Source organism: Episyrphus balteatus, chromosome 4 (genome assembly GCF_945859705.1).
Source record: "Episyrphus balteatus chromosome 4, idEpiBalt1.1, whole genome shotgun sequence".
Taxonomy (NCBI): domain Eukaryota; kingdom Metazoa; phylum Arthropoda; class Insecta; order Diptera; family Syrphidae; genus Episyrphus; species Episyrphus balteatus.
The window spans coordinates 77,932,199-79,071,773 of NC_079137.1; the positions used below are offsets into that span (position 1 = coordinate 77,932,199).

At 32.2% G+C, this 1,139,575-nt stretch overlaps 20 protein-coding genes and 2 long non-coding RNA genes across 30 annotated transcripts in view; 13 read left to right on the forward strand and 9 right to left on the reverse strand.

Moving 5' to 3' along the window:
- Window positions 1-200, forward strand: part of LOC129919377 (uncharacterized) — a 738-nt gene extending 538 nt beyond the window's left edge. The window contains exon 3 of the mRNA XM_056000236.1: window positions 1-200. This exon is cut by the window's left edge and continues 31 nt beyond it. Coding sequence (XP_055856211.1) covers window positions 1-200 — 200 coding nt within the window.
- A 9,931-nt stretch (window positions 201-10,131) lies between these two features.
- LOC129919378 (uncharacterized) lies at window positions 10,132-10,808 on the reverse strand. Its single transcript, XM_056000237.1, has 3 exons — window positions 10,737-10,808; window positions 10,350-10,676; window positions 10,132-10,290 (listed from the first exon to the last, which is right to left on the reverse strand). The coding sequence occupies exons 1-3, from the start codon at window positions 10,806-10,808 to the stop codon at window positions 10,132-10,134; spliced, it is 558 nt and encodes a 185-aa protein (XP_055856212.1).
- A 3,363-nt stretch (window positions 10,809-14,171) lies between these two features.
- On the forward strand, window positions 14,172-14,838 carry LOC129919379 (uncharacterized). Its single transcript, XM_056000239.1, has 3 exons — window positions 14,172-14,243; window positions 14,295-14,621; window positions 14,680-14,838. Exons 1-3 carry the CDS (start codon window positions 14,172-14,174, stop codon window positions 14,836-14,838), a joined length of 558 nt encoding a protein of 185 aa, XP_055856214.1.
- Window positions 14,839-18,320: 3,482 nt separating this feature from the next.
- LOC129919380 (uncharacterized) lies at window positions 18,321-18,934 on the forward strand. The gene is made up of 2 exons (XM_056000240.1): window positions 18,321-18,389; window positions 18,458-18,934. Exons 1-2 carry the CDS (start codon window positions 18,321-18,323, stop codon window positions 18,932-18,934), a joined length of 546 nt encoding a protein of 181 aa, XP_055856215.1.
- A 42,169-nt stretch (window positions 18,935-61,103) lies between these two features.
- Window positions 61,104-61,852, reverse strand: LOC129920273 (uncharacterized). Its single transcript, XR_008773218.1, has 2 exons — window positions 61,657-61,852; window positions 61,104-61,579 (listed from the first exon to the last, which is right to left on the reverse strand). It is a non-coding gene; the product is annotated as an uncharacterized LOC129920273 (long non-coding RNA).
- Window positions 61,853-68,801: 6,949 nt separating this feature from the next.
- LOC129918723 (protein takeout) lies at window positions 68,802-75,039 on the reverse strand. Its single transcript, XM_055999422.1, has 5 exons — window positions 74,741-75,039; window positions 69,946-70,035; window positions 69,716-69,869; window positions 69,365-69,648; window positions 68,802-69,008 (listed from the first exon to the last, which is right to left on the reverse strand). Exons 1-5 carry the CDS (start codon window positions 74,850-74,852, stop codon window positions 68,815-68,817), a joined length of 834 nt encoding a protein of 277 aa, XP_055855397.1. The 5' UTR covers window positions 74,853-75,039; the 3' UTR covers window positions 68,802-68,814.
- Window positions 75,040-105,825: 30,786 nt separating this feature from the next.
- On the forward strand, window positions 105,826-106,611 carry LOC129919381 (GATA zinc finger domain-containing protein 14-like). The gene has a single exon (XM_056000241.1). It carries the CDS (start codon window positions 105,826-105,828, stop codon window positions 106,609-106,611), a length of 786 nt encoding a protein of 261 aa, XP_055856216.1.
- A 1,116-nt stretch (window positions 106,612-107,727) lies between these two features.
- LOC129919382 (ATP-dependent DNA helicase PIF1-like) lies at window positions 107,728-111,396 on the reverse strand. The gene is made up of 2 exons (XM_056000242.1): window positions 110,181-111,396; window positions 107,728-107,741 (listed from the first exon to the last, which is right to left on the reverse strand). The coding sequence occupies exons 1-2, from the start codon at window positions 111,394-111,396 to the stop codon at window positions 107,728-107,730; spliced, it is 1,230 nt and encodes a 409-aa protein (XP_055856217.1).
- An 87,191-nt stretch (window positions 111,397-198,587) lies between these two features.
- On the reverse strand, window positions 198,588-199,902 carry LOC129919747 (uncharacterized). Its single transcript, XR_008773114.1, has 3 exons — window positions 199,256-199,902; window positions 198,876-199,199; window positions 198,588-198,820 (listed from the first exon to the last, which is right to left on the reverse strand). It is a non-coding gene; the product is annotated as an uncharacterized LOC129919747 (long non-coding RNA).
- Window positions 199,348-200,152, forward strand: LOC129919746 (uncharacterized). Its single transcript, XM_056000760.1, has 2 exons — window positions 199,348-199,897; window positions 199,951-200,152. Exons 1-2 carry the CDS (start codon window positions 199,526-199,528, stop codon window positions 200,107-200,109), a joined length of 531 nt encoding a protein of 176 aa, XP_055856735.1. The 5' UTR covers window positions 199,348-199,525; the 3' UTR covers window positions 200,110-200,152.
- A 24,528-nt stretch (window positions 200,153-224,680) lies between these two features.
- Window positions 224,681-890,768, forward strand: LOC129917979 (teneurin-m). Of its 7 annotated transcripts, none has more exons than XM_055998249.1 (12): window positions 224,681-224,765; window positions 303,003-303,158; window positions 387,479-387,925; window positions 838,049-838,231; window positions 874,060-874,338; window positions 874,405-874,701; window positions 878,407-878,684; window positions 879,095-879,506; window positions 879,689-880,234; window positions 880,329-880,536; window positions 883,397-883,423; window positions 884,176-890,768. In XM_055998249.1, the coding sequence occupies exons 2-12, from the start codon at window positions 303,143-303,145 to the stop codon at window positions 889,778-889,780; spliced, it is 8,298 nt and encodes a 2,765-aa protein (XP_055854224.1). In that variant the 5' UTR covers window positions 224,681-224,765; window positions 303,003-303,142; the 3' UTR covers window positions 889,781-890,768. The 7 variants fall into 7 exon arrangements, with proteins under 7 accessions (XP_055854224.1, XP_055854223.1, XP_055854225.1 ...); XM_055998248.1 differs by lacking the exon at window positions 224,681-224,765 and adding an exon at window positions 287,554-287,697; XM_055998250.1 differs by lacking the exons at window positions 224,681-224,765; window positions 883,397-883,423 and adding an exon at window positions 287,554-287,697.
- A 5,183-nt stretch (window positions 890,769-895,951) lies between these two features.
- LOC129917908 (phosphatidylinositol 4-phosphate 3-kinase C2 domain-containing subunit beta) lies at window positions 895,952-922,710 on the reverse strand. 3 transcript variants are annotated; one of them, XM_055998120.1, is made up of 15 exons: window positions 918,288-918,419; window positions 915,398-916,468; window positions 915,282-915,337; window positions 911,309-911,449; window positions 910,779-911,231; window positions 910,388-910,720; window positions 909,940-910,332; window positions 908,429-909,879; window positions 908,085-908,370; window positions 907,483-908,026; window positions 907,219-907,419; window positions 899,629-899,825; window positions 899,470-899,558; window positions 896,709-896,858; window positions 895,952-896,630 (listed from the first exon to the last, which is right to left on the reverse strand). In XM_055998120.1, exons 1-15 carry the CDS (start codon window positions 918,320-918,322, stop codon window positions 896,451-896,453), a joined length of 5,580 nt encoding a protein of 1,859 aa, XP_055854095.1. In that variant the 5' UTR covers window positions 918,323-918,419; the 3' UTR covers window positions 895,952-896,450. The 3 variants fall into 3 exon arrangements, with proteins under 3 accessions (XP_055854095.1, XP_055854097.1, XP_055854096.1); XM_055998122.1 differs by lacking the exon at window positions 918,288-918,419 and adding an exon at window positions 922,700-922,710 and having other exon boundaries at window positions 895,953-896,630; XM_055998121.1 differs by having other exon boundaries at window positions 895,953-896,630; window positions 918,208-918,297.
- A 1,965-nt stretch (window positions 922,711-924,675) lies between these two features.
- Window positions 924,676-925,748, forward strand: LOC129918337 (splicing factor 3A subunit 2). Its single transcript, XM_055998812.1, has 2 exons — window positions 924,676-924,780; window positions 924,860-925,748. Exon 2 carries the CDS (start codon window positions 924,878-924,880, stop codon window positions 925,658-925,660), a length of 783 nt encoding a protein of 260 aa, XP_055854787.1. The 5' UTR covers window positions 924,676-924,780; window positions 924,860-924,877; the 3' UTR covers window positions 925,661-925,748.
- Window positions 925,749-931,069: 5,321 nt separating this feature from the next.
- LOC129918417 (mucin-19) lies at window positions 931,070-941,862 on the reverse strand. The gene is made up of 9 exons (XM_055998932.1): window positions 941,725-941,862; window positions 941,478-941,540; window positions 940,688-941,344; window positions 933,919-935,951; window positions 933,736-933,860; window positions 931,950-932,205; window positions 931,717-931,887; window positions 931,543-931,647; window positions 931,070-931,476 (listed from the first exon to the last, which is right to left on the reverse strand). The coding sequence occupies exons 2-9, from the start codon at window positions 941,512-941,514 to the stop codon at window positions 931,327-931,329; spliced, it is 3,534 nt and encodes a 1,177-aa protein (XP_055854907.1). The 5' UTR covers window positions 941,515-941,540; window positions 941,725-941,862; the 3' UTR covers window positions 931,070-931,326.
- A 3,499-nt stretch (window positions 941,863-945,361) lies between these two features.
- On the forward strand, window positions 945,362-962,364 carry LOC129919383 (titin). Its single transcript, XM_056000243.1, has 14 exons — window positions 945,362-945,581; window positions 945,639-947,314; window positions 948,765-953,101; window positions 953,169-953,390; window positions 955,521-956,776; window positions 956,853-956,907; window positions 956,972-957,479; window positions 960,327-960,384; window positions 960,456-960,670; window positions 960,730-961,226; window positions 961,286-961,445; window positions 961,505-961,708; window positions 961,771-962,108; window positions 962,173-962,364. The coding sequence occupies exons 2-14, from the start codon at window positions 945,664-945,666 to the stop codon at window positions 962,362-962,364; spliced, it is 9,693 nt and encodes a 3,230-aa protein (XP_055856218.1). The 5' UTR covers window positions 945,362-945,581; window positions 945,639-945,663.
- Window positions 962,365-962,485: 121 nt separating this feature from the next.
- LOC129918196 (uncharacterized) lies at window positions 962,486-966,772 on the reverse strand. Its single transcript, XM_055998585.1, has 6 exons — window positions 966,552-966,772; window positions 966,390-966,493; window positions 965,127-966,322; window positions 964,860-965,067; window positions 962,727-962,805; window positions 962,486-962,650 (listed from the first exon to the last, which is right to left on the reverse strand). The coding sequence occupies exons 1-6, from the start codon at window positions 966,640-966,642 to the stop codon at window positions 962,607-962,609; spliced, it is 1,722 nt and encodes a 573-aa protein (XP_055854560.1). The 5' UTR covers window positions 966,643-966,772; the 3' UTR covers window positions 962,486-962,606.
- Window positions 966,773-979,136: 12,364 nt separating this feature from the next.
- On the forward strand, window positions 979,137-1,018,796 carry LOC129918307 (uncharacterized). Its single transcript, XM_055998774.1, has 8 exons — window positions 979,137-979,902; window positions 993,978-994,469; window positions 1,005,371-1,005,594; window positions 1,014,580-1,014,724; window positions 1,014,826-1,014,948; window positions 1,015,017-1,015,172; window positions 1,015,257-1,016,039; window positions 1,017,868-1,018,796. Exons 2-7 carry the CDS (start codon window positions 994,187-994,189, stop codon window positions 1,015,451-1,015,453), a joined length of 1,128 nt encoding a protein of 375 aa, XP_055854749.1. The 5' UTR covers window positions 979,137-979,902; window positions 993,978-994,186; the 3' UTR covers window positions 1,015,454-1,016,039; window positions 1,017,868-1,018,796.
- On the forward strand, window positions 990,544-991,227 carry LOC129919384 (uncharacterized). Its single transcript, XM_056000244.1, has one exon. It carries the CDS (start codon window positions 990,544-990,546, stop codon window positions 991,225-991,227), a length of 684 nt encoding a protein of 227 aa, XP_055856219.1.
- A 9,865-nt stretch (window positions 1,018,797-1,028,661) lies between the features above and the next one.
- Window positions 1,028,662-1,030,191, forward strand: LOC129919572 (putative nuclease HARBI1). Its single transcript, XM_056000505.1, has 3 exons — window positions 1,028,662-1,029,014; window positions 1,029,073-1,029,739; window positions 1,029,798-1,030,191. Exons 1-3 carry the CDS (start codon window positions 1,028,733-1,028,735, stop codon window positions 1,029,905-1,029,907), a joined length of 1,059 nt encoding a protein of 352 aa, XP_055856480.1. The 5' UTR covers window positions 1,028,662-1,028,732; the 3' UTR covers window positions 1,029,908-1,030,191.
- A 2,171-nt stretch (window positions 1,030,192-1,032,362) lies between these two features.
- On the reverse strand, window positions 1,032,363-1,035,565 carry LOC129919574 (uncharacterized). Its single transcript, XM_056000507.1, has 5 exons — window positions 1,035,311-1,035,565; window positions 1,035,145-1,035,254; window positions 1,034,827-1,035,085; window positions 1,032,650-1,032,887; window positions 1,032,363-1,032,589 (listed from the first exon to the last, which is right to left on the reverse strand). The coding sequence occupies exons 1-4, from the start codon at window positions 1,035,371-1,035,373 to the stop codon at window positions 1,032,828-1,032,830; spliced, it is 492 nt and encodes a 163-aa protein (XP_055856482.1). The 5' UTR covers window positions 1,035,374-1,035,565; the 3' UTR covers window positions 1,032,363-1,032,589; window positions 1,032,650-1,032,827.
- A 1,390-nt stretch (window positions 1,035,566-1,036,955) lies between these two features.
- On the forward strand, window positions 1,036,956-1,055,195 carry LOC129919573 (mitochondrial uncoupling protein Bmcp). The gene is made up of 6 exons (XM_056000506.1): window positions 1,036,956-1,037,242; window positions 1,037,400-1,037,547; window positions 1,052,075-1,052,494; window positions 1,052,554-1,052,614; window positions 1,052,698-1,052,790; window positions 1,054,770-1,055,195. The coding sequence occupies exons 1-6, from the start codon at window positions 1,037,179-1,037,181 to the stop codon at window positions 1,054,884-1,054,886; spliced, it is 903 nt and encodes a 300-aa protein (XP_055856481.1). The 5' UTR covers window positions 1,036,956-1,037,178; the 3' UTR covers window positions 1,054,887-1,055,195.
- Window positions 1,055,196-1,062,697: 7,502 nt separating this feature from the next.
- Window positions 1,062,698-1,083,694, forward strand: LOC129919571 (G2/mitotic-specific cyclin-A). The gene is made up of 7 exons (XM_056000504.1): window positions 1,062,698-1,063,406; window positions 1,068,889-1,069,076; window positions 1,069,140-1,069,371; window positions 1,079,414-1,079,637; window positions 1,079,829-1,080,033; window positions 1,080,151-1,080,398; window positions 1,083,460-1,083,694. The coding sequence occupies exons 1-7, from the start codon at window positions 1,063,206-1,063,208 to the stop codon at window positions 1,083,653-1,083,655; spliced, it is 1,494 nt and encodes a 497-aa protein (XP_055856479.1). The 5' UTR covers window positions 1,062,698-1,063,205; the 3' UTR covers window positions 1,083,656-1,083,694.
- The last annotated feature ends 55,881 nt before the right edge of the window (window positions 1,083,695-1,139,575 follow it).

A 1,139,575-nucleotide genomic window follows, 5' to 3' on the forward strand; every position in this document is an offset into this window, starting at 1 on the left:
CAGAAGATCCTCTTACAGCCACTCTTCCAGAAATTGATTTTAACGTTAACATTCAAGCAATTGCTACCACTGTTGATGGTTCAGCTGTCAAAAAAGTCATCTTAAATGACTTTTGGAAAGGTGAAGGACGTGTCATAGATGTGCCTACAGTGAAAAAGAGTGTTCTATCTTACATTCCAAAGGTTTCTGCAATGGGTTAAGAACTACCCACGATTTTTTTTTCTTATTTTTGAAATAAATTGCATGAGAGAATAATGCAAAAAAAAAATCTCATTCAGTAAAACAAACAGTTCCATTTTCATTCATTTTGACACATCAATCACCATAGACTTTACATTTCTCTTGGCTGTCAATAATCAAAAGTGTCAACGGTGACATTCATAAATCTATCGGCTTTAACTTTTGCATTTTCCCTAACGACTTCTTGAGTGGATTAAGACTCATTAATCACTCAAGTTTTAAGCCCCTATAGGAGGATTTTCCAAATATGTGTATGCATTCTACCATCTTCATTCATTGGAATGCAAAAAATTTCATACACAACGTGTGTGTGTATATTTCTACTCTATGCACCTGAACGTGAACGCGTTCCTAGAATCCATGACGATTTGTCTTTTAATAAAAATGTCATTCATTTCGGTAAGAAAAAGAAGCAGGCCTATCAATCTTTTTCTTCATTCATACTCAGTTTTATAGATATATGAAATTGTGTGCATGCCAGATGGTATGCAAGTTTAAACGTTTTGTAAAGACAATTAAATGTCCCCGCATGACGATGGTTGGGTTGTGATTACGATAGACTTTGCAGCGCCAAAAATGCCCATATTAACATCGTCAGAGGAGGACTGTTGTCTCGAAACTGTCAGACAGCGCGTCGCTTGATGGAGATAAATAGAATGAAATTTTTTACTTCTTTTTCTACTTTTTTATTTGTGAAATGAACTTAAAAACAAAAAGATATTGTTTCTTTAAGAATATGTATTTGTAATAATTATAGATTCGTAGCACACAAACCGGACTTGAAATATTGAGCACGATTTTGTGTTTTGCGCTATTCTGAGTCATTATAAAAGATGTTTAGTATAAAGTTAACTCAATTGAAGATCACGCAAAGCCAATCTGTCAAAAAGATCAGACGATTGCGACAACAGAAATTTCAAAGGAAACAGTATTTTATTGTTTGTTTGAAAATTATAAAGACAACACCGAAGATCTCTATAGCTTTGAATTTATTTCTTGAAAGAAACATTAGATAGGAAGGATTGGTTGAATGAACTTTCATGCTTTAGAGGAAAATGTAAAAAAAAAAAACAAAGTTGAATAGCTTGAGAGCTGTTAACACGTTTCATTGACGTTGAAATTTCAGAGAGGGTGTGTCTGGTTAAGAAAATTTAGTTGATCTGTCAACTAAATATGTATATCTTTCACAAATGTCAAAACTTAAACTTAGATGGATTAGTAATTGAATGCCGGATTTTCTTGTATTCTTCTATTAAGGGGGGAAATCCCTCTGGACGACACCTTTTTCAATATTTTTTTATGAAAAACTGAAAGCACTTATTGAAATTTGGAAAAAGACAAGATATTACTGACATTATTAAGTATTGAAAAATTTTTTTTTGAAATGAAAAAATAACAAAATGGCGGCTCTGGAGCCTTTCAAAGTTGACGCCTCTAGTTTACGCCGTGCAATGCATAGGTCCAGGAAATCATCTTAAATCAAAAAGGAAATTTTTTTCCGTTAGATGATATTAGTACGCATTGCATGAACCTAAATTTATTTTTTTTAAATGAAAAATAAAAATTAAAAATCAAAAAAACGAAAAAAACCATGTTTTTTTTACAAAGAAGTAGTTAAAAACAATATTTACTGTACAAATTTTATATAACTTTTAGGTTCATGTTGTGGCCAATAAGTTAAGGAGTAATTTTCTTCAAATTTCAAGTCGATAGCTTCATTAGTTTTTGAGTTACATTGCACGGCGCGGAAAAAAACTATTTTCGAAAAAATGCGTTTAAAGTTTTCGTTTTCGTACTATGGTAGGTTCGGAGCGCATTGGTTTCGGGACTATCTAGGCACTTTTGAGGCTTCATTTAAGGCTAAGACCACTGAAAATAGTTTCTTCGGTTGATAAATAAATTTACTACGCAATAAAAAATAATGCAAAAATAAAAAATTCCAGAGGGATTTCCCCCCTTAAAGAACCTGCAAATGTGTGTTATGACATATGACATATTCTTTTATTCATCATGTAACTTGACATCTGTTAATTTGGGTAGAGTAATAGCTGACAGATTCAGAAGATCTTTTTTGTAAAGTTATGGTTTTCTTATGTCATTTTCGATTGGTCGTCCGGAATGCTTTTCTGAAAGTGTTTTATTGGCCTCGGATGAAAGTTCTCCTTCTGGAAAGAAGAGAAATTCTCTTTTTTTTATTTGACTTTTAAAACGACAAATTTGACAAATTTCATTTTTTGTTTGCTTTTTGATGCGATTGGGCGGCTATGTGAAGTTGGCACCCAAAAATCCTAATTTTTTTTTTCAAACCTGCCTGGTTCAATTGCCCAAAGTTAGCCCAGGATAGTTCAACTTATATTTTCGCTATCCTATGCTTAGTTCTAAAATTATAACGGAATTATTTTTTTCACCTCAAAAATCACAAAAAATATTTTTTTTCAGTGTAAAAAATGTTGGTTTTGAACTATGGTTCGTTTGCCAAAAGTTAGCCCAGGATAGTTCAACTTATATTTTCGCTATCCTATACTTAGTTTAAAATAATAGAAGAATTAGTTTTCATTCACCAAAAAAAAGTACACATACGCCACAGTGACCTTTTTAAAATTTATACTTAAAAAAATTAAATGTATTGCGCCTCAAATTGACTTAGAATTTTTAATTGATTAAATGTAGTCCATATAACATTCCTGTTAAGAAGCTTAAGTTGATTTGCTTCATTTCACCTTAAATACCACGACATACAAATATTTTTTCAAGTGTATAAGTCATTAATTTGTTTGGTTTTTCATTTAGAAACCTAGAAAAGGTAATAAAATGGTGTGAGGTGATTTCTTTTTCAGTACACGAATAGAACTTTTTAGACCTTTCTGGACCTAATTGGTGATTCCAAAAAATTACACTTTTTTTCGTCAGCCCACCCTAGGTTGTTCAAAAATTATAACAAAAAACTTTTTTCAAATTACCAAACTTTTAAAAATCAAAATTTTTTTTTCAGTCTAAAAATTGTCCTTTTTACCTGTACTTGAAATTCGAACTTACCTTTTTTGCGAAATTATCTCATTTGGGATCTAGTGAAAACAGGCTATTATTTTCAAACCGACTATACTCATGGTCAGTAGATCTAGTACTTTAATCAACACATGATCTTCTGCTCATTTAGATAGAAATGTGAAGTTTTTGTACTAGATTTGTACTCGTGTATCATTCGCCATACCAAAAAACATCTTTAAGTAGTGTAGCAACCAAAGAACTTTTTCTTTAGTCTAATAAGTGACAACTTAGTTAACCATGCTTGAAGTCACGAAGCAATTCGAACTCAAACGTCAACTAAAATTAAAACTACGTTTTATGATTACCAAAAAAATAAATCAAATGTGATGTTTTAAGGGAAGTAGAATTTAACCAATCTCATCACGCTTTTTAAGACATTTAGCTACACTATTTCTTTTATTTTAATTAAATTTCTAAGCTCGTTCATTTGAATTAGAGACTTATGGTGATAATTTAAAAATTCTATTGAACGCTGATCGAGTACGAGATAAAACTCGATAACATACAATATTGATTTGCATTTAAATGAGAACTGAACTATTGACAGCAGGTGCACACTTTAGTGCGTGGTGATAGAAGAGTTCAGAGCCAAGAAGTCGATGTTTTGTTTTAAGAGGCGCCATAATCTACCAGGGATGTTATCAAGTGTTAAAATGAATAAATTAAAATTATATTTCGTTTATATAGTGTAGGAAACTTTTTTGTTCAAAACAACTTTATTGATACTTAAAACAGAGTTTAATTTAATAAGATAATAATCTATTACGTTCTAAATGTCAGTTATTCAAACCTTAAAAATTTGAGGAATGTGTTTTTGTTTACCTACTTAAAACTCACTGACCTCAAATAAAAGTGCATCATAAAATTTTATTTAACAGCAAAATAGTATTTAATAGTATTTATTTTTGAATAAACTTGGTAAATGTTCTTGTTCTTGATTGGAGATGATCTCTGTTTGATAGCTGTCATAGTACTTCGAATTGAGTTCGAATTCAAAAGTGACGTTTGGAATTTGTAATCATTATTTTGATGTGATTACTGTTCTAATCTTAATAGAACCATTTTTCGGCGCAAAAAAAGTTCATTCACATCGAGCTAATTATCAAGACCGTTTGCAAATTTGTATTTTGATATCTTTCAATGTCATTGTCATTCTATATTGAAAGACAGCTTCTTATCGAAAATCTTTAGTAGTATAGTAAATTTTAGGAACATTAAAAATGTAGCTTGAGTAAAATTTGTATCAAGATAACCGAGAATTTATATATTTTCTGTGAACTGTCTGTGACCATTGTATTCTAATTGTTTATTCACATTATAGTTTTGTTTGACTTTGAATCATCTTTAGAAAAGAAGATTGACATGAGCAAAAAAAATTTTGTTCGAAGTTAAGAAGTGTACTCAATTTTTAAACAAGACAACCAAACTAGTAATTTTGCTTCTATAAAGCTTTATAGGAACTGCCTTACCATTTGTAAAGTCTTATATGTAGAAACAAAAATATTATTTGGGAGTCCTAGCATCAAAATACAACACTCAGGCAAATCAAATAAAATTCACTATTCAACTGACAGTAGTTGTCAAACAAAAGTCAAAGTAAAGCATTAACGTGATCTACAAACAATTCAAATGTCAAGTTTGTACTTCAACGTAGCTTCATTTTCTCACCATTCAAATTGACAGTTCGCAATAAAATAACATCGATTTGTTTTTATTGCAAGCGAATTTCCAGTTCGAATGCAATTTACTCCTGTCACCCATAATGTCGCAATGACAACAATCGAATGCAGACATCTCAAAACTGAATTATAGCAAAAACCACAAGAAATAAAAACGACTCACGTGTAAACACATCAAATAATTGATTTGCAAACCTTGTAGCCTATAGTAAAAACGTCTCATCATGATGGCCTTGTTTTAATGTTAATTAACTCTTCAACACGTTCCTGTCAATCACTTTTTCCAACAAAATGCTACAATTGGTATTAAATTCGTACCTACATAATATTATTTCGTTTTAATCAGTTCAGAAAGAAAGAGAAGCGGACATTTATATTTAATTCGCACAAGAATTACCTTCAAAATATCGATATGTGCGACACTTTGCGAGCGGATTGAATATTCATTTCAATCCACAAGCACCTAATAAAACAACAATAAAGCGCGCAATTCGTATTAAGATCGATTGCGCGCACACATGATCGCATGCAAATGCGCCGACAATGACACCCAATAATGTTTTAAGCTCAGTTTGATGGATTATAATCGGATAAACGAGCTGAGTCTGCTGAATTATGTAAGAAGCGTTATAGGATTATAAATATTCTTAAACATTAAATTAGTTCCGCAATTTGGGAAATTCAATACAGGTAGTAAAAAAAAAACACTTTAAGCCCTTTTTAAGTAAACAAAAAACATAGAACCAGAATTCACTGATCTAGATGTTTAGTTAATATGCGCGTTTTAGGTTTGTTCGTTTATTTGTTTTACGCGACTAGTAAGTACGTGTTCAGGGTTGTTAAAAATTTATATCACATTTTAGGGTGAAAAACATAATATAAGACCTCGATTCCATCAGCAACGCAGATAGAGATATAAACCTAAAAAAAAAATAAATAAGTGACCTCCACACACTCGGAATGGGAAATGAGTAAGTGGAGTGGTGAGTGGCGATCGAATTGATTGAATATTTTGATCATGATTTAGTGGATGATCATCATGTCTGCATTTGCAATTCAATATGAAAACAGAGCAAAACAACGAGAATACTATCAAAGAGTTGTCCTACTAAAACAATTTTTGAAAAAAAAATCTCCATAACAGGATAATTTGGTTCAGATTGTCAATTTTTATTGGTCAAGAATTTGTTTCGGTTGCATGTTCGAATATCGCGTGTAGATGATAATTTTGACATAATTTATGACTTAGCTCCTGTATGACACACTCTTGGGAATTTTTGAAGACAAAATTCTAAGAACTATGTCAAGTCGAATCCCTGATTTTTAATAAAATAGATAACTTACTGTATAGTATATCAGGTTTATTAAGAAGGCTATTTTTTGACATATGACAAATAGTTTGACTGATGTAATCGAAACCATTTCGAAAATTTCGAACTTATATCGTTTTCGATTGGCAGTCCGGAAGCGTCCGGAATCATTCTGAAAGCGTTTTATTTGTACAAAACTGACAGTTTTGTGTGAATAAAATTTTTTCAGAATGATTCCGGACGCTTCCGGACTGCCAATCGAAAACGCCATTAGTTTCTTTACATTTGTCAGTTACATTGTGAAAATTTATTAAATTTAAAGATTGCTAATCCGAAATCATCTACCGAAATTTTAAATTTGAGTATTTCCTTCGAAATTCAGTTCGAAATTTTCGATATGCTGGTCCATTCGAGCATTACAACAATATCACAATTCTAAGAATATGTAAAAATATGATATATAAACCATTAAGAGCTATTTGCTGAAACGAAACTTCAATAATTTTAAAAATGTTTTTTTAAAATTTGAAATTATTATTGATAACTTTTTCGAAATTATCTTCGAATCAATGAATTGTGATGCATTGCACACTTTCAATATGAAAAAAAATGCATAGATTATATAAATAGGTACTGTTCATATCTCATAATTTTAGCTTAGAGCTAGAAAAAAGTCGGACAAAAGTTTAACTGTAATTTTCAACGCATTAAAAATGTAGAAAATGGTTTTTTGTTTGTAAAGAGCAATTGTTGAATTGCTTTAAAGTTTGGCGGAAAGATTTCTTCTGTAAAAGTCGATCTGTACTTTTGCTGTGTACTTAGTTGACACTTGACAACAGCTGTCAGACAAGAATCTCTACAAAAAAAAAAAAAACACTGACAAAATGTCACTAAATTCAAAATGGACGTTACTAATCCAACACTCTCCAAGATAAAGTTTTTAAACTTCGCATAAAATAATCGTCGATCAGTGGTATTCCAAAATTGCAATTCCAAAGTCAAGGCTACATTTTTGTTTTTATATTTCTTTTTTTGACAGCGACTCATATCTTACACTCTTCACACATATCGTTATCTGTCAAATTCCTAATCCAAAGTCCAACACAATAACAAAATGTCAATTTTGATGGAATTATTGACATTTGAGCTGCCCTGTCTACTCACAATCACTCTTCGTATGTCCTTGTATGTTTTTTGCAAAAATTCAAATATTATTTCCAAATAAAAAACCAAATGACGACAACGATGACCACGACTATAAACCTTATATTAAAACCAGAAGAGAGAGACAAATAAAAAGTACAAAAAATTAACAAAATCCCCAAAATCAAGGATTGAAATTCCATGACCATGCCAATCTCAACGACTAATCTTCCTCCATGTGTGCTAAAATACATATATTTTTTTCTCTTCTGCTTGTTCTGGGGAATTTGGGTATTCCCAACTGGTGCTTGTCTAGTGCCAAAAGAACAATCGAAAAAATGTGTTTAGCACCATGCTGCCATTCGAATGATAATTACCCAGATACGATATCTGTTCAAACGATAGAAAATGGACATCAAAGAAGGGGTTTTGCAGTGCCATCATCATCATCACCATGCAATCAAAAAGAGGCACCATCACACCAAACAGAGACACCAGCCATGCATGCATATGGTTGAACCAAATCGAACAGAACGACATCATTGACAGACAAAAGAGGATGTAGAAAATTAAATGTCAAACGTGGTGTGTCAAAAATCGTAATTCATTTGGCGCATACGATAATGGCATTTATTAGTTTTTGCCAAAGTCCATTGACTTTTAGCACTGTTTGGTTGATAAACTTGAAGGTTCAAACACATTATATTCAGCAGAGATAGAAAAATTAAAGATGGGTAGGGCTTTTTTCTACGAACAGTTATGATTTTTTTCTTCTCTTTACTACTTGTCAATTCATAACTAATAACTAGATTTACAATGCATGACAACAACGCCCCTAATAATAAAATTAATAAAAATGCTCCCATGCCACAGGGTGATTAAGCAGTCAAACAGCAATAACTCTTCGAAAACGGCCAAAATCAATTAACCAATCCACCCTGTACACCAACAAACAAACAGAAACACTACAACACTACTCCATGATTAATTGACCCGTTGAGATTATTTATTTGCGTGTGGCTATGATTAGGGATTAATTGATTCATAAATGTGGCTACGCTTTGCATTCCCAATTAGGGTGTGTTTCGGGCAAAACCAATCCGTATTTTACGTATTGAAATAGCCAAAATCGGTTCGGTAAAGATTTGAATAATTTATATCAATATGGCTGAAATTTTGTGGCCCGAAAGGCGACACTACGAGAGGTGACAGCGATGACCAAGAAGAAGAGTTAGAAAAAAATAAATGAATATGATATCCCGGTTTGGGGAACTGTTTTAGATTCAAAACTTGACTTTAGGCGGATCTACGAATTTTTGCGTATATATTTTTGTATTCTTTGAAATCTTTGGGTTTTTAATAGAATTGTCATAAATCTCTTTCGAACTTCGAATTTTTTTTTTTTTTCGATTTCGATTATATTTAGTGCCATTTAATGGACATCAAAAAGTTCTATACAATGTTCAAATCCATATATGGTAAATATTTTGAGCCAAAACTTTGTTCTTTTTTTTTTGGAATTTGGTCTTGTTTTTATTTGTGTTGATTATATTGATGTTTTGGGTAACTCCGATGAATTTTAAAAGCCATTAATTGTTTGCTTCCGGGTTGATTGGAAAACAACGTAGGTAATAAGAGCACAATTCAACACAAAAAGTTTGTTATTGTTTTGAAAGCAGCACGTTTATTTGTCATTGAAATACAGAATTTATGGGATTTGTTATAAATAAAACAAAAGACATAATATTGAAGAATGACTCATGGTTAAATGCGATTTAAGTTATAATTTGTATTTGGTCTATCATTGTGTCTTATCCAGACTTTGAACCCATTTTTTTTAAGATTCGAGTTGCGAGAAACCATTCTAAAACATTATACTTTACTATCCATTAACCTGTTTTATATAGTTGTAAAACTATAAATTCAGTTTCGCAAACGAAAAATTGATTGTATAAAAATTTCAGGAACTTGTTTTTCCTTCAAATGAACGAAAAGCAACAAAATGTTGCGAAAATATGGAAGAAATATTTCAAAATGTCAATTCTATTAAATGTCTTGCATGTTTATCTATATTTATATTTGCATTTGCTTTTGAACGCATTTGCATTAAATTTTCATTCGCGTTTACATATTGCATTTTGCATTTTGCATTTTGCATTTTGCATTTAGCATTTAGCATTTAGCATTTAGCATTTAGCATTTAGCATTTAGCATTTAGCATTTAGCATTTGCATTTGCATTTTGCATATGCATTTGCATTTGTATTTGCATTTGCATTTGCATTTGCATTTGCATTTGCATTTGCATTTGCATTTGCATTTGCATTTGCATTTACATTTGCATTTGCATTTGCATTTGCATTTGCATTTGCATTTGCATTTGCATTTGCATTTGCATTTGCATTTGCATTTGCATTTGCATTTGCATTTGCATTTGCATTTGCATTTGCATTTGCATTTGCATTTGCATTTGCATTTGCATTTGCATTTGCATTTGCATTTGCATTTGCATTTGCATTTGCATTTGCATTTGCATTTGCATTTGCATTTGCATTTGCATTTGTATTGCACTATCATTTGGATTTGGATTTAGATTTGGATTTGGAGTAGAAAACCAAAACAAAACTTCATTAAATAATAAATTGCTTTGATATCTTTATTTTATTAAAAATCAACACAAAATAATATTCAATCAAAATCACAATTAACCCCTCAAAGTGTCACCTCTGCTTCCAAAGTAGCATTTGCAACGGCATCTCTTACTAGCTCCTTTTTTATATACATAAAAACTTTTACCATATAAATTCCATTAATGGCAACCATTGGTATACTTTTTCTATCAATTTTCATTTTTTTGATGTAATAGTCACCCTAAATAGAAATAGAAGAAACAAATCTTATTTTTATCATATTTGGACTTGTGTACTTACTTGCATAATTGGACATGTAATTGGGAAATTACTAAATTTTTTCAAACTTTGCGCCCATAATCTTGCAACAGTTTGACTCATAAATCCTTCCATAAGTTTGCACAGTTCAAAATCATAAGTGAAAAATTTCTTGTATTCAGTTTCTTGTTTGTTTTTCATAAAAAATCGCAATTCAACGCTAAGATCTTTTGTTATATCAGTTGCTAAGTGGGCTTTTAAGTCACCAGTTAGACCATTCGATCCAGGTGTAATACCAGCTTCACAAGAATCCACATATTTAGGATTAGGAATAACCGAAATTGTGATAAATTTTACTTGCACTTGTTTCTAAATTTAAAATAAAAAACTTTAAAGCAGAGATTTTTAATTAGATTAAAATAATATTACCGATTTCTTGCATTTAACTGATCCCATCGAAACGATAAGAATAATTAAAACCACTTGCATAATTATACGCATATTGTTCTTGTAAGAAATGCGGTTTATAATTAGAACAGAATTTTATGAAAAATCAATTGAAAACTAATAGTTTTGTTGTTCAATGCGTGGTTCTGCCAATTGAAGCTCATATCTGATTTATTTGTTTAGATCTTTAATGGCTACAAAACATTGCGTGCACCATTGTCATGCTTATTACTTTTTAAAATAATAAAATAGCTTTAAAAAACTTCAGTGTATAGATAACAACTTATAGATTACTAGTTGTTTGGTTATGTTAAACGGTTTGTTTAATTTTATCGATTTGGATCTTTCAGAAAAAGCTATACTTTGGTTAAGGTTCTAACTGAAATTTAATTTTGGCATTACCTTCTAGTACAATTTTCTCGGGAGAAGATAACTGCTTACCTGACCATTGTTGTAAAACAAGGCAATGTTTCTATTACATTATTATTATTATTAAATTAAAGGTTCACTATGGCGTATGTGTAACATTTTTTTTTTTAAGAAATGATTATTTTTTTTTAATAAATATTATTATCATGTAAATTTATCCATAAACGAAATTGAAAAATCTTAAATTTATTGCATTATAACATTTTTCAAAGAGTTGAAAAAAAAAAAAAATTGAAATTATGTCCATTATGTTGAATGAATGCAAATTCTTGTTTATAAAACATTTGATTTCATTTTCAATTCAAACAACGACTTTTTTTATTGCTTCAACTTTTATAAAAGTGTTTTATATAGGTACATAGAGAAAAAAGGCCACCTAAAAACAAGCGGATTCTGTACTAAGTTAAGCGGATTTTTGCATGGTTTTTCGCCATGATGAATTTCGTGTTATGCTCATTTAAAAGAAATCCACTTAATTTAAGCGGAAAATCTTCTTATTTTTAAAAACTTAGGACATAATGCGTATTATTTTCTATTTTAGGATTAAAAATGAGTCTAAACTATAGCTATTTTTTATTTTACAAGAAGACTTATTTTTTTTTTTGAAAAATACAGTTGAATTTTTTATATTAATGAAAACTTTAGTAAAAAACTGTGTTTTTCGGCTTTTCGACATTTAATCAATTGAATTAAAAATTTTTCGGATAAATGTATTTACAAAAAAGTATGACCATTTGTTCCACATTACAGTCTTTTATATAGAGATTTTTAGTTCAAGAAAATGTATTCTTACAATTTTCAGGACAAATTTAAAGAAAAAAAAAAATACTTGTAATCATCAACAGTTGAGTTCTACTTATTGTAAGTTTTGAATTGGCTTAAATACTTAAGAAATGAAAACTTGATGAATTCAGTTTAAAATACACTTTTGAATGGATAATATTCAATATTCAAAATAACAAAAAATTAATAAACGTATTAGTTTTTAGAGATTAACTTCCGCTTCTAATGTAGTATTAGCAACAATAGTTTTTGGTGTTATATTTTTAATGTACAAAACAACTTTCGCCATGTAAATTCCATTTACAGCAAGCATAGGAATGCTCTTTCTATCGATTTTCATTTTTCTGATGTATAATTCACCCTGTTAACATAAAATCAAAATTGAAAACAAAAATTAAAATAAATAAATTACATAATAAATATTACCTGTGTAATTGGACAAGTAATTGGAAAATTACTAAACTTTTTTAAATTTTGTGACCATAACCTAGCTACAGTTTGACTCATAAATCCATCCATTAGTCTGCACATGTCGAAATCATAAGAAAAAAATTGCTTGTATTCAGTTTCTTGTTTACTTCTCATAAAAAAAGCCAATCCAATGTGAAGATCTTTTGTTATATTGGTCACTAAATTTGTCTTCAGATCAAATGAACGACCATGTGATCCAGGAGTAATACCAACATCACAGTACTCCAAAAATAATGGATTTGGAATTGTTGAAATTGATAAGAATTTAACTTCCAATGCTCTCTAAAGACAAATAGATAAAAATTAATAGTGTCAGGGTCAAAAACGAACGTTTTAGAAAAACTTACTGATTTCTTACATTCGATAGATCTAAAAAATATGACTTGACTAAACAAAAGCACCCAGAATGTTACTAACATTATTCTTCTGTGTTAAGTTTTACTTTTTAATAGAATCAAGACTAATTCACCAAAAATGCGGAGTGGTAAGAATTGCATTAGTCACATAAACTAACCTACTTTACTATACTGATAATGTCGTGTCTAGCTCATGAGATCTTCGATAACATTGAATATAAATACAATGATTTGTTGTTGACCAAATTACATTTAAAACAATTAAATGAATTGTGGATTTGTTTAGCCAAGATAACAAATCATTTGAAATTGCTGTTTAAAAAAAGCTGTTTGGAGATTGATTTAAAACGAAAAAAGTTGAAAAAACCCTTTAGTCAAAATGATGATGAATAGTGTAAGCTAAAAGGTGGGCAGATTGTTTTTTATCTATCATTGAAAAAATTGTTTGAAAGTTGGTGTTTATTATTTAAATTTTTATTTTCTTCTAAAAATACATTTGAATGGCAATATTTTTTTGCCAATAAAAAACAAAGCGTTAACTGGGTTGCATATGGGTAGTAATTTTATTAAAATTTTGTACGTATGGTGATAATATTGCCGTTCATTTGATATATTACACATAAAATTACGTGCTCTACAAGTGACTTAATCTTAAATTAAAAAAAAACTTGAAAATACCTCAAAACACCTGCCGATGACCAGCCACCAGTGTAGGTATTACCGTAATCTCATTTTGAAATTTCGACATGGTTGGCTTTAAAAAATTGTAACATTTTTTTTAGATGTCGTACAAATATGATTGAAACATTATATTAAAGCTTAAATAATAAGCTTTCAGATGATATAGAATTTATTATTGGTTGTCATATAAAATAATCGACTTTAAGGTGATGGAAGAAAAAAAGCATTGATTTTCTTGCTTTTTTGGATGAAAATTGATTGGCTTCAAAAAATTCTAGCTCTTTTTGCAGATGTCGGACAGACATGATTGAAGAAAATATTTAAAGCTTAAATAACCTTTCATATGATAAAAAATTTACTATAGGTTGTCATATCTAATAAAATCCAAAGCAAAATAGAAAGCAATAAAATTTAACAAACCTTTTTCCATTACCCAAAAATTAGTTATCTCGTTTAATATACCTAGTTTTTTTTTTTTGTTGTTGTTGAGTTTTTAAGTAATTAGTTTGACAATGGAACATCTCATATTCCATGACCAAGCAGCTATTAGAGATTTCATATCATAACAACACAAAATAAATTAGACATATGTGCATGGTAAAATATTTCTGCCGCAAGTTAACCAACCATACCATTTGTGTTAGGAGATTGTTTTTTATAAAATAATTTAACCGCAATAGTGTAAAAAAAAAAAACAATGAGAATAAAATTGCAGATTATTTTGCTTATTCTTATTCTGCCCATGGAGCCAATCAAGAGCAAGAAAACAGTAATTTTATTTTCAAGATTTATTTTGAAATATTCAATTTTTGTCTTTTAGAAACGAGTGAAAGTAAGATTTCTAACAGTTTCTGTAATTCCCAATTCTTCACATTTGGATTCTTGCGAGGCTGGCATTACACCTGGATCGAAAGGTCTAATGTTTGATTTTAAAGGTCACATAACGACCAATATAATAAAAGACTTTAGTGTTGAATTGCAATTTTTTACGAAAAGTAAAAAAGAAGCTGATTACAATAAATTCTTCACTTATGACTTTGAATTGTGCAAACTAATGGAAGGATTTATGAGTCAAACTGTTGCAAGATTATGGGCACAGAGTTTGAAAAAATTTAGTAATTTTCCAATTAAATGTCCAATAATGGCGGTAAGTGATTGAGATTCTATTGTTTTAATTAGTACATTTTTGTTAACTTTCTTTTAAGGGTGACTATTACATTAAAAGGATGAAAGTTGATAGAAAAAGCATTCCTATGGTTGCCATGAATGGATTTTATATGGTTAAGGTTCAAATGTATATTAAAAAGGAGCCGGCTAGAGATGTCTTTGTCAATGCTACTTTGGAGGCAGAAGTTACACTTTAAGTGATGTCATGTGAATTTTATTTATTTTCATAGGGGTCACTGTTAAGTCTTTCAGTTGACATATAAATCGATTAAATAAATTAAATCGAAAATGTTTAAATACACTGAAAAAATAAGAATAAGCATTAAGATCATTTTTTTTTAAATCCTATCTATTTAAAATAATAAGATTTCTAATAAATTTTTAACGGAGTCCGTTCAATTTAAACGGACTCCGTTTAAATTAATATTTAATTTATATTTAATAGTTTACAATCAATATTTTGAAAAAGTAAACAAAAATTCAGTACAATCATCTTGAATACTTGATAGCTTGTTGGTTGAATTTTTGCACTTAGATACCTACAAGAAAATGCCCACTTTGACATAATTGTGCTCCCTAATTTTCAAAATGAGTTAAAAATAAAACTATTAGTGTGTGTTTTTTTGTTTTCTACATATATAGATTTTGTGCAAAAAAACGACATCGGGATTTTTGAAATCCGTCCAAATGTTTGGCACCACTGTAGATACACTTTGGCAGCTGTCTGTCAAAAATGTGCCGTGCTCATGTTTTTTTATTTACTCCGTAGTTTTATGGCCACACAAAACCAAAACCATTCGTATGGCCAATGCATCCATGTTTGATTCAAAATTTTTTTTTTAACAAAATAAAAAAATTATTTTGATATTCTAAGCTACATTTTAAGACCATGACCACTAACATTAGCTGCGTCGTTCTAGTGTTATACGCGTTTGAAAGTAGCCATATTGAAATATTTTTTTGATTTCTTAAAAATCAAACGTGGAAACTTTTTTATTTTTATTTCTAATTTTTCGAAAAAAAACTTTAGTTATTTATATTATTTACTAGCTGACCCGGCGGACTTCGTTCCACCTTTTCAAGTATTTATTTCCAATTTTTTATTTTCCAATATTAACAGAAATCTGAGAATGGGCCAACATCTAGATTTTAACAGCTTTTTTTCCATACCCCTAAATGCTTAGGGTGGTCCAACCAAATTATTTTTATGAAGTAACTTAATATTGCATTCGTTTGCATATTGCATTTGGCTTAACTTTTATAATAATAAAACACTTATATTTGTTTCTTGTAGTCCGTAATTGAAATTATTCAGTTAATCTAATAAAACTTTAAAAATGAACAATTAAATTAACTAATTACCATAAAGCTTGCGGGTTTTTTAATATTGCATTTGGCTTACCTTTCAAATTAATAAATATTTACTAAACCGTTTTCCACAAAATTTGATTTATTTGACATCACAATAATAAAATATTTATATTTTTCGACAGAAAAAAATTGTTCACAATAATAAAGCACTTTATTTTTCGACAAAAAATCGCGATTAAAAGACATTGGTTGATCTTAGAATGCTTTTAATTTGAAGTTGGATGTACCTATTGGTTAAAAGTGAATCATACAAAAATTAAGAAAAAAAAAATGTTTTCTCAGAAATAAATAAAAAAAAGTTTATGGTGGACCAACCTTACCATTTATATGTATGAAAAATAGATGTTGGCTGATTCTCAGACCTACCCGATATGTGTACAAAATTTCATAAAAATCAATTCAACCGTTTCGGAGGAGTTTGGTAACAAACACTGCGACATGAAATTTTTATATATATATTAGATATATATGTTCAACAATCTTATCAGGATCCATTTAAGACTTTTATCTGAAAATTGCATTGCGTATATCTCGAAATATTAACATTTCAATGCAACCATGTCAAACAAATTTTTGATTACACTGGTTAACAAACAAAACAAAAATATATTTTTCTGAAGGTTTTCATTGTGCTGAATTCGAATTCGAAGTCAGAAAAAATTTATCAGCTCCCGTTTTTGAAATTACCGTTAGAAAATGCAAAAAAAGTTTTTTTTGACTACTTCGGACCTTATTCTTTAATATAAGGAAAATTGTTAGAAGTTATTTAGTAATGGGTTCTATAAAAACTTTTTTCCTTCTTTCAAAAACTCTTTCCGATATCTTTGTCATTGCCCGAGATATCTTAAAATGAAATAAGTGGCTTTGGCTTCATATATCATAAAGGAGATAATGACTTTATAAAATTCATGAAATATGCAAACAACTGAGAATATCTCTCCAAGTAAAAAAGATATCGGAAAAATTTAAACAGATTTAAAAAGATGGAAAATAGTTCTTATAAAATATGTTACTAAATATGCTCAAACAATTTACCTTATATAAAAGAACAAGGCCCGAAGTACTGCATTTTCTAACGGTAATATTTCAAAAACGGGAGCTGATTAATTTTTTCTGTCTACGGATTCGAGTTCAGCACACCGGCAACAAAAAAAAAGTTTAATTTTGTTAACCAGTGTTATTTTTGTCTATGAGAGCTTTTTTCAAACCTCATTTTCTCCGATTTCTCCTCGATGCCGTTTTTTTGCACAAAATCTATATAAATAAAAAAAAAAACACACTTATTATTATATTTTTTATATAAATACTAGTTTTATTATAATAGACAGCAAGTCTTTACACGTTATGTTTATTGAAGGAGTACATATTAAACTTAAACATTTCCGATAACTCTTTAAATTTCGAAAACCTTAAAGAAAATTCTTCGACTTTTGAACAAATACATATTAGTGATAAAAATTCTTCAATTATTTTTACTTCATCTTTTTAATAAACATTATTAAAATCACATTAAATTTGTTTGAAGTTAAGAAAACACTTTTTTTCAACATTTATCTTTACTTCAAATTTGCAGATTAAATGCAATAAAAAAAAAAAAACTTAACTTGATATTTACAGCTGATGCTGTTGCCCAAAAGTGCTATTAGATTACGTACTAGTTATATTTCATCTCAGTTCACTTCGTTTCATAATATTGTCAGGGGTGAAAAAAAAACGAATAAGTGTTTCATTGCTAAGCAAAAAAAAGTTGCGCATACGCCGTAGGGACCGTTTTTAATAAGGCAAACCTTAATAAATTATAGATTATGAAATATTTCTATGACTGACAATAAAATAAAACAAATTGAATATTGACTGACTTTTCAAAACATGAAGATAGAAATTTTGTTTGGTTTTACAGTCAAAATCTAAAATGCAGATTTTTTAGGTAGGTATTAATAAAAGTATAATGAAAATTCTTTGTATTTTTTTTGGAATTCGCAAAACCTAATTGGACTTTCATTATATTTAGTAAAATATGAAAATATTTGCGCATGAAGATTTCAATCTCACAAATTAAATAAAAGACTACAAATTGTAGGTATATCTCCATTTAAATCAGCATAAATTCATTAATGATTTTTAAACGTTTTTTTAAACTCAAAAATGAAGCACGCCATTTTCACACATGAGTAGCTATTCCCATTGATATAAAAAAGATCTCATAACATCACAAAGTTCATCAATTCTTTAAGTTCAACTATTCTAGTTTGTGCTGAAGTATAATTCTCATTAGAAGCCACCACATAGAAGAAAGAAGAAGTACACAATGATTACAATACTGCAGCTGTTTTTGTTTATTCAAATTGTATTGATAGGTTCTATCGAATGCAAAAAAGTAAGTTTATCTCATATGTATAAATATTTACTCTTTCTTTATTGAAATTTTTCATTTATTTCCTTCAGGAAGTTAAATTTCTATCAGTTTCAGTTAATCCTAATACTAAATTTCTAGAATTTTGCGATGCTAGCATTACACCCGATTCAAATGGTCATTCACTTGATCTAAAAACACGTTTATTGGCACCCATTCAGAAGGACATTCACGTCCGATTAGATTTCTTTATGAAAAGTAAACAAGATTCTGAATATAAAGAATTCTTTGCATATGATTTTGACGTTTGCAAACTTATGGATGATTTTATGAGTCAAACTTTAGCTAGATTATGGATGGAAAATATGGTAAAATATACCAATATTCCCTTTAAGTGTCCAGTTGCAGAAGGTGAATATTACATTAAAAAGCTGGTAATTGATGAGAAAAGCCTTCCGATGGTGGCTGTGAGTGGAATTTACATGGTTAAGATTCTTACTTATGTTAAAGAGGCTACACCGGAGAACACTCTTGCCAGTACTACCTTGGAGGTTGAGGTTAAAGTTTAAATAAAAATATGTTCCAAATTTATTTAATATTATCCGAAGCACTAAAAAATTAAATTTGGAAAAGGATTTTGGGTTCCCAAAATAAAAAATAAACCAAATTTGAGAATTTGAAAAAGGAAATTTATTTTTTTTTAACTTTATAAACCACTTTTTCAAAAAACAAAACAACCCACATTTATCTCCCTTTTTATTTACTTAACCTTAAAAATATATTGAAATCATTTGGCACTGTGATTCCATTTTATTGAAATTATTTTCCTGTCACTTTTATGTGCCTTCAACTCTTGGTCCTGGCTGATGATGATGGTTCGTTCTTTTCAATTCATGCTGTCCTTAATATGTGAGTGGCAATTAGACTTCGATGCCATTTTAATGAATACTTCTCCGACATCCTTTTAAACTCGAGAGTGTCCCTTTCAAGTTTCGAAAGGAGAGCAATATAGAGACAGGACATGTTGTTGGTTGATGCTGGTATAAGAATATTTTGTTGAAAAAAATCCTGGTATACTTTACCTACACTTTTTTACTTAAACTTACGAGATGGTTTTTTTTTTTAGTCATTTGGTTTTATGAACACTGCTGCCCTTTGCCGCACCCATCGTAGCAATATTCGCCATCTTGGCTGCCTTTGATCTTATTTTTGTTCGTGTTTTTTTCCTTCTTTTCAGTAGAAACACTATTCAATACAGTAAAGCGATATGAAGAGAAACCAGGACTTGCTTCTAAAGGTAGGCAGTGAATTCGCCACCCATTCAGAGACACTCATGTGAACACCCGCATAGAATTCCTCTCTCTGCACACTAATAGTATCCTCTTCAATTAGGACTAGACGAGGATATTTTTTCTTTATCCTTAGAATAGAAGCAACATTTTTTTTATATCTCCTCTTCGTCGTTGTCGTAACCTTGCTTTCATGCATAGATTCGCAAATGGATTCTAGGAGAAAGATGGAGATGATGACTTTCAATGTCTGTCTGTCTAACTTAAGTAAAAAAATTTGTTCTTTAATGAGCATTAAGTGAAGATGAATAAAAAAAAAATATATAGAAACCTTTCAAAAAGTCTAAGAAAAAGTATTAAATTGAAGAAAATTCAAGTGGAATGCAGTTATATTATTCTTAAGTGGATTTTCTCTTTTATGTAAAATTTGGTCCATGGCCAATGTGGTTATTTGTTTGTTTGTTGGTTTTTAAGATTTTTGGGTGAGATGTTAAAAAGTAACATTAGAAGTTAGAAAGTACTCTTCTTTGTTGATATTTTGACTATTACATACTATGAATTAATTTCTCATTGAATGAGGTTACCAACGGTTGAAAAGGTTTTTTGTTTGAAGGGCTTTCTGGCAGGCGTATAATGACTTAAAATATAAATCTTTATACCTAATGCTACATTTTGGAATAATATCTTTTCAATTCGAGCTATTTTCAATTCGAATTTAATTTTAATTACTCATACACCCTGGTGAACCAACATTAAAAAAAGCTTTTCTTTGTATGTGGGTTGACGGCAACTTTACGACCATTAAAACAATTTTTGGTCATGATCTCATCCAAAATAGATAAGCAATTCATAGTTCAGTGAACAAATCTATTTTTTTTTTCTATTTGGGCTTTTGTTCTTAGCGAACAGTTAACATTCTCAGGAATAAGTCATAGTTAGGGCCTCTTTTGACAATTTTGGGAAACGATTTTTGCCTGCACCAATTTATGATGAAGCAAATTAAGAAAAACTGCCAGTCGTGATCTAGAAATGGACACATAACGAACATGACATTAATTTCCCAGCATTTTGTCATCTTTGCATTCTCACTATTACAGGTAATTCATGCTTAAGGTCTTTTTTAGTTAGTTCACTCTTTTGCTAATTAAATTCACAACTTTGCAAATCAAATTCACCTTTTTGCAAACCAAATTTTCCCATTTGCAAATCAAATTCACCCTTTTGCAAACCAAATTTACGTTTTTGCATACCAAATTCACTATTTAATATAAAAAATTCACTCTTTTGCAAACCAAATTCATCCGTTTACAAATCAAGTTCATCCTTTTGCAAACCAAATTCACTCTTTTGCATCACAAATTCACTCTTTTGCAAAACAAATTCACTCTTTCGCAAACCAAATTCACCATTTTGCAAATCGAATTTACCCTTTTGCAAACCAAATTTACCCTTTTGCAAACCAAATTCAATCTTTTGCATACCGAATTCACCCTTTTGCAAATAAAATTCACCCGTTTGCAAACCAAATTCAAACTTTTGTTAACCATATTCACACTTTTGCGAACCCAATTCACCCTTTTGTAAACCAAATTCACCCTTTGGCAAACCAAATTCACTCTTTTGCAGACCAAATTCACCCTTTTGCAAATTAAGTTCGTCCTTTTGCAAAACAAATTCACCCTTTTGCAAATCAAAATCACCCTTTTGCAAACCAAATTTACAATTTTGCAAACCAAATTCACCCTTTTGCAAAACAAATTCACCCTTTTAGAAAGCAAATTCACCCTCTTGCAAATCAAATTTACCCTTTTTGCAAAACAAATTCATTCTTTTGCAAATCAAAATCACAAACATTGTAACAAAATTCACCGTCTTTACCATCTTTACCGTCTTTCATGTTGAGCGCATCCTATAAATTTTATTGAAGACCTTTTCCAAGTTAGAAATACTAACGAAAAATAAGATATTATTTGTTCTTGGAGGAAGGGTAAATTAGGTTTGCAAAAGAATGAATTTAATTTGCAAAACGAAGATATTAATAATAATAAATAAAGTTATAAGAAATTACAGTTTTTGACACTCTTGATTTCAAAAAATTACAATTTCAGAAATAAAAAAACATGCTGACAATAATCGTCCATTTAACTTCTCACGACTGAGATAAAATATCCAAAATATATCGTTTCCCTTACACAAAAAAAGTAATAAACGATCGAAAACCATTCTACCACCACTTAACTTGTACATAACAATAACCTTTATCCCTATACTATTCTTTAACGTTAAATACTTTATCCAAACCAATCTAGCTACCTTCTTAAATACACTCCATCAACCATCAATCCTCTCATGAACATTGTATCATCTTCATCACCATTTGCTATTATTCCAGGTTTATTTTTTTTTTCTTTTGGCTTATTTAAGGACACATTTTTCCAATTCAACGAATCCGTTTAATATTCGTCAATCCACTGAAATTGTGGTCCTACAGATATTCTACATCAGCCCAAAATGTGAATGGAAGAAAAAAAAAAAACCCTTACAGAGAAAATCAATCCTGTTTCCTTAAAGCGATTTTTTTTTCTCCATCTTCTTTTTTCTTTTATTCACTTTTTTTTTCCTATTTTATTATTTGCATAATGCAAAAGATCAAATGAATTTCTTATTCGAGATATGAGAATCCACCAGAGACATTCAATTTTTGAATTTAGGCAACCATCATCATCGTCATCATCAACCCAAAACCAAAACCATCATCGTTTGTCATTTTTCTGTGTGTGGAAGAAATGTCAAATTGAGATGATGCAGCCAGAGGCCAAAACTTTTCAAAATGATTTTTTTTTGTCATGTTCATTGCCAAGAGAGAAGAAGAAAATATCATTCTACATTTATTTTGTCATAAAATATAATATTTCCCATCGTATAATCCCAAATGGAAAATCAACAAAAACTTTCTATTCCTATTCCCTTGTTATCTATTCAATTCAATCTTACACGCATGCTGGGCTGAATGGGTTATGGCTGTGTGCAGTGCAACAAGAGAAGTGCTGAAGGCAGCCATCATGCTCATGGCTATCTCCCTGAACGCAGCCACCCCAACACTCTTTTCCTTTTAATAATATTTATGCATCTAAAATGGCTGACATAACGTATGCTTAATAGAATTGAATTGACACATAGCGGTATGTGGAGTTTATGTGTGAGAAGAGAATATATTTGGTGTGAGCGTAAACATAAATTTCAAATGGAAATTGGGTGCGTTCAATGATTTATGCAGTTCTTTCCCGGAGGAAACACTTTTACAAATAATCGCAAGCGTATCCTTCCTGGGCCATGAAAGCCTTGTGCCAAGATTTTCAACCGCACATATGGCACGAGACGACGACGCGACGTCCAAAAACAAACAGAGAGAGGCTTCTCAAATAAGAAAAACAACACAAAAAAAAAATAAAAGAAGACAAATCTCTTCATGGAGAGGCTCTTCGATAGAAGAAAATTTGAAAAAAAAAAAAAAAACAGTCCACAACCAACATAAGCTCTCAAGGATTTATTGGCTAAATAGACAGATTTGACTATGTGTTATCCCTGGGAAAGTTCACAATCGGAGGAGAGACTCTCGACTTTGGGAATCGACGAGAGTCCTTTTTCGGTTTAGGTCCTTTGGTCGACTTGGTGTGTGCATTGAATAGTTCCCGCCACAGCACGCTGCTAGGACTATTGATCAATGTTGAAACTGGTTATCCTTTATTTTTTTTGTCCCTATACTTGGTTTGTTTGCGCTCCTGGCTTTGGCCTGGCTGCCTTCAGTCGTCCGTCTTGGTAAAGCAAAAATGTCTTCTTTAGCATAATGCCACTTTCGTTTCTTTCGGTTCAGTGGAGACTTTTTTATTTTATTTTGTTTGTCCTGTCGATCTATGGTATAGTAAAAAGAAGTAAGAGTCTGGTTGACTGGCTGTGTCATGGCGGTGGACATTGGTGGGGTTTTTTGCTGCATTGAATATGCGAGAAACAATTGAAGGGTGAAATAAAAAGGATATGTGTGTTCTTTTTTTTCTTTCTTACCTACACACTGTTTTTATTTGTAGTTTTTTTTCTGCCCCCTTCTCTTTCTGTCGATCTTGATCCTGTACTGGTGGCTGGCGGGTTTGTTGTCTTATTTTGGCCCCAGGATTGGGATTTTACGATTTGCAATTCATTTTATGTCCGATTGCATAAATACAGTTGTTTTAGTGAAGATTTATTCCTGTTTTTTTTTTCTGATTTTTTTTTGAGGATGCCTATATAAGTTTTGTTGTTTAACAAGGAGGCTTCATGTCTTGGAAAAAAGTCTGACATCTGGATGAAGAAAAATTTGAGATTGGAATTAAGTTGTCTTTTTTGATAAGAAAATTCAATTTGTATTGTTGGCATTTATCGATATGTTGTGCAATTTTGTGTAATGTTGGTATTTTTGGAAAGATTTTTGTTTTTATAATAGGTATGAGAGGTTGAATAGCTTAGAAGTAGTATTGAAGATTTTTATCATGTTTAATTTTGCAAAGCAAAGTTACTTACAGCTTTATATTTTAGTTCATTTTAATATTCAACAAGTAATAGCTTCTTTAAAACTTCTTTAGAGCTTCCTTAAGTCAAAAATGACTTCGTAGGTCACAATCACGATAAAGTCTCCGGTTTTGTTAAACCATTTAGAAATTGAAAGAGAATTTATAATTTATAAAAAATAATTGGAACCAACCGAAGGAAGAACTTCTAAAAACATAAAAAAAAAATATTGATTTATTGCTGAGAGGTCTTTAGAAGATTAAGATTTCCATAAAGTTTTTGTCGAGAACTTTGATAAGACCTTTTCGAATTCAACAATTTTAAGATACAAAAAGAAAACATTTTTTTTGGTAACAAAATTTAAAATTACTATGGAAAGATTTCCGTAGAACTTCTTTAGGAAAAAAGTTGCTTTTTACATTGGGTTTTTAAATACATATTGGGTTTTGGGGTATTATGTTCTTGGGATATTTAAAATCCGTAAAATTGGAAATTCTGGTGAGTTTTGGGGTTCTCCATTTTCTTGATTTTTAGTCATTTTTACTTGCGATATAGGTACTATACAGGGTGTCCCAAAAGTAATGGATCAAACGAAATATGCTGATAGGAGAACTTAAGGGCTCTCAGAATTTGGTAACTTGTTCATCCCAAATCCTTACGGTTTTCGATTTAATGCAATTCTTGTGAAATTTCGAAAAATCCCTACTTTGCAACAGTATTTTGCTTCCTGCGCCCATTATTGATTTTTGTTTTTTTAAATTCTTTTACAAAAACATTGGCAAATAATTAGGAACAATTAATTAATCAAAATGTTTTTTATCCCATACGCCATTTCGCTGCAAATTAACTAACAGTTTCAAGTTTTATAAAAAATCAATTTCTAACTTTTATTTGAGAGCAACACCGCAAAAAAAATTTGTACGGTGTGAGAATGGTTTATTATTTTAAAAAGTTGCCCTGTTATTCTAGTTCTCAAAAACGTATAAAAGTTCGCAAAGTTGCAGTTATATCGCATAATATTACAATTTGAATTCAACAAAACAGGGTTTTTCAGAGCAAAAATACAAACAAAAATAGAGGCTTTTGTTCAAAGAAAAATAAACAAATAACAGTTCGAGAAAATGTGTTTATTTTTGGTTGTTTTTTGTTCTGAAAAACCCTGTTTTGTTGAATTCAAATTGTAATATTATGCGATCTTACTGCAACTTTGCGAACTTTTATACGTTTTTGAGAACTAGAATAACAGGGCAACTTTTTAAAATAATAAACCATTCTCACACCGTACAAATTTTTTTTGCGGTGTTGCTCTCAAATAAAAGTTAGAAATTGATTTTTTATAAAACTTGAAACTGTTAGTTAATTTGCAGCGAAATGGCGTATGGGATAAAAAACATTTTGATTAATTAATTGTTCCTAATTATTTGCCAATGTTTTTGTAAAAGAATTTAAAAAAACAAAAATCAATAATGGGCGCAGGAAGCAAAATACTGTTGCAAAGTAGGGATTTTTCGAAATTTCACAAGAATTGCATTAAATCGAAAACCGTAAGGATTTGGGATGAACAAGTTACCAAATTCTGAGAGCCCTTAAGTTCTCCTATCAGCATATTTCGTTTGATCCATTACTTTTGGGACACCCTGTATATCAAGTTATGCATTCGTACAAAAAAAAAAGTTGAGATAACATTTTTCCATGACATTACGATGGTAGACAATACCAAAAAAGTGGGTCCCGGAAGTCCGTCTGTCTGTCTGTCTGTATAAGGAGCTACAGCCTAAACGAATGGACCGATTAATGTCAAACTTGGTATGTAGCGTTATTTGGCGACTCTCCAGAGGGGTTTTTGGAATTAATTTTTTTGGACCAAAAATAACGGTACTTGTCATATACCGATTTAGGTAAAATTGAAATATATCGAAAACGGCTCCAACGATTTTGTTTAAAAAATTCAAATGTTAGTTTTAAGCAAAGGTCTATCTTTCAATGAAAAAATTTTTTTTTGAAAATAATTATTAACGGTACCTGCCTGCCAGAACGGTTTTTTTCAAATCCGATTATCTCCGAAACTGCTTATTCGATTTCAACGAAACTTTTTGTGAAGAAGCAATTATTTAATTTTAATATAAGCCAAAAATAAAATTTTGAAAAAAATAATTTTTGGATTTTAAAAAAAATTTTGAAAATTTTTTTTTGAAAAATCAAATTTTCGAAAACGGGACATTGAATTTTTTTGAAATTTTGTTTTTAGATGTTGATTAGTGATTTCTACAAAGTGGCATACCAATTTTATTTTAAAACTTTTTTCCAAAAAATTATTTATAAAAAATTAGTTTTTTAAAAAACGGCTCTAACGATTTTGAAATTTTTTTTCTAAAAATGCATGTTAATGTATCAATCAAAACTGCATACTTGTTTTGGAGGGCAATTTAATTTTAGATTTTATTTTATTTTTTTAAAAAACGAATTTTATTTTTTTTTCCAAATTTCTATACAAAGTCTTAAAAATTTAAGCAACTTTAACTCTAAGAGCAAGTTCGTGCGACCCAGTCGTGCATTTTATTTTTCTCTGGTTTTGAGTTTTCGGGATTTGAAATTTTCAAGATTTTCTGATTGTTTTGGTATATTAGGTTCTTGAGTATTGAAACATTAGGAAGTGAAAATTGCCTAGTTTTGAATTCTGGGTTTTCAATTTTTGAGTTTATGGGTTAATAGGATGTTGGATTTTCTGGTTTCTGAGACTTGGGGCCAAATTTCACTTTATTTTTGATTTTTCTTTATACAGGGTGTCCCACAGTCACCGCCCCAAATGAAAACCACGGATTCCTGAGGTCATTTTAAGTCGAAAACCTTAAGAGGTAATTTTCTTGTTTTCTTCCCGTTTTCGAGTTACCACGGTTTTTATGATTTTTGCTCTCTTGTCCTTTAACTGGCCTTATCTTTGCCAAACTACGTTTTATTCGAAAGATTTTTTTTACAACCCATCAAGAATTTATTACAGTTTTAGTTTGTCTCAAAACTTTTTTTTTCTGCGGACAACCGTTTCTCTACAATTTTGCATCAAACGCAATTTTCTTCGTTTTTTAAGTTGTTTTTTACACTTTCATATCATTTAAGTCAAAAAAACACGTTAATGAGTATTAATTTTTTGTGGTTTTTATTAAAGCCCAGTTTATTTTCATAACGAAAATAAGTTTTATTTCATAAAAAAGGCTACTGAAAGTAATTAAAAAAAATAAACAAACTGAGTGAATTAAAAAAAAAAATTATTTTTAAATACAAAATTAATTTAAATGAATTAAAACTTTTTCTGAGCTTTATCTATTTGTTCTTTTCTTCACCACAATAGCTCAGAAAAAGTTTTTAATTCATTTAAATTAAGTTTTTATTTAAAAATTATTTTTTTTTTTTAATTCACTCAGTTTGTTTATTTTTTTTAATTACTTTCAGTAGCCTTTTTTATGAAATAAAACTTATTTTCTTTATGAAAATAAACTGGGCTTTAATAAAAACCACAAAAAATTAATACTCATTAACGTGTTTTTTTGACTTAAATGATATGAAAGTGTAAAAAACAACTTAAAAAACGAAGAAAATTGCGTTTGATGCAAAATTGTAGAGAAACGGTTGTCCGCAGAAAAAAAAGTTTTGAGACAAACTAAAACTGTAATAAATTCTTGATGGGTTGTAAAAAAAATCTTTCGAATAAAACGTAGTTTGGCAAAGATAAGGCCAGTTAAAGGACAAGAGAGCAAAAATCATAAAAACCGTGGTAACTCGAAAACGGGAAGAAAACAAGAAAATTACCTCTTAAGGTTTTCGACTTAAAATGACCTCAGGAATCCGTGGTTTTCATTTGGGGCGGTGACTGTGGGACACCCTGTATAGGCTGATGGAATATCGGGTTTTTAATTATGGAGTTTTGTAAAGTGGACTTAGGGTTCTTGTATTTTCCAATAATGGATTTTAGGGCATTATTTTCACGAGTTAGAAGAAAGGATTTTGAATTTTCTGTTTTTTTTTTGATTTGGGGCTTTTATAATTATCTGAATATTTATTTTAACAATAGGTTTTTGCAACATTGGGTTTTGCAGCATTGGGTTTTTCAATATTTGGTTTCGGGATTTTGTATTTTTGAATATTTCCTTTCGGGGCACATATATTATGTTCTTGGGGTATTGAAAATTGGGAAAATGGAATCTCTGATGAGTTTTGAATTTTAAGATTATTGTGTATTTGTGGGATTATGCGTGATTGGGATTTTGGAATTTCTAGTTTTTGTGTTTTCGGGATTCGGAAATTTTTGGATTTTCTGTGTTGATTTTTGATATTAAGTTAATAGGTATTGAAAATTCGAAAAATCAGATTTACCGAGTTTTAAGTTTTTGGTTATGCATTTGTGAGATTACCTATGGGTAATTGAGATTTTGGATTTTCTGTTTTATCGGACTTGGGGATTTCAGATTTTGCTGTATATTGTGGATATTGGGTTTTCAGGATATTAAACCGATATAACCGATAAATTTGACGTATTGACCTTTTTGGGTTTATGATTTCGGGTATTATCAATTATTCGGATTTCGGGTTTTTCTGGTTTTTGAGTTTTGATTTCAGTGTTATTGTTTTTGAATTATGAAATTTCGAATTTTCGTGATTTTGGGTGTTTTGCCGAATTGAGAGACGCCCTCGAAACTCGAAAATTTTTACAGAGAAATCAAACAATTGGTCACTTTATAGATAATTCTAAATCAACATTAATCTGGTTACCAAATCAAATAAATTTGTTTGCTGTTAAAAAACCACAATAACTTTCCAAAAAAGCTTTAATGTATCTAACTTCCTGCTTTTTCAGCTACGAGTTCATAAACATCACAAATCGATTAAATGAAACTGAAACAATTTTGAAAATGAGCACTTCATAAAAATGTCTATCTCATTATCTACAGACAAGGTCGCCTACTTTACCCCAACTATTTTGCCAGTTTGAAAATCGGAAACCCCTAAAAGTGCAAAGAACTTTCCCAAAAATATACACTTCAGCCAAAATAACATCGTTTTCAACTTTCGCCAATTTTACCATCCTCATATCGTCACCACTTCATAGAAAAGCAGCTCTAGGCTTAAACACATTCACTTTTGCGTCCTCATCATATACAACAAAAATGTACCCCTTTGTCCTCTTCCCACACAACCATTATGTCAACTCACATCATTTGACTCACACGGTCCCGCTGATGAAGTGTAATGATTGAATTTTCATTCGCAAAATAGCCCGGCTACATTTCCATATTTAAGCTGCCATACCCCAAGCCATCAGAGCAGGTCCTGCTCTACCCATGACGGTAATCATCGTCAAATCGACTTGTGTGAGGGTTTTTGACATAACGTCGCGTTGCGTCGCTTCGCGCTCTGTCGAAGTCCCTTGGTTCCGCGCGTCAAGCTCGGGTGGTGATTATCCCCGAGTATTATAGCCGCCACGACCAAAGGCGACAGTTTTGCAATGTGTCCCCTGGAAAAACAATTCCTACCCCTCGTATCGTCGTTATAGTCCAATGCCGATGAGAGAGGGAATTCCTAGTCATCGGAACGAACGACAAACTAAAATCCCGCATCTCCCAATATCGCGACGGTGTCACACCGTCCGTCGTTCATCAGCCAACCGTTGAAATAAGCTATAAATTCCAGCAGCCAGCAGTTGTGGGTGGCAGCAGGCAGCACCAGTCACCAGAATGTCCTTATTTTAAACCAAAAAACGACACGACGACATAACGACAACGACACAACGATGAATTGCTGCGATGATTTTCCATTTTGAGTGACGATGCAATGGCGATAAAATAAATTTGCATATGAATTGAGAATTAAGGACACTTTACACACCATCGACCGTATATACACTATACACTTCGACATAGAAAGCAGAGAGAAACAGCCGATGGGCAAAAATGTTGAATTTATAAACACAGAAACGACCCAGAACTCATAGAACTGAAGAACCATAACCAGCCGCCAACGGGGTTGTCAAGTCGAAGCTTAATAAAAAAAAAAAGGGTTACCCTGAGAAGCTCTATAACACAAAAAAAATAAGGACATACCCATACACCGACTTCTATACAATATACTCGACTCGTTCGTTATTCATTTAACTTTTAAACTCTGCATAATTTGCAAGGATTAAATTATAGTCATGGTTTTGTTCAAGAGGAGTAGGGTGGTTCCAGGACATTGTTTTGAATATATTCCATATAAGCTATTTTTTTTTGTGAATGTCCTTTGGCTCCTTGAGGCAATGAGATTGAATTTTGTTGTCTTAGTTGATTACATTTCAGTGGGCACCCTGACATAAATCAATGAGGAGACGACCGACAACCGCACCACGATCAAGAAAACATGAAAAAAGGATAACAAAATAATTTAACATTTGTTTGGAATGTCCTTGTGATGGGGTAAAATATGTGTTTCGAGGGTTTGGGGGTAAAAATGAAAATTTATCGCCTCATCACGCAGTTATAAAGGAAGAATTGGAACGCCTCCTAAGGTCAGGTGCATTTTCAGTAAAATGCAGCAAAAGGAATTGCAACTAAAAGTATGCAACAAAAAAGTTCTTGTTACTGTTTTTATTTTGTTGTTCTGCCACACGTAAAAAGTTGCCAGTTGGGGACAATTTATGATGCTTCGTAGAGGTAGGCTTTTTTTGGCATGACATAATTAAAGGCCATTAATCACGTTCTTGCGGGGCCAAGTTCTCTGACCCTTGATTGAGGGGGAAGTTAGGGTGGATCCATTCCGAAGCTTCACCTCAAAACGTCGTCTGTCGACGACGACAATGTTCAGTTCGAACAATGAAAAAAATCCTTGATGGTGGCAGTAACACATGTGGATGGACGGGCCAACAAAAAATACAAAAAAAAAATACACGAAAAACAAAAAAACATTTTTAAACGGGATCAAAAAACTTGGAAAAGTTTTTCGCAATTAAGTTAAAAATGAACACCAGTGGCAAAACGGAAGTTTTTTTTCGTCCTTTTTTTAACTCTCAGGGAGTCACAATGATATCTCAGTCAGTTACAAAAAAAATCCTTCGAACATACAAAAAAAAATTGTATCCCGCTACGTAGACTATATTTGGGTATTTTGTATCCTCTCGCTCGTTTGGTGTTCCCAGTTGGGATATTGCATAACTCATGAAGTGGACACTTTTAAACGCTTTCGATATACAAATACACAAAATGGATACGCGCGCGTTGTTGTCGCGTTTTATATAACGTGAAAAAAACCTAGAACTGAAAAAAATTGGAAATACAACATTTTTGTATATTCCCCAGGATATTTGAGGATATCCAAACCATTTTACACTATATAGAGGACATCCTGCGATGATGATGATGATGATGCTGGGTGTGATATAAATTGAAGCCGTGTCAAAATATAACGACGGTTTAGTAAAACATTTATATTTCTCGTTTGGACATAGTAATGGTGTTTACTTTTCTTTTTTTTTTTCGTTTGGTTGTTCCCATATAGTTGATTCTGACATAACAATGGATTGGATAGATATTGAAATTGATGCAAATGTTAGACTTTTTTTTTGTTGTGTTATTTGTAGTCAATAAAAGAGAGAATGTGATATTTTTTTCTTTAAAGTTTAACTTAAGTTAAAGCGGAAACGAAGTAAAAAATGAAATGGACCGAAAATGTTGATTTTTTTATAAGAATATTCCGTTATAAGCTTATGTTTTTTGCTGGGAAGTTGTCTAAATAAACTTTCAAAAGCAGATCAAGTCTCAAAACAAACCCGAAAAATCTAAATCAACTTTTTGCAAGTCAAAAACTGTAAATTTTAAAGTTTAAGAGGCCTCCGGACAAAATTTTGAGAAAAACGAGAAATTTGGAATTTTTCTGCACAGTTTATGAGGTCCACAGAACACTTATTGCAAAAAACTAATTTGCTAATGAAAGATTGACATTTAATCTAAAACATGGTCTAGCCACATTTTTATTTTTTTAAATTTTGTTCATACCTTATATTAATATTTCAGTAACAGTTTTTGCAAAATAGCCCAAAACAACTTTTTTCTTGCATAGTTTATGAGAAACTGAAGTGGAAAACACACATGATAAATATGTCAATTTAAAGGTAATGAATAAAATTAGAACATGGTCTGAGCAGATTTTTCATTTTTTGCCCTATTTTTGAATAATCGATTTCATGACAAACATCAAATTGCTCATTTTTTTAATGCATTTTTTAATGTGTAGTTATATGAAAAAAGCAATATAATTTTCCCCAAATGACAAAATACCTTTAATTGATCCAACACAAAAAAAGTAAAAAGGAAGTAAAAGAATAAAAAACTTAACGAAACTCAACAATTTTTATTAAAGAATAGAATTCCTTAATAAGAAGTGAACAAAATTTAACCACATTGAACATTTAAGGATACTCAATGATATATTTTACAACTTTTGATCCAAAAAGATAGATAACTTAACGAAAGCTGTCATAAATAAATTTCGAAAAGAAAATTTCTAAGTCTTTTATTAAACAGCTTGATGCTAGAGGAAAATGAGTTGTCAATTATAGCAGGTATAGCAAGTGAAAATACAAGTAAAATAAACTTAACGAATATTGAAGATAATAAAAATATTTGATTGGAAAGCAAAAAATGAGTCAATAGAAAACATTCTGTGATAGAAAATGATTATAAGTTTAAAAACTTCTTAACGAAACTTTATAACCAAAATAGAAAGGAAGTCAGTCAGACGACTTAACTAAAATGAACAGTATTGTATTCGAATAGGTAATAGAAATTAATAATGAGTTTCTTATATTCTTAAAGCTTTTTCAATGGACTAATATAAGTGATAGGAAATTTAACGAAACTTTTTTTTGCAGTTTTTGGCAAATATTAACTTCAAATGCAGAATAAGTTTGAAAACTTATAAATTATGGGTGAACTAAGATAGAAAATAATATCACGGGTGGAAAAAAAAAATTTAACGAAACTTAAAAATTTAAACTAAATTATAAAAATATTTGAAAAAAGACAAACAAAGTAACGAAGCAATATTAAATCATTGCAATTTAATTATAAGAACAGGGAACAGGAAACTTGACAACGTAGTTGGGTGCCAACTAAACTAATAAAAAGAGGAATTAAGCCTTTTAAGAAGTTTCTTTGGAAAACTTAACCAAAATTTGGAACCAACATGCTTGATTGACCTACATATATTTCATCGAAACCAGCCTCACGTTGGGAGCATATTTTGTAAATACAAATTGCTAAAACAATGCCAATTACTAGAATAATATAATATATAATATATATAATATAAATAATTGCAAACAGGAAAAAAGTGGCTTTAAGGTGCAAGCTTAGTTTGTGACCCAGATTGAACAACAGTTAGATAAGAAAAAAAAAAAAAAAAAATTAAAATTGGGTGAAAGTTAAATTTATAATATTAAATAATGTGCTTCACGTTGGGCGCCATTTTGTTCAAAGAATGAATCAAAAATTCAAATATTTGTAAAATGATTCGGTCAAAGACCTAAGATACTCGATATATTTTTAAAAGCAAAACATGGTTTATTTTCCTTCCACATTGCTGACCTGAAACGATAATTTTTTGAATAGGTTGATTCTCCTCCTATTTCAAGCTAAACAATCACTAATATTCTCACTTCAGTCGATTTTCAACAATAATACAAGTAATCAACTCTTCCTGCTGTTGTACTGCACCCGTTTACAACTTGTAAAACCTGACCCAGGGTAGATAATAATGTTTGTCGAGGTAAATGAACGAAATGCTTCAAGAAGCGACAAAAAAAACTGCAAAATTTTGCTTCATCATGATATTCCTTTCTTAAGACACAGCAGACACAGAGAAAAAATTCATTGAGTGCAAGAAAACTCTATTGAAAGAGTTTTGTGTAGGAGGAAGTCCTTCGTCCGCCAAAAGGAAGGAAATCATTTCACAGCGATTGTAATCATTTCGACCTTCCGGTAGTAGGTAAACCTCACGTACAAATTTACCACCCCTTTCCATATCTTCTCTCACACTCACAAAGTCTGCTGCCCTCGCTCAAAATTGGACATCGACCAAAGCAGCCCCCGAACAAGCATTAGACCACAATGACACATATCCTGATATATGGCAGCTACTTAAAAATCACAACTGCAACACAAACTCAAGGCGCGCCTAAGACGATGTGTACTGGACACAAATTCGAAAATCCTTCTTCCAATGGTTTTTTTTGTGTGTGCGCTTGTTTCTCTCTTCCTGAAAGTCGTCTGGGTTGTGTATCTCTTTAAAAAAAAAAATGCACTACCAGAGCCTACCAACTACATTGTCGATGCACACAGATTTCCCACAAAACCGATTCTTTTTAGGGAATGTCCTGCGGGCGGGAAGAAGTTGCCTTGTTTTTTGTCTTTCAACCTGAAAGGAATCAATTTCCCCGCACAGTTGAACAGCAAATACGGACATGACCGACGAGTCGAGGTGCGCTTAAAAGAACGAAAAATCGACAAAAAAGAAAAGACAAAAAACGGATACAACTGACGGGAAAACACGATAAAAGTCAGGACCCCTGAACCAGCCGACTCGAAGGACGATGCATCATCAAAAGCTTGTTGTGTGTTATATAGAATAGGGCCAGGCCGCTCCCTATCTGTGCCTGGACACGTTTCTTTTACTTACTTCTCACCCGTTCACAAGACGGTACTCTTCCTCGTCGTTTGGTGGCGTCTTCGTCGAAGTCGTGTCGTCGTTGTCGGTGGGGATTATGTGTGTTTTTTTCGTCTAGGAGTTGTGTTCTTTGGCGATATCCTTAAAAAGGAAGATTTTCTATTCTCATTTCCCCCTTTTCCCCCTATTTTTTTTCCGAGTCCTTGCAAATTCATTTAGACGAAGAAAAAGGTGCATTCAAGCGTTAAAGTAAATATCTCATCTTTTTATATTGGAATAGTTTCAACGGAAAAGATTGTGTGCAGGAAACTTTGGGGTTTGGGGGAATTTTTTCTTTTACCTTTTTTTGCTTTTCTTTCATTTTTCTGGTCTTTTTGTCTTAAAGATGAGACGATGACGAAGACGATGCCTGTTCCCTATGTTGTGGGTTGATTCTTTGAGGGATTTTTTTTTCTATTTTTTCTTTCCCAATTTATATTTGTTAAGAAAGGAGTTAGTCATATGAAAGGTGTAAAGGGGAGAGAAAGAAGTTGTTTTTGGCAGATATATTATATGAAAGTGGATAAATCTCAGAGGCTGCTGGCTGTGAATGAAGTGCACTCTATGCTCTTATAATATGAGGACGAAATAAATTTTGTAGTTTGTACGTGCTTCATAGAAAAACATTGTCAAAAATTGTGCTCAGATTAAATATTGTTTGAGATAATTTTTTTTAAAGAAAATAGACCACATATGGATAATGTTGGCACCCACAGAAGACTTAATCATGCGACCTAAATATTGATTAAGTTTACAAAAAGACGGGGGTCATAACCCTCAAATTTTTCTCCGGAATTTCGGTGCATGTGTTTTTTTTTGTTTCTAAGAATTGTTTGTCGTCATAACGTCATCGATACGGGTATGACAGTTTATCTGATATTTACTCAACGGTTATTCAATTTAATACGATTATCCAGATTTTTGAATACGTGGTTTGATTTGATTTAGTTTCAATATACAAATTAAGTTGCATTACGGGCGTGACACAAAACAGCTTGTGTTATTTCTTTAAAATTGTTTACCTAAATGTATGTCTTCAGTACCTCTTCTATAATGAGACACAAAATGATTAAAAACCTTTTAAAATTATTTGTGTGTTTTGTTACGGGTGTGACATTTTTCTGAGAAATACCATGTTTTGTTTTTGTTTTCAAGAATTGTTTCTTAGTTTTTAGACTATGTTTCAAATAACTTTTCATGGGCGTTACGGGTGTGACATTTATGCTCATAATTAGTCAACTATTTGATATTATACAATTCATCTTAAATAATGACATTGAAAATTTATTTTATTTAGTTTCAATACACAACTAAGTTGCATATCGGGCGTGACCATGCAAAAAAGCTTCTTTTCAAATAGAAAGTCATCTTTGTGTGTTTTTTCTTTCCCAAAGAAGGCTTAATTTTCAAACTATATGTAGGTATAACGCTATCCACCGCTATCCACATTTACGTTTCTCTCATTACGGGTGTGACAGTTTAATTCATATTTACTCAACTTTTATTCAATATAATATCGATGCAATTCATAACATTGAAAATATATTTGTTTTTGTCTCAATATCCGAACTAAGTAATTCGATTTTACGGGCGTGACCTATATGGTCACGCCCGTAAAATTGCTTTTTTTTCAAATAGGTAATCATATTTCTTTCCCATAAAAAGCTTAATTTTCAAAATATGTTACGCTATCCACAGAAGTTCAAATTACTTTTAAAAATGGGCGTTTCCCTCGTAACGCGTGTGACAATTTAACGGATAACTACTCAACTTCTATTCAATTTCAATACAATTAATCTTTAATTCTGATTAAAATGCGTGGTGTTTTTTGTAAAAATATTGAAAATATGTTTAGTTGCCAAATCAATTAAGCTGCATTTCGGGTGTGACCATACAAAACAGCTCATTTTGACATAGCAATTAATATTTTTGTGTTATTCCTTTCCCAAAGAAGACTTAGTTTACAAACTCTGTTACCTTAGCTACAGTATTTCAAATTACTTCAAGCAAATGGGCTTTTCGCTTGTTACGGGTGTGACAGTTCAATTCAAAATTACCAACTCAACTATTATTCAATATCAATACAATGCATCAAGAATACATTGAAAAAATATTTAATTCAATTTCAATATCTGATTTAAGCTGCATTACGAGCGTGAACATACAAAACAGATTGTTTTCAATTATTAAATTATATTTGTGTGTTATTTCTTTCCAAAATACACTTCGCGTCACTTGAATAGAAACAACAATTTTTCTTTAGAAAATACCGATTGGCGCTTTGGTGAGGTAACTTAGTAGATTTTTGGTTTTGCATTTTCAAAGAGGAACTTTTAATAAACAATGTTGTAAAAACAAAAAACCCAAAACAGAAACCGTATGCTACTAGTTGCGTTTTTTCGCATTACTTCACAAAAAACAGTGTTTTTTTTGCGTCACTTGAATAGAAACAAGCTCTTAAATTAGATAAAAATGATGAAAAATCATGGACAACACTAATTTTTGTAAAGCAGTCTTAAACTTTGACATTATTTGCACATTATAACCAATTATGGACTACGAGCTACCATTAGGCATCACATAAAATGCATAAATAGAATTAAACATTGAAAATGCATTTGTACTGTACACAATCGTGGACCTAATTGGAGAAAGTGACTATAGTGTTTGGTAACTTTTTACAAATTAAGAAAATGACATTTTCAACAATTTAAGGTTTGAATAAGTGAAATAAACTTTCGTTTTCATCCGGAATGCATCTGTTTTGTTTCTATTGCGTTGTTTTTTTCTGGAACTCTCCTTGTGCAATCTCTAAGAGGGTTGTTTTTCCACGTTCCTAAACTTCCCAAGAGCTTCTTCCATTATTTCTTTGTAAAAGTTTGCATCTTTTTTCGAAGCGTGAAGCTTCAATTTTGCTATTGCACATCATAAAAACAAAGCGTATTACTATAACACATTTTATTGCCCTTTATTGAAGATGCGATAAAAGTTATTCTTTCATAAACCAATGAAATAGGACTAATATTAACGTGGTCCATCTGAGTTGGTATGTTTTCCTTTAAAAAACCACTCTCTACCACACTTCTTTTCAGTTCGAATGCAACTATAAAATAGTTAACTTTTTTGTAAACTTAGTAGAACTTAAAATGTTGTTATTTTGCATTTTGAGGCTTTTTAAATGTTGTGCACTTTTATAACTTCCATGATGGAACAAACCAACACATTACCATCGCACTAACACCACGTTTTTGACCGATTTTAGCGACAAAGTGAAGGAAATTGCTGCTAGTGTTTAAATTATTTTTTTCTCTGCTCTTGATTTGGGTCTCACCTGTCTTATTTTTTTATTCAATCACTAGTTTACGATATTTCAAAAATATTCTCATACAAATTTGGCAAATTTTCCAATATCTTTCGCGATTTTGCATAGTGCAAGTGCATTTCCAATGTTAGCTGCTATTTATGCATGCCTAATGGTAGCTCGTAGCCCATAATTGGTTATAATGTGCAAATAATGTCAAAGTTTAAGACTGCTTTGCAAAAATTAGTGTTGTCCATGATTTTTCATCATTTTTATCTAATTTAAGAGCTTGTTTCTATTCAAGTGACGCAAAAAAAAACACTGTTTTTTGTGAAGTAATGCAAAAAACGCAACTAGTAGCCATACGGTTTCTGTTTTGGGTTTTTTGTTTTTACAACATTATTTGTTAAAAGTTCCTCTTTGAAAATGCAAAACCAAAAATCTACTAAGTTACCTCACCGAAGCGCCAATCGGTATTTTCTAAAGAAAAATTGTTGTTTCTATTCAAGTGACGCGAAGTGTATATACTTGAATACAAATCTTCAATATTTTTTTTTTTTAAATGAGAGACAAAATGATTAAAAACCATTGTTACGGGTGCGACACTTTGTCTCAAGTTTCTCGTTTCCATTCAATTTAAATTCATTTTTTTAATGAATATCTTGAATATTTACAAAATTATCAAATGAAATGTTTTATGTTTTAAAAATCTTAAAAATTTAAATTGCCTAACATTTATCTTCTTTAAGTTAAACAATATTTACTTTTATAAAAAAAAATTACAGCACGATAAACCTTTTTACACAAAAGTCACTTTCATCAAGTCAAATCACTTTACTATCAGTGTCAATTTCTTAACCGAAAAACTAAAGCCCACTCTACACTTTATGTTCTTTACCCCCAAAAAATACATTGAAATTCCTTTAATATCATTTACACACAGTCAGTGTCTCCTCTGGAGGATTTGTGTCTAGAGTGTTAAATCCCACTGATCGCATTTATTCCTCATCGTCATCATCATCAACAACAGCCTTTACTCCTTTCTCGCTTTACAGGAAACAACCTTTGAATAACGTTTTGTGTTGTTGTTTGTTGTTGATGAAGGACCGGATACCACTCCATATAAAACCAACAAAAAACAACAACAAAACAGAGTAATACTTAAGTTTAAACATACATTTAACCGTAGTATATATATATATTTACGTTTCATCCTGACTCTTATAAGAACTATATTCATTCAACTCTCGCTCGTCATCTTGATGCTTCGTCTACTCTCCCACAGGATATACCGCTGATGCTGCAAGTAAGTATATATATATAAAATTGTATAAAGGAAAACATTTTGTTTGAGTTGAACTTGAAGTGATCTCTTCTTATTCATTTCAGAGAATAGAAAAACCAACACACAACTATAATATATAAGTTTCTATCTTCTCTTTGGGGGTAAACTTTAAGGTGCACCGCTTTTGCCACAAAGGATAACATCGAAGAGTAGTGTGCGATTGCAAAGGCGCATCAACATTTTAAAACTAAAAGAAGAAGCTAAGATCAGGGGTGTATTTATTATAATGACAGGCTTTACAATAAGCGCTTCACTCAAAGATGAAAATGAATTCATCCATTTGCCCTTTCATCCATTTACCTATTCATCTATTTATCTATTCATCCATTTGCCCCTTCATCCATTTATCTATTCATCTATTTATCTTTTCATCGATTTATCCATTCATCTATTCATCCATTCATCCATTCAACCATTTATCTATTTATCTTTTCATCCATTCATCCATTCAACCATTCATCCATTCATCCCTTCATCCATTCATCAATTCAATAATTCATCAACTCAACAATTCTTTAATTCATCAATTCATTCAATCCATTCAATTCATTCAATTCATTCAATTCATTCAATTCATTCAATTCATTCAATTCATTCAATTCATTCAATTCATTCAATTCATTCAATTTATTCAATTCATTCAATCCATTCAATTCATCCTTTCATCCAACAGAAATAGGGAAATATTCATTATGATCTACAAGTCTTTGTGTCAAATCCAGCCCTGGGATATGGTTGCTGACTCTTTGAAGCATCAGCATCACCCGTCAGTGTTTGTTTTTCAAATTATTTGCTAAGGTTTCGACTCATGATGATGATGATGATGATGATAACGATTTTGATGATGATGACGATGAAACCTAAGCTGTTTGAACGATATATACACCAAACGATAGAGAGAGAAAGAGAGAGCACTAAAGTGTGTAACCAGCACTGTGTTTGGTAAAATAGTTTCAAGCCTTTTGCACGACGAACGTCAACGATGACGACGATACCGATGACAACGAGACTCTGTCTATTGGAATGGGAGACATTTAAAGCTTTTAAAGTCAATTCGATGTCAATAAACATGCAAAAAGGGTTCATTTTGGTGTTTATATCATCAAACTTCATATAACTCTCTCCCCCCCTCCATTTCTCTTTTTCATCGTTATTGGAAGCCAATCAATGAAATTCAAAGTTTTCCCCCCTCTAAAATAATAATATCACTTGGCTGGGTGAAAGTAGCATCGGCTTCAGCAGCATTAAAAGTGTTTGTCTGGTGTTATTGCAACAAGGATATATGGAAATAACTTTTGGGGTGCCTGTGTAAATAAAATCTTTTAAGATATAGAAGAACACACACACTTAAAATATGTGCGATAGGCTTTTCTCTAGAAAACTGATACTGAAACAACTAATTAAGAGTTAGGCTCCCTTAATGCAGTCAAAAGGATCCTTTTACCAAACTTTCTGCAAACCTCCGCTGTTGTTGCATGTTTATAGATATTCGTTTGCACCACCACGAGAACTCTCTTGTATTTCTATAGACGACGCAGACACAAAAAGATTGATAAAGTCTGATTTCGTGATGACTCGTATGAATCCTTTGAGGGCGGATGTAATTTCTAAGAGTTGTATGATTGTATATCTCCAATATTAGGTCTGTCTGTCCGTTTCGTCCATCGGACACACACAGAGTGTCCAACAGAGGTTAAATTTTCGAGGACAATGGATTCCAATTATATCACTTTCTTGACTATATACTTTTTTTTTGTCTTGTATCCTTTTTTTTTTTTAGTTATATCCTTTTGTTCGATAAAAATATCTTTTAAGTCAATTGTTCAAAATGAAGCCCGTTGTTAGTGACCATTATCCTTTTATATTTAGAGAAAGAATGGGATGTCCTTTTTTTTTTGATAACCCCCCCTCCCCTCATTTACCCCCTTTTTGTAATTCACTCTTTACTCAAAAAAACTGATCGAAAAACCATCAAAATGAATAGAAATTGATTTAGTTGAAAACATAATGGAATTGTTCTTGAGTTGCTTTTTATAAAGTTGAACCACGATTTCCCACAAAATGTATATGTCCTTTTGTGTAACATTTTTGGGGATATTCCCCAGAGAGGCATATCCTTTTATGGTGGAATAATTTAGCTAACCTTAAAAAAAAATAATGACATTTACCAAAACAAGAAAAGCGATTGTTTGGGTAAACAAGAATTTTATTTTTTTCTGTTTGTGTTGTAGGATCCTTTTCGTCCTTTTTTGCTTGTTTGTCAATAAAAAAAATTGTGTATAGTTATGGAATATTAATAATATTGCCATTTAAATTTTTACTTCATCTCTTCTATGTCCATGGGCTTTTATGTATTTTTATATATTTTTTGTTTTGGTAGATATTAAACGATGTCATTTCGGTGTCAAGTAGGTCCTTAAGTGAGTTGTTAACAATTTTGTTTACATGCGGGGGCTATTTTAGATGTTAAAAGCAACAAGTTTAACTCGCCATTAAAAAGAGGGTCCATTTTCTGTGTGATGATGATGATGTGTCTCTTTTGGATTCATATTAATGTCTTAATTTGCATCCTTAAATGGTTGTCAAAGTCGTTGGATTTTAATGGTAGACAAGGTATAATGGTCGATTTAATGGTCTAATATAGAAACAATGTGAATTGGTTAAATGTTTATGACTACGGTTAGTATCAATTTGCAAATCGTAACTGGGTTGTCTCGATTGAGGTTTTGATGACATAAATGAGTCTTATAAACTTGAATGGCTAATCTTAATGGTAAATAGGGGCATTAAACAAATAAGACGATTTAAATAAAAATTATGTATGAAAGTGGAAGTTTAAAAAAGATCTTATAGTCTAAGTTGCGACCGTTGAATTAATTAACTCATAAGGTTATACTTTAAAAAAGGTGTTAAATGAAAAATAAGTGATACTAAAAATGAAAAAAAAAAAAAAAAAAAAATAAAATGCGAACTTCTATGTGGCAACCCTCAGGACATGCTCGGGACATCTGCGGGAAACCTTCGGGACATGCTCGGGACATGCTCCGGACATCTTCGGGACATGCTCGGGACATCTTTGGGACAACTTCGGGACATCTTCGGGACATGCTCGGGACATCTTCGGGACATGCTCGGGACAACTTCGGGACATGCTCGGGACGTCTTCGGGACATCTTCGGGACATCTTCGGGACATCTTCGGGACATGCTCGGGACATCTTCGGGACATGCTCGGGACATCTTCGGGACATCTTCGGGACATGCTCGGGACATCTTGGGGACATGCTCGGGACATCTTCGGGACATGCTTCTGACATCTTCCGGACATGCTCGGGACATCTTCGGGACATGCTCGGGACATCTTCGGGACATTCTCGGGACATCTTTGGGACAACTTCGGGACATCTTCGGGACATGCTCGGGACATCTTCGGGACATGCTCGGGACAACTTCGGGACATGCTCGGGACGTCTTCGGGACATCTTCGGGACATCTTCGGGACATCTTCGGGACATGCTCGGGACATCTTCGGGACATGCTCGGGACATCTTCGGGACATCTTCGGGACATGCTCGGGACATCTTCGGGACATGATCGGGACATCTTCGGGACATGCTCGGGACATGCTCGGGACATGCTCGGGACATGCTCGGGACATCTTCGGGACATGCTCGGGACAAATTTGGGACATGCTCGGGAGATCTTCGGGACATCTTCGTGACATCTTCGGGACATGCTCGGGACATCTTCGGGACATGCTCGGAACATCTTTGGGACAACTTCGGGACATCTTCGGGACATGCTCGGGACATCTTCGGGACATGCTCGGGACAACTTCGGGACATGCTCGGGACGTCTTCGGGACATCTTCGGGACATCTTCGGGACATGCTCGGGACATCTTCGGGACATGCTCGGGACATCTTCGGGACATCTTCGGGACATGCTCGGGACATCTTGGGGACATGCTCGGGACATCTTCGGGACATGCTTCTGACATCTTCCGGACATGCTCGGGACATCTTCGGGACATGCTCGGGACATCTTCGGGACATTCTCGGGACATCTTTGGGACAACTTCGGGACATCTTCGGGACATGCTCGGGACATCTTCGAGACATGCTCGGGACAACTTCGGGACATGCTCGGGACGTCTTCGGGACATCTTCGGGACATCTTCGGGACATCTTCGGGACATGCTCGGGACATCTTCGGGACATGCTCGGGACATCTTCGGGACATCTTCGGGACATGCTCGGGACATCTTCGGGACATGATCGGGACATCTTCGGGACATGCTCGGGACATGCTCGGGACATGCTCGGGACATGCTCGGGACATGCTCGGGACATCTTCGGGACATGCTCGGGACAAATTTGGGACATGCTCGGGAGATCTTCGGGACATCTTCGTGACATCTTCGGGACATGCTCGGGACATCTTCGGGACATGCTCGGGACATCTCCGGGACATGCTCGGGACATCTTCGGGAAATGCTCAGGACATCTTCGGGACATGCTCGGGACATCTTCGGGACATCTTCTAGACATGCTCGGGACATCTTCGGGACATGCTCGGGACATCTACGGGACATGCTCGGAACAACTTCGGGACATGCTCGGGACATGCTCGGGACATCTTCGGGACATCTTTGGGACATGCTCGGGACATCTTCGGGACATGCTCGGGACATCTCCGGGAAATCTTCGGGACATGCTCGGGACATGCTCGGGACATGCTCGGGACATGCTCGGGACATCTTCGGGACATGCTCGGGACATCTTCGGGACATCATCGGGACATCTTCGGGACATGCTCGGGACATCTTGGGGACATGCTCCTTACATCTTCGGGACATGCTCGGGACATCTTTGGGACAACTTCGGGACATCTTCGGGACATGCTCGGGACATCTTCGGGACATGCTCGGGACAACTTCGGGACATGCTCGGGACGTCTTCGGGACATCTTCGGGACATGCTCGGGACATCTTCGGGACATGCTCGGGACATCTTCGGGACATGCTCGGGACATCTTCGGGACATCTTCGGGACATGCTCGGGACATCTTGGGGACATGCTCGGGACATCTTCGGGACATGCTTCTGACATCTTCCGGACATGCTCGGGACATCTTCGGGACATGCTCGGGACATCTTCGGGACATTCTCGGGACATCTTTGGGACAACTTCGGGACATCTTCGGGACATGCTCGGGACATCTTCGGGACATGCTCGGGACAACTTCGGGACATGCTCGGGACGTCTTCGGGACATCTTCGGGACATCTTCGGGACATCTTCGGGACATGCTCGGGACATCTTCGGGACATGCTCGGGACATCTTCGGGACATCTTCGGGACATGCTCGGGACATCTTCGGGACATGATCGGGACATCTTCGGGACATGCTCGGGACATGCTCGGGACATGCTCGGGACATGCTCGGGACATCTTCGGGACATGCTCGGGACAAATTTGGGACATGCTCGGGAGATCTTCGGGACATCTTCGTGACATCTTCGGGACATGCTCGGGACATCTTCGGGACATGCTCGGGACATCTCCGGGACATGCTCGGGACATCTTCGGGAAATGCTCGGGACATCTTCGGGACATGCTCGGGACATCTTCGGGACATCTTCTAGACATGCTCGGGACATCTTCGGGACATGCTCGGGACATCTACGGGACATGCTCGGAACAACTTCGGGACATGCTCGGGACATGCTCGGGACATCTTCGGGACATCTTTGGGACATGCTCGGGACATCTTCGGGACATGCTCGGGACATCTCCGGGAAATCTTCGGGACATGCTCGGGACATGCTCGGGACATGCTCGGGACATCTTCGGGACATGCTCGGGACATCTTCGGGACATCATCGGGACATCTTCGGGACATGCTCGGGACATCTTCAAGACATTCTCGGGACATCTTTGGGACAACTTCGGGACATCTTCGGGACATGCTCGGGACATGCTCGGGACAACTTCGGGACATGCTCGGGACGTCTTCGGGACATCTTCGGGACATCTTCGGGACATCTTCGGGACATGCTCGGGACATCTTCGGGACATGCTCGGGACATCTTCGGGACATCTTCGGGACATGCTCGGGACATCTTGGGGACATGCTCGGGACATCTTCGGGACATGCTCGGGACATGCTCGGGACATGCTCGGGACATGCTCGGGACATCTTCGGGACATGCTCGGGACAAATTTGGGACATGCTCGGGAGATCTTCGGGACATCTTCGGGACATGCTCGGGACATCTTCGGGACATGCTCGGGACATCTCCGGGACATGCTTGGGACATCTTCGGGAAATGCTCGGGACATCTTCGGGACATGCTCGGGACATCTTCGGGACATCTTCTAGACATGCTCGGGACATCTTCGGGACATGCTCGGGACATCTACGGGACATGCTCGGAACAACTTCGGGACATGCTCGGGACATCTTCGGGACATCTTCGGGACATCTTCGGGACATGCTCGGGACATCTTCGGGACATGCTCGGGACATCTTCGGGACATGCTCGGGACATCTTCGAGACATCTTCGGGACATCTTCGGGACATCTTCGGGACATCTTCGGGACATCTTCGGGATATGCTCGGGACATCTTCGGGACAAGCTCGGGACATGCTCGGGATATGCTCTGGACATGCTCGGGACATGCTCGGGACATCTTCGGGACATGTTCGGGACAACTTCGGGACATGCTCGGGACAACTTCGGGACATCTTCGGGACATCTTCGGGACATCTTCGGGACATGCTCGGGACATCTTCGGGACATGCTCGGGACATCTCCGGGACATGCTCGGGACATCTTCGGGACATGCTCGGGACATCTTCGAGACATGCTCGGGACAACTTCGGGACATGCTCGGGATATGCTCTGGACATGCTCGGGACATGCTCGGGACATCTTCGGGACATGTTCGGGACAACTTCGTTACATGCTCGGGACATCTTCGGGACATCTTCGGGACATGCTCGGGACATCTTCGGGACATGCTCGGGACATCTTCGGGACATGCTCGGGACATCTTCGGGACATACTCGGGACAACTTCGGGACATGCTCGGGACATCTTCGGGACATGCTCGGGAGATGCTCGGGAAATGCTCGGGACATCTTCGGGACATGCTCGGGACATGCTCGGGACATGCTCGGGACATGCTCGGACATGCTCGGGACATGCTCGGACATGCTCGGTACATCTTCGGGATATGCTCGGGACATCTTCGGGACATGCTCGGGACATCTCCGGGAAATCTTCGGGACATGCTCGGGATATCTTCGGGACATGCTAGGGACATGCTCGGGACATCTTTGGGACATGCTTCGGACATGCTCGGGACATGCTCAGGACATGCTCGGGACATGCTCGGGACATCTTCGGGACATGCGCGGGACATCTTCGGGACATGCTCGGGACATCTTCGGGACATGCTCGGAACAACTTCTTGACATGCTCGGGACATCTTCGGTACATGCTCGGGTCATCTTCGGGACATGCTCGGGACAACTTCAGGACATGCTTGGGATATCTTCGGGACAACATGCTCGGGACATCTTCGGGACATGCTCGGGACAACTTCGTTACATGCTCGGACCATCTTCGGGACATCTTCAGGATATCTTCGGGACATCTTCGGGACATGCTCGGGACAACTTCGGGACATGCTCGGGACATGCTCGGGACATCTACGGGACATGCTCGGGACATCTTCGGGACATCTTCGGAACATCTTCGGGACATCTTCGGGACATGCTCGGGACATCTTCGGGACATGCTCGGGACATCTTCGGGACATCTTCCTGACATCTTCGGGACATGCTCGGGACAACTTCGGGACATGCTCGGGACATCTTCTTGACATGCTCGGGACATCTTCGGGACATGCTCGGGACATCTTCGGGACATGCTCGGGACATCTTCGGGACATCTTCCTGACATCTTCGGGACATGCTCGGGACATCTTCGGGACATGCTCGGGACATCTTCGGGACATGCTCGGGACAACTTCGGGACATGCTCGATACATCTTCGGGACATCTTCCTGACATCTTCGGGACATGCTCGGGACATCTTCGGGACATGCTCGGGACATCTTCGGGACATGCTCGAGACAACTTCGGGACATGCTCGGGACAACTTCGGGACATCTTCGGGACATGCTCGTCACATTTTCGGGACATGCTCGGGACAACTTCGGGACATGCTCGGGACAACTTCGGGACATCTACGGGACATGCTCGGGACATGCTTTTGACATGCTCGGGACATGCTCGGGACATCTTCGGGACAACTTCGGGACAACTTCGGGACATGCTCGGGACATCTTCCGGACATGCTCGGGACATCTTCGGGACATGCTCGGGACAACTTCGGGACATGCTCGGGATAGGCTCGGGACATCTACGGGACATGCTCGGGACATCTTCGGGACATCTTCGGAACATCTTCGGGACATCTTCGGGACATGCTCGGGACATCTTCGGGACATGCTCGGGACATGCTCGGGACATCTTCGGGACATGCTCGGGACATCTTCGGGACATGCTCGGGACATCTTCGGGACATGCTCGGGACATCTTCGGGACATGCTCGGGACATCTTCGGGACATGCTCGGGACATCTTCGGGACATGCTCGGGACATGATCGGGATATGCTCGGGACATGCTTGGGACATCTTTGGGACATGCTCGGGACATGCTCGGGACATGCTCGGGACATCTTCGGGACATGCTCGAGACAACTTCGGGACATGCTCGGGACAACTTCGGGACATTTTCGGGACATGCTCGTCACATTTTCGGGACATGCTCGTGACAACTTCGGGACATGCTCGGGACAACTTCGGGACATCTACGGGACATGCTCGGGACAGCTTCGGAACATGCTCGGGACATGCTTTTGACATGCTCGGGACATGCTCGGTACATGCTCGGGACATGCTCGGGACATCTTCGGGACAACTTCGGGACAACTTCGGGACATGCTCGGGACATCTTCGGGACATGCTCGGGTCATCTTCGGGACATCTGCGGGACATCTTCGGGACATCTTCGGGACATGGCCGGGACATCTTCGGGACATGCTCGGGACATGCTCGGGACATGCTCGGGACATGCTCGGGACATGCTCGAGACATGCTCGGGACATCTTCGGGACATGCTCGGGACATCTTCGGGACATGCTCGAGACAACTTCGGGACATGCTCGGGACAACTTCGGGACATCTTCGGGACATGGCCGGGACAACTTCGGGACATGCTCGGGACATGCTCGGGACATGCTCGGGACATGCTCGAGACATGCTCGGGACATCTTCGGGACATGCTCGGGACAACTTTGGGACATGCTCGGGACATGCTCGGGACATCTACGGGACATGCTCGGGACATCTTCGGGACATCTTCGGAACATCTTCGGGACATCTTCGGGACATGCTCGGGACATCTTCGGGACATGCTCGGGACATGCTCGGGACATGCTCGGGACATCTTCGGGACATGCTCGGGACATCTTCGGGACATCTTCGGGACATCTTCGGGACATGCTCGGGACATCTTCGGGACATGCTCGGGACATCTTCGGGACGTGCTCGGGACATCTTCGGGACATGCTCGGGACATGCTCGGGATATGCTCGGGACATGCTTGGGACATCTTTGGGACATGCTCGGGACATGCTCGGGACATGCTCGGGACATCTTCGGGACATGCTCGAGACAACTTCGGGACATGCTCGGGACAACTTCGGGACATTTTCGGGACATGCTCGGGACATCTTCGGGACATGCTCGGGACATGCTCGGGACATCTTCGGGACATGCTCGGGACATGCTCGGGACATGCTCGGGACATCTTCGGGACATGCTCGGGACATCTTCGGGACATCTTCGGGACATGCTCGGGACATCTTGGGGACATGCTCGGGACATCTTCGGGACATGCTCGGGACATCTTCGGGACATGCTCGGGACATCTTCGGGACATGCTCGGGACATGCTCGGGATATGCTCGGGACATGCTTGGGACATCATTGGGACATGCTCGGGACATGCTCGGGACATGCTCGGGACATCTACGGGACATGCTCGGGACATCTTCGGGACATCTTCGGAACATCTTCGGGACATCTTCGGGACATGCTCGGGACATCTTCGGGACATGCTCGGGACATGCTCGGGACATGCTCGGGACATCTTCGGGACATGCTCGGGACATCTTCGGGACATCTTCGGGACATGCTCGGGACATCTTCGGGACATGCTCGGGACATCTTCGGGACATGCTCGGGACATCTTCGGGACATGCTCGGGACATGCTCGGGATATGCTCGGGACATGCTTGGGACATCTTTGGGACATGCTCGGGACATGCTCGGGACATGCTCGGGACATCTACGGGACATGCTCGGGACATCTTCGGGACATCTTCGGAACATCTTCGGGACATCTTCGGGACATGCTCGGAACATCTTCGGGACATGCTTGGGACATGCTCGGGACATCTTCGGGACATGCTCGGGACATCTTCGGGACATGCTCGGGACATCTTCGGGACATGCTCGGGACATCTTCGGGACATCTTCGGGACATGCTCGGGACATCTTGGGGACATGCTCGGGACATCTTCGGGACATGCTCGGGACATGCTCGGGACATGCTCGGGACATGCTCGGGACATGCTCGGGACATGCTCGGGACATGCTCGGGACATCTTCGGGACATGCTCGGGACAAATTTGGGACATGCTCGGGAGATCTTCGGGACATCTTCGTGACATCTTCGGGACATGCTCGGGACATCTTCGGGACATGCTCGGGACATCTCCGGGACATGCTCGGGACATCTTCGGGAAATGCTCGGGACATCTTCGGGACATGCTCGGGACATCTTCGGGACATCTTCGGGACATGCTCGGGACATCTTCGGGACATGCTCGGGACATGCTCGGGACATGCTCGGGACATGCTCGAGACATGCTCGGGACATCTTCGGGACATGCTCGGGACATCTTCGGGACATCTTCGGGACATCTTCGGGACATCTTCGGGACATGCTCGGGACATCTTCGGGACATGCTCGGGGCATGCTCGGGACTTGCTCGGGACATGCTCGAGACATGCTCGCGACATCTTCGGGACATGCTCGGGACATCTTCGGGACATCTTCGGGACATCTTCGGGACATCTTCGGGACATGCTCGGGACATCTACGGGACATGCTCGGGACATCTTCGGGACATGCTCGGATCATCTTCGGGACATGCTCGGGACAACTTCGGGACGTGCTCGGGTCATCTTCGGGACATCTTCGGGACATCTTCGGGACATGCTCGGGACATCTTCGGGACATGCTCGGGACATGCTCGGGACATGCTCGGGACATGCTCGAGACATGCTCGGGACATCTTCGGGACATGCTCGGGACATCTTCGGGACATCTTCGGGACATCTTCGTGACATGCTCGGATCATCTTCGGAACATGCTCGGGACAACTTCGGGACATGCTCGGGTCATCTTCGGGACATCTTCGGGACATCTTTGGAACATGCTCGGGACATCTTAGGGACATGCTCGGGACATCTTCGGGACATGCTCGGGACATGCTCGAGACATGCTCGGGACATCTTCGGGACATGCTCGGGACATGCTCGGGACATCTTCGGGACATGCTCGGGACATCTTCGGGACATGCTCGGGGCATGCTCGGGACATGCTCGGGACATCTACGGGACATGCTCGGGACATATTCGGGACATCTTCGAGACATCTTCGGGACATGCTTGGAACATCTTTGGGACATGCTCGAAACATGCTATGAGACATGTCTCATCGGACATTAATCATGGAACTCATGATATTAAATATTTAAATGTTAAGATAAAATAAAATAAATTACCAGAAGCATGGGTGAAGCCATAGAGTTGCCAGAGCATATTTTAATTAAATTTTTGAAAATACTTTTACTTGAATACCTGATGAGTTAAATTTTGTACAATACACTGAATTTTGATAGCACACTGAAAAAAAAGTGAAATCAGTAGGGTAGCCAAGAGCCAGGTGTAAAATGCGCTGCGAGTAATCCACTAAGTTATCGTCAAACTCTCTGGGAGTAAATAAATGTCCAAGAAAACTAAACTTTTAAAATAAAACAAACTACAAGAATTTGGTCCTTCGAGCTGGATTAATTACAAAAAAAAACAACAATTTTTCAAATTAATGGCATGACATGAAAATGAGAAAAAAATATATATGTATATTTTAAAGAATTCTGATTTACTGTATGTCCTTGTCATTATTTTCTCATAAAAAGAAAAAAAAAAAACTTTCCAAGCACATCCCACTACTATATTCTTTAAGCTTCAAGGCTTTCAAACTACAATAAAATGACAAAAAATAAAAAAAAAAAAATGCAAGAAAATCCTAAATTAGTATCATGAAACATTTTTTGTCATTTCTCTCATTCCAAGTTTCTCATTCGCCAGCTTATAGTTCACAACTATCTTAATTAAAATTTGCATTTTGTTAATTTTTTTTTTTCTTATATACGAGAATATCCTTTTTTATATTTTTTTAGAAATAAAGTTCTCTGCCGCACATTTCTCATTCATAATCGCATTTACGTGATGGGGGAAGCCCAAAAAAGTATCATAAAAAACTTTTTTCTGCACATTGCTTCGGTCTAAAGGATATATACTTTTTTGTTTTATATTTCTATAAGCCAAGTTGGCTCATAAAATAGTGACCAAGGGAAATAGTATATGCACCTATGTTCGGATTATAAACCACTCCCTAGTTTTTTAGAGAGATAGTCGTATATTAATTTCCACTGAGTATGGCAATTGAAAGTCCCCCAAAAAACCAGTACACTACTATACTATATGAATGAATGAAAATGAACAAATTAATAAAAATACACGAAAGTACAAATCCGTTTCCAGGACGAGGCGATGGTCTGTTCAGCGGCGACACACAAAATAAGTAATTTAATTTCCCCCTCCAAAAAAAAAAATGTGGAAAGGACGAAGCAGACACAAAAACTCATTTCATGGGTCAAAAATTATATCCTCTGAGAAACGTCCATAGGGTTTCAGCTTTTTGGTCCTTTTTCCTCTTCCTCCAAAAAAAAAAAAATAAAACTCACCTTCATTACCCCAAACCTTACCTTTGTTGTTCTGTTGAAGGGAAGCTTATTTCTTTTGGGTTTTTGTATTTTGTTCAATTTTAATGCAGTTAGTGGTAGTTAACCTGGTTTTTGAGCAAACGAGCGAAAGCGAGATGAAAACGGACAGATATGACTCGGAGACAATTCAATTTCGCACACACAGATGTCCTTTGTTTCATTTTCGAACTTCACTCTGACTCTGACTATATACAAATTGTCAAGTGAGTGCCGCATTTACACACAAAAGAAAAGACCAAAAATTTCCCAGGATAAAAGTGAATATACCCGCACCAATGGAAAAAAATATTAAATTTTTGTACGAAAGTAACAATTGCTATTGCTGGCTGCTGGTGCTGCCGATTATGGTGATGATGATGACTACAACGATTATGGACGAATCCTTGAATCTTTGTGTGTTATTCCACAATGCTTTTGGGAGGGCAAAAGCCGATTATCTTTAGCAACATTTTTGCTTGCCTATTTTATTTGTCTCGGGTAAAAATAAATGAAAGAGATAGACATGATTTGGGTAAAAAGGAAATGGTTTTTGGCATTTATTGGGATTCATAAATATCTTTTACTTGGTATTAGGTAGGTACATATGAAAAAAAGGATTCGTTTAGTCGTTTATTGTAAGGATTTTTCGCATTTAAGGGAAATTTACACTTTGCGTGCTTCTTTTTAATGATACAACAGTTTTGTTTTTGCTGTTGAAAGATTGAAGTTATTGAGTTCATAATTTAAGTTAACGTTAGAACCTGTACAACAGGGTGAGCCAGAGTCTTATATAAATGCGAATTTTGCTATTCTATATATTTTTTAAATACTGAAGACTAAACTCTTTTGTCGTCTGTGCCCTTATAACTTTTGAACATTGAAAACGTCTTGTTTGTCTGGTCCCATAGAATTGGACAATTAATGGTGTTAGAAAATAAAAAAAGATTGATTTTTTTTTATGAAAATAGATTGGGTTAAAAAAAATTCTAGCTCCTTCCGTAGATGTCGTACAGGCATGATTGATATAAATATTTTGAGCTGAAACTTCAGGCTTTCAGATGGTTTAAATTTTTGTATAAGTTTTCATATAAAAAAATGGATCTAATGGTGTTAGAAGAAAAAAAGTTCGATTTTTTCACTTCTTTCATTAAAAATTAATTGTTTTCAATAAATAATTTACCTTTTAAGCATTTTAAAATTTATTCTTTAGAAGAAATATTGAGCTTTTTAATGGTGGAATTTTGTTGCTAGCTTTTCATATAAAATGAGTCACAAGAAAAAGCTAAAAAATAAATACCTTTTTTATTTTCTCATATTAATTTTTTTATTTTCAAAGCTTACAAAAAAAATTATGCAATTTAAAAGCCAAGTTTAAAAATAATTTATTGAAAACAATCATTTTCATTAAAAAAAAAACAAAAAAATATGAATTTTTATCTTCTCATGTCATTAATTCCATTTTATTCCCTAACAACCTATAAAAAACCTATACCATATGAAAGCTTATTATTTCACCTTTCATATGACGTATCAATCTCATTTCAATGATGCCTACAAGAGAAGTTAGAATATTTTAAAGTCAACCATGTCAAATTTCCAGACTGAGATTACGATACTTCCCACACTGGTGACTGTTCATGGCGCAACAGATCTCCACTGGTGGTTTGATGTTTTTCGCAAGTTTCTTGATTTAACATTGTGTGGCTTGTAGTTAGTCTAGCGTTATGTGTGACCTACCAAATGAAAGGTAATTGTATCAGGATGCACATAAATGTTTAATCAAATTTCTATCTGCTCTTGGTAAAAAGTTATAACCTGTTGAATTCTAAAATTTTATTTTACAGTTATCTCAAAATTGTGTTTACGAAAATTGAAACTTCGCACACATATAGTCGTAGTCATGGTCTATCATTACTCCATATACTTTATTCCTGTATCTATTAAAGAAAAAAAGATAAAAATAAAAAAACGATGAAAATCGGTTAAAAACGGTCAAAAAACGTGTTTTTTAAAAACTTGTTTCATCCGTTATTCAGTCAAAACTCAGTAAACGATTCCAAGTTTTTGCACATGTATGAATAAGACCTACATGTCCTATAAGTTTGAGATTTTTTGAACGCTCCAAAAAAAAAGCTAAAAATCAAAAACTACCCAAAAATACCCCTAAGACACAAGGTGTTTTTCAAAAATTCATATTTCAAAACGCAGAGTGTTGGAAAAAAATCCGTATTAGACCCCTAATTTTTTTCCCTCATCTTTTACCTGGCATCTTTAGGATTGTCAAAAAAAAATGTCCTTTACCCAAAATCATCATTTTGTCATAGCCCCAACACGTGTACAACGTTCAAACAAAACGTTATAGCTTAGTTTCAAAATTTTTTAGAATTTTTTCTTAAATTTAGTTATTCTTAAATTAATCTCATCTATCTATAGCAAACAAAATCAATTCTTTACGACTTCGCGTTTAGATTTTAGCTCAAATTTCATCTTTGCGTTTTACCCCTGTTTACCCTATTAAATGACGGAATTTTTAAAAATCCTTCATTTGGATTAAGCCTTAGGTTATTATCTTTCAAATAAGCTATAGAAGATTTTTGTATCTCTAATAGTTTATTTTTAATTTTGAATTGAAATTTTTTGCCGCACTACGAAAGTACGAGAGTGTAACGTTAGAAAATGGCGTCACTTTTTTGTGGTGGCTGCCATGGTTCATCGATTTAGGTATAACACGTTATCACGTCAAAAATTTATTTTTTTTTTTAGCTTTTTCTTGTAAATTATCATTGGATTTAAAAAAAAAATATTCCGTTTTACTCATAAATATTTTAGGTCTTCATCTTAGCTTAAGTACATACTTTACTTTAAATTTTTAAATTTTTTTTACAAGGTATTTGACAAATAAATAATTTTTAGACCATTTTTTAACAAAAGCACACAAACCTGTTTTCTTATGACGTTATCACGTAAAATTATTGTCCGTAAACGAACTTTTTTCTCCAAAATGGTTAACTTGCGTAACTAAGCCTTAAACTAAACGTAATGAACTTATGGAAGTTAAGAGCAGCTTGATCTTCGTAAATACTTGGTTAACAAGCTTATATAAATCAAATCAAACCCAATTTAATTACATAAGTTACATTTTTGATAGGGGTTTTGTTTATTTGTTTTTATTTCTCTAATTTCGATAAGACTTGTATTAAAGCTATCTGCTAAATCTCAGAGCTTTGACAGAGCTTCGGTTAAGCTTCGTTAAGCTTTTTATAGATCTTACAAGCACATTGTTGTAAAGGCTGCAACTTATATAACCTTTTTCTTTTCCCATGCCCAACAACCTTACTAAAGTTTTACAGAAGCTGAAATGCAGCTTCGGTAATACCTGCGTTGGGATAGAAGCCTTTTATTTCTAAGATTTCATATATTTAATATAACGTTTACAACTCAATTTTATCAAAATATTTCTTAGCACCTTCTTCTAGTAATTCAAAATCTCAAGTATAATTTTCATGTTATTGTTATTTCATCCAAAGCATAACAGAATAAAATTAAATTGGTTATTAACTTAAAAATAGCTACAAAAAGTGCATTTATTTATTAACCTCTTAAAATCCATAAATATAAATTGTAGGTACTCCGAAATTTAAATATTAAAATGACATTCAAATTTATTTCAAAATTTTAAAACCACCTTAAACCGAAACTAGGCAATCATATCCACTCTGCGCTGCAATAAATTTATGCAATACAAGCATTTTATATATTTCAAAAATTACCTCTCATTGCCCATAAATCACTTAAGAGTATCTTAATAAGACATTTCCATTTATCATCTCGTTTCACCTCAAAAAGTCATAAGTTTGTGGCTCCAAAAAAAAAAAAACTCCCCCCAACATTTAAAAAATTCATAAAATGAAGTGATAAAAGTAGCAAATTTATTGGTTTGCCGCACTCAAGAAAAAAAAAAAAAAACGAATAACAACTTAAAACCAAAAAGGTATTTCATTTGTGCCCCATTGAAGTACCCCCATAACGCTGCTGCTGCTGCTGCTTGCCTTTTTGGCATTAAAACGATTTAATTTGTATTTAAGCCTACAACAGGAAGGGAGCGAAAATTCTAAGTTGTGAAAGTGTGAAGTAACCGACAATTTACGGCTTGAATTCGGCAATTTTCACACTCAAAGAGCAAAGGTATTTGCTCTCGTTTTTTTTTTTCACTCCCCCTCTTACTATAAATTTAATAGCAGCACACAAAGATGATCCAATCCTTAGAGCTTTTCCGATTTCCCTCGCGCGCTATCTCAGCACCTTTGAAGAAGAACTAAATAAATTTTTACAGCTCTACTAACATTTCTTCTTCAGCAAAGCCAAGCGAGTGAAGAAAAAAAAAATAGAAACGTAACAGGCTAAAAGGAAGGGAATTTAATTTCGCGTTCATTGCCTTGTTCGTTTCGTTTACTCCTTTTTTGTCGGATATAAATTTGAATTTTTTTCATTTTCCAAAAACCAGTAGGCTTGGAACTTTCGCACCCACCTGTAAAACAGTCAGCAGAGGCCTATATTCTTTCGTCATTACAAGTAAACATTATTTGCGCTCTTTTTATGAAGGAAAAGTATCCTCTCATTCCCCAAAAAAGGATGCCCCCTTCCTCCATTCCCATTTGTTACATTTCAATTGTCTTTTCGAAATTAAACTCTGTGAAAATTTATACAACCCTCTTCTGTGTGTCGTTTCCTTTTATATTTTTTGTTGGAAGGAATAAATTTAATCGCAAGGATAAATTTCATTCTTGGATTCACGGATTCTTTGCTATTCAGCAATAGAAGAGAGTGAGGCATCATCTTCGACAAGGCGGCAGAGTTTTCTTTTGGAAAATCTTTAAGGAAAACAAAAAATCACCCCAAAGGCAAAATGATATTCAAAAACAAAACAATAAGAACAAAAAAAAAAAAGAGAAATCACTCGTTTAGGGAACGAAGCCGAATTCCCCAAGGGACACTCTGCATCGCAGGATTCGTTTTTCGTATCGTTTTCGTTATATCGAAAGGAAAGGAACGACGAAGAAGAAAAATGAACGGGGTAATGCAATTATTGAAAGTATCCATTTAACTTTGCCGAAAATCTTCTTTAATTTTGTGTTGTCGAGAATTGGAGTTTGGTGAGGTACCAACGTTACCAAAGATGAAGAAGACATCAGCAAGCGGAAACATGGGAGTAAATAAACCCAAAATTCCAGCTTGCTGAGCTGGATCCTTTTTCTTCCTGTCAAAAGTCTCGTCGAATTGCATTAAAAACTATTTTTGTTTGATTAAAAAAAAAAACGATGATACTTGAAGCGAGTGATGGCATTGCGATGCTGGTTTTTCAGGGTTGTGAGAAGGACCTGTGTCAATCCATTTGCCTAAAGAGCTTGTTGTCTGATTCGAAAAGTGGAGTTTTATTTGTATTAATGTCTGCGTTGAGAGTAATTTTCATAAAATAATGTAATTATCATAAGGTTTTTATTTATCCTTTTAAAAAATAAAATGTTTTTTGGGGAAACTTTTTGAGAATTATAAGATTGAGTTTTGTAGGAAAAAAAATCAAATAAGATGTTTGTAGGCAATATTTATGGAAAAGAATTTTGTGCAAATGAAAACAATTAAGAAACATTTTTGTTCCTTTTTGTGATTAACCATCGAAACAATTGTGGTATAGAATGTGTTATTAAATTTTAAGGAGACCTATTTAAATGAGTTAACGATACTGTTGAGATTTTTGAATAGATCGAAAAGTTGGTGCTTTAAAGATTTTAACATTCCTACCCAGATTTTTACATTCCAGAAGTAGTTGTCTGTAAAGTCGGTTTTTTTCTTTTGTGATAACGTTTAAAAAACTTCAAACTTTTTTCTTCTAACACCATTAAATCCATTTTTTTATATTACAACCTATAATAAATTTTATACCATCTGAAAGCCTATCGTTTCAGCTGAAAATATTCATATCAACCATGTCTGTACAACATCAACAAAAAGAGCTAAAATTTATTGAAGCTGATGGTCATGGGCAACAGATCTCCACAGGTGTTTTGAGGTATTTCTGAAGTTTTTTTTAATTCAACATTGTGTAGCTTGTTGTAAATGTACCGTTATGTGTGATTTATTAAATGAAATCTAATATTATCAGTATGCTCAATAAAGATAAATCAAATTTGTATGTGGTCAAGATCAAAAGATAGACCGTTCTGAAAAAAAGAACTTTATTTTACCGTTATTTCAAAATTGTGAATATGAAGTTGAATCAAAATTTGCACAAATATAGTCCTGCCCCATTTTATATCTATCTACAATTTAAATTTCATTCATTTATCTGCTGAAGAAAAAAAAAACAAAAAAACGTTTAAAAAATCAAAAAACTTGTACAACCAAAAATTCTTTTAGAATCCAAATTTTTTGCACAAATATAAGCATGGCCATAACCTTTATGTCCAATAAATTTTTAACGCTCTGAAAAATTGTTAAAAATAAAAAACCACCCAAAAATACCCGAAAAGTAGGTGTTTTTTTTTTTTTTTTTAAATTCATATTTCAAAACGCAGATACTTAAAAAAAAAAACGGTATCATACCCCTAGATTTATTTTTTTGTTATCTTTTGAATCTCTTTTTTTTTAAATGGTCAAACAAAATTTCCCCTACCTACACGGTTAAAAATTCTGGAGTATTTTTTAATACAGCTTTTGTATTAAAACAATTTTCAATACAAAAAATAATACATTTTAATACTTCCAAAATATTAAAATTATTTTTAATCTTTTCAATTTCAATATTTAAGTATTAAGTTTACTAAAAATGTCATTTGAATAAAATTATAAATTAAAAAATAACAAATTTCCTTGTGTTTTTTCGCGGAAAATTGTGAATAATTGTTAACAAATTAGTGGTGTGCGTGGTTTTTCGGTTTTTGTGCGTTTTTCGTCGGTAAATAAAAGAAGTAAGATTTACGGTAGCTGACATTGGTCCCCAAATAGTCATGTTTTGACAATTTTATGTGCACTGTGGTCAGCAGCAGCCATTTTAAAAATGAAAAAAATCTATTGTTTGAGGTCATTTTCTAAAAAAAAATATAATTAATATTTGTAAATTTGTACTAATTTGAAGGCGCTTTGTGTTTTTTTCGAAGCAAAATACATACATTGCAGATAAATTTTAATCGGCAATAAGATTTTACATGCCACAGTTTGTAAAACAGATAAAATAGAGACAATAATATCACCATTATTATATTATTTATGATTAATATATATTTTCAGTAATGAATTTATTATATTATTAACTTTAAATACATTTGGTATTGAATTGAAATATTTTTGTATTATCTTTTAATAAAATTCTTATTAGAAATTAATATGAAAAGATTAAATTTTAATATGTAATAATTGAAATTTAATACATTTGGTATTAAATTCTAATATAAACTGTATTATTTTTTAATACAATTTATTTATTTATTTTATTTATTTTGTCTTGTATTAAATTTTAATACATTTCTGGTGAAGACCTATATGTAACCCAAAAAGTATTAGAAAATACTCCAGAATTTTTAACAGTGTATAATCAGTACTTTGTCAAAGGTCTAACACATGTTTAAGTTTTAAAAAAACTATTTATAACTTGGTTTTGAAATTTTCTAGAATTTTTTCAATACCCTTGTTGTTGTACTCCTGTTTACCCTAATTAATGATTGAATTTTTCAAAATCCTTTATTAGTATTCACCTATAGGTTATTATCTTTCAAATAAGCTATAGAAGATTTTTCTATCTTCAATTGTTTATATTTAATTTTTAATTGCAATTTATGCCGCACTGCTAAAAAATTTCAGATGAAACGGGAGAAAATTGCGTCACTTTTCCGTGGATGCAGCCATGGTTCATCGATAAAAAAAATTAAAATTAAAAAAAAGTACGCATACACCACAGTGAACCAATTCAATCAATGTAATCGACTGTATTTTTGACGATTTTTTTTCAATAGTTAAAATTGAAACACATCAACTGAAAAGAAACTTAAGCATTTATAAGAGATTATGTAACATTTAAAATATTAACATTCTTTGAGTGCAATTAAATAATATTTATCAAGCACTTGATTTTCTTATAATTTTTTAATTCTTAAATGGACACTTCTTCTTTTAATGAGTCAATTATCAAAAAAGCGTATTTGTCTAAGTATAATGGATTATCCTGGACTAATGCACTTTTCAAAAACAAGTTAAACTTGTTCTCGAAATTATAATCCAGTGAAAATATCTCTTCAAAACCTTTAAAATCCTTAAAATCCAACTGTGAATTAGATGCGCTTTATGAACAAACAATTAAAACTAAAAACGCTTTATTACAATTAACCCAAAGACCCACCTATCAAAAAATTCAAACCATTTAAATTAATAACACGATGCACAGTTTTGAAGAGATTCATTTTTCCAAAAATTACCACCAGCAGAAGAAGAAGCAGTATTTACAATAATTCATTCTAATTTAACTCCTTCTGCAGAGTCTTATTGAATTTGCCACTACGAATATTACCAAAAACGCTTAACCTCTTCTGTTCCGTCTGAGTGCGTAAAATCATGAAATTTTCTCTCACGCGCCCAAAACATTTTACACAACCATCCATCATCATCGTCGTCGTCGTCGTCTTCGTTCCAATTTTCTATTCTGTATTTTCACGACGGTTTATATATCCAAAAAACTGCTTCTTCCCAATCCTGCTGAACTTGCAAATTAGTTGTGTTGAGAAATACATAAGTCAGAAGAAGATGCTGCTCAAAAATATCCTGCGTACATAAATCTCAAAATTGGAAGAAAGCAAAAAAAAAAAAAAACGAAACTCCTCTCATCTCCTTGTGGCATATTAAATTTAACTACCATTTGCCACCATCAGTGAGTTGTGTCGTCGTCGTCGTTGCTTCCAAAAAAACGGGCCAAAGCCCGGAGTAACTTTTTAATACATAAACACCGCCGCACCCGGATTAGAGAGGAGTTCCAAAGAGGTTATCAGAGCAGCGTGAAAAAAGGAATCATCTTCGTCTCGTTCAATATTTCTAAGGATAACCCAGAAGATGAAGAAGAAGAAACCTTTTTACAAAGAGACGTATAACCAACGAATTTTCTGCCATTTCAGCAAAATGGAAGTTTACCCTAGCGAGGCACAAAACTCCAAGCTGTGTCGCTGTATACGCTTAGATCGTCGTCGTCGAGCCTCCGCACACGTTTCTCTCTCTCTAATCTCTATGAAAAAGAGTCCTTGCAGCAAGGATAAAATGTTGCTGGTGCCGGTGGATGTGCGCTATTTGGCGTATGTGGATTAAGCTAAGTGTAACTAATACGCCTTCAGAAATTGTTCTGCATCAGAGGAATCTTGACGAAATCTTAGAGTTTTAGAGGCAAGATAACTCATCTTTCCATACCACATTCCTTTTTTTTCGGGAATTTTTTTTTTTTGTATGTTTTGTTTGTATTTTCTTGTTTCTTTTTTTTTTCTTGCAAATCTTTTTCTTTATTTGAGTTGGGAAAAAAAATTCAGATACGGATAAAGTTTTCGGGGTAAAAGTTGAGCGAGGCTATCTTCTTTGAATTTTTTGTGAAGAGTTTTTCGGGCTTGAAAATGAGATTTTTAAGGATTTTATTGGAAATGATTTGATTATGGTGTTCGGCGATGGGAGATGTATATAATTTTAAAAATTGCAAAAGTTTACACATTTCTTCGAGGGGGAATTTTTTCACAAATTGAAACTATTTCTCAAAGTTTTGGAAGAATTTTGAAATATTATATTGAAGGTACCTAACTGTAATATTTTTTATATTTAAAAATTAGGTAAAAACTTTTAAAATAATTAAATTGCGATTATCATACCTGGACGACCATCTAAGTTTTATAATTTTTGTCCATATTTACGTTGAAAGGCAGGCATTTTCAGCGAGCTAAAAAAAACTGTTTAATCTTTTAGAGAATTTTGTTTGCATAGCTCTTGCACTCCATCCATAGTAACTACATATTTTAATATCGAATTGAGAGTCATCAATTAACATTTTGCTTGAGTAATAACACTGGTCAACCAAAATTTAACTTTTTTTTTGCCACAAGAACCAAAATACACTTTTTTAGTATTTTTTGGGGTGCTGAATCCGAATCTGAAGTCAGAAAAATTTGATTGGCCTCCGTTTTTGAAATATTACCCTTATAAAATGCTTAAAATCGTCATTTTGGCTGTTTTCGAGCTTCGGTTTTTATGTGGGGTACTTCATTATAAACAAATTTGTAGCGGTGATTATAAGAAAAGATATTCTTCTTTCCAAAACTGTTTAAATTTTCCCGATATCTCTATAATTGCTCGAGATATCTTAAGTTTCAGTTAGTAAGCCAAAGAGAAACTAAATTTAATCTAGAGTTTAAGTCACTGGTCACAGAATTTTTGCCACCAAAATATACTTTTCTGAAGGTTTTTGGGTTACTGAACTCGAATACGCAATCAGAAAAATTCTATTAGCCTCCGCTCCGTTCTTGAAATAATACCGTTATAAAAAAAAACCGTTTTTTGCATTTTATAACTGTAATATTTCAAGAACGAATTCTAATAGAATTTTTCTGATTGCGGATTCGAGTTCAGTAACCCAAAAACCTTTAGAAAAGTATATTTTGGTTCTTGTGGCAAAAAAAGTTTAATTTTGTTGGCCTGTGTTGTTTCTGATTCAAAGACCTCTACTTAAATTTTAAATATCTCGGGCAGTAAAAGAGATATCGGAAAGATTGAAAGAATAAAACTGGCTCTTATAGGCACCGTTACAAATTAGTTCATAATGAACTACCCCACATAAAAACATAGCCTCGAAAACAGCCAAAATGACGTTTTTTGACATTTTCTAACGGTAATATTTCAAAAACGGAGGCCAAAAACTACTAGAAAAGTATATTTTGGTTGTTGTGGCAAAAACCTTGTTGCCCAGTGTAATTAGAGTAGTGTTAATGAAAATATATAATCTATTAAGTTTTTGTACGTAATTTCCACGTGCAATAGTCGCAGGTGTTTGTTCATTCATTGACATTATTCAGAGCATTTTTCAATTAAATTTTCGATTTGTTAACTATTTTGTCTACTGCAAGTAGTAAAAGTTGCTGTTTGAAGTATATCGCGTGTAAACGAAAGGTACAAAATGAGTACCTTGAGGTACCCCAGCTACTTTTTCCCTATTCTGAATAATTATTACCATGTCCAACGTGGAAAAATATTAAAGAAGTCTCTGTAAATTGTATAGATTTCTTCAGGCAGGGCTTGTCTTAATTTGAATTTGAGGCTTCTTTGTCAATATCTTCAGAAACATTTAAAAAGACACAGCTGGAAAAATTTTCTCAATAACGTCGATGATTCCATGCACTTTATCAATAGTTGAGTGCCTTTTAAACCAACCTGGCTCGAGAATGAACTTTTTAATTTTTTTCATTGGGGATATAAACTAATGGGGATCGGGTCAAAATTCTGGTTTCAAAATTCTGCTTTTCAAAATTCTGCTTTTTCAACGAAAATTCTGTTTTTCAAAATTCTGCTTTTTTTCTATTCTGCTTTTCAAAATTCTGCTTTTTAAAATTCTGCTTTTCAAAATTCTGCTAGCATTATACATGAACAAAAAAATTCTGCCAATTCTGTTTTTTTTTTTTATAGCATATGCGCTGACTAAAGAAAAATATACCTCAAATGTAATTCAACATTGGTACTTTCCTAAATTTTTTTGTTTAAGTGTCGCAAATATTTTTTAAAATGCATAGACTGACTTTCTTTCAAATAAAATCTATAACTTATTGGAACCGATGTTGTTTGATACAAAATATTCCTTTTCTTATTCAAATTTTTGAATATTCATCTTTATTTGATAAATTAAAAAATTTTGAATTATTTTCGGAAATTTTTAGTATTAAAAACCTTTTCTTAATATTTTCAAATTTATTCATTTATAAAACAAAAATTGATATTATTTATGTAGGTAAGTAATCAAATAAGTAGATATAATTTTTCAAGGTTTGGAAAATGTTAAAAAGCGCGCGCTTTTTAACATTTTCCAAACCCTTTTTTAATTTTTTGCAGAATTTTGAAAAACAGAATTATGAAAAGCAGAATTTTGAAAAGCAGAATTTTGAAAAACAGAATTTTGAAAAGCAGAATTTTGAAAGCAGAATTTTGCAAAGCAGAATTTTGAAAGCAGAATTTTGACAAAAGAATTTTGACCCCGGCAGAATTTTGACCCCAACCCAAACTAATGCATAATTTTATTGATTTTTTTTTAAGGACAAATATCCAGTACCTGACTGTATTAAAAAAAAAAAAAAATACGTATACGCCCGAGTGACATATTTTTCTTTCATTTCTCTATTTTCTTAATTTAGGACAAAAATTCGGATTTTTAATTTTTGTTTTTTTTTTTTACAAAAATCAGTCCGAAAGTGTAAAAAAACTTCTTCATTTTTCTTTTGAGAAATTCAAAGAAGACAAAAATCTTACTTGCGGAGTGACTTTTAAAATGGTTGATAAAAAAAACTTTTTATCATTTCTCAGATAATCAAAACAAATTAAAAGCTAAATTGTATCTTTTCGATTATTTGTTTCGTTTTATTAAGGTTAACTAAATTAAGCATTAGAATGCGGAATTTTGAACTTAATATTAAGATTTTATCCCCTTTTGAAAAGTTTACTCCTCTTTTTGTATCAACAAAATCTTTCGCGATTCTAGTGATTTGAAATTTGTTTAAAGAAGCTTCTTGCTTATAAAAAGTTTCAAACCTTCTACTAATAGGTAAGTGATTATTTTACAGATTTTACGACTAAATTTTTAAATTTTAATATTTTAAAATTATCATAATTTTTATAAATAAATCGTTTATTTCAGTCCAGAATGTGTAGGTACATAAATGAATGTTCAAATTGAAAAGGAAAAAAATAAAATGCACGACTGAGGTCGCACGTACTTGCTCTTATGGTAAAAGTAATTAAAATGTTAAACCTTTTTACTGAACAAAATTAGGGAAAATTTAAAAGTTGATATTTCTAAGGAATTTCATAAGTAGTGTAAAAAAAAAATCAAATCTGTTTTTATAATTAAATAATCTTTTACACAAAAAAAGGAATTTTTAGAAAAAAAATTTCGAAAATCGTTAGATTTTTAGATGTAAAAATAATTTTGCATACAAATTTTCTAACATTTTTCATATGCCATTTTTAGGGAAATATTATTCAACACACAAAAACGAAACCAAGATAAAATTCATCAATCCGTTTTCAAAAAATCGATTTTTCAAAAAAAAAAAATTTGAAATAGTTTTTAAAAATCAAAAAATTTGGTTTTTGAAAAATTATAAAATTTTTTATATAATGATTGTTTTAAAGTTTCTGTATAAAAAATTTGGTCGAAATCTGCTTCGTCGTTGACGAGAAATTCATAAATAAAAAAAAAAAAAACATTTTTATGTGTTATGTTAGTTTTGGTCCTAAAAAAATTTCATGTCCTCTAGGGAATCACTCAAAGCTGTTAACTACCAAGTTTGAAGAAAATAACTCTATAAACTTAGGCTGTACCTCGAGGTACACACAGACGGACAGCTAGACAGAATTGCCGGACCCCACTTTTTTGGCATTCTCCATCGTCGTAATGTCATGTAAAATTGTTATCTCGAATTCGATTTTTTTTTAACGAATCCTAAACTTGCCCAATACTAGCGCAAGTAAAAAGAAATACTTCAGTGTACTTTTAAGTACCTTTTAAATTAAAGACCTTTAAAAAGTTCCACTAATACTTCAATCTTCTGCAAAATGACCATTCCCATCAACTCTTACAATAAAACTCTATAATTACCACTAAAAATCCTTAAGCTCTCTCTCGGTTGACCCCAATCCCATCTCAATGGCTAAGTAAATTTAACCAAAAAATAAATTTTATTGAAACACTCACAATCTATCTGCATTCTCTGTGTTATCTATGTCTGCCAAATAAATAGTTTTTATCTACTTATCGTCAATTGGCATAAATTCAATTGGAGTTCTTCACAAAACTCCACCAAAAAGTTTTATCCTAATCGGGTTTATTAAGTTTTCTATGATCTTTCTCTTATAGTCCTCCACAAAGTGTAGCCAATCAAAGGCTTATAACAGCTCTTCTTAACCTATCCCCAACCTTCTTGTGTCTTTAATATTAAATAAATAAAATGGACATGGAAAAACTTGAAACACCAACTTTCCCCCCTTTTTCGCATTAAGTGTGTTTTTTGAGAACAGAGAGGAATGGGGAATGTGGAGTAGTTTATTTTACAACATAGTTCCATCTTTAGCCTATCCGTCTTTTCGGCTAAAGGTTTGGGTTTGTAAAAGACGTAATTGTCCTTAGAGTTATAATAGAGGCCTTTATCCAAAACTATAGGGCTAACAAAAAACTTTTTCCTGTCTAGCGGTTTAACATTTAACACAATACAACCCAACAACTGCTAACTAACTCTCAACACCATCAACTACCACCCCATAGAGCCCTCACAACTCAAGCAGAAAGCTTGAGGTTATACGTTTGGTTTTAAAGAACGACGACAACAACGTCGACTACGATGACGACCAACGATGACGAGAAAACTTAAGGCCCCTAAAGAGTCAAGTCAGTGAGAGAGGTTAGTTTTTTTGAGGGCAGCAACAAGAAAAAACAACAAAAACAACAAAAAAACCTACACTTTTTGAATAAATTTTGCACTTCGAAAGCCTTAAGCCCGAAGCCGACCGGAAAGAGTTCCCCTACCCTTTGTTATTTTAGGGGCTGTTTTGTGTGTGTTGTTGAAGTTTAGAAACGCGCAGAGTTAAACTAAAAAGAAAAAGTTTACTTTGTTTTTTCTTCTTTTTGCTTGTTTTTTTTTTGTACAAAACAAAAACGCAGCACAATAAAACAATACAGCAGCGCCCTTTTTTTTTGAAAATTTTCTTCTACCAAAGAATTGGTTGACTTTTCATACATTTTGAAAAGAACAAGAGTGACTGAAGTTTTTCTTGCAAACACAAAGCTTTGATGAAGTTTAAGTCGGAGTAACGAGGGTAATGGAAATTGTTCTCATTTTATCGTTCTTTGGAAAATATGTGACCGGAATCACTCGAAAATTGAACAATTTTTTTTGCAGTGGCAATTTTTCGAAGGCCTGACAATTATGTCACCCACGGGATTTGGGCGGTTTCTGAAATTTCAAATATTTTTTTTTTCGAGGTGACTGCCTCGATTATCATTCCGTCAGACGAATACGAAAAAAAAAAAGTCTGTGATGGGTCTTCTCGATCGATGGTTGGGTAGACGAGTTTTTATTGATAGGGACGAACTTGATGCATACAAAAAAACAGGCACCAAAACGGGACACAAGTCCTGAATAGATAAGTGAGGAAAGATAGGCGACAATGACTATGTCAGTCGTATATAGAGTTTACTCGTGCCTATTCCACAACGTTCGATGTGTTGCATTTGTTTGCGGAATTCGTTGGGAATATATTCGTGACTAGCAAACGTTACGTGCGATGATAGTAGTAAGTTCTTGATGGTTTTGCTTAGTCCTTGTTTTTTTTTTTAGCTGCGACGGAGGAATTTACTACACACATTCGAACGAAAACGCATCCGGCGGTATTCAACATAAATATTTGTCGCTTGCTGATTTCGAATTCAAAAGTGTGGTTAAGCAATGTTTACATATATGGGAAAGGGATTTTGTGACAGGAGTCCTATAAATTAGGGCCTGACTCTATGGTTTTTTGTCTTGTTTGGAATGTATTTTCACATCACACAAAGTTTTTTAGCAGAAAAATAGTTGTAATAGTTTGCTTTGGAATAGCAAACGTGCTTTTTAACGACTTTGTTTTTAAAGGTTTTTAAGACTTTATGGGTTTGAATATAAACAAAACGCAAATACCTGATTTGTTTTACTTAGAAGTTAAAAAATATATTTTGTCTAAAAATTTTCTAAAAATAAAAAAAAAAAATAAAACAAAAGTATTAAAAAAGTTCCCAAAAATGTTGTCTTCTTTAACCCTTTTTCTGTCCACCATATAATTCTGCTGGTGTAGGAATATCAGCGACAAAGAAGTTCGCTGGGATGTAATGGAATATCTTTTTCAAAACATCAAGTAAAATGTCTTCAATGGTTTGAGTGATGACGGTGTACAATGCATCGGCTAACATCTTCCAGTTGTCATTGAAAAATTTGTTAGTACTGTCCTCTGTGAAAATAAGAAGAACAATTTTGAATTTTTTTTATATTCAATCTAACTTTATTTTATTTTATTTTATTTTATTTTATATTATTTTTTTATTTTATTTTATTTTATTTTATTTTATTTTATTTTATTTTATTTTATTTTATTTTATTTTATTTTATTTTATTTTATTTTATTTTATTTTATTTTATTTTATTTTATTTTATTTTATTTTATTTTATTTTATTTTATTTTATTTTATTTTATTTTATTTTATTTTATTTTATTTTTTTTTTTTTTATTTTATTTTTTTTTATTTTTTTTTTTGTTTTGTTGTTAAATTGTTTTTTTTTTTTTTTTTTGTTATAATTCACACTTACCTAAAACCTTATTTCCATTGAATAAATTTGAAAAATGTGACTTTAAGCCATCTAAGTGGAAGTCGACTCTCACGTTTGTTACATTATAGAAAGTATATCCACCTTTTTCATAGAGATGAGTTTTTGAACTCATTATAACTGTCATATTTTGTGCATCAAGAAGGACCTTTCCTTTTCCATTTAATGGAATTAGTAGAATTCTTCCAAAAAGACTATAATCGCCAATGAGTTTCATAACTGGCAGCATAAATGTTGTTTTCCAACTAAAATCCTTTGGATAGACTCTGAAAGTTTAAATCATTATTTTATTAGAAGTGACTTCTCTTCCAAAAAAAAACAAATGAACTTTACATGCTCTCTAAAACGTGAGTCTTTCCGAATCCCAAGATTTTGATGTTTGATAGTTCAACTTTGAGATTTATTGCTTGACTGTTGCCCTGGTTGATTTTGATCCTATTTAAGTAGAAGGGATCAAAACTTTTGATGGTGTCTAATCCTGGGATACCTGTTGGTAAAATTAATTTTTTTTTTTCATTTTGGTGTTACCTATGTAAATAAATGGAAGAGGGTAAACAACTAACCTGTACCCAATTTGTCAAAAAGTTGTTGTATACTTTGTGTTGAACAATTAAGAAAATCTTTGTCAGTAACACGACATTGTTTGATGTAATCTGCTGTAAGTAAACAAAATTAGGCAGTTATGAGTTCGAAATTATAATGGTTTCATTTTGGAAGGCGTCTTTTAAGTAACATGTATTCTTAGGTTTTGATGAAAAAAAGCTTAAATATTTTACTTATAGCTTAGCCAGTTCCCAAAATTTAAATAAAGTAGGTACCTATACAATTTTTTTTCACGAAAAAAGTTTAATAAAACACCATTGTTTTCGTAAAAAATTCGATTAAATGTTTAGTATACATTTTTGAATTTTTTTCAACCGACTCCGAAAAAGGACCCCATAACTTTGGACTGGGTGAACCCATTTGGATAATTATTTTTGTATTCGAAAACTGGTGCCTGCAGTGTGGTCTTATTACAATTTCGTTCAATTTTGACTATAGAATCCGTGATAAAACCATAAATACAAGTTTCGGTCCATAGAAGTCGAATTTGTTTTTTTTTTTGATAAAAAGGATTATTTGTTGTATATGTACATAATTTTTTTTTTAATGTTGAGCTTGTTTTTTCAGACACTACAGAGGAGTTTTTTAAATTATTTTTGTTTTTGAGAAAAAATAACGGTGTCAGTTATACCTATACCGATTTTGGAAAAGTTTATTTTTCGCGAAAACGGTTCCAAAGATTTTATGAACATAATTTTAATGTTAGTTCTTAGATAAGAAGATTTTTGTTTTTTATAAATTCGTTTTCATGATTTTTACCATATATATTAAATTCCTCCCAATTTCATAAAACTTAATTATTTAAAAGAATTTTTATACTTTTTTTTACAAATCAAAATTAAAATAAAAAAAAAAATTAATTTTTTTTTTTTAAATCAAAATTTTCGAAATCGAAATATTGATTTTTTTTGGAAATTTTGTTTTTATGTGTTGATTAATTAGTCATATACGTTTACCAAATTTGTATGCAGAAAGTCTTGTAAATTTTAGCAACTTGAGTTCTAAGAGCCAGTTTGTGTGACTCGACTTGTTCAGTTTCAGTGCTCCAATTCTTTGATATAGCTTTAATATAATAAAAAGAATAAATTAAAAAAAAAAAAAAACAAAATGTTTGGGGTTTAAAAAAAGAAACAATTTTAAGAAAATATTTTCAAGTATTGATTGATTACACTGGTCGGCAACGAAAATGGAGCTAGAACAAAACCATACTTTTTTAAAAGATTTTTGTGTGCTTCACGTCACGTTTTTTAAATACTTGAATATTAACACGTCAAAAACATTTGACGTCGAATTACACCACCGCAAAATATTTTTTTTGCAAATCTTCTTTATGCAATCTTAAAACGCAATATTTTATGTTCTAAATTTATATTGACTTTTTTTTCAAAATTATTTTTTTTTCTTAGAGTTATAGGAAAACGAAATTTATGATACTCGTATCTCAAAATCTTAGTACCTACATATCATAATGAATGTTTTTTTTTTTACCCAAATTCCGTTTTGCGACTTCTGATTTGGATTTTAAAAAGCAACATATTAAATAAAAATGTATTTTTTTTTTATTTAACATCAAAAAGAACTTAATTGAAAATAAGTTTTTGAGAGTTTTTAGTGAAAATAGTTATGAGTATAGGTCAAAAACTAGACGTGATAGAACTAAATTGTAAACAGTTTTGAATTCAGCACACTTAAGTTAATTAGAATCACCTTACATAGTTCTTGCTTCCGACTTTTTATTTGTTTTTGCTATTTTGTTATTTATAAAATGCTAATAATCTTGAGTACTATTTCAAAATGATATAAATTTAAGAAACAAAATTGGTTGCAGGACACTTTCTTTATCAATGGTTAATTAAACTACTTCCTAGACTAAATCGCACGTTCTTCGTCTTAATTCTCATGTAGGTTTTATAAAAAAAAATTAATTCTAACAAATTAGAAAATTCTCCTAATATCTATGATGTTAGGTAAAAAGTTATTATTTTATTTTAATGGCATTTTTTAAATTTTGCTTATAAAATGGTTTGTCATTAAAAAAAAAATAAATGCTTTGAAAATACCTAGTTCGAAAAAATGTTCTTATTTTAAAATCTTGTACAAGCTTGTTAAAAATATATTAAAGTATTAGAAAAAGTGTATATATATGTATTCTGATGTTTTATTATTCAAAAATAGAAGAATGATTTAGGGCCATTTTTTTCACTCGGAGTTGAACATAACTTGAGAATTTTTATATTAAAAATTCTCAAGTTATGTTCAACTCCGAGTGAAAAAAATGGCCCTTAATGATTAAACTTGTAATATTAAGTTTTTGCTTGTGACCAATTCTTTATAATAATATAATTGTTTATTTCAGTACTTTAATTGAGTGTTTTTGGTAAATTCTTGTACTTTTTTTTCTGCTAATTGCTTATTCATCATTTTGATTAATAAAATAAAAATTTTAGTTTTATAAACAATTCAGTGTAGCGGGTTTAATAGAACATCTATAGAAAATTTTAATTAAAGACAAGAAATCCAAAGTTTTACGCTTATCCTTATCTATATATATAAAAGAAAGTCGTGTTAGTTACACCATTTATAACTCAAGAACGGCAGAACAGATTTGGCTGAAAATTGGTAGGGAGGTAGCTTAGAGCCAGGAGACGGACATAGGATACTTTTTATCCCGTTCGACAGCGTTCCCGTGTGACAAACAAGAAAAACATAATTCCGCCATCAGGCCAAATGACAATCGGTCTGTCCGGTAAGTTGGTCAATGTGAACCCCCCTAATCAGACTTGGAATAACAAAAAGCAAATTACAGCTATGTAATTGACGTAAAATGACAGCTATGTAATGACGTTTTGATATTTTTGATATTTGATATTTGTAAGAAATCAATATTAAAACTATTTCTATTAAATAAATAATTAACAAGTGGATTGAAGTGAAGTGAAGTTTAATTAATAATGCCCTAGGTCCCTATAATTAAAAAAAAAAAAATTGAAATGAAATGAAATGAAATACATATAAATATCTAATATATAAAAATCTCATGTCGCAGTGTTTGTTATCAAACTCCTCCGAAACGGCTGGACTGATTTTTATGAAATTTTATACACATATCGGGTAGGTCTGAGAATCGGCCAACATCTATTTTATATACCTCTAAATTGTTAGGGTGGCACATCCAAATTTTTATATCTTCTTAGAACTATCTTTTCGAAATTTTTTGTGTATGTCGGGAAGTCTGAGAATCGGCCATTCGACCAACATGAGTTTTCATATGATAAAATGGTTAGGGTGGTCCAACCAAAAAAATTTCCTTATTTTATTGAAATGATTTTTATGAAATTTTGTAGGTATATCGGGTACGTCCAAAATTTAGGATGTTAGGGTTAGTTAGGGTGTTCCAACCAAAAACTTTTTTATGTATTTTTTTAACGATTTTTATGAAATTTTGTGGATGCATCGGGCAAGTCTAAAAATCGGCAAAAATCTATTTTCATACCATAAATGGTTAGCGTGGTCCACTCAAAAATTTTTTTACGATTTTTTCAAGTCCTGGATTTATATTGTTTTCAAGGGGTTCAAAAAAGTTAGTTTTCGAACTCATACGAATAGCCTAAATTCGTAATACTTCATATTCTAAATACAGGAACTTTAGGCCTACAAACACCAATCTTGATAACGCTATCAATAGAACTCAAAAAATACATTCTTTTATTTTTTATAAAGACCTGTATTTGATATTGTGACCCGATTTTTTTTTTTGGAAAAGATTAACACACTCGAAAATTGGAAGTAAATATCAGAAGAGGCGTAACGAAGTCCGCCGGGTCAGCTAGTCTAATAATAAAATTTAAAAAATTTTACTCTAAACAGTACGTTAACCTAGCACGCAATTTTGCATTTTATATGTAATTTTCAAAATCAATCATAAACCAAAACTGATTGTATCTATTTTTTTTAACTAAATTAAAAAAAAAAAACACCAACTCACACTTATATGCACATGCACATATTCTCTTTTCTCTTTGCGCATTTGCACTACGAAAGAAGTCTTGGTAACAAGTTTCAAATTCAACATTTTTCTTTATCAACATTTGGTATCAGATCTAACAGATAAGTAAATTTTTACCAAAAAATAAAACTAGTCTTTTCTAAGGCGACCAGAACTCTCGATTTTTTTTTTTCTTTGCACCACCTGGCATCAAAAAGGCCATAAACATAACAACCATTTACAAAATAACACGAAATCTTATCTGAGCCTTATTAATATTTCAACATCCATGTAGTCGACTTATATCCAATTAAAACCAAAAAAAAACAAAATTGAAAAACTTGACATTATACTCATACAACACGCGTGTCAATTGCTAAATCGCATGCACCAAAACCAAACCAGATCTTAAGCAATCCAAAGTCACTTCAGAGTCCATTTATAAACTCTAATGCACCACACAATCAATCAATTCTGTGCCACCACACACACTTTTGATTATATCCTTGGATATTTTTCTATCCAAAGTTAGAAGTTGTTTTTGGTTTGAAAAATACTACCGGCCAGTATTATAGCAACTAGGTCAACACATTCACTCTTTTTTTTTAAAGTCACTCAACCTGTTTTCGATTTCAAAACATTTAATTTGTACTCACATTACCGTTATAGTAATACAAAATTTAGTTTATTTCGAATTGAATAAGTTCTTGTTTAAATTTTTTTTAAAGTTTTGGGAAAGACGACTTTTCAATCCCTTTGTCGCGACTTACGTGGGTCTGTCAAAAAACGTTCTTCTTCAGCTGCTTCCACTGCAACTATCACCAATGTGGCCAAAATACCCGCCAACAAGAACTTGCAATAGAACCGCACCTTGCTACCCATCTTTTCTTGTATATTTGCCTATAAGCACTTCCGAAACTTAAATACGAATCCACGAACAAATCCAAAGAACTTCCGAAAACTTTTACTTTCTTCCGCAGGCTACCTGTGATGTGTGGTCTCAATCGCCAAGTCTGTCTGATGATCTCTTCGCTGTCTGGCTGGCTGGTACTCGTATAATCCGCACGACCGACTTCCACAATCGCAAATGCGCCTCAGTCTGCACGCGACAATTCAATTATATAACTTTACGACGACTATCCGCTGCACTGGCAATAACGGTTAGTGGTTGCCTGGCTGCCTGCTGCACTTGCATCCGATGCTGGACAACTCGGTTAGGAGGTTAAAGCCCACAATCAACTCGCGAGTACAGCACACAAACAGCTGGTCGTCGCGTCGTTCCAGCATCAGTGCATCGGTAGCAACTAGCAACTTGTCTTGACGACGACCACGACGATGGCGGTGCAGACGAGACGGAAAATGTTTGCTCAAAATTAAAACGGCATCGCATCGCAAATGTTGCACCATCATAGATTGTTCCCGCTGCCGCGCCACCCTGCTGCCACATAAGACGCAGAGGGTGGCTGTTTCGGATTCTCTTTTTGTGTTTGGCTTTGGCTATGATAGCCTTTGAGAGGTGGAGAACTCATGTTGCTTGTTATTGCTCGTTTGTTGTCGGTCGTGCATTTTTATGACAAACGCATATATGCATGCATGCAAAACTCTTTTTGAAAGAACAACAAAAAGAAAACGAGCAAAATAAAAAAAAACAGAGGCAAGCGCATAATTGCGACAAACAGTTAAAGCGGAACGACCAACCATTACCACCAACCCACTTGACTGGAAGCAGGTGGAACTTCAAATAAAATCGTTTGAGCTGATGACTTTGGAACAGCTCGTTAAGTGATTTAAATTTTTTTCTACCTTTTTAGGGTGAAGTATTGGATTTCTGGGAAAAATTAAGGATTTAATCAATAAAAAGTTACAAAAAGACTACAGTGGGACATTTGTACAAAAATTGTGCAAATTTGTAGAAATTTTATTAATAAAATACTTTTGGGGCCTATTTCAATTTAGTTACATCAGCTACATCAAAGACTTTAGACGTTAAAAGGAGCGGTCTTGGTCTTTTCGAAGCACTTTTTAGAATATTTGCACTATTTAGACCATAAAAAGAAATTCCCGAGGTTCAAAATCGAACTCAATTAATGATTTTTGAGGTCACTGATGTAGTTGTATGAGGCTCCGAAACAGGCCCCTGGTCTAATTTGCAGAAGCTTTTCGTTCATTCCTCGAAAAATGTTCAAGACTTGTAAAATTTTCTTTAGAGCAACAATATGCGACCAATATGTGAGCCTTAAGTTTATGTTTTCTTTAGTGGTTTTCCATATTTTGCACAACATTTTTACAAGAACATATAATTTTTTTTTCTTTTTTCTATTTTGCAAATGAATTTAAGTTGCCTAACTTTTATTTTTTCGCCGAATGCAACGCATGAAGAATTTTGTTGCCAGAAATGGTAGTCGTCCGTTGTTGTTGGCGGTGCAACGAACTAGAATTTGGAAATACTTAAAGCCAATGACTTATGGCAGAGGCATAAGGTCGTTTTTCTAATAAATAAGATACATGCAAAAGTTGCAAGTTGGTTGTTTAAAATATTGTAGTTAGATGAGCATGATCAAATAAGAGGCAATTATTATGAAAAAAGATTATAATAATAGATTGAGGTTTTATTTAAATTTAAGGATGTTGAAATAGATGATGGTTATCGTTTATTTTGTTAACAATCTTACAATTTCCAGATTATCCAAAGTAAAAATTTTTAGTTGCAATCAACGATGCGGTTGCAGGGTTGTGCATAATTCAATTTTTTTTTTTGTGATGATGATTCTGTTACGGTCATTTTGAAATATGCGATAGCTGATGATACCTATATGCTTCTTTTTTCAAGGTTGACGTTAGCTGGTCAGTTTCCAACTTTATATATTGTTTTTTTTTTTTTTTTTTTAAATAAAAAAATGAAATTTGGCATAAATTTAAAAATATAAAACATAATGAAAAGGTTGGGCACAATGGTGTATACGTATTTTTACTTGCTCAATAGAGCAAGTATTGGTTTCGTGTCGAAAAAAAAATTGAGGTTTAAATCAAAACCAACATTAAAATGATGGAGAACTCCGAAAAAGTGGGTCTCAATTCGGTCCGTGCGTCTGTGCAGTTGTGCGTCCATCTGTACACATTTCCACAGCCTAAACGGGTGGACGGATTTTCTTCAAATTTGGTACAGATGATTTTTATGGAATTCTAAAAGTTGATTTTTTTTTGTTTTTTTATATCTCACTTAGAAAGTGTACCTCCCATACAAATTTTTCAAGTTATACCAAATAACTCGAAAACGGCTCTAACGATTTTGATACAAAAATTTGTGTATAATTTAACAAACAAGACCCAACTTTTTATTGAAAAAAATATTTTTATGAAGATTACTAACGGTACCTGCCATAGAACCGTTTTTTTGGTTTCAAAATATCTCTTACAAGACTAACCCGAGTTCAAAGAAAATTTTAAAATCTTAGAAAATTTTCAAAAAACACATTTTTGGATTTTTAAAAAATATTTCAAATTTTTTTTTTTAAAAAATCAAGTTTTTGAAAACGGATTTTTAAAATGTTTCGAAATTTTGTTTTTTAGTGTAAATTAATTATTTCTTCAAAATGGCATACCAACATTTTTCTTTTTTAATGTTAGAAAATTTTTATATATAAAAAATTAATTTTTTAAAAAACTGCTCAAACGATTTTCAAATTTTTTTTTCTCAAAATTCCTCTTCATACAAGAAATCAGATGGCATACTTCATTTTGTAATAAAAACCTTTAAAAATGGAGTTTTATTAATTATAAAAACAGATTTTAGGTACTTTTTTACATAATGGGAAATAGTTTAATTAAATTTAATTATAATTTTTCCTCATTTTTTTTATAAAAAGCTTTAAGATAAGATATACTTTTACCATAAGAGCAAGTACGTGCGACCCCAGTCGTGCATTTTATTTTTTACAGGTACTAGTAGGAATTCAAAAATAAAAACTGTTACTTTCATAAAACTAAAAAGTTTTTCAATAAGAATTCATTAAAAATATTATTAAAAAAAAAATTCGGTGGAATAGTGTTTTTTGCGAGAGATAGGAAGGGGTTGAAGGTCTACAAAACAATAAAAAGTATTGTTTGTTAAATATAACCATATGACACATGGTTTTAAGTTATTTTTTGATGGAAATCAAATTACTCTAAGAAAAATTGTTGACGATTTATACCAACAACACCCTGTTGTTTCAGGTTTTAAGCCAGAACTATAATTGGCGGATGGAGTCGGATGCTACTGTCAATTGTTGTTGTTTTCCATAAGTTTTCATCCGTCGAGTGCGGTTGCGAGCGCACTCGTCGGATGAAAACTTATGGAAAACAACAACAATTGACAGTAGCTTCCGACTCCATCCGCCAATTATAGTTCTGGCTTTAGATGAAGCAGACAGAAGAATACCATAAAGCCTTTAAAAATATTTATGTATGTTCAAACGTTGTTTTTATTCGACAGGTTGAGCTGTTTGTTTATTTTATATAGTAGGTACATGGTAAAAAAGTTTAGTTTGTTATAAAAACTTTAACTCCAAAAAACCTACAGAATTTTCCGAAAGGGTGTTTTTTTTTAAAGACAGATGAAACTAAAAATGAGTAAAGAAAAACTATGACAAAAATGACAATTATATAAAATGTTTCAAAAACGACAGAAACCATGATTATAATCAATCTGTACAAATATTTTAGGTGAAAGGGTGTTTTTTTTTTGTTTAGAAAAATGAGAAGTATCAGCTATATAGTTCTCAAAAAACTCAATGTTATAAATGGTACCTTTACGAACTTTATTAAAAATGTTGTCTTTGCCATTTATTTTTAGGTGTAGAGAAAATGTGGGCTTATTGCAAAAACTTATTAACAATAATGCTACCCTTTTGAAATCCAGCAATTATATTACATTTGAAAGTGGAGAAGAATTGAAAGAAATTCAATTTTAAAGTTCAAGTTAAGTGAAGAATTGAAAGTATAAAAGGGTGTTTTTTTAATACCTATAACAGAAAAATAAATTTGTTAATAAAGTTACATTTGGTATAGAAACTAAGAATAAGGAAACTTCATAAAATAATTTAGGGTCAAAGCCACAAAAAATCAATTACTTGTTTTAATGTTCAATTTGTCATCGGAATAAAAAAAAATCTTTGGGTAAAATTGTTTTTTTACTTGCGATATAGGTACTATAGGGCAAGTTTAGGATTCGTAAAAAAAATCGAACTCGAGATAACAATTTTACATGACATTACGATGATGGAAAATGCCAAAAAAGTGGGTCCGGCAATTCTTTCTGTCTGTCTGTCTGTCTGTCTGTGTGTCTGTCTCTATCTGGAGCTGCAGCCTAAACAAGTGAAGTGATTTTCTTCAAACTTGGTAGTTAGCAGTTTTTGGTGATTCCCTAGAGGGGAAATTGAATTTTTTTTTTATGACCAAAACTAACGGTACCTGCCATATAACGGAAATAGAAAAGTTAATTTTTTTCAAAAACGGCTCTAACGATTTTAATTAAAATTTTTGTGTCTAGTACTACACATAAGAGCCAACTTTTTAAATAAAAAAAATATTTTTTGTACCGTTATTAACGGTACCTGTCATAGAACGGTTTTTTTCGTTTCTGAAGATCTCGTACAACATTAACCCGATTTAAATGAAAATTTTTATACAAACGTGTGTAAGTAAAGATAATATTAAAAATTTAGAAAATTTTCAAAAAACGCATTTTTGGATTTTTAAAAAATATTTCAAAATTTTTTTTTGAAAAATCAATTTTTTGAAAACGGATCAATGAAAAATTTTGAAATTTAGTTTTTAAGTGTAAATTAATTATTTCTTCAAAATGGCATACCAACTTTTTTTTTGAAAAATGTTAAAAAATTTTTATACATAAAAAATTATTTTTTTAAAAAGCGGCTCCTACAATTTTCGAAAATTTTTTTCTAAAAATACCTTTTTATACAAGAAATAAAATGGCATATTTTTTTTTTTTTTTAAGATAATTTATAACGGAGTTTAATTAATTATAAAAACAGATTTAATTTTTTTATACTACTTATGAAATTTCTTCAAAATATCAAATTTTAAATTTCTTGAATAAAAAGCTTTAACATTATAGTTACTGTAAGCATAAGAGCAAGTACGTGCGACCCCAGTCGTGCAATTTATTTTTTTTTTGGTACGGATACATAATTACAAAGCCAAAATGAGTTCCAAAAAAAACTGTTTCCCGATTAAAATCTAAAAAAAAATGCAACAGTAGATACCTATTTACAATATTTTGAAAAATTGGGTGTTTTTTTAGCAAGGGAAATAGAGACTTTAAGCCGGAATTTTATTCGGAAGTATTATTGTTTCCTTCAATAAAAACAACACTCTTTCACCGAAAGGCTTATTTAATATTTTTTGGTTCTTATTACAAAAAAATTTCAATTTTTTTTATTGATTTTGTGTCCTACTTTAACTGTCGTTTTTTACTTTTTTTATTAAAAAGTTTAAAATTGCACATTTTCGAGAAAGTATGTGCGATGTGCATTATGCACTGCACTTTAATATTTTTTTTTATTTTTTGTATAGTAAAATCCTTAAAACACAAAAGTTAAATTCAAATATCCGCATTTTTAAATAAAAAAATTTAATTCAAAAGCAATAATAAATTATTTTAAAAAATTATTCCGCTTGATCTAAAAATAATTCAACTTTTCAATAAAAATTAATTTCCAACAATTTATTCAAATCCTATCCATCATTCCATCAAACTTTATTTTCCACAAAATGCAATTTTCCTTAAATCAATTTTTGAAAAATAAAAAAAAAAATCCTTACTTGATTTATTCACAAAAGCTTTGTTTTTTTACTTATTTAATTTTTTTAAATAATTTTTTATCAATTGAAATAAAATATAAATCCAATTTATACATTTAATTGTATTCAATCAATTGTTGGATATACATTTTTTTTTGTGGCAAATTAAACCAATATTTCCGATGTGGTCGCATGGTTTTGTTCCAATTCTATATTCAAATTTTCCCAAAATAACACATAAAATCCCATTTTCCATACCTACACACAAAATATTCGCCACATTAAATTGGAACAGATCGGTTTATTCACGCAATTTAGCCGCTACATTAATATAGAGATACAATTTATTAGTGTGTTGGTGTGTGTGTGTTCTACCTAACTGTGTGGTAGCCATCCAGGATAATAGTTCAACAATAACACAAAAAAAAGAAAACAACAAAAATACAAAAATCCTTTATAATTCGAGAGGACATATTAAAATAAAACATACAAAGCGTTTTATATTTTATCTGTTTTTTTTTTTTGTATATTTTTTTTTTGTATATGTTTAATATTTTGTGTCGGACCCATTCTAGCCACCAATTAATTCAACACCACGCCATTGATTACGCGCTTCAAGTCACGTGTGGGTGGTGTAGGTAAAAAAACAGGAGCAGTCGAAAAACTGGTAGCAATGCCAGTGGCTGCAAAAACACGCCCGTGTAATTCCCGCGCCTAAATTGTTGCGTAGCATAAAATTAAACCAAACCGCAACAACATTCCCGGGGATGTTGTTGTCGGCGGCGGCGGCAGCGGTTCGGGGGTATTTCCCCCTCACTCAAAAAAAATCCCACCAACAACCGCTAAATTCCACGTTAAGCCAACTGTGAAGAATGTCCTGTCCGGAGTACCAGAGCCGCCCACTTTTTATCAGGTAATCCCCATGTATCCTTTTAAATGGCAATTCGATATAGTTTATCGTTGCAGGATCTCAGATATGTATTTTTAATGCACATAGCTACCCACCGATATAACAGTACTTATCCCATATCAACTATATACACACATCGACTCTATACTTCGCGTCGCACTACAACTCACTCACGCACAGTGGTTTTATGCAATTATTTTTGGTGTTCATCGGGCGGGCGATGGTGCGAAAGGGGGCGGCGCGGATAGACACAATTAAAATCGGGAATCCCGAAAAAAAAGGACGAAGCGATGGACGACAAAAACCGGGACACAATTTGCTCGGTGTTAAATGCGAAATCCTGATGTGCTCTGCGGCTTATACGGATGCAGGATGGCGAAGTGGAGAGTGGAGAGATAGGGATTATATCAGCACGCGATGTTCACTAAATGGGTGGTAGATGGCGGTAGTTGGTGGCAATTCGATTTATTAAAATTGGTATCAAATAAAATATTGTTAAAATCGATTTAAAGCACTTTTATTGGCGTAATTATGTTACCAGAGCAGCCATAGTCGCTTTTGCCCTGGGAATGAGGGATGAATTAAATGCCAAAGTCAGCTCTCTCCACACGCATAGAGCAAGAGCACACAATACACAATAGGAGGTCGCTGCCGTCGCTGAGTAAGGACGAATATTATACATTTTTTGCTTCCTTTTTTTTTTTTTTTGGTTAATTGTCCTCGCATTGTATGTGACACTATACTAGATCTGCTCTATGGGTGTCCTGTTTGTGTGTGTGTGTGTGGGTGTATAATATCCTCCCCACTGTGTATCCTCTACTCTGAATATAGTCATCATTATCATTGTGATAATGGAAGGCAAATAATTACGTCCTCATTAGCTGCGATGATGCCAGCCCAGAGTATTATGCTGCTCGGAGAATCCATGTAACCATACAAAATATAATAACGGTTTGGGGTCGATTGGAACAATTAATAAACTGTCGTAATTTTGCTATTAACTAAATAAAATTGCATCGCTTGGCATAATTATTTTCCACAGAGGATTAAATCCAGTAAAGCCAAAAAATACACACGCGTAAAAGAAAAATCTAGATATTTGCTGACTTATGCGGGATTTGTGTTATATTTTTTTTATGTGTTTGTGTTGGTTGTCTATTGGTGGTTAATGATATGAGCATATCCCGCAGGTAGTCCATTGTGATTTTGGAGGACCAAATAGAATATAATTCGTGTTGGAGAGATTTGATATAATTGAAAGGTATGGATGCGTGTGATAACACAAAAAAAAAAAACAACCTGCTGACAAATACAAATTGGGATTTCGAATTAATTGATTGGAAAATAGTTCTCATTTGATAAGAAATGATTACAGTTAAACATTTTGTACACAATTAGAGATTAGAGAGTAGTTTACAATAGGAAATATTTTAAAACTGCTGAATTTTATTATGCTGCTGTGGAAGTTCAAATGTCCTTATATCATAAAATTTGTGAACATTTTAAAATCTAATCCCATTTATTAGTGAAGTTTTAACTTAGATTTAAAAAATTGGATTTATCTGGAATTTTCTTTATGTTTGGTGTCTAAATCTTAAGGGTCGAAATGATATGAAAATAGGTCACTGTGGTGTATGCGTAACATTTTTTATATGGAAGTTTTTGATAAACATTTTTTACAATTTTTCTTATTGAGTTCCAAAAGCTAAAATTTTTTCTTTACTTGCAATAAAGGTAATTAAATAATTAAATCAAATTTTGATTTGTAAGAAAATTCGAAGCTGAGATAGAAATCGAGCATGACTTTACGATGATAGAAAAAATAAAAAAATGGATCCTGCAAATTCGTGTGTCCGCCTGTCTGTCAGCTTGTACGAATGGCTGTCGTTTCTTAGGATTTTTAGAACAAACAACTTAATTTAAAAGAATTTTTTTAAACAAAAACATTTGTATAGTTTAATATACCTACACAAAAATTTAAAAGAAATAAATTCTTGGATTCAAGAAAAAACAAAAACAGAATTTATTTTTTGACAAATCAATTTTTTTTTTTTTTTTGAAGTGAAAACTTCTTTAGTATCGTAGTGATAGTAGTTAAATAAATTTTATAGTGCAAAATTTCAATTAATTTTATATTCAAAATTCTGAGATAACGGTAAAAAGATGTTCTTTTCCAACACACGTCATATCTAGTGATCTAGTGCACATACAAATTTGATTTAACTTTAATACGCATGCTGATAACATAACCTTTCATTTAATATATCACACATAACGGTACGTGCTCTACAAGTCATATAATCTTTAATTGAAATACTTGAAAAATACCTCAAAACACCTGTGAAGATTTGTTGCCGATGATCAGTACCGTAATCTCAGTTTGAAATTTCGACATAATTGGCTAAAAAATTCTTATTTTTTTTGTAGGTATGGTAGAAATATGATTGAAGCGTCATATAAAAAGTGAAATAATAATGATATCAAAATTTTTATAGGTTGTCTTTTAAAAAATGGATTTAGGTAATAGCGTTAGAAGAGAAAAGAGATTGATTGTTTTGCTTTTTTTATGAAAACTAATTGGGTTCAAAAAATTCTGGCTTTTTTTGTAGATGTTGTATAGACATGGTCGATATAAATATTTTGAGCTGAAACAATAAGCTTTCACGTAAGCTCACGTAATGCATTTTTTTTCATGTATTTTTAATTGTTTTCATTGTCTTTTCACATAATTACTTGCTTGATATCAATTTTAATACAACGAGAGCTAATAAATGTATTGATTTTTTTTTAGTAATTAGCTGATCATTCGAAAGTTAATTGCAAATCTGATAAATGCAAAAAAACGGAACTTCATTACAGGACCATTAAAATAATATATCCAATTTAATAGGGCAATCAAAAATTGTCATCTGATGCCTAATAATAATGCCTATATTATGTAACTTAAACAAAAATATTTATGCAACTCAACTAAATTGTTTTCCATTATTTGTGAACTGATTTGCTATATTTTTGATTGCAGACATCAACAAATAAAAAAATTTCCTTACAAATTATTGTAAATTAGGAGCCATGAACTAACTTTTTTTTGTTTACATTTTCCCCATTCAGACATCAAAATGCAATAATTGCATCAATGTGACACATCACTCGTATATATCCAATTTAAAAATCCAAATGTCCACCAATTTATATTCCCGAACAAAAATAATGTCGCAATGTTGAAAAATTGTGATTACATTAACAATTGAAAAAAATAAAAAAATTCACAAAAAAAAAAGGTAAAAACCTGGCAACATGAGTAAAAATCGGTCTTTTTGCGGTCCGACATTGCCTGACAGAAGCATTAACAATATTTTCACATCCCAGAGAAAAACACACGGCAACGGTATAGGGCCACAAAAATAGGACTGAGAGCGTTAATATGTTGCCACGATGCGTGATTGTCGTCCTTGTTTGGGTAATTTATTTTGATGAGCGCGGCTGTGAAATGTGCCTCTTTAAATAAATTGCATCTCATTTCAAGGAAACATGTGTGTTGTTGTGTACATTTGCAATTTATTCCAATGTCCTATTAAAAAATGTTTCAACACACACACACACAAATGTACAAATAATTTGTTTCACAAAAAAGGACATTTTCTCTGTTATACATAAATACTATTTGCATTCTGTTCGAGGTAAGCATACAGACATTAATTTTATTCCTTGAAGCAATAAGTTGTTGATAAAGTCACAAAACTCTGCTCTGACTATGATGAAAACTGCAAGAACAACTTTTCGTCCAGGATAATCATTCATCGTTCGTTCGTTCTTCTTCTTCCTTTTTCTTGACAAACTATATGGGAACCTTAGAACACTGATGATGGGCCTATAAACATATAAAATAACTAGACAAACTATATTGCAACAGCAAAAAAAAAAAAGAATGAAAATATATATGAAACGGATGAGATATGCCTCCGGAGGAATATAGAAAGTTTTCATGTTTTTGCAAGCGTTTTTCCTCCTCCATCTCCAAAAACAAAAAAAAAACTCTTTGAATGGATATTCGCTCTGCCTGCCTATAGCCTGTCAGAAAATAGAAAGAAAATCTTTTTCTCTATTTCTGCATTTCCTGTGAAATGCATAAGGATCATTCTGTTTATTTCATTTCTCGATGTTGATGTTGATTGCTAACAACAAGGTCGGATCCAATGGGGAGGGGCTAAGGGGACAAGACATAATTGTAGTGGAATTTAGGCGGCCATCTTGGTTTTTTGGGGAAACTAAAATCAAAATTTTTGAATTGAAAGCTTTGCACTTATACGAATTGAATAGAGATTAAAATTTCATTTTATGAAATCAGGCAACGTTACTGGTAACGCGTTACAAAGAAACGATTTTTTCACTTTAATTTTAAATTGAACGACGTATTCGTGTCTATTCAATTTTTATTCTTAATAAGAACACAATCAACGTTACTGGTAACGCGTTACAATAGATCGAATTTTTTGTATTAAATACGAGCGCAGAGCTAATATTGAGTTATTTAAATTTCTTTAATTGAACGAATTCGTGTCTATTAGATTCAACCTTTTTCTTAACAAGAAAAAAATCAACGTTACTGGTAACGCGTTACAAATAAGAGTGAGTTTTTTTGTATTAAATACGAGCGCAGAGCTAATATTGAGTTATTTCAGGCTCATCTTGAAGAAATTCTCTTTTAAATAGCAACATTTAAGGATAAAAAAGTACTTTATGAAGTAAGCGTTACCGCCAAATTTGGTGGGAGTAAGAAGAATGAAATGAGTTAGAAGTTTTTGTTGACTTCTGCAGGAAATGTCAGAAACTTGAATTCTATTTCCCTCCCAGATTAAAATTTTAATATCAGACATTTTTTTCAAACTGCGTTACTGGTAACGCATCACAACGTATTTGGGTTTAATGACAAATTAGTGTGATTTTTGTATGAAATTATAGAAACTTGAATTCCTCCTCGAATAAAATTTCAATTTAAGAATTTTTTTTCAAAATGTGTTACTGGTAACGCATCCCAATATATCTATGTTAACTATTTTGTTTCTGTGGATTTTTGTATGAATTTGAAGAAAATTGAATTCTATTTCCCTCCTAGATTAAAATTTTAATTTCAGAATTTTTTTCAAACTGCGTTACTGGTAACGCAACCCAAGAGATTTAAGTTTAATAGCAAGTTTTTGTGAGTTTGTGTATGAAAGTGGAGAAACTTGAACTATATTCCCTCCTCGATTAAAATTTCAATTTCAGATTTTTTTTTAAACTGCGTTACTGGTAACGAATTCCAACAATTTTATGATAACTGTTAAATTTTTGTGGATTTTTGTATGAAATTGGAGAATCCTAAATTTCAGACTCCGCACCTGTCAAATGATGGATAATGCGGGTGGTAGTTTGGGTTATAAAACGGTTGTTCGGTTAGTAACTCGGATAACTTTTTAGAGCCGATTGTGTTTCAGCGCGCGTTTTGTGTTCTTTTTTCGCTTTTTAATTTAATTAAAGCTTTGACTGAGTTGAAAGGCTGATGCTTTTGTTATGCTTCAGTGCAAATACTTAGCCTAGAAAAAGAGTTCACACAGTAAGTTTTTTTCCCAATGTATTTTTCTTCTTCTTGTTTTATATATTTTTTTTTTTTTTGATATTTCTATCCTTCTTTACATTCAACCATCCGCATCCATTTGTTCGTTTTTCTCTCTCTTTGGATTTACTGTACATATAAATGTATATGATTTTTTTTTTTTAACTCAACTCTAAATATCCTCTTTTGTTTCGTGGCATTCACTTTGTTTTATTGTTCGGAATTACTTTCAAGCATCAAACATTTTTACTCGACTCCGATTTTTCAGTCAAAGCTGCCATATAAAATACGAAAGTGATGCCTATAGGTACCTACCTAACCTACCTACTCATTGAGAAAGAAGCCATAGAGAAATCCATATTCTTTTTCATTCCCGGACAAAATGAGAGAGTTTTTTGTGCAGTAACTGTGAAAAATGACAGAAGGAAAATGTGTATATTGTTGAGTATAATAATAAGGAAGAGGGAATCCTCTCAGATTCTTGGAATGCAAAAAAAAAATAAAAGTTTACAAAAGAATTAGCAAAATTATACAAAAAATCCTGTAGAGTTGTTTTCTGGAGGGAAATTTGTATTTTAATTTTTAAATCCTTGGAGTCATTAAAGGATTGCCCAAAGGCAGATAGATGATATCTTTTTGAATCGTTAAGCGGTCGGTTACCATTGGAGACGAGATGAGTTGTTTTTTTTATCTAAAGGGCTTGATAGTTTCTGACAGTTTTCGAGTTCAAGTTACTTGTCTCTTAAGAAGGGTTAATCTAAAATTTAGTAAGCACTTTGGCTCACAGTCAAATTGCTAAAATATTGAAGTTTAAGGCCTTCGCCATCGTTCGCAAGAGAAATTGCAAATTTTGCGAAGTAATAAATTTGTTTGCATACAAGTTGGACTTGTGTTTTTCAATTATTTGCGTATTTAAATATCAATTTGCGAAGTGTTCACATACTTTGCGAAGTTATTTGTTGAAAATATTTACAAAACTTTGTTCGTTAAAAATTTTGTCCAAAAACCACGAAATGTGTATTGTTAAGCAACCAATTAACATACAATGTTTCAGTTAAGGTACTTCTAAAAGAAGTTTAAGGCCAAAATATTTACAAAACTTTGTTCGCTAAAAATTCTGTCCAAAAACCACGAAATGTGTATTGTTAAGCAACCAAGGAACATACGAGTACAATGTTTCAGATAAGGTACTTTCAAAAGAAGTATAATCTTGAAAATTCTTTCAAATCTTGAAGTCTATTTGCGATAACATTTTAAATTGACTGAAATTTACAAATTTGATTTTCGAAAAACTCGCGAATGTACTTAAAGAAGAATAAATACGAATTGATACATAATTTTCCAGCTAATTTGAGAGATTTTCTCATATTGCGAATAATGTTAACGCCAAAAAATATACCTATTTTGTCAAAGAACATTTTTAATAAGGTGTCGCAATTCGGACTGCAAATTCCTATTCCTGTTTGCAAAGACTTCTTACTGTTGAATGATTTTATGTAAGACTCACTCTCACATATTGCCAAGTAAAAATGGCATCAAAGAAATGTTCAGATAATTTTGAGGTTAAAATTGAGGTTACTTTTGCAAATGGTTGGATTTGTTGCTCAACAAACGATTTGACAATATTTACGAAATCAAAGAAGTATTCATACAATTTCCTACAAGGCTCATAATTTGCAACGTAAAAATAAGGTCACACACGAAAATATATGAGAAAAATCGTCTGAGCAAATTTTTTTTTTTTTTTTCAAATGATGTGCGTTTTGCAAATATTTACAAAAGGCTTTCGCAAGCTATGCAAACTATTCAAACACGACAGAAAATGGTTTGCGAATGTCTGCAAACACGTCCGGGCCACGTCCGGGACATGTCCGGGCCACGTCCGGGACATGTCCGGGACATGTCCGGGCCACGTCCGGGACATGTCCGGGACATGTCCGGGACACATCCGGGACACGTCCGGGACATGTCCGGGCCACGTCCGAGACATGTCCGGGACATGTCCGGGCCACGTCCGAGACATGTCCGGGACACGTCCGGGACATGTCCGGGACATGTCCGGGACATGTCCGGGATACGTCCGGGACATGTCCGGGACATGTCCGGGACATGTCCGGGACATGTTCGGGACATGTCCGGGACATGTCCGGGACACGTCCGGGACACGTCCGGGACATGTCCGGGATATGTCCGGGACATGTCCGGGACACGTCCGGGACATGTCCGGGACACGTCCGGGACATGTCCGGGACACGTCCGGGACATGTCCGGGACACATCCGGGACATGTCCGGGACACTTCTGGGACATGTCCGGGACATGTCCGGGACACGTCCGGGACATGTCCGGGACACGTCCGGGACATGTCCGGGACATGTCCGGGACATGTCCGGGACATGTCCGGGACATGTCCGGGCCACGTCCGGGACATGTCCGGGATATGTCCAGGACATGTCCGGGATATGTCCGGGACATGTCCGGGACACGTCCGGGACATGTCCGGGACACGTCCGGGACATGTCCGGGACACATCCGGGACACGTCCGGGACATGTCCGGGTCACGTCCGAGACATGTCCGGGATATGTCCGGGACATGTCCGGGACACATCCGGGACATGTCCGGAACACGTCCGGGACATGTCCGGGACATGTCCGGGACATGTCCGGGACACATCCGGGACACGTCCGGGACATGTCCGGGACACGTCCGGGAAATGTCAGGGACACGTCCGGGACATGTCCTTGACATGTCCGGGACACGTCCGGGACATGTCTGGGACACGTCCGGGACATGTCCGGGATATGTCCGGGACATGTCCGGGACACGTCCGGGACATGTCCGGGACACGTCCGGGACATGTCCGGAACACGTCCGGGACATGTCCGGAACACGTCCGGGACATGTCCGGGACACGTCCGGGACATGTCCGGGACACGTCCGGGACATGTCCGGGACACGTCCGGGACATGTCCGGGACACGTCCGGGACATGTCCGGGATATGTCCGGGACATGTCCGGGCCACGTCCGGGACATGTCCGGGACACGTCCGGGACATGTCCGGGACACGTCCGGGACATGTCCGGGACACGTCCGGGACATGTCCGGGACACGTCCGGGACATGTCCGGGACACGTCCGGGACATGTCCGGGACACGTCCGGGACATGTCCGGGACACGTCCGGGACATGTCCGGGACATGTCCGGGACATGTCCGGGACACGTCCGGGACAAGTCCGGGACACGTCCGGGACATGTCCGGAACACGTCCGGGACATGTCCGGGACATGTCCGGGACATGTCCGGGACACATCCGGGACATGTCCGGGCCACGTCCGGGACATGTCCGGGATATGTCCGGGACATGTCCGGGATATGTCCGGGACATGTCCGGGACACGTCCGGGACATGTCCGGGACACATCCGGGACACGTCCGGGACATGTCCGGGCCACATCCGAGACATGTCCGGGACACGTCCGGGACACGTCCGGGAAATGTCAGGGACACGTCCGGGACTTGTCCTTGACATGTCTGGGACACGTCCGGGACATGTCTGGGACACGTCCGGGACATGTCTGGGACACGTCCGGGACATGTCCGGGATATGTCCGGGACATGTCCGGGACACGTCCGGGACATGTCCGCGACACGTCCGGGACATGTCCGGGACACGTCCGGGACATGTCCGGGATATGTCCGGGACATGTCCGGGCCACGTCCGGGACACGTCCGGGACATATCCAGGCCACGTCCGGGACATGTCCGGGACACGTCCGGGACATGTCCGGGACACGTCCGGGACATGTCCGGGGCATGTTCGGGACATGTCCCGGACGTGTCCCGGAAACGTCCGGGACATGTCCGGGACACTTCTGGGACACGTCCGGGACATGTCCGGGACACGTCCGGGACATGTCCGGGACACGTCCGGGACACGTCCGGGACATGTCCGGCACACGTCTGGGACATGTCCATGTAAGGAACAATAAAGACGTTTTTGTTAGTTTTCCCTGAACCTCATAAGAAAAACGCTTTGTCATGCGGCATTTGGTGTGCGACAAAATGTAAAAGCCAAAAAATGCAAAAATGTAAACATCTAAAAGTTAAAACTTGGTAAAATGGTAAAGGAACTGTCAAATTCTTATGTTCTTTCAAGAGAGAAAAGGACGAAGATAGATTTCATTGGTATCAAAAGTGTTTACAAAAGAATGGTCCTTAGTAATAGACTCGATTTTAATAGAATTCGATTTTCACAAAAAAATTCATGGTAATAAAACAAACATCTTACTTCTAAACTTAGATAACTTAAACAATGAAAGTTAACCATAGTTAACATGCGATCTTAAAACAACGCACCAATGTGAAACCACCTTTATGTTTTTTGATTTTCGCTGAATGCTTTCATTCAATTATTCATTCTTGAATGACATTTCATTCCAGTCGATTGGAAATTTTCCAACAGATATTCCAGTTGTTTTTGTTTTGTTTTTTTTTTTACTAAAATATCGAATTTTAATTTATTGAGTTAACCTATTTCGGTTAAAAAAAAACTTTTAAAAAATTAGGTTCTGCACTTCTAGAGCAAATTTTTAATCGTTCAGTATATAATATATGCCCCTTCGGTTTTTGTGGGCCGCGTAGTTTGTACCACAAAATTCGCGTTCGCCGTTTTATTATATGATTCTAAATTTAAATAAAAAAAAAACTTCCCGAAAGAAGGACCTCTTACATCAACCTTTCACCATGGTGCCATTAAATTTCTTAATTTTTTCAATAAACTATGCAAAATCCCAACTAATCACGACTGCGGTAAGCTAAAGTAGCAAAACTGAATTCCCGATTAAAAAAAAAAATAAAACCCATTTTTCCGCCACACACGCATGTTCAAACTCTTAATTCACGTCAAAGTTCAGCCTTAACTACATTATATTGTTGCTCTAGCTAAGAGTGTATAGCTTCGCGCCTGAATAACCCTTCAATTGACGTTCAAATCATTAGCATGTTACATGACACATTATCGAGAGCGTGGCATCGCTATGTAGCTTTGGCGGCAATGGCGATATAATTAAGCCATCCTCTCTAACAAGTTAATCACATCAACCAACAATGTAGAGCGCTAGTATAGCCTTAGTAGCTTTGGCGTGCCCATTCCGGTGGTATAGCCGGCATTTTACATCACCACTCACAGAAACAAAAACAAAACACAACAACAAAAAAGGAAAAACAACACAGTAAATGTATTTCTGTTTAGTTTTGTTAAGCGACAAAATGGAATTGTTTCACGGATGATTGCAATTGCATCCAGGATATGTCCAGAACATTGTACGACAACAAAATTTGACATAGATTCTCTCGTATAGAGTGAAATCGCTTCAAATGCGGCATATCATCCAGACAGAAATTGTAGCAGCAGCTCAATAAGCAGCATCAACCATCGAATCTGTCACTTGGAATTGATTTCAACAACATAGCGCTTAAAAGTTTGTTACAACAACAACATTCCGGTCTCCGGATTGAGTAAATAGAAAAATCGTCATCGTCCGTCTACAGCACATACACACAGAAGTGAGATAGATAGAGAATGGTAATGAAAGCCCATCGAAAGGGGCACATCACAGAAGAGGGGTCGATTTTGTGTTCAAGGACATTTCTAGAGCCAGTTCTACTGCTCTGGATGCTCTCTCCTCTGAATCAGCATTATCTATGCATTTGATTGTGGACATGTTATCTTGTGTGTTTGAGGGGGAGTTTTTGGATATTTTTCAGTGTGTGCAAGAGGTTTGGACAAATGTCCTTTATTTAGAGTAAATTTCATGTTCGATACAATGCAATGCATTGATTTCAATTCACTGTAAAATCTTCAAAACTGACTACAACACTGATTGCATATCGAAAAGAACCCATCCCGATCCCATGGCATTTTTCTGCCTTCTTGCCTTAATTATTGGGTGTCTATGCACTTATGCAGTAGACTTTCAAGTGTTAAAGCAACTTTAACATACTCTACCCATGGAAAATGGAATGTTCTTTCAGAAAAACCTTCTTTTAAGCTTCTTACTCATGTTGTATTCACTCAGGTTGACATTTACGACCTTTATATGAAGTTGTAACAATCAAAAGTAACGTCTGGAGTGAAAATAAAAACTGCGCGAAACTGCCCGAAACTTCCCGAAACTGCCCGAAACTGCGCGAAATTACATAGAACATCCAGGTGGACAAATAACATTGAATACAGCTCAAAGTTTAACATAAAAGTGCTTTAATTTAACTTATGGCAAAACAAAATTTCTCGATTAGAGTTAGAAATGCATTTTTTCTTTATTTCTATTAATGCTGACCTGTAAAATTGACAAGTGAAATTTTTTTATTCTTATCCTGCCACATTATCCACACACAAAACAACACCAAATCCTCGTTGCATATCCATCTGAACATAGGACGAATTCTGGCTGGTTGGTTGGTGTACCTACTTTAGCATTCATGTCCCATTCGTGCGATTGCTGTGCATATTCCCACAGTGTGATTTTGCATCCATGGCATGGCACAAAACGATGGACAGAGAGCGAGAGGCTTTTATCGCTACAACAGAAACGGATAAAACAATTCTGGGATAAAATAATTTTTTTTATTTTCTGTATTTTCCTATATCTCCTCCAACACCACTGTTTCATAGTGTCTATATCCTCCCAATCCCACTTGTTCTCTTATCCTGTCTGTTTTTTGGGGAGAGTGAGAGACTTTCTGTCGTTCATTCAACGACGACAAACGGGCTGAGCCTTATACTCAGTGTCGCACCCAAAAACAGAAACATAGCATTTCCATGGAATGTCTCGAATTGTGGTCCAAATAGTGTGGGCAGACACAAGTGAGATAGAGAGTGGGATGGGGAGGATGAAGGGATGTTAAAGGATTTTACCAATCGAACCGAAAACAGGACACGTATCGGTTGTGTGTAATTGATTATATCACCCATGTTAATTTTGATTAAATATGCAAATCGACACAATTTTCATTGTGCCGCTGCCATTACCAGCACTCGTCCCATAACCAACGACACCAACATATACACACATTCAAACACACATATAAAATAAAATACATATATATCTACACATGAAAATATAGTGTGTCCTGGGACACTGATACGAGAGGGATATGGGGATATTGCATTGCGCTGGATAGTAGATAGTCCTGATGTATGCTATCCTGGGTATTCTATAGATGTATCTTTTGGATGCAATGACATTCTAAATACCTCTCCTTGTGCATATAAATTAGATATTAAAATTGATTCTTATTCATAATAGGTGCATGTTTTCAACACTAATACACACACACAAACACTCGTTCATAAAGACACGCACATTACAGACAACGCATATAATATCCATTAAATCCTAATGCAGGGAATAATTTAAAGAAAAAATAACAAATTTCAATCAAGGACATTATCATCATCAAAGTGTTGTTTTGTCTGTTGGCTGTGTGGAATGGATGCTAGATGAATTTCGGATTATCTATCATTTACACCTTTTTGGGAAATTTTCCCCAAAATTCAATATGGGATTTGTGTTTTCTTCTTTCATCGAGAGACTTTTATTTGTAAAAAAGGATAAAAAAAAACTTTGGAAAAGGGTGGATTGATGTTTTTTTTGTGGATGAAAAGTGGAGGAGGATGGAAGTTTGATTAATAAAATTGATTGAGTTCAATTAATATTCAGTTATTCCTTTCGAAAATATTTTAATTAATTTTAGCTTTGTCAGCGGTGATGACGGCGATGAAAATTTACAGTGGTGCCAGTTTCCAAAAACACGTGGTAAAAGTGCAATATTCGTTGGAAATCCTCAATTGAACAATGAGAGATCTGAGTAATGACTCAATATTTTTAGATCATTTAAATATTTATTTCTTACGAAGTAAGCTTTGCTGGATCCTCGGTAAAATCTCAGCAACTTAAACCTTAAAAGTAAGTACGTGTGATCAAGTCGTCAAATTTTGATTGTTAATACGAAATTATGTATCTTAAACTCTACCCCGTTATTATAAAAGTTTCATAATGTATTGTTTTTATATTATCAAAAAGTGGGTTGAATTGGTTGTTGTTGGTCGTTTTAGCGATTTTTTAAATGACCTTATCTTTTGGTTGGGGTCGTTTTAAAATTCTGGAGTTCAAAATTTTGTATTCTAAAATAATGATACTGAAAAAAAATGCTATCAAAACAATTTTTCTTTTTCCATAACATTAAAACAGAAAAAATTACAGAATTTTGAAATACAGATTTTCTGACTTTTATTTTTAAACTAAAAAATATGTACCTAAAGAATTTTTTTTTTTAATATTTCAATTTATCTTTGAAGAATTTTTTTAAAACTGACCAATGAATGCTTTTGGAATTTTTTAATCTATGTGAGAAATAATATTTTTTGTGAAAATTTTTTGCAAATTTGTATTTATAAAAAATTTATTTTTTGAAAAAAAAAAAACCGATGTAAAGATCTTCCACAAAAAAAAAACAAATTTTTTTACAGTAAATTAAAATTTATATAATGCGTATGGATGTTTAAACAGTTCAAAAATATGTGTTCGAAATTCTAAAACAAAGTCTGGGGTCGAATCACGGCACACGATTACGATCATACGTTGACGTTTTGACTATTGCTGTCTCTATTTAATCAGTAGAAAGAGATAGGGACACATAGCAAACATACGTTAAAGAACGTATGCCGTAATTCGACTCCTGATTTTGTATATTTCTTTTGGAAAACTACTCTTTCGTGAATTTTAACATTCTAAGCAACAATATTGTTTACAGGGTTACCCACAGTCAACCATGGATTCCTGAGGTAATTTTAAGTCGAAAAACTTAAGAGGTAATTTTCTCGTTTTCGTCCCATTTTCGAGTTATGACGGTATTTATGATTTTTGCTTTCTTTTCCTTTAACTGGGTTTATCTTTGTCAAACTACGTCTGATTCGAAAGATTTTTTTTACAACCAATTAAGAATTTATTACAGTTTTAGTTAGTCTGAAAAATTTTTTCTCTGCGGATAATAGTTTCTTAGCAATTTTGCACCAAACCTAATATTCTTCGTTTTTTAAATTGTTTTTTTTTTTTTAAACTTTCATATCATTTTATTCAACAAAACATGAAAATGAGTCTTAATTTTTTTCACTAATTTTAAAATAAACAAACTGAGTGAATTAAAAATAATTTATTTTTAAATACAAAATTAATTCATTTAAAGTGATAGTAGGGGAGCCCAGGAATTGATTTCGCTCGTTACTCGAGCGCGAGTTACATATGTACAAATGTACATATCCACAGAACAAGACTGGGATTATTTAAAGCCAATATAATAAATATGTTAAACTTAACTTTGTTCCTATAATTATGTTTTAAACTTAATTTTATATTAGTATACTTTTTTAAAAATGTCTATGAAAATTTATTAACAAATATCAATTAGTTGAGAATAGACTCAATTTAAAATTTTGTAAAAATAAAATTAAAATTTGAAAAAAAATAAAATAAAATTAAATACTTATTTTGTAACTTCAAACTCATAAATAAGCCGTTTCGAAGTAAACATTTATAACTGGCGCAGTCGGACTGGGAATATTGCATCCAGAAGATTACTAGCGAAAATCCTTAAGTAGCTAAACAAGGACTGGATACAAGTTGGAGCACACCTCAACGGAATATTGAAGTGGTGGTTTTCAAACCTTAAGCTCCGTGGACCCGAAAATAAAAAAAAAAGGAAGATATAAAACAAAATAAGCACCGTGACCAAATAGATAGAAAAGAGAAAAAAAGAAACCATAAAATAAAACAAAAATAGAAAAAAAAAAGAGAAAGGAAACTAAACATTTATAACTGGAACATTTTAACTGGAAGCAACACCAAGAAGGAAAATATAAATTACGAAAAAGAAGATTAGTGGGTAAGTCAATTTTGTGCATTTTTATCGGTTTTTCTATGCCACCTATCCCAAAATCAAAATCTCAAAAAAATAAAGTTAGAAGTCGCCTTTTTTGTCCTAGTTGGATTAAAAGAGATCTAACATTAAATAAAAAAGTCTTGCAATATAATCTTTCATTGAGCAAATCTGTTGAATCACAAACGAATCAAGATTCAAAGTCGATCATGTTTTCCAATACAGCAGTTGATATCTTTAATTCCCTCCGAATTCCGGATGCAATTAAAGATGTTCCAACTTTTGATGGAAATAAACGGTTATTGTTTGACTTCATCAGTAATGTAGAGGAAATTTTAGAACTTATGCCTCAATTGAATTCAAATCCTGCATATAAAAAAGTTGTTTTAAGAGCCATACGAAATAAGGTTGTTGGCCCAGCTAACGAAGCTCTTAATATGTATGGAACTGATGTGAATTGGGAAGATATTAAAAATAATTTGCTTATTCATTACGCGGATAAAAGAAACGAAACTAGCTTGATAAGGGATTTGCACCAGCTCCGACAGAATCAATCATCGGTAGAAACCTATTATTCAAGGGTAATTGAAACACTTTCTGCGATGATCAATCACATAAAGGTTCATGAAACAAATTTGAGTGTTGTCGAAGCAAAGCAAAACCTTTATCAAGAAATGGGTCTTAACATCTTTTTGTCTAAGAGAGCCTTTAGGTTCAACTGTTAGGTCAATGCGACCCACAAAACTAATTGATGCCTTTAACTTTTGTCAACATGAAGAAAACTACTATTATTTCCAAAACTCCCAATATAGGTCACAGATTCCACAAACACCCAGATTTCAAAACAGACGAACCTTTTTTGCAAATACTAATACTTACACTCAAAGATTCCAACAACCATACAATCAATACCAATCTAGTCAAAACATAACAAGAGAAAACCATAACAATGACCTTTCACAAAATAATTTCAGACAAAATACAAACTATAGGCAAGAAAACATTCCAGATTATTCAAGACAAAATTCAGATAATAGACAAGACCAAAGATTTAGACAAGAAAATAACTCCAGACAGATCAATAACTTTAGACCTAACAATAGTAGTTCTATTCAAAGCCGTCAATCTAATTTAAGCAGAAGTACACCTCCAGAGCCAATGGACACATATAGTGGAACTACAAGTAGAAGAACTAATAGGAATGGACAAACTTTTAATATTGAAAGTCAAGTTGAAGAAAACTATGAAAACCTCGGACAATCAGTTGGGTATTTAGATTTAAACAACCATAATACAAACCTTCTACCTTACATAATTATTAAGAGTTTATACAAAAAACAATTAAAATTTTTAATAGATACAGGAAGTAACAAATCCTTTATTAATCCAGAAGTTATCGAAAATGAAAAAATAAAGTGCATTAAACCGTTACAAATCAAAACTATCTTTGATAAAGTACAAGTAAATAAACAAATAAATGTACAGAACTTATTGGAATTTAAAACAGATGGAACTCTAAATTTTTGCTTTTTAAGTTCCACAATTATTTCGATGGGCTCATTGGAACCGATATAATGAAAAAACTTGCTATGAAAATAGATTTAAAAAATTCATTCTTAGAAACAGAAAAGGTAAAAATTCCATTAAGTTTTAAACCCAATTTGATTTCGAAAATGTTCGTTGTCCCAGAACAGAAAGGAAAACAAAACTCTAATGCTGACGCTCTATCAAGAAAAGAAATAAATATTAACCAAGGGAACAATATTGAAAATTTGGAATTAATATCTGTTCAAAACAATTATGATGAACAAGACAAAATATCTACTTTACATTCTGCACAAGAGAACTTGAACGACGGGATACCCTTCAAGTTATTTTAGCAGTAACAAACATTTAAAATTAGTAAGATGTAACATTTTTCTAGAAGATGTTACTGAAAAAGACACACAAGAAAATATTATAAGGGACTATCACAAATGTTCGAATCATAGAGGTATAATTGAGACCTTTAATCATTTGAAAAGAAAATATTATTTTCCTAATATGAAACACACAATAACTTCCACAATAAACAGTTGTGAAATATGTCAAAAAAAGAAATATGACCGCAAAAGAGAACCTTTAAAATTCGAAGTAACTCAAACACCGTCTATGCCATTAGAAATTGTTCACGTTGATATCTACTCAGTTTGTAAACAAAACTTCTTCACCATTATAGATAAATTTAGTAAATTTGCATGTGTTTATTTAATTTCGGCTCGAAATAGTATTAACATTATAAAATCGTTGAAACACTTCTTTTCTCATCATGGTATACCCAAATTGTTGATCTCAGATAATGGCAGTGAGTTCATCTCTTCTACCTTCAAAGAGTTTTTGGATATTCATATGATTAACCATCATACAATATCCGCCAAAAGCTCTAATGGTAATTCTCCTATAGAAAGATTTCACTCTACCCTAACCGAAATTATCAGAATTATCAAATCACAAAACAACAACAAACCAATTGGTGAAGTTATTGACGAGGCAGTAATTACATATAACAACAGTGTACACTCTGCTACAAAATTGACACCTTTTGAATTACTCAACGGTCATATAAGTAAAAGAAACCCTTTATTTACGAAAGAAAATTCCAAAACAGAGCAGGAATACTTAGTTCAGCATGTAGAAGACTATAAAAAATTGACGAAACTTATTCATGGTCTTAGCTTAAGAAACAAACAAAAGAATATTGAAAAACGAAATGAAAATCGAACTGATCCACCAGATTTTGTAGAAAACGAGACAATATACGAGTTAGATGATAGAAGGAACAAATTGGCTCCTAGATTTAACGAGCATAAGGTTGTTAAGAACCATAAAATAACAATAACTTCAAATAAACGCAAAGTCCATAAACAAAAAATAAGAAAGAAACCAAAAAGAAAAGTTTCAGCTTGTTCAAGTAAATACTAATAAAACAACAACAAAAATATCTCTCAAATTATTTTAGTTTCATATCGCGGCGATCCGTCTCCATTGCAACAAACAATTATGATCATTCATTTTTGATTAACAGATTATGCTCTTGATTTAAAAGTTTAATTTTTTTTTCTCTCTTATTTTTAAAACTTTTTATGAACTTCAAACTTTATTGAATTTGAATAAAAATCCAATCCTTATCCCTTATACCGATAAATGTGTTCATTTTGACAAACTCTGCTAATCAACTTTTATATAATAACATAATAATCAACGAAGAAGCTGCTTTTATGAAATAATATTATGAACTTTATTCATTTATTCATTAAGTTCATACTCGCAAGGGAGGAGTTACATATGTACAAATGTACATATCCACAGAACAAGACTGGGATTATTTAAAGCAAATATAATAAATATGTTAAACTTAACTTTGTTCCTATAATTATGTTTTAAACTTAATTTTATATTAGTATACTTTTTTAAAAATGTCTATGAAAATTTATTAACAAATATCAATTAGTTGAGAATAGACTCAATTTAAAATTTTGTAAAAATAAAATTAAAATTTGAAAAAAATAAAATTAAATTAAATACTTATTTTGTAACTTCAAACTCATAAATAAGCCGTTTCGAAGTAGACATTTATAACTCGCGTCAGAAAATCATATGGGGAGAAAGCTTGTACTCAGTAATGTACTCCTACCAAATATAAAAGCTTGATACAGTGGTCTGCGTTGTGGGCAGCCCGTCAGATTAGTAAAAAAAATCGATCCTCGGAAATACTCGAGCGCGTCAGATTAAGAAATGGTAGGTTAAGTACATCTAGAAAAGTGTATATTTCAATAATCTGACAATTTGAGCGTGGCATAATAAAATGGGAGAGACACAAAGTTGTAAAAAAAAACATCACCTGGAAATACTCGAGCGCGATTAACTTTTTTTTTATTCTGAAGGGAATTTTATCAGGAACACGAAAAACGTATAATCTGACGGTTTTCATGGGGCATTATAGCCAAAATTATCGATAAAGCATGAACGTACAGTAAAAAAAAATACAATTTTTTGGTTCGTGTTGCTGAGTTTTTATCGTTTTTGTCGAAATATCTAATTTTTTTTTGTCTTATTTACTTACACTTATTATGTGGACTAAACTAAAGAATTCATTAAATTGGATAAAAAATAACGTGTCAAAGGGAATAAGCCCCAAAAGACGTTTTATATGGAATTCACTATCTGAGAATTTAAAGTCCGATCCAACACTCAAATTTTTGTATCGAGGTATAACGTGACATTCTTAACTTTATAGCAAAAGCCCAATCTTTAATAAATATAGAAGCTCTGATCGTCTGGTCATTACGTAATGTTCTTAGATTTGGGGTATTTTTTCTTTCGTTAAAGACCAGACGAGCAAAACTTATGACTTTAGGTACGTTTACTTTTTAATAATATAATATCATACGAAAAAAAGATTATCAAGTAAGTATCATAACCATTTTTGCTTACAGAAACACGAGATGACGACAAAGTTGAACAAGTGGAAACCAACCTGGAAGACGAATCCAGTTATTATGAATATTAAATTATTATTGATTGACCTTTGTATATAATATGTATAATGTAAATTTTGTATTACATCCAGTAGGTAATACCAGAAGAAACGAAAAATATTGTTTTATTCAAAAACTGTCTAATTTTTTTTTTAAATTGTCAGATTAGCAATGCACCTTAACATAATTGTCAGATTATCATTTAGGGTGACTCTGACATCGAGCTGAACCTACAGTAGAAAAATCTGACGCGCTCGAGTAACTTAAGTTAACAATTTTTTTTTACATTTTCAAAAATGATTTATAAGTGTAGGCCACGTCCAAATCGTCAGTTATTCAAATTGAACAATATTAGGAGTTCACTGAACGTACCCTCTCAAAATCTGACACGCTCGAATAACTTTTTTTTTTTATTTTTTTCTACCGCTTATTATAGCCAACCACCATCTTGTCTTATCGTCAGATTAATATTTATCGGTTATCACAAAGTCAATGCGAGTATACCCTATTAATATCTGACGCGCTCGAGTATTTCAATGTGACAGTTTTTTTTTTACATTTTCTTAACGTGTTTATAAGCTCTTATCCCCACTTAAATGGAAAACTTCCATATACTTTTTTTCGTTTTAGAACCTAATCTTCGCAATCAAATAGGTCCCCATGGCGCTCCGTTAACTGCAAATTTAGCATCTCGGGCTCCCCTACTATGATGTTTATAAGTCTCTTTTATAAAAGCTGAAAAAGAAAAACTATCTTTAACTGTTTATAGTATCAATTATTGGTATCTAAAAACTTTCATTAAAATTTGTTGTTCATACTTTTTTTTAATTATTTTTTGTTCGAGGGTCACTGTGGTTTATGCGTAACTTTTTTCATAGAACTTTTTTTTTAACTATTTATTGACTTTTCAAATCCTGCATAACTTTAAAAAGTAATCAAATATTTTGCCTATTTGGTACAATTTCGGACATTCAGTACTAATTCAAACTGCAGTTTTAACAAAAGTCGTGTGTGCCAGTGTCAATATTTTATATTAATTTTTTAAATCTAGTTTAATTTCACAATTTTACTCAAATTGATTTTTTGTTGAAAAGAAAATTTTTGTTTGAAGTAGATAATAATTAAAAGTCAAACGAAGGTTCCTTTTTTTTTTAAGGGTTTTGAGAAACATAAAATACAATTAATAAAGTAACCACTGTTTTAGTTTAATTTTAATCAAGCAGCAACGTTCTATGTGTTCCATTTTTAAATTATCAATCTCTTTTGTTTAAAATTTTAGCTTAAAGGTCAATATTTTGTCACATATAAAAAAAACACTAAATATCTGTCAATAAACCTCTTTATTTCAAAATGGCTAGATTAACCTACCAAAATATTATTTCAACTTAAATCTACACCAACAAGGCTTTCCAATAAAAAAAAATAAAAATTACATAAAAATAATAAAAAATCCATGACACCCACTTAAACGCAACTCCATCGCGTACATCAAATTAAAACAAGTGTCATACTTCCGCCTTCACTCTGCGGTGCACGGCAGCAGAGATAAAAAAAAAAACGATGCATTCAGCATTATAACGCTCACCAAAGCCAAAGCTTCAGTAAAAAAAATTAATAAAAAAAAAAAAACACTGAAGCAATAAAATAGGGGTTGGTTGATCCTTTCAGTCATTCAAAAGTCCTGTCCTCTCTCATAGTATTTTTCCGTACATTTTACTTTTCTCGAAAGAGTTACAGACCGTGAAATGAGTTGATATAACTGAACCTGGCCGCACCGCACCGCACCCATTGGGGTTATGGTGGCTCCCCGATCAACGCGGTCCTGATGGTGGTTATCCTTGTTCTACCAAAAACAGAAGCAAAATAAATATAAAAAAAAAATAACAAAAAAAATAGTAAACAAATTGAAAATCAAGTTGAAATGCAAAATTGCAGAGAGCAGAGCGAAGTGATGGCGGAGATATAAAACAAATAGAATGAACCATCACACACTTTGCTGCATATGTGTGATATGTGCATCCAGCACAAGGACCTTCTCCGCTGAGGTAGCCTTTGTGACTTTGACAAAACCCGGGCACTTTTTGTCTCTTCTTCTTCATCATCAGGTTTTTTCAACATTTTTTCTATTTTTTTTTTAATTTCGCCCACATATCCAGGATTAAATTGTTTTCCTCTCCTCTTGCTGCTTTTAGATGTCGGCGTGTGGTGTATTTTGTTAAAATACTTTTCTATAGGATATTGGATTTTTTTTTAATACAAAAATAAAATTAAAAAACGAATCCTTGCAGAAATACATATTTAGTATACAAATGTGTCACATCACAACATGATGACGATGATGATGAATATATCCAAACGATGTGCATTGTCCTATACAACCGATCTAAAATAAAACGAGTCCTTAGGCGTTTTCACATTGTAAATCCATGAATCCTTCCATGAATCGTGTATTCCGTGTGCGCTTCCTGTGAAATGTCGAAATGAATGAATCTCGGAGAGTAATGAAATCGCAATTAATTTCTGATATATTTTTTTTTATTTCAACATTTTTAGTCCACGTCCTTATACAATGCAGAAAAAATAAAATTACAAAAAAAAAAATAAAAATAAAATAAAACACAAACCGAGGATTGAGGCTAAGAATTCCCTATTCCCCCCCGCCCCCAAACCATGGCCATTGCCTTATAACCAAAAACCAATTATCCACCCTGACTGACTGACGCTTTGCTATGGAAACAATGAAACACACAATAGTAGTCTTCGTTCAGGATGAACAAGACGTTTTTTTTTCTATATTCTTTTTTTTTTAAGCTGGAGGAAAAAGGATACGAACCAACCCAAAAAAACCCCAGAACTAAAAGCCGGGGTAATGAAATCGAAGGATAAAGAGTAAAAATTAAGAGGAATGATGGCAGCTCTAAAGGATGAATAAGAAAAAAGGACGAAAAATACAAAAAAAAAAATTCCCAAACCGACTATATTTCAAGACATTTCCAGGGACTACTCCTCATCCAGCATTAAAGGCAACTTGACCAAACGAGGGGATAAATCTGTTGAAATTATCCACTTTCGTTTCGGCGTAGTCTTTAATTATTACACCCCGACATCAGGAGCCAGCCAGCAAAGATCACCCAAAAGGATAAAGTAGAAAAATGAAGGCGAGATGGAAAAACATTGCTTCAAGGATACATATATACGGATTTGAGATACTCTCTAATACTTCAAGTGGCTTTTTGATGAGAAAATGAAAGGTAATTTCACAGATGCAAGGAGAATGCGAGACATCCTGGTGGAACGAGTCCTGTCTGGTGTGATGGCAGAAAGCAGACGAAGGGTTTTAAGGTAGCCGCAACAACTCAAGAAAAAGAGTGTGAAGGTGTATTCTGAAGGAAACAATTGCAAAATCACGCTAGAAATGTCGCAGAAGTACAGTTGAATATTATTATTATAGATATAGCATCAGCGTCTTGCGAAAAATGGGATTTAAAAGCAATCCGCACTTTTTTGTGGTGCTTAAGTTTCCTTCTTTTTTTTTGGTGGAGAATGAAATTTCGATTAATTGCTCGAAGGCAATTCTCTCTCTGGTCGAGAAATTAACTGTCACCTTGAATGCGGAAGCATAATGGACTTGAACCAAAAGCAAAATGGACGAACACCATCTACATCAGTGTTACTAATTGCGGCCTCACTGAATGCAAATTTAAGCTAATGGGTTATAGCTTTGGTTTGTGTGGGTACAAAATGGTTTACAGAGGGGAGAGAGGAGAGTAAAGTTGTTAGGATTAAGGTGTTAAATTGCAGCCAGTAGTTTAAATTAACTGTCACAGAAGTGTGTATTTGAAGTCCTTACAAGGAAATCGTTAATTTCAAGAATATATAGTGTTTAAGTTCAGGTGGTGTGACATGAAATTTGGTTGCTATTGGAAAAGTTTTATGACTACTATAGGAGTGTATTTTATGAAGAACTTAATAGTTTCTTGGGCCTTAATGACCCTCCCCTCCCCAAATGCTTCCTCCTCACTGCATACATCATAGGACACAACGTCTATTTACTTGCAAAATACAGGCATTGGCAAGCATTGCCATTTGTCATGAGAATACTAAATTCAACTCCGACTCCCAAATTGAAATTGTATCACAATCACAATCACAATCACAATCACAATCACAATCACAATCACAATCACAATCACAATCACAATCACAATCACAATCACAATCACAATCACAATCACAATCACAATAGCAATCACAATCACAATCACAATCACAATCACAATCACAATCACAATCACAATCACAATCACAATCACAATCACAATCACAATCACAATCACAATCACAATCGCAATCACAATCACAATCACATTTACAATCACAATCACAATCACAATCACAATAGCAATCACAATCACAATCACAATCACAATCACAATCACATTTACAATCACAATCACAATAGCAATCACAATCACAATCACAATCACAATCACAATCGCAATCACAATCACAATCACAATCACAATCACATTTACAATCACAATCACAATAGCAATCACAATCACAATCACAATCGCAACCACAATCACAATCACAATCACAATCACAATCACAATCGCAATCACAATCACAATCACAATCACAATCACAATCACAATCACAATCACAATCACAATCACAATCACAATCACAATCACAATAGCAATCACAATCACAATCACAATCACAATCACATTTACAATCACAATCACAATAGCAATCACAATCACAATCACAATCACAATCACAATCACAATCACAATCGCAATCGCAATCACAATCACAATCACAATCACAATCACAATCACAATCACAATCACCATCACAATCACATCTAAATTGAACTCGCGAGATTTTTGGTTCGGATTTGATTTTATTTTAGAGTGCCTCTCCAAAAATTTTAATTTCTAAATTTTGTTTTAAATGTGCAAGTTTTTTTTTTTGCGAAAGCATGTTTTTGGGTTACTACATTAATTATGTTTTATAAAATGCCCTTATTTTAAACCAGTGAGAATTTTAAAAATTTTTTCTAAAACCGCATGAAAGCTAAAATTTTTGGGGCACCCTGTTTGATTTTTTTTTAATTTGTCATTTTTAAAAATTAAAATTCTGCTATTTTCATTATTAAAATACCTAAACCTTTACCTTTTTTAAAACCATTGAAAACTCAATGATTATTTGTAATGTGATGAAATGTCCTGAGATGACTTGTCCGCTGTCAAAAAAACACGTAAATGAGTATTAATTTTTTTCGCTTATTGTCAAATGTATTTTTCGGCTTACAATAACCTCAGGAAGGGAAACTTTTGAAAATTGTGTGCATCTTCTATTTTCAGCTGCTCTTGGGAACTATGTTGATTAAATGCAGTCGTAATAACAATTTTGCTTCTATAAAACCTTAAAGATGCTAAAGATGTTTGTGGGGAAGTAAAAATGTGTTTCAAATTGGAGCTCTTTACTAAATATTTTAAGTATTTTTTTTGATAAAAACATAACCTCAATCATTACTCAAATTCATTCGAATTATTCTAGCATGGAATTGAATAAGCTTTTCACACAAAAACCGAATTTCCAATCGAATTTTACATTCATTTTATTTTTATTTAAAACAGCCCTTAAAACACTCCTTCAAACCTAATCCTGACCCAGAAAAAAGAAAAACTCTCTTGAATGCATTTGCATTACTCAATTTGTAAAAGTAATTTCATCAAACGTCCTCCAATTTCTGTTCTTATTCTTACATCTTTCTATTTTTTTCTCTTACCACAAAATAAGAAAACACAGAAAAGAAATCTCTCTCAGTTTCCTCAAAGGCAAAATTCCGCACCTGATGGTTTTTTTTCCAATTCCATCCAAATTCTCATGACTTAACTCTCAGAACTCAGCCTCAGCTCAGGCTTTTGTGCCACATTTTTTTAAGTGAATTCTTCAAGTACCTTTCCACACTAAGAGTTCTATTGAATGAATCCTGAAGGAAATAAAAAAAAAAAAAAAAATAGAAAGAAGAAATAATCTCACAACTAAACCGCTTGATCCGATTTATAATGACAATAAAATCGTCACAAAAGGAATTCATGCGAATTGAATGGAAACTCATTCATGGAATAAATGTCAAGATTAAGACCAAAGGCGCCCAGGTTTGACTTCGACATCGACACACTGCAAAATCGCATTTCCTTTTTGCGAAATAAATTTATATATAATTGTGAGCGAAAGCCAAGAAGACGGCAAAAGACGACTTCTCTGACGGAAGCCCTCCGAAGATGACGAAGTAAAAGCGAACCAGCTTCACCCTTAAAATTCCGTATATTTGTACCTTTCATGTTCGCTGGACCATGCACGACCATCAACCGTGCTCTGTGTGTTGTATGTGTTCGGGCTTCAAATACGATCCCAAAAATTCACTCATTCCCCCAAAAAAGACTCCGAAATTCCCAAAAATTGTGGCCCGTATTGTGTGTTAGTTAAATTCAATGTGAAAAGCGTTTCATGTTAGAGAATGCTGCGGCGCGCAGCATTCGATTCAGTTGTGTACTCAAAAGAGCATGAAATTTCTGTCAACTTATATTATTTTGAGGGACGAGAGATGTTTCGTTTGTGTTTTTTTTTTGCTTCAACTTCAACCTGCTTGTTGTAAGGACTCACACAGGAAAGAAGATGAAGATGTGGGCTCTTTTCGAATTGATACTCATTAGTTGTCTATTTGACAACAAAGATGCTGAGTGAGAGAGAGTATATTGAAATTGAGAGAAAGTAACAACGATTACGATTTATTTGCGGTCCAAAGGATGTCATCAAATAGAAATTTACTGGTATATCCTTAAAATTGGATTTGACTTTCGGAAACAAGAAAATGAATTTGAAGATATGTATCTCTCGTATCTTTATGTATTTATGCGGTATTTGGATGAGATTTTCAATTTCAAATGATAATGAATGAGTGTGGGGGATAAATAAAAGGCAAGAGGGTTTAAATTATTGTGGGACCCCCACTTGTCAGGATTTGACTTAGACTTCTTGTATCTTAAAATTTGTCGATTCTACAATTTTCTAAGAAGATTTATTTCAAGACAGATTGTTTTACCAAACGTAAAATTATTACAAAATTGATGTCCTAAAGAGGGTCACTTGATATATTTTGTGGTTAGCATTTTTTGGGATTGATGTATTTTCTAGTTCAAATCGGGTAAAAACCTTTAATAATAAATAATAATAATAAATCGCAACTAAAACTGGTAAATCGCAACCGATATTCCTAAAAAGTAGCCAGAACTGGTAAATTACTGTCGAATTTTAGTTGAAAGTGATTAATAACAGCCGAAACTAGTAAACTACAACCAATTTTTAAATCGCTGCGAAAAATAGTAAATCACAATAAAACCAAAAAATCGCAAACGATTTATTTAAATTTAGATAAATCTGGTAACTTGCTGCTGAAACTTAGTTGAAACTAAATACTAGATATTTTGTGGGCTGTAGGACAAAAAATATCCAGCATTTTATTAAAATACTAGCTGACCCGGCGGACTTCGTTCCGCCATTTCTTGTATTTATTTCTAATGTTCGACTCTGTAATTGTTTAATTTTCAAATGAAAAAGAGGATCAAAACTTGAAGAGTTCATAAAATGAGTTTAAAAATATTCACTTTTAAACTTTTAGCAAAAGTGGCCTATGCAAAATACTCATGCATGCGCATAACTAAAACCTATATTTTCTATTAGTTTGAGATTTTTTGCAGGCTTTTAAAAATTCAAAAAAATTAAAAAAAACTACTCAAAAATGTTCCTAAAAATGAGTTGTTTTTCAAAAACTCATATTTCAAAATGAAGTGCCTATGAAAAAAATCCGTTTGAGACACCTAATTTTTTTTTTTTAAGTATCGTTCCAATGGTGTAACTCTTATTTCTGTAAAAAAATTTCCCTACCTGTAATAAGACTTTTGTCGAATGTCAACCACATGTTTTCACTACAACTTAATTTTGAATTTTTTTAGAATTTTTTCAATTCGTTTTTCAACCTTAAAAATAAATTTATCTGTCATTTAAAAAAAAATTCAACTCTCTTCACCTTACCGTTTATAAAATAGCCTCGTTTTTCAATATCGTGTTACCTCTTTTTACCCTATAAAATCATTAATTTTTTAGCCTTAAACCATCTACTGTTATTCCCCTTTGATTAAAAAAAAAATAAGAAAAATAAGTCAGCCGGTGTTGCCGGTTTATATACCTATAAGATAGCAAGACCCCCGACCGATTCGCAGGGCGTTAAAAAAACTGTTTTTTTTTTTTAATTTTTTTGTATATGTATGTATTTTATTGATTATTTTTTACTCTAATGCTTTTTTATAAACTATATTTTTGGTTTTTCCTTGGTTGGTCGTATAAATGAATAAGGCTGATGGCTTACCAACACGTGAACAACCAACATAAAGTTGACCATGGGAGAAAACTGGATGTTCCAAATGTATACCACAGATTTCAAGGGTTTGGCCTTGAGATTTATTAACGGTCATACCAAAAGCGACACGAACAGGCAACTGCAAACGCTTAAATTCAAAAGCCAAATCAGATGGAATCATTGGTATTCGTGGTATTAAAACATGTTCGCCCTTAAATTTACCAGTTAAAATTGTTGCTTCTATTAGATTTTTCATTAAACGTTTCACTACCAATCTGGTGCCATTGCATAATCTTGGATGATTAAGATTTCTCAGCATAATAATTGGAATACCAACTTTTAATTTCAAATAATGTGGTGGAATTCCTGGTAGATCCAATGAATTTAAAAATTCAGTTGGATAGTTTACGACTTCATCCGGATTCGTGACGGTATCGATAGATTTGTAAATTACAATTTCACCTGGTATTTTGTTCAGAATTTCCTCATTGATACTTATAACATCCTTATTTGTACATGCCAATATACATCTTTGACTTAACCAATCATAGTTTTGATAATTATTTACAATATTAGGAAACACACTTTGTATTAGCGCAGCATTCGATTCTGATAACGAACAAAAATTATTTGGGAATGTTATTTGACCATCAATATCAAGAGGCAGTTCACCATTTCCAATTTTCAATAATTGCTTGGAAAATTCTGCCGCTGTTGGATCATTTTGCAATAACACTCTTACATTTTCGTTGAGAGAAAGTGTTTTCACATACTTCCACAATGTTGAAGATTTCAAGCTAGCATTTAATTCGTCAGCAGCAGTAGATCGAGGAATAACCGGGAGTGTTTGCCTGAAATCTCCAGCAAATAACACCAATGCACCACCAAAAAGACGATTATTACCTCTCAAATCTTGTAATGTACGATTGAATGCTTCTAAAGATTTTTTGTGCGCCATGGTACATTCGTCCCAGATAATAAGTTTACACTGCTGCAATACTTTTGCCATTCCGGATCTCTTTGAAATGTTACATGTTGGCAATTCCAAAATATGAACATTTAAAGGCAATTTTAGAGCCGAATGAGCTGTTCGACCACCATCCAATAATGTTGCTGCAATTCCAGACGATGCAAGCGCTAACGCTATGTCTTTGTTCATTCTCACAGCAGCCAAAAACAATGATAGTAAAAATGTTTTACCGGTTCCACCAGGACTGGGTGTCATAAAACAATGAACTCAAATCCACCCCTATTGCGATCGTGTAAATATTAATTGATAGGGGTAGGCATGGTAGGTGTCAGTTGTTATCATAAGAACTTTTTTTATGGATTTGTATATATGTAGGTGTACCAAACGTTGTCTTTGAAAAACAAAAACAAAAAAAAAGATCGGTTGTTTAACTTAACGTGATGAAGTCATATGCAAATAGGTTGTGTGCTTTAGATAAAAAAAATATGATTTTAAAAATTATTTGAAAGAAAAAAAAAATTCGTCTTTCATGGGCTTCGAACCTCGGACCTCAAGTGCAAATGACAACATTTTACCGCCTAACCAACTTCGCTATTGACTGGATACACAATACTTCGTCTTAAGTTAGTTTTGGGTTCATATGGCTTGGTTTTTAAGATGAAATTACAATCTATACCACAATCTTGAATGGATATACATTTTTATATGTGTGTGATTCTGAATAATTTTAAACGTAAAAATGCAAAAAATACAATAAAAAAATTATTAAAAGAATTTTGAAATGAAAAGTCTACCATCAAAAAGCCTTATGCCTACCCTTCTTAAGAATAATATCATATTCAAATATATTCGTTACGTAAGAGGTAGGTATTCTAAAAAATATAAAAAGTACATAGCTTGATATTTAAGCTAAGGATTAAGACTTTAGTCTTATCTGTAAGGTTATTAGAAAAAAGTTAGAATTTCTTGAAACCAATCATATTTTACAAAAAAATCAATGTTTTTTCTTTTCTCATTGTATCAATTTTTTTTCATTGGTAGGTATCAAAAGTTTATAAAAAAATTATCTTCTACAGAATAAAAAATAAAAAAAAAGGAACGTAACGTGTTGAAAAATAAAGTTTTATTTTACCGTTATTTCAAATTTGTCATTACAAAATTAATTGAAACTTGGTACAAATATAGTCTTGCTCATTATCTATCTACACTGTAAATTTCATTCATTTATCTATTGAGGAAAAAAAGATAAAAATAAAAAACTGTTAAAAACAGCCAAAAAACTTGGGACAAAAAAAAATTGTTTTTCCCGTTATTCGGTCAAAAATCATTTTAAAAATTCAAAAGTTTGTACATGCATGCGCATGATTAAAACCTATATTTCCTATAAATTTGAGATTTTTTGCAGACTTTTAAGGTTAGGTTAGGTTAGGTAGAAATGGCTGTCAGGAAAACAACTGACACACTTAGACCATTTATTGGTCCGTTGTGATACCATGATTTTGTGAGGAAATTCCTCACTAATTAAACCAGTTGGAGCTTTTAATAAAGCGGTGAAGGTTGAAGATGTCAGTATTGATTAGCTCACTGGTATCTTCTAAGAAATATTTTTCCAGGTATTTTTTACGTCTACTGGAAAGGGCAGGACATGAGCAGAGAAGATGTTGGATTGTTTCTTCTTCTTCCTCATCAAGGCAACTTCTACAGAAGTCGTTAGAGATTACGCCAAGTCTTATGGCGTGTCTACCTATGAGACAGTGTCCTGTTAAGACACCTATTACAGAGCTGATATGCAATCTGCTTAGAGACAACAAATTTTTTGAACGTTTTGGATCTAGCCTAGGCCAGATCTGCTTGGTCGTTTGGCAAGTTATAATGTTTGACCATCGTATGTTTGTTGCCTCTATAGCTTCTTGCTTCAGCATGAGTTTGCACGTTGCGATTGGTATACCAATATTTGCCTTATTGGGTAAAATTGGTATTAGAGTTCCATTTCTGGCGAGTTCGTCTGCTTCACAGTTTCCCAGAATATCTCTGTGACCCGGCACCCAGAAAAGGTGAATGTTAAACTGTTCTGACATCTCCATGAGAGATGATCGACAGTCGCGGGCAGTAACGGAGTTTGTGGAAACCGAAGCTAACGATTTAAGGGCGGCCTGGCTATCAGAGAAGATGCGGATATCCGATGTAGATATCACGTTTTCTTTGAGCCAAGTCAGTACTTCTTTAATCGCCATTATTTCCGCTTGGAACACGCTGCAGTGATTAGGGAGACGGAAGGAGAGACTAACATTAAGTCTATCGGAGTAAACCCCGCCACCCACTCCGTCATTGGTTTTAGAACCATCTGTATAGAAATGAATTGAATCATCTCTTAGAAACTCGGCATTGTCCCATTCTGATCTATTTGGGATGGTGACTTCATAATTATTGCCGAAAACCAATTGTGGGGTGGTGTAGTCGGAGTGACTGTGGATTGATCCGAATGAATTCAGAATATTTGTGTGGCCAATAGAGTTATTGGTCCATTGAGAGATGGCTTGGAGTCGAATAGCAGTGCTCGCGGCCACCTGCTTGCTGAATATATCTATGGGTGGAAGATTGAGTAATATATCAAGAGCGGCGGAAGGTGTCGAACGGAGAGCTCCGCTGATGCACATGCAGGCTGAACGTTGGACTTTGCTTAACTTGTCTCGATATGTTACTTTTTCCAGAGCAGTCCACCAAACTGCTACCCCGTAAGTGAGAATAGGTCTGATGACTGCAGTGTATAGCCAATGAGTTATTTTAGGAGATAGTCCCCATTTATTCCCTATAGCTTTTTTGCAAGAAAAGAGTGCCACTGTGGCTTTTCTTATTCTTTCTTGTATGTTGGTTTTCCAGTTTAATTTGCTATCCAAAATAAGACCCAGGTATTTGGCTTCGCTGGCAAAATTAAGTGGAACACCATTAATAGAGGGGGGGTCTAGTTGTGGAATTTTATATTTCTTTGTAAAGAGGACAAGTTCTGTTTTTTGAGGATTTACCCCTAATCCACAGTTTGTTGCCCATTTTAGTAGCTTATTTAGAGCAGTTTGCATTAGTTCTATTATAGTATGGAGATGTTTTCCTGATATGGCAATGGCGACGTCGTCAGCGTATGCAATCACTTTGAATCCATCTACTTCTAGACCGACTAGTAGTTCATTAACCACTAAGTTCCACAGGAGTGGGGAGAGTACCCCTCCTTGTGGTGTACCTCTACTAACAGATCTTCTTGCTGAGAAATCTCCTAGAGTTGAGTTAATAATTCTGCTTTTCAGCATAAGGTCTATTAGCTCGCTCAGTGAGCTATCTACTTTAAGGTTCTTCAGTGCATTTGTGATTGCTATGTTGCTGACGTTGTTGAACGCGCCTTCAATATCAAGAAATGCAACTAAGGTGAACTCTTTATGATGGAGGGAATATTCAATAGTGCGCACTACAGTATGTAGTGCTGTTTCAACCGATTTCCCTTTACAATAAGCGTGTTGTGCTGTAGATATAAGATTGGGATCTATGACATTACGCAAGTGGATATCAATCATTCGTTCTAAGGTTTTAAGAAGGAATGATGATAGGCTGATAGGTCGGAGGTCTTTCGGATTGACATGAGAGAATTTGCCTGCTTTGGGTATGAATACAACTTTAACTTCTCTCCATAGGGCAGGGATGTGTTTCAATTTTACACATCCATTCAGAATTATCTCTAAGATGGGAATTAGAATATCTGATGCCATTTGAAGTTCGGCTGGTATTATACCATCCGGTCCAGCGGATTTGTATGGTTTGAAGGCGTTGATGGCCCACTTTAGCTTCTCTCTTGTAATCAGACCAAGATTGTTTTTTGAATTTGTGTCTGGCCCTGATGGGTCGACTCTGTTTATAATGTTTGAGCTACTTGGAAAATGAGTATCTAGTAGCAAATTGAGTGATTCTTCACAGGAGTTGGTCCAGGCCCCGTTATTTGTTTTCAAGGCACTTGGCATTAAAGGGTTTGTTGAGAGAATTTTTCTTAATCTAGAGGCTTCTGAAGAGTCTTCTATTTTTTCACAGAAATTTCTCCAAGAAGATGTTTTACATTTTCTTAGCTGTTTTTTGTAGACTTTCAGGGATTCTTTGTATAGGTCCCAGTCTGAAACATCTCTAGTGGATTTGGCGAGATTGAAGAGTTTTCTACAAGCTTTTCTGTGCGGTTCTAGCCCTGAGTTCCACCAGTGTGGCTTCTGCTTTCCTCTTACTTGTATGAGTGGGCAGGAGTTATTCATTGATAGGTTAAGGGCAGAAGTGAGATCATTGACTTTGTTGTCGAGATCGATTGTATTTGAGGGATAACTTAGAAGTTCAGGTTTAAGTAAGCTTGTCAGAGTTTCCCTGTATTTTTGCCAGTTAGTTTTGCGATAGTTTCGGAATGCTAACTGTTTAGTAGTCACATCGTTAAGACTAAATTGGATGTATCTATGATCAGAGAACGAGTGTTCTTCAGATACTTTCCAATTTAAGATCCTTTGATGAATCGAATCGGAGACAAGAGTAATGTCTAGTACTTCTTGTCGGTTTCTGGTAACGAATGTTGGTTCATTGCCAGTATTACTTACTATCAGGTTAGTACTCAAAATAAAATCAAAAAGTGACTCACCTCTATCATTTATGTCGGTACTTCCCCAGACCGTGTGATGGGCGTTTGCATCGCAACCAATTATGAGGCAGATCTTTTGCCTTTCAGCATCGGCTACAAGTCTCCGTAGTTTTTCGCCAGGGAGAGGGCCGAGTTGGTCATGGCCGAGATATGCCGACGCAATCCAGAGTGTTCCTTGGTCAGTTTGCAGTCTGACCGCGGTTACATCTCGATCGCTGTAATTAGGGAGTAAATATACATTAGTATTACTTCTTGCTAATATGCATGATCTGGGGTCACCTTTGTCCGATGCATATAGCAAGTTGTACCCAGGAGTCCTGAGTCCCTGAACCATGGACTTGCAGATCCATGGTTCCTGGACCAGCACCACGTCTTCCCCATTCTTGTGGATTCGGAGAAGAAGGGAGGCCGAAGCCTGCTTGGAGTGGTGAAGGTTAATCTGAACTAACTGGAGCATGAATGCTACTGTTAGTCAGATCAGCCCCCACCACCGTAAGGTCGAGGTCTTCGGATTCTGACTCAGAAGATGAACGTAGGAGTTCATCTTCACTGAGTAGAATCTTGTTGAGATATTCCTCTGTTTCCATCTCAACATCGGAGTTATCTGGTATTGGAGCCATTATGGCTGGCGTTTTAGAGCCCGAGGGGACCTCCTCAGTTGGGGAGATTACCGGCGTATCAACCTCCATTGATGGAGATGGAGGATTGATATTTAAGGCAATGTCTTCTTCTAAGGAGGGACTTTTAAAAATTCCAAAAAAATAAAAGACTACTCAAAAATGTATCTAAAAATTAGGTTGTTTTTCAAAAATTTTTATTTCAAAATACAGGGCCTATGAAAAAAATCCGTTTTAGACCCCTAATATTTTTTTTAAATATCTTTCTCATGGTGTAACTCAAATTTCTGTGCAAAATTTTGCGCACCTGTAATTAGTCTTTTGTCGAAGGTCTATGACTGCAAAAAAACCTTCACAACTTGGTTTTGAAATTTTTTTGAATTTTTTCAATACCTTTTTTAACTATTGAATGAATTTGTCTATCATTTAAAAAAAAAAGTCAACTCTTTACGACTTACCGTTTAGAAAATAGCCTCTTTTTTCAATGTCTTGTTACCCCTATTTACCCTATAAAATCTTAAATTTTTTTTTGCCTTAAACCTTCTCCTCTTATGCCTCTTTGATTTAAAAAAAAAATTAAGAAAAAAAGTCAGTCGGTGTGGCCGGTTAGCGAACGTACACAAAACCAAACTTAAATATATATAATAGAATTAAGGTCACTAAAATTAAATACCTACAAATCTTAGTTAAAACTGGTAAATCCCACCTGGAACTGGTAAATCGCAACTGATACTCTAAAATAATAGCAGAAATTGGTAACACAAAGACGATATATTTAATAGCAGCCAAAATCCATCAAAAAATGGTAAATTGCACTCGAAAGTAGTTAAACACGGATGAAACCAGCAAATCACTGCCGAAGGTAAAAACTTGAAATCGCAGCCGATGGTTGTAGCCAAAAAATACGCTAGCAAAAATTTATAAAAACTATAAACTTATTGCAAACACTTGTATATCAAAGCCAAAACTTGTAGAATGCAGGCGTACCTACCTCATAAAATCGCTTTCAAAATAATTTCACCCTCGAAACTTTAAAGCCGCCGCAAAAAACTGGTTAATCGCAGCCGAAACTGGAAAATCGCAGCTGAAACTAGTATTTTCGCTTTCAAAGATGTAAAAATATGTCTGAAACATGTAGATTGCAGCTGAAACTAATAGTTACGCTTCCGAAACAGTTAAGTCGCAGCCGATTCTTTAAAATCGCCACAAAAAAACGGGTTAATCGTGGCCGAAACTAGTCGAAACTTTAAAATCGCCAAAACTATTAGATCATAATTAACAATTTCGCTTTCAAAATGGTAAGATTGCCGCAAAAAAGGGTAAATCGCAGTTGAAATTGAGAAATCATACCTGAAACTAATTATTTAGCTTCCGAAACTGTAAGTTCGTCGCAAAAATCGGTAAATCGCAGCTGAAATTAATAATGTCGCCTTTGGTAAAATCGCAGCCGACTTTGTAAAATTGCCTCAAAAACGGGTAAAAACGGTAAACTCATAGATCGCAATTAAACTAACAATTTTTCTTTCAAAATAGTAAGGTTGAAGTAAAAATCGCAATAGTTTCCAAAACTGTAAAATTGACACAAAAATGGGAAAAATCATAGTCGCAACTGGAAAATCGAAGTCGAAACTGGAAAATCGCAGCTGAAACTAATTAGATATTTCACTTCCGAAACTGTTAAGTCAAAGCAAAAAACTGGTAAATTGCAACCGAAGATGGTAATTGTATTCAAATTAGTAATTTAAAGCTTGAAATGGTAAATTGTAGCCGAAGTTGAGTTAAAGTTGTGATGAAACCGTTTTATAGAAAACCAATAGGTATACGACTTGTTTGTTATTTGAATTCCCTGAAACTGTTCCCCTGAAAAAACTATTAACTGCGATAAAATGTATTGTTTAAGCTTTAAGGCATTATTTTTAGTATATGGAATTTTTTCTATTTTTATAATTCACATCGTGTTTCAACAATAAAATCATTTTGTAATGAAATCGGCTGATAAACTTGAAGTAAAGTAGAGTTCGATATTTAAGTTTAAGCTTAGACTGTTCCGGTTTCAAATCTGTTTTTGAGCCCTGACAGGTAATCAAATGCATTAATTTTCAGACAAATCCTCAAAACTAGACTAAAATATTAAATTTTTAAATAATATTCATGCTTTTTGACTTCAAATTTATCATATCTTTTAATAAATGTTGCCCAAAAAAAATATAAATACCAAAATTTAATTTTATCCTTATTTAAACACCAACACATCCTCTCGAAAATTGAAAACAACTCAAAATGCCTCTTACCGCAAGGACACTTTACTCCAACAAAAATAAAATAAAAACAAAAAAAATGAAAAAAAAAAAAAAAAATTATAGCTCTCTTCTTTTCATCATAAATCTCACAGCAATTAAATGAAATATGTTAACAGAATCGTTTAAGTTCTGCAACCAACCAAAGCGTTCATGTGTGTAACATCGAATTCTGGGTTGCAAAAATACCAAAAAAAAAAAAAAAAAATAAAAGTAAAAACACTACAAAAAAAAAAAAATCTTTTTGGAAAAATTCATCTCATTCAAGTGATTCCAACTCAAAATTGAATACAGGCACTTCACCTCCTTCTGCTTCCATAAATGACATCAAAACCGTTTGCTACAATGATCATGATGATGGTGATGGGCCACAATACTCCTTCTCCTTTTTCTCTCTGAATCGTGTCGTAGCCGCAATGAAATTCATTTTAACTCAACGAGAAGCGAGAGATATGAAATCCAGGATGCACTGACTGGAAAACACTTTGAACTGTTAAATTTTTAATGAATCGAAATGTTGTCGAGAACGAATGGGAACGCCATCCACAGAGGGCGCATCAGCACAGATGATATCCTTTTTTGCCAGCATCCCAGGATGCTGCACGAACGAAAACATGAAAAGTGTAAGAGAGGACGATTTCAACAAAAAAATCACAAAAAAAATATATATATAAAACGATTCCAATAACACCCCAGTAACGCCACCATCCTGACTACAACCATAAGGAGCTGGCTGATGGTGATGGTATGTTGTCACTTGTTGGTTGGTTGGAGTATCAATTTCACCACTTTACTGATGAGAAAAAAATACGACGATATCCTTTTTGTCGTAATCCGTTGAAAATGAGTAGAATCCTGGCAAATGTGTAAAAAAAAAAAATTTAATGTGTCGAAGGATGAAAAAAAAAGACGGAAATCCTTCCTGAAGCGAAAGGAATGCTCTTGGGAATAATTGAAGTGTTTAACACGTCCAATTCTTCGCCTTGATCGTAATCGGGTTGTAAGTTCAAAAAAGGCTAAGAAGAAGGACCTCATTCTTCCTCTTTTTGCACTCAATCCAACCTGACAATCGGAATCTAATGCATGCCTGCGAATTGTCGCACCTGAATGGCTGAGACAATGGATATGGTTGGTGTCTGGGGCTGGGCTGAGCATCTGTTAGAGTCGAAGATGTTTCTCACACATACGCCATCAGGGTGTCCCTCCCGTCTAATTTACATTCGTTGTGGATGCGCCCGGAAGTTTTCTTTAAGGAATAAGGAACTCACGTGTCGGAGTGTCGTCCCTTTTTAAGACGAAACGAAGAACCAAAACAAGACTAAGGTAGACAATGACGACAAGGAAAATTCTTGTTGTGGTTTCGCCAGTGAGAACATTAAATTTTCTTCTTCCTGCGGTTGTCATCCAAAGTAACCAGAGAACAGAGACTCTGTAGAACAGGAACTTGGCATTGGTGGTCTCTATCCAATGGCAGGGAAAAATATATAATTTTCTACATCTTGCATCCGCAAAACAGACCGGAAAAGTGTGATCCTGATGATGATGATGATGCTCTTTCATATTTAATTAATTTTCGGGTAAGAGAATGTGTGTTTTGTATATTATTTGGGTGTGGATGTGGTTAATCGGGGTGATGATATGGTTGTGGTCGTCGCCACGGTCGTCGACAGGACTGGGAGACAATTAAAAATTCATTTGAAGTTGGCAGAAGTGTTGTTCTGTGTGAATATGCAATAGAAAAGTGACACCAAAAAAACTGAATTCTGTGAGAAATTGTTGTTTTGAAGGAGTTTAAAAAGTTGCTTTAAATGTAGAAGTTTAAATGATACTTTTGAGAGTTTCTAAGACACATAAACTATTGTTGGTTCGGCAAGTAGCAGTTAGAAGTGTTTTATTATAGTTAAAAACTTGAACAATGGGAAAATAATGATTTTAAATTAACGGTGTGCATGTGAGATATTAATAAATTTTATTGTACTAGAACATTACTTTACTACTTTTCTTAACATAGACCAATCAAACAGCACTACTCACCAATTTAGCTTCATGGATTTAAGTGTAGCTAATGCAAGGCTTTAAAGAAGCAAAATTGTTGATTTTATTGTACTAGATCATTACTTTACTACTCTCCTTAACATAACCCAAGAAAGCAACACTACTTACTTAACCATTTCACTTCTATATAGCTTAATAGAACTTATTGTAACTTATTTTTATAAATGCAAAATTGTAAATTGTATTGTACTAGAATATACTTTACTACTTTCCTGTACATAATTCAAGAAAACAGCACTGCTTACTTAACAATTTTTCTTCTATAAAGCTTGAAAGATTCTATTGTAGATCCTGTAGGTCTTTATAAATCAAAATTATAAATTGTATTGTACTAGAACATTTCTTTATAACCGACACTGCTTTCCTGAAAATGTTGCTTATTTAAAGCTCTAAAAATTCTAATGTAGCTTCTGTTAGGCTTTATAGAACCAATATTATTAAATTATCGTACTAGAATGTTATTTTAATACTTTCCTTTTATAAATCTAGCAAGCTGCACTGCTTACATGAAAAATTTTGCTTTTTAAAGGCTTTAAAGATCTACTGTAGCTTCTATAAGGCTTTATAGAAGCATTATAAGCTGCTGGTTGTTTGATTATATCAGAAACAAAACTAAATTATTTTTACACTCTACTCTATTTGACACAATTGTGGACATATTTCTATGAGCTGTGATTTTTTGGCTAAACATTTCTTAATTTTTTAAACCTTACTGAAAGAAAAAGTTTATTTATTCTTCTGCCAAAAATGTATAACTTTTCTTTTTGTATAAAAATAAGAAAAGAGCAAAAAAACTGGGCATAATTGACTTTGTTTCGCTTGAACTCACACACGAATAAAAACCACAAAATAAACTCGTCTATTTATTTCCATTTAACTAGGATTCTGTTTTGTGTATTTCATTTTGTTGAATCAACTCCTTAACACGTTTCCCATCGAAAATTCTTTCAACCGGCAGCAATGCTTGTACCACCACAAAGTATAGTGGACTTTACCACAAATAATTAACAAATTAAACGGGTCGACAGGCTTTTAAAAGGGAAAACAACAAATTTAAAAAAAAAAAAAAAAAAAACAAGAAAAAAAATTGGAAAACTTTCAAACGCATATAAATATAAATCCTTATTACGTTAGTCTTTTCACAGGATATTCAGGATATACTTCAGTTTGTTATACAAGCAGACCCCTTTTTACCTACACCAAAAAGCTGAAGAAGAAGTGCAAAATTTATATCGTCTCTAATCGAATGTGATTGACGTAACAAGGATTAAAAAGGATTCTCACACGAATTCGCAATAAATATCGATTAAGCTTGTTAAAAACTTCACCAATTACTGCCAGAGAGCGCACCAAAGCAGCAGAAAAGACGCCCATCATGCTACAGCTCCATGCAACTTATATATCCATCCAGGTTTCAGGAACTTTATGTATATGCTGTGTACTTTGTACTGTGATGGGTTGTATTTCTCCAAGTGTCCTTGTGTATACAACTTAATTAAGCCTTCAGGCTGCAGCCATCCATCCAATCTATAAATAGAGAAGGGTGTGCTGTGCTAACAATTTTGGGGAATTCTAGAAGAAAAGTTTTGCAAATCGTTATATGAACATTTTCAGTAATGATATTATGCTTGAAGGCATTATTCACAGTTTTGGTCATTAGTTTTTGAATACTTAGTTGTTGTTGTTGCATTTGAAGTAAAATTTCGATGAAATTATTTAGGAGTTACTTTTCTTTTTTTTTTGTTGGAATAAAATAAATAAAATGTGTTAATGTAATTGTATTACATCACGCACAATCAACTTTTTAGTCACATTGCCTTAGGATGAACATCTTGAAAAGTTTATTTTATATATTTCTGAATTTCTCGTAAACGACTAAATTTTACAACACTAAAAAAAAACAACACATTTTTGGACTAAAAACCAAAAATTTTTTAAAAAATAATTTTGAAAAATCAATTTCTGGAAAACGTACTAGTAAGTTTTTTTTTGGAAATTTCAACAGTTGATTAATATTTTCTAAAAAACGGTACATTAATTTTTTTCTTGGAAATTATAAAAATCCCAAATCCATATGGAATTTCAAAAAAAAAATTGTTAGGTAGGTATTGTTTAAAAAAATTAATTTTCAAAAAAAAAAAAAATTACTGTAAATTCCAAACATTTTTTGAAAATCCTAAAAATTAATTATGTATAAAAAAAACAAGGTACTCGGTTGAATCTTGAAAAGGTGATAAAACAAGAAAAATTTTCAACACCATTTTTTTTTTTTTCATTTCAAAAATTTTACCGTATCATTTGTTTTTGATAAATATTTCTACATAATTTGTTTTTTTTTTTTTTTTTATTTTGTAAAAAAAAAATTGTTTTGGTTTACAGGGACACTAAAGTTAACAGCCATATTTTGTTCTATTTTTGTGTTAGAATATTTTAACACATCTCTTTCTTTGTTGTCCCAACGATAGCTCTTTAACTTTTTTTTTTGAAAAATCAGTTTTTGAAAACACGTCATTATTTTTTTTTTTTTAACTTTTTACACAAGATTATTTAAAAAACGACCTACCTCCATGTGGCAGTATTTTCAGTTTTTCAAACTTTAAATAATGGCACCTGAAATGTACCAATTTTGGAAAAGTTTGTTTCTTTCCAAAACAGGTTCTACGTTTTTGACGTAAAAAATATACTTGTTAGGACAAAATATGTCTTTTATTGAAAAAAGTTTTTTCTTTTCATATTCAACGATTTTTTTTTACAATTCTCGAAACCAACTTAAACGATTTTAATGAAAAATTGCCTTTTTCTAGTTCAAAAAGAAAATTTTGAGTAAATTTATCGAAATTTTAAAAAAATATTTGAGTATTTTTCAAAAATGTAGCAGTGAATTTTTTTTAAACAGAGTATCCATAACTTTTGTATTCATTGGCACCAGGAAAAGAAAAAAGCTAAGTCAAAGTTGTTGAAAACTCAACTCATGTAATAACTTAATAACGTAGAAAAAATAATAAAAAACTTTAAAATTGAGTAATAACTTTATTTATATTAAATTCGTTATATTTTAAAAAGCACTTGAAATATTATAGTTTTCGATTTTGTTGACCTGTAATTTTCTTATCGAAGAAATTGTTTTGACACTTTTTACTTAACAAATTTCTTTCTACGACCAATAAAAACAGAGATTTTTGTGGAAAAAAAAAAACTAAGAGCAAAATGGCGACCAATAGAAATTTTGGCTTTTGATCATTTTCTTATCGTATGATAAAATCAAAACTGGGTATGTTAGTTTCACTGCACTTAACTATGAATTACACAGAAAAATACAAACCAATTTTTGAAAATAAAAATTACCACTGTTTGGTATATCCACCCAGAATTTATACTTCATAATGATAAAATCTTCAATTATTTTTTTAATTGCTCTAGAACCTAGAGAGATCCTAAAATTCCTTTCTTGACTGACATCTTTCTATAATAAAATAAAACAGAAATCGTCCAATTGACAGAAAGATGGACACCGAACTTAATTCAAACTGTCACCCAAACCCCAGACAGAAACCAAAAAATATCAAATAACTCTTCAAGACAAGTCACATATTCAAATATTATTCTTCCCAAAAATATCCTTTTAAAATATCTATACATTCAACTTTTATACATATTTTCGAAACGAAACATATTTGAATGTACACATTTGGTTCAATTCATTCAAACGATTTTCTCTCTCATTCAACAAAAATAAAATACAACAAAAAAAGGACATCGAAATAACGTCTATATAAGCCAATTCATTTATATTTTATTCGCTATAGGTGTTCAAACATTATGAACATAACAAATCTATAGATAACCCAATGTGTATGTGAAATAAAGATAAGACAGATTACCCTAAGCATACACTGACGGTTATCTACAGATAATTTACATAAGCAAGAATAGATTGATAAGAACATAGACATTAAGAATAGAAGATAAGACTAGAAAATTGTATATATATAGTAGGAACGTAGTGAAATAAAATTAGTATTCATTCGACTTACAACCGAGTTTTACTCAATCACTTGGTCCTTCGAGCTATATTAAAAATTTTCCCCCACCAGTGGTAAGAGATTTTTAATAATCGAACAAGTGAAATTTAGCGTTATCAGAGCTACAAATACTGATAAAGTAAAATTAGCGTTGTCAGAGCTACAAATACTGACAAGTACCAAAAAAAAATATATAAAGTGAAAATTAGCGTTGTCAGAGCTACAAATACTGACAAGTAAAAAAAAAAAAAAAATCATATTCAGTAAAAAATCATAAAAAGTAAAAAAAAAAACAAATTCAACAATGTCATCAGAGCATTTAAAAGTAATTGAAAAACAGGTTGAAATATTAAAAAACCTGGAAAAGTTATTAAAAGATGGAGAAAGTGTAACAACACGCAGCAAAAACCAAGAAATTCTTGTCTATGCTGAAAAGAATCTTCAAGCATTCAAGGAAAATGACAAGCTACTTCATAAGCTTGGTGTTATTGATGTTCCCTATTTTAAAGAACAATGGATGAAAGGAGCAGAGAACTACTTTCAGAAAATTCAAAATTTGCTGAAAAATAAAGATCTGGACAGTGTAGAACAAGGCATAAGCGAAGCAATGTTAGCTAGCAAAATAGCAGAAATAAAAACTGTTAATCAGCAGCTAGCCACTGGACTAGACTTGCAGCAAAAACAAATGAATGAGATCATGATGAAAACAATAACAAATCATGAAACTCAAATAGATTTAACGAAATTACGTACAATAATGGAAAGTTTAAAAAAAACAATAGACGAGGCGAAACTTGAGGCAATTTCCCATCCTCATACAAAAAACATATGGATTGGAAAATTGAAACGGTGGAATGACCGACTGCAAGTTGAGCTGTCTAAGATGAATCCAATACAAGAAGAGGAATTCAGAGAAGAAAATTATATAATCGAGTTGGAAGAAGATCTGAAATTACTTCTTTTCAAGTTGGAAGAAAAACATGAGAGCATAAAATCTGATCCATATGCAAATATATTAACACAAAGTCCAAAAATTGAACTGCCTAAATTCGATGGAAAAATTGAAGAGTGGAAGATATTTTCCGACCTCTTCATAGATTTGGTTCACAATAAGAATAATGTGCCAGATTCTGTGAAATTAAATCACTTGCGATCGTGTATAGCCGGTGAAGCTCGAACTTCTATTGCTAGCCTCATACAAGGATCTTCGGCAAACTATAATGAAGCATGGAAGACTCTCGTCAGAAGGTACGAAAATAAAAGAATCAACTTCTCCACGCAATTGAATTACTTGCTGGACATGCCAATGATGAACGCTACATCACCTTCTAATGTTAAAAAGCTTCACGATGCAGCAAAGGAATGTATTTACATCATCACATCGACAATAGGCAAACATAACAATGAAAACGATGAAATATTTGCTCACCTACTCCTTCGCAAATTTGACAAGGAGGGCTTACAATTATATGAGCAACACATCAAAAAACCAAGCCAAATACAAAAACTGGAGGATGTTATGGACTTCCTTGAGCAATTATTTCAAACCCTTGAATCTCAACATCAAACAATGACTCGAAACAAAGAATACAAAAAACAAAGTGGAAATTCTCAATCAGACAGAAGAGAGTGGAACTGTGATTTCTGCATGCAGAGTGGTCATCGAATTTATTATTGTGAGAAATTTTTAAACACCGAGATTCCCAATCGTTTAGCATATGTACGCAATAAGCAAATATGCAGTATATGTCTTAAACACAGTGCAGAAACCAAATGCTTCTCTCAAATAAAATGTAAGAAGTGTAATAAATCGCATAACACTCTACTACACAACGAAAACTACCAAACGAAGAAAAGGGTCGAGGGAAATCAAAACAAAAAATTGAGCCCCTCAGACAACAACAATAAAAAAGAAAAATCATTATCATCCCTGATGGTAAAGAAGATAGAGAGTCCAATGGTAATATTAGCTACAGCACAGATATCAGCCACATCGTCAAATGGTGAAACATGTCTATTTCGGGCATTGATTGATCAAGGTTCTCAAATATCAATGATATCTGAGGAAGCAGCGCAGATCCTCTCCTTGCCAAGGAAAATAATAAGTACAGAATTAACTGGACTCTCAGATGCAGCAGTGGGTACATCAAAATCAAGAGTGTATTTAGAGATAAGACCAAGATTTATGAGCAACAACAAAATGCAAGCAGAGTTTTTGGTATTACCAACCCTTATAAAACCACTACCTGACGAATCATTTGAATTTAATAAAAATGAGTGGGAAAACTATATTCTGGCAGATCCAAACCTGAATACAAAAGATCGTATTGACATTATCATCGGAAGTGACTTATATCCAAAGTTAATTGAAGAAGGAGTAAGGAAGCACAATGGCATAGTGGCACAAAATACGATTTTCGGGTGGGTAGTTTCCGGCTCACTACACGAGAAACGACAATGTGGCAAAATCATGTCAGCGGTTACTTCATCGATGGAGAGGTTCTGGGAGATAGAAGAAATAGAAAAAGATAATGAAATATCAGAAAACGACATCTGCATGCAAGCATTTGCAGAAACAATCATAAGAGAAGAATTTTACGTTGACGACTTAATGACAGGTGCCAACAACGAAGACGAATGCAGATACATAATAAGAGCAGTAAGTGAAAATCTTTCAAATGCTGGTTTTCAATTACGAAAATGGTCTTCAAACAATCAAAATTTGCTGACTGGCATAATGTCGAATGATGAGCAAAAAATAATTAATGTCAAAGAAGGCGACACTATGAAAACATTGGGACTTCACTGGGATCCAGATCAAGATGAGTTCCGATTTGTTATAGATTCATCTAAATTGAGCATTTCAAAAACCAAAAGAAATGTGTTATCAAATATTGCAAAAATATTCGATCCTATTGGATGGCTTGCTCCAGTTACGATAAGAGCGAAAATATTCATACAAAGATTGTGGCAATCAAACTATGACTGGGATGATGAACTTGATGAAATCATGAAGGCTGAATGGATGACCTTTCAACAAAACTTACAAGAAATCAAATTAATTAAAATCCCACGATGGATATTTAATGACGAAGCAGGTCCAATAGAAATACATGGATTTGCGGATGCTTCAGAAAAAGCATATGCAGCTGTCATATATGTTAAAACAAATATGACAATTAAAATACTAACAGCCAAAACCAAGGTGGCACCCATCAAAAATAAAAAAACTCTTCCCAAATTAGAGTTATGTGCAGCTCAACTACTTGCAAGGTTACTCAATAAGATAAAAAAGTATTTCTCAAATGATACAAAATACTATGGGTGGAGTGATTCCACTATTACTTTGTGGTGGATAAAAAACAACAAGAGCAAAGAAAAGTTTATACGAAGCAGAGTAGCTGACATCAAGAGTCTAATGGATAAAATCGAATGGCTGCATTTAAATTCGAAAGACAACCCAGCCGATGTTGCATCACGTGGCATATGCCCTTCAAAAATTGCTGCACACGAACTATGGTGGACAGGTCCGCAGTGGCTGAAACAATCAAAACATCATTGGCCGCAACAGCAACACTTGGCACCATCAACAGATTTAAGAACGATGTCAACATTACAATGCAAGAAACATTTTGTATCGAATTTAATCGAACGATTATCGAACATCAACAAAATTGAGAAAAGTGTTGCATATGTGCTTCGTTTTATTCGGTGGTTTCGATACAAACAAATAACGCCAGGATCAATAACTGTATCCGAACTGTCACAGGCGAGAATTTTAATCATCAAACAACAGCAAAAAATTCAATTTTGCAATGAATTACAAAAAATTGAAAACAAAAAGGATATTCCTTTGAGCAGCAAAATAATTCAAATAAAACCTTACCTAGATGATGAAGGAATCTTAAGAGTGGGTGGAAGGCTTAAGTATGCAAGGTTACCTTTGAACCAGAAACACCCAATAATACTGGATAAATGTAAACTAGCCAGTTTAACCGTCAAAGAAGCACATGCAGCTACACTACATGGTGGAAATTCGGTGATGGAAGCATATATTAAAAGAAGATACTACATAATTGGTATCAAAACACTAATAAGAAGATGTTGTCGTAGTTGTCCGATTTGTATTCGATACAACAGTAGCGGTGCGAACCAAATAATGGGAGATCTACCAAAGCAAAGAACTACAGTTTCTCCACCATTTCTACATGTTGGGGTCGACTATGCTGGACCAATATTGATGCGAACATCAAGAGGTCGAGGACAGAAAGCGTACAAGGGCTACATAGCAGTTTTTGTATGCATGGCTACTAAGGCCATTCATTTAGAACCAGTGAGTGACCTTACAACAGAAGCATTCAGGGCAGCTCTAAGAAGATTTTTTGCAAGACGTGGCAAAAGTGCTCATATATATTCAGACAATGGGTCTAATTTCATTGGAGCGAATCGATGTTTAGACCAAGAATTCAAGAACGCCATCAAAAACAACGCGTCACTCGCTTCAAGGTTAGCTGAAGACAAGGTGGAATGGCATTTCATCCCACCCGCAAGTCCTCACTTTGGAGGGCTTTGGGAAGCAGCCGTCAAATCAATGAAACACCATTTAAAACGAATAATGGGAGAATCTAAATTAACATTTGAAGAGATGACAACATTGCTATGTCAGATAGAAGCAATATTAAACTCACGTCCCTTATGTGCGATGGGTAATGACATAGACAGCATTGATGTATTATCACCTGGACATTTTTTGGTGGGACGTCCTTTATTGGATTCCCCTGAATCAGGAGAACTTGAAAAAATTGGGTCCCTAGATCGCTGGAAACTGGTGCAAAAATTAAAACGAGACTTTTGGCAAAAATGGAAGGACGAATACTTGGTGTCTCTTCAAAAACGTACCAAGTGGAAGTCTGAAAAGAAGAATCTGGAGGAAGGTGCAATCGTTATTATAAAAAACGAAAATACCCAACCGTCGAGGTGGCCCATGGGACGCGTTGTTGAAGTCCACAAAGGGTCAGACGGCAATGTACGAGTCGTTACACTAAGAACAAAGGACGGACTCTACAAAAGACCAATACATAAATTATGTCCACTCGAGACTTCTGAAGAAGAATCGGAGAGTAAAATTTCACAGCAAACATGCCAGCTCACCCGTTTAAAAGAATATAATGGATCAAAAAACACACAAGTTAATGGAATTAAATTTTTGATGTTGATGTTATTAGTATTAATTGCATTTGGACGAGCAAAGAGTTCAACAACCAATATGAGCACAACACCTGATATGACAATTAAAAACTTAGACGAAAATGTGGGAATTTACTTAGACCCAATCGGAAAAATGGATGTGGTGGCATCAAAATGGAGACTTGTAGTTTACTACGATTTAGATTCATATATTGAAGAAACCAATAATATTTCAAGCTACATAACTAAACTACAAGACAAGTGTTCAAAAATGTTCTACTTCAGCGAGCAGTGCAGTTTAATAACAGCAAACTTAAAGAGAAGATATGAAGTACTGTCTGAAAACAACAAACTATTAATAATAACCAACAGGGTAAAAAGAGCTCCACTTGAATTTGTTGGTTCACTCTACCACATTTTATTCGGTATTATGGACAGTGATGACAGAGAATCCTTAGAAGAAAACATGAAAAATCTTTTGGACAACCAGCATGAACTGGATGGCTTAAACAAGAGGCAAACATCACTGGTAAATGCTACAGTAAATGTCTTAAAGAAAACGACAGACGAAGTAAACGACCAATTTGTAAGAATCAATGGTCAAATTAATGAAATACGCAATACGACACTTCAAGCTCATAATGCATACAAAGCAGGAATGATATTTCAGTTAGCAGCAATGCAACTTGATGCAATGTTAAGTGAATGTAATGATGTGCAAATGGCAGTTATAAGCATCCTCATTGATGTTAATAATCACCATATAAATCCGTTGTTATTAAAACCATCCCAACTACAAGAAGAGATTCACAAGATTCGGAATAAAATCTTAGGGAAGTTTCGTTTACCTGGTGATGGTACAAAAAATGGATTGAAAGAAACATTTCGCCAAATGAAAGCGAGGGGATTCATACTTGGCCGGCGTTTAGTAATAGACGCGGAGATTCCACTACTTCACTCAGAAGCATCGGACGTTTTTCGGGTAATTGACGTGCCAATACGTCAGGGAGATATTATTGTGACACCAAAAATATACACCGAAATACTTGTCTTCAACTTCCAATTAGACGCATACAATCTAATGAGTCAGGCACAACTAAATCTCTGTCTAAAAAACGAAGAAACGCACTATATTTGCCATGGTAATTGGTCATGGAAAACTGCAGCAGATGGATCATGTGAGATATCACCAATAAAGAAAGCAAAAACAGCAAGCTGTCATTTTGAACGAGTTGGTCAGCAAGACAAATGGATTCAGTTGACTAAACCAAATACATGGTTGTTTAAACAATTTACGACCACGGCTATTCATATAAGCTGTGGAAATTCTGAGCACAAATTGGTTAAGCTTCCAGCACAAGGGCTTCTAACATTAAGGCCACAATGCACGGTTAGATACAACGGAGGTTTCCTTACTTCACCGCAACAAGTTAAGTCTGAAACCATCAGCCATTTCGAGGAACAGACGATATGGACGAAGGCACTGGACGAAGTTGCAGAGGAAAGAATCAAACCTATACTGGCAACGATAATAAACAACAAAAATGAACTACTCAAAATTCAACGAGACTTGGAAAGGTTCAAGAGGGAAAACATTCACCTTAAGGGCTTGGACCTTCACCACATAAGCGGTCACAGCGGATTTATATTAAGTTGCATTTTGGTTATTATTTTAGTAATCTATATAGTACGAGGCATAATATTCAGGAAAAGAATTTTAGCCCTTTCTGTTGGCCCGCAGAATGTTCAAACATTATGAACATAACAAATCTATAGATAACCCAATGTGTATGTGAAATAAAGATAAGACAGATTACCCTAAGCATACACTGACGGTTATCTACAGATAATTTACATAAGCAAGAATAGATTGATAAGAACATAGACATTAAGAATAGAAGATAAGACTAGAAAATTGTATATATATAGTAGGAACGTAGTGAAATAAAATTAGTATTCATTCGACTTACAACCGAGTTTTACTCAATCAATAGGACTCTTTTTCTAAATTTCCCCCAAAATTTTTCCTGAAGTGGCCAAAAGGAGTTTCAAATGTGTGTTTTGTGTATTTTTTCTTTTTGTGAAAATTCAAATTGAATGGTTATTCGAAAGTGAAGTGAAGAAGTAACTCCTGGAGTGTAGCCAACAAAAATTCCACTCACCCTTTTTGGGAATATATAAAATAGCCAACTAAATAAAGTTGGTTGAGGGGTAAATTTGCCCCAACAGAGTTCATAAGTTTTCAACATGAGAATTCACCCCGAACACAACGCTGCATAAGGACCCTTACTCTTCTCTTTCTAAAAATGAACACATCACCCAAAAAATATAGTATATCCATTCGACTATGAAATTAACAAGGACCTGTGCTGTGCTTTTTCGAGGAGAGCGAAAATATTGCTGCACACAATATGCGGACCTCTCGTACCGAAATATAGTCGACCAGAATATGGAGTTCGAGTGTATTTCCTGTACTCTTGTTAAATATGCATCCGGGATGTACAAAAGAAGCAACGAAATATATTCTAAATAAAGCACACCAGCAGGACCAAAAATTCAATTTTGAATACGAAGGACATAAGTGGGGCTCTGTTTGATATCAATTTTTTTTTTTTGCTTGTATCCTTTTTTCTTCTGTTGAACTTTTCTTTGCACAGTCTTGAAGGAAACATAATTCAATTTCTGTAGATACAAGGATTTGAAATTAAGAAAATGTTCTTGGGAAATGTTATTTTTTTTTTTTTTTTTTGCAAAAAGGACCTTTTCGTCAATTGTTTCATTTCGTCGAGTACGAGTACGTATTGAAAATCATAAAAGGATATTAGATGAAAAGTTTTAATATATAAAATGGCGTGTAATGGTGGGAACGTGTTATGTCCGGCAATAGATTGCGAAATCCAATTACATCACTGCAGTATCCTGCTGCAGCTAGGATATACACTTTTATATGCGATATGGTGAAGGAGCAATTATTTTCCAAGCAGGATATCCACCGTATATGGATCATAAAATGAATCTCAGAGCCTGGGTCATGTGCACCTGCGGTAACGGTAAGTGCCCAGAAGCAATTATTGTATGAATTGGATTTGAAATTAGCTGTTAGCTCTTATGTGTGTGAGAGCATCAGAGAGGGATCCTGTATAAAAATTTTCATTTCATGCTTTTTTTTTTCAATTTTTTTTCTTCTGCTGGAGAAAATGAGGATGTCAGCGGGAAAATATTGAAGGCAATAGCTTTTAATGAAATTGGCTGGTTATAACTTTCTATACATATATTTTTCCATCAAGACGATGCAGAAGTCCATTGTTGGTTTTCTCTCCATATTAAAGTTTGTTAGCAAAAAAATTTTCGTGTTTACACTTCCCGAAGGTGCATTTTGGTACAATCTTTATTGGAAAAAATAACTCTGATAATGCGAAATATTCGTTTCACAGAAAAAAAAGCAAGCTTTTAAATATAATTTTTCTCTCTCTGGTTAGTTGGTATATAAATCTTCTTTCTTCTCCTCTGTGATTTGATGCCTAAACTTATGAAATGTTATTTTTTTAACCATCCACCAAAGTCTCTGGGGTATCATCATGAATCGCCAATTTTTGAGTTTTTACTTCCTTTTATTTTTGGGGGAAAAAAACGTTGATTTTTTTTTTTTGTTGGTACATGGAGATCCCATGACACAATTGATAGCTATCGAATGGTCTTTTGCATGTGTTACCTTACAGGAACGGTCTGTAGCAGTCGTGTACATATATCGGTGGGATAACCAATTTTAACCTGGACAAGAGTTCTGGTTTGATTTTTTTCATCTAAAAGAGAAAGATAGACAGCGAGGGCGAGAATGATATGAAAAAAAACAACACTTAAAAACGTAAAAAAACGGTCCCATGATTGTCATTTTTAAAAAATAAAGTGTGGTGTGTGTGGCAGCAGGCATAAGGATGTACCAAGTATCAAGTGAGCTCATGTTTTGAGATATGAGAGGGCTGTATTTTAGGGTTTTTGGTGTTGAACAGAATATTTACTTGGTGTTTGAATTTTATTATTAGGGAAAAGAGCAGAGTTTTTAAATCTAAAATTAATAAATGCGTTATTTCAGAAAACAGAATATTCTGAAAAAAAAATTAAATAATCAAAATTTATTGAAATCAAAATTTAGAAAACCCATATAATTTCTATGTCTTTATACCGTGTTTATACCCTACATAGTTTTAAAACTAGTCATAGTCTCAAATGGTAAAAATCATTTAATTCAGAGAAACTTTGATTCAAAAAGCTAAGAATCCCAAAAACCTAAACTGAGATGCCTTAAAATCGTTAATCCAAATTCTCAAGATCCAGAATATACCTCAAAAAATACAATTTTTTCATTAAATCGAAATACCCAAGTTCTGATAAAAATGATCCAGATCCCACAAAAACTCTATCTAGAGGATTAAAAACTCGCTAGCTCAAAATCCAAAAGCAAAAACTGGAAAAAATCTTACTAAAAAACAAAGCAGCTTTCACTACAGTAAACCCGCATTCTGAGATGAAAAAAACACGAAATCCAAATTAAGAAATCCAAAAAAATCGAAAAAAAAAACTTGAAAATTTTAAAAAACTGTAAAATGCAATTTCGAGAAATACAATATCCAAAAAAATATTTTGCAGACTTATAATTTAAAATGTACCTATTTCATTTAAAAAAAATTTTTGACAAAAGTGGATAATATCCCATATTTTGAAATTTAAAAATGCAGATTGCAAATTAAAAAAATCCCAGAATTGGTAAAATTCCAAAATAGAAAATAGGATTTGTTTAAAAATGCAGAACGAAATCTTAAAAACTTACAAGTTATAAAACGCAACCGCCCATTCAAATCATATTCCGTGAACTTAAAATTATGAAGATCAAGATTACGATAATTGAAAATCCTGGTAAGCAAAAACCTATGTCTAAGGAAATTCAGAAGTTTCAGTATCCCGTTTTGCAAATTAGTGCAAAACTTTCAATCTGTTTTCATGAATTTGAGTTTTAAAGATGTTGACTGCTTAAGAGTTTTTTTTTATGTTTGATGAGTTTCCGAAGAAGATTGATTTTCATTTAATTTTGAGGATTATTGGTTTTTCAGTTTTTTCGTGTTTCTAACGTTTTGGTATTCTCTGGACTTTTCAAGAAAAAATCTAAAATTTTTTATTTTCCTAGATTTGTATTGTCTAATTTTTGATTTAAGTAGATAATAATGAATTTTTGAATCATGTGTGTCTTGAAATATTTTTAAAAAGATTTTTCGGAATCTTAAAATCGCAAATTTATCCAAATTTTGCTAAAACAAATTGTTTTATTTTTGTTTTTACCGACTTCCAAAAAGGAGGAGGCATTCAATTCGTCTGAATTACTATTTTTTTTTTATGTTTGTTATCTCATAACTTTGGACTGAGTGAACCAATTTTGATAATTCTTTTTGTATTGGATAGCTGGTGGCTGCATTGTGGTCATATTTTATTCGTTCAGTTCTGGCCATAGGAACTATTAGAAAAACCATAAAACCCAGTTTTAGAAATGGAAGTCGGTTTTGTTTTTTGATAAAAATGATTATATGTTTTTTTTTTCAATTTTGATTTTTGGATCATAGGTTTTTGGGGAATTTAATTATTTCGGATTTTCAAATTTATGAGAAGGGTTATTCTTGTAATCTTGGCTTTCAAGACTCTTTTTTTTTTAAAGAAGTTTAGAGAATTCCGAATTTTAAGTTTTTCTGATTATGAGTATTCTTAATTTTGGTTTTTCAGAATTTTTTGTTTCCGCATTTAGTTCCCGAGGTATTGTGTAGACAGAAATTTGATGAATATGGGTTTTCGACTTGAGTAATATGGGTTTCGAACTTTTAACTTTTCATTCAAGTTATCTTTTAGACACTATTTAAGAATTACGATTCAAAATTAAAAATTTAAAATGTTCGCACTGTTTTTTGCTCTTTTCTATTTTTGTTTCAATAAAACCCATGTTCAAAAAGTTTTAATCTCAGTCCAAACCTTTACGTAAAAACTCTCAAAAGGTAAAAATTCAGATAAATATTTCCAAATCATGGAGGCATAACATTTTAGAACCAAAAGAAATTTGTGAATTTTTGGAAACATTTTTGGTTTTCTGAGTTTTCAGAGCATGAAAAATGAATATTTTAGCGCTCGGTTTCACAAATTTTGCAAAATTTACATTTATTCTCTGTTGGTATTGTGTTTGATTAACTGGAATTTGTGGTCCCAAAAATGTTCCATGATTGCTTAATGCTTATGATAGGTACACGGTTTTCAGTATTTTCAGTTTCAGTTGAAAGCGTTCAATTCCCCGCATTTTAAATTTTCTGAGTTTTCAAATTTTGAGTTTAAGAATTTTTTATTTGGATAAATGTTTCATTAAAATAATTTTTTTTAAGTCTCAGAAGTTTTGTAAAGGGTTTTTTGTTTGTTGATATCGATTATCCTCTTATGAGTCGATGTTGCAAATTTTTCTATTATTTAAAAGTTTTATTCTTTATTTCGAAATCTCACCGGCTATTGAAATGATCTTAGCTTGCTGAAAACTTTGAAAAAAATAAAGAAGTAGGTTTGAATGAAATTTCTGTTTGTATAAAGTAAATTCGAGAAGTAAATAAAACACCAATCCATCGCCATTTTGATCAGTACAAAATACCTTTAAAAAAGTGTCTTTAGAGACTTATACACCTATATATTTCTACCCAGGAATAATGGTAACCAAATTTATACTTTTTTCATTCTGTCCAGCACAACCCTAAACCCTCCTCCATCCCCGTAAAAGCTCTCTTCCATCGTCCTTCCTTATAACACTGTGTTTCGTTCCTTATGGTGTCTTCCTATTTCTATCCCATTCGACACAGTTGATGGCGTAACTACCGTGTGTGTCTACCTGTTTCCACTGAATGGATGGCTAACTTTCCGGTACTTCACCGGTCTCCTAATGAACGTACATCGTTCTATCACATAGAGAAGAGGGTCTAGCTTGAAAAAAAAAAAAACAAAAAAAAAATACACAACCATTGTGGGTACTCTTTTAGCCATCATTATTCTAAACCGCCCCAACCATTTCACCTGACTCCATCAAGCTTGGAAAAATTGCATACGTTCCACTTCATCGAAGTCAAGGCAGGCAGGAAGGCAGTCACTGATATTTATGTGGCTGCTAGATGAAAAGGTGAAGCCTAGAAAAAAACTCCCTCCCTATTGGAGTCACGTGAAGGTGACAATGATGACAACGTAGTCTTCGTTGTCGTCGTCGTTGGCTTCGTCATCATCATCAACATCATTTCAGAAAGCCTGGCATAAAGTGTGACCAATTTTTTCCGCCGCCCTCGTTTTGCTAAGGAAGATAGTGTCAGTGTCGCACATCAGCGTAAATCAGCGTCATAGGCACACACTCTGACTATGGCAATGGTATAAAATAGAGGAGTAGGAGCAAAAGTACCAAGGAGCAAGCTCAGATAAATATTCCTTGGCACGTTAGTCTAGCGTTACAAATTGGAATTGAGACGTCTAATCGCGATGGAACCGTTATGGTGCTCTGTGGCTGTATTTTCTTCTCTCTCACTCCTTCTATCCTCTCGTTCTCTCTGACAAACCCTTGTTCTAAGTATAATTAAATTTTCTAGTAACGGGCTAACAACACAGGAGCTGGTTTTCTATATACTTGCTTTTGCCGCTGCTGTTGCTGCTTTGTCGTCTTTGCAAAGCCATTTTAAACTATTAACACCGCTCTGTACAATTTAATTACCAACTTTTAGGGTATTTCGTTTGCTGCTGTTGGTATAGATTCTTTATGGGAGCTATAGAAAGAAGTTTGGGTAGTTTTCGACTTTGCTGTGTGAAATGAAAATTTTTGGAAAAGCTAGTTATCTCTTCTTGTCTCTTTTATATATAAGGACACTAAAATGCTTCTGTATATTATTTTGAAGTCAGGGCAGGAGGGGTTAGAGTTGTTCAGGTTTATAGTTGGCGTAGTTGTATAAGGATTTGAAAACATTTATTTTCTGCCATCCTGACAGAATCAATGTTTTCTAAAAAAAAAAAATAGACACAAAATACCAGAGAATATAATATAAAAGGTGCGCGTTATTTTCATTGTTACTCGTTTAATTACTTGCAACAAAAATAAAGTTTTTCACTTTCATGTGGGGAATCATGAGATGGTTGCGCTGGTTATAAACACAGAGAAGAAAAGCAAGATTACTTGGAGATTGGAGGCTTTTTTTGGGGAGGATGAAAATGCGACGACGACGATATTGTTAAAATGAAGGGTTGTTAAAAAACTGACTAATGTTGCATTGTTTTTTGTGAAAATTAAATGAGTGGAAAAACAATAGTGAATGCGCCATTAATGTTGTGGCAATCTCGATTTACAGTTGTGTTGAAAAGTAAGAAAACATATTTTGCTCTATTACCTTGCTTCCTTCTTGCTTTGTCACTCTGTTACCTTGTCACTCTGTTACCTTGTCACTCTGTTACCTTGTCACTCTGTTACTTTGTCACTCTGTTACTTTGTAACTCTGTTACTTTGTAAATCTGTTACTTTGTAACTCTGTTACTTTGTAACTCTGTTACTTTGTAACTCTGTTACTTTGTAACTCTGTTACTTTGTAACACTGTTACTTTGTAACTCTGTTACTTTGTAACTCTGTTACTTTGTAACTCTGTTACTTTGTAACTCTGTTACTTTGTAACTCTGTTACTTTGTAACTCTGTTACTTTGTAACTCTGTTACTTTGTAACTCTGTTACTTTGTAACTCTGTTACTTTGTAACTCTGTTACTTTGTAACTCTGTTACTTTGTAACTCTGTTACTTTGTAACTATGTTACTTTGTAACTCTGTTACTTTGTAACTCTGTTACTTTGTAACTCTGTTAATTTGTAATTCTGTTACTTTGTAACTCTTGTTACTTTGTAACTCTGTTACTTAGTTAGTCTGTTACTTTGGAACTCTGTTACTTTGTAGCTCTGTTACTTTGTAACTCTGTTACTTTGTAACTCTGTTACTTTGTAACTCTGTTACTTTGTAACTATGTTACTTTGTAACTCTGTTACTTTGTAACTCTGTTACTTTGTAACTCTGTTACTTTGTAACTCTGTTACTTTGTAACTCTGTTACTTTGTAACTCTGTTACTTTGTAACTCTGTTACTTTGTAACTGTGTTACTTTGTAACTCTGTTACTTTGTAACTCTGTTACTTTGTAACTCTGTTACTTTGTAACTCTGTTACTTTGTAACTCTGTTACTTTGTAACTCTGTTACTTTGTAACTCTGTTACTTTGTAACTCTGTTACTTTGTAACTCTGTTACTTTGTAACTCTATTACTTTGTTACTCTGTTACTTTGTAACTCTGTTACTTTGTAACTCTGTTACTTTGTAACTCTGTTACTTTGTAACTCTGTTACTTTGTAACTCTGTTACTTAGTAACTCTGTTACTTTGTAGCTCTGTTACTTTGTGGCTCTGTTACTTTGTAACTCTGTTACTTTGTAACTCTGTTACCTTGTAACTTTATTGTTATTTTAACCTACAAATTCATTAACAGACTTTCACTCACCACTGTTTTCTCCACAGCACCTCTCCTCACACTTTTAAAATCATTTGGAATTGTTGTTCGTACCCAATGTCAAATACCATAGATAATCCAACCAATTCGTCGTTGTCGTCGTCGAAAGGATATTGTCGTCCTTATTTCGGTTGGTGGTGCTGGCATCCACAACGATAATATAGTAGATATAACTTTGTTATATTGTCTAAACATTGCGTATACTTTACAAATACACGACAACGAAAACGTTACGAACCGACACAGAATAGAGAAGTGTTCTTTGGCGCTACAATCGCAACCGAAATATTAACACATTAATTCTGTTAGAATTTTGCCGACACTAGCGACCCCCCTGTTTTTTGCACCCTCTTAACCGTTAATAAACAACCAACCTAGCAAAAACAAATAAACAAACAAACATTGCATTGTTTTCAGGATAACACACACATTCGTTTTAAGCAAGCAAGAGAGTATAAGGTTCATCGTTAGGCAATTGTAGGTACAATTGCCTGAGACAGTTATTTTGTTGTATTTGGTTGGTTTTTCCTACTTAACGCTCTGCCACTTGATTTACGGTTATCATTTAACAATGGAAATTATTTCATTTGGTTTAGATCCTCCTAAAAACCTTCCCAGAGTCAGTCTCCTTGTATAGGAGGTTTTGTTTTGTGGGGGAAAAGGAAAAGTAATATGTCGCATCGCGCGTATATAAACTTAATAAAGCGCACATTATTATCCTTTGTCTAGAAACTGAAGGGTCCTGGTGTGAGGAGGTTTTGATGGGGTGGGGGTCCTCGCTTTTCGGTGTTCGGATTGTTTATTACCGTGCGAATAAGATAAACGCGAGCATTCACAAGGATGACACCGGAAATGAGTGGTGTTTAAGTATAAATAGGTAATAGAAGTATGAGGAGGGACAGGGACAGAAAACCAACCAACCAAACAAACGACAAGGATTACAGTCGATTTGTTTTGTCCTTGTTGTCATATCGAGTCGAGGCGTATGTTATATGTTGGTCTTGATTAAAATTACTGGTACAAGAGTGGAGAAATTAATTCCGACGACAGTAATAGACATAGTTTTGTTGTAAAAGGTATTTTTTTTTTGTAAGAGGGAGAGAATGGGAGAATTTCAAGAATTGATGACGCACTAAATTATATATTTGAAAATTTAAAGGATGTTTGAATTTAATTTAAATTGAAGGTATGTGCGTATTATGATAGCAGGGAAGATTCAGTGTGCATACGAATTTATTTACTATGATATTGTGAATAGAGTGTGAAAATAATCATTTGTATTAGTGATAACTCCACACAGTAATTTTTTTTTAATTTTTTATGTGATATAGGAAATAAACTACTTTTGTAAACGAAAGTAAAATTCATAATTGCTTCATCACCATGCACATCTTCAAACATTTGCTTCTAAAAAAAAAAGAATTAATAAACATAGAATTCAGCTATTACGATAAGTAATTTAGAAGCTACATATGATTCCACAGATGAAAAAGAAAAATGAGTTTTACTGTATAATAAAATACACAAGCAATGGCTTGCGTCCCACCCTTGCTTTTAGAGTTCAAGTGACTTAAATTTATGTTTATGAAAAAATATAAAATTTAAATGCGTTTGAGCTCTAAAAAAGATGTATTTTATTTTTGTTACTTAAATTATTTAAAAAAAAAAATTCCGTTGAATCCACTATACCTAACTTTTTTTTTTAAATAATTTTTTGAGAACAAATTTTGAAATAAATTTGGTAAAAATTTCTTAAAATCTATGTTTCTTTTTTGAAAATTTAGTTTTTAAAAAGTAAAATATCAAAACATTATTAAGAATATGTAATACATTTTTCTTTTTAAAATTATATTTTTTTGTTTATGTATGCATATATTATACATATTTAAGCCTTATAAATGCTTTGGGATACAAAATTCGTAAAAATTTTGTAAGTTAATTGGGAGATATTCAAAAATTAAGGAAAAAAAACGATTCTGTGGCCGGTGTAATGTAAATAATAGTGTTCTTAAAAAAAAAAATACTTTTTTTTATAATAATAAAATTTTCTAAAATCTTACTTTTCAAAAATAAGGAAGCAGTTTTTATGAGTAGGTACAGGGTTGTAAAAATATCAGTTTTAAAAAAATGTATTTTAAATTAAAATATTTATTGCAACTAATATTTACATTAAAAAAAAAAATATATATTTTATTTGTTTTTTATGTTGAACTTTATAATTTTTTTATTTATTACCTTCTTTGTTTTGCATATTAAATTAAAAACCTATCTTTATATTTTAGAAAATTATTTATTTTTGGCCTATATATTTCGAGGTCTTACTTGCCTCATCTCCAGGGTCTAAAAAATAATGACAATGCGTTTTAATAAATTATATAAACAAATAATTTGAATTAAAAAATAAATTACCTTAAAATATTATTAAGAAAGATGAACTATTTTCCAAAAAGTTTTTTTGACATTTAAACAATTGAAAATTCAAAAATTAATTTTAATAAAAATTTTAAAAAATTCTTTAAAGTATTGTTCAAAAATTATTATAGAAATTTAGAATTAAGTTACTTTGAACATTTCTATTAACTATAAGATTATAATAAGTGTTTGTATAATCCTTTTTATCTGTTTTATAGTTACATACAATTTGTTCATTTTTAATAATTTGGTTAACTTCTTGAATTTGTAATTTAAATTTATTTCTTTCAAACTTTAGAATTTTTGCCCCATCAAAATCAAACGAATGTCCATATTGTTTCACAGCAGCAACATTTTTTTGTATTTGAACCCTCTATAACTTTTTTGCATTCATTTTTGTGTTGGTCAATTCTCGAGCCTAATTTCTGGATAGTCTCTCCAACATATAATTTAGTGCAATCATTGCATTTGATAAAGTAAACTAATTAACTATTATCAATTTTGTTAATTTTCTTTTTAGTATTGACGAAAAATTTTGAATTTTGGTTTGTTGGTTTCATTGCTAATTTAACTTCAGGTTATTCAGGTTCAGAAGAATAAATGTATCTATTATTACTTGTTGATTTGTCACACGATCGGTCATTATTATTTGATAAGAAACTATAATTACTTAAGTTAAAACGTTGAGGTGCATCAGTTTTGGCTTTGAAATTATCGGTTTTAACAGACGAAATAAGTTTATCAATTATTTTAACTGGATAATTATTTTTTGATAATATATTTTTGATTTTTATTAAATTATTATTCCAAAAAGACTTATGGCTAAAAGTGAATACTTTTCGAATAAAGTTTTTAACTATATTAAATTTCATTTGAATTGGATGTGCAGAGTAATAGTTTAATAAACGGTTTGAAGCTATTGGCTTATGATACCAATTAGTCATTATTTGGCCATCATTATTTCTTTTAACTGTAACATCCAAATAACACTGGTCTACAAGGAAATCCTCCTTTAAATAAAACTTTACTTTTCTAAAGGATTTTCGTATGCTGATTCCGAATCCGAAGTCAGAATTGACCTATCACGTCACGTTTTTTAGATATTCCCGTTAGAAAATCTCAAAAACCCATTTTTTTGCTGTTTTCGAAGAAATATTTTGGCATAATGTTATCTTTTTCAATTAAAATTGTTACGGTTTATAAAAGAACTTATTTTTTTTTTTTTCAAATTCAGTTTCAATCTTCTCAATATCCTTTTTCTTCTCCGAGAAATCTTAATTTAAGTAAGTTTAGTGGGTTTGTCATATCTTACCATAAAGAAACTGATCTCTAAAAATTAATATATCTTTCTCCCTAGAACAAAAGTATACTTTTCTAGTGGACTTTAGTGTGCTGATTTTGAATCCGAACTCAAAAAATTTCTGTCAGCTCTGGTTTTTGAGATATAGTAGTTTTTTTTTTGAGATTTTCTAAAAAAAACTTGATTTTGTGATACATTAATGCAAATATCTCAAAATTCTGACGTGATAGAAGTTTTTTGACTCCGGATTCTAACTCAGCACATCAAAAACTACAAGAAAAGTATACTTCTGTTTTTAAGAGACAAAAATCTGAAGCTTTACAAGGCAGTTTATCGATAGGTTTATTACAAATAAGATATTTCTAAATAGAAAAGTAGTATATAAAATTACAAAACACGCAAAAATTTTGTTTAGTGTATTTTATTATGGTTTTTTTTTTACATATTTGACTTTTTAAATATAATGGGCGTTGATATTCTCTAATTTCCTTAATTAAGGTGGTTTTGTTCATGAAGGATTTACTAAAAAGTGAAGGATTTCGATATTTCTGATTTTTTTGTCAATCAGTATTTTAAAATGTGAGTAAACATTAATGTAGAAGGACATATTTAGTGTCAATCGATAGGACATATTATGAGGAATAAGTCCTCCAAATTTGAGCTCAATGAGCTAAATGGTTTTAATTTTATACAAGATCAAATGAATCTAAAAGGATGATTTTTTAGAAACTCCTAACATTTTTCAAAAATCATTTTTACAAAAATGGTACCTGATAGAATTTTTCTGAAACCAGATTTAGATTAAGGAAAGTCTAATCTTTCATAATATCAAAAAATTATTTGAAGGAGAAAAAAAAAGTTAAATTTCGCAGACCAGTGTAATTAATTTCGTTTGTCAAAATATCTTCTGAATATGAACTTAAAGAAGCAAAACAAAGAAGGTAATAAATAAAAAAAAAAAATATTTATTGCAGCTAAAAATGTTTTGCATTAAAAAAAATTCATTACAAATGAAAAAAATTTGCATTGAAAATAGATATAAAATAAAATAAAAATATTTTGCATTGAAAATTTTCGGCATTTAGAAAAATTTAATGCAAAATGTGAGCATTAAATATTTTTTTTAATACTCTTCGAATTTGTTACAAATTTGACTTTTTGACATTATTATTATCTTGAATATTAAAGTTACAAAAGTTTATGTTTGGTTAAATATAGCCAAAGATTTAAGAAATTCGACGAGTATTAAAAAAAATATTTTTTACACATTTTGCATTAAATTTTGTTTTCATTGCAGAAAATTTTTAATTACAAAAAAATTTTTAATGCAAAATATTTTAAGTTGCAATAAATATTTTTTTTCATTGTAAACATTTTTCAGTTGGATTATTTTTTTTTTTTTTTGTTGATGCAAATATTTTTTAGTCTCAGTACCTATTAAATATTAAAATCAAGCAAAATTTCTAAAAAAAAAATTAGGGAGGACTTTGGAAGTTTTGTTTTTCGATGACTTTCTTAAAAACCACATTTTGAAAAAAAAAAAATATATTTTTTTTGTTAACGGTTTTAGGATTTTAATATAAAATCTTTAAATATTTTTAAACCAAAGCATGGGCATGTAAACTTTTGTAAAATTATTTTTAAAAAGCCAGTGGTTCAAAAACCATTTAAAAAACACTTTTGTAATTTGTCGTTACCAAAAACAAAATTTGGACTACAATTTCCCTTAAATAAAAGCGGAAGATAAATATTAAAATTATTTTATATTTCAAACCGAAAAATCTGAGATTTCTCCCCCCCTCCCCTTGGATCTACTTCAATTACTCATTATTGCCACTCAACTGCAGTAACAATAACACTTTAGAATAACAATCACCACCACCCCAAAAGCCTAACCAAACCATATTGTTCCAATTAATAACTCAATTAATTAGCCAATGCAACCGTTTATCGTATCAAAAAACGAGCACTAAAAATTCCGCATTTAAAACGTTTAAAAAAAAAAACCCTTGCGATGCACAAAATGTTGATTATGATTAAGTGTTACGCCGAATTGAAGCCATTAGCGTGTTGGCCTTCATTGCCATGAATATACACTGCACCAGAGTGGAGACATAAGTTGTGATCAACAAGGCGACCTCTCACAATACTTTACCATCATCACACAACATCATATCATCGTTTCTTTCCCCTCCCCAGAAAAAAAACAGACTATCTTTCTCTTTCTAGTAATTAAGGACCAAGCGTTTTGTATAAAGCATCATTTTGATTGATTGGTATAGTCAAGCGGCCGCTGCTGCTGCTATGGTCTAAAGTTCCAGCAACCAGCCCATTGCACCCATTCTACCATCATCATCAGCCTACAATATTATTCACTGCCCAGAAATTTATACGACACAGCAAAATGCGGCAACGATTTAAGCTTCGTCAGCAATTAATTTTACGCTCGAGTGTGCACAATGTGTTTTCGGTTCTGGCCAAAACATTGAGAACCACAAGAGAACGATGACGATGGGGGACGATAATGTGTATGTGTTTGTGTGTGTGTGATGATGCCTTCAGGGCAGCCCAGTAAACAAGACTATAGCCCAGAGGATGCACTCTCGAACAAAAAAGGGGCGAGGACATGATGGGTATGGTTACATCGTTTTGGTTAATAGGCAAATTAAATGCACAAAATTGTGATGACGGCAAAATATTTCCTCCTATTTTTTTATAAAATAAATGCAAAACCAAGACTAGAGAAGAACCAAAAAAGGATGAAATAATTATTTATATTACACACTAACAGGATATTGTTACTAATTGAGTTGGTTGAGACCTCCTGTGCTTTCAAGTTAAATCCTACTTAAGAGATGGAATTACCGGCACTTTTATACCTGAATGAGATGAGCAAACAACGCCCTCTATGATTAGGTTGTGATTTGATTAGAGGATATGCGCCGCTATACACACAGGGACGAAGGATGGACGCATTACTCTTTACTCTATATGAAGCAAAGAACAAGTGAATTCCGGACAAAGTTGTGTGTGTTCCCTTGAGTGACCTAAACTAACCTGATGGGTCCTTTAAACCAGATCCTAGCCCTTAGTCCTTAGCCATATATAAATATAAGAGTATAAAATGTAGTCAGGATATTCTCACTCTCCTTTTTCAACATGATGATGCGAAATCAGGCAAATTTCCTTCCGCCTGCTTATATACCTTTCTGCTGCTCTTTCCACATTATTTGTGGAAAACTGTTGTCATTCGGCTCTCTGTTGGGGTTTGGCTAGGGGCAGAACTTGAATTAGAACTGGAATTAGAAGGCAACACGCTTCAGGTGACAGAGCGTTCGAGGTGATGGGGTGCAAAATTTATTTAACGAGCCAAAAGGATGTAAGGGAGAAAATTTATGCCAAAAGAGGTCACAACAGTTAAAGTATACCTACACACAAACACACACTAACAATGGTCACGTCCAGTATTGTCGTGTCGTTGTCGCATCTCTCTCTCTATACTTTTCCTTCAACGAAGATAATAATCGAAGACCAAGGGTTTTCACAAAGTAAATGTGAGTGAGGTAGAATTTTACTATATGCATTTTGGCTGGTTGGATGGTGGTTGCGATGCTGGCGTTCTGGTGCTTGTGAAAAGGGGTTTTTGTTTTTAGTAATCACTTTAGCCATCATGAGGATAATACAGCTTTCCAGGTATATGCTAGTTGAATTGTACTTGGAACATGCTAATTTGGCTTTAATGTAAGTACCTCTACCTTCAATGCACTGGGAGAAATTATTTTCTTTATTTTATGGATTTTTTAATTTTTTCCGATATTGAATTTTTTGTGAAATTTAAGGAAAACTTTGATAATTTATATTATTAAAATATGGTAAAATATTGAATTTAAGCATTTCCGAAGAAAAATTTGAAAGTTTTGAACGAATTGCGACGAAATTGAAGAAAATCATTATAATCAAGTTCGGACGTCAGCTCTTTCGTTTCAGTTAAAAGCCACATTTCTTATTTTTGTTTTTTATATCATTTTGTTCTAGGAAACTTATTTTTCAAGTAAATTGGAGATATTTTGTGGAAAGTAAAGTTGTGTAATGGAAATGCTCGTGAAGACCGTTATTCCCATTAAGAGGAGCATTTTTAATGCGAGGTTCTTCATGAGAAGCTTCCCAACGTAAGTTGCTTTGATTTTTTTCGCATTTAAACCTGATTAGAAAGAAAAAAAAATTATGCAATATTGTAGTAAGTCTTTCAATCTTTGCAGATGTATTATTTAATGCCATTTAATATCATTCGTAGAGTGCTTTAGCTACCCATTTCAATTTAATTTCCTAAAATTGACTCAAACAATTCTCCAAGTGTACACAAAACTAGCATTATTCACATTCTTAATACAATCATTCTGTCCGCTGCTCTGCGCAAGCAATTGCAGATTAATGAGTTGCACCGAACCCATGTGACCAAAAGGTCGTCGATTGCCTAAGAATTTACCTCGGTCTGCCACCCTTATAATGCCACAATCTAATCGAATGGACAGACGGATATTGTTCACTCTCCAACTCTGTATTGTCATTATTATCGTCCATCGTCGTTGCAAAACGTTGTCCATCGTCATCTCATATTGAAATTTTGGTCTTCTAACCACAAATACACACACGCACACATACCGAATAAATGTGACTTTTGCATCTCCATCTCTAATGATCCCTTAAATTGATTCTAATCATCATTAACACTTTTCCCGGTGCAAAAGGCTAACTAACATCCAATTTCCCATAAGGATTGCTTTCTACCTTCTCTCTCTTTCTACCTCCACCTGGATAAATGGTATACTCGTCTTCTCCGATTGCAAAGGCATCAGACAATCAGACATCACACACACCATAGACCGACCTCCCTAATGATAAGGTCATATGGGCGATATATAGCTCACTCTCTCTATATATAGCGAGAATAAATTTCGAAAATTATTTGTTCAAGTTCGAGGTCTAACGTCGTAGTCCGTTCGTTTTGTGGCTTCAGGGCCACAAGCTTAACGAACGTTAATTCACTCCCCAGGGGAATAAGAGACCTTTATACTGGCAAGCTTCAACACACCATATCTAGCCTCCCTTTTTTCCCCATTCTCCACAAAAAGGCTCCAGGATTTCAGGCACAGGATATTTTGAAATTATGAGAGAATGATTCACTTCAAAACGTGCATACGTGCAGGAAGTAATTTGTCTGTGTTTGTGCGTCTATTGTACGTGTGCGACGCTGCTCTTTGGCACTTCTTTTAGTGGAGAGATGGTATAAATGCTGTCATCATTTTATGTGTCGGCGGGCAATAATTATTTAAATTTAAAGTTTTCCAAAAGGAGAGCACGTTCCAAATACTTGCAGTTCACACACACATGACCTTCTCCCCGGGGACAATTAGCTATGTTTTCGATGTTGTATATTTTTGGGGTATAAGCACACACGAAAAGAGGATGTTAGGCAGATAATTAAAGGATCAATGAGGTGAGATTGTAAAGGGTTTGAAGGAAGGGTTGGTTTTTAAAGCTTTAATAACTATATTAAATTGTGTGTTTTTAATTTAAAAAGCGCCCAACGTTAAAGTATTTAAATAACCACAACCAACAATCAAAACTCAAAAAATTTGAAAAACAAAATAAAGGAACTCAAATCAACTCCAAAGCAGCTCAATTAGAAGTTTATATATATTTTTTTTTTCGGAACCACTTTACAAACAAAATTACATGCGCTTCTGTGTAAATCCTGTGTAGGAAATTTACCTTAACCAACTTCTTCTAACTTTATCCCTTCAAACAAATTTACACTCCCCGAAAATTCCATTTATAAATTCCGTTTTTATTTTTTTGCTCTGAAAGTCCTAGAAAAAGTTAAACAATTTAATATACTTCTGTATATTCTCGTTCTCTCTCAAAGTTGAGGGACACACGCAAAACAAACGAGCATCAGAACGAAGGAACAAAAAAATCCCAAAACCCATTTACAGGTCTCCCAAAAAACTCAATAAACCGAAAATAAAGTTTAAATTGAACCAGCGTTAGCAGAAAAGAAAGAATTCCATGAGAAGCTAGAGAGAGTGCTGCCGCCACCATTACAAAAGCTTCATCACATCATCGTGTGTAGATGGTCTCCTCTCGTATGTATGCCTTTCAGTGTGCTATTTCAGCTATTTTCAACCATCATTTCACCTACCTAGGAAAATTGTAAAAGTTTTTTTTTCCGCGAGAAATAACACGAAAAATTGTTGGAAAAACTCCACTTGAAAAGGTATTTTCAGTATTTTTTTTTTGTTTCGAGATGTTTTGCTGGTAGCTGCTTTGTTCCCCCAAAAACAAAGTTTAACGTGTTTTTTTTTTTGTTCAAAGAAAGTCTATTATTTTTGGGGAAGAGAACATTCAGAGAAACAAAGAAAAATTTACAAAACAAATTGATGCGAATGAAATGTCCTAATCAGTGTGAAATGTGTTAAATGGAATTTTCACAGCCAGATTCCCTATAGACTTCTTTCTCGACTTTTTGGAGACTTTAAATTCATGAGATATTAATTGTTTTTGAGAAAAAGTTTTTTATGCGGTTGAATAAAAATAAGGCTGGAAAAAATTCGAATGTAAAATTCTTCGAAGCACTAAAAATGAGAGGTACCTCAGGGCAGCGTCTTGTTTCCTCTTTTTTTTTCGTTAAATTATGAATTTAACTTTCCTCGGAAGTCTTGTATTATATACTAAATCAGTTCAGATCTGGAAGTCAGCAGGTAAAATTTTTACATATTCGGAGTGAACAAATTGTGAATTGTAAATACTAAAAAAAAAAAATAATCCGAAAATGTAATTTATTTCTATAACACAATTCGATATGAAATAATTATACATATTTTGATTCTCTTTGAGGTGAATGGTACTTTATGGTTCAAGGGCATTACTTGTGGAATATTTCCAACAATGTTTTTTTTTTTTAAATTTTAATTAAAACTGTTACACTAGCCAAAAAAAAAAAATAAATTGTGCTAAATCATGCTTTCAACTGTTTAAAATAAACAATTACTTCCCAAAATTATCTTTAATCAACATTGGCTCTGACACGCCATCTGTCCAATTATACAAATTGCGTAGTTTTTTATGGCCAAGTACAGTTTAAAGAACCAAATAAATCATGGCTGGTTTTATTATCCAAAATGTTCTTCATTATTGTTGTTCAAACTTAAAAAAAAAAATCCATTCATGTCATTTACATATTTTCTAACGATTTTTCTTGGAGCCGGATTAATATCGGTGGATGCTGCTCGAAAGGTAAATTTCAAGACTTTCGTGGTTTATTTTTAGAATGTTTTTTTTTTTTTTTTTTAAATAGAAATCAACTTCAATACGATTTATAAACATTACAACGGATTACAATAAAGAAATATCAGAATGGCTTGAATTTCGTGTTACTCCCGATTCAAAAGGACGTTCATTTGATTTTACTTGGAATCTTTCGGTGGAAATTCCCAATAAACTGGAGATGAATATTGATATGATGTTTAAAAATACCAAAACCAATAAATTGACATCGATATTTCCATATAGTTTTGATGTTTGCCGAGTAATGGATGGATTTATGAGTCAAGCTATAGCAAGAATTTGGTTTAGTAATTTGAGGAGATATGGTAATTTTCCATTATATTGTCCAGTTCCGAAAGTAAGTAGGTTAGCCAAAAACCATATTCGTAATAAATAAATGTTTTTTTTTTTTTTGTTTTATCTTTTAGGGTCATTATTATTTAAAGAAAATGCAACCGAATAGAGGAAGTACACCACCAATTCCTCTCGGATTTTATACTACGAAAATTTTAATGAACATTGATCGAGATAAATATAAGGATAAGGTTTTTTGGTCAACTTTGGAAACAGAAATTTGGTACGGATGAAATTGTAGGCAATTGTAAAGAAAATAAGTGTGACTTTATGACCAATGAAACTATTTTAATTTTTTTTTTGTGATTTATAACTTTATGATAAAAGATTTTTGATTTATAATATACAAACATAATTGTTAAATAAAGTTTTTTTTTAATTTTGACACAACAAAACAAAATCAAAGTATCCTTATCTTAAATATTTATTTTAAATTTAAGATTTTGTTAAGTTTCGAGAAAAAAAAAATATAAAGTTAAAAAAATAAAATTTTTTTTTTTCAAAAACTTTTTTTAAATCATTGTTTTACATTTCACACTTCAAAATGGCCAAAAATACCTATTTGTAAATTTTGATTAAAATTGGGTTATGTTTTGAAGAAATACCTATACGAACCTAAAAAATATGTCAATTTTTGCAAAAACGACAACGAAATATTTCCGTTCTCCGAATTTGTTGAGAAAAACTAAAAATGCAGTTTTGTTAGAATTAATAAGACTATTACGTACACTAAATTTATTCGAAATTGTTAAAGCTGTTTTCGAGAAAATTGCAATACCTCGATGTCAATACATCGTCGCCCGAGAGTTGTTTTGTGGTAAACGCCAAAATGCACTTTTTTAAACTGGATATGTAGTAATAGGTTTTAGAACGTTCTCTTTTCATTTCTGTTATCAGATTTGTCCTATCGTTTACCGTTACTGAGATAATTAGTGTGCATTTTGTCGTATATCCACAAAATAAGCATCGGATTAGCGTTGGTTTGTCGTAAGCACCAACTTTTGGCGTTTACGACAAAAATTCTATGTATTTTTCAGCTTTTTTTTCTTCAGTATTGGTTTGTCGTACATCGTACAAAACAGATAGGGTAGAAAATTTCGAACTTGTTTTGTCTTGTATGTAGGTATATGACCCAAATAGAAAATAAACAAATATAATAAACCTACTAGAAAAGTATTTATTGAAAATAAGGACTTCATGTGCTATAAGGACAACGAATTTAAAAACTAAGGGCTGTATTAAGCTTTGCGCTACTTGAGGTTTTGCACTATTCCTAGAGGTGCAAGGAAGAAAAAAGTGCATCTGAGAGACATTTCAAATGTTGTAGGTATTTAATTTTGTCATGCTTGTCGTTTGTTCCTGCCGCTAGATACTTGACCTCATCCTCGGTCGCAAGTACCGCTTATAAATATGTACACTTGTTGATCTTCTATCGAACACAAGATCAAGAAGTCGACCGTCGGTCGCGGGCGCCGCTTCGTTCAAGCTCGTTGTCTTGAGCGAAGTGAAAAAAGGTCGCAGTTTTATTGTTGTACACTTATTGATCTTGTCACTTCGTTCGCGCGCGCTGTCTTCAACGAAGTAAAGTGAAAAAAAGGTTGCTGTTTTATTGCTGTATACTTATTGATCTTGTATCGAACACACAAGATCAACAAGTCGACTGTAGTCGTGGGCGCTGAGCCCGTGGCGCCTCTTGAACGAAGCGAAAAAGGGTTGCTGTGAGTTTTTTTATTGCACCCGCTCGCAAAAAACACCTGCTGGTCGAAAATTATTTTTTTAAGGTGCCATTGTTTTTCGCTACTTTTACACTATTTTATAAAGCGAGCGGTAGAAAAGTGGAATATAAAAGCTCATCAATATTTAAAACATATAAAAAGTCAACCATAGCAACTCCTGTAAATTTGTTCAGCCAATGTCTTCAAATTATTAAAAAATCTAACTCGATAACTAAGGATAAGATTATTGATATTAAAAGCCTTTTCATATTCATGCCTAAATCAGACCAAGAATATAATGAAGCGTTATTCAAATCAAAAAATTAGAATAAATTCTTTAGTTTGATATTTATTTAATTTACTTTTATTTATGACCATATATTAATTTATTAATTTAACCAAACTTGGTTTATTTTTATTTTATTTCTTTCATATTTCATAGCCATAGGATGACTTTTATTTTTTGTTAAGACATTTTTAAAATTTATTTTATGTTTATGGTCATATTTTTTGGTTTTTCTTTATTTTAAATCTATTTATTTTAATAATTGAGCCTCTAAGTCAAACCAATACTACTTCTATGTAATATGAAACTATTTTTTAAATAAATAAAAACGAATTGTGAAAATTTTTTTATTTATTTTTTAGTATTGGAATGTTGTACGTGCGCCTACTTTGTCGTACGTGTACGGGATGGAAAAAAAGTTGATTTTGGTGGCGTTTACGACAAACTGATTTTTTATAAAAACCTTGATAATTTGAAAACTAAAATAGATGTGACAATTTTGACAACATATTAATGAAGAAGATATTGCACAAAATATTCTATTAAAAATTGAAAAAAATCTATCGGTCAGTTTTTTTTTATAAAAGCTCAAACCTTAAAATGCGATTTCCCAAAATTCCAAAATTGGCGTATACGACAAAACAATTCTCAGGCGACGACATGTATGTCAATTTTGCAATACCTCGAAAAGGGTATTTGGAAGATATGCGTTAAAAAGGAGATATTAACAAAATAAAAAAACCGAGTCTAGGGAATTACGTAAAAATTATCTGTACCAAGTTTCCATCCATCCGTTTAGGCCCTAGCTCGATGTACAGATGGACTAAAGCTTAGTCTTGAGGCGAAACGAAAATTTTCATACAAAACCAGCTCAAAATTTTGCTTTTAGTTGCACAAAACACAGCTTAGGTAACGAAATTTTTACCTGTGCTAGAATATATGGAAATTTTTCAATCGTTTATCACTCCCAATTATTTGTCCAGGCACAATTTTTCTTGCAGTAAAAGTTTTTTGACTTTGGAGACTTAGAAGAATTTTCGTTTTGTGTCCGAAAAATTAGAAAAATTTTAATTTTCAGCCACTGTTTTCTTGTGTTCCGTACAAAGTATTCAAAATATTGAATACAAAAATCAGAGAATGTCCAAATACGGGACAATCATAGGACAAATAACAAAATACGGGAAACTTATACGTCCCGGGTTTCTTAAATAAAAAAAAACCCGGGACAAGCTGTAGAAATACGGGACAGTCCCTAGTAAACCGGGACGGATGGTCACCGTACCTATAGAGCAACTAAAAATTATAAGAAATTTGGCTGATAATAAAATTGAAACGAAAGAGCTGACATTCGAACTTGATTATGATGATTTTCCTTAAAATTCATAACATTTCGTTTATTTTTAAAAATTTTCTCTTGAAATACTTAAAGTCAACATTTTACTCTATTGTAATACTATCAATTAGCATAGTTGTCCAAAAAAAAATCTTTAGGTATTGGCGCCCAACATGAGAATTTATAATAACTTGGGCTAAGCTAAATGTATACCTATGGGTTGGTTTCTAGGAATCTTTCTAAGTAACTACAATGTACCTATTCTGAAAGTGTTCATTTCATATCTATGCATTTTGTAGTTCAAACTTTCATTTAAAGTGATTTTAAGAGTAAGAAAATTATGTAAAATAAAAAACATTGACTTACTTCAACTTACTTTAAGATTGCCCAAACACTATTCTACACAAACACACACACTTTTACCTGAATAATTACAACGAAACCACAGGGATTCCTTTTACAAGAATAAACCAGCCTGATGGTCTCCCCCATTGAAGACCTAATTACATGTCAACATCAGCTTTACCGGTACATAGATATACCTCGCCGGCAGACTTGGGTAGGTACACACTCAACAAAAAAAATAAAAATCCATATCATTGTAATCAACCTTTTTACACAAAACTGCATCCGGAAATTGATTTCTCACAAACTCACCTTCACATAATACCGACGAAGAAAGAAATTGCCTTATACCGTGTGTTCTGGAGAAGAGAGAGAAAAAATTTGCATCAGAAAAGATTTCTTTCCATACCTACTCCAACCTAAAAAAGCTATCGTTCTTTTGGGGGGCAGCAACAACGAAAAAAAAAGGGACATCTTTGCGGAAATAATTTTCTATCAAAGTCTCCCTCCTATTTTTTGTGTGTGTGTTGACCAAACTTAGGAGATGAATTTTTTGAAAAAGAAAAAAACTAAAAGAAGACATAAAATTCCAATAGAAAAATCACTGCGAAATTATCGATTCGATATCAGAAGGAATCCCCTCAAACCCTAAAACATTCTTATCTCATCTAACCAACACCCTTAGAAGATGACCAACCAATATCGAGATAGAGAATATTCCGCATGGCTTCTCTCTCAAGGCGTAGAACATAAATAAAAATCTCTCTTAGCCTCTTCTTCGAATAAATATTAATAATCCCAAACACGTACCATAATCAAGTTACGTGTTCTCGAATTCAATTGGCATTGTAAAAATTAATTAAATCTTCCTAAACTCTGCATTGAACCGCAGCGACTTGGACCGATTCTATTGCTGTATAAGAATCATCCGATAGATAGACCGATAAGTCTCGATTTTGATTGACAATCAGAATGTCTGTATGATGGAGAGAAACGGAGGATGTCGGCCGGAAGTGAGGCAGGAAAAGCCAGAAAAACTATTGAACGCTTCCCTTTCGCAGATTTGGAAAATATTCCAAGGTGATAAGGATTGTATGAATAGGACGCAGCTTAAACGGGTCAAGCCGGATGGCAATTGGACAACAAAATGAAAAAAAAAGTCGGACGAACACAAAAAAGTCCTGATGATTAGACGTGCTCTATGTGTTGTGAATTTTTAACACCCCCCAGACTTTTGTGTTGGGATTTACCACACCAATTTTTTTTTTCTTTTTTGTCAAAAAAAATAAATCCAGGGTCGATTAAAAGAAGTACAGAGGAAGCCCTATTGGGGAGGTAAATTCGGTTCATAAGCGTCGCCGTCGCCTTCGGGGGAACGATATGTGTGCGACTGTGATGTGCAGACAGATGAATGGAGACATAAATCCTTGTTAAATATACTGCAAGGATTCTACATCACATAATATTTAAAATCGAACTCAATGTTGTCTGGCGGGAGAGGAGATAACTTTGCATCCATCCATCTATTTATAGGATTTTGCCTTTGAAGTCCTTGCAGCACATATCACCTATTTTTATATATGTGTGTTGACTGCCGCTCCTGCTGCTGTTGCCAATATTCTGCCACCGCCAATGAAGATAAAAGAGGAGCATCATCATTTTTCTCCCTGTGAGTGTGGATTTACGAGTAAATGTATTTTTTTGGGGAATACACATAAATATTCACACACAAACATGTAGGTTTTTTATTTTTTTTTTTTTTCATTTTTTTTTTTTTTTCATTTTTTTTTTCTTATTTTTTGTTTAAGGATAAAATAAAAGAGAAAATTCCCGCATTTTAAAAGTTCAAAGGACGAAATAATGTCGATGTGCCGCTACTATACTTCTTCTTCCATATGCGTTCTCGTCGTCGTCAGTCTTCATCGTCATATTGGCAGGAAGGAAGCATTACGGAATTGAAAAAGTGATTTTTTATCATTTAAAATATCAAATATATTGGAAATTTTGTATTCGAAGACGAAGAAGAGACGAAAAGAAGGTAGCAGCACACAAAACAGAAAGATTGAAGTTAAATAAACAAGAGATTGTTTAGAGGATGCTTTTGGGTATATTGAGAGAGACACACGCCGTAGAGTATTTAAGGAGAGCAAAGCAATATGGAAGGTTAAATTATTGAAAAGGATCCTGAGTGACAATGTTTTTTTATATTTGTTTACAATGTGATTGATATTCAAAAGAATTATAATTTTTTTTTGCGTCTGTTTAAATTTGGGGGAGATTTTCTGCGGGAAATCAGTTCCTTTAAATTATTTTGGAGACAGAAAAAAGAAAATTAGGTACAAATATTTACAATAAATTTAAAAGCTTTAAGTACTGTTAAATACTCTTTCATGTTTTTTTTTTTCAAAGTAGTAACTTTTAAAATTTAAGTTCTTAAATAAAAAAAAAAACAGGGTTTTAACGATTTCCTGGAAAAGTACACCTGTAATAAAAATAAAATCCACGACTGGGTAGCACGTACTTTCTCTCATGGTAAAAGAAGGTAAGAATTTAAAAGTTTTTTTTTAGCATTCCCAAACAAAAATTTAAATTTAGTATTGTACTAATTTTATAAAAATATAAAAAAAAGGATTAAAATTTGTTTTCAAAACAACGATAACACCCTTTTGAAGGGTTTTTTTTTGAGTTTCATTTAGTTTCTTGTATCACAAAGAATTGCCGGATTTTTTTTTTTTTTCAAAAACTGTTTAAACAATTTTTTTTTTTCATAAAAAATTGCTAAGAATTTTCAAAAATAAAAAAATTGTTATATTATTCTGAAGAAATTTATTATTCAACACTATAAACTCAAAAAGTCAAAACTGTAGATTTTGAAAATTTTTAATCGTTTCATATAAAATCTTTCATTGAAATCGGCTATAAGAATCGTTTATGAGAAAGTCAGAAATTAAGAAAAGGGTTTAAAGTATCAGTATGGCAGGTAACGTCAATAACGGTTCAAAAAATATTTTTTTTTCCTTTAAAAGTAGGACTTCAAAAACTCTTAACTACCAAGTTTGAAGTAAATCGCATCAGAAGTGTGGCTGCAGTTTGCAATAGAGACAGGCAGACAGAATTGAGGGAATCACTTTTTTAGCATTCTCTATCATCGCAATGTGAGATTTACCAAATTTATTTGGGTTTTTTTTTTTTTACTTCGAATATTGCATATTTTTTGCATTTTCACTAAAGGACAAAAGTAGTTTGATTTTGATGAAATTTTGACTTTTTCACGTTTTATGTAAAATTATTAGTTAGTCTAATATGAAAAAAATTATAATTTTTTGATTTTTTTTTTTGAAACTGTAGTTAGCTTAAGTTTTAACAAAAATTTAGTGCAGGATTTATTTTATTTAAAAAATAAAAAACATTGTCAAAAACTGAGAAGATCAAAGAAAACGCATTTTTGGAATTGATTTTTTAGTGAAGCCCGGTGCGCTTTTTGTGATCATAAAATTTAATATTTCTTTTTCATAAGTTTTTATTTTGTCCAAAAATTGTCACCTCGAGCATTTTTGTTTTATTAACTTCGCAAGCAAAAGTTGAGTTTTGATGGCAGATTAGCTATACAAAATATGGAACATGTCCGTTGTTCATTAAAACATGTATTTGCAAAATTTATTCAGCATTAGTTTTATAATGGTTTAGAAGACTTTATATGATGAAAATAAAAAATATAAAAAAATTCACTCAAAAATCGATTTCAAAAATTTAAAAAACGTTTTTGACACTTTTTTTCTAGAATAACAGCAAAGATTTTCTTCACCATCTTGAAGTAAGTTTTAATTAATACTATGCTAAATTGAAATTTTCAGAACTCAAAAGTTGAAAATTGGGTCATTAAAAAAAAAAGAAGTAAAAATCCAACTATTTTTGCTAAAATTAAAAAATAAATAAAAGTTTTTTTTTGTTTTTCTCAATGTTTTTAAGATTACCTATGTAAAAAATGATCAAATCAAATTTTGATTAAAAGTTACAATTTTTTTTAGAAACTATTAATTTCGGATTTCCTCATCACTTATTTTCTGATAATAATTTTGTCAACTTTTCAAAAATATATACCTATAAGAAATTTCTTTTTTATTTAATGGCTCAAACGATTTTTAATTTTTCAGTCTAGTTTTTTCTACAACAATTGTTATTTTCCAAATCATGGATTTTCTATATTTTTTTTGTATTATTTTTTTCTGGGATCTGGTCAAAAATCTGGCTTCAAAATTCTGCTTTTTTAGCGAAAATTCTGTTTATCAAAATTCTGCTTTTTTCTATTCTGTTTTTCAAAATTCTGCTTTTCAAAATTCTGCCAGCATTTTATTTGAACAAAAAAATTCTGCCAATTCTGTTTTTTTTTATAGCATATGCTCTGGATAAAGAAAAATACACCTCATTAATGTAATTCAACATTGGTACCTTCCTAATTTTTTTTTTATTGGTACTTCGCAAATATTTTTTGAATTCCATATACGGACTTTCTTTCAAATAAAATATGTAAACTAATTGGAATCGATGTTGTTTGATACAAAATATTCCTTTTCTTATTCAAATTTTTGAATATTCATCTTTATTTGATAAATTAATACATTTTTAATTATTTTCGGAAATGTTTTATATTAAAAACCTTTTCTTAATATTTTCAAATTTATTCATTTATAAAACAAAAATTAATACGCATTTAAAAAATGACAAATTTTCAAAGAGATGATTTTACAGAATTCTGCAATAAATGAAAAAAGGGTTTGGAAAATATTAAAAAGCGCGCGCTTTTTAACATTTTCCAAATCCTTTTTTAATTTTTTGCAGAATTTTGAAAAACAGAATTTTGAAAAGCAGAATTTTGATAAAAGAATTTTGACCCCGGCAGAATTTTGACCCCAACCCTTTTTTTCTAATTTCCTTCTGGTTTACCGGAACATTTTTGCCAATTTTCATTTTAAATTCAAACTTTTGAAAATCAATCTTTTTTAAGGACATAAGGTTTACCTATGTACATTATCTTAAAATTATTGTGTTTTATTTGATTCCCCCTTTCTTCTTGTACCTATGTATGTGCCAATGATTCCATTCAAAAAATAAAAAAATAAAAACAAAAATCCTATCAGCACTACATTCACATCAAAACAGAGAGAGATCTCAAATTCACTTAATGTAATTGGCTCTTAATGTAAACCACAACCTAAATACTGTACACAAAAAAAAAAAAGGTCCCCACTCTAAGTTGAGAAATGAACTGCATTTCGTAAAGCAAATCCGTGCAGTTTTGCAGTAAATACTTTTCCCAATGTCATCATCATCGACATCCTTTTTCCTTCTTCACTAGAATATGAAAAAAAAACTGCAACCAAACTTTTTCGGTTTTCTTCGAATGAATTTGTAAAATTGTTTCCCATTTTAACTTTGCTTTTGAAAAAAAAAAAAAAAAAATCAAAAAAAAATGAAAACAAACTCAAAAAATAAACCTAAAAGCAATGTACATATACGAAATGTATCCCTTTTTATTGTCAATGATAAGGAAACAGAACCCAAAACCTGAAAACAACAACAGTTTTTCCCTATATTTATCCTTCTCGTCCTTTCAACTGTTTATATTTTGTTTTTGTACCCAAAAAAAAGACGACGAATAAGACGGAAAAAGTTTATATTTTTCTTCGGCATTTTGCAAGAATGCATTGACAAGAAAAAAAAAAATAAAAAAGAAAGAAAGAAAAGTTCTCTATGCCCAACCACCATCATACCAAAACCCAAAAAGAAATAAAACGCTAAGCTCTTGACAATTTCTTTAAAGATTACTCGAAGGATGCGCGCCAATCGGCTAAGGATTCAAAAACTTTATTCTTTGCTTTTATTTTATTTTTTTTTTTATTTTTTTGTTTCTTAACGTTTTTTGATTCACGGAAAAGTTTACTTTTCTATTTCGATTTTCAAAGTGAAAACAGACGGCACAGAACTGCAACAGAAGATATTCTAGGAAAAAAATCAAACAAAAATACCCGTATACGCAGTATACAAAAGGACATGCCGATGCTGAGGCGGTTCACATTATTTCGTGCTTGTTTAACATGTTTCAAAACATATGGCGCGCGAGAGTATCAGCGGAGCGTTTTAACGAAAAAAAAAAGAAAACAGAAAAAATACGAGAAAAGATAAAGATTTGGTTTCAATGCGAAAATAGAAATAACATTGAAAATGAATTTACGCTCATTTTTTTTTTGTATTAAAACGGGACTGGATTTAATAGAAGATTTGTATTTTACCCACTTACCAAAATCTAATTGGAAAGTTCTTTTGATTTAGGGACTTTAGATCGGGTTGGGGTCGAAGTCCTGAAACTGAAATTCCTAAATCCACCGAAAATCCATTAATATCTAAAATCCCAAAAGCCCACAATCCTGAAACTCCAAATCCAGAAAACCCCAAATCCTGAAAACATAGAATCTAGAAAATCCTAATTTTTTCATGTTATATAACTTTTTAGGTGTCGAAATTTAGGGTTTTAAAGTTTTCTGGATTTTAGATTTTCGGAATTGTGGGATTAGATTCAAATAGGGTTGGGTTAAAAATCCCCAAAAACTAAAGTCACATTAACCCAAAAACCCGAAATCAAGAAAATCCAACATCCAGAAATTCCAAAATCCTTAAAACCCACACTTCCGAAGACCCAAATGCAAAAAACAAAATCATGAAAAAACCCTAATCCCGAAAACCCAAAATTTTTCGTTTTATATACCTAATTTTTGGGATTCTATTCGGGATCCCATTCGGCATTATGGTTTTTTTTTTAGGATTTTGGAATTTAGGAATTGTGGGACTTCGGGATTTTGGATTCAAATAGGGTTGGGGTCAAAATTCCGAAAACTGAAATCCCGAATACCCAGAAAAACCTAAATCCAGAAAATCCAAAATGCCGAAAGTCCACAATTCCCAAAATTCAAATCCAGAAAACCCAAAATCCTGAAAATCCCAAAATTTTTCATTTAATATAATATTTCGGGATTTCCCATTCGCGATTTTGGGCTTTCAAATTCTAGGGTTTTCATGATTTTGGGTTATCTGAATTTTGGATTTTCGAAATTGTAGGATTCTCTTTTTTTAAATAGGGATAGGTTAAAAATCCCGAAATCTAAATCCCGTTCTGGGTTTTTTTAGGATTTTGGAATTTAGAAATTGTGGGATTTCGGTATTTTTGATTTAAATAGGGTTGGAGTCAAAATTCCCAAAAACTAAAATCCCGAACATAAAGAAAAACCGAAATCCAGAAAATTTGAAAACCTGAAAGTCCGAAAATCCAAATAACCCTAAATCCTGAAAAATATTTCAATTTATCTAATTTTTCGATATTTCGGGATCCCATTCGGAATTGTGGACTTTTGGGATTCTGGGTTTTTCAGGATTTTGGGATTTCCAGATATTGCATTTTCGGAATTTTGGGATTTAAGGATTTTGGGTTTTTATATTTAAGATTTCTCGGATTCAAATAGGGATGGGGTCTAAATCCCGAAAGTTGAAATCCCGAAAACCCAAAATCTCCAAAATCCAGAAAATCCAGAGAACCCGATATACAGGAATTCCAAAATCCAGAAATTCCAAAATCTTTAAAGCCCACAATTCCAAAAAACTAAATCCAAAAAAACCCAAAATTTTTCATTTTATCTAATTTTTCGATATTTCGGGATCAAATTCAGAATTGTATACTTTCGGGATTCTGGATTTTTAGGATTTTTCTCATAGTACTCAATTCACTCCAAATACACTCAAATTCGCTCCTGTACTCATCAAATTGTATAGCTTTGTTATCAACTTTTTTTTTCTGCTTAGTCAAACCCTTTTGTCTCGAAATAATAGCAATGATGGTCTATGAAAATAGTTATTTCCTTCTCTAACATTGCAAGCTATATAGTTCCCTTAACAAAAAAAAAAGAGAATGAGAGATTGGAGAACAAGAGTCTAAATAAGTTTTTTGATGCGAAGCTATAAGTTTTCCGTTCGCATTTTATTCTTCTTTGCTTTTGAATTTGAAACTCATTTTTTCATGTCTGTCGATTTTTTTCGGCGATTTATTCCTCCTTCAATGCTCGCTGTTCAGAGTTTAATTCCGAAAAATTGTGTACGGTTCGGGTCGTTGCTTAAACTTTTTCCCAAAAACCGCTCTCTCTGCCCGCCAATTCCAAGCCTGCCTTTGCACATCAGAGTATCAACTTTTTACCAAACTCTGCGCGGCGCTGTGTGTGATTTTTGATGTAGCTTGGGCAATATCAAGAAATTTTGTTTTCTTTTACGCTTTTTCCAGAACAGATCAAAAGTTTCTTTCATTTCAAAGAAAAAAAAAAAAAAAACACAAAAAATAACAAAAGAAACAAAACGAACAAAAAAAATTGCACTTTTCTTGACGAAGGAGGAAGGAAATTGGTCCAAATCATCCAACCCCAAAAGACAATTTTCTTTTCTTAGACAAGAGAAATAAATCATTTTCTTTTCCCCCCCAATCCTCCATTTTGTATGGAACTTTTAGCCTTCATTTCACGTCTCTCTGAAACATAAATTGATACGTTATTTCGCATTTAATTTCTGAAAAGCGTGTTATATTCGCTTCTTTTTTTTTATTACTCGCACTGTGGGGTTGGTTAAAGGGTAGGGGGTAGTTGATGAAATTACTTTCATTCTCAAAATTGCACACATATTCTTATCGAGCAACCCTCAGAGTTGAATTCAGTAGCAGTAGCACTTTCAAATTAAATGCGGAAAATACCTGAGAAAATTAAACACCGACAATGGCACGGTGATGACGCCGTTAAAGAAGGAGGATTAAAACACATATATGAAGGAATATCCTGCCTTGGTCCTTGTGTACTCCACACAAAACTGTCATTCATATGACAAAGACAAGGGAAAATACCTATCCTTGAAAAGCTAGAATGAGATATTTTAGAACTGCGTGGAGTCGTCCTTGGGATTTGTGATAAATTTAATTTAATAATATTATCCCAAGTTCTCACCCTTTTTGGATTATCTGTTTTAAAGGCAAAAGCGGATAACCCACTTGTGTCTGTGGAGCTGGTTTAGTAAGTTGAAGTAGTTATCTTCTTATAACGATCTGGTGTTTCTATCGTTACTGGCGCAAATGAAAGGTAGTAGTAATACACAATCAACAAAGGCCAGTCAAGAGTAAAAAGGGTTTTATACAAACGGGGACCGCGGTTTAGTGAGTGCGGATGCGAAGAAGGGGGGTATTTTATGGATTTCAGATATGCGTCTGAAGCAGATGTCTGATGTGGAAATAACTATTGGAATTCATTTTTCACTTACACACACCTGTGGAATGATATGTAACTAATTGTTATTTGAAGGGAAGGGGGTATTTGAACAATGTCTAGCATCAGCCGGTGTAGTAATAACCAAAGATGTGGTAATTGGACGGAAAATTCTACTTAATTGGTGGTTCAGACTTTTGCAGAAGAGAATTTGGGTTTATTTATATATGTAGAACGTAGAAGTTTTGCAAGAAATCAATGACATTGCGCACATACAGACAGATTTATTCACGTTAAGACTTGGTGAATTATTTAAAGAGCTACTTGTATTTTTAAGGATTTATATTTGGTGAAATTATTTAACTTATAAAAAACTATAGTTTTGTATTTTTTGTTTTTTTTTTGTTCAATAATTACAGAAGTTAGGTACCCTATTCCTAACAAAAATGCGCAAAAAAAAGTCTAAATCCCTGAATCTACCTCTAAAACCATAGGTAACTGTAAGGCCAAAATCCCCAAGCCTTATATCCAAAATCCAAATCCTAAAGCAGAACAACTTTTAACAATGCTATTGAGGCCGTAAATTGAGGTTTTCACTAAGTTTCTGTAGTTTGGGTGTTTTTTATGCTGATAATATGCTTGTCGGTTTTGCTTCAAGGGATTTTTTAGGGTTGGAGTCAAAGTCCCGAAAACCGAAAACCCAAAAACTCAAAAATCTAAAAACCTAGAATCCCGAAAATCCAGAAACCAGAATGCCCAAAATAAAGAAAACCAAAAAAACTCAAAAACCCAAAATCATGAAAACACAAAATTCCGAAGAATTTTATAAAATAAAAATTTGCGCAAATTTTTTCATTTTAAGTAATTTTAATAATAATTTAATTTAAATAATTTTTCAGAAAAATTATGCACCCTTAATGCATTTCCCGAAACTGAAAGTAAGGGTTGTTTATTTCATTTTGGTCAAATAATCTGGCGGAAAATTCAAACATCGGGTCTTACCTACTTAAAAAATGTAGGTAAAACTTTCAAAAAAAAAAAAAAAAAAACATTTAAGAAATTGTCTTAATGATATTTTTGGGATTTAGACCTTTTTGGATTTTGGGTTTTTAAGATTGTGAGTTTTTCTATTTTAGGTTTCCAGGGTTTTAGGTTTGCGGGATTCAGAATTTCCGCAATCCTAGGTTTTAGGAATTTTCTCGATTCAGAATTTCGGGATTTTGTCCGTTCGCCGATTTTTTAGTTTGGAGATTTTGTGCTTGGCAATAGTTAATTTGTGGATTTATTTGATGTTCAGAGACGAACACAATCCCGAAATTTCCAACCCAGAAAACACAGAGAACCAAAAATCAAGCATCCAGAAAACTTAGAATCCCGAAAATCCAAAATCTCGAAAATGCTGAATCCACAATCCTGAAAACCCAAAATCCAGAAAACCTAAAATCCAGAAGAAGTAAAAAAAACTTTTCAAAATCGTCTGCTCAGGGGAGACGGTCATAAATGCGCAAAGTTTTCATTTTTATAATTTTTTAGGGATTTTGGGACCCCATAAGGGATTTTGTAGTGCTCCGTGGCGTGATGGTTAGTGCGATGGACTATGGCGCCAGAGGTCGTGAGTTCGATTCTCAGCCTCCACTACCAAAAACTAAAAAATTTTTTTTTTTCAGATGTAGGTACTACCTCTCGCGAAGAATTGACAAAGCTTCCAAGAGTAATTTGACAAATATAACATCGTTGGAAGCGTCTGGCGTGTCCGCTGATTATAGGTTCTATGACGCCGTATTAAAAATTAATAAAAATAGCTTTCTGAGTGAAGAGATAAATAAGAGTTTTATTTGAAATATTCCTGTTCTTATCAACTATGTTCTAAAACATTGTACTGTTCAATATGTTAAATTCTATTTTTGTTGTTTTTGTCTTCTCAATAATTTCTTTCGAAACACAGCACTGCAAAGTTATATAAAATCTTCTTTGGTAATTTCGGGGATCAAAAGTCACCAAAGCAGACGAAGTTCGATATGCCAGTGTATTCCAATTGAGTAGCTTATAAACTTTAAGTTGCTTTTCTATGTTTCTCATATCAACCATCTGCCTTCATGCTTCTGATGGTATAAACTGTCTCTCTCCCTCTTTAACCTCCACCCCATCACACCATCGATATTGAGAATGACATTCCCTTGCAGTTAGTATATAGATATTTTGGGGAAAACTCTCCAGAAATTTAGCATCAGCACACTTTGAATACCCATAAATAACCACAGACTTTGGGTCACCGCATTCTCTATGGTTCCACAAGAAGACGCACACACTTCACTTCAAGGATGAAGGAACAGGGACACTCTCCTCTCTACATGCGGTGAACTATGACGTCTCTTAAAATAATTTTTGGTTTTGTTTTCCCAAAATCAACTGACTGACACTCCCTGCTGGTACAACTCTGCTGCCTACCATCACCCCCAACAAGGAATCAGAATGATGCGGTCAAACAGAGTGTTTGATACACACACTCCAAGGATTCCACCAGGACGAGAGTGTGAGGGGAACCGAAACTTTTTGGAATTGCCACTTGAAGATGGGTGATGGCGTGTAGCATGGCCAATCGAAGCCGATTTTGTATATCTTTCCCCAAAAGCCAAGTCTGAAAATGTCCTTCTTTTTTGGAAAAACACATTCAAAAATCCTTTAAGGATGGTTCTTCTGTTACAAGGCGACTCTATACGAGGATGTGTAGTCTGATGGAGTTCTAGGTTCCATGCACATTTATATGCAACGAAGGCAACGTCGAGGTCGACGACGAGAACGACTACGAGACGGCATTAATGCACAATCTCCTCCAAGCCAGACCAGACTAGACCATGGACTGCATCCTGCAGCCATATTCTGTTGGCCAACCAACAGAGCAGAGCTGTGTTCAGCCCCATAATCATTAATTAATTACGATCGTTGCAAAATTTGACAATTTAATTCGATAATGAATTTGAGGCGAGGTCAGCAAAGTGTCGCACTGTATTCGTGTGCTATAAATCCTGGGAAAATGCACTCACACTCGCATACTTGGCTAGGATATATACAAAACGCCACGGAAAGTCGGAGTCACTTTGCTATGCATAGAACTTTTTGACCAAAAATTAATTCCGCAGCTGTCAGATTTTGCGGGAGAGAATTTTTCATTGCATATAGTTTTGGCGGTGGCCAGCGGTGGCGGAAGTGTGGAAGAGGGTGGCAGTGACTCTCTCTGAATGCGCCAGGAAATTGAAACTTTTTCAAAAGCCACGCACAAAATTGAAATTGGTTTCAAATTAAAAAGGGGATGTGGATGGTTGATTTGAAGTTCGGCGGGAAGTTCCCTAAATCCTAAGCCAGAACCATCATCATGCTCAACTGTGAAACTATTGTTCACCCATGATGACGTCATTCTCATCGATGATGAAGTATTTTTACTCATTTCGAAGGACTCTCTTTTTTTTTGTGTTAATGTCCTTTTGATGTCTCGTGGATTTTCAATTTGGCATTCACTTGGTATTAAAATGCTTGATTGGAAACTGGTCTCTTCAGTTTTCATTCACATTCAGATCATTCGAAAAAAAATTAACAAAAAAAAAAACAGGGTGTTCATTTAAATTCAGATTGCAAAAGCGGGTATGAGAGGAGGAAAAATCAGAACGAACGCAATTGTTATATGGGGGATATCCGAAGATAATAATTAACATCCGAGGCAAGAGAGAGAGTGTATATGTATACAAATTTATTGGAGCTGGGGCATATTGCAAATGGACAATGATACGAAACAGAGATTGTGCAACGGATTTATTTACATTGGCAATGCAACAAAAGGAGTGATGGGAAGACATCATAGCATAACAAAAGCTTAAGGATTCGTGTCGGTCGAGAATGAGAGGAGGATTCGTTGTGAGGAAAGGATAAATAAATATATTTGGATTAAATATTGACTTTCCGATGGCGAAGGGTAAGCATTAATTTGCTACATTCAAGGGAATATAAATATTAAAAAGCAAATATTAATATTTGCTTATTAATATGAATGAGGATATAAAGGGAGGTGATGTTGATGATGGTGTTGTTTCTCGCATCGATTAAATGGAAGAAGATTTAGAGATATCACCACGATTGATGGTGTTTTAAATTTAATCTGATGTCGAAGAAGATAGCAAAATTAATATTTGGTCACTTTATAAATCCATAAAATAATTGAATAGATAAATAACGAACGTTAAGCTTGTGTGAATATTGTAAATGTGAAAATTGCTTCTAAGAGTAAAAATGTTTTATTTATATTTTACTAAAAAACATTAAAATTGAAAAATAAAAAAAATGTTAATATGCTTTTTAAAATTTTAACAAAATTTTTGAAAAAATTTAATCACCGATTTTCAAAAAAAATTGATTTCTCAAATTTTAAAAGTCTTTTTAAGACCCAAAATAACTTAAGTGGTTTACATTGGATTTTAAACAAAAGAAAACGGTGTTTAAAAATGGATGAAGATTTTTGAAAAAATTCTGTCGAAAAAAGATCAGTTAAAATTCAACATGTTTTTGTATCAAAATCGTAAAATATCGTGGAAAATCAAATCATAACATAACCAATTGTCAAGGAGCTTAGAAAAAAATCGAATGCCAACTAAACACAATTCGATTTCTTAAAATTAAAAAAAAAAAAAAAAAAATGGTAAATTCGTAGATGATGTCTACAGTCAAATACAAAAGTTGAAAAACTAACAAATTAAAAAAACCATTACTATCTATTAACAATTTGATGACAAAATAGTGGCAGAAGCGCAGTTAAATCTATACACGGCCAAAAATAAATAGAATCTGTATTAAGCTAAGCGGATTTCTGTATGATTTTTGGCCAAGAAGACATCCGTCTTAAATTAAAATGGAAAATCTCCTCAATTTCTTGAATTTCGTATTTTAAAATAATGTATTTCATCTACTAAGAAAATCTTTTAATTTTTTGCAAATACAATAATTTAAAGTGGATTTTCATTTGAAAAGTGTAAGGCACTTAAATAAGACGTTTTCTGATTGAATTTACTAAAATTCACTTTGCTTTAAGGTGGATCTTATAATAATAAAATGTCAGAAAATTTAATATTACACGTCTTAAGATTAATTTAACATGAAAAATATGTAAAAAGAATAAATACTAAATATTTTTTGTTCTAAAAATATTTTAACATAAATTTTAAATGATTAGATATATTTTCTTAAGAAAATCTTTTAATATAAATTAAAATGCACCTAAAATGGATACGAAATGTTTTCATTTTATTAGTCGAGTTTTTTTTTTAATTTGTATTAAATTGAGGTGAAGTTCACTTTAAATTTAAAAGAGTCTTAACGGATTCCAAGAAGGGAGTTTTAAAAAAATTGACATACAATGGATAAAAGAATAAAAGAAAATAAATGAAACTAAATTTAAAAAAAATAACTTTTAAATTTATAGTCTTGAAGTAAAAATTTGAGAAAAATTGTGAAATCGTTACGTGAGTTCTTATTTGTCCTACAGACCATTTTTGCCATAAATGAATTATAGATGACATCTTATATTTTTGACCATGCTCTTATGCTAATTTGTCCTATATACATTTTTGTAGCCAGTAGGACAAATACTGGCTTTATAATTATGCAAAATTTGTGCTTAAATGTCGTATATCGAATAAAGTTATATTTTTCCCACAAAAAAAACTGTATTAGTCCCCATATTAGATCCTCCTAGGAAAGGGCGAAATACTCAAACTTGAAGTCATTGCCAAAAATATCGTTGTTTTGCTAATGTAACCATCTCTAATGAATAAAAAAAGAAGGAGATCATCCATATGCTTTCTGTATGCATAACAGCGAAGATGTCCAATTTTATAAGGCTGCGGCTGTTTTAAAAATTGACTAAAAGACAGTATAAGACAATATAAATATAAGAATTAAGTTTTTGTTTTTTTTATCTTAACTTATCAAGATTAAAGTACCTTTCATTTATTTTTAACTTTATAAACACGTTAATTTATTATAATATTTTTGTTTATTTTTTTAAACTCAAAAGAATGTATTGAGTTTCGATTTCAATAACAAAATTTGGTTTCATAATTTTTTTGTTTTGTGTCCTATACCCAATACAAAAATTTAAGCTTTGGTTTATAATGTGTCTGTAATTGTATGGAGAGGTGTCAATTAAATCAATATTGAAAAACCACTTGATGAAATGGTGTTTTTCAGAATGATTCCGGACGCTTCCAGACTTCCAATCGAAAACGCCAATAGTGTTTTTAACAATAAAAAAGTTATATTTTTCTCACTAGTAATTATTTAGGAGAACTATCTGACACGGTCACGCTTTGATGTATCTCACCGCGATTCACCAGTCACCACCTCCGCCAATATAAAAACTTGCGAGATTCTGGATGGAACGTTGTGTCAAAATTTGAAAGCGATTTTCAGAGAAATTTTCGAGATTTGCTATTAACAGCAAATAAACATGAGACATGAGAATTTTTCTGACTTCGGATTCAAGCTCAGCACCCAAAAAACCTATAGAAAAGTATATCTTGGTGTCTGTAACAAAAACCTTGTTGACCAGTGTTATTGGCCCCATTAATATCATTACTATTATAGGAAAAACTGTGTATTTAAAGTAAATAATATTTTTTCTATTTTGGATCAACCATTTGGTCTAAAACCTTTGACTAAAGAGCAAAACATTTTCTAAATAATATCAGTAGATATCAATTTCTACTTTGTTTATTTCGCATACCACGACAAATTTAGAAAATAATAATTTATTCACCTTGACTGTATTTTTAATGATTGCAAAAAAAAAGTATTATAGCTTTCAACAAATTTATTAAAATTCTAAAAACTAAATTGGCTTCAAGAATAAATATTACAAACGTTAGTCTAATGTTCTCAATTATTTGTTAATATTTTTAAAAATTATATCTTCAAACCATGTAATTAAAAAACAGATTTCATTTAAAAAAATCATGATAAAAATCTCTCCATCTCTTGAAAAAAAACTCATCTTGATGCTAATAAATTAAAAATTCATTTAAAAAAAAAAGAAAATTATCCACTCAAGGTGGATAATAATTTCCTCCGCAAAACTCTGACCAATTCACCGCCTCCTCCAATAAATTAACCAAAAAATCGTCTAGCTTTTTGCTCATCTCTCATCTCTCATCCCACTACCATCACCTTCACCCAACCAACCAACCAAACTTCAACAGTCAACAGTCCGTAAAGATTTAATTACAGCGCGTTCAAAAAGAAAGTAAGTGAGAGCCTCAGCCACACAGAGCAAGCAATATTAATATCCTTAACACGTTTTCTATTTTTCTAATTTTTTAATAAATTTGTTGGTGTGATTAATATTCCGTCCCTCATTACATGATTTCCTTAAAGATCCCTTCGGGTGTAAAAATGCTATTTCTTCTTTTTTTTTCTGTTGGTGTCTTCTTAATAAAAATTTCCAAACCAACTTAAAAACTTGAAACAGGATTTGCATGAATAAAATCAAAAATCTCTCAAAAAAAAAAAAAAAAAAAATAAGAAAAATTTTGAAAGAAGAAAAAAAAAGATACTTTCTCCAATTAAAGTTGTATCCATATATAATTCTCATTAGGATTTCAAGTACATAAAGCCCGCAACAACCAAAAACCCATCCATCCTTTATACAAAAAAAAAAAAAAAAAAAAAAAAAAAGAGACCATAATCTGACTCTCGCCTGCTGCGTCTTCTACGCGAGTTATCAATGGAAAACTTAAACAATTGAAATCCCAGCTTAGTAATATTTATCCTAATGAGATTAACGAATGGGGAGGGGGTGGCAGAGCAACACACAGTCAAACCCAGTCAGTAGAGAAAAATGCAAAAAAAAAAAAAAAAAAATAACCATATCCTAGGAAAAGGACAACGTGCCGCAATGAAAAAAAAAAAATGATAAATGAATAGAAGGATTCATGTGAAAAAGGGAGCAGGCTTTTCTCCGCGGTTATTATTTTTTTTTCTAGTTTAAGGATACGAGTACGGGAAAGAAGCTTTTCGATGGAACGTCCTGCTTGGGTATCTTAATTATAAATCTTAAACCATCCTTCGGTGACGGCGCGCACTGTGTGTTCGCTACTGCTATATACTAACTGCACGGATGCCAGTGGTTATGGGCGATGGTGGATACCGGTGAAACAAAAACACAGCCTGGCGGTTCTGTTCAGCTTCAGATTCATCTTTATTTTTTTTTTTTGTTTCACTACAAATGAGCGTTGCAACTGTAAATGATGAAGCAGGTTTCAAAAGTTCGTCGGAAAAAAAAAGAAGAATGCAAAAAAAAAATGGGAGAGATTCCTTAACGCGCCCGCAGGCTGTCACATTTGCAGTGGCAGTAGTAGCTACTTTGGCTTCCTCTGCCAGTTCCGTTCGTTGAGGGTGACATATTTTTTTAAAAGGACTCTCAGCAAAACACAGTAACAGGGTAGCCACAAGGATTATTCAAATTGTGATTACCTTGAATTTTTCTAAAAAAAAAAGTAAATAAAAACAAAGGAATCGTCGAAGGCTTTGAAAATGAGAGATATTTCTATATTTTTTTGAATCGCACAAATTGCACAAATTTCTTAAAACTTAACGGCATTCAGAGTTTAAATCCAACGCATCAACTATGCATTACAAATCAGTAGAAATGCGGAAATGTCTTTTCCAGAGCGAATCAATGTCTATATTTTTGAATCGCACAAATTCCTTAAAAATCTATCAAAACGGTATTGAGAGTTTTAAGAGAATCCTGACGCATAAAGTAACCTTTGGAAATCATAAGAAGTATAAAAACTTCTTTCCTGGAACAAATCAAAGTTTTTTTTTTTGAATCGCTCAAATTGCTAAAACTATTTGAAAATGCTTAAGGATACTTGTGAGTGTTTTAAGACGATCTTAATATATCCACTTATCATTGAAATCAATTCAAAATGAAGTAAACTTCTTAATCAGAGTAAAATATCATATTTCGTTGAATCGCACAAATTCCTTGAAAACCCTTAATGGCTCTACCGAGAGTTATAAGAGGATTCTTATACATCATCTTACCACTGGAATTAGACTCAAATGCTGAAAACTCCATTATTGGAGTGAATCAACGTATTTTGTTAAATCATGCGAATCGCTCAAATTTCTTGAAATCTTATGATGACGTTATTAAGAGTTGTAAGAAGCTTCTAACGCATCAACTAGGCACTGAGACTATGCCAAAATGAAGCCAACTTGGTAACCGGAGTACATAAATCAACAGATTTTGTTGAATCGCACAAATCGCACAGTTTCTTAAAAACCTTTAAGGATACTCCTGACAGTCTTAAGACCATCCTAATACATCCACGAAGTATTGGAAATAAGACAAAATGCAGCAAACCAGAGTGAATTACTGTATTTTGTTGAATCGCGCAAATCTCACAATTTTTTAAAAAGTTTCAAGAAACTTCGACGGCCTTAAGACAATCCCAATACATCCACTAAGAATTGGAACTAAGTTAAAATGAAGAAAACTTCTTTACCCGAGTGAATTACCGTATTTGGTTGAATCGCGCAAATCGCACAAATTTTTGAAAACCTTTCATGAAACTACTGCCAGTCTTGCAACAGTCCTAATGCATCAATAACCATTGGAATTGAGCCAAAATTCATCCAACTTCTTTACTAGAGTGAATTGTCGTATTTTGCTGAATCGCTCAAATAGCGAAATTTTTTTTAAAACCCTTAGTACATTTCTAAAAGTTTAAAGACACTCCATATGCATTAAATAAGCTAATATTCAGTAGATGCCTCTACCAGAGTTAGTCAAAGTATTTTTTTGAATCGCGCGAATCGCACACATTTTTAAAAACACATTAGTATGTATTTTAAGATGCTCTTATAGTCATAATAAAGAAAATTCCTTAACCAGAGTGAATCAACGTATTATACTGAATCGCTTAAATCGCACAATTTTTTTTTTTAAATCTCTTAGCACATAACAAAGAAATTTAATTCACTCCTATTGCATCAACTAAGCCTTGGAACTAGTTCACAATAAGAGACATGCCTTTGCAGAGTGAATCAATGTATTTTCTGAATCGCACAAATCGCTCAATGTTTATTTTTTAAACCTTTTAACAAACTAATAAGAGTTTGAAGATGCTTTTTAGCATCAACTATGCATTGAAACTTAACCAAAATGCAGAAAACTTCTTCTTCTTTCTTCAGAGCGAATCAAGCTATTTTGATGAATCGTGCGATTCGCACAAAATACTTTTTAAATTTATTTAAACCCTAAAAACAACTTAACAAGTAAGTTAGAGGTGAATTAATGAAAGACTCATGAAAGAACAATCCCACGATGGTTAAAAAAAAAAAAACATTTCTGTTCTCATGGCAACCCTAAATCTGAGACAAAGAAGAGAAAGTTATTATTTTGTCCTGTGATGTGTCTCTACTTTTACCCACGAACCTCTTGCAAAAATGCTAATTGCTGTGCGAGAAGAGAGATCCTTATCGAGCTACGTCCAATTCGTTCTTAATTTGTGACAGGTGACCAGGGCAGCACGTCCAAGATTTAACTTGTGTTTTTTGTTGTTTTTTTGTATATTCAAGCTCAGGCTCCTTTTTCTTTCTCTTTCCACCCCCTTTATCTCCATCTTTCTCTTCATAAATTCCAATTAAAAAAAAAAAATTATAAAACAGAATGCGAAAAAAAACTTAATTTTTTTCTGAAAAAAGCAGTTAAAAAAGTTGGTCTTCCGCCACATTGATCACTGACAAAAGGTCAGCCGTAATTTTGATTCACAATTGTTCGGGTTCTGTTCGGTCCGTGCGCCACACCCCCGCACATAGTCACATCACTCTCCATCTCCACCCATGATTGGAGTTGCCCATTACTTCTCACCAATTCATATATATACCAATTCACCGATGATGCGGCCAACAATTAACAATTGAAATTCACTTAACTGTAAAACAAGAATTTATTTAATAATAATTTTTCTACCCTCAATATGGCTGACCTGGGTTTTTTTTTGTGCGGGGGTGGTTGGTGTTATGGGTAATGGTGAACTCGTTATAGAAATAAATTTCACGCGCTGCCCAGGGAGCATACCTAGCTGCAACAAAATATAAAAAAATAATAATAAAAACGAAGCAAAAAAAAAAAACAGGAGCAGTGCACTCATGCATACCCAATAAGTGTAATCACTAAAACGTAATTGGCCAATCAATATTGTCATTGTTCTGGATGGTCGGCCGTATTCCTCTCTTCTGAATCCTGACTTGGCAAGGCAACCCAACCAATGAACCACCCACCGCACCATTAAACACCACAGCATAGGGCCCCATACAGACTCATTGTGTGGTGTTGTGTTGCAGCATCATCATAAAAGTAGCGTTAGCGTGCATTAAAATGATGACGTCGTCCATGGTGTTGGTGGATGGTGTTTTTTGAATGCGCTCTCTCTTCCACATATCTATACACAGCATTTATATGCAATGGTAACCAGGCCGTAAGGATATTTTCAATATAAAAGACCAAAAGTTAGAATAAAATAGAGAACACAAGAGGACTTCAGGGGGGGGGGGGGTGAATCCGATGGATGTATAATGTTTACGAATGGCCAAGGTTGTGGTGCAGCATGCCCAAGTTAAGTCATTGTTTCTAAAATTTCTTTGCCCATGGATCGATGGAAATGGGGAATTTAGATGAAGAGTTTAGAGAGGTAAGGAATGTGTTTGGGAGATACAGTTTGGTTAGGAAGTATCTTCAATGTCAGATGATCAAATAAAGTTTTCAAATTGAAAAGAATTAATAAAAACATCGATTTTGTTTTTGCGTGGCGTGTGTGGTAAGAAACGACATATTTTATTTTTCCTTTACTGAATGCAGTCTTTGCTTGTTCTTGGTAATATAATAGTATACATCAAAACAAGTTTAGCAATCAAACCTTTGAGTTGAAACAAAGTTTTTAATATGAATCCTATGACAGTTGGAGTATTTCTTTAAACACATAATTTTTCTGGATAAGATGTTTCGAAAGACTTTACACATTTTCTACTAACATCCCCTTAATCTCTTTAAGTTTCGTGGGCAAAAAATTATTCATGAAAAATTTTAAATGTATTTTCAACTACGTGTTAATAGAATTAAGCTTAGATTTTATGTACTTTATAAAAGTACTAATAATAATAATAACCTAAAGTTTGAACCTCAGCTCTTTTGTTTAAACTAGGTCAATAATTATGTTTTCAATGTCCCGTTTTCGAAAATTTGATTTTACAAAAAAAATTTTCCAAATTTTTTTAAAAATCCAAAAATTATTTTTTTGGAAATTGTTTTTTGTTTTATATTTAAATTTTATAAATGCTTCTTCACAAAAAGTACCGTTAATAATGATTTTCAAAAAAAAAATTTTCATTAAAAGATAGACCTTAGCTTAAAACTAACATTTGAATTTTTTAAACAAAATAGTTGGAGCCGTTTTCGAGATATTTCAATTTTACTAAAATCGGTATATGACAAGTACCGTTATTTTTGGTCCAAAAAAATTAATTCCAAAAATCCCTCTGGAGAGTCGCCAAATAAAGCTACATACCAAGTTTGACATTAATCGTTCCATCCGTTTAGGCTGTAACTTCTTATACAGACAGACAGACTTCCGAGACCCACTTTTTTTCGTTCGAGTAAGCTTATTTTTTATAAATAACTTTTTGGAAACAAAAAAATTAAAAAAATTTGTATGCCATGTTGTAGTAAATCACCACAAAATTTCAAAAAAATTTAATGTCATATTTCGAACATTTGTTTTTTCTTTTTAATGCAAAAATTATATTTTTTTCAAAATATATATTTTTATTTGTATTAAAACTGTACATATAAATGGGTTTGTATAAAAAAATGTGGAAATAGAATTAGCTGTTTGGGAGAAATTTAGATTTAGAATTTTTGTTCCAAGTAAAAAAAAAAAATGAACTTTTCACTCAAATTTTAAGAAGATTTCTCTATGAAAATAATAAGAAATCTCTATGGAAAAACCTTCTTAACTGCTGATTTTAATAAGATTTTCTTAAAAACAGCTCAATACCTAAGGCAATCTGTTAGTTTTTAGATGGTACTATTTTTCTCCAAATTTTTGTATTGATTAAAAATGATTATAAAATCAAAAATTTCCCAATTCCAATATAAGAAACCAGTGGCGTATCCAGAAAAAAATTTGGGGGGGGCTAGAAAATTTTTAAAAATTTTTTTAGAGGGAAAATGTACGAAAAAATTTGTTTCTCTTTTTTATCCATCTTTGATCGAAAGTGAAGAGCTGTGGTGCGGTACTGAAAATGGTAAAGTAGCATTTTACTGCTACTACTCGACAGCTTCGTACTCTGTCTCCTCCTTTCATAATAAAAGTAGTGTTTTTTCAAAGTTGTTATACTGCAAACATTTTACACAATGAGCAAGGAGTTCAGTCATCCGTAAAAAAACACTTTATTTCGTTCGAACTTTGTCATGTACTGAATTCAAAACTGTTAACAGATTTATTCCTATCACGTTTATAGTTATTGATCTATAGGCTCATTATTATTTTCGATATAAATGCTCATGTTCCGAAATTTGAACGAAAGTGAATTGAAATCACTTTTCAATTTCACGTGAAATGAAATATCATATTCTTCATTTCGATCGATTTCGAAAACTTCAAAATTGCTTCAAACTATCAAAACTGAAGGATCATTCATTTTTATTTTGTTTCTAAATTGAAATTACTACTGCTTTGGACATGGATGCGGATAAAACCGCAATTTTAATTGAAAAAGCAGAATTTAAAAAATACATACACTTTGTGAGACAAATCAAATATGTAAGTGAATTGCAAAACATGGGCAGTCTTATTGCAAATTTTAAAACAAAAATGAATTAGTGTAAAGTGAATGAGGTTGCTAACACAGAAGGAGTGCGCAATTCCCGAAGGTACCTGGAGAATTGCGCACTGCAAACACAGAGGCAGTGATTAATTATAATATTTCATGCCATGAGGCATTATGTATTTTGTATTAAATCAACAACAAATAAACTATACAAAACAATAAAAATATAAGTTTTGATAATATTTTGTCCAAAAATTGCAAATTCATTGAAAAAGGCACTAAATTCAAAGTAAACTGAATTCGATGAGAAAATCTAAATGAGTGAAAAATGCAGAACACCTAATTTCACTTTCGGCAAGTGAATGCCCAAAAAGTTAAATGCAGAATGTGAAAGTCTCAAATATTAATTTTCAATGAAGTTCTTGTTGATGTTTAATCCAAAATACATATTATTTTTTCGTAATATGTTGCTTTCTTTAATCCAAATCAAAAGCGCAAAATGGAATTTGATAAGAGAAACCATTAGTTATGTTGGCCACTAAGATTTTGAGATATCAAAAATTTCTATTTCTAATATCTTTAAAAGACGGCGTTTTGAGATTGCATTTTGCATAAGAAGTTTTGCAAAATTTAACGGTGATGTAAGTTCGATGTCAAAATACCAAAAAAAAATGATCTGAAGAATTCCAAATCGAACTAAAATCCGAAAAAAAATTACGCCAACCCTCAACGTCAGCTGAGGCTCTTACTCAAACAAACATAAACATCCGTTTCAGATTTTGGAGGGGGCTCGAGCATCTGTGCTGCCTCTAAATCTTTAAGATTTACGAAAAAGTTTCAGTAGGGTAACTTCGGGCATTATGGCGCACCGGGCATTATGGCGCACCTCTCAACTACCATACTTCCAATACTCGCATTTAAATAAAACCAATGCAGAAACTTTGACCTTCGTCGAACACTATCCTTGTGACGATCGCAGGTCAGTGCTTTTATTTTTGTGCCAAACAAAAAAGAAAACAAAAAAAACTATACCGGTTCTGGGTTCCAATATAATATCGCTTTGTTTTTGTTTGTGTGTATCTCGGTAAGTATACAGTGCACGTGTTTGTTGTAAAGAGTGAAACGCAGAGTACAGTTTTGGTTTGGTTATATCACTTGATAATTTAACCTGAAGTAAGAATTGCGTTTAGTTTTTGGAGTTTTGGGAATATGTGTATATTTTGCAATATGGCGCAGATGTAATAAGGGCATTATGGCTCTATATTATGCCCGCCTGCGCCATAATGCCCTTATGTAAAACTAATTTCAAAAGTAACTCTGCATTTTTTTAAATTTGAAAATAACCTCAATTTAAGGTTAATTTTATGAAACTTATTTACAATTATATTTCAGAAATGCTGAATATACGTAAAAAAAGTAAAGGGTTCCGAAGTAAATGGGGTTCGCCATATTGCCCGTACATAGGGCAATATGGTTTTTTTTGGACTATTTTTAATTTAATTTATTTTTTATTAAAAAGCTTGAATTTTTATTCTTAAATAATTTATTTATGTTACGTTTTTATGAAATTTAATTAAAAAAAATGATTGAAGTAAAAATTGTAGTCCGTAGTAAAGTTATTTGAGTTTGTGCTTAGGTATGCCATAATGCCCTAATTTACCCTAAATCATGTTTATTATGATGAAATCAGCTAAATAATAACATGATCCTGAAGGCTTGGGGGGGGGCTTGAGCCCCCTGAGCCCCCCCTTCAATACGCCACTGTAAGAAACCTCCTCATTTTGACCGTCAAAAGTCCAACTGGTTACAGTTTTCAAAAGTGTGCTTTCATAAAATTCCGAAATATTAATCAAAGAAAGTACCAAGATGCGTGAACGAAGAATAATAACACGGTGTAACACTCAAAATATACGCGGGCGGAGACCTATCAAGTTTTGTAGAGCTAGTAGATTACGAAACGGTATTTAAAAAGTCCCTAACACCTCCAAAAGCTGGAGTTAGGGGCAAAAAACGGTTTTTTCGACCTTCACCCATTGAAAAAAATCTAGCTTCGTCAAACTTCTACATTTTCGATTTTCTTACAGTTTCTAATAGGAAATAAATATACCTTTTCAACAATGTATAAAACATGTGACTCGGTTAAACCACCTAGAATTTATAAGATGTCAAAGTTCAAAAATTCCATTTTTTTCGTCATTTACCCAACTTCGACATCAAATTAAAGAATATATTTTCACAACAACATGCTGTTTTAAAAATATATTCTAAAATAATATTTATTTCCAAATCAAATCAAACGAGGTATTTTTTATGAAAATCAGTTTAATATTGGCTTAGAAAAAAAAAATTTTTCGATTTCAACCCAGATACAGAAATTCGAACTTTTAGGTATAGAACAAAAATGTTGTTCCGGCACGTAGTAGGATAAGTTGAGCGCCAGGATTTGATAACGGGTTTTTGTAGAGGAGCTCAATACAAACATTTTTTTCTTTGGAAGAGGGGTCTATCTCCCCCCGCATAGGTGGGAGGGGCATTTTTCTAAAAAAAAATTATCAAAATAAAAAAAAATTATTAAAAAACAACATTGGCAAAATTATTTCATAAGAAATGGTGTGAATTAGAATTCATCAAACTGTTTGAGGTAAAAAATAAACTTTGGTTCAAATTTTAAATCAGAATAATTTAAATGGTGTATTTTATCCATAAATTTATTGTGTATTTTTTAATTTCAAAGGTATAATTTTCACCAAAAAACCAGATCATTTAATATACCACTAGCGGCATTTATACAACAAAAATCGGTATATTTTTTTAACCACCGGAGTTTATTATATACGAGCAAATGGTGTATTTTTTTATATTAAAAATGTATATCACGAAAGTGCAAAACATACACCAAATATTTTATTGTATTTAAGACTTTTGTGCTACTTGAGGTGTAATTCTTTTTAAGTCAAAACGTTCGATTAATTCTTTCCATAAAATGTTACAGCTTGATAATAATAGGTAAATAATTATTTAAGTGAAATACATATCAGCCAAAGGTTAACTAAAAATAATTCTTTACCCAAACAGAAAGTATTGAACTTATTTTTAAATTTATCAAATAAAAAATAGACGTGATTTCTCTATTATTTTCTTTTTTAGAACGATTTTAGGCATATTGATATTGGAGCTAGGACATATTATTTTTAAGAAATAGATTAAAAAAATGTTTATTTCTTAGTTCAACGATATGTTTTTTTATGAAAATCGATTGATGTTTGATAAACAAATTTTAAACAATTTCAACTGACAAATTGGATAATTTGGGTCAGATTTAGTTCGAATCAACCAACCATCGGATGGAATAGTTTTGAAAAGAACTTAAATGTTTGTGTTTGGTTGAAAACGTTGAAATAACACGACGACGCGACGCACGGCTGACTAGTTTTACAAAATATGCAATAACTATGTTGTACTGTTCATTAAGATAAAACCAAATTTAATAATCGCCGAATTTATTTCACCATAACTTTGAATATTCTTAGGATTTTATAGAATCTACATGAAAATAATAAGTATTAAAATTTTATAAAACACGTCATTACAGTAGGGTTGCCAGATATATTTTGACGAAACTAGTAATCGAGATGTAAAATCCCGGACTTTCCCGGACAAATAAGGACACAAAAAAGAGTACAAATCTAGGACAAAAGGAATGCAGCGTTTTATAAAAACAAAAAAAAGCGGAACAATATTTTCAAAATTTAACTAAAAATCACATTTTTAACCCTTGTTCCCGTAGCATTTTTTTCTTATTTTTTTCACAAAAAAAAAAATAAAGGTAAAAATTTTAGCTAATATTACAAAAGTTGGAATGTACATAGTTACAGTAAAAAAAAATTTTAAATTCCATTAAAATCCAATTGCTCAAAATTTTAAACGATTAAGAGCCAATTTTTCAATCTTCTAATAAACAGTCAGTTAACTGTTCGACGAATAAAGTTATTAGGCTCATAAACAATCAGATAAAAACATTGAATTTTTCAATCAAGAATAATTTATTCTACAGAATAACAAAAAAAAAATGGTCAAATTCAAAAATATTTAAAATTAAACGTCATTTTTATTCATGATTGTTTTTGTTTTCTTGTGTTCCACTGTATTTTTTTCAAAATTCTTTCAAAACAGCTTTGACAACTGACACAATATTTTTGTTGAGATTATTCCTTAGGATAATTTTTATTCGTCTCTGAAAGAAGCAGATAGTTTTATTCTAAGGAATAAGCTATATCTGCTTGTTGAAGAATTGATTTTTTCTCTATCCTTAGGAATAAGTACTAAATGACTTTTTAACTGACTATTGAAAAATTGGCCCTTAGTTAAATGCTAATAGAATTTTTAGTGAGTTACTATTTAAGTTAAGAAATGGTCTTTTTGACTTAGCAACTTACTTAAGCGGCCTTATATGTATTTTTCTTAATCGTTTAAAATGTTGCACCTTGAGTGTTGAGTCTTACAATAAGGTACCTACTGTAATAAATAATAAAATTTAAATAAATTATTAAAATAAATTTTTGTTGGTCAGAGAATTCACTAACCAGTACCTCATATGCACATTTTTGAGTTTTGATTATATTGGAACAGAACACAAAAAAGAATTGAGCAGATAATAGACCAAAATAAAAACGCCTCGCTTTTAATGAACTCGATTCGTTTTTTGAATAAGGAATGAATTGAGAGTAGCATACAAAAAGTGAGATTTTTAAAGGCTTCAAAAGAGTACAATCCCGGACAATTAATAGAAACTATCCCGGACGTCCCCCAAACAGCCAAAAAAGAGTACATGTCCGGGAAAACCCGGACGCATGGCAACCCTACATTACAGGCATGTATTGAAAAATTGATCTTTAAAAATGCGTTTTCGTTTGTTTTGAAAGCATTTTTTCTTTAATAGCTGCTAAGTTTTTCTACAGAAAGTTGAAATTAAAATTTCAACAAAAAACTGCTGTATTGAAATTTTCAAATCTTCCATCTATTTTTTAATCAACTACTTACTTTTTTACACTACTTATGAAATCTCCTAAAAATCAAGCTTTTATTGTTTCTTAATTTTGCTCATAAAATATATATACGTGTGAACCAGTCTTGCATTTTATTTAATTGATTTTTGATCTTTTTTTATAGCACTAAATAAATATTAAAATTATGCATTTCTACCAATAGACCAACAGTTATTACGTTACATATTTGAGAAAAAATCTAAAAATCTCCTTTATAATCAGAGTGTTAGCCCAAAAACTTCTAGAAAGACATCTCTTGAAACTAGATTTTGCTAGTTCATTTTTATATCTCTAATTTTTGGGTTTAAACTTTTTGAAAACACTGCACATATAAACCTACGATGTTCTCTTTTTCCTTTTAGTGTAACAATTCTTTCACAATCAACTGTAACATCGATATGCTTATACTGCCTCTCTGCTGTCCAGATGCCAAGTATGTCGATGGATGGGCAATAATAACATTGATGTTGGGCGGGCTCTTGCTCTTTCTGGATGTGTCGGTTGATGGCGGCGGCGGCGGCGGCACTGACCCATTACCGATATAACCCATGCACAAGCAAGCACATTGTACTATACTATGTGCTCCCATTTTATGGCGGCATTGTGCAATTCCAGCAATTAACTTTAAAGGACGAACAAGTAATCGTTTTGGACGTGAGCACACACTCATACACACACAAACCTTCCAGAGATTCCGAATATAGACGAGAGCTCAGGAACAATGATTATGCACCCCAACTCCAACTGATGTCGTCTGCTGTGATGATGACGACGATGACGACAATTGCTATGTGTGTCCAGGCACATCCAGGCAAGTGCCAGACTACCCTTATTCCTTCATTCAAGTCAGTCCAAGTCACTCGGACTTGGAAAAGCCAACACAGGAAATGCCTGAAGGGTTGGATGCGGTTCAGTTTCAATACACACGTTTTACGTTACTTCAGGGCATCGCACAAGGACGGATGTTAAAGTCCTTTAAGGACCAAGTGTGTGTCAGTGTGTGTGTGTGTTTGTGTATGTGTTCCAGCCAATGTAACGGCATATTAATCTCGTTAATGATGAACTGAATCAGCGTTTTAATCGACCGAACCCAATTCCAAGGACCAAGTATCCCAAATAGATAGATGAATGCCATTCTCTTGTCTGATTGCCACCCCGCGCCGGCAACCTCAGACCTTTCACATTTCCTCCTTTTCACATGCTTATTTAGTGACGAAGAAGACCGAAAAGGGGGTGACAGTAACCCCATCAAAATGGAGTTTTAGAGGAACACAAAAACAAAGCGACTCGTCCTCGTGGTGAGTTATAAGTAGTAGAAGCGGTTCCGTTATGCGTGCCAGTTCCAGTCATTCCATCAAAAAACCCCCACAAACCTCACAGACAACAATGTAGTGGTGGTTTGAAGAGGGTGGGTGTGTATGTGTGCAACAATGAGACTGATTACGGTGATGTTGATGACTTTAATCCGATGGCATTAGTTAACACAAAATGATTGCGGTTTGGTTGGTCCCCGCCCGGGCGCCATTCTACCTGTCAAGCACGATTTAATTAGATAGATGGGTATAGGTGACTTAGCACACGCAGAGATTATTAATGTCGATATGACTTTTCTCACGGTACACTGGAGACCGATCTCCCTTCTCGAAATTAAAAGAAAGCGCCAGGGAGGCACGATTAATTGTCAATTCGATGCAAGTTGACAGCGGCAATTTGAAAAAAAAAGAAAGTTTTTTTTTTGTTCTCCTTTTTTTTCCTGTCAAACTTTGACTTTTGTTTGGGTTGGCATATCCTTTTGTGTGTGATGAAGGAGTTTGGGAGGATAGATGATGAAGTTTTTTGAAGCAAATTCTAAGTCTGTGTGCGGTAGAAAAATAATTACCACTGACTTGCATATACGCGCCGTCTGGTGGCGGAGTTCATTAAAATTCCCTACAACTAACAAAGACGCGACATCTTCTTCTTGTGTCGTTGTCTTTTGTCGCGTGTGGCTTTTGCGGACTTGGTGGAAAAAAGTTTTGCAGGAAAATGCACTGCACATTTGCCTATATATCAAAACCATCTTAGTTTTATTCTTCTTTTTCTTTTTACTTTTTTTTTCAAACTTGTCTTGAATTTTTTTTTTTTTTTTGATGAACGCGAAAAGATGAACCAAACTAATTTTAGTCATTTGCGCATATTTTATTCAAATGTGACGCCAGGGTGTGGGTGGACTCTGGGAAAAGTTAAATTGAAAGTTTTTGGCATAAATTCAGGGTAAATTGGTGGGGGGTAGAGAGTAAGGTAGTCAGGAAACAAGGAAGATGGTATGTACACACAGTAGCCAGGACATTTTCTTGACGAAAGAATAATTAACTCTCTGGCAAAACGCAACAACTGTTGTGATGGAAAATAATGGACTTGGGTTATGTTAGCCGATCTGACGCAGTAGGTAGTTGTTGTTTTGAAATTTTTTGTGTGGTAAGTTATAAGGCGAGTAAGAAATTGAAACAATTTTGAATATTAAAATTGCTTCCCTATATTTTTTTTTCTAAAGATTCGGAAATAAATTTTGCGAAGAATTAATTGTTTTTCGGAAAAATTATTTTAAAGATTTAAAAAATATTGAATAAATAGAGTATTCTTGGTATTCGAACTATAATAAATTATCTTGTAGGCTCAGTAGAAGATAATGCTTTAAATGCGGTTGTTCTGGTTTAGTTGCAAATTTTTGTTTCGAAAAAGTAAATCTTAGCACATTATTAGAATATTGAGCCTTGTGAACTCTAGTAATTTTTTCATTGATAAAGAACTCGATCCGCCATTTTGAATAATTCAATAATTGAAGATGCACAAAGTAGCATTTTAAGAAATATCTCGCTATCAGTCTATTTTACGGCAAAAAAATTGTGGCTAGCTTATAAACAATAAAATATAATTTTTAAGACCAAAACCGTGTTGCAAACGTAGTGCAGTGATAGAACTTAAAATTCATTTCAAGTGAAGTAAATTTTCAAAGATTCCGCAAGGTTTTGTGTAATTTTCCTTTGACATAGTATGCATTCAGGCTCAGCTCATCTCAGATACATGATACTATATGAGACTACCAATTTTAATTTGTGAAAATAGAATTTCACGAGAATCAAAATAATAGACCACAAATCTGGTGTTATCAAACACAATTCGAGAATTATGAAAAGCTTTCTGTAAAGAGGCTGTTTAATTAATTTTGCCTTCTACATAAATACACATTATATTCTTTTTCAATTGATGTGTAAATATTCGTTATTTAAAAAAAAATTAATGGTTATTGTTTTAGATATTTGAAAGAAAAAGTCTTGATTCCATAGCTGGGGAGTAAAACGATTTTATGGATGAGTGGAATTCTTTTATAACTATGAAATCAATATTTTTTTGTTGGAGTCAACATTTTGTTTTACAAAATTCTGCTTTTCAAAATTCTGATGGTAAGATTTGAAAATTTTGAAGAATAGCTAGAATCTTGAAAAAATAGATTTTCATTAAAAAATTAGAATTCTGAAAACCAGAATTTTGAAGTCAGGGTTTTTAGGCTATGTGAAGTTGGCACCCCCAAATGCAATTTTTTTTTTCAAACCTATATGGTTCGATTGCCCAAGGTTAGCCCAGGATAGCCCAAGATTTTTTTTCGTTAGCCCACCCTTAGTTTTAAAATTATAACGGAATTATTTTTTTTCACCTCAAAAATCACAAAAAAAAACTTTTTTTTATTCTGTGAAAAAATTGTTGGTTTTGCACTGTGGTTCGATTGCCCAAGGTTAGCCCAGGATAGCCCAACTTTTATTTTTGCTATCGTAAGCTTAGTTTAAAAATTATAGAAGAATTAGTTTTTATTCACCACACCAAAAAAAAAAAGTACGTATACACCTCAGTGACCCTTTTTTAATTTATAATTAAGAACAATTAAATCCACTGGTGTTTGCTTTGCGCAATAAATGTTTTTTATTTGAATTAACATTTTTACTTGATTGAATGTAGTCCATATAACATTCCTGTTAAGAAGCTTAAGTTGACATTTAACATTAAAAGCCACAACAAACGAATAATTTTTGAAGTCTCAAAATCAATTTTTTGTTTTGTTTGCCATATAAGTACCTAGAAAAGCTACATGCTTAGTAAAATATATCCAAACGTATTTCAAAAGTAACAACAAATATGAAATGGTGTAAAGTGATTGCTTTTTCAGAACACGAAAAAACACTTTTTTCAAAGTATCAACTTCTTAAAAATCAAACATTTTTTTTTTCAGTGTAAAATTTATCCTTTTTTCATTTTTCCTCAATTAACCATTCTAATTCCAACTAATTACATCACTTTTTTTCGTTAGCCCACCCTCAGTTTAAAAGTTATAACAAAAAACTTTTTTCAAAGTACCAACTTCTTAAAAATCAAACATTTTTTTTCAGTGTAAAATGTATCCTTTTTTCATTTTTCCTCAATTAACCATTCTAATTCCAACTAATTACATCACTTTTTTTCGTTAGCCCACCCTCAGTTTAAAAGTTATAACAAAAAACTTTTTTCAAAGTACCAACTTCTTAAAAATAAAAAAAAAAAAATTTTCAGTGTAGCTCGAGTTCCTGATAATCTTCCAAAATACCCTCCGTATAAGAAATATTCAAAAATCAATTTTTTTACAGCAACGTTCATACAAAATATCAAACATCAATGAGGTTTGTCCACCTCGAGAAATTAACAAAAAATATGTAGTCGTTTGCTGGCCCTACGTTTACGAAATCATGCACTGAACAACAAAAGTTACGCATACACCTCAGTGTATATATGTATATAAAATATGTATCATCTAACAAAATAATAAAATGATGTACTAAATAATTTTGTTTTTTGAAAAAAATTAATTTTTGGGGATCTTTTGAAATTCAGTCCATACACTGTTCAGTGCATTATTTCGTAAACGTAGGCCCAGCAAACGAATACATATTTTTTGTTAATTTCTCGAGGTGGACAAACCTTATTGCCGTTTGATATTTTGAATGAACGTTGCTGTAAAAAAATTGATTTTTGAATATTTCTTAAACGGAGGGTATTTTGGAAGATTATCAGGAACTCGAGCTACACTGAAAACTTTTTTTTTTTATTTTTAAGAGGTTTGTAATTTGAAAAAAGTTTTTTATTATAACTTTTAAACTGAGTGTGGGCTAACGAAAAAAAGTGATGTAATTAGTTGGAATTAGAATGGTTAATTGAGGAAAAATGAAAAAAGGATAAATTTTACACTGAAAAAAAAATGTTTGATTTTTAAGAAGTTGATACTTTGAAAAAAGTGTTTTTTCGTGTTCTGAAAAAGCAATCACTTTACACCATTTCATATTTGTTGTTACTTTTGAAATACGTTTGGATATATTTTACTAAGCATGTAGCTTTTCTAGGTACTTATATGGCAAACAAAACAAAAAATTGATTTTGAGACTTCAAAAATTATTCGTTTGTTGTGGCTTTTAATGTTAAATGTCAACTTAAGCTTCTTAACAGGAATGTTATATGGACTACATTCAATCAAGTAAAAATGTTAATTCAAATAAAAAACATTTATTGCGCAAAGCAAACACCAGTGGATTTAATTGTTCTTAATTATAAATTAAAAAAGGGTCACTGAGGTGTATACGTCCTTTTTTTTTTGGTGTGGTGAATAAAAACTAATTCTTCTATAATTTTTAAACTAAGCTTACGATAGCAAAAATAAAAGTTTGGCTATCCTGGGCTAACCTTGGGCAAACAAACCACGGTTTTAAACTAAGGATTTTTTCACAGGAAAAAAAAATTTAAATTTTTTCGGTTTCTGATATGAAAAAAAGTTTTTTGTTGTATCTTTTGAAAAAATAGTGCAATCAAGAAAAAAAAGTTGGGCTATCCTGGGGTAACGTTGGGCAATCGAACCACAGTGCAAAACCAACAATTTTTTCACAGAATAAAAAAAAGTTTTTTTTTGTGATTTTTGATTTGAAAAAAAATAATTCCATTATAATTTTAAAACTAAGGGTGGGCTAGCGAAAAAAAATCTTGGGCTATCCTGGGCTAACCTTGGGCAATCGAACCATTTAGGTTTGAAAAAAAAATTTTGCATTTGGGGGTGCCAACTTCACATAGCCGGGTTTTTACCTGTTAAGTTCCCTCAATTTTTTTTTTTGCTAGATGTTCCATGAGTGAGACTGTCGAAAAAAGACCTTGTTAAATTCGATCTTTAAAAAAATCATTTGGTTCGTACATGGGTAGGGTATATTTGAATACATAGTACCTATTGAATAAATTTTCTTTATCATTAGATACAAAAAGAAAAGATAATGATTGTTTTATAAAAATCAAACTATTTTTGTCAGTAGTAAAAACTAAAAAAAATAGTTTTTTGAAATTCTTCTCATTATTTTGATCAATATAAATAATTGCCTACAATGTTTAGCAATTTTTTTTCAAAATGGAGTCTACTTTTTCTAGAAACCATTAAAAAGTCTGTGTATCATCTCGCCTACCTTTTGTTCTCCCCTATCCCTATTTCGGCCATCTGTTCCTACTATACAATCGACTATCTCTAATACCTAACTTGATACCTCAATTCCTGGCAATTTCTCCCTATGAAATGATACATCCCATACAATTCTTGAGATATTGCAATTTTTCCGATAAAAGCTATTAAGGGTTTTGATAAAAATTAATGGCTTTGTTGGATAATGTTTACATTTTTATGAAAAAATAAAAATTTTTTATTGAAATCAACATTACCGCCTGTCTATATCTCCTAAGGAACGATTTTTTTTCTAATTTTCTGAATTTTTTTCCTTAAACTCTTGTTCAATTTCAATACATTTTTTACTTACTCTGAAAAAAATAATTTTTCTACAAGTTTTTTTTTTAATCAATTTTTCGAGAATGGGATTGATTTTTTTTTTAGTTTTTGTTTAAGATGTTAATAAATACTAACCACCACCAAATAACATTTGCAAACTCATAAAAAAAAAAAAAAAAATAATTTCTAAAAAAACCGCTCAGAGATATTTTAAACCCAAATACCTACCTCTATATTTTTTAGGCTTACATTCGGAATTAGATATAAATCGGACCTGAACCTCGAAATAAGTTTTGGTTTAAAGCAGAGATCAGAAATAACAGTCAACCTTTATTTTCAATTGGTTTCTCTCTGAGAGTTACCATATTGCTTGAAATACGTTTCGGTTAAGGTTTGAGATTTATTTTTAAAAATCAAAAATAAAGGTTATTAGTTGACATTTTTACAAAAAAATAAATGGAAAAGGTCAACCTTTAACCATTTTCGCTGAAAATAAATCAAAAATGGTCAATTCAAAGGAAAATGTCGAATATGTCAAGAATGTCTTTATATTGCAAAAATAAACATGAAAAGGATATTTTTTCTAAGTTTATGTATTAAATAATGTATGAATTAAATAAACTCTCAAAGTTCTTTAGACCCAAGATTATATCTCTTTTCGTTTAAAGTAAAATCTAAAGACGAAAATGAGTTTTCCACTGTGATTTGAGTCGCTGGGGCGACAAGTACAACCAATGCAATTTCGAATATTTCAGGAGACCGATGTTCTAATATCTAGGTCAAAGCGTTCAGCTTCCAGAAGCGTTTTCGCCCGCCCAACTTCAAACGGCTATATCTCGGAATTTTGAGAAAAAAAGAAAAAAAAAAATTTGATGCCAAAAGGTAGCGGGGACTCTAACCTACATTTTTGTACCACTCCCTTCCCTGTAGGTGCACGCGTTATCAAACCGGGAGAACTTAAAGGTAAAAAAAAAGTTAAGCCCGATTCTGAAAAAATAGGCATGATGTGGCGGTTTAACATGGAAGATGATTTTTCAAAAATCTGACAATGTGCAAAGCGTAGGCCCATGACACAAGCTATCATTTGGCATCACTCCCAAAAATTGCTCTCAAGTGGTTTAGCTTCCAGGAGCGATCAAAGATTCGGGGATTTTTCGAAAAAAAAAAAAAATTACCCCAACTTTCAAACGCGATTTTCTCGGAATTTTGAAAAAAATCCAAAAACTCGATTATACCACTATCGGGTAGCTGAGAATATAAGCTTTCATACGGCACCACTCCCCTGTCTATACCTAAGAGTTGATACATTTGCAGATGAGATTTATTTTTTTCTCTCATCGATAAATCTCACTGGTTGAAAGGTTTCTCTCAGACCTTGACCGAAATTTTTCTTTTTTAAAAATAAAGGTTATTTTATGACCTTTATTGAAAATGGCGACAAATAAGAGTTATTAAGGAACCTTTCAAAAGGTTGAGATTTATTTCTGATTTCTGGTTTAAAGATATGAGTTCATAGTGAACTAACCCATGCATTTAGGTACAAAATTAAAATTAATTATTTTTAGATTTTCGAAAAAATACGAGGTCGAGAAAAAGGCATTTTAAACAAAACTTATCTAAAACCAACGAGTGAGATATCAAACAGAGGCTTGTTTAAGCTCTTTTAATTAATAAAAACTAAAAGTTAATTTGAACTCTGTTTGCCAAGTTATTTTCAATCAAAACATAATGCTTCCTTATTTTCCGAAGGAAATAGTTATATTTTCAAATTAAAATTCTTCATCGAGTTAGCTTAAAAATAATATTCCACACTGTATTTAAGTTGACTTGTTAAGCTACTCTTTTTGTCACTAATGTCGTTCCGTACAGATCACAAATACATTTTAACAATTCTCATATTCATATTAGCAATTTTATCCCTAAATCTTGACTCCAATCCCTGACGACCCGTGCATCCAATATTTCACTGTTTAATTAAACAATATCCAAAATGTTCTTAAGTTCAAATACATATCCTCACTCACTCGGTAATTCACTACCTATAGCAGAAGACATCTTTGGCTTTTGTCCATCATTCGCAAATAATTCAATCTATTCTATAATCTTCACCTTTGCCAAAGCTGACATCCAGAAATCCGACCTCATTATCCAAATCAACCAAAATGTCTATAACCTCATTCCTTGAGGGCCAATCATTCAACTCAAGCTTTTGAAATCCAAAATATGACTCGATACTATATATATCGAATCGAATGCGAGACCATCAAATTGGCGATAATAACGCAATTGACTTCTTGAATCTTCGTCTCTAAATCACAATTAGAAGATTCGTCCAATTAAGGAACATCAATTGGACACACATCCACATCATCGTCTTGTGTTGTATGTATAATCCAAAAGGATGTCAAATTACCACCAAAATTGTGAGTTGGGTAAGATTCTCCCCACCATCAGTGGACTCATATGTGTGTGTCTCCCTCTGTCGTCATCAACAGAAAGCTTGATGTCAAAAATATACAATTCGATGAATCGTAATTATCGCTGTGGGATTTCAGTCAGGAGATCAAGGATTAGTTCACGTGTGTGTGTTGGCAATGACGTGGCGTATAATTTCTTTTCCACATACGAATAACCCCCAACTACGACCCCAATTGAACCCAATCATGTCAAATAAATATGTGACACATCAAAATCTCATCCTTGCCCTCGGCGAAATATAATAAAACACCGAACAAGGAGCAGGAGCTAAAAAAAAGGTTGACTATAAGAAGATGGCAAATATAAATAAATCGGCGGATATGATTATCCATGGAGAAATCATTCGGAACGGTACTTATATCCTTTCTGCTCTAAACTGTGATTGCAGGAAGTGTCAAGAACGTTAAACTCTAAGCTGCCGAGATCAATAGAATCCGGTGTAGTTTGCCTTTTTTCCAACCCTCTCTTACCTCGATTCGGTCTCTGTTTCAGCATCATCTTATTTCAGGATAAAGATTGCCCAGAAGCAGTAGTTCCTCCCTCTTGTTCATCCTTCTGTTCCCCGGTTTACAAGACGCATCTCGAACTCGATACTGACACGGCACGACACGAAACGGTGCGCAACAATAATGGTGCCAATTTCCGTTTAAATACTTTTTCTATCTTCTTCTTCTTGTTGTTTCATCTGGGATCTGCCCCCTGCGCCGCCACTTCGACTCGAAGTTGTGTGTCAGGAGAGGAGGAACCCGCATCGAATTGGAGCTAGGATAACGACCGAAATTTCCTGCCGTGTCTCCTCTTGTCTGTGTTGTGTGTATCCGTCTATTGCGTAGCGTAGCATTGATGAGAAGAGAAAGTTTTTGAGAGGAGACAATCGTTTTGACGGATGGATAGATAGATTGGGATTGAGATTGAGATTGTGCTGTTTTGAGAGGGACTCGATTCTGGTCCCATTCCCAGCATGAAGCTGGTGTGCGATAAAGTGTGAACTGATTGAAAAGTTTTGGGTGTTGAGTGGATTTCCAATGGCGTTTACAATCATCATCATCATCGACGTCGTCGTCATCCTTCGTTTTATCGATTTATTTGGTACTGAGTTACAAGGGAGGGTATAAACGGTTTTTTTTTTTTAAAGGTGACAATCTCGGGGTAAATTTAATGGAGAACGCAATTATTTGTGTCGTTGTTGTTGTAAGAAGTCGTCGTCGGTCGTCAATATTTCATTGCGATTCGATTCGATATCACACGAAGACGAAGATAAGGAAGGAGAGTATTCGAGAGAGGCTTGATAGATTCCTTAAATAATTGCAATTTTATTTATTTCCTTCAGGTGATGATGATGTGGGAGAGTAGAATGAAAAGAAGACGTGTTCAATTTAGTGGAAGTGAAATAAAGGGACATTGCTTTTGGATTTTGTGGACTGATTTTCTGTTTCTTATTCGTTTTTGTTTGGATGAATTGTTACCTTGAAGATTGAAGTAGATATTGGTCAAGTTGTGTTGTAATTGAGATTATTTGGGATGGAGAATTCTTTATTTGACAGAGGAATGAAACTATTCGAATGAAAAATTATAATGATTGTTAGATACTACATGTGTTCGTTCAAGAGTGATCAAAAGGACATTCAATTGAACAATTTTTGGAGAAGACATCTTCTTTTTAAAATCGTTTGTTCATTTGGTTTCTGAGAAAAAACAGGTTTTTAGGGACCACACAAAGTCCTTATAGATAAAAGGACATCAATTTTGAGAAACCCCTGATAATTTTTTTTAAGCATACCAAAATTTAGTAGATAAAAAGTTTTACAAAATTTTGTTTGATAATCTTGATTACAACAACGTTTGGGTGCTTTTACAAAAATGTGATATTGAGATATTAGACATTTTCAGCATCAAACCACTTTTGGTCACTTTCATTTCTATACTCAGAAGAAAGTACCATTATGTTCTTTCAACTAGTTCAATATCGTTGATGAAAATTGAAAAACAACTCTTCTTTTTACTTGCGATATAGGTACTATGTATAGCTATAACAAGTTATGCATTTGTTAGAAAAAAGTTGATATAACATTTTTAAATGACATTACAATAATAGCGAATTCGAAAAAAGTGGGTCCCGGAAGTCCGTTTGTCAGTCTGTCTGTATAAGAAGCTACAGCCTAAACTACATATGGGCCGATTGACTTCAAACTTGGTATCTAGCATTTTTTGGAGACTCTCCAGAGTGGTTTTTGGAATAATTTTTTGTTTTTATCAAAAATAACGGTACCTGTCGGTAACGGTAATTTCATTAAAGTATAATTTCTCGAAAACGGCTCCAACTGTTTTTTAAAAAAATTTCAGATATTAGTCTTACGATGAAAATTGTTTTTAACGTGATAACGTCTTATAAAACGATAAACCATGGCAGCCACCACAAAAAAGTGACGCCATTTTCTAACGTTACACTCTGGCACTTTCGCAGTGCGGCAAAAAATTTCAATTCAAAATTAAAAATAAACTATTAGAGATACAAAAATCTTCTAAAGCTTATTTGAAAGATAATAACCTAAAGCTTAACCCATTTTTTAAAAATTCCATCATTTAAGGCTAAAATCTAAGAATAAGAATTGATTTTTTTTTGCTATAGATAGATGAGACTAATTTAAGAGTAACTGCATTTAAGAAAAAATTCTAAAAATTTTGGAACTAAGCTATAACGTTTTGTTTGCACGTTGTACACGTGTTGGGGCTATGACAAAATGATGATTTTGGGTAAGAGAAATTTTTTTTGACAATTCTAAAGATTCCAGGTGAAAGATGAGAGAAAAAAATTTAGGAGTCTGATACGGATTTTTTTCCAAAACTCTGCGTTTCGAAATATGAATTTTTGAAAACCACCTTGTTTTTTAGGTGTATTTTTGGGTAGTTTTTGATTTTTTGCTTTTTTTTTGGAGCGTTCAAGGGCATGTAGGGCTTAGCTATATACATACATGTGCAAAAAATTGAAGTGATTGATTGATTTTTGACTGAATAACGGAAGAAACAAGTTATAAAAAAAACAGTTTTTTGACCGTTTTTAATCGATTTTCCTCGTTTTTGATTTTTTATCTTTTTTTCTTCCTTCAACAATTTTAATCATTTTTGTAAACACAATTTTGAGATAACGGTAAAATAAAATTTTCAAATTCAACAGGTTATAAATTTTGATCTAGAATAGATAGAAATTTGATTAGACTTTTATGAGCATCCTGATACAATTACCTTTCATTTGGTATGTCACACATAACGGTACACTAACTACAAGCTACACAATGTTAAATAAAAAAACTTGCGAAAAACCTCAAAACACCAGTGGAGATATGTTGATCATGAACAGCCACCAGTGTGGGAAGTACCGTAATCTCGGTCTGGAATTTCGACATGGTTGACTTTAAAAAACTCTTACTCCTCTTATAAGCATCTCAGGAATATGATTGAAGCGTCATATGAAAGGTGAAACAATAAGCTTTCACATGGTATAATTTTTATAGATTGTCATCGAAAAAAAATGAGGACATAAAAATAAATGTTTTTTTTTTCTTTTTTTAATGAAATTTGATCGAGTTCAAGAAATTCTAGCTCTTTTTGTAGATGTCTCATAGACCTGATCGATATATATATTTTGAGCTAAGACAATAAGCTTTCAGATGGTATAAAATTTTGTATAGGTTGTTAGGGAAAAAAATGGAATTAATGACGTGAGAGGATAAAAATTCATGTTTTTTTTTTGCTTTTTTTGATGAAAATGATTGTTTTCAATAAATTATTTTTATACTTTTCGCACATTGTAAAAATTTAAAAATGGTTTTATTCTTAAAAAAAAATACTTGGCTTTTAAATTGCATAATTTTTTTGTAAGTTTTTGAAATAAAAAAATTAATATAATGACAACATAAAAAAGGTATTTTTTTTTTAGCTTTTTCTTGTAAATTATCATTGTTTGAAATAAGTAAACGCTTCAGTTGACTCATTTTAAACAAAAGCACACAACCTGTTTTCTGACGACGTTATCACGTAAAATCATCGTCCGTAAAACGGCTTTACAGACAACCTCTTTTTACAAATCGGATTTTCTGAAAAAATACTAATACAATTTCAACAAAATTTTGTATACTGAAGCACTTATATAATTTTAATAGGAATTTTAAATAAAATTATGAAAAAAATAATTTTTGGATTTTAAGAAAACATTTTGAAATTTTTTTTTTTTTTTTTAATCCAATTTTCGAAAAAGTGACATTGAATTTTTTGAAATTTTGGTTTTAGATGTTGATTAGTGATTTCTACAAAAGAGCATACCAATTTTATTTTAGAACTTTTTTTCCAAAAAAAAACGGTAAGCGTTGTCAAAGAGACCTTTCGCGACAAGTGTCATACAACAAGTTGCCTCGGCTAGTATCACAAGTTACCCAGGTTATTTCCTTAATAAGTATCACAGGTACTCCCGGTAAGGTAAAAAAAATTTCCAGGTAAGTTACATTGGTTGTACCCTAAAGTATCATGGACTGTCATGTTAAGTATCACAGCTTTCCATGGTTTAAGTCGTCGATTTCCTTAATGGGACTATTAAGGAGAACCCCTGGTATATTTACTCGTTGTCCTATAAGGTATCACAGAATTCTCCAGAAAGTATCAGGTGCTCAGCGTGTAAGTATTACAAGTTACTCTTGCAAATATCATGGATTTTCGCAGTAAGTATCACAGACAGTCTCGGTTAGCATAACACGTTTTCGTGGTCAGTTTCACTGGTTGTAACAATAGGTATCACGGGCTATCATGAAAAGTATCACAGATGTCTATGATAAATATCACAGATTTCCCTAGAAAAAAAGCACGAAGTGAGATATCGTTGAGAGGTTATTCCTTGTCCGTTGGTTAATGGCTATGTACAGTGTGACTTGAATTGAATTTTCGGGTCGTTACAATAAATTTGGTATCAGATAAAACTATATGTACTTTGAAATACGACGAAAGCCAAAGAATTACTACAAAATGATAAAACATATTGAGTGTTGATAAAATCGTTTTCAAATGCTTTCAAAATCGCAAAGTTAATGACAGTGATTACCTAACTACAAAATATTCATCTATAATCTAATAAGCTGCTTATAATGAGTTTCATTTATATTTCTGTTTTATGGTCAAAAGTTCCCTGTATTTGGAATCCAATTAGAAGCTTTGTGAAGTTAAAAAAAAAAATAATAAAATGTCAAGACTGCTGATTGAAAAGCTAATAATTTTCTACTTGCTCGTTCAATCAAGCTATTGTGCAAAAAAGGTACTTCAAACTCATTGAGAATTTTTTTAAACTGATTTCAGCTTTTTTTTTTCAGAAAAAAGTATCAATAATAAAATTTAAAAACATCACTACCGAATTTAATGTTCAATATTCAGAATTATTTTCTATGCGCATATCACCTAATTTAAAGGACACATCTTTCGACTTATTATGGAAGCTGTCCAAAACTATACCAAATCAAATTCATGCTGGTGTAAATTTTTTTCTTAAAGTTAATAATTTATACACAAACATTTTTTCATACGATTTTGATATTTGTCGCCTGTGGGATGGATTTATGAGTCAAACAATTGCAAGGATGTGGTTTAAAAATATGAAAAAATATGGAAATATTACGATGACTTGTCCATTTAAAAAGGTTTTTTTTTTGTATTCTTTATTTTTGTTTATAAAAGATTAACTTTTTTTTTAATATTTTTATATAAAGGGAACCTACTGTTTGAATAGATTTAACGTTGATTTAACAAGTGTTCCAAGCTTTTTTACCACTGGACAATACAGAATTTTTATTCAAACTTATGTAAAGACTAATTCATTGAAGGGTACGCTTTGGAATTCCACATTTTATACAGAACTTGTTAGGGAATAATAAATATGATGAGATAGTGGAAGTTATGATTGTAAATTATGAAAATATTTTTAAAAAAATTTATTCGTATTAAAAAATATAAAATGAATACAGTTTTTGTTTCTACATTTTTTTTTTTATTTTTTACATTAAAATGTTTTATATGAATTATTTTGACGTTATAATTTCGAGGTTAAATATTTTTAAAATTTTTGTTTAGTTTTATTATAATGTAAGCCAGACCATTGAAATTGATTTAACATCACATAGTCTATAACCAGTGCACAGTCATGAGGCTTCAAACAACACCTCAATTGCTAAATTATGATAAGTAGTTTAGAAGTTATGAGGGAATAGATGATAGTAAATTTGCGATGTGTTCATCTGTGACAACATAGCTTCTAAACTACTTATCGGAATTCAACAAATGATGTATCGTTGAAAGCGTCTTGCTTTTCCACTGGTTAAAGGCTATACGATATCGTATAAAATCGAGTATGGTACTCTCTAGATTCAAAAGTCAATTTAAAAAAAAAAAAAAATTTAAATAAAAAAGAAACTCTTTCCTTCATTTATTTAAAAACATTGTCTCACATATTTTCAAAATTATATTCATAATTTCCAGAATATTATCATTTATACCCTTAAAAATTCTACGTCATAGCTCGCTTTCCAAACCATATCCTTCAATGAGTTCGTCTTGACATAAGAATGGACAAAAAGTCTGTATTGTCCAGTAGTTATTAATGATGGAACACTCGATAAATCAAGGTTAAATCTGTTCAAAAAGTAAGTTCCCTTTAAAAAAAAATATTAAAATCTGATTGTTTTTTATATGAAATGTCATATAAACCTTTTTAAATGGACAAGTCATTGACATATTTCCATATCTCTTAATATTTTTAAACCACATCCTTGCAATTGTTTGACTCATAAATCCATCCCAAAGTCGACAAACATCGAAACTATAGGAAAAAATGTTTGTATATAAATTATTGAGTTTTACTAATACATCCACATCTGCATTGTATTGATTTGGAATGGTTTTGGATAGCTTCCAAAATAAATCAATAGTTGTGTCCTTTGACTCGGGCGATATACGAACAGTATACAATTCGGAATACTGAACATTGAATTCGGTGGTAATGTTTTTGATTTTTACTATTGATACTTTTTTCTGCAAGAAATTGGCAAATAAGTGTTTAAGAAATGTTATAAAGGAAGTAAAAGTACCTTTTTTGCACAGTAAATTGATTTAATGAGTAAGTAGAAAATTAACAACTTTTTAATCAGCATTTTTAATATTGTTTTTGGAAACTCACAAAGCTTCCAAATGTCGTTAACTTTTGACTAAATAACCGAAATATAATATAACTCATTATGAAAAGTTTATTTTATCATCATTTAAATTCTGCTCATTTAGTCAATTTAATGTCATTAACTTTGAAGTTTTGATATTGTAACCATTTAAAAACGATTTTCTTCAAAATATTGCCCCTCATTATGTTTAATCAATTTTTAGTGATTCTTTGTATTTCATCGTATTTCAAAGTAATTTCATCTGATGTTAAATTTATTGCAACAACCCGACAATTCAATCCAAAATTTGTGTCAAATTTTACAACTTCAATTGAAAAAGAACCCAACGGACTCAATGTTGACATAACACTGATTCAACCGATTATTATCGACTTTTATGCTTTCGTTGATGTTCAAATAAGGTTGAGAGACTCAAAAATTTATCAGAGTCTGTTTACGGAGGAATTTGATGTTTGTGAATTGGTAAATAATGTTTTGATCAATAATTTGATGAAACGATGGTATAGAAATTTGGTTAAATATGGGAATTTTATGGAAAATTGTCCAGTACCTGAGGTAAGTTAATTTACAAAAATAGGTTTTTTGGAGATAAAATTCTTTATTAACAGGGTTACTATTATTTGAGAGGATTAGTTGTTGAACACAGTAGCTTGGCGATGTACCTTAGACCTGGAGATTACAGAATAAGTGGACATGGATACTTCAAAAGAGCAGACTTGAATGAAACAGTCGTTAAGGCAACACTCGATGTCAAATGGTCTAAATAATTTAAAAATATTAAATATTTTGATATAAAATCCCATCATTTTGAAGTTGAAAATAAATTTTTGAATAAAAAAAAAATTATTAAATATATATTTCTTTATTTTTATAATTAATCTTTTATTATTTCAATATCTAAATCAGCAGTAAATAGCATATCCTTATTTGAACCTTTATTAACAAACATTATCACTTTAGCAGCAAACTCTCCACCCGTTAACATTGGTGGAACGCTTCCCTTTTCCATTTGCATTTTACTCAAAGCATAGTAACCCTTCAATAAAAAAAAAAAAACCAAAATATTTTTATTGTGTTTATATTAAAAAAAAAATATTAGAGCTTACCTTTAAAATGGGACAACTAGTTGGAAATTTTCCATATCTTTTCAAATTCTTAAACCACAATCTGGCAATTGTTTGACTCATAAATCCATCCCACAATCGACAAAAATCAAATTCATAAGGAAAAATCAAATTTCGTGAAGCACCACGTTTCAAAAATACCTGAATTCCTATTCCAACATTATCAGGTATTACTTTCGAAATATTCCAATGTAAATCAAATTTTCGACCATTTGTATTTGGTGATATGGCAAAATCAAAAGAGTGCGCAACTTTTGGATTGAACGAACAGGTTATGTTGTTGAATTTTATATTCGCCGGTGATGATTTCTAAAATAAAAAGGCAAATCAATTTTAAAAAGATTTTGGGTTATAGAAAAAAAAAAACTTACTTACTTTGGCCTTACTATAAGCTGAGTTAAATAATCCTAGCCAAACAACTAATAGCAAAAGGACTTTCATCTAGATGGATATTTATTCACCGTACTCTTGATGATTTAGCAATTTTGACTGAGAATTTTTTTGAATTACTATAAACCATTATCGAAATGATGCTAATGTTGATTAGTTTTTTTTTTTTTTGTGAAAAAACTTAATGATATCTTCAACTATATATTTAATTTGTTGTTGAACGTGCTCCGGATCATTAATCTTTTTCAAAAACTAACCATGAGTTGCAGATATTAATAAATATAATAATAAATACAATTACTAAAGTAATTGTTATATAAATAATAAATAAGGAAATATCAATAAGCACTGATAAAAAAAAATAAACATTAGCCAAAAAATTAAATTTAAATTTTAAGAATTTTTTTTAATGTGTTTTCTTAAAACTGAAAAAAAAAAAATGTATTATTTATGAACACACAAAACCAAAATTTCAAGCAAACTCCTATTTTTGGAAAATTGATTTGAAAGAAAAAAAAAATTTTTAATAAAATTTATTTCTGAAAAACTTTGCTTTTGGTTTATACATTTTACAAAAACATTGTTTACGAAAAAAAAAAATAATTTTAAACTAACAAGTAATTTTTGGGCTAAAAAAAAATAATGTTTATTTTTTTTTATCAGTGGTTATTGATATTTTCTTATTCATTATTTATATAACAATTACTTTAGTTCAATTGTTATTTAAAAATTCTTGGAAATTATATTTATTAATATCTCTAATGACTTTATTCTTATATAATTTTTTGTATAAAAATTTTTTAAAGGTTAGAAATGAAAAATATAATAAAGTTAAAGTGAATAAATGCATCTAGAATTTTGTCTCAAATATTTCTGGTCGAAAGTGGTTCTAAAAATTTGTGCAACAAAGACCGTTCAAATGTTTTATTTTTACTTGTTCTATATAGGGCAAGTATTGGTTTCGTGTAGAAAAAAAATTCGAGGTTTTAATCAAAACCAACATTACGATGATGGAGAAGATCAAAAAAGTAGTTTTCGTCATGCCGTCCGTCGGTCTGTGCGTCCATCTGTACATCGAGCTAGGGCCTAAACGGATGGTTGGATTTACTTGAAACTTGGTGCAGATGATTTTTACGTAATTCCCTAGACCGGTTTTTTTTTATTTTTTTTTAATATCTCTTTTTTAACGCATATCTCCCATATAACGTTTTCGAGGTATTGCAACTTTCTCGAAAACGGCTCTAACGTTTTTGATTAAATTTGGTGTACGTAATACTCTTATTGATTTTAACAAAACTGCGTTTTTAGTTTTTCTCAAAAAATTCGGAGAACGGAAATATGGCGTTGCCGTTTTTCAAAAATTGACATATTTTTTAAGTTCATATATTTCATCAAAGTCAATTTATTAAAAATTTACAAACAAAATGTAAAAAAAATTCAAAAAAAATTTTTTTTAATTTAATTTTTTTAATATATTTAACTTTCGATTTTTTAAAAATTTTCCGTATTCTGCATACACACATCACTGTACCAAATTTAATTATCTATTTTTTTTTTTTTTTGTCAAAAATGACTAAAACTTAATTTTTTTTGTCATAAACATCCAAAATCGAATTTTGTGGACCTTCAGATTTAAAACAAAATTCTCGCTTCGAGAATTTCCAAATTAAATTTTTTTATCTGTTTCTTTAGAGAAAACAACTCAGGGCTTTTCAAAGATACCTAAAACATTTGTGTGTTTATTTTTAGAATCGAAACTTAAAAAACTGAAGAATTTAAAAAATATTTTATTATCACTTTTTCTCTATTTTGAAATTGATATTAAATAGCTATGCTGGTTTTTTTCACAATAAAAATAAATAGGTTGAAAATTGACGAAGTCGTAATTTTTGTAATGACTGAAAGATTGTTTTCCGACCCAAAATTCAGGTTTAGGACTTGTAGTGGTCCCGATTCGCCTCAAACTTGGTAGTCAAAGTTTTGGGTTTATTTCCTAGAAATTAATTTGTTTAAGGGCCGAAATTGAAAAATTTGTTTTTCTGATGTACATAAAACGCTTTTAATGAAAATTTAGGCCCTTGTTCTGAAATAAAAAATATTTGATATTTTTTTTTTTTTTATTTTCAAAAGCAATTTTTCTTTAGAAAAATCAATATTAGGTGTGTTTTTTTGTTTATCTATACAGAATTTGTGCAAAAAAACGACATCGAGATCTTTGAAACCAAAACAATTTACGTGTTAAAAAATAACAAAAACTTTATCTGTATATAGATTTTTGAAAAATCCAGATAATTATCCAGATTTAACTTTCTATCGATAAAAACAGTAGTGCCAAGGTACTTTATTTGTTTTGTTATAGGTATTTTATACCGAAATATCTATAAAAATATTAACAAAAAAAAAAAATGCGGAGAAAATAATGTTTGATAAAAGCTTTCATAGAAAAAAATAATCAAAAATTTGTTTGACATGGTTGCATTAAAATGGAAATATTTCGAGATATACGCAATGCACTTTTCAGATAAAAGTCTTAAATGGATTCTGATAAGATTGTTGAACAAACATTTATATAAAATTACCAAAGTTTTTTTTTTTCGAAAAATTAGAATCAAAATAAAAAAGTTTATACGTTTGATTTTTAAAATATAGAAAAAAAATTCAATATGGCTACCTTCAAAAGCTTATAACCAGGGCTACCTGCGTAGATTTTCAAAAAGAGGCCAAAAAAGAGGATTTTGATAAAAAAAAAGAGGCCCAAAAAAAAAATATGAAAATAGAATAGGTAAGTTAAGTACGAGAGTCACACGAATAACCTCATTTGCGCCTTTTCCGAACCACAACACAAACCCTTAAACAGAATTTCTTAAAATTAAAATTGTATTCATACAATTTTAAAAACAGAACATTATAAAAACATTGCCTGTGCATAATTTCTTCAAAAAAGAACACAAAATTTATCAAAAATAAGCTTATAAAAATCAAATCAGCGCTTAACAACAGTAACGTATATTTTTTTTACAATTGAGTCGTTATAATTGAAAGTGGTATGGGTCACATTTTCCTTGATTTTCTAAAATATGTCAATTTTTTTAATCAGACTTACATAATTTTAAAAAAGAGGAAAAAGAGGAACCAAAATATTAAAAAGAGGGATTTTTTGACAATTTTTAAAAAGTGGGGGGAAAGTGGATTGGGTGAAAAAAAGAGGAAAAACGCCTCTTTAGAGGCGCAAAGGTAGCCCTGCTTATAACACAAGAACGACGCAACTTATGTTATGGTTATGGTCTTAAAATGTAGCTAAGAGTATAGGTAAATGATTTTTGGTTTTTTGTTAAAAAAAAATGTTTTTTGAATCCAACATGGATGCAATGGTCATACCTCTGCGGAGTTAAAAAAAAACATGAGCACGGCACATTTTTGACAGACAGCTGCCAAAGTGTATATATGCAGTGGTGCCAAGCATTTGGACGGATTTCAAAACTCCCGATGTCGTTTTTTTTGCACAAAATCTATATAGATAAACAAAATACACACCTATCATTTTCAAAATGAGTCTACCTATGAATTTTCTTGAAATTTTACGATAATTTGTTGATTAATTAAATGCATTAAAATGGCATACCAATTTTTATGTTCAAAAATTTTTTTGCTACACAAGAAATCAAGAAATCTGTTTTTATAATTAATTAAATACCGGTTTAAATGATCTTTCACAAAAAACCAAGTATATACATGTTTACTTCTTGTATAAAAAAGAAATGTTTAGAAAAAAATTTTCAAAAATCGTTAGAGCCGTTTTCTAAAAAATAATTTTTTATATATAAAAATTTTCTAACATTTTTCAAAAAAAAAGTTGGTATGCCATTTTAAATAAATAATTTATTTACACATAAAAACGATTTTTTAAAATTTTTCATGAACCCGTTTTCAAAAAATTGATTTTTCGAAAAAAATTTGAAATATTTTTTAAAAATCCAAAAATGAGTTTTTTGAAAACAACTTTCTAAAATTTTAATATCACCTTCACCTAAACGCTTTTGTATAAAAAATTTCGTTGAAATCGGGGTGGTCTTGAACGAGATATTCATAAATCAAAAAAACAGTTCTATGACAGGTAGCGTTAATAACGGTAAAAAAAAATATTTTTTTATTTCGAAAGTTGGCTCTTATGTCTAATACTACACTCAAAAATTTTAATCAAAATCGTTAGAGCCGTTTTTGAAAAAAATCAACTTTTCTATTTCCGTTATAAGACAGGTACCGTAAGTTTTGGTCCTAAAAAAAAAATTTGAATTTTTCCTCTAGGGAATCACCCAAAACTGTTAACTACCAAGTTTGAACCAAATCACTTGAATAGTTTAGGCTGTAGCTCGAGGTACATACAGACAGACAGAGTTGCCGTACCCACTTTTTTGGCATTCTCCATCATCGTAATGTCATGTAAAATTGTTATCTCGAGTTCGATTTTTTTTACGAATCCTAAACTTGCCCTATAGTTCCTATATCGCAAGTAAAAAGTTTATTTTAGCTCAACGAAAATTAAATATTCAGTTTTGTTGAACATTTTATCTTTTAATATGAAGAAAGAGAAAATTCTCAAAAAAAAAATGATTCTGCTGTTGAAAAAACCAATTTTTTAGTATTCTCCATAATATTATAATTATTATTGTCAAGAAATGGCCGTGCAAATGATTTTTGACTCCAAAAAATGTCAAAGGCACCACTGGTTGATGGTTTTTATATTTTATTTAAATTATTTTTTTTTTTACACAAAACAAAACCGAAAAAATATTTTATTAATATATTTTATACTGAAAAAGAGTTTATCAAAAATCACATACATTTTTTTTTTATTCCTATACATGTTAAGTACACAAAATTAAGCAAAAAAAGTGTAAAACTAAAGGCGTTAACTTTTCAGAAGTTCTAAATATGTAAACGGATGCTAACGATTAGAATTAAAAAATGCCAATATTACTTCTTAGTACTGAATCTCATACTAAATTATGCTACCCTATTGCCAATACTGATTGCGTATTAACATATTGTAATACACATTAAAATTTAATGATTTGTTTATACAAAAATTCTCTTCAACTTATTTGTCTATTGTAATACATTAATTAAGAAAAATATATAATTACAATTTGTTGTGGTTTGAATTTACACTTCAAAGTTAATGAGACGTTAAATGTACTCCCCATAGCTCATTATGATTAAATTTATCAACCCACGAAGCAATGCAATATCAAAATGTCAATACATAATTCTATTTAACCCTAATTATGAGTTTCATAGTTTCTTTAAAATTAAAAACAGTTGAACCTATGATTAAAAAAGTGTCATTTGTTATTATTATTATTCTCGTAGTAATATTGAGACCAATTAGTTCTGCACGTCAGGTAAGTAATAAATAAATAAAATTTTAATATTAATTTTTAATAACATTTTTTTTTTGTTATAGAAATACAATATAGTGACATTTGAAAACATTACAGTAACTTTTAATCCGAAAAATGCCAAAATATTCTCAGTTGTCATTTCACCAGATTCAAATGGACGTTCCTTTGATTTGACTTGGAATTCAACGATTTTCATTCAAAACGAAATGCACTTCGATATCGATTTGAAGATATTCGATTCGAATGATAAATCTTTCAAAACCATTTTCAGGTATGATTTCGATGTGTGTCGACTGTGGGATGGATTTATGAGTGGAACCATTGGAAGGATGTGGTTTAAGAATTTGAAAAAATTTGGAAACTTTCCTATACAATGTCCGGTACAAAAAGTAGGTACAAAACATTGTTGAAGATTAAAATCATCATTTTAACTTATTTTCACAGGGCCATTATTTTTTGAAAAAGATGAAAATTGACAAAGGAAGCATTCCAAAAATTGTACCAGCTGGAAGATTTAAATCCAATGCATTTATGTATGTGAAAAGGGGACAAGTTAGGGACAAAATTTGCGAAATTATTTTTTTATTGGGAATAAAGTTATCATGATAATAAAATTTATCTAAAAATGTTATTTTTGAAAATTTTTTGAACTAAAAAAAATGAATTTCAGAATTTTTTGAGAGTTCTATTAAGTATAAATAAAACACCTTTTAACAAGAGTAGCAATTTTTGAATTTTGATTTTATTTTTATTTATTTATTTGTATTTAGCCCCTTGCAACTTCCACCTCTAAGGTTGAATTCCAAAGCATGTCGTTCTTGTTCTGGATGTAAAGCTTAACATATGCCAAATAATCTCCACTGGCAATAAATGGAGGAACACTTGATATATCGATATCCATTTTTTTCAATATATAGTTGCCCTTTTCGAAATATAGAAAAAAAAAAAACTTTAAAAATACAAAACTTAATACAAAAAGTAATTTTAACCTTTTTAATTGGACAAGTCATTGACATATTTCCATATCTCTTAATATTTTTAAACCACATCCTTGCAATTGTTTGACTCATAAATCCATCCCACAATCGGCACATATCAAAATCATATGAAAATATATCTTTGTATATATTGTTAATTTTAAAAAATGCATCCACACCCAACATCATTTGATTGGGAATTGTTCTAATTAGTTTCCATTGAACATCAAAGGATCTTCCATTGGATTTTGGTGTTATTCCAAAAGTAACTAATTCAGAATTTTTGGGGTTGAAATCGGTGGTAATGTTTTTGAATCTTACAATGGATACTTTTTTCTGCAAGAAAGTTTGTTAATTAGATTAGGAAGGTATTCTCAAAGTGTTTTCAGAAATACCTTTTTCGCACAATCACTTGATTTGGTGAGCAAATAGAAAATTATAAACCATCCAATCATTAGTCTAGACATTATTTTTTTGATTTCCAAAAAAAATATTCTAGTTCAAGTTGCAGTTCAACTTGAGTAAATTTTTGATTATTATAAATAACGATTATATAACAAATCAATGTAACTCATTATAACTATGTTATCGAATAATGATCGAAAATATTGCTCGTTAGGGTTTTCATTGTCCATTAACTTTAAGTTGCTGACTATTTAAAAATGATTTTTTTAGAAAAATGTTTAATCGTTTTGCAGTTATTCTTTCGGTGTCAAATAGAATATTTAAAAAATAAAAAATTGTATGCAAAAAATCGCAACAACGCTTTGTGTGAAAAATAAAAACTCAACGTTGTCAGTTATATTTTGTTGAGAAATTTGGCAGGAAAATTTTTTTGCTGAGCCTTACAATTTTTGATATTTGGGTAAATTAAAGAAGAAAAATTCCTAACACTCTTTTTTTCTTAATTCAAAGTTAAAAGAAATACTAACCTTTAAGAATTTTACTGATGTACATACAATTTATTTTAATTTTTAATTAAAAAAAACCAGCAGATAATTTTTGAAATATTTACTGGATTTTATTTTGTATATAATTTTGGACTGAGAATATAATAAAATAATATATTTTTAAGGAGTTTCATAAATAGACCAGGGTCGATAATTTTTGAAACCAAAAAAAATCATAGTAGAATAAAACCCATTGGAAAAGTAGGTGAATATAATGAAAATTAAAGGAAAAATAAATTACGGGTGAGCCGAGTTCGGGAAGTGGGTGGGTTGAATTTTTAATGGTAAAAAATAGTATATCTCGATTTCCGGCAAAACTACAAATCCTATAGAAAAAAAATGTATGGCAAAGTTGTAGGTAATATAAAGATCTACAACTTTTGTATCAACAATTTTTTCACATAACCTCAAAATTTAGGTGAAAAATTCAAAAAAACCGAGTTTTTGGTTTTATATTTTTATCTTTTTCAAAAACAAAAATTTTTCTACGAAATTTGGTGAAAACCTACCTTGTTATGTCCCAAATACACTGTAATTTATTTGATTATAAATATTAATTTGTTCACCTTATTTTGACTTAATACCAAAAAAACACCCTAATTTTCAATCGAAAATTCAAGTGTCAAAATATCAGCTTTTTTCAAAAAGTCGGTGGGCCTTTCTTACGTTAAAATGTCTATTTTCTGATGGTGTAAAAAAAATTTTACATTAGTATACTATAGAATATGTTCTAGTAAAATTCAAAAAATGAAAAAAGCTTGAATTCGAAAAAAAATTTTTATCATTGTTTACAATTTTGGCCTATTTATTCAAATTTACACTTTAATTACTCAAAAAACGTAAGATTAATCAATGTTACATGAAATCTTACGTTTTTTGAGTAATTAAAGTGTAAATTTGAATAAATAGGCCAAAATTGTAAACAATGATAAAATTTTTTTTTCGAATTCAAGCTTTTTTCATTTTTTGAATTTTACTAGAACATGTTCTATAGTATACTAATGTAAAATTTTGTTTACACCATCAGAAAATAGACATTTTAACGAACGAAATGCCCACCGACTTTTTGAAAAAGCTGATATTTTGACACGTGAATTTTCGATTGAAAATTAGGGTGTTTTTTTGGTATTAAGTCAAAATAAGGTGAACAAATTAATATTTATAATCAAATAAATTACAGTGTATTTGGGACATAATAAGGTAAGTTTTCACCAAATTTCGTAGAAAAATTTCTGTTTTTGAAAAAGATAAAAATAAAAAACCAAAAACTCGGTTTTTTGAATTTTTCACATAAATTTTGAGGTTATGTGAAAAAATCGTTGATACAAAAGTTGTAGATCTTTTTATTACCTACAACTTTGCCATACAACTTTTTTCTATAGGATTTGTAGTTTTGCCGGAAATCGAGATATACCATTTTTTACCACTAAAAACTCAACCCACCCACTTCCCGAACTCGGCTCGCCCGTAATTTATTTTTCCTTTAATTTTCATCATATTCCCCTCCTTTTCCAATGGGTTTCATCCTACTATGCTTTTTTTGTACTTTTTAATGTTTTTGAAGGCATCGGCACTGGTCTAAAATAGAGTAAAAAAAAAATAAAATGTGTTTTTATAAATTAATTAAACACCGTTTTAAATGATTTTTTTCACAATGTACCTATGCCATTTGATTTCTTGCAGAAAAAAGAATTTTTGAAAATCGTTAGATCGGGCTTTTAAAAAAATTATTTTTTATATACAAAATGTATATTTTATATACAAATTTTCTAAAATTTTTCAAAAAAAAGTTGGTATGCCAATTTTAAGAAAATATTATTCAACACAATATAAACGAAATCTCCATAAAATTCATCTATCCGTTTTCAAAAAATTGATTTTTCAAAAAAAAAAAAATTGAAATGTTTTTTTAAAAATACAAAATCACCCCATTTCGGATTTTCGTTTACGAAAGCAATAGTTTCGTTTTACAAAAAGAAGTGTTCTATATTTCAATTGTTTCTTAATTCTTACTTATTGTGGTGTTAAAAATAACTATGGAGTTGCTATAACGTTAATTTTTTGACGTTTGTTTTGATTTTGGTAAACCATTTTTTAAATCTGTGTGAAGATTAATTTCGGTAACGAATTCAATTCGGAGCGAGGAACAGGGGTGAATGTGTTTTTGAAAAATTTGAATATCTGTCGTTTTCGAGAAATTTATAAATTAAAAAAAAAAAACGTTCTATGGCAGGTACCGTTAATAACGGGACAAAAATATTTTTTTTATTTCCAAAAAAAAGATATTATGTATTACACAACACACAAAAATTTTAATCAAAATCGTTAGAGCCGTTTTTGAAAAAAAAAAAATTACTTTTCTGTTTCCGTTATTTTTTTTTTAGAATCCTATATCGCAAGTAAAAAAGATTTACTGTATGAAATATATCGAAAAACTGAATTTAAAAATGAAACTTGCTAAAAAAAAAAAAAATTAGTATTGCGAAAAAAATTTGGAACTGCGTTTTATCTCGGAATGAGTTGGAATAGTCTTGTGTTGTTTTTACCCTGAACCCTGCAAAATTTCAATTCGATCAATTTTAAGATTTTATTGGACAAAACCTTTAATATTATTAAATCACTTGAAAACATAGCTAATTCTTTCAATTTATAGTTGTGAAAAATTCTACTACACTTAAGAGCAAAAAAACGGAATCAAAAAAGATAATTTTTATTTAAAACAAAAATTGCAATGGATAAAATAATGTTTCTTCAAGTTTTATGGTCTCATTTAAAAGCTTGAATTTTTTACTTTTAATTGTTGGTAAAAACTTCAAAATGCATACGATAGTATCATAGCTATTTGTCAATAAATTGCACTTAATTTTTTTAAAATGTTAAATTTTCCAGATACTCTCTGTTTCAGTTTCAGTCTTTTTTTGCTTACATGCTTCATTTATGTTGATTGGATCCTTATAAAGTGAACGGGTTTTAAAGTTCCTAGTATTGATTTAAAGCCTTTGTTTCAAGCTTTTTAATGGTGCAATGAACATTCATGTATGTCAATTACATCCTGGCCAATTAACGTTTTAAAAAAACGCAAAAGTTTGATTCCATTTTTTTGCTCCTAAGTGTATTTACCAATTTTTTTTTTCTTTTTTTTGTCAAAACAGTGGATTGCGGATAATATTAAACACTTATTATACATGTAGGGAGAAGAACAAAATACCAAAATTCTATATCTGAAAAACCCAAAATTCCGAAAATCCAAAATTGCCAAAACCCACAATCCTGCAAATCCAAAATCCAAAATCCAGAGAGGACCAAAAACCATATATTAAAAATTTCAGTAAATTTAACATTCTATATAATTTTTCGGGATTTTGCGATCCTATTCGGGGTTTTGGGTTTTCGGGATTCTAGGTTTCCGGGATTTAAAATTTTTTGGTTTTTTGAGTTTTTATCCCAACCCACTTAAGTAAGATGTACAGTAGGAAATTGTCTTGCTCTTTATTACAGTTTGATAACCTGCTTGAAGGTAAAGTGACGGACCTAAAAGAAGAATACCTAAACAAATATATTTTTGATCTGCAAAAATAAACCTCTTAAGACATTCGACTATAAGTTAGGAATGAACATGTTAAAAATGGTAGGTACTTACTGATCTTTTTATAGAAGCTAAACCAAAATTGGGCTATCTGTTAACTTTTCATGCGTATCAAATACCTATATAAAAGTGGTCAATTTTCCTGATAATTGTCGTAAGGCAAAATTTATCATGCAAACTATTTTTAATTACATAAATAAATTTAAATGAATAAATACACGCAACTTAAAAATTTTGATATACCTACCTACCAAATTTAAGGAACAAAAATAATAATTTCAGTGTTAGTTTATCATTGATGGTAAACTCAAAAGATTAATTGATGTTTTGTAATATTTAAAAATTAAAGATCAATGATTCCATTATCATCTTTAAGAATTGTGTTCTTTATCCTTCTAGTTCTTCTGGTGACGGTGAATTGCAAAAAGAAAGTATAAATATTTTTTATTTAATTTTTTCTTCAGAATAACTAATAAAATTTTTCTTTTTTTTTTTCTTACATGCTTACATAAAGCTATCTATAATAACTTTTATAACTTTCAATTCAACATTTGAACCGACTTTTTTGGAAAGTTGTGAAACTTCCATACCTCCCGATCTCAAAGGGCAAGCGTTTTCCATCGATGCCGTCTTGATACGAAATATTACTACAAATCTTTTTGCACGTATTGGTGTTTTATTACATAACAAGGAGAAGGATACATTCAATCAAGTTTTCCAATACGATTTTGATATTTGTCGGCTTTGGGATGGATTTATGAGTCAAGCTATTGCAAGAGTTTGGTATACGAATTTGAAGAAATTTGGTAATTTTCCTCACTCATGTCCAGTTTTTACGGTAATTTTATATTAATTTAGTTACCATTGCAATAACATCTTACATTTTACTAATTTAAGGGTCACTATTATTTGAAGAGATTAAAAATTGATAAAAATAGTGTTCCACCTTTTATGTTGGATGGTAAATATCGTTCGCATACTCAATTAATCATCAAAAATAATGGCGAAGAAGAAAAAGTATTTGATGGCTTACTTGAAATGGAGGTTAAAAGGAACTAGACAAAAAAAAATATTTTATCTATAAAAGCAAAATAAATAAAATGTTTCATGTGTGTTATCCTTAAACTTAGATAATTTTAACTTCTAGCTAAGGGAATAAAATAAAATGGAGGTTGGAAAAAAAGGATATGAAACATGAAAAATGCATACAAATAAAAAAGCAATAATATAATTTAAATCAATTGTTTTTAAATAAAATAAATTATGCATACTTTTTAGGTAATTTTCTGATGGAATCAGTTTTTCCACTAATTGGGTATATTTTTTGTTTTATATATTTATTTATAAAATTTATAATTAGCTCATTTGATTGGCCTAATTAAGTTTCATGAGTCAATTTAATTTTAACTTCTTATATTTCATTACTCTAGTTTAAATTTATTTAACAAAACAAAAATTAAAAAAGTAGGTGTAATGAATGAAAAAAAACCTAATTAACTTCATGATATCGAAAATTAATAAAAATCTATAATGGCCAAACTGTTTGAAAAAATTCTTTCTATGTCCTTACTTTTTAAACTAGCCTCATAGTAATATGAAAGTCTGCGTTACCTTGAGTAACCGTATAGCAGAGCAGAAAATTTTAAAAAAATATTCTTCTTAGATTTAATAAAAACTTCATAGTCCAGTCAATTTGTATTTAAAGTAAAAAGTTCCAGTTCTAGAGTTGTTTTCGATGGCAATTTTTATATATTTTGTGGCGCTGAAAGGCTCTTGAAGAATCGTAATCAGACCAAGTAGACTACATATAAATAAATTATACATACATATATTCCCTATTGTTATTGATATTACTCAAGTTCCATTTGCAAAAAGGCAAAATAGCTCAGAACGGTTCTCACCTCGAATTTAAAATTTTAGGGTGATGAAATGAGAAATGAAAATTATAGAATAAAATATTATTTTTAAAGAGTTTTGGTATACAGAGTACCTACCTAACCACGTGTGTTTGGATAATTTGGGTAGTTGTTAAAAAGAAACAAAGTCCACTTGAATTTCAGGCTTAAAATTTTTCAAAAATTCTATTTGAATTGACAGGGCAGTTATGAAATTTATTGTTGAATTCGAAAACGATTACACAAAATCAATTGCTTCCACTGCTGAAATTTGTTACTATAGAAAAAAAAAATATTACGTATACGCCACAGTGTCCCTCATGTATATTAAGCAGTGCAGTTGAATATTATGCTGCGATCTTACGTACATTCCTAAACAGAGTTCATTATTATATGAATTATTAATAAACAGAGATCCCCAAATAATTAGGCCAACAGTCCTCTAAAAATGCACAATTATCTCCTCATAAGAAAATTTATATTTCCTTAGTTATTTCAAGTAAAATTAGTAAGTTTGTTTTAGAGCCAATTTTTGCAATAACCAAATAAACCCCAACTAAGGTTTATTCCTAAGAATTAAAGTTGTTTTTTTTTTATCTTGACACTTATTTTTCTAATAGTCTTACTGACGATTGAAAAATCATTGCTTAAAAACAAAACTTATCAATAATTATAAATTTACAAGAGTTAAGAAAAGTTTAAAAGAATGTGAAACAATTTAATTTTCGATGACAGTAATTCAAATTCTTAAAAAGTCGAAATGAACAAAATAAAAACTGTTGTAAGTTATTTTGGGTAGTGAGTCGTTAGTTTCTTTTATTATTTTTTATTTCTTATTTCATATTTTGTTTTGCAATTTCCTCCTTCTTTTCTCAATTGTTTATGTTTTATATTCATTATTGTTATTTGCGATAGCTAGTGATCAGTTACTAATACATTTTATGTAGAAAAAGCTGTTGTGATCAGTTGGTTCCCTGGATCGTAATTAACATTAAGAAATCTAAAGTAAGTAAGAAGCCTAAAAGTAAGCAATGAAATGAACGCACACCACAAAATATGCAGCTGATAATGCTTTTCATATGTTTCATCTACAGACTGTTCACGAGTGATAACTTAAAAAAAAAATTAAGTTACGATGGAGAGATTATTTACAGTTTTTGCTGTTGCCAGGTAGGAGCGGATCATTTTACTATATTTCAAAATTCTGTATCTTGAAATATAGTGATCCAAAAATTACTGTTTTTTGCAAAAAATCGAAGAAGCTTAGCAAACTGCCTGAACTGAGAAGAATACTGCTTGGTTCATAATCTAAACTATAGTAGTCTTTTAAAAAAAATTAAAGGAGAATGTTCCGACATTTTCTAAAGTTAAAGCCTTTTATCGCTTCTATTTTGCTTACTTTATGCCATTATTTAAAAAAAATATATTCTTTCAAATTGCGCAACGGGACTTGTCAGATTAGAAACATTACAAGTTTATTCTTTAATATTCTCTAGACAAATTATACAATTTTATACGTTTACTAGAGACCGAAAAACAAAATAGTTTCTTCGGGTTTTGAAATTTTAAATATTTTTAAGGACCATCTCTAGACACTCTTTAAGCCGATAAGGGATAAACAAAAAATTAGTCTTACAATGTGGTGACAAAAATAATTACTCGATTTAATGTTAGCACAAAAAACCAGTGGCGTATCCAGAAAAAAAATTGGAGGGGGCTGGAAAATTTTTCAAAAATTTTGTATAGGGTACCTAAATGTAGGAACATTTTTTCTCTTTTTTTATTCGTCTTTGAGCACTGTGCTGCAGTACTGAAAGCTACATTTTACTGCTCTCGACATCTTCGAACTACTGTCTCTTCCTTTCACAGTCAAAGTAGTGTTTTTTCAAAGTTCTTGTATCTCAATCATTTTACACAAACAGCAAGGTGTTGAGTAATCTTAAAAATAAAAAAACACTATATCGTTTGAACTTTGTCATGAACTTTGTCATGCTGAATTCAAAACTGTTTACGTATTTATTCCTACCACGTCTTGTTTTTGAGCTATACTCATTACTATTTTCCGCAATTCGACCGAAAGTGAATTGAAATCACTTTTCAATTTCACGTGAAATCTGTCTTCGATCGATTTCGACAACTTCGTAAATGCTTCGAACTGTCAAAACTGAAGTATCATCCATTTTTATTTTGTTGCATGGATGCAATTTTATTTACAATTTTAATGAACAAAATCAGAATTTAAAAGAAAAAATAAGTACATACATTTTTCGAGACATATCAAATATGTATGCAAGTGAAATGCAGAACATGGGCGATATTATTGCAATTTGTAAATACTCAAATAAAAATTAATTAGGTAAAGTGTAAAGTGAATGAGGTGCAAACGCAGAGGCAGTGATTAATAATGATATAAATAAATTAGCAACAAATTTTGTCCAAAGATTGCAGATTTATTGAAAAAGGCACCAAATTCACTTACAGAAACAAAGTGAACTGATTTCGATCAGAAAATCCAAAATAAGTGAAAAAATGCAGAACATTTAATTTCACTATCGGCAAGTAAATGCGCAAAAAGTGAAATGCAGAACGTGAAAGTCTGAAAAACTAATTTTCAGAAGCGCAATCTGAAATTTCCAGACCACTAAAAAAAGAAAAGAGAAAAATATTATTTTGAAAAAAAGTAAATATACTGAAGACGATGTTTGCATAAGAAGTTTTACAAAATTTAACGGTGATGTAATTGGACGCCAAAATACCGAAAAAAAAGATTTGAAGAGTTCCAAATTGGAATAAAATCCGAAAAAAATGTATCCCAACCCTCAACGTCAGCTAAGGCCCTTACTCAAACAAACACAAACAGCCCTTTCAGAATTTGGAGGGAGCTCAAACATCTGAGCTGCCTCTAAATCTCTAAGATTTACGAACAAGTTTCATTTACTTATGTACATTATGAAGAAATCAGCTAAATAATAACATTCTCTTGGAGGCTTGGGGGGGGCTTGAGCCCCCTGAGCCCCCCCCTCAATACGCCACTGCAAAAAACCCTTTTAATTCCTGAGAATCGTTGTGGTTAATTTCCAAAACATCCTCATTCATTAACTCTATTTTTGTATCAAATCATGAAAACAAATTAAAAAATATAAAATATCATAATTAAAGCCAATATTATCCTACCAATTTAGCCTGTTGATAAGATCTGATCAGCTTTAATTCTCCAAAAAAAAAAAAAAAACCAGCTCCCCCTGTTAAATTATTAAAAACCCTCAAAACACCCTCAAAAACGGTTTATTTTTCTACAAAATTAGAAAAACAATTTGGTTTTGTCAATCTCTCTCGCTGAAAATCCCTACACCAAACTAATTAATAGCACTTCATTTTCTTTCATTAAAATCCTCTACCACACAGTATCATCAGCTTTTAGCTCAGTCTGGCTAAAGCTAATACTCTAAGCTAATTCTCCCCTCCAAAAAATTAATTTTAAAATTCAAATTTGAAATAATAAAATCCCATTTCCCCCCTCAACTCTCTTCAAAATTCATCTAAAAGGCGTGCATAGTTATTCAGAGTGAAATCCTATTTGAAAACCTCATTATTTGGCAGTGTATTTAATTAATTTCAAAACCTCCCTTATTTCTCCTCCCCCCCTCTTTATCATGAAAGGCCTGGTGCCTTTTCTTAGCTAGATATAACTTGTAGGTATATTTTTTAAGGGATTTTTCAATTTTCTACTATAAATAACCAGAAAACCCAATTCCCGCTTGTTGTATCTCTTTCAAAACACAACACAGAAAGTATACTCGTATTCGGTACTTTTGCTTGTCAAAAAGTACAACACTCTCTTTTCGAAAAGGTGTCACGGGGACTCATGTAGGTTTGTTTGGTTGTTGTTATACTTTTTGTATATATGACGAACTGCTGCTATTTCACCCCCCCCCCCCTTCGCTCCTAAAAGCCGGCAATGTTATTTGTAGAGATAAAAATTCAACCTCCTCTGCGATGTGATATGTTCTGTTCTGAGCTAGAGCTCACATGGTGTCCTGAATTGTGTGTGGACTTAAAGTATGTTCAAACAAATGGACACCCAGATATGTCAGCCATACAACTCTTCAATTGCAAACATAGAAAAGAGAGCGAACTAAAAAAAAAATAAAAATAGAAAAAAAAACAAAAATAGCAGCAGGACATACATATAAATCCACAATGTCCTTTCAATCAGAATCTTTGAGGTTGCATGTGTCTCCCTTTTTTGCTATTCGCTATATTCCACTTATATGCCGTTATAGGGTCTCTCTGTGCTGTGCTGTGACGTGTTTTTGAAACCACCAAAAAGTGGGCGCGTTGCATCGAAAAAACACAAAACAAAAAAAAAAATTAAAGTAAAGAAATGCAACTAAAAAAAAAGGAGTAGGAAAAAAAAGGAAGCTTTCCAAAGGACGACATAGACAAAAAAGGGTTAGTATACTACTCCAGAGCGATGCACCATAAAAGGAAACAGAATCGAAAACCCAGACCCTGTGGGCCAAGAGATTTGTCACCTTCACACGACCACACACCAGACATATCCCATCCATGCACACAAAACACAGTAAAAAAGGTGTGTGTGATTGTTTTATATCGTCCTTATAGTCGACATCGTCGTCGTTCGTCGTTTTCGTGTTTTCGTCCTGGTTTTATGCTCCTCATCAGTTTTTTTTTTTTTATATCATAGGCAATAGTTACTTCTTCACTGCGCATCATAGATTTTCATAGGCATGGGGGCGTCTCTCGACCGAAAAAAACACATGCAACACAAAAATGCATTCGGTGCGCATGCAATAAACCTGTCAAACTGATGAGTTTATGAATTTAATGAGCGAAAGCTCCTTAGGAACGTCCCTGGAGCTTCGAAATCTACTTCCGGCTAAGAGATATGCAATGTTTCAATTGGTTGGTGATAGCAGGAGTTGTGGCTTTTTGGTTAATTCTGATTGGTTGTGAGATAGGATGAAATTGAATGCGCATGTTAATGGCTTTTTGGAGTCTGTTACCTTTTGGTTGGGGATGATTTGCCAAATGATGGGGGTGTGAGGCGAAAGTTACAAAAGTTTTGCTGGTTTGTTTGCATTGCAGGGTGGAGTAATATTTCTAATGGGGTGGTATGCTGGATGGAGGTGGACGTTTTTGGGGCTGATGAAGGACAGTGGCGTGCTTAAAGGAAATTGATGCATTTTTGGAATAAGGTGGGGAAACTTTAAAGGAAGTGAAAAATAAGTTAAATATTTATGGACCTTCTATAAATATTTTGAAAATCGATCGAAATTTAGAAAATACGAGAAAAAGTTGGGAGAATCGATTAAATTTGAAAAAGATTGGATCGGTACAAAATGTTAATACCTACAATTTGAAGAACTTGAAGGAAATTTCTTAACCAATAAAGGAACTACTTAATTACTGATTTCAGTCTCCAGGTTCTTATAGTTCTTCTCCGAGGAAGAAGAACTATTAAAACTTCAATTCAGCTATTTCTATTTAACTTAAATATTAACTGTAGTCTGTGAAAAAGGTTCAGGTAGAAAATAAATAGAAATACAATTTTTAAGAATTAAAACAAAAGAAGGCATTTGAAAGCTTGATATAAGTTGATATTTGCTCACCCGAGTTGCTGTAAACTTTATAACAGTGTAGATCTCTTATCTAAGCTATATGTGATTTTAATTAGGTATTGAAATATTAAAATGAAACGAAAACCACATATAAAGGAAAAAATCCAAAGCAGTTATTAAACTTCCTTAATGAATGGAATAGATAAAAGGTTTTCAAAAATGAATAACAAGAGGGAAAGAAGAAAATTTAGGAAATTTTGATAAAAAAAAACTTTAATGTTGTTTTCGTCTTAAAAAACATTGAGTTTATGTGGAGGTTTGACACCGAAAGAACATTTTTGTCAGTTACCAAGACAACCAATTTTACTTTGGGAATCTTTGTGATTTTCGTTTCCTTTCAGAAACTCCGTAATTTCTTTGAACTATTGACTTATATAATGGAATTTTTTCTTAACTTTTAAATGGAAATTTTCTAAAATCATAGAATTAAAATTTTCCAATTTCTTGCGACTTTTTGGCCTTTTTTCTTGAAACAATGATTCTTCTTCAAAATAAAAATGCTGTGTTAGTTAGCTGTTTTTATCTAGCAGTTGCTTTTGTAATGATTTTATTTTTTTTTAACTACATATTGGTGCATAAAATGAAAAGAAATTATAAACTTAACACTTTTACGCTTTTTTCGAAATCATCAATTCAATATCAAATTGGTTATTACATGAAAAGAACTTTCAATTGTTTGGAACTTGAATAAAATTAAGAATTAATATAAGAAAAATCACGCAATTTGGTGTTCTTCGAATTCTGCTTTTAAAGAAATACACTAGCCCAGAAAATTAAGAGAACAAAAAAAAAAATCGTGATTTTTTTAGTGATTTTTGATAGGCTGTATCTCAGTAAAAAATTATCGCATCATGACAAAATAAAAAGCATGTGAAAGCTCTATTCTTCTAGTTTCAGGATTAAATGTTAAAATATTTTCTTTTTAACGGTAAAATAGCTAAATTGTTTTAACTGTTCAAAAACCAAAATTTTCCAATATTTTTTCGTTTTTACTGTTCCCCTAAGAAAGTGGGAAAATTTTTTCTGATAAAATAATTATTATTTTTAGAAAGGCTATTTATTTGGCTTTAAGATTCATTTTGTTTCAAACTTCTACGATTTTTTTTAAACTGCAATATAAGTCATCAAACCAAAAACCATACTTTTGACTTTGACTATCAATATCTCAACAACGGATCACTGTACAGAACATTCAAGGACACATTTAAAAGCTTCATTCAATTCTCTACAAAGGAATTAAATTTACTTTGTTAAACAAAATGTTTTCTTATTTTTGAGATTAATTTAGAAAGGCTATCAAAATAGGCATTTTTACGGTTTTTTAGAAAATTTACCGCTTTTTTATTTCTATGGGTGATAAGATTAAACTGAGCCTTAATTATTGAATTTTCATATACCTGTAATTAGTATGCAAAGTTTCAGACTTATTCATTAAGCAGTTTTTCTGTTGTGAGGGTTTGAACTTTTGAGATGAAATAAAACACCATATTTCTGCAGTTACTTCTTGTAACTTTTTTATGAGCAAAATCAAATTCTTTTGAGTTTCTTTGATAATTTTATTGAAAAATATCGTCTAAATTTAAGATAAGCCAAGGAACCGAATTTCATAAAATTTGTTCTCTCAAACGTTTTTCCTCAAAAAAAAAAAAAAAAAAAAATATAGCTTAATCCTTTGATTGCAAAGTCACCAATACCAAAAACTTAACGATTCGGATGGTTAAAACGCTTTTTGGACTATTAAATCCGTCGTTAAATTAGTTTTTCAACATTTTTAACTTGAATACAATTTTTTTCTATCTTTCGAAAATTAGCAAATTTACAATTTTGACAGAGGAGTGCTTGAATATGTTTGCACTGTTAATTTCAACCACCGACCAATATTTCAATGACTTTTTTCTCCTAAAAAAAAATTTACTAAACGAATATATTTGATGAAAATAGCCCTTTTTCAATTTGTGGTGTGAAATCACTGATACCAATAAATTCTCAAATGGGATGACTGGAACGTTTTCTCGACTATTAATTCACATGTTTAACTATATTCTTAAGATATTTAACTTGAATTTTTTTTGGTAAAAGAATCAAAAGTGATTAAAATCATGTTTTTAGCTTTTTTCAAAAAATCGACATTTTACAGTTTTGATATATTATATATTTTGTAACTCTTGATATCAACGTTGGACAATATTCTCAACCATTTTCATTTACAAAAAACAATTTTTTAGATGAACATGAACATGAACATGAAAAAAACAATTTCCCTTTTTTTGTAAAATTACCAATACCAAAATATTTTGACATGGAAACAGTAACAGTACTTTTTACACTATCAAATCAGATGTAAATAGATTTTTTGTTATTAATATTTTTCCTAAAGGGTATAGAAATCACTTTTTCACTTTTAACGGAATTACCAAAAGTCATCAATATTAAATATTTTGTCAAGGAAAAACTTGAACGCTTTTAAGACTATTATTTTCTACTCAGAAACACTTTTTCGCTATTTCCAAAATTTTGCAATTTGAACAAAAATTAACATGAGTACGCCAAAACGCTTTTCAAACTATTGTTCTACGTAAAAACTCAATGCTTAAAACTTTTTATCCTGATAAATTTCTTTCTAGTATACTCGCAGAAATGATTCCAATAATATTTTTCCGAAGTCATCAAAATTGACTTTTTCGCTCTTTTAAAAAATTTCCAATATATCGTTTTTAAATTAAAATCATTTAGCAGACATTCAAGAACATTTCCAGCATAAACATCAATATGTTTAATGAACTCTAAAGTTATGGGAATCTCTTGAACAGCAATTTCTGTGTTTCAGCAGAATAAAAAAAAAAAAAACCAGAACCTCTTCAAAACCTACGCAAACGGAAAAACTAAACTTTAATCAATAAATTCGTTCAGTGTGTGTCTGCAGAGCTTTTTCCATCAAACTAATTGGCTGCTAACAAAAAGCTTTCCCCCAAAAAATGATTCAAAACAACAATACCATTTTACAGAAAAAAGCTCAATCCAGCTTTTAGAAATATTTCCTATGAACGAAAAATGTTGAAATCGTACAAGTATGTTTGCCATAGCAACTTCTTTGCAGGCGAAAAACTTCCGGCTACAACTTTTGTTATACCATGACCTCAATATTCTTTTAAGCCAAACAGATACCAAACCAACACAACACAACCCTTATAAACGACTCCATGTCCTGCGACAGTTATTTTGCCCTGTGGTAGGTTTTTGTTTTTGGGGGATTCTTTCAGAGAGTGCATATTCCTATATCAAGGACATACCATCGCATACAAATAAAAGTACTCAAAGTAGATATCCTTGATATGAATGCACACTTTGACGGCGAATTCACAGGTTTTAATGATTTTTCGTCCTTTCGAACATGTTTCGAATGCTACCGCCGACAAATACAAACTGACTGGTAAAAATGTATTTTGTTAGACAGGATCCTGAGGGAAAGTAGGTCCTTTTTGGTTTGGTATAGGATCCAATCGAACCTCCACTTTGCTACTAGAGAAGTGTAAAAAAGGGCACCTCTCTTTACATCCTTCATGGTCGTGTATAGTCGTTCAACGAGACACAAACTGCTGCACATTTTTAGAGAGAGTTGTCGTTGTGCTGCCTTTGGCTCCTACTTGCTACTACCAATTCCTCCTGCTGACTGTTTGGCCGTATTATAAGTGAATGGCTGAGGATTCAACTTCAACTTCACGAGGACGACCGACAACTACGACGTTATGGCTGCTGATGGCCCCCCCGAACAACACGAACGATTCTCGTCGTCATCATCGTCGTCGTTGACTATTGTAGCCACCAGATAGCAGCTTGGATAGTTGTAATAAGCCAACGTTAGTGTATCACCGACATCCTTCGGTCACAGTAGATACTCGATATCCTTTTTACAACAAAATATATATTTTTTGCATTTTTAACTCTCTTCATATCCGCAACACAAAATCGGCACATCGCAGAGTAAAAAGTGTTGTTTGCTATTTTGTACTGCTGCTTTCTGCCTATACAAACTAACTGTATGTTGTGATTTGTGATTTTTGTGTGTTTCGGGGCGCGAATTTGTATAAATTTTCCATTCACATTTTTTCGAGACTTTCGAGACGAGTGCAAAAATTACATTTTAAACTGAAATGTCGTCGTCGTCCTTCGGGTGCATATTTTTTTAAAAATTCACACACAGTTGAGCGTGAATAACGGTTGCGAAAGGATGCAATTGAATTCTGTATAGAATAAATAATTATTATTATTATTTGATCCTTTATACAAAAATATGAACAACATTTGAGTGTTTATTCAAATTTAAATTTAAAAATACAAACAAATTAAGGACGAAAAAGGACGAAATAAATTCGCGACGGTTTTTTTTTGTTGAAAATAAATGTAAAAATAAATAAAAAAATATCCTTTTTAAGTTTTTTGTGTAAATAAAAAAATAAAAATTAATAAATAAATATTATTATCCTTGATCTAAAGTAGTGTCTCGTTTTTGAGTTATATTCTTCTCTCTTTCTGTAATATCTCTATCTCATTCTCACTCTTACTCTCTCTTGATATATTATTATTCGTTGTCGCTCGCTTAAAGTGCTACGGTTGTGAACACATTTAGTATTACTAAGCTATCGAATATTGAAAGATAGAAAATATAAAAAAAAAAAAATTATAAAAAATCAAGGACATTCAGAAAATCTTCCTCTTGACAGGAGGAAGGAATATCTCTCTATATTTTCGATTGAATGAACAATCGTGACTGTCATCTGAACACAGAACTAAGAACAGAACATTTTGGCTCGTAATCAGCGAACCGTGAGAATAATTGTAAGCGATATCCTGATAATCCTTATTCCTTAGGAAAATTTGTTTTATTTTTCTTCCTGAATTTTGGTCCTTATTCACATCGACTTCACAGATGACAATAAAAATTTTTGATATTTTTAAAAGATTTAAGTAAGAAAAAGTCGTAAAAGGAAGAAACACACACATGTCCTTGTTGCATTTGGATGAGAAATAAAAGTTAAGTTTGTCTCGAAGAAGAATATTTTTGTGAAGAACCACGTGCTCACAACAGAAGCAAAAAAGGACTTCTTTCAAGTTGAGTTGAGGAAGAAGAAAAAACGAACGCAACACCGGCACAGAAGCGTGCTGCTACTCTGCTTTCAGGAGGAACCATAAAATCCTCCCTCACATTTTTGTGTCTAGTATTTCTTCAATCTTCCAGCAGTATTTTTGTTATTTTTTTGTGTGCTTTTGTGTGTTGTATATTTTTGTATGCGGCAAAAAAAGTGTGTTTAAAAAAATCGAAATAAAAAAAAATAAATACAAAAAGCAACGGAATCTCTTCGATATAAGCAAGGACGACGAAGAAGAGTTTTTCGCCGCGCGATTCAGCTGTTGCTGGTGGTGCTGATGGTATCCTGCTGGAATGCACCGTGGAACTTGGTGAGTAAATAGAAAAAAAAGAAAACAATGCACTTTTTTTTATACCCCTTATATCCTTGTATGGAAAGATGAATCCTTTTTTTTTTTTTGAATAAAAAATGCTCAGCATATTCTGCATCATTAGATGAATTGAGGAATATTTTTTGATTGAATGCAACAGCAGTTGAGAAATGCAAACATTTTGAAATGAATAGATCAGGCGGAAAATCTGCCAGCCAGCACACACATCATTCATATAAAACATCCAGACTTTTTTGGTTATAAGTTCTATTGGGGATATTGTATGGATGAAGGATTTGTGCATATATGCAGTTAGTTAGAAGAATTCGTTGAGGGAATTTTATTCAATTTAAGAAGCAGAAGGCTTGAAGGATATTTTAAAGAGTTATCCTGCAGTGAAAATGGGGGAGTCAATTCAACAAGAGAAATTCTATTCAATATTTTCAGAACAGATTGTCCAAAACAAGTTCTATTGTATTAAGGTTTTGACCAGAAAAGTTTCTAGAGAAAGTTAATTTAATATTGATATATTGGAGAAATGATTTTTAGAAATGGGGTCATTTTCATAGGTCAAGGAAGGGGATTTCCATATGAAGAAATACAACAAATGTTTCAAGTTTCAATTGAAAAGCCTACCTGTTTTCTAAATAATATTGACTATATACGCATATTGTAGATTTCATATCATTGATAAAATATATATCTTGTATATTGAGATAGGTAATGGGTAGTTATATTGTCTTGGGGTAAAAAGGAAGCCAAGTTAATTAATCGAGAGATGATTTAATTGCAAGCTTTATACAATTTGAATACACAACAAGTTGTGACTCTATCTATTCTATATTCTAGGAAAATATAAGTTCAATATGAAATGAGTTTTGATAATATATATATTTGAAAAGTAATTGTAGATATCATAGATATTTTTGTTGAAGAAATCAATCAATTCTGTATTCTTTATTTAATTATATATGGAATCTGAGAATATTCATTGTTAGAAAACTGTTATTAAATTATTCTAAAATACTTATTCTCAAAGTTATATTCGTGTTATTTTAATCTTAGAAAGATTTTGAAAACTGTTTTAGAATAAAAGTAGATGAGATAGTTATTTTTATGAAATATTTACTGCAATATTTAAGTTTAACATTCAAGTATTGGAAAGATCGAAAAACAAATTTTTTTAAATCTCAAAATGTATTCTTCAAAATGGCAATTTCTCATATAGTTTTAATTAAAAAAAAAAACATCTATTAACTTATCTCCTATAACTTCGGTGACCATATTTCTGAAATCAAAACCCGGGACAGATAAAAAATTTGTTGGATCGTTTTGAAAATTTTGATTTTTCAAAAACAAATTTTTTAATGAGTTTTCATAATTTTTCCTTATTTTAATATCAAAATTTCCTAAACGATTATGGAAGCGTTTTTGTTGAAATCATTTAAGTTGTTTACGAAATCAGAAATCAAGAAAATGGTTTTATAATGTCTGTTAATAACTTCTAAAAAATATTTTTTTTTAAATCAAAATCGGGTGAGTTGTTTTTATCATTTTTATTTTATTTAAAATGATTTTGAAATTGTATGATCTTTAACACAACTTTTAACATTTCCTTAAAAGTTTTAAAAACTTATCTGGGTTCTTTACTCCACCATATATGTTCTTTATTCGAAAACATTTTACCTAGTGTAGCAACCTGACAAACAGAAGCTGGAACTAAATAATTGACGAACATTTAAAAAAAACTAAAGCCTAGTCTAGAGGCGAAATGAAAATTTTCATACAAAACCAGCACAAAATTTTGCTTTTCGTTGCACAGCTTGGGTAACAAAATTCTTACCTGCGCTTGAATATATTTGACCATTTATTTGACCAGGCAATTTTTCTTGCAGAAAAAGTTTTTTGACTTTGGAGACTTAGAAAAATTGTCGTTTTGCTTCAGCAGCGTACTAAACTTAATGCTTTATCCGAAAAATTTGAAAAATTTTAATTTCCAGCCACTGTTTTCTTGTTTTCCGTACAAAGTATTTTAAATATTGAATACAAAAATCAGAGAATGTCCAAATACGGGACAATCAGGGGACAAATTACAAAATACGGTACACTTATACGTCCCGTGTTTCTTAAATAAAAACTCGGGACAAGCTGTAGAAATACGGGACAGTCCCGGGTAAACAGGGACGGATGGTCACCGTACCTAGTACCTACATTATGAACGTTTTAAAAATTATAAAAAATTATTACTTTATATATGTATTTAAAAAAAATTAAAATATTTCAAAATTTTTAAAGTAGTTCGAACTATAAGTGTTCAAAAAAGGTTCCTAGCTCTATTAAATACCATTAATTAGAATAAATAAATGGTAGGAAATATTTTTTTGCAAGGTAATCCGATAGTTTTTTTTTATTTGTACAATTGTTAAATTTACCAGAAGCTTCCTTACCAAAAAAAATTGATTGAAATCAGCTCAACCCTTGACAATGAATTTTTAAACAAAAAAAAATATATAAATATTCTAAGATCTAGTTAAGATGGTAGTTCTCAATCTAGAAAAAAAAAACCAGCAGTGGATATCTCTGATCCTCACAAATGTATTACCTTACACTTTCTTCTAGTATTTTAGTTTATACATATTTTTGAATTTATAATTTAGTATATAAACAAAATTGTTAAATTCTGACATTTTCATAAACGATTACGGAAGCGTAATTTTTTGAAATTTTATAAAAATACATTTATGTATTTCATCTAACCGTCCGACGACAATCCATTCCTTGGAAATTTTGTGTTTATTTGAAACTCAAAAATTACTTAAGTATTAAATACTTATTTATGTTTTTTTTTTTATTTACTTACAATTAATAATTCATCACTGTTCAATTTCCTTACTATTTGCAAAAAATTAAAGAAAAAGAATCCGCTGAGTTTTAGAATGCAAAACCATTAATTTTATTCTGATTTTACAAAAATAAAGTAAGTTTTGTTTCCAGTACATTTATATTAACAACAACTCAACACCGTTTTAGTGGTAGCTTCGCAGTATATAAACTGAATTGTTTTCTTAGAACTAAAATGATTTTGATTAAAAAAAATCTATTGTTGAGCAAATAAAGTTTAATTTTTAAAGTGTGGGTAGCATACAAAATATTTTTTGGACCATTGTTAGCGGTGAATGTCATAGAACCGTTTTCTAGATTTTCTGACTTTCTCTTTAATAACTTAACAGATTCATATACATTTGAGTATCCGTAATATTGAAATGTCTACCTTCTACATACCTTCAGGACTGGACATTTTTTTTTTAATTTAATATTTCGCTTTTTTTTTTTTGAAAAATCAGTTTTTTGTTGGAAAATTTTTGTTTGAAAAAAATTACATATTAAAAAAAAAAACGATCTTTACAATTTTCAAAAAAAATAAGAGGTTGTCTGTAAAGCCGGTTTACGGACGATGATTTAACGTGATAACGTCGTCAGAAAACAGGTTGTGTGCTTTTGTTTAAAATGAGTCAATTGAAGCGTTCAATTTTACAAGAAAGAGCTAAATAAAAATACCTTTTTTATTTTCTCATTATATTAATTTTTTTATTTGAAAAGCTTACAAAAAAAATTATATAATTTAAAAGCCAAGTATTTCTTCTTAAGAATAAAACCATTTTTAAATTTTTACAATGCGCAAAAAGTATAAAAATAAAATTTATTGAAAACCATCATTTTCATCAAAAAAAGCAAAAAAAACATGAATTTTTATTTTCTCACGTCATTAATTCCATTTTTTTTTCCTTACAGCCTATAAAAAATTTTATACCATCTGAAAGCTTATTGTCTTAGCTCAAAATATATATATCGATCAGGTCTATGAGACATCTACAAAAAGAGCTAGAATTTTTTGAACTCGATCAAATTTCATTAAAAAAGCAAAAAAAAACATTTATTTTTGTGTTCTCAGGCTATGGAATCAATTTTTTTGTTTGACAACCTATAAAAAAATATATACCATGTGAAAGCTTATAATTTTACCTTTCATATGACGTATTAATCTTATTTCAAAGATGCATACAAGAGAAGTTAGAATTTTTTAAAGTCAACCATGTCGAATTTCTAAAATTTTTAAAAATCCTTCATTTGGATTAAGCTTTAGGTTAATCCAAAAAAAGAAAAAAAAAATAAGCTATAGTAGATTTTTGTATCTCTAATAGTTTATTTTTAATTTTTAATTGAAATTTTTTGCCGCACTGCGAAAGTGCGAGAGTGTAACGTTAGAAAATAGCGTCACTTTTTTGTGGTGGCTGCCATAGTAAATCGATTTATAAGACGTTATCACGTCAAAAAACATCTAAAAACTGCTAATTATAAAAAAAATTAAATGGCATACTTAGTTTGGAGATTAAAACAATTTAAAAATGTGTTTTCGTTATTTTAAACACAATTTCTAGTCTTATCAAATAAATAATAAAATTAATTGAAAACTTTTATTTAGTGAATATTAGGTATAAGAAACGTAAACTTTTTGTTTATATGTTTTTCTTATACAAGAAATTAGACATTGTGGAAGTTGTGATTTTTTTACCCGAGAAAGAAAATTCAATTTTTTGGGACAATGAAAGAAATGAAAAATTAATTTCTCTGTTCATAAAAATGGTAGAACATTTTTTATGGTCTTAATTCTTTAGAAAAAATGTTATCCTTTGTAACTACTTTTAAAAAATTTGAAATTTACCGAAAAATGGCTGAGTAAAAAATCGTTGAAATCTGAAAACATTGAAAAACGGTTTTTTGATGATAACTTGAAATTTTGAGGGTCTACGAAAAATTTCAAGTGCCGAAATATGATGTACTCAGTAATACCTACAACCTCTGCCAGGTCATTTCCAAAGTAATTGACATAATTTTTATTTTTTAATACAGTGAAATTAATTTAATTATGGGTAAGGCAACTTATGGTAATAGCTAAGCAAATAGTTATGGCCTCAACAAAATCCTTAAAATCTTTAAAAAAAAAATTCTAACTGTAATGTAATATAAATTTGTTCAATGTTTTTTTCTTACTTTCTTCTTAAATTTATATCTTCGAATTAAATGCCCTTAGTGCTGTTATTACACATTTTTAATGGTAGTATTCCAAAAAAAAAATATAGAATGATTATACTCTCTGTGTAAATAATTTGGTTCCGAAGTTTAATAAAAAGTTAATCTAAAAATAATTTTCAATTTTGTAGCAATTAATAATTTTGTAATTTAAGAAATTTTCGAAAAAAAGGCTGACTTATTTCTGTAATCGATGGTTATATTTTTCTTGGTATTTGCTTTTTACAAATGGTAAAACAACTGCGTTTAGTTATTATAAAAAAACAAGAATTATAAAAAAGCGATTTCAAAACTTTTTTTTAATTGGTACTGGAATTACTTTTCAGAATTTTTTTTTTCTTAATTTTATTTAAAAATGTAATATATCAAAACTTAATACATACATAATTATAGGTTTTCACAATCTTATCAATCTATGAGCTATTCTGTGGAACCATGTCGTGAATATTATTTGTTTTTGAATGTAAAAACCAATCAGATATTTTTTTATATTTTAATTACTCATACGCCATGGTGTACAATTTGTATTATAGTTTCTTTTAGAGATAGTATTATGTAGGTTTAGTAATTCAGTTAGCTCTCTTTATAGAAAAGATATTTGGTAAAATGTTAAAAATGTTAATAAAATCATCGCCTAGAGCTCAAAATCATGTTTGGGCAACATTGGTTTTTACAAAATTTTACTTTAAAAAATTTTATTTTTCCACACTCTGCTTGAATTTTTTTATATTTTTCAAAACTTTTATTTAATTATGTTAGCTAACGAAATCACCTATTTTACCGCTTGTTTTTTTTACATTATTGAAACGGAATAAAAACTTAAGTTGCAGTGATTTAATACAAAAAAAAGAGTGTGTGTACACATGTACACGCGACTGAAGTTATACTTATCATTCAGTATATGTAAATGAATTTCATTTGATATTTTTAATTTCTATTATTAAATTAATTAATCCACACTTCGTTTTTTTACATTTTTATCAAGTGAACAATAAATTAATTCTTTCATCCTCCTTGCGTCCATGTAGTTTTCAATTTTTTCTGTGAAATTTACTCATGTTGTGCGGTTCAGAACTTACGGTATATGCTTAACGAAAGTAAATGAATTGCGCATAAAATGTGCGATATGGTAATTTTATGAGAATTGTGTGTGCTTCAGCACTAGTAGTAGCAATATGGAACTTGCAGGGTTGCTACAAAGCTCAAAAGTGAGCTAAGCTCAGCTCACAGCTCAGCTCAAATTTTGATATTTCTATTTTTTTAGTAAAATATTTCTTTTTTATCATAAAAAAAATTCCGGTACAATCCGGTTTTTCAACTTTTTTCAAAATTCCGAGAAAATCGCGTTTAAAAGTTGGGGTAAATATTTAATTTCGGAAAATCCCCGAATCTTTGAACGCTCCTGGAAGCTAAACCGCTTGAGAGCAATTTTTGGGAGTGATGCCAAATGATAGCTTGTGTCATGGGCCTACGCTTTGCACATTTTCAGATTTAAAAAAAAATCGCCTTCCATGTTAAACCGCCACATCATGCATATTTTTTCAGAATCGTGCCTATTTTTTTTTTTACTTTTAAGTTCTTCCGGTTTGAGAACGCGTGGACCTACAGGGATGAGAGTTGTACCCAAATGTAGGTTAGAGTCCCCGCAACCTTTTGGCATCAAACATTTTATTTTCATTTTCATCAAAATTCCGCGATATAGGCGTTGGAACGCTTTGATCTAGAGACAGGAGTGGTGCCATATGAAAGCTTATATTCTCAGCTACCCGATAGTGGTATAATCCGATTTTTCGATTTTTTTCAAAATTCCGAGAAAATCGCGTTTGAAAGTTGGGGTAAAATTTTTTTTCGAAAAATCCCCGAATCTTTGAACGCTCCTGGAAGCTAAACCGCTTGAGAGCAATTTTCGGGAGTGATGCCAAATGATAGCTTGTGTCATGGGCCTACGCTTTGCACATTGTCAAATTTTTAAAAAATCGCCTTCCATGTTAAATCGCCACATCATGCCTATTTTTTCAGAATCGTGCCTATTTTTTTTTTACTTTTAAGTTCTTCCGGTTTGAGAACGCGTGGACCTACAGGGATGAGAGTTGTACCCAAATGTAGGTTAGAGTCCCCGCAATCTTTTGGCATCAAAAATTTTATTTTTGAGAGTTGTACCCAAATGTAGGTTAGAGTCCCCGCTACCTTTTGGCATCAAAAAATTTTTTTCATTTTCTTCAAAATTTCGAGATATAGGCGTTGGAAGTTTTGGCGCTCACTTTCAGCTCAGCTCACTTCCAGCTCAGCTCAAATGAGCTAAGCTATGGTACCTAGCTGAAATTTGAGCTGAGCTGAAATGTGAGCTTTTTGCAACTCTGGCAACTTGCCACATGGAAATTATCACATGCAACTTGCCACATGCACCATGCCACACGCAACTTGCCACATACAACTTGCCACATGAAACATGTAACTTGCAACGTGTTGTGTGTTTTATGTTTGCCGTACTGTGGCGTACTGCATTTTTAAATACTAAAGTACTGCCTACTCTAAAGGTGAAACGACAGCCCTGCTACCCAGGGCGATAGCGTCATAATCCCTTTGACATTCTTGTCAAAAAGTAAATTTTCATACCCACCCTCCCATAAGAAGTATAACTTCAAAAAGAAAAGTAGAGTAGGTAGTTTTATTTTAAGAAGGCAAAATGTATTAAATAGGGCAAGTTTAAACTGTATAAAAGACTAATGCAAAGCATTGCTAGTACAACATTATGCAATGCTTGGAAAGAAAGTAAAGGCATTTCCAAAAGTTAAGCACTTAATTTATGGTATTCTATATAACAATAAGAATTTAACTAATGCAATATATTTATTATGAAAGAAGACCGCTGAATGTAGTAATCCCTTCAAATAATTTTTGATATTTTAATCACTCATACGCCCTAGTGCTCATCTTAATAATCACGTTTATTACTTTAAAGTGGTTCGGGGGTTGATATAATTTTTAATTTTTTTTTATTTTTCCTGGTAAATGTCAAAGCTTTTTAATCCCATAATTTTATTTCCAGTTGATAATTATATAAAGGAGTATTCCATATGTATTTATCTTTAAAAATTAATTTTTTAATTTAAGAAAAAAAATCTTTTAATTTTCTAACAATATTCTGTTTCATTATCTGTAACTTTTCTGTCTTGAAAGTCAGCTAATAAAATTTCCATATCCATTAACAAAGTCAAAACAGATTCGCCCTATTTTCAACACTCTGCTACACATTTTACCTGTTTAAGTCTATGTGTCCAAAATCGAAAACACTTGAAAAAAAAAAAAATGTCCTCCACTGACATAAATCCTAGAAAAATATTCGCCACTTTTAAAAGAAAACCTCTTACAATCTTAAAAAAGTTTCTCAATAAAAAAAGTGATTCTCAATTCATGGCCCATACCTTTACATTATACAAAAAATAAACTTCATGCTCCTTGATAGTCTAATTTAAATAAAATATTCTCAATATCCCTTAGGTTCTTTTTTTTTTTTGTATTCTAAGAACACAAAATAAAAAGCCATTTGTTCCACTAAGTAAGCAAATTCCTATAGCAAAGTACTCTTTGTTTAGCTTCAAGATACACATTCAAACACATACACCTCAAGACACCTCCTCTTCTTGTAACTCCTTTTTTTTTTCGTTTCTTCAACGACTACGACAACGATGAAAAAACCAAACGCAATCGAAATTCAATAAAACATGTTCGCATTGCAAATTAAAACAATAAACACGCCCCAAAGAATCATAACGACCAACGCGCCACTTTATATGCGACAAATACTTCTTCTCTGCCACGAGACAACAACAACAACCCGACTATAAGGACAAAGTCGCAGAGGAAAAAGCCAATTTATGAGGCACTATGGCCATAAGGATACTCGAAGGATACCTTCTGCTTTCGTACCGCTTCCGCTCGCTGCCGACTTTGACTCCCCCTTGTGCCGGCCGCAAACAAACAAAGACACCCAACAACCATTGTTGCCACTTGGCTTTGCAATGAGCTTTATTGGTTGCAAATTTACGTAAACAATATTCATGGGTGATGTCCTTCCTCCCCCAAAAAGAGAGATATCTTCCTGACTTAAAAAAGTAGAAAGAAGAAGTGGGAATCCTTTCTCGCGAGGAGCGGATTGAAAGGATTTCCGCCTCATTGAAACGCTCTATGCTGGGGATGGCGGGTGTGAGTATCTTAGTGAGCGTATACCGATGAATCGGTTTGATTTCGTCCTTATGCACATTATCGTAAAAATATTTTTAAAAAACGTATTTCCATATTCGATGGCAAAAATCGAAAAATTTCATATCAAGGAAACCGGAAATAGGCCTCAATTTGTGCATTTAGGCCAAATGTCGTTCATTGTGTCGTAATCTTTCCTTCGAAACGAAAAATACAACAACAACAATCGATGTCGTCCTTCGTCCTTTTTGAATCTGCAATTTTGACTTTTTACCCAAAAAAGTTTCTTCTTCGTTGTGGGAAAGAGGCAAAGAGGCTTTATGGAATCCTAATGACGATCATCATCGAAGTTCGAAGGACGAATTGCTGCTGTTATAGGGTCCTTTCTATGCTGCTGGTTGTTTTCGGTGTATTTTAGTTTTTGGGGAAACTTTAGCCATTTTGCCATCATATTTATTTATGGTAATTTTATTATCGGTCTGTGTTCATCGGCCCGCGGTATTTTGTCCTTTCCCGTTCCGCGGTTCGGTTAGTTTTTAGTTCGATGGCAGCAAAGAGATTCTATCCTTATGTTTGTTTTTATAGCTTCCGAAACGGTTTAGTATGATTGTCCTTTATAGAAAAGCAAGAAGTCACAATAACACATTTCTATAAATATGTGTGTGTTGGTAGAAAGTCAAATTAATATATGAGAAATAGAGAAAAGGACATTTTCTTCAAGGATACCGACGAAGGAAGTGTATTTATTTATATTTTATCCAAGAAAACAAGTAAAATTATACAAGCAACTGCAATGTCTCTGCAGTTTTTGTCTTTATTTGTTTTCTTTTGTAGATTTGTTAGAGATATTTGGCTCTATGTGTGTATTTGTGTGATTGCATTACTGCCCTCTCTCTTTTATATAATGTATATATTTGTCCGCTTTTAGCGATATTCGAAAAAGGACAAATAAATAAACAAACAAACACAAAACTGTGTGTGTGTGTTGCAAACACGATGAGACATTGCAAATAGGTTTTGAAAAATATTTGCATAACATAAGCGGATGTTTCTTTGCGAATTATATAGAAGAGAACTTTTCGTAAGGTTAGATATGGTATGATATGGAATATATTTACTCTTGTTTTTTTTTTTTTAGTGATTCAAGAAAATTTGGGGGAGGAAATGCAGAGAATGCAGAAAAATGAATTAAACTTACATTAAATGAGACTAAATTATTTCGAAATTATAAAGAAGTCTCAAAGACTTGAAACAAAGGAAGAGCGAATGAAATTCAGAAAATTACAATAATTTTGATTTTATTTCCGAAGTAGTTTTTTAGTAGATTATCACACTTATTTTTAAATAAATATGGTAATATGATTCAGGATATTTGAAAATTGTATCTTTTCTTATTTTAGTTAAAATAAAACTGATTAGATTAGAGAACAAAAATTTTAAAATTTAGCATACCTATAAAATTTTTGGTACAAACTCCATTAATTTTGAATCTCTTCTTCTTCAAAAAATATTACTATAAATATTAAATAAGTTTCCAAAATTTGAACAAAATCAAAAATTGTTTTTTGGCATTTTAAGAAAGCCAAGAATTTGTAGCTTCATAAGGTATTTGTTTTTATTCAAAATTTTGCTAATTTTGTAATTTTTTGCAGAACACTGGAATAGTACTTTTCAAATTTACAATAATTGAATTAAACAATGGCCCTTTAGATATTGCTTGTGAAAAAATATTTAACACTCTTGCTGAACTCCTTCCATTTCTCGGGACGAATTTTTTTTTTTTATTTCCTCAAAAAGGTTTCTTTCGATTTTAATTAGTAAAACAAAGGACTGGGTTGCAGTTACTTGCAATTTTGGTAAAGTTACCTATAACGACAAATTAAATTTTCAAAAAAAAAAAATTAGGTATAAATATCCAAAAATATGTTTCTTGAAAACATAAAATTTGATCTTAGTCTTTTGTAAGAAATGCGGAAATATAGGAACACGTTAGTAGTAACAAAATTAAAAAAATTGATTTTATTTGCTAAATTTTACTATAAAACACACAAATGCTTTTGAAATACATTTACTTTTTCCTTTTTTTCTGACTTTGTCAGAATTTAAGCATAAAGGATTTAAGAGGTTAAGGAGTTCAAAATTGTCAAAACTATATTTTTTTCATTTTTTTTTTTTAGAATCAATTTTTATAAAGAACAAGATTAAAATTTTGTTTTATGGTGTTGATTAATAATAATCAAAAAATTAGTATACCTATTTACTTTTTCTTTGAATATTTTAAACGACTTTATATTTTTTTATTTCTTTCGAACTAAATCTATTCAAATTTGCGTATTCAAATTATTTTAAAAATCCAAGCAAATTCAATTTTCATTTCCACTTTGAGGAGGTGATTTCCAAAACCAGCTATCTGACCTGATACCTGAAGGTAGTTTTGAGTAAAATGCCAAAAACCTTTACTTCGTAATACAGAAGATATAGAGCAAAATAATCTTCTACATATTTATTCTTTACGAAATTTTAAAAATATTGAAAATTCCTTATTAAAAAGTCGGTATATCTGCTTTTGGAATTATAATTGAATTATGTCTTCTTTTGGAAGTAAAATTATTAAAAAAATCTTCTTTTGCAGGTAAAATCACGATTTTTTCTGATTTTTTGTAAATACAAATACACCTTTATCAATATCAGTATTTTAGTTTATAACAAGAAACAAAGATACATTTTTATAAATGAAATTGAATTAAAATGCGTTTCTGGATCGCACGTACTTGCTCTTGTAATTTGGAGTGTCTATTTTGGTTATTTGAATAGCTCTATAATTCATTTTTTTAAATGATAAGAAATAACATTCTGTAAATTTTGAAAAAAATTGGTACGAAATAAGCTAAAAAATAAGTCAATTTTCGCGAAAAACCACATCGCAATTTCCATTATCCAAATTTTTGAGAAAAACTAAAAACACAGATTCTTAATATTATTTACTAAAACCCTTAAGTACACAAAATTTAATTAAGATCGTTAGACCGTTTAGGTCTTAGCACGGTGTACCTACAGATGGACGGACGGAACTAAGTAATGACGAAAACTACTTCTGTAACTCCTCCATCATCGTAATGTGACATTTTATCATACGCCAAATTGATATTTTTTATACTGAAGAGGCCTTATTGGAAAGAACATTTTGCATAGGCCATTTTGGAAAAAAACATTTGGTGTTCAATAGGCTGAAATCCTCCTTTAAATAAAACTATACTTTTCTAAAGGATTTTTGTATGCTGATTCCGAATCCGAAGTCAGAATTGATCTAGCACGTCACGTTTTTTAGATATTCCCGTTAGAAAATCTCAAAAACCCATTTTTTTTGCTGTTTTCGAAGAAATATTTTGGCGTAATGTAATATTTTTCAATTAAAATTGTTATGGTTTATAAAAAAACTTATTTTTTTCTTTCAAATTCAGTTTCAATCTTCTCAATATCTCTTTTCTTCTCCGAGATATCTTAATTTAAGTAAGTTTAGTAGGTTTGGCATATCTTATCATAAAAAAAACTGATCTCTAAAAATTAATATATCTTTCTCCCTAGAACAAAAATATACTTTTCTAATGGACTTTAGTATGCTGATTTTGAATCCGAACTCAAAAAATTTCGGTCAGCTCGGGTTTGTGAGATATAGTAGTTTTTATTGAGATTTTCTAAGAAAAAACTTGATTTTGTGATACTTTAATGCGTATATCTTAAAATCCTCACGTGATAGAATTTTTTTGACTTCGGATTCTAACTCAGCACATCAAAAACTACAAGAAAAGTATACTTTTGTTTCTAGAAAAAACAAATATGAAGCTTTACAAGGCAGTTTATCGAATGGTTTATTACAAATAAGATATTTCTAAATAGATAAATAGTATATAAAATTACAAAACACGTAAAAATTTTGTTAAAAGATTTTATTATGGTTTTCTTTACAAATTTGACTTTTTAAATGTAATGGGCGTTGATATTTTACATTTTCCTTAATTAAGGTGTTTTTGTTCATGTTGGATTTACTAAAAAGTAAAGGATTTCGATATTTCTGCTTTTTTTATAAATCAGTATTTTAAAATATGAGTAAACATTAATGTAAAAGGACATATTTGGTGTCAATCGATAGGCCATATTACGAGGAATAAGTCCTCCAAATTTGAGCTCATTGCTACAAATAGTTTGAATTTTGCACGAGTTCAAATAAATCTAAAAGGTTGATTTTTTAGAAACTACCCACATTTTTCAAAAATCATTTTTACAAAAATGGTACCTGATAGAATTTTTCTGAAACCAGATTTAGATTCAGGAAAGTCCAATCTTTCATAATATCAAAAAATTATTTGAAGGAGAAAAAAAAGTTAAATTTTGCAGACCAGTGTTATTACTGTTTTCGGTTACACCAAAAAACAGTTATTTTCTATTATTTAAATTTTCTTACAAATGCTTTCGTCTACTTATTATAAGAAATGAAGAACTTAAGTTATTTCGATATACCTCTAATTACTATCAGGGTGTCTCACCGTCAACGTCGCAATCGATAACCATGGGTTCCTAAGAAATTTATTTCTATGTTGAAATACTTATGAGTTAATTTCCTGGTTTTCAGTTTGTTCTGGAATTATAACGTTTTTCATGCTTTTCGTTGTTTTTTTTTTTGCTTAAATATACCAGTTTTTTATCAAACTTCAACTGGATTTAAAAATTTTATTTTATTTCAAATTCAAGTTTAATAATGGTTTTAACTTATTAATAGTTTTTATCCTGATCATTTAACGGTTTTTCCGGATTTTTTGTTAACCAAAAGGAAATTTAATCATTTTTGGGAGTTTTTTTTCTACTATTTTACTTTAGCATTATTCTATTCAGCAAATTTGCGTTATTGAGTAATTTTTTTCTGATTATAAAACATCACTTTATTTCTTTTTAATATTACATAGCAATTTTTCAACCGAATTTGGGATATTTCAATTAAAAAAAAAAAAAAAAAAAATCAAGTAAATGTTAATTTGTTTTGTGATTTAGTAATAAATAATATTTTGATTTTTTTTTCTGTATCTATAATTTTTTTTTTAATTTTTCTGTTAAGTAATAGAATTTTTTTAATGAAAATTGGCTTAGATTTTAAAAATAAAACTTTTTATTTTTTACAATATTCTTCTAAGTTTTCTAAAATAAAAACTCTGGAACCATTCATATCATACCCTATTAATTAAAATTTAAAATCACATCTCACATTCTAAAAGGGAAAACAAAAGGCTTTCATAAAATTTAAAACCGACAACCAATATGCTTGAATAGTTTCAAACAATTCTATAAAAAAAAATATAAATAACAAAAAATTGAAAAAGGGATAGAAAATCAAATCAAACATAATAAAAACATTAAAACAAAACAAATGAACTAAATAACACATACATATCTCTCTAAAAAAAAGTAACAAACAGACACATACTTCATAGGCATATTTGTAAAAAATCATCATTCGAAAAAAAAAAATAGTATAAGCGGACGGCATGAGAAAGGATTCCAATTGAGTGTTTCTTTTTTTTTTTTGTTTTATTACATATTTTTTTTTTAATGTTTTTTGTCAATAGAATTTTTGGCCGCCCGTCGTCGCTATATCGCCACCACTTGTTTCCGCAGAACGACACAACCATTTGTATCTGTTTAATGTTTGTCCGGCAATCTGGGCAATATTTGCCCAACTGAGTTATTTTGTATATACATTTTTTTTTTGTTGCTATATTGGTCGTCTGTAAAAATTTTTAACGTTTGACTAGAAAAAGAATTTCGTCCTTTTTTGAAAGAGAAACAAATAAATGTGTGCTTTATAGTAAAAACTATTTTGTTTGTTGCAAAATTTTATTTATTTGCTTTTTGTGTTACAAAAAAAAAAATTTAAAGTTGGAGGCAGAATAAAAAAAAATAATGGTAAATAGTTGAAATTTACAAATGTATCCGCTACGTGCTTTGTCTACTTGAAATTCTACTCATATCTATGGTTGGCAGAGATATTTCATTTTTTAAATTGACTTGTTTAAGGTAGAAATTGCCATGAGCAAATTGTAACAAAAAGTTACCCTTTTTATATGACATTATCATTCTTTGTAAGTTATGTATGTTGTCAAGGTAACGTTAAAAAATTAGCTAATTTTGTAATGTACCACTTTGTCAGTTCAATGTGTTTATATTTCTTTTGAAAATTAGTTTAAATAAAATACACGACTGGGAGGCATGAGGCTTGCTCTCATAGTTCAAGGCTGTTTTAATTAGCATTGGAATTGTTTTATAAGTTAAGTATAGGTGAAAGAACATACAAAAATTTAAATAGTTTTTTGTTATAAGTTTCTAGACTCTCTTCAAACTCTCTTCAAAATTGATAGTTAAGCGTTTTGGGTGATTAAATTAGAAATTCCAATTTATTTTTTAATAACTTAAACTTACTAAATTTCTCATTGACATAGGTAGGTACTAACAAAAACAGAAAACCTTTAATCTCTCAAAAATGGCTCTAAATTTTGTTTTAATTTTCTGGTAAATATTTAATAGATTTTTGAAAAGTTAGAAAAATTTAATAATATAAACCGATTTGTGAAAAATTAACTTATTTTTGATTACTTAAATGGCTCAGAACTTCAAACTAAATTAATGGTCTGTATCTTTATCATTCGCGATGAACGGTTTTCAAAGTCTTTAAAATTAATTTTCTTCCATAAACAAAGCAAAATTTCTTTCAAATTCAGCATTTATGAATCAAGAAACGATTGAACGATTTTTTTTGACGTGATAACGTCTTATAAATCGATGAACCATGGCAGCCACCACACTTTTACAGTGCGGCAAAAATTTCAATTAAAAATTAAAAATAAACTATATTAGAGATAAAAAAATCTTCTATAGCTTATTTGAAAGAAAATAACCTAAAGTTGAATACATTTGAAGGATTTAAAAAAAAATCCATCTTTTAATAGGGTAAATAGGGGTAAAACAAAATTGCAAAAAATTGGTTATTTTCTAAACACGACAATGTTATAAGTTGAATTTTTTTTAATCGATAGATAAAATTATAACAAGACTGACAATGGTATTGAAAAAAATTCTAAAAAATTTCAAAACCGAGTTATAAATGGTTTTCAAAAACTAAAACATGAAGTAGACCTTTGACGAATAAGTGATTATAGATAGGGGAAATTTTTTTTGACAATTTTGAAAACGTCATTCGAAAGATAATAAAAAAAAAAAGTTAAGGGTCTGATACGGATTTTTTTTAAGTCTCTGCGTTTCGAAATATGAATTTTTGAAAAATACCTACTTATTTTGGGGTATTTTTTGGTGAGTTTTTAATTTTTGAAATTTTTCGTAGCGTTCAAAAAATCTCAAACTTATAGACCATGTAGTCTATGACTGTGAGCATACATGTGCGAAAAAAATGATTTTTGACCGAATAACAGTAAAAACAAGTTTTTTTTGTCCCAAGTTTTTTGACGTTTTTGACTGTTTTTTTATTTTTATCTTTTTTTCTTCAACAGTTGAATAAATGAAACTTATAATGTAGATAGATAATAGACAGGACTATATTTGTGTAGAATTTCAATCAATTTTGTAAACACAATTTTTAGATAACGGTAAAATAAAGTTCTATTTTTTAACAGTTTATATCTTTTAATCCAGAGTAAATACAAATTTGATTTAACTTTATTGAGCATCCTGATGATATTACCTTTCATTTGATATACCACACATAACTATACATTCACTACAAGCTACACAATGTTAAATTAAAAAACTTACGAAATACCTCAAAACACCTGTGGAGATCTGTTGATCATGAACAGCCACCAGTGTGGGAACTACCGTAATCTCAGTTTGGAATTTCGACATGGTTGGCTTTAAAAAATTATAATTTTTTTTCTAGGCATCGCAGAAATAAGATTGAAACGTCATTTGAAAGGTGAATTAATGAACTTTCACATGATATAAAAATTTGTATAGGTTGTCATTGAAAAAATTGATCCAATAGCGTTAGAAGATAAAATTATATGTTTTTTGCCTTTTTTGATGAAAATTGATCAAGTTGAAAAAATTCTATATTTTGAGCTGAAGCAATAAGCTTTCAGGTGGTATAAAATTTATTATAGGTTGTTATATCAAAAAAATGGATTTTTGGGTGATGGAAGTGATTTTTTCACTTATTTCATAAGAAATGATTGTTTTTAATAAATTATTTTAATACTTTTTGCGCATTGCAAAAACTTTAAAACTGTTTTATTCTTTAGAAGAAATATTTGGCTTTTTAATAGTATAATTTTTTTTGTAAGAGAAAAGAAAAAATTGAATTTTGTTTAGCTTTTTTTTGTAAATTATGATTTTTGAAATAAATAAACACTTCAATTGACTCATTTTAAACAAAAGTCTTAAGTTAAAATTTTGTTCATTAATTTATTATAAAAGAAATGTAATAAAGGACTAAAAATTGTTTTTAAAATCACGAAAACAACTTTTTGAATGTTTTTAGTTTGGGAACTAAGTATCTTCGCTTTTTAATTTTATGTGTATCAATTTTTTTTTTTCAATAATGTAGAAACTGTTATTTTTAAATAGTTTTTTTTTTTTTTAATAAATAATTTAAATTTTTAAATTTTCAAAATTTTTTTATAATAATAAAAAAAAAAACACAATTTATTCACACTCCATTAAATTTAAACCCGCCATTAAAAATGGGAAATTTTATTTATTGATAGAACTGACAATAGAAAAATAAATTAAGACGAATTGTTCGAGTGAAAATGGTGGATTCTCTTTTGGACACAACATCAATTTTATTGGCTTACTTTTAAGTCAAATGTAGGTGTACATTTCTTATTACCTTAGGAAATCTTGCCAAGTAGGTAACACAAAGAATCTTCATAATCGTAACAAAAACATACAAGATACAGCCTTAGGAAAAATAAAATCTGAGTAATTTTGGTCCTTTGAGCCGGATAAATAACCGTAGCTTTTTACTAAGCTCATAATTTAAAAGGAATATTAAATAAAAGAACATTTAAAAATTTCTACCTACCTATAAACCAGATTTGAATATTATTATAAAATATTGTGTAACGAAACTTTACACCTGCTGCCAATTTGATCATCAAATATTTGCCTTTTTTTTAATTTTTTGCTGTCACTTTTACTTGAAAAAAGTAATAAAAAAAAAAAGAAAATGCAATTAAATTTTATGTGTAACTAATCAGTTTGAACAAGAATAAATTAAAAAAATTTTAATTGAGACTAAATAACAAATAAAAAAGCTAGACGACACACATGAAAAATATTTATTCAATAAATTCAAAATGCTGCCGTTAAAAATGCATTGCATATGCATGGATTTTATTTTTTTTTTCGCTCTCTATTCCAACTATCATTCATTAAATTTTCCAATAAAATTGAAATTATGTCACAAAATATTTGAATTTTATCCCTTTTTTCCAACTATCCTTTTCAAAAAATTAAAAAAAAAACACCAAAAGCTGATTGAAATATAAATTTTAACAAGAAATCAAACAAAAACGACAAAATAAAAAAAAAAAACAAAAGAAGTACACAAATGTGTCAGCTGCTGTGTCAAAATAGTTGGTTGAACTTCTGCACCTGCCGCTCTTTCTCTTTCCGAGTGCCAGGTTATTAAATATCAATATTTTGCTGGAATTGTTATTAATTTCATGGAAATTCGCCAAAAAATCATCAATAATCTGAAAGAGGCAAAAAAAAAAAAAAAAAAATTATCGAGAAAATATATGAATATGCAAAATTCACATACACAACACACGCCAGGCTATCAAGTGACATTATTATGAATCGACGTCCTTTTTCCATGAGTGTGTGTAAGAGTGTTTGTATGGAAATATCCTTCGGGATTAATCCTGGCTGCTGACTGCTGCTGTGTCATATGTGTATCGATTCTGTCAGTTTCGCTAATTTTTTTCTGTTTTTTTTTTTTTTAATTCAACTCTTTTTCTTTTGGACCGGAAAATCACATTTTTTTTAAACGCTGCTATCCCACCACCGCCGCCACAGATCCTTCTGGAAAAGAATAAACAAACAAAAAGGATATAATTTTATGCGATTAAAATCCAATTGAGATAAATGATGAAAAATGACTTTTAATACGTTTCCCATCAGTTCGTGTGGCGTTGTGTTATATAGCAAGCATACTCGCGAGTTTTTCTGTGTTGGTATGTGTGTGTGTCTGTATAGATGATGGTTATTATCCTTTTTGTTGTGGTTAAAGGATTTTTTTCTGATGGTTTGTTCTTTATGATAGACGAGGAGAGTGGAAGAGTTAGCAGATGGCAGAGGGGCTTTGATTTCTCAATCAAGAAAAATTCGGATGACAATTTATTGAAAATCTTTTTATACGATAAATCGGTTTGCCTATTGTTTTGGCATTAAGTCGCAATGGGGGATCAACATGGGGGGAAATTATTGTTTTTCCTGATTGTTGTTTGACTATATAATACGCCAGAATGGGAACAGTTAGTAAATTTTTATTCTTTTCATTTTGTTTGTTTGTTTTTTTCATACAAAAACTGCAAACAGGGCAGGTTTTATCACCAGAATGATGACGATAAACAAATATGTGGTTGGGATTTATTTTTTTTTTATGTATTTGTGGAGGAATTGTATATTTGCATTTTTTTTTCAACTCTTTACGCAGAGAATGACACATATGGCTGTGATGAATTCGTCAAGAGGTCATTGGTTTTTATGCAATATGGAATAAATTTACTTTATTTTTTTGTTTAATGTTGATTGATTGTGTCTTCAGATAAAAGTTGGTCTATATTTGAGGTTTAATATTGTTAAATTATTATTGTATGTAAAAGCTGGCAATAACTATTATAATATTTTATTTTTAAAGTTTTAAGTTTTTCAATACAAAAAAAAATATTACACATACACCACAGTGACCCATTTTAAATGTAGATTAAACAAGACTATTTGTACAAAATGGAACAAACTTTCTCTTAAAGTTAAAGTAGTTTCGAGAGCTTATATTAAAATATTCATTAGAATAATTCTTTGGTGCTGGGTACAAAGGTGTTAAGTCAGAAAAGGTAATTTTGAGGAAAATGAAATTGAAGTTTCAATTTTTGTTTGTAAATCAGAATATTATTATTTTGAAAAAGTAATGATGCAGAACTATTATCTATAATTTCTTTTTTAATATCCATATGCTGTTGACCCGAAAATGACCGTTTTTTTTTTTTAAATTGCCTTGACTTAACACTTAAGAGCCATTTAGCCTTCAAAAATAAACTTGGTCCAAATGCGTTAAGTCAAGAAAAATCTATGTTTACATTGATAACAAAGTTTAATTTATAAACGAAAGTTGGAAATATCAATGTGATCAATTACCAAATGTGAGAATCCTTTTTGAACTAATATAATTCTGTAGAAAAATGACTTTTCGTTTTTTGTCTTCCTCTTGACTTAACGCCTTTGGATCGATTTTTTATTTAAAAATTAAAAATTAATGCAAAAAGAAAGGAGTTAAGTCAACTTACGCATTTAGTACCACACAATTTTAAATTTTTTTGACTTAAAACCTTTGCACCGAGACATTTCTAATGGAAGGAGATACGCTAGAGCTATGGCGACAGGACCAAACGAAAGAGAAAAAAAAACTGAGTAAAGTCCAATAAAAATCCGAAAATCGATTTTTTTGACTTAACCCCTTTGTACCCGGCAGCAAACAATTATAATTTAATTTTAATTTTCTACTAAATGTAAATACCTATAAAAAGTAGTTTTTGTTAACGATAAAATTCTTGTATAGCAAAGAATTTTTGAAATTAAAACTTTTTGAAACATTTTTCAAGAAAATTAGAACTGGTATGTCGCTCTGAAGAGAAAATAAATACCTACACAAAAAAAAATATTTAAAGAAAATGTCAAATAAAAATATTTCTATTGTTAACTTATTTTGTAAGATAATTAAGAACAAACGATAACATAGGAAAGCATTTTAATTTTTAAACCTGGTGATTAAAGGTTTTTTTTTTTAATATACAAGCATTTTTTTTAAATAAATCCATCATACATTATGAACAGAGACATCCAATCTGCTAACAATTTTAAATTGTATGTCTTAGGTACAAGTTTTATTTTACGCCTGTCAATAAGCATCAAATTTGGGGAAAATGACTCTATTCTGACTCATCATTTAATATGAAAATCTTGACAAAAATAAATTGATTTAAAGCAGGTATAAAGCAAATATTGTTTTCTCTGTTTGATTTCAAAGATTTCGGTGGAAATGCCTTCAAATGACCCAAACTGAGCAAAAGGCCTTACAAATCTGATTATTTTAATGCTTGAAAGTGTATCTCCACAGGACCGGCGAAACTTTTCAGGTTTAAATTCGACCAACCTTGACAAACAAACCTTAAATTTCTTTGCATAAGAAAAGCTACTACTACAGAAAAGCTTTAATTTGACGTGTAATTTTAATTTAAATATTTTTTTGTCACACCCATAATGCAACTTCTTGTTGTTCAAAGATTTTAAAAAGGATACGTATTGAAACTGAATTCAGGGTTTTTCTTTTAAATAATTTTACATATATTTATAATAAACTTTATCACTTTTTTAAATTGTGTAGAAAAGTGTCTCACCCGTAAAGATAAACTCATCCTTTGCAAAGCTATGTTTTTCCTTAAAGAAGAACATTTTTGAATATCCATTTATTTTTTTTGACCATCTACAGTTTTTTATTTGTTAAAATTTAGTTTTTTTTACAATTTTAAAAAATGTCCATTTTGACATTTTTTTTATTTAAAAAAAAAATGATCAATGTGATAAAAAATATTTTTAAACAAAAAAAATTCTAGGATCTCGAAAATCAAAGCCAAAGAAAAGTTAAAAAATACATAAAATAGATAAATTTGACATTGTTTTAAGTCCAAGTTAACATAGCTTGCCAATGGGCGATTCCATCGTTACGGGTGTGATACTGTTCTTCGAAATTAGAGAAGTGAGTAAAATACATGAAGTTCATTATAAAAAACATATTAAATTATTTGAAAATATCCACGATTAATTTTCAATATTTTTCTATCTACTTTAGTTGCGTTACGGGCGTGACAAAAAAAAATTTAAACTCGAATAGAAATTATTTTTTTATAGAACAACGCAAGCAATAATCCGAGGTAGCAACTCTGCAAGTCTATTAACATATTTATTTACTTCCATTTTTCGCAACAAAACAAATATGACATTTTGGCCTTATTTTAAAAAAATTATTAAAACTAACTTCTAAATGTCAAGTTTTTTTTTTTGGAATTTAACTTAAACGGATGTCAATTAATATTTAATCCTTCAGTTTCCTATTAACACTCATTGGCTTAGCTGAAGATATCATATAAAAAATCAGAAGGGTTATTTCTTCCATTTGATTTAAGTTATCACTTCGCCTTTTTCATGACCTAATAAAATATCTCCCTGAAACTATATAAATATGGGAATCGTTCTCTACCATACACGAACACCTCTATGTACTCATATAAATGGAAAAAAAAGAAAAATATCATGCATCACCTTTGGCTCCACATGAACTCTGATATTTCATCCTTAATCTGAATTGAAGAGTCCAATTAAATGTTTTCGCCTTCGTTGTCCTCTCGTGTCACCTTTAATACACCATACTCCTGATGCAGACTTCATACATATACTATGTACACCTGTGTTAGATCTTTATTTAACCCTAGTTATATGTATGTATGTGTTTTGAATGACTATAATCCAATATAGCATATTGACGGTAATCTAGCGTACATATGGCTCTTTTCTAAGGATCATCATCACCAAACATCCTCATCATCATCACCGAGAGAGAGTCGATTAAGATTAAACCCCCCTCAGAAGTGGGATGGTGTGGCATATAGCAAATCATGTGCATTAAAAAAAAGTGGAATGCGGTAGTGAAAAATCACTGCCACCGAGATATATCCATCAGGGAGATATGGGATAACAACGATATCCTGATTTTAGACAGAATCAAGACACACTCACACGCCATTTTAATGGAACTCTCTTTGCTCTCCGATGTGGTGTGGTGGAGGCAAAGAGGACATAAATGCTTCAAAAAAAAAAAAAACATCGAATTAATTGAGAGACCTTGTTATTGTGGTATCATCCAAAAACCAATATGACCTCTTTCTCTATATTTTTCCATCAACCCCACTTGTATGAAGAAGAAAAACAAAAAATGAGGAACGAAAAAAAAAAAACTTTCAGCAAAGAACAACATGAACCGATAAATCCTTGTCCAGATAAGTACTAATAGATGTCGTTTTCACTTAAAAAATCCTGCCTCCTGTTCCCCTTTTTTTTTATATGAGTGTGTCTGTTCAGCCAGGAAATCCTTTTAGTCTCATCGCGGCAAGAGCAACTATAAAAATAAACTTAACTGCCACTGCAAATATGCGGCTCAGCTACCTTCTATACAAACATATATCCCAGAGTGGAAAGAGGGGGTTTAAAGCTGTTTTGGTCCTTCGAGCCAGATCACCGACCAAGTCGGATTGATGATGACGACGACGGAGGTAGTGATGGTGGCGGTGGCAATGCATATAAAGTTTAATGAGCCGCAATTAATCGTACACGACACTATAAAAGCATTAAACTCGTCGGCAAAAAAACAAGTGGGGCTAAGGACGAAAAATGAAACAAGGATCAACAAAATATAAAAAAAAAAAAAATCAGAAAAGCTCATATAAACATAATACCTATAGAGAAAGATAGACCATAATAGTGAAGCCTCAAACGCATAGTCGACGGCACAGTGAAAACCAGCCAGGAGCAGGATGAACGGATTTCGAGAGACTCAATCTGCAGACAAATTAAACGATGAGGCAGAGAAGCAATGGTGTCCAAATACACACCATCACCGTTTTCCATTGCTCCTATATATAGAATATCATGTTTATGTGTAAGTGGATGAAGCAATTTTACACAAGCTTCTAGGTCTTATTGCCGTTAAACCAGCCTCCGTATAACATTTAATGGGTGCATACCGTTAATTTGTTTGATAAATTATCATTGCACTCCATGAAAATAGGCAACAACACCATCATCAACATAAGCGGCTCTAAAGGATTCTCTCTAACGACCTCAAGCGCCATCTAGTGCGAAGGTGTTGAAACTCAGTTCAACGTTACAATTATTGGTGTAATGCAATTTCGAAAGGCATACAAATTCATTATTAAAAAAAATATACACACACACACTCTACAGGAGAAAAACAAAATGGTTTTGCATAAAAATGCATTTTCTACCAGCTGCAATATAAACCCGCCATCATCACACAATCAGACCACAAAACGAAGGACTAAGGTTATGTTACTCCTCAGGGGTCTTCCGGATATAAAAAAAGCACAGTGTACACACAGTTTTTTTTTACACAAAAACTCCACACGCAAAGCTTTTAATCCGTTTTAACTTAAATTCTTTTTATTATTATTATTTTGCCTAGAAGCTTCATATCCAAGCTAACACAACAAAAGTCGAGTTTTTTTTATTAAAAAAAAATGAAGTACCTACAACAGGGATCCCTGTTGGGAGTGTGAAAAATTAAGCGATTCAAGGAAGGACACCTGCCGAAGAATAATTATAAATAAAATTTTATGCGAATAGGAATTGAAAAACTGTCATTATATGATTTTGTCCTAACTTATAATGGTTAAAATATTTATTTATTTTTAAGATTTAATAAACTCTGGTAACTCGATGCCCACTCTTTTTAATTAAGTTCAAAAACCTATATTTTATAAAGACTATTAAGGTTACTCTTTTTGTTTTCTTCAATTATTTTCGAGTCTTAAAGAGTCTGGTAGCTTTAAGATTTTGATAAATTTGTTTCCAGCTTTTCTTAATTGGGGAAATTTTTCAGCTTTAATCGAGATTTTTTTAGGTTTACAAATGTTTGAACTCTGGCAACCTTTTTGGTACCAATTCTACGGTACCTATTACTTTTTTCTTCTTCAATTTTTCCTCCAGGATATGAGGTACCAATATTAAGCCTCACTTCATCATGTAGGTGTTGGTTTTTCATGTTTTTTTCAACTTTAATATTTACAGTCTGGCAACCTTTTTCGTACTTTTAAACATTTACTTATTTATGAAAATGTATTATGGTTCCTATATCCTTCTAATTTCTTCTAACACGTGTTTAAGTTTGTCACAATTTTTTTCAACTTTTGATATCTGGGAACACTTATCAAGACTCTGCCATTTTTTAATGTCAGTTAAACTACTTTGAACTCAGCTTGTCATTACATGTTTCAAATTATTAATAGTAGTTACGTTTTATCGGCAAATTTCTAATTCCTATGAAAGGATTTTATTTTTAGATTTTGATGACACCTGGCAACTCTTTAATTCGAATAAGTTTTCTTAAAACTTTGTTTTATTTTAACACGAATATGTAAATGAGTAAAATGATCCCTTTCGACATTTCATTGGGAATTTCGTTTTAAAGTTTTCGAATTTTTGAGTTACGGCAACCCTTGCCCGTTTTCCTTTATTTTTTGCTAAGTTATAGGAAACATTTCAGCCTCCACCCTATCAAGTTTTGTATCTTACATTTTTTTTTTTCAACTTAGGTATTTAAAATAATGGCAACCCTTTTTCTTAAATTTTATTATTTCTTTATTTATGAAAATATACTTCATATGCTTTAGCAGTTTTTTAGTTTTTCACAAATTTTGATGAAATATGGCAACTTTTTACCAACCCACATAACAACGCAGTCTTTCCAATTTATTTTTTTTAACAACTGGCGATGATTTAAATATGGAAATGAACACTTTTGCTTGGCATATTTTCCCTTGAATGAAATTTATAAAAGCTAACTGAAAAAAAAAAATCTATTTACTTTCTAGTTTTACGACAATATTGCAACCCTCAAACTCCACCGTTCTCTTAGCCCAAAAAATTAAATCAACAAGGAAACCAACTGAAGACAATTTACCTTTCCGAGTTTAGTAATAAATAATTACTCATTATCTTGTATCTTTTGATGAAATATGATGGCAACCCTTTTTTCTACGAATTTGTTTAATGAAAAGAATATGACGTATCAATTGTTCAGTTTTGTTTAGTTTTTATGTGCGTTTTTTTTTTTTGTTTACTTTGATTCATATATGACTTTTGGCAACCCTTTGATCACCTTTTTTTCTATTCCTTGCAGAGTTTCAGCTTTTTACCTTTAAAGGTGTTTTTTTTTTTAATTTTGCTTTTCTTTTTTTTTATTTTGAGTATTTTTTTTTTTTTTGTTTTTTTTTTTACCATTTTTTTACATTTTGTAATCACCAAACTTTAAAGATGCAATAGATTTAAACCTCTAAATCAACAGATCTTATTTGTTTTTTTTTTTTTTTATTTTTAAAATTTGATAACTTATTTGGCAATCTTTTAAGTTTTTTTTAGATTTTTGTCTATGACTTCAGACTTATTCTGATTTGATTTTTTCACTTACTGCTATTTTTTTTAGTTTAATTTATGATTTGTGGCAACCCATTTTCAAAATTTCCTTTTTTAATAAAAATTAAAATCACGTCTTATAAAAATTTAAATAAGAAAACATATATAAAAACCCTGATAATGTGAAAGACTGAAAATTAATTTTAAGTTTTTATAAGACCTGGCAACCATATCAACATAATTTTTTGCTATTGGCAGATTCTACAAATTGCTTGTTTTTCTTTTTTCAAATTTAATTTTCAACTTTCATGGCAGTCGGAAACACTTTGTGTGTATAAACTTATTTGGCGATTTAAACTTCCTAACTTTAAGGTCAAGAAAGTTGATCTTAGGCAAAAAATGTTAATAAAGATCTGTTCTAAAATTTTCCTCTGGCTAATTTTTTTCTTCCGAACAATAGAAATCAAGATAAATAGACTCTTGCTTTTATTTTTAAACACCATTCCCTTACTTTCCATCCACACTGTTTTGAGTTCAAAAACCCCAATTCAAACAGCCAGAGAGTGAGAGAAAAATGAAAAATCGAAAATGCATTTTCCAACATAAACGAAACTGAAAAGGGTCAATCGTCACAAGCTCACACCTGTGTGCCTGTGATGATGATGATGCCTTTTGGTGCAGTTGGATTTTAATATCTTTTAAGAATTCCACACGTGTGTGTCTGACAGCTGTGCAATTTGTCCACTGGGATTTCCTACCTCCAGCCATATACAACACCTTTTCCTTTATAGCCTTAGTATTCTCTGGTAGATTGCAGTGCAAAAAAAAGGGTGTCGTCGTCGTTGGACTCGATTGAAAAATAGAAAATATTCTTTGCATTTCAATTAACTCAAGAGGCAAGAGAGATGGACACCGCAGCCTCACACACACACACACACACACAAAAAGGCGACCGAAAAAATCCAATTGCATTGCAGGTGCTGACCATCATCGTCATCATGAGGATCAGAGCCTCTTTCCAACTCGAACTCATTTTTCCAGGCCTTGATGGGTGCAAGATTTTTGCCAATGGGCTAAAAGGGACAAAAAGGTAAACGCAGGACGAGTTGGGTGTAGCTAGTGTCGATGCAGACGGAATAAATTCACCGTATTCATATGGATGAAGTAGTGTGAAGACAGGAAGAGCTCAAGTGCTCAAGGACTTGACAAAGTTGCAGTAGTCTTTACCACCACGACGAATTTTTTTTTAAATTCATCTCACACACATCGTTGTGTCATCACTTCTATAAAAACGGAAGTAGGAAATACAACAGAAAAGAAAAATATTATATTTTTGAGAAAAGAAATATAATATTTCTGGCGGAAAGGACATTTTTCTTTGAATCATCTTTCTGGCTGCTGCTGTTGCTGAATGCACGATCAGCATAATTTGCGACAATTTTCTCAGCAGCTGCAGGTGGCGCGACGCGACGGTGCGATGCCATAGGCATTATCTCCTTCCTTCCTTCTTTAGAGAGATATACCCTTTATCCCTTATAATATTATACATTTCCCAAAAAAAATTTACCCATTCTCGGTATTTTCAAGGAAAAGAAACACAATTTTCACATTTCAATGAAAATTGCAAAATTGTCAATGTGACAGAAGACTGGCTGTTATTTTTTTTTTTTCTTTAACACTCATATACACACTTATACACACACGAATACACATTTTTGGTGAGAAAAAGAAAAAATATTTTCGAAAATTTTGTTGAGGTTTATTTTTTTTCTGCTGATTTTGTTGGAAAATATTTTTGTTTGCAATTCAATCAATTGGAAAATTACCACAATTTTTTTTAAGAAAAAATAAAAAGGCGGGAAAAATTTAAATCTAATGAAGTTTTATATAACATTTGATTCAAAAGATCCTGCGGGATTTTAATTAAGTTTTCTTTCTAATACTTCCCCGGAAATTAATGTTATAAAGTTGAGGCACAATTTTGAATCCCAATTCCCAATAACTGAAAAAGTTATAACTACACCATATTCCTAAAAATATGCAACATTTATTTATAACTTTGATCAAAACTGAAAATATATTACATACTTTATAGAGTAGTGAGTTTCACAACCATTGTAATGAATGGAAACAAACATCTTTGATTGCATATATTCATGCATGACGGTCAGAGAAATTGATGTAATTTTTATTGCAATTGTTCAGGGAAATAATATATTGCAAGAAATTAGATTGCCTGAAGACAGGCATTCGGTATAATTTTTGAAAAAATTCGATTGGTGGCAGATGGATTTGAACCTAGAAGCTCTGTCATGATGGCCCATTGTAAGTACATACTAAAATTATTCTAATTTTGAAAAAAAAAAAAAAAAATATTTTTGTATTAGATACATTTTTTAAAGACTGCCGAAAAAAAATTGATTTTAAAAATTTCCTCCAAATACATTGAGTGATATATGAAAAGAAAAGGGTTTTTAAGAACAAATCAAAACAAAAAGTTTCTTCAATGTCTGGCTGCAGAGTTATTTGCAATCCAAATAATATTTTTAATCTTACATTCGGAACTCGGAAGCTAATTAGTCTTGGTTTAAAGATATGAGTTCAAATCGAGAAGACCTATCCATTAAATGTACAAAAATTACAAAATAAAAAATAATAGCAAATTTTTATTTACCTATTTTAATTAAGGACATAACCCTTTCGTTCATCATTAGTGAATTTAATAAATAAAAGCCTACCATTACAAAACATTTTTGACTTCAGTTTTTGAGTCTTCCGACTTTTAGGAAATTATTTTTATCAGCAGTAGCTCTCATTATTAATTCACACAACAAAGTGTCAAAGCTCTTAGTTTTATTTTAAGATTTTCAAACTAAAAGTAATATTGAAAAACAAATGCAACAAAAATAATTTACTGTTTTCAAAACCATATTTTCAAAACGAATCACTTTGGTGTACATATGTGTAACTTTTTTTTTTGTAAGAAAAATAAAACAATTTATATAAAGTGATCTCTGATAATATTTTTTTTTAATGGCAAAAATAATATAAATTCTAGGAAAAATGAATTTTTTTCAGGAATATTTTGTCTTTTCGGTTAAAAACTGTAGGAGTTACTTTTATTTTAATAGAAAAAAAATTCCACATACTCCATAGTGACCCTTTTAATATTAGTTACCATAACAAGGTGTTAATGCTTTACACTTCTTTTTTTTCAATATTTTTAGGATAAAAGCTTCATGAGCACAAATTTATCAATTCAATTTTTGTTTTACTTTCAAAATTGTTCACTGTGCTGTACATATGTGTAACTTTTTTTTGTTAGACAAATAAAAAAAATTTGGTAGAAAGAAACGATTTGGAAGTAATTTACATTCATGTCATGGCTGGTAGCCATCTAGACCCAATGTCTCCTATATTATTTCAGAACTCAGAAGTTGTTTTGTCTGGAGTAATCGTTTTTTTTTTTTTTTTTTGTGGAGTTTCAAAGCCACATTACCTTCTTCGAATGTGATTTCGGGTTCGATTTTGAAGTTAGTTTTGGTTCTGGGAAAACCAATCCTAAGTCACTGTAAAAAATGTTGTCCAAAAGTTGCTAGTTGGCCTTTAGTTTTGTTAATAATTCATAATTTCAGGTATAGTTTTTAAAATAGCAATGTTCTTTGTGGCTGAGGAGAAATGAAAAAAAAAATAACAAATGTTTAGTTGTTGTACTAGATTTCTACACAAGAGAAGTCTACCATCCTTGATTCCATGTCTGACATAGAGAAAATAATTATTTTATTTTAGCATGAATATACCACGGGTCGAAAACTACCCATTCTAGCAAAAAAGTCACAAAACGTTTAATTTTTAGAAAAACGATTTTTGTATGGATTTACATGAGTGCAGTATTTATAGTAATAATATATTTAAAAAGGACAGAATATTGTAATAGAAAGTATTAGATTTCGTCTATTGATAAAAAAAAAACTGTATCAAAATCTATTAGGCCACTATGGCTCACAAGACGTCATATGCTAGATGCAAAAATCATGAATCATCTGGATTCAAATTTTTGAAACTTACCATTTTGGCTTAAATTAAATAAACTTGAAAAAAAAATTCTCAGTTTCTAATTATTTTTGAACAAATTTTTTTTTGACGGAATTAAAAACTGACAATTAATGGAAAAAATGCCATATTAATCTCTTTCAAAAATTTAATATTGAATGGAAACTTATTTTGCTTGAAATCTAAGCCATGGAAAATTTATTTGTTTTTCAAAAAAGTTTGTTAGTTAAAAATTTTTTTTTCTCATTATATTTTATATTTTGTATAAAGGGAAGAAATACAACCACAAAATAATAATTTTTTTTTCTCATTCGTCAGGGTTACCAATTTTATTTTTTTCATTAAATTTACGTATTTATGACAGTATGACAAAGTATAAAAATGCAATAAACTATTTACACAGCCTCTTAAAACAATTTTCAAAGTAGTTCACTATGGTGTATGCGTAACTTTTTTTCTAGTATACAATTTCAGAGATTATATTATAATAAATCTTTTCGATATCAGCTTATTCTTTAAAAACAAATTAAAAACTAATGGATTAAATAACTTTAAATTTACTTTATTTCAGCTTGATTATTGGAAAAGCTTAATACCTCATAGGCAATAAAATCGATACAAAATCAAAATTATTTCAAAAAGACCTATGCCTACTCTCTACCTTTACACAAATCCAGATTTAAATGGTGTATTTGTCGAAGCTTTTGAAATTTAATTCAGTGCTTATATAAAATAACTCTTTTTCTATATTATTTTAATATCACTTTGCTACATTCCGATTTCACCCTTTTCCCTTTCTCCCCCTCCTTTTCAATAAAAACAAATATTTAAACTCTTAATTTATAGTTTTCACCAAATTTAACTAGGCTGTGTCACCATAATTTAGCTTGAGCTTTACAGATTATTTCACTATCGTAACCCATCGCACCCATCAGGATGTTACTCCCAATAAACTCAATTTTCACCTCTCCTTTCTGTCCTCTCTTGTATATAAGTAAAAACTATCAACCATGCACCTTTTCTAATTGCTATGCAAATCGCATAGTCCAATGTAATTGCCAATTGATGCAGTTCAACCGTTAGATACAGAGAGTCTATAGTCCTATAGAGGTCGTCAATATAGTCCTGGTATAGTCCTGGCTCGGGGACAAAATCCACACTGTACGTGGCATCACGTATCACCTGACAACAGATTCCAACTGTCAGTTGAATTTAAATTATTTTAAAATCCCAGTTCCACAGTCATATTGGCAATGATGTTAAAATATAAATTTGCAAAAGCAAAAAGGATATCAACAAAATACAAAAAAAAAAAAAAAAAAAAAAATAGAATCCTAAATGATGTTTGGCTAACCTCTACACCGAAACAGGCATCAAATTAATTTTAAGGTAGTTTTTTTTTTTTGGTGGAAACCGTTTTAGACATTAGTTAATCGGAAATTGCATTCAAATTTCGAACACTCCGTTTTTGGTCACATTTTCGATTGATGGTAAAAAAAAAGGTGGCGGAGGTGGTTGTTGCCGCCAGGCTGACACGTATACAGTTGCTATATTCCGGCCGGTGTTGGGCAATGTGTTAATAACGTATGAAGAGTTTGATTAACTCTTTAATAAGTAATGAATTTCAATTAAATAATTTCAGATATTGCAATCGGTTTCGAAATGGAAGGCTTCTGAAAATGGGTATGGTCAAATTGTGTACGTGAAACTTTATAATAATGAGGTTCAATTGGACAGCGAGGACTTATCACGAAGCTATTTTCGATGGAAGTTGTTTCTATATAGAATTAACACTGGTTATGAACTTTTTGTATACAAAATGGCGGTTTTTTATGGGATTTAATGTGAAAAATTAATTTGTTGCCAGTATGAAATAAATAGGCATTATACACAAAAGCTTTAAATGGAATGAAATAAATAAATGTGAGAGGGCACACAAAAATACAAAAGAAACAATTGGACGAACGAATATTATATGCAATTTGCGATTGGAATAATATTTATTTTGATTTTTTTAACACAAATAATTCATTTAATTAATTTGTTTTGTATGAGTTTTTTTTCGATTTTAAAGGGATTTTTTTTTTAAAGTTTTATCGGTTTCTGATTTATAGGGAGAATATAATGAATTTACTTTGGTTGTTAAATCGAATATCAAAACTTAATTTTGTGAAATTCTTCAACGCAGCGACTCAAGACAAGATTTTGATACGTGAATTTTCAATAAAACAAATTTCGTGGTATTGGTTTTGGAATTTTTTCAAATTTTTGATGCAGTCACTTAACTGAACGCATGAGTTTTTCCTTACGATTATTATTGATTTCGGGTCAAAATCCCGAAAACCGAATGATCCCAATCCAAAATCCAGAAAACCCGAAATTCAGAAAATCCAGAATCCCAAAAATCCGAATGGAACCCGAAAAATTATGTAAAATTTTATTTTTGCGCAAATTTCGGTTATCTTTTTGGGATTTATGTTTTCTGATTTTTTTTTATCGGGATTTTCACTTTTCTGGATTTTGGGTTTTATGGATTCAGAATTTCAGATTACACTAGTTTACAAAAAAATAAAAATTTTATATAGATTCGAGCCCATGAAACTCGAAAATTTAAATATTTATGGATAGATTTTCGAGATATAATTTTTCAAAGTTTCTTGTCGTGCGTTTTTTTCTTAGCATACTTAAAAGGTGTTCAGGCTATATCTTGACATCTTGAGTAATAAACGATCAATCTGAACAGAAAAGTTCAATTCTTAAATTTAAAAAAAAAGATAAAGTATTTTCTTTTCTTTCCTTTTTCAAAGGATGCAAATAGACTATATAGTAAAAACATAAAAAATGTCAATTTTTTTTTGTTTTTTAATAGTTTTTCTTGAGTTTTTTCTTTTTAAATATTTTAATTTAAAAAATTTTTCAAAGGATATACATATATATATCGATAGGAAATTTAATTATCTACAAAAAATTTCCTGATAAAAATTTTCAAATTCGGCTTCCTTTTCAAGATATAGACACAAACACAAAAAGAACAAAAAGAGTCGAAAATATTGATCGTTACAAAAATTATCATAATCTTTAAAACTTATCCATACATTTTGAAGAAAATTATCTTGTTAACTTTGAAAGAAAGTGAACTACACATAACAAATATAAAACTATGAGGATTCGAAAGATTTAGATTTTTTATTTCTAAAAGAAAAAATCGATTTTTTGAAAAAGTTTTGGTACATTTCACTTATAAATTTGGAGTGACCCAAAAAAGTTATTTATTCATTTCCGGTTTTTCTGTTCAGATTGATTGTTTATTACTCAAGATATAGCTCGAATACTAAGTATTTTAGAAAAAAAAACTACAAAAAAACTTTGAAAAATCATATCTCGAAGATTTTCGAGTTTCCTGGGCTCAAATCTACATGAAAAGTATAACCGCACTTGGCGTCCAAATTTTTTTTATTTTTTTCTAACCTAGTGTTGTATTATTGGATTTAGGTTAAAATTCTGAAAACCGAAATTCCGAAATCCTAAAATCCCCATAATCCAAGACCAAGAAAACCCAAAATACATAGAATCCAAAGTTCCGAAATCATGAAAATCCAAAAAAAAACTTTAAATTCCGAAAACCCAGAATCCATAAAACCCAAAATCCCGAATGGGATCTCTTAATACTTCCGAAAATTTATGTAAAATGATAATTGTGTGCAAATTTTACATTTTTATCGATTTCAAGTTCGGTATTACTCCGTTTATATCTCGTCAAAAGCTAGCTTCAAGAGAAAAATATTAAAATAAAGTTTTATTTAATTTTTTAAATTTTATTTTAGGGTTTTGACTTTAAAGAATTTTGTTTTTTTTTCGGATTTTGGCTTTTCACGATTTTGGATTTTTGGGATTTTGGGTTTTTTTGGATTCTGAATTTTCTGAATTTTTGGATTCTTCCATATTAATTTAGAAGTTAAGTAGGTGAATTTTGTTGTAAGGAGGTACCTAACTCATTTTTACTTCGCTTCATAGCTTGTTCAATATGCTTACTATTGATTGTTTTACTGTTAATGTAAGTAATGAGAATGACATTTTTATGACATTAATAAAGTATGTTTAAAGATTAAACTAGATTTGCAAAATTTCATCAAGTCTGTTCCCAAACATAATACAGCCTCTTCTCTGCCCACTTCAATACTCAATTTATCTCACTTCCTTTATCTCTCCTAATTGTTATTAGCTCCATAAATTAGAATTCTTAAGAAGTATCCCCATCGAAGTCATCATCATTCTCAACCTCTTTTCTGCCCCTTAAAACCCCTGTCATTCACCCCCATCATCTATTCCATGTTGATCCATCGTGAATGATTAATAATCCATTCAAAATCAGTTTTTTTTTTCTATCTAGCTTTTAATTTATTGTTTGGGTCCTTTCCTCCTTCTCCCCTCTCTCCCAAACAATTTGAATAATAATAATTTTTTTTTTTTTTCATTATTAATCACCTCATTGACTGCGTAATCGGTAAACTTTGGATCAAGTGATGGAGCAGTAAGTGAAGAATAAGAAGCTCTTTGGATGGCATCATCATCAACGTCTTCATCGTCCTCGCGCGTCATCATCAAATATTTTCGACCCACTTAATTTCAAAAAACCTCCATTCCAAGAAAAAAAACTCGTTCCATTTTTAAGCTCTCGTCGTTTTACTCTTAATCTTACCTAACCCTCAATACTCCCATCCGGAGACAACCCTTAAAATCAACACTCTCCAGCTATATCCTTCAAGGGGCGAAAAGTAGGGGAGGTGGGGGCTATGGTGCGTGCAACGGTGTAGATAGCCGGTGTGTTTGGATGCTGCCTTGCCACCTTTATTTGTTAGATTTTCATAATTCGCTGTTGATAGTAAAATTAATTTGTGCAGATTTTTTTTTTAGCTTCTTTTTTTTCTTACTTAATTTTTTCGATTATGAGAGGGGGGAAAGGGGGTCTGGAAGGTAGCTCGAGGTGGATAAAAATCTTTGAATTCTTCATTCAACCGCCACCATAATCATCATCGTCATTTGCCATTGAGCAAGTGCTCCCGTAACTGAGTGACTCCGCGCTTGGTTGATTTTCAGCAGCAATCTTGTTTTGTATCCTCGAGCCTTCCCTCAATCCTAAAATCCATCCATACCCCTTAGCAAAAAAAAAAAGAAATTCCGGAAAATTATCTTCGCACAGTAAATTTTGGAATTATTATTATTATTGTGTTTGAAGTTAATAAGTTTCTTCGGGATTGAACCTCCTCCCCATTTATACTACCTTCCGAAGGATTCTTTATTTTTTTTTTGTCAGCTTTCGTCCTTCCTATTAATTTTTTTTCACGAATTTTTTAAGCGCAAAAGAATCACTAAAGCTTTATTGGGGCGGTAGATTCTTTTAAGCAATGAATATGTATTATTTTTTTTTTCTGAGAAAGAGAGGAGTAATATGAAGGAAGCAACACAAAAAAAAAAATCAAGAAGGATACGAAATTCAAAGTAAGAAGTTAAAAAAAAAAAAAAAATGATTATATTCTCTTCGCTTGAAAAGTCATTATCCTTAATTTGAAAAATCTAAAGGACGCACGCGGTAGATCCGTTGAATTGTTTGTAAGAATACAACAAAAAAATAATTCTACTTCATTCAGGTGGGAAGTTGGATAAAATTGTAAGAGGGGAAAAGGGGGGTGGATATACCCGAAAGGCATCAATGGTAGATTTTCCTGGTGCTCACAATTTCTTGTTCGACATTCATTGTCGTTTAAATTGGAAAAAAATATTTTCTCATTCATTTTCGATAATAATAATAATTATGCAAACCTTGAGATTTTTTCAAACGGGGATTCTGTTTTAATAAAATTGAAAGAGTTCTGGATGCTAAATGATTGGAAAAAAGTTGTACGTTTAATATTTTTTTTTTTTCAGTTATCATTGTTTTATGAAAAAAAAAACAGTCTATTAGAAATAAATAGTTAATTGATTTTAAAGGATTTCTATTCTTTAAAATAGCTGCAGAATTTAAATTTTAACGATGATGATTTTATCAGCGATCTACAACCAATTGGAACCATTTTAAATTTAAAAAAAACTGCTGAAAAAGAAATTCAAACAAGTTTTACTACTCTTCAGATTCCGCATATATTTTTTTCGGAAAAAACATTTTTCTTTCCATATTGAAAAAGTTTCTTTTCGGACTGAATGAAATAATGAAAAAAAAAATCAATGCAAAATATGTTTATTTTTAAATTGTTCATCAAACTTCTTACAATTTTTAATATTTAAAATTTTATTATTTACAATTTTATTAGGTATTTACAATTCAAAATTCAATTTTTTAAGAAATTTTCGGTTTTGTACAGGAATAAAATAGAATAGCTAGTACCTATATTTTTAGGATCTTTTCAACAATGGAAAATGCACTCAAGTCTAAATATCCCGGGTTAGTTCCAATTTTTGATTTGATATTGGGTGGCAGTGGAATTTTTTTTTTTTTTTTTTAGTGAAAACTTCTTTAGTATCGTAGTGATTTGAAACACGATGAAACGAAATAGCGACAGGAATAATCAATTGGTACAGATAGGTAATAGAATAAACTATAATTTTACAAAATTTCAATTAATTTCATATTCAAAATCTTGAGATAACGGTGAAAAGAAGATTTTTTTCTTAACACGTTATATCTTTTGATCTAGAGCACATACAAATTTGAATTAACTTTAATACGCATGATAATAATATCACTTTTCATTTGATATATCACACATAGCGATACGTGCTCTAGAAAATTACCACAAATCACCTGTGGATATTTGTTGCCGATGAGCCAGCCACCAGTGTAGGAAGTACCGTAATCTCAGTTTAAAATTTCTACATGGTTGGCTTTGAAAAGTTCTTACTTTTTTTGTAGACATCGTAGTAATGTCATTGAAGTGTCATATAAAAGGTGCAGTAATAAGCTTTCAGATAATATAAAATTTATTTTAAGTTGTCAAAAAAAAAAAATGGATTTTATGATGTTAGCAAAAAAAAATATTGGTTTTGTGAAAATGGTTGTTTTGAATAAATTATTTTTATACTTTGTGTGCATAGCAAACATTTAAATAGGTGCAGTTGTTTTTCAAGAAAAATGATTTTTTTAAGGTTTCACTTCTACCACGTGTGAATTCCACACATGATTTTTTTTTTTCATCTTGGTAAAAGTTCCTGATTGAGTCCTTTTGAATTTGTAAGATATACAATACAATAATATGATAGTGTATTGTGAAGCAAACAGTAACTCAGAAGTTAAACCTGTCCGACTTTTATGAATTCCTTTAAAAACATTTTTAAATTAGGTTTTCCATACTTTTTATAAACTAAATGACCAAGCTAAACACCTGAGTTGTTTATTTCACTAACAAAAATAGCTTGGGATACCATAGGGAAGTCAACTAGGACCTATTCTATTTATTTTTATTCAAATTTAGCAGATCTATCTTATTTCTGTTTAGAATATTTTAGAGAAAAATAATTTTAAATGTAAAGAATATTTATTCATTTTTATTTCAATTCAAATAGTCAAACACTACTAAACCAGTGTATAAATAATTAAATTAGATTTATGTAGGTGAATCTGTTTAATACTTCCTGACACTGATGATTGGCAAACAACATTCATCCCTATTTTCTTGTCTTTTATAATGAAAGTTAGCTCTTGAAAGTCTATCTAACAGTTTAACCCATTCTCTCCCATTGTACTTTTTAAAGTACAGTGAAATGCATTGACATTTTGTGCATGCAAAAGCAGTCGGGGACATAAAATATTCGTTTAAAGATGCTTTTTAGATTTAACTGAGTGTTTTTGATTTTTCCAAATACATATATTTTTAAAAAATTGAATTAGGGTGTACCCAATTGTCTATGCTACGGTCGAAAAAGTTTGTATATAAAAAAAAAATTTATAGACCAAATGCTTTGCTTTTTTCTGCAATAATCAATTGAAAATAAACCCAAAATTAAAAAAATAATAAATTTTATCATATTTTTATACATAAATACGGAGATAAGCAAAGCTAAAGTTAAATGTACTTTAAAAAGTACAGTGGGATCATACATACATTTTTCTTTCAAGTACTTAGAATGGATTTTATAACTATCCCCAGTATAAATTTGTATGAAAAACTTTTCCAAAATTTTGGTGCTGTCCTAGAACAAGTCGATAACAATGCGGAAGCAGCAAAAGCTTATAGATGGCTCAGGGAAATAAGGCTTAGGGTAATTATGCCCACTTTTATGGAGCTTATGACCTACTCAAGTCCCACTCAAGCGGGACATTAGTCCCAAATAGAAAATTCGAGTTTGTACTTATGCCCGACCTAATTGGGACATCAGTCCATACCAGAATTTTATGGAGTTATACCGCACCAAGCATATTTGTTTTCAAAAGGTATCCAACAGAAGGATTCTCTAATTCCAGATTCCTCAAATGCAAAGGAACTTTGCATACAACCAACTTCGCACCTACCCCATATCCAATAGTGCGTCCAAGCAGGGGTTGCGGGGAAGCATGCCCTCTTTCCCCTCCTAAACATATTTCACTAATACTGAGTGCAAGCACTGTATAATATGTAAGCAATAATGGTGTGTAAACAATGGTGGACACACTATAGGATTTGTTGTACCTACGTGCGAGGTTATGTCCCTGGGCCTTATATCCCTGATTTCTTGACCATTAGGTAGTATGACAGATGAAGAAGACATTGATGGACAACATAAAAATAATAGATCTACGGCTACCGTAACGTTCGACTTAAAATTACAAAAGCACTAACACTCCAATACCTCAAAAATCGCATTATAGAGAGCGCTAGACAACAGTTTCTTAAAAAAAAAACTGCCTACACAACTAAAGTGTCGCAAATGTCATTTATGATTAAAATGTTGCTGTTGAATGTGCAATGTTGCACTATGCATTGCGAAAGAGTGTTTTGAAAATTCTAATATTTATGAAAATTAATATGGTATGCATGATCCCATTGTACTAAAAAAAGTACACCCCCATAACTCCTTACCAACAATTTTTAAAAATAATTTTTCTTTCTATATATCTTAACTTGTATCTAAATAAACAGAAAATATCATAAAAATATATTATTTTTAATTTTTACTACACTTGGGTGCTAATGGGTTAAACTCCAATAATCAGTTTTCTGCAAAGAATTGATATGCCTTGCCTAGACGGATAACTTTATCTTACTTCAAAACTTTGATCACAACATAATTTAAGACTTCTTTCAGGTTATTATTGAAAAATGTCTTCTTTTTTATATTCGTTCGATATTTAATTTTTCAACTCAATATCACAACTAATTTCAAGTTTTTATTTCTCACATTAAAGTCGATAATGTTCTCCATGACTCAATTCGGTAAAACACAAACTTTTTCGTTTAACTCACCATCACGGATCGATTTCAAAAAAGGCAACTACATCCAACCACCATATCTCTTTCTCCAAATGTCTATATCAGTTTATAGTCGTTTAAGCATCTAAATTCCGTTTGTTGACTTTTTCCAAGTTTTCAAAAGAAAAAACAAAAAAAAGTAATAGAAGAAAATGTCAACAAAAAACTAACTAGCCACTTTCTATTCAACCAAAACGCATTCATTTGAAAAAATGACACTTTCCTGGAATTGATTTAGTTGTCCTTCAACAAAATGATACTCATTCTTCGAACTTTCTTTTTCTCCAACTCTAAAAACAACCCATGTCATAAGGATACACGAGTTTGTATAGAAGTAGAAATTGAAGTTAAACCTTTTGTAAATTCCCTTTTAAGAGTGATAGAAAGAGATAGATATAAAATAGGATTCACCAAAATGGAAACACACGAAGAGGTAGTATAACTGTGGAAAAACTCAACATTTTGAATTTATTTATATCTGATGCGCCCAACTGGCCTCCCTTCGAGACTCGGTGTTGTGTATAGTATTTTACCTAGGACCTAGGTTTTGTATTGCAAAAGCTCACTTGAGTGGAAACATAGAATATAAAACAGGAACAGGATGCGAAGACATAATGAGCAAAAACTACCCCCATCCGCTTTTTTTTTAACTCTCTCGGCCGCCAAATAAAGAAAAACCGTTCGTCGTCGGTGAATACCTCTATACCAAGTCGTAAAGTCGTTGGGTTTTTTGTATAGCCAGTTGAACATGCACACAAAACACAACACACCACCAGAAAACCGACCAAAAGCCACCTCGAGCTCGACTCGACTTGAATGTTGTGAATAAATGTTGCTTCCGATTTGCATTCATTCTTCACTTTGAATTATGTTCATACCTTTTGCTTGTAAATAACACTCCTGTATACTTTTTTTTTCGTCTTCTATACCCTTAACCAAAATATGTATATAAAATTCAAGCCAAGCCAACCATTCACAAAAAAACATAGAATTTACAAAAAAAAAAAAAAAATAAACATAAACGAAAAATTAAGTTGGCAACCTTCCGCAAGGACTTCTTCCGCAAGTCATTAAGCCTGTATAAGAAATTATTTCATTAACAAGCTAAAGAGGACGATGACTAGCTCCTCTTTTTTGTATACACTTTCGAAGGGTTCGTAGGGAGGATGGTTAAGGAGACTATATGCATAACGAAACACAAAACACAAACACAGAAAAACAAGAAAACACCAGCAAAAGAAGAAGAAGATGGTGAATAAGTAGTTTTTGGCCGAGCAAGAGCAAGCAAAACAAACCCGCAACTAAGCTAACAACTATGCTAGCTAGCAACACTGTTTCGCTTTTTTTTTTGTTTAAGTAGCTCTATCGGGGGCCATATTGGGCTTATTTTTTTTTCATACACCACGAGGGGGGGGGGCAGAGGGGGTTTTTTGTGTCTTGAAACAATAGCACTTGTTTTGCCCCAACTGGATATTTTATAGCGAGGTAAATCACTACAAGGATGTTTTTCAACTTTTTTACACACTCTGGGGTTTTTAACCCCCCCTTCCCCAAACCATCTAAACTATTTCATGTACATAGTTTTGCCTTTTTTTTTCTTAAAACAAAGGCAATACACTCGTCGTCCTTTTTTTGGTATCTTTCGTAGAGTTAAGGCTGGATTTTGAGTTTGAAAAACGGTGCGAAGCAGGCAAATTGTGTGGTAGAAAATCCCCCCCCTCTTCAATATACTCGTAAATAGTTCCGTTGCGGATAGCGGGATAGAATAGGTTTTTCTAAATATAAAAAGAGGGGGTGTCTATAGTCTTAAGAATGAGGTCGAAAATGGGTAGATAGATGGGTACCACTCTGTTGTTTAAAAACCAGGAGGGGGGCAGAGAAAGACTGATGGACACAAGAGCGCCGCGTATTGGTGTGCTATAGTTATTTTTTTTTTACTTTTCATTTTTTGTTTTTATTTTGGATTAATTTGCATGTAAATAACTGAATTACACGGTCCTTTGAATATTGTTTTCCCCAGAATGACTTCCTTGGTACTTTTTTTTTTTTTTTTATGGATGAGGCAAGGAGGGTGTTGATGGGTATTTTATAAGTTTCATTTTTTTTTTTTGCTTGGTGATGGGGAATTTTTTTTATTCATTTGGACAGAGGGAGAGGAGATGGGAAGGCAGAGAAAATGAGACTAAAATTAGGTTTTCAAAGTGGGTACTCATTAGAATGGCAGATATATACTTACTTTCTTCCCAAAAAGACCCGTAGTGTTTATTGTTATCGCACACCGAAGAAGTCCTGTTGGAAGTGGATTGTAATGAGAATCATTTGTTTTTTTTTTTTTTTTTTCATTTTTATTTAGCTAATTGGAGAAGCTAAATTAAAGGAGGAGACAAGTTACTTGCGGTATAAGAAATGATGATAAAATTGGGACAAAAGTCTTAGGTTCCATTTAAATTAGAGGGCAGTATGGAGCCTATCGAAATAAATTTAGGCCACATTAAGAGCTGAAAAAAAGTTTTTTAAAGTGGTCAAATGTAGGCTTAATCTTAAAGGAGAAAAATATTTAATTCTAGTTTTTGAAGACTATTGCTTCCTTAGTGAAGTATTTTAGAAAATTTTACAACAGTAAATCATCATCAAATAATAATGTAGAAAATTACATTCTATGTTTTTGCGATGTTTTTTAAATTTATAATAAAAACGGTCATAGAATAAACGCGTTGCCGGTTAAAAATTGTATTGGTATGAAGACGAAGAAGCTAAATGGCTATGCTTATGCCTATGCAAAAAATATAATTCTATGTTTTAACAATATTTGCATATAAAAATTAAAGTGCTAGTGAAAAATAAGTGAATAAGGCCTACACTTCTGACAAAAATCGTTAATATAGAAAATAGAATTCTATGTTTTTACAATATTTTCAGAAAATGGTTCTCGTAAGCATACAAAACAGTTTAATGAGCTTTAACCTTCCAATAACAACCGTTAATGTGTAGAATTACATTCTATGTTTTTGCGATGTTTTTTTTTTAATGAATGGTGTATGAAGACAAAACGGCTGACACATCATATAATAACCGCTTATGTATAACTATGAGGTTATCTATGTTGAAATATGTTTTTGATGTGATCCTGATGGGTTCCTGGAGGATCTCACGTTAATCACTTTATCCGCGAGGCGTGATTAAAATCAATTTTTTGATAAGCCATTTTCTTCTCAGCCACCTCCTATTGTGCTAAATCATGTCTAAAGCCTTTTTTTCCTGATTGATGAAACTGCACCAATGCCCCCATTATTTTAATTTCCTACAAAAAAAAAATAAACCTCTACCGCATCTACAATCGTAGCCAAAAAATTTTGAATTGTGTTGCAGATTACGATTTCTAAATTATAAATTCGTTCAAAATGTATATTTTTTTTTCTGTTTTGTGTTCCTCTATCAAATCAAGATATACAACAATCTCTAGCCCTGCTGATGTGCAATTCGAAATAAAAGTGAAGGTTGAAGGCGGATATAGAGTTACCCTTCATCCAAACATGTATATCGTCCTCAATGCCATATCATACATGTTATGACGATGTCGGTTAAGGCCGCAGTTATGACGTTGGCGCTGATGCTGGATGCTGATTCTGATGCTGGCGAACGACCTCCTCTACTGGATGAACCATATATAAATTGCTTTGGCTCGGTGGTGGTGGATGGTGATGTAATCACATCGCATTCCCAAACAAAACAGCATTATGTAAGATTTAATTAAAATTAATTACATTAAGTGCATCCATATCCTTTTGCGCTCTTTCTCTTTTCTCGTTTTCTGATTTTTTTTTTTCTCTATGTGAGTGTATATCCTTTTATTATGCGGTTCAGTTCAGGAGAAAATAAAAAAAAAAAACAAGAAGATTATTCACTCCAACATCAGGAACCTTCCACCACCATCATCATCATCAACATCGTCATCTAAAAATAAAATAAAAAATAAATAAAAATATATCCTTTTCAATCTGGTACAACTCTAAGGATTGGCCAACTACTAGGTACTCTATAGAAACACCCCGGCAACACTCCTCCACAAAACAGCAGCAGACACCATAGCAGACAAACATCACATCCTTGCGGGCGGTAATTCCAGCTTTTTATCCCTACACTCTGTTGCCTCTGCACCACTGTAGAATCCATCCAAGTGCGAAACCAAAAAAAAAAAAAGGATTCAACAAAAAAAAAAAAAATATTGCTTAAAAATATAATATTTTGTAGGGTCAGGAGGATGATAAGGACTCTCTGGCCTCTAGAAACGAGGGAAAACGAGGAGGGCAAGTTACAACTAAAAAAGAGGAAAATCCAAATTAAATTCACTCAGCTCGAGCTCGCTATTTTAAATTAATCAAAGTATGTCCTTTTTCAAATATTCACACTCGCACACACAAACAACATCAATGCGGCAAATATGGACACCGACATCAATCAAAAAAGCCAATGCGATATCGCCTTTTTCCTCTGAGATATTCATACTGCCACCCATTCCAACAATCGGCCTATATCACGCACGCATACCAGATCCTTTGAAAATTATTAAAAGCCAAAGGATTGTAACGAGGATGAAGGAGGTGGGTAGGGTATCCATACGCGCAGGATATTAATACAAAGTCGTTTATAATTTAATTGTTAACCCTTTTGTGGCTATAAAGGATCCGAAGGGCTAAAAAAGGTCCACACTCACACACATTCTCAGTAACTCATATCAAGTAGGAAAATAGTGGCAGAGGACCATCAAATGGACGAACGAGAACTGAAGGCCGACACGGACTTGCACATCAGCCAGCCAGCATCCAGGACAACAAAGGCTTCACCAATATTGAATTAAATTTTGAACGAAAACCCGCGCATTGCATAACGCGGTTTATTGGTTTCCTATTTTTAGAGTAAATGTTTGGAACGGCGTCTGAGCTTTACCCCCCGATTGAAAAATTATCACGAAACCGAAAAGAGGAAGCCCTATCCTGGTTTGGATGGTTGTATCCAGTCGAGTACCTACTTCAAAAACTACTCTGCTACTACAATTTCACTTTTCCAGCTAGCTGGCTGCTGCTATGACGAAGGATGCTTTGAATGCAACACAGACGGACAAATTGAAGTCTGTTGAGAGGAGTGGAAAAAAAAACGGTCCACAAACAAAACAGCAAAAAAAAAAGAACCCGGTAACTCTCTAACAAAACAATATTCATAATGGATTGCTTTGCCGATGGTGGTGGTGGACCGCTTTTCGGCGAGAGGAAGGCTTTTCTGCTTCTGTTGGTTTCTGATGCTGCTACTTGCTGGTATATAAGCTCATATATGCTATAGTGATGGAAAATGATGAAAAGTTATAGACAAGAATCCAAGTTTACAAGAGATGGATTCTTTGTTGGGGGTAAACAAACGAGTAAACGATGATGAAAGGTTTTGACCCTTATATCGATGGTTAACTATACACAATATAAAGAAAAAAGAGAGTATAGAGTGATGGTTAAAAAGGTTCTTGAGAGTGCAACCAAAAAAAGAGAGAGAGAGGGAGAGATGGCCATCATTTCATATCATATAGATTTAGGAGAAAGGGTTTCTTCTTTTGGATGTTTTAATAAGATAGAAGTGGTTTACTCACAGGATTGCTTACTTGCTTGCTGTCTGGATGAAGTGGATGACTCTTGTTAGCCAAAAAGGGAAATGTTGTTTTTTTCTTATTTTGAAAAAAGGATATTCCTGATGATAATCGATAATCTTTTATGGATGTGGTTTTGCTTTGATGATTTTTTAATCCAATCTTTTCTGTGTGTTAGTTGTGTTGTTAATGAAGATCTACGTTAAAGGAATTTTTTTGATGTTTGATGAACATTTGATGAAGTATTGGTAACTTTTTGGCATTTTTTCTCATATCGTCTGCTAAAAGGTTAATTCAATTTTGTAATTAGTGATAATATTGAGACTAAGAGATTGATTAGAATTTAATGTGTAGGTCTCAAAGAGGTTAAAGGATCTACTAGAGATTTATATTTGCTTAGCTTATGTGAGTTTTTTCAAGCATAAAAGTAATTGGTTTCGTTGGGTTCCTTTTTCTTACAAATGGGAAAACATTTAAGTATCAGTATAAGTTATGAGCTTCTACAATTTTTTTGAAGAAAAGAATTTGAAGTGATAATATCCTCATTTTCTTTTTTTTAATCTTAAGTGGTATTGTTATTTTGAAAGAGTTCCCAGTGAAATGATTTTAAAATCTCATATTTTGTTAGGATACTTCCCTTTTATTAAATGTCTAAACTTAATTATATTCATAAAAATAATTTGTTTTTAACTTATTTCTACTTTTAACACTTAAAAAACCCAAATTTAGTAAAACAATTTCTATACAAAAATTATAGTTTTGTTTTAATTTTTATTATTTTTTTTTTCCTATCGAAAGTTGTATAAATAAATTTGGGAATTTTGATTAATTTAATACCTAATTGCATTTTAAAATTTGACATTTTCGAAATCTGAAATGCATCACCTTAATTCCCTATAAAATTTAGCTAAATTTTTAAAAATTTAAAAACACAAACCCTTAAATATCTCGAAACATGAAAAAATTAACATACCTATACCTTTTTCAAATGCAACAGTTTATATATTAAAATTTGGTGCTTAAAACTAATTTAGGAGAAAACTGCTCAAACAGTCCATTTAGTCGAATTTTGAGTGAATTTTTCAATTAATGATTGATTTTTTACTAGTGTTTTCTACAAAAGAAGTTTAGTTATTTTTTTTCAATAATCAGACAAAGTTCTTATCTTCTATAAATCGATGAACCATGGCAGCCACCACAAAAAAGTGACGCCATTTTCTAACGTTACACTCTCGCACTTTCGCAGTGCGGCAAAAAATTTCAATTCAAAATTAAAAGTATACCTACTATTAGAGATACAAAAATCTTCTATAGCTTATTATGGGGCTATGACAAAATGATGATTTTGGGTAAAAGAAATTTTTTTTGACAATTCTAAAGATTCCAGGTAAAAGATGAGGAGAAAAAAAATTAGGAGTCTGATACGGATTTTTTTCCAACACTCTGCATTTCGAAATATGAATTTTTGAAAAACACCTTGTTTTTTAGGGGTATTTTTGGGTAATTTTTGATTTTTAGCTTTTTTTTTAGCTTTCAAAAAATCTCAAACATATAGGGCATGTAGGTTTTGGCCTTATGCATACATATGCAAAAACTTGGAATCGTTTAGTGAGTTTTGACTGAATAACGGAAGAAACAAGTTTAAAAAAAAAACACTTTTTTTGACCGTTTTTAACCGATTTTCATCGTTTTTTATTTTTATCTTTTTTTCTTTAATAGATACAGGAATAAAGTATATGGAGTAATGATAGACCATGACTACGATTAAATGTGTGCGGAATTTTGATCATTTTCGTAAACACAATTTTGAGATAACGGTAAAATAAATTAGAATTATAATTCAACAGGTTATAACTTTTGACCAAGAGCAGATAGAAATTTTATTAAACTTTTACAATTACCTTTCATTTGGTATATCACACATAACGGTAGACTAACTACAAGCTACACAATGTTAAATCAATAAACTTGCGAAAAAACACCAGTGTGTGAAGTACCGTAATCTCAGTCTGGAAATTCGACATGGTTGACTTTAAAAAATTCTAACTTTTCTTATAGGAATCTTTGAAATGAGGTTGATAAGTCATATGAAAGGTGAAATAATAAGCTTTCACATGGTATAAAATTTTGTATAGGTTGTCAAACAAAAAAATTGATTCCATAGCGTGAGAACATAAATGTTTTTTCTGCTTTTTTTTAATGAAATTTTATCGAGTTCAAAAAATTCTAGCCCTTTTTGTAGATGTCTCATAGACCTGATCGATATATATATTTTGAGCTAAGACAATAAGCTTTCAGATGGTAGGTTGTTAGGGAAAAAATGGAATTAATGAGGTGAGAAGATAAAAATTCATGTTTTTTTTTGCTTTTTTGATGAAAATGATTGTTTTCAATAAATTATTTTTATACATTTTGCGCATTGTAAAAATTTAAAAATGGTTTAATTCTTTAGAAGAAATACTCTTCTTTTAAATCGCATAATTTTTTTTTGTAAACTTTTAAAATAAAAAAATTAATATAATGAAAAAAAAGGTATTTTTTTTTTAGCTTTTTCTTGTAAATTATGATTGTTTGAAATAAGTAAACGCTCCAATTGACTCATTTTAAACAAAAGCACACAACCTGTTTTCTGACGACGTTTTCACGTAAAATCATCGTCCGTAAACCGGCTTTACAGACAACCTTTTTTTTCTTTGTCCTTTACACCACTTGATTGGACTTCAAGGAAATTTCTTAATTGATCGATATCATCAATTTTTTTTCACTATTATTCTCAAAACGTTGTTTACCTACAAAAATTTGAATAGTTAGCAAAGGTGTATTATTTTAGAACCCCAATAATTTACCTAATCAATTAACTAAAGTTTTCGAAGCTAATAATTTCAATTGATTCACTTTTTAGCGAATTTATTACCTTAATCTTTTGACTTTAATTTTTTCTTCAAAAAATTGCTTAGCCTGATTTGACTTCTCGAGTTAACGAGCTCACAATTCATGAGTTCTAATTTTCAAGGACCAATATTTAAAGTGTAAAAAAAAACGTTTCTCCCAACTTGTAGTTTATTGAATTCACGTCTCACAATAGATTAATTCCTTATTTATATCGAAAAAGACAGAAATTCAAAAAAAAGATTAACAAAAAACCAGATTTCTTTAATTTTCTTCAAATTCTATTACGAATTTCTTTTGTGGCTTTTGTCAAATTAGGTAAGGTGCACAAAAAAAAAAAAAGATACAAAAATCTGTAGAGTTGTAGAGGTATTCTTGAAAAGTTTCCAAAAAAAAAAAAAAAAAAAAAAACTCAAATTGATCATTGTCATTCTTATTTAGGTAACTTTCCTTTTTCTTTCGTTCAATTTAAAATTTGTCTTCTATCAGGGACCATCATCATCCTTTTTTTTTCAAAAAAAAAATCTTATTTTCCTACCTAACCGTCATTATGTTGTTTTCCCTTCAAATCATTTAACCCCAAAAAAAAAACCCCGAAAGATAACGAAAATAAATTTAATATTTTCGATAATTTTTACAATTTTCAATCAATTTCGTCCTTTGAAAATCACAATTGATGTTCCCCCCCCACAAAAAAAAAAAGAAAGGTCTCCCCAAAAATTCATGATTATCTCTTTATATTTGAACCCCTAATATATAGGTATCCCCTTTTCAATGTATACAAAAAATGGAAAGCCCAATCAGAAATGTGACCAAAAAAATCACAAAATTTATCTTTTATATAAAGAAAAAACCACTTCCTTCCAGGAGATAAACTTCGCGTTCCACACACAAAGGGTACAACGACGACACGATGAGCATCACGACAAAAAGGATTCAATTTTCAATGTATCAATCTATCGCCCAGACACATCTTTCTCTTCTTGGTCCGAAAAAAACACGACACGAAAAAAATCGAATCCTTTTTCCTCCTCCGCGTGATGTGTTGTGGTGTATTGCCTCTCTGCCTGCGTAAAAAAGTTTTCGTTTATCCTTGAATTATATCCTTTTAAACTTGACAATAGACAGAAAGGACACAGAGTCAACAACACTCAGGACTCTCCACACCAACAACAACAACAACACCGACATAATCATAAAAATAAAAATAATAATGAATACCAAACCCACAACAACAACAACGACACGATACCGAAAAAAAGGATCCAAACTGAACAAAAAAAAAAGAAAATTGAGAAATAAAATAAATAAATTTAGCCAATAAGGACAATAAAACGAAAAAAAAAAAAAAACAGAAAACGAAAAATAAAATAAACAAGAATAGTCCTTTGGTCCACACCATTAGAATGGGAGTTTGGGGAGTTAAAAAACTTTTTTACACTTGATGATGTTGGCAAAAGGTAAAAGTTAGCTGCCAACAAATAACGGATGAAATTGTTTAGTCCTTTTTTTTTGTATTCCTTTCTTCTCCCGGCTCCTGTTCTAGGTTTGGTCGCTTAGTTTTGTGTCTCTTTTGTAACAATAATGATATCCATACTGGAGCACACCTCTTAAGAGGACTCTCGCACTGTCAGTCTTCTTCCCACACACACACACACAAACAATTCTAATGGACTAAATTTAAGGATTCCACCGATGATGATGTCCACCCGCGGGGCACTTAAAATGAGGAAATGAACGAACGAAGTAGCAAAATATTCAACAACAACTCCCCTGGATTTGAACTAAAATCATGGACCAGGAGACCAGAGAAGTAGAAGTTGAAAAACAACAACAAAAAATTCGAAATCTTCTTCTTCTTCATGATTTCAAGGAGGAAGTAGAAAGTTTAACAATAAATTTTCTTCCCCAGTAAAAGAAATGTCTTTCTTCTTCGTTTTTCTGAGTCCGAACTTCACCAAAAACACACACAAAGCAGCTAATGGAGCAGCAACATGGTAATGGAACGGGACACAGTAGTAATTTTTTTTTCTCCATTTTGAAGGGGGGGGAGGGGGGGGAATGGGAATAGAGAAGGTCCTTAGAATAATCGGCCGGTCCATCAATGACGATGGGGCTAAGAAACATTAAAACTGACACAGGAATGAGAGGACCAAGGATATAAGAGGGTTTTTCTACCCTTACCTCGAATGAGTAAGGAGATGGCGATGAATGGATATTAAATCTGAGCAAAAGTTGGGAAATTACAATTTCTTGAAGTTATTACACCGGTTTTTTTTTCCACCGACCGACCGATACCATTTCAGGGAAAATCCCCTGCAGTATCACCATCAGAAGAGTACCACACCGAAAAACGACAGCTACCGCGTCACTTAAACAGGTTGTTCCAAAGAAGGACCGAAATGGACTTCTTATATAGGTAAAAAGAGAGGAAGACGGGAAGAAAAACGACAACGATGAAAGAGAAAACTTAAGAAAAGCCACTGCAAATGAAAGGGACTATGGAAGACTATGATGGCGGTGGCAGTGGCAATGAAGAAAGACGAAAACGACAAAGAAGTCTCTGAGTGGATTTTTGTCTTAAGTCAGTTATCCTTGGGTTCATTACCTGGGAAGTTGTTCCTTTTCTCTTTCGTCGGTTTTATTCATTGAGTGCTCAAGGCTTCTTAGCACCGAACTGGTGGATGGTTGGGTATGTGTTTGGCGGTGGCAGTGGCAGCGTCTAGGTGAGAAAGTGAATCAACAAATTGTTGTTGAAGAAATTTTCCTAAGTTGGTAATGACAGTTGGCTTAAAAGATGTGACGGGCGAGAAAATTTTTGGATTTGGGGATAGGCGAGAAGTTGAAGGTGAACTGGAATCAGTAAGATAGAGGGTAGGTTGCTGCACATGCAGAATTTATATAACCTTTGTTGATGGATTTTGAAGAAGTTTTGGTTTGCAAGAAGGATGGGAATGACTTTTGAGAACTTGTGTAGAGATGCATATAGAGTTAGTACCTAGTCAAGGAGTTTATTGTCGTTGACAGATCGGTTTGCTGGGGTTTTGAACTTAACCATCATCATGGTGGTCTATATTTATTTGAAGAATAAAATATCCTCTGACATTGAAATAAGGACAGAATAGGTAAGAGCTTGGGTTTTTGAAGAGGAAGCAATTAGGAATTGTGCAAATAGATTATTCGCGGTGTTTTCGTGAGAGTATTTGTTGTCAATTATGTTGTAATCGGTTTTTTGGATTGTTAATCGTGAATCCTTTAAATATTTCATTTAGTTGAAATTCAGGTTTTGATGTCAGTCATAAACATACATTTGCATATAGTTTAGAACACCAATCGTTTGTCTGTTCAGTCTGGAGTACCCCAGGGTTGTCTTTTAGGGCCTCTTAGCTTTGTGTTACCCAATAATAATGTTAAACGATTTTGCCCTATCATATTTTGCCCTCAAAATAAATTTCCTTTTGTATTCTTTTTGGGAGTAAGTTTGGACACTCACCTCAACTTCCGCTCCCATAACGACAGCATTATCAACAGAGTAAATACAGATTTTGGCTTTGTTAAAAGTTGATTTTACATAAGTTGATCTAAGGAATTCTTTTTACGTCTTTCTTTCGTTTATGTGACCTTCGTTATATCAGTCTTTGAATATTCATTCCAGGTCTGGTGAAATTATCATCAGCCCATATTGATTGCATTGAAGTAGTTTGCCATTATTTTCAACTTTAATTTATAAACCTGCAATCCCTCGATTTTTTCATGAGAAATATAAAAAAAAAATGATGTGTGCAATTCACACGTGGTAGAAGTGAAACCCTAAAAAAACATTTTTCTTGAAAAAAAAACACAATTAAAAAGCTTACAAATTTTCTCAAAAAATAAAGCCATACTTTAATTTTTAGAATTCGCAGAAATTATAAAAATAATGAATTCAAAATTATCATTTTTCATGAAAAAAGCCAAAGAAAAATCTTTTTTTTTTCTTCTAACACCATTAAATCCATTTTTTTTTTAAATTACAACCTATAGGGTAAAAGCGGGTGATATGGCGCGGCGGGTGAGATGGCGCACTTTAAATATCTTTTACATTTATTGCTCTAAAAATGTACGAAAAATATTTTTAGCTTTCTTTAAATATTTTAAATCGAAGTAGCCAGTAATCGTTTCTTTATCTGTGATACAAAAAATAAAAAAAAATTTCAAAGGAAATCATGTGATGATTTTTTTCGAATTTTTTTTTCGCCCTTTTTTTTTGTTCCGATATTTTGTGAGTCGTTGGGATCTTAGATGCCCTTGATACACCAATACATACAAGAGAGTATAAGTTATGCATTGTGTGTGAAATCTGAGCTCTAGTTCTATCTGCTTTTTATGGGTGCTTACGAATATGAGTTATGCGCAAAAAGGTGAGATGGCGCAGTTTTTTGCGGGTGAAATGGCGCATTCTCTACTAGAATTTTTTAATTGAGTATATTTTTAGCATGTGCCATATCACCTTCAACATATTTTTTTTAAGTAATTCAGCCAAGTTCAAATTTTATAAAAAAGACGACTAGTTGCAATCTATTATACAGCATGCATTGGTGCTTGACTCCTTCACATCGTTCAACCATTTGTGCAATGAATTTGGCAATAGAAACCTAAAACAAACTCATGCGCCATCTCACCCACCCTATAGGGGGAGATGGTTTTTTTTAAACTTTTTTTCTATATTAATTTAAAAATATAAATTTAAAATATAAAATTCTTTAAAACAAACAATACGTTGGATATTGAATATAGAACATTTTTGCATTGTTAGAAATATGAAATGAGGTTTACTTTGAAAAATATGACAAAAACAAAAAAGGTATGCCATCTCACCCGCTTTTACCCTAATATATTTTATAATATCTGAAAGCTTTTTATTTCACCTTTTTTTATGACGCTTCAATAATATTTCTACGAAGCCTACAAAAAAAGTAACAATTTTTCAAATCCAACCGTGTCGAAATTTCAAACTGAGATACTTCCTACACTGATGGTTGGTCATCGGAAACAGATCTCCACAGCTGTTTTAAGGTATTTTTTCAAGTTATTCAATTAAAGATTGTGTAACTTTTCGAGCACGTACCGTTATGTGTGATATATATATCAAATAAAAGGTAATATTATCATCATGCGTATTAAAGGTAAATAAAATCACAAAAAAAAAAAACTCTTAAATAATATTTATTTCTGAATCGAACGATGTATTTTTTTAGTTTTGATTTGTTTGGTTAAACCAAACCAAATATTTTATACATTATTGAAAAGTCTAAATGTTTTTTTATACAGTCAAGAAATTTCAAATTGGTGAAAATTTGACGAAGCTAGTTTTTTTGGAAGGATGAAATTCAAAAAAATCCGTTTTTTGGCCCTAAGTTCTAATTTTTAATGTGTTACGGAATTTTTAAATACCGTTTTGTAATCGGTGTAACAATATCTATAAAACGTAATAGGTTTTCGTCCGCGTATATTTTTAATTTCACAAAATTTAATTGTACAATTATTGTAAAAAAAAAAATGATTTTTTGCAACGTTTAAAAGTCCATAACTTTTTTTCTTATGGTTTGCACTAAAATTTACTTTCAGATAATGAAAGCTTATATTTCGAATCGAATATAAGAAAAACGGTTTTTCTACATACTCCAGAAGTTAGCAAAAAATGCAATTGCTTATAACAAAATCAATTATTTATTAATAATTTGTTGTTTTTTGTTGTGTATACAATTGGTAATATGTGTACCAAATTTCATTAATTTCTAAGTTTTCATTACTGAGATACAGTAATTTTAACAAAAAGACGCACAAAATTTCATTTGTTTATAACTTTTAACAAAATTGAAATTTTTCAAAAATACTTTGGAAATTTATTTTTGACATATAGGAAAATCTTCCAATGTATGCAAAAAAAAAGTATCAAATTCGAGAAGTCGGTTTTAGATGGCCCACTTGAGAAAATTTGGCTCTTTTTCATTCGATAGTTTACTTACTATTCTGCCGTGCTAAGCAAAAAGGGCGCATATCCATTTTTGTAGTTTTGAGATAAATGCATTTTACTGACAAGGGAAAAGGTTGAGAATTGTAAATGTGTTCAATTTCAAAAATGATTTTAAGCAACTTGTAGTAGGAAAATTATAATTTTTAGTTTACGCAATAATTATATATTGTTTAAGCTTCGCAAATGCGTATGTAATTTTTTTTTTTTTTAATTTTTAGAGATAGTAATAAATGCATTTTTCTATTGAGGAATACAACGGAGTAATATCGTTGTGCTCATCTTCATTGACTATTTTGAGCCACTTGGAATTGAAAATGCGCTGTTTTTAGTTAACATATAAATGAGGAATTGTTTCAGGATGTCAAATATGCCTTTAACTCAATTTTGGATTTTTGGCTCATGCGCCCTTTTTGCTTAGTACGGCAGTATTTTCATTCGATAGTTTTTTTCATTCGAATAGTTTAGTTAGTTAGATAGTTTATTCAATAGCACTGGTCTGCAAGGAAATCCTCCTTTAAATAAAACTATACTTTTCTAAAGGATTTTTGTATGCTGATTCCGAATCCGAAGTCAGAATTGATCTAGTACGTCACGTTTTTTTAGATATTCCCGTTAGAAAATCTCAAAAACCCATTTTTTTGCTGTTTTCGAAGAAATATTTTGGCATAATGTAATATTTTTCAATTAAAATTGTTACGGTTTATAAAAAAACTTATTTTTTTCTTTCAAATTCAGTTTCAATCTTCTCAATATCTCTTTTCTTCTCCGAGATATCTTAATTTAAGTAAGTTTAGTAGGTTTGGTATATCTTATCATAAAAAAAACTTATCTCTAAAAATTAATATATCTTTCTCCCTAGAACAAAAATATACTTTTCTAATGGACTTTAGTGTGCTGATTTTGAATCCGAACTCAAAAAATTTTGGTCAGCTGTGGTTTGTGAGATATAGTAGTTTTTATTGAGATTTTCTAAGAAAAAACTTGATTTTGTGATACTTTAATGCGAATATCTTAAAATCCTCAATCTGAATCTTTATAAGGCAGTTTATCGAATGGTTTATTACAAATAAGATACATATTTCTATAAATAAATCTAATAAATCTAAAAGGTTGATTTTTTAGAAACTACCCACATTTTTCAAAAATCATTTTTACAAAAATGGTACCTGATAGAATTTTTCTGAAACCAGATTTAGATTCAAGAAAGTCTAATCTTTCATAATATCAAAAAATTATTTGAAGGAGAAAAAAAAAGTTAAATTTTGCAGACCAGTGTAGTTTGTTCGATAGTTTTTATTCTATAGTTTTATTCGAATGAATAAATGAATGAATGAACTATTCGATAGTTCAAATCATTCGATAGTTCCCATCACTATTAAGAACATTTCTTCAATTGAACACGTCTTCCGCGTGATTTTAGAGAATTGTCACATCTGCTAACATCCCGAATCTTCCTTTTTCCATGAGTGTTCTTTAAGACCTTATTTTGTTACTTTCATGAAAAAATAATTTTCCATCCCTAATTCGAGTCTCGAGTTTGGGTACCGTAAACCCCATAAGTCATAACTTTCATCAAAAACATCGCTTTAAATTTATTTATCCTGATTTGCATTTTTACTTTTTTACCTATCTCCATCTTCTCCTTTATTACTTTTCACATATTATGAAACTCGCTTAATGACATTAAACGAAACGAATATACAAATGTCATATCCTTCTTTGCACAGTAATTGTCACCCACATATGCTTCATCTGACGTCGAAACAACAGTAATTCATGTCATTTCTGTCGTCCAAACAAAAACAAAACAACACACACATTCACACTAAAAAACAAAACAAAAAAAAAAAATATAAAGCAACAGCCATGAAGTAATAAATAAATGCAACTTTTCGAAATGACATTTCCACTCCATTATGCAGAACTCGTTGCTACTGGACTACCCTCCCTCTCTTTGCTGCGTTCCATATCAAATCAAACAGAACTCTACAACTGGACTACGAAAGTCGAAACATTAAAAGAAAAAGGACCTCATCCACACATACCTCCACACAAACAAAAACAAGCAAAATAAAAAACAATTTGATTTACTGTTGCAACATGGGGATTGATGGCCGCAGAAAATTGTGGATATACTCTACCAAAGTCATGAATTCCGTTCCCTGTTCCCTATTTTTTTTTTATTGTATGTACCTATCCTGAGCCGCAGCTCACTTTGGGTTCGGTCGGTCTGGTCTCGTCCTTCACAAATTACAAGTTGTTTGACCTGACAAGCGGCAACTGCCCCAGCAGCGAACATATCAAACGGATCGCTACGTCAGACTGCTAGGGTTGTTAAATGTTAAACGGCTGTAAAACAACATTCCTAAAAGGACCTCTCCCGAAAGCCCCCTCTGGTGGCCATCACTGTTCTTTACGTACCGGCATCACCTGTCCGTTTTGCACCGACTCGTTAAAGTGATTTAGGGTTTGTGCGCCAAGGTGTTCACTGTTCAGTGCCTTTTTTTTGTGTGTGTTGCCTGATTCTCTCTATTTTTCAAACATTAAGGACGACGACGACGAAGGCGCCCTCTACACTCTTGTACAAAAATACATCTATTTACGACCAATAATTTCCATGGGGCTGACACACAGAAAACGCGGCCGTAAAAACTCCGGAACTGCTTGTGCTGCTTAATTTATGACATTACTCCCGCTCCGCTTTTGTTCCGCTGGCTGATGACTGACACATATGTGTAAATTTAGAATGAAACCGTTTTATATCTAAAAAAAAACGATGGGAAAGGACACTTTGTTCCCGAGCCTGACAAAATGCCACATTCCACAGAAATATACAATGGCAATGATTTTTTTTTTTCTGTTTTGCACCTCGCTCTTCGGCACAAAGCACCATCTTCCGTTTCCGCCCTCGCTTGAAGGCGCTTCGGGCAAAAATGTCACACAAGGATTTTCAATTTAATTTAATTTATGATCCTTAATTTGAAATTTGCCGCTCATTTTGAGAAAGCTTTGGGTGGAAATTGTTTCTCTTGATTGCGCGCTCATCCTGGCACACAAAAACCCGTTACTGTGTGATAATCAGGCCAAAAGAGGAGCTCTAACTACTGCTTCAGAAGGATTTTACACACAAGGATAAGGAAGGACCTTTTTCGTCTTAGAATTTTTTTTTTCTTCTTTTTCTTCTTTCTCATCATCAGTAAGAGCGGATTGGGGAATTCCTTCTGGGAAAGGGTTTTTTGTGAAATTTATGCGCCACACTACCAACAAGGACGACGACCGACGTTTGTCTAAATTTAGAAGAAAGGGAAGAAGAAATGTTGTTATTAGAAATTCCAATTCCTTTCCTTGCCTTGGCGTTGGTTGTGAAGAAAAGATGACCGAAATTTTAAAAGGAGCACCCTTCGTCTTCAAGGATAAATTATATATGATGAGAATAAAATGAGGTCTTGGGCTTGCTGGGTGCTAGTATGTGTGTTAACAACATGCCTTTGTGTGTGCTAATTGCTTTGTTTTACATGAATGTGTGACATTCCTAACGAGGCTCTTATTTTCCAAGCGAAATGTATAAACTTTTAAGCCCGGATGGTCTTCGTCTTCGTCCTGAATTTAAGGATCTTCCTCTTTTTCTTCCATCGTACATATATCTACTTGTCTCTTTTGCTGTGTGACATTAGAAAAAGAGATGAGAAAAGGATTTCTATGGGAAGATGTAGAAAGTAGCAAAAAAAAAAGGGGGTTTGAGAGTTGAGTCCTTAATTACTTGCGGGTGAAGGAATTTGCCATGTTGACAATTATTTCGAAAGTAAATATGAAAAGTTGTTGGGTAATAATTTTTCCTCTCAAAGCACAACACAAAGGACTTAATTGGGTTAGAGTGACAATTGTTTTATATATTTTTGTGTTCCTCCTTCGTCCCGACAAAAGGACGACGGGTTATTGTTTTGGTTGAATTTGGGGGTATAGGAGACACCTTTGGTTATAAATTGGAGTTTAAAGGGTACGCACGCACGCCTTTCTGATCATTTTGGTAATTCTTCTCTCATGATGGTGGGATAGTAAAGAGGTCCTGTTTGATACTATATATTTTTGTGTATATTTATTTATAAACAAATGGCAGAGAAACAGATTTTTGAAGGGATTTTAAGATTTTAAGCGGATTTAAGTGACCTTTTTGTGGTCTTTCGGGGGGTCCTCTGATGGGACTTGGGCTAAGATAAATAGATAAAGTTAAATTATGTTTCTCGTTGTTGTGGGAAATGATTTCTTATAAAATAATTTAGATTTTAAAATTATTGCTAACGAAAGAGAGATTTCTTTTCCTAGGAAAAAAAGGTTCGAAGTCATTAAAATCAGAAAATGTCAACCTTTGGGGAATTTAAAGTCATCCAGGATGTTTTGTGTTTTATTTACCTAAAGATATCGACTTTATACGTGTATGAAAACTTGATTAAATGTTATTTAAGTTTGAAATTAGAGGAACTTTAATTGGAGGTGTGCATACATCTACTACATAGCTTACAATATTAGTAAGGTAGGCCAAGAATTAACTTCAAGTTCATGTGAACAATTTTTTTTGCGAAAATGATTGTTAAGATTTTATAAATTATATAAAACAAAAGGATGTCGGGAAAAAATGTTTTTTGTCTAAAAAATAATCCCAATTATTCAGAAATGCAATGGTTAAACTTTGCTGTCACAAATTGAGTTTAGCAAAAGGACATTTTTGGAAAAAAATTCTTAGTTTTTTTTTTTATTTTCTATTTTGAAATTCAAATTTATCTTTGTTACGTCAAAGGCTAAAATTTCCTAAATTGAACATAAAATATAATATTTTTTTAGTTTTTGAGAAAACTGAACAGTTCTATGAAAAATCTTGTTTTTTTTTTCAATTTTTCAATTTTTCAATTTTTTAAGGTAAAAACCCCGACGGCAGACAAAATTTCATAGTTATTTTCTAAACTTTTTCACCATAAGAATTTTAATGATGTGAAAATACCTATATTATATCTACATATTAAAAAATTATAAAATATTTCAATATTGCCAATAAGTAAAAAAATCATGTGTGCAATTTACACGTGGTTGAAGTGAAACCTTAAAAATCATTTAAAAAAAATCGAAAAAAATATAACTTTTTTTATTCCATCACTTTTTTTTTATATAACAACCTACAATAAATTTTATACCATCTGAAAGCTTATTGTTTCAGCTCAAAATATTTATATCGACCATGTCTATACAACATCTACAAAAAGAGCTAGAATTTTTTTAACCCAATTAGTTTTCATAAAAAAAGCAAAACAATCAATCTCTTTTCTTTTGTAACGCCATTAAATCCATTTTTTAAAAGACAACCTATAATAAATTTTATATCATTATTATTTCACCTTTTATATTACGCTTTAATCATATTTCTACCATGCCTACAAAAAAAGTAAGAATTTTTTAAAGATAACCATGTCAAAATTTCAAACTGAGATTAAGGTAGTTCCTCTACTGCTGGCTGGTCATCGCCAACAAATCTTCACAGGTGTTTTGAGGTATTTTTCAAGTTTTTCAATTAAATATAATATAACTTGTAGAGCACGTACCGTTATGTGTGATTTATTAAATGAAAGGTAATATTATCAGCATCCGTATTAAAGTTAATTAAATTTGTTATGTGCTCTAGATCAAAAGATATAACTTGTTTAGTAAAAGAACATCTTTTCACCGCTATCTCAGAATTTTGAATATGAAATTAATTGAAATTTTGCACAATCATTATTTACATATTTAATTACCAATCTACTGTCTAACTTTTATTCTATCAATTAAAACAAAAAAGTTATAATCAATTGATTTTTCGTGTCGCAAATCACTACGATACTACAGAAGTTTTCACGTCAAAAATAAATTTCAAAAATGTTTTTTTTTTTTGTTTTTTTGCGACGTTTTTGACAGTATTCAATACCAGCTAAGTTTTTCTGTGACATCTTAAATAAAAAGTATTTATCAAAAAAATGGAAAATTTTTGATGGAAAATTTATGTATGTAATTTTTCAAACAAAATCCAAAATCTAAATAAAATCCAAGTTTACCTGAAATATAAGAAAAAATATATTAAAAAAATTTACTAAAGTCCAACCACATAATTTTTATAAAAAATATATAAATAAATAACGAAAAAATTAGTTTATGTAAAATATGATTATGATTAAAATAAAAGTTTTATAGATTTTACATTTTTACCCTGGACCATTAATAATATATTTTCTCATCAGTCATTTTCTGAAATTTTTTTTTTTTTTTTGTTTTTTCAAAAAGTATTTTCACTGTCTTTAAGGGGTATGTGCACCCTGAAATTTGTTTTTGTTATTTTTTTTTTTTAATTTATGCTATGTAGGTGGAAAGATAGTATTTTTTTTTACCAACCCCTTAGTTAATATAAACATTTAAAGACCAATTGCGTAACGAAACCCTCAAAATTGGCAAGTTGAGCCACTACGGGTGGCGGCGGCGGGCGGTTGACTTTCTTTCTTTCCGATTTTCTCGAAAGTACATTTATTGACGTGGTATCTCGGAAATTACTTATCCGATTACTTTCAAATTTTTTTTTGAATATTCTTGAAAACAATATCTAAAATGTAGCGTAGAATTTTTTTGATAGCTGGTTTGGTTTTATTTTTATTACTGTTTTTGCTTGAAAAATGTTGTTAACCCTCTGTAGGCACACCTCTTTTTTGAGAATTTGGTTTATACTTTTTAATGTCGCTAGAACTTTTTTCGGTCTCACTATTTTATAGAGAATCATACATGAAATTGATGTAGAAGTTTCCGAGGAATTCGAATATTGTATTCACAATTCCAATAAAATGTATTTTCACCCTTATAAAGACACTTTTTTGTGACCACTTTCTATTTTTGTCCTGCACAAATTCGCACCCGTGTGCCGACAGAGGGTTAAAAAAGGAAAACAAAATTTTGTGAGCAAACTACTAAAAAAATTAAAATGCTTGGAAGATGTGGAAGTTCGAAATTTCTGCAAAGGCCTGGCCTTTAATCTAATAAAGTTTTTTCTAATTTTGTTTTATTTCCTTAATATTTTTTAAATATTCTAAGGACCAATTTTTCAATAGTTAGATAAACCTCAGTTAGAACTTATTCCTAGGAATATCTATTAGTTGTATATTGATATTATTCGTTTGATAGCCTAACTGATGATTGTGACAGGGCTAAGTGACTTTTTCCATAAGAGTGTGGTGCATTTATTTTCTATTGCAAATAAGACATAATAGACTTAATTGGGGTATTGCTTTTTAATTATAATTCTGTTAAGTCACCCAACCCATCGCTACATTTTTTTGTTGTGACACAACAAAACAAAATGAAAAACTGTCGCAATGGTTCCAGACTACAGAAATACATTAGATTGAGGGAGACCTTACTTCGTTTCAAAATAAGAAAACGAAAAACTCTAAAAAGCTAAATTAATTAATAAATCAGCAAGAGAATAAGTGAAACAACCTACATGTTAACTTTTCATAATCAAACCGTAGTTATTATAATTGCATCTCTTTCTAAATTTAAACTTTATCAACAGTGTTGTTGTTTCACTTTATTTGATCTGTCCAAAGCCAGTTGAAGAGTTCTTCTGCTTTCTTGTCCACTTTTTATTTACATTTTTTTTTTTCAAGTCTTTTAGTTAATAAAAATAATTTTAATTTAATTTGCATTCAATTCATGGTTAAATTGTTGTTTTCGTTGCCTATTTCAATGGCTTAAAAGCTTTTTACAACCTTGCGAAAAATATTTATAGTTTTAACTGTATTTTCTGAATAAAATTAATCTCTGCTTTTAATTTGTCAATAATTATAGAAAAATAATAATAATTTTAGTTTATCGTCAGTTTTCGAGAATTTAAATCGGGTTTCGTTGATAAAAAAGTGTTTGCTTTCAATAACAATTTTATACAACCGCATGCAAAATAATTCTTATCCATAAATTTGTTGTATTTGTTGAAAAGAGAAAAAGTGATTTTATCTGCGTGATAGAAGAGACCAAACACAATTTTCTTCAATTTGACGTGTTTATTAAAGCTGCTTGTTTGGATGTTTACATTTTCATTTGAACCAAAAAGTGAGTTATTGATTTTGAAATTCTTCTTCTTTTTCTTTTTTTTTTCCTAAAAAAAAAACAATGCATTTGCCCTTGTTTCCTTTAATTCACTTTCAATGATGATGATGTCAAAATCAAAAAAAGATTTATCCAAGGGTAAGGATAATATCACACAAGACTTGACTGACAGCAGCACAGCTCACTTCTATACTCCCCAACAATTTACTTTCTTTGGTTGTTATAAACTCATTGCAGGGCAAGGCTTGTTTCTTTTGTCAGGTCCGGGTCCAAGCAAGGTGCATATTTCAATTTGTCCTCAAGGAAATTTAGGATTTCTGTGCATTTAAGAACTACGGCCCTGATATTTTTATATAAATCCACTGAGTCACCATCATTCCACGCAACACATTCGCCGGATCCTGCTTCTTGGAGGAATGTAAAATCCATCAATCATCGTGGCGGAACAACAAAACACAACACACAACACACAACATCCAAAGCAACATTACCGATTTCAGTGTAACACAAATGAGATTTGTGTTCCTTATTCTTGGTTTTGTAATATAACGTTCTACAAGGACTTCTATATTGTATGCTTCCCACCAAAAGTCCTTGCATTGAAAATACATTAAACTCGTAAACCATCAACTATAACTACGGGTTGTTGCTGTTATTCCATTATGTATGACCTCTTTTGAACTGAAATAGCGGGGGCGAAATAAAAAAAAGCAAAGAAATCCTCGGGAAACATTAACCAAAGTTGTTGCGTCCTACTTGTCATCAGCATATTCTCCTTCTCTTGAATCTCACTCGCACAATGCTCAGTCATTTATCTTGTTTTTTTTGTTTTTTTTTTTTTGTATTTTGTCAGGACATCATCTTAAGGATGTTCCACTATGGCCGCCATATATTTTAGTGAAGATTTATCAACTCAAAAAAGCCTATACACTTTGAGGGTATGTCCTGACGTAGTCGCCAGATCTAAATGAACTCTTTTGCCTTTCTTATAGAAAAAGTGAGAAAGATCCTTTGAGACAGACTTCAGAGGGTAAAATAGGATAAAGGATGGGGCTGGCTTGTGCTAAGTGAATGCAATTACTTTCGAGCGTAAAATTTTTTTTTTTTTTCAAATATTCACTTTGACGAGGAAGTAAAAAAAAAAGGAATATGAACTTACAGTATGAATGTGGCTCAGGGGTGCATTGTCCTTCGTAAATGTATGCTGATGAATGTGCTTTTTTTTTTTGTTGTTTTTGTAAAAAGTTCCTTTTTTCCTATATTCACCTCGTTAAGCGCTCAAAAGGAGCAACGATTATAAACACACGCACGGAAATATCTTTCTACATTTCGTCCTTTAGGGATGCAAAAAAAAAATACAAAAAAAAAAAAAAACATTCCTATAGACTCGACAAGAGAAGAGTGTGTGAAATTATTATTTCACCGAACCGAGTGTAAGATGTGTAAAATGTAAATGCAAAAGTAAATTTGTTTAAATTTATGTTTTATTTTTTTTTTACACAAAAGGATTCCATGTATAAGAGGATTTTGTGAAGTTTGTTGATGTTATCCTGAAGGGCGACGAGGGGGAGAAGGTAGAGCTTCGGGGTTATGAAGAGAAAAGTTAAGAACATTTCGCATATTTGAAAGGATCTCTCACTTTTTTACAAGCGAAGGTGTAAAATTGTTGTCTTTAATTCATGGAATTTTCATTTTTTTTTATATTTTTTTAATGCAAGTTGCAATTTTTATTTATATAAAAAATATTAAAAACAGAGAGAAAAAGTCAGAGTTTTTTTCTAGAGAATTTCCTCCGCGCTTAACAAACTGCAAGTGCACATGAGTTAAGGTTGAAAGAAAATTATTATTTTTTTGTTTTTAATGTTATTACTGAGAAACTTGTGTGTTTGTGTTTTTATTTATTATTTACATGAAGGTGATGTGTGAGTAACTATGATTATAATGATGTAAAACTTTTGACAGCGTTTCTTTTTTAATTTTTTTTTTTCTTGTAAAGAAAAACCTTGATTTAATGACATTCGTTAAAATAATGATGATTGATGTCAGAGGCATACAAAAGAGTATACACGGTCAACACAGTAAAATATGAACTTCTTTACAAGAATTGAATCAGAATTTGGAAGAATGAAGTAAATTCTAAGGACGCGTTCCTAATTTGCTTGTACCATACGCGTCACAGAAACATGTTTGTAACTCATCATGTTTTGAGTTACTGTCAATGGACAAACGAACTTGCACCATGGTCCGTGGTCCTACACGTGTTCGCCACAGCATTTAATATTTATACAAAGTCAGGTGTGCAACAGAAATAGTTTTAATTACGAAAAAAAAATTAAAGTTCAGCATCTTGAAATTGTTTAACCAATGTATTGAATTTTGTAAAGAAACCTTTTTATAAAACAAATTTTCAAAGCTTTTTGATTTGCTTTACAATTTTTGATTTTTGTTAATGTGTTAAAGTTTATCAACACTTTTGGCAACCCTATTTAGTAACCTTAATGTTAGAAGTGAAACCTTAAAAAATCATTTTTCTTAAAAAAAAAATCGAAAAAATCTAACTTTTTTATTTCATCACCTTTAAATCCATTATTTTTATATAACAACTTATAATAAATTTTATATTACCTGAAACCTTATTGTTTAATCCACCATGTGTATATAACATCTACAAAAAGAGGTAGAATTTTTTGAACCCAATCAGTTTTCATCAAAAAAAGCAAAAACATCAATTTTTTTCTCTTTTAACACCTTTAAATCCATTTTTTAAATGACAACCTAGAATAAATATTATATCATCTGAAAGCTTATTGTTTCACCTTTTATACAACATTTTAATCATAGTTCTAACATGACTACAAAAAAAGGATGAATTTTTTAAAGCCAACCATGGAAAAATCTCAAACGGTAATTCCTGGTAGTTGGTCATCTTCAATTTAAAATTGTGTATTTTGTAGCTCACGTACCGTTATGTGTGATATATCAGATAAAAGGTAATATTATCAATATGCTTATTAAAGTATAAAATATATAACGTGTTTTTTCACCGTTATCTTAGGATTTTCAATATTTAAAGATTTGAAATTTTGTACAATTTTAGTTTATTCTATTACCTATCTACAGTATAAATTTCATTCTTCTATCTATTAATACGAAAAAGTTATAATCAATTGATTTTTCCTGTCGCTTTTTTGTTTCATTCAAATCACTACGATACTAAGGAAGTTTTCACTTCAAAAAAATTATATATGTAATTTTCAAGTTTTATAAAATTAAATTTCTATTTATTATACTTTTTTCAATTCTTTGCCATCATTTTGAATTTTGCCATTTGGGAACTTTTTGACAAGCAATAGGGCAAATGTTTTTGTTGATATAAAACAATTTGTTGCTTAGGTAAAAAGTCTTTAAAATAATTTATAAAGCCAGCAAAGGCGATTATCTAGATAACGGATTTAAAAAAAAAGCATAAACCTTACCCCCAAAACAAAATTTCTTCATCTAAAAATCTGAATTACAAGAAACTTCGAGTAGTTTCGAGTTCAAACAACTCGTGCCAAAACATCACAATAAGAGTGTTTTTCAAAGTTCAAAATTCGATATATCAAAAATTTGGCACGTTAGAGCCATTCTAATGCTAGATTCAAAATTAAGAAGGTCAAAGACCATAAGAAAAGTAAATAATATAGGGCATTTCAAACTTTTCAACAATCAAACATTTTTTCGGTAACTTGTTTGATTAATAATCATTTTTATCAAACAAACAAAACCGACTTCCATAGGTCAAAACTGGGTTTTATGGTTTTTCTCATAGTTTCTATAGCCAGAACTGAACGAAATTGGAATTATCAAAATTCGTTCACTTAGTTCAAAATTATGAGGTAACAAAAAAAAAAAAAAAATACATATAATTGAATTACATATCTACCTCCTCCTTTTTTGGAAGTCTGTTAGAAATAATATATTTTTTCAAACTAAATTCGTCACAAATTAATATTTTTCTATAAACAAACTTAAAACAGTTACAAAACATAACAAAGTAAATTTTGACCAGGTTTTGTTAAAATACAATAATTTTTATAATAATAAAAAAATTAAAAAATCGTATTTTTGCATTTTTCTCAATATTTTTCTCAGTTGACCTTTTACTTCTCATAAATTTTGAAACTCAACTTTGTCAAAAGTAAAAAAAAAAATTGAAAATATCGAATTTTCAATATTCTTTCGTGATTTGTCGTATTTAAAAATAATTTTCGATAAAATCAATGAATGACAAGGTCTTGAAGATAATTTGTATTCCAATAATTTGAGCCTCAAATCTTCCCAGTGGTTTTTAACAGGATTTCATGGGCTAACCAAAAATTAAAAAATCGAACCAATCAATGTAACCAAAAACCCCTAAAAAAAGTTATTGTAAATCTTCATTTTCATTTCCCCAATAAAATAAGCCACCAAAGGTAAATAAAATTTATTTTGACAAGCAATGAAAATTAAAAGCCATACCTACTTTTTCTATAGAAGAATAAAGTCTTGAACTTTTTTATGAACTCGAAATTTTTTCTAAAAATTGTCGTTATAACAGTCTTTTTTTTTACCTATAAGGAAGCACACTTGTAAATTGAATTTATGTCTTCCAATTAAAATTATTTCATGGATCCTTAAAATAGTCCTTCTTTTCCTTATACTCTCTCTCTTTTATTCTTACCTAAATGTTTTATTTCGTTTATTTTTTTTTTTGTTATAATTTTCAGAAAAGCGGAACACAATATACACTTTGTTTGTATTTTTTTCTTATTTATTTTATTACAACTTTGACCTTAGGCTTTGCTGGGAAAATCGTTTCGATTTTAATCTTCATTCTATATACCAATCTACAATCTTCTAAATTGGCCACTTGCAAGAGGGTCCTTTAATTTTTTACTTTTTTTTTTTCTTTATTCTGTTCGTTCTGTTTGTTGTTGTTGGAAAGAAATCCCGACCTAAATAACAACTACTTGGGAGTTTTTTTTTTATTTGTGTGTGTTGCCTGTTAGGTAAATTAAGCTAGCAAAACACTTAAAATCCTTACCCGCAGGGGGCGCGCGGTATGAGTAGCAAAAGTACCTTACCAAGTTTAGTAGTAGAAGTGGGAGTAGGAGGAAGAAGGAAGCTCTTAAGGATTAAGTCTCGTTATGGAACCGTAAACGGTGTCACTAGTCCAGTGCTATAATTCTTTGCACATAATCCTGTAAGCTGGGAGGGTAAAGTGGAACTCGTATTTTTTTTTCTCGTCTTCTTCGTCTTCATTTTATTTTTATGACTCTATCCCCTGCTGGATTTGGCCCTTTCTATATCGACATCTGCTCCTCTTAGAGAGTTACACTAATATATAAAATGAAAAAAAGGCTTTTTTTTTAGATTCAACTGTTACTGTAACTTCGACTGCAATGATGCTAGGAACTGCCGCTAGAGGGAGGAAGAAAAGAGAGAAAGGATAACGAAGGCAGGAAGGAACTACGGTACCTTAAACACATTGCGAAAGATGCCAATAACTATACTATTTGCCAAAGAAAAAGAAGAAGTTTTTTTTCTTATATAGTCGCTAACTTCGAGTCTACCTATATTCTCCGCTAGCTCTCTGTTATCCTTGCTAACTTTTACAACGATTTAATGACTTCCTTTTCGGCACACATTATTATCCTGCGTCAGACAAATCAACTGTGAGTTGGCTGGCGCATTTCTCTTGGAGTTGGAGTTAACATAACAAACGACAGAGACGACTTTTTTCTTCCTACCTTTCCTTCGTCCTGAATCGTCCTTCTCGTCATCATCATCATTCGAATTGGGTTTCAATTCAGGATAATACTGATACGAATTGGGCTTGAAAAATGGGAATTGGGCTCACATCACACAGCGCAGAGCGAGTGCAATGGATGGGATTTAAATTTACGACTTGTGTTACCACCAGTCTTTACGAGGACTTAACCATCGAGGATAGATTTCTTTCTTTTTTCCTTGTTGTTACTTCTTTTTTTTTTTTCATTCTTTTTGTTGTTATATTGTTGTTGTTGGTGGATTTTTATTTCAACGATTTTTTTTATTCGATTTTAAGATGAGAAGAATGAAAACGATATTGCAGGGGATATACTATGTAAAAAAAAAAAGAGAGAATTGTGTAAACGGGACTTTACGTTCAATAAATATTGCAATTAAAATAAATTGGCAATCGAGTTGGAAAAAAAAATCTTAACTCATTGCGAGTTGTTTTTTTTTCTCGTAGGTATTCTTGTAGGTACATAATTGTGTAAGGTTGGAATGAACTTATTCTGGGTTAAGGACTTGGAGCAAATGAGTGGACGAAGCGAAATGGTTTTTTTTCATCTTTTAACAGCTGACGAATTGGATTGAAAATGAGGAAAAGGGGGCTACAAAAATCGTTCTGTTTTTGGGTGATTAAAGTGTCTAGACCAGGGATTTATTTTAAACTTTAAAAATTTGTTGAAAACTAGGGATAATTATCGTAAATCATCAGAAATCTTCAAGAAATCTACCGGATTATCCAAAAGCTCAGAGGAATCAATCAAGAAATAAGGCAATTAGTAAAATAAAATCAACATTTAAGTTGCGGATTTAATATATTTAATTTTGACGTGACAACGTCTTATAAATCGATGAACCATGGCAGTATCCACGAAAAAGTGACGCCATTTTCTCCAGTTCCGTTTTAAATTTTTAGCAGTGCAGCAAAAATTTCAATTCAAAATTAAAAATAAACTATTGGAGGTACAAAAATCTTGTATACCTTATTTGAAACATAATAACCTAAAGTTAAATAAATTTGAAGGATTTTAAAAATTCGGTCATTTAATAGGGTAAATATTGGTAAAACAAAAATGAAAAAAATTGCCATTTTCTAAACGCGAAGTTTTAAAAAGTTTATTTTTTTCAAAGATAGATAAATTTATTTTAAGGCTGACAATACAATTGAACAAATTCTAAAAAATCTCAAAACCAAGTTATACATTTTTTTTTAAAACTTAAACATGAGGTAGACCTTTGAAAAAGTAGTGATTATAAGTAGGAACATTTTTGAAATTTTTGTGAAAACACCTACTTTTTTCGGATTATTTTTGGGTGGGTTTTTATTTTTTTAAATTTTTCGTAGCGTTATGTAGTTTATAATCTTGCGCATGCATGCTCAAGAAATGATATTTTTAAATGATTTTTTACCGAATAACGAGAAAAACAAGTTTTTTGTCCAAGTTTTTTGACAGTTTTTAACCGTTTTCTATTTTGATCTTTTTTTCTTCGCACAGATAAATGAATGAAATTTATACTTTAGAAAGATAATAGGCACGAATATATTTGTGCAAAATTGTGAGATAACGGTAAAATAAAGTTCTATTTTTCAACAGGTTCTTTCTTTTGATATAAAGCAGACAAAAATTTAATTTAACTTTATTAAGCATGCTGATATTACCTTTCATTTGATATATCACACATAACGGTTCATTTACTACAAGATACACAATGTTAAATTTAAAAAACTTCAGAAATATCTCAAAACACCTGTATAGGAGATCTGTTGCCAGTTTGAAGCTGGGAAGTGCCATATTCTCAGTTTGAAATTTCGACATGGTTGGCTCTAAAAAGTTCTTTTTTTTTGTAGGCATCGTAGAATTATGATTGAAGCGTTTACAAAAAGGTGAAATAATAAGCTTTCTTATGATATAAAATTTAATACAGGTTGTCATAGAAAAAAGAGAAGACAAAAAAGATTCATGTTTTTGTTTTTGTTTTTTTTTTTTTTTGATGAAAACTGATGTGGTTCAAAAAATTCTAGCCCCTTTTTTAGATGTCGTGCAGACATGGTTGACATGAATATTTGAGTTGATAAATGCATAATTTTTAGATGAATTTTTTGTATGACGTTATCACGTAAACCGGCTTTACAAACAACCACTTTTTTTTTGACAATCTCAATTGATTTCTAATATTTATCGCTTAAATTCTTTATGAATTCTGTTGATTTCTGGAAAAATTTCGTCGATTTATTGAAGACCTCCAAAGATTTTTCGAAGTTATTATTCATTATGAATTTTTTATTTAACTTCCTAAAATATTGAAAAAAATCTGAAAAAATCTATGAATTCTCTAAACTCAAGGAAAATTCCTCCATTTAAACTTTCAATACTTATCACTATCACGTTTAACACTTGATTTCGAAATCAATGATTGCCCTAAATTCGGAACACCTCATTTAAATGGTCCTTTTTTTTCTAGAATCAAATAGTCCAAAGCCATAAAATCAATCTTTCTTAATAATCATCGTCATTTAAATCTTAGTCACATCTTTGATTCAACAGAAAAAAACAAAGAAATATTATTGGAATCCACCATTTCGGTTCAATGAATGTCAATCTTGGGTCACAGCACATGGCATGGCCCAGTTTTCACCAAACTTTAATGAACTCTAAAATACCAAAACTTTGTCGTTTGTCTCTTCTTCAAGTGTCTACACATTCCTTCCTATAAAGACGACGACCGATGACTTCAGAATATAGTTTTTGTGTTATCCTTCAAGGATTCATTAGAAATTCCAAAAGCAAAAGATATATTTCAAACTTAGTCAAGGAGAATCTAAAGCCCAACTAACCAACCGACCACCACCCGTTTTTCACTCACACCAACAGAAAAATAGAAAAAAAAGGACAAACCTTTTTTGGTTAGAATTTCTGCCGAATTCGTGGAATATTCGTCGTCGTTTTGGGGCTTACCAAATGAACACCAAATTTATACACAGACTCCGCAGACATACAAACCCGCATTCAGACACATTTAACCCGTTATAGGTTTGCCATATCGCCCCCTCTGAAAAACCGAAACTGAAAATTCCAAAAACGACCGCAAATTCAATGAGCAAACTTTTTGTCCCGCTCTAATAGTTGTCAATTAGTCAATAGCCTTTGGGCGAATTAAACTTTTGGCTTACGCTCATTAATTTATTTAAATTATCCAACACCCTAAACCCGTTCCGAAGGTGGATAGTCTCTCTTCGTGTTGCAGTCAACTAGAACGACGGTGGATAGGAGAGAGGAGAACTTTTGGGGAAGTTTTTAAAGGGTAAAGGATATACATTTTTTTTTTGTAAATTCATAAAAAGGATTTTGCGAAAGGACCACACAAAAACCACAATCAATCAGCTTCAAATGGTGTTGTTTCGATAAACCCTCTTCTCTCACTCGCAACGAATTGTATCACGAATACCCGAAATACCGACATAGTTAGTCAACCCTTTCGGTGTTTGTATAGCATTTCCATTGAATGCATTTTGTGACAAATCAAATTATATCCCGACCGATGACGATGCTGATGTTTGTTGGAGATCTGAATGTACTGGATGCTGATGAGGATGTGAATGCGAAGAAACAAGAGAATGGGAGGTGTATACAAATGCAATCAAGGTCCCAGAGAGCGGGCACAAAAACATCGATCTCGACTCGTTATACACTTTGAATGGCGTCAAGCTCCAAATACCATCAAGCAAGTCCAATAAGGACCCCTTCTTCCAGTTCCCAGCTTTGTTTCTCCGATTGTGCTATTGCATTAAGGATATGTTTGGATGGAGGAATGTTTCCATCGGAAATCTACTACATTCACAGGAGCATTAATTAAGTTTGCTGGCAACGTGACGATGTTAATTTTATAATCTCTTCATTTGAAGAGTGCGTCGCTGTAGACCAGCAGACGGCGGCGGTGGTGACGGATAAAGGACGAACCAGGAGACGGCTTTTTGATGAAGCTGCGGTGACTTTGGTTGTTGCATTTATATATCGGACGCCATTGCTTTTTCCTATGACTGTGTTGAATCTTCAAAGGGATACATGAGAAATGTGATCAAATTTGTACTTTTGTTGAAAATGGTAGATTTTAAGTGTGATATGTCCTTTGGATGTGTATTTGAGTCGTCATTTGTTTATTTTGGGTATTTTATGTCACGCGGTATAAAATCACACAGGAAACTTCGATGAAGTACGATTTTCAGGAGAAATAGAGAGTATCTTTGAATACTGAAGGGTTTTTGATTTGGAGGCAATATTTGACTGAAATTTGAAGATTTGGAAAGCCGGAGGAGATTGGATTCTTTAGAGCCTTTATTGAAAGGATATCAGTGATACACATGTACTTGAGTTTTGAATTTCAAAATATCTTTGTTTTTATGGATGATCTCAAAAATGTATAGGTTTTGTAATAACAAAATCTTTTACTCCAAACTATCTTATGATGTCTAAAGGCTATCAAAAGTTTAAAAATAAATAGATAGTATAGTAGAGTAACTAAAGCAAATTATTAGGGAACCCGGCCGAACAGCTCTGATTTTGAGGACTTTTTTTCAAACGTAGGTAATTAAAAATACTTTAAAGTCTATAGATTAAAAATTGCCGGTGTTGCCGTATTGTTTTTTAAAATTAAAATTAAATTTTTTTTAACAAAACCATTTTTTTTTTTGCTTAAATTTCATACAACAAATGATAGCAAAAGATTTTCTAGGTAATTTAAGGAAAATATATAAAAGGCAATAAGGGACAATCTTCCATCGTTTACGCGATAAATGCAATTTTCCAACATTCTGACCTCAAACACAAAAAAAATATTTTTAAAACAACGGAAACACCTACAATATTTTAAAATACATTTTTAAAAAGCCAGAAGCTCATTCTTATCTCTTAAATTTAAATCCACTAAATTTAATCAAGACTTTTTGAAAAAATGGTCCTCAAACTCAGAATTAAAAAAAAAAATGTTATTAGAAAAATTTAAAATGATTTTTTTCCAAACTTTTTCTAATAAAATATGAATTTATTTAAAAAAAATTGTTGGCCATAAATATTATCAGTTGAATTTCGAAGCAAAAAAGGTAAAATATATCACACTTTTGAAAAAAAAAAAAATGAAAAATTACTTCAATTTCAATGGTTTTTTTTTTATTAAAACTGAATTTTTGCATTGAAATAATTAATTTTCTCAAAGACTGTGGTAAATAGGAACTTTAAATTTTTGCTATTCAACAGTAAGGGTTATTAAATGAATAAAAAATAATTTTATGTTTAGATGTTGAACTTAAAAAAAAAAATAAGTTACATTTTTTTTCAAAACTTATATTAAAAAAAGTTGTTCGAAAATGAAATGCTTTTTAATTTTTTTCATAAACCGTAATACATATTGACATTTCCTTTTATAATTTGAAATCATAATAAATGCGGCCAAAAAAAATTGAAAATAAATGCATTTTATATTACGACCAAGTTTAAAAAACGACATGTTAAAATTTTTTCAATAATTTTTTTTTCAAAAATCTGAGTTCAATTACCATTCTTTCAAAAGCCGTTCATTTAATTAACTTAATTTAAATTTTACATATATGACTAAGCTTCTAGCTTTTAAAAAATATTTGAATATTGTAGGTGTTGCCGTTGTGTTCAAATATTTTTTTTTTGTGTTTGAAGTCAATTAATAAGAAAATTGCATCTATCGCTTGAACTATGGAAGATTGTCCCTCACTCCCATATATTTTTTTTCCTTGAATTTCCTAGACAATCTTTAGGCATCAATTAATTTATGAAATTTAAGAAAAATTTTTGAAAAAAATTTGTTTTTGTTCACAAAAATCTTCAATTAAATTTAAAAAATCAAAACGGCAACACCGGCAATTTTTAATCTATAGACTTTAAAGTATTTTTAATTACCGACGTTTGAAAAAAAAGATCATCAAAATCTAAGCTGTTCGGCCGGGTTCCCTAATATTGCCAATTTTTGAGCTTTAGTGACTCCACTAGTAGAAATCTTTGAATTTCTCTTTTAAAGAGAAAAAAACAATATTTCGCTGAGCTTATGTCAAATGCGAACGAATTGCTTCGTCATATTTCCTAAAACATAAAAGTAAGCATTTTAACGAATTATAGTCAGCCTTGTGAGGATGTGTATTTTCGCTCAATAGCAGAAATGAGATTATGAGCTTTTTCAATTTTTTTTGATATTCTATTAAAGAAATGTTTTTGTCCTTAATTTTTGTCCACACGACTAGAAATTTTGCTTCTATAAAGGCTTAGGTACAGATGATTCCAAAGGTTTTGGCTTTATTGAAGCAAAACTGTAAGTTGTTCATAACGACTCGTTTTCTTATTTTTTTTTTTTTTGTGAGCTGATTCAATTAACCAGAGCAATTTTTTGATCTTGAAATATTGATTGTTGATTCTATGAGGCGGTCTTGTTTTAAAAAAGGTAGTTTTATAATTTTTAAAGCGAGCAAGTTATCGCATTGATTTCGATTTTGCTTGAGCAGTCTTGTGATTTATCGGAGCACTCCGTAGATTACTACATTTCTGTGTTTATTTACCAGAATATTCCGTACCTTGCATTGTACAGTAGTGATCCGTTAATTTAATCGAGATATCTTACTAACTTTATTGCAATTTTAAATTCTACTTTCAATTTTACCGGAAAAACTTGTTGATTTTACCAGTTAATCTGTTTATTTTTTTTTTTTACCAAAATTGTTTATAGAGTTTATTGCAACAATTGATTAAATTTAACTGGATTATATTTAAGTTCAAATAAAGAGCTTGATTTTTTTCCTTTCAATTGCAATGGAAGCACATCTTTCACTTGCCAATTTTTAAAAATTCTTACTTGGTTATGGACTGCATTTAGCTAAAAATTATGACTCCTGTTTTTTTGTACGCTCTTACGACTTTGTTTGCTTCTGACTTCATGTTTAAGTAAAATGCACGGATGGGGTAGCACATACTTGCTTTTATGGTAAAAATAACTTTAATGTTAAAGCTTTTTACTGAACAAAATCAGGGACAAATTAAATTTTGATATTTTTAAGGAATTTCATAAGTAGTGTAAAAAAATAAAATCTGTTTTTACCTATAATTATTTAAACACCATTTTAAATGATCTTTTACACAAAACCAAGTATTTCATTTGATTTATTGCATAAAAAGGAATTTTTAGAAAAAAAAAAAAAATCGAAAATCTTTCAAGCCGGTTAAAAAAAAAAATAATTTTTTATAAATAAAAAATTTCTAACATTTTACAAAAAAAAAATGTTGGTATATGCCATATATTATTCAATACATAAAAACAAAATTTTGATAAAATTCATCAAACCGTTTTCAAAATAAAAATTTGAAATATATTTTGATAATCCAAAAATGTGTTTTTTGAAAAAACTTGCAAATGTTTATACATATATAACGATTGTTTTAAGGTTTCTGTATACAAATTTTGGTCGAAATCGTGAAATCGAAAAAACGGTTCTATGGCAGCTGCCGTCCTCTTAAAGTTGACGAAATGTACCAAACTAGCCTTTACCCACTTTCCCAAAACTAATTTCTTCCATTTCTTCTTCTTTCTTCTCATTATCAAAAAGTCCTTACAAAGCATCAATTCAAATAATGACCTCAAACTCTTCTTGACCTTACCTAATTGAACAATTTCATATGGTTAAAAAATGTCCTCTTTACAAATCTAACTTCTCTATAATCCACTCGTGTTGAATGAACTTTGACAAAATTCTTAAACAATTACTCCTTTAAGAGTGAATCGTAAATATCTTCTACAGTAAATAATATTTAAGCATATTAATCAAATCTTAAGAATGTGCACTATTACTGTATAGTGCCTCCCTCAATTAACGAAATCCTTGAAAATTTTCGGTTTTGAAGCTTAATTTTCCTAAAATTTGTGAAAGGATTTAATAACAAAGCAAAAGAGGAATCTTTCTGTGTCTCATCTCTCCTCCTTGAATTAAATTATATATCTATAGTCAGTTTCAATCTTAATGAACAATGACATGAATTGAATCATAGAGCCTTTGCTTTTGTATGGTAAACACCTTCTTCATCAACTTAAGCCTCTCTTTCTCTCCATTCTCTCAGTCTCTTCAGTTAAGAAGTCATCCCAAAACGCATCTTAATGAAGAAACTTAATCATGGTTTATGTTTATCTTCACCTGCGACCCCAAACCCTTAAAGTCTTTGTGTGTGTGTGTATTTTATATTATCCTGATGATGATGGTCCATAGGTTATATGTCTCCACAGTCTCTCTTTATAGTATTCTTGTGTTAATTTAATGAAAAGCTCAAGACAAGTAAATATAAGTCATCTTGTCAAACAACCATCCCATCCATCTCATCTCAACTCTAGAAAAGCAGCAGTATCACATTATCAAACAAGAAGTTACTTGTGTGACTGTTTGTTAGAGAATCAGCAAAAGCAACGCGAAACATTAGTAAACATTAATTCATTTATCCTTTCCAATTATCCTGATTGCAATGAGTCGAGTGTTTTGCGCGATGCGCCGCTCTCTCATCACTTTCAAACGATGATTGTGATATAGTGCGGGAAGGTAAAAAAAAGGGTGACACGAAAAAAAAAAGGAAAGAGAAAGCACTATACCAATCAAAGCAGAATATATCCTTCCGAAAATATTTACCTCAAAAAAAAAAAAAATCTTAGTGAGACATCTTATCCTTTTTGAAGCTGGACTCATAGGACGACGACCAAGGACGACAACGATGAAGATTGAATATTTTTTTTCTTCGTTTTCGTTGGTTTGGTTAGGTTTTACTATCGTTTTTCTTGCTATTACCTTGGTAGTCCTTCTTCAAGGATACATTACATCCACTTTGTTGAATCAGTGTGGCATTGCAAAGTGTAGAGTTTTTTGCGGAGGTAGAGAGAAAAAAATTGAGAAAGACTAGGAACTTGCATTTCCGCAAAGACGTTGTGATGCTTTAGCAGTATTTACCTCATCATCATCATCAGCAGTAGCCAAGAGATCCTTTTCCTAAAGCAGCATCATGATTATAGTGTTTTTCTAGTCCTCTTGTTGTCACTGCGAAGAAAACCGTTTAGATATAGGAGGTACCTGGCCCTTCTTCTCTCAGGTTTTCTCCAGCATCTTGAGTCTTAGAGTCACCATCACCACCACATTCACTGCTGTGTGCATTATAAAGAAAATTTAATTACATATCCTTTTGGCATCCTTCCTAGCTCTCGCTCCTTTAAAACATCCCTGATCTAAACCTCTGCTGGATAGGTACCTGCAATGAAATAAATTTGTGGTGACAGGGATCAGGTATATATAGTATCTAGTTAAGAAAAAAGGGGGGGGGGGGGGGGGTTGTTTTAGTACATTGTGGTTTTCAAGGGAGGAAAAAAGGAAGAATCCTTTTGGATACTTTAGAAGAGAGTTATATAGTATCTCCTGTGGTTTTCTAACTAATTTATATCCTTTTTTTTGTTCTCTTGTTCACTTTCAGATTAATTCTCGTGCGTATTAAGGAAGGACTTAGTGGTCAACACTCTGCAAAATAAAGGACATCTATAAAATGCTACGTGAGGAAATTGCAATCATTGTCATCATCGGCCGAATTTTTAAGGAACCACTTTCAAGTGAAATATGAATTATTCAAAAGGTAAGTCCTTTTTACATTCATCCTTAGAAAGAAAGAAAATGTCCTTAATTGAGAGAGGGTGGGTGTAATTTTTATTTGGCATTATTTGCCATATCAAATCGAATGTTCCTAATAAAATAAAAAAAACAGTGATTTTTATTGTTTACTGGTCCTTGGAGGATATTTTTTTTATTTGTTTTTTTGTCCTGTATTTATGTCCTTTGCTCATAGAGATGACCCTTTGCAAAAAATTGCAACACCACATTTACTATATAATACTGCAGCACACAGGTTTTGCAATGATTGCAAAAAGGATAATCACCGTGACAGGGCGTGCAACGGTCCATTTATTTGAATGGCCATTTAAAATGTCCTTTTTTTTATTATTTTATTATGTTTTTTTTTTTTTTTTTTTTTTATAGGGGCTTTTTTCTATATAAACTCAGTCAGGACATTTGTATTACTTTTGTGAGAGGGTTGATTAGTTCGGGGGTTAGTATAGCGAGAGTAGGTCTATATTTTATAAGGACGAAATCTGGAAATGGATGTAGTCTATATGTATTTTTGATGGGTCATTGAAGTGGAAATTTGCCTTACTACTGCAGTGTAGGTATAGTGTATGTTGTGTTGTGCGGCTTAATTGAGCGGAGGGTCGAATGAAAATGGACAAAGGCTATACTCGTCGTATGTGAGAGGGTTAGTTCATTGATTAGCATTTAAGATATGTAAATGCTTGAGTGCGAGATATAGTACCTATATACGAGAAAATTATTCGTATGTAGATTTTGTTAGATGGATATTGCGGAATATATGGCATGGGGTTAATTGAATGGTCATTTTAGAACATGTCAAATGGATGTGATAGAGATAGAAAGAGATAAATAGATAGATTGTATAAATCGTTGATAGAAAATTATATTATTATGATGTCCTTGGCTTGGAGTGAATTAATTTTTGACAAATGTTTCGGGTTTCTTTTTTTTTAACAGATTGAAGTTAATAGGGGGAGAGAAAGGATATTAAGAGATCGTTATTTGAAGACTTGATAAAGTGAAAATTATGACTCGGTAGTTGATTAAGTTATACCCTTTTTGTTTTCTGTAGAGATGAACATTTTATTTATGGATGGCAAATTTGGGATTATGAACTGTTGCAGGTATTCCAGAAAAAAAAATCTGAAAATGAAAACTGAAAAACCATATAAAATTAAAAAAAATGTTTTTATATTCTAACAAAAAGACTATACCTAAGTTTAGTTTTTTGTTAGTTCTTGGCTTGGATATAAGAAAACTATATTTGCTAGGTCTAATTTATGAGCTTGGTCATATAAATGACATGCATTTGTTTTTTCTAAGAGATTTTTTTGAAATAAGACAAAAAAAAAATAAAATGCAACTCAAAATTCAATTTCTGGGAAAATATACTATTGTTTCGCATGACTTAGATCTCTGGGCTGAGGAGGATATTATTTGAACTGTTTTTTTTTTCTAACTATTTTTGAAAAGTTTAAATTCAGAATGACCTTAAGTGTTTTAAGTCACAACTCTTTTTTTACATGTTTTTTTTTTTAACATTTTAATTACATTTTGCTACCTATTTCCAAAACAAAAACAAACATTGTAGACAGTGGAGTAGCTAATCCTTTGGGGGGCCCTGTATCGAAAATTTTTTGCGGGCCCTATTCCTCTAAATTGGTACATAGCCTTTTTTAGACCTTTTTCAATAAAGGATTCGGTATGGAGTATTGAACTGATTTAAAAAAAAAAAATTAATCTTCATTTTCGAAAATTTGACTCTGCAATTTTGTTCAAAGCCACAAAATTTATTTTTGATTTATATTAAAGCTAAATGAATGATTTTGTTCTAATAATTTCATTGGAATAGAAACAGTGACTTGGGAAAAATTCAAAAATTTAAAATAAAAAACGTTCTATAGCAGCACCAGGTACCATTACTAATTTTTGAAAAAAAAAAGGATTTCATCAAAAGATAGACCTTTTATCATAAAAATCCTTTGGGCTGTTTTTGAGAAAACTGAACTCTTCCAAAATTGGTACGAGTATATGGGTGGCATTGTTCTTTTGGTCCTAAAAAAAGTTCCAAAAATCAGAAGAATTATGAAAATTCGAATTTATGATTATGGGATTTGCATAGATAGAACATAGAATAAATGGTTAGAATAAGTTTTTTAGTATTCAAATTTTTTTTAGGTTTATAGTTTTTAGTGAATTTTTTTAAACACGTTTTGTGTGTTTTATGCTTGATAAAATGTTTACGTTAAATTTTTTAGAACGGAACTGTACAATCTGCAACACAAAATCAAAGTTCTTAAACCGAAAACTTTTCAAATCTACACCAAAAAAAAAACAATAGGGTCAATGTGGGTAAATGTAAACAGGGGTAAATGAGAACATGGCTCATAACTAGCTTCAGTTAAGTCTCTGTGACGTATACATAAGTACAAATCGCGGACGCATGCATCTTTTAACTTATACGTCAAACTCAATGCTGTCAAGTGAGTATTCATTCGACGAGCGTATTTTCCGTGAAAGATAATTTTTGAAAGTGCCAAACAAGTTGTTAGTCTTTCAGAAATATTAAATATTTTTGCAGATTCAATTAAGTCAGTATACTTTGCAAATACTTTTTAGTTTCGAATTTTGATGTAGATTCTATGTGATACAAGAAAATTTTAAAATACAGGACATTTATGTCGATTTGCATGTGTTTACATTTACCCCAGAATATTTTTCATAATGGGTAAATGTAAACAACGTATTCTGGAGGTAAATATAGACATATATTTTTGCTGAATTTATTGGTTTTGATAAAAATAACATATTTTTAGTCAATTACTATTGCTAAAGTGCCTCGGAGTCACATTTTAAAGTAGCCAACACCATCATTTTCATTGAATGATGTTGCAAATTGGTCTTTGACGTAAAAAAAACAAAAAATATGACGTTCAGAGCTGTTCAGGATGCATATTGGGCGCCTATATAAAGAATCAAAGGAAGAAAACAAAACTTTTATTGTAATTTGAAAAAGTTTTTGTCAAATACCTTCTTGAACGTTTTTCGAGTTGTTATCCATATGATAAAGAGGAAATTCTAAATTTTAAATCACCGTTTACATTTACCCCGAATTTGTAAAAAAACACAAACATGGTGGGGTATTTGTAAACATGCCATATTTGACAGTAATGTTAACAATTTGGGAAATATTTGTTTATATTTATAAAGAAGAATTGCCATCATTTCATATTTGCATTTGAAGATACCATTCAAGTTGTTTCGTGAAAACATATAAAAATCTAAAGTCGAAAGAAAAAAAAGACATGAAATTGTTTACATTTACCCACATTGACCCTATCAATTTAACATTTTTTAAATATCAAATTAACATTTTTTAAATATCAGCCAAAAATGCTCTATAAAATGTGTTTTATGATATTTAAAATGTTAAAACAATATTTTTATTATCAGGATGATATTTAAATGTCACATTTTGGACATTTTTTTTGATATTTTATCATCATTTTTTTATATCAATTTCTCATTCCAAATTATTGAAAAATATTAAATAAAAAATTAATGTGTACTAATTTAAAGGCGCTTTGTGTTTTTTTGAAGTAAAATGTATGATTTACTGAGAAAATTTGATTGGCAATAAGATTTTACTTCACATAGTTTGGGAGAAAATAACAAAACAATTATATCACCTATAATAGAAAAAATAATATCACCACTATTTTGTAAAGAATATTCAATTTAAGTAATTTTTTGAAAAAAGAAAGAAAATACTTAAAATAATAAAAATAATAAAAAAGAAAAAGAGAGAAATAGGTTTTATTATAATAAAATAAAACGTAAAATCTAGTCAACATTAATATTTTAATTGTCAAAGTGAAATTTTCACTATCCACTTAAACTTAAAAAAATGACAAAATGATATTTTAATTGTTGTACGACTTTTGTCACTCAAAAATGTTAATTTGATAGCTGTTATTATCAAATAGCATAATTTCCTATTATTTTTTTTTCTAAAAAAAACAAAGTTTTAGTATGTCAGAATAGTTTTACTACTTATGTAGTTTGATTCAAAATAGATTTTAAAAGAAATACAATTTTTGGTCTGACTAAGAAACAAACACAAAACAAAATTATTATCGTTTTAAAACAACTACCAAAATTATCGCATTTTGTAGGTACCTACTCTATCTTTAAATTACAATTGTTGAAATTTAGAAATTGTAAAAACTAACTATTATTTAAAACCTTTTTTATTAACTAAATAATAAAATAAATAATATTTCATTTAATTATTATCTATAGAAATGAGAAAGTAATCCACCAATTTGTTGAACCGTTGAACAGTTTTTGTCGTCAGTCTTAGGATCCTTTAAAAATAAGTACTATAGCACTTCTCAATCTCAAAAATCTAACTTCAAGATCCCAATTAAGATTTAAGGCAATAAATATGATTTTTGATTTTGGGTTAAACAAAAAACTCTTTTCGCATCCTTTTTTCTATTATACCTACTACCTTTTTATAATCCAAGCTGAATTCCTTTAAATAAAACTTTCTACCTTATGAAAATTATCACTTAACCTTTTTATTTTTTATTTACAACAAATTGAATATTCTCCTCTCCGACGCAAGAATATCAAACACGATTACCTTTTAATCCAACTGAACTATCACCTTGGTAAATGAGCATCCAGGATCACGCCATCCCGATAATTTAACAATAAAAATGTTTTAACTTTCACACTTCATCCCAAATAATAAAAAAAAAAAAAATACAAAACTGCCTTGTAAAAATGTTAATACCCACCTCTATCGACCTTTTCACCAAAAAAACCCTCGTACAGTCGTTAATCCCTCCAAGTCAAACAATTCATCGCCAGCTATAACTCCTAAATTCTTTTGCATCCTTAAAATCATCCCGCGTCTATATCACTTCACTTCTTCTTTCCAAAACTGATGGTCGGTTGGTGTGCCCACGCAAAACAAAAAAAAAAAAAAAAAAAACAAAAAATAAAGAAATCCTAAATAAGGTGCTAAAATATCCCAAAATCTTCTGCCCCATTCGAAAGGATCACACACAGTTTAACGATGATGATGCGCCTCTTCGCCTTCACTGCTCCTTAGGGTATTATACCCTTTCCACTTAAAAAAATAAAAAAACAAAACAAAAAAAAAAAAACTAAAGAACAACAAAAGCATATGGTATTCAATCCTTGGCCATAACAAATATTTCTTTCATCCTCTCAACAATCCCCGATCCCCATCCATCCCCATTTCACATCTCAAAGTCCCGCGTACCCATATCTTTGCCAAGCAAATCCAAACGAATTATATGGGCAATTCTTTTCCTCTTTTCGAGATTTTTTTTTTTCGTCTTTTTTATATCCCGTTCCTGTCCGCCTCCTTTTTAAGGAAGCAATTTCATCCCATTTAGGATATGAAAGGACATAAAATATAGGAACTAAAAAAAAAAAAAACCAAGATGAAAACAAAAACGGATCGAATCTTCTCTCAATCGAGGAGGCCAACAAACGAAAAAAAAAAAACCTAAAAGATGGACTAAGGGTGGGGGGTGGTCTTTTAATAAAATTAACCGTCATAAATAAAAAAGGCTTGCCAGAGAAGGGAAGAGAGTAAACTCAAACACAGTGCATATTTACACATAAGGTAGGCTTTTCTATGCGTCCCGGTCTTCCGTCCCGTCGTCCGTTCAAAGTCATCGTGTGTTGTGTATAGAAGGTCCTTGGTCCTTTACGTGATATTCATAAGGATATTCTCGTATGGCAAATAAAGATATGAATCTCTATCTATCCTTGGGTATAGAGACGGTCTTCCAGTTAAAATGAATGGCTAACCAGTCGAAAAGAGAGGAGAAAAAGTCGATCTCTTTCAAGCTTGTTTAGAGACAACTCATCCCATCCTTTTTCATCACAGTCCCCCCTTTTGCCATCTTTCGAGTCCCATAACGACGATTACCAATTTCTCGTAGATGAATAGACTTTCTATCAATTTTCTTCGATTATCGTAAATGGAATATCCCATACGTGCGTATGAAGGCGGCCATAGTTGTTATTTAGGTCGGATTTGGATTTGGAGTTGAGTTGTCCCACACCCCCGGTCAACCCAACCCAATCCAACTTTAGTCGATATTATGGTATATGTAGTCCCCAATCCAATCGAACGGGAGTAGTTTATCGAATTGGATTTTCTTTTATTTTATTTTTTTTTTTTATCTCTGATGGACGAATGTATAGTGGATTCGAGGATCTGATTGTGAAATCCAGATGCGGTCCAGTGAGTTCAATTGACAGACACAAGCTGTAGGCCTGTGTGTGTCTTCCCTCACGCGACCGGGGTTTCAATTAATGGATAAATTAAAATTAACACAAGCCGTTTGGCCGGATTTTCCTCTCTGTGCGAGGCCCTTATCGTTTTCAGAGAAACAGAGAGAGAGAGAGAGCTGAAAACTTTGGGAAGGCGGGTCTGTGGGGTGAGTAAAGTGGGTATAGTGGGCGGCGGGACAGCCAGTCAATTATCAGCACCATCCCAGGGAATGGAATTATAATTGGTGTCGATATCCGATAGTGCTACATGGATGTCCATTTGGTCCATCTGCCTTTCCCCGATATCCCCGCATTGGGCGCCATTTCTACAACATATCCATGCATATGAGTGCGAGTGCTTGCTACAGGATTTTCGTATGCAGTGGCGTTTTTTGGACAAATTGCTTGTATGTTGCTGCAGGGGCTGTAAATTGTCTGATATCTTTAATAGGCTGTCCATAGTGGTGCTATGGATATATAAATGGTGGCAATGGTCGACAATGGTGATAGTGCTGCTTGCACTGGTGCTGGTGGTTTTTCTGCTATATTGTTGTCTGTATGATGATGGTGGGTTCTCTGACTCGAAGCCAAAAGCTGTTTTTTTTTTTTTTTCTGGGAAAATCATAGCAATGCTATGATTTGGATTCTGGATGCTGGCTATGGCTACATAACACGCTGCTTGCTACTTCTGTTGCAACAACACACGTTGACAATAAACGGGGCCAGTTTGTGTATATGTTCAGTTTGTAGTTTATAGTTTTGGGTTTTTCTGGTGTGGCTGTCGCCTGACCGAGAATTGTTTTGGAAAATACTACTATTTTCCAGTTTTTGGACAGGAGAACATTTTGTGTACGACGATGTCAGGTAGTTTTTTGGGTGAAAAACGTGTAACAGTATCGATGTCAGTGATGTTAATGGTGGAAAATTTGTAGGTATATCTATTTTTTGTATTTTATTTTTTTGTTATTGGAGGTATAATGGCATAAGTAAACGTGCAAAATCACGATAAAACATTCAAAACGCGAGTAGTTTAAAAAAAAGTTAAACTTTTTTTCAGGTGAATAATCGGTCATCAATGATATCAAATTTAAGTTTTATTTTATAAATAAATTTGTTAAAGGTTTAAATGTCACTTTAATGTGTAAAAGGCTTTAAAAACTACTAATGGGTATAAAGGACAGTGATTCCTGGAGCTAAATTTAATACAACTTCGTTATAAAGTCAAAACCTGAAAGCAAATTTGGGGTATCTCTTTTTGTTTACTCAAATTCAGATCCCTGTTTAACGGGTATGCCTAAATAATTTTTTCAATTAAGCCCTCTTTTTTGAATACTCATTACTTCAATAGAGGTCTCCCTGTATACCTTCTTTTGTTCCTTAAATATTATTTTAAAATTTAAACTTTATTTTTTTAAGGGAAAGAATAAGTACTAAAACACATACATAGGTATACATAACACTGGTCAACAAAATTTAACTTTTTTGTTGCCACAAGAACCAAAATATACTTTTCTAGTAGTTTTTGGGGTGCTGAATCCGAATCTGAAGTCAGAAAAATTTGATTTGCCTTCGTTTTTGAAATATAACCGTTTGAAAATGTCAAAAAACGTAATTTTTGCTGTTTTCGAGGTTCTGTTTTTATGTTGGGTAATTCATTGTAAACAAATTTGTAACGGTTATTTTAAGAACAAATATTCTTCTTTCAAAAACTTTTTAAATTTTCCCGATATCTCTTTTATTGCTCGAGATATCTTAAGTTTCATTTAATAAGTCAAAGAGAAACTAAACTTAATCTAAAGTTTAAGTCACTGGTCACAGAATTTTTGCCACAAGAACCAAAATATACTTTTCTGAAGGTTTTCGAGTTGCTGAACTCAAATCCGCAATCGGCAAAATTCTATTAGCCTCCGTTCTTGAAATATAACCGTTATAAAAAAAACCCTTTTTTGCATTTTATAACGGTAATATTTTAAGAACGAAGGCTAATAGAATTTTTCTGATTTTGGATTCAAGTTCAGCAACCCAAAAACCTTCAGAAAAATATATTTTGATTCTTGTGGCAAAAAAAGTGTAATTTGGTTGGCGAATGTTGTTTCTGATTCAAAGACCGCTACTTAAATTTTAAATATCTCGGGCAATAAAAGAGATATCGGAAAGATTTAAACATTTTTTAAAAGAATAAAACTAGCTCTTATAGGCACCGTTACAAATTTATTCACAATTAATTACTCTACATAAAAACATAACCTCGAAAACAGCCAAAATTACGTTTTTTGACATTTTCTAACGGTAATATTTCAAAAACGAAGGCCAATCAAATTTTTCTGACTTCAGATTCAGATTCAGCACCCCAAAAACTACTAGAAAAGTATATTTTGGTTCTTCTGGCAAAAACCTTGTTGACCAGTGTAATTAACCCGTATATTAAAAAGTGAACCTGAAATTGATTTAAAAAAAAAATAGTTGGTTATAGGTAATAGCTAATACCAAAAATATCATTCCGGGAATACAATTTGGGTAAATGTTGATAAATGGGGGTTATTAAAAATATTACCTTAAATTGGTTACTTTCTTGCTAGTTGTTGCCAAAAATTTTTTTTTATTAATTGTAAAAGTGTCCTGTTTTCTATTATTAAAATTTATTGTGATGAGTAATATGGGTACCTTTATTAGACCCCTTACACCAAAAATTATAGCGTATATAATGTTTGTGTGATTTTTAACATTATTTACGCTTTAAATAGAAGGTTTCTTGACGATTACGATAAAAAAGTTTCTTTTTTTTACCCCTTGGTAAATTTTTAAAATAATTTGTTTAAATGATTCTTCAATTTTTCTCAGAAGAATTTTTTGTATTAAAAATTCTGAATGGGTACCGGTCTTATTACTTAAAATCTTACTTCTACCCTACAAAAGGGTATTCTTTCACCCAAAACAGCTTTCTTATACGTTTTAGACTGTTTTGGACAGTTTTTTTTACCCAAAAGGGCATATTGACCATTTAGTTCTTCTTTAAGCTATTTGCCTCTACCTATTCATAAAGAAAAATATTGAAGAAAAAGTAAAAATTATGGAATTATTATAAAATTTTGTATCCAGGTTATCAAAATGTAGAAATATGGGTATAGCTCTCCTTTACTTGCCAGTTGAATGCAGCTAATGTTGTATTTTCTTACCTTTGTAAATAAGATGGTAAAGTGCTTTGGGTTAATTTCCTGAAAATATTAAGCAAATAATTCTGTTCAAAATAATACCCGCGCAATATTTTAAATTGGGTCTTCAACACATGAGCTCCTATCAAACCCAAAAAATACGTTTCTTTTTCATTGCAAATACACACTAATGGGTTACTCAAATAAGGGCTCATAACAGAATAAGGTATTCAAAGTGAGAAGGTACCCTCAAAAGTATTTTGGGTAAATTAACCTTGAAAAATAATCTCAAATAGAATTAAGCTGAGTTTTCATGGGTACCCTTAATAATATCATTCTTAGACTATCAGTAGCAAGTACAATTTTATTACGGAATTTTAAATAGATTTGCTTTACCCAAAACAGGGCCCATAACCGTACAGTGCAAGCAAAATGTTTGGGTATTAAATTTAATATTTTGGGTAAATTTATCTATAAGATATAGCAAGTTATAAGTGATTGATCGCAAATTTTTGAAAAAAGGTTAGTAGGACAAGAAAAGATACCCTATTTTGAATTTCAAGTTCATATTCATGAGCACGATTCTAGTTGTAAATGTCTACTCAAATAAAGACTGAAAAGTGCATTAGGCTCATTAAGTAGATTGGTTTGTTAGAATGCATTTTGGGTATTCGTAAACTATTGAAATCCATAATATAAATCCCAAAATCCATCGTATTTTGAGTCAAATATTTAATTTTTTTTTGTAAGCATAGTAAACTTTCCTCATTGTTGTTTACACAAATAAAGGCAAATAAGTTCATAAGTCATTCAACATAGTTAGGTCTCTGAAAAAGTGATTTGGGTAAATCTACCCTTAAAATTATGGCTTATTTTGCCGAAGAGTTGTTAATACTGTCTCTTTCAGTACAAACACAAAATTGTTGGCTTGAAGTATAAGCAATCAAAGGTCCGTATGATTAATATTTACCCTTAACGATTTTATTAACCCAGATCAAGCATATTTTTGTACTCATAATAGCTTTTATTTATATTAGCACTCAAATTTATCAAAAATTAAATAGAACGGAACTTTCAAGAAAAACGTGTTTTTAAAATTAAAACCTTTTAAGTTGATTTGAAAGCAAATTACAGGTAATTTCACTTAAAGTTCCTTAAACCAATTGAAAAGATATAAATGGAAACCTTTTACAAAAAAAAACCCCTAATCAACATGCATGTCACCATCATCACCAAATGATTTTCTAACTAAATCATTGAAATACTTTTTACTTGTAGGTACAAAAAAAAAAAAAAAAAAAAATCACAAAAAATATTTGTTCCATCTCAAAATTGTTGTCTTCTGCACATCTTCAATTACTAATCGCTGGTTGAGTACCTTTCTTCACCAAAAGAAGAGAGCAAAGAAAAAAAAAAAAAAAAGAATTGAAGTAAAAAACTCAACGTGATCTCTTGAAAATCCTTTTGTCCTGCAGTCACATCCTTTTTACTCTCTCGCAATTCACTAAAGATTCCAACCATCCTCCATCATTCGATTCCATACACCACAAGAACTCACGATATGGTGCTGTGCTGTCACTAACTGGAAGAAAATCTATATGTTTACCTATATTCAGCCAACAAACAAAAGGACCTCCACTTTTTTTTTCGTTTTTTTAATTTTTTGTTACGCCTCCATCTTTTTTGTGCACGTATTTTCATATATTTGACGAGAAAAGCCGATTTCGATTCGAAAGAATACAAATTTTCATATCGATATGAGGTGCCGATAGGATATAGGATCCTTTTTCCTTTATATCCTTTTTTTGCACAAAATAAATACACACATCTACATATATGGAATTTAGAGTTCTCTCGAAAAAACATCTCGCCCACCCACACAACCCCAATTCCATTGAATGCCCCACATGATTCAATTAAATCAAATTGAAACGAAAGGACACGTGTTTTGAATTCATAATGCCGCCCCTTAGGGACATTTTATTCTCTCGCCTTTTGTGTTACTCCTCTCGAATGGTAGTATAATAAGACATAGCTAGTTCTTCTATATGCCTTCACCACCACCACACACATATCACGAACAGGATCAGGGATACAGCCATCAGGATACTGACTCAAACTGAAGTTGCCACTGGATTGTTGAGTGATTTTCGAGGCGATTATAATATGATGAAGGAACAAAAAGGGAGGGGGAATTTTGGGGCCGATTTACAGATTGTTTGCCTTGTTTAAGTGTGAAAAACGCTTTAACGTGTTAATGAAGTCATTGTATAGTGTGTGAGAGTAAAGTGGAGTTGGGTTTCGGTGGATGGGGGGGAGCATCCAGGCAATTACAAGGACTCTTTATAGAGCTGATGTCTCTGCATTGTCAGCTCTGAGAAAAAGTTGGTTGCCTTTTTGTGTCGTTTTCCTTCTCAATTTTTTTCTGTTTTGTTTTTTAAAAGGAACAACCAGCAGTTGCACACATCCTGTGCGATATGTTGTGCATAAATTTCCGCTCTTAAAAAGTGTTTGTTATCCTTTTTTTGTTATTTTGTATTTTTTTTGTTTTCCGGGGAGGTTTGGTTAGGGTTTTTTTTTTTTGTTATACACCCAGAGAATCCTTTTTTGTATCCCCTTCATTTTCATCCTTGACAAATCACTCAAATGAAGTTTAACTAAGCGGAAAAATTATAAGCAAATTAATTTGTGAAACAAAAACTTTTCCCTTTCGGATTTTTCGTTTTGTTTCGTTTCGTTCCGTTGGCGTTAGCGTTTTACAGTGCCGCTCGTCGAGCATGGCAAACATTTCAGAGCATCCCAGCCAGAGTCCTTAAATCCTTTCACGCCCTTCCGTTCGTTCTTTTTGGCCTGGTTTGCTTCTATATTTCTGTCTCAACTTTTTATATAGACTTTTCTCTGCTCCCCGTTCAACTCCGATTGTTGTAGGATCCTTTTTTATGTATAAATTCTTTTTTCCCACCACCCACACCACTTCACTAATCAGATTATGTCGCTTTTCGCAGTTTTAGCTGTAAAATGCAACTAAAAGTCTTCGTCTCGTTTTTGGATATAGTTTTAAACTTTTGTGTCACATAAAAGGGTGACGCAGAGAGAAAGAGTTCTGTAGTTCTGCAATGAACATCCACTGCGTAGAGTTTAGTTCCGTTAGTGGTTGGCAAAAGGTCCCGGTCTCGGTCTCAAGTCTCAGAGCTTCAGACCCGGTCCGGGTTTTCTATCCTTGGGGCTTAGTGTGTGTGTATGTGTTTTGCTGTGATAGCATTTTGTGCAAAAACTTTCACACTCTTTCCTGAATTCTATGCGCTTCCTTACGTCCCGTTCCGTTCGGTCCTCTCGATTCTGCATATATCCACATCAGAATTGGTCTTTTAGAGAGGCCGGTAGACATTTTTATCGCCACATAGATCGTCCAATTTGATGAACAGAGTTTATAAGAATGTGTGTGTTTTTGAACGGTTGATGGCGGTAGTGGCAGTGAGAATTTACGCAATGCTTGGACTTGGCAACCATGTCAACTTTTTCCTGCTAAACAAACACAAGTTTGGTTAGGTTGATATTTATAACGAAACAACGCTAACCGCCATTGACTTTACATACACACACGCACACTTACTGATTCGCTGGCTTCATATTTATGTGTGTATTCTAGTTAATCCGCTAAAGGATAAAGAACTTGAAGGCAAAACCTTGCTATTCTATGGGAAACCGATTGGCTTTTCTCTCTCTCTCTCGTTCGCATGAATTCAATTTATTTGCCAAACGTGATTACACACTGGACTGGCTTGACTCTTATACGAGTAGGTTTTTAGAGGAAGATGATTTTGGCAAGTCACTTCTCGGAGGATATGGTTCATCAATGCTGCGAAAGGTTAGGTTGATCGAAATGGGGTTTAATTTGAAGGGTCTAAATAGGAAAGTAGGTTCGTATATAGAGGATTTAGGGTCAAGGTAGTTAAAATCAGTGGGATTGATTAGGCTTTTTAGAAGGTAAATTAAAGGGTTGTGGAGTGAAATTAGATTAAGTTAAAGAGACTTTTTAACAAGATGAAAATTCAAGACAATACTTTCTAATACGGTCCAATTGCTTTAACATTTACCTTCCGAACGTCTTCCGACTCCACTATAATCGCATCAGTATCAACTATTTTGGGCAGCTTTGGATCTGCTGTCGAGGATCAATTTCTGATTTCATCACAATCATAAGAAAGTGATGATGAAGTGATTTTTACGACCTTCTTCATATTTTCAGTCTTTTCTGGACTGGTTAAATTTTTGATTTTTTGCTTTTGAGTTTACATTTTTTTTATTTTGAACTTTAATTCTAAAATTTTAAGCTCCACAACATTGTTTTTTTTTTTTCATAAATTTATCCTTCGTCCTTGGAATACTTGGGAATTTTTAATTTTCAAAACAACGGGGTTTTCTTAATTAATAAAAATTCCTAGAATTTTTGATTTTTAATTTTTTTTAACTTTTTAGGATTAAGGCCCAATTTATTTACACTCCAATAAATTTAAAGTCGCCATTTAAAAAGGAAAATTTTAAAATTTGTTTTGCGATTTGACAGATTTTTCATTTCTAATGGAGACTTTAAATATAATGGAGAGTGAATAAATTGGCCTTAAGAGTTTTTCAAAGTTTTGGATTTTATTTGTTAGGGATTTTTTTAGTACATTATTTGTTTTTATTTTTATTTTTGTATTCAAAATTTAGATTTTAAAAATGATTTGACTATCGGGTTAATTAGACATTTATTTTTCTTGATTTAATATAATTGTTCTGAATTCTATTCTTTTAATATTAAGAATTTCATATTTTTTAAAATTCTAAGCTTTCGGAATTATTTTAGGAACTAGGTATGTTTTTCTGACCCTAATTTTTCAAATCTTATCCTATTTTTGTATTGATAGCTAATATTTCGTTTTTTTTTGGGTTTATAGTATTATACTTGCTGTAAATGCATTTTTAAGACCTTTAGTTTTGATGAAATTTGGGATTCTTGCAATTTAACATTTTAATTAAGAAAAAAAAAATAGTTTTTTCTTTGTTTCATATTTAAAGTTTTTTGGGATTTTAAGAATTTTGATATTAAAGAAATTCCGAAATTGAGAATTTTTGACATCCCTATAAAAATGGAGTTAAAGTACAGTAGACAAATAAATAAACGTTAAGCCCTCAAATGTGCGTCAGATATTAATAAAATGGTTAGTAAATTTGTGCATTTTTGTGTGAATTTTGAGCCTTTGTGTTTTTTTCCCAGTTTTTTTTTTTATATTGTGTTAAACTTTATCGAAGATTGTGTTTTTTAAAAACTTGAATTTTCGGACGCTTTGTTTTCTTTACTTGTAAGTTCCGGGTTTTGATTTTTATAATTTCCGGCTACTTTTATAGTTGCATCTTATCACAAATAAGTATTTTAAATTGCTGTCTTACTACTTTTTAGGTTTCAGAATTGAAATTCGTAGCTTCAATTTTAAAATATTTTGTCTTTAGATTTTCTATCTTGACTTTAACTTTGATTTTTAATATTTTTACTGAAAGGAGATGGCACATTTTTCTATGGAGCTTGGGCCCAGTGTGTTCACTAACGAAATTGGTATCAAATGAAAGGTGACGGTAAGCACATTACGTGGGTAAAATATTTTCAAATTCGTTAGTGGGGTTTTGGAGATATTTGAGTTTGAAGTTTCGGATTTCACAATCAAGATTTCAGCTAATTTTTCGAACAATTAATCGTAGAATGCGTAATAATGGGTGTACAGAAATAATATTAGTATCAAATAAAAGGTATTTCTCTTGTCTATAAATCTGTATCAAAAGTTTTTTTCTTTGTTAAAAAAAATAATACATATTAGGTATTTACTTCTCAAAAGGTGATTTTTTTAAGCGAGGCATTTGGCACATCGAAATATCAAAATATTCAGTGGTGACATGCACTTTTTTTTTGTAATTTTTCGATAGCTTAATGTGTTACCTTTAATTCTATATATAAAATAGTTCTATAAAACATACAAAAACCTTATAATAAGCAAAATACACAAAAACGCGCTGAAATATGCCTATTAAATAATAAGAATAGAAACTATAGTTCAGTCAATGGGGAAAAATCTGGAAAAAGCTATGACGTGAGCTAAGTTTGAATGCAGTATTAAAGAGGGGTTTATCCCAAGTACAAATCTCAGATTGCGTATTGTTTGGTTTTGTGGGGCGACCGCCATTTTGAGAAACGCATTTGTCTCAATATCTCGAGAACGACTGGTCGGACAGAAAACTAGAGAGGACTTTTTAGATTGGAAATTAGTTAATCTTTCTTTTTCTAGTACATCATTTTTCTCTAGGAGTTATAATTTCAGAGTTACACTACCGAAAATTGTGTGTTTTTTGATATTTTAAATATTTTAAATATTTTAAACAACCCTTAGAGTTAAGTGCGGAATTACTGAGAATGAGATACTTTGCGGTTCTGTTACTCTGAAAGTATAACTCCTAGAGAAAAATGATGTACTAGAAAAAGAAAGATTAACTAATTTCCAAAATAAAAAGTCCTTTCTACGCATTCTACGATTAATTGATCGCAAAAATAGCTGAAATCTTGATTTTGAAATCCGAAACTTCAAACTCAAATATCTCCAAAACCCCACAAACGAATTTGAAAATATTTTACCCACGTAATGTGCTTACCGTCACCTTTCATTTGATACCCATTTCGTAAGTGAACACACTGGGCCCAAAAATGTGCCATCTCCTTTTTTTTCTCAACAATTTATATTAATTGATTATTGAAAATTTTTTAATCTCGATTATTTTTCATTCAGAGCTAAAGAGTTTTAGGATTTTTTGTTTTTTTTTAGATGTTGTAGTTTCAAGCGTATTTCGAAAAACCATATATCTACCTAAGTTCTTAACGGTGAAATTGACTTTCAGTTGTCTTTATTTGGTGGTTTCAAGTCCTTCAGGTCATAAATTTTTAAATTATAGAGACGTTTAATTTTCACTTGCTTATTTAACTTGCTTACTTTTTCATGAAATGCGAAAAACCCAGAAGCAGCCTCAAACTTCAAATTTAATTATACTCTCCAAAACAGTCAAATAAAAAAAGCGTTTAAAATCAAATTGTCCATCATTTATCAAACAAATAGTAAACCACATAACAAAAAATGTAGTTTACTGCTGACAATTTTTGTCTGCTAATATGACATCGAACACACATCCAGGTGACGTCAAATATATTTCCATAATTGAATGCAATATCGTTCGAACAGTTTGACATATTTGATTAATCATTTCCAATTTTATTTTTTTAAATTTACAATTTCTTTTTTTTTCATCACTTAACTTTCACCCTTATTTTTTGTCATTTTTAACTCGACAAACAAAAAAAAAATAATGAAAACATTATTATATTTACCAATCGAAAACATTTTGTCACAACTGTTTGTTTCATTTATTACCACTGTCAAGGTAAATATACACAAAAAGGACTCGCATTGCCACTCTATCCGTCTACTTTCTACACCACCCCCATGAGGATACGATGAATTCCCAACTGCAATTGATTGAATGAATGCACGCACCACACCGTGACGTTCGGGTGCTCAAATCAGAGGCTGAAATATTGCAAACTGACACCATCACGTTCTAGAGGGTTTGTTGACGGCAAAAAAAAAGAAGTTAAATGAAATAAACGCATCTCCCTTTTGTTAAAAAAAAGAATCACTGACAAAAAAAAAAAAACAAGAAAATCCTTTTGATTGCGGTGTCTGATGACACCACCCCAACAAATTCCTTTTTTTTTTCAAAAATGTAAAGAAGTTAGAATTTCATCCCTAAAACTGCGTTAAAATGTGGCGAAAATACTCGCGAGACAAAAGTGTGATTTGTAAAAAATCCGAATCCCCCAGTTTTTTTTTTTTATAAAAGAAAAAAAGATTTGAACCTTTTCGCGAAGTACTTGGTAACAGATTGCGGTATTTACTTAGGCGACCGTGTCAACTACAAAGTTAATTGGAATATGTTTAAGGTTGGCTTCCTTAAAGGGATGCATCCACTACCAAACCGTATCACATCGATGTTATTTTCAAAAAAGAAATGATAACGTCATGGTTTGAATTCACTCTGTATTATCCCCTAGAGTCAACGTCGCTATATAGTCGACATGGCATATCAAAAAGGACCCTGTGTTCATACAGTTAGTTGTGTAGAGATTGAGAGACAAATAGGCAATTGACACATGTTACGTAGATTTCCTTGTTTTTTTTTATATTTATTTTTTTTTGTGTTCGTCCTTTAACAAGACTGTTACGGTTGGTTGACCTCAGTATCGGGCCCATGGGTAAAACTCAATATATAGAATGTATCACATTCTACGAGAGAGTATTTGTAGGCAATCTCGGGCGGATTCAATTTCAATCAATTTTAGATTCAATTTGATCATTTAATTTTAAGTAAAATGATGTGAAGACATGTGGATGCTGTATCGGGCCCATGGGTAAAACTCAATATATAGAATGTATCACATTCTACGAGAGAGTATTTGTAGGCAATCTCGGGCGGATTCAATTTCAATCAATTTTAGATTCAATTTGATCATTTAATTTTAAGTAAAATGATGTGAAGACATGTGGATGCTGTTGAGCAGGCTTTAATAAATTTAAATTTAATCGTAGTTTTTGAGTTGAGACTTTTATTGATTTAAATAGTCAAATTAAGAAACTCTTTTTAAGGACTCGATTCAAAATTGAATAATTTAAAGTAAGGATTCTATTTGATATGTTGATTTGGTAGAGAAATTAAAATAATTATGTTTCTTGACAAAATTGAGGAATACTGTTAAACTTTTAACCCAAAAATATTCTTATAAGAAAAAAAAAAAAAATCTTATAGTAAAAAAGCAAAATTAAAGCCCTGAAAGCCCAAAATAGTAAAAATCAAACTTATGAGAAACTAAGCATCCAAAAATTATTTATACTAAAAAAGCAAAATCCAAGAAAATCATATTGAAGCAAAGAGGGAAAATTTAAAATAAAATAATCCCAAAAACATAAGAGCTTATTTCAAAAAAGTAAACATCCAAAATTTCTAGAAACCCAAAAATGTATTTATTACACTGGTTTACAAAATTAAACTTTTTTTTTGTTGCCGGAACCAAAATATACTTTTCTGAAGGTTTTCGGTGTGCTAAACTCGAATCCGAAGTCAAAAAAATTCTAGCAGCTCGCGTTTTGAAATATTACCGTTAGAAAATGCAAAAAAACGTTTTTTTGACTACTTCGGACGTTTTTTTTTCATGTAAGAAAAATTAAAATTGTAATGGTTTCTAAAAGACCTGTTTTTCTTCTTTCAAAATCTGTTTAAATCTTTCCGATATCTTTCGTATAGGTCAGGATATCTTAAGATGAAGTTTTCTCAAAAATCATAGAGGATGTAATAACTTTATAATACATTGGTAAGCCAAGCAGCACATGTTACAATTTTAATTTTAAAAAATTTTCTTACATGAAAAAAAAAACGTCCGAAGTAGTCAAAAAAACGTTTTTTTGCATTTTCTAACGGTAATATTTCAAAAACGCGAGCTGCTAGAATTTTTTTGACTTCGGATTCGAGTTCAGCACACCGAAAACCTTCAGAAAAGTATATTTTAGTTCCGGCAACAGAACCCTTGTTAACCAGTGTTATTACTAGAAATTGAAATCTTAAACAATACAACTAATATGAAAAACCTACGAAATGAAGAATGTGCGTAAAAAGTTTAGTTACTTTGGTTAAGTTTTTAAATCGATAAATTATTCAATTTAAAAGTCTTTAGGTATTTCAATTTGTTGATTCACGTCAGTAAAATAGTTTCTATTAATACAAAATAAGTTACCACGTTGCACAAAAAACAATTTTTGGAGTTTTCCATTATCATGGTTTGTATTAAATCCTCGTGTTTTTTTTTTATGAAATCGATACTTCTCGCATAGAGCATTGAAAAATCATTTTCATTCATGAAATAAATAATCAAGTTCGTTACTCAGCTCTTTTGTTTTCCTTGCGTGATGCGAACTTCACACCTAATACAGGTCTTGTAGGTATTCCAGTCTAATTTTTTTTATTTTTCATCTTTATTAAACTGTTTTAGTTTAAATTTTTTGCAGTAATTTCGTCAACACATTTCGTGCAGGCATAAAACAAAAATTTCAAAAGTGATTTTTCGGTTTTATTGTAAAAAACTTAATTTTTTTGATTTCCAATTCTTAAAAAAATCCATTAAGGATCTATGTCTCACCTCACCTGTGGGACATTAGTTCACAGTTTGATTAGATAAAAGTCGATTTATTGTCATTTCGTCTAGTTATTAGTTTAAATCCTAAATGGGCCTTCTAAGCAATTTGTTTCGTAGTTTAAGCACTTGGAATGGTTTTAGTTGAGTAAAGTTCAATTTTGTTTTGTTTTTTTTTTTTTTTTGAAACTGAATACTTAATTTTGTGTCAAAATCTTCATAAATCCAAATTTTGAGGTGCAAAATATTATATTCAAAAGCAATTTATCTTTAAGTTTCCTAATTTTTGATACATTATATTTCAGTCATACCACCCATTTCGAACAGAGGAGAAATTAATAACGACTAGGATAAGGATAACGCCTGCCAGTGGTCATAAATATATTTTTTATTACATTTCCAAATGGTTTGAGATTGAAATATTATTTCCTTTCATTTTTCTGATGACAGAAGTCAAAGATCTCACACTTCATAAATAAGATAAAGCAAAACGTATATCACGCACAATCTGTCACTTGTCAAACAAAAATGATTTTCAAATTTTCAAAAAGGATCTCGACACATATCATCATATCCCATCGTCAACCCAAAATCAGATTAAATTTTAATAACTCTTAACCCCACTTTGCTCAAAACCAAAATATTACATAGTTAACCCCAAGTAAGAAAAAAATATTGAAAAAAGGACTTTTTTCTTATCCATCCATCGACTTACACCCTTGTAATATGTAAAAGTTCAAACATAGCTACTATAAAAATCTAGCCCTCTTTCTACCTACACCCACTAATAAATATAGGGTGTCAATTGAATTGTGAAATTCAATACGCAAAAAGTGTGTCACTTTCTTTCTCTGCAATATGACGATGCGAGTCTTCTTCCGTAAGCAGTTTACCAAAAGTGTCAGCAGTGAGCGATTAATATATTTAGAATAGGATATAGCCTCTCTATGAAACCCCAAATAAGAGAAAAAAAATTATATATTGCCGCAGAAAAATCAACAAAATCAATCTTCAAATCCAAAAAATGTTGCATTCGCTCATAATTCCTTGGCGAAACTTCCTTCCTTCCTGTCAAAGTCATGTGACACTGTCACAAAACCATCCCAGCCATCATTTTTAGATGAAAATGCTTATCTGACGAAATATAGAAATGGAATATGTGCACATACAGATCGACAAACGATAAGGTCCTTGTCGGCGTCGTCGGCTCTTCGTCCGAAGTTGACATCAGACAGGGAGACGAATGTTGTTTTTTTTTTTTCAATCATGCGTTTGTCGCCACTGTTTTCTCTGATGCTATCCTGGTCTTGATCCTTGGTATGGGTCACACCAAACTAAATTGATTGGCAGGATTGGCAATCATATTGCTAGGGTAAACACACACATACCTTACCTAACCTAGCAGAGGATTTTCCAATTTTGCGAATATTAATTCACAGGGGCTTAGAGCTTATGGAGAGCCCCTTTCCTGTGATTTAGCCCGATTAGAATCTCTGAGAGATGCCAAAAAGGGGTCACACAAAATCTCAGAAGTCATCTTAATAACTAGACAGATGACAGTCAATTGGTAGAGAAGACTGCACGAATATTGGAGTGAGTGTGCGTTCGGCTTTCAAAATTGAGTGATTCGCGTGTGCTATAAGCAAATGATCCCTTGGGGAGGATAAAGGTCTTTAGTTTTTTGACACATGTTGCAGAGGGATTTCAACAAAAAAAAAAAGGTCGAAACAGTCAATATGGGGTTGTTAAGACCGAAAAATACACATCTGCAGCTGAAAAACTTGAAGAAATCTGCCAGAAATGTAAAATTCACTTCTTAACTTGGCAGTAAAAACATTATCTTCCCTTGAGTCGGGGTCTAATTTTAAATCCTTTTTTACCCTTCTTCATCTCGTTCTTCAACTGTTGGGACTTATAATCGCCCTCGAAAAGTTCAACCTTGATTCCCTTACATCAAGATTCTTCACCTTTCCGTCAGCCTTTTTCTGAAGGATTCCTCTTGAGTATTCAAACAAGCGAACATAAGTTCTCCCAACCTGCTCCTGCTCCACATGCTTTTCCTTTCTAATTTCCATCTTATGAGCAATTAATGAATGATACGCATCATGGTGCAACATGGGCTAGAATCTAGGAATGCTTCAAGTTTCACCTTCTTACATCGTTTCGTTTTGGGGTAAGGTATACACATATAGCAGGCAGATTCCTATATATAACCCTTTTCAAGCCCCCTTTTCCAGACCTAGCCATAAACATTTGTCTGAGGTTTTTACTCTGGTGTAGCTGCATGCATCACTTAGCTCACTATGACAACGTTATTAATTACATTTGTGTGTGCAACGGTGCGCCCCAAGTAATTTTCCACACAGTTGAAGTTGCAGGTAGGAATGCGGTACTAGAATCGTATGTGTGCCGCAGGATACTTTAGTCTATTACACTTTCCTACTTCTTGCTCCTGAGCAGGAGGGTAAGAGAATCACAGAGATATATCGATTGAAACAATAACAATTTGAGATTTTTGGTATTTTGGTATTTTTATTCCTTTAAGAGTTCTCGTCTTTACCTTTTTGTTCCTCTTGATTTTCTTAATGAGATATCGAGATGTTTTTTAAAGCTCACGTTCGATTGGTAAAAGACAAGAAGAGTATAGGCTCTGTCTTTATGGGGGCGAGATAGATACTTTTGAGGTACTTAAGTATCTTTTTCGTCTCTTAGGAGGAGGCGCGATTTTACGTGACTGTCTTATCTATTAGACTTATTTTTGTAGAAAATTTTCAGGCAGCAATTAAATTTCAAAAACGTTTCGCGTTCTATTTTTTTTTAAGTCTTCCGGGCGGATATCGAGTGGAAACGTTTCCGACTTTTTGTTTTTATTTTTTTTTTTTTTTGTTTTTGTTCGATTTGAGTAGGAGAAATAAATATTTTTTTTTTTTTGATTTTATTTTTTGTTCATTCGATTTTGGATTGAAGATAAAAAAAAATAAGAAGATGGAAGTTCAAGGACTGGTTGAGAATAGTTTGGGCTGATAATTTTAAGGTGAGAAGTGTTTATGTTGGAAAAGCAGGATCACGAAGTTTGTTTTTTTTTTTTCAAAAAATAAGAAGAAAAAAAAAGTAAGAAAAACTTTTTCGATAACGTTCAATCGCCCTTAAGGAACTTTTAAGGTACACTCTTTTTCTTTGTATAATATTTGAATTGGAGTTGCAAGTGTAGAACGAATACTTTTTTCTAGAGGACGGACATGGACTTTAATTGCTTTTAGTCGATGTTTTCTCTTCTCAAGTTCAATTCGATGCAGGAAAAACGTTTAAATTTTGGCAATGAATTTAGTTTAAAGTAGAAGTTTTATAGAAAGAAAACAGGAAGAAGCAGGTGTTAAGGTTGAAAATTAAGTACTCTTGGCGAAGACCTGGAGAATTGAAACTTAAAAATAAAATTGTCAGAAACTTAACGCCATAGGAGGTGATATTTTTCTGAAGGGTACTCAGGAAAGAAGGAAGGAGGAAATAAGAAAAAATATTATTAATATTTTTTCTGTCTTTTAGTGATTAACAACTGGAAATAAAATATTATATTGAAATAAATGGCAGACGGACATATAACATATTTAAGACGTTCGGTGAAAGTCATTTTAAATTCGTGGCTAGATAATAACAAACAAAAAAAAATAGTATTTAGACAAATGTTTTGGAAAGCTGTCATTGATCTTTTTAAAAATGTGGTGAAAAAAATTCGGTTGATCTCTTTTAAATTGTTGCTTTCTTGAAGTTTATTAAAAGCGTTTTTAATTTAAAAGAATAAAAGTTATGACAGCTTTAAACACAAAGGATTTTTTTGTAAAAAGTTAATTTATTTCTTACTTTATTTTTTTTTTTAATTTATATGTAGATCAAAAAATAAAAAAAAAATAACAATTTATATTTCCGGTTTCTTAGTAATTTGTTCACTCAAAAGTAGTATACAAAAATATTTTTTTTAATGAAAACCTTAAAAAAAATGTAATTAAAAAAAACATTTTTTCGGGTACCCTGGGTGCGTTGTGCTTGCAACGAGTTATGCTCAAAACTATTCCAAAATACAATTTTACATCAATACCAAAAAAAAAAAAAAACTAACAAATTTGAAATTAATAAGCAAAAATAGGTACAATGCAGTCAATGAAAAACAAAAGAGCTGAACAGCGAACTTGAATATTCAATTATTATATTAAAACCGGTGAAAATACTAAATTATTTTTATGAATGGTGCATAAAACAGACTCCATCACCCATTCATATTAGTCAAGATTACTGCTTCATGTAAGAAATTGTCAAAGCTGATCTTGAAATCAGGATCGTTAATGGCATCAAATAAAATACGTGAGCGTAAGTTCTTCATACAACAATAATATCGTGACTGCAACAGATAATGGCTATTAGGTTTGTTTCCTTTGAGTTAAGAACCCTATTATGCCTTCCGATAGTTCCACTACGTAGAGAAAAGTTTTTTTTTTTTATCATCTTCAACGCCAATAAAAGTGTCTATGAGTTTTAATTTTTGTAAATCCTTATTTTTACAGTCAATCCTAAAAGTTCTTAACTCCCTTCATAGCTTCATCATCAAATTCGTATATACCAAAAAAAAACTTTCTAATTTCATTTAACAACATCGTTTTATTTCTGTCCAATCCCAAAAAATGTGAACCTAAAACCCACAAAGCCAAAAACCAATATAAAAATGATCAAAAACTACAAAATAACAATATTGTCACCCTGAAAATTTCATTCTCATCCTTTCGACTTTAATTTTCTTCTTACATTCCTCTGCCCTCAAACCCAATACAATAACGATTTCTCATTTGTAATGAAAATGAAATTGAAAAGTTTCTCCTTTTCATTTGGGATAAAACCCATTTATACGTTACAAGTATAAGGCTCCCTTTTCATCGCCACCAACAATTGGAAAAAGTAAGTTCTTCCTTCCTTCCTTCATTTATTTCTTGTCTCACATGAATTTAATACACAAAACTATATAAACTGCGCCAACAGTATTAACCATTGTAGTAAATCCAATTTTATTGATGACTTTTAATCTGTTCTTAATCAAAAGACCATTTTTCCCCACATCCTGTCTCCTTAAATTCCCTTAATAGGATATACAAAGAATATAGTTTCTCCTGCAGCAGGACACCAATAGAGTCAACGACGCCACCAATATTCGATTTGGCGAAAATCTGTAATTAGAACTGGGTCCTTTGTGTAACTTTTTGAAATACCCCAAAAAAAAAAAAAAAGAAAAACAAAAAAATCCTCATACAGGACTTTCTTAAGGATATTCTTAAAGAAAAAAAAAAAAAAAACAAAACCAAACATATGTACGTCGAGGTGTATAGCAAAACAAAGTGGGGAGGTTAATGATTCGAACCGTAGTTGGCTTTAGATGCGGCTTCAAGGATAATCGCTTATCTTATGGTTCCAGTCATATGTATATACAAAGACACAGAGGTAGATATATGGGGATAAATTCCCTCTAGAGGATATTCTCTCTCAAAGACAAGGCCAAAAATAAACAAGAAGGCTTCTGCCGCAATCAAACTTTTCTTATTACCCAAAAGGAACTTCATTCAATCGTTTGTTAATTTACGAGATTCCCTCTTTCTACAAACCAACAAGCACAAGGACACACCAGGAATAAGACGACGCGATACCGTCTCGTCCCAGATGATTACCACAGAGAAAAACAAATGATACAAACTCATCTTCAGAGTCAAAATACACACAGTCGAGGACAAATGAAGATGAGGGGGGAAAAGAGGATCAAATAAAAATGTAGAAATAAGAAACAAGAAGCTTTTGTTTCTTCATTTTCAGCTCAAAGTCCCAAGTGTTATCGCGTGTGGCGTGTTATCCTTCTTTTCCTATAGCTGTTCTGTGCCTGCCACCGAAATCAGAAATCACATTGTTTATCCCTAGAAGGTATATACACGAGTGTAACAACATCCTTTAGAGCCATCGTACCACCATCATCTTCAGCGCGTATAGTCGAGTCGTCCTTTATGGAAGAATCATTAAGGCATCTTCACAATCTGAGAAATCAAAACTTTGTCTTCCGGCGACGCGCGAAGGGCAGGCGTTTTCTTTGTAACCGTTTTGTGGTTGGAGAGGATATTTCTTATTCTTTTTTTGTGGAGCAATTTTGAAGTTTATGCTTGTCAAAATGGTTTTTCAAAGACCAAATCGGAGATACCATATGGTCTAAGAAGAAAAAACAAATTTACTCCGAATTACTCCGAAAAACTGCTGCCAAATGATGTGACATACTCGCTTCTCTCCCAAATCTTTTTTTTTGTTTGTTTTGCAAAAACAAAAAAAAAGATAAAGAAAGAAAACGCCAATGGGGTGTGTGTGCATAAAATTGCTTCCCCGATCCACAACGCGCGTACACATCCAGCGCACACCGCCGCCGCCAAGAGAGAGAAAACTCGAGCTGGAAAATCGAGAATTAATGAAGTCATTTGGCTTGTTTCGTCATCCCCCGACCCCAAAAAACGAGCAAAAGAGGAAACTTTTTGAAACCAGTTTGACATTAATAGTCCCGCTGTTATTAGTTTCGCCAAGAAAATTTATAAAGAGGGCGAGGGTTTTTTTTTGGAGGAAACTGGCGGGGAGGCAGATTGAGAAGAAGAAGATGTGGGGCGATATACAAGAGATTGTCATTGTTATCCTTAATGTTGGTTGTTTTTTTTTTTTTTTATTTTGTTTTTGTTATTATTATTCTTGTCGCTTGTTTTTTTGGCTAAAGCAAAAGAGAGGACTTTACAAAGATGACGATGAATTAATGAGTCGAAGCAAAAGGCGCTACGCGTATGTGTTCCTACAAACCATGACAAATAAACTCACTTTTTTGTTTTTATTATTTTCGTTTTTCTTTTAATTTGTTGCGGAAGAAAATCGGGGGGAACGTCGAGCCCGATGGGCGCCAAAAATTCAAAAATTGAAGGGGGTTTGTATATATATTTTTGATGGGATAAATTGGTTGTGTGCGCTTGGATTTTTGGCCATCTGATGATGATGAGGTTTGTTATTGTTGATGGTTTTTTTTTTGTTTGTTTCTTCATTTTCCGGTAGAAAGACAAGATTTTAATTATGACAGTTGAAAATTTTGAAAAGGGTTGAAAGCTGCAGAATAATAACGGACAAAAGTGGAGGGTGATTGTGGTTTAAAGACGGGAACATTTAGAGACGCATGGTAATTAAAACAGTGGAACCCTTTTGACACTATGAAGATTTTGGGGTCTTTAATTTTCTTAATCACAGCTGTTTATGACAAATAACACGGGATTTGACAAATAAGTATTTTAAGACAATTTTAATTTCAAATAGGTACTCCTATTTTATCTCACTTTCACGAATTAATCTTAAGTTAAATCTGCTCATATTAATCTATGGAAATGGACTTCTATTCTTTTTTAATTCTTCTGGTAACTACATAAAAACTTAAGTAATTTGAAATCTTTGCAAAATCCTTTAAATTTCTATCTTAGTTGACTTATAAGCTGAGCTATAATATGCTGTTATATGATGAAATTAAATCATTATATTGAAATTAATGAAAAACAACCAAAAGCAAACAAAAAACGATATAAAAAGAATAATCAAGTTTGTTGCTCAGCTCTTTCGTTTTTCATTGATTGAAAAGAATATTCCTCTATCAAGTCTGAACCGTACCACCCGACTTACTCAAAATTTGGTGGTACTCTTTAACAGTGTTACCAGAATATTTTCGAGTCAAGTAGTCGATTTTGAAAGATCTTGGAGCCAAAAAGAGCCGCTTTCAAAAATGGCCCAAGAAAATCAAACAAAAAAAAAATTGGTTGTCTCTCTTCACATCTCTGGTGGTATTTTGTTTGTAAAATGCTTCTATTTTGAAGGAGCCTTTAAACAATAAATCCGAAATAAAAATTTTAAGGAGCGAGTGAAATGTTCAAAAATGTTTCAAATTTTATCTGCAAGTTTAACTTTGGACACTCTTTTTCCTCCAAAAGTTGCTATATTAAAATTAACGAAACGTTATATAACCTTTTTCTATCGGATCAGCAAAGCGCTTTCATCAATACCTTATTTATCAAATTACAATAACTATTTTAGAAGTTATGATGAAACAGATGAACATACTCTACTGGTATTATCAAAATTTATACAAGCTAGGATTTTTTTTTTTTTTATTTAACTGTGGATTTCATTTCACCTCTTTTCTTATATTATGTAAACTGCGCTAACTCTTTTAATAAACTTCTCCTGTTTGCCTATTTCACACATTGAATTTGTAATAGGAGTATGGTTGCCAAAGAGTTGTTTTAAACTTTGGCTTTAATTACGTTTTTACAATCAGCGTCTGACTCAAACGGGTTGGGGTCAAAATGCTGCCGGGGTCAAAATTCTGTTTTTCAAAATTCTGCAAAAAAATAAAAAAGGATTTGGAAAATGTTAAAAAGTGCCCGCTTTTTGTATCAAACAATATCGGTTCCAATTAGTGTGTTATTTGAAAGAAATTCAGTCCATGCCTTTTAAAAAATATTTGGGACACTAAAACAAAAAAAATTAGGAAAGTACCTATACCAGTGTTAAATTAAATACATGAGGTTCCAGCGCATTATGCTATAAAAAAAAAACAGATTTTGTTTGTTCAAATATAATGTTGGCCAAATTTTGAAAAGCAGAATTTTAAAAAGCAGAATTTTGAAAAACAGAATTTTCGTTAAAAAAGTAGAATTTTGAAAATCAAACTAGAAAGAAATGTCCCAGGAAATGTATGCGTAAATTAAAAAAAATGAGGAAAAATAGCGTCATTCCTAATATTCCACTAGACTCTATAATTTTGACACTAAACAAACTTTGCAAAACTTCCGATTGCCTGTTTATCCTTCTAATGGTTTACTATTGTTTTGGTGGTTTATTTTTTTTAGAATATAACACTCTGATTGCATAAACACTCTTTACTATCCTCGTCTGTCACCCCCGCTTCTCAATTCACCTCCTCGCTATAAAGCAATTAAAAGCCAAAACAAATCTGACCTAAACCAACCGCTACCGCGCTATCCATTATTACCAAATGATGTTTAATTAGTGGTTAACCCGAGGATCCATTTAAAATATTTCACAAAAATATTTAAAATATCCCGCCATGGCTTCAAATATGTCCTCCAGAGTTTGAAAATACCCAACTCTTTCTCTCTCTTTCTCTCACTGAAAAAAACAAAACGAGTTAAAGGTCGCGTTAAAAAATGCAACTAATTACAAAATCTACCCAAAGTAGGCATAACATACAGCAGCAGCTCATATTGACCAAAAAAGCATAAAAAACAACAACAACAACAAAATTAAACTGCAACATATCGATGGTTTTATACATGGTAGGCAAGGTTTCGCTTCGTTTCGTCGTCATCGAACTAAGTGACAAGTTTGTAATATATAATATGCCCCCAGGATGCAAATGGGTATTATATGAAACTATTGCCAACATGGCATGTCGCGGGCATAACTCTGGCCTACACTCTCTCTCGTTTAATAAACGCACTTGTCACAAATTGGCATTTAGCGCATGTCATACATGTGTAGCGTTGCATACAAAACCACCGCACATATTTCAAACAACCCCCTTTTACCCCACCTTACCCTATAAATAGTTTAAACTTTGAATCAGCAAAGAGCAAACAACTCAAATATGCGAAAAGTGTGGGGGGGGGGGGGGAGAGAGGGAGAGAGAATGTGAAATTTGAAACTCTCATTTGCACCAACAATGAAGGGAAATTAAAATTTAAAGATAAGATAAGTGCAGAGAAGCTTTAAAACGAGGGTTTGTTGTATTATTGTTGTTCTGTACCCGGTTTGACAGGTACAAGTTTCCATAAAGTAAAACATTGTTAGTGTTGTGCGAGAGAGAGAGGAAAAGAGAGAAAGGATGGAGGTTAGTGTAAATTTCTATGCCAAATAACTTATGCATGCTTAAATGACTCGCATAAACATGACTTGACACAAAACATGCACCACACTTATACCAACATCCACATACACTCAAACAAACACTGGCACTTAATACCCTCATTCTAGTCCTCCCCCCCTCAAATATATAGTAACACCACAAAAACCCTCCCCAATAGAGAACAACATGCGTTGCAAATTATAAATTTCACCTGTAACCGATTCCAATGTTGCTGCTACATGCAAACGATTTTCCGAGGTTTCGTTTGGATAGAGAGGGGGAAATGGGGGGGGGGGGGCGATGGAAGGAAAAGGATTCTAGGACTAGCGAGAAAGATTTATTGTAGTTTTATGTACTGCACTCTCGCAAATAATTCCGATATATATCTTGTCAGTTGAATCAAGAGAGGTGGCTTCATATAACAACAATAGAGGTGCAGTTATATACCCCTCCCCCCCCCTCATTTTAACCATTGAAACTGAACTGCAGCACTTTGCATTGAGGATTTAAGCAAACAAGACAAAAGCAATATGGTCGTCTACCAAACACAAACCACCATCACAACACACCATCAAAAGAGAGAGAAAGGGCGAGTTGATTTTACTGAATTGGCGCCCAACGCCAGACCTCTTTATGTTAATTTCCCTCCCATTTTCATCGTTGTTTCTACTGCTGCCAGCTTTCGTATTTGATTTGCATCAATGATGTTTGATGTTGTTAATTGATTTCCAAAGTCGATGACAAATCGATAACAATTTACCGTGTGCCGAAATGTGATGACGATGACAGAAGTATGTAGTCGAAGAGTCTGATTATACTAACTTCGATATGTTGTGAAATGATGTTTTGATGGTGATGTGGAGTATTGTTTTAGATGACAAACAATAGATAAATGCGTATCTATGCTTTGAGCTAAACCACTCTCAAGGTAACATAACTCCTTGGCCTTTCATTTGTGAAATTCAAACTTCAAAACCTTCTAATGGCTATGTCTACAGAGAGCAACGGTATTCTCTGTGCATATAGAGATACCTTCAAGTGGCGTCCTTAAGCATAGAGAACATGAGAAACAAGTTATGCTTGGTAAAAGCTATTCTGTCAGGACATACACCGAAATATCGTATATTTGACTGCGAATGACTGACTTGACTGACTTGACGAACTGACTAGCTGAATACGGGTGTTGGGGATTGTTACCGCCGCTGGGCTCTTGAGAAGATGAAGTGTTTGCACACCTCTTTGGAAATATATGTCCTGCCTCAATATGCAACACAAAACAAGGAAGATACATAAAACTGATTTCATTATTTTCAACTTTGAGTACGGATACCGACAAACCATATCGTTTTTGGCCAGAGGATATTGTTGTGTGGCATCAGACAGGGGTGTCCTCTTTTTTGTCCCTGAGGCCTATTGTCGGCTCCACTTTTGGGGATATTTTTTAGTCAAATGAACTGCCTCAATTTATTGTATTGATTAAATTTTGCATTTTATTTTAAAGATCATTTTTAGTCCAGCAAAGTTGTAGAGAATTTAAAAGTAAACAGTATTTTCTCGGAAGGTTTTTTTCATAATTTTGATCAAAAGTGCTCAAAACTTAAAAAATTTAAAATTTTTTCGTTTTTTTTTTTTCTTTTTTGGCTTATAACTTTTTTAATATTCAAAATATCGAAATAATGTTTTCCACATAAAAGACGCGAAATTTAATTGTCTACGGTTTTTGTATGACCAACTTTTGTCTAGGATTAACAGAAGTCGAGATATTTAATAAAAACTAAAATCCAAAATGGTGGCCAAAATTTGAATTTCATTGGTGCGAAAAATCAGGGTTATGATATTCACCTAACTTTCAATCAAATGAGCGATAAAAATTTGGGGGTGGTACAAACTGCTGGGTCAAATTATAAATGCACTGGACTATTTTGTTTAAAGTTTTGAATGTCCTTTAAAAAGAATTTTTGTTTTCTTTTGTTAATGTCTCTTGGAAAAGTCTCATTTTGAACCTAATTGAGGTTAATTCCGTCGTTTAATTAATTTCTACTTATCACTTCGTCCAGACACTGAACCAAACCGAATATGTGTGGTAAGGACTCTGTTTTTTTTTTTTTGGAAAAAAGGATCCCTGGCATGTGTCAAGTTTAGGGCACCAGACGGTATACATGCTATTGTGGGTGGAAGAAGAATAAAACCCCAAAAAGAATAACCACAAAAAGGACTTCTTTCTCATCGTCGTTGGGTATAAATGCATCAACAGATCACCCCCTAAGTCTGTTCATTTATATCGTGTCTTGCCTCCCTGTGAGCCAAAAAAAAAGGAAGAACTAAAAAGAAATCCTTCAGCACAGAGGACGACAAGAATGACAAATTTTCAAACGAAACCCTCAAATTCACCAAACCACCCCAGACACATTCCATTAAGCAAAGACACATCATCCCATCCAACAACCCTCTCTCTCTCTCTTCCCACTCTCTCTCTCTCGCTGATGTTAACTCACTCATTGTCGTTTTGGCTTTAGCGGTGGTCATATATCACTGCCAAACGCCTCCGTCGTTGTCGTCCGTTTGGGGGTTGTCGTTGTTGCAGCAGGACGAGAGGGATATCAAACGTTAATCCAAATTAATTTCGTGTAATTAAAATCACCTTAAAGCCAGGTTATATTTCACTGAGTGTTTAAGTGTGTCCTTCCTGATGCCTCCTGTGTCCTGGAATGTTATGTGTGTGTGTGTCTGAGGTTTTTGTTATTTTTTTTCTTCGTCTTCTATTTGGTTGAAAGGACGATAGTGTGTCTGAGTTTATCATCTTCATCTTCACATCCACACAACTCACCCACACACAGGACGAAGGAAGGACTCTCTAACAGAGAATGCATTTTGGAAATCTTTAGGTGATATTCAAGCGCGAGGTAATTTGAATCGGGCACGCAATTCAATATCGTCACACCTGCATTTAGTCACTGCTAAACTCTATCCAAAGGACATCAGGAGTATAGTATAAGGATATCCTTTCTCACCACACCACTCAAGAATTCACTCTCCTTCTTCTGCCAGCCATACGTTAAATTGTTTTTCAAGCTCGACTTATCCCAAATGGATTTTTCTTCTACGATTTTCCCACTTGTGAGGGGGAGGGGAGAATTATTTGTAAGGACATGCGAGGACGACAAAGCAAATTGAATGCAACCATGTTGTCGTTGCCGCTTGCTGCACTAACACACAAAAGAATGAGTAGAAGAAGTTATTACCATCGCGAATTCTATATAAAACATCGAATTGAAAAGAAGATATTTGTGTGAGTTGGGGGTACCTATACGAGGACTCAGGATAAACCTGTAGAAAAATGAAGAGAAAAAGAAGTCCTTCTTTTCGGTGTAAATGACGGATGACTTGGAGGAAACACGTTGCACAGTTCTTTAAAAATTAGGAGAAAGAAAAGTGATATCAAATCGTGAGGAAGGATATAGCGCAGGTAAAAAATTGGTTTTGATATCCAAGTTTGGAAGCAGCACTGGGAACACTAGCAACTAAGTCCTTCGTGCTTAGAATTGGACTGATGGAGATATAGAAGTTCTCCGAACGCGAACCAACCAACCAGCAGCACACACGAAGGAGTTTTTTTTTTATTTCTGCAGATTGAAAGTTATTTTTATGCTTCTTTGGAGGATTTCGAGTGGAACTGTTGCGTTTTATTGAATTGAGTGTAAATTTGGTATTTCTAAACGAAAATGCACTGAGAAAAAATGTGACAAAAGATAACTCACATATTTTAGAGAATATTTAAAGATTATTAGTTTTTTTTTATTAGAAATATGAATAGTTTTACAATACATACATATATGAGAGTAAAAGAAATAAATAATCATTTTTATCAAAAAAATTTTAAAACTCAACTTAAATTAAAAAATTGCTTCAAAAACTGCTTTCCGAAAATCTAAACAAAACTTTGCAATTTTGACAGTGAAAAAAAAAAATAATTTCTTTTTGCCAAAGCTCTTAAAATTTATGTTAAAACAAAATTTTGTTTTTATTTTTAAATAAGGAAACTTTGACTACCTGTATTAGCCGAATACTTCGACCGATTTCTTTCGATTTTTGAAACTTCAAATATTCCTTAAACCAGTAAGGAAACAATTTGCATATGAATTGCCTAGCGATATCCTATTGCCACGTTTTAGAGTTAATTTTTTTCGACTTCACATTAGAGTTGAGGTCATTTGAACTTGTAAAAAAATAGGGGCTTAGAGGTTTTCAAAAAAGATAATGTCAAAGAAGTTAAACTTTAGTACTTAGGTTTTTTTTTTTAAATTTGAGGTTTGAGCGGGGTTAACAAAGGTGACTTTAGAAAAAGTTCAAAAAGCTATTTTCTCATTAATAGATGATAGAAATGAAGAAAATGATATTATAAAAAATTATTTGAAGTCAAACATGCAAACAAAAAATGTAAGAAAAATTACATCCCCAAATAGGTATGGATGTTTGAAATTAAAATCAGCATAAAAAGTAGTATAAGTAATTTTTATGTTTTCACTTAAAAAAAAAAAAAAAAAAAAAAAATAGAGGAAGGTGGCCTTAAATGGCCCCTCTAAGGGAAATGTCCCATATCTCGAAAAAAAAGTAGCGTTCAAACTTAAATGCTTTATACTTTTCAAAGTTTAATATATTACTCTCACATTTTTGTGCTTTGCGAGTTAAAAAAAATTCCAAAAAGTATTTAACTTTTTTTAATTTTCAAGACGTCTACAAATTTCACTGATCAAATTTACCCGGGTAAAATGGCACACTGTCCAAAAATACGTGATTTTAAATGCAAATTCGATTCAAAGGGCTCCTTTACCATATTCTTGGAACAATTGGTGCTTAATCCCCCCCAAAATTTTTAATTAAACTGCAAAGCTTACTTTGTTTCCTTTTTTTGTCAGTGTACCCCCAAAATTGGATAATAACGGTTTTTTAGAGTTGGAACTCGTCGACAAATTAACTAAGACATCGGTTTCATTGCTATTGCATTAAAATGTTTTTCCAATTTCCTGTGCCAATAATATAAATTTGAGAAGTTACTTTTAAAATTTTTCCTTAAAACCTTTCAAAGTTCTAAGTCTAAGAGATCATAGCAAATTTTATGCGTGAGTGACGCAGGTCTTTAAATTGAAGGCCTGCACGGAGAGAAAATAAAGCAGGGTAACTTTTTTAAGTATATTTTACTTTTTTTCTGGTTTATTTAACTAATTTCTGGTACATATGTTTAACTGTGTTATGATAAAATATACCAAAAGCAAAGTTACCCTTGGCGTTATTTTTTCTCCCCTTGGGGTATTTGGAAGTTAAAGTGCAACAAGTCAAATAATTACATATCTTATATAAGCAGCTTTTGTAACATTTAACCGTATTGCGATTGTCAACTATATCAATTGATAGTTGTAAATCGCAAGATGACTGTTTTCCCATCCAGATATCATGTTTTAGTATGAACGGTGTTTCTTTCATTTTCTTGAAAGCGTTTCGAAAGCGATCTATAACATTTTTCTCAGTGTTTCCTTTATTTTTAGTTAACACCATTCATTCACACCTTCATTGCCCCAGCCACAGCTGGAAACACACATTTAATCAGTGCCATTTTAACAGCTTCATCGAATCGAGGAAGGGGCACTTTCACACCTTCAAAATGGATGCTGCTTTCCAAAGAGGATACTCTTACACACCGCTGTTGCAGAAACAGTACCAGCAGCAGCAGCACACACTTCACTAAAACGACCAACCTCAAGTTGGAAATATAAGAAATAAAAAAAAGATATTCAATTCCGAATTCCTCCCGATTCCCCCAATCAGGAAACCAAACCAAGTACCCCAGAAAAAAAAAAAGAAACTAAGAATCATAGCGCGTTCTTTAAACAGGTTATCATCCAAAAGGATAAACTCAACCGAGCGAAAAAATAAAATAGAATAAAAAGGACTATTTTTTTTCTTCAACTTCATTCTTGACTCTTTGTTTGTACAACGAAACGAAACGAAGACCAAGGACGCAAGATGCGACTCGAGTGTATACGTAAAAGAAGAAGACGAGTGCATTTCGCACTCGAATGAAGGATTTTTATTAGTTGAATTCCTTTGGTTATGGGTTTCATCTTCGTATATTTTTTTTTTCCTTCACAGAGAAAAAAAGAGAAACTCGCGCTAGGACTAGGTAGCTAGATATCTTTGATTCTGCTACTACTTCTTGGGATAAAGAAAAAAAGAAAAGATGCATCTTTTCTTAGAGTAATAATGTGAAGAACCATTCAATTGGAAATGAAAGGATATACACTCTATAATACAAGAAGTACAAACAGCTCAATCTGATAGATTGTATATTTTCCTTTGAGACATTTACCCAGCAAGGAGAAAGAGTTAGGAGTAAGGAAAGTCGGCTATTAAGTTTTTTGTTTTTATTTACTCTTACACGTGCGGTTTTGATGCAAGGATAATCTTTAAGTTGAAAACTACCTGATATTTAATATGCACCTTGAAGGCAAATTGCTAGAAAACTGAAAAAAATAAGAACTTAAAGTCAATTTCTCTCTGAAGGACTATGGCTTCTAGGATATCCTGTTTATAATATTCCAGAAAAGCAACAGTCCTTGCTACCTACCTCCTTCATCAAACTCCATGTTCCTATCCATCAGTATGTGGGATTCGGTTTTTGGTTTTAATGAAACCATTTTATAAATTAATTTAATTTTCTGATTAAAACATATCAAAGGGGGAAGGGGTGAACCCTTTTGCAAATTAGAAACTAATGTGAAATAAATATGGCTTTGGCTTCGGAAGGGCTCAATGAGTAAAGGAAAGAGGTCCTAACAACCCACTTCCTCACTCACTTAAACTCTCTCTGTGGGAGATTGGGCATAAAAACGGTTCCTTTTTTGAATTGAAGCTTGTTGTAGAGGTATATATAAAACGTCTTTGTGTTTAAGCGGTAGCCCTTAAAATTTTATCATCGGCATTAATCGTATTAGAACGCTCGCAAGCTCAAGTGGTGGAGATTGTTTTAAAATTGAAACTAAATATACACTCTCTGGGTTGCTGGCGCAAAGAGAGTATATACTTAAGTTTATTGTTGTTGATGGTTTTAGGGCTTGAAAATGAAGATGAATAAGAGAATGGGAACCTTATTATAAAACTCGAATAGGAAAAGATCCAAAAACGCTTGTCTATATAAAACATTTGAATGGAATGTATGCGAGAGATGGTAAAGAGGACGAATTTTGCTAAATTAAAATCCACAAAGTCTTTACTTGGCTTTTATTATCCTCTGTCTCTCTTTTACACACTTTGTGTCTAGGAAAATCGCTCTTGGTAGCTATACGCATTTAATGAGGATTTTTGGATTGCAAGACTCAGCTCCTTCAAATTTAATTTTCACTTTCACTCATGTTGGTTGCGGGCGGCGGCGGCGGGTGGTCTTTTTTCGTTGGGTTTTAGTCTGGTTTGGTAACAAGGATCTATCTAAAAAAGAAAGGTCCTACTCTAACTATTCTCGACTATATACACACAGCTGATATGGGTGGCTGGGAATTTTAATTAAATTTTTAAGTGTTCTCTTGTTGGTGTATATTTATTTATCCTCGCTTGTAGCTGTGTGTGCCATCATCAGCAGAGAGGAGCAAAACGATTTAATAATATTACACACACAAAATCTGCCTCGACATGTAGTTTTTGTGTACTGCAAGCCAAGCCAAAGCACCAATTCACTCTTCTCCCTTTGCTCTGTGTGTTGTTTTTGAATGATGTAGAGGTTAAGGATGTGAACTTGAGAAGTGAGGAGGCGGCAGACCAACAAAAGGGGGACAGGACAGGATAATGTTTTCATTTGTTTGAAGTTGCAATAAAAATATGGAAAATTGCCTTTTGAGTGCACAATAGAGAATGGATATAGACAAGCATCAGATTATAAATAGAAGAGAGGTTACAGTGTAGAAGAGGTTCCTTGATAAGGGCAGATGTATTTTTTTTTTTTATAAAAAAAATTGAAATGAGAAAAAGGAAGTTATTCGAGTCATCATAGGGACAAATAAAATTCGGATTAGGGATTTTAAAATCATTATGTAGGGTTTTTACTGTGTTTTACAAGCTGTGAAGAGGATTTTAATAGTCATAGGCATTTGGAAGGAAAACAATAAAATATCAAATATCGAAGAGTAGACATAGACAGGTAGTAAGTGCTTGAATGAAATGAAACTCGTATTGGTACTCTAAAAAGGTAGAAAAAAAAATACTACCGACGGAGACAGCACTTACTCTGAGATGTCATCATGATCATGTTTTTCTGTGTGTGTGTATTTCTTGCTTCAGTTTTTGTTTTTGAATGGATTTTTCTTAATGGAGCTATTTATTAAATTAAAAAAAAAAATAAAATACAAAATCAAGTTCGCTACTCAGCTCTTTCGTTTAACCGATGTTTTCTGAAAAAATGCTCATTTATCTACTTTAATGATTAAAATAATTATTAATAACACTGGTTTGCAGCCAAAATGGACACTCAATTACACTATTTTTTTTCTTACATACTTTGACCTCAGGGACTTGGAAATCTTTCGAGTTCTCATAGTTTTAAATTTTGGGGTTTTAATGTAAACGATATAAAATGAGATTATTTTTTAGAAAACAAAGGCATAAATTGATATGCCTATGTTTTCTAAGAATTATCTCATATTATATGGTTTATCCTAAGTCCCAGAAATTGAAAAAAAGATAAAAATATACAACACTCTTATTTACAACTTGTAAAATGTGATAATGAAAAATGGCTCAAAAAGGCCAACAAAAAAAGTAGACTTCGAAAGTCCAATTTTATCCGTATTAAATTTTTGTGGCCATTGTATTAAAAAACAAATTGTCTTATTTTCTCCGTTTCTTGTTCAATATCTATAAATGCCCAAAAGATAAAAATAGACTATTTAGCAAAAACATCAAAATATCGTTTTTTTTTTATTTTTTTAGTATATTTTCTTAAGTTTTTTACAATATTTTAATTTAAAATTATTTTAAGAGGATACATTTGGATAGGAAATTTAATTATCTACAAAAAATTACTTAATAAAAATTTTCAAATTCGGCTTGTTTTTCAAGTTATAGGCAAAAACTCAAAAAGTAACAGTCAAAGTTGAAAATATTAATCGTTACAAAAACTGTCATATCTTTATAATTTATCCATAGATTTTGAAGAAAATTATTTTGTTATCTTTGTCACAAAGTGTAATACACATGAAAAATTTAAAACCATGAGGACTCGAAAGATTTTGATTTATTCTTTCAGTATTCTTTTTTTTTTTTGGCAAAAATTTTCAAAATTTTCCTTCTTAATATTTTGGTACATTGCACTTAAAAATCTTGAGTGACACAAAAAAGTTGTTTCAACTTTCAGGTGCAGGTTTTTTTGTTCAGATTAATCGTTTATCCCTAATGATATAGCCCGAATACCTACTATGTTTACTGGCAAAAATAACGACAAAAAAACTTTAAAAAATCATATCTGGAAAACCTATCCATAAACATTTTTTTAGATAAGATTTTCGAGTTTTCTGGACTCAAATCTATACGAAAAGCATAACGGCATTTGGTGTCCAAAAAAATTTTTTTTTTTTGAAACTAGTGTAATTAAAGGAATGGAGGCGTTAGTTATTTAAAGCTAAGAATCTCTAGTTTTTTTCAATCTTAATACAAAACGATTTTCAAAATATTGTATATCGTGCAATACTTATAAAGACCATGAAGAAAAAAGATGAAGTTTCTTGTTTCTTCTTTTTTTTTTTTGTTCGATTGAGCTGGAAATATATTTAAGGGTACAATGGCCAAGTGTTAGAAAAACTTCGGTTTTTGATAGATCAGAAAAATCAAACTGAATGTGTCGTACTAGACCTTTAGATTAATCTTGTGGGTAAATAAGATGTAAATGTAAAATTTATTTTTTATGAGAATTTTGTACTCACATTTTTTTCAAATTACCATTACCTATATTTAAAATATTTTAATTTGCTGGAAAATCCTTTTAAATAACATATTCTTTTTATATTTTCAGGTAACCCTTACATGAGTTAAGAAAATGACTAAAGATTTTAAGACACGTGGTAAGTTTTATATGTTCAAAGCCTCTAAGACTTTTCACGGAAAAACTAAGAAGTTTATAATTAAAAAAAAGTGTAAGATCCGAAAGCATATTTTCCATTAAGTCTAATTTACAAATTCTAAAAAATTTTTTTCCCACCCGTGACATTAAAAATCTAGGTAAATAAATAAATCGATTAATATAGTGAATAGAATTTAAAAACGAAAATAATAGACTCCAAAAACAAATATCCCACCCATGACGATAGATAATCCCTTTTTAAATCCACTTAAATATTTATGTCAATAATCAAAAACCAAAAATCCTGCCAAATAATATCAACCATAAACCCAACCATAATCCTTGACCTCCTTTTCTAATTAACACCTATTTTGTTATCTCTTTATTTGTATTTTTTTGTTTTTGAAAAAAAAAAACCACAATCTGGCACTTAATTCATAAACATAATCCTTTCATATGGTTGCGTCTTTAATGGCCACTTTTATTCAAGTCACACCATATTTTCGCACCAAGCAATATTATAATTACAAACAAACACAAACGTTTTGTGTGTCATTTCGTTCGTGCGATGTCCTGAGGGCATATTAAAATAAATAAAATGAAAAGAGATACGTACCTACACGCATTTGTGTGTTAGGACTTTTGTTTCGTATAATTTAATACCACCCCCCACCTTTTCTCCCTAACACTCATTCAGAACACAAAAAACACAAGAGTTTGTATGTTTTTTTTTTTTGTGCCTCTGAGAGAGATCGTAAACATGTTTTATGCGTGTCCTACTACTAGAAGTCTGGCTGAGACCGTTAATGTCATCTAATTTTTACTTGTTGTGTCCTTGTGTCCATTTTGCTATACAAAACCACATCCACCAACACCACCCACTTGAATTTACGTCGGGTTAAGGTTTTTCTTGTATGTTTTTTTTTTTGCCTCAAGTCTGTTGTTGCTGACTGCCACTGTCGCTCGTAAATTCGCAAAAAGCAAAGTGAGAAGGCAGGCAGAGGCTGGCTGGTAAAATAAAAATATGTACGTTTTTCTATCCTCTCTTGTGTGGTGGCGAGCTCGTAAAAAACACTAAAACGTAAATCCTTTTTTCTTGCGGAAGCACCTAAATATGTTTATGTGTGTAGGTTAGGTACTCTCGAAGGAAAGACTCACATTCATACATAACGGCACATAAAACTTAAGTAAAAGACGGACCACCGACAAATGATGATGAGAGGAGGATGCCACATACTCTTTATTTTTTCTCGGTGGCAAGTTACTGAGTGGAGGAAAAGCTCGTTCATAATAATTTTTATATATTTTTGTTGGCTACTATGGTGTTTAAGGGTCATGTATTGCGGTTGGAAACAAAAATTAATAACAATGATTTTTTGAGAACGAAATAAAAATGATGGATTTGGATTAAAATTATTAAAAAAAAAACATTTTTGTTTTTCCCATCTATTTAAGTTAGAAGCTTCAAACATATAAAAATTTGTTCCCATATAAAATTGTCTTTTTAACTTGATTGTCATGAACGTGTTTTGAGAATTTTTATTCAAAGTCATGAATATGGGAAGAGAGTGGGGAGGATATTATAATGAACCATTCAAAGCTTAATTTGTGAAAGGGTGTTTTTTTTTTTTCGAAGAGACAGTAAAAAGTGTAATTGGTCCCAAAAAGCGAATGATTCGTGTAAGACGTTTAATAACTTAGGTAAGTATAAACGTTCAATTTGTCATCGAAACCAAAAATAAAATGAATCATTGGATTTTTTTGACCAATTACAGTCTCTTCGAAAAAAAAACACCATTTTACAAAAATTTTTTTTATAAAAACTGTTTATTCTTGCCTTCTATACCAAATTCCACGTTTTACCAAATTTGATTAGGGTGACCCATCAATTTTGTTTTCATTCAAAGAAACACCCTTTTAACCATGTAATTCTTAGATTCTTGTTTCTAATCTTAAAAGTAACATAATTGCTGAATGTCAATATGGTACCACTATAGTATTACTCTACACTTACACTTTACACTTTTTCATATATACCCATATTTTATCTACACCCAGAAAAAAACACCCTTTCACATGAAAAAAAAAATGTATGTAAACCTGTTTTATTCGTAATTCCCATAAGAAAGACAACATTTTTAATACATTTTGTAAAGGTAAATAAATGGTATTGATTTTTATCAGACTTATCGCGGATTTTCCTTATTTCCCCCCCCCCCAAAAAAAAACACCCTTTCACCTAAAATATTTTTATAGACTACTTAGATTCTTGGTTTCTGTTATAAATCAAACATTTGTACTTATTTGCATTGGCGTAACAATTTTGTCTAAGTTTTTGTGGTACTAATTCCAAATTTCATAATTTCTTAAAAAAAAAAACACCCTTTCACTCAAGATAATTTTTTAGACTCTGTTGACTCTTAGTTCTTATTACAGACATAACTTTTTCACCAAGTTTAAAAAAATAAAAAAATGTAAGTCAGCTGTTTTATTCGTAATTCCCATTAGAAAGACAACATTTTTAATAAATTTCGTGAAGGTAAATAAATGGTATTGATTTTTTAAGACTTATCGCGGATTGTCCTTATTTCCCCAAAAAAAAAAAAAAATACCCTTTCACCTAAAATATTTTAATAGACTACTTAGATTCTTGGTTTCTGTTAGGTATAAATCAAACATTTGTACTAATTTGCATTGGCGTAACAATTTTGTCTAAGTTTTTGTGGTACTAATTCCAAATTTCATCATTTCTTAAAAAAAAAAAAAAAACACCCTCTCACTCAAGATAATTTTTTAGACTCTGTTGACTCTTAGTTCTTATTACAGACATAACTTTTTCACCAAGTTAAAAAAAATAACAAAATGTGAGTCAGCTGTTATGACACCTTTCTCACACACAGCTAAACCCATCAAAAATTGAAGAATAAAAAAGGGACGTGTAACCCCCTACCCGCACCCCATTTTCTTCTTTACAATTCTATGACAAAAGCTACTATTAATTTTAAAGCTTGGCTAAAGAATGTGATTGCAATTGTTAAGGTTTTCATTAATTAGTTTCTCTTTATGAATTTTTATAACTTTTTTTGGGGAGGGGGGGGGGGAGGGAACGCAATTATGATTTTAAAACATTTTTTGGAGGAGGGGCAGGGGGAAGAGGGCAAGTGTGAAATAATCTAAGTTAGGCATATAAGTTTTAACAGTTAAGAAATTAAATTTTGAACAAGGGGGTTAAATGCCCCCTTTTTTCAGTTTATTAGTTTGGGTGCATATTATGGAAGTTCACATTATTCAAAGTGAAGAAAGCCGTTTTTTTATAAATCCTTAATTTGAGCGGAAAACATTTTGTTGTTATTCTTGTAATTCTAAGAATGGATTTTGGGAGGGGGGGGGGGGGGAAGGGTACTGATTTATGGCTAGTGAATTTATGTTTAGAAGGATATATTTTTTTAATTTAAACTTAAGACCTATTTTTAAGTTGTGTATAGTAAGGTAGGCAAAGTGTATATATATTTCAATTCCCCCCCCCCCCCACATTTCCCCTTTCCAGTTTGTAAACCAACTTTTTCCTTTTTCTAAACTTATTTAGTAGATCTTTAAATTGCAAAATAATTTAAGCCACTTTGTGCGACCCATCATTGCATCCTAAAAAATTAAACGTGAGTCCCTATTTCGTCCTGATTGGACTATAGGATATGGTTCATTGCATTTATTTCATTGTGGGCGAGTTGGAAAGAGAAGAACATGAATTGTGTGCGGTTGGTCGGTCGGCACCTACGCTGATGGTTATGTTTCTCTTCTATGAGTTAGCGGTAGCATTGTCCTTATACACAGCTATACCAAAAGGATATTATCATCATCATTATTATTATTATTACTGTGGGGCTGGAAATTTTTCTGTTTTTTTGTTTTTTGTTTTATTCATTTTCATTTTTATTCACCACCTACCTATATCTCGCCAACCTCTCACAGAGTTACTGCTATACTTAAGGCCATAACACCAGTGTAATTTGCAACTTGGCGGAGAATTGGGTGTTAAGTGAGCATTTTATTAGCACCACACCACGCTGGCTGGACTTAAGCGATGAATAATGTGTCTCCTCTCCTGTGTGAACCACTTTATACCACCCAGAGTACACATAGAGGAGTAACAAGGAGGCTTTTCCTATACTTAAAGAAAAAGTTTGTAATCGACTCAACCTCCACCCTGTTACTTTTTTTTTTTTTCTACAATCCTGCCATGGATGGAAAGAGAGAGTTATCCTGTTTAACATGCATATGCATGCAGCTCATGAAGTGGCGCTTCATAAATATTCTCATCGTGGCATTTGCCACTCGCAATTGCCACTGCATTATGCGTTAACTCGTAAATTGGTCATTTAATGCCCCATAGTACCAGTAACAGACTCTATACCAGCATATCGTTGGCATCATCATGATGCGCGCTATATCCTCTTCCTTATCCTTTATCCATATATTTTGGTGGATCGGGGATCCCCTTTTATTCATTATAATATGACTCCACTCTCTCGTCTCGTTGTAGTCCTGATTATCTAATTAGTCATTTAACAGTTTGATTTGCGCGACATTAAGTCGATGGGCGTCATCGTATCGTTTCTATAGTCGAGGATGTTGTCGTATAGTCATCAATGACCCTGTCGATATTATACCATTTTGTTGAGGGGCAGGGGGTATAACATTTTGATGGAGCTGGGAGAATATAAACCAATTTGATCTCTGATGACCTCGACACGACGACATATACCCGCCTAATGCGCCCCCTTGTGGTCATAAAAGGATTCATGTTGTAAATAGTCCTGTTTGACTCTTGTTTGTTAAATGTCAATGCATACAGTTATTTTGGAGAGGGGATGAGAGAGGGCAAATAGATAGCCATTAATCCAGAGAGACAACGCTTACAAATGCTCTCGTTCAAATCCAAATATACATACAACATATTAAATGGCTCGGGAGAGGGAAATTAATGAAGAAATTTGATGGTGGAAATTATTTTATGTGAATGTTTTCTTAATATACACATTGGAATGACACAGGACGCACTTAGTTATAGTTGTTGTTGTGTATATAAACATAATAATGCGTCGCATGTTTTTAGAGTCCATTTTGCAAATGAAGATGCTGCATTGCTGTGAAAATCCCCTCTCTTTCAAATGAAATAAAACTGAAGAAAGTTTTGAAAGTTAATTAAAGATGGTGGATGGAGGAAAATAATAATCTTCATTCTAGAATGATATCATATTATTTGGGGAGACAGAATTCTGTTTTTTTTTTTTTTTTTCTAATCTAAGTCTAAGAAGGGTAAAGAACTTTTTCAATATTATTTGCTAAATACAGTGATTGCAATCAGGACAAACATAATGTTGAAAGTTATGAAAAATCTGAAAAGATTTCTTTATTGCATTTAGGAGGGCGAAAAATAAATAAAAGTTTTTGATGAAGAAGGTGAAGTAATAAAGTTATCTTCTTGGACAAATTTCATAACGATGATTAGTGATAATCTTGTGTGATATGAGTAAGAATGTTTCATTATGTCTGCTTTGAAATGCAATAAAATAAACGCAATACAAAAAAAATCTTCTCCTTACTGAAAGAGAACCAAAATGGTCAAAAATCTCAAAATCACGGGTTGAGGTCAAAATTCTGCCGGGCTCAAAATTCTTTTGTCAAAATTCTGCTTTCGAAATTCTGCCTTACAAAATTCAGGGGTCGAACTACGGCAAACGTTCGTTAACTTTTTGACTATTGTTCTCTCTGTTTAATCAGAAGAAAATGATAGAGACATAAAGCGTCAGTACGTTAACGTACGTATGCCGTAGTTCGACCCCTGCTTTAAAGATTCTGTTTAGTACAATTCTGTTGTACAAAATTCTGCAAAATTTTTTTTTGTAAAACCTCGCAAAATGTTCTACTTATTTGATTACTTACTTACATTGTCATTCAATTTACACGTGGTAGAAGTGAAACCTTAAAAAAAAATTTTCTTGCAAAAAAAAAGAAAAAATCTACCTATTTTTTATTCTATCTCCTTTAAATACATGTTTTTATACTACAACCTATATTAATTTTATATCATCTGAAAGCTTATTGTTTCAGCTCAAAATATTTATACCGTCCATGTCTCTACAACAACTACAAAAAGAGCTTATTTTTTTCAAACCAAATCACTTTTCATCAAAAAAGCAAAAAAATCAATCTTTTTTCACTTTTAACACCATTAAATATATTTTTTTAAATGACAACCTATAGTAAATTTTATATCATCTGAAAGGTTATTTCACCTTTTATATGACTTATGAATTAATTTCTACCATGCTTAGAAAAAAATAAAAATTTTTTAAAGCCAACTATGTCGAAATTTCAAGCTGAGATTATGGTACTTCCTACACTGGTCATCGTCAACAGGTGTTTTGAAGTATTTTTCAAGTTTTTCAATTTAAGATTGTGTAACTTGTAGAGCTCGTACAGTTAATTGTGATATATTAAATGAAAGGTTATGTTATCAGCATGCGTATTAAAGTTAAATCAAATTTGTATGTGCACTAGATAAAAAGATATAACGTGTGTAGACAAAGAACATCTTTTTACCGTTATCTCAGAATTTTGAATATGAAATTAATTGAAATTTTGTACATTTATAGTTATTTATTTACCTATCTACAGTACAAATTTCATTCATCTATCTATCTATTAAAACAAAAAACTTATAACAAGTTGAATGTTCGTGTCGCGTTTTCGTTTCATCTTGTTTCAAATCACTACGATACTAAAGAAGTTTTCACTTCAAAAAAAAATTAATAAGAAAATGAATGTTTTGTATCACACAACATCGTTTCTAATAAGTTCATTATATACAGTAGCGAGCAAAAAAAATTCAAACAATAAAAACATTTGCATTTTTTGGCTCGTCTAAAAACGCAAATTTAGGTAGAGTTTTGACTGTTTAATGAAAATAAAACAGTTTCAATATGCCAAATTTGCTAACTTAGTTCTTTTTCAAAACTCTTTAAACCTCTTTCGTTTGCATTTTTTTTGTTCGCTACTCTAGATGTGAGTAAAAGAAAGTCAGTCTATGGATTTTAAAAAATATGCGAAGAAAAATGAAAAGCAGAATTTTGAAAGACAGAATAGAAAATAAAGGTGAATTTTGAAACCCAGAATTTTAAGTCACAATTTTGACCCGCTCGCTCCCCAAAATTACTTGTATGTTGAGCAATACCTTGCAAATGAATACTTTTATCTCAAAGTGCAATCTCTTGTAGTGGTAACATTTATAAAATATTAAGACCAAAAACCCACAGCAATTTTTACGTATGTATGTTAGAAAAAAAAAATTATTGATATTTTGGATAGGTCTCTGAATTTTATGTAAAAAAATTGCAAGTCACAATAAGAAGCATTTGGAAGTTAAAGAAAATATTTGTGATGCGTTTAAAATATCTGGCACCAAAATCCACGTTACCAAAAAAAATTGAGTAAATTAGTTCATACTTGTTATCTTTTAAATGTAAATGCATTTAAAGATGAATCCATATAAATTTTAAAACCGGACTTTATGTCATGAGTCAAACAAGATCTATCTGAGTGACCAACTTCTTTTTTAAATCTTTTTTATCTATTAAACTGCTTTGTTATACTGTTCTTTTACGTCCAGGTCCCCCCACCTAAAACTACAAGTCTTGTACATCTCATACATTAAAAAAGACCTTCTCAATAATACCAATAATTTTGTGCTAAATCTTTTACTAAAAAAAAATACTATGGTCTCTTAAACTAACAGTCTATATCTCTACAGGATTTTATAGCATTTAATAATTGAGAGAAAATATTTTCTTTCATAATAATTAGTAAAGAAAAATAATCAAGTTTGTAGCTCAGCTCTTTTGTTTTTCATCGATTCCATACAAAGTTTTGTTTTATTCCGATTTCCCTGAACGAATTGACAGCAAATTTTTAGTAGAACATCATTATTGCTTAAGAAATTTATCAAAATAGATTTACTGACTTCCTATTGATATTATAAATATGTTTGAAAGTAAATGAGTGTATAATCAAAATTTCATATCTACTAAAAAAATGGGATTTTCATTTTCTCTCAAATTAGTCTACACAGAAGAATTTTTTTTACTTTGAGTTAAAACTGAATTAGTTAGTGCTAACTTAAAAATAATTAAATCCAAAACTCGCATCAGAAATGTGTTTTTCAAAAAATTTGTTTCTTGAAGTTTGGTATATAATAAAGTCGAATTTTTTTATTACCTACACGAAAATTATTGTAAGTCTATTTTACGGTATTATCTATTTAATTTTTTCAGACATATGCAGTACACACAAAAATCTAAAACAAGTTAAACTTGTATTGAAAAATGGTTATCCTTGTTATGAAACACACTGGTGCTTTCCCTTATTCAACACTTAATGTGGTAATGTCACACTTTGTTTGTCACTTTCCAAAAACCAGTTTACCAAACTCATTTCTTTCTCATTTTCAAATGTTTCTTTTCCCTTGTTATCCCTTTGACCCCTCAATACCTTATATACAAAAAATAAAATTTTTTACTTTCACAAAACAAGAACCAAAAAAAAAAACAAAAATAAATCAAAACGAAAAGAAAAACAAAAACATTTCACTTTCGATTAAAAAACAACCGACCAACCAACCAACTAACCCAGATTGCAACAAAACCAGAATACAATAATAAAAAAAAAAACAAGGATAACCGCTATCCCATAAATCGCATTACCAAGGTGATAGCTAATTTAAAAAAAATATATATAAAGAAATAAAAATAATAAGTAGGGAAAAACTTGTAACCGAATATTATGTTTTTTTTTCAGTTATTTTTTTTTTAGGGATGAATCAGAGTTAAGTACATTTTTTTTTTAACTTTGCTTTGCTTTCAACAGCTATCATCATTATAATCATCATCAACAAGGACACGAAATACAATTGAGACAAACAACAATTGTAACTGCTACGCTGTCTGTTGAATGAAAATCCTAGCAATGTCACGAATAAATAACCGCCTAATTCAAAATGAGACCAAGAGTATACTCATTCAACAAAAAAAAAAGTAGCACCGCGCCTGTGACAGGAGTAAAATAAAATAAAACAACTTATCCCCGAGGGCATGTTATCCTCTTTTGTGCGAAACGAGAAAAGCACCACCAAAAATTCAAACGCTCCTCGAACAATAAAAAAGGAATCAGATATCCTTGCTCTAGCTGATGTTTATGATGTTCATACCTACCCCCTTTCCCTCTTCGTCCTTGCAAAACAAAATCATCATGATTGTGATTTGGCTTGTAACATTATTTCCATAGTCGCGTCCTCACCTCACTTCGTCTAATATTGTCCTGTTTTTTTTTTATATAAATTCAAGGACGATTTTACAGGGGTTTTTAGTAAAAGAAGAAAAAATATTTTCGTTATTAGTGCACGTTATTGTGTCAAATTGTGTACCCAACCAACAGCCAAACCAACTAAAGCACAAAAAATTGAATCTCCTGTTGTGCATAATAGCATATAGCCCAGGATATGCGACAGAGAGTGACATTGGCAAAAAAAAGGACCTCTCACAGTCTCATTAACTATTTGTAACACAATACAGTAGCGAGCGATGCTGCTCGCGCTGAACAACATATTTACAACCCCTCTGGCAACCGCACACTGGCTCTGTGATTTTTCGGGCAAATGAGTATCAAGGTGGTGATTATGTTGGCTTCGCACTCGATGGGGTGTTGAAAAAATATATTCCCTGATTATTGTCCTTTCGCCCCGAAGGCAACATCACACAAAAAACATGATTTTTCCCTTTGCCCGTTGGTCTTTGTTATTTTTTGTTTATTATTAGCCTGATTTTATTCAAAACCGAACAATAAAGCAACATGAGGACGCACGGTGACGCGACGCAGGACGACGAGCGACGTTCCCTCTCTGATCGTTTTAAGTCACATTTATCATAGTACAGCGTACACACATAAAAAAACAGGACCTAGGATGGGATGAATATGAACATTGTGACACACGGTAGGGAGATCTCTGCTGCTGCCGCACGTTCTCATTCTCATTCTCATCAACGGTTGGATAATTGCGTTTTAATTTGGCAACACACACGCAACAAAACGACATCAACTACAATAATTACGCTGTTAAAAATTCGCAGATGATAGAATAAGCCAGGGTTGGGAATATCGAGATGAAAGACACGAAACAAATCCTGGGAGTTTTATAGAAAGGATGCAGCACATACTTATGCTTGATTTCCGTTACATAGTATTTTTTTTTTTGTGTTTGAACTTTGGATTTTCTTTCTCGTTTTTATTTGACAATTGAAGCAAATTAGATGGTCGAGTGGATTTCTAACAAAAAATCGACAAATATAAAAAGAACAATGAAGGACGACTATATTGACAAAAATTTCCTAATGAAGCTGCATTTCTCAAGGATTAAGTAGGGGTTGCTACTGAATGTTAAGTTCATTCAAACAATAAATGATTGAGATGTGTGTGCTGTGTGTATGTGATGATGTGTGGTGATATGCTTGTGGTTGATTGCATAATTTATTGCTGATTTTCTTGCGCATCACTTAGCAAATTCGATTTTATTTCTTTCGTAACGTAATTTACCCGTATATTACGATGATGAGAACAGGATATGTGAAGAGGATGTTTCGAGTAACTTCATCAAAGCAAGTCCTCAGTGATTGGCGAAATTTCCAATTGGACGGCAATTTGGAGACTAATTCAATTTTTTTGAAGGACATTTTAGGCTTCGATAACATTAGGGAAAAAGTTGGATATAATTTTTGATTGATTAGAAGCAAACGAAATTATTATCTATCTTGCTTAATATGCCTTGGTTAGTGCAGCTTTCACATGTTATAGTTATCGATTATCGCTAAACAAAACAATCGGTAGCTAAAATTTAAGATAGTTATCGATATTCAAAACTGAAAATTTTGTAATAAAAAGTGTTTAAATATCAAACAGATGCCAAAAAAATCCTTTAAAATATTTCATTAGCTATTATCGATAATCGATATAAAAACTTTTACTATCGATTGTTTAAAAAAAGTTACCTACAATACCAAACACTTTCTGTATTCTTGAAACAATTTGTAAATTATTTTTGATAAGGACTATCGAAAGGTCGATTTAAAATCTGCCGATTATTGATTTTTCCACTCTAATTTATCAGATAACATTATCAATTTCGATTATTTAAAAAATTTGATCATAGATATTGACAAACATTCATAATAAAATGAACAACCAAAGTCAGCAACACGAAAATGAAAAAACATCAGAGCTTTTTCGCTTAGACTAAAATAATTGGTACTAAGCAATATCAATAAATCGATAGTAAAATCGTGAAAAATATCGGACACAAAAATTATTAATTCACACTGAAACCCCATTACTGCAAACAAATATATAAAATTAATCTCATCGATGTCGAAAATTATCGAATATCTATAGTAAAAATTATCGATTATCGATAAAAAAAATATCGATTTTTGAAAAAGAAAAAATTTTAATTTAAAAATAATTTGTTTTTTGATTATAATCTTAAACTAACAAAGTAACATTAAAAAAAAAAATCGTTTAATTTTTTAAGACCAAAAACATATAATCTTTTGTCAAGTTCAGCTCATTTATCAGCAATGGTATATTTCTGTTTTTAATTCATCCCTTTTTAATTCAATGTTTGTCAGGAAATGTTTCATCGCAACCTTTTAAATACAAAAAGATATAATATTTTTCGGAAAAACTCGTATTTTCGATAACAATGGTCAAAAATTTTATTTCATCAAATTTTACAGATCTGATCGCTCTTTCTTAAAAAAATCATCTTCTTAAATTTGCAAAGATACATGATTCGAAAAGAGAATTTAAGAATTCAAAGAAAAATACTTAGTTGGAGGGGATAGGGATGGGCAATGACAGAGTAAATATAAAATCGATACCGCAAAATATAAACAAAACGCCTTAGGCCAAGCATACGTTTTATTTTCCATTTACCAAAAAAAAACTTTCTTTCAAGGGGTTCCATGATACAATTCCTCCTCCACCACAACTCCAGGATGCTCCTATCTATATCTCATGGGTAAATATAAGAAAAAAAAAATTGTCCTGAAATTAGATACGGTAAATTCAAATAAAACGAAACGAGACCAAAAGTTAAAATATAAAATTTCATTACGCAAAAATTCCAAAAAGTACACACAGAGTACAGCCAAAACGCAATCAAGATACAATAATTTTGAAATAATAGACAAAGAAGATGGGGGGAAATCCGAAAAACAGATTGTGGTTAAATGGGGTGAGTGTGCCTCCCCCAAAATATCAAGATTTCATATTCGAAAAACAGTTTGTATAAGAATCTGTATGAATAGATAAATGGGTAATGAAATTGCCTTTTTTATTGAGTTGCAAAATTGTATATTCCCTAGAGGTCATCGCACAGAGTGTTTTTCAAAGAGCAATTTGTATGAATCGACTTTGTACGATGGCCTTAAGCCATCTTGTTTGTTACCCTCTTCTTAGTAAATGTTGATAGTTAAAACATTTTTAATGATACAACCTCGGTCTCAGGGTCTATGTTTTCTGGTCAAAAATAAGTAGACAATATAATTCACAATATAAAGCCAAGAGGTTAACACTCTTTTCTTTTCCAAAAAACGGTTTGCTGTAAAATTCAATTACCTTATTGCTTATAGACAAAACCGAAAAGGTTGTGAAAAATATTCCTCAAAGTGTCATAGTGTCGTTATAAAGTCACAAAAAAAAAGGCTCTTAAGGGTAAAGCTTTCGTTTTTCGCTAATTACTTTGTTAAAATATTTACTTGAACTGGAAAGCAAGACCAACGATGAAAAAAAGGCTTCAAGAAAAAAAAAATAAAAGAATAGAAGGAAGGAACATTGATGATTGCCGTTTTTATGTTCAAAGGAGAGATAATTTTTGTAATAAACCTTGACATAAAAATCTGTTTTCACTTTTTTTAAACGGAGGCCAAACGAGTTGACCTGATTTTGAAAAAGAAAAAAAGTATAGGAAGGTACTTAAAACGGAAATAATATTGTTTTTATGACACCTTTATTGAGAAAAGAGAAATTAAGGTGACTATTAGGTTAAAGGTTGCAATAAAAGGACAATTAAATTTTAGCTTTTTTGAAAACAATATTCTATAGAAATGCCTTTGAAACCAAACCGTTTAGGAACAAAGTTTCAGAATAATGAACGATATAGTTCCTATTAAAAGATTCTTTACTTTGAAATCAATTAAATCTCCGTCTCCAAATCTATAAAATCTGAATACAAAAAAAAAAAAAATCAGATTAAAAAAACAGTTAAGTATATTTGCTAGGTCGCTAAAAACGGTACTCACAAAGTCTAAAAATTTTGGATCAATATGACAAAAAGAAAGCGGAATTATAGAAAACTATAAATGTGATCGATTAGAAACAAAAGAACTGAACAGCAAACTTGATTATTCATTTTTACTAATATTTTCCATCTTCTTCTTTTTTTATTCTTCAACTTTCTGATTCCATTGTACAAATACCAACAGATTTTTGACTTAGAAAATCTTGTAGTGTTATATCCAGCAAATTTCAGTCTTGACGATTTCTTGGTAGAAAAAAGAATTGAGCGAAAATCACTCAAAAATGTTAATATTTTATAACTTAAGCCCGTATCAAAATTTGCAAACATAGATAAAGAGATGTTGTGTAAATTTCTTGAGTTAGGTTGACAGAATCCTAGGTTTTAATTCTGTCTATGAGTTGACCCTAATATTCTTCACATCACCTGATGATAGCTCACTAATTCAATCATAAATTCTGATAAATCATAAAATTTTACAAAATGCCCGCCCTACATCACTTTAATTTCCATATTAACCCAGATAACATGACTAAGATACTTAACTCTCCATAATATTTAGTCCTTTTTTACCCAATTTTCCAATAAAACATTCGTCCGTTTTGAAGTTGCATTTTGCATTGATTTCCTGTCTTTCAATTCTATTTCTATTTTTTACCTCAATCAACATGTTTCAGAAGTTCAATAGTTTACAAGAGAGTGTCTATTGATTTAGTAATATTTATGCCATCCTTATTGACAGGACGAAAACGATGACGGTGGATGTGAAAAGTGAGACTTATCTACTTCAAAAAAAAAAAAAAACGAAACAACATTATTTTATTCATGGTAATTAAAGGACCTGTCAATCTCCATGCAGAAATCCAAAAAAAACAGTTTAACACAGATAGAAGATAGAGGGTATTCAATTTCCATTTCCTTTTCAACCTCCTTCTCCTCCTCCTAACTTAGATATTCCTTCACAAAATATACATACATTTCGAAAGAAAAAAAAAGCCAATTTTAAGAAGAGGACGACAACGATCCAAACATCTAAACGAGAAAAAGGTGTGTGGAAGCAGGACCTTTTACCCATCAAGACCAACTGAAGACCTATATATTTATAAAAACCTACTTCAGCATATAATAACGACAGTATAACACTACAAGATTGATTTTCAATTTTTTCTTTTTATATTTTGTGTTGAATTCTTCGTTTTATTTATTTCACACACAGAGCTCCTATAAATATAGTCAAGAGGTAGTATATCCTTCGAATATCCTGGCACATATGATGATGAATATTGAAATTGAATAAAAAATCAATCTCAAATCCAAGATAATTCAATTCTTGTTTGTTATAAGGAGAGAGGTGATGGTTATGATATGGGGATGGGGGATGAATTCTCATCATCATCATTGAGGAGGTGCTCTTGGTTGGAATATGAAGATGACGAAGTCGAAGTGAAAAGAAAGAAGCCAAAGGACAACACAAGGCACATCATATCAATATTTTTGTTTGCTATGCAATATTTCAATCTAAAAATTGTTCGAAAGTCCTTTGGATACACCTTCAAACCTTCCTTCACTTCTCTTGGCAAACTCCTTAAATCGTTAAACATAATCAGCTTTGTTGAGGTAAGAGGCATCAAGAAGGGAGCTATTTCTATACCCATCTTTAACTCATGCATGAGTGTTTTGAAGATATGTCAAGTCTCAAAGAAAAAGAGGGGGATGATCAGAAGAAAAGGGGAGAGAAAATAAATTTACAATTTTCGGAGATATGTGCACCAGGGGAGATATGACTCATAATCTAATCCCTAGCAAGCAGGCAACCAACCAATCATTATCCTTTTGGTGCTGCATCTCATTTTAGTATCAAGCTACCTTGATACCTACTCGTAGGAAAGGACCCAGGACCTTTTTTTTTTCTTTTTTGTTTATCAAATGAATCTCAAAGTAGCTCTATACTCCAACAAAAAAAAAGGTAAGAAAAAGGATATCACAATGTAATTATTATTCCCTCAGCTGTGTGGAGATAAAAAATAATAAAATTCGACTTTGCAAACAATTCGCGCGCAAAATATGGATAAGAGGCTGCCTCTTATACACGTCATTTGAATTATGAGAGGATATCAGAGTGAGAGAGAGAGAATGTACATAGTTTGTTCCGCAGCTATAGTTTGGATTTTTCGCGCATATTATTAGCAAACAGAATTTGAATTGCAAAAAAAAATTGGATATTCGAGTGGGCTTTCACTTTAATCCTGGCTGTTTGTCCAATCATCCCACTTTTTTTTCTGATTTTATGCCAAAAAATTCAGTTACACTTGAATGCGTCGCACCGTTATTCACCATACCCTTCCACCTCCTTAGTCAAGTTTTGTCTATTTTTGTATACTTTTTTCATTTTCTTTTTGGTTTTGTTTGCTTTTTCTCATCCTTTTTTTTTTATTTTTTTGTGGTTTCATTATCCTTTTTATGGTTTAATTTAAAAATCATATCAGACACCGTTGTGTTGGTCGGGTTATTGGGCTGACTTAAGGATTCTTGGGTTGCGGTCCGCTTGATCTAGGTTTTCTCTTTTTAGTTGGGTATTGATGAGGTTGGAAGATTGGGGGGGTGGGGGGGGGGGGATAGAGAATTGGATTAGGACACAAGCAGCTCTGCGGAGATGCATTGAACCCTGACAAAATGAATTGGATATCGTGGGTGTTAAGATTGGCATTTTATCTACTTTGTCATGGATATTATCATGAAAAGAGAGAGACCATTTCAAGGATAAGAAATATGAGAACAAATAATATTAAGGATACAGTTTTTTTTTTAGATTTTTATTTTATTTTATTAAGAAAATATTGAAAATAACTATCAAAAGGAGGTTTTAGTAGGAGTGGAAGAGAAAATAGAAGATTTTTTTCTTTGAAGTTTAGAAAAAGAAAATTGAAATTGAAGACATAAAATGTGTGGGGAATTGGTTTTTTTAATATTCTAAATTTACAATTTGGATTCAAAATTTCAAAGTAAGAAAAAAGTAGAAAAAAATATGGGATTTCCTACAAATATTGTAGGATGAAAATAATCAGGGTTCCACAAGAGTCTGCGCTGAGGCCATTTCTGTTTGAAATTAGTTGAATTCAGTAGCTTATGGTAGTCATGTTGCTTGGTCTGAAGAAAACTTATAATTCCCTCAAGCACTATACGCATACAATTGTAAATTAAAAACTTGACAATGTTTGAAAAAGTGGTTGTCTGTAAAGTCGGTTTACTTGCTTTTATTTTACGTTATAATATCACAAGAAAACATCATAAAAATTATTGATCTGTTAACTTTCTAGCAAAAAAAAATTAAATTTTTTAGCTTCTCAAACCATTAAATAGATTTTTTTCAACAATTAATTAACAATTTTTATATCATGTGAAAGCTTATTATTTAACCTTTTACATGACTATCCAATCATATTTCTACAATGTATACAAAAAAAGTAAGAATTTTTTTAATCCAACCGTGTCGAAATTTCAAACTGAGATTATGGTGCTTCTTACACTGGTGACTGGACATGGGCAAAAGATCTCTACTCTGAAGTTTTTAAATTTAACATTGTGTATCTTGTTGTTAATATATTATATATACCAAATGAAAGGCAACATTATTAGCTGGCTCGGTTAAATTTTTGTCTGATCTAGATCAAAAGAAAGTACGTTTTGAAAAGTAGAACTTTATTTTACCGTTATCGCAAAATTGTGATGAATACGAAATTGTTTGAAAAAATGCACAAATATATTCCTGCTTATTAGGTATCTATTTACAGTATAAATTTCATTCATTTATCTGTTGAATAAAAAAAGATAAAAAAAAACGCTCAAAAAACTTGCGACAAAAACATGTTTTTCCCGTTATTCGGTCAAAAATCAATTTTTTGCGCATGCATGCGCACAACCATAAACTATGTGTTCTATAAGTTTGAGATTTCTTAATAAAAACCCATCCAAAAAAAACCTTAAAAAAGACAGGTGTTTTTCAAAAACCCATATTTCGAAACGCAGAAACTTAAAAAGAAATCCGTAATAGACCCCCAATTTTGTTTGTCAATATCTTTTGAATGGAATTTTTCAAATTGTCAAAAAAATGTTTCCCTAGGTACCCATAATCACTACTTTGTGAAAAGTCTACCTCATGTTTTAGTTTTGAAAAATTCATTTATGACTGGGTTTTGAAGTTTTTTAGATTTTTTTCAATACCAATAAATTTATCTCTCGATTGAAAAAAATTCAACTTTTTACAATGTCGCGTTTAGAAAATGGCCACTTTTTTGGAATTTTGTTTTACCCCTATTTACCCTATTAAATGATGGAGTTTTTAAAAATCTTTCATCAGTATTCAACTTTAAGTTGCTAAAAATTTCAGGTGGAACGGGAAAAAATGGCGTCACTTTTTCGTGGATTCTGCCATAGTTCATCGATTTGTAAGAGGTTATCACGTTATCACAAACCGCTAGTTTTGTTTTCAAAATACTTCTAAGACATGAATGTTCTCGGTTGAACATTTAAATTCATCTGAAAATTTAAGCTCAATCCGCCAAGTCATTTAAAGTGGAAGTTGAATATAAAAACAATCGATGAAAAACAAAAGAGTTGAGAAGCAAACTTGATTATGTATACAAAATGCATTTTATTGCTTAGTTTTATTTAAATTTATTTTTACGATTTCTGATTAGGAAAAACCATATAAAATTAACTACTTATAAAACATAGGTTTGGTAAAAAAAAATTGTATGTCTGATTTAACTCTCTTTATAAAAAATGTCTGTTAAAAATTCATCACAACTTTTCTTTCCAAAAAAAACTTCTGTCACCTTAATTTTACAAACTCTCTCCTATTTTCATTTTATGTAGGTTTATAAAAAACCATCTCAAGCTCCACTTTAAGGTTTTTCGATGTCCTCTTTTTCTTATTCAACTTTATTCCTATTTTAAAGAATTAAAAATATATAAGAATTTACCCATGTCCTTGACACTATAACTATATACCATTCGAGCCATAAATTCTTTTCTATCCAAAAGAGCCAGAACAAAAAGTAAAAATAAAAAAAAAAAAAACTCGTATATAAAGTTCCATCCATCCAAAGGCAGCGGCTATTGTTGTAACTTGTCGGTTCAATTAAATCCCTGTTATATTCATGTCCTCATTCACTACCATTCTGATGAAAATAACTTTAAATTTTCCACCATCATCCCCACTCCACTCGAGTTCTTCTGATTGTCCGATGGATATGGTACCCATTTTTTGGACAACCCAGATTCACCAATCGAAGAAGAAGTAGAACCCAAAAAAGAGAACAACGAACAAAAGGCAATGTGAAACAATGTGCGAGAGACTGAATCCCGAGTCAGATAGAAAGGACCTCTGCTTTTGGATTGTGATGGTAATATTATTTTTTTTTTTTTTTTTGTTTCAATTTTTGAGGTGCCATTTCCGGGATGTGGAGCTATGCAGCAGCCAGCACAAGGACACAATGAAAATCACTCTCACTTCCTACATTTACACTTCTTTTTTGTTTTATGTTTTTATTCTTCTTCTTCTTATTCGTTTATACTTTTTCTTCTCTGTTTTTGGTCCTTTATTATGCGGATATAGTTAAATGAATTACGTTGATTAGTCCTTTTGTCGGAAGTTGTTGAAGACGAGATAGATGGCAATGGTTATAGTTGAAAATTTTTTGGAATGTGGGGGAGGAGGAAAAGACAGAGAAGAAGATAAGGTACTTTTTGTTACATTTGCGTAATGGGAAAACTTTTACCATTGCTGATGGAGAGGACCCTTTTTTTTATTTTTGTTTCGGTGATGTCTTTTATTTTTGTTACGAAAAACTCTTGTGGAAATTAAGGGTTCAAAGCTATATAATGGAAGATTCTTGATTTTTCAAAGGCAAATTGATGTTTAAGCCAAAATCGAAGAATATTTATGATGGGAGTGAGCCATTCATTAATTTAAAAGAATATATTTTAAAAATTTGTATTCAAATTACCTTAGATTCAAAAGGATATGGTCAAAATAATAGAAGATTGATGTTAAATAAACTTTTTCAATCAATACGAAAACAAGGGTTTCTAAGTCCAAAAAAGCCATTTTTGAATGATTACTTCAAATTGAACACTGTTTTAAAGCTTGGAATTAGTGTTTTTGTCCGAATTCAAATCCTTGGAAGAAGGACCTTTGGATTTCTTCAACCTAATCCTGTCATCAACTAGTAAAAACTCTTGGCTCTTTAAACATTTTGACATTTCGTCTTATAAATCGATGAACCATGGCAGAATCCATAAAAAAGTGAAGCCTTTTTCCCCCCCTTCCCCCTGAAACTTTTAACAGTACGTCAAAAATTTGCATTAAAAATTAAAAATAAACTATTGCAGATACAAAAAAGTTTGAATACTAATGAAGGATTTTTAAAAATTCCATCATTTAATAGGGTAAATAGGGGTAAAACAAAATTTCAAAAAAGTGGCTATTTTCTAAAAGCGACGTTGTAGATACATAGTTGAATTATTATTTAATCGATTGTATTGAAAAAATTCTTAAAAATTTCAAAACCAATGGTTTTTTAAAACTAAAACATGTGGTAGACCTTTCACAAAGTAGTGATTGTAAGAGGGGACATTTTTTTGACAATTTGAAAAATGCCAATTGAAAAATAATAAAAAAAATTAGGGGTCTATTAAGGGTTTTTTTAAAGTCTCTGCGTTTCGAAATAAGAATTTTTGAAAAACATCTATTTAATTAGGGTTTTTATTTTCAGTAATTTTTTGTAGCGTTCAAAAAATCTCAAACTTATAAAACATATACTTCATAGCCGTGCGCATGCATGCACAAAAATTCGTATTCTAAAATGATTTTTGACCGAATAACGGGAAAACAAGTTTTTTTTATTCCAAGTTTTTTGACCGTTTTTAACCGTTTTTTTATTTATATCTTTTTTTCTTCAATAGATAAATGAATGAAATTTCTACTGTAAATAGATAATGAGCAGGACTGTAGTTCAATTAATTTTGTATTCACAATTTTGAGATAATGGTAAAATAGAGTTCTATTTTTGTACACGTTCTTTCTTTTGAACTAGAACAGATAAACATTTTTTTTAACTTGTTTGTGTGTGTATGAGAATATACACTTTCACTTGATTTATCAAACATAACGGTACATTTGCTACAAGCTACACAATGTTAAATTAAAAAACTTCAGAAATACCTCAAAACACCTGTGGAGATCTGTTGCCTATGACCACCAGTTTGTATTCTCAGTTTAAGATTTCGACATTGTTAGCTTTAAAAAATTCTTACTTTTTTTGTAGGCATTGTAGAAATATGATTGAAGCGTCATATAAAAGGTGAAATAATAAGCTTTCAGATGATAGAAAATTTATTTTAGGTTGTCATTTAAAAAAAATGGACTTTAAGGTTATTGAAGAAAAAGAAGATTGATTTTTTTTTTGCTTTTTTTATGAAAATTGATTGGGTTCAAAAAATTCTAGCTCTTTTTGTAGATGTCGTAAAAACATGGTTCATATATATATTTTGAGCTGAAACAATTGGTTTTCAGATGGTATAAAACTTATTTTTAAAAAATGGATTTTTGGGCGATAGAAATGATTTTTTCACTTTTTTTTTCATAAGAAGTGATTGTCTTTAATAAACTATTTTAATATTTTTTGCGCATTGTAAAAATTTAAAAATGGTTATATTCTTTAGAAGAAATATTTAGCTTTTGCGAGCTTTTCAAATGCAAAAATTAATATAATGAGGAAAGAAAAAAAGGTCCGTAAACCATAACAAGAAACCACTTTTTTTTTTAAATTCAAAAACCCAAAACCACATGGTGAAGATCGAAAAACTTTAATCAAAACCTCTAAAACCTTCTATTTGTTGACTGAACACAAAAAAAAATCCAAGAAATCAACAACCTTGCCTGATGAACAAACATGATGGTCAACCTCTCTCTCTCTTATTGAGTCACCACAACAGACTCAAACGCAGACTTTCGCATATAAAATAACATCAAAAGCTTTTGAAAATTTCAATTAAAATCAAACGGAAGTGGGCATGAATTGCTCATAAAATGTTGTTCAAGTTGTCAGTCAATGTGGCACATCCTTGAAGTTTATGGCAAAAAGAAACTTTTTCTTGTAATTTTTAATCGGTCGCTTGAACAAAAAAAAAACAAAAAATCAACCCACTGTTGGGTTTTCTTAAGACGAAACGAGACGAAACGGGGCGGGCACAAAAGGGCCATCATGTAGACTTCCTTCTTTTTGGCTTTACCCAAAGAAAGGATACAACAGCGAGTTTAAGTATTTTTCGAAGGATTTCCTTTCTTGGTACCCGTATTCTCAACCATCGACCCGTTTTGCAACACTGCCATCATCATATCGTTTGGCTGGCACATCCTTATTTTCAAATTATTGTTCCATTTATACCGTTACACACATAATATAGTTCAAATATTGCTAGAAATGGTAGGAGAGGAGGGGGTTGATGTTCAGTGTTCAGTGAATTTTCCATTTCAATGGCAGAGTGTACCTAATGGCAAGCTGTAGAATACTCCTCCACTGTATCAGACAGACGCACAGTGGATCGAAACTATGAAAAAGTGGTCATGGGACTGTAACTTCTGATCTAATGAACGGATCCTAAAACGGTTTTCGCTACATTGCTTCTTGAAAATCACAGAATTGAATCCAATAAAAAATCACAAAAAATGTTTAGTTCTTTAATTTTTTTTTTACTTAAAATAGCTGTTAACATACAAAAACTACCAAATCCTTATTTTACTGCACATAAAATTAATACTTTACGTTATTGTCTTATTTATTAAGTAAAAAAAAGCGTTTACACATTTTGTTAACAGTCTTTTAAAATACCGATTATTTGCAAAAAAAAATTATTATGAATAAAAAATAGCTTAAAAAGGATTATCTTATGTAAATATGTGTTATTTTAAAATGAATTGGTATTATTATGAAAATACCAACATAAACATAAAAATATGAAAAAATATAAATATTGTCAACTTAATAATGAAATTAATTTAAAAGAAAATGATGGATTCATAAAAAAAAAAGCAAACAAAATACGATATACCTACTTATACACTAAAATTATTTATCAAAAAATCATAAAGCTATGTACAGCTAAATATGAAAGACAAGTAGCTAAAATTGCAAATTAAAATGTACAATGTACATAAGAGCGACCAACGAATGATCAAATGAACGAACAAATGAAATTGTACATATTTTTAGAACAAATTTCTTAACAAAAAACTTGAGTTTAAATTTTTCAAAAAACCAAAAAAAAAAAAAAAATTCATTTTATTTTCTTAAATAAGAAACAAGAGAACAAATTGTTTGCAAGACAAATTTTATTTCGAAGCCATGACATTATTTTAAGCTAACCTAGTACGCTGCTGAAGCGAAACGAAAATGTTTCTAAGCCTCCAAAGTCAGCAACGAAAGTCAAAATTAAATAATGTCAATAAATTAAAACTTGAAATTGAAGAAATTAAAATTCACAAGGTGCAAAATTCTTTTGGACCAAGGAATTTTACCTGAAAAAACATTAGTGAAACATTATTGAAAACTTTCCAAGTATTCAAGTACAGGTAATAATATCGTTTGTCAATCTCGTGTGCTGTGAAACGAAAAGAAAAGACATTTTTCGTTCTGCTGTTTTTTATACAAATTTCCGTTTCGCTTTAAAATTGAAATATATATTTTTTTTTTTAATTTAAACTTTAGTTAGATTCTTACTTTATTATCCAGATTTTGTTACAAGATACATAAGCATAAAAAATTACATCAGTTCGTTCATTCGTTGATCGCTCTGACAGTGCTTTACTCTTAAAAAAACCTTAAAAATTAATTGTTTTTACCCACTCTTTCTTTATTTTTTTGGTCAATCTGCCTTACGTTATGTATTCAGTAGTTATATTCTTGGTTTAAACTACCCCATGACACTTTAAGCTAGCCAAATAACACCAACCCTCCCCTTTACAGATAGGAAAAAATAAAAAAAATAAATAAAAAAATACTACCTAAAGGGTTAAATTTATAAAGATGGTGCTCTAAAAAACGGGGTCGGATTCGGTCGGATCCAAATGTTTTAAAATATTACACACAAACTATTAAGCTTTCATTCTAGACTACTAAGAGAGCGGGCATATGTAAGCATTTTTTTAAAAGCATTTTCAAAGTTGAAGAGAAATTTTCAAAAAGTGTTATAGAAAAACGTGTTTTAGAATTATTTAGAAATATAATTTTAGGATTTTTTTCTTAAATATATATTTTAGATATCAGTATCTTATCAACAAAATTTATTTCAAGAAGATATCTTAAAAAATGAGCCAGATATAAGAGTATGAAAATTTCTAAGAAAACCATCTTTTTTTTTCTTGTGAAATAGTCCCCACTTGAGACTCTGTATCTTGGAAACCAAAACATTTTGATAAAAATAACTTGTGGATTATGAAAGAAGGGACAATTTTCTATGATTAACAAACAAAAAATATTTACAAGAATGAAAAAAAAATTTTCACCCAATGTCCGGAATTTTGTACTAGACGTTCCACTGTGAGACGTCGGAAATGAGCTGTCAACTTTTGCAGCGCAATCATGTTGCTGGCTGACACTGCCGCAACTATTTCTTCTTCTTCTTCCAACTGCACCGTTACTCGGGGTATCCAATCCAAAACTCCAAACACACACCAAAAATAAAAAAAAAAAAAAAACGAATATGGAGACCTTCTATATTCCGTTTTTGAATGAAGTGTTAATATTAGAAAACGACGAGTAATTCCTCGTGTAGATACAAATACGAGTACGAGTACCTCTATGTAAGTACATTTTGTTAGTTTGGTAAAGGGGAAAAGGGTTGGATAGCAAACTTTCGATTTAGTTGAATGGAAAATTGGGGATCAGCTGCTGCTGGATGATGGTTTTGTTTAGAAGAAAACGAAGAGGGTTTGACATTTTACACACACACACAAAATGAAGTCGGAAATGTCAGATTTTCTGTGTGTGTCTGTGTGTGTGTGTGTGTGTGAAGTCATTGTGTGCTTTAAGACAATGTGGCAGTAAATTGAAAACTTACTGCTTTATAATCTAAAAGATGTTCATCTTTTTTTTTGTTAGAACTGGGAAGAAGAAGTGTACTAGGAAACTCATTCGACAAAACAAATGTTTTTGCATGGAAATGCCTATTTGTGCAAAATATTTCCTTTCAACTAGATAAAAGGACGTGTATTCATTAGAAAGAGGATATATGGATATACAAGAAATGTCAAAAAATAAATGCAGCTGTGGTCTTTTACTATTTTGAAAGCTGGAGGATTTGTGGTAAAATTTTAATGTGTCATGTTATCAGTTTTAAGCTTTCTGACTATTATTTCTTTTGTTACGATACTTAATTTGGAGAAGGGTTCTTCGTTTTTAGAGAAGTTTGACATAATTTTCATTTTCAAAATAGATGACACTTAAAGATTTGACAAAAGATATTTTTGAACTAGAAATCGTCCCAAATCTTTGAATAAATCGACTTAATTTCTTGCATTTCTTTTAGTATTTTTTGATTTTGTATGGTTTTTGATGAGAATATTTTTCTTTGTTGTAACTTTTAAGCCAAATTTTTGAATAGTCATGTTATAAGTTTTAAACATTTTTTTTTATATTTTTATTATTTATGGGGTAAAGTTTCGTGATAATAGTATTTATAAGGCCACTATACATAAAAATAAAAAATATTTAAAAAATAATTTATGACGTTTGCCTATAGAGGGCGTCATATTCGATTTTAACTTACTTCATATGTCTATTAACCATCAAACAAATAAGACGCTGCCAACGGTACCTCATTTGTCTATTTGCGATAAGTAGGTTAGGAATTATGATGTCAGAGATGAACATTTCCACAGCATACATAAATATTGGACAAATAAATAACATTTCAGGCATCTAAGATAAAAGTTTGCTCAAATAACATAACCTCGGAACAGGGAACCGAACGGGAACCATTTTTTAAGAGGAGTTACAAATAAAAAACAAGTAAAATCGCTCCAAAATGGCGATATTTTACTTTGACTTGGTCAAATTCAAAAGAAGGCGAGTTTCAAAATTGGTTATTGTTTGATTTAAGAATTTATGATTTAGTACCTGCTCTAAAGCTGATAACTTTTTTTTTGTGAAGCTGAACTTCGAACTTATCTGCTAACTTTTCTTTCTGCAAGAACTGACATTTGGAAGCCTTATTTTTTGCTTTCGTAGAATCAATAGATTGGTGAAGGATTTCCCAAATACCTATATATTCTGGGTTGGGGTAAAAATTCCAAAACCCAAAATTCCAAAAACCCAAAATCCCGAAAATCCAAACTCCAGAATACCCGAAATCAAAAAAATCCAAAATGTCGAAAGTCCATGTTTCCGAAAATCCAAGCTCCAGAAAACCCAAAATCTCGAAAACCCAGAGTCGTTAAAACCCAAAATTTCACCACAAATCGGATGCTGAAATAAATTTGTTATATATATAATTGTCAAATGTATAAATCCAAATCCAAAATAGTTATCCCGATTTTAGCTATGAAAATGGTTAATAAATAGTTAAAAATTACTATTTTTTCCTCCGTGTGATACCTAGTGGATATTATGGATTTGGATTTATTTTTGACATTTCAATTTTTTTACATCCAGATGTATTTTTTAAACTAGTGAATAATATGGCCGTAAGATTAAAGTAAAGAAGTAAGACGTAAAAAACAATGCTACTCTGTAGTAACTTTCTTTCAATAACATGATTATTATTACTCTTGTTATTGTAAAATTCTATTTGTTGTAGGTAAATGCCTTTTGGTTCAATTATAGTTTCCGTGAACAAACAATTTTACCAATTCCGGTTTCTTTTTGGATTTTGGGTTTTCGGGAATTTGGATTTTCGGGTTTATGTTTTTTCGGGATTCTAGCTTTTCGAAATTTTAGAATTTCGGTTAACTGGCTTTTCGGAATTTTCGGGTTTAAGGGTTTTCGGGAATTTAGATTTTTAGGATTATGGGCTTTCGGGATTCGAAAGTCTTTAAGAAGTCGCCATGACATTAGGTTAAGTAGTATAATCAGCAGTATTTGATACTAAACATATTTCTTCGTACACGGGTATGAGGTACCTCAATAAATGTCCTAAGAATTTTGAGCAGCGGAAGAATTATTTAAGTTGCCTTATCAAGTTCGTATTTGTTGGAAGACACAAAAAGAAATCCCTAAACTATTCACTCTTAAAGTAAACAATAAGAAGTCCTTAAACTTGCTAATATTCATGGTTAACTATCTTCTAAGAGCCTTAAAGTAAACAACTTTTCTCTCATTCATAAGTCTAACGATATAGTTCAGACAGTATGATAATATTCTCTTTAACCTTCTTCTATAAAATGAGAAAAAGAATCCTTTCTTTTTCCCTTGCTTGCAATTACTCTTGACCTCTTTGTCAAAAGGTCACAACATCTACCATATTCTTATGTTTCCGACTTAGTTCATATGCAAAAAATGGAGAGAAAAAAAAAGAACCACAGCACAATAACTTTTGCCCTCTTATTTCTAACCTCAACCGTTAACCTTTTAGTCATATCTTTAATCAACTCCTTCTCTCATAAAAAAATAGAAAAAATATAACATGAAGATCTAAGTAAACGAAGGGCAACCAAGCTTACATAGAAAAATATGAAAAAAAAAAAACACTAAACCAGCAACAGTGCAATGGCACAAAAGTCATCCTTGTGGAAGGCTTTTGTTTACTTTTGATCTTACTGGCTTTTACTTTATATGTAACTGGAGGCTAGAGAGAGCTCACCTCTCTCTCACCCATTTTGTTCTGGCTTCCGTCTTTTGTTGGTGTTCTTGAAAAAATAGAGGAAGAAAAAATTAAACCTTTGATCTGAAGGTTGCATCGACACAACACATCATCGTCATCATCAACAGCGCCCAGCATCAACATCATCATCATGGTGCTCGTCATTCAACAACCAACAACACGTGCTCGGTTCAGCATCCTTTTTTTAACTCTTTCCATCGTCATTCATCTCCGTACCGTACTTTATACGATGACGGCTTGGATATTCCCAGAGATGATGGTGAACCACAACGCCCGGGAATTTAAATATTTTCCACTAAACTTATGAAATATTTCTTCAGCTTCATGACCTTCCTATGTCTACTTTCCGCCTTCGTCGTCATACATGCAGCATTATTATCATTTCCTATATAGAAGCTTCATCCTCTTAAATCTAAAAACCTACCTGTGGTTCGACTCGACAACCCACCTGGGTGGCGGCCGTTTCTATACACCTGCCTCTGTTATTTTTTTTTGAACACGCAATTGGAGCAACAGAGCCTTGCTCTATACATCTCCTTCGTCTTGTGCCTGTGCATTGTCGAAAAATTAATTACATCGAAAAGGACGAGAGGAGGCTTGAGTGGCTTGACGACGATGACGACGACTATAGTGACGGCCGGCAATGGCATAGCGGCGGCGGTAACGCGGCGGAAACGGTGATGATGATGCATAGAGGAAGCATAAAAACGGTACTCGGATGATGAAAATTGCATCCAGCCGCAGTAATGCTGTCGGGTGGTAATAATTTCTCCTTCCTTGCAATCTCACTCGGAAGAAAGTAGAGAGAGTATAGAGAGGATATTTTGTGGGATGTTTAAAAAATAACCAAGGCCTCTTCTGTATGTTTTATGTTTTCCCCTTTTTTATTTTTGTTGACTGTTTTGAGGTCTTTAAGGATGCTTATGCTAGCAACCGTGCCTGTATTGTCGATTGCATTTCCGAGAAGATTTCTTTTCTTTTGCTTTTTTTTTTGTTCGTGAAAATATTTTCACGGTTGAAAAAATGATGACTGTGTGTATTTTATCTCATTGTTTTGTGGCTAAGTGAGGTGTTTTGAAGATTTGCCAAGATACTCGTTATTTTTAAAAGTTGATAGGGATTTTCTTAGTTTTGGGGTTTTGGTGATTTTTTTAGTTGGGAAAAAGCTTTAATGGATAGATTTTTGAAATGTGTTTTTTTTTTGTGTAAACTTGGCAAGTATTATAATAAATTTAATTGTCTTTTATTATTACTTAATAAACTAAAGTTTTTATTCACATAAATCTTAGTCAACTGAAACCTGCTTTTTACAAAAAATATGATTTTTGTTTTTTTTTATAAAAAATACCATCTGAAAGCTTATTGTCTTAGCTCAAAATATATATATCGATCAGGTCTATGAGACATCTACAAAAAGAGCTAGAATTTTTTGAACTCGATCAAATTTCATTAAAAAAAAGCTAAAAAACATTTATTTTTATGTTCTCAGGCTATGGAATCAATTTTTCTGTTTGACAACCTATAAACAATTTTATACCATGTGAAAGCTGATTATTTCACCTTTCATATGACGTATCAATCTCATTTCAAAGATGCCTACAAGAGAAGTTACAATTTTTTAAAATCAACCATGTCAAATTTCCAGACTGAGATTACGGTACTTCCCACACTGGTGGCTGTTCGGGGGGCAACAGATCTCTACTGGTGTTTTTTGGTTTTTCGCAAGTTTCTTGATTTAACATTGTGTAGCTTTTAGTTAGTCTACCGTTATGTGTGATATACCAAATGAAAGGTAATTGTATCAGGATGCTCATAAAAGTTTAATAAAATTTCTATCTGCTCTTGGTCAAAAGTTATAACGTGTTGAATTCTAATTCTAAATTATTTTACCGTTATCTCAAAATTGTGTTTACGAAAATTATTGAAACTTCGCACACATTTAGTCGTGGTCATGGTCTATCATTACTCCATATACTCTATTCCTGTATCTATTAAAAAAAAAGATAAAAATAAGAAACGATGAAAATCGGTTAAAAACGGTCAAAAAACGTGTTTTTTTAAAACTAATTTCTTCCGTTATTCAGTCAAAACTCAAATTTTTTGCACACGTATGCATAACCTACATTACCTTTAAGTTTGAAAATTTTTGAACGCTCCAAAAAAAACTAAAAATCGAAAACTACCCAAAAATAACCCTAAAAAACAAGGTGTTTTTCAAAAATTTTTATTTCGAAACGCAGAGTGTTGGAAAAAAATCAGCATTAGACCCCTAATTTTTTTAACTCATCTTTCACCTGGCAAAAAAAATTTTCCCTACCCAAAATCATCATTTTGTCATAGCCCCAACACGTGTACAACGTTCAAACAAAACGTTATAGATTAGTTTCAAATTTTTTCTTAAATGCAGTTATTATTAAATTAATCTCATCTATCTATAACAAAAAAAATCAACTCTCTACAACTTCGCGTTTAGATTTTAGCCCAAATTTCATCTTTCCGTTTTACCCCTGTTTACCCTATTAAATGACAGAATTTTTAAAAATCCTTCATTTGGATTAAGCTTTAGGTTATTATCTTTCAAATAAGCTATAGAAGAGTTTTAGTATCTCTAATAGTTTATTTTTAATTTTGAATTGAAATGTTTGCCTCACTGCGAAAGTGCGAGAGTGACACGGAGAAAATGGCGTCACTTTTTTGTGGTGGCTGCATGGTTCATTGATTTATAAGACGTTATCACGTCAAAAAAATTGTTGCAATATTTAAGTCAGTCACAGTTTAGCTTTTCAAACACTTTCAATTTTGACAACAAGAATTCCAACTTGCTTGAATTTATGAAACAGTTTAAAGAGACAAATGGATGCAGAGGCAGAGGCGTACGTTGACCGGCAGGGGTCCCAGAGCAAAACAAAATAAAGACATCAAAAGAAAGTTCTTTTTTAGATCTATTCATACCAGAAAACCAAAAGGAGGATTGGTTGGTTGCTGAGTTATTTGCATCAAAACATTTGTTCTTACATTCCGAAGCCGATATCTTTTAAGGACATAATATTTTTGGATTTTTCGAAAAAAAAAAAACATTTTACTCCAATGTTAAAATTAAAAACAAATTTTTGTATTTTTAGAAACAAGTTCAAATTTTTTTTTTTTTGAAAATTTTGTATAAAAAACTTTTCTAAAAATTCTTTAATCAACTATCTAAACAAAACAACTATCAGAAAAAACAAACAATTTCTTATAAATTTTGCGATTTTTCCATGAAACTGCTTAAATTTAAAAGAATTTTCCTCAATGTATTGTATATCTGAAAGCCTGTTCAAAATTCCCCCACCTTTGTCATATTAAAATTGCAATCCGATCAATAAAATACAATCGTTCCTCATCATTATCATAAATATTTTTCCCACCACACTACGGCAGCTCAGTACCGACGACACAACCGACGTTATCTTCAACTTCCTCATTTGCATAATAATTGCAATCACACTTATATTCAGTGAACTTAATTACCACCAAGTTGCTAGCTCCTTAAAGTCCACTCAACGCAAAAACCTCCCACCACTGCCACTTTGCTTTATCTCCTTTTCTTCCTTTCTCCTCCTCCTCTAACTCCTGTTTTATCCTGATGATTTAATTTACAAATATGAATATTTAACAGGTTCAGTTGCCAGTTGCAGGTGGTTTATCATGCTGGTGATGAAAAATAAAGAAATTTTTTATTCTCAAAAGATAAAACCACTTTGGGTGTTCGCAGTTAAGGTGTATTAAAAAAACAAAAACTCATCCTTTGTAATTGAGTGTCCTTATTACCTGCCCATTTTCCATTCCCATTCCAAAGTTAAGCAGCAGCCACCCATTCCACCTAAATCTTCATCAATCGTGTAATTACAATTGAAATGCACAGTGGAAAATATATATAAGGACTAACAAGGATAAAGAATTGAGAGAAAAAAAAAAACAAAAAAAAAACAGGATGCAACTTTTTCTTCTTATTTTCTTGTCTGGGAACTATACCAGATGATGTTCTTCTTCTCTGTGTGTTGCTTCTCAAAGAAAACCACAAATTGGAAAATTTCTTCTTTACCAATTCATTTCTACCTCCCTCCTCTTTTCGCTACCAATAAAACCCCCAAATTAAAACAAGACAATGTCCTTATTTTCCCCCATTTTCATCCTTGAGAAATTTCATTTAATTTTGAATTCCGATAAGCAATGTTTCAGTTTGTGTTTTTTTTTTTTTGGAAAATCAGTTTTTTTAATATTTCACACACACACACACACATACAATCAAATAAAATCGAAAAATAATGAAAACGTGGACGCGATAATAACTATGACAAAAGTTTTTGAATTTTCACCGCCTCAAGGTATATTATTCTGCTTCTTCGTGATTAATCGTCCTTCGACGTCTTTGGTGGCACTTTTTCTGTCATAGTTGTGCATTTGAGAGGGGGTATATATAGTTGTTAACCCACAAAAAGAAAAACATGGCTCCTTTACCTTATACTTACCAACCATCAAGCAAGCCCCTTCAAAACCCACTCAACCGTATTTATGCATGAAATTAAAAAATTTTAATTGCTGATAAAGCAGAAAAGTTGTATGTTTTTTTTGGGGAGAAAGTTTTTCAAGTATACACCATCAGGAGGTTTGGTTATATCGAAGTTGTTATATCGAACGCCTGCCAAGCAGTTATTAAAACGGTTCGATATAGATTTCAAGTACTTATGCTCATTGGGAATTTAAACAAAGTTGAATTCTTGAAGGCTTCAAAATCCTTGGGGAGTGATTACTTTATTTCGAATTTTGTATATCAAAAATCAAAAGTGAAAGTAAAATTATAAATTTTTGTTGTTTTTTTTGTAATTTTAATTGGCCAGAAAGTAATCGAAGGTTTCTTCCTGAAGAAAATAATGATATTGAGTTTGTTCAACAGGAAATTATAGAAAACTTTCTAACCTAGTGTTCAAGGTTTAGATTTTTAGATTATAATTGGAGGGTATGGAGCTTTGGTTTAAATATAGTAGTTGATTATAGGTTTTCACGTGTTTCTTCATTAACTATGCAGTTCTTTTTAAACCAAAAGAAAACCAAAAATGGGTGTGACTTAAAGGGTTTTAAGACAAAGCTTAACATTAAACATTGAAGTCATTGTTAAAGTCATACTTAAAGTTTCCACTCATTTTTGAAAATTATCGAATAAGCTCTATAATCGTAAACCAAGAAAAAAAATTCAACCAAATTATAGAGGTAATAATATAACTTGAAATAATTGGTTATTTTGTAACTTTGGGTAGTTTTTCAGTAGCCAAAACAACCTTAAAATCTGCCCAAAGTTCATTTCTGGTAATTTTGTATCTTTTTTTCTGGGTATTTTGAAAACTTGCGCTAAAAAATGGCTTAAAAATTTAATTTATCAAACCAGGTTTTGTAAACCGTTTTATTTTTACCATGAATTAACTTTTTTTCAAGTTAATTTATTACCAATTCTATTCATCAAGTTCAAAACTAACTTATAAAGTGGTTCAAAATAAACCACTTTTGAATTTTTTAAAAAAATATCTTATTTTGTTGGTTTAAAGTTCAAAAAAATTTTTAAAGCTCAAAAATGCAGACTTTTTCATAAATTTTACACTCAAATGAAATTAATTTTTACTAATTTCCAAAATTCAGTAGCCAAATAACCGCAGTAATAATATTACTTTAGATAACCGCGGTCATAAAATGGTTAGAAATCGGTTATTTTGTAACTCCGGGTAGTTTTTCGGTAAAAACAAGCCCCAAAATTAACTCAAAGTTCATTTCTTCCTATGTTGTATCTTTTTGTTAGAGATGTTTTCAAAACGTGCGTTTCAAATTTGTTTTAAAAATTCTTTTTTCTAATCTGAGCTTGAAAACGGTTTTAGACAAATCATGGATTTACTTTTTCTTATTTTGTTGCTTAATTAATAACCAATTTTAGCATGCAAGGTTAAAAACTAACCACTTTTGAAAGTGGTAACTTAAAATTTTTCTGCTTTTAAAAATGCATATTTTAAAGCTTTTAAATTCTTAGCATTTTTGTTTTCTTGAATTTTGAGATTCTAATAGAATCAATTCTTAACCAATTTCAAACCAATAAAACCTTGTATTTATTTTATTTCTGACAAAAAACTGCTAAATATTTTGACCCTTATATGCCTCCTAGCCTATTAAAGAGTCCCTACATCAAAACTTTCTCAAATAACTGTCTTCGCAAGCCTCCTATTAAATCCCCATGTGGTTCCCCAGTTTTTTAAAATCCTATTTCAAAACTTACGCACGTCTAACAAAAAATGAACTGTCGCATACTTTGAAATCAATTCACTAAATTGTTAGCAATATAAAAAAGAAAAGTAAAAATAATCCGAAAATCATTTGAAAAGTCTTTGTAATAAAATCCATTTGCTAAAAATGTTTAGAATACACTCGGCCTGTCGTGTATTAGGTACCAAAACAAAATTTCCAACAATATCCTCTGAATACAAAATGAAAACATTATCAACAAAAAAAAAAAAAAAAAGGACATAATATTAAAGCCAAACATACACAGAAAGATAGTAGAAGCTCAAAAAACAAGACGAAAAGCAATCGTCTTCCAAAAGAATGGATGGAAATAGCCTTTTTAACGGCCTTTCAAGATGACGCTTTTTTTTTTCCTTTTAGACCGTTGGCGTTGTCGTGTGCCTGGTTTCAATCCTACTCGTATACATATAAAAAATAAAGATGAAAAGTAAAAAAAAATAACAAAAAAGGAAAACTTAAAAAAAGGACCAAAGTCAAAGCCGGAATCGTTACCGCCCCGTATTTAGTATGATAATAGACCCGAAATCACTTCATTTGTGCGACACTTTTCCATCTCTAGAATTACCCATGGGGAGTTAATGCCCCCCCTTCCCCAATCTCCACCTCCTACCAGCTGAAAGGCTAAAAAGTCAAATAACAACAACACTCAGTCAACAACAACATGCGGCAACAATGTAATAAGATGGTGCCATCTTCAGCTGCCACCATTTTTAAATTTTTCCAAAAAGAAAACAGTCGGCGTGCCCTTGAATAAACACCACGAAAGAGGGGAGCAACGACACGATGAATGAAGAAGAAGTAAAAAAAAGGATATCCCCCAGCTTATGAAGGGTTAAAAGGATTTCAATATAAAAAAATAAACCAGGATACAACGAATCGATACAAGGGTAATAAAAATCTGGGAATAGCTCAATTTGCGACATTTTCTTGGGTTATCCTTTCGTCCTTTGGGGCCCGGAAACAGGCCCAATTTGGTCGAATCGCTGCAAGTTGATGGGGAAAAATTCAGAATATTTTTTTTGGGGTAGAGAAAGTAGTATCCCCAAGTGTCCTGTTTATCACATGAACAGGTTTCAGACTTCTGAGAAAATATTTGGGATGAGGGAGGTTATAAGACGAATTTACGCAGGATATGCGTATTCAAGGATGAGAACGAGCAAAAAAAAAAAATAATACTTTCAAAGGATTACCATCGTATTTCATTATCATAATGCGGCTATTTCTTGTCCAAAGGATTCCTTTCAAGATTATGAAAGGTAGTGATGGGTTATATTCCTACCTACACAAAATTGTATATAAAACATCGCCCTAATGTCAATTGGTGCAGAATAAAAGGATGTCATCTGTATGGCAGATAGTCAAAAGGATAAATGAATATAAATTTCAATTACTTTACTTATTTCTCCCTCTTCTTCTCTCTCTCTCTCTCTTAAACTATCTGACAGATGAAGAAAATGTGCCCTCAAAGGATTCTTCTTCGGTCTAATTATGTCAACATTTTGTTGACACATCCTTTCATTTCATTATCTTCTTCTGTGTTTTTTTTTTTTATTTTGAAAAGAAAACACACTAAAAACCCACTCGATAACAAAACCACGTGACATATCCTTTTTAATATCCTTTCCTTTCTGAAAAAGTCCGCGTAGAAGCATCAGCAGAGATTTCATCTATTCGATAATGTCGTCCCTGCTGCCATTGCACCATCCCTCAGGGGATAGTGATTCATTATCGCACTGTCATGTCACAGGACCTGCTAGAAGACCAAAAAGGACACATTAGGCTCACCAACATAACCGCACACTATACCAACTACGACCGACCGCCACCAGCTATGTACATCATTCAATGTCGCAATGTCAATGGCGAATCCTTGGAAGCGACAAATCCTCCTTCGGCAGCGGTGGCGGCAACATCAGCGAATTAAGTAGCACGATGGCACTTTCAATTTTGAATTTTCCAAAATGCAAGGACATCTGTTCCATTTAAGGATATTGTGACTCTAAAAGAGGGTGTAGTTTGTCTATAATGTATGTGATGTTGAAATCTATGATATCCATTATCCTGCAGGAGATTTAAATCTCGCGAAATATTCTAACATCACATTTCGTCCTTTTTTTTTGTTTTCAATTTTTTTTTTGTTGATGTTAGATTGTTAGGAATGGAAACCACAAAAAATAATATTAAATGACATTTCGATCAAAAAAAAAAAAAAATCATAGAAGGGTGGGATATAAATCAGAAAGTGACATCGATCCTGCCTCCTGTTTTCTGTTCAAAATTTTCAAAAATAGAAAAAAAAATTAAACAAACAAAACCGTTTTACCGAATGACATCGTTTTTAATTAATCGCAGGATTAGGCGCGCTCTTTGAATGTGTGTGCGGTTTGTTTTTTCGTCCTTGTTTCCTTCGTTCGTTTTTGGTTCCGATCCATCGTTTATGATATCCGGATGGATTTTCGCTTATCTTGATGGTTTTGTAAAAATGCCACTATCCAGGATAGAGTAAAAAGGATATAAAAACCACAACATCCCGCACATAAAACCACAAACATTCGAAACCAATTTGCATAGCAACCATACTATGTTGTGTTTTTTGTTGTTGTTATTTTTCTGTTGTTGTGTCTCGTTGTTTTGTTATGAATGTCCTTAGAGTGCGCTTTGCATCTCTCTGGTAGCGGTGATAATCCTCTTTAGTTGGGTCATGATAGTTTTTTCCAAAAACGAAGGGCTATTTCGAACAAAAAAAAAAAAACAAAGAAAGAGACGACAGAAAAAAATCTGAGATAGAGAGCTCGACTCGAGCCTTTAGTAGGAATGCCAACAAAACAAAAAAAAGGACAAAAAAACGAACAAGGAAGAGATATACCATGGCGAACAAAGGACATGGATTAACTTTTCAATGCACAATGAGAAAAGCCGATGCAATCAAATTGGAGTGGAAATTGCTGATCGAACTGCTGCTGCTGCACACAGCCAGAACGAAAACGGGCTTGATTTTACTCTGGTTTTTTTTTTTTTTTTTTTTTTTGTAGGCTTGGCTAGATGAATGACCACAGGATACAAGCACGCTAGGTTATTGGAAATTACTTTAAGGATTTTTATTCGATTTTTTTTAACTGTTTTTAGTCCTTTTTCGTTTTACTCTGATAGTGAATGTGAGGTTTTTTTTTTTTGATTTTTTTGTGAATGAATCCCTGAAGCTTTTTTGGCTTCGGATCAAAATGAAATTCGAAATTGATGGCTGATGTTAATTGGTCAATTTTTGGAGAGAAGCTTGGATGTGTAGTAAAATTTTTTAAGTGTTCATTGAAGATTTGTTTTGACTGTGCTAGTGCAATTTAATGCAAAAAAAAATTCAATATAAAAATAAATAAAAACGTGTCCTGGAGGGTATACGAGTATGTTAGGGTTCGAGGACCTTGACTGAGAAAAGTTCAGACAAGAATTTATTTTTAACTTTAAGTTTCGTGCAAATCGATTGGAATGAAGTAATAGAAATTAAATTTTGGTCCTTCAACTTGGATACACACAAATTTATCTAGTGCAAGCAAGTTATTGCAAGGATATTAAACTTGATAGAACAGAGAAAAAGTAGTTTTTATTTGTTATTTTAGATACGGGCTTTTGTACTAATTTTTCTTTTTTTTTTTAAGTTAAAGTCTTTTTTTAGTGGGTTTTCGTAGATGGAATGGTTCAGTGCTCACATTAAAATTATTCTTTTAAAAAATTAGTCTTCATTTTGTGATGTGCTTTGTTGTCAAAGGCTGAGGTTTCGCTCGCCGGATTCCAAGATACCAAGATTCCAAGTAAGCACGTAACTTTAATCAAAAGGTTTTACTTTATTCAACTCTTAAATCTCAGTTAAACTAACAACAATTTAACAATTATGGTCTAGTTCCGACTCTTTTATTTATTTAGCTCCTTTTTATCAATAATCCTTTGCTTGACGGCTCTTCTTCGTCGTGGTACTTCCTGATGATTTCTTCTAGTCGACTTCTTTCGACCTCTTGGGTATGGAAGGGTTTTGGTTTGCAAATAAATCTCGGAATACTCCGTTAAAAATCACGGATTACTCCGGGAAAAATCACGGATTACTCCGCTAAAAATCTGGAATTGCTAAGGTAAAAACCACGGGGTTGCCCCTAGTAAAAATCACGGATTACTTCGGTAAAAATCACGGATTACTCCAGTAAAAATCACGAATTACTCCGGTAAAAATCACGGAGTTGCCCTCGGTAAAAAATCATGGATTATCTAATCCGGTAAAAATCACCGAGTTGCCCCCGGTAAAAAATCACGGAATACTCCGGTAAAAATGACGGTGTTGCCCCGGTAAAAATCACGAAATACTCTTGTAAAAATCCCGGAGTTGCCCTAGGTAAAAAATCACGGATTACTCCGGTAAAAATCACGGATTACTCCGGTAAAAATCACGAATTACTCCGGTAAAAATCACGGAGTTGCCCCCGGTAAAAAATCATGGATTATCTAATCCGGTAAAAATCACCGAGTTGCCCCCGGTAAAAAATTACGGAATACTCCGGTAAAAATCACGGTGTTGCCCCGGTAAAAATCACGAAATACTCTTGTAAAAATCCCGGAGTTGCCCTAGGTAAAAAATCACGGATTACTCCGGTAAAAATCACGGATTTCTCCGGAAAAAATCACGAATTACTCCGGTAAAAATCACGGAGTTGCCCCCGGTAAAAAATCATGGATTATCTAATATGGTAAAAATCACCGAGTTGCCCCCGGTAAAAAATCACGGAATACTCCGGTAAAAATCACGGTGTTGCCCCGGTAAAAATCACGAAATACTCTTGTAAAAATCCCGGAGTTGCCCTAGGTAAAAAATCACGGAATCACTCCGGTAAAAATCACGGATTTCTCCGGAAAAAATCACGAATTACTCCGGTAAAAATCACGGAGTTGCCCCGGTAAAAAATCATGGATTATCTAATCCGTTAAAAATCACCGAGTTGCCCCCTGTAAAAATCACGGAATACTAGGGTAAAAATCACGGTGTTGCCCCGGTAAAAATCACGAAATACTCTTGTAAAAATCCCGGAGGGCAACCCTAGATAAAAAATCACGGATTACTCCGGTAAAAATCACAGATTACACCGGTAAAAATCACGGATTGCTATGGTAAAATTGTCGGTTAGATTATTAGACAACTTAAGGCTGGTGGGTGGAAGTCTAATAATTTATTATTCCATTCCTTCGCTTAGCTTAGCTGCGAGTTTAACTTCTGGAGTTGTTTCTTGTCAATATGATCACGATTGAATGATCTACTGGAATGATCTCCATCGAATGATGATTTTGTCGTTTGTATAGCGGCTTCTTATATTACTATTAAACTTAACTCAGTGTGAATTATTTAGTACAAAGAGTTATTTTCAATAGCTTTTTTGTCGATCAAAACTACTTTGCAAAATATTTTATATCTTTCTTCTATACTTGGACTACAGTGTTAATCCCCTTTGTTTTGTTCGAATGGCTGAATAATCTACACTAACTTATCACCAATTGTTAACCCTTAAAAGCAATTACTTATCAATAATTACTAATCACTTATCACTAATCACTTATCACTTATCATTAATTATTATTTTTAATTTATAAACTGTTATCACTTTCCACTTGTAACTTACATACAACTTGTAACTTGCAATTAGCATTTTATACTTAGTTCTTCCCTCTTACAAATACTATTTTCATAATAAAAAAGTTCCCTTTTCATGAAAAATGGCTTCTTAAATATCCATAACTCACACATTCTATCATGAAAACAAACATCCATAAACAAAAAAGGTATCCATACTTCTATCTACCTACTTCATTTTCAATTAAACAAACTGTCGGATAAATTAAAAACTTTTTTCACAAAAAAAAAAAAAAAAAAATCTCTATAGCTACGTTAAAGGTACGGTTACGTACCTACAATTAATTCAAAACCTCAAATATTTACCCATCATTAAGCAAGCACCATCATAAAATGTGTCTGGTTTGTCTCTCGAAATCCAGGGAAAGAGTTGTCAACAATCCTGCAGGGAACAAACAAAAAAATAATAAAACCACACTGTGCACAAATTGTCACCTCATTAGCCTGTGCTAACACTAACACTCTTTTACACACACAAAAATATATCAGCAAACAAAAAAAAAAAAAAAACAATCTTTTTTGACAATTGAAGGTCCTTAAAATTTTCAAATTGAAATATTCTCTGTCATAACCTCTCGTCTCGTCGTCATATTATTATCATTTGGCATCCTTCAAGTTTTTTTATGTTGTTTTGTTTTTTGTAATTCTTTCCTCGAAACAAAACAAAAAATTTAAAATAAAACAAAGAATAAACAAAAAGGCAAACAACACCCTTTCAACCCTGGACACTTATATTCCTTGGCTTTCATCATTTCGCTGATCCTGCTCCACATAATATTTCTCTATCAACATCCACCCCCACCTAAGGACTCCCACTGACACCCATCAGCCATCACACACACATACACAAGAAATATGCAAAACTTCGATTCGGTTTGTTTGTATTGTTGTTCGCATATATTCGTTATATTCTCTCGTAAAGTACCAAAACACACATGCTCACAGACAGACACACAAAAGCCAGAACGAAATTGGTTAATTGGAACATTTCCATATTTCAATTCGTAATTAAAGGGTTGAATAAGTTTTTCCTGACTCTGACTCGTTCACATCAGAGCGAGAGAGAGAACAAGGATATGCTCTGCTTCTGCCATTCAGCTTGAACAGCAGTCAGTCAGTCATTGCAGACACAAACAAAACAGATAGACAGACAGACATATAGACAGACAATGCGCTTGATGATTATGAGATGTGTGAAACAACACATAAAATCACAACAAACAGTTATTGTTGTATAAATGTGAGAGCGTGATGTGGAGCAAAAAAAAAAACGGGCCAAAATTTATGCACAAAAACATGAAAGAGTCCTTGATGTGAAAAGCGAGTGCCAAACTCTGCAAAACACTAGCCGGGGCGCGACTACGACGAAGTCATCAGCCCATATAGCCTAGACAGACACAGGATGTAGCTTGTATTTTAAATACAATCATGGCTAGAAATAAGTATCTTTATTTTTTGTTGTGGTGAAACTGTATAAAATGCGCAACAAACCCTTGGGTCTGATAAATGAAGGGGGTTTGGGGGAGGACGGAAGGAGTTCTAGTTTTTGGTGCGAAACCAATTCTATGGACCCTAGAGCTGGAACTCTTTCTGCAATCTGCATTTTTCTTTCACTTGGGGGTAACAGAAGAGAAGGGGGTGAAGGATGTGGTTGATTTTGGTAAAATTTTATTCAAATTTATTTTGAAAACGAATGAAGAAGACTGAAAAGGATTCGTTAATTGAGAAAATGGCAGATGTGCATGAGTTCTGTCATAGAGGAAGGAATACCTAGAGAGCCGACTCGTACCCCCCTTACCTAAAACACCCGCAAATTTAATTTCAGATAATCTCTCTTATTTTTCTCTTGCTTTCCTATCTGTGAATACGTGTGAAAAGTACAATTCGTTTAATACCTTCCTTTCACCAGTAGATGTCCTCACAAATTTTGAATTTAAACATGATTTTGGTTTGTACATGAACTTGAATAGCTCAAATAGCTCACTCCAGACACCCACCTTTCAATAAATATGTACAGAAATAAAAAAAAAGGTTCGTGTTTTGAATTTATTATATTATTTTTTTATGAATTTATTTCCTACTGAGCACTTAAATTGATTTTAATTGTTTTGAGCTCAACTCCACAGTTGAATGTGTTGGTGCCATTTAAAATGCACGGGAAAACTACCACATATAAGCACTGTGGAGTTTTTCCTCTCATTGTAGCTTGTAGGGTGGAAGAGAAAAACCAACCGAAGTCGCGTCTCTAGGTATTCCTTCCTCTATGAGTTCTGTTCAGATTTTTTCCTTCCGCCTTAATTTTAAAGGTTTTTTTTATGAAACACATACTTAAATAAAATTGCAAAAGAGTAACGAGGTAAGGGTTGTTACATTTCATGAAGAGTAATTTTTTTGAAGCGAATCATATAAAAAACACAATCAATAACAATAATATGCTATATAAACTTAATTTTTCAAGTCTTAGATATATTTTACGTAAAAAGAGCTTAATAAGTAAGCTTGAATAGTGAATGTTGTACGGTAGGAAAACAAGGCCTAAGATTAAAATACTATAATTATCAAAATATACACACATTATTTTGGGTCAATATGTTTAGTTTTTGAAATGAGAAAACGAAACGAAAATAAAAGTCTACAAAAAAAGTATGCTAGCCAGAAGTCTTCATTTCATTTTGTGTAGAACTATGTAATGAATGATTGTAAATTCATATGAAAACAGAAGTTTTTATACTGTTCTTTATTTTTGTTAGAGTAGCAACAAATTCTGTATCAATTTTCAAAGCAGAAAAAAAAGGTCACTGTGGTGTATGCGTAACATTTTTTTTTCTAAACACACAATAAATTCAATGAAATGGCTTGGGATGCAATCTTGATCAGACGAAAACTGCAGTGGAAGAAGAGTTGAGAAGTTGCAATATGCGCTTAAGGAGGCAATACCAAGTTGTAAATAAGATTATTGAAAATATAACTGTTGATGTTTATTGTCTAAACACGTTTTTAAACACATTAAAATACGTTCTGGAATTTTAAAGGCATTTAAAATAACATAAATTAGTTTTATTACAAAAATATAGACGTTACTTTTTTTTTAGTACCTGTTAACAAATTTATTGTGTATCTATTAATTTTGAATTTTTTAATTCTCTCAACAACGACTCAAAAGATTTTTGTTAAAAATTTAACTATCTATTGCTTTTTAGGCAAGACCTAGCTTTTGGTGGAAAAGCGTTTTTTTTAAGATAATTTATTAACGGTTCCTATCATAGAAATTTTTTTTTTTTTATTTTGGACTTTCTCACAAGCTGCTTGTGATTTTTTTTTTTTTTTTTTCATTTAAAAGCCTTTAGCCAGGGTCGATCATTTTTGAAACCAAAAAATTCACAGTAGAATAAAACCCATTTAAAAAAGAGGTGAATATGATAAAAATGAAAAGAAAAATAAATTACGAGCAAGCCGAGTTCGGGAATAGTCCAAGAGCTAGTGGCACATTTGAATAAGGTAGCTCTTGTAAGGCTGAAAATTCTTACTGTGGTCATTTTTAGCACGCTAAGTAAAAATATTTTGGTCTGGCAGACCTCAGCGGTGCACATCATATATATATATGACCTTGAAAGTGTAAAAAAAAATTTTAAAAAAAAGTTGCTCTTGTAAGGCTGAAATTTTTATAGAATTTAGTTTACCCATCGAGAAGATCAAAAAAAAAATTGCCAGACTTTTTTGAGGTGCACAAGTGCCTGCCAGACTAACTTAAAGGTGTGCAGTTTACATGCATTAAACGAAACTTTATTCTGTAAATTCGAAATTTATATATGTGTTTGTCTAAGCGATTTTAAGAGGAACTGTGCAATTACAGTCGGTTCTGACCAGTATAAGTCCTAGTTAGGTGAGTGGAAAGATGCAACTTTCTAAAAAATGACTTAAAATCCAAAAAAAATATTTAAAAACAACGGTAACACTTACAGTTATAAGTGATACTTTTTTTAAAAGCTTAAGTTGTACACTTAATTTTAAATTTTAAATCAAAATATTTAAATTAATCGTTTTTGAAATATCCAATTTTAAAGTTAAAATTAGGAAAAAAAATTTAAAAAAAAACACATTGAATAATAATATTGCCAAGACTGTGAATTGGGAGCAAAATTGAGTGATACAAAACATTGCTCTAATAAATTTCCTATCAAACACTGAAAACTACATGTCTCTACGACTTCTAGTTTTTGAGTAAATTGTAAAATAAGAAAACCATTTTTGTATCAGATTTTTATTTTTTTTTTTATATTTTTAATATTTTCTTATATTTTCTTATTTTCTTAAACAATGGGAATTGTTTATGATTTATTCTGATTTATTTTTTTTAGCCTATAGGTCTTCAAAGAACCCAGAAAATTCCAAATATTTTTAAAATTTTTATTTAATTTCATTATTCAAATTGTGGTTAGCGATTTAATGTTTCCCTCTATAACTCAGAATTAGTAGTTAGGGCCTTTATAGTAGTAAAGTTCTGGTTGGTGATTCTACTAAAGTTTTAACTCTGCAAGCAAGCTTAAGTGAGTTTCATAAATAGACTGTTTTAAATTGACAACTTCCACGGCTCTAGAACTCATCAGTTAAATGTCCTATATGATCTTCCGAGGTAGGTACTTAAGAAGAAACTTAATGTGACTGATGTAATTTTTAAGTGCAATAGGCTCATGTTTATATTTTCTAGTTTAACTTTCTTTTATATAAGTTTGAAATGATTAAAACGCTTCCATTTCATTTTTAGTCTTCATCATCGCATAAAAATGTCATCAAAATATCAGTGATAATTTGACAATTAACTCCTCTACTACTCAAACTAATTCTCCGTTTATAAACCAATAAACTTCTAACATCCCACTTCTGAATTGATTATATCATTCCCGATCAAAATCCTTCTCAATAAAAACTTTACTTCAAAAAAAGCCACCCATTAACTTATTTTATATCTCCAAGTTATTTTTATTAAACTTAATTTCCAAACAAAAAATATTACTCAATCAGCTTATTTAACCAAAAAGTTCGCTCTAATTTGGTGAAATAATATCAATTTTATGATCCCCCAAAAATATGTAAATAAGGGTTAAATACTGTCATAAACAAAAATAACTGTTTCCCGTCCTGAAAACATCTTGAAGAAAAATAATAATTCCTTTCATTTATACAACCCATCACCATAATAATACTAAAAATGTCCTTCTTCATCTTCTTTTTCTTATTTATTTTTATAGGTAAATCCCGTCACTACGCACTTAATGGACTAAGTCCAATTACAAATATTGACAAGCCGACTGCTGTTACTGCTGCCAACACCATTACTTACCAATCTCAGCAACAACTTCAACAACAACTCCAACAACAACAACAACAACAACATCCGCAAACGACAAACAATTTAACTGGCGGTCGTAATATTTACAACAATCCTTATACACCGCCACAACAACATCGGCCCTCATCGGCCGCCTCATTTCAACATCATTACAAGTCGACTGGACCGATTATAACAACAACAACCGGTAACGGAATAGGACCTAATCCCTACGACTATAATCCAACACAATTGGCACGCAACTCGGACAATATCACCATTTCCAGTGTTACCGCCGCCGAAGACGCAACATTAAACGAAACTGATTTGGTCCTGGAACGGGATAACGCATTCCTAGTGCAAAGAGGTGAGTACATTATAGTCACACTAACACACAAATAAATGGTCTCTGTTTATGTTTTAATGTGAACAAATATTTGGTCGAGTTTATATAGCTTCCCAGAGAGGTTGAGGGGGGTTCTTAAGTCTCTTCTCCCCCTCCTCATTCCCTTCGAGCTATAGCAAAGCGTTCATCCCAAGGATTAAGTGTCATTAATCGTCGTAAATCTTCGAAAGCGTTACTACTTCGTCTCCTCTCGTCCTTTGGAACGGTCGTCGGTTTATGTTCTTTGGTTTGCTGTGTGCTCGCTCCTTTAGCTTGGTGGGGTTGTCTCTCTGCGTCTTCTTCTTCTATATACACGGTGGAAGTTTTCCCGCAAAAGTTATAGCCCAGGGCATAAATTCGTTTTAATAGTAACATAACTTTATGGTGTAATTAGAAAATTCCAAGAGGTGATATTTTGAGAGAATATGGGTGGAGTAGAAGCAGCAGAAGCCGGAATGGGATAATAAACTGGGGCTTTACAAAATGAGAGAGGATGAGTATGAGTATAAAAGGGGTTGGGGGTTTTTGGTGTTTATAGTGTTTTGGATGTGCGAATGAGAGGGGGGTAGATATGGTATTTTAGGTGAAGGTGCATTATGAGCATGAATTTCTTGTGTTGGATGTTAGTGATGATGCTGGATTTAGAGACATGAGACTTTGCGTGTTTCTCTCCAAACGGAATAAAAAGGCCTTTAAGCGATTTCACAGGCTGTTTTTCGGTTAAGTATCTGTCTTTCTCTTCATTTTGGATGGCGAATTTATATTTTTGTGTGTGTTTTTTATTTGATGACTATGACGGAAGATTTGATGGTTAACTGTCTCTCTCGTTTGGAATAAAATGAGACAATGACATGTTGTTATGAGTTTTTCATTGACAATTTTGTCAACAAGAAGAAATTTACTCTTCTTCTTGTTGACTTTTTAACGTGGAATCATTTTGGGTAATGATGAGGAAGGGAATAAATTATTTCCGTAAAGATGGATTTGGGTCATTTAATTGTTTATTTGTGTTAGAAGAGCTGGTTACTTGCTTAGGGACTATTAATTCTTTTTGACAAAATTTTAGAATTGGATCCTTGGGCATATTTGGGCCTTTTTTCTGGTTCATTTTTATCTTGAGACAAGAAATTTAAAAACCCGACGAGTATTTTAAGAAATTCAATGAAACAAATATTTCTATAGCTTCATGTTGGGCGCCAGTTTAGTTTGAACAAATATCAAACATTTGTTTTAATTTAGTAAAATAAATTAAATCATTAAAACTGAACAAAATAGGTATGCCATACGTGGTAAGCAATTTTAACTAAAGGGTTCATGTTGGGCGCCATTTAACGTTGCCTATTAGTAACTCAATTTCAGAACAAACGTTGATTTTGCTAAAAAGAAATAAACGGTATAAATTAGTTTATTTTATTTGAAATAAGTGTTAGTTAGGGACCCATGTTGGGCGCCATTTAAAAATAAAAATTACTTTTTGAACCCGATTTCAAACATTGATATTAACCAAAACCCTACTTGGAAGTCCATTTATAGCGTTAGTGAGGTAAAAACTTCTACCCTAAAGATCAGGGCTCTCGGAAAAGTATTCAAAATTTTGTTGAAACTCGTAGATCTTCGCCGATATTTAGCCAAAAGTGTTAAATTTCACCAAAATTTTAATCGAAACCAATGAAACTCAGCCAGATTTGAGTCCTAATTCAGAATTCTTAGCTATATTTCAGTCAAAATTTGTAAATTATAACCAAGTTTTAGTCAACACTGGTGGATAAAATAAATAAATTCAAATGAAATGTACCAATTCTCCGCAAAATTTCACCCGATTTTAAATCATAGCTGCCAAATTTCAGCCTTAATTTATCTGAAACTGGTATATCTTAAATTATTTCTAGTCAAAACTGTCAAATTTCAGCCCAATTTTAATCGATAATAATGTTCAACTCAGACAAACTTTCTTCAGAAGTTTTAAATTCAAGCAAAATTTCAGTAGGATCTGGTGAATTACAGCTCAAATTAAGTCAGATCTGGCAAATTTTTAGCTGAACCAAAGTCAAAACCAATGAATATTTGCCAAATTTCATTAATAAATTAAAAATGAAATGAGTAAATTACATCGAATACTTGTCAAAATTGGTAAATCTTACCTGAATTTCAGTGAGAACTAAAAAAATCAATAGAATTGTAGTCAAAACTTCTAAATCTCAGCCCAATATCCACCAGAGCTTCTAGTTTTTTGCCAAATTTCAGTCGAAATTTGAAAATATCAGACTATTTTCAATATTGAATCTTATAAAAATGGACCAAACTTAAGATTTTCAAGCCAAATATCAGATTTCTGTGAATTTTAGTGAAAACTGGTTAATTTAAACAGATTTCCCATCTATGATCGCAAATCTCAATTAGATTTATAAGTTCATTATTTTAGTTCAAAAATTATACATCTTTGCCAGATTTCAGCCGAAAATGTAAAATTTCAAAAGAATTTCGGTAGAAATCAGTAAATTTAATCCAGATTTCAGTGAAATTTGATTTCAGAAAAATTTAAGTCCAAATTGGTCACAAATTTTAGCCGAAATTTGGTCGAAGATTGTGTATCTTTATCGATTTCGATAGCAGAATTTTCACAACAATCAAAAAAAATCACTTGATTTTCGTCTTGTTGAATTTAATAGCAATCGTGTTTATTCGTCGTTGATTAAAGTTAAATTTATAATTTTGTACCTGATTGATATCTCCTCCTTATAACTGAAGTTTATTTTTTAAATTCTCAAAATCTTAAACTGTCTTAAGTTTTCTTCAAAATGTTTAAGTTATTCCATTTGAGAGTCCTGTAAGTTTTTTAAACTCTTGAACAACAACAAAAAAAAAACTTCTTTTAAAAGGATGTTCCCTATCAAAAATTAAATCATTACTCTATCCCTTCAACTTGAACACAACAATCTAACAATACAAAAGCCTCTTCTTGTTGTATGTAACTTTTCGGTCAAGCCCTCTTATACATACATCCAACTTGCATTTAAACAGTGTTGTTACAAAAGTGTCAACTTCCTTAAGGGATTGGGGGAACTATAAATTCACTGCCCTAATAAAATCCAAACAAAAATCTCTACCCCCTAACTCCTTTCAAAAAATACAATGCATACAAATAAAACGACACAAAAGGACAACACTAAAACATAAAACAAACAAAATCACAAAACAAAACAAGAAAACAGAAAAAAAAAAAATCAAAATAAAATCACAATTGTCCTTCAGATATAACTAAAACATAAACGTCCTCCCGGGAAACATGGTCAAGAGTAGTCCTTGTCTCTACAACACAATATTCAAAAGCCCCTCTTCTACAGTAATTTAATTAAGAACTTACATATACATTGCACGATGAAGAAGAAGAAGAAGCATATAATAATACAAAGTCCCCACACCACATTAAATCCTTGCTCGTTTTATTTTCCATTGCCATTGCCATTGCGAGTGTGCCACAGTCCCCAATGTCCTTTTGGCCAGTGCGACTAAAATTTTGTGTGTGTATTCGTTCCAGTGACTGCTTAAAGCTAAGCAGAGGCAAATTCAAATATTTATGTGGACATTTGAGATTATCCTTTTCGTTGTATTGTCGTTGTCCTGTCCAGAGTAACGTGGCAATTGAATTGACCCTCGAAAAAAATGTCCTTTCTCGACTGTCTGAGGAAACTGTCAAAACACTACGCTCCAGCCGATAAGGAAAAGGATTATTAATCAAAGAATTTGACTTGCCATTATAAGCATATGTGTGCGAGGACGACGAAGGACATTCGATATCAATGAGACATATGTGCACGAAGGTGTCAAATATTTGCCCACGGATGGAAGAATTGAATATGTCAAACCCCTCGAATTAAAGGACTTCCCGGTGATTTCTTCAATACCGAAAAATTTGATGATGAACTTGTGTATGACTGAGTGGCTACTAATTTGCTATATAAAGTTGCAAGTCCTTTTGTCTGATGATGATTTTTTTTTTTCAATTTTTCTTTCTGTAAGTTTTGGTCCTGAATGGAAAATCCAAACCATAAATCCGTCAGTTTGGCGAACAATTAAAAATAAATCACTCTCCTGTGGTGAACTGGAACTTACTCTCTTTTTCATTTTAACCTCCTCCAAGTTGGTTTATGCACCCCCGCCCTTCAAGTCGCTTTGTGCAATGTTATTGCATCAGTACCATCTACCGCACATTGAAGGTCCTTGTTCAGCTATAAATGAGTCTGGGAGAGTAGGGAACTCTCGCCCACTCGATTATGGTTGAGATATTTTCTCGTTTCTTCGCCGTCGTTCGTTGTCGTCTGCGTTCGCAAGGAAAATCGTTCCCCGGAGCCACATAGATTTCTGGCCACTAAACAATTCTCTCTCTCTCTCACTCTCTTTCTCTCTCTCTCTCATTTTGAGTTCTTGGAGTTTTAAGAAATAAAGTTGTTCCTTGTTCGTTCGGAGGTTGTTGGGAGACCAAAGATGGAGACAGGCCAGAACGAAATCACGATTAAAAGTGTGATTATCCTTTGCAGGCAGCCGGGAGAGTTCGCCTCGCAGCGATGATAGACCCTTCCTAATCCTAGTCCTGCAGCACATCTTGATTGTTGGTATGAATCCAGTGCGAATCCTCCTGTGGCCATATGATGAAGATGTTGCCATAGAATCGTGCACATTCACCCGATGACAGTGATGTTGAATCATGAATTCATGCACCGCATAACCACGACGACAACGGCGAGTCCTTGATGTAGATCTCACCTAGGTATCATAACCTTTACATGCTCCTATACCGGCAGCGATATGCGATGCGGTCTTTACTCCACCACTCTCGGTCGTCAACGTTGTCGTCATAAGGCCTTATGTCCTTGTGTCCTCGTCGTCGTCGTCCTTCACATGGTCGTATACTGCTCCTGCTGCTGTTTCTTGTGTATAGTGTTGTGGACATAAACAAAACACATTGTCATATGCCCTGCGGGAGCATAAAAATAAGCTACAACCCGAGAGTAGTCGTCGTTGTCGGTCGTCCTTTGGATGACTTTCGGGACGTTATACACAGTCAGAGTCTACTGATAACCATGTCATCTCCTTTTATAGTGCCTTGTAAGTTTTGTCTAAACGGTTTTTTAAGGTTTCGTTATTTTTTTATTTATTTATTTTTTTTTTCTGGGGTAAAAGCGGTTTAGACGTGTTATGTGCAGCCTGGAGGTTTCTTTGTGTATATTGTTTTTTTTTTTTTGTTTAAGAGTTATGAACCTCTTTTGGTGTTTTTTTATAATTCAGTAAAGTTGACAATGCACGAAATGAAGGGAAAAAAATAACGTCAAGATTTATAGCTTGGCTGACCTAGTGCCTTAGATGAGTTAGATGCCTCAAGGTATTTGAAGATTGAAGTGGGCTATTATTGTTTAAAGTGCATTTTTGTAACTTATAGTTTGGAGCTATATGATATTCAAGCGTAGTGAAGTTGATGAATCTTTGAAGTGTTTTTATAAGCCTTTGGGGGGTTTTGTATACCTATTAAATGCAACCTTTAGGGTAATGTAATTTTCCAGTTAAAAGATTATAGAGATATAGCTTTGAAATAGAGTTCATCTATTTTTTTTTTTTTTAAGTGTCTCATAACTTTGAAGGTTAAACAAAACAGAAAAAAAAACAAAGTTTCGAGTGAAATTCGGTTGAGGTTAACCACAGTTCGACTGAAATTCGACCAAGATTTATTATTTTCGACTTAAATTCGGCTGCCATTTACCAGTTTTTCCGAAATTTGGCTGAAATTTACAAGATTTAATTAAAATTTGGCTACTACCCGAGTAAAAAAGGAGTTACGAGAGCCATACCATTTTTTTAAATACTTACAACTTAAAATCTAATAAAATTTACAAAGTTTCGTTAAATTTTGGCAGAAAATTACGATGTTTAACTGAAATTTTTTATGAGTTATGGCTTCTGATATTCTAGTTTCGACTGAAAATTGGCTGAAATCCGACCAAAATTTACCAGTTACCACTAAGATTCAATATTTACAAGTGTTTGCTAAAACTCCGCAGAGATTATAAAACTTCGTTGAAATTTAGGCTGAAAATCATCTGAAATTTTCAAATTTTGATTTAAAATTTTCTAAAATGTACACGTTTTGAATAAAATTCGACTGAGATTTGTAAATTTCGACAAAAATTTTGAAAAGATTTTCTGGCCTCCACCGAAATTCAGCTGAGATTAACAAGTTTAGTTTGAATTCGGCAGAGATTTATCAGCTTTGAGTGAAAGTCAGCTGAAATTTTCCAGTTTGAACTAAAATTTTGACGCGGTTTACAAATGAAATTTTGACTGTTTTTTTTTTAGATAAATTCAGCTTAGTATTTATTTTGACTGAAATTTGGCTATGATCTTCTAGATTCAACTGAAAATTATATGCGATTTATATGTATTGGCTAAAGTGTGACTAAAATTTACAGGTTATAACCGAGTTTTGACCAAAATTTCAAATTCGACAAACATTTCCTGGTTTTCATTGAAATTTGAAACATATTTAACAGTTTCAAGATAAATCCAGCTGATTTGTGTAATTTTCGGCTGAAATTTACATGTTTTGGCTAAAATTTACAAGATTCAACTTAAATTTGGCAGAAATTTCCGACTGAAATTTGGCAAAAAAAAAAAATATTTTTCATTAAAATCCAGTCTTAATTTGCCGATTTTGATTGAAATTCGCCTCAGATTAACCAGTTTCCGCCTAAATTTGGCGGAATTTAATATTTTCGACTTAAATTCGTCTGAAATTTGGTTTATATTTAATAAATTTTAGCTAAAAATCGTTAGGTATTTACCAGCTTTGAAATAAATCTTCAGTTTTTACTGTAATTTAGCTAAAATTAATAAGCTACAACTCACAAGGATTCACCTGTTTCATTGAATTGTTTATATGCATTATGCAAATTCATATAAACTCTTTAAAAATTGTTATATCGTTATATATCTTTTTAGTCCTCGTCCTTGGTCCTCGATGTGATTGATTTACGAGTATACAATTTACATTTAACAACATTCCGTACGACTTTCATTATAACTTCATTATAGAAAACGAACGGAATTGCATTGCATATCCTTGTAAGGTATATAAAGGCTATCATCGTGTCCATTTGCCGACTTTGATATAGCCAAGTTAAACGATTTTCGTCTTTAACACTTGAATGTGTATCAGTGTGTGTGTCTGTAAAGAGTTTAACTTCATTTCGTCGCAGTTTAACTTGGAATTTTCTTGTTTTTTTTTTTTTTTAAGTCCACTGTGTTGCATTTTATTTACCTATAGTTCAGCGCAAGAAGGTCAAAATACTGTATAATGTTCAACATGCACGTCATCATCATCATCCTGTTGAACAAAAAAGCTATTTTATATTGGTATGTACTTGTACTTGTATTGAGTGTGTGTGCAACTTACTACATAGCGAAGCGACTTTAATGTTTGTATTTTTTTTTTTTTTTTTTTAAGTTCCAAGTTTAATGGCCAAAAGTCAAAATGTATGTTCCAGCCATTATTCTCTTCATTGTGTTGTGTGGCTGATGCCACATGCGGTAGTGGTACAAAGAACCCTTTTTTTTTTGTTGTTGTTGTTATTTTGAAAAATCCTGCCTTGGGTGGTCCTGGATGGTTCCATATATGATGATGGTCAATTCAGGACAAAGGATGTTTAAGTTAAACATAAAAATATAAAAACATGAAATAATGACTTTTATTGGTATGTTCAGTTGTTGGTATAATTTTTATATCATACTTTGGACTAACTTGTTGACAAAAATATTTAGTGTTATTGTTTTTTTTTTTTTTTAAGCAATTTGTTGGTAAATATTATGTTAAAGTCTTATTGAACAAAAATGTTACGTTTTTCGATAGTTTTTGTTGTTGTTAATAACAATGTTTTCATCAATTTCACCTGTTATATGAAAAACTGAACTCATTCTGTGTAGATAATTTAGGAAAGTATGTAATCTATTGAAGAAAATACTGTGTTTTTAGTAGACCTATAAAAGGACTTACATACTTTGGGCTTTACTTTGATAAATAAAATCAGATTTTACTTTAATTTTAAGGGTTATATCTAATTGTAATTTTGAAAAAAATCAAATAATTTTTTTTTCATATTTTGAATTCAATAATTCGATTTTTTAAGCCACTTAAAAGTGTAAACATTCTTGTTAAGCCCCCATTTTGTCAAAAATCAACATTTTGGCTTTTCATTTCCTAGATCATTACCTGTATTGATCTATTTTGAAACAAATCCTTTATTTTTTTTTTTATTTTAAACATTTTGGATCAGAGATGTGTATCTTCCGAAATGGTAACGGAGTTACGAATAACAGAGTTACGCGCGACAGAGTTACGGCCGTCAAAGTTACGAGAAACCGAAGTTACGAAAAACTAGAGTTACGAATTCTAAAGTTATGTTAAGCTATGACATGTGATTTTTGGGTTGGCAACAATTGCGAGGAACGATATGGAATTATGGAAACATAAATAAGAGAATATCGATACGTTGGTGCAATATTAGTTGAACAAATAAGAAGTAAATTTCAATTATGTCCCCCAAACTTACATAAGTATACCTTTTTTGTGGAGCAATCTGTTTCCTAAATGAATATGTCTTGCGCGTTTGATTATTATAATTTTTCAATTTGCTACAAAATTAAGAACAAAAAACGAACTCTTAAAGATTTTCTTGATTTTTGGACCTCAAATATCTATTAAACGGTTAGATAAATGAAAAAAGTGTTTAAGGCCTTTTTTGTAGAGCGTTCAATTTTCTACAAGAATATGTAAAGAAATTTGCTAAAAAGTCGATTTAAAAAAAATGATTTTTTTTTAGTAGAAGCTTGATGTAAAAATGGAAAATTGCTAAGCGGAGGACCTTCCCATTAATATAAAGAGCTCATATTTGGTGTGTATATTCTAGAGGTGTCTAGAAATCGATTTTTCGGAGTACCAAATCAAAAAAAAAAAAAAATTTCAATTTTTTTTGACCCACCCTAATGTACATTTATTGTATGTATTTATTCAATAGAAAGCCTCTTCACAAAAAATTCACGAAAAAGCACGATTTTTTGCACTTATAACTAGATATACCTAACCCCTTAAAAGACAAATTCCATATATTAATGCTTTAACTAGGAGGAAACTTTAACTACACCGCAGTTGTGCGTCCAGCACTCACATACGGTTCACAATGTTGGACAATGTACAAAAAGTATGAGAGTAAGTTAACGGCAGCTGAGATGAAGATGCTTCGCATGACAGCAGGAGTAACAAAGCTTGATAGAATTAGAAGTACGAAGATCCGAGGAAGCCTTCATGTTAAAAATACCATCTCCCAAAAAATTGAACACGACCGACTCAGTTGGTATTGCCATGTTCAAAGGAGAGATCCTGAGAACCCCGTCAAAAAAGCAATATCATATAACGTTCCAACACGAAATAAAAAGAAAGGTAGGCCTAAAAACTCCTGGTACAAGCAAATGCAAAAACACCAGCATTCAGTTGGCCTCAGAAACGGAACAATACAAAACCGGGAGGCTTGCCGCCGATTTCTGAGGTCAACCCGGCGAACCCCACAGGCGGATCACTAGTGTGAAGCAGTAACGTGGGAAGGTTATGATCCCCTCGACATCGAGATCATAACAGCGCCGAGAAAAAAGGAAGAAGAAGAAGAAGAACTAGGAGGAAACAATAGTTAAACTCAACAAAACTGTTTTTTTTTTTTCAAATTTGTATAAGAACTGATTAAATTTTATAAAACAAAATTGGTCAGTCAAATTTCAATTTTAGGCATTATTTTTAAAAATTTGATTAAAACTTTTTTTGTGAGTAAATCACGATCTCATATGCTTTAAAATTCTATCAAAAAATTCAATCAAATGTTGAGTAAAATTATATTTTATTTGATTTTTAGCTAAAAATTTAAACTTAACTTAAAAATTTTAAGACCGAATGCGGAATCGTTATTTTCCCAAAACAGACTCAAAAGTAAAGAATTTTGAAATAAAAAATGAACAACGGTAACTGGCATAGAATTGTTTCCTTGATTACTAGGTTTTTTCCGAACTGAATTAACCGAATTTATTGACAATTACTATATAGCCATACTGTTAAATGTAAAAATAAGTCAAAAAGTCATTTTTTGTATTTTTCAAAACTATTTAAATATTTTTTAAATTAAGTTTTTCAAAACATGTCGATGAATTCTTTTGAATTTTTTTTTATGGTGTTAAATTATAATTTTTTGTGAATGGCAAACAAAACTCTATCTTGAAAAATGTTTGAAAATTTTTAATATACAAAACTATTGAAAAAAAAACCGTTCCTGAAATCAAAATTTTTTTTTTTTCAATTCTTTTTTGAACAAGAAAAAACAACGACATTTTTACCTACTTGCGACATATTTTTAAAGTTTTATTTTTTTAAACCATTTTTGTGTTGAAATTTATTATTTGAAATCTATAAAACTCTCAATCCAAAACTTTCTTTAACACCCGGCAAGTCTGATCTTTGCAGGAATATCGATTGGTAAAAAAGTAGTGTCAGTATCTTCCAACTTTGTTGTCAGAAATGTCTCCCAAAAAAAAATCGTTAGATAACACAGCCACACAAAAAAAATAGAAGTTCTGACCTGGAGTTGCGACTAGGTTTTTCACATAGTTTTTGGGTCGCTGAAGCCAAATCCGAAGTCCGTTTTGACCCATCACGTCAGGTTTTCCAGATAACCTAAAAAAAAATCTCTTTTTTTCTCTGATCTGAATGTGCAAATATGTTAATCAAATAGTTTTTGGATCGCTGAATCCAGATTTGAAGTCAATTTTGCTCTATCACGTCAGGTTTCTGAGATATCTTCAAAAAAATGTCAAAACCAAAAAAAAACAAAATTTCTTATCTGGGGTTGCGACTAGGTTTTTCATATAGTTTTTGGGTTGATTAAACCGAATCCGAAGTCTATTTTGCCGTATCACGTCAGGTTTTTGAGATATCTTCAAAAGATGTCAGATAAGAACTTTTTTTTTTAGTTTAGACATTTTTTTTTTAGAATATTTCAAAAACCTGACGTGATACGGCAAAACGGACTTTGGATTCGGTTTCAGCGACCCAAAAACTACAGGAAAAAGCTAGTCGCAACTCCAGGTCAGAACTTTTATATTTTTTGGTGTGGCTGTGTAATTTTTGAGAAATTTTTCAATTTCTTGAATAATCTTTTTTTAATTCCTCGGCATTTAGGAACATAAGTGATTGAAATTCTGAATTTTTAATATATTAAAGGTATTTTATGAAACTTATAAAAGTAATTTCGGTTATTTACCAGTCCATCCTATGATCTAAACTCGCTTACCATGAGTAATCTGTGATACCAAATGCTTTGGGATAAAGAGCTTCATTTCGTTTTCGTTGAAGATACTTATTTGTGTCCCACAACCAAAATAAAAAACTCCTATGACCTTGACAAACAATCTTTAACTTTTTGCTACAGACTTCATAAACTTAAGACTCTTAATAATCTAGTCCTTGAAAAAATGATCTCAAAAAAAATAAATTTTCTCGAAAATGCTCTGTTTATTGTCTCATTAACTAGCGAACTTTTTGAAGACTATCATCGTTAACTTTTTTTCCAATCTTCTATTCCCATCACTTACTTCACATAATTAACAACCATCGTCTACTGTAACTTTAAATCCTTCAATAAATAAAGTACACTCTTATCAAAAGAGATAAAAAGACGACACGGCTCTCACAAAAAAGCAATTTTCAGACTTAACAAAAAAAAAAAAAAAAAAGACTTGCCAAACTTTTTTTTTTCTTATTAACCAAAAAAATACAATTCTTGGAGATTTGTCTCCGAAACAAAAATTGCCATCAAATTCAAATATAAGAAACTTTTTCTCTCTTAACTTTGATAAAAAGAAAAATTTACCTTTAAAAGCTTATTATAGGTAATTCTACCTGGCCTACTAAATCCATACCCCAGATACCAAAATTTATCACCCAATGAAAAAGGACATTTATTCCTCAAACCTCTTTTTTACTAGGTAAGCACTTTTTCGGAAAGTCTCTTGCTCTCGAAAAAGGAGGTACCTACACTTACCTTCTTTTCAGTTCATTAAATCACATAAACGCGTCGCAATTTTTGCCAAAAATGTGTTCTATGACTGCCATTACAAAGTCATTTACCCTCAATTAAAGTAGGCTCCTGTATTTTGCAACAAAAATAAGTCTTTTTGATACTTTTTTTTTTTTGAGAGGAAGGAGGATAAAAATTCATGTTTGACAAAAAAAATCACACCGTCACCATTTTGTCTGCCAAAACAAATTGAGAACAAAAAAAATAGCAAAAGTCAACTTTTTTCATCTTTCAAGCCCCTCTAACTCCTCCTTTGACAAGAACAAGAAAACCCAGGGACGACAAAGAGTCAATGTTGTTTTTTTTTTTTTAACTTTGTTCCTTCAATTGTAGTCATCGTCGTCGTTAGACCCTGCAGGGGCCCCCATTCAGCCATCAGGCGTTAAATCCAAATTGCACAATAAAACCAAATTAGGATGAAATAAATTTACTACTGCACGACGCAAAAATTATCCTTTTCCATCCAACAACCAACTTTCTTTCCCTCCTCGTCCTTATTTTTTTTTTTTTTAACCATTTTCCAACACAAAATCTCTAGAGGTTTTCTTTTTTCTTTCTTGTAACGGTTTTTTTTTTTTTTTTGTTGGCTCGCGAGAAAATATAAGAGTGAAGCATGGAAACGCAGCACTTTACAAGGACGAGAGACATCATCGCATGCGGGCAAAAGGACGAAGGGAAAAGGAAGAGAATTTTTATTGCAATGTTTGCTCACTCAACGTTTATGATGATCACTTTAAGCCATTTTTATGGCCGCACATGAGTTATTTAAGGAGCCTCTTTTCGCTTTACACATACACACACACACACAGAAAGACAGACAAGAGACTTGGTATAGGTAAAAAGGATACTAAAGATCCCAGGAACCATTCACCAAGTCGAGTCGAGGAGTCAAACAGAAGAAAAAAAAAACCAACACACACATCTAAAAAGGAGCAATAAGGACGAAAAAAAAATTGTATAGAAATGTATCCTCCTAGGTGAACAACGAGACACTTTGGAGCGCATCATCATGAATTTGCACAGAAGCCAAGCGACAGACGATGGTAGTTGTGCAGCAAGGATATATTTATACACACAAAGTCACCCACCCACAACTGATCTATGGTGGGTAAAAATATCAACAGGAATCCAGGCGAGAAGAAAATAAAAAGGACCTCTAAGCTTGCAATTGCAGTGTGAAGAATATAATTAACAAGATTGTCGCCCACACTTGTCTCTCCTCCCTCTGAGAGGGTGTATATGAAGAAAAGAGAAACATTTACATATCTCACCCAAGCCAAGGATAAGAGGGTTATTATTAATGTGGATAGCGAACGAAGCTGCTTCTGGCTTTTGCTATATAGCGAGTGTGATATCCCAATGAATATCTACATAAATCCTTTTGGAAATGGCTTAGGCGGCGGCGGGCTGCAACAGGAGCGACATAGACTCCCGACTAAGAGTTAGAGTCACTAGAGTGTGACTCCTTCTCCCATTGCGAGGCACTGGCACACACAGTCTGGTGCATATCCTTGTTGCATTTTCTTTCTTTTTTTTGTCCTTTATTTTCTCAAAATTTATGATTATTCTGTTTTTTTTATTTGTTGTTTCTTGTTGTTGTCGGTCCTTTTTTTTTATGATGGTGAAAGTGTACACATATAATGATATCTCTCATAGGCAAAAAAAGAAGACGCAACGGACTAGGACTATGACTACGACGATGGTAAGAATATGCACTTCTTTCTACTTGTGTATACATATTTTGTTGTTGTTTTTGTTTAAGGACAACAAGATATAAATAGGATTTTGTTCTTTGAATGTTTGGGCTAGAACCGCTATCCTACTTTCCTCTTACTCCTGAGCTACTCTTTGCCATTAGAGGCAGCTATAAAAAGAGGGCCAAGGACCGTTTATAAAAAATAAAATAAAAAGAAATTGAGAAGTGCCTGGATCGACTTTGAAGACTGGGTTTGTACGTTTAAACAAAGACCGTAGACATGGGGAGTCTTCTAAGTTTGAGGAGGGGGCTAAGGTCTTTCTGCAAGGTCGGACTGTTCTGTCTGTCGTCAGCAACTTTAATTCAAAATGTGAAAAAAAAGTCCCAGCCCGGGCGCCAGTTAAGTGTCACCATTTTTTTTTTTTTTTGTGGATCTTTCATTGAATGGAGAAGTGTGTGGATCAACAGGGGCACTGAAGTGCATTTAAATAAAAGCAATAGGCAAAGGTCATTGAAGGTTTTGAGGGGGGTGGGGCAATTCAAGGACTCTGACTCCTGGAAAGTTGATTTCAACCTGTCCTTATTAAGTTCAATTTAAAAAAAAGTTTCTGCAAAAGTAATTTCAAGTTTAATAAAATCAAAAAAACAGATTCGAAAAAAAGTCTCTGCTCGGGCGCCAGTTAAGAAGGTGTTAATTTGTATCGATATTAAGACCATAGCTATTTTTTTGTGTATCTCATAACATGAAAGATATTAGTAAGATATATTTCTTGGTGTTGAATTTAATTTAAAGAAAATAGTTTTGGCCCGGGCGCCAGTTCAAATTGCGGTATCTCATACTGATGTTCAGTTTTATCCCTAAGAAAACAACAAATTATGAAATAATTATATTTACAAAAAGATAATGTCTTCAAAAAATGGAGGGACTTTCATTGGGCGCCACTTAGAATTTAATTATTTGATCAATTTTTAACAAATTCGATCTATTTTACTTAGGATACTTACGACGTTACTTTTAATAAGTAGGTAAGTGTTTGTTTTCTGTTTGTTGTTGTTTTATTAGTTACGGCCCTGCCTTCATATATAACTTTTAACTTTGGGTTAAGCGAACGAAATATTCTGTCTGAAGTGGTTCTTTTTTCTACAAAGGCAAAAAAATAAAAACAGATACCCATTTCAAAGAGTATGAGGTCCTTACTTAAGTTTTTTTTTTTTGCTTGTGTAAATGTGTGTGTGATAAACTTTTGTACACAATCTGAGCTCTCCATGCAAATTACATAAATTCTTACACCACAGGGCCTATAACTTCGTTAAGGTGTAAATGGAGGAAAAAAACAGAATTAATAGGGAGAAAAACGACTAAAGTTATTAAGTTGTTAAAAAATAACATGTGCAATGTGCATAAGGAAGATAAAATAATTAAATAGGAAGATTTTTTAGCATTAATCCAGGTAGCTACCAAAAGGAACCTATATCTAGCTAAGAGATAAATGGTAGGAGTTTTAAGTCTTAGGAACTTAGGAACTTTATAAGATTTTACATATAATTATGATTTGGAATCACACTCACAACCTTATTTAATGTAGATAAATAATACACAGTATTTCAGAAACTTATAGGAGCTTAGAATGTGGTTCAGTACCTATTCAATTGAGAGTATCTTAGTTGACTCTTTCTCAAGCCGAACCAGTAACAATCTGCTTTAAATATTAATTTTTAAATCAAAATACAAAAAAAAAAAAACCGTACCCGGGCGCCACTTTTTTAATTTTTTTTTATATTTATTTAAACTGCTATGGTAAAACTATGTTTTCCTTAACACAAAGATGAATGATTAGGAAAATTTAGTGAAATTCACAAAACATTGTTTAAATAAATAAAAAAATTCCTTTCTGGGCGCCATTTTTTTGATAATTAGGTAGAAGTTTGTCATGTTTTAACTCTCAACTTTTCTTTGAGATAGTATGAATTTTATTTACATCTAAATTGATCCAAATAAAGGTTCTGGAAAGTACCTTGAATCAACAAAAATGAGTCACAAACAATGAGAAAAATGACCAAAAAAGCTGCCCGGGCGCCACTTACTCGCATATTTTTCATCAAATGTATCATCTTCATCAGTTTATCCCTTCAAAGCATTTTACTTCCACTATATTAATCAATGAATATTTCAAGTACATCCAACAAGACGTTGTGCTTGCTATTTTGCAGAGCAATTTTCATACTCGGCTCGTGCTCCAATTAATGTTTTTTTTTTGTCGAATTGAAATAAGATTAAAAAAATTATACAATTTAAGGCTTAAAACTTAATGCACACAATTGTTTATTAAATATCAATGACGACAGGCGAGAGTTCTATGTTTAAACATTTTTTGGAACAAGGGCAATGAATGGGCGCCATTTGACAATTTTTGTAGATTTTTCGCTATACGATGTTGAGGTAAACTTATTCTTACGGCCATATTATTCAATAGTTTAAAAAATACATCTAGATGTAAAATTTTTAAATGTCAAAAATAAGTCCAAATCCAAAATAGTTATCCCGATTTTAACTATGAAAATAGCTGAAAAATAGTTAAAAATGACTATTTTTTTCTCTGTGTGTTAGTGAATATTATGGATTTGGATGTATTTTTGACATTACAATTTCTTTACATCCAGATGTATTTTTTTAACTAGTGAATAATATGGCCGTTAGGCACTTTTTCTTTTTTGTATTTCGTGTCTTAATGATTGAAATGGTGCAAAATTCTTTAAATTCAAAGTTCTCTTCACAGGCTCCAGTTTATAAAATTTTGATTTTTATCAAGCTGATTTCTTATTTAAACAAATAAAATCTTATAAACTAAATCGCATACATTTTAAGAAAATTTTTAACCCGGGCGCCAGTTATTTTTTTTTTTTTTAGGCCAAGTGAATCAAACTGAAATAAAAAACAATGTTTCTTGACCTGCTATCACTGAAGAGTATTGAAAAAGAAAATATTCCAATTAATAAAAAAAAATCATCCCGGGCGCCATTTTGAGACATTTTTTGTAATTAAATTATAAGCCCAAATCAAGAACATAAAAAATCTACATAAATTCTTTTTTTACTGTTTCTTTTACTGTTTCCTTTGAACGTCTAATTTTTTCTACTTAACATGAAATTAAATAATTCTACAAGAATAATTGCAGAAGTGCATTTTGTAAGTATTTCTGTGCTATTTGTGATATGAATTCGGGCTCCCAATTTATCAAAATCTCTTTTATAAAATAAAAATAAAAATTCTTTAAACATTTTTGAAATCAATTTTCCAAGCTCATTTTCTTGATCATGATCTCAATCAGAAATTCAATCCTTAACCTTTTTAAATCCTTTTTGGTTTCAAAGTCAAAAATCATTGTCCCTTTCCACATATAAAAACAAAAACACAAAAATACCTCAAAATCCCTATCATACTTATAAAAGTTTTTCACATGAAACTGTGACTTTTGAAGTAGTCAAACACTGAAAATGAAAAAGCTTCAAATTTCCCTTCAAGCTCTATCCTACTATAACAGAAAAATACACCGAAATTCACAAGAACCGATTTAGAAATATATGGAAGGCGACAAAAGTCCCTAGAGGCATTTAAAGCATCATCATTATTATCATCATCAACGCACCACCATTTAAATGTAGGGATAAAGCTTTTATTTTTAAATTAGTTATCTTCTCCCTATTTTAGGGAAGCTTGCAAAATTTTCCAAAGAGAGAGAATAAACTTTGAGGGAATATTATTATTCTCTCATTCTCTTTCTGGAATAAGTGAAGCTTTTACAGGGGAAACTTTCGTTAATTATAGGGGCTTTGTGAGAGATTCTGCGCAAATAAGCTTTACCCTCTTGGTTCTCATTAAGCTTCCAAAGCTTTTTTTTATGTTCAAAATTCCAATGAACATAATCCTCTCGAATGCATTGGAATTTCACAAAACTTTATAATCCAGGACAATAAAAGCACACACAAGGTACTTATACTCAAAAACTCCCATTCATATCAACCATAAAGTGCGAGAGAGGTATTATAATGCATGAAAAGTCGAGAGCTTTTTCCGGGATTCCTGGGAAATTTTTCTCTCAATCTCTCTCTCTCGCTAAAAACTCCATTTCAAAAAGGGGATCCATCTATTTTTTTTCGAAAGGCTCAATTTTGTGTTCCAAACTTCAATGCATACATTTTATAGAGGTAATGTCCTGGAATTTTCAACCATCTCTCACAATTTCGAGAAATGCAAGGATATAATGAATAAGGAAACTATTTGCAAAAAAAAAATTTAAAAAAATATATATATTTTGGCAACAGCATTTCCGGTACATATACATTTGTCTCCTTCCAGCGCATGACGTTTCTGCATCCTGTCTCATCCATACCTAGGCAAAAATATCATATCCAAAAGAGAAAACCCGAAAAACGACGACGGTAATTTTCGCATCCTTTACGGATTTGCAAGGAAAATTTTCAGTCGACCAGTGTTGTTCGTTCGCCCGTCAGTTTTCGCAAACCTTCGAACGTTTTTATTTTTTATTTAAATAAATCAATAAATTAAAATTTATATAAAAAAAAAAAGTGGCAAGGACCAGAAAAAAATAATATAAAAATTTCAAAAAAGGATAAAAAATCCTTAAAAAAATCTTGAAAAAAGTGTATCCTTTGAAAAAAAAAAAGTAGAAAAATCCGATAGAACTTTTTATCGCGCGATGAAAAAAAAACAATAAACTGAAATAAAAGTTTCAAATCTAAAATGGTGGTTTAAAAAGGATTCAACACTAAAGTGTATACGAAGAAGTTATAAAACGAAGTAACGACGAAAAAAAAAAAACCGAATCAGGACGAAATTGACGAGGAAAATAAATAAAATTAAAGCTGGAACAATCCAAATGGGATTTCTTCTTCTTCTACTTCGCATGTAGGAAATCTCATTTCCTGTCTCAATCTTTATCTATATGTGTGTGTTTGTGTGTGTGTGGTGAAGAAGCAATAGATTCTCGTACGTGATAATATACTCTGAGCTGAGCGTGTGTATGGTTGTCATTCAAGTGTGACAGAGACAAGACGAGGAAAGCACAAAAAAAAGGACATTTTTTTGCCTGTTGTCGATGGTCCACACAACGACACGACGACTGAATATGCAGATTTTAGTGTTTTTCTTTTTTGAGACTTGATCCTTGAAGTCTTGAGGAATTATTTATGTGGGTTTTTTTTATAAAATTTATGATGTCGCGTTTTAATTTCGAAAGGAAAAAGTCTACAAACGTGGGCTGAAGAAAAGTCTACTAGACACCATCTGTGTCCTGATCCTTTGAAAAAGAAAAAATATATGAATACTTTCAAAAATACAGACATCCTTGAACTAGATTTTTTTGAAAAACCGGGTTTTTGACCGTTTTTTTTCGGTTCGGTATTCAGATCCTTGAGACTTGTACCCTTTTTGTTTAGTTTTTTTTTGGTGAAATATTTTATGTGAACTTAGGTCGCCGAAAAGGGATTTTTAAAATCAAGACGCTTGTATCCTGGATAAATGTACTATGCAATTGACAGTCCAGAAGGTAAGGACTTATTTTTTTTTTTTATTAAAATAGAAAAAAAAAACCATACGCTTTATGCCAGTTTGAAAACACCACACACTTTTTTAACAGATACACTGCTTGTTTCTCACATCCCCTTGCCTTCCCGAAATTTATATTTAAGTTTGGAATGAATGGGAGAAAGTTGGGGGGTCGGGGATATAGACTAAAACCTCAGAATCCTGAGCTTAAAAGCTGTCTCAACAAATTATTGAATCGCTTTCATTAATTTGCTGCTACTTCTCATACTCACCCTTGGGATGTTGAGATAGGTCCTTGGTTTGTTGCAGGGACAACGATGAAGGAACGTGCTATGCATGCAACTTGATGGGTGGAAAGGATGCGCGCATCATTGAGAGGGTGGCCAAGGGATAGGACAGGGCTTGAGTTAAGAGGGGGGAAGGTTGCAGGAGGAGTCGTCTCTTCGATGGCTGATGGAATTTTAATCAATCTCTGTGTGTACGCGCGAGAAAACGTTTCGTTCATTTATTATTTAATAAAATATTGCTCAAGCTCCTTTGGGGGTCCGCAAAAGAGAGAGAGTGATGAGGGGGGAGGGGGATTGGTTGATGGAAAGTTCGAGGATATAATGATGATGCTGCTGTGTCGTTGTGTATATGCTTGGTGGTTGACGTTTGATATACAAGAAATGCATTCTCTTTAGTTGCACTTTACCCCACCAGAGGGCGCAGTAGGGGTGGTTTGGTTGGGGGTAGATTTTCAGATTCAACATTGAGAGTGAGATTGATGTTTGTCTATCTATCTTGTCGTTTGGCCTTGTTTAAGATCAAATGATGATGACGCAGGAATAGATGGGATTAGCTGATGGAATGCAAGAATATCAGTTTGCTTGCTCTCTCTGTGGGGTTGGTTGGTAGAAGATGTGTCAATGCGACGAGAAGCAAGCAGACGTTTTTGTTTTTTTTTTTCTTCATCATCATCTTTATATCGTCATTCTTCACCTTACTTTAATACCTCATGCAACTTCATCTTGATAATGGAATTTATATATAGAATTTACGTCTATCTCTATATACTCTCTTGTGTTATATACAGGGTGTCCCAAAAGTAATGGATCAAACGAAATATGCAGATAGGCCAACTTTAGGGCTCTCAGAATTTAGTAACTTGTTCATCCCAAATCCTTACGGTTTTCAATTTAATGCAGTTTTTGTGAATTATCGAAAAATCTCGGCTTTGCAACAGTATTTTGCTTCCTCCGGTCATAATTGATTTTTGTTTTTTACAATTCTTTCACTAAAACATTGGTTAATAAGAATAAATAATTATTTAATCAAAATATTTTTTATTTCATACGCCATTTTGCTGCAAATTAATTAACAGTTCCATGTTTTATAAAAACTCAATTACTTAATTTTTTTTCAGAGCAACACACTGCAAAAAATTTGTATGGTGTGACACAGGTTAATTATTTTAAAAACTTGCCGTGTTATTGCACTTTTCAAAAATGTATAAAAGTTTCCAAACTTGAAGTTAGAACAAAAGATATTACAATTTTAATGCAACAAAACAGGCCTTTTCAGAGAAAAATAACAAAGAAAAATAAACACATTTCCTCGACTGTTGTTTGTTTATTTCTTTTTGAATAAAAGCCTCGATTTTTGTTTGTTATTTTGCTCGGAAAACCCCTGTTTTTTTGCATTAAAATTGTAATATCTTTCGTTCTAATTTGAACTTTGGAAATTTTTATACATTTTTGAAAAGTGCAATAACACGGCAAGTTTTTAAAATAATAAACCAGTATCACACCATACAATTTTTTTTCGGGATGTTCCTCTCAAATAAAAGTAAGAAATTGAGTTTTTATAAAACATGGAACTGTTACATAATTTGCAGCAAAATGGCGTATGAAATAAAAAATATTTTGATTAAATAATTATTTCTTATTATTAGGCAATGTTTTAGTGAAAGAATTGTAAAAAACAAAAATCAATTATGAGCGGAGGAAGCAAAATACTGTTGCAAAGTCGAGATTTTTCGATAATTCACAAAAACTGCATTAAATTGAAAACCGTAAGGATTTGGGATGAACAAGTTACCAAATTCTGAGAACCCTAAAGTTGGCCTATCTGCATATTTCGTTTGATCCATTACTTTTGGGACACCCTGTATATTTTATTATCCTTGACTGTCTTATATAGAGAGAGAAGGAGTTTTGTGTTCTTTATTATCTTTTTTTCACATTGAATTGAGGAAAACTTTACTCATTCAAGGAGCAATTTAACGTTTTGTGGAAATTTATGAAACTTTTGATGTTTGAAGAACCTTTAAAAAGGATATAAGGTACTTTTCGTACCAAGGAATTGTGTCTGTTTATTAGGTAATTGCTTATTGTGTATCGATTTTAAAGTGGATTTTATGATAAGTTCCATTAAAATAAGCTTATAATAAAGTCATTTTTGAAGAAGAGAGTATAAGTAAGTTCAAAAAGGAGGGCATATTTGAAATGAAATGAAATGAAGCAAGGAATTTTGCAGGTGGTAAAATGTTTATTGTGATGAGGTGGTAAGGTTATAACTGTGTGTTTGGATTTCAATTTTAATACGATATAAAGAGAATTTTGTAATTGTTTGCATTATTATTAGGGTGAAATAAGAACTAGGTTTTAAAGGCTTATAAGTCCACAAAGTAACACAAAAAGCATTTTAATTTCACTAAATTCTAATAAAACAGAATTCTAAACTTCTTTTAAACTTATTTTTGCTTATAATTATTATTTAATTGTGATTATTATTGATAGTAAATAATTTAACACAATCGTTGAATAAGAGGCTTTTAAAAAAAATCTCTTAAATACTTCAAACATACACTGAGGGAAAAAATAATTTGAAGTTGAAACGTCGTTGTTTCAAAGATGAACTACTTCGTTCTATATGACTTTAAGATACGAAACCATCAAAAATTAACCTTTTTTCCACGTTTATTTTAAAATGACCATCTTCAACGCAAAATCATTCCGAATAATATTTAAATCAATGTGGTTTTCATTGATTATACGTTGTTTTATGGTGGCTTTTCCCTCAGTGTAGTTTTAAAGAAGCTTTAGCGAAGTTAAACCCCCTTAAAATCAACTATTCAAAGTTTGAGAAAAATATTACATGTGCAAGCTAAATTAATATAGCTAGGTTAAGAAATATAGAAATCGAACTAAAAATTGTCAACATCAAGATGACAAAGACAATTGAAAACACAAAATTATAGGTTATGAAAATCTGTTGCTATAATAATGTAGAGGGTCCAACTAACAATTTTTCTTCTTTAAGGCCTTATAAAAACTAATGCAGTACGTTTTAAAGTTTAGCTGTGTAAAAGTAACCTTTTAAAGTCTTAAAAAATTTCAAACAATTTTGATTTTTGACGAATAGCTGTGTAGTCAGCTGAAGCTGTAATTCATGCACAATTCTCCAATTCTCCACATTTTTAAGATCTTAGCGAAGTCTTTCAGAAGTTCTTCCCTCACCTGTCAACATCAATTAAGACTTTGATTTAAACTTTAAAACAATTTTAAATAATTTTCAATTAAAGTTATGATAACTTAACAAAACTGGTTCTGATAAAATTTGGGAAGTAAATTTTAGATCAAACGGGCGCAAGGAATCCATAAAAAGCTTGTTAATATTTTAGGCGAAAAGGTTTTGAATTATGTGCTAGAAATAGAAAGGTATCAAAACAGCTGACATACATTTTGACAAAAATTGGTGAAAAAAAATTTAATTTGTCATAACAACTCAGAATCTAAGGAGGCTAGAAAACAATTTTGAGGAAAAGGGTGTTTCTTTTTGTGAAGAAGAAGAAATTAAGAATAACTAGAAAAAAAAAACTGTGACAGTAATGATACCGCAAAGAAAAATTGGTAAAAAGAATTCATTAACGACATAAACCAAGAATCTAAGCAATCTCTTGAAAATTTTAGGTGAAAAAGTGTGTTTTTCTTGTTAGGGAAATAAGAACAATCCACGATATTAACCCCAAAACAAACAATGGTATACGTGGGCACTGTTTTAACTGGGAAACCGACGAAGTTACAAATGCCAGAGTTACGGGCGACAGAGTTACGAGCGTCAAAATTACGCGAAACCGAAGTTTATGAAGACTCTTTATTCTTTATTAATATCTCAAATACAATGTTACAACCCAAATTTATAATTCATTTTCCTAATTTTTCAAACATAAAAACACCTTTTTTATCAATGGTTTCAATTAAAATGAAACCTAATTGCTAAAGTTTTTTATACCTTAGTTTTTTTAAATGACTAAATTTCACCTTAAAAAATCTTTAACTATGAAATAAATGTATAAACTTGATTTATTCACAATTCTTATTTCAAAAATATAGTCAATACAGTTAAAACGAAATGGTAACGGAGTTACGAATAACAGAGTTACGCGCGACAGAGTTACGGCCGTCAAAGTTACGCTAAACCGAAGTTACGAAAAACTAGAGTTACGAATTCTAAAATTATGTTAAGCTATGACATGTGATTTTTGGGTTGGCAACAATTGCAAAGAACGATATGGAATTATGGAAATACAAATAAGAGATTAACGTTTTTCTCATTGGTCAGAACTAAATGAGTAAAGCGAAAATGGGTGTTATTTAATCTTGTAAAATTTTGATTGGATAGGTATAGATATACATATATTGTTTTGTTTTTGTGAGAAGATCGCAAAAACGTTGAAATAGAAAAAAAACATGTGTATACTTATGTAAGTTTGGGGGACATAATTGAAATTAACTTCTTATTTGTCCAACTAATATTGCACCTACGTATCGATATTCTCTTATTTATGTTTCCATAACTCCATATCGTTCTTCGCAATTGTTGACAACCCAAAAATCACATGTCATAGCTTAACATAACATTAGAATTCGTAACTCTAGTTTTTCGTAACTTCGGTTTAGCGTAACTTTGACGGCCGTAACTCTGTCGCGCGTAACTCTGTTATTCGTAACTCCGTTACCATTTCGTTTTAACTGTATTGACTATATTTTTGAAATAAGAATTGTAAATAAATCAAGTTTATACATTTATATCATAGTTAAAGATTTTTTAAGGTGAAATTTAGTCATTTAAAAAAAACTGAGGTATACAAAACTTTAGCAATTAGGTATCATTTTAATTGAAACCATTGATAAAAAAGGTGTTTTTCTGTTTGAAAAATTAGGAAAATGAAGAGATAGCATTATAAATTTGGGTTGTAACATTGTATTTGAGATATTAATCAAGAATAAAGAGTCTTCATAAACTTGGGTAAAAGGGTGTTTTTTTAAGAGAAAATTCTGTAATAAGTTCCAAAAAAATTTAGTGCTTATGCGTTCTATTTTTAATTTTGCTGAAAGAAAAAAAAAATTAAAAAAATATAGGTACAGTTTCCGTTCAAAATTTCTACATTTTATTTGCTCAAAAAAACACCCATTCATCCCAAATAATTGTATGATCTCCATAAAAACTTCAATTCTAGCCAAGCTTTTATCCAAAGATTCATTTTATTTTTGGTTTCGTTGACAAATTGAACGTAGTGTTAGTATAAAGGCTTACATGATTTTTATGATCTCTCCATCTTCTGCGAAATCTTGAAACAAAATTTCTGCCTAACAATCTTAAATCTTTTTTTCTCTTAAAAGAAGTATACCAAAAAACCCTTCATGGTTAATAGAAATTAGCACTTTATACTAAGTTCATGAAACAAAAACTCAACACTTTGTTCCAAAAAATCCATTTAAAACTCTCCAAAATTTGTTGATGTCTAGTTTTTTATGCTTTTTAGGTCTTAAGAAAAAAATAACTCATAAACAGAGTAAAAGTGAATGTTAAGCTTAACGACGACAATGAAGTGTATACTATTTACCTGAGTTTTGATATTTTCAAAGCTTATATTTCGGCTCATTAAATTTTGAGAAGTTTTGGTTGAGGTTGTTAATTTATAATTGTATTCAGAAAAACTTAGAAACTATACATAGACTACATTTCTCTGAAATTTGGTCAATGCCTTTAAAATAAATACAAATTATATCAATTTTGCCTCAAGCTTTGAAAAACACTCCTAACGACTGGATCATCAGACATTTATTGATTTGAAATTCAAAACAGTAACATGCACTTTTCTTTGAATCCATTTATTTAATCAAAATTTATCGGTACCTTTTTGAAGTTCATCTAACAAAGTCTCATAAAAATATGATGTCACCAAAAAACTAATAACATGTAACTTTCAAAAACATGCTTTATGTCTTCAATTCGATAGACCCCCTAACCACCAATAACTAACTATGACTTGACCACTAATCAACTATCAAACATTTTGTTTGTCACAATTTCCAATCGTGAAGCACGTTTGCCTGGTTAACATGATTCACCCCAAACTTGGTCGCCGCAGCAATGCATTGTCATTCATACAAAGTACCTGCTTCACTGACCGCATACAATACAATAGTACAAAAAAATGTCTTTTTTATCGACGTACATGATCGATGATATCAGATCGTTATGACCGCCCAAGTGGCTTTATAACAAAAAAAAACTCAATTCGGCACATATTCCAATCCAACGCCCACCATAAATTAAATTCCAAGTTAGTCCGAAATGTTATTTCTATTGTTCTTGCCAATTTTTTTGGATCGTTGTCAATGACTTGAATTAAAGTTGAAAGCTTGTAATTTAAATTCGTCTTTTGTCGACTTTCTTCTTTGCATGTTTTGCATACAAATCAGATCAGATAAGGTGTGTGATCACTTGAATCACATCACTTTTAAAAAAGTAAAGTGACTAATGTCGCATCTTGAGTCATTCCATTCGCGAGAAAATTAAATTTTCTTTCTATTCTTTCAGCAGTTTGGAGTCGTCGAGAAGAACTCTTGAGAGTGTTTGGAAGAAAACAAAAAAAAAAGAGTATTGTTTTGTTTACTTTTTCTTGCAACAATGGAAGATTTAATTTAAGTCCTTAGCAAAGTGTTTTATGCTCAAGGAAATTCCCACAGCAGTGCAAAATAGTTGTTGTTGGTTCTGAAAAAGAAAATGATTGCTTTAGCAATTCTCCTTGTTTGTTGGAACTCGGGGTCCATGAATAAAAGGAGAATTGTTCTACTTCTTCAATAATAAGGAAGAATAAGGAAGAATTGTGGCAGAGAGTGTTGTAGAAGAGATATATAGCTTGTTCCTGTGTGTGCGGCGTAATAGTTAGAAGAAAAGCGAAATATTTGAGACAATTCAAAGTCCTGGACACGTAGCATTTCTGCGGGGTACCATATTCTTTAGTTGTGGTGATGGGCGATGTGGTGGCAGCACTTAAAGAAAAAAGGATTCTTTTCCTTTTTCTTCACCACGAAAAATGAAACAAAAAAAAAAAAAAAACAAAAAAACTTGAAAGAATTGCAAAATTTTTTTTCTTTTTTTTTTTTTTATCTTCAGTTTTTGAAGAAACATACACGACTGAGCACACAATACATCATTATCAAACGGATTTTCGAGGATATTTCTTCTGGCTCTTGAACGACTGCAACAAATGCTGCTGTTGCAACTTTATAGCGCTTCTTTTTTTATAGTAGCGTGTGTTATGTCCTTTTTTTTTTGCTTTTTTCCAAGCCTGATGTTAGTTTTTCTTCGTTTTTCATTTTTTTGTTGATGAAGAAGAAAGAAAGAAAAAGAAGTTTTTCTTTTATTTATTTCACTCTCTTTGTGGCATTTATCATATAAGTATTTTTATTGTGTGTTGCAGCAGAAGTCTTTCGTTTTATATGTGTTGCACTTTTAGTGTTTGTTTCTTTTTTTTTATTTTATTTGTTGTTGTTTTGTGAGTCTTCCTTGAGGATATATAGAATTCAGAATTCGTCCTCGCCAGAATGAATGAATAGAAAAAAAATGAGATGTGGAAATCGTCATTTAGGAATAAAGCTAACACAATTCAACAAGAGAAGAGCATACATACAAAAAATAACAACAAAAAAGACTGAAGACTGCTAAAGAACCAAGACACATAGAAAAAAAAAGAAGAGGACCACTAACCGCTCTCTCCTGGCTGCATAAAAGGAGTAAAATATTAAGTGGTTACGACGAAAAGTCCTGTTTTTTTTTTTTTATTTTCATTATATTTTCAGTCTTTTTCTTTAGTCCTTTGACTAGACTTAAACTTTCTTTCTATATGTAGGTTTATGTGTTTAAAGGAAAAATAGTGCTTTGAGGAGGATATATCTAGCTTTTGTTTTATTTAATAAATATGTGTTGAGGATAAGATTATCACATGTTTTGTTTTGGTGTTTTATTTTGTAACTATAAGAGGAAATGGGTTGCAACAAACAACTGCAGAAAGAATAGAGAGTTCATTGTTGTTGTTGTGTCAGTCTACTTTTCTATTATATTAAAAAGGTATTCAGTTTAGACAGCAATTTAGTTAGTTTAGTTAACTACTTCCTGGGACTTTGTTTTTTAAACCTTTAGTCATTTTTAACCCCCGGTTTAATAGATACGGCTTAAATATAATTCCGCTTAGTTGCTTTAAAAATAAGCATACAAGTTAAGGATTTATACATTTTTCATTAAAAAATCAAGTTAAATCAACCAGAAGTCAATCAGTTATCATATTAAAATTTTGGCATGATTGTATTAAAGTTCTAACCAGATACATTTCTAAATTAATTTAATTTTAATATTGATATATATTAAGCTTTAATGAAAGTGTTAAACATATCCGTCAACAAGATACTGTAAATTCTACAATGATATCTTGTGAAATCTACATGATACTTGGTCAAATTAATACTTTTTTCATTTTAAAGTTGCATGGAATCATTTTAAATTAACATGATCCATTTTAAAATTAAAAACACTCCCAAATTGAAAGTATGTAGGTACCTAATATCAACTTATTGTAAGCTATCATGTTGTTTAACGTTAGTAGCGAATTGCAAAATTACCAATTAACAATTTAAATTGTTCCAAATTGTTTAAACATCAGAAGCTATAGACTATGTGAACCCAAATCCTTGTTTGTTTTCAAACATGTCTGGTTCAATTACCCAAGGTAAGCCCACGATAGCTCAAGATTTTTTTTTTTTTTTTTCTTTACCCCACCCTTAGTTATACACCCAGGGGAAAAGCCACCATAAAACAACGTAAAATCAATGAAAACCGCATTGATTTAACTATTAAGTATTCGGAATGATTTTGCGTTGAAGATCATTTTAACATCAACGTGGAAATAAGGTTAATTTTGTGAGGTTTTTTTATTTAAAGCAACATTATTTCAAAGCAGTTCATCTTTGAATCAAAGACGTTTTAACTTCAATTTATTTTTTCCCTCAGTGTAAAATTGTACGGAATTATTTTTTTCATCTGGAAAATCACAAAAAAAAAATGTTTTGTTTTCCTTTATTCCACTGTTTTTTTCAAAATATACAACAAAAAACTTTTTTCATATCAGAAATCGAAAAAAGTTGTGATGTTTTTTTTCCTTTGAAAAAATCGTTTGTCTTAAACTGTGGTTTGCTTCCCCAATACTAGCCCAGGATAGCCCAATTTTAATTTTCGCTATCTTACGCTTAGTTATAAATTGTAGAAGCATTAGTTTTTATTCACTTCACAAAAAAAAAAAAAAAAAATAGTACGCATACACCAGAGTGACCCTATTAATTTTTTATTTAGAAAAAGTAAATTCATTGTTTTGGACATTGCACCTCAAATGTTATTTATTTCACTTAGAATTCGTACTTGATAGAATGTAGTTCATATTACATTCCTGTTAAGAAACTTAAGATGATTTGTTTAATTTCACAAATATTTTTTCAAGTGTATAAATCATTGATTTTTTTTTTGCTTGCTAAATAAGCACTTAGTAAAATCTATCCAAACATTTTTCAAAAGCAACAACAAATATAAAAAGGTGTGAAGTGATTTCATTTTTAGTACACGAATAGAACTTTTTAAACATTTCGGAAAATTCCAACTTTTTTTCGTGAGCCCAACCTTAGTTCAAAAATTACACTGGTCTGCAAGGAAATCCTCCTTTACATAAAATTATACTTTTCTAAAGGATTTTTTTATGCTGATTCCGAATCCGAAGTCAGAATTGACCCAGCACATCATGTTTTTTTGATATTCCCGTTAGAAAATCTCAAAAATCCATTTTTTCGCTGTTTTCGAAGAAATATTTTGGCATAATATAATCTTTTTCAATTAAAATTAGTATGGTTTATAAAAGAACTTATTTTTTCTTTCAAATTCAGTTTCAATCTTCTCAATATCTCTTTTCTTCTTCGAGATATCTTAATTTAAGTAAGTTTATAAGGTTTGGCATATCTTACCATAAGGAAACTGATATCTAAAAATTAATATATCTTTCTCCCTAGAACAAAAGTATACTTCTGTAATGGACTTTAGTATGCTCATTTTGAATCCGAACTCAAAAAATTTCGGTCAGCTCTGATTTTTAAGATATAGTAGTTTTTTTTTTTAAGATTTTCAAAATACTTTAGTGCGAATATTTTTTGACTTCAGATTCTAACTCAGCACATCAAAAACTATAAGAAAAGTATACTTTTGTTTCTAGGAGAAAAAAAAAGCTTTACAAGGCGGTTTGGCGAATGGTTTATTACAAATAAGATATTTATAATTAGAAAAATAGTAGGTATATAAAATTACAAAACACGTAAAAATTTTGTTTAATGTATTTTATTATGGTTTTCTTTACATATTTGACTTTTTAAATATAATAATCGTTGATATTTTACATTTTCCTTAATTAAGGTGTTTTTGTTCATGTAGGATTTACGAAAAAGTGAAGGATTTCGATATTTCTGTTTTTTTGTCAATCAGTATTTTAAAATATAAGTAAAGATTAATTTAAAAGGTGTCAATCGATAGGTCATATTATGAGAAATAAGTCCTCCAAATTTGAGCTCAATGCGACAAGTAGTTTTAATTTTATACAAGTTAAAATGTATCTAAAAGGATGATTTTTTAGAAACTACCCACATTTTTCAAAAATCATTTTTACAAAAATGGTACCTGATAGAATTTTTCTGAAACCAGATTTAGATTAAAGAAATTTTAATCTTTAAATTTTGCAGACCAGTGTTATTATTATTACTTTGTTGTCATAATTTTTGAAGTAAGGGTGGGCTTACGAAAAAAAAGTGACGTAATTTATTACATTAAAAGATACAATGATACAATAATAACCATAGTTAACTGGTATTTTTTTTTACTTTATTCAAAACGAAACCTTAGGTCAAAATGATAAATCCTTGCAAAAAAAAGTCTGAAACAAAAAGCTAGGATCTCAAATCCTCAAAAAAACACACAATCATATTAATCCCTTAAAATATCGAAGTGTAGACATCGTTAATCGTATACTTTATGAATCTTGAACATTTTGAAGACCATGTTTTCGAAATGTTCAGACTGTCTTATTTGGCAAATTTCAAAACGGCTTTAAGCATGCAATAAAGACAGAATAAATGAGACATAAAACTTCTATTTATACATTTTTTTAAATTTTTTACACCTGTAAAGCTATTATGAAAACCTGCTTAGATATCACAAAATTATGTTTAAACCTTCAGTATCATCGAAAAGATAAGACCTTTCTTTATAAAATTAACATTTTTACGGTCTGCTACTTCACAAAGACTTATTAGAAATTCAAGTTCAAAGCTATATAACTGGCTTTCATTATACTTACCTGTGCACTTATCCTTTTTCTTAACATAAATGGAAACATACAAAAAAAAAAAAAAAAATTACAAAATTTGTCAGACAAAGTAAACATTTTTACAAAAAAAATATCTGCAAAGAAAAAGTTGAAAGAATAAAGAAAACAAAAAAACAATAACTCATCAATTTATTTGCACCACGACGACGACGACTTGGAAAATGAGTTGTTTAAGGATTACCATTCTACCGTGACCATCATTCTTCAACAGCATCAGAAACAGAAAACAAAAAACATCTCTTCCATCATCATCATCAGCATTGCGCATCTTTGAAGGTTAATTGGGGAATCCAACTTTTAAAGACAATACAAAAAAGATGAACACAAAACCAAAAAAAAAAAAATATTACAAACACCCACAAAAGAAACAAACAACGGTAACAATCATCTTTTCTTTTACAAAAAAAAAAAAAAAAAAAAAACAGATAAAAACTCAAGACCGAAAAAAAAAATTATGAACATTGAACTTCAAAAGACCGCATCTCTCAGAAACAGAATCCCAAGTCGATCCGCAGCCAGCGAGTGCCTCTCTCTAATTGGAATCAATTAAGTCGCATAGACATAGGAAAAAGATGCTTATTTTGCATATATTTTTTTTGTCTTTTCTGTTCTGTCTTGCATTTGGCAAACCCCATTCAAAGCCTCATACACAAGATCCAAAGAGATTTCTTTTGAGAAGATATAGAAAAGATACAATAGCGGACGGACGTCTCTGAACTGAACGTCATCCAATTTTGTGTTGTGCGGTGGTCGCATGTGACCACAAGATGTACCTACACACACACACAGAATTATTATATTGGAGATGGACGTTTCCACCATCATCCACAACCTTGTGGTTAATTTCGTTGGTTTGGCTGAGGCTGGATGGTTGAGGTTAGGGGTTTTCGGTGGACCGCAACATTCGAATTTGTAATCTTTTAGTCACTCATGTTTTAAAGGGGGAAAGTATTGGTTCGATGAAAAAAGGTATGAAATTCAAATCCACGGTATGTGGGAGAAAAAAACTATGAGGAAGATTATACGACCCCAATATTCCCCTTTAGTCTTCTTGTATTCATTGGCAGACAACTGGCCAGTAAATTTGTTTAATCAATCCCGGATTACCAACGATCATCCAGTTCAACAAGATGAAACAAAAAAATTAAATAACAATAACAAAAAAGATACAAAAAAAAAAGTAACATCCCTGAACGCACCTCAAGTCCCCAACGAACGCATGCATCGAGTTTTTTGCTTTGTAAATTATTGTCCCATGAGATTGGTCATAAATGTTGGCACTGACCTCGGTGAACTTAAAGTCTTTTCATATATGGGATTTTCTCTTCTCCCTCTTTATCTCTTCTTTAGATTTTTTTTTTTTTTTTGGAGGTCAAGTAGTGTGGGTGAATTATTGAGGCTTTGGAAGACCAATTCTTGAGATACCTACCTAAAGATACTTATTGTGTCCACTTGTACGTTTAAAAGTTCAAGACATTGTCTGGGACAGAGATAATGGATTTTGTATTTAATTTATTTTTATGAGAGAGAAAAAGAATTTTTAGGGACGAATTTTATTTAGGTAATATTTTCGGAATGCAAAATGTCTGAAAACCTTAAATTTTTTTTTTTTCTGATGTAAATTATATGGTTTTATCTAGAACGGTTTTTTAGGGTGTAATTTTTTTTTTTTTTTTACGTGATAACGTCTTATAAATCAATGAACCATGGCAGCCACCACGAAAAAGTGGCGCCATTTTCTAACGTTCCACTTGAAATTTTTAGCAGTGCGGCAAAAACTTCAATTAAAAATTAAAAATAAACTATTAGAGATACAAAAATCTTCTAAAGCTTATTTGAAAGATAATAACCTAAAGTTTAATATATTTGAAGGATTTTAAAAAATTCCATCTTTTAATAGGGTAAATAGGGGTAAAATAAAATTTCAAAAAATTAACTATTTTCTAAACGCGACAATGTATAGAGTTGAGGTTTTTTTTAATCAATAGATAATTTTATTGCAAGACTGATAATGGTATTAAAAAAATTTTTTAAAATTTCAAAACGAAGCTATTAATGGTTTTCTAAAACTAAAACATGAGGTAGACCTTTAACAAAGTAGTGATTATAGGTAGGGGACATTTTTTTTTGACAATTTAAAAAACGTCATTCGAAAGATAATAAAAAAAAAGTTAGTTTAAGTCTCTGCGTTTCGAAATATGAATTTTTGAAAAACACCTTCTTATTTTGGGGTATTTTTGGGTGAGTTTTTATTTTTTTAAATGTTTTGTAGCATTCAAAAAATCAAGCTTATTAAAAAATGTAGTCTATGACTGTGCGCATACATGTGCAAAAAATTGGTATTTAAAAATGGTTTTTGACCGAATAACGGGAAAAACAAGTTTTTTTGTCCCAAGTTTTTTGACCTTTTTGAACCGTTTTTTTATTTTTATCTTTTTTTCTTCAACAGATAAATAAATTAAATTTATATTTAAAATAGATAATAGACAGAAATATATCTGTGCAAAATTTCAATCAATTTTGTTGTTACAATTTTGAGATAACGGTAAAATAAAGGTTTGTTATTCAACAGGTTCTATCTTTTGATCTAAAGCAAATCGAAATTTGATTTAACTTTATTGGGCATCCTGATGATGTTACTTTTCATTTGGTATATCACACATAACTGTACATTTACTACAAGCTACACAATGTTAAATTAAAAATCTGTTGATCATGAACAGCCACCAGTGTCCGAAGTACCGTAATCTCAGTTTGGAATTTTGACATGGTTGGCTTTAAAAAATTCTAACTTTTTTTCTAGGCATCGCAGAAATAAGATTGAAACGTCATATGAAAGGTGAAATTATATTATTTATAGGTTGTCTAAAAAAAAAATTGATTCAATAGCGTGAGAACATAAAATTATATGTTTTTTTTGTTTTGCTTTTTTTGATGAAAATTGATCGAGTTCAAAAAATTCTAGCTCTTTTTGGACACATGCCTAATAGACATGATCGATATATATATTCTGAGCTGAAGTAATAAGCTTTCAGGTGTTATAAAACTTATTATAGGTTATATCAAAAAAATTTTTGGGTGATGGAAATGCGTTTTTCACTTTTTTCATAAGAAATGATTGTTTTTAATAAATTATTTTAATACTTTTTGCGCATTGTAAAAATTTAAAAATGGTTTTATTATTTAGAAGAAATATTTGTTTTTTTGTTTTTAAGAGAGTTTTTAATTTATGCAGTAGATTTTGGGCTAAGTAATAGAAATTTCCAGCATTCAAAAAAATAAAATAAACAAAAATAGGAATCTGTCTAGGAGCCTATGATTTTTCTTTTAATATGGATGATTTTGAAAATTTACTTAAGTCCAATAATTTGAACAAAACAATTTGTCAAATCTCATTCAAAAATCAGCTCTAAAAAAAATTCAAGATCTCATTGTTTGATTGTTTGTAGTTACGTTAAAATGTATTTTATAGATGCATGAGAGAAAGTATAGATTTTCTGGACCCACCCGTAACAAATATTGCAGTAAATTAGTTTCCTAATTACAGATATTATTTTTAAAACCGACTGCATGCATTTTTTGTGAAAAGTTTTAATATAAATCGTATTGGATGGATTCAAGTCTGAAATCCACAAAATAAATGCTGTTGTGCCCCAGGGCTACGTTGTTTCTCCTATTCTTTTTTGCTTATTTTCACTTTATTTATTTGTATGAAACTTCCAATACACTTAACTGTTTTGCTGATGATAGTACCTTCAATTTATTGTATACTTATTTGAAGGTTGACTCCTTTCGGAAGTGAAAAGCTCATTAAATTCAGATTTCCACAGCATTGTCCAATGGACAGTAAAAAAAACGCTTAGAATCTAATTCTTCAAAAAGTAAATGCTGCTTACAATCATTAAATGGCACTTTCATCGAGTAAAAATCAGAAACTTTAAATTCCTGTAATGAGTGAGTGAAACAAACTACTTTCTGTGAAAGTTTGCTGAAACGATAAAATTTTACTATTTTTCGGTCGCGGACAGTGGGCCAACTTTTGAAAAGTCGTTTCGATTTCATATCTAAAACTAATTTATTTACTTGTTTAGGGAATTTTGGAAGATTTAAAAACCGAGAGAAATTTTAAAGAACTTGGCTGGATACAGATAGCCAAAGTTGCCTCATTTTTAAAATCAAACCTTTTTTTTTTTTGAAAATTTGAAGAGTACCTATCTGAAAATTACTAAAATATCTTAACCCGTTCCAGAGTTATGAATTTTGCAATAAAAAATAAAAATCTCTCCTGGCTGTAGGCCGAAAAGTTTTCAAGGTTTTCAGTCTTAAAAAATCAGACAAAGCTTGTGACAGCATGACATTGCTGTTTTTTGAAGTGTTTTTTAGATTGAGTTGTGTAATCCTAACTGGAACCTTATCTTAAATTCGGCCTATGTAGAGTTGAGAGCATTAAGTTGAGTTGTCCGAGATGAGTTGTCTGGGTGTGGTTAACACCTAAAAGCATATTATTTTTAAATTTTCATTTTTCAAATATTTCACAAAGAACCAAAATCATCTTCAAACCTAGTCAAAGTAAAATTGAAAACCTTAAATACTGACACATTAATCTATTCTAGTTAATTAGTTGTCCATTGTCTATTGAAAATGGGCTCAAAACCTTTTTTAAATCGATGCATTTACCACAAGTGACGAAATGGTTAAATTACAACTCTATTTTTTTAAATACACAATGTCTCTGGACTTTATCCTTGATAAGTAGCTTAAACTTAATCATTAACTTTTGTCTAGAATAAGAATCTAGTGGTTCAACGATTGACTTGCACAACAAAAAAAAAAAAAACCAATAAACTACCCTCAAGTTAGTGGCAACTGATTCCATGTAATCCAACCGAACTCTCATTTGACTCATTTCTTCTTTCACTTTTGCATGTTGATACTTTTTTTGCTGCTGTCTAATTGAATTATCCCAGATTGTCAATAGGAAAAAACAATAAAAATACAAAAACTCGACCTCTTTTTTTTTCTAACCAATTCTTTGACTCTCTGCGTGTTTTGTGGCAAAAAGTAAAATCTTCAACTTCTTCACAACTCATTTGTGGACTTTAGTTAGTTTTTGTTGTCAGATTTTCCGTCTTGAATTACGACGTTGTGCGTGTTGCAATTGTTAGTAATCCAACATTTTCAGCAACAACACAACAAAAAAAAAAGTCATTTTCAAACTGAAACTTTCATTATTTTTCACCTGTCGTCGTAGGTCGCGGAAGGTACATAAAGGTACCTACAATCGTCGTCGTAGAGAACCAACGTAACGCCATCATCGCACAGCTTTATTATTTACAACAAGCAAATCAGGTGGAAATGTCGTAAGCAGATTTAGAGAACTCTGAATTTGCGAGCAGTAAAGAAAACGACACATTTTCCACGGTGTTCGAGCTGAAAATAGTGGAAATAGTAGAAAATTATGGAGCTGGTTCTAGACTAGGGATATATCACCAGCAGGAGAGTATTTTGAAAATAAATTATCAACTTGTGCTGTGCATAGTCTGCAGAAAACTACGATAAAATCTACTTTGCGCGCAAAAGTTTTCCATCTTATTTGCCATCTTCCAAAACCCTTGTTGTCAGCCTCTTTTATACCACCACCCTCAAACCATTTGATATCACAAACTCTCTCATTTAAGTAAAGGCCAGGTTTGTTTAAAATTCTACCACTCTACCACCCTTAAAAACCGCCACCCTCTCGCACCATTTCTGCGTTTTTCTTCTTATATTTCGTATAAATTATTTGAGTTTTCGAGCGCAAAATGTTACGCTTTATCGAATTACCTAACGGCGGCGTTTTTTTTGCGCTATATTCACCGCGCAATAATTTTTACTTGTAGCGCATTTTCATCTTGTGAATTTTTTGTTGAGAGGGAATGAGAGTTAGAAATAAAGTGAGGGGAGAAGTTAAAGAAATGAATTGCAGAAATGAAACTTTTTCTTTAAGTTTTTTTTTTGTTTTATTTTTTGTATTTTTGTTAAACTGCTGGTGTTTTGGGAAAAGTTTTTTACTCCAAAAAAGTATGCTGGAGGCTTTGGGTTTTGGAATAAAAGTGCATTAGCCCAATGGACGACGGACGATGTCGACAAGTGTATCGCACATCTGCTTACCAACACTAAATAAGAAAGAAGGAGGCCATCCATTTAAATGTTCTGTGTACATTTTGATTCATATTGACACAATACTGAAATAGAGGGAGCTTGAACAATTTAATGCACAAACAAGTTGTACAAAAGATATGTTTAAATTCGGCCAATTAACAATTTTGCTTATATAAAGCCTTACAGAAGCTACAGTACCATCTGTAAGGCTTTGAAGAAGCAAAATTTGATTTTCATAATTTCATAAATTTTCTCGAAAAACTTCGGTAAATCTCCTACTGTCTCGTCGTTTTGGATTTGTTAAAAAATATTAATAATTCTCAAGTGATAATAGAATTATAAGGGACATTGAAGAAGATCTTTGTGACTTTAAACTAGCTCTTTATCATAAAAAATACGATTTAAAACACAAGAACGAGATACTTTGGTAAAAACTCTATAACGCTTCTATAAAGCTTTTCTTCCAAAATTAGAGGGTCCTAACTTAATGAACAGCTTGTTAAAGTTTGTTTTAAAGTATTACAAAAAGGCCTTCCCGAATTTCGGTAAGACTTCTGTAAGTGAGATTATGCAAGTTAAATGAAGAAGTTACTTCGGTAAGACTTCTGTAACTACTTTACAGAGGGATTCAGTGGGAGTTATGAAATCTAGTGATTCTCAAAGAAGCTTTTCTATACTTATTGTTTGTAGGGTCTAGAAGATTGTACTTCGATTTTTCTGCTTGACATTTGTTAGTGACTGTTCCTTCTGGCTATTAAAGGATTTAGTGCATGTACCTATTTGAATAAGAAATTGTTACTTTGTAATTTGATGCTTGGTTCCTACCGTTTACTTCTTCTTCTTCTTGCAATAAAAAACGTTTAAAAATGAGGGTTTTATATTTCCAAACCCGTTTTCGACTGATACCTACTTTTTCGAAAATTACATTTTTGAAAGTTGTTACGGGTTGCAACAGTTGTTTTTAACCCTCTGTCGGCACACGGGTGCGAATTTGGCAAGACAAAAATAAAAAGTGGTCACAAAAAAGTGTCTTTATAAGGGTGAAAATACATTTTTTTTAAATTGTGAATACAATATTCGAATTCCTCGGAAAATTCTACATACATTTCGTATATGATTCTCTATAAAATAGTGAGACAGAAAAAAGTTCTAGCGACATGAAAAAGTAGAAACCAAATTCGCAAAAAAGAGGTGGGCCTACAGAGGGTTAAGAATGCTATTAGAAATTAAATTTCAAAATTAAATATTTCAAAAGTTATTGGACACACACAAAAATTAACTCACCATATTCCTCCTAGGTCATAACGGTCTTTGAGCTCGAGGATCTTCGCTAATTTCTACACCAAATACACCAATTTACAGATTTAACAGAAGAATTATTTCTTTCACGATTTTAAACTTTGTCGTTCTTAGTTCACAGTCACTTTTAACAGAAAAAAAAAATAATCGTCTTTCTTCAATCGGTCGTAGTCGAAAGGTTCTTGATTTCAAAAGAATTTCTCCCTTCTACACAACCTCACAGGCTCATTGTTCAGAATTTTGGAGAAAGGATTTTTTACGACAGCGTTCAATTAAAAACACGATGAAGACATTCCTTTTTTTTTTCTAAAAAGAGGTCTTTCTTGAATCATAAAATTTCTCATCAAGAGATAGCCACAAAGTCCATTAAACCTAAATCAACTTTAACCAATTTTTATGCGCGTTATCCTAATCTGACCAATAATTTCTAATTAGCCTTCACAAAACAAGCTTATGTAAACTCTTTTAACAAGCTGCTGCCGAAAAAAATCTAGATAAAGACCCTAATCAACTTTATACGACCAAAGACTCCAAACTAAGAACCATGAAAATGACGTTAGACTACCAACCAACTATCTACACTACATAATATAATTTCTCCCCGCCAGAGGCTAGAGAAGGGATTTTGTTAGAGTTCAACAATTGCGACTAAGTACACGGAAGCAATTCCATAAGCAAGTGATTCTTCGAGCTGCTCGAGTAAAGCATGCAATGGCCATGTAACACACAGAACACAGCAACACACTGAAGACACTGCAAACTCGAACCGAATTGAACCAAAGATGACGATCAGTTTTATAGAAAAAAAAAGCGATGACCAATAATATTACCAACTATCGACCCGAGGCAATTAATTTTCCCAATAAGCAATTCAAGCTGACGCATTACCATTTGTGGACTATGTCCAATGTGTGCACTTTCCGATATCTCTCTTTTCGAGAAGACCTAAAAAGAATTCTTCTATTTTACTAAGCTAGGCACCTCTCTAGATTCAATGAAAGAAGGAGAAAAGAAAAAAAGATAAGAACTAAGAACCTTCTTGGGGTCCATCTTCCTTCTATATGGGATGATCTTTTGGCTTCCCATTCTTTTGGGGCGGCTTTGTAAATAGATAAACGGCACGAAGCCATCACGATTCCATCGGGGGATATGGAAAAGTCTATGTGTGTGCAAAATTACTTCCTTAATTAAAGACCCCTCTGGACATTCTGTGTCCTCTTCATCATCATCTTCCACATAGACCATGGTCATGATCAGCGAGTAGCTAGGTAAGAGCTCCAAGTCCATCCAGCACGCACCACAAAGGCTTACCCAGCGAGCTCTGTGAAAGTATATGACCATGGCGACCGAACCTTATGGCCATCTTTTTCTCTGTGGTATTTATGCGATCATCCTGTGGTCTTCGCAAGTCGTGTGGTAGCGGTTTGTTGTTGTCCAGAAAATGGACAAGTGGAATGCTGTTCGCTAACACTATACTCGCGCAGCGGCGCAAGAGCAGGGAAGGTCATTTAATGGACTTGTTACCAAGTGTACGATCGTGAAAGTGGTTACATGGCAGAGCGCAATGTTGTAAAGGATTAGGACGCGAACGGTCTGTCGGTGCTATGTGCAATTCATTCGGACTCCATCGAGGCAGTCTTTTCTGCAACATTATATGAAATTTGTTTTTTTACGCGTACATCACGAATGCGATAAGCAAATCGACGACATTGCCATGTTTTTTTTCCGAACGGAGCATAGCACACAGAGAGAACATGCGTGTGCGCATGTGCAGCGCACTAGCTTGTGATTTTTAATGCAAGACGTTACTTCTATTCAATGACTGACCGACGCAACTCGACGTCTTGAGGCGCACACACTCTCTGAAGAACATGTGATTAAGTGCGGTTTATGACCCTCAGGTTGACGTTGACTATGTATGGTTGTTTTTTTTTTTTTTGATGATTGGCAAGAACCAGAACCACAAGATGAGAGGCCAGAGGTTGGATTGGAGTGATTTTTCGAAACATTTTAATGAAATATATTCATTTTCTTGAGAAAAGACTGTGCAGCTTGGAATAAACCTTGAAGTGCAAAAAGGCCCTTTTTGGGAAGTGAGAGGCTTGCTGGTTTGAGTAATAACAAATGGTTATGGCTTTGACCTTGGTAGAAGATGTTGCGCAAGAAATAAAGGTGCAACCAATCGTATAACTTGCTATGAAATATTATTATGTCTTCGTACGTTTACCGAGGATGGTGTAGAAAGATGGTTTCATACAATTTAATTTTGTGCTGCTTCAATTATCGACTTCTGAATGTATAAAAATGGAATCATAGAATCATATAAAATGCTTGAACTTGAAGATTAAATTTTGTCTTAAAGTCTTTAAATTTTGAAGGTTTTTAAATATTTTTGAAAGATCCATTGTTGGAAGAATTTTTCGTGATTAATAGGTTTTCAGGCCTTCAATGACATAATAAAATTATTTAAACGGTTCTGCTCCCGATTTACAAGTATACAAGTTAAAAAGTTATATTATAATGCTTATTTAACGAATCCCGGTTAGGTACTTTACAATTTCCTTAATAAGTGTTCGCATGATTTATTAAAAAAAACCATGATCAGTTACCTGAATTGTAAAACTTGGTATTGGCTTTATTAATTTAAATTTCACTCATAAATCGAAACTTCAACAATAACGTCGCAACACCGCCACAATACTGCCACAACACCAACATAACACCGCCACAACACCAGAACAACATCACCACAACACCACCACGATACCGCAAAAACGCCGCCACAACTTCGTCACAACACCGCCACAACACCAACACAATATCGCCTCAACACCGCCACAACTCCGCCACAATACCGCCACAACACCAACACAACACCAGCACAACACCAACACAACATCTCCACAACACCAACAAAATATCGCCACAACACCACCACAACACCGCAGCAGCACCGCCACAATACCGCCACAACACCAACATAACACCGCCACAACACCAGAACAACATCACCACAACACCACCACAATACCCCAAAAACACAGCCACAACTTCGCCACAACACCGCCCCAACACCTCCATAACACCGCCACAATACCGCCACAACACCAACACAACATCTCCACAACACAAATTATTAGAAATTTTAGTGACTTTCAAGCTGCACTAAATTACAAATTTTCATCTTAAAGCTAGTCTTTTAGGCTTGAAACCACCAAAAATTGAAGATGCGTATTTTCTGAACTTTTTTTAATTCTTTGCCATGACGCCAAATGTCTTAATTTTAGTTTATTGTACAACTGTATCCAGCTTACAGTTTGACAGATAAAAGCCCTCTAATTTATCGGAAAGCTTACTGGTTAAAAAGGTTAAAGACTAATTCAAACTTAATTTTTGACAAGCAAAGCTCAAGAGCATTGCCTCAGGCTTAGAAACCAATATTTGAATTAGGAAAGCGTGTACCTGATTTATTTTTTTCTAAGAATGCTGCGACTAATTTCTTGAAAGACTCGAACTTTGCCGTCAGTAGATTTATTTTTTTATTCAAAATTTCATTAATTAATAAAATTCCATCATAAATGTAAACCTTCTATTAGAAAAGATTGTCGGGGTGAAATCCATTAAAAATTAACTTTCCACGAACGAAAAAAACCGCAAAAAAATTTTGTGTTAGCTCCATTAGCTATCCGAACGAATCAGAGATATTTTATTTATTTACGTCCGCTTTCCCTCTCGGATACCAATGTAATATACCAGTTGTAAGTCCTAAAATCCCCTTAAGCCTTTTGTCAAACAATTGCCGCCCAATGTTTGTGAATTGCATTTGGAGTTGGCAAATTTGTTTTTCTTTTCTTCCTCAAACACACACACAAACATAATATTTATTATTTATATACCACCTTCCTCTGTGACTCTCTTCTTTATTTTATGTAATATTCTTGTGTAAAAAGAATTAATAATTTAAGCTGAATCGTCTGTATTTATGTTTCGAAAAAGAAAACACGCAGTATAAATACCCCCCCTCTCCCCTATTTTTTGTTGAATGAATTTATACCCCTCCCTCTCTTTCACACTCATACAGAGTTCATGTCAAATATTTCAATTTCCTTTTTCTTTATAATTCACCCAGAATATTGTGCTCGTTTTTCATCATTTTTCCTTCATTTCTTTTTTTTTTTCATTTTTGTAAATTTAATTTCTTCGCTTCATATGCGATGATGATGACGCATACGGCGATGACTTCGAAGAGGCAAAAAATTGGTTTGGTTTGAGTTCTTCACATGTTATTTCCGAGAGAAGAGGCTTCCTGGCTTACGAATATTTTTATATCCCTTATCCAAATTTTCAATCCCAATCATCTCCCCACGTGTTCAAGGATCCTGGATGTCGCTGATGATGATGCCCTGTTGCAGTAACCAACGTTGTTTTTTTTTTTTGTCTTCTACGGTAACAAGCTTGTTTACTTGTGCAAAACTCCCCATTTCTCCCCCAAATTCTGAAAGAGAGAATTTTTAAATAGCCTTCGGGCAATCAAATTGTTATTGAGTTGCTCTTTGAGTGTGTGTAGATATGTCATTTTTTTTTTCCTGTCAGAGGAGGTCTTGAAAGAAGCGAGTTGGGGATCCTACAAAAGGTAAACCTTGATGTCACCCTCGTGTCGTTCTACGTAATGTGGAAGATGAAAAAGTTGATTCTTGTTAAATTTGATGTAATACAAGCTGATATATATATAGCTCTCTCTTTCTAACTGCTTCTAATGAGGTGTATAATTGATGAAATAGAAAGAGAAGATGGGAGTGTGAAGACTTTAGTTGTTTTTGAATAGACGCTAACATCATCAGTGTGTTCAAAACTTCAATTTCTTTGAGCAAATACTGTAAGTGACTGATAGGATTCCAGTTCTGTCAAAAAACATGGTTGCCAAGTGAGATGATTTTCGTGCAAAAAAAAAAAAAAACAACAAACATTTAACGTAAGAACCTTCTTAAGTCAATAACATTTTCCTCCAATTGTTTCCCAAAATGAATTTACTAAGCGAGAGAACCCATGATACTTACCGAGGTTCACATTATTGTAATCGAAGCAACCTGTGATATTTCCCATTATAACTTCTTGTACTTGCTGGGAGACCCGTGATACCTAAATGTTGGTTTTTACCAGGGAAACCCGTGATATGAAACGTATAACACTTACTGGGATAGTAACCTGTCTTTACTTTTACCGTCAAAGTATCAAAGGTGATACTCAGCGAAGCAACCCGTGATACTTATCGGACAACTTGTGATAGTGCCGTGATATTTATGATATATCGTTCCAACTCTTTATATTTTCTGAGAAAACCCGTGATACTTACCCAAAGATCTTGTGATACTTATGTATCACATGCGAGAAATCTTGATACTTACCAGGAAAAAGCGTGATAGCTATTGGAAAAACCTGTGATACGTACTAAGAAAACCGTGATATGAAGCGTATGACACTTACGGGCTCAACTCATGATATGTGTAAATGGTGACACGAACCGGAAAAGCCCGTGATACTCAACTAAGCACTTTGTGATACGTTCCGGAGAAACTCTTGATACTTTTCGAGGCAACCTGTGATACTTACTGACGGAAGCATGATACTTACATTGGCAACTTATGATACCACCTAACAGGAAAATTCGAGATATTTACCAAGAACACCTCTGATATTTACCGGGATAGCCGTGACCCCATATTACTCGAGAATCGATGTTACATTACAGTTATAAATGCAACCCGTGATACGAATACTTGTTGGGTCCACTTGTGATATATGCCTTGGCAATTCAATGATACTAAAATAGGCACTCTGTATCAATTAGCCTTGATATTTAACAACAAATCTTGATGCTTACCGAGGAAGGTTGTAATGCCTTGTGATAAATACCGGGAAAGCCCCGTGATACTTATCAGAGAACTCCGTGATACTTACCTGTCATTGTCAAGAGGAGACCTATCAAAGGGAAAGGTGGTCAATGATGGGAGTAGAAAAAACTAACAATAGATATGCTTGTTTGAAAAAAATTTGTTTTTTCCATTATTTTTGAAATGACTGGAATTCCCTTTTTTTTTAATAAGACGTCATAAAGCTATAACTAGCGGACAATAAACACCTTTTTAATGATACATTATTTGTTAAATTACAATAAGAAACAAAGGAGTTATGAGGGAACAGATGAACAGGAAGTTCATTTATAAGCTTTATGTTCATCTATTCCTTCCTAACTTCTTAGGTTCTTCTTACAATTTAACAAATAATGTATCGTTGGAAAGGTCTTGATTGCCCGCTGGTCATAACATAATGGCGTTATATTGAAATATATCAGGAGTATTTTTTATTTTAAAAAAAAGTGGATAAAAAAAAATTTCTTTGTTGCTGTCGAAATTTAGCTTGTCAGATTTTTTTGAGCCTATCAAATTTTCTAAAGGTAACCACATGAATTTTTAGATAGTGGCAACCATAATGTAGCTCCACACCCATCCGCTGATTTGTCTTCTCATGTTCCTATTTCTATGTAGAAAGAAATGTGTTTTTCCTTTTTTTTTTTTGGGACTTGAAGTTTTGCCCGATGTTGAAAGTGAAATTTTTGCCCACACGATAGATATGTGGGGAGCAAAAGTATCAGCACGCTGCATACAATGTTCTACACCATAGCCAGAGAGTAAACGAGCCAACACGTAAATTGTCGTCGTCGTCGCCGCCGCCAAGCCATATCGTCGTTGTCGTCATTGTCTGGGCCATTTCCTCGTTGACACTCAAAAGCAAGCACAATGCTGCCAGCAGAGAAGAGTTTTAAAGAGAGAGAGAAAGAAGAGGATTGCGCCGGTGGACAATCCTCCTCCATTTACATGAAGGTACACATTGATGATTTTGTTATGCAAAAAAGGACTTTTTTTGTGTGCAGTTTTTGAGTATTTTTTTTCTTTCTTTTTATTATTTTGTCGTGTAGCTATGTTGTTTGAAACGCCATTATGCACCTACGCAATGATTGGGGCTTCAAAAAAAAAAAAAAACAAAAAAAAAAAAAACAGACAGAACGTGTGACATATGCACAGTGAAGCTCTATACCTCTTTTTTTCTGAAAGAGGTAAGTAGGTATAGGGTTTTGGCTGGTTTTTACAATTTTTTATTTTATTTTATTTTTTTATTCAGCACTCAATGCTTTTTGTCTTTTTGTCCCAACGGATGTTAGCTGCATCTGCATATTTGCATACTTGATTGCAGGAACAGCCACAACATATACAGAGCTCAGCTTCAGCTCTATGGTAAAATGTTGGTTTTGGTAGGTGGTGGCGATATCGTCGTATTATAGTTGGGGGAGGTGATGGTGGTGTCAACCGGAGACAGCGTTAGGTGTAAACTGCACTCACATGATAATTTTTTTTTTTTTTTTTATTTTTTATTTTGAGTGGGTTGGTTGTCGCGTCTATCCCTTTTTTTTTTGTTGTTTGAACTTTCGTCAAGGGACCCTACATGAACAGTAGAATATATACACAGACACACGACACACATGCAAATAGATTGACGGTTGAATGGAGTTACATTGAATCGATTTTAGGTGCTCGAAATAATTTATTTTACTTTTAACAATGGTCGATGATTGATATTTATCTATACTCCTACTTCTACTACTCGTCTCGTGGATATCTACAATCGATTTGAATTTTTTGAATGTTGATTTTTTCAAGTTTTTATTGCAAAATGGTTCGTTGCTTAGTTTTGAGACTTTATGCTGTTAATGGCGCCCTGCAAATAAACTCATACTTTGATTACAGACATACAAAATGAACTTCTACAGAAATTAGGACCTGAACAAACGATCATTTCAGATTTTTCTTAAATGGCGCCCAACGCGAAAATTATAATATTGGTTTTATGAACTGTCTCCCTCTAGAAACTAATTTCTACAACCTTAAATGAACCAGATTCTTAATGAAAATAATTTAAATTCGGATTATTCTGAAATGGCGCCCAACTCGAGATTTATATTTCGGCTCCATAAGCTAACTGCCACTACAAACTAGCCACCGAAAGCCAAAAATAAATTAATCCTACCAGAATCGAGACTTCATTCATTAGAATCAAGATTTTAAGTAAATGGCGCCCAATGGGAAACTTGTTCTTTAACCTGAAAACTCACTTCTACTGCAAACCTGCTCCCCTAGGCAACAGAATCTACTCCTACTGGAATTGCGAAGTGATTCATTAGGAAAAAAAAATCTATTAGAAATTCATCAACCTAGATTATTCTTAAATGGCACCCAATGCCTTTTAAACAAACTCTCTCTATAAATAAACTCCAGCTTAAAAAATGAACTTATTCGTATGCACTCGTTTTTACTTGGGACTTGATTCCCTATGAACAAACTGCTGTAAGAAATTCGGGTCAATTCAAATTACTCTGAAATGGCGCCCAATGCGAAACTTATATTTTGACTCCATGAACTAAAATATTAACTCTCATTAAGAACAAGGAACCGATAGCCAAAAAAAAAAAATTAATCCTACCGATATTGAGGCTTGATTCATTTTAATCAAAATTATTCTTAAATGGCGCCCAATGCGAAACTTGTATTTTTGTGCTACGATCTAGATAAATTAATAAGACACAAATTTTATTTGTATATTTATTTTAATAACTTTAAAACTTAAGAAGGTTACAATAACCACTTTCAAAACCTGGTTTTTAAAATGGCGCCCAATGCGAAGAATTTTAGTTTAGAATGAGTTTTTATATAATTTTAGCGTTCTCCAAGCTAATAAATATTCATGAGTTACATGCACTTTTCACTTCCGACAACCTATTCCTGGGGTAACAAAAAATGCCGAAATGGCGCCCAACATGAGACATTAACTTTGATACCCAAGTGAAACTTCCTTATTTTCTACCCCCTACCTTAACCTTTCAGATCGAAAATCCGTGTTAACCTGCTTGATTTTAAAATTTTTTCAGCATTGCCAAGTTATTTTTCAAGATTACTCCTCTCTAGGCTCTAGGGACTTAACCTTTAAACCTTTGTTCGCAGCACGAAAATGTCATCAATCAAAAAAAAAAAAACCTATAAATGTTAGTAGGGTAACCTTTTTACAAAAAAAAAAACAAACTAATAAGACTTATTATCTGGAAAATTTATTACCGACTAAATTGTTAGGTTCTTTCGGAGCCTATGTCAGCGAGGGCTCCTAATAAGAACATGAAAACATCGGTCCGACAGTGCTATTCTTTTGCCAAATGAATAAAAAACCAATTATTAATAAAGAAAAAAAAAAAAATAAAAAACAAAATATAAATTAACGCTCGTGCAGCTTAATATTTATTGCTTCAATAAAAGACTACCATTTTACCGGCCACCTTCTCTCCAAGCCATAACCCTGTTGACCGTTTTCAAATTTTTTTTTACCATTAGAGAGTCAAAAAATCACATTCAATTAAGTATCGCGTTTAAAAAGTCACATTCTACTTAATTAGACTCTCACCTTTTATTAAAACTTACACAATTTTCTTCTAAAAAAAACTCTTCAGGTCGAAAGAAAAAAAAAAAATTAAGACAAAAAAAAGCTTTGGGGTATATACCCTTAAAACAATACCAGAGTAGGTAGAGTGCGGCGCATTCCAACACTGAGCCGAACCGAAAACGCTTGGAATTTTCTATACCTACAAGTAAGTATACCTACCTTACATACATATTTTTTTTTTTCTTAAACAACTCGCTGGCTGGCTTGAAACGTTTTGTACTTAATTTGGATGGGATTTTTCTTTGTTGGGTATGTACCCAGACCCACTATATTCCTTCTACCATTCTTTCGTCTTCATGAATTCAAACCCCTAAAGTACTAAAGTGGCAATTGTGCGTACCTAAAAAAAAAAAAAAAATAAAAAAAAAAAAAAATTTCCCCATTCTACTCTATCTCTCCAAGGAATTAAGGGCAGGTGGCAACAAGAGAGAGAGAGAGAGAGCTAATATCACAAAAAAAAAGCTAAAAAAAAAGAGTAGAAGAAATGGCTGAAATATTTATGCATTTAAATTTGTAGCAAGAGTTTAAGAAAGAAACAGGACATAACGGTATAAATTCCTCTTAAGTATGCGTGAGTGAATGAGTGAAAATAAAGTAAAGTTGGGAAGTTGCTTAAAAACTGCCACTGGGAGACATAGTATATACCTCACCTCTCTCTACATAGTTGTGAATTGTTCATTTTTTTTTTTTGTGGAACGGAATGGACGAACGGAAGAAAGGAATTTTTTTTTTTTTTGTCAGAGAGAGTTGGCCTTTTTTTTTGTCAGTGCTTTGTCCAGCTGTTCCAATTTGGAATTATTTTTAATTTCCTTTCGAATGTCCTTTTTTTTTTCTTTGTGTTGCCTTTGCTTAAACTCAAGCTGGCCCTTATTCCTCTTCATACCTCTGTTTAATATAGAATCCGGTTATTCGAAAGAAGATTCAAAAAAAAAAAAAAAAAAAGTTCCAAAACAAATTTCTAATTTGAAAGTTTTCTGGGTTCTGGAATTTTTTTTTTTTACTTTGCTCTTCGTTGACTGTTGTGTGCTGTGTTCGGGATTCTTATTCCTTCAGGTAGATGCTTAAAGATATTGTTTCGAAGGACATCACCATGAATCTGATTAGAATCTTTTTTTTTTCCAAAAAAAAAAAAAAAAAAAAAAACAGAGAAGAAAGAAATATTCACCCTGACAACAACAAAAAAAAAAAAAAGGAAGGAGAGAAATAAGAAAACTTTCTTTTCTGTAATTTCGATTTGGAGAAAAGAAAAGGTGTCCTTGATCCAAGGTGAAGGAATCATGTGTGAGATGAGATGGTGGTCGATGACGGTGGTGGTCCTTTATCCTTCAAGTCGGCTTGCTGCCTGCTATCTACAATACACATACTCGCATATTTATCATTTCGAATGAGTGATTTTTATGTCAGAAAAGTTTGACGACTTTTTTTGTATTTTCTCTGGCACCCGTCCCTCCACAAAGGGAAATTTGTATTGTTATGTTACATATGTGCATATCCCCAGTTGCAAAAAAGGACACAAAAAAAAAGGATGATAGACAAAGAGCATGTTATTTCAATGTTTAATGATAAAGTTTCCTAGTTTTATTGTTTTTTTTTTTTTCTGGGAGAGGGTAGAGGAAGAAAATAGGAATTGAACAAGGAAGAATGAAATTTTTATGGCACCAAGTAAAAGTTTTGGAAAGAGGATATGTTTCTTCCAAAGACACGTAAAGTAAAGTAAATAAAATTATACATAAAATATTAAACATGTGCTACCTTTAACTTCTGTTATCTTTAATAAGATAATCACAGTTAAATGCTTGTTGGGGTATAGTTAAAGTAGAAAATCCAAAAATGGCCTAGTTAACAATGGGTTAAGGGTTAATGGTATATAAATTTAAGATTTTATTAAGACCTCAACTTTAATTTTTAACGTTGGGCGCCATTTTTGTAGTATATTATTACACTTGGCTCGGTATTGGGCGCCATTCTTTTCACTGGAGTTAAGAATCGCTTACATGCCAAAGGACTGACCCTTTTGAGTATTAATTCATTTAATTAATCGTCTTTAGTTTTCATGGTTGGGTGCCACTTCTGTCGAATATAATCACCTTCTGTTCTACGTTGGGCGCCATACATTTTAATAGAACTGAAAATGATTTGAATGCCAAATGACTAACCCTTTTAAGATCAAATTTAGGCTTTTATGAAGTTCTCTTATTTAATGTTCAAAGTTGGGTGCCATATTTATGGGATATAATTGACCTCGGTTCCATGTTGGGCGCCAATTATTATTTTCACTAGAGCTAAGAAAATCCAGTTACCAGAGAGTTTATCATAAGTTCTTAATCTATATTAGAAATTAGGCCTTCAATTTTCAATATAAGACGAGGTTTAAAATTCTTTACATTAAACTCTCCACCATCAATTTCCTAGAACATCGAAAAGTTTTCCATTTTGTGATTTTCTTAAATTATATAATTTAATAAGCTTCTACTTAAAAAACTATCATTCACTTTTTTTTTTACTTCTCAATCTATAACTTAAGCAAATTCTCCAAAACTCTCCACTTCCAGAAAAATTTTTAATGGTATCTTAAACGAAATAATTTGTTTCTGGGAAGAAAAATGATATCGTAAGAGTACTTATCGATTTATGTTCCAAAATTTCAATCTTAAAAAAAACTCTCCACACTTAATTCAATACAAACAATTGGGTTCTTTAGAATTATTCTTTGTTGCTGTTGCAAAACAATCGATTTTTAACGATAAAACGAAATCAATACGAATTACGAAATCTCCGCTGATAGATATTCATGTAGAGTTTCACAAATCTCTTCACTTAATCGTCATTTCAATCAAAGATTTAATTTTTGTATTTTTTCTCATGAGTTATGATTTTTATCTAGAAAGCCATCAAAAATTTTTAACTGATATCAACAGTTTCAAATTGCTTTAGGCAAAAAGTCTCCAAAATATTAAATCTGTATTTTTATTTTCCTAAATGTTTCAATTATTACTGTTATACTATTATTATCTCTCCACGAAATTTGCTGAAAAAAACTTGCTTCCTATTTTATTAAAAAAATTCTCCAAAAATTGCATTTTCATTCCAAGCTTTTAGTTTTTTTTTCTATAGGAAGGAAAATAATACCTTTTATTCTAAAAATCGTCTTAAAATAGTAAAAGATTGTGTTTTAAGATTTTTTAAATTTGTAGTTCCAAAAGTTGTTTCTTTCTACGAATTAAAAAATAGTCTCCAAAAACGGAGAGATTTCTTTAAAAGCTTATATCTTCGGTTCTAGTGATCGAATCTTCAAGATTGATGTCTCCAAACTCTGATAAAATGATTGAGCATCATATCCTGCACAAAATCGGTACCGACCATAAAACTTAAATAAGTTCTTTTAACAAATATTTGATACAAAATAGTTAAAAATTATAAATAAATATTGTAGACAGTTTGAATAGTAATTGAAAGAAAAACATCCTTTCGTTATTTTTTCTGCAAACTAACTTTCTATTTGTTCTTTGAGAAGAATCGCTATTTATTAACTAAAAAAAATCCTTAAAGTTTTTCCATCAAAGCAAGAACCCTCTCAAAAACTATTCTCCAATTTAATTTCCGCTCAACAGAATTCCTACACACTTACTATTCTTCCAATCATATCAACAATTTTCTGTAAAAAAAAAATGAAACAAAATTAAAACCTTCCAGATTAACGACTTTTCCGGACAACCACCACTTATACGTTTAAAAATCTCACAAAATCTTTCGCTTACAATAAAAATCAGATTTTTCTGTGACAGAAAAAAAAAAATCCTAAGGCTTCTTCCATACCACAAAGTATACACTCCCCCCTACCTTCTATTTTTTTCTCGTCATAACCAAGCCGCACAGAGAAATAAATAAATTTCTGTTTCAGGACATTCTTTCCCTCTAATTAGAGATTTTTTTTTCCCCTTCTCTAGAGCTTGTATAGTTTTGTGCACAGAAATTTCTTTTGATTACCACCCTAACCCCTGGAACTAACTATGAGATGAACGAGATTGGGGAGGGGGTTGGTTGTGGAGGATCTCAACAAAACAAAAAAAAAAAACAAACTCGACTTCAATAATTTCCAGTAGGTGGGCCTCTTAAACTTCCACCATCATAATTCTGGCTGGTAGCTATGCTGCCGATGCCGCCTTTAGCTTCATCATAGTCGTAGATTTCCTTTGTTTTTATTTACTTTCTTTCTTCTTCATCATCGCTCTGAAGGATCCCTCCAAAAGGGGCCAAGCGGGAGCAATAAAAAAACAAAAAAAAAAAAAAACGAAGAAAAAAAACGAAAAAAAAAACTATAAGTTTGACGTTAATAAAGTTCTCGTGTTGATTTCTTTTGCAGCAGCAGCTAGAGCAACAGCCCCCTAAAGAACACAACCCCCAACCACTTAACCCGCTCCTTTGGCAATTCATCCATATCATGGCCACAAACGTAGTGTAGTAGTTGGCTTTCACTTCACATCATCATCGTCGTCGGTCGTGGTCCTTCGGCAAGGACCAAGGAGTTGGAGTTGATGATGGTTATAACTCTACCCTACCGACCGACGACGACGCGACGACTGTCGACTCTATGACCGACTACTACCCTACTAGGCTACTAAATAAAAAAAAAAAATCAGTCCATCCAACTTATAAGGGGTAGACAAGAAGTTGGCAGGAAGAATTTTTGGGGGTAAAATAATGAAAAGTGCGGTGAGTTGGAGTTGATGATGGTTATAACTCTACCCTACCGACCGACGACGACGCGACGACTGTCGACTCTATGACCGACTACTACCCTACTAGGCTACTAAATAAAAAAAAAAAATCAGTCCATCCAACTTATAAGGGGTAGACAAGAAGTTGGCAGGAAGAATTTTTGGGGGTAAAATAATGAAAAGTGCGGTGATGGGTGGGGAATTTATAGTTTTGTACCAAGTCAAAGTATTTTTTCCTGAACCGTTTAAGTGCTTTTGTGGCGAATAACGACTTTATTCGCAGAACAGCGTGGTTATTGCAACAGACCCAGTACCGCGGTGGCGACGTTGCACCAAACCATTCCTCTTACAACAAATGCCATCATAAAGCGCCATATAGCGCCAAGCAGTAGCATATTCCGACGAAGCAGCAAAAGTTGTTAAAAGTGTAATTAGTCCAATTATTGTATGTTTCGGGCTTTTCAACTTTTGTTTTTAGTTCTTTGTTTTTGTTACTCGTTGTTGTTGTTATTTTTTTCTGTTGTTATTGTTTTTTTTGGGGCAAATGCAGTTAAGTTAAGGCTGGTTTTTAGCTTTAGCCTCTCCTCACAGAATTAGGCATTGTTTAAATAACATCGTTCGTCGCAACAAGCGCGCACGCAAGTAGCTTTGAAATTACTTAAAATTATCCAGGGACGGACTTAGTATTGAAAGATTCCTGTGGGAACGCTTGAACTAAGTCAAAAATGGGTCAAAAACGGGTCAGAAATTACTTCTTTAGAGTTTTTTTTGAGTTTAATTAAATAAGGTTCTTAAAGATTATCAAGGTTTATAACGAGAGTCTTGAGGCTGGTTATAGTCAAATATAAGTCATTACGTGCTTTTTGGTGAAAAAATGGTTTTGCTTTTATTCAATGAAAAACATCAGTTGTGATAAATGAATCAATCCAAATAGCAGGTTAAAAGGTAAAAAATTCCGACCAATGTTGATCATATCGCAGAAATTAGCAATGTCTGAATCATTGCCCTAAAAACGCACCTTTTATAAGCTCCGTATTGAAATATTATGGACTATATCATGGTGGAAGATTACTGTGCGGCCACTTGAATTTTTTCAAAAATGGATTAGGAGCGGTCGTTTCTTATAGTTTTGTGAGCTTGATTACGATATGAATTTTGCCAAGAGAATTTAAAATTAGTTTCTTAAAGCTTATAAAGCTTGTAAGCGAAGGTCTTTAGATTTGTTTAGGTAAAATATAAGACATTAAGTGATTTTTGGTTAAAAAAATGGCGCCCAACGCTGGTTAAGTCAAAGAAAAATAACTTCTTTGGTTAATGAATGAATCCATATGGGACTTAATAGGTCAGAAACGGCACCCAAAATAAGCTATTCAAAAAGTGTCAAAAACTATATTCTTGAAGCTTGTCGAGCATAAAAACGGGGTTTGGTTTCAGAATATGTCAGCCACTTTCTCTCTTTAATGTCAAAAATGGCACCCAACGTAGGTTTTATCAAAAAAAAGAAGCTGATTTGTCAATTTTTTTTTTTATATAAACCTGATAACGCATTTTTCAAGCTAAGGTTTAAAAAGTGAGTAAAATGAATCCAAGCTATAAAATTTTACAAAAAATTGGTTCTCCAAGGCTTTATAAACTTGAAAACAGGAAAAAACTGTGTCAAAAACTGGTTAATACTTAGTTTCGATTTAAAAAATGAGGTTCTTCAAGCGATTTTTTTGAAGCACATCAGCCATTTAGTAACTTTAGTGCCAAAAAATGGCGCCCAACGTTTGTAATATCAAACATTATGAACTCACTTGGTCAAAGAATAAGTCGAAAATGTCTAAATCTTTCTCCACTAGCTCCTTAGTAAGTTAAAAATTGATAAAGTAAGAACTAAATGGGTCTATGATGTAGAGTGTATGAAAAACTGACCACATGTTGATTTTCTTAAAGCTTTTTCAAACTCAAAATGTCGCCCAACATTCATTTTATCCAAGAAAAAGACTGGTTTGGTCAGTGAATATGCAAAAAATGTCTGACTTGTTTGTCTATAATAAGCCGGTGAGGACTTATAAGGCCCAGGATATGGATTGTGTCAAAAATGGGTCAAAAACTGGCTGCATATATTGTTTTTTAAAGCTTTTACACTTCGCGTCACTTGAATAGAAACAACATTTTTTCTTTAGAAAATAGCGATTGGTGCTTTGGTGAGGTAACTTAGTAGATTTTTGGTTTTGCATTTTCAAAGAGGAACTTTTAACAAACAATGTTGTAAAAACAAAAAACCCAAAACAGAAACCGTATGGCTTCTAGTTGCGTTTTTTCGCATTACCTCACAAAAAACAGTGTTTTTTTTTTGCGTCACTTGAATAGAAACAAGCTCTTAAATTAGATAAAAATGATGAAAAATCATGGAAAACACTAATTATAGTAAAGCAATATTAAGCTTTGACATTATTTGCACATTATAACCAATTATGGGCTACGAGCTACCAATAGGCACCACAGAAAATGCATAAATAGAATTTAACATTGAAAATGCACTTCTACTGTACACAATCGTGGACCTAATTGGAGAAAGTGATAAAAGTGTTTAGTAACTTCTTACAAATTAAGAAAATGACATTTTCTACAATTTAAGGATTGAATAAGTGAAATAAACTTTCGTTTTTATCCGGAATGCATCTGTTTTGTTTTTATTGCGTTGTTTTTTCTTGAACTATCCTTGTGCAATCTCTAAGACGGTTGTTCTTCCACGTTCCTAAACTTGCCAAGAGCTTCTACCATTATTTCTTTGTAAAAGTTAGCATCTGTTTTTGAAGCGTGAAGCTTCAATTTTGTTATTGCACATCATTAAAACAAAGCGTATTACTATAACACATTTTAGTGCCCTGTATTGGCGATGCGATTAAGGTTATTCTTTTATAAACCAATGAAATAGGGCTAATATTAACGTGGTCCATCTGAGTTGGTATGTTTTCCTTTAAAAAACCACTCTTTACCCCACTACTTTTCAGTTCGAATGCAACTATAAAATAGTTAACTTTTTTGTAATCTTAGTAGAACTTAAAATGTTGTTATTTTGCATTTTGAGGCTTTTTTAATGTTGTGCACCTTTTATAACTTCCAGGATGGAACACACCAACACAATTCCATCGCACTATCACCACGTTTTTGACCGATTTTAGCGGCAAAGTGAAGAAAATTGCAGCTGGTTTTTAAGTTATTTTTTTCTCTGCTCGTGACTTGGGTCTCACCTGTCTTATTTTTTGATTTAATCACTAGTTTCCGATATTTTAAAAATTATCTCATCCAAATTTGGCAAATTTTCCAATATCTTTCTCGATTTCGCATAGTGCAGGTGCATTTCCAATGTTAGCTGCTATTTATGCATTTTCTGTGGTGCCTATTGGTAGCTCGTAGCCCATAATTGGTTATAATGTGCAAATAATGTCAAAGCTTAATATTGCTTTACTATAATTAGCGTTTTCCATGATTTTTCATCATTTTTATCTAATTTAAGAGCTTGTTTCTATTCAAGTGACGCAAAAAAAACACTGTTTTTTGTGAGGTAATGCGAAAAAACGCAACTAGAAGCCATACGGTTTCTGTTTTGGGTTTTTTGTTTTTACAACATTGTTTGTTAAAGGTTCCTCTTTGAAAATGCAAAACCAAAAATCTACTAAGTTACCTCACCAAAGCGCCAATCGCTATTTTCTAAAGAAAAAATGTTGTTTCTATTCAAGTGACGCGAAGTGTATGAGCTTGAAAATTAGGTTTTTGAGATTCGTTTGATTATCAGTTGTTATATAGTGATTTATGGACCTAAATGGCGCCCAACGTTGGTCATATGGCTCGTTTGGTTAATGATTACTCAAAAATGTTAGAATCTCTGCACTTTAAAGTAAAAACAATCACATTTTTCAGGCTTGGGATTTCAGGGATTCCTAAATAAACCTTGAAGCCAAGTCCAGCCGGGGTTATAATTTTTTTTTTTCGAGTGAATCGCTTGTAAATGGTTCCACTTTGTCGAGATTGCTCTATAAGCGGACCTCTCCTAAAACAGGTGGTGGTACCCGTTGTGCCGTCCGTCTTCGTCCCCATCGACGTTGTTGCCATCGACTTGTCCCAGATGTGCGTGACTTTAGTTTAAGCTCCATTTAAGTTTATTTTTGAGCTCGCATGTTGCAAAATTTCAAGCGAGAGAGAGAGAGAGAGATGATGGTCAACTCTCGACTCGACTTGACTTGACTTGATGATGATTATTTCCTTTAAATCAATTGTAGGGAAATAATTCAATTATACTAGGTTTTGACGCAAACATCCACTAATTAATGCTTCGAGTTGTTTGTTGTTTGAATTTATACAATTTAAACTGTTTCGGTGTAGGTATGTGCATTGTGCACGGTGCGCGCCTTTAGATTGCTCTGCTGATTGAGTCATCATCTGTATTTTGCTGGGTGCATTTGTTTTTTTGGGGGGAATGGGATGCTTGTAATACGCCATGTTTAACATTTCCTTCTCCGGTTTTAGTGCGAGTGTATAAAGACTGTGTAGATGGAATATTATTTTGGGTGGCAATTTAAATTAAATGCATATGGAATGAATGAAAGATGACTTTTGATGACGATGTGCGTTGGGGTGCAATTTGGAATTCTTGAAAGAGTTTGCAAGTTTTCCAAAGATGACGAAGATATTTATGCTGGAATTATTATTATATGCCTTAAGGCTGTGTCGCGCATCTTTTTGTCGCCTTCATGGTGGTATGACGACGACAAATAATATTCGGATATGTCATTGAGGAGATGAGTTTCTTTTTTTTCTTTTGTTGCGCCTTGGAGCCGCGAGTCTGATGGAAGGTGTGAATGCATATGATTTTGCTTTGTGGGTGGTTTGAAGTTATGAGGAGTGGCAGCGAAATGTCACTTTTGATACTAGTCACAGCGATTGGAACTATACAAAAAGTCTTTGTTAGCAGGAAATGTTGGGAAAAGTCTACTTTGAAAAAAACTTTAACTTTTGATAAAATTTTTTCTCCAACTTAAACATTTGCACCATTTTCATGTATCACTTTTAACTTATCATATATTAATTATCACTTATCATCTTTCACCTATCATTTATCACTTATTACTAGTCACTAATCCTAATCACAAATCACCTATCACTTATGACTTATCATTTATCACTTATCACTTATCATGTGTCACTTACGGCTTGTAAATCTTTGAATTCCTTTTCGAGGGAGTTTATAAGCATTAGCTGTGCCTAGGAATATAAAACAAAGTTTACCTACACTTTCTGATTTTTTGAAAATGAAATCCATCCATTCGAAAACACTGTTTGAAAACAACATTCACAGTGTTTTGATTTTGTTTTTCAGCAATATGCAAATTGTTAACCATTAAACTACCATGATATATTAAATTTAAATTAAAATTAACAATGCAGTTGTTATTAGGTTATAAAAAGAAAAACAATCTTAGACTAAATCTTAAGATAAAACTAGAAATTTGTGTTTATTCTACAACTACAATTCATTTATAAAAGCCACTTATAACTTTCAACTTTGCACTTAGCAATTGTTTGCTATTTACCAATTTTAACACAATAGAATAAACTTAATATTAAATACTTACCACTTAGCACTTATCACTTATCAATAACCACTTATCACTTATCACTTAGCACTTAGTTCTTAGCACTTACAATTTAACACCTAACCTTAGCACTTACTATATATTACTTATACAATACATACATATTTTCAAAAAAAAAAAAAAAACATTGAAGACAAATCGTTGTACCAAAAATGTAGTTACTAACCCTGCGGGGTGGTGCTCTGGGTGGCACCGAATGGATAACTTATTAAAACATTAATTGAACTTAAAATTTGTTGTTATTAAAGGAACTTATTTAAGGATTACAATTTAGTCCTATTCAAAACTTTTACTTTTCGATCAGCTGAAATTTAGTAAACGTAATAGGGAAACGAAAAAAATCGGACCCGCAAAACCATATTTAAGAAGTTGTTTGAATTACCCTAAGAAGGTATTTTTTTCTGGTGCTCAGAATCAATATTGTTACGAATTATTTTAAAGTGTGTAGGAACTGATTTAATATAAAATTACATCAATGTTACATGAGTTTCAAAAATTTAGTTTATAATTTTTTCCCCTATTCAACATTTTTGATAATATTTTTTTTTTTGCTTGAAATGTATCTGTTTTCAACTGGCATATCGCGTTTGGCGTTCGAAATTTTTTAAATTAATTTTAAGAATGAATTTCATGGTTTTTAATTTTTCGAAAACTTAAAAAAATCAAACAAATTTTTATTACAAAGTATATATGTAAATATTTTAACTCCTTTTAATTTTTTTGATTATTGTTATTTATCTTAGAGAGAACAAAAATATAAAATCAAGTTGTTAAAAATATTTTAACATAGTAAAATTGTTTAGCAAAAATTTTAAAAATCATGAAATTTTTTTTTTTTCTAATTTTTTATAAAACAACTTCTTAAATGGTTCATATAGATCCCGGTGCCATCTTTACCATATGGAAACGCGGCTCCCAGGGTCTTCCACCTCAAGATGACTTTAAAATGCAGAATATCGGTGAATATATAAATTTTTGTTTAATTTCATAGTTCAGCTATACTTTTTGTAACATCCCGCTGATATGTAATATGAAATAGGACATTTTTTGTAAGCTAAGATAAAAAATGCAATTTAATTTATTATTTGCTTGCAAACATAATTGCTAAAAAATTAAAATGCATTTTTTTAATTGGATTTGCCCAACCTAAATGTAAAGGATAAGCAAAGTTTTAAAAAATGCGGTGATTTTCAAAATTTTTTGGACGTATTTTTTTTTGTAGGTATAAAAAAATCTAACTTCTAATAATTTCCCTCAGATAAATGTTTTTTTTTCTGTACTTTCTTTTGAACACAATTTTTTATGAAATTTGAATTAATTTCGAAAATTTAAGAACCTACTTTTATATTGAAAAATCATTAAATTATAATATTTTAAGAAAGGCCAAAAATATGCTTTCGCAAAATGTAAAAAAAATTTAGTTTTTTTTTTTAAATGTAGTTCTTGATGAAAAGTTATACAATTTCTTAGTAAAATAAACCTGTCATGACTTCTAACTGCATTAATTTATAACTTTTTACACAGAATTTTAAGGTTAAAGCTGTCTGAAAATGTTTTCCCTGTAAAACGTCGGCGCATAATCTCATTCCAACAAATTAGTTGTATTTCCCTTCTCTCCTGGGATATCCCAAATTTTCTAACATTTGACCTGGATATTTACCTTAACAACTTTGAATATTTTTCATATAAACAAAATTTTTAGAAATTTATAAAAAAAAACCTAAAATAAACTTAATCCTGTGCACTAATGGATGTTAAATCAGCTTATTGGTCGTTCTAAAACTTGCACCATGAATTTTTTTAAAATCCATTTTTTTTTTTTTTTTTGTTGACTAAAACAGAAAATCCACTTATTTGTAATTTACCTTCAACAAAACATTGCGAAAAAATATTCCAGAACTCCCCTAATCCATAGGAATATACCTACCTGTTTTAAAGCTTAACATAAACTAGTTAAAAAAAAAATACTTAAAAAAAAAAGTTAAAAAAATAAAGAAAAAAAAATATAATAATTTAATTAAACTACAACTTTTTAGGCAAAATTCGAAAAAAAAAAATATTTTATACGCAGCGCAGTGAAAACAAAATATTTGTCCAATTTTCTCTCTCTCTCTCTCTCTCTGGTTTCGTTATTTCGTGTGCCATCCATTAATTCGTTTTCTAACTCCATTCTCTTCAAATTGTACTTTTTTTTCTTTTTCTTTATTATTATTGAAAACTTTACGAATTTTCTTTTTTTCTCATTTTTTTTCCTATCATTGCTAATTTAATTTTTCCTACTCTCCCCCACAAATAAAAAAAAAACCTCAACCAACGAAAAATTTGAATGCAAAGAGTAGGTACATTCTAAAAAAAAAACGAATTTATATAAAAAAAAATCCTGGAAAAAACTTTTTCCCAAAAAACTTTAATTTGAAAAAAATAAGAAGAAAAAAATTGGGAAATAATAAAAGGACGAGAAAATAAGAATCCAATTGAAAAGTTTTGACTCTGTTGTTGCGCTGCTGCTCGTCTCTATATTCCTGCAGCTCCTCTGTATGCGACTGCAAAACTAATCAATGAAGGAAATTGATTTTGGGACCAAACCAACACAAAAAAAAAGGATCAAACAAAAAAATTCCAAAAAAAAAGGACGAATATAGAAAAAATATATAAAAACAACATTTTCTCGAGTCCAAACTATCGCAGAGGAATTTTTTATTTCAGAAAAAAGCAAAAAAAAGATTACAAAAACTTCTTGGAGCAAGGACATTTAAGCAATTAGCGAAAGGATTCGTGGCACTGACCAATTATGCTGGTAATTTGAGTAGTAAGTCGATGTCGACTACGAGAAAATACGACAACGACGACCGTCTGTCTGAGTCAGTTTCTGTCCCTTTTGAATGTTTCCCTTCATATCCTTGCCATCATCCTTTTGCCTTTTCTAAGGACACAAAAGGAGTTATTTGTAAGGAGTGAGAGTAGTGGGTTGTTAAACCACCTGCTTTCACACAGAGAAAACACAAAAGGAAGCTCTGCTATGCTACAAGCTATCATTCTCTGTGCAAGACGGAGGTGGCTTCGGAGAAGGTGTCTAAGGATCGTGTGACTTCCTGCCGCAGGCACATCCACACATGCATGGCATAGCTAAGCTACGTTATAGGAAGCTATACTGCATCAGTAGCAGAGTGCCTCACATATTCCGGACACGATGGGAAATGGAAAAGAATAATTTTTAGCTGCATTTTATCCGTTTGTATGATTTCGTCCTGTTAAAGCATCCTCGAAATCCCCATTTCCTACCCCCTCGTGCGTTGTACTGCCCTCCTTTTTCCTGGATGAAATATATTTTCAATTTTTTTTTTGTTTTTGATTTTGTGCATTTTGCTTGTCATGTGCTCGGGAAGGATCAGGAGCAGGGGGAAAATTGTGAGTTTTTCGTTTTAAATGGAACATTTTCCATCTGTTTGTGGGTATTTTTGTGTGCCATTTAGGATATAGCTGGAGTAGGTATTGTCATTTTGGTTATATGTATATCCCTCATTGTTGTCCGATTTTGCTTATATTTTTAGTTTTTGTTTTATTTTTGAAAAGCACTCGTTATCGTTTTTGTGCTGTGTTGCTTAGAGAAGAGAGTGAGTCGATATTATATTGTTTTTTATATATTTTTGTTTTGTATTTTATTTCGTCCTTTTTTGTCATTTTATATTGTTTTTTTGTTCTCATTTATTATATTTGTCAATATTCTCTGAATAATTCAGAGATTTTGTGTGATTTTGAAGAGGATTCAAATGCAAGCATCACATGACATGATTTTATTTGAGCATTTAGTTATCTATTTTTTTTGTTTTTTTAGAAGGACATACTTATACATATACAAAATAGATAAATTTATATGATTTTTAAAATTTATTGAATTTAAAATTTGCGGTTGATGAACATGAATTTGCATTTTATTTTTTTGAGTCAATTATATTGAATTGGTGGGCAGATTTTAATTGTTTTAAATTTATTTTTGTATATAGAAAAAATATAAATTTTAATAATAAAGTTAATGGGATTTAATTTAATCCTTTTGGGTATTTATTTTTTTTTTTCAATTTTTTTTTTATTTTATATTTATTTGAAAAAAAAAAAAAAAAATTAGGTCGTTAGGATTAAAGCTTTAGAATAGTTTTAATACCATTCAATTGCGATGCAGCGGCATTATAATGTTTTCTATTAATATTTTAAAGTTTTTTTTTGTATTATTTTGATATAGGATTTGATGTTGAGAGAAGAGGTATAAACTAATCCAAATAAGCTTAAAATATTATTGTGGGAACGTTTTTATGTTTTCTTTTTTAAAAGCTAACCTAAAAAAATTAAAAATGTTGAAAATAAAACACAATTTGTTTGTATGTATGTATGTCAAAACTGAAAACCATTTATGTGCACTCTCCATTAAATTTAAAGTCGCCATTTAAAATGGGAAGTTTTAAAAATCGTTTGTGATTTAAGTAATATATTTCAATTTTTAATGGTGATTTAAAATATAATATGGAGAATTAAAAAATTGTGCCTTAAATCAGAAAGTCTGGAGAATTATATATGTAACTGAACTTTAAATAAGTTTTAAGAATACCTACAATTTTTGTTATTTACTTTTAATACCTATGTAGTGTTTATAAATAAAAAAAAATGTGATATACCAATTGAAAGGTAATTGTATCAGTATGCTCATAAATGTTTAATCAAATTTCTATCTGCTCTTTGTAAAAAGTTATAACCTGTTGAATTCTAAAATTTTATTTTACAGTTATTTCAAAATTGTGTTTGACGAAAATGATTGAAATTTCGCTCACATATAGTCGTAGTCATGGTCTATCATTACTCCATATATGACATTCCTCTATCTATTAAAGAAAAAAAGGTAAAAATAAAAAACGATGAAAATCGGTTAAAAACGGCCAAAAAACCTGTTTTTTTTTAAACTTATTTTTCTCCTTATTCAGTCAAAACTCTTTTAACGATTCCAATTTTGCGCATTTATCAGCCCTACATGTCCCATATAACTTGAGATTTTTTGAACGCTCCAAAAAAAAAAGAAAATAATCAAAAACTACCCAAAAATACCCCTAAAAAAGTAGGTATTTTTCAAAAATTCATATTTCGAAACGCAGAGTGTTGAAAAAAAATCCGTATGAGACTGCTAATTTTTGCTACCCATAATCAACATTTTGTCATACCCACAATACCTGATCAACGTTCAAACAAAACGTTATAGCAGAGTTCCAGAATTTTTTTTGAATTTTTTCTTAAAAGCAGTTATCCTTATATCAGTCTCTTCTGTCTATAACAAAAAGAATCAACTCTCTACGACCACGCGTTTAGATTTTAGCCCAAATTTCATCTTTCCGTTTTACCCCTGTTTACCCTATTAAATGACGGAATTTTGAAAAATCATTCATTTGGGTTAGGCTTTAGATTATTATCTTTCAAATAAGCTTTAGGAGATTTTCGTATCTCTAATAGTTTATTTTTGATTTTGAATTTAAATTTTTTGCCGCACTGCTACAAATTTCAAGTGGAACGTTAGAAAATGGCGTCACTTTTTTGTGGTGCCTGCCATGGTTCATCGATTTATAAGACGTTATCACGTCAAAAAAGTTACACCATAAAAAAGCTTACAAGTTTTCCCAAAGAATAAAGCCATACTTAAATTTTTACAATGCACAAAGAGTATAAGAATAATTTATTCAAAACAATCATTTTTCATGAAAAAAGCAAAAAAAAAATCTTTTTTTTTCTTCTGATACCATTTAATCCTTTTTTTTTTTTAAATGACAACCTATAATAAATTTCATCACCTGAAAGCTTATTATTTCACCTTTTATATGACGCTTCAATCATATTTCTACGATGCTTACAAAAAAAGTAAGAATTTTTTAAAGCCAACCATGTCGTAATTTCAAACTGAGATTAAGGTACTTCCTGCACTAGTGGCTGAAACATTAGCAACAGATCTCCACAGGTGTTTTGATGTATTTTTCAAGTTTTTCAATTTAAGATTGTGTAATTTGTAGAGCACGTACCGTTATGTGTGATATACCAAATGAAAGGTAATATTATCAAATCAAAATCAGCAATGCTTTTATCAAATATGTATGTGCTCTAGATCAAAAGATATAACGTGTTTACATCCTTTCACAATTATCTCAGAATTGAATATGAAATTATTAATTGAAATTTTGAATAATTATAGATTATTCTATTACTTATGTACACTGTAAATTTCATTCATCCATCTATTAAAACATAAAAGTTATAATCAATTGATTTTTCATGTCGCCTTTTCGTTTCATCTTGTTTCAAATCACTACGATACTAATGAAGTTTTCACTTTAAAAAAGTATTTTTATTTTATTTAAATTAACTTTTAAATCTTTGTAAAAAAATGTTACATGAATGATCAAGTAAAATTGACTGGAACATTTTCCATTATAACTCAATTTATCATAAATCTTCTCCTTGTTTTTCAAAAACGAAGTTTCATTGCACAAAATTTGAAGCAATATTGTTTTTTTTTTCAGCTTGTTCAGTGTTTCGCAGCAACTACATCATCCAATTTTTATTTCACCTTCCTACTACCTACCTTTTTTATGATCTTCTTTCTCTCACTTTCCATTTTCATTTTCTCAAAGAAATCCCAAAAACACAGAAAATATGAAGAAGTATGGTAAACAAAATCAGGATTTTGCCGCCAAAACAAAATTCAACACTAATTAAAAGTAAACAAAAAATTGTTTTTTTTTTCATCAGCACCACCATCGTCATCATCATCATCATCGTCGCCATCGATGCCACGCCGCGCCTTCAATTTCTGTCACCTTCTTACAAGTATTATACAAGACCAACAGAAGTATTTTTATAGCATCCAGTAGCTAAAAGCAACATCATCTTTATACATTTTTCTTCTTTACTCCTTTTTTTTTTACCTATCAAACCAACCACCCACTGTCATGGCCGCAATTGATTTTAACTTAATTCATGTCGAAAGTGCACTCATTCCACTAATGAGCCATTTTTCCCCTATTAAAAGTGAAATTAGTATCTTCTTGTCGTTCGTCGTTGTCTTCACTGGCGACTACCGAGTACAAAGTCTCTTCAATAACGACAACGAAGAAGAAGACGATGTGGAACACAAAACGTGAAGATGTTTCACACATGTTATACCCACAGCAGCATGAAGAAGAAGATACCTCTTCTTCCACTTTTTTTCTTCTTCATCGACGATGTAACGAAGAGTATCTCGCAGTTCGGTAGCCATAGAGAGTCAAGCACACGAACGAACAAACGGACGAAGACGGACAAAATTTTTCAAGCCAAGAAGCATCTTCACCAGTAGCGCAGCGCATGTTGTCTTTTGGCTTCTTGTCGGTTTTATTCTATCTCCATGTTCATCATTCCGGTTTGGCGGGCACAAGTTACCGATACCAAACGGGAGAACAATTAACGATCCACATGTCTCTTTGAATTTGTGAACCAACATGTTCTTCAGCACCGTCTCCCTTTTTTTTTGATACTTACTACCGAACTCCAAGACGAAGACGATGCCTGTTGTTCTTCCGTTCCTGTTGCTTGGCTTCCAATCTTCTTTTTTTTTCGCGAAGAAGTCGTAAGTTCATGGCACACCCAAGCCTTCTTCTTCCATGCAAGAGTTAAGTACCTAAATGTTTTTGCTTTTCAATCAAACAGACTTCCGGTTTAATTAATCTTCCGATCGAAGACCAACAAAAAATACTCACAGTCAACACCCTCACTTTTTAACGAAATGAGGCTTCCCAAAAAAGACCAAAAAAAAAAAGAAGACAGACCTATACAGAACGGAAGAGATTAGTGATGGGAACTATCGAATTATTTGAACTATCGAATATTTCATTCATTCGACTGAAAACTATCGAATAAAAACTATCGAATAAAAACTATTGAATAAAATAAACTATCGAATAAATTATTGAACAAAATCTATTAAATATTCAGTTATTTAAAAAAAAACTATTCGAATGAAAAAACTATCGTAAGAAAAACTATTTGAATGAAAAAACTATCGAATAAAAAATAGTTTTCGAATGAAAAAATTATCTAAACTATTGACTAAAAAACTATCGAAAGAAAAAACTATTCGAATGAAAAAACAATCGTATAAAAAAACTATTCGAATGAAAAAACTATCGACCAAAAAACTATCGAGTGAAAAAACTATCGACCAAAAAACTATCGAATGAAAAAAAGTATTCAAATGAAAAAACTATCGAATTAAAAATAGTATCCGAATGAAAAAAAAATTATCTAAACTATCGACTAAAAAACTATCAAATGAAAAAACTATTCGAATGAAAAAACTATCGACCAAAAAACTATCGAATGAAAAAACTATAGAATAAAAAATAGCATTCGAATGAAAAAATTATCTAAACTATCGACTTAAAACTATCAAATGAAAAAAACTATTCGAATGAACAAACTATCGACCAAAAAACTATTCGAATGAAAAAACAATCGTATAAAAAAACTATTCGAATGAAAAAACTATCGACCAAAAAACTATCGAATGATAAAACTATCGAATAAAAAAAAGTTTTCGAATAAAAAAACTATCGAATAAAAAAAAGTATTCGAATGAAAAAACTATCGAATAAAAAAAAGTATTCGAATGAAAAAACTATCGAATAAAAATTAAATCGGTAAAAAATTACCGAATAAAGAAACTATTCGAATGAAAAAATTATCTAATAAAGAAAGTATTCGAATGAAAAAACTATTCGAATGAAAATAGTTACTAAATGAATGAATGAATGATTTAAAACTATCGAATGAATGAATATTTTACAACTATCGATAAATTAATAGTTTTTTAATCGATAGTTCCCATCACTAGCAAGAGATGACATGCCAAATATGTGCATTGGACGTTTAACCTGAGGAATTGTTAATCACCTTTAATAGAATCGATTGGGTGGAATTCCATCAGAAGCTATAGCCGATTAGTTTGGTTTTGTCCTGTGGTCTTCCATGCAGTCTTCCAGTCTTCACCCTCAGCTCTTTTCTTTAAGTACACTTTTTTAATGTTTGCTTAGTTCAGGTTTTTTTTTGTGTCTTCTTTTTTCACTCTGTCTCTCTTGGGAAGTGTAAATTAACACCTGACCATCTGGGCGGTCTTCTATGGCCTGATGGCTGGCTACCGTATTCCGAAGGAGTTCCTGGTTCTTCTTCTTCTTCAATTTTATTTTTTTATTTTTTTTGCAGGTCTGTGTACCGTAGTTGTTCTTTGAAGCCCCAGCTAGTAGCTTGGCACATTGTGTATAGATACTTTTTTGCATTTTTGCATTTCCTTCCCGTTTTTTTTTTTTTTAATAATTGGATGGCAACGATATGGTGCGAAGAGACAACATCCTGGGCTGTTCTTGAATGGACATAATGTCTGTCTTGAGGGGTGCCCAGAAAGAAGCGAGATTTAGCAAATTCACAATAAATTCATTTCACGTCCGTCGTCGTTTTTATTTCTTATTTTTTTTTTTTTTTTCATTCTCATTTCGTCAAGACTGTCGTAATGAGCAAATTAAATATTCCTAATTGGATCTAAAAATAGCACCAAAACACACCACGAGCTACGTACAATATTGCTGGTGTGGAATTTCTTTGCTTGGTGCAGATTGAAAGTTGGAGGTGTGTAAAAGGTTCAAGCACGACGACGAATGTCAATAGTCATGGCTCTATGAAAAGCAAATGCCTATTAGTTTCGCCCCCAAGGAGTTTGAGTGCAAAAAAAAAAAAGTAAATTTGTTTACCAGCTCATCATTAACGATGAATGCTTCAATGGGCATAAAGTATCTCAGAGTAATATTCCTATATTCGCACTAACTGACTGTGAAAGCCTAAATTCAGTTTGAAGGTCAAAGTAGGTACGGATTGATTGATCATAAAAATATTCTTTACCTGATGAAACAATTTTGGCGGGTAATTTTAGGTCGCTGGGTTGGGTTAGATTGGGAATAAACTGAAGGTTATATTTTGACCAGGAAAGGCGTTAGCTCTGGAAAGAGCCTTAAAAAAATGTATTAACTACGCTAAACAATTGAATCAAAGGTTATAATTTTGGAAGATAATTTTAAAAACCTGATAAGTTTAAGGTCAAATAAGAGCCCCTTCACTCAGCTAGTTGTGTCCATAAGATCTCGAAGTTGTTGAATGTTTTTTTGGTTTTGAAGGCTGTGATAGATATTTGTTAAATGGCGCCCAACACAAATTTACTTCATCTTAACCACTGAATTAGTTGGAACAATTTGCTCAGTTTTAATGCGCTGAACAGAAATAAAAATTTAAACCAGTGTTCAATCGTTTTTCAAAGTGATTTTCTTTCTTATAAGAAGACTAAAATGGCGCCCATCTAAAGATCAAAAAATCTAACTTTTTACTCTATAAAAAAAAATTAAATCTGTTCTATCTTTATTTTGCATAGACATAAATATTGTCTGGGCTTTTGATTTTCTTAAAATAATGTCTATTCTGTTTAACAAAGTGGCGCCCAATAGAAGTTCAAAAATATCTTCAAAACATTTTTTGTTAGGGTAAAGTCGGGTGATATGGCACCCTTTCAATATCTCCCACTTAATGACTTCTTTTCAAAGCAAAAAGAGCAAAGAAGAATTAAGTCTGACGTAAGCTTTCAGTGGAAGCATTCGGATCCGCAGTAACCATTGCCACCTAAATTTAAAAAATGGAAAAACAAAAAAGTGAGTTAAATTTGAGCGAAAAGTTTTTTTGTGTAAAATTGTTGTACGTGTGGTTCCAAAAGTATTTGACGCCGAGGGTTTATGTTAACACAAAAAGAACGGTAACGGTTTTATTCTTGTGTTTGCTCATTGCCATAACTAAGCAAACGTGATTATTCGTGTCATTTGAAAAAAAAAACTTAAGTGTAGTCAATTGGGGGATATGGCACCCAAAAACATCGGGATGTATGGCAGCGGTGCCATTTCCCCCGCATCTACTTTTAACCCTATTTATTTTTCAACTGACAATTGTATTTACAAAAAAACTTGCGCAAACCAGGCCAAGTGGACTAAAACCCAGATCACAGCAGCCGTTTGAGCTGCTGACTGTCAAAAAAAGCAGGACCTAAGCATTAAGCGATTCTCTTCACAATTCACTACATTAAAAATGCTTCTTAAATGACCAGAACCTAAAAGTTTGCCAAATAGCTTTCAGATTGGCTGAAAATTGCGGAATAAGTCAGTTATCATAATGTCACTTTTGGTCTCATGATTCGTGTACGTCTTTCAAGAACACATGCAACAAGTGTCACAAAAAAATATCAAGAAGAAGTAGGGTGCCATATCACCCTCCATTTTTTCAATCATGTTTTATTTTTAATGTTTTTTATTTTTGCAAAAAATAACAAGAAATTATGTTTGAATTACACTTATGTACCTATTTTGTATTTAAGAAATAGTTTTAAAATAAATCCGCTTCTGTTTGAAATAGAAATCTTCTTTATTTCTCAAGTAATAACGAAAAACGAAAATGGGTGCCATATCCCCCGACTTTACCCTACTAAAAGAGTAATCTTTACTTATATAGATAATGTCATTTATTTTTGGAGTTTATTTTTCTCAAGTTTTATTTGTACTCTAATCTTTTCAAATGGCGACAACGAAAATTAATTAAAATCTTTTTTGAAGTGAAAACTTCTTTAGTATCGTAGTGATTTGAAACAAGATGAAACGAAAACGCGACACGACTTCAACTTGTTATAACTTTTTTGTTTTAAGAGATAGATAAATGAAATTTGTACTGTAGATATGTAATTAAATAAATTATAATTGTACAAAATTTCAATTAATTTCATATTCAAAATTCGGAGATAACGGTAAAAAAATGTTTTTTTCCAACACACGTTATATCTTTTGATCTAGTGCACATACAAATTTGATTTAACTTTATTACGCATGCTGATAACCTTTTATTTGATATATCACACATAGCGTTACGTGCTCTACAAGTTACACAATCTAAAATTGAAAAAAATTTAAAAATACCTCAAAACACCTGTGGAGATCTGTTGGCGATGACCAGCTAGAAGTGTAGGAAGTACCGTAATCTCAGTCTGGAAATTCGACATGGTTGACATGGTTGAAAAGTTCTAACTTCTCTTGTAGAAATCTTTGAAATAAGATTTATATGAAACAATAAGCTTTCAAATGGTATAAAATTTTGTATAGGTTATCAAACAAAAAAATTGATTTAATAGCATGAGAACATAAAAATAAATGTTTTTTTTTTGCTTTTTGGATTAAATTTCATCGAGTTCAAAAAATTCTAGATCTTTTTGTAGACGTCTCATACACCTGATCGATATATACAGGGTGTCCCAAAAGTAATGGATCAAACAAAATATGCTGATAGGCCTACTTAAGGGCTCTCAGAATTTGGTAACTTGTTCATCCCAAATCCTTACGGTTTTCGATTTAATGCAATTCTTGTGAAATTTTGAAAAATTCCAACTTTGCAAAAGTATTTTGCTTCTTGCGCCCACTATTGATTTTTGTTTTTTAATATTCTTTTACAAAAACATTGCCAAATAATTAGGAACAATTTATTAATCAAAATATTTTTTATTCCATACACCATTTCGGTGCAAATTAACTAACAGTTTCAAGTTTTATAAAAAATCAATTTCTAACTTTTATTTGAGAGCAACACCGCAAAAAAATTTGCACGGTGTGTGGATGGTTTATTATTTTAAAAAGTTGCCCTGTTATTGTCATTTTCAAAAAAGTATAAAAGTTTCCAAAGTTGCAGTTAGATCGCAAAATATTACAATTTGAATTCAACAAAACAGGGTTTTTCAGAGCAAAAATACAAACTGTATTTTTTGTAATAATTCTAGCTTTGTAATTTTGAATGGCGCCCAACGGAAAACTTCACTAAGCCTTCCTTGTTTAACCTTAGTTTTAAATTAGACTTTTAGTTGGTTTCTGTTTTTTTTTAAGTGTTACGGTGTTCTATCTTTTTACAATATTAATTTTTTTTTTTAAATGGCGCCCAACAAAAGTCGAATCTTAAATTATATTATTAACACCGCGGAAAATTGTAAGGAAAATCAATCAATCAATCAATCAATGTAGGTATAAATATATCGAGATTTAAATAAGTTATCGATAAGTCTACAGACAAATATCGATAATCGAAAAAATATCGATATATCTAACCCAAACCTTAAATATTAACAAAAAAAATAGCATTCACCTATTTATATACTTTTTTAATATAATCTTTTCATTCTCATAAATTTATTATACTTAATTTTATGATCTCATAAATCTGCCAAACAAAAACAAAAAAAAAAAAAAAAATAAATAAATAAATATCCACAAATACGACCTTGCCATATGTTAATTTCTATTAAGCCAAAACATTATTAACCTCCAGAAAAACAGGTCAACAAAATAAAAAAAAAAAAACGAAAAAAAATCCTTTTTCCTCCTTGAAGAGGTCGACCAAATGGATCAGAACAGTTTATACCTTCCAAAGTCAATCAAATATAACCCAATATCCTTTTCTCTCTGTGTTTTCCACCATCTGTCTAAAGGACCTTACTGCCTCTCCATTAAATATTCCAAATCGGAGACTGCAGCACACATCTTTTCAATACTCACAAAAAAAAAAAGCTTCCCGAAGAGAAAAAAAACAGAAGATGAAAAAAAAACAAAAAAGAAAAAAAAAATTATGTGATAGTGTAGCGCTTTGATAATTGGAAAAGAATTTATGGCCAACTCAGTCCGATTTAAGGACACAATTCACAGACTGGTCAGTCGTTCTCTCTTCTTCCATTTGTGTCAGAAACTATAAAAGCTAAGTCAAAATGGTATTGTATAAGAATTAACCACAAACACAACACAAGAGCGTAGCCAACCAAGAAACCACACTCATATGATCGCCTACCGCTTTTTTCTTGCACAAAAGTCCTTGCATATTGTAGGCAAAACCAAGGCGAATATAAACACTCTGAAGAAAAAAAGGTAGATTCTCTCTCGCTCTTTGGGTGGCTGGGATATGGAAGTCCCGAAAAATCCGTAACCGAAATGATTTATGTGGGTCAGTTGGGAATTTGTGTGTGAGCTCGCATTTAGATCCGAATGATTTATGATTCCGCTTTGGTTGCTGCCGTTAGTTTAGTTCTACCACTCGTCCTTAAATTTGTTATAAATGGTTGAGAGATGCCGAATTATACGGGTGGTGTTAGGATAACAGGGACCGAGTGAATACCCACAAAAAAAAAAATAAACCAAATAAACTTACAATGAATTGAAGAAATCCAAAAAGGACCTCTCCATTGGGGCAACTTTGTGCCGAATTTCCACCTTTTTTTTCGTATTTGGTTTAGTTCTGGTTCCGCTCCTGTGGAGTCCCAGCTTCCATTTCGGATTCAGGTCAGATTTGAAAATTCACGATAGGTCGCTTTTGTACCGAACTGAAGGTAAAGCATAGAGGTACGATATAGTACATTGCTGCTGCTTGGGGAAATCCCCACGGAATTGGCAATGTCAGGCGCCGCGCGTCGGAGCAAGGACGTCAATCGGGATATTTATTACCAGTTTTTGTGGTGCGTCTGACACATTTCCCATTCATACTGTGTCTGTGTGTGAGAGTGTCCGAAGCCGATTTTTATATTTTAATCCTTTTAGCAGAAAAAAAGTCCCGTTTTTTTTGCGAACTATATCGGTCCATGGGTTGGCTGTATATAGGCCAGCTCTGGTTGCCAAATCATTATTCGATTAGAAAGCTCCAGAAGAGGGATGACCAACCTCTGCAATGGAGAGGTTCATCAGAAATTAGAACACTCATTCGGCGGTAGTTTTTTTTGTCTCCGTTTTGTTGTTGTTTTTGTTCTGATAAGACATACAGCTCTCCCCAGATGAGTGTGTGTGGGTGTATGTGTATGAGTCGAGTGTGTGTGTCAGGAATTTGATTAATGGACAGAATGCCAGGGATTGGGAATTACCATGTCAATCGAACCGAACCGAATGTAGAGCTATTGCAAGGATTTATTTTCTGTGTTTTTTTGTTTGACTGGTTTCTGTTCTTTGATTCAAGCTTTTGGTTAATTAATTAATTCACTTAATTGCCATGAGAAGTTAATTAGAATGATTAGTGTATTTGTGTGAAAATATAGCATTGTAATGGTATAGTTTTTATTCTCGGTGTAAGTAGGCGTTCCTCTAATAATGATTATGATGTTGCTTTTTGCTTTGTCATGTACCTTCTATTTATGGATCATTGGAAATTAAGTTTTCTTTGTCCTGAAATTAACTTGAAAATTTAATTAAAAAAAAAAAACATTTTCAATAAGACAAAAACTTTTTTTCTGTATTTTTACTTGCTCAATAGGGCAAGTATTGGTTTCGTGTCAAAAAAATAATTCGAGGTTTTAATCAAAACTAACATTACGATGATGGAGAAGTCCGAAAAAGTGGTTTTCGTCATGACGTCCGTCGGTGCGTCGTCAAAAAAAGCTGTACATGAAGCTGCAGGCTAAACGGGTGGACGGATTTTCTTGAAATTTGGTACAGATGATTTTTTCGTAATTTCCAAGGTTGGTTTTTTTTTGTTTTTTAATATCTCGCTTAGAACGTATACCTCCCATACAAAATTTTGGAGTTATTGCAATTTTCTCGAAAACGGCTCTAACGATTTTGATTAAATTTAACACACGTAATGCTGTACGTAGTTCTAACATAACTGCGTTTTTAGTTTTTCTCAAAAAATGCGGATAGTGAAAATATGACATTAACTTTTTTTTTAATCGCGGATGTCGGCTCTTCCCGTACATCGTTAATAATAAGTTATTACAATTTTCTCGAAAACGGGTCTAACGATTTACTTAGACTAAATCTGACATACATAATGCTTTAAGTGATTTTAATATAGCTAATAGCATAAGAAATACCATACAAAAAATGTACATATTTTTGCATTTCTTATGAAAATAGTCAAAAAATCAAATATATACAGTGGGTCACAGCTTAATTGATCCAGCGAATCAAAAAACATTAAAATCCCTGTAAAGCCAAACTCGAGAAAGATACCGTCGATATTAAAATAACATGTTACAACTTAATGTGTCTGCTATAATTATGGCACTTTACAAGTACATCCGATGCATTTAACCAAAGATACTACACTTTTTCTGAATTTACAGCAAAATTCAATGTTACAGCTTAATCGATCCACTTTAAAAAAAAATTAAAACAACTTCAAAATTAACATTTATTAGTCAACAAATTAAAAAAATTAATATCTGGTATGATAACCCTTGTTGTCTATCACAGCTTTTAACCTCTTTGGCATTGATTCCACTAATTTTATTATATGTATATAATAATTGAAAATATTTTTCTTAAAAAGCTTTGACATAAAAGCTACTTTTATCATAAGAGCAAGTACGTGCGGCCCCAGTCGTGCATTTTATTTCTTCTTCATTTCCAATTTTTTTGGTTTCTGTTGGGCGCCATTTTAATAAAAAAAAAAACATAAGTATTATTTTTTACCACCAACTCATCATATTTGAAAATACAATTCAAGAAAAACTTTAAAAACAATTTCAAATCATTTGCAGACAAATAAAGATTCTATCAGCTTGTGTTGGGCCCCATTTTAAGGCTTGGGGAACTAAGCTAAATAAAATGGAAGAAGGACTTTAGCTGGATGTCAATTCAGTTCATTACAGTAAAACACAAGATTTTGCATAAAAACTTCCCTGTTTTTGATTTATGACTCTACTCAGCATTTCGTTAATATCGATATAATATAGAAATATCAATATCGAACTATCGATAAATCGAAATATAAAAATATCGATATATCGAAATTTTGCTATCGAAATATTGATACATCAAAAGATGTTTCGAAATATTGAAATATCGGTGAATAAAAATATCGATACATTAAAATATTGCAACATTTAAGAAACGATATCTAAACGTACCTAAATATGATTAAATTATTTCTATCTTCGTGATGTATGGTATACATATTCTATCAAAATATCAATATATTAAAACATCATTATGTTAAGCTATCCACAGCGTTATCGAAATATCGATATGAAATTATAAATACATTGTTATCGAAACTTCGATTTAATGAATATTCAATAAAAATACTTCTTTTTTATTAAATTTTTACTTTGTAGGTATTATAAATGTTACTCATATTAAATCATCCATTTTTTTGTATCTATTTGCAGGTATGTAAAACTTACAACTTTCTATGAAACAAAATTTTAAATGTAAAAAAATTATCGAGGTAATTTCACAATATTTTTGGGTATTTCTTTTTTAATTTATTGCTGTACTCTTTAAAGTCCTTAAGTTTTATTTTTTTTTTTTTTAATTTTTACAATTTTTGGTATCAACTTTTACAGTTTTATAAAACTTATAAGTAAATTACTTCAAACCTAGTTACAATTTATCGATATTTTGTTTGAAAACATTTTAAATTAAGTCGGAACGGATAAACATAAATATGTTAAATGTTAAATTTTATACATTTTAATTAAAATTTAAGTAAACGTATTAAATTCAATATCTTCTTTTTGATAGTATACTTATCAATGTTGTCCTTAAATATCGATATATTTGATTTTAATTGTCCATCTCTATCTGAAATAATGATTTTTACCCTTATCAATCGATTTCTAGTCAACAATGGAACAGAAAGTTATACCAAAACTATACAAATAAATTTTTACAAGACTTGGTAATTTTGACATTTTATCAAATGGTAAATTTTATCGAATGTACATACAGACTTTTCTAATGATTGTCTTGATTCGTTTGTCAAAAATCTTATATTAAAAAATTTGGTTGAGTACAAAATAGATTTTTTTTACTTTCGATTGGAAATCGTTTTACCTGACAACTGAGACTCAATTTTTATTTTTATCTGACAGTTATGTAGCTTGTTCATCTATGTCATCATAACTTCTAAACTACTTGTCATTATTTAACAAATGAGACATCGTTGGAAGCATCTTTTATGTCCACTGATTATAGGCTATGTGGCATTTGCAATAATTCAAACATGACACCCTCTAGAAGCAAAAGTCCTAAACTTTTTTTTATTCTAATATTTCATTATATTATGACCGTGTTCTGATCTTACACTATCAGTCTGAGTCGATTCGTTTCTTAATGAAACTTTAACCAAACATCAACGAATCAAATGTGAAATGCAGTAAAAGTCTTTCTAATTTATTGTTTATCTAAACATTCTTTAAATTTCTAACACTTCAAACAAAAAAAACAATATCAATCTCGAAAACCTCATCAAGCTGCAATAATCCATCAGTACCATCAACTTAACATCACAAAAGGTACACATTACCGTTACTTTCAGATTATTGGACATCATTTCTGTGCTCCCTCATTTTCAAACCCTCACATTCTTATCCTCAAGTTTGCCAGAATCTTGCAAGAATCATTGCATTTAATTGCACCAAACATTACCTTTCGATACGCGTACGCCTTCTATTCAACTCTCTTTCAAAAAGCAGCAGCAGTAGAACCATCACCAGTAATTCTCTCTGTCAAATTAGCAACAATTGGATTAGTCTGATGGTCGGTCGGTGTTGGTCCATTAATCCATTCATGCACCGAACATTGGTTTGTTATAATAATTTTCTAAGCAAAATGTGGAGAGACGTCATTAACTGCCAGTCACCGAATTATATGGTAACAGTAAATGAGAGATATACCATCACTACCATAGTCATCCATGATGGCTGCCATCATGCCACCTCATTATTGTGACAGCTAGCTGTCAAAAGAATATTCAATAGAAAATTATTGTTTTGTCACTTTTTGAATTGGTTTTGTTGTGTTGGCTTTGACTTGGCACAGGGGCCATCATCATCATGCAACAGCAAAAGCATCAACATCAACATCATATCGACTTCAAGTTCTTGAGACTAATTATGCCCACAAGTGGGTGTGTCAAATGCGGTCAAATGCTGCTTTTATGTTATATCTCTGCCCTCTGTGTGCCACTTTTCGATATAACAAGCTGAAAGGTAGATTGTGTGGATACCTGAAATGATGGCCAAGTCGAGGTTAAAAAGAAAGAAAAATGTGCCTTTTGTGTCAATTGGGCTCAATTTGGTTGGTGGCCATCATTATTATGTGCTCTCTGGAGCTTTGCCATTATCATTTATCCATCTTTAACAGCTAACGATTCCTCTGTCTGTACCGTTTTTTCTTTCTTTTTCTTTTTCTCTCACTTTTTTTTTAATAGCTTTGTAATTATGATTGATTTCTTGACAAATTGTGTACAACCGACAAAGGCTTTTGTGAAAAAAATGAAAGAGAGGTGTAGACAAAGTCTAGGAGCAACAATTGATTGACATAATTGACCGTTTATCGTCGTTTTATTTAAACTTTTTCTTCATCCTCTCTTCCACAGTCACAGTCACCGTCAATGTTTTTTTAAACTTAAACAAAAAGTTATGGGAGGAACTTCCGTAAAAAAAAGGGGAAAAAAAAGTTATTTTTTAACCCAAACTACTTTATGGGCCACCCTAACTACCTTTTCTACCCACTTAACAAGCCAACTAGTAATGGATTACCTAAGAAGCGTAAATTATTTCAGATTTACATTTCCGAACAAAGTTATACGTTTGGCTGGGATAAAGTCAAAAGAGGAGTAGCATAATACTGCAGGACGTTGCGTTGGTTCGAAGGACTCCTCTTTTTATATAATGGAAAACCCTCTTAAAAAGAATAGTTGTAGTAGGAGAGGAGGAGGGAATGAAACAAGAGCTACTGCGGTTTGTGTTGTTAATGCAAAAATATGCAGGACTCATATATTACCAAGTAATTAGCATTAATTTCTGAAGTGATAATCCAGCTTAGCGGAACGTTTCATCGTCATTTCCTTTTTTTTTTTCGTTCCTTTTAGTAAAAAAAAAAAAAAAAGTTGAAAAAAAAATCCTTAAGAAGAGAAAGAGTTCTTCCACCTGAAATGTACCAACTTACATCTCCTCTTTTTTTTTTCTCTCTCCCTACAAAGAAGAGGTATTTGAAATTATAAAAAAGGAACTATACACTGACTACTGGCTATCATCAGGTTGGAATAAATATGTAAAAATAAAATAAAAAAAGATGGAAATAAAGTTAAATAAGGATTCTCGCCAGGCGCTATATAGAAAATATAGAAAAAAAAATGCATGAAAAAACTACAACAATTTGCTTTTACAGCAGCAAAAAAAAAAAAAAACAAGTAAAAAAAAAGCTACTTAACTAGAATAATAATTTTTACATTCAGAAAACGGTAGTGAATTTTAAATAATGCAAAAGTCCAACGCTCTAACCAACCAACGTTGAGAGAGAAGCAGAAGATCCTTTGAAGCTCCTTTGGGTCCTTGAATATAAGGGGAGAGAAAGGTTGTTATTTATATATTTTTTTTTTTTTTTGCATTTTTTTAAACATTTTTACAACTACTTGTGGGTTCGTTTAATTGAATGCCCAGTTTAAAGATGTGAATGGGAATAAATTTAATGATACTGGCGATTGCGATAGTGTTTTGAAATTGAGTGAGAAGAGGTAAAAGATTGATTGGAACTTTGAAGAAATGTTGTGGGTTAGTGTTTGTTTGATTTGATTTCATTTATTCTTGAAGGAGTTTTTTTTGTTCAAAGAAAGTTCAACGGGATAGGTAAACACTTTTTGAAATCAGTTAAGTAATAAAAAATCAATAACTGTAATTCCCATACCTATCTTAAGAAATACCTTCGTTACACACTTTTTTCGAGGGAAGAGAGATTAAAGCTCAACCTACTCGCTAGTTCCACATTTACAGAGCCTTAAATAATAGTGTTCGAAACTGTCACAAGCTTCAGAGAACGAACAGAAGTGTTGGGGTAATGCATTGAAAAATCAAAAAATTACATATTTATTACTTGGAATTTCCTTCCATCTTTGGCAAAATAATCTTACTACACAATTTTTAAGGAGAAATAGGGATTAAAGGCTAGGCTATTCGCTAGTTCCTCATTTAATGAGTTGTCGATGATGGTGTTAGAAGTTGTGTTAAGCTCCAGAGAACACAAAGAAGTGTTGGGGTAATGCAGTGAAAAATCAGTTTTTTTTTTTGGATTGGAATGCCCAATGCGATATAACGTTGTTATACACTTTTTACGCCGAAATACAGATTAACGCCCATTTTTTTAGCTACTTCCTCATTAACCAAGCCTTATATAATGTTGTTAGAAGTAGTCCCAAGGTTAAGAGAACATACAGAAGTTTTGTGGTAATTCATTAAAAAATCAACACTTATATTTTTTTGGATTGAAATTCCCTAATCTAACGAAATAACCTTTTTACACAGCTTTCACGCATTAATATTGTTTAAAGTCCAGTTTATAGGCTACTTCTTCATTAATAGAACCTTAAATAATAGTGTTAGAAGTTGTCAAAAGCTCCAGAGAACTCAAGGAAGTGTTGGGGTAGAGCTCTCAAATATCCATTTCTGCCTATATTTTATCCAGTTTTCTACAAAAATTAAACATTTGTTAAAAGAGGTTTTATAGCAAGGTTACTTAAGACGACATTAAAGTCCTTTTATTTACCTAAACACTTTTAAGACAATTAGAATTCATGGTGTTCAAAGTTTTTACACAGCTTTCACGCATTAATATTGTTTAAAGTCCAGTTTATAGGCTACTTCTTCATTAATAGAACCTTAAATAATAGTGTTAGAAGTTGTCAAAAGCTCCAGAGAACTCAAGGAAGTGTTGGGGTAGAGCTCTCAAATATCCATTTCTGCCTATATTTTATCCAGTTTTCTACAAAAATTAAACATTTGTTAAAAGAGGTTTTATAGCAAGGTTACTTAAGACGACATTAAAGTCCTTTTATTTACCTAAACACTTTTAAGACAATTAGAATTCATGGTGTTCAAAGTTGTCTCAAGGTCCCAAGAACTGAAAGAAGTGTTGGAGTAGACCCCTAAGACCCAAAAAAAAAGTTTTGGATGAAGAGGTTAAATTTATCGGAAAAGTCTGTGGTACCAACTACCTTGCTTGATACTTAGTTTTAATTTTATTTAAAGGCTACGAACATAACGAACATAAAATCTATACCGAAATTGATTTTGCATTTTCTAGCACAAAGATTATTTTGTTCAAGGCTTCTTTAAATTTATCAAAGACGAAAAACTATTAAACAAGAGACTTTTAAGAGAGAGACTTTTAATGCATATTGCATATAAAATAGTGAAAGCTTCGCCAAACAATGAGTTAATTTATTCTCTTTTTTTTTGATTTCGTCATTTTCTATATTCCTATCAGCTTTGTACTCCTGCTATGCTTGCTGGTTAGAGTTTGGTTTGGTATTTCAAAATGATTGTTCCTCTCTCTCTCCAATGGCATGGCACAATTTATAATATTGACAATAAGAATGAGAGGAGCCAGGGAGAAACGAATCCATCGGGAAATCGATCTGCGACTCCTGTGCAATCATTGAATTTACTATTTTTTTTATATGAAAAAGTCTTCTATAGGTATCGTATACCGTCTTCTCTTGGAATGGGAACTTTTGGGTTATCCCAAAAAAAAAAACCGGCTTCAGGATAGATGAAGAAAACTACTGCAACATCTTCAGGTTTTTCTTGATGGTAGCAGGGAGTTATCATCCCTCTCCTGATTAAATTACTATGAAGGATCTGTGTGCGGTGGTAAGATTGCAGACTTGGCTTTGGCATCCTTGCGGGTCTTCTGGAAGATTTTCTCTCCTTAAAAAAAAAAAAAAAAATACAAAAAAACAACGACTCCTTTTCGATTCTTATAGAGAACTACGTCAACATTTTCTTTCCTTGTCTTGACTTGGTTGTGTAGTGGTTCCTTTGGATTTTGGCTTCGTTGTTAACAAAAAAAAAACCCGAAGCTCTGAAAAAAAAGGACCAAAACTGAGCGGATTTTCACTTTTTTTTTTTGTATTCTTCTTCGTTCAACTCCTGTCGTTTTGAAGATTTTTCTCTCAATAATTCCACGGGCGCTTCAACTACTCCTCAATACCCTAAAGGGGGTAGAGTAGACTATGATTGGTATAAGAAATGAAGGGTATCAGAAGAGGAGTTGGGGGAATTTAGTTGCCTTGAAGCAACTCCTTCTCTCTCTCTCTCTCTCTCTCTCAATTCTGTTATACCTTTTGTAAAAATAATGATGGTGGAAAAAAGAAGGTGGCATGTTTGGATTGGGATTAGGGATTTTTGTCAATGAAGGTAATTTGCGGAAGATTCAGTCTAGAATTTCAATTAGATTGACAGTCACACTGCTTCTAGAAGATGGAGACGACACGACTTGGTTTTTTTTCGTCTTCTTAATTTTTTTTTTTTTTTGTATTTCTTCTGTTCGATATATATAAAATTTTTGAAGAAGAAGAAAAGATTGTTGGTATACCCTATAACTTGAGGACTTGATGGGGTACCAATACCAACCAGTATATTGGAAAACGTGTGTGTGGTAAAAGAAGAAACTTAAAAATTGTTTTAAAGTGACTTGAGTTGGAAGGGATTACCTTATATGATTTCGATAGGACATATATATACTACCCCTACATATGTATTATATGGACTTAGGACTTTCTTGTGGTATGGCGGGGTACCATTGGGATTGATGGTTTGATTTAGAAAGTTGAGTTTACCGAACTCAAGGGAGAATAAAGGACGCATTAAGAAAGGATTTATCACATTTATTTTTAGGTTTTTTTTTTCTTGCTTTCATTCTTCGTTCCTTGGTTCGCCTCTCTCTGTTAAAAGTATTGGGGACTAAGGGTATATTCCCGCAGGTAAACGATTGCTTTTCAATTTAGAGTATTTTTCTGCTTAGAGATTTGCGGTGAGAATTTGAACTAAAAAAAATAAAATCGATTTAATTTTATGGAAAATATTTTATAATGGGATGGGTTTCTATGATAAAATTGGAGGGACTGACTTAAAGAGTACTGCAAAAAATTAACAAGGTCATTTGAAAGTTAAGCTTATTGATCTTCATTACTTTTTAGCTGAAGGTAACCGAATCTATGAAATGAGGTTCCCATTTATAGGTATTCTGATAGTCTTACGGTTTAATGTTAAAAAACTTCAGCTCTTTTCTTAAACTTTCAAGAATCCGAAGTTTTTTAAGCTTTAGAGAACATTAAAAAGTGTAGGGCTAGAACTCAAAAAGGGTTAAATATTTATATGTTTACTGCTGATAGTTAACAGACTTGGAGTCTGTTTTTAAATCATCCATCTTATTATGATGTATTCAAAAAAAAAAGGGTGAAAATCTATGTCTCCCATTACATTTTTAGACGAATTATACAAGTTTTGCTTTTTTCGAAAATTTCACAAAAGTTCCTAGAGTATTTCTTTACGTGAAATAGTTACCTGAAAACTATACCTAATAATTGCAGGGCTCAAAAGCGTAATCCAAAAGGCCAAGTCCTCCAAAAGCTCATGTGCTGCTTGTCCATTTTTCTTCACTAGCAGCGTTTTAGAAATCTTGCCATTTTCCTTCATTGACTTTCAAGACCACATTTGGTTATTAAGAATCAAACCTCGATTCCCTGTTATTATCTCCTCGCTTGACTTTGTTGTACGCAACATTTTGTCACTTTTCATTGCTATCATGAAAAGCGATTCTCCAGATATAAGGTTCTCCCAGCTTCCGGATGCAGTGGCGTATCCAGAAAAAAATTTGGGGGGGGGGGGCTGAAAAATTTTTCAAAAATTTTTGATAAGGTAAATGTACTACAAATTTGTCTCTTTTTTATTCATCTTTGATCGAGAGAAAAGCGCTGTGCTGCGGTACTGAAAGCTGTATAGTAGCATTTTACTGCTCCCGACAACTTCGTACTACTGTCTCCTTTCACATTCAAAGTAGCTATTTTTCCAAGTTCTTGTATCCCAAACATTTTACACAAACAGCAAGGTGTTTAGTTATCTGTAAAAAAAAAAAAACACTTTTTCGTTCGAACTTTTTCATGTAGGTACTGAATTCAAAACTGTTTACAGATTTATTCCTATCACGTCTAGTTTTTGAGCTATACTCATCACTTTTTTCGGTATAAATGCCCATATTTCCGCAATTCGACCGAAAGTGAACTGGCATCACTTTTCAATTTCACGTGAAATTGATCTTCGATCGATTTCGAAAACTTCAAAAATGCTTCGAACTGTCAAAACTGAAGGATCATCCTTTTTTATTTTGTTTCTAAAGTTAAATTACTGCTACTTTGAACATGGATGCAATTTTATTGGCAACTTTATTGGAAAAAAGCAGAATTTAAAAGAAATAAAATGCACGACTGGGGTCGCACGTACTTGCTCTTGCAGTTCAAAGCACTTTTATGTTAGTCTACTTGTAGATTTAAAAAGCTGGATCTAAATTTTAAAAAAATTGATATTGGGAAAGAGCCGACATTTAGGGCAAAATTTTGTTAAATGAAAAATTTTTTTTTTATTGAGTTTTTTGAGAAAAAATAAAAATGCAGTTTTATTGCCACTGCTTTAAATATTACGTATACAAAGTTTAATCAAAATCGTTAGAGCCGTTTTCGATAAATTCGCAATATCGTATTTTTTTCGTTTGGGAGGTATACGTTCTAAACGAGATATAAAAAAACAAAAAAAAACCAACTTTCAGAATTCCATAAAAATCATCTGTACCAAATTTGAAGAAAATCCATCTACCCGTTTAGGCTGTGGAAATGTGTACAGATGGACGCACAGACGCACGGACGGAATTGCGGGACCCACTTTTTCGGAATTCTCCATCATCGTAATGTTGGTTTTGATTAAAACCTCAATTTTTTTTTCGACACGAAACCAATACTTGCCCTATAGAGCAAGTAAAAATAAGAGGTCACATTTTGCGAGACATATGAAATATGTAAGTGAAATGCAGAACATGGGCGATATCATTGCAAATTTTCAAAGAAAAATGAATTAGATAAAGTGTAAAGCGAATGAGGTTGCAAACACAGAGGCATGATATTTCATGCCTCATGTGTTTTATGTATTTTGTATTAAATTAATAACAAATAAACATTACAAAACAATAAAAATATAAGTTTTGATAATATTTTGTCCAAAAATTGGAGATTCATTGAAAAAGATACCAAGTTCACGAGCAGAAACAAAGCGAATTGAATTCGATCAGAAAATCGAAATGAGCGAAAAAATGTAGAACACCTAATTTCACTATCGGCAACGCAAGTGAATGCTCAAAAAGTGAAATGCAGAACGTAAAAGTCTCAAAAACTAATTTTCAATGAAATTCTTTTGATGTTTAATCCGAAATTAATATTTTTTAATAATATGTTCTTTTTTTAATACAAATCAGAAGCACAAACTGGAATTTGCTTAAATAAGCCATTAGTTATGTTGACCACTAAGATATTGAGATATAAAAAATTTGTATTTCCAATATCTTTGAGAAAAATATTATTTTTGAAAAAAAGTAATATACTCAAGACAATAAAATACGACGTGATTGCATAAGAAGCTTTGCAAAATTTAACGGTGATGTAATTCGACGTCAAAACAACAAACAAATTATTTGAAGATTTCTGAATTGGACTAAAATTCTGAAAATCCGAAACCTCAACGTCAACTAAGGCACTTACTCAAATAAACACAAACAACCATTTTAGAATTTGGAGGGGGCTCGATCATTTGAGCTGCCTCTAAATCTCTACGATTTACGAAGAAGTTTAAGTTAATCATGTAGATTATGATGAAATCAGCTAAATAATAACATGATTTTGGAGGCTTGGGGGGGGCTTGAGCTCCCTGAGCCCCCCCCTCAATACGCCACTGTCCGGATGCTTTCTCATAATTTCTTTGAGTCTTTTTACCGACTTCCAAAAAGGAGGAGGTATTCAATTCGTCTGTATTTTTGTTTTGTTTTTTTTTTTTTTAATGTTTGTTACCTCGTAACTTTGGACTGAGTGAACCAATTTTGATAATTCTTTTTGTATTGGAAAGCCGTGTTAAGTAACCACATAAAGTGTTATTTAACACTCTGTTGGGTGCCAATTAAATAAAAAAATATTGTTTTTGGTTGAAAATGACTAAAAACAGTGGGAAACTCACAAAATAATTGGAAAAAACTTTCGAAAAAAATTTTGTTCGAAGTCGTACCGATAAATCGAAAAACTAATGACGCCAATCGATTTCTCGGGTCCGAAATAGGGCGAAACAGTTAATCGCGCACCTGTCTCAAAAATTTGTTTCAAAAAACTTGCACAGTTATAATAATTATTATTATAATAATGACTTGATTAAAACCAAGCTATCAGTCTAATAGTTGTCAAGCCCTAAGTTTCTGAAAAATTCTAAACGTTTTACAACGTGACTCAGCTTTTTAAAAATTTATTTTCTGGTAGGTAGTAGTTACGATATGCAGAAGACTAAATCTTGATTCCCGAACGTTCAAAAGAGTCTTAAAAAAGCGAACTAGCACAATTTTACTACTCATTAATTCGTTTAACTCTAAGGTTTCCATTATAATTCAGCTATTAAGCACATTTTTAGTAGCAGTAGCCCCAACTCCTGATTTAATATAACTTCAAATAGTTTTTCCAGTGTAGAGTAATTACCAGTCTAAAATCTGGTTTCACATAGATTTTAAAACCCTTACTAAATAACAGTAGAACAGACTTTCGAGTTAGAGATTTATACCTACCTTTATTTCTCATCTTTGTTCCTCATTAATACTTTCTTCAAAAGTCAAAAAGCGTTTTTGACAGTTCTAAAAACAATCTGCGTTCGATTGTTTGACAAATTTGCTTCTCTAGCTTCTTTAAAGCTTTTTAGAATGCGTTTGGTTGGGTAGATCCACTAACTACTGTAGAAAGTTAGCAACTTTGTGATTTCACTTCCAATGTGTGTCTTAGAACTCTACATAGAAATTGAGCCCTTAGTAAAGTTTTTCGCAATCAATTTTTTTCCAGATCAACCAGGATAGTATAGGTTTTGAGCTTGAAAAAATTATATCCCGTATCAATGTTTAAAGACATCAAAATATTTATCAAGTTTCATTCTTCTATTGAAAAGCTTAATAACGCCTTTTATAATCAAAATAATTCTTAGCACTTTAAAGTAACTGTTTCGCTTACCAAAAGACCAGCAGCTCTGTTAGCACTTTAAACATGAATCTTCTAACTTTAAAGCGACTTCAAATGACTTAATAACTCCATTACTCTTTTCCAAGTTGAACTTTCTTTTGTCAGAATCATCAGTCTTTACATTAAAGACCATCATCATCATCAACATCTTCAGCAGCAATCAATAGAAAATTCATTGGAGGAAGTATTAAATCTTCAATTTCACTTCATGTTCTTCGGTTCTACGACCTTTTTTTCTTCTCTCTCTTTCAACAAAACTCCAAGAATCAAAACCAATCCAAAGTTACCTACAAACCATCACCACAAAAGGCTACTCTTTGACCAACCATTTTTTTTTTCTTTTTTATTCTTAAAATGGTCATCGATTCTTTTTTTTTTGCAACTCTGATCGTTTCGGACTAAAGAAATAACTCAGTTCGACTCGTATAGCAGAAGCGGAACACATGTTCCGCATAGTCCGGTTGTAGTATAGAATAGCACTCATAGTTAGAAGCATATCAGGATTTTAAGTCCAAACCTTAGAAGAGTAACTATACCTACAACACAACAGCCAACATATCAAGGAACAACCATCGATTGTCATTGTGATTGTCGTCGTCGGCAAATCATCTATGTAAGGTACGTTGTGTGCTATTTTCCTTACTTTTTCGCCTTTTGGAAACTATTAACAACCCAAAGCCAGCAGCCCGGGTCTCATCTTCTAAGGATGGAAAATGCCATCAAGCCTATATATGGTGCGAGTACAGGTAGGTTTTCAGCTACAGCTTTCAGGTCTACTGTGGAAATCGATGATTATCATCATTTTTTCTCCAAAGACTAGAGACAGCTAAACAGCAAAAAGGTTCAAAGTAGGGGAAAAGGGGGTAAAGGGGGGGGGGGGGTTATATTGTGATATGAACCAAATGCATTCTTATGGAAGCATCAAGCCAACAACGACCTCTCAATTGGAATCTACGACTAGAGCTTCTGACCATTTATAGATTAACTTCTTTTAAGAGCTATGAGAGAGGTTTTCTGGCTTTGTTGTTATTGTTGTAGGTAGATTTGTGTGTTTTCTGTTTTGAAACGCGGCCGGGCTTGTGTTATGGCATCGTCTTCTTTTTTTCCCTCTTCTTCTTCTTTTACTTATTTTTATTTTGTTTGCGAAAGAGAGACCCAAATGATGATGGGATGCAATCGATTTTGGACCTTAATTACGGGCCAATGACAGTTATGTTGCATTTTACATGCATGCGCATCGCATTCGCAAAGCTATTGTGGGCATAAATGGAAAAGATGGAAGAATTTTTTTTGTTGTTGTTGTTTGTTTTATGCGTTTCAAGCTTAAAGGTATTGCCAGATTTGGATTTGATGTTTTTGTGTAATTTTATAAATGACCAACAAGACGCACCTATTCATTGAAAGCCTATCCATAAAATAAATCAACTAATACCATGTTTGTAGCCAATAAATTGCATGTGCGTGAAAATAAAGTGATCGTCAATCAATCTTTTATAGATAAAGAGATATGATTGAGATCTTAAGAATGGTGTCAGTGGGAGAGTTAAAGAAAGAGATGTTTATAAATATGGATTTTAGAGACATATCATAGAGTTAAAAGGCTTTGACTTATACCTTACATAGGTTACATTTATGCATTGACAATGAAGACGGAAAATTGTGAAACTTACCAGCTGTGCGAAACTAGGTTTGTTTGTGTACTTTTTGGGAAGAAACTTACAAAGTGACTTCGGGAAGAAATTTGCTCAAAAATGTTGATTCTCCCAAAAAAGTGCGAAGTTTACGACAGTTTATAGAAATTTATAGTATTCCCGTATTACGCAATGTGAATTGTGAAAAGAAATGTTGTTTGAGATATTTTTATTCTTATCTATGTATAAACTGGTTGATCTGGATAGTTTTTGTCAAATGAAATGTCAGGACATTTTATGTTTTTTCTACTGCAATTCACCAGTTTCGCCTATGATATACTAGTTTCAGCTGCAATTCGTCAGTCTTGACTTAGTTTTACTAGATTCGGATGCGATACTATTATAGTTTTGGCTGTAATTTAACAGTTGTGCTGATATTTCTGACATTTTGGTTGCGATTAAGCAGTTTCGGATGCTATTTTAGCTGATTCTGCTAGGATTTAATTGTTTCGATAGCTTTTAATGGTTTTTCTGGTGCGATTTGCCGATTTTTGCTGCAATATACCAGATGCCGCTGCAGTTAAGCAGTTTCAACTGTGATTTATCACTTTTGGCTGATATTTCTGCAGTTTCGGTAGCGATGTAGTAATTTTAAGCTTCGATTTGCCGGTTTAGGCAGTTTTGCCTTCAATTTATCAGTTTTGACTGTGATTTTCTAGTTTGGGCTAATATTTTCTGCAGTTTTGGCTGCGATTTTAGCAGTTTCAGGTTCGATTTTCCAGTTTCGGAAATGATTTATCAGATTAAGCTGCGAAATTCTAGTTTTGGCTGAGATTGCGTTTTCTGCAGTATCACTAGCGATTTATCAATGTCGGCAGCGATTTTGTAATTATAAGCTGTGATTTGCCAGTTTTGCATGGAATTTTTTCAGTTTTAGTTACGATTTACAAGCTTTGACAGCGATTTGTCAATTTGAGCTGAGATTTCTACAATTGCGGATCAATTTTCTGCAGTTTCGGGTGCGATTTACCAGATTTGGCTGCAAAATTCTAGTTTTTTCTCAGATTTATGCATTTTCGGTTAAGTTTTCTGCCGAATCGGCAGCGATTTATCAATTTCGGTTGCGATTTATGCAATTGCGGATCAATTTTCTGCAGTTTCGGTGCGATTTACCAGATTTGCCTGCAAAATTCTAGTTTTGGCTCAGATTTATGCAATTTCGGTTGAGTTTTCTGCCGAATCGGCAGCGATTTATCTATTTCGGGTGCGATTTAGTAATTTGAAGCTGCGATTCGTTAGTTTTGCATGAGATTTTTTCAGTTTCAGTAACGATTTACAAGCTTTGACAGCGATTTGTCAATTTGAGCTGAGATTTCTGCAATTGCGGATCAATTTTCTGCAGTTTCGGGTGTGATTTACCAGATTTGGCTGCAAAATTCTAGTTTTGGCTCAGATTTATGCATTTTCGGTTAAGTTTTATGCCGAATCGGCAGCGATTTATCAATTTCGGTTGCGATTTAGTAATTTGAAGGTGCGATTCGTTAGTTTTGCATGAGATTTTTCCCATTTCAGTTGCGATTTATCAGTTATAAGAGCGAATTGTCAGTTTCTGCAGTTTCAAATCAATTTTCTTCAGTTCCAGCTGCGGTCTTAGCAATTTTAGCTGCTATTTACCAGTTTTGGAAGCGATTTAGTAGTTTTAGCTCCGATTTACAATTTTCTACTAGATTTTTACTAGATTTAGCTACGGTGAGTTGAAAAAACAATATTTTATAGTTAATTTAATTTCATGAGTTTCGCTTCATATTTGTTAGAAGGAAACGCAAAAATTCGAGTGTCCTTGCAGTGAAATGCTTTTCTAACCATAAGCTAAAGTCTTCAAACCTCAATTTAAAGAAAGGACCACATTGAAACCTATCTACCAAAAGCCTCTACCACATGCCAGGACATTTAATATTTTTTGACAATAAAGTTTTACCATCTCTCTGTCCACTATATTCGTCCGACTTTAACCACACACCATGGCTTTTGACGCACTAAATTTATTAATTTTTTTTTTCTTTTTTCGTTTTCGTTTTGAAAAGCCTCAGCTTAATTCATAAAACATTGCACAAATTTATAACCACAAAACGATTGTGTGCCAAAGCCTAGGAGGTGGCTGGTGGTACCTCAAGAATGTCCATATAGCCTAAGCCCCCATTCAAAAAAGGGATATCTCGTCTCGTCCGCTCTTCAACAAGAAAATTCCTTTCTCTCATTCTTCATCACCTCTAGAGCTCTATCTAAGGTTATGAGTATATAGAGGCTTTGTATACCTTTTCCTCACTCTCAAAGCTGGCACAACAAAATCTAATTACGACACAAGGAAGAAGGCAAAATAAAAAAAAAAAAAACGATGAAGAATAAAAATTTCCTTTTTTTTTTTTCTTTTTCACACAACACAATATCGTCCTCCGCTTAGCTCTAGTGTCCTCCCAACAAAACCTAACCTAATTCAAATAAAGCCTAGCCATATCTGCTGTCTTCTTGGCCAAAGGAATAAAACTAGAAAGATAGAGATATATACAATAACAACGCAGCAGTCGACGACGACTATGACGACCGACACCGACAACGACGATGACTATGAGCCCAAAACCATTGTAGTGCCGCAATGCTTTAATAATAGCGAATAAATTGGATTTATCTGGCGCTTAAAGTGGAAATTGTATGAATTTATTATAACCGGAGAGTACCGTTGTATATAGTTGTGTGGAGTGCGGTGAGTTGTCTGTGTGTATTGTATGGATCCTTTAGATATCCCCCATTTGGATATGGCAAAGCAGGAGCAGGACAACCCGGTCCTAAACGTAAAATCAACCGCCCTCTCTTATTGCCACCGCCCGCCGTAGTCGTCGTTAGTTTCCGAGATGAGTGCTATAATCCTGCTCTTAATTTGAGTGAAAATCCTACTTCACTCTTAGACACACACATTTTCCTATTGCTCCCCGTTGAACATCGTCCTTGTTGGTCGTTTGTTCCGACAGAGGGCTCTCTATATAGCTCTCTAGAAACAGTGCTGTGGCGGTCTGACTCCCGTTTCCATATATAGTTTGAATGTGAGTTGAGTGGGGAAAAAAAAGTGGGATGAGACGTCGGTGTTTGTTCGTGTTCGTTCTAAAAACACAATTTACGCATCCATGCATTTCAAATCAAATTAAAAGGTTTCCATCATCATCAACAATTTGCCTGCTATACTGACCCCGGACATCAGGAACAGCATCAGACTTTGGCTCTACCTCTAGCACCGTTCACCATCACAATCACCATAGTTTTGTATAGGATTTTATCAAAACCGGATGTGGTTGTGGTATCCTTTTGTGACTCTTCGACAAACAATTTCAGTTACAGAAGAAAGAAAGAAAAAAATACCCGAATGTCCAATTTATTGATTTGCCAGCAAAAAAGCCATCGAAAATTGGCTTTGATGGAATTTACTTATTTGCTGGGTCCCCGTTTAGATACCTTTGACCTAGATTCCCTAAAGTGTTGATGAGGGGGAAGAATGTTATCCTTTTTCGTCGTCGGAAGTTCCAGAAAAAAAAAAACTAAAGTCTTTTGAAAGATTCCTGAGGGCGTTAATCTCAGTTCCTCAACCAAAGGGATTTCTCAACAATTTTCCCCAAACGGGGATTGTGCGATGTATTAATTAATTACCAAACTCTAACCCGCAACCAACCACCTGCGTGTGTTTGAATGAACGAACACACTCTAACACGGATGAGGGAAGATTTGTCAAAGCTTCTATATGCAATTAGAAGAAAGGTGGGTTTGGGTAGGATACTAAAGCTGCTCCCGATTCCGATAAACGGTAGCGGCGGCGTCACTCTGCTGTGATACAATTGGGACTCGTATTTGGATTTTAATGAGATACACTTTCCGTTACGTATAAAAGCCAAAGACAAATCTTCTTCGATATTATAGCTTCTCCCCCTTAGCTTCTACCGACCGTTTTGTTCTATTAAACTGGCTGGGGCTATATGTGTGTATTAAGTTGAGATTGTTTCGTGTAAGGTGTCCGTATCACGCAATCCGTGATAAGCGACATATCGCACCTAAAATGTTTTAGACGAGTAAGAGTTGGGGGACAGATTGAAAGTGGAGTGGAATGGTAGATTTTCTAGAATAGCGTGACACTAGGCCATCGGTTTAATTCTCTTCTACACACACACACACTCGCACTTTAACAGAGCTAGGACAGGTGAATCTAGTCTCTGTTGAAATTTAAGTGTAGATTATGCACATCGAATTGTCACTTGAATTCGTTTGAATTGCTAGCGATTATTATTGTCGAGTCAGTTGAGAATTGGTTTAACTTAGTAAAATGTTATAAAGTAGGATTTCTAAAAATAGAACTTGAACGCAGAAATAGAGACACACATATAAGGCCAATGACATTGATATGTGTAAATTGTGTAATTGTTTGAGAAAGTTTTTTTTATGGCAGTAATCAAAAAATTGATGTTATCATATATTTTTCGAAGTATATTTCATTTGTAGAATGGAATTATTGTTATGAGACTATAAAGTAGATGTATTAATTATTAGGTTTAGGTTTCTTCAAAAATGACATGTGAACATAAATTGATGCTAGTTTACGTGTCAAAAAAAAATTGTTCAAAATTTTGTAGTAGTTTTGTAAAGAATCAAGAAAATTATTGCGTTTTAAGTGAATAGCTTAGATATTATCAAGATTAAAAATAGAAATTGAATTTAGATAAAAAATAAAAAAAAATCTTGACCACCGCACCACAGTTGCACCACCGCGCGCCGTTTGGCGGAAAACTTCCAGAGCACTTTCAATAAGAATTCCAATGCCTTCACCATTCGACCACCGAGTCATGTATGTACTAACTGGCAATTTGTTGCTTAAGTCAAAATAACTTTGAAGACGACTCTTAAACATTTTTGTATAAGTACGAGAATAGAATTTTTAATTATGGTGCGAACGTGGTGCAGCGGTGGCTCGGCGGTAAAAAAGTGGCGTGGACGTGGTGCAGTGTTGATGTTGGTGCGGCGGAATTCTATTTTTACTCGGGATGTTATATGATTATTATTCCAGTTTTTTGATTTTTTTTTTTTTTTGAAAAATGCAAGACACTTAATCTCGATAATGGTTAAAAACCAATGTGCCTTATCTTCAAAAAATACAAAATTACAAAAACGGTGCTTCTAAAAGACAATCGTTTTTATGAAAAAAAAAGAGGTTGTCTGTAAAGCCGGTTTACGGACGATGATTTTACGTGATAACGTCGTAAGAAAACAGGTTGTGTGCTTTTAAAATGAGCCATTTGAAGCGTTTATTTATTTCAAACAATCATAATTTACAAGAAAAAGCTAAACAAAATAACTTTTTTTCTTTTCTCACTATATTAATTTTTTTTATTTTAAAAGCTCACAAAAAAAATTATACCATTAAAAAGCCAAATATTTCTTCTAAATAATAAAATCATTTAAAATTTTTACAATGAGCAAAAAGTATTAAAATAATTTGTCTAAAACAATCATTTTCATGAAAAAAAGCAAAGACAACATGTAAATCACGCTATTAAATCCATTTTTTGTTTTAACAATCTCTAAAAATTTTTACACCATCTGAAAGCTTAAAATATATACATAGATCAAGTCTATTAGGCATCTACAAAAAGAGCTAGAATTTTTTAAACTCGATGAAATTTCATCAACAAAAAGCAAAAAAACATTTATTTTTATGTTCTCATGCTATTAAATGAATTTTTTCCCTAACAACCTATACAAAATTTTATACCATGTGAAAGCTTATTGTTTCACCTTTCAAATGACGTATCAATCTCATTTCAAAGATGCCTACAAGAGAAGTTGGAATTTTTTAAAGTCAACCATGTGGAATTTCCAGACTGAGATTACGGTACTTCCCACACTGATGACTGTTCATGGCGCAACAGATCTCCACTGGTGGTTTGATGTTTTTCGCAAAATTCTTGATTTAATATTGTGTGGTAAAAAGTTATAACCTTTTGAATTCTACAATTTTATTTTACCGTTGTCTCAAAATTGTGTTTACGAAAATGATTGAAATTTCGCACACATATACTCGTAGTCATGGTCTATCATTACTCCATATATAATATTCCTCTATCTATTAAAGAAAAAAAGGTAAAAATAAAAAAACGATGAAAATCGGTTAAAAACGGCCAAAAAACCTGTTTTAAAAACTTATTTTTCTCCGTATTCAGTCAAAACTCTTTTAACGATTCCAATTTTTTTTTTGCACATGTATGCACATTTATCAGCCCTACATGTCCCATATAACTTGAGATTTTTTGAACGCTCCAAAAAAAAGCTAATAATCAAAAACTACCCAAAAATACCCCTAAAAAAGTAGGTTTTTTTTTCAAAAATTCATATTTCGAAACGCAGAGTGTTAGAAAAAAATCCGTATGAGATGCCTAATTTTTTTTTCCTTCATCTTTCACCTGGCACCTACCCATAATCAACATTTTGTCATACCCACAACACCTGATCAACGTTCAAACAAAACGTTATAGCGGAATTCCAGAATTTTTTAGAATTTTTTCTTAAATGCAGTTATCCTTTAAATCAGTCTCTTCTATCTATAACAAAAAGAATCTACTCTGTACGACCACGCGTTTAGATTTTAGCCCAAATTTCATCTTTCCGTTTTACCCCTGTTTACCCTATTAAATGACGGAATTTTTAAAAATCCTTCATTTGGATTAGGCTTTAGATTATTATCTCTAATAGTTTATTTTTCATTTTTAATTTAAATTTTTTGCCGCACTGCGAAAGTGCGAGAGTGTAACGTTAGAAAATGGCGTCACTTTTTTGTGGTGGCTGCCATGGTTCATCGATTTATAAGACGTTATCACGTCAAAAATAATGCTTGATGTCTTTCAACGGAACCATACAAAATTCGATCAGCAAGATACTGTACTTAACTGGGCACTTAACTTTACAATTTTTAACCAGAGGTTTTATGAACCTATATAGGCTAAACCAAATAAATTTGGGTATCCACTTTTTTTTTTGGATGAAAATGATATTTAACACCATAAGACCTTGCCAAAAATTTAACATCGAAAAGGATTCGTTTATAGGAGCTTTCCATCAGGGGCGGATCCAGGATTTTTTTCTGGGGGGGGCACAAGGGACGGATTGGCAAAAAAAACAGCAATAACACGGTGTAACACTCAAAATATACGCGGGCGGAGACCTATCAGGTTTTGTAGAGCTAGTCGCACTGAATACGAAACGGTATTTGAAAATCCCCTAACACCCCCAAAATCTGGAGTTACGGGCAAAAAACGGTTTTTTGGACCTTCACCCATTGAAAAAATTCTAGCTTCGACATATTTTTACCCATTTTCGATTTTTTTACAGTTTCTGATAGAAGATAAATATACCTTTTTAACAATGTATAAAACATGTAACTCGGTTAAACCACTTAGAATTTATAAGATGTCAAAGTTCAAAAATTCAATTTTTTTTGTCATTTGCCGAACTTCGGCATCAATTTAAAGTATATGTTTTCAAAACAACATGCTATTTAAAAAATATATTCTAAAACTATATCTATTTCCCAATTGATCGAGGTATTTTTTATGAAAATCACTTCAAAATTGGCTTAGAAAAAAAAATTTTTCGATTTCAACCCAGATACAGAAATTCGAACTTTTAGGTATAGAACAAAAACCTTGTTTCGGCACGTAGTAGGATAAGTTGGGCGCCAGGATTTGGTGAAGGGTTTTTGTAGAGGAGCTCAATACAAACATTTTTTTCTTTGGGAGGGGGGTCTATCTCCCCCCGTTTAGGTGGGAGGGGCATTTTTCTAAAAAAAAATTATCAAAATAAAAAAAAAAATATTAAAAAACAACGGCAACACTTACAGTAATAAATGATACCATTTCCAAAAGGCAAAATTGTGCATTTGATTCTAATTTTTAAATCAATATAATATTACCAATAGTTTTTGAAATAATCGATTTCAAAGTTAAAAATAGGGGAACAAAATTTTTTAAAACTCATTTTATACTATTTTTGTCCAGACTGTGAATTTTAGTAACTTTAGAACTTTTTTTCTAAGCCAATTTTGAAGTGATTTTCATAAAAAATACCTCTATCAATTGGGAAATAGATATAGTTTTAGAATATATTTTTTAAATAGCATGTTGTTTTGAAAACATATACTTTAAATTGATGCCGAAGTTCGGCAAATGACAAAAAAAATTGAATTTTTGAACTTTGACATCTTAAAAATTCTAAGTGGTTTAACCGAGTTACATGTTTTATACATTGTTAAAAAGGTATATTTATCTTCTATCAGAAACTGTAAAAAAATCGAAAATGGGTAAAAAATTGTCGAAGCTAGAATTTTTTCAATGGGTGAAGGTCCAAAAAACCGTTTTTTGCCCGTAACTCCAGATTTTGGGGGTGTTAGGGGATTTTCAAATACCGTTTCGTATTCAGTGCGACTAGCTCTACAAAACCTGATAGGTCTCCGCCCGCGTATATTTTAAAACCTCATTTTTGTAACACCGTGTAACAGTTAGAAATAAAGTGAAGTATCATACGACTGACTAACAAGCAGAAAATTTTAACGACCCACAGTGGTCTAAAACCTGGCCAAAAATATTTAGGCACATTTCCGACATCAAATAGGTACCAAATGACCAAAAAGTTATTCGGAAGGAAAAATTTTCATTTTCTTGTTACAGTAAAAGCCACTTAAGTGCTTACCCACTTACCCCTGGATTAGCCGGGAGAAAGAAAATATAAAAATCAGAGCATGCACTTACTTTCCTGTGCTATATTAAACTAAGTAATCTATTCTTCATTTAATTTTTTTACTTAAGTTGTTTCATCAAATAGTTTTTGAGAAATTAAGTTTTAAAGATGAAATTTTGAAAAAAAAAAATGTTTTCGTTTTCAAATTGATTTTGTATAAAATTTTGCAATATTATGGACATAATTATACCATTAGTTAATGACCTAGTAGTTTTTAGTCAAATACTAAAGACTTCATTCTAATAAATATTAAAGTTCCTAAGAATAACAAAAAAACTGAATCATACTTTTTTGCTGGGAAACCCAGTTTTGTTTTTTTTATTTGCATCAACCTTTTGTAACCCAAGGTCGTAAATTAATAAGTCAATCGATTGGCCTTTATCTTTAATAAAACACGTATTTTTTTTTTAAATTCAATAAAATCATTATTTACTTAGTTATTTCGATATTTATGGAGTAAAAAAAAATTTTAAATAATTTATTTTTATATAAAAATGCAAAAATTCAAGCAAAAAACTATCTAATATTAATTTTTAGGCACTTTCCTAAAATCCAAAAATAAAACCCAGTGGGGTTTACTAACAAAAACTATTTTTTTTCTGAATTTCGTAGTTTTAGTTTTTTTTTTAAATTAGCTTATTTTCAAAAAAAGCCCAACTTTCAACATTAACTGTCAATTAAAAACTATTGGTGTTATTTATTAGAAATTTGAAGTACTATCTCGGTAAAGCAATACTTAAAGATTATATCAGAAGCTTCAAAAGAGAAAAAAATAGTTCGTAGAGCTTTTATGCAATCTTTTTCGGTTTGTTACAGAAATGTCACATGGGGCTATAAGGGGTTAAATTGTTTTATATCTCAAGAATATTGTGTAGGTCTCTTGGAGCCAAATTGACCAAGTTATGAGTATTTTAATACTTCCCTTAGGAACGTTTTAGTCTTTTAGTCCAGAGTTCAAAACTTTAAATTGTTATCCCCACAACTAATATTTTCAATGCCGGTGATCCTCATAACTTCAAAACTACTGCACCGATTCTTTTGAAATTTGGAAATTTGAAACACTATATTTTTTACATATTTTTAAAGGTATCCCTGGAGAAATTTTCTCAATAAAATAATATTTATAAAAATCTATAAGTAAGGGTCGCTTTTAAGAAGTTTTTTTCAAAGGGTCTTTATTTTCGGGGTGCAAACTTGGACAAACTTCTGAAATGCAAGTTTGTTCTACATATCTAGCAGTTCTATAATATACAGTTTATGCAATGTTGTGGCGTGTTCCGTTATTTAAAACAAAACTAATGTTAAAAAAAAAACAACGAGAAAAGTGCAAATTTTTTAACCCCTCCGTATGAAAAAATAGAGTTGCATATACAATTTTTTTTTTTTTTTTAGAATATCATTCAATGTCATTCGATGTCCATATCAAAATTTTTCACCAAAATCACTTTGAAAATTCACTTTTTTTTAAATCGAAAAAAAAAAAATTCGTGTGTACCCAACAAATAGCCATTTATTTATTTGTGAGGTGGAGCTTTTCATGGGAAAGGGATGCAACAAACAATAAAATTCGCATTTTCAGCCAGAAATAGACAAGAGTTTCACTCAAGTTATTTCTGTTACTATTCATATATTTTAAAAACTCTTAAAGTTTGATTTCCTTTAAGTATGAACTTTAAGTTCTGGGGGGGGCACGTGCCCCCGTGCCCCCCCCCCTGGATCCGCCTATGCTTTCCATTGTAACGTAGATGAAATTTGTGCATGTTTTTTATAATTTAAGATTATCCCTTCTATATATGTAATGAAGCGTCCACAAGTCTCAGTTTAACAAATATAGTTACCATAAATAAGACATATATGTTGCGTAACGTAAACGAAATTAAGTCAACCACGTTTAAGCGTTTATTCTTACTTAAAACTTGGTGAAAAGTTTGGCTGGGTGAATATCGATTTAGGAGTAAAGTTCGCAAACACTTGTTAACTCTTGACAAACAGTTATCTGCCTCTAAAGAAGTTTTTCATTGCAATAAATCCCATCTATTACTCTTTTTTCTAATTATAAAAAGTTACCATTTTTCATGGAATGCCCCTATATAAGACCTTTTAGCTGTCTTGGCAGTGTTCGTTTGTTCAAACAAAATTTCTTCCTTTGCCTATGCACAACTGAAAATATTGTACTTCTTAAATTTCATCATGAAAACCATCACTAAATTTTGTGGAAATATTAACCAAACCGCCAAATAGCTTTTTTGCAAGAACCATAGCGTCCTGTTTCATACAGTAAAACAAATTATGGACTTAAGTCTTAGCATCCAATATAAACGGTTCCTGTTTTCTGCATTTCACCATTTTGTTTCTTATAAACGTATGCATTCATTTTATTTTATTAATTCACCTCTTCAAGTGCGCTACTTCGAACCCGTGTCCATCAAAATGAGAATAAATTTGGTTTTCTCATGCTCTATTATTTTTGTACGATTATTTCGCTTATCCATTCAATTCTTTCAATTCCACAATTGGCCTGAATGTAATTTAAGAGTGACCTTGAGGTAAACAGTAATATTTTTGAAGACTGTTGGCATTATCCATCTGTTTCAATATTCTTAGAACAAGCGGTATTCGAACTTAGTATCTATCAATTTTGCCTAAAAGAACACTACTAAGCTTGAATAGAAGAAAAATGACCTTGACACGTTAAACTTGCCATCCAGCTTAACACCCGATTTCGAAAAAAATCTTTCTTCAATTTTTCTTTAATAGAAATAAACCAATTAATCTTTTGTTAAAATTTTAGTGTTTTTCGTCTGGAAAAGTTCAAATTAATCAAAAATGTTTGCTTGAATAAAAGACCTTATGAAACAATAATTTATTCATCCTGGCAATTCTATTTGCATCTACCTACATTGTCTAGCAATTTCATCCCAAAAAACCGGATGCTTTACAATTGCCTATTGTTTTACTGCAGCAGGATTTTCCTTTATTGTCTCAAACTAATCCCTATTTCCCCTCGAATTCCCTTTCAATTGGAACATCTTGTCAGTAGCTTAGGGCTTGCAGCTACTGGTTGCGGATCTTGTGTGTAAAATTGCGCGCACTTTTGAACACTTTTTTTTTCTCATTTTTGCATATTTCTACCAACAACCGAAGCGAGCAAACTCAAAAAAAAAAAACATCTTCGCCTAATTTATATGTTTTTGCTGGTTTGCTCCCGATCTGCTACAACCTACAACTTTGTTGTTTGTTGTTGTTGTTTGGTTGCATCTTTTGCAAGTGAAGTCAACTTGCAACTGTCTGTCGGTATAGGTTGTCCTCCCCTGAACTTGTCGATAATTTATGTGCGTCGAAGCCTTACGACCATGTAGACACACATTTTGCTTCTGTGCATAAAAACAAAAAGAAAGAAAAATAATAATAAACAGAAGGACAAAACATCTTGTCGTCCGCGAATAAATGCGTTTTTCACTAGAAAAAAAAACCATCCCCACACATTTTTGCGTGGGCCCCTATTGTTTACCTCTTTTGCTCTCTGGGGTCTCTCCCGTAGAAGAGAGGTGGGGGGAAGATTTTGCTTCACTTTATTATTATTACCATTATTACTCTTTGCTGGTATCTGTTTTCGCTGAAAGATGATGATGGTAGGAGGTGGAGAATAGAATGAACACACAACGAACAATGGGGGCCCGAAAGAGGCCCAAAGAGACTAACATAATCAGCATTTGACATCGAACACGAAATTGTTGTGAATTTTTGGTTCGTCGGATTATATACGCAGTAACAACGATGCGCTGCTGCTCTTTAATCGACCCACGACCGCATCGTATCAAGAAGCGAAACCAGCCAACCCAAGCGAAGAGGAAGAAATTATTAAATGCAGAGCATGTTTTTTTTCCAAAGGGTATGGAATCTCTATTGTCCTGTCATTTGGGTAGAGGTAGTGTGCCATTTTAGGGACCTCAAAGTGAAAACTTTTGCATATAAGCTTTTGTATTGCTTTGGCTGTGCGCACAAGATATCTCTTCTCCAAGAGGATGATGGGCCCATTAGGTTGTGTTTTCTTATGAGGTCCCATTATTTACTGCCAGTCAAAAGAAGACCTTCGTTGCTGTTTTTTGTTTGTGTATTGTAAACAGAAGTAACAACAAAAAGTAATTTTTCGTCAACCACTTTGTCCTGAAAAAAAAAAAAAAATAATAAAATTAAACTGGGATTCAAAAATTGTGACTTGTGATCAGGAGGAAGGTAGGGGGGGGGGATGCTTAGGAATCATCAAAAAGTTTTTTTTACTAATTTTTGGCTTAAGTTCAATATTTTTCTGAAAACTTTTTATTTAACCTCTTTTAAAGAACAATATTTTCCTGCAGTCAAGAGGGGAGGGGGGGTTCGAGGGGGTAAGTACCTTTCAATCCTATTTTAAAATATCTTAAGCATTATCAATATTAATTTTTAAATAACATAAGGAGCTTCCTGAAAATTTGGCCAAAGATGGAGAGGGGGGAGGGGGTTGAAATACCCCCTCTATTTTAGGCAGTACGTTCATACAAATTTTTAGATGCATTTTTAGTAGAACAATCACTGCGTTGCCTCATCAATAAATTTTGCATAAAGTGCTTTTTCAAAAGGGGGTCAAGTACCATTTTAAGAAATAAACACCCTTTACATACAGCAAAGTGCTTATAGTACTATTTTAAACATAAAATATATTTTGTACTGAATTTTTAAGAGATCGTTGTATTTTTTTCAACTTAATAAAAATCTTTGATAAAATTCTTAAAAAAGGGGGTCATAAACCCTTTTAATGGAAGCAGCATCCCCGACTTAAAGTCAAATTTTATTCCAAAACTTCAGGTACCTAGGTATGTAAATCCTTTTTGTAAATTTTTCAAAGATTTTTTTAAAATTTTAATCAATATCAATTTTGGATACGGGCCTGAGCCAAAGAAGGTCACTTCCTCTTTCAATGGAAGGAATGCCTCTGGCTTATATTCCAAAATCAATTCTATCAATTTTTCAATTAATTTATAAATTTCTTTTTTTACATTTGGGTCCAAATTGAAGGGGGTTCTGGCACCCTTTTTTTGAAATGATTTTCGTTTAATTAACATAAAGTTAAAACAGTTTTACAATCATTCCTAGAGTATTATTTATATTTCGTTTCTAAAAATAATTAAGTTCTTAGTAGAGTTGAAAAGAGTACTTCCGCCCCCCACCCCCTCGTTTTATGCAATATATGTATTGGAGCATGAAATAATTTCAGCATTTTGTTAAAGAATTTCACTTATCTCAGAAAATAGATGGTATTCCTAAAGTTTGAAAGTATTTTAAAAATTTGATTTTAAATTAGCATATTTTCTTGATACGGCCCTGATTTCAACGAATTCCATAATTTCCATTCAGAAATGATTAAAACTGAGTCCTGAGCTATTTTTTTGTTTTTTTTTTTTTCTAGAACTGGGATTCAAAGGGGGTCAAGTACCCTTTTATAAGAATAAATGTTCCTTACATAGGATACAAAATTTTAGATACTCTGATTGCACTCAATCCTGATATTGTTTTAGGTCAGGTAAACAAAATTGATAATATTTCGGCCAAGGGGGTCCAGTGCCCCTAAATAAGGGGCAAGGTTGAAATCAAAATATTGACAATTTTACTAAAAATTTAATAAAACTGTATTTTGTTAAAACGAACGAATTGATATAAAATCAATATTTGCAAAGCCACGGATATCCTCAACCCCCCTACCCCCCCCCCCAACTTTTTGAATTTGTTTGTTATTTAAAAATATTTAGATTTAATGTAATTTTTGTTTGTTTAGTGCTAAAATCAAATTTGAGTTCAAAATCCTCGCTCGCATTCCTCATCTTCTATCTTTTTGATCTCTCACCATGGTACCTTAACACATAAACACACACACAAACAGTGTTTAAAGCTTGACAACGACGACGGAGGACGACATTATATCGTGGTCGTGTGTCACACAATTAACATTACGATTGCATGACATTAAATGCTATTAAATTGATCCGAATGCAATAATGTGTGTTATGTTGTTGTTGTTAGACAGGTGGTAAAGTGGCAGGACATTTATACACATTGTCCTTTGTCGTTATGTTTATATATAATATTTCTACAGGACACGAATTTGATGTACAACGTTTTGTTATCCTTTAGCTGTCCATAATATTAGCTGTTTATCTGAATTGTATTCAGTCAACTAACAAACTTCAAGTTTAACCAAGAGAGAGAGAGTAAAAGAGAGGGGTAAAGTGAGAGAGAAGAACAACAACAACTTTGAACTGCCTATCGGCGATATAAATTCATGTGTATAGTGTCCTTTATGTGTTTATTCTAATTGGCATAATTATAAGCCAAGTTAAGGCAGGCTACTTTATTCCGTACACACAATCTAGAAGAGAGGTATAGTACTTCTATAATACTCCTATAACACTCCTATAACTTTTCCTATATAGATTAGTTATATATTACGAGAGAGAAAGACTATACTAAACGATGATGATTTGTGAACATTCACAGGTTTTGTTGTCATTTAGATGGAAAGGATAATAGGTGAGGTAATAAAGTGGGATTGTTTATTAAATACCCACTCGTTCCCAAGCACTCACCTGAGTTGAGTATCGTATAAACAGAGTAGGTTCCAAACTTCTCTCCCATCATTGCCAACCTCTCGAAAAACCTATACCAAACCTCTTTCTACCTTTATACCGCTTGTGTTTTAGTTGAAAATTCAAATTGCAGAGCGTGGCGGCTAATAAGCGGTTGGCATTGGTAACTTTGGATAACGTTTTATAATGTGGCTTGTTCCGAGGGCTATACTTAGGAGGTTAATCCTTATTGTTTGAAGGGATATAATAAAGCTATATATTGACATGATTTGCAAGGTGGATTGAAAAGGGGGTAGGAGTGTGGGAGATTCGTGGTAGATCATGAAAAGACTTACGAGGACGCATATAATACATTTATGGTTGGATGTTAAGCCTTGCGCTTAGTTTGCTATAAATTCTTTAGGATGTTGTAATATGCGTTTGTGTTGGGATATTATATGGCGATGACACGCGTAATCAAGGTTTCAATATAATATTAGATAAAGGTATGTTTATAACTTTGCAATGGAAAGTCTGCTTGAATATTTATGTGATTGATTAGTATACGAGTAAAATTAGGGAAAGGGATCAAGGATTTCGGAGTGCTCTTAATCCTTCTCTAATTTAGAATGGTATTTTGATTAACCTCAAAGCCTATGGTCTTATAGTTTGAAACAACAACAAGAACAATAAACAAGTTGTTTAAAGGCTTTGAAATTTAAAATGGAATCAAACAGGGTTGAGTGCTAACACCTTTTTTTTTTTTTTTTTTTTTTGTTATTTTCACAGCACTTCTGAAAAGAAAAAGAGTTTGCAATTGGTTGTGGACCCTAGGTGTTCATTGTTTGTCCTTTTGTCCTACATTTTAAAATCAAAAGCGATATTATAGTTTTTTTTTTTTCTTCTTCTTAAGAGTAAAAATGGAATTCCGCCGCACCACCGCTGTCCGCACCATGATCAAACATTTCTAAACCACCGCACCACCGCTGCACCACGTCTGCACCATTTCATTTTGAATGAAAAAATTCGGTGCACCACGCACCGCCCGCGTGCAACCACGTCTGCACCATGATCAAAAATTCTATTCTCGTATTTATACAAATGTTTAAGTGGTCTTCAAATTTATTTTGACTTAGGCAAAAAATTTCCAGTTGGTACAAACATGACTTGGTGGTCATGGTGGTCGCGTGGTAAAGGCATTGGACTTCTAATTAAAAGTGCTCTGGATAATCGGGTTCGAATCTCGTTCTCTTCGGTTATTTTTTTTTTATTTTTCAATAATTTAAAATTATGTCTCATGGTGCAGCGAATTTTTCATACAAAATTAAATGGTGCGGCGGTGGTGCGCCGAAATTTTCCGCCAAACGGCGGTAATGCAGCTGTGGTGCGGCGGCGGTCAAGATTTTTTTTAATTTTTGCTTTAAAATTCAATTTCTATTTTTTACTCTTGCTAAGTATCCTTATCTCCTATTCTTCCAGACCGTGAATCATACAAAAGGAATTTTAGTCTTCGTTTTCATGACACATTAAGCCTACCAATTAAAAAACATAGCATGATTAAAAACACTAATTTAATTCCACACCTCTTCTAGACACATAAAACAATTTTTACAAAAAAAAAAAAAACTTATTTAACTAAATACTTTGCATGTTTTCAGCAAAGCACTTTAATTTTATTTTTCCCAGACCTCATTTTATTCTGATTTTCATTTCAACTCTACCATGTTAAATGTATGTCCTTCATCTTTTGGAAGAAAAAAAAAAAAAAAACCTTCAAGTTCGTTATCAGAGATGGTCTTAATTCAAATCTAACCCACATATAACAGCGATTCACTATCGGAATGAACATATACATATACACTCTAAAAACTTGCCTTGAAAAACAAGTAAAACGAGTAGAATGTTGGTCAACATTTTTTAGCCCATTCTACTGGTGCTTGCTCTCTATGTCCCACATTTTCACCCTCCTTCCGGCAGTGTGTCACATAATTTATTTTCAACTCTCCAAAATACCCCCTAAAGCAATCTCCGGTTTTTCCATTTTTTTTTTTTTTTTTTTTTTTTTTATTTTGCTTTGCTTTCTACCCAAAAACCCTCTTCTTCAACAACGACTGCTACGATGACAACAAAAAAAGCACTTAAAATCGATTAAAATACTTTATGCTCGTTCCAAAATGAAGAATTGCTCAACATCATCACCCTCTCTCTTTTTGTACTATACTCCCACACTTAAATTTGAGAAAAAAAAAGATACAACTTCATCATTTTTCCCTCTCTCAAATCGAATCGAATCTGCTTAAAATTTATCAAAAAAAAAAAAAAAAAAACTCATGAAATGCAATTTTAAATGACTATCGAATGAGTGCAGCAACCAGCAACAAGAGGGTGGCAACAACGGCCAATGTCGACGACAACGATTTAAGTATTTCAAAAAACTTCTATTGTTGAAAAATCTCTCTCCCTCGTTTTGAGCTTTTTTTTTGATGGGCCCTAGAGAATCAAGCGAGCCATCATCATCAAAAAAAAAAAAAAAAAAAAAACTAGAGAAGAAATAGAAAATGAAATGACATTTATTTTCAAATTGAAATGGACAAGCACAAAAAAATACGGAAGAAAATAAACTTCAAGCTGAAATCTAGGTCAAGTGTGTAATATCCTGATAAAATGTCTGCCATATCCTCCTTTTTTCTATCCATTATGCCAAATATCTCAAAAAAAAAAAAAAAAAAAAATCCTAAAAAAAAAAAAATTTTTTTTTTTGAAGAATAAAAGCGATTTTTCATTGCCTCTCTATCATCGTAGTCATCATCATCTCATTGTCAGACTATCACTCGTCATCTTATGGCCTTTTGGCCAATATTTTATCGAATCGTCACTTTTCACATTTGTGACATATCAAGTGACATTTGGACAACGAAATGACAATCGACTTTTGACATTTTTTTTTTTTTTTCATTTTTGTATTCCATAATTGTTTTCTTTCTAGTATCTGTCACGCCATCTGTATTCGGTAATAAACAAATTTCTCTTACTTATATTGTACACAAATGCAATTTTATGACACTTTGACATGAGATACAATTTTGTTTTACGACATAATTATGTCTTACCCTCTGGAGTATCTATCTATCTATCTTTCTATCCATCTAGCCCGAACCAACCTTACCTGACTTTCGGTTTGCGTCCTCTTGTGGCTCATCAGATTGTCATCGTCGGAGCAGTGCGGTGGCATGTTGCATAATATAAACTTGATTTAAATTATTTAATAGTTCCCTAGGGCTGTTCACCAGAGGGCGGGTGTGAGTGAGGTGATGGCTGTGTAGTTGGGATATAATAACAATCTAGGTAATTTTGAAATGTGTCAAAGTGATTACCACCTGTCAAATTATATGTCAATTTAGACAGGTTATCCGGTTTGCGCCATCTATTGACATTTATTTACCCTAAAGATCCAAATAAACCAAACAAAAAAAAAGAGAAAGAGAATCACTTTTTAACGACCATTGGTCAGGAAAAGAGGACATAAATTTAATTATTATTTGCTTATTTGCCAAGGTAAACCCTTTTTTGTTTAGGCTTGAATTTTGCCAACAAAAACAATCAACAACAAAACAATATACACAAAAAAAAAATAGCAAAAAAAAAGTTAAAATTAAACCCAAATCCCCTTGAGGGTTGACATTTTGTAAGTCACAAAGCCCTATTCCTCTCTTTCTCTCTCTCTCTTTCACTCTTTCAGTCTATCTCTATATTTTGTGAACACCGCGCGTGTTAATTGAAAATCATTATTTCAATATTTGACTGCAGCAGCAGCAGCATAATACTCTGACTGCAACCTTTTAGCTATTTACATAGGGCTTCGGTTTTCTCTCGCTGCTCACTGTTATACTAGAACCATATTACCTCTCTCCAACAAAAACCCTTTTTGCCAACCCTTCTCTGTTCTGCTGATGATGATGCCTTGAATATTTGTGTATTATTTTGTGTTTGTGCAAAAAATTTGGTTTTGTACACACGCGACTGATTGTTAACGAAAACATTCACACGTGCACATTAAGCGTGTGCTTGTCTCCCCTTTCTCCTGTGGCAAGAACTTGTGTATATCTCTATCATAGACATAAATTCAAAATTTCTGTGGGGGAGGGGTGGGAGTGTGTATGGGGAGGTGGGGGTGTTGATAACATTCACAAATATTCATGTGCGTTTTTTGTTCTTACACAGTATAAGTTGAATGATTTTGAACCTTTTATGGGGGGTTGGTTAGGGGACTGAGGGGGTGAAGAGAGAGGAAAAGGATTCGTATCCTTCTTCCTATTGTTTGGTGATGATTTAAGTACGCACGCTGTTTTCGTTGTTTGGAAAAGGATTTTTTTGCGTCTTCGTTTTTCAGCAAAAAAAAAAAAAAAAAAAAAAAAAAAAAACAAGTAAATAAAATAAGTGGAAGCTTGTTTAGATTTTTGCACATAAATATAGCATTAAGGGAATTTTCGGTTGAACAATATTGAAGTTTCCGAAGGGAATATGAAAAAAGAGCGCCTTGAAATGAAACTTTGGGGCCAACAGTTGAATTGTAACCTTAGATTTTGCCTACAATTAGTTGTTTTTTTTTTAGACTATAAAGCTTCTATAAAACTTCGTTTCAGAAGCTTATTGCATTCAATTTAATAGAAGTTTATTATTATTTGAGTAAGGAATAATTTTTTTATTAAAAATATCAAACAAAAAACAGTCCTATAACACTTTTTAGATTCTATAAAACTTCCTTTAAACTTCTTATTTTTCGTTTGACTCTTTAATATTTCAATGCTAATTTAAAATAATATTGCCTACATACTTCTATAAGACTAAGACTTAATAAAAAGACTATACTTGCCTACAACTTGTATAAAGCTTCGATAAAACTTTCTTCTCTATTTTCTTAATTGAATGAAGTTAAGAGGAAGAAACTTGTATAAAAGTACTTTCATAGCAGTGAAAGACTTCCATCTTTAACTTCTTCTTTTTTCTTATAATTGTAGACATAAATGGTTGAAGCTTTTATAAAAAATTAATTGTTGTTTGGAAATTTCAATTTTAAATCTATCAGCGTGTATATATTTGTAAAACTCTATATAACTTCTATAAAATGTCAATTTAAGCTTTTTTTATCAAACTTCCATAGAGCTTCTGTATGAGGATTTTTAGCCGTCATGATTCGAGTTTCTCAGTTTAAACTATGCTGCAGATTTTAAATAGAAAAGAAACATCTTTTTTATTTCTTGTATAAGGCTTCCATAAAGCTTATTTTTTCTTCGATAAGATTTCTCTTGTACTTAAAATGGCCGAAACTATGATCAAGATAATTTTTGCATATTTTTTCCATAAGATTTTGGAAAAAAAATGATATTTTGAAAAGAAATTGCCTTTACAAAGCTTCCATGAAACCTTAAATTTTTCTTGACCCAAAAAATAAGCAACTTATTATTATTGAAAAATTATAAAGTAAATTGTTTTCGAATGATCGAACAAATCTTTCTACGAACTTTTTTGAAATGAAAATTCCATGATTTTAACCTATTGATATAATAATATTTCATAAATTTGCAGTTCTTAACCGGAGCAATTATTAATACTTTCGTAATGAAAGTCTGATATTTTGGGATTTACTCAGATTTATATCAGTCACATGTCGGGCTATTTCATGATTCTTAAGCACAAATCCATATTACAATTCAATATAATCATGATATTTATAATAGAAATCTGTGATACTTTGAGCAGAAATCTGTGATAAATAATTATGATAATAATTGACCTGTGATATTATTTGTATTTTAAATGACGGTTACCGAATAATCTTATGATATTAAAGAATTTTGTGATACTTTCCGCATCAATTTGTGATACTCCCCTGAATTGGTTTGCTGTCGAATATATCACTACTACTTTTACTTTCAATTAGTGATATATATTAAACAAATCCATGATAAGTACATATCAATGCGATCCGTGATACTGACTTTTGATATTCTTGATATTTTTCTTGTTGGAGAGCTATCAGTACGTGAATTAATCTGAAATGTTTGACAGAAATACCTACTCGAAAACATTAACTGGAAAAAATCCTCTATTGATGAGAGTTGTGATATTATCACAAAAATCCGTGATACTTATCAGTTTCATAAAAAAAAACGTACCGAAGAAATCCGTGAACCATGGTACCTACAGAAGAATCGCGTGATACAGACGGTAATAATCCATGTTACTTTATATATCAATCTGTGATATATCACAGCTTTTTGTGATATTTATTTATTAAATCAGTAATATTATTTGTTAATCTGTGATACTAACTGGAGAACTTCTTCACAATGCTTATTGGACTCTTACAATTTATCGAAAACAATCACGAAATTTTCGCACCAAATCGCTATAATACCTGGCAAAAAATTTTGTGATACAAAGCTATTGGACATAACCTGTGATTTTTTAGAAAATCGTATCTGAAAATTCCATTAAGTTTCTATTGCACTTCTTTTTCCTCTGTAAAGCTTCCATAAAACATTTTATCAGCTCGGTAAACAGAAACTCAACTGATGTTGCCTGAATTAAGACCCAAATATTCATACAAAGAACTTTGTATAAAGATTCTTTCAAGAACAAAAATTTCAAAATTTAACATCTCTGGGCCCTCAAAAAAAAAAAAAATTCCTCAATTCCACCTCTGCCATACCAAAAATCCTAGAGTTAGGGTTGGTTCTGGTTTTTATTCTGTGACAAAGTTTGATGTTGTTGTTATTCTTCTTATTATTCTTTAAGAAGAGAGACAATAAATTGCTACTTAATTGTGCTTACATTATTTTTTTTTTTTTGGCAAAGAAAAACAACATGTTCATATCTATTTGAGACATCAAGTCTGTGTGACAATGATCTGACAGAAGAGACAAGAGAGAAGAGATCAGAAGGTAACTTGATATTCTTACGTTCGTAGACTTCCAAAAATAAAAATAAAAAATCCTTGTCATTTTGAATGGCGCCCAACGTAAGCATAGACAAAGACGACAAACAAAAAAAAAAGAAGACACAGAGAAATCCTTGTGTGTGATGGGAAATCCGCCCTGAAGAAAAAAAAAGGTAACATATCAAAACAAACCAAGTCTGACATTCATTAACGTCTCTACGTAACGTATATACATATTTTACACTAGAACACCCTCACGTTTTAAGATGAAAAAAAAAAAAAAAAAAAAAATGGAGCTTGATGATGGCCATGATATCATTACCATTGCCAGTTTTTTTTTTTTTAGCCAGTTATAATCCATCTCACATATTCGAGACAAGAGTATTATTATGACGACATCCTCCAGGGATGAAATTAATGTCAAATTATTTTCTCCTCACCCTTTTTTTTTTCATATTTGTTCGTTTTTTTTTTTTTTTTTTTTTTTTATTCCATCTGGATTTCATTCTCGTTTTCCATTCAAAATGGAACCTCTCCACATGGAATATGAAAAACAACCCTGGGAGATCTCCCTACGCTGCCTCTGGGCAGCTTTAGTTCAGTTTGATTTGCTCGCTCAGATGTCATAAGTTCCATAATTTTTTTTTTTTTTTTTTTTTTTTTTATAATCCTCTAACAGAAATGGACTCTCACATTCTAAGGAAGACTTCACTCTGCTGGAGTGGGTTACGTCTGTAAAATATCTATTTCATGCGTGAGTGTAAATTTAAGGCCTGAAGGAAAAAGAAGACGACCGACGTGTTTTGTGATACAGATAGTCAGGAACCAGAGAATGTGTAAGAAGATACAACATCTCTTCTTCGTTATCAAACCCAAAGTTTTTCCATCGTCGTCGTCGTCAAATACAAAAACAAATTCACGTGAAAACGATGCTACTTAGTATATTCTCAACCCCTCCTCTCAAACCCTCGACGCATCACAGAGCCAGCCGGTCTTAATCGAGAGAACATGATGCGTTGAATATTAAAAAGAACAAGAATAAAACTTTTGCCCCCCAAAACTCTGTGGAATTCCCGTTCCACCCGCCCAATCCATTCCAACCGAACAGAACTAAAAACCCGCCAACCAGCATCATCCAGAGAGAAGCGCCAGAGTTTATACTTCCTCGCTGCCGTTCATTCATTCGTTCCTGGGTTCTGTTCCCTTTTTCCACATCGTCATCATTGCCATCACTAAAGCGCTTCAAGGCTTCGAGCGGAACCTACTCAAATGAAAACGTTCATTCACCCGCATATGTGCGCGGTGCGGTGCGGTGCTGCGGGGGTGCATGAGTTTGTAATATTTATTGCGTGAATTATTGCCACCTCCGGGGACAGACCGGGCTATTTAAGAATTTATGAAGTTTTATTATGTAGCACGGTGTAGCGCTTCTTCGACGCGGTGGCGGCGGCGGCGTTGCCATCGCGCGTTCATAATTCGACAGTTAAGTATGGAATGTTATTTTTTTTCTCTTTCCCTCTCTCTTGTTTGTTGTTGTTGGGATTTTGATATTCCATTTAGTGTGGAAACCGTCTCGATTAGGTTTATTTTCCCAGTTTAAATTGTTATAGCTGATGATGCCTTTTGTATAAAGCTCCTTTTTTGCCATCGAAATGATGATGGTTATGTGTGTGTGTGTGATATAAGGACCCTATACACCTTTTCATACCCTTTTTATACGCACAGGATTTTCTGGGCCTGTCAAAAAAGGTGCAGGTCTTCTATAATAATGCGTGCAATGCGAACGGAGGTATAATGTGATTGACTTTTATGGGCAATCAAGCCAGGGAGTTTGATTGAAAATTATGAACGTGCAATGATGGCGAACGATATTTAGGCTTTTTTTTGTTGTTGTTTGGAACATAAAAGTCTCGCGCGACAATATAATTTCCGGCATAAAGAGCTCAGAGAGTGAGAGTATGTATGTGTGTAAAATAAGGTAATTGTTATTTAGGCTCTGTTTTGGAGAGCTTATAAAGTTTTCATGTCTCAATTCAATCATTTTAAATTGCTTCATGAAAACGTCAAGCTGAAATGTCGTTAGTAACTTCCTACACCTCCTACAATGAATGTAATATTTTGCAATCAACTTAAACAAGGTGTGACTTGAAATTGCACATTAAAAAAATTCATACACATACAAAAAAAAAACAGTTGAAAAAATGATAGAGGCCTTAGTTTTTTCAATGGGACATGATTTGAGATGGTTTTTGAAGTATGATTTCAACTGATTTCTGAGCTGTTTTTAACTGACAATCTTGTTTCATTTTTTTATTCTCTTGTTAGGTTTATTATTTATATTTTTTAAATAAAAAGAAAAATTTCAAAATTTTTCTTAAAAAGATGGCAGTGCAAAGTAAAACATTAAAAAATACAATATCCATGATAAATAAATTTTTTGTTTGTAGGTACTTTGTACAAAATCAGTTCTACTCAAACTTAAAAGGGGTGCTTGTCAATTAGATTATTGCAATTTTGAGATTATGTTGTTAGCTTTAAAAAAGATTACTTAACAAAAAAAAAAACAAATCAAAATTCGTAACCGTTTTTCCATAGCTAATTTTTTAACGAATTCTGAACTGTCTCTTTAGTGCTGTCCCCATTTGTTTTACTTCATATTATGAAGAACTTAATCATGGAAATGATTAAAAAATGGTTAAAGAGGTAAATTCTTGTAATAACTAGTTCAAGAGAAGAAATTAGCATTAAACTTTAAGTTACAAAAAAAAAAAATTACACATACGCCACAGTGACCTCATCAGTTAAATCGCAATATTAATAAACAAAAAATTTAAATTAAAGCAGGAGTGGAACCGGCTAAGATGATTATTTGATAGTTGAAATTAATTTTGCACAATTTTGTGTTACCCCCAAAAAATAACATACTTAAAGTTCCAACCAAAGACCAAAGGAAAAGTTGTCAAAATATGCCAGAAAAAAATAATGATATTAACAATATAACAAAAGCCAATGAAATAATTTTGAAAAAAAAAATGTTAGCAGAAAATGATTGATGAGGGTATTTAAAAAAATATAAATGGGAAAGTTGGAGTTAGTTAAAAGATATACAACTTATTTTGGAACCTGAAAAATATAGAAAAAAATCTCAAAAACAAATTCAATAAGACAATACACCAATTTGTGCCTAAGCAAATATTCTTTCAGAATATTATTTAATTATTTCATTTTTTTTTTGTTTGTTTTATTGTGGAATAGAAAATGGGTAAAGTTGAAAAAATTGAGGAAAAAATCAATTTTTCAAGATTTATGAGATAAAAACCTACACTTTATTTTTTTAAACAATAGACTTATGTACATCATTCAAAAGGTCTGAGAACGCGCTTTCCAAAAACATATAACATATTAAGAATTGTTAGTAAAATGACTGAGATATTTTAAGATTACCGCGTAAAGTCTGTAAAAATGGTTTTTATAAATAAAAAAGAATTGGAGGGTTCCAAAAATATAACACAAATATTTTTATGCATTATTCGACTATATAAACAGCCTACATTATGTTACTTGTCGGGTGTAGCACAGTGTTATTAAAATTAAAAAGTTGTTGATAAATTTTTGAATTTTGAAAATCTCATTAGAGCATTTCTTCGGATGAAATTTTTTACTTTAACAGTGAAAACCAATTAGCTGCTATTTAGGAAAAATAATTTCAAAACCAGAAAACAAAAACAAAAAAAAAAAACATTTTTTGATATCGACTTTTAGTAAATGTTAGTGATGTGTTTTATATTTTTAATAAATTTTATTTTCACATCGTACAAAGTTCTAAAAATTATAATACTTCTTTATAATTTTAATTAAGTCAACTTTTTTTAAAATTCCTTTTCTCCTTTGCGTTGTCTGAAAACTAACAACAAACTAATTTGTGATGTAAAATTAACACTTAACATAAATCTGACATAATTCAACTGTACATTCTACCTCCATCATTGTTCAACTGATTTGAAGGGTCCAGGGGAAAAACGGCACATGTCCACTTTTTGTCAAAAATGAACCAATGATGAGGTCTTGTAGTATTTACTGAGCTCTATTTGATGGCATCCTTACTTTTATAAAATATATTTAAGCCTTTCTGAAAGATATGTAGTACATTGTGCGCTTTTAGTACAAAGTTGTATGGAAAACGAAATTTCAAAATGCGTTTTTCACAAAATGAGTTGGAATGGACTTGTGCTGTTTTTCCCCTGGACCCTTCATTTTTATTGTTTATTGGTACTTTGAAAAGCAGATAAATAAAAAAAATACCTTGCTTATAAATTTAAGAACTTCACAAATTCTGTGCTTTAACTTAGATTTTCCTCCCGAGATACTTAATATGTACATTAGGGTGTGTCAAAATGCTAAAGTATGGAATTTCCAAATGTAATAGCTTTTAAAAGTTGCATTACTTATCAAAAATATATCCTGCGTTTACAATTTTCATTTTATTTAATAAATTTGGCTTGCTCAAAATATAGGAAGAAATCGAAGAAATTTGAATTTTTAGAGATTTTTGACATATATTTTTTTTTATTGCGCTGTTGGAATACAAAAACAAATAATTTAAATATATATATTTATAAAAAAAATCTTTTAAGCTTATATTTGTTGGAATTAAACACTAAGTAAAGAAGCTGCGAAATAATTTTTGCGAAGAAAAAAAATCATTTTTTCATATAAATGAACTTCAAACGATTTAAGCGAGCCAAAGACGAACGATATTATAATTTTTTTTTACATATTATTAAACCTTAGACCCTAATAAAATATTTTACCACTATTACATTGCAAAATTAGGGTACTTTTTTCGGCCATACAAAAGTGACACACCCTAATGTACATGTACCTACATAAATGAAAAAAATGACTAAAAGAAAGTTTGATTTTGTTCACGTTCCCACAATATCTACACAAAATAAATTATGAGTTTTCGAGTTCATATTTCGGTGCATTTTTAAGAAACTCATTTAAAGTGAGTTTCAATTTTATAAAAAGCTACCTATTAAAAACCAATTTATATTCATTCTCGTATTCAAAAAGTTCCAGTTCGAAACTTTTGCTCTATTTTCTAATTTTGATGAGTTAGGTACCAACATCAAATAAGAAAATAGTTTTCTTGTCATCAATCATGTATGACCTCATTTTTTTTTTAATTACCATCTTTTTTAAAGCTCCTTTGTCAAAAACCGCAAGGTGTTGTCGTGTTTAATTACTTTAGCTTTCAAGAACAATTTATTTTCATCTAAAATCACACACATACAAATGACACACAATTTTATCAAATCAATTTACCATTTTCAAAAAATCAAACATATGTCACCTTATCCTTGTTATATTCCATCATATAAACAAGCCAGAGCCTTCTAGCTATTTTGTCAATATGTGTTTCTTTATCTCTTCTAAGCAAAATTGCCAATTTCCGATGAGAGGTGCCTAATTTCTGGCCGCAAGCCAAAAATAAAAAACATCTTTCAATTTTAATATCTTCTCTATACAAAAAAAAAAAAACCTTTTTGGTCCTACAACACACACACAGATGATAGCTACTCTACAACTTGACAAATTCCAATTTAATTCCACATCCTTTCTAAAACTCGTGTGTGTGTGCAGCCAAACCAATTGCCAAGTCAAAGATATGATAAGAAACTGTCGCCATCACCGCCTTCACAAAACCACCCCTCACCTTTCTGACTCTTGTCTTAGAATACGAAATTAATCTAAACGAAGACAGTTAGATAATCCTCTCTGATCTAAATCTATCTAATTACTTTTAAGACAAATTATCTTCACTAAAGAACGAAGAAAAAGGACGAACATTTAACAAAAAATTAGAAAAAATACAAAAAAAAAAAAAATGTCACATAAGACCCTTTCAAAGCTCTAAAAGAGAGTGTATGCGATAGAGACAGTCAAAGCTAGAGTTCGAGTTCTAAAAAGGATATTCTTAACACAACCACCAACTAGCTCTCGCACGACAACAGGAAAAGCGGATTTTATATAAAATTCATTTCTGCCACATCTTAGTAAGGATCTTTCTTTTTCTCTGGTATTGGTGTCACGGGTGGGAACTAGTGGGTGGTAGTTGGTATTTCCGGTTTAAAGGAACTAAACTAAAAGAAAAATTCATGGGAAATTAATTGTCCTGACAGTTTCATCCTTAAACTCTCTGCATCACCTCGAGAATACAAGTCGTTCTTTTCCTACTATTTTTCCGATATTAAGTCCAACGACAACGACACGATATAGCAAGCAGCGATTGCAATGGCGTAGATATTAAGTGTCGCTTGTCACCGTTCGTTACCGTGTCGTGTCCTTGCACAATTTTCTCGCCTCCCACTCACACTCTCAGTATATTTTTTAATTTTATTTTTTTTTTTCTTCTACTACATTTTTTACCATTTTGATTTTAAATAGAGGCCAAAAGCCTTTTTATATATTCAAGTCGCGCGAGACACTTCAAGGAGACAATCATTCCTAAAAAAAAATGGTATATCTCCCCCGCCCCTCCTTCATTCTTATGGAAAAAGGATCTCTCTCTTTCTGCAGTCTTGAGTATATGAATCAAAAAAGGAGTAAATTATTGTGTGCCTGCTGCTGCTAGTGCTGCACCTTTTGGCAGCTAGAAAACATGCACACCAAACAAAAATGTATTTTTCTTCAATTTGTAGTCCTTTCAGGATAATTTTAGAGAAGCAAACAGGACACAGGACGAAATATAAAAAAAAAAATAGAAGAAAACTTCAAAGTTTTCGTTTTCGGTGTGATTTTTCTTTTAGGTGATTTTTTTTTTCTTCATCGTATAGTCGTCCTCAGGACTCGGTCCAAATGTCCTTTATATTTTCTTCTATTTATTTTTGTATTTTTTGTTTTTCGCAATCAGCCGCACTGCTGCACTTTATGGCCGACACGTACAGTCCGACATTATTATTCGGCACGTCCTATTTAATTGTTTTTCAGTTCTCAATTTTTCGTCCTGTTTTTTTTTTTGCTTTGTTTTGTTTCTTAGCTTTTTTCTTATTTTTATATAATAAATGTTTTCTTGCAATTTGCGAAAAGAACGAGAACAAAATAAACTACATCTTGGATCATCCGTCTGGAAATCTTATTTCCAGGAGAGGCTAAAGGCAGGAGGGGATGAAGAAAAAAATGCCTTTGAAATCACTGGACAGGATTTGTTATTTTTTTTTTTTTCAATTTTTTGTTTTTTTTTTTTGAGCCTGAAGAAGAAGATGAAATAGCGTTTGAACTTTAGTCACGCAGAAAGGATAACTTATTTGACATTTTTTCTCTCTTCTTTGTGTTGTTTATTTGTGTTTGTGTTCTTCTCAGTAAGGTACTAGGCGAAATGGATTGATTTCTATTGAAAACGCTGCGCTAAAGTGATTAAGGACTATTTTCTAAATTTTTTTTTTCTTTTTTCAACTTGGTTCGGTTTTCTTAAGAACTCGTTTGTCGTTGTCGTTTATTATTGAATTTTTTTTTCTAAAAGATTTTTCTTTGAATTGTGTCAGAAAGTTGCTTTGAGAGAGATTTTTCTCTCTCAAAATAGAACAAAGTGAAAAAATAAAAGATTTTTGTTGATTTATATTTTAAGGATTATAAAGACATAAAAAAAGAAAAGTGATTTGTTGTGAGAGACTAATTGATATTAAAGTATAGTGACTTTGTTTTTGAAATAATTAGTTGTGATCGAATTGATTAACTGTGTTTTGAAGGAGTTCCTCGAGAATACTGATGATTCAAGGATTCAGAAAGATTGTAAGTTTTAAAAGTAAGCCTATAGCATTCACATCAATATAAAGTTTCTTTAAAGTTAGTTTTGTTTTTATCAGGTAAGAATATTCTGAGATTTTGAGTACCATACATGCATGTGAAAAAAATTTGTTTTAAGCATTTACAGCTCTATCTTTTTTATGAAAAGAGTTCTACGTAAGACCCTCATAAGACCGTCCTGGGTTTTCCTAAATTTTTAAAAATTTCCTACATATTTAAAAATTCTTTATACATATTTTTTTAAAAAGCTAGTGAATTTTTCAAAAAAATTATGTTTCGGTAGACTACACTAGTTTACAAAAAATAAAAATTTGTTGGACCCCAAGTGCCGTTATACTTTTCATATAGATTAAAAAAAAAAAAAAAAAAAAAAAAAACGGCTCAAAAATTCCAAAAACAGGAGATTTTGAAATTCCATATTTTATCCAATTTTAGCTGTATTCAATTTTGTGACCATTAAGTATTTTGTTTAAATTCCATATTTTATCCAATTTTAGCTGTATTCAATTTTGTGACCATTAAGTATTTTGTTTTCTCCCTTTCATGCTCTTTATCTATAAATGTTCAAAGAATAAAAAAAGACTATTTAGTAAAAACACCGAAAATGTCTTTTTTCTCTTTTTTGAATAGTTTTCATTAAATTTTTTTGCAATTTTGTAATATTAAAATTTTTTAAATGGATATAATATCAATAGGAAAATACAAAAAATAACTTAATAAAATTTTTCTAATTCAGCTTCATTTTCAAGTTATAGACAAAAACACAAAAAGTAACATTAAGAGTCGAAAATATTATACGTTACAAAAATTCTCATATCTTTATAGCATATCCATAGATTTTGAAAAAAATTATCTTGTTATCTTTGCACTACCCTTGAAAATATAAAACTATGAGGATTCGAAAGATTTAAATTTTTTATTTCAGTAAGAAATTTGGTTTTCTTTAAAAAATCGATTTTTTAAAAGTTTTGATACATTGCATTTAAACCTCTGGAGTGATCCAAAAAAGTTTTTTTCAGAGTTTCGTGCTTATTTATTTGTTTAGATTAAGCGTTTATTACTCAAGATATACCAAGTATGCTAAGAAAAACAACGACAAATAACTTTGAAAAATTATATCTCGAAAACGTATCCATCGTAATTTTTTTTAAAGTGATTTCCGAGTTCCTGAGGTCAAAGTATTTAAGAAAAAAAAGTTAGATTTGGTGTCCATTTTGTCTTTAACACCTAAATTTTGACACCAATTAGATAATGGATATTAGATTTTGGACCTCAAAGGTTGAATGATCTCATTTTTTGAAGAGTTACATGAAAGCTTGCATTTTGAAACCAATAATGATTTTATTTTATTTTGGGGTCCAATTTCGATTTTGGACAGCACAGACAAATATTTGAAATGTTTTTTTTTTCAAAAAGTTTCACCAGAGGTTCATTCAAATCTACATTTCGTCACCAAACGCGAACTTAGTGAATTTCTGTGCAGGTTTAAGACTCCTTAATTATGGCCAAAGTTTGTGAAATAGTTTTCTTTTCAATATTTTCAGAAGTACCTCCCAACAACAATCCCATGTAAAAATTCGGCGGCTTCCATAAGGCCCATTTTTTTTTTTTTTAATTCGGAAAGCTTTAGTTTTTATAGGTAAAGTTTTAGGCTTATGCTTACACAAGTCCTGACGTCATATATAACGTCAAAGGAAAATTAATATATAAAAACTGAAATTATCGAAAGGCAAATGGTCAAATCGTTGTCCAGTTTAGTAACTAAAAGCCTTCCTTGTGGCATTCCATTTGAACTTTTTTTTTTTGCAGTCAAGTTAGAAAAAAAAAGCCTTTAAAGGCATTAAAATATCAAGAGCAAAATGCAAGTGTCTACATCGTTTCATTCATTTGCTAACTCAACTCTCTATTGCTCCAGCAGTATAGTATGCAATCAAAGCTACAAGCAGATAGGGGACACATACAATTCAAAGGACTTTCCATTCCATTTTAGATTTTACACACAGACGGCACTAAAAGGATGAACAAAAATGACAAAAATAAAAATCTCCCAAAAATAAAAAAAAAAAAAAAAAAATTGAAGAAGCAATAGAGAAAGGCAAGACACACAGAACAAGATCCATTTTGCTGTTTCCATATATACCCTCTCTCTCTGTGCAGCAGCAGGAGCAGAGTCTATTGTCCTTTGAGGACATCAGCAAATATACTTCTTCATTCTAATCAGCATTTCATAAGAAAAAGGAGAGAGGGACATTATTGAATCCTTTCACAAGGAAATAATTAAATTCTTAAAGCAAAGAAGAAAGTCACAAAAAATATAGAAAGAGAAGGAGAGACGAAAAGAGGGAGAAAGAGAGACGTTTTTCCATTAAATATTGCAATGAATTTTATTTTCAGTCATCTCATCCTCTACTTTAATCATTTAATTTCCTTTTCTTTTTTTTTTTGATTTTCATGCGAATAAATATCCTTGGTCAGGACATGCTGTCAATAATTTTTATATAAAATTTTTTAATATCAGTTCTCTGCATTTTCAACTTTATTAACTGCTCTCTCGAAAGAAAAAAAAATCTGCAAAAAAAAAGTTAGTAGTTGTTGCAGGAAACAGGATTCGTTGTTGACATACGAACGCTTTAAACTGCAGACATCTGCAGAGTAAAGAAGGAAAAAAAAAAATCTATATACACTCTTACAACATTGAGAAAAAGAAATTACTTGTATACTATTAAGGATATTTTCCGGAAGAATCCTGTCAAAAACAACTGCAAGCCACGCAGGATGCTCTAGAGGAAGTTATGACACAGGACTTCTTTTTTTATATATAGAACAGGAGGATACCTCTCGCTATACAAAAAAAAAGGTATAAAAAAAAGCTAGAAAACTCTGCGTGTGCTATGTGACAATTTTTCCACTTCACTTCTGCTCTCGGAAGAGAAGTGAAAACGAATTAAAAAAAAATAAAATAAAAATAAAAAATGATTGCAAGAAGCAATATCCTTTCGTCCCTTCTCACTTTTTTCGAAGAGAAAAAAAAAGGTAATGTGAGTGACTTTTTTCCTTCGGTTCAACTTTCCACCTGATGTACTTGTCCTGGTACTTGCTGGCTGCTTGTACCGTTCAGGATCACATTATTGACACCGCTTATTTTCTGATAGCGGCAAATCTGTCTATGACAAGGATACCACACCACTAAAGGATATATATTCGCAGAGTGAGAGTAAGAAAGGAAAAGAAAAATTCTCGATGATGAAGGACATTTCTGGGGGAAACTCCCGCGTGCGTCCCTTCTGCAGCCAGGACCAGGAGTAGTACCATATGAGATGATGTGGGATTTTTTGTTGTTGTTGTTTTTGCTTTTTATCATCAATTAGACACGGCGAGCAATCACAATTGTGGGGGTTATCCTTGTGATAGACTGACTGTCGACTGTCGACTGTCTCCTTTGGCAGGATATTCGTGTGAGTGTGTGGAAAAAGGCAGTAAATGGTTTTAATTTTACAGTCGACTTGATCTACGGCTTCAATTCGCCAAATTCGAGGGTGTGGCAACGAGTGATTCAATGATGGTCATGACGTTGTTGATGATGATGATGATGATGATGGCAGCAGGAGGCATGCAGCATCATCATCAACATCATCAGTTGACTGCTTGGTATATCCTTGTGATATATCCCGGAAGCAAGTCATTTGTGATATTGGTGGTATTTTTGCTTCTTTTTTTGTCTTGTTCTCCTTTTCGTTCTCTTTGAGCTTTTCGATGATGTAGCACTTTTTTCGTTAATATTCTTTTGCAATTTTGTCGACTGTGGACTGTTGGTTGAGTTGATTTTTTTAGGAACGAATTGAATTCGGTCCAGGATTTGGTCTAATATATTATTAAATGAAATTATATTCTTAAGGTCATTTCCTAGACCGTAAAAAAATTTGTGGTAAAAAAGGGGAGTACAAAATATCCTTGAAAATTATTATTGACTTGACAGGATTAAATATGAAAATTTTCTTCAACAAATTTTTTAATATGTCAGCGAAAAAATTTAAAAAGAAGAACAGAAAAACGAAAATATAATAATTATTATGTGCTACTGTGTGATTATGTGAAGGAAGGGAAACATAATTAGATTTTTACAGAGTTCCGCATTTTTCATCGTCGGAAATTAATTTCTGTGGAAAATTATGCAGATCTTTTGAAATTGTTTTTTTTTTATTCTGTCGGTTTCTTTGGCATGGAATTTTTTTTAAATATATAGGAATTAATAAAACAAAGTATTTAATTCAGTGGCAACCCTATGAAGTAACAATTGTGGTTTCAGTCAAATGTTTGGTAATCGACAAGAAAAAATAAAAAAAAAGAATTTTTTTCTAGTTTATTTAAATTTATCTCAAAAATTCGTAGAAAAAAAACTAACTTTGGATCCCGATATTGCCACAATGACAAAACGTAGCAGCCTTTGGCTTTCAGTTATCAAAAGAGCTCTACAAGACCATTCGAATAAGTACCATTTTCAAAACTCTATCAAAACTGTGAGGCTTCCAAACGTTTTTTTAAGTTAATCCTGCCTATATGAGAGAAGCCAAGACTTGCGGTTGAATAATGCCTCTGAAAAGTTGTCAAAAGAATGACAATCGTCAGGAACCAATTTTTTTTTCTCATTTGTTTAAATTTATCTAAAAAAAAATTGTAGAAAAAAACAAACATTGGATGCAGATATCTCCAGAATTAAGACTCGCAGCAGTATTTAGTTTTCAGTTATGAAAAGAGCTTTACAAGACCTTTCAAATGATCCCAATGTTTACTATTCTATTGCATTATTTACATCCAATAACACCCCATGGACTTTACACTATTCAATTTTCGATTTATAAATACACCCAAACTTTCTATGCGCGATGTTGTAAGACCATTAAACCCATTATTCAAAATTTCGAACGCCAAACGCCATTCGTTTTATTAAATCCAGCCTCTTTTGATGACGCGAGTTGCTCTATGGCGACAGCCATATATCATTTTGTGTGTGCATGTGTAGGTACCGTAACTTTGTGGGACATCATAAACCAAAAGATGACACTTCATAGGCAAATCAGTATATAAATGCTCGCATTCCAGGCGTGTGGTTTTTGCGTGAAATAACCTGATAAATTAAAATAAAAAAGAGAAAACCAAGAAAAAATCTAACAAGACAAATAATAAATCGGAGTCACATTAAATTCTTGGATGCATCTTCTATCTGCGATATGTCTTCTCCCGCCGCTGTTAGCCGTGGGCCTGACGCTTTCACACGTGGTTGCCATTAAGAATGTCGCCAAATCTTTCATGACAGTTCGAACGATGACTACGAGAGAGGAAGAGAAGGCAACGCTAAAGGACGCACATGAGGTGGAGATGATACATCATTTATTCACATATGCGACGAGACTCATTCATTCCCTCAGAAACATGGTCCGGGACCGTTTGTCATTGACAGCAGCATAGTGCCTCCTTAATTAGCATTTTAGGACAGAACATCATCACAATCTATCTCTTTCCCTCTCTCATTCTCTCTCTCCCTTGAATGCAGCTTCTCTCTTTGCCTTTGATTTCAAACTTGTGTACATTGTACCGAGCTATTAATCATTTCTTGAGTTACAAACAGCTTTAAACTGTCTCCAGGGCGATACCCATCATATATGAATTGGGATATAGACGGGCGGCACACTGGAAACGATATAGAAGAGGGCAACACACAGAAGTTGCTTTCGAAATTCTGGCCAAACTCTCTGTGTGGATGCTTTGGTCTGATGGTCGGATCTGGTGTGTATATTGATGATGGACATTTGGGTTAAACATATTGAATGGCGTTGGGGGGAATTGATGATGTTGGTGGTGTTTGTGTGTGGATGATGCATCTTCCCAAGACATCATCTCTCTCTGGGAAATAATTCATGCATCCTTCAGTTGCATCATTGACCAATACCAAGGGCTGGTTAAGTGGTTGTTAATGCAACAGGACGAGAGAGAGGTTGCTTGGTTGGTCCTCCTGATACAAGATTTCAATTGAAATTTCAAATATCCAAACCTATTTTCTCTCTTGATGACGATAATGACCAAGGATCTTACAATATATATACAAATATCTACCATACCGTCATCAGGATAAGGTGCGGCGAGAATGTTTTGGTTATTGGAAGATTGCAATACAATAACAAAAATTTCATCACCCATCGATATGAAAGGGAGAGAGGTCATCTTCAATTCTCTCTCGATAAAACCTATACAATATAAAGAGAAAACCATCATGATGGTTGAGGAGGGGGGGAGGGGGGTTTGAAATGTATTGAAATTGATTTATTCAAATTAAATACTTGGATTTATGAAAAATTCATTTGCCTTTATACCCCAGTATTCATATATCTCAGATCCCAGAGTGGTGTTCAAGGAAAATTTCGAACACCCGCTTTCTCTCCCTGTCCCCTTCCAATCAAGTCAAATCATCAGGATACTTCGATGACGATATGATTTAAGGATTTAAAGAATCATTTTTGGCTCTTTAAAATCTCTGAGAAACACACAAAAGTCTGTCTCCATTAAAGCGGAAATAGATAGTTAAATTGGATTTGTCTGTGGCTTAAGTGGAATTATATATTTCTATCTCTTTCTTGAGTCGGAATTTGTTCGGGAATATTTGAAAAGTGGGGAGGGGGAATATAATTTTTTTTTTTCTGCATCTAACAACAAAATGTAGGAATTTTCAAATGAATGAATGCGGATTAAGGGTTTAAAAGATGAATATATTTCGAATATTCGAATGAGAAAGTAATGTGACCAAGTTAGTTATCATCTGATAAATCGTTTGATAGTTTTGACTTGATGAAGGGGTATAAGAAGTATATGCAGAACACTTCTAGAACATTGCAAGATTGCAAAGCATTAAACAATATTTTTTTAATGCATGACTTTTAATCCAGAGGGCTACATATTCAATTCAATGTGATGTAGTATAGCCTATAACCAGCGGACAAGCAAGACGTTTTCAACAATACTTCTTTTTTTTAAATTATAAGGAGTAGTTTAGAAGTTATGAGGGAATAAACATGTAAACCGAATGACCTCATAACATCATCATTTTGTTTATTCGTAGATGAGCAAAGCGACTAACATAGCCTCGATAAAAAAGCCTTTAAAAATTAAGTATTTGAAATTTTATTAAATATTTAACTCCTGTTCCAATCTGTGAAGTAAAATCGGTTACAAGAACCTCCAATCAGGGTAACCAGATTTTCATTTAAGTCGTTAGAAAAGCTACTCAATAATTAAAAATTTTACATCACTTAGTTATAGATGTGTTTTCTATTGCAATATTATGGTTTGGCGGTTGAAAATAATAAAAAACAAAAAAATATTAAAAAAAATGGCGCCCAACTCAAAATTTCAAAATACTATTTATTTTATATGAAAACAGGGCTGTTATATCTTAGATATATTTTTTTCTTTTTTTAAAATCGATTACACAAATTTAAACTCATTCTTTCCAATAAACTTAGTTGTTTCAAAACGGTTATTTTTAATGATGATAAGGTCTCCCAAGGTTTTGAGGTGATTCAGATATTATCTTATTTTTTCAAAGAATTGAATTTGGTTTTCATTTGGGCACCATTAATAACATTCAGATGATAAAATACAAAGATTTAACAATGAGTGCCTTAGAATCTTAGCAGATGGCTACATCAAATTTCATCAGGCAGAGCACAGAGGAACTTGGTTTTAGCCTAGTGGTTATTTTGGTTTTCATTTGGGCGCCAATTTTAAAAGAGCCAATTTAATATTTTATTGAATGTTTCTTAATATCTGTTTTTTAACTCATTTAAAAAAAAAGGATCCTAAGCCATTAAGTTCTTTTTTATTTATTTTAAGGAAAAGTATTTGAAATTTTTCGTTGGGCGCCATTTTTAAAGCACTTATCTGGTTCTAGCCAAATGAATCCTACTCCTCATGTTTTTGAGCTATTTAAGTGTCATTTTGTTTTTTATAATTATGTTACTCAAAGAAAAAAGCTTTGGGTCACCAGTTGGGCGCCACTTTCAATGGAAAGAAAAAGTTAAAGGATAGTAGACATAATTCTTTTGGTGAACCTTTTCTTCTCTTAAACTAAAATATAAATTTCTCTCTTTTTTTGCTTAGTTGTAAAGCAGAAAACTTACTCTATTTTTGGAATGTAAGGAATAAGCTCCAGAAACACATATTTACTTACTTATATTTATTTTAACACTTAATTTTGTGTTTTATTAAGCTTCGAAGAATGCTTTTTCGAAGTTTTTAGTCTTGAGACAAAAATTGCATAGACCAATTCTTTCTTAAGGACGCTCAAAAATTCGAACTTGCCTATTTTTACCAGACAAACAAAACTCCAAACAATCATCTTCGAAGAAAAATCTTTAAAAAAAGTCTCCAACACTCTCAAAAAGGCTTAAAAGAAGAAGAATAAGACAAACAAACAAACAATTTAAAGAATCCACCTTCTCCTTATGTAGAATTAATTTTACTTTCGGTATCATTCTTTTACAAAGTCACAGCATAAAAGTGAAACGACCGACCTACCCAACCAACAACAAAATCTGTCAACAACGCATTTATACGCATTAAGCAAAAACTTGTCTTTTAACTTGAATCCGTCAATAACGATCGCATCTTCTTGGCCAATGCAACAGAGTGCCCATATGTCAACAACGAATTGATGTTGATGATGATGATGATGATGCCTCTGTCGATCGATTGGATCAATTCCATCTTTGCAATGCCAATAGATGGATGGATGATGTTGAAAGACGTGTCGCAATGCTGCTAATGACTTTCATTGCCAAACAAAAAAAGGCAACAAAATCTTACCTCACTGCATTAGCTAACAGAGAGAGAGAAGCCCTCTTTATAGCCAATCCCTTTTTTGTATCTTTTTTTTTTGTTTTGTGTGTGCAAAATCTTAACTTGGATGTTTTGCCCTCAAACAATTTGTACAATTAACGTTCCAATGTGCGCGCGTACTTTTCAATCATCGATCTCGGGCATTTTTATACACACAACAAACATCTTTTATTCGCCTCATGAAACGATGCGACGACGCGACGCGCACACAATCACGATGCAATAGTTTTTTTTTTCTGCTTTGTTTCTTGATTAAACGCACTTTAAGTCTTCTCGCATCTTCAACAATCAGCACCAAGTATAGGTTTTTAGGTAAAGAGAGAGGTAGGTTGTTGAGTCTTTAAGGGCTTGACTTAAAGTCACGCACTTAGATATTCTGAGCCATACGGCACAGGAAGGAAAACAAAAAAAAAGAAAAAAAACTTGTCGTCTTCGATTCGCTTGGTATTTCAACGCATCATTGTCATCTGGATGGATTTTTTCTTTCAATAAACAGACTTTTAAACAAAGAAGCTTCAAAAAAGGGTTGCCAATGAGTGGATATGTTTGATATTTTGAACGACAAATTTTAGTAAACAATTTTAGAGCAATTTTAGTAGTTAATTTAGCATAATAAGTGATTTTGGTTTTCAGTTGGGCGCCATTTAAAAACGATCAAGTTTACTATAAGAGTGAATATGTCTCAAAAGTGTTTATTTTACTCGGTCTTTTGTTAGCAAAAGGATAGTAAGCTTTAACTCTCTTATTTATCTGTTTCTGTTCATAAAAAATCGTTTGGAAGTTTTTCGTTGGGCGCCATTTTTAATCAAAAAGTTTATTTTATGAAAGAATGTGACATAAATATGTGTTTTTACTAGATATTTTTTGAACTGAAGGATAACAAGCCTTATCTCTTTTTTCTTATCTGTTTCTTTATGAAAAATCGTGTTAAAGTTTTTCGTTGGGCGCCATTTTTAATCGAAAAAATTTATTTTATGAAAGAATGTGACATTTAAATATATGTTTTTACTCGATATTTTTTGAACTGAAGGGTATTTAGCTCTAATTCATCTCTTAAAAGAAAAAAAAACAATTCAAGGTTTGCCGTTGGGCGCCATTTTTCATGTACTTACGAGATGAAATACGTGTTTTTAGTTCAATATTATATTTTTTTTAATGAATAAAGTAGAATTTACTCTGCTCCTATTTAATCTAGTTTATTTTGTTTAATCTGCTACATCCCCCCCCCCCCCCCTCCAAACCATACCCCTCCTCTATAATGTATTTTATAAATAAATCAAGTTTTTTCGGGATGAATTCCTTCTTGGTTTGGTTTCGAAGTCACATAGCGTTTTGAAACAAGTACAAAATAACTCTTCAAAAAAACTCTCTATGGCAACCCTATTTTATCTCTAAAAGTCGGCGAATATGCTTGAAAGATACCCTTTTGACAACTTTTTTCTGTGTTGTGGTTCAGATCTTGCTTGCTGTTGATCATCATCAAACGAGTCATTGAGTCAAAAGAGAGGCTGATATACTCTAAAAACTACATCGACGACGACGACGACTCGACGCGACATTGAAGGTTGACTTTTTTGTGCACATCGCAAACGCACATCAGCCAGCACATAGCTCGCAGCAAAGTGTCACATGAGCATAAATAATGCAACTTTTTTCGGCTCTCATGCGTCGCGTAATTGGAACACGCAGATGATTTATGTCGCAACAAATTGATGTGCATCCATTTAGCTTTATACTTTGCTGTGACTGTCAGACTTGTGTGTGTGTGTCTGGGTTGATTTGGAAAAGCAAGCAAAATAGCTAGTCGTTGTCGTCCATCCGTTTTCCAAATGACTGAATGGCGTTGATGAGAATCGAATGTGACACAAACGATCAAAAGGTCAACCGACCATGATACCATACCACGTCTGCACTACGGCTCACATAAACTTTTTCCCAAAATATGACAAAAAACACAACTCTTCAAAAAATAGGGTTTCCAACCCCTTTAGGTTGTAATTTTTCTTGTTTTTTTTTTAGTCAAATTGTCACACACTTTAGACAACTTCATACGAGTGGATGGATGATGGTAAAGGCAATGGCAATATGTAAGCAAGGATAGCTTGTTCAACCCTTAAATTGAAAGTTTCTACTCATCCTTTCGTCGTGCTTCCAAAAAAAAAACCTTAAAAACTCGAAAAAGTATGTATGACAGGCGAGGCTATAAAGAACTTCATTTAACTCTCTTCTTGCTCTATAGACTAGTTTCTGATGATGGAATCGATGTAACTACGATTTGGCGTTTTTTTTTTTTTCGTCATGTTTTTTTTTTGTCAAATTTTCGTGAGAGATGACGACTGGCGATAAAACTTGGGCACGTGACCGTAGGCGATTTTTTTGTGTTGTTGTTTTTATTGTATTCTGTTTGTAATTCAAGAAGTTATATCTTATATGACATTGTTAACGATGTTTAAGATTGTTAACTATCCCCGAATATAGTATTCTTAAGGGTGAGTGTGTGTGTTGGTCTCTCGGTCTCGGAGGTTGTTGATCGGGCGTCTTGATTAGATTAAACGATGAAAAGACACAAACACCGTACGTGCGTTTCATGGTTTTTATATTATTTTGGGAGTTTTTTTTTCAGCTTGTCCTTAATGAGAGCAGTAATTACAAGGTAGTTAAAAGAATTCCTTTTTTTGAGGACATTTTTTTTTTTTTTTTTTTTGGAAAAGGGTGGTGAAGTTTTTTGGGTTGAAGGGCAGTGATTCGTTTTTAATATGTAATTGGAAAGTTCCGGACTGTGGGAAGAAAGTTGTTCAATCAGGAAACATTATAGAATCTTTCTAGAAGGTTTGCGTTGGGCGCCATTTTCAATTTGTATCCAAGCATTTACGTACTTAGGTGGTTTTCAGTATAACTTGGATAATGGTTGATCTTCTATGGTAAAATTGAATAAGTTGTTTAAAAAATTGAAAATGGCGCCCAACGCAAAAAATTTAAACAAGTAGTTTACATGCTAATTTGGTTTTCAGTTGGGCGCCATTTTTAATAGAAGAAGCTCATTTTATGTGAAAAAAATTTCCTCAAGTATTCTTATTTGAACTGACACTTGAAAGATTGAATTATAATCCATCTGAGAAGCATTTTTCGTCAACACGTCGAAAAAGGAATTTGAGAGTTTTTGGAATGACATCTGGTTTGTTATCCAATCTCTGAATACTTGAATCGTGAGATGATATCAAACATAGATTTAATGAGATATGGTTTGGTTTTTGAATTGAAAACTCGTTTAAATCCCATCAGAGTGACAAACAAAGATGTAATTTGGGTTTCCAGTTGGGCGCCATTTTTATTCATCGGCTAACCTAAGGTCTTGAACAGAAAACTTTTTCAGAGAGGACTCCTGTAGATTCTTCAATATATTTTTGTATTAGACATTAAATTAGAATGCTTAAAAATATTTCTATTCAAAATAATAACTAGTGATGGAAACTATCGAATAAAAACTATCAAACTATCGATAGTTGTAAAATATTCATTCATTCGATAGTTTTAAATCATTCATTTAGTAACTATTTTCATTCGAATAGTTTTTTCATTCGATATTTTTTTCATTTGAATAGTTTTCTTAAACGATAGTTTTTTTCATTTGAATAGTTTTCTTAAACGATAGTTTTTTCATTTGAATAAAATTTTTATTCGATAGTTTTTTTTCATTTGAATAGTTTTCTTAAGCGATAGTTTTTTCATTCGATAGTTTTTTATTCGATAGTTTTTTCATTGGAATAGTTTTTATCCGATATTTTATTCGATAGTTTTTATTCGATAGTTTTTATTCGATAGTTTTTGTTCGAATGAATAAATGAATGAATGAATGAACTATTCGATAGTTCAAATCATTCAGTTACTAACTATCGATAGTTGGAATCATTCGATAGTTCCCATCACTAATAATAACTAGTTCAATTAAAAAATGGCGCCCAACTGAAAACCAAAATTACTTCTTAGATGAAATCAGATCATTTCTGGGTCTCCCTTATCAGTGTTGAAATGATTGTCTGCTAAAAAACTTAGTAGCTCATTGATTGATTCTAGTGTTATATAGTCCAATGGTTAAAAATGGCGCCCAACTGAAAACGAAAGTTTTTCGAATAAGTACAATTCACTTCAAGAGCTCAATTAGATTCTTTAACACATTTTCTATTAGTGAAAATCAAATGAAAACAATTTAAAATATTTCTTTTCAATACAATACTTTTTTTTTAACTAAAAATGGCGCCCAACTGAAAACTCTTATTTGTTTGTTTTTTTTTTTTTCAAATAAAATAACTTATTAGATAAAATCAAATCATCGTCTTTTTAAAGAAAGTTTTTTCAGCCATGTTAAAATATTTTGTTTAAAAAACTTATTTAAGTAAACACTTTAAAAGTCTACTTTTAAATTAAGCAAGAAAGGGATTTTTATTTAAATGATTTGTGAATGTAGACTAATTGAATTTCCTTGCTTGCAAAAAATAAAAATAACAACCTAGAACTGTTTCAATATTTATTCTTTGGCATAAAATTAATCAATTTACTTTGCTTTCAATTTATATAACCAAAGATCAATCAACAATATTTGTTTAAAAAAACAACAACAAAAAAAAAATATACACTTTTTCAACTTTGTATGTTTGTTTAACTACTGGTATATATGCGGGTTTGGTTTACAATTTTGACCTTCACCCTCAAAAGATTAAATACCTTCGCATATATTGACATAATTCTTGTTCCTGTCAAACGTGGTGGCAGTTTTAATAACCAAAATACACATTGGTTTAACCACAAATAACGAAGAATTTTGATTTCCTCCTACGTGTGCTGTATTTGTGTATGCATAAAATGTTTATGTATGAGTATGAATCAAGTGACATGTAAATGTTTATACACATATAATTAAATTGAGCAAATATTGGTGGTCACATGTGTGGTCTGAACATTAGCTTTGCAGCCAATTCAGCAAGGGCAACATTAATTAGCTTGTCGAACGTTTGTGGTTGGATTTTGGAAATATTCAAAACTAAGAAATTATATACCATTTTGTGAGTTGTGTAGATTTATTATAATTGAGTTATTTATTTATGTCCTTGTTGATCCTTCAAAATTTTAAAGTTGAAAAAAAAAAAAAAAATAAAAAAAAACCCTTTGACAGAAAAAAAAAGGGACGAGACGTCCGTCGTCTATTAGTTCATTACCCTCTCATAAAGTCGGTGTCTCAAAAGAGAAATGAAACCACCGCAGTCTACCCAAACCTCATCTAAATTAACTTCATAGCCATATTCTCCTCACCCCTCTCAAAAAAACTAACCACTGCACACAACCACCAGGAACAGGACGCGACGACACGACGAAGGACGATGTTGGCAACGACACAACCAAACCAAACCAAACGACGACGACACAAAATACACACACGTCCCCTCAATAAATTTAGATTCATTAGCTCTGCAACATCACCAACTGCATTGCAAAACTGCAAACGTGCTCCGCAAATCTCTGTTGCACAGAAATTTATACAACATTCGTACAAACATATACAACTCGTCGTATATAGCTACACACTCCAAAGGACACACTTTATCAACACACACACACACACAAAAGCATGGAAGTAGTTTTGTATCATTCTTCATTCTGACATTTCTCCAAATTGGACAAAATGTCGTATTGGGATTTTCATTTGGTCAGCAATTAGCCGAAGTTGGTTGCAGTTAAAATATTAACACTCCTCACTTTTGGTCCTGTGTATATATTTCTCTGTGTAGAGTTTATATATAGACTCATGGTTATACCGTTATAAGGACCACGTTAAATCCAAGTGTAAAAGTTATAAAATTCTTAGAAACGTAAACTTTCTATTCCACCCACTTAGTTCTGGTGTAGTATTGCACAATGCTGCTGCACACACAATTACACTGCAATTGGCAACCATGAAATGAGTAAGGGGGTTTTTCACCCCCCCTGATAAACTCGAAGGGATGTATTTTGCTGAAAGCTGTGTATTTCTATGCCATAAATATTTAACAGTGGGAAATTTACCGATTGGGGAGGTAATAATAATAACATACCCAACACACATATTCGTTACCCCCAACTGAGTTGCACACATTGATCCCTTCCCCCCTCCCCATTTCGACACAAGGGATGAGAGTTTAAAAATTATTTAATGGTGAAAAATTACAATGGAAAAAGAGAGAAACTTTGTCCAGTTTAGTTTTGGTTTCAGATCGGTCTTTGGGGTAAAATGACGTTCTTCGTTTGGACCTCTATTCTCTACTTTGGCTGGTGTCGACTTATTAAGTCACACTTTTTTTTTTTTTGAAAAAAAAAGTTATATCCATCTCTGTAAATAAAGAGAAAAAGAGATAGAAAAAAAGTTTTCTATTTATAACAATTTTTTTTTTTTTTTCGTTTATAGAAAAGACGTTTGCGCTCACGACGCACGACAAGACGAAAACTTTTATTGCAATTTAATTGGGCGAACATTGCAAAATTGTTTTCGATCCTTTGACAAGGATATAATATTGATGTTGATAGAAAAGTTTTTTGTTTTGTTTTTTTTTTTATTTTTATTTTTTTTTTTTTTTTCTGTAGAATTATTTCAATTTTTGGACAATTTTGTTCTTATCTGTTTTGATTGAAATTATGCAGTGACAGATTTTTAGATGCAAGTTAAAAGAGATTTGTAAAAACAAGTAGTGTTAAAGAGTAAACATATATTATTTTTTAATTAATCACATTAATTTTAATCTTAAAAATGGCGCCCAACGCGGAGTTCTTTAAATCCAAAAACTATGCTTTTTTTTCTAAATTTTTATGAAAATTATGAATTAAATCCAAATTTTGTATTTTTTGATGTAAGAAATGGAAAAGAAAAAAAAAATTTGCATACAAAAATAATAATTTATAGACCTCCAAAACTTAACGTTGGGCGCCATTTTCAATGAACTGTAATATTAGTCTGAAAACGTATGTTTTATTTTAATTTCAGAGCAGTACTATTTTATTCTTTCTTAGCTTAGGTTTTGGTCTAAAGGAATTCACGTTGGAGGGCCATTTAAAACTACTTGCTTTTTAGTTCCAAAAAATACCAATTTATAATTTTTTCGAAAAATTATAACAATGCACAAAATTTAAGAAATTCTACTGGCATTAGTTCAAAATCCAGGTGAGTTTGGTTGGCAGGCGTTTAGGCTAAAAGAAAACTGAATATTTACTTTTACCATACTCGTAAATAGTGTTAATAAATAAATGATGCAAGTTTTGTGAAGACTGGTTTTGTGTTGGGCGCCACATAGAAACAAAAATGAACAAATGAATACGAAGAAATTTCCAGAAAAGTGCTAAGTAAAGTATTATGAATTTATCCTATTTAGCTGAATTCACATAATATTAATTTAAAATAAACAAAAGATTTGAACTAAAATACAAAAGTTTTTATTTCATTAAAATTTCCACTTTCCAGGATTGCGATTTTTTGTAGGGCGCCATTTAAGAAAAAGAAAAAAAAAATTCGTTTAAAAGTAGATCAGATTTTTCTTAAAATAAAGACATAAATTTGCAAACATCAAAAGTATTTGACAAAAGATTAAGATTTCATCGATTTGCGTTGGGCGCCATTTTAACATAGGGAGAAATTAATTAAATTTGAAGAAAATTGAAAAAGTAGAAAAAAGGAATTTTCTTTTAAATTTTTAAGTTTTGACGAATGTGGGTGCAAACTACGCTAAATATAAAAGAAATGTTATTCCAACCAAAAAATGTCCCAATTTAAAATAAAATTAAATTTTTAAGAAAATAAAATAATTAAGGTTATATTAAAAACAAATTTGTACAGTAGATAAACTAAAAGTTATGTTTTCATTTAAAACAATGACTTTTTTTTTATTTTTAATTTTTTTGAACATTCAGTAAACTCGTGTTGGGCGCCATTCATATGAAGGAGAATAAAAATCTTATTTTTGTATATTCGAATGTCAAAATTTGAACAAAATGGCTACATCTTCTAAGTATTCAACACATAAAATAAGACATTTTTTTACATTTTCGAAGCTTTTTTGTTCTTGCGTTGGGAGCCATTTATAAAATAAACCAAAAATAATTGTTGTTTCATAAGAAAAGTGACAAAGTTAAAACAAGACATTTTTTTAAATCAAATTTATCGACTTTCTTGCGTTGGGCGCCAATTAAATAGAATAAGGAATAAACTTTCCTCAAACAAACAAAAAATCATAGCCAATAATCATATTTTAGAACATACAAAGCCTTTTATAATTTTTTTTCAAACTTTTTAGAGAATTATGAGGGCTTACATTGGGCGCCATTTAGCAAAAACATATTTTTAAATCAAGTTTCACAAAGCAAAAAGCCTTTTTTTCGTTGATTATTATAGATTTATGAAACACTCTCTCCTCTCCACACAGGGAATAAGATATTCTCAAACTGGTCTAATTACGAAATGCGAAATCAGTAGTAGGTACCTATTCACATATTCACTATGCAGGCTTAAAATTGGAATCATTCCGGGAAGTGCATAAAATAAAACTAGCAACACAAAGGATAATATAATTTTTCCACCTACCTACTCCCGCACTATCCCATCCTCTCATGCTTATCCTTTAAACCGTGGCAGCACTGTGCTGTGTATAATGCAGTACGATATGCTTATTATTAGAAATTACATTGAATATTGAAGGAATTAAACCAAAATGCAAGTACGTTTATATTATGGTTCTCTCTTCTTGGTGCTTTGTGAATATTAAATTGGCAGTAGCAAGCACCGCACCGATAGAAGAATGAACAAGCAAAAAAAAAAAATGTTGAATGGCTTGACTGAGTTACTGACTGACTGCGACTCGAAGGGATTGGATATGGTGGTGATAGTTTGGTGCCATTTTGTGCATAAGGATTCGATATTCAAGCTATAAGGAAAATCCTTAAAGGAAACACTAATAATGGTGAATTAAAAGTTCTTGTGAAACATTTAATTGGTATTTTTACCGAATGAGGTTGTTGGTAAAATTGTTGATTATTTAATTGGAAGTTAGAAGGAGTTTCATTTTTTCTCTTTCCCTGTGTGTGTAGATTACATAGGCGATGTTGAAAAGGGAGCAACTAAAAGTGGTAAGGTTTGAAAAAAGAATTTTTTTTAACTTCTCCGGAAAACTAAAGGTGGAAATTATTATTAATAGTTTATTAAGGACAGTAATGTGGGGGGAATTTTTCAAACAAAAAAAAATATTTAAACTTAATTGCTAGTTGCTAGTTAGTAATAGGTACATTGTTGAGGTAGGAAAAGGAATAAATTTCTGACAAAGGTTTTTTGAAGTATTGATAGAGTTTAGTGTGCGGGAAGTTATAAAAGTTCTATGTTGTTTTAAAGGGATTAAAAGTTACGGAATTAGATTTTTATGGAGGAATTATGTTTAACTTATGATATTGATATTTCCCGCTAGTACTGTACATTGAGAGGAAATCTTAACCGTTTTGATTAGAGAAAGTTCTGATTCCCTGACAAACAGAACAGGAGTACAAAAAGTGTGGGTCACTAGCCCCTGGTTTGTTAATATTTAGCATACAAAGATTTCAGGAAGACCACACAGATAATTCAAGGTCCTAACAATAAAAACAGGAATGTTGAAAGTGTAGGTCACTAGCCCCTGTTTTCCAATAATTGATTTCTTCTATTAACTTCTTCTTTTTTGGCGAGACCTTCGAGTGTTTCTCGTCTTTGCCGGTAAGGCTTGAAGGTTCCTAAAAAAAAAGAAAAACAATGCTTAAAGTGTAGGTCACTAGGCATTGCTTTTTCATGATTAACTTTATTTTACAAACAACGATTTCGAGAAGACCTTAAATGATGAAACGTTTTTCGTCTTTAGCATTAAGGTTTGAGAAGATTGATGACCTCTGATAACAAGAATAAGATTTTTCAAAGTCTAGGTCACTGGGCTCTAGTTTTACATGATCCCTCTAAGTTCGGAAAAACGTGATTACAGGAAGACCATAGACCATAGATTTAGTAAAAATAAAAGGTCCTAATAAAAAGAAAAGAAACTTCAAGGCTATGGCCCGTAAGCATAAAAAATAGTAAATACTAGCAATATGAAATTAATAAATATAAACTAGATTTGAAATGCACAAAATGTGGATTAAAAACGTTCATACTTTCAGGGAAAATTTGATATTTTTAAGGAATTTCATAAGTTTAGTGTTAAAAAATATAATCTTTTTTTACAATTAATTAAATACCTTTTTAAATGATTTTTTACACCAAATCAAGTGTGCCAAAACTTTCTAAAATCGTTAGAGCCGTTTTAAAAAAAAAATAATTTTTTACATACATAGGTATGTACCAACATATAAAACAAAATTTCTATTAAATTCATCAACCCGTTTTCAAAAAATTGATTTTTCAAAAAAAAAAAAAAATTTGAAATAATTTTTAAAAGTTCAAAAATGTGTTTTTTGAAAAATTTTAAAAGTTTTTATACAATGATTGTTTTAACATTTATGTATAAAAATTTTACTTCAAATTTGATTTGTCTTTAACGAGAAATTCAGTAATAAAAAAAACTGTTCTTTGATATGTACCTACCGTTAATAACGGTATAAAAAATAATTTATTCTATTTCCAAAGGAAGCTTTTATATGTTACACTACATACAAAAATTTTAAACTAAAAAAAAAATTCAATTGTTCCTCTAGAGAATCACCTAAAACATGTTAACTACCAAGTTTGGAGAAAATCGCTCCATTAGTTTAGGCTGTAGCTCGTGGTACAGACAGACAGACAGACAGACAGACAGACCCACTTTTTTGGCATGCTCCATCATCGTAATGTCGTAAAATTGTTATCTCGAGTTCGATTTCTTTTACGAATCCTAAACTTGCTCTATAGTAGAGTAACTAAAGCAAATTACTAGGGAACCCGGCCGAACAGCTCTGATTTTGACGATTTTTTTTCAAACGTAGGTAATTAAAAATACTTTAAAGTCTATAGATTAAAAATTACCGATGTTCCCGTATTGTTTTTTAAAATTAAAATTAAATTTTTTTTTGAACAAAACCATTGTTTTTTGCTTAAATTTCATAAAACAAATGATAGCAAAACATTCTCTAGGTAATTTAAGGAAAAAAAGTATGAGGGAGTAAGGGACAATCTTTAATCGTTTAAGAGATAAATGCAATTTTCTCACAATCTGACTTCAAACACAAAAAAAATATTTTGAAAACAACGGCAACACCTACAATGTTTTAAAATACATTTTTAAAAAGCCAGAAGATCATTCTTATCTCTTAAATTTAAATCCACTAAATTTAATAAAGAGTTTTTGCAAAAATGGTCCTCAAACTCAGAATTAAAAAAAAAAAATGTTAAATGACTTTTTTCCAAACTTTTTCTAATAAAATATGAATTTATTTAAAAAAAATTTTTGGCCATAAATATTATCAGTTGAATTCCGAAGAGGAAAAGGTAATATATATTGCAGTTTAAAAAAAAATTAAAAATTTCTTCAATTTCAATGGGTTTTTTTGATAAAAACTGAATTTTTGCATTGAAATAATTGATTTTCTCAAAGACTTTGGTAAATAAGAACTTTAAATTTTTGCTATTTAGCTTTCAACAGTAAGGGTTATTAAATTAATAAAAAATAATTTTATATTTAGAAGAAGAAAAATAAGTTAAATTTTTATCCAAAACTTCTATTCAAAAAAGTTCTTCGAAAATGAAATACTTTTTAATTTTTTTCATAAACCGTAATACATATTGACATTTCCTTTTATAATTTCAAATCATAATATTACGAAAAAGTTTTAAGAACCACATGTTAAAATTTTTTCAATAATTTTGTTTTTCAAGAATTTGAGTTGAGTTACCATTCTTTCAAAAGTCCTTAATTCAATTAACTTAATTTTAATTTTACAAATATGACTAAGCTTCTAGCTTTTTAAAAATGTACATTTAAATATTGTAGGTGTTGCCGTTGTGTTCAAATATTTTTTTTTGTGTTTGAAGTCAATTAATAAGAAAATTGCATCTATCGCTTGAACTATGGAAGATTTTCCCTCACTCCGATATATTTTTTTTCCTTGAATTTCCTAGACAATTTTTTGGCATCAATTAATTTATGAAATTTAAGAAAAATTTTTGAAAACAAAATTTTTTTGTTCACAAAAATCTTCAATAAAATTTAAAAAATCAATACGGCAACACCGGCAATTTTTAATCTATAGACTATAAAGTATTTTTAATTACCGACGTTTGAAAAAAAAGATCATCAAAATCTAAGCTGTTCGGCAGGGTTCCCTAATATTGTCAATTTTTGAACTTTAGTTACTCCACTACTATAGTACCTACCTACATATATCGGAAGTAAAAAAAAAGTGTTGGTCACTTTATTTCATCATACTCGGCTTTCGGGAAGAGCAACAACTATCGACTTTTTCTTATCTATGGCGTTCAGACCCCGAATAAATGGAAAAGCCTTAATAAAAAGAATAGGAAAGTTTAAAGTGAAGGTCACTAGATCTTGTTTTTCAATAACTCACTTTACTTCAGAACATCATGATTTCACTAGGACTAAAAATGATGGAGGTCCTGAAAAAAAAAAGAACAGAAATCTTAAAAGTGTAGGCCACTAGGGCTTGGATTCCCACGCTTCTTATTACTTTGGGATACAACGACTTCGGAAAGTCCTTCAATGCTGTTAATTATCTTTGCCGTTCAGACTCAACTGAAAATTGAAGGTCTATAACAACAAGAACAGAAATGGTAAAAAAGTGTACGGCACTAGAAATTGATTTCGCAAGATTCACTCTCGTTTGTTTCACTACGGTTTTTGGTTGACCATACGTGAATATCCTTGTTTTTTTAAATCTTTTTTTAAAGCTTTTTCAAGACTTGAAAGTTCATGAGCATTAAGATCTTGAAAAAAAAACTTACTTAATTTTTTTTTTATTTAATTTTTTTTTTTTTTATTTAAGTTAATTTTTTTTTTTGCTGACCATTTTTATATTTCAATATCCTATGAACTTTATTTCGGCCTCTACTCTCCCATCCACACCCGGTTAGATACCCTCTCGATTCATTGAATTGCTAATAAAATATTCCTTCAAATGAGACTTAAGCGAATTTAATTCAAATCATCGCGCGAAAGAATATACATTTTTTTTTTCTTGCAAATTTTCCCAGAAATTGTCTTCTTGAAATAAACAACCGGGTAAGTGCGAGGGACCAGTTCCACACCCGTCTAACCCCCCTTCTATCTGAAAACCGAGGGAAAAGTTCTTCGTCCATTTTTATTTTTTCTAATTTGTTTTTTTTTTTTTTTTTTTTTATTTTTTAACTTTTTTTTTTTGTATTTATTATTTTATTTTTCGTTCTTCCAACCATCAGCGTCGTCATCATCATCATCATCATCATCGCCTCTGTGTCTTCGTTTTGGTCTTGGTTGTAGTCATCGTCGAAGTCATCGTCATTTCGCGATGTTTCGCATTTTCTAAAACTGTTTTTCAATTAGCTGCCATAATAGCCGATTTGCATAAGAATTCTTCGCATATTAAGCGTTTCGTTTCGTTTTCGTTGTGTTGGCTTCTTGATTTCGCCCACATTTCAAGACCACGAGAACCCAAACCCAAACCCAAACCAACAACAAGAAATAGGAGTAAAGTGCGGAAGATAGGGAGGCAAAAAGTCAAACTGGAGGACGAATCGGTTGGTTGGTCAGAAGATGATGATGATGGTGATGGGAAAATTGTACACGAAACTAACTCTCCTACTGCTCTTTGGCTGGTGGTACTGTGATGGTAGAGTCGTAGACAATCTTAATTTTTTTTTTATTTCTATCTCTCCCGCACCCTGTCACCACTTTTATTTTTTTTTTTTTTTATTTTTTTTTTGTCGTTTTTCATTTTTGATCGCCTGAATTAAGCTGCTGAATGACTAAATTAATAAACGGAAAATTTTCCATTTTAATATTTATGAGAATGGAAAATATTTCTCGTTCCTGCTACCGCACTGTTATGCAGCGCTGCTGTCGCTGGTGCTTGTGTGATGGCTTGTTATGGTTTATTCAAATTTTTTCGCCTTCTTTTACTTGTTTTTTTTTGAAAGTTTAATCGGGATTTTATTTTTTTTTTTTTTGAGTCAGCTCCTTGTTTTTAGTCGATTTGCCGTCAGTTTTTTTTTTAATTTTTTTTAACATGATGACGTTTAGCAAAGACCAAAAAGTCAAAATTCCTAAAGCTGATGGATGAAATTGACAGTGCGCGTGCATACAAAGTGGGAGTTTTAAGGGATTCACCAAATAGCTGTCTGTTAGTAGATTGTTTTGCGGTTGAATTTAATTTTTTATTTTTGGAATGAATGAATTTTCAATATTTTTATTTAAATTAACGGACAAAGCAGCAGAATGGGTCATCATACTTAATTTTAGTTTGTTAACAAGTTCGTTGATAAATTTAGCTTTCTGTTTAGTATTTCTAAACAACAAACAAAATTTTGTTAAATGGCGCCCAACAAACATGAAAAATATTTTCCAAGACGCGTTTTAAAGTGTTTTAACTCACACCCATCAAATAAATCCGTTCAGTATGTTGGTTAAAAGTGCTTTATCACGAAAAGAAGAAATATGAAATATGGCGCCCAACAAACCTGAAAAATGTTTTCCAATGCACTTTTCAAAGTGTTTTTACTGAAGCCCACCAAATAAATCCATTCATTACCAAGGCTAAACCTACTTTATCCTAAAAAGAACGGCTGAAGACAAGAAATATCGAAAAAAAATTTCTTAACTGGCGCCCAACAAGCTTTAATAAATTTTCAAAAAGCATTTTCAAAGGTTTAAAGCTGAAGTCCTTTAAACAAATTAATTAAATAGTAAGCTTAAAGTAATTTTTCCTTCAAAAATATTGCTAACGACTTAAAAAAGCTAAATTTTAAACTGGCGCCCAACAAAAGTCCATTATTTTTCAATTGATTTTCAAAGCATTTGAAGTGGGGCCTATTAAAAAATCAATACAACAGTTTGATACACGTTCGTTTTACCTTTAAAATAGAGCGTAGAAAAAATATCGAAAAAAAAACTGGCGCCCAACAAAAATAATTTTTTTTTTTTTTCAAAATTATGTTTAACAAGCGAGCAACTATTTTTATAGAACTTTATTATTACTGGGCAGTAAAGGAATAAAGAAAGCTGTTTTTTATACTCCTTGGTACTTTTTGAGGAAATAATCAAGTTCTGTATCACTCCCAAAATCTAGCTCAAACATTTTTTAAAATATCCTTAATAAATCAGCCAATTTTAATAAACAACAAGTTTACTGGAATATAATAAAAATGAACTCGTTTAACTCCTTGCCCTAGTTTGTCCTTCCTTAAAAAAAAAAAAAAAACAAAAAAAAATATGTTCCACCATTATTATTGTCTTTTGCCAAGAAATTTTCATTCACCGTTGTATTCGTCGTTTGTTTTGAAGTCGATGTCTTCTTTTTCGTCGTCGTCCACTTGTTAAAAAAACTTATGCGGAAGTTTTATGATCTCTAAATAGGATGCACCACATGTGCGACTATATTCCACTGTCAAATGCATCGTTATCCCCTTTCTATTGCACCAGCAGCGAGAGCAAAAACCCATTTTCTTCAAATATAATAATTGGCCTACATTCAGAATAATACGTCGTCCTTTCTGTAAGAAATACCCCAAAAGACGACACAAAACAAAAGAAAAATAAAAAATTCTCGTCCATTTGTCGGGATATCTATGACAAGAACAGACGGCAAATATGTCCTTATACTGCACTCTCCACCACTATCACAGCCTTATCTCGCGAAAGATGTCTTATACTTCTTTTCTCTAAAAACGAAAACAAAAGGATGCAGCACAGGAGTTTAGGACAGGACACAAAAAAAAATCATATTTTTCAACCATTATTTTTGGATTTTTTTTTTTTTTTTTGTTCTTTAATTCTCACAACATTTTTGCAGGAGTATTTGTATGGAGTTCTTTAGAAGATGCTATGATTTTTTTTGTCTAGGATGCGTTTTATTTTTTGGCAAACATCCTGTCGACTTGTCCGCCAATTTTTGTCTTGGTTTCCAAAAAAAAAAAAAAAACTAGATCATGAGACAAGAACCGGAAGAATTTAGGACAAAGCTTATTGGGCAATAAACTCTACGTGACAACTCCGTTCCATTAAAGGCAGTTCTCTTGGCACACAGCACATGTATGTGACACCTTAAAGATAACGAACAAAAAAAAAAAAAAAAAAAAAAAAAAATTGAGAAGGATGGCAACTCAGTTATGGTAGATTTTTTTTTTTTATTCTTTTGGGGAAAGGAATAAAAATGAAGATGAATTTGTATAGGATGTCTGTGTCAATGTTACAATTTTAAGTACAAAAATTTTCTACTGCATTGAAACGTGATTGCAAGAAGTTTGAAAATAAAAAAAAAAAAAATTTTTTTTGTAAAAATGTATACATTTTTCATGAGTTGATAAAATGAAGGATTTCTGGAAGAAATACTTATTGCAATGTAATATCCTGTTTTGTAAGTAAAATTGGATCTACTTAAACTGCTTATTTTGAAAAAAAAAAAAAATGGCTTTTTGGAACGTCATCTTGGGCGATGTGTTATTATTTATTTTTTGTGATAAGGATTTGCGATAGCCAGCCAATTTATTGCGGAAATTTGGAATAAGTTTCTTAACTGGCGCCCAACAAAAAAATTTTAAAGTTCAAAAATGTTGCTCAATTGTGTGCCAAAAATTATGGAGCGTTTTTTTTATCCTATGCGCTCAGAACTCACAAGAAATTCCACTCTCATAATAGAGAGAATAGGAATGTTTAAAGTGTAGGTCATTAGGCCCTAGTTTTCTAAGACTCATTTTCTTTTGGTAGACCACGATTACGTTAAGCCCTCATAAAATGGACTGTTTTACACATAAGCTATTGAGATTTGAGCTAAAGTTGTGGATCTCTAAGCTCTAACAACTTGAAAAGGAATGTCAAAAGCGAAGGTCACTAGGCCCTGGTTTTCCGCGATTTATTTTCTTTCGAAATCCATGATGCGATAACACCATCAATGACGGAGTATTTCTAATATTATTCGTTAGGCTTCACAGAAAAGTGTAGGTCACTAGGCCCTTGTTATCCAAGGTTTATTTTCTTTCGGTTGACCACGATTTTGACCAATAATGCCACCACTATTTGAACTGTTTTTATTTGAGTCATTAAGATTTAACAGAACATTGAAGGTTCTTAACAACGTAAAAAGGAATGCCAAAAGTGTAGGTCACTAGGCATTGACTTTCCCTATCACCTCAAAAACGTATCATTCAAAGTTTCCTTTGGTTAAAAGGTTAAAAGTAGTCAACAAACCATTTTTAAAAAGGCACCCATCAAAATATCAAAACTACATTACTAAAGTGGCGCCCAACAAAGATACTAAAGCTTTTTAAACTTCAATCTCAACTAACGTTCGTAAATCATTTGTTAAAAGAATTTAGTATTGATCTCTAAAATCATTGGTGACGTCTTTTTTTAAATGAAAAAAAAAAAAAAAATGGCGCCCAATAAATAAAAAAATATCTTAAATGGCGCCCAACAGAAACTTTTTAAAACTATGCCTAAACGATTTCGAATTGTAATCGTAAGAACTACTCATAGCAACCCAACAAACACCATTTAGAGTTTCGTATTAACTGGCGCCCAACAAACATGTTTCAGAAATATTTCATAACTCCCAAATTCTTTTTGGTTTGGGACTGGTAAATATTTTCAAAATTTATTTCTAGCAGAATCCATTTGAAGGATTCCTTAGATGGCACAATTGTTTTTAAAACTTTATCTCAGCCGAAATTATTCTTGAAAAAGTTTCTTAATTGGCGCCCAACAGAATGATTTTAAACTACTTTTCAATCGTTGCTTTTGACGCTCTTTTTTTTTTGCTTTTCTTGAATGGTGCCTATCAAACATTTATAAAAAATCATTCTTTAACTGGCGCTCAAAAAAGTATAAAAAAAAAATTTTTCAATTTGCGCCCTACAGAAAACATTCAGCTTAACTCTTTAAAAATATTTCTCAATTATTTGCCCCAAAACTACCTTCCAATTTTTTTTTGTTTTCAATTTTCCGGATAAAAAACATGTTTTGAAAAGAATTTCTTAAGTGGCGCCCAACAAATATTCAAAATAAACTTGTTTTTTTCTTAATTGGCGCCCAACAGGCTCCTTTTCAATTACCACTTTTTATTATCTATTCGAATTGCCTTTTTAATCCTCGTTTTGCTCTGCGGTAATAATCTCAATTTGTTTTTCCCTAAGCAACAGCACACACCAGCCTTCAACTTAACCTTCTCACCTACATTCTTGCCTTGGAATAACAAGTTTCCATAATACGCCTCTTCTTCGTAAACGCCGGGCAGCATCTTTTCTCCAAAATCCAAATAAAACCCTGCCTAATAATAAAACATATGCCTTGAACCGAAAATGAAACAAACACTAAATAAACATAAAATAAATTGAAAGTACATAAAAGATATATTCTTGGGCTTTTCACAGAAATATTTTCTCTCTTCTCTAAGAAGAACAACTTGAGGCTAGAAAATGAATAAGAAAAAAAAACCCGTAATATACAATCATAAATTACATCCACCACCCTCAAGTGCGTCCTTTTTATCCCGTAGACCACCACTTCACAAAAAAAAAAACCCACACACATACGATATCGTTAGAGCATCATAAGTGGTGTACTACGGTGATGACGACAACCAACGACGACGGTTTTGTTTGTTGCGTGTATATGCGAAAAGTTGGGTGCGCTTGGGTGCTTGTCTAAAATTGCTTTCTTACAAAACAGGCTGAGAGGAGGATGGGTAAGGGCCTTATATGTGGATGTTTGTTTAATTAGAACTTTGGAATTTCTATACGTACGACGACGATGATGATGACGTCTCCTTGCGAGGAGGTTGTATGTGTTTCGCTCCAATTTACAAAATCCTGGCGATGATGATGATGATGCTAGAATAGCTGAACAGAGTCATATTTATCCTGTAAACATTCGAACCCAAAAACCGATCTAAACCGAACCGAACGAAACAAACGGAACGGAACGAAGAAAACCCCTTTTTACAGAGCCACAACAGCGGAGAACTGCCTAAGAGGTTTTGTTTTCGTTTCTATAAGGACGAGTTCAACCTGACCCATTCTCTTCCTTTTGAATCCTGAGTCCTTGTTATGGTTGGTGATGAAAAGATGGTGGTTGTGGGGCGTTGTTGGTGTTGGTTGGTATGTTTAACTATCATCGAGTCGAGTGGTTAAATGATTATATCCGAGGCTAAAGCAAATCAACACACAGATAGACAGAAAAGAGAGAGAGAGCAGTACAGTGGTCCTGAAACCAAAAACGAAGGGGGAGAAAGTGAGTTCAATTTTATTTGAACACCGCAAATTAAATTTTCATTATTAATGTTGGTTTCGTCGGGCTTCACAGAGGTTTGTGTTGTTATTAAAGATTTTTTTTTTTTCAAATAAAAATTTTTTTTTTTTTTTTGTTAGATTTTGGGTATTTTGGTTTTCTCGCCAAGGGCAAATTTTGATAACTATACCTATTTGCTATTCGAGAGAATCTGGTGTAAACTGGGTAAACACACAAACAGTTTTGATTTTGTGTATTATATTTGAAAATGAATTTAGTAATTTTATTTTTTTTTATATTTGCCTTGGTAATTAATTAAATGAATAATTGTTTGTTTTTTTTTCATTTGTTTCTTTCTAGGTAAGTCAATGGGAATTATTATTATTTGTGCCAAAAACCAAATTATGCTGAATGTGGACGACTGGTCTGTATATTATATTTATAGAAATAATAATTTGAGGTAAATTGGGTTAGTGTGGAAAATTCTAACCAAATTAAGTATAAAAATTATTTAGGAAAAATTGATTTAAAAATTTAATTTGTTTGGTAAACATTTTTTTTTTTTTGAGATAATTTAAAATGAAAATTAAGTGTGGGTTGAATAAATAGTTGGAAATTGATTTACATAGTTTCAAATAAATATATTCGTCACAACAGGTAGGTAATTGAAAAAAAAAAAAATATTTTTTTTTCTAAACTAAAAATTTTTTTTTCTAAACTAAAAATAAAAATAAAAAAACGTACAGTAGATTCCTTACGCCTCGTCATTAAGTACATCAGTAATGAAAAGTAGGTTTATACAGGGTGTCCCATAAGTAATGGATCAAACAAAATATGCTGATAGGCCAACTTTAGGGCTCTCAGAATTTGGTAACTTGTTCATCCCAAATCCTTACGGTTTTCGATTTAATGCAGTTTTTGTGAATTTCGAAAAATCCCGACTTTGCAACAGTATTTTGCTTCCTCCGCTCACAATTGATTTTTGTTTTTTATAATTCTTTCACTAAAACATTGCCTAATAATAAGAAATAATTAATTAATCAAAATATTTTTCATTTCATACGCCATTTTGCTGCAAATTAATTAACAGTTCCATGTTTTATAAAAACTCAATTTCTTTCTTTTATTTCATAGCAACACCCTGAAAAAAATTTGTATGGTGTGGCACTGGTTTATTATTTTGAAAACTTGTCGTGTTATTGCAGTTTTCAAAAATGTATAATAATTTCCAAAGTTGAAATTAGAACAAAAGATATTACAATTTGAATGCAAAAAAACAGAAGTTTTCAGAGCAAAATAACAAACAAAAATCGAGGCTTTTGTTCAAAAGGAAATAAACAAACAACAGTCGAGAAAATGTGTTTATTTTTCTTTGTTATTTTTCTCTGAAAAACCCTGTTTTGTTGCTTTTAAATTGTAATATCTTCAGTTCTAACTTCAACTTTGGAAACTTTTATACATTTTTGAAAACTGCAATAACATGGCAAGTTTTCAAAATAATGAACTAGTGGCACACTATACAAATTTTTTTCAGGGTGTTGCTCTGAAATAAAAGAAAGAAATTGAGTTTTTATAAAACATGGAACTGTTAATTAATTTGCAGCAAAATGGCGTATGAAATAAAAAATATTTTGATTAATTAATTATTTCTTATCATTAGGCAATGTTTTAGTGAAAAAATTGTAAAAAACAAAAATCAATTATGAGCGGAGGAAGCAAAATACTGTTGCAAAGTCGGGATTTTTCGAAATTTCACAAAAACTGCATTAAATCGAAAACCGTAAGGATTTGGGATGAACAAATTACCTAATTCTGAGAGCCCTAAGGTTGGCCTATCAGCATATTTCGTTTGATCCATTACTTTTGGGACACCCTGTATAAGACTTAATATTTTATTCTCTTTCTAAGGATTTGGCGTTGGGCGCCACAGATTTTTTTTTAAAGAAGAATTTGTATCAAATTTGTTTACATTTTTTAACAGGATTGAATGGAATATTTTATATTAAAAACTATTTTTTCTTTTAATTGTCATCTCGCGTTGGGCGCCATTTATAGAATTAAATGATATATGTATAGTATATGTTAAAGCATTGAAGTTTCCTTAGATTTAAGCAAAAATTAACGAAATAAATATTTTTTTTTTGTTCTGTTTTGTATTGATTCTGGTGTTGGGTGCCAGTTTAAGAATTTTATTTATTTCAAACTAGAATTTCGAATTTTTTTTTTTGGAACTGTGAATATTGATTTGAGAAGAGAAATTACTAAAAACTAGAGGAATTGATTGTGTAGGAGATATAAAAAAAGGGACATTGTTGTATGAGAGATCAATCAGTATTTTTTTCAATGAGAATTCCTTACGTAAATAGCACTTTACCATATGTTTTTTCTCTAAAAAAAAAAAACAAAAACTTAGAAAAAAAACTAAATTTAATTGAAAGTAGATATCGTTTTTTTTTTTTTTTTTGTTTTGACGTTGGGCGCCAGTCAGAGATTTGTTTGTTAAAGCTACAGTCTTTTGACCGAAGCATTCTTGTTGTGATTTTTTGTTTATTTTCAATTTGGGTAAAGCGCAGCAAATATTTATCAAAAAGAAAGAAAAACTCATGGAATGACCATTTTTTCTACGTTGGGCGCCAGTTAAGATTGAAAAAATTTTGTTTTCACGGAAAACTCACACATGTCTGGCGAAGAAGTAAAACCATTCACTTGGAACTTAAAGTACTTTGAATTAATGCAATAAAATAAACTACTTTAATTCTTCAATTTAAGTACTGTCACGTTGGGCGCCAATTAATGTAAAGTTTTACTTAAAGCAAACTTTTTTTTGGGAAAAAAAAAATAAAGTAATACTTTAACCTTTTGGTTTTAAGGATAAATGTTGTGTCTATTATGAGATAGAAAACTAATAGTAAATTTACGTTGGGCGCCACTTTAAGAACATTTATTATCAATTTTAAAACCTTTTTTTTAAGAAAATTTGGCATCAATTTAGATATTTGAAATAAAAAATGTATATGAATCAAAAAGTTGATAGGTTCTCTTTTAAGTGACAGAGAAAATCTTCTATTTGCCAAGAGGCACATCATCTGCAATAAATTATATGAATGACGAATTATCCTAAACTTGCACTAGATTTAAGGCATTAAGAAGCATGTTATTACATAATATGAGTTTAAAAAATAATTTTTTAATTTGTTTTTATTTTTTTTTATTTTGTAATTAATTAGTTTGCATCTTCCTAATAAAAAAACCTGCTCGTTTTAGTTATATTGTTTAGATTTTTTTATGTTTTTTTTTTTTATTTTTCAACTCATTTCTATCACTTGACAAATTTCATCTTCATCCTTTTGTTTTTCATTTTAAATACTGCTTGAAAATAAAACCCCACCCTTTCCAAAAAAAATCGTAAAAAAATAAAATAATAGCAAGTGAACACCCTTTATTAAGCAACAAATCAGTAAATACTCAACGATTTATATCAACATAAAACAGGTTACGTGATGTTGAAAAACAAATATAAAAAAAAACTATTAGTGAAAAAATGTAAAAAAAAATAAAAAAAAAAAAATAAAAAAAAAATATTGCTTCCAACAAGCGTTAGTTTTGAACGGGTTTTGGTGTATTTTGGAAGAAATCCAATTGAAACCGTCCAAAACTGAGGCCAGTTCGTAGCACACCCGTCTCTAAATGTTTATTATTATAATTTTTATAATTAATTATATAAAAAAAGAAAAAAATATATAACTATAATATTTTTTATTTTACTTTATTTATAATTTATTTATTTTTATTTTTAATAAAAAAAAAAATAATTAATTTTCTCTTTCCCTTTCGTTTGTTTTTCTTGTACATACATTCCCCCGCAGAGACATTATACAAAAGAAAATTATATATATCGAAATCTACTTAAAACAAAAAAATACAAGTAAACAAATGAAACATTTAAAAATATCTCTTTATTAAAAATAAACTGTATTTAATATATTTTCTTTTTTGATAATTTTTCTTATTAATTTTATTTTTTTTTTTATTTAAATAATTTTTAATTAAAAAAAGTTTTAAACACTGCAAACATTTTTCTTTAAAAAAATATATTTTTTTAATATTATTTTAATTTTTAATATTAAGAAAAAAAGTGATATAAACAGTGAAAGTGACTTAAAAATATATACAAAATATAATAAAGTGCATAAAAACTCATCTCAAATTCTCTCAATCTCTCTTTCTCTCTCTTTGCCTGAAAAAAAGCAATTTTCCATTCTTTTTTTTATTTTTCACTTCATTTAACATTAATTAATTTATTTTTAATTTATTTTTTAAAAGCAGGTAAAAACATCATAGAGTCGCATGTGTTTGCAGTGTTAATTTTTCAAGAATTTAATTTTGTTCAAATTTATTTTTTGTTAAATTTTTTCTTATAACTTATTTAATTTAATAAATTTAATTTTTTAAATAATTCATTTTTTCTGAGTGTTGCTTTTGTGTATTTGTCTATAATACAAACGTATTGTAATATTAACTTACAAATTTTCTCAGATTAGAAACAAAATTAAATTATTTATTTATTTATTCTATATAAGAAAAAAAAAATATTATATAAACTTTCTCGCTGCCGCTCTTTTTGAAAAATAAAAAAAAATCTTCTTCGAATGGCAAATATTTTATATATAAACTTTGTTAATTAATAAAAATATATATATTCTCACTTTTATTTAGTAAATAAAAAAATTTCAATTGTATTTTCACTAAAAATTGGTAAAAAAAAATTAAATTAAATTAAATTTGAAAAAAATGTGAAAATTCAATAAAAATTTTAATTAAAAGCTTTCATTTGTTTACTTGTTCAATACGTGCCCTGTTTTGCATAATAATAATCTATAGAAAAATAATTTTTCTTAGAATTTTTTTTTATTTTTTTTTTCTTAAGCACGATTTTTTTTTTAAATTTTTTTGCCTGTCACTCATTTTTTTTTTCATTTCTCCTGCATTTTGAAATAAAACAATATAATAACACTTAGAAGTTATCAAAAATTTACAACAAAATAGAACTGAATCGCACCTTGTTTTTTTGAAACTGCATGCTTTATGTTGTTTAAGCACCACAAGCACCTTTGAACTCTAGGACTTAATTAAATTTGAACTTACTGGAACTAAAAGCCCAGACTACAGATCGTTTTTCTACATCTTTCATGTTTTAAAACACATCTTTTTAGATGATGGGCCCTCAATTTGGTCAGATGTAAGCTAAACTACACGAGATTTAATTTAATTAGTTTCTTCTTAAAATACTCACGTTGGGCGCCAGTTATTATTTTTTTTCTAATTCAACAGAATGAGTCTTTAGATCTTCACACAAATTCTTTTGTTTATCGTTAAGCATCAGAAAAATGCAAAAAATATGAAGCATTTCAGTCCAACAAGAAAGAAATCTTAGGTTGTTGTCGATAAGTTTAATCTTTTCTTTTTCACGTTGGGCGCCAGTTAAGATTTTTCCAAATAAATACACTTTAGCAACCGAAACATTTTCAATGTTTGCTGTCCACTTAATATTTTGCAAATAGAAAAACCCTCGTAGTAAAATATTTTTGTTTCAATTTCTACGTTGGGCGCCAGTTAACTCGTAAGAATCGTTCTATCAGAAAGAAACAAACTTAAGAAATATGTTCATAAGTTGGACATTTTCACTTTCCTCTTCGGTAGCATCTAAAGTTTTCAAAAAAAAAAAACATCTTTGGAAGAAATTAAGCCAATTTCGTCATTATTCCTACGTTGGGCGCCAATTAAAGTTTGAAAAATCTTCAAGAGTAAAAAAAAATGTTCTTTGCTCATGAAGAAGAGGACAACTGGCTTTTTTCTCATTGGACATCCGTAATAACCACCAAATAATCAATAAAATCAGAGATTTTTTAATTAGCAGAAGTTCGTTGGGCGCCAGTTAAATAAAACTCAAATCTTAAAACTTAAATTTGAAATTTTGTTAACTGTTATTTCATTTTGATTAAATAGCTTTTTTGTCATTGAAGTTTTTGAATGACTTAAGTCAAATAATTGCTGCCAATAAAAAAAAAAAAAATAAAGAAAAAAAAATTATTTAGCAATTTTTTTTTTTTTTTTTTGAATCGATCGCTGATTTGAAGTATTGAAAAATTATGAGTTTACCTTCTAAAAAATTGTAGAGAACAGTGTTTCAAAAGTAAGATCTCCATTTACTCAAAGTCTACGGAGTAAAAAATGTTAAAACTTCAGAGACATTTTGTGTAAATTTTAAAACTCGAAAAAAAAAACAGATTAACAAAACCCCAACTTCCTTACCAACAAAGGACTAAAAAAACCTATTCCACAAATCGATTATCCTTTCTTAAATTAATATTCTCTTCCTTCAGAGAAGAAGAAGACCACTATAATATACAATGGTTTGAAGGTGATGGGTATCTTTATGTCTGCTTCTACTTGTGCCTGTGCCATTCTACCACAAAATAAAAAAAAAAAAAAAATAAAAAAAAAAACGTATTAAATCCTTCACATTGTGAATATTATGAAAATATATTAAAGTCATAAATATCCATTTCACCAAAGAATGGATAACATGTGTGTGAGTAGGGTGGGAGAGAGGGTGAATGAATGAATGAGTATAGAACGCACAAGATATTATACCAAGAGGAGTATAAAAAAAAAAAAAAAAAAAAAAAAAAAAACAGGATAAAATCCATTTTAATATATTAAATTCATATGCGAATGTCCTTTTGATTCGATCACAATTTTTTTTCTTCTTCTTCTCAATTTCTAAAACCTTGAATATACTCGTGCACACGCATATCCTTTTATCTTCTTCTTCTTCACTCTCTCGTTTTTTCTTTTTTTTTACTTTCAAATCCAATCCAATAAATCGCAAGTAACGACATCCTATGATGGCATTTAACTTTATACCTATGTGGAGTTGCCCCCCTTCTCTACACACGATTCTTTATACGTGTCGCCCCTTGGCAGACTGCGTGGTGGTGGTGGTATATCCTTTTGCCTCACGCATCAGGAACTTCAAAAAAACGTTCCTTTTTCTATCCGGTTGGTCTTCCTCTGGCTCTCAGCTCAGCCATTGAAAGTGTGAGAGTTTTGGTGGAGTATCGCATCCACTGTAGTATAGTTATGGTACAAAGTCACTTAGAAAGGATATTTCTATGCCCACTAACCTTTCACATAAGCTAGCAATTCCTCAATCGGATGCCATAGGGAGAGAGATGATGTGCGTCCTCTAGAACGAAGCTATGCCAAGAGGACTGCCAATAATCGCGTACGGGTTAATGGATGGCCTTTTTCCAACCCATTCTCGTCTCGACGAGTCTTTTCCCACTTTTCTGTCTGTCTGATGGTGTAGCAAAGAGATTGGTCAGAGAATGTCGATGATATCCTGAGGAGGAGATCGGTTAAAGTGCTATACTTCAAAATCATTTCAAACCAATTCGCTCGTATCTAGTTTTTAGACATATCTCCGGATATTTGCCTGGTTTTTACACCTTTGTGTTTTTTTTTTTTTTTTTTTTTTTTTTTGTCAAGGATGAGAAAAACTTGGGGGATGTAAATTTACTTTAACACTTTAACCAGATTTGTGCAAAATTTTGTCCTGGGATTTAACATGTGTGTTTGTATATTTTATGGAAATTTATTGGCATAATAAATAATCGTAAAACCTGCATTAAAATTGGTTATCGAAATATTTTTTTTTTTTTTTTTTGAGGAAATTCAAAGGTTCGTTGAACTTGAGAGGGTTTGTAAATTCCATTATCAAAGTTGTGTGGAACACATTTGGAAAGTTTTGAGAAAACAATATTATGAATAAAGTTCATCAATGAATAGGTCTTTTGGACATAAGAATATTTTTATGTTTTTTTTTTTTTTATGAAATGACTTTTGTTAGCTGAGATAAGTTTTTTATGAAGGATAGGTTTTGAAGGGGTTCTCTTACAAGAAAAAAAAAAAAACAAAATACTGTGTGTTAAAATATTTTATGATCTATTTTTATATCAAACCCATTTGATTTTTTTTTTGTTCTTTGAAAACTTTCAAATCCTTAAAAATTATTGGAAAACTGTAAAAAAAAAACACTTTCTGAAAAAAAAAAAATATTTTAGATTTTTTTTGTAATGGAATGATAAGCTTCTGATGAAAAGAAGTGTATAAGGAAATGTTTCTGTCTTAAAATATTTTACGATCTATTTTAATATCAAAACGATTTTATTTAAAAAATTTTTTTTTTTTTGATTTTTTGTTTTTTTTTTTTTTTTTTTGTGGCAAAGCAAGACATTTGAACGCATTGTAAATTCTTTGGTAAATGTCCTTTAATAACATCACATTTATGAAAACTTTTAAATCCTTAATAATTACTGGAATTTAAAACTGTTAACCTTTTTAAAAAAAAAATTTTTTTTTGTTTTTTTATTTTTTTTTATGGAATGACTTTTCTTAGTCGAAATAAGCTTTGGATGAGTCAAAAGGTTTGAAGGGGGTTGTCTTTCGAGGAAATGACTCTGTGTTAAAATATTTTGCTATCTATTTATATATCAAAATTATTAAAAAAAAAAAAAAACTGAAATATTTACAGCAAAGCAAAACATAAGGAAGTATTGTAACTTCTTCTGAAAAAGTTCTTTATTTACATCATATTTGTATGACAACTTTCAAATCCTTAAAAATTCCTAGAATATAGAAACTGTTACCCCATATCCTGGTATTCTCTTGTAACCCACTTTGTTGATTATAGAAAACTAAAAACTTACTTGACCTGAAAATATCTTACTTCTCCCAAAGTGTTATTAATTTCTCAAATTCTTCAAAAATGTGTTTTTTGAAAAAAGAAAAAAAACTTTCTGTCGTGAGAACTCACAATATCTTACTCTTTTTCAAAAAAAAAAAAAAAAAAAAAAAAAAAAAAAACTCATCACTTAATGCAACCATTCATGCATCAACAAAAGATTTCACTTCTCTTAAAGGATCTTTGAGAGAGAGTGCAGCAGACGAATGTATTCCTCTCGTTTTATAGGTAAAAAGGTAAAAATGTACATTCAAGAGGTGTGTGGTTGGTGCGAACAAAATATGTTGGTGGTGTGTCCCACCGAGTAAAGTGGAGAGTGTAGGAGGAAGTTGATAGAAAATGTGCAATAAAATAGAATTTTCTTGTGAAGCAAACATTTTTGTTGAAAAAGTTCTCCACAGTTCAGAATGTGATGATGAAAAATTTTATTTTTCTCTATTTTTTACCGGAAATCGAATTTTTTTTTTTTTTTTTTCTTAAAAATATTTTTTTTTTTTTTTTTCGTTCTCATCAAAGGAACGCATTTGAGACATCCTTGTGGTTATTCTTGTGGTAACACTATCCTTTGACAATTTTTTTTCTCTCTGGTTTTGTTCAGTTTTTAGAAGCACTCGCTTGTTATTAGTTCAATCAGAAAAAAAAGCCCCTAAAGGAAGGAGAGAATGTATGTTTATAGAAAAAAAAAAAAAACTAGACCGGGAACAAAAATAAAAAAAAAATAAAATAAAAATCAAAAGAAATCTCCTCTCCTGATGGAATGCAATTAAATCCTGTTACATTATACTGTCGAAAGAACTATTTTTTTTGTATTTTGTTTCTTTTTCAGTTGAAATAAAATACAAAAAAAAAAAAAATATAAAAACAAAAACACAAGAATTCTTTGTTTCACTTATTTGCTTTTGTCTTTGATAGAAAATAGAACAAGACACAACAAAAAAAAAATTAAATGAAAGAAAAGAAAAAAAAAATACACCAAAAGAAAGAAACTTTCAACAATGATTAAACGGAAGTAAGAAGAAGGAAGTGTATACACAAAAGTGAGAAAATAACTCGACACATTCGTTCGTTTTGGTATTAATTTATGTGGTAGACGAGAGAGAGAGCACACTGATGGAAGTAAAACGATTTGTAAAGAATGAATTTACTACATGGGTGGATTGAAGTTGAAGAAAATTTAAAGGGCCCTTATTAAGTGGGGCCTCAAATAAATCACAAAAAAATCCTAAAACGAAATAATTCTTTAAAAAAATAAAATTAATTTCAGGAAGGACATTTTAGAGCTTTATTATTACTATGATTAAATTTGATATATGATGACTTCCTGGCGCCCCACAATATACATTTATTATAAATCATGCGCTCATGTTTAGATATTTTGAATCCAAAACAGAATGAAAGCATGAAATCGATAATTTTTCATCTCATGAGGGTAAGAGGTGTCAAGATAGACGATTGAACTCTATTATGATGGCAGTAATAGAAAAAAATGAGACACAAATGATGCAAATAATCTTGATGACAAATAAGGAAGTTAACGTATCGAGTGCTTTGAAAATATGTGTTACTATTGCATTGTTCTAGTTTTGAAAAACAAAATAGAATTAATCAGGCCTGGGAGGAGCTATCTCAAATGGGTGGAAAAATAATTTTTTTTTTATACTTGCTTGGAATACATTATTTAAAATCATGATTATTTTAGCATTTCAGTTTAAGATTGAAATAACTTTCTCTTAAGCCTCATATCCATTTTCAAACTTGCAAAATTAATTTAGTTAAATGTAAATGATCAAAAATATCACATTTATTCCTATAAGTATCCAAAAAAGCTTCTTTAATTCACTTATAGAACTAAAATTAGATTAATAATGCTTCAAACTGATAACAACTATTTTGAATCCGAAAATAAAATTTAACTCCTATAAGCATCGAGAGAAGCTTCTTTTAGTCATTAATCGAACTACCATAAGTTTTATAATGGTTCTGAAAAAAAAAATTCAACTACTTAAAAAACATACTCTTGTTTTTTAAGCAAATTTTCGAAAACATAACTTTTACTCCGATAAGAACAAAAAAGAGCTTCCTTTAGTCATTTTGTCAAAAAATATAATATTTTGATTATGTTCCGGAGGGTAAAAAAAACTTGGAAAAATTCCTTAGAACTTGATCTTTTTATCTTATTTTTCCAACAAATCACTCAAAATTATTGAACTCCAAAATATGCTTTTTCTTGTTACATAGCTAAAGCCTAACAAATTGATTTATTTCATTTAAACATTCTTAATTTTTGAATATGAACAAGGACTTTATTTTCATTTTTGACAAAAACAAAAATTGGAAAAAATAAAAAAAAAAATTGCTTTAATAAAAAAAAAAAATATTTTTTTTTTTTTTGTTTAATAAGAAGTTTGTTTTAAGTTGGAGACACTATGAATTGAACTCCAAGAAATATTTTGATATCGATTTCATATCATTCTTAATTTCTAGCACAATGTGATTTCAACCAGAAGTCTTTTAGAAGCATTATAGGAGCAAAAAAACGTAAATTTGCTCTATTTTGGGTTTTTTTCACATAAATTACGATGGATAATTTTTCGGATAAAGTTATGTGTCAACATACAACCTTATAAATTCACGCCACATAAACCCCTTGTTTTAATATTAATAGATGAGAAATTGTCGTGCATATTAAAAAAAAAAATTCCCTATAATTATCATAATTATTTATGTACTCCATGCCAGGCATAATTATTTAAGACCTAATTGCTTGCGCTGCAAAAAATAATAATGAATAAGTTAAAAATGTCAAAATAATAACAGCTTCGATTGAAAAAATATTAAACATTTACAAAATGGCCCATTTTGTTTATGGTTATTATGTTATACAAAAAAAAAACTGCCTTTTAAAATATTCCCCCCAACTGTCACATTGGCTAACCAAGCATATTACTTTGATCAAAAACAAATTATTATATCCTCACCATGGTCTACACTTAATATATATTTTTTAAAATGAAAAACGATAAAAATTAAAAAAAAAAAATATATATATAAACTTTTTCTCAAAAAAAAAAAAAAAAATTCAATAAAAAAAAAAAATTTTTTAATACCACTCCCTTATAGCCATATTTTTACAGCTATTACAAGTGTTACCTCACCACACCAAAAAAAAAAAAAATTGAGAGAGACCACATTAAAAAGGCTGCCACTCACAATTTCCATTTTCATCATAAATAGCACCACGCCACCATCCACCAATCTGCAATTTAGCCATTCCATTCAGCAGCTATTTAGCCATCATCCATCAACGTGGAAATTACGTTGTTGTTGACCACATTTCACATTTAGTATATAGCCGCTCCTTTTGGATGGCACGTCCTTTTTTATATATTTTCGCCATGTCATCTTCTACCTCTTCCCCACGTTGGGCGCCACTCCAATCACATCACAAAAATTGGCAATATTTAATTTTTAATATTCGATTTTTGTTTGTGCTGTTCGTCTTTTATAACCACCATCTCTCTCCCAGTGAAAACGGATTGCAATTAGGTTAATATAGAAACTGCTTAAAATTCTTACAACAGCAGCTTCATTTATTATCCTGCGGACCTTGAAAACGGTTTGATGGTGGTCGTGGTGGTGACGGTTGTGAAGACCATTTAAAATCAATCTCACTGATCGATTTCTTGTAATAAAAATGCCAACAAAACAGAAACAAAAAATTTTACAATAATTGAATTAAAATGTTAGCACAAGGATTTTTTTCAAGGACGACAGTTTTATTATTATGATTGACGTAGAAGACACGAAATCAGAAAAGCAAAACATTCAGATCGATGAACTCGTTGATTTTACGAATTATCCTCACGAATTTGATTATAATTTTTTTTTTCTCTCCATCTTTATGAATATCCTGCCAAAGGATAATACCTACTCGTATATTTTTCTACAATAAAACTTGGAATGAATTATGCTTATAAAAAGGGATAACAGGAGGCATTAAATATGCACTGTATTCCTATACCCAGACGATATGATACAATCAATCGATTACTTTTATAGTGCTTTTGCATTCTAAACGAAGCCGACAAAGTAGGAAGGACGAGGTAGGTACTCCTGAGAAAGTTAAAAACGAGGAAACTGGTTGAAATTAATTCAAAATGGCAAAAAAGGATATGCGCCTGGTCTAGAGAACATCACATTGACGACAGAGAGAGAGAGGGAATGCAGTAAAAGAAACTTGGTTCTTTTATCAACTCAATTTGTTTCATGAGCCGCATGAAATGAGGGTAAAATTATAGCCCCCCCCCTCATTCCTGATTGTTGCTGAGACGAGTTCTGAATAAAAAAAAAAAGAAACACAAATTGTCTGCACAGAAAAAGGACGAAACATGCAGACTAGACGTCTCGATTGCAACTCGATATAAACTTTGATTCCCTTTCTCAAAAAAAAAAAAAAAAAAATTGGGCAAGTCCTTCTCTAAGGATACATTTTAAATATATCAACATAAGGAGGGCGGATATCGGTACCTACTACTACACTATTGCATTCCGCACTATTTGCAGTTTCGCTTCAGTGATTTAATTTCTTCGTATTGATTTGAAATAATACGGGCGCCATCTGCTGACAATGTCTGCAAATATTTATCATTTTTTTTTTTTTTTTTTTTTTTTTTTTGAAAAATTGATGTTTGCTGTCATGTTTTATTATAAATATCTTAGGATGCTTTTTCACATTCATAAAGTATAACTTTTGCTGCCTGGAAAAAGGTCAAGCCGCAGACATATATCCTTTTTTTTAAACATATCCCTCCTTATACCTGCCTATACGGCATCGTCTCTGTTAACTTAACCCTCAAAACCCCAACACACTTATTCTGGTTTAGATAAGAAAAGATGAGGTTGATGGTGAACGTCCTGCTACTACAACAGGACGTAAAAGTTTTTAATTTTGTGATAATCAAAAGCAATGGCATAGAACTTTTTTCTTTTTTGAAGTCCTTGCTCTTGCTCCTTTTTTCATTTTTTTTTTAAGAATGAAAAAAAAAAACGACAAAGTTGAAACTGAAACCAAACTTGGTATGGGTTGCCAACAATGTTTTTTTTTTTCCTCATCATACACTCCCAGAAAACTTTGGTATCTTTTGAAGGATCCTGCGAGTTTTTTTTTTTTGCATTTGTGTTAGTCGTCTTCTTTGGAAATAGAAACCTGGTTGAAAAAGATTACAAGTAAAAAAAAAAATTTTTTTTTTAAGAATTTTTTTTTTTTTTGCTTCTGTATCCTTTTTCCGTTAAACTTGCAATGTTGTCCTCTTTCTCTGTGTGACGTTATGTGGGTACGTTTTACTGTCTATTCTACCTTAAGGATATTTGTATTTGTGATTGAGAAGAGAGAAAGTTGTAGCCAGAAGGCAGCGAGTAACATCTGATCATCTTATAAACCTAAGATGAAGAACGAGACTAGGAAGAAGGGAGAAGGGAAGGATTTAGGATCAAAAAAATTCACTTGCATGAAATAAAAACTTTCTGGGCCTTTTGCAGGACGACCAACGCAATGATGAGAGTTCATAGAGTTGGGTACATTTTTGTGGACTTTTCCCTCTTTCTCTTTCGCCATCGAACTTTTCAATCCAAGTCCTAGCTGGACATTCATATGGTAAAGTTTTTCCATTTGAGTGAAATGTTTTGTTCAAGATTTTTTTTTCTTCTTTCTTCTTGTTTTTATGTTCCTTTTTTTCTTATGATATCCTTCATGTTGTGTTGTCCTTTTTTTTTATATATATTTTGGTTAAGGATTTTGTTGAGTAACAATTTTACAGACAAAGTTTTTTTTTTTCTTATATATATGTATATATTTTGTTAAAGGATCAAGAAGATGAATTTGACAGAAAGGACGATATTTCTAGGACGAAGAAAAAAAAAATTGACTGACTGCAGTGAAGGTATGGAATTGATTGAAATGGAGAGGAAAATTATGATGACGATTGGTCGAAAAAGTTTCCAATTCTAGCTTATTGTGAATGAAAATATAAAAAAAAAAAATAAGGACGAAAGAAATTTCACTTGATAAAGTATAAAATCTTGAAAGGAGTTGTACTTCGATGAGGAATTTTTGACCGTGAAAGGTTAAACGGAAGAATGCACTCTTTTTGAAATATTTTTTTTTGTCAAGCAAACTCAATTTTAGAAAGTCTTTTATGGTAAAAAAAATTGGTATGAAGGCAAAAAGGATATCAATTTTGATCCTGATTAATTTTTTTTTTTGACAAAAATTGGTACATTTTTAGTCAAAAACGTTAACAAATTTAGTCCTGATTGGTTCGTTTTTTGCAAAAAATTGGAATGAGACAAAAAAAGGACATCAATTTTGATGATTTTATAAATTTTATAAGACAATAAAACAGAAAACTAAAATATCTAATGAAAATAAATTCATAATTTTTAAATTGAATTTTATAAATTTTAGTCAAAAAATTATTATGATTTTAGACATAAAAGGATAATCAATTTTGGTCTTGATTGATGATTTTCTTTTTATTTTTGGCAAAAACTTGCTAAATTTTTAGTCAAAAAAGGATATCAAGTTTGGTCCTGGTTGATTTTTTTTTTTTTTGACAAAAAAATGGAATGATTTAAAACAAAAAAGGACATCAATTTTGATGATTTTATTAATTTTTTTTTTTTTCAAAGCTTGTTATGATTTTAGACAAAAAGGATATTTGGGTGATTTTAAATTTTTTGGCAAACATGTGGAATGATTTACGACAAAAAGTATATCAATTTTCATGAAAAAATCAATTGAAAAATTGAAAAAAATTATTTTGATGATTTAAGACAAAAAAGGATAACAATTTTGATCTTATTGATAACTTTTTTTATTTTTGGCAAAAAAATTCCTATGATAAAAAGGATATCAATTTTGGTCCTGATTGATAAATGTTTTAAAAATGTTGTCAAAGAAATGGTATGATTTTAGACAAAAAAGGATACCAATTTTGGTCCTGATTGAAGATTTTTTTAAAATCATTTAAGACAGAAAAGGATATCAATTTTCGTCCTGAATCATGAATTTTTTTTAAGTAAAATTTATTGTAAATTTTCTCTTACTTTACACATAGTACGACTAAAAAAATTAAGAAAAAAAAAACTTGTCACACTGCAGACTTTTCGTCCTTGCTAATCTCTCTCTTTTAAACTACACGTGTGTTATATTTTTTCCTGTCATTTCAAGACGAAGGTATACATTCCTTTGATATAAATTTTGTAACCTAAAACCAACCAACCTAAAACACAGCTAATTACAGGACATCTTAGATATCAAAGTAAAAGTTTTTCAAATTATATGACAGGATATACGGTAAACAGTAGAATTTTGCGGATATGCGTTGTATTTTGCATATTTTTTTTTTCTGTTGGAAGTATTCACCATCACCACCCCATGCTGTGTGACAGCGGTGGTATCACGCGGTTTTTCATTTAACATCCTCTCAAAACTTTAACCAACCAAAAATCATAGACCAACAAGGACGAAAACATCATCACCCTGAATTTTTGGATATTTGTGTTTGCTCCTTTGTGAAATTTGGATACTTAATGTCTTCAGGTATGAGATGTAGAATAGTGTTGTTGATGGTAATGGTGATGTCGGGTTTTGGTACCTTAAATCAACATCCTGTTTGCTAGACATCTCTGTTTTTCTCTGTATCTACCAGCCAGCTACCAGCCATCTAGATTCAAGTGTGACGGCAAGTTCCTTCCGATTTCATTCAATATGCCAGACACACCCTCACGACTGACGGACTCTGTTGACGCAAAAACCAGTTTAACGCCTCGTGCAGAGAGCAACAACATCCGTCTGATCCTTTATTTAATTTCTGTCACAATTTTTTTTTTTATTTTTGTCATTCATTCGATTGGTTTTATTTTTTTTGTCCTTTTGTTGTTGTTGGTAATAGATGGAAGGACGAAAAAAATATCCTTTTTACCATATCCTTTCAATTCAATATGTGACGAAATGAAAATCACACTTTAAGTGCCAGGGAGCAGCAAGGATAAGGAAGAAAAAAGGAATCTAGGAACACAAAAAACATCCTGTCTCGTCGTAAAATTTGATTACTCTACAGATACACCCAGAGCAAGTGGCCAGAAGTCGGGAAAGAGCTTTGCGCTGCTCTCCGGACGACTCTTAAGTCTGTTCATTTTGATTTTGTCCTCATGATGACAACTATACACGACAAAGGTGTGCGGAGGACTTTGATCATCAGGCAGAACGTTAGTTTTGCTTGTCTCCCAACTCCTGCGGATCCTGGTGCTCCTGCTGATGTTGATGATGATGACGATGACGATGGTGATAGATGCTGCAAGTAAGGGATGTGCGAGTTTATAGTTTTCTTCGTATACTTTGCACAGGGTCCTTTTTGTATATTGTAGTAGTGTCATGTGCTAGGACGATAATAATATGAATGTGCCAATGACAGCAAAACCCAACCCAACCAACACACTCTATGAACTCACAAAGACTCAAACAACAAAACTCTGCAGACGGTAGAAAAGTCCTTTGAAGTGGATGATGAATAAAAAAAAAATATTTCCTATAATTATTTTTTTTTTTTTTTTTTTTTCAAAAAGGACGAACATAATTAGGAGGGGAGACAGAGAAATACCTATATCATAACCCTTTCTTCACCTTACAACATTTGATTACCTTCTATTGCATGGCAACTTGCCAGTCAGACAAACAAAAAAAAAACATAGGAAGGTGAAAAGTCCTGGTTCGATTTCTTGAATAAATATTTAACTTTTCTGTTTTTTTTTTTTTTAATTACCCTAACCGTCAAAATGAAAAAATCCAAGACGACACGATTTCCGTTGATATGGTTGGCCTGCCATTAACTAATATCAATCGATCCACCTTGATTTACAAAGAAAGGCATGGCTCCGGTCATAAAGTAGCTGACCAAAATCACCCCAAGCGGAAATAATCAACTTTTAACAAAAAACAAAATTTTTTTTCTTCGTGTTTTTTTTTTTTTTTTTTTTTTTATTCAAACATCAAACACTACTCGCTGTCTTCGCACACGTTTTACTATATTCGAGTAAAGCTATTTCCAAGATGTCACCTTATCACGCAATCGTGTTATCGTAAATTCCTCATCACTTTTTTATATCCTCAAACCCTCTTATGCCTTCTCTCCTAAGAAATAGTGGTAGAATGGACGATATGGAAGAAGTGGAATAAAAACATTCGGTCAGCCTATATTGGTGCCCTTGGAAAGTCCTTGTTGGGTCTTTCTTGTCAATATAGGTGTGCCAAATAAAAATAATTCACGGACGATTGGCAGCAGCGGATAAGGTGATGGACGGTTATAGTGGACTATATTAAGGACGACCGACCGGGCAATGACGATGAAGACGATTGCAACTTTGCTGGAATAAATTTAGGTCATTGCGTGCTCTATGATTTTTTCCATTTTGTTCGTTTCATCTAGAATTTTTATTCAAAGCGAATGGAAAGGAGAACTTTTATTTTTCATTATCTTTTGGAGTGAAGGTGGCTAGGACCTTTGAATTTCGATTACAAGAATGTGGAATGCGTTTAGGGAAATCACGGGTGAATAGGGCACTTATTAAGTGGTACTTGACTGTTTAGGAAAAAAAAAATAATTAAGTAATATGATTGCTTTCGAGGCTCTGTGGACAGAGAGAGACCTCCTCTAAGGGCATAATTATTCCACTATGAGAATTGAAATTAGGAGGACTGGGATCTCCCTTGTGCAAAAAAAGTATTAACCTTGTCATTGATTACAGAAATAATATCTTGCTTTTAGGACCCTATAGGGACCTTAGTCATTATTTCTGCCATTAAGGACCAAGTTCACAATCAACACTTATTGAAATTAATTTAGATTACTACTATGACCAGTTGAAGGTCCCTTACATGATTATGAAATTAGATCAAAACTATTAGGACCTTAAAATTTTACACATCGAAAATCACAATCCTCTTCAGAGAAAATCGTTTTCTCAATGAGTCTTTTTAGCCTTAAAATAACCTTTCAATCTGAAATTTTATTAATTCCCAAATAATATGCGTTTAAGTGGGCGTTTAAGTGGGCGTGGCAAAAATAGCTTTTGATATGACCTAGTAAGGGGGTCAAAAGCAAAATTTTAGGTTCCTAGCTCTAACGGCACGTTTTAATACATTCTGCCCCACTCAGAACAAAAAAAGTGTTTTCGTTTTATCGACATATTAAGACCTCAACTCAACATTTGAATCAGGACCTCAGTCGATAAGTTACTATAAGTGTCTTTTAGAGGTGTAGCAAACAAAACCTCAACCAAAGACAGTTTCTTTTTCTTAAACAAGCTTGAACCTGTTCTGAAACTTCCACTGAGACCTCTTTTAGGTAGGATTATTCCAATCTCACAATCAACACTTATTGAAATGTTACTTAACATTATCACTATGACCAGTTGAAGGTCACTTACTCGATTATGAAATTGAACCAAAAACATTAGGACCTTAAAATTTTAAACATTGAAAATCACATTCCCTACGAGCCTCTGAGCCTCCTTTTCTCAATCAGAACGAATAATAGTGTTTGCTTTATCAACATTATTAGGACCTTCACTCAATACTTGAATTAGTATAGTTAAGTTACTATAAATGTTTTTAAGCGGTGTATCGAAAAAATCCTCAATCAAAAATAGTTTTTTTTTTCCAAAAGAAATAAGCTTGGACCTCTGTTGAGACCTCCACTGAGACCTCCTTTGGAAAGCATTCTTTCAAATTTTAATTCAAATTACACCTGAAAGCTTTTATGTAACTTTTCAAGACATCTAGGTATACTGACCGGAGAAAAAATTGTACTTTGACTATTTTTTTGTTCTAAAATTCCCGGAATTGGATTCTTCGTTCATTTATTTCCAATCAAGCAAGGTATTGTAAGCATTACAATACAAAAAGCAAACAACAACTTAATGACCCTTTTCAGTTATATGAAATCTTATTCTAACGAAATCTCAATCATATATCTCATTCCCAAGAAATTTACTATATTCGTTGTATAAGACCCTCAATAACTTACAAAGGTACATAAAACGTAACACAGAAGAAGTCTCCTGTTTTCATTGAAATGCCATTAATTAACCAAAGTTCTGCAATTGAAGTCTCCCACTCTCTCTGATTTGGAACTCTGATGAAAATGGCATTAAAGAGAACAAAAGAAGACCCACACCCTTTATGGTCCCAAGGCAAATCCAAACATTCACTTGAACGTAATTCGCCTTACATCACATAAACTAAACCGAAGAAAAAAAAAACAAGAACAAATTACGCACTTTTTCGACGGAGACATACAATCACAAGAAAAGCTTTCTAAATGTGTGTTTTCTTTTAGACCCCCACCATTCACAAAAACAAAGAAGGGGCAAAAGCGAAAAAAAAAGAAAGTCCAAAGATAACACCATTAGTTGGATAAACACACACGTACGAGACAAGGACATAGGTAGTAGCAAGTACTAAGTATAAAAGGACATCTTTTTTTTTTGGTCCTTTTCTCCCATCCTCTCCGTTCAATGTTGATGACATTGATTTGACCCATTTTAGTAACCAAAAAAAAAGACAAAAAAAAAAGGTGTCAACATTGTATACCTACAACATTGCCGTGTGTGTAAGAAGTCCTTTTATCCCAAATGTTTATTGTTCTAAGGCTAAAACGAGAGTGTCTGCGAAGATTAATAGCACCGGAAGCCCCTTCAAGGAGCCAAAATGAACACAGAGAAAAGTCTTTGCCTTGTCTCCGTTTCCGGTTCCGGTGTAGGTATTTCGATTCGATTAAAGTGCGGCTTTAATTTACGACTTGAAAAAAAAATTAAAGCTTTTTCAATCTTAATTGGGTGCAAGGATTACAAGCTTCAACAAACACACACTCACCCATGCCACAAAAACATCTTTCTAAACATTGTGACCGCCGCGCTAACGAAGGATGCGGTGCGTAAATAGTTTCGTCATTTTAGTAAACAGGATGTATTAAGTTTTCTTTTTTTTTTGTTCTGTGTGTTTTGTGTTTTTATGTGGTAATGACGGTGTGGTATTATCCTCCATCCTTTCTCTCATCCGTTTAAAGTCCTTTTTGCTGATGGCAATGGGATATCCTGAAAAGTTATTCTCCAGACTCTACTACGTCCTATAATACTTCGTCGTCGTCATCGTTTTGTTGAGGTTGAGGTCCTTTTTCTGCTGCCACCGCCACTACCGCCGCCGTTTGTGATGGCGGTGTGGTGGCGTTGGCGTCGTTGTCGGCATTTACCTCATTGTCAGCATTAATTTATGAGATTCTGGAATCAGTTTGAGAAATTTCCACATGTGCCATGAATACGTAATGCACAAAAACAGAGAAAAGGGATATCGACAATAGGGATATATCCTTTTTGGATGGAATATGGAACCATACGGTTTGGCGTTTGTTCGCGCGCGATAATTCTCGGGATGTGTTTTGTGTTTAACTCTAACTCCGCGTATAGCTTTTCGACTCCGATTTGGATCCTTGCAATGTTTTACTCCCCCCGTCAAAAATTGAAGCCGGTTGCGCGTGTTTATCATTATTATTCTGAGGTGACATTTGAGTCAAGCAAAACGGTAAACCGTTAGGAGCTATTATTCTACGTACAGCTAACCAAGGATAAACAGAGAATTTTACCTTACCCCCTCCTCCACCCTCCTCACTATTGCCACTGATACGCATAGAAAGAGACGAATATAATGGAAGTCAGGCAAAATAATTAAATTAATATCAGTTATGTGTATTTTGCTGTTTTCTGTAATGGGAGAAGGACCCGCAAGTAAAAAGTTTTTGTTGTTAAGTTTGAAGGTAGTTTGAGGTAGATGGTAGGTAGGTACCGTGTATGAAAACGAATTTTTGTATGTTGTTTTGTGTTTTGAGCTTTTGTTTGCCGTTTTGTATAAGTAAAACGGTTCACGTTTGCAAAATGGGATTTGTTAGGGGATGTCGTGTAATCCTTTTCAGTGTGTCACTTTCGTTTAACGTAATAATTTTTCCCAGGATTTTTGAATGTTTTGTATGTGAAAAGCGTGGGATAAAGCGTATGGGAGTCTCAAAGCGATTGTTTTGGGGGATTTTTATCGTAAAATTTTGATTCTTGATGAAAATGATTTATTCTTTTCAGAACTTTGAATTTGGGTTTGGAAAATAATTAACATTGGTGGAAAGTTGTTAACTGAAGGTTTTTTAAAATACCTCTCTATCACGCAGCATAGCCTTACATTAATCATCATTTTATGAAAATGTGTTTTATAATAGAAAGATATGATAGAGATTTTCAGAGTTATCTGTTTGATCATTGGGGCCTCTGTGACTTGGAGACCCTCTTTGGATTTACTTAAAACAAATTTTATCATTGATAAATGTTCAATTTTGGTAAAAAAAATAAAAAAATCAAGCAGCTTTCTTTTAAGAACTTACGAGTTAATCCCAAAGGAGGTCTCAATGGAAAATATAAGGACGAAAGACCATTATCTGGGGTCTTAGAAAAAATGATTGGAACAATTGAGTTCCACTTCTTAAGATACTTACGTTTTTTTGCGAACTGAGGTCTTTACCTAAATGCTAAGTTGAGGTCCTAATAGATCTATGAAGTAAAAGCCATTTTTCGATCTCGTTAAGAAAGTGATTTTCTTTGACAATATCTTTTATTTATCCATTAATCTTGCTCACTTTCTTTCAAATGTTTGAGGTCTTGTTTTAAGACCTCATTGAGGAAAATAGTATTTGTAATAGAAATTATCTTTTTACTTTGCCCTCCAAAAATAAATTTGTCTTTTAAGTCTAGAAGAATTATTTCCGTTAAAAATCTCTAAGGTCTTGTTTTAAGACCTCATTGAGGAAAGTAGTATTTACAATAGAAATTGTCTCCTTCTTATGGGGGAATGATAAGTCTGCTCAATATTTTTAAAGAAATATTTCGACAGATTTGTCGATCTATTTACTGACCCAAGAAACTTCTTTTGATGCCTTATCTAGCTGAGCATTGGTCTCAGTTTTTTCTATAGACAAAACAGTCTTTCATGCAGCTCTCTTTTTTATAATTGGTCCTCTTGGTGATTTTTTTGGAAATTTATTTAATTTTTAGTAAAAAATCTAATGTTTTCCATAATTGGGGTCCCAATTTTCCAGTTATCCTAATAAGTCCTGTTGAAAAAATGGTCTTTATATGGTGAATGTTTAAATTTGTGTTTGTTAAGCATAATATGTCGCTTGAGGAGATATCCCAATTTTTTCATGGATTTAAAGTTTTTTTTCTATTTATTTGCTTTCCTTAAAAATCCTTCACCGTTACTGGAGCCTAGATTTATCGATATAGATTATCTGGGCCATTCTCATCGAGAGTATTCTATTGAGTTTAAAAAAAGGAAGTTTTTTTGTAATGTTTTTTTTTTTTTTTTGAAAATATTTTTTTTATCCTTCCCATTGTTCATTGTTTTTTAAATATTTATTTCAAGAGAACTTCCACGAGCTGTTTTTAAGCTTCTTTTACTGACATATGTATCAACGACTCTGGTTTTTATTATTTAAGAAAATACATTGAAGGCAAAAGAAGCGACTAGTGCCAACTAGCCTTAAAAAATGTAACGCAGCTTGATATCCAGTTTATCTTGTTAAAAAAGCAATCATTTTTCTTAAAACTTTGTCAGTATTAAGAAATCATCATAAACCTGAATTCATAGAAGTTTCACGAAAAACTAATGAAAGGTAACCAAATTATTTACAGACAAAGACGGTAACGTTTGCAATCGTATCCGTCTTCTGTGTTACCGTCTCTGTCTGTTAATAATTTGATTACCTTTAATTTTTTTTTTCATAAATCTTCTAGGACTTTAAGTTTATAATAAGTCCTTAAGACTCATAAAGTTAAAAAAATATATATGCGGATATTAAGATGCGTTACTTTGGAATCTACAATTTTATGTTCATATGTTCCATGATATCTTCTAAACTACTTTTTATAATTTGACAAATGAGGTGTGCTTGGAAGCATCTTTTATGTTTTCGGGTTAAAGGTTATATGACGTCACATTAAATTAAATAGATATGACGCCCTCTAGAGGCTAAAGTCTTGAACCAAGTTTTTTTTAGATTAATTGATGGGAGAAATTTTTTTTGGTTAAATGACATTTTGGTTATTAGAAAGTACATAAATTGAAACTGATTTAACTCAAATTCTGAAGATTTTAAGTTAAAGTCACATTATCAAGCTCCAATTAACCTGAATTGAAATTTTCAAATTAAGAAACCTACTCTAATCATTGAATTATAATGAAATCCTACTCAATAGAATATTACTTCTTTTGTTAGAAATTCTAAAAAATTCAACTACCTACATGAATCAATTCCCAAAATTGTTCTCATAATCTAGTCACATCTTTTATAACAAAAAAAAGAAAAGAATAAAAAAAAATAAATTCTAAAATAATCCCACAAAATACTTTTGACTACTTAATCGAATTCGAATCGGACTTAACCACACACAAAAAACCTCCACCGCCCCCATTCAAAATTCCCTTTGGAGAAAAGTGAGAGAACAATCTGTTTCAAACTAAAAATAGAACAAAAAAAAAAAATACCTTATCAAGGAACATCCATTCCATATGTAGGTAGACTTCGAACTCCCTCTCTAATTCAAAGAGTAAATTTATGAAAACGATCAAAATTTTACCCTTATCACAAATTGGACAACAAAAAACGCACCAACACACACCAAACTCCATCAGAAACCATATAATATCTATATATAAAAAGGATCCTGAAGCTTAATAAAAAAAAAAAAAAAATAAAATCCCCTTCCATAAGTCTACCACCGAACAAATAATAACAATAATAAGCATTCTGTCCACGTAAGATTCTTCCTTTTGCATTCCTTCAGATATGAACCAGAACGAGCAAAACTGGGCTAGTCCTGCAATTTCATGATTGCTCTTATCTGAAACAAACAATAATAACTTTTATTTTTATTATTTCCAATTTTTTTTTTTTTTTTTTTTTTTTTTTTTTTTGTTACCTCACAACAAACACTGCAACCAGCAGGATTAGACATAAAGTCTATACCGTACAAGCATGAAAGAACATCATCATTGGTCAATGGTTCCCCAAGGATTCACTTCACTCTACTCTACTCAACTCACTTTGGTCTTCCTTCGGTCTTGACTTTTCTCCCGTTTTTTTTTTTTTTTTTTTTTTTTTTTGTGGCAATGAGAGATGGGCACTCGAACGACTTGGTTGGCAGAGAGAGATGATCCAACAAAATAGATATTGGAAAATATGTTATGACATCTAAATTCAATTCAAGGATACGAAGGACGACTATGAGATACCTTTAAGAAATACCCAACAAAGCTGTAGAAGAAAAAAAGGGATATGACATGGCAAAAAAAAAAAAATATAAGCACAACAGAAGAATAAGGATAACTCCCTCTGGTGATGACAGGACACAAAAGAATTAAAATTCAATGATTTCATCTGCTTCGAAAACTGAAATTGGAAAGGATATCTATATATCGACCAAATCGACTGACCAACCTAACGACTGACAACAAGGAGCCAGCCAGTGCAAGTGCTAGAAGAACAGAACAACAAAAAAAAAGGACATTTTTTGTTCACTCTGTACTGCTTCTGGTCTTAATCCTGTGGGATTGATGATGGCAACGCGCAAATAAATACATTCGAATCGAAGCAGGGAATATTGGCATCGATTTCATTTTGCTGATTTGCGAGAATTTAATAAGTCTCTAGGGAATTAGTCAAGGATAACCGGGGTTTTATTATTGTTGTTCTTCATCATCATCAACATCATCGATGTCCTGTGTATGTCCTTGCTGCAAAAAAAAAATAACTTCAATAGAAACACATCATAGAAAAGAACGACAACGATGCAATTCGCAATTAACCTTCTCTTTTCGCCGATCCCTGTGAGTTTTGTGCGAAAAGGACGATAGTGATGGGGAGGGGAAAAAAATAGACAGGACAACCACCAAAATCTCACCCAGCGCAGGATTATGACATCTGTTCGAGTTATTAAAACCGTCTGGTGCAATTTGATGATGGGTGGGTGGTTGGATGATAGTCAACCCTTAACCTGCCTCAATTTATATCGAACCAGGGTATAATCCTGCAGCAAGGACAACAAAAGGATATAAAAAAATAGAAAAACGCAAGTCCTGCAAACTACTACACTAAACTGCAACTTATCCACGTTGTAAATGCGGCAGCATCGGGGGAAAAAAATGTTTATTAATTTTCAACTCAGCAACTAACTTTTATGAACAGAACCCCTTTTCCTAGATTAAGCTACAATGCATCCCCTCCTTCTTTGACTTCACAACTCATCTCCTTTTTTGTATAGGAAAATAATAATTATTATTTGCAAGCTATTGTAGGTGGGATTAAGCGAGCAAGCTAGCCGACTAGCAACATAATAAAAAGTTATTATCTCTTCGCATATTTGTACAGATGTCGCTGTTGTCGAGGATTTTTTTTTTTTTTGTATTCTATTCTTCTTTTGTGTGTGTTTGTGTGTGTTGGCAATTATTAACTCTAAGTTTCTCATTTTGTTATTTTTTTTTTTTTTTTTTTGAAAAAAATGTTGTGGGTTTTTTGTTGGATTAAAGCCAAAGCGTCATTAGCCCGTTCCATGGTGATGCCGTGAGTTGTGCTGACATCAATTTTGACACCACGGATGAAAAAGCGGAGTCGGTTTGAGGTACCTACGTGGATTTTATGCGATGTCCTTGTTGTCGTTGTCATGTGTGTTATTCCCTGCATCAATATCCTGTCTGCCCTTTGGGTGTGACCAGACCAGAATTTGTGTGTGTTTGTGTACTTGGGTCGGGATCCAGACAATCTGGTTGTTAGTCCGCCGTTGGCTGTTTTTTCTTGTCACTGCAAATGAGCAGTTTAGGAGAGTTGAGTCGAGGTCCTCTCATCACAAATCCACCCTGGAGGTGTATTCCCTCCTCATCACAGCATCATCATCACTAACAGCAGCAGGAACTATATATCCTGGCTAGCCATAGCATCACTGTGATGGACGAGGTAAAAGTCTACTATGTACGATACCATAATGTTAAGCTGGTCAAATTTTAGGTCCTCGTGTGAAAAATGAACTTGCTTTGTGAAGTTTTTAAGGTACAAACATAGATTCTCTTATGTCAAGCCTATAGAGAGACAGAAATAGGACTTTTTGGTTCAGGATGAAAAAAATAAACACAGAGTGATTAAAGTGAAGGATATGATTTTTAGCTTTTACCGGGTTAGTTATAGAAAGTTAGTTTAGTTTTATGTTTGTATGTGTGTGTATGACGACGAAGAGTTTGGGTGATTTTATGTAGTTATACGCATTAAATTGGGTTCAAAAATAAACCTGTGGCTGACTTTTTGGAAACTATGGAACGTTATATTTAAATTAAATTTAGTTTTTAATCATTCAAGGTGAATTTTTAGAAGTTTTTATTTTAATTTTAAAGGGAAATATTAAAATTAGGGAAAAAATACATCTACCTTCCACTCATTTCCATGATCACCATGGCCACAGTGTAGCTTCTATACGGAGAAAACGTTTCAATCTGAGCTTAGCAATCACATACCGTGAATTTATGTATTCGTCACAACACATTAGAGGACATTATTTTAGCATTATTTTAGCAGTTTCTCAACAGACAACCTATGACTTCTAATACAGTGAAAATGTCAAATTAAATCGTCATTTTAAATGTTCGTAATTCAACTTTACGTTCCACATATTAAATCTTCATTTAAATTTTGAATCTTCATTTTAAATGTTTCAAATACAATTTTATGTTCCACAAATTGAAATTTTATTTAAAATTTCCCAAATCTAGTTTTACGTTCCAAAAATTCAATCTTTATTTTAAATTTTCCAAATTCAATTTTAGGTTCCACAAATTAAATCTACATTTTAAATGTTCAAATCTAATTTTACGTTCCTCAAATTGAATTTTTATTTTAAATTTCTCAAATCGAATTTGACGTTCCACAAATTCAATTTTCATTTTAAATGTTTCAAATCCAAGTTTACGTTCCACAAATTCAATTTTCATTTTAAATGTTTCAAAACCAAGTTTACGTTCCACAAATTTAATCGTCATTTTAAATGTTCGTAATTCAACTTTACGTTCCACAAGTTTAATCTTCATTTTAAATGTTTCAAATCCAAGTTTACGTTCCACAAATTCAATTTTCATTTTAAATGTTTCAAATCCAAGTTTACGTTCCACAAATTCAATCTTCATTTTAAATGTTTCGAATCCAATTTCAGGTTCCACAAATTTAAATGTTTCAAATACATTTTTACGTTCCACAAACTTAATCTTCATTTTAAATTTTCCAAATCTAACTTTACGTTCCACAAATTAAATCTTCATTTTAAATGTTCCAAATAAAAGTTTAAGTTACACAGCTTTGAAGAGTTTTATTTTCAATTCCAAACAATACAATATTAGTGTCAGTCATAAGCCCAGTTAGAGTTTTCAGTTTTTTTGTTTACATTATCAACTATACCAGTTATTAAAATTTTGAAACAAGTCTTATTAGTTTTATAGAAGCAATAAAAGACTATACTGAAGTTAAAGTTGAATCAATATGTATTAAATAATATTTTGAATTATTATACCAAGAATTATATAAAAGTATTGAAATTTAAAAATTCAAAAGATACCTCCCTTTTATGTGATCAAATAATTTTATTTTAAGAAAATTATTGAATTTTGTTACCGAATTCATATGAATCATGAATAAATTTGTTACAATCATGTATCTTTAAACTTCCCTCCTATATGTAAATTTCCCAATAATTTTGACTTAATTTAAATCGAATTTTTCCTCTCGAAGAAACCCCTTAGAGCCTTACATACATCTAATCTTAAATTATTCTTATTTTTTTGTTACATTTCTAAAATCCTTTACTCTTTCTTTGTAACCCCTTCCCCCTCTTTTTCATCCTTTTTCATTCCCTATTTATTTGATTTTAACAAAAGAAGATTGAAGCTTATCTCACAAATTTTCACTTGCAAGAAGTAAATCTTAAAGGACTTGCCCTTTTAAGCTTCTTACGTCAGGTCCACCTGTCGAATTCCTCACACACAAAACAATAAGACAAAAATCTCATCTTCAAAATTTATTCTAATCCTTTTGCTCCTGGGTTGTATAAATATGTATAGCATTCAAAGTGTGTATGTATGTGAATGAGTATGAATTGTAAAGAGGTAACCCTTTTTCTTCGGTTCGGGTTCTTTATGGTTTAGTTGGTTTGTCGTTTTTCTCTCTAATCATACGCCCTATTTCCAAGATTTGCAAAAATAAATCTTCTTATTTTGTCGTAAGGTATCTTCCCCTTCCCCCACCCCTCCTCATGTATCTTCTTATATCTCAAAGTCTATTCCCCCTATTAGTTCCAATTGTGGTGATAGAATTCAAACAGCATTTAATCCTCTAAGGATTAAGGATATTTAAATTCTTCAAATCCTCCCTCACACTCTTTTTTGGCTTTAAACTGATGGTTGCATGTTGTTACTCGTAACTCGTGATATCATTATCATCAGTATCATCATCATCATCATGATCCATTGTCGTGTATATAGTCGAAGTCGAAGTCTCATATAGAAAAGTAGTTTTCGTTGTCGTCGTCGATGGAAAATCATTCATTCATTCATTTTCTTGTTCCCAATTTCTCTCATTGTTCGTTCTATATTATCCCGATGGATTGATAGTCCTGAGGGTTTGTATATTTGCAATGCTGGTGCTGTTGTAACTGCATGCCATGTGACCAGAATAAACGCTTTTTCCTCTCCTTGAGCTAGTATCCTGAATATTTATTTTTCATTACAACATACCACTGCTCTTATAACATGTGCCATATCCTAGGAAGAGGAGTATAAAGGACGAGGAGAATTATATTTGTATGTGATGTGATATTGAAGAATGAAGAATAAAATGAAGAACAGACAAGGAGATAGGTGGATTTTGGAATTGAATACTCTTGTTTTCTGATTTTTAAATAGCTTTGGACTTTTATACTTACTTCAGGCGTATCTATACAATATCTATGTAGCTATGTATGAATAATATCCTTAAGCTTCATGGTAAATTGACATTATGCTGTTATGACGAGTTATATACTCAAGGTTTTAATCCGATGTCAATATTGATTTGATTTGATATTTAATTGCTTGTACTTTATATTAATGTGGATTTTATGAACAAATCATTTTTTCAAGGATATCTTTACTCTTACTTCATGTGCTCTGTGGAAAATAAAAAAAACGGATTTTACTCAGGATTAATTAATATTCTGTGAAGCATTTTCTATTGAATTTACAATTCAACAAAAAATGACATTTGTATAGAAATTCGAGGATGTGGAATCAATTAGTTTACCTTCCACAGCATCTATTTTGGAACAAAAATATTATTTTCATGGAATTTTTTAACTTATTCATACAGTTTAAACATTCCCGATATAGTTGTATGCTGCGAAATAGATAATGTCACGTGAAAAAGAATGTGGAACGTATTTTACTATTATTTTTCTATGTCTTGAGTTTGTACTAAAACTGATAAAATGATGGCAATACAACATATTAAAGATTTTCAAAAGAAAAAATGATACGTTCCACAATAAATTTGATACACTTTTCACATGAAATAATTGAAATGCAAAAAATTTACAATTTTTCAAATTCATTATCTTGCTAATTCAGTCTTCTACTTACGAGTATAGTTCGTTAACGTGAATATAAGTAAAAAGTATTTAAGTGAAACAATTGAAACATATTCATGTTAGCTCCAGAAAGATTAAATTCTCCCTTCTCAGAGAGAAGAAGAGTGAAGTGAAAAATTAACAAGTTCCACAGTTTTTGTTCACTTAGGTTCTTTATTTCTTATAAAAAACATCAAAAGTTCGTGAGTAAAAATATAAACCGTAATAGGAAGAGGAACACCGCTCTTATCAAATTGGACGATAATACGTTCCACAACATGAAACAGCCAATGCGAAAAATGTAGAAATGCGTTCCACATCACTCTCTAAACAATGTTTCAAGTGAAACAATTTCAAAATCTCATGATAAAATGAACAAACCTTTCGTTACTTTAATTAAATATAAAAACAGTGAAAATTTAAGTTGAATTTGAGAAATAATAATTGTGCAACGTACCTATTTATTTGTGTTTTATAAAAAAAAAAATTCGAAAGCATTATACTTCATCATAAGGATTTTCAAGTTAAAAAGAATATTTAAGTTAACTGGTGCCTAAAGATTGGTATCCTATGGAAAAAAATGAATACGTTCCACAAGATGAAATAATATTATACGGTATGTAAAACCCATATCTGACTAGAGATGAGCTAAGTCGTGATTTTTCAATCACAGGTATACCTGTGACTGTGATTTTTAATTCACGGTGATTCTAACCTGTGATTTTTAACCGTGATTTCAATTTTTTTTAATGAAAATCCCAAAAAAAAAAAAAAAAAAACCTAGCATTTTTAACGTTTGTATTTTCGTACGATACTTACGTAGGAAGTACTATTGAAGCTCAAATACGAGTATATTTGAAACAATGGAGCTGATTTTACAAGGAAAACTGGTTTAAGCAAACAGATCCGCGATTTACCAAAGCCATTAGTGATTATACTGGGGAAAACATTATTTTGTCTAGGCGACTCTTGATTTTACGGAAGAAATTTATTATTTCACGGGAAAAGTAACTTTTAAACCCCTTATTCTAATCAGGGCAACCTGCGATTTCACAGCAAATATTCGGGTGCAAACCGTGATTCTTCTGGAGCCATACGTTATTGTAAGGGGTTAACAAAACAATTATTTTACCGAACGTGCGTGAATTTCGGTAAAAACAATTCACGTTGCAAAAAATTGTTTTATCCAAAATCACAGGTTAAAAGTAATTTTCAATGCATCTGCGTGAATTCCGGCTAAATTAATTCACTTTTACACTGTTGCAAATAGTTGTTTTGGCCAAAATAAAAGTCATTTTCAATGCATTTTCGAACTCTGCTTAAAATAATTCACCTATACACTTGACCTGTTGCAAAAGTTGTTTTGGGAAAAATCACAGGTTTGAAATAATTTCAAAGCATTTGTGAAGTGAATTCCTGTCAAACCAATTCACGTTTACAAAAGAACTATTGCAAAAGTTGTTTTGGGAAAAATCACAGGTTAAAAATAATTCCAAAGCATTTCTGAAGTGAATTCACGTTTACACAAGAACAAGAACTGTTGAAAAGTTGTTTTGGGAAAAATCACAGGTTAAAAATAATTCCAAAGCATTTGTGAAGTGAATTCCTGTCAAACCAATTCACGTTTACATAAGAACTATTGAAAAGTTGTTTTTGTAAAAATCACAGGTTATAATTTCCAATGCACTTGTGTAAATTCCGATAAAAACAGTTTACGTTTGCACAAGAACTGTTGCAAAAGTTATTTTTTCCAATCAAAGGTCAAAAGTAATTTTCAATGCATTTTCGTGAATTCCGCTTTAAATAACTAACGTTTACATAAGAATTGGTGCAAAAATTATTTTGAACAAAATCACGGGTTTAAAAAAATCCAAAACATTTGCGTGAATTCCGGTCAAAACATTCATGTTCACAAAAGAACTATTGCAAAAGTTGTTTTGGGAAAATCACAGGTTAAAAATAATTCCAAAGCATTTGTGAAGTGAATTCACGTTTACACAAGAACAAGAACTGTTTAAAAGTTGTTTTGGGAAAAATCACAGGTTATAATTGCCAATGCACTTGTGTAAATTCCGGTAAAAACAATTCACGTTTACACAGTAACTGTTGCGAAAACGCATTGAAAATGACTTTTGACCTGTAATTTTGGAAAAAATAACTTTTTGTTACAGGTCAAGTGTACCTAAACGTGAATTATTTTCCGCGGAATTCACGACTACGTATTAAAAATAATTTTTGACCTGTGATTTTGGAAAAAATAACTTTTTGCTACAGGTCAAGTGTAAACGTGAATTATTTTCCGAGGAATTCACGAAAACGCTTTGAAAATGACTTTTGACCTGTGATTTTGGAAAAAATAACTTTTTGCTACAGGTCAAGTGTAAACGTGAATTATTTTCCGCGGAATTCACGAAAACGCTTTAAAAATGACTTTTGACCTGTGATTTTGGAAAAAATAACTTTTTGCTACAGGTCAAGTGTAAACGTGAATTATTTTCCGCGGAATTCACGAAAACGCTTTGAAAATGACTTTTGACCTGTGATTTTGGAAAAAATAACTTTTTGCTACAGGTCAAGTGTAAACGTGAATTATTTTCCGCGGAATTCACGAAAACGCTTTGAAAATGACTTTTGACCTGTGATTTTGGAAAAAATAACTTTTTGCTACAGGTCAAGTGTAAACGTGAATTATTTTCCGCGGAATTCACGAAAACGCTTTAAAAATGACTTTTGACCTGTGATTTTGGAAAAAATAACTTTTTGCTACAGGTCAAGTGTAAACGTGAATTATTTTCCGCGGAATTCACGAAAACGAATTGAAAATGACTTTTGACCTGTGACATTTACTTTTGACAAACATTTTTGCCTCACTTCTAGTGTAAAGTGTAAACATAAAACATAGAGATCTTTTTTATGATTGATCTATGAGATCACGCCATATCCTAAACGAACTTGTCGAAAATGACATTCGGGGTAAATGCTCTATTTGAGCGAAATGCGAACTGTAAAATGAAAAGTAAATACCCTATTCACGGTTAAGGTAATCACAGGTTATTTGAGAACTGTTCACAGGTAGTGATTGTGATTTGTCAATCACAGGTTAAAAATCACAGGTCGTGATTTTTTGCTCATCTCTATCTGACAGTATAGTTCAAAAGGGAATAGCCTAAGGTATGATTTGAAGACAAAACATATATCGTCAAACATATTTTAATTTAAAAGAGATCTTGTGGAATGTAATTAAAAAAATCACCCGAATGTTTTTCTAAAAAGTTTCGTTTATACATTATACTTGAAATAGACGTTTAGCAAAACTTGTTCATTGGCGTTTCTATATAAATTGAAAGATTTTTTTTTCGTATTGTAAAAAAAATAGAGTTAGTTATATGCATTTGTGGAACGTATTTACATATTTTTCATTTCAATGTTGTGAAAATGGAATGTTCTATATTATAACAGAAATCTTTGCAAATTCAAGCCTGTCAATTATGATCGCTCTCTCGTGAAATTATAACATGAAAACGTTCCACAACCTTCCACAAGCCTTATTATCAAGTTGAAAATCTTGTTTGAGGATGGAAAAAGATAAAGTCGTAAAAAAATACAGTTTTGTTTCTCTCGTTGGAAAGTAACACTTCGGTGTATAAATTTCACAAATAATGGAATATTTTTGAAATAAGAGCACAAATATTTCTTCATTTTTTTAAGCAAGTTTAATTTTCACCCAAAACTTTAAGTAAATATGTGTTTTTTTTTTTTTTCTTGAAATTACATAAACATATGAGAATTTTCAAAGAAAATGAAAATCATTTCTGTGTTCGCACAATTGGAACAGCCATCAAAACTGTATGACAAGTCATGTATTTTTCAAAAACCTCACTAACTCACCTGCTCCCAATTTTTTTACTGAACAGAGAGATAAGTCAGCAGTCATCCCGACATAAATAAAAAAAGGACACAAATATACCAGAGGAGAGAGAAGAACATTATAGAAAGTAAATCCCTGTGTCCTGTTTGTTTGTTTTTTTTTTTTTTACATTTTTTTTATTTTTAAGTCCCTTCGACTTTCACAGTTTTATTTAGATTTCCGTCTTATATTTTCTTATATAAAAAATGTAAAAATGTCAAACTTTTCATCACCGATGACGACAACAGGAGGAATGGTACAGGAGTACATAGAAACAGGACTTTAAGAGAGAGATATGTCAATAAATTTTGCTTTTAAAAATATTTTGTCAAATTTATTTACTCCTTCAAAATATTATGCATAGATCATACACACATACAAAGTTTATATGTTTTTTTTTTTTTTGTGGTATAAGGTAGGTATTGTGAATTGTAAGGATATGTCAGGATGATAAAATATGTTTTCTTGTCATAAAGAAATATTCGTATTTTTTTTCGAGGTTGATTTTTTTTTTTTTTTGCTTTTTACTTTCATGTCGCTCAGTTATGACATTTGCTCTTTTATCGTATTTGTCCTTGACAAATAAAATATATGATAAACGATTGTTTATGGGATGGTTACACTTGGTTAGATATAATGTACATATCCAGAGGAGCCTATATGTGTACGTTAATGTGATTTTTCTCCACAGGACGACGAAAATGAACAGAAAAAAAAAAATAAAATAACATTTTTGAATCCTTAGACTTAGGTGATTTTTCTTCTTCTTCTTTTTTTTTTTTTGTTGGAAGAAGAAGATGAGATCATCCTAAAGGATGCCAACACCAGAAGTCCTTAAATAGACGACACAAATTTCCTAAAATCCTTAACATAATGTTGCACCAAAATTTAATTTTCATTTCATCAACAAAAACCTAAAGATAAGAGCATGGATAGAAATATACTTGTCCAAGGGGGGGGGGGGGGCTGGGTAGGGGGGAAAAGGGTGGAACAAGTTTCACCAATGCGATAATTTCAGCAACTATACTATACTATATCTCCCTTGCCTTATTCCATGAACTCTGTCTTCGACCCCCCCCCCCCCCCCCCCCTTCAACTTTTCACCCCTTTGTGCCCTTGTATAGCGCATTTCTCTAGATGAGGGTTCAACTTATATGTATACAAACGTCGTAGGTACGAGTTTGAGTATTAAATGAATGTAGACCAGAGTCCGTAAACAATTCAACAGAAGTGCAAAGGAACACATGTTCGAAGAGCATAGTAATTCTCTAGAGTTGTAGTATGCGAGTTGCATGTTTTATCCTTGAACCAAACCCAAAAATTTGTATTCGTTTTCTATATATTATATTTTTGAAGGAGAGGAAAATTTTCGCCACTATACCTTAGAAATCTACTACACACCCTTTTTTTGATGGGGGTTTTAGGGGGAAGGGGGGGATATATATAGCTTTCTTTATCCTTAAACTTTACCATCATCATCATCATCAGTTGTTTTTGTGTGGAGAATTAGGAGCTAGAGCAGGAACCAGCAAGAAAGTCCGAGGATATGTATTTATATCCCTACGACTGTTGGGAGAATACTGTACTGTAAGAAAAAAATTAATAAAATTGTTTTCTGGCAAATGCTTTAGATTTATTTGCTTAGACCTGTTCACTGCAAACTCCTTCCCTTTATTAAAAACATGCTTTGAGTCTTTTTTCGGAAGTTATCTGCTTCCAAAGTTCAAAATATATTTCAAAAAAGTGGTTGTCTGGAAAAAATCACTTCCATCACCCAAAAATCCATTTTTTTCATATAACAACCTATAATAAATTTTATACCATCTGAAAGGCTATTATTTAAGCTCCAAATATTTATGTATATCGAGCATGTCTGTGCGAAATCTACAAAACGAGCTAGAATTTTTTGAACCCAATCAGTTTTATTCAAAAAAAGCAAAAATATCAATCTTTTTTATCTTCTCACGCCAATAAATCAATTTTTTTCTATTACAACCTATAATAAATTTTATATTATAATAAAGCTTATTCTTTTACCTTTCATATGACGCTTCAATCATATTTCTACGATGCCCACAAAAAAGTTTGAATTTTTTAAAGCAATGTATGTTTGATTTCAGGAGCGAGACCTTAAAGAAACTTTTAGATTTCACATATTAAACGTGTTTAAGAAGACCTTTCTTTTCATAACTCACTCGATGGATTTGGAGAAAAAAATTTTAAAATGCATTTTTTTCGGGAAGGGGTTAGCCTTAATTTTTTTTTTTCAAAAATCTTCGAAAAATAGATTTTTAATTTGTATACCTAAATGCACATAACTTGTTACTGTGAACAAATATCTTTAATTCAAAACTTATTTCAAGAATTTTTCCGGAGCTATTTACTTCCAAAGTTCAAATTTTAGAAAAAAAAAGTTTGTTTGATTGCAAATAACTCAGGAACCAGACATTAGAGCAATTTTAGGATTTCACTTATTAATCAAGCTTAAAAGGACCTTTCTTTTGATATCTCACTTGATGGTTATAAAGTATCAGAAGTGGGATAGCACTCTTTTAATCGTAAATAAGCTTTGGATGATTGTATTTTTGACACAGCACTGTATATTAATATGTGAAGACTGGCAGAAGAGTGAATTCAAAAAGAAGAAGAAGAATTTTACTCATGTTTCACAAAATTAATATGAAAACTGTTTAAATGCATTTCGTGCCAATATAACTTATTAGGAAGTTTAGTTCGTTTTTTTTTTCTTTATTTTTTTTTTTTCAAAAATTCTCTCTCTCTCTTGGACTTTTGAGTCGTTTCGTATACATGACGATATAAAATATATACTATAAGGAAAAGACATAAGGAAAAAGAGAATATTATAAGTTTTTTTGAGTTATTCCCAAATGCATCCAAGGCTACATCATATAAGAGCTATACAACCAGGACCAAGGCAAAAGCAAGGCAAGGCAGCAGCATCAAAACCTTTTGGGATTAAATTAAAAGATGGATTGTGTACGTTTAGTGGTTTTGAATTTGAACACATTTAAAGGAGTTATTCACACATTAGAGGCAAGCAAAAGCATCATATTATTATATACCTATCTATCTATCTAGACCCTTTAATAGAATGTTACACCAGTATACACATAGTAGAATGGGAATTTTCAATATTTGTGGCATGCCACAACATTGATGTGTTGGACTTTGGGAAATTTTCAAGAAAATTTTGTTAAAGTTTTTAGTTTTTTTTTTTTTTTGTTTAGTTTCTTTAATTTTTCAAATGTCCATATTGCCTACCTTATGTGTGTTGTGTTGTGTGTAGCTAGGTATAAGGAAAAAGGAAGTGAAATGGAAAATTTTTTGACAGGCAACAAACCCAGCAGGCATGAAAAGGATATTATTATTTTCTGTAGAAAATTGCAATTTATTTAAAGCTTAAACTTTAAAGTGAACAATTAGAAGAATTTGAGTTCTTTTAAAGTTGGAAAGAAGATAGTTTAAGTTTATATGAATTTCTATAGAATTGAAAGTTTAGAGTTACGGATTAAATAGAAATTTACATAGTACCTAAATGCAATTTAATTTACTAAGAATCATTGATGTAATTTTAGTATTTTTAGAATAACTTTTTAAACAGAAATATTCTTCAAAAACTTAAATGTCCTTTGCAAGCTTCCAAGTAAACTTTGTTATAGGAATAAACTTAAGCAATATTCTAATTTGGATTTAGCTTTAAAATATAAATTTTAATAAGAAATTGTGTCTTTAAGGCTTCTATAAGAATTTATTTAAGAAAAATGAAATAACTCAATAACTGATTTATTTTTGAATATTTAGAAGATTTTTAAGAAAGATTTTCTGCGAAGAACAAAGTACCTAGCATAAATTGCAGTCATTCTCAAAAGACTAAATTTTCAAGTCATGGAAATTTCATTCAAATAAAATATTTCCAAGATATTTAAAATTTTGAATACTCCTCAAATAAATCCTAAGATTTTAACTGTAGAAACCGATGAATGCAGCAAATAAACTGAGGACAATTTTGAATTTACTAAATTTTTGAGTCTGTTGAAAGCTTTTTGTACGAAAATGGAATACAGTCTCCGGTAGATAGAATTGAATTTCAATTTATACAAATTTTAAAAGCAGTCAAAATAAAACTGTAGTCAATTTGCATTTGGCCGATTCCCAGCTTTTATTTTTTGCTTATGTCAAAATAAACTGAAGAATATTTAACGATAGATATAAAATAAAACTTGCTCTTAGAACTAACAACTTTTTATATACAATTTTGATAAAATGTATAAAAAAAATATTTAAAATTCGTTTTTAAAACAAAAAAAAACAACTCATTAAATTAAATTGAGCTCAAAAAAAAGTATACACTTTAATTTCTTTTATAAAGATGCATTTTTAGAAAAAAAATTTAAAATCCTTAGAACCGTTTTTTAAAAAAGTAATTTTTTATAAATAATTTTTTGGAAAAAAAATTTTTAAATTACTTTGGTATGCTATTTTGTAGAAACTTTTAATCAACACATAAAACCAAAATTTCAAAAAATTATGTCACGTCACGTTTTCGAAAATTTGATTTTTCAAAAAAAAAAAAATATTTCAAATATTTTTCAAATCCAAAAATTTCTTTTTTCAAAATTTTATTTTTGATTTATTAAGCAATATAAATATTTTTGCATAAAAAAATCATCAAAATTGACTTTGTAGTTTGAAAGATAATTGGTTCTATGAAAGGTTGACGGTATCTTTCAAAGAACCGAATTTTTGAAAAAAAAAACTTTTATAATTTTAAGATAAACCTTATTTAAAAATTTATACCTGATTTTCTTAATAAAAATCGTAGGAGTCGTTTTTGAGAAAATTAAAATTTTCGTAAAATTACGATTTTGCGTTTTATATATTTTAGTTCACATTCACTTTTGGTATAAAAAAAACGTCTTTTATTGCTCAAGTAAGTTGTGTTTCTTCACTTTAAACTATTTTTCAGTCTGCGATCAAAACTGATTGACTGCTTTGCAAGTCATTCATTTTACGAATAGATTCGGTAATGTTCTTGAAATTTTTTTGGCAGTGCTGTAAATTCACAGGAATGAAGGGGATCTAATATTTTTTAACCAAATCCCAACAAACAAAATTTGTATAATCATGCCATACTTTTTCTTTTTTCTCTCACCTATAACCAATGGACGATCAAGACTATTACAACGATACTTTATTTGTCATGTTACGATAAGTAACTTAGGAGTTATGATGGAACATATGAATACAATTAAGTACATATCGATCAAAAATTATAGCACTACTTTTAAGTTTTGCTGTTGTTATTAAAATAAAATTGCTTAAAAGTTATTCTCAAAACACAGAATTTATTTTGAGTGTAAAGTTTCTTGCTGGTTGCTTTAGGTGTAAAGACTACGTTAAACCAGTTTTTAGGCTTGTACCGTTTGAGCCTATGGTTCTAAATTTATCTCTGAGCATTTATAATGCTTCTTAAATCAGTCTGAAAGATATTCGAATCATTAAAGAAGTAATAACTGATATAACACTTCTATAGCATGTTCTCTGTCTCTGCAGTACAATTTATCAGCTTTAAAACTGTCGAAAAGTGTTAATTTGAATAACTTTCTAATAACTATGAAATAATTACACAGGTCGGACACGAAAATAGAGCTTATAGCAAACCATACTTTTCTAAAGGATTTTTGAGTGCAGATTCCGAATCTGAAGTCAAAATTTCACTGGCACGTCACGTTTTTGAAATATTTGAATATTAAATTTTGGCGTTGAATTTCATCACCGTTAATTTTTTTTGCAAAACTACTTACTCAATCTCCAAAAGCCATATTTAATTGTCTTAAATATGTTTATTTTTTTTTTTAAACTATTTTTTTCTAAAAGATATTTGGTATAGAAATTTATGATATATCTCAAAATCTTGGTGGTTAAGGTAACTTATTGTTTTTTGAAGAAGATTTGAAGCAAATTCCAGTTTTAAACTCTTGATTTGGATAAAAAAAAGCAAAATATTACTGAAAAATATATATTTTAGATCAAACGTCAAAAAACATTTCATTCAAGATAAATTTTTTGGGACTTTATAGCGAAAATAGTGATGAGCAGAGCTCAAAAACTAGACGTGATGGAGTAAATCTGTTAACAGTTTTCAGAGTTCTTGCTCCCGACTTTTTTTTTTTTTTGTTTTTTGCCGACCAGTGTTATTATAGAAATTTTATTAGAGTCTATTTCTATGTAAGGTTTTATTTACACTTATTTAATAATTTTTCGTAAAAAAATAAATTTAAATACCTATGTATATTTTTGTCAAAACTAGGTGTGAATTATAACTTCGCAAAAAAACACCGCTGACCACCGTTGTTTATGGTGTTTAATTTTTTGTTTTTTTTTTTCAATTTTTCCAAGATACTATAGACTTCCAATATTTGACAAAAAACTTCGTCATTTAAAAAATCTTCCATAAAACTTTCTTCCGTTTAAGGTCCTTAAGAAGAAATAATTACAATTTCATCCCTTCTTTCTGAATAAATATCCCACCAACAATAACAATTTTCTTAATCTTCAACTAACATAACTTAATTATAAATTCATTCACAACAAAATGTTAAAAAGAATCCATTCAAATGAAAAAAAAAGGATATTTTTGTAATTAAAAAAAAGGAACCATATACACATTCAGCCCTTCCAACTTCAAAATTTTGCATATAATCCTCTTAGACTCGACTTCCATCTTCAAAAAACTATTTTTCAATCTTAACTTAAGATCTTAGAGTTTTGGAACTCAAATAGGATATTTTTCCTTATCCACTATAACACGTCATATATAGCTCAAAAAAAAAAAAAAAACCTAAGAAAAACTTTAAGAATATATTTTAATCAATCCTCTTCTTCTTTTGCGGGTTAAAGTTCTCTTTCTCTCTTTGCGGAGATTATCCAATTCAAAAAGTTCACTATACACTTTTCTTCTCCGACAGTAATTATGCGAATCTCAAAAACCACACTCTAAAGATATAGATAGATAGAAAATAGGCACACACATATAAATATTAATTCCTTTGGAAGAAGGATAAAAGATAGAGTTGGTTTAAAAGTAGGTAGTAGAATGCACTTTTAGTTGAAAGTTCTTCAATACTTCAGTTTTGTATAGTAGCTGGAACCTCAACTACGCTCGTCATCTTTCATTACACTTTTTGGGAGATAAAGTTTCCACCAAAAAGGATTTCTTTAAAAGAGCCTCTTAAGAGGACTTTGTGGAGCGATAGAGACAGAGAATAGAAAATAGAGTTTTTTTTTTATTTTTCTTAAGAAACAAAAACTTTTCTCAATGCCGACGATGAAGATGAAGATGAAGAAAGAAATGATGCTCTTTTAAAGCAACATCATCATCATTATCATCTTGACTCGACTTAGCCGCAATACCTCTTCACCACTACACAACCGCACTTTACCACCACTACATCGGAATTTATCCGATCTTATATAGACTCTCTCTCTCTCTGTCTCTATCGATGCCATAAAAGTGTTGCACTCAAGTTGAAGGTAAAGAACTTTTTCTGTTTAGTCCTTTTTTGTTTGTTTTGTTTTGAAGTGAAACAAAAAAAAAAAACTTTCAATGTGGGTCATTATCACTCTTGAAAGAAGACAATATAATCATTAAAAGTCCTGCAGGATCCGACCCGGACCCCAGTCGTCCATTGAGCACTCGTATGTTTATAGAATAAATGTGGTAAGGACTTTTTGTTAAAAACTGGCCAAAGGCCACTTCATAGAATACAAAAAAACTTACATGAGTACGCACACAGAGAGTGCCCTCTTCTGGTTGAAACCATTACCAAGAGTTTGTATTGTCAACATTTTTTTTTTTTTTGTTTTGTTTCGTATTTTTTTTGTTTGTTTTAATGTTTTCACAGTTTTTGTTTCATGAAAACAATGGGAAAAATCTTTGAAAAGGACATAAAATGCTCTTCAAGTTCAAAAAGGCAGCATTCCCACCATCAGCATTCAAGCAAGTTATAGTGTGTAGTAGAGAGAGAGAGAGTCACCAAACTCAAGCCGCCCCCAAAAAAACACAACCAAACAAACCAACCATATCCAACATATATAACAACATCAGCCTCAGAATCAGCAGCCCTCACAGTTTCACAACTGAAGCGCACTAAAATTGCACAATTTATTGCAAGTGCTTGGCTTTGAAGTGTTTTGTGTTTTGTTTTGGCTTCCGAAGGATATGTAGGGCACATTGGTATAACATTTTAAGGATATGTGTACCTACCTTATACCAAAACCTACCTCTTGTCTCTGTGATATTAGAGAAGGTTTTGTAATATTACTGGTCGTAAATTAAGTTCTTTATAAGAACGCAAACTAACGCAAGACTTGAAACCAAAAACGCAATATAACGATGGAGATATTGTATGTGTGTTGGAACGTTTATATGTAAATTTCGAACATGTCAAGGCTTTTCAAGGCCAGGATTTTTATTGTGTTCATATACAACGGAGGATGAAAAGCTCGTGCGAAATTAAACTGTCTTTTCAGGAGATTTTATAGGAGACTTAAGTTTAAAGCGCGAATGAGTGGAGGAAGACGACTGACAACGATAGACGTTATTTAATTGCGTCAAACATGCAACAATGCCACGTCACTGTCAATTCTATAAGAGTTGTTTTCAGCATAAAATAACATAACTATTATGATCAGTAAATTCTGTGTAGTAAAAAAATATTCAAAACAATATAAATTTTTTTGGGGAAAAAGGTTACGTATACGCCATACAACGTTTTTTTTTGTAGCGATTCAAATGTTAATATTGATACTATTGCACTACCAGATTAAAATAGAAACAAGTCTTTGCTTTGACGAATGGTGATATTTTTTTATTTGGGAACTCATTAGACAATAGCTATGTAATGTTCACAAAAATGTTAAATAATGAAGTCTTATTAAAAACTTCTTATACTAAAGCAATAGTTCTATAAAATCTCACTTTTATTTTTTACTTACGATATAGGTACTAGGGTAAATTAGGGCATTATGGCATACCTAAGCACAAACTCAAATAACTTTACTAAGGACTACAATTTTTACTTCAATCATTTTTTTAAATTAAATTTCATAAAAACGTTACATAAATAAATTATTTAAGAATAAAAATTCAAGCTTTTTAACAAAAAATAAATTAAATTAAAAATAGTCCAAAAAAAACCATATTGCCCTATGTACGGGCAATATGGCGAACCCCATTTACTTCGGAACCCTTTACTTTTTTTACGTATATTCAGCATTTCTGAAATATAATTGTAAATAAGTTTCATAAAATTAACGTTAAATTGAGGTTATTTTCAAATTTAAAAAAATGCAGAGTTACTTTTGAAATTAGTTTTACATAAGGGCATTATGGCGCAGTCGGGTATAATATAGCGCCATAATGCCCTTATTACATCTGCGCCATATTGCAAAATATACACATATTCACAAAACTCCAAAAACTAAACACAATTCTTACTTCAGTTAAAATATAACAAGTGATATAACCAAACCAAAACTGTACTCTGCGTTTCACTCTTTACAACAAACACGTGCACTGTATACTTACCGAGATACACACAAACAAAGGCAAAGCGATATTATATTGGAACCCAGAACCGGTATATTTTTTTTGTTTTCTTTTTTGTTTGGCACAAAAATAATAGCACTGACCTGCGATCGTCACAAGGCTAGTGTTCGACGAAGGCCAAAGTTTCTGCATTGGTTTTATTTAAATGCGAGTATTGGAAGTGTGGTAGTTGAGAGTCGCGCCATAATGCCCGGTGCGCCATAATGCCCGAAGTTACCCTATATATCAAGTTATGCATTCGTACAAAAAAAAAAAAGTTGAGATAACATTTTTCCATGACATTACGATGGTAGAGAATGCCAAAAAAGTGGGTCATGGAAGTCCGTCTGTCTGTCAGTCTGTCTGTATAAGGAGCTACAGCCTAAACGGATGGACCGATTAATGTCAAACTTGGTATGTAGCGTTATTTGGCGATCTCCAGAGGGGTTTTTGGAATTATTTTTTTTTTACCAAAAATAACGATACTGGTCATATATAGATTTTAGTAAAATTGAAATATCTCAAAAACGGCTCCAACGATTTTGTATAAAAAATTCAAATGTTAGTTTTAAGCTAAGGCCTACCTTCTAATGAAAAATTTTTTTTTGGAAAATCATTATTAACGGTACCTGCCATAGAACCGTTTTTTTTTTCAAATCCGATTATCTCCGAAATTGCTAATTCGATTTCAACGAAACTTTTTGTGAGGAAGAATTTAGACAATTTAAATATAAACCAAAAACAAATTTCCAAAAAAATAATTTTTGGATTTTTTTTTTAAATCAAATTTTCGAAAACGGGACATTGAAATTTTTTGAAACTTTGTTTTTAGATGTTGATTAGTGATTTCTACAAAATGGCATACCAATTTTATTTAAAAACATTTTTTCCAAAAAATTATTTATAAAAAATTAGTTTTTTAAAAAACGGCTCTAACGATTTTGAAATTTTTATTTCTAAAAATGCATCTTAGCATATCAATAAAAACTACATACTTGTTTTGGAGGGCATTTTGATTTCGGATTTCATTTTATTTTTTTTTAAAACGAATTTTATTTTTGTTTTTTCCAAATTTTTATATAAAAAGTCTTAAAAATTTAAGCAATTTTAACTCTAAGAGCGTGCGTCGCATTTTATTTAATAAATGCTTTCGATATTTCCGTTGATTACCATCAAAATGCACTTTGAGTGAGCATAGATTTTGTGTAATAAAGAATGAAATGATGTTTCAAAGAAACCATTTTCTTAGAAACAAATTGAGCCTTGTAATGAATTAAACAACAAAAGTTTAACAAATGCATTAACACTTGGCGAACTTCCTGTTTGGCTCGTCACAGAAAATCATTTTTGCTTGAAATCGATGTTGATTTGCAATTGATTCAAACACCCCAGAGAACGAAGGAAGCGTTTTATTTATTTATAGTTCGCGTATCAGTAGAACTATCCTGTTGAGCCTCACGGGTATCTTTCATGTTTTTGGTAGGCTTAAATACCTTTAGATGACCAAAAAAAACTAATTGGGAACTGAATTTCAGACCTGAAATTATAATAAGAATTCAGTTTGGTGCAACTTCGCATCGAGTTGTCCATACTTTTTGTTAATTTACGAAAATGGCGCCCAACGTGAGATATTTCATTTAAACATTAATTTGTTCAGGTCAATTAGGCCTTGTGTATCACATATCATGAATTCAAGATGAAAATCTACGAGAAAATTCATTCAATAAACAAAACTTGTGGTAATTGAGTTCAAAAAAAATCATTAGCATTGCACTCCGAATGATCGAATATTAGTTTTTTCTAAATAAATTCCAATATAGACAAAAGAACAACAGAGAGCTTGGTAGTTCTTTTAATTCTGTATTTAAATTTAAAAATGGTTGTGGTCACTGCTTTAAGTAAAAATTTTGAATAATTTTTTCTATATGAACAAAAAGGAAATCAACCGAACGGTTTTATTTGATATTCTCCAGAGCTCTTTTTTTATATCTTCAAAAAATTTTCGGCTGAAAAGACTTCTAAAGTGGTGCCAATGTTCATTTATTTAGTTTTAAGCTGACCACGACAAAGCCAAAAAAGGCTTATGTGTTTGACTGGTTTGTATGTATGTTCATCTGTGACATCATAGCTCCTAAACTACTGATCACAGTCTGAAAAATGAGGTATCATTAGAAGCGTCTTGATTGTCTGTTGGTTAATGACATCGAATTAAATCGAATATGGCACAATCTAGAGGCCAAAGTCAGAAACCATTTTTATTTTTATTTTTTTTTTTATCAAATAAAAATTAAATTCTTTGAGAGCGATTTTGGAGTAGTCAAGTTTATATTTTTTGAACATATTTTTTATCGAAAATCATAAATGCTTGAATAATTTTCAAACTTATTTGTGTTTTTTTTTTTTGTCAGGACTGATTGTTTTTAGTTAAGTAGTATTCAGCCAATGTAATAAGCAAAAATCATTCCTTAAGAATCTTTAAAAGAAATTAACATTTTTTGACCACCAGTAAACTCTAATCTAATCTAATTCAACTTGTGAGACATGATATACCTACCTAACATTTTACCAATTTTTGAAAACCACCATTTCGTCGAAAATATTACAGAAACAGATAATTTAGGTCACTTATTTGTTCAATTTGTATTGGTTGTGTTTTATTTAGTGAATGTAAATACTCATACTACATCAAAAAACATAGTTACCCATTATCCACTTCAGTTGTTATGTTATTACTCAAATATTCCACCTTTTTATTTACTTACATTTTATCATAACAACTTCACATCCATTCATTTCAATCGCTACTTATGTACATACACTCACATGCAACTTGAAAAGTAAAAAAAAAAAAGTAAAAATATTAAATTAATTAAACTTCAAACTCTGATGGACCACAAAAAAAATACATATTTTTTGAAAAAGACCAACGAAAGAAAAATATACAAAAAAAAATCTCAAAAAAACTTTTTACCCAAACTTAAAAACCACATCATCGCACATTTACCCACAGTATACTTCTCCGGTTTTCCATTTTGGTTCTTCAAAAAATAAAAATTTTACCACTTAACGTTTACTTAAACGTCAGTTTGTTCTATAGTTGTCGGTGAAAGAAAAATAAATTCATCTCACTCTTTCCCATTCCCATCATCAATACTTTCTCATTCCAGGTACGAAATTTCTTCACCTAATTTTTCTTATATATATAATATTAGAAAAGATACACTATAACCCCATTGGCAAACTACACACGTAAAACACGATATTACTTTTATGAGGTAACTTTTCTTTCGAGGGAGGGTGAAGAAGGAAGAAAAGGCGCCTTATTCCTTCCGCAGATCACCTTTATACTCTCCATTTCTTGTCCCAGTTCCTATATCTATACTCTATAGTCGTCTTTTTTAACTCATTCACTGATGGTTCACCTCTATGTAAGGTTTCTGTGTGTGTTCGTTCAGCTCTTATGTTTTGCTCCTTTTGGAAGGAAGATTTTTCTTTTTGCTTAATTTTTGTTCCACTGTTTTGTATAGTTAAACAACCCTCAGACCCTCGTCAAACTATCTCAACTATTAGATTTACTAATGTAATTAAAGTTTTCCCAACGTGTTCGCAGGGGGTAAAGAGGAAGTAGGGTTCTCATTCCTTCTCTCTGTCTAAAAGGAAAGAAAAGCAAAATAAGTTTTTATACCTCCGGCCCTGGTTTTCTGTGTATATAAATATATTTAAGTGGGTACCCTGTTACATATATTTTATGTGTGCCAACTTATAACATGATGTTTTAACTGAAAGTACTTGAGGGAGGGGAGAGAAATTTGGTGTAGGGGAGGAGGGGGTAAGGGTAAATGATGAAATAGTTTTAATAGGCAGACCGTGATGACGAACTAAACGAATCGGTTCGGTGCGTGCGGTGGGCTTGGATGGAAAATGTTTTAAATGTGCCATTATGGTGAAAATGCAGAGGACATTAAAAACTTGTAATAACAAAAATGTCCCCCAGGTTTCTTTGTTTAGAAGGTTTTGCAGTGACGAATCTCATGGTTGAAAGAAAATCGTGACCCAAGAAGTCTCTAGAAAACCCTGAGATACATTACCAGAATGCTGAAAAGAAGTTGATTAAAAATTTCTTAAACTTGTTCGGCCTTGAAATTTGAGAACTTGAAAAATTTTATTCATTGACAATAGTGTCAATAAATTTGAGTTTGTTTTACGAAATGTTTCGTCAATTTTTTTGTTTTCTCGTCTTCATAAAAATTGTTCAATCTTGTCGTGAAGTTAAAAACATCAATTTTTTCAAAATTTGTTCAGGATCTTACCCACTCGAAGTGAGTCGAAAATTCAATGATCAACTTATTTTGGCTGGTGAACCATTTGCAATATTTCAATATGAAGAAAATGATATCAAGAAATTTTTAATTGCTCATCGAGAATCACCTTTACTAGATTGTAAGGAAATTTCTTTAAAATCTGAATCAGAAGTTGAATGTAAATCAGAAGAAGGTGTTAAAAGAAGTCTCAGTTTAAATGCAACACATGTTGAACTTCATTGCATTTATTTTCACATGGGAATTATTGATGATTTGCTAAAAAGTTCTCATCAACCGTCTGTTGGAGGTGTAGATGGAAAACGACGAAATAATGTGAGAGTAATGGCATTTTACTATCATCATCCATTTGGTATAAGAGCTCGATCAAGCTCACAAGGAAGACAGTTGAAGTTGAAAAAATATTTAATAAAATTATTGATTGTTTGGTATATTTTGTGTGTTTTTGACAATAAATGATACATTTTTAAAAAGAAGGTTTAAATTTTGGCTAGTTCTTGAGGATTATTCAGGACCTCAAGTTCAAATATATACTTTTTGACTGGCAATGTCTCAGCATACCTATTTCCTTTGCAGTGGTTGTGTTTTTTTATATAGAAAATTTTGTTTTCCTTTGAATTCAGCGTTGGGCGCCATTTTTGCAATTTTTTGTTCAAACAAAATTTTGTTCAAATTATTTTTCAGGCGTTTCACCAAAATTTATTAACATTTTTTTGATTTTTGACAATGCAATCGTTATGTAGAGATTTTCATGACATGTTTATATCTGAAAACTAGAAAGATTTCTGAAAATTGGTTTGGGAGATGTTTCAATCCAAAGTTGTAAATTTAGGACCTAAATTTAAAATTCCGGGAGGACCAAAACTTTGTATCAAGATATTTCAACAACCAAGCTTGGTAGAGCATTTTGGATTTCAGAATTGAAAATGGTATGACGAGAACTTTTTATTAATTATCAATTTTAGAGAAAAAAAATAATAAATTGAATTCAGCTTTAACAACATCTATGTATGATCAAAAGTTCTGCTTTTATGGAATTTTGTGATGAGCAAATAAGTGAATAGAAAAATAAAACCACTACAGATTCTTATAGGAAATTTAATTCTCTACATAAAAGGTCTCGTAGTAATTTTCCCTAAATTGAGTTCTGAAAAAGTTATTCACGATTTAAATCGAGAAAAAAAATTAAAAAATCAATTTTTAAATCGTGAATAACTTCTTCAGAACTCAATTTAGGGAAAATTACTAGGAGACCTTTTTTGTAGAGAATTAAATTTCCTATAAGAATCTGTCGTGGTTTTATTTTTCTATTCACTTATTTGCTCATCACAAAATTCCAAAGTGAATAAGTCAAATTGAAAAAACACTTCGATTTAAAAAGCTTAATTACTCGAATACGGCTCGTCTGACGAAAAATTTCAATCAGATCTTTTTTGTAGGAAATTTAATTTTATATAAGAAAAAATGAACAGAAATTTTTTTTACTTTGATCGTCTAGCAGTTCTGTTGTAACACATCATATCATGTATAAAAATAAAAAACATCGATGATAGACCTCTTAAAATTATTTTTAACGGCTCAAATTTTCACCAATTTTTTTTTTTCATCATCCTGAACAAGATTTTCGAAGTAACTTTCAAAAAAAAAATATTTTATTTTTTTGGCCCAGTCTAGTATAAAGATAAGTTATTTAAAATTCAGAATTTTTTCATAAAAAAATCCAATTTTCGAAAATTTTTCAAAAAATTTTTGATTTATCACTAAAAGGCAGACTTTTGAAGTTCCTGTTCTAATCTGAAAACAAAATATATCTACATAGCTTGGTTGCTGAGTTATTTCTTTCAAAAAATTAGAATTTATAACCCAAACATAAAAAAAAGTACAAAAAGAAAGTTTGAACTAAGATATCTCAGCAACAAAGCCTGATAGAAAGATGCGGTTTTCACAGATAAAAAGAGAATAAGAAACTGCATCTAACTAGCAAGAAACTTCTAAAAAAATAGGTCATCTTTAGAATTTTATTTCAATGTCATATAAATTCTTTGACTGTTTTTTTTTTTAATGAATTACTCGTATATCTTCCCTTCAAGGGTAGCAAGTAATTATTAAAATTCCGTCATGTACCAACACATTCATATTTCTTTAAACTGACAGCCCCTTAGAAAGTCACGTTGAATACTTTTTATTCTTTTAATCATCTTCAAAAAGGATTCGCAACCTTTTTAGCATTTCAAAGGACCTTGCCATATTCCTTTCCTTTTATTCTCCCTTTCCAATTTTTTGTTTCAATGTAGTTTTTTTTGTGTTTCGAAAGATTTATTAATTGTCTGACTATAAAAAAAAAAGCTCCCAACAACTTTTGGTCCTTAAACAAGATGACCTATAGCCTGGTTAAGAGAGTAATAAAAAATAAAAGGTAGAGATAGGTAAGTCCTGTTTTATCTGCAAAACAACTCATGACATTCACTCATTGGCTTAAATGCTCCAGAGCAATAAATTTATTTTTAGGAACTCTCAAAAACACGTATAATCGTATCGCCTAGCACGTTTCAAATAAACAAATCAAAAAACATCAGCATTTTTAATGTTCTTTATATTTATGAAGGAGACAGAGAGAGTGGAAGGGTGGTAGAGAACTTCACAGACAATTATTGTATTTTTAGTCATTTTCTATCTCTCATTCTTCGAGACTTTATCTTTATGACAACAAGGGAATCACATTAAATTTCATCTTGAAGCTTCCCAAAATTTGTATTATTTGTACGTTTATTCATTCTGATGAAAAAGAAGAAGAAAAAAAAAAAATTACACAAATGGACGAACAAAAAAAAAAAAACAAATAATAAAGAAAATTTTTAAAAGGATATGAAAAAGTCCTTCTCACTCCTTCTCTGAAGCAATTTGTTTGCAGAAGAAGAAAAAAAAAAAAACAGTCCAAAATATTAACGATATTTACGAGATCACAGAAAAATTCTACATCATTACCCCATTCATAGTATTTTTATTTCTTCTTTCCTTCCCAATTGTCGGCTGTTTCTCATATTCTTTCATTTCCATTTTTGTTTTTATTTTTTTTTCGAGTCCTTAAATTGTAGATAATTTTATTTTTGCGCTCCTTATCAATGTCCTGTCATCGGCTATTTTGTGCCGAAACCAATGTCTCGATATATTTGCTTCATACATAACAATTTCCCTCTGTTTACTGTGACTTTACTTTGCACGGGTAACTAGCTTTTTGGCCGTTGGCATTGTTAAATAAGCATTTTTACTGTTATTATTTATATGATGGTTGACAATGAGGCCCCAATCCACCATCAGGGAGTGAAGACATAATATCCTGCTATAATATCCTGATATGTTATTTTGTAGAGAGAGAAAAAGATGGGGGGGGGGGGGGAGCATTTGTAATGACAAATGTCATCGTTTATGTCATTTTTGTCAATACATTTCATTTTTTTTTTTTTTACTTTGTATGTGAAAGTAACGGGAATTTCATTTTATATACATATTTGCATGCCTATATTGACACTGTAATAAAATTGTATATGCTCTAGATTTAGTAGGCGATTGCATCAGACAATAACAGTTTTTTTTCGGACTTAAATTGCTTGTGAAATCGTTATTGTCCTGATAAATGGTATTTATTTGAGAGAAATTGTTTGGCAGAATGGGCCTGGTGATTGTCATGTGTGTAAAAAAAAGATGTTAGGACTTGAAAAAAAAAAATGTTTAAACGGTTTTCGACCTTGAAAATAGATAGAAGTGTCAAATTTGACATTCACAGTTAAGTTTAAACAGAAAATTTATGGAAAAGAGGTGGTTTTCTGAATTCTATAAGGAGTATTACAAGGATCATGAAATACAAAGACTTAGCGAAAGAGTTCTATCAATGGAATGATATGACGTATTCAGAGTCTAGGTCTATAAAAAGTAGTTAGAATATTAAAAGATCTATCCTTTGATACATTTCTTAATTATCTTTTTATTACAGAAAACCACAAGTTTCTACGAGTCTTGGTTGTTGAGATATCTTAGTCCAAAGTTTTTGTGATTTTGATTTTTCTGTTTTTCTTAACTTTAAACAGAAATATCTTGGCAACCAAGTAACGTAGAACTGTGTAGTTTTCAGTTTTGAGCAGGACTTTGAAGAATGGACTTAATGGAAGCACTTTTGCCATCATGAGCCAAAATATTATCAATTTCGATTTTGAAAACTCAGCCGCTGGGCCCACCAAACTGAAACCATGTATTGATTAATCTTCGTTGCCACCTTGTGCTGTTATGAGAAGCTTGATGTTTTAAGCCTAAGTTTATCTTGATTATAAACTACATTTTGAATGGTTCAAAGCTTTAGATAAGTCAATTAATAAAAATATAAATAGTATGGGGCCTAAATGGCTGCCTTGTGGTATTCCATAGTGAATTATCCAAACCTATTGTCAATGAAAGCCTTCAAGAGTTTCACTGTCATAAGAAAGCCCAAACTTTTTTTTGTAGAATTTGTCAGAAAATTGTATGTTGCTACATTATTACATTCTATTAACATGCAAAGGGTTTAAATTGTAAGTCACTAGGTTTTCGTTTTTTTTTTGTGTGTTTCTGGGAACCACACTTATTTTGTTACGTCTCCTAACTCGGACCATTGCTTAAGAACTGTAAACAAGCACTTAATTACCCCTTGTAATAGGATTTCAGATAACAATTTAAACATTTTAACACCCTTCGTAAAGAATCTCTTCCATATACCGTTTGAAATATTGATATATTTTACTGTGAAAAAAAAACTTTCACTTCCATTCAACAGGCCCTATATTGTAAGGTTTTGAATTTCATTATGACCTCCATAACGAATCTCCCTTTTAACTGGATTACACACTCGACTTCTTTTGCCACACTCTACCAAGTCACATTCAATTTCAATTCAGACTTTATGTTAATCCCCAAAAAAATAACATCAATATTTTCAAATAAATACATTAACTCTGTTTTTTTTTTCCATATAAGTCGCGCGACGCGTTCCAATCTTAAATTCCTTGTATAACGATGTTAAAAAACACATTGTATATCACAATTTTTGATCATTTCACTGCTTTTACTCGTACATATTTTGAATTTATTTTATCCCATGCATCATCCTCCTCTTTTTTTTTTTGAGTGTCTTTTACGTGTGATGTGTGTCTATTTCGTTACCCTACTCTATGCTAACCATGCGACCGTGAACATATGTCACTGACTGCAAAACAATGCGTATCCTTCCTCTTTCCTTATCCGCATATACAATATACATATTATTTATCCTTTCTTGTATCTTGTTATAAAGGATATATGGCTACCCTTTCTGCCTTGATTTCCAAATGAATGCATACATTAGGGAGACCGTAAAAAAAAAATAAAAATAACAACGATATACCAGCTTTATACAACACTCTAACATATACAATGGATACGATAAGTCGATTTTCATTCCCAGTTTTAACTTCAAAAACCGCCTTTTTCTCATCACTTTTTTGTTTCCTTAAAAAAAAAAACCCTACCTTATACCTTTTCCTACCTTGAAGTGGATTGGACTACCGACCGACGACGACGACTCTCTTTCTCTAAATCGCTTTTTTCCACTTGAGTTGCGTTGAGAATTTATCCAGGTGCCTTATATTTTTCAAGGAGGCAGGCACAGGACGAAGTGAGTGAGAGAGGAAAAACTTTTTTAAAGTATTGGTCGTTTTTTTTTTTTCTTCTCTGTTTCATTTTGTATAAATATTTTTCTGTGTTTGTTCATTTTGGCACTATCGAGTGTCCTTGTATGAAATTTTTTATCTTTAAACCATCTAAGGTCCTTCGAAAAGTGGCGATAAGAATACAAAAATTGGCAAATTATGCAGAGCCTAATGGCGGAACCTCTATAGATTCAATCAACATTTTTGTTAATGAAGTGGTCGCTCTAATCCTTTTTCAAGGACCTCTTTCTAGTTTCTTATACATATATTACAACACATTTGAACTGAAATCAGTTAACTTTCTCTCAAAAAAACATGGCAATTACCCAAGAAACACAAAAGCCTAAATTTCATCATTTAGAAACCTCTTTCAAAAACACCCGTTTTCAACCTCATTTTAAGGACAAAACTGAAGAAACAATTTTACTAAATGAGTTTATAGACGATGTGTTAGATTTTCATTTAGTGAAAGTGGTTATCAGTGGTTTATAAAAGCTATTTATCCGGCTCGAAGGACCAATTTTTGAAGAGAGAAAATATCAAAAACATTTTCTATGAATAATCAAACGTTTTTGTAGGTGATTCTATAGAATACACCTTTCGAATACAAAACTGTCATTTACTTAAGGTCCTATTGCTACTTGTGATTTCCTTTTTTGACTACGTGACTTGATATTTTTCTATAAAATATTTAAATCACCAAAAAACCAGAAAAGAAAAAAGTTTCATTTTTTTTTTTTTTTTTCGATAAAAATCTTTTGTGTTTGGATTTTACACTTTTTCAGACTGGTACTTCTGTTATCGTTTTTATTGTTATTTATTTACTTTTTGAAGAGCAACTCTCTCATGGTTAAACTGGAATAAGAAGTTCAGTTTCTTGTGTCTTACCGCAGAAGCTTTTCTTTTGACCATGCAGCAGAGTACTGTACTCCTCTTTTGCAAGAAATGTAAGTTTTGAATAATTTATACAAGTGGATTGGTCCTTGAGTTTTCCTTCTTCTTATGTTCTCCTTCTTCTGTGTATGGCATCGTACTATATGGAACATTCCCTATATATAACAAGATTGGCAATTTCATTTTCAGAGGGCATTATAAAGTGTTTATGCCGTTATCATCAAACATTGAAAAACACATCGTTGTTGGAAAGCACCTATATACACACCTACCTATTTCTATCTACCTTCTTCTACTTCTACTACTACTTACCACCACCGGATGGTGTCGTTCAATAACCTGAAATCCTTTTAACTATAACAACCACAAAAACCATCAAAACATTTACCGCAAAGTTACGGAAGAGTGAGATATAGAAGAGAGGTTAGGATCTTGAGAGAAGGAGAGAATATGGTAACAAGAAGATGATGATTTCAACTAAGGATATGATTGAGTAGCAAAGGTTTGAGAAATGGGTGTTAGTTAGTTTTAGAGGTGAATATTGATGCCCTCACTTCATATTTTGTATTAATTTTTTGAAGAGGATGAATACACTTGGGATATGCATTGTGATAGTTTCGATATGGTGGAGGAATTTTTGACAAGCAGGAAGGAATTATTCAAGGAAAAAATAAAATGCTGAATAGCTGAATTTTTATTAAATTGGAAATAGATTAGGTAACTTAGAATTAAATACATAAAAAACTGAAAAATGGTTAACAAACAATGTTTTTGTGTGTCCATGGAGTGAAAAAACTTAAGAATACAATATGAATACAATATGAACATCAAAATTAAAAAAAAAAAAAATATGCTGAATAGCTGAATTTTGTAAAGGAAAAATCATATGTTGAATAGCTGAATTTGTATTAAATGGTGAATAGCTTTATTAAGTAATTTATACCTCTGCTGAATAGCTGAATAAAAAAAAACTAAACCATGTATTTATGTGTACATGGAGTGAAAAAACTTAAGGAAACGAAACAATTACAGAAATGAGCTGAATAATCTGACTTTTTTCGAAACTTAATATTTATTTACAAGCACCTTTCCGGCGTGATTGGAGTCAATCAGGAAAACCTTATTATTCCACTTTAAACCTTGAAAACATTTCAATTGCAAGCATTATAATTTTTGGCTGAATAGCTGAATTTTGATAAATCCTGCTGAACTAGCAATGAGATCTATCAGAGCCTTATTAAATGTTTGTCCTACGCTGAATAACTGAGCTTTGAAGAAAGACTGAATCTATTCAAGTCTGCGAAAAAGAAAAAGTATACAATTTGATAAAAATTAATATTGATAATATTGAATATTGAAGAGCTGAATAGCTGAGTTAAGTTAAATATTGGAACATAATACTAACACTGTGTATAAATTTCTATAGATACATATCAAAAATATGAACAAAAGAATGAACCTCTGATTCAAAATTTCTAAGTTTTGCGCTGAATAGCTGAGTTTAGATTAAAAGTTGCTGTTGGCAATGTAAAGTTTGTTTTTAGATTCTACAAAATCCCTTTTCCTGTAACAAAATTGAAAATTTGTATTAAATTATCAAAGGATTGTATCTATATCCATTTGGAAGAACTTCTTTCTTCAAGTCCTTTTTTGTTTTAAAATTTGCAAATTTTCAATTCTACTGCTGGACCCAAAATTTATATTACTTAGAATTGTAATATTGATGCAAAACAACACCTCTGCTAACACAATATCTACACACAAAGTATCCATACCTCTAAAGTTGCTTATTTTATTATTTTTGTTCAAAAATATTTCATTTCATCATTTCCCTAGAAAACCCAATCCATTTTACGTATTCGTTTACCTTTAAACCAAGAGCATTTGCGAAGAATCCTCATCCTGTTTCAACCCATCCAAAATCCAAAGAGAGAGATATTTTGCATTCGTTTATTCTCATATCTCACTTCATCACTGGTTGCTTTCCGGCATCTATACACTATACACCTGCACCTGGTACTACACTACACCTGTACCTCAACCGTGACTTTTTACCCGTGTGTTATAAATGAAACACCAAAAGGACTCCATCAGCCATCAGCCGAAGCCATCACTACACCATCACCATTTTCATATACCGCCTTTCACTTCACTTTTCCATTCTACATATTACCATTTCGGAAATGCGGTCTACCCTCTACAAAACCAGCTTTGAAATTCAATATGCAAATAAGGTAGGTAACTATTTCAGATCCGCATGTAAAAGGATTCACCACACTAATACACCCTCTCTATTCCTTTGGATATGTGTGTAAACGTATATCCTCTTCTCTGTGTGTCGCCACTTTTTCTATACATATATTCAGCTATTCAGCAGCACCTTTAATACAGTTGTACCAGTGAAACAGTCTAATGGAGCATTTTCAGTAAAACTTCCTGGCAGTCGAAGGACTAACAACAACAACAACAACTGCAAAAAAGTAAACCGGAAGCACAGAGGAGTAGAATTTGTAAAATTCATCGAATGATGATATCCTTTTGGTTGGTGAAAGAAGAGCAGTGCACAAAATGCAAAAAGGTAAAAGACGAACTGCAGCAGTGTAATAGCAGTCGTCAATGCGATGTAGAATGTACAGAGAGAGAAACTAATGTCCTGTCTAGAATAAATGTTGTACTGTATCAAAACTGCAAAAAGGACTAGGATAGGACTTACAACAGGATATTCCCCAGTCATCATAGCTATAGGAGAATACGATGACAAACTAAACGAACTGACGACTACTGACTGGATGACTGTTGCCCGACTGCGTTTGATTTGAATTCGTTCGTCCTTCGTCGTACTGACATGGCTTTCTATGTTTTACGGTCCTGTATGATGATGATATTCCTGTATATTGCGAGTACGACCGACGAACCAACCTGATGCTGCCGCTGGGTATATTCCGGAATGCAAATTACCGTGTTAAGCCCTGGCATTTTGCTTCATGGATATTATCACACTCCCTTTCCTCTTAAAAATTTTTGCATAATTTCCACTCAAACTCTTTCTCTCTCTCCCTTACCAACAACAACCTTCATTGAGAGTGGTGGTATGGTAAAAAAAAGAAGAAAAAGTGGAACACAAAAATTTTACAAAAGTGCCAGTATATACCAAGTAGGTACCTATACCGACTGAAGTTGTTGGGAAAACTAAAAGAAAAAGAAATAAGGTCCTTCCTGGGGGAGCACTTTAATTTTATTTAACTGTGCTGGTTCTTTCTTGCTACTGCTGCTGAGCTGAATTGTTCTGCCTTTGAAAATTTAACTGCACTCAAATTGTGATTAGGACTGTAAAAGGAAAACCATTAGCATAAAAACACACACAAATATCTTTAAAACTGTGAGAGAAAAGTTTTTTTTTTTTGTAAGCTTTTATTTTTCTTTGCCACTTGAATTTAGCGCCTTCTTAAAGTTGTTTTTCGGCTTTATTGTCTTTAATGTAACAGAATATCATTACCATATCAACTTTTCATGAAAAAATGTTCTGTTTAAAGGCAAATAAATGATTCAATTTCAATTCAGCTATTCAGCAGAAGCAATTCAATTTCAGCTGGAAAGTTGCACTTCATTTCTGAACTTTCATAAACTTCATGGATGCATGGAAATTGGTTAATCATTTGTTATTTTAGTTCTTACCTTTATTCAGCCATTCAGCATATTATTTTTTCTTGAATATTTCTTTAAAAAACAAACTTCTTAGAGGTTAACTTAGGCAAAGCAAGATAATTCAGGTAACATAAAGATCGAGTTAGGGCTTATACGGTTTTTATCTGTGATTCAGCTATTCAGGTTAATACCCATCATCAAAATTCAGTGGTATGGATTACTTCAGCTATTCAGCAAAAGAAATGTTTTTTAAGAGCTACCTTTTTCTCAAGTTCAACTTCTACTGACTTGCTTCCTCAACAAAATTTAAGAGCTTTAATTCAGTTATTCAAGTTGATACTCTCCGCTGCATTATCTATTCTAAAGTAAAATGGTAACTAAAGTGTCCATTTTGGCACATGAAACGCTTTGATGGATGGTTATATCATCAAATTCAATGGCAATTCAGCTATTCAGCTTAAAATGGAAAAGTTTCTGATCAGAATCGGTCGAGTTTTTTAATAATGAGTACTTGATTACTATTCAAATAGGTTTTATAAAAATTCATTACTTTTTTTGATTGACCCCATGGATGCTTAAATGTGTTTTTTATGGATGATTTAGTTTTGCCAAAGGTCAGCTATTCAGTCCAAATTTTAGATCTTTCGGTTAAGAGGCGCATTTTATTCTAAAGTTTTTTTTTAGCCCATGAACGCATATAAGTGCGCAATATAACACGGTTTTTCGTTAATTCAGCTATTCAGCTGAGTTATAAATGCATGGATTCAGCTCTGTTTTGTTTCATTGTTCTCGTTGTATCTGTTTTTTCAATGCTGAAGTCAGCTTACTGATTAAGCAAGTCAGTCTGGACTATAAAAGCTTTTTGAGCCTGAAACGCAGTTTATTTTAATATTCTATTCGGCGTTAGGTTAAAAACATGTGTCGCCCCAATCATATAAACCCTATGAACGCACGAATATTAATTATTCTTAACGGTTACAGTTTTAAGTTTAATATTCCGATTTAGTACTGAAATATTTTTTTCAGGTTTTTTCAGCTTAAGTGCTGAATACTTTTTTATTAATACTTTTTTCAGCAATTCAGCAATAATGTGAAACTTAATTTTCATAAATAGCATAGTTCTTTATACTTTTGAGAGTCTATGAATATGTTTTAGAGCCTTTTTTTGTCACAATTCAGCTATTCCGCATAAGACAAAAATGATCAAATTCGAAGCTGAATAAGAATGTTTTTATGAGTTTACACTCCAGGATACAAAGATGTGCCCCATTAATCGTTGCCATCTTCATCCCAAGCTCTTAAAGGTCCCTATTACCTTGGGATGTCTACCCACCGGATCTATCGCCTTCAGACAAAACCATAAACATCAAACATCAAGAAAAAAAAAGAACAGATAATCAAATGTAAATCAATTGCCCGTATTAAGGATATCCTTACAATGTCCTTCAATTGGCTCACAAACAAAAAAAAAAAAAACGAAACTGTTCACTTTATATTGTTTGGAAATTGCTTGGCGCTGTAAAACATCACATTTTTTATGTATTCCCAAACATAAAACATATATTCTTCCCAAACTCCCCGCTCCATCACCTGTATCCCCCGATGGAACAAGGACGAAACCATAATGCAACTTAATTGAAACCCTTTTTGTTCAGCATCGTTTCGTTTGTGTTCCCCAACGTCGACGACGTGGAATTCCGAAGGACCATTTTATATCAGCGAAATTCAATTCTCATAGACTAACAAAAAAAAAAAAAGAAGACGAAACGAATTCACTCCCCGATGTGTCGTACGTACCAACACACGTGTGTTAAAAAGTATAACCATGTATTTTATATAAAAAAAAGGATATGACGAATAAAATTAAATCAGCCTGTCATTTGTCTGTCGAAAATTCAGCCAAACACAAAAAAAAAGGAAACATAAGGACGAAATAAATTCGCCTTTTGTTGGTTTGGCGCTCTTACCGCGCACTTAACCGATTTTCTTCATTTTTTTTTCCGTTTTTTTTATCTTTTTTGAAGGATATATGATGCCTTGCTGAATCCTTTTTGCAAGAAAACACAACATATAGACAGACACACATTTACACACAGAACTATGCGCTTGATGGTGGAGACGATGGTGGTGCCCTCTGATCGAATTGGCGCGGCGGGCGCTTCGCGGCACCTATTACTTTTTGTATAGGATCTGAAAGGAGAGCGGGGCAGGGAACGTATGAAAAAGGATTTTTCATTTTTATTATTATTCCTTTGAGTTCAGTTTTTTTTTTGGCTTTGCAGATGTGTGTCCTTTTTTTTGTGTTCATCTCTCACTGGTGTATCTCAATAAAAATGACACGAGAACAGTTTGCCTGATGGGTTTTGACGGTGATTGGGGAACGGGCGGGAGGTAAATTTGCAAAAATTTGAATTTTTTTCGAAGGATTTTTTTTTATTTGTTCCTTATAAAGGACTCATTTTTTTTGTGCCAACGCGCCTGTGGGTGGTATAGAGAGACAGAGAGAGGCAGAGAACCCATCTGCATGTTTTGTGGTTTTAAATTGAATTCAATTTTTTTTCTTTCATTTTTTTCTGTTGGAAGCAAGTGAATTCTATATTTTCATATACAATTGTTTGAAAGACTGCGAAACGAACAATATAATAAAATAAAAAAATGTAGGTAGTTTTTTTTTTTTTAAATAAAGAAGGAATATTATATTGTTAAAGGACGATTTTTCATTCATATGAATGGTTTAGACAATGAATTGTGATGACGAAGAAAAATGTATATTCAAATTAAATGAGAGAAACATTTTCATAATCGAAATGAAATGAAAGAAAAGAATAAAAAAAGAAACGAAAAATTGGAGAGAGTGATTGAGAGGCTTGTCATAAAGAGCTTAAAGGAAATGTGTGGGACTACTTTATTTCTTTTTCTTCCAAAGCAAAGTCGGATTAAATGTATCTCTAAATTGAGTATATACGAAAAAAAAGAATTCTTTGCATGGAATTATATTTGAAAGCAACGAAATGGCAAATGAAGAAAGTACATAAGAATTTAGAAATTCTGAGAAAATAAGAAAGTTCGAATACTTAAAGGAGCTTCATGATTCACATTTTGTTAAATGTCAAATCTTTCTAAGAAAAGAACATCTCTTTATTGATTGTGTCTAATATTTTACACTTTCCAAAATGCAGACAAAATATTTCTATATCGGATGACTGAGTAGAAAGAACAGGTGGGAATCAAAACTCATTAAATGGATTTTCTACTAATTTTCCTGATTGAGTCCGCAGATGCATGAATTTTCATGAAATTTAGCTATTCAGCCTATTTATATTTCAAGATTTTCTTAGAACTGATTCAGCTGAATTCAGCTATTCAAATATAATTTAGAAGTATTCATTAAGTGGAACATTGTTTTTCTAAGACTTTTGTAAACCTGTAAACGCATGTTTATTATTAAAAGAACCAATTATTCATAATTCAGCTATTCAGCATAACACATAAATGCTCAAGTTTAGAGCTTTACCTTGAAAATAAATAAAGAATAATAATGTCTAAGGAACAAGAAGAGAAATTGGTTGAGCTTAGATTGCATTTAGGGCCCGTTTGTTCACACTCGATTATCTTTAAATCAAGAATTTTTCTATGGAATAATCCTTTATTAAAAGATAATCAACTGTGAATAAACTGGCCCTTAGTGGCTTTTTCTATGGAAGCATGATTTGTTTCTTAATTCATTAGTGGTTAAAACAAAACTGTTTAGATCAAAATACAGTTCATAGGCATGTTTTAAGACCCTTAATTTGCACTATTTATTTATTATTTCTCTAATTCAGCTATTTAGCAAGTTTCTATAATATTCTTTTTAGCATTTTTTAAGACAGTAAGCTCATAGGCATGGTCTTAAGAGCATTTTTTTATTATTCAGCTATTCAGCAAAAGTCATAAACACTTAAACCGATAGATATTACCTTCAGAATACTTGGTTTGAGGAAACCTTTTGTTTCAGGAATTCAGCTAAGAGTTATCTGGCTTACAATTTAGAGGTGGCGTTACGTCAAGGCCAGAATATTCGTAATTGAGGCTTCGGGTCTCAATCTCCAAACTCAGAAAATTGTTGAAAAAGTTTTTTTTAGGTTTGATTAACCGTTTTTCTGGTGTTTTCTGAGAGTGTAATTAAACAACAATGAACCAAAGCTGTTATATGAACTATTTCTGCGTATGTGTTTCTTTTAAGCAGGAGCAGAAAGGATTGCGTGGCAATGAGATTATATAACATTTATCTTTCTTTTTTTTCTCTTTATTATGTCGAATATTTAAACTACCCAGTTGTCTTTTGAATAAATCAAAACGAGTAAGTTTAAGTGTAAGAATTTGTATATGGCGTTACCCACTTAAAATGGTGACAGTTGATATCACAGACAGACTAAAACTTCAAACGTCTTTATCCTAGAACTGAGGTGTGAAGATTCATATCGTACGCTGAATAGCTGAATTATAAAATACAGCCTTTAGTTAGAGGACTGTGTGAGAGTATACGCATTTTTATCACTGTATGCATCAGTATAAATGTATGTGGTTTCGGTATCTAGTACAGGGTATAGCAAATTGGCGGTTCCGCGTTGGGCGCCGTTTTTGTCACTAGAGCCATGAATGGTTTGAATGCCAAAACTTTTGGGTATAGATTAAGGCTTGCTAAAAGACATCTATAAGAATTTTCAACGCTGGGAGCCACTTTTGTTAGATACAATCACAATTGATCCAATGTTGGGCGCCATTTTCTTCACTGCAGCTAAGAAATTCAAATTACCAGAACTTTCAAAACATTTAAGTTTTAAATCCGTCTTAAAAATGAGCCCCCTGACTATTGGCAAATAAACATTAAAAGTGCCAATTGGTGACCCCATAAAAAATGAAAACCTGGAATTAGGTGTGGCAATTTACAGGAATTCTTTATCCTTTTTTTTTTTTTGTTCACAAATTTACTTTCTAGCATATTTTAAAGTGAAAAACGCAAAGTAAATTTCAACACCCCTTTTTTTCTGCATTTATTTTTCTATATTTGCTGGGGTCCCTTAAAAATGGGATATATGAACAAAAGAGGGTGACAAATATTTTTTTTTTCTTCAAAAAAAAGGGGGGACCAATATGATGAAGATGAAAAAAAAAAGAAAATAAAGGATTTCCGTAAAGGAGCCTCTTTTCATATTAAAATCAAGCACTCTTTTCCTTTTTTTTTCAAGCAGTTTATGCTCTTTACTCCAAAGTTTTTTTTTTCTTCTTTAGGAATATTGGGCCTTAAACAAGGATATTGGAAATGGGAGGAAGGGGGACGATGCTTGTTAAGATGGATTCTTTTTTTATTATTATATTTTTTTTGTTCCTGGATGGATGCGTTCTTCCGTGCGCAGCAAATTGTAAATCATCGACTTGTTTCTACACAAAATTCCACCAACAACAACAACAACCCCAAAAGGAAGTATTCCTGTCAACATATCTACACAATAGCATTTCAGCAAAGTCACATGTGTGTATAAAGATATATCTCCATATATTCTACTACCTACACGGAGGAGAGGAATATAAAAATCTAAAGAAAAAAAAAGGATATCTTCGTCTTCGGTAAGAAGACGAAGAAAACCTGAAGAAAGGGAATCCTTTCGATTTGTTAAATCAAAATTTTATTCAATTTTTGCTGATTTTCTCGCAATTTTTCGTCCTTATTCTTCTTCTTCTTCTTCTTTTCTGATGTTGTTGTTCAACAAGGATATGTTGTGTATATGTGCTTTGTATTCATTATCAGGATAAACAAATTCAATGACAAGCAAGCATGACAACTAAACAAGAAGAAGAAGAAGAATACAAAAATTTGAAGATAAAGAAGAAGATAGTGGGATAGATAATCATGGATGAATGAATTGCTAGCGACGAACGCTGAGGAAATCTAATTTTAGGATAAATAATTCGTTGTTTGGCTATTTGACTGACTAGCAGTCACATAATACAAAATCCATTCATCCGAGCATCCAGGATAATGAAGAAGTCTTCGATGGAATAATAAGGATTCTTCCGTTTTTGTTGTTCGGGTTTGATATAACCAAAAAAAGATAAAAAAAAAAAAATTAAATAAAAACATCACCGCCAACGAAGACGACGGATTGCTTGTTGTCAGAAAATATCTTTGCCAAAACCAACAAAATTCTTTAAGGTAACAGGAGGAGGGAGTTCAAAAAGGATTGTCAGTCAAGAAAAATAGCAAATAAAAAAGGGGGAAGTGAGGGTGAAAAAAAGTAGAAAAATGTACATAAATAGGCCCCCCAAACAAAAAAGGGGTAAAAAAGAAGAAAAGTTGTTGATACAGATTTTGATGAAAATTTCATTGTCACATCGATGTTCTACAATCTACACCCTCTCGCGCGACGTTATAGGGAAATGATGTATGTTTTTTGTGTTGCCTTTAGACGAAGAATTATGTTTACGTTAAGGATTTCATTGGTTATTATTCATTTTCTCTTATTTTACTTGGGTTTTTTTTTTTTTTTTTTTTTTTTTTTTGTAAAAATCCCTTGAGGAGTGAAAACAATTTTTTTTTTCTCATCTCTTTTTTTTTTCTCTTCTTTACAAGCAATCACCCACTTAAGGATAATTCAAGTAGAATTTGGTGTAAATTTGTTTTCTTGAAAACACATTACAGTAACACGAGAGTAGGAGGGGTTTATGTTTATTTTTGTTCAGCCGGAACAACTCATAAATAGAAGCTTTGAACAAATTCAAAAAAATTTAAAACGAAGGAAAGAAGTGGTAAAGAGAGAGTTGAAGATTTTAAATACCTTGAAGCAGATTTATGTATTACTCTTGGATTGTTTGCCTTTTGAAACTCAATTTAAGTAAAAAGCCTTTCATAATTTTGTTGGTGTGGCCTTGAAATCTCATTTTGTTTAAGTATGTTGATAGAGTCAACCAAGTAATTCAAATTAAACAACAGATTTTGAACAAAAACAAATTAAAAAAAAGATTCGAAAACAAAAATAACTCTTCATAGCAGAGCTTTTGTTGGGCGCCATTTTTACTCAGGAAGCGATATTATTAGGGTTTTCTATAACCCTTTGGGGTACACAATATAAAAGACTCCGTATTTAATGATTTAAGGCTTCCCTTGTTTATGTCCTCAGTTGGGCGCCATTTTCCTGAAAATCTAGGAATTAACATGCATTATGATTTAGAAATTCAGAAAACAAACCAAATGTGTTCAGCTTGGGATACTGTATTGCATTTTAGAACATGGATTTTATATCTGAAGGCACTTTTATATATTATCACTTAAAACTTTGAAGAAAACCGTAGTTTTAAAATCAAATAGGTACTAGCTTTGGTACTGAATTTATTTGAAATATAAAATATTCAAACACTTTAATAGTTCAATCAGAAAAGAGTTAAGTTAATCTTGATATTGTGTTGGGCGATATTTTTTTCTGAAAGAATTTTTTTTTTTCTGTTAGCATTTTCTCAGATAGTGACATTATATGTATAAAAAATCTGGACGCAAAGAAGAAAATGCAATAAATATCTTATTCATGAGACTGATTTTTTTTTTATTGAATGCTTATGTGTATACTTTGTTGGGCGCCATGTAACATAGGCTGAATTGCCGTTTATACACTCAGGAGTTTTTCTTTCTCTTTAGAAACTCCCAAAAGAACCGTAAATGTTTGACAAAATTAAAACCAAATGTGAATCTCTGCTTAAAAGTCTCAAAATGTCTCATTTGGTTCTACGTTGGGCGCCATTTTTATAAAGTGTTATTTTTTTTTTTTTTTTTTGTTTGTTAATAAGCTCTTGATTGATATCATAGAACAGTAAAAATAGATACAATTCATTTTGAAATGTACACAGCTAAGATTTTTTTTTATAGCGGTCTTCACGTACCTATGCGATTGCCTCTTCGTTGGCACCCCTTTTCAGAAAATTAAGAAGAAGTTTTTTGAAGTCTTGAGTACCGGTGCCACTTTTTTTGCACCAATCTTTCCTTGGTTTATTATTGAAACATCTAAGGCGATATTTTGCTATTTTTTTGAAAATGATCAAACATAACCCTACGTTGGGCGCCACTTTTAGTGATCTTTATTTTGCTTAGTTTTACAGAGCTCTATATATAAAATAAGTGGCCGATGCAGCGTTGGGCGCCATTTTCTACTTCAGGTTTCATCAGATTCTCAGACGAATGAGATATTGTTGACTACAATTGAAATCTATTCATTGATAAGCTTTGGATGAAGCACTGATATACCTACTAAGGGTTTTTTTCGTTTTAATGAAGAAGATTTGGCTTATTTTGGACATATATTCAATTTGGTTCTGTGTTGGGCGCCAGTTCTTACATGGGAATTAAAAATTAAAAAAAAAATAGAGCTAAGGAATTGAGTTTGAGTTTACTATAAATATAGTTACAATAAGGATGATATTTTTCTTATCACCGAATAAGATTTACTTTGGTTTAATTTTTGGGCGCCATTTTTTTTTTCCTTCTTGGAAGATTTTTTGTTTCTTTTTCAGCAATAAGAACTGTAAATAGTTCAAAATTTCAAGTTCAAGGGAACAATTTTGCCTAGTTTTTTTTTCAATTAAGGACTAACGTTGGGCGCCAATTTTCGAAAAATCAGTATTTTTCTTTCTTTTGAAAAAATAATTAAAATTCTTAGAAAATAATTTGTAAATAATTAATTTTTATTGAGTTATTTCTTGGTTTTATGTTCTACGGACAGTAATTAAATCCACTTAAATTGATAACTTTTTTTTTCTCTTCCTAAAAAAAATACAACCACAATTTGGTTGAAAAAAATAAATCCTCTCTAACCTTTCTCTTAATATAGCATCACTCTAAACCTCAATCCTTTCGCCTCATAGCAGTTATCACAGAGAAAAAATTACAAAAAGCAGCAAAAAAAAAAAAACTAAACCTTTTCACTATTAATCTTCTATTTTCAAACATTCATCTGTTATGCCACCTGCCATTGTGAAGTCAAAATAGCTCCCCCATTTCTTGTCTCTATTTAACTTTCAAACAAACGAATCCTTTTTTTCATTTTTTTTTTTTGTGTCATCTTGTATAAATAAGTAAAAGGACTTGCCATTGTCGGGAATATAGCTCTCTCACCCTCAAGCAAACCTACTGTCTTAATCTGAAATGAAGTGAAAGCTTAACATCAGGATTTGACCAAAGAATAAACGTCATCAACTCCTTTTCATTTTTTTTTTTTTTTTCTGTTGATACTCTCTATCTTCAACTTCTCCCTAAGCTCCTAAGGACACAACCAAACGACGACGAAGACCAACCGACACACAAGGCTCCGAAAACCAGACAGCAAACAAGAGTTTTATACGCGCGGACATAGAACACCGCCATCATCATCATTGCCATCATCATCATCATCATAATCAGCTCCCAACACCCCCCGCCTTAGATAGTATAGGATAGGTACCGTTTTTTCAAAACAAAATGAGAAATTATTTATTAATAGCCACTCGAATGATGTTAGAAGCGCAGGATAATAAAGGATGTGCACCTTCTCTCTGTTTAATGAAAAGAAGCGAAGAAAATCCTCAAAAGCATCACACACAAACGACCGACGTCGACTATGATCATGATGATGACAAGGACCCAAGAAGTTTTTACTCCAGAAGAACAAAAAAAACAAAAAATCCTATCCTATCCCAGAGAAGAAAAACTTTCACTTCATCTTTATCACTGTGTTTGCGTAGTGAAAACAAATAATCCAACCAGAAGTACCAGCAATACCAACTTAAAGGCAAAAAAAAAAAATAATAAAAATAAGGAAAGAAGAAAAAAAGGATGCAAAAGAGCGTCTAAGGACTTCCCTATTGTCTTTAGTCATTGAACAGCAGCAGCACTCGCTCGCTGTGGGGTTGCAAATACTCTCTTATATCGAATGACAATGGAACGTTGGGCGCCATTTTTTTTTTTTTTTTTGGGAGGAATGAGAAATTCACGGTCCATGGGAAATTAAAATTGAATTCGCTCGAAGGACCGCCATCAGCCGCCCTCCCGATTTATTGATGAGATTCTTTCTTCTTCTTCTTCTTCTTCTTCTTTTATCCCAGGACCCTCGCTTTAGTTGGCTATACGGCATTAGAAGAGAAAATGTAGAAGGTTAGGGGCATTGTTTACTCTACGATTTAATCGAAAAATTATTATCAGCAATAAATTTAATCTCTCAAAGTTGGCTCTGAACGATGAACGACGACCAATGAAGAAAAAGGATAATAGCCGAGACGAAGGCAAAAGGGAGTATCTACAAAGAAATCGATATTTCTTCTTCCGTAACTTCGTTCTATTCCATTCCGTTCCGCGCACTTCCCCTGAGAGATCTTTCCTCTAGAAAATGTTCAGACCATTTAATTTCAAATTACACATCGAGTCAGCCATGCAAACAGCCAACCTAGAGACCATAGCTTTGACAAAGCAATTGTTGTGTGTCGTCCTGTTTTTGCGTCCTCCTATGTCTATCCCTATTTCCTACCTCTAGAAAAGGAAGTCTCTCCCTAGAGAAGAGATTTCTTTTTCTTTTGCTTGGTGTTGTATGTGCTCTAAGGGATAAAGTCGTTGGGCATAACTATCCTTAACCAAGCCAAGTTATAGCAACTATGCGAACGAACCCATTTTCTAGTGACACAGTAATGATGATGATGAGAACAACGAGTTTGACGACAAAGTTACATTGGCTTGAAAGTTGTCGGTCGGTGTCGGTTTTTTGGGAGAGACATAACCTTAAAAAACAACCTAAAGTCCATACCTTCTGGGAAATGTTGCGGCGGCGGGGTAAACTTTTGGACCAGTACCCGATATCATCAAGGTAAATAATGAATAAATTGTCAGAGAGAAAATGAAACAACAACAACAAGAAGAAGACAGAGAAGAACAACGTCATTTTGGGGTATTTGCATGATGGTGCTGCTGCTGGCTGCTTCAAAATGCTAATTAAAGCCACCAGAGCGTATTGGGTTGGAAAAAAAGGCTTTTTGACTTTTTGACAGCAGCAAATGAGGTGGCATCATCATCAAAGTTGTTCGGTGCGGTGGTGGGATGAGTTGTCTGGGTTGGGTTTTCTATCAATATGCGACAATGATGAACAATTCAATCTTCGCTTGAATTAATTATCTTTTCAAAATATAAGTTCCATCTATCCATCTGAATAATGTTGATGATGATGATGATGACGAGGCATTATTTGAGTTTCACTATGAACCGAATGAAATTTTTGGGAAAATTTTTCCTCGAGACAACAAAACAACGACGAAACAACCTTACCTTTTGCCATAGATTGCTTGACTGCGTGCGGTTATAGAGGACATCCTGTTGTCGTGTCTTCTGCACGAGTTAAATCATTTTTCGTAGCAAAATTTATACCAAAATTTAACCTTCCTTGGAAAGAGGGAATAAGTTTATATCTACTCGACTCGTACCTCTTTGCCTAACCAGGTTGTAGGGGATTAATTGCTTCATAAGTTTTCAGTACAATTGGATTGTCAGAAAATTTTCCAAAAACTGAGCGAACGAACTTTTGAAGCAGCACACGACGAGTGGATAATTTATTGATAGAAGTTTTCGCATTGAAATTCGCTTCGATTGCTTTAATTTGCGTGCAATCAGGTGGCACTGATTTTTTTTTTTGGGGGGGGGGGTGTTTTTGAAACAAAAATTAGTTATGGAAAAGTTATAACACAGATTCATCGTTATTGATTGTGTTTTATGTGATTCACGCGTAGGGAGAGATTTTAATGTTGATTTTTTTGATATCACAAAAGTTTAATTTATGGAAATGTAATGGAGGTATTATAGTGTGAAACTACTAAAAAACTTCTCTTGAATTTATTTCAAGTTTGATAAAAAGAATATCTGATAACGTATTTCCAAAGTAAGGACGCAGCTCAGAAGTGTACAATACCAATTGAGTTGTACGTTGGGCGCCATTATGGATTAAAAAAGATAGTGTTTTTACTTAAAATTCATAAAAAAATTGCATTATCTTGGATTTTAAGTGAAGTTAATTGAGATTTGTCTTGCATTGGGCGCCAATTTTTTTCTTAAAAGTATTTCTATTTGATTAAAACTTACTGACAGTGTCCTATAAGTTTCTAAATTAAAGTTATAATTCATATTTCGTATGTTTTCAATGAAAATTACTGCCGTTGGGCGCCATTTTTTCACTCCAAATAATAGTTTCTTATATAAGCACCTGCTGAAAGTTGTCTTAAAGTTTGGAATTGAAATTAAAATGAATATTTTCAAACTTTTGTTGATATTGGCACACATTGGTCCAACATTTTGCGTCACTTTATTTTTGTAATATAATATTTTTTTATTAACTAAGTGTCTATTGAAAGATTCTTGAGAGGTAAATTAAAGCTGTTTGGAATAATGATAATGTAGTCTTTATTGTTGAAAGTTATTAGCTTAAGTTTCAATAAAAACTAAAGTTTTCTGTGCCAAGTACCTTCTAAGATTCCTAAGCATTGACAGCATTGACATTATGTAAGTTCTACGTTGGGCGCCATTTTTCATTCTCGAAAACGAAAAAGGTTTAAGGTGCTTACAGCCGAGCTTATGTGAAGAAACTTTTTTAAATTAATGGAACATTAAACGAAATAGCACCGCTAAAAAGGAGTCTGAAGATTGGGTTGGCCCTCGCGAAAAAAAAACTTGAACTTCAAGCATGGCGGTAACACAAACAAGTTGATTTCGTGCAATTAAAATCCTTTAATTTATTAAGTTATGCATTTTTCAGTGAAAAAAGTAGCTTCCAATTACAATAAAAAGGCTTTTTTTGATCAAAGTTGGGCGCCATTTTTCATGAAAACATTAAATTTCAAAAAAAAATTTTTACAGGAATAACTAAATATTCGTTTTTGTACGATTTAATCTCGTTGGGCGCTCTATATTTTCAACAAAAAAAAAGATGTCTGTGGGGTAAATTTAATTCCGCAAACAGAATCCTTACGTTATCCTGATTAAATTACCTTCTGATTTTAAAAACAAAATGGCTGCCCTAATCAAATAATGGCCCCATTAAGAAAAAAAAATGCTACAAAAATTAACTCTGATAATCAAAAACAATGGACCCAACGAATGAAATAAAAAAAAAGTTTCGGCTTTTTTGTGCTCATTTGACACATCAACATAATTTGAATAAAATCAATAATCAACTCGCTAATGAGCCTTTCCTTTCACTCTTCCTCTTGATTATTATTTTTTTTTATCAATTTTTTTTTCCAAGTCAATGCCAAAAGGCCTATGGCAACCAACCGTCAACATCACATCTTCATCAGCATCATCTCCATCATCATCATCATCATAATATAATCCGACTAAAATCTGTCAGGTCATCAATTCAGGATTTCCTTTTTACCGCACTAAATTTTCCACGAGTCATCAAACCATCACGCAGCTAAAAAAAAAAATATATCCTAATATTTTCCCAATGTTTCTTCCGCATACAGCTTCTCTGTTTTTCCTCAGTTAAATAGAATCCTTTTTTTTAGTAACCCTCACCAGGATATCACCGGTACCAAACACAATTTTTTGGAAAAGAAAAATAAAAACAACGAAATCAAAATCCAAAGTAAAAAAAAAACGCCAAATAGGAGATCTATAATTCCATTAACACCCTTTATGGATTATTGCTACTCCTGGTAAATTTATACCCACCCAGGATCCCTGATATCCAGGCAAGTTTTTTGCCTTTTTCCTGATACTCGCACACCCTTTCCCCCGGATAGCATTCGGGAAAATTTAAATTCATAACGAATTGCTTTATGTTTTGTGTGTCCTTATTTTCATCCAATTTTTTTTTTGGGAATTTTCGAATGAGTGTCTGTACACCCTTTTTGTGTATATCCCTCTTCTCTTTTGCCAGGATATAAATCCTTTAGCAAATCGATTATTCATTATAGGATAAAGCTCCGGGTTGCATCGTTTCACACGCCAAAACAGAAACACCAACACAAATATACACAAAACACTTGGCTTATTTTCACACACGTGTGATACCATACCGCCGCCATCCAGGAAGAACCAGGACGAAGAGTGTGATATTCTTGCCAAAAAGGATTTGGTATTTAATTCCTTCCTCCTTTCGACAGGAACAAAAAAAAAAAACAAAGTCAAAAAAACAAAAACTAGAAAAAAGGATATTCGAGGGTTAGCTAAAATCGCTAACGGAGAGCAAGCGCAACAGATAACGCGCGTTAATCCTTTTCGAATCCTGCTCTCGTCCTGTGTGTCGATGATCATCATCACCGTCGTCGTTCTCAGTGATTGAGTGGGATGGGTGATGAAACTAATTTACAGTAAGTTGACCCCGAAAAATGGTCGCAATTATCCTTATATAAAAAGGATATTATAGTTAAACCCATTCTTCTTTATTTCATGTGCAACAGGAGGGGATAGGAGTATCTATCTTTTAAAAATCTATTCGTTGTAATGCAAGTCGCGTGCTTGAAGTCTGCCGCATATAATTCGCTCAGCTCCGTTTATACTCCGATAATGATTCTATTAACTGATTACTTGAGTCAGAATGAGATAACTTTTAATTCCAAGGATTTTCAAGGATGTAGTCGGAAATCCTTCTTTTTTTTTTAAATAAAATATATGAATACCCCCCTCCTCCTCATTACTCTCTCACACACACCTTAGAGATCGTATGAAGGGTAAATATTTTCATTTCCTTTGGGGTTTATGCCCTCAGTTTTTTTTTCATAGAGTGAAAGAGAAAGAAAATAGAAAAGTAAAAGAAAAAAAAAAAAAGAATTTCAATTCTAATGAATGACCAAATGTTGAATAGAGCGAGAGTTGGAAATGGAAAAAAAAAAGGATTTTCTTTAGAAAAAAAAGGACTCTTTTCAGGTTACATTTGTGGAAAGAGGTGGGGATATACTCTATATATGGATTGAGGTACCCAGGTTATATATATAATTTTTTTATTTTTTTTTATTTTTTTACAACACGACTTGAATGACGTGCTATCGTTTACTCGTAGTACAAGCTTCATGGTGATGATGCTGATATGTTATCATCATCCTTAGTCATTATGTTGAATTGAAAAGGACGACGAAAGGACGTAGTAGCGCAGAGATTGAGACTGTACGACGGAGTTGTAAAAGAGAGTATAGGTGGGTTAGGGTATAAAGGACGGGCTAAAAGGACGACATCATCAACACAACACAACGACGACGACGATACGATGCTTATGATGATGATGATGACGATGGCTTTTACATTATGAAACGAGATTATGGATCCTATTTGCGAGGCGAGAGAGAGAAAAAAAGGATTCAACTTCAACTCAATTCGAATTGCTATACACTCTGAACAGAACACCACCATCCACCATTCAGTGGTGTTCCCAAGTCAGTTGGTGTGTGTGTGTGTGTGGTTTTTTTTTTCAGGATCGTTGATGCTGCACGAGGATGAAAGAATGCGCACCAAGGAGTGCAGTGTGTTCCACAAAAAAAGCCTTTTAAAATGCATTTTTTTCCACCAACTCCCCCTATCGCCCTCTCTTACAATCTCTCATCCAGAGTAATCCTTTTTTTCACAGCTTTAGAAAGGCAAACCAGGCAGGCATTCCTGTTAAATATATTTTATGTGTATGCAGATTATTCATCATTTTTATTTTTTGTCCTCGCAGTTACACATTCCCACACATATCTATTTTTACTTCATACTCATACAACTTCTTTTCAAGCTTGACAAAAAATAGAAAAAAAAAAAAAAAATTGGTGTTAGGTAATGAGGCAAAACTTTTACACCAAGGCTTTCAAATGCTGCTAACATCACACAGGACAACATAGAGAGGACCCTACCCCCAGCATGTATGCATTGAATAAAAGAGGCTTTTGGTAGGGGAAGAGTGAAGGAAAATTGCAAAAAGCAACAAAAGGCTCCTTTGCAACGGAAGTGAAGAGGGTGGCAAATTAACGAGGTCCTGGTGGAATGATGTTGATGGTGTTGATGATGATGTGGGAAGCTCCTGGTATGATTTTTTTAAGAAATGCAACTTAAATGCGTTCTGTTTTTTTTTTTTTTTTTTGTTGTATTTTTTCCTCATTTTATATGCAAAGGATCTACATACCTCTAGTTGTATAGAAAATCAACGAGTATTTCCAACTGCTTGCTGGAAAGGTACCTACTTTGATAAAATGAAGGGAGGGTAGGGAATTGTGTGATTTCCTATAGAAGAAGCCTTCACTTGCACAACAAGCCTTTTATAACCATCATCATGTCTGTATCTTTGGTTGTCTCTCAATTATACACAAAAAGGACATCTATATGAATATGTTTTTTTTTTTTTTGCTTTTTTTATATTTACAGTTGCAAAAATACTTAACTGTGTTTTTTTTTCTACTTTATTTTTGCTAAATAATAATGATGACAATGTACTTTTTTTAAATAAGATTTAGCTTGGAAGGATGCGCTTTCTCTCCTCGTCTTTGTGAATGATTGAGTTATGAGAACAGGAATCCTTAATTACAGGATACAAGAGTAGGTACCTATAATTTGCACCGGTAAATGTAAAGAACTTGGTTTTTTGTTAAGTTACTTGTGAATGAAAATGGAATATTGTGTGTTTTTTTAGAAATCTTTGGTTTTTGTGGTACATTTGATAGGTAAATAAAGATGAATAAAATATTGAGGTTATAACATTACAAGTTGGTTAATTAGAGGTGTCGGTAACAATTTACTTTGGAATTCTAAACAAGTGTTCTATACAAATATTCTGGAACCATTCATGATAAAAAACAGACAAAAGTTGTGATAAAACAACGAAAATCTGTGATACGTTGCCTAAAACTCTGTGATATCTAGCATAATATCCCATAGTTAACTTTAAAACCTTCGAGAATACCGTAGAAGTCTGTGATATTTATCAGAGTTATCTGTGATACTTTCTAGATCATTGATTTATATAGAAAGATTGTGATACTTAACACAGTAAATTGGATGAAATTGGCCTCTCATAAAACGTCTTTCTTTCATTTTTTATTGATAAGATGATACAGTTCCACGTTGGGCGCCAATTGTATTCTAAAATTAAAGTATTCTTTACTTACTTCCTATTAAGATTTTCTAAAAACTTTGAATTTGAGATAAACATATATTTTTGTCTTTAGTTCTTTGCATATTTGTTTTAAACTATCGACTAGGGCTCAACGTTGGGCGCCATTTTTAATTTAAAAATTGCTTATTGCTGGTGAACTGAGCATTCAAGTCAATAATTTTGACTCTTTATCTTAAATAGGTAGTTGTAAGGCCCTGCATTTTGTGATATCGAGTATAGAAATTCATTGAAATCTGTGATATGTATCAGAGAAGTCTGTGATATTAAAATGAGAGATCTCGTGATACATAATAGAGAAATATGCGTGATACTTTCCAGAGTAATCTATTGTACATTCATGAGAAATTCTAGAGTAATCCGTTATATAGGCACTGGACTAATCCGTCTTGGTTATTGGAGTTGTTTGTGATATAATAGTAACCTGTGATATACATTGTAACAGACCAATTTTCGATAGTAACCTGAGCAGATTGATAGAAAATATTCTGTGATACCAAGAAAATAAAATCACTGTAATTTATGATATGAAGAGGAATTTGTGATATAAAACCGAAAAATCTTGTGATACTTACTAGATCAAAATATTATGCCAAAATGATAACGTATTTATTCTTAAGTACCACATCAGCAATTTTATGCAAAGTAGAGGTCCTTTTTTAATTTCGTGAGAATGTTTCTAAATTTCTAAGGAATTTACTTAAAATTCAAGAAATTTAGAGTCGAGACAAACAAAAGATTCCTATTTTACCAAAGTGAATATCAATCTGACGTCTGTCTTCAGCATGCAACAAAAGTCACTAAAAAGATTGATGCCGTCGTTACATGCAATGTAAATTATGATTCATTGTATTATTGTTCTTTCAAAGAGCTGGCGACATAACTATTCAAACTTAATATGACTCATGTGTTTGCCAGCCAACACCCCCATAAAATGACGAACAACAACTGTCCTTATACCTCCTGCTTCTTTGGGACATTAACATAAATGTTTCAAAAAAAAAAAAAATCCTTTCAATGAACTTACCCTTTTACTTTACTTTACTGAAGAATGAATTTGACAAAGAAGTAAGAAAAAAAAATGCACAACAAATTATGTACAATGCCATTCTTAATTTCACTTTCATTCAAAAAAAAAAAAAAAAAATTCTTAAAAAAAAAAATTTTTTTTTCTTTAATTTTTTTTTTTTTTTTTATGTCAATTTAAGTCTTTGTCCCGATGGTGATGGCTGCTGCTATACTATTCTCTTCTATATACATAATATACTTTTATACTACAACGATCCACTTTATTTTTCGATTAAGGACTCTTTTATCTGCCAGGATAATGCGACTGAGTATCCACAATTGGCTTATTCATAAGCAACTCTTCTCGTCTTTTTTTCTCTCTTTCCCTCTCTCTCTCTCTTTCTCTATCACACATTTGGTACATCTTTTCGGGATATGTCTAAAGTTATAAAATCCTTTTTGCAACCTCTTATTGGGGGTAACAATATAGCCTTTAGAAAAAAAAATGAAAAAAAAAAAACCAACCCGATGTCTTTACACAACCCGCAACAGAATTGTGAGAGTGTGTATAAAATTGAGAAAATTGCCTGCCATTTAATGCGCTTTATATGACCCCAAACCACGCCAGTGAATATCATTTCCATTACACTTCTTACCACAAAGAAGGGCTTAGTTGTGTATAGTTGTGTCCTGGGCCAATATGTCCTTGCTGAAGCAACATATGCATAAGGACACTGTGGATGGTGATTGTATATTATTTTCTTGGAACTCTCTTCTTTCTTCTACTTTTTCTTATTTTTCATGGTTTAAGTATATGGATGTTGCTGACGACGTTTTTATTCTTCAATGATGATATCCTTTGGTCAAAGGATAATATCATGGTATCCTCTTTTATATTCCCTCAAATCACACAGCAGCCAGAAATGATACATGTGAATATGAGAGAAACTCTCCTCGTTTTCGAAAAACCATGCACTGCATATATCCCATTATGTGTGTGGGTCCTTAAGAAGAGTGTGGGACAAAATCCAATTGCAATGTCCTTCTTCCCACACATATTCTAGGATGTGTAGGATGTACGACGACGCCATATTCTACTCTTATACTCACTTATGATAATGTCTTCATTGGAGTATCTCGTAGATCCTATTGCACGAGATATTGCAATATAGCCTCTCAGGCAAGAAGGAGTGATTTTCAACAAAAAAAAAAAAAAAAAAATATGTATATATCCTTTATCCTTCAAGTAGTTTTTTTCTCCATATATCGTCGTATCTTCGTTTCCATGCGAAGACAAAGATCCTTCTTCCTTACCTACTTCGCCGTATCTATATCAATTGGTTCATATTTCATATAACGGCCAGTTTGCATATATCCTTGCTGCTCCTTGAGTTGTTCGTGTTCTTGTTGTTGTTGTTCTCCGATATTTAGATTAGAAGTCGAAATTAAATTTCATTTTTTTTTTTTTTTGGTTCGGTTCAGTTCGGTACTTGAGGGGTTTCTCGCTGCTGACTCTCACTCTTCGCCAATCTAGAGTTTAAGAGGAGAAGAAAGATAACGCAGCTTAAGTTTATCATTTTCCCAAACGAGAACGAGAGAAAATGAAAAGAAAAAAAAATCTTGTTTAGCATAAGGATATGCAAGGACTTCACTTTTGCTGGCTTCTGTTCCTGTAATTTATACGCGTGGCACTGATGTAATCTTCAATATGCCTATGGTGACGGGTGAAGCGGTACAACGGTGGTAAGGTAAGCATTTACTATACCGTTATGTGTGTGTTATCCTTGCTGTCTTACTTCGCAGGAGTATGATGGGTGGGAGAAAAATATTGTGGGCGATATTTCTCTATGCGTAGCTGCTGCTTTGTTGCGAAAATGAAAATGTCGGTAAATATGTGCGTGACGCGGATTCTTTGACTTCTTCCTGCTCCTTCGTCTCTCTTCTATATTTAAACCAAACACGACCGAGGCGACGCTCCTCGAGACCCACAACCGCCACAAAAACTTTTTATTTGAATTTTTTCGGAATGCAATCGATTGATATCTCGTGTTTTGTGATTGATTTATGCGAATTACGAGTGCAAAGGGGGAGATCAATATCTGAAATTGCTGCGGTGTGATGGTTGGGTGGAGTGGAGTTGGAAAAGGTGGGCGTGGTTGGTTAGGTTTGGATTTTTTTCTTCTTCTTTTATTTTTGATTTGAGTTGAAAGTAATTTGGAAAGTCAGCGTTATGGGTGTGGGAAAAGAAGACTTTGTATTATAAATGTTTGGGTTTTTTCTTTGGAAGAGAGAATATATTGTTATTTAAGCGAGTTTTTAGGAGGTAGGTATCTGTGCTGTGAGTTTTTTTTTTTTTTGGTACCTTGAGGGTCTAAAAATTCTTCTTATCATTTTTTGTTACCTTTGTTTTTTTGTTTCTGCAAATCTGTTATTTTTTAAGTCTGAATTCGTTTCAAAAGCTGGATGTAATTATAAGGAAAGATTTTTTTCTCTCAGAGAGACAGACGTTGGCATTTGCCACGTGATGAAAGCCGACGGGTTTCAAAGTTTTTTTTTTTTACATTTAGGGTTCCTTAGCTTTTTTGGAAGTTTACAAAACAAGCAGACTTCTTTAAATCAGGAAATATTTTTATAATTTTTAATTTTTTCTGCCATTAAAGGGATTTTTTTTTTAGAATTTTTGTCGAAAACGAAGACCGAAACAGTGATTTTTTCCCCATTTGTACCGAAAATTTCACTAAAACAACTATTAGTTCTTATAGAAGTCATATTAAGGCATTATTATTTCCTATGGCGCAAGTAATTTAAGGTGTGGTAATATTCTTAAAAAGGTTTAGTCATGAAAAAACCTGTTTTCCTGTTTTTTTTTGTTTGTTTCTTATGTTAAGTTGTATTTTTTTAACTGCAATAGTCAAAATATGGCACTTTAAACTGTTTTTGAAATCGATATAGGGTTGCCACTTTTTGATCTCACGGAACCCTATCTTACTTAGGTCGTCCAAATATCTTGCTTTAGCCAATTCTGTTCTTTTTCATAGAAAAAAGTTGTTTTTTTAACCAATCATATTACTTGGGAACTTTTTATTCGTTATAGGGTAACCCTTTTTCATTTATTCGTTATAGGGTAACCCTTTTTCAATAGAAAACTGAATTTTAAATTAAGGAGTAACTAGAAACTCTTCTTAGATGGTATTTTAATTGAAACAAATTTATTTATTTTGCATTCTAGTAATTTAATATTTTATAAGAAAAAGCGGGTAAAATTTTTTTTTTTTCAAGGAAGGAAGACCGAAGCAGTGGTTTTATACATATTTAAACTGGGAAACCGACGAAGTTACGAATACCAGAGTTACGGGCGACAGAGTTACGAGCGGCAAAGTTACGCGAAACCGAAGTTACGAAAAACTAGAGTTACGAACATCAAAGCTATGAAACGATGTTCTTGGGTTGGCAACCATTGAGATGAACGATATACTGGAGGAACTTATTTATGTTTAAATAATTCCATATCGTTCCTCGCAATTGTTGCCAACCCAAAAATCACATGTCATAGCTTAACATAACTTTAGAATTCGTAACTCTAGTTTTTCGTAACTTCGGTTTCGCGTAACTTTGACGGCCGTAACTCTGTCGCCCGTAACTCTGTTATTCGTAACTCCGTTACCATTTCATTTAAACTACATCTTCTGTTAAGTGAACTATTAAGCCAAGTAGGCAATATACTTAGGCATCTCTTTCACACATGGAGCAAGTAATATTACCTTTAAAATATATTTAAACAGGGTATGTTGTCAAACACTCTGCTTCAGTTGACCCGAACGGATGGAATCAGTTCTGATCCTTTGATGTATTAAAATTTTGCTACCAGGAAGGTAAAAATCTTGTTAACATAACATGGCAAACTGTTTTAAATATAATAGGGTTACCAACCTTTTTGAAGGATAACTTTTACAAAATTACAAATATACGTCGAAGCCTGCCCGAAACAGTGAATTTATACCTATTCGTTCTATTTTCTCTATTAAATGAACTATTGATATTGTAAGGCGTTTTATTAGTGCATCTTCTTGCCACATGGCGCAAGTGATTTTACCTTTGTAAGGACTATTAAAACGATGACTAGTAAAATATCCTGAAATTTACTTAGGTAATTCGTTTTTTAACCATCGATTTTGATTTGATTGCTTGAAATGTCCAATCGTAGAAATTGTTTGTTTCACTGTATGAGCTCTAATTTTACAGGGGCAATTACTCAAGACTTTCAAAGTAAAAAATCATTGATAGAAGGCGTTTTTGCTCTACTCTCACTAATATCTTGGTCATTAGAAGGTTTTAAGCTGCTATATAGTCACACTCTGTATTGGTGGCAATAGGTTTTGAAATTATCAATTTTCAAGTTAAGAATACTGGTCTGTCTGCTGATAACCATTGTTATAACAAAATAAAAGTGCATTTATGTAAAACTAGTACCTCTTATTATTATTCTTCTCTAGTTCAAGAACCCTTAACACTTAAAATGATAATTTCTACCACAAGTTTGTTATTCTACTAACATTTGCGAAGAAGAAAGTATCAACCAGCAGTAGAAGAAAAAAAAAATCTCAAATGGTTTGCAAACACAACAATCCAAGACTCTAGGACTAGGTTATATAAGCAAACAGGCAAATGCCAAGTGCATTAGGATTCAGAACTCTAGAATATGGATTGCTGAAGTGTAGGTACAATCTACATAGAGAGGTAGAGCAGTGACATTTCTATACAGTTTTGTTATTGCAAACAATATGACATAACAATGAAGAAAATACGCGCGCTAGAAAAAAAGGTGTCTTTATTTTTATATCACGGGAGTATAGTAGATAGTCGCTTATAACTGTAGGTTCTACTGTCTAAGAAGTGCCTAGAAAAATGTGAAGTTTGCTTCTTCTTCTACTTGTTTTTTTTTTTTGTTTATTCTTTTTGCAACAATTTTTGTGATATTATTCTTCTAACAGCCATTTGCTCCTGCCTGTATTCAAGAGGACACAATCGTTTAAAGGATGAAAAGAGACACTTCATGATATTTAAGTGCTTTCATTTTGTCATATTCTCTTCTCTCATCTTTGTTGTTGTTGTTTTTGTTGTTGTAGGGAGGGTAACTTGCATTTTTGGAAAATGGGTGTTTTTTGTATAGGTATGAGATGCGTTGTCCTTGTTACAGTTTTTTTTTTTTTTTTCTCTGAAAACAGCAAAAGTCATTAAGGACACTTTATTCTCTCTCTTTATTTCGTTATAATGCACACATAATACAGAAAAGCTCACACATAAGAAGAAGGTACCTCTCTATAAGAAAGAAAAAGACCTTTTGTAGTTTTCTGAACTTTTTCATTGTCGAAAAGTTGGGTACATTTTTTTTTTCTTTCTTAATTTACTCTAAAAATTTTTTGCTCATTTAACCAACAAAAGACGAAGAATTTTTCTTCCGAAGCAAAACAAGTGTGAAGATTATTATTTTTAGTGTCAGTTCTTTTAAACTTTTTGAACCTTTTAAATGGAGTTCAAATCTATGAATAGGTTATTTAAGTATAAAAAAAAAATTGTAGAAAGAACAAAGAAAACATTGGGACAAATGTTATTTTCTATTCTTAAAAAAAAAAAAAAAAATATCAAAGTAGAATAAAAATAGTAGTTAAGCCAGCAGGATAGACCTATTTTATTGGTTGACTTTTGAAGACATCGGATTTCAAATTTTTCTTAACTTTTGTGAATGATGATGCATTCTTTAACAAAAGCTAAATTGGAAGCTTTGAACCCAGTTTAAAAAAAACATGAAATCTGGAAGCCATGTTGAATATATTACACTGCTTTGAAAACCCATATATAAGAAAATGGCGCCCAATGTGAAACCTTTTTTCTATTAATAACTTTTAAGAACCTCATATTATCCACAATAATTTAGCTTTTTGTTGAAATAAATTTGCAGTACCTACAAAGAGAAACTCTTCAAAGTGTGTCTTCTAATAACAAGAACATTTAAAACCGAAATGGCGCCCAACGTGAACTCTTTTTTTCTATGAATGAACTTCAAAAACCTTCCATTATTCAAAACTGTTGGGCTTTCTGCCTAGATATGTATATGTAGTTTAATAGTAAATTTAAAAGAAATGGCGCCCAACGTGAAACTCATTTTCTATGAATGAACTTCAAAAACTTTTCATTAAAATTTACTAAAAATCTTAAAAGACACTTTAAAATGATATCTGAACCCCATAAAGTAAGCCCTTATAGAAATCTGCACTTAACAGTCTTTAAAGTTCTTTAACTTCTTTTACCTTTATCGTTACTTTAACTCCTTCAATCCACAACTTTTTAACCTACTTTCGAAAGTTAGTTCAAAAACCCCAGTTTTCGACCTAATAATTCAAACTTTTCTAAAGAACTTTTCATTAATAATTCGTCATTTGTCAAATCAAAATAACACAAAGAGCTCCACTTAGCTCTCTCGACCTTCATCATCAAGAAAGACTCATTCTTCGTCACTTTCTTGAGACAATGTTTGATGTCAAAAAAAACCCTATTCTCACACACACACACACACCAATATTCTGCTGAATTGCTTGCTTATCATCGTTTGTCAAAATCAGTCGAAAACTTCATAAACGTGTGTTTCGTGTTGGTGCAGCACCAGCATCACAGCAGAAGCCAAAAGAGGAACTCCGTTTTTTGGTCGTGTCGTGTCCTTTCGCGATATGCATATTCAACAAATTTCAATTAGTCAGCCGCATTTCTGCATTCTTCCCTCTGCGTCCCGTTCGTTGTCGGTTGGTAGCAGATTAATGCAACACGAACCCCTTCGTCACTCTCAGTCTCGATGGAAGAGATATCCCCTTTCGGTTCTTCTCGGTGGCGGTGGTAATAAATTCTCAAGCCCTCGCGCATATACCGACTACTACTCAGTGTGTAAGGATTTAATTTCCATGTCATCTTTATGAAGTGAGAGTCCTAGTAGCTAACTCCAGGACAACAAACTACTAAAAGGATGCAAGAAAAACAAAACAATTGTTCAATTGCACGAGCAAGGGAGCAACACAAACATATTCTCCACAGAGATGTCCTAGAACTTATCTCTATGGCTTTGCCTATTCAGTCTCCACCCACCAATCTGCTCTCAGGCATCAGCAGGGCCAAGCAGGTAAGACGATGACGACGTAGCAGAAAGCAAGCAAGCGAGTGTCACTCGACAATAAATCATAGCTCCTGTTTGTTGGAGACGTTGTTGGGACAAAATATGATTTATGATTGCGATGCGTTCCAAGTCCCCGGCAAGCTAGTGCTGCAGTTCCACTTTAAATTGTCATCATCGTGGTGGTTGTTGGTTATAAGGAGAAACGGAAAGGAGTTGTTTGGTGTCGGTGTGGCTCCCTATTTTTTTTTAAACTAGGAACGTTCGTTCTTCATATGTGCCACTGCCGCTTCTTCTGCCTCTTTGCTATGTGCAACAACTGCAAATGAAGCTACAAGCAGTGTGGCGTCATGTAATTGTGCTCCCTTCAGAGTCTGTAAAGTATAACTGTCCTGGTTTTGTTTTGTTTGTATGTCGTCCTTTTTTTGCTCATCCTCAACAACAACAACAACGACGAAGATATGACGACGACAAACGATGTTATATGCGTTTGTTCCAAAAGAGTTGTAGCACTTGCAACTTTATTTTATATCTCTTTGCCTGCTGATTCTCTAGGGTTTTGAGAAATGGGTGCTTCGAAAAAAAACTTTGTGGTAGCTTGGCTTCCTTTTTTTATTTCTTCTTCTAAGGACACTATTCCTACCAGTGTTATGTTTCTTTTGGGTATACCTTTATAGTGCGATGTTAAAAGCTTTAAAAGTGTTTCGTCTAACGTGATGCTTTATGATGTCCTTGAGTTGTGTGGAGAAAAGAGTTTGTTGCATGAACCTATTTTTCAAGATTTATATCTTCAAGTTTTTCAAAAAAAAAAAAAAAAGTGGAAAAAAAAAAGTACCAGTTCGTGATTCGTTTGTTATTATGTTTTGGATAAAATCGAGGCCAGTACCTGAGAGGGTTTGAGAAAAAAAAAGCTATCATGTGTGTGAGGTAAATTAACTTCTTGAGAAAAAAAATTTTTAAGAACTATAAGATTTGAGAAAACTTATATAATTGGAGTGATTTTAGTCTTGTAAGATGTGGAATCCTTGAAACTTTTTTCAGGGAGTATTAGCAGATATATGGAACGTTATCGTATCCCCATTTTTTTCATATGTTAAGTACTCAATTCCAATTAAGGTCACAAGAAATAATTTTATGAAAGTTTTAAGTTCAAGTAAAAAAAAAAAAACTTTCTGATTATAAAATCGGACTGAATCATATAATTAGGCTTGTGTTTCGATACTTAATATTATTTTGCATAAAATAAAATTGTGCAATAAGATCCACCCAAAAAACCGACCGAAAAACCCCATAAGTTTGTAAATTTTCGTCAAATGGCCTATTTTAAACTTTTGGATCTAGGTTCACAAAAGAAGTTTTGTTCAATTAATTGTGTTCTTTTACATAGGTAAGAGCTATTTTTTTTTTAAGTTTGTCAGTCATCAGCTACATCTTACTTAAATTTCCTATCAACTTGACTTCCTAGTAGAAAGTCTGGATAAAAATTCAAAAACAGTGACAATAATAAAGGTCTAAAAAGGCAACCCTTCTTTATTCTTGTTTTGAAAAATTATTTTTATTATAAGCCTACTCGAAGTTTCCAGCGTACAATTTTGGTATTATATTCAGTAATTACATCCCAGTAAAAATGGAATTCCGCTAAACCGCTCCACCCCTGCACCACGTCCGCACCATTTCATTTTGAAAAAATTAAAAAATATGAAAAAAAAAATTCGCCACCCGTCCGCACCATTTCATTTCGAATGAAAAAAATCGATGCACCACCACCGCACCACGTCTGCACCATGATTAAAAATTCTATTCTCGTACTTATACAAATGTTTAAGTCGTCTTCAAAGTTAAAAAGCAAAGCAACAAATTGCCAGTTCATACAAACTTGACTTGGTGGTCGAGTGGTTAAGGCGTTGGACTTCTAATTGAAAGTGCTCTGGATAGTCGGGTTAGAATCGCCTTCTCGTCGGTAGTTTTTTTTATTTTTCAATAATCCAAAATTATGTAATTATAATGCAGCGAATTTTTCATACAAAATGAAAAGGTGCGGACGTGGTGCAGTCGTGGTGCAGGCGTGGTGCAGTTGTGGTTCGGCGTTCAAGATTTTTTTTTCTTTTTTTTCTTTCTTAAAAAAATTCAATTTCTATTTTTACTTGGGTTGTGAAGCAATATCAGCCTAAAGTATTTTGTACCAGAAGCTATTTCGTAAACCAACATTATATACAAGCCCTAAGAAATTTTATAATCATCTGTGGCAATTCATGGAGTGTCGTGAAACAAATTATTATTATTATTTAAATGACTGTGGAAATTTATTTTTTCTACTCTTATAGTTCACATGCAGCTTAATCAACTTGTTGTATTCGTCCATTTATTTGCTGAAGTTCGTTCATTTATTTTCCAAACCATTCGAAGATTGTTAGTTTTTTTTTGTAGCTTCTCGAATAACTTTCAAAATTTTTAACAACTTAAAACGAAAAAAGTTCACAACACGTATAATCTTAAAGTTCAATAAAAAGAAGGTTTTAATTAAAACTTTAATTCCAAAAAGTCGTAAACTTAACAACATTTTCTCAAATCATTCCAAAAAGTCCATTTAGCAACTAAAGAGTTTTGATTTCAAATTTATGAAGCTCTTTATATATTCCAAATTCAAAAATAAACATAAAATTTATAGTTTCCCATAAAGTGACTCTCTAAAACCCATTAGCCCACAAATTAATTAACTTTTTTTTTCGTAAAAAAGGCTAGAAAACTCCACCCTTCTTTTTCTGATGTACTGTGTCACCTTTCTATGAGTCAATAATTTTTCTTTCAGAATAGATAACAACTGATCCTGACGACACCAACAAATCAGGTCTCATGTGACCTAATTTTTTTTTTTTTTTTAGAAGAACAAAAAACATTATATCATCAAGACAAACGACTATGAGACAACAAGTTTTATAACAGCTAATGACATCTGTCAAAATTTATTATCTCATGCATATTGCAACAGGAGTTAGTGAGACCTGTCAAAAAAAGCTAAATACGTTTTTTCTATCTTCCCCCACAAATTTACATTTCTGTGTGAAAAAGTTACCGCGAGAGATTCAAAAGATCATAGAACATCTCAACAGGTATATGATGGCGATGGGTGATGCCACTGAGTCGGGCCAGCAGCACGCGGTCTAGCCGCATCCATCCGGGTCTGAATTCTTTGAATGTTTTCCAGTTGAATAGGCACTTTCGACATCAACCCACCCGAAAGTGATATTTCAATCTTTCGAGAATGAAAATTTAAAAAGCACAATCAAATTGGAAATATGTTTAAAAAGAACTGAAAATACAAAAAAAAACAGAACAGGTCTAAAAATAGTCCCCTTGTGCACTCCAGCAGCAGCCGTGGTGTTAATTAATTTGTATCACCGCCTTGACTAAAGGGGTTGTGTTCGTTCATAATAATATGTGTGTGATTTTAGCCGTTCTTAATGGATTTACATATATGAAACGAGTGGGTTAACTGCAGAAGTGGAGGTAAAAAGGGGAAAACCAATTTCGTGACACCTCATAAATGAAATGAAGCAGAAAGAACAAAACGCCAAGTTGAGTGGAATTTCCCGTGTCCGATTGGAGGAAATTAATATTTTTTTTTCTTTTTTTCATTTTCGTCGAAAATAGATCGTTTTAATGGAAAATCCGTTTTAGGACATCTTTTTTTATGTATATTTCGCGCCCTGTCTGCCTTTTATCATCGTCTGATGGAAAAGAAGATTTTTAGATGATGATTACCCTCTTGGTCCCTTGTGGGTGGATTTTTGTCTTTATGACTTTTCAATAAGATTATCGAGGGTGGATGATGGTGATTTGTTTTCTATGTGGTAGGGGGAATCTTCACCCCTCGGAAGAAGGAAGTGGTGAAAAATTTATGAATAAGTACGCGTATGGAGAATAAAATTGTTTTATTATCGAGTCTCAAGAAAAACATAACATATTGTGTCCTTTTATGAGAATGTGCCTAAGAGTATATAGGTTTAATGGGTCGAATGATGGTTTTTAATTGATAGTGCAGCTTGTGGGTAATTAGAAGTGACGACAGTGCTTTTTTGGTATATTTGAGTTGGGTGTAGGAAGGAAAACAATTCTGGCACGTTCTATGGAGACAGAAATAAAAATATTTAGCTCATGGGTGATTTAATGGTTTCTTGGGAAAGGAGTCAATATTCAAATCTTTTTTTCGTAATTATTGATTTAGCTTAAATTCAGCAAAAAAAAAAAACATTGTAAACTCGCGTTGGGCGCCAAATAACAAATTCATTTTCTGCAAAAGTGGTACATTTTTATAAGCTAGAAAAAATATTAAGGAGCTGTGAGTTTTTTATTTATTTTCTCTTACGATAAAAGAGGCTTTCAAAAAAATTGAGACATGAATGCGAACTCAAGTTGGGCGCCACATTTCAAAACAATTTTATCAAAAATATTAAATCAATTAATCAGGGTACTCATTATAAAACTTAGTGTTTTCAGAATAATCTTGCCGCCCATTAAAACAAAACAAAATTTGTCTGACCTCACATTGGGCGCCATTTTTAATTTGTGGTTTTTAGACAAAGCAACGAAATCTTCATATATTCTATTCTTATAACAGAGTAACTATTTTAAATGTATTATTCTTGTTAAAAGAATTAACAAAAAAAAAATTGAAATAAATTTCTTCTGAACTCACATTGGGCGCCACATTAATTTTTTTTTAAGTAGCAAATCTACATGAATCAAGAGATTTAGTTTTAAGGTGTGTAGTTCAAATATTCCCCTCTATCCTGTTAGGAAGTCAAAAATAAAACATACAATATTTATAATTTAAGCTTCAAAATTTTTGCTTTTATGTTTTATCTAAAAATTTTATATATTTTCCTCACCAACCTAGATTCTTTCTAAAAATATTTTTTTTTTTTTAATTGTAGGTTTGCAGAATTGCTTTAAAAACAGTGAATTCACTGTCTCCTCTTTCAAATCCCAGCTCATTGTTTGAAATGAATCACATTGTTTGAAAATTAGGTTATATTTCAAAATTTACTGAGGGCGTCACATTTAAGTTCATGAGCTCTCAAATATTGTGTTTCAATGCTAAATCTAATTTTACTGTTTTATGAATGCATCATTATCATTAGAAACTATTGTTATAAAACCACCCTAATATGAAATTTCAGTTATAGAATGAATGAAAAATGATAAATATTGCAACACTTTTTTCCAAGAATTTTAAATCCTCTTAGAATTAGTGGTCGTTTTGAATCGGGTTTATTGTTTTGTAACTCTTTTTTCATCAGAATTTCATAAAAGTCTTCTTATCTATTAACCCCCCCCCCCCCCCTAAAAAAATTCTTCTGAAAATTTAAATTTTAATTGCAACAATTTTACTTAAATTCACATCTTTCTTAGAATTCCAAAAATTTGTTAAAATAAAATCAAATGTAACAAAATTAAATTTAAAATTATTTAGAATGAATGAAATATTTATACTCAAAGAATTTTTCCCAGAAATTTAAAGTTCATTGTTTCTTATTAAATTTTCTATTGCAAGTTTTGTTTTTCTGAAATAATTTAATTTTTCAATTCGTTTGAATTCCAACCCACAAATCCTTGTTTTAACTAAAAAAAAAAATTAATATTTATAAACCCACACATAATTATTATTATTATGATCCATTCTCTAATCCTGCAATAAATTTTATCTTATTAACATGCAAACCTACTACAATACAGAGATTAGAAGAGCCAAGAGAGAATCATGGAAAAAGTTCTGCAATGATCTATCTGATATACAAAGCAGCGCTCGCATCCACAGAATTCTCGCTAAAGAGCACACTAATCATATTGGTCTCTTAAAAAACACGGATGGCACGCGTGCGGAAAATGGTCCAGATACGTTACAAATCCTTACGGACACTCACTTTCCAAACTCTGTAGTCATACCCTCAGATCTATCTAGTCCTTCTCCCCAGTTCAGGCTTACCAGACCAAACAGAGAGGATTGGAAAAGAGCAAGGGATATGTTCTATGAGGGAAATATAAAATGGGCAATAAATTCCTTCGACCCATATAAATCTCCCGGAGAAGATGGAATCTTTCCAGCACTCCTTCAGAAAGGAAATGAGTTAATTACACCTATGCTAATAAACATATTTAGAACAAGCTACGCATGGGGTTACTTACCAACAAGCTGGAAAGAAGTAACGGTCAAATTCATTCCTAAATCAGGACGAAGACCAACTGACCAAGCTAAATCCTTCAGACCAATTAGTCTTACCTCATTCTTCCTGAAAACAATGGAAAAGATACTAGACAGGCATATCAGGGACGGGCCATTGAAAACAACACCTCTTCACAACAACCAATATGCCTACCAGCCAGGAAAATCAACCACGCTTGCTCTTCAGGAATTAACAATGCGGATTGATAAATCCCTTAACGACAAAGAGACTGCAATAGGTTGCTTCCTAGACATTGAGGGTGCTTTCGATAACACTGATTATGCTCAAATACAACGCTGCATCCTCAGCACAGGGGTAGATCCTACCACATGCAGATGGATTCAACATATGCTCAGTCACAGAAAAATTAATGCCACATTGGGCAATGACAAAATCAGAATCACAGCTGCAAAAGGATGCCCTCAAGGCGGGGTTCTCTCCCCACTTCTGTGGTCCATTGTAGTTAATGAACTGATTGTCATACTTAGCAATGCTGGATTTTATGTTCAGGGCTATGCTGACGACATTGTGATCCTCATTAAAGGTAAATTCGAAGACACGATCTCGAATCTTCTACAAAGAGCACTCAATATAGTCGCAAACTGGTGCCTAAAAGTTGGACTTAATGTCAACCCTAAAAAAAAGTACCATAGTCGCCTTCACCAGAAAAAGAAATAAACACAAACTTATAAGGCCTACTCTTTTCGGTGAAGCGATAGAATTCTCAAAGGAAGTTAAATATCTGGGGGTTACCCTAGACGAAAAACTCAACTGGAACTCTCATATACAGAAAACCATTGACAAAGCAAGGACTGCCTTATGGACCAGCAAATGTCTAACTGGTAAAAACTGGGGTGCCAACCCCAAAATCTCTCGCTGGCTCTATACAGCCATTGCCAGACCAATTATAACATACGCTGCACCGGTCTGGTGGCATAAAACAAAACAAAAAACAGTACAAGCCAAGCTCAATAAACTACAAAGACTAGCTTGTATAAATATTACAGGAGCAATGAGAACAGCCCCCACAGCAGCGTTAGAAGTTATCACAGATCTACCACCACTCCATCTCCTACTAAAGAAAGAAGCCATGGTCAACGGCTACAGGCTCATCGCAGAAGATAACTCTAATTCCAAGATAATCCACTCTGATATTCTCACTGAATTAAATAGGGAAGAATTACTTAAAATATCTCTAGTAGACAATTGTCTCCCAAGATATAACTTCACCCAAAACTATAAGGTCACATTCCCCTCACGACGTGAATGGGAACAGAACAGACCCATCTTCAATAGCGAGTCTCATGTATGGTACACAGATGGCTCCAAAACAAATGAAGGTGTTGGGGCCGGAGTATTCGGAATGAACACCAAAACTTATCTGCACCAGAGCATGGACAGCTTCAATTCCGTATTCCAAGCAGAGATATTCGCAATTGAACTCTGCCTCAGAGAAAACTTAAACAGAGCTGTAATAAACAAAAAAATTTATATTCTCTCTGACAGCAAGGCCGCACTCCAAGCTCTTAGGAGCAGTGAAGTCACCTCAAAGCTGGTATGGGACTGTATACAACTTCTACACCAGCTTGCCAGTACAAACAGAGTTCAACTCATTTGGATACCTGGTCACAGCGGTCACGTTGGGAATGAAATAGCAGACACACTAGCCAGAAAAGGTTCCGCATCTACATTCATGATGCCAAGACCATTCTGTGGCATACCAACAAGCACTGCAAAACATTACATCAATAAATGGCTAAGAGATATGGCTAATCATTACTGGACGCATACGGAAGGTAACAGACAAGCCAAAAAATTTATACCAAACATCTCCCACGCCAGAACGAAACAACTCCTCACACTCACCAGGAGTCAGATTCGCATAACCACAGGCTTCCTTACTGGACACTGCTCAGTAAAAAAACATCTCAAGACCATGGGCATTACACAAGACGATACCTGCAGAATGTGTAACGAAGACGAAGAAACAGCAGAACACATATTGTGTCACTGTAATTGCTTAATTAATACACGTCGACGTCACCTCGGAGGGTATTATCTCGAAGCGGAAAACATTGCCGCTAGTTCACCCAAAAACATACTAAGTTTTCTAAACTCAGGATTTCTACGTGAACTCTAGAAAGAGGACATCACAATAGGCCCATCAGAGGCCGCAGTGATAAGGCGAATTATTCCCACCTCTCACCCTAATCTTAATCTTAATCTTAACATGCAAACCTTGGCAAAACATTAAAGGTGGGCTTCATCAGTATACATTTGGGGGAGATTTAAAAATATTACCTCAAACAATTTTTATTTATTCATACAAAATTCGAACAAATTAATACAAATACCCTTCAATTTCAGTCCGATATTTATGCATTTACATATTGTTTTTTTTTTTTTGCGTCAGTCGATTGATATTTATTTTAATTAACATGGCAAAAACTTATTCAATTTATTTTTTTCCTTTTTTTATGCAATTTTTTTTTTTTTTATTTTAAACACAAATATGCAAATCTAATTATAACCGTCCGGTATTGATTTCAATGATGAACAGAAAATACAAAAAAAAAATATGGCTATTCGTTGCTAAGTTTCATATATACACTCGATGACCTAAAATAAAAAAATATACAATATTTTTTAATATTTAAGCATCCTAGAAATATGCAGCAGTAAAACAAAAGTACATCCATCTCTATACACACAAATCAATCCACAATTTGTGGAACATAAAATATTATGTACGAGTGTCGAGTTGAGTGTGTTGTATACAAATTCATGCAAATTGATCATCATAAAACAGAGAAAAAAAAAGTAAAATAAAAAATTAACAAACACCTGACAATTTGGCAGCATTGGCACTTTAATTTTATCGAGAATACCTTTGATGGACATTTGCATGATGCACGAAATGAATACAAAAAAAAAATTGCATTGAAAGGATTTTTTTTTACCATGGAAAGAGAGAGAGAAAAATTTAATTTAACTTAATATTAAAAAAAAATAAATAGAAATTTACAAAGCTTGACATCCTGCAGAGACAAAATAATTAAAGTTAACGTTAATGGTTGATGTGATATTTTTTGTTTTATTTTATTTTTTTTTTTTACTGAAAAATGTATAATATAGAATTTTATTTGACAAAAAAAAAAAAAAAAAATGTTGACGGTTAAAACACCCACAATAATTGGTCAGCAAAAAAATTTAATTCCATGAGACACATTATCATAAATTAAAGAGTTACAAAAAAAAAAATTAAATTAAATATTTAGTGAATTTATTTGACATAAAAGTGTCAAAAAATATTAGTTTTTTTTTTCAATTGGCAACAATATAATGTGACAATTTACTGTGAAGTATTTGATATATATTTTTTTTTAATAAATTGATTTATGCAAAATTGAAATTGATATTTTATGCAAGAGTAGAGGCTGTTGATGGAATAAATAAATTTTTAAATTAACACTTTAATCAGATCAGAACTTTTTAGGGATTTTAAGGAACCACCTGACTTGTTAAATTTATGTTCTCATTGAGAGGGATCAAATAATTGTTTTGCTTATATAAGCTGCCATATAAAATTCCAAAACAAACAACTCTAAAAATATTTTTTCGTTCACAATGCAACTTTTGCGAAAATTCAATTTTTATGTGGCGCCCAACATGAGCTCAGAAGAGATTTTTCTCTAAATGGAAGTGATTTCCTTTTTAAAAAATTAACGCATTTAGAACACTTTTCTAAGAAAAGCAGAAGGTTTGAAATTAATATTTCGTAATTTTTTCTTAAAAAAAAAAAAAAAAAAAAAAAAATGGCGCCCAATGTGAAGTCATATGATTTACGATTGTTTTGATAGACTGATGGTTTTTGAACACTTAGCTCTTTTATAAATTATTCTGATTCAACGAAACGATTGTTTACTTTAGATGAAATTTTTTTGCAATATGGCGCCCAACGCGATTTCACATTCATTACTCTACAGTCTACAAGCTTCACTCATTTCCATTAATTAGCTTTAAGTGCCCCTATACTATCTCAGATAGTCTACAAAATGCACAGCTCTATAATAATTCCTCAGTTTTATAAGTTTGTGTTATTTTTGCACGGATATAATTGTTACGTGGCGCCCAACACGAGTTCCTAAGAGAAAATCTTCTCAATTCCAAAGAGTTTATTTTCACAAGCATTTGAATTAAATATACAGGGTGTCCCACAGTCACCGCCCCAAATGAAAACCATGGATTCCTGAGGTCATTTTAAGTCGAAAAACTTATGAGGTAATTTTCTTGTTTTCGTCCCGTTTCCGAGTTACCACGGTTTTTATGATTTTTGCTCTCTTGTCCTTTAACTGGTCTTATCTTTGCCAAACTACGTTTTATTCGAAAGATTTTTTTTACAACCAATCAAGAATTTCTTAGAGTTTTTGTTTGTCTCAAAACATTTTTTTCTGCGGACAACCGTTTCTCCACAATTTTGCATCAAACACAATTTTCTTCGTTTTTTAAGTTGTTTTTTACACTTTCATATCATTTAAGTCAAAAAAACACGTTAATGAGTATTAATTTTTTGTGCTTTTTATTAAAGCCCAGTTTATTTTCATAAAGAAAATAAGTTTTATTTTATAAAAAAGGCTACTGAACGTAATTAAAAAAAATAAACAAACTGAGTGAATTAAAAAAAAAATAATTTTTAAATACAAAATTTATTTAAATGAATTAAAACTTTTTCTGAGCTTTATCTATTTGTTCTTTTCTTAACCACAATAGCTCAGAAAAAGTTTTTAATTCAATTAAATTAATTTTTTATTTAAAAATAATTGTTTTTTTTTTAATTCACTCAGTTTGTTTATTTTTTTTAATTACTTTCAGTAGCCTTTTTTACAAAATAAAACTTATTTTCTTTATGAAAATAAACTGGGCTTTAATAAAAAGCACAAAAAATTAATACTCATTAACGTGTTTTTTGACTTAAATGATATGAAAGTGTAAAAAACAACTTAAAAAACGAAGAAAATTGTGTTTGATGCAAAATTGTGGAGAAACGGTTGTCCGCAGAAAAAAATGTTTTGAGACAAACAAAAACTCTAAGAAATTCTTGATTGGTTGTAAAAAAAATCTTTCGAATAAAACGTAGTTTGGCAAAGATAAGACCAGTTAAAGGACAAGAGAGCAAAAATCATAAAAACCGTGGTAACTCGGAAACGGGACGAAAACGAGAAAATTACCTCATAAGTTTTTCGACTTAAAATGACCTCAGGAATCCATGGTTTTCATTTGGGGCGGTGACTGTGGGACACCCTGTAGACTGTTTTAAGGTTAAAATTTCCAAATAATTGTAGATTTTGTTGCTTTTTTTTTCAAAAAATTGTAAAATGGCGCCCAACGTGAAATCAATTCATTTATTTTTGTATTAGTATTGAATTTTCTGATTTATGTAAATAAGATCTTTTTAATGAAACACTTGGTTAGTAATTGATTTTCTATAATTCGGTAAAGAAACATTTTAGCAAGATTATTTTTTACATTTTCTAAAGTTGAATGGCGCCCAACGTGAGTCCAAGTAATTTTGTTTTTTGTTCAAGATTTCTTAAGAACACACAACTCTTTAATAACTTTTCTGAAGAACCGATTTTCTTACATTGATGAAATTGTTTTATAAAGTGGCGCCCAACGTGAGTTCACGTTCATATTCCTTCAAAATCCGATCATTTCCAATATTCCCAATTCAGTTTAAGTCCCTCCTATTCAACAACTACAAAAAAAACCTATTAATTTAAGTTCCACAAAACTGTGATCTTTGTTAACTTTTTAAGCCTTTAAGAATTCCAACAATATACCTCCTTTTAAACGTTATATATAGAGAGAAAGCCAATCACTTAAAGATAAAATAATTCCTTTAAGCACTCCACAAAATCCTTAAGTGCCAAAAAGCAATAAAACACATAAATTTACATCTGTTTGGAGAGAATATACATTGTTGGTACGAAAACGAGTGTAGGAGGAAAGGAATATATAGGTTTTTAGAGAGGGAAGATGTTGCATTGATTGCGCCTGGAGAATTTATATTATTTAACCACATCTTACCACATCATCAAGGAAAAACATACACACACAAACACAGAGATACCTTTTGAGTTTTTGGAACAAAAAGTCAACCAAAAAAATATTCAGAGAAAGGATATAACTTTGATTCCTGCATGCAAAGCATTACACCTTCGTGATTTTATGTCTCTTTTTGCTGTAACTGTGTGACATAATAATTCAAAAGTTCAATTCTGCAACATCCCAGAGAAATGGGGGAGCAGAAATTGTTCAGTTCAAATGCAACAATTTAACCGAATTGAAAAGACAAAAACTCTACACGACAACGAAGAAGATGAATAAAACTATGTCCTTGGTCCTCGTCGGTGGTCGTCGTCCTGGCTCTAAAATGTCGTTTTCTAGTCAATGCATAAGATAAGGGACCTTGCAGAAGAACTAGTTTGCCAGTATGCAACATCAGCATTGAAAGTGGGTACCTGCTTGCTCTATGGCTGTTGGCTGTTTTTCCTCGATATATACTCTCTCTCTGCTCACACATGTCGTCATATGGAAGAGATCCTTTTTTCTATATGCAACATGCAGCAGCAAATGCGGAATATAGTTTCTTGTTCCTTTTCGTTGGGATAAAATATGCGAAAAGTCCTTCCTTATCTTTGCATATACCAGAAAACTATACCCAAGGACACCCTGTTCCCATTTCTTCTGTTATATGACTAAGTGGGGTTTTGTTGTGGTGGTTAAAAAAAAAGGGAAGGGGTATTTCCACCTTTTTACCCACATTCTTGCGGGAAGGGGTCCGAATAATTATTATTATTGTAATTACGATATGGTTGGTGAACAATACATGTTTCAGTTCGTCCTTAGAATATGCAAAGTTGTCTCCTTTTCCGGGCAAAAGTAAGTTGCCTCCTGAAGATGATGACGATGATGCGGGTATACACTACCCCCAATGTGATTCTCAGAAATAGAAGGGGAAGGGGGATATTCAAGTATAGGGTTATGTTTTAAGTTCAGCTTGTTGCCTTTGGTCGTGTCGGTTTGTATATGGTATAAATGTGTATATATTTTGTTGGGGGTCTCTTCTGTGCTGCAGGCGGGTATGCGCGCACGCTATATACACGGCAGAGTGCTTTTCCTCGCCATAATTGAGAAGTTTTAAGATTTTAAGCAGTGTGGAAATCACCTTGGGGCCAACCGAGAGAGGGCTTTTCATAGTCAGCCCAGAGTAGGTACGTATTGCCTCCTGTGTCTGTCTCTGTGGGAGATCCTTCTTCTTCCTTGCGCTATAATATTAATTTTTATATATTTATATATGCGAATAGGTATATGTATTGTATCTATAATAATTGTATGAATAAGAGGTCTCTAGGAAGAGGTCGAGAGCCTTTGGCTAAGTTGAACAAATGTCATGATGTCGTTGACGTCCTGTCCTGTCGTTACTGTGTGTTCGTGTATGTGTATATTGTTCTTCATCATTTCAGTTTCATTGTTTCACATTAAAGTTATCCACTTATAGATAGTTCGTGATGAAGAGATACCATAGTTTTGGGTTTCTTGTATTGATTTAATATTTTAATGAAAATTTTGTTGAGGTATCATTAATTTGAAATAGAACTTTGTTGCAGGAAATCGTTTGATGAGGAAGAAGTTGATTGATTAAATTCCAATTTAATAGAATTTTTGGCTTGACTTAATTTCGTGGAAGTTAACGGGAACTTTTTTGTTATCTGTACAAAGAAAGAAGAACATTGGTCTTTAAATGGAGCCCTGTGGGACTTCAGAAAAAAAACTTTCAATTACTAAATTAACGGACTCTAGTCACTAAAAATATTTTTGTCACTAATGAATTATTACGAGTAATTTATTACCTTCAAATATATTTACTAGAAAACTTTTGGTTACAAGCAGTTACTTTTATAAGACTGTAGGCATTTTTATTTATGAAAATTCTGTAGGAACACTGTTAAAAATGAACCAAACAAAATAAAACTCGCGTTGGGCGCCATTCCAAAAAAAATTGTATCACAAAGACAAAATCGTTTTTATAAAAAGTTTGGTTTTGGGGTCCTAAAGTTTAAAATTTACTTCCTTAATATTTCATGAATTAGCTTTAACAGAAGTCTTTAATATTTTTAAGTAGAAATCTCAAAAGCTTTTTGTCGAAAAAGAGTTACAAAAATTTATAAATTGTTAATAAAATAAATTAAGGATAAGTAACCATTTCGTTTAATGAAGAATATTATTGTTGTTTTTTTTTTTAAGTTGTTTGCCTATAATGTCATGCAAATTATAGGAAAAATTAAGGAGGTCTCAAATATTCATTCTCAATTAACTGTGTACCTTCATTGTATATCTTGAAAATTTGGACTCTAATATTTGAACTAGGACCTTCAGAAAATTTCGAAGAAATTTACCAGAATTATAATATCTAATGTCATAAATTTAGAGGGTTCCAAATTGAAAAATACAAGTTGATAGCATCGAAAGAGCTTAGAGCCTCATAAAAAACATAAATTTAAGCATTCTTCAGAATAATTAAGAAATACATAACTCAAAAACAGGGTTTTAAAAAATTTAAGCATTCGGGCCGCATAAAACGAAAGCCTTAGGGGTCCAAAAATTAAATTATCTGCAATTGTAATATATATTTGATTGAAACCATAAAATAATTGTGTCACATTTATTAATACGTGCTTAAAGCTTTAAATCATATTAAAATAAAATATTGATTCTTTATGGACCTCAAGAAAAGGATTAATTTATGCTTGATTAAAAAGGGGTCCTAATGTGTAGACTTTCAGATCTTCTAAGAACATAAGAAGACCTTAGGTTTGATGGAACAAGTTCTTTTTGTTTGGACAGAAACATTTCTTAAATGGGGTCCTAAGAAATAATATACAGTTCAGACCTTAATGAAGCATCAAATGACCCTTTATTGATGGATAAATTCACATGTTTGTTCTTAAATCTTTTTTTTTTAAATGCAATCTCAAAAATTTTAGAGGTCCAAAGATTAAATTATCTGTATGTTCAACTAATGTTATTGAAAAATGAAACTCGACCACCTTGATTCCAATTTTAATGCTTAAAAATTTAATAAAATACAAAATTATTTCCTTTATGACCTCAAAAATAGGATAAATTGTTGCTTTAATTAAAGTCACTTTGATACTCCCTCTCACACACTCTGAGATAAACCTTGAAACATTTTATATTTTATTAAAACAACACTAAGTGTGAAATGAAAATTAAAATTAAAATAATTTCTCTCCTGTTGCATGCAACGCAACAGAACACAACACACATATCCTCTCTCTCTAAGTAGAGAATAAAGATGCAATGCCATTAAAATGCCTTCACACAGGAATAATAATAATTAAACTCTCATTGTGTTATAATTTTTTTTCTTCTTTTTTTATTTTTTTGTTCTCAACTTTATTTTACTCTTATGCTCGCTAGTGAACACAATTTTAATTTAAATTTTCTCTCCATCCATACTTTTTGAATAAAAAAAACACACACATAGTAAAATGACGCCCTCAATTCACTTGTAATTACATTCCACCCGACCATATGACATCCCTGCTTGATGGTGCCACGGGTGGGATGAGGCACTGTATATTTCTTTACCTCACACTCTACCGCACACAATTGCATTGTAAATTTAAATTTATTTATATTCTCGAACAAACGAACAAAAAAAAAAAAATTATTTATAAAAACGAGGGAATATATACTAAGGACTATAAGGACGACGACAAGGATACAAAAAAATTGTGGCAAAAAAAAAAACGTTAAAAATGAAAGATGCGTGCATATAACGCGAATTTTATTTATGCTCCTTAATTTGTACCTTTTTCTATACACTGTAAGCATTCTCGAATGTAACAACTACCGGCTGCATACATATACAAGGACATCATATAAATATCCACCACCGCCCAAGCAATCATATAATATAAGCAAAGGAACTCTCGCGCAACAATGCTCAAGAGCCATCTATCTTAGACTATTTTAGTAGAAAAATTTTTCCATTCATACAATTCAAATTCACCCTAGCTACTCGGTGGCATTCTGGTGGCATAAATGCCAACAAGAACGAAAACGACATTTATTAAAAAACATTAAAGTCCTTTTTTCTATCTTTTCTGTGTTGTTGTTGGGGGGTAGAAAGAGGCTTTAAAATCAAAACAATAAATTTTCAAAATTGAATCGCATTCTCACAGGATAAAAAGGTGTTTATCCCAAGGACGAGAGAAGAATATCCTTGCAAAATGCCATTAACCAACTAATTGTTCTTTGAAGATGCCTTTTGCCGCCATTCCTATCTGACATTACTGCTGTAAGAAGGATATTTTTCGAAAATTACCTGGCAAAAAGCTGGAAAACACAAATTCACTTTGACTATAAATATCCTTAAACGTGTCCTTTTTGAAAACTGCACCAGGCGGCTTTCACTATACAACAACAACAACAACTGTCTGTCGCTTAATCATTAAACGTTATACACAAAACAGAGAGTGAAAAAGTTAGAAAAAGGATAATACAGAAAAGGATGAGGGATTGAAATTGCTTTGGCGCGTGATATCCTCGAGTTACCTTTTTGCTGCTGCTGCTGTTGCGATTGTAACGACTTTGTGCCAGACTATTGCACCCTCAATACACCACACGGGGGCATAAGAACCATCATCATCGTCGTCGTCCTCGTCGTCCAAAAAATGCCACATTGAAAGGACATTGACACGAAAACGAGGGCAACTCAGCAAAAATCTCGAAAAAACGCATTTAAACCCAAAATCGCAGAAAATTGGGGGAGAATGTGAAAACGAGAATCAAACTCAGTTCACTTAGACCAAACCGGGACGACCGAGGACGACGTGAACGTGAACGTGAACTGGATTTGCCAGGATTCAAAAAGGATTTGCTATGGAATTTTGTTCGAGAGTGACACCACTTGTGGGTGACGAGACCGGACTGGTGGTGTCCACATCCTGTGCTGTGTGAATTCCCATTCCATGTGCGTGACTCGTCCTCGAGGGTAATTGTTTGGTTAGAAAAGAGGGCGGATTCCTTTTTCACCTTTTTTTTTTGTTTTTGGTTGAAAATGCTGCTCTACCAACCGAAGGGTTATTTGCGTTTGAATTCCTTGTTTTGTTTGTTGGAGGTTGGCAGAGGATTGAAAATTTACACCTTGACGAATCCTTGAAAATGAGAAATAAAATTAAAAAAAAAAAATAAAAAAAAATTAAAAACGCCATTCAGAAAGGGACGACTTTTTCGTTTAATTAAAATAAAATGTTTAAACAATTCTTCAGGATTTTTATTTTTTTTATTTTAGGATATTTTCACGTCAAGGATAATCACATAAAAATAAAAAAATATATATATTTTTGTATAAATCATTCGCAGATGATGCCGTGTCGTCGGCACGAATTTATCCCACAGAATGAATAGGATTTTCCCTTCACTTTTTGTTTTTTTTTTTTTGGTCCTTCGAGCTGGATCACACGACTTCTGACATAATAGAGTGTCGAGGACAAGCTTCTTGGGTTTAAACTCTTGTGGCATTTGTACATTATAATTCATTTGATCACTTCTCTCTACCATACCACCCAGAAAAAACAACAACAACAACAAACTGACAGCTCTAAAAAAAAGAATATACAAGTCCTTCTTATTCTTCTTTTTATATTTATATCCTTTTGCGCAGCAAGTTCTGTCGTCGATTTTTGATATTTTAAGAACAATTGTACACGGTGCCATCGTTATTATCACGCGACACTTAGTCCATATTCCTTTTTGGTTGTATTGTGTTGTGTTTTTTTTTTAAAGGATTTTTTTTTTTTGTTCAGTGTTGTTATTCTTCCTCGTTATTATCCTCGAACCAAAGGACAATGACATAAAACATATTTTTTAATATGAATGATCATAAATCTTTTGTGTGTTTCATAACACTGTGGCACGATGACGGCACGGCAGCAACCGACTCGATGTGCTTCTTAATATGTCGTCGTTGTCGTCAGGATTCCTCTCCACATTCAAATATCTCTCTCTCTACAAAAATGTAGGTAGAAGTAGGTACTACATCCTTGTGCGGGCTCTTTTTGGGAATGGAAATTGTTTCACATACACACCATAGCATAGTCATGTGTCATATCTATAGTCCTTGGTGGTGGCGGCGGCAATCATAATGTTGGAGAAACACAAAAATTATGCACACGCTTGGTTCTCATTCGTATAATATTGTTGTTGTACCGCTATCACCGCCAGTGCCATATGTATCCATATGTGACATTTATCCTTTTTTTTCAGCAAAAGGAAGAGAGATGTACTCTTGCAGTGTGTACCTACTCCTCTAGTAGTGTAGTGTAGTAGTTTAGGGAACGATATTTATGTGTGATAAAGTCGGTCCTCTCCAGGGCATGTGATTTTTTTACCTTGACAATAAAAAGGGACGGAGGATGTGACATATAAATTTTCATTTTTTATGATTGATGAGTCTTTACAGGATTCTTTTTGTTTTTTTTTTTGTGTAAACTGTGAGTACTGTGGTGGGGTATATTTACTTTTTAATTTGTTTTTTATTTTATACTGTGTGAAACCAAAATAAAGAGAAATAACTGGGTTAAGAGTGTAGCGATCATTATATTGAGGTTGATGTCCTGTTTTTTTGTTTGTTTGTGTTTTTTTCAGAGAGTTTTTTTGATGGAAGGTCATATAATGGGCTTAGGGTTAAAGATTGATGACTCTGAATGAATTTTGATTATGACAAAATCTTGGCTCCCTGAGGATTTAAATTGAGGTATGTAAATATAAATAAAAACACAAAGGAGATTACCCATTTTTCTATGGAGCCTGGGCCCAGGGCGTACACCAACGAGACTAGTATCAAATGAAAGCTTATATTGAGCTCTATTTGTGAGCCAAATATTTTTAAAAATTGGTTTTGGGGATTTCGAGATATTTGAGTCTAAAGTTGGGGACGAAAAAATCAGAAAAATCGAAAAATCATAGCATCCAAAGTATAGATTCTAGAAAAACAATTTTGATACCAAATTAAAGGTTAAAGTTTTGAATGATACTAATATCTTCTTCCTGTGCTCAGTATTTTTGTATATATGGTTCTTAGACTTTTTTTGAAAAAAAAATTCCTTAAGACTGATTTCTACGACTGATATCTCGAAAAAATAAGTTATGACATACACTTTTTTTTACACCAATGATATCTTCAATTGATAACCTTTCATTTCATATACATACATAAAAGTTATATTACTTCAAACAAAAATATATAAAAAAAAAAACAAAACGAATATAATTTTTTTCAACTTTATTCAAAGCTTAATTAATAGTTGATAATAAAGTATTATCCCATTTAACATCATAGTCTAAGAGCCGGCGGCATATTTTGGCAGTTTTGGTATAACCGTTCTAAAGAAATTACCACCTTTACCTGATTTACTGGTATCCATTCGCGTAAAACAGACCTTCAGGACGGTTTTTTGGAACATGTTGAGATCTATGAGACCTTAACTTTTAAAATAAAAATTGGAGGATGAATAGTTTAAATCAAACTCTGCTTCTAAGTAAACTGTATTGCTTTTTTATTTAACTGTGACTGCACATTGACAAATTCGTAGAGCTCTTGATAGTTTCTTCCCGATAAAATGGCATAACCTTCGAGGGCATGTTAAGTGGTAGGTCACTCGACTCTGAAAACCGATAAGTGATTTTGCTTTATTTCTCTTTATTACTACTTTTCAGCATTAATAGATCGATTCAGCACTAAAAAGTCTTATGCACAAACAATTTCACTTACTTTCTTAATAATGATTGCCCTATAGCGCGCAATACACCTTAACCACCCTCCCTAGATCTTCCCGAGGAATTTACAGAATTTACAGGCCAAGAATGTAAGTCACTGGGCCCTGTAAGCCTTTTAAAAGCTTTTTCCCTTTTCAACCTAGTAATGACTACTCTACATCTCTTAATACACTCTACGAGATCTTCCCGAGGAGGTGAAAAGACCCTTAAATCTTTATTTTGACGTTAGAGGGTGTAGGTCACTAGGCCCGGCGTATTCATAAGGTTTTTCCTTTGCTCATGTTGCAGCTACTAATCTATAGCACTCAATGTACTGACAACACCTTCCATAGATCTTCCCGAGAAAGTGTTAAACCCATCGAGACTATAAATAGCCATAAGAAAGTGTAGGTCACTAGGTACGGCTAAACATCATTTTTTTTTTTGTATTTCTAGTTTTAAATGACTGCAGAAATGACAAGAATATACGCAATAGTATCTTCCCGAGGCAAGGACAGGGCTCTCCAGACAAAGTTTTGTAAATGGAGAGTGTAAGTCACTAGGCCCGGCGTATCCATAAGCTGTTTTGTTTACTTTCTTTGTAAAAACTGCATTATAGCACTCAATGAAATAATTCCACTTTCTATAGATCTTCCCGTGGAAGTGCCAAGCCCTTCGAAGCTTTATTTTGCAATTGAAAGTGTAGGCCACTGGGCCCGGCTTACTCATTAGTTTGTTTAAAGTTTAAAAATGACAAGGGCATACGCTTTAGCATCTTTCCGAGCAAAAGCAGAGCCCTCCAGACTAAGTTTTGCAAACCGAAAGTGTAAGTCACTAGGCTCTGGTTCGGTTCGGCTTGTCTGATTTTAACAGCTTCTAACTCTTTTCTGCAAAAGACCTTGAAATCGAAATGATTTTAAGTTTAAGTCGAAAATGAAATAAAATGTATTAAAGCTCTCAAGGTATGAAATTAATAAATATACATGTGCTGAAATTCTCTTTGGCACCCCCTTAACCTATCCCACATTTATTCTTTGAACTCAACTTCTAAAGTTAATGCATGTTGACAGTCTTAATCCATCTCTAATCCTTGTGGTTTTTGTTTTGAATCGCAAGTCTGTTTATGCAAGTGAAACAATAAGATTATCCAAAAAGTGATCAATCTAACGATGCATAGACATTCAACCCACAAAAATTCTACCCATATAGTTATTCCTTTACCTCTATTTCCTACCCCAAAAACAGTTTTCTTTTATTCCCAACAACATTGCACAGGTTCACATTTATTTCAATGTTTATCCTAAGAATTACCACAATATACCAGTCAAACGGGACGGCAACGGCAGGACTTAATTCCTCACCCAGTTAACTTAAATTCTTTTTATTGCACAAAACTACTATGAAACAAGAATCCTTATGCAAACTCCCATCTCGTTAAGAACATTTGTCACCCTCGCACTATGCTCTTCGCCTCTGTATAGTTTAGCTCTATAACATAAAATCGACTCTATATAAATGTGTGTATATAAGTTTATTCTATAAACCACGCAATTGTTCCCATTCCCCCAACCATCAGCCATACAGGAAATGAATGATGACCACAATAATAGAAGGGAAGGAAGTGCGAATAGCGCCCGAGATGTGGACACTTAATTCGCAGCACAACACCATTGCCGGTGCTGGCTGCTTTTGCCATCACCATCACACAGCAATGCCCCGAAAAACCATCATCGCATCCAAAGCAATGCAGCAGAGGGGTGGTTTTTCCTACCCCATATCTCTTTTCTCTTTTATAGAGACCGCTGCCGCCACCACTCCACCCAAACTGTTATTGCCCACAAAATGGGAATCGAAAAGGCTGCACATTCAGCACTCTCTCCAGACTCACCCCTCTTTCAGAATATGCATTTATCCTATACACCATCTATATATGCAAGCCAAGCCACATTGAAGAGTGGTGGGGGTTGTGGAAAAGTGCGGTGGCGGTATAACGGCGTATACACGTTTTCATTAGAACGGAACTGAAAGCCATTTGCATAAATTTTCCAGCCTCAGCACAGCCAGAAGCTAAAAGAGAAATATGTTTCTCGCAATATACTCGCACTAAACTATACACATCTATATACTCAAAGTGGTGCAACGGCAAAACTCTCTGTCCAGCCATTATGCGAGTATTTAAGGGTTGGGGTGGCGATGGCCCATCCTGTGCACCCCATAAAAATCGCAATAAAAGCAAATAAAAATCGCCCAAGCTGAAAAAAAAAAGGCCAACGAAATTTACGCAAAAACCCATCGAAAGTCTCCCTCTCTTCTTCATGTGTGTGTGTGTATTTGTATATACACGTCCTCTGTGAGTCTTTGTGACGGGCTCAATACACTAGAGTCCTTTCTGATTATATTTACAGTGCACTTAATCAAAGTTGTTTTTCGGTTGTTGTAATAATGCGCGACTTTTTTTTTTATTGCATCGTTTCGGGTTTTTTTTTTTTTTGTTCGTGTTTGTATATGTATTACCGAGTGTAGTGGCAGGACTTTTGTGAACTTTGCAGTCAATCGACAGCAGTTATCGTCCTTGTTGTTGTTTTTTTTTTTTTTCTCTCACTCTCATGTCTCGGCATTCTTGTGAAGTGGCTGTGGAAGAATCAGGGAGCAGCTCAGTATTACATATACATTTGGCACACGATTCTGCCAGACTTGAGTTTTTTTTTTTTTTTTTTGGGTTCGTCCTTTTTTTTCGTCTTTTGCACTGGTTACTTATGTTGCGAAATATCCTGCAGACTTACCATACCAACTAGCAACATGGCTGAAAGAAAAAAATTGGTAATATAAAAAAAAAAACAGCTGCAGCAGTTGTCCTTACCGCTCCCTTAAAAAAAAAAAAAAACACACTTCACACACACGTTGTCCTTGGGAGCCAGGAAAGAAAAAAAATAAAATATATGAGCTTGCAATGTATATGCATGCATAAGTTTTATGCGGGGTAAATTTAATTTTGTTGTAGTTTATTGAGAAACGAATCCTAGGGACAGGGAGAAGGGACTCTTTCTCAAGGGTGTTTCCTCCATCCCTAAAAGTCTGCAGACTTTTATTTAACTTGACTACCTTGGAGTTTTGCCTTTGACGACAAGACTAAAAGACATTGTCAACACCTGGCTCACCACTTTAAACACCACCTTCAGTATAGGTATCACCACCACCGTCGACCTTGCAAAAGTAAAAAGAGATTTAAAAGATGTTTCTAGGAGTGAAAATCTGTAGGTAAAAATGGGTTAGAACTTGCTAAAAGTACTTTCACAAAAGAGTTTGCTAAAGAAAATCTATGAAGACATTTTTATTGGAAGGTTTAAAAATGCTTTAAGACGGTCATTTGTTGTTTTTTTTTTAGTAAAAGAATTTATGTATTTAAAATATGATTAAAATTTCACATTGGGCGCCATTTTTATAAAAAAAAATGTACCTACTACATAACAATTTCTAATCTGTTTGAGAGACTAATTTCTTTCTCTTTTAAACGTACCTTAAATCTCCCTACACCAATCAAAAGTGCAATTACGGACAGTTAAGTCTTGTGTTGGGCGCCATTTGACAATAATTCAATTTTCAAACAGAGAAATAGTTATTTTTTCTTAACTTAACTTCTTTTTTCTGCTAACGGTTCATTAACTTTTTAATGTTTTTGACAGTCTGCATTCAATGGATTTCATATAAGTTATCTTAAAATTGTGAATTTCAGTTTCAAATTGGGCGCCATTTAACACATATCTTATTTTGTTTTGAACAAACCTGCCACGCCCAATTTTCGAATACCATATCTTTTTTGTGTTGCCTTGTGAGTTCAATGTTTTCAAAAATCTAACGAAATATAATGTGTTTCATATATTTAAGTCTCAAGATTCTGTTCTGCTAGATTCTGTTCATTCAAAAAAGCTTTTAGCTTAAAAATACGACGTTTTACTAAGATTAACCTCGCATTGGGCGCCAATTAAGGGAAGACAAGGTCATTTCTTTATTTGATCGTATCATAAAAGGAATTAAGAATTTTTGTAAAATAGATACGTATAAATTCTTAGACAAAAAGAAATTTCAATAAAGCCTCGCATTGAGCGCCATTTCCTAAATGCATTAAATACGCCTGAAAAATCTCAGAACTTTTTTCTTTAAATAAAAATCTCCATTCTTTTGATTAAATTGATTGAATTTTTGGAGCTTTGCAAGAATATATTGAACGTTGGGCGCCATTTTACTTCAATATTATTCTGCTGTAAGGAAACACTGTAGACTAAATTTTTTCTCACGACCAGATGACATTTAATTGACTTCCAAATGACATTCAATACAAAAGTAACTTTATGAAAGTTTCTTACAAAAAATTTGTTCCAAATTGTAAATATTCTTAATTTTTTTTTACGTGTTGCAAAAGTGCCAAACTGACATTCTGAATACAAAACCACACAAAACATAAATGTTGCTTTCATTTTTGGGGAAATATGTACAATAATAATTATTTGTGTGACAGTTTTTGGTCAGTTTTCAATTACGCCTAATTGCAACCATAGCCATACTCTACTGGGGTGACAAACAGAGCGACACAGAGCGTAACAACCTACCACAGGAATCACATATCGGTGTTTGGTCACAAAAACACATAGCATCCACACACAAAAGCACGCGAGAAATGTTGTACTTTTTTGTAGCTCGTTTGGTTATAATTTTCGACTTCCAAAAAGTAACAGGATACTGTACAAGAGTCGCCTTGGGACAAAGTTTGATTTGTATCCTAGCTGCTGCGCCAGAGGACGAAAAGGATCACAAAAAAAGCCAACGAGACTATATCATATGGTTTTCAATAATAATTAGGTCATCGTTGTCACCATCGCTTTATATAAAGTATATGAGTCTCATGACACACAGAGGGCATACATAATAGAGGGTGCCTTTGACTGGGGAGGTCCTGAGTTCTGAGTCCTGTGACATGTGTATGCGTGTCCATTGATTTTGCATCATATTACAGTTATTCAATGGATTTATGATGATTATGGGAATATCCTTCGAATGACGTGCGGCACATACATTTCGCAGTAAATTAATATCACACAGACCAGGCACGATGCGACGGCACACGATGTGAATTTGAAATTTAAAAAAAAAAAAAAAAAAACACGAGTTGGTTTGTCTTCATCATCAAAAAACAGCTGACGAGTGAAATGTCAAATGATGATGACGCAAAGGATCAAAAATAAAAAGCATCCATAGATCCCTACAATATCCTTTTCAAATCCGTTGTTATTTTTTTTTTTTTTTTATTTTTATTTATTTTTTTTTTTTATTCTGTGCTTGTTCCTGTATATCTGTCTATAAAAGAGGAAAAAAGAGGTTGAATATTAAACTCCAAGTCAACAGAAAAGTCAACAAAGCAAGAGGTTGAAATTAAAATAGAAAAACTCTGGATGAATGATTCTCTGATGCTTTAGCCAGAGAGAAGGAGAGATAAAATATAGAGGTACACTATAGAAGCCTTACCGGAGTAAAGAAGAATATAGACGACTTAAAGCTGCAAATTCAGCTATGTTTTATGGTCAAAGGATGTTGTTTTCCCTCTTTGCCTCCCCATCACTTAACCATCATTCATCTATATTTTTTCCTATTCAAGAGCAGAAAACTAAATAAATAAATAAAAAAAAAAAAAAAAAAAAAAAAAAACAGAAGACTGAAGTGGTACAAAGAGAGAGAGAGACAACAAAACAAACCTAGATGGATAAATACACATAGAAATATCCTGACATCACAGCGCAATGCAATTAATATCAGCAATGTAATCCTTTCTCCCAGTTATATCCCTTTTGTGTGCGTTGGTATTTTTTTTTTTTATTTTTATTTTTTTTTTTTTTTTTTTACAAAAATTGCATTCTTTTGTTAGAAAATGAAGTTTATGTTGTTTTTATGCCACGCCTCCCACCTCCTCAATCCAGTTGGGCTTGTGGAGGAGAGACTACTACTATTTTTTTAGCGCGCTAAAGGCTGAACTTACCGAGAGAGTTAAAAATTGCTTTTGTCTAAAATAAAATGCCAGTAATGGTGGTTGCTTGTTGAAGTATATTGACGTTTGTGATTTTATTTCAATGTTCCTGTTTGATCTAAAATATTTGTTTTTTGTTTGCATATTTTTTGTATAACATTGAATGTGATAAAAAAAAACTTTGATGGAGTTTATTTAATGAAAACTTTTATAGGCAGAGTGAAAAAAAAAAAACATCAATTAATGGATCTATATTATAATAGTCTCGCTCTCTCGTTGATTGAAAAGTTACAATTAAAAATGAAAACAAGGTTTTTAATCAGATAGATTGTGTGTTTTGGGAAAGCTGATTCCGATATTTTTTGCTGTCGATTATAATTACAAATTTTGATAATTGTGAAGTACGTGTGTCTAGACGGGTTTGAATAAAATAGTTTGTGTTTTTTTTTTTCGTAGTTACTCACGTTGGGCGCCACTTATTGGATAAAAAAAAACATTCCATTAGTGCCTTTTCATTATGTTGTAGTTTCAATCATTTGAAATTTAAGGATTTGAATAGATATTTGGAATAGTTTCGATTATCCAATTAAGTCAAAATAATATATTGAATGAAATTTGTAAAGGTTTTTACAAAAGAGTAGGTCCTTTTGTTTTAGTTAAAATTCACTACCATCACGAATGTTTTATGTGAAAATAACGCAGAACTGAATCAAGTTTCAAATTTCAATGACAAATTCTATACCTATTTTAAATTTGTACCATACCGTCACGGTCGTCGGTGTGTGTTGGTATCTGACACTGATCGTTGGGCGCCATTTTCCATATTTCATTTAATTTTTTTTTTTTTTTTTGAAAAAAGAAAAATTTTTCTGGTTAACTACTTTAATCTGAATCAAATTGATATAATTCAAACAAAATATATCCCATTTCGATCAAAACTTATAAAAACAATATTTAGCGTTGGGCGCCATTTAAGCTTATTTTTTTTTTTAAATCGGTTCAGATACAAAAGCACTTTAGTGTAAAAACTATATAAGTTGGTTGTAAATCCATTCAGTTCTGTCAAAAGCCAAGGTTTTAGTGGATTTCATGATCTCTGCGTTGGGCGCCATTTACGAAATATTTTATTTTGTGAAGAAAATGAATTTCTTCAAATGTAATTTCATACAAATTTCATCTAATTGTTGCTACCAAAGAGGCTTTTTGATTCAAATCAAATTTTAAAGAGCCTATACCAAACGTTGTACGCCATTTTCGCTTTTTTTGGATACTATAAAAGTGGTTTTTAAGGTATTACAAACTTTAAATATCCCAAAAGATGAGGTAAAAAAATTCGAATGGTCTTTGAGAGTGATCGTTGGGCGCCATTTCAAGATTTTTTTTTTTTCGAACAAGTGAGTCAGTATAGTTTTGGCTAAGAATTTAACCCTTTTCCCTCACAATTATTAGAAAAGGCTCTATATAATTTAACTATTTAGCAAATTTAAATGTATATGAAGTCTCTACCATCACAGTCATTGGTAAATTCAGTCCTCTTAAACTCTCCAATGGTTGTTATTTGCTATCAAACTGCAATAGCTTCACTTAAATCTTTTATTTTTATTTTTTTTTCCTTTTTTCAAAAACCAATGCATCGTCATCTTATAGTCCTTAAGTATACAAATCATCAAAAGCATTTCGCTTTATCAAATCTGCATGCTACCATTTATTTTTTTCTCGTTTTGTTCTCCTTTTCTATGGAGCTCATTGTGTTCGCAGTTAAATCCCAGTTTCAGCATCATCATAGCCAAGCAGGAACATTGAGTCCTCTCTGCTGTTGCAAGCAAGCTTTTTTCCTATTATAATCTCTCTCTGGCATTCAGAGGAACTAACTTTGTGGTATATACAACTTGCGTTTTCAAAATAACTATGCACTCTCTGCATCACAGTTTAAAGTCTATATCTATCTAAATATCCTGTCTCTCTCTCTATACTGACGACGAGGACAGTTTACTTAAAACCATTTTGCAATTGCTGCTGCTACAGTTAGAGTTTGATTTTATACTTTATATATATATTTTTGAAATCAGGACTCATGTCCTTGTCAAGATATAACCCATTCAATAGCTTTTTACTAACTTTATATTGTTGGCAGTTTATAGAATGTTTTTGCGTGCGTATGTGTTTGTAAGTATGTTCAATGTACTTCACAATGCGTATAGATTCAATAATTGTCCATTGAAAACGACGACGGCATGTGTATTAGCTCAGCAAAAGTCTCTATTTGACTACCCAATATAAATAAGGCGATGGATGGAGTGGAACTATACAACTCTAACTATGTGGTGCGGTGCAGTTTCCTCATCTCTCTCTCTACCAAATAGTAAACATTATGCTATGGCAATTGCTATAAGAGTATACATATACACACTGTATATTTCATTCACTTCAATGAACAACCCAATGGTTGACATAAACACACACAGGTATGCCATTGGAATTCGCAAATTAACTATAAAGGGTGACACACAATTATGGTCCATCATGTTACCCATCGTTGGGCGCCATTTATATGAAAAATTTGTTTCATTAGAAAATTAAATCGATTTATTCATTTATTACAAATAGTTTCATTTATTTTTGACGGACAAGAACTTTCAGTTCTTACTAAATTGAGAGTTGTTTAAAGTCTTGTATCTATCGTTGGGCGCCATTTATGTTAAGATTTTTTCATGGAAATATAAATATAAAACTTTCAGGGTTAAATAAACGTTTTTCTCGTTCAGAGAGTCAAACCCAATTAGATCAACCCTTTAAAGAGTCTTGTTGGGCGCCATTTTTGATAAAAATTATTTGTCTAAAAAAAAATGTAGGCATGCATCGTTTTTGTTTTTTTTTTTTTGGAACAGTGAAAAGGACCCAAAGAATAATTGTCTCCAACAATCATCCACATTTATAAAAGTCTATATCTCCGCCCATACATCAGTCATCAATCATCATTTGCAGCAATCGTTGGGCGCCATTTTATGTGAGATTTTTTTTCATAAATTTAAAGAAGTGAAAATATTTGTTCTTTCCTATGAACCCCCTATGATAGTTTAAAAAAAACTCAACAAAAAGATGGTTATATTGTTTTTATATTCGCTCCTACGTTGGGCGCCATTTATGCAAAAATTAATTCTTTCAAGTTAAAAAAAAAACTATTATTTTCTTGATCGGGCTAAAAATATTACGCTTTTTCTTAACAGTTTCAACCTTCCAGGCCTTCAAAGTAATCAAGAATTGTGGTAAAATTAGTTTTTTGATCTCTTCAGGTAAACGTTGGGCGCCATTTATTGACACTAAGGAACAAAACTATTAAAGAAACAAATTTCGCTCTTGCTTATGTTGAATGCTTGAATGCTAACCTATTATTTCAATGTCACCCACAAGAAGCTTTCAAAATTAATTGTCGTGGTCTGGGCTTAGAAACTTTGGGCGCCATTTTTTGGAGCTATTAAGCCTCCCTCAACTGATGTTTTTGGTACATGTCTGTTAATTTATTATTTTACTGTCTTAGACCAAAGACAAAAAGAAGGTTAAATAAAATTTATAATCTTTGTTAGCGTTGGGCGCCATTTACTGATGCTAAAGAATAAACTTTAAAACTGTACAACAAATTCTTCTTGCCTTATGAATTCTATTATCTTGAAGCCCAGAAGTATAAAAGTCTTCCAGAATAAAAATTAAAATAAGTTGCCATGGTCACTGCTGGTAAGCGTTGGGCGCCATTTATTAGCACTTCAACCAAACTCTAAACTAGAAAATTTTTAATCGTGCTCTTGACTGATAGTTTTACGATGTTGCAGTTCAAAGCCTTGAAAGCCTTTAGGAATAATGTAAAATGATCTGTCATTAACCCTGCTAAAAGAAGTTGGGCGCCATTTATCGACAAATGTTGACTATGTGTTCATAGGTCTTGAATCCCATCATCCAAAATCGATCATTTTTAAAAATGAGGTTTGTTAAGGTCACTGCGTTGGGCGCCATTTTTTTTTTTTTGCTTAGAAATAAACTTTTAGGTACTCCAAATTTTAACCTTACTTTTATGGTTTATAACTGCAAATATTTTCTTTTTAAATGACAAAATCTTGGAAATAGTCTCTTCTGGTAAACGTTGGGCGCCATTTATACTTACCCATTACCAAATTGTTGGATAAATGATCCTTTCCTTCATAAATGTATTTTAAGCTTTGAGAAGACATACATTTTTGACCAAAAAATACCAAAAAGTAAGAAACAACAACATAGCTCAACAAGAAAAACAAAATAGCTCAACAAGTTTTTGTAATTTTATTGTTTCCTTCAGCAAGGTTGTTGTATTGGCTAAAATACAATGTTTTAAAAGGAATATGCTTTTCTTCAGGAGATCTTCAAGATAATTGATCTGATATTTCATACAATTGCTGATAACTAATTAAGTTTCCCTTTCTAAGGTATTGTTAAATTTTAAATTGATGGCTTCCAACTGGTTTATGTACTGACTATTTCTCTTTAAGCAGTTAAAGTAGCTTAAATTTTGTCCATTTTTATTTTTTTAAGAACACCCTGTATCCAATTGATTACTTCTGCGATTTTTTTCTTTGTGTTTCCAACGAACTATCAACATAAAATGCGTAGTATGCATGTGTACCCATTTGGTTTGGTTTGGTTTGAAGCTTCGATATTGTATTGAACAACACAGAAAAACCAAAAAAAAACTGCTGCTCACGTTTTATTCGAACAATATTCTTCGATGATTTTTTTTTTCTTGTTATTCTTGTTGTTGTTGCTTGTCCTGGTGATTTTTTCTGTCCTAGTTATGTCCTACATCCAAAAGCCCTTCATACTGTACACATATCTAGCTTCAACAAAACAAAACATGCATGTCACACAATCAGGATGACACAAAACACAAAACTACTACAACAACAACAGCAAAACATTGAAATACAAAAAAAAAAAAAAAAACAAAATTAGAAAAAAAAAATCACAAAACCAGAGCAAAATACAACGTCAACCGTATGGCATTTTGTATGTGAGAAGAGATTTCTACAACGTAAACTCGAAAAATCTGTAGCGCTTAGGATAAACAACACATCATTGTATGTCGTCGTTGTCGGTCGTCCATGGCCAGTGTGTATAAGAGGCTAAGGATATCTACCAACTCTATATCCAAAACCGATCTCTCCACATACTCTCGTACGCTCATTCGTGCATACTACAATTGCACAGAGAAAATTGAGTAGTTAAACAGGACATGTTGAGGTGGTGGTGGTAGCGGTTTGAGTATTGCGACAGACGACGCCAACAATAGTCCAGAGATCGAGAGTGGAGCACCCATTACTTCTACAACTGTTGTCGAATGATAAATAATTCCACCAACCATATAGAGAGTGCATGTTGCTCCTTGCCATATAAACATACGCGCATATAACAATACACAACACACATCTGTAGTGTATAAGAATGTGTGTTCATTGAACAAATAGTTTGCTGTTAGTCCCACTGTAACATTGGCTGCATTTTCAATTGGAAAATCCGATTCATTTGGATTCGTTTTATTTTTATCCATTTTGTTTTGTGTCCTTTTTTATGTATAGCTATGTCCTTGTCTTTCTCTATATCACAAGAATATTGTGCAGTGCAATGCATTGACAAAAGGTTACTTCTGTACTTTAGATTTTTTCGATTTCTTTTCTCTATACTGTACTCGTAGATCCGGCTCGAAGGACCACTTTTATTGAATGGTTATGCATATGAAAAAAGGCGGGTGGTGGACTGTTTCTACTTCCACTTCTGGGTTTACTTTTGTGTGAGGAGATGCGCTTCCTTTAACTACACAAAACATATTTGTTGGGGACTTTCCTCTGGGATTGAACTTTTTTCTATTTTTATTATTATTTGTTTTCTTTTTTTTTTTTTATTTGGTAAATTGTAAATGGTGCTATACTGTGGTCAATGGACGATGCAGAGTTACAATATTTAAAGTGCAAAACAATGAAATTTGAATGCTAGCCAGCTAAAAAGGAGATTTTCGTCGTCCTTTGAACATTCGATTCGATTCCTGCTGGTGTCTCATGTGATTATTTTTTATATGCAAATGTGATCATCGATAATCGAATCGTGGTTTGTGTTGCGCTGCATTGGTTTGGTTTTTTGGGGGGGGTGGAGACAAAAAGAGACATGCAAAAAAAAAGGACATGAGAAGGTTTATGATAATCCAACAGATGGTTGAACATTGAAAGAGGATATAAAGGTAAGCTAAATATTGTTTTCCTCTTTCTTTTTTACTGATTTTATTTTTTTTTTGTGGTTGGAAATATATAGTTTTAGTCTTATGTTCTGAATATTAAAGACTTCATTTGCAATAATATTTCTTAGGGAATTGTTTTGAGTTTTTTTTTTTAAATTAAAGAAATTTTGTTTTTTCTTTGAAGTTTGACGTTGGGCGCCATTTATGTGAATTTATGTTTTTAATGGTTTGTATTTGCTGATCACAACAGGAGTCGCTAGTATCTGAAGTGCTACCAGCTTAGGGGTCTGAAAAGATAAAAATCCATGAAAAAGTTACAACATTCTTTGAGGTATGCCATTTTTATGACTTTCTTTCAACACACAAACTGATCCGTTTTTCATTATCTAAAAGTTCTTTACATATTTGTCCTTATTCTACAATTTTTTCCTAATTTTCATTAAAAAGTGGCGCCCAACGATCAATGATTTTATCAATGAAAGGACATCTTTGAATGTTTTATACCTTTAACATATTAAATAACTGTCGTAAAAATGTTTTCAGTGTATTTCCTCACAGTAAAATGGGTTTCTCTTGATTTTCACTTAAAAGTGGCGCCCAACGATCAAAGATTTTATCTAAAAAAGGTTATTTCTGAACGTTTTATGCTTTTAACATATTAAATAAAAACCGTAGAAAAGTTTTCAGTGCATTTGGTTTCAGTAAAATGGTTTTCTCTTGATGTTCACTTAAAAATGGCGCCCAACGTTCAAAGATATTGACGAGTAGATGCTGTTTTGAAGGTATTATTCATTTTGCAAATAAAATAGATGATTTTAAAACAAATTCAGCATATTTTGCTCAAAGTTCAATAGGCTTTTTGTTGATTTTCATTAAAAAGTGGCGCCCAACGGAAATTTTTTGTTATCGAGTTAAGGACATTTCTGTACATTTTATGTTTTAAACAAATGTAATTAATAAAGCAGAAACAAACACCAGTACTGACTAGATTAGTAAAACAAGCTCTTGAATCATCAAAACAAAAATGTCGACTTATTCAAACATCCTACATGTTTCAAAGTCAATGCACCCACAACCTCACATTTTTTTTTTTGTTAAATTCAATTGTGTGTGGTGATTTTTTTTTTTTTATTTGGATTCTTGTCAAATGCCCACACGTGTTGGCATTTACCTACTCCCCCATACCCATTTTTCTAAGGAACTGAAGTTCATTGAGTTGAAAATGAGACAAAAAAAAGGGTTAGATATGAAAAGAACCAAGTTAAGAGAGGGGGCGAACCTATATAATAGCCCAAAGGACATATTTGGTTGTATATGAAAAAATAAAAAATAAAGATGAACTCAAAATAAAAGAAAGAATTTCTTTTCCCCTGCTCATAACAGTATGGAGTGTAAAGACCATTTTTGACCCTTTTATCGCTTCAGCTGGCCGATAAGCGGTTTAAACAAAAAAAGACTATAAGCTTGTAATCATATTTTGTTATGATGATTTTTTTAGTAAATTTTTTGAAGTATTTATTTTTTTCAAACTTTTTTATTATACACTGCTGTATACCATCACGCATTTCATAATACACTTTATTCATTTTTGTTATCCTTAAACGAGTCCTGTGGGATGTAGAGTATGGTGGGGTTTTTGTTTTGTTGGCCTGGTTGATAGCTGATGGGTATCACATTTCATATAAACGCACATTCTCTTTCTCTCTCTTTCTCTATCTATTTTCTGTGTGATGAGGAGTTCAACCATGATTTGAATGCAAATGAGCATTCAAGCTTCTATTGCTATTTTCCTACTCCCCCTCTCACCCCTTTTTGATGTTTCATCTTCTCTCGAACGGCCAATCTATATAACCCCATGAATGAATCCATTATGTTAATTAGTCCTTCAAAATATTCTCATGGCCGGGTTTTTGTGTGTGTTGCGGGGCCACACAGCATAAAATGATAATATCAATCGGGTATTGAGATATACCTGGCCTTTACCTGCGGGTTAAGATATAGATACCATAGAGATACCGATATACTCGCTATATAACCTACTCTACCTATGCCATAATGCATTAACATTCAACTCTCCGATGAGGGTTGGTTTTTCCATTTTTGTTTTCTTTATAACTGTAGGTAGGTTATACGGGAATTTTTTTTTTTTTTTTTTTTTTGGTTTTGTTTGTGTAAATATATTTTTGCCCGTTTTTTTTTTTTTTTTTTTTTTTTGTACTGTAAATGAGGTGTGGGCCATCCTTTCATGTTCAAGTCAACTGTATCATTTTGACTTTCTATTGATGACCATCATTGATGGCCTTTGACTGTGTGTCTGTTATACCGTCGATATAAATATTTGACCGACAAAATGGGAGAAGACGACGAACAGGATCAGAGGTTACGATAAACCGTTGATTAAAAATGCCTGTTTTTTTTTTGGAAGGGGTGGGGGTAGGTGATATGGGGAGGGTTTAAATATGGGCAAGGCTCTGTCTTGCACGTTCAGAATAAATGAAAAATACTTTTGTGGTTATTGGCCTTTGTTTGGCTATTTAATGGCAATGCTTTTTTTTTGATGAAATTGGAGCTTAGATGGGGGAAGGGGGGTTTTTGGTAAAAGAGGTGAATTAATAAGGATATTCTAGTATCGTGCCAGCAGCTCATGAGTGTTATTTTTTATGTGAAAAGTGATAGAGAAGAAAAAAAAATTGCTTCATTTTACTTTCACGCAGTTTCAGGGAAAAAGGAAACACACAAGCGTTTGTTTGGTCTATTAAGTGGAACTTTGATTAGGTTAAAATTTAGATCAAAGAAATTGACAAGAACTTAAGAAATTTCAATTTATTTTTGTATTCAATTAGCTAAGGTCACAACATTGAACTGAGGTAAACAATTATAAATATCCAAAAACTATCAACTCCTGACTGTTGGGCGCCACATTTAAGAGTGAAAATCAAAACAGAATCCTTTGAGTTTTAGAAAAACTTAAGAAAACATTTCTACTAACTATTTTGTCATGAAATCATTTATTGCATAAAATCATCAGAAGAATCGTAAACTAGATAACATCTTTGACCGTTGGGCGCCACATTTTAGTGAAAATCAAGAGAAAACCTTTCAACTAAGATGAAATATGTTGGGCGCCACTTTTTACTCAAAACCCTTGAAACTATGAACAAATATGCCGAAAACTTTTCTACATACCTACTTCAAGTAAGTCATTTGTTTAACGCATAAAAGGTTCAAAAGCATCCTTAACTCGATTTCACCTTTGACCGTTGGGCGCCACTTTTTAGTGAGAATCGTGAAAAAATCTTTAGACTGTAAGAAAAACTGCTAAAGACTATTTTACTTAAAGTAACTTCATCTATTTCATTTGTTCTAAGATTTCTTCAAAAACATCTTCATGTAGATAACATCTATTCACGTTGGGCGCCATTTTTTAGTGTGAATCAAGAGAAAACCTTTCAACTAAATATGACAACTTTTTTTACGATATCAATTTAAATTTCTTTAACCCACAACATCCTTAACTCGATAACATGGTTTACTGTTGGGCGCCACTTTTTACTCAAAACCAAGAGATCAGCTTGAAACTATGAACAAATATGCCGAAAACTTTTCTACATAACTACTTCTAGTATTTCATTTGTTTAACTCATAAAAGGTTCAAAAGCATGCTTAACTCAATGTCACCTTTGACCGTTGGGCGCCACTTTTTACTGACAAACAAGAAAAAATCTTTAGATTGTAAGAAAAACTGCTTAAGACTATTTTACTTAAATTAATTTCATCTATTTCATTTGTTCTACGCAAGATTTCTTTAAAAACATCTTCATGTAGATAACATCTATTCACGTTGGGCGCCACTTTTTTATTGAACATAAAGAGAAACCATTTGGACTTTAAAAAAAATTTTAAGAAATGTCTGCTTGTAATTTTGTCATCTATTTCTTTTGTTTTACATATAATTCCTTCAGAATAATCATCAATTCGAAAACGACTTTGACCGTTGGGCGCCACTTTTTAGTGAAAATCATGAAAAAATGTTCTGACTTTGAGCAATGCTGCAGAAAACTTTTTTTCGGCATCTATTTGATTAGTTTTATGCTCAATAGTTTCAGAAACATTATTAAATCAGTAACAGGTATGAACGTTGGGCGCCACTTTTTAGTGAAAATAAGGAAGAAATGATGACTAAAAATTATTTAAATAACATAAATCACCAAAAACTTCTCTGAAACATGAAATCTACGAGTAAAATCTATTCCAATCCAAATATAATTCTTCCAGTGTGAAAGGAGTGGTGGTCAGTATTTGACTTCTTGCAAACAAGCACTCAATTTTTATTTATCCTATTTTTAATTATCTCACCCTTTTATCTAATCTAAAATGCATGCGTCCCCTTTTTAGTATAGTGCAACAAAAATACTTTGTTCAATTTTAACTCTATGAATGTTTTATAAATTCAAATGATTTTATTGCTGACATTGCTGGTAATCAGGGACGTATAAAGAGAGACGAGAAAAAAACAAGTTAAAAAGAAATTGAAACGAGCTTCTAAGCGGATTTTCATGATCCTTCACAACCTTCACTAATTCTCTTTCCTAATTTCAATCCCCCTCTTCTCACATCCTTCTTCTTCTTCACCATATTTAACATCGCCTCAATCAACCCCAAATTCGTTCAACTAAAAAATTACATATTCATCGCTTTCAAAGGGCTGATATGTAAATTTTCCACGAGTGCATCTCTCTCTGTCGATGTGTATACGAGTAGTTGTAGGCGCAACACAACCAGTTTAAACCATTTTATAGCTAGAGCATAGAATATATATATATAAGCGAGTATGAATAGACAACACGATACACCCAATCCATGCCACCACCACCGTTATGTCATTAGTAATTTATAGTAATGGCATCGTAATGCAATATGCACTTCATTAAACTCCCCCGGCATTGCATATTCAAAGGCCAAATAGAGAAAGAGAGAGAGAGAGAAAGAGTGTGGGAAAAGTGCCACAACACTCAGCAAAAAAGGGTGCCAAAGTGAAGCTATCACAACGATATGGCTAAAACGGTACACAAGCAGAGCCCGCGCTGCCGGGTCTTTCGCGCGCTCTATAATGCGGGGGTACAACACTCACCTTGCTTCGAATTTGAGGAACAAAAACGGGATGAGAAGTGATATGTAGGGAAATAAAATAAATAAATGCAGAAATCCGGCAGCAAAATTTTGCACAAATTGCACTGAACGAACACTGCATAGCGCGAGTATTGCTGCAAACCATAGTCATTCAACCCTCCCGCCTTCCATTCCACTGCATCTCCCAAATTTTTCACCTCAAACTAACAATATTCAAGAAGTGGCAAAAGAGAGAATATATAGGAGAGGAATCAAAAACGGAAGTTGGCGGAAGTGTGCAAGGATGCCCGCAGCAAAAATTTCAAGCCCCAGCACTATTTTGATGTGAGGAGGCATATATAACTTTATGTGTAGGTAGAGAGGGTATACATTTGTGTGGGTTTCACCGTTTGTGTGGAGGTAAATTTAATGTGTGTCCTTTCTCTGGGTTGTACCAAAATCAAATTTTGCACACGTACATTTATGCCAATTTTGTCGTTTTAATTTATTTAACTTTATCAACGAAAACGTATGTATGTATGGAATACGGTATGGTGAACGGAGGAGGATCGATCCTTACCCATTCCAACCGTCAATATGGCTATTTGTTGATTTCAAACCAAAAGAGTTCGCTTAGCCAGTTTGCTTTTGTGTGTTTTCTGTTTTTTTTACTTTTTATTCTTGTGTGTTTAACTACCAGCAACAGAAAGAAAGCAGAGATGTTAAAAGTTCAGAAAGGGACAAACAGTTATTTTTCAAAAGTATTAAAATCTGTATTACTTTTTTTGTTACGTTACGTTGCGTTACGGTATGTAACGTTACGTAATGTATTCTTCTCTATTTATTTCTTGTTGAATCCATCATCCCAATGTATAGTGTGTACATTAATCCTTAAATCTGCAAAAATATATTTAACTCAGTACCATCACTGAGCGTTGGGCGCCATTTTTTAATAAGAAAATGTTTATTTTCTTAGTTCTTGATCTACACATTTTGACAACAATTTAAATTCCAACATAATATTAAGATTTGTGTATTTCCATGCATTTTCAAATTAAATTCTGAAGAAATTTCACTTTACGTTACGTAAAGCTTTTGTTACGTTACGTAAAAAAGTCTTTTTCTTTCGAAATTTATTATATCAAATCACAACAATTATTTCATATCTATTACGCCCAATATTTCTGTAATATCTTTAATTCCATACCATCATATTGAGCGTTGGGCGCCACTTTTAAGTGAAAATCAATAAAAAGTGTCTGAAGTAAGGAAAATAGTACTCAAAACTTTATTTTTAAGGATATGAAATTTCACTATTTTGACTTAAAAATAAAAACAAGAGTAAATACTCTGGCTTATTTGGGAGTGCTAGACAAAATTTGAAATATTTTGCGTTATTTTAAATTTCATAACGCTACGTTGCGTTAGGCTACTCTTTTTGTTATGAAATCACTTTTTCACTCGATTGTTTTTCTTATCAATGCATTTACTTTATGTTTTTTATCGATAGCATCTTCAAAAATAATTTCAACAAGAAAGTAACGCAGAACGCTGGATGCCAATTTTTTTTTTTGTTAAAATTAAGATAATAGCTTAAACTAAAAACAATTGTACCCTAAATATTTTTTAAAGATCTTAAATCTCCTTTTTTGAGTTCAAAATGCAGATAAGGAGTTAATACTTTAAAAAAATTGCATTTTTAAGACCAAACTTAAATTTCGTAACGCTTCGTTGCGTTACGGTAAATTTTATTAAGTAGTCGCTTTCTCTCCACATTATTCTGTCAATGCAATCATAATATTTTATTTGATTTACCAATAGCACATTAAAAATCAACCTCAATTAGATGGTAACGCATAACGTTGGGCGCCACTTTTTAGTGAAAATTAAGAAAATAGCTTCAACTTAAAACAATGGTACCCTAAACATTTTAAATCTTTCTATTTTGACTTCTTGAAGTACAGACAAGGATTTAATACTTTCAATAAAATTGAAAGAACATTGCATTTTCTAGACCAGACTTAAATTTCGTAACGCTACATTGCGTTATGGTATATTTACTATGTAGTTTCTTCCTCTCCACAAAATTCTGTCAATTAAATTATTTTTGGTATCGATAGTTTACCGACGTTTTACCGATATCACGTTAAAGATCAACCTCAATAAGATGGTAACGCATAACGTTGGGCGCCACTTTTTTAGTAAAATTTACAAAAAGGTAAAAATTGGTCGAAACTTTTTAACTTCTAGTAAAATCATTCTCTTTGTTTTGTGTACTCATAAATTCCTCAGAAACATCTTTAACTCGATAACATCTCTGACCGTTGGGCGCCACTTTTTAGCATAAAAATCAGTAGAATGGTAGAGAAATATACACGTCTGTTAAGTGCATGCTAAGGGGAGAGTGTGAGAATGCACTTCCGTGGATTCTATACATCACTATACTTATATAATATATACACCCATATACAACCATCCGCATCATCATCATCGTCATCCGTAGAGTATCCGTAGAAAAAGGTTTTTTCCAATATTAATGACCACTGCTGGCTCTAGTGCATGTGCAAATTTATGTTCCGAGGGATTTTGATGTTTTTTTTTTTATATTCTCTCTCTCTCTCTTATTCTCTCACTACCTTCACTAGCGGCAGTGTTTTCTGGTTGCAGTAGAGCAAAATATAAACGCGAACCAGTAAGGTTTTGTACATTATGATGAGGGTTCTCTTTACTGGGCTTTAATGGAACTTCAAAGATATAAAGTGGAAATCGACGAGCGGGAAAGTATACTATATAGACCCCTCTCTTCTATAGAACGTGGTTTGACTTGCCAAAATGGAAATGGTTCCCAAACCCTCCTCTGGAGTGCATTATCCACTAAACAAATAGCAACAAAAAAAAAAGGTCAAACACAACAACCCGCAGGACAACGAAAAGACGTAGCTTGAGGCTATGGAAAAAGGGGGGGGGGGAATGAAAAGGGGAGAGAGTTTTTTTGGATGCACCCATCCTTCACATAAAACAAATTTGTCTAATGCAAAACAGTTTATCTGATTAAGAGAAAATTGAAAATAGAGAAAAACAATGCACACACAAAGCCATACACAGCACAAACAAACATATACACAAAATAGAAAAACAAAGCCAGTGATGCGATGCGGATGCGAATACGGATACGGGACCAAAGCTATGTTGGAGAGATATATTGTTGCTGGGGCGCTCTGTTGTATACTCTCTCTCAAAATATACACAAAGACGACGACGAGCGAGCAGCCAACACAGAGGCAAATTCAATTAATTTACTGCTGCGTCGCTCACTTAGTACCGAAACAAAGTCCTCCAGCTAACCGTTTTTGGGGCCTTATATACCCACTAGCAACGGAATGGGTTTGCATTACAACAAATACCCGGGCAATCAACAACAATATACTCGTACTATACCCATTTTGTGTACCCTATAGGTAATATAGATTGGGTATAGTGCGGGTGCTTATACACTACACTTGTGTTGTGTAGTGTATATGCTTGTTATGGGTGTGTTTTTTTTTTTTTTTGTTTATTCCTCATCATCAGTCGCTTTGGCATATTTAATAAGTTTTACAGGCGGCTTTTGTCCTGATAAGGCTTTTTATGCATAAGCGAAAGGAAATTAGATTGAAATTGTGCCAAGTGGAGCAGAGCAAATAGGATGTTCTGTCTGGTTTGGCTGGTGTATATGTATGTAACGTACCGACCGACAATGTACGTGAGTCCTTATTTCTCCGAAAAATCAATTTTACTCAAAATAATATTTTCGATATTTATACAAAAAAAAAAAACAACAAGTTCATATAGTTGGTTTAGTTTTCCAAATGTTCTAGCTGGTAAAATTTATTTATTAGATCAATCTTCTATGCATCGAGGCTAGATGATATTGCGTGGGTTTTGTGAAAATGTGGGCGACGACTACAATTCAATGATGGCAAGGATGCTGCAACGCATTTTTTAGTACTCTGAGGGTTTTTCAGGAGAATTAGGTTAAATGCTGACAGGATTACAATAAATTCACTTCAAGCTGATAAAAAGCTGTATACCTGGGCTACTTTAAGTTGAATTATATTTTCTACCGAAAGTCCATTAGAAAATGTTTGTTATTTCATTGTTTAGGATCTATAAAATGTATGTGTGTTGTGTGCTTGGTAGTTTAATGTGTTTTTCTAGCAAATATTGTCGATTTGAGTCGTATTGAGTTTGTAGTTTTTTGGAAATTTTTAATGGAACTAAAATGCAAATGAAATATAGGTGTTAGGTAAAAGTAATTCAGAGAATATTCTTTAAGCTTCACGTTGGGCGCCATTTTTATTTATTATTCTTAGAGACATTGTGTTTTGATTTGAAGAAGAAAAACATTGTTGATTTTGAAGCTTCAGAGGGCTACAAGGTTGTCTAGAAATGAAGTTCAAAGGGCGTGTTTAATGAATTGGAGAAAGAGCCTTACGTTGCGTTGGGCGCCATTATTTTTTATTTTTTTCTTGGAGACATTGAGTTTTTTCTTTTTGAAAATGTAATACATCATTGATTGTTTAGTTTCAGAGGGATCTAAGGTTGTCCAGAAATGGTGTTCCATGTGCTTGTTTTATGAATTAAATAAATGGACTTACGTTGGGCGCCATTTTTTATATTGAGTTTTGTTTTGAAAAAGTAATAAATTTTTGTTTTTCCGCTTTCAAAGTACTCCAGGGTCACCTAGAAGTTGGATTCAAAGGGATTGTCTAATGAACAGTAGAAAGGTCCTTGCGTTGGGCGCCAATTTTTTTTTAGAGACATTGGCTTTTGTTTTGAAAAAGGAATATATGCTTGACTCTTCAGTTTCGGAGGGATCTAAGCTCGTTTGAAAATGAAGATTGAAGGGCTTGTCTAATGAATTGTAAAAAGGGCTTCACGTTGGGCGCCATTTTTGTTTGTATTTTTCTTAGAGGCATCGATTTTTGTTTTGAAAAATAAATTTTTTTTAATTTCTCGGATTCAGAAAGCTCCACAAACAATGAAGTTCAATGGGCGTGTATAGCAGAAAAGGTCTTACGTTGGGCGCCATTTTTTTAATATTTTTTCAAGGTATTGAGTTTTGTTTTAAAATTCTTAGATAATCCAGTCAAATAAGGGTTTAACCTCGGATTGAATGTTAGTAGAAATTTTTTTTGCTCAATATCTTCCTTTTGCCATTCTATAACATATCTCAAAAGTCTAGAAAAATCTCATGTCCGCTTGTCGCGATTTCAAGGTCAAATCGCGAAATGGAGATTTTCAAAATTAGCAAAAATAGGCTATTTTATTATATACACATATGATACGTGATTTCAAGGTATTTTTTAATGCTGATTCCAAAAAATCTAAAATCAAGACAATCTGACGTCTCTGGAAAAAGTTATACCTGTTTTTCATCTGTCAACTCATATTATTATAACAGTTGCAAACTTACTGCCGAAAAACCCTTAAAAGTTATGGTAGATGAACCAAATTTTGCATGAAGATTTTAGAATCCATCATTATTAGAAATCAAAACAATCCATTACAAAAAATATATATACCTACGAAATAATGGTATTTTTTGATGGAGGGGCAAATTTTAGGATATGCACTAAAGAAGATTCTTGTTCATCTTAGGAAAAAGTGCAAATAGGCTAATTTTTTCATTTTAATCTTTGTTTGGATATTCTTTAATTACCCTCAAAAATCTAAAAAAATCTCATGTCCGCAAGACCTAATTTTCTTGGTTTGAAAATAAGGTGCAGATTTTAAAAAATTGGAAAAATACACTTCATATATTTGTGTCAGATCAACATGAATAAGGTGCATTACTTTTCAGGGACGGTCAGGTTGACTTGTTTGTGAGTTTTGTTGGAATTAGTGTTAAAAAATACCTTTAAATCATGTCGCTTATGTTGGTATACATATAAAAAATTAAACTTTTCTTATTAATTTTTTTAAATCTGCACCTTATTTTCAAACCAAGAAAATTAGGACTTGCGGACATGAGATTTTTTTAGATTTTTGAGGGTAATTAAAGAATATCCAAACAAAGATTAAAATGAAAAAATTAGCCTATTAGCACTTATTCCTAAGATGAACAAGAATCTTCTTTAGTGCATATCCTAAAATTTGGCCCTCCATCAAAAAATACCATTATTTCTTAGGTATATGTATTTTTTGTAATGGATTGTTTTGATTTCTAATAATGATGGATTCTAAAATCTTCATGCAAAATTTGGTTCATCTACCATAACTTTTAAGGGTTTTTCGGCAGTAAGTTTGCAACTGTTATAATAATATGAGTTGACAGATGAAAAACAGGTATAACTTTTTCCAGAGACGTCAGATTGTCTTGATTTTAGATTTTTTGGAATCAGCATTAAAAAATACCTTGAAATCACGTATCATATGTGTATATAATACCATAGCCTATTTTTGCTAATTTTGAAAATCTCCATTTCGCGATTTGACCTTGAAATCGCGACAAGCGGACATGAGATTTTTCTAGACTTTTGAGATATGTTATAGAATGGCAAAAGGAAGATATTGAGCAAAAAAAATTTCTACTAACATTTATTCCGAGATTTACCCCTTTTTTCTCCTTATTTGACTGTATTAAGAGTCTTCGGTTTGAAATTTGAATAGAAATGATGTTCAAAAGACTTTTCTAATAAACTGAAAAAAGGGAATTACGTTGGGCGCCATTTTTTAATATTTTTTTAAAAACATTGAGATTTGTTTGGAAAAGGAAGACATCTTTGGTTCTCCGATTTCAACGGGCCTCTGAAGACATCTAGAAATGTAGTCCAAATGCTATTTCCAGTTTACTGGGCTATACCTACAGCAGCAAGCCTCATCTTTCTTTCTAAATTCGGAGGTTCTTGGGTCTTATTTATATTTTTTTGTTCGACATCCATCATATCTTCTGGCTTTAAATAAAAACCTCCAAAAAGTAAGTAACGGCTTCGACCTTCTTCAAAAACTCAACACAAAGTTCAAAATCCTATGATTAACTTCTGTGAACAACTTATTTATCGGATTAGTCTTCTGCTAAAATATTGACTTTTTTTGTTGTTGTTTGTGGATCTTAAGTTAGTACCTAATTCCAAGAGACGAACAAAACTAAACCATCTGTGTCATTAATAAATTTATTTACGGTACTCGGTATATTATTGTGCACACCTAATCTTGAAGATCAGTCTAAATTTTTGTTGTTTTGTTCAACTTTTTCAATAGAAAAAAAAACAACAACAGAATAATTTAAATTTATCACCACCAATCTCTCTTATAGAAGCTTATAGACCGCATATTGTCCCTAATTAAGATTCCATCTCTCGTCCGTATTTCCCTCATATCATCATCTTTATCATAAGAAGAAAGAGGGGGAATCTCCAATATAAAGATTGAAGTAAATACCTCACCGAAGTTTGGTGAGTTCTCAAACCTCTCCGAAGTTAAAGCAAGATTTTACTGATTAAACCGCTTAAAGTGTCAAACTCTATCTTTTTATGGTCTTTTTGGTTCTTTTTCATGCAAATTATTTTTTTCTTTAAGAAGAAATGAAAAAAAAAATAAACATAAACAGAATATTTAAATAATTTCAACTACTTTTTTCGTAGATAGATGATAGATACTTCTACCGCGCGTCTAGTGTTGATACACAGAGATATCCTAAAAATGGTCAAAGTATCTCTGAGATAAGAGTATCTGAAATGATGAACAAACAAAAGACATAAAATACCTTCTCGTTTGTTGTTGTTTGTGTATATTTGTTGGATATATTGTTAGCTGATTAATGATTTTGACAAAAGACCCTTATGACCATTTTTGTTGTCAATATTGTGATTTATTTGACGAAGAATCATTCAAAATAAAAAAAAAAAACTAGAAGAAGAAGGACAAAACAAAAACATATCTTATTCCAATCAGAGAAGGAAGATACACAATTAATAGGGTTGCCGATTGATTTTTTTGTAAAAAAATAATAATAAATTCACGTAAAGTAGAACAAAATCATAAAAAGCAAACGATTTAAAGAATTAGTTTTGCATTGGGCCCATTTTAGAGTTATTTTGATAGGAAACTTGACATGTTAACCAAAAATACTTGTTAGAACAGAGCAAACAACCAATATTAAAAATTTTTTAGACAGCATGAGCAGAAAACCGAAGGAAACACACAATAGGAGTAAGTTTGGTTTTGCATTGGGCGTCATTCAAAACTGTTCAAACTAACACTGATCAATATAAAATCTATTAGAGCTCATAACCATACAGCAAGATCTTAAAATGGGAAATCACAGTTGAAACTGCTAAATCGTATTTAAAAACTGATAAATCACAGCCGAAAACTGATAAATCGCAACCGAAAACCGACAAATCGCAGCAAAAACAGGTCAAATTGTTGAAAAAAACTGGTAAATCACATCCCAAGTTGGAGAATGACAGCCTAATCTGTTAAATTGAAGCTGAAGATGCCAAATCGACTATAAAACTGAAAAATCGCAACTGAAAACTTTTTAATCGTAGCTGAAAACTGGTAAATCGCAACCGAAAATTGGTAAATAATCTGGTAATTGCCTCTTAAGATAAATCGCAAGCTTTGACTGATAAATCGCAGCTAATACTGGTAGTTCGTTACCAAAAAACAGTAAATCGCCTCCAAAAAAATGTGAAATCGCTCTAGAAACTCGTAAATCGCAGCTCAAATTGATAAATCGCAGCAAAAACATGGTTAGTTGTTGCCAAAAACTGTTAAATCACATCCCAATCTGAAAAATGAGAGCTCAATCTGGCTCAATAGCAGCTAAAGATGGAAAATTGAAGCAAAAACTGCAAAATCGCAACCAAAATCTGGAAAATCGCAGCCAAAAACTGTTAAATCGTAGCCGAAAACTGGTAAATCGCAACCGAAAATTGGTAAATCACATTTAAATCTATTAATTGCTTCTTAATATTGTTAATCGAAGCCAAAACTAATAAATAGCAAGCTTAGACTGATAAATCGTTACTGCAACTGGTAGTTTTTAACCAAAAAACAGTAAATCGCCTCCGAAAAATGGGAAATCGCTCTAGAAACTCGTAAATCGCAGCTCAAATTGATAAATCGCAGCAAAAACATGGTTAGTTGTTGCCAAAAACTGTTAAATCACATGCCAATCTGAAAAATGAGAGCTCAATTTGGCTCAATAGCAGCTGAAGATGGCAAATTGAAGCAAAAACTGAAAAATAGCAACCAAAAACTGTTAAATCGTAGCCGAAAATTAGTAAATCAAATTTAAATCTATTAATTGCTTCTTAATATTGTTAATCGAAGCCAAAACTAATAAATTGCAAGCTTAGACTGATAAATCGTTACTGTAGCTGGTAGTTTTAACCAAAAAATAGTAAATCGCCTCCGAAAAATTGGAAATCGTTCGAGAAACTGGTAAATCGCAGCTGAAATTGATAAATCGCAATGAAAGCTGGTAAATCAACTTCAATTATTATTTTGCAATTCTAACACTCTTTAAACTAAAATACTGGCAACCCTGTTCGAAACTTAATTTACATTCCCAGTGTGTCTAAGAATTTCGAGCATTTTTCGGTAGGAGAATACATCAAGCAACATATTTTTTTCTGTTTTTCTGTTTTTATGATATTTTTTGGTAATTTTATATCCAATCGTTAAAAGATGAATGACAATGATTACAATCGAAGTCGGAGATGCAAAACAATTCTCTTTCCTCCCTAACAAAAAACAAAAAAAAAAATAAAAGAAGAATTTTAGATACTTTTTCGGCATATATCCATCGAAATGTGTAAACAAGCCAAAACAATCAGCAAGGGAAATATTCAATGATTTATGGATCAGTTAGCATATTTTTTTCCCTAAAAATCTGTTATTCTTACTTTTGTTTTTGTGGAGAGAGAGGGCTAAAAGTTATAGACCTTAAATCGGACAGAAAAAAATATATATATTTTGGATGTACACTGAAAATAATAAATTTAGTAAAATTACGAAAATAGTTTCATACACTACATTTTCGTTGGCCCAACGAAACATTCGTTGGCTCAACGAAAATATGTAATTTTTCGTAATATGAAAACCTTCATCAATTAATGAAAACGTTTCATACACTTTTTCTCCCTTTTTAGTGCCAAAAAATCCAATTCAATGAAAAGATTCATCAATTAACGAAAAATTTCATACTCATTTTAAAGAATAAAAATAAGAATTTTTTCCTTACTTTATCAAAGTTTTAATTAAGTAACGAAAAAATTCATTAACTTATGAAATTCAACATTAACTAACGAAAATCTTCATAAGCTTATGAAAATTCTTCATATACTAATGAAATATTACATTGGCTTATGAAAAAATACATCAGTTAACGAAAAAAATCGTGGCCTTACAAAAAAAAAACTTAGACTTGGGTGCATTTCTGTTTTAATGATTAAAAATTTAATCTTGCTTTATATAATTCACATTAGGTTTTTGTTTAAAAATCTATGTAAGTTGAGCTGAATATAAAAAATATTTGCGTATTGACAAGGTGTCTCACGGATAAGTCAACTGATGAGTCCAAGTGAGCTCCACCGGGTCGAAACGCCATTTTTTTGTTTGGACTGCATTAAATTAATAATAATTTAATAAGTCCAATAAATATTTATACTATAATCTTCTAAAAAAACAAAATTAATACAACGAAAAGTTTCGTTAGCTAACGAATATTTTTTTCGTAATTTAATTAAAATGTTCATTAAATTTACGAAAAAATTCGTTAGCTAACGAAAGTTCTTTCATAAATTAATCAAAAAATACATTGACTAACGAAAAATATGACCGTGGTTAATTAAATTTTACGTTAATCAATGAAAAAGTTTCGTAAAGTGATGTAAAAATTCATTAATTCGCGATCAAAAATGTTTATGAAAAATTTCATTAAAATACGACAGTTTTCGTTAGTTGATGAAGTTCTTCATTAACGTATGAAAGCCATTTCGTTGAGCCAATTAAATTTTTCATCGGCTGAAAATTAATTAAATTTTCGTTGGCTCAACGAATTTTTTCGTTGTATTTACGTAAGGATTTGGTTCAGTGTAACCAATATATTTTTAATGGAATTTGTTGTGTTCATCGAACATCGAAACATTTGTCGATTCGAGACTTTATCGCATCTCTATAAAATTTCTATAGATTTTTACTTCGATTCACATCGATAAAATTATTTATGTGTTGCAAAAAAAAAAAAAAAAAACTATATAAATGGGTGCTCCATTGAGTGTGGGAATGCAATGTGCATATTAAAATCTCGCATATTGTATGCCAGCACTCTCTCGAAGTATACTCTACACTTGTTTCCTGGAAGTGAATCAACTTCCTAGAATTATTATAGTTTTGTATTCGTGATAGTGTGTTTCTGTGCGCGAGTTTTGTGTTGCATGGAAATTAAATCTGTGAATAGAAACAAGCAACAAGAAATTTACACACAAAAAAACTTAAACGACAAAATAGTGATAGAATAAATGGTACTGTTAGGTCATTAGGTGTGGCGTGTGGGTATAAAATCTGTGCATTGTAAGAAGAATCACACATTAAGAATTCTCATTTACTCATTCGAGAGTCCGACGGAAGGAAGTTAGTTAAGATTGCTAATAGAACTGTAATCTTTTGCTTTTTCTTCAAACGGGGGACTTTTTGTTCCATCTAATTCAATCTTGGTTAGGTTTGCCAAATGGCTTTTGAGAAACTTTTGATTTGATGTAATTTATATGCAAAATTTATTTGTGATTTTTATTAAAAATCTTACTTATAGTAAGTCTACGTGTAGCCCAGGGAAATTAGTAAATTAAATCGCATTTTTCGCGGGACAAAATTTTTTTCATGGAATGTGTTCGGGTGGTTGTCCTTATCATAAAAGTCAATTTGTTGGGATAATTAGAGGTTGGGAACAGCCGCCATCTTGGAAAAGACAATGGTATCGTTTTTATTGAATAGCTCCATTGTTATTCATTTAAACAAAAATTGACAAAGGTAAGACTTATTAACAATAAAATTATCTAAAAAATGATATACAAAACAATTCCGTGAGTTGATTAAATAAAATTTTATAGTTGGTCAAAGTGCGGGTTTGTATCGCAAGGTTGGGGCAAAATGATATTTGTTCATATATCTGACAAACTTTTGATTTGTTTGGATAATTCTTCAAGAATGAATTATAGTACTTATAATTATCTATAAAATGAGACCACAATCGATATTGTGACCATCATATTTTAGAAGTAATCTAACTCCGAAACTCTCCATGTACTAGCCAAAAGTGAGAAAAAAGCTAGTTTTTTGCTAGTAGGCCGAGCAAATTTTGGGAGTAGAGGTACAACCAAAATATAAGTACGCAGTTTTGCAGCCATACGCGTCTTAATATCGATTTCAAATGCCTGACAACTCTAATTTTTTGCTTTATACGGTTTTCGGTGGGTTAAATAACTTAAGTTTTCCACTTAATGTGAATGGGCTAAATTTATACTTTTTGAAATTATAAATATACAAGCTGGTGCTTTATTATTTTTCCTAAATCTAGACACCCCAATCTTGAGGATGTGACCAATAGAACTCAAGATATAAGCCGTTGATGCGATTATGTTTTAGAGGTTTTTTTGTTTAGATTTTGTTTGTTTATTTGAATTGAAAAGCGTGATATGGTTAGTTAAAAAAGCTTATATCGTGAGTTCTATTAACCCGATCGCAGAGATTGAGGTGTCCAGATTTAGGAAAAATGATAGAGCATCAGCTTTTATATTTATAATTGGAAATAGTATAAACATAGCCCATTCACATTTAGTGGAAAACTTAAGTTATTTAACCCCTCGAAAACCGTATAAAGCAAAAAAGTAGAGTTGTCAGACATTTGAAATCGATATTAAGACGCGTATGGCTGCAAAACTGCGTACTTATATTTTGGTTGTACCTCTACTCCCAAAATTTGCTCGGCCTACTAGCAAAAAACTAGCTTTTTTCTCACTTTTGACTAGTACATGGAGAGTTTCGGAGTTAGATTACTTCTAAAATATGATGGTCACAATATCGATTGTGGTCTCATTTTATAGATAATTATAAGTACTATAATTCATTCTTGAAGAATTATCCAAACAAATCAAAAGTTTGTCAGATATATGAACAAATATCATTTTGCCCCAACCTTGCGATACAAACCCGCACTTTGACCAACTATAAAATTTTATTTAATCAACTCACGGAATTGTTTTGTATATCATTTTTTAGATAATTTTATTGTTAATAAGTCTTACCTTTGTCAATTTTTGTTTAAATGAATAACAATGGAGCTATTCAATAAAAACGATACCAATGTCTTTTCCAAGATGGCGGCTGTTCCCAACCTCCAATTATCCCAACAAATTGACTTTTATGATAAGGACAACCACCCGAACACATTCCATGAAAAAAGTTTTGTCCCGCGAAAAATGCGATTTCATGCCCATATTTTGACTAATTTCCCTGAGCTAGTGATAAAAATGATAAAATGTTTTATTTGGAATCAATAGATTTTTTACACTAATACCCGATTATTCACTGAGGAAGAGTTTTTATTAAAACTGGCTTCAAAATCAAATATATGTTAAGCTCTTTGTACTGGGCAAACACATTCAGAACGTTATACAGTGGGACAAAATGGCTCGGCTAGTAAAAAAAATCACGCAGAAGAGTAAGAAGTCTACAAATTAAACTACAAAAGTAAATGTCATACAAAATAATTAATTTTTGGAGAGTTTTTTTTTTTTTGCAGCTAAAAATTGTGTAGACTAAAGTAATAAGATTCACTTTTTGGCATAAATATTTTCAAAAAGAGTTGAAATATGTTATTGCTAATATAATAATAATATTCCGTTTTGGAGAGATTTTTGTACTGGAGAAAATTATTTTTCTTTCGTGGAGAAATATTGAAACACTATTTATGTTTGTCATTTAAAGTGAGTTTTTGTATGTCAGCTTAGTTTTAAGTTGTCTAATTTTAGCAATCATTAATTTGGAGAGATTTTTATCAATAAATTAAAGTCACTTAAGCTGACGTAGGCTAAGCTGTGGTGAAAAACAAAATATTGTTAAGATGAAAAAACTTCTACTGATTTCCGAAAATTGTTAACTGCATTTTGGAGAGTTTTTTTTGTTTTAACTTAAAATTCTAGCTTTTTAAAGGAAACGAGCTTTTCTTGCATTTAAGGCGAAGGTTTTGTCAAAAATTCTTGGCAAAGCTAACGTTTAGTCATATTTTGAAAAGTTTTTCTTTGTTTGATTATCGTTGGGAAAAAAAAACTCCCTGGTTTCTGTTTCTTAATTAGATCAGTTTGTTATTTAAATGATGCATCCAATAAAAGTGTTGAATTTATTTATTTTTGGAGAAGCACTGTTTTTTGAAGGAATCATGTTGTAAAGGACCAAAAAAAAAACACTCCAACCGTAATAACTGTCAAATGTTAGTCTACAAAAAACTCTGAAGAAGCTTATCTTTGGAGAGATTAAGAGAGATTAGAAAAACCATTCTATTATTAGTTTATTTTTTGAGAGATTTACATTTTACCTAACCAAAGGTGTTATTATTTGACTTTTGGAGAGATTTTCTTTCTAGCTGAAAAATAAAGTTACATCTTAGTATAATTTTGCAAATATATTGATTTTAGCTGAAAAAATGTGTTTTAAGTTTATTTTGAAAAATAATGTTATTATAATTGATTTTTGGAGAGATTATATGTTTAGATAAAAATTCGTATTATTATAGTTGGTATCAGAAGAGATTATAATTTTAGTTTAAAAAGGATGTTATTAGTCGATTTTTGGGGAAATTTTTATTTTAACTAAAAAAAAACTTCGGAGAGATTTTCATTTTAGCCAAGAAATAGTATTATACGTTGAATTTTGGAGAGATTTTCATTCTAGTTTCAAAATAGTTTCGTTTGTAGGTTTCTGGATAGATTTTGATCTTGATGGAATGATATTCCTAGTGATAGTAAGATGTTGGAGAGATTTTGCAATTGAACTTAAATTCTATAAAAAAATTTAAAGAAATATGCTAAACAAGAGGCCTGACACAAAAATACCATATTCCATTCTATTGTTCCCAAACCTACTTAACCCGTAAATAATATCTCAAGTTCACAAAAAGCCTTGAATAATATATAATTAAATTAATTGATTTCTATCCCAAAAAAAATACTAAACGTCCCACTCATTAGCGTCGAGAATAAATGAATCAAGGTTATTGACTTTACACGCAACAATAATTAGGTCTCCGTGGGTGTTTTACTAATTTTAGGTACCTACTCGTGCGTCCGTCTCCGGACTCTCTCACTTACTAAATCATTCCTTTTGTCCTATCATACACAAACACACAACATCCAATCAATTCCAAATCAATTTGTTGAGAAAAAAAGATTAATTTTAATCAAAAAGTACCCATCTGCTTTTTTTGTCTGATTTTGCGAGACGAAAAAAAAAAAGGTTTTTGCATGAGAAAGACCTACGTCTTCTTGGAGGCACCCTGTGGTGAGACGCGGGCGCCCCATTGGAGCCATTATTTAATTTTTTTTTCGACTTTATATCCTCATTCTTCACAATCTTTGTATATCTCTCTTAAATTATAAACATTTCCCATATATCCTGTGATGATTCTGATGGAACGTGTAGGTAGGTTCTCTCCACTTCTAGAGGCTTGGTCGCCGGCCGCCGTTACGTCCAGCTATATTCACAACTGCCCCCGTGTCTGTTAAGTTGGCATTTTATCATAAATCACTGCACGCTTACAATTAAATTAGCTATAGAATGAATTTTAAATCAAATTGAAATAAAAAAAAAAAAATAAGAGAATAAACAGAAAATTGAAAACAACTTGTTAGATTCCATTCTTCCATCATCATTCGTGGGGATGTTTCCGTGTATATCAAAGAAGACAGACAGAAAAAGAGAGAGAAAAATATGATTACCAAGAAAAGATGATTAATATTTTATTTTCTACTCGGTTGGCTGTCAAAAATGTTGATGTTCGGTTGTGTAATGTGCCCAGGTTCTTCTCTGTATTTTTTGTTTTTTTTTGTGAGGATGCGGGAGGAACTTGAAATTCCAGTTAACACCTTCTTTGGCGGGCGTTTCAGATTATTATTTATTATTAAACATTTTTGGTTCATAATTTTTACTCAAAACAATTTGTCTTATTTTTTATTTTTTTTTCTGTTCGTTTATGGTTCTTGATCTTTTTTTGGGTCCGAAAAGTCATGCGGGTTAAGAGCATAGCTCAATTATAATTTTTATAATTTTTTAAACGATAATTGTTATGAATTCAAAAAGTTAAAGACTATGATGAACTTAGAACAAAGGGACTATGAAAAAGAATAATTTTTGTAAATGGAGGTGACCGTGTGAAGGAGAACTTTGGGGCTTATAATATATTAAACTTTTTTTTAGTTGTTTTCGAGTTAAAATCAGAGTTAAATGTTAAAAAACACAACGGTCCTTGACTACCGACGAAAACCTGCGTCGAAAACTTTGTGGAAATCTCGTTTTAATCACTGAACCACTGTAGCCAAGATCCACAAAGATTTTTGGAGAGATTTTTATTTTATATAAAACAAATGTGTCATTAAAGGGATTTTTGTAGAGATTTCCATTTTAGCTAAAAATCAATGTGGTAATTAGTTGATTTTTGGAGAGATTTTCATTTAAGCCAGTAAATGGTGGTTAATTTTTGGAGAGATTTCTTTTTAGATACAAAATGGTGTATATAGTTGACAGTTGGAGAAATTTTCATTTTTGCTAAGAAAATGAATTTTTGGAGAATTTTTCATTTTTCTAACAAAAATTGGGTTATCAGTTGGTTTATGTTGAAATTTTCATTTAAGCTTAAAAAATTATGTTATTAATTGATTTTTAGAGAGATATTCACTAAAGCTAAGAAATAGTGTTATTGGCTAATTTCTGAAGAAATTTCTTTTTAGATAAAAATTGTGTAAATAGTTGACAGTTGGAGAGATTTTCGTTTTTTTGCTAAAAAAATTAATTTTTGGAGAATTTTTCATTTTTCTAACAAAAATTGGGTTATCAGTTGGTTTATGTAGAAATTTTCATTTTAGCTTAAAAAATTAGGTATGTTATTAATTGATTTTTGGAGAGATTTCCACTAAAGCTCAGAAATAGTGTTATTGGCTAATTTCTGGAGAAATTTCTTTTTAGATACAAATTGCGTAAATAGTTGACAATTGGAGAGATTTTCGTTTTTTGCTAAGAAAATGAATTTTTGGAGAAATTTTCATTTTTCTAACAAAAATTGTATTATTAGTTAATCTATGGAGAAATTTTCATTTTAGGTAGAAATGGTGTTATTTGTTGATTTTTGAAGAGATTTGCAGTTTAAGTAAAAAAAATGGGTTTCATTTTAGCTAAACAAAACGATATTTTGATGATTTTTGGAGAGATTTTCATTTAAGTAAAAAAAAAGCAATTTATCAATTCAGTCAATTAGTTGATTTTTGGAGAGATTTAATTTTTATATGTATGTATGTATTTTTTTTATCCATCGATTTACTGCTCTCACAGCCAAACCATCAATGGATAGATTTTTGAACCTCCGCTAAACCACCGCTCGGTTACTAGTTCCTAGGTTAAGTGACATTTAACATAAGTCCATAAAATTTAATTGATTTTGCCAAAAGAATATATCTGAAAGCCTTAAAAACCCTTAAATCCCAGTAACGACTTTAATATTAGTTAAGTAATTCCCACAAGACCAATTTCTCTGGTTTTATGATTCCAGGCATTAAACCAAAAACGATTTTTTTTTTTGTAGGAATCGATTTTACCAACCTCTATGCTAGTCATAACTTTAGATCATCACATCATACATGAAAGTAAAAAAAATTCTTCTTTCTCCCCCTTTTCCCTCTTCCCCCTCTCTTACCCCCTCCTCTTAAACCGACTTGACATACAAAGTATGAAAAAAAAATCATCGCCACCACCCAGCTGACATTTTATTCAACGAAAAATCTCTCCAATAAAGTAAAGAGCTCAGCAATAGACCGTCAGGTTTATCTCTTTACGAGACTAGGTCCCTGAAAAATACTTTTTCGCCCAAATTTTTAGTCCTGTTGCTGCTTATATGAGTTCGATAGTGTGGTCTTGGTTGGTGGTAAAGTTGAAAGAGTTGATGTTCTGATGGCCTCGCTCGACAACGACGGTGTGGTTGGTCCCTTTATGGATATGCATTTTTAAAGCCCTCCAATATCGGTCTTATTTTTTTTTTTTTTTTTGGGAAGAAGATTGGTAAGGATTGGAAGGTTTTTGGTTGTTTCATCCTTGAAATGAACATGCAACCTATTGCTCTTAAGTTATTGCCCAGAGATTCTGTTCTTTTTTTTTCGAGGCAACTCGCGCTAAAGTAAGTTAACCGCAGAGGATAGTTTACCTTATACCGACATGTGCATAGTCGTATACCATCTCTCTGAATATAGTAGAGCTTCGGAGTAAAGTACTCAATTTGAGGTCACCTAACCCGGAATGTAGAAGAAACCATGATGGTGATGGTGAGGCAGGATATAGCCAGCAATCGACTTTCTTTTCATAGTTTTTTTCCTGTACTTTTTTATTACGAGAGAGAGTATAAACCGCGCCAAACCCGAACCCGGACTGCCGTCGCCGTGAAAGATTGGAAAATGGTGGATTTATGAGAGGAGGCTGTGATAGATAGGTGAGTGGTGTTGCATGCGATGGTGGATAGTGTACGGATGTGGCATGGAACCTTTTTGACTATATTATACGTTATGTGGAGTTAAAGGACCTAGTGAGAACTTAATATCCTCATGGGTGAGCAATATTGCAGGGATATTAAAGTGAATTGCCTGGGATATAGTACTCACAAGAGAGAGAGAGAGAGAGACAGAGTTTAAAGCTAACAAGGTTGAATCAAGTAGCAAAAGCCACATCATGCATGATAGTTGGCTGGATCATATAATGTATATCCTAGTTACCTCGTCAGGAGGAGGTAGATATTCATGTATAGTTGAGAGGTGGTAATATTCGTTTATTCCCTTTGAGTTTGATTAGTTGGAGTTTTGTGCGGTTTTATTTTCTTTCTTTTTTTTTTACTTTTTTTGTTTTTGAAAAAAATCACTGGTGCATTAGTGATTTGAGAGGGAGCAGTGTAGAGTTTTAAAACCAAGGTTCTTACTTTTCAGTGGGGCAATTAGGTAAATTAAAGAAACAAACTCTTCATAAAGATACTTTTTATCAAGTATTCTTTAGGGTTTTCTATTAATTGGAGAGAAGTCAAATGCGTTTGTTTACACTTTTAGTTCTGTCAAATGGAGTCAAGTACGCGCTGTTGACGGAAATACATTTTTTGATACTTCCTGGAGTTGTTTGAAAAGAACCGTTTCTGGTTCTTTTGTGAACCAAGGGCTCCAGTAGCAAGGATGAACGAATTTGAAAAAAACCACAAACTAAATATTAAATAATGGGAAAATATTTAGAGAACTTTGAAAGTAACTAAAATAATGACAGAGCAATGCCCTCTATCGAAAAGGAAAATCCAGGAAGAAAAATTCATTGAAAATGTGTGTAAGCAAAGATCTGCGTGCTGAGTTAAAGCCTCCTTGAGGGAATTTTACACCGAAGTATTGTTGTTCAATAAAAGTTATTAGATTCTCTGCAGAAAAAGACTAGTAGGTTGTTAAAATCACCTGAGAAGCGAGTCACCAATACTCATATTGTGAGTTTTAAGTCATTGGAGACTTGTGTTTGGAGGTCAGGCATGGACAGAAAAAAAGCTTCCAAACTAGATTCTAGAAAAAGGAATAAATAATGTTCTTTTTGCAATGTTCTTACATCTTCCGGAAATTTACACGCAAAGTCTCCAAAAAATAAAAATCTTCAATAACTCTTATAAGGATATATACAGTCACAGGTAGATGCTTCTTATACTTACTTACAGGTAGTAACTGCTGTCCATGGAACAAACTAGTACCCCATGTACAACATTGAGCTTATGGAAATTCTCTCCAAAATTAAACTCAGCTTAAATTAAGTCTTGGACTTTTAATACCCATTTCGTGTTGTCTACATCAATATTTTTTGCAATGATGTATAGTGTTAATAGGGCAGAAGTTGTTGTAAAAAAAACTCTCCAAAAGTAAACTTATCTCAAATAAAGTAATGCTTATGATAATAACGCTTCTCGACAGAATTTTGATGGTTTTGTCTTCTGTATTTCGGTATTTCTGTTTTCTTCCAATAAAACAAATCTCTCAAAAAAAAAAAAAAAAAAAAAAAAAACAATATTTAAAAATTTTCACAAGCAGAATGCTTTTCCACAAAAATGAAACATTGTTGTTCAAAATATTTGATAGCGCAAAAAAAACTGTATAATTCAACTCAAAATATACTTTCTCCAAAATTTTGCTCCAAACTTTAATTTAACCGAATCAAGACAAGAATTTTTGTTTCACAGTTTATACATACATAGAATTTCAGCCTAATAAAAAATACTTTTGCCGGGTTTCTGCAAATAATCCGAGCTCTAAAGTGTAGTTTTTAAAATCTCTACACAAAACTCTATACAGAACAGCAAATTTTCTCCCACTCTGAGTTTGTTAAATCTAAAAGAAAAGTTTTTTTAGAGATTTTTTGTTGTTCTTTCAAAAATTTAAAGTTTGAAAAATCTCTCCAAAAAGAACCAACCTTCAAATAACACAAATCATACTAAAATTATTGATAGAAAAAATAGACTTTTCATTTTCTAAGAAAAAACTTTTATCTAAATAGGTATCAACGTGCACCAAGACAAAGCAAAAGTCTCCACCAAAAATTAGAGTGATTCAAAAACCCTAGTTTATATTTTGCCAAAAATGTGTGTTAAGCTCTTTTAGCAATGATGGGAATAGTTTCAAAATCTTATCATCACTGAGGTTTATATAATTTAAATTTTTGTAAATATTAAGAGAGATAATTTGGAGAGTAGTTTACTTTTAGCTTAAGTGCATTGGAACAAAAAAAAAATCAAAAAATAGAAAAATTCATCTGTTTTTAAGGTTATCTATACTCTCCACAGCATTACCATTCCTCCCTCAACGTCAAACCCCAATAAAATCCTTTGATTTATTTCTCTCCAATAAAATTAGAAGCAACCCTTTGAACCCCATTCAAAATCTTTAAAAAATTAAAGCTTCCAATATTCGACTCCATGACCTTTCGCATGCAAATCAACTAGATATTGGTCTCCAAGTATACCTCTCTACATAATATATCTCCCTTAATGCCCTCTTCAAAAAACACTTTTGTATAACCTGAAGCAAAAATTAACCAAATACCAAACAGAATTAAACACATTACTCAGCTCACACTAAACCTTTCTGCACAAATCCTTGCCGAGCCCATTATTTATTGACTCTGGAATCAACCATTTCCATTTTGAGTTTCTCTCCGGTCCTTTCAAAAAAGAGCTATGACGACGACGACAAAAACGACGATGATGACGGGGAAAAATTAAAATGAGGATGACCGGAGACCAGACCAACACCAAAAGGTAGCTACAACGAGTGGCAAAAAAATAATAATATTTCACTCGCTGTTGCTTCAAACAGTGGCACTTGCACAGCTCTCCAGAGGCCAGCAGCGGATTTGGCATTATATAGACAAGGTGTGATAATATTTTCATTCCAAGCTGGCCTCGAAATACTTCATCCCTCGTCCGGTCAACAATAACACATATTCCAACACCTTCATGCTGGACGACTTGTCCAAAGCATGACCGTGTCCAACGCTAAGCCTCCCCTCTTGTCGAAAATTTAGTGAACAACACACAATAACATGTCCTCGAGGCATTTTCCAAAATTGATGACGATACTAAAAGGACTCTATATCCAAGAGAGAATGGGAGAGAGAGAGCGAGCGGGTGAATTTTTAAACAGGACTTTTGCGGAGATGTTTGCGGGCACCGCGCTCGCTACATCTTCCGGTTTTATGGTTCTATGTATATGACGTTCATGCTCCTGCCACGGCTGTGTCTAATTGCATTATAATTGCTCTGGACGAACACAGCGCCATCTACATGTTTCCACCGCCCACATGTTTTCTACCGCTGCTGGAGGCGATATATTCATATGATTTGAAATGGACACACACTCCAGGAATCAGGATCAAAAACCGTGACCAGGACCGAACCAGCTTCACAGGACACGATATATGAATGTTTGCCAGCAGTTGAGTGTTGGGTCATTGTACATCGTCGTCGCTTGTGTCAAAGACCGAGATTAGGAAGATAGTTGGGGACGACGCACGGGGACAGCAAAATGTGATTTACAAACTGGCAAGGATTAAGTGTCCCCCATCACCGACTGGCCACCTGGCTGTCTCTAGGTCTGAGGATGTTGGCTATAAGTCAAATTGAAAAGAATCCTTGTGATGCGACAGAGAGTTAGCAAGGAGGAGCGCACAGCAGACTTGCTAACAGAGTGACAAATGATCTCGCTAAATGAGAGTTGATTGCATTTTTTATGCGAGATTTGTTTGCTGCCTCCTACAACTTTGCTATAGTCTCTCTTTCCAAAACAGATCCTGCAGCGTAAGCGCCAAATAATAAAGAAGGCAAAAAGTGAATAAGGATAAACGATGGCATGCCTGCCTGTCGTCGGCGAAGAAGATTTCTTCTCAAAGTGAGAGAGAGAAGAAAAAAAACAGACAAGTCACGGTTTTGTGTTCATATGATCCTTGTTATATTCTGCACGCACACGGATAGCAATAAAATGTCACCTCCATCTCCAATAAAAGTCTCCACTTTAGGTCATGCACACCCTCACTCCCACTAAAAACGGTCGTACATACATTTATTTGGGTTATGAATGAAAGGCAAGAGACAATTAATTCTTATATAAATTGGTTGGCTCATTGGGTTTTTATGTCCTTTTTTTGCGTTTGGTTGGTCTTATATTTTATATTGCATACTTATATGAGTCAGTTTTGTGAGTTGTTTGTTATATTACATCGTCGGCGGTGTTGGTTGTTTTGGAAAGAGAAGACCCTTATGTTCTGGCAAATTGCCATTCTGTTTTGGAATTTTTATAGTTTTTTTTGTTCACTTGTTCTTCTTCCTCTAGCCGTGAATTCTTGTCCACCTGTTCCGCAGAACGATGATGATGATGATGGTGATTAACAAGGATATTAATCATAGAAGCAAATATATAAAAGCCAGAACGAGAGTTCAACAAGAAAAAGGGAAGGGAAAGACTGAAATTACCAATTAACAAGATACCCATCAGTTCCCGTATGGGACCGTTTTTATTTTTTTTTTCTTTCTTCTTCTTCGTTTGTAACAGGTATAACTGTGTAATAGCGTCCACCATAATACCTTTTATAAACGCGTGTGTGCCGAAAGAAGTTCCTAGAAACAGATCTATCTATTTCTATATTGCCATTTGCGGTTGGCGGTGGTTCTCCTCAGGAACACATCAGCCAGCGATAGGATCCCTTCCCATTCTATGACATCAATTTGGAAATGGGCATATACTTTAACACAAAGAGAGGTAGATTATAATGGGTTCTAAAGTGGCGGTTAATTGCTGAATGGTAATGGTAATGAGTGCACACGCGGGGCAACTGCGATTCTCGTAATTCAGGGAGCGCTATAAATTTTCCGTGTGTTTCCTACAATTTTTTTTTTTTTATTTTCTTCTTGAACATTCATTGGAAAAAGTGCTCTGGAAATAATTTACGGTAGAAGAAAATCCAATAAAGAATAAGTTTTTAGTTATGCGGAGTTTGAGTATTTTCGGTTTTTGAAGTAGAAAGGGATATCAGTCTTTAAGAGAATAAAGTTTGATTAGTTTTTAACCTTTAATTTTTTTTTTAATGGCACCGGGTTACTTTAAGGTGGTTTTCCTGGTCGTCTGTTTGAGTATTTTTAGTGATTTATGGAAGTTTTGTTATCACTCTTATCGGTAACGTACTTTTTTTTAAAGGATTTCTTGAGTGCTATTTTAAATGGAAGCTATTTTCCAGGGAAAATGTCCGTTTTAGTTTGTTACTTAGAGTCTTGAATTCAGTTTGAATGAAATTGAAACAAATGAGATTATCAGCGAGAAATTTTTAACTTAAAAATTTAATAATTTTGAATTTATATGGCATGTGGATGATTGTGGAATGATTGTTAGCAATACGATCCACTTTTCATCTCTTGAGGATTATTTTGTGGATTGGCGGCATTAGACCTTAAAATCTTTACGAAGATTCAGATGTTAATTTTCATAGTAAGATATTCAGTGTTAACAAGTGGGACTAAAATTTTCACAAATAAAGTGGCGCCCAACGTTCTGGGTTACTATCTTATTGAGATTATTGTCGAAGATGTTTTTGATTAAGGACATGAATAAAATGATCTAATTGACAAAATGATGTCTCGCAAAAGAGAATGCATAAAAAAATGAAACGTAACGCAACGCAACGCAATTTCAATATTAAACATAACGCAAAATTTACTCAAGTTTGGTTAAGAAATTGCAATGTTCCCTCAAATTAATCAGAGCTTTAATACTTTGTTTGTATTTTTAAGTCATAATAATTAGATTTAAGCTTTTAAAAAGACGGTTTGGGTACTTTTGGTTTTGGCGAAAGGATTTTTATTTAATTTTTTACTTAAAAGTGGCGCCCAACGCTTAATAATGTTATCGAAATGAAGATGTTTCAAGAGATGTTGTCTGTAGTAAATAGGGAAAAAGTGTTTTGATTGACAAAGATATTAGAGAGAAGAGACATTTCTTACGTAACGAAACGTAACGTAACTAGAAATTCTCTTGAATTTTAATAACTGCCTTCAAAAAAGGAGGAGGTTCTTAGTTCGTCTGTATAATATTTTCAAAACTAAAGGGAATAAATATTTAAGTTCAACATGCGTTCTAGATATTCAAGTCTGTCTGAATATACCTAAACCAAATTTAGCAACTAAAAGTCGCAAGAAGCCGAAGTTAGATTTGGGGAAGAATTGCTGAGTTTTTCTTACTCCTTTTAAACTCCTTTCCGATTCCTTTCGTGTTCCTATCGAGTTCCTTTTAGATTCTTTTTGCACTCATTTCCGATTCCTTTCGGATTCCCTTCAGATTCTTTTCAGATTCTCTCTTTACCTGATATACCTTACCTAGAATAATTGTACCTATAATCGAAAATTCTTCAAATAGGATATGGAAAGAATCATTCTAAGAAATGTATTAAATACTGTTAAAATCGAATTAAATCTTCCTGAGAAAGAATATGAATCAAATGTTTACTCGTATTCAATTCGGTATTCCTGTTACCTGAATCCTTGTACTCATCTATCGAGAAATGCAAAATAAATGTGTTTCACAGTGTTCAAATAGCTAAGTTATCACATTTCTGGGTATGAGAAAAAATACATATCTACAGTTGCTATGAATTTGAAAATTTGAAACAACTGAAAATTGAAGCTCTAAAATCTAATGCTCAAATATCCACAAAAACAATTTTTCATTTTCCCTCAAACTGAGTTTTAAGCCTTCATTTTTAATTTTAAAAACCTAAAATTACCATTCGTATTCTAATCTGATAATAGATAAAGGCTTTTTTGAGGATTTGTGATTCCGAAATTTTTCCACTAAAACTATGTTTTCCAATTAATACCTTTACATACTACTCACATAACACAAAATAGTACGAAAGAAAATTACTTTTCCATTAAAATTCATGTGAATTGGTCTTCCAAAACTTAGAATTTCTTGAAAGTAATTTTGTAACTCATATCAATTTTTCCTATTTCGTAGAAATTTCTTTCATGGTTAGTTGATTCTTTTTGTAAGTTATAATTTTGTTTGAAAAACAAAACAAAATTCAATACTATTCGAAAATAGTTTACATGACAAAGCAGAATAAATTTCCCAGGTTATAGAATTACCTAAATGAAACTTGTTTCCATTTCGTTTGTCTAATTTGAATTTGAGTTTTGTTCTAGTTTCCTAAAATCAATTAACAAATCAACAAACTTTGTCATAAGGAATACCCTTTCCTCAAGCCTCAAATAAATTATAAGAAATTTGAACCAGTTCTATAGTCACCCATTAGGATTGGTTACTTTATAACTTTAACTAACTTTTTTTTTTTTTTTTGGTTCCTATCATAATTGTCTATGACATTGATACATGACAAGAATTTTACTGTGATAATTGAAGAACTGTTCCCACTAACTTTTCGACAACAAAATATCTCAATTACAAATGAATTTAATTTTTTGTCGTCCTACTCCCTGCGAGTTAGTGGTTTGTGGTTTTTCGGTTTTTCCATAGGAAAAAAACCAAACGAAACCAATGACATTCTAAGTTCATATCAATATCACAAACAAAAAGGCCAAGTTACTTCAGAAAATGAAAATGATTCTTTTAGTTATAAGGACGAAATGAAGAGAGGGAAAGAAAGAGATAGCATATAGAATCCAAAAGGTATAGGGTAACCCACACAAAACTTCACACATTTCCATATTTAATGACCATGGATTGCTCGAAAAGTTTCATTTTAACAAAACGAACAAAGAATCTTTTATAGGTTTAGGACCAAAAAAGAGAAAGAGGGTGTCCTAGCAGAAGAAGACGTCTCCCATTTCAAGAAACAGAAAAAAAAAATCCTATTAACGAGGTCACCAAAAGAAAGAGAGAAAGACAATGACAAAAAACTATATAGCAAAGGTTGTTCGTGTAGAAATCTCATAGAATATATCTACAAGGATCCTTTTTGGCTCCACCATCATCAAAATCAGCATCACCATCACCATCGCCATCAACCAGGACATCGACACACACACCACCACCACACAAAAGTTCTATATCGAGGAGCAATTGAAGACACAAATTTTACTATTATTATTCTGACCATCACCTTTGGCAGCTGTAATAATCTCTAATGTCAGAGCGAATCCTTAAAGGCAACTGTAATTATTAGCAGGGCCAAGGATATACACTGCTGGATGCGCCATCCAATGCCACTACCATCATGCCGGTCCCGGATACTTTCATATCACCTTTCATTTAACATCCAGGTCATCACCTACACACCACAAACATCAAACCATTTTCATAGAGAACTTTCTTTCGTCCTTTTTTCGTCCTTTTTTGTTTGTACTTTTCTTTTATTTTTTGGCTAAAAGAAGTTTTAGTATATTTTCTAAAGGATATTCGTGCAAAATCTCAATACTATCATCCTAGTACCGCAACAATAACAAAACAGGACATTCAGGACCAACACAAAAAAATATATATATAAAAAGAAAGTAAAAGAAAACCAAAGCTTGAGGATATAAAAGTCGTCCAGGATGATGATGATGATGATGAGATGGTAGCAATACTAACAACAACAACAACAATGCCAATGACGAGTTCCCAACAAAAAAAGCAAGCACACAGGACATGAATGTTGGGTAACGCAGTCAACCATTTAAATTATATACACACGCCATCGCCATCATCCCAGAGTCGCCCAGGACACATCACGCAGAATAATAGTGATGTGGTCAAAGTCAGAACCTCAGAGGCAAGACACATCAGGATATCCCATTCCAATCTTCAGGACTCTCCAGGATACAGACAAAAACAGTTCTAACCATCTTTTGCAACAATATACAATTTGAATGTGTCCCCATTCAATATAAGATGATGAAGAAGAAAAGCAAAAAAAAAACTCAAAGGACATCTCCAGCAGGTCCTGGATTCTAAGTCCTTGCTCCTGTCTGTCTATATAATAATAATGACAGCATTTAGAGTCCTCACAACATAGATTTTATGTTTTGCGCTATGTGATGGGGCAAAAGGACACAAAAGGACATACACAAAACACAAGAGCCCAGGTCCCCATTATAAGGTATTGACAAATACATAACTCCAATTATCGTATTTCATGATTCGTTAGCTTCACATAGCCCCAATAGGATCGAGCCCAAGGACGCACCTTTCCCTCCCTCGCATTGATCTCACAGAGAGGCTACCAATTGCTTTTGCTGTGGGTATAGGTTATGGAATAATAGTGGTCTGGTGGGATCCTTAAAGATAGAAAATGAACATGAAAATTAACAAAAATCCTTCAAAGGACCTGGGTGCAGGTTTTTGTCTCATATAGAACTGTGAAAACACCAAAAAATCTTCAGTTCAGTGATTTTCTTCTTCTTCGTCCTTTTTCGTCCTTGATTCAATATATGTAATAATTTTTTGAAAAAAAAAATCAAATAAAGGTAGACCAAGTTAAAGGTAGATAATTCGTATATTTTTGGTCTTCTCCTTCACTTCTCAGTCGGGTGTGAAATCTAAAAAAAGGACATGACAACAACTTTACCTCTTGATGAAGAAGATAATTGTATGTGTATATTCTGTATATTTTGTCGATTGAGGGACAGTGTAGCGGGTTTTATGGAATCTCTTCCGGAACATGATTCCCTCTCAATGATATTATATTTTTACATATCCTTAAATTTTGTTATTGACAACACAACATACACAATCGTCCTTATACAAGGATTTGTGATGGAGAGAAAAAAAATTATATTGAAACAAGTCAGTATAAAGGAGGACCATGGACGATGTGTTTATGGTGATTTGCATAAATATTTCTTTTCACCTAACTCCCTTTCCCTCTCTCCTCGTCCTTTTTGAAGGACATGTATTTTTTGTTGGTTATATTTTTTGTGTGAAGAGATGTGTCGAAAAGATATGTGGAGAACTAAAAACATGCCACACATGAATGGATAAATCCTTCTTACTTTACTATGTTTTTTTTTTGTTTGGAGTTGATTTGATGAGATTGTGGCAGGTTACCAAAAAAAAAAAAAAAAAAAAAAAAAAAACATCAACCAAAAGTCTAGAGAATCATAGAAAAAACAAACGGAGAAAAAAAAATTGAAGTATACAAACGACTTTGAGCAATAAATTATGTTGAAAATAAAGGTTATATCTGAGTAGCAAAAGGATATGTAAAGGCTACCAAAACAGGACACGTAGGCAGATTTACTTTTTTCCTAGTTTTTTGATTCAGAAATACAGAAATGGAAGGCTGGTTTTTTGCACAGAGAGGTTAATTGGGAAAAAGATTGATTGTTTTGGTATAGAGGGTGTGGATAAAGAGGTGTTGGATGGAATAAAAGTGAAAAGATTGACGATTTTTTTTGGTAGAAGTTACGAGTACAAAAAAGTACAAAAATAGTTTTTTCTTTAATTTATTCGTAAAAAGGACATTAAGGTACGAATGAAGTTTTTACTGGAACTTTAATTATATCATGGTCTTTAAATTACTGTTCCCAGTTTGTAGGGAAATGAAATTCTTCTGTAAAAAGTTTATTTTTTGGTAATGAGATTTTACTTTTTTTATTTCACTTTCTTTTGAAAAACCAGATTCCAGACTCAATACCAAAAAAGAAAAAAGATTGCTGATGGATTTTCATCCGCTGGCGCCCAATGCGAGATTTTACACCTGTAAAAAAAATGTCTTTTCTAAAAATAACTAACAATTAAATTTATTCGTTGATTCATTTGACAGAATTTTTTAAAAAGAATTGATCTGGCACCCAAAGTGGGGTAAATATTTATTATTTGGCACCCAATTTGAGGTTTTAAACTCAATCAAGTTGCTTTCAGACCAAAAAGTGCGATCTTATACTGTTTTTTCTTTTTTTTTTAATCTAAATGGCGCCCAACGTGGATGCCATTACGTTATATTTTGCATTCTCCTTTATTAAATTTTTATTTTGTTCCTAATTTATTATCTTAAAAGTGAATATCTAGTATAAAAGCTTCCTGAACCCCATGATATTACTTAGCGTTGGGCGCCACTTTTTTATGAGAACTAAGAAAACTCCTGAAATTCAAAGCAAAAATATAGTAAATAGCCAAGTTACGCCTATTTTGACTTCAAAATTTAAACAATCAGTAAATATCTTGATTATTTTGACAGCTCTTCGCATATTTGATAAATTAAAAGAAAACAAATACGTTTTCCCCAATTTTAGTTTCTTGATGTTACGTAACGCCATACATTTTTTTTTTTTTTTTGTTTCATTCCAAATCAAAAACATTATCAATTAAAAAATCTGTCTGAGCGTTGGGCGCCACTTTTTAATAAAAATGTTTGAAAAATTTTTAGGAAATGATTATTTATTTGTTTGTGTTCGTTTGAATTGAATTTTGTAAATACAAACCCCATTGACTCTATACAAACAAAGAATTTCTTTTCGTTCTCCATCTGTAAATTGAAAAATTTAATACCCTAGTCTAGTGAAAATCTATTGCTTAAATATTCTATCTGCCAAAATTATGGTGTTATTAAAACTTGTAAACCAAAAAAAAAAACCAAAAATAGCAAAATAATATCTCATATATTCATCCAACTGTAAATCTGAATATCCTTGCTAATGCATCAGCAGCAGCACCCTACATAGAGAATCTAGAATTTTGGAACAAACCATTTATACTAGAAACCCTCAGAGTATAGTTAAAAAATGAATTCACACAAATAAAATATAAATAAAGAACACAATTTCCAACTTGGCAACACAAAAACAAAATGAGACTCTCTCTCTCTCGAGTCCTTCCACAAAATCTGGCTTGCACCAAAACTACATACAGTTCTGTCCCTACTTAACTATGAAATTCTAATTTTCCACATTCATGGCTCGAGATATAGTAATTCTAATTGCAAAAATTCACTTCTCTTTCCCTTCATTCATATTATTTTTTTTTTTTTGTGTTTTTGTTTAATTTTTTTCTGCGAGTTTTATGTTTTGATGATGAACAAAAAATAAGGACCTGTCTTGTACACATACACACACACTTATGTGGCCTAGACACTCATATACACATATTAAAATAAAATTCCACAAAAAATTGTAAAAATTAAAAAAAAAAAAACAAAAAACAAAAAACACACGAACGACATGCCATCATCTTTTGTTTCATAAATAATCCTTTCAAGGATATGGTACAACAAATTTACACACGAAAAATTAATATCACAACTCAAACCAGAGAGCCTGTGAATCTCGAATCCCTTGGGAAAATTTAATAAGAAAAGGTCGCTGGAATGAGATTTTGATGGTTTTATACTTTAATTTTTCAATACAAAAACACACTTATACACAACACAGCCATACACACACATATGAAGGAATGTTTTTGATTTTATTTGTCAATGTTGTACAGTAAGAGAGAGAGAGAGTATATGTGTTGGTTGGTTTGGTTTGGTTGAGAGTCCTTTCGCCTGAAAGGTCCACAATTTGCATAAATTAAAAAGTTTATAAAGCAACACACACAGAAGCTGATGATGGTGATGCTCGCATGTATAAGCATGTATGGCTATGTAGTGCTCTCTCTTTCACTCTTTTGATATGTGTATATGTTGTGTAGCCAGGAGGACACTCTGCCACACCAAACATAATTTCCAAAGGACGACAAGGACGAACGCTTTTATAAGAGTTTTGCATATATAAACACGTAAATTAATCTGACAAGTGATACACTACACAACGCCAAAGCGACATCTATGGATTCGTCGGAGAATTGCTGTATGTCGTTCGTTTTGTCCTTTTGTCGTTGTGTCGTCGTCCATTCGTCTGTTTGTCCAAGTTTTAAAGCAGAACTCTTGCTCTCTTTGGCAAGGAGGTGGTTTATCAGTCGAAGAGGGGAGAGAGATAGACATTTGGTGTGAGTGTAAACAGCCCGAGTAGACATCAAATGCCCCCGTTGCTTGCCTGTGTTCCCTTGATTTCTGTTTTCGTTCTATATCCCTGTGAGGGGGAGGGGGAAGAGGGTTTTTAAAACGGACAGACAGACACATGAATTTATGGCAATTTAAAATGGACATGAAGTTTGCCAAAAGTAACCGACTGAATGTGTTTGCCAACTCGAACTCTCTGCCTGCTCTGTGCTAAGCCGAGCGTTGCTGCTGCCTGATGATGATGATACTGCAGCGTGTATGCATACCATCGCATCGCTGCCACCATTGCCCCTGCCATTTCCAGCCACTGACAAAGGCAGAGAAATGACACAAAAGTTCGCCTGACTCCTAAACTCTTTGGGGTTGGATTTTAATAAACTCGGATTTTAAGGGACCCCTCAAGACCCCTCCGAATCTTGTGACTCCCAAAGCCTTTTCTTCCCTTGGACATTTAAATGAAGTAAGCAGAAGGTCGGCTGGTGGTCTTTGAAAGAGAGAAGATAGAGATGGCACTCCTTCATTTAGCGAGCAAAAGTGCAATAAAAAAGCAATGAACGCTAAAAATAATACACTGGCCCCAAAAATATTGAGTGCACGAAGGGAATTTCTAACTTTTCAACACACAGACATATTTACAGACATTAACCGGAATGAATGAAGGAACCCTTTTGTAGGTTTGTTTATTTATGATTTAGCATCAGAATTCAACCAACAAACGCCAACGCTGCTTCCACCGCCATTTTGCTGGTCTATCACTGATTTCGCGATTTTGAAATCGTTGAGTATTAATGAACCGCAAATAAATAATAATATAAAACGGAAGAGGAGAGGGTTAAGGGTGGGTGTAAAGTTCAACCTCAGCCATCAAGAGTCCCTCAAATAAGTTTGATTTTCGAAATTGAATGTTGCGGAGGAGTTGGAGTTGATTTAAAGATGCCTGGAGGATGATTGAACTTTTCACCAAGAGTGCCACCAAAATATCGAGTGGTGGTGGCGGCTATGGTGGGTTTACAAAATTATATGCCCCCTTCCCCCTTCTTCAATATTGAAATACCTCCAATTCGAAATATAATAAGCAAAGCTATTTTAAGTGTTTTAAGTGTGAGGGGGGAGATGACTCCGAGAGTGATGGCTGAGTCGGTTTGTGTGGTTTGATTTGGTGGGCTTTGATTCTCGCTGCACGCGCAATTCTATACCAATGTTGGCCGCTGGCTGGATTCCTGTACGTTACCACCGCCTTCTCTGTCCTTCAAACGTCAACGATTGAAATTAATTAATTAAATAGGATTAAATGGGTTTGAAATAAGTTCCCTCTATTGTATTATAGGAAGAGAGAAGCATCACAGCCTCAATGAGGTCATTAAGTTTTTGGTTAGCAGAGGTGTTTAGCATTGACGAGCAATTAAAAGTTTATTTTGCCAAAATTATTTGAAAATGAAAATTTGACAGAAATTATTTTTGCTAATGCTGGTTTTAGTGGTAAAACCTATAGACTTATAGTTATTTAAGTCTTGAGAAGTTTCTGTTTTGATGAGCGAAAATGAGGAAGTTTGGTATTTTTAGGGAAGACAATTACGATTGGGTACCGAATAAATTGTAAAATATTTACCTAATAGGTTTGACTGAACATTATTTCCATATTGCAGTGAAAGTTTGAAAATGCAAAGTAATAGACGCTTTTCTGATTTTACTAAAACGCCTTTCCCTTGAGTGGGTGTGAATTATAAAAATAAACCACCGAATAAGCACTCTCTTCTGTTCCTCTAAGTTTTACGGATTTAGCTGATTCTCCGCTCGCTGATTTGAATGCATTGCTATTTTTCTGAAGCTTAATCTGTACAACTCGCATATAGCTATCAAGTGGGTGTGAACTATAAGAGAATACAGAAAACGGTCTCATTTATTCCAGCAGTATTTTAAAGTTTTCTTAAAGTATCTTTCTTATTCTAAAAACTCTCCAATTTCTCTCAAGCTTATAGCATTCTATTTTTGTTTAGCTTTCAAGTGGGTGTGAATTATAAAAACAAACAAAAAAGTATGAACTGCTGCAACACGTACCATGGAGTATTAAAATTAAAGCAAACTCTAGTGACTATAGAATTATATGCTCTACACCTTAAAAGCACACTTTTCTTAAGAGAAAAAACTTAGAGAAATTTTTTTTTTTCTACTTTTAATTCAAAAGAGTATGTGGATGAAAAATTTACGGTCAGGCTCATAGATTAGAATAGCATGCATTTATACGGCCAAAGGCTCATCGAAATGTAAAACATTACATTAAACTGATTGTAATGCAATAAGTCAACGTTTTTATTAAGATCAAGCTCAACAACTCAGTGAAACTTGAAACATGTATGTAGCCTGAACTATACTTAAAATTCGAAAGATCAAGATAATGGAAAGAAAATTCATGACCAAACTCAGATTTAAAAATTACGAACTGACAATGCAGTTGGCAAAAAGTATACTTTTCTAAAATCCAAAACTGAGCGAAAAAAAAAATAAAAAAAGAGTCAAGCAAAAATGTCTTGACTGCAATACTGAAAACTCAGCGAAATAATTAAAACAAAAAATATCTGTCTATCAAAGTTTGGGAAAAAACTAAGGACCAAAAATAACTTTAAAGATTGTAATTTGATCTATCTGACCACTAGTCTCTGTTTTATGACATAAAAAACTCAGCGAAAATTATAATGTGCTTGCACGCAAGTAGTTATTTTTGTTGCAAAAGATCTAGGTGGAGAACAAAAGCTTAAAGTCAGATGTACGTATCTGTTTAAAATTTCAATGAATCTTCCAGGCATTCAAGACTCAGCGAAATTGAAACAATGTTTGCGTAACTTGTGTGCTGCTCATGATTTACAATTTTGAGGTGACAAAAGAGAGCATCATTGTCTAATATAACTTTTGAGACTATTTCCATATCTTGCGTATCCCAAGAAGTATCCTTTTTCTAAGTCTTAAACTCAGCGAAATTCAATACTTAGCCTGTGTTTGAATGGCTTGTTTGATCAAAGTGTAAAACAGGGCTAATGATCATTTAATACTTTTAGATCTTTCTTAAAATTCTTAACCATGGAAGTATGCGGTTTTAAGACCGGAACTCAGCGAAACTGGAAACATTTCTGTAGGCTAAATACGAAAAGTAGTTTTGAATTTTTAAACGCCAAAGTGGCCTTCTGGGTCAAACACAAGTTATAAGACTCTTACCTTATTTTCTGCACGCAAAGAAGTTTGCTTTTCTTTAACTCAAAAACTCAGCGAAAACTAAAACGTATTTTTTACCGGAACGCTTCATGAGATTGAAGATTTCAAAAAGTAAAAAAGATCTAAGAGTCTGTCGAAATTTTGCCCTTTTTCCTAATGACCTCTTGCTAGCTTTGCAAGACTGACGAAGGCACAATGATGAATATAACATTTTACAATTATTGCTAAAATTCAAATTAAATCTAACCTCAAATTTTTCTTTCTTTTCAGGTATGTTTTCAAATTGATGCTATTCAAATGTTACTCTCAACAAAATATTATTGAGTAAGAACTTGTAAATTAACAAAAAAAAAAAAAAAAATAATTCTCCATCAAAACAAAATTAAAAATATAAAAAAAAATCCTCACTTATGGTTTACATAAAACAATTTCCATTTCCCATTTATATTTCCATTTTTAATTCCCCAAAGACTAATCACCAAACCAAACAGAGAAATAATCAAGCCAAATCCAGGCTTCACAAAATAAAAAACTCATCAAAAAAAAAAAAAAAAACACAAATTGTTCCCTTTTTTATTATTTTAATATCCCGCCTCATGTTAATGTCATAATATATCAAAAGAAACTTTTTTTTTTCAAAATTGCCAATTTAATTATCTCGATACACTTCGCATGTTATGATGAGAAAAAACACCCTAAACTTGCATGCAACTCGCGCTAACACATGTTGCAGAAAAAAAAAAAAAAAAAAAAAAAAACAGAGTGTCTGACTTCTTCTCCACTATAAAGCCCAGCCCACACTCTCTTTGTATTTTTTGGCTGGCATCAGACTTTATGGGGAAAGACGACCGACGGAAAAAAAGTGATTTACGTGAATTCCATCAGAAAATTTCATAAATTCACCCAATATACATGACAGCTCTCTGAAGAAGAACAAACTCACCAAAAAACTAAAAAAAAAAAAAAATGTGAACAATTCTGGATTAACATTCAGCTGTCTATCCGTGCCCGTCCGGTGTTTGTTGATATGATGGCGGTGTTCCCTAAAAAATTCACCCAAAACAACAGAACAGCAGGAGGAAGAATATTGTTGTTAACCGCACATCAAAAAGGGAACAACGAACATACCTGAGATGCTCGCATAAAGGTTATACCCCAAAAGTCATTAAAAGCCCAAGGTACGGGAAGACCTCGCAGAAGGATATGAGATCCCGATGATGATTCTACCCGCGCTCAAATTCTCCAAAACCTCCAACGATCGAACCAAAGAATATTAATGATCCTTTTACGAGCTTGCGTGGTCTCAGGTCATAACTCATTTCGATCGTAAAGCACTAAGAAGATCGCGAAAATGATCTTCGCGATATTCGATTTCGTTCTCCGGTTCTTTTGTTGGTCTTGGTTTTAAGTGAATTTTAGTGATCTTTTTGGAAAACTTATTAAAAACCCATTCCACAGCGATGATGATGATCATCTTGTGATCTTGCACCACATTCACCGAGAGAGCGTTACGTTGGGACGTTTCCATGATGGAGTAATTAAAATTTTGTAAATTTCTCAGAAGCTGTTTGCTCGTCTTTTGGTTCCGTATGAGATTTTTTTTGCCCAGAATTTATCTTAGTCATAGGCCATCGGTTATGTGGTATGCCAGAGTCTGCAATATGGCGTTTTGTACTTGTGGATCGCGTGTCGGGGCGACATGATGTGTGCAGAAGGGCAATCATACGTATTTTCGATCAGCCAGCCAGCGTGCAAAGACCGCAGACGCCATTCAACATCATTATGTTGGGTAAACTTACAAAACTACACACATCCCATGGATGCATTTTCAAGCTCGCGAAACTTCACTTTACAGATGTATCTCAATTTTTCGCGCAATTACGACGACGACCAACACGGTCGGTGGTTTGGCCGGTTGTTGCATCTCTTTCGGTAGGGAAATAAAATTATTTGCAATTCGATTTTTCAATTGATCAAGAAGTAGTGATCTCATCGCCCAAGACCAAAAAGAAGAAGAAGAAATGCCCATCAGGTATAATACCCTTTTGGCGGCAGAGCGGCTATATCGCCGCGGTCGGTGGCGGTGCCTTTGGTTGCAGATTTATATTTATTGAATTCACTCATCGAAGAAAAATCGTTCAAGTAGCAATGGGACAGACAGGGAGCAATGGTAATCAGAGTGAAAAATTGATTTTCACTGATTGAAGTTGGATTTTGGCGAGGGGAGGGGCAGAGAGAGGGGGAATAATTTTGTAATAAGGAATGATGAATTCAATTCGATTATATTATTGGTTGAAGGTTATTTGGTGTTTTCACATCGGGATAGGATGCATATTCAAGGTGAGTGAGTTGAATTGAAAAGGTAGCATGATAGGATAAAGAATTTTTATGGGAAAAATTTTGTATACTCTTGTTGAGCTTAGGATAAAGATTAAGAATAGAAGAAATCTCATGATCCTTTGGTGATGGGAAAGCCACCTGCAAAGTAGATTTCTTCAAGAACGTGTTCCTGCAGAATAAAACTACAAAGTTGCTTCAAAATCGTAGTCTTACCAGCAATATCTCATAATAAGCTAACTGGCGCCCAACGTGAGATTTTTTTTGATGGAATCATCTTAACAGCAATGAAATTGCTTTAGTTCTTTTAAAATATGAAAATCTCCTTACTTTACTATTTTTTTTAGAAAAAAGTGGCGCCCAACATGAAGCTTTCCAGTGGCATCCAAACAACATTAATCACTCAAAATTTGTTGATTTGAGATGATAGTTTGACTTGTTTTATTATTTTTGATATTTTTGATACTATCAAGCGTTTTAATAACACTTTAAAACTAGTTTTTCACAACAAGTTAACTGGCGCCCAACGTGAATTATATAATGCAACAACATAGTTTTTATAAAACACATTGTCTGAGTATTTCAATTCACATGTTCCCGCTCATTGTTCTCTATAATCGAACTTGTGTTTTTAGAGAAAAGTGGCGCCCAACATGAGAACTTTGTCTCATTTCCATGACAACGTCTCTAAAATTACAAGTTCCTGTTAATTTTTGATGCTTTAGTGCTTGATTGGATTGTTTCTAACTCTATACAAAATAGCATTTACGAGCAAATTTTCATGACAAATTAACTGGCGCCCAACGTGAGGCTTTCATTATTTTCCACTGCATAAAGGCAAAGTTTTTCTGTGAAATCACATAAACTCGAGATAATAACTGAACGTTTTAACTCACTTGTTGTTATCCACTGGCTTTGTTCCAAATTGTGGGGTATTTCAACGGTTTCTTGGAAAAGTGAAACTCAAGCTAGTGACCTCGAGTTAGATAAATTCTAGTTCCCGCCTTTGAAAATGTCAATTCGCCTGTTTTCATTATGTTTTTGCTGCTAGAAAATTTAAAAATATTAACTCAATTCGCACAAAAAAAGATAGATGGCGCCCAACGTGAGGCTTATTTCGAGAAGCTGTTTGTAAAGAACTAACCTAAAAACTTTATTAAGACCTGATTGGCGCCCAACGTGAAGACTCTATTTCAACAAAGTGTGCCAGTCTCTCTGGGTTTTATTTTACTGTTCAAAGTTGCTTATGATCTCAAAGTTGAATTCAAATAGTCAAATGTTTCTAATTTCTAAAACCTCGAAGGAAATTCCAACATGTAAAGTATTTATCTTGATTTCGAACACAAAAATTGGATGGCGCCCAATTTAAGGCCTATTAAGTGAAGTTATTTCATATTGTGGTCTTCTTAAGAATTCTTTTAAGATTGAAAAATCCTACGACTCAACGATTTTTCTGCTTAGTTTTGAACAAAAAGCATTTATTTAGTGGTCCTGAAACTTAATTGGCGCACAACTTGAGGTCTTTTTATACAAAATATGCAATTCTCTCTGGACTATATTTGTTTATTCAAAGCTGACTATATGAACTAAAAATTTATCTCGATTTCGATTAATTCATAGAAAAGTAAACGGGCGCCCAACGTGAGGAAAATCATCTGAACAATAACTTTCCTCTATGAAAATTGACAACCATGATGTATTGATATAATTCGATTTCCAAAAGAAAAATGACTGTCAGGGAGAACAAATTCATTTCATTTAAAAATACCCGAAATGTCTCCGTAATCTTTATTTTTTTTCTCAATCAATCAAGCTATTAGTATAGCACTTATAACGAAGTGAAAACTGATTTATTAGTTAAAGTACAAAACCAATTAGTTTTTGAATCAGTAAAAAGAAAAAAAAATTAAAAATCACCCCTTCCTCTAAAACATTCTCTTATCATGTGGTGTTAAAAATTCTCATCACTCATTGCAACCCAATCACCATGACTAAAACCCGGATACTGCGGGTGTCAATTCCATAAAACTCTATTTCACGGGGGTACCTACTTGATTCAAAGATTTATGCGATAATTCTTTAAATTATATTTACACCCTTTTTCTCTTCTCGTGCATATGAATGCATATAGAACTTTTGTTTATAAAAGTAATTTTTTTTTTTTGTTCTTTTGATATACACTCGTTTACATGCATCCCCCACAGAGAAAGAGAGTTGAAATAAAAAAAAAAAAACTCAGTTTTGATTATCCTTGACACACATAAACACGCCACTACTTAATTCCAACAAAACAGTAACAACAACATCCCATTGCCGAGAACCATCACACAGCGTTTTTGACATACGAATAAAAAAAAAAAAAAAAAAAAAAAAAAAACAAGGGCACACAACATTCTTCAATTAACCCGCAGGAGCATTTTGTTTAGCTCTCTTTTGGTTTTTGTGTGTGTGTGGAAGGAAACAGAAACACCGAGTGCGTCATGCTTCATCTGAATCAAAGCAATCATTTCAAGACTCGGGAAAGAATACCCTTGTGAGATTATAATAATTTTTTTTTTTTTTCATTTCTTTTGTGGAACAGAGGGATATAGATGAATGGTTTTTGTTTATCAATTTTTTTATTAATTTCAAAACCACCACCCCTTTTCCATATGTCATTCGTTTGGATTTCTATTTTTTTTTTTTTTTTTTTTTTTTTTTTTTGTGAAAGAGACTTGGTAAAGTAGTAACAGAAAAAACAATTGCAACATCTGCTTGAGATCAAATTCAATAGACAAACGAACGTGCTACAAAGTGCGCGATAATAATATCTAATGATACAGATGAAAAACCTTTTTGAGGCATACACAAACAATAAAAGAAAAGAGAAAATAAAAAAAAAAAAATCATTCAGCAGATTGAAAAATGCGGTCTTTTTGAGTGCATCATTGACTAATTGTTAATACAAATCGACCTAATGGGAATTTGTATCTTCTCCACATATAGTAGATCCATAGATAGATACAACAAAAATAAAAACCCATCATCATCATCAACATCATGAAAGCCCCTGCAGGCGATTCTAATCGAGAACGTAAACAACAACTTTCAATTTTTTTTTTTTTTTTTAATTTTTCATTTCTAATGCATTTTACATTATTTTAATATGAGTACTCTTGACTTCTTTACCATGAGGGTTCTTCAGTTTTGTTCATTCTGTTCAATTCTTAAAACCCCCAGCAAGAATAACAATTCCAGGCTTTAGGTTAATTGTGTTTTCTTGAATCAAAGTTGTTGTTTTTTTTTTTTTTTTTGAGTTTTTTTGTATCTTCTATTAAAAGCCTAAACAAATTTGATCATAAATCTTTGCAGAGTTTCTTATGAATGAATGTGAGTAGTTTTTTGTTGTCGTTTTTGTTGTATACGGTTGTGCATATCAACGCGTTTCACTAATTAACGAAGAAGTTTATTGAACATTTTTTTTTTTTTTTTTTTGTTGAAAGGGATTTGTAAACAACAATTGAATAGGATGAAGAAATACAACAACTAACAAAAAAGGTGGGAAAGTTGATGTTTTTTAAGGCTAGTAATGGGAGTTTTATTGGATGATAATGTCGCAATAAGTATTGTATAAGAATGAATTGATAGTGGATTACCACAAGGTACACATTTCACACGCATTTTGGTAATTTGCATTGTTTTTCTTACGTTGTTTTTTGTGCGAAATGTGTGTGAGGTATTTTTTTTTTTTTTTTTTTTTTGTTTGACAATTTATTAAGTGAGATTGTTGAAATTAACTATGTTGAGCTTGGATGAAGACACTTTAAGTCTTAAAAATCTTCAAAAAGAAAAAAAGCTACCTTGAGTTCGTTAAGTAATAGGGTTTATCTCTGCAATCACACACATTATTTACCTTGAAATTGAGAGCATGTTGTTTCAAAAGATGAGATGAACCTTCAATAATTTACAAAGATTTCTTAAGCCATTTACAGTAAAAAAAAATCATTACATCTACACATTATAATACAATTTTTTAAATCCCACGTTGGGCGCCACTTAACCATAATTTTAAAAATAAGACTTATCAGAAAATAATAAGTTGCATGTATATAAGAAACTATAACGCAAAGGAAAAGAAAATTGAGCCTATCCACTTTTTGAATGTCTTAGCTTACCTCAGACTCACGTTGGGCGCCAATTTGTCCCAATTGGACTTAGTAAGTTAGAATCCACATTTATGATAGAATTTTTTTTTTCTTGAATGTGAGACATTTCTAACACTTCTCACCCACAAATTATGCGCTGCTTACAATGTATAACTAAACACCAATTCGAGCCACCAAATCCCCATCTAAACGATAATTTAAAAGATTAACTATGTTCTCACGAATGTTGACACTCATCTACGCCTTCAGAATACAACCAATCATCTTAACAAAAAAAAATTAAATAAAGAATTTGAATAAGTAGGCAAAACCCACATTTAACACACCTTTCAACAAAAGAAAAAAAATCCATTGTCATGTCCTAAATTTATCATCAAAAGACAAAACACAAAAAAAAATAAAAAATAAATAAAATGAACAAAATTCCTAATCAACAAATCTTCGATTGTCACTCTCATCATCATCATCAACATCATCTGACACAAAAATCTCCGCCCAAACCCAAAAGTAAAAAAAAAAAAAAAAAAAAAAAAAAAAAAAAAAAAAAAAAAAACCCCCTCTTTATAGTCACTCATATCGGATCTTAATGGCTTTCTAATAAACCCAATTATTATGATCTCTCAAAACATAAACTTGACACACGGGGGCTTGATACGAATTCCCATAAAACATAGGAAATAACTCAATAAAAACTACTCCACCATTGATTCATTCTTCTTAGAGAATGAATCGAACCGGGGCTTATAGACAAAATATCTATAAGACTGATGATTTTATTGATCCATTGTTAAAAAAATTTTAGCCACATATCTACTCTCGACTCGAGACCTGATTATGCATGGATTCCCTCGGCATATAAATGAAATTTAACTTCAATTTTACGACTTGTCATATAGGCAACCCAAAGAGACTCATAGTTTGATTCTTGTAAACTTTTAATATCAGCACACAACAAACGGAAATTCCTTGTGTACGGTCGTAAATATCTGGCGCTTTCATCGTAAATAAGAATTCGAAGACAAAAGAGTACTAAAAAAAAAAAAAAAAAAAAAAGTGTCTCTAAGACGGGACTTTTGTATCTGCTGCGTGCATTTTATGATCGGTTGACATTATAGCTCAACAACAATAAAACTGTCCAAACTAAACCGCAGTTATAAAGTCGATTATTATGCCTGTAACTCTAGCCTAGGTATGCAAGTAAGCTTGCATCTTTACTCACATTGGTCATTTTTATTATTTTTAGGGTTTGGCATTCAATAGACGCAGATATCAACGACACATATACAAGATACAACCAAAAAAAAAAAAAAACCGGTCACGATCGTGATCGTGTGGCTCTCTTGTGAATCATCAAATCTCCCGTGTAATGACCAAAACGACAACAATTGTCGTTATGACTCGGTCGATGTGTTGTGCGTCGCTTCGTTTATGCTTTTTGTGTACGAAAAAAATTACGAAATGAACACAAATAAATGTATCTTAAAGATACAAAAGCCTGTGTACTTAAGAGTGACTTACCGCGTGGTTACGGTACTTGCGTTACCCATCGTTACCAGGCAGCGTTACAGTGACAAAAAGACCACCAAATTGCTTTTGGAGTTATTAAGTATTCCATGCAAGTTGCTGAATGCGCCGCGGAGAATTATGCTGAGTGGGTTGTGTTTGTGTTGTGCTTCTGCGGAGGAGTCAGGCTTTATCATGACGCATGGAGTCAGAGACTTATAACATTTGCGTTATAGAGAAGAAAGATTGAACCCGCGCGCACACAAAGCTGTTGTCGTCGTCGTCTGGTTCTTTTGAGTTCGTTGTTCCTTTTGTGTTCGAATCGAATCGAGGAAAATCCATTTGACTGCAATGTTGCACCTGGAATTTTCCCCACAATATATCTATCTACTGCCTACCTAACGACAGTAACAAAAAAAAAAAAAAAAAATAGAAAGAAAAACTGCCGTCGCCGACATTTGCCGCTGCGCACTGCGGTCTATCTTATGGATAATGGCTTAAATATGCATTTTAAGTTGGAGAAGTCTTAGAAGAAGAGACGTGACAAAAGATGAATTCTAAAGCTGACGCGAGTGTGCGCTGCGGCGAATAATTCTGCATAATTTTCTAGTTTTTTTTTTTTTTTTATTTTTTTTTTTTTTTCTATTCAACTCCAACCCACGAATAGAAGTTCGACGATTTATCTCAGACGGGGGTAAATATACTCTTTTAGACTTCTAAAGCCTAAATACCTAAGCTTGGTTTGATGATGATGATGATGTTGTGATGTTGTGTGCTGATTGTTGTTGTTGTTGTTTTATCCCAAGTTGTCCCCAATATTCATGAAGATGACTCTATGGCACAGCTGGAGCCAGGAGTCATTTTTTTTTTTTTTTTATTATTTTTTTTTACGGAACATTTTTATTCGTGAAGATTTTAACATAGATATGCGATTGAAATGCCTAATTCAAGTGGCGGCCTATTTTTATCAGTTTTAGCTTTTGGTGTATATGCTCATATACGACGAATGCATCCGGGCTCACATTAAGTTGTGAATTATTGTGAAGTGAGATGAGTTGCGCAGCGCATCCCACAACCAACTGTGTTTGGATGCGAAAGTTTTGTTCGTGGGTAATTGACCCGGATTTTTCATGATTAAGTCGTGAGTTGTTTTAGTGTTTTCAGTGCAGATGTGTGTTAACGGTTTATTTATTCCTGGTTTTATTGACCAACAACAAAGTAAGAGAATTTTTAAACAGGGATTTTTATTTGATGGAAAAGATAGATGGCGCCCAACGTGAAACTTATTTTTTTAACTCTGTGAAAATATAAGTTAAAATACAATTTCTTCTTAAGTGGCGCCCAATGTGAGGATTTTGTTAATGGTTTAATTTTTAAACATACGATAGTCTGAGTCTTTTCATTATTTTTAGGATATCACCATGTTAGCTTAAATGTAATGCTAGAAAAATTATAGAAAATCAAATCATTTAAAAATAAAATGGCGCCCAACGTAAGGTTGAACTTTCACAATAAGAACAAGAGATATTCATCTTTAAAAAAATTTAATACTAATAAAATTTGTTAGATTTGAAGTAGGTATTCGTGAGGTAAAGTTTGACAAAGAAGTTAGCTGGCGCCCGACGCGAGGTCTTGCTATCTCCAATATATTTTGTCATAGGGTGAATTGTAATTTTAGAATCCCTAAAACGTAAAAAAAAAAGAACGAAATTTAACATTTTTCCATATTTTTAATGTTGTTTCTTCAGGAAAATTTTAAATGGCGCCCAACGCGAGATTTTTGAACCTAAAAAAAAAACAGTCTTAAAATTTAAAAATGAATAAATTTACGAAGAAAATATTTCTCAATACCTTGAACATAAGTAGACAAATACGTATTAGACCTCAGAATCATGAATATGAATATGTACGCTTTAAGAAAAAAAATTACAAGTCTTTCAAATTAAACATTCGCACTGTCATCACCGCAAATTAAATTCCATTAAAATCGATTTTTCTTTCAAAGATTAAATCGAAATACACAACATAAATCTACACAAAATACGAACGAACGACAACATAAAAAAAAAAAAACAAACACTGAAGGACATCAAAAAAAAATCAACAGAAAACCATTTTTAGCAAAAAGCAGAACACATTAAGATTGTCACACCATCTTGACTTTTTTAACCACATAAAGGCTGTTGTGGTACAGAGATGTGCAAAAAAACCTTAAATTTTCTTTAAAAAAAAGGGATAAAACTAAAGAATGAAAGAGTTTACAAAGTTGTTTAAGAACTTATAAATTAACTGGCGCCCAACGTGAGTTTTTTTGTGAGACAAATTTTATTTAAAGATTCGAATAAGAATAGTTGTCTTAAAGTTAGAAAAAAACAACACATATTTAAAAATTAAATTAAACAAAAATAAAAAATTAACTGGCGCCCAACGTGAGCTATTTTTTTTTTTTTTTTGTTTCTTGTTTTATTTCTTCAAGTACTTATTTTATTCTTGAAGATTCAAAAAACTATGATTTCCCTTCAAATAGGCGAAAACAATACTAAACAACCAAATAAAATAAGAACAAAAATGACTGGCGCCCAATGTGAGGTTTCTTATAAGAAAACAGTTTTCATTCCCTTCCAGCAACTTATACCATTCGGTTTAGAAGTTTATTTTTTTCCACATCACTGTTTAAAGAGATCTTCTTCCATCTGTCACTTTATCTAATCAAAAAGCAAAGCAAAGCCAAAAATAAAAATAAAAAAAAAATGCTCTCAATATCTCATCAGCATCCAGCATGATTCCTCTTCTTTCATCCGCTCGCATCTTAAGTCACATACATAATTTGATTTTAAAGTGCGGCCCCCAAAAAATGTATCTCACGGTAATCCACCAAAAACCACAAGCGCCACAATCAACCCAACCTGCTTTGAGTCCCCAAAAAAAAAAAAAAAAAAAAAAAACACCAAAAGTATATTATCCTCGTCTCACACAACAATCTAATAAAATATTTAGAATTTTAGATTTTCAAGATATACACAGAGAGATAGGTGTTCCAAAGGCAAGGAACGAGAAGAGGAGTTGGGCTAAAGAGACCTGCCACAGTAGCTTAATGTTGAAATTTCATTTTCACCGCAATTTTTGGCGACCGAATGTGTCGCTTTTTCTCTTTTTTTTTTTTAAGTTATGTGAGCTATGGATGTTTGGAGTGTTGGAGCAGCAACGAGAACTTGGTTCAACTTTATTGGTGACAGTGGTAGTGTGGCTGCTTAAATTATTTATTCCTGCTGACTCATTTTTAATGTTCAAAGAGGGTAGATTTCAGTTTATTTTATTTTTTCTGTTTTTTTTTTTTTTTTTTTTTTTTAATAAAAAAAAAATCTGGGCAAAAAAGGAGATTTGAAAAACGCTTTGGGTTTGGCATTGACATTGATAGGCGACGCGACTCTCTATCTCTCGTTCTTTCTCTTCTTGAAGCGTCAAAAAGTTGACACTTTAAAGAGGCGCAAATGAAAGATAAATTACACCTGAGGCATTTAATTTTTTTTTTCATATTTTTTTTTTTTTTTGTAAAACCTTGGTTACCGTTTTTGTCGATGCTTGATTTTGGGTTTGCCTGACAGTGATGATGGTGTAAAAGGCACATAAATATTAAAAAAAGGGCCTTCAACTTTTTTTAAAGCGCCACTAGAAGTCACGATTCGACTTTGAGAGTTGATGGAAAATCAAATATAGACTCACATCAGCTTAGCTCAGCTCCATAGAAAAAGAATGAGAGACAAACGGATCAAATCGTACAGATACCGCGCACAGATGATGATGAGTGATATACTGAATGCGATGCGATATGGCGATGTAAAGGAACGTTGCTCTGATGAGATGAGGAGTCAAGTTCCGTATATCTGGAGTGGTGAGGGTACTCCATACCGTTTGACTTCATAGGGTAAGTGTTGCTGGCTTCTTATTCTTCTTCAACTATGTGCTACCATCTCTACCGCCGCCGCATAGTCAGCTACCGAAAGAAGAGTATCCAATTTGAATAATTTAGCAATGGCTGTCAAGATTGTCTTTGTCTTTTGTTGTCTCTCTTTTTTTGTGGATCTATCTGGGTTTTTTGGGGATTCCACATCAGTCCTTGAATGTATGTAGGGTTTTTTTTTTTCTTTGGTTCCGTTCTTGGGATAGAATGTTTCCAAAGATACATCTCGAAAGAAAGTCATCCATCATAGATTGAAGAAGGGGAGTACTCTATGGTAGGTATGTGCCAGAGAGCAGACATGTTTTTTTTTTTTTTTTTTTTGAGAATCGAATCGATAATGCATCAAAGCAGGCGTCACTTCAGATTTTTTCGGATATCAAACCGAAATATTTATATACCAACAAAACGGAATTTACATAATTTTGTTTGTTCAATCCAAAATAATGATGGGGGATGTGTGTGGTTTAAACGTGGAAGGTTACAAGAGATGAGATAGCTCTTTTTTTTTTTTTTTGTTTGTTGTTGTTTTGAAAATTATCTGTTAAATATTATTATTGTATCGAAAAAGGTAAGTTAAGGTATGTGGGTACCTAACCTAAGTTATAGGGTTATGGTATTTTTTTTGGGGTCAATTGGGGGATCAATGAAGGTATATGTAGATTGATGGCTTGAAGAGATTAACCTTAGATGTTATTTCAATATGTTTTTTCCGCATTTCTAATTAGACAAAAAAAAGGTACAGAACTGGGAGCAAAGGCTTTGTTTAAATGAGAAAAAAGTTAAGAAGGGTAAAATTGGACCACATTGTTGTCTTGTATTAATTTTGGGATTTTTGAAGACGGGAGGTCCAAATAAAATGCAACTTTTAAAAAATGTTTAAAAGTTAATTGGCAGCGCAGAGAATGAGTTCTCGAGAAGTTCATGGCTTGTAATTGATTACAGGCTTTTTCATCTCAGGTTTTTTAATTTAACGGCAAATTTCTCTAAAACAAAGCCCCAAAAATTAGCTCGGATCCATACCCTTTAAAATGAAGTATATCGTTTGAACTGTCTTAAGCTAGATTTTGGGTGATGGGGACACAGTTGGGTGATATTAATTTAATTCTGACCTGAAAAATCCAAAAAGGGTAAAGCAAGGGGAATTTTATCGCATATTAATTGTACCAAAACCAAAAACCCCAAATCTATGGAAAATGTCAAAAGATTGTCTGAGGGGTACTCATTTTGCAGTTAAGAATTATTGATTATAACACATTATACAATTGGGTTTTTTTTCACCCAAATCCCAAAAATCCAAACACGGGTATTAAAAAACCCAAAAAGGGTATTCGCTATATATCAGGCATTTTATTATGGGTATTGGGGACAACTCAGACCTCCTTACTCCTGAATTCTCAATTCAAGTAACAACAATCACATTTTCCGAAAAACAATTGAATTGTGCATAAAGTTAACTGGCGCCCAACGAAAAGACCAAATACATTATTAAATCAAATGGAACCCTCTATGATTTGTTGATTTTGATGAATTTGTGAGTATCCAGTTAGAGAATAGAAAGCCTTAACTCAAAACCTCAAAATCATGAGACCCAGTTAAAACTAGAAACCCTTGGCCTAATGTCCACGGAATTATTAAATAAAAATAAGTGGCGCCCAACGTTAAAGAAGTAAAACAGGCAAAGTGTACTTAGTATCCGAACTTATTCAGAAACTAAAATTATTTAATAATTTTGAAGAATTCGTCTGTAATAGTATTGTCAGAAAATAAACTGGCGCCCAACGTGAGGTTATGTTATCTTAAAGAGTGTATTTTGTCCCCCTACTTCTGAATAAGGTTAAAAATGAAGGGAATTCCAGTCCATTTTACTAAATTTGATGGCCAACGTGAGAATATAGTTTTTAAAAAGAAGTCAGAGCAAAGAAAAAAAACTAAAACGAAATATGAGTAAAAGCAGTGAATATTAACAAGAAATTAAATTTTATGATCACTGGAATCTCTGCCAAAATCCATATATCCACTTGATCTCTTAACCAAAATGCTAAAACAACACGCAGTAGCTTCTGGCTGTCCATTTATCAGTTCATATTATTTAGTTTTATACAAACAAATATTCAATAGCCACCCATTAAAAGATCCCACCTTTATCTATTCAAAAGCCTCAAGTCTTCAAAAAAAACAAACAAACAAAAAAACTAACTACTACGATGCTATTCAATCTCTTGATCTTTTCTTTAACTCTTTTTATCGTTTTTGGCTTTAATCCGAAAGAGAGTGGATTGTTTGTGAATTTCTAAGAAGCTTTAAGCGATCATTGACTTGCTGTCACGTCTAGCATCCATCGAATACGCCCTCAGTTTCATTCACAATGGAAAGATAGAGAGACTCAGTCTTGTAGATTTTTTACTTATAAAATAAATATTCTTCTCTGTGGGCGGACGGATGGACGGACTATGCAAAAAATAATAAAAAAAAAAAAAAAAAACTTACGCGAATAATTTTCAAATTAACAAACAATACAACAGGCTAAGCAGTAACCAAACAACCAACAACATCCATTGCTACACCCATTCTTTTGTATCTTTTTCACACAGGCTCTAAAAGCAAGTCCAGAGTTAAAGGCTGAGGATAGTGAAAGAAGTCTTTTTAAAAAAAAAATTTTTTTTTTTGAAAAAAAAAAAAAATGCATTAATTCATTGTGGTGCGGCACAAACATGCCTGAGCCTGGGTATTCCGATCCAACTTGACGATGATGATGATGCACCCAGGACTCTCTATCGTTGTAGGTGGACACTCGAAAAGGTGTGGCACAATGATGTTGCTCATCTCATGACCATGGGCAACATGGGTCTTGACAAAAAAAAAAAAAAAAAATACAAAAAAAAAAAAAAAAAACATAAAACATCGTCACGCTTGTAGTACTCTATCCCTCTCTCTAGGGACCTTCAAGTTCGATTGCGCGACATGTTAAGCGCTTGTTTTCCAGCTAGACGCACTACAGACACGCAGCACACACAACACATATAGCACACAACACAGCGTATAAAAAAACAAACAGTCAGACAGACAGACATCCAACAGACATTGCAATCGACAGCATTAATTGGCCATAGTGTTCACGTGTTCCACCAAAAAGATACATAAATCTACAGATACAGATACATTTTCACTTGTTGTGTGTTCGTTGTTCGTAGAGTTAGTCGAACAACGTTATAAAATGGATTTTACTTGTTCTTTGTCGCCTCACCCCCAACTCTACCCTGCTTTGCCCTGTAAGACAGCTAAGAGTGACGGACGGTGCGGCCGGAAGGGGTCATGCGACATCGAAAAATAATGTTCGAATTCATCCAAGAAGGGAGGAAGAGACGACAACAATGAAAGATACTAAGATACTTAAGATACATGGGCATTTCTTAATCGGATTTCAAGCTCATTTTTTTTTTTTTTTTTTTTTTTTGTAACGAAAAAAAGGGTGTCCTCTAAAATTGTCGTAGTCTTCATAGTGCGTCGTCGGTGGTGCCTTGTGCCTCCTGCAATATTGTTGTCACATTCATCCTCTTCCGCCAAAGCCGTCTTAAGACAAGACACACCGAAACAGAACGATCTCGAGAAGTGTGTAAGGTCTCTGTTCTTAAATTAGTTTCGATGCTTCTATAAGACTTCTCAGGGCTAATAAAACTACCACAAATTTGTGTGTGGATATGAATTTTGGATGACAGAAATTAATTGAAGTAAGATCCCTTGTCAGTCCCAGGCTCCATATGTATAATAGAGGCCCAAAGCACACACATGAGAAGCGAGCGAGTGTTTATAACAAGTTGATCCGATTTTCGGATGAAATAACGAAAGTCTGCCCTCGGAGTTAATTCGGATTATTAATCAAAAAATTTGTATTTCTATTTTTTTTTTTTTTTTTTTTTTTTTTTTTACCTTGGAAAAAAAAATTTTTTTTATTTTTGTTTCATCTCTGGAATATTTTGTGATGAGTGATGGTGCAAGGCATAGCATACGGTTGGCCTCTGGATGTTTGTGTAGTTTTGTGGGAATTTACAAAAACACAAAAGCAGGTAGTCCTTTTGTTTTATCTCTGGACTTTTACCAATTTTTTTTTTTTTTTTTTTTTTTTTTATTTTTTTGTGTATTGTATACGATTTGTAATGGTTGGGTGAAGTTTTATCTTATCTCTTGAACGTGTTGCGGCTACTTAAACTGCTGATGAAGGTTAATAAATTCGTTGTTGTAAATGTTCATGTAGGTACCTCATACCTGTGATACCTTTCCATACCTACATCTTGGTTATTTTTGGCCGTTTTTAGAGAAGACGACCTAATTTGTCATGCGCGATTAAAATGTGAGAATAATTTTATCTTTTTGTTTTTTTTTTCTTTCGTATCTTAACTTTAGGTTTTGAGGTTTGTTTCGATTAAAAGGAACATGTCCAAAGAAGGCTGAGGCTATTAGCTAAGTTTCAGTTTTTTTTTTTTTATTTTTCTTAATGAAGGTTCAAGGAATTTAAAGGTTTTAAGTATGATTTACGGGTCCATCGGTCTGGGAATAATGTTAATTTTTTTTTAATTTTTAGGAGGTCATTGTGGACACACTTTGAATTAATAAATGGGTAAGATGTTACTCATATTATTTGCTAAGCTGTCATATAAAGATACCGTTTTGACGGAAAGAATTTGTTATGACGATGTTATTCGCACCTTGATATCAATTAAAGTGTCACTTGATGAGTGAAGTTGGAAGATTTTTTAAATATTTTATGCATGAGGCATATTTTGGAATGATTTGGGTTATCTGTTACCCCTTTTACTTAAAGTTTATTGTGTTTTTTTTTCTGAGAATGCATCACCTAGCCAAAATACTTAATATTAAAAACAGTAGTTACTAAATGTGTTTCTTTGAAAAAAAGGACTTTAAAGAAGTTAAATTGGCGCCCAACGTGAGTTTTCAAAAACTAAATTTAATATACATTTTTAAGGTTCTTATGAGATCGTGAGACTGAGTAAAAAACTTCAAATCATGAGCTCAATACCTGACACTCGCGAATGCGAAAACCAAATTATGTATTTGAAGAACTGCATTGGTCCCACATTTGTCTTCTTATCTTAAAAGAAAAAATGTATTTAAACATACTTTAAACTGAATTTATAAAAAAAGTGGCGTCTAACGTGAGTTTACAGAAACAAATAAAAAATAGTACAAAAATTGAACTGGCGCCCAACGTGAAGTTCTACTATCTCCAAAATGATTTTTGTACTGATTATTCTCAAACATTTCAAATAATGCTTGCAATAAGTGTTTTAATATCTTAAGGAACGATTTTAATAAGTTTATTATTTAAAATGGCGCCCAACGTCAGAATATATAATTAGCAACTAGATTTCGAAACAACTAAAGCACCATAAATATCGTCAAAAACAGAACATTTGCATAATTGCCGTTATTTCATTGCGTTATTTAATGAACTTGAAAGTAAATAGTTGCCCCAATTACAAACTTCATCGAAAAATTTCTCCACTTCATTTTTATTTGATTGACTTTTCATCAATCTCCTATTAGTTCAGCTGGGTTTTTTAGAGCTCTCACTTAATTCTGTCAAGAATAGATCAAAAACACACATGTTAAATGTTAGAATTCATCTTTGATTACTTCAAAAACCCCATCTCTCCAATCCCTTCTAACTATTACAAGAACCAAACTGACATCATCCAGATCTTCTTCGCTTAGATCAAACAAAAAAAAAAAAACATTTTCAATCAAAAATATATAAATTAACATCTTTCCCAATTCCCGATAAATGATATTTGTGTTCTTCTCTGTTTCTATATGAAGAAGAATAATGATCTGAGAAGAGAAGAAAAAAACGCAAAATGTCTTCAAATTGTAACTCGATATTTTAAGAACTCCTGCGACAGCTTCTTCCGGTTGATAAAATATGTCTGCTCGCATATTTCATATCGAATATTTTTCTTCCCATTTACGAGTCATTTACTTGAAGCTAATTGTTGTTGTTTTATTTTTGTTATTACATATTTAACTGAATAATAAATAAAGATATATCTGTCCCCCTTTTATAGCCTCCCACATAAAAATAAGACACAGATACAGTCAATCACTCATAATTGATTGTTCTTTGTTTATACGACTGTCAAATATTAATTGTGCCTTCTTTCCATCATCAACATCGCCATCGTGAGAGACGAAAACGAGACTAAAGGATGTGTGATTACCCCCATCGTGCTAGTACACAATTTACCCCCTTCTCTCCTTCTCCGAAAAAAAGCTGTCATTTAATCATTTTTATCGAAAAGTCACTCAATATAAATTTTCTTCTTGTTTTTTGTTTTTTTTTTTTTTTTTTTTTTTTTTTTTTTTTTTGGATTTCGAATCGAAATTGAAGTTTGTTCTGGCCAATCGTTCGATGATTGCCGCATCGGATCATCATCGTTGGAGAGATTGGAGGAAAATATTAAATTCGAAATGGAAAATGAGAAATTCAATCTGACTATGCTGGCGAGAGGCCGTTATTTTTGTTTGAAAAATTATTTGGTTATTTCACATGGAATCAACATGCCACAGAGATACAAGATACAAACAAACACACTATGAGGTATTTTTACAAGTCGCAAGGAGTGAAAGGGGGGAATAGAGCATCATCATAATTGCTTAATGGCACTTAAATAAAAATTATGATATGAGGTTATCGGCTCCGGGTTCTTGTTTCAAATGAAAAAAAAAATCTATATGAATAGCGGTTATGGGGTCTCTTCACTTGCTGGTGAAAATTCCTTTTAATTTTCTGTATTTTTGTTTTTGTTCGATGGTTCCCCACAAACAACATGCAGATGTTTCATGTTGTGTTTGTTTTGATGGGATGACATGGAGGGGCGTGTGTAGAGGAAGAATTGATTTTTCATTATTTGGGTCTTTCTTTCTATTTGAAGATTATAATTGAAAACCTAACAAAACATGGTCTTTAAATGATATTTTTAAGCTAATCTAAGTGCCGTAATGGGGCACAGAGTGTGCCTTGTGCCACAAATGGAATCAATCGCTGTCACAATGTGTAAAACACAATAAATGACCATGTTAAATGGGGACGACATACTGCATTTCCAGAGAGAGTTCATTCAAGTTCAGGGAAATAGTTTGATAAGTGAAAAATTTTAGTTTGAAGATAATAGAAAAATTTGACGATTCTAAAATTTTAAAAAATTTGAAAATTTTTAATAGTTTTTTTATTTTTTTGGAAGAGACTTTGAAGTCAAGATGTTTTAATTAGTGATTTAATTAACTTAAATTGTTATCAGCCTTAAAATTTTTTTTTTTTAAACAAATTCATAGAGTGTGAATACGAGCTAAAACGCCTGAAAATATGAAGCTTTGACAATCGCGCACACATGCGATTTTAGTCGCGCGATTATTCAGTCGCAAAAATTGATCACAAGGATTTCAATGACTGCGAACACACATGCTTCTAGCGATTAAAAATTTCAAAATTGTGTCTACAGTCATTGAAATTCTTGTCATCTAATTTGCGACTGAATAATCGCGCGATCAAAATCGCATGTGTACGCCTAGCCTTAAGCATTAGGAAAAGATATTGAGGCTTGAGATTATTTTTAAACAGACAAGTCAGGGAAACTCCTAAACGAAATAATATCTCGAGAAATAAAAGTTTCAAAACTGAGTTGTAGCAAATCGTATGAGTATGCGTTACTAAGATGCATATAATCACCTCAGTAACGAGTTAAGAAACGTTACTACCTAAAAATTGTTAATACTAGTTGATATAGAATAATTTTAGTTTAATCTTAAATATAAATAATAACATTTTCAGCGATGTTTTGAATGATAATTTCAAATTTATGATAGTTTATATCTACACAAATCGATAGAAAAGCTGCGTTACTTAACTTAAAATATTAGTTTTGCTTATCAAATCTTATACAAAAACCTCTCTTTAATTTTAAGCTTTATTAACAACGCCAGTCTACCTTAACCTCGCCACATCATAGAAACATTAATTTCAATTAAATATTTCTAATAGTTTATATCACTGCGTTACCAATAATTTTGTTAAAAACTTAAACTTTTATACTATTTTTATGTAGAAGCTTCAACTTATTGTGATAGATTGGGACGTAGGAAGTTAAAACATTTTTAACAGAAGTCCAAATATTATTATTAGACAAAACTTGAAATACGTAGTAACGCATGGATAATCGAAGTACTCCAACTTTTGTAATATTGCACATTGATTTTGAATTTAAAAAAATCCTCTCCTTATATTTATGTTTATAGTTTATCGTCAAATCTTATTAACAAAATTTCGACTAAAAATCAAGAAGAAAAATTTGGAAATAGTAACAAAGGACATATTATTTATTCATGGAAACCATTTTTGACAGTTTAAATGTCCTTCATATTTTGATGAGGTTAGGTAACTTGATATAAACATGTGAAGTTATTGTTCAAATTATAATAAATAATTGATATTTATAGTTATACGGAGGTAATCCACATTAAGCTGACTTCGATTAAGTTATAAGTTCTCTTTATAGTAACGCAGTGGAGTAGTAACGCAGTTGTAAATATCTAATTATACTGTTAATATGAACTTAATTGAAAAAAAAATCTGTATAAAAGTAACAATAATACAAATGTTATCTATATGTATATCTACTTATATCAAAAGTGCGGTAACTCATTGGTAACGCAATAAACCCTCACACCTCTTTAAGTGATTTTGAAGCTATTTTTTTTGTATCCCTGTCAAATGGCAATTTAAAGAGTAACAATAAGTCAGAATAAATGAGTAATATTACATAGTTATTTTTAATATTATTTTTTAAAATGGTAACGCAGAGTAGCTTAGATTTTTTTCCTTACTGGGGACACAATATAAAATATTTGATTTATTTAAATATAAAGTGAAATAATCATTTAACGGGATTGAAATAAAGTTGAAAACTCATTACAACTAATGTTACAGTACGTCACACAGTGGTAAAAATGCTCCATCTAGGTGGACATTTGGTTGAAATTTGAAGCCAATTAAAAGACAAACTGGACTTTACACAGTTATAAGGAATGATTGACAACTATGAAACCACCCAATTTGTTTCATTTGAGGCAATTTCTCTAGTTAAACAGAGCAGTCGTTTCAGAGCAACATATGATTCCAGGACTTATTACATTATGCATAATTTTTTAAGATAACGTGTTTTAGCTCTGTTTGTTTTCAACCGAGTTAATTTTTTTTGAAAATTGTCAAGAGTTGTCAGCACTATATGTGTATATGCAACACAAAGATTGTTTTGTAAACAATGCCTAATAAACAGTGGAGACCCATTTGATAGAATTAAGAGTCTAAACAATTTTTTGAAGTTCTGCAACTTTTTTTGCCCACCTGTGCCCATCTTCCGGTTTTCGTTGTCCGGACGAGTAATTCATAGAGATTACACACCGGTAATATTTGTGGCCATACACAACCATAAGCGTACTATATTGGAGATTTTCTGTGAAAATTTCATTTTTACGGAATGATTTAATTGAAATCTGGGGAACAAATCGCTCAAGAAAAGGATTCTGATGTCCACAACTAATGTGAGTGAACAGATTATTTTAAAAGCTTTTTATAATAAGAACTTTTACTGCATTCCTTTAATGCACTTATAAAGAAAATTAGGTAAGAAATGGATTATAAGCCATTTGAGCCCAAAGAATTAATAAAAAAAAATTCGGATTCGCTTTATGCTATGTTTCCCCATGAGTGTGATCTAAATTTTAGTGAAACAAGTAACGGCCCATGAGCCCAATTTGAATTTGGTACACTGAAGGAAAAAACGCAACATAAAATTTAATAGGTATGGTCAGCGTTGTTTAAATGTTGAAAAAACTAATATGAAATATCTTTAAATTAGAATTGAAACAACGTTATTTTTTTTAAATTTTTGTCGGACTTTAGCTTTAGTTGCATTTTATCACCCTTATTTCCAACAGTGAGATATCACGTTGGTAAAGCATTCGCCCAGTGATCCCAGTGGCTGCCAATTTTTTCTTTTTTTTTATTTAAATAGAAGCTTTTTTCAAAGTTGAAACAACTTTGATTAAAGGATGTCTTATAACAGAAAACCACTTTAAACTAGCGATGTACTACTTTGATTTTAAAATATTCGCCTTAAACGCAAAATCATTCCGAAAAATAGTTGAATCAACGTGGTTTTCGTTGATTTTAAGTTCTTTTCTTCCCTCAGTGTATATAACTTAATTTTTCTCAAATCACTATTCTTTTCAAGCATTCAAAATGTGTTCAAAAACAACGATTTTGACTTGACTTTGACATTGAAAAAACTATATAACACAATAGGTCTGTTTAATGAATCTGATCCGCACAGAAAAAACAGAAAAGATCCAAAAAGTACAAGTTTTTGTGTTTCATGAAAAAAAACTCGCCCCAACTTGTTCCAAAATCTGTCATTTTATGTTTCATGAATTTTTCCAGCACAGAAAAGTTCAAGTTTTTCTGCTCCTAATTTTGGGGTAGAGCAAGTGAGTGAAAAGTGTCAATTGTCAGCTGTTTGTTTGACGGCGAAAAAAATAATTGAAAATACGATTTTAAAAATTGAATTTTTTAGAGTTTTTGATTAATAACAAAAAGAGAAAATTACGGGAATGTTAAAAGTGATAGTAAATCATTTATTTTAAGAAAAATCATTTCAAGAAATGATTTTGAATTAAAAATTTTGAAATTGATATTGAAAACTGTCAAATACGAAGTTGAACTTTTCTGTTCTTTCTTGTTCTGACAATATTTACAAACTTGTGCTGCTCTGATCTGTTCTGTCCCAGATTTTTTTCATTAAACAGACCTAATAGTGTCAGAAATCAATTAAAATTAAGTCTAAACTGAAATCCGATTGAAATTGATTTTTCGATTAATTTTGTTAATTTTTTCCAAAAACTATTCGAAATCACTTCGGCTGAAATCGAAGCAGATGCTAAGTAAATGAGTTTACTGAAAGCAACAATTTTTTTTTTGGTTATAACTTCAAAAATAAATAAAATCAATAAGATAATTTTCAAACACCTGTTTCAATTTTGTTTCCAGTAAAACCGAAATGTAGAAACTAGCTGATAATCTGCAGAAAATAGTCATCTAAAGCTAGTAAACTTATCCTCAGCACTTGAAGAAGATAATTTACAATTTTAATGCAGTTTATGAGTAATGTCCACCTAAAAAGTCCTTTTTTACCAGTGTGCGTCACCTGTGGAATGAAAAGTTTGAACCTCTTTCTTATGCATATTTTATTTGTATTCAAACTATGTACGTGACCAGACCTAACGCTTAAAAACAATAACTTCCAAACTCTTTATCAATAACCACATTACACCGAAAAAGAAAACCTCCTCCAAGCCTATATATTTTCTCATATTCCCACTTTATCAAAACTCCAAAGGGCGTGTAAGTAGAGCCTACTCTACCCTGTGGGATATCATAATTTTTCTCCACTTTTATTTCATTCAATTATACTCTTATCAGCTCCATAGGGCAATAATTGTATTCCCTATTTATTAACCAACAAAAAACAAAAAAAAAAAAAAAAAAAAAAACTATTAAATATTAATTAACCAAAAAAAAAAAAAACTGACTCAAGGAGTGGTGGCTAGCTATACAAAAATATATATCCCATTCCAAATGTCTAATGCGCCAGTTAATTGAAATGTGTGGGTACCGCACATGAATTTCACGAGTGTTGATATGAAAATGAATACAAAAAACCAGACCAGACTTTAACTCAAACTCCATATACCCATATCCAGAACCATGAAAACATTAATCACCCAGCTCCAAGTAGTGTATACAGTGTTCCCAAAAAAAGCGACAAAGACGAATAAAAAACCAAAAACAACGAACAAAAATAGGAATCCATTTGGGACACTTGGACGGACTTGGTTGAAGAAAAATAATAAAAAAAAAAAAAAAATTAGAACTAAAATAACAGAAAAAAATATATAAAGAAAGATACATTTGTATCTGATTAAACAGAGCACTTTGTATTGTGTTCAGTTTTTTTTTTTTTTTTTTGTATTCTTTTCTTCATCTCAACTCTGCATTTGCCCATTTTTTAAGATATGCTAGCTCGTATTATAGAAGGAGGTGGATTCGTATTCATCCTTGGTACTTTGAAGCCAGCAACAGCAAGCAGTAGAAGATGTGCCACTTAAGAGCTTGAAAAACAAGAAGAAGATTGGAGCCAACACTCAAGATGATGATCTACTATACAATGTCAGATGCGAGGAAACTATTTTTAAGGAACCCTTTTTTTATTCCTCGTTCGACCAAACTATATAAGAATGAAATGAAAACATCTTATCGATGCGCGACATTCACATTGGCGGTGGTGTTAGTGGCACAGTGGGGTGTCTCCTAGAAAAATTGTCACTCTTTTCTTAAGAAAAATACATTTTACGTACATTTTCGCGGGAAAAATAAGTTTTCACTTGGCGAAAGATTTCCAAATTTCATTGAAAATTGATAGAATTTTTCAAGGAATTAAAATATTCATCGAAATTAAATTTTCACTTACATTCCACAGACTCTATTTTCATAGTGAATTAATTTATTGGTGAATTTCATACGTTTCTGTACTTTTAAATATTTGTCCTTTATATCCTCATACCAAAAAGTTGAAAATTTGCTTTGTAGACGATTGTGGAACGTATTCATTTTTCGTTCCACAAAAAGTTGTTATTTGATGACAAGGAAAATCGTAAAAGAAATTCATCTTTCAGTTAAAATTGTGTAAGAATTGGTATGGAATACGTTCCACAATTGTTTTAAAGCTTAAAATGAAGCATTTATCTTCTGCAATGGATTTAAGATTGTAGAACGTATTCATTTTTCACTTAAGTATGAATGGAGATTGAAAAAAAGCATTTATTATGACAGACAAATTAATTGTTCAGGTTTATAAATACGTTCCACAGTTTTTTCAACATTTAAATGCAAATATTAGCTTCCACAAGAGATTTATATATGTGGAACGTGTTCATTTATCACTTAAACATAAATGGAGACAGGAATTAATGTTTTATTTTCTAAGCGAGTATAATAATTTTGGCTTATGACTACGTTCCACATGTAATAAAGATAATAGCATCCAAAAAGAATTTTGTTGTTTGGAATATGCTAATTATTATTTATTTCACCATGAATAGTAACTGGTGAATATCTTTAATTTTGGAAGTGAGTACAAGAATCTTATATAATGAATACGTTCCACAACTATTTTCAACACTTGAATGTAGATTTTAGTTTCCACAAGGAATTAAATTATGTGGAACGTATTTAAATTTCATATAAATTCACGTTTTAAGACTAAGGACCTCTCTGGATAAAATTTCTTTTCTAAAGATTTGGGTTCCACTGTCTTGTGACGGTGGAAGAGGCTGTACTAGCAGGAGTAAATCACAGCATGATGAAGAAATTGAAAAAAAAAATCTTCAGTTTTTTCTAATAGCTACATCTCTTCTTCGACTCATGCAAATGTTTTTCGGTTGAGATGGCATTCTAAATCAGCTGTCAAACAGACAGTGGCAATGGATTGAATATACCAAACTATCTACTTTTGTTATGGCGACGACAACAATGACGATGAAGTGATGACACTTGAAATGAAGAATACAATTTTGTTAGTTTTTCTTTTTTTTTTCATTAATTTTTCTTGTGGCCGCTGAACACTACTGGGTATGGAATTTCTTTTTTTGATAGAAAGAACATGCACATTATTTAGTGGAAGGAGGGTTATCTAAGAGTTCAAATAACTTCTTAAGTCGCCACAGACCGCAAATATACTATATATAATCAACAAAATGCTCACAAGATAAGTATAGAGTTGTATAGTCAAGGGTCATAAAATGCAGCTTGTAGATCATAAAAAAACAAAACAAAAAATAAGAAGAAGACAGGCCGCAACTTCCAAAGTAGTAGAAGAAAAATATAAAGGTTTATCTACCTTACAAGGAAAGGAGACCATTAAATTGTGTTATCAAAAATATATAAAAGGAAACAATTTTACGACTCTCTTGAAAATCAATGATTGACTCCATTAGTTTTGGGATTGGTTTATAAGAGGCTCAATATCTCTCTCTCTTTTTCTGTCTATATAAAGTGAGAGTAAGATAGATAGAAAGAAACCTATATGATGAGTAGTCTTTTTTTTTTAAGATAAAAGACGAAATTCCTACTTGAAGAAGGCCTTATCAAGCAATGACTAAAAATAATGACAGCTTCGTAGGAGAGGTTCTTTTCTTGATTTTATGACATTTTATTATTGCTCACGTTTTTATAAAGCTGATTCAATTTTTGTGGCTTTAGTAGTAATTTTGATTGCTAAAACACAATCAAAAAACTTAATAGTTCTTGCTACTATCTGCGGGCAGAAACTTATGACCAATTTCGTTAGAATAAGGTCAAGGTATAGTGAATCACTTTCAAAATGAATCAGTTTTTAATTTAACTATGTCTACGTTGGGCGCCATTTAAGGGGCTTCAAAAATTACAGAGTTGCTTACTTTTTAAGTATTTAGGGAACATCAATGATATTTATTTAGTAAGACTTTATAGGTATTCTAAGCGTTTTATTCTCCGTATGTCTAAGGTTTGGCGTTGGGCGCCATTTAAAAGAAAACCTCTGAACTTCTCATAACTACAGCTAACGAATATTGAACCCTGAGAGCTTTACAAAATAATGTCTGTTAGACTTTTCTAATAAGCTTGCACAGAAATAGTTATTTTATTCATTCTTAGTAATGCGTTGGGCGCCATTTAAAAAAAAAATTAAAACTAGAGAATTGCGTTTTTCATCAATTTTAACTTAACTTCAAAGGATAATCACCCAAATCGTTGAAGACTTGTTTTGGGCGCAATTTAATAGTATTTTCACAATATCTCATTTAAATAGTGTAGATTTTCGTTTCCCTGTGCAGGGACGGGTTAGAATATTCCTGCAGCGCCTCCCCGCTTGTCGTAAAAGGCGACTAAAGGAGTAAATTTAACTAGGCCACAAACACCAAGGTGAACCTAGCGACACTTAACACCTGTAAACTTTCCCAAAAGTGTGCATGCCAGTCCCTGGGTTGGCACGACTGGAGATCACCGGTGCTGTTAAAGATAGATCAAATACAAAACTGGAGCATGCACGCGTCGAAACAAAACAACAACAAGAACAACGTTTCGCAAGATTTTGTGAACTGAAGCATTATGGAAGTACTCGTCCAAGGAAATGACACTACCCCGCCAGGCACTACCATTACTAATAGTACTGATCCTGGACCGAGCAGCAATGCTCGGGTCAGAGCTAGACGGATTCCGGGGGCTAGCAAAGTAATGCCGCAGATTAGACAGAATCTGAGAATTGCGAGTTGGAACGTTGGGAGTATGACAGGTCGAAGCTTCGAGCTGGAAGAGATGATGATAAGAAGGCGAGTAGACATCTTGTGTGTCCAAGAAACGAAATGGCGTAACACGGGAAATAGGGCTCGTTTCTTGGATACAAGGACAAAAAATTACAAGATGTTCTACTATGGAACGGAAAAGGGTAAGAACGGAATCGGAATCATCCTTACAAAAGACCTCTTAGGCAGCATATTATCCATTTCGAAATCCAGTGACCGTTTGATGTCCCTTAAATTGGTGATTAAAGGAAAGTTGTGGAATATTGTCACTGCATATGCTCCCCAAATTGGATGTGAGCAGGTGGAAAAAGATGCATTTTGGCTTGATTTTCACAACCTACTTAAGGACATCCCAAAGGAAGAGTTTTTGTTCGTGGGCGGAGATTTAAATGGACATGTCGGGAAAACAAACGAAGACTATGAAGATTGCCATGGAGGCCTCGGATACGGCACTAGGAACTCTCCTGGTGAAGACATCCTGAGCTCGTGCAAAACATATGGTCTTATCGTACTAAATACCATGTTCATCAAACAAAGCCGACACCTGGTCACTTACAGCAGTGGTGGAAATGAGACCCAGATTGATTACCATTTGGTATCTAGTTTCATGAAACCTCGGGTCAAGGATTGTAAAGTGATACTGGGAGAAGCGATCGCCCACCAACACCGTCTCCTACTGACAGAATTTTTTATGGAGACAGTGAACGACAACAAACAGACAAAGACTTTTGGGAAGATCAAATGGTATAATCTGGATAAGGAAAAAGGCGAAGCTTTTATTTCGAATATGCAAAACTATCTGTATAACAACACCAACATTTTTCGAAATGAAGAGAGTACAGCACAAAGTAAGTGGGACCTCCTACAGCGAACTTGCATAGAAAAAGCCAAAACACTGTTAGGGGTTTCAAAAGGACACAACCAACAAGGCAAAGAAACATGGTGGTGGAATGATGAAGCTAAAGCAGTTGTAAGTAAAAAGAAAATGGCTTTCAAAGCTTGGTCGAAGTGCCCCTCTAATAATACAGAGCAAAAGTCACGCCTCGAAGTGGAATACAGAAACTGCAAGAAAGAAGCGAAGAAGATATGTGCCCAAATTCAAGCCAAGAATACGGAAGACCTATATCGGGAGCTAGATGAAATTTCTACCCCGACTGCTGGTGCTATTCAAGAGCTACGACAAAACGTGAATAAGGGCGCAACCATTTTCAAAATAGCCGCTCAAAGAAGAAGAAATGCTCAGGAGATCTGTTCGCCGAAGTTTATTAACAATGCTCAAGGCCAACTACTTGTGGAAAATGACGAAATCCTCCACAGGTGGCGACAGTACTGTGACGAACTTCTAAATGAACAATTTCCAAGGCTACACTTTCCAATAGCTTCACCTAACTTAAGCGAAGTATCCGATGTCACAGTCGAAGAAGTTAGTGAGGCTGTAAAATACTCCAAAAAGGGAAAAGCTGTTGGGCCAGACGAAATACCCTCAGAGTTTTGGAAAAAGATGGGAGACATCGGGTCTAGATGGCTCATGGTTCTTGTTTCCAAGCTTATACGAGGTGATCGAATGCCTAATCAATGGAGGGAAAGTTACCTTCTTCCAGTATACAAAGGAAAGGGTGATACTCGAAGCTGTGATAATTACCGTTCGATTAAGCTGATGTCACACACCATGAAGATCGTTGAGCGAGTCTTGGGTAGCCGACTGCGAAAAATAATAAGGCTATCTGATGACCAGTGCGGGTTTGTTGCGGGTAAATCAACCACAGATGCAATCCAGAGTATAAGAATCATTATGGAAAAACATCGAGATTCCTTGGAGGATTTGCATGTGGTATTGGTTGATTTTGAAAAAGCATTCGATCGACAACCACGAGATCTGATATGGGTGGCCCTCAGACAACGAGGAGTTCCGGAAACCTATGTGCGGATAATTATGGACATGTATGATGGAGCAGTAACTAAAGTAAGATGTGCAGCTGGAGTCACCGAAGAATTCGAAATCACAGTAGGTGTACACCAGGGAAGCGTCTTGAGTCCTCTGCTCTTTATTACCGTTCTTGATTACCTGCTTGAAGGCAAAGTGACGGACCCAAAAGTGCATCAGTTATTCTTTGCTGACGATGGAGCCATCATAAGTGAAGACCCGATATCCCTGCAACGAGCACTTGATGTATGGGTGGATGTTCTAGAAGGTAGTGGGTACCGCATAAGCGCGAAAAAGACAGAATACCTATGCTGCCCATTTTCTGATCCACACAGGCCTATTCCTGACATTTATTTGAATGGTGTAGTGCTTCCCAAGTGTGAAAAGTTTAAATATCTGGGGTCTATGATAAATAACGAAGGTACTTGTGATGACGATATCAATCATCGCGTAAGCGTAGGGTGGATGAAGTGGCGGGAAAATTCTGCCATCTTCTGTGATCGAAAAATGCCCCCTAAGCTGAAAGGAAGACTCTACACCGCAGTTGTGCGTCCAGCACTCACATACGGTTCACAATGTTGGACAATGTACAAAAAGTATGAGAGTAAGTTAACGGCAGCTGAGATGAAGATGCTTCGTATGACAGCAGGAGTAACAAAGCTTGATAGAATTAGAAGTACGAAGATCCGAGGAAGCCTTCATGTTAAAAACACCATCTCCCAAAAAATTGAACACGACCGACTCAGTTGGTATTGCCATGTTCAAAGGAGAGATCCTGAGAACCCCGTCAAAAAAGCAATATCATACAACGTTCCAACACGAAATAGAAAGAAAGGTAGGCCTAAAAACTCCTGGTACAAGCAAATGCAAAACCACCAGCATTCAGTTGGCCTTAGAAATGGAACAATACAAAACCGGGAGGCTTGCCGCCGATTTCTGAGGTCAACCCGGCGAACCCCACAGGCGGATCACTAGTGTGAAGCAGTTACGTGGGATAGTTATGATCCCCTCGACATCGAGATCATAACAGCGCCGAGAAAAAGGAAGAAGAAGAAATAGTGTAGATTTTCGTTATTTTTTAATTAATTTTCTTTTAAGCTAAGTTCATTATTTTTTTTTTTTCAACAATGTAATAAAAGAAAAATAAAGTATGTTAACTTTTGGGAAGATAATGAATATAGAATAATCACACCTAGCTTGAATGTCCTTGCATTGGGCGCCATTTTAAAGAAAATTTTCAAAACCAAAAAAAAAATTTTTTTATTTAAAATAATATTATTAATTAATTGATCATGATTGAAAGAAAAGTTATCTTTAAATAATGTTGGCAGCACATTAGGTATCCAAATGAGTAATTTATTGGTTTCACGTTGGGCGCCATTTATATAAAATTTGATTAAAATACAAATATTTTTCCAACTGCTGTACGGAACTCTTTTTCAATTATTTTCAGTCGAAACTTCTCGACACATAATTCTTAAATACATTAAATCTTGCAAAAAATTCCAACATCCACTAAAAATGCATGTGGGGCAAAATACCAACACTAATCTAGTTATTTCCTCGAAAACTCCTGGTTAACTTTTAACTGCTCTTTGAATTTTGCAAAAAAAAAATGAACACATTCAACTTGACCTCTCTATTTCTTTCTCTACAAAAATGTTAGAAGTTTTTCCACAAAAAAAAAAAAAAAAAAAAACAAAAATAAATTCACCTAAAAACAAAAAAATTAAAAACCTAACCTGAAAAAAAGGAGTACCATTGCTATGGCACGCTCATTAAGGTTCTAAGCAGCAATAATAATAATTGAGCTAAAAAAAACCTCGCTCTTCAACAAAACTACTTTCGTCGACCCCAGAAAACCAGAGAAAACTAGTTCAACTTAAATCCAGTGAAACTGTTCGGCAAAATGGTGTTATTGTAGGTGAAAACTCTATGTGAGAGAAAATTTATGGGATAATGAGTGTTTTAATGTCTCTTTGCTTCGTTGCTATATACTCTTCGCCCCTAACCCCATTAGAAATGCTATCCACAGTGAAAATATCCTTTTTTATAAATAAAATCCTGCTCATCCTGGTTCTGAACAGAAATACAAATTAAAAAAAAAAAAAAAAAAAAATGTCCAAGCTGACCCCGAAAAAAAAGGAAAATCTAAAATCCTTACCACGGCAGAAGGTTTAAGGACCTCTTTTCTTCTACACTACAGTTTGGCGTGGTTAGAAAAAAAACTCCAAAATGGATTCACAACAAAACTTTAAAATGAACTTAAAATAAAATTCAAGTATTTTTTTTTTCTCTGGTATGGCACACACAGGACGAGTTAATCGAATATGTTTTGGTTGGAAGGACGACTAGAGAAGAAAATCTTTTTATGTATTTAGTTTTCGAGCTCTGTTTTTATTTTTCTTGTGGTAAGTGACCTAGGGATCAGTTGTGCAATCACAAAAAAAAAAAAAAAAAATGGACAAAATCCTGCAAGAAATACCAAAATGGTATTTGTTCCTTTGGTAGTCTTTCAATCATTATCTTTAAAATAACACCAACTCATCTGGTACAAGCAAGTGTAAGCGACGCATCCCATAGATTATTTTTTTTATATGTGAAAGGATTAAAAAAAAAAAATTTTTTTTTATTTTCATTAATTTTTTTTTTTTTTTTGCTTTCAATCTTCATCCTTTTAATTTGGTTTTCCTTTCCAAAGTGAAAATGTATTGTTGTTAACTTTATTGTTGTGATGGTGAAGAGAAACACACAGTTTCAGGAAATGAAAGTTTACTTCCTCTCGTTTGGCCTATGACTCATATCCTCTATTGAAAGTAAGGTAAAAGTTTCCGTCGTCCTTACACAAAAAAAAAAAAAAAACAAAAGAGGACGAAAAATTGTACTACTTCAAAAAAGGCGAATTTTCTTTCTCGCTCTCATTTTAAATTAAATTAAATTAACAAGTTTCAAGCAACACAAAGGAACAAAAATAAAAATAAAGAAAAAGAAAAAGCAAAAAGCAAAAAAAAAATGCAAGTGGCGTTGAAGCTGCTTTTTCTTCTTTGTTGCAAAAACAGGGGGCACGCTACATGGATGGGTTTGAGAAGAGTAGAGGCAGCAGTGTGGTAATGAAATAAAAATTGAAATTGAACAAAAACTTGGGTTTGGGTCGGAAAAGTGCGCACACAAAGGCTAAATGAGAGTCCGGGTTCCCTATTGATCTCTCTCAACCCGAAAGGTCTTTCTCCGCCGCAAAACTCCTCCAAGTTTTCTGTTTTTTTACTCCACCACCACCAACCATCACCATTACCACACCAAAAAACTGCTCGTGTTCGTTGTTCATCGTCGTCCTCATCATCCTCGTGCTCGTCAGAATCCCAAACCAATTCACTTTAACGATAGAGATTCTGGGTTAACGGAGGGTACAAAGATTTTCAGGCTCTGATAAGTGGGTTAGCCAACAAATATAAACATTTTTTTTTTTTTTGTTTTTTGTTTTTGTTTGCTTCTTATTTTTAAATAGAGAAACAAAAATCAACAACAACACAAAACGAAAAAACCGAAACAAAAACAAAAATTTTATGTTTTTTTGTTTTCAAAAAAAAAAAAAAAAAAGTTTTCTTAATTTTTTTTTTTTTTTTTTTTTTTTTATATATTTTATTTGTTAAAAAAGGGATTCATCCAAAAAAGATCCTTTTTTTGGTGCTTTTAATGTTGCACGGCACAACAAACACAGGATAAAGGGAGTAAAATACAAAAGGGACGAAGATGACGATGAGAGTAGCTATACAGAGTAAAATAAAAGAATATAAAGTTCCCCCTATCGTCGTCGTCGGTCGGTCCGCACCATCGTCGTCATCGTCACTATACAAACTCCCCGATAAGGGGTTGATTTGTTTGTCCAGAGTTAAAAAGGATTTTATTGTGTTGTTGTAGGGATTAAACGGACGGTAGTCAACTTTATTAATTATGCGCGTGGTACTTGGCTTTAAGAGAAGATTCATTCATTAATTGGGGGATAGCAAATTTTAAGGACAATCACGCTGCGTGAGATGAAAAGTAGTGGAATTAAAATTTTTTATAATATTCTAATAGAGGTAGGGAGAAAATGAAAACTTTGAAAATTTATCCGGCTTGAAGGACCAGATTTTTTAATTTTAATATTTTGTAATAAAACAGATTACAAAAGTTTATTTCTGATTGTTTTGGTTAAATGATTTAATTTAAGTGAATGGAATTCAACACCCTTCAATATAAAAGTATATGTAACCATTCCATTAACCACCTTTCAACATTGTAGAATGTCAAGAATAGTTGAAAGTGAAGGAAACTGTGTCTTTGGATGAGATTTCCGAAAACTTATGTGATTGTTCCTTCCCGGACACCGTTTTTTTTTAAACCAATTTCTGTCTTTAAATATTTTTACTTGGCACAAAGGGTTTAAAAAAAAGGGTTTCTCTTGCTCATTTCTTTTAAATTCTCTAGTTTTTCTTGAAACTATTGAATAAAGAAACGATACCCGGGCGCCATTTTAATAGATCTGCAAAAGGAATGAATTTCCCCGGGCGCCATTTTTTTACGATTCTTATTTCCTAAGAGAAATCCTTATCAGAAACATGTTTAGAAAAATAGTTTAAAAGTGAGTAACGCCCGGGCGCCACTTTTGTACTATTTCTTTTTCCACCAAGCCTATTACTCCGTTAATTTGAACATGAAATTTCTCCAGCGAAGCAATTGGTTAAATGCCTGAATAACATTCATTTCATTTGTGAAAAATTAAATAATAATCTCTAGCAAAAATAATTTAAAATAAAACTGTGGAACGTTTTAATTTTTCATTTCACAGAACGTCTTTTAAAGCTTAAGCCCAGTGCCCGTTCATCACTTAAATGTCAAAATAAATATCTTTGCAAAGCGATGTAGATATATAGATGTAGGTTCCACAAAGTTTCTAAGTTCCACATTTTAAATTTTCGTAGATTGTCACTGCGGAGGAACATATTAATTATTTTACGTTCCACATCTTTTAAGTTCATGTAGAAATTTTAAAAAATGCAATCCACAGTTTCTTCTTAGCTAAATATAAAAAAAAAAATATTCTCTTTAAAAGAAAAATCCACGTTCCACAAAGGGTAACGGTCCATAAAATCTATTAATGGAGTAATTGTATTGATGTCAAATAATGATAGAGAAAATCTAATACAAAATACATCGCGAGACATATTTTATCATTAAAAAAGAAATCACAACCTTCAAGTGTCAACAAATTTTGTATCGTCACACTATAAAATCCTCATCCATTAAGGTACATTCTTCGATTTGATATCTTAATTTGTCTAAAAGTCCTTCAATCCACAGTAAAAAAAAATAAATCCACTTAGATTTATCCAAATTCCCATGATCTCCCTTCAAGTTCATCTCATCCCGACAAACAATCCAATCCAATTGCCAAAACCACATACATTTTTTTTAAGGACTCTATTAAAAATGGAATACATTTAAATGCAATATAAAAACTTTTTACTACCATTAAGGATCGTAAATTTTTTTTTCTTGCTCACACAGAATAACTAAACCTCTTAGCCCTTTGTTTCAATACCAAAAGTACATTGCGACAAAATAATAAAAACACAACAAAAAAAAAAACCCACAACTCCCTTTTCGACCGCCAATCATTAATGCAGACCATTATCAGAAAATAAACAAAAAAAAAATTAAACAAAAAAGGATATGGCAAGATATCTATTTTATGACTCATCAAATGAAAAATAAAGTTCTTGACCCCAAAAAAAAAAAACGACAACGACGATGAGCGGAAAAATTTAGTGAAAGAAAGAAAACATCATTAAAATATCCACACAGGATGTTAAAATGCAAACAAAAATGACAATAAATTCTTGTCCTTGTGCCAAAAAAAATAACAACTAAATTTTTGTGTTCCTTCTCATTCAAGTCGTTTATATGGAGAGAAAAAGAGACTCTATAAAGCTTCTATAGATCTTCTCCTAGACGAAGATGAAGGTACCTCTTCTATACACTATAAAAGTGAAAGTGAAATCATGCGGAATATTTTTACTTATTTTTTTTTTTTTCCTTATTTTCTTTATGTATATGAGGAAAGTCCTTGTAGTAAGGAATAGGCAGGGAAAGGACTCATATACCCTACAGGATGTGCAGGAGCAGAAACCAAGACGTCAGGGGTTGGGAGAAAATAATCATAAAAAAAAAACTTTTCCTTCATATTCTTAACAACAAAATCACACAAAACAGGACTAAAAGGACTCTCTTTCTCTCTGCTGGCTGAAGGAAAATAAAATATATTTAGATGTATGAATTTTTTTCAAGTAGACTGCGGAACAATAAAACAAAAGCAAAGAAATTCGTCGTCATCATCGTCATCCTCTCAAACTCTCTTGTAACTGGAGTGCTGCTTCTGCCGCAGGGTTGTGCAACGCCAACTTTGTTTCGGCTCGCCTCGGAACGGAAACGACGACGATGGCGGCGGACGGGAATAGGAGCTATCTCGGAATATATATTTTTTTTCCGAACTTATTCCTCAAAAACTTTGGTATCGGGTTAAATCAGACGGAAAGTGTAGCCTTTTTTTTGTTTGTTTTTTGTTTCTTGTTGCTTTTCTAGGATTTCCCATCACTATGATGCTCAGGGATGTTACTGAGTAACATGAAAAGTTTTTCAATGTCTCCTCACTCTCTTTCTGTCTTCTATTATTTTTTCTGGCTGGCCCTGACTCTAAAAATAAAAACTCAAGACTTGATCCGCATTTGGCTGTCGTTTGTTTCTATTTTTAAAAAATTTTTTTTTGTCTGCGCTTTTGTTTTTCAAGTGGAAACTCATGTAATGAGAATGGAAGGTCGAGTGTGCAAAAGTTTTTCTTTGCCTTTTTCCTTTCCGGGCAGGCAGACAGTCACAGGAAAAGGATCTTCTGCTGCTACTGCAACGGATGTGCATTTTATAAGAGAGAAATTGCATTCTGTGCTTGCTGCGACTAATTGGATTGATCGACAGATGCGAGTTGGAGAAAGGAAAGGACTTTCCATAAATTTTCTGTCAAAGTTTTCATTAAAATACGCCGACGACGTTCATCTTCATATTCATATGAAGTGAAGACATACTGCGACTTGAAATTCAACGTCAATGAATCTATATGAGAATGGAATCCTTGAAATCTCTTGAAGAAGTTTTTCTTATTCCCTCTCTTTCTTTGTCTATTGTTTTTCTATTTACATTTTGGCAGCCAAAAAATTTGAAAAATGAAAATATGTCTCTCGTCTCAAAATCGGTTTTGGTGGTGCTGCTGGCTGCTGCTGCAGCCAGTTGAGTGGTGAACGAACTGTATTTTACCACTTTTACATTTCTAGGAGTCGCTGGAATTTGTTGTTGTTGTTGTTTTTTGTCATCGTCAGTCATCGTCGAAGTCATCGGAACGGGGATTTGAAGTGATTTTCTAAGGAATTTTTCATTTGAATTTATCCTTCGTCATGCATATGCTGAATGCATATATTATATCAACAAATGTGGATATGACAGCCATATAGAGAGAGTTTTTTTTTTTTCAGAATATTGGAAATATTTTTCTCTCTCCAAAACCACAGTGAATATATATGGAAAAATGGAGAGTCGGTAGGGAAGAGGAAAAGGGTCTATATTGATTTTTTTTTTTTTTTTACATTTTTGATGGTGCAACTGAAATAAAGGAAAAAAGGGAAGTTTTTGATCTATACGTGGCGGAATTTTTATTTAAGAGTTTGTTGGTGGTCTGGTCTGGGTCTCTGTTCAAATCGAAAGTGGTGTGATGGCGGGAGGTTATAATATTCATTTTTCATTCAAAATTTTTTTTTTTAGTAGTTTTTTTTTTTTTTTTTCTTAAATAGAAAGTGAAGTTATTTTTGAAAAACGACATCAAGACTGTTGACATTTTTAATTTAAAGAGCAATTAGATATGTTTTGATTTTAAATCGTGGGAAATTCATTGATATGGGGACATAATTTTTTTTAAATATTTTCGTTGATGAAGTGTGACGGAAAGGAATTTTAATTTTTTGACAAATTAGATTTAGGTTTGAAAAATTTTGGTTTTGAAGGGGTCAATTTTTTTTTTCAAGGGGTTAAGTGGAGAGCTAATGGATTTTAAGTGGCTTAGTTGTGATATTGAATATTATTTTTGAATAGAATCAAAATATTAAACATTAAGTTAGAACTAGTATCTAAAAACTTGATATTTTTGTTAAGTTATTATTTGAACTTTAATGATTTAGTTTTAGTATACCCCGTTATTCTGCGATGAATTGAAACTTATGAGTTAGTTTATATATTCTTCAACACAATGCAACAAAAATTGGGTGCTCTTAGGTGCTCTTTAGAGAATTGAGGGTCAATTAGTTTTTCACTTTCTGATAGAAAATACTCCTTACTTTATGCAACGTTTTTTATTTTTAAATTAAATTTACTGATGTTATTAGTGTATTTTATTTTAGGTAATCTTAATTAATGTCATGGAAGAGAGAAAAGAAACTGAGAATTGCGTATTAGGGATGAGGAAAAAAATTTGAGAAAAATAATGTCGATAGGCGGAGTACAGGCCATTAATCAAATTCTTTAGTTTTTGATAAAAAAAATAAAAATAACAAAAACTAGGTTTATATTGTATTTTATTGTAGGAATACTCATTTTAAACAGAAATAATAACAAAAACCACGAAAAATAATTATGGCCAGGTTTTTGATGACAATACTCCTATGTGCATCGTTTTAAAATGCATTTCTAAAACGAAATCAGCTTACAAACTAAAACCACAAGATTTGAAATGTCAAATTTTTATCCAAATGTCAAACAAAATGGCACCCGAATGAAATGAACCTACTCAAATATGAAAGAAAGAGACGCTGTTTCAAATTAAACTTAGAGAACTTTTATTATTTTAAATTCTTTAACAAATTTGGTGACTTTTCTTATATAAATAAAGGCCTGATGAAGGGGATAACCATCCCTGAAACGTTGCGCCAAAAAAAAAAATATAATATTTAAAAATTGAATAAAATTGACTTTAAGCCCACAATAAAAGAATTTATTTTATTATTTTAACGAATCATATTAGTTTTTTTTTAAAGAAGCTAAGTATAAACAGAAAACCGTTAAAATGGCGCCCGGTCAATACTTTCTTCCTTTTCTGAAGTCTTTTATTCTAGTTTTATCTAGTTAGAAAAACTTTAAGCCAGAGTGTAATAAGCTTTGGGAAATTAAAAGAGTCAACAACTAAGTATTAAAACCTAAACAAAAAAAAATGAACTAAAAAATGGCGCCCGGTCGTTACTCGCTTTTTATCCATTTTCCTTGAAATGTATGTTTCTGATAGGGATTTCTTAAACGCTATAAAGATACAAATTTTCAGTTTCTAATTTTCTTCCAAAAGCTAAAGAAAATGGCACCAGGGTGAAATGTAGCCATTATTAAAAAAAAAGAGATGCTGTTTGAAAGGAGACTTAGGGAAATGGTAATAGCTTATAAGTTTCCAAATTTTAGTATGGATTGATATGATGATACTTATTTGAGAAACTCAGAATAACAAAAAAAACTCATAAAAATGGTGTCCGGCAGTGGCGTAGATAGGGGGGGGATCAGGGGGATATATCCCCCCCCATTGGGATCGATAATTGTGCAGTATAAACAGTCATGAATAAATAAGTTGAAGAAGCGCACTTTGAAAAAAACGCTATGGTTTTCGAGTTCTTGATTAGCTTAAAGGTTATAAATATGGTTTACCAACTTTCGTTGCCATTAAGTCGGTGTTTCAAAGAGTGAATTTAGACTTGGTCCAAGCAATGGATCTCGCTAAAGATTTAAGGGATCAACTAAAAATTAAACGGGCAGAAGACGACTCATTTTCGAAAGTTTCTTGTATATGGGAAAAATTAGCTGAAATCCTTGACATAGGCGTTAAACATAAGAGAATAGTGAAGCGACAAAAGAATCGTTCGAACCCTTCGGTTCAAAGTACAGTTAAGAATATTTTCGTGTTACTGTTTTCAATCTTTTTCTCGATTTCTATGTAATGGGCCTTGGAGAAAAATGTACAAAGCATGAAAACACACTAGAAGGGGTTTCCGGTTCTTTCTAAGTATTCTTCGTCTGAAATAGACAAAGCAGCTAAAAAATTTAATGAAACTGTTGAGTTTTACCAAAAACTAGACTACATAAAATAGAACAAAAACTATAAGATTTCCTTATAGTTTTCATCCAAGAAGGAAATATTATTTAAACAATCGGGATTTCCTAATTGTTCTACCGACTTCCAAAAAGGAGGAGTTATTCAATTCGTCTGTACTTTTTTTTTTTGTGTTTGTCACCTCATAACTTTGGACCGAGTGAACCAATTTTGATAATTCTTTTTGTAGGTATTGAAAAGCATAAAACCCAGTTTTGATCCATGGAAGTCGGTTTTGTTTTTTTAATAAAAAAAATACGATCATGTACGGGATCACCTATTCCAACTTACTATAGAAATATTGGTCACAATTTTTGTTCTAGTGCCAAGTTGGAAAAAATATGAACTTTTTACAAAAAATTTTGAAAGATTTTGTACATGAAAATAATAAGAAATCTCTATGGAAAAACCTTATTAATTGTTGATATTAATAAGGTTTCTTCTAGTGAGGCGGCTTAGCAACAAAATCGTGCACTTTGTGATAAAAGCATGAAATTAACATCGTTGGTATACTCAATATAAGAGTTATTTTGAGATATTGGGCCACCTTGTATTCCATCCGGAAGGGTAGATACAAGACTTTTTCTGTGTTGCACTCGATTTGTTGCATATCATAGTATAGGCAATGAAACCTTTTTACATGATTTCGAGGTAATTTTTAACGTCCGATCGAATAAAGTCTCTGTGTGAAGAATTAAAAACTCAGAAAAGATATTTGATCAGAAGGAAAAATACTTCCTCTATGAACTCAAAAGTTGTCCTGGTATTTATATTTTATTAAAGATATTAACTACACTGCTGGTTTCTACGTCAACTACCGAAAGAACTTTCTCCAATTTAAAGAGAATAAAAACAATACAAAGAAGCATTATCAAAACTTAAATAAAAATTTGCGAACTAGATCTATCCCCCCCCTTAGCAAAAAGCTATCTACGCCACTGGTGTCCGGGTAGTACTTTCTTGATTTCATAACTCTTCTATTCTAAGATATAATAGTTAGAAGAACGGGAAATCTTAGCAGAATAACCTAAGCCATTGTAAAATATTCCCATAATAAGTAGGTATCGAACCTCAATTTGCAAAAAAAAACTTTGACCTCACAATAAGAAAAAATTTAACAATCGTTTGGGTATTTCCTGTACACCCAAAAGCCATTTAAATCTCAACAACACACTTTGAAAAACAATCAATAAATTACAAAACTTTTTTTTTTGTTAAGGAGACCACCGTACAAAGGCAATCCATCATTATCTGGTGGGTAATTTAAGACAAACCGTGTTATGCCACAGTTAAAAGCCAAATAATATACCAAATACCAAAAAAAAAAAAAAACCTTTTCTCATAATAAGATCTCCCCCAGAAAATCCAATTTACACTTTAAGAAAAAAAAAAAAAAAAACTGAAATCCAAAATGAACAGACGATGAAATGACGATTTATTGAGAATATTCCTTGAATTATTCAAACCTTAAGCTGATTTATGTTTTTTGATAAAAAATATTCTTAATTTTGGTTGACATTTTGGTTTTTGATTATTATTTTTTTTTTTTTTTTGCCATTTCAAGTTTGCAGTTTTTATAAACAAAAACCCAGTGATGAAATTTTATACTAAGCTTTATTTGCCTTACTCAGTAGAGTTAAAAAATAAAAACAAAAAAAAGAGCAGATCAAAAGATATACGCGGCGCTTAAGAATTATTATTAAGTTCGCTTCGCTTTTAAATTAATTTATTGCTCCACAAACATGTTGAAGACCCTCTGGGGTCTGTGACGACGACCGACGACGTCATCTTCTAAAATTTCTTCCACTTCTAACTTCAATTTGAAATTCTAAACTGATACTATTCACGATGATAATATATAATTTATGAAATTCCTATTGAATTATGAAAACAACAGCTTTCGGCAAAAAAAAATGATTTAATCAGGGCTGTATTTGTAGGCGTTAAGGTCTTAGGCGCATGTTTGGTATTATAAAATTTATCGTTGAACAAGACCATTTTTAGTAAAAATTACACACTTCATTATCTTTCATTTTTTTTATAATCTAACTATTATAGCAGTAAAAATAAATAATGTATTTTAAGACCCCTAAACAAGAAAAAGTGTACCAGCAAAAACTTAATCACGTAAATGAGGTACTCTTGAAAAGTCTTGAAAGTGGTTTATAAGACTATTCCTCAAAATATACAAATATGCATTTCAGACACTATTTTTAATTAGGACCCCTAAGACCCAACAGGCATTTTTTGTGTTTCCATGATTGTACGATGAACTAATGTTTTAAAAACCTTGTTTTTTTTCAAATACCTCTCCATGACGCTTCATAAAGGACTAATTACTATTTTTTCAAATGAAAAACTTCAGACCCCAAAACGTCTTACTTTGTTGTCGTTGTCATGTATTTTGATAAATTCATAGATAAGCAAAGTTCTGTTGTTGGGAATCTGAAAAAAAAATGTTTTGAGACCTTATAAAATTTTAATTTAATAAATAATAATCAGTCTATGACTTAAATTATCTGGAGTAGTTTGACATAAAATTGATGAAAAATACAAAACTTCTGCTGTGAATCTGTTTATATTTGATGTTACATGCTGAGACCTCATAATATTTGAGTTCGTGAGTTTACACACCATTGAAATCTATTGCCATCAATCTGAAGAATTCGCCTTAAAAAAATTTATAAAAGAACTTATAACTAATTCATAGCATAAAATGTGAATTTAATTGTCTTTATTAGATTAAGACCCCATGAGATTGTACCCATTTTTTTTGTTTTTTGTTGTTTTGTTGAAGTTTTTTAAACATACGTTTTGAGATGACAGATAGACGACCATTTTAATAATACAAAAACTAAAATTTAGCCTTCAGACCCCTAAAATATTGCTAAGTGGAAATGCCGCAAATATCTTTTCAACACAAATTTCATATTCTCAAGAATTTGTAAATGAAATCGCTGTCAAATATAGAAGTTTCGTATTGGATCTGTTATATTCTTAGGACCTCATAAAATTTTAGTTTAAAAAAAAATCTTTCAACGGAAATTTCCTTACTTAAATTACCATGTAACCTGTCTTAAGCAGGTTAAAAGAGGAATATTTCTAGTGTCTTCCTGAAAATACCTAACTTTAGTTCTACGTTGGGCGCCATTTTTCAATAATTTTATCATTTTTCTTTAAATTTTTGAATAGCAAAACTACTTCAAGCTTTTGGATATAAACTAGAGCCTGATGCATTTCAACTTCCAAAATCCCCCCCTGACTACAGAGACAAACAGTAAAAAAATAAATAAATAAAAAAATTCAATCGGACCACAATGAAATGTATCTCATGTGCGTTGTTCATTAATTTTGTCGTTAGGAACAAATGATCTTCTTTGGTAAAACCAAACGAGAACTACCGACTTCTCAAAGTTTTTCTCTGTCCATAGCAGCGTCGTTCGTCGTCGACTGGGACAGCGGCAGCGATGTATGGTACTCGGCAGTGGCGGGCGGTGGTATTCGAGAACAACTGAGTCATTGACTCGTTTTCTAGTCCAAACAACACGTTCGGGCCTTTCGATGTTGATACCGATGGTGATTAGTCATCCGAACACGATAGACCTACCAGAGGCTAAACAACACAACGAACTGGCAGAACAGAAAGACAACAACATTTCTATATAAATACACAGAGCAGAGAGACATATAGCCAAAGCCACATTCGAAGACTGATAAGTTGATAAACCTCATGGGGTAAAGTTGATGCCAGCTGATAACCTTTGCGTGGAGTTGAGTTCCAGTCCACAAAATGTTAGTTGGAATAGGCTAGCCTGGACTTTGTTTTTTTTTTATTCGTGATTCTGATTCCGCATGTCCTAGCTGGGGCTCATAAAGAGTTTGAGGAGTATTGCCGGTCAAAAGATTGATAGTGGAGGCCAAAGATTTGTCACTTTATGGGTGCCCTCAACAGCCAGCTCACAACAACACCACTACTATCAAATGCAGTTGTCAGAGGTGCTGATTCTGGTGGTGGTGGTGCAGTACGATTGTGAATTCCAAGCAATCAGCAATCCATGAATTGAATTTCGCAATTTGCATGGCAGAGTCAGAGCTCTGCAGTCGGAGTCGGAGTGCCGATTGGAGATTTGAGACCTCTGTGAAAATGGAGACCCACGCGACAAGAAAAGACTCTATGTGCATATAATTTGACATTTGGGGGCAGTCAGTCTGGAAGTTATACAGCAGCAGCTGTATTTTATGCTGCCGGTATATAGTGGGTGGAAGATTGAGCAAACCCAACAACCAAAAGCAAGCTTCGACATTCATGTCGTCGTAGTCGACGCTTTTTCGTCGTGCTCATGACTGGGCTCATGAGTTCTCTGCGCTGTTTGCGCTAGCTGAGATTGATTAATAACAAAAGATTGAATGGAAATAGCATTATAGAAACGCTAAATAATATGAGACATTGATAGATGGAATTAAATATTCAGTTTTATGTTTTTGGTGATTTTTTTTTTTTTTTGTATGGGGTCTTGTGGATAGTATGGCCAGTTCAATGACAGTTCTCTTTCTATCTGTGGTTTGTTGGCTTGAAGTTGGAAATTCGAATGCATGATGTCAGCGAATGAATGCATTTATTGTTTGTTAATTTGACTTTTATTTAGTTTTTTATAGGGAAACAGAATTTTTGACAGTTGGAAAGATATTTCCTGTAAATGTCTATTTGAAATAACATTTTTAAGACCCTTTTGTGGTTTATTTGATTGGGTTTGGAAAAAAACGTTACAAACTGAGTCATAGTGGTTATGACTCTTTGAAAGGGATTTTACAAACAGGCAAATTCTGACATTTTGCCAAGAATATGGTAAAAAGTTATGTTTTATTTTGAGACCTCATACAATTTGAGTTTAATTGCTTGCACAATCTTTTTAACACAATCAGAATAATCTGTCCTTAAAAAGTCTATGATAAGCTTTTAAATACTTCTCAGAGTTATAAAAATTGCATTTTAAGGTCCTTCTAAGATTAGGACCTCCAACCATTTTTGTATATCGATAAATCAATGATCTATTGAAGTTTTTCAAAATATACGATTTCCCCATATTTTTTGACAGATGAATGAGTATTTTAACTATTAAGAAACTGAATTTTATCCTTCAGATCCCAAAAATATTTTACTCTGTAGAATACAGGTTTCCAGCCTAAGTTCAATATTTTGCGAGCATTGTGACATAGAATTTCAATAAAATGTTGCCCTGTTGCTTTAAATCTGGTTATATTTCAGAAGATATTTTGAGACCTCACAAAAATTTTATTGAGTAGTTTGCAAAATCTTCATAACACATTTGTTTTCAACTTCATTCAGAGTTATTTGTCCTCAAAAAGTCTATATTTGAACTTAAAACTACTTCCTAAAGTAAAATAATATGAATTTTGGGGGCTCTTTTAGGTTAGGACCCACAATAATTTTCTTACCATTTTGTGTTTTTTTCCATAGTTCAATGATTTATAAAGATTTTTTTAACCGATTTTTTAGCAATTATTTCATATGATAAATAATTGACTATATTATGTACAGAAAAAGTAAAACTTTAGCTTCAGACCCCAAAAAAAAAATTCTTTAGCAGAAAACAGTAAAAATGTTTTAAACCAAAATTCAATATTTTCGCGCATTTTTATATAAAGTTTTTGATAAATCTGGATACATTTTGTGTTATTTTTGTTTGGGACCTCATACAATTTGAGCTCGATAGTAGGCATTTTTTTACCATTTTTTATTGACATCAATTAAAAGAATTTTTCTTTTAAAACCTAATTGATCTCGATTTTATATACTTCTCAGTGTTAAAAAATGGATTTTAGAGTCTTAATTAAGACCCCATAATTTCGTTACTTATTTATGTGTTTCTATAAGTTTGTGTTTTAACAATCTTTTATAACATTTGCTTGACACATAGCTTTAAATAATACATATAAAATAACCTTAAAAATTTAACTATAGCCTTCAGACCGCAGAACTATTTTGCTTTTTGTAACTCTAGAAAAAGCTTTTCAACCAAAATTCCATATTGTCATGCATTTTGACATGAAATTTTGGATTTTCGATATAACCTTGTTATAATTTGGGTTATATTTTGAGACCACATAAAAATGGTCAGTCTAATCATAAGAGATTTCACATTTGTTCGTGTCTGATCGACTTTTTTAATGAATAGAGGTCCTAAAAATGGCATTAAGACCCCAACATTTAATCTTCTAGAATGTTATTAATCTCAAAATTAAAAGATAAATTAAAACATTTGATAGCATAAATGCCTATCTCACGACTGAGCACACCCTTAAAAAAGGGTGAGTAGGGGCCTACTTTCTTCAAAAAATGGAGAACTTTTTTTAAGCAAAAAATCTTACATTTCCCATGATCTGAATCTCTTAAAGCCTTCCGTTAAAATAAAACTATCTAATATCTTGAAAAAAATCATAAAAATATTTCTTCTAATTTTTAAAAATTTCATATCTACCTTCCTCCCTTCATCTTTGATAACGTAATTCCAAAATTCATTCTCCATATCTCTTCTAATCATTTTAAATTCTCAAGACTTTCAATCCACATATCTAATCTTCAACCCTCTAGCCACCTTCAAACTATACAAAACAAAAAATTAAATCAAAAAAAATAACCAAACAACTTTGCAATAAATAAAGAATACTGGCCACAATGCCGCACCCTCAGGCACTTCACCATATTGTTTCCTCAACTCCCATACATACCGCAAATATACAAAAAAAAAAACTTACTTTATCTAGCTCTAAACTAGCTTAACTGAGAGGAGACTAGAGACTCCAGAGTTAAGTACAAATATCTTGTGTTGTGAATGTTCATCGGCATCGGGTCAATCAAAGCAAATAAATTAATATCTAGTCCCAAGAGGGGAATGGGTACAGAAAAAAAAAATTCAAGCCATCAACTTTGCCCATATAAAGAGAGTATAGTCGAGGTATGTTGTGTGTACAAAAATATTATCGTGCAAAGCAAATCAAAACGCCCAGGGCCAAATAAAGTGCAGTGTATAGTATTTATCTCTCCCCCTCCCCCAAAACGGGGAGTATTGTACTCTACAACTTATAAGAGTCAAAAGACTGGTTAAAAAGGCATTTATGTTATAGAGTTTAGAGCGTTTAGGATTACACAAAGCGCGGGCTTGGTTCTTCATATTATAATACTCAACTCGAACACTTACTTACTTATGGCGCTCTCAGTGACTTTCACTTGTTCCTAAAAGACAACACAAAAACCCTGTTGACAAAAACGTATCAAGTGATACACTTTGAGTGTAGGTGATCATTGCTCATATTGTTCTCGTCGTCGTCGGACTGAAACTGACAGTAGGGTACAAACAGAACAAAACAAAACAAAAGTATCTTGTATCTATTTGCCGAAGATCATTATTCAAAATCACCCCAAACGGAGCCAGACTCTCTAAGACTCGATTCAGTTCTACTGCTGGGGTCCGGTCCGATTCCATTGTTGTCGGTTAATTGAAGTTGAATTGCATTAAGCGGTCTTATCTGTGTGTTGTACTCTCAGGGCTCCCTCATTCTTTCTCTCCTTCCCCTTCCTTAGATTCACATATGCGGTAATTTAGTTTCCATTAGATTAGCGCACACCGTAGTAGTTATACCCCAAGATTTACTTAAGTTAGAGTTATAAGCACAGTCAGGGTAAAAAAAAAACAAACACCATTAATCATTTTCTCAAAAAAAAAAAAAAAAAATTTTTTTTTTTTTGTTTAGTTTGAGAATGTATAGCAACATAACGAGCGTTGATAGCATTATTTTTTTTTTGTATCTTTTCGTCAAAGGTTATAGAAAAGACTGTTAGACGACGTCGTCTTCTTAGTCTACGACGAAGAAGAAGATAACGTCGACGAAGGAGGTTTTCCGAAATTAAACGAAAATTATAATGAATTTGTCAGAAAGAGATTTCTCTATTTATACGTATTTGTATCTTTTTTTTTTTGGTCTGTGCTATATACGAGTATCTTCATGTATAGCATGGTTCTTTGTTGAATGATTAATTTAATGTTTTGTTCCGGACTGCGATTTTTGGGGGAAATACAAAAAAAAAAAAAAAAAAAAAAAAAAAAAACAACTAGAAGAATCATAGAACAAAAAAAGAAATGGAATAAAGTTTTCTTTCTTTATTTCTGTCCCGGAATTAAAGATGATGGAGGAGGCATAATCGGTTTTTGTTAATTAATTTTTTGTGTGCGTAAAAATGAAATGTTTAACCGCAATTACTCGCGTAATTTCAAGTTTTTCTTATTTCTTATTCAGTTTTTTTTTTTTTTTTTTTTTTTTTTTTTTTCTTTCTTTTTTAACACAAATACTAAAACTGGAGGGGTTAGATTATATAAATGTGAAGAGGAACCTACAACAATATTTTTTGTTTTTGTGGTTAAGGGTATTTTGTCTTTCTGTTTTTTTTTTTTCGGACAACGAAGACGACGACGATGACGACGCGTGTCGACAAGCTGTGGTTAAGAGCTTAAATGATTTTTAAATTTGTAAAGGCCGACAAACAACTTACAGTGGCCAGCGGCGTCGTTGTTGTCGGTAAAAATGACAAAGAATCAGAGAGACAAGAAGACGCTCTTTAAACGATTCATGTTTGTTATATGAATTGTTGGGATTTTTCATTTGTTCAAATTGACATTTTTTTTTACTGTGTAAGGTTTCAGTTTCTATACAATTGACCTACATTTGTGGAAGAATTTTACTTTGAAGAGAGTAAAATAAGAAATTATATGAGTACGAGTAGGTTGGTAGTTGGTATGAAGCTTTTTAAACAATGACAGTTGGAATTTTTTTTTTTGAAGAACTCACTTACACTGATACAAAGGAGATATATAGAGAAAAGTTTTTCTCTAATAAAGGCATTAGGCTTTTTTTAAGATAAGAATATATCAATTAAAGGCAATTACATTTATTTAAATGAGGGACAAAATTACTTGAAGATTGTAATAATACGGTGTTTAAATTACTTTGTTTGGTTTTACATTAAAAATAGAGATTTTTTTGACATAGAGCTGGCTGTGTCTGTTTGTGAGAAATTCTAACTTACAATACTTTCGATGCGGAGAATGAAACTAGTATTTTTTAAGTAGTTTTGACAAAAAAAAAAAAATTTTAGCGTCACTTAAAAAAAAAAATTTTTTTTTCTTAATATGGTTAAAAGACTAGTTCTTTGCATATTTTGTATGGTCATTTTAATAACTTCTTCGCCAAATCGATTTATAGGCCACAAAGTCGTTTACCTATTACTAAACAATTTTTTTGTTGGGCGCCACTCAAGAATTTTTGTTTGTACTTTTGATGAAAGTAGGTTCAATTCAAACTTGTGGGCTAAAAAAAGCATCATCAAAAACGCAAAATTTCTTATCTACTTAAAAAAAAAAACCTAAAAAATATTTTTTTTTAATTTTACGCCATTTAAGAATTGAAAAATATGTGTGATCTACCAAGATATTTTGTTTTTATTATACTTAAACACAAAGTGACACTTTTGCATGGGTTTTAAGAATTCTTAGTTAGCTCCAAAGCCGCAAGGACATTATATCGCCTTTTTCATAGACACCAACCGTTTTTGTTGGGAGAAAAATATTAATATTTGATGAAATTTATTTACTGTGAAATAATTAAATACCCATTGGACACATAGTTAAAAGCTCTTAAAAATTGTCAAAAATAAATCTCACTCAGAAAAATGAAAATCATATTTTTTTCAATTGGGCGCCATTTAAGAAATGAACATTTTATTTGTTTGGTTTTTTTGTAGCTAAAGAGCTTCTGTTTTGATTTTGTTGAAACTATTTAGGGCTTTCACATGTTTATATAATCATCCAATTGCACTCCTTAGCCATTTAATAATGTGATTCGATTTTAAGTTACAGTATAACAATTTTGTTGGGCGCCACTTAAGAAAAATACACACTAACACTTAATGGAATTAAATTTTAAGAAAGAACCTCTAATGCCTAAGTTTTAATTTGATTTAATCAATGTTTTTAAGAAATGTAAGTTGGTTCCTAGCCTGCAAAGAGAAAATAAATTCTTTTGTTGGGCGCCATTTAAACCAAGCTACATGACTTCGGTATTAGGAATTTTGATCAATTTTTTCCTTATTGCTTGACTAATGGAATTGAATCTATTGCTGAATATTAGAGACGCTATGTTGTGTCCATCGCTCCAAGGCAGCAGCCATTTACGTGTGACTATGGATTTTGATTTCACTTCCCTGGAACGGAGCAGTAAAAGCTTGATGTCTTGATTGAGAAAAAGCTTAGCAGTTTCAGATTAAGCTCGTCAGTTTTTTTTTATGAAGTCTTAGTTGATTCGTAGGTCACAAGGACATACATCGTCATATACATTATACTTTTGTTGGGCGCCACTTTTACTTTATAGAATTCAGTTTTAGATGAAAAAAATGTGACTTACAGACTGATTCGTCCGGAGAAATATCATATAAAATGGGAGAAGTTCTATAAAATTGAAAACTGAGAAATCATATTGCTTCACTTGGGCGCCATTTAAAGGAGGAAAAAAATTATTTTGTTCTGTTTAAACAATATTAGGTCTTAGAGCACATCTAGATTCCTAATTGCAAAGACATTTATTACATTTTCATAACCGCCATCTAAGAAATCACTTCGTAATACAAAGAAGTTTCATTCAAAGTCGTAGGATTAAAAATTAAAATAAAAGAAATCGTGTATTTTGCTTTTGAAACGCAAAATTTTACTCCACCTTATGGAAAAAGTTCGATATACGGTGCTGAAAACACATTTTATTAGAATGCAACGAATACAAGTTCAATTTCGTTGATATGAATTTTTAACACTTTTTTGGGCGCCAAGAAATAACGAAATTTTATTAAAAAAATAAAGCATTTACGTTAATAAATGGTAAAATACGATGAATTAAATCTGAATTTCCAAAAATAATCCTTAACACTATCATACTACTTCTGTTGGGCGCCACTTAAAAAAGAAAGATCCTAATCATTTCCCTATTTCTCAAAACAATTTCAAGGTTCATGACTCATTGAAAACTATATTAAAAAAAAAAATTGACTACAAAAAACTTTTATTGATGAACTCCTTTTCATTTGACAAAAATTTTGTGTTTATCAAAACCCGAAGGACTTATCTAAAATTGCGAAGACTGACTACTTTAATTATCTACCCCAAGTCACAAAATCTCATCATTCACCCTTGAATTTATCTTTTCCCCCCTTTCTATTTAACGAGACACAGAAGAAATAATATCTCTCCGCACTAAATTATTTATTAAGGTCATGGGAGAAAATGCCATCTTACTTATAGATATATACCTACTCAAAAAGAGAGTAAGAGCTTTGCAAAAGTAATTTAGAAGGATTTGCATTTATGTTCCTCCTCCTACTTCTTTTTGAACTCACTTTTCCGCCTTCTTCTTCGTTTCGACTTCGACATTTTCTAAATCTTATTGCAATACCTTGTGTGTGCCTCCTGTCACTTGTTAGAAGATTTATATAAACAAAAAAAAAAGCAATTACAACTGGAAATTAATAATATATACGGCATTGCCCTTCAAAAAAAAATTAAGTAACAAAATGACAGATTTGTGAGGCTATATGTATTTTTAAGGACAAATTGGCACTTCTAAATGCAAATCATTACTATTTTCTAGATCAAAATCCACTGTTTTTTTTTTCTCTCTTCCCACTCTCTTTTTTTTGTCTCTCTATTATATCTCTCTCTCTCTTTCTCTGTTGGCTCTAATAAATATTCAATTATCCTGTTTCAAATGTAATGCAAATCCCTTTTGAAAGCGTCGTTGATCAATTAATTAACGAATCTTTTGTAATCTTTGTAATTTCTTCTTCCTTATTTTAATTTTTTTTTTTGTCTTACTTCTTCTTCGTTGTCTTCAGCTTCCTCTTGTTATTTTTTTTCTCTGTGAATATACTATATAAAAGTAGAAATAAGATAAAGACTTGTCGTTTCCATCACCTTCCCCCTAACACTTCAAAACAACAACCTTATATTAAGACAATGGAATTAATTCAAAAGTCCGTACTCATCCCTTCTATAAGGATAAAACAAGCACACACAACACACAACACAAAACACAGAAGAAGAAGATAAGTTAAGAACAGCACAAAAAAATGTGGTAACTGAAGAATTCCTGTATAGCCAACGGTTGATAAAAATACCCATCGTCGTCGCTGGGTTATGTCGTTGTGTTGCCACTGGTGGAACATGAGACGCGCGAGCTCTCGCAGTCTTTAAGGAACAGTACAGAGCCGGGTAAAAATATAGGGTTAGGTCTAACCACCGCAGCCACCTGGTTATGTTGTGTTGTCATCGTCGACGGCGGCGGCGGCGGCGGCGTTGTCGTGGAGTCACATCTTCTTTATCCTTGGGTACATTTGCATCTTTTCGATTTTTTTTTTCTTCCCGATGAAAGCCGACTCTCGCTCGCATACCAGGGTTATCAAAATCATCCTCATTCCACTTTACTTTACCCACCACCACACACCTCTAAAAACCGAGTATAGAGTAACTTTAGAAAGAATCTTCTTCGCTTCAGTGTAAAAAACCACCACCATGTTGAATTAAGGATTGTATAAGGATATATATATCCTTGGCAAGGATATACACTCGAGTCGAGTCGAGGTATTTTTTCCAGCATCCGTGTGGAAAAGGTATTGCTATTTCAACTCTGTGCGCCAGCTTCGAATGTAATTCTGTAAAAAGCTTGGGTTTCCTTTGCTTTTCTGTTCATTTTTCTCCCTCCCCCTCCTCATTTTTTTCCTTCCCTTTTATGATCCTTACTTTTATGTGTGTGTTTTGGCCTGCCTTTGCTTTCAAACATCCAACATCCAACATCACAGGGGGTAGTTATATTCTTTTGAATTTTTTCTTCTTTGCTTGATTGTTCAATAGGAATGACAGTTGGAGGTGGGCGGGGGGGGGGGGGGGTAGAATAGAGCCAAATACTGATGGTAAGGTAGTGGCAACTGGCAAGTCGCAAAAAAGAAATTGTTTTCATTGTTCGTTTGGTTTAGAGAGATGAAAAATAAAGCTGACAGAGAGGTTAAACTTACACCAAGGCGGACAAGGCATCAACCTCAATTTTATACCCCCTCCCCCCGCTCAACTTTTTTTTCGACTCGACTGTCGTTACTGCTGAGTCGATAGAAAATAATTTCTCATGACATTAGCGATCAAAGAATGAAATGTTGCAATAAACCTCGCTGCTGTTATCCTGTGTTTAATATCTTTTTCTTCGCGTATTATTATCACAGTTTTGTGTGTTGTACGTAATTTTATCGAATTTTCTTTATTCCCCCTCCCCCCCATCTTCTTCCTTTTTATATCGATTACACACATTTTTTGATGGAACGATTTGTCTCCAAAAGAATTTAGATAGATCAACGATTGATTTATTTCTACGTGTTGTGGATGTGTTGTGTGTCTTATCTGGTATAAACTCTCGTGTTAAAATTGATGCCAGATCCATTTTTAGAGAAGAGAAGTATTCTAAAGGCACTGATGGTATATCCAGTGCCAATTAACCGCCATTGAAAGGTGTTAAATGAATTATGGGACATGACGTGCGTTCGTTTAAAATCTTTTTTGACTTGAGGTTGCGAGTTGAGTTGAGGGTGATGTGTATTTATACCAACCATCAACATCGATGTGGGGTGGCTGATGTTGGCTGGATGCATCATCAGCTTTGGTTTTTTTTTATATTTTGATTTTGTTTATAGAAACACCAATAAATCGTTTGTCGCAGGATATATCTAACGACTCAAACTACAAAAAACACATAGAAATGGATGCTACAACACGCAACTCGTGTTAATGTCAGCAATGTGTTGACAAGTGTGCTTAGTGAGTTTAAGACCGTTTTTTTTTTGCCCTAAGATATAAAAATAAGGGACACTTTTCTAATTTTGTATCTTTTGAGGGAATTTATGATGAAAGATTTGTTGGAGAAGATACTTAAAGGTTTGAAATAGAATATTTTTTTTTTGAAACTTATGTTTTTGAAAGCGATTTTTAACTTTTCGATGATGAAGAGGCCATTTTGTTCGATATATTAGTTGCGATATAATTGGTCATTGTTTATGGTGATGTAGATGAGAGCTTGAGAAAGGTGTTGGAAGAGATAATTATTTGTACCTTTTTTGTAAATGGTGACATGAATTTTGATCTCATTTTAAAAGCATGTTTTTTTTTAATAAAGCATTTCGAAATCATTTCTAAATATTTGAATGTTCGAAGAAGAATTTCAGTCCTGTGGAGACTGATTTTGAAAAATTCTTTAGAAAATAATTTTTTTTCGTGATAAACTGTTGTTTTATGACGTTAATTTGATCAATATTTTTATATAATCAAAATCATTAAATTAGGTAACATTCAAATTTATTAATTTGTATTTTTTCTTCTTTTCTTTTTAGGTAAGTGAGTGTTGACAGTCGAGAAGAATCAATTTTGTAAATTTCCACCATTATATCGAGAGAAAAACAGTAAGTTTATAATTGATTGCTTTCTTATAAATGGCGCCCAACGCAAAACTAACATGTTCCAATGGGTTTTTAAGTTTATTATTTTGTTTTCTAAAGAGATTTTACTGATGTTTTGGCCTGCAATTAGCTTATCCTTTCTCAGAAGCAGTCATATTCATAAAAATGTCTAAACCTTGAAATATTCTTAAATGGCGCCCAATGCGGAACTCACTTTTTTTTAGCCATTTTACGGTGTTTTTAGTTTGACTTTGAGTCTCTGTTACTTTAAAAATTTTTGAATGTTAACGTAAGCCCCAAAAGTATTTTAATCAAATGGCGCCCAACGCAAAACTTAGACTTTTCAAAATGTTTGTTTCCTTAGTTTTACTGTTTTATTGCTTAATCTTGAACTTAATTACTTATGTTTAAGTTGTGACCTTGCTTTTGTAACCAAGGAAATGTTCTAACTTAAAAACTTAAATGGCGCATAACGCAAAGCTTTCTTCAAATGACCTTAACCCCTTTGAAATTCTTCAACATAGTAACCTTTCAAATCAATCGGTGGGAGTTCAAAATCTAACTTAATTGTGTATTTTTAACACTATCTGTTTTTTTTTTTTTTTTAACTAAGCCTTATTCTTTGAATGACTTTACATTCACAGAACTAGAATTTTTTACTTTTAAAATAAGTTTAACAACCTTTTTATGAATTTTTTTTTATTTTTCACTTTAAAAATCAGTTTATGAATTCTGTAAACTGTCAAACTGGTTAGAAGTACCTACCTACTTCATTCATAATGCTTCCACAACTAAAGATATTTTTGTAAATGGCGCCCAATGCCGAAATTTGTTCGCTTATTCCTTTCTATGGCTAATTTATGATTTCTACAAATATTCGAATTGATAAGAAAAACCTACTTACCTCATTCTTACTTATGATAAGCCCACATTTAATTTTTGTTTAATGGCGCCCAATGCCAAACTATTTTTTTTAATTTTTCACTTCTGTAGTCAGTTTCTGAATTATAGAAACTGTAGATTTGCTTAGAATTGCCTACTATCTCGTTCTTAAATACTTCCATAGCAAAAATTTAAACAAAATCTCAAATGGCGCCCAATGCCGAACTTTTTTTTTATCACTTTATCACTTTTAAGATCAATTTCTGAACTGTTAAAACTATCGATTTGATTAAAAGTACCTACCCTTGAGAACTTGCAGACATTCTTTTAACTTAATAGTCTTTAATTTCTCTTGTCAAAATCGATTGAATGTTGTCCCCAAAAAAAAACATAAACCATATGATATATTCTATCGTAAGAACCTAAAACTTCTTATCTTATCTTTTAATCCTCAATGATCACATTAAATGCTGTATTTCTATATCCTATAACAACAACAACAAAAAATCCCTTTTCTATCAAATCACTTGCTTTTTATCAAATGACCAGTGCAATGACTAATCCTTGTTGTATATATTCTGTCACTTTCTCATAAACACATCATCAACAAAAAACAACAAAACACTAACAAAAAAACAAAAAAAAAAACTTTTTATGCTTACGAAAAGTTTATATCACAGAACAAAGCAAAAAAAAAAAAAAACGAACATATCGCATATTAATCTATAACCAAAAAAAAAAAAACACTTCATCCCATCTTTAACTGTACATTTTGACATAAACCAGATCATATCCCAGCCACTAGCAGTTATAGTTCCCTCACATATAAGTCCTTCAAAAAACGCTTCATCTTTCAATCCAAAAAAACACACATAATACAAAACTCGAACACAATCCATAACACTTCGCCTAGGAAGAAGCACAAAAATTAATAAAAATATGAGAAAATGAGGAGGGGTGAATAAAAAAAAAAAAAAATTACCACTTTCGATTTTTTTCCCATCGCATCCTTGTAGTCAGTCAGAGGACACTTTTTTTTTCTCCCACTTTTACCCAACTATCATATATTCACTCCCCCCTTTTTCCGCCCTCATTTTGATGAAGATGACCTGCTTCCCCAAATCTACCCCACATTTCACCCCCTCCCTTATCTCTCTCAAACAATAACAACAACGACCCGAACTTGGAACAGAAACAAAAAAAAACAAAAAAAAAAATAGCAATCGAATCACATGCAGGACACACACATTTCTTTTGCTCCTTTTTCTGCCTGATTTCCTTTTTTGTTTTCCTAAGCTTCTGTTTCATTTAATTTTTTTTTTTTCAAAGAGCAAAGCACAAAAAAAATGTCCGTCCATCATCGAGAGCACACAGTTCATCTATATTGGGGAGACATAAAGGCTAACACCACACACGCGGTACCAGAAGGGAGTTCTCTCTATTCCTCGTAAATGGGGTCAGTGCTAGGTTATAATGGCGTCCCTATAAGATCCCTTCTCAAATGGGGATTTTTTTTTTTTTTTTTCAAAAAAAAAAATTTTTTTTTTCGTTGTAAAAAGCTTTTTACAAAAAAGTCATTACATAACCAACCCAGCAAAAGAGAGAGAGCATAAGCCAGGGGCAACAAAAATCATCGAAATTTCCAAAAAAAAAAAAAAATCTCCTCTAGGATAACTGGATTAAGGAAACAGCCCTTCCAAAAAATTTCCCTTTTTTCCAATGGAAATCTGTAATAGCGATACAAAAAAATCCTCGTCAAGCATGCGCCCTTTAGCAACATTGTTGTTTCCCTAAATCTCACTCAGAGACACAAGAACGAGAACCTCTCAAGAAGCTGCAAAGAAGCTGACCGAACAGAAAATGTATAGAAACACACGAAACACGCACCACACCAAAAAGGCAGCATAAATTCCTTCGTTAAGTTTTCAATTCTCCTCACCCGCATGCGATAGACAATAGAATGAAAGAGAAACAAAACAAATTCGCAACAAATCGATGTCACAGACAAGGAAAACCAAAACATAACTTTATTATCATGCTCGATGCTCCTGGTGGTAGCAAGTAACAAACGAAAGAGCGAGTGGAAAATTGTTGTATTTGTTGTGTTGTGTGTTTTTCTTTCGTTAAGTTGCCGAATTTCTTCCATTCTATCTTCTTCACTCAACCAATTCGCTGGCCGAACACACGAACAAATTCAATTCAAAATATCAGTCTTGTTCGTCGCTCTGTGGTGTAAACAACGTAACTGTAAATCCACGGTGGGTCGCGCACACCGCGTATCATATGATATTTTATTATTATTTTTGACAAGGCAAAAGCAATACTTGCATTTATTTTGGTGTTGTATGGTCTATGTTTTTGGTGTTTAATCTGTGTGTTTACTTGTGATGTAAAAAAAATCAAGAAAATTGAAAGAATATAAGCGAAGCTCAGTGAGTGGGGTGTATCGAAACTTGAGGAATCTTCGAAGGGATTTTTTTATTTTATTTTTTTTTTTTATTTTTCCTATTTTTGTGTGATTTTGATTCTTCCTTGCGGCGAATAAAAAAAATATGAAGCAAGTGAAATTTGTATTTAAAAAATAATGATACAAGTGAAATTTATTTTTTGTTTCTGAAAACAAAAAAAAAAAAATGTTAACCACAAATCGGAAAGGATAACTGGATAAAGTGTTTTTCCAAAAAAAAAAAAATCATGTAAAACCGCGCCACCACAAACCAAATAAAAAAAAAAAAAAAACGGATTACAAAAAGCGAACAAGAATTTAACAAAAAAAAAAAAGGATTAAATCGGGATTTTTTTTTTGCATTGTCCTTAATTTAAAAATTTAATTTTTGTTTGTTATATATGTTGCCATTTGTGGACGAGTTGTATTTTTTATGTTTTTGGATTTTTTCTCTTAATTTTCCAACAACAACAAAAACAACGAATACAATAACAACGACAAGGATAACAACAAGAAAATATATAACAACGACAAATAATAACACGAATGTCCAACGATTGCGATTGCTAATTAAATCACAATTAAAAATTAAAAATAATGAATCCTTATGAATATGAAACGACACTCGATAGCCGCGACAATAGTGGAGTTTTACGTGGAATTGTCCAACAGCAATTTAATCAATTGCAATTGCAACAACAGCAGCCACAACATTATGATTACGAATATCAACATTTGCAACAACGTGCTAACGATAGAGATACAAGGACACAAATATCACATGTTAGAGGAGGCAAGTGTTTTTTATTTTTATATTTTATTGGATTTTTTTTTTTTTTTTTTTGTATAAATAGATTTCAAGTGAAAGGTCATTTAATATGTTGATTTTTAATGTTTGGTGATTGAATTTTTATTAAAAAAGATGGGTTTCTATAGAAACTGAAAATATTTTCTTTTTAAGTGGCGCCCAACAGAAATTGGTTGATTTTTTAATGAGTGAATTTCTTTATTTTCCGTTCTTATCCCCACTTACCTTAGCTTTTATCAGTGCAAAACAAGTGTACTGTGTAAATGTTTAAGAAAGAAAAATCACTTAAACATAAGAGCATAAGCGAAATTTTAGAAAAACAGTTAAATGGCGCCCAACAGAAGTTTGTTTTCGATTGTTTTATGAAAATATTTCCATTTTCCCAAGGATATTTAATGCTTCGTCATTAGGAATTACTTTTTAAGGATTAGGGTTATTGGCATTACCCATTAGAAATGAGTTGGGACATAAAATTCATTCTGGAAATATTCATGAAGGCTTTTTATAAATGCCAGTGAGAAATTCAGAAAATCATTTAATTTCAATACAGGTTTAAGCTATTGCATAGTATCAGATAGGTTTTAATACTGACTTATAAATATATGAAGTGTTTGTTGTGAATAGATAATGATTTTTATGTTTTCAACAAAAAATATTTTTTTTTAAGTGGCGCCCAACAAAACTTGGATGATTGTTTTTAAAGCAATTTTTTAATTTTTATTTTTGCTGAAGTAATTGTCTTTGAATCAGCTTTAGCTGATTCAAAGTTAAATGGCGCCCAACAGAACTTGTTTAAAAAGATAAAAACTGATAAGTTTATTTTGATCTCCTTCAATTTTGTTAAATTGGACATGGGATGTGATTATGGAGAGTAAAGTCAATTGTTTTCGAGAAGAAGACCAGTTGTATATTCATTAAACATTTTCATTTTGTTTAAGTGGCGCCCAACGAAACTTCTAAACCTTAGACATCAACTGTTTGAAATATAAATACCTATGAATTCTGACATTAAAATCCTCTAATAAATAGAAAATTCAAGCAAACTTGAAAGTTTCCATTTAGTTTTCTATTAAAGAAAATAGCTATTATGATATTTTTTCAAAGTCCACTAAAGGTTCACAGCTTCATCTTGAACAAAACACTTTTAGAGAACTCTAACAATTTGAAGATTTTCCATTCACAACTTTATTGCAGCACGGGAAAAATTGAATAAGATTTCGAGAAATCCTTGAGATTCAAAAATACAAAAGGTGAAGTTCAATGTTTTTTTTTTTTTTTTGCTAAGCGCCCAACAAAAAGTGTCTATCTTAGATATAAATATGACCTTTTATATCAAATTTTTATATTTAATGGAAATATTGAAGTTTTTCTTTTAGTTGAGTAAAAAAAAAAAAAAATAATTCCAAGTGAGCTGTGAAGTTTGAAAAGCTGAAATTCTTGTTCCCTAGCTTTGATATTGAATTAAATTGAAACACAAATTGGATATTACAATTTATTCAAACTTCAGATATTTTTTTTAAATAATTTGTTGTAGCGAGAAAAAATCTTTGAGTTTTCTCAGAATGAAGACAAAAGAACTCTTCTATTTATTTTTTCTTCAAATTCATAAATTTTTTCAAGCAAATGTCTGGAATTTCAATAATGCACTGAAGAGGCGCTCAGTAAAAACACGTTCGTATAAATTTTCAGTATTCTGAAGTTTTAATATTTTCAGTTCTCAGAAATTGATTTGCAAAATTGAAAATACCTAGTTTATTTATAATTCCTTCAACTGGTTTATACATTTTGTGTTAAATTTTCTAGACTCTTTTAATTATTTCCACTCTTGTTCTTTTAAATAGCACTCAACAAACATTTTTTTAAGGAATAGAGTTTAGTCTTAATACTTTAAGAGTACTTCAAGTTTTTTTTAAATTTAATCAATTCTTTTCTTAAGTGGCGCCCAACAAAACAATTTAGGAAATTATTAAATCAAATTTGTTTGCTATACGTCTTAAAAAAGTTCAGCAAATATGAAGTGGAAGTGGCAGAAAACTGTGTTTATTTAGTGAATAACTTAATAGCAAGTAAAAAAAAAACAATATTTTTTTTTTTTTTTTTTAACAAAAAATATTATTTTTTTTTTTTTGTTGATCTTCTATTTTAACTTTCATAATTCAACAACTCTCCTTGTTTGCACAAATTCGTTCAATATTTAAAAGACACTTTCGATGAATATAAAATATTCATCTAACTTTTTCACTATTAAATAAACTGCAAAAAAAGTAATAACTTAAAAATACCGTGATTTTTATACTCCCTTGTTGATAAAAACTTTTTAATTTTCAAATGAATTTTTGTAGCAAATAAATTAAATTTTCTAAAAACATAAAACAAATTAATGGAACAATTTTTTTTTTTTTTTTTTGTTTTCTCAATTTATATTTCGCTATATTTGTCGGTAACTATCACAACTTTCAAAAAATATTCAATTAGTGAAAAAAACATGAAAGTTTACCAAAATATAAAGGCTTCATTTCAGAGCACTATAAATATAACGAAAAATTTATATTTTCCACCTTTTCCAATGAAAATATATACATGAATATGTGGGTTGTGTAGTTTTATATGTGTGTAATAAATCGGTTATTGAAATTTTTATGAAATAGAAAAGCAGCATATAATGTCTGCATTTGACATTTTTGTGAAGTTTCTTTTATACTTAGAATAGGTATTAGGGAAGGGATGTGTTGTGTATGTCTGAGTCTATGTACTTGACATTTTTTTTTTCGATTAAAATAATAAATATTTATAAAGGAACTTTATTACGGAATTTCAATTTTTGGTGAAAGTTCTTTAATAAGATCCAGGATAATAATTTTTGTTTCCCTAAGTGGCGCCCAACGTGAACGTTCTGCTTTATTGTTTAATTTATTAAAAGAAGAACAGTGAAATCAGAATATTTGACTTCAATGTGTCGTTGTTTTTTTTTTTTTTTCTTGGTACTAAACCATCATATTAGCAATAATTTTGTTCGTAACTGGCGCCCAACGTAAAATTTTCTACTATTCTATTCTAGTTTCTTTCTTGTGAAAAAAGAAATAGGTATTACTTAGATTATTTCTTCTAAAATGTTTATCTAACCAAAGAATATTTCATAAATGGTAAACTATCAGTATTTTTTTATTAGGTGGCGCCCAACGTGGGTATTTTTTATTTTTGTTGCTTCTTTTACTTCTTTGAAGCAGTCTAAATATAAACAATTTCTGTAAAAGTCTTGCTAAGCTATGACAGTCACTAATCGTCATCAACAGTTTAATTCAAAATTAATGATTTCTTAAAACACTTTTTATGTAAATTCTGCAGTAGGCTAAGTACATTATTCTTCAAAAACACATAACAAAACAGAACGTGGATAATAAAATTCGAAACCAAAAAAAAAAAATTGATAAAACCTTAGGTATTCCTCGAATTGAAATTCAGTTGCACGAAACAAAAAACAAAAAAAAAAAAAACATTAAAATTTTAATGACGTCTAATGTCACGTACCAAGTTTTTTACGAACTTGTTAAAATGACACTCAAAATTATGACTAAAGCTTCCTTTTCCAAAAAAAAAAAAACATCATTAAACATTTCGAATCAATTTACATAAATAAACGTTTATTAAATTTGTTTATAGATGTGTTTTAGAGATACCTGTCAAAAAAAAAAAAAAAAAAAAAAAACGGTAACAATAACAATACTAAGTCTCTATTTTTTTTTTCATAGAAAATAAAACTACAAACAACACAAAAAAAAACATTGAATTTCCATTTAAAACTAACAAAGATCCTAAGAATAAATGCAAATACTAATTAAAATTCGAATGAATGAATAAAACAAATAATAAGCTCTCGCACACTGATGCTTGATGGCTTGGCATCACTCACACAAAATATACACACACAAATGTATTAAATCAGATAGATACGAAAAACGCTCGTAAATGCTTATTGACATTTCACTTGACTGACGCATTATATTGAAAATGCAAATTTTTTTTTTTTTTTTGAAATTTCACTTAAAATCAATCAGCTATTGTTGTGTATATGGAAATCGAGAAAAAACACGCATTATTATAATTATCCTTAATTCGTTAAATACAATACCAACATGCATACAGTCAGTCAGAGTCTCCTTTGCTCTCATTCCCATCATCATCATCGTCATCATCATCATCATGAGAGTGCTGGATTGATGATGGAAGTGAATTAAGGTCCTTCCGAGAATAATTTTTTTTTTTTTTACTTTTTTGTATATTTTTTTTTTTTTTATTTTATTTAAAGGAATTCGCGTTAAAAGAACAGAGAGCGAGTTAACAATGAACAAAAAAAAAATGAAAAAAAAAATGTAAAAAAAAATCCAACTTAAGCTCATTAAATAAATGAACATTAAAAAATTAAATTCAAAGTAAATTTAATCATAAAATCAATTCATATATAGAGTAAAAGCGCTTTATAAACTTTTTTTAATGTAAAAGGATAAAGGTGGTGTATGTGTGTGCATTGAAGAATATGGCATTAACAATATTTAATAAGTATTTGAGGTCAGTACAACTTTTTTTAAAGGTTCATCAAGATTAAAAATGATTTTTATCATCTTTTCATAGATGAGAGAGAAGCTCGTTAAAAGATTTATTTATATTTGTATTTGTGTCTATACAAAGTTTAAAGGTAGGCCATACAAAAAAATTAAAAGAAGAAGAAGAAGTGAAAACCTCTTAAAGAAAGGACCCACTCAACCACATCGTATCCCTTAAGAAAAGAAGATCCTTTACAACAAAATTAAAGTAAAAATCCAATTCCAGTTCACATAGTCCTTATAGAATAGAGTCAGTATACAAAAAAATTGTATCTACTTCCCTTTCATCTTATAAGACTTCCATCTCTCGACTCCCTTGATCCTTTAAAAAGATACAATAAATTTAAAATTTTCTAATTAAGGCACCAGACAAAAATGCCCAACCCTTCGTTTCGTTTCACATTGAATTCATCGTTTTTGGTTCTATAGACTCAGAGAATAGAGTAGAAAGCAAGTATATCGTGTATTTTATTAAAGAACGAAAATTCGCATACATACAATTTGATTCGAATAATAAACCAAAACAAAAGGCAACAAAAAAGGGGAGTTTTATAAAGTTTATAACGAAAAAGAACAAAAAAAAAAAAAAAGGATGAGAGTTATCCAACTATTCGTCGGTTGGATGGATTCATGTGCTCCTTTTTTTATGTTTCTTTTTCTTTTTTTTTGTTGTAAGGATTGTCATTTAATTTTAGCGATCCTTTTGTGAATTTTATGTTAAGGTTGTATCTATTTTATGTAACAAATAAAAAACAAAGAAAGATGAGGAGAGGAATAAAAATGCCATCTTTTTTATTTACACATTCAACTCCTCATCATTTTTTGTCTCTCAATAATATTATATCATTCTTATAGAAGTGAAGCAGTTAAAATATATAAAATAGGGATTCCCTTAAAAGCAATTGTCCCTAATCAGGTCATTGTTATTGAATTTATTAATGAAATTTTTGGAAAAAGGATTCGATTTTAAAATAGAAAAAAAAGGATTCCAGACAGAAAATTTGGTTAAGAGATTGACAGGTTTTTTTTTATCAAGTATTCAGACGACAGAAATATTTAAATGAAGGACCTCCCTCATTTTTGATTAAGGATATCTTCAAACTTTTCAAAGGATTTGAATGTGTGATGTTGCGTGTGGAGAAAATTTGAATAACAAACCAAACAAATCGAAAATGTAAATAAAAATACCTGAATGATAAAGCAAATTGCTTAAAAAAAATGTCATGAGATTTGGATGAGGGATAAAACTTTTCTTCTTTTCTTCAAAAAGAAAAAAATTATTCTGGCAGATTGAATTATTAAGAAAAAAGCACTTGAATGTTGTTTGTTATTTAAATTTAAGTAAATTACCTAATTTAAATTCTTCTTCTGTGATTAAACTATGCTTTCAAAAAATCTCTCATGAGAGTTTTTTTTTAAATTCCTTCTGAAGCTTAAATTTAAAATTTAATACTTATTTCATGAAAAATTTAAACTTTATTACAATTTGAGTTGTTAATTTATCAAATCAGGTCAGAGATATATCATTAAAAAGGAAACGACTCTCATGAGAGAAATTTATTTGTTGATTTACTCCACGTTTTTAAACGCCTTAGTAAGGAAAAAAAATGAAGAAATTGAAAGTTCTTGAAAAATATCTCATGAGATTTTAATTTTACTTAAATTGTATACAAACTCGAAAAACACTCTCATGAGAGTTTTTAACGTTTTTATTGAAAGCTTCCTAAATTTACTTTTAATTGTTTGCCAAAATAACTTAAAAAAGGTAATTAAACAAAATCTCTCATGAGAGAAAATGTTTTTGTTGAGAAGAACTAATTTTCATGCAGCTAAAATTAAAAAACTATCAATTTTGTTTCTTTTACGGTCTCACCTCTACTTAATATTTATTCATAGTTATATGAAATCTAAAACAAATATAAAATTCTTATGAAATCTCTACCAAGTATTTAGTTGACCATAACCAGAAATTCAAAATTGTCTCATGAGAGTTTTTTTTTAATTTGTTGCCATTTTTTACCTTAAATTAGATACTTTTCAATAAATAAGTTCAAATATTCTGTGGAACTATTCGACTTTATAGTTTTTATGTACTGTTCTAAAATAAGTCACAGTAAAATCTCCCATGATAGTTTTTTTTAATAAAACTTTTTAAACTTTTTTCTGGATTATATCAGCAAAATTTTTAATAAAATACTATTTTTTCTAAAATAAATAAAAAAAAATAAAATAAATAAATCCACATCAATTTATATCATGCAATTAAAATCGTATATCATTCAAATACAGAAATCAAATAGTTAAAAAAAACATTTTTATTACATTTTTTCTCGCTTTCAAAATTAATCTTGAACAATATTCATTAAAAATTAAAAAAAATAGCTCAAGTGCTAATAATATCATCAATGATGATGAAAGATCTCATGAGAGATAAACCAATGAATCGCATTTCTATTTCATTTCTATAGATGATTTCATTCATGAAACTTAAACAATATTTATTTGTTTATTTAATTTTTAACCTTTGAAGTTGAGATAGATAACAGTTTGTGTAGAATCATTTTTAAAAGTGATCTCATGAGAGTCTTTTTTTGTGTTAAGCTATATTTTGATACTTCAAATGGAGATAAGAATTTACAATTTTGTCTATATTCTTAAAAATAATTAAAATAATTATTATAAACAACAAAAAGGTACAATATTGGTTCGTATTGGTGAGATTAAATCACAGACATTGTGTCTGGACATTCAATTAAAAAAGTTTTAATTATTCGTGTATTTTTGTTTGTCAAATATTTAAATAAAATGGTAGAACCTATTCTACAAAAATTATTTCAGACCATTGAACTTAAAAGAGTTATATGTCTAATTTTTATATTTTCCAGACAAAAAAAATTATGAAGGTCAGAAGAAAATTTTCTATTTATCTTACAGAAATATTTTTCAAAAGAATTTTTCAATCTTCTTCTTCAATAATATCTATTATATTTTGTAAATATCTAATTTATTTATGTGTCTGCTCCAAATATACACACAAAATTTAAATTCAAACAATAAAAAGCAAAAAAAAAAAATGTAAACAAATCCAAAAACATTTGTTTGCTGTCTACCACCAAAGATATTCAATTCGATTCCATTCAATTCGTGATTTTTTTTTTTTTTTTTTTGTATTGTATCTTTTTCAACCTGTCAATGACTCATGAGAGAGATATCGATACAAATTTATTCATCTTTTACTCAGAAGTAAAAAGACTGCCGCTGCTGAATATTTTTTTTTTTTTAGTACTCGTATATTTTTTTTTTTGTATTTTCTCCATGAAACAATATCTAAAGTGTGCCCCTCAACCAAAAGATTGCGCTAAGTAAGTGTTTATTTATACCGGCTAATTTGTATACATAATTTAAAAATAGAACAATTTTGCTTTTTGCAAACCAAACGAATAAGATTTAAAATAGAAAAAAAAAATGTATCTATCTATCTTTCTTGGTGTTTAAGTTGAAGAAATATATTCATAGATATGTAAATGAAATAATATGGGCGGTGGATGTGGAATGAAAATTGTTTAAAAATTATTTTTCTATTGTGGTTTATTATGCGGTTAAACGCGCTCTTAAATAATAATAATTATTAATTCATTGAAGAAAACTTGCTCTGGTTAAGTGAAAACGGAAATACTTTAAAAGTGAGATAGATTTTATTTGGTTTTGAAGGTTTTTTTTCCATACAATTGAGAATGGTCTCTGTTTTGAGATATTTTAAACTAAAATAGAAAATAGAACTGGCCCAAACAAAGAACCTAGTGGTACACCAGCGCAAATTTTCAAATAGATAGTAAGAGGGCCAAATTTCATCCAGCATGGTTATATTTTTCATTTCTTTACCTGTGATGTAAAAAAAAAAACTTTTAGTTATTGAGTATTAAACCCGTTACGTTTGTATGTTCCACTATAACTTCAAATCTACTAATCACAATTTAACAATTGAGGTATCAATGGAAGCGTCTAGGTTGTCCGCTGGTTATAGGCTATAAAACATCCTCAAATACGGCACTTTCTAGAGACGAAAGTCATTAAATAATAGTAAAGGAGTCGTTTTTTTTTCTTTAATAATTCTCCTGTCAAAAATTCTAAATCACTTCATAGTTTTCATTTGTATAAAGTTCCACTACCCCTTTAAAATATTTAATGATCTCTTTTATTTACCCCCTCCCCCCTTATCCCCTGTTCTATGACAAAGTCTTTCTCATTTTAATGAAAGAATCTCACAAAGCACAATTTAAATTCGTCTTAATGTTGGCAAGTTCCATTTAACTTCCTAATCAAGAAGAAAAAAAGATAAGGAATGAAAAATCCTTTAATAGCGTACAAAAGAAACCTCATGAAAAACTATTAAAATTCTAAGAGATATTTGCTCGCGAGGCACAAGGACACTATATAGAAGAAGTAAAAGACATTTTCACCCGCCTCTTACCATAATAATGACAAACCACCATGACAATCAGTGTTTGCCATTTTAATGTTATGACCAAGACTCTATAATTCTATGGGCATTTTAGTTTTTATTTTTATTAAACTTTTTTTTTTTTTGCTTTTTTCTTTTGTTTATTTACTACTTTCCACTTGAGTTGGTGATAATAAAAAAAATCCATTTCGGATGCACACGAAGGAAATGATGATAAAAAAAAGAAACTAAAAAAAAAAAAGAAAAAAACAACGAAATACGACAACAAATTTGTGTTGTGGTCTTCGTCCTTTTTCCTGGCACATTTCAAGAACACATAAACATCGCTTCAATAGCACAATTTTTTTATTGCTTTACCAGTTTTTTTTTTTTTTCTACTTCTTTCATCTTTTACTGTGATCAAATTTTCTTGTGATTTTTATTTCACTAACGGGGCCCCCATAAAGTTGTTGGGGGCTACTGAATTGTGTTTTTTTTTTCTCTCTTTTAGAAAAGAAACAAAATATTTTGAACCTTTCTTTTCTTATTTTTTTCTCAAAGTCAAAAAAAAAAATTGTACACAGTCATCTTTTTTCTTCCTGTTTAGAAATAAAATAAATAAAAAAAAAATCTTGTAAAAGAGATTAAACTCGTAAAAAAAGATACAGATAGAAAACCTATTAAAAATTCTCTCCTCGCTCTTATATTTTTTTTTTTTTTTTCGGATGTAGTACGAGTATGTTTTTGCTGTTTTGTTGATATGAATATCGTACAAGATTAAGTAACACAGTTTTTTTGTGTTTTTATACAGGAGCGAATTCAATTTTGAACGAAGCAATACATAATTAAGGGCGCCATAAATATGGGGCACCTACAAATCAGACAGAAAACTCTATTGCTTTGTTTGTAAAACGCAGTCAGTCTTTGAATACATCTAATTAGGCATTCGGATGAGAATATTAGGGCCCAGGACACTCTTTAATGAGGCCCTTATTTTTAGAAAGTCCCAGAACCTGGATAACTCCATCTTAATCAACAAAAAGTTATGATATTTACTATCCAAGTTGATTGTTTTACTTATGGGCCCTTTGGGCCTTAAGATTCTCATGAAAAAAAGTCATTTGAAGTCCGCTCCTGTCCTTTTAGAGATACCAACACAAGTCATGTGCCATAAAATTGTCACCACCAACGGCAACAACCGACCGGAGGGGTTTTAGGTTTATGCCACATAAGATATATCCTTCCGTTTATTGCATATAGATAAGGACATGTACTCGTTTTGATTAAAAAAAAAAGGATTTAAATCTTAGGTTTTTTTCAACACAAATCTGCACAGAAACCAAGGGAAAAATACACGTCGACCTTGAGGTAGGCATACATTATAAGTTGTTGAAAGAAGCAGCAGTTACTTCCTGATATTGGTGTGATAAAATCCAAACAGAGAAAGGAAGCTGCAAGAAAAAAAAAAAAGATACAACACCATTGCGTATATATCTTTAAAAAGATACATGTTCCAGGTTGCGCCAGATAGGTATTTATACCTGAAGAAGATGATACCACTTTGGATTTTGCTTTGTTTATAATCACAGCGAGTATACTTTCATATCTACCTGTGCCGTGCTGTGTCGGTTGTTTGGGGTGATCGTTCGCATTCGATAGAATGAGACCGAAGGCGCAGAAATAAAAAAAAAAATATAAAAATGAAAAAAAGGAAGAAGTTTATGAGGTGCGAAGTACATGGCGAAATATACTTGAAATTAAATTTAATCGCAATGAAGATTAAGCCAACTCCATGGAGAATAAAAAAGAAGAAGAAAAAGTTCACTTTCAGCCTCAAAAAGAAGAAAATTCAAGATTCAACACTTTTTTTTTTTTTTTTTGTTGGTGTTGAATTTTTACGACTCTATCTTCGTCGAGGTGTTATAAACAGAGGAGGTTTGCTTGAGTTGAAGATTTTTTTGATTTTTTACGTGCAGATTTTGCAAGCCTCTTATTTTTATGAGTTCACAACACCATACTACTCGTTAGATGATGAGTTTTTCCTCACTTTTCTTTGGCTTTTTGAATGGAAAACTCTTTAGAAAAAAACATACAACACATACAGAAAATTAATTGTTTCCTGACGTTAAAGTACACTTTGGAATAAGATATTGGTTCTATGGCAAAATCGTTTATGTGGAGATGGAGAGTAAATGTAAATCTATTCATTGAGAAAAAGGGGAAAGGTTATTTTTTTGTACAACACGAATGAAGTTATTTTTGGAATTGTATACTTTTTGTATGTGTTGTGACGTTCATACTCAACTATGCACACTTTCAGTAGGTATAAATTGATAAACAGATGTAGGTATGTATTTTTAGGTACATTTTTGTTCATAATTAGAAAATAATAATAATTATTATTGAAAGAGAGGAAAATCATTTCTATGACGCACATTAAACTAAGGGCAATTATTTTATAATATAAATATTTTGTTAGGTAAGAAATAGAAGGTATATAAAAGTTTAAGGAGTTTGACCTAGAAAACCAAAGAAATTATTTTGATGAATTAACAAGTTTTTTGAGAGAGAGACGAGGAAAATGTAGGTTCACGTGTTATAAAGTTTTGCAGGTAGGTAAAGTATGAACCGACGACAAAGTTATGATCCAAATCAAGAAATGACAACTTACCCATGGGTGCACTTTAGTGTTTTCGCTGATTATGAAGTTAGAGACAAATTTTCTATGTGTTGTGTTGTTGCTTAGGGATGAGAGTTGTATTTCGCTACAAATGCGAATTAAATTTCTAGGAAACTGAATAATTTCTCTGGGATTTGTAGAATCTTTAAATGGGGAGTGTAAAGTGTGTCGAGACTGACAAAGTTCAAAGTACCTAAATGTCTGTACTCAAATTACTGACAAAGTGTTTAATTTGTTTAGATTTCTTACTTATCTGCTTAAAAGATAAAATGAGAATATTTTATTTAACCTCAATAACATATTCAGCAAACTATGACTTAGTTTTGAATATTTTTTAAATATTAAGCTCCAGCTGAATCTTACTGAAATAACCACTTAGATTGTTTCTATCATATATTTAGCTATTCAGCTGAGCTGAATTTGAAAATAATGCTTAATAAGCTGTTATTAATGCCGCAAACTGATAAAATTCGACGGGTTTATGAGTGAAATTTTCTAATACACCAAGCGTTCATAAAAAACGAACTGTATTTAAGTTTTTTTTTACCACAACAATATATTCAGCAACTTCTAAAGTATTTTTGACTCAGCTGAATTTAACTGAAATAGTCATGTCGATTGTTTCTGCTATATATTAAGGTATTCAGCTGAGCTGAATTTGAAAATAATGCTTAATAAGCAACACAAATTGATAAAATTTGATTTGTTTATAAGTGAAATTCTCTAATACAACAAGAATTATTAAAAACATGAACTGTGTTGAAGATTTTTTACCACAATAATATATTCAGCAACCTATGAAGTATTTTTGACTCAGCTGAATTTGACTAAAATAATCATTTAGATTGTTTCTATCATATATTAAGCAATTCAGCTAAGCTGAATTTGAAAATAATACTAAATAAGCCACTTTTAGATCACAAAATGGGAAAATTTGTTGGTTTTACGAGTGTAATGCTATAATGTTATCAATTATTTTTATTCAGGTACAGGTACCTGCCATTATTCGTATTTAAAATCTCTAAATTTATAACTTGATGATTCTTTGCGCTCGAAGACTAATATTTATCCCTTTATTCAAGGACTTTATTTCTTTTTTTTGTCTATACAAAGATATACATACATATCTTCTTGAATGATACCTTAATTTTTGTTTCTATTTCAGTGAATATATATGTATTCTATCTTATTCCAACCACTCGACTTTTATTTACTTTTTTTTTTGTTCATTTTCTGTGTTCCCTAGAAAAAAAAATACAGTTTTCCAGACAAAAACTAAGTCCCTTAAAACCAAATGACTGTAAAAAATTCAAAAGGCAGCAGAAACGACACACAAACACATACAACAGACACAGGATGAATATATTAAATTTCAACAATTTTTTTTTTCATTCTTCCTTTTTTTCTATTTTTAAGTTTTTTTTTTTTTTTGTTTTCTTTAAGAAGATGTGACTTGAAGAAAGGGATACACTTCTCTATATCTTCTAGGTAGAAGAAAAAAAATTGTATCTAAAAGATAGTAAAAGAAAATAGAAAGAAATCAGATGAAGATACGGTAATACCATCCGCACTGTCAACTGTTTGTAGAAAAATACAAAGACAGGACCATGAAGACAAAATAAAAAAAAAATATGAAGAAGAATGGCAAAACTCAACCAAGCAAATCAAAATCTACACAGGTCCTTCTTATATAAGTTCTTCTTCATCCTTTTTTTTGCTACCTACACACTCCTGTGCTGATGCTGCTGCTTTGTCTTCTGATTCTTGATCCTGATTCATAGTTCTTCTTGTTTTTCTTCAACATTTCTATTTCGGGTGCAATCTAATAATTCGAGAGTAAGTTCCGTTTGCTGAATTGTTGCTGAATTTGCTACATCTTTGAGAGATATCTTTTCTACTATTGCAACAAGCCACTTGAAGAAAATGAAAACATTCCTAAAGGATGACTATAGGATGACGATGACGACAACGACAACGATACAAAATAAATGTTCAAGAGATTCAAGATTCCAGTTAAAATCCATTATTCTTGGTCCTTTTTTTTACCTACCTACAAGGATTCCTTTAAAACCAGTTTTTTTCTTTATTCGTCCTCCACCCTCACATCACTATCGCTACTATCTTTCTTCCTTTCTGGTATCTCTGTTTCAGAATTTCTTTTAGTTTTTTTTTTTTCTAAAAAGGACAGGACAAAAGGAATGACGATTCAGGTTGTATTGACCTGGTCTTTAAGTGATGTTGCTATTGGTAATGTTGAGGTTACGAAAAAAGGTTCATTTTGACAAGTTGCCATTTGCTTAATTGACAGGACTTAAAGGTGGACTTTTTCTTTTGAATGAGAAATGTTCGTGTTTTCGTTAAAAATTGTGTGTGGGCAAAGTTAAGGATATAGATTTTTTTTCTGGTTTCGTTTGCAAAATCGTTGTAATATAAAAGACGATGACGACCAAGAAGTAAAGAGAAAAAAAAAATAAGAAAGCAGGAAACGTTAGCTATACAGGGAAAAAGGATATTCAAAAGGGTTTGTGTATTGTGAATAGGTCGCTATAGCTCTCTATCAATTGGATAATGTAGACATTATTCAATTCAGTAAAAATTGGACAGGAGACATTTGTCTTTTTATTTTTTTGTTTTTTTTTTCTGCTTTTTCTTTACTCTTGAAGATTGGAAGAAATCGTTGCGAAAGAATAAATGACTTGGGTTTTTTTTTGCAAAACCAAAAAAAAAAAACCCAAGGGTCTGATAAGAATTTTATATTGTGATCGATGCTTATTGATGTTTTCTTTTTAGTTTTTTTATTTCCTTCCTTCTCTTCTTAGATCGATTGAGAAATGTCCTACTTCAGATTGACAACTTTAATAGAGCTGTTATTTTTTGAAAATGGAGGCCGTAATGGTTGGTAGTTTTTCAAAAATCTTGAATCTATAAACAAAATTGTACAACACAGGAATGAGGAAAAGTGGTTTACTTTTAGATTTTCAATAATCAATGTTGATGTGGTCTGAAAGAGATTTTTGGTTCCTTTTGGTAATTTATACTATTAATTCAGCTGTTCAACTAAGCTGAATTTTTGAAAAAATGCGAAATGAACTACTGTAGACTAAAAACTGATTAAATGATATCAATTTAGCTGAGCTGAATTTAGAAATAATGTGAAATTACATATTCTTAAACCAGAAACTCATTTAATTCGATTGTTTTTATTAGTAAAATGCTCTAATACACCAAGTATTCACAAAAAAGTAAATATAATTGAATATTATTACCACAATAACATATTCAGCAACCTATAAAGTGTTTTCCACTATTTTTCAAATACTAAGCAAAGCTGAATTTGATTGAAATGGGCTATTCAGCTAAGCTGAATTTGAAAATAATACTATAGAAACCATTTTAGAAGACAAAGTGACAAAATAAGTTTGTTTAATGTGTATTCAGGTATTCATAAAACATAAGCTGTTTTTAATATTTTTTTTTTGCACCAAAATATCATATTCAGCTAAGTCGATCCACATAAACTGTCTCAAATGCACCTAATTATACATAAAATTTTGTTTAGAATACTCCTCTAGCAATTCAGCTAAGCTGAATTTGAAAAAGGCCTTGCTGAATAGCTGAAAACCTTATTTCTCTTGTCAATTATTATTTAAATAACAAAAAATCTGAGAAATTATTGAGAAAAGCACTTTCCTCTCCAAGATGATATGTCAAATGTCAAAAATTACTTAATAAACAAGCAAGCAACCATCATTTTGATCAAATTAAAATTCATCTCAATCCTAATTAGGCTACAAAAATATGGTGGCATCTTATAAGCTGATGATATTTCAAAGAATTTTTTTCAATTGAGATAGGTAAGATGACATCCCGTAAAAGATAAGATGACACACGCAACTCTAATATAGTATTGATTGATATTCATTATCAAGAATACAAAGGACAAACGAAACATAGGAATTTTCTGAAAACCTTCCTGACATCCACACACATTTTCTTCAACACCAACAAGATGAGAGTGGTTCATTAAAAATTCCACTTGTCAAAGGTCAGTAGTATGACAGTTGAGATATAGAAAATGACGTATGAAAATAGAATTGAATCAATAAATAGGAATTCCTCTTCTCCTTTTTCTTCTATTTCATCTTAAGACAGACAAGATTTTATGAATTGAAGAAGAAGGTATTTAAAAAAATGTGAAGCACTCAAACGATTGCTTATCGTCTGACACTAGGTCGTCTAAGCTACATTTTCATTAATCTCCTCTATTTGTCCCTTTTCTGAATCTGAAGGACAACCAATCTGTATGAACAAAGAATTGAAAAAGACTTAATCTTATGCCTTAACAATGAGAAATACGAACGATAAAAAATGTCAAATCGATTTGGATTTCTTCACAATTACAACAACAACAACACACGCTCCTGTCAACTTCAATGACGTCTTTCCAAAAATAAACGTGTTCTACATTTCGTCTATTGCCCTACATTAAGAAATATACACAGCATTGAACACAGAAAATCCCTTTACATGGCCGATTCGATCTAAATGCAACAGCATTTTTTTTCTTTAAATCCCCTCCTGAGAAATGTCAAAATGACAACAAAAACAAAAAAAATCGACCAACAATTTGACCTGTAACATCTGGATTCTCACACTCCCTCATCTTGTTTTCTAACACACAAAAGTATAAAACAACATTTTTGTCCATGTTCCATGTTTTAGTTCAAAAGGGACATCCCATTGTTCCATTGAATTCTGCATTGTTGCATCCATTTTCATCTATGAAATTGCTAGACAGCAATGTCCGTCGTTGTCGCTGTCATCGTCATATCGTCGTCGTTGTCTTCTTCGACAAAAACGAAAAACAACTTTTTAACTAGAAATGAACACAAGATATGTATAGGGAAAATAGGTATGGGATGAGATAGGTGTATTATGCGCCCATGTAATAATAAATGTAGGTATAACAGCTATAACAAAAGGCAATTTAGGCAAGAAGATGGTAAAAACAAAAATCCATTAAGGGAATATTGGCGGTGGCGGCAGCGACTGACTAGAAAAAAGACGAAAAGGGATTTACTTTAATGCGTTTATCTACCTGCATACAGTTATTATAGGAGCAAAAGATGTTTTTTTTCTTCTTCAGGTAAAAAGGTTTTTCCCTCTAGTCTTTTGGGTTATAAATTGTGAACTTAAGGCATAAAGGCAATTCCGATATGCACGTTAATGTGTATGTTGTTGGTGTTGTTTGTCCCGCTTTTGTGGGCCATTTTATTGGCCATTTGAAGTGTTTTTCATGATTATTTAAGGATGTTTTATTATTCGACACTCGTATCGTTGTTGGTGTCGGTAGAGTGGATTGCTTGCAACTTGTAACGAACAATTTGATGGCTAATTTTTTTAGTTGAAATGCCTTTTATGTTGTATTTTTTTTTTCTTTGACCGAGATAAATGGAGTGCATCGGGTAGATAATATACACAAATTAACCACAATTAAGCTGCTTATCAAAAAGAATATAATACAACAATTCGTTTTGAATGAGAAAAGTCGAGTAGCATGTGTTTCTTTGTTGGGTTTAGAAAGAAAACTCCCAGCTGAATAGAAATAAGAAGCAATATTTGGCTTTTTTGAGGTTTTTGTACAATTTTAAGATCTATTCAGCTGAGCTGAATTTGAAGTTTATGCAAAATAATCAATTTTTAATGCATGAACTGGCAAAAATGGGTTCAAGAAGTGAGTTGCTTAAATTCTATTCATTAAAGCACAACTTAAAAGTAGAAAACAAATAAGAAGCACTTTAGGAATATAAGAGGTAGTTTTAACTATTTTTAGAGCTATTCAGCTATGCTGAATTGGAAATTTATGCAAAATAAACTAATTTTATTGAATGAAATATGCTCAAGAAGTAACACTTACATGTTCAACTGATCTTAACCAAGAAAACATAGCACAAATGGGTGTTAAAAAAGATAAATTTGATTTAAAAGGTTGGCTGAATCATATATTAAAAGATTAAGCTCAGCTGAATTTTAATAATATTTTGTAATTTACACAAATTAACCACAACCAAGATGTTTATAAGATATGACACAACAACTCGTTTAAACTGATTTAAGTTGTAGGGGTTTCCCTTATGTATAAAACTGGAAGACCAAAAATGAGATGTAATTATCAATCCATAAATTATTGAGCTATTCAGCTACGCTGAATTTTATACTCGATTATTATACTAGCTTAAATTAATGATCTCTTAAATGTTTGGAGTCATTCAGCTCAGCTGAATTTACAAATATAGTAAAACTAATCAAGCTCACTATTTAAATAAGCTATTTTCTACTCATAACTTCCGCTGAATTGATGATACATGTAACAAAAGTTCTATTTTTCGATTGAATTGATCAAACTGGTGAATAAAATTGGACATGAATACAATCCACAATTGTAATACAATAACATCATCAATCTTTAAGTTTATTTTTCTTCTTTGATATTGATCAATTAAGATTTTGCTGAATAGTCTGACTCATTTGTTTTTTTAATAATCAACTCAATAAAAAAATGTATCATCTTCTTCTTTACAGAAATTCTCTACACACTTTTTAATGACCCTAAGAAATTTTTATGAGAATTCAAGTTATAAAAAGAAAATGACGCAAAAAAAAAAAGAATATCTGAAAAATGTGTGACATTGGAATTTGATACAACATTTTTAAAACATGCACCTGTTTCTTTTATTCTTTACAACGAAGACAAGCACATGTGTGTGACAACTGAGCATTTTTATCATCATCAACCTACACAAAAACCATGAGTAAGGCTAGTCATTTGATGATGGAAAAAAAATAAAATTTCATAAATTTCCTGGCCAAACCCGATTCCGATCCTTTTTTTTTTCCTACTCTAAGACCTTTTTACCATACAAACAAAACAGACTTCAGTAATCTCGTTGTTTACATTTATTTCCAATTTCAAGGATAACATAAAACAAAAAAAAACTAAAAAAGTTTCTTTAAAGTAGGCAAAACCATTTGGGGTTGGTCTTCGTCTATCTTCACTTAAAAAAAAATTCATTGATTTTCTTCTTCTTGCTGTTTGTCTTCCATGGAAAATGTCAAATATTTCACCTTAAACTTTTTGCCAATATGATGAGTTTTGAGAGTGTATACATATTCCCTATAGAATCACTACCAATCAACACACAACAACACCTAACCTAACTTTGACCCCAAAAGTCTCAAAGTTTATGAATTTGACATAATAACTGTGCTGATAAGTCAGCACAGAGAAGATTTTGACATTTCTCCAGGGGTGTGTTCACAAAATAACAAAAAATAAAAAAAAAATCGATTTCTTGCAAACAAAAAAGTAAAAAATGAAAAAAAAAAAAGTAATTCTCTTTTGTTGTTTATAACTTTTTTCTTCGATTTTTAAATCTATTTTTAAATCAAAAGTGAAAGGACGCAATTTTCTTCCATTTTTAGTAGAGAAGAAGTGAAGTGAAGTACCTCTTCCCATTCCCATATATATATACTCAAAAACTCATCCCCAATTGGGTTGGCTGTCTTTTCGATCTTCTCTCATTGTCAAGTGAGTGTGTAATTTTGTTCCATCCACTTGTATACGTTTATTTCGTTTTTTCAAAAAAAATAAAGCAAAAAAAAAACCGGAGAAGAGAAGTTCGTGACAAAATGTAGTTCCAGTGAAAATAGTCAACAGAGCAAAGTGCCACACCAGAACTAACTGACAGGACAACTATAGAAAATTGGGGAGCCAAAGGGAAGAAGAAAACAAGGGGGTCGGTTAGAGGTAGGGGTAGGGTTTTGGTCTGACACATGGGGTGGTAGCATGGGTTCTATAAATAAAGTGGAAATTATATTTCTCACATTGGGAATGAATTGGGTTCTCTGTGTTTTCTGCTGCTACTGCTGCTGAATCCGTTTTCTATTATATTGAGCTCAGTGGTGCGCGCGAGCAAAAGGCAATATAGTTCCACTCTTGGTGTACTTATGAAGTTGTTTGCCATACATATAGATTCTATGTATGCCCATGTTGTGTTGTTGAATGTGTTTTGTTTTTATTTTTTTTTTAAATAAAACATAGCACCGTTGCGGAATGAGATTGGAAGAATGAGTCGAAGGGTAGGGGGAGCTACTTGTCTTCTCGTATATAGCCTTCACGCCAAGGCGAAGCGAGGAGGTGGAATGGGTTTCGAGAGCGTGTGAATCATTAGAAAAGTTATGACATCTCAATAAATGGCACATTCGATGGTAGGTCATGCCTTTGCAAGCTGCACGACTTAGGTACTTGCTGTATTGCTGAATGAAAGGGAAAGAATGTGTGTGTTTGGTATGGATTGGAATTTTTGAAGTAGACCCTATAAACATATACCTACAGAAAGGAATTGTACAGTTTTATAAATTTACACTGTGCAGTAAGTTGTAAAACTTATGAAGATACTTGAAAGTAGCAAGGACGAATATATACTTCGTACGTACGTACGACAACGACGAATTGAGTGTTGATTAAGATGAGTCATGAGGGTTGTTAAGTGACAGCTCTTTGGAACAAAATATGACATTTCTTTATTTGATATACAGTTGCGTTTTGTTTGAATTTGAAATGCTTTGAAGTTTTGAACGATTTTGTTGTGAGACAAGTATAGTGCCTTGGATTGATGTTATATGAGAAAGAAACACGCAAATTTAATTGAACACACATATCGTACAAGTTATGATATAAAAGCATTTAATTGCTCGTCAATAAAAGTCGGAATTTGGTGTGCAAAATCAGGATTACGGCACTTAACTGGCAGAAGTGCCTGCATCGAAATGACTTTGACATTTATAGAACAAACCTTAATTACATAAGAAAAATTGATTTACGTATTTCTTGATAATGCGGATATCCATATTGTCAAATTCAGCAAAGCTGAATACCTGCAAAAATGTTCAAAGCAAACTTATATATCATGAAAAGCTAATTTTAGTTCAATTGAACACCTCTCTTTCTAATTCAGCTATGCTTGATATTTGAATGAAAATTTTCTTCAGTAAAAATGCACTTGTTCAAATTAGTATTTATAAAACAAATTTGTTTCCACGAATTCAAGAGTTTGTGCTTGAATTTGGTTTTTATTTAGCATTTCCTCCAAATTCAGCTCAGCTGAATAAGTCAATGTTTGCATTAAAAACCCTCTGATATCACAATATTGAATCTCAGTCTTATTTTGTAGCATAATTCATCAAACATAGAATTTTAATTTGTCGACATCAAACATTTTTGTAAAAATAGCTGTTTATTTTGCATTGTTTCTAAATTCAGCTCAGCTGAATATCTCAATATACGTTCTAGGAACACTCGTTTAGCAGAATATTTGTTCCCACATCTAACAAGCATAAAAAAGCTAGCTGAATTGAACAATACTCTATTCAGCACAAATCAAATAATTTGCAAAATTAATTTTTATTCATTGTTTGACATAAAAATGATTACCGTTAAAAGAAAACAAAAGTTCAATAACTTACCACACATTAAAAATATTAAAAATACCACCTGTCCAATTCTAATTCATTCATCTTTCAAAAAACTCTCACCTGACGTTTATAGAAAGCTTCATAAAATTAATGTGTTCAGACATAATAGTGTTAACAAAGGCAATGATTAAATGTTATTATTTTTTTTTTTTTTTTATTTTCAATCGAAACATAACACATTATTGTTTACTATTTTTTTTATATTTCCTTTTATTATCTTAAAATGGAGAGAAGTGATCAAAATTCTAGGTCTCTAGCCTCAGGTTACACACATTTTGAAATTCAAAAAAAAAAAAAAAAAACTAAGCGTCATAAAAAAAACACATCGAACAAAGTGGTAAGTCTTTACAGTCAGTTGGCAATTAATCATTTGAAATACCCTACAACAGAATAAAGAAAGAAAAAAATAAAACACTCGTCCTCACATTTGAAAGATCTCATCATAAAAAAAAAATAAAAAAAAAAAAAAACAAGAAGAGCTCATTAGTTTCTATGTTTTTTTTTTTTTGAGGTTTTTTTTCTAGAATTGAAGAATTAATAATTATATTTTCCACATTCTTCCACAACAACCCAGAACCACGTGGGCTGAATCAACTGTGACTGAAAAGCTGGATTCGATCTGGGATAGTAGATCTCCATCAGTCTTTCTTGATTTTATTATGATGGTGATGTGATTTCGAAATACACTTAAAAAATCTCCATGCAATCCTCCTTCAAAAAAAAAAAAAAAAAAAAAAAAAAAAAACAAGAAATAATAAAAAAGCTTATGAGTCTTTTGGGAATTTCTTCATATTCGTTGATTAAGTTCTGTGTGCTGGATATAATGAGCACGACACCAGAACACCATACTTACGATGAAAACTGAAAAACGAAAACCCAAAAAAAAAAAAAACATAATACGCACAGCAAAAGAAGAACCAAAACAACAACAACAACAAAAAAAAGAAGAATAGATTATCATTATTATTATTTTTGAGCGTGGGTTGGTTGGAATCGTATTATTATACGTACTTTATGCTTTTATATGTTTAAATTTAATTGAAGAAAATTGTCGACACAACACCACTGCTTTTGGATATTATTATTCAGTTTTTCAGTTTTTTTTTTAGGGAGGGAGACTATAATTTGATTGTGCACTCACCCATATAAATGGCGAAGATCATTCTGAAAGAGCGGAAGAGGTAAAGAGGTAGCAAATTTAGTATTATATGTACGCATATTGCCAATTCCAATCATAAATCACATCTTGGTTGGTAGTTTAATTTTGTTGTGCGCTTCACCGCATCAAAATGGTGATAAATATATATATATGTTTATGTAAGCAGTAGAATCTTGATTAATAGCTTTTGTCAAAAATGATTATATATATTAAATATTCATCTCTTCGTTTTTTTCAAGCTTATTTAAGCATTTTATAGTGTTTTGATGCTTTTTAACTTAGCTGAATAGAATAAATAATTAGCTGAATAGAGTCAAGGTGAAAAATAACTACATATCTATTAATTTTTATTTTGACAAAGAATGTGCTGACAAGTTTTTATGCGTAAATTGAGATTTATCAAGTTTTTTTTTTTTTGTGTCTGTAATAATGTCACCTCCTTATTGATTATATGCATACAAATAGTTGACTAATTAATAGTCTCATGAGATGAAATGATGTTTAACTTTTATGTTCTGATAAATATGTTTGATGTCCCAGTATTTTAAAGATTTTTAATTTATTTCAATTAACGTAATTTGATTAATCATTTTAGTTCGGTCGAGAATTATATAGCTCTAGCTTCAGTCCAAGGTTCTGTAATTAGATGCAGGCACTGATAGTGTTGGACAGTGGTTTAACTGCTGAATATAAATGTATGGAGTGCGTGCTTACAAGTGCTTACAAATTTTGATAACTTGAAGAACGATTTTAACTTTATTTTTTGTAAGCGACCATAATTTTAAAACAAACAGGATGTAATTTACCAATACAAAATTTCATAACTGATAATTCTGTTTATAAAATTGCTGATTTACACTCTAAACCATTTGGATTTCGATTCTCTACTGGCTACATCATTTTTTGTAAGCACTGCCAATGTCACTTCAGTAAACATACGAAACATAAAGCGGAAGTAAAATCTATTGATAAAATAGTGGGCTTACATCTGAAAACGATTTCAATTCATATTTCAATACTCAGAAATAACTTTTTATAAGTACTTTTGAATTGCCTTCTACTAACTTCCAAAATACTTTTCAAATGTTAAGTCTATCTACATAATCAATAATTTACAGTTGTTGAAAGCACAGAAAGTGCTGAATAGTTTAATTCTTGTAAGCACTACCAATTTAACTTCAATAAAGATCCAAAATACTTGGCAAAAGCAAAATCTTTTGATTAAATCGCACGCTTACAGTTATAATCGCTTAATCATCTTGCTATTTCTTCTAACAATGTACACATATTTATGTTGTTAATTCACGGATACACCTCCTTGTTTAAAAATTTATATTGAATAATATTTTTCTTAGCTAATAAAAACTCACAATCAATTAAAATAAATGTTTTCAAATATGTTACCTGAGTTTGTTTTTTTGTTTTTCTGTTATTTTTACTTTGTAACTCCTTTGTATGTCCATCGTCATTGCGTTGTGTATAGAAAATTAAAAACTACAAATCGATACACGAAGAAGAGAATGGGGTACAAATATTGCAGAATCGATCAATCAAGTTGGTCCGAGTGATTCTTCGGTCTTTTTTTTTTTTTTTGTTTTATTATCTTGTGGTTTTTATTTATTTATTTTTATGTTTTTTTTTTTCTTTATACAGATGGGGGCCTCTTTTTCAAGGTCTCTTTTGCGCGGTGTGTGTACCTAGCTTTCAATTGATGACTGCTGATGGTTACAAAAGACACAACAACACAAGAAATTTCCTCACGTACGTGTGGATGCTGTTCGGAGGCATTTTCAATTCCCAGTCGTTTGTTGCATGTCTGACTTTTCTTCTTTTTTTTTATTTTCTTCAATTTTTTTTATTGTGGCTAAAGTCGCCGCAGGTAGCTATAAGAGCTCGCCATAAGAGCCAGTGTAGCTACACTACACTTAGTTGCCATATACGGTGGACCTCAAATCTGCGGAGATTAAAAGACTGTGATTTGATTGTTCATTTTTTTTCTCAATTTTTTGTCGGTTTGTTTGCACCGCGTTCCGTGCGGGAGCGCTATATGAAAAAATTCCAATTTTGAGCTTATCCCCAAACTATGTATGTACGCTTGTGTTTTTGTAAAACGTTGGAAACACTCATTCACGCATCTAATGGTACTTGACGCTTGCTGGCTCTCTAGGTTTCCCAGGCGTTGAACCAATCACTAGATTATGCAGCTCATAGAACACGCAAGAGGCTAGAATAAATTGCTATTTTCCATCATCTGCCTTTTGAACGCGCACACCAACCAACCAACATCGTGCAAAATCATATTCGAGGGGCTTTAAAGGTCAATAATCATTATTATCCAACAACGTCTCCCTGGTATCTGCATCCTCATCTAGAATCCATATACGAGAGGTGTTCCTCCTCGTCGTCGTTGTACCCGATTCTAAAAATTGCATGTGCCAGGCCAATGCCTGATGTCTATCCGTATAAATAAATTCTCGTAATACGCTCGCTCTCTCTGCTGGCTGGTTGTTTGTTTGCAAGAGACCTGCAGCTACTTTTCTTTTGACAGGAGAATGAATACGGCACAAAAAAAAAAACTTCTGACAGGCAAGAGAGAGAAAAATCCTAGAATCAACACAGCAAAGTTTGGTTTCCATTCTTCGTTCTTCGCTTCGACTAATGAAGCACAAACCTTTCCTCTAAACCAGTCTTTGCTGATGTGCTGCATGGTCGCATCATCATCCTTGGCACTGCCTTGCCTCGCTTCACCTTGCCTCTCGCATTTCGCCCGTTGGCTCAATGATTACAAAAGTCATGTGCATCATGAGATTTTGCTTTCGTATGTGATGTTTGCCGCTGATGCCGCCGCCGACGAAGCTGCCATCAATGTTGCTGGATAGCTGAATAAACTGCTTTGCTTGGCAAAATGCTATATGATGATGCTGATGAGATGGGTAAAGTCGCATAAAATTCCCAGTAGAATCTATCTATCTACTCATGTTCTTTTTCGGAAATTGATGTGGATTGATTCATGCATTCTGGGTATGCCATTTGATTGGGCGATGCGCTTGTGATGTGCACGCTGAGTATGTGCTTTTTCAAATTTTCAAATAAGGTGCACACGTATGTAAATCTTTTAGGATGAATGATAGTTTGTATAAAGTGGGTAGATTTTCTGTTTTTTTTTTTTTTTTTTGCATTAGAATGAAATGTTTGGGGAGTTTTATTGAACTCTCATTTACGATGGAATAAAGTTTGTTTTTTTTTGGATTTTTGTTATGTATCGATGGGAAGTCAGTTGAGTTCAAGTTTGTTCAAGATTATCATATTCTCCGAGTCTCTAGTGCAGTATATCCGGGATGTGGAATGTGATGCAGTGCCTTTTAGTTTAATGAAAAGATCTATCGTTGATTTTTTTCTCATTAAAAAAAAGAAAATGTGCTGAATAGCTTACAATCAATTATTTTAATGAGTTTTACTTGTTTTTCAAACTTATTAATGTTTTAATTACAAAAATTGTAATCAACAGCGGTTAAAAATTACTTTTCATCTAATTTGTAAATGTTGCTTACAAGGAAATGCAATTGAGTTGAAAGTTGAAAAATTACTATTTCATATCAATAAACCTATTTAGCTGCTGTTTATAATGTTGTTTCATCAATTTTGTTTGGTATTCTGATAAATCACTTTGTTTTTCAAAAATTCAAATAGTTGCTTACAAGAAAAAATTTATCAAACTTAAATTTTGATCCCAAAATATCTATTCAACACCTGTTAAAATTAACATTTCATCGACTTTCCTTAGTATTTTGCTCAATAAACTCATTTATCAAATTTAAAACTATTTGCTTACAAGAGAATAGTCATAAGCTAAGGGAAATGAGTATGCTGAGAAAAAATACCTATTCAGCACCTTTCAAAGTTGAAATTTCTTCTATTTTTGTAGTATTCTGCTAAATTAAGTCATTCTTCATAATTAAAATTATGTGATTACAAGAAAATAGTCAGAAACTAAACATAACCAGTATGCTGATGATAAAATACCTATTCAGCAGCTGTCAAAAATGAAATTTCATCTAATTTGTATAATATTCTGCTGAATAAACTCATTTTTCATAAACAAAATAGGTTGCTTACAAGCTCCATAACCCTTCCTCCATCATCATTCTACTTTTACATTTTATTTCATATAAATAACATACCATACGTCAAAATCCACCATACTCTTATATGAGTCCCTGCTTTGTGCTTAAATAAATATAACCTATCATATCCACAAGACGACAATGATGTTGACAATGACATCGGTAAAAGTTTTGATAAAGTATGTATACCAAAAATATTTCTATGTGTATATACAAACAGATAAACAAAAAATTCAATCACTAATAAATTTTGATCAAAAATCCTTCTTTTAAAGTAACTTTTACCCAACACATTGATACACCTTCAAAATATATGTATCATATTTTCACTTTGACTCCTTTCATACTCCTACATCAAACTCACATGCGGTTTATATATTTGTAGAATGTATACTGTCTCTTGAATTTTGCCTTAAAATTCTTTTTATTTGATTAAGGATGAAGAAAAGTTGTAAGCATATATGGAATTTAGATGGTATGTGTGTGTTGAGTTTTTTGATAGTGTTGTGGTTTTATTTCGATTCAATTTTCTTAGTTTTCCTTTCTTTTTTTTGTAATGATTTTTTTTTTTTTGTTCAAGGAAGCCAAAACGAATAAAATTGAGGAAAATATTATGATTCCGTTTGAAGAAGATGAAAAAAATATTTGAAATGGGAAGTCAGGATGTTGTGTTAGGGACGACATGCAGTCTTTATAACGGAAGTTGAACAAAACATGTATTTTTTTTTTTTTTTTTCAAACAACAACATTACAATATCCTTGCGTGGATTTATGTTTATTTTTCAGTCAAAAAATTGGTGGGTGGAGGTAAAACAAAAAATGAAAAATGTGCACGATGATGAAGATAAGCCTCCTTCACAAAATTTTTTCACCTCACTTGTGTATGCAGTATGGTAAAATATTTCCTTAATCTAATGTAAAAATTTTTGCATGAAAATAAGAATGTTGCGATAAATTATATTAGGGAAATTCCAAAAACGTTTTATGGTCCCTTTTTCAAACTTTTAACTGACAGGTAGAAAACTATATATTAATTTCCCAGAAATACGTAAATTAAGGACATAAAGTACCGTAGGCACATCCCTGTCATTAAAATCCAGTGCAAGTGTAATAAAAAATCTATCTGACAGATATCAGTTAGGCTTAAATCACCGTTTGACAGCTGTCACTCATGGCGGTCTCTCAAAAAGGGCCAAATTATCTTACATTTTTTTTTTAAATTATGCTGAACTGCGTAAATAAAAGATATTATACCAATTAGCGCTTTTGACAATTTTATTATTATGACACAGAAAATGAATTTGCATTATAAATGTGAGCATGGAAGGTCCTAATTTAAAATTCACATCATTTCTACGAATGCCCAAATTACAAGTTATTCTTTAACACTTACAGTTTGACAGCTGTGATATAGGATTCAACTTTCGTATACATTTTTGACGTATGCTGGATATGATCGCTGAAATGTCAAAAAAAAAAATACAGCTCATTTCAGTTTTCCAGTGTAAGCGGACCTTCAGTTCGATAAACTCAATTCAAATTGGTCAGTTCATCTCGTGTTTAAACAAAATCCACTTGCCTTTTCTAACTGATAATGACAAAAAAAAACTAAATTGACAGCTGTCATTCTGAGCAGAGTTCATTCAAATTAGACTATTATTGAGAATTTTAAACAACCTCATTAAACACTTCTTTTCCAAATCTTAAACCCATCAAAAATCAAATATAAACTTAAAGTTTTTCGTTCATTTGATTAAGCCCTTAATGTCTAAATTTCACCCTCACCTCTTCACCCGGTGAAAAAAAGCAGTTTGTTTCAAAAACTCTTTTCTAACAAGTTCATTTACAAAATTTTGTAGGAAATTTCATTAATATTTCAAAAAAATTTCGGCAACTCCAAGAATATATAAAACACTTTTTCACCACCTGGTGTACAATATCTGTACCTATAAAAAAGTTGTAGAGATGTACAATGTACACTCTTTTCTCAGACAGATATCTTTAAAATTCTTAATTTAGTTAAATAACGAATTTAAAGTCTTCATCCCATGGATTACATTATCAAACAATTTTCATCATCATCTCCTGTTCCTGCTGCTGGCTCACTACGGTGGTGTTGTGATGTCCTTCCAAGAAAGAAACAATGCTAAACAAGCAAAAAGGTGCAAATTATGAACCCTTCACGTTGAAAAACTCAATTAAACTGGAAAACTTTTTGAAAATAGAATACAAAAGCATCATCCAAAACAACAACACCAACGACATCATAAAAAAAAAGAGAAGTTGGAGAACCCACCACCCTTTCAACTTCTTGGTATCAACGTCTTTGGGAAGGATTTTATTTCATCCCCGTTAAATACGCAGCATCTCGGAACTTCTTATACAAGTCAGCAGGATAAAATTATGAATTAATTTCTATGAATATCGTGTACAAAACTCAAGAAAGTGATGAAAACTCTCTGCCACCATTCTTTCGCGACCTAGAAGAAGTTTATTTTCAGCTTTTTTTTATTTATTCCTCTTTTTTTTTATTTATGTCAGATTCACCTTCGTTTCTGTCAAAAATGAGCTATTCATTAGAAATTCGCACATTCATTCATGAATTCAACAACAACAACCATAGCTCTGCTGCTACAACACCCGTGTTATACCATGAATTGTGAATTATTTATTCACCATATTGAAAACGGAAATGTCTCACAAAACTCACTCGCACACACAGCAAAAACACAGTGAGTGTTCGAGTGTATGTATATCAGTTTTCTAAGAAAGAACAAATGCAAAAATAAGAATTTTTGTCGTTGTCCCTTTTGCATATAAAAATATAACCAACAACATCCATTTACCTTTTGTGGAGGAATCTTGACATTTTTTTTTTTTTACTTTTTGTCGAATCACTGTTGATGACATGACATGTTGACATTTTAAGTTGTTGTTATGCTGACTGTATGCTAAGCTAAGCAATGTGGCGGTGGGATGTGGTGTGCTGAATTGGTGAAATGCATTTAGCGTTGCATTATGAATAAATAAAATCAAAGACACCAATACTAAAAATCTGTAGTTTAAATTTGTAAGTTTGTACATTTTCACTTTGACAGTTAGGTGGAATTGATGTGTTTAAGAGAGAAAGACATTGGAAGTGCATTTTATTTTGTTGAATAAGAAACATGTTATCATCATATATGAGCTATTTTTGCTGAATCAAACATGAAATCACTTTCCCAAGAACTATTTTTATCTTTTATGTTTCCTATATGACAGTTCTAACGTGGTGAAAATGTAAATTGTGTCTATACACTGGAAATTAGATTTTTTTCACATTTCAAGCTCAAGCTAACGTCTTGAAACTGTTATATAGTAATAAACCAACATTTTTGATTGAGCATTCTTTTTTTAATGCATTCCTTAACACTTTTGAAGTGTTATACAAATAATTGCATCAATTCTCACTGACATCTTGCTTTAAAGATATTGGATTAAAACTGTTATATTAACAATCATACCATACATTTTACTTAAAAATTTGTCTTTTCAACTGTTATACAAATGACTTCAACGCTTTAGGCATATTGAAAAATTCCGACTAACTTATTACTTAATAAGTGATTTTTATGAATTTATCTGTCTAATTTGACACTTGTTGAAAACAACCAGAACTGCACAAAAATTTGACAACTAAAATGCAAGTCAATGACTGCTGCCCAAACTTTAATGCCAAAGTTCAGTTTATTTGTCAAATGTGACATCTGTCACTTGATCAAAAGCTTTAAACAACTCTATTAGAAGATTCAAACTTAATTATACTTTTTCAAGTATGACAGTAGCATAAATGTATTGATTGAGAAGTTCATTTTTTATTGATTATAATTAAATACAATTCAATTGATATATCAATGAAACTGACATCTGTTTGACAATACGACCGACGCGTCTGGTGGCATTTGACCCCTCTGATTTACTTTGAACAACAACAAAAATTCTATCGCGCGTTTTCTTGAATTGTTATGAAAAGATTCTTGTACTGAAAAGACACAAATAAAAGCACAAAAACACAACACAAAACACACTTCTTTTTCTGACAGTTTTGCTTTCAAAAACATTCCTTTACAATTTCCTTAAAAAATAATTTTCCATTTCCTGAATGGGGTGATGTGAAATGTGAATGTGGGTGATGTGTGAGTATTATGTATGTTGATGTTGAAAAGCAAGAGGAACCATGTAAAACATGTTGTTAGGATAACTATACTAACCTTTTGGTAACAGCACAGCTTCCATATATGCTCATCTCTAATGCATGATGCTTCCAGGTTATTGTCACCAAATGACATTATTCCCTACTGGGTTCTTCTTACAAAAACATCACATACATTCATGCATCGAGGTGACATTTCGATGCTGTATATACAACAAACAAATCTAAACTCAACCCTCTCTCTTTCTCTGATGTGTGCTTGCTCTGCCTACTTATTCAAATTCAAACAAACTACTGGAGACTGACCACCCACTTGCTTTGTAGATTTTATGCTCCATCATCATCCAGATTCAGAATATGGTATAGAAGTCTTTATACAGTTGTTATAGAAGAGTGAAGAACTCTAAACACAAAACGTGTCAACCACCCTGGTAAAAAACATGGCAGAATCTTGTTGCCAAATGCAATACAAGAACTCTGTGGATGCATCCACACGACGACCGACGACGACGATGATGTTGACAACGATTGCATAAATGTCTCAAAATTCAACTCGATTTTTTTGTTTGTGTCCATGTGTATAGTAATGGTAAGTTTTTGGTACAGTTGTTTGACGTTTTGCTGTTTATTTCTAATGTACTGTCACTGGAAGTGGGTGGCTGAATAGCTGAATATGAGTAAGAAGATGGCGCCTACAATGACTGAGGACATCTTTGCGTACATCATCGCATCGTCATCATCAAACACCATCATCATCATCATCATCGCCGTCGTCTTCTTCTTCTTCTTCTTGATTGTGTCGTTGTCATGACCGTGTGTTGTGTGCTTTGTAAGGTTATGTTTCGTTCATTTCATATTTTGGTTGTGGTATTTACAATTCATGTTTCATGTGCGTTTCATGTCATTCAAATGATGAAAATAAACATATTTCTCCATCATGCATTACTCGTACTTCTCGTACAAATACACACCACTCACTAGACTCTCGACTGGCATCTTTCAAACGAAAGAGAGCCCATACAATAAGCATCAGACGAGAAAATGTCAAGGATTTTTGATTGATCACTTTGCTGACTTTTGGGTTCGGTGTATTTGGTTGGTGTCTGTTATTCAGCGCTTTTAATTTTGTATCTCTTGTAATTTTTTTTTTTTCCTTGGAACATACATAACTAACCTCGAATGGAATGGTGCTGGAGGGTTTTTTTTTTTTTAATAGAGTGTAACCGTACCATTAACAATTGCAAGTGATCGATGCTGCGGAAAATGCAGCCAGCATCGCATTCATATAGGGATTTCGTCCGGATGTCAGTTTTTGAGGGCTTGGCAGGTTTTTAAGGGAGTTGATGATGATGATGATGATTCATCATTTCGAATTTGGGTGTTCCGCGTTCAACGAAGATGATGATAAATTATTTTTTAAAGTTCTGCTTAAATTAAATGATTCATATATCTGTTCATTTTGGCAGATGGACAAAACGATCGATTAATTTATACTCAAGATCGGATTTGTTTGAAGTTTGGAGATTGCAATCGACCTGGAACAAGAAACTTTTGATTGATATGTCAAATCGTTTTATGTCCGGGAATATACAAACCAGTTTAAAATTGTGTTAAATAATACAAAGTTGGAACAAATTGAGAATTAAATGTGCTTTAAAAAAGGTTTTTGTTCAAGGTGCAGCTGTCAACTGTCAAATCATGTCAGTATGAATATGAATGATTTGTTTTGTGAAATCATTGTAGTGGAATGCAATTTAAGTGTAACATTGTAGCAGTTGTCACAGTTAGTATTAAGCTTTCTCTCAAAAAGTCCTAGTTTGGGACAAGTTAACAATGACATTTTATCAATTTTACAGATTTCACTGGATTTGACAGTTAAACGTCAGAAATTTTGAATGCAAAGAGAGAATATTGATGCTTGATTGAAAAAAAAAAAAACAAAGAAATAACTTGAATGATTCTGCATTGAATGCAGAGAAGAAAAATCTATTGAAAATGGTGCCCAACGTGGGGCCGTTCTTTCATTAATTTGCTAGTGGATATTAAAAAAAAATCCTAACCAAATGTAAAATCAATTTTATTGATAGAAAAAATGAAAAAAACTTCCTTTTAAGTGTGTAAAGCTAAGTATTATACAAAACTGGCGCCCAACGTGTTAATTAAGGTAAAAATATTCAATCAGTTTGCCGGTATTCCATGGTAACTGTCAAAAATCCCCAAATTCTTTGTTTAAATCAAACGTTTGGAACAATTTGGAATTGAAACTAACGCAAACCATTAAATCAAAGAGCAATGACATTTTTTTTTAAAGAAAAAAACACACCAACCCTGCTATCACAAAATAAAAAAAAAACGCCATAGAGCAGACTTATTTATTAAAACCAATTTCGCACAATATTCAGACACAATAACACTCTCAATTTATTCTCATCCTTTTTTTTTTCTATCCGATCCAGAGCCATTGTGTCACACATTTACGCGCAAATTACTTTCAAATGCAATTTTCTGTGACAAATCGAGCAATACATTCTACTCCCATCATCATCATCAACATTGTTGTTATTTTTTCTATCCCCCTTCCAAAAAAAAAAAATAAATAAACGAAAAATTAATTTATTCCCCGTCAACACCATACATTACCCAAACAATGTTTAAATAACAACAACAACAACCAACTACTACTACTTTGATATTAAAAAAAAACCAGTGTGAGTATATAGAAAAGACTAAGCTATCACCACAGCACAGACACGTTCGTGGTAAAGCTTCTTTCTACTGTCGTTGACACCCATAACAAAAAAAAAAAGTGATAAAAATTCCTAGGTCATGGCCTAATTACATAGTTAATGTTAGTCTATAGCTTTTTGTCCTATCCGCATACAAGGTCTACAACACACAAAAAAAAGGTTCCGTTATAAGTCATACCTCTACATGTTTGGCATCATGCGACTTACATTAAAAAAAAAAAAAAAATGGCGCCCAATGTAGGAAATTTTTTTTTTTTTTTCATTATTATCTGCGATTATTACGCCAAACTAAAAATTCGAAGGACCTCTCCCTATCTCTTTTCACCACCAAATTGGGTGTGTTGTGTGTATAAATGTGTATTAAGCCCTCTCCTGACATCCATATCGTATACACACAAGCGGGAAGACCTTGGCACCTTCTTCTATTCTATCTATTTTATACCCATAGTATGTGTATATTTTTGTGAATAGAGAAGAACTTCCACAAATGATTTATGAGAATTGTCATTAACGGCTATTATCGATCTTCATACAGTCTGTGGCCCTTTTTCCTCTTTTCTATATATAAAATAACATAGAGAAAGAGGGAGTAGGGGAACTAAGTAGAGAGAGGAAGGTATACGTAACGTTCGTCGCATGATGGAAAGAAAGAATGGAATTTTCATGTCCGGAATTACTTGTATCCTTGAAATATATCTACGTTTAGTGTAGTATTTTTGCCTTTCAATAAAAAAATAAAATATATAGCGGGACAGAAGGAGCAGCAGCAAAAATGTCTTTCAACTTGCTTCTCTCCTCCGTCCGTCCGCCTGCTGACATTGAGATATGAGATGCTGTTATATCCTCTTTTGCAGCACAAGGGCTTTTAGCTCTTCTCGTGCGCGCTCGTTGTATGATAGTTCTTCTTCTTTTCTCTGTGCTTTAGATGGAATATTAGGGATTAAATTAGGATCCATATTTCTATCTCAGACTAAAGTCATCAGAAGGACTTTATTTTTTATTTTTATATTCCTTCCTTTCGTTCGTTTTGTCAAATCCTTTTTTGTCATCGTTATTATTTTTCTCGTCTTTTTACTGAGTATAATATTTTTTTATTTTTTTATAAATTTTTTGACAGTTCGTAACTACTGTCAATGTATCTTCCTAATGAACCTATCAATGTTTTTTTTTTTTATTTTCACTTGACAACAACGACAACACATAAAACAAAACAGCAGAAAAAAACAAGATGTTTTAAAGAATATTACTTTTTCCCTCCCTATCTCTATGTGTTGTGCTGTTGACAACACCACACCACACCACCCCAGATTCTATTGACACTTCTCAAGTTTCAAATTTCCAGGTCATTAGGTTTACAAATCGTCCATATTTGTATCGTCCATCTTTGTGAATATGGCGAATTTGTATCACAAAGTAGATTTGTACTTATACAACACCATCAAAGAGACTAGTGTTGTACTATGTGGTGTCAAAATATATAAGGGGGAAATGACAAAGTACGCTACAAAACGCATTTCACTTTCAATCGGCCTGCGGCGCCATATGGTGTGGCAATTAATAATCGCAATTTAAACGGTTGACATTACAACACTATACACAACACAACACATACAGTAGCTGGCTACTTTTTGATGTGAATTAAGACACAACAGAAGCAAATTGTGTGTTGATGTCGTCTGCTTGCAATCATAAAGGCAACACCACAATTATAAAATGACAGTGAGTATGAAAGAGAGAAAGAATAAGAAATTGAAAATAAATTAAGAAAAACTATACTAATACCCCAGCAAAAACAAGTCATTTCCGCAACGTTAATGCGCATTAAAAATAAATATCTGCTCCTTTGGTCATGCACCCAAAGCCATCCAGAGGAGGAGAAACAATCCATATCTATATGTGTCGACTGACAACGACGACGATGAAGCTACTATATTACCGCTACCATGCACCGCCGACGACTGAACGTCGCTGTCGGTTGTTTTGTTTTTGTTTTTTTTTTTTACTTCTCTTTCTGGAGTATTAATAACTTTCAAGTGTAATCGCATTGCGGAGAGCTAATCACCACTTTCGAAGCCCCCTAACGACCCCATAGCAAGAAACACACACAAAACTGTCAAAGTGACTCTTTGCAATGGAAACTGTGTTGATGCTTGATCGACTGAAAAAAATAGTGCTGCCACTTCAGTTAAACACTTTATTTTATCAAACCGCTCAAGTTCTACAAAGTTTGGCAGGTCCCACAAAAAATTAAGCCATAAAACTGTCTAAATCAGATTTATAGACTTTTCATTCCACAAAAAAAAAAATAGGTTCCACATCCACATAAAATGAATAAAAATGCATTCCAAATATTAAACTGGCTAAATCTGATTTATATATTTTTCGTTCCACAAAAAAAATTAAGTTCCACAATTTCGTGAAATGGAAAAACGCACATATCAAATTGGTTAAATTTGATTTATAGACTTTTCAATCCACAAAAAAACTTTAGTTTCACATCCTCGTGAAATGGAAAAAACGCGTTCCACATATCAAACTGGTTAAATCAGATTCCTAAGTTCCACATCTTCGTGAAATGGAAAAAAATACGTTCACATTACAAACTAGTTTAATCTGATTTATGGACTTTGCATTCCACAAAAAAAAAATATGTTCCACATCCTAATGGAATGAATAATAAGGCGTTCCACATATCAAACTGGTTAAATCAGATTCCTAAACTTTTCATTCCACAAAAAATTATGTTCCACATCCTCGTAAAATGAAAAAAATCACTTTCCACATTACAAAATAGTTTAATCTGATTTCAGACTTTACATTCCACAAAAAAAATTACGTTCCACATCTTCGTGAAATTGGAAAAACGTGTTCCACGCATTGATTTTTCACTTTCCAGTGGATGAAATAATTTTGACAGGACCTTAATTTTTCATTCCACATCATTTCACAACTGTCAAAGTGGTAACTATTTTTTTTTTTATCAAAACATGAAACATAATTTCAATTTTTGTAAATACTTTTGCTTGATTTTCCAAATTAAACATTCAACTCACGCCTGCCATTGATGAAAATAGGCAACAAACAAAAATATAATAAAAATTCATAAAAGACAAAGAACTCATAATAAAAACAGAAAAAGGGGAAAGACAAAAAAGCATACTTCGTCGGCGGTTTGTTGCCGCCACTGCCACCATCTACGATATATACGTTCGTTGAGTTGTCTTGCATACAAAGAGTCAAGTTAATGCACTTCAACATCATCATCTTCATATTAAGCTGGTGCATCGCAGCTCACACGCATTTTCAACCGCACACATACTCTTGGCAGCAAGTACCTACAACCCTGCTATATTCTTGGGCCCCCCTTCTACTTTGTGTGTTGTGTTTTGTTTGGTGCACCACCATATTATCGGCATCGCCGCGGCATGCACTGCGTGTGCCCTCTTCTTACTATCTCCCGTCGAGCACTTTACATCTTCGATTTGGATGAGTGGCTGTTGTTTCAGAGAGTGTGTGTTGTTGTCGCTTTTGCATTCCTAAGCTACAAAACACAAGGAATAGATTTGTTCGTGTTGTTTTTGTTGTTGCATTTGATGGGTTGCATTGTGCGGGGGTGTTGAAGACTCAGCGAACATTACCCTCAAAGTTCGATTCTCGATTCTTAATGTTGTAAGTTGTGTTCACATGTTCCCCTTTTTCGGCGACATGAGTCTTCCTATTTGCACCCAAGCATGCACCGTATATGTCAAATAAAAACGAAGAATGACATAAGAAGAACAAAAAATGTGGATAAGAAAAAAGAAAAACACAAAAACCGTATGCCCTTGCGGTTAATTGAAGGAAATTAATTATTTATTTAAATTGGATTGCGCATTCTTTAAGAGGCTGTTTTGTTGTGTATCGTTCTGGTTGTTGTGTGTGGTATAAAATGGTCGAAGGAAATCCATCCCAGATTTTTTTTTTCTGTTTTTCATTTCTCTTTACAGTCGAAGTGGAAATAATCGACGCGATTTTGCATTGGCACGCATGGTTTTTCAAAAAAAAAAAAAAAAAAAAAAAAAAAACGTTCATGATCTTGAGGCTTTTTTTTTTTTGGTGATTTACACAAAGTTCGTGAAGAGGGTGAGTTAAATCTCAAGTCATTTGTTACTGAGAAGAAAAAAAAAAACAGAAGAGGAAGTAAATCATGGAACTGGTATAGTCGTTTTTTAAATAGTTGTGACAAATGTAGACTTTTTTTTGGGGTGGCTTTAAATTGATTGATTTTTTTTTCTTTTGGCTGAGGTTTTACTTGGTTTGAGATTTATTGTGACAAGCGGCGGGCTTTTTTGATTGAAGTTTTTCTTCTCGTATGGGGGGATTAAAATTGGCTTTTAAGTTGGATTGAATAAGTCATTTATATTCATGGTATGCCATTAAGTGACAGTGAGAGCTTTTCAGGCTTCAATTACTTTTTTTTATGTTGTTAGAGTTTTTTTTTTCTTCACAAGTTGAAAAGAAAGAAAATCAAATTAACTGTTTAAAAGACTAAAGGAACTTTTCTCCAAATTTATAAGTTTTTGTATGCTTTTTTGTTTTTGAAAAATGGCGCCCAACTTAAAACCAATAGCTGAGACAGCGAGAGCTTTTCATTCACTGTTCTCAATTTTCACATAGTTTAAGTTCTTTGTCAAATACAACATCAATTTGACCTTCCAAAATTGAAGAGTGTTTTAGAGTGTTTAATAATAAATGGCGCCCAACGTGGAACTTGTGAAATTATAAGAACTAAGGCAACAGAATTGTAATATGATTAAATTTGGCTCAAAGTGACTTTGATTACTAAAGAATTTCGTTTTCTGTTAAAACAATTGAAAAAATGGCGCCCAACAAACCTCGTGTTGGGCGCCATTTTATTTTTAAATTAAATTTTCTATTTTTTCACGGCTCCAAACTTTCAACTGCATTTAATCATGCTATCAAATCCCCATCAGTCATCAACTTAACTATTCAACTGACATAAAACTAAACGTTTTAAAGAACTTCCAACTAATTTTCTGTCAAATTGTCAATCACTTTTACTATTCTTAAACTCTTACAAAACTCCATACACAACACATCATCTCATCATCACTTTATTTTCTGCTGCATATGAAAAAATATAAACAACAACAACAAGGATCCTTTGCTTGCCATAAAAACGTGAATTATTAGCAAAGGAAGAAGAAGAAAAAAAAATGAAACCAAGAGAATATGTGATGTACACACAACCATCAACCGAAAAAAACCGATCGAACCTTATACCGTCGTATACCCACCCACCACACTTCACACACCCGCTAATGGAATCTCCTTGTCTAAGTGCACTTTTAATAGTATAGTTTGGGATGGTTTTGGAGCCTTAAATGGTTTGAAGTGATGGGAAGGGCCCATACAATAGGAAAAGAATGAAAATGTTTGGTTTGGTATATGGTGGAGTGTGTAGGCGCGCATATTTCGTGCCACCGCAAGATATTTTCTTCTATATGTTGATGGTGCTGCTTCCTTTCCTAAGCACTCTTTGGTTGTATATATACATAGTTGGTAGGCAGGTTTATGAGAATGTGACCCATACACTCTGTTTGATAGCACCGATTTTTTTATGTATTCTCTTAGCTTTTCCAAGAGTCAAAAACAAAGCAAAGGCACAAACACACTCACGCAAGTATACAAAATAAAAAAACATTTCAGTATCCAGCCTAAAAACTCCTCAAAGGCAACACACAATCTACGGCAGTGGCAGTGGCAAAAATTGTTTGGCAGTGAGGAGGGTTCACAAGTGGAACCTAACTAACTAACATGATAGCAGGAATAAATTGTGTGGGCTTTTTAAAGGTTCGTTACGTCGTAGTCGTCATCATCATCATCGTGTCGTTTGTTGGCATCGTCGTCGTCGGTCGTCGTCCACCGACGACGTCGTCATTTCAGGTCTACTCTTGCACCCTTACTGAACATTTATTAAGGCCAGGCCCGTATTATTCATTGTGAATAGGCCGTTAAAACTTTTTTTCTGGTGTAATTAGGTTTTATTGACATAAGCTTCATTATGTGTGTTTCGTTTTTTTTTTTTTTTTCAGTAGAATTAAATGGCGCCCAATGTGGAGCATGTATTCTGCAAAGGGATTTCAAAATATGTCTAGTATTCAAATTTCTTGTTGCAGTTCCTTTTAAACCCATAAGCTCTGTTGGAAATTTTCCACTCCATGGCTTTTGAATAGCACATTGAAGATAATGGCGCCCAATGTGAAACTTCCATTTTTACAAATAAACTTTAAAAGCTTCTTTATTTGCATTTTCTTCTTAAAAACAAATATTTGACACCCTGAGGAAAATTTTCCAATTTTTATCTTCTCAATAGCATTGAATTGAAAAAAATGGCGCCCAACGTGAAACCTTTTTTTTTGTATGATTGAACTTCAAAAACCTCCTTCTTCTGCCTACAAATAGATAACTAATGTTGCTGAGGGACACTTTCCCCTCCTTGGCTTCCAAACATTAAATTCAAAAAAGTAATGGCGCCCAATGTGAAACCCCTTAATTTGCAAATGCATTTCAATAGCTTCTTTATGATGAAAAATAGTGCATTCTTTTTTTAAAAACGAAAGTCTTACACCCTAAAGAAAACTTTTCACTCCTTGCTTTCAATATAGCAAATTAAAAAAAAAGAAATGGCGTCCAATGTGAAACTTCTATTCCTTTAATAAATATGAAAAAGTGTCTTTTGTTCAAATTATTGTGGAATGTCCCTGCGAGAAAATTCCCACTGAAAGTCTTCTAGATAAGAAATTTAAAAAAAAATGGCGCCCAACGTGAAACTCCTTTTCTACAAAAACGCATTTCAAAAGCTTCCCATTGCTAAAAAAAATGTTACACCTTCTGCAAAAAAATAGCAAACGGCCCTGATATGATGAAAACTTCCTACAAAGGAGCGCGCGCGATTCAATCATTATTGAACGATCGAATACGGGATACGGCAAAGTTAGTAGCGGTAGATATGCACGAAACTTTTATAGTCAGGCTAGCTATATAACACAAAGGAATCACTGTCGGTTGGTTAGTTCTATTGAAAAACTTTGAAAGCGGTGCAAGAGGAGGATTGTGTATAGGCACAGAAAAGCAAAAGGTCTCAATCGCACACACAGGATATTGCGTTCGCATCGTTGAAAGACAGCTAGAAGGCTAGGCTCGATGGCTGGCACACAGGAAGGCAGTCAACCTGGCTTACTAAGTCCAAAATCGAGCCATTAAGAGTCAACAAATAGTTGTCGTCATCATCGTCGTCGTCGACGTTGTTGTTCCTCATCCCATCATCGTCGTTCGAACTCATAGGTCCAACTAACAAATATGGGCATAAACTACTGCAGCCAGCCACACAGATAAAAGACCAAAGAGTCAGTTTTAAGAATATGGCAATGGGAACGCAAAACCTGTATATAGGTATACAAAAAGTCGAATATCTCCCATTTTCAGAAATATTTTTTTTTTTTTTTGTTATGTGCTTTTTTTTCGTTCGTCTGTCCCTCCTTTTGGCGTTTTTACCTCAATTTTTGCCATGACTTTACCTTTTGCTGCTGCTGCTGTCAGAGCCTGAATGAGTGAGCGCATGGTGTGTATCAAAGTATTCTAGCTGTGTGTATATGTTGTGTTTTATTTTTACTTTGCGTGCCTTATCGTCTTTGACTTTTAAGGATGTTATATAGAGTTTGAGAGTTGTGTGATGGTGAAGAGCAGCAGCAACAGCAACAGTACCGTCTATACTTTACGTAACGTAGGTACATTAGTTTTTGCTTTTTGCCCTTTGTACATTTCTTTTTTTTTTTTGTATACTATATGGTTGGTTGTGTGTTTAAAAGTTTAATAACAAAACCGGGACGAGAGTGGATAAGGATTCCACTTCAACCACCATCATAGCCAGCCGCCTGGTGAGTTAGTGGAGTCCTTCGTCGTCAGTCGGCAATTCGCCCCATCCTCATCATTTTAAGAGGAAATGGGTTTTCTTATATGGCTTACATTAAACTAATGAATATATATCCTTTCGCATTTTGGTTTGGCAGTTTGAAGGGAGCACACAAGGTTCCCTCCTTACCCCTGCACTTTTTTCTCTCTGTTGGCCAAAGTCAAAGTGTATAAGGGAACTTTTTTTATTTTTTCATTCCTGCCAACTTTTCTATTAAAAATATAAAAGAAAAATTGAATTCTCAAGAAAATGCAAGAGGCCCGTTTGTTCTTCTTGTAAAAGAACATATATAGACAAAGAGAGAAAGAGCTTGTATTCATCTTCCATACCTGGCAGGAAAGAAGAGGCTTTTCATTTTCTATCCGTTTGGGTTCTGGACGTAATGAGATTTGATGACCTCAGGAGATTCCTTCAGCTCGATGATAGATTCTTTTTTTTTACCTTCTCGTTCTTCATTTTCTTCTTCATGCTTTTTTATTTTTTTTTTTTTTTTTTTTTTTTTTTTGAATTTTTTTATCGAGAAAGATTTTTTATCTGAACTTCTTTATGGGTTTTCTTTTTATGCTGCCGGTGATGGTGGTCAGTTATAGATTTATATATAGATATCTGACAGAGGTATACACAAAGAATAGGTTAGCACAAGAACGAATTTAAGAAAAAAAAAGTTCCTCAAATGACAGCTTGGATATTGTGGATTTTTTTTTTTTTTTTTTATCAATTCTTCGGTGTCTTCTCTGACAATCTTCGTTTATTTTTATTGCAAAGACATTCATTGATTTTGAGTGATTTTCAATGAGAGGAAGATGGACACACAGAATGAAGAAAAAAACGAAAAAAGAAGAAGAAAAAAAGAATTAATAACAAAAACGAATCGAAGCGAACTGATTAAACAAGAAAAGTGACATTGAACATGAGAATTTGAAATGTTTGTGTTTGATGTTTTGTGTGTTTTGTTTGGTTCACATGGCATTTTTCTTCTTCATGATAATGATGATGATGACAATGATGATGATGATAAACTATGATTTATATAAGCGAAGAGACAAAGTGTCAACATGCGTTTGATTTGTTGAGGGAAAATGCAATGGACTTCCTGTTTCTTAGAATAGAAGAAAACTAGTAGATTTTTTGTTTGTAGGTATATCGAATCTATAATCGAAATGTTGTAATAAATGTCATGCGTTTCAACTAAGTTATTGAGTGGAAGATTGGTTTTCCAGTGGGACCAGTCTTCTTAGACATTATAAGATCTTTTTTCTAACTCTACCCAGACCATTCACTTACTTAACTATTGAGTACCTATTGATTTGATATTAAACTGGCGCCCAACGTTGCCTCTTAACAAATTCTGTCCGATAAATGTAATACTTTTGAGAACAACACAAAGTTTTGTAGCAATTTAAAAAAAAAAAAATATTCATAAAAAGTGGCGCCCAACACCGGTTCCACTTACAAATTTTCTTGATATTTTTAATATAACTCTTTCAGCTTTAAAATTTATTGTGTTAAACGTAAAAATAAAAAAGAGTTAAGTAAATATTGATCTGGGAAGCTCCTTTTTTAGATATTTTTACCTGGCGCCCAACGTGAGGTCCAAGCAAAAAGAAGAAAGAATGAAAAAATACTTTGATCTATGTAATGAAAGCCATTTCATTTCAATAAATAACAATACCTTTGGGTTATTTTCTTGAAAAGGAAGAAAACAACTGCTCAATAAATATGGCGCCCAATATAAGGCCACTTTTTAATGCTTTTAAAAATTTGGTTGATAACTTCAATGGAATTAATTTAAAGTTTTTTATATTGAAGAAAACAGCTGCTCAATAAAAATGGCGCCCAACATGAGTCCACTTGTTTAATGTGTTTGCTATTTCGATAGGATAGGCCCAACACGAATTCCAATTCACTAATTTATTTGTGACTTTTCTTCCCTTTCTCATTAGAATCACAAGTTTCCTCACTTAAGACTGGGTTCCCTTTTTCAGCAAAGTCAAATCTCATGTAAAAGCATTTGTGTGTATTAGTGAATGTGTTTCGCTCTCTCGCCATCGAATTCTCTGGTTTTTTACTCTCAGGATGTTGGTTATGGTTTTCATTCATTGTCTCTTTGTGAGATCGCCATCGCACTCACGCGTGCGGGGTGACATGCAAATGGATGTAGGTATACTACATAGATCTTTATATGGATATGGTGTTTGTGGACGAAAACTGGTTTGAAATTCAATATTTTCATGAAAGATTTCTGGAGTGTATACCTATTTATTTTTGAAATGAAAACTTGTTTCCATGTTGCTGTTGTGGATGGCATTTGAGTTTTTTGTGTATCAGAGAAATTTTTTGCATTATAATAATAATTATAGTTGTTCAGCGGAGAAGCAGGTAGAGGATGTGTTATATGGGTGCATTGATATAATATACTTGACAGTATCCTTTGTGTAGTTTGTATAAAAATACGAGTAGATGCGCAGAAGGATTGGTTTTCAGGTTCTTGCTCACTTTTCAGTTGTTCTTCGTTGAGCAATTTTTTATCTCGCACACGCGCGTGTCGGCTGACATGGAAATGTATTTACTTACAATATATAGAATGTTTAGGTTCTTATCTATATGTTGTTTGAGGATGGACTCGATATCAATCCAATTTACTTTCAACACCTTTTTAATAAAGATTTTTTTAGAGTCACCAATGCAATGAACTCAGTTGAATCGATTTTGTTTTTTATTTACCTATACCTACATTATTAGGAAACAAAAATAAGGCAGCATTAATAACACTGGTCAACAAAATTGAACTTTTTTTTTGCCACAAGAACCAAGATATACTTTTCTATAGGTTTTTGATATGCTGAACTCGAATCTGAAGTCAAAAAAAATTTGATTGGCCTCCGTTTTTGAGATATAACAGTTATAAAATGCTGAAAAACGTCATTTTGGCTCTTTTCTAGCTTCTGTTTTTATGTGGGGTAATTCATTATAAACAAATTTGTTGCCAATAGCATTTTTCTGATTGCGCATTCGAGTTCAGCAACTCAAAAACCTTTAAAAAAGTATATTTTGGTTCTTGTGGCAAAAAAAGTTTAATTTGTTTGGCCAGTGCTATTTCTGAGTCAAAGACCACTCCTTAAATTTTAAATATCTCGGGAAGTAAAAAAGATATTTTAAAGATTTAAACATTTTTTGAAAGAATAAAACCAGTTCTTATAGGAACCGTTACAAATTTTTTCATAAGGAACTACCCCACATAAAAACATAACCTCGAAAACAGCCAAAATGACGTTTTTCGGTATTTTCTAACGGTAATATTTCAAAAACGGAGGCCAATAAACACTTTCTGACTTCAGATTCGAGTTCAGCATATCAAAAACATATAGAAAAGTATATTTTGGTTCTTGTGGCAAAAAGCTTTAAAAACTTTGTTTTTGCTAAGGAAACATACTGAGCATCTTCACCTATTCAAAACTATTTCTATAAATACCATCAGGTGCATTCTAACCACAAATACACTTATATAACCCTTTACACATTCCCCCGCGAAAATATAACTATTATACCTACAAACCTACAAAAAAAACCGAATCCGCAACATATAAACAAAGACTATGAAAAACAAAACGATATATTTATATTATATAACCCCGCACGCACGCGCGAGTGTAGTATAATAAACAATACAACCCAGAAATCAACCTAAATATAGAAATCAATCATTGTGCACAAGCACATGTCAAATGTCAATACACATTTTTACACACAAACAAATGCATACCACATATCTAATCCTTTACCTATATCCCCGCACGAGCGATGTGAATATTACACAATGCAAAGAATTTCGCTGACACCAAAAAAAAAAAAAAACCCAAAAGTGTCAAATCGCAACCGCGGGTGCGATATTATAAACACGAAATGAATTGTTAGAAAAAACCCAAGAGTCAACAAGAACAAAACAACCCTTTTTGAAAACAAAAGATAATGATCTTGCAAAAAATATCTACTATCTACCTACTCTCTGCAGCATCTTCATAATTTCATGAATGATTTCTGCCTGCCTGAGTGAGGAAATAGGAAACAAAAAAAAAAGTACATATTATGTAAACACAAAAAACAAAAACAAAATATAACGAGAAAATGAGAGCGCAAGAGCAAGTTTTTTTTCAATAAATAGAAAAGAACAGAAAAAAAGAGTTCATCAGCGCCAGCTTATGCGTGGCATTCTTTTGAACTAAATTTGCATGTGTGCGTGATCAATGGAATTTTCAAAGTAAAAAAAGCTAAAATAGACACTTTTTCAACAATTTATATTAAAAATACTGTGAGCAAAAATATATATTTTTTTTTTTGAAACTGATTTGAAATATAATGAAAAAAAATAATAAAAATAAATTGTGGATGCTTTGACTGCCCCTTCCTCAAAAACAGAATGCAAATATTGGTTTATTAAAATCAAATTTTTAGTGTGTAAATAAAAAAAATATTTTTTTTTGGCAAACGGGTTGCATGAACAACTTTATTAACTTCTCATTAAAAAATACAAAAACATTTTAAAAAATAATCACGCTTTGCCCCACGACCAAAATGCTAAAAAAGTGCATTTTGACACCTTTCCTTCAAATTAACCGTTCAAACTAACTTCAAATTAAATTTTAGAAATTTTATTGGATTCTCCTAATTTCCCTTTATTGTTTTCTTTTTGTTTCATCTAAAAACACTAATAAACGGTAAAGTTATTCTAAGAAGAGTGAGTAAAAAAACATGAAATTACAACAAATTAACGAAGCTTTTTTTCTAATAAAAAAAAAAAAAAAAAAAAATCTGTTTCGCGTACTGCATGAAAACACATTTGATCATTATAAAACAAAAAAAAATAAATAAAAAGTTTATAAACAACGGTGCCCCAACCAAAATTCTGATTCAATCTAAATTTGCAGGAAAAAAATCATTTTCGACCCTTATAAAAATCGCACAAGAAATGTTTCTAAAATTTAAATGATGCAAAAATATTTGTACGTTTATTACCTTTTCAAAAAAGTACGTTTCATAAGATTATCTTATAAACTGCAAAAGTTATACAACAATTAGTCAACCGTCTTCCATTAAAATGCTATGGAAACCCCCCCTTAACAACTGTGTTCAGTTCAGCATCGATAACATTGCTTAAGCTTTGCTTTATTTAATTGGCGCCCAACGTGAATTGCTTTAAATAATTTGCTGGGTTTTGTGTTTTATCCTCTGAGTTTTGAGCTAATAATTCCCTGATTGTGGCGCCCAACGCGAGTTTTTTTATAGTTGTTTTTGATATTGCCTTTTAATTTAGCTTAATTTTTGACTCTTTAATATTTAACAATTAAACATAACTCCCCTAAGACTAGTTAACTACTATGATTAACTTGCCTGCTGCTACACATAAACGATTAAATCAATTATAAATTGCTATGATGTTGTTTTGTCATAATTTACAAAATAATCATAATGCAATTAATTGCAACCTTTGACATTTAAAATCTCCATCGTTTTTTTTTTTTTTTTTTGTTTTTTAATTTAAACTCACAAAATGCATACACTCCCTCGTCAGAGAGAGAGAGATGATTATAATGTATAAAGTGTCAATAATCTGTAATTGACTTTTAATTAAATGCATACATATTGCACACGCTATTAATGAAATAATGACATTTCTGACATTTGTCATTTTCGCACCTGTTTCTGTCGGTCGTCGTCGTTGGTTGGTGAAAAAATTCAATTATTTTTTTTTTTTTTTCAAAATGAATTTTTCAGATAGCTTTCAAAGGGCGAAAGGAAAAGAAAAACCATTTTCTCCATTAAGTTTTTTTTTTTTTTTGCTTCTCTTATACTCCTGTAAGCCATCACACAATGTAATTTAACACGCAATCCGCTGTCAAAATACCACCCTAGATAGAAAATTCACTCCCTCTCAACCTAAAGGTTCATTCAGGGTCATCAGAAATGGATACCTACGTTGACGAACCTCCATTTCCCTCTCCACCAAACCTCCTTGTCTTTGATAGACGGTGAGGTGTTTGTTTCTCATGTTATACTATCTATAAGAAAAACTATCCTATAACACTCACATAACGATTTACTACTATATAAACTCCATATTGTGTGCTCAATTGTGTCCTAATTTTAGAATTGTTACCATGAAAAATTTATGAGAATGAGAATAGTAAGGCGCATAAAATAATAGAAAACTGTGTCTTACGCATTTTTATTATTCTTTCTTAGATTTTCTAACATTTATAAGAAAATTGGATAACAAAAAAAAAAAAAAAAAAAAAATCAATTCCAGGTGTTTTAATTGAATGAACTGTATTTTATTTGTCTCTAATTGGATACCTCATGCACAACTCTTTCTCATTGTTGTTGAATTGGTAAAAAGCAAAAAGGACATCGCTCTTTGGAATTAGTGTAGAGTGCATGTGTGAAATTTAATTAAAATATATATTTTTTTTTTTTTATAAAAACCCAAAAAAAAAAAAAAAAAAAAAAAAAAAATACAGAAACTAATTTAATTTTCTCTGTTTTCTCTTTTATTTGCAGGTATGTACTCGTAAAGCAACAACTATAATTTTTTTATACATGAGATCACTTCAGTTGTTTCCCGCAAATTACATAAATAACCTGAAATAGGATAAAAAAAAAAAAAAAAAACTATAGTAGAGGTACCTATAGAGTAAAATTTATAAATGTATGAAAATATGTATAAAGTACTCTCTCGTACACAAAAGAAAAACAAAAGGACTAAAGTGAGTAAAGTATTTCATAAGTGTATGTTGCTGCTCTTATTTTTTTTTTTTTGTTTTGTTGGGTTGGATAGAGGAGGGAGGGGTCGGACGAGGCAGGGGGTAGTCAGATGCAGGTGGTTGTTGGGTTTTTTCCCCGGATATACTCTATATTCTAGGTGGACGACCGACAACTGACGACGACTACAACAACAACTACGACTACGATATGAGGACGACAGTTTTAACCCCCTAGCCAAGCCGCCCAAAGCTGAAGGGTATATCCATCCAAGAGTTTGTATTTTTCATACAAAAACAGAGCATAAACTCACTGATTACATTATTCTTTACATTTTCATGTGGAAAAGTGTACTTGAATGTGGGATTTTTTTATATATTTTTTTTTTTTTTGTTAAAGATGGCAAATATAGAGAGACACAAACAAAAGCTTTCTAGTGTGTATAGTTGAGAGCAAAATCACAAAAAAAAAAAAAACAACAACAACATACACACAAAAAATCATCCAAGCTTGTGTTTTAAATTAAAAGCAATAAAATAAAAATTGTTGACCATTGCCTCGTGGACCAGAATTAAGAGTGTACCCTTGGAAAAAAAATATATAAAAGGAAAAAGGTTGGATTTGGAATTTAAGCAAATATAAAAGTAAAAATACTATAGAGGAGTTAAAAACTGCACTTTTCCATATGCACACATAAAAACAGGATAATGAAAAGAAAGATATCACAACATGACAACCACCCAGACAAAACAGTTGTTGCATAGTAGTTTTTGTTTGTATATTTGCCATATGGCAAAAAAAAACCTCAAAAATGCATTTATATACTTAAAAAACCCAAGTTTTAATATTTTATAAAGTTTTTATAAGTCAACTTTTTAATTTAATTGAAAATTCAAGGAAATCTTGAAAATTATTTCGAAATTAAATTAGTTAGCTCTTTTTTTCTAGGAATGTAATAAAGTTGGAGATTAATTGAGTTTTTTGAAAACTTAATCTTAGAGTTATTTTGAATACACAGCAATTATGCAGAAACTAATATTTTTAAAATATCATAAATGGCGCCCAACAAAGGACACAACTTTTCTCTACAATCGATTTAAATAGTTTTCTGAGAAAATCATATATTTTTATCACTTTAAAATTAAAATAGAACTTGTTGTAGCTTATTTCATGAAATAAGTTAAATGGCGCCCAACGTGAATCTTTCCTCTAAACAAGGAAAACAGACACATGAATTTACGGTAGCAATAGATGCTTTGTTATTAAGCCCTTTTACAGGTCTAAATTAGGAAATAAACAGATAAAGCTTGTTTTATATTATTTGTTAAATGGCGCCCAACGCGAGAATTTGCTTTAGAAAGTGACATACAGACGTTATTATACGACACAATTGTTGTCGTACTTCTATCTATATTTGAAACCATAGCCTTCGAAAATGTAGTCCAATTCACTAACCATTACGCTATTGTGCTGTAATTTTTAAATGGCGCCCAACTTGAAACCTTGTTTAAGGAAATAAGATATTAAATATCTACATTAACTATAACTTATTGTATTCATAACCACCCATTAAAACACTCCATCTGTATTATTCAGGCCAACTGTGTCTGAAATTGAAAAGAAAAAAGTCCTAAATGGCGCCCAACGTGGACCTTTAAACTGAAGAGCACCCAGATTTTCGAACGTACTGCCTAATATTATAGAATTTGTTTGACGTTAAAACAAGTTTCACGTTGAATCAAGTCTAGCGTCTGATTTTTGTTTAAATCGAAGTGGCGCCCAACACGAAGATACAGAAATGTTTGTTTCTTTAAATCTCTGAAAATATTTATCGAATTTTAAAAATTCTTTCGGTGTTGGAAATGGTTAACCCTTAGTTGAGTCTTAAAAATTGTGTTTTAACTCCAACAAGGATATTACAATCAAAGTAGTTAAATTTTTCTCTCAAAACACTTTGTAACGAAAGCTTATTCTTTGCCTTTTTTTTAATCTGAATTTCTGGAAAAACCCAGAAGGCATTTAAAAACTGAAATACCTAAATTTTCAAATACTTCCATCGAATTGAAGTCAAATCCAAAAAACTGCAACAAAAAACAGAATAAAAAAAAACTCCTAACATCAGTTGCCATAACTACAGACATCAACTAGAAGTTCATAAACAATTAAATACCCTCAATTCAACTCTTTCCTTTCGAAATAATAAAAAACCAACGAACTAAAAGAAAAACTAAAAAACAAAAAACTATAAGAGTAAACCAAATCCCAACCCAATTGCATGATAAAGCACAAATCGTTCCTTAAAAGAGCGAACAAAAACAAAAAAAAAAGCCAAACAAAAAACTGTGTAACACAGAACTAAAAAAAAAATATATATAAAAGAGAAGCTAAAATCCATCGATTGGTGCACTTTTCCCAAAAGAGTAATTCTTTTTACCCAAAAAAAGACAGAGAAAGAGATGAAAAAAAAAACTATCATAAAGGATAATACTTTAAGCATTTCTACAAACGAACAAATCATTCACTGCAGGCGCTGCGCTAGAGCTGGTTGGCAGCTTGTGCTCGTTGCTAGTTGCTCATCGGTGTCCCGTTCGTTCCTTCTCTATCTCTCTCCTGGCTTCATTCAAATTTTTCTACAGTTAAAAATTTCCATACGGCAACAGCAGCAGCAGCGGGTGCTCAGGACGTTTTAACCAGAATGAAAGAGAGAGTCTAAAAGGAGTATAAAGCAAAGACACACAACGTATGCTTGCTGATGGTTGAGTATCCTATCTCTACTATAATACTCGCTATGCACTAGAGCTGAAGCAAAAAGGATTGACGTTCAACAGTCACATCCAATGATGCTCAAAAAATCTCATCTACCCCCTCATACCCCCTCCTCCCCTTCCTCTTAAAACCTTACCAATTCCGAAAGGCACACAACCACACCATTCTTTAGCGAGATCAGACCAAAGTATAGGAACAGTTATAATACTCCTCGGAAGGACCCTAAGTCGTTTTTCTAGAAGCGATGCGGATGCCCCCTATACGTCTTTTCTCTCTCTCTCTCTCTATTTGGGAGAAACTTTCGGGAGGAATGAATGAAATGTTGTATTCAGAAATTTAATGGGAAGAACGTTCTATATACATAAATACGAATGGGATTTCCTGGGGAAGGTTGTGGGCGATGGTGGTGGCGACGACGACGGGTAAAAAAGGTTCCTGGCAATGGAAAAGTTAGCCCGGAAAAGTTGGCTAACGCACATATGCTCCACCAGCTACTAGCACAACGTTTTTCAGAGATAGACACATGTTTGCAATTACAAAAACGAAAAATTCTCCATTCGAAATATTCCAAGCTTGTGCTCTCTGATGGTTCAGTTCTATGTTGGTTGGTGCCTCTGCCTTGATGGTTTTGGTCTGGCCTGGTTTGTTGGCAATGGAATGGCGTTGCCCCCTCCGTCTGCCTGTCTGTCTCTCTGTCTCAGTGGAACTATGAGGATTTTTCGGAATTTTGTATTCCCACTCCCTGCGAGTTCCGGCTTGCTGGGTGGAATTGGAACACAGTCTCTCATACAACCCAGCCCAGCTCAGAATTAAGTGCGATGATGCAGATGGTCTATATGTGGATTCCATTCAATGCGAAGGAGTTTTGTCGCCCAAACTCCAACCCGCGCCCGGTAAACTCTGAAAATTCTATGGATGAGAGAATAAATTAAATCGATTTCATTTTATTTTCCTAGAAATCAAAAAGAACTACAACAACACCGCACAGCAAATGGTGGAATGAGATATAATGCAGTTTATTATTGCAGTTGAATGACAGCAGCGTGCGTGCTTGCTTGTTTACACTGAGCATCACTATCAACCATATGCATCGCATAGTCATATCTTGTTATCCCAGAGAAGAGAGAAGATGATGATGCAAGCCTGAAAGGTTCTCCGAGGCTTTAAATGCCCATCAAGACCGCATTGGATGGTGCTGGTTGACCAGGCTTTCTAGTATTTTTACGGATATGTTTTCAATTTTTCACATATAAAAACTTCTCCTATCTCTCTCTCACTCTATGAAATGGCACAATATGATCGTTATGTTCACATGCGCGCAGCATGGACATTTCCAAAAGGTGAAAGAACACAGAGAAAAGATAGATAGGAGAGGTCTTCTGTGGCAAGCAAACCTAACTCATTGCGAGTCAAAGTCATTAAGATCGTTACGGAGCGATAGTATCCAGCTGCAGGCACATATTCCACCAAGAAGAGTCTTGATGGTTTTGCGGGAAGACAAGTCTTCTTAAGCCTTTTTCTGTTCTTTTTTTTTTGTTGTTTTTGCTCGGTTCCATCCGCATATCCAGACACAACACAACTATGAACGACGTTTGGATGGATCTTTTCCTGATGGAGATCCAAAGATGGGATTCTTTTTATTTGTTTATCTTGTTTCTTTTTTGTTTTATTTTGTTTTATTGCACATAAGATCGGATTGTCATGGATGTTTGTTATCATATCTCTTCACACACAAGCACACAGTGGGAAAAACATTGTTTCCACACATGACGCGCGATGGAGGCAATTATAAATTATTGTGACTCTTTAACGATCTTAACCAGAAGCATATATTCTTTTTTTTTTATTCTTTATCGTTTTCTTATTGTTTTGTGTGATTTTGTGGTGATTAAGTGGAAAAAAAACTAAAAATTTAAATATATAAAATAGCTTTGCTACCGCATGTTAGCGTGTGATATGATGATGCTTATCTCACACTTAAATCAAAACAAACAAACAAAACTTGATTGCATGAATGTCAATCAAGGTGTAAACATGCGATGACATTTCATGCGTGTTTTTGTTTTCGATGATGATGATGATGATTTGTCAAAGTGACATTTGCCCAAAAGTGGTATATACAAAATGATGAATACCGATTAGTATCGTATGACAGTTTTTTTTTTTTTGTTTAAAACTCACGTCACATATGAACTCATAAAAATAGTCAAAAAATTTTAACGAACATCACACAAAAATATTTCGGTGAAGATGTAAAGAAAATAGAGATCATGAGAAAAAGCTAAGCAACATAAAACACATAATCGTTGTGGCACGTATATATTGTTAGGAATAGAAATTTATTGCTTTGAGCTCTTTTGCATTCAAATTTATTTGTTTCTTAGATTTTTATTTTTTGTTTGTAATGGGTTTTGGTTCATAGACCTCACTTTACCCTATTTGGGAAGTAAAATATGTGAGAAATTAAAATTTCGAATGACACATGTGTAATTGCGTAAAATATACATAAACATACTTTGGTTTTTGAGCTTTAATTTATTTTAATGGCAACCATGACATGTTTTGACATTTGAAACAGTGTACAGCGGTTGGTTTATTTGTTTTTGTACCATAGATTATAATCATAGAGATTATCATGGATAATTTTAATTTAAAAAAAGGGAAGGGTTTTTGTTTGAATGCAATCCCCAAAATAAAAATGTGGTTTTAGTTGAATGCAGATTCAAAGCTCTTTACTCTAAGCAACAAATTTAAATGGTGCGGGCCAACTGCCACTTTGACAGATGTCAAAATAAATCATTTGAGCAAGTAGGCATTTATAACAGTATAACAATACAGTTATTGATCTTGTTATTTTTTAGTATGATGCAGTGTTATCTAAATTCTGCAGGTGCCATTTTCAATGAGAGCTCAAAAAAAAGTGTTATACGTTTTTAAACAACCTAGTACAGAAACTGTGTTTTTAAATGTCATTGCATGAAAATCGAACAAAATTAAATGTCTTCTTGAAGTAAAAACTTGTAATTTACTTCAACTTTATGATAAAAACAGTTTAAAGTACTTCAAAGTAATTTCTAGTGGAACGCATCTATTAAACTTCTATATTACTTATAAAAGTATCAATAAAACATTGCAACAAAACAATAATTTCCCAAAAAAAAAAAACTTTTAATAAACCTTAAATGCCCAAAACGCACGAATTGTTTCATCAAAAAAAAGAAGAAAAAAAGTAAAAAAGCAATCAAATTTAAAACTTGAAAAACTATAAAATTGAATTGAAAATTAGTTTCCATTAAAACTATTAAACTTTCTTCATCATTTAATTTCGACCCTCTGTCAAAATAATTCTCCTCCTTCTTCTAAAGTACTCACTTGCACTTAAATGGAAAACACACAAAAATTGTTGTATTTAAATATAGAAATTTGTTAATGTTCCGCATCTATTACGCCTTTTATTTTCAATTTTTAAGACGTTTTTCTTCTCTTTATGTCTTTTATTTTTATATCCGTTCCTTTCCGGTCATCATCGAAAGATACAAAAAAAAAAAAACGTCTATAGGAGTCTTATAGGAACCACGACCCACAAGACGAACAAAAAAAAAAAAAAAAACAAGTAAAAACGTACACGTTCTCTCTGACATTACTTCGTTTTGATGAAGAAAAAAAAAATTCAAACAATAAAATAAAAAATAACGAAAAGTGTTTAAATAAAAACGGCAACAATCAGCCGTGCATAGTAAAATAAAAAAAAAAAAAAAAAAAAAAACTTTTGGGTCTTATACACGTTAATTTTTTGTTTCTGCTTGTTTTCAAGGTAAAACGTAAAATATACACCATTCATTGCTGGTCGAAAATTTGTTTCTTCTTTTCGCCACCGCACCGCACCATCCCTTGGGGCAATAAGACCACCACGAACCTCTCAAAAGAAGACAACAAAAAAAGAAGAGGAGGAAATTACATGTAATTTTCCGCTTCAAAATTTTAATAGACGGTTATATCATGCAAAGAATTGTTTTTTTTTTTTTTTTGTATAAAAGAAAACGATATGTCAAAGTGACACAACATCACCCTAATTTTCGCTATGTCACCAAAAAACTTTTAAGAAAAGAGTGCTTCAGATAGAATTGATGCCGGGATGAAATTTTTTTTTATGATGGTGACGATGGAATGGACTCGTCACTCAATCTGTTTATACAGTTGTCCGTCAACGTAATAAAATTAAGAAGAAACAACCGAAACGGAATTCTATCAAACCTAATCTTTGCAAAGCATAAGAAAAAAAAAAAAAAAAACTACACACAAGACGAATGAGACAAGACGCACATCAAGACCGACCTTCTAGTCTATTTACTTAGCTAAGCGAATAGATGAATGTGTTTTGTTGTGTATAGGGGGCGTTTTTGTAGGGATTTCATCGAATATTTTTTGTGTTGTTTTTTATTTGAATTTTTCATGAGCGCATTTGTGCTGGATGCATTCATCGAATGAATTCGCTGATGCATCAGCAGCTGTTATATGGCTGCCAACACACAAGCCAACAATAACATTTAGCAGCTACTCGAGATGTTTTCATTTTATCGTGTTGTTTCGTATGTGTAGCTATTTCTTGGGAGATCTGTTCGTTTTTTTTTTTTTATGTTTCTGGAGCAAAGTATTTTTTTTTTTATGATGATTTTTTTTTTTTTTTTCTATGGAAATTTGATGTAAAAAAATACTATAACATGTTGGGGGACGTCAACTGAATGAATGCCTTGTAATGATTAGTTTTATTGGAATAACTTGACAGTTTGTGTTGTTTGATGATGCTTGCGATGCTTGACGCATCAGCTATATGGACGTTTGTGTTTTTTCAGGCGTGTTTGCTTGCGTCTCTCTGATAAATAACATTTTGTGTGTAATTAGATACAAAAATTCTTTCTAACGATTGCAGCACCATATTTTTTTTTTTTTTTCTGTTTTTCTTGTAGAGGGTTTTCAGAAATGTTGTTAATTCTCTAGAGAAGATAAAAAAAAAAAAACAACAAAAAATCAACAATAATGATTCTAAAATGTAGTGTTTTGATAGTTAATGTATTTTTTTCTTTCTTTTCATAGAAATGTCACTAAGAGAAAATGTTTTTGTGACCTAAATAGAAGAAAAAATATGGTAGTTTTAGGGTTTAACTTGTACAATTTGAATGCTAATTTATTTATGTGAAGCGTGTCAATGATGAAGATAGAAAAGCTTGTCATGACAACTTGGGATCACTTTTTTTTTTTATTTATGTAGTTTTGTAATTTGTTTTCTATTTCTTTCAAAAAGAAAATAAAAGCAAACTTTGACATAATTTATGTTTGTTGATTTGTCAAAAATCAGGTCAGTCATTTGACGTTTATAAGTTTGATACAGAAATGTCATGTGTGTATAAAAGTTATAAAAAATAAAAGATCAAAGAAAACATTTATACTTACATCCTTGCTTTTTGTTCAAAAATTAATGAATGCGGTAAATAACTCTTTGAGAGAATATATTTTAAGTAACTCAATATTAATACTTTGACATTTGAGGCAGTTAATAAAAACCTATTTTCAATTTTCTGCTATCATAAATTGTATGCTCTTACCTAATTTTCAATTTTTGGCATTTTGCCAAGAAATATACTTCTGTGACAGTATAACACTCTATATACCTACCTCCAGGTGGTCTAGAGAATTTATTAGTGATGGACATTTTGATGCAATGCCAAAAATAACTCTGTCGTAAAATGTCACATAGAGATTGATATATGCTTCCGGCAAGAGAGAAAGGAGGTGGTGGACAGCATTTAAAAGGTGTAGAGTAGAATCACTTGTGTTTAACGAGATTGTGTATTTTGTTTTGCAAAGCATGTAATTGAATTATTAATTGTTGCAATATAGAGTGATGATGGGGATTATTAAAAAGACTTTTGAAGTTTCTATACTTAATGTTTATGATTTGGAATTTTGCAAAATGTTTGGTTAATATTATGTTTTATAATACAAATGGATACATCTAATCTATACTGACCCAGATTTGATAGTTACCCAGAGGATTTATATTCAATATTTTAAGCATTTCAGCCTGCTTTCTCTTTCTAACTTGACACTTTAAGCTGGGTGAAAATGCTATGATAAATGTAGCAGTAATCAAAATATAAACACACAAAAACACATGCTTCATATTAGCAATTGCTTTGATTATGCTGCTGCCAGCTATTAAGCACTGTCAAAAGTTATAGTTACATATTTGACTTTGTCACCTGGTGACCTGACAATGTTTTACCCAAAGCTGAATGCGTTTAAATTCACAATGTACCTCATGTTGTAGTTGAATTTTAAAATTTCTTGTAGTAAAATGGAAAAGTGCTCAATTTTTGCTCAGTTATTTTTTCTGCAAAGTGGAACCCCACACCTAATTTTTTTTACGTTTTGAAGTAGATTTAAAAATTAACATTACTAGAAACACTCCACCTACTCCAATTGTTTCGAAACCCTCTTTAAATGTCATATGGCCAAACTTACTCAGTTTTTGCTCAGTTATGATTCTACACAAAAGAAGTTCTTGAAACATTTCCACATCAATCATTTGCATTATTGGCAACACTACCGACATCAAAAGCTCTTTTAAAATGTCATAAGTCAAAACTTGCTCAGTTTTTGCTCAAGTCACAGTTGACAGAAATGGCTACCAAAAAACGATATGCAAGTTTATTTTTTCGCTGAAGCCATTGTTATTAAAATAGTGTTATACTGTGTCACATTTACAAAATAAACGTCATTTCCTAACGTTTGACTTCTGCTGACATATCTACATGAAGTTAAAAATTGAAAGAAAATTGAAAAATTCGAATGAACTTATCAGTTGTGTAAATTCGACCTATGTACCTCTCCGAACTGTCAATATCCAAAGATCGACTTCAAAGTAATTAAATTCTTCAAAGATACTTATATCTTTCTAATACTTTTGACAGTTCCTTCTTATCTCTTAGCTCCGTCACATAGATTAGGTATACAAAATGTTTTATTTATTCTATTTTATGATGATATTCCAGCTGATTTAATAAACCATCTTAAATGAATTCCTAGAACTTATGGCGTCTTGGTTTTCTATTTACTTTGGACTTTCATTTCCTATATAAACTCATGAAGATAACTTACACAAATTTCTTCAAAAATGTCCATAAATCATAATAACGAGAACAAACATTCACCATGATATAGCATCCTTATCAAGAAATTCCAGTTTTTTCTCACTGTCAAGGTTAAAGGTAGTAGATTAGTCACTCTCTTACCTTTCACATTATATCTACACATTTCTTTATTTATTCATTCCTAACCAAACATTTCTATCGCACTATTATCATTTCTGTCTGTTTATGCAGTGTAACCTAAACAAATTTCACATAAATGTGGCTCTACCTAAAAATAAACTGTCATTTTATAACAATTTAACCTACTGACCATAATGTTTAACGATCCCGAAACGATTTCATAATCAAACAGAACTCTACTGCACTCAATCTGTATAAAGCTGTGCAAACACTTGACACAAAATGTTTAATGCAAACAAAATGTCAAATAGTGTTGTCGTTATGTCAATTTAAGACCTTTTTTGTTATTTTACCCTAAACTGAATTTTCTTTTGTTGACAAATAAATGCACCAAAGATCTTTAGCATTTGATTGTTAATGTATGTCTAGGGTAGGTATGATAGAGGTGCATTTCAATACCTGAGAGGGGATCTTGAAATGCAATTGAAACTCTAAAAATAAACTCTGAAGTGGGAAACAAAATTTTTATTCCCATTAAAAGGGTAAACATTGAGGGTTTCAAAAAAAAAAAACTCGTTTGCGGCAAAATGGGTGAACACAAAACCCAAAAACAAAATTATAAAACAGAAAAAAAAATCAGTTAAAGGATCTCAATTTCACATAAGTCCCTTTAATGCGATCAAACTGCAACAATGCGTGCGTGCTTGTTTCGTATTATGAAACCCAATCTGTCCTAAAGGAGTTTATTAATACACACAACTCCTTGGGTTATTATATCGAGAGAGGATTTTTTTCATTCGTGTGCAAGAGGCGATATAATATCGGCGACATTCAAGTGGAGAGTAAAGAAATTCAATACTATCCAGCTGATGCCCATAAGGCTTTGGTTAGTTATTATTTTCATTATTTTTTTTCTATTCTATTACAAACATAACAAAAAATCCCCTCTCTTCTTTCTCTTTAAGCCACTTGAGACTAGTAATTATTGAGGATAGTGTTACACTAGTGCACTAGTTTCAAAGAAAATTTATTTGACACATGTTTTTTTGTGTTTTTTGTTTTTGTTTCAACTCTCGTAGTGTAAACCCAGGGTTGGGTATGGAGCTGTCAGTTGGTCAGAGAGGATATCAATTATTATGGCAGTATGGCGCTTTGTTACATCCGTTTCAAATTCTAATTGCAGATTGTTTGTTATTTTTTTTTTTTTGTTTGTTTGCTTGGCTACTAACGGAAGCTCTAACATATAAAAAAAAAACCAACAAACGTACTGTGTCCCGAGCCAAGATAAAGCTTGAAACTCTTGAAGATATGAATGAATTCTGTTCGAATGCAGAGCACGTTTCAATTATTTTGTTTTGCGCCCACATGTCACATATAATAATGGGGTGCGCGCGCAATTGACTTTGCTTCTATAACACTCCTTTATCAGTGGGCGGAAATCATACTGACCTTAGAGACTGCAAGAAAATTATTTTATTTTTTCTGGAGTAACGAAGCTTTTTTTTTTATTTGATTTAAACCTAATTTTACTATAAAATGTACTTAATCTCCATTTGTGGGTATTTTTATTTGTTCTTATAGGAAAGATAAAGAAAAAAAGTTGTGGGCTTTTTAAGAGCCAATTGAAGTTAATTTCCTCACATTGAGCTCCGCCTACACTTATGATAACATATCTTAACTGATAAAATGTTTTTATTATCTTTATAAATGCATTTCGGTTATTGGTCGTTGAAGTTAAAGAAACAAACAAACATTTATACATCTATGAACGCACTCTTTGTTTGACGTTTAGGTGTCAAAAAGGTGAGTTTGATTTGTCATTTTATGGAAACATTGGCATTAGTTCTGAACCTTATGGCACTTAAAACAAAGTTTTTTTTATCTAGGTCAATGATCATTATAATTTCCTCAAGAAAAGAAAAACAAAACAACACATTTAAATTAGAAAAAGCATTCATATTGCCCCCACTTGGTCTCTTGTGAAGTTTATAACACTTAAATTATCTAATAAACTTTATAGAACACATCTTTCGGGGGATATACCATTTATTATTTTTCAACATTTTTTTAATTGAATTGAAAAAATGTGTTTTATTTAAATTAAAATAAATTACAAGTTTTATTTTTGTTGCTGGCGAGTGTTCTATTTTATTTTTTTTTTTTTTTGTCATGAGGGCCCATTCTGTTTGTAATCAGATATTTTATTTTGTATTTTAAATTTTTAAAGAATTTCTTCTTCTTGCATTTTTAATATACTGAAAATGAGGATAAGAAAAATATTATAAATGTATATCAGTTTCCGGTTGGAAATTATATATGTACCTACATACTCGTACATCAAGAAAAAAAAATTATAAGAACATTGTGAATTGTTATGATAACAATAAAATATGTGTTACGACGACGTTGACGATGTAAAAAACAACTTGGTGGTGGTCGTTTTGGATTTTTTTTTTGTCATTTGAGAGAAAGAGAGCTTTATGATGTGATAAAATTTAATCTGGTGTATGGTTTTTATTTTTAAGTCAAGGAACGTGGCATTCAAGTTGAGTGAACTACATTTATATAAATATTTGAAGTGATAATTATGACATTTATGTTTGACATAAATAGCTGTCATAATGATGGAATGACATTTAAGTGTCAAATTATTGGAATTTAGTATTTTTGCATTTGCAAAAAAATTTTATTGATGATAAGTTATAACGTAACTTAAATGTGTTCAGTTTTTGCTCAATTTTGATGCAACTGTCAACTGAAGATTGATTAAATTACTATTGAGAGTTATTTTCGAGTATACAATTGAAACTGTACCAAATACCTATATATTCCTATATATTAAAAAAAAATTAAATAAAAAAAATGGCGCCCAACATAGGTTCGCCAAGTGTTATTCCTGAGTTTTGGTCATCGGAAAAGTTCCAAATCAAGATTTTTAAGCTGAGAAACACGATTACGATCTAACCATTGCACTTTTTTGAAGAAAAATGGAAAAATAAAACTCAAGAATATAAAAATGGCGCCTAACAGACACGCAGTAAATAACCTTAAAATAATAAATGAAAAACAAAATCGAGTCCTAATTTTAATATCAGTTTAATAATGATTTTTTTAGGCCAATTAACAATTTTTAAAATAAAAAAATTGAAAATATAAAAAATGGCGCCCAACATAGATCTGACAGACCTCAAAATTATAATTTATGCCTTCAAATTAAAGTTTTAAAATTCGATTGACTTTGAACATAAATACTTTTTTATTTTCTACTGTTCTTAATGACATTTGTACAACTTTAAATGTCAAGTAGTTGTAATGACAGAGGGCTTTTTACAAGTGTCTTCTTTCCTAGCATTTGTATTCTATAAAAGTCAATAGAACCAGACGTCTGTCTGTTAGTTCGAAATATATAAATAAGGGAGTTCAATAAGGAAACTACTTATCAACCCCCAGCTTTATATTTATCTAATGGCCTTGCTATAAAATTTATTTGAAGTAGGTACACTAAACAATATAAATCTTTCTCAACCCATCGCGCTTTTCAAATATATTTTCTTCTTTGAAAATCAAATTCACTCATTATTTGAAGAATGAGGGTCTTAATGTCGATTTATAACACACTTCATTCTTCCATCGAAGGGTATTTCTGTTGTACTCAATTCGCTCGCGCATCATTCGCTTATTTTAGCTTAATTTTGGTTGCTATTGTATTTGAATTTGTAAGAAAAAAAAAAAGGGGGAAATAATTATTTTTCTGGTGATTAGCCACCCTATCTACTCACTCTCTATTACATCATCAAGTCCATTCATTTTATTTTGATTATTAAGCAAGAAGAACTCATTTTAATACCACCACAGTACACACACACAATCAATCAATTATGCTACTGTCATGCCGGACATGATTATAAGAAAATATATATATATATTTTTTTTATTTGAATAGAGATCTGTCAAAGGCAAAATTTACATTCAGTCCACTTCACCCATCAGCCAGTATCTTTAGAAAAAACAAAAAATACTTTGTATTAAAATTCTTCTCGTTATCATCAAAAAAAATTTATTTTATAGCGCAATGAGCCGTGCAAACAAAGATGAAAAAAAAAAAAAAAACATTAAAAACACAGAGGCCATTAAAATAATGTCACACTGGGTTTGTTACCCATTTGATGAATGACTTTGGGGCATTTTTATGTCACAATGTGACTTTGCGTAGTGCGTAGGGTACACAACACAACATTACAAACATATCTTCAAAAGAAATCGGAATTCGAATTTCGAAACGCGTTCCCGCGTTCAGGAAAACAAAAAAATACACATGTTTTTTTTTTTTGTGGAATGGAGTAGATTCAAATTCTTGCCTTGAAATGGAATAGAAATGTACATTTCAATAAAAAAATAAAGAAAGAAAATCTAAAGAAAAAGACGAATTCTAAATTAGCTTGCTAAGAAAAACCCATGAATCTAGATCAGACACATTTGTTAGCTCTTTAGAGATGCCACCGACCGACACGAACGGTCGCTCTATAAAGGCACTATAAAGAGGAAAAAAGAAAAACACACGGAGATGAAGAAGGGTAAATGTAAAAACACAGAATCATGTAGTGACTCTAGCTACCACCAAATAAATAACGACTAAACGATTTTATTTGGCAGATATTAACGCCCTCATTAGTTCCACATGGGTCCGCGCCGAGCTCCATAGTCGCCGGCCGTGTTTCAACTATAGGAATAAACACTCCAATAAGCGACATGAAGCGTGTGACTAGAGAATGAAAATACAAGTGTACTCTGCTGTGTGGTAGGTATACGATAGAGTCCTTATCCTTACAACCAGCCAACAACAAGGAAAAGACGCGCACTCATATAGTGTGTGTAGGCCTATGAACAAAGTCTTCCGAACAAAAAAGAACGGACAACAAAAAAAATGAATTATAATTAACCAGCAGAAGGAATTAATTAATCAGTAATGTGTCCAAACAAGAGTTTTTCTATTTTTAATGTTAGGCCTTTTGGTCAGTGCGGTGCCAGCCCCAACAACATGATATCGAGACTCTTATAATTTTTTTTCATTTTTTGTGGAATGGAGACTTGGATGTATGTTGGAGAAGGAGGAGACTTACTACGACGCACAAGGAAGAAAGTGACATAGTGCTCTCATTAACATACACTAGAATGAACTAACGAACTAAATTTAATGCAAATTGACTACCACCTATTAGGCACTAATGAGGTGCGGACGTTTATATACCTTTAATAATATACAGTACCTAAACACAACCAAAATGACGATGGACGACCAAAAACAAAGCAAAACAAAACCAAAAAAAAAAAAATATATTCACGCATTTTAATTGAAGGGTATTTTTTTGTTTCGTTCCTATGGCATTAGATCACAATTATAATGGACCATAAGTGTTGGTAATTAAGTTGGTGGTTTTTGGATATTAAAATCTATTCATAAATTTTATAATCCTGCCATAGCGTTTGAGAGATTAAACATTAATCAATAATGCAATCTAAAAAATGGCGCCCAACGGAGGTCAAAAAAATTAGTTTCTCATTCAAATTCGGTGTTATAAAGCCTAAAAACATTGTTCGATGAGTTTATTGACTTAAGTTGAGTGCGAGATTTTGATTGAATATGAAAACAAAAGGGACATTATATAAAATGGCGCCCAACGAACATTTTAAAATGTTCTTTCAAGTGCAAAACAAAGCAAAGGCTAAGAAGCAAATTTTTAGCTTTATAGAAGCGTTAATAAGAAAAATTAGTTTGCTACTCTTCAAGTACCTATTGAAAACAAAAATAAAAATGGCGCCCAACACAGGTTCCACACTTCAATCTTGAATTTATATTTTAAGACTAAAAACTGAGATTTTATGTTTTATTGGAATAAATGATCTCATTTCAGAAAACAACCAGAAAAAATTAAAATGGCGCCCAACAGAGACCTGAAGAAATAGTCTGCTTTCATGTTTTAAGCTAGTAAATAAATATTTGAAGTGTCTATTTGTTTTGATCCCTAAATTTTAATTTTCTTGATAAAAATTAAAATGGCGCCCAACTAAAGTTTTATAAATTTAATTTACGGAATAAACAATATTTTTGACCATCTTCTTGGAAGACATAAATACTGCACTAAAAGGTCATACATTGTCATTTATAAAACCAAAAGATAAAATCATCTCAAATGATGCCACATAAAAAATAAAACTTCTACTTCTGTGCCAAGGAAATAACATTTTTAAATTGAAGTACCTCTGGTTTTAAAGCAAAAACTTATGTGAAAATTAATATTTTGACAAGTCATTGCCACACAATCTCTCCCTAAAAGACTCCAATCTTTATGTCTATCATTAAACATAGTGTCCACGATAAACGTCTGCACAACACATTCATTCTGCATTGACCAATCTCTCTCTCTCCTTAACTCTTGGTTGGATTGCATTTGCATATAATGCTTTGCCATACTAAACGAGATAAAAATCTTAAATGGCCAATCAAGCAAGTCAAATGCAACGTAATCCTTTCGTAAGAAAATTGCATCAATCGCATTGAATTATCTTTCAAAGCTCCTCCGCGGCAAAGGTATAGGTAGATATGTTGTATAGTGCTGGTATAAGAACTCTATAAGCACACGGTATACCTCCATAGGCGCAAAAGGATAGAGATTGTCATCTCTTGTGATCGTTTGACGTTTATACTCCATCTCTCTCTCTCTCTCTCCACACACAGCACACCACACACATGGATGAAAAGGAGTTACCTATCAATATCTTATACGACGACTATCTCTCCCTATTCAAATTCAAAATGACTTCTCATAGATGTCAGACGCCGATACACTCTAAGGTTTTCTGGTGTGTTAAGAAAGATGCCACCTCGAATCACTAATGAACATAAATATGCGATAGTCAATCGATATGACAACATCGCATTGATTAAAAAAAGAAACAAAACAAAAAAAAAAGACAGAAGTATTGCCAGCATAATAATATGATATGCAAGATGCAACACATTTCCTCGATTATCTACAAATAGAAATCTACCTCAACCGCATATCTGATTTCAACTCCCTGGACAAATTATTTTCTTCCTTATGTGATGTGTGGATAGATGATGGGTGGATAGAATTGATGTTTTTTGTCAAAATGCATATACGTCAATCCTTTTTTCATTAAAATGAAGGAAAAGACAGAGAAGAGAGAATTCCCTTCAAGCAAGAAAACGGAGTCCAGAAAAGACAGTCCGACCTCCGACCGCGAAAAGCGGGGTTGCACTCACACACTTGCAACTTTTTGTGTATGAACACAAAGTCTAAGAGAATCGTGGTGAAAACTAAGAAAAGGAAAAAAAAAGTAGACAGACATAGCCAACAAGAGCAAAAGCGTCATTTTGTTATTTTTTGTTGAAGTGTTTAGTCGCGTCGTGTCTCGTGTCGTTGTTAATAAAATATAAGTATAATTATAAACATATCAAACTATTAACAATTTGGAATAAAAAAAAGGTATGTTGTATATATCGCTCAAAGTGTTTGGATTAAAGTGATGTGTTTCTGTTTGTGTTGTAGATGTAATTTCTAATGATGAAGAAAAAGGCAGAAGGTGAAACATGCGATTGGGCATCTAAAGAAACACCAACAACAGCAGCAACAACAAATAAATAAAATGAAAAAAATGTATTGTATTTTATATTGTATATATTGTGAAAATTTCGTTTGCCAAAATTAAATAAAAAAAAAACAGTTTCAGTGAAAAAAAAAATCTAGTTCTTTTTTTGGTCGCAAATGCGAAACGTCATCCCTTTTTTATTCCTCTTTCTGGTAGGTTTTCGCTGCTCCGACTCAGGTCCGCCTTCGGCTCCATTTTCTCGGAATGGAGATTTTCACCACACCAATACATATGCAATCGACTTCGCGGTGATTATAATTTCCATACTAATTTGAGCCGCCTTCGGACCAGTTTCTGATCCGAAGTCGGACTCAGCTCCGCCTCAGGCGGAGCGGATTCGGACCGAGGTCGGACCTGTTTGCTTGAAGGGTTTAAACGAACGCACTTCAAAAGCCACGCTCTCTAGCGGCAATAAAAAGAACTTTCAATAGCTGTCATAAATTTTACTAGTAGCTAGTTAATTGCTTAAATTATTCATGGAAATCTAGTTAATGAATATTTATCTATCACTTTAGCACTTTTGGTTTGTTAGTTTAACATTTTTTTTTTTCTTCTATTTTTTATTTTTATGTTTATTTTATTTTTTCTTGTTGTTCAAAAAAAAGCTAAATTAATGTAAGATAAAGATACATAGGATAACTATTTGTTGTTGTATAGAAATGTCAAATGAATTTTGATAAAAAGAATTTTTGTTTAACTTTCCGCTGGCTGCGCTGGCTAAAAGAAGACAAGTTATGATCTGAAGGTTTTTTTTTTCTTAAGTAGGTATGTTTGTTTTTATGATGTGCGTGAAGAAAATTGGGGCACAGTTGGGCTACTTTAAGTTGGAATGTTAAAGCTTTTATTAGTTAATTGGTGAAAAAGAAAAAAATATCAAAGAGAAAGAATAACCATAAAGTTCTAATAAAAGTTTGAAGGGAATGAGAATGAGGTGAAACAAAATTCTTTACTTATACTCTCATATTTCACGAGATATATTTTTTTCTTCTTCTTAATACTTTGTATGCTTTGATATGGGAAACAAACAGTGGTCCAATCAGGTGTATATAAGTGTGACAGTTGGGTGTTTTGTCTCCAATTAGTTTAAGATATGTTAATGATTTTCGAAGCCATAAAAGATTTAGTGAAAAAAGGAGGCTGCTGATTAGAGACAATATGAGATTTTTATGAGAGAAAGGTGTGATCTGCTTAAAGTGTCGACTTAGAAGGAGGTATCTATTCAATTTGGATAATGTAAGGTTCATTTTTGTTAATTTAAATCATTTTTAGTAGGTCAAATGCAACAAAGGTGACATTTTGTTCTACATAACCAGTTTTGTTAAGTTAGTTTTAAGTTTCAACTTAGTTCAGTTTTTGTGGGTCTTCAACAAATTCGTCTTTCTCCCTCTTGAAGCTCTTACGAACTGAGCTAAAACTGAGCACAAGTTTTTTTCTTATTTGTGACTCATTCTCCTTAAGTCGAATATCTGAATTTTATTGAATTTATATGTTTTAAGTGTGAATATCTTTCAGTTTTCAACAATTCCCTCTTTCAAAGACTTTATTTACATCGCCTTATGTGGTAGGTAAAGTAATCTAGGTAATCTTAGGTTTAATAACGTAACGTAAAGAATTGCATTTCAATTCCTTAAATTAGAAATTTGGCTTTTCGGAGAACTAAATTGACCTAGCTTACCCAATATTTTCCAGCAATATGGTTTAACCTTCATAATTGATGAACACGTCTTATTGAACGTAATGTCAAAAATTAAATGAATGATTTTTCTCTGAAATGTCAATTCGGAAAGTCATCCATAATGAAACTAAGTAAGTGAAATATTTTGCGTTTAGGGTGTTCAAGTTATTTGTAGAAATTCATAAACTATTAATTTTTTTGACAGTTGGTGGAAATACAAGGCAAATGTCAAAATTCTTAAAAAATTACTCTGTAGAAGGTAAGCTCTGTAGCCATACCGGTAGCTATGGCAACCATTCTCTTAATTACAAGCTGAACTTTGAACTTTTCAATTTCATGTGAAACCATTTTGTCTTTACTCCTTTTTTTATGACAGCTTTGTTTTCATATCAACATTATGATGATTTCGCAGAATACAATTGCCCCCCATTATTCAATTCTTCTTATTTGTTTCCATGATATCTCTCAATTATTATTAACTCATTCTATAATTGCCTTTCATTTCTCCGAAATGAAAAAAAAAAAAAAAACAAAAATCAAGATAAACAAATTCAATAGAATCCCAAAGGTACACCCTGTAGAGGTAGGTTGTATGTACCTTTTTTTATATTCACAAGAAGAAAATAATAAAATATCAATATCAATCTCTGACTTCCTGCAACCAATTAGAGTTGTAAAATATATTGACAACAGAGCATTACACATAAAATTTGCTTTTCCTCCAAAATCAATTTCTCTCTTGCCATGTTTATATACATATAGAAAATAAGCCCACACAAACATATAAATATTCACCACCCACAAATATACTCCCCACACCCCAAAAACCCTATAACGCATCAACCACTCTTCAGTATTGAATCTTTTTATTCCGTGTTCCTATTTTTGCCTTTTACTTTTGTGAATTATTAAAGGACACACAAATTGGGAATTTTTTTTTTTTTTGCTTTCTTTTTATAAGGTTGGGGGGAATAAACAAACAGAAAAGAACGACATCAACTCTCATTCCAAAGAAGAAAAAAAAAAAAAAAGATTCACTTCAGCTTAGTGTACAAAGCGAAAATCGATTGAAGGGAAAATATAATCCTAATAATTTTTATTTTGCGTGAAATCAATTTGCAATGGAAGAATTATTTGTTTCATTTTTTTTTTGTGTGCTTTGCTGTATTGTTGTTGTTATTTGTTGTGTGTTATTCATTCAATTCCTATCCTCTTTTCACAGAAAAGAAATAAAAATAAAAGCCAAGAAGGCAAAATTTTTGGTCTGATATTTGCAAATCCCTTGTAATAACCAACCAACCAAAGAGAGGAGTACCCCACACTTACCCCCATCCCCATTTCCAAGCAAATAATACAAAAAGCCCCAAATAAATGACAGAAGGAAAACTCCCCACACCACTAAAAGACTAAACCATCAAACGAAAAAAAAAGATGGCTGTGGGTAGAAACGCATGATAATGTGTCATGTCACATGAGGAGAAAATGAAGTGGCCGCAGGCCTGTTTCTTTTTTCCATTGACAAATCTTTCAAGAAAAACCAAAACTTAGGGTAGTCTATAGAGTGGGGAGATATCATCTGGCATAAACGCATTACCAGAGCGATCAATTGAAATGAAATTGCTATTTATAGTTATCTCCCTTTTTTTGTGGTGGGTAAAACTGTGTCCATGTCGTTGCGTCATCGTCATGGTCTTTTCGCATTGTTTGTACTTAAGCTTAATGTAATAGATTTCCATTGACACTTGCAATTTACTTGAGCCTGCAGATAACTTCTTCACTATTATACCAACTACAACCAGTATACCAGTTTTCATTACAACTGTCCTTTGCTGTCACCCACTCGATATAATAACGGGAAATTAATGACAGATTATTATGGTGAATTTTTGCCGGACTTTCTGGCATGACTGCCAAAAATATATCTCTTTTTTTACCTCCCCCTTTTTCATAAAACTGAACTTGAAATGTAGGAATGGGAAGAAATAATTATGTCTGCAGTTTACTTTTGGTTCAAGCGTTTTTTGAACCAGCAAAAAGGGAACAAAACTTCTCAAGTGTTCGGTCAAGAGAGGACACGAAACCCTCCTTTTTGACATTACAAAAAGCTAAGAACCAAAAAAAAAATTATAACAGAAAACCAACGAAACGAAAACTTGGCATCACCCATCGACTTCAAGAGTATGACCCTTTTGTGTGAATCTCTTTTTTCTCTGTTCGCAATGTCATCTCGTCGCTAAGCTTTACAAATAAGATTTTTTTCTCTATTTTTTAAACCTTTTTTTTGTCAAAAAATAGAAAAAAAAGTACACAAACAAACAAAATATACGATGTTGAAGTTTATAACAACAACAACAACAAAAAAAAACCATGGGAAAAATGTGGAATGTGGACTATTTCGTATATTTGTATGCCTTTGTGTATATATGTGTGTTGTCTCCATCTCTATTCCAAGTTTAGTTTTATTGAGTTTTCTATTGTCTGCGATTTACTGCATTATTATTATAGCATGTAGTACCGTAAGTTGAAAATTCAACAAGAGTGGACACCAGCAGAATCATAGAATTCTATCCATATGTATGATGGCAACCCAGCTGAATAGAGAAAGACAGAAAGAGAAAAGAATAGACAGAATTGCACACAGAATTGAAAAGAAGTGGATTGTAAATGTGCAATTGTCAGTTATAATAGTGCAGAGTACACAGATATCGTTCTTTGGAAGACTTTTTTTTTTCTTTTTGTCATTTTTTTTTTTTTTGTCATGTGTGAGGATGTGTTCAAAGAAATTCATGTCCTAGTTATTCTACTCAATTCTTGTGCTTTTATACGCTGCAATAAACTTGCACTGGACAATATATCTATATGTATGGACTATCATACAAAGAAGACAGAGAGGAAATAGAAGTGGACATTTTTTTAGAAAAGACCATATAATACGGAAGCATACCTTGGGATGTGCGGGCAATGTGATTGATGTGTATTTTGCTTTTGTTCGAATTTATGTCGTCATATCTGGCAAACAATTTCTAAACAATGTTTTGAATTGTTTTTATTAGTTTTTTATTGAAAGTGTTTTTTTTTTTTTGAATTTTGATTTATAAAATTCAAAGAGTTTGACTTTGACAGAAATGCCGTTTTCACCGAGATTCAAATGACGTTCTACAGTTTCACCGAAACCTCAGTTTTACCCGAGATTTTGGCGAAAATTTTCCAGTTTCAGGTGCACTTCTACGAGTTTAAATTAAGTTTTACACAATTAACCAGTGATTAACTTAAGATTAACCCGAGATTATTCAGTTTTTTCTCCGCTGAAAGTACCAAACAGAGATAAAGCTATTTCTATTTCATATAGAACGAAATGCAAACAGAGATTTAAAAGTTTAACCATAGATAAACCAGTTCTAGCTGAGCTAAGAATTTCGCGTTGAGCTGAGATTTATCAATTTCTGTCGATATTTTCTAGTTTCAAAACAAATTCACCAGTCTTCAATTTTGAATAAATTGACATATCAACAACAATTAAAATGTAATTGTCAAATTGTCCAAAGATCAATCATTAAATAACCGATTTTCCATTGTTAACCTTTTACAATGACAGGAAAGTGCAACAACTGTCATTCAATATGAACAATTATAGACTTTCAATAACTTAAGGCCCCCTTCACATTTATTTCTCTCTCAGTAAACTACCTACACTCACTTCATACAACCAAATTAAGACTACTTGAAAACAAAGCACAAATAATAAGTCAGGTATCTACATATATCTTAGCAAAAAAAAAAAACTGAACTGACAGACGACACGCAAACTTCAGCCGATGGCAGGCAGGCAGGCAGGCGTTGCGGCTGGCATGCGCGCGTCTTAATAATTTGTTTTCTTTTCTTCTTTGTGATATCCACTTAAGCGAAAATTAACTAATCTCCTTTTGGAGGAAGAGTGGAATGAAGTGGAGTGTGTTTCTTTTGCATTAACTCCCTCCAAAAATATTTTTCTTATATTTTAATTTGTGTACTTAATTTGAATAAGAGCCCGAGCAGAAGAAGCAAAAAAAAAAAAAAACACTCAAGTGCTGTACTCTGCCACTTGGCAGAACATTTAAGTAGCATTTTTGTAAAATCAAACAAAATCCCAAGGAAATATAATTTTTTCTTGTTATTTTTTTTTTTGTTGCTTACGTTCTTTCATTTATTTAATTTGTTTTGTGATAACAAAACTAACTGAAGAAGAAAAAAAAAATTGTATACATGTTCCAATGGCATGGAAGTAATGAATAAATTTAAGACGAAAAGGAATTCTTATGCTACTCGCTGCTGCTGCTGCCCCCACGCGGAAATTGTTTACCTCTCGTTGTTTAAACGAAACAAATAAAAATAAAAAAAAAAAACTTGAAGACGCAAGTCAAACGAAAGAAAATAATGAAAAAAATAAAAACGCATAGCTAGTAGTATACCATTATTATTAAATAAACCACCCTAACGATCTGTAATGGTTGTGTGTTTTTATTTTCTTTCATTTCTCTCATTATTATTATGCTCGTATCATGACCACCAGACTATGCTGCTGCCCTCTGTTGGGTTTACACAACTTGTATACAACACTACCCACGCAGGGCAGCAACATGAAACCCGTTGTATAGTCGTTCGTCGTCAGTTCGCTGCTGTTGCCGTTATTGTCCAAGAGGAAACAACACAAACCAGAAATGTATACTCTCCACTCATCCAGCAGCCACCATTGGAAAAAATCTCAGAAAAAAAAAAGATGAAAAGGTTCAGATTCGTAAACGATATAAACATGAACTCCATTGTTTTCATATACTCAACGTTTAATAGTAAGAGAAAATAATGAATAAGAGTCTTATACTATGGTATACTTTGGTCCTGATTAATTCGATAATATTCATTGTTTCCGCCAGGAGGAGTATTAATTAAGTATGTTGAATTGCATAGAAAGAGCGAAAAGATGAAGCAGACAGAATGAAAGATTTCAAAAAATACAAAATAATGAAGGTTTATCAGTTGAAGTCTGTCATTTCCTGTTAGATTGACAGTTGGTGATAAATACAACAAAAAATAGAATAACAAAAATGGCGGATTTAAGCTGCCAATTTATTCGTATATTTTATGTTATTTGGTTTTTTTTTTCGATTCTCTAGGGATTGTGGTTAATGTCGCATTTATCACATGTCAAATCATGTGTTTCTCAATAAAATGAGTCTGTCTGTCATATAAAAGATGAACATTTTCTCTATGCTTAAGTACAAACGTCACGTGGCATATAACAGAACACCAAGGCCAAAGCATACACACAATCACGTAAAAAAATCACACTCCTAATTTTGTGTTTCCCCCTTTTTGGTGTTTTTGTTCTGTGTGTTATGGATTTCGATTGGAGTGTGCTTTATGAGAGATAACATTTAATTTTCTTTTTTTTTTACTTCTTTATTGATATAATTGAATTAACTTGACATAAAAGATTAGTTAACATACATTGTTCTCTTAAGGGTGGAAAAAAATGCGATGCTTTAATGATTAAATATTTCATTTATTGCAAAAATGTAAAACGACCAAAAATCTGACAGGAAATGTCAAACTTTTCAAGAAAAATCTCAATATAATAATACAAACTAGAAAAAAGGCAGTTTTTGGATTATTAATTTAGTTTTTTATCATTCTTTTTTCCAATATTGTAAAGAAAAAATCATTTAAACCTTAAAATCCAAAAAATAGTCCAAATTGGGCTACTTTGAGCAATTGATGTATATTCGTATTTATAAACACTTTTTCTGGTCGATTTTAAGCTAATTATTTTCCTAGATAATTCTTCTTTCTTGTGTGTCTTCTAATTTTAAACTTTTTTGACTATCTTGACATTTAAATAATCAAAGAAAGTAAGAAATGCCGCAAGTGTCAAATGAGTTGATATTCCTTTACTTTAGCTTGACTCGAAATATTCTATTATGTTTGACCCAGTTTCTCGTTATATATAATTACAAAACTTTAAAATCAAAATGGCGTTAAATTAGTCATACACTCTCAAACTTTACCACAAAGTCGCCAATCTAATTACCACATTGACATAAATCCTCTTTCTCTCTCTCTCTCTCACTCTTTTGTGACAAAGAGAAGAAAATCCTCTGAAAACTTTTGAAAACATTATTGTTTGTATAATTGGCCGTGCTAATTTGTCGCCTTTAACCTTCAAACATTTTTGTATACTATGTATATTATTTAAATATAAAATAGTAAAATTCAAGAACAACAAATATAAAATTTCCTAACTAAAACTATAGGTAGGTACACTTTTTATTTCAAAAGACTCGCAGTTAAAGGACACAAAACAACTATACTTTCTACTACAACAAAAAACTAAATTTATCCTCAAGCATTCCAAAAAGAAACTCTTTAAAAAGTTGTTTTTTGTATACAAAAACAGTTTTCCGCTCCCAATCACACAGATCCTTTTGCTGATTTTATGCCTGGCACCCTTTTTTTTTCTTTTTGCTTTCTTAGCCCAATGATGATGATTCTTACAAAATTCATAATGATGTTCCGCAAATTAATTTTTTTTTTCTCGTTTTGTTTTCTTTAGAATTTTTTTTTTTTTTTTTGTATATTTTCAAAAATAGAACGTTTTTGTTGTTGTGATGATGTTGATGTTGATGGTGGCGTTGCTTACCCACCATAGTGAACCACCACTAGACAGCATTTGGCCTTAATTTTGTTCAACCATGATAGTGAGGTTGGCATCGTTACCCCCTACATTTTGGGGTTGTCAAGATGTATATTTGTGTCGTTTGGTTGGTCCTCGTAGGAGTTGACTAATTTTCTTTGTAAAGTGCAAAAATACGGTGACAATTATACTCAAAATAGGTAAAATACAAAGTAGCTCAATTTAGCTCACTTTACGGAAAGCACTTATTTATTCAATTCTTTGAAAAAATCTGCAATTATAATATTGAACCTGGTACATAGAAAGCGGTTTCTGAATTGATAATAAGTACTTTTGACTTTATAAAAAGTAGCCCAAACTAGCCCAATTTTAAGACGATTTATTTGTTTTTTGCAACAAAACTGATCACAGTATCTCTAATGATAGTTTACAAATTATTTCTAAAATAGCAATCAGATAATCAAATTACAATTGATACCATTTTGAAAATAGCTCTAAATGAGCTACTTTTTAGAAAAGCAATTTAAGATACTGTTTTTTTTTAACTATTAATTAGTAATGACAACTTGGATTTTGATTAGTAAAAGCAATACCCAAACCAGCTACAGTATCAATCTATAATTTTAAAAAAGTAGCCCAAATTGGCCTATTTTAAGCAAATCATTTTATTTCTCTTTAAATTGGCTCCAAAACAAACTATTCATGGCAACCCTATAATGCTAGTTAAATAATGAAAAAAAAAAAAATATTTTGGTAGTGTAGCGAAAACAGTGGCGGTCGGTCCTTCTTTTGCGCAATCATAGAGCAATCATAAGTCGAAAGGGACGAATGACTAGGATAATGGTGAAATGGGCGTGATAGAGAAGTGCTTCGGTAGAGAAAGTTGAAATGGTTCGTTGGTAAGGATTTTTTTTTTATTTTATTTTTTTCTGTTGCCATTTTTTGAAGAACTGGTTTCCGTCATGGTGTTCTTATTTTTAAGCATCACTGCTGGAGTAATTTATGTCGACGAAATGGGTTTCTTGGATAATTGGATTTTTTTTTCATTCTTCATCATCTTTCACGCGTTTTTTGTATGAATATATGGTGGTTGGGTGTTTTTTCAGATTTTTGTATAAATCTGTGAGAGAAAAAAGGAAGAAGAATAAACTATAATTTAAAACGCATCTAATTTTCACAAAGCTTTAGCAATATCGTCACTTTAAAAAAATCCTTTAATTTATTTTAGTTTCAGTTTTTTTCTCTTTATCTCTGTCTTGTTCGGTGTCACTCTATCTCACTCTAGTTTTCACAATTTAAAGTGGATTGATTTAACGCCTCTTCGCTTTGATATTTCCTAACAAAAATGCTGACAAAAACGAATAAGAAAAGATAAAGATGAAGATAAAAAAGCGAAGGAAAAAAAAGTTTTCCAACGGATAATGACTATCTTAACTCAATCTGTGTACGCCATCCATGCTCTCGGAGCCAAAAGGTAAAGAAGAAAATAAAGAGCGAAATCAGGACAAGGGCGCCTCTTTTGCTGCTTGCAACAAACTTTCTCCCCACACACTCACCACGTGTCTTTCACCCGCCCCTATTTTTCTTACCGCCCACCCACTGTTTTAATTACAGAAAAAGCAATTACATTTGTCACTTTCATCAGCAGCATCATCATCCCTGTGTATATATCCTCATCGTTTCTCATCACACTTTAATCATGAAGCCTTTTTTTTTTTATATATTCCTTTTTGCTATTTTTTCTTCTGTCAAATTCATAGTTTTTTAACGCGCGTTACCGTTCCACCATCATCATGCAAAAGGTAAGAAGATGTCAGAAAATCTACTACTACTACCCCGACCCAACGATAGAGGGAGCTCTTGTCTTTTTTTTTTTTATTTTTTTGCTTTCATCTTAATTTTGTTCGCATACATGTGTGTGCCTGACTTTTTAAGGATATATCTTTATAGGGGCAGCATCGCACACACTTGACGGTATGCGTGTTATATGATGGGAATTTTATACGAACAATGAATGTAAATAATGCTTCCGTGTGAAATTAAGAAAAGCGGATGACTGAGTACAGTAGTAGGAGAGTATAGGTATAGGAGGAGAGGTGGCGGATATGAGAGGCAAAATTTGGAAGCCTTTGATCATTAAATGTTGTGCGCACTCTTGACACTTTTGATTTTCAAGATTGAAAGTGATGAGAGTGAATATTCACGAAAGCATAAAAATGTTATCTCCTGCAGATAAAAGATGTGATTTTATTTTTTTTTTTATTTTTCATTTTCAAGAAGGACAAGTATCATTATTTTTATTGAAATTGAACGCTTTAAGGATTTCAACTTATTGTTCTTGATACTTAAAAAAAAAACTTTGAATTTAAGCTTCAGAGCACAATCTAGGGGCTCAAAATTAATTCTAGGAATAATTTGAGCAACAAAATGAGCACAACACTTATATAGACCAAATTGAAATTGAAGACTTTAAGGATTTCAACTTGATGTGTCTCCCATTGGGGAAAAAAAACTCAGAAAATAAGCTTCAAAGGTCAAAGCACAATCTATGGGCTCAAAATCAACTCTCGGAATATTTTGAATGAGCACAACACGTTTTCCGAAAAAGTGACAGATGTCACATCTCATCTTTTTGTGCCTTTATTATATTCAATTAGCTCTACTACTTGAAGTTTCATATTGATTTTAGTGTTAGAACGTAAACTGTCAGTGATTGTTAGAAGCTAATGCCAAAAAGTCTTCCATTGAGCAAATAGCCAACTCTAAGGTGCAACCACAATAATTGCAACCAACAACTGTCAAAATCAATTAAATTATCTGCAGTTTAGAGCGCTGTATTTATTCCCCTCGTAGAACTATCCCACTAATCAGCTCTAAAGTGACGCCCAAACTATTAAAGTTCCACCTTAAAACTTTTATTTCTAACGATTTTCTTTCATCAATAAAAAAAAGACATTTGTTAGCACCTTAAGATTTATTCTTTAACAACAAACTTAAACGACAACTTTATCTCTTGAAATAATTTATTTCCCAAAACTTTTTTTTTCATGTTTAAAAAAGTTCCCACAACATATCTATCTGTCTTGTCACATTTATAATAGATATCAAATAAACTTCTAATTTAATTTGTAGATCGAAGAAAGTCAAAGACACATAACTACATTCTATAATATCAAATCGAAAACTTCTTTAATTGAAGCCAACACACAAAGTCTTCTTCGTTTTACGAATCGAATAAAGGTGATAACACAATATTCACGTTAAAATAATTTCTACCTTTGACAGAGAAAACTAACAAATCAAAATTGTCATATCCAAAGATACACCAATCAATACAAAATTCATCATCAATTTGTTTTCTGGAAATATGTATATATGAACGATATGTATAAAAGACAAGCCCATTCCATAATACTAATAGACAATCTGTGTGAATTTTCCTTACGGTTAACCATAACAGTAATAATAAATAATTGCCAGTCATTCCCCTCGATTCGTTATTCACAAAATCTTATACCTCTTAGGTCATTTAAGCAAGCACATCACAATACAATATCAATCTATAGGCAGAAGTAGCATCAGCAGCAGTATAAAAAGAGATAGAAAGCTCAAAATACAAAAACACACGTTCTCATTCATGTTGTTTATACCTTTATGGCGTAATTGCTTACAATTTGTAAGCATCTTCCCAAAAGCCATCTATCGAACCAACCAACAGACAAGCTACATAAAGAGGTCTGTGGGACTCTCTATGTGATACATGGTAATCAATTTTCGTTTGAGTTCATATTTTATAGGTATATTTCCTATAGATGTTCCTATAAGACCTTACCTGAAATATTTTAGAATATAAATATATATCTATATAGACAGAAGGATAGATTATGAGGTTCAACTTTCACTCCCAAGGTGGCGATGTTGTCGTCCCTACCCGTTCGTCATCATTTGTCGTCTCTCTTAACAAAAATCTTTCACTTTGACGTTACATACATACCCACTTTTTTTGGGTAAAATATATCTGCACCTATAAATGTTTTGACGTTCAACTCATCTTCCATTGTCATATTTATCTCCTTTTGCTAACAAATATAATCAAATAATATCTATTGATTACGATTGCAGTCTTTACCTATTTCTTTCTCTCTCTCTTTCATTGTTATAAGAACCGATACCTGTCATTTGGTGTATTTGGGTGACAGTTTGAAGAAACTATATAATTATATTGAAAACGAACAAACCTAAAATGTTAAATCAAGTGGTTTTTTGAAGAAAACTTGTTCGTATTGTTATTTAAATTGCATATTTTATGGCTACATTGATTACATTTGCATTCCAAAGTGCTAAACACTAAAACTCAATAAAATTCATCATCAACTGTGTGAGAGAGTTTTTGTCAAGATGACATTTCAAAGAAAAAATTAATATACAGAGTATGACAATAATGACGCATGGGTTTGGGATAATCTATTTTACTTGTGAACTGTCAAAAAGTCCAAGTGACACCTTATGACACTGGCATTTAATTATAGTACATATTTATGTATTTCGTGTTGTTGCTCTTGAGAGAAAGAGAGAGGAGAAGAGGAAAAATATAAAAGAAGAAGCAAAGATCCATTCTATTAGGCACAATTATGATGATGGACAGATATGGGATAAATTTGACTGATGCCACCGAAAATAAAAATTATCAAACTGGGCTAGGGTATAACACTGTGACATCATAGAAGCGTTATAGGAATAAATGGGATTTGAAGAAGCGCTTCTTTAAGAGTTTCATCAGCAAGCAAATGCAGGCGATTGATGGGACTTTAAGGGCTGTCAAAATGAGGTTTTTTTTTCTTCTCATTCTTTTTGTTTTCGTTTCTTTTTTTTTTAATGGTTGTATCGAAAGAGGGTGGTATAGTTAAAGTGTACTCTCTCAAAAACGTTTCTTCTTCATTTTTGATTGATGAAAGATAAACAAGTTATGGGAAGAAAGAGAGATGAGAAATTATATTGAAAATGTGGGGCAAGCTGTGTTTTTGGTGGTTGTTTGGTGAAGTTAAGTAAAGTGATGCCATCATAAGCAGCGCCACAGTCTAGTTTTGGTTGACTCAGCAGGCAAAAAAATAAAGAAGAAATATATATAAACCCAGCCTAGTAATCTCGAATTGTAATGATGATTAATTGCCCGAAGCTGTAGCCCATCTATACGTCGATTACAAGAAACCCAATTAATTATTTTTTTTTTGTTCATTCTTTTTTTCTTGTTTTATACTTATCCCGACCCGAGTTCGATTTTTGGTCAGAAAAAAAGAAAAAATCTTTCTTGGGTCTAATAGAGGTGACGGAGTTAATTGTTTTCTTACATCTCTCCCGACAAAACGCTCTTTGGGTGAACCTCTTCTATAAGAGAGCCATAATATAAAAATAATAGAGAAAACAAAAAAAAAACTGGAAAAGGAATTTACTAATTAAACCCCAGTCTTAGCGGTTCTATAAATGGATCTTTTTAAAAGATTATTTTTATTTTTTTCTGTACACAGAAGAGGTTTGTCTGTTTTAGTAACGGCGTTACTATATATAAATTTATTTTCAAGTCTATAATTGTATATTTGTATGTTTGCCCAAAAACTCATAATTTAAGTAGAACGAAAAGCCTCCGGAGATCAATCAATGTTTAAGAAACTTGACTGATGGAGTGCGAAAATTGGCGTCAATGAGTCAAAAAGATTTTGTCTACACTCTTTGTTTGGCGTCGTTGTTGTCGTTGGCGTTCGTCTCCAAGATTGTTGATTAATATGAAAAATTTTAATTTATAGGTTTAGTGAACTTTTTTGAAAGGTTCATTGGTATCTGAAACAATTTTTAAATACCTATGTTTATTTAAAGGAGTCGTTATAAGCATGCTTAAAATGAGTAGATATTAAAGCTTGAATGTTTCGTTGGGCGCCATTTTTCATATTTTTGTAGGTAGTTTATTATAATTTATGGTTAGTTCCTTAACTGCATTAAATTGGTTCAGCTTTTTTTAAACAAGTGCAGATTTCAAGTGTAGATTTTGTTCATTCTTTTCCCACGTTGGGCGCCACTTTGAAAAAATAGCACACTAGGTTTGTTATTAAGTTCTTATCTGTCAAAAACTAAACTTGGCAGTCGACATTTTTCGATCTTGGCTATTCAAGAAAACCAAACTTAACTTACGTTGGGCGCCACTTTTCATATATTTTCTTCCTTTACTATTTTTTTTTTTTTTTTCAATTTTTATGATAAAGGTTGTCAACCAACAAAAATGCGATTTTTTGATAAAACAAATTCCACAGAAGGAATCTTGCGTTGGGCGCCATTTTTTCATACCCAGATTACTCGAGAATTCACTCTGCAACCATATTGAATGTTTAACTTATTTGACAGCTGCTGTCATATGTCAAAAAAATCCTCATTTAACAAATAGTTTTGCTCATAGTGATTTTCTAAGTTTACTAAAGCAAAACAAAAAAAAAAAAAACACTCAAACGCAATCTAAGCTAAACACTTCAAGCATCTTTTATTCTTCCACTACGAGTATTAGTACATATTTCAACGTCTCAACCATTTTTGTATTGTTTTCAGTGATTCTGTTTTCTCAAGTAAAACAATCTTTATCTACCACTTGAAACAAAACACCCATCAGTAAAAGGGCTTTGCACACCCTTTTTTATGTGGGTGTTTGGTGTTCGTGTTCATGTTGTATAATGATGATGGTGTGTATTCTACTATGTCAAAAACCAAAACCACAGAAGAGCCATTAATACTTGACGGTAGCCTAAGGCTCATTAATCGCGATTACTCGAAACACTCTCTTCAACGGAAAAAAAAAAAAAATAAACCAACCCCAACCACCATCATAGTCATCAGTTATAGGTATAGTTATACAACCTCAAAGCAAAAAGTACGAAGACTCTACTACTTTTAGTGGAGAGGGTTGCTTTAGCAACTATACACCCATCGATAAAGTAACCAATGGAAACTTAACGAGTTGAAATGTCAAGCACCTTAAAGAAGGTTAAAAAGACTTGGATTTTTCCTTGTAAGTTAGTTTATATGTATGTAATGTGGGTTTACATTGTACAGTAGAAAGTTCACCCTCTAAAACCTACCTGTTCTAGTTTCAATTTTTCTTTCGTTTTTTCTTATACTTTTGTTTTTTTTGTTGGTTGGTAATTTGAAGTGTAAGTTCTTTCGCCTACCCTTCTTCTCTTTGCTTCACTTTTTCTTAACGTATTTGGACCCCTTTTTGCAATCAACACCCGCAACGAATTGTTTTGGTATTTGCGGGTTAGAGAGAAGGGGTGTCGTCTTAGTAGTCGTCGTCAAGACGTCAAGTCAAGAGCGTATGCTATACAATATCTTCCTTTTCGATTAAATATTATTTGACCGAAATAGTTTCATGGCGAGAAAGTTCAATTTCAAAGCTCTGAGTAGGAGGGAGTTTTTATATTCGTGGGAACTCATATGCTTGCAACCATCATCAGAAGTGGAATGACCTCCATCCTGCAGTACTAGATTTCTTAAACCTACCTACACACTCTATATGTTGTTGGGGTTATTTGCCGCTAGAATGCACTACTTGGCAGAGGGTCAAAATGTTGGCCAAGCTAATATCTTTTTATGTCACTATTTTACTGGGTTGTAATTTTATATATGTTTGAAATTCTGAGTAATGCATCAAACTAAACAATCTCTCTCTCCATCTCTCTCTGATGATGATGAAGATGCTTCCTGGTAGATGGCGGTGGAGGAGGTAGAAAGAAGGTTCTTTTTCATTAAATTAATGAGAATGCTCAAAATAACTCAAGGAACCTTTACATTTTTTTCCTTATTTTCGTTTTGTTTTCTTCTCTCAGAGAGATGCTAACTCTAATTGGAAAATATTACGCCACAGGAAAGTTTTGGCGCTGCAACCTACTTCAAAAATTGTATATAGTTATGAATGTCAAAACTATTTGGCATTGGAGTCGTTTTTTGCTTCTTTTATTTTTTTATGTTCGCTCATCTTGGAAGAAAATTGTTATCAAAATGAGAAAACTTTGGCCTAGTTTTTTTTTCGGGTCGTAAATTTATTACCCGAAAATTTTCTTAGCGAGTACAAGGGTAAATGGATGGTTATGGAGGAGAATAGCAAAAACATTGCCAGCCAGGTAAGTAAGATGGTTGTGAGAGGAGAGGAGTACTCCCGAAAAACGCAAAACTCATGGGGGTGAAAGTTCAGGTTATAGTCATCAGGGTACAATTTAAGCCTTTTGCGGAAAGCCATAATGTAAAGTGTTTCTGTGTTCTTCCTGCGTCACGACGACGACGACGAAGAGGTTGTCGTTGTCGTCGACAACGCATTAACAAAGACACTACACAAGCTCCAAATGCAATGCAAAAGGATGTTGATGATGAGCAAAAAGGGTATAAAGATACGTGCTCTGAAGGTGCCTTTGTATAACAATCGTTATATAGGTCGGGTTTCCTTCAAATATATTCTGTTATAATCAGACTCGTTAGATGTATATACGAACGAGTAAATGACTGTGATATATTTGAGTTTATATATTTATATAAGAATCTTTGTGTATAAGTTCTTCTTATTTCATGGTTGAATAATCGTAGCGTCATGTTTTTGGAAAATTGATATAAGTACCTATACAAGTCTAATGGGATTATTCGAGTGAAGGAAAAGATTAAATGCCTTTTCTCTCTCTCTGTGTGATTCGAGAGTTTGTATTCTTGCTTTGGTTAAGGTTTATTTTTTTTTTGGAAAGTACTTTACACAAGATGCCACCGCAAAATCAATTAAGTTCACCCCCAATCGGTTTACCACACACTAATTCACCACACTCACTCAAACACACTCTGTGCAAAAAAAAAATAAAACGAAAGACATCACTGAGAAGGGAATTGATATGGGCTTAGAAAAGCTTAGAAGTATAACCACAAAAAGAAGAGGAAGCAGCTGACAAAGACGAAGATACGAAGAATATGAAAATTCAAAATTAGAAGAGCTTAAAGATGACAATTTTAAACGAAAACATTTTATATTGGATTTTTATTTTTTCTAATTTTATAAATTTTAGGAATAAAATTCGTTTCAATGAACTTATTGGGGAAGTTATAATCAAGTTGGAAGGACACAAATCAAGGCCACATAATGCATCAGAATCCAATTATACTTTTTTTGATTAAAAAATTTTAATTGAGTTCGTCCAAAAAAGGGTTGAACTTTTACTCAAATCTTATTTGGCGTTGGGCGCCATTTTATGTAATTATTTTAAGATTTTTAATAACATTGCATCATCATCTCAGAAATCTAGTTAGTTTTGAATGTTTCCAACGTCGTTTGTTGATGAACTGCAAAATATAAATAAAAGTGAATTTTGCGTTGGGCGCCAATTTTTTTAATTTTATGACAGTTTATGGCAAAATACAAAAGCAAGTAATTTTGTTTTGCAATACATATTTATTTAGCAAAAAAATCACAACTGAATTTGTTAGTTCGTCTGCATTAAACAAATATAAGCCTTCACTCAAACCAAGTTCTGCGTTGGGCGCCACTTTTTATTTTTGTACAATAGTTAATATTTTTTTCGCAGTATGCTCTTGTTATTGCACAAGAACTTTCACAGAAGAATTTTTCAATTTATTTTTATAAACTGGATTTTTTTATTGAAGGTGAGTTTTGCATTGGGCGCCATTTTTCTTATTTTAATGATATTTTTTTGCCTTTTACGCCTCATGTTTAAATTTAGGTTAGTGGGTAGACCTTTTTTTCCATTTTATATTGATCATATCAGAATTTAAGCTTGAATCTGGTTTCACGTTGGGCGCCATTTTTCATAATCAAGCTTTAATGATGTTTGGTCGATTTATCCCCCATTTTCTTGTTTAATTTACTCAAAACAGCATCTCTTGTTAGTCTTTTGTCTTTGCAAAAGTCCCCCCATAACTTTTCTATTTAAGTGAATAAGTAGAAATAAAACTTTCACACCCTTAATTTCAGTTCTTCTTTCACTATATTTCAAGTGTATTTCAAGCGTACATTGCATAGATTAATATAGTAAAATAGGTTACATGGTATCCATTTGAAGAAAAGAAAAGGTGGAGTAGAATAGTATAGCACTACAATACAAGTGACAAATGACATTAGTCTGACATTGACACAGATATCAACAGACAATGAGCTAAAAATGAACTATACGAGTATGTTATAGAAAGAGGGGGTAATGTTGCATGCACTATAGTTATCTTCGTTTCGTCTCCTCCATCGTCGTTGTCGTTTGGTTTAAGTTTCATCAATTTTCCCTTATTTGACATGACAATCACATCCAATCCCCCATCTCACAACACACATGCACACGTTTTTAGTGCGGCAAAATGTCCTTATTCTTTTCTTGATTCTTTTGTGATGTGTCGTTGTTGATTTGCCTGGGCCCATATATTCTATACCAGAATCAGAAACAGGTACTTTGTGTTGTATATTTTGGCTAACCTCCACCTTTGGATTTCTCTGGTGTGACGTATAAATGTCACGAATAAGGTTGATAGGTATGGGATACGGCTTAAGATAGAAAAAATAAGGGAGGTGTATTATAAAGAGAGCGAGAGCAATAGTATAAGTAAATATTGACAAACTACTTAGAACTTTCGGCTTTTGCTCGTCCCGTTTCTTTCTTCTTTTTTATTTCACATCATTGTAATGTACCTTATGTAACCTGTCGAAAAAGGAAGAAAGAATAAAAGAATATAGTCCCTGGGATGTCAGTCAGTGTTATGCTATGTGGGTCTTACACGTTATGGCATCATAGAGGATTCTATACTCTATACCCGCATCAAAATGTGTCAGTCCCTTTGTGTATGATTTTTTTGTTTCTTTTTATATTTTGTAGATGAGACGTGCATTTCGTGATGTGAATTGAATAATTTTATCATCATCAAAACAAAAAACAAAAAAAAAAGTTCGGTGAAACTTTTTACATTCAGGGAGGTCGGTTATATAAAGTCTTTTGGTTCGTGGTGGCTGTCCAAGGAAGAAAAAATAACAAAATCAAAAAACCTAAGAAGCGGGGAGCCGCACGGATGTAATTTGGTGGAATTTTAAATCGGAGCGCAACATATCTACATACACCACACTAACATGACGCCCACATGACGCTACCTGAGTCTGTGCATATATGTGGACGTTTGCTACTCTAATTTATGCATAATAATTGTATAAAGGAGGAAATCGTATTTCCTTTTTTTTTTGTATCTTTCTTCAGTTTTGGGGGGAATTTGATCTGCGTGGAAGTTTTTTTTTTTTATTTTTGCGGGAGTTTGACTTCCATATTCAATCTTAACTCTACCATAGTCCCCCATATTAGAGGGTATAATCAATGAACCGTATAAAACGTATAGGAAGGTATACCTCTAACATAAGACGCGACACAGGAGAGAGAAGTATATGTATGTTCAAAATTCATGCAAGAAATCGACGACGACTTGACTGTAGGCGTTATTCGGGAGTTTAATGAAGGCAATCAACTCGAGGGGAAAATGTTCGTTGATTGGCGAGTTAGTTTTGCCCGTCAGAGATATTAAAGATTTTGCTGCTGGATGCTGGTGCTTGAACTGCATACAATAACTCGTGCTAGGATCTTTAAGTTGTTGTTTTGAATGCGAATTCAAAACATTATATGTGGTGCGTTTAGTGGCCATTTCGAATGACTTTAACTGCACGGTTGCAGCCATTTGAATGAATGTTAAGTGGACGTCATTAAAACACAAAGAAATATTGCAACATTGTTGTTTGAAAAACAGATGACCAATATCTATACCGTTTTGCGGAAGCTTGGGGGACTTAAAAATTTTTGTTTTAAGGGAATAAAAAACGCCCATTCACGATTTTTGAAAGATCCTATAACAATGAAGTAATCATGAACTTTCTGTGCAGAATTTCTTTGTTTCGAAGTATAATTTACTATGTACCGTTATTTCAATACATCTGCTATAACAGTAAATTTTAATTTAATTGAATTGACAGTTCTGACGTTTCATGTGTGTTTATCTTGACCAAGTCTCTGTTTTCATTAATATCAAATATTCTGTTGGGCGCCACTTTTCATATTTTGAACAGTTTTTTTTTTATCAAGTTTGGCAGACAAATGTTTGAATCTTATCTTGATCAAGTGGATAATTCATTCTAAGAAAAAATAGAATGTTTTCGTTGGGCGCCACTTTTTTAAATTTGTGTTTATTTATGATATTTTACCATTGTTTGAAACAAATCATTGGAAAACAAGAAAACATCTTGGTCTTAACTGACATCTTTAATTCAAAAATGGTTTTACGTTGGGCGCCACTTATAACATTTTATGATAATTTATAAGATTTTGAAGTCATATTACAAAAATATCATATTACAAAAGGCATTTTTTTAAATTCTATCTTATACAACTGCCAATTCCCTCTCAAATGAAATCTCGCGTTGGGCGCCATTTTTCAATTTTTGGAAATTTATTATAATTCGTTTTGTTTTTTTTTTTCACAAATTCAATTCAAATGTATACATTGTTTTCATTCTCTCTTAATCGTCTTTAAATTTCTCATCAAAGAAGATCCAGCGTTGGGCGCCACTTTTTATATTTTTCAACTCACTTCTGCACAAAAAATTAAAAAACAGAATCACTTCAAAAAGCTTACATAACTTTGTGAATATCATAAGAAAACTTTCATTTAGATTTTCTAACGCTATTACAGCCCTCCTCTCAAAAAAAAAAATCTTCGTTACCGTTAAAAAAAAAAAGAAAAAAAACTTCAAAATAACCACGAAAATCCTCTTTTAATTCCGTTTGGTCTGAAAATTGCCAGAGTGGATCTAAGCCTATAAAGGGCTTACAATTTTCTATTCGACTGAAAATTTATTATTATCCCGTTGAATATTTTTGAATATCATCAACGGTGATTTTAACCAAAAGCATCTCGCATATATTCGAGAGTATAGGTATATACTCTCGTACAAAATATCATATAAACCTAAAGCTGCTCCTTGTCTCTGGATGTGCTGCTGTGGCTGTGGGGGCTCTTTTTTTTATTTTTCTGTATTTTTGGTTCATTCTCGTTTAATCGTATCTCTCAGTAGTCTGTCTGTATATTTCTTTTCTCTTATATAGTTAAGTCTGTTGTATAGAGTAATACTGCTGAATATGGCAAATTGGATTACTCGGATGAGAAGGGCAACAAAAAAAAAAGTTTTTTTTTAGTACTTTTTTTTCGCTTTTTAATATTTAAATTTGTCAATTCTCCCACTTCTAGATATTCGGTTCGTTTGTCAACTCATCAACATTGATTGAATTGCCAGATGCAAAAGAATAGAATAGACAAAAAAAAACACACACACCACGAAAATAATAACAATAAGAATGAAAAAGAGTTTTAATTTGACAGTAGATGGCGCCCAAAAAAAAAAAATCCTTTAAAGGATTAAAATCCTTGCACAACATCACAACGGCGGGGCTAAAAACCAGAACTGAACACAAAAAAAGGGTGACATAACCTCTAAGCAAGTTTAAAATACACTCCAAGTGACACTGCAACAAGGGAATAAATAATTTCGTTGGCATCCTAGTTCTTCTCCACTCCACTCACTCCAAGATTCTGCTTTTGCTCTTGTTGTAACCGCAAATAGGATTTAGTGTCTACTACAATGAGCGACACAGTTCTAGAACGCGGAGAGTGAAAGAGAAAGAGAGAGAGAGAGAGAGATGAGGATCTATAAAAGCAGTACAGTACAATACAAACCTTGTCTTTAGGGGGTAAACACAATGTATGTTTGCTAGAAAATAGTACTGCTGCCGACGGCAGTGGGTGAGATGTGTCGGTGATGGCGTAAGGTTAATCCAAAGGAATTCATTTATCCTTCGCTACTTATTCTCTTTCATTTCAATTTTTTTTTTTTTTTGCTAGTTTTTTTTTTTTGTTGTTGTTGTCTTTTCTTTTATTTTCACAAGAAGATATGCTGCTCTTTTCTTTGCAATGCGATGTCGTCTCTTTTATTATTCATTGCGATAGCTTTTGTAAGAAGCTTATCTAGTCAGAGCCAATCCAGCCAGAGCCAAAGCCAAAGCCAGCGCCAGCTAACCAGCCAGCTTCAGTGCTCTTCTCATGTCTTCTACTGTACGACAAGTGTTATTACTCTGTTGCAAATGAAATGTTAGCTTTTGTTTGTTTTTTTTTTTTTTTTTTCTTGTTGAATTTAGTAGTGTTGGCATCACACAAAAAAAAATACAAAAATCCAACCGAAAAAAAGACCAAACACTGCTCTGGTTAGGAAAGACAGAATTAAGAAATGAAACAATGAATTTTATTAAAACAAAACAAACTAGTAGCTATGTAGTTAGTTTTTTTTTTTTTGAAAAAGAATCCTATAAAACAATTGTATTGTATTTTCTTTTTGCAGGCTGTCTCCTTGAAGGAGTTACGCCATCGGCACCACCGGATGTCCCACCGAGGAATCCAACAATGAATCGAATGAATAATGGTCGTTTAGCTGGTAACCCAAGTGATTTGGGAGTAGATTTTGAGCCATCGTGTTTGGTACGAACGCCATCGGGCAACGTTTACATTCCTAGCGGTAATTTAAGTAAGTAGATTTTATTTATTTTTTATTTTACTTTATTTTTTTGAGTCGATATGTAAGGAAATAAGAAGTATTTTATTACCCAAGGCTCTTTGTGGGAATTTTTCTAATATTTAAAATGAGATATAAAAGTATTAGTTCTGTGGGGGTTTTCATACTTTTTTTCATACTTTCTTAGTCCTCTACGTATGTTGCAATTAAGACATTTACATTTATCTGTCTTTTTAACTATTAAACTCACGTTGGGCGCCATTTTGAAGTTATGAAAAAGAACCTACTATTGAGTACTAAGCTGCGTTTTGCAACTGTTAAAGTGTCGTTTACTCATTTGCAAATTAACTGCTTAAGATCTCACATTGGGCGCCACTTTTTACTTTTGTTTCGAAACAATTTCTCTTTTGTATCTTTGCGTCAAAATGACAAAGTTCTATTTAAATTTCTTTATTGGGTGCCACTTTATTAAAAATTAATTATTTCAGATCTCACGTTGGGCGCCACTTTTTTAAAAGCTATTTTAAACCCTATTCTCTGTGACTGGGTTTGTTGAATTTGAGTAAATTTATCCAAAAATTGCATCTCTAGCTTCATTTGGTTCTAAATCTAACGGTGAGCCATTGTCTCTTTATTCTTTTTAATCTCACGTTGGGCGCCATTTTTGAAAGTTGTTTCAAATTATATTTTATGTGTCTAGATTTGTAAGACTTACACGAATTCAAACTTTCAGTTCTAGATTTCACGTTGGGCGCCACTTAAACTTATTAAATAGAACCAAGTTCAAACCGTTAACATTTATTAACCAATTTCCAAATGCAATGTGCTTTGTTATTGTTATCGTTGTCCATTGTCCTTTTATTTGCACAGTAATTTTTTTTTTATCTCACGTTGGGCGCCAATATTAAAAAATTCAAGTTATCTTTTAAGTGCCTATGTTTCATTTTCACGATTTCCCAATCAATCAAATAGCATAACTCTCCTAATTTAAAAATTTCTACTTTAGATCCCATGTTGGGCGCCACTTTTCAGTTATATTAAGTAGGCTTTTATGGTATTTGAGGGACATTGTTCTATGCTTTCCGCAAAAAAAAAAAACACTGAACAAAACATAAAAAAATGACACAAAATGTCAACTTAACATCTATTTAATGTCAATTGCATTCAAGTGTCACTCTTTACTTTCACTCGATTTCACTTGAACGATTTTTTTTTTCTCTCATCATCAAAACATATTTCCACCCTCTCGCAAAACATAAACCTCATAGATTCAATACAAAAAAAAAAAAAAAAAACTGAATAAAAACTCAAACTCTAAATTTCAGCTGTCAATGTCAATTAATTGCAAGTAGATATCTGAATTTCTCTTCATTATGCCCTCCTCATAATTCCTTCAAAGCGTATACATTTTTTTTTATTTTTGTGCAAATTTGCATTCTCTACCTCTTCTTCTGCGCCATATCCCCATACTGTGCCGCAACAGTCTGCCACTCCTTTAGTGCTTGGGAAAAATAATATGCAAAAAAAGTATAGTGCAACGAGAGAATAGTACAATAATAAATTATAATATCCCCCTTTTTCATCCATTTTTTACGACCTTCTAGTAGATTCATATTTTTTTTTTTTTTGCCAATCTATATTTTTTTTGTATTCTGTGCGATGGGATAGAGTCTATGGTGCACTATGCAAACTAGCCGTTAGGTGCATACGGATTTATAGCGCATTATTCATCCTGGCATAGAGGGAAAATATTTAAATCCCAGCCTAGAAATCCAACCACAGGCATTTTACTTTTCTACCATAAGTTTTTTTCGTACGTACCGAGATAGGTGTACAAATATAGAGATTCCGCCAATAGCATGCATGGAAAGAATAAAAAAAAATAGAGTCCTGAAAAATATACACACAATAATCCAGTTTCGTCCTATTTTCCTTATATCGTATTTTTTTTTCCTTATATCGTATATTTTTTTTTTTTTTGCTTGCCTGTATTTATTTATTTTTTTATTCCTCTCATCTGTGCATCGCACACTTGAAAACAAATTGAAAAGTCAACCAATTCACAACGTATGGAGAACAACGATGCAACGAGATCTGTGCCTTGATGCAGTACCTACCCTAGCCTAGCATCAAAGTAACTTGCCTCCCAGCGCCCTCTGCCGCCACCCTCACTTTTTACACCCTTTTGGCCATCTCTCTATACTCTCTATGCCACTCACTTAATAAAGGGGGGATAAAAATCCATATATACATATTTAGTTGTAAAATAAAAATGAAAGAAGTAAAAAAAAATGATGATAAAAAGCCGACTGAACAAACAAAATAAGAGCCAAAAAATGTAAAGAAAATCCCATTCACACAATATTTTCCATATTGGCATATTTTTATAAATTGCTGTGCTATTTTTTTTTTTTTTTACTTTTTTTTGCAATTTTCATTGCATACCCATAGTAGTACACATATAAACACCATGGAGCAAACTATCTACCAATGGCTTTATTAAGCTTCAGGGGGCGATGATAAATAATCCAGAAAATGGTAAAAAAAAAAGAAAAACTACAAAACGAACTTTGCAGACTTAACTGAGTGAATGTGTGTGTATGAGTAGATTTACATTCCCTTGGCGTTCACTTTTATTTCACCTGAAAGTATGCTACAAAAATACCTCTCTCTACATATCTATACAGAAATTTATATACTATACACACTCTTGGCAAAAAAAAAAGCCTATAAGTATGTGGCACTTAACCAATTTAAAGCTCTCGAGTGTTCCCTTTTAGCTTGGTTCTGATGCTTTGCCCCCACCTCCCCTATACTCTTGGAACTCTCTCATCCAAAAGGACTGTAAATCCTGTTTTTATTCGCAAAGCCAAACTATACATTTACTATATGCACGTGTGGATATATGTATGTATATTAAACGAGAGGAGTCTCTTTTTTTGAAAGCATTCAGCTGATGTTGCTGCTTCTTTAACCCCAGCCAACCCAACGTTCCATTCAACCTATCCAAACTAAAAACCATAGTATACTTTTAGGAGTTATATATTTTTTGGGCAAATCGATAACCACACACAATCATTCATACACTCTTTTACACACAAACAAAAATATATATATTCTATGCCATAGTCAATGTGTGCCAAACAATGGCATGTTGCCTCCATTTTTGTTTTTTTTTGCTTGTTTTTTTGTTGTTTTTCTCCAATTCAATGATGCTCTGTATATATGTCTATGATGCTTTTGTGTCATTTTAAATGACATGTGGCCTTTGCAAAGCTTTAAGTTGATCTTTGTATGTGCATTTTGTGCTGCGTTTACACATTCACTATCCAAAGCTTAGGTCATCGTTCGTCGTCGTTTGTAGAATTATGTTTTGAAACAAAAACAAAAAAACAACACTACAGAAATGGACAACACACAAACTGAATTGTTGATAAATGCTTGGTACAGCAGAAATTTTGTATGAACAAAGAAAAACAGTTGAAACAACATACAAAACAAAAAAAACTATAACGTTTCAACCCAATCTAGTACACAGAAAACGCTTTTCATAGGTACCTACCTACAATTTAGATTGCAATTTGAACTCGCTTAGATTTCTGTATATTGTTTTAAAATGGCAAGGGTTGTTAGTATTAGTGTGCACAATAACATCCTATCGTGAAATATTTAAAGTTTTTGGCAGAGTGATTTTATAGGGACTGTGGCAGGAGGACGAAGCAGAATTGTAAATAAAACTTCAAGTTGCAGCAGGATAATATTGTCTGTGATCTATGTGAAAATATTTTCCCTGAATAAATAGCTAAACTAAAATAATGATGATAGAGAACTTATTGTTACTTGTTTGTGTATTGTGTGTGTGTGTGTGTAATGTTGTTTTAGTTAGTGATTTGATGTTTGCATTGATGAAAGTGGATGTTTAGTCATTGGAAGTTTGTTCTTGTTTCAATTTGCACAATTATCTAAGCAATTCAGCTAATTAACAAAAAAAAAAAAATAGTTAAATGGAGCCCAACGGTGGACGAAAGCTTTGAAACTAATCAAAATTCTGATAAACATAAGCAAATATCTGAGATGCGTCACTTAGAATTCAGGAATGTTTAAGATTTACTTCAATGTTGTATCAACGTTTGACAACAAGAAAAACCGATTCTACGTAAGGCGCCATTTATTATAAACCACTCTTCACTTTTAAAACATTAGTGAATTAAATAGTTTAAAAAAGTACGTTGTTTGCCAACTGAGTTTTACATTTTCTCAGCTTATGATTCTCCTTGAACGAATTGTGTCTCCCCCATATAAAAGGTTCACATTGGGCGCCATTTTCACTATAAATTACGATGCAAATATTACTTTCAATTGGAATTGATTGATTCGGGAGACATTTGTAGCTTAAACTTTGGAAATAAGTTGAGTTATTTTATGGTTTTCTTTGGTGCAATTTAGACTAATAAAATAAGTATGGTCTCACGTTGGGCGCCACTCATAATAAATTTTGATGATTCTTATTTAATCAACATAAAATTCTATACTAACCTATTTACCTATTTTCCCTTTAACCATGTGCTTCTTTATTTTTTTCAAAGAATGAATTTCTTTATGTCTATAAAAAGACTGAAAGTGTCCCGCATTGGGCGCCATTTAGTTCATTCTTTCAATATATAGAAATATAGACTTTTAAAGTATTAAGAAACATTTACCACTTAGAGAAAACTTAAATTACCTATTCTTTATGTTCAAAAAATTGAACACAAGAATACTCTTGTTCAATATAACAAACAAAACAATGACAATTCCCTACATTAACAAAAAAAAAACTTAAAAAAAAAAAGAAAGAAAAGCCCATTACCTCTGTATATCTTTCTTGTCTTACTAGCCTACATCTGACTAATGGAAGTAGTCTCATATATTCAAAAGACATCAAATTCCCCAGTCGAAAACAAACGCACAAAAGTATACTTTGAAATAAAAAAAAAAAATAAAAAAAAAAAGAAATATGAATAACAAACGATGATGATGATGATGAAAATGTGCAAAAGATTCCATGCATATTGTCACCTTTTCTGGAAGACAAAATACATTCAGCGCAATTTTGAAAAAATACAAAAACAAAAACAACCATAAGGCAAAAAATAAAGGCAAACACGATGTCCTTCGTCCTTTTGTGGATTTCAAGCAGAAATAAAAAAGTAAAAAAAAAAACAAAAAACAAATACAATCTTTATCCAAAGCTTTATAATATGCTTTCTCTCGTCCCTATGCCTTTAAAAAAAACTAACAAGCTGAAACATAGCTAGCGCACAGTAGCTACACATATCTCCTCTCAGAACTGACTTAAATAAAACCTAACATCTAAATACACGCAGCGCATTTCTAAACATTTTTATATATATTTTTTTTTTTTTACTTTTTTACTTTCTTTTGGCCTCCACTTGTTTTTTTTTTTTTTTAATAAAAAAAAAATAAAAACAAGAAGAAATATAAAAATACAAAAAAAAAAATATTCATGGAAAAAAGAAAAGTCGAAGAAAGAAACATAAAGCTAACACGTTCACCGCCCCCTAGGGGCCTCCACTGGCGTTTTCTCTTGTTGTTGTGTGTTGTGTATAGAAGAGAAGGCGTTTTAGATAAAATGTTTGAAAAAAGCACCGGATTTTCGAGATTTACATCAAAACTTTAGCAAATATATGCAAAAAATATACAAACACACACAATTTGATCTTCTTTCTACTTGCGACCGTAGACGACGACTCTCTGTTCCACCACTACCACCGCCGCCGCCATTCTTCAAGCGCCTAGGCCCCCAGGGGCTGTAGAAAAAAAAAGGGGATGTCGACAAAAATAAAAAAAAAATAATGAAAAAGCAAAAAACAACGGTTACGAAAGAAGAAAGCAAAAAAAAAAAAAGTAACTCTCGAAATTTTTATTTTGCTTCTACAAAACAAGACGAGTAACAAAAATAAGAAACAAGTCTAAAAGTTGAGGGAGGGGGAGAGGTTTGGTTAGAGAATAGGCAAAAAAAAAATGTCCTTTTTTCCATACCCCACACCCACATGAAGGGTGTACTATGAGATAAGGCATCTTGGTTGCTTAAAGACTCCCCCGGGGAGATTTTGCAAAAGCAAACGTAAAACAGTTTCTATTTTCATACCATTGAGATCCTTTTTTTTTTATTTCCAACCAACTTCTACGTCCTTTTTCCGTTTAAAGTAAAAAAGGAAGTGTATAAAGGATGTTTAAATGTATGTATGAAATGTGTGCAGGAATGCGACACTAGCGACAAACACAAAAGTGTGAGAGGATAATGCACTGTAGTACTGTGTACATGGCGGTGATGGTTACGGTAACGCTAACGGTACTACGCTCAATATACATGAATTTACCTTTGCCGTTTTATTTTTGTGTCTCCTTTCGATAATGACACCAAGGAAATGACTCCTTAAAGGCATGTTTGTGTTGTTGGCATTGGATTATTATTTTATGCTGGTAAAAGAAAAAGTGCGGAATACCGCGAAGAAATCGCATTTCCTTACTTAAAAATCACTCTCTAGGTCTGTCTAAGTTGTGAAAAAATAAGGACATCACATAAGGCACATCCTTGTGAAGGTGCCATAGAGGGGTAATTGCTTTACCAGGAACATACAACACAACACAAAACATACTTATACACAACACATACCGATACTTATCTTTTTTTGTAAAAAAAAAAAGTCGCCTGAAAATATGCAACAAGACGAAAGAGAGAGAAAAAACTGCACTGTACATTTTAAATATACATGTAAATATGTTAATTAAGGATATACGTTCAGCTCAGGATATGAATTATATCTTTTATATAATGCATTCAAGGATATATACTACGCATGAATAATTACTCGAACTTGAAAAAAAACTGAAGGAATTTTCTTTCATATACAAAAGAAATTAAAGCAAAAAAAAAGTACGACAAGTTGGTGGGCGGTAATTAATGCATATGCATAGGCGAAACGGAACCGCATCCATTTGCCGTCACATCCGCCACAGATTGGTGGTTAAGTTATGCACTAAAAAAAAGGAACAAAAAGCAGTAAAAAACAAAAAAAAAAAAAACAAGTACGACGTATATACATTATAAATAATTAGTGAGTAACACACAAAACATAGAAAATGTACCGTTAAAGGACTGGCGAACAGGAAAATATTCAAATGCTCTCTCTCCTTGCCTTATGCTACTAAATGCAAATAATATATTCAGCTGAAATTCCTTCATTATAAGCACACATCATGCACGTTGACGATGATGATGACGACAAAAAAAAAACAACAACAACAAGAAGAACGTTCATTCCTAACCTATACCTACTTTGCTGCTCTTTGTTTAGCAGAATGTTATGATGACGTAGAGTCTTAAACCTTCCAGCCCCAGCACTCTAAATATACATATTCATTCAAAGTTTTTTTTTTTTTTTTTTGTTTTTGCTTGTATTTTGTTTTGTTTTGTTATGTTTTGTATATGCTTGTATATTGCTGTGTTGCTCATATGTAGAGAAATGCAACTTACTTGACTGATGATTCGAAGGAAGAGTCACAAGACTTGTGTGTGGCATTGAATATATGCGGCGGTGGCGGAAGCATACATAATTTTGAAAATAATATGCAAACAAGAACTAGAAGAAGAGGATTGAATTGTCCTTATAGTCGTAGGTTTGCGGATGATTTGATGTTAGATGTTGGTTGAGTACTTAAAGGCATACTGTTGTATGATGATGATGAGTCTTTAGAGGGAAAGGGAATGGGCACTATTATCTTTCCCGCCCTTTTCTTCCACCCTTATAGCTTCGTGTCGTAGTGACAAGACGAAACTGTGGAGTATTTTATAGCGTTTATATTTATATGGCGGCAAAAAGGAAGAAGAAAATGTCAACGAACATAGAGGAATTTATTTCAATTAGTGGAAAAGCTCTGGGAATATGTGTTATGTGCCCACAATGCACACATAGTTATAGTTTGTTTTTTTTTTTTTTAATTTTTTGGTCGAGCAGAGAGACCATTTTCCTAGAGTTGATTTTTCCAACATATCCCTACAAATAAATAAAAATAATATTTATTTGTATGTGGTGGTTATAGTTGTTGTGTTTAAATAAGAATTTTTTAAAATTTATTTTGCACTTGGTGATGTCTGTTGTGGAATTTTGATTTTGTTTGTTTATTTATTTTTTATTTTTTTTTTAATGCAAATGAAAGCGATTTAAATGTTAAATATTGCCGTCAATGTATAGCGCTGCCTGGTCGGGCATATACCCTTTGTGGAATGTGATAGATTGTAGTTATAGATTGGTAAATTCAAATTGAAGAAGATTGCAAAAGTCTGACATGAATGAAGCTTATTATTTGTCATTTTTAAGTTTCACGTTGGGCGCCATTTTTTTTTTTCGTTAGGCTCTTTAGACACTTTCCTGAAGTGATTTGTTGTAATTGCTGATTGTTTGATAAAAATGTAAGACAATTGAAAAATCTGTCATCACGAACGCTTATAATTTAACCATTTATAGTTTTACGTTGGGCGCCATTTTTTTTTTTTTTTTAGCTTTTAATACACTTCTGAAGTAATTGGTGGTAGTTATTGATTGTTTATTGATTGAAATGTAAGATGTTTGGAAAGGCTGTCGTCAAAGCCTTTAACATTACGAACTCGTAAAATGGCGCCCAACACCAAACACTAGAAATTTCGTATTTATGCTTAATTGTTGGATTCTTTCAAGATTTTACCATTAAATGTATTGTTTTAATTCCGGTTTCGATATCATTTTCTTTAATAGAAACATAACTATGCAAATTAGAGTTCAATCCCAAATGGCGCCCAACGCAAAACTTAAAACTTTCATAAGGAATTTTACTAAAATTCTGAATTCAAACCACTTCAATTTGGAAGTTCAAGTTGTTAAGTTTTAAAAATATTTTTTTTAAAATATTTTGAAAACAAAAACAATATTTCGTCCTCTTAAACATGAAACTTCCCTTAACCCAATTTTTACGTCCCTTTCTCCCACTTTTTTTGTAGAGAAAAAAAATTTTTAGCAAAAACCTCTTCAATTTAACTAACGCTTAGGGAAAAAGGAACCCAAAGGCATTGAATATAATGTGCCTCAACACCAAGAAATAAAAACCAAAAAAAAAAAATAAAATAAGAAATTTAAGAAGACTATGCGTTTGAAGTGTTAAGGAGGAGGGGGAGTGGGGAGGGCGTCTATGGAATCATTTTATATATTTTTTTTTTCAACTCGACTCTATCCTTTTCACTCAATTTTACTACTTTCACAGAGTTCTCTCACTAAATCGGCGCCATTTTAGAGTTTTGTATATATTTTTTGTATATCCCCCCCTCTTTCCAGCCTCATTTTTTTAAGGACTCACTATTTCTCATTCTTATCCCAAGGGCAACGTCGACGTTACGAAGTGCGATTTATTTCGATTTACAATAATCAGTCTCAAGATTTTCGTTTATTTTTTTTTTTTGGTTTTGCAAAGGCAATCGAAGAATTCTATTCACTAAATTGAGTGTTCTGAATAAATTGAAGAGGGTTATAGTTGGCTTTCTAGTAGAAAAGGTATTTTTTTTTTTTTTGGAAAGGTGCAATTTTTTTTTTTTTTTTTTTTGAATAAATCGGTTTTTATTCAAGTGGGGAGACTTGAAGTAGGTACGTACACCGTTTTGGGGAAAATATCAAGTGTCAGATTTACGATAGGGGTTTATTTTTTTGTTTTTTCGGTTTCAAATAAATCTATTTATTTGGTAAGGAGGTGAGAAATAGAGGGTTTTGGTAAATATTTTTGTGTTTTTCTATCATTTTTTTTTTTTTTTTTGGGGATTTTATCATATAAACATTTATGATTCTTCAATCAACTTCAAGGAAAATCGTATTACCTTGTCGATTTTTGAAAATGTTCAATTTGAATTGGGCAATTTATTCGTGACAAAAAACAAATAAGATCACAGAGATGATAAGGCATTTTTTTTTCTTAGAATGTAAAAAACTGCGTACCTATTGATGTTTTCTAGAGCGCGGTATGTGTCTTGACTTTATAGTTCCCTCTTTTATGAAATATGTTGGCTTGAAAAAATTCCTTTCATTGTTTTTGTGATACTTCAAACGTCATGAATTAATTTTGTGACAGTCTCGCATTGGGCGCCATTTATTTCATACGATATAATAAGAAAATATGGTTTAATATGTTCTTCCTTTGTCAAAACGTTCCTTAAGATTGCGTTGTTGATTGTCATTCGTAATTACCTGTTAATATCTCATACAAACTCATCTTATTTAAAAAAAAAAAAAAAAACTCACGTTGGGCGCCATTTACGTTTTTTTTTTTTTGTTGATTTCATACAAAACGGATCAGGAAATTCGTTCTTGAGTGCTTTGCATTTATTGATTCTCTACAGTTGAATCTGCTTCCTATGAATTGGGTAAGGGTTGACGTTGGGCGCCACTTTCTGTTTTTTTCACGTTAAGCGCCATTTAAATTTTTTTTTTTTTTTAAGAATAAAATTAAAAAAAAAAACTAAAATTTTCTAGACATCCAATTAAGCTCACCAATATAAAGAAAACAAGATTTATTTAAAGCAAATATGAACATCTCCAAGTGACCGAATCGAGTCCCTTACATAATGTTTTCTTAATTTTTTTTTATATTTTTATTTACTTCTTCTATTCGCGTTCTATTTTTCTTTAAAGTGATGGTATTTTTGCAATGAAACGAAAACAAACAAACACAAAAAAAAAAAACTCCCCGCCACAACATTGATTGGTTCTTCGGATTCATCTCGCCCCCCGTTTTACCCAAGTGTTTTTTTTTTATGGCTAGGATTCTATACTTGTACGAGAATGTATACGTCTGGAAGAACATAAATCAACTCTACAATTCGAGGGCAAGAAAATAATACAGGACGACGGTATTTTTTTTTCTTCCTCTTTTGCTTTTCTCTGTTTCTTACTTGGAGGAAAAGAAATCGTCAGAAATTCGCTCTAGAAAGTCCCTTAGGATTTTCAATTCCTCTCCCCCATTTTTTGGTTACCCTTCATTCATCTCTCTCTCTCCCTCTCTTTCTCTTTTTCTTGCTCACTTGTCTGACATCCATTTCGCAAACGTCAATAAAGCCAATGTGTCGGCAAAGTGGTTGCATTTACATTCGTACACATAACTGTTTCGGAAATACGTCTGTTTGAAGCATTTAAGGATTTCTTTCGATTTGGTTATACTTTTTTGTTGTTGTTGTTGTCGTTCCTTTTTCTTTTTTTTTCGGTCTAGTAGATGAACAGAACAACAACAAAAAGAATGTAGGTATATCTACCAAGAGAGCATCCCTACACACAGTTTGGATGTTGGGTTTTATGAAGGAATTCGGATATAGGAAGATTTGTTTATTTGTGTCTTCTCTCGTTCTGCGTTTATGGCAGGATTTTACGGCACAGTGGACCATAGAAGCCTCTTTTTGCCTGGTCGATAAGGTTTTAACGTATATATGTTCGTTTGTATGTATTGAATGGAAATATACGAGATATGTAGAAGAGATGTGTTCAATTTCTAGTCCCAAAAAAGAGGAGATGACATTTGGGATTAAAGCGAAGGGTGGAAGTTTGAAGTAAAACTCTGATTGGAATATACACGAATGAATGAATAATTAATACCTCTCTTCTTCTACGAATAAACCTACATACACTCGACTTGTACATATCGTTTCGTTTTATCGTTCTAAGGGTTTTTTTTTTGGGGGAATAGAAATCTATAGCGACTATAATATTATGTTCTTCACTTTTAGGAGGAAAATCACTTTTGAATGGGTTCGTTTGGTTTGGTATAGTTTTCAAGTTGTATAAAGAGATTTTGTGACACTTGGGAAAGTTAAAATTTTCTTCTTCCCGAAAATTGAAAGGTTTATTGCGCGTTGGTAGGTACTAAGTGTTATTTGAAAAGGGCTCACAAATTTGTAGGCAAAATATAAAAAGAATATATTCATTGATTATTCATAACATTTCAGAGAACAAAAGCTATAAACACAGAGATTAAGACGGATGTGGAGTCACTTTGAAAGATTTATTTTTATGTTTTTTGGGGTTGACTTGGGGGTGTGAATTTTAAAAGGAATCATTAACGATGAGGCAATAAATTTGATTATTATTGGCATATTATTGATAAAAGATTAATAGGTTCTTCATAAAATATTGGTGTTAAACTTAATTGTTTATACTTAGCTTATCAGAAGAGTTTTAGTATAATCTTCAGTTATGTAGATCGTAAATAGGGTATTTTATGTAGATTATTCGTTGAACTAAATAAATTAACAAATACAATCCTAATTAAGGACGTGTTAGATTGTGTTAGAAAACTGTTTTCTTAGCCTTAATCATAAATGGCGCCCAACGTGAGATCGTTTAATTTTGTAATATAGTTTAAAATTTCACTTTTTATTGTTGTACGCCCTCTATGTGTTTCTTCTTGAAGGCAAAACATGTTTTTATTGAGCTATATTTTTGAAACTACGTTTTTTTTTAGTTAAATGGCGCCCAACGTGATATTATAGGGATTCAAAAGTATTTGACAAGTGGCTCTGGTGATTCTTTTGAATTGTTAGTTCCAAATAGTATTCCATTTAATAGTCTTTTAATTACTTAAATAAATTGTTTTATTTCCCTGCCTCATAAGTGCCGCCCAACGTGAGAATATTTAATTAATATTCCGTCTTTCATTTCATCTAATGATAGCAAATATATTCATTTTACTGGCCTTCAACACTTTTATGAATTTTGCCGAAACAAAACGGTTTTGTCGTAACACAAAAAAGTATCGCCTAACGTGGATTCTTATACAAATTGTATTTGCAGTATAGTTTGTTTCCTTAACAATAAAAAAAAATTCTAAATTCTGCTCCACCAAGTCCAATCATTAGTATAAAAATATTTACTTTCTTTGTTTTAGTCATAAGTGGCGCCCAACGTGAGATTATTTAACTGATATTCCGTCTTTCGTTTATTGAGAGACAATATTTTACCGAATTAATTATGCTTTTAAGATTGAAGCAGAAACCAAACAGGTTTTTCTTTAAAACATTAAAATGGCGCCCAACGTGAAATCACACAAATTGTGTCTCAAGTTTAATTTGTTTTTTTTTTTTTTTTAACAAAAACGATCCTAGATTTTTACTCCGCCAAGTAAAATGATATTTGTTTTCTTTTTTTAATCAAAAGTGGCGCCCAACGTGTGGCTATATGGCTAAGTATTATGCTTGTCATCAAATAAATACAAATATTTTCATATAGCTAACGTATTGCAAAAGTTTAAGTTGGAGCTTATATCAACAATCAAACATTTCGATCCTATTAAGCCTATTCCAGGGGCACATGTGCTTGTTAAATTAGAGAATGGCCATTCAAATATCATCAGAGTTTAAACAAAGCCAGCAATTTGCAGGTTCTACGCTTAATCTTTAGCTTTGAATAAGACTACCTTTTGTATGCATCTTAAATGGCGCCCAACGTGAGATCCTTCAATGTTTTCCCTAATTTTCCAAACCCACCACTTTAAATCGCGCTTAATTTAAACAGATGATGGCCTAGCGCTACCATATTTAAAAGTCAAATACGCATTTAAGTTTTCCATTATACCTCTTAACACAATTATTCTACCCATGAACCCTTAATAAGACCTCTAAATACCACTACAACAACTATACACATCGACATATATGTATAAAAGCTTCTATCTATACACACCGCACAAAGAAGAAACCTGAGAATATTAATAATGCATTGTTGTGTATAGTATAGTTTCTCTCTATCAAAATGTGCGATGCAGCAGCAAGCAGCAGAAGCATTAATATGCAAATAAGCACCGTCGTCGTTCGTCGTGCCCCATAGAGACTCCCCACCAACCAATTCGATCTATATCTATCTCTTTCGTCGACGATCCGTTTATTTGAACAATTTACGATTTATGCGTAAATTGTAATAGAAGAGAGAGAGAATAAGAGGAGGCACAAAACCCCCCCAGAGAGATAGATTCAAGTCAATAGAGAAAAACCAAGACCATATAACAACCATCGACATCAGCTCAAGCTGCATCCACATCCACACACAGCATCATTTCCACACAAAGCGGGACACCGAGGCACGCACATGAAATGTCTATTATAATATTATTTCAATTTGCATAACAACGTGCCCAAAGGTCGGTTATGTGGTGCGGTTATCCTGGCAAAATCCATGATGCAAAACAACTATACTACTAGCCAAACACCTTAAATAGTGAGTGTGCTTCGCCATCCTGCTGATGTATATTTCTCTCTCACAAAGACGAAATGCATCGATTTATATATACTCAGAGTTCCTATGATGTCCTTGTGATTATGTTTGGTGGTGGTGCTGGTGCTGCATCGAATTGATGGGTCCGAGAGGCTTTACCCCAAAATACGATTATCATCTTGCGAAAGGACACGTTATCGATTAAACGACGATGATAATATGATGGGCCAGCGAGTTTATAACGGAATGCATTAATACCTTACTATGGGTCATCAACTCAATGCTGTCTTCGTTCGCATAGCTTTGTGATAATAATTTAAAGGAAAGTTAAAATGGCGCCCAAATTAGTTGAAAGTTTTTTTTTCATAAAAAAAAATATTTGAAGTATCCTTAAGGGTATATCTACACTATGTTTGTGTTTTACGAATGTCATAGGCTACAAATACTTAACAAAAACTCAACCCCCCATTTTGACTTTTAAACCTCAGAAAACTTATCTCTGTGTGAAATATGCTCTTGGGAATTCTAAGTATCCTAACTTTTTGAGTTTTTTTTTTTTTTGTAAGTTTAAAGAGTCTTGTCTTGCGGGATGATATAAAGTAAACGAAACCTAGAAAACTTTCACAAATCCCCAGAGCTCCCATTTCGTCGTCGTCGCTCGTCCTGTTTGTCCTGTCAAAAATTTACCTTTGACTTGCGGGCGGGAGAGGAAATCTATTTTTTTGTTTTAAAAGACAAATCTAGAAAAAGCAAAACTTACGTGGGCCAATTCGAAAGAGAAGAAAACTTAAAATTAATCGTCTTTGTATGCTGTGTAACAAATGTCAATATTGATTCTATATCCTCTTGATTCTTGATTTAAAATCATGAAACACGAGTCAGTGCCCATCTAAACCACCTATAAAATACCTCTCCACCACTCTACTACAATTCAAAACTCTACTAAAAAGGATCAGATTTGTGAAATTGCTTAACACAAATTCAAACCTAACCCGCATAAAAGTAAACTTCTTGTGTATAAAATGCCTAAATAAACATATTGACACAAGTTTTTGAAAGACACATTCTCTTCTTAATCCCCCCCCCACGCCCTCTCTTTGTCAGTTACATTACTAAAGAGATACGGGACCTGTCAATGGCGTACCTACTTAGAAAGAACCAAAGTTATCATCAGTTTTTGTAGAAAATCTCGATGAGAATTACTAAGTTGATGTTGGTGTCTTTTAAGGAGACAAGGCACCTCCTCTATTTATGTATAGATCCTACCCTACCTCTATCTAATATTATACTTCTTTAGAATTACACGTACAATCAAGCTTTAAGAAGAAAAAAAAAAAAAAGGAAGAAGCATGAAGAAAAAAAAAAGTATGTTTCTTGTTGACCTCATTTTTGCTGTCAAGTAAAAACGTTTTTTCCTCATCATCGCCTTCCACCATCGCATCGAACAGAATAGAATAGAGGAGAGCTAGGAAAAAGGAATTCTCTCCTGGCTTGCTTTTTTTCATGAATTCTCATAGAAACAGGAGCATCAACGTAGCATCAGTATAGCAGCATTAGAGAGCAGTACCAAACATCGAGGCCAATAGGTCCTTTATTCGGATTTTGCTTTAGGGTTTTTCATCTTTTTATCACACACAGTGTGTGCCAGAAGTTTTCAAAGCTTAATGAGAGGCGGCAGCAACAATGTGTCATCCTAGGACATTGTGTATTGAGTTTTTCGTTTTTTTTTTTTTTGCTTAAAATATATTATGCTAATTATATTGGCTCTAGAAAACACACATATACAACCCAAGAGAGTGGTATGGGGGATTTTTGTTTGACTTCTTAATCTCGGAAAAAGATTAAGTAAAACATGACCTCGGTATGGATGATGTATACATACATATACAAGAGGCGTTATCCTTAGCTTATATATTTGAAGTATAGGTGTACCTTTTTTTAAGGATAATACCAAGGATCTAGACAGCAGACGTGTATAATATTTTAAAACCTTTGTTATTCCTGCCTATTGACATCACTAATCTGGTTTTAAATTTGTTTCACAAAACGGATGATAGATTAACAAAGTTTTAGTACAGAATTAGTACTTGAGAATTTTTTTGGAGGTTAAGTGTTTACATTAAAAATCGCTTTAGGATGTTATATAAGATAATTGGTTTTCTTCTTAGTTGGGATAATTAGACTTAATTATCTGAATACAATGTTTTAAGTCAGCTCAATATGTTTTTAGTACAAAAATGTAGAACTTAGATTCAAAGAAGTATTATTTAGAATTTACCTAAAATCTTTGTGATACAGTATCTAGTACAAATTAAGAATTAAAATTCAAAGAAGTAATATTTTGAACTAAAGTAGGTAATTCTTTGTAATTACGATTTTTAGTACAAATTTAGCACATGTGTATGTATGTGTAAAAAGATTTGATCAAAATCAGAGAAATCAATTTAATTCAAAAATTATAGTGTATGATTATTTTTGTTCAACAATATCACACTTTTTGTAAAATTTTAGTACCTACTCAGTTAACTTAAAATTATTATCAATAATTTGTACTAAAACCACATAAAAACTATTTTCTCTTCAAGCCAGACTAAGCTTTTCCTGAAGCAATTGTCATATGAAGGAAAAAAAGGAAGACATTTTAGTACAAATGTCAAACGAAAAAGGGGTTGATTGTTCACTTAATAAAGTAAAGCCAGAGTTATTTCTTCAAGAGATTTACTAGGGGAAATAGTTAATAGTTACCTGGTGAATTCCAAAATGTTCTTTCTCTGAATAATTTTTAAGAGATACAAGAAATTTTAGTACCAAATTGTTGTTAAAAGGATTAAATCTTGGTAGGAATCTAGTACTAAATAATCTTTTTGCAATAGTGGATAAAATTAACAGATATTTGTCTAAGTTTATAGATTTTGAAACTTAGATATTTCTTAGTACACATAGTTCTCTGTACTAAAATTGAGATATACATTATGTACTAAAATTAATTTTTTGCTCAAAACTCTTCCATAATAATAGGAACATTAAGTATCGTTATTTATTGTGATTTATTTTTTTAGTACAAAATTAGTACATACAGCATATCCATAATACAATAACGACCTATTATAACCATTAAGCAATGCACCAATCGTCCTATAATACAGAATAGATCCCAGTCAAAGAGGGTTGTATTAAATTTATCACACATTTTGATAATAATCTTTTCGAAGTCATAATAATTTAATTATGTACACGTGACACTATAACACAAAAATGCCATAGGAGAAAAAGCTAAAGTGTATAATTCGAAATTACAAACCAAAAAAGATTATCCACGGCATTAATTAAGTTCTGTTATTATAATTGTTTTATACATATATGTGAATGTGTGTGTGTGTCTAGATAGTTCTGCATGAACGTATAATATTTTGATGGCTGGTTTTGGTTATATGGGTGGCTTCTTCCTTCAGCTTCAGAGTTTATAAGTACTCATGTTACATTATTACAATCAGTGAACAAAAAAGCAGCCGCTGCCGTTAGCCACAATTTCATTTATTACCCTTAATTAATTTCAATAAATTTTATCCCTTTTTATCAAATATGGCGGCTTTAAGGATAAGTAAAAACAAAACAAGAGGAAAGGGGAGAAGGGGGTTAGAAATTGGGTTTTGAAAATTTTTGGGATGAATCATAAAATAAAAGCCGCATAAACAGAATCAGAAGAAGAACTATCTAACAGACAAAAAGTTTATATCTCACTCTCTCATATGGAATTCCATCCACACTGAAGATAGAGGCGGTTTATATCTCATCCCATTTCCCGTGGGGCAAATATCCTTTTTCGCTAAAATCTATAGATAGTAAACCTACCAAACTCACATATACACCACCAATCCACCAGACTCATAAGTTGTTATTGCCGCAGTTATCTATGTGTAATTTCTATGTGGAAATTATATGTATGTATGTGTATGGATCACAGACTAATATCATTTTGACTTAGATTGATAGACCTTGACACCGCATGTCTAATTTGGGTTAATTTGTTCCGCTTACTTAGTTTTGCTGAATCCTTGAAGGAAAATGAAATGGGTGCGGGTATTTTCTATCTATCTGTCTTCTGCTGTGCTCCTCCTCCTTTTTCACTTTTCTATGATTATAATGTGTGGTCGAAATATCTCTTTAGAACATTTAATTCCCTTAAGACATTAAGAGGCATTGACTCTTGCTCATCAGTGTCATGTGTTTTCTGTTTTTAGATGTAATTTACTTGGGCAGGTATTTTGCGAGTGAGAGAAATTGCTGGCAATGAATGGCGTCACAAGGAATGTGCGGTGTAGTCTTGTATTGTAGATATGTATGTGACTTTTTTTTTTGCTTTGGTTAAGTGGAAAGGTCCTCTTAAAAAGAGGAATGATGAATTTCATTTTAAATTGAGGTCGAGATTTTTCTTAGGTTTTTTTTTCAATCTTTCTTTCTTTAATTGAAATTGAGTTGTTAAAATGGATATAGAAAAATAAAATCTTAGATCAAAGGTTAAAATAGTGTCTTGTTGATTTCTAAAAGCTGCGGTCAAGTGGGTCATCATTGAGAAAGATATATGGGGATCTACTTTTAAGAAATTTATGTTGGGGTTTTTACGTATTCTTAGAAAATTTCATTTAGGTTTTTTTTCAAGTGAGGCTCTTTAGCTTTAAAGCTCTTAAAAAAGTTAGACAGAATTTCTGAGAGGGATCAACTTTTAAAATTTCGAAATTTTGCTAGTAAAATGCCTTCTTTTTTTTCAAACTAGGGCCTTATTCATCAATAGTTAAGCTCACCAGGTGAAAAACTTTGGTCAGCAGTTGGTTTAGATATCACTGCATGCTGCCAATATGTTTGACAGCTGCTAATGTTTTTTCACCAAGCTTATGTCAAAAAATCTAGTCCAATTGATTTTTGATCTAAGACCATTCTGATGTCATGACACATATATTTCAAAGTCTGGTTCTACACGAAGACTTAGACGCACAAGATGCACATGAAAACAAGCGAGAGAGGAATATCGAATTCTCCTTTACTCTTATGTGCATCTTGTGCGTCTATGTCTTCGTGTAGAAGTCGTCAAAGTAGTCTAAAGCATCCAAATGACGTTTCGATTGAGTGCGTTCAGCACATTACAAACTCGACATACAAATGTAGCTGTATTGTAGAACTAAAACTTGACACTTGTACTCAACTAGAAGTGGATTATTAGTAAATCTAGTACAACAATCAACGCAGGATCTTCTGCCCCACCAGATGAGAATGTCTAGTTATTGTACTAGATTTCTACTCATGAATAGTTTACCACCTCCAAATGAAAACAACTTAGTGTTGATATTGTACTAGATTTCTACTAAGGAATAGCCTTACACCTCCAAAAACATATGGCTAATACTCAACCCAGTTAAGAAAATAGAAAAAATTTACTAGTTCAAACAAAATTAAATTAATATTTCAATCTGAACATGAACATCGAATTTTTGTAATGGAATAAAAAATCCCCTTAAATCCACAACCGATTAGGAAAAAATTGCCATCAACTTTAAAAGCACAAAATTGAAATTGATTTAAAAAATTTAAGATCGATTCCGAACTCCAAACCTCGCATGCTATTTCGAAAATCCAATCCAATAACAAGGAATTCCCTTAAGTGTCTTCTTCAATCAATTTATGACATTTTGCCCTTACAATTCTCACAGTGACCATCTACCATTCCTACCTACCACCTTCTCTGTACTGTACCTGCTGCTGTTCCTTCTTATCCTGCTTCCAATTTACAATATGTATGGTAGATATATATGCATTTATCGATATTCACCATTTGATGGTAATGCTATAGGGTTCCTATTGTATACGTGTGATTGGGTTATTTCATCTGTGCATGCCAATGCGGTTGGTGTTTTTCATAGCATAACATTTCGCCAAGCATTAACAATTTATGTCTATATGTATGTATATGAATCACATACAATATTATACATATGTATGTATGTAGGGTACCTGTAACCATAATATATATGTATGTTATGTCGTCGTGTGTCATTGTTGTTGTTGTTTAAAGGGAGAGAAAGGCGATTCCATTCCAGACAACACAAATTTCTTCACGTATCCTGGATAAACCGCAAAATATGCAAATTGCAATTTGCACAATTCCAGATGTTCAAGTGCTACCAAACCTATAATACTTTGGAATGAGTTAAGGGTTGCTTGTTGGTTGTTGCTGATGGTTCGTTGGTTGGTTGCTTTGGTTAGATTGGATTGAATGAATTTGTTATCGGCCGTATATTTGTAAGATGAGTGAGTAGTAGGTGGGTTTAGTACAATGCACCCCCTAGATGCACTCTATATCTATATCACTCTCTTCTCTATCTATCTCATTCTATCTGTGTTCTATGGCAACACATCATCACGATTTACATGCGTCCATCCATCAAATTAACAGACAATTATCGTATTTATAGACACGTATTTTGCTTATACAATATTGTCGGCTATTCAAACTGTAATATAGCAACACATAAAACGTAACGGAACGGGAGAATATGTGTGTGTTGTTGTTAAAGTGGTTGCTCGTGCTAGTTCATTTAAGGACATCACATTAGAGATGTGTAGAAAAGATAATAGAACACGTTATAATTTACAATATGAAATTTTCCCTTCCCTTATATAGATATATCTCTATAAGCCAAAGCCTTTATAATATTATAATAATAATAACAGTAAATGGACTCTCTCTATCTATGCCATGAACGGACATTAACTGTTTTGAGGGAGTAAATTTGATAATAGTTGTTATTATTTTATTTCCATAAACAAATATTATTATGTAAGGCAATATGCAGTTTTTGATTTTAGCTTAAGGACGAATTAATTATAAATTAGGTAAGAAGTGTGTTGTAAAGGATAGATAAATATAATCTTTAATTGTACTAGATTTTCCTGGAAGATATATGTAATTCATATTAAAGGTTTGATTAACTTTGAACTAAGTTTCTGTTACAAAGTTAATTTTGTATTCTCAGGTTTAGCATGACTTTGGGTAGAGTGGCGCCCGGGCAGGGTCTTAGTTCATTTGAAAAATGAGAACTCAGTTTAATTATGAATGAAATTTACAAATTTCAGGAAACTCCCATTTTATTCTGAAAAATAAGTGGTCTATGGTCTTCGACTTTTGACAGTTCTTTGAATTTATACATAGACACTCGGTAAATTTGTACTCCTGTCAAATGTATAAAAACGTACTGTTGGATTATCTTGAAGCTTTTACTTTTTTTTATCTATAACTTCATCTAATACTGATACCATTCATAAGAATATCTACTTAGTTTATCAAAATCAATATTTCCACTTACTTACCTATTTTTTTTTTTTTTTTTCTTATTTTGTTATCTTTTCTATAATGTCTCTGAATTATTATAATTGAACTCGAATCTATATAACCTATCCTTAACATCAATATATTTCTATTCAATAACAAATTCAACTTAACCTAACTCTCTATCTTCTTTCTCTCGTACAATTTTATTTCATCACAACGAAGAAGGGTTATTCTTCATTCATTCGTCCGTTTGGTTCGTCATATATGAAATTGTGTGTTTTTCCAATTCCTTTCATCTTTTCTATACACACACATAACATAACATAATATTATCTATTTAGCTTAATAAGATAAATAGATTTCATGTACATAAACTATACACATATTCGTATGTTTGTGTATATTTCCTGGGATATATTGTAAGAAAATTGATCCTTTTAAAGATTGACTTCTATACACAATTTTGTTGATGTATAGAGATTTTCACATGAAAACATGTAAGAGATAAGGCAATACGACAACGACAACTACGATGGCGATGGCAACGAACGTATCAATTTTTGCCATCTTATAGAATTTTCCAGATGAAAAAAAAAACAAAGAATTATATTCTTTCAAGATAACATCGTTATCGTATTTTGTTTTATGGAATGAGAATGATATAGAATGTTACTTAAGGTTTCTTCTTTTTTTTTTGTATTTACTACAATTTCTTATTGAATAGCTCTATTACTCTTTTTCTAAGAAAATTGGAATATGCCAATAATTGTCTTATTTTATTTTATTGAATGTATCATAGAAAAATGACATAGCCTTAATAATTCAATTCGTTGAAAATCTTTAAGTTACTTCAAAATGTCAAAATACTGTAAAAATGACGTCATGACGTCACAAAATTATTTCAAATTCTAAAGAATAAATAAGCGTTACACTTTATGAATGTTGTGCAAGAGTTTCAAAATTATTGCAAATTACTATTCAAATTGTAATAGAAGAAGTGATCTGCTACAATTATGAATCTATTCAATAGACTAGTTCTTTGTTGCATGCGCCCAACACAAGTTTTATGTAAGCAGAGTTCCTTTAGAGATGGTAAACTACTCATGAATAGAAATCTAGTACATCAACTACACATTCCTATCTACTCAAGCTGAAGACCATGGGTTGATTGTAGTACCTACTAGATCTAATGATCATCATGACTAGTTTACCTACTCCAAAGGAACGCGGCTAGTTTCATCTTCAAACAGAATCATAAGACAGTCCAATGTTATACTGTTATACACAGAAAAATTAGCGGTATATTGGTATAAATTTTCACCAATATCAAAATATTAGATTCAAACACGCGACTATGTTTATTTTCTATCAAGATCTCATCCACACAAAAATAGAAAAATTAGACTTGCAGGTCATATATCTTAAAATGTCATTCACACTCCTATTTTTGCTGACAGTTTGAAACTATTACATTCTTCCCCTGGTATATAAACACTCTCAATAGTAACTAAATCACCCTTCGGTTAAACGTAAATACAAAATTTTGTGAAACTTAATATTAATGTTAGACATTTGACAGTTCTGTCATAATTTTCATGACAAAAGAACTTCTATAATAACTGTCATGCAATGCTCCTTTTAATTACCTCTTAACATTCTTTCTAGAATATTTTTCTGTAACTGATGTTGAACCCTTTTTCTTAGAAGCCAACCTACACTCCTGCATTCATAGAATTCCTTGATGTTCTACAAAGTTTATTTCTATAAATATCAAATACAAAAAATCTATGTACATTAGTTTCTATAAACGTCATATGTCAAAATCAGTATTTGACATTTGCCATATGTCTATAAACGCAAAGCAGTCATGCAGTTAATTAATTAAAAACCAACATATTAATTATATTTTTATATTTCCTTGTTTTTTTCTCTTCTTCTATTTCTAACTATTTTTATTCTCTAATATTCTTTACCCTTTATTGCATAATGCACATTTGCATTTTATAAATTATAACACAATGTTCCTATAAATAGAAAAACACTTTTTGTTATAACACTCGTATAAGGCTGATATACAGTATAAAGGTAAAAATAATCCTTTTTGAGCTTTGCATGACTTTTTATTTTAGAGAAAATGGTATTTTCGTGACAGGAATCACATTTGATAGCTCTGTCAAGAGCGAGAGCGAAGTTCACAAGTCATCTAGATGGGTGTGAGAATGTATAGCTCTTATAATAAAAATGGGGCCCAGTCAGTGTGAGCCACCTAAGGCGAACAACACTTTATACTATACGACCAACAACTCTTTGTATGACGTTTCTATTTTCATCTTTAGTTTTGTTTGCCTTTGCAGAGTCATTAATTCTTGCATGACCTTTCAAAAATAAAAAGGAAATAAAATGAGAATTATTCGTTTATATTCCCGGTTGGTGGGATGCACAGAAGTGCTATAGGCGTGTTATATAAGTGTGGAAGGGGTGTTATAGGTTAAAAAGTGTTATAGGAGTTTAAGGACTACTTTAATGTATTCAAATTGATTGTGGGGAAGGAGTGTTGAGGTAAAAAAAAAGACCATTTCCTTCTTCATGGTTTATGAATAGAATCGCACTACCTCGAACTATATAATATAACAAGGATGCAGTTCCAGCTTATTCCCGGACGTGCAATCTGACCCTTATATCTAACCTGTAAGCCTACTCAGAATTGGGTTTCATTTATTATTATTTTGGTCTGTGTGATGCAAAGTTTTTCGCGCTCGTATCAAGTGACCTGGCTGGCTCTGGCTCTGGCAAGCCGGGTCCACCTTTGGGGGTTTCTTTTATTATCCATTTAGGATCAGGAATGAGCGCAGGCAGGCAGAGAACAAAAACATAGCATAATGCTCTCTCTGATGGTCTGGTCTGGTTTGTTTTATATTTTTTTGGTATAGTTCTCAGAATTTTCCTTGCGCGCCTGATGGCCTCGTGCAGTATTCAATTTTTTTGAATACGGAAAGAGAGATATCTGTTTGGATTTTCTTTCAACTACGAAATGAAGACCATCATCATCATGATGAGGAGCATCATTGTGGTCGTGTCGGTGGTGTTCAGCATCGTTGTCCTCATCACAATGATTACAAGGAATGCAAGAGCCTCCTCTATGATTCCATTCCTTCCATCATTTTCTTATTTTTTTGTTTTGGGTCTTTTTTTTTTTTGTGTCTTCTCTTTTCATTCACTACTCAATCCTCCTTGTTGGATTTTAATATGAGATTATATTGGAAATGTGATACGAATCTTTTATACATGATACATATATATATATCATATATATATATATACACTCTTTTTTCTGCTGGTTCTTTGATTCTTTTTTGAACTGGTTAGGTTAGTGTCTGTTTTGTTTTTTGTGTGTTGCTGCTGGTTTGTGATTTAATGGAGATGGGATTCCATACCAATGCGGGTGGTCTATTTAATAAAAAAAAATAATCATGTTGATCAGAGATGGAACTGAAAACAAAAAAAAAAACGTACATAAAAAGAATAGGTTATGTTTTGGTAGTTAAAAAAAAAAGTGAGAACACTTTTTTTGTATAATGACAGTAGAAGCTTGAAACATGTCGTTCTTATAGCACGCGTTATAGAAGCCTTATTTCGTGTATATAAACTTCGATGGTATCTTTAGTTATTTTTTTGGTGTTATCGGAGATGTCAAAGCAAAGTGTCAAAAAAATAGTGTTTTTCAGAGCACGTCCTAATTTTTTTTTTTTGATTGAGCACGCTCGATCCTAAATGTCTTTTTTATTATACACGACAAACCAAAGAATTTTTTGTGAGTGACAACAGTGCCAAATCAATACCAACTTGACAATTAAATATTTGCGTTGGGAAACATGACGCGGTGAGTTCATTCGCAATAAATTTTTTTTTAATGACATTTATGTCAAACATTGTTTTGTTCCGCCGCAGTTAGAATTATATACAGTTACTGGTATTAGGGCACTGCGTTTCATACTCATGTCAAGAATTTTATATATTGAGTGCACTCACTGTGACACTTTGCGCAAATACTACTGTTTTTATAACAGTATAACAGTTTTTTATGTTTCATCAACATAGAGTTAGATGCTTAAATATTTCATTGTATCACAGTATAACAGTTTTATTTATGTCTCTGTGTCTGTACGCAGAAAAAGATGCTCAAACATTCCATTGTATAACAGTATAACAGTAAAAGAAATCTTGTCATTTCACCAAGTAACTAACAAATAATTTATTGAGCGCCCTCTATAATCTCTAAGTATCAGGAAAACTCTTTAAAACTATAATAAATCACTCAAAATGCAATAAATTTCCAAAATTTAAACTCTGTCAAAAAAAAAAACTTGTAACATTTCATATAGTATATACAAAATGACAGTTAATTAAATTTGCAAGGTTATTCGTCATCGCATATCTGTTTTTTTCTGCGTTTAATGTATTTTATTTGATCATTGCAAAAAAGAGCGAAATGTACAATGAATGTCAAAAAACTGTCAAACATGATGTTGATGGTGTTCAGCGTTCACATTTTATTTTATCCAAATCAATAAACAAAATTATTTTACATTTTTGTTTTTTCCTTTTTTGTATGAAAAACAACTGAAAATCGAGAAAATGAAGTTCGATATACATTTGTATACATACATATTATATATAAATAACAATCTGATATTATTTGCAATTAACATGACACATTCAAATGAATAATGAATGCACTGACACCCTACTTTTTTACATGACATCGCCCATTCATTTAACATCAGTGGCGCGTGTGTGTCTACTGACTACTATATACACTGTATAAGTTATAAAGTCCGGAAATAAAGTTTATCCGCTGTTGCAATACGGCAAAAATATTTGACATCAACGGATGTTTCATTATTCTCCATTGTAGATACATATATGAATGACAGAAGAGATAAACTTATATAAATTTAGAGAAGTGTTGTTTGAGTATGAAATATTATTGAGAGGGATAGTCAGTCTATAATACATGAACTGTCAATATAACAGTAGGTAAGGTAGATATGTATAACACCCACAAATTCACCCATCAATCCAATCATCATCATCCTCATCATCACCATGATCAATGGTGAATATTGAGTCTTCAAAATCATTTATTTTAAATGCCATCAGAAAAAAAATAATATTAAAATGAGAGTAGGAAGGAAATCCATAAACCCCAATGGCTCAGACCCCATGCCAATGCTTTATAATCCGAATAATCCATTGACATTGCGTATACTCATCAATTACTTAAAGTAATTACAGTTCGGCATCGATATAAATTGACTGCGAGAAAATGAGGCTCGCGTTGTCAGATTCAGTGCAAGTGCGCACAGAACATAAAAGAATCGATGCCGCGTGTGGTGCCCTCTATATATGAATCTTGTTAAAGTTTATTTTTGTTATTTTTTTTTTTTTTTTGTTCGTTCTTTTCAATAATTTTCAACATAACTGGACTATTTTGTTGTTGTTGTTGGTTGTCGTGTGTTCACTGTTAATTTTCTCTTCTATCTGATCTGTCAAATGAACTGCAATGTATAGGTACTGGCAACTATACAGTGTTTCAATTTGTTTTTTTTTTTTTTATGCAGGATAACCAACGCAGTACATGGATAAAAAAGGCTCAATTTAATTTGCTTTCTTTATTTTCTGCAATATAATAAAACGAACGCATTCCTCATTCCAACTATTTATCCCTGTTTTGGGGGTACAAGAAGGCAACGCTTCATGTTCACGTTCAGGGAATTATCATTATAAATGTCGAGTATACACGCGGATTGGAAATAATTGAAATTAATGATTTCAATTCTGTCTGCTAGTGGATGGCGGTGTCTCTGCCATCGTCAATACCTTTTATTTATTTGGTTTTATATTATTTGCAAAATCGTGTATTTACTGATTATTTTCTTAAATTTTAATAATTTTGTAACACTTTTTTAAATGCTTTATGTGTGTATGCGGATAAACAGAGAAGCTTATATCGAATATCAGACAAGTTGTCATGTTTATGTAATAGGTGGCGTTAGCTGTTCATTATAAATATCGCCCCAAAATCCCACTGACACAAAAGAGCCAGAGATTGTTAATTTTGAATTTGATGTCAAAAAATAACATTGAACAGCGAGTACGTGTGTGTGTGGTTTGCTGTGGGGCTGTACCATATATTTAAATATGATTTTGCAAATACCTATATATTGGTTGTTTATTTGTTTGATAATTACACTAGAGGGCGGCTTAAAATGTATGTTTATATGTACATAGTATATGCATTCCAGATAATTATCTCTTTTAAAATAATAAATGAAATTGATGGTTGCAAAATTAATGGACTGAACCAATACACAACAGCAGCAGCAGCATAATTTAAGCTCTAATTTTTTTTTTTTTTTTTGTTGGCCCTCTATATTGATTTACCTTAACTACAAAAAAAAAGAGAGATTTCGGATTAAATAAAAATAAAATGATAAAGTAAAATAAATAAATAGCTCAATGTTATTTAAAAAAAATAAGCATAATATTAATGGTCTTTAATTTTTGTAATCTAGAAAAACTCTATATAAAGATATCTCCCCCTGTGTGTGATGTGGGTAAACTATTTTTTTTTTTTTTTCATGCTGTTCTGTCAAATCACGCGAAATGAAACACTGAATAAATAATGACAATTTTGTTTACCTAGACATTGTTGGTTGATAATTTTCAATTTGCGGCAAACAATTATCATTTTTTTTTTTTGTTTTTTTGCTTTTAATGTGTGAAAATTAATATTTTTTTTTTTCGATTCCTTTTTTTGCTGCATTGGCAGCACTTAATTGAGAATAATCCTCTCATATTCAATAATGACACATAAAATTGAAAATATATATGAAAAAAATGAACAAAAAACCCACATAATTATATTTTATGATTAAGAGTGCAAAGTGTGCATTCACCAAAAAAAAAGAAGAACAAAATGAATTGAAAAAAAAAATATATATTCAATATAATGCAAATAAATTAAATCCTTTTTGCATAATGTTTTATATATTTTTTTTTATTTATTTTTTTTTTTTTTTTTATTTTTTATAATTTTTTTAATGGGGTCACTCAACCACAAAAATGTTCTGGTATATTTATTTACAAAAGTATCATATTATAATTATGAGTATGTTTTATTAAAGTTCATATGGATGAAATTTAAAGAAAATTCTGAACACTCTTAAATTAATTTTGAAAAGTTTGAGTGGCTTGTAACCCACGTTGGGCGCCATTTTGTTTAAGTTTAAGAATAAACTGATATAATTTGTTGTTAATATTGAATATAGTACCAAAAACGTGAATTTAAAAAGTATTGCCAAGTAGCTATTGTTAAAGTAACATTTTTTATTGTTTTCTTGGACACCATTTTGAGTTTTTCAATTGTACAAATTTGTACATTGGGCACCATTCTTTGATATAATTTATGTTTTTCGGAAAACAAACTGCAAATGGATGGGTTAAAAGCAAAAATAGTTCCACGTTGGGCGCCACTTTAACTTATAATGATGTTTATGTGTTTATAAAGCTTTTTTTATCGTTCATTTAACTTTAAATCAATAAGTTATAACTGCAGAGAACAACTTAATGTTAAATACAGATAATTACACTTAATAAACTACTTTTTTTTAAATAAACTTTTTCATATTTTCTTGTGTATTTTTTTTTTTTTTTTTGTCTATCGCTTGAGAGAAAACTTTTATAACTTTCAATTGCTCTTCAATTCTATTTCCATTCCCTGTCCAATCCAGAAGTGAACACAAAAAAAATATATATATATCCCGTTTGCACTTAATCTCAAGTCAAAAAAAAAAAGAAAGGAAGGAGGTTGGCAATAAGTTCTTTAAGTTCAATGCGAAAATCCTTTTCCCTATACACACACACACATATACAACAGATACACACACAAACACACATAATCATTTCGTTTTCATACCACACAGATCAGATCAATTAACTTTTTCATTAAACTTTCGCAATTATCGCCCCATTTGATCCTAATTGCGCAATATAATATCTGTCGGAGGAGGCGAAGATGAGAGTATCTATGTGGCTATAGATTCGAATTCCCGATAGGGATAAATCATGTACTCGAATATATATTATGTAGTAGATATATCCCTCCGCTATATATAGCTCCCTGATGTACGGCAAGCCAAAGTTAATTGCTTAAATATACAATTGATTAATTTATCTTATATCTTTTTGCTACAATCTCCAAAGCGTCTTCAGAAAAAAAAAACTCCTTCAATTCAATCGATAATAATATTATAGGAAAGCACTTTTTCTTTTTCTTCTGTGAGTTCTTCTAACATGAAACTTTCCATTAAATTTACTCTTCAGAGCAGAGTGAAATTTTACAAGGCAAGTTAAAATAGGGGATTATAGAAAGAGAGGCGAGGGAGAGGGTCTTGAATGGTTAGATGATTGGGGTCTTTATCTATCACTCTAATTTTTTCTATATCTCAGTGACGGCGGAGAAACAGTGGCGGTGGGTATATGTGAAATTGTGCGTTTCACTAACTTATACACGTTTATCCAATAAAACCTGCCAGATCGACCATATGTACGAAGGAAGCTCTTCCCAAGTTCCTTTTTTTGCAAATCCAACACAAAATCTATACTATATCCCTGTGTCAAGATGATAGTGGCAACGACGATGATGGTGGCAGGCGTACATGTCATGTCTCCGTATTCTCTAGTTATATGGCAGCTTAAGAGCAGTATGGCAGATATAACAGCAAGAGCAGCCCTTCTTCATCCAGCTTCAGAAGGGCCTTTATATTTTTCTAGAAGCACAAGTAGTTGAGTAGAAGTAAGAATCATGTGGAATGACTCTAAGACTACTGCTCAGATAATGCAAAAATCATGTTCCATTATAACCTCAATGAACGCCATCATGCCATCTTCCCAATTTCGTTTTCGCACCGTTTGTCTATATATTCCGTGCATTCATATTGCCAAAAGCTTACAGAGCCTGGGCCGCGCCATACCACCCTTAGATTATTATGTTGTCCTTTCAGCTGACATTTTTTGTTTGTTCTTTTTTTTTTTTTTGCTGTGTGTGATGCTGCTCTCGAAACTTGTGCTATGCTTTCATCCTTCGTTCCAATCATCCTTTTAATAATAAGAAATTTTCTATAACTTTTTTTTTTTTTTTGCAAAGGCAGGATTCTTTTGTATATATATAAGTTTATATAGACACAAGGACATACATGAATGCGCAACAATCCCGTATATCCTTTATAGAATATTTATATAGACACAGGACTCTCGTCTCTCTCTCTCTTGTTCGCTTTTATAACATTAGACGTATCAATGGTCGATTGAATCAGAGAGGATGAGCAATGATGTAAAAAAAAAAATCCTTTGGAACGACAACACAAAAAAAAAAATAAAAGTAAAAAGAATCTATACAGGACCTCGTTTTCTTGCTAGGCATCAGAAGCAGGCAGCCATCTAATGCCAGTCAGCTATCCAGCAATTCAGCCCAGCCCAAACCAGCTCAGCTCAGCCCAGCCATCATCCAGGAATGATGGTAACGTTTCGTTATACCAAAAGGATGTACACGTAATCGAATTATCATCAGTTAGGTAGGATAGTCCTTGATTGAATAGGACTTTGGGTGTAAATCCTGTATACATTCGTTAATAAAATGTAATTTGACCGGAAGGTTGATGTATTAGAAGGGATTTTCTATGCGTCCCATCATCATCGTCGTCGAAAAAAGGGAGACTTCTTTTTTTTTCAATGAATACCCTTATGAAAAAATATATTCAACAGACAAAATTCATTCATACACCAAAAAAAAAAAAAAGGGGTTCTTTAAGTCATGCGGAAATCAGAGTATTTTTTGCTTTCAAATTCAAGGTATAATCCTGTCAGGTACATGTAAAAAAAAAGGATTTCAGAAAAAAAATTGTAATCACTTGCAGTCTTAGTGAAGCTATTTTTGCATTGAATTCGTATTACGTCATAAATATATACGTAGATGATGGTAAAATAAAGTTTAGTTTCTATAAAAAAAAAAGGGATTTTAATCTGAAATGTCATCAGAAATATTTCCAAATTAAACTTGGAATTCATAAGAATAAAGAATTAATTTAAGCTACTTCAGACTAGGTAGGTTTTCCAAGTGTAAACACATGTCAAAATGAACGTGGGCAGCAAATTTCATCGAACTGTCAAATTCGTGTGGTGAAGAATGATTTTTTTTTTATTTTTCCTTCACGATAATTTTAGATGAACGAAAAGAATCTTAAAATATTCGTGTATAGAAACACCTGTCACATCGTGGGGAAAGAACTGTCATTTAGTTTACATAAAATGACTTATTAGTTTTTGAGGGATAAATTTTCAACAATTGACATCTCTGCTTATGTAGTGATATTAATCGCGTTCCGATCCCAGATTATAAGAATACGAGTATTGACATTAAATTTTCAACTTCAATTTAAGTTGACATGCAGTGTATGTTGTACGAGTATTGACATTAGTTCTGACTATTTGACGCTAAGGTCTACTTGACGTTTAACTCTGTTGACAAGTAGCGGCATTACACGTATAACATTCAATAGGGCTCTTAAGCAAGCAACATCTTTATGATTTTAGTTTTTTTTCTTAAAATTGGCGCCCAACGCCAAAAAAAAGTTATTAGCAATTATAGTATCTATTCACCCTTCGATATAGACTTTTTCATACCGACTAGGCTATATACAAATGAATGGCTGATACACCCCTTGTAATATATTTTTGTCTGAAATAAAATCTCCCGCCCAATGAAAGCAACAGACATGAAAATCCTACTCCAACGTTCAACTAATCAATAGAGCTTCATCTTATCTTGAATTGCAGGAATTCAGCAACAGCTATTTCCGTAAAAATTGTGTAATTAAAATACGAAATTCCGTTCTTACATCAAATCTTTTTTTTTTTTGAAGAAAACAACCAGTACACTTGCCTTGCAGGTAGTCTGCATTTATATCATCCCTTATAACAGGGGTGTTATTTATTTGTGTATTTCGAAGAAAAAAATGCTGAATAAAATAAAAAATCATCCAACAAATCAAGAACATTAAAAAAATAAAACTCATATTGATCCGTTTTTTTTTTGATATCATTAGAACTAAATTAACAACTCGCAAATAAATTAGCAGAAGAGGGGATCAAACAGAAAATTGTAGTAAAATTCACTTGGCCTTAGCGTTTTTTTTTTCAACTCGCCAAATTAGATGTCAGAATTACTGGTTAATCTATGATTATTGTATCAGAACTCTTGGGTTTCAAGGATTTTCGGTTTTTACATTTATTTTTACTTGATTAATGGAAATTTAATGTTGTTATTAACAGAGTTAATGCTGATTGTTCTTTTACTTAATATCGAGAGTAATTTTAGTTAATCTTTACTTCGAAGGAAGTCATAAGTAATTTGCAAATTTTTACCATCTTGGATTTCCTTTTGACGTTTGTTAGAACACTCATTCTTATAGCAGTTGTCAGTTATCACATTCAATAAGTGTCAAACGTTATTTCTGTCAATGAAACGTCAGTTTTTTTTTGGAAATCGTTCTTTTTAACAAAAATACGTTTACACCTTAAAGTAAATGAGTTGGATGAAAATTAAAGTAAGCAACAAATTTGTACTGTCAAATTGTTTCCTTAGCTGTCAATCGAATAGAGAAAAATAATTGCCAACGTGAGTTCTTTGAAAAATTTCCTTCTGTACAAAACTTTTATTCACCTTCAAACTAAGAGGATTCTGAAATTAAATCAATTTACATTTGGTGTGTTACCATGAGAGCGCCAAGTTAACAACATGCGCTCAGAACCGGAAGCTTATAAATTCGTTTCCTTTTCCGTTTTTGTTTTTTTGTTTCCCATTTGTTGTTTAAAAACTTTTGTACAAAACTACAAACAGCATTTCCACTAGGCTTCAATGAAAATTAACACACACAAGAGAAACCATCATCAACTAAAATTAGTAACTACTCGAAAAGAAGCAAAACGAAGTAACACTGTAAAAGAATTTTCCGCTTGCTTGTAATTACAAATTTTCCCCTCAAGATATTTTGCATTTTAAGTACAAAAAAAAGGTGGCAGATGATGGTAATGTACAGACACTTTTACATACATATATATGAAATACACGGTAGGGTAGATAAGTAGGTGTAGGTTGTGTGTAGGTATGTTTGGTAGTTCACACCTTGATGTCGAAAAACGTACCAGAACCACCAGCAGAACTCGCTTAACTATCGTGTGAGATAAACAAATGTATTTTATAGGTTTGCTATATAGAGAGTGGAAAACTCTTTCCCGTTCCATCCCTTTACACATCTCGACATCATCCATAAAGGAGTAAAAAACATTCTATGGCTCCCCCATCATCATCATCATCATCATCATCAGTTTGTCGTGCATGACATTCATGATGACGAGAATGAAGAGCTTGGCATATTCCTTCCTTCAAGTGTAAAAAGAAAATTACCAAGCAAAAATAAGCCTTATATAGTGCCATCTACCCGTCACACAGCCTTAACACCGATTAAAGGGATGCGATGGTGAATTTAGGAGAGTATTTGGTATATAAGCTTATAAACGAACGAACCGAATGTGCTTGAAATTATTTGCGGTTGAATTTTATTTCAAGATTAATTGAAGTCTGACAATACCTATACATAAATTCTTCTTCTCTTTCTCTCTCTCTACTTTATACAACATTTTGAGCCCTCTGATGGAAATAAAACTAAACGCCTTACAATAAACTTGAACTGTGTCAAGCGGAAGGTGAACATTTACCATTCCTTCCGCTGTATAAGAAAAGCTCGTTTATTTTATTCTTTTGAAATCAAATTAATTGCCGTCGCACCCAAGAATAATCACACGGATCAGACGAATAAATGATTGCCATTTAATAAGTTCATACTATGCTTATACAACTGTTATAGTAGCTCTACTCTGTACATATACCATATAACTTATAGGTGGGTTACAAAGCAAGGTAAGGATATAACCTTTTTGCACAACCCTATTTGGCCTGGCATTAATTTTTATGTCAAAGACACAAAATGATATAAGGGTTTTGATATACCAATTTACTTGATTTTATATTATTCTACTACTTCTCTTCTGTTACTTTAATCTCCACCACCACCACCACCACCCTCATTTTTAAAGGGCGAAAGAATTAAGGTGAAATGATTTTTTTTTTTTTTTTTTTCTTGTTAGACATTTAAAAGTCCAATAATGGCAAAAGAGAAAATGTGTGAGAGAGAGAGAAAGAAAGAGTGTCATTTGGCACATCTGTGTAAAAATTTCGACAATACCAAACCAACACACCCTCGTTAGAGATTAGTTTTTGAAAAATGTTAAATAGAGTGTAATTTTGCATTAAACAAATTGGTTTTCAAGTGTAAAATTAATCTTGTGGACATCAAGCAGGGGTGGCATTTCATTTTCTAGCAGAGCAAATGAAGTTAAAAGTGATTGTAGAATATATTTTAAATCGAGTAATTTAAAAAGATTTGGAAAAGATTTCTTTTTTTTTTCCTTCGCATAAAAATAGACCTTTTTTCTCCTTTTTTAGTTTTGATGTTAATTAATAGATATCGAATGGCGCCCAATATAAGAGCAAACATTTGGGATTTGTACTTTAAGTGCATTTTTAGATGCAAACTTGTACTTCATTAATTAATTTTAATTAATGGGGACATCTACTTATAAGAGAAATACTTTGTTATATTCACATTTTTATGTTTAAAACTAAAAAATGGCGCCCAACAGAGGACATTTCTATACCACTTAATCCACTAATAACAATAAAATGGCGCCCAACGCAGCGCATGCAATGTTTTTGTTAATATATTTTAATATTTGTTATCTGAATATTCTGCTTTTACTTTATATTTGAGATGAATCTGAAACTAAACTAAAATCGCCTATCTATTTGGTGATTGAGGTGATTCTAGTACTCTCTTTTTAAATTTTTTTTTTAAGAATACCCAACTTCACGTAGATGGACTCCTATTATCGATATCTTGGCTCTTAATTAAAAAATTAATGACATATTTTTGCATAGCAAGAAGAGCTTTTGTGGCTTTAGATTTAGTTTACTTCATTAATCTATTACATTTTTTTTTACAATTTTATCTTATTTCCACAATTCTAACCGTTTTTCTTTAATTTGTATTTACTTTTAGATATAAACAAAGGATCCCCAATAGACTATAAAAGTGGTTCGGCTTGTTCAACGCCAACCAAAGAAACATTAAAAGGTTACGAACGCAGCGGCAATAGCTGCATGGGCCCCGTTTTACCCCCACGAAGTGTTATGGGCGGTATACCATCACATCATCATCATTATTCAGCACCAATGAATTTTCGAAAAGATTTAGCTGCACGTTGCTCAGCAAAGTGCATTGCAATTGTTTCAATATCAATTGTAGTGTCTTTGTTTGTTTTATTAATATTATTAACAGGTTTGTCAAACAACATTTTGTTCAATCAAAAAACTTTCTAAATTTACATTTTTTGTATGTATTCAGGCTTTGGTGTACTATCATGGTCACCATCATCTCCATGTACAGTTCTAGTCGGCAATGAGGCATCCGAAGTAACGGCAGCCAAAAGCACAAATACAGATTTATCGAAATTGCACAATACGGCGCGAGCATCTAAATCCGGACAACCAATAACAGTAACGGCAGCAACGTCATCGGCGTCACCATCGTCTTTCCAATCGACATCAGCGTCAGCGTTAGCACCGTCTTCATCAGCGTCATCGACGTCATCTTCATCGTCATCGTCTTCGTCGTCATCACTGGCGAACAGCAATAACGGAGGTAATTTTTTTACTTATATTTAACATTTTTTTTTTTAAATATATTTTGTGTGTGTCTCTGTCTGTCTGGTACTAACATAAAAAAAAAAAAAAATACTGGAATGTTTAAAACAAACAAAATTTAACACACAACTTTGTTGAAAAACTCATACATACACAAAACACACATAATACAAACTATTTAAAACTGTTATAAACACAATTTAACATACGATGACAGATCGAAAAACCAAACAGAACTTTCTTCGTTCTAATCGACGACAGGAGAATGTCAAACGTCTTAGCAGGAATAAACGTTATCGTCGTAATGTAGTAGATGAATATGGCCAAACTACCTCAATCGATGATGCTGCTGGCATCATCGACAGTAATAACGGTAACATCATCAACGTCAACCCCCGCCCATTTACCGTTGACAATAATTATGAATCTCGTCAAACTTCGAATACGTCGACGACGACGGCGAATAATGGCACAAAAGGCAAAAACGTATTAAATCTCAATTCAAAGTCTTCCTCTTTTGCTTCTCGTCGTCCTAGACATTCTCGTCATCACAGTAATGAATCAAAGGAGATGTTCTCCGATGCGGATGATGATGACGATGATGATGGTGATGGTACTGGTGATACCACCATCACAACCGCCACCGCATCGTCTGCCAACAACGTCGTCGTCGTTGTCAATGATGAAGTTGTCAAGGTATCAACCATTTTGCCATCCTCTACCAACGATGATGCTGCTGACTATGACGATTATAATGATCCACAAGTCGTCGTCGTTAAGAAGAATGTTGTCACCACCCGCCGCACCTACATTTCTAATAACTTGCAAGATTCACCAACGCGAAAGCCATCTTCACCACAACAAACGTCACCATCTACCACCGCTGAAATACCCCCGACAATTTTCGATGACAATCCATTAAACACCAATTTGATATCAGGTAGAAATTTTATTGATGATGGTAATAGTGATGATGATGATGGTGCGGGTGATGGTGCCATCAGCGATGAGCCTGACAACGCCGGCGATGGTGCTGCCATCAGTGGTGGTGGTGGTTACTATTCGTCGTTTTCATCCTCATACTCATCTGCATCATCATCATCATCATTATTTTCATTATCATCGTCATCTGCAACAACAATGAATTTGAATGATAAATTCAACGACAAATCGAAAAGTCTACACCATCATTTGATTGAGATAAATGACCAAACCAACGACGACGCCACTACTACAACTACTTCTAATGATTCCCTTGACGAGTTGTCGGACGCTATTGGTGATGATAATGTAAGCAAAACGGAATCCGATGACATCGATGAGTTGATGATGAGCGATGGTCTAATTCCAATTGACAAGAACTCGGCATTTATTTCCTATGACAATGTAGACAATGTTGACATTGTCAAATTGGAGAATGATCCAAGTTCTGAAGATGATTATTATAAAACCTTTAATAAGAATGCCATCGACGACAACAACAATGACGACGAAGAAAATGGTTTAATCGATATTGAACCAATGAAGTCAAACATAAAACCACAAATTATTGAACCACCAAAAAATGTCCCATCTGTTTTGACATTAAATCCTCAGAACATTGGCGGAAAGAGAATTCTTGTCAATTTGACAATTGGAACTGATGATGGCACTGGTACAGTTAATCATTCTGTTTACACCTTGCATGTGTCAGTGCCAGCTGAAGAAATTATTCAACAAAAACCAGCACTTCCAGCACCAGCTGAAATGAGAGATCCGTCAAGTTATTGTATGCCTGAACCACCGCCACGTATACCCGAATGTCCGTGTATATGTAAAGACCCTATTCTTCCGCCACCAATTGTTGTTGACTTTGACAATGACGAGAGCAATGATATCAATTTTATTGATGAGAATAAAAATATCATCTACGATAATAATAATAATTATAATCCCCAAATTATTCCTGATTCTCTTATTCCTTCTACTACAACTGTTTCTGTCCCGCTATCGAGTGAAGCTTTTACTACCACTACTATGGGACCGCCTGATTTGTCTGCATGTCCTGATTTTGGGCCGGTATTAATATTAGAAGGTGATTTGGTGAATAACAATTTAAATAATATATGTAAAAATAATCGAGCTTGTATAATATAAGCTTCTAATCTAACATTAAAATAAAAGTTATACATATTTTGGAAATTCATTTTGCCTGTCATCGTTTGCTAACTAACAAAATAAAGTTAATCATAATAACTTAAAGCTTTTCATCAATATAATAACAAAAGAATATTAATAAAGTTTAAAGTTAATTAAAATTAATTTTGAACTTCTTTTTAAAGTCATTTGGTTACATAGTGTAAGCCTCACCTTAGATCAATCAAGTGAAGTTTACGAAATTTGGCAGTATCTTTGCATAGTGCTGCCAGATTACCAAGACCTATTTTGGTAAGGTTAGGTTCGTTCACATTTATATCCGATTCCTATGTTTAGTTACCTGTGTTCACATTGGCCTAACTCCATCTATTCATTTTGACATTTACGTGTTGAATTCTAACTTGCACATCATGGCGAGAAAGAGATAGCAAGAAAAGACAGGAAATTTTAAACTAGTACAAAATCTTTGGATAAACAGAAATGTCAAAATGAGTATGACCAATGTGACCACCGTCTAATACCATCAAGTACCAATATATTTTGAAATCTGTCGAAATCATAAATGACAACTACCATATTTTTGCCTTTGGAAAATTCATGTTTGTTTCTATAAAGTATGTTTAAAATTACTCCAACATTTTCGTACTAAAGTCAGTTTCATTAAAGTGCAAATTTTGACATTTGTGAATTAAAGATACATAACTTAATGTACGCTGAAGAGTAATATTGCTGCCAAGAGCTGTGCAAACAAAAAATAAGTAAAACTGAGGTGTTCTGTTCACATATCTAGTCGAAAAGCTGAGTATAACAGTTATCTTTTAGCATAGCTATACATTTTTTCAGTTAACGGATGTTCTGCTATCAATTGCGTTTTGGCATGATATTACAGGGAACAAGGTTATATAAATGTGAACGCACCCATACCAAGATTTTACAGAATTGCCACTATTAGTTAATTTCGGATTTATGAGAATTATATTTTAAAGTAGCGTGACATTTGAAACAGCTATTTTTAAAATGATGTACAAATACTGTATACTGATGGCTTTTATCTCAAAATGAATTTCGAGAAGAGAGAAAAGGTATTTGACATCTGTCAAAATATAACTAAAATCAGATACTTCTTGTAAATGGATTCTTGAAACTTGTCGAAAGAAGATGCATGCGAAAGAGCTATAGAAGCTCAATAAATAAAATACCATAATCACCTACTTAGTTTATCTAGAGTTGACAAACCAATATGGTGATTTAGCTCGGGTTTAACTTTGAACAAGCAGTTAAGAACTAGGAACCTAAAAATCATGTTGAAATCTTTAACCTGGAAACCTTTGCGATCCACGAATGAACAAAGTTGATGTCAATAAAAAAGAAAACTTTTATAATACTTTATAACCTACTTAACAATATAATTAAAACACATACCAAACACCCTTGCTTGTCACATACTGTACCATAAATTCAACAAAAAAAAATACAATAATCACACTTACTTACTAATATCTCCCATCAACCAACTCTAACCAAATGAAAATCCCTTTTTTTTTTGTGTATGCTTCAAAATTTGTAGGTGCACGAACATTTCCAGCGCGCAGTTTCCCACCAGATGGCACGACATTCGGACAAATCACACTCGGCCAAAAGCTTACAAAGGAAATACAACCCTACAGCTATTGGAATATGCAATTCTATCAATCGGAACCGGCTTATGTTAAATTTGACTATAGCATACCGCGAGGTGCATCGATTGGAGTATATGGAAGACGTAACGCTTTGCCAACGCATACGCAATATCATTTCAAAGAAGTATTAAGTGGGTTTAGTGCGAGAACCCAACGTGCCACACATGTAAGTACTGATTGTTTTTTCTGTAAGCTTGTAATTTTGTTGTGTAGTTGAGTTGTTTTTATGCTATGGGGAGGTGAAAGTCGCTTAACTAGAGTAACCCTACTTTTTTGTATCAATCGAAAAAGTGGTAACTCTAGATTGTTTTTGCGTTCAACTTTGAGAAGCTTTTTGAGTCACTGTAGAACGTAGAAATAAAGAGTGACAAAAGCCTCCCCTTTGTACATATATATGTTATGCAAAATGGAAAAAATGTTACTAACCAAAACCCTTTTTCCTTTTTTTTCTTTCTTTTCTTTCAAATCCTTTGTCCCAAAACAAAAAATTACACAAAACTCCTCAAACTTTGCGTACCAAAAAAACACACTGATTCCGACAAAAACATACAAAAAACAATCGAAAAAAAAACACAGCTCTCGATAACGCGTGAGGTGACACGTTACATGGAACCCGGACATTGGTTCGTTTCACTATATAACGACGATGGTGATGTGCAAGAGGTCACATTCTATGCGGCCATTGCAGAGGATATGACACAAAATTGTCCAAATGGCTGTTCTGGCAATGGACAATGTTTGCTGGGTCATTGCCAATGCAATCCCGGTTTTGGAGGTGACGATTGCAGTGAGAGTGTTTGCCCTGTACTCTGCTCCCAGCATGGCGAGTACACTAATGGCGAATGCATTTGCAATCCAGGATGGAAGGGCAAAGAATGCTCCCTCAGGCATGATGAATGTGAAGTGGCCGACTGTAGTGGCCATGGGCATTGTGTGAGTGGCAAATGTCAATGTATGCGGGGCTACAAGGGGAAGTTCTGTGAAGAAGGTAGGTTTTTTCATATCTGTCTGTTTGTTTGTTTGATATGAATTTGCAGATTCAGAAACTGTACTTATATTTTTCGAAAAGGCATCATATTTTACTGTTTGTCTGTATGAGAGTTTTGGTCCTTGATGGTGCTCGCTGGGATACAATTAACCCTTGTCTCCTTTTTTTTTAACTTTTTCCAGTCGACTGCCCACATCCGACATGCTCGGCTCATGGTTTTTGTGCGGATGGTACCTGCATTTGTAAGAAAGGCTGGAAGGGTCCGGACTGTGCGACCATGGATCAAGATGCGTTACAGTGTCTGCCCGATTGTTCTGGACATGGAACGTTCGACTTGGACGCACAGACCTGCCATTGCCTGACGAAATGGAGTGGTGACGACTGTTCGAAGGAACTGTGTGACCTTGACTGTGGACAGCATGGACGTTGTGTTGGAGATGCATGCACTTGCGAGCCCGAATGGGGTGGAGAGTTTTGCAACACAAAGTTATGTGACAGTCGCTGCAATGAACATGGACAATGCAAGAATGGAACGTGTCTTTGTGTAACCGGGTGGAATGGCAAGCATTGTACAATTGAGGGCTGTCCATCGGGTTGTTCAAATCATGGACAGTGCAGGGCTGGCGGCGAGGGTCAGTGGGAATGTAGGTGCTATGAGGGCTGGGATGGACCAGATTGTGGCATTGCTCTCGAGCTCAACTGTGGTGACAGCAAGGACAACGACAAAGGTAGGATTGCTCGAAGGCATTTTCGAAAACTTTTTGAACCTTTTCCAACTGAATGTGTGGATTTTATGTTTTTGCTTTTTGTTTGTTTCTACAGACGGATTGGTTGACTGCGAAGACCCCGAGTGCTGTGCTAGCCATGTATGTAAAACATCCCAACTGTGTGTTTCAGCACCAAAGCCAATTGATGTTTTGCTGCGAAAGCAGCCCCCAGCCATAACAGCATCGTTCTTTGAACGAATGAAATTCCTGATTGATGAGAGTAGTTTGCAAAACTATGCTAAATTGGAGACTTTCAACGAGAGGTAAGAATTATGTTGCTTTGTTTTTTTAGTTTATTTATGTTTAATTTATTTTTTATAAACAAATTAAAGAAAGAAAAAAATTGTATAAAAACAAAAATTGGAAGATAATGAAAAAAATTATGATTATTTTGAGTTTTTTTTCGAATCAAAATTTAAGCAAAAAAAAAATGAAAATAGTAAAACAAAAAATTTTATATATAAATATATTATTTTTATTTTCCTTATTGTGCCCACGTCTTGGAAATGTCCCACCAAAAATGTCCAAAAAATAAAAAAATAATCCCAAAAATTCCTTTGTTTAAATGATACCTTTTCCCTCCGATAATAAAAATAAATCCTAAAAAAAAGAAACAAAAAAGAAATTCCCTTTTTGTTTAGAATTAGATCATAAATTATATGTATTTTATATTTGTAGAAAAAAAAATTATTATAACTAAGAAAATGTTGAGTAGAAAATAGGGGTTTTGGATATTGAAACGATCAATGCCTCGAAAAAAAATTAAAATCGATACCTGAAAACAGCCCGAACCAGTCAATTATGCTCTGAACTGACAACAATTAAATTTTTCTATTTAAAATGCCATATAAGAAGCTGTCAAACATAAAAAAATAATGTTGAAATCATTTTGACAGCTATCAAATTTGTAACTTATTTGTTCAGTTATAGCATGATCTCTTGCAGCTGAGATGATGCAATAGAAAAAAGTCTTCTTTTTCGAAGTCTTATACAAGTTTCGTTTTCGATTGCCATGCTGAGCTTGAAGTTCTTGTGTCAGCTATAAAAAATGACAATGTTGATTCCAATTAAAGAACTGTTATAATCACTTCCATTTCTTCTTTTGAGAAGAGCGAGATAGAACTGTGCTCTTTTTTGTATTTGTCTATAGATCAAAGTAAGTTATTGAACGATCTCTATCTTTCCTGTGTAGATACATATATAGAGCAAGATAGAACTATGCACAGGTACAGCTAATGTCATCTTTAATCAGGGCAGCCAAACTGTTATACTTTGTAGGGAATCCATTATTTACCGTTTTATAGAGAACAGTGTTGAAATGTCATTCCCTAGACACGAAAAGTGCTGCCACTTTTTTTTTAAAGCTCGATTTTATTTTTCAATTCTTTTAAAGTGCGAAAAATATAACAAATCTTACATAGCGACGAGTACATTGGATATGTCAATATGAACATTTGCTGTAAGGTGTTTTATCTATTAAACGAAATAAGTGATACATTTTTCTGTTAAATAAGCAATAGCCTACTACAGTTTTATACCTACCATTTAAAACTAGTACAATTCTTACATTCTAAATTTTTGAGCCACTTTCAATTAGAGGTGGTAAATTACTCATGCATAGATGATCAAGTTAATTTACTTCTACTTCTGTTCATGGTCATCTGCACGTGTGGATAGAAATCGCATTATTTTCATTGAAAATTGGAGGAAAGGTACTCAAGAGTAGTACTCTTCTGCATGTCAAAAAGCATTTGCACTCTCTTGTGCGATTATGCAGTAACGTCTTTGTGATGAATTTTGTACAAAAAAAAATCTGTTTTTTTAAAACCGTTTCAAATTTATTTCCTCTATCATAGAGCTAAAACTAGTGTTTTTGAACTGTCATTAGCCATGTTCTTTTGGAGTTGACAAAGAACTTACATTAGCTCCGTAGTAGTTCACTCATGAAAAGATCTACACAGAGAAAAATATGACCCGCTAAAAACTAACAGATTGTCATATTGTTTTACCGTCCATACATTTCATAAGGAAATCTTATTAAAATCAAGGATTAATAAGGTTTTTTTAAGGAGATTTCTTATTATTTTTATAGAGAAAATCTTATTAAAATTTGACTGAAAAGTTGATTTTTTTTGCAACTTAGCACTAGAACGAAAATCGCGATCAATATTTTCATGGCAGGTTGGTTCAGGTGGTAGGGTGGGCGACTAATGATTTGAAGTCTCCAGTTCGATTCCCAGCCTGGTCATCGTTTTTTTTATTTTTTTGCAGATTTTAAAACAATAAGGAAAACCCGATTGTTTTAATAAGGTTTCCTTCTTGGATGAAAACCATAGAGAGATCTTATTGTTTTTGTTCTATTTTATGTGGTCTATTTTTCTCTGTGTAGTACTACAATTAACACATGATCTTCTACTCAAAGAGATATGAATTTTTAGTTGTTGTACTAGATCTCTACTGACGAGTAAAAAACCTCCAATGGAACAGGGCGATTATATTAAGTTGAATGCTACTACCTAGTACCATCTTACATGCTGTTCTGGTGATAAAGTACTTATGTTAGGTATAGATTGCTATAATCTAGTACAATCTTAAATGCTCTTAATGCAAGTAGTAGAAAATTCAATTGATTTGCTTCAACGTGTGTTCCATTGAAATTGTTGTCGGTAGATTTTTGTAACTTAAGTCAGAAACGGGATCACAATTAGGTACAGGTTACAGGGTGTCTCTAGTTTCTTTCTTTAACTACTCGGGTCTGGTATTAATTTATGTATGCTTTGAAAAGTAACACAAAATTTGAAATAAAAATCCATGATATTTTAGGACTAATGTAGTTAGATTTTGTAAAAAAAAATAACTTCTACCAACCTTAACTTAAACTTAACAAACAACAAAAAAAAAAATAACTCAAGCATATTACAAAATTCTAATCCATTGTTCTATTTTTTTTCTTTCTCTTTCCCATAAATCACGCGCGCTAACTACTACTACTACTACTACTAACAAAATCATAACTAACTCTCGTTAACTTTTCATGTATTAATCGTTAATCGCTTAATTCTAACCCTAAAAATGTAATAAATTACATAAAACTAAAAATACTAAAAAATCCAAAACTAACAGCGTATTTTGGAATTATTTCAACGCAAGGTAAGAGCAACTGGTTGTTTGGTAAAAAGAAACAGTAATTTTAAATTTTAATTATTTTGTTTCTATATTTTTTTTTTTGAGAGAATGTCAATTTTTTGGTAAAATCTAACTTTATTATTTAATATTTATTTTATTTGAATTTAGTTTGTTGTGGTAAAAAAAAAGTAATAAACTTTTTATTCTTCTAAGATGATTAGAAGAAATTTAGCACTTTATTTGTTTCTAACTAAATTAATACTTTAATCTACTACTTTATTCTTTTAGTTTTTTGTAGTAGTGCATTATAAAATTTAACTGAAAACCGTTACGTATTTTTATTATATTGTTATAAAAAAAAAATACAGGGTGATACATTTTTTTATATTTTGAATTGTTAACGAAAAATCCATGCAACCTATCTAAGATTGGTTTGAAAAAAAAAAGTAAACAAACAAAAAAAAAAACAAAAACTTGGAAGGGTCGTAGGGCTAAAAAATTATTACAAAATAATCCTCTGTGTTAAAAATTTATAATTTTTGTGGCGTGTGAAAAAATCTTCATTTTATTGTTACACATTTTATTTAAAAAGTCCTTTACAGTATTCGTCTACTTTATTATTTTTTTGAATGTTTTCTTTTTTATAAAACAAAAAAGAAAAAAAGTTATTTTATATTTTTTTTTGTATAAGCTTTTAAAGTAGTTTTTAATTTTAAATAAATTAAAAATGTAATAAACTAATAAAATAATTCTATTACTTTTTTTTATTTAAACAGCCGATCAGCAGTTATACGTGGCAGAGTTGTCACCTCACTCGGTATGGGACTGGTTGGAGTAAGAGTTTCAACAACTACCCTACTTGAGGGTTTCACACTTACCCGTGACGATGGATGGTTTGATTTGATGGTAAATGGTGGCGGTGCGGTAACATTACAATTCGGCCGATCACCATTTCGGCCACAAAGTCGTATTGTTCAGGTTCCATGGAATGAAGTGGTTATTATAAATGTGGTAACTATGTCAATGTCAGATGAGAAGGCTCTGGCAACAGTGGCGCATACATGCTTCTCGCACGACTATGATGTTATGAAACCGGTTGTGTTGGCATCGTGGAAACATGGCTTCCAGGGAGCTTGTCCCGATAGAAGTGCTATATTGGCAGAGTCCCAGGTTATACAGGAATCTATACAAATTCCTGGGACAGGTTTGAATTTGGTTTATCATAGTTCAAGAGCTGCTGGTTATTTGTCAACCATTAAACTGCAACTTACTCCTGAAGTTATTCCACCAACATTGCATTTAATTCAGCTGAGAATAACAATCGAAGGAATATTGTTTGAGCGAGTTTTTGAAGCTGATCCTGGAATCAAATTTACCTATGCATGGAATCGTTTGAATATCTACCGCCAGAGGGTTTATGGAGTTACGACAGCTGTGGTTAAAGTAGGGTACCAGTACACAGACTGCAAAGATATTATTTGGGACATTCAGACAACCAAGTTGAGTGGACATGACATGTCGATCTCTGAAGTTGGAGGATGGAACTTGGATATTCATCATCGGTATAACTTCCATGAAGGAATCTTACAGAAGGGTGATGGGTCAAATATATACCTCAAACATAAACCAAGGGTTATATTGACAACTATGGGTGATGGCCACCAGAGGCCGTTAGAGTGCCCCGATTGTGATGGTATAGCTGTCAAACAGAGACTTTTAGCGCCAGTGGCTCTTGCTGCGTCTCCAGATGGAAGCTTGTTTGTCGGAGACTTCAATTACATTCGAAGAATAATGACAGATGGAACTATTAAGACAGTTGTCAAGCTAAATGCCACAAGGGTTTCTTATCGCTATCATATGGCTTTAAGTCCCCTCGATGGAACTTTATACATATCTGATCCTGAATCCCATCAGATCATTCGAGTAAAAGACACAAACAACTTCTCCAATCCCGAAAAGAACTGGGAACCAATTGTGGGTTCGGGAGAGAGATGCCTGCCAGGAGATGAAGCCCATTGTGGGGATGGTGCTCTGGCAAAGGATGCTAAACTAGCTTATCCAAAAGGTATTGCTATCTCAAGTGACAACACGCTCTACTTTGCTGATGGAACCAACATCCGTATGGTCGATCGGGACGGTATTGTGACAACTCTCATTGGCAATCACATGCATAAGTCTCATTGGAAACCGATTCCTTGTGAGGGCACCCTTAAACTTGAAGAAATGCACTTAAGATGGCCGACAGAACTTGCGGTAAATCCTTTGGACAGTACCTTGCATATCATTGATGATCACATGATCTTAAGAATGACTCCAGATGGACGAGTTCGAGTGATCTCAGGACGTCCATTACACTGTGCCACAGCAACTACTGTCTATGACACTGATCTGGCAACTCATGCAACTCTCGTCATGCCTCAGAGTATAGCTTTTGGACCAATGGGAGATCTTTTTGTTGCCGAGTCTGATTCACAGAGGATCAACAGAGTTCGAGTGATCGGAACTGATGGTCGGATAGCACCATTCGCTGGCGCAGAATCCAAGTGCAATTGTTTGGAAAGAGGTTGTGATTGCTTTGAAGCTGATCATTATTTGGCAACCAGTGCCAAGTTTAATACGATCGCTGCATTGGGAGTGACTCCTGATGGTTATGTGCATATCGCTGATCAAGCAAATTACAGAATACGTTCGGTTATGTCAAGCATTCCAGAGGCAAGTGTATCAAGGGAATATGAGATTTATGCACCTGATATGCAAGAAATTTATATATTCAATCGTTTCGGACAGCATGTGGCAACTAGAAATATTCTGACAGGAGAGACAACCTACTCCTTTACTTATAACGTGAACACGTCTAATGGAAAGCTGTCAACTGTCACCGATGCTGCAGGAAACAAAGTATTCCTCTTGAGAGACTACACTTCTCAAGTTAACTCCATTGAAAACACCAAAGGTCAGAAGTGTCGTTTAAGAATGACAAGAATGAAAATGCTCCATGAACTCAGTACCCCTGATAACTACAATGTGACATTTGAATATCATGGACCAACGGGACTTCTTAAAACTAAACTTGACTCAACCGGAAGATCATATGTCTACAATTACGATGAATTCGGTCGTTTGACATCAGCTGTCACTCCAACTGGTCGTGTCATTGATCTCACTTTCGATCTTAGTGTAAAGGGTGCCCAAGTTAAGGTCTCAGAAAACTCACAAAAGGAGATCTCAATGTTGATTCAGGGTTCTACTGTGATGGTCAAAAATAGTGAAGCTGAATCAAAGACAACTATCGAAATGGACGGAAGCACTACAAGTCTGACTCCATGGGGCCATACCGTAGAAATGGAAGTGATGCCTTATGCTATTCTTGCTGAGATCAATCCACTTATTGGCGAAAGCTATCCAGTTCCAGCGAAACAGAGAACCGAGATCAATGGAGATCTGGCGAATCGATTTGAATGGAGGTACTTCGTTAGGCGCTTACAAGGTGGCAAGGGTGGTAAAGGTCCAAAACCAGTTTCCCAGGTTGGACGTAAACTTCGTGTCAATGGTGACAATGTTTTGACTTTGGAATATGATCGTGATACATCATCGGTTGTTGTGTTTGTTGATGATAAACAGGAACTCCTTAATGTTACTTATGATCGCACAGCTCGACCAGTCTCGTTCAAACCACAATCGGGAGACTATGCTGATGTGGATCTGGAGTATGATAGATTTGGACGATTGGTCTCATGGAAATGGGGAACCCTACAAGAAGCCTACACATTTGACAGAAGTGGAAGACTCAATGAAATCAAATATGGTGATGGTTCATCAATGGTATATGCCTTCAAAGACATGTTTGGTAGCCTGCCTCTTAAAGTTACGACCCCAAGACGTTCTGATTACCTCTTGCAATACGATGATGCTGGAGCATTGCAATCTTTGACAACACCTCGCGGTCATATTCACTCGTTCTCACTTCAGACATCACTCGGGTTCTTCAAATATCAATACTTTTCACCTATCAACAGGCATCCGTTCGAAATTCTATACAACGATGAGGGACAGATTTTGGCCAAGATACATCCACACCAATCTGGCAAAGTGGCTTTCGTTCAAGACTTTGCCGGAAGACTTGAAACAATCCTCGCAGGACTCTCTTCCACTCACTACACCTACCAAGAGACAACTTCGTTGATTAAGATTGTCGAAGTTCAAGAACCAGGCTTTGAATTGCGAAGAGAGTTCAAATACCATGCAGGAATATTGAAAGATGAAAAACTCAAGTTTGGTTCAAAGAACTCTCTGGCATCGTCCCACTATAAGTATTCATACGATGGCAATGCCCGATTAAGTGGAATCGAAATGAGCATTGATGACAAAGATCTTCCAATGACACGTTATAAATACAGTCAAAACCTGGGTCAGTTAGAAGTTGTTCAAGATCTGAAGATCACTCGAAATGCCTTCAACCGAACTGTTATACAAGATTCTGCTAAACAATTCTTCACCATTACTGATTTTGACCAACATGGAAGGGTTAAGAGTGTTTTGATCAACATCAAGTCTTTCGATGTCTTCCGTTTAGAACTCGATTATGATCTTCGAAATCGAATTAAATCTCAGAAAACCACATTTGGCAGATCAACATCATTTGACAAGATTAACTATAACGCCGATGGGCATGTTATTGAGGTTATGGGCACAAATAACTGGAAATTCTTGTACGATGAAAATGGCAACACTGTCGGAGTTGTCGATCAAGGCGAAAAAACTAACCTGGGTTACGATATTGGTGATCGTGTTATACAAGTCGGTGATGTAGAGTTCAATAATTATGATGCCCGGGGTTATGTAGTTCGACGGGGAGAACAAAAGTACCGTTATAACAATCGCGGTCAACTAATTCATGCTTTCGAACGAGATCGTTTCCAAGTTTGGTACTACTATGACGATCGTGGTCGTCTGGTAGCATGGCATGATAGCAAGGGAAATGTCACTCAGTATTTCTACTCTAATCCAAAGACACCAAGCTTGATCACACAAATGCACTTCCCAAAACTTGCAAAAACCCTGAAATTCTTCTATGACGATCGAGATCTATTGGTCGCCATTGAAAATGCCGAACAACGATTCTATGTTGCAACCGATCAAAATGGAAGTCCACTGGCATTCTTCGATCTTAATGGCACAATTGTGAAAGAAGTTAAACGAACTCCATTCGGCAAAGTTATCAAAGACACAAACCCTGATTTCTATGTACCTGTTGATTTCCATGGCGGATTGTTAGATCCCAGCACAAAACTAGTCTACACTGAAGGCCGGCACTATGATCCGACAGTTGGTCAATGGATGACACCAACATGGGAAACTCTAGCAACTGATATGAGCCTTCCAACCGATGTATTCATTTATAGATTCCACAATAACGATCCAATTAATCCAAACGATCCACAAAGATATATGATCGATCTTGAATCCTGGCTAGAGCTATTCGGCTATGATTTGAAGAAAATGCAAAGCAGTAAATATACAAAAGAAGACCACTATATCCCACAAGCTACAATCAAATCAGCTTCATTGGCGCCCGACTTTGGTGTCATTTCCGGTCTAGAATGCATCGTTCAAAAGATCGATGAAAAATTTAGCGATTTTGACTTTGTACCAAAACCACTTCTCAAAATGGAACCTAAAACACGAAATCTACTTCCAAGAGTCTCATACCGACGAGGTGTATTCGGCGAGGGTGTTCTACTCTCCCGGATAGCTGGCCGTGCAATGGTCAGTGTTGTCGATGGCAGTAATAGTGTCGTTCAAGATGTTGTCTCGTCAGTGTTCAACAATTCGTTCTTCCTCGATTTGCACTTTAGTATTCACGATCAGGATGTCTTCTATTTTGTAAAAGACAATGTCCTGAAGCTTCGCGATGACAAAGAAGAACTTCAACGACTTGGCGGTATGTTTAATATTTCGGCACATGAGATCACCGATCATGGTGGTGCTGCTGCCAAAGAACTACGACTTCATGGACCTGATGCCGTGGTAATAATCAAATACGGCGTCGATCCTGAACAAGAACGCCATCGAATTCTGAAGCACGCTCATAAGCGAGCTGTTGAACGGGCCTGGGAACTTGAGAAGCAATTAGTCGCTGCTGGGTTCCAAGGCCGTGGTGATTGGACCGAAGAAGAGAAAGAAGAACTCGTCTCGCATGGTGATGTTGATGGCTGGATTGGCATTGACATTCACAGCATCCATAAGTACCCTCAACTTGCCGATGATCCTGGCAATGTGGCGTTCCAGCGTGACGCTAAGAGAAAGAGAAGAAAAACCAATACCGGAAGTCATCGAACGAAACAGCGAAAAGCAGCATCAACATCAACAGCTACGTCGTGAGACGGAGATGATTACTACTAAGGAGCGAAACATTTTTCTTTTACACACAAACACACTCAAAGAACACACATACATAGTAAAAAAAAAAATCGCCCTGAACTATAAATAAATTATAAAATAATAAAAAAAATAAAAAAAAAATTAGACGCCCCACACCAGCGCCATCTATTGATAGATGGCAACACTGATGTATCTGGGGCAAATAGTTTTGTATAAAGTGAAAAAGTATCTAAGTAGTATATATATATATATATATCGTTTATAAGCTTGCTCTCTATCTATCTTTCTTTGTAATATATGAGATATTAAAAAAACTCTATTCTATCTATTCTTTATATATATATTATATTATTTTTTATTAAAATTATTTTTGTTTCATTTAAAAATTAAAAAAAAAAAAAAAGTTTTTTTTAATTAAACAAAAAAAAATACAAAAAAAAAATGAAAAATTTACAAATTGTGATATATTTCTATACATGAGCTCGAGATGATGTTATAATTTTTCAAAATATAAATGTTTTTTAAATAAGTTGTATGTTTTTTTTTTATATTTGATTTTTTTTATATTGGTTATTTTTTTTCATATAGTAGAATCTAAAAAAAAAATAATGAACGAAAACTTTCACACTCACTCCTGGATGAAGCAAAATAAATAAAAACTCACAAAAAAAATTGCATAAAATATATCAATAAATTAAAACAGAAAAGAAAAAAAGAAAACAATAAAGCCGTGTAAATTTAGTTATTAAACAAATAAATAAATTAAAAAAAAAAAAAAAACTTTAAAAAACCAAGCCATCTTCACACATAATTGTGTAAACTGTAATTTAAAATAAAACAAAAAAAAAATATTTAAATAAATGCAAAAAAACATTTAATATAAAAAAATATATTAAATGATGTAGTAACTATGTTAAACAAAAATAAAAAATTAATTAGTTTTAAGTATAAATAAAATGAAAAATGCAAAAAAAAAAAAACAAATAAATCTCTATTAATATTATTGTAATTGAATATCTAGTGTTGCCAGTTTGTAAGGAAAGAAAGAAAAACCATGAGAAGTAAAATAAAAAAATAAAAAGTGAAAAATGAAAAATTTTGTAAAATATATTTTCCTAGCTTCTAAGAAATAACAATAAAAAAAATAATAATAAAAATAAATAAAAATAATAAAAACTTGTAGTCTATAGGTATTGTGTTAGTAATTTTATTTAAATATTAAAAATTAAAAAAATATAAATAAAAATTGAATGGCTAAAAGGAGGAAGCAAACAATAATAAAAAAAAACAACATTTTTTTAACTATTAAAAAAAAAGTAAAAATTATTACCAAACCATATGACTGATTTGAAGAGCATTGAAATCAATTTCTGATTTGATACAAAAATGTCTTTCGAACAAAAAATAAAATAAATTTAAAATAAAAATAAAATGAAAAACAACGTAAAAAATAAAAATGCATCTCACACAACAGAAACACATATAAATAAAAAAAAAAACATCTAAATTATAAGTAAAAAATAATTATGTAAACACATGAAACGAAAAACTCTACAACAAATAAAAAAAAAAAACAAAAACTTGCTAAATAAAACAAAACAAAAGTACACAAAAAAAATCTTGCGCTGTTTTATTATAAAAAAAAAAAAAACCAAAAACAAAATTTTGACAGATCATATAGTTTATATCGGTTGCCAGACAAGTTGTCACTTTTTATTGATGTTTTCAGTTTTGCAATCTACTTAATATGGAACTTGAGGGGTATGGAATTGGTGCATTTAGATTTTTGTTTGATTTTATCATAAAAATTTGTTTAAATATGTATGTACATATTTTTGACTTTTGGGAGTAATCGATTATTATAAATGGAGGTGACAAGTAATATTAGGCAGTTTCGTTCAATTTTGATTTCGTACAGAAAGGGGCACTGCCTACGGAAGTCATAAATACATATTCACCGCTTTATTGCAAGACGAGTGGCGAAGGTATCTTAGATCATTCATAATTGAATTTGATTTTGATGTGAACTTTCAAATCTTAGCTCTAAACATGGCAGTGCAAATTAATGCTCGAAAATCTATGTTGGCTAACTACTATAAAAAAGGGAACATTTTGTACAATGTCGAAAACAAGCATAACAGCGGATTGCTTAGTTTCGTTAAGTTTTGTTTTCGATACCAAATATATTTACTCTTGATATTTGAAAAGCCGGAAAAAAAGTTTCGTTCACTTTTGACATTTGCATCCGTTTGACTCCATCTATATTATTATAGTTGAGCCTTAAGTAAACAAGCGATTGCACATGATGTCTAAACCTTAGATGACCAACAGCGATTCTGTAAACTCAAATTAAACAGGACAGATCTACAAAAGTGAATTTGACAGTTGAGTCAAAAAAGAAACCATCAAAAAGCAAAATGAAGATGGTAAAAATTAATTATGACGATATGATGTTAACAATTTTCTGTCAAGTTGTCAACAAACTATTTTGCTTTTAAAAAGCTTTACTTAAGCTGCAGTTGCTCCTGTAAAGCTTTATAGAAGCCTTATAGAAGCTAGAATTGCATCTGTAAAGCTTTATAGAAGCAAAATTGTTAGTTGGAGGAAGCAAATGTTTGGCTTTGGTTATTTTAGTTAGCTTATTAGTCACCTTTTTAACGAAGGAAAACACAGAGCTTAACGATTACATGGATATAAAAACCCAAACGCACCCAATGGCAAGCTGAGAGTATTAATTTGAGTTTTAAAGCAGTATTATGCTTTTGAAGCCAAATAACAGTTTGCCCTTCATATAAGAATCGACCGTATCAGTTCCATTAAAACCAATTCTTCGGATCCTATCAAAAATTCTATTGCTTAGAACAGAAAGCCAATATCCAAATTGGAACTCCCAGGTTCTTCGAAATTTGCTTTGGAACGGAATAAGATTAAAATATGAACAGCATCATTCGGGGGTCTGTAAGGTTCCTAATTTTTACGTCAATACAACGCTTTAATCACATCACAGATTCAAAGCAGAGAGAAAATCATAAAGTGAAAGCATCACAAGCAAATAAGTACGTGTGATCATTCAATGAAGATAGGTCATTATTAGGATGAATTTTTGATGCACACAAGCTTTGAATTGCATGATAAAGTAAGACTAAATAAATCGATTCTCTAATAAATTTTGTATAAAATTTCCTTTTTTTGCAAAAATCTAGTTATCCATTTTTTAGATTTTGTCTTGGGCGCAATTTTAAACATAGCTTCAAAATACTATAAATCTCTTTACTCTTATAACTTAACTACTCTTAACTTTGACTGAATAATTTAAGTTTTTCCTCTCTCGAAAGAAGGTTTATGATGTACCTTCTTCAAGTTCCTCTTGGCGATATGAAAACCTTTAACAAACAACAATAATTTAAAAAACCCAATATAAATTTCGTTAATTTTTAAAACTCAAAGCTAATTATATCAAAATGTAAATTTTTGTTGGCTTCTACAGGGTAAACTTTAACTAAACAAAAAAGAAATAAACAAATTATAAAAAAAAAAACTATAAAACTTATTAAACAAAATTTAAAAAAATCTCAAGGTTTATGGCATCCATAATGCCTATTTAAAAAAAAAAATTCATTGAAATATTTTATATATTTCCTTCCCATATTTCAAGAAGAAAAATATAAATCCAAAACTATAAGGAAAGTTTTAAAACAAATCATAAAAATAATCGAAACTAAAAATCTATCTAAAAGCAATACTGTATATTTTTATAATTTTAATTTTTTAAATACCCATTTAAAAGTAAAACCAAAATTGTATTTATTTAATGAATAAATTAAAAAAAAAAAAAAAAAACAATTTTAAAACTTAAAATAATTAATTTCAATAAAGTGGCTTTATTAATTTTGTTTTTTTGTTAAATATTTAAATTAAAAAGAAAAAAAGTCAAATAGCAGAATAAAAAAAAAAAAACAACATAAAGTGAAGATAATAAAAAAATATAATAACGCAACAATTATATAAAACTTGTAAAATTCATAAATCTTAAATAATAATAAGAAAAATGCTGTAAAAAATTAATAATAATAAAACAAACAAACAAAACTATGTAAAATTATATCTCTATATATTTAAGTCTTATAGATTTAAGTGTATTAAATTTTTAAGTAAGAAAATAAAATAAATAGATATTTAAATTTATGTACTTATATTATAAATTTATTAAAAATGCTGTTTTTTTGTTTATCATTTTATTTGTTTTTGGATTTTCATTTCAAAAAGTTATAAAAACAATTAAAAATTGTTTTCAAAAAAAAAAAAAAATAATAATATTGTTAAAGCAGTATTGAGAGCCACGAAATGAAAATATTAAATAAATTATTTAACAAAGAAAACAAAAAAAAAATTAATAAAAAATGAAATGAAAATCTGAATATAATCGGGGAAAACATAAATTAATTAAGAGAAATAGTGCGCAGTGAATAATGAGAAAATACCATGATTAACGTAATGGAATAAGATATTTGTATTTGTATAGAAACAAAGGAAAAATAAAATTGAATAAAAAATGAAATATTTGTTGTTTTTTTTTTGTAATATTGTTCTTACTTACAGATCTTCAGTAAAGTCACAGTATCCTTATCAATTAATAAGTCACGATGAACCATACATATGTAGTATTAAACTACATTAAATAGTTTATTTCGAGAAGAAAAGTACGTATACGCCACAGTGACCATCGATGAATGGATGAAAATAACTCATACTTTTTCTGTGAAGCAATAGCCAACCAAATTAGGTACATTGAAACAAGATTTTTGCCACCAAAATATACTTTTCTGAAGGTTATAGGGGTGCTGAACTCGAATCCGAAGTCAGAAATAGGGTGTTTTCAAAAAAAAAAAAATAATTTTCACTGCAGAGAAAGTTTGTAAAACATGGTTTATGAAGTAAAATGTAAAATTGGGTATTAGGGGCTCAGAAAAATTGTATATTTTACATTTACGCTTGGAATTCAACCAAAATCGATTAAACTAATTTGATATGAAATAAATATTACTATAGCAAAAAACGCAATTAACAAACTTTCTGTACACTAAAACTCATTTTTTTTTCAAATGCACCCTAATTAAAAATATTTTTTTCCATCCATAATTTGCTCCAAATATCAACCCCTCGTTTTTTGTATTCAGCTATTAAAAGTAGAAGAAAATATGTATTTTTTTTTGCGCCACCCTAATGTATCAAGGTTTATTTTCGGGAACTGAAAAAGTAAAACTTTTTTTTGCTTTAAACAAAACTCATTTTGTGGTAATTTTTTATATTTTTTCACCCATATTCTATTAGACTCCGGTTTTGAAATATTACCGTTATAAGTTTTTTTTTACTTTTTTGTTTTGAGGTTCCAGAATACCGAAAATCTAGAATCCCATAAATCCTGGATCTCGGAAACCCAAAATATTGCATGCTCTAAACTCACAAATAAAACCAATTAAGCTGCCAATTGATTTTCCGTAAAATGATAATTTAATTTTAGTTTACGAAAATGTAAAACAAAAAAGTACGTATACGCCACCATTACCGGCATTAAATATATTTCAAAGTAAAGTCATATTCGACGGTAAAAGTTCCTCTTTTTGAATTATAAGAAAAAAATAGTACTTCATAACATGGAAGTAAATTTTGTGTTCTAGACACTAGTCAACAAAATTTAAACTTGTTTTGCAATGGAATGTTGTTGCTGTCTCGATTCTGGCTTTTGATTTTTTCAACGCTTCTTTTTCTTTATGTGCACTTCAAGATGAAAGACTCATCATCATAAATCTAAGAGGATTTAGTGAGGATTATCTTTCTTTTTGATTTGGAAGGAATCAACTTCTCTAACACGTTAAACGAAAATACAATAAAGGTTAATTTCTTATCAAAGCTATTCAAATCTTTTAATAGCTTATTTGCGTTTCTTTCTTCTTACATTTTACAATGTCTTTGGATCAGAAATAAAAATGTAAACAATTTTTTGTATTAAATATTTATTTATTAAAATATAAACAATGTAGTAATTTTTGTTTTTTTTTTTGTTAAAATTTAATTAAACATAAAATATCAAAGAATGCTTGCAGAGTTTTTTCGCATAATATATATATATAAACGTTTATTTAGTATGTATGTATATATCAATTAATTATTATAAATCGTTGACGACGAAGGTTCATTGTGGGCATATAATAAATGTGTATATAATTTTTGTTTTTTTTTTATCATTATAATCAAAATATATATTTTTTATTTGTTTATAGGTATTTTTTTATTTATTATCTTTTGTACAATAGTTGCCTTTTTATCTATATACAATTTCTAAAAAAATAAGTTTGCTGGCTACATATTTATACGAATAAGATATAATTTTTAAAAATATTTAATAAATAAGTTTAATAATATAGATTATATAAATGAAAACAAATAAGAAAAATTGATTTCTCAAAAACAAATCAATCAATTAATCAAATAGGTTATAATGTTTGTTGCTTAATTTTCTTTAACCCCTCCTTTGTTAGTTTTGTTTTAACTTTTTTTGTTTTATTATTTTGTGCAACTAGGAACAGGGTAAATTTGTGTGCAAATAATGCTTTCGGAATGTTTCATTTTAGTGCTACAACATAAATTTTGTTTTGTTATTTTAAATATCTCATGACCTAGGAACATGACCTAAAGCAAACCAGTCTATCAATTCCAGACGCAGATCATATTTACTCAAATCAATTTGAACGCCACCCAGAAGTTCGTTTTCTTGAAGTGTATCATGAGACCAAACAGTCACGTTGAGAAAACGATTTTGAATGTGTTCAATGGGCATTCGATATTCCAACTGTGTGGTGTGAAAAAAAAGATTCATTGAGAAAAGAATAAACAATTGTTTTTTTTTTTATATTAATTAGAAACTTACCGTTTCCATAAAACTGGGGACACAAGTTTTTCGTATTACTTTTGTTTTTCTTTTTGTAACTTTTGTTTGATCCGGCTTTAAATAACATTTGACATAGGTATTTGGCTCTGTGCCTCCCTGCAATGTTGGAAGTCCCTTTGCGTGGTGTATCTGTTGATAAGAATTAAAACTACATTAAAAGGATTACCAACAAATTAATTTGTATAAAATTAAATGATTTCAAGAGACCAAAAAACTGGAAAAAAAACAGCTCAAGCAGCTTTTCCCAGGTTTACCTACAGCTATTGTATGCTTACTTAAAGGTACGCTTCTTTGTACATAGGTTTTTGGAACTCCTCCTTGCTTGAGGGCAACTACATATATCAGATCTCGAGGTTGTCGATTGAATTATTTTAAAATTAACCAACAAAACCTTCGTTTGTCTTACCGATATGTTAGTTAAAATCTTCATCAACCCTCTCTTTTTAAAGTGTCCTTAAGAGAGGTGAACTCTTACAAAATCGAATTTATATTCACCTGCACATACGTCACTTCCAATTTGGGGAGCAAAATGAACTGACAAAATTTTCCACAGTTTTTGTCTCATCACCAATTAATGTAGTTAGCTCTTTCACGAGGATGATAACTTAACCTTTCTCTATTGGGTAGTAGAACATCTTGTAAGCTGTTTCCATATTTTTTCTACACAAAAAAAACATGTCCACTCCACTTTTTTCCATCTAATGTTCGTAGTTTCGACGTTCATACTCTCCTAAGCCAACAAAGATCGACGACAAAAAAAAAAAGCTTCCGACAACGTATGAAAAAAAGTCGATATAACTTGTTCTGAATTTGTCGCACATTGAAGGATTTACTACTCAACAACGATATCGAACCGAAGCTAGGTACCTTCGGGCTATGGATATACTGGATGAGCACATAATTACATAAGACAACGAGGAAGCAGTTAACTTTTACGGGAGTCGTACGAAGTCCCCAAAAAAAAATATCACTATGGGACAAAATTTCCAAAAAAAAATATAATCCAATTTGCCAATGTCTCCGAGAGTAAATTTCCATGAACAAAATGTCCAAATAAACAATTTTTTTTGCCAAAATCTCTACGAAATCTCCAAATCCTAAATGTCCACTTTGGTCTACTAACGCCGTTGCTCTTGCGGCTTGGACATGGGCATCGCATTTTTTTACCTTGACATAATAACATGTGTTTTTGGAGAACAAATTATGAAAGAACTTAAATTTTGTCAAAATTTTTAATAAATGGAAGTGTTTGTTGATTTTCATAACAAAAATTACTATGGATGCGATTATTGTATGAAGATCAAATAAAGGACAAAAAAAAGCTAATTATGAATGGATTAGGCTATCATTTCCATTCAAAAACAAAGAAACAAAAAAACAAATTATTATATCCAAAACAAATATGTTTAAGTAGTGACTCATGCAATTAAATCGCGCGATTTGATCGCATGATTCACTACTTGAACATATTTTTTTTTTTTTCAGATTTTGGCTTGGAGATTTTCGCTATGGGAATTTTCTCTTTTGAGATTTTGCTGCTGGAGATTTCAGTTTAGGAATTTTGAGTTTGGGGATTTTAGTTTGGGGATTTTGTTTTGGGAAAAACGTCACCAACCCAACTTCTACGCCTACATTTATGCCAACATTCTACTTTAGGTAAACGCCAACCCAATTAACCCATCTTGAAACTGGACTTCAGAGTCTGAACACCCCAAGGATAACTTAATCTATGTGTTTTATTTATTTATATCTTATAACTTAGTCATTGTATAAGGCTAGGCAACGTTTGTCCCAACAAAATCAATAAACGTAGATATCTTAGAAATAAGGTAATTTTAAGTCAATTGTAAATAGCAAGTTATATACACCAAATTTTGAGATCGAAATTGATCGCAAGTGAACAAACAAATTTGTATTATCTTCAACTTACAGCGTTGCAACATTTACTTAATACAACACACAAATTTGTCAATATAAAATTAAATTTCCGACAAATTTAATTTTACCGAACACAACTTTTTGCCAATTAAAAGGATAATGAACTTAAATTTATGAGAATTATGACTTTGAAAAGTCTTTAAGCAATCATTATTTAAATAATAACAATCATTCTGTTAATTTTCTTTGGAAAAGATTTCAAACTCGAAAATAGATGCTTAAAAGCTATTTATACAATATGATAACAAAATATTTAAATTTTCTTGGAACGCCTAACCATCGATTATCACGAACAATTTTGGGCCAATTTAAAGGTGTTGAAGTTCACTTTGTTGTTTGAATCTACTCTTATTTGCTTTTCTAACATCTTAAACAAATTATAATTTTTTTCTAAAGGTACCTTCAACCGAAGTGTTTATAGATCATAAACTAAATTTAGAGCTTTATTTAAAGACAACCTTAAAATATATGTATGACTAGACGATTTTTTATATCCCTAGAGTAGTTCTTAAGAATTAATTCTAAGAAAAACTTTTTAAGAAGTAAGTAAACAATTCTTTATCAACTTAATTTTTATGATTGTCAAAACAAAATTAATAAATTCCCCAATAGACAGAAAAAAGCTTAATATTTTTTTTTACTGCTTAAAATATTAATTGTATCACATTTACTAATTGTGTTTCTCTCTCTTAAAAAAATAAAAATGGCCACACACTAGTAAAGCACCTGTGTGACAATTCACTTATACACTTCCATTAAAAATTTCTCATATCTAGAGAACAAAACAAAACAAAAAACTTACCATAACAGTGAGTGCTCCACGCCGATATTGCAATGAGATCTTAATTGCTCCATCACTATTTGAATGACGTTGAATTATTGGTTTAATTTCTGTTGAAAATATTAAAAACAATATAAACAATTAATTTTTTAATTAACAAAATTAATTATAAATTAATACCTTTCACTTTGGACACTTCAATATTCGCTTCTTGTTGATCCCGCAACAAAGGATGGAAAAATGTATAAACCAAATCTGAATGTGCTATTTCATCGGCTGAATTAAATAGGGAAACGAGAAATCGTTGGATCTCAGGTAAACGTCTTTCAGCAACAGATTTAACATTGGACCTGCCAACGTGTATGCCACTTGGTAAACTAAAATCAACAAAACATAAAATTAAAAATTTATTTACCATGAAAGAAAAAAATTGAAAAAAAGATAAGATATGATTCACAAATAAACCAACGACCTTGTTTGAGTTTCATAAAAAATTAAAAAAATATGGACTAAGTTTACTTAAAAAAAAAACAAACACCTGCTCCATAAATGGGCGACGACGCCAACGCAAGTAAATAGAAAGGAGAAGTTTATGCACACAAACTGACATCAAAATGCGACAGTCTTTATTATTTTTTAAATTTTTCATTGTCATCAATGAGAACGAATATTAACTCCCCCACCAAAATCTAACTATCTTTACCTGCTATCGATAGGTAATCAAACAAAATTGATAAACTTTCGTAAAGCTTGTGTTTCAGTAGATAGCAGTCGGGTAGAGTTGAGGCAGTCAAGTAGCCTGCTTAACTAGCTTACCCAGAGAAGCCCCAGAGAAGAGAAAAATACCAATAACCCCCTCAGAAAGCTCTTTTTTTCATATCTTTTTTAGTAGAGATATGATAAGCAAAAAAATCCACATCGTTTTAGTGTGTATTTGAAGAAAATTGACAACGACGAAGACGTGTCGTCTGATATGAAGCCGAAGTTTGAAAAGATATTTGAAATGTGATGCACGTCGTCGTATAGGCAAGCGGAAGGAAAAAATCAATTTCTCATTTAAAAAAAAAAAAAAATAATAATGGCTAAACTAGGATCAATTCCACAACATTCCACAAATGGTAAACATAAACACCACAAATATCACAGCGTAATATGGGTAGCAACAAAATTTTATCTTATCTTTTAAGGTCAATCTGATGTCGTTGTTGGCCTTTGTTCATTGGGTTTAATGCTATGCATGGTGATCGGTGTTTTGGGAATAAAATTACGTTGGTTTAAAAAACGAATTCATTTTGACCAGATTCCGACAGGAAGTAGTGGATCAAGTGAAAATGGTGGAGTTATATTGAAAAGAAGTTCTCGAAATTTTCAAGAACAAGTAAGTTTTTTCTGTAAATTTTGGTAATTTTTATTTTATGTCTCAAATAAATTATGTATTTGTTTGCGTGAGTGATAACGAATGTCACTTAACTAGGTACCTGTGATAAAAAAAAAAACTAATTCAATTGAGAGCAATTTTTATATGCCGCGATAAGAACCAACTGTTGTAAAATACTACTATTGACACTTTTGTTTTTTCAGTTTAGTGAACCTGTTGTGGCACAAGGAATCTTTCGACAGAAACTAGATGAAGATGTTATTATAGAACGACCCAAGACATTACCACGTGAGTTTCTTCTCCTTTCCTTCAGAATAGGTACACAACTTTTGAATTGTTCAGTACTCGTTTCTTCCTTTCAGTGTAGGAAAAATAATGATTTTTTTATGTCAAGTTATTGTTTAAGATGTTTACAGAATCAAAAAAAAAATAATTCAAAACTTGTGGTTATTTTTCTTGTTTCTCTGTGGCAAAGCATTTTATATAAAAAAAAACTGAGTTTATTTTTTGTTTCATCAGAACAGGTACACATAAAAAATGATGTAAAAGTGGTCCATGAAATGAATTTGAACCAAGTTCTTCTTAAAAATACATTTTAATTATTTTTTTATTTTTATAGTGCCCTTTTTATATATAAAAAAAAATAAAAAACTGTACAGGAATTGCATTATTAAATCTCTTTATGCAATCTATCTGAATCTCTTCCTAAAATTGTTAAATGATGGTTTAGGAAATATTTGTGTCTTAAAATCGACGATCACAAATTTTATCGGTACGGGCTAGCCATTTCCAAACATTTTCAACAAGGTTCAGGTCTGTTTTCTATGGCAGATACTGAAGTGCTTCCTAATTTTGCACATCCTCCCAATATTTTACAGAGCATTTTTGGTTGGAGGAGGCGTGGCCCTGTTGAAAAATTCAGTGTACTGGTTCACAAATACTAGAGAACTGAGGAAAAGTTTCTTGAATATTCATTTACAAATAATTGTGACCATCTTCACGTTTGAAATTCATTTTGAGTACATTATCATAGTAGATTACTTTCTTCCATGCCTTAACACTTCTTTTTTAACTATGTAAAAATTTACTCGTCTAAGGGCCGGTTTGTTGACACTCGATTATGTTTTAATCAAGGATTTTTATATGGAATAATCCTTGATTAAAAGATAATCGACTGTGAACAAACTGGCCGTAAGAGGTTTTTTTTTGCATTTTTTTTACCACCATTCATGGTTTTTACCCCAAGAATGTTTCTATGTATCTGAGGTCTGGATAGAGCATATTCACAATTCATAATTTTTTTTAACCATACCATTTCTGGTGGATCCTTCATTCTTTCTTTTATTCATTAAGGTGTTTTCGCCAAAATTAAGCGATTTTAATACCCATGTTTTTCAAAATAGTAGTTTGATTATTAAATTGCACTTAGGAAATGGTAAATTTTCCCGAAAGCCACAAAAACATTAAAAATAACAAGGATGTACCTATTCTGATGAAGACAAAAAATAAATTTATTTTTCCTCAAAAAATATTTTACAAGAAAAACAATTGGAAAATGATGGTTCATTTTGAAATAGTATTAGCCCTTGCTTTTCCTAACATCTTAAACTATCAAAAAGAAAAAAAACCTTGTTAGGTCACGCACCACTATTCTGCCCATAATCTCGTAAAGGCCCTAACTACAATTTTCTTACTTCTTAGTTATAGAGGGAAACACTAAATCTAATATCGCAATTTGCATATAAAAATGAAAAAAATCAAAAGTACATTTTGAATGAGACAACGCCCTAATTCCAAATATGCAAAAAAATCAATATTGAAAATTTTTAGTTAGAGCCTTTAGAAGATTATGGGCAGTATTGGGGACAAACGATTAATGAACATTTGAAAAGCTGTGTACCTATTCTGATAAAAGGAAGGTATTTGTACTAAAGAATCATTTTTCTTTATTAACCAAGGTTTCTTATAATATAGCTATTCGAATTCGAAAGACTTCCAAGCCTCTAACTTTCGGGCCTCCGAAAAGACATGAAATACCCACTACAGTAGTGGAAGAGCCTGTGGTGATTCCACCACCACCGCCTCCATTACCACCATCAGCTTCAACATTATCGTTATCAGCTTTAGGTGGTTCATCAGCAAACCACCATACAACACCAACAACAGAAGACAAGGTTAAGTCTTCGGAATCAGCTTCAACATTATCGTTATCAGCTTTAAGTGGATCAGTAGCAAACCACTATGCAACAATTGCAACAGAAGACAAGGTTACTTTTACTGAATCATCTTCAACAATGTCTTTATCAGCTTTAAATGGATCAGTAGCAAACGTTACAACACCAACAATAGAAGAAAAGGTTAACTTTTCTGAGTCCGTAGAAATAATTCCGAATGGAAATACAAATGCAGAAACAGAACCATTAAACAGCGAAGAGGTTCATATCAATAGACAACTAAGTGGACGAAAACAAACAGGATATACAAGACCATCTGATGAAATCATTGCTGAACTTCAAAAATTGTCAGATGAAGTGTCTAAGAAACAAAACTTTGACGATGAACCACCTGAACCACTGCCAAGGACAATCATTTCGGAGAAACAAAGATTCATAAAAAATACTTCCAAGTCTGTTAAATCGAGTGCAGACAGTACACAAAATAACGAAGATGAACAAATTGATGTTAGGAAATTGGGTCAGCGTCGGTTAACAGGTATATTTCCATCAGCTGATGAAGATCTCGGAGATTTTACAGATCTATCTTCTTCTTCGTCTGATGAAGAAGAAAAATCTGATCAAAAACCATCAGCCAACAAAGTTATATTCCAAGTTGAAAACGATACTGATGATGATGATGATGATGATGATGATGATGATGATGAAAGAAAATCTCCATCACCACCACCAATTCTTTCGCCACCACCAAATAGACTACCAACACCAACCATAACCCCACCGATTCTATTTATAACACAAGTTTCCAATGAAAATGAAGAACCAGAGTCATTGGATAGTTGGTCAGCTATACAAAGACATAGAAATTTAACTAAGGAAATTAACGACCAGAAAGAAGTTAGTACACCGAAAGAAGAAGAACTCTTTGTAGTTCACAAAGTAGAACATCCTCCTCCACAATCACAACCAGAAGAGCCTAAACCTAGAACGATGCGAGATATGAAACGGAATAATGCAAGGAATGATTTATTGTTGAATAGTGAAAGAGACTACTCCGAAACGTGAATGAATAAATAATTTTTTTGTTTTTTATTGAATTTATAAAATTTGTGTTCGAAAATAATAAAAGTGGATATATTATTTTATTTTGAAAAATAATGATAAGGATTTTTTTAATTGGAACTCGGGAATAAGTTGGGTGAATCATATAGCTGAGGGGGGCTAAGAATAGTGTCAAGTGATTTATTATTATTGAGTTGATGAATTATTGAAATATCATGTGGTTGAGTCATGGTTTGTATACAAAACAAAGGTTTTTCTAGGAAAAATTGCTTGTAAATTAATTTGATTTAGGGTGACAGTTTACGACATGTTTTCATTTGAGTTTGAAAGAAGATATGAACAATTATAAAGAAAAACAAGAAAGTAGTACCGGAGCTTTCTTCTGATGATGAAAAAGGATCCGTTAATAACAACAAAGCCCGTGAAATGTAGTTCCAATGTAGACAATATCAAAAAAAGCCTAGAGAATTTTTGGTGCAGCGATTAATTGGAACAATTTATAGAAATCTGCAGTGCCAATGGTTTGGTGAATTTCCTCTTGGTTGTTTTTTTTTTTTTCAATCTTATCCGGTATCTAACAATTATTGAGGATTCTATTTTTTCTCACCAAATGTTCGATTAGAGATAAAGTTATCGAAAACAGTCTGTAGTTCCTATTATTTGCTATTTTTCTCACTAAATGCATTACAATTTTTGAGGAAACACTCAATACCGGCACGCCTTCTAAAAAAATTTCTGTAAATTTCAAAGTTCTGTCCATAGCCACTAACGCCACACAAAATAAACAGCTTGAAGCCCCATTTAAGAAGCTTGTCTGGGATAATTTGCTTCAAAATGCTTCGGGATTTAGTTGAGCATATCTGCTCGTCGACAGTCAAGTACCTCTCTAATGGCACCATCGTTGAAAAGCCCTTATTGAGTCCGTCAACGAGTGGTATTACTTTATAAAACTATCTGTCTCCGGCTAAGAACAAGGCAACAACTTGGATTTCTCATTGAAATGAAAAGTTTGCGGCAAACGCTCACATTCTGTCATATTTTTTGTAAGAAACACTTATTGTAGAAATACCCATCTTATCGGACCAGTAATTTTTTACGTTCAATATACATACAATTGACGTATACAAAACAACCCAAACAAACTGCCGAATGTCTATGACTTCGATGTTTATGAGCTTATTAGGGTCTATTTGCACGCTATAAATTATTGTTTGATCGCGAATATGATCTACAATTTCATGAGTAAAGAAATACGAAAAAATGATAATTATGGCGTTTTTAATTAAAGAAAATCATTTGGAAGATAAGCAGCCTCCTCCAGGTGTTTTTTGTTTTCATATGACATTTAATTTTGCTGGTTTGGCTTCGGAAATATTTCTAATTCCATGTGAAGTGGATGGTTGAGGTGGCGGTGGAAGAGATTGTTGAACAGTAGGTTTTTGTTGTATCAAAATCTCTGGCAGTAGATTTTTAGAATCGTTTTCTTATGAGCTTTCCACCGGAGGAGGTGCAAATGTTGAATACTCCTCATCGACAAAAAAAAATCGTACCATGAACTGGCTAGATGGTTACTTCTACAAGACGTAAACAATTTTACATTCAGCCATATCATAAATTCCATCGTAGGTGAAAATATCCTACGTTTCCGGATAAAACTATCTCAAAATCCATCGTAGTAAATTTGGAGTGGAAAAAGTTCTACGATTTTCGAAATTCGTAACAAACAGGCATCAGCATCACTGAATTCGAATGGAATGAAATGAAACCATTTTTTTCTACGACAGAATATTTGTGTCGGAGTCTGAATGAAAATAGTTTTATTTATGTAAAATGAAAGTTATTTACATGTTGTGTGAAGTAATTTACAATTTTTTTGGTTAAAAATTATAATTTGTTTTATTTTAAAGTTAAAAAACAACAAATAATGCCCAAACTTAAAGGGAATTGTTAAGTTAAGGAAGTCTTATATAAAAATCAAATTGACATACAAGAAAAAAAGTCATGTCCATTAGAATGTTTACAAAATATTTACTAACAAATAATTTAATACATTATGGGCCTTACTAATTAATCGAACGCTAAATACGTATTAAGATACATAGATACCTACTCAAATTTTAAGGAAGTCTTTAAATGTTGTTTTACCAATAACAAAATTAATCACTTCTTTTACTAATTACTCTATTATTAAATTTACTGCAATTTACAACTGTAAAATTTATTTAAACTCTTAAAATATACATAAAAAATAAAAAAAAAGTCTTGCCAAAAGCGGGACTCGAACCCCAGAACTCTCAGATACTTTTTATGCAGGCAAAATATTGCCTATTATTGTTAAACAGCTTATTTCAAAAACGAGTATGAAAGCTTTCAAGCTCTTTATCGATTCCACTCGCAATTTGTGATGACAGTTTGTCGTAGAGATTTATTATGATGGAATTTGTGATAGGACTGATTAGATTACACATGTGTGGATTTTGACTAAAGCCAAAAAAACAAGAAAATACAAGAAAAATTCATATTCAATTTCAGGGGATGTGACATTATGGTGAACTGCCCCAAAAAGAGTAAATTAGTATGAAAGTCTAATGATGAGCTTAGCAAAGCCAATGATCAGTTTGCGTATTTATAAGACCTCTCGATATATGAACCGAAACAGTTGGTCGCAAAAACAAACATTCACCTCTAACTTTTCTTTCAAAAGTCTAATAACTCTCATAATTTTGAATTCGTTCCGATCAATCTTAAGACGCCACCTCAGCTGGTTTTTGTCAAGAATTTTTAAGTCAATATTCCATGAGGATCCTTTTTCGACAATGATCATTTTTTTTTAGATGAATCAATTAATTTCAACATTGGAGGGCTAAAGACCAAAGAGAGAGTCGTAGAAAGTTTCTTACAAAAATTGTAATTCATCTTTTCGGACATCATACCCCTATCTCTAGTAGGAAACAACTTGAATAACAGGATAGCTAAATTGAATCATGGTATTTCCACAAAATCGCACAGCATTGAAAACAATTTTCAAGACTTAAAGAGAAAAAAAATGTATCTTAAGAAAAGATAAGAGTTGCGGAGATAAAAGAGGGAAATCTATATTATAATTCGCGTAAGAATATTAAGTTCGTTTCTTTAAACTAGTAACACAATACATACCTGTGAAGTTTTGCAAGTGGAAAATGCAGGCACAATTTCTGATGAAACTCAGAAAACTCCTTATAAGATCGAAACAAATGCGTTGGATCTGGTTGATTATGTCGTGTGACTCGCAAAATATACGTATAATACTTTTCCATGTCGTAATGTTTTTGACAACGCACCACCATAACTGATTTTAATCGGCCATCCTGTTGCATTCTATATACAAACAAAAATATAAGAATAACAACATTCAACAAATAACTCTCTTCCAATGCTTACCCATATTTCCTAGGAACAAACGACAAAAGCTCTCCACTACCTTCATCATTCGAAAATCTCAATTGAGATAAATTGTGCAAGAAAAAGTTGAACTGAGTAAACCAACTTTTCAATGAGAATTGAATCATTTTAGCAAATGATGCAGCCGCTTCCGGATTCGATTGAGATGGAAGAAGAGCTCTTTTAACATAAGATACTGCATCGGCTGTGACACCTGGTATACCAGCTGTTGCCATCAACGCAAGCATGTGTAAAATGAGATCACCATGTTTGCGAATAATATTGAACGCATGACAGCAAAGATCTACGAAATAATGAAAATCCGTCGAAGGCTTATCTCCACCATTTATAACATATGCCATGTCTGATGTGAGTACAAATGGAGTACGATCTCTTTTGAAATTGCCAAACATTTGTGCATCACCCAAGAATTTTCCGAAATCAATATGAAATAGATGTCCAGAAGTTTTCAACATAATATTGTCATTGTGTCGATCACAGATACCCAAAACATAAGTGGCAACACTGTAGCCAGCACAGGAAACTAAATAAAACAATTACAAGAATTTATGATAAGAAAAATAGGCAACAGCAATCTTTACCTGTAAAATTCTTCACAGCTCTAGCGTATTCCAATTGGCTAGGATTCTGTTTTGCCAACCACTCGGCAATGGGTCGATCTTTAAATGATCCAGTCAAACCATATTCCACTTGAATTTTGCGCAGAGTCTCGGCATCGGAAACCAACTCAATCATACCCTTTTTATAACCAGTTGGAACACAATCAAAAGTAACCATTTTCAGGTCAAGTCCATCGGCTAGCCAAAGTTTATTCATCACACGAACTAGCTGAATAGTTAACATATCCTGCTGAAGATCATCACCAGACTACAAAGGCAAATACATGAAATGACGAAAAATATTAAAATAAGTCTAGATAACCTACTTTGAAAATAGCAGGAAGTAATTGCCTATCTGGTCCATAATAAGAAATCTTCAAAGGCAACGTATTTGAATTGAAATAACTGCAACCTCTGACATTAACACCCGTCACTTCTAATCCTGGTCCAAGTGGCAGTGATGTTGGTTTATCAATCAATGCCTGATGCACGCTATCCATACCTTGACAAAGAGCTTTTTGTCTCAAAGATTCTTTCGACACCTTCACTGAATATGCAATATCTGCTAAATTCTTGCACATCATATTCTGACTTAGGAACCTTGATAATAGTTTCTCTCCACATATCGCCAACAATGCCCTCAACATCATTTTATTACGTCGATGGTAACGAGCTTGTGTGATCAGAGATTCATCATACTCTGAGCTGGAAGCATCAATGGTATTTTGTGGTGCATCACCTGGCAAGCTATGCACCAACAGCCAATACATATGATGTGCAATTCGAGGAGATTCAAGGCATTTGCTAAGAAGGAATCGTGCCATAGCCGATGCTTCATACGTGTCGTGTTTCAGTGCTTGCAGAAGTTGCGGTAGAGAATCAACAAGTTGATCATTTGGCAGTCTAGAAATCCATTCAACTGCTTTAGCACGTACTTGTGCATCTGGATAACGAGGCAATAACAATTCTAATGCTTGAAGTGGAGATAATTGAGACCATGATCGAAGCAATGAATGCAAATCAATTAGGCTTGCATAATCCCAACTATGGGCAGCATGCAAGACTTTAGGCAAAGCATAGGGAAATTTCTGCAAATAATGTCGTTTCTCCCAAAAAACTTCACGCTGTTCCAAAGCATCAGCATAACCCTGTTCAGCGGTATCAAGAAGTTCCTGCTGTAAGTTACAATCCAACGAGTTAAAATCGTATTTCGGTGCCGGTGGAGGATTCTCCAGAGGTTCTGGAAACACAATTCTACCTCCATAGGGAGGTACTTCTATACTTAATACTGGACACAAATCTGGTTGAGGATGACATCCTCTGGCTGGTGCTGGCCCAAGGAACTTATCAGTGGTTGGAGGCCAAATGGAAAGTAAATACGATCCACAAACCATTTCTCGTTTGTAATCAAACAATTGCAAGGCACACCAACCCAATTCGGTGGTAATTTGTTTCTTCTCTCCATTCTGATCATTCGATTGATCATTTTCTGCAGTCTGAGTACCGAAAAGGACAAAAATCAGCCTCGATTCTCTGGGCAACGTACAAATGGGAATACTATCAAATGTTATCCACGATTCAAATTTAAGTCGGGGAAATAAACCTCCACTTGTATCATTCGAACACTTGATTACCAATGTTTTGGATATAAATCTAGTTCCATAGTTGATTTGAACTCCCATTGAGTAGTCTTCGAATTTCCAATTGGGTGGTGGACGATGTAAACAACTGACACTTACAATAACTGGCTTTAAAACGCATGAAATAGGAATTGGAGCTGGAAAAAAGACGTCATGAAGTTAATTTTATACAAAAAAAAATGAACTTAAAACCCTACTTGTTGTATAATCCACAGATTTGACACAAAAATCTACTCGAAATGCATTGGAGTAATTTTCAATTAAATCCTGAACAGCATCACGTATTTGATTTAATTTGGATTTTATTTGTTCCATTGTGGATTTCGGTCGCATTATAACTTCAGCATAATCTCCATGATCGGAACCAACTTCTGGATTCACTCCATATGTAGAGGAATATGTCACCTGGCCATCTTCACAGATTTTCTTCAAATCATTTATGTTGCTAGCGATTTCCAGAGTATCAATGGATCCGAGGAGAGCACATATGGCCTTGACACCTTGCACTACTCCCGAACAAGATAGAATGGAACGTGAACTTGAATCTGCAGCATTCATTTCAAACTTATCGATTTCAGTTTCAAGTGTTTCTATAAGAATTAAGTTTAGAATAACTGAAAAAATTTAATGGGAGGCAAAGGTTACCTATCAAAATCATCATATTGTCATAAGAAATAGTCGTGGCTGTCTCATTGGGAAGAATTTCTTCAGGCCTCAGTGTTTCATCCCTTAAGTCATCTCTTTGTGTTCGTGCAATTACACTCATAGTTGCTTCTGTTTTCATACAAAGTCCAAAGTAAACATCCTTTTCCAGCTTTAAACTGTCATGCACACATTGCAATTGACTGAGTTTCGAAGTTGGCGACAACCATTCCGAAACACCAATCGGCTTTGCAGCATAATCATCAACTGTACCTAGAATTTGGCCTTCTAAAGCACAAAATGCATGACCAATCACAAGTTCCACAGGAGAGTTAACTAAAAGAAAAAAAAACTTTATTAAATGGATTTTCATAGAGTTTTCTGGTGACCTTACTATCACTAGTGAAAACAATAGGTGACCCATATCCCTCAATGGGACCCTTTTTACTTGCTTCACAATCTTTCTGTAACCCATTCAAAGCTGGATAAACTAAAATCTTAATACTCTGCTCAAGTGGATAGAAGAAATTAAACTCTGAAGCAACAATATGTCCCACATTTGTAGCCACATCATCATAACGATATTTTGAACGTAAATCTTTAACCATATAGTAAAATTCTAAAAGTTCAGGATCGTGTGCTTTAGAATCTGTGACCATTTCATAGAGTTTTGTAAAGTTTTTTCTTCGATCTAAGACAACATTGTCCATGGAATGATCGAGTGATTCTGAGTTTTTGTTATTATTTCTAGGAGGCAATGGTGGCGGTGGCGATACCAAACCTGACGATGTAGATGGAAATGCATCTTTTGTATACAATTCTGACCGCCAACCAATTGATAATGAAACTATTAAAAAAAAAAAAAAACAAACAAACAATCAAATTAAATATGTTAATGATGTGAGAGAACTTTGAGTTGCTTACCATTTGGACTAACTGGGGTGCGATCCAATTTATTTACAGCTTCATAGACCGGATCTGAGTATTGTGTTCCACCGCTATATAAATAATCGAATGGATCATATTCGGCATAATATGATGTGCAATCGGATGCATTATCAGATCCTGCAAGAAGTGATAACATTTTTGGTTTTTTTTTGTTTTGTTCCACAAAAATATTTTTATTAACAGAAAATTTTTCTCATGGCAAAAAATTAAAAATAAAAATTTAGTAGACGTTTGCTTATTTTTAGCTGCATATTAATTATAGCAGCGAACGTGTGGTAGGTACGACCAGTCAGAAACAAAAATAAAATAAAAACAAAAAAAATATTAAACTAAGGCCAAATGGGATAGAAAGATAATTTGGGACACATGCACGAAATGTTGTTAAACAGAGAAAAGTTGATAGAACATTAAAAATAATGTCGCCGCGCCGTTTGAGAATTGTTTGGGGACGCAACCGACTGTGAAATATGTGTGTATACTCGTATGTTGAGAGTAGAGAAAATGACAACAGGTGGGCCTTGGCGCGGCGGGCAGAATGGGAAGGTGAAATACCCCCAATTTAACAAAATAGCTCGATTGGTTTGCGGAGATACAAACAAATTAAACTTAAAAAGAATAGTTCTAGAAGCTTAATGTACTTTTTTTTCTGTAAAATTCAAAACGTACAATCTGAATATTTTTACATCATCTGCAAAAAAAATATGAATCAGTTGGGAAAAGTATAACGTGCAAACACGTGTGAATAAATATAAAAATTATGAATGCTAAAGCAAAACAAAAACTCAGTGCACATGCACACTGTAGTGGTCAGTGGTGAGAACAAATTAGGTATTTCGTTTTCGCTTCGTTAAGTGCATTTGTAAACAAAAAAAAAAGTTCTTATCAACATGAAAAGCTACGTAGGTATAGCTTTAAACAATGGATTATGTCATAGTGGGGAGGAGAAAAATTGCAAGATAAATAAAATGTATTTTTTTTTTTTAATTCCTAGCAAGTATTTGTATAAATTTTCTTGTACTGCGAATTGTAAGAGTTTAGTGTGAAAAATAATAAAACGCGATATTTGATACTTATGCACTGGAGAGGCAGGCATCGTGACTGACTTTATCGTGGATCTAACAAAAATTGTTCGCGGTTCTTCTTTGTGTGAAGTGTCACTTTGATGGAGTGATTATTTTTAACTAATTTAAATTAGTCTTGCAAGAGTTCTTATAAACTTCAAGGAGAGCCGATTAAACAAGACAGATTTATTACAGGACACCTTCTGAAAGTTTTAAATTAAAAATTATTCAGCGTATGGAGATATCTGCTGAAAGTTAATCCAGAATTCTGTTCTCTAAAAAATTTAAATTTGTGCTTGACCAAAGCTCAACAGATTTAAAAATAAAAATATTACTTACGAGATTGACTTGTTTGTTTTAATTATTGTCGATTTCCATTTGATAAGTGGTTTTTTGTATCAAATCTAACAAATTTGTTTTCATTAGTAACTGTGTAAGTGCGTGTGCAACTAGGCGTTAATTTCGGAAAAAATTTGGTTTCGAGATCTGGAAAATTTAATTTCGGGTATTCCCCAGTATTTTGTATAGGAAATGAAAAATAACTCTGGTCAACAAAATAAAAGTTTTTTTGTTATAGAATTCAAAATACACTTTTCTTAAGGCTTTTGGTGTACTGAAATCGAATCCGAAGATAGACAAAATTTATAACATCACGTTTTTGAAATAGAAAACCAAAAGTTTTTGAGATTATGTCCTAGCGTGTGCTAATTTGTTTTAATTAAATTTGTGAAGGGTTCAAAATTTGTTTTTTTTTTTGTAAATCCGTTCAAATCTTTTCGATATCTATTTTCTTCCTTCAGAAATAAAAATGTTTGGTATATCTTATGTTCATTTGGATTTCATAGCGCGAAGCACTGTTGATTTGTTATTTAACTAATTGGATGACGAAAGGTATTTACAATATATCAGAGAAAGATTGATCTTGCGCAAACTTTGCTTTATGAGTAAAAGACCAAACGATCTTAAAAATGCAATAATTTTGACTTTAAGAAATACCATATTTCTTGATCCCACTTCAAAGATCATATGATTCGTAACAACTACAGATATTACCAGTTTTTTATAACGTTGTAAATTTAGAATATTTATTGAATTATTTCATTTATTCCGGTACTTTTGATGTCCAAAACGTATAGTTCCTCAGCGTCAAACGATTATCAATTTTGATCTGTGAGGCGTAGTTATTCCTACAGGGAAAAATGAACCCGTTTTACGGTAGTTTTGGATGATTTTCCAGAAGAGGAAATTGACATTTTTTTCGAACCAAAACTAACGGTACCTTTCATTAACGAAAAAACGGCTCTTACGATTTTTTCGCACCGTAATTAACGGTGGTTTCTCGTTTTTTTTTGGATTTCTAAATTTCTTGTAAATGATTCAGTAGATTCCAAAGAATTTTTTTATGGAAAGGTTTAAGTAATTTTAATACACATTAAAATTCTAAAAAAAATTCAAAATAAAAAAATTTAAATTCGATCGTTTGCCGTTTTTGTATTTGTGGAACTTTACATTTGATATATCGGTACTTTACATGTTAGGACCAATATCTCATATTAATACATCACCATATTAACTCTTTTTGCTTAACACAATAGAGCAGATTGACCCTTGTTGCCCAAAACCATCGATATTAATTTTTTTTTTTTTTTTTGTAAAATCGAAATTTAACTGTGTGAACAGAATTTAACAGAACTGACCCATTTGAACATTAAACAACTTTTTGTGCAGCAAAAAATAAAGAATGATCCTTATTTTTTATGTTAATGAATAAGTATTTACGAAATCACTATTATTAATGACAAAAAAAAATACTTCACGAAATCAACGAGATTCAAAAAGAAGAAGAGTTTCGTAAAACTTATAGAAAAGTATGTATTTTACTTATGGAAAAGATATATTTTACTCTGTAGCCGCAAAGATAGAAAGCATATACATATTCTGCTATTCGATTCATAATATGAAAGACTTAAATAAGAAGTGTTTGAAATGCTGATGGAATTTTTTAGAACTTAATAAAAAAAGCGATCTCTAACTCAATTAGATTTTCAAATTTATTCCATGATACTTGAACTTTCATCAAAATTTCAAGAGCTTTTATTGGAAAAAAATTCACAAAAGATGTCGCTCAAAAAAGTAGAGAGAGATAAAAAAGAAATCCAAGCTTTCAAAATTGCTACTACAGCAATTCCATTCATTGAAGATAACCAAGATAATCATAACAATCAAATAATAATAAAAAAATGAACCATTTCCAAATGTATATTTTATTTTGTTTTCGTTTTTATTGTATATAAAGTCTTTTAACAATTTATGTTCACCATCACAAAATAAAAAAAAAATTATACACAATATTTTTTTTCTAAGAAAAAAAAAAAATGATATGTATTTGAAAATTTACATTAAATTTGTTGGTAAAAAATAAACAATTCAACACATCATCTTAGTGTGCGTTGAATATAATACTTTGTTTACATTAATTTCATTCATCTCCTCAAGGCACGATTACTGTAGTAGCATTTTAGTGTGTAGCGGTAGGAAGGAATACTTTTAGGATTCCTTTTTATTTCCATAATACTGGAAGAAGAAAAAGAGATAGAGGTGTACACAAAAACCGTTTTTTTTTTTCTTGATAATTTTGTTTGTTTTGAAATAATTTTTGACATCCTACAGAGAAACTAAAGCAAAACTGAGAAGTGTAGGGAACCAAAGGATACATTTAGGAATTTTTTTATTTTATTTTTTTTTTATTCTGATCTGATCTTGCGAGAAATGAAAATCATGATTTATGCGAGTTTTGGACTAAGAAGGACAAAATGAGAAATAAATGAACATTCTGCACGAGGAATAAACATTCAATGACAGAACTGGGAAATGACAATATTACTCACCATAATCGTCCTCGTTTAGCAATGGATCAAAAGCTTCCAGCACACTCACTCTTGAACTGTTAAAAAAGAAAAAAACTGATTTATTCATATAATTTATAAGTAAATTAAAATCTTACGGATCTTCCTGAGTGAGATCAATTAAATCATCTCCAAGGTTTCTCTTAACCTTGCGATTAATGCCATTGCTTGAATTACTTCTCATCGATGGTGATGTTCCCAATGACGAAACCCCAGACAACGATTGGGACTTGGTCATTTGAAGCATTGGATTCGTTGGATTTTGCAAAACCATAGCGCTGCTTGGATTTGATACATTTTGAATGGGAATCTCTGAAGTTGTAGATGCTTGCTGATGTTGGGAATTCGATGGAAATTGCACCGGCGGATATGACTGTTGGGTGGTGATATTTCCAGGACGTTGCATCCCATACTGATAACCGTAAGTAGCTGGTGCTACTCCATAACCATAGCCTGCAGCAGTTATAGCTGGTCGTTGATATACCGGAGTATACTGTCCGGCTGGCCTCATATAGCCCATTGCATGAGGATGCCTCACTTGTTGCGTTGGCATACTATACAACTTCGAGAGCTCCTCATTTGTCAGAGGTGTTTTTTGTGCTGGTTGTTGTGGAGTGAATGGAACTAACTGCATTCCTGTTTGGTTCAACTGTTGATTCAAAAATGCCGGTGTAGACCCAAAATTTGGGTGAGAGTTAATGGACGGCAGAGATTGTGGTGGTGGAGCAGTGCTCAGCTTTTGAATATCCTCCAAGAGCTTATCAAATGTCGTATTCTCTGGTTTCTTCAATGAGGTTGGACTGGCAAATGATATTAAATCAGATTCAGCCACCGCAGTTGGTGGAGTTTCTTCAGGCAGACGTATTTCGCTATGTCTGCGTGATGGTACTGCCGGTGGAGGAGCTATTGATGAACTATTCGGACCACCAAATGATCCTGGTCGCAATCTAGACTGTACATTGGAAGAGTACTCTTTTTCAGCATTTTGTTTTTTATGATAACCGGTTGTGGGTGGAGAAGCTCTATTGTTACTCATATATCCATATTGGGATTTGGATCGGCGAAAATCATCGAGAGCTTGGGACTCTATACTTAGGGCAGTCGCTTTGGCTAGATCTTCTTGGAATTGTTTTTCGTAATCGATTTCGGCTTGATTTGCCATTTCGTAGCTGTAAGTAAAATTTAAAAAATATTTTTAAAAAATAGACAAGATTATATAAAAAAATAATTATTACGAAAGCTTTAAAGACGTGTAGTTTTGTTATGAAGTATAATAAAAATTTAAACATAATCGTCTTAGAAACAAAAGAAGCAGAATAACTCCTAAAAGGAAAAATTAAAATAGCAAGCAAGAGTTCTTAACTCATTTTTCATTCATGGTGTTGATGAATTCCGACATAGGTGAACTCCATGACTATCTCGAAAATAATGTTATAAACAAAGACGGGGTCTGTGTATGCCTTTTTCATACGTGCCTGTGAAATCAATTTATATTGAAGGTTTTGAAAGAACAACATTTTGGAAAAACAGCGAAAGAAACCGATTGAATAACAACAAACTGATGTGAGTTAGTTAAAATGCTAGTCGGTTCAAGTAAACTTAATAATTGGAAATAATTGGAATTTGTCAAGTGGCAGCAGTGGTGCGATGCGTAGTTCGTCGGCCTCCCAATAGCTAGGTTGTAAGTTCTATTCCTAGACGGGCAATTTTCAAAACTAATGTGACTAAGCACCACTAAAGGATTCTGATAATGGGGTTGGTCCCTGTGAAATAGTGTATTCATGTTTTTTGATAACGTTTAGTATATATTCCGATGAAGGGCATTGATCCTGAATGCTTCTATCCAGCTCCTCCCACAACAACTCTATTGGGTTTATATCCGATGATTGCGGGTCTCGAGTCAAATCTTCTACTGCACTCGAAAATAAACAACCCCACGCCTCCACACTTGATTGAGGGAACTATACAGTCAGGATCAGGTTGTTCAGCGTTGCGACGAAAGAAAAATCCCCGTTTAGTACCAATTACCTCGAACTTGGAGTCACCGCACCATAAGACTCTGTTAAAGTCTGGGCTACTATAAGCGTTTCACCTTGTTTTGTGGTCAAAGAAGGGGTTTCAGGACTTTTTGAAGTAGTACAAAATATTTCAGTGTCCGTTGCACCGTTGTGAAGTACACCGACTTATTCCGTGTTGTGTCTATTTTGGTACGTATTATGGGGTGCTTTTTTTTGTCTATTTCCTTTTATTGTTGTTTCAGTGAGCTGGCCCTCATATCATTCTGGGGCGTTCTGATCATGTTTTATCCTCAAGAAATCCGGTTTGAGCGTGTCGCTCAATGGCACGTTTAACGCAACCCTTACATACCTTCAACTGTGAAGCCACTTCCCACAGCGATTTGCCATTCTTAATAAAGTGATGAATAAAGTAAAAAACCCAATCTTTAATTATTAAAATCAACCGCCAGGCATATACATATGACGTAAATTGTTTATTAATCGATTCAAAATTTTTACCTGCAGTGTATTTAACAACAAATTCCCTTGTCAAAATTTGGTGCGTTTTTATTTATACCAACTATTTTCTAGTTACACTTTGCACTTTCTTATTTTAATTTCAGGCGACACATCTAAATCAATTTCACCTGGCTTCAAAGTTCAGCCAAGAACCATAAAGAGCTCCTGACGTTTTATGCCATCATAATATCCGGCTTTTAAATCGCTGAATAGACGAGTCTCGACTTAAAATTCATTGCAATTTTCCCATGATTTTGCCTCAATTGAATCTGCCTAGCTGAAAGCCACATTGGTACATACTTGCAAATTGCAGTGTTACATCCACATAGAAGAAGGGTATGATCTTTTCCACGAATTTATCACTAGGACATTATTCAGATAACACTACTTACATGTTTGTTACTAAAACAATCAATCGGAAAATACTTAACGAGATTTGCTCATTGTGCACGAGTGCACCATAAACACTCACACAATAAAATAAACACGATTAGTGAATTCCTTCATTCAAATCACCAAACAAACTGTGAAATATTTACAGTATGCACGCTTAATTTTAATCTTAAGTTCATAGTTTAGGATTTAAGTCTTGACTGTTCAAGTCAATTTCAAGATCGTTCAAGCAAATAGCCCTTTTTCCGGTTTATTATCGGTAAACATTTTTATCTTGTTTAACTCAAAGCTTAAGCAAACATTCCATTCCGATAAATAGAATTGGGGTTACCATTCGCTAGAATTATTTTGGATAACTTGTTATAAGCTTTATAACGTATTAAAATTTTACCAGAAACATTAACATCAGGTGACAATAAAAACGTTTTCGAAAACGAATGATAAATTTTGAGAGGCTTTTGTCCCAAAATTCTAGAGAGTTCTTTAAAATCATTTCAAAATTGGCTGTTGAGAAATTATTACCTGAGAGGTGGATTTATCTAGCTTTTTGACTTTAGATGAAGGTAATAATCAGGAAAAGGATTTGACCTAAAAAATTAAAAAAAAAAAAGCAAATAAGTTTTCAGGATTATCTCTAAGAAGCGACTTTAATGAGCTGAAAGACCTCTCTACCTGAACAGTAACAAGTAAACTCTTATTTCAAACTGTCGAAGTTATTCACTTCAATGCTTTCGGTAAGTCTGGAGTTGATGTCGCCATTAATTACAGAATTTATTTGCTCAACTATTTTTAGTCCCTGATTGATGAGCAGTAATGTATTCTCATTAAATAATTTTCGTTGATATTCTTTCAAAAGGGCAACACTTACCCAATCGGTGTCCTTTGTAAAAAAAAAAAATTTAAAATAAAAGCAAATATGTAAACAGTCTTTAAAACTACCTGATTTTCGCAAGCTTTCGACAATTTGGGTTTTAAGGTCAATCTTGATATACTTTCTTTTTGTAATGTGTTCAGTTCAAGCAAATTTTTTTTCTTAAGATTACGACAATATGTTAAAGCGAAATAATCTCAATTGAAGTGAACGAAATTTCAAGCTATTATGGCATATAGAAATTAAGATATTTAACAAAAGCAATATACCTAAAAAAAATCATTAAAAAACAAGCAAAATCTCCAAAAATAGACAAAAGGTAATGATGAGTAAAAAAGGCAAAAAGGCACTATCGGGTAAAAAAGGCAAAATTAAAAACATTATATCATATGTTTTCATAAATTCATATGTTTTTATAAAGTTTGTATAAAGTCTCTCGCCCAGGTACGACAGTGGCTTCGTCAGTTAGATCTGTCGTACCCTTACTAAGATAAGACGCTTTATTTGGGTCGATGTTTACCAACACTTCATAACTGATGAGCCCACTGTCGTACCTGGGTGAAACGCTTTGGAGTTGAGGTCACTTGAACTTTAAAATTGAAATACATTCAATCGCTCCACTTGAAATTAAAATAATTTTTAGTTTTTATTATTTTTTCTTCGTCTTTAAAAATGTCAATTTTTGCAACAAAAAAAACGGCAACGCCATATATGTGAGCTGCGTTCTTTTTCTAACAATAGTCAACTATGGTTGTTATGTCAAAAAATATTGTTGATGTATCATTGTTAGAAATTGTTGGGTTTTTTACAAATCATTAAGAAACGATTTATTGTTAGATATTGTTAAACTGTCAAACCATCAAAAAAAAATTGTTTTGAGAATCCATAATTGTATCAAAAATCATGTTTTTTTAATCAAAACAAATTTTCTCGCATTATAACATAACAAAAATCTATTTTTATTTTCATTTTTTTCGCTTATTTCAAAAGAAAAAAATATCTTTGTGTTCGTTTTGTAAACAAAACATCTACTTTGACACATCAACAATGTCATGAATGTTCAACTCATATCATGGAGGTGAGTTGGAAATAGTTACGATTTTAGAGATTTAGATTAGATTTAGATTCTTCCTTTATTCATTAGATAAATTACAATTTTTTCTATTGGAAATCCGGACATGACAATGCTGCCGTCTGCCGGAAATGACATTTCAGTAAAATAAATAAAATTATATAAAGAGAAGATGGGCAGGTTCAGAAACGTTAGGCACTAAATAATTAGGTAATTTCTCGGTCTCTGATTGGTCAGCTGTCAAAAAAAAATCTTTCCAATTTAGGTAATTTTATTGGAAAGCTAACTGGAAAGTTAGGCAAGAAAATTTTCCCTAAAAATTTAGGAAAGTTTTTTTTGTCAAAATGACAGCAGATTGTTTTGAATTAAAGAAATAATTTAGCAAAATTAAATTTATTTGTGTGAAAAACGAGTAAAAAGTGCATTATCGGTCATAATTCATATTATTTATTCATTAAAGTTAAGTAAAATTTGGTGTATTCCCCATGCGATCGGTAAAATACTTAAGTAAATTTTGAAATTTGACAATAGCATCATATCCAAATTAATTTAGTCAATTTCCTCAAATCTCCGTTCAGAAAATGACGTTGCCTAAATATCTAGTCCCTAATATTTCCTGAACGTGCCCGATGTATCAAAAAGATTTACAATAAATTTGAAATAATAAATTACATAAATAAATATTATACAAAATATTAGACAAAAGCTTATATTAACATAGATATGAGTATAGTATAGTTACGATTTGTAACTATTTGACACTTCAAAACAAGTTTAGGAACGATGTTCATCTGTCAAATAGTTACAAATCGTAACTATTTTATAGTTTAGGAACGACAAAAGTTAACGATAGTTAACAATAGTTAACTATTGTTAGAAAAAGAACGCACCTCCGTTCTCAACATTTTTTGAGAAAAACTAGTTTTGTTAGAATCAATAAGACAAATACGTAGACAAAATTTAATCAAAATCGTTAGAGCCGTTTTCGAGAAAAATGCAATACCTTGGAAACGTTATATGATAGATAGGCGTAAGAAAGAGATATTAAAAAAATTTAAACGGGTCTAGGGAATTACGTAAAAATCATCTGTACCAAGTTTCAAGCAAATCCATCAATCCGTTTAGGGCCGATGTACAGATAGAGGAACAGACGCACAGATCGACGGACGGCATGACGAAAACTTCTTTTTTGATCTTCTCCATTATACTCCAGTCAAAGCGTCATTTGACCTTGCGCAGAGAGGCACTGTCAGTTTTTATTTCATGGATCGATAGGGGTATATTTGAAAGGCTGAAACCCAATTTCTCACCACCTGATCATTCTTTTTAGCGGAGTTATTCACAAAAATGCATTTTTTGGGATATTTTACTTTCCCAGATTGTCGCAGACCAAAAAATAAACATAAACACGTGTGGGTCGTAAGTAAAATATCCCAAAAAATGCATTTTTGTGAATAACTCCGCTAAAAAGAATGATCAGGTGGTGAGAAATTGGGTTTCAGCCTTTCAAATATACCCCTATCGATCCATGAAATAAAAACTGACAGTGCCTCTCTGCGCAAGGTGAGGCCCTTTTTTCCGACGCTTTGACTGGAGTATTATCGTAAAGTTGGTTTTAATTAAAACCTCGATTTTTTTTCTACACATAACCAATACTTGCCCTATAGAGCAAGTTAAAAAAAAAAGTGTTATATTATAATGGAATACATCCGGGAATCTGGCTGTTGTAATAGTCGCCCACGAACCTCACAAATCTCCTTAACATTGGGCCTTTGTGGGGACAGGTCAATAAACCGGAAGGAAAAATGAAAGGAAATCTGTGAGATTTGTCAAAAGTCCATTACAAAACCCTCCCTTTATATGACCGGAAAACACCCAAGATACCTAAAGATTTCGTAAACCAAATATTGCGAATACTGATATTTAAGCTATAAATTGCTTTGTGAAATATTTTTCAAATTAACTTTCTAACATTCTGGTCACCCTGGCAAGGCGATTTATCTTGTTTCTGCGGCGCTTATCCCACACATGGACGAAGAAAGAGGGATTTCCTTTGATTTTGATTGACAAACGAACTTCAATCAGAACAGAACTCACCTTGAAACCCAATAGAATTTATATTTAACAGAAGAATTATTATCGCATGAGTGGATTAAGAGCTTCAATCAAAACATGATAACTGCATCGCACATAGCCAGCAGACATGCACCAAAAGTTATCTATGTTGAATGAATATTTCTCATTCGTCTGACTCTTTTGTGCAGAAAAATACGAAAGAAAGAAAAAAAAATCCAGAACAAGAAATAAAAAAACTGATAAAAATTATCAAATAATTTATTTTTTCGTTAAGACATGAAAAAATGAAAGAAATAATCATATTCTAATTGAATTGGAAAATAAAATTTCTTCATAATTTTGATCAAATAAACACAAATTCAATCTGTGAAAGTTTTTTTTATCCATCATCAAAGAGTAAAACAAAACAAAAGAAAAGAACACCGATGGTCTTTTTTTTCAAATGAATTTTTTAATGGTTTTTATTACTTACCTTGGAAATATTTCTTCTTTAAAATGTTCTTCAATTTGTTGGATTTAATTTGATTGTAAAATTATGGAATTTATTTCTATAATTAAGGTTGGTTTTGGGAAAACATTTTCTACTTTTAGCAAATTAAAAATTTATTTGTTGGAAATTTTTCATTCAATTCTCCGCCTTCACGGTTTTCGTTCGGACTAAAAATGACATTTCGATTTCGAAATAGTTTTCTTGTCAAATATGTGTTAAGTTGTAGTAGAAGAGAATGGATGGCAGGGTGATGCTGTTTGAACTTGGAGATATCATTCTGAAATAAAAAATTAATTCAGTTTAATTCAAAGTTTATTGAGACTTTCTTTTAAATACATTTGTTTTTAAAGCAATAATAGCCGTTTTTTATTATCCCGCTTGATTCATATAGATCATTAAGGCTTGGCCACACCGGAGGGTACGCGGTAGCGGTACGGGTAGCGGTACCGGTATTTGTATGAAAAAAATTCCAAACTGACATATCAACGTTCAGATGTGGAATTTTTTTCATACAAATACCGGTACCGCTACCCGTACCGCTACCGCGTACCCTCCGGTGTGGCCAAGCCTTTACCCAACTAGCACAACAGCTTCTATAAATTGAGATCTCGCAGGTACTACTTTTTATACAGCTTGTATTGAGCTTGCTTCAGAATTTAATTGCTTATAGAAATTCGAACTTGTTTAAAAACTTCTAATAAGTTGTTTAAATACTGTTAAAGAAAAAGAAAAAAAGAAAGAAAAGGAAAAAAGATTCTTTTCGGAAAAGCCTGCTAAATTAATTTATAGAAGCTTTACAGAAATAACCAAGTTTAGTATTTGATTTTTGGTTTTGATATTGAATAATCTAGCTCGGACACTTTTTGGTTTTGACATTGAATAATTTAGCTCAGAAATTTTTTTTGACATTTCTGCTACTTGAACTGATTAAGTTTTTGATTTAATTAATGAATATACTGGGTGGCGGACTGCCACCAAGTAGGTACGAAGTTCGATTCCTGGGTGTGGTAAAAAAATTATGTACTTTTAAAATTATTATCAATAGATATACCTACTAAAAACTAATGGAATAATATACATATATAATTTCAGGTCAAAAGATAAAATTCATGATTTAAAATCAAATAAAAACCAGTTAAAAAAGAATTCTTTTTTGTTTTTGTAGTTGTTTTTTTTTTAATTTCGATAAGACATGTATTAAAGAGCTATACAAGCTCTTCCGAAGCTATCTGTCAAATCTCAAAGCTTCGGTAGAGCTTCGGTAAAGCTTCGTTAAAACTCCTTATAGAGGGTCAAACTTGTATAACGTTCTCATTTTTCCATGCCCAACAACCTTACTAAAGTTTAAAAGAAGCTGAAATGTAGCTTTTGTAATACCTTAACCGAAGCTGAAATGTTAGTTGGGTAATTAACACGTATTACAACAACTACATGAGATATTGCTTTTCATCAGGATCACAAAAAGCATATAGAGAGAAAAAACTCTACATTGCTTACATGTGGCAGTTTTCCCGTGAATTTTAAATGGCACCAACACATTCAACTGTGGAGTTTTCCTCAAAATAATTTAAGTGCCCATTAGACGAATTAGTCCAATATCCAAAATGACTTCTATTTGATTTTAATTTATAACTAATTCAAAATAGTAGAAAAACTATTTCTATTCCTTGTTTTAAAAATAAAGTTGACAAGGGTTGCAGAAAAAAATCATTTCTGACATCAACAAAAATTATCATTCTGAACAAAATCGATTTCCCAAAATTTTGAAAAATCGACATTGAACAAGATAGCATATAAGCGACGTGACTGACATTAAAATAGTCACCTTCCGTAATAAATGCAATGAATTGTGGTGTTTTTTGCTCTTTAGTTTCGGCTGATTAAATTTGAAAAGCCTTATACAAAATGACTATAAAAAACCCCCTAAGTCCCAACTTGCAAAATATACATCATAAATGTAGTAGATGACTTGACTTTCCTTGTGTTTACACCCTCACCTTGTAAACGTTTAAAAAATGCCACTGTCAAATTTGACAGCTTAATTTTTTCACTACTAGCTAGAGGTTATTAAACAAAAATTATATTTTTTACCAATTTATTTATAAATAATATTTTAAACCAATTCTTTTTCTACTCTTTCAGTGTTCTTGTGTATAAATAATGGACTTTCAAAATCGTCCCGGTGGTAAAACCGGTGGAGGCGGTGTCGCCTCCTGGTCGGAAACAAATCGCGACCGCAAAGAGCGTCTCCGGCAACTCGCTTTGGAAACCATCGATCTGAACAAAGATCCATATTTTATGAAAAATCATCTTGGTTCTTATGAATGCAAACTCTGTTTAACTCTGCACAATAATGAAGGTAGTTACCTGGCCCACACGCAAGGTAAAAAACATCAAGAGAATTTGGCACGTCGTGCTGCCAAAGAAGCCAAGGAAGCCCCGTCAATGTTGGCTCCAGAAAAGCCTCGTGTCGAACCAAAGAAATTCGTTAAAATCGGTCGTCCTGGTTATCGAGTGACAAAACAGCGATGTCCTGACAATGGGCAACAATCGTTGCTCTTCCAAATTGATTACCCCGAAATCTCGGAGGGAATCATTCCACGACATCGTTTTATGTCGGCATATGAACAGAAAATCGAACCACCAGATCGTAAATGGCAATATTTGTTATTTGCCGCTGAACCATACGAGACTATAGCATTTAAGGTGCCTTCTCGTGAAGTTGAGAAGACCGACGGGAAGTTTTGGACTCATTGGAATCGTGACACTAAACAGTTTTTCTTGCAATTCTCATTTAAATTTGAACCGAAAATAATCCCACCTCCACCGCCACAGTTGAGAGTTATGGGACCAGGATTTGTACATCCGCCGAGGCATATGTTCAATGCGGTACCACCACCGCCACCGATGGGTGTGTTGCCAGTACCGCCTCCTCCAATGTAAATTTTAAGATTTTTACTTGAGTGGATTTTTTTGTAATTGCATATTTTCTTTTCTAAATAAACGTAAACGATACTTTAATGATTTTAAATGGGTTTATTTAAATTAGATTAGATTTTTCAGATTCCACTTTTTCTGAGAAGAAATTTCATTAAAAAGAAATCCATTTGAAATTTTAGTTTTTCTTTAAAATTTCGAACTTGGAAAAAATAAGTTAAAAGCGCTTAATTTAAGAGCGCAACAACTACCGAAAGTCATCAGCATGGATTAGCATCCTAAGGAAGTTGGTGAACAATTTGCCAACAAAAAAAAAATAGGAGAATGGATTTTGTTCCAAGAAACTATTTACATTCTAAGCTTTAAATAAAAAAATGAACAACGTTTTTTTTATTATTTCTTGCCTTTATTAGGTGTTTTATTTTCCCCTCAATCCAAATCAGATTATTGTATTTATTTGCGTTACAATAAAAGAAGATTTTCCTTTGTTGTTGTGGTAAAAATAAATACAATGAACTGATCTGGATCCAGGGGCGTACACTCCCTTGGGGCAAGCGGGGCGGCGCCCCGGGGCCCCCAACCGACCCCAGGGCCCCAACTGGAGACAATGCAGAGAAGGAAACTTTTAGAATAAATTGAGTTACGAAGTAGGTAAATTAAAATGTATTTGAATCACTTCGGATACAAGGGAGACAAATTATATCATTCAGTGTAATGTATAATGCATTGGTAGCCACACAATATATACTGATTTAATAAAAAGGTTACCCCAGGGCCCCAAAAAAATAAACTGCTTTTTTAAAAGAAAACATTTTAATCTTAGGGCCCCAAAAAATATTACTTGAAAAATCTTTGCAACCACAAATAATACATTAGGGGCCCCAAAAAAGCAAAAAAAACAACTTCAGGCCACGGGCCCCAAAAGCCTTTACTTCGGGGCGTCAAAAAAAATTAAATTAAATAAAATTGTTTTTTAAATTAAATTACATTTGTTGATGGATTACTAAATATTACTTTAGGAGCCCCATAAAATATGACTTCTGGGCTCCAAAAATATTATATGAAGGGTCCCAAAAAATAATTTTTCAGGAACCCCGTTAGTTGAGAGCCAATCAAATATTAATTTGGGGGCCCCAAAATCTATTACTAAGGATATATATGAGGATCCTCAAAAGCTATTACTTAAGTGGTTCAAAACAATCAAATGGAAAATTAAATATCAATTCAGGGTCCCCAACATAAACACATCAGAGCCCAAAATAAAAACATTATTTTATAGGTGGCATTTCGAATATTACTTCAGAACAGAGGCCCCAATACCTATTAATTCTTAGCTCAAAAAAAATTATATTATATTTTGTGGGCCTCTAAGCACTCACTTTTGAGGCCCCAAAAATAGTTTTTCAGGGACCCCAAAATAAAAAAAATTATGTCTGGTGACGGAAAATCAAATACCTAAAATAAATATGTATTTATTACTTCAGAACAGAGGCCCCAAGAACTATCAATTCTAAGCTTCAAAATTTTTTTGTTTTAATTTTTGGGACCCCAAAATTAATTTTTCAGGGGGCGCACATAAAAAAAATGTGTTTAATGATGGAAAATCAAATATGTACATGTTCATATTACTTCAGAACAGAGGCCCCAAGAACTATCAATTCTAAGCTAAAAAAAAATTTTATTTTAGGGGTCTCTAAATATTCAATTTTGGGTGCCCCTAGTACAAGGATTTGCTACTTTTATGATAAAAATTTTAAGTAAGTATAGCAAAGTGCATTACGAACATAATAAAACATTAAAATAAACCTAAAAATAAATAAGCCATACAAAAAAAAAATGTACTTTTGTTTTTGTATCTAAGTGGCCCCCAAATATCAAAGGGGCCCCAAAATTTAGTCTTGCCCCGGGGCCCCGGCAACTCAACGTACGCCACTGTCTGGATCACAGAGAAAATAAAACACCACTATTATAAAAATACGCAACAAATAAATACAAATGTTGTTTACAAAAGTTTAATGATATGGATATGTTTCTAAGAGCCGATTTTTCAATCTTCTAATAAACAGTTAGTTAATTGTTCGACGAATAAAGTTATTAGGCTCATAAACAATCAGATAACAAAATTGAATTTTTCAATTAAAAAAACTCTATTTTACAGAATAACAAAAAAAAATGTCAAATTCAAAAATATTCAAAATTAAACGTCATTTTTGTTCATAATTAATTTTGTTTTCTTGTGTTCCCTTATATTTTTTAAACGTGGTCTTTAAATTTGTGAAAAAAAAGCATCTTAATAATTTATAATCTCAAAAAAATCCATTTCATCAATATTTTCTTTAAAACAGCTTTGACAATTGACACACTATTTTTGTTGAGATTATTCCTTCGAATAATTTTTATTCGTCTCTGAAAGAAGCAGATAGATTTATTCCTATAATAAATGTTTTATTAAAGGAATAAGCTATATCCGGCTGTTGAAAAATTGATATTTTCTCTATTTGAGGAATAAGTGCTAACTGACTGTTTAACTGACTATTGAAAAATTGGCCCTTAGGACAAAAAATGTTAGATTAACTTATTTTATTAACGTAAAAGAACTACCTACATGCAATTAAAAATGGTAACACATTGGTACCTTATAAATTACACTGGTCAACAAGGTTTTTGCCACAAGAACCAAAATATACTTTTCTATATGTTTTTGATGTGCTTAACTCGAATCTGAAGTCAGAAAATTTTAATGGGAAAATGCTGAAAAACGTAATTTTGGCTGTTTTCGAAGCTATATTTTTATGTGGGGTAATTCCTTATGAAAAAATTTTATCGGTGCCTACAAGAACTGGTTTTATTCTTCCAAAAAATGTTTTAATCTTTACGATATCTCTTTTAATGCCCGAGATATTTAAAAATTAAGGATTGGTCTTTGACTCAGAAACAGCACTGGCCAACCAAATTAAACTTTTTTTGCCACATGGACCAAAATATACTTTTCTAAAGGTTTTTGGGCTGCTGAACTCGAATCCACAATAAGAAAAATTCTATTGGCCTCCGTTCTTGAAATATTACCGTTATAAAATGCAGAAAAAGGTTTTTTTTTATATCGTTATATTTCAAGAACGGAAGCTTATAGAATTTTTTGATTGCGGATTCGAGTTTTATGACAAGGGACTTAAACTTTAGATTAAATTTAGTTTTTTTTGGCTTACTAACTGAAAATTAAGATATCTCGAGCAATTAAAGAGATATCGGGAAAATTTAAACAGTTTTCAAAAGAGGAATATCTTTTCTTATAATCACCGGTACAAATTTGTTTATAATGAATTACCCCACATAAAAACAGAAGCTCAAAAAAAGCCAAAATTACGTTTTTTAGCACTTTATAACGGTAATATTTCGAAAACGGAGGCCAATGAAATTTTTCTGACTTCAGATTTGAGTTCAGCACATCAAAAACCTCTAGAAAAGTATATCTTGGTTCTTGTGGCAAAAAAAAGGTTCAATTTTGTTGACCAGTGTTATTGCTCATATTTTTTTTTGAAAAGTATGTTTACTAAACCCTGAACAAAATTCAAAATTACGTAGGCATGTTTTTTTCCAAAAACCTTAAAATTGCGACAGCGTTATTCACCCGTTTTGCGATTTCCAACTATCAATTATTTATATGTAGTTGAAATTTGGTATTTCAAAACCTAATTTATTGCCTGACTAAAAATCGAAAAAAATGTTTTTTTCTTGTACCAGTCTTCACCAGTCTTATTCTATTCCGAACTTAAAATTAGATGGCATGAATTGGAGGACAAACAAAAGTCATATCTACCATAGTACCAATCAGCATCTAATAGCACGGATTTATGTGTAGGTAACTGTGAATTGTATCCATTAGCGGTTTAAGCTGACGAACTGAATACCAATATACAATTTTATTTTATATTTTTTATCTTTTATGATTCATAACAGAAATGACAGAATAGGCCCAGCTATCAGACACGCAAAAAAAAAACGGTATCAACTTTTTCTGATTCCACATCCTTTTTGTCATATCTGTTTGTTACATCGATATTACATTCTTAACACTTCGCCTTAAATACAAATAATCCAGTTTTTTCTACTACTCTGTATCTAATCATTTTTTGATTTAATTTACAAAAATTGTATTTGTAAAACAAAAACAAAAATTACAACTTATCATCTAACCCCTTTACAAGATAAAATTTAGCTTCAATGTCAACACATGACGTCTTACTTACTAACTTTTGTCACTGGTGCCATACTTAGAAAAATAAAAATTTTCTTAACAAAACCAAAATGTCCCAAATACGCCACGATAACGATATTATATAAATACAATTTGCTTAAAGCTAGTTATCTAAAAATTTACATTGATTATACGTTTTTACATTGTTTTTTTTTTTTATAAGCTAAATTTACAATTAATTTTAATTGTTTTAAATATTAATTCTGCTGGCAGCTTCTAAACTCAGGTTGTTCAAGTGCGGTTGTCATTGAGCCCCAAATAAGCCACAGTGACCCATAAATTTAGTGAATTCTGGGGTCGAATCACGGCATACGTTCGTTAACGTATGGCCGCTATCTGTCCCTATCTTTTTCTACTGATTAAATAGAGACATCAACTGTCAAATGTTAATGTATGATCGTAATCGTGTGCCGTGATTCGGCCCCTGCTCTTTGATTGATAAAATAATGGCTGTATTATCCTGGGAAAACCCCAAACCAATAATTTCGAATTTAAGTTTTGAATTTATTAATAAAATAGTGTAGAACAAAGCTAAGGGGTGTTAAACTAAATTGCGAGAACAGAAAAGTATGTTCATCAATAAAAGAACCATACAATTTACAAATGAAGGCAATAAATTGATTCCGGAAGAAAAATAGATTCTGGGAATTCACAGTGGGTCCAAAAAATACACCGGTACAGGTACACAAAGAAATTGGCTTGTACAACGAACTAGACCCAACTACGGTTATGTTCGATGCGCTTAATCCGAATGTTATTAAAGATCAGTCTACAATCTTTTAGAAAACTTGAATAGAAAAAAAATTCGTTTCTAATTAAAACAGCATTGTAAATTTTTCTCAAATAAAACATTTTATTGCCAATCTTATAAATTTACTTTTCTTATATCTAAAATTATACAAAAGTTGGTGTTGTTTCACAAATAAGTTTAACTCAAATATATTTATTATTTTTGTGTTTATGTTCCCAAATAGTTTTTTTTTTTTATTAAAAAAACAACATAAATTTACAACTAAATAGATATACATTTTTATTTTATATTGATTATAGTAATATATTTTGTATTTTTTCTTTATATAGGTATAATATATTAATATTAAAAAGTATAATATTATTTAAATTAAGAAAGAAAAAAAAACAAATCTTCATAAATTCTGTGGCCTTTATTGCACCCACAATATTATTGTGTAATATTTTAAACTTTACAATTTATATGTATTTTTTTATATAAAACACAATATGACAACTGGACAAACAATATTAATAAAGGGGATAAAGGGAAAAAATTTAGTTTTGTTCAACAAGAACAAAAAAAAGGAAAAACAATATTGTAAACTCTTTCATGGCACAATCCTTGATTGTACACATGATTTTCTTAAAAATACTTAATCTTATTTAAATTTATTGATTAACTTGTTTACGCTTTTTCACGTTTCTTAAAATTTCTTTTCGATGCACATCGATGAATAATGTCCGATATATGAGACTTGTGATCAAATATTTTCATTATTTGATTTTGTGCTTCGGTTATGCCATCGACAATGATCTTACTCCGTTGCATGTTGCCCTAGAAAAAAAAATCATTTTCAATATAAAATTTTTCTTTAAAACAGATTGGTTTTAATATTCTTACCTTAATAAGATCTGAGATCCTTTCTATATCTGGATTCTTCCCATGTGATTCCATTTGTTTCAGCATAGATGTCAATTTTTCATAACCCTTGCCTTCACTTTCACACTAAAAACAAATAAAACAAAAGAATTCTCATCAGCTACATCGAAAAAATAGATTAAATAATGAACTTACCAAATCTTCCATTTGAGACTTCAAATGATGTACCTTCCATCCATTGATTTTGCCCAAAACATTGGCCTGGTTTGCCAAATCCATTACAGTCGGCCGTCGTTCTTCCCTTGGCTTAACATCGCTGTGACGTTGAAAATGATTATTGGCAGCCTTCCAATTCTGTTTGTAGCTCTGTTAAAGAAAAATTCCATTTAAAAATCTAGGTCTCATTTTAATCCCATTTTCCTACTCACATTCAATAAAGTACAAGTTCGAGGCTTTCTAATCACAAATTCTGTTGGTTTTGTATTCTCTTTGTTAGAATTGATGTTCTGATTGTTGTTGTTGACTTTAGGTGGTTCATTTGATGATCCACCAGTAGCTGGGGTAGTTCCGGAATTTGAATGAGTGGTACCATTGGCATTGGATGCTTGTGAAGAGTTTGAAGCTGGTGGATTAAGGGAAGGAAGGGATGATGCATGACTTTGTGTTGATTGTTGACTATCATTCCTGAAAAAAAATATTATTTTTAAGATTGCTTTACATAGAGAGGAGAGAGTTACTGCTCTCGAAAATTATCAGGTAACTTATTAAACAAACAGGGTGCGGTTTAGTTATAAAAGTCTATATCTTAAAAATTGCCGATGTTGCCGTATTGTTTTTTAAATTAAAATTAAATTTATTTTGAACAAAACCATTTTTTTTTTTTTTGCTTAAATTTCATAAAATAAATGATACCAAAAGATTTTCTAAGTATTAAGGAAAAAAAAATATATGGGAGTAAAAGATAATCTTTCATCGTATAAGGGATAAATGCAATTTTCTCACAAACTGGCTTCGAACACAAAAAAAATATTTTGAACACAACGGCAACCTACAATTTTTCAATATTTATTGCAGTTTGAAAAAAAAAATTAAAAATTACTTCAATTTCATTGGATTTTTTTTTTTTGATAAAAACTGAATTTTTGCATTTAAATAATTGATTTTCTCAAAGACTTTGGCAAATAAGAACTTTAAACTTTTTTTTAAAAATGTATATTTTAATATTGTAGGTGTTGCCGTTGTGTTCAAATATTTTTTTTTTGTGTTTGAAGTAAATTTGTGAGAAAATTGCATTTATCGCTTAAACGATTGAAGATTGCCTTCACTTCCGTATAGTTGTTTTCATTTAATTGCCTAGACAATCTTTTGGCATTAGTAAGTTTATGTATATTTAAGCAAAATTTTTGTTCACAAAAATATTCAATTAAATTTAAAAAATTAAAAAGGGCAACAGCGGCAATTTTTAATCTACCAACGTTTGAAAAAAAGATCATCAAAATAAGAGCTGTTCGGCCGGGTTCCCTAATATTGCCATTTTTTGAGCCGGGTTCTTGAACATTGAATTTTGAAAAAATATTTTTAAAACTTTGTAAAAATACAAATGCCTTAATGGAAGGAGTTCAAGTAGTTTAAACAATTTAAAACTTGGAGTTAGTCGATTGACTTTACAAAGAATACGAACAACATGCTTTTGTTTGATAAGCAAAACCCATAAGATGTTGCGAGAAAAGCGAATTGACATAGATTAAGAATAATATTAGCCCTAAAACCGATCATTGGGGGACACCCACGTGGATCAATTTTTCAGTACGCAATATATATTATTAATCTTTACACGTTGAATACGGTTTTTTAAATAGGACACAAACCAATCATGGATAAAACCTCTGAAACCAATTTTTTTTATAATTTGCTTACCAAAATTTCATGATCTACCATATCGAAGGTTTTGGTGATGTCAATGAATAAGGCAGCTGGGAAAAACAAACTATGAATTACTAAAGAAATCTATTTTACCTTAAAAAATACAACATTCTTGATTTCATCCCTTATTCAAAAACCTTAGTAAAAACAGATAATAGGGAGATTGGACGATAATTATTTAAGTTCATAGTATCATCTTTTTTATTTAATAGTATTATATAAGCCTCCTTAAGTAAACCCGGAAACAAACCTTGAAAGAGAAATCACAAAGGATAAACAAAAAAAACTTACGTTGATCGTCGAGATTTCTTCCTTGGTGGACACTCGATGGCACCATTCAAATGTGACTGATTTGTCACTGGTCCACTGTGATCTCTTACTGCAATTGGAGCTGAATTCTGATGATTGGGATACATCTGAAAAGAAGAAGCCAAATATAAAATAAACCTCATCACTGACTCTGTCTTTACTTACATCATTAATTGGATTAAAATGTGATTCATTTGGAATCCGATTAACCGGAGTGAGTTCCTCATTTATTTGCTGATCTACTCCTGGGCTGGAATTTGCACTAACAGTTGTCGAACCATCCGATGAAGCTGGTGACACTGGTCTCTGTTGTTCCTTGTTCTTGTTGTCAGTTACAACTGAAGAAACTACAGACGTCATTTGTTGGGAACTCACTGAAGATGAATTCGATGACGAAGCTCCTCCCATTGATAGCAAAGTTGGACCAAGATTCTTTGCTGCTCTTATAGGTGAACCATCATTATCACGTTTTCGAAGGAATGCAGTGGAACTTAAAGCACCCACAGCACTATTACCAGCAGAGACTTTGATGGAAGTTGGCAAAGGAATCACCATATGACCTTGGGATTGTTGTTGAACATGTTGTTGTTGTTGCTGTGATTGTTGCTGAGAAGCAGCTTGACTTGGTATTATTATCTGATGGTGCGATTGTTGTTGTTGTTGTTGCCCTTGCTGTTGTTGAACTGTAACCTGTTCTGTTGACATTTGAGTGCTGAAACGCACTGGAACAGCTTGAATTTGTGCAGAAGTCGATGACACTGGTATCTGAAGTTGACCAATCGAACGATTGGATGATGGCACCACCGTAAAAGTAGCCGAAGAAGGGGTATTGAAGGGCAACGAGGTAACAATTCCCGCAGCCATGTTTGAAGATGTAACAATTTGATTGCTCGACATTGTGCTGCTGGTCACAGTTGTTGTTGTGAGTGAGAGTACACCCGATGAGACTGACACCGAACTAGCTGGAACAGATTCGTAGTAGAAAGTACTTCCTGGAGGAAGGAATCCAGTTCCAGTACTGGGAATCACTGTTGTAGAACCTCCACTGTTTGATCCAACTCCAGAGGCATTGCCTCCACTGTGTGGGCGAGTGTGGTGGATGAAAACACTTGTTGGCTGCTGTTGCGAATGGTGCTGTTGTGTGGATGTTATCAAATCAGAAACTTGGCCACTTTGCGATCCTCCTGTGGACTGTTGTGATTGATGAGTCGACTGTTGTGTCATCATTTTACCAACAGTCAATCCGGTACTCTTGATCGGAGTGATAGTTCCTGTGAGGACATTGCTGCCTCGTGGAGTTATGGCCAGAGGAACGACAGTAGCTCCTGAGGAGGAGACATTTTGTGTGGTCAAGAGTTGTCCAGTGGCCCCGCCACCTAAATTCTGACTGACATTGACGATTTGTGTGAGCGGTGATTGAGAATTCACCGAGACCGTTTGTTGCTGTGACTGTTGCTGTTGAGATAAATTAGATTGAACACCCAAAGCCGATGAAGTAACAACATTCGTATTTCCTCCTCCGACTGACGCGGCAGTGGAGACAGACGCACACTGGATACTAGCTGAGCTGCTAGTTTGTTGTTGAGCATTTGGTGGCAGTTTGCCAATACCCAACTGGGTAATTGTCAGAGATGGCTGAACTTTGGTGGCCATTGTGGCTGGAGGCCGCAGGCCAATCTTCCCCCCACCAGCGGTATTGACGATAATCGGTTGAAGCATCAAGTTGTTTGCAATACGGCCAGTGGAACCGATAATCTGTTGAGCTGTTCCACCTGGTTGCTGTTGCAACTGAATGATTCGTGTGGTGGGAATACTTGTATTGCCACTACTTCCTCGTGACTGTAAGGTTCCTATTCCAGATGTGACGTTGGCTCCAATTCCACTTGCACTCACCGATCCGCCTGGCACAGTGGTATTGACCAGAGGAAGGTTGGGGGCTCTAATGCTGATGCTTGTGGTATTCATACCGACACCAAGTTTTGCTGTCGAGAAGGACTTGTTCATCGGAATTGGTCGGATTTGACGTTGGTTGGTGATGGGAGCAACTGCAAAGCGTTGGGTTGCATTTACTCCGGGATTGTATTGCTGTGCCTGGGAATTGGATACATTGGTGTAGACGAGAGTTGCAGTTTGTTGACGTGGCAAGACAGTGGCTAGAGTTGCCACAAAAGCCTGTTGGCTTGATACTGTTTGAAGGGCTAAGGAATTAAACAAAACAAAGTTGATAAATATTTTCGATCCAAGGACGACAAGGTTTTAAATGGAATCATTGAACAATTATATATAAAAGTTATACCAGGAAAAAAACCGGCTATGCATTATTGGGGCGTTACTTTCGCTTTACAGGATTGTAAGTTCCATAGCCAAAAAAAAAAAGGACTTTATTTGAAAGGATTTTGTTTTTCATATGAACACTGACGACAAGAAGATGAGCATTTTGTTCAGTTATTAAGTGCAAGTGTTTATTTAATTTTGCTTGGCTGTGTTAGCACTTAATCATATTCCTTTTTATTAATTTTTTTTTTAAACCGCAAATGCAAGAGTAGGGGAGGAGAAGACTGTTGTTCAAGCTATAAAATTTATTTATAAACATTATTTTAATGTACTTTATATTTTCCTATCTAGAGAAAATTATTTTGCATTTGTGTTAATGTGAGAAACATAATTTTTGGTTTTTCTTAAATTTATTTTTTTATTAAATGGATTTGGAAATTTGAAACATAATTTATTGATCTTAATTTAGGAATATCGCGAAAAGAATTATATTTAGGCTGATTTATGACGATAGCTTCGGTAGGTAGTATAAAAGGAATGTTTTAAGGCAGCAATAAAACTTAGGCTCCAAAACTCGAACAAAATGGTTATTTGTGTACTTAAAAATTTAAAAAAAATCACACAAAGGTAAAAGGTAAAATCCATATATTTTCTCGAATAAAAAATAATTAAGAGAAAAAAGTTCTAAAAGTTAAGTCTTGACCTGCATACTCCTCTGTGTACCATATGCTCCCATTGCTTCGAAATTAAATTTAAGTTATAACATCCAATCTTTTATTTTTCTCAAAAGAACACCCTGTTGGTCTATATAATTAAATACATTTTTAGGGTTCTTGAGTCTCCTATTTCCAATTTTTCAAAATAAAGATTGGTATGCCATTTCAAGAAATTTTTATTCAACACAATAAAAACGAGATTTCCAAAAAAAATTCATTGACCCATATTAAAAAAAAAAATAAGTTTTTTTATTACATAATATGTAGGTACGAGTATTTAAATCCAAAAAAAGGTTTTTTGAAAATTTTAAATTTTACATTACGACTAGGCTACTTAAACGCTTCTATATAGAAATTTACGTTGAAATCAGTTTAGTAATTTACGAGAGAGAAAGCACAAGAAAACGGTTTTTTGATAAAGTACCGATAGTAAAAATGTGTCTCAAACCAGACTTTAAAAAAAAATATTTTTCTTTTGACCTAATAGGTTTTGTAGAGCTTTTCGAACATAATAAAATGGCAAACTATTTTTTGTTACGCAGACCAGCAAAAGTAAAGGACATCACGTTGTCACCTATACTAACAGGACTTTTCAAATTGGGGTAATTTTTCAAATTCCCGTCGTTAATAAAAATTGTTTGTTTTTAGTTACTATGGATGCGTTTATATGTGTCAGTTGCTGTTTCAATATTTTTGTTTGATATTTGTTGCATTTTGTATGTATGAGTAAGCTTTTTTCTATAGGATGTCGACGCACATAGGAGTATTTGCAGTAAGAACTTGGTTAAAAGTCGATTTTCTGAAAATATAAGTTGACAGCTAAAAGTTTGGCAAAGCGGGTGCTAACTGCTAAGTATACATGGGGACATAAGTTGCACTTTTGTTTTTAGATCGTGTCTTGGATCGCGAGTTGGAAGTTAATTGTTGCATCTACTACATTTTTATTTCAATGCGTACTACTTTTGTAAGTGTTATTCAATATATAGAGGTTTCACAGCTGAAACGGACCAAGTCAGAAAAAGGAAGAATTCCAAATCTAATGCCAAAATCTGCGCAAAGGTTTGACTCTAATAAAGTCTTTCATTAGTTTGATCTAAAACTGTTTCGACTCAAATTGTCAGTTGTTCGAAAAAAATATTCACCATAAGATTCAATGGAAACGTAGTTACTTTAACTCGTTATATCTCCGAATTCACTTTTTGTGACTTGGTTCTCTTCAGCTCTTAGCCCTCCATATGATTTCGAAGTGTTGTGATAGAAATCTAAAGAAAAAATTAAAATAGAGAATTCTGCTTCAGTGTACTTACGATGTAAATAAAGTAACAAAACATCATATTTTTGTAAAGTGATATTTTGAACTTTAATAATTTTTTTTTTTTTTTTTTTTTTATTCTGCAAAGCATTGAAATTTATAAGTTTGTTTATATATGACTTAAACCAATGCAACAAAAATATCAGTTTTTCTCCATACTTATTTTTAAATTTAATTTACTGATGTTATATTATTTTCGTCGGCCTCATAAGGAAACCTCGTAAGTCGTAACTCCCAAAATCAAAATTTTACAGGAGAGACGAACGAGTAGAGAGAATACTGAGTAGATGGGGAGTAACGTTCTGTGCAAAATTTGAATTTAAGTCTATTAAGGGCCATTTTGTTCACTCGAAGTTGAACATAACTTGAGGATTTTTATCTTCAACTTCCCAATTTGCTTTTGTTCACTGAAAGTTGACATTTTTAACTTTCGATTTTCAACTCGAGAGTTTATCAACTTCCAGTTTTCTCAACTTCCCGAAAAAGTAGAAGTTAGGCAACCAATCTTGAGAGTTTGCTTCAAAATAATTTTTTTTTTTTATTTTTCTGTCAAAATTTTGTTGGCAGTTATTGCGTTAACGAATAAAGAACAAATTAATGAAAAAAATAAAACAGAAAACAGAAAACAGAAAAAGAACTGCATTTTATATTTTATTATGTATTTTTATTAAAACCTTTAAATTAAAGCATTCTGTTTAAGACAAAACTCTTTTTTTTTTTCTGGTGTTATGGATCTTGAAGTATATGATTTTGTAGTTTTTTTCTTGAATTTTTTTAAAGTTTCTGTTTAAGATCACTCCCGATGGGGCAAAGGCTTGAATCATTTCACTTCTATCCAATTCCATACATTTCAATTATTTCGCATTTAGGTATATTATTAACAGCCACACAAAAAATATAATTTTATCAAATGAATTCGTATGGCAAAATTGTTTTGATTTGGATTTGTAATTCTTGAAAAACGGCGCACATACAATCGGACAAAAATCGATTCGTTGTTAATAATAAAAAGAATTCGACATTTTGAACACCAAATAGGTACAACACAAACCATTATAAAATTCTAACTGACGTAAAACATTCAAAATATGATTATAAACTGACAGTTTTTTATGTTTACTGTCACAAATATCCCAGGGATATTTTAAAAACTAAAAGTTAGCCAACTTTTGTTTTTTAAACTCGAGAGTTAAGAAAAAAATAGTGAACAAAATAGATTCTCAACTTTTATTTTAACTCTCGAGTTGAAGTCATCTCTCAAGTTTGTCAACTTGAGAGTTTGCTTCAAGTTGATCAATAGTGAACAAAATCGCCCTTACGATGTAAATTAAGTTTTAAAAATATTAGATGATGTAACAAAACATCATATTTTTGTAAAGTGATTTTTTGAACTTTAATAATTTTTTTTTTTTTACTCTGCAAAGCATTGAAATTTATAAGTTTGTTTATATATGTCTTAAACCAATACAACAAAAATTGATTGTTCTTACGTGTTCTTTACAGAATTGGAAGTCAATGAGTTTTTCACTTTCAGATTGAAAGTAATTCCATACTTATTTTTAAATTTAATTTACTGATGTTATATTATTTTCGTCGGCCTCATAAGGAAACCTCGTAACTCCCAAAATCAAAATTTTACAGGAGAGACGAACGAGTAGAGAGAATACAGAGTAGATGGGGAGTAACGTTCTGTGCAAAATTTGAATTTAAGTCTATTAAGAGTTTTAGGAAAAAAGTGAAGTTACGAGGTTACCTAATGAGACCGACGTTTTGTGTGATCTTAATTTATGTAGATTGGAATAAAGAGAAAAAAAAATGAAAATCGTTTATCAGGCATGGGGAACAAAATTTGAGCAGAAAAATGTCGTCAGGTGGGAGAAGGTCATTATTCAAATTTATGAGTTTTTGATGAAAAAAATATAAATAAAAAAAAAATAAATATACATATAAATTGTATTTGGTTGTAGGAAGATGAATTTTAAACATTAATAATAATAAGAATAAAAAAAATATATAACTTTGGCCTGTGTCAATACGATACGAAATTTCCTTTTTTATAATAATATTTTGGAAACACAATTATCTAGGACAAGCTCCATTCTCTCTGGGGATTTTTTAAGTAGATCTGATTGCCGAAAAAAAAAATAATAAAAACAAGGGCGCTAGACACAGTACACATAAAAAGGTAATATATTCCGAACTGACATTGGTCGCCAGATTGTCAAAACATGACACTTTGGCGACCAATGTCAGCTACCGAATTCTTAATTGTTTAAAATACCGACGAAAAACGCACAAAAACCGATAAACCACGCACACCACTAATTTTTAAACAATTGTTTACCATTTTCCGCGATGAAACACGAAGAAAATTTGTTATTTTTCAATTTATAATATTTTTAAATGACATTTTATAAATTAAAACAAAAACAAATTTCCTGTTTACTGCGATTGAAATATAAAAATTAAAGGCCGACCTGACAGATTGGTGCCCATTTTTGACAAACAAATTTTGACAACGTTCGGAATATATTACCTTATTATGTGTACTGTGGGCGCTAGAAACTATCGGTGTCACTTCTATATATTTATAATTATTCAATAATGGAATATTGATAAGAGAGATACTTACATTGATTTCCAGCTTGTTGCTGTGATTGCGAGCTTACAGCCACCACATTACCCGAATTGCCAGCCCCACTAACTCCCGATGCAGATATATTCTGTGTAATCAATCGTTGCCTCGGCTGATGGTTAATCGCCCGAATCAACTGAACTTGACCTCCATTATTAGCCATCCAAGTGGTTGTAGCTGGTGAAATGACTGTCGTTGCTGGCGACGAAGTATTCCTTGTCACCGTGGTGCCACGAACAAAGTTCCCAGATAACCCAGCCATTGGAGTTGTCTGAGCTCTAATTGGAGTAATCAAACGTTGACCTTGCATGCTGGTGGAGGTTACACCAGCTCTTGGCAAATAAGTTGTCTGTGTTATTGGTCTGGTGACTGTTATTGAAGTATTTGACACAGTTCGAGCTGGTATCGCCGTAATCTGAGTCCTGCCAGCACCTTCAATCTGTTTCAACATGGATTGAGGCATTAAAGTGCCCGGTGGCATTACCACACGGACTTGTGTGGATTGGCCACTGCTGGCAATGGTGCGGAAGGCAGCAGTAGTCTGCTGTTGTGGCTGTTGGCCAGCATTGCCTCCACCACCACCGCCAACACTGACGGGAGCTACTTTAATCCCGTCCATGGCATTCGTTTTGACGTGGGTTATTTTTGCTGTAACTAAATCAAATAGACGACACACAGAAAAAAGGAAATGAGTATTTTTTAGATTGATTATCTATTTCTTATTTCTAATTTGTGTCTTGTATATGTAAAAAAAAAAAGAAAAAACTAGTTGAAAAAAAGACTGTACCTGATTTATCGCCACCGATATTATCCGGGGCGCTCATTTTCTTAGCTTTCTGAATTTCCTTCACTAAATTTAACAATAAAATAAAGAATAATTTGTTTAGTTTTATATATTTTTATTAAAACAAAAAAAGAAAAATAACAAAATTTCATTTTTTTTCAACACTTGCCAACAATAAAAATTGGATTTATCTTAGAAATTGTATGAAGAATTGTTAAATATTATTTATTTATTAGATAGATTTGGTTACCTGCTTTATAAATTTTTAAACAAATTTAATTAAAATTGTAGAGTTATTTATAAATTTTGTTAATTTTTGTCCAGAGATCAAATTAGAAATTTTTCACTGAATTTTCACTCAACTGAAGACAAAAAAATGTCTACCGACGAAAGCTACAAAAAATTTTGTGATGGAATTGAAATGGAAATACATGTGGAAATGGAATGTGATGTTTTTTTTGGAAGGGAACAAGTGGAGAGTTTAAGGGTGTGAACACATAATTGCGGTTGAAAAAAAACTAAGGCAAAACATATAGGTAAAGTAGTAGCACAGTACACATAAAGCCCAGTACGCAGATCACGCTAAACTAAATTTTATCTCGACAATTTTTATCTCTACACGCGTTCGCTAAAAGCCAAGATAAATTTAAATTTAAAAATAACGGGTGAATCACAGTTTCATTTTCTTATACCAGCTTACATTCAATATTACATTACATATTTTTTTACCTGCAGAATACCTTTTTTACGCTCTCATTTTGTTTTATTCCTCTTCTTTTATATATTACAAGGTTTTTTTTGCCTCTTATTCCTTGCAGCAACAACAACAACCACAAAAATGTCAAAATTTATCTGTGAAAAAATGCGCTGAGCATTATTTCGCGAGCTAAATTGAGTGGAGACTTTTTGCAAAAGTAGTAGATGAGAATTCGAATTTAGCGCGTGAACTGCGTACTACCTGGCTAAAAATCCTCGCTAAAATTTATCTTTGGAGGAAATTTGTATGAAAGATAAATTTTAGCGCGATCTGCGTACTAGGCTTAATAAGGTAATATATTCCGAAAAATGTCAAAATTTGTTTGTCAAAAAATGGGCACCAATCTGTCAGGCCGGCCTTTAATTTTTATATTTCAATCGCAGTAAACAGGAAATTTGTTTTTGTTTTAATTTATAAAATGTCATTTGAAAAAATTATAAATTGAAAAATAACAAATTTTCTGCGTGTTTCGTCTCGGAAAATGGTAAATATATGTTAAAAAATTAGTTGTGTGCGTGGTTTTTCGGTTTTTGTGCGTTTTTCGTCTGTAGATTAAACAATTAAGAATTACGGTAGTTGACGTTGGTCGCCAAATTGTCATGTTTTGACAATTTGGTGACCAATGTCAGTTCGGAATATATTACCTTTTTATGTGTACTGTGAAGTAGTAGTACTTTTGTGCCTGGCTACACGGTGATTTTTCAATCGCCTAATTAGTGAGTTTAAATGGACGCGTTTTGTACGCGTTTTGGAAGCGTTTTGGACGCGTTTTGGGCGCGTTTAGGACGCGTTTCCGATGCGTTTTGGACGCATTTTGAACGCGTTTAGGACGCGTTTTGGAAGCGTTTAGGACGCGTTTTGGATGCGTTTTGGAAGCGTTTAAGACGCGTTTAGGACGCGTTTAGGACGCGTTTAGGACGCGTTTAGGACGCGTTTTGGACGCGTTTAGGATGCGTTTTGAACGTGTTTTGGAGGCATTTTAGATGTGTTCTGGACGCGTTGTGGACACGTTTTGACGCGTTAAATAGCCTTTTCACACTGAGTTAAATCACGGTTGTTGAAAAAAAATTTCAAAACCTGTACCAAAACTCGTCTTCACTTTCACTATTTCCATAAAAGTATAATGTAGAATATGTACGTTTAGCTAATTATTTAATTCATAGTTTTTTTTTTGATACCATTTACTTGTTTTTCACATTTTTTTTGGGAACTTTTTTAGAATACCTTAAATTTTATAAAATTTGTATTTCTTAAAACGAAAAACTCATTTTGTAATTTGTTTCTATATTTACTATACCTAGTGCCGGGCTACACGGTGATTTTTCAATCGCCTATCCAGTCAGGTTGTAGGCAAGAGGGGTGAGGATTTTCCTCTTTTTGACATTTGTTCCTAGAAAATGTGAATTGGAACGTGATTGGGCACAAAACACTGTGTAGCCAGGCACATATATAGATAAGAAAAAGTGCGAAATTATCTCATTGGGGCTCTGGTGACCACTTATAGTTTTAAAATTAAAATTTGGTATCGCTTTAGCTGCGTAATAAGCTTCAGGCTGTAGTGGAAACAGGCTATCAAAGTAAACCAATGGAACACATCTACGTTGCAAATTTTTTCCCTAACAGGCCGCCTTCACAGGAGATAATTTTAGTCATTTTGACGTGTCTTATCAAGAAATAATGTCTTGTGGAGGCTCGACATTTCATGTTATGATTCAATGTTAGACAATCGTGTGTTCGATTTTGTCTGAACACGATTGTTTAACATCGAATTTGACAGATGTGTTTTTTTTTTCTTTTGGAAGTGCAGTTTTTTCATTATTTTTTGTCCTCTCATGAGCGAGGTTTTCTCTGTAATAGCAGACGACAAAATATATTTGTTTGTTTTGCGAATTTTTGCATGTTTTCTATTGAATTCAATTAGATTTAATGAAATGGTATATAATTTTTGAATTTATTTATTTAATGTGAATTTATTTAACAGGTATTAGCAGTTTTTTATTTTTCCACTTGATCCATATAGATCATTAATTAGCACGTATTACAACAACTACTTGAGATCTTGCTTTTCATCAGGATCACGATTCGTGAAAACTCACATGCGGTGGGCTACACACTGTTGTGCCCAATCACGTTCCACTTTTACATTTTCTAGGAACAAACGTCAAAAAGAGGAAAAATTTAGCAATGGAACTCCCGACTTACAATTTTGTTTCTGTAAAGCTTTATACATGCTTCTTTTGCTTCTATAAAGCTCTATAGAAGCAAAATTGTTAGTTGGGCTGTACTACCCTCAGAAAATTCAATTCCCTTCGTGAGCATCTTCCCCCTTCACTCCTCATCCCTATTGCCTACAAACTCACTGCTTAGGCGATTGAAAAATCACCGTGTAGCCAGGCACCATAGGTTCATGTATAAATTGAAAAAAAATTAAACAAGACGAAGTATTCATACAAAATTGACGGCATATAAAAAAAATTTATTATCATAAGTCATCCTCTGGCGAACGAGGTATATGAAATAAAATGTCCGAGCATAATATGCCAGCCAAAAAAATTAAAATTGTTATGTTGTAGGTGTTAGACATTGAGTTAGAGAAAAATATCTCCTGGGGAGGCGTCCTGTGACAGTTATTCCAACCACAAAATTAAAAACAATAGGTAATGCAGAAAACTTATTTTTTGAGTTAAAAAAAAAACTATTTTTGTTGTTTCTTTCCAAAATTAAATAGCGCTAGAAAGAATTAAAAAATGTTTACTTTTCTAAATTTCCCACTTTTTTCACTTTTTAGGTCATTGTATTTATGGCTTAAGGCTCAAATAAAGCAAAATTTCTTGCAAATTCAGAATTTATGAATTGAGAAATTATGATTTTGAATGAGATAAAATGGATTTTAAAGTCATTCAAATATTTTATCGCCACTGATAAAAGTTACAGATAATGGCCATAGGCTATTAAAGTAGACCAATTGAACACACCTACTATGCAATTTTGTTTCATGTTACATTCTGTATCAAGCTTAATGTTTCAATTCCATTTCAACTACACACTGGCACATGTTTATTCTTTCGTCAAAATCTACCAACAACAACACAAAAACATTACCAAACTTTCGTTCAATCTGTCATGAGTGTCAAAAATAATTCATAAGAAAAAAAAAAACGAAATAAAAAAAATCCCACTCCGTCTAGAAAAAGAGTTGAAGAAAAAAATCGGTGTGGTTCTTCACAAATTACTTTAATTAAACAATTGTTATTAAAAAATGAAAATTAAACTTAAAAACTCTCTTTACATATTAATTAAACCACATTAACTTTGTAAGTTTTCGTATTATTCATCAGACTAATTCCAAGGTACAGATTCTATTTTTCTTAAAAACCTTACTTTTATTTATAACTTTTTCATATTAGTTCCACCAAAAACATAAATAAAACAATGGAAACACCAAAAAACACCAATCAATCTTCCCCGCCGCCACTATTAACGCCAAAATCAGCAAGCGGCCCACAACGCGTTATAAAACAAATTATGGTCATCGATCCGACCAAACTCCGATTAACTGGATTGGATGTTAAAATGGCAGAAGCTTTAAAAAAGTCAAAACCATCAAAAACACAATCCAAATCGATCTCAAAAGAGAGTAAACTTGAATTCGCTAAAAGCTTACTTAATAAAAAGTTGAAAGATGCTATGAAAAAGAAAGAATCCACAAAGGATTCACAATCATCAACATCGTCATTGTCATCATCACAAACTAATCCCAAAAACACTCTGAATAATATTGAAATGGCTGCTCAAAAGCTGTCATCTAGCAAATCGGAGAAGAAAGGTTCCCGAGGGAAACCGAAAATAAGTGTTGCCACTTTAAAATCTTTAATGCCACCTCCATCTTTGCCAACTTCGTCTCCCAATCAAACGGTGGAGATTAAAGTGCTGAATTCAAAGCAAACTAAACAATCAATTGAATTCAAAATTGTTGATTCTTCAAAAGAAAGTCCACAAAAGTTGGCTAAATTCCCTAAAGCATCTTTGAAAACCACAAAGACTCAAGTTAGTCATGAGACTGCAGCGATTACATCAGAAATCAATTTTGAGGTAAGAAAGAAAACGATTATTGAAAATATTTCAGATCCTAAGGTCTCTATCTCGGAGTCTGGGAAACCATCCGAGGCTCCAGTCGAATGTGGAGAAGAGAACAAAGCTTCATCTCCGATTAAAGCCTCTTTCCAGGAAAAAGAGATTTCAGAGCCAGTTCATGGCGTTTCCCAGGTCAATGAGGTTCCCCCGATTTTGAATGAACCCATAGAAGTTGAATATGTGAATCTAAATCCAGATTCTGTTGAACAAAAGGATCAACTCTTGACGGCACAAGAAGTTGAATATTTGAATTCAAATTCTCTTGGACCTCAAGAGGAATCGTTGATTCCACAAAAAGTTGAATATTTGAATTCAAATTCTGTTGGACTTCAAGAGGAATCGTTGATCCCACAAAAAGTTGAATATTCTCTTAGACCTCCAGAGGAATCCTTAATCCCACAAGAATCAAGTCTTGTCGAAATGACACCAATTCATTCTGAATCTCTTCCATATACTAAATCAGAATTACCTATAAAAAGTGTTACCACATCAACACCAATTCGTCGAGTATCCTTGGCTCAAGTTATTGAAAGTAAAGTTTTATCGCCAGATGAAAAAATTGACTTAAGTCTTCTAACAAAAAAACCACCAGTTGTTGGTTTAACAGTACCGAAAAAAAGATATAAACTGGATCAAAATTGGATAACTCCAGAGCCAAATCAAGAAGAATCAACGATTTATTTAAATTTGTCGCCAGTTACAAAGGGAAAACCGGTTGCTCCTGTGGTGGAACAACCACAGGTGGTAGAAGAATCAGCTGTGGATTTTATCAATAATTTATCATTCTTTTTTGCTGAAAGTCAAAAATCAAAATCTAATGCGCCGGCTTTGCCAGATAGTTTGACAAAAGAATGTAGTGAAGATGCAACTAGTTTTTTGGTTTCGTTGTTTCAGAAGAATCAAGGGAATTCACTGGAAGTTCAAAAATCGACAAAGGAAAAGGATGAAGGTAAGAATATTTTTATTTATGTTAAGACAAGATAAAGTTTTTTAAGAATCTCTTCCTCATTTTTATAAATCTTTCTGCAGCTTTAAATCGAAACAAATAGTTTTTTTTTTTGGTGGTAGTGCTCTCAATTTGTGTATATTCCTTTCTTAATGCACATCCATGACAGTAAAATATGATAAGCTCATTTTAGGATTCGTTAAAAAATCGTACTCGAGAAAACAATAAAGCACATTATGAGTGCGGAGACATTACGATAACATCGGTCTCGTTATTCTGTCTCTAGGTGTCTGCCTATCTCGCGCTACAGCCAAAACCACAGAAGTGATTTCCTCAACCTTGGTAGTTATTGGTTTGGGTCATTCCCTAGAGTAGAAATTGATTTTTTTTAGAATCAAATTAATTGTACTTGCAATTTAAAAAAAAATTCTATTTCTCAAAAAGGATTCAAACGATAGTGATTAAAAAAATACGTGTATAAACTTGTGTAGTACAAGTTACATCTTTTAAAATAAAAAAAATATTTTTTTTAACCATTATTTATGAAAGTGGACTTTTTGCATTGTTTAAAGAAAAACTTACATAATAATTTTGTTATTAAGATTTAATTATATTTCTTTTATGAAATCACAGAGGAGCAATAAAGAAGTTTATTTACTGCAATTTCGCTTTCAAATAAACTTTACACCTTTAATAATAAATATTTTAAGGCTAGATTTGAGGCCATTTTTAGGAGTGACTTAGTCCACTTTCATAATTAAGGGCACATTTACGGTATATACCTGCCACATAACCGTTTGCTTGACTTTCGACTTCCTTGTACACCGCTAAACCTAATGTCAACAAAATGTTTTGTGACAACACGTTCCAAAATTTTCAAAAGTATCGATTTTGGATTTTTTGTTTCAATAAGTAGATTAATAATTTTTTGAAAACGGCATACCAATTTTAAAAAAAATTATTTTACATTATATACAAAAAAAAATACCCAAAAGCCTGAAGCGAAATCGGCTAACGCGATAGTCGATAATTAATAATCAAAATCGACGATTTTTGAAGCAAAATTATGTTTTTTTTGACTATCAACTATTGCGTTAGCCGATTTCGCCCTTGTTTTAAGCAAGAAACCATACGGCATACTTTGTTTGAAAAGATATTTTACTGATTTAAAGAACATCAGAACATTAGTCGGCATAAGAGACTGTTTCATTGGTTTCCAGCATCTACTACCAAGTACTTTTAGTACCTACTTCTGAGTGATAAGTACCTTTTTCTATAGAAAAAAAAGGAGGTAACAAAAACTACTTATCAGTAGATTCTAGATCCGTCTGTTTAAAGATCTCCAATGAATCTGCTCTACACTAGTGGACTTATATTCTTCTTTTAGCTTTTAACTAATAAAAATCAATCTAAAATTATATTTTATTTAATTTTACTTTTATTTTTCTTCAAGATTCGGAAGCCTTGGAATCATCTTGTATAACAAATAATGACCAATCTTCTGAACAAGAATCAAGCTTAAAGACTCCTTTGAATACAACAACTAAAATAGCGTCAAGCTTAAAAAATCCTTTGGATACAATAAATACTCCAAAGTCAAGCTCAAAAACTCCTATGAATACAACGGATTCTCAAGTTCCAGAACTTGACAAAAAGGATTTATCAAACAAAGAAGAAAATAAAACAGAGAAAGAGCAAAAAGTTGTTAAAACTCCTACTCAGTCATTAAATGATTCTCATGTTGCAACAAACTCAAATACAGAGAAAATATCAATTGAAGATATCAAATCAATAACTTCTAATTTAGAAAATGAAAAACAATCTATAGCGTCTATTGAACCTATAGAGCCTCCCAGTGATCTCGTTAAAACTGATTCAAATACCACTCTTCTTGCAGAAAAAGAGGAAAGTAAACTCCCTAATGTGTCTCTAAATACAACTTTACCAATCCCTTCTGCAACTGAAGAAAAATCAACACCCAAATCATCACTTCCGTCGATAAGTTCTCGCAGAAAGACCAACAAACCAATTCCAGTGTTGATACCAAAATTAAAAAAAAGTCGTAAACCATCAACTCTTGCTCAAAAACCTGAACCTGAAGAACCTAAAGAACTATTAGTTCCGCAAAAATCTATAGAACAGCCAGTAAATGAATCACCAACTCAACCAGTACAAAATATAAAAGAATTAAATAATGATGTTGTTTCAATAGATTCAACGACTCCTCTTCAAATCAAAGAAGATCAACCTAAAAAGGAAGAACAATCTTCTGACCAAATAACACAAATAACATCACAAAAGTCTCCTCGAAAACGAAGAGATACACCAAAATCTGGAATATTTGAACCAACACCAGTTTCGACATTACCTTCTCCTTTGACTTTAACTGATTCTGTCGAAATTTCCGAAGAACTTCCATCAACTAGTAGTAGCATAGGAAGACCACAACGGCAAAGAAAAATCTCATTAAAATTGATAGAATCATCTGAATTTCTGCCAACAGTTACATCTGCTTTTCAAGGAATTGTTAATAGTACAGTTGATAAAGCTTTCAAGGAAAAAAAAGACTCACCTAGTACAAATACAGATAAACCACAACGTCAGAGAAAAGTTTCTTTTAAATTATTGGAAACAACTGATCAACATCAGGCTGATATAAAATCAACTAACCAAGGGCAAGACAATGTAAAGGAACAAAAAAGCACTGAAAAGGTTGATTTAGCTTCTACAACAGGAAAGGTACAACGACGAAGAAGAACAAGTTCCAAGTTATTGGAAACCACCCCTGAACCAACTACGACACTAAAACCAGCTACTCAATCACTAGACAACTCAATTGAACAGGAGGTCAAGAAAACACTCCCAACTCCGACCACAGATAGACCACAACGTACGAAAAGAATGAGTTTCAAATTAATGGAGTCTTCGGAAACCCTTTCTTTGGCTTTGAAGTCACAAAAACATTCTGTTGACCAAGAAACTAAAGACAAATTAGACAAAACAGAATCACCGCGGTCGACTAAGAATGAGATGAAAGAAGCTGTAAATGATCCAATTGCTCAATTAGTTGCGTTTCACGAAACTGTTGAAAAATTCGAATTGGCATGTGGTTCGTTGAAATCAAAACGAATTCAAGATATAGCAATAAATGCAGAGGGAGAAGGAAATTCATTATCAGAGTATCCTTTTCACGATGCAATTTGTAAAAGTTCAGAATCAACAATATCGGCCACTACTGATGATACAACTGTTGATTCAGTTCAAACTAATCAAACAATTCAGGAAGAGAAAAATGTGGAACAAATACCAACCAAAATTCTTAGAAAACGAAAAGATTCTTTAAAATCTAGAAACATTGCCAGCGATCATATTTCTATAGTTTCTAGTGATTCAGAAGATACACCAATTTGCAAACTCAAGAAAACGAGTCCAATAATTAAACAATCTGAAATTAAAGAAGCTTCAGAAACAGATTCGAAGCCAACAGAAAATGAAAAGGAATCTAAAAAAGTGCTCAACGATTCTTCATTTCTGCAGAATCCAAATGTAACAACAGAATCGGTCGACACTCCAACTATTGTTAAGAAAAGAAGAGGTAGACCTCCTAAAGTCAAAAAAGAATTTCCAAAAGCAGAAGTTGTAGAAAATGCTGTCGAACCAGAACCCCAACCAACAGCAACTATAACAAGAGCAAATTCACATCTTAGAGGATCATGGGAAACACTTACTTCTACCGATGAGCCAGATGTGAAGGTTCTTGATAAACCTGTTTCTAAAAGAGGTAGGAAAAAAGGATGGAATTCCAAGTTAAACACTTCGAAAAATAAAGACCTTGACGAGACCTTAAATAATAAAGATATTGTAGAAGTTCCTGATAAAAGCATTTCCCTAGTACTAAATACATCTTGTGGAAAAGCACTACCTTCTACCGATGAACAAGATGTAACAATCATTGATAAACCTGTTTCTAAAAGAGGCAGGAAAAAAAGAGTAAACTCTATGTTAAACACTTCGATAAAAAAAGACCTAGACGAGACCTTGGATAATAAGGATATTGTGGAAGTTCTTGATCGAAATATTTCTTTAGATTTAAACACATCTCATGCAGAAGAAAAAGATGAACAAACTTCAACGCCAATAGTTCCCAGAAAACGAGGTCGTCCACCAAAAGTTCGTAAAATAGTTCCGGAGGAACAACCATCAACAAGTAAAACAAAGAACATTATTGAAAAAGTAGCTTCTAAAAAAGAAGAATCAGATAAGGCAGTGGAAGCAGAAGTTGCCAAAGAGGATCATGTGGCTTCTAAAGATCCGACGACTGAAGAACCATCTAACTCCCCTGATCCTACTGCGCCGAACATAATTCAAACCACTTCCAACAAAAAACAAGACGTTCAAAAGGATGGATCTGTGCAATTGTCAATAGGTGTCGAAATATCGGAATCTGGTTCCAGTGAGCTTGGAACTGCTGAAAGTGCAATCAATGAAACACAAAAAATACCTGAAACTAGTTTGGTAGTTGAAATTGAATACCACAAATCACCAGTAAAATCAGTTAAAGTAAACGATCAGGAAGTTATTTCTCAGAAAGTCGAACAAAAGGGATTGACTTCTATTGAATCCAATAAGAATTCAGAACCTACTGGTTCAGATATTAGTTCAGTCGATTCAATTGAACCTTGTCAGGTTGAAAATCAAATTGCAGGACAAGAATTAATGCCTAAAGTAGACCATTCGAATTTAGCAGAAATATCAGAATCAAATATATCAGAGCAGGAATGTAGCAAAAGTGTATCAACGGCTGATGAGAATTTATTTGATAATCTTAAATCCTCAGAAACTTTGAAAGCAGCTTCTTCAAAACTTCGTTCAGACGAATCTGATTTAAACAAGAATAATGATGATTCATTATCAAATGTAAATGAACCGATTAAAACTATTCCTCACTTTGAAGATGTAACATTTGACTTAGATAATATTGAAAGCCCATCATTTTCACCAATTTGTGAAAGATCAAGAATATCAGAAGATGATTCCGATGGATTCGAAGATATCGATGAAAATTTCACATCGGCAATAATTGACACTGTTGCAGAAGCTGAAAAATCTGTAGACGTTTCGAAGATGTCTAAGGAAGGACTTGACAATCTAAAGCAAAGTTCTTCTTTTAATTCTGAATCATCTCCTACAAAAAAATTAAAAACTTCTGAATCCCTTAAAGAAGATTCAAAATATAGTAGTGATAAAGAAAGTTCTTTGGTTTCTGAAAAGAAGTCTGCTGAGAGTTCTAAACATATCGATGAACCAACAAGTAACGATGTTAAAGAGACATCTTTGGTTATTGTCGAAGAGGATCCAAAACATGTAAATGATGAAAGTCCATCATTGTCTTCATCGATTACCACTAAAACTGCGGATAGTATGAAACAGTTGGCATGTGAGAAAAGTGGAGAAAGTTGTAAAACAAATGCTTTAGTGCTCGTTGATAAATCTTCGGATAGTCTATCATTAATTAGTTCTGGCACTACAAGTACTCCCGAAAAGGTCAAACCTATTGAGGAAGAGCCAACTTCTGATAAAAAGAAACAGTCTTCTGCTTTATATTCAGCAGTTGTTAATAAATCAGAAGAAAAAACAAAGATAACTAAAGCGAAGAATCCTTTCAAAAAACAATCACTCAAAGAAAAAGATAAAGATACAGATACCAAGTCTCCAGTAGATTTTCTAGGCTTTGATGCAGAAGAGATCGAAGAAGGTCAACAGTCAACATCTTTAAGACTTTCTCAATCGGTAAGTTGTTTTTTTTTATTTTTTTTGAAAATATATTTAAACTTATTATTTCATTCCTTAAAAATAGGAGGATGCCGAGACTCTTAGTATTATTGAATCACCATCAATAGTAAACATCAAACCAAAACAAAAAATTAGAAAAGAATCTCAAGATAATAGTGGGACAAAGGTTAAAAAAGAGAAACAAAAATGGGAAAAGAAATCAGCAAATACTTTGATCAATTGGCTGTCGAATCCTGCAAAAGGTGGTGCTGCTGCAACAAGTGACGATGTCTGTGATACAAAGGAGGTAAGTTTTTTGTTCAACTATTGGATTTGTTCTTACCTCTTTTCTTCTCTGAGATATTTTAGTACAAATGCAAAAATATATTTTTCAAAAATCATCAATTGTGAGTGATTTCAAATTTAGGGGCAAAAATTACAAATTCCAATTCCAAGATTATCAAAAAAATGGATTAAAAAAAAAAGTCATCCAAATTCATCGAGTGAGACAAAGGCCTCCTTAATTAAAAATCTAAATATGTTTTGTTCCAATATTCGGAAGTAGATATCTTCGGATCCAAGTCTCGAAACAAGTTTTGGTTTAAATATATTAAACAAATATTTAAACCAAGACTATGTGTTCATAGTAAACAGGCCTATCCAATCAGGTTCAAATATTAGAAATATAAAGATCTAGTGACTTAGTCCTCAGGCCGCCTAGAACCCATGTGATTGTTAAAGCTAGACACCTTTTTTCCAGATATCAGGTAGAGTCCATTTCCGAAAACGATGCTACGCTACCTATCGGCTATCAAACCAACGAGTAGAATATTGATGGTTTATATGAAAAGCCCGAAACTATTTAATGAAGTCATGAAAGCGATTCCTCTGATCCATTTTTACTTGCGATATAGGTACTATATATCAAGTTATGCATTCGTACAAAAAAAAAGTTGAGATAAAAATCAGACATGACATTACTATGATAGAAAATGCCAAAATGTCAAACTTGGTATGCAGCGTTATTTGGCTACTCTCCAGAAGGGTTTTTGGAATTAGTTTTTTTGGACCAATTATAACGGTACATGTCGTATACCGATTTTAGTAAAGTTGAAAGTTCTCAAAAACGGCTCCAACGATTTTGTTTAAAAATGAATGAAAATGAAAAAAAACTTTTTTTTTTGAAAATCATGCCATAGAACCGTTTTTTTAAATCCGATTTTCTCCGAAACTACCAGTTGGATTTTGATGAAACTTATTGTAAAAAAGCATTTATAAAATTTTAGTATAAGCCTAAAATAAAATTTTGAAAAAATTACTTTTTGGATTTAAAAAAAAATTTTTTAATTTTTTTTTGAAAAATCAAATTTTCGAAAACGGGACATTGAATTTTTTTTGAAATTTTGGTTTGAGATAATTGATTTGGGTTGGGGTCAAAGTTCTGCCGGGGTCAAAATTCTTCTTTTTAAAATTCTGTTTTTCAAAATTCTGCCAAAAATTAAAAAAATGGTTTGGGAAATTTAAAAAAGCATGCGCTTTTTAACATTTTCTAGCTAAATTTGCTGCCTTTTTGAGATTACTTTCTTAAATCAATAAATTTAAAAATATTGATAAAAGGTTTTTAATGATAAATATTTTCGAAAAATAATAATCGAACATTATTTAATTAGTCAAATAAAAATTGATATTCAAAACATTAAATATGAAAATTAATATACTTTATCACACAACACCGTTTCTATAATTAGTTTTCAACGGTATACTCGTATAGATGTGAGTTATAAGAAAGTCAGTACTAAGCAGTTTAAAAATATCAACCTAAAAAAACATTATTGAGTGTATTTTGGTATAATAAACGCATATGCTATGAAAAAAAAGAAGAATTAGCAGAATTTTTTTGTTCAAAAAAAAATGCTGGCAGAATTCTGAAAAGCAGAATTTTGAAAAGCAGAATTTTAAAAGACAGAATAGAAAAAAATCAGAATTTTGAAAAACAGAATTTTCTTGAAAAAAGCAGAATTTTGTAAATCAGAATTTTGACCTGCTCCCAAGTGATTTCTACAAACTGACATACCAATATTATTTTTAACTTTCTTTCCAAAAAATTATTTATAAAAAAATTAGTTTTTTAAAAAACGGCTCTTAGATTTTTATTTTTTTTCTAAAAATGCATCTTAATAATACCAAATGAAATTGCAACTTGTTTTGGACGGCAATTTAATTTCAGATGTTGTTTTATTCCTTTGAAAAACGATTTTATTTATCTTTCGCTTCCAACGCATACTGGGCGTTATTACGGGTTTACCGTAATAAGATCGTTTTCAAAATCAGAACGACGACGTTGTCTCTGCAAATTTTCTCTCTTTGTTTTTCAACTTGAAAATTTCTTTGAATACTAACTAATTATCCTTTTTTTATTTTTATTTCCCAACAAAAGGATGCAAATGAACAAAGTTCATCAGTTCCTCCTAAAAAACGTCGCACCAAAGTTCAAAACTTAGATGAATCGATCACTCTGACAAAGCATGTTGAGCATCATAACAACGAAGCGATTAGCCATGAAGTTGATTTGGTACTAAAAAAAGAAAAAGGTAAAAAAGGAAGAACGCCAAAACTGAAAAAGCATACCAAACTTGAAGAAAGTTTGTGTGAAACTATAACAAGTCCCAAACTTGAAGAAAGCTTCTGCCAAAATATAACAAGTACCAGCAAAGATCTGAATTTATCTACAAAGCCTTTTTCAACTAAAAGTATGAAAGTGGCCGAGGAGACAACTTCAAAAGACGAGACACCTAAACGAGGAAAGAAAAAAGCTGGACAACCAAATATCGTCCCTGATGAATTTGTAAATGTTGTTTTAAAAACCACATCAGTAAGAACGCCCAAGGGAAGAAGTAGAAAAAGAAAACGATCTGAATCAGAAGAATGCACAACTGAACCACCAACTAAACTACCCCATCTGGGTGCAGACTTACTTTTAACTGATTTATACTCGTGTCAACCCAAACGAAAAGCGGGTCGCCCAGCCAAACGAACAAGCTGCGACTCTACACAAATTTCCATAGATACTGCTTCTCCTTTTACCGATCCTCCACTACCAAAAAGAAAATTCAAGACTGACTGTGAATTCAATCCTAGACTCCTTCTCATACGAAAAAGAGAAGAACTCAATAGCGATGAACCCATTGTCGATCCTAATTTACAAACTGAACGAAAAAGTCCTGACGATGTGCAATGTGCTCTTTGCATGGGCTACACACCAAAAAAGAAATGGATTCAACACGTTAGCAATCATTATGGCATTGGTTGGATTGTAGGACAACCACCTCCTTTGAATGTAAAATCACGCGCTTCGGTTCTTAGCTTTTTGATTGAATTCTTTAAAGTTTCGAAAATCAAAGGTTTGAATTGTCGTCTGTGTAATACACTTCGACGATCTGGTCTTGGACTTCTTATGCATTTAGAGCAGTGCTGTCTTACCAAAGAAGAATTGGACAAGAATCGCATTGTTTGTGAATATTGCAAGAAAAATTATTCCAAAGCTTCATTTTTAGGACATCAAAGAACATGTTCAGAATACTTAAAATATGTTTTAGCACAGTCATCACTTGAAAATACTGAAAAGTCAGAAGATGTACCCAATATTGATGTACTTTCAAATACAGGAAGGTTGAAGAGGAAGTCTGTAATCAAGTGAGTGAGATTTAGATCTTTTTAATTCGAACTACGAAAATGATTATATACTTTCTTGTTTTCTTTAATATTTTAGAGCTGAAACAAAACTGAAAAGCTTAACAGAACCCCCAGAATTTGTTCCCGACGATGTAAGTACAATAATTTGTTATTTGTTGGAAAACATAAAAGCTTACAACTATTTTAATTTTTCAGTTTATCGAATACATTCCTAAAGAAATTACACCAGATATTGAAATAATAAAAGAAAATTGGCGTTTGGAAATAAATTCCTTGGGAAAAGGGTTTTGTGCAAATAAAAAATGTCATTTTACTGCGACATCTGTAGAAGAACTTGTTGCCCATTATGATGTGAATATTTGTAAACAGTTTACGAAAACTGGTTATGTTTGTTTAAAGTGCAAATTTAAGTATGACTTTCATCATGATGACATCGAAGTAGTTCGACGTCATGTCGTAGCAAGTCATTCGCCGAAAGTGCCTAAAGCTAAAGATGATATTGAAGCGGAAATTAATTCATCAGAATCATCAGATTCAATATCATCGGGTGAAGAAGAAGTCGATAGTGATGAAGGAGCAGATAGTGATGCCGAGAAAGGTGGGGAGGATGGAGAAAAAAAATCAAAACCCAAAAAGAAGTCAAAAAAGAAAAAATTAAAGAGATTCTCGCTCAAGAATCCACCGACTAAAGAGTACAGAAAACGTAAGTTATAAAAAAGCATTTTTGATAACGTTTATTATATTATTTTAACTCAATGTGGTGAACAGAAAACTGGGTTGATGTGATTGTATAACGTTTGAAAGCAAAAGTAGTGATCTGCAGAGATGATCAAATGACATGATAATTTTTTTAATGAGATATTCTTTCGAATCGTTGCAACGCGATTTATACCAAAAAGCTGATCAAAAGTCTAAAATAAAAAATGAAGCATAACATAAAACTTTAACCGTTATGTAGATTATGTAAATAGATAAGTAGGCACTCATGTGACAACCATATTTACCACGCCATGTCGATGCGTTACTTTTATTCTAAGGGCAATTCCATTATCGCGGGTGCAACACTTATACTCATTCGAAGTTTATTTACAAAATACAAAAATATTTTAATTAAACTATCACTTGAAAGAGTACATTTAAACCTGTTTAATTTCAATTCAGCCATAAAATTTAAATTAAAGAAGTAAATCGTCACTAGGAAGGGTTCAAAGTGCGATCGCTGGTGCAACAAAATCAGCTCTACATTTTTTGATCTTAGTACTAAAACAAAAAAATCTGTAAATTTTCAAACATTCATATTTGATTTTTTACTTACATAATATTGAATGACGTTGCATCAATAATCATTAAACATAAAAAATAAATAAGAAAACAAAAATATACAGAGAGGCATTTACATTCGAAGGTATCGCTGCAACCGCGGGTGCAACGGGTGGCGATTTTGAGCCTGTATTTGTAGTTCGTACCTAGCCATGATATTTGCAGTTCGTAACGACTCTTTTGTATTATAGCCTTGCCAAGCGTAATTAAACAAATGTTTCTGTTTAATTAGGCCTCATTTTCGTTTGTTTTTATAAAAAACAGTTATTTTACTTGGAATTGTTACAGGAAAGTAACAAATATTGTACAAGAAATTATGGCGCAGATCGTCTATAGCGGAATGGCCCCTAAGTCAAAAGTTAGTGCTTACCGGATCGACTTTTTTTTGTGCGATTTTGTTTAAAGTTTTTTTTTTTTTATAAGTTGGATTTCCTGTTTTTTTTACCGACTTCCAAAAAGGAGGAGGTATTCAATTTGTCTTTATTTTTTTTTAAATTAATTTATTTTTTTTTTTTTTTTTTTTGTGTTTGTTACCTCATTACTTTGGACTGAGTGAACCAATTTTGATAATTCTTTTTGTATTGGAAAGCTGGTAGCTGCAGTGTGTTCCATTTGAATTTCGTTCAATTCTGGGAATAGAAACTATTAGAAAAACCATAAAACCCAGTTTTGATCCAAGGAAGTAGGTTTTGTTTTTTGATAAAAATGATTATTTATTTTGCATTTAAATATTATAAAGGTGTTAACTTCATTTAAAGCATATTTGTTTCAATTAAGCAAGTTTCTTTTTTTTTGAGTTTGATCAAAATGTTTTTTTTTCACGAAAGCTGAAAAAGAAAATTTAACAAAAAATAATATAGTAATTGTTCGCGTCCTAACTGCGGGCCACTGTGGCGTATGTGTAACTTTTTTTTTATATTGAAATATCTTATAGTTATAGGTTAATACAAATTTTGCTTTCCTTGATTAATCAGTCAGGCCAGTTAAACTTTGTTGATTACTCAGATAATTATACCTATTCTGCTATTCGATTCACGTGAAAGTCTAAAATAAAAAGCGTTTAAATGGGGGTTAAAATTAACCTTAAGCAAATTTTTTTTTTCTTTAGAATTTCTAAAACAAGCGGAAACAAAGATTTGCTTTCGAAAGTAAGAAGTTTTTCAAAGCCAGTTTGACGTGATAAAGGAAGGAAATCTTTCGATTCACGTGAATCGAATAGCAGAATAGGGCTGAATATCACCATAGTATTAGAGTTATAATTTACCGTTTTCCATTCTTATCATTTATAGACTTCCATTAAAATAAAACACAAACAAAATAATTGCTAATTTTCACGTTATTTTATTTATTGATTCCTAATGATAACCAAAATTGTCACAAATATTTGCTATTCCCTCTCACTTAATTTGCAATCGATTTTTCACTTGAAAATATCACTTATTAATATTACTATACTATAATATACTAGCCATGTTTTATTTTCATTATGATCCAGATCAGATCATTGTATTTATTTGCGTTACAACAAAAGTAGGATTTCACTTTATTGTTGTTCAGCAAATAAAAATAATGATCTGATCTGGATAAACATAAAGCACGGCTACTATAACCAAATCAAAAGTTACAAAACTATGGAAGTAACAAATCAAACTAGAACAAAACATTCACACAGGAAACCGATAGCAAAACTTATGAAAATATTTATAAAATATGCTGGGTAATTTTTGTATTTATTAATTACACTTTTTAAGAACCTTTTTCATACCTTTTTAAATACCAACAAATTTTGATTACTTTTTTGGGTCAAATACCCCTATTCGCGTCGCCTTGTCTAAAACCTTTTTTAACAAAGATATCTTTGAGCTTCATTGTTCATGGTCATCCTGTACAGGTGGACGAGCGTTCGCTTTGAAATATGAATGTAAATAATCTACATATCTAGCCTCGCCAAAAGTTCTTATTAATTAACTAGTGCGGCAAGATTTTCTTAGGCCCATTTCAAACATAGCCGATTTATCATTAGTCTTAGTTGTCAGCCTATTTTTTTCGAACCTAGTTGATTCATATTAATTAATAATTTGTGTCTTTTTGTTCTTTTCCATGACATTTAAATTTCGCTGAATCTTAAAATATGACCTAAAATCTTATAGAGCTAAAATATTCAAAATTTCAAATCTTTCTTTTCTTTCTCAGTATTAATCCAATAATTTTACCATTTCTTATTTTACAGTTCTTCCTGAAAGAAATTCAAAAATTAAAAATGTTGTAATCGATCATTATGATAAATTGTAAGTTTTTAATGTTTGTTTCGCTCGATTTTCAAACAAAACTAAAATATTTGAACTTTCTTTTATTACAGCATTAAGAGTAATTATTCTCTTGATCCTCTTTTTACCTTCGCCACAACAAATGTAACTTATACAGAAGCATCTGACTCGTATTTTGCCAAATCTACGGAATCAATTAAATTCATTCATGATGGCTTTAATGGATTTGTCAAGACATTTGGTGAAATAAAAATTGAAAAAGATCAATGGAAACAATTAGAAAGGCTTCATGGGCTGACACATAAATGTAACATACAGTTTTTATCCTTTTTTAAGTTTATTTTTTAAATATTAAATTTATTTCAGCTGAATACACTATTTATATGGGTGGACCTGTGACAAGCTTAGCTTGGGTTCCTCTTGATCCTCACCCGCCATCTAATACACAGTACCTAGCAGTAACTATTCGAAAGGGATTGGATAAATTTGCACGTTTTAAAAATCAAAAACGTAGTCGAACACTTATTTATATTCTCAAATTTGATTTAATTGAGTCGTCAGAAGTTAAAGGGGCAATTAGCTATGCTGTAGCTATTGATGATGGTCCAATACATGCTATTGAATTTTTACCAAGTGGTGGCTATTCACCAGAAATGAATAGACTTGGAATGATAGCTGTAGGTACGGCAGAGACTGAAATAAAAATTTATTCTCTGCCTCTCTATGTAGAGAAAAATGACTGTGATTTGTTTCCAATTGTTCGATTGGAAGCTGCGATGGAATTGCATTTGGATGTGTCGGCAAATCCAAGTGATGACATGGATAATTATATGACTCAATGTACATGCTTGGTATGGTCAAAGGTATAAAAGTTGTACTTTTTAAGGAGATTTGTTTTTGAAAACATGTAATTTCCTTACAGTTTGCTGGCCATAATTTTATAGTTGGAGGTTTTGTGAACGGTTTCATCGGCATTTGGGACATCAGTGATGATGTTGACAATCTAAATCGATTCAATCGAAACGGAACAAGGATTTTCTGTCCGGTTTCTTTCTTTTGGACATCGGAAGATCGTTTAATGAGTAAGTTGATTTCTCAAAAGAAGCAAACCGAAATGTTTTATATGATTTTTTGTTTTCAGGTTTGGTTATGCATTATGACGTGAACGGTCCTCGATGGCTGGCAGCTTGTAACTCAACGAGAAAAATAATGCTGTACGATTTGCGAGACATTACTGAGCCAGTATTATTTCGCATAGAAGTGACAATAAATGTAATCACTTGCTTAGAATGGCCAGTTATTTGGGAGAATTTTTTTTATGGTCTTGGTGATATGATGCCTTCAAGTAAAATACATATTTTTAATATTTCTGTTTAGTTTGAAATTATTAAGAGTTTAATCTTTTAGATGGTTGTATAATTAGTGCGTTCAGTCCGATGACAATTTTGTATAACAATCGTAGATTTGAAAAATTCTGCACTGGAGTGACGGACATACATTATAACATTTGGAAAAATTCCTTTGTCGGTGGGGCAGATAACGGCGATATTCAAGTGGCACCGTTGAGAGAAGGTGTTTTAGATGTTGCACAGAGATTGAAAATTGATGTGAAAACTATATCCACATTGGATATAGTTTCATTAACTGACGATAAGGAAATCAATGCGCTTCCTGAAGAGGGACAGCGGGTATTTGACAATGAAGCTATGGGCCAATATGGAATAGTGTTTGGTTCTATAAGAAAAGTAAATTAATTTCTGTATTATTTCTTTCCATATAATACTTAAAAACATATTTTGAATATTCCAGTTACCTGGACGTAAAAAACCAGAATATTATGAACCCAAACGGATACCTCCGGTAAATTTACAACGATTAGTGCGGATAAATAAAATAAGATACAATCATAATAAAAATGCATGTGATGTGTTAGCGATGGGCTATAATAATGGGCTTTTAAGGGTCGATATTAGAGATTGGCTTATGGAAGGACAAAATTGAATTTAGCATTTTTTTTAAATTATTAATTTATTGTTTTTTTTTTTTTAATTATTATTAAATAAGTGTATATAATATTTTATTTTAAAAATTATTGTTAAATAATCGTATGCAATTTAGCCGATAACAAAACAAAAAAAATTACTTTAATGGAGAAAAAGTATTAATTACGTTTTAATAAAAATATAATACAAAAGAATGTTTTTAAAAAATATATATTATGTATAAATAAAAGCTTTCTTTTTTTAATTTTCTTCATTTGCTTGTTGCCGGGGAGATTCTTCGGAATCTAAAAAAAAAAAGATTTTTTTTATTTTAAATACAAAAAATAAATAACAAAAAATAAAATGTTTATTTTGATTTACTTTCATTTCCTTCGCCCTCTGGGGTTGAAACATCGGCTTCATTTTCAGCTTCGGCACCATCGACGAGCTTAGCCTTTGACTGAAAAAAAAAAGTTTTTTCTTAGACATTGTTTTATAAATATTTCGTTTTTCAATAAAAGCCAAAGATATAAAAAAATAATTATGGTCAAAATGTCATTTCCGGAACCTCATATTTCTGTCTGTTTTTTTTTTTAGTATTTTTAGGCGGGATCCTATCAAACTATGTCTAAAATATGAAATTGAATCGAAAAGATCACGAATAAACTTATGTAAATAAATTCAATAATTATGTAAAGTTCGCAAACAAAAATTTTAAGAAATTAAACTGAAGGGTCCAGGAGACAAAAAGGCACATGTCCACTTTTTGCCAAAAATAAACTAATGATGAGGTCTTGTAGTATTTACTGAGCACTTTCTGATGGCATCCTTTCTTTTATAAAACAAATTTAAGCCTTGCAAGAAAAATTAATAAATTGTTTGATTTTAGTACTGAGTTGTATGGAGGACAAAATTTTAAAATGCGTTTTTCTCGAAATGAGTTGGAATGGGCTTGTGCTGTTTTTCCCATGGACCCTTCAACTTGTTTTTAATATAACCTACTTCTACTCTACAATTTGGCAATATATTGGAAAATTTTATGGTTTGCCCTTTTACGAATTCATAAATGATAACAATATCTTACATTGGAGCACGAAATTTTTATTACTGAGCAAAGTCCATTTATTTGACAATTTGGGCCATGAAAATTGTAATAGCTTTTTTTTGTTTTTTTTTTTTTTTTTTTTTAAATCTCACTTAGAACGCTTTTATATAAAATTTTCTACTTATTGCAATTTTCTCGCAAACGACTCTATTATTTAACTTTGATTAAACTTTGCATTTGCAAACTTTATATTAAAGGCAATTCAAATAAAACTACATTTTTAATTTTTTTTTTTTTAATAATCATTTTTATCAAAAAACTAAACCGACTTCCATGGTTCAAAACTGGGTTTTATGGTTTTTCTTATAGTTTCTATAGCCAAAATGGGACCACACTGTAGGCCGCTTTCCAATACAAAAAAGAATTATCAATATTGGTTAACTCAATCCAAAGTTATCAGGTAACAAACACATACAAAAAAAATACAAGTGAATTGAATACCTCCTCCTTTTTGGAAGTCGGTAAAAAAAATGGCATTTTCGTTTAAGATAATCTGCCTGATATATAGAAAGAGTTCTTACAAGTAAAATATAATAAAATTGATTTGAGCTGCAAGACCAAGTAATCTCGACCCAATCGTGCATTTTATTTAAATGTCCTGAAGTCAAAGAAAGTTAGAAAAAAAAAAAATAGTGGTATTAAATTTAGATTTTGGGTATAAACCAGAATAATTGAGGACAAAAAAGCTTAGTTTTTCATTTGATTACCTCCTTATATTTAGCGGAAGAATAAAAATCGTAGATCTAAACTGGAGTAGCTACATTTCATAAAGCTAAAAATAACTTAAAAAAAAAGTTGTACGTGATGGAAAGTGGGATGCACGGTCACGCCAGAGGTTTTGTGTTTAATTTCAATTTTTTCAGCATTCTTGTAAATTAATTTATTTATTTTTATGAGAAACTTTCCGCTTTTAAGGAAACAATTTGAAACATTTTATCTTCTGATTAAAAACCTCATCTAAAAAAAAAAATAAATATTTTGTACATGAACTTTGAAGAATGAAGCTTTAAAATGTTTTTTTTTTTTGTTGTATCTCAATACGGATAAAGTTGATGGCAAATTACTAAGAAATAGGTTTATTAAGATTTTCTTTTTCGTAAAAAAAGTACTCATACGCCATACGTCGATTTTTTCAAATCTCACCTATCGATTTGTTGTGAAAGGGTTCACATGTACAACGTACTAATGTATGAAAAAGATGATCAGGTTCAAGTGTTTTCACAAGATTGGAGGAAAAATGGTCTGAGTAGTTTTAAATCAATGAAAAAGATTTTTTTTTAATTTAAAACAAAAATACTTAAAAAATAAAATTAAAGTGGAGTGAACACAAATCATGGCATTCGCAATTAATTGACCTAAAGAAGCTAAATTTGAAGCTGTAAAACATTAACTTAAAAAATAAAACTTACTTTTTTCTTCTTTTTAGTTATTTCTTCTCCAACTTCTGGTTCTTCTTCTTCCACAACTTCAACATTAACATAGCCCTCAGGGAATAATTTCAAAGCTTCTTGCTTGCCAACAACTGTATTAGCACTAACATAAGAAGGACCATATTCAGCAAAGGCCAACATAGTGTGACTAGTTGTTTTTGCTACTTTGAGAACAAGTTTATCAGTTCTAAAAAAAAATCATTACAAAATCAACATATTGAATCTAAAATTCAATAACCGCCTTACATTTGTGGTGTCTTAGCTTCATATTTGGTCAATGAATTCGCTATTAACTCTGCTGTCTCTGGATTATCATTTGTAAAGAATCCATAAAGTAAAACATTCTCCTTGTTCTTCTCTACAATCTCAAAAATATCCTTTTTCTTATAAGCATCGAATGCCATAACAATATGTGGTGGATCTGGCACCGGATCCGGTGGTAAAAATGTAGATGTTTGAGCTCGAAAAAAGACATAAATTAGAGTTGCATGAGTTCGAGCATCTGTTGGTACCCAAACTGGTGGTATTAAAATTATTTGGGCATCCGATGAGGATGCAACAGATCCCGTTTCTTCGGGTTTTTTTGTATTGTCTTCTTGTGCCTCTGTTTCCTCGTTTCCTTCGACTTCTTCACCAGGAAGTGGTTCATCCCCCAAAATTTCAGCTAATGGATCATCGAATTCAGCTTTGTCCACAACAATTGCCGGTTTCTCCTTCTCTGGTAAACCATCAAATTTTTTTGCAATTTTAATTTCAAGTGGATTCAATATCGGAGGAAGAACTTGATCAGGATCAATTTCTCCAGTATCAAGGACAACTTTTCTTGTCTGAGTTAGTTCATTGGAATAAGTTATAAATATATCTTGCAATTCTCGAGTATCAGTCTCGGAAATCTTCCAAAAACAAATCAACAAATCTTTGTTGTACATATTTTCCAAAACTTCTGGATCTATTGGATTTTCACAGGCAAAATTGATTATATCAAAGTGTTCTGGCAAAAGAGGTCCAGTTCGTCGATCTTTGCATTGCATCTTTTGTGTTTCAGCAACTTCCATAAGCTTTTTGTAAACATCTCGGGACACATGTGGTCCAAAGATTGTTACACCCATATCGGGAAGATTTTTCATAATTTCATCAGTTACGAAAGTTAGATATTCTAGTTTTTCACGTTTAGCTTCTTCAACTTCTTTTCGTAAAGCCTCAGCTGCAGCTTTTTCAATAACATCTCTTCGTGCTTGTTCTTCTGGCTGAAGCTCAGTAATGTCATAGAAAGTTCGTTTGGTATTGCCAATGTTATTGAGCTCGTCAGATATTAATTTCATAAGTCTTGGTACATCAGTACCGAACATTAAATTAACACATTTTCTTTGACAAGCAAAGAGCCAAGTTGGTTCGCTTTTATTTCGAAAACGTTTAAGAGCTTCAATGGTATCGGATTTGCACTTAAAAATACAATCATATTTAGAACTTTTACTGCTCAAAGTTTGAATGGTTTTCAAAGCTACTTACAACAGCTAAATGAAGATTATCACCTCCTAACTCAAGTTTAATCTTTCTTAAACTGCCAACCATTGCCAGACATGGTCCACACCATTCCGCATAAACATCGAGAACTATACCATATATCGGGTTAAAAAACGGTCCTCAAAGAAGAAAACTTCGTTAATTTACCTAAAACTCCGGGTCTTTCAAGGAATTTGTACAATTCCTCGTCAGTATTTATTTCTGCCTGTAACTGTTGAGCACCTCCTTTTTTCGCCATTAAACGGACTTGATTAAATTTTGATTACACGGTTAATTTTGAAATTTATAAGAATAATAAAGAAAATTAACGTCAAGCTTTCAAGAAAGAATATAATATTCGTTATGTCATGATTGAGTTAAATATTGATCAAACAAATAAATGCTTAACAAGTTGTTGGTACAAAAGCTATTCCTTGCTAGGGTAACAGGAAAGTATTTAGGAATAAACTTCATGGCTTTGTTCTAATTGTGGAGCAGAGAAAGTAGCTAAAGGATAAAGTTTTTACTTGCTCAATAGGACAAGTATTGGTTTCGTGTCAAAGAAAAAATTCCAGGTTTTAATCAAAACTAACATTACGATGATGGAGAAGTCCGAAAAAGTGGTTTTGGTCATGACGTCCGTCGGCCTGTGCGTCGCGTCGGTGCGTCGTCACAAAAAGCTGTACATGAAGCTGCAGCCTAAACGGGTAGACGGATTTTCTTGAAATTTGGTACAGATGATTTTTTCGTAATTTCCAAGGTTGTTTTTTTTTTGTTTTTTAATATCTCGCTTAGAACATATACCTCCCATACAAAGATTTCGAGGTATTGCGATTTTCTCGAAAACTGCTGTAACGATTTTGATTAAATTTGAAACACGTAATACTGTACGTTAATCTAACAAAACTGCATTTTTAGTTTTTCTCAAAAAATACGGATAGTGAAAATATGATAAAATTTTTTTTTTAATCGCTGATGTCGGCTCTTCCCGTACATCGTTAATGAGTTATAGCAATTTTTTCGAAAACGACTCTTACGATTTTGATTAATTTTAACACACGTAATATTGTACGTAAATCTGGCATAATTGCGTTTTAAGTTTTTCTCAAAAAATGCGGGTAGCGGAAATATGGCATACCTACGGAAGAGTACTTTAAAGTAAAACTCTTATACGAAATAAAGGCATGGAAGAAAGAAAGGCAGTTAGTTTTCTTATCATATAACCCCGTGCTTATTTTCTTTGCAGCAAGTCGTGTTGGGGAGATTGAGATAATGGAACTTCACCAAGACCAAACATGTGGGAAAATGCTATTTGATTTGAGAATCAAAACCCCTTCAATACTACATCAAATTTTTGCTAACGTGATAACTTTTTTCATATTCTCTTTAAATTACTCCCTATTGACTGTAGGTACAAACAAGCGCGAACACATCATTGGTTCAAGCGGGGTGGTGCCCCGGGGCCCCTGACACACCAGGGCCCCGTCTGAAGACAATGCAGAGAAGTCAACTTATTATGAAAGTGACGAAGCAAAACAAGAGAGAAAAATTATATTCTTCAGTTTAATGCATAATGAATTGGTAGCCAGCCACATAATACTTCATCTAAAAAAAAAAGGTACTTCAGGGGTACCAAAAATATAAATCGGTTTTTTGAAAGAAAAATTATACACTAGCCCAAAAAATTAAGGGAACAAAAAAAAATCGTGATTTTTTTTAGTGATTTTGATAGGCTGTATCTCAATAAAAAATGATGGCATCATGACAAAACAAAAAGCATGTGAAAGCTACATTCTTTTAGTTTTAGGTTCTTATGACAAAATATTTTATTTTTAACAGTAAAATAGCTTTATTGTTGGAATTGTTCAAAAACCAAAATTTTCAAAATTTGTTTTCCAAAAAAAAAACGTAAAAATGCCTATTTTGCTAGCTTTTCTATATTGATCTCAAATGTAAGAAAACATTTTTTTTAACAAAGTAAGATTAATTTTCTGTAGAGAATTAAATGAAGTTTTTAAATACATCCTTGAATTTTCTGTAAGGTGATTCGTTGTTAAGATATTGATTGTCAAAGTCAAAAGCATGGGTTTTGGTTTGATAACTGATATTGCAATCTAAAAAAATCGTAAAAGTTTGAAACAAAAAGAATCTTAAAGTCAAATAAATAACCTTTCCAAAAATAATTATCATTTTATCACAAAAAATTTTCCCATTTTTTTATTAAAAAAGTAAAAAAAAAAAATTGAAAATTTTGGTTTTTGAACAGCCCCGGAAACTCAACGTACGCCTCTGCGTACAAAACGTTTAGCTTCCGCTTTTTCATAGTGAGGTAGTTTTTTATGTCTTTGGCGAATTGTATTAATGAATGGAGATGCCTTTCTATACCGTTATCAGCTAGTTTATCGCAAAGTGATCGATCTGATCAAATATGTCATTCCCTTGCATGCAATGATAAAGCCGATTTGCACAACAAAAGTCAATAAATCTCACTGCTGTAATAGTATTACCTAGGATTGACCATGGACAAATATTTCTTCAGGATCATTACTATTATCGAATTATATTATTGATCTATAACTTCTTTTTGAAACCATCTTAGTGTTTACAAAAAAAAAAAAAAATATGTAGGTACATAAGTATCAAAACTAATCTTTATCATTAATCAACTATAAGTGAAGAACAAAAGAAACTTTCAATTGTATACACTTCAAATTATTCGAATAAGCTATCAATGCAAATCAAATGCATTTAAATTGTTTCTTATCAAGGCTATAGTGAAATCAGCTCTTATTTAACAACCATGTCAATTACATATTTTATTAAAAACCTCTTGAAAATTTTATCAAAAAAATAAAAAAAAAAAAATTGAATATTTGTTTAAATTTGCATACGATCGAAAATTTAGCAATGGTTTAGAGTGGTCTCGAAACTATACTTCCTGCTTTCGAATGCATTTTTACTATAATTCATTGCAATTTATAGGCAAGTGCACTATAACGTTAGCTAGCGAGACCATTCCAAACGCGATAAGAGCCTGGCTAATGTGCATTTCAAAGTTTTTCTAAATGTTTGCATAATAATAATGCAAGTTTTTGTGCAATAAGAAGCTTTTTGAGTGACAAATGATGAGTTTTGCTTACCTTATCAATAAATGATATCAACCAACAAAAGACACAGTGATAAAAAAACACCTGTAAAAGCTTACTGAACCTAGCGAAGGTGAATGACCTATTCGAATGCATTAATGCACAGCAATTTGCAAGTAAACTTTGGTAGACTTCTTGACGCCAAAATCAATTTAATACGTGGAAAATTATTATTTTTTAATTTGATAAAAAATAAAAAAAATAAATCAAAGAAACTTATAAACTTTTATATAATATTCGTATCTCCGGTAGAACAACAACAGGATCGTAATTTGAAATTTTGCAATTACAGTATTTAGAACGGTCCTGAAAAAAGGTCCTTTGTGACTAAACTTGTGTTTAAACATTTTTAACAGAGTTGCCAAGCGATATAATGTGAACAATTTTCAAGGTCAATTTTCGGGTTTTCAACTAGCCGAACCAGCTTATATAAAAAGTTATTAGCAACTCTGATGCGATTTTTATGTCATTATTTGTCCTTATTGATCCCAAATCAATAAAAGTAGGTACAAAATTCAAAGTAATAATTTCTCTTCCTTCTTGTTAATGTTTTTAATTTTGTATCTTTAACTTTTTTGCTTTAAACAAAATTCCACAACCTATAAGATGAAAAAAAATATATATATAAAAATATTAAAAGATTTGATATTATATTATTTACTAGCTGACCCGGCGGACTTCGTTACGCCTCTTTCGCTATTTATTTTCAATTTTGGACTGTGTCAATCTTTTCCAAAAAAAAAAAAAAATCGGGTCACAATATTTTTTATAAATAAAAGAATCTGTTTTTTTTAGTTCTATTGATCGCATTATCAAGATTGATGCCTTCAGCTATAAAGGAAATGACAGAGTATTATTTCCTGTATTTTGAATATGAAATAGTACGAATTCAGCCTATTCAAATGAGTTGGAAAACTAATTTTTTTGAAAAGTCGCGACTTACCTATGTAAAGCTGCCATACATTTTAACTCGTTATTAAAACGCTATAAAAATGCATACTCTTATTTTGGTTATACCTCCACTCCTAAAATTAGATTTTTAACAGATTGTAACTTCGTTTGGTTTTTATTTGCGCCAGGTAGCAAAATCGAAAATAACAAAAATCGGGTGTGCTACTCGTGTAGAAATTCAAATTACTAAAGACGAAAATTTATGAAAATAAATCTTGGTAAATTCTCAGACATAGCCGATATGCACACAAAATTTCATAAAAATCGTTCCAAAAAAAAGTAACAAACACTGCGACACGAGAATTTTATATATTAGAAATTTAATCCTTTCAAGCTTAACCGAGCAACTTGAAAATTTAAAACTTAGATCTTCTTCACTTATATTCGATTTTAAAACTGTACCCTAAGTGGTATTCAATTTGTACTACATATGCCAAATGTCGCATGACCAGTTAAACCATTTAAAAAGTCACACAATGGTCAGCAAAAGTCAACTTTCGAGAAGAGAAAAATTTGCAATAAAAATAAGTTACACATACGCCACAGTAACCCTCTACGTTTTCTTAAATTGTGAAACAACAGTGCAAATTGTTTAACTGTTTTTCACATAGACCGATTTTAAGTTGAAAAATCAAATTATAATACCCAGATCGGAAACCAACAATATTTGGAAGTCATCAGAAACAGCTTCGATTTTGATATTTTTTTTAGATTTCAGTTTTTTTTACCTACATACATTTATTAAAATCTGAAACTTTTTGAAGTGTGGGAAAACAAAATTTCTTAAATGGTTTTAACAAAATGCATATTGCACATTCTATTGAAATATGTAAAAGGCTATAGAGCGTATTATAAGTTAGGTCAACTTATAAAAAAAAAAGTCATCAAGAAAAAGTGGGGTTTAAAAAAAAAACTGGTAGTATTTACAATTCCTTGTCATTAATTTTTGTGTAAAACAAAGTTGTTCTTACAATATTACTTTTTGAAAAATGAATAAATTACAAAGTTTAAAAAAATGTTTTAAACTAGTGTTTGTTAAAAATATTTAACTACACGGTTAAAATTTTTTACATTTGTATAATTTTGTTCTATAACATTTTTAGGTCTAATACAAAATTTATTGAAATTTAAATTTTTTTGTATTAAGGGCCAATTTTTCAATAGAGAGAGCTTATTCTTAGGAACAAAAGTTTTTTTTTATACTGACATTTATTCTTCTGATAGTCTTACTGACGATTGAAAAATCAGGGCTAAAAATCAAGGACGTTTTCCTGAATTTAAAGTTTCAGTCTATTATAATGATAAATCTTTTTTTTCTTTTTTATTATTTTTTATTATTTTAAGTATTTTCTTTCTTACTTCTTTAAAATGAAACAAAACGTTTCTGAAAGTGATTACTCAGCATAAATATAATAATGGTGAAATGTGAAGTTCAAAATCTTATTGCGGATCAAATTTTGTCAGTAATTCATACATTTTACTTCGAAAAAACACAAAGTGCGTTAAAACTAGTGGAAGTTCAGTTTTTTTTGAATTTTTTATCAGAAAAAAAAAATTGTTATATATACATAGGTACTTTTTCAGGTAGCGATAACCCTAAATTCAGGCACAAAAAATTTCTTTCTTTTTTAAAACGGCTTCCATTTTCGTTTACGTTTTTAATACAGTTTGATGAAAATTTAACATTCCAATTCCTGTATTAAAAAAAAGAAAATGAGTATTTAATTTTAATTTTTAACTAGATAAAGTTATAATTTAGGTGCAAAGGAATTAGTTTATAATTCAAATTTTCATACATATATTTTAATACTTTTAATTAAATTTTTAAGTTATGTATTTGAAACTAATAAATTTTAGTTTTTTGTATTTAAAATTAAAAAAAAAATATATAAAAAACTGTGTAGTAAAATCGTAATATTAAAAACTAATAATTTTTGTTTTGAAAAAGGCCTAAATCCAAAGGTTGTATTAAAAACTATGACAGAATTTTTAACCGTGGAATTAGGAATAATTTTTTCTTTTAGTAGGTATTTATTATTAAATATTCTTTATAATTTTTTGTGAGTTTTTATCAAGCCGTGTTCAGATTTGTTTAACCTATATTGAACAAGGCTGAATTTGAAAATGTTTCTAAATAAATTTAAAAAAAAAATAAAGAATTAAATATTAGCAAAATGTTTACTCAATTAATTCCGATTATCATATTTTTACCAGTCTTATTTTATCTTAGTCACATCTTCGTTTAGACAAAAATAGATTACATACCTACATACAGTACATTTTCGGTTTTAATTTCATTCTATTGACATTCAATCATTAGTACCTAGTATAAAAGATATACCTACATATATTAAGAATATTCATTTACCACTAAGTTTTCTTCTTTTACAAAAATAACATCACCATCAATAAACCGCAACAATTCAGTCCATATTAAGCACATGAAAAAAACGTCTAAAAATATTCCCTTTGTTAAATTTAATTCATGAGAAAGAAACAAAAAAAAAAATAACATTACTCACACTGATTGACCCACCAAAACATAATATCTTAATTCAAATGCATCAAATTAACAAAAAAAAAAAAAAAAAAAAAAAAAAAACAAAAAAAAAATTAAAAAAAAAAAGATAAAAACAATTTCGAGTATTGAACTTATTGGCTCGAATACCATTAGAATAAAAATCCGTTAAAATTTCACAGATTTTCCAATACCCGGTACATTCGAAGCCATCTAAGTTGCGATAAAACTCGCTCCATTACTTCAACAAAAACCAAAAAATAATAATAACACATAATTATTATTACCCCGCGATACACCTCTTTTTTTTGTACTTATCATACACATGAATGATTCCATGAAAACAATATATACCTACCTATGATATCCATATCTATAAAAATGTGTAGTTAGGCACCTCTACCTAACAACCTAATGTACGTACAAGCTATACCTACAATCTACAAATAAAACCATACCTCACAATTCTCTTTGCCTTCACTAATATGCGATAAGAAAAGCAAAACAATAAAAATTATAAATAAACTGGAACACCCCTAATCACCACTCTGATGATTGTGGGACTCTGATTAGCGAGGGTCGCATTAATGCTCGATTAGGCGCGAGTGCCGCGGTTATCTAATGAATGCATATTATCCACATTCACCTGACCCATCACATTGTCCTCTGTCAGACAAGCTCCTTTCTCATCCAGCCAGCACAAAACTACAACACCAAAGACAACACATGACCATTGTGTTGTGGCAATTATATGATGACTCATATAGAAACGCGTAACGCAGTTTTGTCCATGTCGTCCATTCCGGAAGCCGAATAGATTGTATATTTAGCGAAAAACCAAATCCAAGGGCGAACAATAGTAGAGGGAAGAAGAAAGCTGTCTTTTGCGCGGAACGCAAGAGTTTCGCTCAGTTTCTATTTTCGAAGGAGTCATCCTCATCAATAGAACCCCCAAAACCAATAAAGGGGAGGCCAAACTAACACTTTACTCGCATATCGCCAGTTTATAGGCATGTATGTCCGAATGTATGTATGTATCCATGTAGAGAAAAGCGAGCCTTTTTTTTTAGTATATTTTCTTGAACTATACCTTCCTACACTTTTTTACGCTGGTTCTCGTTGCGCGTAAAATCGATTGGGGCGCGCTCAACGTCACATTCATTTTCAAATCCATTCTGTGATAAGGATCTCTCTCGGTTTTTTTTTTTTGTTGGTCCTTTCTTTGTATTACTACGAAATCCACACACACGTATACATAAACATACATTCAAGTCAAGGATATGCCATGTCAGAGAGAGAGAGTAGAGAGATTGGGGTCTATTTTTTTTTTTGGTTGCAGCCAACAAAATATGTATATGTTTCCTATAAAATGAGAACCTGCATGACGAAGAAAGTTTATACTTGTGTGACAAGGATAACTGATGATGTGTGTGAATTTTTGTCATTCCCTGAAAACACATTGATGATGATTATGATTTTATATTTGAACAAGGGATGAGCCTTGATGACCTTGCGTGTTACTTTTTTTTCGATTTAAGCGAGCGCGCAATCAAATTTTAGATGTTTCTTTCAAAGATGAAGTTGAAATGTGTACTAAAATTGGGACTTTTGGGAGTAGTGTTGCCATTTAAGTAAATCCAAATGACAATAGCCGTGTTCGTTTGGAGATGGTAAAGTACTGAAAAGTACTTAAGCAAATTGAAAAGACTTCACCAAACTCTCATCAACTCGCGAATAAGAATTTCTGTATACCTACCTATCTATTTTATCAGGAAAGTACAAAATTATGGACTTTTGACTTCTTTTGGCACACTTAATTCTCGCCCATCATCTGTTCATGTCTGCTGATCTCTAATGTTCCAATATGCTGAGGAAACTAGTGACCTCATAAATAGGTACTTCAGTCAACAATATTAGCTGCGTTCCTTTGGAAATATTTATCTACTTTTTAGTACTTAAAGCTGCTTTGAACTACTTTTTCAGTATAGCAAAGTAGATCAAAGTAGTTTTAAGTACTAAAAAGTAGATAAATATTTCCAAAGGAACGCAGCTATTTAAAGTCAAACAGCAGATATTCAAAAAGTATATAAATTTTTGAAGAAGAAATACTAATTGCTGTTAAACTTGGGGAGTGTGTCTATATGAAACAGTAGAGCTATTACAACTAAAGTATTCTTAAAAACAACAAAAAACTCACTCTTCATAAAATTTTCAAGAAGAGTAAAGTTAATTTTCAATTTTGCTACATACAGGGTGTCCCAAAAGTTAACGTCGAAACGAAAACGGTAGATAGGAAGGTGGTGACAGTTATCAGAAAAATAAAAAAAAATCGCAGCCATATATTTTAGGAGTTATGGGCATTTGAAAAAAAGTCGAAAAAATGGTCACCCTGTGACGGTTTTTTATGTGCCGTGACTACAAATCTTAAGTTTTCTCATTTTTACTTGCGATATAGGTACTATAGGGCAAGTTTAGGATTCGTAAAAAAAATCGAACTCGAGATAACAATTTTACATGACATTACGATGATGGAGAATGCCAAAAAAGTGGGTCCGGCAATTCTATCTGTCTGTGTGTCTGTCTCTATCTGGAGCTGCAGCCTAAACGAGTGAAGTGATTTTCTTCAAACTTGGTAGTTAGCAGTTTTTGGTGATTCCCTAGAGGGGAAATTGAAATTTTTTTTTTATGACCAAAACTAACGGTGCCTGCCATATAACGGAAATAGAAAAGTTAATTTTTTTCAAAAACGGCTCTAACGATTTTGATTAAAATTTTTGTGTGTAGTACTACACATAAGAGCCAACTTTTTAAATAAAAAAAATATTTTTTGTACCGTTATTAACGGTACCTGTCATAGAACGGTTTTTTTCGTTTCTGAATATCTCGTACAACATTAACCCGATTTAAATGAAAATTTTTATACAAAAGTGTGTAAGTAAAAATAATATTAAAATTTTAGAAAATTTTCAAAAAACGCATTTTTGGTTTTTTAAAAAATATTTCAAAATTTTTGTTTGAAAAATCAATTTTTTGAAAACGGATCAATGAAAAATTTCAAAATTTAGTTTTTATGTGTAAATTAATTATTTCTTCTTGATAACTGTCACCACCTACCCTATCTACCGTTTTCGTTTCGACGTTAACTTTTGGGATACCCTGTATAAGGTCGATAGAACCGTTTTTTCTTTATTTCTGAATTTCTCGTAAAAGACTGAACCGATTTCAACAGAAATTTGTACGTATCTAAATGGAATTGTAAAAAAAACTGTAATATTAAGATTTTCGTTTTTAAGTGTTGCTTAATATTTATTAGGAAAATTTTTATATATAAAAAATTATAACAAAAAAACACGTTTCTAACGATTTTTAAATTTTTTTTATACAAGAATTCAAATGCAACAATTCGTTTCGTGTTCAAAATTAGTAGGAAATTCCCCAAAAAGCTAAATAGAAAAAGCAATAGATTTGAAAAAAAATAATGCATCCTGTTTGCATTCTAATTTTAAAATAGATTACATATTTAATCAACATTATTAATCAACGACTGGAATTTTTAAAACAAGAACAAAAAATGTTTTAAACTTGCGTTGTTATTTAATTTTTTTTTGGAAAATTTAGTTTTCTCAAAAACCTCACTTTCGATTTTGATATAAAAATTCTGTACCTGTTAGAATCGTTTTCTTGATTTTGGACTTTCTCATACGCGACTCAGGTTTCAGAGAAAATTTGTATGCAGATGCATTGAATACAAATTACATGCAAAGATTCAGTTAAAATTATACCATGAATTTTGACATAGGGTTGCCAACAAAATTGAATATTTCATAGAGATTCCATGATTAAATACAGTTTTTACTTTGTTTTGATTTACACAAAATGTGCCAAAAATTAGGCCCGTTGGTGGATTTTGTAGGGACCCTTCAGACTAGAGAAATATTTTAATAGAGGGAATCTAATTTTCTTCGTTAAGGGACCATTTGTAAAAATTTACTCTAAAAACAATAAAGAAAATTTTAAATCAGCACAGATTACAAATTTGATACCTTTTTGGAACGCTTAAAACATATTCTGGTGTTCTATTTTCAAATAAAAAAATTTTTAATGAATGATATTCGAACACAAAACTTCGAAAAATTGATTTTTTTACAGCTTAGTGAGGAATGAGTTCTAACACTAAAAAAACCTAACCACCCAGAAATCTCCTTTTGTGGAACATATCTTATATAAAAGCTCATATGCTACAAGATCTTTCAGTTCAGTACCTACCTAAGAATGATTTGAATCAAAGGATGCTTTTAGAAAGAGTGGCTATGAAACATTTCATGCGTTTAAAACAAAGCTTTGAAACAAAGGTACGCTGAGTTGCTGGGGCCCCAGGGCATGGCCAAATTTTGGGGCTCCTTTGATATTTGGGGGCCCCTTTGATATAGAAAATAAGAACAAATAGAAAAGTACGTATACGCCCTCCTTTTTTTGAGGAGGGGGCGCGCCCGGGCGGGGCCCTGATGTTACATTTTTTGGTCGCTAAGATTATTCAAGTAACATTTTTTTTTCTTTCAAAAACCTGAATTAATTTTTTTAGGGCCCCTAAGGTAATATTTTTTTTTTTTGAGATGAAATATTAAGTGGATGGCTACCAACTCATTAAGCCAGAACTATAATTGACTGAAGCGTCGGATGAAACGGAGTGGAACAGCGCTCGCAACCGCACTCGACGGATGGAAACTTATCGAAAATACAAAGAAAACAACAACAATTGACAGTACCTTCCGACTCCATCCGCCAATTATGGTTCTGGCTTTACGCATTACACTGAAGAATATAATTCTTCTCTCTTGTATCCGAAGTGATTCATGTCAAATATCTTATCTTTTTGCTTCGTTACTTTTATTATAAGTTGCCTTTTTTGTATTGTCTCCATTCAGGGCCCTGGAGTGTTGGGGGCCCCGGGGCACCGCCCCGCTTGCCCCAATGGTGGGTACTCCCCTAGTTTGAAATATCAGAACTAAATTTTTTTAGTGGCCTTTTACTAAAAAGAGAATAAAACAAGCCTTTAAGTTTCACACATAGATGTCGCCTCACATGATTTAATTTATTTTATATTTCCATCAAAACTTTAATATTATTTTTTATGTAGATATTATTTTGTCCAGCACCAACATCAAACATTGGAAAACTCTTTTAATAGTTTACCCCACCAAGTATATTAGTTTCTCGAGGTATCAACTTCTTTAAATGTACCTACTTTAAATGTCCGAACAATATAAGAAGCACAGACTACAAGAATCAAAATTTAGGGATGAATCAAAAATAAAGTGCCCGCAAAATTTAACTCATACACAAAAAAAAAGCGTAATGCATCGTATAGACAGGACAAGACTTCTTGTCCAGAGAACATGAAAATACTATAAAAAAAAAAATCTAATGAAGATATAAAACAAGTCTAAGGAGGGAAGTTTTCCTACTTTTTTGTTCTTTTTTTTTTGATTAAATTGAAATGGGGGTGCAGGCAAGAAGAAGACTATTCACCCTTGCTATAATAAAGCGGCGCCGCGTATAAGTGCAATGCATGCATGCATGATTCAGTACAACTTGTCCATCTCTCTATATACATTCTAAAAATGCTCGACTCGGTTCGGTTCTGTGTGTATTAGTTATGGTGGTATAAACGGCAAAGCAGAACAACCACAGAACAGGTATTTCTATGTCCAATACTCCAAATCCAATATAATGTACCTACCACACCCCCATTCACCCTCTAAAAACCGAACCCATATCAAAGCCTCTAAAACGAATAGTATAGTTCTATTCAGTCTTGGTTTTCATAGAAGAAGATGTCCTTCTTCGTTAGATTCTTGATAGGCTTAGAAAATTCAAAAGAGTAAAAGAGAAAACTGTATAATATTACTCACCACCGTTAAAGTAGGGTGGCTCTATAAGGGTGAAAGGAAGGGTGATTGTGCTAGCCACCCTCAAATGAGCTCGCTCCGAACTCAGAGAGCTTGCTTATGGAAAGAGAGATGGTGTGTAAAAAAGTTTAGAATAGCAGCAAAAAAAAAAAGGGAAATAAAACTGGAAACATATACAAAAAGCGATAAACTCCTGAAGTTTAGTGAGTACACACCGAACAAGACGACAGGGTTAGTCCCAAAGTGAGTATAATGGCTCCATCTCTCTTTTCCCTGGCCTGATATGGCTATGAATGTGTGTAGAGCAGCAAACTTTTAAATTCGGTTTCGGTTCATGTTTTTTTTTTTTTTTATAGGTACTCTGTAGTCGTAAGGGTAGTAGAAATGAAAATGTTAAATTGAGTGCGGCGGCGGCTACGAGCAAGACTGTGAAAATGTTGCTGCGAATCGTTCAGATCCGAAAAAGTTGAGAAAACATTGCACTTTATTTTATATAGTTTTTTTTTGTGCTAAATAAGGAAATTTTTTTGAAAATTCTTTTCCAAAAGTGTGTAAAAGTGGATATACTATTGTGATTAACGGTATTTAGAAAAAAGTGATGATTCTTTTTTAATATGCTTTTTATTGGATGTCCACCCATCAGAAAAGAAAAGGAAGAAAAACGGATTTATATATGAAAAGATGGAAGCAACTTCCAAGAAGAATATAATCAATATGGAGTCTATCCTTAGGGATGATTGTGTGTTATTTTAGTGCAATTGTGAGAATTTTCTGCTAATTTTTCATATTAAGTTTTGAATGTAGCAAATAAAGTGTGAAAATTTAATATTGGATTCCAAATCCGGGCGCCATTTAGGAGCGAATTATAAAAAAAAAAGAATTTAAAACAAATAAAAGGAGGTTTTACCCGCATCTTCTTCTGTGTTCAAACGTTTAGCATAATTTTAATTAAAAAAAAAGGATTTTCATCTTCCTGATATTTGTGGAATACAAAGGTGAATATACGTTTTTTACACAAAAAATATATAAGTAATTTTAAGCGAAAAATTAATTTTCGAAAAAAAGAAATAATCCTTAATTTTTTTTTTTTTTTATGAGAGTGAGAAGTGGGAGGGGAGGTGTGTGTGATGGGGGTGCAGTAATTTTTCGCTCATTTTTTGTTGTAGAATTCTCCGTCTCATACTATTGTTGTCTCTTTTCATTGAGTTTGCTATAAAAATCTCTCTAATCCTTAGAAAACTGTCATGTGGAACGTATGTGGAACGTAATCGTTTATTTGCCCCTGAAAAAAAAATCTTATTTGTTTTTTTTTCTGTTTTTTTTTTATTTTCAATCATTTCATTTTATGGATGAACTAAATATTTTAATTTGAAGATCTATTAGTTGATAACACACATATAGTGACCATGTAGTGTGTTTGGTTAGTGGTAGTTATTTTTTTATTTATATCGTTTTTGGGGAGTAGGTATATTGGGAGAAAGAAAGGGTATACTTTTGTAAATATGGGTTTTTATTTCGGTAATTTGGTTTCTTTAATTTTATTTTATGGATACGTATAGGTATTATAGCCTTGTTTGAATGCATAATTATGGAGTTGACTTAAAAAGACGTCTTTTTTTTTTCTTTCTTTCTTGTTTTGTGTCGTTGTAGATCGTAGTGTGTAGGGTCATTTTGTGTGTGGTATTTTACAAATAGGGGTTGAGGGTGAATGAATTTTGTGTTGTGTTAGCCCCTGCTTTCGTTTTTATATTTATTTTTCTTTTTATCTGGTCATTCTCTTAGGCGATAATAATAGGTAATTGAAGGACGTTGGACGATGGTGATGATGATGGTGATAATACAATAACAATTTTAAATTATACATTCTTTATTCTAGTTACTATTTGGAGCTTTGTCTTGTATGATTTCACTTGTGCATTTGAAATATTCTTATAAACTGATTATAAAAAAAAAACTGTAATAATTCTGTTTAATTGTATTACTTTGAAAATCGGAACTGGCAATTTAAACAAGGTATTGATTAAAATATGGCTTATTAAAAAATCCAAGATGAATTCTGTTTAATAAATTACATTACCTACCTACATCACTTTATTCAAGTTAAAGCAACCTGCTTATACAGGGGCGGACTGGGGGTCAAAGGGCCTCCCGGGACTTTAAGGAAAAGGGCCACAAATACATAATTCACTTTTAAAAATTTTAAAAAGAAAAGTTGATATGCAGAAACTGTTTAAGTTTTTTCACGTTTATTGATCTATAATCTGTGAACAGGCGGATCAATTTATTTGAGTGATTGAAAATAAAAAAAATGTACAGGGCTAAGTTATATAACATTCATTTTAAAACGTTAAGTGGGTGTTACTTTCAGGACTAAATTTTTTTTCGTGGAATGTATTTGGGTGAATGTCCTTATCATAAAAGTCAAGTTTTTGGGATGGTAGGATGTCGAAAGCAGCCGCCATCTTGGAAAAGAGGTTGGTACCATTTATATTTAATAGCTCCATTTTTACTCATTTTAACAGTCTTATTCACAATAAAATTATCTAAAAAATGATGTTCTAACGAATTCCGTGGCTATAATAAATTCAATTTAATAACTGGTCCCAGTTTGTCTCGAAAGGTGGGGACAAATTGACATTTTTACTTGCGATATTGGTACTATAGGGCAAGTTAAGGATTCGAAAAAATAATAGGACTTGAGATAACAATCAGACATGACATTAAGATGATAGAGTATGCTAAAAAAGTGGGTCACGCTATTCTGGTCTGTCTGTCCGTCTGTAAGTACCGCGAGTTATAGCCTAAACTAATGGAGCGATTTTTTTCAAACTTGGTAGTTAATAGTTTTGGGTGATTCCCTGGAGGACAAATTGAAATTTTTTTTAGGGCCAAAACTAACGGTACCTACCTGTCTTTTGAAAAATCGATTTTTTGAAAACGGGTTGATAAATTTTATGGAAATTTCTTTTTTTATTTCTAATAAATGGCATACCAACTATATTTTTTGAAAAATGTTAGAAAAATTTTAAAAAATTATTTTTTTACAAAACGGCTTTAACGATTTTCGAAATTTTTTTCTGAAAGATCCTTTTCATGGAAGATATCAGATAACATAGGTACTTAGTTTTGTGTAAAAGATCATTTAAAACGGTGTTTAATTAATTACAAAAACAGATTTTATTTATTTTGACTACTTATAGAATTCCTTAAAAATATCAAATTTTAATTTTCCCTAATTTTGTTCAGTAAAGTTCTTAACATCAGAGTTACTTTTACCATAAGAGCAAGTGCGTGGGACCCCAGTAGTGTATTTTATTTAATATATTTCACAAACTTTTGAAACTATAACACTTCTAATTGAACTGGTTTACAACCAAAATGGACACTCAATCCCACTATTTTTACTTTACTATAGGGCAAGTGTTGGTTTCGTGTAGAAAAAATTGAGGATTTAATCAAAACCAACATTACCATAATGGAGAAGATCAAAAAAGTGGGTTTCGTCATGCCGTCCGTCGTCGGTCTGTCCTATGAGCTAGGGCGTAAACGGATAGATGGTAGATGGATTTCCTTGAAACTTGGTACAGATGATTTTTACCTAGTTCCAAAGACCCGTTTTTTTTTTCAATATACCGTTTTGGAGGTATTGAATTTTTCTCGAAAATGGCTCTCGAAATTTTGTGTACGTAATAGTCTTTTGGATTCTAACTAAACTGCATTTTTAGTTTTTCTCAAAAAATTCGGAAAACGAAGATATGGCGTTGTCGTTTTTGCAAAAATTGTCATATTTTTTAGGTTTCTATATTTCATAAAAGCATAAGCCAATTTAAATCAAAATCTACAGACAGATATTTCTTATCATTTTAAAGTGTAAAATGCAAAACAAAATTTAAAAAAAGTTTATATTTTAAATTTAATTTTTTAACTTTATATTTTTTTTAATTTTTTTTTCTCGGAACTTAACAAAATCTTAAATATCCAATAGATATTTAAGATAAAGATACTTTTAACTACAAGAGCAAGTAAGTGCGACCCAGTCGTGCATTTTATTTTCTTACGTGCTTTGACCTAAGGGTCTCGGAAATTACTTTACAAAAAATTACGATGGATACGTTTTCGAGACATAATTTCTCAGTTTTTTGTCGTTGTGTTTTCTCAGCATAGTAAGTACCCATTCGGGCAATATCTTGAGTAATAAACGACCAATCTGAACAGAAAAACCGGCCCTGATAGCTGAATAAATAAGCAACAAACACTAAAATATTTTTTGGGTCACTCCAGATGCTTAAGAGCAATGTATAAAAAGATTTTTAAAGTAAATTAAAGAAAAAATTAAAATCTTTCGAATCCTCATCGTTTTAAATTTTGCATGTGTAGTACGTTTTTTGAAAAAGATAACAAAATACTTTTCTTCAAAATCTATGGATTGTGACTATCAATATTTTCGACCCTTTTTGTTCCTTTTTTGTTTTTGTCTATAACTTGAAAACCAAGCTGAATTTGAAAATTTTTATTAAGTAATATTTTGAAGATAAATAAATTTTCTATCGATATGTATCCTTTAAAATTTTTTTTCAAATTAAAAAATTGTAAAAAACTTAAGAAAAAACTATTCAAAAAGGGAAAAAAACGACATTTTTGATGTTTTTACTAATAGTTTTTTTTTGTATCCTTTGATTATTTTTAGATATAAAGGAGAAAAGAGAATACTACTTTATCTTTCAACATAATGGTCACAAAAATTAAATAGGGCTAAAATTGGATAAAATATGGACTTTGAAAATCTACTGATTTTGATCTTTTTAAGCCATTTCTCTTTAAAAAATACAAGTAGCATATTTTTATCAATTTAAAGCATTATTTTATAAAAAAAACGATTTCATATGATATTGTTTATCCTAAATCCCGAAACTATTTTCTAAACATAAAACCGCGGAGTGCTATTAAATGGGAGGGTGAAAATTGAAGATAGGGGTGCAAAAGCCCCATTTTTGAAGTTCTCGATATATCTCGCAAACAAAGCAAAATTTTTATGTATCGCATTGAAAACTTTTTTTGTAGAGAATTAAATTTCCTATAAGAATAATGTTTTTTTCCTATAAGAATTATATTTTTTTTTAAATTCAGGAAAAAATTTGCGTATCTAAACAGTCGAAAAAAACACTAAAGAAAATCAAAAATTTCAATTTTTTTATTTTTTTTTTGTTATTTTGATCGTATCTCTTTTTTGGGCTGAGTAAGACATAAATATTGCTCTAAAAAAAGAGATTAAATTTCCTCCAAAAGTGTCTTGTCTGTGGGCCGCTTAATACAGTGAATGTTTATTATGGAAAGGAGGGAGGGTCTATCTGCCCCCTTTTAGGCGGGAAAGGCAATTTTCTAAAAAAATACTTTAAATAAAAAAAAATTATTAAAAAACAACGGCAGCAATTACAGTTATTAACGATACTATAAGTTTTTTACAATATTTTAATTAAAAAAATTTCAAAAGGATGCATATCGATAGGAACTTTAAAGTGGAGTATCTAAGGCAAATTATTATTGTAAAAGATCCATAGGAGGCCTACATTGACTAAAGGGCCACAAACAAAATTCGGTGGGCCTTCAAAGATCTATAGGGGGCCTACATTTACTAAAAGGGCCAGAAGCATAATTCTGTGAACCTTAAAAGATCGAAAGAAGGCCTACATTGACTAAAGGGCCACAAACAAAATTCGGTGGGCCTTCAAAGATCTATAGGGGGCCTACATTTAATGAAAGGGCAACAAACAAAATTCGGTGGGCCTTCAAAGATCTATAGGGGGTCTACATTTAATGAAAGGGCAACAAACAAAATTCGGTGGGCCTTCAAAGATCTATAGAGGGCCTACATTTACTAAAAGGGCCACAAGCATAATTCTGTGAACCTTGAAAGATCGAAAGAGGGCCTACATTGACTAAAGGGCAACAAACAAAATTCGGTGGGCCTTCAAAGATCTATAGAAGGCCTACATTTACTAAGAGGGCCACAAGCATAATTCTGTGAACCTTAAAAGAAAGAGGGCCTACATTGACTAAAGGACCACAAACAAAATTCGGTGGGCCTTCAAAGATCTATAGGGGGCCTACATTTACTAAAACGGCCACAAGCATAATTCTGTGAACCTTGAAAGATCGAAAGAGGTCCTACATTGAATAAAGGGCCACAAACAAAATTCGGTGGGCCTTCAAAGATCTATAGGGGGCCTACATGTACTAAAAGGGCCACAAGCATAATTATGTGAACCTTGAAAGATCGAAAGAGGGCCTAAATTGACTAAAGGGCAACAAACAAAATTCGGTGGGCCTTCAAAGATTTATAGGGGGCCTAAATTTACTAAAAGGCCCACAATCATAATTATGTGAACCTTGAAAGATCGAAAGAAGGCCTACATTGACTAAAGGGCCACAAACAAAATTCGGTGGGCCTTCAAAGATCTATAGGGAGCCTACATTTAATGAAAGGGCAACAAACGAAATTCGGTGGGCCTTCAAAGATCTATAGGGGGTCTACATTTAATGAAAGGGCAACAAACAAAATTCGGTGGGCCTTCAAAGATCTATAGAGGGCCTACATTTACTAAAAGGGCCACAAGCATAATTCTGTGAACCTTGAAAGATCGAAAGAGGGCCTACATTGACTAAAGGGCAACAAACAAAATTCGGTGGGCCTTCAAAGATCTATAGGGGGCCTACATTTACTAAGAGGGCCACAAGCATAATTCTGTGAACCTTAAAAGATCGAAAGAGGGCCTACATTGACTAAAGGACCACAAACAAAATTCGGTGGGCCTTCAAAGATCTATAGGGGGCCTACATTAACTAAAAGGGCCACAAGCATAATTCTGTGAACCTTAAAAGATCGAAAGAGGGCCTACATTGACTAAAGGGCCACAAACAAAATTCGGTGGGCCTTCAAAGATCTATAGGGAGCCTACATTTAATGAAAGGGCAACAAACAAAATTCGGTGGGCCTTCAAAGATCTATAGGGGGTCTACATTTAATGAAAGGGCAACAAACAAAATTCGGTGGGCCTTCAAAGATCTATAGAGGGCCTACATTTACTAAAAGGGCCACAAGCATAATTCTGTGAACCTTGAAAGATCGAAAGAGGGCCTACATTGACTAAAGGGCAACAAACAAAATTCGGTGGGCCTTCAAAGATCTATAGGGGGCCTACATTTACTAAGAGGGCCACAAGCATAATTCTGTGAACCTTAAAAGATCGAAAGAGGGCCTACATTGACTAAAGGACCACAAACAAAATTCGGTGGGCCTTCAAAGATCTATAGGGGGCCTACATTTACTAAAACGACCACAAGCATAATTCTGTGAACCTTGAAAGATCGAAAGAGGTCCTACATTGAATAAAGGGCCACAAACAAAATTCGGTGGGCCTTCAAAGATCTATAGGGGGCCTACATTAACTAAAAGGGCCACAAGCATAATTCTGTGAATCTTGAAAGATCGAAAGGATGCCTACATTGACTAAAGGGCCACAAACAAAATTCGGTGGGCCTTCAAAGATCTATAGGGGGCCTACATTTAATAAAAGGGCCACAAAAATAATTCTGTGCACCTCGAAAGATTTATAGGAGGCCACAATATGTTTATATTGACTAACAAAGGAGCATTTTATGAGAAAGTTTTCTTTTACAAAATAGAATTTCAAGTGCTTTTAAAAATTTTCTTCTTGCCCGAGGGCCTACCGGGAAAATTCCCGGTTGCCCGGTGGGCCAGTCCGCCCCTGTGCTTATATGTGTTTTTTTTACGTTCTTTTTTTTAACAAGTAGCTTTGCGTATCTATGTATGAATATTCATTTATATTAATTCTTTTTCTTAATTCTAAGAAGTATTTACAAGTTTTATTTAACCCGAAAAGGTTATGAAAAATACGTGCGTTCTACCTGGAAACAAATTCTTAGGAATTCGATTTAAAATATGGGGAAACTCAGACCCCATTTCACAATTTTAAAACCATTCTTTGCATATACTTTATATATACGATATACCTAACCTTTCTATTCTTTTCGATGTATACCTGTTGTTTTTTATTTTGTTTCCGAAATGTCTCATATTTTAAATTCGATACATTATAATATTATATTCCATTCTAAAAATTACGAGCATTAAGAATGAAGATAATTTTTGCACTTTGCGAAAAAAAAACTTGAACTTTGTATCTTTGGTAGTATAGTACCGTGTTTTTTACAAGCAATTTTAAAAAGTTGGAAACCATTTCGAAGGCTTTAAAATTCTGCAAAACCTTCAAAACACTTCAGATGTACGTACATTATGTTTAAAGGAGAATAGACATTTTGGACGATAGGCGGACATTTATGAAATTGGCGTCCAATGAAAGAACTATAACGTAGGAAAAACTTTTATTATGGCCGTTTTGTTGTATTGCATTTAGAATGGAAAATATTGCAATATAAGTGTTTTTAGTGCATCGTACAATATTTGAAGGACAAATTGAATTATATCTTTATTTTAATAAATAAGTGTATTAATAAAATAAAATTTGTAAAATATATTTAAAATTAAAATTAAAAATTAAAACTTTTTTGTTATATTTATTCTATTTTATTTTTAAATTTGACAAAATCACAACATTATTTAATTTAAAATTTAGCGACGCGTTTTGGATATTTGTCATCCATCATCGGGCTTAATTTGTTAAAGTTTAAATTTTTAATTTTAATTTTAAATATATTTTACAAATTTTATTTTATTAATACACTTATTTATCAATTTACACACAACATGGAGACAGCAACATAAAATAAAACTTTATTTTAAGTACCGTAAAACCGGGTGACTTTGGCACGTTTTCAAATTCAAATGTGAATAACTTCTGCAATAATTTTTTTTTTAATGAAGATTTCAACCAATTTACCTACTTCGCTCATTCTATAGGTATGATTAATCTTGAAGAAATCTGTCCGACAGTTCTATAGATAAATGCCAAAATATGGATGGCCAAAGTCACCCTCCATTCCGGGTGACTTTGGCCGATAGGACGATTTCTATATTTCCAGTTCAACTACAAGTAGCACGTCATTCTAACCCAGCCCAAATGAAAGAGCAGATTTTTTAAAACATGTGGGTATTTTTTTTATTTTCGTACACAGAATTGTCGGTTTTTATTTGATCAAAAAAAAAAATTAAAATTAGCATAAATTTTTATATCCTTCAAAGGATATGGAAAAAAATAGTCTCTCTCTGCGGTCAACCATTGGAACAGGAAGTGTCTTCTCCAGATCACTTTTGGTGACTTGTGCAACGTCTTTTTTCTCTGAAGCTGTACCCAGCACCTCTTCGCAGGAATGATACTGTAACCTCATCGTTATCAACATTTAAGATGCAGCCGAAGTAAAATGTTATTTTAGAAGCCTAGGAAACACATCTTTCGGCACTGTTTTGTTTTCGAGTTTGCCATCTTATACGCTGTTAAGGTCTTTATCCATAATATTTTAAGAGGCCAAAAGAAGGCTACGTCTAGTGGTTGAGCTGCCAAAAGTTGATATGTATGATCTGATAACATTTTAATTATATTGCCAAATATCAGTTTTGTCAACATATACCAATATATAAAAACAAAGTCTAGTGCAAAAATTAAGAGGGTGACTTTGGCCACCCGGCCAAAGTCACCCGATATGCCGGCTAAAGTCACCCTACCATATGGCATTTTTTATAAACAAATTAAAATTAATTTTTATGAAATAATTATAAGGGTAGAATAAAAGTAATTCAACTTGCAAAACAATACACACATCGGAGTTAAAGTCATTTTGCAATCCTATTTCTTCAACATGTTCAAACCATCCAACATTTTCAGGTGATTTTTTTTAGCATTTTTAAGAAAACTAAATTTTAGTATAAATTGATATCTAATTTTAATTAAATAAAGCTAGTATGATCACTTTTGAATTCATCAAATTATACGAATTTACAAAGAAACTTGGAAAAAATCAAACAAGTCCTTCATATATTAACAATTTTTTAAAAAAGTGTCCATGTCAAAGTCAAAGTCACCCGCCAGGCCAAAATCACCCGGTTCTACCGGTATGAAATATGACACTATGTCATTTTTTCTAAGTCTTAAAACCTCAATCTTGAATATGCGACCAATCGAAGTCATAATATTAGATTATGAAGCCAACAACTTCGAGATTTTCTTTGAGAGTTTTCAAACGAAACTAAGAAATAAGTGAAGAAATAACCACCAAAGCCAGGCTCGAAATTGTTGTTTTAAAAAGCCAATATTTTGAGTTCTGGCTGGACATCCAAGATAAAGATCTTCATACTCATAGAAAATGGCATAAGTAGCATCATATTTTGTACTTAAAATATGCGTTTAAGTTATAACATTGAGACAATCTACATAAAGTGTTAAATGAAAAAATGCATTTTATCCGTTTGTGAAGTATATACTTCAGAAGGACAAGACTTTCGCACAATTTAAGCCGCGGAAACTCCATATTCCATAAAAATTTGCCCATTTTCCTTTACATAAATTTGATCTTAAAGCCACCAAAACGGAGTGGACTTGCAGAGAGAAACACAAATTTAGCAATGTGACATAACACCAAATTTTAATTTTTGGAATTTATGTTCCATGTTAAATATAAGACCCAACCGAATTTGGAATTAAATCTCATATTTTCCTTACAACATTCTGAACCGTATTTGAGGGCAGGACGATCTTTATGAAGCTATTGTTTTTTAATTCCTTTTATCCGACTGCTCAATCGTGCACCTTATGCAAACCGAGGTGACATTCTGTATCGCAGAAGCGAACAAAGCGAAAACGTTTGTTCTTATGCGATACAGAATGTCAACCCAGACTACCTTTTTTGTTGGATATTATTTTATATTTACATACTTCTGGCATCATCAAAAACGTTATCTTCCTACTCGGGCAGAAATCTATTAGGTACTTTATTCAAGCCCTGCCATAGTACAATTATTGAAAAGTATGTAAATGTTCATCATTCGAAGTTATCTCAATTTTATTGAAAAACTGTTAAAAAGTTGGTAATTATAAAATTTTTGACTTGAATACAAAAAAAAAGAACTAGTTAAAATCCCTATCCACCTATTGTTCTCGTCTTGTGATTTTTCTAATAGACAGACATAAATATCTCCATTCATGCTATGGATACAGGAAGTATTTTTTTTTTTAAACATGAGTACAAGATGACAAAAACTTGGACTAGGTACTATCCAATGAAATTGAAAACAAAATCAAATTTACGACCAGATCAGGTCATACATAAAAAATTACAAGACATTAAAAAACACAAAACAAAAGAAAAATTACGTCAGAAATACGTGCGAGGGTGAAATTTGTTGAAGCGTTCGATGAACTATACAAAAATGCGTCAAATCGTCTTCGCACTGCTTTGAATTGAAATTAGTTCACAGTGGACTGTGGTTTTGTAGTAATTTGTTTAAGAATTTTGTATTCATGCAAAAACCTTATGCACATGAACTTGAATATAATATTTACGTATAGGTATCCACGAAAAGTGATTTCTTTAAATAGACTATCGAATTAGCTTAAAAGTATCAGTTGTTTCAATAACTTCAAAGCAAAATCACTAAGAAAAAAATGGGAAAACTATTCCAAACAATTTTGGTAATTGGTATCGTTGCAATTGCATTGTGCAATGCTACACCAGCCAAATTGGATAAAATCCGGTCAACAAGGAATAGATTCCTTGCTCGTCAGGAAGTCGCTGAAGATATTCCAGCTCAAACTCCATATCCACCAGCTGGATTTCGCCCAGAAGTTGCATTTGATCTTCCAACTGAAGAAAAACCACTCCCACCAACTGAGGGAAAGCTTATTGCACCAACTGAAGAAAAACTTGTTGCACCAGCAAATCATTATCTTCCACCTCTAACTGATCCTGCTATGTTTTATTCTGCACCAGCTGAAGTCTATGGACCACCTGCTGAGACTTATGGTCCACCTGAAATCAGTGATAAAGATGGAAAAAATGTCCCAGAAAATTCAGAAGAAAATAAAGAAAAAGTAACAGAAGAAGCTACAATAGAAGAAACTGTAACGGAAGAAGTGGTAACTGATGAAGAAGAGCAACAAAAACCGATTATAGACGAAGATGAAACTGAAGTAGAGCAAGATAATTTCATTCCTGAACGTTTAGTGCTAGCTAAAAGCACAAATAGCATTAAAGCTGCTAAATTGAAACAATTTGCTCCTCTGACTCGAAAAAATATTCCTGCTCAACAATTCTATTTGATTAATGGATCTTTATATACTTTAGCTTAGATTTTGATTGAGATTTGTAAATGTTTATCTATTTGTTTTGTTATTTAATAAAAAGAACGTGTATATGGTGACTATTTGTAAAACTTGCTATTTGTTTATTTATTAATGTATTGAAAAAAGTCAATTCAATTGAATTGAAGGTCACCGGAAGAGAATATCAACTAACACTGAATACTTGAGCTTGAGAGAGTGGATCCGTTTATCGGCTGTCATTATCGGTATTTCTTTCCACCATTCCTTTGGGAGTAGTCTAAGTTTGTCCATGTCTTGCGGCTGTGAATCTTTAATAAAATTATTTAGTAGAAATAATATTTTATTTATTGTTTAGTCTTTTATTTAGGTAAGTGTTATGAATAAGATCTAAAGTTGTTCGCCTTTGATCCAAAAACGTTCGTATTTGGCCCCAATTTTTTTTTTTCAATTTATATACTTTGATTCAAAGTCTTGAGAGACCATAATGTTATTTATTGTCTAACTCTACGCATAAAGTACATCTAATGTCATATGTGCATTAATTCTTACGTTTTATTTAAATTAAATAAAATATTCATGAAAACCGAGCTCATTTTTGTTCGTTTATATTGCTCATAGTATTTATCCTAGAGTAATATGTTGGCTTTTAATCGCCAGGTTTTTTTTTTTAATTTTGAGTTTACTTTTGTCCTATTTCAATTTTTCTGAGACTTATTTAACAAATGTACTCAAAATCACTCTTTGGATACCTGTAAAACTGGAAACTAAAGTGAACTTGAAACTAAAGTAAAAATGAACAGATTTTTAAATCACTCGGATTAGATTTTAAATGCGCATAACTGTTTTTTTAAAGTAGCGTATTTTTGTAAAAATGGAATCCGGCTCACCACCGCTACTCCACGTCCTCAGCACTTTTTGACCACCGCACCTACGCTGCACCACGTCCGTACTATTGTCATTAATTTCTATTGCGCTGCACCACCGCTGCACCACGTCCACGTTCATTTTGAAAAAAACGAAAAAAATATGAAAAAATTCGCTGTGCTACCGCTGCACCACGACTGCACCATGTCCGCGCCATTTCATTTTGAATGAAAAAGAAATCTATTCTCGTACTAATACAAATGTTTAAGTCGTCTTCAAAGTTATTTTGACCTAAGTAGCAAATTGCCAGTTCGTACAAACATGACTTGGTAGTCGAGTGGTTAAGGGGGGAAAACCCTCTGGACGACAGCTTTTTCAATAATTTTTTATGAAAAACTGAAAGCACTTATTAAAATTTTTAAAAGCACAAGATATTACTGACATTATTAAGTATTGATACAAATTTTTTCAAAGCAAAAAATAACAAAATGGCGGCTCTAGAGCCCTTCAAAGTTGGCGCCTCTAGTTTGCGCCGTGCAACGCACAGGTCCAGGAAACCATCTTGTATCAAAAGGGAAATTTTTTTCCGTTAGATGATATTACTACGCATTGCTTGAACCTAAAATTATTTTTTAAAAATGAAAAATAAAAATTAGAAATAAAAAAAAACTTCTTACAAAGAAGTAGTTAAAAAAATATTTACTGTACAAATTAAATTCAACTTTTAGGTTCATGCAAGGAGTAATTTGCTTCAAATTTCAGGTCGATAGCTTCATTAGTTTTTGAGTTACGTTACGTGTTTCGAGAAAAATGCGTTTATAGTTTTCGTTTTTGTACTGTGGTAGGCTCGGAACGCATGGGTTTCGGGACTATCTTAGGTCTTTTGAGGCTTCATTCAAGGCTAAGACCAATAAAATTGTTTCTTCGGTTGGTAAATGAAATTTTTAGGAAAAAAAATAATAATGCAAAAATAAAAAAATTCCAGAGGGTTTTCCCCCCTTAAGGCGTTGGACTTCTAACTGAAAGTGCTCTGGTCAAGTGCGGTGGTCAAGATTTTTTAAATTTTTTTTCTTTAAAAATACAATTTCTATTTTTACTCGGGTATTTTAAAGATTGTTTATCGATGGTCACACACTTCGTAAAAAAAATCAAATTCTAGATAACAATCTAAAATGACATTACGATGATAGAGAATGCGTTAAAGGTGGGTCTCCCAATTCTAACTGTGTATCTCTATCTCGAGCTGTACCATAACCACTGAAGCTTAGAATTTCTAGTATTCCGTGATTTTAAAGGCTAATTTTTCAATAGTCAGATAAACCTCAGTTAGAGCTTATTCGTAGGAAGGTTTTTTTTATATATTGACATTTATTCTCCTGACGATTGAAAAATCATTGATTTTTTAAAGCTTGTGTATTTTAAGCAACTTTTAAAGAGTTCGAAAATTTGGGTCGATGCATTTAATCTTGTATACTCATGTATTTTTTGTTTTTTATTTTTCTTAAGTTTTCTAGATTATGTTTCGTTATGTTAAAACACCATATATTCAATAAAAAGAAAATGCTCGAGTTCAACAATTTTTTTCGTATCATTATAACTGTATACACATAAATGCAAAATTACTTTTTTAATCTGTGCATAAAACTAAACAAAAAACAAATGTTTACCAAACCGTATCAAGAATTTAAAAAAAAAATCAAAATGATATCAAGTAATATTTTGATAACAATAAATTTATTATGGAACTTTTATAACCACTAACTGACTGGATTTATTATCTCTGACGAAATGCTATATAAATAATTCAACAACTTATTTAAATTTCACCAGTTTCAGAGATTCGTTATCGCTACCAAAATTTATTCATTCATGGATTTATTTTATTTCTCTTTGTTTTTTATTTATATTTTCAGATGTCATCCAGTCAAACGCTGATAGGCACTCGATCAACATAACTCAAAATAAAAAAAATAAAAAAAAAATATTATAATAGACAACGCATTTAGCTTAAAAAATCCGAATGTTAGCAAAAAGTTCAATTATTATTATTAGTATGAAAATGAATATACATTACTGTAGTGTAGATATTAAATAGCATATTTTATAATAAAAAAAAAACAATATGCTATTTCCCACATCGTGTGGCCCTGGGCCACCAGCAACAACAATAATATCCAATGATTTGGATTTGAATGCAAAAGAATGCACCGGATATCAAATGCATAATACTGATGACCACCATCACCGGAAACAGCAAAAACATCAACACCAACAACAACAATTACAACAACAAAACCTACACCAACGTCAATCAACAACAACAATACCATCTTGGATTTTAACTTTAATCGTATTTTTATCTTTATTCAATTTGCATCAGGTCACGGCCGAAAAGAGCAAACAATGTGAGTATCTTTTTTTTTTTATAAAATTCTATAAAATTAAAAAAAAAATTATTTTTTTTTATTTTTTAATTTAAAATTTATCGCAAATGTAAAAACGTATACGACAAGACTTTTTGCACAATAGTGCGAGTGTGGCCTAGTTTGGGTATTGGGTATATAGTTAGGCTCTGGAATTCCTCACTCTTCTTCTTGTTGAATTCAACCCAATTTAATGTATTTTTTTGTTGTTGTTGTTGTTTTTATCTCCTTGGAACTTGGATCACACTTGGCGTAATCTGATTACGAAGAGTATTTCTCTGCAACCAATTTACCCCAAACCCACCCAAGCCCCCCTCTCTCCTATTCCTCTTTTTCTACTCTTACCATCGCAGCAGCAGCATCGAACAGCAGAATTCCTTGAGGACATTTTTCTTTCTGCTCGTTTCCTTTCAGTGAAATATGAAACGAGAGAGGCATCTGGCTGGCATCTAGAAAAATATAAAACTTTTGACAGAATCTTTGTACAATCAAAACTTTTCTATACGTTTTCTCGTTGTACGTACGCCCGAAAAATTAAAAAAAAAAATTAAAGAAAAGAAGGAAAATGCCAAGAATCACTTTTATAGACTGCTAATTACATCCTGTTAATAAAAATAAAAAAAAAAACATACAAAAAAATAATAAGAAAAAGGAAAAATTAAATTCTTTGAAAGTTGTTTTTTTTCAAGAGTTGAGTTTTTTGTTGCTTTGAGTGTGAGAAGACGAAGGAGGCAATTTGGAGGGACTATGGCATGACGATAATGATGGGGGCAATGTTATGTACCTTCTTTGTATGTGTTCACTGTTCACTATAGATGAACTGAACTGGACATGGTGTTTCTTTCTCTTCTTGTTCATTTTTTTTTACTTTCTTTTACTTGTTTTTTTTTAAGTAATCCATTTTCATTGCCCAAGGGTTCGGTATATACTACAACTAGTTTTGTAGATGAAGAATGAGTTCACACAGATGACATAACTATGGCAAACATTTATCTGCACTCCATAATAGAATTCATGGGGTTTGGCCTATTTTTATTAGAGGACAATATCAATGGTGTTATTTTCTTTTTTTTTATTTTATTTCAATTTTCTATTCTTATAACCAAACATTTTTTTTTTTTTTTTACTTTTCTTGAGTGAGTTGAACATTGTTTGTTATCTAATAAATAGAAAATATTTTATAGATTTGATTGTGATAGCTTTGTACTTTTTTGACAAAAGACCACAAATTAAGGCATCAAAAATAAATAGGTACATATCTTACAATCATGAGTTTTAATATTTTTTTTTTTTTTTCAAAAATATAGCCTATAAATAAGGAATTTGATATTGTTTTACATTGAGCACTTTCAGGAAGTATTAGGGACTAGACATTTAGTCAACGTCATTTTGAGAACGGAAAGAAATTTAGGACGACGAGTAAATTGAGTAAGGGGCCATTTCGCTATAGACGATTTTGGGCATAATTTCTAAATTTCAATAGTTGTTACTTTTAGTAGTAATAACAAGTAAAATAACTGTTTTTAATAAAAACAAGCAAAAATGAGGCCAAATTTAATAGAAACATTTGTTTTATTGCGCTTGGGAAGGCTTTAATGCAAAAGAGCTGTTACGAACTGCAAATATCTGGCTTACTTGTTAGATATGTATGTCGTGACACATATCAGGTAGTTATTTGTATAAAGAATATAATATTTTGTTGGTGTATTCCTTTACCGTTACTCATTTTCGATAGCCATTGTAAACGTGTTGCACCCACAGGGATCAGAAATAAATCTGAGCCTTTTGAAAGGTTCTTTAATAACTCTTATTTGTGGCCATTTTTAATAAAGGTCATAAAATAACCTTTATTTAAAAAAAAAAAGAAAAATTTCGATCAAGGTCTGAGAGAAACCTTTGTTTTATATTTTTTTATGTTTCGGTCAGCCAGTGAGATTTATCGCTGAGAGAAAAAAAAAAACAAATCTCATCTGCAAATGTATCAATAAGAACATCGGCCTCCTCAAATATTCGAAATTAAATTGCATTTTTGGTTGGGCTTTTCGTATCAGCAGCGACTCAAATCACAGTGGAAAGGACATTTTCACCTTTGCATTTTATTTTAAGACAAAAGAGATATAATATTGGATCAAAGAACTTTGAGTGTCTATTATTAGTTTAACTTAACATAAACTAAGAAAAAACATCCTTTTTATATTTATTTTTGAAAAAAAAAAACATTTTTGATATATTCGACATTTTCCTTTGAATCAACCATTTTTGGTTTATTTTCAGCGGAAACGGTTAAAGGTTGACCTTTTCCATTTATTTTTTTTTTTTTTGTAAAAATCTCAACCATTGAGAGATATTTTAAGATATAAGAAATAAATCTCAACCGATAACCTTTATTTTTGATTTTTAAAAATAAATCTTAAACCTTAACCGAAACCTATTCAAAGTAATGTGGTAACTTTCAGAGAGAAACCAATTGAAAATAAAGGTTGACTGTTATTTCAGGTCTCTGGTTGCACCAGCGATAGCTTCGAATTTAAATTCATCTTTGTATTTTTTTTCATTGTATTATTTTTCTTATTTATTTTTTATGTTTTAAGATTATTGATTAAACATCATTCAATTTAATATTATATGCAAGTAAAAGTTTGAAAATTTATATTTTTGTACTTAGCTCTAAAAAGGTACGGCCGATTTTGTTGCACCCGCGAACGCACTTTGAACACTTCCTACGACTTACTTATTTAATTTAAATTTTATACCTAAATCAAAATTAAACAAGTTTCAATGTACCCTTCCAAGTTATAGTTAAATTAAAATATTTTTGTGTTTGTTTGTAAATAAACTTCGAATGCTTATAAATGTTGCACCCGCTATAATGGAATTCCTGACTTTTCAGTAAAGTGTTTTAAATAAAATTGGCACCCAACGAAGAACTTAACCATTTTCTTTTTAGAAAAAGTACCCGTAAAGCTATATAAGAAAACAAACTCGTTTTCTCATAGAAACTGGCGCCCAATGCAGCAACCAGTGTTAAAACCTCAATTTGTAAGCTATAAAGACATTCCCAGAAAGTGTTATACAAACGAATGCATATTTTCAACTGATCATGGTAAATAGCGACAGAATATTTTCAAACAAAAAAATATATATGTAGATTTAATTTAAAATTTGTGAAGTCCAATGAACAATTCAGTAAGTTATAAACGAATTTTTTTTTCGAGTGAAAATAGCACTCAAAATATAACCAAACTCAATTGTTCATAGCAACAGGCCACATATATTCGTGATTTACGTAATTTGAGAGCATAAAAAACCTATTAGTAGGTTCTAAGTAAAAAAAAATCCGATTTTTCAATGAAAAATGGCGCCCAACAAAGAATCAATGATGATTTATTTAGTTTCATTACTTCGAGAATTTGTATGTAGAATATCAAAGTATAAAGCATATGGGTAACATAAGCTTAATAGATTTGGTATTAACCTTCTTACAAGGGTAATCACAATTTTAAAAAAGACCTTTATATTCTAAGCTTTACAGTTACCATTATTAAGAAAATAAAAACTAAATTTATTTAAGCAAAAAAAAAAAAACTCCTTATTCAAACTTAAAAGTTTCAAACACACTCATTGAGCTTATCACATTTTGCCAGGAAGATTAGTCCTCGTCCTACTTTATAACTTTTGCAATAGACTGCAGTAGAGACCTTAGAGTTTTGTTCCCTTTTTTTATTGAGAGACAACAACAAGACGAAAAATGAAAAACTTTTCATCGATGTGGCCCAGTTTGAAAAGTACTTTTATGACAAAATACATGAATCAGCTATCAAGGATCACATTTAATGCCCCGCGCCGTCAACTTTAAACATGCAATTTATATTATGGATAATAGAACTTTCATCTCGAGGACCAATTCGCTACAACTAAAATCAGTTACAGTTTATCAAATAAAAAACATAAACTTTATTCATTCAATTCTTTTTTTTTTTGTTCAAATTCTTGGCTTTGAATTCAATATAAGATAAAAAAAAAATTGAAAAAAAAATCTTACAAAAACAATTTTCTCATAAGGACATCTTATCCAATCCTGAAAAAGAAATCTGACAAAAAAAAAAGAATCCGAAGACATTTCTCTAAAGGACAAGATGGTTTTTTTTTTGTTCATTTTTTGTTCTCTGTTCAAGAAAATAATCCTTCAATCATCCCCTTTTGATGAAGGATAATCTTTTGGCTAAATTCTTTCATATCGCATGGGTAAACGAAAAAGAATAACAACAATGGCACGAGCACAAGAACTAACAATAACTAAACACAGAAAGACTCTCTGGCAGACAAAAATGGCATCGCACAGGATATAAATTGATGAAAAACTTAAAAAAAGAAAGAATTTTTTCACAAAAAAAGGACAACCTGGAAAACAGGCGTTATATTAAAGCATAAAAATATATTTTTATTTGTAGAAAGGAAAAGAAAGGCAAAAAATAAAAAAAAGAATCCCACCAAAGATATCGAGAACGAGGCCGTGTCATTATACATACATGGATTTCTGATTTATAAGGAAAAAAAAAAAAAAAATGTGATGATGGTGGTTTGTGTTTTCTGGGTTTGTGATTTTAGCTATGTGATGTAGCAACATTTTGCGGGATCAGAGAGCTGAGTGAGATGAACACATGAACATGAACAACAGCGTAGAGCTATCATCAAGGTACGTAAGAGTCCTTTGATTAGGAGGATGTCATGGAATTTATGTGTCCTTGTACAAAGTCTGGATTTTAACAGACTTTTCGCGTTGGTTTTGCCGTCATTTTATGTTTCATTTCTATTTTTTTTTTTTTCATTTTGTGTGTGCGGGGACCAAAAAGCCCCATGTCTTGTTTTTTTATTTTGAAATGTGAGTCTTTGCAATGGCACACTATACTCGTATATGATATAGCAGTCACGGCATATAAAACTCACCATCATCAGGATACACATTATATTCGCCCACCCGACCCAAGGAAGATTGATTACGTTCGCACAGGAGTTTGAGTTTCAAAAAAGTTGATTGTATTTTTCACAACAAAAACAGCAACAGCAACAAAAAAAAAAAAATATATAAAAATGAACGAAAACGAAACAATCGTAATTATCCTAACAATTTGTGATTGAAGTTCTTCGTGTGCTTTTGAAGCGAAACAAAGTTTTTATGTTTAATTGTCCAAAATAACAACAACAACAACAAGAAAACAAAACAAAAATAATAAAAGAAGTTTTGGCTTGGAAAATTGTTGATTGATTTTGTTTCCTAAGGGGGGAAGTTATATGTAGGTTATTATGGCGCCATTGACGGTTTAAAGGAAATAATACCTCTAATCTTGAAAGCTATATGTATGTAATTTAGAGTATTAGCGTCAAATAATTTCAGGGATAAGCTTTTTGCTCCGGTGAATAAGTGAGAAAGTGACCCCAGGAAATAATTTTTGGTATAACTTTGGTTTTGTGAAATCTCGATAGAATTTAAGTTTTGTTTAAAAAAAAATATAATTGAAATGAAATATTTAGGAGGTTGGCTTTGAGAACTGCCCACAAAACGCCTTTCAAAAAATATAAAAGAACATTTTCTAATTTATGTCTACATATTTTTGCTCCATAAGTCAATCATTAAATAGGTAGTCATTTGCTTACAAATGTCCAAAATGGATTATAATCTCAAACCTATCTTCAAATCATTGTTGCAGACAATTTTCTAAGCTCACAATAAGTAATTGGATGAAAATACGTCTTCTTGCTGTAAATTGACTTTGACGTTAGTATGCCGAAACAATTTTTTTTCCTGGTACACTAGGGTGTATAAGTACTTTTTTTACGTTTTATTGTTTGTGATAAAAATATGTGAATTTTCTTAAGTTCAAAATAAATAAATAAATCGAATTGCTTACCAAAAAACAAAAACTTTATCTTTTTTTAATTTTTCTGTGTGGCTTTATTTTTTAACATCGAAAAAAAAAACATAGGTACTCTCGTTTGTGAACTATAGAAGATTATTTGCTGTGGAATTATTAAAAAAAATTATAGTTTAGTAAAAAATATACTTAAAATCGTAGAAAAAATACTTTAAATCAATGTAAATTGAAATAATTTGGAACCGAACACAACTTTTTTTTTTAAATTAAAATGAATGATTTTTAAATGAAACAACTTTTTAACAAAAAAAAACTTCATTAACTGGAATTTGAAGTTACGTCCTTTGAATTACTGATCATGTGCTCAACAAACTATCGGTTTAAAATCACTTAGCCAGATTTCCATTTTAATGCTAGGGTTGATAAAAATTTAAGTACCTACATGTACAGCAATTTAAATAAGTTCGATTGGATGTAATTTTTTCAACGTAATCAAGTGTGATCATTTTTTCTCATTATAGTTTTTAAGAGACGTAATTTTTTAACTTTTACCAATGAACAAAGGAGAATGGGCATATTGAACGTTTGGCGGCCAGTAATGAAATTGGTATCAAATGAAAGAACTATAACGTAGTAATCTTGAATATCCGACCAATGGAACTCAAAATATAAGCTTTTAAAGCCAACCACTTAGGGATTTTGTTTTTGAGATTTCAAAAGGAAAAAACAAACAAATAATTGAAAAAATAAGTCTTAAAGTAGACTCGAAATTGATGTTTTAAAAAGGAAATATTATGGGTTCTATTGGTATGATATCCAAGATAAAGGTCTTCAGGCTCAAAATGCATTTTATCCGTTTGTGAAGAACGTTAGAAGGATAAAACTTCTGCACAATGTATGTAAGACTTAACTACATCAAAAAATAACAAAATCGTTCTTGGCCGCGGAACGTCCAAGTTTTATACAAAATTGCCCTTTCTCCTTTGAGGAAAAACTTTCTATCATATCTCTAAAGCTATAATGTTTATAATTTATATTTAACAATATAAAAAAAAAGTTTTTGGTTTAAATATGCAGGTTTTTTAAATAAATTGCTTGAAAGAAACTTTGTTGAAATTTCGTTTTAACATGGTAATTAACCCTCTGTAGGCACACCTCTTTTTTGCGAATTTGGTGTATACTTTTTCATGTCGCTAGAACTTTTTTCTGTCTCACTATTTTATAGAGAATCATATATGAAATTGATGTAGAATTTTTCGAGGAATTCGAATATTGTATTCACAATATTGTATTCAAAGAAAGGTATTTTCACTCTTAAAAAGACACTTTTTTGTGAACACCTTTCATTTTTGTCCTGCCAAATTCGCACCCGTGTGCCGACAGAGGGTTAATTTAAGCTTCGTTTTTTAACAATATTAACAATATAATTGTCTAAATCAGTTGTAAAATTTAAAATTTTTTTAATGACGATTTAAAATAATTGTTCATTCAAATAAATTATTATTAACTATCACAATAACTTGCTCTTCTTTAAAAGTCGGAGAAGAAAAATTTTCACTAAACTGTGCTCGCCAACTATTCCATGAAAATGACAGATTTTATAACAATTTTTATTTATTTGCAAAACACAAAAACTTTTTTCATTCTGTGCGGAACAGTTTCATTATAAACAGAGCAATAATCAATTTCTTGAAATGGCAAAAATCAAATTTGTTATATGTAAACGGCTCTAACAATTGGGATGAAAAGATAAAAAAAAATTGCTTTAGTCATCTTTAAAACGACGGTTTTTTCAAGAATAATGAGAATCAATCGAAAACGTTTGGAAAAAGGCTTACGCATATACATATACGGTTAAAAAAATAAATGAACGTACAACTTAGGCGGAAGAAAAGGCACACACATTTAAGAAGACACAGATACAAATATCCTTCAGTGTCAAAAATAATTCCAATGATTCAGCTGCTACTTATGTAAAAAAATTATTACCGAAGACAGGTTTTCTAATTTATGGACTTAATTTGAACCGAGTAGCCCAGTCGAATTAAACATTTCAAATGGAAAAAATTAGATCGTGCAATTTTTTTTCATAGGACGGTAGAGAGAGCTTAAAACCAGTTTTTCGGGAAAATCGACCTTGTGCTTAAGCCGCCATCTTGGTTTAAAGGTAAAATACGTTTTAGCGAATAACTCGGCCATTTTTAACTTTTGACAAAAATTATATATATAAAACTTGTAGAAAATTTTATTTTCTATAACTTTTATCTTAATAAATTTTTCTATATGACCCATATTTTTCGAGTTAATTTGAAAAAACTATACCTCTACTCTGCTTAAACTTTTTACCCGCTTGATTATAGTTTTCAGGATCAACGCAATATGGGAGTGTTTTATATGTTTTTGGATATAATAAATCTAGCTGCAATGTCACTCACTCTCTCTTTTAAGCTTTTATTATAAACAATTGGTCATATCTCAGGGATTATTGAACCGATTTGAAAAATTCAAAGACTTAATTGTCTTGCTAGACATCAGTTATAATATTTACTAATTTTGTTTAAAACGACACTTACCGATTTTGAGATAGTTCTTTTTGTTTATAAAATTTCAGGAATTTGCAAAAACTAACATTGCAGCTAGATTTATCATCCCCAAAAACATATAAAAACACTCCCATATTGCGTTGATCTTAAAATCTATATTCAAAGCGGGTATAAAGTTTAAGCTGAGTAGGGGTATAGTTTTTTCAAATTAACTCGAAAAATATGGGTCATATAGAAAAATTTATTAATATAAAAGTTATAGAAAATTTTCTACAAGTTTTACATATATAATTTTTGTCAAAAATTAAAAATGGCCGAGTTATTCACTAAAACGTGTTTTACCTTTAAACCAAGATGGCGGCTTAAGCACAAGGTCGATTTTCCCGAAAAACTTGTTTTAAGCTCTCAGTGATCCCCTCTATCGTCCTATGAAAAAAATTGCACGATCTAATTATTTCCATTTCAGCTTAATTTTTTGTACATCCCGACTGGGCTAGACTAGCATTTTTCAAATTGGGTTTAAAGAATACACCTGGTATTCATAAAATGCAACAAACCCACCTAATACCTGTATTCTTCTCCTTCAAGTAGGGAATATTTTCATATAATGTTCTTGTTCTCATTATACACAATACGTTTGCAGTAAAAAATCAAAATATAGATCACATTCATTAATCATTTCACTAAATTTATTGATTTCCGTCAAACTTTTTGACGCTACCTCAACTATTTCTCTATTTAGAGCACACGAAACGAAACTCCTAAAAGATTGTTAAGCGGGATCCGCCAACAACTGAATTCGTTTAGAATTTTTCTCACAGTTAAATTGAAATTACGATTAAAAATTAACATAATAATTATGTATAATAAAATACAATTAATTCCAAACCACTCTCTTTTCAGTTCAAAGTACTATTTAACCCATGAATACATACATACATATATAAATATAGACTTTCTCCAAAGTTCCTACATAGTTCCTATTTATCCTCCAAAAAACTTCCCTTATAGAAGAAGAAGTATTTATCTATATAGTAGATTGGAATAGGTAGTAGACATATTTGTCTGTGTCAGTTATAGAGTATTCTTCGTGCAACAAACTTAGCTCAAACAATTAGTCAAAAGTGTACGAGCTGAGCTACACACAATGAAACAGAGTACTTGTCGTACCAATTCATTTTGTTATGTGCGCCTAGGAAGGGAAGAACTTTCTCTAGGTTTTATACTTTTCTTTCACTTCCACTTCCACTTTTCCAATGCCTTCTATTTCCACATCTTTTAACGGCCACAAAACGACAAACTATATTTCATTCTGGTTAAAATTATATCAGTGAATAGATAGGTAAGTGGAGGACGAAGCGAGGGTCGAGTTGTCGAGAGGAGCTGTCTCTTTTATATCTATACAAAAACCTTATAGATGGTTATAGGCAGAGCATTTAAAACTCTTAAAAGGATGTGAAAAGGAACTTCTAAAACTTGATGCTGCATCTGCTATTACGGTTGCTATAACATTTTCTACCCTTACCCGTCACCAAAAACCCTTTTCGTCGTTTCGTTTTTTGGTTTTGAACTGTTCACCCAACCGTCTGTCGATGGTCCAACACCTTTACCGCTTCAGCTTGAGATACAGCATCGACATGGACCGACACCGCACCATCGTCATCAATCTGCTTTTACTCGCACCCACTCGCTCACTCACGATTGCTTTTCTATCTTAATTAGTGGCAAACGTAAAATTACATCATTAAAAGTTCCGCCCCATGATTGCAGAGTTTAAAATCGGGTCTCGGTTCGGGTGGAGGCCTGGGAGAGTGGTGAGAGATGAGATGGGGAATTGCATGGACTTTCTGTGAGCCCGCAAAGATATGTCGAAGGTGTTACATGAGGTAGAATTTACACCTGCAAATGATGAGCACTTTCCGTAAGGTGCACGGGTGCTGAAAAGGGAGGGGTAGATGGGGGGTGAAGGCGATTGCCGATGAAGGGGAAACGAGGCAGTTTGAGATCCTTTCAATGCCGACATAGAGGATGTTTGCCAATTAAATTTGTTGCAGGAAATTCTCGGTCTCGCGTGGAAATTTCTTTTTTTTTCTGGTACCTGCTTCTGTTATTTCGGCGGCAAGACTACATTTAGCGCGGAATGGGGAATACAAAATTATCATTTAAATTACTACGGAAATTATGGTTGGCTGAATTGGTAGCTTGGTGTTATTGCTGCTTCTATAGCGCTCCTATAAGGCTCCTGCTTTTGAAGGAAAGGTATAGTACCGAAGATAAATGCCGGTGTCTTGTTCTTTTATATACCTTTGGAAGAAGACTGTGTGAAAAGGAACATTTCCTTTCCTTATAGAGCTTTGTTTTATGAATTCAATAGATCTAAGTTTTTCTGTTTGAAAAAAAGGAAGTTACTCTTTCTACTGAACGTTGATTTTATTGTAATTACCTATTATTTTTTTTTTTATTACAGATTACATGCATTCATTGTGTAAGAATCATTTTCTACAACAATTATATAGAAAAATCGATGGTGCAGTATTGTGGTCACAAAATGAACGCAATCTTGATTGCATTATAACATTCCAAACGCATTCGATATTGCAAAGATTTATGCTGAGATTTGATATGTTGCAACTAGATTGCAATGATCATTTGTATGTTTATGATGGAGCGCATGCTGTGGCAACACCAAAGGTAAGTGAAAAATTAAAATAATAATAACATTTTTAAAAATTACTTTGATAATTAAAAATAATAAGCTAAACATACTCATAAAACGGTTCTGAATTATGAGTTATGAATATAATGTACATATATTACATGGATTCGTTACGGGTGTGACACATTTACTCATAGCTTTATTGAAAACTCACCCATTCTTCAATATTAGTAGAATGAAAATTTAGTTATCTAAAAATGGTACCATAATTAATTGAAAATATACTTGACTTACAGCCCGATTTTCCTCCATCAGTCAGAACACAAGAGAGTCACAAATCTTCTATAGAACAGGTCACATTTAAATTTTCAAAGTAACTTCACGAATAATAAATGCTTTTTTTTTGACTCTCACAACTTGTGATTGTGGGGGAGAATCGGGGTATTAGTTTCAACATTCAATTTAGTTGTGTTATGGGTGTGACATGACAAAAACTTTTGAATTGAAAAGGAAACTAAAAATTTATAAGACGAACATTTATCAAACATATTAGTTTATATGAGGCCATAAGAGCCATAATAGTTCCTGAATTGATTATTGAACTTTTCTCTTTACTTTACTTATGAAGCTAAAACTTGGATTAATTGTTGAAAAAAAAAAAAATTTTCGAAAATTTCGAATTTCGAAAATCGTTGGAGCCATTTTTTTTAAATAATTTTTTATATATAAAAATGTTCAAACATTTTACAAAATATTATTCAACACATAAAAACTAAATTTCGATAAAACTGATCAACCCGTTTTCAAAAAATTTTGAAATACTTTTTAAAATTCCAAAAATGTGTTTTTATCGTTTCTTAATACAAATTTTGGCCGAATTCAGGGGTCGAATTACGGCATACGTTCGTTAACGTATGGTTGCTATGTGTATCTATCGTTTTCTAATAATTAAATAGAGACGGAAAAAGTCAAAACGCAGGCACAAGGGATTTATAATGTCCTCAAAAATGTTTTTGGTAAAAGGGTGTTTTTTTGAGAGGTTGAGTTAGTGTGAGAAAAAATCAATAACATCTGACATTAATTTTGTTAATTTTTTAAAATTGGAGAAAAGGTTTATTTTATCATAATAATAGAGAATTTAAGCGGTTTATAGAGTTATTTGAGTGAAAGGGTGTTTTTTTTTTTTTTAAGAAAAGATGAAATTCAGAACTAGTACCAATAACTCTTATTACAAATATGATACCCCAGTGAAAATTGGTAAAAATGTTTCATTCACCACAGGCATCAAGGCTGTAAACAAAAATATTTAATGTCAAAGGGTGTTTTTTTTTTTTTTGAGAAACAAGAAAAATCCGTGATAAGTCCGATATAATTAATGGAGTAAAAGGTACCCTTACAAACTTTATTGCAAAAGGAATTATGAATAAAATAAGTATTTATAAATACATATAAATCCCAGGTTTTGAAAAAAAAAAAAATAAATAATATTAATAATACCCTATTGAACTTTTGCAATTATGTTATTTTTGGGATTGGAATCAAGAATCTAAAGTGTCTATAAGAATATCATTGTTAAAGGGGTATTTTTCTATCGTAGAAATAATTTATGGGCCACCCTAATGAAATTTTCCAACAACGATGTGATATAAAGCAAAATTAAAGAGACTAAAAGGTTGTTTTTTACAAGAAGGAAGTAAATTCTGTAGTCTTGCAGTCAGACAGCACCCTTAAAAACTTCTTGGACCCTTCTTTCGGAATGAATGGAGGCTTCAATTTGTGTTTTATTGGTATCACAATTTTATTGGAAACTTATTCTTAACACTCTTTGAATGCGTCTTGCAATCACAAATCCCCTCTAAAAAAACATTTGAACTAGCGCATTTATTTTGAAAAGGGAAAATTGTATCATTTGTGAAATGTTTATTTATGCTATCACAATTTATTGTACGCACAGTCAAATTGCGTCAAAAAAAAACGTATGTGTGAACCGCGGGCTTTATGGCTACCTACTGTTGCAGTTGCAGCTGTTTCATGGATAACAATAGCAATAGCATATTTGGAGGGGCTAGTAAAATTTTACTCTATTCATTGACGTTGATAAGCTAAAAATCTACAATTGGGTGAAGCAATTCATGTGGGCGAGGTAGCGCAGTATATAGTGTACTAGCCTCTGAACTCGCTTAGTCTGATTCAATACTCAAGTGTGACGGAAAAAGTGTGATAGAAAATTACTAAGACTCAAAAGCCTCAAATAAATGGAATAAAGTTCACCAAATATACAACAAAGTCATAATTTATTCACTCTCCATTAATTTTAAAGCCCCTATCATACATGAGAAAACTGTCAAATCTCCTTAAAAATTTTGACATTTGCTATTTAAAATGGCAACTTTAAATTTAATGGAGTGTGAATGACTTTCAACTAAGACCTAAATTCAGGATAGGTTTCTATCAAGCATTATTAATGTTCTCCCGGATTTCCCATTCCCTTTCAAAATATTATCGTATTACCCTTGAATTTTACTCATAAACACTCATAATTCACCATCATTTTTTAATCACAAACCCTAATCAACAAAACAAAATACAAAAAAAAAACAAGCAAACCACTCACCTCATTCTTCAAAAAACAAAAGCACAAGAAAACATTAAAAAGAAAAAAACAAAAATTTTTTTAAATGAAGTTAATCCGTCTTCGTCGCTACTTGACATAAATACCTTACTTCACTCATGATGCGTTCCAAAGAGAAGGCTAAGTACTAAAAAACAAACGCTTAACAGGTCGCTTCGCATGAACACAAAAAAAAAATTAAGGTTAAGACCGAATTTCCACAAAATCTTCACTTTCTCTTTTTCGCAATTTTTTGTACTTCTACTTGCTTGTGCCATATATATCCAAAACCCAAAGTCTTCTTCTATGAATTTTTTATAGAGAAACAAAATATCCTACAACCAACTGAATCAGAAAAAAAAATTCACCTAAGCCTTCTCAAGTTCTGTTTATATGTCTCCACATGTTTAAATCCTTCGAAATCCTTTCCTATCCCAAATGCCTCCAAACCAACCATATATAATATAAATAACGAATACAAGAAGAAAAAAGTATATAATCAGTCCTAACTACGTCTATTAGATGTCATCTACGCGGTTTTAACATCTAACTTCTATCAGTTTTTTATTTGTGCTGTTGCGATGTTGTTGTTGTTGTTGTTGTTTTTGTTGATGTATGAGTTTATCCTTGAGAGAGTACTACTTCTGGGACGACCAAGGACCATGAGAGAATAAACGAAAAAAAAAAAAACATAACGAGAGAGTTAAATTCTCGCTATGTGATATGATGGAATGGTAGCAATTTTATGCCCCAGGAAAGAGGTATGAGTTGGGTTGGGTTGGGTTGGGTTGAGTTGAGTTGGTCGTTGGGATGAGAAGGCCTGATGGGATGCTTGCGTTTCTGTTGCTGCTATGTGGTTTTCTGGAATAGCAAGGAAGAACGTAGTTTCGTTCGGGGAAATATTTTCTCTAAGTGTATCTAAAGGCAGTTTTTTTTGTTTTTTTTTTGTTTTTTGTACTTTCTTGATATTTACTTATTTTCTTGTTGCATATTTTTTCTATACTCTTGCGAATGCGTTTCTTAGCTTGAGGGCCTTTTGCAGAACTGAGAACTGAACGGAAGCCGTAGCAAAGCTCTTGGGAATAGACAAAAACTTCTTTGCTAAGCGCCGAGCATATAAAAGGGATTTGCTAGAACGAAACTAACGAAAGTTTTGTTGTTTTTTCTTTCCAAAAAAAATAAGCTCATCGTTCCTTTTTGGCTTTGGCCATAATAAAATTTTCTTCTTCGCAGAATGTGAAACAATATGAAGAAAATGTTTTCATTTCAAGGCTTTTTAGCCTTTAGATTAGGTTTTTTTTTTTTTTTTTGGGTGGAAGCCTCTTTTATTCGGCAAACGGGTATGATGGAATTTGTAACAATGGAGAACTTATATATTTTGTCGACAAAAATTGGCGGTGGTGGCGGGCGAAATATGGCATGATGTCGAGGAAGAATGGTGCGGATATTTTATTTATTTATTTATTTTTGTTCTCTTTGTTGGCCCAAATGCAACAGATATTTTTTTTGGATATAATGGAATTTTTTTTTCCATTTATTTATTGTTCGTTTTCTAATGCCAAACAATGGGATTAAAATATTGTCATAAGGTATGAATAGATAGATAGAAAGAGAGAGATAGAAATAGTAGGGCATTTTCATCTTCTATCTACAAGTTTTGTTAATTGAAATCAGACAAAAACCGACAATGCCTTTGTGGAAACTCAAATCGTGACCTATTTCGTTACGGTGGCTTTCAGAGTTGGTGATGAGTATAGTCGAAAAATATATAGAAAACAAAAATATAATGGAAAAAAAAAAATAAAATCAGATAAAGTGGATGGATGACTAAAAGCTGATATAGAAGGCTCTATGGTAGCTATTGTGTAGGTTTGATTGGCGTAAATATGGCATTATTTTTCTTTCAAATCTATATGATGAGGCACATCACCCTGTCAGAGTATAGAGATACTATCCAAAAAGTTCTATATTTTCATGTTTAGGGGTAAACCTTTTATATCTACCTTAAAGGTAAGAGAGATTCTTATGAGTGATTATGAAAGTGACATTTTGACAGATACAGGATACAGACAGATATAAATACGAATCTCAACACAGAGAATATACATACACTGAGATTGGTTATAGCTATTTTTAAAATGTCTGGATTTTTCAATGGATTTATTAGAACTTTAGTCACAGGTTATAATATAACATTTTGGATATTTAATAACATTTTTATATACGACGATATGCTTGTCATCTATAAATATAATCACAAATGAATGGATTATTTCTTATAAGAATAGAGACTTATTGATTAAATTTTATTCGTTAAGTCCAAAAGTGTTATAAGTGGTTAACTTTAAAGTAGATAAAGGTAAAGATTATAGGAGTTAAAGTAAATGTTAATAAGTTTCCGGTATATAGTTGAAAGTTGAGAAAATTTTCATATTTTGATCAATATCTTGTCGTGCACATTTTTGTTGATCCAGACGAAATCCAAAACATTGAAAAACGATTTTGTGTTCGAGACGTGCTGAATTAGTTGATCACCAGCAAAACTAGCCTGTATATATTTTTGAAAGAGACAGACTACTCATGAGCAGACGACAACGATAATTAATCTAGCAATACCAACAAAGCTAGCCTCTAGTTGTAAACTACTCATGAGTAGATGATCCATTAAATTTTCTACTACTCATACTCATAAAAATACTTCAAACAATTTTGAAATGACAATTCAAATTATTGGGCGGCATAACAGAAATGTGAAATTTCCTTTATTTGACAGTGTTTCAATTTAATTTAAAATGAGTCTGTAAAAAAGAGTTCAGAGATTTTCAATGAGTTTAAAATGTTCTACTTATGACGTTTTTAATTGGCAATCTGGAAGCAAAAATAAGAAATCTGAATGCGTTCAATTGTGCAAAACTGACATTTCGGATTCCAAAAAAAAGGGAATTTCTCTTTTGGTTTTAAAAACATACACAGAAGCAGAATCACTCACACATTCATAGATTCTTCCTTAAGCCTGGTACGCTGCTCGCGCTAAAATTTAGCTGAGATAAAATTCCCATACAAGTTAGCGATAACTTGTATGGGATCCATTTTATATCGGCTAAAAATTTTCGATAACTTGTATGGGAGCTAAAATTTAGCGCGAGCAGCGTACCAGGCTTTAATGTTTGTAGCACAAAAACAAATGAAATTTGGTGCGAATACACATATATGTGACACATGTCAAACTCAACCAATACATTCACACCAAACTTTAGATTCTTCGGAATAAAAAAAAAAAAACTGTTCAATTGGGATTCCGAATCGAAGAACAATTCCGGATTGTCAATTAAAAACGCCATTACAATGAAGTGCAAGTGACATAAATGTCAAATTAAGTTGGTAGAGTTAGGCCATTGTGAATCATGGTATAAGAAGACAAAGGTAATATCATAAGAGTCGCCATTTTATTGGAGTAGGTAATAAGTTTTTGACGTTTAATTTGGCAAAGTGAAAAGCAACAACAATTTCCAAGACAAATTTGTTAACAACAACTATTTCAATAAGGCAGCTGTCAAAAACTTAGGAAGCCATCTTTTTCTTCTTTCTTCTCTTGATACTACCTTCTTTTTTTATACCATTATTGTGAACACCGTCTTTGAGAGAGGACAACAAGAAACTTTTATTAGAATTAGAATCTTTAAAATCATTTTTGAAGAGAATTTCCTCTTGAATGTGAACGAAAACATGCGGACAAATGACAGCTCAGCGGGTTGGTTCTCAATGTGTGAAGCTATAGAGTGATACATTTACTGAGCTTAACGTTGAATCGTCGGTATATGGAAAACTGAAATCAGGGGTGGAATCGGATAACGCGATAGTTGAGTTTAGAGCTGTTTGCTGAAACGAAACTGAAGGATTTAAGTAAGTTTACACAGAAGTAAAAGTAGGGAATAAGATTTAATATTCTACTAAACTATTTAAGTTTCGTTTCAGCAAATAGGTCTTATAGTCAAAAAACGACAATTTTGCTCCATAATTTGTCAATTTTATTGACTATCAACTATTATAGCGTTAGCCGATTCCACCCTAGATGTTCATTATGATCAGATCTTGACATTTCGATAATTTTTTTAAATTTTGTATAAGTTACTGGTAGACCAGAATGATGTAGCTGTGGCTTGTGTCTTGTGTCGCTGTCAAAGTTAAAAAGTATGAAATTAGTATATTGGTGCCAGAATACGTAGCTGTGGCTGTGGCAAGGAAATTCGCTGTGGTACAAGTCGAGTCGACTTTTACTTCAAGCTACAAGCGGAATGACTTTTGACGTTTCTAATGTATTTACTCAGTTAAAATTTTTTTTTTTTTCAAGGCAATTGACATTTTTGTACGCCACATAATTCTGTTCATCTTTTCTACATTTTGAGCGAATTTATTTGACATCTTGTACCACGACGTTTTTCTTTGCTACAAGCGAATTTTCATTCTGTTCAACCAGTTATGAAAGTGTACTTTAATGGATTACTTATGTTAGTCAATGAGAATCCTCCTAATGACACATAAATAACTAACAAAACATGCATTATCAAAATCTAGATTTCGAGCAGAACATTGAAAATCTCAATAAAATCAGCAAGATTAAAATTTTTTATTTTCACTAGTTAGATTATTTTTAAATCTTCTCCTTATTATCCCATGTCTCTCCTGACATTATGTGCTAAAAAAGAATAAACACCAAAAATCTTCTTAACAAAAAATAACACTGTGCTACAAAATAAAAAAAAAAAAATACACCCGAGAAATAACATAGTGTAGGCTGTTCGTATGGTCGAAAATAAAAATATTTTTGTCATATTTTTGGATCCCTCCATTTTTTTTTTATTTACAAAAAACCATTTTTACAGACCTTACGATGTAATCTATCAATATTTCAGTCATTTTTCTGACAACTCTCAATATGTTATATGTTTTTGGAAAGAGGATTTTCAGACCTTTTGAATGATGTATAGAAGTCTATTGTTTAAACAAATTAAGTGTAGGTTTTTATCCCACAAATCTTGAAAAAGTGATTTTTTCCCCAATTTTTTCAACTTTACCCAATTTTGTTTGCAAAATAAAACAAACAAAAAAAATAAAGTAAGGTTATATTCTGAAAGAATATACATTTAGGCACAATTTGGCGTATTTTTTTTATTGAATTTGACCAAAACTGCGGAATCTATGCTATTTTTTCGTAAATAGAAAATGTGGCTTTTCATGATGTGAATTGCAAGGTGCACAATAGGGTGTTCATTATTTTAAAATAATAAGAATTTCTATGCTCCTAGGATCTTATATGGTTGGAAATAAACTAAAAAAAATATTTTCCAAGTTTCAAGTCTCTAACTTAATTCTTACCCGTGCCGCCAAGCGGTTGAAGTTTCTTATGAGAATAACATTGGGTTTCTTGGACCTTGTTCGATCAATTTTAAATTCCAGCCAAACCATTCGTTCAAAAAATTTAAAGCTTTACAGACTCAAATTTAATGAGTGTAGCTATCATGTGAAAATTTTTCAGATTTTTAATTGTTATAATTTTAGAGATTTAGCTTGGTAAAAATAGTCATTTTTTCAGACTTTTTCAAAAATCGCTTTTTACACGTTTAATGTCAAATAATTAAAAAAAATACATTTAAACAATAGACTAATATACATCATTCAAAAGGTCTGGAAATCCTCTTTCCAAAAACATATAACATATTGAGAGTTGTTAGAAAATGACTGAAATATTGATAGATTACATCGTAAGGTCTGTAAAAATGGTTTTTTGTAAATAAAAAAAAAAAAATGGAGGGTTCCAAAAATATAACAAAAATATTTTTATGCATTATTCGACCATACGAACAGCCTACACTATGTTATTTCTCGGGTGTATTTTCAGTGTCGCACCGTGTAATGAGTTGTTAATAATAAAAAAACGTTTTATGTATGCATTTTTTACGCGACAGTCTGTAGCGTGACAAATGTTTGGCGTTTCCCATTTTAGTTACTGAGCGAAAGGCTTTCTGTTGAGCTCTAAATGCAGCATAATTTTAAATTTCTTTTCGTTGGGAAACACTGCATTACACTTTTGTTGTATATGCAAACAAAGCTACACAAAAACCTTATTATTTTTATTGTAACAACGCCAGCAGTAGAAATATGTTTCTCAATTTGACAGATCAATTTTAAAGGTCACTGTGGCGCATGTGTAACTTTTTTTCAAAAAAATTTTATTAGGTTTTTAGTAAGACACTGTAATTTTTGTGGTACCAATTTTATTTCTTAATTTTGAAAGTGCCATTTTAAACGGTCACTATGGCGTATGTTGAACATTATTTTTTACCATACATTCCATTTATTAATTAGTTTTTAAATAGATATTTAAATCCTATTTTTACTTCTTTTCCAGGTTGACATATCTTGTAGGAATACCAAGCAAACGGTCAGTTCAATTTTGACTAGAACGAATTTCGTTACGCTCAAGTATGTCACTGATGGTTGGGGAACAGATGCGAATGGTTTCAAATTAGTGATAACATCTGTGAAAGATCCAAGTGAGTATGAGACTCTAATTTATTTTTTGTAGAATCACCAAAAAAAAAGACAAATTTTCAATCTTAAACTATTTTTATTTGATTTTTTATTAATATTTCAGAACACACGTGCAAAGATTTCACGTGCTCGCAAAGAGAATTTTGTATTCATCCGGATTTATTGTGTGATGGTATTAACCATTGTGGCGATAATTCCGACGAATCAGTTAATAATTTATGCCACAGTAAGAATATTTATATCATTTTTACACTATCTTCAATGTTGACAATTTTATATCATTTTTTTTTTTAGACCAAACGTCAAGTACAGTCCTCGGTCTGGACCTGACATGGTTTGTTTTGATCACAGTTTGTGGTTTGCTGATAATATGCACTTGTATAGCCGGTTGGGTTATTTGTATTTGTCGTCGAAACGGTACAAATGGCAACCAAAATACGTCAATACAATGTAAGTTATTATTAAAAAAATAAGAAGGTCCTTGAAAAAAAAAATAAGGATAATTAATGAATAAAAACTCTATTTTGTCAATAGTGCATCATGCAGCTGAAACGAATGGCTCATCAAAACTGTTACACGGCACGCTATCACGTGAACATACAACACTGCCGAATTCGGGAAACTGGCATCACCCTGCGGGACCATCAGGGTACCACCGCACTCAACACAAATTATTGAAGATGGCCACCAAAGTCCGTCCCATTTGGTGCTTGGTAAATTCCGGCAATTAGGTCAAGATATCTCCCAAACAACAACCACAACATCAGCATCTGGCAATTCAAATGCACAAAAAGATGAATGGTTCGTTTGAAATGTTTTGTTGTACATTTTTTCTTCGACATATTTTTTTTTTTTTTAATTTTATTTTGAAATAAAATGTACAAAAAAAACCGGAGATAACGATGACAAAACTGCAGAAGATAAACCTAGTTACTGACCAAGTTAAAAAATAAAAAAAAAACTATAATACCAACTAACATGAACATAGCAACAATAAGGCAATGGAGAAGAAGAAAAAAATAAATCAGAACTTTAACAAAATAAGTTCATCGTAAACACACAAGAGGGCGACACACAATTGAAAATGTAAAAAAGAGGGAATTCAATTATATTGGCAGGAAAGGATTTAAGACGAATTCTTGTCCTCATTTTGTTAAAGGAACTCTTGACCTATATTTGAACGTGTCAATCAATTATCGTTTTGTTGGGAATATTTAAAGCTGTTGTTGTTAATAGTTTTTTTAGTTCTCTTCGAAACAAAAATATCTTCTTGATGGGTTTATGAAATGGACCGTAAATTGCTATGCACTAAATGAAGTAAGTTATAATTTTATTCTTAATTTTATAATATTAATACTATATAAGGTAAAGTTAGTAGGTAACATTTTTGTTTTGCCTGCATTTTAATGGGACTAAGTTTTTAATTTCAAATATTTGCAGTTTCTTTAAAAATTAATACCCGACAACTCCAAAATCGCGCTCTCAAAAGTATGAAACAAGAAAAATATTCTAATCTAAAAATTGTTTGTTATGTGATGTTCATTCGATAGCCGTGATTATATTCTATTTTCAAAGTGAATTAGAAATTAATAAAAAAAATAGTTTGTGACTTTTGCCTCCAGAGGGTGCCATAATTTATTTCATGCAACCGAACCGAACCACCGAACAAGCAAGACCCTTCCAATCCTACCTCATTTTTTTAAATTACAATAACAAGTTTTGAAGCTACGATGCCACATATGAACATGCATACACATTAGGCTGGGTCACAAATGTTTGTAGAATTTTTTTTTGCTGTTTTTCTTTTTTTACGGGCTCAGTGATGAAATGATGCCAAACTGGGAATAGAACAATAATATTAACTCCGGTTGCCCAACCAAGTTCTCTATGAACTTTGGTCCTACAGTAGGAAACAACTCAGACGTTTTTCGAACCTACCATTTCAAACTCGTTTTATTTGTTAACATAGTCAAAATCAAGCTCCTCAGAAGCTTTCAGCTATGTAGAATAAGTAGTTTCTGAGAAAAAGGCCTTAAAAAACCACAAAAACAGTTGTAGCTGATTGACTCACTAACTAACATATCATAAAAATTATGTAAAACTTCTCGTTATCATAGAAACTCATTATGGTGAAGGATCTTGAAGTACATACAAACAAAGGAAAAAAATCGAAAAATTGAGATTTTCCATTCAGGGGGCGTGGTAACCGCCCATTTTGGTAGAATTAATATCAATTATTAAAGAGTTTACTTCTGAATACCCTTAAATCTTGAAATTTGGTAGAATTCTGCACATAATCTCGTAAAGGCCCTAAGTACATTTTCCATACTTCTGAGTTATAGAGGGAAACACTAAATCCAATACCGAAATTTGCATATAAAAGTGAAAAAATTTTTAAAAATATTTCGAATTTTCGGACTTAAAAATCAGAGACAATGCCCTAACTCCAAATATGCAGAAAAAAAGATAGTTTTTTTTTAATTTCTCAAAAACGATAAAGTACTGTGAGATCATTTCTAACTTAAATTTTACACCTGAACGCGACACTGTTGCGACTACCGAAAGGCGTAGCTTTGGAAGACTTTTTAAGCCAATTCCAAGTTACGATTTTGTGTAGTTTTGTCAGTATTTTTTTTACATTTACTTTTTTCAATTAACATTTTTGCCAAACTTTCAAAATGCATTTATGAATAAAATCGTATGCCAGTTTCAAGAAATTATTATTTGGCAGTTAAGGCTTGGCCACACTGGAGGGTATGCGGTAGCGGTACGGGTAGCGGCGAGGGTACTTGTATGAAAAAAATTCCAAACTGACACATCAACGTTCAGGTGTGGAATTTTTTTAGTACAAATATCGTTACCGCTATACCGCTTACCCTCCGGTGTGGCCAAGCCTTTAAAACAAAATTTCGGAAAAAATTATCGATACGTTTCCAAAAAATTGATAGCTATTTAAAAAAAAAAAAGTTGAAACATTTTAAATAAATACTAAAATCGGTTGTCACCTTAAGTTCGATTTTTTTTTGTTATTAATCCTAAACTTGCCCTATAGTAAAAATTTAAAATCTGTATTTTATATTATTTCTAGATGATCTGTAGAAACAAAATTAAATACAAAATTTTCTCATTTTTCTCTTTCATGTAGGACTGTATCAAAAATTTGTGGACATCACCGCGCAGGGTGTGCTTAAAAAAATTCAAGAGATAAAGTACCCAAAATCTCTTCGTCGATGGACTAACACTCGGATAACCATCGCATTTGTAAATATATATATAAAAGAAAAATAAACAATTAAATACAATTACATAACTAAAAAATGAACAACCAAAAATTAAAAAAAAAAAAAATAATAATAAAATAAAATTAAAACAATTACAATTTAAGAAAATTGTAGCCTATAAGACACTCTTTTTTACAAAAAAAAGTAAACCATAGTAAAAAAACCAAACCAAAAAAAAAAACTTTAAACAAGAAACCAAAAAAATGCACACCAAAATTTCAGTTATACTTTTAAGTTGTATTCCAAATTTTAACCAAAAAACAAATTATAATTTTGTTAATTTTCTCAATAGAAATTATATAAAAAATAGTTACCTACGAGACTTCCAAACAAAAAAATAATAAACAAAAAAACAAAATCCCTCATCCTCATAGTACACAAAATAAAAAAGGAATAAACAAATAAGAACTAAATTTTTTTTTAAATGCTAAGTATACATGTAAAATTACTAAATAAAATGTAATATTTAAAGAAAAAAAAAAAATAAAGTAAAAAAAAAAACATAAAACAAGGGATGTAAATAGTTGACAATACAAAAATATTTTTTAATTCAAAACGACTTTTTTTTGAACAACAAATTTAATTCAAAATAAAAAAAAACAATACTTTTTCTACATTAATACAAGTTTATTTAACATCTAAAATTTTGTTTTAAAAATATTATTATTTGGCTACTTAAAAAGAAATAAGATCAATTTTAATGAAGAGGAAGTTATTTGAAGAGAAGAAGAAAAAGAAACAAAAAAAAAAAAAAACATACAAAAATTATAAACAAAATGAGACATATAGGACGTATATGACAATACCAGCTGATTTTTTTTATTTTACTAAAAAAATAAAGACAAGTTTACTGAAAATGGAAAATTAAGAAAAAAAAAAAACACAAGAAACCAATTACATTTAGGTATTTAGATATTTAATGAAAAAAAAAAATGAAAAAAAAAAACAATTTTTTTACTTCTATATACATAAAAACACGAAAAGAAAAAAATGTTTACATAAAACTTAATCAATCTTTAAAATCGTTTAAACAAGAAAAACAAAAAAAAAATGGATAAACAAAACTAATTAAAAAAAAATATATTTAAAGAAAAATAAAAAATCTTCATACGAATGTTTTGTCCGCAAGGCTTTTAAGAAAAAAAAAAAAATAAAAAACTGAATAGAAATCGATTCAATTATGTATTTCGAAATATTTCTTTACTCAAACAATAAAACTTAAAAAACAAAATTTGGCAAACAAAAAACTAAACTACAAAAAAAAAAAGAGTAATAACAAATAAAAGACTTCCCGCCGTTGACAAGCAAATCATAATAAACGAAACTTCAGTACATTAAACAACAACAAAAATAAAGATCAATTAAGTAACTTTTTTTTCTTAAACATTTTCAACGTTTTTTAAATCCAGTCTTCATAAATAAACAAAATAAAAAAAATCAAACAAACAAAAAAAAATACCTACACGACGATAATATCAGTTTTCCATATCAAACCAAAAACTAATTACTCATGTATACATACAACTTTTTTTTAAAACAAAAGTCAATATTTTAACCATTTTTAATAAAAACAAAAATAATCGATCATTTCATAACGAACGACAAACATAAATTCCATTTCAGTGAACATGTATTTAGCCAACTTTTAACTCATTTTCTAATGAAAAAAAATTATTGATAAACTTATTTTTAAAATGTTGTAAAGGTAACCCTACAAGCATTTGCTTTGAAGGACAGACAACTCTTCGATATCAATTTCGTTGATTTCGAATATTCAATAGGCGAAAAAGCAGTCCATCTTTTAGCCACCACACAAGCCTGCGTTCAGTTTTTGCGACTAAGAAATCCATGTTTAGCCAGGCACTAACTTAAAAACTTGAATCAACGCTAATTCACGTTTGTACAACTTGGCCTCAAGTCTTCTCTATATCTCGTGGTTTACGATACAAATTTGAATGATTAATATTTTAAAAATCATGTAGTTTTAAAATAAATCATATCTGAATTTCCTTGAGAGCTAATGAGTTTGGTGCTGAATGCAGTCTTTTTTTATCAAACCAGCTACAGACAGCAAAAAAGTTGTACGATAACTTTTGCTAAATCTTTACAAAAACACTAGATTTACGTACCACAGAAAATGGGTTTGTAAATCTTGCAAAAATCTTGAAGATTTAAAATAAATCTCACCCAAATTTTGTTTATAGCTAATATTGGTATTGTTTATTTTGGGCTGAACGCACTCATTTCATTAAGGTGCAAACAAAAAGCTGTCAACATGGAAAAATTTTCTTTAATTGCAGTTTTCTCGCAATTTCGCAAATTATTGAAACCTTTTTGTATTTAATTAATTTTGGGCTGAACGCACTCATTTTATTAAGTCGAAAAAGCTGTCAAAATGTAAACATTTTTTTCAAATGCAGTTTTCTAGCAATTTCGCAAATTATTATTAAAAACTTTTTGCATTAATTGAAAAAAAAAAAAATTTTAAGTAGTTAAAAATTCTGTTAAAATAGCTGAAGGTACAGAATTAGTAGGATTGTTTCGAAACTCCGATCTGATTTTTAAGAACCGTCAAAAGCAATCTTATAAATCTTCAAATAACGGTGAAAACTTTTTCAGTTGAGTTTGTTCAGAGATTTTTTCATTTAATGAAAAAAACTAATATTAGCGAAAATTTAAATTTGACGATTTGGTTTTTGTTGTTCTTGGCCTAATGAAATGAATGCATACAGCACCAAGAATATTCAAGAAAAATGTGCTATATGCTACGAGATTCTATGATAAATATTGTGTTTTATAAAAGATTAGGAATGTACTCAACTGTAGATAATATTAAATTTTGAGGACGGTGAAAACGATGAATATCAATTACAATTTTGCTTATTACATTTTACCTAAAAGTTTATCAATAAACTCAACTTTAAAAAAAATTTTTTTTTAAATTTATTATAATTGTGGAAAATCATATAGCCATCATTTTTATTTGTCCCACAGCATAAAAGCCTATTACATCCATTTATGTACATCATTTATAAATTATTTGTTTAAACCAAACATTTTCAGCATTTATAAATATGAAAATATTTATAAAATTATTTTAAAATCCATATAAACATTAATTAATCTATTCTTTCGAGGTAAATACATTCATATACGAAAAAATAAATCATTCAGAGCGCTAAACTAATTTACTATAGGTACATTAAATAATTAAAAAAATTAACAATTATTATTATTATAATAATAACAGAACATTGATTTTCGCACGCTCTACTAACAAAGTTTGTACAAGTGTGTCTCTGTATCATAAACAAAAAAAAAACATATATATATAAAAATATTAAACATTGCAGTAAACTATTTAAATCCTCAAGACTTTTGTAAAAAAAAATAAACAAAATAAATTATATAAAATTAAAAAATAGAAAAAAACTGATTTAAACATTTTCTTCGAAAAAAAAAATAATAAATTTAAAAAAAATATATAATAGATGAACAACAAAAAAAAAAAAAAAATAATAATAAAATTCTATTACAATTATTATTATAGCTTAATTCGAATTTGATTTTTATATAAATTTAACAAAAACGTCTTTATTTAATTTAAATTAAATTTAAAAAAAATATAGTTACAAAATTATTTTTCCAAATAATTAAAATGAAATATAGTAACTAGTAAATTTTTAGAAGAAATTAAATTTTTGAAAAAAAAAAAGAAATGAAAATTAAATAAAGAAAAATAAAAAAAAAAACAATAAATAATTTGGAAGACTTTTTGGACAACTCAACTTTTCTGATGATGAGAAAAATAATAAATAAAAATTTTCAAAACAAAAAGTGAACAAACAAAAAAATTATCTGTTAGACTACATTTACAGGAAAACAAAGTAAACGAAAAACGAAATCATAATAAAAAAAAAAATGATTAAAAAACAGTAGTTTTAAAGAAACAAAACAAAAAAAAAATATATTACGAGAAAAAAAATATATAGTGGAAATAGTAATTGTCAAAACCTAACCTTTTGGACGTTATATAAATTATTAAAAAAAAAAATACATTTCTTAGTTACTTTTTCGTATCTCCAAAATTTATTTAAAATTAAATGAAAAATTCTGTTTCTAATATATTGAAATAAATATATATTTCCTAGTAAAAATATTAGTAAATTTTTTGAAAGTCGCACTTTGATAGACTTTATACTTAAAAAAAACAATGGGCTCTTGACACTTTTGAAAAGAGTTTCTTTCTCTCTAGTTCGAGACCCTGTCGCCTTCCATCCTTAAACAAAACCTAATGAGAACAAAAAAAAAAACAAACAAACCAAAACCAATCTAAAATTCAATGTTTCGTATTTAATTCTTTAGTTATTTTTTTCCAATTGAAAATATACTTTGTTTCTTTAAATAAAAAAAAAAAATTCATTGTAATGTTGAATACTAAAATAAAAATCATATTTATTATATACAAAAGAAAAATGGATACAAAAAAAAAATCAATTTATCATCAAGAAAATAAAAATAATAATAAAAAAAAAAAAAAAAAACAATTATAAAATAAATTAACTACCGAATTAAGTTTTAGTAAGAACCAAACAAACAACAAGAATAATAAAAATAATAATTTTTAATAAGGAAATGTAAGAAGGCTATTTAAGAATAAATAAATGAGGAAATTGAATGAGAAGCGAGAAATTTAAATCAATTAAATGAATAAAAAGGAAATAAACATGAACAAAAAAAAAAAATAAATGCTTAGCTTTGTGTTAAATTGCTGTTAAATGTATAAGTACCATGATAATACTAATAAAAAAATTATAAAATTAAACCGATATTTTATTTATTTCATAAATATTTGTATCTTATAGAACTCGATTTATTCAGGAATTTTTTAGAGAATTTATACAATTTTGGGCACAATTTTATGTGAATTTTAACTTCACAAAAAAAAAATGTCAACCAAATAGACTTTTCAATTATCTTAATAATATGTTAAAAAACACAAACAAAAAATCCTATGTGTGTTCTTCAGAGGGAAGTGTATCCGCAATTAAACCTCCCCTGCGTTTAAGGACTTCCACTTCCTTTCTAAGATAAATACACTCCTCGCCACTTGAATAGGACACCCTTTTTGTTTTTAATAAAGTGGATATAACTCCAGTCTCTTAATAGTTAGCTGTTCAATATTTTACTATTTTGTGTGTCCCCTTATGCACTCTCTCTGTGAGCAAGATCATTCATTTTCAATGCCCCGTTAGTTAAATTTTGCAATTTTTTGCGGAACAACTGTGAAAAAATTGCCCCTATTTTTGTTCACTTGAATAGGACACCCCCTTTTTAATTGGTTTTCGGGTGCAAATCAAAGAAGGTGGAAATGCAAAAATGTTTTCCAATGTCTTTTAGTAATTTTTAGCTAATTTCAATTTAAATGGGTCGCGCGAAATTATTGGCAGAGGAAGAAATAGCGAAAATCTAGAGTGTCACCCGATTTTTTACCAAAAAGGTAAAAAAACGCATCAAAGTCGAAAAATTTTTTCATTTTTTTTTACGAAACGAGTCCAACTGTCGAAAAAATATGAAAGGCTTAACAATGAGTGCCGTTACTGCAGCTGACAGAAGAGCGATTCAACGACTCGCTTAAAATTTACATGACTTTGCCGCCGAAAAGAACGAAAAAGTGGTTAAAAAGCAAGTGCATCCGTAGTGAAGCGAGTGATTTCGAAGGCCAAAGACTTGAGGCGATTGCAGCTTAAGAAAAAACCATGGGTTAACACCTGCAGTAAAGAACAACGCCTTAGTTTCGGTCTGTTTTATGACATGAAGTAAAGCATGTTTTCTCCAATGCGAAAAAAAATTAATTTAGAGGGCCCCGTTGGCCTCAAGTATTATTTTTATAAAATAATAGATAGTCCTTCCTTCGCAAAATATGAAAGAAAAAATTTAAAGCCAACGGGACCCCCAAATTAATTTTTTTTCGCATTGGAGAAAACATGCTTTACTTCATGTCATAAAACAGACCGAAACTAAGGCGTTGTTCTTTAGTGCAGGTGTTAACCCATGGTTTTTTCTTAAGCTGCAATCGCCTCAAGTCTTTGGCCTTCGAAATCACTCGCTTCACTACGGATGCACTTGCTTTTTAACCACTTTTTCGTTCTTTTCGGCGGCAAAGTCATGTAAATTTTAAGCGAGTCGTTGAATCGCTCTTCTGTCAGCTGCAGTAACGGCACTCATTGTTAAGCCTTTCATATTTTTTCGACAGTTGGACTCGTTTCGTAAAAAAAAATGAAAAAATTTTTCGACTTTGATGCGTTTTTTTACCTTTTTGGTAAAAAATCGGGTGACACTCTAGATTTTCGCTATTTCTTCCTCTGCCAATAATTTCGCGCGACCCATTTAAATTGAAATTAGCTAAAAATTACTAAAAGACATTGGAAAACATTTTTGCATTTCCACCTTCTTTGATTTGCACCCGAAAACCAATTAAAAAGGGGGTGTCCTATTCAAGTGAACAAAAATAGGGGCAATTTTTTCACAGTTGTTCCGCAAAAAATTGCAAAATTTAACTAACGGGGCATTGAAAATGAATGATCTTGCTCACAGAGAGAGTGCATAAGGGGACACACAAAATAGTAAAATATTGAACAGCTAACTATTAAGAGACTGGAGTTATATCCACTTTATTAAAAACAAAAAGGGTGTCCTATTCAAGTGGCGAGGAGTGTATACCTGAGTATGATCCTAATTAATGCACAAGAAACTGCTATTAGAAAGCAGCCCTGCATTGGGCGCCATTTTCCGTTGAAAAAAAATATCTCTTTCTTGTCCAACAAATCTTCTCTAATAGAGATAGTAAAAAAAATAGTTTTCACTCTTTTTTTATGCCTAAGGAATTCCGGAGACTTGTAAGGATGATGAACTCTTTGATTTAAAAAAGGCAACTCTCTGTTTTAATTAGCTTTCTGCGCTTTTTTTATTAAAAAGTTTCACTGCAAAAATTCAAGATTAATTTCACTTCATAAAAGTATCGAGTCAAAAGTATTATTTGTTTCTTAGTTATGTTGGAATAGGAAGACCTAAATTTTTTAATAAATTAGTTCCAAAAAATGTGACGCCTCAAGCCACTGCTCAACCTATATAAATATAGGCATTTTATGATGCACTTGACATGAGATGCGATACTTGAAAACCATCACTTTTTAATAATTTTTTACAGCCACTTAAAAAATATGAATGTTTATAATACACATAAAAAAAAAAAAAATTTAACACTCAGGGACACAAACCAACATTTAGTAGAATATGTAACACAAAACCCTTACGCACGAATGGGGATAATGGTTCTTCTATAAAAGGTCAGTGCGGGGTTATTTTAGAATGGCATAGGCATTCTTTGTATGTTTACTTTAACCATAACAAACTGAAGAGAGACTCTATGGGAAATAGAACAAAAAATGCATAACCGATCAGTGAAATATCGATTTGCTCAAGTGTATGCATAGAGGACCAATAAAGATGGAGATCATGTATCACCATCGAGGATTTTTTGAAAAATTAAATATAATATAACTTGTATGAATCATAGGCATAGAGTCAGAGTTATCTGGACACTGTTTACATACAGATCAGGAGCAGCATCTTGCTAAGTTAAATAAGTTTTATAACAACCTTTACATCAGAAAGTAGTTCAGAACCTTTGATACTGCGACGGCGACGACGCACGTGGAGAAGCAAAAGAATAAGGAATATTCTTAAAAATCCTGTACAAGTTACAAACTTTGGATAAAATACGAACTGCTTTTTAACTATATTTTAATTTGCATTCGTTTTTTACTGATTTTTAAAACACCGGAAGCGGAACATTTGTCAACATGCAACAAGGCGATATGGTTATTGTTTATGATTCTCAATTACCTCGGACACAGTGGAAGCTGGCTATTATCGAGAAAACGTTTTTTGGAGAAGATGGTAGATTAAAGACCTGTGAAATACGCTACGCAAATGGAGTGATAGTTAGATTACCAGCACAATTTTTATTTCCATGGGATAGAAATTCGCCTTTTTTAGTTAAAGATTACTAAAAAATCGATAAAACTAATATTTATTATAATGATATTTTTTGCACTTTATTTTTGAAATAAAACAATTGAATTGTGAAGACTTTGTACTTTGTATTGGTATCGAATAAAAATCGAATAAAATTGATAAAAAATTTGTTTAAGATTGTTGTACAGGAAACTTATTTAAATTTTTACTGACTGGACTTCGAAGTCTCGTGTTATTGAATTTGAAGTTTTACAACTGATCGATTTTACAATATATCGATTTTGGGTTTTCGAACTAAAACGATTTTATGGTACCTATTCTGAAAATATTTGAAATTCCAATACAAATTATTAACCGGACGGTTTTTTGGGGAGAAAAGTTTTAGTTTCAAACCAAGTGTCTCAAAAATTAGGAGAACCCAATTCGATAAGGTAAAATATAAAATAGGTACTGGGGAAAAATTTAAAACGATTGAGTAAATTGCTAAAGCCATTTTAGTAAGTAACTACCAAGCCAAGAAGCATATGGATTTTGAACTTATAGTCTAGTGCATTTATGATGTGCTTATATGGGCGCAGGGGCGTACACTCCTTTGGGGCAAGCGAAGCGGTGCCCCGGGGCCCCCGACCGACCCCAGGGCCCCCACTGGAAACAATGCAGAGAAGGAAACTGTTAGTATAAATTGATTTACGAAGTAACCAGAGAGACAAATTATGTCATTCAGTGTAATGTATAATGCGTTGGTAGCCACACAATATATGTTATGTATATTGATTTTAAAAAAAGGTTACCCCAGGTGCCCCAAAAAAAATAAACTGCTTTTTTAAAAGAAAAATTATAATTTTATCATAGGGCCCCAAAAAATATTACTTGAAAAATATTTGCCACCACAAATAATACATTAGGGGCCCCAAAAAAGCAAAAAAATATTATTTGAGGATCCTCAAAAGTGGTTCAAAACAATCAAATGGAAAATTAAATATAAATTCAGGGGCCCCAACATAAATACATCAGGGCCCAAAATAAAAACATTACGTTATTGGTGGTATTCCAAATATTACTTCAGAACAGAGGCCCCAATACCTATTAATTCTTGGCTCCAAAAAAATTGTATTATATTTTAGGGGCCTCTAAGCACTTAATTTTGGGGCTCTAAAAATAATTTTTCAGAGGCCCCAAAATAAAAAAAATTATTCCTGATGATGGAAAATAAAATATGTATTTATTACTTCAGAACACAGGCCCCAAGAACTAGCTAAAAAATTTTATTTTAGGGGTCTCTAAATATTTAATTTTGGGGGCCCCTAGTACAAGTGTTTACTACTTTTATGAGAGACATTTTAAGTAATTATAGCAAAGTGCATTACGAACATATTAAAACATTAAAATAAACCTAAAAATAAATAAGCCATACAAAAAAAAACGTATGGCGTGTACGTAATTTTTTTTTGTAACTAAGGTTCCCCCAAATATCAAAGGGGCCCCAAAGTTTAGTCTTACCCCCGGGCTCCGGCGACTCAACGTACGCCAGTGTATGGGCGACCCAGCAATTTGTACCACCCCCAAATTTCTTGTGCTCATTCGATAGAGCAATGGCTGAATATCATTACCCTGATTTTTTCGCACTCGCGAAATTCACCTTTCGGCCGCCATCTTGGATTTTAGTTTTTGTTGAATATCTCAATTTCTATTTATTCTACATAAAAGTTGTGCATACAATAAACGTAGGCAATTAAATTTTGCGTCTTTTATGTTAAGAACATTTTTTCGATATTCTGAATATTAAAAAAGTTACAAGCCAAAAAAGTAAAAAAAAAAAACCGAAAAAATGGCAATTTTAAAGCTTTGAGGACTTTTTATCAAAATTATGAAAAAACGTTCCGAGAAAAGATTATTTACCTTAAAATTCTCTACAACTCTGCTATACCTACAACTTTTTTTTGTATCGCTATAATTAATAAGGTTATTAATACTTTTTTGTTAAAAAATACCCCTTTTTACGAAATGAAGAGACTTAAATATAAAAAAATTGCAGGTCCTGAATTTTCTCTTGTACAAAAAAGCCTGGTACGCTGCTCGCGCTTAATTTTAGCTCCCATACAAATTATCGAAAATTTTTATCTGAGCTAAAATGGATCCCATACAAATTATCGATAATTTTATCTCAGCTAAATTTTAGCGCGAGCAGCGTACCAGGCTATAGAAAAAAAAGTTGTATGGGTAAAATTTTTCAATAATTTGTATGGGAGCTAAAATTTAGCGCGAGCTGCGTACCAGGCTTATACTAAGTTGTATGGAGAACTAAATTTTAAAATTCGTTTTTTTCGAAATGAGTTGGAATGGACTTTTGCTGTTTTTACCCTGGACCCTTCAATTGTGAGAAAGTTCCTGTTTTTTTTTGGAATTTCTTATGAGTAAGATGTTTACTTTACAATGCAATACCAAAATATCAAATAAGTAATTTTAAAATTAAAATTGTACTCATATTAGTACACCCTATATCACGAACGTTTCTTTACGCTGTTATCGATAATGAAATTTATCGATATAAAATCGACTTTTACTCATCTCTATAAAATTGACAGCTGATTTTTTTCTTCAAAACAAAAACAAATTTTTGTGATTCTCAAAAAAATAAACAAATAAATAAATTGTTGTTATTTTACAAAATATTTATATAAACAAAAAAATGGCTAGAAATTTCATCGACTTCTTAGACTTTCTTGGTCGCATAGATAGACTCAGTGATCGTGAAATACCTTCTATTCCCTATAAAACATACAAACCTCGAATCAATCCAATGGAAGAATTAGATGACCATGAATTTCGTCAAATATATCGTTTTTCCAAAGCAAACATGCTCAAATTAATAGATTTAGTTAAAGATGATTTAGAAGGCAATTCAAGAGGTGGTCATATTCCAGTTAATATCCAAGTTATGGCTGCAATACGATATTGGTCTTTAAATGAGGTTAGTTTTAAGAGTCTCCTCACTTTGTTTAAAATTGATGAATTTCTTTTTTAATTAGCTTCAAAGTGATACTGCCGATATGCATGGTTTTAGTCAACCAACATTTAGCCATGTTAGTGCCAGAGTTGCAATAGCATTTGCATCAAAATCTAGAGAATACATAAAAATGCCTCGAACTATTGCCGAAAAAGATGAAGTTATGAATGGATTTAAGAGAATTTGTGGATTCCCAAATGTAATTGGAGCAATTGGTTGTACTCACATACGCATACAAACCCAAGCAGGCGAACGAGGACCTCTCTATGTCAATAGTGAAGGTTATTCCTCTATAAACACACAATTAGTTTGTGATTATCGTTTTAAAATCACAGACATTGTAGCTCGTTGGAGTGGAAATACTCCAGATATAAAGATATTTAATGAAAGTCGAATTAAGAAACGTTTAGAATTGAATGAGTTTCAGGGATGTCTTTTAGGGGATAGTCGTTATGAGTCAACAAATCATTTGTATACACCTGTCGATAATCCTGTGTTGGCAAGTGAGAAAAAATATAATAAAGCTCATATTGCGACAAGGCAAACCATTGATAGGACAATTCATATTTGGAAATCGAGATTTCGAATTTTAAAAACCGGATTGAGAGGTTCTCTGGAAAATGTTAAGGTTCTTATAGTGGCTTTGGCAGTATTACACAATCTTGCTATTGAGTTTAAGGAAGAACTTGGTAAGATTTTTATTTAAATGATAATAAGAAAATACTTAAAAAAAAGGTTTTGTTTTAGATGACGAAGAATTAAATGGAAGTGTTGATAGTGCTTCGACTTCAACGAGTTCTCATGAAGATACTGACGCCAGAAGTTCTTTTATTCTAAAACACTTTTCAAACGTTTAAACTTATGAATAGAAACATTTTCATTGATCATTTCATTAAAAAAAATATCAAGAGACTAATCAGAAAACAGGTAAAAGTATCATTTTCTTCAAATCCTTGACGTCATTCTCCACTCCACTCCTTCGTTCAATCTTAGATTCGAAGAGTTATCCCATGATGCAGGTGTTCTATTTGTCTCTCAGCAGCTTTCAATCCCGTAAATATTGTCCTGCAATTTTCTAACTAATCATCGACCGATACGCGATTGACCGAATGTCACACGTGGAAATGGTCTCTTTAAACAGATTTGTAAAAGATTACAATCTTTTTCGAACTCAATCTCTAATGACTTTAATTATTTTCATTGGCTTATATTTGAGACTTAGACTTCAAATTTTGCAAACACCAATCATTTTTCGTAAAATTTTTGCAATCTTTCTTTTTAACTATTCATTTGACTGCATTCAAATGAATGTAGTCTTTTGGGAATGCATACAGTCTTTGCACTCTTTTTGTAGTCATTGCATTCCTTGGCCGTCTTCTCATTCTTTCTCAATCATTTGCATTCCTTGGCATTATTTATTTATTTATTTATTTATTTATTTATATAAAGGTATCGCTGCATAAAAAGATTTCTCTTGTAAGTAATGCAGGTTGGTAGCATACATTTGAAAATATGAATTATAGTTAACTATTTATTAACAAAATATAAAAAAAATATATATATAAAGATATAAAGTGAAAAACAATGAAAATGTTACATTAACGAAACTTCAGTTTTCATTAGAAAAGTGAGAAGAGACCAAAGTCAAAAAACTAGCATTGTATCCAATCGTTGACCTAATAGAAATTGGCAATTGATTCCATATCCTAACTGCGTAAATGAAAAATTGACGTTGTGACGTTAGACTTTTGTGCCTAATTGGCTTCAGATTCAGATGTCTGTTTGACCGCGGAAAATTAATTTTATTATAAAGATATTCCGGTTGTTTTTGGTGAATAATATTATAGAGCATTTTGACGGATTATTCTGCAGTCTTTTTGCATTCTTTTGAAATCTTTTGCATTCTCTTACTTTTAATGGATTTTATAAAATTTGGAACATTTTTTTTAAATACAAGGATGAATTTAAGAGGTTTTAATCTCTTACTCAAATTCATTCTTGAACTTTTAATTCAATTGTGTAACTGCATTCACAAAAAATTGCATTCTTTTACAACCCTGGGGCCCTACAATGTAACTTTTAGCTACTTTCGCATCTGTTCCAAAGTTAATTTCAATTGTCCTTTTTAGTCAAACTGTGTATCTTAAATAAATAATACCAACCTAAATCTTCCAAATAAAACCCGATAAAAGATTTGAGGTGATTGGAGCTGTATAATTTTCATTTTGTACAGAAATACAGAGATCCTTTTTTTGCGAATTCGAACACATTTTTTGTAGAATCGAATTACATAGTTGGCCTCTTCGAAATGTGTCGTATTTTTGTCCCAAATTGCTCTTCATATTGGTCTGAGTATGGGACAAGTACCAACAAAGTGATGTATTATATGTATCTTCCTTTACTCTAAAATTGCACAAGGTGTACTTCACTTCTGTTTCTTTTATGTATGTTAAGTAATTTAAATTTAAGTACCTACAGTAATTCTTCTTTTGTTTTAAAAATGGTAGATATCATATATCTATGTATATTGAAGCTGTATTCAAAATAGTTTCTTGCACTAAGGTCATGCTGCAGTAGTTTGTATTTTGTTTGTGACTGGCTTTCTTGGCTTTGTCTGTTAAAATCGTTTCTTGTAGACTCCTCTTTTTTTGCTTCGAGATGCTGAACCTCACTTTTTGAAGGAGCCTTATTATTGATCTCTAAAACTAAGTTGTATTGCTATTTTCTTCTTTGGAGATACTTCGTTATTTTTTGGGCCTGTCTTTCTGTATATAACCGAAATGGAGTTGGAGAGTGTATGTATAAAGTTGTGGTAGACCAGTTTCCAGATGGACCATATAATTTTAGGTGTTACATATACATATGGCAATCTGAAGATTTTTTTTAAAGAAGTATATTAGAAGTTATTCCACCTCTTCATATTGGTATATTTCCCAAACTTGTGCAGCATAGCACATTATGGATCTCATAACTGCATCCAAAATTGTATAATTTTTCTTTGAGTTTTTCTTGCAAATGTTGTTTTGAAAGAAATCTGAGGCGTTATAAATACGCCAAGATATTGATGCCTCCTAATTATTTCGAGATCTTCATTGTTCCATTTCCTTTTTTCTTTTCCCCTTCGGCCCATTTCGAAAAATCATAGTAATATAATGAGAAAGAAAAATAAAATTTGTATTTTTAATTTTACTCATTAATTCCCATTCTGCGAATGAAATAACGTTTTCTCGTAGCTCTAATTTTAAACGCAGTAGCTGCCGTAAGTTCAATAGAAAAATTTACAACACAATTTAGATGAATCGAATAGTTAAATAAATAAAATACAAAAGTTTGTTATTTAAAGTATGTAGTTTAGCTTATAAATTTTTTCGATCTAGCGTTTCTCTCTCTAGCATTTCTATTTCTAAATCATACTTCCTAAGCTCTTTCATACGACATTCTTGTTCTAATCGAAGAACCTCCATCCGTTGCTCGTGCTCCTTTGTCATGTGCAATTTTGTTAGTTCAAATATTTCAAATTTAAAATTATTTTCTTCATTCTAAAAATGTTTAAAAAAAAAATTAAATTAAAATAAATAAAACTTAGTTAAATTATTTACATTTTTCTTTTTTAACTTTTTCAAATATTTTCTAACAGGTCTAGGTCGGGAAGTGTTGACTTTTGGGAGACCATCAGAAAGTGATGGTGTAACAATACCATTACGCTCACTGACATCATTTACATCTGAAAATGGAAAAAGAAATTGTAAGCAAAAGAAAGTTTATGGTTTACTTCTTCTAACCAGGTTCAGAATTCTCTTCACTTTCTTCTTGTTTTGGTTCAAAACTATCTAAAAACTTTTTAAGAAAAAAAAAATAGGTCAAAATTATTTCGAAAATATGTTTTCAAAATCATGGAGGTGGGAAATTTCTTAAAAAATCAACTTTCTTTTATTATACAAATTTGTCGGTTCATGAACAGGCAAAGCACAAAAAAGTATATTTTTCCATTTACCGCAAAACCCCAAAATTAGTATACTAAGAAAACGTTCCTGGAAATGGAATTATTTATCATTATATTAAGATAATAGGTCTTAAATAAATCAAATATAACTTCATTTCTTGGTTCAGACACCAATCTCTAAAAAAAAATGCTTTTTTTTAATGTTCGAAGTACTTAGTAATTACATAACCTTCTGATAACAACACACTTTTTTGTTGTCCTAGGATTAAATTTTAAAAAAATACTTTTAGGTTTATAATAAAAATTATTTATTTAATCATAACACTTCATAGGGTTTAACAGAATCAGAAAATAGATAATTCATAAAAAAAAAATAATAATTATCAAAAAAAAAAAAACAAAGAAAGAAAAATCAAGCCTGGGGTGGTATAGCACCCTGTTGTCATCGGAAGGTCAAGTAATTTTTTCTTTCGTTTTTTTGGTAACTTGTTTGTATATTACAGCCATACTTGGATAGGATACTAATTAAAAATACCCAACAAACGCAAAATTATGTGTGTAAGACCACATTATTTATTCAGATTCTAAGAGCGTTCCCAGAAATGACGTTCCCGGAAATAACGTTTTGACCTTAAATTATTTTTATTTTTTTATGTCACAAAGTAAAACGAAATATTTTTGAGATTATATTATAGTTTCCTCGATTTTTGAATATAATATTACCATAGCAAAATAAAATTTTAATTTAAATATGCCCCAAAACAAGCGTTCCCGGAATGACATTTAATTGAATTACGCTACCTATAAGTGAAACTAAAACTAAACTAACTTATAAACTACATTTAATATATAATAATATTCATGAAAATAGGTGTGGAATGATAAATCTATATAATATCAACTTTGAAAACTGCTTGCAGCACCATTTGAAAGTTAAAGCCTGGTACGCTGTTCGCGCTAAATTTTAGCTCCCATACAAATTTTAGCTGAGCTAAAATGGCTCCCATACAAATTATCGATAACTTGTATGGGAATTTTATCTTGGCTAAAATTTAGCGCGAGCAGCGTACCAGGCTTAAATGATTAAAAATCAGTCTGGTTTTCGACTTAGTAACTTACTAAAATGACTTTAATATTTTACTAAATTGTTTACACTGGTCAACAAAATTAAACGTTTTTTTTTTTTTTTTTTTGTTACAGAAACAAAGGTATACTTTTCTATAGGTTTTTGGTGTGCTGAGCTCGAATCCGAACTAAGAAAAATTCTATCACATCACCTTTTTGAGAAAATCGAAAATACCGCTTTTTACCAGTTTTCGAGATTATTTCTTAGAGTTTGGTTATTTGTTATAAATAAATTTATAACGGTTTCTAAATTTATTCGATATCAGCAAACCAAAAACCTATAGAAAAGTATACCTTGGTTTTTGTAACAAAAAATACGATTTAGTAAAATATTAAAATCATTTTAATATGTTACTAAGTCGAAAACCAGACTGATTTTTAACTTAGTAAATTACTTAAATTGATTTAGCATTTTACTAAATCGTTTAAAATTTTGTGCCATTGACTTTAATGTGTTTTTTAAGTCATTTGAATATCAGTTTTTGAGTTATGGGCAAGTCCGGGAATGCTTTTTTGAGTACATTAGAGGCAATAAAAAAGAAATGTAAAATTGTTTTAACCGAAAAATACCTATATATTCCTAGATGCGTGCCTGTTATTTTAATTGGTAAATGAGAAAAAACCTTTAATTATGTAAGTGTTATTTTGATTTTTAAAAAATGCTTACACATCAAATTTTCCACCTCCATGATTTTGACCAATACCTACCTGAGCTTCAGGTTCACTGATTTCGAATTTAGTTGAATCACTTATAAATTCATAAGGTTTTGTGTCAATCAACTCAGCGAGTTCATTGTCATCCTCTGGAATGTCCTCTGGCGGTGGTACAAAAGTGACATCCATATCATCGCTATCTGGAAGTTCTTTTTTCAAAATGGATTTGTCTTTTTTGGCTTTCAGTTTCATGCCTCTCCATTGAAACTGAAGTTGGACAGCTCTTCGTTTTGTCTCGCTTTTTGCATTGAATCTAGACAAAATAAATTATTTATGCCAACAAGAGTTTCTGACAAACTTAAAATTCCTTACAAAGTTAAAATGTGATCCCAGCATTTCTTTTTTAAATTATTCGTATTGGTGTCGCAACTTTTGTTTTCAATTATTGGAAGGTTTTTCATAATAAGACCCCGCAATAAGTTCTTAAATATCATTTCATTAAATATTCTTAAAACCAAAATAAAATAAATAAACTTACTTTGTCTGATTGGCACCAATTTTCCGATCTTATCTTTTTCTTTTTTATTCGTGATTGGTTCATTGTCAATTTTTGGATTATTTAAAAATTAACTGCAAATTATTTGAAATAGTTAAAATTTCAGTTAGTTAAGTATTAAATACAAACAGTAACGAATTAAAATAAACTCATCTGTTAACTTGTAATTATCTTTTTGATAAAAAGTTAACTTTTTGTTGAATTGAATGGTTTTGACATGTAATAGCGAGAAAATAACTTCACATACACCAAATAACTAACTAAATACACAGAAAGTTTTTATTTGTTTATTTGATATACAAATATAAATTTTTGTATGTGTTTGAATTTTAATGCAACTGCTAGAAAAGACAAAAAATGTAGTGGATCAAACTGGTACAATTTAATTAAATGCTGCCAAATTTATTATATTCACGTCACTAAAAGTTGTGTTCCATTGGATAAAGGCATAACTACAACGACCAGTTTTTGTAAGATGTGGGATTAAGGCTTGGCCACACCGGAGGGTATGCGGTAGCGGTACGGGTAGAGGTAACGGTACTTGTATGAAAAAAATTCCAAACTGACATATCAACGTTCAGATGTGGAATTTTTTTCATACAAATATCGTTACCGCTACCCGTACCTCTACCGCATACCCTCCGGTGTGGCCAAGCCTTTATGTGTTAAAATTTGTATATTCATGTAAATTGAAGCTAGTATTTAGCTGTACTAAATAAATAAATAAATAGATATTTACAAAAGTAAAAACAATTCTTTTCTTTCTACCGCCGTTTGTTTTTGAAAAAAAAACTACAAAAATTGTTTTTTTTTTTTTTTTTTTTTTTTTAACCAAAACATAAGCTTTCTGCATCGTTATTTTTAATTTTGTAGTCGGAAAAACTATCACAAAATGAGTCTGATAATGTTCACTTTTTGACTTTTTGCAAAAAGTTGCCGTTGTAATTATAGGTGACGTGAAATAATAGCCCTGTTCCATTGGGAAGTGGCAAAGACTACTAGTAGTTTACTAGCGATTTTCAATGGAACGCACTTTCAACGAATTCAATACAAATCGTATCTACTCGGGAAAAAGAGCATGAGTAGATGATAGTACTAGATTAATCAAAACATCTACTAGTAGTAAACTACCACCTTCAATGGAACAGGGCTAATGCCAAATGAAATAAAACCAAAACCACGGATTAAATATTTGTACAACTGGCCCTAACCCAACGAACTCCAAATAATGTTAACGGCCCGACCTGACTCGTCTCCCACCAAGAATATTTGTTGAAAAATAGAAGTATTCAAAAACTTTGGTTCAGAAATTTCGACAATTTTCAACAGATAAGTTGTGGTTCAAGTTCGGTTTAAGCATGGATTTGGGTATTTTAACATTATATGGAACTTAAACTAGTGCTAAATATCAGCTTTTCTACCGATTTAAGACGGTAAAAGTTGCTCAGCCATGGATTATATTTTGTAAAAATGCATTTGTATTTCTCTAATCTCAAAAATAATTTCAGTATCCATTTTTTTGAAATGTGCTTCATTCCACAACCTTTCTCTTCTACACTGAACGCACTCTAAAATTTGTCTTGACATTTCGCATTTTGACATTTCTATATTCCACAAAAATAAAAAAAAAAAATCCTGAAAATTGACCACATGCAGCACTCATCGTTGTTCTTGTTGTTCACAAAATCGAAAGAAAAGAATCACAAATATTTGCTTTGTGATTCCTTTCTATTTGCATTTAATCATAGATAAAATATTTAAATATTATATACTTGACGAAATTATACAAATTTTTATTTAAAAAATTCAAGTGGCTTAAGACAAACACAAACTTGAATCTACACCGTGTAATGGGCGATAGAGATTGGAGATTTTTTGTTTACGGTGGTGTCGCATCAATTACAGCTGAATTTGGTGAGTGCGACCGTGATTCTCTCTAATCGAATAATAGAGCTCTAGTTCTGGATATAGAAAAACAACCATCCAGTAGATTTATTGCATAATAAGCTTTTTGTTTTATGTTATTGACAAAACGGTTTTGTGTTTTTTTTTTGTACACATTTTCTTTTAGGTACATTTCCTATTGATACATCGAAAACCCGCCTTCAGATTCAAGGTCAAAAGATCGATGGCAAATTCACACAGCTGAGATATCGTGGAATGATAGATGCATTTATAAAAATAACAAAAGAAGAAGGAATCGGTGCTTTATATTCTGGGTAAGTCTGTAATGGCTGATTTCTTTACAGAGTTCTAAAGCTAGTACCGGTCATAGTACGAAAGTTAGTACTCAAATCGGTATGAAACTCATTTCTTCACTCGGGTACTAAGTCCTAAAACTGTCAATTTAGGACCCCGAGTATTAGTTAGGGATCCTGTTCTGTAATTTTTGTCACTGGCAATAAAATGTTTCAACGACTTTAGGCTAGGCGCACACATACGATTTTAGTCGAGCGATTATTCAGTCGCAAAAATGGATCACAAGGATTTCAATGTCTGTGCACACACATGCTTCCCGCGATTAAAAATTTGAAAATTGTGTCTACAGTCATTGAAATTGTTGTCATCTAATTTGCGACTGAATAATCGCGCGATCAAAATCGCATGTGTGCGCCTAGCCTTAAAATCCATTTGAACCATAAGTTTTAAGAACGGAATAAGTCCATTTTGAAAAATTGTTGAGAAACCGCAAAAAACAGAATAGCTTCTATTATTACTTTTTTTCAGATGTTTGTCCTTTAGATAAAATAAAGTTTATATGGAGTTGAGTCGAATGAGATTAAATTTTCATTTCTATCGGTTTCTGGTAGGCAGGTATAACGGTTTAAAAACGTCGGACTTATTCCGTTCTTAAAACTTGCGCACTGCGGGCTAGAGCGTTATTTTAGCAGAAGTTCCAATATTGCAAATTTTAGTCGATAGATAAATGGACTAGCTATAATTGCTCATTCAAAATTTAGGTCAAAACATTTATTGGCTACATAAAAAACGAAAAAAAAAAACAAAAAAGGCCACTTTTACCCCTATCCAGATATTCGTTTACTGAGTTTGTTTTAACGGATCGATTGTGAAAATTTTGCTTGTTTATCAATACAATAAGTAATGTATCCAAATATAGTATTTTCTAATAAATTGTTATTATATTGAACTTTTGTTTATAAATTTTAAAATAAAGTATGCTACTTGCACCAATTTCATTTAAAAAAAGGCACGAGGTAGCTAGCCTGCCTATATGGCTTTATGTTTTATATAAAACTATGTCCTACAAGTGCAAACTTTTTTCGCTCTAACTCTGAAAGTATATTAAGCAAAATATTAAGGGCCAATTTTTCAATAGTCAGTTAAACAGTCAGTTAGTACTTATTCCTAAGGATAGAGAAAAAATCAATTTTTCAACAGGCAGATATAGCTTATTCCTAAGAATAAATCTATCTGCTTCTTTCAGAGACGAATAAAATTATTCTAAGGAATAATCTCAATAAAAATATTGTGTCAGTTGTCAAAGCTGTTTTGAAAGAATTTTGAAAAAAATACAGTGGAAAACAAGAAAACAAAAACAATCATGAATAAAAATGACGTTTAATTTTAAGGGCCAATTTTTCAATAGTCAGTTAAACAGTCAGTTAGTACTTATTCCTCAGATATAGCAAAAATCATTTTTTCAACAGGCAGATATAGCTGTTCCTAGGAATAAAACTATCTGCTTCTTTCAGAGACGAATAAAAATTATTCTAAGGAATAATTTCCACACAAATTTTGTTTCAATTGTCAAAGCTACTTTGAAAGAATTTTGACAAAAAATTCAGAGGAACACAAGAAAACAAAAACAATTATAAATAAAAACGACGTTTAATTTTGAATATTTTTGAATTTGACAATTTTTTTTTGTTATTCTGTAGAATAAATTATTCTTGATTGAAAAATTCAATGTTGTTATCTGGTTGTTTATGAGCCTAATAACTTTATACGTCGAACAGTTAACTGACTGTTTATTAGAAGATTGAAAAATCGGCTCTAAATATTTTTGAATTTGACAATTTTTTTTGTTATTCTGTAGAATAAATTATTCTTGATTGAAAAATTCAATGTTTTTATCTGATTGTTTATGAGCCTAATAACTTTATTCGTCGAACAGTTAACTGACTGTTTATTAGAAGATTGAAAAATTGGCTCTAAAAAAAAAAAAAAACACTTACGATGAAAAAAAAACGAGTTGAATGTTTTTAAATAACGGTTTTTTTATTTGCATTAAAATTTAAAATTTAACCTTCCATATTTAGTAAAAACAACCTTTGTTCACGTTCAATGACACCATTTTCGAATTTGATGCGATTAAACTTCAAAGAACTTTTTTTTTGTTCTTTAAATGAACAAGTTCATCTTGGTGAACTAGTGAACTTAGTTCACTTACTTAGTTCAATTTAGTTCGCGAATAGCGAAAAAGATTTGTTTCAACAAACTAAACAGCAACCTAAAGCAGTCGTAATATGACATTACAAAATAGCTTGCGCTCACCTTACATTAGGTGTGTTTTTTATTACCACCGGGCTTAACTGGACAAAAAAAAAATTTAAGCCCAGAGAAATCTCCGGGCTAAAGAACTAAGCCCACGGGGCTAAAGTTTTGTTGTGTTTAACATGTAAATTGCTTAGCCCCGACTGCGTTTTTTTTGTCCAGTTAAGACCAGTTGTAATAAAAAACACAACTATTATCATTTTTTTTATATAATTTTTGGGTGAAAGGAAGTCCCATCTGTATAGGGAATTTTCAAATTTGGTCCTGGTCTCCTTGTCTTATACGACGACTGCGCCCTTTTAACCCGACAGACGTTTAAAGAAGGGATGCAGAAACCAAAGTGCATATGAAATTGCATCCAATTCTTTGTTGAGCGAAATCAGTTCTTCTGCTGTACCTCAAGATTTAGATGTAAAACATCTTCTTCAAGCACCCCTTACTCTTATTTCTGAGCAAGAACAAAAAATCAAGTAGCATCTTGGTCCTTGCATTACTATGATTTCCATTTAATGAAAGCAAAACGTACTTCTTCTAGACTTTTGTCAGGAACCAGAAAGCTCGACAAGTATATGAACGAAATTAAGAATTTTTATAGAAAAAAAAATATGTACAAATGTACATATCTGTTATTTTTAGGTTGTATTTGTTTTATTATGTAGAATGCGTTAATTTAACATAAATTTGGATATAGTTTTTGCAAACTAATTTTGTTTTTTAATTCTTACAAAACCGGAGTGATCAAAATAAATTGAACTAAAATGAACTAGTTCAGAACTAGTTCATTAGTGTGATTTGAACTAAAGTGATCGATCACTCAAATGAACTAAAGTGCCCAACTCTAGTTGTAAATTAGAAAAACCTTATTTTTCGTTTATTTTTGTTGTTGTTCTTATGTTTAGTGTCTGTTGTACCATAAAATTATCATTATTACAACATTCGATGTCATCTTAATGCCTTTAACTGCATTTTTAGAATATTTCAAGAATTTCAATAATTAATTTCAGCTAAAATAGCGTTGTAACCCACAGTGTTACGGTTTAAATTTCACCCAGCAGCCAAATTTTGAATGAAATAAACATATATTTTTTTTAAAACAAAACTTTTAATAAAAGCAATAGATTATCTATTGATAGAGTTTGAGTAATCAAGACAAAAAAGTATTGTACATAGTAAAATAAAAATTTTTATTGTGGTCTATTTTTTACTTGAGTAAAACAAATAAAATGCACGACTGGGTCTTACGAACCTGCTCTTAGAGTTCAAGTTGCAGCCGTTTTTTAAAAAAATAATTTTTTATAAATAAGTTTTTTCAAAAAAACTTAAAAAAAAAATTGGTATACCATTTTGTAGAAATCACTGATCAACATCTAAAAACAAAATTTCAAAAAAATTCAATGTCCCATTTTCGAAAATTTGATTTGAATTTGGTTCTATGGCAGTTACCGTTAATAATGATTTTCAAAATAAAATTTTTTTGTTGAAAGATAGACCTCCTTTTAGAACTCTTATTTGAATTTTTTTTTTTAAATCGTTGGAGCCGTTTTCGAGATATTTGAACTTTACTATAATCGTTATATGACAGGTACCGTTATTTTTGGTCCAAAAAAATTAATTCCAAAAATCCGTCTGGAGAATCGTCAAATAACGCTACATACCAAGTATGACATCAATCGGTCGATCCGTTTAGGCTGTACCTTCGTTTACAGACAGACGGACTTCGGGACCCACTTCTACGGTGTCTACGCCTAAAGATGCCATTTGCATCAAAAAGTCAATTTCGGAAAAAATGGACTTATTCCGTTCTTAAAACTTACGATTCTTAATTTCTTAGTTTGAATTTGAAAGAAATTTTGTTCCTCAAAATCGACTAGTTATTATAACAATTGTTAGTACTCAAATCGATACCAAGTGATTTCATCACAAAATTACTAAACCCTATTACTCTCAAGTTGGTACTGAGTATTAGTTAGAACTCGGTATTTATTAGGACCTCAAAACTGGTAGTCTAGCGGTTAGAAGCAATGGATTTCATTCTTTTTAAGGTATATCTGAAAGATTTCTTAATTTCTTGGGTGTTGTTGCGCTTGATAAGTGCGTTTTTGTTAATTTTAATGATTTGAATAATGAAGAGTGGACAAAAGAACACTTCTTGATGAAGAAGTATCAAAAAAGTACATAATATATTGACTTGTTTGATTTTTCGAAAAGTGACTACCAAGTCAAGAAAGATGGTCTAGTCTAAGTAAACGTCCTGTATTTGCATTTCTCGACGACCGACAACACTGGAAATCATTTTCGAGTAAGGTTACACTCATACTACTGCCTTGGACTTGCCTATAAAGTCTTAACTACATTGGACACTTTTTGCAAAAGTACAAAATTGAAAACATTTTTTTTCTCGCTAACGCAATTTGTTTGTAAAAAAAAAGTGTATACAAATTGTTTTTTAGACTAATTCCATTTCGGGAAATTATCACAAAATCGGTTTGAAAATTTTCAATTTTGTTCTTTTTCACTTTTTAGGTCAAGTACCTGGGTGACCGAGCTTTGCTCGGTATCTTTAAATGTTATAACTTTCAGTAAAAAAAGTCAAATGTAAACAGCAATTTTTTGGAGTGGGTTTGAGTTAGCAATGACCAGTTTTTTCGCGGGTTACAAAACACTTTATAATCCAGTTTATTTACGTTTGAAAACACATACGACGATCAGCAATGGATAGAAGGGTTACAGGAATCTGCATTATCGAAAATGCCTACAGCAATGAGATCCCTTTTTGTTTAAATTTTAATTTACGGGCCAGAAAGTTTTGGATGGTGTACATAAAGTTAATATTTTTTTCAAGTTTAGCCTTGTCGGCAAAGCTTAGTATGAAGAAATACTGTTTTTTATCCCTGTCTCTGTTTTATTTTGTATCAGTGGATGCTTTACTTCTTTCTTTTTTTACTTAGGTATTATGTATTATAAGATTGACATTAGGTCAATGGTGGTGCTTGTTGTGAGTTATTTTATTTGTATACGTTAACAATAGTCGCATTAAAACAAAAGAAAAACGTAAAACAAAGATAATGTGTGATACCAAATTAACAAATTACTTAAAAGTTTCAATACATGATCAAAAGAGTCATGATCTAAAAAATTTTGTTTAGTTATTGTAACAAAAAGAAAAAGAACAATGCGTATAAAATGGAACCATCCCTCAAAATTTTATTGAAATCGTTGAATCTGTCTCCGCGAAAAAAAAAATAATGTATGAGAAAATACTTCCAAAATGTTGTATTTGCCTAGAGGAAAAAACCCTCAAAATTTCATCGAAATCTTTAAAGCAATTACCAAAAAACTTATATGTGAGAAAAATAAGCGTAGCTGTAGGCGGATATTTCTAAAAGTACTTCCAAAACATTTTATTCGGCTAGGGGATCAAACCCTCAAAATTTCATCGAAATCCTTAGTTGTTACCAAAAAAAATTCCATGTTAAAAAAGTGGGTGTGGCAGTGGGCAGATTTTTCCAAAAATACTTTCCAAACTTTTTACTCAATTAGATATACAAACCCTGAAAATTTCATCAAAATCGTTAGAGCCGTTTCCGAAAAAACTTATATGTTAAAAAAGTGGGTGTGGCAGTGGGCGGATTTTTCCAAAAAAAAAACTTCCAAAACTTTTGACTCGCTTAGATAAACAAACCCTGAAAATTTCATCGAAATCGTTAGAGCCGTTCCCGAAAAAACTTATATGTTAAAAAAGTGGGCGTGGCAGTGGGCGGATTTTTCCAAAACTTCTTCCAAAATTTTTTACTCGCTTAGATGAACAAACCCTGAAAATTTCATCGAAATCGTTAGAGCCGTTCCCGAAAAAACTTATATGTTAAAAAAGTGGGCGTGGCAGTGGGCGGATTTTTCCAAAACTTCTTCCAAAATTTTTTACTCGCTTAGATGAACAAACCCTGAAAATTTCATCGAAATCGTTAGAGCCGTTTCCGAGATCTCAATTTTATATATATATATATATACAGGGTGTCCCACAGTCACCGCCCCAAACGAAAACCATGGATTCCTGAGGTCATTTTAAGTCGAAAAACTTAAGAGGTAATTTTCTCGTTTTCGTCCCGTTTTCGAGTTACCACGGTTTTTATGATTTTTGTTCTCTTTTCCCTTATCTAGCTTTATCTTTGCCAAACTACGTTTGATTTGAAAAATTTTTTTTACAACCAATCAAGAATTTATTACAGTTTTAGTTACTCTCAAAACTTTTTTTTCTGCGGACAACCGTTTCTCCACAATTTGGCATCAAACACAATTTTCTTCGTTTTTTAAAATGTTTTTTACACTTTCATATCATTTAAGTCAAAAAAACACGTTAATGAGTATTAATTTTTTGTGCTTTTTATTAAAGCCCAGTTTATTTTCATAAAAAAAATAAGTTTTATTTCATAAAAAAGGCTACTGAAAGTAATTAAAAAAAATAAACAAACTGAGTGAATTAAAAAAAAAAAATAATTTTTAAATAAAAAATTAATTTAAATGAATTAAAAACTTTTTCTGAGCTATTGTGGTTAAGAAAAGAACAAATAAATAAAGCTCAGAAAAAGTTTTAATTCATTTAAATAAATTTTGTATTTAAAAATTTTTTTTTTTTTTTAATTCACTCAGTTTGTTTATTTTTTTTAATTAATTTCAGTAGCCTTTTTTATGAAATAAAACTTTTTTTTTTTATGAAAATAAACTGGGCTTTAATAAAAAGCACAAAAAATTAATACTCATTAACGTGTTTTTTTGACTTAAATGATATGAAAGTGTAAAAAACAACTTAAAAAACGAAGAAAATTGTGTTTGATGCCAAATTGTGGAGAAACGGTTGTCCGCAGAAAAAAAAGTTTTGAGAGTAACTAAAACTGTAATAAATTCTTGATTGGTTGTAAAAAAAATTTTTCAAATCAAACGTAGTTTGGCAAAGATAAAGCTAGATAAGGGAAAAGAGAACAAAAATCATAAAAACCGTGGTAACTCGAAAACGGGACGAAAAAGAGAAAATTACCTCTTAAGTTTTTCAACTTAAAATGACCTCAGGAATCCATGGTTTTCGTTTGGGGCGGTGACTGTGGGACACCCTGTATATATATATATATATAAACAATTTTAGCTCGTTTAAAGTTATAAGATGTAGTTAAGGCTTAAGTAATGATAAAATATTGCGAGTTGCATTGTAGTAAAAAAAAGACAATAACAGGACTGCATTCTTTTTATTAAAATATATTTTGTATGTATGTATGTAGGTATAAAAGTCTATCCGAAACTGTCGCCAACTTAACATGGGTATGCTGCTGATAAGGTCGGAGATCCGCATGAAACCTTCCTCGGTTTTGGTGACCTGTATCTCAGCATTGTCTAATGTCGAATTCCAAACAACAAAAAATTCGATCTGCAGTCGCTACTTTTTCCTTAAATGAATTCCAATGCAAAAAATTCGCTACATTTTCCCGAAGAATCAATACAAACACAAATATTCACACAAACTACAATTTTGCCAAATGCAAAAAGTCAAACCAAACTAAAATCTCGTAAAAAAATGAAGAACCAGAGCTAATTTTTGTTTATTTGTGAAATATAAATCATTTTTAGTGAACAAAATAAGCAAATGTTAGACAAAAACTTGTTCTTTTCGGATCTTTTCTGTGCGGATCAGATTCATTAAACGGACCACTTATCAAGTCTCAATAAAGATTTTCATTCATTCAAATACATATCAAAATTAACTATTTCAAACATCAAAATATTGTAACGATGAACTACCGAACTACTTTTAAGATAAAAGTCTGAACACACTACCTGCTACAGTAAAGGTAGAAATGTGAACGGACCTTTAGTAATTAAGAAACTACCCTCTGAACGCATCCAAAGAAATTCCCTCGACTGCTGAATATCCCAAAATATCCCACTGGACTGGAAGTATGAAGCGCCCCCTCTTGGAAAGGAAGCTTCGAGAAGCAAAGACGAGAACCTTCGAAGACATTCTCGAATTCCGAATTTCAGGTATAAAAGGGCAGCGTGGACACCGACCGGACAGTTTAATCTTGAATGTGAAAGAGTACAGTACAAAGTGAAATAAAGTGTTGGAAATTGTTAGTAGTAAATAAAGTGATTGAAAAGTGTGTTTGTTTGAGCGAATAATAAAAGTAAATTGATTTGAAATAAAGTGTGTTCTTATTTGAACGGAAAGATAAGTGGAAGTTAAAATAAACGAAATAAGTTTTATTGTGAACCCGGAATAAAACATTACATTGGTGTCAGAAAAGTGGAATAAAACTTATTTATTTGTGCGAATCAGATAATTTCGCGAATAAAATAAAAAGTGCGCGTGTGTTTTAACAATAAACAAAGTGTAAAACATTTTGAAATAAGTAAAAGTGCTCGCGTTTTGAAAAGTTAAAATGGGTAAGACATTGAATCAGTTAAGTTTGACTGAGCTGAAGGCGGAATTAACTAAACGAGGTCTTCCTACTGCTGGATCGAAAAATGACCTCATTATTCGCCTGCAGGATTATTTAACCCAGAAAAACGAAGATTTGGATACATTTCAATTCGAAGTTGAAATGGTAGAAGAACGAGTAAGTACTAGTTCCGATATGTCATCCATGATGGCTGTTCTCCTTGCAAAATTTGAAGAACAGAAAGATCAAATGGAACAGCAACGTAAAGAACAAAAGGATGAACAGAAAAATCTTCTTGAACAAATTGAGACACAACGCAATGAACAAAGAGAACAAATGGAACAACAACGAACAGAGCAAAAGAGTGAACAACAGAATCTTCTCGAAAAAATTGAGAAACAACGTACCGAGCAAAAGAGTGAACAACAGAATCTTCTCGAAAAAATGGAGAAACATCTAGAAGAACATCGCGATGAGCAAAAGAATCTTCTAGAAGAACAGAAAAATCTTTTAGAGGGAAAGCTTGGTGATTTCGAGAAGAAGTTCACTGCTCTTGACGAGCGTGTTGAAGAAAACAAAGAAAAGCTGTTGGCAATGCACACAAAGTTCGAAGAGAAATTCCAAGACATTACTAAAGAGTTGGACAAGGTTCGAAAAATTAAGGCCCGAGAAAGTTCTGGTGAGTATTCAAAGAAGAAGGAAATGCATCCACCAACCTTTGATGGACAAAGTTCTTGGTCGATCTACAAGAAACAGTTTGAGGCAGCTGCCACAACAAATGGCTGGGATGACGAAGACAAATGTATAGCGCTGACTCTTGCTCTTAGAGGTCCTGCTGCTGAGTTGTTACAAACTTTACCACCAGAAAAGAATGGTAACTTTAACGCTCTTGTCCAGGTCATTGAAAAACGCTTTGGAGATGGCCATATGCAGGAAGTCTTCCGCGTCCAACTCAATACAAGAGTCCAGAAAAGAGGAGAAACTCTGCAACAACTCCAAGCAGATATTGAAAGGTTAGCTCATCTGGCATATCCGACAGCAGGAGACGACATTATCAATCAGTTTGCGACAGAAGCCTTTGTACGTGCTGTATCTGATATAAATCTTCAGCGAGCAATTCGAACAGCTGGAAAACGTTCCCTTCCTGAAGCATTAGCGTTTGCACTCACTATGGAAGCAGCAGAACAGGCTTCTCAAGGCGTTCATCGGGTAAGAGAAGTTACAGTGGAGGAATGCTCTTGTCAAAAACTCGCATTCCAAAGAAACCAGCGAGACGGAGCTGCTCGATGCTGGAACTGTAACAAGACAGGACATCTCCAGCGGCAGTGCAGATTGCCACCAAGAAGAAGTGCTTGCCAGCACTGTGGAAACAGGAATATTGCCCAACAACAGGTAAGCGATACAACCAACACTCATCCTCAACTTGATTCCCATTCGGGAAACGAGTAAGAACCAACTTCGAGGGGCAGAAGCTGGTTTCTGGTATCGATGGCCCCAGAACCACAATTCAAGTCTCACAAACTAAACGAGACAACAAAAGTCTGACAGTAGAGGCAACCATAAACAATAACCAACACGTGGCTACAATTGACACCGGTGCCACCGCCTCTATTGTACGAAGAGACTTGGTAAAGATGACGTGGCTACATAACATCAACAGCTATCGTCTGAAGACCGCCACAGGAGAAGCAGCAAGAGTGTACGGAGAAGTTCGTCTTGAGATCCGTATAGCAGAACTAAAGTTTTTACATGTGTTTTTGGTGGCAGATATATGTGACGAGTGCATCATTGGAATCGACTTTATGAAGGAGCATGGAATCATTTTGGATATCGGTAATCAAGTCCTGAAATACAGAAATGTAGAGATTCCAATGGTCTATGGCAGCGAAAACTCAACAACAATTAGAACTGTCATCAAAGAAGACATGTGCCTGCCTCCTTCTTCAGAAGTTTTTGTGTGGACGAAGTTAAAGGGGAACTGTGGAAACCATCGATACCTCATGGTCGAACCAGAAGTTGAGCAAAGTTCCGAAAACATCATCATCGGGAAGACTCTTGTGGCACCAAAGAACAACATGGTACCTGTACGGATACTTAACATCAAACCGTACCCAATCAAGCTTAAGAAAGGAGAAGTTGTTGGGCAATGTGAATCTGTGTCCGCAATAACTAAGATCAACGAGATGGACACACAGATGACTATGAACTCTGAGAAACTAAAGACTCAAATTCTCAAATCAGACAACTTGAGTCAACATCAGCTTAATGTTGCTGGAAGGCTTCTTCACGAATATGCTGATATCTTCTCTTCACCCAGCGGGCAATACGGCCGAACACAACTGGTGCAGCATCGAATCGATACAGGAGACGCTAGGCCGATTCGTCAACCAGCAAGACGTCTCCCCTTGGCCAAACAAAGTGAAGTTGAAGAAATGATATCGACAATGAAGAAAGACGGGCTGATCGAAAATTCCAAAAGCCCTTGGGCATCACCGGTAGTTCTCGTCAAAAAGAAGGATGGAAGCACTCGATTTTGTGTCGACTACCGCAGGCTGAATGATGTGACGAAGAAAGACAGCTACCCACTGCCAAGAATCAGCGATACTCTAGATGCAATGGAAGGAGCACAATGGTTTTCGACTTTGGATTTGAAGAGTGGCTACTGGCAGGTAGAAATCCATCCAGAAGATCGAGAAAAGACGGCTTTCTCCACAGGAAATGGTCTGTGGCAGTTCAATGTCATGCCGTTTGGGCTATGTAATGCCCCAGCTACTTTTGAGCGCTTAATGGAGTGCGTTTTAAATGGATTAACCTGGAAATCTTGCCTAGTCTATTTGGATGATGTCATCGTTTACGGGAAAACATTTGATGACCATTGTGAAAACCTAAAGGCTGTATTCCAGAGGCTACGAGAAGCACATCTTAAGTTAAATCCAAAGAAATGTGCACTTTTCAAGACCGAGGTTAAATATTTGGGGCATATCATCTCATCCCAAGGAGTAATGACTGATCCAGAAAAAGTTGACACTGTGAAGAATTGGCCAACCCCTCAGGACAAGCATCAACTTCGGAGTTTCCTCGGTCTGGCAACGTACTATCGACGGTTCGTGAAGGATTTTGCGAGAATCGCCAAAAGCTTGCACCAGCTTACGGAGAAGGGTAAACCCTTTAAATGGTCAGGTGAGTGTGAGAAAAGCTTTCAGGAACTGAAGCTACGGTTATGTGAAGCTCCTGTGTTGGCCTATCCGACTCCAGGCAAACAATTCATCATTGACGCAGATGCAAGTAATGTTGGAGTTGGTGCTGTTTTATCGCAAGTTCATGACGGAGAAGAAAAGGTCGTTGCCTATTTCAGCAAGGTACTCTCGAAACAAGAAAGAAACTATTGCGTGACCAGAAGGGAACTTCTAGCTCTGGTATTGGCAACAAAGCACTTCCATAAGTACATCTATGGACAGAAGTTCCTTCTTCGCACAGATCATGGTGCACTAAATTGGCTTTTGAACTTCAAAAATCCAGAGGGTCAAGTAGCAAGATGGATCGAGATACTCCAGACGTATCAATGTCAGATTCAACATCGAAGAGGAAAGCTACATTCAAATGCAGACGCATTATCTCGGCGCCCGTGCAAGCAAGACTGCAAGCATTGCACACGGCTAGAGGAAAAGGAAGTTGTCGCTGTAAGAAGAACGAGAGCTGATCCCATTTGCGGCTGGAGTAATGAAGAACTCAGGATGGCCCAACAGGAAGATTCGGACATCGAACCCATCCTTGCATGGAAGGAACATGAAGAGAAACCAGAATGGGCCGACATCTCCGACCGAAGCCCCAATCTCAAAGCATATTGGGCACAATGGGACTCACTTCATGTGCAAGAAGGGTTACTCAGGCGTAAGTGGGAATCCGCAGATGGTAAATCTTATGTAATGCAACTAATCGTACCTCAGTCAAAGGTTAATGATGTTCTCCGAGAGATGCACGAGGGAACTTCTGGAGGCCATTTAGGCATCAACAAGACGCTGGAAAAGGTACGCCAGCAATTCTACTGGTTACGTATGAGAGAAGACGTTGAAAAGTGGTGCCGAAAATGTGATACTTGTGCAGCTAGCAAAGGACCAGCTAGAAAAATGCAAAGCAAGATGCATCAGTACAATGTGGGCACACCTTTTGAGAGGATTGCAATAGACGTGGCAGGTCCTTTTCCCGAAACCAACAAAGGAAACCGGTATATCCTCGTAGTGATGGATTACTTCAGCAAGTGGCCTGAGGCATTTGCCATCCCAAACCAGGAAACCAAAACAGTTGTGGATAAGATTGTCTTTCATTGGGTGAGCAGGTTCGGAGTACCCATGGAACTTCATTCCGACCAAGGAAGGAACTTCGAATCTAAGATTTTTCAAGAGGTTTGCTCACTCCTTGGCATCAAGAAGACGCGAACAACACCGCTTCATCCACAATCTGATGGGATGGTTGAGCGATTTAACAGGACACTTAAAGAACACCTGTCAAAAGTAGTCAACGATAATCAACGAGACTGGGATCGACATATTCCATTATTCTTGATGGCTTATAGAAGTGCAACACATAGTTCCACTGGACATACACCATCGGAAGTCCTTTTTGGTTCTACAATACGGCTGCCAAGTGAGATAAAATTCGGATGTGTTCCAAATGAGCCACAGGAAATAGATGAGTATGTTGATAACCTGAAAGAAACACTGGCTGACATTCACCAACGGACAAGGACAAATATAAAAGCGTCTAGTGACAGGATGAAAACAAGATATGACGCGCGAGCGACAGCAACAGGGTTTCAAGAAGGAGAACTTGTGTGGTTTTACAATCCCCACCGACAAAAGGGACTATCACCGAAGCTACAACAAAACTGGGAAGGCCCTTACACAGTAATAACCAGAATCAACGACGTGGTTTACCGTATACAGAGAGGGGTAAGAGGCAAATTAAAGGTAGTTCATTGTGACCGTTTACATCGTTATAATGGTGAAAGTAGCAATGGAGTTGTTCGGGACGAACAATCCTAAGAGGGGGGCAATGTAACGATGAACTACCGAACTACTTTTAAGATAAAAGTCTGAACACACTACCTGCTACAGTAAAGGTAGAAATGTGAACGGACCTTTAGTAATTAAGAAACTACCCTCTGAACGCATCCAAAGAAATTCCCTCGACTGCTGAATATCCCAAAATATCCCACTGGACTGGAAGTATGAAGCGCCCCCTCTTGGAAAGGAAGCTTCGAGAAGCAAAGACGAGAACCTTCGAAGACATTCTCGAATTCCGAATTTCAGGTATAAAAGGGCAGCGTGGACACCGACCGGACAGTTTAATCTTGAATGTGAAAGAGTACAGTACAAAGTGAAATAAAGTGTTGGAAATTGTTAGTAGTAAATAAAGTGATTGAAAAGTGTGTTTGTTTGAGCGAATAATAAAAGTAAATTGATTTGAAATAAAGTGTGTTCTTATTTGAACGGAAAGATAAGTGGAAGTTAAAATAAACGAAATAAGTTTTATTGTGAACCCGGAATAAAACATTACAATATTTTCAGAATGAAACTTAGACCAGTTTTATACGTATTAATACTTAGAACCGCGTTGTGAATTTAGATCAGGTCCTACATATATATGTAAAGAAATGCTCGGGTCCTTAATTTTCCTTAGGAGTACTAGTGCTAGTACCTGGTCTACCTAGACCGGGTACTAAGCTGACTTATGACTTTTGTGAAGAAATTGGCCATAAAACTTTTTGTACACCTTCAGAATTTTTATAGAATTGGAATTTCTTTAGCATTTGGCCAGCTGTACTGAGACAAGCTACCTATGGAAGTATCAAATTTGGAACTTATTACTCTTTGAAGAAATTACTTGACGAAAGAGGTTTGCTTGTCGATGCTGAAACCGGTCGCGAACCAGTATGGAAGAATATGGTTTGTGCGGGGACGGCTGGAGCCATATCAAGTGCAATTGCCAATCCTACAGATGTCCTTAAAGTTCGGATGCAAGTTCACGGGAAGGGCGCTCAAGATAAAGGACTTGTGGGGAGCTTCCATGATATTTATAAGTACGAAGGAATTGGTGGCCTGTGGCGGGGGGTCGGGCCGACAGCTCAACGGGCGGCTGTTATTGCTGTGGTTGAACTTCCTGTTTATGATTTTTGTAAGGTTCATCTTATGAGTAATTTTGGAGATCATGTGGCTAATCATTTTATGTTAGTTGGAAGGGTATGCCTTTTGGATTTGTTAACTTATTTACTTTTGTTTGTTACAGATCTAGTTTTGTAGCTGGTTTAGGAAGTGCAATTGCTTCTACACCAATTGATGTGATAAGGGTTTGTTACATTAACAAAAATTCTTCCCTATTAATGAATGATGTTGATAACCTCTTTTAATCTTTGTTTTTTTTTTTCTTTAGACGAGGTTGATGAACCAAAGACGTATAGCTGTAGCAAATGCTGGAACTACTACTGCAACACTGTATACGGGCAGTTTTGATTGTGCTCTTCAAGTAAGTTGATTAACTAGGCTTCTTGATTATAAAACCATTCATAGCAGTTTAATATTTTGTTGACAACTTTATACTTGTATTGTCTAGCTTAAGAACATACATAGAAACATTTAACTTTTGTAAGATCAGTTAAAAGCCTTATATGAAGTCTCTAAACTCAAGCCATAATTATCCAGCACAACTAGTGCCTAGTTTGAATAATTTCTAATCAGTCCAAATGTTTGACCTTCCTTTGATATTCGTATCACCATTAACATTACGTTTTTAAATCTTTTGAATTTGTTTTTGCCTTAAAAAAAACACTAAATAATCATCCGCAAATACCTTCATACTCTGTGAAAATGGACCCCAGCGCGTGCGGTATCATATTTTATTCGTGTAATTTTTAGTTTTTTATTATATTACAATTTTTACAAATGTTTTGTCAATTGTTACCCCGATGGCCTGAAGAATATCAAATTATTCAAATGAATTTACAATAAGAAAATTTGCATATCTCAGAATAGGAATAAACTAAGATACAAAAAATTTAAAAAAGAAATGAGCTATCTTCCCAAAATAGAAAGATTTTATAGACTTTTTTCGGTATCAACTCCACTAACGTTACTTTTTTCATTTATACTTACCCTACTATCTTACTTTATTGTATTGAAGAAACGCTCCAATAGTCCGCTTACGGTCTATGGACCAAATTGCTTTCAATTTCAACAGTTCTTTTTTATAAACAATTGAAAAAACATTTTTATTTTCACGCATCGTGTCTATAAAATCTTAAAACCGTTTGATTCACTGCTATCATCTCAAATTTATCACTTTAAACGAATTTAAAAATTATACTTTATTCAAATTAAAATCCTCCTATTTATTTTATTAGTATGCACAGGTTATTTTAAACAGGTTTCCACTTATGTTTAACTTGTACTGAAAAGGAGCAAAACCTTTTTTAATTTTGTCATATCGGGATATCTTTGGTCTCACTCGATCCAGTATTACAAAATACCTTGAAATAATAGATTGCACCAACTTAAATTTTTAAGTTTAATAAACTATTACGCACTCGTACTTAAAACGCGGGTTTTTAATGGGTTTGATAACAATAATCAAAATTCAAAAAACTCTCGGTACTATAATCTCTGTCGTTTTTTTGAATTTACATTTTTCAGAAAAACTACCTTTTTTTTAGTAAACTTAATAATTTTGCTTTTCAAAGTAATTTTGGGATATATTAATTCCTGATTCTTTCGCTGTTTGACAGTTATACTTCTTAAATAGAACGAAAATCGGTTCCGGTTTTAAGAACATAATATGTAAATCCCGACTTTCATTAATTTTAACATAAACGCTTATGTTCTTGTTTTTCCTCTTCGTAAATTTTCATATACTAATATGGTTTTTTGGTGAACCGTTCTTAATATTTTTTTTTTAAGAAGCATATTCGTGTATTGAGATTGAGAAAGCAAAAAAGCACTATACAAATAGAGCATTTTGCTGAAAATTTAGCAAAACTTTTTCAAATTTCAAATTATGCTATTTGAATGAAGGAGCTAAATGATTTTTTTTTAACATGACTTGGCTTAGAGATAGAAGTCTTTTATGAAAACTGAAATTTCTCTCTCCTTTCGCTTATTTCACCTAAAATAACTTAAGAATACAAATTTAAAAGATCTTAAAAACAATTTAACTTCTCTTTTTTGTGACTTTTATTTCTAACTTAAACTTCATTTTGTTTCTATTGTCAATCTCGTATGGGCTTGGAGAATCGCCCCAAAGTTGTAATTTGATAACTAAAAGAATTTTTGACATTACTTTATTCCATTTGTTGTGGTTGATTCAAATTTACATAATGGTTGTTTTAATAGTTATTAATTAAGGCTATTTTTATAAAATTATGTGAATAGTAATAAAAACTATTTTTTTTTTTAACTTTTAAGTCGCAATAACTTTTTTATTTATAAACTTATCCTAATTTTCTATTTTAGACCGTTCGAAATGAAGGAGTATTTGCCCTGTACAAGGGTTTCATACCTACTTGGATACGAATGGGACCTTGGAATATAATCTTCTTCATAACGTATGAACAGCTCAAGAAGTTCTAGTAGTACAAACTGATAAACCGAATTCAAACTAACGAAGAACCAAAAGTGGCTAAGGACAAGTTAAAAAAAAAAATACTTTCCCTTATTTCCGATATAAAAAAAAAAACAACAAAAATCAACAACACCCAAGTTGCACTTAAATTTTCTTATCTTGAGCGCTTCGCGGGTGGTGTACCTCTCTTTAAATATAGTTTAGAAATTTTTAACTATACAATTCGATTTATTATAAATATATTTATATCTTTCTTATTGGCACACCAAAAGTAGTTTAAAAAACATTAAAAAAAAAAACAGAAATCAAACCACACACAGTTATGTATGTTTAAAAAAATGAAAAGAAATAAGTAGTAAGGTGTATTTATTAAAAATGATGATAAAAAAGTATTTTCCTACATAAACAAACAAAAAAACATAAAAAAATGTAATAGTAATAATAATGAAATGTACAAACATTGTATGCTTTTAAATGTAGCATTTATAAAGAAAATCACATATTTAATTTATAAAAAAAAAAAAAAACAATTTATGGTTGCAGTTAAATGAGTTAGAAACAGACATTGGATAAACTGGTTTATCTATATTCTATATATATTTACGAGAAACAGAAGAGTTGTGTTAAGTTTTAAATGTTTTTTTTTTATTTAAATTTAAAGTTTAATATTTTTTTCTGTATTATATAAATAATAAAAAAAAATTGACAACATTTATTTTGTTAAATTGTAAGGCGTAAACAAATCTCAAAATAATTAAAAATACTTACGAAACCTGATAACAATGTTTTATTTTTTACATTACTGATCATCACAGTACCTACACTGTGTACTGTGACTGATCATCAGTTTTGTATTTTAAGAGCTGTTTGCTGAAACAAAACTTAAGGATTTAAGTTCTACATAAAACCTTATGTGACAGTTTACTCAGAGTAGAATAGTAGAAAATAAGATTTTATGTTCTACTTAAATATTTAAATTTCGTTACAGCAAATGAGTCTTATGACCAATTTCCTAAACATTTAATAGGCTTTTAAATGTTTTTTGTAAGGAACAACCGTCAATTTAGGACGTAAAACCCTGATAAATATTTAAAAGGGCTTTATGAAATTGGCCATAAGAAAGTTAACTGGGAAATTCTCGTTACGAATTCGGTAATGTTTCTTTTTCTTAAAAAAACAAACAAAAATTCAAAAGCAATAGCCTTTTATTACAATCAGCTTCGAACTAATTAGGCAATGTGCGAGCTACCGATTACAATTCGTTGACATTTGTTAACATAAGTAAGATCCATTGAAAAATACCATGCAGAAGAGACTATTTAGAAGAGCTGTCGAGAAATCTGAAGCTCCAGAAACTGGTTAATAGCCATACTCCTGTAGACATACTCCTGTGGACAGTTGTAGGCCGGAACGACATTGTATGGGAAAAAATAACATTGAAAAATAAAAAAACATACCCCCCGCAAAAGTCAAAAGTTGCATTGGGTCCAAAAAAGTATTAAAAGATTTTATGTTAATTTTTAAAATGACCGCTAGAGGTCGCGCACCCGTGTTGAAAATTTAAAAAAAGAACAAAAAAGGCTTATAAAACACAATTTGTTTAGTAGTATACAACACAGTTCTTTTTGATAAAAAAAAATAAGTGCTGAAGAAAAACATTTTTTTCTTGAAAAATCTGTGGTGAACAGATGACAATTGTTAATTTTTTTTCTGCAAAAACAATGGGCTGCACATTGTTTTACGAGAAAAAAATCGTGGTGAGTATATTTTTTTTTTGATTTTGGTTTACAGCTGTGCTGATGCTGAGTTAAAAAAAATTTTTTTTTGGAAAAAATCTAAAAAAATCTTTCCCATAAGAAATGCATTGGTTTTTTTTTTGCTAGAAGAACTGTATACTAGGCTTAAAACAAAAAACAGACGATAGATCAGGGCTCTTACAGAATAAATAACATTTTTTTTTACTTTTTTTTCAGCTTAAAACTTAATTTATTTTATACACTTCGCGTCACTTGAATAGAAACAACATTTTTTCTTTAGAAAATAGCGATTGGCGCTTTGGTGATTTAACTTAGTAGATTTTTGGTTTTGCATTTTCAAAGAGGAACTTTTAACAAACAATGTTGTAAAAACAAAAAACCCAAAACATAAACCGTATGGTTTCTAGTTGCGTTTTTTCGCATTACCTCACAAAAAACAGTGTTTTTTTTGCGTCACTTGAATAGAAACAAGCTCTTAAATTAGATAAAAATGATGAAAAATCATGGAAAACACTAATTATAGTAAAGCAATATTAAGCTTTGACATTATTTGCACATTATAACCAATTATGGGCTACGAGCTACCAAAAGGCACCACAGAAAATGCATAAATAGCAGCTAACATTGGAAATGCACCTGCGCTATGCAAAATCGAGAAAGATATTGGAAAATTTGCCAAATTTGGATGAGATAATTTTTAAAATATCGTAAACTAGTGATCAAATCAAAAAATAAGACAGGTGAGACCCAAGTCACGAGCAGAGAAAAAAATAACTAAAAAACTTGCTGCAATTTTCTTCTCTTTGCCGCTAAAATCGGTCAAAAACGTGGTGTTAGTGCGATGGAAACGTGTTGGTTTGTTCCATCCTGGAAGTTATAAAAGGTGCACAATATTAAAAAAGCCTCAAAATGCAAAATAACAACATTTTAAGTTCTACTAAGATTACAAAAAAGTTAACTATTTTATAGTTGCATTCGAACTGAAAAGTAGTGAGGTAAAGAGTGGTTTTTTAAAGGAAAACATACCAACTCTGATGGACCACGTTAATATTAGCCCTATTTCATTGGTTTATAAAAGAATAACCTTTATCGCATCTCCAATAAAGGGCACTAAAATGTGTTATAGTAATACGCTTTGTTTTTATGATGTGCAATAGCAAAATTGAAGCTTCACGCTTCAAAAACAGATGCTAACTTTTACAAAGACATAATGGTAGAAGCTCTTGACAAGTTTAGGAACGTGGAAGAACAACCGTCTTAGAGATTACACAAGGATAGTTCAAGAAAAAACAACGCAATAAAAACAAAACAGATGCATTCCGGATAAAAACGAAAGTTTATTTCACTTATTCAATCCTTAAATTGTAGAAAATGTCATTTTCTTCATTTGTAAGAAGTTACCAAACACTTTTATCACTTTCTCCAATTAGGTCCACGATTGTGTACAGTAGAAGTGCATTTTCAATGTTTAATTCTATTTATGCATTTTCTGTGGTGCCTATTGGTAGCTCGTAGCCCATAATTGGTTATAATGTGCAAATAATGTCAAAGCTTAATATTGCTTTACTATAATTAGTGTTTTCCATGATTTTTCATCATTTTTATCTAATTTAAGAGCTTGTTTCTATTCAAGTGACGCAAAAAAAACACTGTTTTTTGTAAGATAATGCGAAAAAACGCAACTAGAAGCCATACGGTTTATGTTTTGGGTTTTTTGTTTTTACAACATTGTTTGTTAAAAGTTCCTCTTTGAAAATGCAAAACTAAAAATCTACTAAGTTACCTCACCAAAGCGCCAATCGCTATTTTCTAAAGAAAAAATGTTGTTTCTATTCAAGTGACGCGAAGTGTATGTATAATCCTTTATAATATCAACCCTACACCGAAAAAAAAAATAGAAATGCATGAAAACCAGAGATGAGTATTTACTTCATATGTAGCAGATCTACTTCATTAATTTATTTTGATGTATCTGCTACGTAGCAACCTATTTCTACTTCGTTTGACAAATTTTTTCTAACGAACAAAATTTCATTTAAGATGTGTCGTCTTGTTACATTTTTTGTTAAAAAAATGCATTGTTAGCGCTCTTTATTTTTAAATTGGCTCACTAGGCACTGCAAAAATTTCACATCATATACATTCAAATCAAAGACCCATCCAAGATATCAATTATTTTATGTAACCGCCCAGATCCCCATAATGGCTCTGGGTCCGGTCATGCATTTTGCATAAAATAAATCAGTAATCGGCTTTTAAAAAACAATCTTAGGTTATTATATGGCAGATGGCACATCTTTGCTCATGGAACTAAGACCAAGTCAATGAAAATAATTTTGTAATAAAAAACACTTTATAATTTGAAATTAAAAATCATTATAAATATATAATATTATAGCAATTACGGGGATGGCTTTTTGAGAAAAAAAATTCATATTTGTTATTTACGAGTGATGCGCTTTCAAGCCATGCAGGTCTCATTTAAATCCGTGCTGGGCTTTTTTTTTTAAATATATTTATTTTTGGGCATTCTCCTTTGTTTTATATGTATATTTTTTTTTTCATTATCTGCTACATATTTTCCAAATCTACTTCGTTTTTTTGGGCAATATGTTTCACTTTTCGGGCTTAGCATTCTCATCCCTGATGAAAACATAAATTTTTGCATTCAAATGCTCGACCCCTAGCGGTGGGAAAAAAATTTAAATAAAAAATTAATTAGTGTAAGGACTATGATATGCAACTTTTGCGGGGGGTTTAATTTTGAATTTCCAAAAAATTAAATTTCGCTCCGGCCTAGTGGACAGTGTGGGCCTAAAGGCCCACAAAATAGGCACCAGGGCTTTACACCGCTTGAAATAAAATCAGTGTAATTGTTTAAGGCCGTTTGTGAATTGGGTTAAAATGTTGGTTAAATTTTCTACCACGATTAAATTGTGACGTTTGGTTAATAAAGGGATCAAATTTATTTTTTTTTTGCTGTGCAAATTGGGTTAAAATGTGTTAAATGGGACTTTTTATACTACTACTTTGATTAAAATTCCCTCAAGATAAATCAAAATTACCCTCAAATATGGTTTTTTTCACATTAACTTAATTATTTTTTTTTAACAAAACCCAGCTGAAAATATATAAAGTTAAATATTCTAGTATGAAAATGTAAGAAATTCTCAATTTCACATACTTTTTTTTTATTTTTATCGACAAATTCCCACTTCTTTGCGATCAAAAAGAAATTTTTAATTTAGTCTTCGAACACTAATTCATAATTCACCAGCTGCCAACAAAATAGAAATATAAAAAATAAAAAAATAAACAAACAATTCGTAAATTTTCAATTTTTCAAGATGAATAATAACACTGCACAACAAAATTAAAGTTTTTGTATGATGAATAAACCAAACAATACTTTTCGAAAGGTTTTTGATGTGCTGAGCTCGAATCCGAATTCAGAAATATTCTGTCAGCTCCCGTTTTTTAAATATTACTGTTGGAAAATGCAAAAACACCTGATTCTGAAGTTATGCTGCATTGTGAGGGAATTTTTTCAACACTCTTTTTGAAGGTTTGTATAAATAATTGCTTTTGTTCTTTAAAAATCTGTTTAAATCTTTGCGATATCTTTTTTATAATCCGAGATATTTTAATTTGAAGTTACTGCAGTTTGAAATAACGTTATTGATAAAATAAGCCAAAACACACGTACTTAAACTAAAGATATCTCGGATAATAAAACAGATATCGGAAAGATTTAAACAGATTTTAAAAGAAGGAAAACAGTTCTTATAGAAAGCGTTAAAAATTGTTTTGAAATAAGGTACCTCACATCATAGCATAACCTCAAAAACAGCCAAAACACGCTTTTTTCGCAAATTCTTACGGCAATATTTCAAGAACTAAGATTGATAGAATATTTCTGACTTCATATTGGAGTTAAGCATACCAAAAACTATTGGAAAAGTATACTTTGGTTTATTCATATTAAAAATATTTAAATTTTGTTGACCAGAGCTATCAGCCCAAAAACGTGTTTTTGCATTTTCTAATGGCAATATTTCAAAAACTAGAGCTGATAGAACATTTCTGAAACCGGATTCGAGTTCAGCATACCAAAAACCCTTGGAAAAGTATTGTAAAGTTTATTCATCCAGAACCTTGTTGTGCAGTGTAATTTGAGGAAGTACTTTGTATTAATACTTTTACATTTCTTAAAATATCAACGCATTATAACAAAAATAATTTCAAATCTATCTTCATCTTTCTATCTTGAGAAACGTCAAATTTTACCCTGCTCCGCAACTGGGTAAATTTTAACCCATTTTATTTACCACACTAGTGTCAAAATTTGACCAAACGTCAAATTTTAACCAACATTTTAAAGCAATTCGCACACGGCTTTCATTATATCAAAGTTACGTACCTCTCCTTTGAGAGCCGACGAGGGATTAAACAAACCATTTCTCAAACTGCTCAAGGAAAATAAAATAGATAGAGCTGTTAGAAACTGATTGGGAGCACAATAGATCCTAAGGTCATTGAAATTTCTCTCTATATTTTCTTTTATGCGTTCTTGAAACTAAAGCCTTAACTACATTGGCTCAAAAAGTGAAAAAGTACAAAAGTGAAAATTTTCAAACTTATTTTTTGGTCTAAAAAACAATTTGTACACTCTTTATCAAAAAACAATTGCGATAGCTAGAATAAAAATCTTTTCACTTTTGTACTTTTTCAAAAAGTGGTGTATGTAGTTATGCCTTAACAAGTAATAAAATTTACTATTTATTTGTTATTTCAAATAATTTAAAAATAACGTCTTTAATTTTCATCAACTTGGCATATAGTCTAAGAGCCCACAGCAAATTTTGGGAGTGGAGGTATAACCAAAATGTGAGTATGCAGTTTTATAGCCTTATGCATTCTAATAACGAATTCAAAAGTCTGGCATCTTTAAATCGCGGCTTTATATGGATTCCGAGGGGTTAAATATCGCGAGTTTTCAAATTAATGTGAGTAGAATTAATTAACACAAAATAGCATTCTGGATATAAATACTGATGCTCTGTCATTTCCCCAAAGGCTGAAGACATCAATCTTGAAGATGCGATAAGTAGTACTCAAGATATAAGCTTTTTAAAGTAACCATAAGGGCTCTATTTTTGGAGTTTTTTTGGAGTTCTGAATTCAAAATAACAAACAAAAAATTAAACATCAAAGTCTCCAAAACATAGCCGTTTAAACAGTTTATATCTTGAGTTCTATTCATCGCATCTTCAAGATTGATATCTTCAGGCTTTGGGGAAATGACAGAGCATCAGTCCTTATATCCAGAATGCTATTTTGTGTTAATTGAGCCTACTCACATTAGTTTCAAAACTCGCTATATTTACCACCTCGGAAACCATATAAAGCCGCGATTTAAAGCTGCCAGACTTTTGAATTCGTTATTAGAATGGAAAAGGCTATAAAACTGCATACTCACATTTTGGTTATACCTCCACTTCCAAAATTTGCTGTGGGCTCTCGGTCTAATAACTTCTAGTTACATCACCATCTCATTTTCTGAACACCTCTTAAATCTGGATAAACATGTGCATTCCACCATCCACAATTTATTTTTTGAACCGCGCGCGCCAAACAAAATACTCTCCCTCTCTCTCTCTCTCTTTTCAACAGCTGCAAATACACAACAAAAATCAACCACCAAAATTTCTACACACCCTATATAGTTGTTTCTCATTTACTCATCATTTACTCTCACACAAAATCAAAAACAAACAAACACCAAAAATAACCCCCACACAAATAAGTGCAACAGAGACAACTATCTATACAAAAATTGAGAATTGAGTAAAAAAAAAAACGAGCACCTTTGAAAAATGAGAGAGAGATAAATTGCGATACTCGATCAATTTTACTCCCATAAAAATCCCTTTGAAATGAAAAGGAAAGCAATTGTCTCCTCCTAAACAAAACTAAAACAAGAAAAAAGAAACAAAAGTTGCACAGTTTTTTTTGTTCAGAATTCATCAAGCATCTTCTATCTTCTTGAGCCAGCAGTAAAATCGTCATCAATTCATCAATCATCATCATCGGACAAAGTCACAAATATAATATCGAAGATCGCCGCACGACCAACAAGATCCAGTTATCTAGTTTTTTTTTCTGATATTTTGAATATTTTCCAAAGTTTGCGAATCCAAACAAAATATTAAGTCCAAAATGAATATTATTTACTAAAATTGATAAAATAGAAACTTAAAATAGTTTCGTTGTTTCCTTGTTGCCTCTCTGTGATCGCTTTCCTTTTTTTTCTCTCTTGTCCTCTCGTGTGTTGCTTGTGAGTGGGGTGCAGCGCTTAAACATATAAAAATTCATGTCGCATTCCATCGCAATTCTGTGTCTCAATTTTTAATTTGTGTTTTTTTACTTTGTTTTTTTGTGTTAATCATTTTTTTTTAAATTTGAGAAACAATTGAATATCCTTTCAAAGATTTTGAAAAGATATTTTATAATTTTATAAAAGAAAAGAGCTAAATTTAAAGGACAAACAAAAACGAAAAAAAAAGTAAAATGGCGACATTTCAAATTCATCAAGACACAGAAAAGGAGAACGCCGCTTATATTGCTTCTCGCAAAGAAAACATCGCTCGTGGAAAGGCTAATTTAACTGCACTCGGAGGCAAGGATAAACGGTTTGCCGTTTTAAGCACCAGTGGAGCAAATAATTCCCGGAATGTTGGCGGTGGAGTAGCAGCTAATCCTAAAGCAACTGTAAGTATTTTTCTCCTTCCTTCTTCAGGTATTCGTCTTTATCAGTCAGTGTCAGCTCTTTCAACATAACCTGTAAAAATGTACTCACTCTATGGGGGGAATATTATTTATTTGAAAATTTGAATCTAATGCCGTTATGGGCTAGTTGTTGGTTTGGTCTAGCAACGGATTTTTTAGAGTTTGAATTTTTTTTTCTAGCCGCTTTTTGGGAGGGAAATTTTTTGATAACAGTTTTTGTTCATTTTTCTTTGTTTGAAGATAAAGGAAATGTTATTTACAAAAACAATTTTGTATTACCAAATAAAGAAATGTTGTTTTTTTTTTTTGATGAAGAACCAAAGAAATGTATAATTTATCTTACCTTTTTTGTAAAACAGTTATGACTAGTTGATGTATTTATGGCAATAAAAGTATTTTGCCAACTTTTTTTTTAAGAACTAAAAGCTATAAAGACAATGGCCATATTCATAGTCATAATTTAAAAGCGATTCTAACATAGACTGGAGTATAAAGTTATTACCCAAGTTAGAAGCAGCTCTTCCATAGAAAAATTATTTAGAAATGGGTCTAAATTGTCTATGAATAAGATGAACCTCAGTCTATCTTAGAAAAAAGAAAGTAACAGCTTATGAAAGAACTATGAATATATGGCCTAATATCTCCAAACTTTCTGGGCCTTACTAATAATCAAATTTAAAGCTCAGTTAAATATTTAACTGAGCTTTAAATATTTCTCCATACCAATAACCAATTTAATAGTCAGGTTAAGGGTTAACGCCACGTTAATTTTATAGTTGGGAAACTCAACTATAAACGCACGGTTAAATTAAAACGCACGATTTGCCCTGTCATTTGACGGCAAAAAAAAAACATTTGTCAAGTCAACAAATTGTTGAGAAAAATTAATAATATTGGAGGCAAATTATTAAATAAGTAAATTGAAAAATTTATTTGTTTATTAATATTTCTCTTTTTTATTAATAAATATTCATTACTTTCAGAAAAGGCTGAAAAAGAAAACTTAAAAAGAAATAGATCTGCAAATTTTCATCGTCATACTTCACGATAGATGAAGTTTTTTTTTATGCACTTTTGGCCTTCTTGCTTAGGCTCCATTTTTTAACTTTTACAACCAAAATAAAAATATATGAAGGTATTTTGTGGTTATGTTTTTGTTCTTAACATGCAAAAAATGTCACTTTAATGGTGTCATTTTGACAACAAATGTAATAGATCTGGTAATAGAAGCACAATTAGTTAAACGCGTATTTATTTTGATTATTAGTATACACCCAATTTAACACGACGGTAAAATTTAACCCGACGATACTTAAACGTGTGTTTAGCGATTCATTATTGGTAAGGCCCTCTATCAATTTCCGATAGATAGATAAATTGTGGACAGTTAAGCCTGGTACGCAGCTCGCGCTAAATTTTAGCTCCCATACAAATTATCGGAAAATTTTATCCGAGCTAAAATGAGTCTCATACAAATTATCGATAACATGTATGGGAATTTTATCTCGGCTAAAATTTAGCGCGAGCTGCGTACCAGGCTTTATGGTTAGATAACTGACCTTTGTCGAATAAAATATTGGATTGGATTGGATATTTATTAGTGTGTTCAAAGACTTTGCACATAGGAGTATTTTCATCAAAAACTTGGCCAAAATTATTTTTCGTGTTTTTTGTTATTATTTCTATTTAAAATTAGTATTCCTACAATAAAATACAATATAAACCTAGTTTTTGTTATTTTAATTTTTTTTTTTTACTAAAAACCCGTAAATTTGATTAATGGCCTGTCGACATTATTTTGCTCAATTTTTTTCCCTATGCCTTTTAAGCAATTCTCAGACTGTTTTCTCCCTACCTTAATCTTATTTAAGATCAGCCAAACTAAAATACACATAATCATTAAAGATCAAATAATAACTTAACAAAAATATCAAGTTTTTAGATACTAGTTCTTGTTGACTTCTCTTATTGAATTAAAACCAATTCCAGATAATAACAATAAATATAATTAAGTTTATTTAATATGTATAAAGAAACAATCCAACTCAATTCGCAGTTTACAAGAAGTGAAATTCAAAATAGAAAATTATTGACAAGAAAAATAAAATAATAAATTGTTAACTTAGATTCAAATCAACACACAGTAGATTTATATTAAGTGTCGTATTTCAACAGTTCTAAGTCCGAACTGAAATAGAAAACACCATTTTATATTTCCAAAATTTTATTAATATCGTTAATAAAACTGAAGAAGAATTTTTCATTTAAATTTTGTTTACATTTCTATCACAACATTTCGATATTGAATAACACTGACCAAAGTACCTCGGATTGAAATACAAATTAGGTATATGTAACAGTTAAATTTTAACTCATTTTTTAAAGCGACACGATCTAAAAACAAAAAAAAAATATAAGTGCAGCATACTGACCCATGTATATTTTGCACCCATTTTGCCAAACTTTTTGGTGTCAATTTTGGTTTTCAGAAAATCGACTTTTGACCAGGTTTTTACTGAGAATACTTCTATGTGCGTTGTTCTGAACTCTTCCTAACAGAAAAGTAAAGCTTTTATTTAATGAGGTTTTTCTGGTCCAAACTGTTTTAGTTTGCGATTCATTGACGCTTTTCGGAACAGTTTAAAACCAGGAGTTTTTTATGTTTTTGCTTTTGAGTCGGGATATTTAGAACATATTCGTGAGAAATGTTGTTCTTGACTGTTCGGACATTTTCACGAAACTGTTCTGCCTTGTCCTGTTCTGAGTTTATCATTTCCTCATTGAAAAGAACTTATGAAGTTAACGCGAAAGTAAAACTCAATAACTATAAGGGTTTTACTAAAAATTTGAGATTCAGCTTTTCAAGAGTCGATTTTTTGCAACAAAATCTCATTTCGTTTAATGGCTATTAGTCATAGGTTAGCTCCACCGAAAGACAAAAATAGAAATTTTTATCAATTTATTTTCATATATTTTAGTTGACATAGAATGGTTATACCTACCTACTTTAATCTATTATAAAATAACATTTGCACCGATATTTTTGGAATAACATTTCTATATTTATGACAGTTTAAACAGAAAGTGATAAAAACCAAACAACTGCGTTACTTTACTGCAAATTTCAGTTTTATTTGTAAAATCTCTGATATTCCTATTTGAAACTATAGGAACACCGTAAGTCTCCTATGAAGTTAAATCACAGAGAAAAATTAATTTTAACCACAATGTTACCGTGATTTGTAAACAATTCGATCCAAATTTGGGTTTCAAACTTGTAAAAGTAAAAAATGTTTATTTTATATATCAAAATATAGTTTTTCTACTAATTTGTACTTTTTCTTCAAGAAAAATGAAATTAAAAAAAAGGGACACTTTTTTAAGGCACTAATATCCCTCATAAAAGGTTTGAGATAGTCATCGGAAAAACCCCGTTATCTTTAAAACTGTCCATTTTTCGACTTTCTGCCCATATCGATTTTTGATCAAGGGAACAACATACTAAAATTTCAGACAATTTCACCGAGGTCCACTTCCCATACAAAATGTGCGGGGTCCTTTAGTCTAATAGGTATGTCATTAAAAAAAAGTACAGGTACTTAGACCTCATGTTCATTTTATAGTGAAAAAGGAAACTTGCCAGTGCAAATATGTACTTAGTCAGACCATGAAGAATGACAATGCAAAAGAACTTGGTTATGTTTATTGCATCACTCTACTTTTTTTTTCACACATAAATCGTTCAACTTATGTTTATAGAAGCGCATTGCACTGCATTGACAAGCATTTTTGCTACTTTTTTTTCACTTAGGTTTAAATGCAAAACAATTTTGAGGGTTAGTGGAGCGCGTCGAGGCGTAACCAATTATTATTCTTCGCACATGTGTGTATCATCTACATAAAATGTATGGAAATAGTTGACTGCTTCTATTTTATGCATTTTTGTATCAAAAATTTGCAATGAATACCTAAAGAAGTCTTTATCACATATAGGTACCTGCACATACAGAAAGATTTTGGGACTTTTTTTTAACGAACGTGAATGGAATCTGAAAAAGTTGGTTTTTATTAATCATAGACTTTAGATATTTGAGAAAAAAAAAAAATAAGATAATTTATCGGAAACTTATTTATATTTTTTAAGAAGCATTAATTACCTTACGGTAATGTGAATTTTTAATTTTTTTCTTCTAAAATAGGCACATATTTTGAATTCTATGCGTAGTTGGTACATTTGTACATAAATACATACATTATGCTCATGTAGAAATGTATAAGACAGGTGATCCTTTTTACCAATAGCAGTGTGAATGAGTCACAGTCCCCCAAAAACCTCAATTGAAACACTTTTAGAATATAAATTAACCTACTCCACTCTTTAAAAAGATATGATGGGTTTAAAACAAAAGATGTCTTGAATTGGATTTCTTTCGAGAGAGGCTTTCTAAATTAGCTTTCTAAATTGAGTGAACCAAAAATTGAAACAATCGAATGTAAAATAAAGTTAGTGTTATGTTTACAGAGGTGATGGACTGTTTCTTTTACTAGTTGCAAATGAGAACTTCTTTTCAAAATAAATTTCTATGCACGATAGGGGCCCAATAACAGAAAAGAACTTTTTTGAAGGCAATATTCTGATCTCAATACCTACTAAAAACCTACTTAGAAAAAACTATTGCAGTATTACACATTTTTCAAATGTAGTGTTGACTTGGACTTGGTATGTCCATTCCTTATAATAAAAAGGTCAATTTCATAATAAAATAACAGGACCAAGAACATTCACATGGTTAAAATAAGTTAATATTCTTTATCGACTTACTCATTCAGAAACTAATGTTTCCACTAAAATCATTCCTATCTGTTACAAATTATGAATTGTTGTAGTGCAAACAATTTTTTAGTTCCATGTCCATTAAAATTCTGCACAGTTATTGCAAAAAAATTAAAGAAATTAATAGACTAGGTGTTATTTTGTGTGTAGCACTATTCTTACTTCGGTAAGTCGACATTTCACGTTCATGGAGCAGTTGTTTTTGTTTTATTTTGCTAAAAAAAGAGTAAAGATAAAAGTCACTCTCATTCATGGTTTTTGATTAACTAATCACAGCCCTTTTCGCATATCAGTGTTTCAGTACTTGAGACACAGCAACCAAACAATTTTTGCAACAAGTAGTTATCATGATTCACTTGAGACCTTATCTCAAGCAGTATAAATCTCGATATTGCAAGAAATCTTTTCTACAAGATCTCACTAGGAATACTCATTGCCAAAATAACTTCCTAAAATGAAAGTGCTGATTTTTTTTAGCACGAATGTTATGTAATTATATTTTGCATTAAATTATGATAAATTGCTATAGCATGTATCCGACAGCAATGTTTTTGTATTTAGGTTTAAGTTCTTATCTCTATGACGAGTATTAACATCCCGTTTGTTTGTTTTTTCTTTTTTATATCTTAGGCACTTCGGGATATTAAAATTGGAGCTAAAAATGATGAGAATGCTGGAATACCCCGATATCAGCAGCAGAAAAAATTTACTGGTACAACACCAGTTGAACAGCAATTCAAAGCTTTTTCAGTGTACGAAGATGAAAAAGTGGCTACAGAAGAAGTCAACAACAAGACTCGCAAACCTTTGGAAGATAGGTTTGTTTAAAAAAAACTTTCACCTTGATAATAAATTTAATCATTTATTACTTATTTTTAAAGGAAACCTCTACAAGAAGTTCCCGAAGAAAGTGGCCATGATTCAATGTTGGAAACACCAATGTCCATTACAGATGCACTCTCACCAATGTCCATTGATAGATCAAACATAATTGACGATGATACCCATACAAAGAGAATAATCACATCACCATTGCCCAAAAATGATCGTGAACGATTCTTTGAAGTTGTGGAATATCAGAATTCTATTTTGGATTATTTTAGGGAGAGTGAGGTAAGTAACTTAAGTCTGAGTTGTATGTGTCTTAACAAAAAAACAGATTCCCACATCAACTGGGAGACAAGATAGAGGCAAAAAAAGTGCAAAGGACCCACAAAAGATTTTTTTTCCTTTTGAACTCAATGTTTGTTTATTGTCCTCATGTTTGTATACCTCTAAAAATGTGCGATTGAATTTTGGGCGCGAAATTTTTCTCCTCTTCTCAGAGAGGATTGACAACTGCAAGCCAAAAAGAACAAAAAAAAAAAAAAAATACAAAAATCAGGGTGAGTGGCTCAAGACAGGGTGGGAATGTCTATAGACTGCCGTGTGTCGTCGTCTACCTGTTGAAAAACTCGTCTCTGCTTTGATTGCACAGAAGGAAGAGAGTAATGAAACAAGGAAGTTGTTATTTATGATTTTACCCCATCTTATTCAAGTGCAAAATGGGAACGTATATGTTTTTATTTTTTCAAAAGAATTGAATTTATTTATGATTGGCGTGTGATTGTTGCTAAAATTTTTCAACTCTCACATAGAGTTGTGTTGTATTCTGTGTTCACTCAAGTGTAATGATGGCTTGTTTTGGATGCTTTGCAATAAGATACGTATCAATGCAGAAATTCCGCAAACAAATTGGCAAACATGTGTACAAAAAAAAAGTAAAGAAATGGTTGATGAAAGAGCATTTATTTTTGGTTGAGAATTTTTAGTTTTGTTTGATTTTGAGAATGAAAGATATATCAGAGAGAATTAGGATTACCAGCTAGAAAAAAGTATTTCAGAAGTGTTCAAATCTTTCGCAACTTCTTTAAATAAAAAAGATAACTAAGTTATTTTAAAATACATATATGTAAGAATAACTTTCCTTAAAACATATAGTCAATCAGATGTTCAAACAACAACTAGCCAATATGAAAAGAACCGAGATTGTCTGTTAAGATAGCTACATTCCTGGTTCGGCTAGTGAGTTCCTAACTTGTTAGTCTTTTGTGGTATCACAATGACCCCTATGGGTTTAAGTGTAACGGGTACTTTACCTGACAACCACTATAACCTAACCTAACCTTACCTAGCTACATTCCTCTTTTAGTAGAGAATTCACTGTAGTATTTTGAATACTTTCCAAATTACAGTACCCTCTCTTGCACTTGAGGGCTAGGATTTGAAAATTTGGCTGTGGTATTTTGTCCATTTGGTTCATGTGGCCGTGCAAATGTAATTTGGACAACACCCATATCTTGGTACAGCTTGTTGTTATTGTATTTTCTCCTACATATGCTTTTGCACTTCTCGCACGCAGGATCGAATATTCGCCGAATACTAACACTCCTTTCTACCAAAGACTTAATATTCGGTTGCCAAAAATTAGCACTGGCAGAATTCGGGTTTTATAGGAGAAGCGCTTACGCTTATTTGTAGAACAAGCGTTTACGCTAAAACAGGTCCTAGTCCTAAAGTAAGTACTCAAATCGGTATCAACTCAATTCTCGCACGCAGGATCGAATATCCGCCAAATACTAACACTCCTTTCTACCAAAGAATTAATATTCGGTTGCCAAAAATTAGGACTGGCAGAATAAGGGGTTTTATAGGAGAAGCGCTTACGCTAGTTTGTAGAACAAGTGCTTACGCTAAAACAGGTCCTAGTCCTAAAGTAAGTACTCAAATTGGTATCAACTCAATTCTTCACTCAGGTACTAAGCCCTATAACTGTCAATTTGGGATCATTTGCTTTAGACGATCTTGTATAGATTTTCTTTTGGCTTAAAATCGAGTGAAGTATTGTCATCCGCGTTCTGACTGGCGTTTCTGTGTGTTTTTAGTCATTGTCGTGCTGACAGGCTCAACCAAATGACTTTTTCCATTCCGAAAAGTGCAACATAATAGATTTTAAGCCAAAAGAAAATCTATGCAAGATCCTCTAACGCAAAATTAATCGAGAAAAGGTTTGAATTGCAGAATGTGATATGAAAAGGCTTCGAATGAAACCGTTAACTATTTAACAAAATTTAATTGGAGCAATACCTCGTGTTTGAAATGCCGTGATAGAAATTAAACCTTTTGTCACTAAATATTGATTATTTTACTCTGGTTGTTTTTGCAAGAGATGTGATCGCTTTTTTAAACGTATATCATATTGAGTTGTTTGCCCATTCATCAGGCAAGTTATTTCCCGCTCATATTTGATTAATTTCCATGCACTATCAAACCATTAACTCCGTGCTTCAAGAGTACCGCAGGTACAAATCAAACCCGTTGTTGTTTTAAAGTTATGATACAACAACTAATTCAGAAAAGACACCCGCACTCGCAACAACTCCATATTTCATTTTTGAGCCGCACTAGTTGTCCTAGATAGAAGTTTAACCTTACAAAATTATATATAGAATTCATGTCGCAACCTCATTCTGCACTTAGCCCTATATAAATTCATTCTCGATAAGACTGATAAAATAAGTCCGTGTTCCTTTCATTACTCTCCTCTTACATAAAAATCTACTTCGATATAATCGATGTTCTTATTGCTTCTTCAACGTCAAAAGAGCCTTTTATGTGGAAGACCTTCTGACCTAGCATACGAGTGTTCTTCTACTTAAGTATCTTGTGTTGATTTAAATGACTTTAATTTAGTTTCAATGCCATTCGAACGAGATATATTTTAAACATAATGAAACATACTCATTAAAAACCCAATATTTAAAGTGATAACTTCAATTTATCATATTTTCTTTGTAAAGATGAATCCTTCCTTAATTAACTCCTAGCAAACTCATTAAATCCTGAAAATCCTGTTGCGATAAATAGACTTGCGGCACATGAGTTCACTGTACCATGACCATATCATTAGCAGGTATAAAAAGGTACAAATGTTAATATCCTCTTCGAAGCAGATGGAGTGAGTAAACTGCACTTTTATTATTTAAAAAAAAAGAAATGAAAGAAAAAAAAAAAAAAAAACAAGTATGGAGCATAATCATCTTTATACAAAAAAGGATGTCAATTAGTTTTTAGAAAATAGTAGGCTCACTTTTTCCTTTTCCTTACGCGGCACATTATATTTAAAAAATAATCAAACAAAAGAATTCGCTCTGATAAATACTCCTCTCTGAAAAATTATCTCTTTCTTGTGGACAGCAAGCAGCTTGCTGTGAATAATAAGTCTGTCTGCTGTTGCCTACCTCAAATATTTATTTCTGACCAGGGGTCGAATTTGTGATTATGAATTCTTTTGTTATGAAATCGTATTCAAAAAAGTTCAATGGGCTAACCAATTTAAACATTATTGACTGTGACACATTTACAAAAAAAAAAAAAAAAAGAATTACATAAGAACCTAAGTACTTATGGAATATTTTTTTTGCAACCACGCCATGTGATGATATTCGACTTATTTTAACTTCTTTACCTCTCCCATATCATGACTGTGTGCCTAAAGGTGCTGAAAAGTTGTTTATTGTCTCTCTTACCACCAGAGGTGCAGAAGAACACTATCCTCTCGTTTATTTTTTTTTTTTTTTTGATATTTTAACGTGTCCACTTTGGGTCTCTCTTATCTATACAATACCAACCATGACCGACTTCTGTAACCATTTGTGTTCTCATTTTAATGCACCTATCGCCTTGTAGTCGTTGTCAAATGTGTTTCACAAACTAACGACATTTCGCCAAAGGCGCCTTTAAGCAATTTTATGGTAAAAGTAAGTTGTAAGAACTAAAAGTACAATTGGAGTTGCCTCTTCTATCGAAAACGACAACAACTAGAACAATGAGGACGAGAGTAGTGTTTTTGCCAACGGCCTAATGCCAGTTTATGTTCTATCAAAAGTGTTGTGTAAGTGAACAAATAAGATAGAACGACACATTGAAAGTTTGCCCAGACATGTTGGGAAATAGTGGCAGATATATTTTTTCTATTCCTATTTTTAGATATTCCAAGGTTCTTTTCTATTTATAATATCCTTGGATCCATGAAAAATCATGTTAGATAGTTATTTGTTTTGTTCTGATTGTTCTTTGAAAAGGAATTGAATTGTATTACTATTCCTATGTAACGGGAAAAAAGGAAAAAAAAGGAAGAAAGTGTCATAAAATGCAATACAAAGTATAATATAATCCAATTTATGACCCGAGCAGCGCCGTCATTTTTAAAGGAAGGATCTTTTTTTTTCTTAGAAAATATAAAAATAAATCCGGATTTTGTGTAAGGAAACTAACCTAAAGCCAAACGCTTCAATGGACACATTCCATTTATCTTTTGTTGAATCTCTTGCAATTGTTTTGGAATTTTGGGTAACCGTGGCGTTAAAGATAATGTGTTAGGTATTGGTTTGTTTTTTTTTTAAATTTTATATTCACTTACTAAAACTAGCCAATAATTCTAGGTATAAAAAAAAACTAAAAGAAAAAGGAATTATTTTTTGAATTTTGGGATGACAAGGGAAGTTGGTGGTTAGTTTGGAATTATCTTCGAAAATTTGTATAAGACATAATTGATGAAGAAGTCCCCAAGCTTGAAAACGAAGATTTGTGGAATTCTATTTAAAGCTTGCCTTTAATCTGCAATTCTTGGCTATCACATTCAGGAAATCTAGAATTCTAAGTTTTCCAATCGCAATACTACGAAATGAGTGATTGCCAAAATGTTCGACTTGGAAGTCATAATATCATTTAAATGATGTACATATGTACATAGTTCCACTGTTTTATTTTAAAAATGAGATGCAAATAGGTTTTTCCTTTTAACATTGTGGGAAACATAATGACACAGGACCAATACAAAAAAGAGCGTTTGCATTCTACGAATTCTTCTATATCAAAGCAAAATGGGGTTCTCTCCAAAAATTTCACATTATTGTTCAGTGAAAAAATAGAAGGATTGGACTGGTTTGCTAATAAATCAGTTCAAAACTACTGCAGAAAAGCTTTATGCTAAGTGGCAAAATAATATCAAAGTCAAAACTACAAGTATTGAAAATTGAAAAAAGATCCATTTCCTTTCTGTATTTTACTTTAACTATCAACTATCAAAATGTATGATTATTTTTACTTTTTACTTGCTCGTATCGAAATAAAAATTGAGGTTTTAATTAAAACCAACATTACGATGATGGAGAAGTTCAAAAAGTGGGCCTCGATTTTTATGGAACTGTGAAAGGTTTTTTTTTTTATACATATGTATGTATCTAGCTTAGAAAGTGAACCTCCAATACAAATTTTTCAAAATATAGCAAATTAAACGAAAATGGCTCTAACAATTTTGATTAAACTTTGCAAACGTCATATTCAAAGCAATTAGAATAAAACTGCATTTTTAGTTTTTCTCAAAAAAGTCAAATACAAAAATCTTCATTTAACAAAATATTGCCCTAAATGTCGGCTCTTCCCCTACATCAACCAAATTTCATTAAATTTTTTATAGAGGCAGCTCTTATAATCTACAAGTTAACTAACCTAAAAATGCCTTGTACTGCAAGAGCAAGTACGTGCGACCAAGTCGTGCATTTTATTTTTTATTCAGCCCGTATATTATAGATGAGTATATAAGTGATCAGAAATATGTTAGCTACTCCGACAAAACTTTTAAAAACTGAGCAACATAAAAAATGTACTTGTGTCATGCAATCAAGAAAACTGAACAGCTTTTTATTCTTTATCCAAAACTGCTTGTAACACACATGAATGGAATTCACAGACAAACTATTTTAGTCTTTGAAACACTGTTATAATTTGCTCCACCCAAAATATCCTCTTGCATTCTTCTTCTAAAATAACACAACCCTAATTATACTCTCGCTTTGAAGAATTCTACCCAGTTTATCCTTGACCCCAATTTCAAATGTAATTTAAAGTATAGATTCCTTTGTCAGGCACACTATAAGAATGTGAATTACTTTACTGTAATATTCAAAACTGCATCCTTTTTAAAATTCTCCTCAATTTTATTAACTCCTTTTGTCTTTGACATGTTGAGAGTAGTCAAAAAACCTTGAATGGATGCTCTTCTTTCAATCTAGATTAGGAAGTGGAACCTCTTTCAACGAGTAGATGACTCTTGATTGACAAAAACAAAAGTTTTTTAAGTTCTTAAAGCCAAACTCTATGGGAAGTCATCTTATAGTTAACCAAATATAATTCATTTATAACTCTTCTGACTCATTTATATCCCTTCTCCCTAAACAGAAATCTTCCTTTCATCTCTCAACAACAACAACAAAACAGACAAAAAATACTACCAAAACACTTTTATAACCCTATTTTTGTGTAGTTAAGCTTGCTGTCACTACCGCAAACGTAAAAGACACGATTAGGGGTTGGTAAGTGGTTGCTAGTTAGTTAATTCAACTGATTTGCTGATTCCCATCCAGCTTCAATATATTCTTACTTAAACATTAAACTAAATAATTAATCACTTATGTCGCAACCTAATTAGGTGAGAGATAAGAAGGCAAATTCATCCTCCCTAAACTGGAGAATAATTTATGTCAGCAAAATTAGCTTCCACTCAATATGTATAAAAGCATTCAACGTTATTCTCTAAAAAAAAAACAAAGGAGAAACTATGAACATATTTTGTACAAAAATCACGTAATCTCAATCTTCTTTTCTGCCAAAATAAAGCAAAAAACAAAAAAAAAAATGTAAATTTATGCAGAAATAGCAACAATCTGTCTAACATTCTCTTTAATATAAGAAGAATAGATAAACGAAGTTCAAAATTCCAAATGCACTGTTACCACCACCACAATGAAAAAAGGGGGACAATATCTGCATTTTGCATATTCTATTGAAATTACAGTCTTGCTGCTGCTGCTTCTACTGCTGCAGAGGGTATTTTCAGGATAAGACAAAATTTTGTCCTTCCCCCCACCACTCCTTTGGTATTCCCCTAACGACGATGATGATGATGCCCAACTAGTGTATAGTATATGTACTTGTCTGTATCCTTCCGAGGCTCGGAGGAACAAAAATACTTTAAATTCTAAATCTCTGGAAAGGAGAAGAGAGAAAAATGTGCAAACACACACAGAGGAGTAGTAGAATTGCTTCTGAAGCTCTAATACTGTTGCTGATGGTTTGCCAGTCAATCGAATTCATGATAAGAACTCAAAGATACATCTATCTAAATGTTGTATGTACTTGTACAATACATACATTATATCTGCAGTTGTACTTGAGTGCTATGAGCTTGGATTTATTTTTCAGTCCTTTGTGCTGGAGCAACAGCAGCACACAAAAAGCACCATTCACCATTTTTATATTGAACTTTTGCTGATAGAATGATGGGGTTATGGATAGAGAATCGAGAATGGGAGTGAGATTGAAGATGAGAAAAGTTAAAGGAAATTATAAAGGAATTGATTCGGAAAACGACTTGTTAGAAGATTAACTGTTATTTTTCCTTTGAAGAAAGTTCAATTTAAAAAACTGAATAAAAAAATTGTGGTTGTTCTTTTTTGATTTTTATAGTTTATGGAAATTACATTTCCTTTGGTAAAGAAAATAAAAATGTTGGCCTTGAATTCATAGTCGCCTAGGAGAACGTTGGAGTTTTCGAATCCAATGGGTTCATAAATATAAATACATATTTCAGTTAAATTTCAATCATCATGAAATCATTTGTTCCAATATTCTGACAGCTTTTGCATTTATTTGTAGAAATTTGAAAAGTTTTTGCCTCGATTAAAATATGCTAGAAAACTATCCACACCAGTTGGTCGTTCAGTTAAAAAGTTATGAGACTATCTTATCAGCAGAGGACCAGTGTAAGGTTCATTGTTGATTTTTCAGAAAAAAAATACTTGCAAATTAATCTATTTATTTTCATCAGATTGCTTTGATCGTTTTAATATCCCCCCAGTAAAAAAAAGTAAGCCTTTAAGAAAAAGTATTAAAAAAGGTGTTAAATTGTTTCTTCTCCTTGTTCGTTCATAAGGCTTCAGACTTCTCATCTTTATTTCAACATCTAGGCTTACCATGCCACTATTATTTGGATTAAATTAAAAATATTTAGAAGACATTCCGAGGTCGTGAGCAACATTTTTTTCTTCACCAGGGTCATATTTCTTATTATTCATCAAAATCTTATAAAAAAATACGAGAGTAAATTAAGATATTGTACTCAGTTTTGAACAAAGAATTAAAAGCTTTTGATAATCAACAATAGAGCACAAATCTGAAGACCGTCTCGATGTTGAAACGTTCGAAAACTAAACAGCCCTATTCTGCTATTCGATTCACGTAAATCGAAAGATTTCCTTCTTTTATCACGTCAAACTGGCTTTGAAAAACCTCTAATTTTCGAAAGCAAACTGTTTCTTTTTTAAATTTTAAGTTCACTTTTTCCGAAATGGACTTTTTGATGTAAATTTCATCTTTGGGCGTAGACACATCTTCTAAAGTTGAAAAAAAAACAACAAAATTATTTTTGGCGTCGAAGTTATAGGTGTTGAAAAATTTTATAAGTTTGAAGAACAGAATAAATCCCGGATTCCAGGCTATTGATTCTGTATTAACTTAGACGTGCACGGGTTTTAATTTCAGAAAACGTTGAATGGTTTATAAAAGAGAAGATAAAACCGCTGAGTGCTTTTAAATGAGTGGGTGGAAATTGAAGATATACATAAGTGCAAAAGCCCCCTTTTTTGTTTTTTCAATGTATCTCGTAAATAAAGCATAATTTTGATACATTGATTTTAAAACTTGTTGTAGAGAATCAAATTTGATATCGGAAAAATGTTTTTTAAAAATTGAAAAAAAAACAGTCCACCAAAAACATAAAAAAAGTCAAGAAAAGCGAGTTTTTGAGTTTTTTATAGTCATATCTCATATGCATTGCTCTAAATAAAAACAGAAGATTAAATTTCCTTCAAAATGATGGACTCAAAAAGTTTTTTATTTGAAAACTAACCGAAGAATGACCATTCGAATCTATCTTTATTTTCCCATTTTTTGTTTTACTCAAGTAAAAATAGACCACAACAAAAAAATTTATTTTACTATGTATAACACTTTTTTGTTTTGAATAGTCAAACTCTATCAATAGTTAATCTATTGCTATCATTAAAACGTTTGTTTTAAATGAATTATATGTTTATTTCATTCGAAATTTGGCTTTAGGGTGAAATTTCAAACCGTAAGTTTTAAGAACGGAATAAGTCCAACGTTTTTAAACCGTTATACCTGTCTACCAGAAACCGATAGATATAAAATTTTTATCTCATTCGACTCAAATCCAAATAATCTTTATTTTATCTTAAGGTCAAACATCTGAAAACAGTAAAATATAGAAGCTATTCTATTTTTTTTGCGTTTTCCCAACAGTTATGCAAAATGGACTTATTCTTAAAACTTACGGTTCAATTGTACTTAATTATTTTGCCGAGACTAATATAATTTATAGGTCTGCCCATTTGGGGCAAGATCTTTGAAGCCCATCAGACGATTACCTTAAATGCTTGAAGAATTATCATTGAAATTTTAACGAATTTTTTATTATTTGGTAGGTTCTTCACAAATTTAGTAGCGAAACGTAAGACTTCTTTTTACTCCTTGCAGACCCTGTGTTTGGTCAATGATATACAATTGCCTTCGTCTTCCAGGGGCCGGCAATTTCTCTTTTTATAAAAGCTGAAACTTGATACCTAGCATTACAAAGTGTAGAAAATCGATTTTTGAGTTAGTCCGCTGCAACCAGATACATCTGCCTAAAGTTCCCGTTACAAATTATATTCACAAATGGATGCATTTAAAAAAAATGATGTCCTGTCATGTCAAACTGGAAATAAATACACCAGATTTTTTTTCAAGATTCAGTAGAGCATACAATTTTCTTTTCATATTTTTTTATACAACAAAAGAAATTCTAGGTATAAAGAAGCTTCTGTCACATATAATAAATTCTAATGAGAGTTATTCAATAGTTCAAAGAAAATTACATAACCATTCAGCTTGCTACTTTTGTCCCATATTTGGCATCCATGATCCATATATTGACCTCATTTTAAAACCTTTTTTATTTACTCTTTTTTTCTTTCTTTTCTCTTATTTCTTAAAGAAAAAACATCGCCCAAAACCAACTTACATGAAACGCCAGCCGGACATTAATAACTCAATGCGAACAATTCTAGTCGATTGGTTAGTAGAAGTTGCCGAAGAATACAAACTCGACACCGAAACACTCTACCTGGCCGTTTCCTATATCGATAGATTCTTAAGTCAAATGTCTGTGGTGCGGGGAAAGTTACAGCTTGTTGGTACAGCTGCAATGTACATTGCATCGTAAGTATACGATAATCGATTATCCCTTCAATTTCTCTAACTCAAAAGGAATCCAAAATTTTGTGCTGATGCTGCTGCTGCTGCAACTGCAGTAGTAGCAACACAAAATCCTTGCTTATGTGTATTGTTTTCTTTGTGTATCTATCTATTTTATCATCATTTTGTTTGTCTCTCTATTTGAACACACACAGAAAATATGAAGAAATCTATCCACCAGATGTTGGTGAATTTGTATTCATTACCGACGATACGTACACAAAAGCTCAGGTACTACGTATGGAGCAGATCATCTTGAAGATTTTGTCCTTTGATTTGTGCATACCAACATCGTATGCATTTTTGAATACGTATGCAGTTTTGTACGATATGCCCTATCAGGTGAAATTCCTTGCCCAGGTAAGCATAAATGCAAAATTTCGGTACTTTAAGTAGATTATACTTTAGGATGTTTTTGTTTGTCTTTTATTTTATTTGTTTGGTTTGTTTTTATTTTGTATTTTATGTGTTTTTTAGTATATTTCGGAACTTTCTCTGCTGGAAGGAAATACGTACTTGGTTTATGTGCCATCATTGGTTTCAGCAGCAGCGCTTGCTTTAGCCCGTTATATATTGGATTTTCCTATTTGGTGTCCAGAGCTAGAGGAAGTTACCTCATATAAGTTGGAAGATATGAAAGAGATCATCTTGCATTTGAGTAAAACACATCTTGGAGCACCCGAATTGGCACAACAAGCCATTCCAGATAAATATAAGGATGCCAAGTAAGTTTATTTTATTTTATTTTGTTTGTTTGTATTCTATTAGGGATAGAGATTTAGTGATGCTTGAAAACTGATTCATTAAATTTTAAGACTTTAATGTATTGGATTGCATTTATTAGATACAATAGATTCATTGGATTATGTAGATAAAGATTCCAATTAAGTTTGTGTTTTTCAGAAATAAATTAGGTAGCTCAATTTTCCGTGGTGACGATAAAGATCCTACAGATTAGAAAGTCCTCTTTAGGAAAGTCTGTCCATCCCATTGATCAACAAAGTTAACTTTTTTTTGCCACAAGAACCAAAATATACTTTTTTGAAAGTTTATGCGATGCTGAACTCGAATCTGAAGTCCGAAAAATTCCATTAGCCAGTAAAAAATTCACAAAAAAGGTATTTAATTATAACGGAAATAAGACAAAGTATAGGAAACTTCGCTGCACTGCTTCAATTCTGAGAGAATACAGTACCTTGCCATATTTTTAGGCCCACCAAGCGAAAAAAATGGAATTTTTTGATTCATGTTGCTGAATTTTTAAAGTTTTTGTCGAAACATCTCGATTTTTTTTTGTCTCATTTACTTACACTTATCATGTAGATACGAATTGAATTAAAAAAACTTAAAAAATTTATTGAATTTTGACAAAAAATAACGTACAAAAGGGGATAAGCTCCAAAAGACGTTTTCTATGGCATTCAAGCCCGGAGAATTTCCAGACCGGACCAATACTTAAATTTTTTTTTTACATTACATTACATTACATATTAATCTAATCAGAAGATAAATCTTCCGGACTAGACACACTGCAGCTTCGGAAACTAAGTCCATTTGGCTGATACAGCACAAGACATTAATACAACAAAGAAAGACAAAGAGAGAAAGAACAACAGAAACACATATAACACATAACTACGTGGCACAGAGGGGAGACATCGTTGACAATTGTCTCATGTTATCGCACAGGTGGCCTCAGTTAAGCTGGCGATTTTAGAAAAAACTTCTGAGCCGACCGTTGGGTTCGAACCCACGATGTCTGGCTCTGAAGTCATCTACCCATTCCTCTGTGCCATGGCCACCTGCAATTTTTTTTTTATCGAGGAATAAATTAACATTCTTAACTTTATGGCAAATACCCCAAACAAAATTTGTAATTTTTCAAATTCGGACGAGTTTTGCGATTTTGGTGACTGTCCAAACTTCAGAAGACAAATTGTATGCAAAATTTATGGTCATCTAAGTTAATTAAAAGGAAACGGTTTTCTAAGGGGGAGAGGGGCAAAATAAGAGGACCAAGGAAATATGCGGAAGGCAAAGTAGAGTAACCTTCGCTGCACTGCTTCAAATCTGAGGGAATAAATATTTGGTGGGGAGACCAAACCTTTTGAAACGAAGGCTTGAATTTGCTTTCGCGATAATTTGAAGAATTAAGGTAACGATGGGAATGAGTGTATTGCTAAAAAGGTAAATTTTTGTGAGAAGAGGGCAGACGTTTGCGAAAAAACAATGATTGAAGGAAAGAATATAAGAAGAGGTCCTACGTGACATCCCTTAGGATCATTTGTAAATTTTGTAAATTCGATTTTCCAAGTAATTTAATCCATTAAATAAAAAATGGTGTGAAAACTAAGGCTTTTAATTTTAATTGCATTAGCTTCACATAGTCTTTTTTCAAAGTGCATCATGTCGTCGAGCCAAACTGAGTGACATTCGTCGTTGTAGATCTTCCTCTAAGGAAACCAAGCTGAAATAGTAAAACGATTGACTTACAGTGGAAATAAAGGGTGTCATATACGATACTTTCAAAATATTTGGGGGATAGAGGTTAGTTTAGCTATCGGCCGATAGTTAGAGCTTTCATTTTTATTGTTTTTTTTTTTATGGAAAGTCTGCTTATAGTCACAGCAAATTTTTTGAGTGGAGGTATAACCAAAATTTGAGTATGCGGTTTTATAGCCTTATGCGTTCTAATGACGAATTCAAAAGTCTGGCAGCTTTAAATCGCGGTTTTATATTGATTTAAGAGGGTTGAAAAACGTCAGTTTTCCAATTTATATAATTGGCTAAATTCACAACAATTCATATGCTTTAAACAGGAACTGATGTTCTGTTATTTCTGCTAAGCCCAAAGATATCAATCTTGACGATGCGAACAATACAAGTCAAGATATAAGCTGTTTAAGTGACTTTGTTTTGGAGACTTTTCTATTTAATTTCTTGTTTTTTTTTTTTTTTTTTAATTCAAAACTCTCCAAGAATATAGCTAATATGGTTAGTTAAAAAGCATATATCTTCAGTTCTATTTGTTGCATCGGTTAGATTGAGGTATTCACGATTAGGGGAAATGACAGAGCATCAGTCCTTATATTCAGAATGTAAATTTGTGTTAGTTCAACATTAGTTGGAATACTGTCGTTGTTTAACCCCCCCGAAAACCTTATAAAGCCCCGATTTAAGTCTCCCAGACTTTTGAATTCGTCATTAGAACGCATAAGGCTATAAAACTCCCAAAATTTGCTGTAGGCTCTCGATCTATTATGAAAGCGAAAGACGAAAGAGGGTAGTAAGGGATAGTCAGAGTGAATCCACACTTAACAAAAATTTCTGGGATACCATCAGGGACAGGAGAAAAGTTATCTTTTAACGAAATTATCTTCCTACTAATTTCTGAGGACTTATGTCTATAGACATAAGAGAGTGAAATCTATGATACTCAAAATGTGTGGATCAGAATCAAAACCCATATTATTCACCTTTAGAGATTTTGAGTAAATCAAAAGAAACAAAATTTTCAACTAGATAAAATGGGTTTTCAAATTAACCACAAATTTTTTGGTCTGATTTCTATGGCATAGAATGTAATTTGGGACTCCAACCTAGGCCCAACGTATGTATTTAAGTTATACTCAAAAAATGTCATGCCTAAGTCAGGATCTTTAAAGATAGTAGCATATAAATAAGCACTAACTTGAGGATCAGAATATCATTATGTGATTTAATTTTAACCAAACAAAATCTTATTTGAACATAAAATAACGAAAAGCATATATTTATTCTTTTTAGATACTGGGAAGTTTCATCAATTAAAGGCGTTGCATTAGATGAGGAAGCCTTCGATGTTGTTTTGGAAGAACACAAACAAATGCTTGAATTGGAATCGGAAAACTCGCTGGCGGCCGCATCAGCAACAGATCGAGCAAATACATCAACGAGTAACGAAAGTGTGCGGAAGATGATATCCTCGCTGATGTTTGTTTGAGCAATGACCACCAACCCAAGCCAACAAAAAAAAAAACAATCAACAGAGCAGAACCAGAACTCTTCGAATATTATAGAGAAAAAAAAGAGATTGTGTGGGGGTCCAATCTCTTCTAGTATTAGCTAACCCCGCAATTAGCCGTAATTGTACTAGTACTATTATCCATTTGTTTCTTTTTGTTTTTTTTATTTCTTTGTATTATTATTTTCTTTTAAAACGTTTTTTTTTTTATAATGTTTTACCTTTTATTTTGTGTATCTCTCTATGAGTCTTGAGAGAATCAAACATGTTTTTATCGCTAAAGAAAAGGTTCATTGTGTAAATTCTTTGCGAATCTAGACAAGGTACCTCTTCTTAACGTCCCTTAAATATTTTATTATTTATTATTCTTTCCTTACAATACTACTTATCATTTTTTTAATTTTATTAAAGTTGAATAATTGTAAAACTAATCACAATCGTGCGGTGACTTTGACAATTTTTAAATATTTTAAAAAACAACCACCACACAACTGCCCTATAAAATATTATTATAAAATACAAATGAGAAAAAATATCTTTTACTTAACATTCTATACTTTACACTTGAGTAAAGCAGAGTGTTTTGATTGAAGAAGAATTAAAAGAAAAAGAAGATGTTAAAAACAAGGTGTATTAAATTAAAAAAAAAACTATATCTTTTTAATATATAAACATATGAAACTTGATATAAAAGTAGATAGTAATATATTATTTGTAACTTAATTTGTAACTATTTGTTAGTTTGTTAGGCTAACTGCAATTTTAATTTTTATACAAAAAAGTCAAAAAATAAAATAAAAAAATTAAAAAAAAAAAACAATAATTTTAAGTTCTGTGAACCGAAAATACAAAAAAAAAAGGAAATAATAATTACTGACACAACCGAATAAGAAATGAAAACTGAAAATACAAAATGCAGACGTAAGATAAGTTAAAAAAAAACACATCAAAAAGACAAAAAATAAGCAAAACATACAAACTATGACGCTTTAAACATTCACAAATGTTTTTTAGCTTTTAAAATAATGTAGTTTAAAAATCGTTTTACTCTTTTTTTCATACAAAAATATATAAAATAAAAGAAATATTTTTAATAAGAAGCCTAGTGCTCAAATTCTTCAGGATAAGAATAGAATAAAAAATAAGTAAATATTAATGCATTCAAACTCAAATGCAAAACATAATCATAAAAAAAATGACATTTCAGATAAACATATAAAAAAGAAGAAAGGAAAAACAAACAAATCTCAATACATAAAAAATACAAAAAACTGAAAATATAAAACAAACTGCCTCGAAATGAGAATGTATATTCTCAAGCATTTATTACCCATTTGTAATGTATTTTTTATCGTTCTCTTTATTGATTGAAAATAAATATATATTAGTTTTTTTTTATCGGAAAATCATTTTTTATTTATCAAATTTTATTACAATTGCTCCACACACATGCGGATAAAAGTATTAATTTTAATTAGTTAATTGATTAATAATTTAAACAACATCGTTATTCATAGAACAGGCTTATCGAGATACAACATTTTAACAAATAATGCAAAGTTATTGAGCTATTTATATTTAATAATGCACCATTGGCAATTTGCTTCGTTTTCCCCCCGAAGTTTAATGGTCGCAGGAAAAAAAATTTCAACTACATTGAAAATATTTATCAACTTGTTATTTATTGAACAGGAAGAATGAGTAGAATAAAATTATTTGATGAAACTTAAGGAATCGTTTAAATCTCCAAGAGAGTTAACCAACAGCTATTAGCAGAAAATATAATCATAAAATATTTGTTAATAACAATCTATACACAAAATAGCCAGGAATTCATGAAAGGCCTAAAACGTATAGTTTACGTTTTAGGCCTTTTATGAATTCCATTCTTATCGCAGATTTGTAACGAATAAAAAAGCAATCACGGAGTTCGTTGGTGATGGCAATTTGTATGAAATTATGAATCATCGAAATTTGATGCACCTTAAGGAACAAAACAATTCAAAGTCACGTAAACTAACCTTTTAACTAGTTTTATTCATTTTGCAACCTAAGAGCTAAAAAAGACTGTTTTCTTGTCATTAGTGTCTCTCATATTTGTACAATATCGAACATCATTCTCTTGAAAGAAAACATTCACACGCTGATAAACAAATGTGTCTTGAAAGATTATGCCGCAGAAACTTTTGTATCTTATGTGTCGATATCGATATTGGTATTCCTCAAACTTCCCTTTTTTTGCAATATGATTAACTTTTGTTAATTCGTTAAAATAATTTTTTCTTGCTTGAAAATGTTTTTCGTTTCGAGCTTTCAGAATTCTCTTTTCGGCTTTTGGAGAATTCAGAATTGGGGAATTCTATTACTGCGAGGGCACATCTCCGTATGAGTAAACCTCGTATTAAAAATTATAAATGTGCTAGTGCAAACATTAATGCATTAATTGACATTTTATAGATAAACTAATTGATTTTAACCGGTTCGTTGGTTTATCAACGGCTTAAATATATAGACATTTTACTGGCTGTCAATTAATGTTAAGGAGCTTATGAAAAGTGTTTACACATTTGTTATTTACCGACTTCCAAAAAGAAGGAGGTATTCAATTCGTCTGTATTTTTTTTTTTTTTTTTTTTTTTTTTTTTTTGTTTGTTACCTTATAACTTTGGACTAAGTGAACCAATTTTGATAATTCTTTTTGTTTTGGAAAGCTGGTGCCTGCAGTGTGGTCCTATTTCAATTTCGTTATTCCAGTTATTGCCATAGAAACTATGAGAAAAACCATAAATTGTTTTTTGCATGTGCATCAACGTTTATATAAAGAAAAATAATTAAAAAATAATATACACGTACTTTGCTGAAACATTAAAAATGTTTAATGTAGGAAATACTAAGAGGTCAATAATAAAGCATTTTTAAATATTTTTTCAATAACTCAATAGTTTTTATTTCAAATCGATTAATCTTGACTTCACTTTTACAACGTATTAAAGGTTCAAATTTATATATGTTTTTATTTTATGGAAGCATGGCAGATTTATGGGCCTTCGGAAATACTTGGGTCGATGGTGAGGCATTCTGGAGCCAACAGTTTTTGTCTGTCATAGTCCTGAAAAAAAAAATCAATTGGCACCAATTTATGGGAAAATATCCTTTTCTGTAAGAATTTTTACGTTTTTTAAAGTAAAATCAATTTTTTTTTTAAGTTCAAATAGAATCTAATGAAATTGGAGCTTTTTGAGTCATTTCAAAAACGTTGTTTCGAGGAAAACGGGTTTAAGGTTTTAAAAATTCTTGTTCCCGGTGTTGCTTACAATAATTTACCAAAAAACCCAAGCCGATTTTATGATCACAGATTGCAATTAACATAAAGAAATATAAAGATACCTTCTTAAAGCACTTAGTTAAGCCAAACAATAATTGAGTTACTGTTATTCCAATCAATTCACTTTTGCTAAACTGTACTTTTTGATACATATATGTATCTTAAACCTAACGCTAACGTACATATTAAAGTTCAAGAATCTTAAGAAGAATACCCAAACTCTAAGGATTTTGTTTCTTGAAAACAAAATTCTGTTTTTCCTAGTAAAAATCATATAAAAAAAAAAATAAATAATTCCCCATAGTGATACATTACCTCCATTACAATGATAAACTTCTCCAATTAAAGCATCCACTAACGGCAAATACCACTATTGGTTCATTAAATTAACTCCCTCAACGATTTTGCCCAACAACAACAAATACCTTTATCGATAAAAAGTCATTAATATAAATAAAAGAAGAAGCAAAAAAAAAAAAAAAACAAAAAAGAACCTGAAGTACGAACGACACGAGAAACCAAGCAGCGTGATTAAATACGATGCTAAGCACTCCAATTAATTTCCACTAAAACCACTTTTTCCTTCCCACTGCACCACAGTCAGTTGCCTATCTTCTGTATATACACAATAGTTGCTGGGATTCCATTTAAAAAACCCTGGGCAACAACACCCCACTTTCTCTCCCTATTCTCTCAGTCAAGGATCCTTTAAAAAATATTCCATTTCGATGGAGTTTTCGATAGGAAAAGCTAGCTATGAAGTATATTTCCACGTTGGGCGCCATTTTACAGCGGCATTCACTAAAAACCATCAATATATATTCTCTTAAAGTTGTAAATGGACTTAGTTGCGGACGGAAACTATATCGTTCTGCCGAAACCCTTTTAAATCTTTTTCAAAAAAAACCCTTTTAGTAACAAATAGCTAGCTCTCGATGTCACTACTTTTGAGGGGAATGGGGACCTTTCCCACCCGCAACATTTACCAAAAGAGCTTTTCTATCAACTTACACTGACGTTGAGCTGGGATGTTGGAAAGTTTCGCGTTAAAACAGTTTTCTAACTCTGGTCACGAATATTGCGTCTTAGTGTCATTAATTTAAAATAAAAGATGCCAACACCACCGCACCGCTGCCATCGCGTCGCAGCCATATCAGCATCATCCACTGGCTGTTGTATACAGTTACTCACCGCATTCGGGTGAATGTTGCGACCAATTTAATTAAACTTTCGCATAACACACATTGGAAACACATTCCGGCGGCATGACGACGTGGTGGCAGTCGGCGGCGGATGGAGGAAGCTAGACGAAACAAAAATAGAAAAACGATATCAGGTTGCCGCCGCACCATCATCACTCTCAGGCTCTGCAGAGAGAGATCCTTCTAAGCTGGTTGACTGTAAAGAAAGTTATACATACGCCTAATCACCATTATACGGAGTAGTCACGTAAATTGGAGCCACTAATGGCAGTAGGTTCGGTTCATGGTTCACCCAGTCCCTCTGCTGCTGGCACTGCGGTACTCTCTTGTCTAATAATCTTGATGCGGTGTCTTCTTCTTTTTGTGTTGCGTGAGAATTGAAATCGAGATAGATTGTTGACGAGAACGTCGCCGTTGTCGACGGCGCGCGGTGGTGACGGCTACGACAACAATGCTTTAGACGAGGATTAGGAAGGACTTACTTTTTTTTGTTCGTGAGTTTTCTTCCTTTTTTGTTTAGTCTTTCAATTTTTTTTTTTCTTTTCTTATTTTGAAATAACCTTCTATATCTACGACGAACGACGAGCTTCCGAAAGGAGATTCTTCATCTTCATTCTATTTGCTCTGATACACTAGGAGCCGCTACCGCAGCGTCAGTTGAATAGAAATAAGTTGCTCTTAACCTAAATATCGAGAGTTTCTCACGTGCGATGTGAGTAAAAGTGGAGAAAAAGCAAAAGATTCCTGTGCAGTTCGCTCGATGAGGACGACGAGGACATCGAGTAGGGTGGCATGTGATGGCAATGGCATCAGCATCGGCAAACGAGAAACGAAACGTTTGGATATTCATTTTGAATTTTTCCACACTTCATGCCATGAACCTATTAGGGGGGGAGTATCTATCCTATATATTTTTATTTTATTTTATTTTTTTTTTACTTTTTGTGTCTTCCTTGAACTGGCAGTATAGTGTGCCACTTGATGAAATGGCAAAAGAGGGTTGACTACTCACAGTAGGTGGGTATAGGTACCTTCTGATAGTTGCGATGCCTTTGTTCCAGATTTATGCTTTTATTTCATCATCCACAAATAAACTCATGACAAAAAGTATTCCGACCCTTAGAATTTAATTTATTTGTCTTTTATAAGCATTAACACCAATCTTCCGATAGGACAAGTCTTGGGAAGCTGGCCTGCGTACGGTCGCAAAATTGTCTAAATTCAATCATTTCGTTGGGCAGTTGATTTTTACTTGCGATATAGGTAGGTACTATATATCAAGTTATGCATTCGTACAAAAAAAAGTTGAGATAACATTTTTCCATGACATTACGATCAAACCCGATTATCTCCGAAACTGCTGATTCGATTTTAACGAAATTTTTTGTGAAGAAGCAATTATATAATTTTAATATAAGCCAAAAATAAAATTAAAAAAACAATAACTTTTGGATTTTTAACAAAATTTTGAAAATTTTTTTTTGAAAAATCAAGTTTTCGAAAACGGGACATTGAATTTTTTGGAAATTTTGTTTTTAGATGTTGATTAGTGATTTCTACTAATGGCATACCAATTTTATTTTAAAACTTTTTTTCCAAAAAATCATTTAGGTATAAAAAATTAGTTTTTTAAAAAACGGCTCTAACGATTTTGAATTTTTTTTTTTCTAAAAATGCATGTTAATATATCAATCAAAACTGCATACTTGTTTTGGAGGGCAATTTGATTTCAGATTTTATTTTATTTTTTTAAAAAACGAATTTTATTTAATATTTTTTTTTTGTACCCATATAGTAGGAACCTACAATTTCCAAATTTCTATATAAAAAGTCTTAAAAATTTAAGCAACTTTAACTCTAAGAGCAAGTTCGTGCGACCCAGTAGTGCATTTTATTTATAATAGTTGCGTTTCTTTGGAATCTTTATCTACTGCTAAGTACTTTAATTTGCTTTCAACTACTATTGCTCTATTGAAAAAGTAGTTCAAATCAGCTTGAAATACTAAGCAGTAGATAAATCGCGCCATTCCCGCCAAATTATGTTTTGTTTTTTTACAGAAAAATCTATATAACATTTTTCTTCTGATAGCCTTTTGGTGATTCAGAAAATAGAAACTTATTTTTGACTCGTTTCTAAAATATTTATTACCAACTGGATCTCACCTTTACAATAAAATACAAAATAATCACACAAAATGTAACTAGCATAATCGAACTTTCGGTTATTATATTAGAAGAAAGAATTCAATTCTGGGTCTCTGTGACTTATACTGTGACCTACTCTTACATACAGGTAAAATTTTTAGCGATCAAATATGAACTTAATAAAATGATAAGAAAATTATCATAAAAAATGTCTAGTTATTAAAAAAAAAAATATTACACATACACCACAGTGACCCACATTTAGATACAAAGCGATGAAGCTGAAAATTTTCAACATCGAAATGAATGCTAAATGGACTAAAAAACTTGTAATAATTATTTTTTTTGGGGAACTCTAAACTGTCCGAATAAAAATGTTCGTGTGTGTGAATGGTTTACTTTATATATTGTAACGAAGAGTTACCATTAAATAATTACAAATAGAAGTGACACCGCAGATTACTCATGCGACTATAAGAGTATCGGAAGATAGATGAACTACATGGGGTTGCGCCTCAACTATCATGTATTTTCGAGTTGCGTCTAAACTAATAATTTTTTTAAACCCTCATAAAAAAATTAATAATTATTATTATATATTTCTATATTTCAAACAGTTTATATTGATATAAGTTTTCGTATATTGAAAAGTCATATTAGTTTAGCGATCAAGGTCGATGCCTTTTACTCCTACTGGCCTAGGTTCGAATACCGTTTTTTTTGCGGAGATTTTTTTTTTGACAAATTTAATTAATTTTTATTCTAGAAATAAAAAAAAAAAAACAATCTCAATTTCACTTTAGATTCGAACCTTGAAAGGTAAACTTAACAGACATTCACCTTATCCTCTAGGCTATCTCCACTTTTTGAAATAGTAAAACTTTTATTTATAAAAGCTGTTTAGGATTTAATTTTGGGTTGCTGGATTTGCTTTTGGATTGTTGGATTTGCTTTTGGATTGTTGGATTTGCTTTTGGATTGTTGGATTTGCTTTTCTTAATTTTTTTAATTCAACGCACGATACTAGAGACAGTGATAAAACAACGGAAGTTTCCCTGGGTGTCCACTTCTATTATTTGTAATCATTCAATGCTTTTACCTAATAGAAACAAAACTATTAAGTAAAATCAGACATTTAGTTTTTCTGACTTTTATAATTCACATCCAGTCATACCAAAAAGTAATGTAAGCAAGCGATGAGAAATCAGAACAAAACAAGATGTGCCACCAGGGGCCAAAATAAAACCTGCTGATCAACCAGAGCTATTGCCTGCTGTTCTCCGTGCCACCAGGGGCCGAAACAAAAACCTGCCGATCAACCAGAGCTATTGCCTTCCGTTCTGCGTGCCACCAGGGGCCGTGAATAAACCTGCCGACCTATCAGAGCTACTACCTTCTGTTCTGCGTGCCACCAGGGGCCGTAAATAAACCTGCTAATCTACTAGAGCTTTTGCCTGCAGTGTTGAGTGCCATTAGAAGTGATAAAATAAACTTATTCTTTCCCTTTTTATAGGCTGCAAGTTTAGGACAGGAAAAACGTCTATTCCGGCTGTGGGACAGCAGCGATTGATTATTTTTAAGTAATCTTTATTATTTGACTTTATTGTTATTATTAGTTTGTAAGAGTAGACCAGTGCCGATGCCTTCAAAAACATTAAAAAGTACAAAAAAATCATAGTAGGATGAAACCCATTGGAAAAGGAGGGGAATATGATAAGAATGAAAGGAAAAATAAATTACGGGCGAGCCGAGTTCGGGAAGTGGGTGGGTTGAGTTTTTAATGGTAAAAAATGGTATATCTCGATTTCCGGCAAAACTACAAATCCTATAGAAAAAACTTGTATGGCAAAGTTGTAGGTAATAAAAAGATCTACAACTTTTGTATCAACAATTTTTTCACATAACCTCAAAATTTATGTGAAAAATTAAAAAAACCTAGTTTTTGGTTTTTTATTTTTATCTTTTTCAAAAACAAAAATTTTTCTACGAAATTTGGTGAAAACTTACCTTATAATGTCTCAAATACACTGTAATTTATTTGATTTAAAATATTAATTTGTTCACCTTATTTTGACTTAATGCCAAAAAAACACCCTTATTTTCAATCGAAAATTCACGTGTCAAAATATAAGCTTTTTTCAAAAAGTCCGTGAGCATGACGTTCGTTAAAATGTCTATTTTCTGATGGTGAAAAAAAATTTTACATTAGTATACTATAGAACATGTTCTAGTAAAATTCAAAAAATGAAAAAAGCTTGAATTCGAAAAAAAAAATTTATCGTTGTTTACAATTTTGGCCTATTTATTCAAATTTACACTTTCATTACTCAAAAAACGTAAGATTAATCAATGTTACATGAAATCTTACGTTTTTTGAGTAATTAAAGTGTAAATTTGAATAAATAGGCCAAAATTGTAAACAATGATAAAAATTTTTTTTCGAATTCAAGCTTTTTTCATTTTTTGAATTTTACTAGAACATGTTCTATAGTATATTAATGTAAAATTTTTTTTACACCATCAGAAAATAGACATTTTAACGAACGTCATGCTTACCGACTTTTTGAAAAAAGCTGATATTTTGACACGTGAATTTTCGATTGAAAATTAGGGTGTTTTTTTGGTATTAAGTCAAAATAAGGTGAACAAATTAATATTTTAAATCAAATAAATTACAGTGTATTTGGGACATAATAAGGTAAGTTTCCACCAAATTTCGTAGAAAAATTTTTGTTTTTGAAAAAGATAAAAATAAAAAACCAAAAACTCGGTTTTTTGAATTTTTCACATAAATTTTGAGGTTATGTGAAAAAATTGTTGATACAAAAGTTGTAGATCTTTTTATTACCTACAACTTTGCCATATAACTTTTTTCTATAGGATTTGTAGTTTTGCCGGAAATCGAGATATACCATTTTTTACCATTAAAAACTCAACCCACCCACTTCCCGAACTCGGCTCGCCCGTAATTTATTTTTCCTTTAATTTTCATCATATTCACCTCCTTTTCCAATGGGTTTCATTCTACTATGATTTTTTTTGGTTTCAAAAATTATCGACCCTGGTCTAGAGTTGTTTTGTTAATTTCGAATAAATAAAGGTTGTTGTTTTCAAGGTTTAATAGACCTTGTTGTGTCGCGTCGTGTCGCTTTGTGTCACGTCGTGTCACGTTGTGTCGCGTTGTGTCGCGTTGTGTCTCGTCGTGTCGCGTTGTGTCGCAATGTGTAGCGTTGTGTCGCGTTGTGTCGCTTTGTGTCGAGTTGTGTCGCGTTGTGTAGCTTTGTGTCGCGTTGTGTCGCGTTGTGTCGCTTTGTGTCGCTTTGTGTCGCGTTGTGTCGCTTTGTGTCGCGTTGTGTCGCGTTGTGTCGCTTTGTGTCGCGTTGTGTCGCGTTGTGTCGCAATGTGTAGCGTTGTGTCGCGTTGTGTCGCTTTGTGCCGAGTTGTGTCGCGTTGTGTCGCGTTGTGTCGCTTTGTGTCGCGTTGTGTCGCTTTGTGTCGAGTTGTGTCGCGTTGTGTCGCTTTGTGTCGCGTTGTGTCGCGTTGTGTCGCGTTGTGTCGCTTTGTGCCGAGTTGTGTCGCGTTGTGTCGCGTTGTGTCGCTTTGTGTCGCGTTGTGTAGCGCTGTGTCGCGTTGTGTCGCGTTGTGTCGCAATGTGTAGCGTTGTGTCGCGTTGTGTCGCTTTGTGCCGAGTTGTGTCGCGTTGTGTCGCGTTGTGTCGCTTTGTGTTGCGTTGTGTCGCTTTGTGTCGAGTTGTGTCGCGTTGTGTCGCTTTGTGTCGCGTTGTGTCGCGTTGTGTCGCGTTGTGTCGCTTTGTGTCGCGTTGTGTCGCTTTGTGTCGCTTTGTGTCGAGTTGTGTCGCGTTGTGTCGCGTTGTGTCGCGTTGTGTCGCTTTGTGCCGAGTTGTGTCGCGTTGTGTCGCGTTGTGTCGCTTTGTGCCGAGTTGTGTCGCGTTGTGTCGCGTTGTGTCGCTTTGTGTAGCGTTGTGTCGCTTTGTGTCGAGTTGTGTCGCGTTGTGTCGCGTTGTGTCGCGTTGTGTCGCTTTGTGCCGAGTTGTGTCGCGTTGTGTCGCGTTGTGTCGCTTTGTGTCGCGTTGTGTCGCTTTGTGTCGAATTGTGTCGCGTTGTGTCGCGTTGTGTCGCAATGTGTAGCGTTGTGTCGCGTCGTGTCGCGTTGTGTCGCTTTGTGTCGCTTTGTGTCGCATTGTGTCGCTTTGTGTCGCGTTGTGTCGCGTTGTGTCGCTTTGTGTCGAGTTGTGTCGCGTTGTGTAGCTTTGTGTCGCGTTGTGTCGCGTTGTGTCGCTTTGTGTCGCTTTGTGTCGCGTTGTGTCGCTTTGTGTCGCGTTGTGTCGCGTTGTGTCGCTTTGTGTCGCTTTGTGTCGCTTTGTGTCGCGTTGTGTCGCGTTGTGTCGCAATGTGTAGCGTTGTGTCGCGTTGTGTCGCGTTGTGTCGAAATGTGTAGCGTTGTGTCGCGTTGTGACGCGTTGTGTCGCTTTGTGTCGAGTTGTGTCGCTTTGTGTCGCTTTGTGTCGCGTTGTGTCGCTTTGTGTCGCGTTGTGTCGCTTTGTGTCGCGTTGTGTCGCGTTGTGTCGCTTTGTGTCGCTTTGTGTCGCGTTGTGTCGCGTTGTGTCGCTTTGTGTCGCGTTGTGTCGCGTTGTGTCGCTTTGTGTCGCTTTGTGTCGCTTTGTGTCGCGTTGTGTCGCGTTGTGTCGCAATGTGTAGCGTTGTGTCGCGTTGTGTCGCTTTGTGTCGAGTTGTGTCGCTTTGTGTCGCTTTGTGTCGCGTTGTGTCGCGTTGTGTCGCAATGTGTAGCGTTGTGTCGCGTTGTGTCGCGTTGTGTCGCGTTGTGTCGCGTTGTGTAGCAATGTGTAGCGTTGTGTCGCGTTGTGTCGCTTTGTGTCGAGTTGTGTCGCGTTGTGTAGCTTTGTGTCGCGTTGTGTCGCGTTGTGTCTCGTCGTGTCGCGTTGTGTCGCAATGTGTAGCGTTGTGTCGCGTTGTGTCGCGTTGTGTCGCTTTGTGTCGAGTTGTGTCGCGTTGTGTAGCTTTGTGTCGCGTTGTGTCGCGTTGTGTCGCGTTGTGTCGCTTTGTGTCGAGTTGTGTCGCTTTGTGTCGCTTTGTGTCGCGTTGTGTCGCGTTGTGTCGCAATGTGTAGCGTTGTGTCGCGTTGTGTCGCGTTGTGTCGCGTTGTGTCGCGTTGTGTAGCAATGTGTAGCGTTGTGTCGCGTTGTGTCGCTTTGTGTCGAGTTGTGTCGCGTTGTGTAGCTTTGTGTCGCGTTGTGTCGCGTTGTGTCTCGTCGTGTCGCGTTGTGTCGCAATGTGTAGCGTTGTGTCGCGTTGTGTCGCGTTGTGTCGCTTTGTGTCGCGTTGTGTCGCTTTGTGTCGAGTTGTGTCGCGTTGTGTCGCGTTGTGTCGCTTTGTGTCGCTTTGTGTCGCGTTGTGTCGCTTTGTGTCGCGTTGTGTTGCGTTGTGTCGCTTTGTGTCGCGTTGTGTAGCGCTGTGTCGCGTTGTGTCGCGTTGTGTCGCAATGTGTAGCGTTGTGTCGCGTTGTGTCGCTTTGTGCCGAGTTTGTCGCGTTGTGTCGCGTTGTGTCGCTTTGTGTCGCGTTTTGTCGCTTTGTGTCGAGTTGTGTCGCTTTGTGTCGCTTTGTGTCGCGTTGTGTCGCGTTGTGTCGCAATGTGTAGCGTTGTGTCGCGTTGTGTCGCGTTGTGTCGCGTTGTGTCGCGTTGTGTCGCGTTGTGTAGCAATGTGTAGCGTTGTGTCGCGTTGTGTCGCGTTGTGTCGCGTTGTGTCGCTTTGTGTCGAGTTGTGTCGCGTTGTGTAGCTTTGTGTCGCGTTGTGTCGCGTTGTGTCTCGTCGTGTCGCGTTGTGTCGCAATGTGTAGCGTTGTGTCGCGTTGTGTCGCGGTGTGTCGCTTTGTGTCGAGTTGTGTCGCGTTGTGTAGCTTTGTGTCGCGTTGTGTCGCTTTGTGTCGCGTTGTGTCGCTTTGTGTCGAGTTGTGTCGCTTTGTGTCGCTTTGTGTCGCGTTGTGTCGCGTTGTGTCGCAATGTGTAGCGTTGTGTCGCGTTGTGTCGCGTTGTGTCGCGTTGTGTCGCGTTGTGTCGCGTTGTGTAGCAATGTGTAGCGTTGTGTCGCGTTGTGTCGCGTTGTGTCGCTTTGTGTCGAGTTGTGTCGCGTTGTGTAGCTTTGTGTCGCGTTGTGTCGCGTTGTGTCTCGTCGTGTCGCGTTGTGTCGCAATGTGTAGCGTTGTGTCGCGTTGTGTCGCGTTGTGTCGCGTTGTGTCGCTTTGTGTCGAGTTGTGTCGCGTTGTGTAGCTTTGTGTCGCGTTGTGTCGCGTTGTGTCGCTTTGTGTCGCTTTGTGTCGCGTTGTGTCCCTTTGTGTCTCGTCGTGTCGCGTTGTGTCGCAATGTGTAGCGTTGTGTCGCGTTGTGTCTCGTCGTGTCGCGTTGTGTCGCAATGTGTAGCGTTGTGTCGCGTTGTGTCGCGTTGTGTCGCGTTGTGTCGCTTTGTGTCGAGTTGTGTCGCGTTGTGTAGCTTTGTGTCGCGTTGTGTCGCGTTGTGTCTCGTCGTGTCGCGTTGTGTCGCAATGTGTAGCGTTGTGTCGCGTTGTGTCGCGTTGTGTCGCTTTGTGTCGCGTTGTGTAGCGCTGTGTCGCGTTGTGTCGCGTTGTGTCGCAATGTGTAGCGTTGTGTCGCGTTGTGTCGCTTTGTGCCGAGTTTGTCGCGTTGTGTCGCGTTGTGTCGCTTTGTGTCGCGTTGTGTCGCTTTGTGTCGAGTTGTGTCGCGTTGTGTCGCGTTGTGTCGCGTTGTGTCGCTTTGTGTCGCGTTGTGTCGCGTTGTGTCGCTTTGTGTCGCGTTGTGTAGCGCTGTGTCGCTTTGTGTTGCGTTGTGTCGCAATGTGTAGCGTTGTGTCGCTTTGTGTCGAGTTGTGTCGCGTTGTGTCGCGTTGTGTCGCTTTGTGTCGCGTTGTGTCGCGTTGTGTCGAGTTGTGTCGCGTTGTGTCGCTTTGTGTCGAGTTGTGTCGCGTTGTGTCGCGTTGTGTCGCTTTGTGTCGCGTTGTGTCGCGTTGTGTCGCTTTGTGTCGCGTTGTGTAGCGCTGTGTCGCGTTGTGTTGCGTTGTGTCGCAATGTGTAGCGTTGTGTCGCGTTGTGTCGCTTTGTGTCGAGTTGTGTCGCGTTGTGTCGCGTTGTGTCGCGTTGTGTCGCATTGTGTCGCTTTGTGTCGCGTTGTGTAGCGCTGTGTCGCGTTGTGTTGCGTAGTGTCGCATTGTGTAGCGTCGTCAGTGTCATTTTGGCTATTAAAAATGAACCCTTAACTCATAATTCAGTTCAAAATCAGTAAAGCCTCAAAAAAATTTCTTTTATCGGATTGTAAAACCTCCGAATATTTTTGAACTCCACTGTTCAATTTACTGCTGCACCTTCTGTTCTTCAACTAACTATTATGCCAACTGCCTTCACAACCCGCAACTACTTATGCATTTAAATTTAAAAGAATTTATGGATTTCTCATTTTATTTCGTGGGTGTATGTGCTTGTATGAATGTATGCAATATAAGAATCCAAGCCATATTCCATTTACCTCTCTGCTTTCCTTCAAAACCATCTAAAGAACGGTACCTCCTCTATTTCCTACCAGCTTCATCGATCTTTTACTGTACTTCCGGTTACTGCTGGTTGGGTTTTACCATATTTTCCTGTTATACAACACACAACTACTGTTACTTATTTCTTCTTGTTCTCAAACAACTGCTGAGCCCTTTTTAGAGATTTCTCTCAAGTGAACGACTGTTGTAGTGTTCAGGACCAACGAAATATTATAAAGGTGACTTGCTCTTTTGTGCAGAATACACAACAGAACACACCAAAGCGCACATTTCATAACTATAAATGGCGAATATGTGCGGGTGTTGAGGCTGCCATTTCACTTCCTAGATTTGTACGAAACATTTTATAGAAAGTCATATCCTCAACTCATTCGTGTGTGTGGAACGAGCGAACGACGAAAAGTTTTTATCTCCTGTGGGAAGAATAAAATATGTTACAATTCACCGTCCTCTCAATTGCACGAATGTGATATTTTGTGGCGGCCTGGTGAGCGCCTTTTGGTGGTAGAAAGGGCAAAGGCGTCGCCGTCGTCGTTTTGGGTTAAGGAATCATGGAGGTTTTTCTGTGCAATAATAATGCAGATAAAGTAGAGACTAGCTATGTCGAGGTATTCAAAACCGAAAATAGTTACAATAAATTTTGGTGCGATGAGTAAATTTGCATTTATATTACAAAAATCCCGCACACACAAATAACCCACTGTCACTCACACTCACATACGAGTATCGCGCAATTGAAAAAAAAAGGAATGTGAAAAATTATTATTAAACGATGAAAAGTTTGTTTTGGCAAAACAGGATAAGCCGCATGATGGTGGCAGTGGCAGCACAAACAAAAAATATAACAACCGAAAAAAAAACAGGATAAACTGCCATTTTGTTGATTCAAGGTGGGCGATAGAGAGGAAGAGATTTAGATTTTTCTGCTAGGAGCAGAGGAGGTTTATGATGGCTCAGGGTGTGGGAAAATATATCCAGCAAATTATCGGTAAAACATATTTTTGTTTCAATTGGAGGTGGATTATGAAAAGGTGTGGGCAAAATAAAGAGCTTTATGATTCATCATTATCGTTATGAATGGCGCCCGAGCAGAAACCTACTTATTGAATATTATGTTGGCCCAATGATTTATTTATCGCACGTATACAATTTAGATGGATGTTGTTGTTAAAAGTTATCGCAACCATTAGTTCTATTTGTGGGGCCTCAAATTTATGCAACAAAACAATTAATCATTTTGATTGTACATATATATCTACGTCGTATAATCAATGCGTTGGTTGGTACTATAATGCGTAACATCGTCGTAGTATTTCGTATGTTATAGAGATAGAGAAAGCTTTTGTGGTTGAAAAGGTTTTTTGTTAATTGATTTTTTGTTGTTGTTGTGGTTTGGGTAAAATTATGGTTAATGTGGGCTTATTTCCGAAAAAGGAAGCCATATTTTGACTAAAGGCCGGAAGTGATCTTTATTTGTGTGGAGAAACGAGAAAATATTGATTTTTGTACTACAGATGGTTTTTGTTTTGTTTAGCAACAAAAAATGAAAGAATTTCTACATAAAAAGTTAAAGCAGGATAATCAATTATTTCAAGTGATTTTGTTTGTTTGTTTTGGAATTAACCCAATACCACATATTGAAAATGTTTGAATGAGTTTTCTTAAGCTGGATTTCTTGAAATAGGCTTTTTGGTTTTGTGTATTTGACCGAATCTTTAAGCTGTTTCGATGGGAAGGGAAATTGATTTTTATTACCATTAGATTTAGATGAGATTATGACAAGAGTCAAATTTTATTTTGGAAGGAATTTCCTTGGCCACAAAATCAGTCATCAGACTGCTGTATCACTTTCTGTTTATTATTTCTTTCTAGAAAACTGAAAATCCGATAAATCAGTTTTCAGTTAAAAGGTTGAAAAGGTTAAATGTCAACAACATTTTTAAGATAATTTATTTTTAACCATTTTAATTAAGGCACTTGTTAATGTAAAATTGAAAATAAGAAAGTTATACTTGAACAGAATAGAAGAATATTTTCAAGAAAAAAAATCTTTTAGGCCACAACTTTTTTTTCTACTAATTTTATTGACAAAATAGTTCATTTTTTAAAGATCTTTTAATTTAATTTAATTGGTGTGGTCATTTTTCAAATATCGTTTGTACAAGTCGAGGTAACAACGTATTTTCGTACTGTTTTTAAACTATTGTATAGATTTAATCGCGGGTCTTATCGAGGGGACCGAATCAAGAAGTTTCGTAACGAAAAAACCTGACGCCACCTATTTGGTACGACTGTACGAAGCTTGCATGGATCGAAACGAGCAAAAAAAAAAAACACCTGTTGGAGATCGTTTGCCAATACTAGCCACCAGTGATGGAAGTGTGCCGTAATATCAGTTCTAATTTTGACATTATCGTCTTTAAAAAATTGTAACATTTTTTGTAGGTGTCGTACAGATATGGTTAATGCATATTTTTAAAGGTAAAATGATAAGCTTTTCAATGATATAAATTTATCATAGGTTGTCATGTAAAAATATTGATAATATGATGTATGATGTGTAAAAAAAGTAAATTTTTTTTCATGAAAAGTGTGTGATTTCAAAATCACAATAGGCTTTAGTTATGGTTTAATTCTTTAGAAGAAATATAAGTCTTATTGAAGGTATAAGTTTTTTTTGTATACTTTTGCATATAAAAAAATAGACATAATAAAAAATGCTAATTTATTAATTTATTTAATTTTAATTAATTTTGTTTCGCTTTTTACTTGCGATATAGGTACCGACTTTTTTTTAGGTAATGTTTCCATATTATTTAAGTTTTTGTATTCTGAAAGGTTCTGAAAGGTTACAAAACTTGAATAATATGGAAAAATTACCTCATAAAAAAGTCGGGTTTCTTAAGAAAAAAAATTTATCTCGGTTATTTATGAAATATTCCCAACAATGTTATACCATTTTGAAAAGAGAATTGAACACACCAACTTTTGAAGCAACTTGCCGAAACATCGTAGTGCATTTTTTTTACACTACGGCTCATTGAATTAGAGTCATGTAAAATTTTTTAGTACTAAGTTGGGCAAAAAAGTAATATTTTCTTTAAAACTGATACAGCTGAGTTAAAATTTTTGAATGCATTTGATAGCAGGGTTATTCAAGGTTCCGTAACAAAAGAAAAAAATGAGAAAAATTAAGATTTGTAGTCACGGCACATGAAAAACCGTCACAGGGTGACCATGTTTTCGAATTTTTTTTCAAATGCCCATAACTCCCAAAATATATGGCTGCGATTTTTTTTATTATTTTTCTGATAACTGTCACCACCTACCCTATCTACCGTTTTCGTTTCGACGTTAACTTTTGGGACACCCTGTATATCAAGTTATGCATTCGTAAAAAAAAAAAAGTTGAGATGACATTTTTCCATGACACTACGATGGTAGAGAATGCCAAAAAAGTGGGTTCCGGAAGTCCGTCTGTCTGTCAGTCTGTCTGTCTGTAAACGCAGCTACAGCCTAAACGGATGGACCGATTGATGTCAAACTTGGTATATAGCGTTATTTGGCGACTCTCCACAGGGATTTTTGGAATTAATTTTTTTGGACCAAAAATAACGGTACTTGTCATATACCGATTTTAGTAAAATTGAAATATCTCGAAAACGGCTCCAACGATTTTGTTTAAAAAATTAAAATGATAGTTTTAAGCTAAGGTCTATCTTCTTATGAACAATTTTTTTTTGGAAAATCATTATTAATGGTACCTGCCATATAAACTTTTTTTCAAATCCGTTTATCTCCGAAACCGCTTATTTGATTTGAACGAAACTTTTTGTGGAGAAGCATTTATAAAATTTAAAAATAAACCAAAAATAAAATTTCCATAAAATTAATTTTTGGGTTTTTGAAAAAAATTTGAAATTTTTTTTTTTGAAAAATCAAATTTTCGAAAACGGGACATTGAATTTTTTTGAAATTTTGTTTTTAGATGTTGATTAGTGATTCTACAAAATGGCATACCAATTTTATTTTAAAACTTTTTTTCCAAGAAATTATTTAAAAAAAATTAGTTTTTTCAAAAAACGGCTCTAACGATTTTGAAAATTTTTTGTCTAAAAATGCATCTTAATATATCAATCAAAACTGCATACTAGTTTTGGAGGTCAATTAGATTTCAAATTTTATTTTATTAAAAAAAAAGAACTTTATTTTTTTTTCCAAATTTCAATATAAAAAGTCTTAAAAATTTAAGCAACTTTAACTCTAAGAGTAAGTTCGTGCGACCCAGTCGTGCATTTTATTTATAATACATGTATTGAGCTTCAAAAATTATAAATAATGACTTTATCACGTAAAATTATCGTCCGTAAACCGGATTTTCAGACAATCACTTAATTTTCTTTGATAATAAAATAGTAACTTGAATTGCTCAGAGAAAAAACTTTAATGCATAAGTAAAAAATAAATAAATAAATCTTTTTTTTTTATTTTAAATGTTTTGCTTCAATAGAGAGTGATTTACATTAAATGCGAAAACTAGACCATGATAGATTGGACAAAAACAAGTAAAAAATCGTGTGGGAGGGTGGTTCATCTCGTCCAGTTTGAAAAGGGTAGTGAATTTCCTTAGAAGATTAGTGGAAAAATGTAAAAAAAACCGCTATTTACCCACACACATATTCAAGACAGTCACTGTTTAGACCACTTTCACACTTACCAATCTACCCAATTTTCCATTAAAGAAACTGGTATAGTTACAAAAAGCCGAATAAATTGATAATATTTAAGATTTCCATGTTCACTGTGGCGTATACGTACTTTTATATAATTAAATCTGTTTAGAATTTGGACCTTAAACTGTCAATTTTATTAAAAGTTATATTATCTACCGATATATTTTATGTAAATATGTAACTAAATTTAAGTAAGTTTAAAGAAAAATAATCCCTCTTTTCGTTTTTATCTACATGTCCGATGTCCTTAGAAAAACATATAAAACATAATTCTTAATATTTTATTTTTCAATCTTGACCTGTCATAAATATAACTTCCATCCATAATATCGAGTAAAAAATTACTTAACTAACAGTTTTACTTCAGAAAATAAACTTTTCTTTGACAAATAACTTCATGTGTATGACACTTACATCAAAAAAAACTTGAAAAATTCTTTCATTTCGTTTACTCTGCTCAACTTCAAAAGAAGAAAGTTAGTCTCGATTTCGTTAGTTAAGAAGTATTTGAAAAGTTTACTCTGTGCACAAAAATTAATACCCTAGTACGACGGACGTCCGTCTTGTCCAATCCAACCACCTGTTGTTTTTTTGTTGACCTTTGGACATATAACAAACTTTTCAATAACTTTTCCATGCATGACCGTGATATCAAGAAAATTCGTATTATAACTTTTTTTTGGGAAAGTTAAGTTAAGGTATTTTTTCTACTTGTTGTCAATCACACGAACATTTAAGCTCTATATCAGAAACTCCCTCATCATCATCCTCCATCATCATAATTGAATCATTATTCCGTTTTATGTGTACTTTATCCAATTTTAGGTATGAAAAGTAAAAGTGAAATTAAATTTTTCCGCTTACACAAAGCGAACTTCCGGTGTGTAAATTTATTGAGTGATGTTCTACCTATCTCCCTCCCACTCCCCCTGTCTATTCCATTCTCTCACTTGATGATGATATTTTTAAACAAAATTTAAGAGCTTCCAGCTTCCTAAACTTCAAACGTCATGCTTCAGAGATTTTAAAGAATTCACTTGACAAAACAAAGCAAAAAAACAGAATAATTTTACTTACCTTTTGTATCAAGGGAGAATAAATACAGAACAAACGAAGTGTGTTACATATTCAGATACAAAAGGTAGATTCGCTTACCCAACATCCTCTTAAACAGTGATGTCAATTATTTACATTTGTAAACCTGCGCCTACCTTGTCTACTTTGAAATCACAAAATTGAGTGCAGACAGATATCTTGTTCGTGTTTTAACAGTGTCAGCTAAGTGAAAATATTTCAAATATATTTCCACCTAAGAAAAATATTAGAATTGAGCCACCTTATAGATTCGTCTGTTTAACATAAATTCGTACTGAACGCATTCATTTCAATGTCATTTTTATCAATAGCTGTTCCTTTGGCCTTTAGGCCGTGTGTGAATTGCGTTAAATAGTTAACCCCGTATAAAATTATTGACACTATTAAGGTGAATAAAAATATTTCAGCTGTAAGAAATTTACTGGGCTCTGGGACCTGGTTTAATTTAGGTTAAATTTTTTTGCAGATGGTTTTGTTTTTTTTTTTTTATTAAAAAGGAGTATCATGGCAGAAAAGAGGCAGAGAAAAATATTAAACAATAAGCCATACAGCTGAAATTTTTTTATTCACCTCAATAGCGTCAAAAATTTTACACGGGTTTAACTATTTAACGCAATTCACACACGGCCTAAGTATCTACTGCTTAGTACTTCTGGTTGTATTCAACTCCATTTCTTATATAGAAAAATAGTCTTTGAATGGTCAAAGTCTTAGGCCGTGTCCGAATTGTGTTAAAATGTGGGTTACATCATGACGTTTGTTTCAATTTTGACACTAGCGTGGTGAATAAAATGGGTTAAAAATTACCGAGCTCCAGAGCAGGATAAAATTTGACACTAGTGGTTAAATTTTGACGTTTCTCACAAATATTTATTGCAAAATTAATGAAATTTAGTGAAAATTAATGCGAATTAGTTGTTTTGTTTTATTTGGTTTTCTTTATTTAGTTTGTTGACAGCTGCAAAACTACTGCTCGCAGACAGCATAGGCAAGTTATACTCAATGGGATTTTTTTTCGTAATGATAGGGGATATTATCGATGCAAAACATATAAAAGTTTATCAAATTAAGAAATTTGTACTTTATTCGAATCAATTTCTTATTTTTATACATTTCAAACTGGATATTGTATAAAATATTTGTTTTCTTGAAGAACAAAATACAAAATTGGTTAGGGAAGTCTTGCAGGAATTATAACTAAAAATCTCATTTAACCCATAAAAAACCATAAAATTTAACCCATTTTTAACAAACGTCAAAATTTAACCTGTGGTAGAAAATTTTAACGCCACTCGAACACTGTCTTAATTCGCGTTCCTTTGGATATACAATACTCATGAGTAGTTGGTACGTAGATCTAGTACAATATCCATGATCTTCTGTCCGAATTGGTGTGAATGTGTAGTTGGTAGTACTAGATTATTATTTTGATATATTAATGTTATGATCTAAACACGGTGAGTACATATCCCACGTTCCTTTTGGAGGCGGTAGACTATTCACGACTAGATGATTAGTAGATATAGTACTAAAATCAATACATGGCTTGAATTGTGTAGTTGTTGTACTAGATTTCTACTCATGAGTAGTCTACCACCTCTACTCCGAGAACTGAGATCAAAGAATTAAGAAAGAGATGTGCCACTTGAATACCTATTCAATAATTTTTTGATTCTATAAAGCCTTATAGAAGCATTTGTATAGCATCTGTAAAGCTTTATAGAGGCACAATTGTTAACCGGAAATGTAAGTGATAAGCTATTACAGCCACATCAAAATGAGTCTGAAAACTGAGTCCAATCTAGTACAATCTAGCCTAAGTATTTTTTTTTTTTGAAGACTGCTAAAAGAAGCCATCCCTGATGTATTTATCCAATTTTTCATTCCCCAAAAACCCAACAAATATGAGCTCTGCTAACAAATCCGTGTTTGAATTGCAAAAACGACGACAACGCAATGAATAGAAACAATAAACCCAACGACGAAGGTAAAGTTTCCAAGCAACAACTCACAAAAAAAATTACCTCCTAGAAGATAAAACACAAAAATATGACAACATACTAGGACGTGAGAAGATATGAAAATAAATATACACACACAAACATTCATACATTAAGAAAAAAAAATAAAGCAGATTCACGCTGGGGATTATTAAATTGAAATTACCGCTAACGTGAAAGCACACCTGGAAATAAAATGAACGCATCCAACCCAAGACAACATCAACAAAAAAAGTGCGCCAACAAAGGAAACGAAGCTGCAAGAATTCAAACGAAAAAAAAATCAGCAACAGTAGAATAGATACCGGAGAGCAAAAGCAAATGAAAAAAAAATTTTTTTTAATGAAAGATAAAAAGCAAAAGTGAAAAAGACTGAAAGCGAGGGCGGCTCCACAAGGACTCTAAGAAGAGAACTGTATCTACTATGCTATAGCAGCATATAAAAAAAGTCCTTTGTATTAAAGTGCTTAAATGGCACGAAACGAACAAACAAACACACACAGACACAGAGAGAGAGAGGATGATGATGGTTGAATACCTCAACGCCTGAACGCATCCATAAATCATTACAAATAAAATCGCTTAAATGGGCTTAAAATTATGGATAATCTTTATTTGCTTGTGCTCTCCTTCTCTCTCAGCCTCCGTGTGTCAGTGGTAAAAATAAAAAAATAAAAAAGAAAATATGGAACGAGGAGCCAGAGGTGGCAGCATGACTAAACCGTTGAAAACTTTTAAGCCCGAGAACGGAAACCTTCATGACAGCCAGCGCCAGCCAGCCAGCAGTTGTTGTTTCGCGTTGTGTAGTAATTATTTGTGAAAAGTAATTAAATTATCATCAGGCATTTGTGGGATTAATATTTGCATTAAATAAATTATTGATTTCGTTCGTTGAAAGAGTCACCAAACCGGAAACCTTTAAGGGATATGAATTGTCAGCAATAGGTTTTGACATATCGTGGGAAAATTCCCATTTTGGGAATTGATTGAATGCAAAAAGAGTATGAGGGATATTTTTGACAATCTTTTCACTTTCAAAAGGAATTATTTTGGAATCATTCAGATCCCTTTGTTTAACTTTTTTGTAATCGAACAGAACTAAGGCCCAATTTATTATTAATTTTAAAGTCTCCATTAAAAATTAGAAAACTGTCAAATCGCATACAAAATTTTAAATTTCCCTTTTTTCAATTTCGGCTTTAAATTTAATGGAGAGTGAATAAATTGGGGCTAAGGAATTAAAGAAAACCCCATCTGTTTTAAAAAAAAGTAGGAAATTTAAATAAAATTTTAGGGAAATTTAATAAAAAGCTATATCATGAACACTGGTTTTGGTATTTTATATACATGAATAAACCATAAGTTTACATTAAAATACCTTGCGTTGTCATCCTCTGGGACCTAAAGGTTTATATGCAACGAATGTGTATATTTATTTTCATTAAAACTCACGCAAGAAGGATAAACTTTTGCCCCCTTTAGAGAGAAGATTGTCTCTTAACGAGCTATTGTATTGTAAAACTCCTCTGTACAATGTATGTGTCTTTTGGGAATTTTGGTAATTTCCAACCAACCTCAGCTTTAAACTTCTTGAAAATGCATAAAGTTTCCTCTTGAATGAAATGAGTTGAGTATAAATAATTCTATAAAATCGATTTGTTTACCATAAATTAATTTAACTTAATGACGAAGAGTGAAGAGATTTTCGAGACAATGAATAATGCAACAGAGTGGTAATTTATTTTTGTTTTATAGATTTCTTGTGAATTTTGTTAAGTAGTTTCAGGAAATTTGTCTATGTTTGTTTAGGTTTAAGGAACGTGGGTTTTGTATTTTAGGGGCTTTAATGATATTTATTATGACTTTGTTTCTCAGGGATATTTATTCCTTGTTATTGGAATCAATTTAGTTTTAAAGTATGGTTTTAGGGTATGGTTTTGAAGTGAAAAGGGGTTTTTAATAAAGAGGCTTATATTTCAATCGAATTCGAACGTTTTTTGAAAGGCTTTCTTAGTCGGTTATTAATCACTAAAATTATCTTATTTCCTCAAATACTACCTGTTATAAGGTATTATGTGTTTTTTTCCTTTTAAATGCTGGTTTTAATCACATAAAATTAATATAACCAAATGAGAAGTGAAATACTGGCAATTGTGTAAACACTTTTGATAATCCGATTAAAACAAATTGATAGCCAGTTAAATCCACATGTACATAATCCGTTAATGATGTTGAAGATAAGTCCTACAAAAAGACTTGCTATAGGTTATCTGTTTAAAATCAGTTCATAAGCATAATAAAGAGGCAATTGATTAATTAATGCAACCACCTGCAGATTTATAAATAAATCTTTATGATTAATATTATTTGTACATTTATTGACAACAGGTTGGTAGTTGGTAGAATTCTCTATCCATTGAAGAATAAGATACCAGGTATGAAGAACATTAGTTTTATAATTAAATTATTCAGGACTATTTTTACTTTTTAATTGAATTTACGCTTGATATAGAATAGCCAATTGATAAATTGGCGTAAATTATGTCTAAAAATTTTCTAATCATGATTATTATTTCCTAATACAACATGCTTGGCAGCACCCGACCTATCAGCATTTTACAAATCAAGTTCAAGAACAATCAAGTTCAAACTTCAACACTGCAAACTGTACAATCTAGTACAACCACTATCCGTTCCCATTTATTCGAGCAGAAGATCATGTGTGTTGATTTTAGTACTAGATCTACTTATCGTTTACTCATGAGAAGTCTACCATCACCAAAGGAACGCGGCTAATCAATGGGTGCGTTCACGTACCGATCTTAGGGTATTCAGATACCTTTGTTTTGTTGTAATCCCATATAAAAGCCGTGTTTTATTGGTAACTCGGTACTTAGCTCAGTAAAATTTTGCACGGGAAACAACAACAAATGATTGCTAGGATAAACAAAAATTTTGTATTTGTTGGTTTACAGAGAAAATTTGTTTCTAAATTTTTACATTTTTGACTCTTCAACATTAAAAGATTATTAATAATAAATAAAAGTAATCGTTTGTTGTTGTTAACAGCATAAAATGTTTACTCAGTAAAATACTGAGTACCAATAAAACACGGCTAAAATCTCAGCTGATCGGAAACATGTCGTCGGCGTAAAGAAAAATTGGTCTAAATCCAATTTTAACCAAAAATGAGATAATGATACAGTTTTACTAATTTGAGGGTTCTCTTTCCAAATTTGAAAATATAATTTAATGGGACATAGAACAATAAAAAAAGGGAAGTAGCCTTTTGAAAATGAGCCCGAGTATTCTTGATTGTTCTAAGTCCCATCATTTTTTGTTTTAAGTCCACTTTTTATTAAAGGAAATTCCGTACTTGTATAGGAATTGTTCTGTGTCCAATTATGGGTTTTTAGTTTTAAAAAAAATTTAAAAAATAGTATGCACCTACTAATGAAGTAAACTTGTATGGTTTACTCAAGAGAAAAGAAAAAACTTTATAAAAAACATAACTTTAAACCAATTTGAAACTTAAAAATCGTCCCCTGTAAAATTTTCTTTTTGTGACTTAGAACAATTTTGCTTTACGCCCTCGCGACGATGTGTTTACAAGCAAAAAAAAATCCAATGGTATCCTAAAAATTTCTGGATACACGTGCTTTGTATATAAAATCTATAGTACCTTACATTCATTTTTTTAGATTGTTCGTTACCTTAGTGGTCGCGAGGGCGCTTAGATCGATTTCAATAATGGGAGTAAGGAGTTGAGATACATGGTATAAGAAAAGAAGGTAGTATCACAAGTCTGTATCGAGAACTGTTAAATCAAAGAAAAAAAAGGTGGCTTCCTTAGTTTTTGACAGCTGTCCTATTCAAATTGTTATTGTTAACAAATTTGTCTTGGAAATTGTTGTTGCTTTTGACTTTGAAAAATTAAACGTCAAAAACTTATTACTCCATATTGTAAAATGGCGACTATAATTATATTACCTTCTCTTCTTATACCATGGATGAGATATACATTTCTGTTTGAAGTTTGACACACCTATTTCTTAGTTCGTTCGTTAGCTTACTATTTTTGTGACGCTGTTTTTTTCCCATGATAGTACTATAGATTTTATATAGAAAGTACTCGTGTATCTTATGAGATTATACCACTGGACAAGTATCTACTGCAATCTGCGAAGATACTTTTAGGTAATATCGCCAATCACCCTAATTAGCTGATGAGAAGAATGACAGCCCAACAACGACATCCCGAACCTAGGTACCTTTGCGTTTTGGATATACTGGATGAGCACATAATTTCAATGGACAACGAAGAAGCAGTTGATTTTTACGCTGACATACACCCAGTCGGCATACTACCGCGGCTAAACGTCAACCAAACCAACCCAACAACTGGACATCCGGGTCTGAACACCCCGTGGATAACCTAAGTAGCAGACTTTTTAAATTAAGTTTATACATGTACTATATTTGTTTATATTTTATAACTTATAACTTGTCATTGTTTAACGTTAGGCCAACAAAATTTTGTATCTATCAATGTATCTTAGAAATAAGTTATTTTAAGTCATTTAAATAGCAAGTTCTTATGAGAGATTTGAAGAACAGCTGATTCCTGTTCCCAAACTTAAGTATCTTGGATAGCCTACCCTATGCGTACGTGAACGCACCCTACTATAATTTTTGACACAGTTGTGATGATTAATGGGTGCGTTCATACATTTTTTGTTTAGCTGTGTTCATTTACATGAGCATTTCAGATATGTTAAGTTACAAGAGTGCTTCCTATTAAACTACCACCCTCACACCGAAAGTTTGGGAGTTTAAACTTTCTGAGATAAGTTGATCATTTAGGGAAACTATCGATATTTTTATCTCAATTTATCAATATTGGTTTCGATAACATTTAATGATATATTTTTCTTTTTATTTTGATTTTTCAGTTAATGACGTATTTCAAGTAATTTTCTGTTCAAAAATTAATAACGTCAGATAAATTAAAAAAGTAGGGGTACCTTCTAAATGAATACAGCTCCCGATTCCTATTTTAAGATAACGATATCCCTTCTATGAGTATTTTTTGCCCTCTCGCATTGTTCTAATCCGATTGACTGAGCTTTATTAATTCTTATGATATTCGCTATGGCATTGGCACTCATCCTTAAATTTATTTTTGCAAAAATTGAATTTCGTTGAATAATTTATTGCGGCTTCATGATGCAAAAAGTGACCTTTTAAAGTCGTACGTATACCATCATCATCATCGTCGTCGGAATCGTCGGTCGTCTCCATCGTTGTCTGCTGCCATGACAATGTTAAATTTTTTTTTTCTGTCTGCGGCTTGGTTATTCCTCGAATTTGAATCCCTGCCGAGGAAGGAAGCCATGTTTCATTCTAATGACGTTATTGAAAAATCAAAGTTTTCTGTGTGCTTCGCCCAGTTTGTGGAATTTCTATCGTCTTTTTTATTTTTTTTTTGCGTCACCATCACCCCCCACTTGCGGGCTTTTCTTCTTCTTTTTTATATTGCCTGCCGAAGATGATGACGACGGATAAAGGATATCAAAAGGATAAAAAATATCCTAAGTTGCATACTGCAACTCTTGGCTGGATGCTACTGATGATGATGATGATAGGATGCAGAAGAATGAACGGGATGCCGTTGGCCAAGTTAGTGTCCGCCCGATGGAAGGCATCCAATTTAATATCCACTTCTCTATCCCTTTCGGATATATAGCTTCTGAAGAGAGTGAAGTTTGTAGTAGAAGAAGTATAGTTGAGGTGCCAGGATAAAAGAAAATTTGCCACGCTCTGCCTTTTTTTTGTTTTTTTCATTCTGTCGCCTCAGCCATCACCGAATCAGTGTTGTGATCTGGCGTTCAGCTCCTCTTACAACATCTTCCTAACCCTAAGCCTATAACTGTGGCAGAAGAAAAAAAAGACTTCCAAACTTATTGGGTGAAAGCCAATGGAGAAAAAAATTGTTCTTTTTTTTTGTTTTTTCATTCCGGCTGAAAAACTTTCCGAAGGATCATTTTGATTTTGGCCGGGAGCGAGCGGTGATGGCGGCCGACGATGTTAAAAACAAGGATGGCTTTTTTTTTGTTCTAGCTGCTGGCTTATGGTGTTCCTAACATAGTCATAGCTCACTTTTGGTGGCTTGGCTTGGACGAGCAAAAAAGTTCAACACAGAATTATAGTCATTGCCTGCTTGTGTCTGTCTCACTCTGTCATTTATTTGTTATCCTTTGGGCAGAGAGTGGCAGGATTAATCGTCGAATCAACTTTATTTCTTTGGCTTTTTTGCTTCATTTTTTGTTTAGGGATGAAATTTTATATCTCCCCCTGAGAGAATAAGTTTAGGGGGAACGATTAAAAATACCACTTTGCCTTCTAATGGCATCGGCGGCGAGCGCGAGGGAGGTTTTTTTTTAGAAAATTGGGTCTCATGTTTCGATGGTTTTTTTTTTTCAACAAAGAACTTGGAACTAAATTTATTGATGACATTTGTATGTGAAGTGTCATGTGTTTTTTGAAAGAGGAATTTACATTCACTTATTGGATTTTTCTTTTCATTTTCTATTTTGGAGACAAATAGAAATTTTTTGAAAAGGAAGAGGATTATTGACTCAATTGTATAAGAATAAGTCTGGGTGCAAAAAGGCTTTCCATTCTTTTCAAATTGATTTATAGATTTTGTCCTCTTTCCTTTTTTTTTCTTTTTGACGAACTTGAGTATCTGCTTAAAATATAAGGTAAAGGTACCTTTGCCATTACAAAAAAAAAATAAAGGAAGAAGATGAAAGTTCTCAGTCAAAAGAGAGAGGACCTTTTCTTTTTATTTCCTGCAACAAAAGGCTGCTGAAAATAAGAAACATACAAAAGTTGTCAAGAAAAAAGTCAAAAGCAAAAAGAAAAAAAAACTATAGTTGTCGACCCTTGTCATATCCCGTAGCGGATTTCCTTTTGAATTGAATTATCCTCTAGACAAAGCAGCAAAAAGCTCAAAACATTTTGTAATTGATTGAAAGTTTTTGGCGAATTTCTTTTTTTTTTTTCTTCTTTCATTTTTGCCATATTTTTTTTTCTGTTAGTACAGAAATGGGTTTTCTCATTTTTTATGTTTTCTCTGTTCTGTTTTGTGTTTCTTTTGTGTAGATATTTTGTATTTTCATTTTTTTTGTTAGGTGTGTGGGAGGGGGCATAAAAGTTTGGACAGTTGGATTGAGATGGGTTTATTGAAAAAGATTTATTGTTCGTTACCCAAACGGGCGGAAAATACAAATTTGTCTTGAATACCCATAAGGATTTTTGAATAAGCGTTTTCCGGTGAAAGGCAACATGTTGATATTAAAAAAAAGGTATGTCTATGTATATCTTTGTATAGGTTTAGAGATACATATATGAAAAAAGGAGAGCTCTAGAAGTACCTACCTCTAACCTTAAGACCACTTTGTTTGAATGAAGTTTTAACTTATGGTTTTGAAAGTGATGTAGAGTTGGGGGATGTGATAGTAGGGTGATAACCTGTGATGTGTAGCAGAGATTTTTTTGGGTAGTCGTTGTTGAATAGAGTGAAAAAGTTTTTTTTTTTATATTTTCAGAGTCGAAGGTGATGACTTTGAAGAACTGGTGACCTCTTTTCATAGTTAAGTGGGAGGGATTATCAGATTTGAAATTAATTTTATTCGAAATCAATGAAAATTGAATCTTTTTCTATAAAAGCATAAACATTTATTATTTTGTTCTCTTTAATGATAAGAGCCATATTCTGTTCGCCTGCTTGTAAAGAAATCGTAAGAGCACTTTGGATACTTCCTATTAGTTCAATGTCTGTATATCATCAGCTTTTAGACGTTGTTCCATGGAACCTGGCAAAACTCAGGAGTTTTTATTCTATCACACATAACCCGTACAGATTTCATCATTCAACGTTGAATATGAAAGCCAAAATTTCTGTCCCCTCAACTTGAGGGAAATGAAAGAAGTCCTATTCTAGTTATGTCCAATAAAACTGCTGGAGCTGACGACTTTACTGTCGACCTATTTAAAGCAGTAGCAGGAAGAAAGCATGCCAACAATAATGAAATTTAAGCATTGTCTACCCTACCCGATCCTTAAAACAGGAAACCCAGTAAACTGCGCTAACTACAGAGGAATCAGTCTCCTTAAGATTGCCTTTAAGATCCTCTCTATCGTAATATGTGAACGTCTTAAGCCCTTCGTCAACAATCTGATAGGTACTAATCAGTGTCCACCATCGACCAAATGGACCGAGACCGATGTATTTGACAAAACGTCAAAACAGACAGCTATAACTTCGATGACTAGGACTTTGTCTACCTAGGCTCTGGACTGTAATTTCCAACCCAGAGGACTGGCGCACTGCGGCGCAGTTAAAGAAGACCTCGTGCGAAACTTAAAGTATATAGCTTGCTAAGGACAGAGCTGGCTGGGGAAACTTGGTCGTTGAGGCCCAAATCCCAAATGAATTGTAGCCATCAAATAAGGCCGTGTGTGAATTGGGTTAAATATTTAACCTCTGTTAAATTTTTGACACTATTGAGGTGAATAAAAAATGCTCTGTAAAATTTTTGACACTATTGAGGTGAATAAAAAATGTTCAGCTGTTAAAAATTTAATGGGCTTCGGGACCCAGTTAAATTTCTTTTCCAAATGGTTTTGTTTTGTTTTTTTTTTTTTTTACTAAAAATGAGTAGGTATCATGTCAGAAAAGAAGCAGAGAAAAATATTAAACAATAAGCCATACAGCTGAAATTTTTTGTATTTACCTCAATAGTGTCAAAAAATTAACAGAGGCTAAATATTTAACCCAATTTACACACGGCCTCAGTAAGCATTTAAGCAGCTTTACCAGATCCACAGATATTAGGCGTTTTTCGTTTTTAACTCCCAAAAAAGCTCTCAACAGAACCTAAACATTCTGAGCACGCTCTGAACAATCTCTGAACAAAGCTTGTTCTGAGCGTTTTGAATTATTTTTAAAATACAACTGAATATTATAGACCAGTGCCGATGCCTTCAAAAACATTAAAAAGTACAAAAAAATCATAGTAGGATGAAACTCATTGGAAAAGGAGGGGAATATGATAAGAATGAAAGGAAAAATAAATTACGGGCGAGCCGAGTTCGGGAAGTGGGTGGGTTGAGTTTTTAATGGTAAAAAATGGTATATCTCGATTTCCGGCAAAACTACAAATCCTATAGAAAAAAGTTGTATGGTAAAGTTGTAGGTAATAAAAAGATCTACAACTTTTGTATCAACATTTTTTTCACATAACCTCAAAATTTATGTGAAAAATTCAAAAAACCGAGTTTTTGGTTTTTTATTTTTTTCTTTTTCAAAAACAAAAATTTTTCTACGAAATTTGGTGAAAACTTACCTTATTATGTTCCAAATACACAGTAATTTATTTGATTTAAAATATTAATTTGTTCGCCTTATTTTGACTTAATACCAAAAAAACACTCTAATTTTCAATCGAAAATTCACGTGTCAAAATATCAGCTTTTTTCAAAAAGTCGGTGGGCATTTCGTTCGTTAAAATGTCTATTTTCTGATGGTGTAAAAAAAATTTTACATAAGTATAATATAGAACATATTTAAGTAAAATTCAAAAAATGAAAAGAGCTTGAATTCGAAAAATATTTTTTATCATTGTTAACAATTTTGGCCTATTTATTCAAATTTACACTTTAATTACTCAAAAAACGTAAGATTTCATGTAACATTGATTTATCTTACGTTTTTTGAGTAATTAAGGTGTAAATTTGAATAAATAGGCCAAAATTGTTAACAATGATAAAAAATATTTTTCGAATTCAAGCTTTTTTCATTTTTTGAATTTTACTAAAATATGTTCTATATTATACTTATGTAAAATTTTTTTTACACCATCAGAAAATAGACATTTTAACGAACGAAATGCCCACCGACTTTTTGAAAAAAGCTGATATTTTGACACGTGAATTTGAAAAAGAAAAAAATAAAAAACCAAAAACTCGGTTTTTTGAATTTTTCACATAAATTTTGGGGTTATGTGAAAAAAATGTTGATACAAAAGTTGTAGATCTTTTTATTACCTACAACTTTACCATACAACTTTTTTCTATAGGATTTGTAGTTTTGCCGGAAATCGAGATATACCATTTTTTACCATTAAAAACTCAACCCACCCACTTCCCAAACTCGGCTCGCCAGTAATTTATTTTTCCTTTAATTTTTATCATATTCAGCTCCTTTTCCAATGGGTTTCATTCTACTATGATTTTTTTTGGTTTCAAAAATTATCGACCCTGGTCTATTATTTGTCTATTTACTTGTAATTTTCTTTTAAATAAACAAGAAACAAAATTTAAATTATAATAAAAGAACTATACCGACTACTGCACTCTTGCGTCATTATTTTATTTGTTTGAGATTTTTTTTTTCAATTTCACTAGCTTGTGTTCAGCATTCAACTCGTACTGCTTAGTTATTTTATTCTGAGTCTATCGATCGCGCTCTGAACAAGCTCAGAGCACGTTCAGAACGAAAAAAGAAACACAAATTTGAAGCTCTGAATGTTTAGAGAAAAACAAAAGAAATACAATTTTTCGTTTGACAGTTCAGGCTCTGAATGGGTGCGTTCAGAAGTTTAATTTTTAGCTGTGTTCATTTACTTGTTCATATTAGATAAGTTATGTAATCTTAACACTCGTGATACTTGCTTAAGTTATTAAAAGCTATTTTTTCCAAACCAAATACCGACAGTTTTGTGGTTTAGAGAGGAAAAAATCCTTTAGCCAACAAGTCATATTCTTGTGGTTTCATTTCTCATCAGACAAAAAGTTACAAATAAATTGCTCTTTTTTAATTAAAAATTTCAAACGAATTCATTCGATTGATATCAATAAATTTCTTTGGCAACAATCTGTTCTCTGCAGAAAATTAATCCTTGACAATAGTTTTTTCGTTTCCTCAACAACCAACGTGACGTGCCAATTGGCGAACAAATCACCATAATCCAATTTGTTTGTACCTAAAACTTTTTCCCAACACACATTGCAACCAATTTTCTGCTGTTGCAAAAACATCCTCCACATTCATACCATTCAGGCAACAAATCACTTCGACAAAAAGATTCAAGTCAACTTGAGTTAGCCATAATACCAATTAAAACTCTTATATTTACCGTCTCCAACCAATATGAGTTGCCGTGTCTGGTATTTTCTTCTACTCCTCTCTCCAAATCTCATTCTACTTCGGCAACAAGCAGCTATTTGGCAGGAAACACAAGGATCGTTAAAAAAGGGGGATATAAACAAAAAAAATGCTGAATAACCTTTGAGCTCCATTCATCATTTTAATTGCTGCAAAAATCTGAAATCCTAGCACAAACACTTAAGTCGACAACGGAAAGGAAAAAATGGAAACTATTATAAATGGAAATAACAAAATATTCTGAAAAAAAAAAAAAAAAAAATAGGGGAGAAAAGGGAAGGACAAGTCCTCTATTAATTTCGAGTTCTTCAAAAGTCTCCTTCCCTACAAAAGGCATACCTTCATTCCCTAGACCGGAGTTTTCAGACAACAGTCTCCTAGTCCTACTTCATCATCCCAATGGATTTGAATACAATATGAAGATTGCAACGACAGGCAAAAATATGAAAAAACACAAAAAAAAGGAGCAAACTCTCCAAAAAAGGACGACGAACGAAATGAAGAGAGAAAAAAATGCTTAAAATTTACGAGATGAAAGAAAAATTACTCCTCTGAGGATTCAAGTTCAACATTTCTCCATAATAACCAAGTGGAGCTGAGTTATTGCTCAAGGATATGAGTGATGCGGGTTGAGGTACAATAAACCCATAATTTCTGTTCCTTCTTCCATCTTTTACTGAAAAAAAAGAAAGCAACAGCATCGCACTTCACACACGTCCGTCAGAAATGGTGGCAGCGGATATGGTGGTGTAAGCTGCTAGCAACGCTGCGCTGTCTTGTCTGCCAACCAACAACCCATTTAACCACTATTCAGCAACATACTGCTCAAATTCAGCAAAATACACAGCAGCCAACAAGTCATACAAGCGGGGATGTGTTCAAAAATACTTGCTTTTTACGTCACGTAGCACATCATCATAAAACGGGCCCGCATTCACGTCAAATTATAAAACGTTCACATTCCAATTATGCAACAGATTTAGAAAGAATTCAGGTAAAATGAAAGAAGAAAGGGACAGCAATAGAGTAGAAAGGATATTTATTAAATGATATCAAAGGAATTTTCATTTTGACCACAAAACATACACACGTCGTCCTGCGGACACACCAGAGGACACATAAATATTCTTAGAGGAGGGCATGGCATATCAGTGTGTCCGGGTGTCGCACAGTGCCAGAGAGTGGCAGGAAAAAGGAATTTCGATGAGAATAAAGCGAGGAGTCACTATTTGTTCACCCGAAGGAGATACTTTATGTATTTTGACACTTCTCTTGTGCGTTGTCGTCCGTCCGTTGTCGGTTCTTGTCCTAAAGTTACCCACCACTGCCACAAACTACCATATCGTTCAGAGATGTTGTATGTATGTGAAGAAGAAGAAAGAAGAGAGTTTAATAGCCAACGGGGCACAACAACAGACAGTCTCCCCGTGGGATCACGTCAGGATTTATTTATTTATGGGGGATATCAACACAATGGATTGTGCTCGTCTGTACGACTGTATACGTGCGCCATCTATATAGCCATAAAGTCAGTAACATTCTTTAAGCTGAAAAATCATTATTATCATTATCTTGGGTTTGTCTTGGAGAAATCTTGACTAAGATTTTGCTTGTGGTTTTGACGATATTATTAAATGCTTTTGGTTTATTTTTGAGAGGACAAAACTCCACAGTAGGTAAAGATATATAGTTTCAAATCATATGAAAGTAGCTCCGCTCAACAAAAGTTATAGTTAAATAAAATTCCGAAAACAAATTCTTTGGGATTATATCAATTTGTTTTGTAAGCCTTAATGACAATTGGCAAAATGTATGTTTATGTTAGGAAGATTTAATGTCATGCAAAAAAGGATTTTCTTGGTTTTTGGATTAAGACATAAAGCCATCAAAAGTTTTTTTTGTTTTGGGGAAAGGGGGAATTCTTAAAGTTTTGGGTTTTCACAAAGTTGAACAACTAATTCCGGAACCGCAAAACTTACGGATGTTGTTGACAAAAGCATACCTACATTAATTTGACATGAACGCATGCTTTTGGAGATTGGATTGTGGGAGTTGTTGTTTTTGTTGATTTTTGGAAATTAATTTAAAGTATTTAAAGAAATATGAAACAATTTAATTTTGGTTTTGTTTTGATGTTGGAAAAGTCATAAATATAAGGGAAACATTGATGACAGTTAGTAAATAAAATAAGTTAAAGACCGAGAGCCGTATTTCCCGAAGTTACATTTCAGCTTCTGTTAAACTTTAGTAGGGTTGCAAGGCATGAAAAAAGGAGAACTTTTCGCCTTGTCGAGATGTCAGCATGTCACCATGTCGCCTTGTTGCCATGTCGTAATGTCGCCTCGTCGCCTTGTCACCTTGTTGCCATGTCGTCTTGTCGCCTTGATGCCATGTCACTTTGTTGCCATGTAACCTTGTCGGCTTGTCCTCATGCCACCATGTCGCCTTGTCGCTATGTTGCCTTGTCGCCATGTCGCCTTGTCGCCATGTCACCATGTCAATCAAGTGGAAAAATTTTAATAAAAAAAAAACTGTCAGCTACAATCATTTTATCCTAGGATCTTTATCGATAAAATCAAAAACTGTATCACTTCAAAATGTCCGAGATAAATAATTCAATGTAAAAAAAAAAAAATAAATAAACAAATACAAAACTTGGTAATTTCTTTTAAGTTTCGTTACCAAGAGATTTAAACGTCTTACCGAAAAACTCGATATAGTAATTATATAAGTTTGTTAAGCAAGTCTTTTCGAAGGTCAAACTTCCCTTAACTTCTTTAAATTGATTTACCGAAGCTTATCCGAAAAACAAACTTTCTTTGGTTAAGTTTGTTTAAAAGTATTTAAAAAACTTATTAGAAGTTGGTAAAGTAGTTCGAACTTCTATAAGGCATTTAATTTTGAAGCAAGCTCTATAAAAGCTTTATAAAAGCTATTACTTACGAGATTTCAATTTACAGAAGCTGTTGTTATAACAATTTTTATTCAAAACTTTCGTTTTAATATTTTTTGTCTTCTAAATTCCTGAAAATCACTCATTCAAAAAATTCAACACATCCCAAATTAGAAAACAAAAAATGCCTAATAAAATTTTAAACTTCAAAGATTTAAATGCAAAACAAAGAACATTATACTTTAGACATGAGTCCAATAAATCCCAATTAAACATCAACTTTACTCATAAATTTATACAAAACCTTAATAAAAGTCTATGACTTTTACTTTTGTTGTCCTAATTTAAATTCTCTGCCAAAACAAGATACAAATTAAATATATTCCTCCATTGTTGTAGTCCATAAAACTGATTAAAATCTATTCCAGACACTCAAAGTACTCCCCAATGGCAACCAAAAAAAAAAAAAAACAAATAGAAACAAAGTCATCTAAAAATAAAAACAACAGACAAAAAATCGTAGACAATCAAATTTGTTTCCAACCAACAGTCACAGTTGGTTCGCACCCTTGATTAAAATCATTTTCTAATTAATTGCAAACCCTAATTGGACTTGAAAAATGTTAAAGGTTTGCCGCCAAAAAACAAATTGAAATAAATTCTTCGTCCTTCAGGAAAAATCCATGAATCTATTTTTGTTTGTCTGCTGTTTCTTGTTGAGAGACAATATTTCGGTCCAAGTTCACTCTGAGAATTGTGTGTCTTTGAATTTATTTCTTTGCACAATCAAAAGATGGCCGAATTTAATCACAATTAATTATACAAACGACAAGATATTAGTCCAAGTCTCTATGTTTCTCTATGAAACCATGGAACCAGCGCAACTTGAATAGAGTTGTTGTCCTTTCGGTCACAATCCTCGTCCAAACGAGTTTATTAGTCTAATGATACGAGTATGATTACAATTTGTCTTTGAGTGCGGCTAAGGCATATGAATTACAAGTCCACAGCACCGCCTTGTTTGGTTTATTAAGGTACATTATATAGTTTGGGTGTTGCACATGAAAAGTGATTTACGACCCGGTATTCCATCATCATTACTTTAAATCCTTTAAGACTAGATAGATACCCAATTGGCCAGCCAACCCACAAGGACATATCACTCATGTGTGAGGTTTTGCATGTGAATGTGTGTGTGTGTTTTTGTGGGTGAAAATGAGATGGGAGTGGAATGATAAATAAGCTCTCACCTTTGGAAAAGGTGGTAAGTGTACACAAAGTGGATGACTAACTTTTAATTGATAAAATACGGGTAAGGACTTGGAATAGGTATCCCAATTCCAAGTATAAAGATTTGAGAAATCTATTTTATTTCTAAACAAACAAACTCACTCATTCGGTCATTGTTAGTATAACCTGACCTCATCTTTTCTGTGCTTTGTCACCTTGGTAGAAAATCTCCTTGAGAGCATTTAATTACGTCAAGGACTTTCAAGTACATAATAATAACTATAACGACCGAATGTAGTTGAAAAAACCTCTTCCCTATAAAAGCCTTCCGCTTCTAGCAGTGATTTCACAGTTTCGTACAGAATTACTTTTGGCTATAAAAGGGATGAAAAAATTTATTCAACATTTTTTAATTCACATAATCATTCCGACAATGAGCGCAGAGAAATGTGCGAAATAAAAATAAAGAAAAACGAGACATCAACGAAATAAAAATGAGAAATATTTCTTTACAACTCTGCACCGAAAAAAAAATAAAAATAAAAAAAAAAAACAACAACCGGAAGCCATGTCCGATTTCAGTGACGGTCTCGACATTTCTGTACTTTGAGCTTTGTGTAACAAGGGGGCTCCGTTCATAATTTTTGTATTAACTTCATTTGGAGATAAATATTAAAAATAATAACGGAAATGAACTATTTCATTTTTCGCCAAGACAAAACATTAACCCTCTGTAGGCAAACCTTTTTTTTTGCGAATTTGTTTTATACTTTTTCATGTCACTAGAACTTTTTTCGGTCTCACTATTTTATAGAGAATCATATATGAAATTGATGTAGAATTTTCCGGAGAATTCGAATATTGTATTCACAATACCAAAAAATGTATTTTCACACTTATAAAGACACTTTTTTGTGACCACTTTTTATTTTTGTCCTGCCAAATTCGCACCCGTGTGCCGACAGAGGGTTAAATATCACACCCGTACCGCTTGCTTTTCGTACCCTTCTTGTGACAGTGTTAAAAAAATTTAATTTTGAAGGAAGGGATACTGAAGACAAACAACTAGAAAATTGAAAATAAACCAATTGCGTGTTATTATAAACAACACCAAGCATTTAACTCAAAAGCTGAATAGTTCATAAAATTATTTGTAAAAGTGAATCGTAGTGCCTTGGAAGAGGGACACACCTAAAGAGGATATAATCAATTGAATTAATTATTCGCCTTTGGTGGGACATAAATCCACAATTCGGTTATAGACTTATACCACCTTATTTTGCTAAAATCAATTATGTAGGTACGTTCTCACTTATTTTATGCAATTGCTGAACAGGGGCGTATACAGGATTTCTTCTTGGGGGGGGGTCATGCCAAATTTTTTTTTACAAAAGTTTTGATAGTAGGCATAAACTTGAAAATGTGCTATTTGAATTAAAAATATTAAAGTTTGCTCGTTTTGCATATCGAATCGAGCAGTTCCGAAGAGTTCTAAATATAACCAAACAAAAACGTTGTGTGATTCGTTTGCTTTTGTTTAGGGTTCAACCTAACCAATTAAGACCATCCTGTCCTTAAAGTACAGTGTAATGTATAGTGATAGGATTTTCATACACTTAAAAACGAAAAATATGCGCTCAAAATATACTCTTAAAAAAAAGTATGCACTTTAAATATGCTTTTAAGGCCACATGAATTTGTAAAATATCAATATTTCTTTAAAATTATAAAAAGATTTTACGTAACTTTTATGAAATCTATATACGAAACCATTTCCGAGTTCAAAGATGTAACTTTTTGGAAATATTGGGGTTTTCTTTAAAACCCTTAAATAATCCAATTTATCATTTGAGCTTGTTTTTTATGAGTTTGGACAATGTTGATTTGCCAGTTTTGCACAGCATTTGCTTACGTTTTTGACTTTTTTCCAATTGACTTTCAGTCACTTTTGGTCAAAAATTTTAAGCGTGAAATTTCGTTATTTTTGCCAATTTTTGCGAAAATATGCACGAAAAACATGCATTTATTTCCAAAATATGTCAAAATATGCAAAAAAAAAATGCTAATAAATGCAAAATATGCAAAAATATGCACTAACGACTGATTGCAATTTAAAGGAAATATCCTGATTCGTGTACATACTTCGTTGCCATGCTTCCGAGGTGTTCCTAAAAAACATGCATTTGCATGGAAACCCGATCCCTAGTAATGTACAAGTCCTTCGATTCAATAATTTGCCTTTAAACAACTCTGCATTGTTTTCCGATAGTCCAGAATTATTTTATAAGTTAAAATAAAAATCATTTTAATTTAATAACACTGGTAACTTTTGAATTAATTGTCTTCCTAACCTCAGGCAAACGAATCGCAAAGTTTTTCCAAAAAAATTGTGTTTGAAAATATAATTTTTTTTAAATTTTGTTCTAAAATTGTACGCGAATTTTTATTTTTTTTAACACGATTCAAATAGGTACCTCTGTGAAAATAGTAAAGACAAAAAAATATTTTTGTCGTAACAGAAAATATTAAACAAAATTATGCTAGTTTTAGGGTAGATATTTTTTCGAAATTTCAAACGCCAATACTAATTAAAGAAATGCTTTAGATCATTCACTAAGGATTTTACAATTTTCGGCTTTGATTTCGTCAGCTTTGAGGTATTTATCGGCGGTTTAAAATATAAAACATATTCAGTTATATTTATTAGATTTTCTTAAATTGATTATCGAAGAAAATTTAAGTGATCTAAGCTTGCTTAAATATTTAATTTGCCTTTAGACAAGCTTGCTTATATTCTTATCTATTTTATCGGTTTAGTCAAAATTAAAAAAATATTTGGATTTTAAATCCATACAAAACTCTACAACACAGCTTAACTTGTAGCCTATCAATGCCTTACATTATCGAACGAATCAAAATAATCCTAATCCAGCATAGCGGTTGCTAAAAATATTTCCAAATATAGGAAAATAGTTGGTTTGAATACCGAAAAATTTTTTCACTTTTCATTTTCGTTCATGTTCTAAAACTTCGACATTTTGCAAATCACATAACAATTTTTTGTTTATGTCATGACCCCGTGACCCCCCCTCTGTATACGCCGTTGGCTGAATGCGAAGTGGTCAAGAAAATAAAAACTGAGATTCAAAACGTATTTTTCTCTCAAGATTTATACTGTCGCCGAATTAGCCAAGTCAACAGTTTTAACTTTTAACCTTTAAAATTTAATTTTGTTGAATTACAGCGAGATTAAATTTTTAAACGTTTGCAACATATTTCAAAAACATAATAAAAGATTTGTTTCCACTAGACTGGAATTGAAATTTCTGATAATATATTATGGAGTTATGTCCCACTGTTATGTGATGCTAATGGAAGCTTCTTCTGAAGTAGTTCGATCCTGTTATCATTGTAGTGATAAAATTTTGGGAAGAATGGATGGGATTTCAGCTGCTGTTGATACGGGATCAGTGAAAGAAATCGAATATTCTTTTTGCTATTGCATAATTTGTGAGGCCCTCATCGTTAAGAGAGATTTGACGTTCGTTAGAGAATTATCGGCAAATTGGAGGCCCTACACATTCTCCGGGCGGAGTTGGTTCGATGTGAGGATGTTGATGAGGATCCCTGCGCAATTAATGCTCTTATTATATTTGTTAATTGTTTGCAGTATCCGAATTGTACGTATAGAAATTTGTAAATTATTTTATTTAGATAGTAAGAAAATTAATCTTGGAAGATATTATGAACTAGTCCTTATATCTAAATGGAATGGAAAATGCCTTGTAGACAGTGGCGTACATTGAGTCGTCGGGGCCCCGGGGCCAGACTAAATTTTGGGGCCCCTTTGATATTTGGGGGCCCCTTAGATACAAACAAAAGTACATATACGCCATACATTTTTTTTTTGTATGGCTTATTTACTTTTAGGTTTATTTTAATGTTTTAATATGTTCGTAATGCACTTTGCTATACTTTCTTAAAATTTCTTTCATAAAAGTAGTAAATACTTGTTCTAGGGGCCCCCAAAATTGAATATTTAGAGGCACCTAAAATAAATTTTTTGAAGCTTAGAATTGATAGATCTTGGGGCCTCTGTTCTGAAGTAATGTGTACACATTTGATTTTCCACCATCAAACATAGTTTATTTCTTTTGGGGCCCCTGAAAAATTATTTTTGGGGCCTCAAAATTAAGTGCTTAGAGGCCCCTAAAATATAATATAATTTTTTTGGAGCCAAGAATTAATAGGTATTGGGGCCTCTGTTCTGATGTAATATTCGGAATGCCACCAATAACGTAATGTTTTTATTTTGGGCCCTGATGTATTTATGTTGGGGCCCCTAAATTGATATTTAATTTTCTATTTGATTGTTTTGAACCACTGAAGTAATAGCTTTTGAGGATCCTCAAATAATATGTATTTGTCATGTGATCAGAAAATTTGATGAATATTTTTGTTCTCCTTAGATCTAATAGATTTTGGGGCCCCCAAATTAATATTTGATTGCCTCTCAACTAAAGGGGTTCCTGAACAACTATTTTTTGGGACCCTTCATATAATATTTTTGGATCCCCGAAGTCATATTGTTTGGGGCTCCTTAGCTCCTAAAGTAATATTTAGTAATCCATCAACAAATATAATATAATTTAAAAAAAAAAAATTTTAATTTTTTTTTTTTTTTAAGTCCTGAAGTAAAAGCATTTGGGGCCCCTGCAGGGCCCTGGCTTGAAGTAGTTTTTTTCTTTTTTGGGGCCCTTAATGTATTATTTGTGGTTGCAAAGATTTTTCAAGTAATATTTTTTGGGGCCCTTAGATAAAATTATAATTTTTCTTTTAAAAAAGCAGTTTATTTTTTTTGGGGCCCCTGGGGTAACCTTTTTATCAGATAAATATATATTGTGTGGCTACCAATGCATTATACATTACACTGTCTCCCTTGTATCCGAAGTGATTCAAATACATTTTAATTTACTTCGTAACTCAATTAATGCTAACAGTTTCCTTTTCTGCATTGTCTCCAGTGGGGGCCCTGAGATCGGTCGGGGGCACGGGGCGTCGCCCCGCTTGCCCCAAGGGAGTGTACGCCCCTGCTTGTAGATATTTTAAAATAATCAATTACTCTATCAGTGACTGTGAGTGTGTGAGTTCATCAAGAGGATGCAGTACGGTGGAGCTTTAAAAGGAGATGAAAAAAAACAGGTTTTTTTTGGTTTATTTTTCTTGTGAAACAGTTTGGAATTTGATTTCTTTTTCAGGCTATATAACGAGATATTGTTTCAAAACAAAAAGCTCGCAACTATACGAATTTAGAGACGAGTGTGGGTTAGCTTTTATAGTCAATTTTGAACCACCACTAAGATAGAGGTCAGGGTTTTAAAAAGTCTGTGATGTTAAATTGCTTATTTAAGTCCTTTCTAATTTTTGTTAAAATGTTATTAGATCCTTAAACTAGCCCCCTCTTTTTTCTAAGGTTTACTATCACAGCACCAAAACCTATATCCCAAATATTTCTGACTTCCGAACACCTTTTTAAAAAACACCTCTTTAACAATAGCTAAGTCTACCTAAATCCGTCTCTGTCCATCCAGTAAGGTAAGATTTAGTAGAACTTGTATACAACATTTATCTTGCATTGAACTTTTGACAAAAGGGACACACAAGAAGAATGAAAATGAGAATACAAAAAAAAAAAAAAAAAAAAAAAACGAGATGAAAACCATGAATAAGAAAAAAAGAAACATAATTCATAAAAAGTGAGAAAATATAAAAAAAAAAATAAGAGTAAAAATGGCAACAGTAGTAGAGAGTATAGTGTGTAACAATAAAATAGGAAGAAAAAAAGTTGATTTATACTTCCTTATGTCAGCTATGTATGTTGCTGGCTGCACCCCGCATATAAAAAAATGAACAAAAAAAAAAAAAGTGAAAAAGATAAAGATTCTTATCTATGTTCTACAGAATAACAAAATATACGCATTCAACATAAGCAACAACAATAAGACTACAAAAAAAAAATAGAGGAAAGAGAAAACATGGTCCAAAAGAACAATACATTTTGAGTTAGTGTGAGTAATGTATTCTGTTCCTGGCTTTCTCTGAATCTATTTCTATCTTTTACTACATATTTTTTTACAGCCTTTAATAGAAATCTCTTTTCCGGTTTAATATTACAAAAAAATAAAAAATAGGTTACAACACATAGTACAACACACTATGTAGTTAAACGGTTTCTGATTTTTGTCTTCATATTTAAAAATAGAGTAAAAAAAAGTAGCTTTTAGGTTGTTTCTTTGTCTATTTTTTTTGTGTTACATCCAAACTATATGGAAAATGTCAGAGCCAGGCGACTGACAGACGGGGTAAAATCTGGTCAGCATTTTTAAATTAAAAGTCAAACAATGACACACGTAGAGGTATGTTGCAATGCAATAAGGAGACACAACAAAAAAAAAACTAAAATGTATAAGAAATATGTGATTTGTAGTCAACTCACGTTGGGCGCCATTTACAGCAGATTGTTATGATAGAAGGTTTATACTGACAAAGAAGATTACTGTTTGGCTTGTTTTTTTTATGATGGCATAAAACATTGTTTACAGATATATTTTGATCTTTTGAGCTTTTTTTTTTTATTGACTTGTATGTGTTTACAACTTAAGGACAAAGGACACAAGACACCGAAGGCAATAAATATTGTATCAAATGTTAGTTTATAGTTTTTTTTCCACAAAAACACTGGAAATATTGAGGTTTTGATGAATTTAATACAAAATTTAAAAAAAGTACGTATACGCCATAGTGAACAAAGTCTTTAAAGATGCTCCAACTTTAATGCATTCAAATTTCCCTAATCCAAAGCTATTTATATGTAAATATATAATCAAACCTGTCGAGTTTATTGCTCTATGGATCAAAAGGTCTTTACATAACTTGACCTCTCTCATGGCCGCATTAACCTGTCCGTCGTCGTCGTTGCTATTATAACTACATCCAAAATCATTACTTTACTCTAATGTTCTGTCTATACACCTTGCAACACCTTATTTGAAGTGTTGTTATCCTTCGACATCAGATATACCAATTTGGCTCTCTCTCTGTTTACCAAACAGCTTAGTTCACCTCATTAAACAACGTGATTAGGCAAGTCAAATACAACTCTCTCTCTCTCTCTATCTCTCTGGCATTTACTTAATTTAAATTCCTAGCATCTAAATGGACCCCCTTTAGTGAATACCAATTAAAAGCCAAAAACCCTTTTTGAATTTAGTTAAATACCACCCCTCAAAACACTGTTATACCTTTTGCCCATATTATATATACACTCGCACTAAAACCCCAAATCGATGCTCATTTAGATGATGTATCTTGCAATTCAAGTCAAGTCCTTTGTTTCCTAAGCAAACACTAACACTTTCCATTCATCTAATGTGATATGGACGGAGGCAGGATATAACACAAACAAATGGGAGAAGACAAAAAAAAGCTCTTTTGTTTGATTTAATTGCTCAACCCAACCGTAAGCCAGGCGCACCCATCTGGCTTGCGTCCTAATGGCACCAACTATTAACCGGAAAAAAACCTTGGCCTATACAGAGCGAAAGAGAGAAGAATAGAATATAAAAAAAAACTTTCAACTTTTCTATATCATAACACAAAAGGTTGTAGATTAATTGCCCAGAGGGGGTTTTTTAGAGGCAACCTACGACGACGACGACGCCAACGCACTAAAACAATGAAGACCGCAACGCCACAATGTTTTATCGCTATCATTGTCTTGATTAAAAAAAATAAAAAGGATACCATATCTCCTCACTGAGTGAAGATTGTTTTGTGTCCTTTAGCGCAATCTAATATGCAACACACGCACATAATGGATATGCTGATGTTCATCAAATATTTCTTTTTAATTTGAAAACATTTAACACTGATGTTTGTCACATGCCAATACACCCAGAAGCGGTGCAAGGCTTTGGGCGATGTGATGGAGAAGTGCCTCAAGGGGCGTTGAAAGAGTTAAACCAAGGAAGATATTAGGAATTTAAAGTCGATGACAACAATCTAACAAGAAATTACTTAACTCCTGTTAGTATATTGAAAAATATACTGGAAATTAAAATAAAATAGATGCCTCGGCACTAATTATAGACTTTACAGAATTTTAGAGACTCACGTTGGGCGCCATTTAAGAAATAAATAGTTAAACTGAGCACTGAGAACTGATGAAAAATAGTAAAATAAAAATATACTGCTACTTTAACAATTTAAAGCCAACAAAACTACTCACCTTCTGTTGGGCGCCACTTAATTAATAACACGAAGATGTTAAAGATTTATGATAGTTCATCATAAAAAATATACAGAATATTGAAATAAAATAACAGCCTCATCAGTTGCTTATAGAAATTGTGTACACTTGAGAATTTTATAAGATTCACATTGGGCGCCACTTATTAAGTGAAACGAAGATGTTTTAAATTTATAATCGAACATAATACAAAATAGAAATAAAATAAATATAAGTTCCTCGGATATTGTCGGAGAATGCTAATTATTTTAAAATAAATACATTCCTGTTGAACTTATTCTAAAATGTAACTACTTAAATTCAGAGTTCCATATTATCAAAAGTTTGAAACTACTTCAATTTGGTATTAGTCTAAATTTTAATTCATTGACGTTGGGCGCTATTTAACTATTATTCAGCTATTAAGTAAAGTGGACTCATGTTGGGCGCCATTTAAGTAAAGTGAACTCATGTTGGGCGCCATTTTTTTAAGAAAACAATAGTAATTTCGATAAAATAATAATCTAATCATTTCAAATAATTGAATATTGAACTTAAAACAAGAATTATATTGACGGGAGACTCAGCTTGAAGCTTAGGCAAAGTGAAAACATTACTGGACTCACGTTGGGCGCAATTTGTAAAGAATAGACATAAACATTTATAATTTGTTTGGAAAATAATCCAAAATCTTACTCTGAACTAGGTTGTTATCAGAGTTTCATAGGTTATTAAGGCCTTACTTCACTCACATTGGGCGTCATTTTAATACTTAAACGCAAATAATAAAAAAAAGTCTGAAAATTAGAGTTAAGTGAAGCACAAATCAATTGATATTATTTTATTTGATGGTTTATGGCATTTAAAAAAGAGAAAATTGGACATATGCTGGGAGCCTTTTAAATATTTAAACTTAAATACTTGTCTTTTTTGATTGCATGAAATACAAAAATTTGCTGAAAATTTAAATAAAATAAAAGTTTCTTGGGCTTTTCGATGACATTTAAAAAACGACATAATTGTTAATATTTATTTGACTCACATTGGGCGCCAATTTACAATAAAAACTTGACCATTTAAGTTTTATTGATTGAATAAAATAAAAATACTCAGAAAAATAAAGGTTGGGTTGGGGTCGAAATTCTGTATGTTGCAAAATTCTGTATTCAAAATACTGTATGCCAAAATACTGTATGTCAAAATTCTGTATGTGCAAAATGCTGTACGAACAAAATTCTGAAAGTCAAAATTCTGTATAGCAAAATTCTGGTTGGTCAAAATACTGTATTTCAAAATTCTGTACATCAAAATTCTGTATATCAAAATTCTGTAAAAATGCTGTAAATGATAATGTAAAAAAGTGCGCGCGCACTTTTTTACATTATCAAAACGATATTTTTTTACAGCATTTTTACAGAATTTTGATATACAGTATTTTGCCGTGCAGAATTTTACAAAACAGAATTTTGCATGTCAGTATTTTGTTCATACAGTATTTTGACGTACAGAATTTTGTATTTACAGTATAATGACGTACAGAATTATGGTCTTACAGTATTTTGACCCCACAGAATTTTGTCGTACAGAATTTTGACAAGCAGAATTATGACCCGCTCCCATAAAGGTTTTATTACTTTTTTTACCGACTTCCAAAAAGGAGGAGGTATTCAATTCGTCTGTTTTTGTTTTTTTACCTCATAACTTTGGACTGAGTGAACCAATTTTGATAATTCTGTGCAAAACCATAAAACCCAGTTTTGATCCATGGAAATCGGTTTTGTTTTTTTTGATAAAAATGATTACATATTATAGTTATGTTATGTGCCACTTTAATATCAAAAAGGGAATACTGAGGATTTTTGTTGGCAATAATAGAAAAATATCCTAAAAATTTAAATAAATTAAAGATGTCTTTAGTTGTTTGGAGATATTTGGACCCAAAAGAACTCCAAAAGTTTATTTGGCTCACGTTGGGCGCCATTTTAGTATCAAAAGTAAATTATTTAAAATTTTTGGTTGAACAAAATTAAAAAATCGAATCACCATAAGCAGGTTAGCTACCAATGCTAATGCCAATGCGTTCTTACGGCGACAAGAAACACCACCGACAGTGTTTTTGTATGAAAAAAAAACTCCACACCCGAACGTCGACGTTCGATTTCATACAAAAATGCTGTCGGCAGCGTTTTTTTGTCGTCGGTCGTGTTTGGGTGCTGAAACGTCAACTTGTACTAATTTTTAACTCTGAGTGTTTACTTTAAAAAAATTTGGTTGCAATTGAAACAACACACAGATTTTGCTCCTCTCTACTTCTTCTCCTTTCGCCACTATAGCATATTTCATTCCTCTAACTAAATATTAAATTGAATTTCGTCGCCATAGCAAACATTAATTTGTATTTTTATTTATATTTCGGAAACCACTTAACTCGTTTCACAGTGCGATGATAAACTTAATTAAAACCAAGTTAATCTTTTCGAGACAACTTAACGACGACGAGAGAGCACTCTATCTACAAAATTTCAGAGGCAAAAAGGAAAATAGTTTGCTTGTGTTTTTGTTTATAAGTTGAACGTTGTTTGTGTTTTTGGTGCCTGAACGTTGGGTGTATTCAAAGCTCTTTGGCCACTTTGGTTGAATTTATTTGCTGTGAAGCATGGAGAACGGGAAATGTGGAGGAAGTGTGTGTAAAAACCGTAAGAAATGATAGTCGTTCAATATATTCAACTAACCAATCACCAACCAAGCCAGACAGCTAGCGCCATCGGCTGTGCAGTGGGTGAACTGAGTATCAACCAATGAAGCTTATATGGCAGATATCATTTTCCAAGCAGATTGAGCGCATAAAACGCTATACAAACGGACTTTTAGCCGACCATTTCTTTGGATTGATGGATATATACGAGCACCAAGCAGAGAGAATGGGTGAATGCAGATAGGAAACATTTTGTATACATAACAGAACTGACTGACTGACACAAGTTGCTTGCTTTTGCCAGCCCAACTCTGCTTCGAATTTCCAAGAGTGATTCTACTACTTTTGCTTGGCTTGCTTTTGTGTGTTTATTCTGCCAGAGTGATTTATATCCCAGCTAAAGCAAACCGAGACAAGACCTGCAATGTCACACAGAGAAAGCCAACAAGAACTGGTAAAAGGAGGTGTGGGAGAAGAGTGGAACAAAAAGGGTAACAAGAAGGTTCAACTTGCAACAGAGTTTCCTATCAGAGATACACAGATAAAAAGAGAGAGAGAAGGAGAGTGCCATCGTCAATTCTATTCAGCACTGAATGCAACCGTTTTGTACTTAAATTGTACGAACAGGTGCTGTTGCACAAATGAAGCTGATGATTGTGTTTTCTTTCTTTATTTAGAAGTTGAAGTGGATTGGAGTTCTTTTTTTTCTTTTTCTTATTATTATTTTGTGTCTGTTCTTCTTCTTCTTCTTCGTGTTCAACGTTTTGTGTTTGGGATTCTGACAATTAATACTTCTTATTGTTGGCTAAGTCAGTCAGTTTAAAATGTAAGAGGCGACTTTCTCTTTTAAGCTTTATCTTTAGAAATGGCTCTGGCTGATGATGGTGGATGAAAAGGAAGGATGATAAATTTAATTTAGCTTTCAATTTGCAGACAGTTGGAGTTGAGTTAAGTTTAAATGAATATGACAGAGGTTGGACAGGATAGGATGTGTAAGTGAATTAGAAAACGTGTTTTGTTTTTCTTTTCTTTCGTTATGAGAGAGAGAGAAAGGATCAGGGAAATGAAATTAGAAGGTAATTGTAAAAGGAATATAGGTACCTGTTGGACATGATTTAATTTGCAGTAAGATACATGACTTCAGGCAAAACGTTGAAGGAAATTACAGATTTGTCATTTTGGAGAGTAATTTCTTTGGAAAAGAACTGTGTTTTCAATGAGATAAAGTAATAATATTTTTTATTTTTGTGTCAACCTTGAGTAGAGGTCATTTAGTTCTTTTTTTCTTCAGTTGAGGTTATGTTCTTTGCATGAGTTGTCTACTCATGCTCATTCATGGACTCAATTTTAGGTTCAACTATATTAGTGTGAATAGTGTAAACGGTGCCTGTTTAAAAATAAGCGAATGCAAGCAAATCATATGGTGCACCCATAATGGCAGATTTCTCGGTGTCGTTTAGTTTTGTTTTCAGACTTGAAAGGCACTCTAAGCATAAGGTAACAGTTTTCTGCTTGTTTAACTCATTCCTTCAATTTGACAGAACGGATAGAAAAGTTTCGTTCATTTTTGACACTATCCGAATTTCCTCAAGACCTTCCTCAATCACAGGCAATCCACAAGCTAATAGCTTGTGACGAACAGCATAAAACGACCTTATGGAGGCCTTTTTACAAAACAACGAAACATTTTAGCGAGGCTCTAGCTTCGCTAAGGCAACTATCACTTGCATTGGATGTTATAATAAGGCCTTATAGAGGTTGTTAAAAGATGTTGAATTTATAAATTAAAAAAAAAGATTTTATTGAATTTTCTTTTTTTTTTCTTTTTTTTTTTTTTTTCTTCTTTTTTTGCCATCCAATGGGAAGAATTTTATTTTAATTGAAAAAGAACACATTTTTTTAATTTCACCTATGGTACGTCCAGGAATCGATCCCACGTACCTACGCACTCTAACAGTAGAAAAAAACATTGCATACTTACAAGAAGAAAATATTGCATACTTAAAAGATAAAAACATTGCGTACTCAAAAGAATATTTTCAAACAGGTCTTATAGAGGCCTTCTGTCACTTGAAAATACGAGGCTTCCTGAGAACGTTTCAAAAAGGTCTTAAAAAGGCCTTTTTTTAACTAAAATTTACGAGGCTTCCTTTAAACACTTGTCTAAAGGAGACCTCCTTTCTTTCGAAAATGGTTGATTTCCATTATGAAGCCTTAAACTAAACCTATTTAAGCTATACCTTGTCGAATCGAAAAAATTGTACCTTATGCAAGCCAAATTGTTACTTGGGTTGTGCAGATGTGCACCCATCTTTATGCCTGAATTATTCAAACCCACTAGAAAACATAATGAGCGTCTCTTAACATCGTTGCTTCATTTTAGGTGTGTTCCGTTGCCAGGAAAGTTTCGGCTCCTTGTTTGAAATTTAGTTTTCAATCTCACGAGGATATATTCGCTGGTTGATAAACTACAATGCCATAGTTAAAAAAAGTAACTTTCACTTAAAACAAACAAAAACATAAGTTCATTACTTTTGCTGCGTGAGGGTGCTGTATTAAATTATTCAATTATGTCGTCACAAAGTCTATAACCAGCCAACAAGAAAGAAGCTTTTACTTTAAAGAATTTCAAAATTCTATTTATAGAAATTTAAAGCCAAGCTTTAGAACTTGGTACTTTACTTTTACATTTCAGTACATTTGTGCCAGCATAATTTCAACATAGGAGAACTTGGCTCTTTTTTTAACAGTTATGTTTTTGTTGTGATTTCACTACTTTTTGCAAGCTTTTGTTGTAGAACTTAAAATCTCTATAATCGATGAAAATTCCGAGAAATTGGGCGGTTACCACGCCCCTTGTCTAAAATTCTCAAATTTTAAATTGTTTCTTTTGTATAAACGACCAGGTCTAACATGCTACCAAATTTTAAGATTCTACGATAGTTAGAAATGCTCTATAATATTTGATGAAAATTCAGCAGAAATGGGCGGTTGCCACGCCCTCTGAGTAAATTCTCAGATTTTAATTTTTTTCCTTTTTATAAACTACCAGCTCTACTATTCTATCAAATTTCAAGATTTTACGATAACCAGAAGTGATCTAAAATATTTGATGAAAACTCAGCAGAAATGGGCGGTTGCCACGCCCCTTTCCAAAATTCTCAAATTTTAAATTTTTTTCTTGGTATAACTTACTACGATAATCAGAAGCGAAAATGGGCGGTTACCACGCTCCCTGAATTGAAAATCTTAAATTTTTTCCTTTGTATGCACCTCAAGACCCATCACTGTACCAAATTACAAGTTTCTACGATAACGGGAAGTTCTCCATAATTTTGATGATCTGTCAGTGACAGGGGCGGATCCAGGATTTTTTTCTGGGGGGGGGGGCACAAGGGACGGATTGGCAAAAAAAAACAGCAATAACAGTTAGAAATAAAGTGAAGTACCATACGACTGACTAACAAGCAGAAAATTTTAATGACCCACAGTGGTCTAAAACCTGGCCAAAAATATTTAGGCACATTTCCCACATCAAATAGGTACCAAATGACCAAAAAGGTATTCGGAAGGAAAAATTTTCATTTTCTTGTTACAGTAAAAGCCACTTAAGTGCTAACCCTCTTACTCCTGGATTAGCCGGAAGAAAAAAAATATAAAAAATCAGAAAATGCACGTACAATTCTGTGCTATATTAAAGTTAGTAATCTATTCTTTGTTTAATTTTTTGACTTAAGTTGTTTCACCAAATAGATTTTGAGAAATTAAGTTTTAAAGATGAAATTTTGAAAAAAAAAATGTTTACGTTTTTTAATTGATTTTGTATAAAATTTTGCAATATTATGGACATAATTATATACCATTAGTTAATGACCTAGTAGTTTTTAGTCAAATACTAAAGACTTCATTCTAATAAATATTAAAGTTCCTAAGAATAACAAAAAAACTGAATCCTACTTTTTTGCCGGGAAACCCAGTTTTTTTTTTTTTTATTTGCATTAACCTTTTGTAACCCAAGGTCGTAAATTTAAAAATTAATAAGTCAATCGATTGGCCTTTATCTTTAATAAAACACGTATTTTTTAAAAATTCAATAAAGTCATTATTTACTTAGTTATTTCGATGTTTTGGGAGTAAAAAAAAGTTTAAATAATTTATTTTTATATAAAAATTCAAAAATTCAAGCAAAAAACTATCTAATATTAATTTTTAGGCACTTTCCTAAAATCCAAAAATAAAACCCCGTGGGGTTTACTAACAAAAACTATTTTTTTTCTGAATTTCGTAGTTTTTATACAAATTTGCTTATTTTCAAAAAAAGTCCAACTTTCAACATTAACTGTCAATTAAAAACTATTAGTGCTATTTATTAGAAATTTGAAGTACTATTTCGATAAAGCAATAATTAAAGATTATAATATTAGAAGCTTCAAAAGAAAAAAAAATAGTTTGTAGAGCTTTTATGCAATCTTTTTCGGTTTGTTACAGAAATGTCACATGGGGCTACAAGGGGTTAAATTGTTTTATACCTCAAGAATATTGTGTTCAAATCGTAGGTCTCTTGGAGCCAAATTGACCAAGTTATAAGTATTTTAATACTACCCTTAGGAACGTTTTAGTCTTTTAGTCCAGAGTTCAAAACTTTAAATCGTTATCCCCACAACTAATGTTTTCAACGCCGGTGCTCCTCATAACTTCAAAACTACTGCACCGATTCTTTTGAAATTTGGAACACTATTATTTTTACATATTTTTAGAGGTATCCCTGGAGAAATTTTCTCAATAAAATAATATTTATAAAAATCTATAAGTAAGGGTCGCTTTTGAGGAGTTTTTTTTCAAGGGGTCTTTATTTTCGGGGTGCAAACTTGGGCAAACTTCTGAAATGCAAGTTTGTTCTACATATATTGCAGTTCTATAATGTATAGTTTATGCAATTTTGTGACGTGTTCCGCTATTTTAAAAACACTAATGTTGAAAAAAAAACAACGAAAAAAGTGCAAATTTTTTAACCCCTCTGTATGAAAAAATAGAGTTGCATATAGGTACAATTATTTTTTTTATATCATTCAATGTCATTCGATGTCCATATCAAAATTTTTCACCAAAATCACTTTGAAAATTCACTTTTTTTTAAATCGAAAAATCGTTTATTTATTTGTGAGGTGGAGCTTTTCATGGGAAAGGGATGAAACAATCAACAAAATTCGCATTTTCAGCCAGAAATAGACAAGAATTTTACTCAAGTTCTTTCTGTTATTATTCATATATTTTTAAAACTCTTATAGTTTGATTTCCTTTAAGTATGAACTTTAAGTTCTGGGGGGGGGGGCACGTGCCCCCGTGCCCCCCCCTAAATCCGCCTATGGTCAGTGAGTGAGTGAATCAGTCAGTCAGTTACGGTTTTTGCGATTTTTGAGGCCCTAAATCTCAGAAACTACTCATCGTAAGTAGCTGAAATTTTGTGAGGAGCTTGGTCTTGACCAGCTCAACAAATTTAGTGAGTTTGAAATTTCTAGCATCTTTGGTGTGGAAATTAGAGGGGGGTCGAAAATGGCCTGAGTTGTTTCCTGTAAATAAGGGTGTAGTGCCAAAGTTGCTAGAGAACTTGGCTGGGCAATACCGTGCCCCTTGATTAATTTCGCAAGTTCACATGCATGACCTTTTTTTTATAATAATTATTATTTTATAACTAATTGAGTGTAAAAAATATGTTTTCATTAGTTTTTCCTAACTTTAAAAAAAACCACTTCAAGTCTTAAAGGCATATTAGTTATTTTGAAACAAATTCTCTACCATAGATATCAAACATCACTCCTATAACGCTCCATTTAAAGTAAATGTTATTTTTCACTAAAAATATCTCTCATTTATGCCCTTAAACAAAAGTTCACCTTCAACTCCTAAAGCCTGTTGAGTGCAAAACCTTGTGCTTCATTAATTATTTAACAAAAAAATAAACTAAAAACCCAAACATAAAAACTTTTCTCTGTTAGGCAATCAGTCAACGTGATGAGCCTCAGTATCTGGATCTGTGTATAGTATATACCGTATACATGCGTCGTCGGTCGTCCTCATCGTGCCTATTTACTCTCGTATAGATCCTGTCTCTGTGGGTACAAGACCACATAAACCTTAACCGCATCACAACAACTCAGCAAAAGGTCAATATACCACCCTGTGTATAGTGTCTTTTCTATCTACCATCTACTACAGTTAGTTGTACAACCATAGCACCCAGCCTTAACCTCAACTAAGTGTACATTCTAAATTATTCAGATCAAATTATCTTCCATAATCCTAAAGCTATATAGAAGCACCTTTAAATGCTCTCGCTCTTGGTTATATTTAAAGAATCTAATACGTGTGGATCGAGAGAGAGTTCACTTTGCCCCGTGAGTGTAGTTTAAACTTTTTTTTTAAACAAAAAAACTTTTATATTCAGAGTTAAATTTTACTTTGTTTTTGTTTTTTCTGTTTATTGTTTTTCTAAATGTTGGTCCTTGTTGTTTTTATTATATTTTTTTTATGTGAACTTTTAACGTACGTGAATGGCAACCACAATAGTGTTTGTTCGTTGTTGCTTCTTTCTAACTTGAGTTCTATAAAGTCTAGAGATACATAAAAAAAAAACTTTTTTTGAGGCCGAACTACTTAACAAGGCATCCTTTCCCTCTCTAAAACAATGGATACAATTTTCATATAGAGCCTCTCAAAGTCACCTCTTTTACTTCTAACCAATCGTCCCTTCTCCTCTTGTATCTTGGGCTAGCAAACAAGCAATAGCCTCTGGGGTGTGGATCTAATAATTATGTTCATTGTTGCACACTCGAGACACAAGACGAGACTCTAAAATCAAGAGAGACAGAGAGAGAGAGAGAGATAGAAAAAGCTGTGTATTTGTGTGACGAAGGATGATAGAGGAATGTATTTTATGTATTTTCGAAAATATTTCATAAAATTCCCTTCAATCCTGGTCATACTACAAACTACATACTCTCCATTGAAATTGTATCGATATGTACTAGAAGCTACGGCTCGCGTACACCAAATCCGTCATCGGCCGAAGTATGTTCGGGCATTGTCGGCCGAACTCGGCCGATAGAACCAAGCACATAGAAAGAAAAGAGAGTGCGTACACCACTGAAAGCGACATCGTACGTTGACGTACGATGACGCCCGATAATAACCGATCAACCGGCATAATCCGAACTTGTTTGGATTTTTCGTCCGTTGTCGGATTGATTTATACAGAGATATTGCTAAAAGCCTTTTCTTTGCAAAAATTGGCGGTATAAACTTTGAAAAATATAAATTTCTTCAAAATATTCCATTGAAAACAATTATTATATGCACTTCAAGTTTCACAAAGTCAGACTACAGACCGGCAGCGCCGTCCTAGATCGGAATTAGTGTATGCAGACTATCGTCCGAGAAAGTCGTCCGAGTAGTTCCGACCCGAT

Bases quoted from the DNA above. Each gene is read 5' to 3' on its own strand.
- LOC129919378 (XM_056000237.1), bottom strand. From the start codon at position 10,808: ATGCGTATAATTATGCAAGTGGTTTTAATTATTCTTATCGTTTCGATG. The intron at 10,677-10,736 runs GTAATATTATTT...TTTTAAATTTAG, and splicing joins CAGTTAAATGCAAGAAATCG to AAACAAGTGCAAGTAAAATT. The intron at 10,291-10,349 runs GTAAGTACACAA...ATTTCTATTTAG, and splicing joins TTACATGTCCAATTATGCAA to GGTGACTATTACATCAAAAA.
- LOC129919379 (XM_056000239.1), top strand. From the start codon at position 14,172: ATGAGAATAAAATTGCAGATTATTTTGCTTATTCTTATTCTGCCCATG. The intron at 14,244-14,294 runs GTAATTTTATTT...TTTGTCTTTTAG, and splicing joins CAATCAAGAGCAAGAAAACA to AAACGAGTGAAAGTAAGATT. The intron at 14,622-14,679 runs GTAAGTGATTGA...CTTTCTTTTAAG, and splicing joins TTAAATGTCCAATAATGGCG to GGTGACTATTACATTAAAAG.
- LOC129919380 (XM_056000240.1), top strand. From the start codon at position 18,321: ATGATTACAATACTGCAGCTGTTTTTGTTTATTCAAATTGTATTGATA. The intron at 18,390-18,457 runs GTAAGTTTATCT...TATTTCCTTCAG, and splicing joins GTTCTATCGAATGCAAAAAA to GAAGTTAAATTTCTATCAGT.
- LOC129918723 (XM_055999422.1), bottom strand. From the start codon at position 74,852: ATGGGTAGCAAGGTGCGGTTCTATTGCAAGTTCTTGTTGGCGGGTATT. The intron at 70,036-74,740 runs GTAAGTCGCGAC...TACTTACAGCAG, and splicing joins ACGTTTTTTGACAGACCCAC to ATTACATCAAACAATGTCGT. The intron at 69,009-69,364 runs GTAAGTGTGAAT...TTATTTTCACAG, and splicing joins CAATGGAAATAAGGTTTTAG to AGGACAGTACTAACAAATTT.
- LOC129919381 (XM_056000241.1), top strand. From the start codon at position 105,826: ATGAGAATACTAAATTCAACTCCGACTCCCAAATTGAAATTGTATCAC.
- LOC129919382 (XM_056000242.1), bottom strand. From the start codon at position 111,396: ATGACACCCAGTCCTGGTGGAACCGGTAAAACATTTTTACTATCATTG.
- LOC129919746 (XM_056000760.1), top strand. From the start codon at position 199,526: ATGTTTAATCAATTTTTAGTGATTCTTTGTATTTCATCGTATTTCAAA. The intron at 199,898-199,950 runs GTAAGTTAATTT...CTTTATTAACAG, and splicing joins AAAATTGTCCAGTACCTGAG to GGTTACTATTATTTGAGAGG.
- LOC129917979 (XM_055998249.1), top strand. The intron at 874,702-878,406 runs GTAATTTTTTTA...CAAAATTTGTAG, and splicing joins GGCGAACAGCAATAACGGAG to GTGCACGAACATTTCCAGCG. The intron at 880,235-880,328 runs GTAGGATTGCTC...TTGTTTCTACAG, and splicing joins CAGCAAGGACAACGACAAAG to ACGGATTGGTTGACTGCGAA.
- LOC129917908 (XM_055998120.1), bottom strand. From the start codon at position 918,322: ATGAAGGAATTCACTAATCGTGTTTATTTTATTGT. The intron at 908,371-908,428 runs GTAGGTTATCTA...TTGCCTTTGTAG, and splicing joins TACTTCCTGCTATTTTCAAA to TCTGGTGATGATCTTCAGCA. The intron at 907,420-907,482 runs GTAAGCATTGGA...GTTTGTATATAG, and splicing joins TTTGTTCCTAGGAAATATGG to AATGCAACAGGATGGCCGAT.
- LOC129918337 (XM_055998812.1), top strand. From the start codon at position 924,878: ATGGACTTTCAAAATCGTCCCGGTGGTAAAACCGGTGGAGGCGGTGTC.
- LOC129918417 (XM_055998932.1), bottom strand. From the start codon at position 941,514: ATGAGCGCCCCGGATAATATCGGTGGCGATAAATCAG. The intron at 932,206-933,735 runs GTAAGTTTTTTT...ATTTTTTTTCAG, and splicing joins AAGAAATCTCGACGATCAAC to GAATGATAGTCAACAATCAA. The intron at 931,477-931,542 runs GTAAGAATATTA...TTTTTTTTCTAG, and splicing joins GGATCTCAGATCTTATTAAG to GGCAACATGCAACGGAGTAA.
- LOC129919383 (XM_056000243.1), top strand. From the start codon at position 945,664: ATGGAAACACCAAAAAACACCAATCAATCTTCCCCGCCGCCACTATTA. The intron at 953,102-953,168 runs GTAAGTTGTTTT...CCTTAAAAATAG, and splicing joins CTTTAAGACTTTCTCAATCG to GAGGATGCCGAGACTCTTAG. The intron at 961,709-961,770 runs GTAAAATACATA...TTAATCTTTTAG, and splicing joins TGGTGATATGATGCCTTCAA to ATGGTTGTATAATTAGTGCG.
- LOC129918196 (XM_055998585.1), bottom strand. From the start codon at position 966,642: ATGGCGAAAAAAGGAGGTGCTCAACAGTTACAGGCAGAAATAAATACT. The intron at 966,494-966,551 runs GTAAATTAACGA...TATATGGTATAG, and splicing joins TGAAAGACCCGGAGTTTTAG to TTCTCGATGTTTATGCGGAA. The intron at 966,323-966,389 runs GTAAGTAGCTTT...TGTATTTTTAAG, and splicing joins ATAATCTTCATTTAGCTGTT to TGCAAATCCGATACCATTGA.
- LOC129919384 (XM_056000244.1), top strand. From the start codon at position 990,544: ATGGGAAAACTATTCCAAACAATTTTGGTAATTGGTATCGTTGCAATT.
- LOC129918307 (XM_055998774.1), top strand. From the start codon at position 994,187: ATGCTATTTCCCACATCGTGTGGCCCTGGGCCACCAGCAACAACAATA. The intron at 1,014,725-1,014,825 runs GTGAGTATGAGA...TTAATATTTCAG, and splicing joins AACATCTGTGAAAGATCCAA to AACACACGTGCAAAGATTTC. The intron at 1,014,949-1,015,016 runs GTAAGAATATTT...TTTTTTTTTTAG, and splicing joins AGTTAATAATTTATGCCACA to ACCAAACGTCAAGTACAGTC.
- LOC129919572 (XM_056000505.1), top strand. From the start codon at position 1,028,733: ATGGCTAGAAATTTCATCGACTTCTTAGACTTTCTTGGTCGCATAGAT. The intron at 1,029,015-1,029,072 runs GTTAGTTTTAAG...TTTTTTAATTAG, and splicing joins GATATTGGTCTTTAAATGAG to CTTCAAAGTGATACTGCCGA. The intron at 1,029,740-1,029,797 runs GTAAGATTTTTA...GTTTTGTTTTAG, and splicing joins TGAGTTTAAGGAAGAACTTG to ATGACGAAGAATTAAATGGA.
- LOC129919574 (XM_056000507.1), bottom strand. From the start codon at position 1,035,373: ATGAACCAATCACGAATAAAAAAGAAAAAGATAAGATCGGAAAATTGG. The intron at 1,035,086-1,035,144 runs GTAAGGAATTTT...TATTTTGTCTAG, and splicing joins TGGGATCACATTTTAACTTT to ATTCAATGCAAAAAGCGAGA. The intron at 1,032,888-1,034,826 runs GTAGGTATTGGT...TTTCTTAAAAAG, and splicing joins TCAGTGAACCTGAAGCTCAG to TTTTTAGATAGTTTTGAACC.
- LOC129919573 (XM_056000506.1), top strand. From the start codon at position 1,037,179: ATGGGCGATAGAGATTGGAGATTTTTTGTTTACGGTGGTGTCGCATCA. The intron at 1,037,548-1,052,074 runs GTAAGTCTGTAA...GAATTTCTTTAG, and splicing joins ATCGGTGCTTTATATTCTGG to CATTTGGCCAGCTGTACTGA. The intron at 1,052,615-1,052,697 runs GTTTGTTACATT...TTTTTTCTTTAG, and splicing joins CACCAATTGATGTGATAAGG to ACGAGGTTGATGAACCAAAG.
- LOC129919571 (XM_056000504.1), top strand. From the start codon at position 1,063,206: ATGGCGACATTTCAAATTCATCAAGACACAGAAAAGGAGAACGCCGCT. The intron at 1,069,077-1,069,139 runs GTTTGTTTAAAA...TTATTTTTAAAG, and splicing joins CGCAAACCTTTGGAAGATAG to GAAACCTCTACAAGAAGTTC. The intron at 1,079,638-1,079,828 runs GTAAGTATACGA...GAACACACACAG, and splicing joins GCTGCAATGTACATTGCATC to AAAATATGAAGAAATCTATC.